Source organism: Eptesicus fuscus, chromosome 18, assembly GCF_027574615.1.
Source record: "Eptesicus fuscus isolate TK198812 chromosome 18, DD_ASM_mEF_20220401, whole genome shotgun sequence".
NCBI classification, from domain to species: Eukaryota; Metazoa; Chordata; class Mammalia; order Chiroptera; family Vespertilionidae; genus Eptesicus; species Eptesicus fuscus.
In genome coordinates this window covers 14,605,263-15,758,695 of record NC_072490.1, presented here as the reverse complement: position 1 = coordinate 15,758,695, position 1,153,433 = coordinate 14,605,263, and the positions used below count along the sequence as shown (strand labels likewise).

The window sequence follows — 1,153,433 nt, the reverse complement described above, 5'->3', positions numbered from 1 at the left end:
ATGTGATTGAAAGGCCTTGATCCTCTGTAGATTGTATTTCTTGGCTGGGATGGAAGAAGATGTGGGAATGAGTAAATACTTTTAAACAAGGCATTTCCAGAACATGGTAAATCCTGAGGACAAAACACACAGGATCATGTGGTAGAGAGTGACAGAGGTGAGGGAAGGAGTAATTAGAAAAGGGTTGAATGGTGAAATGAAAACATCTTTGTCAATAGCCAGGGGATACATATTCCATGTAGAGCAAAAAGCAGGGGTGAAGACCATGAAATATAAAAGAGTTAATGGATTCAAGCTATAGAAAGAAAGGCAGAGAAGGTAGAATGTGGTTAGCCCCGGTGCAGGACCTGGTGGGAGTGAGGGGGAGTGGTCAGAGTTGATTTTGAAGAGTTAGGAAGAGGCAAGCTCTTGTGAGGTCTTGAAATTGGTGGTAAGGATATGGAATTTTATTATCAGAGGAGTAGAATCCATTGCAAAGTTATAAGCAATAGTGATATGATCTAATACATACTTATGTATACTGAGTGGCCAGATTATTATGACCACCTGACATTTGTAGGCAAATTAGCCATACACTGCATCATATGGGATATGGAAGCCGAAGGCCTGTTCGAACACCTTTGCTGTCTGCAGTTACCAAGATAAAACATCTCCAATTCGCACAGGAACACAAGGATTGGACAGTCGAGCACTGGAAAAAAAGTCATGTGGTCCGATGAATCACGTTTCCAGTTGCATCATGCAGATGGCAGAGTGAGAATTTCGTGGAAACAGCATGAAAGCATGCACCCCACATGCATGAGTACAACCTTTCAAGCTGGTGGGGGCAGTGTTATGGTTTGGGGCATGTTTTCCTGGCATGATTTGGGCCCTTTAATTCATGTGGAACAACGTCTGAATAGCACAACATACCTAAGTATCGTTGCTGATCAAGGTCATTCTATCATGTTGATGGCGTATCCCAATGGAGATGGCTTCTTCCAGCAAGACAATGCGCCATGCCACGGTGCTCGTATTGTGCAGGAGTGGTTTCAAGAACATGAGGGAGACTTTACCTTGCTTAGGTGGCCCCCACAATCACCAGATCTCAATCCAATTGAGCATTTGTGGGACGAAGTTAAAAGAGCCATCAGGCAGCTGGTTCCACAACCATCAAATCTCACAGAACTGGACAGTGCTATTCATCAGGCATGGTGTCAGATTCCTGGCATCACCTTTCAACATCTCGTGGAGTCAATGCCAAGAAGAATTGCTGCAGTATTGAAGGCAAAAGGTGACCCAACGAAGTACTGATGGGGTGGTCATAATCATCTGGCCACTCAGTGTATATGTATATACTAGAGACCTGATGCATGAAATTCATGCTCGGGGGGATGTCTGACTGCTGGTTTGCAGGAGGTGACTGGTGGGGCACTCGTTAGCTGGCTCCGCCCCCCAATTGCCGCTACTGGTCACCTCCTTCTCAGGGGGATGGGGGCAGAGACTTAACACAGGAGCTGCCCCCAACTGGATGCTCTCAGCTGCATTGAGCATCTGCCCCCTGGTGGTCAGTGCACGTCCTAGTGATTGGTCGTTCCTCTGGTCATTCTGCCCTTCATTCCGCCATTCGGTTGATTTGCATATTAGGGTTTTATTATATAGGATATATGAAGATTGTCACTGTTAAATATGGAATGTATTGGAAGGGGGAAAGATTGAAAATAGATTAGACTATTATAGCAGTTTAGCTGAGAGATAATGGATAAATTAATTTTCATAATCATCATTCTTTAGGTTTGAATTAAGATACTGGTAGAAAGAGAAAGAAATGCTTATGTGTGACAGTTATTTTAGAGATTGACTTGACAAAATTTCTCAAGTTTTGGGTTTGTGTTTTGGGATGGGGGTGATAAACAAAAAGCAGGGATCAGAATCAGAGCTGATTGCTCTTCGTTGGCTTGAACAAATGGGAGAATGGTGGTACTATTTCTGCGATGAGGAAGAATTAAGTGAGAAATGGACTGAGAGGGATGGAGTTGAGTGCCCTTTGGGCCATGTTTGGTTTAGGAAATTATTAGGAAGTCACAGAGAGGAATCAGGAAGGCATTGACTATGCAGGTCTGTGGAAAGAAAATGAAGGACAGATAGCTTATATATCGCAGGAACCTCTGAGGTTTGATATAAGAAAGAATATAGGGGTTTAATGAGGCTGTAAATGTTTAATGAAATAAATATTGGTGAAAGTTAATATTGGTGCATAAATTTTGAAACCATCAACTACTTAATTAGTCAAAAGTTGATGTTAACATTTATAAAGGCCTATTAAAAGTCTCCCTAAGTGTGAGAGTCATCTTTTATTAAGAAGACAGGAGGGGGAAATCCTTTTATTTTTTTCTTTCCTATGAACACAAGGTTCACTCTAGGCTCTCTCATTGTCATTAAAATTGTTTTTTAAAACTTCCCAGGAGCCCCTAGGCAAGTCCTTTTCCACTGGTGCCTCCCTGATTCCCTAGCTGAAGAACAGAGGCAAATGAACTCAGTCATCTCTAAAGGTATACCAGTTGCTAAATATTTTTTTCTAGAAATCTGGGTCTAAGGGTCCCAATTAGTTAAAGCAACCACTCTTAAGTGGGGCTCAGAATGACTAAAATGTTTAGGGAATGGCAAAGCTCTGAGTTTTATTGTGTAAACTTATGATTGTGGGTAAGGGCTGAAATGTCAAGGCCATTGGACCTTGACCTCAGGAGGCTGGGTTCCATGTTAGGGTGGGGAGTCGGGAGATGCATCACCCATCCTAGCTCTGGCAGCAGAGGCCTCCTTAGCCATGTCAATTAGCAAAGCTGCTCCAAATCCTTCTCTCAATCTGTGGAATCTTTGATTCTAAAGAAAGCTTTGTCTGTTTCTTTTTCTTTTTTTTTTAACTTAAATTTTACACAGTATTAACTTCTTAACAAGCCAATTCTGCCTTCCTTCTGACTGCCTACTGATTTATTTTGCTGACGAGAGCAGAGATTTTATTCCTTTCACTCTGTGTGGGATGGCTTCAATGCAGGTAGGCTCCAGCCTCTTGGTGGGAGAGCCTGCTGAATTTGTAAAGGTGCCATTATTTACTCTTTTTCATATTCTCAAAGAGTGGCAGTCGCGTCCCTTGCTGGAAATATAGGTATTCAATTTGAGACCAAGAGAACTTTCTGTAGGATTAGTGGCATCAGGCAGTATTTGCTGTTTTTAGGCTCAATTTCTTCTTGACCACTTGAGTCACATGCTCACCTTTTGCCAAATATTGACTGTTCCTAACAGGTGAGGCACGTTGCTTTTTGTGCTGACCACCGAAAGGTCCTTGCACTGATCATGTCAGAGATGGAAGGAACAAAGGAGTTTGTATGATTAAAATAAATGGCAAGATCTTGAGTCAAGTCCCTGAAGACTGGAGAGGAGAGGAGAGGAGCTGAAGTCCATCGGCTCCAGCCAGGAAATGACAAATATCTTTCTGCAACTGGGCTCCTGAGTTGGGAATTTGTGGCTCATTAAAAAAAAAAAAAAATAGCAAAGACTGAGGGCAAACTTGATTCCGGGAAACCTCACAGATACTTCCCTGGAGACTGTGTCCAGGGAAGATTGAGGTGATAGGCCTATTGCAGGCTGCCTAGTCCACATTTTCTGCACCCTATTACTCATCTTCTTTCACTGTGTACCTCCCCTCCCACCAAGGCTGCCTCATTTTTTTTTCTAGAGCAATATATATTTACTTATTTATTATTATTTTTTAATCCTCATCCAAGGCTATTTCTCCATTGATTTTTAGAGAGAGTGGAAGAGAGAGGGAAAGACAGAGAAAAGTATCAATGTGAGAGAACCACATCGACTGGTTGCCTCCTGACCAGGGCCCGGGCCGGGGAGGAGCCTACAACCGAGGTATGTGCCCTTGACCAGGAATCAAACCAGGGACCCTTTGGTCCACAGGCTAATGCTCTATCCACTGAGCCAGACCGGCTAGGGCTTGGCTGCCTCAATTTTTAAAAATAAAATGAATTCTAAATCTTCCACTTTTAGTGTTTGCACCCTTGCAGGCACTTGGAGGGAGACGGTGTGTTTGGGTTTTATCCTGTTCTATCACTTAGAAGTGTGGACCTTTCTAAGTTTCATTGTCCTCATTTGCAAAACAAGAGACAGTGTATTTCAACCTCCATGTGAGAATTAAATACGAATTGGAGACATCACGCACTGAAAAGTGCATGGGCTTTTGAGGTAAAACAGACAAGGTTTGCATTCTGGTTTTGTGTTTTGGCCTTGTGATCTAAGGCAAGCTCTTTTGCCTCTCTGAGCCTCAGTTCCCCATAGGTATCATTGAGACTATGCCTGTGTTGTAGTCTGGTTATAAATGAAATATGGAAAATAATTGGCACAGTGCATGGCCCCTAAAACATAGCTGCTATTGCCTATTGAGCCTGTCTAGACAAAGGTGTATGGTTAATGCCTCATCATATCCTGTCTCATAATGGGGTTTTATTTATTTATTTAAAAATATATTTTATTGATTTTTTACAGAGAGGAAGGGAGAGGGGATAGAGAGCTAGAAACATCGATGAGAGAGAAACATCGACCAGCTGCCTCCTGCACACCCCCTGCCGGGGATGTGCCCACAACCAAGGTACATGCCCCTGACCGGAATCGAACCTGGGACCCTTCAGTCCACAGGCTGACGCTCTATCCACTGAGACAAACCAGTTTCAGGTCATAATGGAGTTTTATAGCATTGACCCCGACGGCAGCATTGCAGCAGGCCCGAGAATGTGGAGCCATGAGGCTGGCTTTTGCTGCAGAACCCATCAAGTAGCAGGCACTTCTGCTGCCGGGGCGTCTTGCTAGAGTTCGGTGTTTTGTGGTTGCCAATTCTCAGGGCAAGAACTTGATTCAGTGATGCTCCAGTTCAGGACCTCCAAGGCCTTTGTCAACTGATTATCAGCCTCGGGTATTGTTTAAGTTCATCTTTAATGTGTGAAGAGGTACTTATACATGGGCTTTGAGATCCTGGAGTTGTCACATCGTGGAGACACGGGTCATGGATGCACCAGCTGGGCCCTGGATTGTGCCTGCTTTTCCAACAGAGCAGCATCTACCCAAATGGTCTCTGAGAACAGGACATTGATTGATGTTGCATGAAATAATCAACAAAAATTTGCAGACCAAAATTTGGGAAATCGAATGAATGCATCTCGGAGTACAAAGCTAGACATGAGCATTAGGTCCTATCGACTGCCCTTTCTAGTCTGATAGTAACATTAGAACATTTTATCAGACCCCTACCAGATGCCACACATTCTGCCTGGCATGTTATACACATTATCTTTAATCCTCTCCAAACCCTGCAGAATCCTTGGCTGTACTTCAGGGTAGAGGTGAAAAAACTAAAGCTCAGTGATGTGGCTGCATCATGGCCACAAAACTCGTGGAAGATCTGGGCTTCGTTGAAGCCAAAGTCATTCTAATGCCAAGTCCAGGCTTCTGCACCCTTAAGGTGCTGTGTGTTCCAGTCTCAGAGCAAGACAAGCATGGCCTAGAATGCTACTTTGAAGACCATTGCTCCACTGGGTTGAGCTGGGGAATGGGGAGTAGTGGTTCTCCCCAGGGAAGAAGTAGCTCTCCATACAACCCACTGACTTGCGGATCACAGCAAGAGGAGAGCATAGAGGTGAAGCTTACTCCTCAGTGAATGGGAAGGCATGGCTACCAATCCACCTGAAGAGCCAAAGCTTCCCCCTGAAGCAGGCTCTCGGAGGCCACCTGATGTGGCAGCTCTTCACATTTTAGCTATTGAATGGTGAGGAGGTCCAGAAAATTCCAAAAGAGAGACCGAAGACAGACAGAAAGGGTGGGGAGATCTGGAGGGATTCAGGACAGCCCCTGTTTTCCAATTAGTTTCCAAGTGTTGTTTTGAAATATTTTGATGTCTAGTATGTCAAGGCAGTCGCCTACCCGCTGAACCTGAGCCTCGTCAGAGGGGGTGGAGCAGGTTGGGGGCACTGCGATGCTTCATAACCTGCCAGGCGATGAGTCGCACACCGGTCCCTGTTCCAGTAAAGCCTTGCTTGTTTGCTTTTGCTGGTGGGGGCAGGGAGAGAACCTGTTGTCTGCCTCAGCACTTTTCTTGTGTTACAGCCAGTATCTGTGGACTTGGTCCTTTGTTTTTTTTCAGCACCATCTACTTTCCAACATTTATAAGGGGTTATCTGTCAGGTCCTACCTTGCGGCACATTCTTAGAAAGGATACACAAGTTTAGTTTCTTCTGCTTCTCCTCAGTTTTAAATACGAGAAGAATTCCGTGTGTTCTTTTTTCTTCTACAAGGGTTGAGATTAAAGCCAAATAAACTCCTCGACTCCTCTAATTATCCCCCCCTCCCCCCGCTTCAGTGACTGTTCTTCCAGACTTACTTTTACAAAAGGTTTCTGCAGAACTCATTGATTTTTACTTAAATTCAACAAGGCCCCAGTGTCCTAGTTGATATTAAGTTAAACGCATGGTTGATTGAAAATGCAGGAGCTGCCAGACTTGTTTGAGTTGGTTCCCAGATCCCACTTTTGTCCCAGTTTCTTGTGTAACTGGAGAAAGGTTTTGATGATCCATTATGCTGCCTTCTCTCCATATTTCTGGAGTGTTCAGGTAGGAAGCAATTACTGGAGACTTGGGGACTTTTCTGGGTGTGTGGGGTATGTGAGTTGTGTGAGGGCATGGGGGTATGGAAGGTGATCTACTCATCTCTGCTCTATATAGTTTTCACTTATTAAGGTCAGTAATATAACCAGAATGATAAAACACTAATTTTCCCCCTCACGTATCTAGAACTTTCTCTTTTGGCAAGAAAGTACAGTCCCCCCACCTTTCCAACCCCTGATACTTTTAATACCCACCTGGCACCATACATAGTTATTACAATATTAGGCAAGAAGATAAACTCTATGTCTACTTCACCAAAATTTCCTGGGTAAATCAGTGACCAACCTAGGTCTTGGTCACTGACCTCAAAGACAATGATACAGATATGAAATTTACACTAGAATCCCTTTCTTATTGATGACCTGACCCTCAACTTCTAGATTATTTTATTCCCCCATCCTCTTTTCCAGGAAGCTCATTATTTCATAATTTCCTCTGAAACATGAGTTTCTTAGTTGTTCCTCACTAATCCTGTCAGCAGGGACTTTGGGGCCAGCCTATGTCCCATTAGAAACCACTTTTCATCTGAGCTAAATTCTTTAAGGAAACTGGACTGAGATAGCTGGGACCACAAAAGGTGGTATCAGACAGCCAGGTATCTGGTGCCCATTCAGTTTTCAGTAGATGCCTGGATATTCTCTTGGTACTTAGGCCACAGTCAGCTAGACCCAGAGACACCTCTAACCATTTCATTTGCAACACTGGACCCAAGAAATTTGCTAGTCCATCATCATCATCATGTTGGACTCAGAAGAATCGGGGCACAGTATCTTGTACTTAAAAGGCACTCATGCTTTTATGCATTGGTGCCATGAATGTACAAGTAGAGAGATCTTACTGAATGCCATTTCTGAGCCAGATAAAGCTACTGGTTATTTAGAATATATATTAGCATGAATAAGGGCATGGGTATATTTGAAGTCCCCCTTCTCTAAAGGTGGAAGAAGTCTTGGATAGAGGACAATGGACTGGGAGCCAAGAGCCTTGAGCCTTTGCAATGCTGCTGAGAACTGAGTCCTTGGACTCCTTTGTGTCATGGTAAATTCAATTGGGGTCATTCTCCAGTTAACAGAGTCTTATGAGGATTTGAGTAAACCTGAGGTGTCTGTTGCCTTTTACAGGCAAATGGGTGGATTAAGGTGGTGACTATAAGTGTAGGGTGAGTGATGATGCTGAGGAGTAATGAAGTGATGGTGGGAAGATGAATACCAGCATGGAGAAGGAGCAGGAACCAGTAGTTCTTGAAGCAGTTATTTCTAGGTGTTAGTCATGGCCTTGGAGATCCTCACTCAGAGGGGCTTCAGGAGTAGGGCAAGAAGAGAAGGAGACAATATTTAAAAATCCAGGAGTAATGAGTATCAGGAAGAGAGAGCAGAGGCAAGGGACACCCCAGCAGAATCTCTGTGGTGAAGAACAACAGCTCTCAGAGCAACCCAAAGGGTGATTTAGGGCAAGGGTCAATGGGCAGTTCAGAATTGGGGTTCAAAGGACTTGAGTGCTGCCCCTGAGAAGCATGGTGTTGTGGAAGCCTTGGGGATAGTCCCTGGGGCTGACAGTGAAGAAACATTCTTTTGCAGTGACTAAGGGCCCGGAGGTGATGTCAGGCTTGGGATGGGAACAACCACACACTTGTTTGGAAGGAGGCAATTGAAGGAAAAATGAGAACTCCTTCTTAATATATATGGAAATGTCATTAAGTAAGTGGAAGTTCCAGACTGTTTTCTCCCTCAGACATTCTAGGCTCAGAGTTTCCATGGCACAGATATCTTCTGTATAACTTCCTTCCTCTCCGGCCAGAGTGGGTTTTTGTTTTGCTCTTTATTCCCTTTGCTGTGTGTGGGGCCTTCTGCTCCAGTAGTCCTCTAGGTTTGGCTACTGTTCACTTTTAAATATATTTACGTATGTACATATTATTGATTTGAGAGAGAGAGAGGAAGGAAGAGGGAGAGTGAGAAACATTGATGGGTTGCCTCCTGTATGCACCCCGACTAGGAATCTAACCCACATCCTGGGTATGTGCCCTGACCTGGAATTGAACCAGCGACCTTTCGGTGTTTGGGACGATGCTCCAATGAATTGAACCTCACTGGCTAGGGCAGCTACTATTCACTTTTAGATGATAACCCAATCACCTGGCCACCCCTAATAATGGTCAGTTTGACCCAGTCCTGTATAAGTCATATGCATTCTATAGTAATATAGGAGAAACTGTTTAAAAACATAGGACACTATTTAAATATAAAATATATAAAAAAGAATACTTTGATTATCTACTCAAAATTAACTAGGCAAAGGTACTTATTTTATCTTTACCCCATGATTCTTCCTTATTCCAGTTTCTTCATCACAGTAGACTGCATTGCCTTATGTCGCAAGGTTTCAAATTCCAAACTCTAGAGCAGTTTTTCATTCAATCTTTTTTTTGGGGATTGTCTGTAACCCCAGCTCCTTTACCCCAGCCTCTGGTGGTTTAACATAGGATACTGGAGTCAGATGGCTAGTTCAGATTCTGCTCTGTTCCTTATGAGTTATATGATGCTGGGCAAGTTTTTTCTATGTTTCCATGTCTTTTATTTTTTGTTTTTGTCTCTTGTACAATGAAGATAATAATAGTATCTATATCATTGGAGTGATGCAAAGATTTAAGAGGTAGAAAATATCTGGTTCATAATAAGTATTCAATGTGTGTTACCTGTTCTTATTATAAATGTTATATTCACAGAAGTCCACTAGGACTAACTTTTGGTGGTGTAGGAGAAACATCATGAACTGAACACTGAGACAGACCTGGGTTTGAATGCCAACTTTTGCAATGAACTGTGTGACCATGGACAAGTCACGTGACTTTCCTCAATTTCAGTTGCACTCCTCTGCAAAATGGGGCGCACAGTACTTGACCACAGCACTGTTGGTGATTTTAAAATGGGTGGTATACCTGAAGCACATATCACAGTACCTATCTTGAGGTTGCTTTCCCAGAGATGGTAGCTACTATTAGTATTATTGTGTTATTTGTTTCTTAAATGCAAACATAGGCTTGGGATTAATTACTCATGGGTTAAGAAACATACTTGAGCTTCAAAGACCAACATTTCCTGTCCACAAATGAGTCTTGCTTTGCGTTTTTACTCATTCACACTGTTGACTCAAACTTCTTATTCTTTCTTGACTTCAGCCTAGTGCTTCCTTTGGCATTTCTAATTGATCTTTCCAGGCTTATCTGCTCACTTGAATATTTGGACTTCTTGTTGTGACCTTGTCAATCAGTCCTTGATCTGAACAGTGTAGCACCTACCTGAGTTCAACTCCTGGCTCTAGCATGTATTTAAGCATATGACTTAACTTTGCTGAGCCTCAACCATCTTTCAAGTGGTCATTGGAACAATGATCTCATTGAATCGTTATGAGACCTAAAAAAAACCTACCCAAAACACAAACCTAACTGTATCTACCATTCAGATAGGGCTCTGTCGTAAAATCAGTTTCTCTGGAATCAGACTCTGAGATACATGCAAATATTTTGGGGACTGTGGTCTTTGGAACATTGGTAAGAAAGTAAGGGTGGCAAGGTTGGGTAGAAGGAGATGTTAAAGTGCAATTCAATTGCAATGGAAGCCTCAGCCAAACCCAGCAGAAACTGGGGTCAGGATGATCCTTCAGAATTATCATGAGGAGGAGGTGGGTGCTGGGGGATGGAAAGATTTTGTTACTGTATCAGCCAGTCATTAGTTATTGCGTGTGGAGGGGGAAGGGGGTCTACCCAGGGCAGGCGATGTAACTTTGAGTGTGTAGCTCCCTTTGACCAAGGGTAACTGCTGGAGAGGGATGCAGCTATGAGCTACTAGTAGGCAGCACTTCTGATGGCTGAGGAGTTCAGTGTCTCAGTACTGAAGGGGATCTGGGCACACCCCATAATATCCACTACATGCTTAGTAAATTGGAATTGCCTCTGCTCTACTGTTTAGCATCCATTTCTTTTCTCCTATGAGAAGAGCTAGGTTTCCCTCTGATTAGCAATTGCTTTTTTTCCCTAGAGACTCTCTGATTCCTCTGCTGCTCCTTTTGAGTTAATATCTAAGAACACTCTTTAGGTTATCATTTATCATTTTCAACTTTTGTGTGGTTTAAGGGGCAGGTCAGGACAACCAGTTATTCATTTCTCATTGTCCAATGAATAAAGACTTTAATTTGAGGTGTTATCATTATTTTATAAATTTAAGGGCCACTTCTGATCATTTATCAGTGTTTAGTCTACTTAGAGTGCTATGATGAAAAGAATTATAAGGCTGAGCCTATGTCTAGCTGGAAAGAATGCTATGATCAGCTAGTGATGCCTGCCCTGGGGATGGGTCGGCAAACTCATTAGTCAACAGAGCCTAATATCAACAGTACAACGATTGAAATTTCTTTTGAGAGCCAAATTTTTTTAAACTTAAACTTCTTCTAACGCCACTTCTTCAAAATAGACTCACCCAGGCCATGGTATTTTGTGGAAGAGCCACACTCAAGGGGCCAAAGAGCTGCATGTGGCTTGCAAGCCGCAGTTTGCCAACCACGTGGTTAGGAGATTGGGCTCCTGGTGCTCCATTATTGCATCTCAAGCTTACAGCCTTGTCTTCCCTCTCAATGTGGGATGTGAGAATGCTTTCAACTTTTCTTAGTCTTCCCAGAGTAATTTTCTGTACCAACGCTTCCATCTAATTAGCCCCTTTAAGTGTAATTAAACCATATGCCTAGCATTGTTCCTCAGGTCACCTTAATCACTTCATGTACAGCTTCATCTCCAGGAGGCCTTCCATTAAATAATTCAAAGAGTTTCTTAGAAGAGTTGGGTTACACTCATGAACACTCTTTATATGCCTTCCCACTAAATCTAGACTCACCTTTTGTGAGTACATTACATTAATGCTTATTTGTTTGTTTTATGGATTTGTTTAGTATATCCCCTAAGGAGCACTGTTTCTCTGCCATCCTTGCTTGTCTTAGGTTGTGTAAGCTCCCAGAAGGCAAATACCTTGTCTTTTAAAATTGCATTGTACAGTGCTATGTACAAATGAGCAATTAATTCTCAAAACACTGACAGTAGGAGAAGACAAAAAGTAGCTGATGATATCTTAAATGATTTAAGTGATGTCTTTAATCTTTTGGTTATCTCCATTTTTTTTCTAATAAAAACTGTCAGAAAAAAATGAGATAATGTTCAAAGTATATTGATTTTTTTTTTCTAACTAAATCAGTGGTTAAATTAAAATTATTATTAAAAAATCAGTCTTAGGTCTTTCTGTCTGTATCCGTGATGTGTTATTGCAGGATGCTTCTACCAGGCTCTTTAACTTGTTCCCATGAAGTTAATAGGCTGAAGAATAACAGTCGTGGCAGGGAGGAAAGTGAAGGACCTGTGCTTGATCTGGGTCAGAGGTTGGCCAACTTTTTCCATAAATGGCCAGATGATACTGTGGGCCATATGGTGTCTGTCACAGCTACTCAACTCTGCTATGGTAGCAAGGAAGCAGCCAGAGATAATATGTAAACAAATAATCATGCTGGTGTTCTAATAAAACTTTATTTACAAACAGGAGTGGGCCAGATTTGACCTGTGGGGTGTGGTTTGCTAACACCTGATCTAGGTGATAATACTAAATTCCACTGACTACTCAAGCCGATTCAGAAATCCATTACTGAATTGAGCCAATGGCAAGAGAGACACAATTTCAAAGTCAAGAATGTGAAAATAATAGTTCTAATGATTTACACCACTTTTCCCTCAGTTTGCTACTCCTGGACATGGAACACAGTTATGCTCAATCAAGGGTTGATTCCATAGGGGCAATTCCTTACTCCTAGTGTCCCAGGAACTTCCTTTTTTAAGGTCCTGGCCACCAAGTGGTCTCAGCATGAGCTGTCTCCACTCACTAATTCTTAGTTTTGGAGAACCCATTGGATCTTTCTGCAACTGACTTTGTATTTCTTTCCTGTATAAACTAAATTGTGTTATCTTCCCTACTCACCTAATAGTGTTGCTGTAAAGGCCAAGTGAAATACTGTGCAGGAACATGCACATTCCTATTACAAATTAAGGAATATTAAATTTGCTGGGATTTCCCCTGCCCTCCCTCTTTCTCTCAATCTGAGCATAGTACTTGTTTGATATTTTTTTCTGGGCAGATTTTTGTGTGTGATTTTGAATATCCAAATAATATTGGATAGTTGAATGATTCTTAAGGTTTAGTTTACATTCGACTCACCTGCAGCACTATAAAATTCCTAATACTCTGGCAATATCTCAGATGAAAATAAATATGAATTTCTGGGGGTGGGACCCAGGCATTAATATATTTTTTAAACTACCCAAGTGGGTTTTATTTTATTGCTGCTGTAACAAATTATCACAAATGTAGTGATTTAATGTATTTTCTTACAGTGCTGTAGGATAGAAGTCTGACACAGGTCTCACCAAGCTAAAGTCAGAATGTCAGCAGTGCTGTTTTCCTTTCTGGAGGCTCTAGGGGAGAATGTCTTCCTTTGCCTTTTCTGGGCTCCAAGGTCACCAACATTCCTTGGTTCATGGCCTCCTTCCTTCCTTTTTCTTTTTTTTTCTTCCTTCCTTTTTCAAAGCTAGCAATAGCAAGTCAAGTCCTTACACTGATCAATATGACCTCCTTCTGCAGGCCCATCTTCCTCTGACTCAACTCTTCGGTCTCCCTTTTCCCCTTTGAAAGACCCCATTGGTTATATGGGGCCCATCCAGAAAATCCAGGTTAATCACCTATTTTAAGGTCAGCCGATTAGCACCATTGTCTCCATGTGCATCCTTGATTTCTCTTTGCTTTGTAACCTAATATATTCACAGTTTCCAGGGATTATGATGTGGACAGCTTTGGGGGTCCATTGTTCTACCTGCCCCACCAGGTAATTCCAATTCTGAAAGGGAGCAAGGTATGAATGTAGACTGGCTAGAACAAATCATACCCACATGTGTTCTATTGATGACTAAGGCATTCCTTCCTTCATAGATGTACTCATTCATTCATTCTTTAAAGATGTAGTGAGTTCCTTTTGTGTCCTAGGTTTTGATACTTGGGATATAATAGTAAACAGCATAGCCAAGGTGTAATAGGAGAAAATGATATTCAAATACAGAAAATGCAGGAGTCTTGCGTCCTCATTGGAAGGATCCTTACCCAACTTTTGAGACGAGGTAAGGATTCCTAGAAGTTATGTAGGAATTAGGTAGGTATAAAATGCTGAATAATGGTAGCCTGAGTGCATCCTCCAGACACTAAATGCTTAATCTTCAGTGCTAACCACAAACTTGCATGGTGGGTACTATTACTGCCATTTTGCAGATGCGAAAACCAAGTATAATAAAGGGTAAGTAGCAATAATAGCCCTCTATTATTCTATGAAATAATGAGATTGGCTCTACACTGAGACATTAGAATGGCCATTTCCCTTTAAGCATTGGCTAATTTATTACTCTCTCCCAAGTCTAATTTCCTTTCTGAAGAAAGAAAAATAAAGAGCAGGAGCTTGATTCAGTCTCCATTGTGACCTGCACATAGCCCTGTGAGTGTTTAGCTTCATGGTTTGTTTTCTGTCTACACCAGGAGAGCACCATGCTCTCTGTGGAGGTGCAGTCAGTATTAATTTTATTCACATAACAAGACTTCCAGCATGAAGTCACTATGTTGCCATTGGCAACCCAGTAGTTCACCCAGGTATTAAAGTAGAGTAGATATGAGGGTCTGGTATCTTCTGGATCTGAGCAGTGAAAGACCACAGCTACCATTTACTAGCCTGCTGCTCTTCAAATGGGCCAGCAAGAGAACCTGGAACAGTACCCTTTCCACATTAGGCCTGGCAGATCCACCCTGGGTACTTCACCATGAATCTGAGTCACTTGACGCTCACAGGTAACCAGGTTGTTCCTTCAATGCTTGTGGATGCCGGTAATCCATATGATAGATGAGAAATGACTAGTCTAGGAACCATTGTCTATGTTCTCATCACAGAAAGGAGTGTAGGGAAGGAGTGTGTAGGGAACGCCTGCCTTTGCTGCAGATTTAAGCATCAGGTTTTCTCCCATAAACTCTGGCTCTAGCTTGATCCCCAAGGCCTCAACCTGACTAGGGACTACCATACTGGATAGTGCATATTAAAGAACATTTCCTTCATCACAGAAAGTTTATTGAACAGCACTGCTCTCTAGAAGATATTTAAAGGAGTTCTAGAAGATATTTGTCAGGTTAGCAATAGGGTCAGTAACCTCTGGATATCTAGAATACCGGAACTGAGGTAGACTCTGTCTCCATGCTAGTAGCTCTGTTCTACCTTTAGTGGTCATGAGGTAGACAATGAAAGATTCAGAGGTAGGCTTTCACTCAAACTGTTCTGCTGCTGATGCATGGAGAGTGGAAGAAGAAATCTAAGGGTCATATAGTTAGTATTTTGGGGGAACCTGCCCCTCCATGCAGGATCTATCTCCAGGAGAACGTAGGTGTTGAATTGGCATGGGGATGACTGTGAGCTATTTTAGTAAAAGTGAAGCACAGCTCCTCCACATGTGGTCCAGATTTAGGGATTCATACTTATAATTATATAGAGTACATAATAAATCAGTCAAACATGTCAAATCAGAAATTATTACTCTGCTTTAAGATAATGTTCAAGTAATATCTAAGCATCCACTTATAAACTAATAAAGAGTCATTAACATTTGTCCATTAATAAAGATTTTTAAAGGACTCCAATTTTATCTGGAAGTTTATCTTTGCATCCTGATCTCAACTTTGCAAAGGTACTTTATAAGTTTTTCTATCCCACCATCTTCAGAATCATTCTATAAGGAAGGGTGGGCAAGTATTTTGATCTACAGTGAACAGGTGAGGGAAATAGAATGCCTAGGGCTTTATCTTGCCATCTAAAGCAGGTGAGCAGGGGTTGATTCCACATCTGTTGGCTCCTAATTTTAAGGTATTTCTATCAGACCATAAAAGAAAGGCAACCTCACTTATTTAAGGAATAAATCTATAACTACTACCCCCTATTATTTAGAAGGCTTACCCTCTAAACAGTTCATACTAATGAGGTCTTACTGCTCCCCAAAAAAGGTGTCAATTCATGAAGGATTCAAGAGAATCTGGTAGACAGCTTGTGAATACATTTAGTGCATACACATCATTTTTTTTCACCATATCTAGGTAATAGGAGATAATGATAGTTACTGTTTAATCACCTGTTAGGGACACAGTACTAACCAAGTGTAGGCACCTAAAATGAATCTTAGTTTGCTAACTACTAGGAAACATGCATAGTTTCTATCTCTGCATTAGGCTGTTAAAGTGAACTGGGGTGTTATTGATGGTCTGTGTAGCAATCCCGTCTGATAGATGCCAACAACACACACAGAGTGAGCGGTCTTGCTCTAGTCTCTAAATAGAGATCAATGACTATTTTATTTGTTCAGCCCTTCCTCTACCTCCATCACGAGGTAGCTGGAATGATTAATGATCTGTTAGAGGTATTAACGCCTCATGTGTTCGTCCCCTAATTATAGAAGCAGATTGGAGCCAAGCCTTAGAGTGGGTTTGGGATTGAAAGATATTTTGAAGGCAGATGATTGGCCCAACACTTCCACTTCTTTCAATTTGACCATAAATCAATTGTGAATGATTTTTCCACTGTAATTTTTCATAGGTTTTGAACTTGGGTAATGAGCATCCCTGTCCCAGAGTGAAACTGTGATTTTCCTAGATCTTATTGGAAAGGGGATGAAGATTTATGAAGGGGCTTAGAAGGAAACATATTGCATTTCTTCTTATCCTCTGTTTGTGTTTTCCCCCCTCCTTTCCTGTACTTCAACCCTGATAAGTCTCAACTTTCATGCATGGCATATAGTATTTGGGAAATTGGAAAGCTCCAGTGTGTCTTGACCTACTTTCCAGTGGCTGTACAATTACAAGGAAGAAGTTGATACTGTGTAAAGTAGTACTACGTTCCACACCGAAGGGAACGCATGGGGAAGCAAAGAGTGCATTTGCCTGAGCAGCACCCATTCTTTATTTTATTTTTGATATATTTTTATGGATTTCAGAGAGGAAGGGAGAGGGAGAGAGAGATAGAAACATTAATGATGAGAGAGAATCATCCATTGGCTTCCTCCTGCATGCCTGCTACCATGGACCAAACTCACAACCTGGGCATTTGCCCTGACAGGGAATCGAACCATGCCCTCCTGGTTCATAGGTTGACACTCAACCACTGAGCCATGCTGGCCGGGCACAGCACTTATTCTTTTATTTAGTTGCTGAATATATTGACTTCAGATTTTTTAAAAATATGGGACAGTTCAAGGTGTTGCTACCACCTAAGAAGCTGCCATGGTGATTGAGAGAGAACTTTTTAGAAGCCCTGGGTGAAAAGAGGCTTACATTGGAGTCACTTTGACAAAATTTCTTTCTTTAGCTAGGACTGCAGCTTACCCCACCATGGGTAATGTGATCCACCCGTGCCTGATGAAAACCCGGCCTTCAACTTGTGGAAAAGCTCAGGGTTCTTTATATTGTTGTTGTTGTTGTTATTATTATTACTAGAGGCCCGGTGCATGAAATTTGTGCACGGGGGTGTGTGCCCCTCAGCCCAGCCTGCACCCTCTCCAGTCTTGAGGGATATCTGACTGCCTGCTTAGGCCTCCCAACTGCTCACCTGCCTGCCTTCCTGATTGCCCCTAACCACTTCTGCCTGCCAGCCTGATCATCCCCTAACCACTCCCCTGCCAGCCTGATTGATGCCTAACTGCTCCCCTGCCAGCCTGTTTGCCCCTAACTGCCCTCCCCTGCAGGCCTGGATCCCCCCCAACTGCCCTTCCCTGCAGACCCGGTCACCCCCAACTGTCCTCCTCTGCCAGCCTGGTCACCCCTAATTGCCTTCCCCTGCAGGCTTGATTGCCCTCAACTGCCCTCCTTTGCAGGCCTGGTCCCTCTCAACTGCCCTCCCCTGCTGGCCTGATTGCCCACAATTGCCCTCCCTTGCAGGCCTGGTCCCTCCCAACTGCCCTCCCCTGCTGGCCATCTTGTGGTGGCCATCTTGTGTCCACATGGGGACAGCCATCTTTGACCACATGGGAGCAGCCATCTTGTGTGTTGGAGTGATGGTCAATTTGCATATTACTCTTTTATTAGATAGGATTATTATTATTATTTTCTTAAGCCTCACCAAAGAATATTTTTTTCCTTGCTTTTCAGGGAGATGGGGAGAGGGGAGAGAAACATCATGTGAGAGAGACACATCCATTGGTTGCCTCCCACACACACCCTGACTGAGGGGCTGGGGATTGAACCTGCAACACAGGTACATGCCCTTGACCAGGAATTGAACCTGAGAGCCTTTGCTGCGTGGACTGACACTCTTAACTGCTTAGCAACAACAGCCAGGGCTATGGTTTTTATTTTTTAAGGATTGTAAGGTTAGCAGCAAAGAGCTTGTTAAACTAGATACCGTATTTTCTGGCGTATAAGACGGCTGGGCGTATAGAAGATTTTCCTGGGTTAAAAAGTCATCTTATACACCGGAAAATATGGTACTTTACTAAAACTCAAATGCAGCAAATGTTCCTGTTTGCCTGTGTACCATAGCACATGGAAAGATCCAGCAGGGCTTGTCAGATATTTAATTTTTCTGTAGCTGCAGGACTCTTGGGGGCTTTATGTATTAGAGCAATAGATTACACTTTTAATGTATTTAAGCTATGAGAGACATATGTTAACAGGTTTGTATTCCAATTCTGTGAGTATTTGGAAGGGATGCTTCTCTTTCTTTCTTCCTTCCTGCCTGCCTTTCTTCCTAAAACATCTGTTAATTCATTATTATGCACCAAAACACCAAGTTAGTCCTAGGTGGCTAGGTGATGGGAGAGGAAGGTGATTTTGAAAATCAGTAAAATTCAGTCCTTGTCCTCAAGCACCTTACACTCTAGGGCCGTGGTTGGCAAACTGCGGCTCGCGAGCCACATGAGGCTCTTTGGCCCCTTGAGTGTGGCTCTTCCACAAAATACCACGGCCTGGGCGAGTCTATTTTGAAGAAGTGGCGTTAGAAGAAGTATGAGTTTAAAAAATTTGGCTCTCAAAAGAAATTTCAATCGTACTGTTGATATTTGGCTCTGTTGACTAATGAGTTTGCCGACCACTGCTCTAGAGCATTAAGGTAGCTGACAAAGTCTTTCAAAAGCCCTGGGAACCAGGGTTGGGTACCATATAGGCAAGAATGAGAGCTGCCAAGAGATATGCTCAACCATGGACTTGCCCTAGAGAAAGCCCTCTGCTCTTGGTTTACAGTTTGGGGCAAGATCCTCTACCATCACTGCCCTAGAAAGAAATCCCCTTAACGCCATGCTTTCAATAAGAGCCAATCTTCCCAAGAGCATCAGTGACCTCATGGTGCCTTTAAAAAAATATATATATATATGTATATGTATATGTTATTTTATTGATTTTAGAGTGGAAGGGAGAGGGAAAGAGAGATAGCAACATTGATCAGCTGCCTCCTGCACACCCACTACCATGGACCAAGCCCATAATCTAGGCATGTGCCCTGACTGGGAATCAAACCATGACCTCCTGGTTCATAGGTCGATACTCAGCCACTGAGCAACACCAGCCAGGCCCCATGGTGCCTTCTTGTTCATTCCAAACCTCTCAAAGGTACATCAACTTGGCAAAACCTAGGCCACATCACTTATCTCAACTGCAAGGAAGTCTGGGTCATATAATTCTTAGCGTTCCTGACTCTGACACATAGGAAGTTACACTACAATGGTTGGCATATTGGATGGAGGAAATAAATAAATAGGAGTCACCACAGAGAGATGGGCAGATTAGTAGATAACCACAATGAATTGTGTAAATGTTGGGCTGGAGTGCATAATAGTACGGTACTGTGGGAACATCCAGCAAAGGTGCTATCTCAGAGGGAAGGGGGGCATTCAGTGAAGTAGTGTAGTAGAGATATACTCAGTAAGCTTGAGGATTTCATGGTTTTGTTAACGAGGGTATGATAGGTATACGATGCAGAAGTAAACAGCTTCAAAACCTCAGTGGCTTCACAGACATACTGGTACAACCAAACACACAGAAACTTATGCACAGTAGGCTCTGTGGATGGGATGGGATATAGATTTGTGAAGCCTGGTGCAAAATGAAAACAAAAATTATTCAAAATTTCAAAATTGTGGTGGCAGAACAGTAACCCAAGCAGGTGGGATCCCGTTTGCATAGATTGATTGCATAGATCGAATGCCCAGGAGCCTGGCCCTGTGTGGGGGTCCCAGAGACTCTCCAGGGAAGCTGTCTTCTAATTGGTCACAGTAATGTAAAGAGCGTTAAGTCTGTGGCTTTATCATCTCAACACAGACTCCTCCACTCTTGCCAGATCTGGGCAAGAGAGACGGGAGAGCCACACAGGGGCTTTTTACTGCCTCAGCCCAGAAGTGACACATCTCACATTTCTTTGTCTGGTGCTGGTCACATAGCTCCACTGGCCACACGGAGGTTAGGAGGGGATGACAGGTGATGGTGACTCAGTAGTATCTACCCAGTGGCACCCAAAAACAGGAATGACAAAAACAATTGATGTTTTAAAATACTATCTGGCCGAAACCGGTTTGGCTCAGTGGATAGAGCGTCGGACTGCGGACTGAAAGGTCCCAGGTTCGATTCCGGTGAAGGGCATGTACATTGGTTGCGGGCACATCCCCGGTGGGGGGTGTGCAGGAGGCACCTGGTCGATGTTTCTCTCTCATCGATGTTTCTAGCTCTCTATCCCTCTCCCTTCCTCTCTATAAAAAAAAATCCATAAAATATATTAAAAAATAAAATAAAATACTCTCTGTATTTGAATATTAATACATTTAGTGTGGCTTAACAGTTCAAGCAGTATGCTTGCTTTTTACCAATCCACTCATTTGATCAGAACACTTTAAAGTATTTTGCTAAATCCAAGTGCTGCTAGAAAAATTAGCAGTAATAATGAACAACTTTGAAGGAGTTTGAGTTAAATGCTTTGGAGCAACAACAACAAAAACACATTTCTGTTTTAGCACACATCTTAAGATACAAATTATATTTGTTTTATGGAAAATAGATGTATATGAAAACTGATGGAGTAAAACTTTTCTCTTGAATTTATTAACTTACTTAGCAATGAATGGACCCAAATATATATGCTTAGACAACAATGTAGTATAACTAAAACGATTCTAAATATTTTTACCTGCTTCTGTGAGTTGCTCTGAATTATCTTTACCTGTGTTGGGCTCAGTTATGCTCACATATGAATCCACTTTGAAAACGGGGAAGTAGATGTTCAAAAAGAAGCTCACCCATTGTGTCATTAATGCCCTGTGTCTATTACCCTGACACTTTTCAGTATGAACTAAAACTCAGTGATGTGTTACAGACAACACGAGCTCTGATGAGAGATAAATGAATGTGGTTCACAGTAGACAGGTCGGACAAAATGGGCGGTCCTCTTCCCCACTGGGTGCTGCCGGCAGTGGGCTTCTTATGACATCCCAAGAAAAATAATTATCTGAGTCTTGCACAAGGCAATGAGTGGTTTTGATTTGCATGGCATTAACTCCCTGCATCTCTAACGTCCCATTTCCCTTAGTCCGGTCACAGAAGAAGTGACGCTGGGGTTTCAGTAAAGCTGGAAGCAAAGCCAGTAGTCGGTCTCCAGAGCTTCCTTTCTTTGTCGGAGCTGGTTCCATTTCCGCATTAGGCTAGTGGCAGTCCATTAGTCCATCGCATGTGGGAGAATGCAAGGAAGCAGGAATAAAAGAGCCCCCAATCCAGGAGTCAAGCACAGTATCCCAAGAGGAACCAACAGCATGGATTTCTTTGTTTAGGGAATTACATATCCTAAATCTTTGCAGGCTTGCAGTGGCCACGCCCATTCTGGCCAATGACCTCTATTTCCAGGTGTGACTGATAAGCATCTTCCCTATGTCACCCCAACTTCCCCAGGCATGTGTCTGTCTTCCCTTTTGTCCAGTGCCCTCCCCCCAGTGTTTTGTAGGGAACATGCCTGTAATGTCTGGCCTTCCCTTTGCTCCTTTTCTATTTTTAATAATTAGCTAATTACAGTGGTATCATCTGTTGACAGTTATATTTCTTTCCAACGAACCATTACTAATGTGTTCATTTAAGTTGTACTCCTTTACCTGTACTTCTTTAAATTTGTTTTTTCTTTTTTTAAAACCATATTTTTCTACTCTACTATTGCACTACTAACTATACTATTTTATTGTTGTGTTATATGTGTGTACTGTTTTCTGCTGGAAAGCAAACTGGACTTGAGAACAGATCATCTGTGTCCCAGCCCAAACACTGTAAATATTGTGTAAATTTATATTCTAGCCTTTCCTCACCTGTAAAATTGGAATGATGACTATGATAATGATGATGAAGAAGAAGAATATGGTGATTAAGATGATGGGTGATTAATTGACTGTCTCTCCAACTCAACTGTATACCCCAGAGTCTGAACCAGAAGTGGGCAAACTATGGCCATCAGGTCAAATCTGGCTTTTCACTGGTTATTGTAAATAATGTTATATTGGAACACAGCCATGCCCATTCATTTATGTGTTGTCTGTGGCTGCTTTCATGCTACAAAGACAGAACTGAGCAGTTGTAATGGGGACTGTGAGGCCGCAAAGCCTAAGGTTTTTACTCTCTAGCTCTTTACAGAAAATGTTTTCTAATGCCTAGGCTAGATAGTCACCAAATATGTGTTTTGATTTGTGAAAATTTAGGGATATTGCCTTAATGAGATAGGAGGCTGCCTATAACCAATTTGTATTATATACGGTACCCAGAAAGTTCCCCAAAGAGAGCCTAACCCAGCTTTCAGCTGCTGAGAGAGAGAGACATAGCATTTATCTTTTCACTCTTGAAATGCTACCTACAGGGCCACTGTTAGCAGAGGTCATTATGCAAATACAGATTCATCTCTACATGATACCACATGCCAGGCATTTACACAGATGTAAATTGTATTAAGGCCTGAGTATAATGTGTGTACTTCAGTTACTTTTTGAAATTGTTCAGTCATCTGGATGTCTTTTACTGTGTTTTCCAGGAAATATGAACTAGAGAATTGAGCAATTTTCTTGTCAATTTGATCAATGTAGACTGGCAACCTGGATGCCTTTATTTAAAAAAAAAAAATACCACCACCCCCACTTCACTTGTTAGAATATATTTATTTATTTTACTAAATTGCCCAGTTAATTACTACAATTTTCCAATCTATCTTAACCACTGAAGGCTTAGACTGGTTCAATATTACATGCGGTTGGTACAATTGAGGTCTGTTCCCAAAGTATAAGCTTATTCAGTGTAGGATTCATGTTTGTTTATCCATCTACTTGCTTGGTCTTTTTGATCTGTAGCTTAAATTGTTGAAATTTCACCTTTAACCTTTTGCACTCGGATGTCGACACGGTTAGCATTCGAATAAAGGAATCGAGAAAAAAGCAAGCGAGTGCAAAGGGTTAAATCAATCAAGTATCACTTTAGAAACAGGAGAGACATTGGAATGGAAAACCAAAGAATGAAGAATTCAGAGAAACAGTGCTCTATTGGCAAAGGGAAGGTTCCAGAAGAAAGGGCCTTGTAGGAGGTAGGCAGATAGCAGAAGACCTTGGATTGAAGCTCTGGGCAGAGTTTTGTAGGATAAGAGGAAACAAAAGCAGCCAATGCTTCAGAAGGAACTGTCAAGGGAAGAGGAGGGATCATTTGACTCATAAAGACAGATACGGGAGCTGGAATGCTTTAGGGAGGGTTAGTGGCCAGTAAACATGTTTAAGAGTAATCAAACTGAGAAAATAAAACTGGTTGTGGAATTCGACCATGTCCTGTTTAAAAGAGGATCTTGAACTGGGTCCTTCTAGTACTACCTGGCCAGATGTGGGAATTTTCTGATCATGCTACCATCTCCTCCTCCAGGCATTCAAGGACTCCTCTATCTCCAGGTCTTGATGAGTGTCCTTATCATTAAACAAGTCATTGTCTCTATGGAGTGGGCAGATGGGGTCAGGGGCAAAGTCACAGGGGACGTACAAGTGTCATCCTTGAATAGACATCCACAGACACTGTGAGTCCATGGTCCTCATTTGCATCAGCGAAAACATGTCTGGATGACGGCATGTTCTCTCAGCCCCTACTTCTCACCTCGGATGGTACTTGCTCTAAGGATGATACTGGTTTTCTGGGTCTCATACCTCCCTCCGGTACAGACCTCTTTTCCTCTCCTTCCTCTTTTCCTGCTCATTTGTGCATTTTGAAGTGTGACTTTTGAACTTAATAGTGAAGCATTTTTCAATCTTTATTTTCTGGTTTTCCCAAGAGTGACTCATACTCACATTCTGGAAAAGATCCCTGGAGGTTCTGTGGAAGCAATTTTGCGGGAAGAGTAAAGCTTTGCTGTAACCTACCAAATGTGGTTATTAGATTTGAAGATATAGAGTTTATTGATGACTTCTGACATTGAAGGTGAAGGAAGCCATGTCTTAGGACCAAGGTTCAGAAAGCATTCAAAAGGGTTTTCATGTTGGTAGGTAGGTTGGTTGGTTAGCTGTCTGTAGGTATGAAGTGATAAGTGAAGACAGAAAGGTACTAAAACCTTACAGAATGACAGGAAAGACCACACAGAGATCCAGGCCTGTCACTCAGCATCTAGAAGGCATCTGCTATAGCTAGAGCTGAGAACCTAGGACTAACAGAGAAAGCAGGGCATTAACCAGTGGCCAGTGGGTCAGCTCCCTCTGAGTAAGGTGGACAGAGGTCACTGGCCGGCGGGGGGGGGGGGGGGGGTAGGGAAAAAAAATTCCTGCCGAGATGTTTTGCAAAGGACTGACATCTTTCAAAAGCCCATGCTTCCTACAAGTGACCTTTCTTCAACTGTAAGAGGCTTTCAAAAATTGGATGAGTGAATGCCTGCAGAAGTAGTATTTAATGTGTGTTTTGAAGAAAATATAGCTTGGCAGCTTTGAGGGAATCTGAGGTCATTCTAATTAAGAGGATTTACCTGACCAAGAACAGAAGTGGTATAAGTCTGGCATATCCTAAAGACTCTTAGCAAGCTACTGTATTAAAATCAGTGCTTTTCAGGATATGTTATCTGTTCTGAGGGCCTCAGTGCAACTTTGATTGTGTTTCTTGTCCTTTTCTTTTTGAGCGCAAGTGCATAAACTATCAGGTTAGTTTATGAACAGGAAGGCTCAGCCCACATCTTTTATCTCAAAATGCAGACCACGGTGGTGTAATTACAATCCTTTGGGTATTGTTTTAACAAAATGTTTTAATTTCGTTGCTTCTCTTCCCCTACTTCACTGAAGAGCTTCTCAGCCTAGACTTGTGCAGATTTTAATGCGCAAATAAATCGCTTGAGAATTGTTTAAAAAAAAAAAAGCATATTCTGCTTCAGTAGGTTTGGTAGGAATACAGGCCTGAGTTTCTACATTTCTTATAAGCTTCTCAGTGCTGCTTGTGCTGCTAGTCTGGGGACCATATTTTGAATAAAAACGGGTAAATGAAAGGGAAGGAGTTGGGTAGCAAAAAGAGGTCGAGTTTTTGTAAAAATGTATTTTTATTGATTTCAGAGAGGAAGGGAGAGGGAGAGAGAGATAGAAACATCAATGATGAGAGAGATTCATTGATTGGCTGCCTCCTGCACACCCCACACTGGGGATCGAGCCCACAACCTGGGCATGTGCCCTGACTGGGAATCAAACTGGGAATCAATCACTGAGCCACTGCAGCCTGGCAAAGGGGTTGAGTTTTATAGTCAGAAAGGCCTCGATGGTCTGAATTCTGGCTCTGAAATGTATGGTGACTTAAAAGCTATATGACTTAAACAAGTTGTTGAAGCTCTCGGAGCCTTGTTTTCTTATCTGAAAAGGGGATAGTGATACTGCCTTCACATGCATCTTCTAAGAGATACATTTCCTCCTACCTCTATCGTGTTCACTGCTTTATCTCCATGACTGAGCATAGTTCCTGGCACATCACAAAGATGTATTGAATGAAGGATTGAATGAATTAGTGAGTTACCAAATAAATAGGTTTGAGGATAAATTTTATGGTATGATTAGAATATGCAGCAGAGTATTTGGCCTTAAAAGACATTTCAATAAATGTTGTTTACCTCCCCATCTCCTCCTTTTTCCTCTAAAACAAAAAACTGAAGGTGCATGCCTCACACTGCTGAAGCAACATCATATAAAAAAGGTCCTCTCTTTGTGATTCCTCAGGGAAATAACAAGTTACACTTCACGTCAGCAGTCGCCAACCTTTTGGACCTCACAGACCACCAGTGGTCTGTGAACCATCAGTTGGCGACCGCTGCTCCAAAGGTTTCCTTAAACCAGTGGTCGCCAACCTTTTGGACCTCACGGACCACCAGTGGTCCGTGGATCACCAGGTGGCGACCGCTGCTTCAGGTAATAGAAGTTGGATGAATGATGAGAGAGTAGTTTCATAATATTGTTATTGTTACCCATACATGGACCAGGGTAAGTTAGGCAATCACTTTTCAAAAATTGATCATCTAAATATATGCTTATGTCTTATCTGCTGCTGGAGCCCTGGGAGGTAAGCAATTGTCAGAAAAATTCGAAGCATTTCAGAATTCTGTGGATTCAGAAGAGACCGGAACCAGGTACATAGCTGATCTTGGGAATACAAAAAGGACAAACCTGGCTCACCAACTCCTTGGCCCCCTACTTCTCTGAAGAGTCTGAATTTGAGTTTGACAACTTCATCTATCTATCTATCTATCTATCTATCTATCTATCTATCATCTATCTATCTATCATCTATCTATCTATCTATCTATCTATCTATCTATCTATCATCTATCTCTCTATCTATCATCTATCTATTTATTGGTTAATCCTCAACCAAAGATATTTTTTTCACTAATGTTTAGAGAGAATGGAAGGGATGGGGAGAGACAGAGAGAAACATCAATTTTGTGAGAGACACATCAATTGGTTGTCTCCTGCATGGGCCCCGGCCAGGGCTGGGGAGAAGTCTGCGACCGAGGTACATGCCCTTGACTGGAATCTAACCCAGGACCCTTCACTCCTCAAGCCTGATGTTCTATCCACTGAGCCAAACTAGCTAGGGCAAGTTTGGTTCTTTTAAAGTGCAATAGGCATGGAACTTAAGGAGTTAACATTAATTCACATATAAGTTTGACTAAGTTTGATCAGATTGCTTTCCTCACTTTCAGTCAGTCAACAACATTTCCCAAGTCCTAACGATGTGCCAGAAAGTAAAGTAGGTGCTGGAGAGATAGGGTGAGTAAGGCAGAGCCAGGCTTTGGCGCTCCTGAACCTGACCTTCAGAATGGGGCAGGGAGACAGAGAAAAACAGGAAAACGGACTGTTGGACTGACTTTATGAAGAGCATTCACTGAGGTTCGTTGTCACTTATTGATGAAATGGACTTAAAATCAGTTTTGGTGGTTATTTATAATTGATTTTAGAGCAATAACTCTTTTTCTAAAAGCCGGGTAACTTTTAAAAAATATTCTTATTTTAAAGCTTATGATGGCAGAGAATTTTGCTGTTCTGTTCACTGTTCTGTCCTCAGCACTTAAAGTGACAGGTACATGATAGGTGCTCAGTAAATATTTGTTAGTGATAAATAACATTTGTTGAATGTACTCTTAGTGAGTTCTTGTTAATGTGATGACTGTGGACTTATTCTGTGTTTCACCTGGGACTAATGTAGTATCATTTCTCTGTTATATTTATATAGTGCCTAGGTTCTAGCCATAACTTATTAATTAATTAGGGTATAAAAGAGAAACACCCACAAACTATGAAGCTATTTAAATGGATACATAAAAAAATTAACAGTAAATAGCTCAACAGACAGTTCTTTTTGAAAAAGCAACAATGCGTGTTTTTATTGATTTTTAGAGAGAGGAAGGGTGAGGGGTAGAGAAATAGAAACATTGATAAGACAGAAACATCATGGATTGGCTGCCTCCTGCACACCCCACACTGGGGATCAAGCCTGCATTGATCTGAATGTACCCTGACTGGGAATTGAACCGAGACCTCTTGGTTCCTGGGTCCATGTTCAATCACGGAGCCACACCGGCCAGGCTACAGACAGTTCTTTACAATGATGATTCTCTTCTTGGCTTAGTGCTTTTAATTGTTATAGCAATTGCCACTGCCATTAATGGCAGTTATATTTTAAAGTGCTTATTGAAGTTGAAAATACATAGAGTTTGTGTTTTCGCTTTGTTCGCAAAGCTGATGGTTATGAAATGTATTATTGTTTTAGTAGTCATTGCTATTTTACAACCCTTGGTGGGGTCCCCACCACTCTCAATTTCTTAAGTACAGGATTGTCAGCCAAGCTGCCACCTACTGATTAGGTCTAGTCCTCTTGCCACAAGAACATTCATTGCTCAAAGTAGGAAATATAATGTCAGCAGCAAACACATCTGTCTTGAAAGAGGAGGAAGAGCATCTAGGCTAATATGAATTCTGGCAGATATGCATAGCTAAGCCATGTGACTAGCAGATCTCTATGATAATGATTACAATTATGATCATTCTAATAGGGAGATAAAGTTTTCATTATAATGTAGTAATATAGGCTCATCATTGGCTGATATTGTGGGATCTGTATCTTCACCCGAAGGTCAGTCTCATCAAATCTTAATCAGAAAATCTTTGTCAATTTCTGAATTAGTGATGAGTGAGCCCCTGAGATGGCTGGGTAGTCAGGTCATAGGTCACCCATTGATTCTAAAAGGAGCCAAACACATTGAGATTAGAAGTACTTAGAAATGTAAATGGCATCAATTGAAGTATTGACACTGTGTTTTTTATAGCTGCAAGATAAATATTTAAAAGTGAGGAGATATAAACAAAAACAGTATCAAAACAATTTTTCCTCTCCTGGAGTGATAGTCATTCAGACAATATTGCCCTAGAAAATCAGTGTTTAATCATTAGAAAAAGTGAAGGTGAGAAGTAATTGCTCTTATTATCTAATAAGTGAAGTAAGTCAGAGTAGAAAAATTCTCAGAGTTGTGTAAAAATTAGTAAAGGGTAGAGACTGAAGGGGCCAAGCACACTGAAACTCATTTTCAAATGGACAATGTGGTCTTGAGAGTCGGTTGTAAGAAACAGACCAATAAAGGAACCATGAATAAAAGCCAGTACACCAGCAAGAAGTGACTTGTGACGCTAGGCCCGTGGTCGGCAAACTGCGGCTCGCAAGCCACATGCGGCTCTTTGGCCCCTTGAGTGTGGCTCTTCCACAAAATACCACGGCCTGGGCGAGTCTATTTTGAAGAAGTGGTGTTAGAAGAAGTTTTAAGTTAAAAAAATTTGGCTCTCAAAAGAAATTTCAATCGTTCTACTGTTGATATTTGGCTCTGTTGACTAATGAGTTTGCCGACCACTGCTCTAGGCCAATAGAGCTCTTCATCAAATGCAGAGGGAGAGGAGGAGGTAAAAGAAAAGGGAAGGAAGGAGGACAGGACAGGGGGGGAGGGTGCAGGCAGTGGGGAGAGAGGAAGGGAGGGGGAGAGAGAAAGGGAGAGAAAAACACCACAGAGAAACACATACAGCTCTTGCCTCTACATGAGCCTGTCACTGAGCAAGACATAGAATCAGAGTCCTTTTCTATTAAGCAAAGTGGATGCACTATATTAAGTGGTTTTAAGATTGTTCTTTGTAGATTTTAAGAGTGGGAGGGGCCTTCTCGGGGAGTAGGTTTGGTTCAAAAGTGGCTAAAAAACAACGATCCAGGGATGATCTCCAGAGCTAACAAATTAAGGGAAGGATTGGCGATGAAAAGCAAAATAACACTTCTGTTTTATGCTTCCAATTAACTGAAAAAACAAAAACAAAAACAAAAAACCCCAAAAAACTTCTTGTACCTGCTTAGTAATCTGTACTTACCAGTAGTGAGATTTGATGATTTGCCATTAACACTTGTGTTTTCACAAACTTGTCTATCTGGTGCAAGCATTGTTTGGAATAGGAGTCCCTTAATTCCTTAGGACTCATTGGACCTCCCAGTTCCTATAATGGTGTCCAGGATAAAATAGAAAATGGACTAAGATCCTGAAGGAATTTCTACACATGATGCCCTCATAAGTCACATGTTACATGGATGATCTTAATTTGGACAGGTGATGAGCTTAGTGTTGGTGTTGATTGAGTAACTTGGTGACTTGCTTTCTTATCTCTAATGGTGTGAAGATGGTTTAATAGATTGCACCCATAAAGAGGTGCCAATGTCTTATAGGCTTATTGGTAAAACAAAATGAATCCTTATAGTGGCAAATTATGGGGTGGGGAGGGAGGTAAAGAATGGGAAGATAGGGAGATACATTTTTTTACATTTTATTTAAATATTGATTTTAGAGAGGAAGGGAGAGGGAGAGAGAGATAGAAACATCAGTGATGAGAGAGAATCATCCATCAGATGCCTCCTGCATGCCCCTTACTGGGGATCGAGCCCGAAACCCAGGCATGTGCCTTGACGGGGAATCGAACTGCGACCTCCTGGTTCATGGATCCACACTCAACCACTGAGCCACACTAGGCTGGCTGTTATTGCCAATATTATTTCAATAGAAAACTTTTTTTTAAATGTTTACTTTAGGAAACAGTTTTTTGTTTGTTTTTCTTGGCAAGCAGTCGCTCTTTTGGTAAACTGTTTGGCACACAGTGTGGGACATTTTGCCCTTTAAAGAAGTGACAATATTAAAAGGAACAGAAAAGCAGCTGGCATGTACACTGATTTTATAGGGTCTATTCTGATAAGCAGCTGCCACCAGACAGAAAGACCCACTGTAAAGGCCCCCAGCCTCCCCTGGCCCCCCGGCTCCTTGAATTTGCAGTAGCTGCATCTCATTCGCCTGGGGTGTCAGGGAAGGTTTGTACCATTGGATTCTGACCAAGGTCAGTGATTATAGCAAACAGTGTTGTGGTACATTTGTCACATGAAGAAAAAAATGCCAAAAGCATTTATTGAATTGTTTTTATCTGGTAGATGATGGAGATTGGTTTTTGACCTGCTGTTTTGCCTGCAAATAGTTAATTCCATTATTGTAAAGAAAATGAAGCTATTACCTTTATTTATATGAGGATATTTTAGAAGAGTGAATAGTTGGGCCCTGGGCAGGTGGTTCAGCTGGTTGGAGCATGATCCCCTACACCAAATAGTTGTGGGATCAATTCCTGGACAGAGCATATACGTAGGTTGAGGGTTTGATCCCAGGTCAGGGCATATACGGGAGGTGTCCAATTGCTGTTTCTCTCTCACATGGATATTTCTCTCTCTGTCTCTCTCTCACTCTCTCCCTTTCTCTAAAATCAATGAACATATTCTCAGGTGAGGATTACAAAAAAATAAAAATAATAATAAAGTGAACAGTTGGGGCTGAATAACACTTTCTCAGGCTTTTAAATGAAATTAGGAGATTCCTAAATAAGAACTATAATGGGGATTTCCTTTTCTAAATGTAAGTTGAACACACCTTTATTTTGTGAATCATTATCTGTATAAGATCAATGTATTTTAAGCCAGAGGGTTTTCCCTAATTGTGTGCCTTTCCTAACCCATTCCACTAATCTTATTTTGGAGTCAATTGTCATCCTATATCCAAAGCTTAGTGTGTATGCTGTCATAATTGTCACCTGGAGTGATACCTTCAAACCCTGGAGGAAATACTCATGTATAGTTATAATTTATGTCTCCCACACACACACACACATACATACACACTATTCTTTACTATTATCAATAAAATTCTGCGCCCTAACTGGTTTGGCTCAGTGGATAGAGAGTCGGCCTGCGGACTCAAGGGTCCCAGGTTCGATTCCGGTCAAGTGGCATGTACCTTGGTTGCGTGCACATCCCCAGTAGGAGATGTGCAGGAGGCAGCTGATCAATGTCTCTCTCTCATCGATGTTTCTAACTCTCTCTCCCTCTCCCTTCCTCTGTAAAAAAATCAATAAAATATATTTAAAAAATAAAATAAAATTCTGCTTATGGGGCTTCCCAGACTTCTAACCTATTTAAGAAAATATTAGAATCATTTTTGACATTTTATGGCTTGATACACATGACTAATGATGCCCTTTGTAACACAGGATATATTCTGCTGCTGGAAAGCTCTAATGTACTTAAAATTGATGGAAAAAACTAATCTACTTGGGGTCACAAGTCAGTGTACAGTGAGTTAATTGCATGCTCAAATTCTCTTTTCAAGACAGGATTTTGTTTTCTAACACAGAATCGAAAAGTTTATGATCAGATCCCCTCAGTAACTGTGGCCTCACCCCTTGGCATGTGTAGATAGTATTTTTAGTTTAGGTACATTTCACAGAGTAATTGTCTTCTGTTTAGCATCATCACCCAATGAGAATGAGGTTAACCATGTCAACTGTGAATGGCCTGACTTTGTGAATTGGAAATTTCCATGGAAAGGCTACAAATACACTGATCCTTGGATAGTTTTCTCAACCTCTTGGTAGTTTCCTGTAAGGCCAACATATATATGTTTCTGGCTGTATCCTTCAAGCCCTTTGTCTATTAACTGAACTGTAGAATTGGTTTCATTGCCTTTTCTGTCCCACTTCAGTCTCTAAAAACTTGTGTGGGTTTCTTTGCTGAGATTTTCCCACTCACTCTAACCTCTTAGGATGCCTTCTCTCTTACTGTATCCAATATATGCTTTCTCTGAAGCCTTCCCTGACCAGCTTGGAGATGACCTTGACTGACCATCAACTGAACTGAAAAATGTGTTCCACTTCTCCTGAAGTACTGTCTTGTCTTGTTTCCCTATGCGTATCCTCCCCACAATCCACATTCTTGATTCCGAGCTCCCTAAGGGCAACGTTTCTACCATCATTTTGTATATCTTTTCCTCATCCAGTATATAGATTTGTATATAGGTGAAGCAGTTGGGCAAATTGAAAATTTAATGTAAGTCCATCTCTTTGCCTTTATATTAGTCTCGTATCCTAAACCAGAAGATTATAAGCTAATTAAGAGCAGGGGTCATTGTTGACTTAACTTTGAATCTCCAGCGCCTAGAGGCTATCGTGTTGTAGGCACTCAACATTGTCTGTTGAGCTGAACTGAATTATCTCTAGTAAATGGTTATATAGCATGCCTGTTTTAAAGATGTTCAGAAAAGAGATATGATGTAACAATCCTTGATAACTTGACTTCTGAATATTAATTGTATTTAACTGAAGGGATCCTGGCTGAGGCTGGCATTGAGATGGCTTCTGTTTTGGCTTTGGCCAAACCTTTCAATTTTTATTATGGTTTGACTTAAACCACCAGCTCCAATGAGAGTTGTGTTATTCATGTACACACACACACACACACACACACACACCAATTTTAAATATTTAAAAAATAAGATATCTACAATCCCAAGATATTTTAAGTTATATTGATGGAACATATCCACTGAGAACTTTAAGCATAAATGGAGATGTGTAGCTACATTTCCAAATTTATCAGTCTAACCCTCAGCCTTATCTAAAGAATATTAGAATCACTGGCTAAAAAAGAATAAAAGTGAAGTCATTTGACTGATCAGCCTGACACTATTTCTCTGTGTTGACTGATTGATACACAACCCCAGTTAGCCCCCTCTGGTGGCAAACCCCGCATTTACCACCCCAAGCCTTTTTGGCACACAATATGGATGGTAGCTTATGAACAATGTCTAGACATGGCATTAAATCTCCTACCCTGCCATTTTCACTTGCCCTGTCATTTTTAGGGACATTCCAACCATCTTTGTGAATAAATCTACGGAGAGTAGACCCACCTTCGAATTTCCAGGTGGCTAGATTAATTGCCATTGACCTTTAAGTATAACTATAGAGATAAAAGGTGCTGATTTTAAAATGCAGTCGGAAGAGTAGGAGCTGGGAAGCTGCAGAGCACATAGCCTCTTTCTCCCACCCCCAGCAGTTTCTCAGCTGTCTGCATAACCTAAAGCACCGAAAGACCCTTCTCCTGAACCGCAGACCCGAGACATTTGTTGGACATGGTATATAGCCTGGATTTTACACTCAAGTAAATATGCTCTGTGTGTTCCCAAAAAGGCCAATATTTATATATCAAGCTCACCAAGTTAAATTTACTTTCCCACATTAAGCCTGCATGATGAATGGTTTTATCTTGCCTATTACAGCCTGTTATATCATAAATCCCCAGGCAGGAGAAAGAAAAAACCGACTTGAATGAAGAAAACCACGGAGGCGCAGGCCATTACCATTTAAGATGGTTATACTGAATCACATTTGCTAACAATAATATGTAAAATACCTTGGAAACCCCATTTACTCTTATTTCCCTCCCATTTCCATTTCTGTTGCTAACAACAACCAAAAAGGAATGTTGATGTAGGAATGTCTGACTAACCCCGCACTTCCATTTCCCTCTTTTATTGTCAGCATAATATAGTATCCCTTGAACCAATTTTACTTATATTCTTATTTGTTAGATGAATAAATGAATGAATGAATAAACATACATGGAAAAGGATTTCCATATTCTAGTTGGAATGCTCCTTCCAATCACTGAAATTTTCACCTATGGCTCAGCTTTAAGGAAATTTCCTGTTTTCAAAGAGGCTTTTTCTTAGTTGGTTGTTCTCTTCCTCCACACTTCCATAGATCTTTGTATTTTGTTTAGGTAATGTTTTTGTTGTTGTTGTTGTTGTTGTTGTTGTTGTTGTTGTTGTTAATTCTCACCTGAAGATATTTCCCCATTGATTTTTAGAGAGAGTGAAAGGGAGGGGGAGAGACACATGGATTGGTTGCCTCCCCTACCAGGGCCAGAGCCTGCAACCAAGGAATGTGCCCTTGACCAGAATCGAACCTGAGACCCTTCAGTCTGAGGGCCGACACTCAATCCACTGACCTAAACCAGCTAGGGCTGTTCAGATAACTATTTTAATCTGCTTTGCAGTAAAGGTATTTAAGTAGTGTTAGTGGTCACTTACCAAGTGTCTCGTTCAATTTAAAACTACTCAGAGGTCTTTATGCTTCTTTCTTTCTACTCCAACAAGTGGAACCTAAGGCATTTAGAAGTTGGTTAGCATCAGAATGACCAGGTAATTTATAGTCCAAATTGGACACTTTTGAGAGGGAAGGGAGTGGTATTAGTGTGATGTTGGGACAACAGGCACAGGCCAGGACCCTCCCAGGCAAACCTGATGTATGGACTCACTAGGAAGCATGGACCATGATTCTGATTGCAGTAAGATTCCAACATGAGCGAGAGTTGTGCAGAGGGCACTGTGTTCAGGTCTGTTTTCTGATCTCTAAGAACAAAAGGAAATTTAACGGGAAGTTGTGAATAAATGTGTTCTTGGTATTCCTACTGGGGCTAAATATTTAAAGACAAGAGAATAAACATGCCTGGCAAATGATTGGATGGTTCAGGCTGCAATTCTTAGAGGTGAAAAGAAAAGTAAGATCTGTGGTTTCTACTGCACAGGTTTATTATGTGCACTGGTTGCTTTTAGGAAATAATTGCTTGTAGCTCAGCATCTTGCTTGTGCACATATTTGTCTTCATTACTAGACTGAACTACTTCAAGGAAGGAATTGTTTACTTATATTTGTAGCTCTTACAACCCCTTATGTGCGTGCAGTCGAACACACTGTGCTGTGAAATTGTGTGAGTTTGAAAGAGTTTTGCTAGTTCAACCTTTGCTTAATGGAGGCTCTTCTATAAAATTATTGACTCGTTGAACTTTCCACTTATGAGGAATTTATTTTCAAAAGATGCCATTCCATTCTTGAATTGCCATATTTATGGGAAAATGTCCCTTTAACTGAAGTGAAAAATATGTCTTGTTATAACTATGACTGGATTTGACATACCGCTCAAGCCATCTACAGGGCATTGTGAGTCCACTCGCTAGTGCTCACTTGACCTCAGGATGTACCCGGAGTAAATCTAATCACTCTCCTTTCAAATAGTTGAAGCCTCGTATCATGGTCTCCTGAGTTCTCTCTTATCAAGCTCTGGCTATCCCAGGTTTTAAAATCCTTCTCCTATGATTTTCTTCCAGACTAATTGCTATTCTTGTCATCTTTGACAGTATCCTACTTTGAAAGTATCTCTTAAAAAGGAATACACAGTGCAGAGCAAAATGTAGAGTACAGCAGGTTAGTAACAAGGCTGCCACACAGTTATGCAGATTGTACATTGTACAATGGTGCCTGACAGAGGTGGCATGGGGAAGCTAAATTCTAGCCTGCTCGTCACCCACCAAGCCTATGTCTTCACAGAGAAAGGAAGGACCTCCTTTTATTTCTTTTATTAGCACAAAGTGATGGAATGGGCTTGCCAACATCCCTCTAACCCCTGCTCACCTTGCCCACCTCCTAGATTCTGTATGTCTTTATAATGCAGCCTAAGATTTCCTATGCTTTTTTGGCAAGCATATCATTCATACATTATTTTGACCTTGTAGCTAGCAAAAGTCCTGGTCTTATTTATATGAGCTTCTGTTAAGCCAGATTTCTCCTATTGCACCTGACGTTGATATATGTCATTGAAAGGATAAAACTTTCAGAAACTTGTACAGATTCCCCCACACACACACATTGACCTGGAAGTCATTAATCAACACTTTTGGAATACTTTTTTTTCCCACCAGCTGTTAAGCCATACCCCTCTTAGTCATTTCTCCATGTTCTCTAGAAGGATGTCTTGAACCATAAAATCTTTTGCTGAGCTTGTTATTTCACGTTCATGGTACTTCATGAATCAACCAGGTAAACGAATATTAATTCTTAGTAATCACTTCTTCTTCTTCTTTGGAAGCAGCCATACTTTATGGAATATACTCATTAGAATTTAATTAAGGCTTGATATCAATCTCACCAGTTTCTGGAGTCTGTTTTCTCTCCTCATCACTCATCCTCATTTGTTTTGAAAACCAGGACATTCATTTTTCTCTGGACACCTGACATATTTCCTGTTCTCCTTAAATCTTCGGGGGGAATCTGTGGAGATATCTGCCCAATTACTCATTTTATCCACCTTTGCCTCTGACCTCCTTTTCTGGAGCATGCCAGCAACCAAAGTAGGAGGGCTAGAGGACCCTTGAGGGTGAGTCTGTGCCTCCACATTCCCAGAGACTTCTAAGAGAGCAGGTGTGGAATTCTCTTCTCAAAGTCATTGAACAAAAGTCAAGGGACAGGTAACAAAGAAGGTGTTTTGCTTCACCATAAATATTGAGGTTGGTCAAGAGGATGACTTTTGAGATTTTGTGAGGAGTTCACATCTTTCTATCTGATGTTTTTGCTCTTCTGAGGGTCCCCAATCTTGCTGAGTCTGTGTAAGCATAATATGTTACTATGTGAGTCATTTGAATGCCTCCTGGTCTTGCCATGTACAAGAGAAATGCCTCTTGTATTTTAAGAAATGAGATTAGTAAGGTCTCATATCTGAGAAGAACCAGCTCATTCATAGCTGGCTTATTAGTATGAAAAATACCCTTTCTCTTCACTCCTAGTTTTCCACTGCATGAGAAATTTCAGTTGCTTAATCTCTTCAAGTCACTCAAGGAGCTCACAACAGTTTATCTGCAAGAGGAAGACTAAGCAGACTGTGTCAGTCAGGATATATACTAGACTTTGCTGCAATAACTAATGACCCCCTAAACGAAGTGGCTTAAAGTAAGACTAATTCTCTCATCTACCCTACTTTTCAGTGAAGGTTGGTTGGAGGGCTCTTTTCCATGGCACCATCATTCTTCCTACAAGACTCAGGGTGATGGGACAGCCACTAATGGAACAATGGTGGTAGCTGGGACGGAGAGAGGGGAATGTTGTGCAGCATGCACTGGTTCTTAAAGCTTGTGCTCTGAAGTTACCTGCAACACTTTTCTCACAGGTTAGTGGCAAAGCAAGTCACAGTTATCTTTTTATGGGCCGGAACTATAGTCCCACTATGTGTCTGAAACATGTGTGAATGGCCAAATAAACCACTTGAAAAGGTTTTTCTCTTGATATAGAAGTAATGGAATTGACAGATACAAACTTTACCTCAGAGGCAAGACAATTATTTAAGGAGATGCAATTAGAATACCCAAATTCTAGAATTAAGAAAAAAAAAGCTTTGCAAATTTAAAAATTCAGCAGGTACTTTGAAAGGATATAGTCTCTTCTGAAAACCAAATTAGATTCCTAGAAGATCAAGTGTAATAATTATCTCACAACACAGAGTAGAAATTAAAAATAATGAAAATATTAAGTAAAAAATACAAGAGACATAGAAGGCAGTTCCAAAACACCTTACAAACAAAAAAAAATTAGGAAGAAAAAAGGACAGATGGAGGAGCAATGTTAATTTAAATAAAAGAAAAAAGAAATTTCTTAAGATTAAAAAAAAAAAACACTTGAAATTTCTGTTTGAAAAATATAATCAAGTTCCAGGCTGGTTTCATAAAGAAACAAAAGTATGTGTACATAGCACACATATATCTACACATATTTGTACACATACAAGGTGTCCCCAAAAATATATACACACTTTAACAGCTGATAGCTCAATTTTGAAAATGAAATGAATTTTAATAAACACTGCCTTTATAATTATTCAAAGTGTGTGTTTACATATTTTTGGGACACCTTATATATATAAATACACTTATGAATACACATGGGTGTGTACACTGGACTTATAAATACACATATATGCATATAACACATACAACATACTAGTACATGCATGAAACATTATATGTAACATACATGCTGGGGCAGTGTACTAGTATATACACATGGGTGTATATGTATAATCTTATCTCCTGGTGAAATTCAGGAAGGACAAAGGGAAGCATAACTTTTTTTAGGCTTCCAGAGAGATAGAATATATTTCTTAGTAGAGAAAGAACCAGACCAGCAGTCGCCTGCAGCTATTGAAGCTATAAGGCAGTGGGATGTTTAAGAGTCTACAGAGAGGAGGAGTGTCCAGGAATCTCATCTGAGATTTCACTCATCAATCAGAGAAACATTCATCATGCAAAGCCTCAGACTGTAATCTCTTCTTACATGATATCTGTGAAAATATTTGATGAGTTAATATAACCCAATGAAAATTGAGCCAGAATAGGTATTTCAAGATAGAGGAGAAGAATGATGAACAGTGAAGTTCACAACATATATTTAGATATTTACTCAACAAAAAAGTTCTATCAATGTGATACTGGTGGGTTTCCCCCCCCCCCCAATTTATAAATGGGAAAATAAAGACTTAGAGAGAGCAGATTGGCATTCAGAGTGGCACAGTGGGGATTCAAGCTGAAGACGTTTGAGAGCCGATGTTCTTAATTACTTATCCATGTGACTGTCCTTGAAGCCTTGGTGTCTTAATCTGTCTGGATTTCTATAACAAAATACCACGGACTGGGTGGCTTGTAAACAACAGAAATCGATGTCTCACAGTTCTGTAGGCTGGAAGTCCAAGGTTAGGGTGCCAGCATGGTTAGGTGAGAGCCCTCTTCCAGGTGGCAAGCTTCTCCTTGGATTCTCACAGAGCAGAAGGAGCATGGAGTGCTCTTTTATAAGGTCATTTACCGTACTTATGAGGACTCCGAATCACCTCCCAAAGGTATTGCTAATACCATCACACTGGGGCTAGGATTTCAATATATGAATCTGGGGAGGACACAACCATTCAGACCATAGCACTTAAATAAAGCCATTCTCTATACCAGGAGTAACAAAGGAAAAAGATACACACGGGTTAACAAAAAGTGTTTGACAAAGGATAACAAATATAAAGTCTAAAGATATAATATAGACTAGGAAAAAGGTATTTGTAATACATGACAGAACAAAGTTGATGTAGCTAATATGATCAAACCCAATGATATAAAAAGTAAACGAAATTAAAAATCAGAAAATTATGCCGAAACTGGTTTGGCTCAGTGGATAGAGCGTCGGCCTGCGGACTGAAGGGTCGCAGGTTCGATTCTGGTCAAGGGCATGTACCTTGGTTGCGGGCACATCCCCAGTAGGGGGTGTGCAGGAGGCAGCTAATCGATGTTTCTCTCTCATCGATGTTTCTGACTCTCTATCCCTCTCTCTTCCTCTCTGTAATAAAATCAATAAAATATATTTTAAAAAAAGAAATTAAAAATCAGAAAATTATACGAACAGGCCATTCATAGAAGAAGGAATGCAAATTGCCAATAACATAAAAATATCCCTCACCTAATTTGTCATCTGGGTGGGTTGCACAAATTAAAACATCATTGGAATAAAATTTTCCACCATGTGGATTGGCTACAGTTAAAAACAGGTATAACATTCGCCATATAACTTATGAGGACTGTGATCTAATTACTTATACTAGAGGTCCGGTGCACAAATTCGTGCACAGCTGGGGTCCCTAGGCCTGGCCGGTGATCAGGGCCAATTGGGGCCGTCTCACCCAGTCCCGATCAGGGCTTGGCCGATCAGGGCAGGCAGATCAGGGCCAGCTGGCCGGAGGGAGGGACCAGCCTGGGGGAGGGACTAGGGGAGGTTGGCCAGCTGTGGGAGGTTGGCGGTGGGAGTGCACTGACCACCAGGGGGCAGCTTCTGCATTGAGCATCTGCCCTCTGGTGTTCAGTGCGCGTTATAGTGACTGGTCGACTGGTCGTTCTGGTCATTCAGTCGTAATGGTCGCTTAGGCTTTTATATATATACTAGAGTCCCGATGCACGAAATTCATGAAAGGGGCTTGGCCCTCGCAGCCCCAGCTGCCTCAGCCAGCCCTTGCAGCCTCTCGCGGCCCCTCGCAGCCTCAGCCGGCCCTCGCAGCCCCAGCTTTGTCCGGAAGGTCGTCCAGACGGTCATTCTGCTGTTCGGTTTAATTAGCATATTAGCTCTTTATTATATAGCATATTAGCTCTTTATTATATATTATATTATATAGGATAGATATGCTTATGGTATAGATTTACATATTAAGCAAAAATGATCTGGCAATACATCTGAAAATTACACTCAACAAACCCATTGGAAAACACAATTCTGTAGAAGTCACAGCAAAACATTAAGCATATTACATTAAGACATTGATGTAAAGGCTCTAAAGCAGTGATGGCGAACCTATGACACGCATGTCAGCACTGACACATGTAGCCATTTCTGATGACATGCGGCCGCGGCCGCATGCCGAGGATGAAACATTTGCTGCTCCTGAGGATGAAACATTTGCGACTAGAGTCTGACTCTAGTCGCAAATGTTTCATCCTCCCCTATTAGACACTCTGTGCCGGAGGTCTGTAGGCCAAAACTACAGATGTCCGGCACAGAGCGTCTAGTTCTGGGACTTCCGGTTAAGCCGGGATCTTTGTCCTCACTTCCGCCGGCAGAGCAGAGAGCAGCGGAACGCAGCAGGGGATGCATCTCTGGGGGCCCAGCCATTACCAGTAACCAAATAACAGTTAACCATAGCAACCATTATCTACTGTTCTGGGGTGTCATGGATTTCTAATCCATCATTACTGTGATAAGTGAGGGGGAGGCTGGGAGAGGGGAGGGTTTGTGGCGTGCTATGGGTGCCGTTTCCCGCCATTAGAAATAGCGGCAGCCATTTCAATTCACATAAGGAACACCATCTTGCTCCATAGTGCAGACTCCATTTCACCACTATTACTGTTGTGCATCCTTGTTAACCCCTATTTTTGCTTATTAACCCTGCCCTTTCCTAAAAGACAGTTTATATGCACCATTTTGTGGTTAGTTAGGCTAGTTAACCCCTAATTGCCTGCAGGCCTAACAAGCTATCTATAATTCTATCTTCTGTCACTGCCCCCCTGATGGAGAACCCAAAAAATAAAAAACTAAAGTTAAGTAAAGGAAGTGGTAGTAGCAGTGGCCGACTCTTTCAAGAGACATGGACCGAGATGTATGGCTTTATAGAAAAAAATGACAGATCATTTTGCGTTCTATGTACTGAAACGGTAGTAAGCAGAACGTGGAATATAAATAGACATTTTGAAACTAATCATTCCCAGCTCTTGGAAAAAAGTGAGGATGAAAGGAAGGAATACATTTCCAGGCAGCTACACCTTTATAAGAGCCAATCTAATTCCATCCTTAAATTTATGAAAGACTCTACAAATTTACCATCTGCAAGTTTGAGCATTGCTCACTCTATAGCTCAGCATGGAAAAGCGCTCAGTGAGGGAGAATTTATTAAAGAAACTCTCCTAAGATGTGCACCAGTTCTATTTCACGATATGCAGAATAAAGATGCAATTATTAAGAGAATATCTGAGTTACCACTCAGTAGAAATATCATAAAAGACCGAATAATGAGACTGAACACAAACGTACAACATCAATTAAAGAGAGACATAAGGTAGTGTAAATATTTTTCTACCTCTCTTGATGAAACTACTGATGTCACATCACATGCTCAGTTGGCCATTATTGGTCGATATTCTGATGGTCTCACAATGAGAGAAGAGTTGATAAAGTTAGTATCAGTGTCAACAAGTAAATCAGGAAGCGAAATATGTAAGGTTGTTATACAAACATTTCGTGACTTAAGCATTGCTATCTCTAAAGTTGTGTCAGTGACGACAGATGGGGCACCAAATATGGTGGGGAAAAAAGTCGGATTTGTCAAATTATTTACAGAAGCTATTGGACATCCGATTGTGCTTTTCATTGTATTATCCATCAGGAGGCTTTATGTGCCAAGGCAGGATTCACCGACTTAAACGACTTAATGTCAGTTGTTACAAAAATAGTTAATTTAATAGCTGCTTGCCCCCTTCACAAGCGAGAATTTTCGGCACTTTTACTGGAGGTTGATTCCACCTACAGTGGACTGCTGATGTACAATAATGTAAGATGGCTGAGCCGAGGCAAAGTTCTTGAGCGCTTTGTGGAGTGCTTTGAAGAAATTAAGGTATTTCTTGACGATAGGATCTGGGAAACTTTCCTCAGCTTAATGATGATAAGTGGGTCAACACCCTGATGTTTTTTACAGATCTCTCTGTTCATATTAATGAACTGAACTTAAAGTTACAAGGTTTTGGCAAAAGTATTGACGTTATGTTTGGATACATAAAAGCTTTTGAAAGTAAAGTTAAAATTTTCAAGTGAGATGTAGAAACTAAAACTTATAAGTATTTTCCTCGAGTAACAAAGTATTTTGAGAAGGCCAGTGCATCTGTACAAAATTAAATGGAACTCTTGCATATGAAGTACCAGCATGTTTTAGACTTGTTACTTGACCAGTTTAGTGATAAATTTAGTCAATTTAGAAGTCTAGAACAGACCATGAAAATAATTAAGTATCCTGATGTAATAGTCTGCAGTAGTTTGGAATTAAATGGTTTCCAGTGGATGCAAATTGATGATTTGGAGATGCAACTTGCAGAATTTCAAGACCGTATCTGGGCTCAGGTGTTTGTCAACTTGAGGTCAAAGCTTGCGACTCTGGAAAGGTGCCACTTGGAGAATCAAGAGGAGTGCCACTACGAACAGGAAATTTAGAGTGCCTGGAACCGACTACCAGACACTTTTAGCACCCTGAAAAATATAGCAATGGCTTTACTCACAATTTTTCCCTCTACATACTTTTGTGAGGCCTTATTCTCAGCGTTAAATAATATCAAAACCAACAAAAGAAACAGATTGACAGATGAAGTTAGTAGCGCTTGCATGGGCCTGAAGTGTACAAAATACCAACCTTCAATTGAAGATTTAGCCAATGAAATTCAGCAACAAAAAAGTCACTAATAGGTAGGTTAGTTAAAGAATTCCCCCTCCCCCTCACTTATCTTAGTTCACGGCACCCCACACCAGCTAAATAATATCAAGACCAACAAAAGAAACCGACTGACAGATGAACAAAGAAGTCACTAAGCAGGTAAGTTAAATATTTAGTTTTTGGTTTATTAAATACAATTATATATAAAAATTATACATTTATGTTATTTAAATTATAAATACCGCGAAATAATGTTTTTTCCTCAAAGTGACACACTACCCGAGTTATGCTCAGTTTTTTGGCGAAGTTTGACGCACCAAGCTCAAAAGGTTGCCCATCACTGCTCTAAAGGAAGAAAAGAAAGGAAAGAAGGAAGGGAGGGAGGGAAAGAATGTAGGGAAGGAAAGGAAGAAAGAAAATTTCTTATTGTAGCATTTTTCATTTTCCATGGTGTAAATACTCCCACCATGACCAAGTTCAAGCTACTAATATGCAGAGTTGGAAAAAGATGTTCACTATTGTACAGGCATGCTCCAGTTCATCACTGAACTAAGACTTGTGCACAAGAACCTCAATTACAACACAACTGTCATCCCACACTGTGTTCTGTATTCTCTCTGTATTCTTATACTTGTTAAAACAACACATTTAATACTTCTGTAATTTTGACATTCTTATAAAAAATTTTGAAGGATGAGATTCACTAAATGGCCTCTGGCTACCCCATAAAGCCTTTCCATATTTTAGGATCTGATTTATTGGGTTCGGGAGTCTCAAAGTCAGTCAAATGCTCCATTACTATCTCCTCGTCATCAGTTAGACATTGTAAAGAAATCTGATAGCTCCCTTAATAAAATGCATCTTTAGCACTCCAAGGTTGGCAAAGGAGAGAATGATAACTTCATTGCTCACCTCAGAGGACCTGAGTTGGCTGTACTAAGGGCACGGTCAGGTTTTCTTTCAGTTTTAACTTCCCTAGAATGCAAGTTGCATGAAAGCAGAGACCATGTTTACCTTACTCTCCAAAGATTCCAGAAGCTAGCACAATTCCTGGCACTCTGGACTTAGTGAATAAATAATTAATCAGCTAGGAAAGAAAGAAAGATGTACATTTTCTCTTTGCCACACTGGGCCCTTTTTCTTTGAAAACCATCTTGGTAGAGAAAATGACCACAGAAGACTGGTTATGTTCCTTCCCTGCTATGAACGTGAACTAGAGACTACAGTTAGCTGAACTCTCTCTACCTTTGTTTTCCTTGAGCTTAAAAGAAGAACACCTAGAAGAAAATGGCTTCTCTATATTTTTCTAAAAACATCTGTGGTTCTTTCTCCACTTTAGCCTTCCGGACACTTTGTGTGTGTCCTTCACATTGCACAATTTGTTTTTCTGGCTTTGTACTCGCCCTTTGAAAATAGAAGCTCATTAGAGAGCTCTCTGTGCAGCCAGTGGGTTAGTATGATCATTTAAAAATCTATTCCTGTTATGTTCATTGGGTCTTTATGACGATATTATCAGAATTTCCCTTTTTAATAATTTCTGGCCTCATTTCAGCCATTTCCCTTTTTAATTTCTTAAGCCACGTTGTCATGGTTCTATTTGTTTTGGTCTGATGAGCAAAGAACTTCTGTTTTCCCAGCATCGTTAGTCTACTGGACATGGTGTCACTAGATACTGGACTGTTTTCTTCAGTTTTATAACCTATATTTGTTCCTCACCCCAAAAGCCCTTGGGCTGTAGTATATGGGACAGACATTTCACTGTCTCTTCACCGTTTAATGATGTCGGCAGTGTTTGCTGAATGCCCACATGCCTGTCTGAGTCAGTATTGCCTATTTTATTATAAACTCCTAGGAAAAAGCAAATGTCCAAGTATCTAATATAGTGCAATTCCTTTGGGCACTTAAATACTGTGTGGGTGGTGCATGTGTATAAAGAAAATATTTGATTCACATGTTTCTAAAGGAAAGGGTCTGGAATAGGTTGGTATTTAAGTAATTCCAAGTGCTTTTAAAATAGTGTAGTGCCTGTGAGCTGTATGTGCGTGAGCTAATCAGGGCAGCAGCTATAGAGGCTTATGGAATGAAACCTTAGAGTAGCACACTGAGTGACTCCTTAATATCATTATAAAACTCTTTTCCAGATTAAAAATCAACTATAAGAGGTTTCACAAAATTTGTCATAGCTGTAGGCTGTCTGTTGTAGCCCTTTTGCAAAACATGTGAAGAGAAGAGGAACCAGGAAATTTGGAAAGGGAAAAAGGGTATATTCTGTGCTAAAAACAGGAGAGAGGCATTTTTCTGTTAGCTGCAATGCTAGAGAAAGTGAAAACTTAAATATGAAGAAAGGCCACATGGAGTTTAGGCACTCATAATGCTGGATAAATGATTTTGAATGAAGAACCCCATTCAAAGCACATGCACACACACACATACACACACACACACATACACACACACATATATCCAAGAAACTTAGCATAGCATGAGGCCTAATCAAATTTGTACTTATGATCATGCTTAGATTAAGTGATGACTGATAACAGCATAAGGTTTATAAGCATGGCACGTAATTTTATGTAAGTATTTGAATTTGCTATTTCTCTGTGTGTTATTTGACTAAAAATAAAAAAGGTGATTGTTTTCATAAACAGTTATATTTTATGAAAAAAATCTTACCTAAGTAGCATGACTGTGCTATTTAGAATCTGTTTTGGCCCATGAAATCATTGTTAAGTCACGACAGCTCAACTTGCAACTGACTATCTGAATTGTACAGTGTTTAGGAAGAAATAAATAGCCCCATTTAGTAAAGGCATGCCTATAAAGTGACAGTAAACTCCATTGTAATTAGCTCTTACATTCTCATTTGGAACATTAACTTGCCAAAGAATCTTTATCGTGAAATCTGTGGCCTAAACATTCTATTGTCTGAGCTGAGGGGACAGAGCTTCCATCTCCAAGGAACCTGGGTTCTTCATTGAGTTCCTCTCTTCTGCTTTACCTGCAAAAAAATAGATAGTCTTTGTCTCTTGCTGGATTTCCAAGGGCATCTGAAGAATGAAGTCTTTAAAACTCTACAGAACATATATAAATAATCATTTTAATTAAATACCCTCCTTGGGCAGACAAATAGGCCCTGTGATTTGACAGGTGCCTTTTCGTCTCCATTACTTATGATGGGAATGCATAAATCCCACTCTAACCAGCTCATATGTAAATATCTCCAACAGGACCCTGATAGATCTGCCAAACTAGATGGATGTGATTTCTAGCCAGCTTCATATTCCAGTCGTGTACCGAAGTAGAATGGCCAGGCAGACCCAATTGGGGCTTTTCACTTTGTCAAGCATAGTGATGAATTCTTTTCACTTTATCCTGTGAGAGCACTCAGAAGAATCTTAAAAGGTTGAAATATCTTAACATGATGGCCATATATGAATTTGGGTTGTAATTCAATTTAACAACTTATTATGAGGACACCTACTAAGTGCAGATCATTCTACAAGTTGTTCACTAGAGGAAATGTTTCCACATGCCAACAATACTTGGCCCTGTCTCTCAAGGGGCTTAAAATGTAATCAAGGAGGAAAATGAATACATACTTGATACTAGTAGAAACAAATTTTGGTGATGCAGAGTCTATAACCAATGAGAGATTGACCCTGTCTGTTAGAACAAGGGGTAAGTAGATAGAGAAGATGATTTGAGGCAAGCCTTGAGGACTTTAATGTACAATTATGCCCAGCCAGTATGGTTGAGCATCGACCTATGAACCAGGAGGTCATGGTTCGATTCTGGTCCAGGCACACGCCTAGGTTGCAGGCTCAATCTCCAGTAGGCAGTGTGTAGGAGGCAGCCAATCAGTGAGTCTCTCTGATCAGTGATGTTTCTATCTCTCTCTCCCTCTTCCTCTCTCTTCCTCACAGAAATAAAACTATTTTTAAAGGTATAATTATTATTATTTCTGCAGTTTTTAAAGCTAAGGATCTAACTAGATAAAAACAAAAATGGCCACCCAAGATTGCCACCTGTTGAATGAATGGGCCTTAATGTGTCAAATCAGTGCCTGACTTCCAGTTAGTATTCATTAAGTCTTTAAGCAAATGAGAACCTTGGGGAATGTGAGAGAAGACGCAGAGGAAGGCAACTCTGAGAGAAGGACCACAATTCTCTATGAGTCTTCCAAGACCATTATTAAATGGAGACACTGTGTGCTTAGCATAGACTTTCCTATTCAATGGATCTCAACGTGGTGATCATGAGTCTGAATGTGAACTTGAGAGCGAATGGAAGATTTTAGATCATTAGGATCTACTAGGAGACAAGATGTGAAGAATAGAGGAGGACAAAAGAAATGGAGTGCACACAAATGAGAGAAAGCAGGTGATGAACAAATTTTAACAAATCGGGCTCTATTTTCAGGTTTATCTTTAAAGGGAACTTCATGTTTTGAGCTATCGGTTTTGTTGATTCTGTTTTTTAAATAAATATTTTTAAATGTTTTATTGATTTTTAGAGAGAGAGGAAGAAAGAGGGATAGAGAGATAGAAACACCGATGAGAGAGAAACATCATCTATAGGCTGCCTCCTGCACGCCCCCTATTGGGGATCAAGTGCACAAGCCAGGCAGGTGTGCTGACCAGAATCAAACCAGTGTCCTCTTGATTCATGGGTTGATGCTCAACCACTGAGCCACACCAGCCAGGCAGTTTTGTTGATTCTTTACAATACTATCTATTGCCTGGAATTCCAAACATTTTATGCAGTTTTGCTTTCGTAGAAGATAATGTTGGCTTCCTGAATGCTTTCCTTGAGAGTGTTGATATACATAAGCCCTGATTACCCAAACAATGGCTTGGGATAATTTTGTTTGTCTATTAAGTAGAATAACATTTTTTTCCTGCAGACATCAAACATACCACTGTTTGTGATCATGATGAGGCTGTTGGTTTCAGGACTGTCATAGGAAAAGAGATAATTCTGATTTTACATAATGAATCAAAATACAGGTCACTTGATACAGTAAGAATTTTTTCTTTTTAAGAAAATTAGTTGATGCCTTGGATTTTATTGAAAAGTAGAAACTATCTCCTATGGGTTTTATATAATAGAGAAAGTCTGGTAGTGTTTGTCCTTTCGCCCTTTCCCCCTTTATCAATAAGTTAAGACAGCCATATCAATTTTATCAGTTATCAATAGAAACTACAAAATTAACAGCAGCCTATTGGTTAATTTTGAGTATCTTGGTGAAACTAATCCAGGGAAAGAGCGGTTTCTGAGCCAAGGGTTGAGTAGAAACTAGGGCTTCCTGGAAAAGTTTACTGGTCAGGAATGAGGAAGCTGTTCCTTGATTCTGGCTTTGCTGCCCACTAGCAGAGACTCAACTATGCTGTCTTTTCCTCTGGATCTCTGTGTCCGCGCTGGTCAAAGTTAGGATCAAAAACAGGTTATAATAACAACAAACATGAAGCACTTATTTTCTGTCAGGCTCTCGGCTAAGCCCCTTCTTTGTATTACTTCACTTAGTTCAAAGGACAGCTCCTTTGAGGTAAAATTATTATCTCAGTTGAGGGAATGGAGACATAAAGTGTATCATGGGTATAATATACCAGGCATTGCACTGAGTGCTTTCTGTGTATTTAGTTCATTTTAATGCGATTCTCCTAAGAGCCCTGCAATCTAGCTGCATTTTAGACAGGAGGAAATGGACTCCAGAAAGCAGTGATTTGTCCGCCTTCTCCCTCTCAGAGCATCACAGATCCAGGACAAATATACAGATCTCCTGACTCCAAGTTGGCACCCTTCCAATACACCCTATTTTCACTGAAACCATTGAAATTGGACTTTTTCCATATCTATAATTTAAAAATATATATGTTTTTCTTGATTTCAGAGAGGAAGGGAGAGGGAGAGATAGAAAACATCAATGATGAGAGCAAATCACTGATCGGCTGCCTCCTGCACGCCCCCTGCTGGGGATCGAGCTGGCAACCTGGGCATGTGTCCTGACCAGGGATACACCCATGACTTCCTGGTTTATAGATCAATGCTCAACCACTGAGCCACATAGATTTTTTTTTTTTTTTACAAGAAACCTAGGAATTTGGCAACTTACAAGCCAAATTTGGCCTCATTTGCATGCACAGTAATTTAAAATTTTTGTAGTTGCCAACATATTAATGTTAAGAAGCTTCCCACAAATCATCGAGATCTCTAGCTTCTCTGAAAATTGAAAAGATCTGCTATCCCTAGGCTCGCATCTCTCCATGGCAAGTGGCCACAGGAACTGAATCAGGTGCTCTCTCGTTTCACACAACGCCCACCCAGCCTCCTTCATTTGTCTGTGTTACCTCCAGGGCCTTTGTGTTCAAATGCGTTTGTGACTTCTGGATTCAATTAAAAATTTCTGCTGCTCCAACATCAAGGAATTTAAAGGTGTGCTACGGAGCACAGCAAGTTGGTTATTCTGTTTGGCTTCCTCCACATGAAATCAATGGCACTGAAAGTCCTCGTGGTGCGGTTTCTCTTTTTCAGGGTTTTCACAGACAGAACATTTCTCCAGCGTGACATTTTAAAATCAGGGAGGTGAGCCGAGTCATAATTGGTCCTGTCACCATTTGGGTTTGCTGCTGGCACCTCATGTGTTTGCCCTGGTTGAGTAATCTGTTTGCATCTGGGTAGACCACACGCAGACAAATGTGAACTCTGTTTATATTCATTTCCTGCCCGGGAACTTGGTTCCTCTGGGTCACAGCTTTGGAAGGACTGATAGATTGGAAATTTACTGGTATAGACGTGGATGCAAAACGTACTTGAACCCATGTTGGGAGCTGTCCTTAATAACCTTCCTGGGCTACAGCTAAGGGGACTTTAGAACAATTGTATAAGTATCACGTCTGAATACTAGATAGTCAATGGAATTGACCCTTGAACAATGCAGGGGTTAGGGGTGCCAACCCTCAACGCAGTTGAAAATCTGCATAAAACTTTTGACTCTCCCCAAACTTAACTACTTTTGACTAGAAACATTGCAGGTAACCTAAACAGTTGATTAACATATTTTTTATGTTATATGTATTATATATTATATTCTTACAATAAAGCAAGCTGGAAAAAAGAAAATGTTATTAAGAAAATACATTTTTTGGAGAAACCAAGATGGCGGCATAGGTTAAACACCTAACCTGCAGCCGGGCACAACAATTTCAAAAATACAACTAGAGGTCAGAACGGACATCGTCCAGAACCACAGGAAAGTTGGTGGACTGAAATGCCCACAGCTGGGGGGAAGGAGAAGGCCACGGGGACAGTCGGGGAAGCCGTAAAAGCCTGAGGTATGGAGAAACGGGCGGAGACACGAGCACACGCGCCTGCGGGGAGGATGGAACCGGAGAGGAAGGGGCGGCTGATGACCTGGCCGGAGTTCACTGGCAGGAAGGAGATAAAGGCTCCGGAGTGCGCTGAGCACCGGCTCCGATTGCACTGAACCCCATTCCAGGCGAAACCCTGGGAAACTCACTCACTTTCGCAACTCCGCCGCCCCCGCAGGCCGCCCGGCCCGGGACGCTGGGGACGCCGCCGCAGCGGCGGCGCCCGGAGCCCGGCGGCCTCCCAGCACCCGTCTCCGCCGCGCAGCCCCCGCGCGCCTGGTGCCGCGGGCCGCGCGCCCCGCACACCGGACGGAGGCCCGGGCGCCCTCTCCGTGCACCTCCCGGCGGCGCTAGACTTCAGTAGAGTTGACTGAATTCAAGGGATTAAGAAGTACAAATTGGGGGGACGCTGCGGCGGCGACGTCCGGAACGCGGCGATGGCGGTGCCTGGAGCTCGGCGGCCGCCCAGCGCCCGTCCCAGCCGCGCGGCCCTCGCGCGCCTGGTTCCGCGGGACGCGCGCACCGCGCACCGGACGGAGGCCCGGGCGCCCTTTCCGTGCACCTCCCGGCGGCGCTAGACTTCAGTAGAGTTGACTGAAATGAAGGGATTAAGAAGTACAAATTGGGAAGTTTGAAAAAGATGGCGGCGGAGGTTAAAGGCTGTTCTGTTGCCTCGCACCCAGCGAAATCGGAGGGGATGAGGTGTGGAGGCGCGTGGGTCTGGCTGGTGGCGGGGGAAAGGGGCTTTTGTTCCAAACCTAGGGGAGATTAGCTCTCCATCACCCTGAAATCCATCTTCTGGCGAACCCCGGGAGACCCAGATGCCTGCGGGGAGAGGCGGGACTCTTGCGGAGGTGCGCCCAGCAATCAGTGTTTGCTGCGCTGGAGTGCGGAACGAGGGGACTTAGATACGTGGAAGGCAGAAGGACCAGACTCACAGCCATCGCGGCTCGCCGCACCATGGCCTGTTGGCGCCCTGAGACCCCGCCCCGCCCTGGGACCCGCCCCGCACGTTTTGAAGACCTGCCCCGCAAGTCTTGCAGGCACACCTGCGCCCCAAGCAACGGCTTATGCATGTGGGTGGCCTGCCCTCTGGCAGCGGACCAGATGAACTGCTGTTCTAGTCGGACTGCTCCAGGGCCACTCAGACAGGAGGAAGAAACTACAGTTTTTGCTGTAATCCTTGCTGAGTGCCTAAGGCAGTAGCTGATCTACATCCCATTGGAGACCCAGAAACGAGGGCATCTAGTGGTCTGTGGGAGATGACACCAGATTTCAACCACGTGCATAAGGGACACATTCAACGGGAATATTCAGTGAGCGCCAAAGCTTTGCTGCACCAAGACCCGGCCTATAAACGTGTCTCCTGCACAGCAACTCTTCCTTTATAGACAAAGAGAGCCCCCCCAGTGACACCAACAACAATCAAGACTTAACTATACAAAGGAGGACCAAGATGGAGGCATAGGGCGGAAGCCTGATTGTTGCCTACCACAACAACTTTGAGACTACGACAAGAGAGCAGAGCAGATACCATCCAAGACCACCATAGGGCTGGCTGAGTAGATGCTCTACAACTAGAATAAAAGAGGGGTATGTGGGATGATGCTGATGCCGGTGACCCAAAGACCACACTTTAAGAACTACGGCTCAGGCGACACAAAAGAACTATGGCTCAGGCGATACAACAGCGGCCTGGAACGTGCTCGGCGCAGTTCCCCCGGCGGTCTCCGGCTGAGGGGACGGCTCCACTGGCAGCCAAGCACGGACAGACGAGCCCCTGTGAGACATGGGGTGGGAGACTCCGCGCTTGCTGACCTCCGAGTCCGTCAAGAATCTCAACGCCCCGGAAGCGGCCAGGTGCGCATGCTCGGCGACCGGCCACCAATGCAGACCCAAGGGCCGACGCAGCGACGCCAGACCGGCCCACCGCCATGCACCGGGTGCACCGGAGCTTCGCCGAGCCGCCGCCCGACGAGTTCTGCAGCAGCCATACTGGAGCTCTGGAAGGATGGCCAGGGGAATTGCTGAGGGGGGATTGACCGGCAGGAATTGGGATCGGGAAGACGGGGCCCAGCTGAGACCCGGGTGCGGGCGGGGTTGCGCGCCTCTGGGCTCGGGTGTGGTCACACGCCTCTAGGTATAAGTGAGGCCTCACATCCCTGGGTCTAGGTGAGGCCACATGCCCCTGGGTCCAGGTGAGGCCGGACTCCGGGTCCGGGTGAGGCCATGTGCCCCTGGACCCGGATGACGCTGGATCCCGTGCCCGGGCGAGGCCAAGCGCCCCTGGGTCTGGGAGAGCCCACACACCCCTGGGTCCAGGCGAGACCATGTGTCCCTGGATCCGGGTGAGGCCGCGTGCACCTAGGCCCGGGTGAGCCCAAGTGGCCCTGGGTCTGGGAGAGGCCAAGCGTCCCTCGGTCCGGGTGCGACCATATGTCCCTGGAGCCGGATGAGGCCTCGTGCACCTAGGCCCGGGTGAGGCCACGTGCCCCTGGGTCTGGGAGAGGCCAAGCGTCCCTGGCTCCGGGTGAGACCATGTGTCCCTGGATCCGGGTGAGGCCTCGTGCACCTAGGCCCGGGTGAGCCCAAGTGGCCCTGGGTCTGGAAGAGGCCAAGCGTCCCTGGGTCCGGGTGAGACCATGTGTCCCAGGATCCGGGTGAGGCCTCGTGCACCTAGGCCCGGGTGAGCCCAAGTGGCCCTGGGTCTGGGAGAGGCCAAGCGTCCCTGGGTCCGGGTGAGACCATGTGTCCCAGGATCCAGGTGAGGCCTCGTGCACCTAGGCCCGGGTGAGCCCAAGTGGCCCTGGGTCTGGGAGAGGCCAAGCGTCCCTGGGTCCAGGTGAGACCATGTGTCCCTGGATCCGGGTGAGGCCTCGTGCACCTAGGCCCGGGTGAGCCCAAGTGGCCCTGGGTCTGGGAGAGGCCAAGCGTCCCTGGGTCCGGGTGAGACCATGTGTCCCTGGATCCGGGTGAGGCCTCGTGCACCTAGGCCCGGGTGAGGCCACGTGCCCCTGGGTCTGGGAGAGGCCAAGCGTCCCTGGGTCCGGGTGAGACCATGCGTCCCTGGATCCGGATGAGGCCTCGTGCACCTAGGCCCGGGTGAGCCCAAGTGGCCCTGGGTCTGGGAGAGGCCAAGCGTCCCTGGGTCCGGGTGAGACCATGTGTCCCAGGATCCGGGTGAGGCCTCGTGCACCTAGGCCCGGGTGAGCCCAAGTGGCCCTGGGTCTGGGAGAGGCCAAGCGTCCCTGGGTCCGGGTGAGACCATGTGTCCCTGGATCCGGGTGAGGCCTCGTGCACCTAGGCCCGGGTGAGCCCAAGTGGCCCTGGGTCTGGGAGAAGCCAAGCATCCCTGGGTCCGGGTGAGACCATGTGTCCCTGGATCCGGGTGAGGCCTCGTGCACCTAGGCCCGGGTGAGGCCACGTGCCCCTGGGTCTGGGAGAGGCCAAGCGTCACTGGGTCCGGGTGAGACCATGCGTCCCTGGATCCGGATAAGGCCTCGTGCACCTAGGCCCGGGTGAGCCCAAGTGGCCCTGGGTCTGGGAGAGGCCAAGCGTCCCTGGGTCCGGGTGAGACCATGTGTCCCTGGATCCAGATGAGGCCTCGTGCACCTAGGCCCGGGTGAGGCCACGTGCCCCTGGGTCTGGGAGAGGCTAAGCGTCCCTGGGTCCGGGTGAGACCATGTGTCCCTGGATCCGGGTGAGGCCTCGTGCACCTAGGCCCGGGTGAGCCCAAGTGGCCCTGGGTCTGGGAGTGGCCAAACGTTCCTGGGTCTGGGTGAGACCATGTGTCCCTGGATCCGGGTGAGGCCTCGTGCACCTAGGCCCGGGTGAGGCCACGTGCCCCTGGGTCTGGGAGAGGCCAAGCGTCCCTGGGTCCGGGTGAGACCATGCGTCCCTGGATCCGGATGAGGCCTCGTGCACCTAGGCCCGGGTGAGCCCAAGTGGCCCTGGGACTGGGAGAGGCCAAGCGTCCCTGGGTCCGGGAGAGACCATGTGTCCCTGGATCCAGGTGAGGCCTTGTGCAACTAAGCCCGGGTGAGGCCACGTGCCCCTGGGTCTGGGAGAGTCCAAGCGTCCCTGGGTACGGGTGAAGCCAGATCCTGGGTCCGGGTGAGGCCGTGCGCCCCTGGATCCATCCGGGTGAGGCTGGGTCCCAGGCCCGGGTGAGACCACGCGCCCCTTGAGTATGGGTGAGGCCACGTGCCCCTTAGTCCGGGTGACGCCGTGCCCCTGGGTTCGGCCGAGACCAAACCAGAGGGAGTCGGACCTCCATTACCACCATTTGTCCACCATCCAGAGCTGAGGGGTCAGTGCTGACATGTACACATAAGGAACTACTGGACATCGAAATTGGGTCTCAAAAGAACTGTTGGTCCAGGGGGAAGCTCGCTACAGATTGATTCATTTGCCTGTCAGCATAACTATTATTGCTCGTCTCACATTCAGTTCTTATTAGTATATATCTAGTGACATATGATCTCGCTCATCTAGGGGAAATGATGAACAACATAGACTGAGGAACAAGAACAGAACCAGAAGCAAGGAGGCATCGATCGGACTATCGGGCCTCAGAGGGAGGATAAGGGAGGGTAGGGGGAGGGTGGGGGGGAGGGGGAGAGTTCAACCAAAGGACCTGTATGCATGCATATAAGCCTATCCAACGGTTAAGTTCAACAGGGGATTGGGGCATGCGTGGGGAGAGGGGTGGGATGGGAATGGGGGGATGAGGACAAATATGTGACACCTTAATCAATAAAGAAATTTAAAAAAAAAAAGAAAATACATTTTTAGTAGTGTTAATATTTATTGAAAAAATTTTGTTGTTCAAGGGTCATCTGTATTCTCATCTTACAAATGAGGCATTTGAAACCCAGAGTTGTCTAAAGTTATATTAGCTAGGTCAGTGGTCGGCAAACTCATTAGTCAACAGAGCCAAATATCAACAGTACAACAATTGAAATTTCTTTTGAGAGCCAAATTTTTTAAACTTAAACTATATAGGTAGGTACATTGTTATTAACTTAATTAGGGCACTCCTAAGCTGGCCTTTGCTAAAAACTCAAGGGGCCAAAGAACCGCATGTGGCTCGCGAGCCGCAGTTTGCCGACCACTGAGCTAGGTAATTCCCATTATACCGCACCTATACTTCTCAGTAATGAGCAGAGTTCCATGTTATTTTCTGGGTGCCTCCTCCAGGCAAGTCAACAAGCTCCACTCCCAGAATTCCCAAAGAAAGGCAGATTCACCACCCCTCCCCCATTTCATGTGAGCAGCAGTCTGCAAAGGGCCAAGAGGAAAGTGATCAAAGTTTAGGAGACTGGAAACTCCCAGGTCTGCTCTGTGCCAGGCATGGGCCAACCACAGAGGATGCTTAGGGCCTCTTTCCCCATGGTGATGATTTGTAGAATCTTTGCAGAATGAACACCAATAATATCTCATTCTTAACCTCCATCTTCAACCAGTGGGTTACAGGTAAAAGTGGGGGAGAGGGGTAAATGAGACAATCCTGGAAGGCCTCTAGCAGGAGACTCATTGGTACCATCTTCATTAGGGGCACCTCTGTGGACCCATCCTTGGAAGCCTGGGGGATGTCTAATCCAAGATTGACAGCACTGCAGGATGTCTTCTGTTGCAGTGAGCATCAGATATCTTAGTAGCAATTACAGTCGCCTGAACTCCATCTCTAGCATCCTACTTGGCATTAGGAGACTTACAAACGGAACATGTATAAGAAACACCTGCAGCCCTAACCAGTTTGGCTCAGTGGATAGAGCATCGGCCTGTGGACTGAAAGGTCCCAGGTTCGATTCCGGTCAAGGGCATGTACCTTGGTTGCAGGCACATCCCCAGTAGGAGGTGTGCAGGAGGTAGCTGATCGATGTTTCTCTCCCATCGATGTTTCTAACTCTCTATCCCTCTCCCTTCCTCTCTGTAAAAAATCAATAAACTATATTTTTTAAAAAAAGAAACACCTGCAGCCTTCACTGAGTTTATTTTCTAGCTGCTAAAGCCAAGCATGCGTATAAAAATGTTCAAATAGGGGCTTATAGGCTTCGCTGAGGTACTATGTATCGCCATTATAAAAACACTCCACACAACAAATGGCCATTCCTGATGTATAACACCCAGAGACTGTCAGGGACAAAAAACTACTTTGGGGAGAAAGAAAAGAATTGCTGTACAACTAAGGTGGGGAGATGTTAAACTGCCTTAGGAGTGGAGACTGGGCAGAATTAGAATTGACTTCAAATAAGTCACCCTTTCATATTTAGCTGTTTTAGATATTAATAAGACAACCCAGGGGCCAGGTTGAATATTATAGCTTGCTGCAGGTTAAATAGCCAATGCTGTGTTCAATGTAAACTTGAGCACCATTGGGGATAGTACAGAATGCTTTTAACCTCACGCTTAAGAACACGCTAAAGTCTTCCTTCTGTGTTGGTAACAGGTGATGTCATTTTCATGCTGTCATGGTGCTCACGCATGCAAAGAGCCCACAGAGTAAAGGACCCAGAGGGTCATGGAACATGTTCCCTATTTCTCTTATGGTTCTTTCAAGCAGCTTTAAAGGTGATTGTTAATTAAGCATTCCATTGGCATTGTGTTTCTCCTGTGTGAGAAATTAGCAGGGAATTTCTCCCATAAATAATGCACAGCATACTTTTGAATTGACTGGATTTATCTAGAACTTCACTCCAAGACCCCACTGTCCTGGCTGTCCATGGCGGGGTCTATTTTCAGTGTAGTTGTGTCATACATGGATTATTTCCGAAGTGAATGTAGCTGGCTGTCAGATGAAGCATTTCTGTGTGGCTGGGGGCAGACGTTAGAGGAAGATGGTGAGAGCATGCTGTGTGTGCCTTTGTATTTGGTGCTTAGACGTCTCTGGTCTTCGTTGTGCTTCCCTTCCATGCCCTTCTTAATTCCGGCTTTTCCCTGGCCACATGACAGCTGTGTTTTATTCTGTTTGCCATTCATTTCTGGATGCATTACCCATTGCTCTGTCTGTTGTCATTGTTGTAGTTTCTTCAAGTTCCCAGGTGATGGGGGGAAAAACAACAACAAAGCAGTCTGGGCTTTGTAAAGGGCTGGACTTTCTATTCAAATTAGAATTATTTTTAGAAAGCTGCTATAGAGTTTAGATTTCCTTGAACAAAAGGCTTTCATGAAGCCATATGCCGGTGTGATTTCCTCAGATAAAGCCTTAGAAATGTTCTTTTCAAATGCCATCACTGGTGGGCAGCTGCATTCTGTGGGCAGGCCTGCCCCGCACACCTGGGGGTCGGCAAAGTCACTGTGAGGTGTTGATGCTTGCGCTTCCGGTGGCCATTGGCTGAAAGAGTATCACAGTGAACTCTGTCATCAGCAGAGTTGGGCATGTGGAGTGATCTGTTGAAGCAGTACCTTTCCTGGATTGTCAGTTGTGAAAGGCTTAGAGAAAAATGCCACCACACTCAGTTCTGAAATAACATGGAGTGTCATTTTACCATTCTTTCATTCAGAGGGTCCTGTAGAATCTTTGTATCCTAGGGGCGGAGTTAATAAAGATTCCGGGTCTAGACTGTCTGAAAAGCCAGCCTTTATTCTACTTAGAAAGGGAAATAGGTAAGTGGGAAGGGCATAAAGTCTCCAGGGCCCAGGAGAGGGAAGAGAGAGAGCCCAAAGCAAAGGTGGGAGTGATGTGGAGATATTAACATTCACCACTGTCTGCCTCTGCTACTAGCCCTCCAAAGCCTTGGGGGTATAAGATGGGTCAAGGAAGGGCCTCCTCTTTACCTGTTTTGGCCCCTCACATATTAGCACCCAGTTCTTTGATGCGTTTTGAAGTGCTTAATCAATGAGAAGGCTCTGATTTTCAGCAAAGGCCCAGGCTTTTCCAGAAAGATCTCCCCAGGATGAACCTGACGTTGATCCATCTAGCTCATCTGGCTTAGTTTGTCTTCGACTGGACTCTCACTCCAAAATAGGCTCAGAGAACACACCTGATGCAGCAGCATCTCCCATACTGTTGGCCTGGAGGGCTCAGCCCATGCATGTGACTCTGGTGTCCTGACTTGGTGCCTAGACTCAAGGCCAGCTTCCATTCTGGGCTCCCAAGCATATCTTTCAAAGGGTTGAAAATAGCATCACCATTTCATTCTCGTAGGAGCTTTCTCACCCTTGACAAGCCTGTGGGACAGAAGCGCCTGCCCTCTAGGGCCCCTTGTCTATCAGCCCTGATTGAATATTTACTCTACAGAGCATCATGCCATGCATCGTGGAGAATAATAGAAGAAGGTGATGATGCACTCCTGGCCTTTGAACATCTTATCAACTTACAGGATAGACAGAACCAGCACAAAGCAAAACACATGAGCACTCAAATGTCAGCCAGACATATATCATTCATTATTTATAAATCCAATTAACTTGGCCTGGGAAGACATATTTATGTATATATTAGTCCATATACCTATAGGTACATAAAATTGAAGCATTTTTCTGAAAAGACTAAAGTGACTGGAGCTGGAAAAAGTGGTTTTCGCCCTAGCTGGTTTGGCTCAGTGGATAGAGAGTCAGCCTGCAGACTGCAGGGTCCCAGGTTCAATTCCGGTCAAGGGCACATGCCTGGGTTGTGGGCTTGATCCCCAGCGGGGGGCATGTAGGAGGCAGCCAATCAATGATCTCTCTCATCATTGATGTTTCTATCTCTCCATTTCTCTCTGAAATCAATAAAAATATATTTTTTAAAAAGTGGTTTTCTAGTGCCTAAGTTTTTGTTCACAAGGAATGACCCAGAGACAAAGATTTGAAAGCAAGTAGTATGTTTGAGAAGTATTGGAAACACAAGTAAGAGGAGTGGGAAAGGGAGAGAGGGGAAGGAAGGCAGCCAGCAAAGGGAAATTCTGCGAACAGCTAAGCACATGCCTCCCACAGTTATCTCCCAGACTCTGTCTCCAGTGGTTGAGGACTCCTTTCAGGACAAGTAACACCGAGATGCTCTTGGACTGCCATGCCCAAACAAACAGTTTTGGGCAAAGCACTTCATGCAAAGAGATGAAATTAATGGCAGTTGGAGGTGGGCCTTGGAAAGGCCTTGGGGATAAGGGCACAATACTTAGAGGTATCAATGACAGCAATGGCTTGGAAAATAAAGAGACTGAGGTTTCAAGCAATGAAGAAACCATTATCTATGAAGACCAAAATTAACAGTGGATGGCACTGAAGTCAGAAACTATCGGCTTTCTTATGCAAGTTTCTGGAGAGTGTGTGGCTCAAATGACATCCGGAAGAAGGCCTAGGCTACCAGTTGAAGCTGACTGAAGATGAGAGGATCCAGGTGGTGATGGCTGCTCCAAGTCAGGATGCCCCCTGATTCACCAGACATGTCCTTCCTTCACTCAACTTGGTTGAAGAGGCCACTGGTAACCAACAAGCAGTGAAGATTGCATGCCGGGTCCCCTGCTGTAATTACAAAGGATAAGAATGACGGCATTAGGAGAGTGGTGGTGGGGTGGTCATGGTCAGCACCTCTAACGTAGATCTGATAATACAGTCTCCTTTTGTATTCTATTGTATGTGCCTTCTATAAAGATCTGGGCGGAGTTAAGACAGTCAAAGGCTGTAGCACAGCAGAGGGCTCTGGTTTGGTAGTCTGACACATGTAGTGATTGACATATTGCTTCATAAGGCCTTCACCCTAGGCTTTAGCAAATGCCTCCTGCAAGGACTCCCATGTATTGATCTTTGTTAATGGAAACATCCATGTGTTTTACCTGATTTTAGCTGCCCTGGGAGATGTGCCCAAGAATGAGTTCCTGGAAGTTGTACCTCAGAGGCTAGTTACTCCCTCCCATATCGTGTTATATGCTTGGATGTGCTCTATCTGTAGCCTGTATTTAGATGCTGGGCAAAGAAGATCTATAATAGAAATGTCAGGGTATGTTGATAATTTATTGATCGCTTTTATCTGGGGGAAAATGTAAGACATGTGGATGCATTCTTATGTACCCATAACATACTTTGTCCATGGAGAGGAAAAAGAAAGAGTGAGTTAAGCAGGATCCTGTCAGGAGACAGAGCTACACCAGTTACTTTAACAGAAGGAATTAGTATGGAGACTTGGGTGGGGGAGAAAGAAGTTTTCCTCAACCCTCTTAGGCTGAGTCTGAAAATCAAACTGACAAAAACAGATTAACAGGAGAAAAGCATACACAGTTAGTTAATATACGTTTTATGTGTCATGGAGACCTCATAATAAGGAAGTGAAGGTCTGAAGAAACAGACCTGTGTATTTTTATGTGAAGTATGATAAAGAGTGGGCAGTCCTGAAGGAATATGAGAGGTTAAGGAGTCCAAGGTAAGTGTAAACTTAGCAAGGCCTATTAGGTTTCTTCTGGGTGTCCCATTGTCTTTGGAGACAAGGATGCTCCTTTTCTCAGGGTGTAGGGAGGGCATCTCTCCCATGAAAATCTTATGACCTGTTTCCAGGAAGAAGGGTGACAGGGGAGGAGGTCAATGTGAGCTTTTCTGCCTCAGCTATCTTCTCAAATTCCCTAGCTGAAGATATTCAAAGTGCCAATGTGTTATATTGGGGGTAGCCTGTCCTGATTCCTATCACTTCTTAACCAGGTTATTGGACAATCCAAGAGGTGCAGAAGTAGTAAATTGCAGGAAGCAGCTACACATTTAGGGCTGGGGGAACAAAGGGGAGAAATCAGGAGAATGAAAATGGAAATACTTGCAGAGCGGGACCCCAGACCTCTGAGGAGGGTATACTGGCTGGCTGGCTGTGCTGGTGTCTCTGAAGGGGTCGTCAAGAAACTGATGCCGGGAATATCAAGAAATTGCAAAATGGAATCAATTGCTCTTACTGGAACCAGTTACTGCTCCCAGGGTGAAGGGTTATCACTGGGTCATGCTGACAGATTAGGAAGCAAATAAGTAGCCACTCACCTCTCCTCCTGATCTCAAGTTGGAAACTCCCTGCCTACCCCCACTCCCCAACAGTAGACCTAAAAGGGGGGGATATAATGTGTACAGTCCTAACCCCAGTACCGCTAAATAGGGCACGTTTGGAGGAGGGAGACAAGTTAAAAACCCACTAAAAGCCTTGGTGGTGTGCCCAGTTGTTAGAGCAGGATGAAGATACCATGAGTTTGCAGTGATGGGCCAAAGAGGGGGATCTATCTGCCTGGGTGGCAAGAAGTGTTTTGTCACCAACATTGCTTACACTTACCGGTGCATGATCCTAGTCAAAGGCAGACTTACTCTTGGTTTTATGATTGCTCTTAAATTCTTGACAGACAATGTGCCCTCTTCATTATGTGTGCCCAGGACAGACCACTCCCACCAGCCCCTACTCTTTGTTACACCACTAGTAACTGGCTTTGTTAGGATCAGTTCTCTTGAATGCCTTACTCTCTCTGTCTCTCTTGGTAACACTCCGAGTCCTCTGATTCTCAGTCTGTGTTCTTCACTGGTGCGCTACCCACCTTGTGTTCTGGGGAGTCAGGATCTATGAAGGACAAAGGGGTAGCCCTGGGTTTTCCATGAGTTTTGGGAAAGGAGGGTCCCAGGTGGAGCCAGGTGTCTGTCATGTTCCATTTCTGGAGCTCTTGTGCCCCAGGCAGCCTGCCTGGAGCACACACTTTCTTCAGGATCCGAATGATGCTTTAGAGTCAACAAGCAATGCTAGATTGACCCAAAGGGCATGGACCCTGGGCCTGGAGGAATCTTCTTAGAGATTTGTCACTTGGTGAGAAGTTGAGAGTTTGAAGTTGAAGATTGGAATCACTGAAGAGAAGACCAGGTGGTTGTTGATATCCCTCCTACCCCAGCCCCTTGCCCATCCCTTGACCACCACCCCAGGGCAAAGGAAGAAGGAGGACCTCCTGCTAATTTTCAACTGCATTTTGCTCTCTGTTATGTAGTATTTCAGTGACAAGATCCACTGAGGAGAGTTGGGGCGAGGCTGGCTGAGGTTCTCAAGGAGCTGTTTTGAGTTCAGGTGCCCACTTGGCAATGGAATGATGCCTCCTGACCTTTCAGACCTTTGAGACCTCTGGGCGGTCTTAGAAATCACCTCAACCTCTCATCGAGGATCCGACCACCTGGGGGACTTCCAGGGAAAGGTAGCAGGTAGAGTATCCTTTCTGAATTTTATTCTCTCTCGTCCTCCCACCCCTCCTATCTACGTCTCTCTTGCTCTATTGTGTCTCTTTCTCCTCAAGATTCCATAGACCAGTGATGCAGGGGTATTTATTTTATGTTCTTGTCAACAGACATATCATGGACTGAAAGGTGATGGGTACCTCAAAGAGCTTACTACAAGACCTCAAAGATTCCAAGCCACCGGCTGCTCCAACATATAAAGCCACCAGTCTGGAGAGGCAGCAGGAAGCAAGAAGCAAGCCTGGAGGAGGTGAGGAAACATCACTCTTTCCTCTGCCCTTGACTCCATCAACCTTTAGGGGTCAGATGGTTTGGGCCCAGGACTGATGGGCTTTCTCCTGTGTGTCCTTTCACAGGCTCTGTGGTTGTTATTGTTGTGGTTGTTTTTGGCCAGAGGACAGACCACCTTCTCAGGTGTCCTGGGGAACTACTGAAGGACAGTGAGGAAGATGCTGCTGGTCCCCAGGACAGAAACACAGCAGCTGGAACCAAGAGGCACCTAGAGTGGGACTCAAGCCCTTCAGACGGAGCTCTCTGAGCTGTGGTGCCCAATTGGACTGTTTTTGCTTTGCCACAATTTGCATAACACACAGTTCTGGATATTTTCCATTGGTTGGCTTTCTTTCTTTTTTCCCCCACCCCTGTCCTTTCTTTTTCTCCTCTTGGCCCTGGGAATTGTAAGAAAAGAATTGCTTTAGAAAGTATAATTCTGTTGGTGACATTAGCCTTGTTTTATGAACAAATTCTGTCACTGGGGATTTTCTGCATTGCAGTCCCAGGTTACCTAGTAAATGGGGCTGTGTGGTTTGATTTGTGTAGTACTGATCCTTAGATTAAAAATACATTCTCTTTCTTGCTTGCTTTTTTCTTTTTTTTTTTTTTTTTTTAGTTTGGATTCAGGTAATGTCCTGAATCACATTTGCTTAGCTACTGAAGCGATCTCATTGTGGTATCGCTTGGATTTGAAATATAATCAAACATATATTATACCAGGGGCGCCTGCACACTGTTTGATATATATGTTACGCTGCAAAGAAACACAAACCTAATAGGTTGAAATTTAATTCCTGTCTGATCCTGCAGCTGGAACGGGGGAGAAATTATACACATCAAAAATGGCTTCAACTACCCTGAATGTAAGCTAACCAAGAGTAAGTGGATGCTTTCCAATTGCCCTTTTCTAAGGCCAAGCAGAAACTGGAGATCAGCGGACCTCGCCACCCGGGTTGCTCGGGTCTGTCTGGGGACCTGCCCGTGTGGAGGGATTAGGGAACAAGGCCTGCCTCTCTGTCTGGGTTTACGGAAACTGTGGCATTTCTGACCTACGTCCTGTAACTGTGCCTGCCTTGCAATAAAACACCTTAAGTTGACTCAGCAACAAGGTCTCTGTCCATTTCCTGCAATACTGTGTCCTTCCTCAGTGGCTTTGTAGAAAGTCCAGGGCAGACCGATGGGTGGTTGACTTGCCAAAGATCTCAGCTGGGTGCCACCTTATTGCTCCACCAGAGGTGTCGCTGGAGCTCTCAGTTGTCTGCATGTGGGGCAGTGTGTGTGGTCGACTTATCTACTCGGCATATCGTAGTCAACCCCAGGAATCTCTAGTCATGGCATAACCCTGTTAGGCCGAGTTGCTACCCTCTGCCACCATTCTCTAATTCTGTAGTCCCCACCAATTTCTCGGAGACTCAAGCCACAAGCTCTCTGAACCTCATTGTCCACCTATATAAGATGGGGCTGATGACACATGCTATAGTTATGGTGACAAATGCCTCCTGCACAAGGACATCACATGGATGGTACATTATATAAACACACTGGATGTGGCAGCACTCGATACATGGTGTTTATTGTATTTGTTAATAAATGATGAAAAGGACACTTGAATTTCTTATAGTAGGGCTTTGGTTGAGAACACTGAATCATCTCTGAATAGCTTCTTAGGCCTGCTTGCATAACACCACTCGAAAACAAGGTGAAGATTCATGGGACACAAGGCAGGAGAAGAGAATCTGCCATTCCATACCTTGAGCACCTCAATACCGCCATCCCCCCTTCTGTGGCATCGGGCAGGTGTGTTATCTCCTTTGCAGAGATGACACCATTGCCTTATAGCGGGGAAATGTACCACGCCCAAGGATGTGGGAGGTATCAGCTTCGCCCCTCTGTTGCAGCATTGGGCCTGTTCTGTTAAAGGGCGGGTGAGTCTCAGTTCTGACAAAGAGGTCTCTTCACTGTGGGGAAGACTTAGGCCCATCTCAGGCCTCAGACTGCATTTGCCATTTTACTAGAAAGCACTTTTGAGAAGACCCCAGCATGCTCCACTACCACACCTGAGATTTCAGGATAAACACAATGTGAAACAAAGACAAGAGCTAGGGCCATTCATTTCCTGTTGGGTGGCTTCTGAAGGAGTTGTTCTCTGGTTGCCATGCGTGGGTTATAGTCCCACAGATATTAATCCTGGACTGCAGGCCATGCAGAGTAGAAATATTTTCCACTTTCTACCTTGAAGTAGTTAAAATGGTAATAACACAATAGCAATGGACAGTTATTAAGCACTTACCATATGCTGATCACTGGGCAAAGTATTTTACAAGCACTGGCTCATTTAACTGTCGCAGCAACCGGTCGAGGTAGGTACTCTTAACTCCCATTTTGTGGGTGAGAAGCCAAGGCGTGAAATCACTAGATGACTGGGCCAGGCCACTCCAGTTGGCGGGTCATAGCTGGGATGCACTGGGCTTTCCTGACTCCATTGCGCTCAGCTGCTTCCTCACAGTCCTTGTCTGCTTTCCCGGCTCCTGACTTTGAACCTCACCTTTGGAAATTACTTAACATCTTGGGGCTATTAATTATCATCCTCTCCTGCCGGAATCTCACAATTACTGCCTAAGCTCTTGGCAAATGTACTCCAACTAGTTGCAAATCAATATGAAAAGTAAAGGTTTCAATGTGAACAATGAGCATTTTTTTTAAAATGTAAATAAAAAAAAATATATATTCTTCCAAAATGGGTCCAGGTTCAGCCTTCCTTATGCTGAATTCTACTTCTATTTCACATTCTGAGTTTCCAGTGCATCATACCCAGAGGGAGTCCTCACAGGATGTGAATGTTGAGCCCAGGAGCCATCTCAAGAGTAAAAAGAGAGAGCACTGACTAAAGGCAAAATAGTCTTAGATTCTTGAGCAAAATGATGCTGACTCTAACCTTAGCTCCTAAAACCTGTTTCAAAAGCATCACTCATGTCAGAGGAAAAGAACCTCTTCCCACTTCCCCCCAACAGCTTATCCAGAAGGGGGTGTTATTGTGTATTTGTCTGAAGGACCACAGGAGTTTAAAGCAGCTACATATTTGTAGACAGAATGTACCTCACACAGTTGGTGCCTTGTCCGTATTTCTGAGGGCCTTCTCTGCTGGGAGCATCTGTGTGCGTCCCAGGTCAGAAGTGCGGGGGCTTTTATTCCCCTCCCCACTGAGACTAACCCTCACCCAAGACTGGAGAAAGTTGGTATATGAGTGCCCCAACCTCCTCACCCTTGGGGTGGACCCAGTGAGGCGTGCTCTACACTGGTTCTGAGTTCCCCAGGGAGGTGACATGGTGGGAACGAGTTTGTTAGCCCATTTAAAAATATATATTTTTATTTTTATTGATTTTAGAGATGAAAGGAGCCAGAGAGAGAGAGAAACATCAACGAGAGAGAATCATTGATCGGTTGCCTCTAAGGTTCGAGCCTGCTCCAGGCATGTGCCTTGACTGGGAATTGTACCATGACCTCCTGGTTACAGGTCTGCACTCAACCACTGAGCCATGCCAGTCAGGTTTAACCCATGTTTGTTGGCTGTCTTTCCTTCCTTGTCTCACACCCACAACTCCCCAGTAAGCAGTTAATTTGCATACAAATGCCTGGGTGAGGATCTGCTTTTGCGGGGAGCCCAAGTGCACTAACAAGTCTGATGCTGGTCAGTTATCTATAATAATAAAAGTGTAATATGCTAATTAGACTGGACGTCCTTCTGGACGACCTTCCAGCCGAAGCCACAGCTGCTGGGGCCGAGGCAGCCGCTGCCACGGCAGCAGCCGACCCCATTCCATGAATTTTGTGCATCAGGCCTCTAGTAGAAATAACAATGTCCCAGAGAAAATACAGCAGCATCTTTCGGGGCTAAGCCCTTTCCCAACTCATTCTTCTGCTGGAACCTCTGCTATGTTAGCAACTGGAAATGAGACCTTATACACCTGAGGCCCACATGCCAGAGAACAACTTCCTTCCTGTGAAACAGGCATCACCACACGTTCTGAGATATTTTTCCTTTAGATGAAAGACTCCACAAACATATGAGACCCGGGCCAGAATCACCTGATGGCAAATCAAATTACAATTCAGCGGGTAGAACAAGTAATTAAATAGAAGGGGGTAATGGGAAGAGGAGAGAGTCACAATCCTCAAGCCCACTTTCACCTCTCAAGGACTCCTATTTGCCTTTGAATAACTTCTGCTTCAATTAACATTGATTGAGCCTGCCTAGAGTGCCTGGCTCTTGTCAAATTCCATTACCAGAGGCTCTAAGACACTCTGTCCGAGAGCCTTTGTTGTGTGGGGACATTTCGGTAGGAGTATTGGATATTGTGTGGCGTAGCTAAGGCATTGATCAGGACTGTTACACTGGAGGCTTGCTTTTTCTGGCAGGGCAGTTTTGTATACAAGATTTCATCTTTGAAAATTCTCTAAGTTCAAGTTATGATGCTCTAAAAAAGCATGTCAGACCGACCCACTACTGCTTTTAAAAATAAATGTTGAACGTGTCAACGCGGTAAAGTAAGAAAATGTGCCCTAAGCTTTGTTTAGAGGCATTAAACACCTAATTTATTTTTATTGCAGCTGGGAGGAGGACACACAAAGAAACATATTTCTTTTATGGGCTTCTCTGTAAGGACTTTGATGTTTATGTTATCAGAGATGGGAAAATGAAATTATAGTGTGTGTCAGAGTCTGTCTTATCTCCTTTCTCACTCTTTGCTGAGGTCTTGGAGGGTGGGGCTTACCATATTTTATGCAAATTGAGGGTAAGTTCCTATTAGGAAAAAAAGCAGAGAATAACATTATTCTTAGGATCTTAAATGACCAAGGACCTTTTTATACAGGGAAAGACACTTGCTACTATTATACCTTTTCATGCCCACATTTTAAATCTCATTAATTATTATTTCTTTCACTAAACATTAAAATGCTACCTCTGCCACTAATAAAACATACTTTATAAATCAAATCATCTTAAGTATTTAAACCTGATTACAAATTTAGGTGGACAGATTCTCTTAAGTATTTCAATAAAATCTATGCCAATTTCATTTAAAAGCTTCACAAACTTTGAAAGCAGGTTGTATGCACATGCCTGCACACACACACACACACACACACACACACACACACACACACAAAAGTAATCATAATGGAATTCAAAATGTATTATACCTACATTTAACTGATTCAGAAATATTTATGCTATGGGTTTGATTTATGTCTTTATTACTTATAAATTTGTTTTTACCACTTCCTTTTTTTTATAACCCTCAATGTTTATACTTTCCTAGAGTTACAGTCATCTTGCTAGACTCGAAAGGAAAAGAATGGCATCTCAGAGCAGCCGAGTTTACGGATCTGGGGTTATCCGCCACTTGATTTTTGCTTGGCATTCCGGATCTTAGTGGGTCTTTTCAAAGGGGATGCAGCCCTGGGCTGATGTTTACCGGCCTGAATTTTCCTTAAGAGTCAAGGTTCAGTTGCTATGTCAATGAATTGTTGGGAGCCCTTGTCTACTACTAGCAACATGGAGCGCCCCTGAGAGCGCCTGTGCCCATCAAATCCTAGTCCCAGGCAGTGAGCCTGGACTTCGTGACGCTTTGCTTTCTCCGTATATATTTTTTAAATAAAACACAAGTTTCTTCATCTAGAGATGAAAGGGGGAGTCTGGTCAGCTTCCAACACACAACTGGACTCTCCATCAGCTATTACATAGGATCATAGGAGAGGATCATTTCTTTGGTCCATCAAGAAAAATCTCCAACTTTTCTTGTTATTTGACTTAAAATCCACTGTAGCTTTTTTTTTTCTATTTACTGTACTGAGAATCAATATGAATACATATGTTTAAATGTATACCAAATAAAAGTACCAGACATCTATATATGTATATAGAGTATCCATATGTATAATTTCTCACCTACTTATTAAAAATATTTATAAAAATATGCCCTCTTTGTTTTTTAATTAGCTTTATGTCTACCTTATACTTTTTCATTGTTGAATATTATTATGGATTCAAGGATTTTCATAGACATAAGTTATTCCAGGAACTAAAAATTCTTATTGCTTAAATTAGTGCGATGTGGGCACATTCTTAAGTATTATCCCTTGTCTTTTCAGCATTCGTCCTGAGACATTTTTGAAAGTCGCTTGCTTAAAGGCAACAAGATATGCCATGCTCATATTGATTTTTCTCTGCTAATAGTGAAGATTTTGAGTTCCTCAGAAGCCCTGATTTCTATGAGTAGAGAACAGCACTAGGATTGCATATCAGTTTTATCCTCAGGAATGTGGTGGTGATAGCCAAAATCATACTACTTTTGACACTATAGTAGAGGTGCTGGAAAATTGTGTGTTTTAAGTCATACATTTTCATTGCCATTTTCTGATATGAGTACTAATATTACCTATTGTAAATTTTTATCTAATATTATTTTTAAATTTATTTAAAAATTTTAAGTTTTCAATTGCAGTGGATATTCAATATTATATTAATTTCAGTGTACAGCATAGTGGTTAGACATTTATATAACTTACAAAGTGATCCCCCTATAACTCTAGTACTCACCTGGCACCATACACAGTCATTGCAATACTATTGACTATATTCCCTATGCTGTACTTTACACCCCTGTGACTATTTTGTAACTAACAATCTGTACTTCTTAATCTCTTCACCTTTTACACCCAGCCACCCCTTTTTCCCCACTCCAATCTGGCAACTAGCTTGTTCTTAGTATCTACTAATATGAGTCTGTTTCTGTTTTGCTTGTTTATGTTCACTCCGTATATGTGAGACCACAAGGTATTTGTCTTTCTCTGACTTATTTCTCTTAGCATAATACCCTCCAGGTCCATGCATGTTGTCACAAATGGTAAGATTTCATTCTTTGTTATCGAGTAATATTCCATTGTTAATATTACTTCTTTAAATTTATATTTACTGCACCATGCCTCCTTCTTGTATTACCCACTTAAACTGTAATCATACTCCTTTCTTACTATTTGTGTGAGATATTTTAGTGATCACGATTTTGTAGTTCTTTTATTGACCAACATGACAGGATCCACGTGGAGATGGGCATGAATACAGTAGTAAGATCAGTTTTCTTGTCTGTGAAAGGAATGCTCTGATGAGGTTTAGGACTGAGATTTTTTTTCCTGTGGGCAGTGGAATCCTGCTTGGAATTTTTACCATTGTCTAAAACTGTGACTCAAGGTGGAGTCACCAGGAAGGGGGTAGTGGTGGTGGTAAAACACAGGTTGCTGGGCCCTACTTCCAAGTTTCGTATCACTAGGTCTGGGGTGGGGCATATCTCACAAGTCCCAGGTGTAGCGGATGCTAATGACTGTGAGACCACACTCTGACGACCACTGGTCTAAGGAACATAAAGTAAGGTTTGCTGGCTAAGTAGGGCTAGCCTTCGGAGCCTTGAACTTTGAGGCTATAAATCAAGTTGAAGATTGAGAAAAGGTACTAAGTAACAACTTCCAGAAAGACGAGTCCTTGAGTTATAAAAATGGAAATGATCATTGTGAATTGTACATATTCAACCAGGTCCACCTTTTACTCCTTGTTTCCACTGTCTTCGGGCAACTCTGCTTACGTTCTGTGGATCTCATATAGAGAATGAAGAGCAGAGAGATATAGAAATCTCAATTTAAAACAACAGAATTCCATAATTCATCTAGAAAATTATTTTTACCATAAATAAACACCAATGGGTGTTTTTTTTAAAAAAATCTTTGGAGGGGAAAATAATTCACACAAATAAAGGGAATTTGTGTCTTTCAATCCCGATCTTGTGTTGATTTTATTTTAAGGTTCAAGTGTACACCTTGTCTCCCCTTTCCTGACATCTGTTATAGCAGAAAGTCTGTCTTTCTAAGTGTTTAAGCAAGTGCCAAGTATGCTGTCACTTCGGGATGAATAATAAACAGCCATAATAAATGGATGTTGTGGGTGACATTAATAAGACACTTGCAATCCTGCAGGAAGACTCATGCTGCAAGATAAATAGATGCATTTATTTATATTATTGTTAAGAACTTGAACTTTTGACACACAGAGCAGGTGTTCAGTCTATTTTGGAGCTAACTGACAAATATCTTTTGTTTTCTTATTCCTCTGCCTGCCCCCAAAATATAGAGGTTCCTCAAGGTTCTGCCTTCTCTCTTTGTTCCTTGATGCCTGTGTTTTTCTATAAGTGAATTATTCCACACAATTTAAATTATTATCTCTAGAAGGGATGATTTCACAGTCTAACCTCTCTCCCCACATAAACACACCTTGAGAATCTTCATTTCCAACTCACTGGGGAGCATCTTTATTCATATGTCCTTCTGGTAACTCAAACCACCTGCCTGTAGCAGTACTCAGATTTTCCTCTTTCCAACTCAATGTATTCTTATTTTCTTTTCTCCCTGAATATAAGCCACATTATTTCCTTACTAACATCTCCCTCTTTATCATCCCAGACAGCCACAAGATTCAGCCTCTGGTATGTCTCTGACATTGATATCTTTATCTCATCTTCTACCGACAAAACTGTATCGTAGGCATCCAATACTGCCATTCAAATGGTTGTTAAAGCCTTTTAAATGATTTTCTCATTTTCAGTCTCTCTCCACTGAAATCCATCTTAAATATCTTTGCAACACACATTTTCCCAAAGATTGTGTCGCTGATTATGACAATGTCCTGTTCTAGAATATTTCATGACTCCCAGTATGTAAGGAAATATGTCCAAGCTCTTTGTCATATCAAAGAGCTTGAACATATTTGCAGCCCCCACTTATTTTCTCTTTCTAATAGACAGCCCTCGCTTGTTTCCTCATTCTTCTCTCTTACTACTCATATATGAACCCTGTCACTCCATTGGTGTAATATCAGTCTTTAAAGATACATTTAAATATATTCTTTGGTTTGTGTTATTTTTTTCCCCACCTACTGATTCAATACTTTTGAAAGATGCGTAATAAATGTTAATTTCCTTGTTGAGCATTGCTTGGTTCACCCCAACCAATGTTACCTCTTCTTTTTTAGCTCCCACATTACTTTATGGATCTTTCACTTCCAACTTGTGCATATACCTGGTTATTGTGACGATGGGGAACATTATTTGTTGGATCCTGAATAACCAAATCCTGAGGTATATCTATATGGGAAATACTGAGATGGATACTCTTGGCAAATGCATGTTGTTTACAAGCCATCAAATATTTGAGAGCCCTCTCTTGGCCAGGCACTGTGCTGGCATTGGGGCCACATTCATTTAGGCTCTCATAGAGCTTTTGTTCTAGAAGAGGGATAAAGACAAAATATAAACTGACATAGATGGTGATTTTTACTAATTAGAAAACAGAGTGTTATTAAATAGTGTTGTGGGTATAAGAAGTATGTAGTTAGCAGGATTACTCTGAGTACATGACAATTAAGCTTAGACTTGAAAAATGAGAAAAAGCCAGCCAGGCAGAGAACTGGGGGAAATATTCTCAACTGAGGAACAGTATGTGAATGGCCATGGGGTGGGAATGAGCTTGGCATGTTTGGCGAAGAGATGAATGACTAGTGAGAGGGAATAGATATGTAAATCAAAGTTATACGAAATGAGACTGAAGTAAAAGGGAGCTAGATCGTGTGGGGCCTTGTAGATTATGGATTTTATTCTAAGCATGATGGGGAAACATTAAAGAAGTCTAAAGAATGATAATGCTCTGTGGGAATGGAGTTACAGTGGCACAAAAAGAAGAAGCAAGCAGGCTGTTTATTGTGCGAAGCGGGAACTCCAAAGTGTTATTTGGAAACTCTAGGGTTGGGTTGGTAACTGGCCCACAGTTGGGTCTCAAAAATTTCTTTAGCTCTGTGGTCTAGACTCATGGTCGGCAAACTGCGGCTCGTGAGCCACATGTGGCTCTTTGGCCCCTTGAGTGTGGCTCTTCCACAAAATACCACAGCCTGGACGAGTCTATTTTGAAGAAGTGGCGTTAGAAGAATTTGAGTTTAAAAAATTTGGCTCTCAAAAGAAATTTCAATCATTTACTGTTGATATTTGGCTCTGTTGACTAATGAGTTTGCCGACCACTGGTCTAGACCAAAGCAAGTCAACATACCAACATGGTCTTTTCCCCCACTGGCCGCACCTTACTTTGGTACATCCTATGGCAAGTAAAGGCAGGCAAGAATAAACTCAAAGAGAAATATCTTAAAGGGGCGCAAGGACCACCTTACACAGTGACATGGGGAACATTTCAAAAGAGGGAAATTCTAAAAAGGCAGAACATCCAAAGAGTGCAGGCTATGTTGACTCTAAAGTTTTTACTTTTTGCTTATAACCCTGGAGCTTCTATGATTACACAAAGCTCCATGCTCTATCCTCAAGGCCAAAGAGTGATCTTGTCCTATATCTCATGTCAGCATCTCCTCTTTGGAATGGGCAAAATACAATCTTGAGCTCTTTATAAAGGCATTCAATTTTTTATTTTCAGAAATTGCATATATATAATAAGGCAAGAATCTATAATTGCTAAACTGAGTCATGTATTTTGTAAGCCACTGTCTTTAATCAAAGACTCAGAGGTAGTCACACTCCAGAGTTTTTGCACTGTTAGTAGCATTATCTTTATACTGTGGTGTTTTTATTTTTTTCTGAGCCTGACAGTCTGTACCTTTTCCTTTGCCTACAAGTGACTAATTCTGTTGTATAACTCACTGCAGTAATCCCTTTAAAACATTTTAAAGGATCTAGCTATTATTTGGGAACTCTGATCTTTTTAGAATTTACTTCTTTATGCCCTTTTAAACCTCCCTTATTTTGAGTCTCATGACTGCTGGATCTTTCTATGCGACTAATGATTAGATAAGATTATTGGTTTGTTGAACAACAATGACTTAATATATCATCTTTCCCAGATTAAAAAAAAGAAGTCATTTTTTTCCAGCGATCATGTTCTTTAAATAAGGTATAGTGAATGAATCACTGTATTATCTGACATAAAGTATATATTTTGCTTCAATCAGGTTCTAATTCCTATGCTAGAATTGGAGATAAATAAGGAGTAGTCCATGACTTCAAAAAGTCACAGTCTAGTCCTAACTGGTTTGGCTCAGTGGATAGAGCGTCGGCCTGCGGACTCAAGGGTCCCAGGTTCGATTCCGGTCAAGGGCATGTACCTTGGTTGTGGGCACATCCCCAGTAGGGAGTGTGCAGGAGGCAGCTGATTGATGTTTCTCTCTCATTGATGTTTCTCTCTCTCTCCCTCTCCCTCTCCCTTCCTCTCTGTAAAAAATCAATAAAATATATATTTTTTAAAAAGTCACAGTCTAACCACTGGTAAAATCTCAGGAAAGGGATATTTAAAAATACCCTCCAATGCTTAAATTTTCTCTAAAGAGTTGCTGCCAAATGATGCTCCAGCTTCCTTGGACGTGTTCAGTTTCAGGGAAGTCATTACCACCCACGGCCATCAGAGCCACCTCTGGGGAGCTCCTCCTCATTATCAGGTGAAAACTTGTGTAGCTATGACTTTACTCTAGGATCCCAATTCTACTTCTAATCCTAGTTCAAATGCCTACAGAGGCTTGATAGATAATAGATGTGAGTTAAGCAATCAGGTATTAAAATAAAACAAGGTCAAGATTATATTAAGTGGCATCTGGTATGTGGCCACAACAGTGAATACAGTAGGGCGTGGTAGGGTCTGGAGTAAACTGAAGAGCATGCCACTTTTCAGCTCTCATTTATTGTTTCTTTGGAGAAGTGTGGGCCAGATATTCTGATTTTTTTTTTTTTTACGGAAACCAGAATTTGGAATTTTTATGTCCTCCTGACTTTTAAATTGGCAACCATTTCAAAACCTTTAAAAACATTCTGCAGGCCAACATTCTGGGAGCTAAATAATACATCCACAGCTAGATTTTGCCTTTGGACCATTAATTTAAGCTTTTGTTTTAAACCCCACAGCTGCAAGGAAGGACTCCAAATTCTTTTTCATTGGAGAGCCCATCAGGCATTTGAAGATAGGAATCACCATCAGCCATTACCACACTTTTCTCCATAACCTCTTACTTTACTTAAACAGCACTTCAGCCAAACTCACATGATAGTCTTGATCTAATCAGCAAACACCTGTCAGTAAATAATTGTGATTAGATGACAATCTATACAAAAATTATGAAAAAATTCAAGGGCGATACTTAGAAACCCTTTGCCAAACTACTCTTCCAGAAGGCCATCAGAACACCAATATGAATCCAAATATTATTGAATGGTGGAAATTTCAGGGAAAATATTTGGGAAAGTCTTCCTCAAATCACCAATCAATTCTATCTACATATATCTTTAGTTATTTAAAATGCCTGGTCCAGTGTCTGCATCTTATGGTAGGTAATCAATAAATATTTATTCCTGTTAATTATTCTCCATTTGCTTGGGCATGTACATCCTCACTCTGCCCTTTGTTCCCAGACTTTGACATGGAAGGCTGACTCCTCTGGACCACAGCACCCGGGCTTCCTTGCCAAATGCCTTCCTGTGGGGTTTGGCATTGGAATGATATCAGGGAGCAGAAGGAGAGTGAGGCCAGACTGTTCCTTCCACGTCCCCTCCCTACTTTGGAGCCCCATCTCTGACCATAGCTAGGCCTCCAGGTGATCTCAGCGTCTACCAGAGACCCCCTCTACCATGGAGAGTTCCGCCATCCTTATTTTCTCCTCTCACCTCTTTGACTCTAGGGGCATGATGGCTTCCTCATGTTCCTAATGTCTGGGTGCCACAACACCCCTTGATTTCTCCCTTTCCCTTGCCAACAGGTACCTCTGTCTCTTACTTTAAATGTTTGAGGCAACTTTTGGTATTCTGACCCTGACAGATACGTCGTACTTTCCTTTCTCCTTAGCTACTTTAGTGCCAAATCTCCATTTCTGTTTGTCTAAACGATAAGAACTTGTCTCTAAAGAGAGAGGTTTCACTATGAAGTTGGGAGTATTCACTCATATTTTCTTGTCTCACTGTCTTGGCAAACTAAGGATCTTCTTGGATCAGTGACTCGCCACAGAGTCATATTTGAAATTACTAAGAACCATCCCATGGACCCATGAGCACAAGACTACTTTAATGGGTACAGAAAGCTAGTTTGCCATGTCCAGCATCTTCAGGTGTGGCTTCTGAGCATCCAGGAGCCATAGTTCTTCCTAGTTTCTGAACCAGAACTTACCTCCTGGGATGTTTCAGAAGACATTCTCACCAGCAGGATAGGTCCAGAATTAGACTTGCTTTTCTGGTGATCTTGAAGAAATGACCATCAAACACACCCTTTACTCTAATTTATGCACTTTGGTTCTGCTCCTGTGTACTCTAAGTTCATGCCTAAAGACCAAACTTCCACAGGGCTGCACAGATTCTAGACTTAAGCCTCTTAGGGCACTGGAATTTGATCCTCTGGCCACAAATCCTATTAGGCCCTTTGGCTTAGGCCCCCTCTCTTTCTTCCATTTTCCATATGTTCTTCAATTAAAGTCCATCAATGGCTTGGGGAAGACTATGAACTAGTTATGAGGGTATACTATAACAGGTCGCCTTCTCCAAACAATTTTATGAGCATTAAATGTCAGGGACCAATAAACATAGCATGAACCAGTCCTGCATATGCAGAATCCACTAACAAGTAATTAGGGAGAGATGAATGGAGGTTTTATGTTTAGAAATTCAGTCCATCTCTTAGCAAAATGCATTTTCAAAACAATATGGGTTTTTAAATCTGCACTAATAATTTTAATATGGTCTTATCTTTAAAGCACATTGTAAGTGCTAATTCCCCCAGCATGCTTCTGAAGTATGTATCATTACCAAAGGTGTGTGCCAACCTGGGTTATTTTCAAAACAAATTAGTATAGTGAATAAGCATTCTGTTTGTACCTTAATATTTAAATTGGATATTGGGGGTATCATTTAAAACTACAGAAACAACGCAATTAAAGTTTTATTCATTGGGTTCAGATAGAGTAGGTTACATATAAACATTTTACAATGTGAAGCAATGCCCATTTCTTTTATGTAATATATTCCTACAGAGTGCTCTCTAGAGCATGGATTCTCAACCAGCAGGAGTTTGGTCCTCCACGGGATACTAGCAATGTCTGGAGACATATTTTGATTGTCACGAAGATGGGAGAGGAGGCAATATGATACGGGTATGCAATGGGTAGACACCAGGGCTTCTAAATATCTTGCAATACACAAGACATTCCCCCTACAACAAAGAAGGACCCAGCCCAAATTATCCAAGGTTCAAAATCGCTCTCTGTCACCTGCCTGCTCCTACCTATTTATGACCCCCCAAACTGGGGCTAACATAACCAGGCCATTTCAACTAACAAGTATTTTTGCTCAGAATTTCTTCAATTTTGTATACTCACTATGCATATGATGTTGTCTCTGTGGAAGACTAGAGACTGCCCTGGCCAGTGTGGCTCAGTTGGTTGGAGTACTGTCCCATTCACCAAAAGGTTGTGGATTTGATTCCTGGTCAGGGCACATGCTCAGATTGGAGGTTCTGTCCCTGGTCACGGCGTTTGTGGGAGGCAACCAATTGATGTCTCTCTCTCTCTCTCTCTCTCTCTCTCTCTCTCTCTCTCTCTCAAATCAATAATAAATGCATTAATAAATAAATAAAACTTTATTAAAAAAAAAAAAAAGAAGAAGAGAAGAAGCCCAAGGTATTCGTCAGGATCTCTCAATGAAAACATATGTGTGTTTAGGAGAGGAAATTGTTATTTCAAACCCAAACTAATTGTAGATGACTTTTCTGCTAAGAGAGAAAGGGAGGGTGGGAGAATACGTAGATGGGGGCACCGTACTTATAAGTGATGATAACAATTGCCAAGTCATTAATAACTATCAGGGATTGGATAGGAAATGCTGTGTTTCGTTTTTATATTACTCTATTGAAAATATAACATTGAAATTACAAACTGCATTGTTTAGTGTCACAGGTTGGGTTCTGTAAGAAGATGCTAAAATGGAGTTGCTAGGAGATACATATAGTGACCAACGTAGCTCTTTTTAGCTAAGACAGACATTAAAGGAGCTGCCAGTTGGAGATCTGGGCTGACTGCACCCCAGGTAGCTGGATAGATATTCTTGCCTTTGTAGGGGATGTGACATACATTTGGATCTGGTTTGCTAATATTCTGTTGAAGATTTCGTCATGGTTTCAAGAGGGATATTTGTCTTTAGTTCTTCCCCCACACCCCTCCCTCCCCTTTCTTGAAATTTCTGACATCGTTATCAAGGAAATCCTGGCTTCATAAAATGAATTGAGAAGTGTTTCCTCCTCTTCTGTTTTATTAAAGAGATTATGTAAAATTGGTGTTAATTCTTCTTTAAACATTTGATAAAATTCTTAAATGAAACCCTCTGGTCCTGGAGATTGCTTATTTAGGAGCTTTTAACTTACAAATTTCATTTCTTTGATGGTGATAGGCCTATTCAGATTGTTGTTTTAATATTAGTTGGATTTGTGTATTTGTAATGTTTGAGCAATTGATTCATTTCTTCTAATTGTCAAATCGAGGGCCATAAAGTTGTTCATAATACTCCCTTGTTATCATTTCAATGCTACAAATTCTGTAGCTATAATCCCTAATTCCTGATATCTGTGCCTTCTCTCTCTCTTTTAAAAATTTGTTATTCTTACTAAACGTTTATTAGTTTTACTATTTTTTTTCTGAAGAACCAGCTTTTATTCATTGATCTTCTTTATTGTTCTTTGTTTTGTTTTCAATCCATTGATTTCTGTTCTTACCTTCATAATTTCCTATTTTCTTTTCGCTTTGGGCTTACTTTGTATTTTTCCCCTAATTTTTTGAGATAGAAACTTAGATGATTGACTTAAGACTTTTTTTCACTTCTAATGTAAGCTTTTGGTCTTATAAATATTCCTCTTAGACCTGTGTTACCTGTGCCCCAGAAAATATGATATATGTTGTATTTTGTTTTGGTTTAGTGCCATGTAATTTTTAAAATTTTTTGAGACTTTCTCTTTGACCCAGGGATTATTTAAAAATGTGTTGTTTATTTTCCATGTTTCTAGGATTTTCCTGTTGTCTTTTCATTATTGATTTCTAATTTGATTACATTATAGTCAGAGAAAATACTACTTACATTTAATTCTTTTACCTTAGTGAATGTTCTATGTGCACTTGAAAAAAAATGTATATTGTGCTATTTTTGGATGGAGTGTTCTATTGATTCTGTTGGTTGATTGTGTTGTTTAAATATTTTATAGCCTTGCTGAATTTCTGCCTATAAATTCCATCAGTTGTTAAGAGGGAATACTGGGCAATTTTTTTTTTTATTAAAACCACATAAATGCAATTGTTTACATACAAGTTCAAGGAGTTTCTGGATTTTTCCATTGTGCTTGTAGGGACAGGAGTCTCTACTTAAAATCTCTCATCTTGGTAGAGGTTTTCATTCTCTTTCATGCCACTAGTAAAAGAGAGTGTCTGATAGTCTTAAAATAGGGCAATACCTAAGAGGTCTTTATCACAGAGAGCTGGTGAAATGATGTTGGCAGTTTGCATGTCATATTTCACAATTTTGCCCATGCTTGGGCATGGCTGCTTTAATATTAATAACAGCAGAAGTATCTCCAGGAATTGCAATTAGGGGTTGTGATATTTATAAACAGCCCTCTGAACATAGGGATGCCACAGGTGATGCTCCAAATGTCAATCATCTATCATACTATAGTAGGTACAAAGTTTATATGTTCAGGGTCTTAGTACATATTGACTCCATTTAGGTTAATAAATGTCAGGTAGACCAATTAATCATGTGGCGAGGAGACAAAGATGAGGCCTATATCAATTAGATAGTCCTATATTAAAACCACCCGAAAACAAAGGGGCTTAAAACAATAAATATTTATTATTATGTTGAGTCTTTGGTTCAGTTGCATAATTTTTCTGGTCTCAGCTGAACTAACTTTGTGTGTCTGAGTTTCATGTTGAGTTGGCAGCTCTGCTGATATTGGCTGGGTCCTGTCACATATTTGAGGAATTGGTTGGCCATTGCCTGATCATTGATGCCATCCTAAGTTAGGACAATGTGAACTTCTTCAACATGGTCTCTTATTTCCCATGAGCTGTAACTAAGGCTTATTGTGCTGATAATGGTGGAGGTTCTGAGATTGAGAGTCTAAATATGCAAAGTGTCTTAAAAGCTGGCACCCCGGACATGTACCCTAACCAGGAATTGAACCAGGCTTAGAATTGACACACTGTCTTCTCCTGCCACGTTCTATTGGGCAAAGCAAATCACAGGGCCAGTCCAGATGAGAAGAGAGGAAATAGACTTCCTGTCTTGATGGGAGAAGCTGCCAAGTCACATTGCCATGTAAGCATGGCCGATAATTGGGTCATTAATACAATCCATCTTCCACAAGGCCTTTTGGCCGTCACTCTTGACCAGATTCCTTAAGCTGTAGTATCTGAAAATAATTTCATTTTCAATCACTTAACCTTACTTTAAAAAGCTTTCTGTTACTTTAAAAAAAAAACTCTTTGAGGTTTTGCTCTTTGTCCTAAATAAATTGGGTGCTATTTTCTTTGTGGTGGGTAATATTTGTTATCAGATGTTAATAGGAATAAGACTATTAAACAAAGAGGGAGGCCAGGGAGAGAGGTAAGGAGAGATGGAGAAAGAGAAGGAAGGAGGGAAGAGGGGAGACAGAGAGCTAGAGAGAGAGAACAGACTTGTATTATAAAATCCAGACTTCATATAGGTTTCCAGGGCAATTACAATAGTTATTTATTCTGTTATGTAAAATAGACCCTCCCTTGTTATTTAAAGATAATCCTGTCAAATGTAGTAGCTCTGTTGGAGGCATTAAAATTATTTATTCAGTATTGCTAGAATCCTTTATATTTGCAAAGTGCTTAACAATCTCTTTATTTTACTTTTTCTATTAGTACTTAGGTATTTTTAAAAATTGATTTTAGAGAGGGGAAAGGAGAGATACAGAGAAATATCAATGAGAGAGAAACATCATTCAGCTGCCTCCTGCATGCCCTCTATTGGGGATTAAGCTGGCACCCCAGGCATGTACCCAGACCAGGAATTGAACCAGTGCCCTCTAGGTTCATGGGCTGATGCTCAACCGCTGAGCCACCCTAGTTCTTCTTTGAAAGAACCAGAGACTTCCTTGAGGTTCCATAAGGGAGGGAGGATAGAGAAAGTATCCTAGTGTTGTGGATTATTAATGTTTCCTTGTCAAGGCATTTTTACTTACACTTTATAGCAGTGGTTAAACTCTTGTCCTACTATCATCTCTTCAATATTATCATAGAGCCAAAATGGCCTTTGAGAGGCCAGGAGATAAAGAAAATTCGGGGGTGTTTCATTTAGTCTCTGTAGAAGAGAAGTTTCTGGAGACCAGGTAATGTCCTATGGAATCCCCATTTCAATATTTTGTCACTGTGGTGGGTAAGTCCTTCTTTATGTGCAAACCTAATTCCTACCATTTCTTCTTGTTCAGTCTTACAAGGGCATAGAAGGCAATGTGTTGGCCTCCTCCTAAGATCATCATTAACAAAATAGATATTGTCCTACAGCTTTCACTGGAGAAGGGACATTTTTTCTAAAGTTGTTGGGAGATTTCTAGCGATAGTTCCTTAATGCAAAATCAATCTGAGAGGCAGAGCAAAATAGTGTATATATGCCAGATAAATCAGGGTGAAAAACTAGTGTTCATTCATGTAGTTATTCAATCAATCAAATACTTTCTCTGGACCATGCACTGTGCTGGGCCTTGAGGTGATAAATAGGACACATTCCCTGCCTTCAAGAGCTCGCATTCAAGTCCAGGAAAAACAGACTCATAAATAGATAAATTATTATATTCTGTCACAGGTTAACAGGTGATTACTATACATTTTGTCATCCATGTTGTTTAAACTAAACATTTATAGGACAGATATTCTGACCTATTCCTATTTACCATCTGCTATAGTGAGATGCCTTGGGTCTTTCTTGCACAGAGCTATTGTCTGCTCATTCAGCCAAAGATTATTTGTTGCATTCTAATTCCTTTAGGACTTAACACTAGATTCTTGAGGTTTTTCCACAGTGTAGCAAAAAAAAAAAAATCTGATACGATTTTAAAAGCGCCATGGAAAAGCATACTTTTGAGAATGAACAACTTGGTAATAACTTGGACCAGTTGGGCAGTTGGCAGGGGTGTGGGATGTGGTGTTGTGCTTTATTTGGATAATTGAGACTGGGATAGTTTCAGATGGAGACATTTGAATAAGTGACTCAGCTCGCCTGTGATGTTTTTGTGATGGGCCTCATGACCCCAGAAAGCCTAGCCATCAAGGAGGTACTTGAAACAGTAAAATGGATACATGAGCAGAGATTAGGTCAAATCATTAATCAAATTCCCTAACTATGCTAGGAAAACTCTGCTCATAAAGTGTCACAAGAATATAAAGTAGAGATGGTGTTGGATCCTTATCAAGTAGAGATACTTGGTATTAGCATCCTTGTCAAACAAAGGGAAAATTGTCAAACAAAAGGAAAGTTTGTATTTTTGGATGAATTCAAGTGGGGAGAAGGAACTACCCAAACACAGATCTCCATCACTTAGCAGAGAAATAAAGCATTTTGGAGATGCTTTATGAAAATTAGTTCACTGATTACCTTGTCTCTACCAACCAGAAGGAGGATTGGAAATCCTCAGTTAAGTGGTACTAAAGTTTGTACCAATGACAACACTGATTTGGGAGTGTTTTAGACCCTATTTAATGTACAGTAAAGAGGAATAGGGTGCATATAAAAAGCAGTATCTGACATTAAGATGTTTGTAATGATGATTTAGATTACTTAAGATCTTGGGTATTCTTGTACCCAAGGATCAAATTTGTTGGCCTGTTCTAGAGAGATGAGTTCGATTTCTAAGTGCATTAGTCAGGATAGGCTAGGTTATGCTACTATAAAAACCATCTTTCAATTTCAAGGCCTTAACACATAAACACACAATTTTTTTCTCTTTTTGGTCAGGGAAGAAAGCAAATATCGTGGTTATTCTGTGGAAATCTTTCCAATAGTGTATAGATAGTTAACCTGCAAAAATGAAAGTTAGCAGAACTGCAAAAATACGTTTTTGTTCTAGCTTCCACTTTGGCAATCTCAGGACTGAATATAAGAAGGTGTTCTTGGTTCACCTCCAAATAGAAGGCACATTTCTTTGGCAGGTTTTTCCATTCTCGTACTTTAGCTGAATGAGAGTGGGAACCGGAAAAACTGGTTCATTTATTATATGTGATTATAATTAAAGAGGATCTGGGTTTTTGGGGAAAGAAGTTAAAAATAAAATTATGAGAGATTGAGATTCATACACACAGAGCATGTTACTGTAGAAAAATACTTTGTTTGAGGTAGTGTTCATCAACTCAGAAATTGTCTGATTTTTTTATCACCTAGTAATATTTAGAAACCATGAATATTTTAGCTGTACTGTAGTGAATAATTTGTCCTGGTGCAGTTAACATAAGCCATGCAGTTACCTTGATTTGTGTCATTTCAATGAAACTTGTTTTTATATCAAACTAGATGCCCAATGCACAAATTCATGCACCAGTGGGATTCCTCGGCCTGGAATAGAGGAATATCAGGGGATAATAGGGGAATAATAGGGGATATCAGGGAGCCAATAGTCTGGCTCCCTGATATCCCCCGAGGGGTCCCAGATTGCGAGAGAGCACAGGCCAAGCCAAGGGAGCCCACCGGTGCACCATGCGGGAGGTTGGCCAGCCTGGGAGGGACTATGGGAGAGCTCCAGGGTGTGTCCAGCCTGTCTTGCTCAGTTCTGATCTGCCAGACCCCAGCACCAAGCTAACCTACTGGTCAGTGTCTGCCCCCTGGTGGTCAGTGCATGTCATAGCGAGCATTAGAGCGGCCTTAGCATATCATTAGCATATTATGCTTTGGTTGACCAGATGACCAGACATTTAGCATATTAGGCTTTTATTATATAGGATTGAAAATCTCATTCTTCGCTATCTAAACCTTTGTGAACTCTGTTGTAATAAGATGGAGTTAGTGAAGAGTTTTTCAACCTCAACACTGTTGACAATTTGGGCGACATCATTCTTTGTTGTGGTGCAGCTATCTTGTGCATTGCAGGATGTTTAGGAGTAACCTAGACTTTACTCACTAAATGCCAGTGACATCTTCCTCTGGCCCAGTTTTGACAATTAAAAATGTCTCCAGATACTTCCAAATTTCCCCTGGGTATCTCCCTCCTCTCCCCAGCCCTCCAGGGTTGAGAACCAGGGGTGAGTACCCAACTGAGTTAAAGGTAACAATAGTTAACCAATTGAATTTGTATTTTTATGGGATTCTCATTGATAGAGAACAATCAGAATGTTCCATTATAGCTTTAATCATAACAGGCCAATTCCTTTTAAAACAGTTTCAGTTTCCCGATTTCATGTAGCAATCATTTGCACATAGATTTTATAAATTGCCATAGATTTTATAAATTGTCTCAGTTGGCAAGGACCTGAGAAGTCATCTATTGTGACTCCCTTTTGACAGATGAGGAAACTGAGGATCAGGGAGGTGGCTTGCCCAGGTTAGAGGCAGCCCATCGACACTGACAGCACAAGATAAATAGTGCTGTCTTCCTGATGCACTTTGAAGGAGTGTTTAGACCTAATGATTTTCTATGCTGTGTCATTTTATGCTGACATAGTTTCTACAGAAACAGGGCCAGAGTGCTTTGGAATAATTTGACATCACTCTTAAAGAGACTCAGGAAGAAAAGAAATAGGGGCACCAAGGTGGTTTTCATCAAAGGTCTCTTCCTGCAGCTATTTTATCTGGATCCAAGATCTGCAGTCCCAGGGCTATAGCTCGCCCCTACCGCGGTTTTGAATTCATTTGCCCCATGCAGATTTTTCTAAAGAAGCAGAATGTGTTGTGGATTATTAATGCTACTTTTTGTGAAATGTTTAGCAGACCTTATATTATTATGCATTTGATGTGCACGTTTAATGCTGGGAGCTGGAATATTACTATATTCTCCTGAGAAAAAAGGGAGCCCAAGACCCAACAGGAAGATGAAAACAGAAAGATGACCATTTAGTAGAAATAAAGCTAACATCTTAGAGGTAAATATATGCTTGGCACATTCACATTAAGGATAATAACGTAGCATTAGGGAATTAAGAAGTGTAGGGACTCATGGTTACATTTGGATTAGGGAGGACAAACATGGAGCAGCATTCATATATCACTTCCCCTTCTCATGCCATGATAGATGTTATTAACTAATCTTGACACCCTTGATGGACACAGGCTCATCATCCTTCTCAAGATAGCACTCTACGAAGTCACTACCGCTTGCTTAGCATTGACAAGTAAATCTATATGGGATTTAAACATACTTTTCACCTTACAGATAAACCATCTGGACATCATTTTTTAAAAGGTAATAACCCCAAATCATGCAACCAGTCAGTTAAAGTATTAGGAACCAGAGTGTGTAATTTTGGACTTCCTGGCTGTTTGGCTGGGCTATTTTTGTTTTGTTTGTTTTTCCCCCTTTCTACCAGGTTGGGAGATTGGACTGGAAATTTTTCCACCAGAACATATATAATGGGGAAATAAACATGTGCCAAGTATGGATTAGAGCAACAACTCAAAAGAGTTGGATGGTTGCAGATCAGCCTTGTTGGCAGCAGAGAATGGGGAATGGCCTTCTCCTGAGAAAGCTGGTGGCCCAGGGTGACTCTGCAGCCACCTTGCTTTGCAGAACAATGCTAGTGAAGGGATAGTGTTTCCAAAGCTATGGGCTGTGCTGCGAGCTAGACAAGCATGGGGTATGATTAAAGAATGGCTCAACCTTCTCTCCGGATCAGTGGAGTTCTTCGAAAGAACCAGAGACTTCCTTGAGGTTCCATAAGGGAGAGAGGATAGAGAGAGTATCCAGAAGAGGCCAAATAAGTCAGACTCGGAATGAAGAGGAAGCAGAGAGTTCTGGTTCCCTGGCAATATTAGGGGCCTTGTCAGAAAGATTTGGGGGTCTTTTCTCTCATGCCATACAGCTCCCTCAGGAAAAGTGCCCCTGGCCTGGTTGCTTCTATCTGTTCTGCCATTAACTGCCCCATTATTTCTCTCTCTCCAGAAAAAAACACACCACATTTCTTTGCCTCATTGCTCTTACTTACTTATAGCTTTTGTTCTTTATAAGACTTATGTGTCATAATCTCCCATAGCTCTTACTCATTAATCCCCTCTCCACATTTCTTTTCATCTCCCTCCTCCACTGTTAAGTACCTCTTGCTCTCAGAATTTCCTGTTTTACATCTTAAAGAAAGAGAATCCGATTGGCCTAGCTGTCCTATAATTTAGAGGTTTTCAACATATGACCCCCTGACCACTAGCAGCAGCAGCTGGGAATTCATTAGAAATGCACATTCTCGGGCCATACTGCAGACCTCTGGGGTTGGGGCCCAGAAATCTGTTTTAAGAGGCTTCCAGGTGATTTTAAAGCACATTTAAGTTTGAAAAACATAATCTAATCCCAGGTCTATAGATTGGCTACTCTAGTGGTCAAGTTCTCATCACTAGTCCAGTGAGCTGTGGAGGTGCCATTGGAGTTGGGTAGAGAAAGAAGAGTGCAGAGAATGACTTGGTATAAAACATGGCTACCCAGGGCTGTCTCTCCCTTGGTGACTATGGATGGAGCAGGTACAACAAAGACTAACATTTCTCATATATCCTCTGTCTAAACCAGCACAGAGACTGGAATCAAAATTCCAAATCTTAATTTTAATTGTACCTCTATAACTTAGAAGTTTTCTGACCATAGTCAAGTCACTTTTCTCTTGTAGTCTCACTTTATTCATAGGCTAAAGATAGATAGCAACGCTCTATCTATAAGGATCAAATTATGATAATAGCTAATATTTAAATAGACTTTGCAGTTTATAGCACATTTACTCATGTTTCTCAATCGGTCCCTTGGGTAAACGTATGTAAATGCACTTGTAAGCTGCAAGCTACTATAAAACTGTAGCTCTTGTGGTTATTATATTCCCCAGGAATGCTGGAGGAGGAGAGAGATTTTCTGTGGTCAGACCAGCCCATTCATGCAATGACTGTGAGATTATACCCCATGAATCTGGTACCGTGATCTGATTTTGTAAAGAGAGTATGCTGAAGTCCTGGTTTCTAATGCTTGAGTAGGCCTTGAACCAGGCAGTGTCCACCCCCTTGCTATTTGAATTTACTTAAAATTGGGCTTTTCTTTTAAAAAAATTATATTAACCACATGCAATTTTTAGAGAATGTCATAGACTCAAAAGTCATAACTTTGGAAACTTATCAAAATTTTATTCATGGTATGAATGTAATCTCCATAAATGAGGATCTCCATACTCTGAGTTCCTATGATATCTATAGTTGACTGTCTCTCATAGGTCAGCAGTTCTCAAAGTGTGGTCCTTGGACCAGCAGCATCCATGTTATCTGGGAACTTGTTAGAAATGCAGATTCTTAGGATCTACTACTGCAGACCTACAGCATCAGACATTCTGGGGGTGGGGCCAAGCAATCTGTGTTTTAATCAGCCTTCCAGATGATTTTGGTGATGCTAAAATTTAAAAGGTCACTGTCACATCTCTTCTGAGTTATGCTGAGTATTTTTTTGAGAGTAGGTTTGGTCTGTTCACTCTTTCCATTATCTTCCTCATAATGCCTTGCTCAGAGAACATACTCGATAACCATTGACAATGGCAGGGTAAGATGTGAGGAATGCCAAATTGGGATCCAATAGATCTCAATCCAAGTCTTGGATTGGTTACTTAACAATTACCACAGAAGCTCATGTCCATGGACTGTTGTGACATCCATGTGTCAAAGTTAGAATATTTCATTTAAGTCTTTCTTTCAGTGAGTCTTCTTGTTTTGGGAATTCTTGGTATTGAATGAAAAGTCACCTGTTCAGTCCACTTGACCCCTGAGACCCAAACTTGTATCTTCTCTCAAACTCTGGAACGTGTGTTCCATTGTGAACAAATATCACTATATGTTCACACTTACCACTGAGTGATCTCTCCACCTCTTCATGCCTAACTGGAACCCCAGTTTTCTAGAAGGCTACTACTTGCCTTGTAGTATTCTTCTATAGAAGCTGCGCCATCTTTCCTGGCTCCTTACTGCCAATTTCACAACTGTCCACACTTGAGAAAACATTAAAAACATTATCTTATTATTCCCCTAGCAGCCTTCTCCAGCGTACTTAGTTGCCTGCTGTCAGCATTCCCTAATGTGAGAATTGATTATAATCCATGACCTCACCTAAAATCCTGACACCTGGGAAACTTCAGTACCTTTAACCCCTTTCTTACTTTATTTTTCTATTTTGTGAGTCTCAAACCTAATACAGTCTTGATCGCAGAGAAAGTACTAAATCCGTGGTCGGCAAACTGTGGCTCATGAGCCACATGCAGCTCTTTGGCCCCTTGAGTGTGGCTCTTCCACAAAATACCATGCCCTGGGCGAGTCTATTTTGAAGAAGTGGTGTTAGAAGTTTAAGTTTAAAAAATTTGGCTCTCAAAAGAAATTTCAATCGTTGTACTGTTGATATTTGGCTCTGTTGACTAACGAGTTTGCCGACCACTGTACTACATCATTTCTCACTGGATGATTTTGAAGAACAGCACATGGTGAAGATAGTTGAGGGACATACATGAGAAGAGTTTAAGGGTTCTCAAATTTGTCAGTGATAAAATCTAAATTCTGAAACAATTTCTTGGCCTATGAATTAGGGGCTGAATGAATTTGGGGTCTATTTTAGTACTGAGCATGCTTTCTAAGGTTCACATATTTATCCTTCTCACTCTTCTTAGAGGAATTTTCTGGACAGATTCTGAAACATACTTTTTTAAAATGCAAAACTCCGACATGGACATTATTTTAACCCTTTGCACTTGCTTGCTTTTTTCTCGATTCCTTTATTCTACTCGGGATTTAATTTTTTAAATACCCCAGATTTTACAAAGCGCGGCAGTAGAATAAAAAACTGGAGTTTCTTTTCGTACAAACTTATTTATTTGGATTTTTTTATATTTCAAATTATTGATACATTCAATAACCTTCACACTCGACATCCGAGTGCAAAAGGTTAAAGTTCAAAAATATAAAAGTCCTATGTAATTCCAATTATGATGCTGGCTGTTGCTTTTAGGTACTTATTGTTTATCTGTTATGATAGTCTACTACTTATAAAGGCTTTTTCTTTTTAATCAGTTTTTTTCTTATTACTAAATGTCCTTTGGCATTCTATAAGATGATTATGTAATTCCTCTTTCTCGGTCTAATGATGTAATGCATTTTGTTAATAGATTCTCTAATATTAAACCTCTGTTACATCCCTTGGATAAACTCTGGTTAGTCATAAAGGATAAAAAAATTTATTAAACTATTGACTCCATCTTACTATTGTGTTTTGCTCAGGGATTTGTAACTTAATTTTAAGTAGATTCCATTTTCAACTATACATCCTCACAGAGAAACATCTTTTTAACTTTTTAAATATTTTTTTAAAATTTATCTTCACTATTTAAAATGCAAACAATACAGGATATAAAATGAAAATTAAAACTTCTTCTATCTCAAACATGGCCTAACTTTACCCCTTACTATGAAAACAACTTTTTTTAATGAAACTTTATAGAAATTTTTATGCACACAGAAGCATGTTAAATTATATGTGTAAAGCTATTTAATACAAAGGAGGTTATTCATGTTATAGATGTTATATGCTGTAATGTTTTTACTTGAGATGGTTTATTATGGAAATATTCCCCTTGAACAACAACAACAAAAACCATTACAATTGTATGTTGTTATTTTGTAGTAAGTACATTTTGAAGATCTTTCAACATTGCCAAAAACAGAGTAAGAGGTGCCTAATATTTCATTGGATGACCATGTAGCATCATTTGATTAGTCTCTTATTGATGATCATTTGTCCAGACTTTCAATACTATAAACCAAGCTGCAATACACAGCTTCATGCACACATCTGTATACATCTGTATATTTCATGGGCAGATACATATTTCATTTCAGTTGGATCAAAGTTCGCTTGTGTGTTCATCAAACACCCAAATCCATAAAGTTGATAGGTAAGAGGTAGATGATTAAATACTTAATAGGAAAGGTGTATAATAACTTTGGTAGTCATTGACCTTCTCATAATCTCAGTTTTCTCATTCCTGTGCATTTTGCTAATTTTTAACATTGTGATTAATGGCTCCAATTTGCACTAAGAAGTGATTTGTTCTTGACATAGGAAGTAAACCCATATTTTACATTGTTGGGTAACAGTCTTATTGAAGGTTAGCAAACCTCAGGGCCAGCCTCCACCAAGCACCCTCGCTGGCACCTGGAAGGGTCATCACTGAAGTCATCTTGGCTGCTTTCCCCGTAAGCCCTCTCTACCTTTTCTCTCCAGGGTCATAATGAAAACCGTAAAGAGCCTTTATTTCTACTCATGATCCAGAAGAACTCTACCTCTGAGAGTGTTTAATTTCAAAATTCTCCACAGCCTTAAACAAAATTTGAATCTCTTTTGCTTTTTAAAGGAAAAGGCATTTCTGGCAAACATTCCAGAAGAACGGGTAGCAGAAGGTCCCATTTGGTCCCCAAGCAGTTGTGCTTTTAATAAACACCAAGGAAGTGCCCCAGAGTTGCCCTCAATTGCAGCCTCTTTCCTCGCTCCCCAGAGGACAGTGCCACCGTGCAGCCTTTACCCTGCTAAGCTCTGCCTGTTTCCCTGTCTCCGCTAACAATCAGGATGTTTCTGTCCTCGCTCACTTTACCCCACTGTGCCCTGCCTGCTCTGCTGACAGACATGTTGTCTCCTCATCTATCCCAGCCCTTCCCTGTGGCTTTCTTTTATGAGTGAGGCACAGCTGGGCTCATCCCCTCCTGTTGGAACTCACCCAGGCCTGTGCTGACTATTCTACCATAGCTACAGGAGACAGGGCCAGGTCATTATAAAAGCGAATAAAGCTTCTATCCATTTTTTTTACCTTTAAAAATCCTAAGTGTCCCCCTACTGTAGTCCTGCAGAGCCTCATTTCAGCTGCTCTATTTTGCTTATGTGTTTATGTGAGGTTGGTCAGGTTTCTGAGTCTCCCCAAGAAGCGCAGTCATTGCACCCCAATAATTAACCTTTGTCCACCACTGTGGTGGGAGAGGCCGCATCAGGTTCTGAGTCACACAGTCAGAACACAACCTGGCAGGGAGAAACCTGGGGGAATCAAGATCTCAACCTCTCTCCTCTTCTCCTCTGAGCTCCAGCCAGTGACTAAGTAAACTCACCTAGAATTCAGTAGGCCAGGGAAATAGTTGATGAAGTTCACAGAGACCGCCTCTGGGAGCCCAGAGCAGAGTGAAGACAGGACAAATGAAAACTAAACAGCACAAAGTTGCCTCCAAGATATGGATGTCTGGAATGCAGAGGGCTAAAGCTATGGGTATAGGAATCAATAGTTTAAAGTGGTAATGTAACCCATGAATGTGTATGAAGAGCACATAAAGCTAGGATGGAGCCCTGAGAACCACCAGTATCCATAGTAGAAACTCCTGAATGGGCCTCCATTGCCCCCTTGGAAGAATGAGTAGGGAATTGCATAGAGCGATGGTCTGTTGGTTGTTGTTTTTTTAAATATATATATTTTATTTATTTCAGAGAGGAAGAGAGAGAGAGAGAGAGAGAGAGAGAGAGAGAGAGAGAGAGAGAGAGAGAAAGAGAAACATCAATATGAGAGAGAATCATTGATTGGCTGCCTCCTGCATACCCCACACTGGGGATCAAGCCTGCAACCCAGGGATGTGCCCTTAACTGGAATCGAACCTGGGACCCTTCAGTCCACAGGCCGACGCTCTATCCACTGAGCCAACCAGGCTAGGCCTCTGTTGGTTTTTTTTTAAAAGGCCCTTTTATGCTATGAATCAAACTACTTGCAAGTCGTTGACTCCAAAAAAATTGGCCAGTCAGTGATTATTTTTAATGCTCTTTGCAATACAATTTTCAAGCTTTCCATCCTTATTATTTCTTTAAATGCCTAATCACCACTCCCGGGACCCACTTGCTTCCTGCTAATGATGTGTACTTGCTGAGGCTGTATTTTGTGTTTTTCTGATTATTGTAAGATCCCATCATCTCGTTTCCCACCTCAGACTGGCAGGTAAACAGGCGGGGAAGGCATGGTTCTTCGGTGGCTGGAACTCCCTAAGAGAAAATGGAGATGGAAAACACAAATTTGGGAGAACTAAAACATTATAGGAAATTAATATTTTAGAGACGAGAGGGATAAAAAAAAAACAACAGAGAAAGAATCAGAAGGGATGAGAGATGAGAGCAATTCTAAAAGCTTGTTTGTCAACTGAACAGGAGGCTGGAATCTCAGTGGGAATAAGTAGAGGTAGGAAATAGGGGGAAAAAAGGAATGGCCTTTGGAGGTCAAATTCAAGGGGCTTGCTGAGCAAAAACAGCCTTTGGGTATATGTTTGGGGTTGGGGGTTCCTAGAGTTGCTGCTGCGTTTGAATTGTTAGTCAGGAAACTACATTGAAAGCAGAGTCTATGACAATATCTAAGTCAAGAGTTCAAGGCCCAAGTTAGGGTTTGCAAAGGGGCTCTAGTTACTGAAAGGAAACTGGAAATCAGAGCCTGAGTAGAAGGCTAGTTAGGTAAGCTTATTGGAATCAAATGGTGTAGATTAGAGAGTGAGGCTACTGCTGCCTGATGCTCATACAGATACCTGGCACCAGTCCACAGTGGGCACACTGGGTGTAAGTTTCCATTCCATCTCTGTAATTGTTGAGGGTGCAACCTGGCAGGACATGAGAAACATCTTTTCATTGGAGGTGTATGTAATCTATTGCCTTCACCAATTCTAAAACTGAGTCATTAGTGCCAGAATAAAGGTAAGTGGAGAGCTGTGGGACCGTCAGGGATACTACTACCTAAGCCTGGTGGAACCTTGAAAGTTGAGGAGGATTTACTTTGGCAGAGTGGAGAGGCTACAGATGGAAGGGACAGCGTATGGCAAAGCATAGTAGTATGTGTGGGTATTGAAAATCGGGCTGTGCAATAAACAGAATTTTGTGTCACTTAGTCTAGAAGTTAAAAATCTCTAAGACCAATGAATTTTTATTGTAGTTCTTCAGTCTTTTAGTAACCAGATACTACAACCTTTTTCAAATATATGTTATCAGCATCCCGCTCAGTTAGCTTTCTTGGATTTGCTAACTCATGTTCATATTGTAAAGGCTGCAGCAATGGGGAATGATAGGGAGTTAAAGAAAAACTCAGAGGAAGATTATGGAATCCAGCTTTGAGGAGTCAGTGGAGATTTCCCAAGAAAGAGACATTTAAGTTACATCCAAAAGGTGAGTAAGAGGTAGCCAGGTGAGGAGGGCAGATAGGGAAGAGTTTTGTATCAAGAGCGAGGTAGATATTAAACATGGCCTCAGTTCTTTACCTCTCTGGATTAGTCAGGCCCATTGCCATGGAACTCTGCAGTGTCTCCTTCCCCCAACTCTGAACTCAGACACATGACTTGCTCTGGCTAATGAGATTTTAGTAGACATGATGCAAGCAGAGGCTTAAATGAGCAAGTTTTCATTTCTGGTCGGCCTCTTCTTGCACTCTTCCATCATCAGGAGAACATTCCTGTGCGGATGCCAGAGGATGAGAGATATGGAGCTGAGTCAAATTGCTGTGGTCATCCAGCTAAAGCCATCCTAGCAGAGCCACAGTCAGCCAGTCCTTAGACATGTGACTGAGTCCAGTCTAGATCTACCTTAGTGCAAGAGCAGTGAACACATACTGTTACACGCCATCACGGTTTGTTATGCGCCTTATTGTGGCAATAGATAACTGAGAGAAAATTCTTGGGGGCCAGTGAAAAATAGGGTATTAAAATCATTGAAAGGAGCTGAAACAGGAACAATTCTCGTTGGTTATCTAAATATATTATCTCTGGACTGCTGTGGAATAGTTTAGAAACAGCTCCCTTGTATGATCAATACCAATAGAAAGACTGTTGGAGAGCCTTGAGGCAAATTCTGATGTGGGTTCTATTGTCCTTAGTCAAGGAAATTGAAGCCAGCTTAGCAGTCTTATAGCTTAAGAGCCCCGACTTAGTGATGGAGGAAGAGTTCAATGGATTACTTATTTAGTATCCCTGAGTAAAGATTTAGAAACAATCCATAGTCCTCTCTTTTGTTGTTTCTCCCAAATTGGAATACAACTTGATATTGCTGGGATTGTCCGATATGCCATTTAAACATGGAATCAATCAAATGACTAAAGCTCATGAAAAACAAGGCAATTAATAACCTGTTCCTGTGTTAACACGTTCTTTAATGACCTAAACATTGAACCTAGTACTCTACCAGCAGTTCTCAGACTCCTATGTGCATCAGAAACACTTGAAGGGCTTGTTAAAATCACATTGCTGGGCCCACCCCCAAAGTTTATGACACAGGTGATCTGGGGAAGGTCCAAGAATTTTTGTTACTAACAAGTTCCTGTGTGATGCTGGTTGAGCTGGCTGGAAACTGCACTTTGAGAACCACTGTTACCATGACGATGATGGTTAATTTTATGAGTCAACTTGTCTAGACTGTGGTACTCAATTGTTTGGTCATACACTGGTCTAGATGTTGCTGTGATTAACAATTAAATCAGTAGACTTCGAATAAAGCAGATTAACCCCTGTGATGTAGGTGGACTTTATACAATCTTTGGAGGCCCCAAGAGCAAAGACTAAGGTTTCCAGAGGAATTTTGCCTCCAGACTGTAAACTAGAAATCTTGACTGAGTTTCTGGCCAACTGTTAGCCTGAAATCTGGATTTAAGGATGCAACATCAACTCTTATGTGAATTTCCAGTCTACAAATTTCAGACTAGTCAGTCCACACAATCATATGAGTCAATTCCTTAAAATCCTTCTCTCTCTCTCTCTCTCTCTTTTTGTGGGCTGCACCATGGTTGTATTATAAACTGTTTACCACAGATGATGTCCTAAACAGCTTGGTATTATTTTAACCTTATCAGCATTATATAATTCATGAGTCCTGGCCCACAGTTAGCATTTAATAAGTATTTTGAATGAATAAATTAGTGGAATAATGGCTTCTGTTTTTAATGGAATTTATTAATGCATGAAAGGGCTATAAAAATAAAGAACTACCAATTAGCCCTAAGAAATTGTATAAATACATACATATATTTTTACTATATCAGGCTCACCAAAAACCTGTGAGGACAATAGCTGCTAGATAAATCAACAAGCTGGTATAGTGATAACTGGAACATTGGTAATTTAACTGTAGGCTCATTCATCCATTCAACAAGCATTTATTGAGTGCCTACTGTGTATCTGGCACTTTGTGTTACTTGTCACTTATTATGCCACTTTTCTTCAACTTTTTAAAGAAATTTTTATAAGCAATGTTAAGACAATATATTTTCACACATCTAGAAAATTAGACATGATTTTCTTACATTTTAGAAATTAAAAGAAAATTAAGCAAATGGCACTAGAATTAGAAAGAATGAGCAATTCATTAGGCAATAAGAGTATTAACTAGAAATCAGGAATCTCTTTCCTATTTTAGCATGCACTTGAGCTTAATTGGCGAAGTTTTGAATATGGGGTGATGAGTTGAGTTGTTAATACAAATAACACACCTTTTATGTACTTAATAAAATCCAAGAGTCTGGGACGCATTTACGTTGTAGACAATTTATCTGCAGGAGTCAGTGAGTTGAGTAATAGAAAGAGATAATAGGAAATCAGTGGCTGAGAAACCTATAAAGTAAATTAACGCACGCCTTACTTTATTAATTTATAACAATAATGTAATGGATAAATCAATGAGGAGTGCTTTGAGAGAAATGGATAGAGAGAAGAGTTCCTCCTTTTTCCAATTTGTTGAAATTATTTCCTCTGCAGGTGAAATGTTGGCCAGAGGTAAAGAAATGTCAGGCTCTTGGGACAAAAAGAAGTACAAGTATGTGCTTAGCAGAATCTGGGGGTGCTCTGCTTTATCGCCTGGGCCTTATGGTTTTAGAGACCTCCCTTTGACTTCCAAATGCTAGTATTTGCATCTCTTGGCCTGAAGACTCTTTTCCAAAGCCCCCACATTAGGAGGCTTGCAGTACTTGGAAAATAACTATTTCCTGCTCCTCAGTAGCCTTCAACCAATGCCTGATAGGTGTGTACTAGGTGTACCGGTTAATAATGCAGATTTTTTTCAATAGATAGAGTTACACATATGTTGATATATATGCGATTTGATGTGTACGCTATTTTGTTGTATTGCTCCTTCAGATTACCACTTGTCCCAATCGATGGCACACGCACTTTCTGAGCAGCAATTCAGAACGTAAGAACAAGTGGAAAATTGGGTCTCTGAACTGTTTGCCTCAAAACAAGAAAAGTTCTATTAGGACGGTATCCACAAATTACCTGAAAGATGGGGGAAATGTGTAGCTAGTGATGGACATTGCTTTGAATAAAGCACTTTTGATGTTTCTCTTGAATTATCGTGTTTTCTTTTATTACAAAATACGCATTATTACAGTTAGTAATGCAGATTAATTATTAACCAGTTAATAGTGCATATTAACTAATAACCGGTTAAAAATGTAGATTAACTATTAACCAGTTAAAAATCCAGATTAACTATTAACCAGTTAATAATACGGATTTTGTAATCCAAAGAAAACACGGTAATTTCAAGAGAAACATCAAAAGTGCTTTATTCAATGTAATGTCCATCGCTAGCTACACATTTCCCCCATCATCACTTTTAAAGCGTTTAAACCAGCGTTCACAAGTATCTTGAGATGGAGCATGTTCACCATAAACTTCCCGAAGTATAGGATAACTTTCAGCAGCACTTTTCTTCAAAATAAAGTAATGAATTAAAACTTCCCGCAAATGCTCTTTTTTTGGCATGAAATTCGACATTTTTAAGCGTAAAAAATATCTATGTAACACCTTCAGAAAATTTGACATATGAAGTTTTAAAGCTTGTTGTCAATACAAAATAGCATACATATCAAACCGCATATATGTCAACATATGTATAACTTCATCTATTGAAAAAATCCACATTATTAACCGGTACACCTAGTAAATAACCCAGCTCTCTTGTTGCTTGGGTGCTATAACTCCAAGGTATTATTTTACAGTTTCCACTCAGGATTCAGCCCCACTTATCTACAAGGGAAGCTGGCTGGATGGACTGCCTTCTCTCCCCGTGCCTCTTCCCCACTTTCTTAGCAACACTTCCTGCATCTCCCAAGTAAACGCTGCCACTTAAATCCCTGCTAGGGGTGGCTTCTGGGAAAACCCAAACTAAGGAGGAAACAGAGAATGTTGGCTCTTTGTGCCTGTTAGTCTTTGTTCAACCTGGGCAAGGGGCCTGATTTTTCAGGTCCTCTAGTCCTGATTTGCAAGTACTGGTTCCAAAATCCCAGGTATTCAGGGACTTAAGGAGCTGGTTTTGGGTAGGATTCTGCTGACAGAGGAACATTCTAGATAGATGGGCAGTTATTTTAAGGCCATTACCTGAACTGTTCTTTCTTGACCTCTCCCCATCCGTGGTGTCACGTAGCCTTCTCATCAACACACAGCTGCAGACGACAGGTTAGTGATAATCAGACTGAGCTTTATTCATTTTTCACTGGAGACAGTACACATGTATCTCACTAACATTAAGAAGCATTTTTCTTCTTTTACTCCTTGCATTGCAGTCTTAATTAGCAGTGTGTGCCAGTTACATCCTGCCTATTAGAGATGCCCATTCCATTTAGGGAGAGAATGTCCCCTTTCAAAACTGTATGTCTCTGTGGAGGGAAGTTGTGTGATATGAAATTTTCTCCCAGCCATCATCTTCCACTTTACCTACTGTAAATAGTCTTCTCACTTACCTCTTGTTGCTTTTTCTAAAGCCACAAGGATTTATTTTCCAGCTAGCAGCTAGAATGGTCAGTTAAGATAGAAATTCCATTTATGACCTTTCTCCATAAAGCCGTCCAGTGGCTTCTTCTTCTTTTTTCTTTTTTAATATATTTTTTAATTGATTTCGGAGAGGAGGGGAGAGGGAGAGAGAGAGAGAGAGAGAGAGAGAGAGAGAGAGGTCAATGATGAGAGAGAATCATCCAAAGAGAGAGAGAGAGAGAGAGAGAGAGAGAGAGAGAGAGAGAGAGAGAGAGAGGTCAATGATGAGAGAGAATCATCCATTGGCTGCCCCCTGCACACCCCCCACCAAGCTCTCAACCCTGGCATGTGCCCTGACCCGGAATTGAACTGTGACCTCCTGGTTCATAGGTCCAAGTTCAACAACTGAGCCACACCAAGCTCAACCACTGAGCCATGCCCAGCCAGACTCCAGTGGCTTCTAATAAAATCCAAACTCTTCCCCCATATTACAGGGTCTCACGGCCTCATGCCCTTCAGTGCTTTGCTCAAATGCTACCTCAGATAGGCCTCTCCGGACCACCCTACTTGAACTTGCAAATTTATTTGTAGCACGCCTATCTCCCTTCCCTGCTTTGTTACTTTTATAACACTTACTACTAGGCGATTTGCTGCATGTCTGCTTATTTGTTGATTACCTTCCTTCACTCGGACAGTGCTTCTCTCACTTAGAACTCATTTGAAATTCATCCATCTTATTGTGTGTGTCAGTGGTACATTCTTTATTGGTGAGTAGTATTCCACTGTGTGTTAAGCATTCACCAATTGAAGGACTTCCATCCAGATTATTTCTAGTTTGGGGCAATTATCAATAAAGATGCTGTTAATATTTCTGTACAGGTTTTTATGTGAATACAAGTTTTCATTTCTCTTGGGGAAATACGTAGGAGAGGGATTACTAAGTATATGTTTAACTCTGTAAGAAACTGTCAAACTACTTTCCGAAGTGGTTGTACCATTCCATATGATCTCCAGCGATGCATGAGAGTTCCAGTTGTCCTAAGTCTTTGCCAGCACTTGGTATTCTAGGTTTAAAAGCATGGGCAGCACTTTAGAAGAGTACTTGAGACCCGTTATTCTTTTTCCTCAGAATTTCCAGGTGGGACCCAAGTGCAGGTCTTATTTATTGTTTGCTTTTTTATTTTTTTTAAATATGCTTTTATTGATTTCAGAGAGGAAGGGAGAGGGAGAGAGAGAGAGAGACAGAACATCAATGATGACAGAGTGATTGGTTACCTCCTGCACACCTCACACTGGGGATCAAGCCCGCAACCTGGGCATGTGCCCTGATGTGGAGTTGAACCGCGATCTCCTTGTTCCTGGGTCGATGCTCAACTACTTGAGCCACACTGGCTGCGCTTTTGTTTTGTTTTTGATAACATTTATAATTTTTAAAACAGGTTAGTATTAATGGAGTTCATATTTATAGAACAGGTTTAAGTTAACAGAAAAGTTGTGAACGTACAGGCAGTTCCCACATATCCCTTCTCACCTCATTATTAATTTCTTAGATTAGTGTGGTACCTCAATTACAACTGGTAAACAATATTGATACATTATTAACTAAGGTTCATAGTTTATATTAGGGTTCACTCTTTGTGCTGTATAGTTCTGTGTGTTTTGACAAATTTGCAAATGTTATAAATCTACTATCACAGTATCTGTACAGAATAGCTTCACCTTCCTAAAAATCCCCTGCGCTCCACCTACCCACCCTGTCCTCTCCTCCATCCACCCCGAGGCCCTGGCAACCACTCATCTTTTTACTGTCTCTGTACTTTGGCCTTTTCCTGGATGTCATATAATTAGAATTTTATAGTCTGTAGCCTTTCACACTGGCTCTTCTCACTTATTAATGTGTATTTAAAGTTCCTCAGGTCTTTCTAAAAGGCTTCTCAGGAAATGATAATGTGTGGCCAGGTTGGAGAAGCACCAAATTAGAATTTAATTTCTCAAAGGGTATTTCTTTCCTTTACTATGTTTTGTTGATTTGTATACCCCGGAGCCTAGAACACTGCCTGGCAGGGAATAGATTTTCTCTAAATTGCAAATGAGTAAATGAATGAATGATAAGGCCCAAATAGGTTCTCAGAGACCTGACTATTCCTCTCCATGAGCCTGTCTTGAGCTCTAAGAGTGGTTTCACAACTAAAGTGGCCCCAACTTTAGTGGCCCCACTAAATCAATCAGTTTAACTTGACTGGAGTTCGTCACTTAATTATTTTGCTGTACCATACTTTGTTATTCCTGGAAATACAACACACCTTGAATTCCCTCTGTAATTCCTTTATTATCACCTTCATTTAGAAACTGACTCTTCCACTCTGGCTCCCAAATCCTTGCAGACATTCTACACCTAACTAAATTTGATTTCTTACAAAAGACCTCCCCAGGTGTCCCAAACCTTTCTCTAGACTCTTAAAGTAATTATCGCTTGTAGATTCATTGGACATTATGAAGTTCCATCTGTTCTTTCTATCCTATTGTTCTCCGGAGATCCTATTTACACCTGATGGTGTTATTTTCCTGTTTTTCTGCTCCACCCCGCAACCAGACACCAAGGCCGGAGACAATATTGTTATTTACTTTTTTCACTTTAATTCCCCCTAACGCATAGCATTGTACCAAGCTTGATAAATATTTTTTTTTTCTAGTTCAGGAAATGATGAACTGTGGGGACTGAGAATGATGTGCTGGGAACAGTGTGTGTCCAGGCAACCAGAGACTGGGAGACCTCTCTAAGCCTTCGTTTCCTCATTGGTCTAATTAATCTTTATACTAGTTTCTAGTTTCTTCTCTATTGTACCATTCTGTAATTATCATTGCCACAATAGGGTAATGAGACAGATGCCATGATTGGCCTAAAAAGATAAAGCTTCAGTTGGGATTAAACACCAGTCTTTGAAAACAACAAAGGAAAAGGAATAAAGCTGTTAGCTAGAGGTCATTTCTAATTTTCATGGAATGTTCCTGAGTTATTTTCCTCCCCCCATGACCTGCCTTTCACGTGGGATATCTTCTTTTTGTCTACACTTTCCCAGTATTCAAAGGTACACTCAAATTCCACTTCATAGACCCTCCCATGGTTTGTAACAATTTTATTTGCTTTTCCCTTGTTTTTGTATCTTTCCTCTGCTGTCTGCTATCTTCATGAGAGAAGAACTGTACAAATCGTGTCCATCATTGTGTCAGAAGCTGACATGTAATAGGTCCTCAATAACTTCTATTTGGAGTACCACTGTCCTGCATACAAAATTTGTTTAATTTTGTTACCCCAGGATTTCCCAAATGTGTTTGATCATGGATCTCCCCTGTGTTTTATTTTGCTTGGATCATCTCCTTTCCCAATAATCACATCCACATTAATAATAATAAAAAAAAGTCGCTAACTAGTATTGACTTCCATGCGTACAGCACAATTTCAAGCACTTTATCCAGGTATGTCTCCTTTTATTGTACTTCATTTTATTGCAATTCACAGATATTGCATTTTTAATAAATTGAAGGTTTGTGGCAACCCTGCATCAAACAAATCTTCCAAGAGCAGTGCATGAATTAGGTGGGCCTAAATGCTGGAACAAACAGCCTTAAAATACTATAACTCTACTCAATACAACTATGTCTTATTCACAAAAAGTCCAAAGTGGACTTTCTGAGTGGGCAGCTCTTTTCCAAGCTGTGACTTAAGTCCTTCATTGCACCCTCTGCCTTCAGCACAGAGATAAGGTAAAAGCAGCCAGACCACCTAAGGAGGGGTTTTAAATTATTACAAATGCAACACTTTTTTTTTTTTATTGCCCCATCATTCAAACATTGACCCTGGTTGAGTCATGGGAACCCTGTGCACATTCTTGTTATATTTAGGTCTAGAAGTCAAATTGTCCAGCCTTTTGTAATTAGCAAAATTATGAACATGATTTGAAGTTAATTAGTTTTCCATCTATAATTGGATATGGTTAAGTGAGGCAGGTGATTCAGCTTACAGTGAGAAAGGGGGGATACAGTCGTTAAAGAGTCCACTATCATCTCCATGCTTCACCATTCTGTAGACCATTTAAGAAAATAAATTTTATTATGTTAAGTATATAATTTGATGAATTATCAGAGTAAAACATAATGTAAGTCATGTCAAGTTTTTAAGTTTTTGTTCATTGTGAAATGTCTTATTTCACTTTTATTTCTTTTCTCTCAACACTTTAAATATTTCACCTCACTCAGTTCCTCATGTTGTGGTGACCCCCAATCATAAAATTATTTTCGTTGCTACTTCATAACTGTAATTTTGCTACTGTTATGAATCGTAATGTAACTATCTGTGTTTTCTGATGGTCTTAGGCTCTATAGCAGCGGTTCTCAATCTGTGGGTCGCGGCATTAGAAAGGTTGAGAACCACTGCTCTAGAATTAGTGTGTTTTCTCTCTCTTGCTTCTTTATGACTTTATCTTTGATTTCGTGTAGTTTGAAGATTTAACACTTATTTGCCTTGGTGTTCTCCGAGCTTCCTTCCTGGAGCTGTGGTTTGGTGTCTGACATTAATTTGTGAGAAGTCAGTCGTTACTGTTCCCTTCTTTCTTCTCCTTCTGATGTGTCTATTATGTGTATGTTGCACTTTTTGTAGTTGCTAGAATTCAGTCTCTGTCTTCCAGTCCTTGTACTCTTTGCTTTGCAGGTTGGGAGATCTCTATTGATAATGTCCTCTGGCTCCGTTTCTTTCCTCAGCTCATCAATGAAGACCTTTAGTCTTCATTTTGTTCATGGTTTGTTTGATTCTTTATCTCAAACAATTCTTTTTGGTTCTTTCTTAGGTTTCTATCTTTCTGCTTACATTGCCCATCTGTTTTTGCATGGTGTCTGGATAGAGAGCCTTTAGCCTATTAATCATAGTCATATTCTTAATTTATGCCATTGTATTTTTTTAAATATTTTTTTCTTTATTGATTAAGTATTACATATGTGTCCTTATCCCCCTATTTCTCCCCCCCCCCCCCCGCCTCCCCCCACCCCCACCCCCCGCTCATGCCCTCACTTCCCTCCTGTCTGTGCCATTGGTTATGCTTATATGCTTGCATGCAAGTCTTTTGGTTGATCTGGCCCCTTTCCCCTGACCCTCCCCTGTCTTCCCTCTGAGGTTTGACGGTCTGATTGATGCTTCTCTGACTTTGGGTCTATTTTTGTGCATCAGTTTATGTGGTTCATTATATATATTTTTAATTCTAGAATTTCCACTTGATTTTTTGTAGATTTAAGTTCTCTAGTGAATTTTTTTTATCTTGACTCTACTTTCTTGAACATATTAATCACTGTTATTTTAAAGTCTGTGTCTGGTAGCTCAAATATCTGGATCACCCTTAGGTCTGTTTTCTTTGCTTATTGCTTTTTCTGTCCTGTCTCTTTATAAGCCTGGTAATTCGGAACTGAATGTCAGACATTGTGTTAATAAATGTTAGAGTCTATGGATGCTGTTATCTTTCTCCAGAAAGGATTTTGTTTAAGTTTCTGGCTAAAGGATTAGAGCTGATTTGAGGCTGCATTTCAGTCCTTATAAAATCTGGCCTATTTCTGCTTCGTTCTGACTGTGGGGTGTAAACTTACAGAGAATCTGCACCTCGGTGGCACTAACCTTGTGATTTTATTCCCCCAACAGGATGCATTGCCACTAGGTCTGCTTAGCCTCTCAGTTTTCTAGCAGCTGCTTTCTGCTCTGTTTCTTCAAACTTGGTAATTTGTCATTCACATTGATAGATGATTGGATTGCCATAAGTGGTATAGAAAGTCATGCCTCAGCTCATTGATTATTTGTATCTGGTCAGTAGCATCATGGTCCTTCAGGTTCCATACGCCCTGATCACTCTGCAAGGCTTTCCAACATACCTGATGGCTGCAAAGAGATGTTTTCAGTTTGTGTTTTGCTTCACTTTGTTTTTCCATTTTATCTTTTTTCCCCTGGTTGTTTCCAGCAGGAGGAGTGGTCTGTCAGAGGCTGATACATTAGATCCAGGAGCGCAGGTTTTAGGCGCCAGATCTAGAAGTGGTATATATCATATTCCTTCAGATTCCATTGGCCAGAAAAGACCTCCTGGCTCCTAGATATAAGCTGGGCTGTGAAATATGGCCTTCCTGTGTGCCCAGGAGGAAAATAAAGCAGTTTAGTGAAAATATGGCACTTTTTCTGCCACAGGCAATGACTAGTGGATTTATTATATACTTTGAAGGTTTAAATGTGATCTCTATTCATTTTCAGCCCAGTTTTAAGCTAATGCTTAAGAAACAAGGAAAGGGACCATGGAACAGTCTGTGTGTAATTTTTTAAAAAGTCAATATTTATTAAATTCCCTTTTTGTTCTTGGTATTATGCTAAGCACATTCACAGCTGTCCCATGCTTGAATCCTCCTCACATGCATCCTGCAAAGTAAGTATTCAAATTTTCCAAATGGGGAGTATGAGACTGAGGTTGTTATTTAATTTGTGCTTTGTGATGGATACTAAGACTGATTAGTTTATTCCATAAGATGATTTTCAAAATATTGTTGTAAGGTGCTCTTATCATTTACCCAAAAGGTAATATAGTAATTAAACCCAAGAACCCTGGAGCTGGGCTTGCTGGGTATCAATACAGTCTATACACTTCTGATAGTTCAACCAGGAGGCAACTCACTTCACTTCTCTGTGCCTCAGTTTCCTCCTCTGTCAAAAATAGAGCAATAGATGGTTGTAGTGATAGAAATTAATTTGAAATAAGACTAGGAAGTGAGGATTCCACTGCTATTTCTATTACAGATTTACATAAGGCTGTGCAGCTTTGTAGAGATGCAGTAGAGTGTAAGTTCCGTGAGTCCCAGGACTTTGTCCCTCAGCAGTAAGTACAATACTTGGCATCAATGGAGGGTGCAGGCTATTGAATTTCTGATGGTAAAAGGAAGAACATTTGGCTCTCTTTTTCACCTGTCCTTGTCACTTCCAGCCAAAAGCGTCTATCATATATCTTGCCCTTTTTTATTTGACAATTTTTTTTTTGCAAAGAAACACTCCTTTCTCTATATTTAAGATCCTAAACAGCTCTGAATATATCAGTTACCAACTTACGTCTCTTGAATTGGAGATCACTCTAGAGCATGATGAAAATGTGGGGAGGAGCACATGTAATTTGGATGGTTTGGATAGAATAATTTCATCATTCTATCTCGAAAAATGTATGCATTTACACTGTCACAAAACAACTTGTACTGTGACTTGTGTTTCATAATTTATATACTTGAGATCTTGTACTTTTGACAGTTCTTTCCTGTTTCTGACAGATTGTTTTTCTTTTTAGAAAGAAGGAAAGCACACATTTTTATATTTGTTTTCACTTTGGCTCTGCTTGTGGTATCTCTCTCTATCACACAAGATGTAGTTATCTGTCAATCAATATTTTCTAAGCACTTACAGCAGCTCTACATGCATACCACCGTATTACAGTCTGACTATGGGCAAAAGAGCATACAAGGAAAAGGAAAAGGATTGCATGTAAATGATTGGAAATGAGTTAACCTGTGCCAAAGCATGTTGAAAATAAGGAAGGTCTTGTTTTCTTATTGTTATTATGTGGTGTATTAATTTCCTCAAGCTGCTGTAACAAATTACTACAAACTGGATGGATTCACACAACAGAAATGTATTCCCTCTCAGTTCTGGAGGCCAGGAGTCCAAAATGAAGATGTTGGTGAGGCTGGGTCTTTCTGCAAGCTCTGAGAAAGAATCTGTTCCATGCCTCTCTTCTTTTAGCTTCTGGTGGCTGACAACAATCCTTAGTGCTGCTTGGCTCACAGACACATCACTCTAATCTCTACCTTCGTCTTCATGTAGCTTCTCCTCTGTTTCTCCTCTTCAGTTAGTATCTTCTCCTCTTATAAAGACAGTTTTCATTGGATTTAAGGCCCATTCAGATAATCCAGGATGATCTCATTCATCTCAAGGTTCTTAACTTAATTACATTTGCAAAACCCATTTCCTTTTCCAAAAACGGTCACATTCACATGTTCTGAGTAGACATATCTTTTTGTAGGACCATCATTCATGGTGGTCTGTATTATTTATCCTTGAATTTTATTTTTTCTCAGGTTCATTGAAGTCTCCCTCTAGGACAAGGAACATATATCTTGTGTTCCCTAGAGTCCAGTTGAGTGCTCTATCCAATTGAGTGTTCTCTTTAGGTATTAAGATGCATATGTATCTTAAGGTATCTTAAGAGTCATTAAAGGAGCCCTAACCGGTTTGGCTCAGTGGATAGAGCCGATGCCTGCGGACTGAAGGGTCCCAGGTTCGATTCTGGTTAAGGGCATATACCTCAGTTGCGGGCACATCCCCAGTAGGGGGTGTGCAGGAGGCAGCTGATCAATGTTTCTAGCTCTCTGTCCCTCTCCCTTCCTCTCTGTAAAAAAATCAATAAAATATATATTTTTAAAAAAGCGTCATTAAAAGTATGGATAGCACACAACACATGCAGAGGGGAAAAAGCAAGCTCATGATATTTGATGACACCATTGGTGTTTAGTGATGGGACTGACAAAGTAAAACACAGCACAGTGTGAGAGTGGTGAGTAGGTGCTATGATTTGGCTCAGTGCATATAGAAAGGCATCTGATTCAAGTCTAGTGGGGGAGTTGGAAAGGCTTTCTGGGGAAGTAGACGTGGCAAATGATTGAGGAGCTGGGTAGGAAGTGACCTGTGAGAACAATGAGGACAGGTATTCTAGGTACAGAGAATAACATATGCAGAGATTTCCACTGTGAGACCTCTGGGACCATCGGGAGTATTTGGTGTGGCTGGAAACACGGTGCACGAGGTGGAGGTAAGACTAGGGTTGGTGAGTGGAATGGCAAGAAATTACACTGAGATTTCATGAGGGCTGCATCATGAAGGACTTTGTATGCTCTACCAAGGAGTTTGTATTTATTAAAACAAAACAAAACACAACAACACAAAATCATTGATGTGGTGGCTGAGAAAGCATCAGATGAACTTTTTACAAAATGGAAATAGTTGAAAAAGAGAGTAGTTTAGTGAGGCTGGAGGCAGGTTGCCAATTTTACAGTGTTGGTGTAATCCAGGTGAGAAATGATGGAGTGATGAATGCCTCAGTTTATGACTATCTTGGCAGAGGTTGGAGACGTTTTGAGAGTTATTAAAATGATGTAGTTGGCATATAGTAACTGATTGGAGTTAGGCCACATGGAAAACAGAGTGATAAAGAATAGTTTGTGAGCCACCGAAGTGCCTCAGTTGGTTGAGTATCATCCTGTGCACCCAAAGCTTGCGGTTTGATTCCCAGTTGCGGCATATACTTGGGTTGTGAGTTTGATCCCCATGTACTGAAGGCAACGAATTGATGTCTGTCTCTGTCTCTCTGTCTCTCTGTCTCTCTGTCTCTCTCTCTCTCTCTCTCTCTCTCTCTCCATGTCCTCAAGTGAGGATTTTTTAAAAAAAACAATGATTTGCAAATGTCTGGTTTGTTTGACTTTAATGGATAAGTAATGGTATCATTGATGGCAACTGAGGACAGAGGAGGGACATTGATGACTAAGTCATTTCTGCCCTTCCTATCTCACAGTGTAATTAGTACCAAATATGGTAAAGCACTTTTAATGTTTTTTAAAATTTAAAGCAGTTTCCCAAATTATTTATTTTGATTGGTTTACATTTTACTAAAATGTTTTCCTAATTAAAACAAAAAATTATAAAATATATATCTAACTCTATAAGGGCAAAACATATTTTTTAAATAGAAGGAACTAATCTTTTGGAGATGGCAAGGAATATGTATCTAGAATTCAGGTTCTTGTGTTTTTTTATCCTGCACCCTGATTTATTTTAATTGTCATATACTAAAGAAAAAAATCTGCAGTCATTCTTGAATACCTATTGTTTCAAGCCCAGACTCTGCAGCTTCCCATTCAAGGTCTCTTAGCACCTTGCTACTTCACCAAGTGACTGTCCCATCTCCACCCCTGGCACACATGTGCCATGTGCACACACATGGAGTCTTCTCATCTGTAAAATGGGTGTAATTTTTTTCTATCTCACAGGACTGAGGATCAGATGAAATTAAATAGACATGACATATATGTACATTGCCACTTACTATACCTTACAAAAAGTAAGGACTCAATAAGTAGTACTTTATTATTATTGTTATTTTATATCACAAACTCTCTGCAGACAGATTTACCTCGCCCTTGGAGAGCTTTCTTTCCTGCTTTATAAATTACTGTACTGGATTATGATACTTTACTAAGCCTATAGACCCTAATGGACTATGATCTCTGCATTCAAACTTACCTGTGTCACCAGATCACCTTTCCTCTCTTCTACCCCATCCCCACCTTTTTGAATTTCTATAACATTCAGGGTCGGTCTTGCAACATTTAATACTGGATTACTGAACTATCTGTTCTATGTTCACTTTGTTTTATAAAAGTATACCCTAAATTCCTCAAGTGCAGGTATCTAGCACAGTTCAGGGCACCAGAAGATACAACAAATGGGATGATTTGATAATCAGCAATCTTTTTGATCTTCACAGTTCTCAGCATCGCTTCTTCGGGGGTCTTGCTGACATTCTTATTTCTCTGTCTTCTCTCTGAATATCAAAATTAATCTTCATGTTCAAAATAGAAATAGGCTCATAGATACAGAGAACAGACTGATGGTTGCCACGGGAAGGAGGGGGTGGCAAGGTGAAAAGGTGAAGGGACTAAGAAGTGCAAATTGGTAGTTACATAGTCATGGGATGTAAAGTACAGCACAAGGAATATATTCAACAATATTGTAATTACTATGCATGGTGCTAGGTGGACACTGGAAATATAGGATGGGGGAAGGGACCACTTTGTAAAGTACTATGCTGTACACCTGACTCTAATACAAAATAAATTGTAATTGAAATTTTTTTCCTAATAATAGAGAAACATGTATTGGCCATACCTCCGCTATGCCCACAGCCAATCAGAGTGAGTATGCAAATTAACCCAACAAAGATGGTGGTTAATTTGCTTACATACCTAGGTCCTGGGAACCTCCTTGGCACCCAGGTCACTCCCAGCCGGCCATCCCATGGAGGCTTTAGGCTTGGGGGGCAAGGGGTACCCGCTTCCCAAGCCTAAAGCCTGGGGTGGAGGCTTTAGGCTTGGGAAGGGGCATAGCCTGCCATCAGAGGGGCAGGGGGATGCCCACTTCCCAAGCCTACAGCCTGGGGTGGAGGTTGTAGGCTTGGGAAGGGGCCGAGCCTGGGATTGGAAGGAAGGGGAAAAAATCAATGAAAACATATCCTCAGGTGAGGATAAAAAGAAAAATAAATAAAGAAATGTCATATCCTATAAAAGGCACATCTTGAAAATGTCTAAAGAAAGTTGTCATTTTTTCATGGTGAAGGGACTGGAGTCCGTGTTGATGAAAATACCTTGGCAGCTGCAATGACTAGCAGTGGCTGCAGCAGTGGGGTGATGGGGCTGGCGCCGTCCCCTGATCAGCCCGGTGGCCTCCCGCAAAGAGAGACCAGACAGTGAGCAGGCCTAAGCCATCATTAGGAAATCCCTTGAGGGCTCCCAGTATGTGAGAGGGGGCAGACTGGGCTGAAGACCCCTCCCCAGTGCACGAATTTTGTGCACCAGGCCCCTAGTAACATTTAAAGAGGAGGGGGGGGAGGGAATCAATGTTCATGTTTAAAAGAAAGAAAAAAAGTAAAGCAATGAGGTGAAAGCTAGACCTTTTAAAACTTTGGTCTCAAAACAAAGTGGGGGGAATGTTGGTTTTAGAATATTTTGATCTTTTTGGATGCATTTTCTCCCATTCTCTAACATTGCAAAAATGGCAATAATTGCATTGTTCTCCAAATGCCATAGTTATAACCAAAGCCAAGATTATTTCATCTAACTATTGGGAAGATTTATAGAAGGAACCCAGAAAATATCCTTGTTTTCTTGATAAGAATGCAGATCACCTCACAGCCTAAGGAAAATCTGCCCTGGGCACTGGAAGTCTTGGTCAGATTGCACTAAATGGCTTTCGAAAAATGCCTGGAGCAACACAGAACATTAGCATGAAGGGGTTTCTTAAGATGGAAGTATAATTATGTGGCAGCTATTTAATTTCATTTTCTAATTTTATTCATGGACTCTAACAGCTGAATAACTTTGGGAAAAGACTCAGCATTCTTTTAAGTAAAAGCTCTGGTACTTTTAATAAGGGCAAACTTACTTAATTAACCTTTTCAAGCTCAGTTGTCTTCTCTGTTAAATGGGAATGAAATACTTCCTCCCAAAGGAAACATTTAGTATCTTCCTATGTAAGTGTTTGGAGAGCAATAATAATAAAACAATGATCTGTCTCTTAGCTCTTTGAGCAACTATAAGCTACTTATAAATGTTTTGGCAACTCTTCCAACTTTCTGCCAAAGTATATTTTTTAAAAACTGTACAATATGACTATCACGCCAAATATTTATTTAACTCATTAATGAGGGGACCAACAGGATATTAAAGCTGATTCAAAGAGAATTTGAAAAACAATGTCTGAAAAAAAATGACTGCTGGAATAAGGTATTGTACTTTCTACAGTACAATATAACTGGTAAAATGGTAAAAATATAAGTAATAAAAAATGGTAAGTTTTGCATTACCATTTCTATCTACTATTCAGATATCATTTGCAATTCTATCAGATAAAATCTAAAGTTAACATATAACTTCAAAATTTATGAAAGGGGCGGGGGTGGGGCAAGCCCAGCTGGCATGGCTCAGTGGTTGTGCATCGACCTATGAACCAGGAGGTCACAGTTGGACTCCTGGTCAGGGCACATGCCAGGGTTGTGGGCTTGACCCCCAGTGGGGAGTGTGCAGGGGGCGGTCAATCAATGATTCTTTATCATCATTGATGTTTCTATTTCTCCTTCTCCTTTCCTCTCTGAAATCAATAATAAATAATGAAAAATTTAAGAAGTGCTAATCAATGCTAAATCTTTAAATAAAGGTGCTGTCTCCTAGAAAAATACATAATACTGGAGAAGACCTGTTAGACAATATTCCTATTCCCCTGAAAGGACATACAGTCATTTTTTTATCTTATTCCCAAGTTTTGAATATATATTTTAATAATACCGATTTGTTTTCAACATTCCCACTCCTCATTGGTATGTTCAAGTCTTTTATTTTTTACTTCTCTTTGTTCCTGTAAGTCCACCTGTCTCTAACTTATTTTCCCATCAGCCATTTATTGCCTAATTACATCCTCTGATCTTTTCCCATTTGCTTCCTCTCCATTATTTGAGTCTGCCTTAGTTTTTATGCTTAAAACTGACTTAAATCTAATTGGCTATGCACAACGAATGGCTTCCTTTTAGTAGTAAAGATAGGTAATATTTGCAATTCCCCTCCCATTATCTCAATGCAGTTTAAGGGAAATGAGTCTCGAACAGCCTTCTTCTATACATCTGAAATCTAAATCAAGCAAGCACAGAGTTCTGTAAACTCAATGAAATCCTGTTCTCTGTCCTTTTGTCTGCTCCAATATCACTGTGTATGAAAATTTCACTCAAGGCAAATGTGTAAAATTCTGTGGCGTACATATTCTAACCATTTTTCTTTTTAGAACCAAGAATCTCTTAAATCAGTATCCTAGGATCAAGTAGAACTCAAACTTAGGAAGCTATTACTAAGGATAGAAGGTGTAATTTTTTAGACTTTTAAAAATTCTTTGTTCATATAAGAGGAGGACTATATCGCCTGAATTCTAGCCCATCCTTGTATCTTGAACACCATCATTTTCACCAATGAAAGCCCATTATGCATTATGCTATCTAATATCCATTATGCTTATTAACAAGCCATTGATTTCACCAATGAAAATTCATTTATAATATTCATTATTCTAATTAACACACTTCTCTGTAGATCAGAGATCAAGCTAACTGAAGCCTTGTAGATGCCATCTCTGGTGTGTGGTCTTCTGAATAATTGTCAACTAACCTCCCCTGGAGTGTCCTCATGTTATTGGGGAAGTTTAGGTATCCCGTTCCCCACTGAGTGCAGGGGTGGAGTCCTTACAATAGCTCCAGAAAAAGAATTTTCTGAGACTCACACAGGAGGATGAGTGATTTTTATTTATATGCGTGGAATTATATCCCTGAGATTCTAAAGTCCCATTTCCCTTAGTCCAGCCCTAGAAGTGGAGCTGGGGATGCAGTAGAGTGAAAGCAAAGCCAGTGTCCAGTATTTACATTCCATATGGCACCCAGGTCCAGTTGAGCATCAGGCTGGTTGCAGTTCTTGAGTCCCCTGTGGGGAATGCTGGAGAGCCAAGAGAGAGTGCCCCCTGTAGCAAGAGTTCCAAGAAAGCCAGGAGCATGAAGAGGAGCAAAAGGGTGAGTTCCTTTGTTTAGGGAATTAAGTATCCCAAATTTCATGCCCTTGCAGTGGCCACACCCATTCTGACCAATGACCTGTTCCCCTGTGTGACTGACAGGCAAGTACCTTCCCTATGTCACCCCAACTTTATTGAGCATGTGTCTATTCTCCCCCATCCAGTCCTCCCCCATCCCTTTCCTCAGCAATTTGCCGGTGGAATAGACCAGTGGCTGGTGAAGCTGCCCATATGACATATCTATAATATTTGGCCTTCCCTTTGCTTCTTTCCTGTTATTAATAACTAGGTTAATTACAATGATATCACTCAGATAGGGAAACTATGTCCCCCTCCCCACCAGAGGTGTCACATTCATTTACATTACACAATGTAGGCTGAAAGTAGTTTAAAATAAAATAGATTCTGCCAGGCCTGCATGGCTCAGTGGTTGAGCATTGACCTGTGAACCAGAAGGTCATGGTTTGATTCCTCTGGTCAGGGCACATGCCCAGGTTGGGGGCTTGTTCCCCAGTGTGGGGCATGCAGGAGGCAGCCGATCAGTGATTCTCTCTCAACATTGGTGTTTCTGTCTCTCTCTTCCTCTCCCTTCCTCTCTGAAATCAATAAAAATATTTGAAAAATAAAATAAAATAATAAAATAAAATAGATTCTGCCTCACAACCGGGACTTGGCCTGCTTTAAATGGAGACAGCATAACCTGTCACTGTCTGTGGCATAACCTGTCACTGTCAGTGGAAGGCAGGGGTGACATGTTCTTGCTGGAGTGGATGGTTCCTGTATCTAAACTCCGGAAGCTGGGTCAGTGGCAACAATTCCTTGAGAATCTAAGTCCCATGTACCCTGGCCATAGTTGGAAGGCAGCAAGGAAAGCACTCCTGTCAGAACTTTTCCCAGGATGAGACCCCATTGGCCAACAATTGCCATGGCTACTGGCTACTGGGGAAAATATACGGAAATAAAGTGAATCGTCCTGATTTATTTTAAAGAAAGAACATCCTTTTGCATTGCTAATTTCTTTTGGGCACTAGTGTCTGTCAGAGCTTCCGGGAAAAACAAAGACCAAAAGCAACTCTGGTTTGAATTCAATTGTAATTGTGTCAGGTTTTATATTATGATAAAATCTTAGCCTCCTTACAGGAAGGTTAAATCCCTAGTTGATTCAAAGTGAATTTAGTTCCTCCAAAGATGAGCAAGATGAGACAAAAACATGACCTATTTTCTTCCTCCTCAGAGTCCAAAGTTTTGCTGTAATTGTTTCTTCTCCCCACTATCTTAGGAAGTTTGCTCACAGCCATCAAGGCAGAGGCATGTGCTCGCTGCTTGGGGAGTAGAAAGTAGAAAGATCGTGGCTTCCTCCAGCACAAAGGGCCCTGTGCTATTTTGGGCAAAGAGAACAGCCTGCAGTGATTCACTGGGCACTGGGTATGGTGTGTGTTGGCCAGAACTTTTACCTATTTACGACAATAGAATTTCATTTGCTTTTAGAGATGAACTTTATGTCCCCAGAAATATGTCCACCAAGCAAGATACTTAACCTCTTCTAGCGAACTACACTGCATATAGCCTAGTGGTGGGAGATAGAATTGGGTTGATTTCTATTCTTCTTCCTAGAAATGAAGAAGTGGTTGCACAAGTTGTGGAGACTTCCAAATTTTGTGGTTATGAAACTTCTGAATCCATGCAATACTATGGTTTTCATGCAAGGACTTAGTTCCTATAATGATAAATACAATTTAAGTGATTCTTTAAATAAATGTTCTAGTTTTATTTTATTTATGTGTTTTTGTTAACCCTCACCATTTTCCCCCATTGATTTATAGAGAGAGTGGAAGGAAGGGAAGGGCGGGGGGTGTAGAAAGAGAAACATTGATGTGAAAGAGACACATCAATTGGTTGCCACCTGCACACACCTGGACCAGGGACCAGAATGGAACCAGCAACCCAGGTACATGCCCTTGACTAGGAGTCATAATCTGTGACCCTTTAGTGCCTGGGCTGACACTCTAACCACAACACCAGCCAGGGCTAAATGTTCTAGTTTTAGAATCATTTTTTTTTTTTTTTTTTGCCACGTGGGTGGTAATGTAGAGTGTCTGTTTTTTGTGTGTGAACCCTTGTCCAGTTTCATCTTACTTTATTCCATTTTTCCTCTTTATATTTTTTCCTGTTGTGTTTTATTTTTAGTGTAATTTTTTGAGATTTTACATATACAAGTGATTCTAATGCAAATATAATGAGCCCCATGGATGCCCCTTCCACTCTTATCAGATCACGTATTTCCCCCAGACTTGCTGATTTCATTCCTTTGCCTTCCTGTTCCAGAAAGAGCCATTATCATAAATGTGATTTTATTTTATTCTCATGCATGTTTTTATATTTTTAATACATAATTTTACATCCATAAGTGATAAATAGTTTTGGTATACAGGCTTTTACATTTTATAACTTCTGCATAGTTTTCTTTTGTATGATTTTGCCATAATTTATTTATCCATTTTCTGAGAAGGGCTTCAGTTTTTCACCATTACAAACAATGAGGCAAACAACATTCTTTTCCATGTTTCCATGTATAAGGGTTCTCCAGAGGGTTAGGCTACAATGGAATTGCTAAATTTTTGGATATGAATATCTTTAACTTTACTAGATATTGCCAAATTGCTCTCCAAAGAGAAATGCTGGAGTTCTTTATATATGCTGGGTACTAAAATAGTGTTGGTTATATGCACAACAAATGTATTTTCCAGTCTGTGGCTTGTCTTTTCCTTTTGTTCATAGTGGGTTGTAAAGGTAATTTTGATTTTAATATATTCAAAGATATCAAGTTTTCTTTTATGTTTTGTGCATGTTGTATCGTGTTCTATACATTCTTTTATTTTATTAACTTTACTTTTAATGTTTACTCCCCTTTCCCTCTGGCCATCCCCACACTGCTGTCTGTGTCAGGGTTATGCATACATGTTCTTTGGCTAATACCTTCAACCTTCTTCCGCCCTCCCCTCTGACAGCTATCAGTCTGTTCCATGTATCCATGCCTCTGTTTCTATTTTGTTTGTCCGTTTATTTTATTCATTGGGTTCCACATATAACTGAGAGCATATTTCGCTTAGCATATAGATCCTTCTATTTTACAAGGTCATGAAAATGTCATCCTCTCCCTCATCCTCTGATTCCTTTGTCTATGCGAGCATGTTTCCTGGATTGCCCTAAATTATATGAGCACTGGTCTAATCCATGCTAATCCAGATGCAAGGTTTGCACTTCTTGATATTTTTATTTTTATTTTTTAAAATATATTGTATTGATTTTTCACAGAGAGGAAGGGAGAGGGATAGAGAGCCAGAAACATCGATGAGAGAGAGACATCGACCAGCTGCCTCCTGCACATCCCCCACCAGGAGATGTGCCTGCAACCAATGTACATGCCCTTGACCGGAATCGAACCTGGGACCTTCCAGTCTGCAGACCTACGCTCCATCCACTGAGCCAAACCAGTTTCGGCACTTCTTGATATTTTTAGAATGTATTGAGCTAGTGAGCAAGATAGAGTTTATAGTATCGACAAAGGAGGAGTTCACTTCTACTCCACATTAGGTAAATAAACTGTTCCTGTAAACTACTTCTAATCTCTCTTTTCATTAAATCTTAACCTTACCAACACTATCTCTATCGGAACCAGCAGGCATTGTTTCTCCCTTTGGGGAGCAAAAATAACTCTTCACTTCACTTCATGAAAAACTGCACCTGTTTTGCCCAGGCTGGTGTGGCTCAGCTGGTTGGAGTATCGTCTATACATCGAAAGGTCCCAGGTTCCACTTCCAGTCAGGGCATATGCCCAGGTTGCAGGTTCAATTCCTGATTGGGGCATGTGTGGGAGGCAAGCGATTGATATTTCACTCTGAGGTTGATCTCTCTCTCTCTCTCTCTCTCTCTCTCTCTCTCTCTCTCTCTCTCTCTCCCTTCTCCTTCTTCTCTCTCCAAAATCAATATCCTTGTCTGAAGCAACAGGCAGTCCTTCTTTAGAAAAAGAAAAAAGAAAATTTCACCTGTTTTGCTACAAAAGATGGGTAATAGTTAACTTACAAATTAACAAACAATGAGAAAAGTGTCATCTCAATCACAGTGGTTCTCTCACTTAAAGAAATTCTCATAATCATTTATTCACTTACTTGTCATATTTATTAAGCATCAACTAAGTGTCGAGCATTAAACAAGACATTGAGTGAACAAAACAATGTCCCAGGTAGAAAAAGAACCAGGAGGGAGATCTGGGAAGGCTTCTCAGAGGAGGTGACAGTTAGTTAAAGTAAGATGGGAAGAATAAGGAAATAGCCATTTCAGGGTGGGGGCGGGAAGATTTAACAGCAGATGAAATGACAAATGCAAAAGCCAAATGCAATAAAAAAGAGCTTGGCATGTAGGACGAACTAAAAGGATGACAACTATGGCTAACAGGAAATGTTGAAGGAGGAAAGTAATATGGACTATGTGTGGAGAGCAGTAGGGGTGAAATTATTTAGTGTCTTAGGCTTTAAGAGGCTAGTGACTTTATTTGTGTTTTTAAAATATAGTGTTCACTGTATGGAGTAGATAGATGGGCAATACATTAGAGTAGAAGAAGGAAACCAATTAGGAAGCTCTCCCTGGGGTCCAGGTGAGATGCAAGGATGACCAAGATTGGTTTTGTAAAAGAACAGATGTAAAGAAATACATCTTTGAGAAAGAAATTACAGATTTTCTAGAGATAAACCGAGTAAGGAAGACAATGTAATAAAAATGTAATCAGAGATAGTTCCCTGAATTGTGATGATTACTACCCAGGAAGGTTAGGGTAGGACAGGGATGGTGGCAGTCAAGACTTGTCTTATACACATCACTTTCAGGTGCCTGTATCACATCCCTGTGGAGACTGAGTAGTCAGTGGGATCTAGAACTCAGAGAAGGTATAAATTTGGGAATATTACTTGGTAGGAAAGGATTTTTTTCCCCAACTCATGATGGAGAGATAGATATATAGACAGGAAAGAGGAATAAGGTATATCTCACTTTAGTTCCTGCTTAAATTTTAGATTTCAGTGACTACCAGCCATGGCCTTGAATTTCTGTGAATAGACAGGGATCTTGGACAGAGGATAGCAAAGGAAGCCCAGAAAAAGTAAAAAATATGACAATTGTCCATTTGGTCCCGTTTATAAATCTCATTGCTCCTCTAAGAGTCTGTTGATTTTTAGACTTTTCAGAATCAAGAGTTAGAAAGTACTGCACCTATGTACTTCAAAGCAACCAGGTTGATTGCACACTTTAAAGGAAAATTGAATTATATTATTGGAGATTTGTTGAGAGATTGATATCATAAAATGTTTTGATCAATAGGCAGCAAAACTGACATGCCGGTGTTTAAGCAATATTAATAGTTTCAAAACTTCTACTTGGGTTTCTGTTAATATTTTCAAAGTAGATTTGTCGATTAATTCTGTATCATTGACAAGGAATTTTGCACTTCAGTAAATTGTGCTTCTTTTTCTTATTGCAGGTAAAATGATGAGCAGTTGAAATTCATTGGCTGAATCTTTTGTGTAACTATGGATAGATGTATTTGCACCTTATACTTTGTGTTTATTTTCAGTGCTTAACCCACTTGTATTTACCTTTAGCTGCAACTTGCAGACAAAATTCTGGGCCCAGTTGTCCAGTCTTACTAATGACAAGTATACCTATTAGTCTGAAAATATTAGGTGCCTAGTATGAACCAACTGCTCTGGTATCCATGAAAGTTACCAGAAAACTAGGTCATCATTTTTGAATTCAAGAACTTGCAGTCTGAAAAAGAAACCAGCTTGTAATCACCTACATGCATTGCAAGATCCAATGGAAAAATGGTTAAAATAGATTAAAAAAATGCTAAGTCATTTCCAGGTACCAATGACCACATGACATGGGTCTACAAATATCCCTAATGAAATGCATGAAACTAGGAAAAAAACTAGCATGTAAACAAAAGTAGATCACCCATAGAAAAAAATAAGAAATGGAAATAATTGAATGCCCTAAATTTCCTCCAAGTGACAGCCAAGAAAAGAACTAAAGGATTATAGTGTGGCATGACATAACTCTGAACCATAGCTCTAAAACTTAAAAAGCAATATTGGTGAGTATATTATTCAGAGTAGGCTAAATGTTGAAACAGGAAATGTTAAAACCTCAGTGTTTAACATACTTCAAGTTCCCTTCTCCCTCATTATATAACAAGATAGTTATATCCTGTGAGATAGCTTCCGGGCTTTTTCCATCTAGGGATTCTTCCTCCTAGATCATAAAAGTCCTCTCCATTAAGAGGAAAGACTAACAAATGAGAAGTTTTTATGGAATAAGCTTGGAAGTGGCCAACTTCACTTGGCCAGAAGACCTCCCCGTGACATGGCAACCCTTAACTGCAAGGGAGGTTGGGAAATGTAGTTTACATGTGTGTCCAGGAAGAAAGGGAAAGGGGTTTGGTGAAAACAGTAGTCTCTGTCACAGAGTCTACACAATCCCTAACATTGCTATTAATCATCCCCAAACTGGAGAAAAGTGAAACAAGGAATTTTTCTTCACTCTTCTCTCTTTTGATGAGGGCTAGTGAAATAGCTAAATGAGAATGAAGGGCTCCAGGGCTCCCCCTTAAAGTGGTAACACTCAGAATAGCTCCCAGGGTGAGAGGATACACCATCTATGGATTCTTCCTTTAATGAAACTAGGAAAAACTAGCAAGTAAACAAAGAGTATATCACCCATAGAAAAAAAATAAGAAGTGGAAATAATAGAATACCCTAAATTTCCCCAAGTGACAGCCAAGAAAAGGACTAAAGGATTATAGTGTGACATATCTCTGTTACATTGATGGCATACACTCTGGTTTAATATGGACATCTCTCTGGGCATTAGAGAACCCAGATCTTCCAATGAGTGCTCACCATCTCAGCTAAGCTTTCTTCTCCTTTTCATTCAGCCATTCCACTCAAGTTGCTGGATCCACCATAACAAAAATAAACATAAGAACAATGTGCTAGGACCTGGGATGCCCAGGCTTTATTTGTTGTTGAGAAAGATACAAATAGGAAAGGAACTTAAGGGGGATTCACTCACCCTATAGTGATCAAATAGAAATTCCAGACAAGTCTCATGAAAACTGTGAGATGCAAGAAGAAAGCCACATGGCAGCTATAGAACTCACTGCAGAGGAGGAGAACATAAGGGAAAAGGCAAACAACTAGTCTAGAAGAACACTATAACTCGGGGAATGAAAGAAAATCTCATGAATATGCTTTATTTTATTGAAGAACATAATAGGATTGAAAATTCAGTTCAGCAAAAAAGAGCTCGAAGATGAAACCACAAGGTAACAGGATGTGGCTGCCAGAGCAAGGGATTCTGGGTAATGACAATCCCACTGCCAGTCCCCAAGGCACAGGACAGAGCAGAAGATGGCAAAGACTGTATATGAGAGGGCAGACAGATAAGAATCAACCTATTAACCTGTGTATGGACGGAACTGTATGTTTCCTAAAACCCAAGGACAGCAGTAAAACCAGGCTGCCAGTGGAAAGCAGAACCACGGATTGGGAATCCCCCAGACTCTCACCATTTCTTGTGTCTGCTATTATGTTGTAAAGCTTCTCCCCTCTCTCTCCGCAGTCTGCACAGGTTCTCAGTCCACATGGGAGAATATATTTTATGTTATACTTCCAGCAACAAATAGACTCACTCACTGGCTCTCAATCACAGTCCCAAATTTGCAGGAGAAAACTGTGAGAGACCCAGCTTATGTGATGTCCAATCACCTTAGTCCCATTGCCTATAGAAGAGGCATAAAGTCATACAGCAATAATAGTTAATAAATCCTGAGTGTGAGCTGGATATTAGACACTGTGGTGTCAAGTGCTTTATATGGGGCATCTCATACAACCTTCACATAGGAGAGAGAGTGCTATCATTATTTTATTATTTTTTAATTGGAAGTTTTTAAAAAAATCTTCACCTGAGGATATGCTTATTGATTTTAGGAAGAGGTTAAGGAAGAGAGAGAGAGAGAGAGAACATCAATTGGTTGCCTTCCATATGTGCTGTATGTACTCTGACCAGGGATCAAACCCTAATTGTATGTATGTGCCCTGACCACCACCTTTCAGTTTATGGGACAATGCTCCAACCAACTGAGCCACACCGGCCAGGGCAGTACTATCATTCTTTTAACTGGGTTACATTGAGACTCAGGAAATTTTAATTGCTTGCCCATGTCACACATGTTTAAGAGCCAAGTTTCAAATCCAGGTGGCCAGCTCCAAACCTATCCTCAGCCTTTATGCTACTTATCACCACTTACCAAAGAAGAGGGGATGATGACCTATGGATTGGACAGACCCCTTAAATATAAACATTATTTTTCTAAAAATGCCTTTGAGATAAAGTCTCAAAAGTAGACATACGGAATCATTGGCCATACTGCCTGGTTGGCTTTCCTGAAAAGTTGCCATGATGTATATCCCATGGGAAATGTATGAAAGTTCTCACCCTGGCTGGTGTGGCTCAGTTGGTTGAGCGTTGTCCCAGCTACTGAAAGATTTAATTCCTGGTCAGGGCACATGCCTGGGTTGCTGGCTGGATCCCCAGTCCAGGGGTGGGTAGGGGGGTGCGGGGAGGCGTGCAAGAGTCAGTCTATGGATCTTTCTCTCACATCAATGTTTCTCGTTCCCTTCTCTCTCTCAAATTAATAAAAATACTTTTTTTTTAAAGAAAGTTCTTAATAATTAAAAAAAAAAGAAAGTTCTTCTCCATCACATTACTGCCAACATTGAGTACTAAAAACTTATTTTATCTTTGCTGATTGAGTAGGGAGATAGGTTAGGAAGAACTATTCTAAGTGGGGGGTTGGGGAAACCTTCACAGTGGAGGTCAATGAGGGCACAGCAATAGCAACCCAGAAAGGTTTGAAGTCCATGGGCTATTTGGAGAAGGTAGGGCAGTTTGGGTGGCTTAAAAATAGTGTCCAGAGTTATATTTAGGAATCATCCCAGAGAACGATGAAAGCCAGAGTGAAAGACTATGACCTTGTTAAAAATCATTTTCGACGCGAGAGGTGATGTTATTCTGAAAGAAAGTAGCCCCTAAATAAACATTGTGTGAGATATTTGCCTACGGGGCTGTGATACTAACACACACATGTAGGTACAAGTACATTCTTTCCTTCCCTGCCCTTCCCCTCCAGACAATCCTTTTCATACACTCACCCACTTGGTTTAAAAAGTGATGATGGGGTTCATCTCCGATTGTTTGTATTAGGGCAAAATAAATTCGCTAATGGATGACAGGTGTGAGGGCTTTTTGGCTTTGAAATGCATCCGACTAGAGACATTTGCATTCTATGAGATATCTATGCTAATATAACATTCACACTCAGAGGAGAAGTTTAAATTGCAAATTTTGAAAAGCTTGTGAAGTCAGTAAATAATATTTTGGGGAGGAGGGTGGTGGTGCCAAGGCGATTGCAGTGAAGAAGTTTGCTTGGAAGGAACGCGTTCGCTAGGTGTGAACTTTCCTGGAATTGAAATCACCTGGGACTGGCAGTGACTTCGGTTCCTCTCTGACAGTGGATTGCACACTGTAGAGTGCATTGGAATCCCCTGGAAGGCTTGTAAAACTAAATTGCTAGGTCCCGCCCCTCCCAGAGTTCCCCACTCAAAAAGGTCGGAGGGCGGCTGAGAATTTGCATTTGGAAAAGTTACCGGATGAGGATGATTCCTCTCCGAGGGACTACACATTGAGAATCTTTTCTCTAAGAAAATCCAAATACTATATTTGCTCACCAACATGGGTGGACGAGAAGAACTAACTAATAATGATTAAAAATTCCACCTGATTAAGTCTGGATAATGTTTCTCCAAAGCTTTGAAAGCTTCCTTTATGTCTTGGAAGCACCTGCCAGCAGGAGGAAGCCAGACCAGAAGGTAGGTACACTCTTGGGAACCAGCCCTCGCCCCTAAGTCCTCCCTCCTCCTCTGAGCTGCCAGTTGGGAGGAGAGAAATGGGAAATCTCCCAGGCTGCTGCCGCTGCTGAGAGAGCTCTTATTGCCAGTGTTCCCTGGGGCGGCAGAGCCAGCCAGCCACTCACCCTGGGTGATGATGTCGGCCTGCTCTGCTCCGTCACACCTGGCTGAAGGGATCAGATAAGCTCCATGGGAGAGGCCCCAGGAACAGCACAGACTTGACAGGTGAACCAAAGGCCCTTTTGTTTCCTGGGCTGGGGCCGGCTGCCAGCTTGGTGGATTTCTGTCAGTCAGCTGGCTGCTACACCTCTTTGCTTCTCTATTTCCCCGTAAAAAGAAACCATTAGTGATTTTCAAAGCTGTTCCCGAGCACGTGGGGCTTTCATGTGAGACAGGTGGAGTTAGCATTGGGGAGACATCTGTCTACTTTGGCAGGAAGCCACCGATGGGAGTGGGGCCCATTAGGGCAGCCAAGGTGCTCACTTGGTCTGCCTGGGTGGTTTTATTGGAATTCCCAAGCACTGCTCTTCCAGGGGCATGTGGGCTGACCGTGTCCCTGAGGAGGGCCCAGCAGCGCCTTTATGCCCAGGCCCCCCAGGCAGGCCACTCACCTGCACTTGCTGTCATGTGTGATGTGCCTTTCCTTGGGACCCCTGTGATTTTACTCGCACTGGGATTGCTGCTCTGTCTTCTGGAGGAACTCACAATCTCATCCTCGAGCGGTAGAACCTGTAAGGTCAATGTGACCGTGTACCTTGTGCCCAGTGGATTTTCAGTCAGTCCTACTCATTTTGGATCAGCCAAGGTGATAGTGGGTTAAGTTCAGCATCTGACTTTTTCTGTCCCCAGGTGGTTTGTTGGGTGAGTGAGGATGGGGAGCTGTGAGGGGTAGGGGGTGACTTCCTCTCTGGATATGATTTATTGGCAGATCAAAAACTTTGTAAAAGGGAGTTTTTAAAAATAAAATGTAATTGCAGTTGTTTGCAGGTCTAGAGAATGTTTTGAAGAATATTCTCTTGAGAAGGGTTAGAGGGCTCGGTTGATATGTCCTTTCTGTGGTGCAGGTTTGAGAAATGACCCAGGGGGCTCACTGAGTTATCTGGACAAGCAACCAGACCGGGGTCTGTCTGCTCCCAGAAGTGCACTCCTCCCAAGCTTGGCTTCCTACAGGATTGTGCCTTCTCCCTGTCAGAACTCTAACTTCTTGAGGCCTCCAGGTGCTGGGGAAATGTTGCTCCTGGAAACCTGTAAATAGCTGACACCCAAATCTAGACTCACTGTACCAAAATTGTCTGCTTATTCCCTACAGACAGGGTTACTCTTATGCTTGCTCTATGACAAGATTTCTCAACCTTGACATTATTGACATTTTGGCCCAGATAATTTTCTCTTGCAGAAGGCCTTCCTGAGCATTGTAGGATGTTTAGCAGCATTCCTGGCCTTAACCAATTAGGTATCCATAGCAACCCTCATCCCTAGTTGCAACAACCCAAAATATCGCCAGATATTATCAACTGTCCCCAGGGGCTCCACATGGTCCCTAGTTTCGAACCATTGATGTATTAATATAAGAAGGGAGACACAGCATGGCGGGGAATCCTCCACTGGAACAAAATCCCATTACTGCATGGCCAGGCCATTGCTCTGGACCCAGCTCACCCCCCATAGGGAGAGTAGGAGGATGGGGACTTGTGCCTTCTCTCACTGACCACAGACCTTAGTTCTGGTTTTTCAACAGCAGAGCCCCAGATGTGAGTTCAGGTTGTTTATTTGGGAGAACAAGGAAACACCTGTGAGGAAAGTGAGACTGGACACAGAGGAAAGCTCATTAGATGCATGTTGATGAGTGGATTCCTGCTGTGGATAAATGAGGCTCAATGTCTCTGGGACCTTCTGAAGAACAATGTAGAATGCACTTTTGAAGTGTCCCTCCAAAGAATGAGAATTGGGCATTTATCCACGCATCCGCACCCGCTCCCCTCCCCCCAATTGGTAGAGGCTGTCCCCGAGGACATTAATTTTTTTGCACTTTCTGATTGTACCTGCTTGCTACCTAGCCAGCTCAGGTGCTTCTGGGAGAAAGCTCTCAGGCAGCTTTGAAGATTGATGATAGGTGCTTAAGGTAGGAAGCTCTCCGCATGCTAGAAACTGTTTACCAGAGCTGTAGGCGAACACAGGTGTGCTAGGTTGGGACCTTAACAGCATCTTTTGTATCCTGTCTTTGTGAGTTTCTTCTTTCCTCCATAAAGTCTGGTTCTCAAATCCTGGTTCATGATGAGTAGGATGCACCAAGGGACCCAAACTTGCAGGACATTCTCTGACTGCCATTCTGTGGGCTGAAGAGATAGGAGATAGTTTCCTGAGTAGACCCTGGTTAAAGATACCAAAAACTACAAGTAGAAGTTGGGGAGAAGAGAAACTCAGTACTTTGTGAAAATAACAGGATGTCTGAAGGTTTGTTTTGCTGATGGCCCTGAAGGTGTTAAAATGAGATGTTACCTGTCTTTATAGGGTTTTTTTGTGACTTGTCAGGGGCATGCATGTGTTAAAAGAGCAAGTGGCACATCCCTGGCACTTAGTATGCAGACAGCATGCTTACTAGATACTCTGGTTTCCAGCTAGTCTGATGAAAGATGAGAATTAGATATTGCTGTCTTCTGTGAATAAGGATATTGAGATGCGATGTGGCGGGTCTATAGGGATTTCAAAGACCTTCAGTGGTGTTATGCGAGGCCACAATAGCCCAGCATTATTGCTCTTGCTTATGGGCGGACAGGTTTGAATGCCAAGCTGAGGGTTTTGGATTAGATATGACAAGCCACAGGAAGCTTCCCAGGCTTGCCTAGTAAGGAAGTGACATGATGAAAATGGTGATGGAGGGCTTCATTCAGCTGTTGGAGGACAATTATTCTGGTGGCTGCCTAGCTGCAGAAAGGGTTGAGGTAAGGAGAGAGTGGAGTGGGAGAGACCAGCCAAGCAGCTGTTACAATAATACAAGGATAAGATGGTGAAGATTGTAGAGTCAAATCTGAATCCCGATAAGAAATTTCAATCTTCTAGCAGCCCTTTCTAGATCTAAAAATAGTGAAGCAATATCTGACTGTCCTGATATTAATGTAGAAAGTGTTCTCTGAGATGTGGAATCATCTAATGTTGTAGCTGGAAAGAACTAGGGTCATGTACTCTAGCGGTGGCTAATTTTGATGTCCACAGAGCCAAGGCAGGTAGAATGTGAAGCACATATGATTTTCATTCATGTATCTATATTGTGTGGGTGTGGAGTGTTGGGTACTGTGTAGTGGTGTGCTGGAACTATGATAGTGTATGTTTGTGCCATAGTATGCTTGCACCAGCTCATGAGAGCCAATGGTTAAATTCTTAGGGCATTGTAAGTTGGTTGATGTCCCAGTGGTAGCTTGAAATCAACCATGGCAGAAGTATTAATACCATTAAAACTGGTAAACACTGCAAATCAGGGCTCTGTCTCTCCCAAGAGCTGGCTGTTAGACATTTACCAGAGGCACACCACTGGCCCCATGACAAACTAGAGCATATGTGCCCAGGCTAAAGTGGACAGCTGCTACTCAACTTCAGCCTCTGTGGCCTCAATGGCCTGGTGAAATCATTATTTCCAGATGTTCCCATTTTTCACAAGTCAAACACCTTCATTTTCCATGATGTCATGCAGGCCTCAATGGATGTGGCATTTTTGAGGAAAGTCAGGGAGGACAGCATAGAGAGACTGAGGGGATAGATATATCAGTTAAACTGTATATTATTATTATTTTTTAAAATATATTTTTATTGATTTCAGAGAGGAAGGGAGAGGGAGAGAGGAATAGAAACATCAATGATGAGAGAGAATCATTGATTGGCTGCCTCCTGTGTGCCGCCTACTGGGGATAGACCCCACAACCTGGGCATGTGCCCTGTCTGGGAATCAAACTGTGACCTCCTGGTTCATAGGTTGATGCTCAACTGCTGAGCCACAAAGCAGTTATCCATTCTCTGTTCATTGTTCTAAGACAGTGGTCGGCAAACTTATTAGTCAACAGAGTGGCAAACCGCAGCTCACGAGCCGCATGTGGCTTGCGAGCTGCAGTTTTCCGACCACTGTTCTAAGAGAATTGAACAAATCACACTCTACAAATAGGACTAAACAAAGAGTCCATGGTATTCTTTTTTTAGTCTAACCATGTAACATTTCTTTCATGTTATCATTGGTTAGGTTGTGCATAGCCAAAGAAATGATGAGAAGCAATCAGTGAGTAGTGAGTAACTGAGGGGTTATCTTCTACTTCAAATATTCAGTTACTTCCACTGAAGAGCAAATTCAAGCAAAATTAGATACTTTGATTCCTGGGTGGTTCCTCACATTTCTTGAGTTTTTGCTATATCCATGGAAACAAATGGGCAATTTCTGTGATCCTCTTCATTTAGACCTTGGGATACAATTTTGCATGGCTGACATGGATGGCTTACAATGCCTCAATACTATGTCAATCGATTGTGGTCTCTTATATCCACTTTTTCCAATATTCAGAATATCTTGTCCTTCTAGGCAACTCACAGGCAAATGGGGAAGGATCCTAAATTTAGCTAATGTTATAAGAAAGGATTTAAAGTACACTTCAGCAGCCACATATATGCTGAATAGCAAAAGAAAGCTCTCCTAATTGGCTGTTGTGTGTGTGGAAGGTCCTGGGGAAAAATAACAATTAAGTTAAAAGCTACCTTTGCATCATAAATCTAAGTACCTTGAAAAATATGACTTATTTTAAGTTAATTACAAAGACTTTGTGTGTGATACAGAATTTTAAAAGACTTTCTTTACATGGAGAGTAATATAAGGAATAGTAAAATCTTTTCTCTTTACTTGGGAACTTGAATTAAGGTGTGTGTGTTCTATAACCTTGTCAGATCTCTGTCCTGGCTTGGTCTTAAAATAAGTTTTATGGCCTTCTTGACCTTCATTTACCTTAGAAATAGATGCAAGTGAAATTTCTCTTCCTCAAAGTGAAGTAGTAACGGTCTGTTACATTTTGAAATACTGCAGAGGTACTTAGCTGATGACTTGGGATTTAGTACTAGTTCTTTTGTAGTGTCTTGAAAATGCTTGCTAGCTCATTAACCACTGATCATGCCATCTGCAATTGCTCTTTATCTTTGCATTATTAGACGTTCTGTGCTTCCCAAAACCAGATGAATGCTGGAGACCATTAGAAAAGGAGCTGTTTTATTGACTGGAAACAGTGACCAGACCACACTATTTATGGATCAGATGAAGTCAAGCCTTAAAGGAAGGCTTCAAGTTCTTCCTTGGGTCTCTTCTCTTATGAGCACATAGGGCCAATGCACTTCATAGACCTTTTGTGGCAAGTCAACGCCCTATGAGCAGTTCTACCCAATGAGTTCTGAACAGAAGTAACATCTGCTACTTCTGGACTGGGGCATTTAACTGTTGAGGCTAGAGTCTCTGGAATATTCTCTCTTCTCAGGTTTGGTGGTTACTGACAGGCACCATTCAGATGGATAACTGGTCTACCTGCCAGGCTTCTGAGTGAATTACTGTGGCAGCAGAGTTCCTCCCCCTCTTTTCCTCCTCTGGTGACTCACAGTGGATATGTAGTGTAAACAATACGTGAATTGTTTTTATGTGGAGCCACTGAGATTTGGGGGTTATTTGTTACTGCAGCATAACCTATCCTGTCCTGAATGACATGTACATACACTTCTGAGAAAAGTGACTCGACGTGGAAGGAAGTGGCTTCTACCAGCATGCATTATTGTTTTTGTAATCATCTGATGATTGAGGTATGACAGCTCAGGGAGACCATCAATCATGCAGAAAGTGTATAGCCAGTTTTGATGATCAACACCTCCACCCTCATTATCACCATCCTTTCCTCTTTCATTTTTTTTTTTTTTCAAATTGACATTTGAGCTAAGATCTTAGGGGTGAGAAGAGGCAAGTATGCTTGTGTTTTGATTGGGGTAAGGTTTTCAAGTTAGACTAACAAGTGCAAGGCCCAGAGGTAAGAAAGAGCTTGATATGTTCATGTCTATGACAGGGTAAGAAGTTTACTGTAACAGATGCTGTGGGTGTCCCTCCCACATCCCATTTCTAGCACAGCGCACTCGGTGAGTTGACTAATATCTATGAGCAGCCACATTCTCTGAGCATTGCTCTCCCCCATTGGGAGGCACCAAGAATAGAAGATTATAACCCCCCTTGTCTCCCCACCAAGGACAGCAGCCCACAGTCAATTGCTGGCTGACTTGGGGAACAAAATGCTGGCCCCTTTGCTTCTAGGCCAGATATTTCTATTTTGTAGTTTATGTTCCAGAGCTTCTCCTTACCCCCAATGAGGCTAAAGCTAGACTCTACTTGAAGTCTCATCTTGATTAGTCCTTTCTGTTTTCTATCCTGCTTCCCTCATATATTCCTTTGACAAATCCTATACACCTAGGTCCCCATCTGAGGATCTGTGTCTTGGGAACTCAACAGAAGACAAGGACCAAGGTAGGGAAGGTCCTATGGGCAGAATATGTCAGGAAGCACTGTGTGGTATTAACTCCTCTTGGAAGTTCCTTACAACTAATAGAGAATTAAGTCCTCTTGAAGGCCTATAATAGGGAAATTTGTTTAACTTTAGATAATCTATGCCACTTAGAAGGTAAGTTCAGGAATCTCACCACTATAGACCCTGCTTTACAGATATTAGTTGTGTAATCATGAGCAAAGTACCCAATCCTGCTTAGCCTCCCTCTCCTTGAAGTAAAATGGAACTATATCCATTGCTGATGGAAAGGTAAAATGATTTAGCCCCTTTGAAAAATAGTGTGCCAGTTTCTTATAAAGATGAACTTACCTTATATATCACTAATTCACCTAGGTCTCTATCCTTAAAGATAATTAACAATATATGTTCACACAAAGGCATATACACAAGTGGTCATAGCACTTATTTATTATAGTACAAAAATAGAGACAACCAAAATGTCTACCAACTGTGGTGTAACTGTATATCAGCAATGAAAAGGACTACTGATACTTACTACAACATGGACCACAGAAGCATTAGGCTACGTGAAAGAAGACAGGTGTAGAAGACTAGTAGTGAATGATCCCAATTATATGAAATTTCCAGCTCAGGGGTTGTTTGGACCTTGGGGTGGTGTTGGGGGTGGCTGAAAAGGGGCATGAAGGAACCTTTGGGAGTGATGGAAATGTTCTAACATTGAATTGTGGAGGTGATTGTAGAACTGTCTACATTTACTAAACATCATTTGAACTGTGCATACACAATGGCTGAATTTTATGGTATGTATGCTATACCTCATTACAGTTGCTATAAAGAAACCTTTTGAGAACGTGTATGTGTGTGTGTGTGTGTGTGTGTGTGTGTGTGTATTTTCTTACTCTGACATCCCTTAAATTATTATTTTGTAGATATCAAAATCTATATGATAGTAAAACATTGGGGACCTGTAATAGTTACCTCCTGGGGAGCTGTGAGGATGACATGAGATAAACACATAGTTTAATACATGTTAGCTATCATTATTATTTTTGTTGTGTTTGAATCAGAATTTCCCCACTTATATTTAAGAGCAAAACATTTTCTTGGAGTACTTGATAATGGGAAACTTTGGGATCCATCATATAAGACATTTTGTCATTGGCTTTTTAAAAAAAACCTCTTTAATATTTTTGCTTTTTCTTGTATCTTGACTTGGCCATATTTAATTTGAGAAAAGCTCTTTTGGTTTCCTGTGTACAGTCATCTTGCTAAACCTGGTGACTTCTCAGAATTCCAGATGCTATGAAATGTTAACTTGTGGGTTCCAGCAAGGACACAGAATTCTACAGCAGGCATTACATTCTGATAAAATTCATATTATTTTTGAGAAATTGAAAAACCATGCGTTGGGCCAAATATCTCTGCAAAACCAATACAGATATTCCCTTTATATCTTTTTGACATTAGACACACAGAAAATCCCACCTAGATGACCTTGTGTTTTGAAAGGCAAATACATCGGCTGATGTGCTGTTTTTGGCTCAGCCAGAAATGATTGTGAATTTTGTCCCCAGAAAGGCAGATTACCAAAGTACATTAGCGTTTTGGGCATGTGCAGTATAGACCAATTTGGCCCAATTTAAGCCGTCAGAGCAAGATTGCACCCAAACAGAAGTGCTTTGTAGAAATGAATTGACAACTCCAGTAGTTTGAAATCAATGCATGCTGGGCAATCAGACTCCCTTATCGCTCCCCAAAATGACCTGCTTAAAGAAAATTGAAGCACTGTTATAGCTGAGATAGCTGTGCAATCCACATGCTCAAAGTGGTGATCACCTTCAAATTTAAGCACTTAATTTAAGAGCTCCAATAATTTTAAATTGCTATGTGCTGCAAAGAGTGACAGACGGTAACCAGAGTGCGCCAGTATTTTTAAAACACTTCAGTGTTCAGTGTAATGTATTTCTGTGGAAAGGTTCAGAGCAAGTTGAAGCCAATTTCCAAATTAACACTGAAAATCAAAAGCGACATGGCAACAAACTTCAGGTTGGTTTTCTTTCTCCCCCCATTCCCCATCCCACTCCCCAACCCACCCCCCGCCCTCAAAAGCCTCCACTTTCATCTTTCCTTTGGATTGGAAAACCCTAGGGATTTGTCAGGAGCTCAAAATATAAGTCCATCATTTTAAGTATGGAACCCCTGATGGAGCCACACTTGGCAGGAGATTATCTCCAAAGCAGGGAGAATGGCCCGTGGAGCCAAAGGAAGAGGGACAGCTTGTGTTCAGGGCTCTCAGGGTAGTGAAAGGTAGGGGGTGTGACCTGGGTGGCTCAGAGAACCAGAGGCTGTGTCTGGAAATGCCTCTGTGTCCAGCTGTCTCTCCTCTCCTGAACACCCTCTGCATGTTGAGGCCCACCCCCTACCCCCATTCTGCTCAATAGGCCCCACCCTCTTGCCTTGTCTTTCTCCTCTTACCTCTTTCTCTTCTTTCCCTGGTGAGATGATTCTCAGCACTAGGATCTAAATTGCTCATTATAGCTCAGCCCTGGTCCCTCCCACTCCCACCCTGTCCACTTTATCTTGCCCATCCTACAATGTTCTTCTACTTCATAATAGCGTCCATTTTTTTTTACCTGAAATTGGATTCATGGTCAACAGCCTCCTTAAAACTCTTAATTGTTTTATTCATTTTATTGGAGTGATACTGTTTAACAAAATTATACAAGGTTCAGGTGCACAATTTTACACATCATTTGTATACTGTATTGTGTGTTCACCACCCTAAGTCAAGTCTCTGTCCATCATCATTTATCCCCCCATATAGCCTCTTCCACCTCCCTCCATACCCCGTCCCCCAGCAATCACTACACCGTTGTCTGTGTCCATGAGTTTTTGTTGTTGTTGTGTTTTGCACAATTTCTCCAACCCCCCAGCCCTCCCCTCCCCGGCAGCTGTCAGCCTGCTCTCTATCTATGGGCCTGTCTCTATTTTGATTGTTAGTTCATTTTGTTCATTAGATTCCAAATATGAGTGAAATCATATAGTACTGGTCTTTCTCTGACTGGCTTATTTCACTTAGCATAATGTTCTGCAGGTCCATCCATGCTGTCTCAAAGGGTAAGATTTCCTTCCTTTTTTTTTATGGCTGAGAAGTATTCCATTATGTAGAATTTAAAAAATCCAAAGGCTTTTAAAAAATCAGTTTTATTTTGCTATATTTACATATAATAAACTATACTTATTTTAGTTATATGGGTTTGTTTTTTTTTGACAAGTGTATCAGCCATGTAACCACCACTGTTATTGAGATGTGGATAGAGTACCGTATTTGTCACCCCAAAATGTTCCTTCATGCCCCTTTGTGGTCAGTCCCTCCAATCCTGGCCTTAGGAAACCACCAATCACTTTCTGTCACTGCAAATTAATTGTGCCCTATTCTTCACCAAGGAAATAGCAAAAATAATACTCACTGGAGCTGTTGTCTTGAGATGGATTGGGACTCAGTAGGTATTTCCTAGGAACCTTAAGGATGAAGGAGAGAACTTCCAATGCCCTAACATAGCCTCTTCTAAGGCCTTTAACATTTTATTTTTTTCTCCTTTCACTCCATTTATATCCATGTTTGCTGTAACTTAGAAGTTACATTTGAAAGTATTTACCATCCAGGAAAAATAATGCTGCTGGACAAGATGCTGTCTTTACTCTGTGATTTCCAGCAGGCCCTAACATACTGAGTTTCTCCCCAGAGCAAGGAGCTCTCTTGGCTTGGGGAACCATCGACTGTGTCCCTCCCAGCCCGTCCTGCCACGGGGCTGTCACTCAGGATCCTGAAACTCTTATTCAGTTCAGTCATGAATGAAGTCTAGTCTAGGAATGTGGGAGGTTCACACAGTCCTTGCGGGGGGGGGGGGGGGTGGGGGGAGGCGCGGGAGGGGGAAAGGGCGCGGATGTAGCTTGAGAAAGCTCTCACTGGGCAATAAGGATAGAAGGCAGGGAGGAACCTCCTCTGCAAGCCTTGCATGTCTAGGGGTTACCTCTGCCTGTGGAATTCTTGACTTGGCATTTCTAGAGCCTATAAATATAATTGTTATTGTGGTTATTAAAATCAAGCCACCTTTATTACACTTCTTATATGTACCAGATGCTGTTCTAGATGCACAATTCCCTTTTGTATTTAATTTACAAAAACTATTCTGCAAAGTAGTAACGAATATCTTCGTTTTGATGTTGAAGACACTGAGACACTCGGTGGTAGTTAAGCAAGTTAAACTTGAACAAGGTCCCAGAGCAAGTAGATGGTAAAATTTGGAACCACAGTCAGGTCAAACTCCAGGCTTACCCATTAGCAGCATCTCTGACTTGAAAAACGTCTAGCACTTGAAAGGTGCAAGTCTGGCGAACTCTTATGTCAGGTTTAGCGAACTTGATCTTGTGGAATGCGGTGTTTCTGCCTGGAGTCTTTAATGATGCAGTGTTTGTCTGTGTCTGTGTGTGCATGTGTGTTTGTGTGCACGCGTCCGTGTGTATATGTGTGCTCCTATGTCTAGGTGCGTTCGTGTGTGTATGTGTGTGAAGCCTCCTTCCCCTTCATTACCTCCTCTCCCTGCTTTATCTCCCTCTATGGTTCAGAACTGGAAATAATGGTTTTCTTTGGAACCTCCGATTTCTGGGGAGGACAAACGGCTTTGATCCTCTATAAGAAAAGGATCCCAGGAGGGAAATTGGTGAATGATAAACCATGGGGCTGGGATGGAGGCATCCGTCATGTTGGTTGGCCTACCCCCCCCCCATCCTACCCCCCGACCCATGATGTGGGCTGTGAGGGATTATGGATGCAGTTAGAGCAGGCAGGAGGTGGGTACCACTCCTTAATTTGAGAGGCTCTTCCTCTGTTGCAGGCACGCAGCGTAGAAGTGGGGCCTGGCTTCTGTGGGATGCGGGCACAAGGGCACAACACGTCCTTGGTTCTGGGAAGGATCTGGTTCCAAATGGAAGCTGCCTCCTGTCTCCCCAGCAGCCTCCTCCGATCCCCATAGAGGGAGGGCGACTTTTCATTTGGAACAATGCTAATGGAGTCATCCGGGTCAGTGTCTCTGAGATAAAATCTGTCACTCCCTTCTGCAGGCTCATTATTTCTACCTCCAGGCTGCAAGGAGACAGCAGAACACTAGAGGGTAGGGCTGTGTTCTCTCAGGGCTGACTCTCAACACCCATACACACACACACACACACACACACACACACACACACACACACACGATTGGGATCTTCAAGGTGTGATGAGTTATGGGCGAACCTTTTGCCTTAAACAAAGAGGATGTCAGTGTTTAAATTCCTTGCATAAATGTTATTGCTCTGAAGCTCTGCTCCCAATGATTCTGTGTTGCCCTTTAACAACCACCACCACAAGAACAAGCTGCATACGGGGCTGGAGTCAGCCTGGAATTACAGCCCACACAGTTCTAATTGTTCAGTAATTTAAGCAGAAGAGTAGCATTGGCGGATTTAAAGTTATGCTAAAGCAGGATTTTGCCAGCTGGATCCTTGACCTCGTTCAGGAACATACTTGGCTGTGTGCAACAGGGACCACTAATCCAGGGGGTTTGAGAAAATATCTATAATAATAAAAGCGTAATATGCTAATTAGACCGGACGTCCTTCCGGGTGACATTCCGGACAAAAGATTGAAGCTGCGGCGGGTGGGGGCCAAGGCAGCTGTGGGAGCAGTGGGGACTGAGCCCCTTGCATGAATTTCGTGCATCAGGCCCCTAGTATATATGTATTTTTTTTTTTTTTTTACAAAGGTAGAATTTTCCCAGAGCCTGCACAGAGTCACTAATGGAGGCATTCCAACTTCAGGTTGAGTAGGGATACTGACATTATTTCAGCAGTGATAGCAGTATTAGCAACTTGTACTTTTGAGAGAAAGGGGAGGATCCATGGGCTCAGCTGTCATTTGGAGGCGAAAGGCCACCTTCATGGAATAACAAAAGCAGAGGCATGCATTCTGGATTTTTCTTCTTCACTATGTGAACACAATGTGGTTCAGTTCTGCACCTTCCTGTCCAATAGCCCAGGGAAATATTGACATTTAACTGCCTGGCCTGGTAGCTTTGGTGTGTGTGTGTGTGTGTGTGTGTGTGTGTGTGTGTGTGTGTGTGTTGTTGTTTTTGGTTTTTTGCAACCATTACATCTCAAATACCTACAGGGTTTTCTGGATTCAGGCTCAGTAGGGATGATGGTGAATTGAAGAACAAGAGGGTGGTGGTTTATTTTCTGTAATAAAAGTCCTCATGACTGATCCTGTGGTTGCTTTAGTGACCACTGTGCCTCCACATTCTTCCCTTCACAACCAGAGCTGACTTTTATATCGTGAGAATCTGGACTCTGTGTGGTCCCATCTCCACAATTTTTATTCTGAATTAATAATGTATATTTTCCCAATATTTAAACATAGGCAACTGCCTAACCAACAAGCCAAACCAATGCTGGGCAGACCAGTGAAAATGCCTCAATAAGCCAGACAGGGCTAGTGAACATTAGTTTTGATGCCTGGCCTCCAGAGTCTTGGGTCCCCATGATTAGCTGTATGAGGTTCTCCCATCTCTCACAGTAAGGATGTGACTTGCCTCCTCTGTGAGGGGGCTGTTGTAGGTGGTGGGAACACTGCACTTGGCACTAGAATTTCTTTAGGCCAACGTGGGAAGCCACCGCTTGCCAATACTGTCACGAGAGTGCACCAAGGAACGTGGAAGGCCGATGGACCTTGGGCGTTAGCAGGGCTGACACTAAGCACTGATTGTTCGAGTTGAGATAGTAATGGCTCAAGGCAATTCTCTAACCTGATAATTCTTTCTGGCACCTTTGATCTGAGTGATCATAGCATGTCCTGTATCCACAGTGCACTCAGTTGACTGCCGCATCCCTGCAATGTGAGTGAGTAGTGTTGGCCTTGCCTATTTCTTGGTGTGTTTGTCAGGATTTAACACAGAGTGGATATGAACATCAATACTTCGTGAATATTGAACACTAAAGAGGATAGCAACCTTGGGATGGTGGTTCAAGATCGGGGTTGTGTCCTTCTGAATATATAACTCACCAGCTGTGAGATCTGGTCAAGTGGTGAGATCCTTCTGGGGTTTGGGTTTCTCATCTGTAAGGACCAGGTTTTCTTAGGAGGGACAGTAGAGTGAATAGGTGAAGGCAAACCTGAAATCAAGGTGATACTGTCAGTTACTGACGGTGTGATCTGGGTCAGTTCCATGATCCTTGCTCCTCAGTGTGGTCTGGCAGCATTAGCAACTCTTGGATCTTGCTAGAAATTCAGAGTTTCAGGCCCCACATCAGACCTGCTAAATCAGAATACATTTCCCAGGTGATCTGCTAGCTTGTTAGAGTGTGAGAAGCTTTGACTTAACCTGGGGTTATGCAAAATGTGGTCCTGGACAAGCAACATCATTATAGAGGGACGTGTTAAAATATTGGCTCCTTCTTCCCCAACCCCCCTTGCAACTCCAGACACAGACCCACTGAATAAGCAGTCGGGGATCAGGAATCTGTGGGTTAGCCAAGTCCATGATTCAGGTGACCTCCGTGCACCACTGATTTAACTATTTAAGCTTCAATTACCTCCTTATTTCCCATGTAACTGCAATAAGTGTATCGTTAGCTTTAAGGATAGAAAACTATGGTGTAGTGAGTACAATTATTGTAGAGTGTAATATAGTTCAATGTGATACAGTAGAATCTAATACACTATAATATATTATAATATGTATATATATAGAGAGAAAACAGTCACAGATAATGAACAAACCTTGATAAATAGTGTGCAGTGAGGAGTGAAAAAGGAATTGGAAACAAGGTAATTCATGAGGTTCTGTGTCAGTTATGGTACTTTGGTTTCAAGCCAAAAAAAAAAGGAACCATGGCTAACTTAAGCAAAATGGAATTTATTGTAAGGATATGGGGTAGGTGGTAGAATTAAATTTAAAAGAAAAAAATGAGCCTGCAGAGCTTGGAAAAGGCAACAAGGAGGGGAGCTCCAGGGACCTAGGATGGTTACAGAAACGATGGATGATCTCCCAGGGCACCTCCCTCAGGATGAAGCATCTCAAGTTGCCCTTGGGCCATTCCTCTCAAGATCCCACTTCTTGGTAAAGAAACTGCCTGGCAGGCTTGGATTGCCTGGAGGACAAGATACCTGAACTGCTCAGTGTAGTGGGGGTGGAGGAGTTTCTCAAAGGAATACACTGTCATCAAAAAATGTGGGCCTGGTCCGACTGGTGCGGCTCAGTGGCTGAGCCTCAACCCATGAACCAGGAGGTCACTTGTTCTATTCCTAGTCAGGGCACATGCCGGGGTTGTGTGCTCGATCCCCAGTGGGGGGGCGTACAGGAGGCAGCAGGTCAGTGATTCTCTCTCATCACTGATGTTTCTATCTCCCTTTCCCTTCCTCTCTCTGAAATCAAGGAAAACACATTTTGAAAAAATGTGGGTGTGGGGTTTGGGCAAGGAAATCCACAGACGCCCTCGACAGATATTTCTAGCTCCAGGATTCTGAGTCTAACATGATGCACGGACCTTGCACGCCGCTGCTCCTGTGCCTCTCTGCTCACGGTCATGCTGCGAAGTTCCCCTGGCTTCTGCCCTCTGGGCAACAGAGCCATGGAGTAGATACAGAATGGGAGAATAAACCTCCGACCTCCCCATCCCCACATCCCCACCCCGGCCCCGCCCTCCACCATTTTATCAGTGATTATAAAACCATGATCACGTCTAAAATTTGCCATATTGGCTCCACGCACTGTTTGTTTTTATGAATATTTTGTTCGTGTGGGACAAAGAGCTGTGCATGGCTTGAGCTCCAGCCCTATATATATTTTTTTTCCTTTTCATCTTTTGATTCCACCAGTTAATCACCAAAACGACCCTTCTGTGTGTGGGAGTTTTCCCCGGTGTGTGTCTGTGCCATGGTAACAGTAGCTGGTAATGGTTTGTCTGTGTGGGGAGCTTGGCATGAAGGCTGGCTTATTTAACGTGCACGGGAGGGAAGAAGGGATTTGCAGAACCTTTAAAAAGGATCGCGCTGATACCTTGAGCATAATACGGTGCTTTGGAACATTTGCTAATCAAAGCACAGAGACCTGGGGAGGCTGGGAGGTCCAGTGGTTACAGGACCTGTCCATGGAGCAGGCTTGTCCCAGCGTTACCCAGGACCTCTCCTTTTCACACGTCCTGGGTAACTTGGGGCTTCTTGTACTGCTCTTTATAATGGACACATCAGTGATTCCACCTCAAAGTTGAATTTAAAATAGTCAGTAGACCAAGGCCAACATAGGTAATACCAATTCAAAAATTTTTTTTATTTTAGATTTGAAATTGTATGGCATTCCTGCACTCACTGTTAAAGATGGATTTACCTCTGTAGGAGGAGGAAGACTGTTGATTGCTCTTTTGAGAATAAATATAGTGGTGTCTCCTCTGATGAAAGGGTTTTCATGTTAAAGTCCTTGTGGGAGTTAGAAATTACATGCAATTAAGGTTGCCCTTGAAAATGTTACGTTCCCAATTAAATTCAGTACCTGTGGTTTTGTTTATATACTTTTGCAGTAAAATAACAGACTGAATATACAATATAATTTTATAGCACATTATCTAATCTATAATAATAAAAGTATCATATGCTAATTAGACCGGACATCCATCCGGATGTCCTTCCAGACAATCTTCTGGACAAAGCCAGGGCTGCGAGGGAAGCCCTGGTCCTGGGTGCCTGCCGGCAGCCGGGGGAAGGAAGGCCTACTCTTGCATTGGGCCTCTAGTAGGTAGCATATTTATATATGTGCATATTTATGTTTAATACATTTGCCAGAAATACTGATTTTCTTTGAGTAGGCTTCCCTTGCAACCCCGGCTTTGTCCGGAAGGTCATCCGGAATAATTTTTATATTGTGTATGTATACAAACTACACAAGTGTATAACCTTATATGCCTGGGTATGCAGCATCTATAGCTGGATTCATGTTCACAGTGTTTTCCAGCGTTTTAATTACAGAAGCGAATGGGCTTCTATTTGCCATCCCAGAAGCCGTGGCACCTGAGATTAGCTTCTCTCCACCACGAGGCCTTGCACGAGGGCACAGAGTGCCTTCTGTTCGCTTCCTTTGGAATTTTCGCGTTTTATCCCTGCAGATGGGCATACAACCTGACCTCAGCATTTGGTGTCACTCCGGCTTTCCTGCCCCATGCTATGGACTTAAGCTCTGCACAGGCGTAAAGCGTGGGTCATTTTGGAAGTCTGGTTATCTGCCAATCTCAGTTTTGGACATTAGTATTTGGGAGCAGAAGAAGCCCCCATATTTGCTAGCCTGCTAGGATTGCCTTCAGAATGGCGATTGTTTAGCATCCACTCAAAGAAAATCAGTGTTTCTGGCAAAATGGATGATAATTTACGTCCTGACAATTTACTCTTATTTTAACCATCACAACAATGCCAGTCTATCTATTATACATGAAAGGGAATATTAGAAGCCAGAGGAGAAACCTGCTGGTGTGCATTGCCTTTCACCTCAACTTATAAACAAGTCAGTTCTCTACTTATGGCCCTCTGCAAACGGCACATGCATATTACATATGTCCAATATAATGTAAATCAGGAGTTTTCATTGTCCCCACACCACTTCCCCACAAGACTGCAGTTCAATTTTCATAAACAACTGTTTCTCAAAAATAATATTTAGAATTTCCCTCTCCCATGAACTCTGTTTGAGTATATTACATGCCATCTCTTCTCATTGTCATTATAAAGCAAAAGAGGCTACCCTGCTAACTAAATTTCTCCCTGTCCTTCTAGCAGTAGATGATACAATGCGGGCATTTTCGGATTCACTGGTAAATTTTTTTTACTCTAATTTGTTCCGGATTGACTAAAGAATTGGAATTGGTTTGTGAGTGAGGTTCTTAGAATCCATCTTATTATATCGGACTCATCCCTTGCATTTGGTCATTGCAAAAAGGAGGCATTAGGGGAGGAGAAAAACCCAGGTCAGGAAATGTAGAAAAACAAGTTGCGTTCGGATGGAAATTTCCACGCGGTTCTCCTTGCGACCTGTCTAGAAAAATGTAAGGAAAACTTTGCTGACAGCAGAATTAGTGCCTTCCCCAGGTCCCGGATATGCACAGTAGCTTTCCTTATGACAGGACTCCCTTAATTGTCATTTCAGGTTGTCCGGAATGACAGGAGGAAAACAGAAAACAAGAGGTTTGTGTAGAAGGAGAGCCGAGTTCATCAGGGCTATTAAAAATTCTAATGACACGAAAGCCAATTATTGTGACTTCAGGTGGTGATTCTGAGTGCACTTAGCTACGTGACAGCCGCGGTAAACATTTCAGCCCAGACAGCTCCATTAATTAACTACCTCTCAGGAGTCTAAAGCGTTCGGGGCGTACATGCTGCAAGAGCCCTGTGGAATACTCATAAGATACATATTCCAGGCCAGGCCAGACAGGCACACCACGTACTTCCTAACATTTCCCCCATGCACTTGTTTGACATTTATTTATGTGAGTAAAGCTCAGATTTAAAAATCCTTCACCCCACGCTCCGTCTTCCCCCTATAGAGAAATTTATACAGAAAATTCTATAGCAACTTAAAAATGAAAATAGATGTGTCTGAAGAGGGCAGCCTTTCCACAATTTCTTGGAATTTATTCCACTAAACTACACATTGCATTGGGTGGTGAATTTTTTCTTCTCCCTGATTTAATGCCTGTGAATGCTTTGTACCCATGCTGGCCTTAAATCCCGTTCTCTTAAAAGTAGGCACAATTCTCCACCTTGCCTCCCTCCTCTCATATTAAAAAATAAAGTTTTAAATAATGCAGGTGGCAACAAAATTCTTCGAAATAGACGGCAGTGGATGAAAGACGGTGAAGGAATTAGCCAATGAACATATGGGCATCACCCCTCCCACACTGTAACCAGATTGGATTGCTCTGTTTGGGCTAGAAATCATAGGACACTAATGAGAAACTTTCAGTTTCTTCTGCTTAAAAGAGAACTCTGACAATGCCTGACACCATCATATACAGTGTTTTACAAGTTTCCAATACACTTTGCCAGAAAACCTTCAGTTAGCTCATTTGGCCAATGAAACCAACTTTGAGTTTTAAGTTTGAAATGTATTGGTGCCTGGAATTTTCTGGAGGTTATATAACCTAATCCATAACTTCCTAAATGATCGTTTTCCCTACTGTAAGTTCCAAAAAGTAACAACCACTTATGGGATGAGGGTTGGGGGAGGTGGAGGACGTAGAAAAATGTGGCAAGGTATCAACCAATCCATTTCCCACAAAACGGGTAACACACACACACAAAACAGCCAATACATTGTAAATGTTCTATCTTTGGGGCTGTCCTATGTAATGAAAGTCAAGGCATTGCTTAAAGTGTTTACTGACACTTCAAGTTCCAAGGCAGTTCCTTGAGGAGTTAGGATCAAATTTTTCACTTAGGCTGATATATACTACAAATTAGCTCACTTATTAGGTAATTCATTATTTCCTCAGGTCACTCATTCTTTTTTTCGAGGAATGTTGTATGGAAGCTCCAATCCCTGAGATGTTAATAGATGTTCAGTAAGAAAACAAGTTGAGAGAGAGAACGAAAGGAGGAGGAGAAATGTGGGGGAGGGGAGGGTAGCAAGTGAATAGGTTCTCTGGAAGAATAACTTTGGGAAACGGAAATGAACAAATTGACCCAAGGATGGGTCTTTAGAGCTGAAATTCTCAATGACTTTATATGCCAAAATGTCCAGCGATTAGAGAGGGGTTAGAGCACTGTCCTATATGTTTCTATGCCTGCTTTTCTGGTACTTAAACACCCCAGTGAGAGATAAGAACAATGTACAAATGCCAGGCTGTGAATGCACTCTGGCCCAAGCCTGTCTTTGTAAATAAGGTTTGTTTTGTTTTGTTTTGTTTTTTGTTTTTTAATTGGAACACAGCCATAGTCAGTTCTTTACCATATTGTCTCTGGCTGCTTCCAGACCACCGGGGCAGATGTGAAAAGCAGTGGAAGAGACCATATAGCCACAGAGCCTAAGATATTTACTGTCAGGCCCATTTAGAAAAGTTTTCCTGACTTCTGGGTTGGGTTGGATCACTTGGGAAATGAGCATTTCCCCAAATGGACGAAAGGACCATTTTTCGGCAGTAGTTCCTTCTGTGGGCCAGGTTTCTGTACAGCACAGGTTGGGGAACGCTGAGTCAGCTCACACTTTCCCTATGAATGTGGGCTCCCCTCCCCTCCCCTCAGGACCTTGAAAGCCTACTCCCTACCCTGCCCTGTTAGGCTGCTGCTAGTGGAGGATTTCTGTTTCCCTGAGACAGAGCGTGGTAGACGCAGCCCAATAGCGAAAGTGAATCAGTTTGTTTTTTATACGATATAGCAAGATCAAGTTGAGTTTCAGAGAGAGAGAGCTGCATGATAACAGGAAGCTTATCATTTATTTACAGAGCATCCTGTTCGTTGTTTTTAGTCTTTTGCAGGAAGGGAGCTGGAGGTTATCTTGTGCTCGCGTCTTCAGGGACTTCGAGTTCTCTGTCTCCTTGAAGAAAGTGACTGTGAGACCTGTTAAATAACAATGTGAAAATTCAGGGACTGATTTTTTTTTTTTTTTTTTTAAAGAAGACCTAAAGGAGGAAAAATCCTGAAACTTTTTTTCCCCTACAACTCAGGAGGTTAATGTATTCCTGAGCCTGAGGTACGATTCACAGGATACTACATGCTTTCTCCAGACTTTTATTTGTATTATAGTAAGAGGTGAATAGTTTTCCTGCCAATAAGGTGAATTAGTTATCTATTGCTGTGTAACAAATGACCCCAAAATTCAGCAGTCAAAAAACAAACCCTGATTATCTTGTGCAATCAATCAGTTGCTGAGGGTAGGAACTTTGTGATCAGACTGGCTGGGTGGTTCTGGGTCAGGGTTTCTCTTAAAGTTTCAGTCAAGCCATTGCTAAGGCTGCAATCTCTGAAGATTTGACTGACTGGGGTTGAACTTTCAAGTTCGTTCACATGGATGTTTGTAGGAAGTTCCCGTTCCTCACCAGGTGGGACACTCCATAGTGTGGCTCATGAGATAACTCCTCCCAGAGTAAGTGACCCAAGTGAAGAGAGCATGGCCAAGATTATAACCTAATTGAGGAAGTGACTAATCAGTATTTCTATATTCTATTGATCAACCATACCAACCCTGTACATTGCCAAAGTCAATACCAAGAAACAGAGGTCCTACGAGGCCCCTTGGAGCCTGGAGACCACACTGTTTTTATTTAAAACAATATGTTTTGGTGAAATCTCTAATGCACTCCCTCCTTGCCCCTGGCCTTGGAAACTCAAAGCCCAAGGCCAGGTAGTTAAGTCTAAAATCAATTCTGCACACACAACATCATTCCTTGCCCACAGAGCACCATTTTGTAAATGAGAATAAGCTACTCTCTCTAAGACACTTGTCAGAAAATTATATCAATTTTGTTACAGCAGGGCACTGTACAACTTCTGCTGGAAAAGGGTTGCAGTATCCTGGTGTATGATTTTGTTGTGCTGTGAGTGGCTCCTCATGCAGGGCACAACCTGCACAGCCTCATATGTGGTGGAAGGAGCAACACTCTTTGCAGTAGAGTTTGGGTATGCATTAACTGGCCTCACTGGACTGTAACTCTGTGAGGGTAAGAACTGAGCATTCATTCATTCATTCATTCATTCATTCATTCATTCATTCATTCATAAAAATAGGATGTTCTAGAGAGGGACGTGAACCATGTACAATGAAACAAATACATGAGAGAAATTTCAGACAGTGCTAGTAGCTGCGAAGGAATCGTAATAGGATAGTGGTATGAAGAGTGACAGTGGGCGGGCTTGCCGGTACATGTGGTTCTTTTGGGCAGGGTGGGGCTGAGGAGAATCTTATCCATCCTTGTAACACCTATTGCTGATAGAGTGCTTTCCACATACCATGTGTACAACAAAATGCTTGTAAAGTTCAAGTGCACCGAGGGGCCAAGGAACTAGCAGATAAAAACCCTGGGAGCATCATTTTGATTTCAGAAATTACATAAGGTATTTTAACTCCTAGAAGGAGATGGAGTCTGTATTATTCTACATCTGCTTTTTGTCAGCAAAAGACAAAAAAGACTTGGTTAGGTGTTCTGAACAAGACTCATCTATTCCTCCTCCATCTCTGGAAAATAAATCAAGCCAAGAGGTAAAGCCTTTCTAATAGTTACTAAGTCAGTCTTTAGTACTTCACTGTCTGGAGATTTTCTCCCTTTTATTTTTTATTTTTTGCATTGAGGCTAGCTTAGATTTATTGCCTTTTGCATTTTGTCATGGAATGAGGACACAATGAGGAACTCATCTAATTTCCCATTTCACAACTTCAGAGGGAGGAGCATGGAGATTTGGGAGGTGGCCCAGAGGAAGGCAGTGGAATGATGAAGAGGCTGGAAACTAGGGCACGCAGAGAAAGGTTAAATAAAACGGGTTGATTTAATTGGGAAAAGAATACCAAAGGAGGCTTAGCATTAGAAAGAGATGGAGAATAGGTGAGCTGCTTGTCATATACCTTAACGATCTGGGCTTTTACTGAAACTGGGAAGATTTAGGTCACCCTGGAGGTAGCATTCCTTACCCAATTGCCAGGATTCTCTGGCGTGTTAGGGATGTGATGGAACTCCATGACTGAGCTTGTTTGGAACAGAGTTCTGGGATTCCCTAATTGAGCTCCATGACTTCTTATTAAAATGAAGGTAATTGGCCTGTGATTGTGTCTATAAAGGATAAGAAGGGTGGAGACTGTTTCTTAAGTATCCCATGGACACTAGTAGTATAGGCAATCAGTAAATGTCGCCTAAATGGAGCAACAGATATTTGAATCTGTGTTCTTCTATCACAAATATAATGAGGACATCATGCTGCTCTTTCAATAGCAAAATTATTAAAGAGACTCCAGCACTTCACCACACATCCTTATTTTCTTTATCAATTTCCTTTTCTCAGCTTGCCTGGCATGCAGACACGTCCTTGTGACTTTTTTTTTTTGTAGCTACTTATTAAGGTGTGCGTGGGTAGAGCCTTTGCCACTTACACTTTGTAAAGTTTCTTGCCTTGGAAGGAAGGTTTTTGAGTCAGCTCTCCATACCTTATTAAAAATGTTGCTGCTGTCGAGGTGATTTGCTTTTCTGGTCTTGTTTCTTGCATGATTCATCTCGTTGGGCTTGGAAACGTGCTTTTTCATCGGAAATGAAAACCCCAAAAGTCGTGGTCTGTCATCCAGAGTTCAGTCTGTCTGCGTAACCCATGCTGGTTCTTGGATCATCTTTGTCAATGACTTTTTGTGCTAATGCAGATGTCCCATTGGCACCTTCCAACACTATTTATTGTTTTTTTTTTTTTCTTTTTCTTTCTTCTTCTTCTTTTTTTTGTTTGTTTTTGTTTTGTTCTTCAAATATGCTCAAGGCATAATGCAGGAGAAAACTCCAGCTACTGAAAAATGTATGTGTTGCCAAAGTTCCTTCTCTTGTGATGATGGGCAATTAGACTTGGAGGAGGCGAGCTGGCCAAGCAAAGTACAGTTGGGGGATGGAGTGCAGCGGTTGACTGGCTGGCTGGCGGGCAGTCTTGCTGCAGCATCTGGCAGATTGACTCAATTATGAGCTGCCATTGAACGGGGTCTGTCTTCCAGGTTTCTGCATAGCGCTTCTCTGTCCTTTGTTTAACACTGTTAAAGGGGAGCCTCTTGGTAGCACTCTCTGCTTGCGTTTTTCACAAAAATGTTCTACACACTCCTCCCCCTGAACCCCCTTCTCAATGATGTAAGTCACCTGGATTTCCTTAAGCCTCACAGCCCAGGGAAGGGAGAGAGAGAAGATGAAAAGAAAGTAAGGTCAGTATTTTAGTTTCAACATTTCGTTAACTTCTAGCTTCTCTCTGCTTTTGTAAATCACCTAGTTCTTTCAAGGTTTCCTCAAAGTATTCCTGAGACATTTCATGTGGTATAACACATATCCATTAACCAATGCTCTCACCTTCAAAGTGGTGTCTGCTATTTCCTTATTTCTTGCCCTAGTTCCTTTCACCATTGATATTTTATATGAAGCCATAGCAAGGGACTCTGCCTTCTAATATCTTGAAGTCTGGGCCAATGGTGCTATGCTTTCTGAGAAATTATGGTAGCCTTTAGAGCTCTGGAATCGTACCAATTTTTATTGTATTTGCCCTCAAGAATGTAACTTTCATCACCACTATCTCTTATTTGAACAGTCTCCTTTTCATTCTTGCTGAAGTTGAAGAGGGTTAAGTTTACTGAAACTATTAATTAATTTGACATTTACTGAGCACTTACTATATTCCAGGCACAGGCATGCGTGGTTACAAGCATAAATAAGATCCAGCCCCAACTTGCTTCCCCCTCTCTCCATAAGCTCATGGAATGTACAGTCTACAAAAGGAAGCTGCATGTAGAAGGCTGTTACAAGAGAGTGGGATTAGCATTTGATAAGACAGGTTCAGATGTGTTGGAAGCACAGCAGAAGGGCGGTAGCCCATTCTTGGTGCTCAGGAAGGTTTTCCAAGGGCAGGGTGTGGATCTCTAAACTGAAACCCTTACCCAACCATTTAATTGGGCTGTGGCGGTTTCAAGGTTCAATCTATATCAGTAAATTAAATATCAGACTCTTTTCCTCCAAGCATCTTCACACAATTTCCAGAAATATTTCTCTGGAGTTTCAGAGTTCATTTTATCTGTTCAGAAAAAGGAAAAGCAACTGCTATCCATAATATCTTTGGGTCTTCATGCCTCTCCTTTTCATCATCCTTGTCCTTCAGTGGATGCAGGTAGCGGTGGAAGGTGTGCTGGGATTATTCTGGGATCTTTCTTTGCTTCTAAGATTTACTGTCAATCCACTGAAGAGCCTCCTTTAGAAAAGCAAATTGCTGGATCCCACTTCCAGAAGTTTATAAATTCCTGGGGCCAGGGAATTTGCACTTTAAACCCGCATGTATCATTATGCTGATCTGAATACTGCCCTTTTATTAACAACTAGTGGCCTGGTACACAGATTCATGCATATTGAAAGGAAATTAATTAGAAGAAATATTTTAGTATCGCTATTTGCCCTTTCTCTATAATAGAAGTGTCAACCAAATGCACAATCGACAATGACAGATTGAACTACATGCTTGCGATTGGCGCCAGCAAGAGCTTTATATGTATCATGCCTGTGCAAGTCAATTTAGCCTTTTATAGATATAGAATAAACTTGCTTAATTAGACCTGCTTTCTGATGTAGCTAATTTTTTTTCCAGCCCAGTGAAGCACCCCAACTTCTCTTTCAGGTAATTGTCAGCAACACAGCAGTAAATATCAACACGAAGCAGATTATTATTGTAGATCACGCAGGGACAACAAAGAGTAAAATATTTAACTGTAGCAGCGTTTGACTATATTCTGCGCAGTGAGAAAACCTGAAGTCATTTTCAAGGTCCACCATTTCTTACTTCTTTTCAGTCGGGTCAAGTTTCTAAACTTTCTAAATCTCCATTTTTCCAGCTAATGAAAAGAAAATAGGATTCCACCGAGTCTCCTATCTACCTACTCCAGGACTTCTGTGAGAATCAAATGAGATGAAGCATGGGAACACGCTTCACAGACATTTGGTTAAAGTGTGAAATGTTTGCACTTGGCTATAAAGCAAGTCGTGTTCCTGTGCTGAAGAAACTGCAAGGAGGCTAGTCGCTAGGGAGAGGAATCCGGGCATTGCTTCATGACATCATTGCCCAGCACCCACAGCAACCATTTCAGGGCTGGGCTGGCCTGGGGGCAGCATTTTGCACCGTGGGTCTTGACAGCATCAGCTGAGATTTGATGGGCTGTTGCTCTGGGGTGGGGCCTGTGTCCCACTTGGGGAAAGCTGAGTGTTGCTTTGTGGGCACAAGATCCATGGTGTCAGTGCGTGTTACGGCAACTCCTGTGTTGAGTGTCTGCCTCCTGGTGGTCAGTGCACATCATAGCGACTGGTCAGATGGTTGGACACTTAGCATATTAGCCTTTTATATATATAGATTGGTTGCTAAGGGCACTAGTAGGAGGCAACTGAGGATAGGAACAATTACTTACTTGGTTAGTCAGATGAGTTGATTTTTGTCTAGGCTGAACTCCAAGCCACACATTATAACTAGTGTATTCAAAAACACATGAAGGAAACCCAATCATGTTTTGTGTTTTGTGCTATGAGACTGATTTTTGAATGCAGTGACATCCATCAGAAGATGTGGTGCAGTTCTGAACACTGTCACGTCTTTAAAATGTGTAATTCATGTTGACCAATTGTTTCATTGTTTCTCTGGCCTTTCACATTTATCCTTAACCCTAGAAAGGACATGGAGTGCGTGAGTCACAATAGCCTGCAATTACCATTATAAAGTTAATTACTCTGTGTCAGTGCTGAAATGCAGTGACCTTTAGAAAAAAGCTAAGCGTGGACATGGAAATATTGTGACACTTACCAAGAGTGGAGTGATGGGCGTTTCAGATGGAGCAATTGTTGTGCTCAAATCCACAATATCCATCTTCTCCCCTTCACACTTCAAGGTTACATAATAATTTGGGTCATCTCCTCCAGGTCACATACCTCATTTTTCTTTAAAATGCTTTTGGACATCAGTGCTCAGATCTTGACTTTGATTGCCATAATTCTGTTTTGATAAAAAAACAAACCCCAAAGCTTTGAAGAAGACAAGAGGTAACAAGTGTTAGTGAGAACGTGGAGGAAAGGGGAACCCCTGTGCACCATTGATGGGACTATAAATTGGTTCAGCCACTATGGAACACTATGGAGTTTCCTCAAAAATTTAAAATAGAACTTCGATATGATCCAGTAGTTTCATATCTGTATATATATCCAAGGAAAGTATAAATGGGATATCAAAGAGATATTCACACTCCATGTTTATTAAGTAAGCATTAGAGGCCCGGTGCATGAAATTTGTTCATGGAGCGGGTGTCCCTCAGCCCAGCCTGCACCCTCTCCAATCTGGGACCCCTTGAGGGATGTCCGACTGCCCGTTTAGGCCCGGGCGGTCGGACATTCCTCTCACAATCCAGGACTGCTGGCTCCCAACCACTCGCCTGTCTCTGCTTGATTGCCCCTAACTGCTTCTGCCTGCCAGCCTGATCAACCTAACCACTCCACTGCCAGCCTGATCGATGCCTTAACTGCTCCCTGGCCGGCTTAATTGCCCCTAACTGCCCTCCCCTGCCAGCCTGGTCACCCCTAACTGCCCTCCCTGCTGGCCTGATCGCCCACAACTGCACTCCTTTGCAGGCCTGTTCCCCCCCCCCCCCCCCTCCAACTGCTCTCCTCTGCTGGTCTGGTTCCCCCCAACTGCTCTCTTCTGCTGGCCTGGTCCACCCACAACTGGCCTCCCCTGCAGGCCTGGGTCCCCCTCAACTGTCCTCCCCTGCAGGCCTGGTCACCCCTAACTGCCCTCCTCTGCAGGCCTGTTCCCCCCAACTGCCTTTCCCTGCAGACCTGGCTCCCCCCCAAATGCCCTCCCTTGCTGGCCTGGTCTCCCCCAGCTGCCCAAAACTGCCCTCCCCTGCCAGCCATCTTGTGGTGGCCATCCTTATGTCCACATGGGGGCAGCCATCTTTGACCACATGGGGGTGGCCATCTTGTGTCTTGGAGTGACTGTCAATTTGCATATTACTCTTTTATTAGATAGGATTGTTTACAATAACCAAGAGAGGGAAACAATCTGTGTTCTAAATGAGGTAAGTCAGACAGTGAAAGATAAGTACTATATGATATCACTTTTATGTAGAACATTAAAAAGCCAAACTTTTGAAAACAAAGAGTGGAATGGTAATTACCAGGGGCTGGGGGGCGGGATGCAGGAATTTGGAAAATAGTGTGTAAGGGAGCAATCTTACAGCTGGCAGATAAATGAGTCCTGGAGAGCTAATGCACAGCTTACAGACTGTAGTCAACAGTGCTGTATTATAACCTTTAAAGTTGTTAAGAGACTACATCTTAATTGTTCTCATCACACAAAAGAAATGATAATTATGCGATGCGATAGGTGTTAGAAATCATATCATTATGGTAGTAATCATATTGCAATATGTAAATGTACCAACTCAACACATTGTACACCTTAAACTTACACAATGTTAATATTTCAATTATAACTTAATTTTTTAAAAACCTCATTTTCCTGGTAATAAATGTAAAATTCATTGTTATAATTTTAGAAACCTGTATTGTCGTTTGAAACAATGACTTCTATTCTCAAAGCATGATATCTCGAAAATTAGTCTGATGGTGAATTCCTAAGTCTTTCAGGAGACTTGAGACTCTGCCAAAGGCCGAATTATTGGGCTAGAAAACCAGCCAATAGCCCCTTCCTCAAAATGTCAGGAACTTGGAGTCTGCTCAAATATTCAGGCAAGGGGCTCTTCTGGATTACTAGCATTTTCCAGTTTCCTGAGGTTTAAGAATAAATTCTGGGGGGATATTTTAAACACATAATATTGAATTTCCATGGAAATTCAGTGTTGCCACTATAACCAGTAATCACATATATTTTAAAAGTGAATATCATTTACTGGAATAATTTGGGGCTGGATAAGAAAGGAGCGTGGGGAGCATCTAACTTAACCTATTTTACAATCAGGAAAACAGCATCTGAGAAGGTACACGGTCTCGCATGGGTCAAGTCGGATACCTTCCAAGTTCATTCTTATTGCAAGGAAATAGGAGTAAGCCTTTAGTTTAACTTCTTGCTCCTTCCTCCATAGTTCTCCCTTTAGCCAAGCTGAACCCTGAAATACTCCTCACACACTTGGCTATCGGGCCCAATCCCATTCACCTCCGTGGAGCAGGTGAGACAGCACTGCCCCCTCGGATGCGCTGGTGCTACAGGAAAGTTGAACTGAGCAGGCAGAATAGAGCCTATAGCCAACATGCCAGTCAGCCTCCCTGTGGCAGAGGTTCAGGAGAGCAGTCGGAACCAGCAAAGGCCAGCACAGAATTGCACAGCGGTCCTGAAAGGCAGATGAAATGCGGTGACGGTGAATCCAGGGGCTGGCAATATTGTATTGGCCTCCTGATCATTTTCCAAACACACCGATCGCTTTTGCATCTTCGTACCCCTGCCATTAGGTTCTCGCTGCCTGAAGCATCCACAAGTTCCCAAGGAATTGAAATCATGGGAGTTGACTCTTAATATCAATGAGCTAGACCAGTGGTCGGCAAACTCATTAGTCAACAGAGCCAAATATCAACAGTACAACGATTGAAATTTCTTTTGAGAGCCAAATTTTTAAAACTTCTTCTAATGCCACTTCTTCAAAATAGACTCGCCCAGGCTGTGGTATTTTGTGGAAGAGCCACACTCAAGGGGCCAAAGAGCCGCATGTTGCTCGCGAGCCACAGTTTGCCGACCATGGAGCTAGCAGGATATATCATTACACTCCTTAAGTAACAGAAAATATGGTTGCAGTCAATCACACAAGGGGAGTTTAGGCCAAAGGAGCAGCCTGAAGCGAGTTTGAACCGCTTAACAAGATCCGGGTTCACCTCTCTGCTCTTCTCTTAGCTTTTTCCTCCTGGTCACAAAATGCTTGCTCCAGCTCCATGTAGCTAATCTATTCTCAGGGAGAAAGAAGTGTGATGGGAAGGTCTTGTCTTTTCACTTTTATAAAAAAACACACAAGATTTCTCAGAACTTTCCTCCAACCCCTGAAAAATTATACTCATGTCTCATTGGCCAGAACTAGAGGCAAGGAAGGCTGAGAAAGTGAGTCTTTAGGTTTTTCTAGCCTCTATCTTAGAAGCAGGCAAAGAAAAATGGTTTTAAGAATGGGTTTGGATTACCTGCTCTACAGTGAGCATGTGGTGTTTTCCAATCCCAGGGAGCTGGTAACAAAGACGTGGTCAGGTTTTTCCGAAGATAAAGGGCATTTTTAAAAATGTTTTTATTGATTTATTTTTATTTTTTTTTTTTTTTAGAGAGGAAGGGAGAGGGAGAGAGAGAGAAACACCAATGATGAGAGAGAATCATTGATGGGCTGTGTCCTGCATGCCCCACAATGGGGATCAAGCCTACAACCCGGGCATGTGCCCTGACCTGGAATAGAACCATAACCTCCTGGTTCATAGGTCAACAACCAGGGCATGTGCCCTGACCTGGAATAGAACCATAACCTCCTGGTTCATAGGTCAACGCTCAACCAGTGAGCCACACCAGCTGGTTTAAGGGGTCTTTTTTCTAACAAGAATAGCTGACTCTCAAATGACCTCATGTGTTAACTTGGATATTCATGCACCAGTTTGTGTTTCAAGCAGAAACTTATAGTAGTCTGCCTTATTTTCTTCCTGTTGAATGAATGCCTTACATATTTAGAGCACTTTACTGTACAAAGTGCTTCCCACCTGCTATCATTTTGGATCCTCACAGTGATGCCAGGACAAAAATTCTTATTCCTGTCTCACAGAAGAGTAAGTTTAGACAGAGAGCGCTTGGGTGACTTGCCTCAGGTCCAACAACTAGTGCAAACTGAGACTTGGATGGAGACATTTTGACCCTGGTGTCCACATTCTTACACTTGTTTCAAAAGAAAGGAAACGAGGGTTAAGTTCAGACAGAGTCCCAGCCGCGTTCATGTTTGGAACTGTGGACACGGAGTCCATTTGGTTTGGAGAAATAGAAAGTGTGTTCCGTTTGTGTGACCGCATGAAATCTTTTCTTTTCCCCTCCCTTCTGCAGAGAACGTCAGCCAGCAAGGCCTCAGGTGCTCCTTCCTACAGCAGATGGTCCAGCTCGCAGCCACATCAGGTAATGCGCTCCCTTAACAGCCTTGCCATACTCCTTTTCCGCGAATTGTACGTAAACTGACCTGGTTTTGTCACCGGGCAAGTGTGGAAGGGATTGGGTTCTTGTCTCTTCTGCCCTCGAAGGTGGCTCCCTCCACAGAGGTCTGTGCAGTTTGGGGTCAGGGCTATGTGAGGTGGGAAAAGACTGGAAAAGACTGAAGTTCCCTATTCACAGCCTTCCTCGGTGAGTAGCTGATGAAATCAATTTAGAAATGATTGGAATTGAGTGAATTTGTCCTTTTTTTCTTCAACCAAAGATGATCCTTCCTGTCCCTTTTATTCCAGGAAATCACGTGTGCTCCCACGTGGGTGTGCATACATGCATGTATGTTTATGGCACATGTGTCTCTGTCTAAGAGTGTATACACCAATATATCAGAAAATGCACTAATATTAGAATCCCCTCCTTTTTATTTTTTTGGTCTAGTCACTGGAGGTGATCAACAAACTCCCTTCAGGTCAAACAATACTGAATATTGATTAACTGCTTTCGGGGAAGTGAGACCAGCAGGGTGCTGTATGGTTCTGTATTTAAACGAAATAGGATCCTTCCTGTTGGTGAGCAGTTTTTACAGGTGACACACTGACCACAGGGCTTCTTTCTGAAGCAGCACATGGCGAGGACACGAAATGTGGACGCTAAAAGCTGAGTAGGGCTTGCATTCCAATTACCTCCTGGTTATGAGACCAGATAAAAACTCCCATTTGTCCTTTGCTTTATGCGTCAGAATTCTCTCTGAGACTTTTCCTGTCACCAAGTCTGGCTGTAGTGATTATAAGAGAGGTGCCTTATAAATGGATTCTATTCACATTTTTCTCCCTCGTTTTATTGACCTCTGTAGACATTTGGTATTGGTGATCATGTATTCCGACATCAGCATAATGTGAAAACTCTTCTTGTATACTCCTTTTTTCTCTTCTTGTTGCAACTGGAAAGTAGCACTTATCAATAACACAACGTTGAATAAAATTAATAAGAGAAAAATAAATTCATCGTGCAAGATTTGATCATAGTTCCTATTTCTATACTGAATTGGTTGGTGGGGAGAAAAAGCCGATGTGATGTTTTTCTCTGCCCCCATCGGCCTCAGCTTTCCTGTGGATGCTATCGTTCCTGGTACCTTTGGGAGGATGTAGGCATTGCTTCATGTGTGTAAGCTTAGAGAAGAAGTGCAGAAAGGCAGTGGCACCAGACACCAGGAGGTTGCTTTGAATATCCAGGTGTCCTTTACTTCCTGTGTAGTAAGCGTAACCTGAAAATGCACATTAGGTTATGAATCAGTATTTCCAACTTCTGTTCTCACATTTTCCAGAGACCTCGTATAGCAAGTTACTACTTACTTTTCTGCACTCACCCTGATGTTGGATGTTATAATATGACATGGTATGGTATGATATGATATGATATGATATAAATTGTCAGGGTCTGATGAAAGTGAGACCCAGAGATGATGTTGTCCAAGGTTATATGATGTAGTTGTCCTGCATAGTTTGTCTTCCCCTCCTTCCCCCGCCCCCCTCTGGAACTCATTCAGTTTTACAGATGAGATCATCTGATGTAGTCATTCTGAAACCGGACACCGTGGGTCCATGGCTGCCTGTCACTAGTTGAGCCAAATTAAGCAGAGACAGGGTTGATTGGCGGGGTCATAACTTGACAGTATTTTCAAATGGTACCCTGATTAAAACGAATATTGGTGACATATCTTTTGTATGGAGGATTCCCTTTAATTCTAAGTGCAAGGAGTGGTACAGTTTTTTTGTCATTAGGTGACTTTGCATTGTGCAAATGTCATAGAGTGTGCTTACATAGACCTAGATGGTAGAGCCTACCACCATTATTGTATGTGCTATACTTTCTATGATGGGCAGCCTGGTAGGTTTGTTTACACCAGCATCACCACAAACATGTGAGAAATGAGTGGCATTATGACGTTAAAGCAGCTACGGCATGACAGATGGCTAGGATATGTGTGATGACTACAGTGTTACCACGCCTATGATGTTAAAATGGCTAAAATGTCCTTGACCAAAACGTTTTGTGGTGCATGACTGCATTCTGTAAGTTTCTGCCTATTGCGCAGGTCATGTGCTCTTTTTGCTTCCAGAACTATCCGTACTCACCCCTTGACATCTGCTTCCCCAGGCTTCCTGGCTCACTGACTCCTACAGAGGTTCTCCCAATGGGCAGCATTGTTGGCAAGTTGGAAAGAGATAGGGAGGGGAAATCCAGGATATATTTCTCCCTCTCTGTTGCTGTGGGTAGTACATCTCCCTGGTCTGAGCCTCACTGTGGATCCAGTCCCGAAAGGCTTCTGGCCTGTAGGTAAAATCCCCTGTGCCCCCCAACCCCCAGCTTTAGGGGAGGTAGCAGTGTCCCTCACTCTTCCCTGTCTGTTTTCTAGCTCTCCTGAAACTCTAATACTGAGTTTCCTGCATTAAATCCCTTCTCCTGGACTGCCTTGAATGGGCTCTGTTTTCCCCCACAGATTTCCGACTGTTTTCTGACAGATACACCTACCATGGCATGTTGCACTTCATTCTTTTGTTTCTAAAACAGTGGCTTTTAATTTTAGAAATATTATGTGAATATTTGCAGGATCACCAGCCTTGCAGCTGCTGAGCACTCCGAGATTTATTCTCTTGAGCTGGCCTGGTGGGTGGTAATCCCTTTACACCCTATCCCACACTGAATAATTATTCCTCTTCGTTACTACTCATGCTCTAATCTTTCCCTTTTAAATTTGTGTTTATTGCAAAAACCTTTGTCTTTTGTGTTTGCAATGTAATAGGCTTATTGGCTTTGAAAGTACCTAACACATTCTCAGCCTGAGGTTGAAAATACAAGTGCAACTCAATTCTTGTTTCCAGCGTTGTGTCTTTTTCTGATTCCTGGCATCAGCAGAACACTTAGCGGAAAAAAATTGAGTCATGGATTTATAGTCACTAAGGAAAGTGGATCTTTATCTATTTTTTTTCAGATCTATGTGTCTGTGTCTGAATGAAATTTACAAACAAATCTCAGATAGACATAAGCGTAGATACAGGCATGAGTAAATCGGCACATAGGTAGGTACCTGCTCATTCAAGAAGCATCAGTCACTGTCCTAGCCGGTTTGGCTCAGTGGCTAGAGCGTCGGCATGCTCTGAGTTCGATTCTGGTCAAGGGCACATGCCTGGTTTGCGGGCTTGATCCCCAGTAGGGGGTGTACAGGAGGCAGCCAATCAATGATTCTCATCATTGATGTTTCTATCACTCTCTCCCTCTTCCTTCCTCTCTGACATCAATAAAAAAAATTTTTTTTTAAAAAGAAGCTTTAGTCATTGATGCTACCTGGGTGTGGGGCATGCTTGGTCACTTTTATGATTTGAGCAGAGCTCTTATTGCTTTGATATAATTATGAAGTAACCTTGTTTTTGTCTCATTCAATAAGAGTTATGAAGCATCCATGTCTAATCTTATGTTGATGTTTGTGAATTTTTTTGTTAAGTGGGGATCTCCTTGGCCTAGGAAGTAACGCCAGACACTTTATATATTACACACACACACACACACACACACACACACACACACACACACACAATCTGTATGATTGTGTATGGAAAATGGAAAGCCTACACTATCCTCCCTGATCCTTGCTTTCGTCCTGATCCTTGATCTCATGTATTTGAGAATCTGACCAGAATAGTAAGGTGGCGATGCTCTTAACTTAGAACTGACATCCGGTTGACATCTTAGCATTATAAATTGGGAGATCAGGGAAGATCTGCAAAACCAGTTCTTAGGCATTTGCAAACTGTCATGTTCTGTTTATAGATTTTTTTTAAAGGATAAGGAAAAAACTGGAAAAGCAAACTTGAGGTAATATAAATCCTTTCAAATATGGGCTTGTGTTTGACAATGAATGATTTAGAGGGTAGGAAATTAGGGCCTGATAAATGAAATGTCTGATTAATAATAGCTTGTCTCCAAAGATAGTACCCCAATGAACCATGCTCCTAATACTCACCCCTCGCCTCTTTTTGGAACTCAGTTGGCTCTCTGACTCACTGCTGATCAGTGGGATGCAGTGAAGTGATACTGAGGGACTAAGCCTAGGTGCTGAGAAGCCTTGCAGTGTTAGCCTTGTGTTCTTGGAATGCTTGTTTTAGGAGAAACTACCTTCCATGTCGAAGCCCAGCAATCATGAGGAGGCCATGTTGCATGGAAGTCCAAGCTAGTCTTGTGGAGAGGCTGTGTAAAAGGAAGGATGCCCAGCAGCCCTCAGCTGTGTCAGCCATCCCAGCAGAAATGTTGGGTCTGTGAGAAAGGTTGCCTTCAGATGATTGTAATTCTAGCCACCATCTGACTGCAATTGCCTGAAAGACCCCCTGTGAAACCACCCAACTGAGCCCCGCTGGTAATTGATGATGCAGAAATAGGTAACCAAAGCAATCACTCACCTTAAAATAAATATTACTATTCTCTTCGGCAATGACCAGGGAAGTGTTGGCAATTAAAAGGTCAGCTATGTTGATTCAAATGAATTGTGAATATTTATTTGCATTCACCATGCCTCTTCTGTAAAAACGAACATTATTTAGTGCTTGAAAAAGGCAGATATTTCCTCTGCGATCTTCTCTTCCTATGAATTTGTTAACAAATATTTTCAGACACATTGATGCCATTTAATTCTCCTTCAGTGTTCAGCGCAGATTCTACAATTTAAGACACCAGAAATCAAGAGCTGCACTTTTATTTTTACAGTATTGTCCAAAGGAGTGGTTGGGATATAGTGGAAGTCTTAATGGCCACCAAATATCCCATTTGCCCCCCTAGATTGCAATTTCCCACTGCAGGCAAATGGCTCTGTAGGGCACATTTCAGCCAATGAAATGTTAGTGGAAGTAGCATGTCACTTATGTTCTGAGGCAATAGAAAGTTCATAAGTAATTCTCAGGTCTCTATTGCCTGACATGAAGAAAGAGGAAGACGTATTCCAGATGTTGCAATTGCAAAATGATAGAGTCTCCATCCACCTGTATTCCTGGGTGAGTGAGGGGAGCAGAGCCCCAGTCTTGTTAATCCGTGATGGGCAGCAGAACAAGCCAGAAACAAGCCTTTGTTGTTCTTAAACCACTGAGATTTGAGTGGTTTAATTTATTTCTTTAGTAGAGTCCAACCTCTTGTGACTCATACAGGAAGCTTAATATCCCATAAGCTCTGTCACATCTACCCCAGGCCATTCAAAATCAACCTGAAATATAAATGAAAATAATATGACTTCTATGTAAACAGAGCTTCAAGACAGAATATCTGATTTTTTTCTCAAATTGGATTTATATCCCCAAGTCCCTCAATAGAGAAATTCTTGCAACAGCACTGTTTATTTACTTGGGTAATTTGAGAATACTTGACACTGAAATCATTCTCACAATCACACTTTTTAAATCTCTCATAGTAATTTTATAGTAAGCATTTAATAAAACAATTTATTAGTGGATTTAAAAAATTTGTATTCAATCAATGTAATATTAATGGAAACATTGGAGTTAACATTTTTTACTTTAAAAAATCATTACTATGAAATTTTCAAACATGTATCAAAGTAGAGAGAATAGGATAATGAACACCATGTAACCATTTACCCAGCTGCAATAATTATCAACATACAGGCAGTTTTTTAAACAGGTTTTGGCTACATAAAATTTTAATCTGTTTGAGACATCCTTTCAAAGATAAGATAATAATTACATTTTCTCCCACTTGCAAAAATAGATCCAAATTTTCTACGAACAGATGTGCTTTGTGGTCATGATGGTGTCATCTGTGTTTATTTCCAATTTTGTTCTGTAGGAATAACTTCAGGATAATTTGTAGAATGGCTTATTTATACGGTGACCATTTCTCCCTGTTTAACCAGATCACAGTTTACACATATTGTCTTGGGGCAATTATTAATAGCACCCCCCCTTTCATTCTCAAAAGTATCCTGATTTGGATAACAAATTATATGCTCACCCTCATTATTAAACAGGTGTGTTTGTTCCCTTGTCTAGTGGCCCATTTCTGCTTTCTTATGTCCCCCAGATCTGCATTCTGTGCCTTGCATTGTAAGTCTAAACCAGTCATAATCAGTGATGTCTTATCCCACCATCCCTGGAATAATATTCAGCCATTAAAAGGAAGGAAATCATGCTATTTGCAACAATGTAGATGGACCTTCAGGGTATTACACTCTATTATTCTTTTTTTAAAAAGAGGTGGAACTGAGATTATTGAATGACAACCACCATGTCCTTAAAGTAATTTAAAGATTTATTTGGACTCTAAACAATCCTAAATGAATGCTACCAGAAAAAAATAGCTAGGAGAAATAAAGAGGAAGGGGGGAGGAAAAACGATTTAAGTAGTGTCAGTGATTCCACTTGACTGTCTTTTCAATAAACAAATAATAGAGAGATGAGTTGATTTATCTCCTGTTACCCAAAATATCGCTATTACAATAAGTCCCTCATCCTGCTGTTCTGTGTGTGATGTTATTGTTCAAAGATGCACATTTTTGTACAACATGACTCATAAATGTAAATGATCTACCATTGGATGCCAAAAGGAACAGAGATCTGTTTTGTCTGTAGAGCAAAAGACGTGTTGAATACATGGATATATATGTATATATATCAGTTGATGTGGCACCCATTTTCATTCCTTTAAAATCTTTCCCATTGCTTGTAAATGATAGGAAATTGTTTGCTGAGCAACATTTAATCTTCCTGCAAGTTGTTTTTGAGTTTAACATGCATCTTCATCCAATAATGCTTGTAATTGTTGGTCTTCGAACTTTTTCGGTTGACCTGGACGTTCTTTGTCTTTCACATCGAAATTATCACTTTTAAAGTGTTTAAACCAGCGTTCACAAGTATCCTGAGATGTAGCATGTTCACCATAAGCTTCCCGAAGTATACAATAACTTTCAGCAGTACTTTTCTTCAAATAAGTAATGAATTAAAACTTCCCACAAATATTCTTTTTTGGCATGAAATTCGACATTTTTAAGGGTAATAATATCTATGATGTTAACACCTCCAGAAAATTTGACATATGAAGTTTTGAAGCTAGTTGTCAATACAACAAAATAGCATACATATCAAATCGCATATATATCAACATATGTGTAACTCCATCTATTGAAAAAAATCCACGTTATTAACTGGTACAGCTATCCAATACAATGCCTTCCTAAGGGATTTTCAAGTGTAGGTTTGATGGCATGATAGCATTCAATTTTGCTATGTGTAGAACTTAACCTCTGTTCAAAAAGGTCTACACTTACTTCAGTATAAACATATTTATCCAGTTAAAAGCACCTGCCTAGACTAAAACTCCTTGAGTCCTTTTAAGATAGCTGCTCCTGGAAAAAGTCCCCAATAGAGCTGTTATCTCAGCAGCCAAATATTCATTTCATTGAAGGCATAAACTCAGATTTCTTCTTGATTCTTTCCTGTTATGGTAAATAGTGGGATTTCTGTAAATGTATTAAGAGACACCATTAATGCTGAACTGAAAAACAAGGCTGGGAAATATCCGTCCTGAATTATTTTTGTTTATGGCACCACAGGTGGAGATTCTAACGCATCTATTACTGAATGAGCAGTGAATGAGACTATTTATTGGAGCATTAGTGGGTATTAGAGGCCCCTTAAGAGTAAATAACATATGAACAAAAGTTTTGCTGTGGGAAGAAGTAATGAGTTGAACAAGAGATTGTTGTATTTGTATGATACTGACACTTTGATGTTAGCCAAGATATACTCAGAATTTGGTCACCTCCTCCTTTTCACCTAAAAGGAAGCATGCGAGGTCAGGGATGCTCCTAATGACAACTTGTGCATTTAAGATCTAAGAGCCTCTTCATTGGGATGAATGGACATACATCTTCAATGTTTTGGGGGACAGGAAAATGGAATAAGTTAGAGAAACCAGGAGTCCTACTTCACTATGACTCCCCTCAATAGTATAAATGCCCATTAGCAAATTAGGTGTGAACACCTGAGGTACAGAAGCCTCCCCTGCTAATATCAGGCAAAGGAAGCTCTAGAAAATGAAGACAATAAAAGCCGGGCAGTTGTTCTTCACAATTTGTGGTTCGGTGTCAAGGGACTTGGTGTCTTTCTTCTCCAGCTGCCGATTGCTTCCTGGGGAAGTAACAAGGGTTTCACTGGCTTTGCTGCTGCTCTGAGCTGTAGTCTCCCCTGCATCACTATTGCTGCCTTCTAGCGGTGCCTGATTGAACTATTTATTTCCTTTTGGCTGCACAATCTCCAAGTATGTCTCTTTGGAATTTGGGACATAAAATACTATAGGATTTGGGCTCAGAGTGATATGATTAGTCAAAAAAATCTTTAGTTCCATAGTGAGATAGTTGTGTAAGATAGATATATTTATCTCATAAGATGTGTGTTCATGTATGTGTGTGCGTGTGCATGCAAAAATCTCTCACACTGGGGGATGGGAGGGATGTCGAGAATAATGGGCTTGTTCCTTTGAATGGGAGAGGCTGGGAATCCTCACCACAGTAAAGGTTAAGAACTTTGACTCAGAGACAGTAGACTCACACCTCAGGTATGTCACTAGCTTGATCTTGAGAATGCTACTGAACCTCTCAATGCTTGTTGTTTTATCTGTAAAATGTGGGAAATGATTGTAGCTAACTCACAGGATATTATGAGTATTAAATGATATAGCAGTACTAAATTATAAGACAGTCAACAAAAACCCCTAGAATTTAGTTTTCGAAGTTTACAGTATGCCATAATGAAAGCTAGGTCATTTCCACAACTTGGCAATGGACTCATACTTCTGTGCTTAAGGGTGTGGTCTGAATCATTGCTTATACTCATAGAACGAACAATTCAGTGGAGAGAATCTGAGAGTTAGACCAGCATTCGTTTGCCACCATTCGAGGTTGCGTTGGAATCGATTTAGTGATCCAAATGAAGATGGATTCTTTGGTCCACAGGTCATATTAGTTCCTGCCACCTTCCAGAGTGTGTCTCCAGACTCATGCTTGTTTGATTGGTGATGTTTATCTCTGTTACTGAGAGAGGAATCAGAAAACTCAGCTGTTAAGAAAACTCAGTTGTTCCTCAAGATACCTAGAGCAATACTCTCCACCCCAATATTTATTTATTCTTCTTAGAGTTTATATAGATAGTTGGCAAGTCTCTTAGAGTTTATATTGATAGATGGCACGTCTCATATAATCTTCAAGTTGAACATTATAACTATTATAAGATCTAATTTATATAAAACATTAAATCACATTTAATGTCACACTAAACATTATTTTTCTAAAAACATTTGGAAGAATTTTTGTTACTTTACCTTCAGAATCCTTTGACTTAAAAGAACAAATACAATTTATGAGGAGCTATGATTTCTCCACAATTGTTGTGCATACATGCTTATTCTTGCAAAGTGAGAAAAATTGTGTCTATAAATTGTTTTTAAATACAGTGTTATTTTATGAATACTAAATCTGATTACTGATGAAGTAGCTGATTTTAAGTTTTGTAGATTTTTTTGTGGTCTACATTTGTTAGATTTTGTTTTATAGTTTTATTTTCATGTTTTCAAGCTAATAGCTTTGTGTTTTATTCAGTTATCATATTTTTATAGACTCTTATAAAGGTCATAAGCCCTAGATACTGACTGCTGTTCTTCATGGAAAAAAATGACCCTACTGGTGACCTTTTTAAGAATAAAATATGGCCTTATGTGTATGAGAAAATTTAAGTTGAAGGTTAAGCAGTTTGGACCATGGTAAAAAAAAAAAAATCTAGGCATTTGGTTATATTTTATTTTTTATGCATTTGTTTTAATGCAAACCAGTAGTCCCACTGACCTTTAAAACTCGGATTATTTTTATTTTTAGAAAGTTAAAGCAGCATATATTCCCTATACTTTATAAAAGTCCTAAAGGGTCTCGAGAAGCACACTTAATCAATGTCATTAGCATTTCAGCGGTGAAAGTTATGAATACTCACCAAATGGGACTAAACAAATAAAAAGCTTCCCATTGGTTCGGGTCAGGTTTCACCGCCAAATCTGTTCATGTCCGATGAAGTTTTGCTGCCAAAAGACCTAAGAAAAAACTTCCAACTTGTCTCAGCTTTTTTTTTATTCTGTAATTTCGTCGAGGGATTATAGACCTATGGCCTATAGGCTATTGTTAGCATTAGATCATTTTACTTGACTTGTGAGATAAAAAGGGAAGATATGACCAGCTTCATTTTATGGTTGGCAAAGCTGGGATAGAGAGCAAATGAATGACTTTTTCCAGATGACAGAGCAAGTAAGTGGTCAAAATGGAGAGGAAACCGCGGTGTCCTGTGCCTCATCTCAGGGATTTTTCCAACTTTTTTTTTTTTTTATGGCCTCCTTCATTATCCACACGGCTGTTGCACTCGCAGCTTGCTTGGCCTGGGATAGCAGCCACTTCTCTAGACAAGCCTGGACTCCAGCACGTCTCAGCCCAACGGTGCCGGGTGCAGCTTCATGAGCTTCTGATGCACGTGGGCACCGGCTCCAAAGAGAAGCTCTAGTGCTTACACGTCCAAATATACACGTGTGGCGTTTGTTGGGATGAGCTAAATTAGGTGTCACTGTTCCTTGCCAGGCCTAACACTTGCTAGTGTTTTCCTTCCCCGCCTTTGCTGAAGTCGGGAGAACTGAAGCTAGCTTCCTGACCTATCTGCGCCCAGCTCTTAAAATCCCCCGCTCTGCTTCGCTGGCCCCGCACTGCCAGTGCACATGGTGTGTTTTATTGCTGCAGCTGTGGGGTTCGCCTATTTTTGGTCAGCACAAAGGTTAGTCTCAGAAGTGACAGCATGAAATAATTCCACCGCTGTAGTCTTCCGGGACATCTGAAACCCGAATTATTTTCCCAACACCTGAGGACACGGAGAAGCCCGTTTCATCACTGGCGGTGTCCTTAGCAGAAAGCCAACATTCGAATTCAGGGTTTCCCCTCTGCCCGGGGGCATTCGTTTATTCCTTCCTTTGTCTGTTCATCCAGGAAGCATTTATCAAAAGCCTAGTCATGGGCTAGTTGCTAAGAAGGTCCCGTGAAGATCACAGGACAGCCGTCTCCCTGGAAAGACAGTGGGGGAAATAACGCTTTTCCATCCTGGCACATAAGCTCATCAGTTAGCCTAGGTCCGTGGTCGGCAAACTGCAGCTCGCGAGCCACATGCGGCCTTTGGCCCCTTGAGTGTGGCTCTTCCACAAAATACCACACAGTCTGGGCGAGTCTATTTTGAAGAAGTGGCGTTAGAAGAAGTTTAAGTTTAAAAAATTTGGCTCTCAAAAGAAATTTCAGTCGTTGTACTGTTGATATTTGGCTCTGTTGACTAATGAGTTTGCCGACCACTGGCCTAGGTGTTCACAAGTTTCCAATGGAGCGAGCCAAGGCTTCATTCACTTTCTACAATCCCACATAAGATGCCAGGCCAGGGTAGTGAAACATTACACTTAGCAGCATTTGGGTTCTGATGATGTATGTCTTGGTTTCAAAATCTGGCAAACAATTTACTAGGTTGGCTGATTTGAGAAGTTAGCCATACATGGCATATATTTGTGGGTACATTTAAGAGCCTCTCAAATTTGGGTTCTGCTGTCTGTGAAATGAGGGTGATAGTTTTGCTGAGTGGCTTAATGAAGACATGTATAGATGTCAATTGAGCCTGATGGTGATACACACAGTAATTAGTTTCTCCCCTCCATCGCAGTCCTCTGAGCTATTTTGTCATAGCTCCCTCTTCTGTCTCTTAATGAGAGATTCTCTTGGCTGCCTTTAACAATAAGGACAGTACTACTTTCAGGCATTAAACAGTTCCAGTCTAGCTTAAATTAAAAATGTGCATAAACAACCAAAAGAGTAGGGAAGATATATTTCAAATATGTTGTATATATTATATATACATGGCAAATGACTCATATCCAGAGTATATAAGGAACTTCCACAAATCAGTGAGAAAAAGACAGACAAAAAATGAGCGAAAGCCTTGAACAGACACTTCACAAAAAGAGGATATCCCAGTGGCTGATAAACTTACGGAAAGGTGCTTATTTCATTAGTTATTGGACAACGGGCTAAGTGTTGAATATTAAAGATGAAAACGCCATAAACTGGAGCTTCAAGTACCTTATCTTTAAGGATAGGTGGAGACACAAAGGTAATTAGCTACTAGTTTCCTTTCTTATTAGAAGATCTTTTCTTGGGAACACATACTAACAATAAAATTACTCCCCGTTAGCCCCTTTTGAGCAAATGCTCACCTAATGCATATCTTCAAAGGACAATATCTTTGTGTGCAAAAGAGATAAAATGGCTATCAGTAAGGAGGATAGCACAAAGGATACTAGAAGTTAAGGTGAATATAGGTTGTAGTTTTAACTTAGTGCTAGCTGGAGTCTCCTCATTCCTTAGAACTTAAATGAGGAATACAGTGTTTCCTGACTTTGTCCGAATTGATTTCTACACCAAGGTCATGGTCTTTCGAAGTCCAAAGCTCTTCTTAAATGTTCTCTTATCTCTGTTCCTATTAGGTGGGAAGGGGAATTTTTGGTCTCCATCCTGGCGTTATGTGGGACTTCTTGATTTTTCCTCTAAAAGAACTAAAAATCAAATTTCTTTTTTCTGTTTCAGGATCACAGGGAAGAGTTACATTAGATACCATCGAGCAAATAACTAGAGTATGCTAATAAAATTCAATTACATTATTTTTTCACCACCACCATCATTTACGTAGCATTTGCAGAAGGTTTCTCAGCATCTTCCTGGCTTCTCTGTGGGCCAAGCTAAAATCTTCTCCTTGTCTCATGGCGAGAATTTTATCACTCACCTTTTGTGGTCTTGGTTTCTGCCAACCCACATGCCCACAGGTTTGCATACCTCTACACCAGTGGTGTTATTTTCCCAGACAAAGGTATTTTCCTCCTTAAGTGGAGTCCTGGTACCCACTCTTGGTAATAAATTGTTCATATCCATACCTAGGATAGTAGCCAGTTTTAGCTTTGGAGACAGTTTTCTTGATCCCAGCTTATCTCCATTCTCCACAAGCAGCAACCTCATAAAACATCCTCGAAGGGAAACAGAGAAGCTGACTTTGATTAAATAAGGCCTGGCCCAAATTTTCTCAAGGATTATTAGAGCCATGGGAGTCGGGGATGGAATATCAAAAAGTCGCTGAGAAATAGAGGCAGAGTGGCTTTCTTCTCTGTGTGCTCTGGAGAGTGACTTTGGATTTTTGGATTTCCAGTTGCCTCTTCTTGAGATGCACTCCAGATGCCCCTGTGACTAGAAATGTTCTTCTTCATTCTTTGGGTGTTTCTTCAGGTATAAACAACCCTGAGAAAACTTTAAAAAATATTTGTATTGATTTCAGAGAGGAAGGGAGAGGGAGAGAGAGAGAGATAGAAACATCAATGATGAGAATAATCGATCGGCTGCCTCCTCCATATCCCCTACCAGGGACCGAGCCTGCAACCTGGGCATGTGTCCTGACCAGGAATCGAATCATGACCTCCTAGTTCATAGATCAACCCTCAACCACTGAGCCACACCAGCTGGGCCCTGAGAAAACTTTTAGTTAGTTACAGAAATTTTTATTGCAGCCCACCATGATTTCTTCTAGCACTTCTCGATCTCTCTAATAAAACAATTATTTCAAGGGAGTACAATTTGACTTTGTGTGACTACCTTTCCTATTAAATTTGAGATTTGGGACAATGCGTGGTCATAGCATTTGCTCAGAAATAATACGTATTTCTTAATGTGATTGGTTAAAAAAAGGACAATGAATAACAGGCAGTCATGTTGATTGACATGTGAGTTTGTCCAGCATGTAAATGTTTCGAATGACCAGATGTAAGCTTTCTTACAATTAAATAAGAAATTTAACAACATACAGATATCTTAAGATAACTTTCTTTATGCAAGAAATAGATGAGTTAGTGGCTTTAAGCACTGCTAACTTTCTTCCATGGTCAGTTATTAGGAAAGACTGCAATTGCAGATGAAGATATTGCAAAGATATTTCCCCTGTGTTTAAGACAAACAATCATGGGTGTAGAAGGGTACTGTTGGATTTTTAGGGGAAGAAAGACTTCTCCTCTATCTTAGGTTCTGTGGCTAGGCCTGAGAAATAAAGTGACAAAATAGAGAGAAAAGTATAGCAGTTTTTTTTTAATATATATTTTATTGATTTTTTACAGAGAGGAAGAGAGGGATAGAGAGCTAGAAACATCGATGAGAGAGAAACATCCATCAGCTGCCTCTTGCACACCCCCCACTGGGGATGTGCCTGCAACCAAGGTACATGCCCTTGATCGGAATCAAACCTGGGACCCTTGAGTCCGCAGGCCGACGCTCTATCCACTGAGCCAAACCGGTTTCGGCAGTATAGCAGTTTTATTTGGTGTTAATATTTTTACATGGGTGAAAGCCTTTGTAGAAATGATGACCTGAAGAAGTGGGTAGAGCTGAGAGTTATATACCATTGTAACAAAAAACGGTAAGTTGTGGTATAAGGCCAAGACAGAGGAAAAGGGGTTTGGGCTAAGGGTAGTAAATGTGGGATCATTATTAGGAAACATATGGAAGACTAATGGAAGATAAGGATTTTTTTAGTAGGTTTGTTTGAACAAATTCTTCTTGATATCAATGTCCCATCTCTGGCAATAAGAATGCTCTTTTCCTGATGTAGGGCAGCCGCCTTCCTCACTGGAAATTTCATGACCTTCTTTTGTAGGTAGGAAGGGGGAAGTCAGAGAGCCCTTGTATTTGCTGTTTCTTAAGAGCCTTCAGCTCAAAATAATCAATATTCCAAAGTGGCATATTTGGGGGTGGCATGATCTGATCTCCTTCAGAATGTGGCTTTAGTTTTGATAAAACTGACCTCTATTAAAAATAAATGTCCTTAAGTACCTTTGTCTCCCAGGAGAAGATACAGGAAGGAATGCAAATTCTGAGGCATAAGGCTCGCAAAGGATTTAAGCTCAAATGATGGTAGAGCTGTAATTGTTCTAATATTTTTATTGAGTCTATTAATGTGTGTTTAAAGTTCTAGTTCAAAGTTTCATAAGTTTTGATTGACCTGCCTGAAATGTTTTCCCCCATAAATCTGTTACTTTTCACACACAGGATGCAAAGTTTTTTTTTTAGTAAAGTATATTTAACATTGGAGGAAAAAAATGCATGTATTCGCAGTTCCTCGCAAAAAGAAGTTCTCAAAAATATTGGCTAAATCGGAAAGAATTATAACTCTGGGACTATGATATTCCCAGAACTTTTTACCTGAGTGTTTCTTAGTTATCGCTGAGCTCACCTTCTTTCAGATTCCTAAAGAATTATCTACCTTGACAGTCCCAATTCCTTTGTGAAATAAGCCATTTTTTGTTTCTCATTATGCCTCATTTATACTCCTCCCAACACAAACTCTTAATTGCCTGTGTGTCTGCGTTTCCCATTGGGCTGTGAGTTCTGCCAGACCTGGTACCTAATAGACACTGCACAACAGCAAATTGTTGATTGAATGAATGTTGAATGAATGTTTGTTTCATTTTCCAACCTGGAATCTAAATTTCTTTTGGGAGAGATAAAAAAATAACAAGTTTACCCATCAACTACCTTCTCTGGTCCCACAGGGAAGCTATTTCTAATAATATCTTGCAATTATTAAGCACTAAATATGTATTAATATAATTGCCACAACTACCCTATCAAGGAATACTTTTATTATCCCCATGTCATCAATGAGGAAACTACAACTGAGAGAGCTTACACAATCTGCCGACACTAAACAGCCAGTAAATGGCAGATCTGGGGTTCAAACCTGGGTTAGTCTGATTTCCGACCCTAGTTCTTTTTCTTTTTTTTCTTTTTTTTTTCTAAATATATTTTATTGATTTTTTACAGAGAGGGATAGAGAGTTAGAAACATTGATGAGAAACATCGACCAGCTGCCTCCTGCACACCCCCCACTGGGGATGTGCCCGCAACCAAGGTACATGCCCTTGACCGGAATCGAACCTGGGACCCTTGAATCCACAGGCCGACGCTCTATCCACTGAGCCAAACCGGTTTCGGCATCCGACCCTAGTTCTTAACTGGCATGCTATACTACCTCCAAATTGCAACAAGATTATTTCCCGGTCCATGTTGTGCAAATGTGTGTGTGTGTTTGTGAGTGAATGGTGTGTTTTATCACAACTGAATAAGTGAAAGGACCTATAACTTCGAGTGACTCTAGTATGCTGCCCTCATCGGATATAATTATTACTTCTCTAGGAGGAATAAATGACTTATTTTAGCCGACCGTGTTTAGACTTATGGCTTCATTCCATCTTATCCAGCATTGTAGTTTGGCATCTTTAATTAGCCTCGCCACCTGAACCACACCACTTTTCTATTGCTTAAAACCTCTGCCTCCCTCCTCCTCAACCCTTCTATGAATGTCTTCTCTCCTGTGTTTTCTCTTGCCTGGCAAGGTAATAATTCAACAACCACCCCTCTCCCCCCGCCCCCTTTCCATCCTCCTCCTCCCCTTCCACATCTCCTTCTCCTTCTTAAGCTCCTGTGGCCTTAGATTTATTCTTTGATAGGGTGCAGTACTGCGGGAGAATATTCCAGAAGGCTATTCATCGGGACTAGATCCCAAACTACAGATTTAGAACATTTACTCTTTTTCAATCTCCGTTAAATAATTAGACAAAGCTACTTCACTTATAGATGAAGACGTAGAGATAATTATGTAAACTAGTGACAAGATGACATAAGATAATGCTTTTAAAAATGCAACATCCGAATTCTGCATAGGAGTTTACAATGACAAGAAGCAGGTCAGCAAAATGTTGCCTAATGGAGCCCCCTTGGGAGCCTGTTCTCAGGCTAAAGAGAAAAGACCCAGAATTCGGTTAGCAATGGTTTACAAATCATTTCTCCTCCGGGGTGTGGTTGTGGGGAGGATATCTGAAATAGGTTACTATCTTAAGTTAAAATATCCTCCTGACCCCAAGTTTCCCTCAAATCATAACCCCCAAATTATGTGGTTATTCCAGTTATTTTCAGAGCTAATTTTTATGTGTAAGCTTCCATTTAATTCCTTTCCCAAATAATTGAAAACTCAGTGTTTGGTAGCCTGTGTCCTTGCGGTTACTCTACCTGTTCTGTAGAAAGGAGAGTTTTTGTGTGTTTGTGACAGAAGGCAGGCGTGTTGGAACACATGTATGTATGCTACATGTATGTAGTGTAGATTTCTGCATTTAGTACAAAAGTATTCATGCTAAAAAGAAGAAAAATAGGGCAACACAGTTATGTAACTCCCCTCTGCATATTTTAAAGAGGCTTTGTTTGCGTTATTTGTTTTCTCTGTAGATCTGAATTAATTGTCCTGTGATCTGTATTCCAAGTTTTGAATGGTTTGACTGAGTAAGTGGGGAAAGAAGAATGAGAATAGAGACACGTGGATAGACTAGTAATCTGTAATTTTGTGGGGAACCAGAAGAAAACTTGAAAGAGTTTTCTCTTATTTGCGATATAGAAGGAAATGATGCCCTTTACAATTCTCTGAAGCTGGTATTTCAGATATTTTTTTTCTCCTTTAAACTGGGTAATTTATAAATGAATGCTCCCAAAGGAACTCTTAAAATCAAAGAAAAGCCGAAACCGATTTGGCTCAGTGGATAGAGCGTCGGCCTGAGGACTCAAGGGTCCCAGGTTCGATTCCAGTCAAGGGCATGTACCTTGGTTGCGGGCACATCCCCAGTAGGGGGTGTGCAAGAGGCAGCTGATCGATGTCTCTCTCTCATCAATGTTTCTAACTCTCTATCCCTCTCTCTTCCTCTCTGTAAAAAAATCAATAAAAATATTTTTTTAAAAAAATCAAAGAAAAATTATGCTGCTTGAACATGGATTTGTCCTCTGTACTTTTTAGCCTAAATATTTTTCATGTAATTCCTTTTCAAATAATTTTCTGATAAATAGTTGATTTTCAAATTCCATATGCTAAAAGTCAGGAATACGCAAATAGTGTCTATGGGAGGAATGAACATGGCAAATGTCTCTTGGGGAAAATTTCAGCTGTATCTTTTGTATCTCATGGAAATGGATCCTTGCCTCTGGTTACACTTACATACCTCAATGTTAGTATTTGCGTGGAGTTGGGAAAGAGAAAAACCATATTCATGCTGGGGCCTCTGATTCGCAGGCTCTATCCTGGTGTTTTCTGGATGTCTGCATAGATCAGATTTCGGGTGATATCCTGATTTTACAGATGGACACTAGGAGGCAAAGAGCGATGGGGAATTTGTCACATTAACAATGCATTTAAACATAGTTTTTATGGCCCTTTCAAACTCCTTCCACTCTAAAAGCAGTTCTCACACTTGAATGGACATCGGAGTCACCTGGAGGGCTTATAAGTACAGATTGCTGAGCCAACACTCAGACTTTCCCATTCAGTAGATCCTTGGTGAGGCCGAGGATTTGCATTTCTAATCAGTGGCCCAGTGATGTTGATGTAGCTGGTCTTGACGCCACACTTTGAGAACCAGTGTCCTATAACATAGAATAGGTTCTCTAAACCCATGTCAAGCATGATCATAAAAAGTGAATATTTGTCCTGGCCGGTGTTGCTCAGTGGGTGTAACATTGGCCTGCACACTGAAGGGTCATGGTTCCATTTCTGGTCTAGGGCAAGTACCTGGGTTGCAGGTTTGATCCCAGCCCCAGTCGGTGCACGTGCAGGAAGCAACCAATTGATGTGTCTCTCTCATACCAACGCCTCTCTCTCTCTCTCTTCTCTCTCTCTCTCTCTCTCTCTCTCCCTCTCTCTCTCTCCCTTCCTCCCTCCCTCCATCCCTCCTTTCCACTATCTCTAAAAAAGAAAAAAAAATCAATGGGAAAAATATTCTCGAGTGAGCATTAACAAACAAACAAACAAAAGTGAGTATTTGGTGCCTGAGTGAAATCTTTTTTTTTTTAAATATATTTTATTGATTTTCCACAGAGAGGAAGGAAGAGGGATAGAGAGCTAGAAACATCGATGAGAGAGAAACATCGATCAGCTGCCTCCTGCACACCCCCCACCGGGGATGTGCCTGCAACCAATGTACATGCCCTTGACCGGAATCGAACCTGGGACCCTTCAGTCCACAGACCGACGCTCTATCCACGGAGCCAAACCGGTTTCGGCCTGAGTGAAATCTTGACAATCTGTGTCCTGCTGGGCTTTATGCTCTCAGGTGCAGTACCTGTGCCCTTGAGAGGGAGAGGCTTTGTCAGGGGTGGGGGAGGGGTGGGAGTGGGGGGCTCAAGGCTACAAGGTAAACCTGATGCCTCTCCAAGGAGTGCCCATTCTCCCTGATGGTAAATAGTTGGAACATCTATTTTTATATTAAAACAAACACACAGCTGTGTGATAGAGGAGAATACAAATGTGCATGGATTTCTAAGATAAAACTCTATATTTCAAAGGAAATTTGCCCGGATGGTAGACTGCTTTAGGCTACACTCCAAGTCTCAGAGGGTGCACGCTGGCTCTCCTCTGGCAATAAGAGGATTTAGTTAAGAAAAGAAAAAAGGTTAATTTACATCGATAATACATACCTTCTTGAGAGGAGAGTTTCTTTCTCTGGATTGAGATTCTAGTCTCCTCCCTGACCTTATAGTGAGCACTCCTCAGGGGTTAGCCTTCACAACCAGGTACAGCAACCTTTTTCTGAGAACATATGGAGATTCTAGCATTAGGGATGGCATTTCTGTTTAACACTGGATCCCCTAAACCTCAAATTAAAAAAAAAATTAAGGAAATTGAATGTATTTTAAGCCTGTTAATTTCATAGAATCTAAAGTCAGTTTTGAGGGATTTCTTCCTTCACTGTGGGTCCTGGAAAAACTTAGGATTCGTTGCATGGGTGCATGCACCCCCCCCCCCCAAACCCCCCACCCTCAGCCCCGAAAATATACACTATTCCTAACTCAGATGCCCATTGTCCTAGGCTATAGTGGCCATTGATGTGAGTGGTTCCAGTCTTTTTATGGCAACATGAGCATGGAACCCTGTCTTTCAGTCATCAATTTGTGGTTCTACTAAGGGCAGTTTGCTCATCTCCTCCTGAAAGTTTTCTCATTACTTTTGTGTGTGTGTGTGTGTGTGTGTGTGTTTTATGGCCCACAAGCTAGGAATGATTTTGCTGTTTAAATGATGGGGGGAAATCAAAATAGGAAAATACATCATGACACATGAAAATGACAAGAAATTAATAAAATTTCTATTATAAGAAATGTAGTTCCCATAAATAAAGTTTTATTGGAACTCAGCCATACTTAGTTTTTTATATTTTATTTTAGTGCATCACCATTTGTACCTCCCATAACCTCTTCCACCTCCACCCTCTCCCCCTGCAGTCACCACACTGTTGTTTGTGTCCATGAGTCCTTTCTTTTTAAAAAAAATCTTTTTTTGTTCAATCCCCCCAGCCTCTCCAAGCTCCCCTCCCTACTTATTTCATTTCTTATTGTCTTCAGAAGTTTCTGGCTGCTTTCAAGGCACAAGGGCAGAGAGGAGTAATTGTGACAGAGACCTTGTAGCGCACAAAGGTCAAAGAATGTTCCTATTTGGCAGAAAAAGTTTGCCAATCCCTGCTCGAATCAGACCAGTTCCACCCACACCACAGTTTCTCTCATCTGCCCATTCTTCCCCCATGAGAAGCTTCGATAGAATGTCTGAGAACTCTTTGTAACAAAAACAATAATGTGTCCTTAAAATGAGAGTCCAGGTTCAGGACCCAAAGCTTCTAGAGAAAAAGAAGGGAGAACTACCTCTTCTTCATTCCTGAACCAGTGTGTGTTTATTCTAAATTATTAACATGTCAGCCCAGTTTCTTGCCCTAGTTCTTAAAGTCTTTGCAAGGAAAGGCTATGAGAAAATAGGAATGTATATGGGGTCTGCTTTTATACCATCGATGCAAGAAACTAAAGCTGGTAAAGAACCGTGTGCAGCTCCCTAGGTAATGATACTTGTAGTGGCATCTCCTTTTGACTTTTCCTCCCTCCCTTACTCCCAAATACATATCTATATCCTGCGTTCTTCCCAGGAAGCTGCGCTTGAGTCAGGGCTTGTATGCAGCCAGTTTATTATGGAAGATGGTCCGGGAAATGGGGAGTTGGAAGAGAAAGCAGGAATAGAGGAAAAGCTAAGTCAGGGGCACATTCCTTTTAGTTTCCCCTTTCTTAAACACAAACAAAAAATGCTGGAGGATGTTTGTAATTCATATAACATAAAATCCCCAGCTTAAAATGTATAATCTAATAGGATTTAGTACATTCAGAGTGATACAACCACAGTCAATTTTTAGAACATTTCATTATCTCAAACAACAACCAACAACAACATTGTACTGATCAGCAGTTACTTCCTATTTTTGTCCTAAACCTTTCCCAGATCCTGCTAATAGCCCGTGTGCTTTATGTCTGTGTGGATTTGTCTATCCTGGAAGTTTCATGTGAATGGAACCTCATGGAGTTGTCTTCTTTCACTTAGCAAGTTTTCAAAGTTCATCATGTTGAAACATATGTCACTACTTTGTATCTTTTTATTTACAAATAACTTTCCCTTGCATCAACAAACCACATTTTATTTATCCAGTCACTGGTTGGTAGACATTTGAGTTGTCTCTACTTTTTGGCTTTATTGAACAATGATGCTAGGAACATTCATGTAGTGTACAGGCTTTTGTGTAGACATATGTTTTCAGTTTTCTTGGGTATATTCCTGGGCGTGGGCCTGCTGAGTGATATGGCAAATCTATGTTTAATCTTTTGAGGAACTGCCACTGTTTTAAAAAGTGATTGCACCATTTTACATTCCAACTAGCAATTTCTATATATCTTTGACAATTATTATTACCTGTTTTTTAGTTTAGTCATCACAGGGTGTGAAGTGGCACTACATTGGGATTTGATTTGCCTTTTCCTGATGGTTAAGATGTTGATGAACATCTTTTGCATGCATATGGGTCATTTTTATATCTTTGGTGCAAGTGTCTATTAGGATAATTTGCCTGTCAAGTTAACTCCTCTCAACAGGGCAACTTGAAACTTTATCTCTGAGTGATATGGCTTCTCAGTTGTTTTACCTTAGTTGAACTATGGTTTCTGTAATTCCTCCTTTACAGTTATTACTCAACATAGAAGGACAAAGTGAAGCCCCAGAGAACCCTCTAGGTTTCATATGGACTCTTGTCTGTCCCTCATCCTATACAATAAAAGGCTAATGTGCAAATTGACCAAACGACAGAATGACCGGTCGCTATGACGTGCACTGACCACCAGGGGGCAGACTCTCACTGTAGGAGTTGCTCCCTGGTGGTCAGTGGGCTCCCACAGGGGGAACGCCATTTAGCCAGAAGCAAGGCTCATGGCTGGCAAGCACAGCGGCAGTGGCCAGAGCCTCTCCCGCCTCCACGGCAGCGCTAAGGATGTCCGACTGACGGCTTAGGCCTGCTCCCCCTACGAGGAGCAGGCCTAAGCCGTCAGTTGGACAACCCCTGACGGCTCCCAGACTGCAAGAGGGTGCAGGCTGGAATGAGGGACCCATCCCATCTCCCGAGTGCCGAGTTCTCGAATTTTGTGCACCAGGCCTTTAGTTGTATATAAGCAACCATCCCTCTTCATGATAATAGGATCAGTTGCCGCTGCCAATATAATAACTCCTTTCCTTGCTTGATGTTCTACAGTCATGAGGAGCCCCAAATGGCAAGGTGATATTTGCAGGTTTAGATTCAGTGAAATTCAATATAGCAGAGCCTAAAGTTTTAGGAACAAAAAGAACAAATTCCAAAAACTGGAACCTACATTTAATGAGCCTTGTCTAACTTACTTGTATCCCTTGGTTTTCTGGCCAATTGATTCTGTCTTTTAGAGACATAACACCATGTGCTTCAATACCAAATCCAAACTCAGTGGATGTTGTCCTTGAGTGGACCTTATTTGAGACTTCAGTGCACCATTCCATCACACCATTAGGCTGATTGCTTCTGAATGATGAGATCTACAGTAGGATCCGTGGATCAGGTGATCAAATGCCCATCATTGCAGTTCAGTTGCCATAAAATGATCCTTTAGTTGTGGATGGTTGGTAGTATGTGATCCTGGAAATTAGGTGTTCTAACAAGCCTTTGTTTGGTGGCGCTGACAGAGAGACTAGGTCAGAAAGGCAATCCCATATGTGGAGTAGGCATCCATTTCAGTAAGTAAAATTCCAGAGGGAAGTCGTCGAATAAATCCATGTGCCAGAAAGTGGCTGGCTGGTCTCCTCAGGAGATAGTGTACTGAGAGTTCAGCATCAGACTGTTCTTGGCAGGCTGAGCTTTCAGTAGGGACCTTGCTCTAAGGCCTCCGTTGCTACGACTGGCGCTGTGTGACCCATACATAGCTTTCATTCCTGCCACCACATCAACTCTGCTCAAGCGCCCAACTCTGAAAGCTCTGGGAGCAGTGGTTCCTCCTAGTGAGCTTTAATAGGAAGCCCCTATGAGCACGTTTCTATCCTCTGCAATAGGTTCATTCATATTCCTCTTCTCCTGCCAATCTTAGTCCTTCCAGGCAGCTGACCAATAAGATAAGCCATTCAGCAATGCCCAGAATTTGATGTTATTCTATATGTCAGGCAGGTCATTTCTTCTTCTACATAAAGCCAATGACCACAGGTGCAGTTCTCCTTTTTCCCCACTGGGAGGATTTCTCTTCACCACTTTCCCTCAAGGCCGACTAGGCCTGCGGTTTCTGTGTGGCGGCATTTTCAGCCAGTCCCAATATACAGAAGCCAATCCATCAGGGCAGGAGGCGGACTGTCTTTCTCCTGGGCAGTTGAGCAGAGGATCTCTGTCCCCCTGAGGCGGTAAGAAACGAGTTGAGAGAAATGTATCAGTACAACCCAGGGAGGAGCTCCAGGAGTCTGGGCCCCTCTTTATGTAGGTTATGTATGCCTTCAAGACCTGCCTGTGCCTGAGCCTGAACGAACCCTTTCCATCCTATGATGGGTTGCCACTGCCGCTGTCCAACCTTACGACTTGATGGATCTGATAATATCAGTTCACAATGGGCAATTCCCGACACATAATTACTTGGTGTCGTGTGGTCAGGATCTTAAGATGCTGCTAGGGCTCCTTAGTACCCCAAGACCTGTTTTTCCAATCATGGGTAGTTGACTCCTGCAAAAAGGCATGGCCTTATTCTAGAACCCATGGGATACGCACTTGCCTCTGCTACTGAGGCTTGTCAGGGGCCATAAACTGCATTCTTGTGCAACATGAATACCCCCAGCCCAGTTAAATCTGTTGGGTGATATGGATGGAATGGCAGGACAGCATGCACTGTATCCCGAAACTGCTGTCGAATCTTCTCGTGCTCTTAATGCCACTGAAAACTGACACCTTTCTGAATCACCAGTAAATGGCTCAGAGCGGTATTCCCAAGAGTGGTATAATCTGCCTCGAAAATTCAGAGAGACCCACCAAATGCTGTACATGTATTCTTTAGAGCTATAGGGTCCAAGGTGTGACAATTTGTCCTTTACTGAAGAGAGGCTATCCTGACATGCCACAGACTGCTAGACATCTGTTCTGCTCCTGGGAATGTGGCGTGGTCTATTAGCCATTGTCACAGACCTTTGCAGGTCAGGACACCCTGATTGCCTTTTTGGCTTTGCGTTCCCTCACAGTAATTTCATCCATCTTGCCTCTGTCTGTTAAGTAATACCACATGGCCTCGGAGATTGTGCAAACCCATTGTACTTATTGAAGCTATAAATCCCCGCTCTGTGTCAGCATCTCCTACTGTTAACTCTATCTTGCAGAGCGCAGCATTAGGGAGCTGCTGTATCCTTCACCCATGTAGTGTCCAGGCCGCCAGATGACTCTATCCCTGGAGCTTATCTTTCTGTCCAATCTTGGGGTGTTATAGCTTTTTTGAAACTTCTACATAAATCTTCTACCCAAACCCCTTTAAGCCATTGGGAACTAAGTATTAGAGATGGTAGCTGCATCTCCCCTCCCCAGGATGCCCTATTGTGGTTACCTTGTATCCTAAAAAGAAATGCTTCTTTGGGGAACCTCCTGCTTTCAGAAATCTCCAGAATAGAAGCTAGTCAAACCCTCTATTCTCAGAATTACCGACAATTTCAAGAGGACTCATGTCAAATACCTGTTGTCCCTTGGGGCTAGATCCAAGAGGGAAAGAGCAACAATCATGCCTTACTGGCTCTTGTTCTCTATTATTTTTCTGAAATTCTGTCTTCTTCCCCAGCTCAGAGCTTACTTAACTCTCACGTGGTGTGTGTGTGTGTGTGTGTGTGTGTGTGTGTGTGTGTGTGTGTGGTGTGCATGGAGGTGTGATAGTCATTACTAATGCTCACTAACACCTAGTTTTCTTTTCCTTCTGGAAAATGTGAGAAACAGAACTTTTTAGCCTCCATGCAATTAGTCAGCTGTTTGACCAGTTCTCACCAATGGCCTGTGGTCAGATATAATATATGTTACTTTTTAAAAAAAATCCTCATCTGAGGATATTTTTGCCTTTTTATTTTTTATTTTTTATTTTTGTTTGTTTTTTAGAAAGAGTGGAGGGGGTGATGAAGGGGGGGGGAGTGAGAAAAAAACATAGATGTGGGAGAGACACATTGATCCGGTTGCCTCCTGCACATGCACCAACTGGAACAGGGGATAAAGCCTGCAACCAAGGTACATACCCTTGACCAGGAATCTAACCCACAACCCTTCGGACAGTGGGCCAATGTTCTAACCACTGAGCAAAACTGGCCAGAACTGTACGTTACATTTGAGGAAAGGCAGTTGTATTACTAGTCTGCTCAGGCTGCCTTCACAAAACACCACAGACTGGGTGGCTTAAACAATAGACATCTAATTTTTCATGGCTGTGGTAAGAAGTGCTGGCAAATTTGGTTTCTGGTGAGAATTCTCCTCCCGGCTTGTAGACTGCTCCCTGTTTGCTGTGTCCTCACCTGGCCTGGCCTACATGTGTGCATGACAAGAGAGAGACAGAGTACAAGCTCTGGTGTCTCTTCTTATACTGGCACTTACACACAGGACCCTGTCCTTTGACCTCATTTAATACCAATTACCTTCATAAAAGTCCTGTTTGCAAATACAGTTCCACCGAGAGTTAGGGTTTCAACATATGAATTTTGGGGAGATGCAATTCAGTCCATAATAGCAATAAAAATCCCTTCTCCAATGCCATTCTCCATCTTTCTCTTTCCCTGCCTTGGCAACCCCAGAAGACCTGTGTTCCATGGGGTAACAAGATGGAAGTAAGCTGCATCCCAAGTCAACACTGAGAGGGGTGCTACCTTGGAGAGCCAATGGGACCACCGAGAACTTTGATTAAGAAACAATATGTATTAAGTTATGGAGATATGCAATCTGGGTCACTGTTGTAGCACAGCCTCTCCTGATGATTCATGGGTAATATAGCTCCTGGCATGTATATGCTCCATGTCTTTTAAAATATATATATATTTTTTATTGATTTTTGACAGAGGGGAAGGAGAGGGATAGAGAGTTAGAAACATCAATGAAAGATAAACATCGATCAGCTGCCTCCTACACACTTCCTTCTGGGGATGTGCCCACAACCAAGGTACATGCCCTTGACCGGAATCGAACCTGGAACCCTTCAGTCCACAGGCTGACGCTCTATCCACTGAGCCAAACCGGTTAGGGCACTCCATGTCTTTTTGTCTCATGACTAGCACAAGGTTCTTTAACTCTAGGAAACTTCATTTACATATTTCTGTAGAGATGTGGTCATAGGGAACAGGACACATCGTTTGAATCTATTTAAAAAATAAGTATACATTTTGCATACTGCTTCCCCCATGTCATCATATGATTTCCTGAAGATCATTTTATTGGCTCTACAATATTTCAGTCCAAAACCTGAGATACTCTAATTTTGAAGACATTGTCTGCATACAGGTTACTATTTTGCTTATAACTTTATAACTTACTTATAATTTTATTTACATGGAAGAAAACAATGCCTCTGGTGTGAATTATCAACGTTTAAAAATACACCTTTATTTTTAATTTAAAATTAATATGATGTTCAGATTCATTAAGCAATTGTCTTTAACTTTGCAAAACATATTTTTTTATGCTCTTGCTTTGGCTTTCAGATAGCTTTATTTATGTGCTACTCTCAAGGTACACCGAGCTTTCTCATGGTATGAATCACCTTGAATAAATAACAAAAAGTTCCTGCCCTAAGGAGCTGGGAGCCTGCAGGCCAGTCACCTAATCCGGGATGCAAATGCAGAATAAAGAACAAGCACTGGGCATCGGTTGGGGTGGTTGTTTCTGGAAAGATCAGCAGCAAAGGTGTGTTTTTAGCCCCATGACACACAATTGATGCAATGGTACAATGATTTATCAGGTAAAATGAGACATTTACCAATAAAACAGGCCATTAGGAAGTCACCGGTGAATCATTACAGAAGGCATTCTTGTTTTAAGGATGGCCTCAACCTTGCAGCATGGAGTGACAAAGAAAAGGCTTACCCTCCAGGAGATCTCGGTATGGCTATGCTATTTTTTTACTGCATTTACGTGCTACCTGAACAGCGCGGAGGAGGACAGAGACGAATACAACCAGCTTTACATTGCCACTAGTGACCATACCATCTCCAGGTATAGCCCTCCATGAGATCTCTGAAATTGTGTTTATGGACTGGTAATTTATTAAAAGCTTAAGGCTCTTCTGAAAAATAAACGGGGAGGTTTAATCGTAGTCTTCCCGGGGCCAAAGGAGACTGCGTTTATGCGTGGTGTGAGGTCAGGGTGGTGTGGGCTGATGGGGGAGACGTGGTACAGTTCAGGACTGTGATTCAGCTCCATGAGTAATGAAGTGACAGGCTGGAAGGCAACTTCATTATCTGTGGTGCGATGAGTCCATCCATCTACGGAAAGTGAAAATACAGAGAGAAGGCAGGAGGCGTATAATAGGAAAGGAAGGGGCATGTGCTCTTTAAGTGGGCGGTTTTGGGATTTAGAGAACTTTAAGTTTGGATCCTGATGTAATTGAGAGATTTGGAATGGGTTACTTCTCTGAGCCTCAGTTTTCACTTCAGTAAAATGGGCATAAGAATAGTGCCTTTAAAAGTCCAGCAGTGTGGCTCAGTGATTGAGCATCGACATATGAACCAGGAGGTCATGTGTTGATTCCTAATCTGGGTACATGCCCAGATTACAGGCTCAGTCCCCAGTGTGGGGCATGCAGGAGGCAGCTGAGCAGTGATTCTCTCTCATTGATGTTTCTATCTCTTGCTCCCTCTTCCTTCCTCTCTGAAATTCATAAAAATACATTTTTTTAAAAAAGAATAGTGCCTTACACTAAAACTGTTGTACCTATTCAATAAAACAATTTGGATAACGTTATTATACATATTGAGCATAATGGCTGACAACCACCACAATGATAACAACCATTCACTTCTGTGACCACCTGTTAAGTGTTTGCTACATCAGCCTATAAAATCTTCTACTTACAGCCTAACAAATTCCTGAAAGGTGGCTCACTTGCCTTTGTGAGGGTGAGGAAGGGAACGTGAAGTTCAGTGACATGACCTGGGACACACAGGTAGTAACTGTGGTATCCAGTTCTTTTAGCTACAAAGCCACACTGTGTACTGTGCCACACTGCACACTGATTGAATAAACACTCAAGACATCAAGGCAGAGACCATTAGTACATGAGGGATATAGAAGCAAAAAATATCTTCCTTATGATCTCTGGCACAACTTCATTCAGTGTGTTGGCTGCTTGAAAGGATATTTCCAGCAAGACAACATACCATCTAGGAGGATGGTTTAGGATGAGGAATTCATAATGGGCAGTTCAATGTATAAGTTGGAACAATAAAAATATATACCATCTTAAGTATGCTGAGAAGATCAGTTGAGATAATACATATACACATTATAAAATACTAGACAGTATTATATAGCTAATGGTAACTATTTTGATACAGATTTATTATTTCAACCAGTTTTCTATAGTCTGATATTCTAAGCTTCCTTAGTTACCTGGGGCCTCTTGGGTTCCCTCAGGGAACGAGAATATATCTTTAATATAAGGATTAGAGGCCCAGTGTATGAAATTCCTGCAAGGGTAGGGTCCCTAGGCCTGGCCAGCGATCAGGGCCCATCAGATTCCCTGCCTCCCCGTCTCCTCCTTCCCTTACTCCCTCAGTGCCCTGCCACCGCTGCTCGTCACCCACCATCTTCCACGCCACCCCCTGGTGGTCAGCACATGTCATAGCGACTGATCAAACTTCTGGTCTCGGTCAAACTCCCAAGGGGACACTTTGCATATTAGCCTTTTACATACATATATAGATTGCTTCTAAGTGCCAGTAGACCAAGATGGTGATATGAACATAACTTGGAAAACAGTAGACTTATGCTAGTTGTGATGCAGTTTCAGAGTGTGGAAGAGGGTGTGGGCAAGAGTTAGTGGACATAACTTCTAGTCATGGCTCTACTTATTAGCTGTGTTCACATTCATCAATAATTTGTTGAGTAGATACCAGATTTAAATTTAATTAAGAATCAGTCCTTGCACCAAAGCTAGTAGCCTGGTGAAGAAAACAGACTCATAAGCAAATAACAAAATCTCTCCCAGAATAAACCTAAAAGAATTTGCGGTCATTTCACTGGAAAAGGATGCAGTGAATTACCTACCTGGGAAACAACAATAAAGGAACTTCAATGCCACCATTCACTTCCACACACATTTTGAAGTGCACACTATGTATCAGGCACGGTGCTATGCACTGAAGTAATGGGTGGAGGGAAAAACAAAGCTATGCCTGCCCTCAAGGACTTCAAAGAGGATTATCAGATGTAAAAAGGTGAATGGCCATGGAGTGGTCGGAAATGATAACAGAACTCCAGGCATTAATGTCAAGGAGAAGACTCGTTGGGAAGGCCATTGTATTAGTGGGGTTCTCAGTGGGCTGCAGCAAAAATTATTTGCGGATATTTTGAGCAGAAAGGACAACATTTGGTAGCTCGTTGAATTGCCTGGAAGGAGGGAAACCCAGGTTGGCAAGGCAGGCAGAAGTACATGGAAGCTAGATGTCCCAAATCAGATCTTGCCCCCGAGTCAGTGTGCTGAGGGTACCTTGGCGGTCCCTATGGAGTGTCAGTGCGCCCTCCTGAGCCAGCACCACGATTGGCTCTGGGTGCTGCCCGTGATCCACTCTGGGCTCGAATCCTTTGACATGTGAGTTTGTTTGAGAAAATGTAGGCCGCCTGCTTTCTCCCTAGTTGCAGGGAAAGTAAAGCTGGGAAAGTAAATCTTGCCCGGCTTCAATAGTTGGAGCATGTTCTGTTTCCCACTAAGATTTATAAGTGAGGAATTCTCCAAAGGTAGGAAGGGAAGTCAAAAAAAAAATGGCCAGCCAGAAAGACATGTGAGAGATAATGGGAGGTCATGTTTTCATCTTTGCTCACTTTCTTGTGCCTAAAAGCAAGTTAATTTCTTGCCATTTCTCATTTGTGGAAGGCTATTTGCGAGGCTGCCATTGCCTTCTAGAATTACCATGTGCCCGTGCTTCCTTATTTCTTTCCAAGCCAGGCATAGATGTGCACATACACAAGCACCTCAATGCAAAACATGGCTCTGCACCAAAAAACTAATCAGCAATCCCAGGGTTCTTTTGTTCCTTTTTTTTTTTTTTTTTGAATAATTGCTTTCCCTATTTCTTTCTTACCAATTCAGCCAACATACTTTATCTCAAGGAAATTACACTTGCTCACGTGGGTGTGTGAGTAAGCAGAATGGCAAGTTTGTCTCAGCTCGAATTAGATGGATATTGCAATTACTTGGGAAAAGAACATTTCCCTAAATTCACCTAGGAATCCTCTACAGATCAAAACGAAGATCACTGGAAAGATGGTTCTCTTGCCTTAATACATCTTGTATTTTTTGAGCATGTAACAACCTCTTATTATGCGGTAAAATGCTCTTTTTTGCACTGAGGGGAAGCACATATGTTTTGATTTTCATCACGATCCAGAGAACAGATAAGCTGAATTTTTTTTTTTGGTCCAACCGAAGCGGATTATGAGCATTTCAAGTGTGTGTCACAAAGACTGACAAGGGAGTATCATGGCTGTTTTTGCAGCTCAAGGGTATTAAAGCTAGAGCCTCCCCTGAGAATAGCAACTAGCTTCCTTTCCTGACCATGTTCTGCCAGGCTCTCTTCGATGCCCTGCCCTTTCTTTGGCTTTTTGTGAACATCCCATGATACACTCTGCCCTGGCATCTATCTATTTTTGACTTCACTTGATTTCTTGACTAATGGTTGGTAACTGCCCTGAGGGCAAAGACTGTTTTTTTTCCTGGGGGACTCTTCGCTCTACTACCTCTAGTTAAATCAGATACCAGAGATCTATATGTCTGTTCTTGTGCCAGTACCAGGCAGTTTTGAGAACAATGGCTTTGTAGTATGGCTTGATATCTGGTATTGTGATCCCTCCTACTGTGTTCTTCTTTCTCAGGATTGCTGCAGCTATTCCGGGTCTTTTTTTTTATTCCAGATGAATTTTTGGAGAATTTGTTCTAGGTCTTTGAAGTATGCCATTGGTATTTTAATGGGGATTGCATTGAATTTACAGATTGCTTTGGGTAGTATGGACATTTTAATGATGTTGATTCTACCAGTCCATGAACACCGTATGTTCTTCCATCTGTTTATGTCTTCCTCTATCTCTTTTTTCAGCGTTCTGAAATTTTCTGAGTACAGGTCCTTTATCTACTTGGTTAAGTTTATTCCTAGCTATCTTATTTTTTTGTTGTTGTTGCAATGGTAAATGGGATTTCTTTTTTAATCTCTCTTTCTGTGAGTTTATTATTGGTGTATAGAAAAGCCATAGACTTCTGGGTGTTAATTTTGTATCCTGCTACATTGCTGAATTCATTTATTAAGTCTAGTGGTTTTTTGATGGAGTCTTTGGGTTTTTCTCCTTCACTGCTGGTGGGAATGCAGGCTGCTGCAGCCACTGTGGAAAACAGTATGGCGTTTCTTCAAAAAATTAAAAACAGAACTGCCATTTGACCCAGTAATCCCACTTCTGGGAATATATCCCAAGAAAACAGAAACACCAATCAGAAGGATATATGCACCCCTATATTCATAGCAGCACAATTACAATAGCTAAGATTTGGAAACAGCCTAAGTGCCCATCAGCAGATGAGTGGATTAGAAAACTGTGCTACATCTACACAATGGAATACTATACTGCTATAAAAAAGAAGGAATTCTTACTATTTGCAACAGCATGGATAGAACTGGAGAGCATTATGCTAAGTGCAATAAGCCAGTCAGTGAAAGAAAAATATCACATGATCTCACTCATTTATGGATAATAAAAACATTATAAACTGATGAACAAAAATAGATACAGAGGCAGAGAAGCATGAACAGATTGTCAAACTACAGCGGGAAGGCTGGGGAGGGTTTGAGCGGGGGAGGTAAGAGATCAACCGAAGGACTTGTATGCATGCATATAAGCATAACCAATTGATGAAAGACACTAGGATGAGGGTGAGGGCATGTGCCCGGGGTTAGGGGAGGCTAGGGGAAGGTCAATTGGAAAAAAAGGAGACATATATACTACTATTTGTAATACTTTAAACAATAAAAAATAAATAAATCAGATACCAGAAGGGACACATGCCTTGAACATGGAGAGCTCAGTAGTAATGTGAAATTAAAGTAGTTATTTTTTATTCAGAGTAAATATGTCAGGCAGGGAGGAGGTTTGGAGTGTGTATGATGAGCCTGGTAGTGTGTGAAGTGTTGGTGCTAGATATGACATGGAACAGATCTGATACTCTCTCCTGGGCCTGGGACTCCAGGAGAATGTGCTTCGAGGGACAGATCATATCAATTTATATGTGGTCCAAAGGGGAAAGAAGAAGTTTCAAAATGTATTTCTGGCTAGTTGATTGTGAATATTCAAATTCAGCCACGCTATTAACATGTTGTAATAGGGATCCTGCTGATAAAATTAGATTTTAAAATATTTCTAGAGATTTTATTTAAAATCTTGTCTGGTTAGTGGACAGCGATGGCAACTTCTCACCACTTCTCTCAACAATATATATCCATACATACCACATGACACATATGAAATTAAAGAGATGGAGGAAAACCACATCCTGCAATATGTTAGAATAGACAAGGATAACACAAAAAGGTGAAAATGTCACAAATGGAGAGCATAACTATTATGGGCTTTCCTGAGGAATAATTGAGGACCATTGAAATAGAAGCAACAACCAAAGATGTAATTAAAGGAAACATCCTGGATTTGGAAAACGGTTTTGAATAGACTGGTGGGTGTGAAGGTGGGAGTATAATGTAAAGGCCATTTCCTGGCAATATTTTAAAAAATAAAAAAATTCTCTAATACATATGAAAAAAAACCCACTGTTCAAATGAAGGAAAACAAATTGAGTATCATCAGACTTTGGTGGAATGTGCTCTAAATCAATGAAACAGTGTCCACCAACGTTGAAGTAAAATAATTATAATCTAAGAATTTTAAGTTCAGCCAGCTTATTTTTCATGATAAAGCTAGTAGAAGCTTTGTATTATCAAATTAGAAGTAATGCAAAAATTTACTACCCACATACATAGCCTTTCTTAGAAAAACATTTAAAATAATATTCTCCCTAACTGAAAGACAAATGAAAATTAAATCCTTAAAATATAATATTTAAAGGTGGTGTTTTTGCTAGAAAATGTCTATTTTAACATGGGCATAATTTGATATAAGGAGAAAGATTAACATGTAAGTATTACTTCAGCATTATTTATAATGTTACAGATTGGCAAAAATTTTAATGTTCAACATTAGGAAAATGTCTATATGGTGAAATATAATATCATTTAAATTAGAAATTATCTATCTTGATATAGAAAAATGCGATACAGTTTTAAGTAGAAAAAGGACAGAAATTATATGTGTGTATGCATATATGTGTGTGTGTGTGTGTACGCACATGCACGCTTGTATATAGTCAGTTATGTAAAGGAAAAACCTAGAAATAGATATTTGCCTCTGAGTTGTTAAGATATGGATATATATATTTTTTGCTTTCTTATGTAATTTTCTTCAGGAATTTCTACAAATAAAAGTTATCATTTTTAACAATTATACATAAATGCAAAAATATGAAAATGTAACTTTTTAAAAGAAAAATACTTAAAAGATTTTTTAAAAATATGCAAGAATTGCACAGTCAGAGTAGCTCAGCTGATTGATTGTCATCCTGTGCACCAAAAGGTTGTGGGTTTGATTCCTGTTGAGGGCACATGGCCCAGTCGTGGGTTCTATCCCTGGTCAGGGCACTGCAGAAAGCATAGATCTCTCTCTCTCTCTTTTCTCTAAGCCTGTCCTCAGGTAAGGATAAAAAAACCCAAGATATGAAAGAATTGTGTCACATTAAAAATTTTATAAGAATTTCAGTCGTTTAAAAAGACTCTTTCTAGCCTCATCTCGTTCTCCTCCCAAATCATAATGTAATTATATTCATATCAAATGAAGGCAGAATTAGCATTCTGAAAAATACAATGTAATGCTAACAAATAATGTAAATAAGACAGACTGTTTATTTGGCATCAGATATTTTGGCCAAACTGGAAAGTGAATAAATGTTAATAAGAATGTACTATTATGTTTTGATAGTATATAATAAAAACATAAATAATATTAAAACACATATAAAATTAGTACATATCTATATTATATTCTATATTATTATTCCAGGCAATGAAAGACTATGTTCAGAAAAAGCCCAGGTAGTTCCAACAGTTTCTCATACCAAGCCCAGATAAATTACACTCCAGAAGGGACAAACTTGAAGAGGAGATAACTGGAAGCAAGCAGAAGCCTTGGGAAAAATACTTTGCAATTGACAAAAAAAAAAAAAAAAAAGAAAAAAGAAAGGAGAGAATAATGGATTATGGATATGACAAATTGGTAAATTTGACACCAATTTTTGGGCAAAATGAGCAAATTAAAAAATGACTTGCAAGTTCATAGAAAAGGAGCAACCACTGATTTCAGAATGTGTCCCAAAGAACAGGCACAGAAGTTACTCCTTCATTTATTGTTTATAGGTTACTAGACTTCTAAAGTTTTAAAAAATCCAAGTCTTTATTAATTTGAGCAGGACATTTGACAGTTTTTACTGATATTCTGCTGATGAGCTGGACAGCTGTGAGAAAGAGCTGTGGGTCATGAGAATTGACTGTGGGAGTGGTGTAGAAATGCCCAGCCTCCCAGCTCCTCATTTGTCCCTGTCCCTTCCACAAAGCTGGTCAATAACTTGAATGTGAACTTAAAAGGTATGCAAATGCCTGAAATCTGAGGATCACATCATAAATATGGAATTCAAAATGATTTAGGTCAGTTGAAACAAGCAACCAAAACCAAGACAATCCCATTTATCACGAGTGAACTCAAATTCAATTGTTTAGGTTAGAAAACAAAGTAGGACAAAGGTGGGTAGAACTATCTGGACTGCTGTTAACAGGAGCAGATTTTTATACAAACGAAATCTCCTGCAAGTGTACAGAACGATGCAGCTATTACATTAAACATTCTTATTTCTTATTGGGTAGCACTAACAGCAGGTTATTGTCAAGTCCAAGGGAGCTGATGATCCTGTCCTAAACTATACTTCTCAGTTCACAGGAGAGTGTGGTATTCAGTAGGTGCTTCATTGCTTAGCCCAGACGAGAATGATCAGGGAATTTCCATGAAATTAAAACAAAACAAAACCTCTCTGATGGTTTTGTGCATGTTTGGTTTATAGGAGAAAGCTTTTAGGCCACCCTGATAATAATGTGTTGTTGTTGTTGTTGTTGTTTTTAATTTAAAGGGCTATATTGAAGAGAATAGATTAATTTTGCACTACTTTAGCAGGTGGTAGAAACTGTTACAAGAATTAGGAACACAGTTCAGCATGAAGAACCTTTTAACTATTAAAGCTGTGTGAAACTGGAGTGGAAAATCCTAGGAGGCAATGAGTTCCTGTGACTATTAGTATTCCGATGTGTGACTGACAGCTCTCCAGGTAGGGACTGTTACATGGAGGGAAAGGTGAATGGTAGTCTCAGTCTTCTAACTCTAAGGTGGTCTGAGCTTGTAGATTCTGTTTGTGTTGACTTTTTAACTTCAAAGGCTAACTTTCAATTATCTTAAAATCATCCTCGTATTACGAGATGCCTCAGTGAGGAGAGTAGACAGAATCTATTGAGAGGAGATGAAAAGCATTTAGCTGGCTGTTCTTTGATAGTTGTCAGCTGAGAGTGGCATTAACCATGGCATATGTGTGTGTCAGGTTCTATCTCTATGTGTCACTTTGTGCTATCCTTCCTCAAAATATTTTAGTCTTTCTTTTAATTCCCCTCAGAATTAGCTTTAGCAACGAATAAACACTTTCAGTCATTACATTGTAGTGTGCTTTTAAATACCTATAATGAGAGTTCTGTATTTAGAATTGAATTCTAATTCTAGGTGGCACACGGATTGTTAATGCAGGCTTTAGGCAAGTTTACAGTGAGCATGTAGGCAAGTTTACATTGAGCACTAATATAATTATGGCCATATTCATTGAAAATTGAACCTCTGTGGGATAGACTAATGGCCACTTTGTGGGTTTTATCTCATTTAATCCTCAGGAAAATCCTGAGAGATAACACTCCCATTTTCTGGATGGGGAGACAAAGGTTGAGAGAGTTTAAGTTATTTGTCCTGGTGACTCAGAGCAAAGGCTTTTACCACTGTCCCTCATATCACATTAGAGGAGTGAGATTTATTTTGAATACCCAAGAATCCGCAGTTTCATTTCACTTTCAAACTCCAACCACCCAGGAGCAGACACTTCAGGAATTTCCTTTTCATACTTTTTTTTTTTTTTAAACCAGCTACACATGACCAAAAAAAATCCAGACCTTTTTTTTTTTTTGCCTAAGCATTCCTTCTACCCAGCCTATTTACCAATATGAGTTCTAAACATGTAAGACTGCTTTCAAACCTTAAATTTTTAAGGATTTGTACTTTAGTAAGTCGAAACTATGTCATATTCCTCCCAGTAGCCCCAAAAATGCCTCCAAGCCTCACATAAGACCATCAATCAATTAGGACCATTCATTGGAGTCCACAATGGGTAGAGTCCTGACCTAGTTCCCATGGAGAGTAACCAGAGAAAGCGAAGACTGTCAGCCTACTGAAACACAAAGGATGTAAGAACACAATTAAAGGGAAATGCATGGAGCAGGGACCCATGAAACCGTAGGGGGTCAGCCAGCTAATCTGTTGTATTTCTGTGGGACGTTGACTGCCACGATTGAGTATTATTAAAAGTTCCTCATGCAAATATTATAAAAGGCATTGTGCAGTCAGAGCAGATCCCCTACCTATTCATGCATCCCAGCCATATAGGATGAGCCATTGATGTCAGCATCAGGGACTCCATACGATGTTCATCACCTGTCTCTGATTGCCTCTCTCTTGTTCATTGCGCAGGCTCCAGGAGGCAGCGAGGCTACTTGGTGGAATGTGTTAACTCAACCAAGTATCTAAACACACAGCCGGGCTTATTGAGATAAAGCTGTGACATATCTGTAGCAATTGTCTTCCCTCTTTTTTGTCTGAATGGAGTGAATTTGCTTTCCTCATGGATAAATCCTTTGAGACCCACTCTCATTGGAATCCCTATTGCAAAAGGCCCAGAGATGGTATCTGAATCATTAGTTCTTTACTGATTTTGGACCAAAGGAAAAAATACTTGAGACAATGAAAACCTCTTTTATTCTTTCTCCCTCCCTCTCTTCCTCCCTTACTGTCTCCCTTAAGTATATGTTCACTCGATTTCACAGTTAAAATAGAGTCTGGTGTGAATAGCTCCTAAAAATCACAGAATGGGAGAAATCCTTTCTAAGCTATATATACGTGGAGACCAGTCGTAAAGAAATGATTTTGGTGCATGGGTGCTCCAAATTTCAGTGGAAACATCTTTATCTAAGTCTCATGCTTATTCTGAGACATGATGACAATATGTTTTTATCCTGATTGGATGCAGGGCTTGGCAGAAATCACTCTTCAGCTCAGACATGGATGGCGACGGAGTCTCGTTACGTTAATTTTATTTACAGGGCAGCCCGGTTTCCTGTGCTGCGAGCTGGGTGCTTATTCAGCTGCCTTGGCTTCGGTGGGTTTGCCACACAGCATATTTTTATTTCCTAACCATTTGGGCCCTGGAAGGATGTCTGGCCTCGTTTCACTTTCATAACTCTGATGAAAGCCACAGAAGTTTCCAGGGATCCGGAGCAGGCGACTTGTGGGGCCCGACCTTATACCATGTGAGTGGCTACTGGAGGGTGAGTTCTAATTGGGAAGGAGCCCACTGTCTCCAGAGGCTTTCAGCTTTGCAGACGAAGGGAATGTTATCACTGAATGTGACATTGACCTTCCTGTGACACATCTCCGAGGCAGGGATTGTAGCCACTAAGGTCCTAAGTTCGCTACCCTCTTTTTTGTATGGGGAGATGTGGGGTCTTATTATACCTCCTCACTGTCCTCCAGGATGCTCTGGGTTAGTACTTATACAAAGGCCGTGAGAAAAACTGAAAAAGAGTGGATTTGACTTGGAGGTTGCTACTGGGTTTTCCCCACTTTTCATTCAAGTCCTAAAGTTCTTACACAGTACAAGGTACCTACACATACATTCTCTCATATAAGCATCACCAACCACATGTGCGTGAAGGCGATAGAGACAGTGATGACATGCCCGTTTCCTAAAGGAGGTTCAGAGGGACCGAGGGACTCAGGCAAGTCCCACGGCTCCAAAGTGCTGGAGCTGGAATTTATTTTTTAAAATATGTTTTATTAATTTTTAGAGAAAGGAAGGAAGAGGGACAGAAAGGTAGAAACACTAATGAAAGAGAAACATCATCAATTGGCTGCCCACTGCACATTCTCTACTAGGGATCGAGCCTGAAACCTGGGTATGTGCCTTGACTGGGAATTGATCAACTCTGGTTCATGGGTCAACTCTCAACCACTGAGCCACCCTGGCCAGTCTGTAGCTGGAATTTAAACCTAAGTCTCGTAACAAGGAATGGTTCTAATCAAAGTTAATATCTTAATTATTATATAGATCTTCAGGAATTATTTAATTTCTCATAAGCCTTGTGTTACATTTGGAAAACAATTGTAGATTGGACTTGACTCAGATCACAAGAAGATACTGATTGATTGCTGAGAAATCATATCATAACTAAATTTAATTTTACATTCAGCCATGAGCATTAAGCATCCTTTCCAGATATTTGCAGCAGACAAAATTGTATGCTATGTTGGGTGTGGTTGCATTGAAAAGGACTGAGGTTTCCTGACATAGAATGCTGGGGCTGACAAAGGCCTTCAAATAACTCTGTTTTTATGATTCAGCATTAACTGGTCCTGAAAGTTGATATATTTGCACTTTGGGAGTGTGAAAAGGCGTAAAATATTACGAGAGTTCATCCCAAACTAACTCAGACCAATAGCTCCTGTTGACCAAGCTCGGGCTATCTGGGCCCTGTTGTAAGTGCTTTGCTTATGTTCTTTTGTAATGTACTCATCCCTACCAGGCAGCAGGTTAGGTACCATTAGCCTGATGAAGACGAGCTCAGAGAGTAAGGCCTTATTAAACAAAGAAGTATCGGGGGTTGGAATACTGGCCTAACTCAAAAGCTCCAAGTTATATCTAAATCTCCAGTAGCCACTACCCCAGGCTTCTAGCAAGATCTGCCACTAAAAGCTGCCTCCCTCTGTCCTCTTATCCCAGGGCTTTCTCAAATAGGAAAATAACATGGAAGTACTGAGACGGGGAGTCCCTCCTCTCATTTCTCCTCCTTCTCCCCAGAGTAGCAAAACTCAGGCTCCAATTGGAATTGAATAGTCAGACTTTTGTATTTGTTTTAGCTCAGGTTTTGTGAAATAGGAATTTTAAACAATTATCCCTATCTTTCATACCAGAAAGAAAGAAAGAAAAAAAAAAATAAAATAAAATTGGAGAGGAAAGAAAAAAAAGAAGAAAAGCAAGCATTTGCTTCAGTGGGTACAAATTTAAAGGCTAAGATGTTTCTCTTATCCTGAAAGATCTGAGTAATTGCCTCAATTTTCCACTTCTCTTTTCATGTGCAGACATGGCCTCATTTTTTGAGAGCTTTTTCTACCAATAAGGTTCCAATATATTTGAAGTTTTCAATTGTCTCAAGTAGAATGTAATAAGATGTTTTTCTTTACAGCCTCTTCTAAACGTATTGTAAAAGAATCATTAAAATATGAATACTTGACTTGGCCGTGTTTGCAAATACATCTCTTCAATGGCAGGAGCATTGTGGAATGACAGAATCTGTGCAAGTTAGGACCACAACGAATCGCTAACACTAAGCATGTAAAAATGTCCATCTGCTGTCTCCTTCCCACTTCTTAAAAAACGGAGCTGGATGTTTGCACTGAGCTCTTCTCAACTGATATTTTACAAATATAATTATTCTGATTTTTCTTACGAAAAATCATTTTCATTTTTCTCGATTTTTAAGCTTGACAAATTAAAACAGGATATTTTAGAATTGATTTCTTCCGCAGCTGAGATTGTTTTCTGTAACATTTTGTTCAAAAACAATTTCCATAGTGGAATCATCAACCAGAAAATCAGGACTGATAGGGAGAAGGCTCCGGCCAGATGGGGACCACAGTTGGGTGGCAAAGTGTTTGGAATATAAAGGAGAAATAGTCTGTAAATTTCATAATGGTGAAATTGGATGAGCGGTTCAAATTTATGATCTCAACCTGGTGATTGAGCCAAAGGCAACTCTTGGCGTTTGAGTCCTAGTACATCTTTCTTGTTCTACTAGATTTCCTGACTTCAGGGAACCCAGCTGGTGGATGGGAAAAGTGATTGTAATGTCACGCTTCAAATCTGCAACTAAGTTCACCTAACTTCTCATTCTATATTAATTTAACTCAGCAGGTCAAATCCTTAGAACTTTCTGTTTATATGAAATAATGTAAGACTCTATGACTACATATTGTTTATATGCATAATATATTGAAAAACTTCATCTATATTCAGTGCCCACTGATTTTAGCTGATGGAACTCCCACATATAGTCACAGGCCCAGGGGTATGTGATGAACTTTGAAGAATTAGCAGAAAGTAGTCCTGTGTCTTTTTCTCCTTATTGTTCTAAATGTCATAAGCAAGATTGGTACTCGTAAGGCAAAGAGAGCAGAAGAGTTTGGGTCCTGCCCAAACTGGGTTTATCTTGCTCTTTCATTTCTTTGGCATTTGTTTATTTCATTCATTCATTCATTCATTCATTCACTAATTTGACAATTGAGTGCCTATTTTCTATCAGGCATGGTGCTAATTGCTGGGGATAAAACAGCGAATAAGTGAAATGGTTCCATTCTCCATGGAGTTAAATGGAAGATACAGATAAATTAATGGGCAGTTACCATAAAGTGTGCCATGCCAATGACAAAATTTATATAATGATGAGAAGCCCATAGCAAAAGCATCTAATCTAGGCAGTCGGGTGCAGGTTGGGCTTCCCTGAGCAAGTGATATTGGTTCTGAAACCTGAAAAGTTGGTCAGGCAAAGGAAGACACGTTTATGAAGGTGGGATATTGTTTCCCCTTAGATATTTATCTAAAATGCGAGGGGCGGGGAATAGAAGAATGCTCCAGAAGAATTGTTCTCTGTTAAGGATCAACTTATCTCTACCAGAAGATAAACTGCCACCTCAGGGCATTTGTTTTTAAGTGGCTATGAACATTGAGACATATCCATTGAGTCCACATAGTCTCACTGCTAAGTTTACAGCTATGTTTAATTGTAGCAATTTCTACTTGGGGGGTATTCAATTAATCCGTCTTTCTCTGGATTGACTGTAAAAATCAAATTTACAGTTGTGTTGACAAGGGCTGGTGTATCCTGACCTGGTCTTGTGTTCAGGACAGTAAGAATTTATTTATTCTAGTCTCTAGGGTCATCATACAGTCAATGAAAAATCAGGGAACCTAAAAGTTTAATGGAACTCCTAAAGAAGAATTTAAAAGTTTTCTTATACTTGTCATTGGTTGACAATTTAAAAATATATTTTAAAGTGTTTCGGCTTAGTCTGGATGGAAGAAAAATTTTGAAAATGTCTACTCTTTTCTATCTTTTGCCTACATTAAAAGAAATAGAAAAATATTACACAGTAGTAAAGAAACCAGCATGAAGAGCAGATTTCCTGTGTTTTTGAATTTATAATTTTGTATCACCTACAAAATTGTGTGAATTCCTGTTTTCCATTTATATTCACTTGTTCAGGTTTCCATGACACCAGGTGAGGAGCTCCATTCAGTAAATTTAAATGTTCTGTCCAAACAAGCTGAATGACTCACAGCACTTTTTCTTTTTCTTTTTTTAAATTAAATGCCACATCAGCCTTTAAGCCACATAAAATGATAAATAAGTACTGATGGGAATTATTTAATGTGATCAAAATCACTTAGTCATCCCATAGCAAAATCCTAGAAATATTGATGAATACGTTGTAAATAGTGGCATGTTTTAAAACTAGGGCTAAACTTCAACCTGCTATTTTAGTGAGTTTACTAAAATGCTAATATTTGATATTATTTTAATAAACTTGTATTAAGCTCCCACTATCCACAACACACTTGGCCTTTCAGTGTAAATGCTTTGCTCTTCTGGGCCAGAATAGAGCTTTAAAGATCTAGGTATGAGCACCTCTTTATTCAATGTGGCACTGGCATTCCTCTTTCAGAATTTTTTTTTTCTTGTAACATTTCTCCCAGTTTTATTGCATTTTACAAAAGGGTTCAAAGTCATCACAGAAAATTAGAAAAATAAGTTCCGTATACAGGCAGTCCTCGGGTTACGTCGGACTCGACTTACATCGTTTCGTGGTTACATCGCCATCTCCCATTTATTTATAAAAAAAAAAATAGTTCTGTCATTTCGACATAGGTACATATGTGCTTTATGTTTTTTCTTATTTATTTACCAGGAGTAAAGGTCAGGAATTGTTATCTTTCTTTTAAATTTTTGTTACTGTTTCACTTCATCACTGCTGTGTATGTGCTCCATGTGAGTGACATAGGTGCTCATGTAGGTGGGTTCCGACTTACGGCAAAAATCACGTTACGTCACGACGTAGGAACGCATCTCCGACGTAACCCGAGGACCTACTGTATTCCCATTGTCTAGTTAGACCCATTGTTATAATTTGTTCTTTTGCTCTCTTTTAACCCATATAGTTTCTCTCTAAATTGAGATTCAAATGTATTTATTATATCTATTATTAACTCAACTTCTTATTACAATCAACTCAGCCACACTGGCCTGGCGACCGTCTTAAGACAATTTTTAAAAATGGAGTTTAAATCAAGAATGAAAAAAACGATCCTGATTTCTCTCTTGTAAGTTGGTAAGTTGAGAAAGCTTTTCTATTTCCTCTTCCTAGAGGGAAATATGGGGGAGGACAAGCTCCAGGTTTTGTTTGGAATGATCCATGACTTTCATTGTAGGATTTACTATTTATGTATATTATTTCGTAAATTATTTTGATATTTGCATAATGTTTCTTTGCCATATTTTAAATAATATTTTCACCTGGGATGGGGCTCACTTTCATTAATTTCTCTGGTGTGGTTTTATTTTTCTATTTTTTCCTTCATCTAGTCTTATTTGTACTAAATTTTTAATTACTTAAATTGTCTGCCTTGTATATAACATCCTTGCCTGATTTCCAAGGCTAGCATAACATTTTCCACATCTTTATTTTCAGTTCTTCATTTCAGTGGGAACTGGAGGTGGAGGAGGCTTAAAATATGGATTTAATTTACTATATTGATCTAAGCTTTGGAAACATGACTTTGCAGTGTTATCTGATGTGGGGATAAATCTTAATTTATTTAAACATTTTGTGACATTTAGTTTCTAAATTTTGCTCTACTTAATAATCCTATGACGAACTTTTTTTTATCTGTAATTTTATCCATATAGCTCAGAAGTTTTCTCTGTCTTGTATTTATTTTCTCATAACTCTGAGAAACTCAATAATACACTATTTCAAAATAGCTCTTCAAGTGACACAGGCAAAAGAAGATAAAGAGAGAGAGAATGGTGGTTAGTTATAGATTAGAAAACTAGTCTATTGAAAGTACACTTCTCTTTTTCTCTCTTCTGCCTCTGCAAAATTCACACTGAGAACTCTGGGTTAGATTCACTAGGTGTAAATTTTAAGGAGATTTATATTCCTTTATGTCTGTAGTCTTTACCCTTTCAAACATTTATAACAATCAAATCTGTACCTTATAAAGGAGACTTAGAATGAGTTAAATTCAACTAGTATTTACCAAATATTTATTCTGTGCTAAACAATGTACCAGACAACGAGAAGGCAGAACATATATTATTTGTTTCCTTTTTAAAAAATTCCTCTACCCTCCACCCCTACCTCACCCTACCAGCTGTCAGTCTGCTTTCTATCTATGAGTCTATCTCTATTTTGCATGTTAGTTCATTTTGTTCATTAAATTCCACATATGAGTGAAATCATATAGTACTTGTTTTTCTCTGACTGGCTTATTTCACTTAGCATAAGGCTCTCCAGGTCCATCCATGCTGTCTCAAAGGGTAAGATTTCCTTCTTTTTTACAGCCCAGTAGTATTCCATTGTGTAATTGTACCATGCCTTTTTTATCTACTCCTCTACTTATGGACCCTTTGGCTGCTTCTAAATCTTGGCTATTGTAAATAATACTACAATGAACACAGGAGTGAGAGAAGATTCTTGCCTTCAAGTACTACTGGGTTTATTGGAAAACAAAGATATGTAGTTTTCAAACCTATGATTTTGTAAGGGGGTCCTAATGTAAGGTGACAGGAGAGGATGTGACTTTGGGTGGTGGGCACACAGTGCAATATACAGATCTGGTAACATAGAAACCCACACCTGACACCTGTACTAGTATGTTCATGTTGACCAATTGCCAGGGTTCTTGTCCCAGCATTAAGAAGGGGTTCTGCAATTTGGAGAAAGGCTGATGCATAGATTAAGAAGGAGTCCAAAGATGAAAGATAGTTTTGAAAGGCATTGGGGGTCAGAGGAGCTTCAGCTAAAGGTGCTAAAGACTTCCCCTTGACTCAGGACCCGTGCTTTTTATTAACACATTTTGTCCTAAGGCAAGGTGGAGATAATACACTTCAAAAGGTAGGGTTTACAGAAGCATTGTCAGATTGGGGAATAGCCTACAGCTGTTCAGGTGTTTGGCCAACAAGAGGCAATAACATGTAGATTGAGATGCCCTGAGCTGTCTGGCAGCTAACAAACCTATTCAGGTTTGGGGGAGATGCTTTTTAGCCGTTCCAACAAGTAACTACATATGTGGCTCAGCCCTTGTTAGTCCAAGTTTCATCAACCTTTTGATAAAACTCTTGTAATTATATGACATGCTGGAACTGGTTCCCAGTAACCAATGTCACCCCAATTGATTTAATGAATAAATATGAAAGAAAAATACTTTGTCAAAGGTGTTAAGCAGGTAATAAACTGTGAGCATGAGAGTGAGGAAAGGTATTGGTGGTTGATTTAAATGGACACTTATTAGTTGTTCAGAGGATAGGTGTAGTCATTGCAATAGCAAGAAAATTGATTCCAGAATGGCTTTGTGAAGTCTCTTTCATTTGTAATATATTCACTTTTAATTACTTTAGAAACAAGTGCATATATTTTCACAAATTTGAATAGTGCAGAAGTATTTAGAATAAAATTGATATGTCTCTCTTCAGTCACTAACTACTTTGTCTATATTTCAAAACCATTTTTTATATATGGTTCTATTTTATGGATTTTGTGTTTTTCAATTTTATAATTCTGGAAATGACTATACAGTATGTATTATTTAGCAAGTAGCTTTATTTTTATTTATTCTTAATAAATCTCAATATTCTTTCTTGTCTGTAACTATAAGTCAATGTAAGTCCATATTTTAACTGGACATTTCAAAATGTTTTGTTGTTGTTAATCCTCACCCAAGGATATTTTTTCCATTGATTTTTTTTAAGAGAGAGTGGAAGGGAGGGGGAGAGACAGAGAGAGAAACATCAATGTGAGAGACACATCAATTGGTTGCCTCCCACACTAGCCCTGACTGGTCCCGGAATTGAGCCTGCAACTGCTGTACCTGCCCTTGACTGGAATCACACCCAGGACCCTTCAGTCTTTGGGCCAATGCGCCATCCACTGGGCCAAACCAGCAAGGGATGGAAATTTCAATTTTGTTAGCAAAATTAATGAGTGTTGTTGGAGAAGTTTGTTACTTAGCAATATATAAAAGTAGGGCATTCAATGAGAATTGGAAGTTTGTGTGGCTCTTAGCCTCAATCTGTCAACTTCAGATTTGATGTCTTATACATACACGCACACATGCGCGCGCGCGCGCACACACACACATCATATATATTTATTTTCTTGCTGAGTAGCAGCTTTTTGATAACCAGGTGTTAAGTAGATTAGCAGGGGATGGGTTTGGAAGGAAGAGGACATCATTGTGTTCTCTGTGATTCATTTTCCCTGACACCCTGAAAAAGAGTCTGATAAAGGTAAGATTGGGGACCCTAAGACTGTGGTCTGGATCTTATTCCATGGCATAACAACACCCCTGCCTCAAATAGCATATTTATGAGACTCTGCTCACTCCTGAGAAAGGCAGGAAAGGGACTGCACAGTCCACACAGCTGTGTCAGTGGCAGTGTCAGAAGACTTTGTACTTGCTGCTAGCAATCTCGATCTCCTGTCCTCTGTATACCGTATCAAAATGAGTGTCATTTTTAAAAACTTTATTCTTCCTCTCACAAGCCTTTTCATTTAAGGCCTGAAAGCACTTGATTCGCCAAGTCCCTGCCCACCTCCACGCGCCCCTGAGGGAACGGGTGAGCCTGGCTGACAAGTGGGATTTACTCATGTCTGCAGCATCAGCTTGTAACCCTGAGGGTACATTCGCAACTGAATTTCAGTCACATTTATGAACTGGAACCTAGCTCCCCTGGAAAGAGACCCATAAAGGAGCCAGACATGCTTGGCTTGGTTACTTTGCAGGTACTCCAGGGAGTGCTAATGACACAGGCAGTGCACGGATTCAGAGAAGGAGGAGGATTCTTACTAACAGGAACCTTGGGCAGTGCCCAAGGTTTCTGTTAAAGTCGGAGATAAGCTCCGTGGCGAAGCATTCAAGTCGCTCTTCAAGGGCATATGCTTTCGCTGCCATACTCCTTCCTTCGGGTGCAACCATCAGCAGGAAAGACTGGGAGGAGCACAGCCCGAGGCCTCGGTCCGCAGAAGAGACTTACGGGATGAACTCATGAGCACACAGTCCAAGAGCCATGACTTGAAGAGTGGCACTGGATGAATTTTTTAAATTAGTGAATAGTCAACTGATTTGCTCAAGGTTTCCAAGAAGAATGACATAAAACGTCTGAGAACGTGTTTATATGGCTATGGAGACTCCCAAATACTGGATGGAAGGCTGGGGACAGCCAGAGATCTGGGGAAGGAATTGGGAGGCTTTCTGTTTTTTTTTAATAGCCACATTGAGGATGGTGGTTCCATCTGCTGCAATGGCAGATCTCCTCCCACCGCTCAATTCCTCCTCCTCCTCCTCCTCCTCCTCCTCCCCTCCATCATAATTCCAGGTTCCATGTTTCTCCGGAGTTTTATTTTGTTGCTAAGTAGGATGAGGTATGCTTAAGTACAGGGGGCTAAGCACATGCCACTCTTGGCCCATGAAAATATCCCTGGGATGAGCAACACTGAGATTGGAGGGCTGACCTCTGTTCTTAATAACCTCTTGCTGAGACCTACCTGGCTCCTGAAGCTGCTTTGTGCAATTGTCCAGCTCTCCCCATCACCAAGGTGGATCCTGAGGTCACTTAACTTCACTACACCGACCCTTTATGAACCAAGAATAGGAATGGTTGCCGGGCGTGATGGCGAAGTTTGCTAGACAAGGACAAACTGCATCCTTCTATGGGATTCCAGTGATGAACGTCACTCTCCACCACTAACCATGGGAACCAGTGACTGTACCAAGCATTGGAAATTCACTAACAGGAAGTTAAAGTATTCAGAAAATCACTAGCAGGAAGTTGATACTTCCCTATACCTAAATAGAGGGTGACTAAGAAATAGGAAAGGGGGTGGAAGGAGAAAATAGTAGGAAAAAAAAAAGATTTCAGAGAAGAGTAATTTTTTTAATGTACCACTTTGGGAAAATTCATAAAAACAGCAATTTCCCCTTTGGGGTAGAAGCTCTTTGCTAATTGTTCCAAAATCTCTGCAGTCATGATTTTAAATACGTCTGAGATTCCGTGATGATCTTTTATTTTTAAGGGAAGCAGGAGACAGACTCTTTAATACCTTAATTCTGAAGAAAACCAGACAGTCACTAATTGAAACAGATTTGGATCCTTGTAATTGAAGAATTAAGTGAAGCGAAATCTCTTTATGAGCCCCAGTCTCTTTCCTCATATTTTCATGGAATTTATTTGCGTTTTTAGCTGTAGGCTTAGTTCCTGCCTCTCGTTTCTGAGCTGGTCCTCTTGGAGGCGTGGAGCTATGCTCTCTGCCTCGTCACTCTGGTAGGAGAGGAGCGTGAAGCCCTCTTTCTGAATGAGGGTCCTGAGACTCCACAAGGCCGAATTCCTACATCCTGTGTGTCTCTGACTATCCTGCAAGGGCACAGTTCTGATCATAGGATTATATAGCACAAAGACGCTTTGTTAGCCTCCAACTGACCTTCTTTCCTCTCCTTATCCTGAGTTCCTTTATAAAGACTTGAGTCTGGCTCAGCTGGGGTGGCTCAGTGGTTGACCTTCGACCTATGAACCAGAAGGTCGCGGTTGGACTCCCAGGCAGGGCATATTCCCAAGTTGCAAACTCGATCTCCATTGGGGGGTATGCAGGAGGCAGCCAATTGATTATTCTCTCACATGATTGAAGTTTCTATCTCTCCCTCTCCCTTCCTCTCTGAAATCAATAAAACTTTTTTTTTTTTTAAAAAAGACTTGACTCTGCACAGTCTACTTATAACATCAAGCTGGCTTAACTCTTAAAAGAGCCCCTCTTTGGTCAATGGTGTCTACTTCTAGACATCCCGGAATGCAGCAACCTGTCTGGACGTCTGAAGATTAGCCACGCCCTCTGTTTCCAGGTATGGAGCCTGATCCATTTTCTAGGACCCCTTGCAACATTATCTTAGATCAGCAGTTGTGAACCCGTATGGCTTCTGAGTGGAGAGTGCTGAGTAAGGATTGAGATGAAATGGAACCTGCATGCCTCATTTAAAGGGAGTGGCCATCCATCATATCCTGCTGACCATTGCAATTTCAGGAGGAGCAAGAACCTGAACTTAGGTGTGAAATTTCCTGATTTGAAAACGTTGGCAACTGATTCATTTATTAAAAAACGACATGTGAGCCAAATAAACTCCGTCTGCATCCTGACCTGTGACATAGTTATAGATGTATGACTTTTACCTTAAACGTTCCTGAACTGTGCAGTAACCCTTGTGTCTGCACTTCTGTCTTTGTGGCTAGGCCTGTGCTGTCATTTCCTGAGACTAGGATATCTCTCTGTATATTCTAGCCAAGCAGATGGTTTAGCTCCAGAATCCCCTACTTCCCATGCATTTCCCATATTGTTACATGTTGGGCACCAACATATTCTCAAGGAACAGTTTCTTGAAAATGTGATTTCCACTTTACTAAGCAACTCTAGTGTGCTAAGCACTGTGATGTGTATTAAGAATATAAACATCAGCCCCACCGGCATGGTTCAGTGATTGAGCATCAACCTATGGACCAGGAGGTCATGGTTCCAGGGCACATGCCCGGGATTGTGGGTTCCCTCCCCAATAAGGGGTGTGCAGGAGACAGCCAGCCAATCAGTGATTCTCTTTCATCATTGATGTTTCTATCTCTCTCTCCCCCTTCTTCTCTGAAATAAAAAAAAATATATATATATTTTTTATATTTTAAAAAAAGAATATAAACATCAAATATCAGTAAGACAGACTTTTTCTTCCCAGCAGTATGGAGGACACAACCTAAGGTGAATCTCCAATGACTAACATCCTTATATAATCCCCTCTCTTTGAGGACAGGCAAATGTCATAGCATCCAGATGTAATACTTTGTCCAAAAGGACAAAAGACAAGTCTGGTTGGAACAAAATGTATTCTAAGCTTTCAGGGAGACTGGTTCTGGTTTCTCATTCTTGGATGATGGCTTGACAACAGAAGCTCAAGTAGCTCTTGTCTGTGTAGGGTTTTCTATAAGGAAAGACTTAGAAAGCACAGTTCTTGATCTGTCAGCTGACATGATTAAGTCAGGGGCTGTGTGGGTGGGTTAGGATGAAAGGAGAGAGCACTTTCATTCCGATTCTGGCCTGTGGTAAGGAGATGTGGCAGCCTATGGGATGTCAGCTTGTTCGTCCCCGATGCAGGGGAACCTAAGACGTAAGTGTCACTGAGACTTACGTGTTCAGATGTACCACATGCAGCCACTGTCACTTCCTGATGAAAAGAGATCTCATCTCCTCCCCAGTCAGTTATGTTTACGTTTAGCTGAACACAATCTACCTGGGAAATGGCCCAGTTCAGGAAAATTGCCATTTCAGAGAGAAATTTACTATCTCCTATTCAGAATAGAGAGGGAGACTTTCTAAGAAGCCTTTTTGTTTTCCTGAAGAGAAAAAGAGACAAAGAATGAGAATGAGAAAGAAAGGGAATTGAGCCTGAATGAGGCCCAGGATGTAAAATAAATTTTTTTCCCTAATAAACTTCAGTGAATAGGATTTTTAACAATTTAAATTGAAAGGCATTTTCATGTTTGAAAGTTCTAAGCTGTAAAAATAAACCCTGGAAGTAGACTGCCTGGGGTAAGATTTAATTAAACATTGTACAGTAAATTAGCATAATTTGATGAAGATCAGCTTTAGTTCCTAGAAACTGCAACACGCAGAAAATTTAATTGTGTAAAATGTTTTAAAATTCCACTATCTTATTTCCAAAGTGTAGTTTCAGGAAATAAAAACTAAACAAGGTATCACCAAGCAGAAGGTGATGTATTTTTAAAAAATATATCTTTATTTGATTTCAGATAGGAAGGGAGAGGGAGAGAGAGATAGAAACATCGATGATGAGAGAGAATCATCAATTGGCTGCCTCCTGCACACCCGCTACTGGGGTTTGAGCCTGCAACCCAGGTATGTGCCCTTAACCAGAATCGATTATAGGACCCTTCCATCCAAAGGCCGGTAGGGCTAGAGAGATGATCTCTCTCTATGGGATATGAGGAAGTTCTTAAGGCACATACTAAAAGTTTGTAAGATGGGTGGCCATTGCTAAATAAAATATATGGAAAAAAGAGTTGAATTCCTCAACTTGAAGCAGAGAGGTCATCAGTATTATCACACTAACTAGTAGCCCTGCGCACAAATCCATGCGCCAGTAGCTCTCTGCCGCCCTCCTGTAGCCCCCCACTACCCTCTACCCACCCCTCATAGCTTGCTGCCCTGCCCCCTCCTGTAGCTTTTCACCACCCGCTTGTAGTTCCCTGTCCCACCCTCCTGCAGATCCTTGATATGGTCATTAGGCCTCATAATTAGCATATTCCTCTCTTATTATCATACTAATACTTTCCTGGGCGGTGACTTAACTAGAATTAAAGCCACGTTCTGTCTGTCTGCCTCCCTTCCTCCCTCTTTTTCTCCCTCCATCCTTCTCTCCCCTTCCTTTCCCTTTTTCTTGATCTCTTTCTAAAGAGAGAGGCTACTGTAGTTGGTATTGTGGGTGCATTTTTAGCCCCAGGGAGGATGCATGGAACATAGGAGGCCTCCTTAAGTGGGTGTTGAATGAATTTCTGGCTGATGTCTAATCCCATGTGTGAGTGGCTTACTTGAGAGAAGGTTAATGAGACCTCAGGAGTCTTCATTTACCTAGAGAAAAACTTAAAAGTAGAGACTATCTCTCCACTCCATAGCGACAGTCCTGAAAATCCTAGAGTGGGAAAAGTTGAAAAACTTTTTAAATTAAAAGGAAATCAGAATTTCCTTGAAGATGATTTTAAAATTTATTTTACAGGCATTATAATAGCCACAATACCCATTTCCATTTTGCAGTTCTTATTTGCTAAGAGTATTTCACGATCTCCCTACCTTACCGTTTCAATGTCATGCTTCTATATGGTGTTGACCTTAATAATAAAACAGTCATTTTACCAGCAAAAATGGGTTTATTCAGGAAGAGCAAAGAATTTGCCACTTGGGACAAGCAGGCTATACGGTATAGCAAAAGCCATAGTCAAGTCCAACAAGAGAGAGGAATGCTGTTTTACAAAGGAAAAGGGGTTCAGGGTGCTGACGGTTTCTCCTGGCTGAGTTGCTGGGGTAGTTGATTTCTTGTAGAAGATGTACATCTTTTTCTGCAGGGTCTTGTAATTGATGATTCTTTCCTGTTAATGATTCTGTTGGGGTCTGGAAATCAACACATCTTCCTGTAATTGACCTGGAGTGGTACTGTGTGAGAGCTCCCCCTTCTGGCCTCCTGAGTCCACTTCAGTGAGGTTTTCCTTTATTAATTTTCACAATAGTGCCTCAGTGTGGGGCACTGACCATTTAGAATGAAGTCTGGCCTGAGATGGTCCAGATGTTGATCTTTTAGTTGCTGGGTCCTGGGAATGCCTAGGGTCCCTGAGGTCTCTGGGTAGGGGTTGGGAAATAGAGATTGCTGAGGTCATCAGCTATTTCACAATCAATATGGGCATATTTTAATGTTTTAATATCTAGTATGATGAAACAGTGTTCCGGGTGAATACTGGCATGCTTATAGAGTTGCTTTACTTTTTTGCCAATACTGAGCATACTTTAAGATGTTTTCTTTCCTCTGTATCTAGGATTTCTCCTAAATATTCAATGTCTGTGGGATTTTTCTGGAACTTTATAGCACAAAAGCTGTTGACTTCCATCTTCCTAGGTCCCATCTCTGGTACCCTCATTGGCATCTAAGATGCAGAATAGGTACTCAGATTTGTCTGATACAAATTTATGCCAAGTGTAGACACCACCAGCTACTGCACATAGCACTGTTTCTCTCCTCCCAATAGGCATGAAGATTCAGTTTATTTAAAAAAAATTTTTTTGTTGATTTCATAGAGGAATGGAGAGGGAGAAGAGATAGAAACATCAATGATGAAAGAGAGTCATTTTCAGCTGTCCCCTGCACACCCCATAATGGAGATCTTGCCCGCAACCCAGGCATATGCCCCGACTGGGAATCCAACTGTGACCTCCTGGTTCGTAGGCTGACACTCAACCACTTAGCCACGCTACCTGGGCATGAATATTTAGTTTTAAGGCTTAGGTTTCATTTGATCTCATGGTACCAGGTGCAATAACTAGTGATCATTTTAGGGTGCCAAGCAAAGGTTCCAAAGGTAGGAGGCGCCCAGCTGCTAGGAACTTTTCTAGACTTTTGTAATTAAAAAACAAACAACTGGGAGGAAACTAATTTAATTTTGGCATATATTATACCCAATGTGTAGAGTATAAAGTTTTTGTTTTGAATTATGAGTGGGGCCTTGCAACAGTCTTTTCCACTAAGTGTCACACCCTAAAAGTCTTCGACTTCATAAAAAAATGCTTGAACTTCATCTTTCTTCTCTCTTTCCAGATTTTGTTGCCAAAAAATCTACACTGATTCTGCCTTCTGAGTTTGCCTCCTTCTTTCTCCATAAACCCCTGGTTTCTGTTTTTCCCAATTAGCCCCAACTAGAGTAGTTGGCAAATCGCTTAAACTGGAACCCAAATTCTTGCGGGTTTGCTGCAAAAGGTTATACAGAAGTAAAACCACATAGACTTGAATTCCGCATAAGGGGAACTCAAGGCCAGGGAAAGGTTGTGGTTTTGTAGGAAGATCACTCTCACTCTCAAAAAAGCCAAGGACATCTTTCAATTTTTTTTTTTTTTAAAAAAGGAGTCCCCACTTTGTTTACGTGGGATATTGGCCAGGGCACAGCGAGTCTCTGGCAGGACTCTGCTGGCCTTTTGCTTTCTAACTGGCTGTTGTAAGGAAAAACAGCCCTCCAGGCTCCACGTTGAGGTGACATGCAGCTGCAGGGAAGAGGAAAGGGAGGATGCTTAACATCTTTCCTGGTCAACCTTTTAAAATTTTGAGCTTGGGTCCTCACAGGCAGGGGTCATCAACCCAAATAAAGTGCAGGGTAGGTGACAGCTATGGAATATCCACCTAATTTTCCTTAAGTCACTCTGTAAACCTGAAGTCTGTCCATGGATTTTGACTTCCAGAAGGTGGGGGTTGGGGAGGGAGCTCTTCCTCTGGACAGTGTCCCCCAACACCCTATAAATCAGCAGCTGGTCCACTACTACGTATTTTCAGGCCGTAATTCTTCACACTTTCTTTAGATCCCAGAGCCAAATCCAGACTACTTAAGGATACATTTTTGGGTCCTTTAGATAAGAAACTCGACCACAAATAGATTAATTTTGAGAATCCTGTGTTTGTAAAATGTATTAGGAGTTGAATTTGAGTAAAGTAGACGTTAAAAGCCCAACTCTCTAGCCTGACTGCCTGGGATTCTCTGTTCACCTCTTACCAGCTGTGTGACCTTGGGCAAGTGTTGTGTGTTTTTTTTTAACTTCTGGGAGAGTCTATTTCCTCTGCTACAAAATGAAGAGAATAATAGCATCTGCCTCATGATCTTCTGTGAGGTATAAAAGAGACGATTATTGTAAAGTCCTTAGAATAGTGTCTGGCACTAATAAGCACTGAGCAAATGTAAGCTCCTGTTGTGTTTGTGGTTGTTGATGTGGGGCCTAAAAATACTTTCTCTCGCACCTTCTACGTTCTTTGAGCAAGGCTAATACAAAATTATCAGAAATAGATTAACAAGAAAAAATGTACAAAGTTTATACAGATGTATATGCTGGGGGTGTCAATGTGTTTCAGGTCTGACGTTTGAATGTTGACGTAAGAAACATTCAAACCTGTAAAGAATTTTTGTGAGTTTATATGAGCCAAACTGTCAACAGTTGTCGGGAAGCAGACTCTCAACGCATTGAGACAATGCTCCAGAGAATGGTGGTTTCTCGCCTATTTTTATAAATCACCATCAAAGGAGGAGACTTACATGGGTTACATGAAATCCCTTGGTGATAGACTAGGGAGGTGGGAGAAAGCAAAGCAGGGAAACTCTGGGATTGGATAAAATGTAAATGATAGACACATGCTTCTTTTACATAGGTGGGTACTGCATAGTTAACAGTCAACAATTAACATGGTAACAATAGCAATGAGGGGATTTGTGGTTTCACCCTGGTGCATTGGTTGGGCAAGTGTTTTTTCTTGTGTGTGTGTGTGTGTGTGTGTGTGTTTTTAACTTCTCGGAGAGTCTATTTCCTCTGCTACAAAATGGAGAGAATAATAGCATTATGAGGGGTATGGGAAAATGGAAGTTACAAGTTACCCTGACTTTCCAAAGGTATGTTATGTAGGTGCAAAAAGACAATAGGCTCAGTTAAGATCAAAGTTGATCTTTGTCAGGGAAGATACCATCTAGGACGTGACTACCTACTATAAACTTCTTTTAATTTAAAAAGTTTTAATTTCAGACCATCCTTTGTGATTACTTTAGGTCTCTGAGTTTGCAAGGCCGCCACGCAAGCCTTGCCTGTTAGTCAGGTTGGCATGTGGCCCCTTCTTGTCCACAGGCAGTTGCGGTCCACATGTCATTATGACGAAAGGAGGCAGGGGTCTTTGATTTCAAAGGAAATAGGCAATTTATATGTAGCTGACAAAGAGTGGAACATTAGTGGCAGGCAAATCACTGCTAAGCAACCCAGAAACACTGGAACATGATTGGGGGATACTCCTGCTTAGAGCTTTTTTTAGCTACATTACTAAGGTGAATGAGTATGTTCAGATGCCCTTCCTGGAGCAAGTCTTTCTATCTGAATGAATCCCTTAGTCAGAAAAGGGTCCAAAGGTTTTCCATGTCTTGTGTTTCTTTTTTCTTTTTAATTTTCTTTATTGATTAAGGTATTACATATGTGTCCTTATTTCCCCCTTTCCCCCCTCCCCCAACTCCCCGCTCATGCCCTCACCACCCTGGTGTCTGTGTCCATTGGTAATGCTTCTATGCATGCATACAAGTCATTCAGTTGATCTCTTCCCCTAACCCCCACCCTCCCCTACCTTCCCTCTGAGGTTTGACGGTCTGATTGATGCTTCTCATCTCTGGATCTGTTTTTGTTCATCAGCTTATGTGGTTCATTATATTCCACAAATGAGTGAGATCATGTGATATTTATCTTTCTCTGACTGCCTTATTTAACTTAGCATAATGCTCTCCAGGTCCATCCATGCTGTTGCAAATGGTAGGAGTTCCTTCCTTTATACAGCAGCATAGTATTCCATTGTGTAGATGTACCACAGTTTTCTAATCCACTCATCTGCTGCTGGGCACTTAGGCTGTTTTCAAATCTTAGCTATTGTAACCAGATTAAAATCAATATCCCAAATGGCACAGTTTTGGGGTCCCCTTCAGTGATGATGTCACTACTATGGTTATTATAAGCATTTCTTATTAAGGGTAACCTGGATCAGGTTCTCTAGAAGCAAAGCCTGAGAAAGGAATTCTTGTTCAAGTCGTAATTGAAGATCTGCTCTCAGGTGAAGTAAGGAAGTGAGAGAATTAGGATGGGACTGCTGCCAATGGAAATTGTGTTCTTTCACAGAGTCTCCAGAAAACCATTCCAGGGACCCATGTATGGGAGATTAGGGTGTGGTAAGATTTGTATGTGGTACCAGATGCAAAATCAAAGGAGTGCCCTTGGGTTCCCAATGTCTCATTTCTGTCTGTCCTGCCCATAGAAAAAGTCCAATCTTGTCTTCATCAGGGCCAGAAATAGAACCAATGCCCAAGACTCTGTGCCATATTAAAGCTTAGTCCTTTGTAAACCTCGTAGTCTCCTGCGGGCCCCAGGTACTATTCCTCAAAACTGTCAAGGTCATCAAAAACAAGGAAAGTCTGAGAAACTACCACAGGTTAAGCCTAAGGAGACACAATCACCAAATGTGATGTGGTATCCTGGATGAGATCCCAGACAAAACAAAAAAAGACGTTACGTAAAAACTGTGGAACTCTAAATAAAGTATGGGCTTAGTTAATAATAACCTAAAAATACTGGTTCATTAACTGTGAAATGTCCCATACTAATGTAAGATGTTTATAATAGGATAACTAAGTGGGGGTATATGGGAGCCTTCTGTACTATCTTTGTAATGTTCATGTAAATATCAAACTACTAGGGGCCCAGTGCACAAATTCATGCACCTTGAAAGGAACTGTGGGCCGTGAAGCTGTGGTAGGCACAGGGGTGGGTCTTGGCCCATCCTCCGCGCCCCTGGTCCCCCCTGTCTGATGGCAGCCCCGCTCCTGCTGTCGCTGCTCCCACATACTGACAGCGCCGGCTCTGCTTGCAACGCTGATGGTGCGGAGTGATTGGGGCTGGTGCCAGCAGTGGGTGCGAGCGGCGGCTGCTGCCCCAATTGCCCCTCAGGAGCAGGAGGAGGTGGAGAAGCCCTCAGGGGTGATCAGGGCCAGCAGCCGCCGCTCGCACCCACTGATAAGTGCCAAGTGATTGGGACTTGTGCCGGGCACTGGCATCAGGTGCGAGCGGTGGCTCCAGCACCAGCAGCAGGTGCAAGTGGGGCTATGCCGGCAGCAGGTGCAAGTGCCGGGGGGGTGGGGGGTGGGGGGTGTCACGGCATGCAGGAGCGAAGAATTTTCAGTAACCACCAGAGGCTTGCCCCGATGACAGCATCTGGTGCCCCGCCTTGGTCTGGCACCGCTGCTCACCTGCTCCACCATCCCGCCAATGGCCAATGCCCTCCATGTTCCGCACATGCCTCTTGGTGGTCAGCACACGTCATAGCAACTGGTTATTTCGGTTGTTCCACCGTTCACTCTATTTGCATATTAGCCTTTTATTATATAGGACTAGAGGCCCGGTGCACAGATTCATGCACCGATGGGGTTTCTCCGCCTGGCCTGCAGGGATCAGGTCGAAACTGGCTCTCTGACATCCTCTGAGGGGTCCCAGATTGCGAGAGGGTGGTTCTTGGGTAACGCACCCCAGAATTGGGCTCCCTCCTCTCTGGTTCTGGGTGCGTCACCCGAGAACCGCAGCTGCCAGGTCACCACAGCTCAGCAGCTTCTGCATTGAGTGTTTGCCCCCTGGTGGTCAATGCGCATCATAGCTTCTGGTCGAGCGTCTGCCCCATGGTGGTCATTGCACATCATACCAACCAGTTGGACATGCCCTTAGTGAACGATCAGACGGTTGCTTAGGCTTATATTATAAAATTAAAAGTTTATTTTAAATACCACACGCACAGAGCTTATACATGAAATAATATATTTTTTAAAGACTTGCTTTCTCTGATGGTATTTTGTGAGTCATTAATTCATGAAAGTCAGGAGAGCATTTACAGCCAACTTTTAAAAAAACACAAACCAATGAAGGGAAAAAGCAATGGCATGGATATTCCAAAACATAAGATATTTAAAATGACCTTTATATAGCTTAGGAAGATACTCTCTCCTATCTTACCTGATTTCCCTGCTTTATTACATTTTGCTGGGACTTAAATTAAAATTACTTGGCACAGAACACTGAATAGTCACCAATTGGCAGTGGGAAGGAGTGGTTAAGAAACAGTGGGCCTTAGCTGATTTGGCTCAGTGGGTAGAGCATCTGCCTGTGGACTGAAGGGTTCTGGGTTTGATACCGGTCAAGGGCACATGCCCCGGTTGTGAGTTCGATCCCCAGTTGGGGGCATGCAGGAGGCAGCTGATCAATGATTCTCATCATTGATGTTTCTCTCTCTCTCTCTCTCTCTCTTTCTCTCTCTCTCTCTTTAAAAAAAAAAAAAGGAAAGAAAAACAATGGGTGGGGAAGTCTAGGATTTTAATATTTACAGAGGATATGCCTATAAACTGGACAAGTCACACATGGATAAATAGGAGGTAGCTCAAAAGCTTTCATTAATTTTTGACTCCAGAATCTGAGGTTAAATGGGTCTTTTAAGTAGAGCCCATTATTTGCAAGTTCAAGCACTAATTAAAATTCTTTCCTCGACTTGTTCAAAAATTCATCGGGAATAGGAAGCATTTTTTCTACTTCAATTCTAAGCACAATGAATGTATATAATGGAAGAACTTAACCCAGCATGGTGCAAAATGAAAGATCCTCTTTCAATGAACGGCATGAGAAGCTGGAGGAGGAGGGAGCTGCCACAGCAGTAGGTGGGGAGGGAACTAGAAAATTATGCTTTATAATTCCAATCACTATCCAATTTTTCTCATTCCTAAAGAGAGCAAACAAAGCAAAAGAAAATAGCTTTCCTCCGGCCTCAAAATAGCAGGTTCCAAACATTGAGAACCATGATGCATGGAACACCTTTGAGGCAACCCACAGTGCATGATTTTTGAGCTTCGGCAACAGGGAGCAAGGGGATACAGGCACGTGAACCACTCCAGTCACCAGTTAGAGTTATTTACCAATCCCGGTTCAGGGAAGCTGTTCAAGAGCCTTAAGAAGTTGCAAACTCTAAATGCCAATAAAAATCCAAACTCAGTGCTCTTGATCTCCAACCAAGAAGCCCTGAGCAAGTCTGTAAAAGGCTCTCCCTTCAGCTCTTGCTTCCGGTGCTCTAGTCTCAGGCTCACACAACCGTTTCAATGGGAATGTTTCTCTAAATGAGATGCACTCATAGAATCCCGATGCTGATTCCAAATTTATTACAATGTCTGGCTCATTCTCTAAATCCCCTTCTCAGGTTCACCTCCTGGGGAAATTCCTCAGAGTTATGCTCTCTCACTGGGGGCAGCCTGAAGCCAATGACTATTTCAGGCGTGCAAAAGTTGGTCCCCTTGTCTCAGAGCTGGACAACTTTTGTTGTGATTCATACTCAGAAGCTCCCCATACAATTAGGATGAGGCTATACCTCAGCTAAAACTGTATCTTTGCCTAGATTATGCCTTGTCCTGTTAGTGTAGGTGGCTAGATATTAATAAAGGAAGGGAGCAAAGGAAATCAGACATTATTAAGCATAATCAACCAGGAAGCATAAGTTTGCTTGCTTCCCTAGGGAAGCTTCCCATACTCCCCAGGGAACCACAGGTCCATTCTCTATCCATTCTCCATAGATCACTGGGGGAACAGATAGAACAATAAAGGGGGCAGGAGGGGGGTGGAGGGGGAATAATGGGGGCAAAAAGGGGACACCTGTAATACTTTCAACCATAGAGATATATTAAAAAATAAAAATATATATTTAGAATTTAAAAGAGAGAGAGAGAGAGAACAGTTGATAGGGAAAAAAGCAGGTTCAAGTCCCAGCCTTGCATGCCTCAAAGTAGCTGGGTCTTTTGGTAAGTCATTGAAGTCCTGTTGGCCTCAGCTTTCTTATCTGTACAATTGGGTCAGGTTTCTCTGAGTTGTCATGAGAGTTGAGTTGAAAAAAGAAGACAGAAGTGTAAATGCTATGGAAGACTTGAACAATTACTAAATGAAAAATAGTAAATTCAAAACTTCTGACGAGGGATCAGGTCAAGGATATGAAGTTATGACCTTAACTAGAAGCCCGGTACATGAAAATAATGCACTGGGAGGGGGAGGTCCCCTCAGCCTGGCCTGAACCCTCTTGCAGTCCAGGAGCCCTCAGGGGATGTCTGACTGCTGGCTTAGGCCCGCTCCTTAAGCCATCAGTCGGACATCCTTAGTGCTGCTGTGGAGGTGGGAGAGGCTCCCGCTGCCACCACTGCACTCTCCAGCCATGAGCCCGGCTTCTGGCTGAGTGGCACTCCCCCTGTGGGAGTGCACTGACCACCAGGGGTCAGCTCCTGCATTGAGCGTCTGCCCACTGGTGTTCATTGTGCATCATAGTGACTGGTTGTTCCACCATTCGGTCGATTTGCATATTAGCCTTTGATTATATAGGTTAGGACTGGCTTATTTATGAGAGCTCTCCAAAGTCTAAATGAAGGGATGATTTAAATGGTCTACTTTTCCAAAAAACCCGATGGATCTCTTGAGAGTCTTGGTCTTGTTAGTTTCTTTGTTGATCTAACAAGCATTTGGGAAGACACCATGAATTAGGGTTTTCAGAATTTATATAGTGTTAGACAATACCATTTGGACTTTTTTGGTTACTTGGCTTATACTCTTACATACCTATAGCTAACTTACTTTTCCCCACTCAATGGCTACTTAGTTCTGTTTACCATGTCCCTGGGATGTTAATTCTCTTGCCCACATGTAAACTAAAAACTGCAGTGGGACTCAAAATTAGAGAATAACACACACTCACACACACACTCACATACACACACATACACACACACACACACACTCACACACACACATACACACACACACTCACACACACACACACACACACACACACACACACACACACACACACACTCACACACACACACACTCACACACACTCTCTGGAGATGCCACTATTAGATTGGATGGATATGTCAAATTGAAGAGTTGCTTTACTATATAGGTGTAGCCAAGTTCAGCACCTCTGGCAGTAGGACCAGTGAAGAGGAGGGAGATGGCTAGGGCCTGTACTTAAGGCCACACATGAGCTTTCCAGGGATGCCATTCCTACATATACTTCTATGTGAATGGGAACCCCCCTCCCCAAAACAGAACAATGTAGCTTCTCTAGAGATGGGGCCTGTTTCCTTGTTGGTGGAGCAGAGAAAACAAACAAACAAAAAAACAAAACACAGACATACCCAAAACTCTTTGACTACTATGCTTCCTATGATTTGATTATTGATGGTTCTGTAGTGTATTTTACTCTAGAAAACACATTAAAAAAAAACACAAACACACCCAAAAAAACCCTTTGACTACTATGCTTCCTGTGATTTGATTATTGATGGTTCTGTAGTGTATTTTACCCTACTTCATCTAACATTTTTGTTGGTTTTAAACATTATCTTAACAAGGGACATGTGAACATTTTTGAGAAGGTGATGCTTCTGGAGAATATGCTACTGCAACCTGCAAGGGTACTTCTGACTTTTTATCTAAGCCTGAGTCTCCTCATCTGTAAAATGAACTAGAGAATAAAACAAGATAAGCATTTTGTGAAGAGCAGCCATTCTGCATTGATGGCCAAGGTTGACCCCACTTTCCATTCAGCGATATCCTTAAGCTTCACAAATAAACTAGTGAAGCCACAAATTCATCTTATCTACATCTCTCTTGGTTCCTTTCATGTGTTTGCTTTCTCTCTGTGAAGTGCTTCATTGTAAATACCTGTGGTACTTTGATAACTACATTAAAATGAAGGTAATGTTTATAGCTATTTATTTATACAGCTTTTTACTTTCTTTCACCTCAGTGGAATCCATAAATAAAAATGTCTTTTCCTTCAAGCAGCTGACTCTAAAAACACTCATATTTAAGAAACCTGCAAAAGAATATACTATCTTTATGATTTATTAAAAGAAGATAAATGAGGAGTTAAAACATACCTTTCAGCCTACTAAAGAGAGAAAATATGTCAACTGGTATATATGTCAAGAAATGCTAGAGAATTATAGTTTTATTACTCAAGATCTATTTCAGACAAATGGGTAGAGACAAATATTCCTTGTGCTTTAACTGTGATTTATTTCACAAGTAAAGCTCTATCTATGTAGCACAGCTTAAAGTTAGGATTTGAATTAGATTGTCAGCTGTAGTCAAGACAAGTATTTCAAACTGTGAAATGAAAGTTTGAGTTAAAATCTCCAGCTTGTGTTAAGCTAGAAGGCTCCTAATATGGAGACTTTTCTACTAAAATAAAGGTTACAATTTGCTTCAGCTATTTTGCATCCAGGTTTCTTGGAATAGACCATTTCAATATCAAATGTTCCCTCCCATTCTTCCTCTATGTATATTCTTCTTCATTAGAATCTATATTCCTATTTATTGTTTAGCAAATGTAACTACCATACACATTGTGTAATTTATTGTTATTATTTGTTGTTTTTTCTTTTACACATTGTGTAATTTAAATATTTCTATACCTTAGTTCTCTTTCAGAACCCATTCTTTTAGCAAGATTTGATATTGCCTTAGTTTTGAAACATCAGATTCTTTGGATAACTATTTTTCATGGGAAGGAGAATATAGTAGTGTAGGGTTTCCAAAACTGAGTCCCCAGGACACTGCTTCCCAAAATGTTAATGAGAGTTTTATAGAGAATGGGTTTTGAACCCGTGTACATTTAAGAAATATTGGGTTGAACAAAACTAAAAATTTTTTTCTGCATAAATTCCTAGAACTGTTGATATGTATTTATACATTATGACTCTTACAGAGCAAAAGAATATTTGAGTGTTTCCCCAATTTGTATGTGGCACTTTCATTTTTTAATCCCACAAAAATTCTGTTCTTCCAGTTACCTATTGCTGTATAACACACAAACCCCTGGTTTAAAACAATTTATGACCATCTCTCCAGTTTAAGCTCAAGTGGGTCCATGGGGTTGTTCTTGCTGGGGATCTCTTGTGCAGTTGCATCAGACAGAGGTTGGGGCTGGAGTTGTCTGAAGGCTCAGCTAGCCTGGACATTTATATGATAGCAGTTGGTAGTGGCTGCTGGCTTAGAAGTCCTACAGCATCACTTCTGCCACAGTTCTCGGTTAAGCCAGGCCCAAGACCAACCCAGACTCAAGGAAAGGAAAAATCAGAATCTATCCCTTGATGGAGATGGGCAAAAATAGAGGAAGGGGAAGGAATGAGTGGTGGTCATCTTTGCAGTCTATCCACCAGGTTTTTTAGCAGCTCATGGGACGGGGACATTTTATAGAACAGTTTGGGTAGTGGTGATGGGGTAGGGTGGGAAGGGGGGGATAGTCCACCCATCAGAGAGAAGTATTCTGTCACTGACATTGTTTAGAATTGCTAATATATGGTGATAATAGAAAGCACACAAAGTTTTAGATAATTTTATTTTATTTTTAATACTAGAGGCCTGGTGCATGACATTCGTGCACTGGGGGGGGGGGTTCCCTCAGCCTGGCCTGCACCCTCTCACAGTCCTGGACCCCTCGGTGGATGTCTGCCTGCTGCAGAGGTGGGAGAGGCTCCCGTCACTGCCACTGCACTCGCCAGCCGTGAGCCTGGCTCGCTGCTCCTTAGTGCTGCCTTGGAGGCAGGAGAGGCTTCTGCCCAAGTGGTCCTCCCCCTGTGGGAGCGCACTGACCACCAGGGTGCAGCTCCTGTGTTGAGCAACTGCCTCCTGGTGGTCAGTGTGTTTCATAGCGACTGGTTTTTGCACTGGTGAGTCGATTTGCATATTAGCCTTTTATTATATAGGATATTTTTATTGATTTTAGAGGGAGGAAGGGAGAGGGAGAGAGAGATAGAAACATCAGTGATGAGAAAGAATCATTGATCAGCTGCCTCCTGCATGCCCCCTATTGGGGATAGAGCCTGCAACCCAGGCATGTGCCCTTGACCAGAATCAAACCTGGGACCCTTCAGTCTACAGGCTGATGCTCTATCCACTGAGCCAAACCGGCTAGGGCTTATTATTTTTTGAAATTTTCTACAGATAGGGTTGCCAGGTAAAATACAGGGTTTCCAGTTAAATTTTAATTTCAGATCAACAAGAAGTAATGTTTTAGTGAAGATGTGACCTAGATATTGCATTGGGCATACTTATAAAAATGTTTATTTACTTAAAATTAATATTTAACTGGGTGTCCTGTAATTTTATTTGCTAACTATGACAACACTACGATAATGTACCCCTGTACTGCCAATATTATTGTTGGACTCCTTTTTCATCCTCTCACCCCAATAGTGCTACCCCTTTGAGTTTGGAAAACATCAACGTTATGGGAAAGTCTTACATTTTAGAATCAGAAAAATCTGATTTCAGATTCTGGCTCTGCCACACGCCAGTCTTGTAAGGTACTTAACCTCGGTGAGCCTCAGTTTCATCAACAGTGGGGACCAGTCAAAATTACCTGGCGGGATTGCTAAGCCCTTAGGCGAGATGATGTGTGGAAAGCTCATGATTCTGTGATTGGAGCTTAATAGCCGTGGAGCCAAAGGGAACCCTGACTCCTGTTCCTCCAGATAAAGCAGAAGCAGGAGGGAAACCCCATGCAGCTTTTAGATGGTGTTTATTTGCTGAAGAACATAAATAGGCAGGAATCTGAATGAGGTGTTTGTTTTAATTCTTACAAAAGAATGGGGTAGTGAGGTGTCATGTTGGGAGTTCCAAGTTTGATTCAGACCACACTTTGGAGGAAGAAAAGAAATGATACCGACTATGCTGTCAGCACCATGACTGGCCCATGATGTCTGTTATGTAATTCTTCTGAATCACTGACTCAATGATATTTTTATTTTGATTTTATTTGCTTGCATATCCACACTTTTATGTCAATTATTAGTTAAAAGCTAGTTCAGTATAATTGACTGTAGGAGTAAATTTCATATTGGTTATTTATGAAAAAAAAAAGAAAGAAAAATTTGAGGGCATTACATCTGAATTAATGCCATGAAAGAACAGGTTTCTCAGATGAATCTTGAATGTGCAGGGCTCTGCCGAATGCTGTGGAAAGCTCTTTGCAGTAAATGTGCTTAGTTCTATTTTTATAGTTAGAGAAACTGAGGCTCAAGTTGGTCTCAAGGCTTGTTCACAAAATTAATAAAGGTAAATGTTCCCTACCCATCTACCCATTGCTACTGCCCTTATGTAAGTAGCAAATGGCATCCTTGCCATGGAGTTCAGTGGACGTTCCCAATGCTGATATTGATTGACCTTTCAGCAGCATTCTACAGTGTTTCACCATGACCCGCATATTTGGAAGGCCCTGTTCTGGTCTCAGTAATAATGTTCTGGATCTGAATCCCTCCTTCTCATCAGTCCTTTCCTTTAATTTCCCTGGAAGCGTATTCTCCTTGATTAGATAATTACGGTTGGCAGTTCCTCAAGATCAATCCGGGCACCTTCCCTTTCATTTCCTCCTCCCTTTACTTCAATCACAAGCACAATATAAATTAGCACATATCACAGTCCTTCTGGTGTTACACATCTTTCCACTGCACCTTTATTTAATTATTTTTTTAAACACACATTTTTTATTGTGTTTTAACAGAGGAAAAGAGAGGGTGAGAGAGACAGAAACATCAATGATGACAGAGACTCACTGATTGGCTGCCTCCTGCATGCCCCCCACTGTGGTTTGAGCCCACAACCTGGGCATTGTGCCCTGACCAGGAATGGAACAGCAACCCCCCTGGTTCATAAGTCAACGCTCCACCACCCACCCACGCAGGCCGGGCTGCACCTTTATTTTTATTGGTGCGCTTATTTTTTTAGCTTCATGTCTGCTTTTACTCACCAAGAAATCCTTAATGCCTTGTATCTAGCAAGCATATAATAATAGCTTTGAGGACTAAAAGAACGAATGAATGACTCTGGATAGTATGACCTAAAACTTCTTTTTTCCACTCCCTGTTCTCTTCCCAAATGACTTTAGGGTTTAAAAAAATCCCAAAACTTTAATTTTACACATGAGGGGAGTGAGATTTAGAGAGGTTAAAGAATTTCTCCAGTCACACAGCACTCAAAAGGTGGGTCTGGGACTCGGCTCTCTCAAATCTATAGATTTGATCCCAGCTGCTGACTGAATATACTGACAGGGATGCTGGTTTTTCTTTGTTGGTAATGGGAAAGTCTTGGGAAATTGGGTCAGCATATGTTGGTTCTACAATTCATCTCTGCCCTTTAGATCTAACCAAAATTTGACGTATGCCTTTATATCAATTCCTCTGCACTTTTCTCCTTTCCTTCTGTATTCTACAGTGACTCAGCATTTTTCATCACCCCTTTTTCCTTCTTGGGTATCTAAAAAAATTCCTTAAACAATAAAATATTTTAATTTACTAAATTTAATATTCTTAGATATTCCATATGCCTATTATTTGAAATGCTATGTTGAAATTTAAAAAATGTTAGTGAAATAGTATGTAGCAATAGCTCATAGTACAATTCAACAAAAGGAGTCCTCTGTTTCCATGGGAGAGTCCTCACACGTCCGCTGTGGTTGGTGGTGTGGTGAGTGGTACCTTTTTTATTGACTGACAGAATACATAGAGTGTCACGCCAAAATAACCCACAGCAGATGACTAAATGCATGTTAAATTTAGCTGCGAGTAAACTTCCCTTTTGCTTCCTCTTTTTTTTAGTGGTAGTGAGGGTGCGGAGTAGGGTAATGTGGATCACCAAAGCAAGCAAGAGGGAAGGGAAAAACACAGCATACATGAAAGATGGGGTGGGGGGAGAGGAATGAAACAAATTTCCACTCTCATTGATTTATAGAATTTTGACTGATGGAGCTGAGAGAACTCTTAGAAACTCATCTCCCTCCCTCCTTTTACAAATTAAAAATTACAAAGTCCAGAGAGGTTATATGGAAGAGTTGAGAATTGAGGTCTTTGATGTCAGTTCATACATTAGGTTCAGCTCACTCATTCATTACCTTCTCTGTGTGTCTTCTATGAGCCCTCTCCCAATATTGCCTTAGCACAATGCATACCCTATGCATCCCATAGTGTTGTACGCACTTCTCTACTTGTCTGTCCTCCCTCCATCTTTCAGCTCCATAAGCTCTAGTATGATGCTGCTCATGCATCAAGGAGTGTGAAGGGAAGAGGATGACTGACATGCTCTCTGGTATGGTGGGAATTGACTTTTCCTGTTTCTTAATATAATACAGTCCTCTTTGCCCATCCCATGTATGAATTTCCCAGATGACTCTTTGTTGTTTCTCAGTAGTTTTTATTTATTTCTAAAATCCAATCTGCCTCAGTGACAAGTGCTTTGCTATCACACCTGATATCTTTTTCTACACCTGTCATTCATAGGATGGTTGATCCAAGGCAGGCTATTTATTTTTGAGAATCAGTTTTCTCTCTTCTGTGAAATGGGTATATAAACAGCTGTATTTCAAGATTTTCATTCAGACTCTATGAGATAAGGTAGAAGAAACATGCTCTCATAGTTGCCTGGCCTACGTGTGTGTGTGTGTGTGTGTGTGTGTGTGTGTGTGTGTGTGTGTGTGTGTGTTTTCTATTGGCTTTCAATAAAACTATAGAAGATGGGATCAATTGCTTCCTTAAGGACTTGATGAATGATTTCAGTTGTTGTTGCAATGTCTATAGGAACATTTGTTATGATTGTTGGTATTTTCCTTCTGATCTTAGAATTTAAAAAATCTTTGCTCGTTTTATAATTTCTTTTTGATAAGATGGATTATGTTGATTGATGTTTGAATGTTGAACCAATACATAAATCCCACTTTGTTGTGGTGTAGAATTTGCTTTATGAATTTTAAATTTATTTTCTAATTTGTGTAGGAAAGTTTACATCTATATGCATAATATTAATCATTTAGATATTAGTCACTAATTTTCTTTTCTTGTAATGTCTTTTATCTGGTTTTGGTAATAGCATAATGCTAGCCTCAGAGAATGAATTAGAATGTATTCCCTCTGCTTCTATTTTTTGGAAGAGATTGCAGAGAATGAGTTTGATTTCCTCCTTCAGTGTTTGGTAGATTTTACCAGTGAAAAAACCATCTAGTCTTGGTGCTTTCTCTTTTGGAAGGTTATTAATTATTGATTCACTTTTTAAAATTACATATAAGGCTATTTAGCTTTATTCTCATTATATGAGTTTACTAATTTGTATCACTCAGGAATTCATCTGTTTCATCTAAATGATCAAATTTGTGGGCATGGAATTGTTTGGAACCTTCCTTTATTATAGTCAATGTCTATGGGATCATTTGTGATACTTCTTTCATATCTGAAATTAGAAATGTGTGTTCCCTCTCTTTTATTCTTGATTGACCTTGTTACAGGTAAGTTTATGTGGTGTTTCTGTGTAGGCTTTTGGTGCCATCTTAACCAGAAGATTTGGTCATAGCTTGTCCATATTGTTTATTCAGTCCTTCCAACAGCTTGATTGGTGAGGTATTCCTATTAATATTTTACAGATGAGGAAACAGAGGGCGAAATCCTTTTGAGAAGGAGGAACAAAATTCAAAGTTTTAAAGGAACGGCTCTGTGCCTTAAGTAGTTCTTGATTGCTTTCCTACCCAAATCTTCCCTTCTCTAGGCTGTATTTGCTGGATAGTTTTTGAGAAGGAGATCATTGGATTGAAACAAAACAAAATGGCTTAATGTTGGCAGAGTATTGCCTTTCAATTCCCCTGAAATGAAAATAGCAGTGGTGACCCCAGTTTTATTACTCTTTAGTCATTTTTAATTAAGGGTTGATGCCATGTACAGCTGGTTGGATCTTACGGACATGCTCCAGGGAGAGCAAGCGAAGAGTTCTGTGTTCAGCGATGCTACTGCAGTGGGTGACGCACATAACTGTCCTTGGATTTCCTCCCTTGGCGAAATGACACGTGCATCACTCTACTGTGAGGGCATTTTGCTGTCATTTGCTAAAGAGAGAAGCACAGATAAGTGTGTGAACCTTGTTTGACATTTAGAAGCAACCCAGCAATTCCAAGAAATGCACGAGACAGTAAAGATACTCCCATAAAAGGTGGCTGACTGATGGCTTGGCCAAAATATAATACCGGGTAGTTTATGGTGGTTTTCTCTAAGGGGAGTAGATATTAAATTAATTTCAAAATTGTCTCAAGAGTGCTCCTTACCAAGATGTTACCACTTTTTTTGCAAAGCATGTAGTAGAAGAGCGAATACTTCAGGCCCTAAAATAAAGTGTGTGCACATGCGTGTGCGTGTGTGCGCTGAGGGAGGAGGGTTTTGTTCAGCGTGCTGTTGATTTCATATAGATAGATTGATAGACTCCATTTCATTACTTTGTGGAGATTGCCAGAATCATTCCCAATGTAGAATTTCTTAATGAAAAGGAAAAGGGAGTTATTTAAAGAAATTTATTTGATTTCAATAAGCAACTCGGTGGTAATTCCCTCTACAATATTTCCAACAAATATGCCATTAAAGGCTTGCATCCCATTCTCTGCACAACTTCTTTCATTCCTCTTTTTAAATTAAGTTATAGAACAGCAAAACCCAATCACCCACTTTAAAATTTTCTCAGGCATTTTAACTACAAAGTCGGAACAATTTTGCTTGCTATGTACTTCAATGGGCTGCTAGCACAAGGTGAGGAAAGAGAGCCTGCTCTTTTCAACAAATATATGAGAGAATCAGGGAGTGTTTTCATACTGTTTCTGCCATGAATGAACTGTGCAACCTCTCCAAATAATGTGTCTAAGTCTTTATTTTGTAAGTGGAAATTAAAATACCTGTCAAATTTGCATCACAGAGTTGAAATAGTGGTAAAGTGAGATACTATGCGTGACAATATAGTCCTTTCTGATTCTGTAAGGCTCTCTGGCCTAGTTGGTCTTAATGTGGCATATTTAGAAGATATGAATCTTGTTCCTAAAACTTTTGGAAATCCTGTGTGGTTAGATGTGGGAAAATAGTTGACATGGCATTGAGTTCTATGAATACCATGTTTTGTCTTCATTTGCTGAGTTTCCTGCATTTTAGCAAGTTGAACTGAAAAATAAAAATATGCCAATGTGTGTGTACGTGTGAGTGTATGTATACATATAATCTTGGCAGAGGTGAGGTATGATTGTGTGCCTCCTTCAAAACACTCAAAGCCCAAACCAATAGCCCTCTCACAAATATAGTTTGACTTGAAGAGAGAATGAAGAACAAATAATACCTTAGAATAATGTAATGGCATTCATATACAAAGATACTGCCCTTGGCCCATTCATGGTTAGTTGAAGATGTTTCAAGTTCTTTTTAAATTCCAAAAAAATGAGTGGGTTAGATTTAAGGGGCAAAGTGATCACTGATAATAAACACAATGATATTACTGTCATATTAAAAACACTCTTAATTATATGGACAAATGATTGAACACAATGAGTGTTTTTGACTTTTGAATAATACTGTTTTCTTAATGTATTTTTTTCCTTCCAGACTGTCAAGGACAGGGTGACCTAATATTTTATTTTTTAATTGATATATTATTCACATGCTATACAATTTATCCCTTTAAAGTGTATAATTCAATGGCCTATGCAGCCATCAACACTATCTAGTTCATTTTTGTCATCCCCAAAGAAACTCCATATCCATTAACAGTCGCTCTAATTTCCCCAAATTCTAGTTGTTGGCAACTACTAATCCTTTTGCCTCCTTGTATTTGCCAATTCAGAAAATTTTGTGTAATTGGAATACTACAATGTATGCCTTTTGTGTCTGGCTCTTTCACTTAGCATAATATTTTCCAGGTTCATTCAGGCTGTAGCATATATCACTACATCATTCCCTCTTATGGCTGAATAATAATGTACTGTATGAATACACTACTTTTATTTATACATTCATCAGTTGATGGATATAATGCTGCTGTGAAAAACTTATATGCAAGTTTTTGTGTGAACATTTAAAAAAAGTAATAGACTTTATTTTTAGAGCCACTGCAGTTTCCTTTAGTTCCCATGCTTCTTTTCACACGTAGGTTTTTTTTGTTTTTTGTTGTTGTTGTTGTTTTTTGCATACTTTTATTTTCTTGAGAATTCTTTCAGCTTGTCTGTCCCTCCCATCTTTCTCTGGATAAAAACTTCTAGTCCTTCAGACATTTCTTTGCATATCTTCCATGCCTTCCAAGATAATTTCTTTCCTATATTTGTCATAGGAAGGCAGATATTTCACATATTTCTCTCTGGTGTTGGGCTGTTTCTTAGTTCTTGTTGCTACAAATATTCCTACTCTCTTTTCCCACATAGTGACTGTATCCCTCTAGACTAGAAAAATATAGAGAATATAAATATTTGTCTGTCTCCAAGTGTTATGAGGTTTTTAAGTCTTGCCAGTTTCAGGGTAGCAGTCTATTCTCAAGTCATTTCAAAATCTCCTATATCAGCCTCTCCTTTTCCCCATCACAGTTAACAACTATGAATCATACCATGCAGCAGAGACCTCGTGAGAAGAAAAGCAGAATGAGTCCCTAATCCAATACTCCACTCTCATTTAAGGAAATTTTCTCCTTAAATGTCTCATGAGATCTTGACACTTCTATACACAGCAAAAAGATCTAGGTGGATCTATTGCTCTTGACATTTGGCATTAATGGAATTTCTCATGTCTATCAACATAAATGAGTATAATATTTATTTAAAATCTACCTATCAAGGGAAAATGTAATGATACAAAAATTCTAATGTGTTTTCTGGTGGTCCTATTTAACCAATAAATATGAGGGTCGTTTGTTGGCTATAATGGTGACTAAACTGGGAGAAGAGATGGAAAAATTTACCAACCACAGGATATTTGACTCCATGTCCTCATCATGTATGCAGAGATTCTGGTTACAATCTGTGTATATAACACACCCTGATAAGTTAGAGTTACTAACCTAAGTAGATGTCAAGATGAATCAAGTCAGTGATGCAAAAATGAGTTCAGTTAATAAAATGAATCAGACATCAAAGACCTGTAATTGGTAGAGTATTGAAATGGAGATGGTTGACCAAGTACAGTAATAGCTGGCTACAATGGTGATGATGTCTCAGAGAGATACAAATTGATTTCCAGGCTAGATGGGCAATAAAATAACAAGAGAACCGAGAGACCCCAAAAATGCACCCAGTTACTTAACCTTCTCTTTACATTTTTTATTTGATAAGAAAACTCATAAAATGCCACATATGTGTGGCAGGACACTCAGAGTTCTAAACAAGCACAGCCTTAACAATGGCTATATACAGAAAGTTGTTCTCTGTTAGTCAGGATAGGTTAGGCTATACTGCAGGAACAAACAAATCCTGAAATATCTGCAGTTTAATATAGTAAAAAATTATTTGTCACCCACATTATAATACAGTGTGGGTCAGGTGGCTTCTCAGTAGCCTTCTTTCAAGTGATGACTCAGGGAGCTAGAATGTTTTTATATTGAGGCTACGTCATATGGAACAAATGATTCCAACATAACCAATGAAGGAGAAGAGACATGAAACATGTTTTAAAATAATTCCCCTCTCTTCCAGCTAATATCATGAACCAGAACCCAGTAAGGTGGCCACAGCCTAACTTGTAATGGTGGCTGGTAGTCTAGCCATGTGCCCTGGAAGAGCATATGAGATCTCTGTCTCAGTTTTTGAGAGTATGAGGAAAAAATGCTATGATGGCATGCTGCACATTTATGGAAGTCTCTGGAAAGGGTTCATTGTCAAAATGAAGAAGAACCTTATTTATTAATGATGGGAGGTTGAATAAATTGACAGTTCAGATTTTAAAAAAATACATTAGCACTGGATGTTCTTAACAGGGTTATGAAGTACTGGAGCGAATAAACATCTGAGACCTCACATAGAGAAGAAAGAATTATTTGGGCATACAATAGAATTTCCATATTAACAGCTAATACATTTTAGCCACAGGATTCCCACCAATGATTGTTACCAACTTGAAACTTTCTGGGCTGCAGTTTAGCCTCTGTATGAGGATTAAACACAGTCTCTAAGGTCTCATCCACTTCTGTCACTTAATGATAACATGGTTTTCTCACTCTCTTTTTTTTTTTTTTTCCGACACTTGGTGGTAGATTTGATATGAACTCTGTAGCTCACAAAACAAGTTTTATTTTTGAAGAAAATTGTTGAGGGTAGAAACAAAATACTATTTTCCAATCTCATGTGTCTTATTCACCAGTATTGGAATTTTAAACATTCCATTTGCCATCTGTCATTTTCTTTATTCTACAATGATCATACATATTATTTCCTCTTATTGCAATACTAATTTGTTTTCTGCAGTGACTATTCAAAAGGTGTATTTCGCATTCTGAAGGGTCTACAAACCATTAGTTTATATATTTTTCCTTGAATACTGTTACTTTCTTGTATAGAGTTTATCACATAAAAAAGGGTAGTGGTGGTGGTGGTGGTGATGGTGGCGGTGGATTTTGCGTAAGTATGAATCAACAGATATTTTTGCATGAAATGTGAAGGTGACTTTTTATCCAAAGGTTAGCCTATTTAGTGGATATGATGTTTAGAATGTGAGTGTTCTCTGTTTCTCTTTTCAGTTCTGTGAACAGACATACCTGGTGGTTTTGGAATTTAATCCAACAATTTATTCCGTGACCTCTTAAATAAGTTACTTGCTTCTCCATGCATTAGTTTCCTTATCTATAAAATGGGGTCATTGTAGGACCTATCCAATAGGATAGTTGTAAAGATCAAAGAAGGAAGTGTTTGACAAGTTCTTAGCCCTGTGATACTGATAGGCAAAGGTTAGATGTTATGATGCTGATTAATACTATGATGATGAATACAATTAATTATTCAGTGATCAGTTAATTGCAAAATGATAGCTCAGTTAATATTATTATTTGTTAAACCTGACAAAAACATCTCCATTTTGATGGAGAGTATGTCAGATTCTTCCATTACAGCCTCAAACTTAGCCTAGACTTTCAAGGCTTGGGGAGGAGACTCTTCATTTTTCTGGCTTTACCTAGAGTGAGTATTAAGAAATAGATTATCATTCTTTTTCCAGGTCTAGTTAGAATTATATCTCAGTTTAATTGTGTATTTTGTGATGATCCTCTGTCTCATACTGTGCTAGGTACATAGTAAATCTATATATACATAAAAGCCTAAGTGACTGAATGACCGGTCGACCAGTCGACCGGTTGCTATGACATGCACTGACCACCAGGGGGCAGATGCTCAATGCAGGAGCTGCCCTCTGGTGGTCAGTGCATTCCCACAGCCAACCTCCTGGGGCCAGCCAACCTCCCGTGGTCCCTCCCCCTGGTGGGCTGGCCCCAATCGTGACTGGGCGAGATGGCCCCAATCAGCCCCAATCACCAGCCAGGCCGAGGGACCCCCACCCATGCATGAATTCGTGCACCGGGCCTCTAGTATTTAATAACTGTATGCTTAATAAACAAGTATATTTATGCAATGAAATTATAAGCCTCCACTTAGAAAGAAGGAACTTCCTTCTGAAATTACTTTTCCAGGGTATCTTTCTATATATATATAAAAGGCTAATATGCAAAGTGTCCCCTCAGGAGTTTGACTGGAGACTGGGAGTTTGATAGCTCACTATGATATGCACTGACCACCAGGGGGCAGCGCATAAGGAAGGAAGGTGAAAGCCCTGGCTGGCCGGCAGCTAGAAGGCCCCGATTGGCCCTGATCGCCAGCCAGGCCTAGGGACCCTACCCATGCACAAATTTCGTGCACTGGGCCTCTAGTGTGTGTGTGTGTGTGTGTGTATTTATTTATATTACTTGGACACTTATTATATAAATTTAGAAATTTAGCATTTTGTACCTGTTGCTCATCCATTTAGGAAAATGACCTATCAACCTTCATTGCAAATACTACAAGAGAAACCTCATTTTTTTAAAGAGATTGAAATTATTGACTTCAGGTAAGCAGAAGAAGCCTAGCCTCTGGTAGCTTCAGTTATTCCTTGGCTTGTAGATGTATGTCTTTTTGCTCTCTCTTCCTTCTGTGCCTATCTGTGTCTAAATCTCCCCTTTTGAATAAGGATCCTGTCATATTGGAGTAGGGCCTACTTTAACAACTTCATTTTAACTTGGTTACCTCTGTAAAGATCCTATTTACAAAAAGGTCACATTCTGAGGTACTGGAGGTAAATATTTCAACATATCTTTTTTTTGGGGGGGTTGGGGGGAGGGGACAGTCACTATTAATTTAACCTGTAAATTGTACGGATGTTCATCAGATTAGGAGTTGTTCAATTCATATGACAAAAGTATAAAAGATTTTAACACATGCAGAGTGTTATCATTATCATTACCGTTATTAGAAGGGGCAGCCATTTATTTACAAGTGAACTTGAACATTGAGTAGGTTATATACTACTTTAAATAAGATGCACTCAGTAAATGAATCCTTAATTTTTAGGCTACTATTAAAAATTTTGTCTCAGTTTTTCTGCTGAAGAAAACTTTTGTAATTTTGTTTTCCATAAAGAATAATCAGTCCTGAAAATAGGATTCACTTAGAGTTAATGAAACCTAAATGAAATGAGCTCATTTTGCTACTGTTAAACTAGGGGAATATCTACATGTGGTACTCTAACCCCCACTGTAAATTATTGTGTTATTTTGCCTATCTTCAAAAAGAGGTGACCATTCCCATATAAACCTCAGAAATCAGAAAAACCACAAAAATGAATACCTTAATCTTATTTTGTTATGGTAGTTTTAAATAGATAGAACCTTGGAAAGCCTCAAAGAGTAGGATTCTTATTCTCATGCTGTGACAGGGAGAATACAAGAATTAGATCTGCAAACATGTTTTTTTCTCCAATCAAATCAAAGTAGGGCAAGAGGATATATCTCCAAATGAGAATGAAATCCCCAGCAGTGGTTACAGCTATGATTTGTTCTTTAGGAGAACAAAAGCTTTTAGAGAAAAAAAAAAATTAGGAGACACTAGAGCCTATTTTTGGCAAGTCTCTTGTAAGCGTGGCTTGAGTTAACCCACAGGAGTGAGCCTTTAGTTCAAATAATGCTGAATGGCTATCTTGCAGTTAATTTTTCAAAACCCTTCTACATCATATTAGTTGAACAATATTTGAGTGTATGGACAGAGGGGATGGTCTTTAGGAAGGTCTATGTTGGCCCTCATTTCCAGTCTCCTTGATGCTAGGGCTCTTAAAAAATGGCAGCTGTGTGGAGACAGGTGATGGTAATGATGCTATAGCTTATATATTAACTAGGGGCCCAGTGCACAAATTCGTTCACCTTGAAAGGAACTGTGGGCTGTGAGGCTGCAGTGAGCACAGGAATGGGTCTTGGCCCATCCTCCGCGCCCCTGCCTGGCCCCTCCCTCCACGGCCCCTGGTCCTCTGTCTGCCAACAGCCCCACTCCCGCCACCGCCGCTCCTACATGCCGGTGGCACTGGCCCCACTTGCATCTGCTGACAGCATGAAGCGATTGGGGCCGGCGCCAGCAGCGGGTGTGAGCAGGACCAGTGCCATCAGCGGGTGTGAGTGGCAGCTGCTGCACCAATTGCCCCTCAGGAGCAGGAAGAGATGGAGAAGCCCTCAGGGGTGATCAGGGCCAGCAGCCATCACTTGCACCCTCTGATGGCGCCGAGCGATTGGGACTGGCGCCGGCAATGGGTACAAGTGGCGGCTCTGGTGCTGGCTGTGGGTGCAAGCAGGGCCATCACTGGCAGTGGGTGTGAGAGGTGGCTGCCAGCCCCAGTCACCCCTCAGGAGCAGGGGGAGGTAGAGAAGCCCTGAGGGGTGATTGTGGCTGGCAGCCACTGCTCGCACCCACTGACAGTGCCGAGCAGTTGGGGTGAAGCAGCGAGTGTGAGTGGCAGCTCTGGTGCAAGCAGTGGGTGTGAGCAGGGCCAGCACCAGCAGCAGGTGCGAGGCCTGGGCAGAACCATGGCATGCGGGAGTGAATTTTCAGTAACTACCAGAGGATTGCCCCAATGACAACGACCAGCGCCCCACCTTGGTCTGGTGCCCCTGCTCACCTGCTCCACCATCCGTCCACCATGTTCCACACGTGTACCCCCTGGTGGTCAGCGCACATTATAGCAAATGGTTGTTTGGTTGGTTGGTTGTTCAGTTGTTCTGCCATTTGATCTACTTGCATATTAGCCTTTTATTATATAGGATACTACTCAAGGGTATATGGAAGCAGTATTTTCACGTGGTAGCTCTGCAATTCAGTAGCACTCCTACTTCTTCTTTCCTCAAGAGCGAGTATAACTTGGTTCATAGGTTAACAAAAGCAACAATCCATTTTCTTCTCCCAACACTCTAGTCAGAATCAGAAGAATGATGTTACTGTACTAATGTGGTGATGTTACTATTTAAAATAAACTCTTTAAACTGTATTTTGGAAAGGATGGGAAAAGTCATGTGTGGGTGGTCCTCAAGTCTCTACATGATGTTGCGTGTGCACGCGCATGTGTGTGTGTGTGTGATCTCTGTAAGAGCTGAGAGATTTTAATAGATAATAGGGCATTAAATAGAAACATCATCTAATAAGCATGATGTGGGCTGTCACTGTTAATTCAAACATAATGAACAACAACTGAATAATGATGGTTGCATCCAGAGGTCTGCCATATGCTCATTCTAGATGATTGTAGCGGGATGCCTCCTTAAATGTGGATGCCATGAGCTAGCCAACAGCATTCCAAGTAATCAGATTTTCTGCTGCTCTCAGACTCTCAATGGGATTTTAGCTATTTCAGTTAGTTGAATCATAAAAATGAAATCAGATTTGAAAGGGTTTTATAGATGTGTGTGCAATGGCAGAGAAGAATGGAGGGGGAGATAAGGAGAGAAGAAAGGAAGACAAAAGAGGGAAGAGAATGGAACCATAATGCTATTTTCCATTAGACCATGAGAAGCATCTTCTGAATGAGAAACAGTCTGTTTACCACTCTTCCTTCCCCCATCTGAAGATTAATTAACTTCCGCTCTATATAGAGCTAGCATGCTAACGGAGCACAGTATACTTAAGTGGACATTTTTCTCTGGATAACATTCTCATGGCGAATTAAAGTCCAAATTACAATGTATTCTGATATGTAAGTAAAGCCAAAATGATCCTCTATTATATTGTGTACAATTAGTTGCTGTGTTTAGCTCATTCATTGGCTAGACAATGTTTAGTCTGAATGAACTGATGGACTACAGAATTTGTTCTGATTGACTCTAAAGGACCAGGTGTCTCACTTGGGAGAGGTACAGGGGAAAGCTCTCTTTGAGGTACAAAGGAATTTTGATTTACATTCGATTGTATAGGTTAGAGTGTTAACTTTATTACTTAATGTCTTGAGCAAGGCCCTGAAGCTCTGAGGCTTTCTTGCTCACTAGTGATATGATGAGGATAGACCATGAACTATATGAGATTACGTAAGTTAAACACTTTGTGAACTAGTAACTAGGCTTTGCTACTCAAAGAATGACGTGTGGTGGGCAGCATCACCTGGGAGCTTGCGAGAAATGCAGAATCTCAGGCCCAAACCCAGATCGGCAGAATTGGAATTTGCATTTCAACAAGATCCCCAGGTATTTATATCCATATTAGAATCTGAGAATTACTTTGCTATGTATATATTAATTTTGAGTGTATTATAAAAACATTCAAAATAAAACTTTGAAAAACCTAAACTATTTGTTGGGTATAATCTTCTAATCTCTTCAGAGATTACGGACAAGTAAACAAGCTTCCTGCAAAAGAAAAAGTCTAAACCAGAAGCAGATATTTAAAAAAAAATAAATCCAGAAACAGTACCCACATATCTCTCCGAAATATGTGCTAGGATACATTAACTGTAAGTCCAAACAACCCACCTTTTATTTTAACCTTTCTACAGCATGATCACCATGGATTAGTGTGATGCCTATGAAAGTGCACAGCAATCTAAAGGTTTATTATGTTAGTATTTTAATGGTGAAGAAGGAAATGCATTTATAGATGCATAAAAGATTTTCATCTACACTTGTTGAAATATACTCTTTCATTATACTCAGTAACTGTAAGATTTACACCTTAAGTCTTGTGAAGTTTGGTAATTCATACCTTTGATTGCACTTCCTTGTTGCAGCAGCATCAGCAGCAGCACTATCCGATAAGGGGAGTGTATGCTTGAAGTGTCATGGAAAATTTCAGTCCCAAACAGAAATAGATGCTGAAATTTCCATTCTTTTTCCAAACGAGACTTTGTTGATTCAGAGGAAAGGAAAGAAAATGGGAGGAAATATGCTTTCATTAATTTTTTTTAATCAGGATAAGTTTTAGGAAAACATAACTTGTTTACTTCTTACATCACTTTGATATCTACTCCCTATGGACTGAAACACCATGTTTTAGCCAATTTCAGGATGTGTAGTGAATGTGTAGCAATAACACACAATCTGAAATCAACAAGGTTTGAAAGTAGCCTCGTTAACACAAACGGAGCGAAGGTGGTCATTTTTAATCATTGACTTAGCTAAACAGTCTTCTTTTTTAAATACAAGACTTAAATCTTAAGTGTGAATAAAAATTAAAATAAAAAGCTCATTTGCATTCTGTCTCTAAAAAAGAAAAAAGTCAATTCAGATTTAACAACCATCAAGTTTCTTTCTGTAGGGGAGAAAAGACACCCACAAACCTTTTCAAGTTGGGAATAACTGGTTCTATCAAATCTAAAATATGACTAGAAATTTCTGAATCCTTCCAGAGTTTTGAAAATCCTAAGTATGAACATAATATACATGGAATAGATAGTTCCTTCCCTCTTTTTCCCAAACACTCTGCTGTCCCCCAAGGACATTAAGAATGTTTTCAGATGCAAGTAAAGAAACAGTGACTGAAATTATCTCACAAAACTCTAGAACAGGTGAGTTTGTTGGTGCTGAGGCTCAGTGACGCCATGGAGGACCCAGGCTCTTTCTAATGCCCTTCCTGTTCTTAGTTTGTTGATGATGTCTTCTTTTATTAGTCGTGAAATGGTAATCCTCGTTCCGTGCATCCTCTCTTTACAGTAGGGATCTCGGCACAAGAAAAGTTAGCAGGTGGCAAAGAGACCTTACCTCACTATCGCTATTTTTAACAAAAAGGAACATCTTTTTTTTTTTTTTTTTTTTAGTATTATGCCATTTTATTTATTATGTATTTTTATTTTTTATAGAAGTTGTTGGGGTGACATTGGTTATTAAAATTATATAGGTTTCAGGTATACAGTTCTACAATATAAATGGTGATAGAAAGGAAAATTGTTACCAGAAGCTGCCTAATAAACATTTCATCTTGTCTCATTGTCCCCCCTGGTGGTCATTGGTACTCTTTGCTTTAAGGAGGGAGGTCAAGTATCTGGCTTCTTGAGTTTCATTAGGGAAAGGCAGGCAAGAAAGAAGGGGTTTGGGAATAGTTGGTAGGTATTTTGTTGACAATGCTGCTGGACCATGGACCTCACTTGGAGTAGCAAAGTTCTATATCATGTCTGATCTATTACAAAATTTTTTTTGAGGGGGGTGTTTCTATGTAATATCTACCCTAATCTCATCCTTTAATTTCTTCTGTCATTTTCTGTGTACAGTGCATTTTGCTGTTTATCTCTTTTATTTTCTCACTTATCCCCACAGGCACTTTAAATAAGATTACTTATCCTTCCCTTTTCTTTTTCTACCCTTGCTTATTTAACTGATGAAAGATTTTTCTACCTCTCGTTTTATTTCCCTTGTAAAATTCCATTTATGAAGGCAAAATATAATTACCTAAACTGATAAATGTAAGTCTAGTGCCAGTAATATTTGCATGTCAAAGAAATACAAAGCTCTATGTTGTGATTTAAATGCAAATTGTAATATAGACTGATTTGTTAGCCACCTCTATTGTTGATGGAAAGCCTAAGAATATATTTAACACAATGCCACAGAATTCCCTATTCAGATGGACACCTCCTTCTCTAATTAAACTTGTTATTTCTTAGCTAAAGCACTATTTCTCAGGCAAAGTTATTGTTTTCTTGTTTTATTTAATTACAAGTGTACAATAGAAGTATTTAAGACTATGTTGTATTGTCAATTGGCAGGATTTCAGTTCCACTGAGGGCTAAACTGACTTTTATGGACTCCACTAAAAATCATTTGTACTCATGATTTTATCGGAAAATACATTTTGGTCTAGAGTCAATCAGCTTAAATATATACACTTTTAATTGTACTAACATTCTATTGGTCAAAGACAACTTAAATTCTACAAGTAGTACTGTCAGAGCTTTGTGGATGATAGAAATGTTCCATATCTGCAACAACCAATGTGGTAGCTGCCAGCCATAGATGGCTACTGAACACTTGAAACATAGCTAGATCAACTGAACAACTGATTTTAAATTTTTATTTAATTTTAATTAATTTAAATTTAACTAGCTATTTGTGACTAGCAGCTGCCATATTGGACAGACACATCTAGAGGCATTCTAGAAAAGTTGTTTTTCTTCACCATTGTTAATGACTTGAGTGATTGATCCTGGAGGTTACCACCTCCTTCTTGCGTACAAGTATTGTTTGACAGTCCACTTAATCTTTTAGAAATGGAATTGCATAATATAAACAGGGCTGAAGTAGCTAATTGAAGATGTACATATGCAGATATAGTAAGAAAATGCATAATGGGCATTTTGAGTACAGGAGGATGCAATATTGATTAAAATTTTCTGACAGGGAAAAGCAAAGGAATATGAGATTGTCATGATTATTTGAAGAGTAATTCTCCTTTTTGTGTTGAAGAGCTAATTGGACTTTATAGTTTTATGTCCATCTGAGTGAAAATTATTTCCATTGTGCTAATACAGTCATCATTCAATTATTCATGTCCATGACATGGATTAGCGACATTACTTTTCATTACTGTCATTAATTCACTCATTTATTATGCCTACTACACCAACTTTCAAAAGGAATTGGAGATGATTCATTTATGTCATCACTTTGCTTATCAGGTATTTGTCTGAATATTTATAAAGCTTGAATACAGCTTCTTACACAGTAAAATGCTCAGCTGAAAAGGACCTCGTGGTATTTATCTATGCTAATAAAAGGGTAATATGCTAATTAGACCGGGAGACCGGACATCTTCCTACCATCTGACTTCCTTCCAGACAAAGCCACGGTGGTGGGGGCCAAGGCAGAGGCAGTTAGGGGCGATCAGGCCAGTAGGGGAGGGCAGTTGGAGGCCATGAGGCCGGCAGGGGAGGGCAGTTGGAGGCCATGAGGGAGCAGATAGGCAGGGGAGCAGTTAGGCAGCAATCAAGCCAGTAGGCAGGAAAGTGGTTAGAAGCCAATGGTCCCGGATTGCGAGAGGGATGTCCGACTGCTGGTTTAGGCCCTATCCCGCATGGGGCCTAAACCGGCAGTCAGACATCCCCCGAGGGGTCCAGGATTGGAGAGGGTGCAGGCCAGGCTGAGGGACCGCCCCCCTGTGCATGAATTTCATGCACCGGGCCTCTAGTATGTTAATATCACACCTGTCCTCATCTTATTTTTTTTTTCCTTAGTTCCCATTTGGTGATTTTTTTGTACTTACATTTTTTTGTCTTGTATATAGCTTTGAAAGCTACCTGAAACTTTTTTTTTAATAAGGCAAGATAAAAATCCAAAATTAAAAGTAAATAAATATATTAAGATAGATACTTATTAAAGTCTACTTGAGAGGCTAGGAATGTATATATTTATAATCTTCTGAAAGGGGTTTTGGAAATATGCATCCGAAATAATTTAAAATGTGCATACTTTTGACCTAGCTATGCTACTTCTAGGTATTTTTTTAAGTAAACAATGAAATAGTTTTCAAGTATCAAGGTGAAAGCATGTGGATTATATTTTATTTATAATAATTATGCATAAAGTTTTGAAAATAGCATAAATGTTCACCAGTCACCTACTGGGTAGGTAAATTATCCAAGCAAAATTGAACATTATGTATCATTAAAATTATGGCATAAATCTATATTTATTGACACTGAAAGATACTGATATAGTAATAAAAATGTGGGTTACAAAGGAGTATTTGAAGAATAATCTTGTTTGGTTCAAAATAATGTGTATATTTATATTGTATTTTTAACATATGGTATCATTTTAATGGTACCTAGGTAGTGGGATTAAGCATGATTTCAAATTTATTTTTTCACCTTAAGTGATAACCATGTTTATATACAAGGCTGATCTTCAGCTACTATGTTTTCTTAAAGCCACACCTGTGGTTAAAATATGGAAATACTTCCCTCTTATTTGAAAGATAGTTAATATCTGGAGCCCCCTCAATAAGTGTGACCCTGTCTCTTGCGATCTAGACTCCTCTCCAGTCTCCTGTATCTCCCCATGATTTAGTAATTGAAGTAACCACATGCCATGGGGACCTCCCAGAGCCTGCTTTGGTTTTAGCCAATGTCCGCTGACAACTTGGTCTCCATGACACATTGTCTGATAAGTGTTTGAAATTTAGCTCACATAACTGGAAGTCCAGTCAGATGATAGGCTCAGGTATAATCTGCAGCTCACTGATACTTGCAAAGACAGAGAACTTCACAACTCTCTGTTCTACCATTTTAAAGCTGGTTTCCATTGTTGTTCCAAGAGGAATTCAACTCCTTGTCAAATTCTCCAGGAAAAGCCTCAAAAGTAATTCTGTCGCCAGGAACACACCAGTAGGAGGTGCCAAAATGTCAACTTTCTCTGGTTGAACTATCACACATCACCATTGCTTGAGATAGGACTGCCCTCATCTTTGCAGGGTTTAGGTTACACAGTAAAATCACCATCCGATTTTGCATCTGATCAAGAGAAACACGATTCACCAGGCCACTGACAACTGTTCTTGCGACTGCTTCTCCAATATCTACAAAGACTCTGCATCAGGAATTTTTCTAGCAGTAATGGTACTACCAATTTGAAGATCCAGTGGCTCTTTAGGGTACTTATTTTCTTGCTAGAAATGCAAGAAAAGAAGAGAGTAAAGCACTCTTTCCCAAGTGCTTTTACTCAGTGGGACTGAGCCTCTTGGGTCATGTTCCTATGCCTAGAATGTTGTCAGCAGAATGTCTGAGCTGACTGTCTGAGACTGATCAAGATCTACTCTGTCTGAGGATGGGTCTCCATTGTCTGAGTGTCACGTGGAAAGGGGTGGATACCTAAAAAAAGCTGAGCTTCACATTGTGCTGATGTTGGGTAGACAAATAGAGTGTCCATGTCAGGTACTTACGAATTTTGTTGTTTGGAGATTTCATTCTCATGGAAGCAATTATTCCTTTACTAGAGGCCCAGTGCACAAAATTCGTGCACAGGGGGGTGGGAGGTTTGTCCCTCAGCCCAGCCTGCACCCTCTCCAATCTGAGATATCCCTCTCACAATCCAGGACTGCTGGCTCCCAACTGCTCACCTGCCTGCCTTCCTGATTGCCCCTAACCACTTCTGCCTGCCAGCCTGATCACACCCTAACCACTCCCCTGCCCGCCTGATTGATGTCTAACTGCTCCCCTGCCAGCCTGATTGCCCCTAATTGCCCTCCCCTGAAGGCCTGGTTACCCCCAACTGCCCTCCTCTGCAGCCCTGGTCTCCCTCAACTGCCCTCCCCTGCAGGCCTGGTCCCCCCACAACTGCTCTCCCCTGCAGGCCTGGTTGCCCCCAACTTCCCTCCCCTGCTGGCCTGATCACCCACAACTGCCCTCCCTGCAGGCCTGGTCCCTCCCAACTTCCCTCCCCTGCTGGCCATCTTGTGGTGGCCATCTTGTGTCCACATGGGGGCAGCCATCTTTGACCACATGGGGACAGCCATCTTGTATGTTGGAATGATGGCCAATTTGCATATTACTCTTTTATTAGATAGGATAGAGGCCTGGTGCACGGGTGGGGGCTGGCTGGTTTGCCCTGTAGGGTGTCCCAGATCAGGGTGGGGGTTCCCTTGGGGTGTGGGGTGTCCTGGGCGAGGGGCCTGTGGTGGTTTTCAGGCCAGCCGCACCCCCTGCCGACCCAAGCAGAGGCCCTGGTATCTGGGATTTATTTATTTTCTGTAATTGAAACTTTGTTGCCTTGAGCGGAGGCCAGGGCTGGCCAGAGCGGGGAGAAAGCTTGGCTTCCTCCATCGCCAGGGAAACCCAAGCCTCCTGCTTGCTCTGTGGCCAGCTGCCATCTTGGTTGTATTAATTTGCATACTCACTCCTGATTGGCTGGTTGGCGTGGCTTGTGGGTGTAGCGGAGTGATGGTTAATTTGCATGTTTCTCTTTTATTAGTGTAGATGGTGCCTCAGAATTGTCCTACCTGAATGAGGGATCTGGGGAATTCATATACCAACTCTTTTCATTTATTTGCTGAGGGCTCTCCTCAATAGGTGTTAATTCCCTGGCACCTCTGGTTTACTGTGTACACAGGCAGAAGGACCCTCTGAGGTTCTGGGAGAAACAACTTGGCCCAGAGAAACAAATTCTGGTAGTTGGAAGCCATAAGAGCACAAGACATGATAGGATCTGAGGGATATGGGTGGGCCTCTGACAGTGTCTGTTACACACACACACACACACACACACACACACACACACGCATACACACACACACTCACATAATCTCTATCTTTCAATCTATCTCTCTATCAGCACACTATGTACATATGTGGGATTATATATATGTGTGCATATGATGGTTACTATTATAATCCCCATTTTACAAATGAACAAACTGAGGCACAAAGAAGTTAAGAAACTTGCCCAAGGTTGTGCAGCTAATAATTGGCACAAAAAGATTCACCCTTAAGTCCATGATGCTTGGGGCCTCGCATTTTAAACACTATATTATTGGAATTAGACTTTTACCCCCAGTGACACTCTTTTGCGGCATTAAATCATTGTAAAAGGCCTTGTTACCACTGTTTTTACTTTCCTGTGTGTCATACTAGGCTTGGGGGCAAATGTCATACTGCCCTTCAGAACAGGCCACCTTGTACAGAACCCAGGCCTTTTGTGGCTGCATGTTTACACTGAATTAGAATTTTCATTAATTGATAACCTTTAAAGGACAGCATCTCTTCGAGCTAATGCAACCAGGAAATTAATTTCATATGGTTACAGCTCTGTGTCACTGAGGCCAGAGGGTCCTAACAAAGGTTAGGAAATGCAGACGGTGACTCTCAGCATGACTCTTCTTGCCCAGCAAACATGTGAAAATTTAGAGACCCAGTCAAGCACATACGGTTTATTTCTGCTTTAATGTATATCCTTCTCAGAACAAGCTGGACGCCTGGGAGCATCTGCCTTCTTGTGCTGTTGTACATTTTGTATTTGTCACTTCAATATTGCCTTTGGTATGGCCGTCTAATACACTTCATTATCTTAAAGTGTATTATTTCCTGAGTTTGACAGCATATTTGGCACTGTACAGTTTGTGAGAAGGGAAATCTCAGAGCTGAGTGCCGGCGGTTGCCATCTGTCAGGTCTGTTTGGGTGTGCTGAGAGTTGGTAGCACTTAGCGGGAGGGTGCATGGGTGGGGTCCAGGAATGGAGGGTGAGGGAGCCTACCTCTGCCTCAGTAGCATCTTATCCAATGTCCTCTGAACACCATAGAAGTCTTGTGTGTGAAGATATCCTTATGCTCTTCCTCCTCCTCCTTGTGATTATTTCTACAGTGCAGGGAGAGTCCTCAAAAGAGTGAGCTCTGCATTCAGACTGCTTATGTTCAAATCCCAGCTTCTTCAGAGATTTATTTTGCTTTTATATTAAGCTACATGTGTTGCAATTGGCTTGTACCAATCAATCTCTTCCAAGTTCACAGTCGGTGATGTCATGTTGGTAACTCAAGTTGGCCATGTCTGGAGCATGTACACAATGGGAATTGGCAGATTCTACAAACCAGGAATTTACTCTCCCCTTCACTTCCCTCCCTTCCCTTCCCTTTTCCTTTCCATTTTTTTTTTTTACAAAAGCTGGTTTAATATACACTACATTAAAATGCAGATGACACACTCCTCTTAAAATAATATACTACTTGATGATTTTTACTTATGTATTCACCACTACACAGGTCAAGATATAGAGTATTACTCCAAAAATATTCCCCATGCCACCTTCTATCAAAACCATTTCTTCCTGGATGGTGAGGCTCTGTGGTTGAGCATCAACCCATGAACCAGGAGGTCACAGTTTGATTCACATGTCCGGGTTTGGGGCTTGATCCCCAGTAGTGGGCAGGCAGGGGGTAGCCAGTCAATGATTCTCTCTCATCATTGATGTTTCTATCCCTCTCTCCCTTTTCCTTTGTCTCTCTGAAATCTATTTTTTTTAAAAACACACAAAACACAACAAAAACCATTTATACACAAAGTAATCACTATTTTGACTTCTGTGATCATCAGTTTTGTCTTTTCTTAAAATTTATATGCAGAATCTTCATCATATCCTCTTTTGAATTGAACTTCTGTTCAAGAATATGTCTATAATAGTCATGCACATTTCTGTATGTACCTGTGCTTTACTCTTTTTAAAAAATATATAGATTTGTATTGTTCAATTTTTATTTGGTAGTCTGTATTCACATATGGTTATTATGGCAAGTACAACTAAAGAACTGGATTTGTAACTGAATTGAGATGTGTTGTAAGTATAAGATACACAACTGAAAGATCAATGAAAGAAATAAAATAGAGCTCAAACAATATTTGATTCTTTGCAGGAAAGTAGCAAAAAGCATGAGACAAGTATAGTTCAGATACCAAGATGATAGACTTAAACCCAAATATATTAATGAGTATATTGAATTAAGGTAGACTAAGCATCCCAATTAAAGCAGAGACTATCAGACCAAATTATAAAGCAAGATTCAACATATTTTGCTTATAAGAAATACCCTTTAAATATAGATACAAGTTTCAAAATAAGAGAGAAAGGTATACTACACAATGACTATATGAATATTCATCTATATGAATACAGTAGACTCCCTTATCTGTGGGGGATACATTCCAAGGCCCTCTATAGATGCCCGAAACCATGGGTAGTACCAATCCAATATATATACTGTTTTTTTCCCCTATGCATATATACCTTTTCACTTAAAGAAAGCATTTTATGGCCTTTCTTTGGCATATCTGAATTGTCAGCATCATTATTCTTGTGCTTTGGGACTATTATTAAGTAAAGTAAGAGTTACTTGAACACAAGCACTGAGTGATACCACCACAGTTGTTCTGATAACCAAGACAACTTCGAGGTGACTAACAGATGAGAAGCATATGCAGCATGGATGTGCTAGACAAAGGGATGATTCATGTCTCGGGTGGGACAGAATGGGATGCTGCGAGATTTCGTCACACTACTCAGAATGGGATTCATTTTAAAACTTAAGAATTGTTTATTTCTGGAATTTCCCATTTAATATTTTGCCCATACACTGAAGATGTGCTTTTCTTCTCCAAACATATAGCTTCAATTTGTGTGCAGAGGTATGAAGGGGCCTGTGGGAAAGAGGGAAGAGATTAACCAAAGAATTTATATGCATATATGCATAACCCAGGGACACAGACAATAGTGCAGTGAAATCCTGGGGAGGGGGCGGAAACAGGGTGGAGAGAGTCAATGAGGGGGAAAAAGAGGGACATCTGCCATACTTTCAACAAAAAAGATACATTTTTTAAATGCCCATAAAATGCCTCAGAAACAAATCTTTGTCAAAGACTAATCTTATCCTATATAATAAAAGCCTAATATGCAAATTGACTGAACGGCGGAACGACCAACGGAACAACCGGTCTCTTTGACATGCACTGACCACCAGGGGGCAAGACGCTCAATGCAGGAGCTGCCCCAGCCTGCAGGCCCCAGGCCAGCCAAGGTGGGTGCCAGCAGGGGCCCCCCGATTGCCCTGCCGGTCAACCCACAGATTTGCCTTGATCACAGGCCAGGTCTAGGGACCCTACCCATGCAGAATTTCATGCACCAGGCCTCTAGTTTATAATAACCAAAATCTGGAAAAGCTCAAGTGCCCATTAACAAAGGAATAGGCAATTAACAGTATATTTATATTATGGAATACTACTTAGTAATAATAAGGAATAAACTACTGATATATAAGAAAATAAATGAATCTCAACAACATTCTGAAAGACTTCAGAAACAAAGTATTATATACTGTAAAATTATTTTTATAAAGTACTAATTAGGCAAAACTAACATATAAGATCAGTGTTTATTTCTGGATAGGTGGGGGGGTACTTGACTGAAGGGGCACAAGGAACTATTTCATCTACTACAGTTGTATCCCCTTATTCACAGTTTCTCTTTCTGTGGTTTCAGTTACCCACGGTCATTTCTAACATTTACATTAGGCTCATCTGTCTAGTTTTCATCTTTTAAATTCCCTATCTGCTCTTGAATATTGGCTACTTTTTCCCTCTGTGTACTTGAACACACATTCATCAGCGATTTGAACGCTTCTATTTGACAATTTCAATGTCTGGGCTATTCGTGGTCTAGTTTATTAAATTAACTCTTTTTATCTGGATTGTGGGCTTTATTTTCTTGCCTTTTCATGAGTATTATTTAAAAAAAAAATTCTGGTGAGGCCTCGCGCACCTAGCTCCGGGTGAGGCCACGTGCCCCTGGGTCTGGGAGAGGCCACGCGCCCCCGGGTCCAGGTGAGGCCATGTGTCCCTGGATCTGGGTGAGGTCTCGCGCACCTAGGTCCGGGTGAGGCCACGCGCCCCTGGGTCTGGGAGAGGCCACGCGCCCCTGGGTCTGGGTGAGGCCACGTGCACCTGAGTCCAGGTGAAGCCGTGCCCCTGGGTCCGGCCGAGACAAAACCAGAGGGAGTCGGACCTCTGTTACCACCATTTGTCCACCATCCAGAGCTGAGGGGTCAGTGCTGACATGTACACATAAGGAACTGGTGGACATCGAAATTGGGTCTCTAAAGAACTGTTGGTCCAGAAAGAAACTCACTACAGACTGATTCATCTGCCTGTCAGCATAACTATTATTGCTCGTCTCACATTCAGTTCTTATAAGTATATCTCTAGTGACACATGATCTCGCTCATCTAGGGGAAATGATGAACAACATAGACTGATGAACAAGAACAGAACCAGAAACAAAGAGGCATCGATCGGACTAGCGGGCCTCAGAGGGAGGATAGGGGAGGTTGGGGGGAGGGGGGAGAGATCAACCAAAGGACTTGTGTGCATGCATATGAGCCTATCCAACGGTTAAGTTCAACAGGGGGTTGGGGCATCCATGGGGAGGGGTATGGGATGGGAATGGGGGGTGAGGACAAATATGTGACACCTTAATCAATAAAGAAATTTAAAAAAAAATTCTGAACATTGTATATAAAAGTAGAAAAATATAAACTAAAGGTAATATTTCTGCTCAGAAAAGTATTTATGTCTCTTCTCCTGTCACACTGCAGTGTATATGTGCACATGTTGGGGTTAGTGCTGTGTGAGTAAACTGGACCAGTAGTTAAGCTGTGTCTGAGCTTTGTTATTTACCACAGGTGGGCTCAGTTCTGTTCCACTGTCAGACTGGTGCAGGCCATGTGTATCTATCCTCTGTGTGTGTGGTGGGGGTTCTCTCTCAGCATTGTGTCTCCCCAAACTCTAGTAGCATATCTGGTGGCTGGTCATAGCGTGGGGTTTTCTCATTTCTCTCCACTACTCTCTTACTTCTCCTGGGCTGCCCTAAAATTTCACTATCGCTCTCTCTCAGTTCCACTACCCTGTGCCTTTGTCATGAATACTCATGAAGGCCTGGGAAAAAGAATTGGCAGGGAGCCTTAGCCACTTTGGCTCAGTGGATAGAGTGTGGGTCCACAGAGAGAAGGGTCCTGGGTTTGATTCCAGCCAAGGGCACCACCTACCGTACTTTCTGGAGGGTAGGTTAGAAAAACCTATGACAATGTATATCAGATTGCTTAAAACCCAAATACCTTATTTTCTGGCGTATAAGACCCCCAACTTTTGAGATTTTCCTGGGTTAAAAAGTCGTCTTATACGCCGGAAAATACGGTACATCAGTTGCAGGCTTGATCCCTGACCCTGATTGGGTGTGTGTGGGAGGCAACCAATCAATGTCTCTCTCTCACATGGATGTTTCTCTGTCTCTCCCTCTCCATTCCACTCTCTCTCAAAAAATCAATGGAGAAAATATCATCAGGTGAGGAGTAACCTAGGGGCTCTCTAGGCCAAGCAGTCATGCCAGTCCAAACATAGGCTTAACCTTTGCTGAAAGTTTAGCCATTTTTTTCTACCTGCATCTAAGGTAGCTTCTTCCTTCTTTTCCTGCTCAGTTAGGGAAGAAAGTAGCCACAATTCCCTTCTGTTCTTGGAGAGTCTTGTCAAACTTTGGAGTTTACTGTAGTTCCATATGATTTTAAAAAATTATTATTATTACTAATTTTTGTGACTTCAGTTTTCTCACAGGCTTTAAAAATAACTTTGTTTTCCTATATTATCTGGCTTCTCATTTTGTTAAGAGTATGGTGTGACTTGCTTTCCACAAAACAAGTGGAAACCCCATAACTGTTTTTTAATGTCTACATCTCAGAAGGTCAGAGTAAGATACCATTGAAGTGATTTGAGGCCGGCATTATAATCTTCACTTGTCAATGAAGTAAGACCCGTTCCAGAGTTTAGGAAATCAGAACTTGTATTCTTTTGAACTATTTTCTTTCTCTTGTCTTCACCCCGCGTGCTGTGTAGCCAGTGTTATATCACAGCTCATCTGAAACCTATCACTTTGCAGCCCTGGCAGGGTACCACTGTACGGGTCACAATTGACGTATGTGTAGAGGAGAAGCAGAAATGAAACTGATGGAAAAACCTGCCATGGTCTTGAAAGATGAGATGAAGAATACGTTCATAGTACTCACTTTGGCTTCTGCTCGTGAAGGCTTCTTCCAAGCACTGTCTCACCCCTTCGGCATTTGGTTGGAACAACTTTAAAAAGTGTAATGGATGAGTGAGAGCCTCATTGGAATTTGAGCGTGTGGTCCTAGGGTTGCCAAAGCTGGCTGTGGAGACGATTACATTTTGTTCTGTTTCTTAAAGAGATCCATTCAATGGTCATGAGAGAAACTGTGTTTTCATCGATAGTTGACTCCAATAATTTGTTTATACAAAATAGTAGAGCTCCTTGATATCAGATTAGAGATGCTGATATGAATTCCATATAACTGAATTTTTTTGCACCTAAATTTAGAATCACATTAAAATAGCACATGCCTTGAAATACTCTTGTACTCAGCTTCCTGTTGTTTGTGGGATTAGTGACATGTTTGTTCAATTAATTACACACATTATTTTAGAAAATTACCTTTGCCTTTAGGCTTGACTTAAAAAGGCTTGGGTTGCATTCAGAGAGGCACTTGGTTAGTTACAGCAATAGCTCTTGATTACTGTAAACCGCAAATGATTAGGATTCAGATGGCTGACAATATCACTTTTGATGTACTAAAGAGAATTTTATTAGCCAACCAAAATTTTATCCAAGCAAGTCCCTCCAGCCATGTTAAGGCCACTGGATGAAGGTCTGCTGGTCCTGGTCCTCTTTATAAAATGTGACCTGAGTTACTTGTTAGAACATCAGTTTAGGAATAATCATTAAGAAACTAAAACTGGGTTATGTGGAGGAGAGGTTTTTGAGGCTGACATGGGCATTACATTATCACACCTTTCTTTGTTTACACACATACCCAGCTTGTGGCTACGGACGGACGGGAGACAAGTATAAAGGAGCTGTTCTGGGCTTTGAGGGCTCCATATTGCAGTCTTGCTCTACAGTAACGTACAGCAGGGTGCAGCCTCTTACGTCCTTCTTCCTTCTCCTCAGTGCTGGTTCTTCACTGTCAATGGGACATTGACTATTAGGAGAAACCAATAGGTAGATCATAAAAGAAATATGATAGAGCTAGATTTTAAAGATGTTTTTATGGAAAGGGAAGAAATTCTTTCAGTAAAAATGAGCCATAAAACTACTCAGCCCATTCCCACCCCCAAATTATATCCAGAATTGATCAGCTGTCATCTTATATTACATTTGATGATCTTATATGCTTAGCAGCTCACAGAAAGAGGAGGAAATGGTATTTGTCTTTAGATATTATGTTTTGTTGATAAATTTGAAGATTAAACAAACTATAGGTATTTCTAGGAAATGGGATAATTCCCAGCCTTTCCCCCTTTTTTAGCAGATATATCAAAAATTCTATATGTGATAAAAATAAAACGAATGGAATTGCCAAGTGCGCACTATTGGTTGAGTCATATTGGCCCCTATTTTTGTAGCCATTCTTAGAAAATTACTGTAATAAGGGAGCCAGAAATAGAACACAATGAATTATTTATTTATTTTTTAAATGATCTCTATCCTAATTGCCTTCCATCTTGGCTGAGTGAGAATCACCCATTCTTTTAAAGAATTCCCAAACCAGGTTTCCCCACAAATTACTGAAGTCATAATCTCTATTTCTAAACCTCTTCAGGTAATTCTAAAGTCCCCAAGGTAGGAACAACCACCCTCTCTTTAATCTCTGAGTGTAGTCCCCAGATCAGCAGCATTAGTATCATCTAGGAAATGATTAGAAATGCAAATTAATATAATTAATCCATACATATTCAATATATAGAGTATGATACAGTTTGGCATATGTACTCCCACAAGAAATCATCATCACAGTAAAAGGAATGAACATGTGTATTACTCCCCAAGGTTTCCTTGCACTCCTTGGACATCCCTCTCTCTCTTCCTCCTCATTTTCAGACAACCACTGATTTGCTTTCTGCCACATAAATTACCTTTACATTCTAGAATTTTTATGTAAATAGAATCATGTAGTATGTACTTTTAAAAAACTAATAAACTTTTTAAGCAGGTATATGTTTATAGAAAAAAATTAGCAAAAAGTACAGTTTCCATATACCCATTCACCCTCACCCTGCCCCTCCCAATTTCCCTTATTTTTGCCATCTTGCATTATTGTGGCATATTTGTTAAAATTGATGAGCCAATATTGAGATATTAACTAAAGTCCATAGTTTATATTAGAGTTCCCTCTTTGTGTTGTAGAGTGAACCCTAATGTAGTAGGGTTTTGACAAATATTGATTTTGACAAATGTATGATGACATGTATCCACCATTACAGTATTATACAAAACGATAGGTTTATTGCTCTAAATATTCCTAGTGCTCCACTTTCCCCCTTCCCCCTGGCAACCACTGATCTTTTTATGGGTTTTGACAAATGTATAATGACATGTATCCACCATTACAATATAATACAGAATAATAATTTTAATTCCCTCCCAAATCCCTTGTGCTCCACCTCCCTTCCTTCCACCTGACAGCCACTGATCTTTTTACTGTCTCCACACATTTACCTTTTCCAGAATGTCATATAATTAGAATTACATAGTCTGTAACCTTTTTGGATTAGCTTCTTTCACCTAGCAACATGTATTTAAGGTTCCTTCATGTCTTTTCATGGCTTGATAGCTCAACTCATTTTATCACCATGTATGGATGAACCACAGTTGGATTATCCATTCACCAAATGAAGAAAGTCTTGATTGCTTCAAAGTTTTATCGATTATGAATAAACCTGCTCTAAACACTCATGTGCAGGCATTTGTGTGGACATAAGTTTTTAAGTAGTTTGGGTAAATACCAAGGAGGATGACTATTGAATAATATGGCAAGAGTATGTTTAGTTTCCACCAGGAATGATTGAGAGTTCCTTTAGCTCTACTTTCACACTAGTATTTGGTGTTGTCAATGTTTTGGAGTATGGCAATTCCAATAAGTATAAAGTGGTATTTTATCATTGTTTTAATTTGTGATTTCCCAATGACATATAATGTTGAGCATCTTTTCCTATGCTTATTTTCCATCTGCATTTATCTTATTTGATGAGATGTCTATATCTTTTATCCATTTTAAAAAATTAGGTTGTACTTTTTCTTATTGTTGAATATTAAGAATTCTTTGTATGTTTTAGATAGAAATCTTTTATCAGAAATGCGTTCTGCACAGATTTTCCCTCAGTACATGATTTATCTTTTCATCCTCTTAATGCACTATTTTGACTGGGTTCTTTCACTACACAAAGTTATTTATAGACTCCTTCATGTCATTGCATATACTAATAGTTCATTCAGTTTTATAGTAGAATTGTATTCCATTGTGTGGATATACCATACATTACTTATCAACTTGCCTGTTAATAGAATTCAGTTGTTTCCGGTTTTCACCATTACAGATACAGGTACTACATATAATGTTCCGGTACCATTTTCTGTTAGGACATATCATAGACTTTCATTTTTCTTGTGTAAAGACCTAGTAGCAGAATAGCTACAGTATATGATGAGTATATGTTAATTTTTTGAAAGAAACTTCCAACTGTTTCCCTGTGGTGGTTGTAATTCTTACCAGCAGTGTATGAGTATTTCGGGTTCTCCACATCTTCACTAACAGTTGTTATGATTGGTCCTCTCCACTTCAGTCTTCTACTACTCCATGGTCTTGAGTACTGTAACATTATAATTCATGAAGTCAAGTAGTGACAACTCAATTTTGTTCTTCCTTTTCAACATTTAGAGGCAGAGTAGAAATTGATATTGAAAAGGATGAAAACCATTCTAATTTTTGCCTTAGTATGTAGCTCAAGCAGCAATTTTGAGTTTGCTATCCAGGAACCCCAGGAAGTCCACTGTCAGGAGGTTCAGAAGGTCAGCACTCTTCTCATGATAACACCCAGGTGACTTTTATGTTTTTCACTTTCATTCTCCCACAGGTGTGCATTGGAGCCTCCCAAGGCTATATAGTGTGTGACACCATTGCTCTGACAGCTGATAGAAAGTGTGCTGTGCATATGTGTTTTCCAAACTTCTCAGTTTTAATTTTGAATATGGTAAATATTTATCTATGTAACACATATGAGCAATAGCTCTTGGGGGGATCCTCAGTGATTTTTTAAAAAAATGTCAAGTCTGAGCCCAAAGATGTAGACAAGAGTTAAAGATAGAAAAGTGGTGTCATAAAATGTGGGGAAAGTATAGAGATTGAAACAAAGGAAGCAAATATTTAAAGTGTGAGAAACAGAATACCTTCAAAGCTCTGTTTACTGTATATTCTTCTTCACACTGGGAAGGGGGGAGTATAAACACATCTCTACATGCTGTTAGTGGCCCCAGGGACCTGGCCTTTGTTCGGATGTTGACAAAACTCTAGCTTCTGTAGCGCTAGACTTGCTGTCTCACGGCTTTATCCCAGGGTCGCCCGCAGCCTCTTTCCACTGTGCCTGGTCAAATGGAGCATTTTTCAGTTTATGAGAAGCTGCCACTGGTTAACTGGCTTCCAGTGTGAAAATACCATTGCAGGGACTGCGGGTTTGATACTGAAACCTGCTTGCGTTTCTGAGAGTCAAAGGCTGCTGGGCTGCTGCCACCCGAGGAGAACTTAGATATTCATAGGGGACAGAGGAGTGATGATTTTCAGAGAGAAAGCAATGGTTTCTGTTTCTCCATGTTTATTGGTAATATTCATTTGTTCATGTGCAGATGCTTTAACGTGAATGAAGAGAGGATTTTTAGAATAAATAATAAAATCTTCCCCCCTCTATTTCCTACATCAGTGCCCTTTGGCTGTAACACACTGCCTTGCTAAGTTTGTCATAGGAGACTGAGATTTATAATGCTATTGGGGGTGGGGGGGAGAAGTCGGGGGGGGGGGCAAACCGTTTTAAAATTCTACTAACACAAATCACAGTAATGAATTCTTTGTTAATAATGTTACTTTAATGCTTATTCTGAGTACCACTCCAGTTTCTTCTGCTATTGATAAAATTACCCTTTTAATGTTAAAAAATGTCCCCAGAGCACAAATCTAAAATGTAAAATATTTAAGTAAATGAAATTGTCATATTCTTTTGAGACCAAAATTAATTTTTTTTAATATTTTTCTGGAGACCTCTAGTTTGCTTTTACTCCAACTGTTATAAGTTTCATTCTTCTTCATATGTATAAATAAAACATATTATTTTCTCCTAGGGTTAAGTTTAGGCATTCCAATTAAAACAACTGTATGAGTGTTTTTTAAAAAGTTTCTTCAAAATAAATTAGCCTTACATAAAATGTAGTTTGCTGTTCTACATATTTTTGTAGATGTTTGTTTGGGTTTTTGTCCAATAATTATGATATTAAACCCAAATATTTTAGAATGAAAATATATCCCTTCGTTCTAAGGATAATTTTAAGCATTGGAATTTAAGTGCCTAGTTGGAACTTGTCCAAGTTTTTGTCAAGATGTATTAACAAAATTCTTATAAATCTATAAATTATAACTATAAATAACATAGTTAAAGACTCAACGGTAAATAAGTTGAAAGACATACTGGCAGCATGAGAGACAATTTAAGATTCTGAGAGGTAGGGGGATGTTAGTACCTTTCACCCCCTGCTTTTACTGAGATAAATTAAAATCACTAATACAGAGGAATAGCACGCTGGGTCATGCCATTAACCTGTGCTGATTGCTCAGCAGTCGTCACCAGCAAAACCATGGAGTTTTCATCAAAGCAATGGTCACTTTGTTTATTCAGCATATATTTTTGAGCTACCTCTATGTGCAGGATTATGTTAAGGTAGTTACTTTTTCATGTTCTGTGTGTAGATCACAAGTACAATTGCACAATTGTAGTTTTACAGGAATTTTGAATCTGCGGGAATGTCTTAAAATGTATACCCTCAAACAAATTACTTTTTGAATATTAATATGTAGTTAGAAAATGTCTTCCTATATGAAGTTAGGTGATTGGCTTATAGGACTTGAAAGTATATTTTATTCAGAGAAAATAGAAGTCTGCTAGTTGCATATTCTTATTTTTACAGAATAAACACAGTTGCTGAATTTTGTAGAATCTGACATCAACTTTTTTATTTTTTTATAAATGAACAAAACTAAGCAGAAGGCAGTATTCATATGTAATAGAGCATGAAAATATGCTGTGATTGCTGTGATTATTGTTGTTGCTATTGCTTTAGAGGACAAACTTATTCTCAGAAAAGAAATTGAGGTGTATAAAAGCAAAGTAAAATCTGAACTAATAAACTAACATGAAAGATACATGGAACTTTAAAACTGATGGTGGTACAATCAGTCATGTACAGGTTTTCGGACCAGTATCTAATTTTGACTTTCTCCCATAGTCAATAGCTGTTCAGTTCTTGTATCTTCAGTGCATAATAATGAACTATATCATTTACTTGATGTGAAAATGTATAACTTTTAGAAAGAATCTATACCCTTGCCAGATAGCTCAGTTGGTTAGCATATAATCCTAATACACCAAGGTTGCAGGTTCAATCCCTGGTCAGGGCACATATAAGAATCAACCAATGAATGCATAAATAAATGGAACAGCAAATCAATGTTTCTCTCTTTCTCTGTCTCTGACCCTTTCCTTTCTAAAATCAATAAATACAATTCAAAAAAAAAAAGAAAGCATTTGTAGAAGACACTGTGGTAGTAAAGGTCAGGCTTCTCATGTGAGCATCATTGTAAGGATTTGCTCCTCCAGGACACATCTGCCTGCCACTAGCTACCCTAAGACGCCATCACAAAGTCCAGGACTAGTTTTTCTTGGATTGGCTCCATCACTGTTGAGGAGGAATTCCTAAAGAAACTAAGAGTCTTCTTCAGGTATTTTGGATGAGAGAGTAACAGATTACCAGGCCTACAGGAGAAGGCTGGGATGCAGAGCTTCTTTCCTTCATGCAAGAGAAGGGAGAACAGAACACCCAGGATGCAGAGCAGGGAGCCCTCTCTTGCTCCCTGCACCTCACTTTATGAGTGAAACTCAACAGGAAAACACACCTGCGCCTTCAGCATCCCAGCTGTTACTCAGTTTCCTTTCTCCTTTTCAAGAAATCATGATAGTGCTAACAATAGAAAAGGCTCACAAAATACTTGGAGAATTGATTTTGAATACAACTTTGACTTATTTTAATATATACAGAAAAGGCAATCATTTGTGAACTTGCACACTTTATTATTAGTTTTAAATTGTGAGCCATAACACTTTATATTTTTATCATCACCAAAGGGTCACGTTGGCACAGTTCAGAGACCCTGGTATAGGACGGAGTTGTTAGAAGGAAACCAGTGTCAGGACAGGGATGAAGACTGAGGATCCAAGCACAAGCAAGGAGCAGCAAGCAGAATGGGTGTTGGGACCAAGGAAAGCAATAGCAAGAATAAAACAAAAGCTATGTTATGCTTGATTGCCTTGGTTTTCCTCCTGTTGTATTGAAGGGATTTTTCCAAATGGGTTCTGAAGCCTTGAGATTCTAGGGCAAGCATGTCAAAGTCGCGGGCCATGGGCCGCATGTGGCCCACAACGAATATTTTTGCGGCCTAGACAATATAACGATATGTAAGAAATGTTATATAAAAATTTTTGTAACTTAATTTTTACAATATCCTGTTATACATAATCTATATATATAAAAGGCCAAGTGACCATCCAACTGTCTGACCAGCTGGTACATATGATGAGCACTTGACCACCAGGGGGCAGACACTCAATGCAGGAGCTGCCGAGCTGTGGTGACTTGATAGCAGTGGTTCTCAGGTGACGCACCCCGGAACCAGGGAGGAGGGAGCCCAATTCCTTGTGGGGCCATGCGATTCCACCTTTGGCTGTGGGTGCACGAATCCGTGCACTGGGCCACTAGTCATTAATAACAAACTACAATGTTCGCTAATGACTGATTACTATAATTGTGTTGCAATCATTTCCCTTACACGTCTTATGCGCAGGCGTACCATTTCTCTCCACTAATACTAGCAGTGAATATTTTAGCAGCCGATTGCCACGTTATTAGTCTTGGACTGACTTGTTTGGTGTGTGCAACAGGAAATATTTCGTTTTCGGAGAACAAGAAAAGTAGGTTTATTTGTGTTACACTTATTAATTTGTGAAGTTATTCAGTGTCTGGTAAGTTAATGTTCAAGAAAAAATATTAATTTTTATTAAAGTGTTCTATTATTTTATGTTAATGATTACTAATTTATTTCAGCCCTTTGTATTCAGCATGTCTCTATCGAAATAAACCTATGTTTCTATGAAAATTGAAGCTTATGTTTTTTTGCAGCCCACATAAACTTAAACCTTGTTTATTTGGCCCGTGTTAGCCTTTGAGTTTGACATGCTTGTTCTAGGGAGAGCTAGAGGGCCAACTTGGTGAACGTGTAACAGAAAGCCAGTATAGTCTTGTGTTGGCAGGTGAGAGCTGCTTGTGTGCATTTGTTCCAAAATCTGGGTTTTGTTGACCTCACGTTGGTGGCTTTAAATTGGCCATAGCTCGACCATTCACATCAGAAATCACCAAATGCTTCAAATCAGAGCTATCAGCCAGTTGATCACCATACACCAGCACACCTCGGATAAAGTTTCAGGCACCTTATCAATAACAGATTACATTTAGCAACAAAAAGTGGCAAAAGAACTTTAGGATATGAATCATCTATTTTCTTCTTTAGTATTACAGTTTTGCAAGCCAGTTTCTTCCCATTTCATTAGCAACACTAAGATACAATAAAGCAAGAGAGCCTGTAGGAACTTATAAACTCAGGATGAATGTTTGTTAAATAATTAAAAAGATTCATGCTACCTACTCAAAAGTAAACAAAGTTTTATACACACACACACACACATATAATATGTATAAAATATCATATATAATATATACATATTACGTATTATGTAATCTACTAGAGGCCCAGTGCATGAAATTTGTGCTCAGGGGATGTGTCCCTCAGCCCAGCCTGCACCCTCTCCAATCTGGGACATCCCTCTCACAATCCAGGACTGCTGGCTCCCAACTGCTCGCCTGCCTACCTTCCTGATTGCCCCTAACCATTTCTGCCTGCCAGCCTGATCACCCCCTAACCACTTTCCTGCCAGCCTGATTTCCCCTAACTGCCCTCCCCTACAGGCCTTGTCACCCCTAACTGCCCATCCCTGCAGGCCTGGTCTCCCCCAACTGCTCTCCCCTACAGGCCTGGGTCCCCCCCCCCCCCCCGACCCACTTCCCTTTCCTGCAAGCCCAATCACCCCCAACTTTCCTCCTCTACCAACCTGGTCACCCATAACTGCCCTCCCCTGCAGGCTTGTTCGCCCCCAACTACCCTCCCTTGCAGGCCTGGTCCCTCCCAAATGTCCTCCCCTGTTGGCCTGTTCGCCCCCAACTGCCCTCCCTTGCAGGCCTGGTCCCTCCCAAATGTCCTCCCCTGCTGGCCATCTTGTGGTGGCTATCTTGTGTTCACATGGGGACAGCCATCTTTGACCACATGGGGGCAGCCATCTTGTGTGTTGGAGTGATGGTCAATTTGCATATTACTCTTTTTATTAGATAGGATATTATAAAAAGCCCGTGGCTGTAACACCATAATGCCATAATAACCAAACGACTGGTCACCAAGAGGTGCTCCGTGCACCTCTCAGGCTCTCCCCCCAACCTCCGGGGTGCCGGCAGCATCAAGGGAGAGTCACGGGGTGCCAGCAGCACCCCTGGAGTGTCACGGGGCAACAGCAACATCTGCAGAGTGTTGCCAGGTACCAGCAGCGTCCACAGAGCATGCAGGGTGTCGAGGGGAGGCGGACATGGCCCTGATGGCAGGCTAGACCTAGGGTACCCTACACGTGCATGATTTAATTGTGCGCTGGGCCTCTAGTATGTATATAAATATATATGGTATATATATTTTACTGATTTCATCTGGGTTTTTGTTTGGCTCAGTGCTTCTCAACTTTAATGTGCATGTAGATCATCTAGGGGTCACATTAAATGCAGATTCTGATTCTATAAGCATAGGGTGGGCCTGAGATTCTGCATTTCTAGTAATCTTCTAGGTGACGGTGATGGTCCTGGTCTATGGACAATATTTTGACTAGTGAAGATTGAACTACTGTGGCAATTAGAAAAAAGTAAATAAACAATAAGGCAGACAAAGGTATATTTAAAAGTATCTAGTTTCTCAGAAAGGAAACTCTGCATAGGAGGAAGAATGATGCTTTATTTTTGTGTTGAGGATCTTTGAAGCCAGACTGTTGCACTTTTTTTTTTTTTTTTTTTGGCAGATGTTTGTTGAGTTCACACAATACAGTGAAAGACTAAATGAGCTGGAAACATTAGAGATCCCAATTATACAACTCACTGGCTATCCACAAGCCTGAACAATGAGAAGCATTCTGTGTGCTTTACTCATTTAACTTCATTGAAACCCTTCTTGGCATCCAAGTTACATTAATGTGATAACTCTTGTGTAGCAATTAACAAACTGTGGCGATTGGGAACATTTCTGGAGTTCATCCTATTGAATGGCAGCAGGCTTTGGGCCTCTAACTCTTAACTTTTTTCTTAGGGTTGATCTGTCTTTGTAGAAGATTTATAATCTTTTTTTTTTTTTTTTCCATTTTCCTTTGCCAAAGTGAGTTACAGCTGTATCTTTCCACCAGACATTTAGTTTTGGAAGTCATTTGTCATGGGTGAGTTTTGAGCCGTGTCTTCTTTTGCTCTCTCTTGTTGGAAAACTCATTGAATCTTCAGGAAGATAATGGCATTGAACCCACACAAATGCACATCCAACACTTCCAGCAGGGTCACAAAAGCTGAGTGTTCTGCATTGCCCTGAGCCTTGTAAGTTCAAGAGCACTGAAAGGCAAATGGTGGGCTGAATAATACCGTAGCCAATGCTAACAATATTGGGTATTGTGTCTATTCGAGTGGCACAGAATTAACTGGGTGGCTGGAAGGAGGCTTGAGGAAGAGAGAGAGAGAAAAAAAAAAGCTTCTTTTCCAAACTGGGAGGGCAAAGAGTATGTTACCCTGGGGAGCTGCCTGATCTTTCAGCACTGAAATGCAGCATTGTTTTCATAACAGCTCAAGGGTGTTTGGAAGTCTGATGGAAAGGAACTGAGGTACTACCTTCAAGCACTGGAAAGTGCTCCTAGTTTTATCGTTTCCTATCTGTAGGAAAGCAAGGCATGGGCTTCTTTCCTTCCTACAAGTGCACTTTGCATTGTTCTGCACAGATGAAGGCTGTCCTGTGGCAGAGAACCAAGTGGAGGGGTGTTCTGACTTCCTGGCGAAATTTGTAAGTGGATGCAAGAATGATTTCCTGGTAAAGTAACTTGACTGTACAGTGTAAGGGGCTTGGCTCTGGTGGAGTCTCAAATCAAGAGTCTTTTTAGTATAGCAAAATAAGAGTCTCTGTCCCAAGATCTGTGATCTGTTTAATTATCCGTGACTGAAATTGTCCTGTTTTACCATCTTCCCATTTTTCATCAGAATATGTTTCAGCCATGTAGCATGCTGTTCTTTTTTAAAACTACTCTTGGTAGGTTCAATGATTAGCCTATATGTATGATCAGAGGAATTCTGAACAAGATGCATTTTTAAAAGCATGCATAAGGAAGCTACACAAATATTACTTGAGAAAACATGATAAGAAATAAAGAAAGGAAGGATGGAAGGGAGGGAAATAAAGAGAAAGACTAGAAGGAAGTGAGAGAAAATTGAAAGAAAGAAAATGTATAATTTGTTACACTTAATGTGAAATGAAACATTAAAGCTTTCAAGTGAAGTCTGTATTTTCTGATCCTATCCTATATAATAAAAGGGTAATATGCAAATCAACCAAACAGCGAAATGACCGGTTGCTATGACACACTGACCACCGGGGGCAGATGCTTAATGCAGGAGCTGCCCCCTGGTGGTCATTGTGCTCCCACAGGGGTAGCGCTGCTCAGCCACAAACCGGGCTGATGGCTGGCGAGCGCAGCGGCGGTGATGGGAGCCTCTCCCACCTCTGCAGCAGCACTAAGGATGTCCACCTGTAGCTTAAGCCATCAGTCGGACATTCCCCAAGGGCTCCCGGACTGCTAGGACTGCTAAAGGGTGCAAGCTGGGCTGAGGCTGAGGGACGCCTCCCCGCCCCACCCCCCGCCCTCCCCCCTCACCCCCCAGTGCACAAATGTCGTTCACCGGGCCTCTAGTATTATATAGAATGTTATGACTTCATTGATATTTCTCAAATATAAGGTTCAGCTTTATGATTTAGTAAGTGACCAGACCCATCTGTCAGGTACCTCTGTGGGTTGTATATTAAATATACCCAAATATCACATGCTTAAACTTCAAGTTTAGACTTTAAAAAAAAGTATTTAAAGTTTGCAGAAACACAGGAGAAATCAACTGATTCCAGAGAAATCTCTCTGGATTGTTGAGCTCTGAACCAAATTACCGTTCACAGACTAGGACATCATTATCCCATGAATCACTCTAATAGTCTCATGGTAAATTGTAGCTGAGCAACTTATTTTGTAATGCCATTATGCATCAAGAATCACCATTGTTGCAAAATGGACAAGAAGAAAACTCATTGCTCTCAATGTAAACAGCGATGAAAATAAACATACTTTGTCTTGGCACTTTAAAATGTTCCATAAGCTACTAAATCGGTGGTAGAATAATCAGAACAATGGATGGGGATGGATAGCTAAGTATAGTTTGGGGAGCTGCCTAGATTGTGGTTTGTGTCTAAATGGCTAAGCGCTGTGTGGCTCTTCCGGTGTCCCGGACTACTGAATAACCTGGCAAGAAGAATTTGTTCATCAGTGCAGATGACTGATTTGGCACAGCTTATGAATTCAACGTGAAGAGGCCTGATTTTGTACCTTGGATGAGTGCAAATATTGAGTCCTTGTAGCCAGTTTTCAATGCTTGTTTTGAGCTCGCACTTGTCACCTGGTTACCAAGAGAAGTTCTTTACTTTCTCAGCAATTGTTACTTTAATTTTTTTTTCTCTGAGTGAGGCAATGCTGAAGGAATTCCTTTATCTGTAAGCTTAGCACAGAGAAAAAGACCTTTCTTACCAGGTCTCTCCAGGAAGGCAGAAAATGCAGTTTCCTCTATTTCCCGGAGACACTTCTGGTTATGTGCTGGTATCATCTCTATTAGAAGAATCTATTCAAGTCAAAATTAACTCCTTAAACTTTGGAATGCCTCATATGAGTTCTTTCCGCCTTCGTGGTAAAACTAAAGTCAGTTTTTGCCCAGCCGGTGTGGCTCGGTGGTTGCACATCGACCTATGAACCAGGAGGTTTAATTCCCAGTTAGAGCACCTACAGGCTTGATCCCCAGTTAAGAGGCAGTGCGGGAGGCAGCCGATCAATAATTCTCTCTCATCATTGATGTTTCTATTTCTCTTTCCCACTATCTTCAACTGTTAAGTCAATAAAAATATATATATTTTGAAAAGTCAGTTTTTATCTCTCATTACCCAGTTCTTCAAAATAACAAAAACTAGGGTGAGTAGCCTCTGTTTTCTTAACAAAAGAGTTCTACATTAGCTTGAGTCCTTCCATTGGCTCTGGCCAAAGGCACGGGCATCTGCTAGTTCCCCATATCATTCAGGCATTCTAAAAATAACGTTACTTTTAGAGTAGTTTTTGGATTTACAGAAAAGTTTTAAAGCTTTTCTATAGTCCTGAGATTGATGTCCAATCGCTTATGAAGTAGACGTCATACTGGCAATATGTTATGTAAGGTTAGTAGAGGATTTCCTTTTAATGATTTGTTATGATAAATGATTGTACACATAGTGGAAAACACAGTGCATCTGGCTGCTGTGAGCCCAGTGGGCTCCCATAGATGCCGTATAAAAGCATTGTTAATGGAACAAATGTTACGGAACCAGCAGCATAAAGGTGGCATTTCTACGAATATGTCAGCAGTGATTCTACCCTGTAGATGCTCAAAAGTTTTTCATAGATTTCATCTAGAAAATGACTAGAAAGCTTATTTTGAAGTAGTGTTTCAGTAGTAAGAAATATTTATACATTTCAGTCTTATCATACCTTTATGAAATAGTTTTTATTTTAAAAATAAAAATTTTAAGACAGTTCCCTTGATATGATATGATTTATGGAATAACTTTCTTAGTATAAGAAGCAAACCTACCCAGCCATTTGTGGCTCAATGATTGAACGTCAACCTATGAACCAGGAGGACATGGTTAGATTCTCAGTCAGGGCACATGCCTGGGTTGCAGGCTCGATCCCCAGAAGGGGGCATACAGGAGGCAGCTGATCGATGATTCTCTTCATCACTGATGTTTCTATCTCTCTCTTCCTCTCCCTTCCTCTCTGAAATCAATAAAAAAGTATATAAAAAAGAGAAGGGCAAACCTGACTTCCACTCTGGGTAATATAGCTCCTGATCCCCTTGCTTAGTATAACTATAAATTCTGGAAATGATGTAAGAGGCAACCAAGGAGAAGTCTATAATATTGAAGACAAAATGTTTAAGAAGCCTAGGGTTGGAGGAACAAGATAGCAAGAGAACATCTTATCACCATCCACCCAACAGCGGTAGACAATTCAAGCTTTCTGTCTCCTCATCCCTAACCTGGTAATAGTTGTCTCATTTCTTCCTTGGATTGCAAGAAGGGTTAGTGACAACGCCAGGCAAGGCCAGGGTCTATCGGGAATCCCACTGAAATATGCAGCCATGGGGAAGTCCCATCTTTCCCCACTGAGCCTGGAATGAAAAAAATGTTTCAAAAACTCCTATGACGGCAAGCTGAGTGAAAAAAACAAAAACCCATAGGTTTTATACTTTCTGATTCTGTATAACATTCTTGAAATGATAAAATGATAAAGGTGGAGAACAGATGAGTAGTTCCAGGTTTTAGAGACGAGAGTATCAGTAGTAAAGAGAGACACAGGTGTGGTTACAAAAGCAACAGGAGGGATCCTTATGGTGACAGAACAGGGATCTCTCTGTATTACTTGTTGCAAGTATAAATGAATGCATAATTCTCTCCAAATCAAAAGTTGAATTTTTAGGAAATGTAAAAAGCACCCAACTCTCGAGAAAATGTTTGGCACACAATTCAATTCTTAAAATAACACAGTGACAGTTTTCACGACATTTTTTTGATTATTAGAAAAAGCAAGTTTAATGCACTCTATACATTAAGATGCCACTTACGTTATTTCTAAACTAGAGGAGGTCTGGTGCATGAAATTCATGTGGCGGGGGAAGGGTCCCCTCAGCCTAGCCTGCACCCTCTCCAATCCGGGACATCCCTCTTACAATCCTGGACTGCTGGCTCCTAACCGCTCACCTGCTTGCCTGCCTGATCACCCCTAACTGCCTCTGCCTGCCAGACTGATCAACCCCAACTGCCCCCCTCCTCTGACCTGGCTCCCCCAACTGCCCCCCTCCCCCCCGCCCTCGCCACTGGCCTGGTCGTCCCACACAGCCTCTTCCGTCATCCGTTCGGTTGCAATGGTTGCTTAGGCTTTTATATAGATAGATGAAATAATTTTATACATTGTGGATAGAGACATAAATAGTGAAAGTCAAGAGATGTACATATTACTGTGATACACAGCAGTTTTGATATAATGCCTGCTTTTAGGAAAGACTGAGAGAATAGCAACATGGGTATGATGAAGCCTTGGTTATAATTGCTTTTTTTTTTTTTTTTTGCAGAAAACAAAAAACACTGAAACAAAAAATAGTAAAATATTATTTGTTAACCCCCATACTTGGTCTGTGTCATGTATTTTTTCTATGTAATTATACCATTGTTAGACAGGTCACATAATTATACCCTTTTGGTTTTTTTAAAGTGACTTTAGTTAAAAACATATTTTACTTCATTTCTGCTACATAAATGCAATGAAAGAGTATTTCAATAGGAGCTCCATGAAGCATCTTGGGGTATAACATTTTTTTTTAGTATATTATAATGGGATTAAATCAGCTAGGAGAACATTAATTCTAAAGAAATGTGGAACTGAGGAACTTGAATCAATCCCTCATTTAGCCTGCACATTCAGGTTTCCAGCAGGATTTGAGGCAAATTATAATTGAACAAAACAACCCACAAAATAGTACAATTCACGACAAAAAACTACAACCAATGTGTAAGTATAAGAAGCACCACAAATCTGAATAAAGTAATTACTTTTATTGAGTACTGTGTTTGGCTCTAAGTCTCTAGATGGCTCAACTAAAGATCTGTTAGATTCCAGTTATTTGTTGCTAACTTAGATTAGGTTACTGTATTGTTGATACAATTTATCCTTGAAATTTAACTCATTTGGGATTCAAAGAATACGAAGTAGTAGTTCTAGCCCAGAATATCCTTCCTTTTTTATTTTCTCATTCTTTCTCCTAAAACCTACTTACTCTGCTCCAATTGACCCCTTGCCAATCAGGTCAGAAATTAAGCCTCAGCCATTTGGGGGTTCCCTGCCAGGGTATATAAGATTGTACAAGTCTTCTGGCCTCTTGGGTGCTAGAAAGCTAGGGAAGGGACTAGGTCTTGTCTGTGGTGTTCAGTAGATTTATCACAGAGGTCTTGTCCTTTGCAACTTGACAGTTCCTGTCACCTGTCTCCTGAGTCCTGCTGCAGAGCTCTCTCTCACTGTGGTCCTCTCCACAGGCTGCAGCTCAGGGTCCACATCTGCTCCCTCCATCTCCACCCTCTCTGTGAGGGGCACATCCACTCCTCCCATCTCCGTCCTCTATGTCAGGGGCACATCTACTCCTCCCATCTCCATGCTCTATGTCAGGGGCACATCCGCTCCCTCCATCTCCGTCCTCTATGCCAGGGGCATATCCGCTCCCTCCATCTCCGTCCTCTCTGTGAGGGGCACATCCGCTCCCTCCATCTCCGTCCTCTCTGTGAGGGGCACATCCACTCCCTCCATCTCCATCTTCCATGTGAGGGGCACATCCACTCCCTCCATCTCCATCTACCATGTGAGGGGCACATCCACTCCCTCCATCTCCATCTTCCATGTGAGGGGCACATCCACTCCCTCCATCTCCATCTTCCATGTGAGGGGCACATCCACTCCCTCCATCTCCATCCTCTCTGTGAGGGGCACATCTACTCCTTCCATCTCCACCCTCTATGTGAGGGGCCACTTGTCTCACTTCCTGTCATACCCTTGTTCATACTGCATCCAGGCAAAGCTGTTTCTCCTCCCGCTTTCCCTGTGTCCCTCCACGTCCTCCTGCTCTGCAAGCATAACCTCACACAGTGGGCCTTGGCGAGTCTATTTTTTTTCTGGAGTGAGAGTGAAGAAAGAAAATTCCAGCACATTTTAATTTCTTTATTTTTTCAATTACAGTTCACATTCTGTATTATTTTGTAATACTTTCAGGTGTACAGAAGAGTGGTTAGATAATCATATACTTTACAAAGTGTGCCCTTGATATTTCCAGTACTCATCTGGCACCATGCATAGTTATTTAAATTATTGACTATATTTCCTATGCTGTACTTTCCATCCCCATGACTATTTTGTAACCACCAATCTGGACTTCTCAATCCCTTCACCTTTTTCACCTGGCCCCCCACTTTCCTACCCTCTGGTAATCTTTAGTGTGTTACCTGTATCTATGAGTCGGATTCTGTTTCGTTTATTCATTTATGTTGTTCTTTAGATTTCACATATAAGTAAAATCATATGGGACTTGTCCTTCTCTGACCAACTTATTTCACTTAGCATAATACCCTCTAGGTCCATCTATGGTCCTTTTTTCTTAATATAATTGCAATGGTAATTTTCCAAGCCAAAGCTTAGGGGAGTGGATACGGAAGCTGTCTGAAGTCCTCCACAATATAGTACAACTGGTTACAATTCTATTACAAAGACTTTTTTTCAAAGTGATCCATGGCCAAGCACATCACAAACTTCTATGTGTAGCTTGAAAGGAAGGGTTATTTCAGGGCAGTTGACTGGATTGATTTTAACTATGGTTTTTTTTAAAAAAATGTGAAAACAAAACATCTTTCCTCTCAATGCGTAGGAGGAAAGGAAAGGCAGTCTAGGAGAAAGCATATTCATTAAAAGGGGGCCAGAGATTAAATGAATTTTAATTCTGAAGTGGATCTATGAGAGCAGTATTTTGTGAGAAAAATGAGGATGTTTGGTGTTAACAGCTGGCGAGGGATAAAGAGCAAGCTAGAGGAATAGAGGGTGGAGGCATATGTAATGCAGGCATACGATTGCAACTCGGATTTCCAACTTCAGGTGCAGCGAAGTAAATCTATTATAATAAGACTCTCTTGCATATTGATACTTCTCTTTGCAGTGAGAGCATAGCCAGACTATTAAAAGCAAGCATGTTTCTAAGAAGAATTCTGAATCGGAGACTTCTAATAAACTGTCCTTTTGCCTTGGGGGGAACTCACTCCTTTTCCCAGAAGGCAGCTAAGACAAATGGTATTCAATGGAGGGGTGACATGGCACTAATCAAACAATTGCATCATAACTGATTTTTGCATATGGGCCAGCAAAAATAAACATTAAACAAGATCATTTTGTGATTGGACTTGTCAATAAAGAGAAAAAAAATCAGTTCAATGCATCTGCTGTTGTCTGTAGCAATGCATCTGCTATTGTCTGTAGATGTCTAGGTAGTATACATTTTAGGCTTTGCCGGCTACAGGGTCTCTGTCACAACTATTAACTCTGCTGCTATAGCACAAAGGCAGCCATCGATAGTCCATAAAAAGATAGGTGTGGCTGCTTTCCAGTCCAGCTTTATTGACAGAAATGAGCAGCTGCAGGATTGGACCCATGGACCATAGTTTTCTGACATCTGGCCTAAACTGTCTTGGAGCCTGGGATATGGCCTATTGTTGTTATCCTAGAAACTGTGTACCAGGGATGCTATGAAAACAACATAGGTTCAGAAGCTTGGGAAGTATAAGTTGTTGGTTGAAGTACTGTTTATAAAAACATGTTTACCAGCATGCCTCTATACAAATACAGTTCTTCAAGACTGCAAATACTTTATCCAACCCTGTACTTTCAAAAACTAAAGTACTTAATGGGATGCAATTTTTTTCACTGTGGACAGAGCATCTACTTTTGAGTAATTGCACATTAAAAATAACACCTCCCTTATTTCTCATCTTTTTCTGCCCTCAAATTCTAAAATGTGTTTTATTCATTTTTCCTTTTCATAAAAAAATATTTTAAATTCATTAAAAGGCACAATGAAAATTGAATTGGGAAAGAAATGACATAAATTAAGTAATCTCAAAAGTAAAACTAACTAAGAAATTTAATGCAAAAGAGTTAGCATGTGGAACTGTCTAAGGGTCAAAATTTTAAATGATGAAAAACTTATTCATGCACATATAACCTTGTTTAAATGATTTATGACAACCCTGCTCTGTGCTGGGTCTTGTGATACATACTGTAAAGGACATGCAAAGTATAAAAATGAGTCAGGAATCTCTCCCCTGACAAAATTTCATTGCTTATAGGTGAAACTAATAGTTGTAAAGCAATATTTGCAAGAGTTAATTTCTCTTCAGCTGTTGGCCTAGGGGAGTTTAACCTAAAATAATTTAACCAATTTTCATTTTTTTAAGGAAGTAGTTGAGAGGTGAAGACCTTTTCTGATTCCAGTGAAACCAGTTGGTAAATATCCTACTAAGACCCCCAAACTCTCTCTCCCCAACCTTCCCCCACTGCCTTTACTAGTCAACGCCATTCTGTTACTGTTCAGCCAGACACTGGGTCTTGTTCATTCATATTTATTTATTTTTTCCCCTCACTGAAACAAACATCAGTGGAAATCAAAATCAAAGGCAAATTATTTATTTTTTTATAGTTTTTTAAATGTTTTGATGTGGAATAATCAAGTGATTCTATTTTTGAAGTGGAGTAGTCAATTGATTCTATTCAACTTAAATAGAATATTTGGCAATTTTAACGGTACCCAGACTCCAAATCTACCTATTTTTCACTTTTTAATAATTATCAGGAGGCAGGAAAATGGTATAATGGACGGATTATGGCCATTTGTCTTAGGTCCATGTGCATGACTAAAAAAAAAAAAAAATTCAAGCATAAAATTTAGTTTTTATTCCCCAAATAACATGTCAAATTGACGTTCTCATCCCACTTCTGAGGTGGCGACCAGAACTGAGGTGGTAGTAAGGGTTGGTATAAATTGAAGGATAGTATATGTTATGGGTTAAATTGTGTCCCCCACCTCCCTAAAAGCATGTGTTGAAGTCCTAACCTTCCCAGTGTTTCAGAATGTGACCTGATTTGGAAGCGGTCTTTATAGAGGTGATCAAGTTAAAATGAAGCCATCAGGGTAGACTCTAAGCCACTATGGTGGGTGCCCTTTATGGACACAGAAACAGAGGAAAGCCTGTCTAAAGAGACAGAGAGTGAACATCACGTAAAGATGTCGGCAGAGTTCAGATTGGGCTGATGAATATACTAGTACAAGCCAGGCGATGCCAAACACTGCCAGCAAACCACGCAAGCACATCAAATTCACCGCGGAAGGTATGCAGCACAATGGCCGTGAGTTTGACATGCTTGCAGCAGAGGCTAGGCAAGAGGCAATGGACCAGATTGTCCTCTCACAACCCCCAGAAGGAGCACCCACACCTGCCAACATTGTGATCTCAAACTTCTAGCCTGCAGACCTGGGAGACAATGTATTTCTTTTGTGTAAACCATTCAGGCTGTGGTTCTTCGTTATAGCAGCTTCTGGAAACAACATGGAGCACAGGAATGTGGAATGAGAGAGAGGTCAAAAATAATGTATGCATCAAGGATATATGTTGATAGGTACAATTCTCTACAATATTAAAAGATCACGATTTCACATTTTGACAAGGCCGCCAAATTTGTTTCCACATTTTAAGGAATCATTTAATATATTGGAGACACGGAGGAGGGAGTGAATTTCATTTTAGGTGAACATTGGTCCCTTTTGGCCCTGGCTGAGATGAACATGATCCCATCATGTCCTTGGTTATTAATCCCTACAGACCTCTGCCGTAGTGTTTCTTATTCTCTGCAAGTCCAGATCTCTGCCAGCAACTTTCCCTACTCTCTGGGCTGCTGGGAATAATTTATATTTTTTCAGTCCTCTTTGGGGTTATGGGTAACTCTTTAAAACATGAAAATGTATGGGCCTCATTTAACTGCTAGGGGCACAAAGCTTGGTCACATGAGAACTCTGGGAGACTGTTTCAGGCTATTGCCTAGACTCCACCTGGACTTCCACTCAACCACTTTATCACTGCACTTTATTTTTGGATTTAGGTTTTGGACCCTTTAGCCCTACTGCTTTCCTATATTTACTCAGCTGTGAACCTGTATGAGGCTTCTGGATTCTTTAAACTACCTTCTTTTTGGGGACTTGACAAAGCCAAGTTCTTTTTGATGGTACATTGACCAGTATCGCACTTTTTATTTTTTATTTTTTTAAAATATATTTTACTTATTTTTTTACAGAGAGGAAGGGAGAGGGAGAGAGAGCCAGAAACATCGATGGGAGAGAAACATCGATCAACTGCCTCCTGCACACCTCCCACTGGGGATGTGCCCGAAACCAAGGCACATGCCCTTGACCGGAATCAAACCTGGGACCCTTCAGTCTGCAGGCTGACGCTATGTCCACTGAGCCAAATGTATCAGGGCAGTATCGCACTTTTTAGCTTTTCCACTGACTCACTTCTTTCTTCTATTGGAGGAACCTTTGACCCAACTGTGAGTAAATAATTTTTGTCTTACATGGTTAATCTAGAAAGCTAATGCATATTTGTCCTGATCAAGGTTATTGAAATGCAAAAGTAAACAATTTGACTTTTTAATTTCATTGCATTATGTTGCTCATTCTTTCTCTCAGACATGGCCATAGAACATTATAGCAACGACTTAATAGAGGGAAAGTTATTGGATGATAGGAAGTACCCCACCCAACAATGAAACTAATTTTTAAAGAAGGATGTTTGCAGTAATTTGAAAAAAATCATACAGCAGAGGACAACCAAATTGTTAGATGAAATATTATATTTTAAAATTCTTAAAAGCATCAAATAACTAAGACTAGAGTAAGTAAATACTGAACCAAAATCTTTAAGAGGATAATAACCCGTATGGACTGGTCCAGTATACAAAGCTGCTTTGACTTAGGGGTATTTTTTTTAACCCCCAAAATTGACTTATCAAACTAAATGGTGTTTGGCAACCTCATGGAGCTGGGAGGAATCAAAAGTCAGTGCTTCTGACTCATCAAGGATGGAGACACCAGGAAAGCCACTTCTACTTCAAGAAGGGACCCCAAAGGCTATATACTTAGAGTCTAGGTAAACTCTAGAAATGGACTTGCAGGCTGGCTCTACATTATCTAGGTGACCCAGGAAATCGCTACTGATTAAAGTTGTCGCAGACCAGTGAAACATCTACCTACCTCCTTGCTGAGCAAAACAAAATCCAACTGGATGATGAGTTTGCCATCATCTCATGACTCAAATTATTCCCATGGATAATTATGAAGTTTCAAGTTAATGGGATTTTTTCCAAACCTGCCACAATTAAAAATATATATATTTTCTTAGCACTTCTTATGCCCTTTAAACCTAAAAACACATCTCATTCTATCTTTCAAAATAAATGTATCTGTGATAATTTCCTCTTGTTAATATTTTTTTTATTCTATCCTATTCTTACTTGAATAACCTCCCGGCAGTTTAATATTAGGTCTCCTGATTACATCTCCATGTCTCATATATTTTCCTTCATGTGTTTCACCTCTTGAGTATTGTAGTTAAGAGCAAGGGTTTGGAGCCAGAGTCACTTTATTTGAATCAGAGTTATGCCTTTTCCTACAATTTAAGCCAATAGGTGATTGTTTTCTTATCTATAAATTAGAAATAATAATAAAATCTACCTTATAGAAGTATAGAGGATTAAGTGAGCTAATACATACAACATGTTTATAATAGTGCCTAGCACAGAGAAGCACTTACCAAGGATAGCTCTTATTATTTCTCCCTTTTAAAATTATTTTCTGATGTAGCTATTTGACTTTATCATCCTGCCACTCCATTGAATTTTAAAAAAATATTTTTTTAGTCTTGGAGAACTTTTACATATTCTCTGATTTTTGTTTTATTTTTGTTGGGCAAATATCATGAATTTCAAGAAGTATGCTGAATACTCCCTCCCTGTCTTTTTTGTTGTTGTTGTTGTTCTCTTTAATTTCCTGTATTACTTGTTTACTTAGGGATCAATTTGATCTTTCCCCTTCATTATCTTAGACTTTCTCACATTGTTGTTGATCTTGCTTGCCTTTTCATAAATAAGAATTAAGGACAGGGTAGCTGTTGTGATTATGGTTATTACTGAATATTTATATCCGTTTCACAATGGGTCTCTCCTGTGTGTGGGGATTCTGACTGTATTGGTGGACAGGGCACCTAAGAGGTCAGACTTAAACTATGGATAAACATAATCCAAAGAGAATTAGAAGGCTTTATTTAAGGTATCGGCAACAATTCTAGAAATCACAGTTTCCTTAGAGAAGAACCTTTGCATTTTTCTCCTCAGAGTTGAGTTGCCTGCTCTTATGTGGATGTCAGATGAAAGAAGGGTAACTGAATTATTATTCCATAGTGAGGTCTTTGTTTAATTCTCCTATCTTTATTTCAAAATTTTACTTAGTTTTTTTTTCTATTCACTTTAAGCTATGGGGGTTTGATCAGCAGAGTGGCTAGTACTCTGTGCAGAACTGTTCCTCTTGGTAGGGATCAACAGAATATAACCATACTTTGGTGAAGTTTTGTTGGAACACAACCACATCCATTCTTTTAGGTATTGTTGATGGCTGTTTTGTGGTCTGCAAGCCTAAAATATTTAGTGTCTGATCCTTGATGAAAAGGGCTACAGGCTGGTCCCTGCTTCACTCTTTCACCTATTTTATAATTTTCTGAAATGTGTTAACATCTCTTGTCTGAAAATGATTTATCTTTCTATTCTCTTAATAAGGTGTTTGCTTTTTTTCTTACGCATTTATACTTTTATCTCAGTGTCTTTCATGAGGGACATGAGGTATCTGTATGTTTTCATCCTGTCATCTTGAACTAGTAACCTGTTTTCTTTCCCCTTAAATTCACTGAGTTCACAGAGTATATTATTTTTAATCATTTCCATCTTCTAATTCTATACCCTTGATTTAAATCATATATTTCCTTCTTCCTATTTCTCTGTTATTTTTCAAACTTAATGGCCCTATTCTGTCTTTCTTTCTGCTTTCACTAATACTCCCTTTTTTTGTGTGTCTTTCTCTCCTTTAGAGCCATGACTTTTCTTGATTAAAGATTAATTAGTTTCTAGATTTGTACACTTATTGTTGTCACATATTGGCCATTTGATGCATTCTAGCACATATGCTATAACATTAGGAGAAAAGAAATTCAGCCTGCTTATACTTTTATATCTGCTTATAACCTTCTGAAGGACATAACTTACTATTTTTAAGATAACTCATTTAACCCCACTAAGCAGTCATATAGCTAACTATTTGGGAAATAACCAGTTATTGGGAAAGAGTCAAATTTGTAGTTTTCTTTTTTTCTCATCAAGTAGATTCGTATGTATAAGATTCGCAGATAAGCTGAAGTTGTTCTTTATCTGTTATGGAGAAATTGCTGGTCATGAATGCATTCACTATTTAAAGTTTGAGGATTAATGGTAGATTTTAGTACTACCTCTCGGTCTCTCATTGCTATATCTGGATAATTAGGAGACCTGTATTCATTGCCTTCATATCATAGAGATGAGTCAAGATGAGTGAGACAGAGGTTTGTAACATGCTTCTAGGATGTCAAAAGGTTGTTCTTTAGATTTAGGCATGTATAAGAGACATTCTATCTTTGTTCCCTACTTCATGCAATTTGCTTATATAAATGGGAGCAGGGATCTTTTTCTCATCCCTGTTCTTCAAGTCTGCTTGGGACTTACAACAAGCCCACATTTTTTCAGAAATTCAAAACTCATGAATTCACTAATGCTTTGAGAGTAGAGCAGTTGCAAGTCAGATGACAAGCTGTGAAGAATCCATGGTTGACTTGGAATGCATAAAATCAGAAATAAGCTTGACTTATGACAGCAATAGCCAAATTTTAACCTAAAATTTATATAAATTAGTTATTTCTTATCATTAAAAATAGCTCCACACATCAGGGGCCATCAATTTGTAAGAGAATACAATGAAAGTGAATGAGAAATGGGAAACCTGGTTTACCAGATATGTACTTGTTGTAATTTAGACTTGAAGTTTTATCAATGATTAAAGTCTTATGCCATCCCTCTATATCTTATAAGATGTACTCAACAATGTATTTTTCTATCTTAATTTGAACTTCAACTTTCTTTTCACTTGGAAAGATTTTCGTGTGAGTCTGTTCACATACTGTGTATGTGGGCAGATATAATTACCTCTAGTGCTGAGAGAAACTAGAGGTATAAAAAAGTTTTAATCATTTGGTCACCATGTAGATATTTACATAATTTAATCACACAAACTAATTAAATGTTAGGCCATTTGTAATACAGAAATCAAGTGATGACCATAGGTCATCAGATGTAGTAATTAGGTATGCATGTATAATTGCATTAGTATCATATTAAGAAAAAAGCAAAATCAAGACAGGTCATTTCTTTGTTCCTAATTACTTTTTTATAGTTTTGAGTTGATTTATTGGCACCATTAGAAGCTGCACAAATGTGTGTGTGCGCGCGAGAGTATATCTGTGTGTGTTTTAATTGGGTTTAGTATATGTCAAGTCACAGTTTTCAAATGAAACTTTTTGATGTTTGTGGGAGAGTTAGTTAAGAAATTAATGAGAAGGCTAACTAAACAGCATATTTTAACCCTGTGTTGAGCATACTCCTTTTTTATTCTACTATAGCTCAGAAAAACAAGGACTTTTAATTTTCAATGTATTGCCCAGATTTTAGTGAAAAAATTTGAAGTAAGCTTCTCAACAATTAATGTAAAACTTCTATTTTATGAATTTCCTTTATTAAAGTAACCTTAGGTAAAAATAATTTGCAGCAAGTCCTTTTTGTGTCAAAAATAGATGTAACTACAATTAACATTAATACTAAGCTAAGACATTTGTTTTGTAAGATCTGGCAAAAACATCACAATTCTTTATTAATAGGAATCATTTGTTCTGTGCAAATATAAGGTGTAACTAGTGGTGATTTATTGCTTATATCCTTTATAAAATATAAAGAGAAGCAGTCCTTTTTTCTATTTAAAACACAACACTTTTTTTAAACTTACTTAAGGATTTGCTTTGGTTGAATTTAGAGATTTTTGTGTTTGTTTGTTGTTTAATAATGTGTGAGAAGGAAAACAGCCAAAGGTAATGGAACTCTCAAGGAGACAGCAGACTTCAATAAGCCGGGAGTTCTGTAACAGTAGGAGACCATTATTAAGCTGGTTTTCAGGGGCAAGGATGACACCTTCATTTTAAGCTTCCACATTAATAAGACAGAGCCTCTCTTTATCATGGAGATGGATTTGACTGGCAGGCATTTTATAACCAAACCTACATTATAGCAAAGCAGATTGTAAAGATTTTCTAAGCAATTTAGACAAATGATTTTTTTAAAGGCTGCAAGAAAAGTCAGAGCTAGGTTTTGAAAGCAAGGATCTGCTTTGAATTACTGATTTAAAAAAACACACAGAAATATATAACATTGGTAAATTTAGTTCTGTAAAAACAAAGCAAGCATGACACATCAGAACTTTAGACAAAAGTGAAGCATACAAGAATAGCCAAGAAAATTTAAGCAAAATTATAAAAAGTAAAGAGTAGCGAGTGAAAATTCTAACAAAGGTTAAAACATATTTTAAAACTACAGTATTTTAAATAATTTATACCTGTGCATGCATAGATGATGTATATAATGGAAGGAATAGAATATTGTTTCTAGGAATAGATCCAAATATGTATGGAATTTAGTACATATTAAGGTTGCCTCTTAGATCACTGGGAAACAAATTTAAAAAATTGGTGAATGTCACTAGACATGTAGAGAAAGAATAAGCCAGACACCTACTTCAAACTTTATGCTAAAATAATTTTGAGATCAGCTTTTTATATATAAGTTAAACTATAAAATCATAGAATAAAAATTACTATAGTATAGGTGAAGTCTTTCTAAGAAAAATACAAAGTCAAGAATTCATAAAAGAATAAATTTAAAAAAAGAATAAATTTACTAGGCTTAATTCACATGTATACATGCATATTTATTTGTATTTATATATGCAGTTGACATTAGCAACTTATAATGATTGGCTAGGTTCCTTGTCCATATATTTTTATCAACTTTGAAATAAGGACTGCCAAATGCCATCTCTTTTCTTCAGTCCTGCCATCAGCTCTGAGATTGCTCCTGACTCATTTGAGCCATTGAAAAGGATTGTAGAGGTACAGCTCCCCATCTTATCTCCTGTCAAGACTTGCTGGTTGCAGAAGGAGTTGGACTCTGAATTTTTTGATCAACCCCTGTTCTTTCTTAATTCCTTAAAAAAAAAAAAAAAGAAAAAAAAGATGTGCCTTGGGATCTCTCTTCCTGAAGGATAACCTCGTTTTAACTCCTGCTAAGTAATTAGAGAAGTTTTCTTTTCTTGCTTTTGTTTTTGATTAAAGGAGTTCTTTAAAGATCATAAAGACTAGAAACAGGATAGAGAACAAAGATGACAACTAGCCAAGACCACAAGAGTAAAGACAGAGTTGCAAAGATGGCATCTTTGCTGGGAAAGATCTTGAGAAAACTGTTGCTCTGTCTTACTGAATCCCAATGTGGAGGCAAACCCAGATTTTGTGGGGACTGGACCTTATGCCATTTGTGGGGCCCTTTTTCAGAAAAATCTTTTTAAATTAATTACTTATACAAAATTAGTTAAAGGAGTGATTACTTATTTAGAGGGTCCTGTCCAAGAGAGGGGCCCCAAAGTTTGTGTTATTATTTTTAAGCTAAATTAAACTCTGCTTCTATGCTAATTACTACCTGATGTACTGTACACTCTCCATCTGATACTTGACAATACACTACCTAATTTTTAAATTTTATTCTTCATGCCTAGAATTTAAATTCCAGGAAAGTATTTTTCAAAATTGGCTTTCTTCTATTGTACCTTTTCCTTTTCTGTCCCCTGCTCTGCCATGCTCATACTGAACCAAATATCTGTGCTCAGAGTGCATGCTCAACAGATATTTATGGAATAACTTTTTGAATAAACAGTTAATGAATAACCATTTTCTCTGAAATGGGCCATTTCTTTTGAAATGGGTATATAAAAAATGATCAGGCTAAATGTTTCCATAGAAGATATTTTAAATGTAGCTCACAAATAGGATATGATTGCAATATTGGGACTCGACCCTAATTCAATAATTTATCTATACTAATAAAAGAGTAACATGCAAATTGACCATGCCTTTTCAACACCCATCAGCCAATCAGGAGTGAGTATGCAAATTAACCCAACAAAGATGGTGGGTTCTGGACAGTGTGGGAAGGCGGAAAGGCGGCTCTGGGCTGGAGCGAAGGCAGTGCTGGCAGCCAGGGGAAGGAAGGCCCATTCTTGCATGAATCTTCCTGCATAGTGCCTCTAGTTAATTAATAAAGAGTAGTATTATTTTAAAAAATGGGCTACTGGTTAATACTATCAACTAATGCTGAAGTTGTCCTTGAGGATAATGGAATTAATTAATTAATTGTGTAAGTATTCCTATACACAAACACTGTCTTCCTCTCTAGTCCAAGTAAGTGCCAAATTTATGTCATTATCTTTGCCATCAATTTGATAATCACAGTTATATCATTACTGACCAATTTTCACACCATTCTTTTGTCTCAGATGTAAATGTAGATGTGTGTTCACTTCTCTAGCTTTCCTCATCTGCCCTTGCTTTTTTCATTATCAAAGAATTATCCATGTAGAAAATTAAAAAGAAAGTAAAACTCACCATAGAATCACAACTCAAAAACACTCCACTGATTCGTAATTTTCATAACTATTAACAACATACTCCCTAATGACTACAGCACAGATGGGATAGGATGCTAGTTATGCAGGACCTCCACCTAAATCCTTTCCTCCCACTCAAGAAGACATAATAAAAGGAAGTAAGGAAAAATGACATTGGGGCAACCTTGAACTAATCTTATTTTAAGTTTTTTTCAAGAAAATTATTAACAAATGTTAGCCTTTTTTGTTTTTTCCTGATAGTAAAACAAATTACTTCCAACATCATGATGCGATCTTTAACAAAAACGGAGAAATACAAAGTTGGAATTGTTACTTCTTTGCCACAAGCGTGTTGGCAATTATTGCCTCTTTATTATCATTGCCCAACTAATTTCCATTAGCATTTAACACAGCACAAATGAAGGGAACCATAATGAGTATGAAAAGACTACAAAGGGGGACAGTGACCTTATGTTAATATGCATTCGGTTGTACAATGGGAGCACAAGAAACATTATCAGCAAGTTTCAAGGGATACTATTATGGGCCCTGACTTCCGCTACCAACTTAGGAACAGCGGCTAGATTGACATTCTAAAGCTGTTACATCTAAATCAACCCAGTCCCAAGACCTCACTTGCCATATTTCTGATTAGAGACAGTGACTAAATGCTGTTTATTGACCAATTGAGGAATAAAAATTGGCTGATATACTCCAGTTGCTTTCTGTTTTATGATTATAATGGTTACACATGGCCTAAGATCAAACAAAAATCAAAGTAAAATGTGAGTGAAGAAAAATTAGTCATTAGAGGCAGATCTAAAGTAGAGTCAGAATGCAGTTAATGCACTGATGAGACCATAGAGAGTTAGTATTGGCACTCGGGGCATGAACTGTGGAGCCAGACTGCTTGGCTGTGAATTCTGGCTCCACCAATCACTGGCCATGTGACATGGGGCAAGTTTCTCAATCTCCACCTCCCTAAGCCTTCTTTTCTCATAGACTTATTATGAGGAGTAAATTGAGTTAATGACTATAAAGTGCTTAGAATAATGTCTGGCATATAGTTAATTGCTCTATAAGCTCTTATAGCAGTATCTTCAGATAAAATAGAGGAAAGGGGAATTTTAGAATGTTAAAAGATAATATAGATTTCTATGATACATGATCTATATCTTGCCTACCACCAAAAGTCAAATCATCTTCCATCACCACATATGTTTCTGTTTTACTAATCCTATCTAATAAAAGAGCAATGTGCAAATTGACCATACCTCTGCTAATCCACAAGCCACACCTACCAGCCAATCAGGAGTGAGTATGCAAATTAACCCAACCAAGATGGCTGCGGCCATGGAGAGAGCAGGAGGCTTGGGTTTCCCCGAAAATGGAGGAAGCCAAGCTTTCCGTCTGCCCTGGCCTGTCTTGGCCTCCGCTTAAGGCTACAAAGTTTCCATTATAGAAGATAAATAAATCCCAACAAAAATGGCAGCAACCACAGAGCTGGAGAGAGCAGGAGGCTTGAATTGCCCCCAGAGATGGAGGAAGCCATGTTTCCGCAGCCTTGGCCTGCCTTGGACTCTGCTTAAGGCTACAAAGTTTCAATTATAGAAAATAAATAAATCCCAGATCCCAGGGCCTCTGCTTGGGTCGCCAGGTGGCATGACCAGCCTGCAAACCACCACAGGCCCCTTTCCCAGGCTGCCCCACGCCCCAAGGGAACCCCCACACTGATCCAGGACACCCTTCAGGGCAAACAAGCTGACCCCCACCTGTGCACCAGGCCTCTATCCTATCTAATCAAAGAATAATATGCAAATTGACCATCACTTCAACACATAAGATGGCTGCCCCCATGTGGTCAAAAATGACTGCCCCCATGTGGACACAAGATGGCTGCCACAAGATGGCCAGCAGGGGAGGGTAGTTGGGAGGGACCAGGCCTGAAAGGGAGGGCAGTTGGGGGGGGACCAGGCCTGCAGGGGAGGGCAGTTAGTGGTGACCAGGCCTGCAGGAGGGGGCATTTAGGGGCAAACAGACTGGCAGGGGAGCAATTAGGCATCAATCAGGCTGTCAGGAGAGTGGTTAGGGGGTGATCAGGCTGGCAGGCAGAAGCGGTTAGGGACAATCAGGAAGGCAGGCAGGCGAGAAGTTGGGAGCCAGCAGTCCTGGATTGTGAGAGGGATGCCAGATTGGAGAGGGTGCAGGCTGGGCTGAGGGACACAACCCCCTGTGCACAAATTTCATGCACCAGGCCTCTAGTTGACATATAAATGTCCTCATGCTTGTTGTTACCATTCAACTTTAAATGAAGATCTACCTGAAAGAGCTCTCTCTCTCTCTCTCTCTCTCTCTCTCTCTCTCTCTCTCTCTCTCTATATATATATATATATATATATATATATATATATATATTCAATCTACTGATGCCAACATTTCACTAGCTTAAGTGAAGTATAGAAAACTTACATCCCTTTTTCTTTCTCAATTTATTATATAACTAGAGGCCCAGTGAATGGATTTGTACATCAGTGGGGTTGCTTGGCCATGCCTGTGCCCTCTCACAATCTGGGACTCCTTGGGGTATGTCAGAGAGCCAGTTTCGGCCTGATCCCTGGAGGCCAGGCTGAGGGACCCAATAGTGCACAAATCCGTGCACCAGGCCGGTTTCAGCCTCATCCCCACAGGCCAAGGTAAGGGACCACACCGAGCCTCTAGTATGCATATAAGATCTTTGGTTAATCTCTTTCCGTCTTCTCCCCTCCCCACTTCCCTCTGAGATTCATCAGTCTGTTCCATGTTTCCATGCCTGTACGTTGAGTGTCTGCCCCCTGGTGGTCATTGTGCATCATAGCTACCAGTTGAACCGTCGAAGGTCGCTTAGGTTTTTATCTATAATAATAAAAGTATAATATGCAAATAGACCGAATGACCAAACAGCAGAACGACGGTCCAGATGACCTTCCAGACGGCCTTCTGGCTGAGGCAGCCGGGGCTGCGAAGGCCTACTCTTGCATGGGTTTTGTGCATCGGGCATCAATATATATAGATTTTCTTAACAGCACAGTTGGAGTTGTGGCCTTGTTACCTCTGGGTGGTTGTGGAAGTCCTGACCCCACTTGGCCCCCCATGACATTGCCTCAGGAGGGAGCTGGAGCACCTTACTACTGCTGATGGGGGTAAAAGTCTGTAATTCCCACATATACTGCAGGGGTAGCCTCATTACCACCTAGCTAAAATGAAAGTCTCAGCTTCTTCCTCAGTCTTCTCAGATACCATCCTGGTGAAAGTGTCTCATTAAAGCCTAGAGAGGGTGGAAATCTAGGGTCCCTGCTTAGTCTTTGCTGGTAAGGGTAGTGGTGGCCCTTAGTTCTCTCTGTGGAGTTTGATTGTGTAACATGGTTATTATTGAAAAGTTTTTGTTTTGCTAAACTGTGTGTTTTCTGGTTCTTTGGACAGAGAGCATTCTTTTTTGCAAGGGGTGGGGAGGGTGGGGTGGCGAATACCCATTGATATTTCTGAGTTTCTGGCTTATCATAAGTCTGGGATATATGAAGCAGAAGGTAAACCTAGAGAACTTACCATTGTGTCATTCCTTGTGGCCTGAGATCCCTGGCTGGTTTGCCTTCCTCCCTCTGCTTTTCAAAATCTTCTATTTGTTTTACATATAATAGTAGAGGCCCAGTGCGTGAAATTCCTGAACAGGTAGGGTTCCTAGCGGCTGCTGGCTGCCAGCTGGGGCCTCCCTTTGCCAGCTGCTGGCCAGAGCCTTCCTTTATTCCACACTAACCCCTGGTGGTCAGCCCACATCATAGCAAGCGATCGAACTCTGGGTCGGTCGAACTCTCAAGGGGACACTTTGCATATTAGGCTTTTATATATATAGATTAACATTTTTGGTGAAAATAGTGAAACATGTCTATTGCATCTTCCTGAAAAGAGAAGTTCACATTATTCAGTTTTTCATCAGCATTCTGAACTTCTCTAATGGGGGAACTGAACAGATTTTTTTTTCTATCAATTTCACTATCATACTCTCTCCACTGGCACTAAAGATGGTTCTGATTTGTGTTGTTTGTTTTTTTGTTGTTGTTTTTGTTTTGTTTGTTTATCATGTTGGATTCTGATTGTTGTAATAAAGTACAAGAATGTTCAATATGTTTTCAAGTAGATTGTCTCCTGTAATTTAAATTAAGAAATGCTTTACAATATTTATACACTTCAATTAGCATGCTGAGTCTATAAATTGTTATTCAATACAGAAAAGATATATAGAGGAGCTACTGGGACAATTTAGAGAAAATGCAAACACAGCTTGAGTCTTAAATATTGATATAGATTCAATTGGTTCTATCATCATGCTCAATGAACAAGTTTATATTTTGGGAATAAATCTATAATATTCATATTAATCCTTGGGAATATTGTTTTAAAATGGTCTACGTTAAATCTCTTAAAAATAAGTGATCACCTCTTGATATTACGATACTTCACTCTCTTTTATACAACAATTGAAATACTATAGAATAGGTTGATGCTACTCAAACTTTTGTCCATAAACCATAGCATCAGCATCGTAGGAAAATATATTAGAAGTGCAAATTTGTGGGCCCTAATTTAAATGTAATGAATCAAAATTCCTGTAGATGGGGCTCAGGAGTCTACATTTTTAACAATGCACAGGGTTAACACATGATTATTATGTACACCTTTGACAAGGTGGGTAGGAATTCTTTGGGCTCCAAAGTCTCATTGCCTATTCCAACTCAACCACATTTTATGTGTCACCATTATCACTAGTTGCCTCTATTTTATTAGCTATAAAATAGGATAATAATAGAATATACCTTTGACAATTATTTTGAAAATTAAATAAATGAATAAATAAAAGTACTTGCAGTAGTGTCCAACCCCTGCTTAACACTTGATAAAGGTTAGCTATTATTATTAAAATGTATAGTATAATCATAGTGAAAAATTAAACTTTTATTGATTTTTTTTCTCTTTTGATAATTTTACTTAGGTTTTAATATTTACTATATATATATATATATATATATATATATATATATATATATATATATATATATCCTGACTCATTATCAGTTTAATTAGAATTCACATGGCATGGAAATATCTGACTTTTTACTTTAAGTCACTTGCCAAGATAGTATCTCTTTCTAGTCATGCAAATATGAGGCTATTGCATGTTATTTTTGTATTCTCTGGTATTGGATATTTTGATGCACAAAGCAACAAGCATGGGGACATTAATGTGTGTATACACACACACACACACACACACACACACACACACACACACACACACTTGGGGCCATATCATATTTGTAGCGGACAATCCATGGAACCCAATCAATTTGGAGCACTAGGATTGTCTTGTAACTGCTCCTTTACTCCTGTGGCTCCTGGGACTTGTCTATTTCCAATAAACCCCTGCCAAGATAATAGTTCTAGCACACCACCTGGAATCCATCCTTCTTCCTAACCTCCTTTTTGCCCTCTAGAACCTCTGAACTTGAAATCTGCTCCCTCCTAACTTCCTGAAACACATACTCTACTATTCCACTGTAATAATGTCCCCATTGATCCAATCCCATATAGGAACCTCAGAACTTGCCATGTGTATACCCACCTTCCCCTCATATTATCCCCTGCAGCATAGATTTGCTTCAAGGACAGATTTGGTGCATGGTCTGTATTTAGGTTTTAATATTTACTTCTATATGTATACTAGTGACCCAATGCATGAAATTCGTGCACTCGGGGGGAGAGGGTCCCCCAGCCTGGCCTGTGCCCTACCACAGTGCGGGAGCCCTGTGATCAATTGCCCCAAAATGGTAGGCCCTGCCCACCCATCCAGGGCTCCTCGATGGATTGCCCCAAAGAGGTAGGCTAGAGCTGGGGGTCCCACCTCCATGGCGTGCGTGGGACTGTGAGAACCCTGGCGGAAGCCGTGCGGAACAACCACCAGGACCCGCCCCCGTGCCGCAAGAGTTAGCAAATGAAGAGCAAAAGAAGTAAGTATAATGTATTTGGCACATGAGGAACACACAATTATTTCTCTCTGTACTTAAAGCGTCAAGCCCTGCCCACCCTGGTGATGGATTGTGACGGCATGAGGGCATGACGACCACCTAGGCTTTTATTAGTATAGATATCCTGTCTCATCATCAGTCTAACCACTACTTTTAGGACAGGGAGGAGTGTACCTTTATCTCTTCCTATGTTTTGCTGTTGGTTGTTCATGTCTCTCATAAAATAATTTTAAAAGTTCTAAAATTTTGATAATGCTTTCATTTTGTGAATTATTTTTATGGGCACTCTTCTACTAAAAATATCATTGATAGAGCTCTCTCTTTACATGAGGCACTGTGCTTTGTATAATCTGACTCATTTAATTTCCATAATCACATAAGGTAGATACTGTTATCATCTCTTTTTCCAGAGCATACAAATGATGCCAGTAACTTCCCAAGGTCGCATTGATAATACATGTTGGTAAGTGGTTTGTAACTCTGGTGGTCTGACTTCCAGAGCCCTCTTTCTCAGTCACCTTGTTTCATGACCTCTTATTCAATATTACCAAAGAAACTACAGTAAATCAGAGAAGCTAAGTAAACTTGGCCTAGGGTAACTAGCTTCAAATTCTTTATTTTTTCATTATGCCATAGGACCACTGTGCAAGTAAATGTTTGTTATGGAAATAAAGACTTGGGAGGACTTCTTCAATGGATTAAATTTTCCCCCCTCTGACTTCTGAGATCTCACCACAATAAAGTAAATTGCTTGTTAAATAAATTAGATAAAGAAACAGAGGAGAAGGGTAAAAGGTAGAGATGGGTAAATGAAGGTGGAAGAAGGCACCTTTCATTATGAGATAGGTTATTTGTGATTTCTACCAATGTTTTGTTTCTTCACTTTAATTTTTAAATTAAATTTATTGAGGTGACATTGGTTAACAAGATTATGTAGGTTATTTGTGATTTCTACCAATGTTTTGTTTCTTCACTTTAATTTTTAAATTAAATTTATTGAGGTGACATTGGTTAACAAGATTATGTAGGTTTCAAGTGTATATTTATATGATACATGATCTATATCTTGCCCACCACCCAAAATCAAATCACCTTCCATATATGCCTCTATTTTACTAATTGACATATAAATGTTCTCATGCTTGTCAGCATTCAGTGGTAAATGAAGATATACCTGAAGCTTTACAACAGGTTTTATTTCTCCTTCCTTTTTTATATTAGAAGAAAACAAACAAATAAAAACAAAAAGCCATTCCTGTGGTCATGGCAATTACCAAGCACTAAATCTAGCTTCAAATTCTATTTAAGTAATGGGACCAAAATAGATAGGAAAAACCTGTATATATCCAGGGAATAACAGAACCTTAACAATAAACAACTTTATAAAGTACAAATTGGGCTAGACAGGTTTGGTCACACTTTTCCAATTGAATCACCGAGTTAGCAAATGAAGAGCAAAAGAAGTAAGTATAATGTATTTGGCACATGAGGAACACACAATTATTTCTCTCTGTACTTAAAGTTCAACCCAAGGAGGAGGAAGTTGAGGAAAACCCAGCCAAATGAGATATGGAGATTATTGATTTAACTATGTGCTTAAATATATCACCATGGTTTTAACTTGACGTTTCCTGGTGGTCCATGAAATTAATCACCATTTTGAACGTTCATTCTACTATGATAATGAATCCAATGTGGGAGCCATTGTGTTTCACTTCAATGAATACAAAAGCATAGAGTATGCTGTTAGGGATGTCAAACATAAAATTGACTTTGCCTTCAAGATTTCTTGTAGTTGTCTTTACTACTCTAATTCTTAGAGTCTCTACTAGTAGCCAGTGAGAAACACTCTTCCCACCCCCAACCCCTTCCATATTACTCACTGGGCTATCTTGCATTAAAATATTTCTTTTATTTTACTTTGAAAACTAAAACAACCAACCAATAACTAAATGAGCATATAAGAGAGGACCCTCAGAAATGGATGTATCGTAATTGAGAGGCCATGGTTATGTTTGGTCTGGCCTAGTAACTGAGGATTATTTTTTGCTCTCTGAATGCCTGATGCAATACAATATGGGTTCAATTGACTTTAGATGTCTTGTGGAAAAACTGACAAGAAGCTTATTTTAGGTTATGTTGACAGGATATAAGAGTTGATGTTTTAAATAATTATCATTGTTTTAAATTTATTTTAAAATTATAGTTGCCATATAGTATTATATTAGTTTCAGGTGTGCAACACAATATTTAGATATTTATATACCTTATGAAGTGATTACCTGATAGCCTAGTACCCACCTATCACCATACATAGTTATCATATTATTGACTATACTCCCTATGCTGAACTTTACATCCCCATGACAGTTTTTATCACTGGTAGTTTGTACTTCCTAATCCCTTTCAAATTTTTTTTTTTTGCTCATCCTCATACCCCCTCTTAAATAGCAACCATAAGTTTGTTCTCTGCATCTAAGTTTATTTCTGTTTTTTTTTTTTAATTTTTTTGTTAAGATTCCATACATAAGTGAAATTATATGGTATTTGTCTTCTTCTGACTTATTTCACTTAATATAGTAGGTCCATCTGTGTTGTTGCAAATGGCAAGATTTCATTTTTTATGGCTGAGTAATATTGCATTGTATGTTATGTACCAGATCCTTTTTATTCATTTGTCTATTGATGGACATCTAGGTTGCTTCTGTATCTTGGCTATTGTAAATAATACTGCAATGAAAATAGGAATGCATATATCTTTTTGAATTAGTGTTTTTAATTTCTTTGGATAATAGTGGTTGCAATTTTAATCCCAGATAATGATATTTGTTTGGGTACAGATTAAACAACTCATTACTAAAGGTTTGTTTTCTCATCAGATATAGACCTGTATCCAGGAACTCAGGGAAGAAACAGTTCTAGAAAACACGCATACCAAAATAATAATTTTGGAGATATAACACTAAATCTTTGTACTTTAATTTCCTATTCATATAAACATAAGTTTTACAATAGCTTTCAAATCTAAAGTATAACTCATTATTAAGATACCATCCTCTGATGACAGGTCAATCACTGTTGATTAAAATAAGGACTGACAACACCTATATGGCCCCAATAAGCTACATTGCAATGAGGCAATGTACCTTTGTCTTAAACTTCATGATACTTGATGATCTGTTGGCTGTTTCCATTTACATGTTTTAGTTTTAACACAGAAAATTAATTAGGTCTGCATTTTTTGTAATGTCCAATTTTTTTATGTGATCCCCTGAATACATTCACCATTTCCACTGTAACAAACATTCTGTGTACCAGACTGATGAAACAATCCGCCTTAAAATCCCAGTTCCACCATTTACTTTCTTTGTGAATTTGAGCTCCTCTTACAAGAGAGAAGAAGATAAAATAACAAAGTTAATAAATCCTGGAGGCATTCAGCTCCTTGAGTGCAGTGGCACTCAAACCCATTTGTATGTCTTCCCTTCTGAAGTTATTGAGTTTTTCCTTGGAATCCATGAGCTAGTAATTCTCCTTCTCTTTTATATAATACAAGTCGTGTTTCTGGTGCCTACAATGACTCATATGAGTTATGTTTATTGATCAAAAAATATATTCATATTTGCCTGTGTCCCTGATTTCCCTTTTGCCTTTTTATTATTATTTTGAAATTGTATATCATCTGTCACATAAGAGAAAAGATAGATGAGTTGAATTTCAAAGGTTGTTTAACACCCTTATATAACGTTTCCAAAAACCTTTAGACAAGACATCACACTCATGCAGCCTTATTAACATTCAAAAATAATCCTAGAAAATATTATAATAATCCTATACTTTATAAGGGTAAGTATAGAAAATTGGTCATAAGGGCAAAGTGAGCTGTATTACTTGCTATTTGGGGAAATATTAAAAAAAGGATATATTGTCTCTTTGTACCTGACACAAAGATTATGAAAATACCTAGTACTGCAAATATGACTTATCTTCATGAATAAGGGGTATATCTTAGACTGACAATCATCCCTCAGATTTTGTAAGGATTAGACTTTTCAACTTGATAATTCTCAGATAGTTATTAGAAAGCATCTCTTAAGATCTTTGCTTCATGTTTTCTTTCTAAAAGATGTTACCATCACTTAATAAAAGTCATTCAAAAAGAATTAGAAGATGCAGAAAATACAAGAACTAATCAATGGGTATTGCTAATCAATCCAGAGTATAATTTACTGGACAGCAATAATTCCACATTATGACTTTCATGGGCCCCTTCCTCCATAAAAAAATTATTTAAAATTTTTATTTTAGAATACTGTTGGTGAAAACACAAATATACTAACATTATATGATAATTTTTTGTGACCTAAAATTAAAAATATAAAAGCATTTCATAAGTCTCTAAAAGTATCACAGTTCCTTGGCACTGTACCTACTGTGCCTGGTAGGTACATGGACCCTGAACATCAAATCACCTCATACACTCTCAGCCATTTGTATATATTTAGATTACACAATTAGACACTATCTTAGATAATGGGGAGCAAAGCTCGGGAGGAATGAAATGTAGGGCAGGTAAGTTTTAATAGAAAGATAAAGACAAGTAGAACAAATATTCACAAAACCCAAATCCTGATCCCAGTGACCTCCCAGGTTATCAATAGAATCATATATATGTTGGAAATGACTCTAGTCTTAAAAGCTCTTACTGAAGAAATTACTTTTATTTCTATAAACTAAATACAGTAACTTGTGATAAAATGTCTATCAATTTGCTTCTTGCCTTACCTCAACAAAGGAAAATTATCCTCTATACAGTTGCACTTCCAAAAGAAAATTACTATTTTTGCCTTTTTCTGTTTGTCTCAACATACCTTTGTAATGAACTAACTTTATACACTTTTGGCTTGCAAATCTTTTAATCTAAGGAATGTCAAAGCTTAATGGGTCAGCGGAGACTCATAAGCATAGTGCTCATTTCATTTGTGAAAAGTTAAAAGTCATAGTCCTTATTAAAAATTCTTACCTTTGTTTCTGCGGAAAACAATGCCATACATTAGAGGAATGTGTGTGGGTGTGTTTTAATTAAGCTTTAAACTGGTTTACCAAGATGCCTTTGAGGACTTCTTTGTGAAAATTGGACTAAGATTGATACACGTGTAAGTATATCATAGTTGAATACAATCAGAATTGTGTCACACAATGAACATTCTTTATTCTCTATAATAAAAACCCAAGTTTCCTATAATGCAAAGCATGTCCTTTGCTTTAAAATAAGCAAATGAATATTCATTGACTTTTGGTATTTGGGGTTGTCATTAACATGATGGTAAAATTTCATGTTATTACTATCATTTTCCATGCTCACATATGTGGGATTTTGAAAACATGTGGTGTCTCTTTCTGTGGGTTATAGAAAGAGACGGTTTGGATGAATTACTTCTGTCTAGACAGACTCCTGCCTTTTGTTGTGTCATTCATCAGCCAAGGAGAATAGGGAATCAAATGGAGATGAGGGATACAGATGTTGCGAACACATAGACCACAAGATGATTTGAACAGTATTAACATTCATAACCAGGTGCATATGAACTCTAATAACCAGGTAGTTTCTTAGCAATCTCAGCAAGTTTTGTTTATATAGAGACAAAAGGGGCCCTATAAGATCCAGGCATGGTTGGTCATCAGGAGGACTGTAAAATGCTAGGGTTTAACATACACACAGTGTTTATGGGATGAGACTGGAGTGTTCCCCATACCTAGAAAACAAAGGATCAACTTAAACCTTAAGTGAACTGCTTTGGATAAGCTTATCAAGGGCACGCAGAAGCCCTAGTTGTCTGAGTGAGTGAGTTGGTGATGCATTGAAGCCGCCAGTCTTTTGTACAGTCAACCTGACTTTCTTAAGAAGCAGAAAGTTTCATCTTGCCAACATTTCCCTCGCATTTCTCTTCCTGATCGGAGGCTTGTTTGCATGATCCTCACCCCAATGATCGGAATTTTATAGAGATGCTTTCTTGCATATTGTCTATGCTGGGATAAAAGCAGATGGAAACGTTGGCTTGCTTACTAGTAAATGAAAACTGCAATACAGAGATTTACTCTCCAAACACACACTTAGTGACTTATGCACTAATAGCACCCACATTTCTGATGCTGTTTTTGAGAATTCTGAAGGATTTATGACTTTCCTGCATTTCCCTCTCACCAGCTTAGACATACTTCAGGATTTTATCATCACTTTTGACAAAATACCTTGAGATGAAGGTTGTAGTAGAAACTGCTCTAAACACCAAATATTGGGCAATATCTGTTCAGAATGCTACGGGAAATCCCAATTCAGCTGTCCTTCCAAAATTAAAAACCGAATCTTCAAAGCTCGGTGTTATTTTCACATTTCGTGTGAGCAAATAAGAGAGAATGTCAGACCATTTTCCATCATTTCCCTAAATCCCATTCTTTTTTTTTTTTTCACCAAATGAGGAATAAATTCCTCGTTTACGGTATCATTTTACTTTTCTTTCCATGACTCCTTTTTCCAAGCAAACAGATTTTGCAATTGGATGCCTACTAGCTGGGTGTTCACGAGCTGTGATGGATTACTTTTAATAGGTGCTACTTTCCTACTTCATTAACTGCTCCTTATCTGGTGATGTTTCTTTGGGCAAGTTAGAAAAGAAACAATGGCTTAGCCATTTACCCAAATAGGCAGTGACACTAAGTGTATTTTGAAAAAGTTGATTATGTACACACAAGGATGTGTTTATTTTGGGAGTTTGTGTGAGTAAGAGCTGAGTTTGTGTGAGTGTGCTTGCTCCTTTCAACTTAAAACTCCCTCTCCCTCTGCCTGGCTGATTGCCATGGCCATGCCAGTCTCCATGGCAACTTTCTTAAGGATAAAATAGCAGAAATGTGAGGAGGCCGCCTGCCCACAAACAAAGCTGCCACAGCCCTGCCAGAGGCCTGACTAGACAGAATCCCAGAACACTCCACATTCCATGAGAGTTATGCAGGTTACTGCAGTTGGCTCCTTTTAAAGGTACAGTGCCTCCGGTCCTAGGAGGAAAGTTCAAGAATGTCTTCTGACTGGTATTCCCACACACTGGAATGTAAATTCACAACCACATGTCTCAACATCATTTTCCCCATCCCGTTCCCTTTGAATAATTTAAGTATTTTATATCTAGCATACATTTTTTCAGTGATATTTGGAACTTTGCTTCCCAGAAACCATTACCTGGTACAGCATACTGAACACTCAGTCACTTGCATAAAATGTTGATTAAATGATGCTTTTAATAGTTTGTCCCAACCTGCTTTCGTGAAAAGAATATACTTGTTTGCTTTTTAATGAGTCATAATGGATTTATGCACAATTTCCCAAAAAACTGTGAAATTATTTGTTAAAAGATATTGCTGTGGATTGAATGTTTGTGTTCCCCCAAATTCATATATTGAAATCCTAACCTCCAAAGATAATGGTAGTAGTAGATGGGGCCTTTGGAAGGTGCTTAGTCATGAGAGTGGAATCCTCATGAATGGGGATCAGTGCCTTATAAAAGAGGCTCCAGAAAACCCCCAGCATCTTCTACTATGTGAGGATCAACCCATGATTTTGTGCATTTGGGATCCTCAAAATAAATCCACTTTTCATCGCCAGTCACAATTCGATGCAAAAAAAAAAAAAGACTTTCTTTCGTGCCGTTAAAGCAACATTTTACCTGATGACTTTTCGGTTTTCCATTTGTCTTTCATTCAGTGGATGTGGCACCCATTTTCCTTCCTTTAAAATCTTTCCCATTGCTTGTAAACGATCAGAAATTGTTTGCTAAGCAACTTTTAATCTTTCTGCAAGTTGTTTTTGAGTTTGACATGCATCTTCATCCAATAATGCTTGTGATTGTTGGTCTTCAAACTTTTTCAGTTGTCCTGGACGTTCTTTGTCTTTCACATCAAAATCATCACTTTTAAAGCGTTTAAACCAGTGTTCACAAGTATCTTGAGATGGAGCATGTTCACCATAAGCTTCCCGAAGTATACGATAACTTTCAGCAGCACTTTTCTTCAAAATAAAGTAATGAATTAAAACTCCCTGCAAATGCTCCTTTTTGTCACGAAATTCGACATTTTTAAGCGTAAAAATATCTATGATGTAAACACCTGCAGAAAATTTGACATATGAAATTTTGAAGCTTGTTGTCAATACAACAAAATAGCATACATATCAAATCGCATATATATCAACATATGTGAAACTCCATCTATTGAAAAAAATCCACATTATTAACCGGTACACCTAGTATAAGCTATTTTGTCTGTAGTATTTAGTCTATGAACTAAGATAGATATATACATAGTGTATATCATTAGTTCTCAACCAGGGCCGAATTTTCCTCCCATGAGATACTCAACATAATTTGGAAACATTTTAGGTTGTCACAACTAGGGCCATGCTACTGGTATCTAGTGGGCAGGGCTCAGGAATAATCCTAAACATCCTACAATGCACAGAACAGCTCCCATAACAAAGGATTACTGGCCCCAGCACCTTCTATCTAAGTTGTTTCAGCTCAGTCTGCTCAGAATGGAACCAAGAATTCTCATATAACAATTGTCAATCTTGGGTCCACGGTTTAGATTTATCTGTGCAATTTGTTTAGCACTCCTATAACTGCGATTGTTTTCTTAAGACCACAAAAGATTACTTTAGAATACCAGACCTACCCTGGGGATTGGAAACTGTGACTAGTTTACTCTGTCTTTAGGAATGATTTCTGCGCAACAAACTATAAATAATATACACAATGTTTTGACATTAACTATTAAGTCTTTCCCATTAGGAATCAGTAAAATGCTTAGTAAGTATGGCTAAGAGAAATATTTGTGATTCGCTGCATTGAGATTGCTCATTTCATCACCAAAGTTCTGCTAATGCTCCCCAGAGTATTCATCTTGTTTCCATCCAATGCTATTCAGCACAGTTCCCTTATGTAGGTTTAAGAAAAAAAAAAACAACTATGGGAAATTCTGAGTTTCTGGTTGTACAAATTCAAAGGTTACTTTTAAAGCCAAATCAAGGAAGCTTTATTGGTTAGTAGTGCTACTCAAGATGTGGTTACCTGAATTGGTGAAGCACCACAAGCATTTGATTACTGGTCTTTAGAGATTTAGTTCTAAAAATTGAAAGTAAGCTTTTAGAAACTTCTATAGCAATTTTAAACTGCACATCTCATCAGACAGTTGGGTGTTGTCAGATTCACATGTGGAGTTGCAAAGGGTCGCTAGCTATGAGCTGGTCAGTGAGATCACATGAATTCACGTGGCAAGACCACATATTGCTCTGCAATAAATTAGAAGTTAAAAAATAACTGACTTTTTACCATTGATAATATGAGAGACAGCATCATGTCTACTATTTTTTATTACCAAGAAATGCTTTCTTAATTTTGTTCATGCATGGGTTGGTCCTGCTTATATCTGCAAATGTCTGCTTAAGTTACCCCTGAGTTTTGTTGCAATGCTGAGATTAGTTGGTTACTCTTCAAGGAGTAGTGTATGGATTTGGTGCAACCTACAAAGGGTCTTCTCTTGGAGAGAAATGAACATGATAGGTATCAGTAAGGAGATACTAGAATTTGCTGCTATAATCAACAACCCCCATATCTCAGAGGCTTAAATCAACAAAGGTTTATTTCTGGTTCTTAGTACTGCTTTCTTTGTAATCACTCAGGAACCCAGGATGATGGTATATCCACAGAGTTTAACATTATTGACAACTGTCCAGGGACAAAGGAAGACTTTGGGTGTTCTTTCATCAGGTAGTTAAATTCTGTGCCTCAGAAGCGACTCACATGCCACTCCTCTCCTCTGTGGCCAGATCTAGTCATTTGAACCGATCCAATAATCAGAGAAAAGGGGTGTAGAGCTACCATGTGCTCAGAAGGTGGGGATGGGAGAGATTTGGTGAGCCTCATTAATTATTATGGCACTGGAAAATGTCTAGGTGTTACTATAAAGCACACACTTTTGCCTTTTGCATCCCTGGGTTTTAGTCCTTAGCATGTCGCTTACCCTTTTACATAGACATAGGAGGCAGGATAGGGAAGCAAAATATTATTTCCTTTGATTTCAGCTATAATCTCAATTCTACAACTTACTAATAGTTGTGGCATAACCATACATAAATTATTTAATCATTTTAAAATGGGACTATAATACCCACCTCATGAGTTGTAATGAAGATTAAACTGGATAACTTTTATTAAAAAGCTTTGCATATTGCTTTTTAAATGCAGGCAAATGAAAGTGTTTATTATCAGGCTATAATAGTTTCAGTTCAGTTTTTTTTTAAATCTTTTTCATCTAGAAAAGTATAAACAATATTGAAATCAATTTAGATAGAATTCATCTATTAAACTATGATAGATCCTTAAGCATCTTTATAATATTGTCTATTGCTGTTGACCTAGCCAACACATCTTGAATTATTCTTTATGAATTTATGAATGTCTCTAGTCTTTCGCACATTTCCCTGCTATAGCATTTTGTGGTGCCACTCGGGTCTTTATTGTTGTAGATTACTGTGTAATATTATTTCTAGAAAATTGAACATGTGATATCATGGGTCTTACCCATGTTCAATTTCAGCTGACATTCATGCTAATTACATATATATATATATATATATATATATATATATATCTTTCATTTAAGAGTTGATTACATAGGTTAATTTATAAAAAAGATCATTTAATAGACTAAAACTAAAATTAATACTGATAATATATCAGAAGATTATTTCTGCAAATAGATGCTTTTGATGATCAGAAGAATTTTGCATTTATGACATGGAAAAAGTCATCCCAACTATAGTAAAACATTTGTCAGTAACTCATTCCCATGGTAGGGGTAACAGTCAAACTTTATAGTCTTTTTTTCTGGCTCTGCCATCAAGGAATAGTTTGATTATACCATTGATCAGCCTCTTGCTCTTTCTCTTTCTGCCTCCTTCCCTCCCTCCTTCTCTAGACTATATTATCAGTTGAATGATTTCAAAAACTGATATTTTGTAGGTATATCAGGATTCTTGGACCTAACTTCCATTTGAAGATTCATTATCATTGCTTTTGTCATGAACAAAATAAATGTGGTACATTAATGCAAAAATATTGCCAATTTTTTTTACCCATCCCTGTAACTTGCCTTCCTGGGGATTTGCAGTTCCTTCCTGTAAGAGATGGTGTGTCCCCGTCCCCCCCTTTTTTTAAAATATATTTTTTATTGACTTCAGAGAGAGGAAGGGAGAGGGAGAGATAAAAACATCAACAATGAGAGAGAATCATTGATCAGCTGCCACCTGCATGCCCCCTACTGGGGATCAAGCACATAACATGGGCATGTGTCCTGACCTGGAATCCAACCCTGGTCTCCTGGTTCATAGTTCCAGTGAACTACTCCGTTCGGGCTCCCCACCCCTTTAATCTGGGCTGGCTGTGAGACTTGCTTTGCTCAGCAGGTGATGGTAAGTTCAGAGCCTTGGCCTCAAGAGGCCTCACATGCTTTGTTTTCTCTTCTGGAACCCAGGCACTTTCACAAGAACAAGCAGGCCAGCCTGCTGGAGGATGAGGTACTGTAAGGTAAAGAGCCAAGTCATCCCAGCGGAGGCCATTCTAGACCAGCCAGCATCCCATAGATTTTAGCCCACTGCAGACCCAGGAGCGAGCCCATCAGAACTTCCCAGGTGACCCTTAGACTTATGACAAATGGTCCATTGCAGTGTATAGGTCATTCAGTTTTGGGGATGGTGTTGTTGATGATCAAGTTGTTATGTGCCTTAGACATGTGCTTTCCAGGCCTGGTGAAGGGTAGGAGCAATAGTATGTGTCAATCATCAATTCATCATGTGTCTCAGGAGCCTCCACCCCCCAAAAACAGTCTTTATTCGCCTGGGGCTTCTCATTTTACCATGGTATTAGTTCCATTTTGCTGATGTAACAAATTACTGCAAACTTAGTGGCTTTCCACAGCAATGATTTATTATCTTATAGTTCTAGAGCTCAGAAATCCTAAAATTACACATTTTTTGACATCTGGATTGAAGGAGAATTTCAAAATCATCAAGTCCTGATTTTTTGGTTTGTCTTGTCACTTAAGAGGTTTTCTTTAACTCAATTTTTTCTTTTCTTTTACATTTTACTATAAACAACACAACATCAAAAACAGGTCATATCTTCAATACTTTGAAAACTTTTGCAGCTAAATTCTCTGAGTTATCACTTAGAAGTTCCACTTTTCATATCATATTTGTAGGACACATTTCACCTAAGCTTTCTGCCACTCTATAATAAGAATCCCATTTCCTTCAGTTTCCAATAAAACATCTTTTTCATTTCCTCCTGAGCCCTTGTTAAGAATGCCTTTCAAGCCCACATTTCTACCAACAGTCAGCGTAGGATGATTTGAATATTCTCTTAAGAAAATACAGGTTTTCTCCACTGCATTCCTCACTTTCATCTAAACCCTCACTAGCAGAGCCATTAATATCCATATTTGTACCATTGGTTGTGTAAGGCCATCTAAGTACTTACTCCTTATCAGGGCCATCAACATTTTTGCAGCCTCTGCCCATTGCCCAATTCCAAAGACATTTCCACATTTTTTAGTTGCTTTTTATATGAGCAGCCCACTTCCAGGTCAAAGTATGTATTCCTGCTGCGACAAAATTCCACAAATTTAGTGGTTTTTAAACAACATACATTTATTATCTTACATTTCTGGAGGATAGAACTTCCAGTATCAACATGTAGGCGGGGCTGCATTCCTTCTGGTGCCTCTAGGGGAGAATCCATTCCTTTGCTTTTTCCAGCTTCTGTACGCCTTCCTGGACATGTGACCCCTTTCTCTATCTTCAAAGCCAGCAGGGTAGTATCTTCAAATCTCATTCTCTCTCCCTCCCTCCCTCTTACCTCTACTTGTCATCATGTGGCCTTCTCTAACTCTGTCACTACTACCTCCCTCTTACCAGGACCCCTGTGGTTACATAAGGCTAACCCAGATAGTATAGGATAATCTCCCCATCTCCAGACTCTTAATCAGATCTGCAAAGTCCCCTTTGTCATTGGAGGTAATATACAGGGAGTCCCCCAAACATGTATACCCACTTTAACAGCTGGTAGCTCAGTTGATGTTTCTTTCTTTTCAGCCAGACTAAGCTTTGAACAAAGGAAATGGTTCCTAAAATGTCACTGGAAGTTTGAAAACATAGTTGAAGTACCAACACTGTCTTTATAATCATTCAAAGTGTGTATACTTTTTTGGGGATACAGGGTGTCCCCCAAAATGTATATAGACTTTAACAACTGATAATTCACTTAATTTTCACTCCTTTTCAGGCTTAACTGATTTGAAATAATGGGTGAAGCAAGACTAAGCTTTGAACAAAGAAATTTTATCCACTAGAGTTTTTTTTATGGAGATACATAAAAGATAAAGTTTATGGTACAAACCTGGCAACAGTTGATGAATGGAGGGTGCACACATACCAAACAAAATGATTCTTGATGTTTCCGATTCACATTATCAGCAGTGCCTGGACCAGAAGGATCATTAGTTTGCAAGCAGGCATTGACAAAAAAAAAATTATTCATTCCTGTAGATTCTTTTAAATTTTGAAAATGAACTGTATGTTAATAAACACTGATTTTATAATCATTCAACATGTATATACATTTTGGGGGACACCCTATATTTACAGGTTTTGGAATTAGGACATGGACACCTTAGAGTGAGGGGGGTGGTGGTGGACATTATTCTATCCACCATCACCTTTCTAGATTTTCTTTTAATATTTAAATCCAAATCCACAACAAATAGTACTCTATCCTGAGTATTGGAAATGGATTGTGTCTATCAAAACTATGTTTCTAAAAGAGGAAGGACAAACTGTCTTATCAGAAATTGATTCATAGTGAAAAGTAAAACAAGCTAGACATGTTTTCTTAAAGCAGTCCCTTTAAATTCTAAGCTATGCCCAAACATTCATGGTTTAAGTAACTTTAACTAGCATTAAATTTTTAATAGTAAGAATTTTTATTACAATGCTTAGAAACTAAACCAAGGTTTTGAAGACATCTGAGGTTATTTGTCCTTCTCTTGGCTTGGTGTTTGATCACCCCTCATTCAGCTACCCCATTGTCATGGTTACTATTGTGGGTCCTTTTTTTTTTTTTAATCCTTACCCGAGGATATGTTTCCATTGATTTTTAGAAAGAGGGAAAGGGAGAAAGAAATATTGATGTGTTTATTGGTTGCCTTCTGCATGTGCCTCACCAGGGCTGGGGCCCGGGGAGGAGCCTGCAACCAAGGTCCAAGCCCTTGACCGGAATCGAACCTGGGACCCTTTGGCCCACAGGCCGACACTCTATCCACTGAGCCAAACCAGCTAGGGCACTGTGGATCTTAAAATATTCAGATTCTTTTCACCTTCAGCCACAGTACTTGACCCTCTGACTGGCAGTGACATTGACTACCGCAAGCTGATTGTGTCCTGCAGAGAAGAAAAATTTTCTTTTGTATATTTTGTTTACTTGCCGTCACCTCTCCATGACCCTAGTTCTTGCTTTGTAAAATTGCATAAGAAGACAGAAGAAAACTGCACAGATAACAGATCCTTCCTCTTCCTGCCCCCACCTGATAATAGTATTAAAGTAGTACTTCTCAGTGTCTTCTATGAGCAAAAATGAACATATTAATTATTTTGGTCACCTCATAAAATCTAAATGTACGACCACATCTCTCACGTTGCTTCTTTGAAGGCCCTAGGATTCTGGTCCAAATATTGCTCTTTATATAGGAAAAGGTTATTTACTCTCAGTCTAGGATGTTTCATTTCTGGTCCTAAGGCGAAGGCAGTGAAATCAAATGTAATTCTTCAGCACAGCGTTCGGTTCTCTCCCTTTTCACATTCTGCCAAGCATCCTGTTTGCTCTCTGGAAATTGGATTTTCACGGTGAAGAACATCATCAAAGTAACTCCAAAATAACTCCAAACTATTTTCTCCATAGAACATTTGGTCAGTTTAGAGCCCAGCTGTTGACAGATGCAAGTTACAAGCGAAAAGGTATCATTCTGTGATATTGACTCTCTTGTAATTCACGAGTTATGCTTCTGTGACAGTGAAATACCGTGAACTGACTTTTTATACTAAGGTTAAAGGAAAATCCGGAGTGCTGCACCTGAAAGTTGATTTGCTGCTTTGTCAACACATTATCTCCCCTTTCCGGAGTTAATTTTCATGTGCCATCAATCTGCCTCCTCACCCAAAACATCGGAGTCCATCTGGAGTTCCTTTAGGTCGTCTGCCTATGGGTTTCCCTCTCCCTTCAAATTCAGGCAAATCAGCATCATCAGAATCCTTCCTAGTTCCCATCTGCCACCTTACTTCAGATGTTGAGGTGCTTACAGTGTTCACAAATCTTGAAAGTAGTCATGGTTGTCTGAAAGATATTTTATGCTAACATCTGTAGTATTATGTATTGATTTATTTTCTAGCATTTAATCTGCATGTGTGTGTGTGTACGTATTTTTAAAAATATATATATTTTTATTCATTTCAGAGAGGAAGGGAGATGGAGAGAGAGAGAGAAACACCGACTGGCTGCCCTCCATGTACCCTTGTCTGGAATTGAACCTGGGACCCTTCAGTCCACAGTCTACACTGAGCCACACTGACTAGAGCCGTGTATAGTATGTATTTTAATGTACACTACCATTGACCTTAAATAGGGTTGGGGTTGCACACTGGGAAATTTTATAGAACACAGTATGACTTAGTGGTTAAATGTAAGACTTTGGGGTCAGAACATGTAGATGTAAATTATGATTCTTCCATTCACTAATTTTGCATTGTTAGGTAAGTTACCTTTGCTCTGCAAGGTTCAGTTTCTACTTCTTTAAGCAGTGATCATGATAAAACCTTAAGCTATACATTTTTCAGAGAACTTAATGAAATCCTACAAATAAATGTCTTAGCACCTGGCCGGTGTGGTTCAGTGGTTGGGCTTCGATCTATGATCCAGGAAATCAGGGTTCGATTCCCAGTCAGGCCACATGCACAGGTTGCGGGCTCAATCCCCAGTAGGGGCATGCATGAGACAGCCTATTGATGATTCTTTCTCATCATTGATATTTCTATCTCTCTCGCCCTCTCCCTTCCTTCCTGAAATCAATAAAAATATGTTAATAAAATAAATAAGTAAATCAGTAAATGTCTGAGCCAGGTGCTTGGCAGGTAATAAATACTCAGTATTTTTAATTTTTTATCCTTTATCTTGACAAAGAGGTTAAGCAATTGTACAGGAAAGTTCCAATTTAAATAGAATTATGGTTATATTCTTTAAATGGGGTTGACATTTAGTTACTCAGTATACGTTTATTAAACATTCATTACTTGTCTGGTACTATGAATATAAATTCAAGTTCCCACCTTTAAGGATTCCAGAAGGATAAAACTGTAAAACAAAAGATGATAACACAACACAACTGTGATGGGTATTATGACAGAGGTGTGGCCAATATGATAAGCACAAGAAGTGGTACCTGAGTGATGGGAAGAGGGTGGCAGGGAGAAGCCTTCTTGAAAGAAGTGAGGTCTAGACTGAGTCCTGAATGGTGGACACGTGGAAGTTCCCCAAGTGAAAAGGAAGTTATTCTAGTCACAGGGATGAGTAGAAGAATACATTCTCTTTAAAAAATAATCAAAAAGTTGGATTGTTACAGAAAACCGAAGAACCAAGCAACACTTAGATGGAGTTACATTTATTACGCACGAGCCCAGAGGAAAATGTCTCTCAAATTCTGGACCCCAAAATGGAGGAACTTTCCCTATTTATATGTTTTTACCTTCTTTGTCTCCCAAATATGGGGTGTTTCTGGCCCCCTTTGCAAGTTCTTAAAGAGCCCCTATGTGCTGGGGCCTTGAGACCTCAACCAAAGGCTTGGCCTGGTGCCAGCACTGATAACTTCATCCGGGGAAGGTTTAGTGGCCTCTCTGAAGTGGGAGTAGTCTTATTTTTCTTATTATTTAAGCAAGAAAGCAACTACAGAAGCCAAATAGCAGTGTTAAAATTTCAAACAGCAGTTTTTATATACGATGGATGCTTCAGGATTAGGACAAAGGAACTGATATTAATTTCTGGCATGAATTTGTATGATATCAAATCCTGGTTAAGGAAGTAAATAATTCACTGGCAGCTCTATACTAGTAGATGTACAGCTTAACTTCTGTTCTTGTGCAGGAGTTAATAAAGTAATAGTGACTACCATTTCTTTACCAGTAAAATCTACTATGGGCCAAATGCTGAAATTGAGGTTCGTTGCTTTACAACCATTGTCTTCTCAAAACATATCATATTTTATTGATTTTTTTAAAAAAATATTATTTTTTGTCCTCCCCTGAGGATATTTTTTCCATTGATTTTTAGAGAGAGTGGAAGAGAGAGGGAGAGAGAAACACCTATGTGAGAGAAACACATCTATTGGTTGCTCCACATGCCCCCAACCAGGGCTGGGAGCCTGTAACTGAGGTATATGCCCTTGAAGGAATTGAACCTGGGACCCTTCAGTCCACAGGCCAATGCTTTATCCACTGAGCCAAACTGGCTAGGGCTCATATTTTATTGATTTAAAAGCTAAATACAGTGAGGCATGCCACCATTGCTCAAACCCTTCAGTAGAAAATGCAAGGAATGATAAATAGAATTTGAACGCCAAACTCTCTTTATTCTGTCCAGGTTATGTTTATTATGAAGATTAGAGTCGCATACCTAAAATAATTCACTTCCAGCTGCTACCATTTATTTTGAAATGGTAATTAATAATTAATAGCTTTATGATTAAACATAAAATTATTAATAAGAATTTATAAATTTCCTGGATGTCAACAGCCAAACTTGTAACTTATTAACAGATCATGGGACTTCAATTTATGGTGCTATCAAGTTACAAAATTTGCAAGTTTACATACCTTCCTCCCTAGTTGTCATTCATTTCTTCCAGGGAACAGTGTAGAGAGTTAACCTTCTTTAGACGTTTCTGGACATAAAATGTTGTTGCCTATCTACGTGGAGGACTCTCTGGAGCATTAGAGAAAAGAGACAAGACAATAGAGGGGCCCCTTCCGTGCTTTTTATGGAACACAATCATTGGGATTGTGAAAAGGCTGCAGCCTTGAAGTTGCTCTCTTTAATGAAAGTGTGAGCTCTGTAGGGAATGTAAAGAGTCCTGCTGACCATGCCTGACACCTTGTTAGGGTTGCATCCTTGGGATGTTAAAATGTCTTAGAGGTTTAGAGACGGCTGCTGGATTCATTATCTAGAAAAGGGAAGTGTAGCTTCTTCGTGAGTATTGACCTTGTAAGGTGCACTTGCTCCCATTGACCGCAGTGAACTGCCCAGTGCTAAGTGTGTGTGCCCTGTCTAAAAGGTTTCATTGTTACAGATTGAGCTAATAAATATTTAACTGACTGGATGAAGTTACAGATTGGATTGTCTTAATGGAATGTACCTGGTTTTCCACATCTTTCCACTTCTTCCCATTATAGATCCAATACACCCACAGACCCAACACCTGTCAGTTTTTGTTTGTTGCTGGTTTCTCTTTTGCGGTCTGTGTTGCCATATCTTTTAAAGCAATAAAGTTTAGAAAGAGATCAATTGAAACAGAGAACAAATATCTAGCTACCCACCCCTTACCTGAGAGGCCATAAGCAGCTGATTATTAGACTTGGCCTCGGAATCCTTCTTCACTCTGTTACAGATAGACACTAACAATGGAAGGTAGTTGGCATATGAAGTGAAACCTGTTGGTCTTTTGCACCAGTACCATATTTCACATGCTTAAAATAGGGGATCAAGTGAAATTGGCAAAGAAGGCTTGCATTCTGCCAATGAGGTAAGAAGAAAAATGTCAATTTTATGTGTGTATTTATGTATATGATTGTTCACATGTGTATATCTATTAACATGCATTTAAATAGGGAAGCAAAAGTAGTACCAAAAGATAATTTTCGTTATCTATAATACATTCAATCAATTAATAAATAATAGAAAGTAATAGGTTTGTGTTATTTCCCCCATGACTCACATTTATTATTTGTAGCTAAGAAATGCTCTTTAAAGTTGTCTTTCTTATAAAGGCAAGGGAACATTTTCTGTCTCCATAAAAAAATTACCCTGCCAGTACCTGTACAGGTTTATGTTCAGAAGCTATAACCTTTTTTATGGGATTTAAACACAGGGAATTGTTCACATTGATTTGGCTGTCACACACAACCTAGGCAACACTTTGCACTTTTCATCACTCTGTGATAAACAAAAAGATGGGTTACGAAGCTAGTCATTTCATCCCTGTACTCTGTACTGATAGAAGTAGATGGTTCTCCCTCCTTTGCTTTTGTGGTTTATCCAAAAGGTAGAGCAGGAAGCTTTCCCAGTTTTTCATGTCATTCCAACTTGCTCAGCATTTAAAGAATGTGTCTCTGCATAGTCCTAGGCAAATGGAACATCTCATTTTTTGGAAAAAAAAATTTCTGTAGTCTCTATTAGATTTATTTACCAACTAAACTCAGTTTGCATGCATGAGAACCAAAACTCTCAATTTGAAGTTTGAATTAATTCAGTCAAGCTCTACCAGATGAGAAATGGGAAAGACTATTTTGTTTCTTATTCCTCATGGGAAGATAATTTTCTTGCTTTGAGAATAGCCCTATTATATTATTTTAATGTTTCTCTTTAAAAGTTTGCAGCATTTTCAGCAATTTGTAATTCCCTCTTAAAACCCTTTGAAAATAGAATTGAGATTTTCAGCCTGCTGGGATCAGGCCGAAACTGGCAGTCTGACATCCCCCGAGGGGTCTGTATTGCCAGAGGGTGCAGGCCAGGCCGAGGGACCCCACCGGTGCACGAATCCATGCACCGGGCCTCTAGTATTTACATATGCCATTAAGCAAACATATGACTTTTCCATAATGTTCACTAAGGAGATGCCTGAATTTTAATAACTTTGTGGGAAACTATTTTGGAAGAACAGATTGTCTTGGAAAAAAATGGTATTTACCAGTATCTTCTATTGAAAGTGATTTTCCATCTGACCAGTTGTCATATCCTATTGATAAAAATTATAGCCATTTTGAAAAACATTTTCATTTGGTTGGCTTCCTAGACATTTTGGTTGAGTTTATGTGATTCTATATAAGTTTTTAAACATAAAAAATATTAGGTTGGAAGTTTAAGACTGAGAGGCAACCATTAATATTGCTTTGTCAGACCATGAAAATAAGTTCTTCAGAAAGTCAGTCTGAAGCAAACATGCCTATTCAGCCAATTTGGATACTCTCCGAACAAATTTAGGGACCCTCTATTGTCTTACAATCTCTGGAAAGCTAACAGTGACATTGATTTCAAGGAGAAAAAGAAGGAAAAGGCATTGGGAAACTGTTTTTAAGAGAGATATTTAAAATTGTATTTTTCAGTTTATTCTTGCTCCTTGGCTATGTCAGAGAATTTAGAAGATGCAACACTAGTGATTGGGAGAAAAACCAACTGGGTAAAAGCCATGGAACTGTAAGATTCTTACCAGGACTCTGATTGTGGAAACATATGGAGACAATCGCAGACCCTGCTACAGGGACTAAAATTAGCATCTGTTGTCAGACACATGTGGGATGCCCCCCCCCCTTTTTTTTTAAAATATGATGAAACATTTGCATGTGACTTTTTCCTGCCTGTTCAGTGTTTTAATTGTATCAGAAGAGGGTTAGTGACGATACATACTCCATGTTCATCGTTACTTTCAGCTTTTGACTCCTCCTCCAAATCACATTTGTTTGAGTCGGAAAGTGAAATTAGTGGTAGCCATGGCACTAACAATATCCAGGCTGCTAAACGCTCCCCTCACAGAGCATCATATGAAATATTTAGTGAGGAAAATGTTTTTATTCTAAGTAAGGGCAAGTGGAATTCTAGAACACTTTGGGGTAACAACATTGCAGATTTTGTTTTCACATTGACATTTGACATCCAATGTGAAGACAAGAGTCAGTGAATAAGCAATAAAAACAACAACAAACAAACAGACAAACAAAAAAACACAATAAAAGTTCATACCAACAACTGTTCTTTTTAAAAAATCCTCAAATTTTTAAAACTTTCACGCTCTGGATGGCACTTACACCCAAGCATGAGCTGAGCTGAGGAAAATTCGTGGTGTTTTTATTCTTATTATTGTTGTTCATCCTCACCCGAGGATACTTATCCATTGATTTTTAGAGAAGGTGGAAGGGAGGGAGAGAAAGGGAGGGAGAGAGAGAGAGAGAGAGAGAGAGAGAGAGAGAGAGAGAGAGAGAGAGAGAGAGAGAGAGAAACAAACATAGATGTGAGAGAGACCCATCAATTGGTTGCCTCCCGCACATACCCTGACCAAGGCTGGAGATTGAGCCTGCAACTGAGGTACATGGCCTTGACTGGAATCAAACCCTGGACCTTTCAGTTCTTGGGCTGATGCTCTGTTCACTGAGCCAAACCGGCTACAGTGGAAAATTCATGTCTTTCATCTCACCCGATACTTAGTTCTAGATTCATTGAGTAAATGATTGAGTAAAGCATCTACTACTATTTTTAATTGTTTTTGTCCCAGAATGTAGAATTTCTCTTAGTTAAATGTACATATGATGTCCCACCCATCTCTTTTTTAAGTGCAGAATTAATGATACTAAAATAGTGTTTTCATATTTAGGTAGTGGGAATAATTTCAGCTAGTTACTAATGTGAGAGAGACCATGCTGTTAACCAATTCTTCATCTTTCCTGACCCATTTACTGCAGCCTGGATATTGTCACATTTTTATCCAATCTCAGCTATCTGTCATAAGCTATTAGTTATCTGTAGGCATCACAGCACTGCTTATAGATTTTCTTCTTTTTTAAGGCTGAATAATATTCATATATATATATATACATATATATATATCACATTTTCTTTATTCATTTTTCAACAGATATTTAAATGGAATTCATATCTTGGCTATTGTGTATTATGCCATAATGAGTTTGGAAGTACTAGTATTATTCTGATTTAAGTAAAAAATCCTGCCATTTGCAACAACACAGATGAATCTTGAGGACATTATGTTGATTGAATTAAGCCAAACACAGAAAGACACATACTGCATGATGTCACTTATATGTGAAATGTGAAACAGTCAAACTTATAGAAGCAGAAAGTAGATATGTGGTTGCCAGCAGCAGGGGGAAGAGGGAAATGGGTAGATATTGGTTAAGGGATATAGTCTCAGTTATGCAAGATGAATAAGTTCTGGTGAGCTCATGTACAGCAATGTGACCATAGTTAACAATATATTGTATACTTGAAATTTGCTAAGAGACTAGATATTAAGTGTTCTTGCCATATACAAAAACATAATAACTATGTTAGGGGTTGGATATATTAATTAGCTTGATTGTGGTGATTATTTCATAATGTGTACATACATATATCAAAAACATCAAGTTGTTCACCTTAAATATATACAATTTTTGTTAATCATACCTCAAAAAGACTGGGGGATGTTTTTTAATTAAAAAAAAAATGCTTACAGAGGTAAGAGACCCTTGGTGATACGTAACTTAACCAGCCAGTAGAGGTTTAACATGTCTTAGCCACATTATCAAACAGTAGAATAGATAAATATGGAGCCATTGCGTGGAGACACATGACCCAGCTGACAGCCACTATCAACTTCCAGACAAGTACCTAAGATCATTTCATACCATCATCTCAGCTGAGCTGCCTGTTGAGGACAGTCACATGATTTGAACCAAGACAAGACCAGCAAAAGAACCACCAGCTGCACCCAGCCCACATTGCTGATCATGCATTAATAAATAGTAACTATTGGAAATCATTAAGTTTTAGAATTATTTGTTACCTAACAGTAGGTTACTGATAGACTAAATACACATGAATTTTTAAAAGTTTTCTTTCTTCTTTCCTTCCTTCCTCCCCCTACCTCTCCCTCCCTCCTCCCTTCCCTCCCTTTTTCCTCCCTCCCTCCCCTCCTCTCCCTTCCTCTTCCTTCCTTCCTTCCCTCCCTCCCTCCTTCTCTCTTTCTTTTAAAGCTCCCATGACAATATGTTTGAGGGTAGGTAGTCCAGGGCTGATACAGGGAACAAATGATAACATTAGGGCTTTCTATCCTTAGTGTCTTGACTTGCTGTTCATGGCAAGGTGACTACTCTACCTTTAGGGATCACATCCATGCTCAGGGCAGGATGAAAGGAAAATCACTTCACCAACTGTTCCTAGTCCCCTCATTAGGAACGCAGAACTTTCTCCAATGTTCCTAAAAGACTTCTGCCATGGTTATTGGACAGGACTGCGTCATCTGGCCACTGATAGCTGCCAGCATGGCTGGAAGGCTTTCTCAGCCCCTTTAGTACATGCAGGGAAATGGGTTTGGGAATGGCTGCTGTGTGAGCCAACCAACAGTGTCAGATATACTTCCTTTCTCTTCACATTTCTTTTATCTTTTCAGTATTACATGAGACCCTGGGAAAGAAACCAGATAAGCCTGGGTTTGTATCTTATTCACCAGTTAGGCCATACTACTTTGAGCCTCAGTTTCCTTATCTGTATTATGTAAAACAATGCTGCATGCTTCAAAATGTATTTTGAATTGAATTATAATATGAATAATCATATAGAGACATGATATTCATTGTAAGTAGATATGAGATTTAGGTAAATTTTGTTTGCCAATTTTACATAAAGAAATATGGCTTTGGATGGTCAAACAGGTACATACTGGCTTCATTTCATCTTGTCTTCCTAGTTAATTAGAGTTAAAATATCTCTGATAAACAAATTTGACTCTAGGTCCTAAACTTATCCTAAGTTTCTAAAAAATAGTTTAGAGATGCAAAAACTAAAGAATGGTTGTTTTTTATCCTATTCTAGGTTTAGAAATTTGACATACAGCATGATGAGACAAGAGTTGTAGTTATGGACAAGTTGGAATGCTCAATTATGAGATAAGGTTGTGATACATGATAGCATCAGTAACCCCTCTGATAATCAGCTGTATCCCCTGAAAAACTTTCTTTGAACACTGCCAAGACATTGGCCAGTTGGCATTACTAGACTAATTTGACATTGGAGAAGACAGATCATCAACAAAATCCCTGAGAATTCATGAGCCAAACAGCCTCTCTCTTAATTTATGTTACTCAGAGCCTTAGCAATCATGTTTATGAAAGGTAAAGTTGCGTTAGTCATGCTTTGCTGCAGTAACAAACAAACACACAAATCTCAGTGACTTAATACAATATGTGTTTTTTCTTTGATTTTCCCAAGGAAACTCTTTCATTTAGTGACTCAGGCTCCAGGCAGCTTCCTTCTTATGGCAGAACCAACTGATCATTTGACCTTCATAGACATAAGTAAATAGGTGATTAGAGTCTGAGGAGGCATTTAACTTTTTAATGGTCTTGGTCTGGAAGTGACACATATTACTTCTCATCTCCATCTGTTGTCAAAATGGGCACACAGCCCATCATACTTATGAGCAGGTCTGGGAAATGTAGGAAGATTTGGATGTTTGGTGAGCACCAAATTGGGTCACAGAGGCAACTGGTTTTTGAATAGTCATACCTTTGAGGTTTAAATTACTAGTAAGTGAGGTAATATTCGTAAAATAGATGACTTCAGGAGGGCTGAAACTTGATCTGTTTTGTTCACTTCTAAATGCCAGGCGCTGAGTATTTGAAAAGTAGGAGGGACTGTAGAATGAATAGATGAAAGACAGAATGACTGTATGACATACTGAATGAATAAATAAACAGACAAGTGCTAACTCCCTTTATTTCAACCATATTTTATCATATTTCAGTATAGATAAAACCTATCTGCATAGATTAGCACAATATTCAGCATATGGCATAAAGTCAATAAATATTTATTTATTTTGAGGTTGGTGATAAACAAGGCCAATGATTAGCAGTGATTGCACTGCAGGATTTTCTTTTCCTTCCACAACAAGGGTTAAAATTTTAAATAGGATGGATTGTATCTCCCTTTGGCAGTTTGATTTATGTATATTTTAGAAGTAGAATCTTGAAAAAACTTTGTTCAACTTCGAAATACCAGGACAAATGCTCACCATGTGCTGTACGAAGTTTGAGGCATTTAATATAACTGTACCGTCTATAGCACATTGCTTTTCTTTCTTAAACAACATAAATTTGCTGAGCTGGGCCTTAGAGAACTACGATTTGTTGACATGAATTCAGCATGATCCCAACCTGCATAGTAAGAATGTTTTGATTCCTTTGCCAACTTTTATTTCTTTGCCAAGTTTTGTGGAACATGCTTTTGGTCTTGGCAATCTCCTGCACATTAGCTATTCTATTCCTTCTAATTTCCAAGGAGAGACATTAATTATAGTTCTCCACTCTCCTGGGAGTCACACACATGATATTACTAGACAACAGCAGTGCAGTAGATATCTCCCTGAGACATTTTAAGTTGGGGTGGTACCAAGGATGTCTGCAAGCTAGAGACTGGGTCTAAGTGGTTCTCTCTCAGCTGGCATTTGTCAAAATTGTGTTGTTTTACCTAATGGCAGAAAACAAGTAGAACAGAGTGTTTATTCTGTCCATGAAGACATGAGTGATACCTATTTCTATTCTGAAGTGTTTCCTTGATGGAAACTCTAGGTAGATGTGAACACTTGCGTTGCAGGCTTTAGGGAGAAAAAGTTTTGAAACAGAGAAACATGAACTGGAGAAAAATCTTAGAATATAAGCATTTGGTACTGATGCCACTGGCTGTCCATCTGGCAAATGAAGAAATGATGTGGGTTGTATATAAACAGAGAACTCTCAATTTTGCCACAAAATTTGAAATTTCTTGGTTGATTTGTAAGTGTATTTATTTATTCCTTAGTTATTTATTGAGTTCATACTATGGGCCAAGCATATTTCTCGGTGCTGCGGATATAGCAGTGATCAAAACATTAAAACAAAGCAAAATAAAACCACCAAAAAGAATGCTATGCTTAGGAAGAGTTTAAAGAACATGCCCAAAGTCACCCAGCCTCTAAATAACAGCGGGGATTCAAACTAAGCGGTCTGACGTAACCTTCTTTGTTACTAAGCTGCATTACTGCTCTTACTAAACTTCATTGCTAAACTCCAGTGCCTTTCTAATTTTTTAAATCAATAGTTACTATTTTGGGGGCAGTTTTAGTTTTAAAGTAAAACAGCAGGAAATGCAGAGAGTTTTAATATACTCCACCCCAAACACACACACACACACACACACACACACACACACACACACACACACACGTTGATTTTTGCAGAAAGCAATAGAAAATGAAACAAGCATGACCGTGCCTAATGTATGCCCCCTCTCCTTTCTCTGTAGTTGCATTACAATAGAGGGAACTAAAAAATTTCCTAGTCCTAAGTTATTCATTCATTTATTCATTCATTCATTCTCCCAACAAATAATTATAGAGGTTTTTCCATGTATTAGGGTGCTCAGATAGAGCAACGAATAGCCAGACATGGTTCGTGCTCTTACAAAATGAAAATAAAAGTGCAAAATACAAATATTTTTGAAGACAAGGTGGCCCACGATTTTATATTGGAGAGTAATACAAATCCTCACTAAGAAACTAATACTTAAATGACACCTGAAGGATGTATACAAGTTTTCCTTGCAAAGAGAAGAGTAGAGGGTATTTAGGGGAAGGGGGCTGACATATAGAAAGTTACTGAGAAGACAAAGAATTTGGAGCCTTTGAAAATAAAAATCTGAATCTGTAAAGGAAATGGAAAATGACTGGCCTGATAGATAGGAGAAAAGCCAGGGGAATTTTTTGTTACAATAGTCAAGAGAAAGTATGGTCACATAAGGTCAAGTTAGTTTAAGATTTTAAAAAGCACATTGATCAAAGGTTGTTTGTGATCCTTCATTTTTTTGCTACCAGCATTAACACAAAGGTTGTATTACATGGTTTTTATACAGATTTCAAGTGCATGTTTTCTTATTAAGAATAAGGTTCTCAGGTTTCTGGTAAAGAAGTGTCTTTGAAGTGGGTTATTAATTAATGGGAGCTGAGAAAGTAGACATCTTGTGCAAAGATAATGCTGATGAGCAGCTTGCATTGTGCAGAGGAAGGAGGAACAGTCACTAGAAAGGGAGGTGGCATGGAGGAAGAGTTCTTTTTGTTCGTATTAAGTTGACAGCAATTGGAACAAGTTAAAATGCTTCTTTTAACCTTTTACACTCAAATGTTGAGTGTTACTCGACATGGTTAGCATTAGAATAAAGGAATCGAGAAAAGCAAGGGAGTGCAAAGGGAACTAAAAGCATTTCTGGGAGTGGAGGGACTGGAAATGCAAGTGGAAGGGGATAACTGAGGTGGCAGAGAGGTGAGAATCTGGGCCCTCATAGAGGGATTGAGCTTTGCTAAGAGGAGCGTCACTTTCTCCAAGGATATTGAAGGAAAAATTAGCAAAGATTTAGTTTAGCTAATAGTTTTGATAGCAATAACTAATTATATGTTTTAAGAATTTGAAGCAAGAAGTTAGTGTGGATCTGAGAGATAAAGGGTGGGAGGTGGGGAAGAAAAACTTTCAGGTATTTCAAGCAGTAAAAGGTGGTTGTGGAGAGTGAGGATGAAGTTACTAGAGAAATGATCTTAAGAATGCCAACCTGTATTGACTGGCCATTTATAAATGTGTGGCCAAGAACTAATAGCGATATCAGCAAACTAGAATTGAATTACATTGGGCCTAGACCCAAAATGGTAGTAGCTTATGTAAAATTTCTCTCTCAAATTAGTTGGTATTAAGTCCAGACTGGTACAATGTTTCTACTATTATGAGGGCCCCAGACCCTTTTAGTTTGGTACTCTGTTTTCTCCATCATTTGACGTCCATGGGATGGTCCAAGATGGTGTTCCATTCCAACCAGCAGGGAGGGAAAAGGCACAAAAGGAGCACATCTATTCTCTAAGTTAATCTTTTTACTGGAATGACTGATCCCAAGAGAATGTGTTCATCATGTAATTTTTATTCTTATGCTCCATCAGCTACCCAAAATAATACCTCATTTTTGTTTTATATTTGAAACTTTATGTGCCTTTAAAGCTTTTTGCCTATTTTCTAATTATCTTGAATTGTAGTTTATGGATAACACATGCCACCTCTTAGTAGCACTTGCATAGAATGGAGTCTGTGCTCTTACTGAAGACAATTGCGGGGGCCTGATGCGGCGGGGGCCAGACATGGCAGGGATCTCCCTTTTCCGCGTCCCGCGCAGAAAGAGAGATGAACAAACCGGTTCTAAATGGAGGTGGCCAGGGATTGAGAAATATTAGAAATAAAGAAAACAAGACGCAGAAATAGATTCATGAAGCTGGGAGCTGGGTGGATCTTTCTGTGCCTGGCTGAGGCCACAGAACAAATCCAGATTGCAAAGCTGAGGCTTTATTTATAATCAGGGACAAACAAGGCAATTAACAATGTTCTTATAAGTTTCACTTGTTTTGGCAGCACTTGCTGCCCCTCCCACAGCCCACTAGCTACCCAGGAAGGATCTAGGGATCAGTTACAGGATTAGGCTTAATTATGTTGGGAGGGGTCTGCCCTCCAAACGAACTTGTTTGTGACCCTGCCACAGGTCAGTCAGAGGCTTAACCCTGTAACCGCTTCCTACAACAATTTTTCATAGCCCTCCATCATCCTGACTGCCCTTCTCTGATTACTTGTTGTTGTTGCTATTAATTTTATTCCTAAAGTCATCCCATTGTTTTGAAGAAACCATGAATTTTTTTTTTTCTCTTGAATTCCTTTCTGTTTGCTGTGATAGGTTTTCAAACTTGCTTTTTTTATTGTTTTATTTTGTTTGAAAGAATAGGTGGAAAGCAAATTTTCAGAATTCTCCCATGTCACTCTTAACTGATACTTGTTATTGCTTCATTTGATGATGCGAAAATGTTTGATGCTATTTGATTCTTAATCATTTGAAAGTGACATGAACCATGTTCTAGAATTTATGTTACCTATTATGTAATAACTAGAGGCCAGTGGGGTCACTTGGCCTGGCCTGCGAGGATTGGCCGAAACTGGCAGTCCTATATCCCCCTAGGGATGTAGTAGTGCATGAAACAGTGGGCAGCCAGGGAGGAGTCAGAGCCTGGGCCAGGCGCCATGCTGCTCCTGCTCATCCCAGCCCCACTGTGCCTACTGCTTCCATAGTCTTGGTATGCCTGGGGGAGGGACATGCAGGGGGCGTGTCTGTGGGAGAGGCTTGCACAGCTAGTCTGGCGTCCTTTGGTCAGCTGAGTGGCACTCCTGCTGTGGGAGTGCACTGACCACCAGGGGGCAGCTCCTATGTTGAGTGTCTGCCCCCTGGTGGTAAGTGCATGTCATAGCTACCAGTCAACCATTTGAATGGTCGACCATTCGACCAGTCGCTTAGGCTTTTATATATATAGATAGCTCCTATATCTGTGTCCATTCTGTTACTTAGTTTCTATAGTTGACATTTATTTTGCAATTATTTTATTAATTTCCAAGATCTCATGTTTGCTGTCTAATTGATCCTTTTTTTATAGTTACTTGTTGGTTATGAATGACTACTTTCTCAAATTTTTCAAAGGAAAATGAACAGCATTTTAAGAAAAACAGAAAGTACATTATTTCTGTTTCCTCTGGGTCAGTGTTTCTGTTGTCTACTTTGATCTTTCTTTTTGGAGTTGCAAATTTTCTTCAAATACCAAGTGAACCAAACCTTGATCGATTAATTATTTAGCAATGAAAAACTACATTAATTATCATAGAGAGGTGGCACCTCCATTTCTTTCACAGTCCTTGGAGCTATTGTCCCAAAAGTCTTATTCTCTGAAAGCCAATGTTGTTTCTGTATAAGAATAAGGGCTCTGTCCTCAGATTTTCCTTTAGGGTATGAGGACAGACCGTTTATAGGCAGGCCCAGGGTCAGCATTGTTACCAAGCTAAAGAACATTTTTTTTTTTAGGTTTTATTGGTTAGAATTCTTAGGTGAAGAACAAAGAATATACTCCAGTTAGTTTAATCAAGGAGGAATTTATTAAGAACTATTTAATACCTCGCCCAATTGTGGAGAGAGTTGAAGGATCATTTTCTACAAGAAACTGCCTGGAACTCACTGAAGAAATGCTTATTTAGGGAGCTACTGGCATTTGGACCCTAGAGTCCCTATGTATCTGCTGCCTTCCATAGCAACAGAACAGATGCCCTGCACCCAGTCTGCCTCTTCAGGTGGGTCAGGTACAAATCAAGTCTTATATCGATAAAGCTGATTGGGAGAACTGGTCATATATCTGCATTCTAGTTGCAATAGAGGTTAGGAAATAGGGGCTTTAAAAATTGTACCTCAGGAAGCAGTATGCTCAATAGATTCACAGAAGTATTAAATGGCGATATCCTCTACATGGGGACACATACTTGAGTTTATTTCCATCTCCTAGTCCAGCTGCCTTTCTCCCCCAGCCTTTTTTTTTTTTTTTACCCCACTGATCCAGTGACATTATACTTGTTTTATACCTCTCTCTAGTCGTAAAATACACACTAATGGACTCTTTACAAATAAATTTTTCTCATTAGAAAGCCCTACCTGAGGCTTAAGATGGGATTCATTGCTGCAGCCAGCTGAACAGAATATGAAATTGAAATTGAAGGGGCTGACCAGCCCCAGCTATGCACAGTAAGTCCTTTAATTAATTACCCTAATTCCTGCTCCCAATTTACTTGTACTCTCTGTACCTGCTGGGCCTCTTGGGGGGCTTTACCAAAAATCTCTGTGCCCACCCCCACTGAAGCGTCCTATATTTTCTCTAATCTGATTTGCACATCCATAAAACCCATCGGACTCCTACCTGGCAGAAACATTTTTTTTTGTTTGTTTGCTGAGTGCATACCTTCGTTTTCAGTGCTATTATGGATGAGTTATTTTTACAATTGTTACTGAATTTAGTCCGTGGTTTGGAAAAAGGTAAAACAAAGACAATCTCATAGCGAGTTTCCCCTCTCTGCCCTATTCTTTATGTTTCTCTCTCCATTGCCTACCCAGGGACTGGCCAACATTTTCTAAAAAGGGTCCGAAGTAAATCTTTCTGGCTTTATTGGCTCTATAGTTGCAACTCCTTGAATCTGCCGTTGGAGTGCAGAAGCAGCCATACATAATACATTAAGAAATAGGCATGGTTGTGTCCCAGTAAAACTATTTACAAAAACAGGTGGCAGGTTAGAGTTGGCCAATAGATCATAGTTTATCCACCCCTGGTTGATATGAAAGGTCCTGAGGGAGAAAACGCTGAGTCTCGGCACTGAGCAGGCATGAAGTATTTGAGGATGTATGTCTTTCAAATTGAGTTAATATGATTCACCCAAAGTATTGCTTAAAACTCTCACTTTCTCATTGTCTATAGATAGTAAAGAGATGTTAATTGGAAAAATTTAGGTTTAAGAACACATCATCCTACCCATAAAATACTTGTTTTTCTGTTTCCTGGTGTCAAAGAATGAAATATTTCTAGTGGGCTTCTTTGTGACTTTGTTCTTCACAATATGAAAGCAGCATTTGAAAATAATTTTCTGGTGTGACACCCTAATAACAGAAATAGCTTTCTCAGAAATTATCACGTTTACATGTAAAAGAAAGAAAAGGTAAAATCTCCAGTATTCGAGAACCAGAATTGTAATGTTGCACACATATCTGGTAAATTAGCTCATGAGGAGAGTACAACAACAAAAGATTGCTCACAGTCATTTTCAACTGAGTTTTCCCTTACATGGGAAGACATTACAATTTTGAGTCAGCAAAAAGGCAAAGATGGGGAGAGTAGCTATAATGCAACGTATTTTGACATTTAAATGGATCTGGAAGTTGCTGAAAACATATTTTCCCCACATATTTACTAAGGTGGATTCGTAACAGAGCAGATCCTATTTTACTCTTTAATTCATAAAATACTTTAACACCAAGAGAAATCCTTTTAACTAAGATGTTGAACTTGACCTTTGTATATGCAAACTGGAGAGAGAGAGAGCTCAGCACTGAAGTTGACATGCAAAGAACAGAGAATCTTACTGGGGAGAGTGGTAATGTTCCAACTGAGGGCACATGTATAAGTTCACAAGGGCCAGTTCCTCAGGCTTTATCTGTTGTTTCTACTGCTGTGGAGGCTGGTGGCTCTGTTCTGGAAAGTGAAGATTTACTAGTGGTTCTCTTTTCTCATCCTACTCCTGTCATATAGGAACCCACTTCTCATTTCCCAGTAGAGATAGATCAGGATTTGGATTAGATCTCTGTTGTGTGCTTTATATTATTTTACAGCTGTGCCAATAATATGATTTCAGCCACTTATTTTTCCTGGAGTTAATCATTGTGTTTTTTCCCCCCCATTTGTTTAATAATTTATGTGCCACTAAGTTAGCTCCCCAAACACCTCACCAGTGGAGCTAAATTCTCAATCTGTTTACACCCATCAGGCTCTATATTAATTTCATCTTGTTTCAGACATCTCTTCCAGAATTTTTTCACCTCATTATTTTATACTGCTTGTTTTGTATGTTTGTGTGTGTGTGTGTGTGTGTGTGTGTGTGTGTGTATTTATTGAGAGCTGTTTTCATAGGATTACCCACCACCATCATTTTGAAGATTTCCCTTATGTCTCTCTAGTGACAGATCTCCTATTTCTGGGATCCTGGACCTTTCCTATTTTTGGTTTATTTTCTTGTTTTTGTAGAATACATAAAACTTCCAATATCATTGTGGTAAAGAGTCAATGTGAGGTAAACTTTTTGTGGTAATGCATATCTGGAAATGTCTTTTTCTACAACACAGTTGATTGATAGTTGGGTTAAATATAAAATTCTAGGTTGCAAATAATTCATCTTTAGAATTTTGAAGGCATTGCTTCCATTGTATTCTGGCTTTTGTACTTCTTTTATTAAATTTGATGCTATTCTGATTCTGGATCATGTATAAGCTAACTTTTTTCTTGTGGAAGATTTTAAGGATTTTGATTTTTTCCTCGCATTGCTATTGTATGTGTGGTCTGGAAAACTGGTGGCCCCTTAAAACTGGAGATTCTAAGTTCTTCATTCCTGAAAATATTTTTGTATTTTTTGAGTTGTTATTTTCCTCCCATTTTAAAAAACTGGAAACAATGAAAGCAAACAGACTTTTGTTGAGAATGACCCACATAAGATTATTGAATAGGAGATTACAAATTGTTTATTTAATGGACATTTAATAATTTACTGATATCATGAAACCAGGAATAAAATTATTCTCTTCATATCTCTGGCTTGAACAGGTCAAGTGAAATCTCTGCAATTTCACATTCTTTACTAATGAAGATTGAATAACTGACCAAAATAGTTAAAATTAATAGAGAATTAAACATGAAATCAGTGGGTTGAATGAGCAAGAGAAACCTTGAGGCTGTTCATTGTTTATTGAGCATTGATCCTGGACAGTGATCATCACATTCTTCTGTTTCAAATGAATGATTACAATTTTTCATTTCTGTTTTCACTTAGCAGAAAATTTGGAAATTCATTTTATACCAAAGTGCTTTCAAATGGAATAAAAAACTACAGAAACTCTACTGTAGATTTTAAGTTTAAAGCCTATGTATTTTGTTAAACTGTTACACAGCTCACAGTGAGTTCTCAAGGTCAGCTTTGGCCAGCAAAGGTATTTGTGATACATCTTTTAACTTTTAAAGCCTGTGTTTATTCTTTGAATGTTCTTTTACATCTTCCAGTTCTTGATTCATTAATAAAATATTTCCTACTCTCTCTCTGAGGACGTTAACATTATTTTTGAAGTTTTCCATGTATCATCTCTGTTTCTCCTAGATTTCTTTTCCCCATCTCTGTGTATTTTGGTTTCTACTTTGCACATTAGAGTTTTTTTCCCTCAAATATTTGTCTATCCTTTATTTACTCAAAATTAAGAGCATGGTTCCAGAAATTGTTAGACATTCTTATATGCAGAAAATACTTTTCAAATGTGGTTTGTCAAGGCTATTTTATTAGAAAAACATCAAGATCATCTTAGTTGCCCTGACCAGGTGGCACAGTTGGTCAGAGCAGCATCCCATACACCAAAGTTCTTGGGTTTGATTCAAGGTCAGGGCACATACCTAGATTGCAGGTTCTGGAGGGGCTGGCATTAGTAGTCGCCTGGTATCAAAGAAAGTATGTGGCATCAATTTTCCTGAGCAACATTACAATATAGTCTTCCATTTTTCTTCTCTGTCACTCTGTCTTTTAGAATTTATCATTCTACCAACTCCTAAACTCGGGAAGTTCTGTAGTGAAAGTGGGTTATTTCTTAGCTTCCTGAGAGCCGCTCCAAATTTGTCTTCCCAGAATTGAGCAAGCATGCTTCCCATAGTCCTTATTTCAAACTATCAAATTTATGTAGCTATTGCCCCTTCCACACTTCCTTTGCCCTTGTAGGTTTGTGTGGTTGTTCTTTTAAAGACATCTATTTACCATCATTTTATTGGAGTTTTGGAAAGGAGTGCATCTAAATGAACTTGTCCAATCCTCCCCTGGGTCATTGTTTGAAAAACTTAAATAGATACTTGTGCTTTTCTTAAGCACTATTTGTGAAATAATGGTTTTGTATAGTTATATTTTTCTTATGCACAGAAAATAAACATACATGTTTTTAAATTGTGCACATAATTCCCAAGTTTATTTTATGAACTTCTAATTATAAGCATAACATATTTTGAGAAATGGTGTGCAATATTGCTCAGCATGAGGTTGAAACTCATGACAATTATTGACTTGGAGAATTAATGGTCCTGGGGCATTCTTTAGAATAATTGTTTTTAATTGTGTATTTTACGCAATATGTTCTTGTGTAAGTTGTGTGGTGTGTGTGTGTGTGTGTGTGTGTGTGTGTGTGTGTGTGTGTGTGTAAAGCAGCTAATTTGGCCATGTCTTAATGGAAACAACACTACAGATTGTGTGTGTACCCCCAGGAACAATTCCCCACTGCTGAGTTACCATATCATCCAGCTAGGTTGAGACCCTGTCTGTGGCATAAGTATTATCATCATTTTCCAGACTATTACCATCTGCTCATTTGATCCATTAACCTCCTATTGGACCTCATAAACAAAATGTCCAGCTATATAAGTAGAACACATCAGAGGAAAATACATCTGACACACACTTTGCTTTGGGAACAGGGGTCAATGCTTTTCTTATTTTCTTTCTCTTCCCTAAATAATTCTTTAATTAGACTATAGGTAATCCACATAAATAAAATGCTCCTGGTCTAGTTTGTTTATTTATTGCTGGTAACAGGTTAAATCGATTAACATCCAAATTAGTCATTTCTTTGTGTCCACCAAGGGCAGAAAAAATGAATGAGCTCATAGCTTGTGAAATTCATGTACAGTTTCTCCCCCTCCCACAGACACACAAATCGATTTTTTTGGCCAATGATCATAACATCTTGAAATAATGTAATCTTTATATTGGTCATATTGAAGTTCACATGAGGTTTTAGAGTCTGAACAATTATGTGATTTGGTGGCATACCTGGATTACTTATGTGGGCACTTTTTGTATTTCATATCACTTAATAATAATAGTACTCATAATATATGCTATGTTGCAGACATTGTTTTGAGAACCATGTGTATTAAGTCATTTATCCCCACAATGATCTTTTGAAATAGATATTATTCCTCTTCATGAATAACAAGATGAGGCACTCAGAGAATTAAATAACTTTTCTGACAGTCACATAGCTAGTAAGTGGTGAGTCAAGGGTCTGAAGCTTCACCCACAGAATAGCCAACACAATAATGAAGGAGAACAACAAAGTTGGAGTACTGGCACTACCTGAATTCAAGATTTACTGTAAAGCTACAGTGATAGTGATACTCTGGTATCAGTGAAAGAACAGACAAATAGATGAAAGCCCAGGAAGAGAGCTGCATAAATATAGTCAACTGATCTTCAACAAAGAAGCCAAGTCAATACAATAGAACGAAGATAGTCTTTTCAACTAATGCGACTGGGATAACTGGACATTACATGCAAAAAAATAAGTTAGGCAGATACTTTGTACTCTTCACAGGTATGAACTCAACATGGATTATAGACCTAAGTATAAAATGCAAAACTATTAAACTCCTAGAAGGTAACATAGGAGAAAACTTGGAAGACCTTGGTTATGGCGATGACTTTTGAGATATGCCACCAAAGGCACTACCTATGAAGGAAAGAATTGATAAATTAAACCTTATTAAAATTAAAGACTGTTCTGTGAAAGAAAGTGTTAAGAGAATGAGAAGACAAACCACAGACTGGGGAAAATTATGCAAGTGACTTCTGATAAATAGTCATATTTACCTAAAATATGCAAAAAACTCAACAATAAGAAAGCAACCAAGCTGATTAGACCCAAGATCTTAACAGACACCTCACCAAAGAAGATATTCCGATTGCAAGCATATGTAAATATGCGCCACGTCACATGTCATCAGGCAAATTAAAATTGAAATAACAATGAGCTATCACTACAAACCTAACAGGATGGGCAAAATTCATAATACTGACAACACTAAATGCTAGCCAGGATGTGAAGCAACAGGAACACCCATGCTTTGTTAGTAGGAATATAAAATCGTACAGCCACTTTGGAAGACAGTTTGGCAGTTTCTTACAAACCAGGTAATATCCTTACCATATAATCAAGCAATCACACCCCCAGGTATTTACCCAAAGGAGTTGAAAATTATGTCTACAGGAACACCTGCATATTGGATATTTATAGCAGCTTTATTAATAATTGTCAATACCACGATGTTCTTCAGTTGGTAGGTAAATAGATAAATCAATTGTGGAATATAGAAACAATGGAATATTATTTGGCACTAAGAAGAAATAAGCTACTAATTCATGAAAAGATATGCAATAACCTTAAATGCATATTACTGAGTGAAAGAAGCCAGTCTTAAAGGCTGCATACTGCATGATTCCAATTGTATGACATTCTGGAAAAGGCAAAACAGTAAAAAGGTGCATGGTGCCCTGGCCACTGTGGTTCAGTGGTTAGAGCCTAAGCCTGCACACTGAAGAATCATGGGTTCAATTTCCATTCAAGGGCATGTATCTGGGTTGCAAGTTCGATCCCTAGCCCTGGTTGGGGGCACTGTGGGAGGCAACCAATCGAAGTGCCTCTCTCACATTGATATTGCTCCCTCTCCCTCTCCCTCTCTCTCCTCCTTCTCCATCTCCCTCTCCCAACTTCCTCCTCCCCACTTCCTCCCACTCTCTCTAAAAAACTCAATGGAAAAAAAATATCCTTGGGTGAGGATTGACAACAACAACAAAAAAGATGGGTGGTTGCCATGGTTGGCAGGGGTGGGTGGGAGGGAAGGCAGGGCTCAGAGGAATTTTAGGGCAATGAAAATACTCTTTATGATACCATAACGATGGGCACATCATTATACATTCATCCATACCCATAGAATGTACAATACCAAGAGTGAACCCTAATGTAAACTATGGACTTTAGGTTGGTTATTACGATGTATTTATGTGGCTTCATCAATTGTAACAAATATGCTACTCTGGTGTGAGATGTTGATACTGGGAGAAACTACACATGTGTTGTGGGAGCTGGAGGTGTGTGGGAAATCTCTGTACCTTCCCCTCAGTTTTGCTGTGAACTTAATACTGAACTAAAATAATTAAGTTATAAAAATGTGCTTTATGTTCTATGATCATAATTTAAATTTACATTATTAAATTTGTTGTCTAAGTGCTTTACACCCATGTTTGTTTTCAAAAGTATCAACCTAGTTGAAAACGTTACCGCAAAAATTGAGAAAGTCACTGACCCTCACATACTTCCCGTGGGAGGTAAAACCTTAGGCAGAAAATAAAAAGCAATTAAAAATAAAATTGATGCATTCTTTTCTATCTACCTCTATTTCTGTGGCATTTAAAAAAATATTTTATTTTCAATACTTTTGAAACTTTATTACCAACTTGCTCCAAAAACTTTCCCAATTGTCAGAGTTAAATTAGTTCAGTTATTTTCATAGTTAGTTGATAAGGTAATCTTTCTATTCTGACAAAGGAGTTCTTACATCTTTATCTGGCCTCAGAGCTGAAACTATTCTCATAGAGAATTAAAAATTGGGGGTTTGAATAGGAAGCAAAAATGGCTTAACGTATATATTTGAATGATTCAACATAGAAATGTTGAAATAATCTAGTCTTCTAATTTCTAAAAAAAAAAAAAAAAACACCCCACATGCATTTTAGACTCACTATAGAAAAGAATGAGGAAAGGTAATATAGGCCTTTTTCTCATAGTTAAATAATATATTTGTAAAGATGATATGAAAATTTACATGAATATAACAAAATATTTAAATAATAAGTACACACATACACAGATAACCTGAATAAATGCATGCATATGAAATATATGCATATATATGAGCAAATGTATACATGTATTTAAACTTGCACACATTATTTCAGTCCACATTATAATAGCCTGGGGTCCCTCAGCCTGGCCTGCACCCACTTGCAATCCGGAACCCTGACAGGAGGGAGCCAGATCCTGTGCATTGAGTGTCTGTCCCCTGGTGGTCAGTGTGCGTCATAGTGACTGGTCAACAGGTCGCTCAGTCATTCGGTCACTTAGGCTTTTCTGTATATAGACTAGAGGCCCGGTGCATAGGTTCGTGCACTGTTGGATGGTGTGGCCTGCAGGGATCGGCGCACTGTGGGAGCACTGCTCATTCCGGTCAGCTGAGCAGTGCTCCCACTGTGGGAGTGCACTGACCACCAGGGGGCAGATCCTGCATTGAGTATCTGCCCCCTGGTGGTCAGTGTGCATCATAGCAACTGGTCGACCGGTCGTTCCAGTCATTCCGCCATTTGGTCGCTGGGCTTTTTTGTTTATATAGCTTGTACTAAGTCTAGAATATATTTCGTGAATCTGTGTTTCTCCAAGACAATAAGTCACTATTCTTTGTTTCTCTTCATCTACGCCTAGCTGTTTGATTCAGCAAGATCAGATTGGTGTTGAACATGAAACAGATATGCTTAACACTACAACATATTCTCACATTTTTGCAGCCCAAAGGTGGTGATGAAAGATGCTTGTTAAAGCACACCAGAAGAACAGTGAGCTTCCTGAATCAGTTAATATCTTGATTTTGAAAGATATGAGGAAACTGTATTAGTCACTGTCCAGAGAAACTACTGTACTCAGATATTTTCAACAACAAAACTTTAAAGTAATGGTTACCAAAGCAGGAAAAGAGCAAAGAGTAAAGAAGAAATTGTGTGGAAGAGGAAAAGGGAAATGGTGTTCACCAAAACCCATGATTGCCAGGCTGCTGAGGCTGCTCAGCACCTGATGAGATGGTCAGTAGTGGACAGGCCATTATCCTGCTGTTCTGCAAGAAGTCTGTACTCACACTGCCTTGCCAGTTTTTATATATATATTTGTTGGAATTTTGTTTCCTGAATTTTTATTGCTAGTGTAAAGAAATGTAAGAAGAGTTGTTGACTTTTCAGTCTGTTCAGCTTTTTTTTGTTAGGACAAAGTGGCACCTTCCAAGTTTTTTACATGCGAAACTGGAAACTGGAAGTCTAAGTTGCTTATTTATTAAAAAAAAAGAAAAGAAAAAAAGAATACACTTTTATTCTGGATTTTTTTTTTTAAAGAATAAAAATGGTTTCTTCTAGAAAGGAATTTTTGTTTGTTTTAGTCACTTACCCGGGAGCACTGACAGTTTCCAGCCAGTTTACCTTTTTGATTAAGGGTATATATGTCCTTCAGGTTTCTAACTTTATGTGGTATCTTCTATTTGACCACTCATTTAGTTAAGGACTTAGATTTTGTCTTCAGTAGATGCTCTTCAGAAAGTCTCACAAGGTACAAGCTAGATGTCTTACCTTGGGTTGCTATTATAAAAATACCATAAACTGGGTGGCTTAAACAAGAGATAAAGCCATGGTGGCGGGGCTGAGGCAGAGGCAGTTAGGGGAGAGCAGGCCGGCGGGGAGGGTTGGGCAGTTGGGGGTGAGCAGGCTGGCAGGTGGGCAGTGGGAGCGATCAGGCTGGCAGGGGGCAGATGGGGGGGATCAGACCGGAAGGGGGGGCAGTTGGGGGTGATCAGGCCGGTAGGGGGGGCAGTTGGGGGTGATCAGGCCAGCAGGTAGGGGCAGTTTGGGGCAAGCAGGCTGGCAGGGGGGGCAGTTAGGGGTGGTCAGACTGGAAGGGGGGCAGTTGGGGGCGATCAGGCCGCAGGCAGAGTGGTTAGGGGCAATCAGGCAGGCAGGCAGGTGAGTGGTTAGGAGCCAGCAGTCCTGGATTGCAAGAAGGATGTCCGGCAGTTGGACATCCCCCGAGGGGTTCCAGATTGGAGAGGGTGCAGACTGGGCTGAGGGATACTCCCCCCCACCACCACCCGTGCACGAATTTCATGCACTGGGCCAATAATATAACAATAAAATAAAATTGTTTTTAACAATTAAGTTTTGGAAATAAGCTAAATTTCCATTAGTAGATGAATGTTAAATAGATAAATACTGGGACATGTATACTGTGAGGCACAGAACTCTTAATAGATTTTCAAAAAGAATGTATTAGTATCTATGTGTACATCTAAATTTAAATCTTTTATATTTTTTTAGAATATCAGGTTACAGAATGAGTAATGTGAAAGAGATATAGAGACATAGATATATACATAATAGAAATACCTCAAATAATTCTACAAGGATACATTCAAATTGTTACTAGCAATTATTTGGAGAAAGTGCAGTCAGTGGTAGAACTGTGAGTTGAAAAGAAATTTTACATTTTAATCTACTGCCTTTGAAATGTCTACATTTTTAGGGAGTGTATATCCATGTATTCAATTTTTAATAAAATTTTTGGAAGTCTTAATAGAAGCTAGTCTAACTACTTGCATATTCTTTACATGAGCTAATGTAATCCTTATAACAGTGTATTTGCAATACTTACTGGTACCTTTATTTATTAATTTAATAACAGATTTTGTGGAAGCAAAGGCTTCTCTACAAATAAATTTTAAAACAAAATCTGAAAGCAATAGGAAACTCTATTAAATCAGTATAATACTCTTGATACAATTTTTTAAAATATACTTGTTCTTCACCTTGATTTGGCATTGTTTGAATCAGTATATTATACAGTTTTCATCTTTTCAGCTGCTAGAATTTCTGTTCTATTAGAGCTAGCTCTACTAAGTATTACATCCTAGATTTATTTTTAAAATAAGTTGAAATTAGTTTTAATTCAGAGCAGGAACTTTCTTCTATAGACACATGTGTAAGATTTGTTAAAAAATAAATTACCAAATAACACATTTCAGAAAAAAAAAGCTTATTCCTGCCATAGTAGTTTGTGATAACTACTTTAGCAGTCTTAAAAATAATTTATTTTTAAAATGAAATATTTTCGTGGTTTTATTTAAAGCAGTAATTGCATCAATAATGTTGAGGAGGAGACTGGAATTTTTCTTTAACACCCTCTTTATTTTTCACAATGTATTTTTTACCATTTGAATTATTGGTCTGGGCAGATAATTATGAGGAGCTGCTTATGAAATTTTGTTTAATCTATTGTCTTGAGGATCCCATGCTAAAATAATATATATATATTTATTTATTTATATATATATTTATATATAACACACACACACACACACACATACACACACACACATATGTGTGTGTGCGTGTGTGTATCAAAATAATATATCTGTAGCCCAGTTTTAGAAGCTACATGCAAGATTTTATTTTATTCATGATTTGCTTTGTTTTCAAAAGCAGTAATCTCTTTAACGCCTCCAATGAATACAACAGACAACTTTTCCTTACATCACAGTCCTCACGTCACAGTGGATCCTATGCAAAGCATTGACTACAGTAGCTTCCGTTCACTAGTCAGTGATGTTCCAAGCATGATGAGGTGTTTAGCAGAGAGAGGAGCATCAGTGAAGGCTTCAAGTTCTGCAGCAGCAGCTATATTTGTGAAAAGCAACTAATTTTGAATGCTAGAAGTTAGGTAGCTATATGTGTGGAGCCTGGGGAACAAGAAGCAGTAGAGAGGGAGGCTGGAGCAAGGTCACATTATGTAGAAGCTTCATGATTGATGAGAATGGCTGATAGAGAAAGGGAGATGAACAGATAAATATGAGGATAGAGATGAAATGAAATGACTATGTGTTTTATAAAACACAAAATTACATGTAATATTACATATATTAACTTAAATATATATATATTTTAAAATAATATATTTTATTGATTTTTTACAGAGAGGAAGGGAGAGGGTCAGAGAGTTAGAAACATTGATCAGCTGCCTCCTACACACCTCCGACTGGGGATGTGCCCACAACCAAGGTACATGCCCTTGACCAGAATCAAACCTGGGACCCTTCAGTCTGCAGGCCGACCCTCTATCCACTGAGCCAAACCGGTTAGGGCTACATTTAATATATTTTAAGTATTTTGACATTTTATCACATTTTTTAGTCCTTTTTGTGTCTTATATCTATCAGGTGTCTTACATCTACACATTTGAAATTTTTTTAAAATAGCATATCATTGTTTGCTTGAAAAAAAGTAAAGTTCCACAAAATCTGTATCAATTCAGAAAACACTTCAATGAATTTCTAATGAGGATTTGGGTTATTAATTAGGCACATTCACTAACATTTATTGAAGAGAACTGGTAACAGGATTCCCCATGTAATTTCATTTTTCTGACCTGATTCTTCGTTTATTCTTGCACATACCCATTGTGGTCCAGCAAAAATGGTATGATGAACTATGTCATTAAGTGTTAGGTATGTGGCACATGTTATTATTGGTGATGCAGGAACTTAAGGGTGGTAGAACTATTGCCCTTGAAATAGTTTAGAGGTTTTAAACATGTTAAAAAAACACACCTCTGTATTATATGATCTACTTAGTATGTATGTCAGAAAAATATTGCTAATGGGTAAATAAACTTATTAGAATACTTTTTGTCCACATTCGAGTATGTGCCTTAGAAATAGAATCTAAACACAGGAAAAGTCTCTAATGTAAGTTCATTATTGAAAACTTACCAAACTGTGCATCATTTAAATTGCCCTTTTGTTACAAATGTATATTCTCCCTTATGTAAATTCTGTATGGTGGTGTTCAAGAACTGGCACTTCTTTGTAGAAAGTTAAAAAGGAGGGAAATATCTCTTTCTTAGGAATTTTGCAAAAAAAAGTAGCAAATTTCTCACCCCTAATGCCCTTGCTTAATTCTATTTTCATTGGCTCCTTCCAATTCCAAGGTCTTACATTTTTATAGGTCAAGGATGGGTGGAGAGATTCCTTTCTCCCTTTCAACCTTCTATTTTATGTGCCTTTAATAACATATAATTATATTTTATTCAAGTCAAATAATTTTTATATTATGAGTAATTACTATTTTGATTCCTTACAGAGGACACCATTGTTGCTTTTATGATCTAGAATAAGAAAGCCTTTGTTACTAGTATATAAAATATTCAGTAATACTGTATTGTATTATGATGAATATATATATATATATATATGAACTCCTCATCCAAGGATATGTTTCTTATTGATTTTTTTAGAGAGAGAGGAAGGGGGAGGGAGAGAGAGGTGGGGAGAAAAAGAGAGAGAGAGAGAGAGAGAGAGAGAGAGAGAGAGAAAGACAGAGAAACACCAATTGGTTTTCTCCCATATGCCCCGACAGGGGATTGAACACACAACCAAGGTATGTGCCCTGACTGGGAATCGAACCTGTGATGACATTCCAACCAATGGAGCCACCTGGCCTTGGACATAAATATTATTATAGTAATAGATAGTATATGTTATATATTAATATATAAATAAGAATGTCAGAGAAATACAATATTCTGAATAGCTTAATTTAGGAATTGCTGTACTTCACTGGTTCTAAGGTACATGTTTTCACATCCTAACATCTCCACAATTGTAATTAATGTGTCCTTCAAAGCTTGACATCTTACAATGTTTTCTTGTCAGACAACAGTCTTAGCATAATGGTCATTGTCTGCTCATGAGCAGACTTGGTTGTGATCGATCCATGGTAGCACATCCAGACTTCAACTCTCAACGTTTCATTCTACACACCCTTCCAGGGCTGTTTGAGGGGGCCCTGAATCCTGCTGTTGCCTTAAAACCTTCCAATACACCTGCTGTTGGGATTTAGAAGGAGTCAGCATCAGGTGTCAGGAGTCAGCATCAGGGAGGCAGAATCAGTGTCAGAAGCCTGGAAGGAAAAGTCTCAGACACGCTAGTCAAACATCCTCTTACGCGAAGCTGCATCACTAACCCTCTTGTTGGCTTGGAGAATGATAGTTGTATAGAAAATGTGGGTAGTAACATCTCTAAGTCAGCAATGATACCGAAAATTTAGGCTCAAAATATGGCAGAATACTAGAAATACTTTCATTTCACCTGTGTTTTCCTTTTTATGATTGCACAAAAGTGATCCAGTTAAAATTAGATGTCGAAGTTAATCTAACAGAGCTCTTTCAATACATATAAAATAAAGACTCTAATTGATAATAAAACCTTGTCTTATTTTTTATTTGGCAACTTTTAATTTTTTCATATAATATACATATATATATATATATATATATATATATATATATATATATAGAGAGAGAGAGAGAGAGAGAGAGAGAGAGAGAGAGAGAGAGAGAGAGAGAGAATATGCAAATTAGGCTGGGACACCGTAATGGTCATGACCAGAGCAGGAGGAGCTGCGTGTGCAGATGGGCGGGAGGGGACCATTTGCCGCCCCCAGCCCCAGCGGACACACACCAGGGGTGGGGGCGTGCTCTGGCATCACGGGTTGGAGCATGCCCCTGGTAGGTGGTGGTGGCAGCTGGAACAAAGCAGCCTGGGTCCCGGTCAGTGGTGGTGGTGGCCAGAGCGAAGCAGCCTGGGTCCCACGTACCTGGCAGTCAGGAGCGAAGCAGCCCAGGTCCTGGGTGCTGGAGGGAAGCCGGTGCCGGCAGCCAGGGGAAGGAAGGCCTATTCTTGCAGGAATCTTCGTGCATTGGGCCTCTAATATATATAATAATGGCATATCATGCAATTAATAGCACCTTATAACTAATGAAAAACTATAATTGGCTTTTTTCATGGTAAATACAGTGGATATTATTACAACTTTTTCTTATTGGGGGTTTTATGTGATCATCCCTATAAAGTGTAATTCTGGCTGTGCATAGTGCCTCTTAAGATATAAAAATTAGAGAAAATATGAATGAGTATGCAGTAACATTAGCCAAAAATTATTTCTTTTTACATTCCTGATACCAGCATTGGTTTTTTTTGGCTTGACATTTAATTGTAGGGAAAAATTCAACCTAACCGGTGCACAAACCTTCATTTACATGACTTTTATTTTAATAAGAATTTTGTTATTTTATTTTTCTTAATATTGATAATCTATAAACTAAATTAAAGACTTGCCATACAACATAGTTGACCTAATATCATTATGATCTGCTTTAACAATTTACAGGAAATTCGCAGGTCCTGAGAAAAACAATTTATTGTAGATCAATAATAGGTGATACCCAATATCTAAGTCTTATAACCTTAACATTTCATTCCCATAAACCTTATTTGTTATTTAAATGAGCATAAACCCTTGTAATGAGAAATAACACATTTTGATGATAGCTTTGGTATGGTCATTTATTATATGCATTTTTAAAATGTATTCCCATCAGAATAGAGGAGAGAAAATGTAGCTATTATGCCCTAATATAATGCTGTCTAATGCTTTCTGTGTGTAAAATTATTGATTTTAGTTTACCAGAGTATCTGTTTCCCTAGCTCATAAATTCAACAGCTGACTAAGACCTAACAATACAATTTTTCTTTGAGCTATTAGAAATGTGGGAGGGAAAATGGCACTGTTTCCATTAGCCAGATAATTAGGGCGCGCTTTGTACAAACAACTGTTAGCATTTATCTGACCATTGAGTTATTACTCATATACAAGTCTGTTGACTGAAGCTAACCATGAACTTTTTGGCGGCAAGGATCTTTTATTCCATCATTAAATCCATAGGATCTGGTGCCTTGTCAAGCTCATGGCTGATTGTTAGTGCTCAATACAGAGCAATGAGGGAGTGTAAGCTACCTGAGGTTCAGGACCTAATGTGCCCTGTTCATTTGGCTCAATAGGTATCTAGTACATATCTTAAATGAGTAAACTCTTGCCTGGTTGGCATAGCTCAGTGGTTGAACATTGACCTATGAACCAGGAGGTCATGGTTCGATTCCCCTTCAGGGCACATGCCCAGGTTGCTGGCTCAGTCCCCAGTATGGGGTGTGCAGGAGACAGCCGATCAATGATTCTCTCTCATCATTGATGTTTCTATCTCTCTCTCTCTCCCTCTCCCTCTCTGAAATCAATAAAAAATTTTTTTTTAAATTAGCAAACTCTTGAGGAAAAATAAGCTTGCTAAATTTTCGAAGCAAATGACAATATAAAAGAAGAAAAGTTCTAGCTGCATTTGTGCACCTGACCTCTGAGGAGCAGCCAAGTCACCTTTCCCAGCACAGACCCCCCTTCAAAGCCCTCCTGTCCTGCTCAGCTGCAGACAAAGCTGGCAAACAGGAAGGAGAACCTGCCTCCCTGACCCGCTCCCACAGCCGCCAGGCCAGCTGCAGGCCTGGGCAGTCAGGTTTCAACAGATCTGCCAGGCAGGTTCATTCAACTTAAATGAATATTTATACACATATCATTAAAAAGGCTCTAATTCAATCTTTAATACTATTTTTACTCTGACTCCACTCTGAAGTTTCCAGAATATGATTATCTATAAATGAAAAGCCCTTTTTTTTTTTAAGTTGGGTATTCATATCCTTAGGGCTGACTGCACATTTTAGTGTCCTACAATTACAATTTAGAGCCATGTCTCTGGCTACAGATTAATATGGCTGAAACTCTACCTAGAATTATGAGTTCAATGCGCGGAATATAAATTGTGTCTCCATATCAGAGATTCAGAGTTGAATAAAGGGACACAGCTCTCTTCACTTGCAGCAGGGTATTATTTTATGGAGGGTAAAATTTATTTTTAAAGCTTCAGCCCCTGACTCTGCACTCTTGTACGTCGGTAATTTTGCCTCTTTTTAGATCAGGTTCCATGACCTACCCCCCACCTTTTGCACATGTTTTCCCCTCTCTTCAAGCTCTAAGATCTTTCTTTCATCCTTATAGCTCAACAGTGTGAATTTTTAAATGATTTATATTCCGAACGTTTGGGGAGCTGATTATGTTAAGAAAGAAGGGACTTGGAAAATATAGTCATTTCCATGGAGCAGAACTATGTAAAATAACAAAAATGTAGGCTTCTAAAAAATATATCTTTTAAAAAAAATCTCTGGTAGCAATCTCCTGTCCATAACATGACTCAAGTCAGTGACCCTAACAGATGTTTCTATAGATTGTGTCCTCTTCTCAATGGACACCTCAGATAGCCACACACATTAGAAGAGCAGAGGAAACAGTATCTTGAGTAACAATGGAAGAGACAGAAGTGAAACAAAAGGAAAAAGAAGAACTCATTGCCAGCTAAATTGTGCAGTTTCTTCATTTTCTTCTCCTCCACCCAGCCCCATTTTCCTATTTAAAGACGTAAAGAACTGTTGAAAAACATTAGACATTATTGTGTGTATTTTTTTTATTATGAGGAAACTTAAGTTCAGATAGTTAAGTAGTTCATCCAAGCTCTTACAGCTTGGAAGTAGCATTAATGAGCTGGGTACTCAAGTCTGTTACTCCAAACAGAAGACGCTAAAAACAGGGAATGCTTGAAGCATCTGAGAGTTTAAACTATCAACCCGGAAACATGAAGATGATAATGATGGCAATGATGATCACTTACATAAGAGTTTGGAGTAGAGAAGAAGCAGTAAATAGAATATGAGCTAGGGAATTGATTTCAACAACGACAAGCCAGATATTGGTGCCTATTAGTATACTTCACATTTCAAATGTGTCCCACTATTGTACTATAGTGGGAAAACGATACATTAAATTAGAAATGATTCTGTTTCTCCAACATTCTGTGTAAGTTCCATCAGAGTGACATATTGATGGGAAGGAAGAACTCTAGGACCCATGAGATGCAGTAGTAAGGTGGGATGCTTCATGCCTGGGTGATTGGGTATCTGGGTTCAGAGCTTAAATCTGCCACTTGCCACTTCAGCTTTCAGGACCTCAGATTCCTCATTGCAGAGGAGGCAGTGGGATAAAATGACTTTTACATTTCCTTTCTCCATTACTACTTTGTGATTCTGTGATTCTATGATCCTTAATCAATAGTATACAATTAAAAGCCTTAGATGATTGTACCTGTCAATGTGGCTTTTTATCCTTTCATTGTTCTTCCTTAATAAGGTGTGAGGTTTTCTTTGTTGGTTTCTCTTCCTTATATAGACTCCTTTTGTCTTTAAACAATAGCTTAGAGGGAACTTGTAACAATAAAGAGAGAAGAGTAACTTCATTTATTTACATTGTGTATTTCAAAAGCATAGACTTGGCTTTGAACCGTTTAATTATATTTTGTTAATTTTCCCTTACCTTGGAGTTAATAGCTAATAATGAGCGGATAAGTTGTTGTGAGTCAATGGAGGCCAGAATTGAATTATTAGGACTATACATCAAAATGCAAGTCAACTGTTGAAAGGACTCAACATCAAATTATAAAAGGTAGAACTTGGTTGAAAATAAAAGACCTGATCATTTCTGTTAGATATAAGCATAAGTCTACTTTGAGTTCTATTTTAAAAACTAATTAATTTTCTTCTGATTACAAGTAATATTTATGTTTTAGAAATGGATGGAATTAATAAGTATAACATAGCAACAGCACAATACTCACAATCCCATTGCTTAGCTGTTAACTACAATGAATCTTTTGATGTAATATCTCCAATTCTCAGAAACTTAAAATGTTTTTGAAACATATGTTTTGTATTTGTTTTTTCACTTATTATTCTATTTGTTAGCAATTTTTCATTTAATTAAGCATTATTAGAAAACATTCAAATTACTGTATATGACTCTGTCATACAAATGTCTTATTTACTTGCCCCCTATTATTATATTTTTATAATATTTTATAATTTTATTATATTTTATAATATTTTTTCCTAATACAAAGACAGATATACTCATACATAAATCATTGGATGTGCTTCTGATTATTTAATTAAAAAATTATAAGAAGTGGAATTCCTGGGTCATATTGTCTAACTGCTCTTTAAAAAACTTTTATCAATTTATGTCCTTTCTAGTATTGTTTGAAAGCATTCATCTTCCCAAAACATCATCAATTTAGGACAGGTACAAAATAGTATCTCGTGGATTCATTTTCTTTCTTTTCGATTAGTAATAAGGTTGGAATAAATGCAAGCTTTCATTTCTTCTTTATATATATTTTTGCAGGAGTTTGGAGGACTGGGGTGCGGAGGAGGGGAGGAGGGACTTTAATGGAAAAATCTATCCCAAGTAAGCTTTTCATGGAGCATAAGTGATGAGATTAACAGTTGGGGTTACTGAAAAACCTGGGATATTTAAATGCAATTGATTTCTTGACCTTCATAATATTGACCAAAAAAATGCTGAGAAAAAACAAACAAAAAATTATAAAGAAAAGAGTGAGCCTATCTAATAAATATCTTGCAAGTTCAATCTATTTGAGAAAGGAGACCATGGTGGTTAAGACCATGGGTTTTAGAATTCTGAAGCTTTGAGCTAGAATCTCAGCTCTGCTATTTATTTAGCTCCATGGTTTTGACCAAATTATGTTTCTTCAACATAAAAGTGAGAATAGCAGGGCAATTTCACAGGATTGTTTGTGAACATGAAATAAGAATTTTAAAATTCATATCACAACTCTGAAGAGAAAAGGCACTTAATAAATGGTAGTATGAGTAATAGCAGTAAAGGTTATTGTTGATGTGTTATGACTGCTGCTATCCATATGTAGGGCAGACTGACACAGAGGTGACGTGAACAGGGACCTTTTTGAACCTATTACTAGGGTTGGGAAAATTCCATGAAGGTATGTATTCCTCTGAAAATAGCACCAGCCTACCATCTCCCCCACCCAAAAGAAAAAATGCAGCACCTAACATTGTTGCCTCAAATTCTACCTTAACAGATTTGTCCACTTACCCTAAACATGTTGTATTTTTAGAATAAAAACATCTAGAAAGATGGGAACCGTTGTTTTAAATTAACCATTTATACTTCAATGTGAAGTAGTTGATCAGGTTCTGAGTGAAGATTTTAATAAGGGGAAACTTGAGAGCTCTGCATGGCTGAAGGCTCATTGAGGAATTGTACATGTTGGCATATCCTTGACTTTGGGAAGTGACAAACCTTTTGTAGCCAAGAAGTATAAGGATGGTTAGGAAGGAAACTTACTGTATTAGAAAAAGAATCTGTCAGTTAAGAGCTAAGTACAGTGAATGCATTCAGTAAAACAATTTATAGAGGCAAATGTATGCATTAGGTTGTGTATACACTTGGTAGGAATAAAATGGGCTCTTTGAATTGCTGAATTTGGGAGAATGGATGTTGTGTGAAAACAGACAAAGTAACTGGAGTGAGGCGGGAATGCAACTAGTGCTCAAGATAATGAATTGGAGGTACTGGTTGCATACAGACATGCTCAATTCTTGTCATCGATCCTAGTGCTTCCTTTATTTTGGTGGTATTATTTTAGTAATAAAAGCCATACTGGAGCATATATTAGGTGACTAAGGAATATGTGGTCTGGGAAACAATGAAAAGCAATTTTATTATAGACAAAGGGTGAGACCAGGAGTGTGTGAATTCAGATTGCAATAAAATAAATGTTTACAGGTTTGCGAGATCTAGAAGTTCTTGAGGATGTTGCAGACAAGTCATCCCTCGATTTTTCATCAAGGTGGCAATGAAAATAAACTAGGCAGACCTACGGTGCCTCTACTTTCCTTTACCTGCTCTACTGGAGGGACTGCTCAGACTCCCTGAAACAGGAGGCACAGAGCTCCCTTCTGGTGGCTTGTGTGGATTGGCTCATGACCTCAGTTTTGTGTTTTTGGCCATGTGGCATCTATTGCCAATCAATACCTGTTTCCCATTTACGTGTAACCACTGTGTAGGTAGTGACATGCCTGATAGGTGTATGAATATTGAGAAGGGGACCACGGCAAGAGTATCTCTAGAAGGATGGTGGGGAAACCTTCTTTCACTTTAGCCAGCCACCCCTAGGCTCCAAGCATATCATTTTCTGTCTCATTTTCAGCCATCGCTGAAGTTGAACTTAGAAGATTGCATTTGGAGACTCTTCAAATACCTCATTAGACTCACTGCCTGTGTTTGTAGTAGGAGAATGGGAAAAGTAAAAATAGTTGATAAAAATGGTGTTTTGAGGAAGCAGGTAACAATTTGGTTTTCTATAAGGTGGATCTTAGTCTAGCTGCTTTCTTTTCCACAATGAATGATGATGACCCAGTTAATCTAAATACTGTTATTCAGATCACTTCCTCCAATAATACATTTTAAAAGTCTGATAGTAAAACCTCAAAATGTGTTATTAGTGAGAAAGCTCAGTCTTAAAATTCAGCCACCTCTTGATTATCTAAGAACTCATTACTGTACTTCCATAGTGGCTTTTCCAACCCTCTGTTTTCCCTTCCTGTCCTTCACACTGCTTGCCTCGAGCTATTTCATTCCTGATTTGCACTTTCTCTAGGAGATGGATCTGTAGAGAAATTGAATTCAAATAATTCATTTTTATTGCTTATAGAGGAGAGTTGATAGGAAGTGGAAATAACAGAAATGAGATTTTAAATCTCTTCTAGAAATTTCATTTATTTCAACCATGTTTATTGATTGTCTACTGTGTAATAGGTACAGTAGGGGACAGAGCATAAAGCATGGCCCCTGCCCTTCAAGATATTTTAATCTCAAAAAAAAGTGTTATATACAAACTGTGCTATCTTAAATGCCCCATTGAGTATAGTTGGTATGAGTAAATATATACATGAACCTCACCACCAGGAAGTTGTAAGTGTCATATAGGTGGCATTGACAATACATGGTGGAAATATTCATTTTAGAGAGTGGCAAGTTGAGAGGGTGTATAATCAGGGAAAGATTTATTGAAGAGCTAACATTTGTCATATGTTAGATTTGTAAGAACATAATACCTATAGTTACTTTAAATTCTGAACATATTATATATTGACTATATAAAATTGGAAAGCACAGAGAATAAACAAGAAAAAAATCAAAATTACTCATATTCCCACCACCTAATGAGATACCCATTATTTTTTTTTTCTTTTCAAAATATTGTTGTAAGCTATTTTTCCTTCTTATGCGTGTGTTTGTATTTGTATGGTTAGTCAAGGTCCTGAGAGGAAACAGATGGCGTAGTCAAGTTAGATGAGTGGTAAAAGATAGGGGACGTACAGGGGTGGCACAGTAGCACAGGACTAGTAATAGTAAAGGAGCTATAAACAATGCAGGCCTGCTAAAGGAGGGGCAAGAGGAGGGTGTGATCACTAAAGCCTAGGACCAGAGTGAGAAGAAACATGTGATCTTAAGAGAAGCATCATCCTTCAGAGCAAGCATGTCAAACTCAAGGCTAACACGGGCCAAATAAACATGGTTTAAGTTTATGTGGGCTGCAAAAAAACAAAAGCTTCAATTTTCAAAGAAACGTAGGTTTATTTCAATAGAGACATGCTGAATACAAAGGGCTGAAATAAATGAGTAATCGTTAACATAAAATAATAGAACATTTTCATAAAAATTAATATTTTTTCTTGAACATTAACTTACCAGACACTGAATAACTGCACAATTTAATAAGCGTAATGCAAATAAACCTATTTTTCTTGTTCTCTGAAAGCGAAATATTTCCTGTTGCGCACACCAAACAAGTCATTCCAAGACTAATGACGTGGCAATCGGCTGCTAAAATACTCGCTGCTAGTATTAGTGGAGAGAAATGGTACGCCTGCGCTTAAGGCACATAAGGGAAATGAATGCATCACGATTATAGTAATCAGTCATTAGCGAACGTTGTAGTTCATTATTAATAATGTATAACAGGATATTGTAAAAATTAAGTTAAGGAATTTTTATTAAAACATTTCTTACATTCTGTTATTTTGGCTGGGCTGCAAAAATATTTATTGTGGGTCACGAGTTTGACATGGTTGGTTTAGACCTCCAGTTGGGAATCCACAGATGTGGAGGGCTACTGTATGCACTGGTCTATATCATTTTATATAGGGTACTAGAGGCCCAGTGCATGATTGAATCATGCACGTGTAGGGTCCCCTACACGCTTTCACTTCTTTTCGCGGTGGAGCTGGGTGCCTGTCCGCTGGTGCACCAGGCCTTTCAGAAGCCTCTGGCGCGGCGGAGGCTTCTGAAAGGCCTGGTGCCGGAGCAGACAGGCACCCAGCTTCCCCACTTTTAATGGTCCACGGCCGCTGAGGGGGGCCACCCTGCTGTTGAGAGGCGCAGGGGTGGGACTCCCGCCCCCTGCGCCTCTCAACGGCCGCTGAGAGGGCCTGCCACGGACACCTGGCTACCCTGCCTTTGAGAGGCGCAGCTGGGTGTCCGCGGCAGGCCCCCTCAGTGGACGCAGATCTGGCCGTTGAGAGGCGCAGGGGGCGGGAGTCCCGCCCCCTGAGCCTCTCAACAGCAGGGTAGCCCCCTTCAGTGGCTGCGGATCCGTGCCTCTCAATGGCCGGATAGGCCACCCCGAGTCCCGCCCCCCAGCCTCCCGCCGCCCAATCGTGGGTGTAGCGGAATGATGGTAATTTACATGTTACTCTATTATTATATAGGGGAATTCAGCATGTGATTTTGGCACTCACAGGGTTCCTAGAACCAATCTCCCTTGAATACTGAGAGTAGTTAAGTTTTGGGGAAGTCAGAGGTTATATGCACAATTTGAACTGTATTTGGTGGGGTTGTATAATTGTTCAAGGTTTAACTGTATCCTCAAGGTTAAAGTGAACCACAAGTAAGACCTTAACTTTTAAAAAATATTCATATTGATTTCAGAGAGGAAGGGAGAGGGAGAGAGAGATAGAAACATCAATCATAAGAGAGAATCATTGATTGGTTGCCTCCTGCACACCCCCGACAAGGGATCGAGCCCACAACCCGGACATGTGCCCTTGACCCTAATCAAACCTGGGACCCTTCAGTCCATAGGCCGATGCTCTATCCACTGAGCCAAACCACCTAGGACAAGACATTAAGTTCTTATAGTCTTATTCTTTTCAAACTTTTCTCAAGAGGGCCATAGAGACCCTTACATTTCAAACCTGTGTTGTTCAGGGGTCAACTGTACTCAGCACAGCATCTGGTATGTGTTAGGGACTGGACAATTGGTCACTACTAAGGAATGAGTCAGAGTAAACAGTCACTGTGTCTTGTACCCTGTTTTATCGGACTGGTCCATTAGGTGGGGGCAAGGCAGCATGTTGACAAACCAGTATTGCAGGTGTTAGTAGCATTCTTCTTAATGGTTAACAAATCAAATAGAGGTTTTCAGTTAGGAAAATAAAATAATAGCAGATTACCTTAATGAAACTCTACAGAAAGATAGAATTTTCGTTTTTAAAGCACTTTGGAATCTGTTACCACTTGTCTTTGAACACTGGTAGAGTAACGATTCTCATATGTTAGTAGGGAATCTCTGAAATAATCTATGCAATAGTGTTTGACTTCTATCTTGCCTACCCAGATTCCATTTACCCTTCTTTGGGTAAAATTACTATAGTTTCCCTCTAAAAATCTCTAGTGTTCAGTTCATGAGGTTTGTGTGGACCTCCGAGAAGGGCATCTGTAACTCACGCCTGCCTGTCCAGAGCCCAGGCCTTCCCTAACCCCAGTGATTGGGTCAGGGGTGCTGTGACCCAAGTCAATCCAATCAGAGTGAAACCTGGGATTTTATGGGGCTTTTGCTAAGAACTCACTTCTTCCCTTCCCATTGGACTTAGGCTAACAGGGGCAAAAGCCTAACACTGCTGGAAGTTGTCTTGCCATCATGAGGCCGCTTAATGGAGACGCCAATATGGAGATGGGCTGCAGTTGAGCGACAGAGAGAGTAAAACCAGCTGTCACTCCCTTGATGCCCAGGATCAAACTATGCCCGAAGTTAGTCTCCTCTTGGACTTTAAAGTTACAAGAGACAATCATTTCTCTTTTTTAGTTTCAGTGAGTTTGATTTGGGATTTTTCTGACATTTGCAACTAAAATAGAGCAGGCTAATACAGGCCCTTAGTTCAGTCGTTTATTTTTGTGTGCAATGTGAGGTCGTGAGTAGGATTTAGTTCCTCCCAGTTCCCATGATGGGACTAAAAATTTAATTTCATGCTATTCAACAGGGTTTAAGAGCTAATAAGCTAGAACATGCTGGAGGTCAACACACTGCTTCTTTGGACATGAGGGGGGAAAATGTATCTCTTTTAATCAATGGAAACTTCAGCCGGAAGTCCTCCCATCACTGAAACACTGCACTTTTAAAATAAGCAAATATATAAATAAGGCCAACTTGTGAGGAATCTGATGGAATCTCCTCATTTCGTGAAAAAAGAATCTTCTAATAGAAGAGAAACACCCACTTATTGACCTTTCCTTTTTTAATTTTTTGTTTTCAAAGTTAGGGTTGTCGGGCTCGGTGTACAATAAATCATTTGTATCTTTCTCTGTAGTCATCTCATTCAGGATAAAAGCGACACATATAACTGCCGGCCCCAGTCCACTCACTGCAGACTGATTTCCTCCCTGCTTTCATCTCAGCAGTTGCTAATGTCACAAACAGGCAGGCTTTGAAGTCAGAGGGAGGGGACAAGAGCAGCACAACTCCTTAACTGTACAGAACAGACACCAGAAAACTTCTTCAGAAACCACAGTTTCAGCATCAAATTCCGTTCAGGAGCTCTTGCTGGAGGCAATAGAGATAATCCCTGCCAAGTGATATGTACGATTATTTCTTTCCTGTTTCTCTTAGTCCCAGGTGTGAATAGAAACCTTGTCCCTGTTCTTGGAGTGAAGTCAAAGAAAAAGAGGGACAGAGAATCCGCGCCCCCTTGGAGAGGTCCTGTTCCCCAGGGCTGGTGTTATCAGTACCTTCCTTTGGTGTGGCTTTAGGGAATGGGAAAGAAGGAAGTTGAAAGAGACTCCACATTGAGAAGGAAGGAGGAAGAGTTGGTTTTGCTTTTTTTCCAAATGTACTAGCTTTTCCATTTATGTCCTGCTTTAGATAATTGGCTCATGAACAGACATTTGAGTGGTTTATGGATTGCTTGGAACTCTGGGTAAAAATGCTTATACTAGCTTCCTACATTTTTGTTGATTTCCTCTGTACTGGGTAGCTGGGAATAAACCCTAAACCACATAGTGTCAATGGAGAGAGGGAGGTAGACGTCTTAACAAGTGGATTATCTTAGGCCTTTTCCTTTCCTTCTCTTCCTTCCATTATTTCATGCTTTATAAGACTTTCCATCTTGGAGTAGGAGGCAGTCTGGAGAATTTCTTCTGAAAAATGCCATTGTCCACACACACTGAGTACATGAAATCTAATTTAATAGTTCATCATTTTCCTCCTTTGCTTTTCTTCTCTTAATTCTCTGTTTCTCCCATGTTCTGTCCTTACAGCTTGATACAATCACTTTCTTTTTCTTGTCTCTCTCTCTCCCACGTTTACTTCTAGCTGCCCTCTTTGGAAATCTTCCTTTTCTGAAATCCTTCTGAGTCCTCGGGCTCTGGGCAAGGCCTGCGCAGGGAGCCCGTAAAGCTGCTTGGGGGAAATGCCTTGGAAACTTTAATGGGACAGGAACATTCCAAGCTCAGCATGAATGGCTGACAATCTGCAATTCTCCTTGGCAAGAGATTTTTCCAGAGGCCCGTCCATAATGTTTGCATGCCAGAACTTGGGATTTCCAGATGTGATATTAAGGCTATGGGCAGTCAGTTTGCCTACAAAAGCAAATCTAAACCTTAGTTTCTCAAGATTATTGGGAAGAAAAAAAAAGCCATTTCCATGACTTTCTCCTCTTTTATTTTTATTTTATTTTTTTTACTTCTCATGTGTGGCTCACATTTAGACAAAAATCATCAAGGCACTAACAGTACAATTATTTCACAATAGTCAGCAGAGTGGGTTCCATGAACTTACACCTCCCATCCATTCCTCTTCTGTCCTCTTAATTCCTGTTTTAAATATGTAGATGTCACTTAAAGTTTATTTGCATATTCACGAGGAAAGCTATTTCCCTGCTTTCTAATTCTCAACATGGGTAGGTGTGATTCACCAATTGCTCACAGTCTTGGTAAAGGGTTTGGTCAATTTCTAAGGTAAAAAGTATTCAGGAAAAGACACTGTTAGGAACAGACACCCCAATGTAGAGAATGTATCCAGGTGGGCTTCTGGAGTGAGACAGGAGGGATCAGGCCCTGAAGCTGGCAGAAGGGAGTGTGATAAAATACAAACCTGAGATTCCTATTCAGCCCTGAAAACTCCCAGCGATGCGAACCTTAGAACGTTACTGATAGAATCTGAACCTCAGTTTCTCATCTGTAAAATGGCGTCTTGGAATAATGCCATCTTGCAGATTTGTTGATAGGATTAGATAAAATAATGTTTATAAAGTACCTAATACATTTAAACATACAGGAAACAGTACATGCCTGATTGGGTTCTAACTACTCTGCCAATACTTACCCCATTCTTCATAACAGTCCTGTGAGATAGCCCTATTTTTATGATCATTCCCATTTTCCAGGGGAGAAAAGGAGCTACAGAGAGCTTAGCTAATTTGGTGAAGGCCACACAACTAGTGATGAACTGGGATTCCACCCCCAGCCCTGCACGTAGCCACAGGGTGGTGCGTTCCATGTGACATGTTGCTCTCTGAATGTTAACACTCACTGCTGTTTGCTGCCCATTGTGTTTTCATGCTTCCCTGTTATATCTTTTAGTTTTGTGACACGACATTGCTACCTGACCTATAATATGACAGCTTTATCATGCTTTAACAGTTGGCTTCTTTTCATGTTATCCTGTTCTTAACTATTTCCTTGCCCACTCATCCCCCCATTCATTGACACTTATAATTCTCAATCCTCCAACAGCATTCTACTCTCCTGGGCAAACACATCTATCTAATAATAGACAAATATGCAAATTGACCATACCTCCGACACACCCACAAGCCACGCCCACCAGCCACACCCACCATCCAATCAGAGCGAGTATGCAAATTAACCCAAACCAAGATGGCTACAGCCACAGAGAGCAAGGTTTCCTAGGTAACAGAGGAAGCCAAGCTTTCTGCCAGCCGTTGCAGGCCTAAGCCTCCACTTAAGCTACAAAGTTTCAATTATAGAAGGTAAACAAATTCAAACAAATGGGGGCAGAATGGAGCTTGAGAGAGCAGGCCAGGGTTGCCGCTGGCAACAGGGGAAGCAAAGCTTTCCACACACCCTGGCTGGGCCCACCCGCTTAAGGCAACAAAGTTTCAATTATAACCCCAACACAAATGGCTTCGGGCCTCGGAGGGAGCCCCAGGCTTGGCTCCGCTCCAGGCTACAAAGTTTCAATTGTAGAAGGAAAAAAAATTCCAGATACCAGGGCCTCCACTTGGGTCGCCAGGGTGCGTGGCTGGCCTGCAAACCACCACAGGCCCCTCGCTCAGGCCGCCCCACGCCCCAAGGGAACCCCACCCTGATCAGGGACACCCTTCAGGGCAAACCAGCTGGCCCCCACCCATGCACCAGGCCTCTATCCTATCTAATAAAAGAGTACTATGCAGATTGATCATCACTGCAACACACAATATAGCTGCCCCCATGTGGTCAAAGATCCTGCCCCCATGTGGACACAGGATGGCCACCACAAGATGGCCAGCAGGAGAGGGCAGTTGGGAGGCACCCGGCCTGCAAGGGAGGGCAGTTGAGAGGGACCAAGCCTGCAAGGGAGGGCAGTTGGAGGTGATCAACCCTGCAGGAGAGGGCAGTTAGGGGTGACCAGGCCGGCAGAGGAGGGAAGTTGGGGGCAAACAGGCTGGCAGCAAAGTGGTTAGGGGGTGATCAGGCTGGCAGGCAGAAGTGGTTAGGGGCAATCAGGAAGGGAGGCAGGCAAGCAGTTGGGAGCCAGCAGTCCTGGATTGTGAGAGGGATGTCCGACTGCCTGTTTAGGCCCGATCCCAGGGATCGGGCCTAAACGGGCAGTCGGACATCCCTTGAGGGGTCCCAGATTGTAGAGGGTACAGGCTGGGCTGAGGGACAACCCCCCTCCGTGCACGAATTTCGTGCACCGGGCCTCTAGTATTTTATAATGCTACATGGTTCATCTTTAGAGTTCCTTTTCTGAATTCAAACTCAATAAATTGCTAAAGCATAAATTGTAGCCCGCATCAAACAGACAAATTTGTGTTTTTGTATAAATGATTTGTTTTCTATAACTATACGCTCGGCTGGTAAATGCACAACCTTTATAATGCTACATGGTTCATCTTTAGAGTTCCTTTCCTGAATTCAAACTCAATAACTTGCTAAAGCATAAATTGTAGACCACATCAAACAGACAAATTTGTGTTTTTGTATAAATGACTTGTTTTCTATAACCATACTCTTGGCTGATAAATGCACAACCTGATTTTCTGTACAAATTTCCTTGGATTGATCTTCAAGCTGGTAGGTAACCCCACTCCACCAAAACCTCTGGCTGAACTCTGGTCTTCCTAATTCATTCCCTTACCCCAGAGCCCATGTTGGAACACAAAATGGTAGGTGAACTCAGCTGCCAGAATGTAATGTCTGATCTGCTTTTAAAAATGGAATGAGAGTCTCTTTCTTTAGAGTTGGCCGGAGGCCCCACCACCCCCTTTTGTCTTACTCTCCACCACCGCATTCCTAACTTCAGGTTACCCGCCTGGCCTTGCAGTCACCTGAGTCTGTAATGAGTGCTGCAGCATTTGATTTCCAGATATCCAGAGGTAACCGAGTTTCAGTCATGTTCACGTCCCTTCCCTTGTTCTAACTTTGCCTTTTACCTTGTTTTGACTCTACCATTAGTCCCAGTCTCAGGTCTAAATCGACTCTGGTTTCCCCCCGCTGCTTCTGTGATTCCTGTCAATGCTGGGTCCTTGTTTCTCAATAGCCATCGGACCCTCACTTGGACCTGTGTCTACTGCATCCTTCTGCTCAGTCCTGCACTAGATCTACATGCAGCCACATGTCTACTTCTTCTTCAGGCCTTGCCACACACTCAATATCTATTATCCTGGTACCCAAGGGACTGCTTCTCCTTTTCAACCTCATCACCTTTTTGTGACACTTGAGTCAGTCTTGAGGAGCTACATAAAGAAAGCCTTCAAGAGTCCCCACTAAATGTCTCTCTCTCTCTTTGTACTTTGGAATAAGTGCATTCTTCCTCTTACCAAGCATGAATGGAATCCCTGTTATTTTCAGGGAACTCTCTAGAGCAGGTGTCCTCAAACTACGGCCCGCGGGCCACATGCGGGTGTTTTTGCCGTTTTGTTTTTATACTTGAAAATAAGATATGTGCAGTGTGCATAGGAATTTGTTCATAGTTTTTTTTTTTTAAACTATAGTCTGGCCCTCCAATGGTCCGAGGGACAGTGAACTGGCCCCCTGTTTCAAAACTTTGAGGACCCCTGCTCTAGAGTGTTGTAGTAGAAACACCATTATTTCCTTCTTGTGTCCGTTGACTGCATATATGCAGAAGCTGGCCAAATGCACCAGGCCAGGGCTTTTGGTTGAGCCCTGACACATGCAACATACACAAGAGAAGCTGTGAGTCCAACATCAGACCCACATCCCCAAGTCGCCCGGGGAATATATGCAAATTCCAAAAAGAAACTGGAATTTGTACACGTATGCTACAGCTTTGACTATTAATCCTGAAAAAGAGTGGTTTATAAGTCTCCTTAATTCTAGTATCTAACTTGACATATGCCACACAATTTCCAAAGACTAATCCCCAATAAATACAGGATGTTCTCAGTTGACTATACATTGTGCTTAGCAAAGATGTTTTACACCAGGGCCCAACAGACAGGTCTTTAATGGGCTTCACTTCTGTTTCAAGCTGCAGACAGTAGGGGTAGATAGAAATCCACATCTGAAAGACAGCTGAAGCTTTTCCTCCGACACCAGAGGCTTCGCTGCAGGAATGGGGCCAGATCGGAGCTGTCTAGAGGCTTCGTGGGCCTGCTCCAAACTCGCATATTCATTATCAAGGAGGAAGACTTGCCTGGTATTAGGCCAGTGATGCTTGCCTTGCAGTGTTTCCTTGCAGAATATTGCAAGAAAGTGGATTAAGTTTGGTGAGGAAACGACACCAAAATCCACCTTTCTTCAAGGGCAAAGTCCTGACAATATCTTTGCAGATTCTATTTGCTTATTACTCTAGTTTCATAAAACGAGTGATGTATCTGCAAAGATCGATAGTGACAATCTATCAGGAGCCAATGGTGTTTTGTTGGAAATGGGAGCGTGCTTACTGTTTTGATTTTTGTTTTGTTTTTTTTTTTTGGTTATGAGGAAAGGGATTTGTTTATAAAGGATTACTTGGCCCAGTTCTGTTGGTACAACACACACATCTTTTGAGGTGGTTTTGAGAAAAAAAACAACCCCAGCCTTTTCAAGTCTGGGAACAGATGGAGCTCTAAACTCAACTGCATTTCACAACAGGGACATGTGTTATTATCTACCAGTGTGTTTTCACTTTATGTGAGACGCTGTCCTCTCTACTCAGCAGAATTATTAAAAGTCCATGAGTATAGAAGCTTTGACTTGGATGCGCTGCACAGTTCTAGAATTTAGGAGAACTCAGACCTAGGTGTGCTCTTTAACAGTGCTTGGCAATGCTTAATCACCTTTGGGAAGTGTAATCATTTAAATATGTTTTCTGTGACGGGCTTTGTAGAATTTTGGTTGCAAGGTGTATTAACATGTATATGTCTACAAGAAATTAAAGTCAGATGCTCTGGGGGAAAAAAACCCTAGATAAAATAATTTATTTAAATACTAAAATGTCCCATTCCCATAGCTAGCTAAAGTTCTCACTGAAAGAACTAGCTGGTTGTATGTGAGGGCACTGCAGATACTGTGCCTGTTTCACAATCTTAGCTGGTATTCATGAACTTCTCAGCATTTGGTTGAGCATTTATTAATGATGAACCTTCACAGAGTATGGAGTTTTAAAGCACCTCCCATTTAAAGTGCAAAAGCAGTCAGTCTCTCCTCCTTCCCTCCCTTTTTTGTCGCTCTTCTTTTTCTTTCCTGTTCTTTTTTTTCCTTGAATGTTATAAACAATAAGGGGGCAAATTTAATAAAAAAGCAAGGGTTGCCTTCACCAAAGGGCATAAAATTGTTGTGTCTCGGTTTTTCACAGGCCTGGTTTACTATGTTGAACCTAAAACATTCCGATGTTAAATATTTAAATTTTAACCTAAACTTATTTAACTTAATTAAATGACTCATTACATGTTTACTTTGACCAGCTAAGACCCTTACTATTTGTGAAACAGTTCAACTTATGTATAGACAGTTGACTTACATGTTTTTAGAATGTACCTTTTCTCTATGAGTGTGCTTCTTACCTAGTCCTCAAATATTGACTGGTAAAGTCTTCGTGATGGTACTTTGTACAGGTTTAGCAACACTATTATAAATTATCATTAACAGAAGATACACTAAATTATATTGGTCATTGGCTATATCTGAAGCCTGGAGAAAATAGCTCTTGAAATAATTCCATGTTGGCAAAAATATTTTGGTTATGTTCAAGGTCTTAGTGAGTTTCTTTCATTTCCTATTCCCAAGGTTATAGTTTCCAAATCAAGCTTCCTCATGTTTGTGTCATTCCATCTCTGCTTTCCTTTGTATTGCACTGGAAATTTCTAGATGCCAGCTGTGACCTGAAAAGCTTCATTTGTGTGTTTTTCATGGAGTTTGTAGCACTAAGGGTGGAAGGAGGGGACCTAGGTAGAATCGTAGCCTTTAGCTCTCACCCAAATAATTTCTTAGGACTTGGAAAAACTGGCTTTTTTGTGTGTGTTTCTTTAGATAGAATGGGCCATGACTAAAGTTGATTGCATTCATTAGCTGTAAGTCATATGAAGCAATATGTAAAAATTTTTGCCCAACCAGTGTGGTTCAGTGGTTGAATAGCAACCCATGCACTAATAGGTTGCCAGTTTGAGTCCTGGTCAGGGCATATGCCCAGGTTGTAGACTCGTCCCCAGTAGGGAGCGTGCAGCTGTTGGATGTTTCTCTCTCTTTCTCATTATTGTTTCTCTCTGCCTCCCTTCCTCTCTCTCTAAAAATCACTTTAAAAAAAAACCAAACATTACAAATGTTCATGTCAGGGATGGCGGACTATGGGATTATGGTCTTTTTGATGCCTTACCGCTACATTGTGTGAAAAGGAAAGTGAGGCGGCTTTAGACCAGTGGTTCTCAGTGTGAGGTTCTTGGGTCAAGAACAGGAGCATCATCTGGGAACCTGTTATACGGGGGCCATTCTTGATTGATTCTAAAGGGAGGGGAACAGGAGCTTGAAGGAGATGTCTTCCTGCAGGCAAGCCTGTCAGTAACCCTTCATCATAAAGCACAGGCAGCCATCCTTCCCACACTACAGGTTGTCTGGGATTGGGAGAAACCTTCTCAAGTTGTATATCTGTCTCTTGGCTGATTTAGAAGGACTATATTCCCATACAGCCACCCTAGTTGAAAATAATCCAACTTTCAAAAGTCTATAGCTTTTAAAATAATCTATTCTAAAATTTATCCCATGGCTCAATTAATGCAAACTCTTCTCTCAACCTATTTTTAGAACTTAACAAAACGGGAAATAGCTTAATATCTTCTCCCTTTCCTTTGGACATTTGAAATGCAGAGCTTTTTGTTGTCATTGTGTTTTTGTTTTGTTTTTGCTTAATCTTCACCCAAGGATATTTTTTTCCATTGATTTTTAGAGAAAGTGGGAAGGAGGATAAGAGAGAGAGAAATATCAATATGAGAGAGATGCATCAACTGGTTGCCTCCCATACTCCATGACCAGGCCCGGGGATCAAACCTGCAACCCAGGGATGTACTCGTGACCAGGAATTAAACCCGAGACCTTTCTGTCCTCAAGCTAACATGACACACTAATCACTGAGCCATACCAGACAAGGTAGGGGTGCAGTTTTTAAAGAAACCATTTGCCTTTTACACTTCAGGCTTCGTTATGCAATCCTTATTTTTTTCCTGCAATCCTTATTTTTACAGGGCATTCCCCAACACATGTAATCTATAGGAATTGACCCAGTTCTCCCATTGGAAACGTGTTGAAGCAAAGTTCCCCTTTTGCAGGAGGTATAGGAAATGACCGTCCTTTGGGTACAAAATTAGTTCCTTTAATCCTTCCCCAAGGTGTACCACTTTGTGCTCCAACTTGTATGGCCTCTAAACCTTGTGGAATTGGATTGTCTTTGAACAAGATCTAGCAAATCTCCTCCAATTAATTTTATCCCTATAGACATATGCTTGCTGATCAGTAAAAATCAAGGCCAAAAATATCAGTACTACTTGGAAAGCTCTGCTTTTGGCAAGAAGCATCTTGATCTGACTTGTTTAAAGCTCATGCAGCAAAGATACTTAGAGGGGCCTCTCTCCCACCCTACCCCCATTTTATAGGGACAACCAGCAGACACAATACTCTTTATGTATGTATGCACTCGCTCATCCCTTCTAACTCCCTTCTCCCAACTGCTAATAAAAATTATTAATATTTTTAGATTTGTAGAAATAGTTTTAGAGTAAGTCAGAAGACCAGGCATCCTGAGAGGTCACTTAATATAGCCTATCTCCTTACCTTACTTTTTCTCTAAAGGATAGCATGGATAAATATCTTTTTTTTTGTTTTATCCAGGGCTTCCAGACTTGAAGAAATAATTGTCTTTGTAGATAACAGGTTCATGACTAACAACACATTTTGTCAGGCAAGTCTCCCTGATGTGTAGGCTCAGTGCCTTCAACTATAGCTCAAGATCATTGTCTCTGCTTTGCCTTCCTTATGCCTGAAAGTCTAGCAGTAAATCACCCCTTAGCTTTCTCCTCCTTTCACTAAGTTATCCTGATTTCCTTCAACTTTGTCTAGCTTACTTTCTAGCTTTCTATATTTCTCTTATTTCTTTTTAAATTCTTTCTAAACTCTTCATTTAAACAGACTTAGTATTTTAGTAGGATCAATGCAGTTGCTAATCTGAGTGGGTAGATGGATTGTCTAATGGTTCTTATATATTTTTTTTTTCTTATACTTGGAGTCAAAAAAACCACAGACTACTATGATTCCTTCATTCTGTCTGCACATAGTTGCATGTGAATTCAGACATAGCATCTCTTTCCAGCCTATTTTATATGTTGGTAGATAAATAGAACACCTTACTTAGCGGTTTTAACAGTACAGAATTTGAAGTTCCTGTGTTGACACGTAATGCGTTTCTCAGGCCAATTATATATAAAGTTGGGAAACATTTTCCTTAAAGGGCCAGATAGTAAATATTTTAGGTTTTGTGGGCCATAAGGCCTCTGTTGCAACCACTCAGCTCTGCTCTTATAGCACAAAAGCAGCCCACAGACAATATATAAACAGATGGGTATGGCTGTGTTCCAATCCAACTTTACTTAAGAACACTGTGAAATCTGAATTCATGCACTTTTCACATCACAAAATACTATTATTCTTTTGACTTTTCCCCCCTACTACTTAAAAACTACTAAAAAAAACACACACACAACAAAAACAAAAACAAAACAAAAAAATCCTTAGCTAATGGGCATTATAAAAACAGAAAGTTGGCCAAATTTGACTCTCAAGCTATGGTTTGTTGATCCCTGAATTACATGAAAGGAAAATTTTTCTTAAGTACTGAAAACATTTATTAGGCTCAAGCATATCGCTTCATCTAGAAGTGGTTGTTTTGGTTCTTCTCACCTGAATTTACTGCTAAAAATCTTATGAATTAGACCCATTTCCACTGTTTCCTAATGTCTTTTCTGACGCATCTTTAGTGGAACTAACTACACTCCTTATGGTATATTGCCTGGCAGATGTTCAGTGTCCAGTGAGTGAATGAATGAATAAATGAATGAATGAATGAATCAGAAGGGAGATGGGGAGAAAGGGAAAAAAAAGACTACTTAAGTTAGAGACAATTACATAATAAATAAGGAGGAAAAATAAAAACAAGTAAGCTCTTTGAAATAAGGCATCATCTATTTCCCATCATCTCTGGACTTCTATATTTTGAATAAAGAAAATAAATGTTGAAGTGAATATAATTCTGTTGTTCCTCTACTTTGCCTCAGATTTGTGGGCAAGTTATAATTTTAAGATATTGTATCCATATTAAGGTGCAAACACCTAAGCTATTTTTTTTTAAGATGTTATCCAGTATAATGAAGTTAATTCCTATATGGGGCTGATTTGTTCAGTCATTAAGAATCTTGTGGTAAATAAAATGAAGTTTTTGGTTCAAATTTACCTGAAACCAACTGCAACCCAGCAAATACTTACTCTTTTTAAATAATAAAAAAATTATTATAGTTACAGACAATATTATATTCATTTCAGGGATATCTCTGAAATGTATAAATTATACATTTATATAACTTACAAAGTAACCACCTCAATAATTTTAGTACCCATCTGACACCATACACAGTTATTATAATATTATTGACTATATTCCCTATGCTGTAGTTTACATTTTGTGACTGGATGTGGTACATATATACAATGGAATATTACTCAGCCAGAGAAAAGAATGACATTTTGCCATTTGCAACAACATGGATGGACCACGAGGCTACTATGCTAATAAAATAAGTTAGACAGAGCAATACAAATACCATATGTTTTCACTCAAATGTAAAATCCATAAAATAAACAAACAAACATAACAGAAACAAACTCATAGATCAGAGAATATTTTGATGGTTGCCAGATAGGAGGGGAATGGGGCAATGAGTGAAAATTGGGAAGAGATTTAGGTGCCCAAATTACAAATGATTACTTTTGATAAGAAGGCCTAGGGCCCTGGCTGGTGTGGCTCAGTTGAAGTGTCATCCTGGGGTCGATGCCCAGTCAAGGTACATACTCAGATTACAGGTTCAATCCCTGGTCGGGGCATGTATGGGAGGCAACTGATTGATGTTTCTCTCTCTCTCTCCCTCTCCAATCCTCTCTCTCTAAAAATCAGTAAAAAAACAAACAAAAAAACAAAAACAAAACACAAAAAAAAAACATATCCTTGGGTGAGGATTAAAAAAAAAAAAAAAAGAACAATTAATTTTTAAAAAAAGATCAAGGCAAGAGAATGTGGGAAAATCAAAATAAATCCTTCCCTGGAACTGAAAATGTGTCTTATAGCATATGTCCTTTGTATTATAGATAAATGCTATTGTCTTATAAGTAAAGGGCAACATATTTAGAAAAATATGCACAATTTATTCTGTCTAATATGGAATATAAAATGCATTCTCATCATTGAAAATTCTCTTTTAATGAATTCAACCTTTTGGGGCACTGCAAATGTATATTATTATTATTATTATTATTATTATTGCACCTATTTTTCTATTTGTGTAGAGATTTACTTACACCTCCCTGGTCACTTTGATATTGGAGAAAAAATGCGGTTTTGAAAGGCATGATAACATGTTCTTTCTGTGTCTTCACTGCTTTAAGTCTAATTTGAGCAATATGTTGGGAAAGTTTCTTTAAATAAGAAAGAAAGTAGAAAACCTACCCATTCTGAGATGCCTAGAATGCTTTGTATTCTACAGAATGTTACCGGCTGCCTCTGGCAGGGTTTAGGCTCTTAACCTTTTGCACTCGGATGTCGAGTGTGACTCAACATGGTTAGCATTAGAATAAAGGAATCGAGAAAAAAGCAAGTGAGTGCAAAGGGTTAAAGAGTGAGAGGGCAACTCAATCCATATCCATTAGAACAAGCCAATGAACTGCATTTGCACAGGCTTGACTTGGTCCAGTTAAATGAGGAACAAGCTAGCTAACAGATCCATCAGATGAGCTGGCCACAGCCACTACTTATATTCCATACAGAGAGATATTTATTGGGAAGAGGCCAGGTTTACCATTCTAGTGCTTTCAAATATGCTCCAATGAACTCACATGCTGGTGGTCTTGTTCCAGCATCTAGAAGGGTTCAGGAATCTGGAGAAGTGCTGTGTGTAAATTAACAAAGAGTCCAGAGACAAAACATAATTTTGGAAGGCATTATGGGAAGCCAGAGAAGACTTAGCTAAAGGAACTAAGTTCTCCCTTGTCTCAGGACCCCTTGCTTTTTATTAACACAAATTGTCCTAAGGCAAGGAAGATATACACTTCAAAGGCCAGGGTTTGGTACACAGAATTCATTGTCAGATTGGGGGAAATTGCCTATGGCTGTTCAGGTGTTTGGCCAGCAGGAGGCAATAACATGTAGATTGAAATGCCCTTAGCTGTCTGGCAGCAAGCAATCATTTTATGCATCCTTTTCAGGTTTGGGAAAATGCCCTCAGCCATCTCCAGATGATTCAGCCCTGCTGACATGCTGGAATTGGCTTCCGGCACTCACATTCCATAAAATTCAACCAAATAAAGGGTTCTGTAGTGAAAACCATTTAGGAGACCCTATGAGAAACGCTCCGCCAATGGAGATTCATAGGGCACATTCACACAGTAAGGCTCTGAGCCGCCCTGCAGGAGATAGCTCATGTGGGAAACACCTTTGCAAATACTTTGCCATCCTCTCTGCTTTATAAGTCTAAAATTAAGTAGCACTTTGTTAATGTAATATGTTACTTTAACCCAATTTTGGGTTGTGGAAAATTCCTCAAGAAGATCCAATCAAAAGTGAAAAAATCTTTTACCTTTAAAAAATGTTTCTTCTTTGCTTAGAGGTGAAACACAATGATTTTTTTTCTGATTTTAAGTGATTCTGAGCTTGTGTTGTCTAAACTGGAAGGCTGCTTTTGAGGAATTGGCAATAGAATGAGAAATAAAACACCACCCCTCCACATTCTTTGAGAAAGGCCAAAAAAGTCTCCATTTAACTGGGTCAGCTCTGAGTTAGGATGGTTAACCCACAGCTTCAGTCATGCAACACCCGACGGGACCTCTGTTTATGTTGGGAGTGTTGCAGAAATAATGGAAATAATGCATTTTTGTTCTTTTCCATTTATAGGATGAATACACTACTCATGACAAGAAGTGTATTTTGAAAAGATAGGCTGTGTCAACATCCAAAACATTATGGGTTGTGGGCTAGGGGTTTTTTGTTTGTGTGTTTGTTTGTTTTTTAATATATTTTTATTGATTTCAGAGAGGAAGGGAGAGGGAGATAGAAACATCAATGATGAGAGAGAATCATTGATTGGCTGGCTCTTGCATGCCCCTTACTGGGGACCGAGCCAGCAACCTGGGCATGTGCCCTGATCAGAATGGAACCATGACCTCCTGGTTCATATGTTGACACTCAACCACTGAGCCACACTAGCCAGGCTAGCACAGGGTTTTTCAACCATGACACTATTGCTTGACATTTTAGCATAGATAATTCTTTGTGTGGGGTTATCCTTTGCATAGTAGGAAAGTTAGGATCCCTGGCTTCTATCTACTGAATGCTAGTAGCATTCCCCAACCTTAGCAGTGATAATCACAGATACCTTCAGACATTTTCAAATGTCCCCTAGGAGGCAAAATTGTCCCCAGTTAGGAATCACTGGGCGGCAGCTCTGCTATGGGCCCCTTGGTTAGGTTGTCACCTGGCAGCTTTTTCACTCTCACAGCTTTAATCACTCTCTCAACACTTGATCATTCATCTGGAAATGAACTCCAAAATATGGCTTTTTAGTTACGAGCTTCCTGCTCATATCATTACTACATTCTTTTAAAATAAACTCATATTTGGTAGAGACCTGTTTCATTACTATAAAATGCAAATTGTATATAAGGCCTCAGTTTCTCTTATTCCTGGGCCAGAGATTGAAATAAGAACAATTTAGGTGCCATAACATCTAATATAGTAACTACATGTTAGAATAATCTCTTTTAGAATGTTAAATGTATAAGACCAATGGGATGAAATATGGAAAAGATTTTGAGAGGTGTCTGAATAATTTGTTTAAATATGCGATTTGTATAAGTGAATATTTATTTGCATGAGAAAATACATAAATATGGTTCACTTTTTTCATAAAGCTCATCCTTTGTCAGATTAAAGCAAACCAGTCTGTAAGACCACGAAGAGCATGGGCAAATAAGGTATTTTACACACTGAACTTTTCACCACAGATTCTTGGATCCACATCTTTATTTCTACTAAAAAGGGATTCAGCTGATTTTTTTTTTAATTCAAAAATGTAGACCAGCAGGAACAAGTTATAAAATTAATGCTGTGAATCTATGAACTTGGGGAAGTACCTGAATTGCTTACAAGGCAATCCTTTGGTGTCATTTTTAAAAGTTAATCTAATTCTTGTTAGAGTAATAACAACCTAGGAGTATTTAAATTATCTTTGGTGATATTTTCACATTTCACTCTTTCCCTCCCCTGGTTATTTTCACCTTTCAATTTTATCTCTCTTTATTTAAAGCAGAACACTAAGAGAAAGAAAACAGTTCAAAAATAAATACACTGCATAAGCATTGATCCCTCCCTCCCCCTCCCAGACACACACAAATGTGTGTGCGCACAACAAGGTAACAAAAAAGAAAGAGAAAGGGAGGGGGAATGAGAGAAAACACTGAAGAGTTACTAAAAATATTTACAATTGGAAATGTGCCTTATAGTACAATCCTTTGTACCTATTCTACTAAAACAAATTTTTTGAAAATGGAAAGAGAACAGTAAGCTTTAAATAAGGGAAATTGTAAGAAACTCAAGTCCACTGCGCTGGACAGGGCTAGACAAGGGCATAACCTGTGGTGAGGAGTTCTTGGTTCCCTGCAGGCTTGATTAGCAGCAGCATGGAACCCATTTCTTTTACTTGCTGGGGCAGCTGAGCAAAACCGAGCTCAGCTGCTCTATGGGGATGAGCCTTCAGATCTGTGGGCACGTGGCACCCATCATTTGGCAGTGGATTCCTCTTCTCAATCGTCAGGATTGGCCCTGAGGGTGATGTAGTGAAAGTCACAAGTCTTAAGAAGCAGATCCACATTTTGCCATTGTTTTCCCTGAGACCTTGGGAATCTAGCCCCTTTTGTTCACTAGACCTTGTGCAAGGTGCTGAGGGAAATGCAAAGATAATAATACACACTCCCTGTTTCTTTAGGAGCTTATAAGCCATCAAGCCCTCGAAGACAAAAAGTCAAGGGAGAGCCATATTTTCTTGAAAGCCAAGTTCAGGAGGTAACACTGAGTATGTATTCTTTGCATTCAGAGCTTTTGGTCTTGCTAATGTGCAGGCTGAGAACAAAGAATGACTAATGCTTATCTTTAATTCATCTGTTTTGTGCCCCTGCTTCCTAGTTAGGGAGCAAAATTAGTAAAGCCAGGGTTACCACTTGCAAACCTTTCCTTAGGTCTTAATACATTATTTTGCATAATTTTAAAAATACATGTTCAATATATTGAAATAATCTGTTGAATATATATTCAGTATATCAGAATATCTTTCTCCTCTACTAAACTGTTAACTTATCAAGGGCAGGGTATATGTCTTAGTCATCATTGCAATCGTGGTGTCCTAGCTTAGTGGGAACTCAATAAATGCTGACCTGAACCAGGCTCAGAAAAGTGATGTGTGATTGTAAGATTGCTGGAATGTGTATCTGTTTGTGATTAGACAAAAGTGGGGTCAGGTAAAATAAGTTTACTATTTATAAAAAGTCACATTCCCCCTGCCCAAGAGATGACTGAGGAGACTCTTGTCAGGTTACCTTAGAAGTTAGCACTCCAGAGGTGCAAAGGAACAATATCTTTTTCTACTCTTTAAACACTTCTTCCTTGCCTGGAGAGAATGTGGTTGGTTGCCTTTACATGCTTTCATTCTGCCATGTAAGAAAAAGAAAACACACACACATACACACACACACAAAACCACAGTGTTGCTATTTATTTATTTCCACCTGCTCTTATTTCCAGAAAGATCTGAGTTGAAAACTCCAGTAAGAATCTTGTATTTAATGACCATGCTGACCTGAGGTTAAGCATCAGCCTATGGCCTATGAACCTGGAGGTCATGGTTCCTTTCAGGGCAGATGCTCAGGTTGTAGGCTTCGATCCCCAGTAGGGGACACACAGGAGGCAGCCAATCAATGATTCTCTCTCATCATTGATGTTTCTATCCCTCTTTCCCTCTTCCTTCCTCTCTGAAATCAATAAAAATATATTTAATAAAAAAAAGAAATTGAGCCCTGACTGGTTTGGCTCAGTGGATAGAGCATCGGCCTGTGGACTCAAGGGTTCCAGGTTCGATTCCGGTCAAGGGCATGTGCAGGAGGCAGCTGATTGATGTTTCTCTCTCATCGATGTTTCTAACTCTCTCTCCCTCTCCCTTCCTCTCTGTAAAAAAATCAATAAAATATATTAAAAAAAGAAAAAGAAATTGTGTGCTGAGATGGTTTCCAACTCTAGTTACTAACAACATGTCAGGTAAATAATAAATGAAACAACATATGTGTTTCTTATGTGTCATGGAAGACTTACTCTGAATAAATAAAGTCTTCAGAGGACAGCGAGAGGCTGCAAAGGATTGTTTCCATCAAGCTTTCCAGCCCATCTGGTACATAACAAACAGATTTAACCCAGGCAGTTTCTTTTGTCACCCTGAATCGTTCTTTTCCCACCCACTTTGGGTGGAAGGAATTGAAAGTAAAATATGGTTTCTACCAGTAAGTTCAGAAAATGCTGACAAATGGCTAGAAATTCAAGGAGATGGGACCAAAAACTGTTACTCAGTAATGGTGGCATTGTAATACTCAAACACTTTCTCTTGTTTATGCCTTTTCAGATGAAGCAGACTGTAAAAAATATCACTTCACTGAATTCTGTCTTCATTTACATCTCGAATCTTCAGTTTCACCTTCATGATGTGTGTGTGGAAGCATGCATGTTTAATTAATACATTTAAGTACAATGAAGCCACATGTGGCTTGGTTCAAGTAAAATTCTGAACTTTGTCTATAACATCGATAACTTTCAAGCAGGGGTTGGCAAATTTTTTCTGCAAAGGATCAAACAATAAATATTTTTGGCTGTGTGGGACATACCATCTTTGTTGTAACTACTCAATCATATACTCATTAATACAAAACAAACATACATGTCTGTGTTCCAATAACCCTTTATTTATATAAAAAAAAAAAGGCAGCCGAAACCGGTTTGGCTCAGTGGATAGAGCGTCGGCCTGTGGACTGAAGGGTCCCAGGTTCGATTCCGGTCAAGGGCATGTACCTTGGTTGCGGGCACATCCCCAGTAGGGGGTGTGCAAGAGGCAGCTGATCCATGTTTCTCTCTCATCGATGTTTCTAACTCTCTATCCCTCTCTCTTCCTCTCTGTAAAAAATCAATAAAATATATATTAAAAAAAAAAGGCAACAGGACAAGTGTGGCTCACAGACCTGTAGTTTACTGATCCCTCATCTAACAAAATGTAAAGTGGAAAATATGGGGGGAAAGTCACCTCTCTCTACAGCAGCTAGTCATCTTAATGTAAACACATTTATAAGCAAGGTCAACTTAAAGATATGTTTAAATTCTGTGAATACTAGATACTTCCCCCCTAGGCCATACATGAATCAGTTGTCATGACCAAGTAAGAAAATAACGTCTTTGTCACCATGTAGCGTTGCCCTCCCCCTTCACATTATTCCCCTTAGCATTCCTTCTCCTTTGCTTCACTGCTTGGTGACAAACCTCACCGGTGAGAAGGGCCAGGGACTTGCTGCCAGAATGACTTAGCATCCTCAAGCCCCTGCCTGCAGCTCTTGAAAAAACTCCCGAGCTCAGCTGGCTCCCTGCTCCTGTGGGTTAGAGTGGGTATCACATTTCTAATGGATTAGCTGACTACTGGGAATGCAGAAAGGTTTTTAAAGTCTCTCAACTTCTAAATGCAGCACGTAAATGGAGTTCTATGAATATTTAATTGGAGTACAAGACCCTCAGTCCTTTGCAATTAGTTTAACTGTTGCTTTCAGGAGAGAGAGAGAGTGCTTCCTTTGAGTGTTTTAGGATTCACTGCGCCCTCTGTTTTACTCCTTTTGGAACTTTCCATGAGCTGGGTCATGACCGCTCATATAAAATGTTCAGAACCCGTTCCTCTTTGGGTACACCTAGCGCATCTTCTCTCAGTCTTTATGCAGGAGATGGCGTTTTCAGGTACAATATCTCTTACAACTTCCATTAGCAAACTTCCCAGTGGATCTCTGCAGAACCTAGGACTCAGGTCTAACACACTGGCAGCCTCTGATGCAAACTTCACCAGCATTCCTTTTCAATCAAAGAAGCAGTTTATTAGAACTGCGATCTGTCTTGAAATTCCAGATGCTCTCCTTTGGTCTTCTGATACAAAAATACTAAAATAGCCCAGCCAGTGTTGCTCAGTGCTTGAGCATCAACCCATGAACCAGGAGGTCAAGGTTCAATTCTCAGTCAAAGCACATGCCTGAGGTGGCAGGCTCAATCCCCAGTATGGGGCATGCAGGAAGCAGCTGATCAATAAATCTCATCATTGATGTTTCTATTTCTCCCTCTTCCTTCCTCTCTGAAATCAATGAGAATATGTTTTAAAAAACTAAAGTAATGAAATGAGCTGGTACATAGTAGGCTCTCAAAAAAATATGCTTCGCTCAATAAATGCAAGGTTCTAATCCTAATTCTTTCTCTAATGGTGTAATCCTGAGTAAGACTCTTAATCTTTCTGAGTAAGAGTTTCCTCATTTATAACACGAGAGGTTTTTATAAGGTAACTAGTGTCCTGGTGCACGAAATTTGTGCACATTAAAAGGGGATTAGTTAGAAGAAATAATTTAATATTGCTATTTGCCCTTTCTCTATAATACAAGTGTCAGAGATGAAATAAAATTAGTAAAATGTATATGAAAACATTCCTCCTGTAAGAGTCTGGGGCTCACCAAGGGACCCAGAGTCAAGTCCCCGCCCACCCACATGCACCTCAAAATCGCATGAGACTCAGACCTGGCCGCCACCCGCATTGGGCTAGATCCAGACCCGACCAGTCCCATCCTTGTCAAGTCCTGCCGGGCAGGGGGCATAGCCTCAGGTCCCCTGGCTCGGCACCAGGACAGGGGGCATGGCCTGAGGTCCCCCAGCCCAGACTGGGGCAGAGGGCGTGCCTTGAGGTCCTCTGTCAAGCCCCGCCAGGTGGGGGACACAGCCTGAGATCCCCTGTCAAGCCCCACTGGGTGGGGGGCATGGCCTGAGGTCCCCCATCAAGCCCCACCAGGCAGGGGGGTGCAGCCTCAGGTCCCCTGGCCCAGCACCGGGATGAGGGTGCAGCCTCAGGTCCCCCGTCAAGCCCTGCTGGGTGGGGAGTGTGACCTGAGATCCTCTGTCAAGCCCTGCTGGGTGGGGGACACGGCCTGAGGTCCCCTTTCAAGCCCCACAGGGGCGGGGGAGGGTATAGCCTCAGGTCCCTGCTGATTGCTCGTTAAGCCTCCTTATGGGAACTTGGCCTTAGCTGTGGGTACAGCCATCTTTGTGATGGAGTGATGGTCAATTAGCATATTCTCTCTTTATTAGATAGGATTTTAGGTCCCTTATGGCTCTTAAATTTGATGCTCCTCTGGGCTTAACACTTTGCTAGGTACTGAAATGCTTACAAATTATTAGAACTCTCCGACTTCTAGGAAGCATAACATTAATTGGGAAGGCCATGGGAACACATAAAATAGTTAGGAAGAATAAAATGCATCATATACTCAAGAATGCCTAGTCTTGTTTTCAGGAGAGACAAGTCATTGTGAATGTGAAAAGAACTGATGGAAAAGCATTTGAAGTGGGTCACCAATACAGATATCAGACTGCTATAAAGAAGAATGAGGAAATGTCCAGGAGCCATTGTGGGTGGGGGTGGGGGTAGGGGAAGCTATTACAAGAATATAAGAATACTAGGAGAGAATATGGTGTGTACTAAGAAAAATTGGGATTTGGTCATCCTAAATTCTAACCCTTTATGAACAGTGGAATTGTTAAGTTGAAGTCTGGCTCTTTCCCCCTTTTTGGCCTCTTTCCTTCTTCTTTTTCTCTCTTCTTTTCTCCATTAAAAAAAAAAAAGATTAAAATAAACACAGAGATAGCCTTTTCATTACTTTATTCACCACATATTTTTACCCACCTAATAGAGACATGAACTCAAGCCCTAATTGTTGCTTGCTTTGACTATTGCATCCAGTGTCTTAATGGTTTCCCTGTCTCCAGTTGGCTCCATGCACCTCTAGGAATTCCAGAATGCAAATCTGGCCATGTCACTGCAGCTGCTTTCCAACACTGAGGACACAAGGCGGACACTTTGCATTCACATCATCAGCCCTTCAAGCAGGGCCCCAGCCACATAGAGCCTCAGGCCCCATCCTGGCTCACTCTCACTGGTGAGTCAATAAAGCCTGGTTTCTCACAGTTCTCTAAACAGCCCTGATTGCTCCCCACAGTACCCCAGCTCCCAAATCCTATATCACCTTTTCCCTCATTTCCTCCTTTCTCCAACTTAGTGAATTAGTCCAAATCTGGACCGCTTTCTCTACTCATAACACCCTGACATTGTTTAATTGCAACAACTGGATGGTGATTTCAAAAGAGGAAAGTTTGGGCCTTTCCAGTTTGGAATTCCAAGTCCCCAGCACCATCTGTGGTGCATAGCCGTGGACCATAAATGTTGAATAAATATCCGGTCCTCCGCAGTGAGGTACAATCTTTACAAAGGAGCTCACATTCTTTCCTTTATAAATATAAGTTTTCACAATTATAGCCCTGGCTTTGCTAATATACCACACTAGTTGGCTTTCTATCTCATTCGAATCTCATTTTGAGAGAATCTTTTCCTCTTGTCTATCTGCTAATGTCTGTCGAGTTCCATTATTAACCTTGTAATGCATGTTCTAATGTATTCAACATAGAATGTCTTAACAATTTTCTGTAATTTGTACCATCACCATCTGCTATCTTGTGGTGGTGGATTCTGGAAAATATTGTGGGTTTCCATTAGTGAGAGAGTCTTTGTGGATTAAAGCCGCGCTGTGCTTCTCTTTCATATGTGCTCACCACAACAACAGGACAACAGAAGACCTTCCATGGCAACATCTGCAGAGAAATAAATTCTTTTGTGCGTGGAAGCATCTGTTTCCCATATATCTCTAAATTGTTAGGACATGCATTTCCTAGAATCTTTGTTTAGCACAAATAAATCTGTTTTCCACAGGATAGTTGAAGAGATATGAGTATACCCTATGTATATATGTACAAATACTCCACAGGCTTTAAATATGAATAGGTACTAAAAACATTTTGAATTTATGATTTATTCTGTGTTTATGACCACTTATTGCACTTTGGTAAGACCTTGAGAAACAAAATGCATATTTTGCGTCTTTGGTATTTTTTATTTTAAATTATTTTATTTCACTTAAATTTTTATTGATTTACTTTTAGTTGTAAAAGAAATCCTAATGAAAATGATTTTGTGTTGAATAATAGTAATAGAGGCAATTGTCTATTTTTTCCACAATATTTTTGTGTGTGAAAAAACTCAAAACAGGATATTTCTCTATTTAAAAAATCTGATAGGTCTAGTAACATTTTTTAATGGTAGAACTTGCCTTTCATTTTTCTTTCTGAGCCAAATGAATGTGAAAAGAACTGATGGAAAAGCATTTGAAGTGGGTCACCAATACAGAGATATATATATATATATATATATATATATATATATATAATATTTCCCAAAAAATATTTTCTATTTAATATATTGACTTAAAGTTAAAGATATTTTTTCTACCTTTACTTACCTGCCTTTTATTTTTATTCAATAATCCTCTGTAATTATAATTATTTGCCCTCCCTCTTCCCCCTAAAGTTATCTTCTTTGTGTATTTTTAATTTTGTTCCTAAAGTTAATTTCTTGCAACCTTCTCTCTTTGGAACATCATAATTTCAAAAGTTTGTTTTTTCTTTATTCTAGTGAGCTTTTTAGAAAATTTACTTTAAACCTCATTAAATTTTACTTTTTCAGTAGGTGTGTTTTTCATAAAGTTTCTTTCATTAGTAGCTTCTGTTATATTTAGTTTCATTTCCTTGATTTTTGGAGGAGAAATACCTTTATGTGTTAATTTTCATTTTCTTTCCATTGTGGCCTCTGAGAATGACTTCTTTTTGGTGGCTTTAGAAAGTCACATGTAGTCAATGTCTTACAAGAAAATGTATATTCTATTTTCGGAGCACAAAGCATTTAGATATGTGTAGATGTACGTACATTTGTTAGTCTAGCCCCTTGATGGTTATATTTCCTCTATAGCACTGCTATTTTTTTCCCTTTTTAATTTGTCAATTTCTTAGAGAGGCAAGATAAAATTTTCTGCTCTAACTGTGCATTTGTCTACTATTTTGCATCTTCTTTTTGATTTAAAAATTCTTTTCCACTGTATTGTTATGCTTAAGGTGTTTTAGCTCCATAATTTGGGTGGATTATTCCCTGACTCACAAAAAATATTTATGTTTTCCCCCATTTCATTGGTGTTAGCCTTGTATTACCTATAAGCACTGGTTCCCTGTTTATCCATTCTTCTATTTTTGTAATTTTAAGCATAATTCCAACTGCTGGTTTTAAAAATTTTATTTAGTGATTTAACAGGTTGTTTTTTTTTCATTTTTCATTGTGGTGAAATACATGCAAAATTTGCCATTTTAACCATCTTTAAGTATACAGCTCTGTGGTATAAGCATAAAGTCCTCAAGGTCCATAGCATATGTCATAAGTTTCTTCCTTTTTAAGGCTGAATAATACTCTGTTGTATGTTTAAATCAGATTACATTTATTCATTCATTCATGGATAGACATTTGGGCTTCTTCCACAGATAGCTGTTATAAATAAGACTGCTCTGAACATGGAAATGCAAATATTTACTTGAGACCCTACTTTCAATTATTTTTATTATATACCCAAATGTGGAATTGCTGGATCTTATGATAATTCTATTTTTAAGTTTTTGAGGAACTGCCATACTATTTTCCATAGCAACTGCCCATTTTACATTTTCACTAACAGTACACAAGGGTTTCAATTTCTTCCCATTCTTACTAACACTGGTTAGTTTATTTTTTTCTAAGTATTGCTATAAATGGGTGTAAAGTAGTATCTTCTTCTAATTTTGCTTTGCATTTTATTTTTGTTCTGGAGATTTCTTTGGGTTCTTCAGTGAATGCTGCATTTACTTGCTAGCACCTGCTTTAGATATAGGTGAGTCTCATTGCTGACAAGGGTGCACATTAGTTTGTTTCCAGACATTAGGAGGGGAGTGGGAGATGGGGAAAGTGTAGGAGACAGTAGCCAATCTCCTGGGATGGGACCTTCCCACATTTCCTGAATGTCATCAGACATTAGGTTCCACCTTGATTTTTTTGAAAAAAGCATCCACCCTCTTCAAATGAAATGTTTCCTTCCTTCCTTCCTTCCTTCCTTCCTTCCTTCCTTCCTTCCTTCCTTCCTTCCTTCCTTCCTTCCTTCAATAAATACTCAGTTAGAGTCCCTTATGTTGAAGACACTGTTTTAGGATGTGGAGATACCATAATGAACAAAACGGTAAAGTCCATGCCTCCATGGAGCTTATATTCTAGTGAGGAGAGACAGATAGTAAACCCTCCCCCCCCCAAAAAAAAAAAAAAAAAATATATATATATATATATATATATATATATATATATATATATTATGCCAGGTGGGAATAAATGTTTTGGATAAAATAAAAAGGCATTTGTTCTCTACTTCTGTGTAGCAAACTAGCAGGTGGAAATAAGACAAATTTATTACCTAACAGCATTCTTTGGTCAGGAGTCTCACATGGCTGAAATCAAGGTGCCTGCCAGGGCTGCTGCCACATCTAAAGTGTGGGGTCCTCTTCCAAAGTCATTCAGATTGTTGGATGAATTTACTCCTTGCATGTATAGGACTAAAATTCCATTTTTCTTGCTGTATGTCTAACAAGAGGCTGTCCTCAACTCCTAGAAGCCACACACCACTTCCTCCCATGTCGTCCTATTCACAGCATGGCTGTCGTTGCTTCTTTAAGATCAGCGTGAGGATCTCTCTGCTAGTGGGAAACTGACTTCCTCCACCTTTGGCCTGGAGACCCATTTTAAAGGACTCGTGTGATTAGGTCAGGTCTACCCAGATGGGTCTGCCCAGGTAGCGAGGTAAAAATTCATCCTTTTCACAGTCTTGGGGATTATTGCAACGCATATGCACCAAGAAGTGGGGGTCTTGAACCCCACCTTAGAATTCTGCAAGCCCCACACAATAAAGGGATGCATAGGATGGTTGGGGTAGTGACATTTAAACACAGCTATAAGATTTCTAAGTGAGAGAGATTTTTCAGGATGAAGGAATAGCAATGCCAAGTGTCTGAGTCAAGAGCATGCTGAGTGTGTGTTGGAGAGAGCAGAGAGGCCACAGTGGCTGGGGAAGCCATTAAGGGGAAGGGCAGGAGAGAGACTATTCATTGGTGTGGGAGGTTCTGAGCAGAGAAGGTCTTGAAAACCATCATAAGAACTGTGGCGATGACTTCAAACTGCTGTTTCCTTGTGTGAAATCACCACTTAAAATTCTGATGTGGTTTTTTTTTTTAAGTTTATAACATTGAGATGCATTTAGAAAAATCCTAGGTGAATGCCAAATCGGAAGACTGGATGATGGCTTGCAATGACAGGTTTCCAGGTGTTGGTGGAAGTAGTGATGAAGGGGGTGGGGGACAAGGACATCTATAATCTCCATGTTTGAAAACAATGAACAAAAACTGTTTGTTTTCCTGTGATGATAAAGATTCTGGAAGGAAGGAAAATATCAGGACTCACATACACATACACAGATTCTTCACATTAATGATATTTTCAGTTAGACTAAATATGTGCTACTTTTAAATTTAAAGACAGTTTGCATAGCAGCTTACTAGTATAACAGACACACTTGCAGGCTTTGCCTAATCTGAATTGTGAGTTACTGAATACATTTTTTTTTTAAATTTATGGTTTTGATCCTACCAAGTTGTGACTTCCAATGTCACAGGAAATGTGAGATTAGCTTTTTTTAATTGGGACACATATGTTTCCTTTTCTGACTACAAAATCCAATCTGTTTTATCTACTTAGACATCCCAAAGAAGAATAAAATATAAAAATCGTCAAAATCAATTTTGCAAATCAAGGCTTCTACCTGAAAGGGTTACTGATGTGTAACGGGCAAACCATTTTGCAATATTGGCAGTTTTCTGACTATGGAGATTCAGATCATCTCCATCTGTCTTTCCTACTCACACAGCAAGTTTGAAAGTAATGGGCTGAATTTCTAGGCATTTCTCAGACATTTACCTGGATGTCTCGGTGCTGCTCCAGGATCTGACAGTTCCTCTTTCTCTTAGAGTTTCTCTTCTGCCAAATCCCCTCCTTGCCGACAGAGACACCATCTGTTACACGAGCAGTGACTGAGTCATCACTGGAACTCCTCTGTCAGTTTTATTTCAGCATCCAAACAATTGCTAGTTTCTTTTAAAGGCAGTTTTCCACTCGAAAGATCCTCATTTAAACTCCCGTCATCCCTCATGTTAATATCTGCAACCTGAATGCAGATGTTCTAGAAGCAGCCTATCCTTCCTTGCCTTTCATTGGCCATTATTGTGCTCAGGGAGGGTGAATGACCTTCAGGCCAGATACCTTCCTTATTATGTCAGTGGAATCTATGGATATTGGGCTTGCTAATGCATCAGTGAGGGGTCAAAGAATTAGAAGACAATGGCTCCTCAACTGATTAGCACAGAACATCACCGAAGAAGCAGCAGGCTTCTCAGTATCATCCCTGTCCACTCACTGATAGCAGCTTGTTTCTCCATTCAGTAAATTCCCAGGTGGACATGGAGCTATACGGGGCCCTTTCCCATACATTTTTCTTTTAGCTCTTCTCTCATTTGTTCCAAGTATTTTTTTTTTAACCCTTTTGATTAGTTCTCCTATTTCTGCCACTGAGACTTTTTTCACTGAGCAGGAGACAATGCACAAAACATGATGAAGAGCACGTGTTCTGGGGTTGGAGGTATTTACTTTTGAAATTTAGTTTCATCATGTGCTAGCTCTAGGCCAGAGTCTCCAGCAATGACCTCCTGGATGGTTGTTGTGAAGATGAATTAAATAATGTACACAAAGCGCTGGGCAATGATGAGCAGGTTCTCTTTCTCAGTCTCTCTCTCTTATTCACTCTGTATATGATGAAGTCTCTTTTCCTGGCTTGCAGATGGCTGCTTTCTTGCTGTGTCCTTATGAGAGAGAGAGAGAGAGAGAGAGAGAGAGAGAGAGAGAGAGAGAGAGAGAGAGAGAGAGAGAGAATATGAATGCTCTGGCATCTCTTCTTATAGGGCACTAATTCCATTATGATGGCCTACCCTCATGACCTCATCTAAACCTAATTCCCTTTGAAAGGCCCCATCTCCAAATAGTATTGCATTGGGGGTTAGAGTTTCAAAATATGAATTTGAGAGAGAGAACAATTCAACCTGTAGTCCCATACTTGAAAATTAACATTTCCCTTTAGATAACTACAGGTCATTGTTCTTAGCCTTCCAATGATTTATTTATTTATTCTATCTATCTATCTATCTATCTATCTATCTATCTATCTATCTATCTATTTTTTATTTAGACTTGGTTCCTCAGAAATAAACAATTTATAAAATAATTCCAACTATTTGCTTATTTCTGGTGCATGGTCAAAACTATGCTTCTCTAACCTACAGTTTTCTAACTTTATGTTTAGACTTATCCATCTTTGTTCTATAGGGTATTTCCAATTGGATAGTCTGTAGGCAGATTGAACAAAATACTAATATATTACTTTTTGTTCCAAAACACTTTTTTCTACTTCTTTATCAATCTCATCAATACCACTGTTTTATAGACCTGCCATCTTGGTGATCTTTCCCTCCTTTGACTTTCAAAATCAATTGTTTTTTGTAATCACATAAAGAAATATAGTAGTTGATTCCAAGCCTTTTCTTTCGATGCATTCTATTTTCACAGCATTATGCAAATTGTTGGGAAAGTACAGAGATAAATCTTAAAAATTAAGTCTAAAACAGGGTATGTCAAACCCAATCCTGGCCACTGCCTATTTTTGCAAATAAAATTTTATTGGCACTTGGCCATGCCCATTCTTTTACAGATTGTTTATGGCTACTTTTGCCCTATAATGGCCAAGTTGAATAATTGCTACCAAGACTGTATTGGCCACAAAGACTAAAGTATTTGATATCTGGCCCTTTACAGAAAAAGCTTTGCCAACCTCCTAATCCACATGTGGGAACGTCTGGCCTGTGGGCCTTAAAAGGCCCACAAAATCATTTGGTCTAGCCCTGCCAAAGCATTAGGGGTGAGTTAATTAAATATTTAACCAAATATAGCGGGCTAATTTTTAAGTTGATAATTTCGTTTGGCCTGTGAATGATGTTACAAATATCCAAATGACCCTTGGCAGAAGAATGGTTCTCTACCCATATTCTAAAAGATGATGAACTGTGTGTGTGTGTGTGTGTGTGTGTGTGTGTGTGTGTGTGTGTGTGATAGGGTAAGATATAAAAGCTTGCACAAGCACATATTCTTGCACAAACACATTTATGAACTTAGATATACCTGGCATACATACAAAAAGATATGTAACAAAAATTTGTTACAACATCATGTGATAATGAAGATGAAAGAGCGATTAATATCTGCTGAAGGACTGCAAGTAGGGGAAGACTTCACAGAATGGCTCACATTTCAGTAAAACTTATGAAAAGTCAGTGTGCTTTTTCTAACAAGAGGTTAGTAGAGGCATTTTTTAAAATAAACATTCACTGAGTATCCACTGACATATTCAAATACATGGAAAGCTTCCTTAGGGTGAGAATTTGTCAGTTCCCTGTGCCTTCTGTAGGACATAACACAGCTCCTTGCATATAGCAAGCTAATAATTAATACCCATTATTTAATTAGCTGATGGAATAATATGTGACAAATGCATGATGACATTCAATAGCCTAAACTGCAACAATGTGGAGAAGACATAATTTCTGGCAGGATTTTATGTCTGTGGGTAGGACAGTTCTTGGGTGATGACTACCATTTTTTTACTAAGATTCAATTGTTACTCTAGCCTCAATTCTCTGACACCCAGTTCAGGTTTTCAATCTGTAATGATTTTTCACGGCAGGTAGAGAGACTACATTGTTTGCTTTAGAATGAAAACTCCCCATGGTCTGTGTCCTTTGAAGTAGGAATTCAATAAGTGGTACTAATATTAGAATAAGCTTGATGCCAAGGGCAAACCACTCCTGGTACTTGGCCACACTTTGCAGCATGGAACAGTAATTTTATAGAATTTTCCACTAATAAATCACTCCTATGTCTTTGGCCGATGGGAATTTAATTTTGGGGATACTGGACCTAATTGAATTAGCTCATCACCTTAAGCTTATACTAATATCTTTGGTGATAGCCTCAAGCTTTCTACCTTTTTAACTCAGTCCATTTGCATGGTTTTAGTTGATGAATTCTAAGTTTCTAGCCCAGACTTTTCTGCTGAATGCCAAATTCACACTCCTCCACATAGTGGACACATAGACATCTCAGCTTCAATAAGTTCACAATTGAATGTATTATATTTTATACCCTCCTACCTCATAATGATGATCATCTTTCTGTGCTCCCTAAAATGAATGGCAGTGTCATCTGTCACCTGGGAATCATCTGGGATTCTTTACATCTTTCCTGCCACCTCGTCTCCCCAAGGGTCCTAATGGGCAGCCCCTCCTAAATATAACTCAAATCTATCTACTTGTACTGATGTTGATTGAGGCTGCCATTACCTCTTGTTTGTACCATTGAATGACTTTCCTAAAATCAAATCCCCACCTTTTGGTCTGACCTTGCCCCATCCATTTTCCAGGGACTTCCAGAGTATCTGCTATTAAATGCAAATCCAAACACTTGTCCACCTGAGTAAACTGTTTCACTGGTTACCCTTGCTTTGTCTTTGGGTAAATTTTTTTAAAAATAATATTTTTTTATTGATTTTAGAGATAAAGGGAGAGGGAGAGAGAGATAGAGACATCAATGATGAGAGAGATTCACTGATTGGCTGCTTCCTACACGCCCCTCCCTCCCCTCCCCGCTCCGGGAATCCACCCCGAAACCCGGGCATGTGTCCTGACTGGGAATCTAACTGTGACCTCCTGGTTCATAAGTTGATGTTCAACCACTGAGCCATGCTAGCTGGGCTTTGGGTAAAATTTTAAACTCATGTGCCTTTTCTGCCTCTCTAGGTTTATCTCCTTCCCCTACCACACCCCGCTTCGCCCCCCAGTTCCTTGAGCCTTTTCCCATGAAGAATAGCCCTTCTAGTACTGCTCTCTCCATTAACCCTTGACACAATGAATTTCTCACAAGAACTAAACCTTCATGTAATCAGGGCAGTTCTTTCAGTCTGTCCATCCTCTCTTCATCTGGAGCAGTCCTCTCTATCTTTCAGCTACTATTTTAAATATCACTTCTTCCAGTTTACACCCAGTATACACTCCTGGCTTTGCATCTTACCTTCCCTGCAGCCAGGTTATGGGGGCGGGGAGGGAGGAGAGGCACTATTCTATATTCTCATTTGCTATGTACTTCCCTATTAAAACAATTATGTCACTATTTATGGGCATATTAAAATGCCTGTCTCCCTAGCTAATTATTAATCTCTATTAATTTTTTCTCATGGTTGTAGTCTCAGCTTCTATACAAGACCTGGCCCATTGTAGGCCCTCATTAAGTAAGTGTAATGAATGAATGGATAGATGATTCATTTGGAACATCTTCTGGGTGTTAGATATGGTTCCAGTTGCAGAGGTAAGAAGATTATTAACTCCTGCCCTAGCATCTCTCACAGTCTAGCATTGAAATTCCTCTTAAACCAGATAAACTAGCCTACCTCTTGATGTGAAGCTATTAAATGACTTGTAAGAATCATTTTCCATTTATCTTATTGTCGTTTTTATAGGCTAATTTCATTTGAGGGAATCAGCCTATTCCAGTCTCAGTCACTCTGGGACTGTGGGAGTGTCCTCCAGGGATGTTCTATGTGACTTTAACTTCCAACACACTCCAGCAGGAGCAATTGTGTGCTTGGGCTCATTGAATGTGCACCGAGCCAGGAATTAGCTGTAAGGTGACTTTTGGTGTGGAAAAGAAAAATAAGTGTTAGAATCAATTACTCAAATATAAAGAAATTAACCTCTGCTAAGTTGATTTTTTTTTTTCTATTTCGGTGGAAAGGGAGGAAGGAGAAAAGGAAGGTAGGGAGGAAGTGAAGGTGGGAGGAAAAGAGGGTAAAGGGAAGGAAAAAGGAAAAGGAGGAAGGAAAGAACGAAGGGTTTCATAAATTCTAGTACAAAAGTTTTGTGTTCATGTTGTTGTTTTTTAAAAGTAGCATTTTATTTCAATAATAATTATTTGTACCACTTAATGAGTATGACAAACTCTATTAAATGCTTTATTAATTTATTTAATCCTAATGCCAATCTTATGAGATAGGTTCTATTATTAGTCCAACTTTACAGAAAAGGAAACTGAGACCCAGGAAAGTCGAGTAGGAAAACACATTCATCCTGTGTGTCTCTCCTTTACTGCTCACCCAGAACACTTCACTTCTGACACCTTTGGTCACCTGTGTGGAGGTTTTTCCCAGACCCAGCAACGCTGTGACACCAGCTAGGTGTCCCACAGTGTGACTCAATTCTGACACTGTCTACCTGGAGACAGCGTCAGACCCCACAGGTTAAGGGCTCAGTCTTACAAGATTGCCTCTTCTCCCCCACCTCACCTTCCCCTCCCCCGCCCACACCTCAGATGCCAACGTCAAATCCACTCTGTCACCTGGGCTTCTGACAGAATGGCTTTACATTAGAGGTTCCCACCGCCCCCTCCCTGGGTTCCATTACTTTGCTAGAGCAGCTCACAGAGCTCAGGAAAACAGTTCACTTTCTAGATTACCGATTTATTGTAAAAGTATGTGCTAAAGGGCAGAGGTGAACACCCATATGGGAGAGATGTGTAGAGCAAGGCCTGTGGGGAGGGGTGCAGAGCTCCCATGCTCTCTCCAGGCTCTTCTACATGTTCCCCAGCCGGGAAGCTCCCCCATCCACTCTCCTTCCCTTGGGGAATTTAATGAAGACTTTCTCACATAGACATGATCGATTATTAACTCCATTTCCAGCCCCTCTCCCCTCTGCAGAGAATGGGGAATGGGACTGAAAAATTCCAAACTTCTAATCATAGTTGGTCTTTGTGGGGACCAGCCCCATCCAGGAGGCCACCAAGAGTCACCTCATTAGAACAGAAGATACTCGTATCACCCAGGAAATTCTAAGGGATATAAGAACTCTGGGCCAGGGACAGAGATCAATATGTATATATTTTTTCTTTTATTTCACAGCTCACCCCTGGTCTCTGACTATAGTTACTTTACAGCAAAATGATATACAACTCACAAGATAATGGCACATGGTTAGAATCCCATTCAGCCATTCATTATTAGCCCTGCCCATCAGCAGATCATGTAGAAATGTCTCCCCTGGGCAAGGCCACTCAAGTTTACAGGCAGTAATTTGATCTTATCAGGTTCCACAAAGCAAGAGTGGTCTTAACAAACATATGTCTTCACCCTTTGAGGCATTTGTTGTAATTGAACTAAGAGCCAATGTCATCTCTTGCTCTGAGCTTCTTTTGTGTTATTATGTAATATTGCATTTCCCTCTTTACATAACCATGTATTCATCCTTTTATCTTCAACTACTATTCCTTTCACTCTCCATTTATACCAGAACTCCTCCACCTTTTGACAGGACATTGGGCTCAGCCACTTTGCTGGTCCAGATTGCAGGTAGCATTTCTAATCTGGCACGGATCTAGCAAAAGTCTATGCATCCTAGGACTGGGTAAGGATACACAGGCACAGAACTAGTGGGCGAATTTTTACCACCAGGCAATTATAGATGCATTCCTATTTGCCCCAATTATACCAGATGTGGCTAAGGTGCATCCTGCTCCATCAGACCCTTAGGGATTCTGAAATAAGGGTTTAAAAACATAGTTCCAGTCTCTTGCTTGGGAATCATCCCTGCTTCCATCAGGGGTGGTTGTAGCCCTGGTCCTGTGAACACTGTCAAATAGGGGACAAATAAAAGTTGAGGTGATGTGGGAAAGAAATAAAAAAGCATAGTCATTATATGAGCACTCTCTCCTCTCAGAAAGACTTGCGTAGTCAGACCAGTGTCATACGGGTATGGAACTTTACCCAAGTTGTAGAGCTGAGAGAGAGCAGAGTCCCGGGCTTTGAATTACCTGATCCTTTCCCAGATAAGTATATAAAAGCAACTGAGAGAATGTGAAATTTCCTCTCCATTCACATTCATGCCAGAAACCCTCTTTCCAATCTCCAAAGTACTATGAGTCATTATAATAGTTGGTACCTCACAGTGGACACAGCTCCTTTTCACTCTTTCCTAATAGAGATTAACTAGACACCAAGTGGCAGTTCCCAGTGTCTGGGAGAGAGCATCTGACCAGTCAGAGTGGGTCTGGGGACTTCCTGGTCCAATCCAATACTAGGGAGTTGGGGAGTCACCTGTTATTGCCTGGCTGGTTTAGGGCTGGCTTCAGTAGGAGCTGGGAGAGCATCAGGTGGCTGGCAAGAGCCCTAAACCATGTCTGCAGAGCATACAGAATGTTTCACAACATTCTCCTTTTTGAAGTTTTGAGGCTAGACAGTAACAGTAGATGTAAATGCCAAAAAGCACCATGGTTTATGATTATTTTATAAAAGGGCCTCTGATAGAAAAGCTCACGCAGATGCTTTATATTTACAAGTCATGAGAAAAGCAATGCTGAAAAAATAAGACATTCCAATGTCAGGGGAATGACAATAACCATATCGAAAAAGCCTTCTTTTCCTCAGAGAAGCGTATGCGCAGAACCAAGCGAGAGATGCATCTCTGAGGAATGTTATAGAAGATAACAGGCCACTCAGAAAAGACTTGTTTCTGTTCCTCTGGAAGATGGGTCTAAGGACGTAGACATTTCTCCCCATTTCCTTGTGCAGACTCCTTCATTTCCAGTGTCATGATTTAGATCTGTTTAAAAGGACTTATTTGAAAGAAGCTTCTTATACCAGAGGGCCAGTCTCTCTCTCTCCCGCTTCCCTCACAGGCCTTTGTGAAGGAACAAAGTCACCACTTGTCCTGCAAGAGTGGTTTGGTGTGGTTTTTACTGTCCATTCAGGCTCTGTTTGAAACTGGTTCTAAGTGAAATCTTTAGAAACCACACAGCGAGAAGCCTTTGCTTGGGGCACAGGGTGGGGAGGGAACTCTGCAAAACCTATCGAAACTCTGAGAGCTATTGGGGAGAAACTGTTCTTTTTAGACTTCCTTGTGGGCAGTACAGGAAATAAACACACACAGGAAGTCATTTAGCCTCTCGGTGAACTTCATGTTGACATGTGCTTACCAAAAAGTTCATTGTGGGGACTTAAATGCATGTGTGTATGTGTGTGTACATGTGCTTAGGTATGCATGCACATATATATGTGTGTGTGTCTGTGCACATGTATATGTGTATGTAACCATTTTCTAATTCTCCCCTATCACAATATTTGTGATGTGATGCTAAAAATAAAAATGATGAGGGCAAAAGGGAATAACAAAGAAATAAGATGTGGGTACCATTACAACACTATATTTTTAGGAGTAGAAGCTAAATTTGTTATATATTTATTGATCTGTTGATTGTTCTTCCTTATGTGTACTTTGTAGTGTGTTGCACTAACTAATTGACCCAGAATGGCATCGTTTATGTGTAATGTTTGGTTCACACTTTTCATCTTTACTTAATATGGTTCTTACTTTAGAACAACTTTAAAACCTTCAATCATGGGTCACGAATCTCTAATATCAACTGGACATGCTGATTTAAGAGCCTAAGGAGAAGAACAGCAAATACAGTTTATGGGTGAAAGAGAAGGTCCATGGACACAGAGAAACCATTGGGTTGTTAGGAAGAGAAATCCACTCAAATGAGCGAAGGCAAAGGGGAAATCCCTGGAAGCGTTCACAGGATTCCTGTGCAATATGTGGCAGGTCTTATGGGAACCAAAAAGCATTCAGTTTCTCTCTCCATCTGCACCACATGCTCTCTCAACTCTGCTTTCTCTGTATGTCTGCTCCTTTCACTTTGCATAGTCAGTGGTCATTTAATTGCAATTTATACTCCACATCACCTAAGCAGGAAGGAAGGATTTAGTATTTGGATACAGGAATATAGTATGGAACTCAGGGTCAGGAAGTGCAGCCAGCTGTTGCAAGAGACTGGAGCCAAAGACTATAAAAGTCATCCAGAACTGAAACGTTCCTTCTATTTCCTTCAAGTAAGAATGTCTCTTGTCTCTGTTACTGTCTTACTTCCTTTTTCTTGCCTCACCCCTCACTCAATTTTACTTCCCTGACATCTTCCCAGATGAGCTTTGTTTCAACATTCATGCAGCCAAACCTCAGTTCTTCCTTTATACCATTTCTTAATTCAAGTGCCCAATGGAGATTTATGAGTCATTGAATGGCAATTCCATATTTCCAGGGAAGTCTCTGATTGGCCCAGGTTGGGTCAGTTGACTACCTGGTGACTCAGCTTGGGAGGTTTCCTGGAATAACCAGGTCTATATAGGAATATGCTGTGTTCAGCAGGAGCTGTGGGAAGATTAGCTGGGCTGTTAAAACACATTTACCACAGTAGTTATTACAGGAGTCTCTGCTCTGGTAGTATATGCAGCATATTCCATATATTTTAATAGTATTTATTATAATGGATATAAAGTCTCCTTACGACTAACTTCAGCAGTATTTTTAGGTTACCATTGGAATATACTTAAACTAATATCAGTATAAATGTATTGATTGTATTTCTAGAATCATCTTGCAATTTCTTCCTGCTGAGGAGGATTCATTGGGCAGCTTTTAAAGGAAACAAATGTGGGCAGTTTGTGTTGGCTATGGTGTCATCACTAATAATTGAACTTGAGTTAATTTTAGTGCATTATCATGTGATACCAATATTGCCAACAGGGAAAGATGTTATTGTTCCCTAACAGTGGCTGGTGCTCATGCCTGCATCTCGTAACAGTTTTGTACTCTTTTGGATCATTGGCTTTATATTTACTAGAGGTCTGGTGCACAAATTCATGCATAGGTGGGGTCCCTAAGCCTGGCCAGCGATTAGGGCTGATCTGGGCCAGGATAATTGAGGTTGGGCTGACTAAGGCCAGGCCAATTGGGGCCTGCCAGCTAAGGGGAGGTGGGGGGAGGCACGCGGGAGGTTGGCCGCTGGCCCCAAGGAGGGAGCCTGCCCTCGACACCCTGAGAAAGACCACATCTGCTGCCACCCACTCCTGGTTTCTTGTCCCAGCCCAGGGCCAGAAGACCCTGGTGGGGTTGGGAGAGGAGGTTATGGTTGCCGGGCCAAGCATGGAAGGACAGGATGCCAGCTGCTGCTGCCGCTGTGGGTGTCCTGCCACCGTGCGTTTCCCCGCCTCCCCCCCCCCCCCGCCCCGCTCCTTCCATCACTGCTGCACCACCGAGTGTCTGCCCCCTGGTGGTCAGTGAGCATCATAGTGACTGGTCAACCAGTCGTTCCAGTCATTCCGGTCATAAAGGTCGCTTAGGCTTTTATATATAGATATTAGTGTATCCTTATAATGGTCTTTCTTAATCTCTCTTTCAGAGTAGAGTATGTGGTTCATCCCTAAGCCTTATTCTTTGGAGATGATACGTTGTTAATCATATAATCAACCTTTGTTCTACATATGTTGAATGTGTAATTCTTAGCTCTGTGTCTTTACTAGCTGTGTATCCTTAGGCAAGATTCCTAATCTCTGTGTGTCCCTGTTTCTTTAGTAAAATATGGATAACAACACCTATGCCATTGGCTTGTGTGGGAGATTCAGAGAGACAATGCATGAAAGACACATATCAGAAAGCTTCCTATAAACATTGCTATTATGATTATGATCCTTATATTTATTCTCAGAGAGGTGGAGAGGTGGTTGTAGTAGCTGCCTCCAGTTACCACATCACATTCCCCCAACATCATCTCTGGCTCAGCTGATTTCAACTGCAACTACCATGGACAGTTCTTGTTCACCAAGAACTTATAGTATCCTACCTGAGCTTACCTATATGTCTTCCTACTTTCTTCCCCAGGGCTGCCTCTGATGCCAAGAAAGTTCACTCTCCCATGTCTACACATAGCTTGGAAATGCTATCTGTGACCATTTCCTAGACTCCAACCCTTACTCAGTGGGAGACAGAAGTCAGCCCACAAATACTCCAGCCTCTCATCTTTCAGTGGACAATTTAGGTGACATTTTGAAAACTTCTCAGAAGCCTCAGCAGAGTCCACTGCTTTTTACCTTATTCCACAGATACCAATAACACATTAAAATTGATTTCTCCTCATTTTCTGATCCACTTTGACTGTTCCTCCCCTCCTGATTTTTGTAATTATTCCTGCCCATTCCTCCTCCTTAACACTCAAACCAGCCTTTTTCTTAACATCTGTTCATTCTTCCTTCGTTTCCTCACTGATAAAATGCAGACAATCATAGTAACTTACTTGTAAAATTGTTATGAGTAATACACAAGTCATCCCAGTGCAAATATAAAACACCTAGGACCATCAGTATCTGATAAGTAGTAAGTTGCATGTAAGTGTTACGTCTCAATATCCCCTTGTAGACTTATTCAATTGTGTCTAGAAATCTTAGCATTAGGTATGCCCTTCCTCATCATTGCATCCACCTCCCTTAGTGCAGCTTTGTTCTGCCCCTCCCTTTAGCTTCCTTTTGTTTGCTAGTGCTGACAAAGTAGAGAGAGTAGCAAGTGTTCCATAGAGCTTTGTAATTTCTGGAAGCGTGTGACAGGGTACTTGCTGTGTGCTGTGCTCCATTTTTTCTTGCTCCAACAGTCCTGCCCCCAGATCTGTTGGCAGACACCAGATGATGCTGCCAGCTCTTGCTTATTCAGAGGCTCTTTATCCAGACTCTTTGCTCTTCTCTCTGGCTGCCTGCCGTTTGGCCCTTAGATGCTCCCTGGCATTGCTCTCAGAGGGCATGCCAAGGAGGGAAAAGATGGCAGAACTTGGATTAGCCAATTATGGGATCTAAAAAATTAGGATTTTTGGTTCATTGGGCTTCAGTTTCTAAGCCATCTCTATCTTGAGATGAAAAGTTCAGAATCATCCTTGTGCAATTGCAATATAGTTTTCTTTGACTGAGAAATAATTAAGACATAGTAAAATGCACAGATCTCATGCATTCAGTATGAGTTTTGACAAATGTATGCATTCATGTAATGACCACCAAAAATAAGACGATTGCCATCACCCTAGAAGATTACCTTATTTCCCTTTCTAATCAATTCCCCTCAACTCCCCCAGAAAACACATTTTGATTTCTATTACTATAGGTGTTTTCCTCATCTTGAACTTCATATAAATGAAATCACCCATATCTACTCTTCTCTTCCTGATCTTCTTCTATTTAGCACAATCTTGAGATATATCCACGTAATTGTATGTATTAGAAGTTTGTTGTATTTTATTGCTGAGTAGTATTCCATTGCATGAATGTGCTCTAATATTTTTTAATACATTATCTTGTTGATAGAGATTTGAGTAAGTTCTGATTTGGGACTAATATTAATAAGGCTACTGAGCATATTCTTAAAATGTATTTTTGAGTAAATATATTTTCTTTTAGGTAAAAAATGTGCAGGTGGAATTGCTGTGTCATAGGTGGAAGTATATTTAATTTTATAAGAATTGGTAGCAAGATCCATACCATTTTACCCTGCCAAGGACTGCGAATGAGAGTTGAGGTCCTCAGTAACCTCCTCAACATTTCGTATTGTCAGTCTTTTCAGTCTTAGCCATTCTAGTGGGTATGAACTGGTACCTTATTGTAGCTTTACTTTATATTTCCTTGATGACTAATGATTTTGACCACCTTTTCACTGTGCTTATCAACTATCCCAATATATTCTTTTGTCTTTGCAAGTTCTTAATGGTAGAAAAGTGAAGCCAATTTGACCTCCTGCTCTCAATTATGCAAAAGGAAAATGCAAATAGCTAAGGTTCTGTGGCAGGTACAAAGAAGTTCAGGGAGTCGTCCATTTAGTAGCACATGCTATCAATGCTTTGCCCATACCTCTTGGTACTTACTTGCCTAGAGCATGTAACAATCTCCTGGGACTCTCTAAGTGAGAACTTGCTTTTGGCCTGTGGTGAAGTAGGCCAGAAGTGCCTGGGAATTAATGCTCCCAGGAGCAGCTCACAGCCAATGATGCATGGGAATCAGAGGTTAAATACCCTTACTTTCTTTCACTTTGAATAGAATAACTCCGAAGCATGTTCTATACCGACTCTGAGTCCCCCAAAGGAATTGAGCCATAGTAATAATTTATTCAGTGAAGCAAACTTATTGACTGTCACATTTCCTATTCTCCAACTGATTTTCTCTAGGATCACTTCCAAAATGAACCACTTGTACTCAAGTTCTTGCATTGTGATCTCTTCTGGAAAACACAGCTGTGATGCCTGTCCCCAAAGAAGTGTGGTGGAACATAATAATTGTTGTGTGAGACTAATTAAGACATTGATGAGTTATACTGATGAAGTTATGGCATTGATTTCCTCGGTAGCCACCCAGATGATGAAAGGATCAGATGAATATGGCAGAAAATCAGTAATGTCCATGCCTAGTAGAAGCCAAAGTCCCTATGGGCTGGAGGCTGAGCATTGGAATAGGTTTTCTATAAAAGCTAGGGATGTTGAAGTGGGAACTGAGAGGAGGGGAGGACATTTTAGGAAGTAGATGGTTTATGACAATGGCATGGACATGCATGAGATATTTGGAATAGCAATCTCTCCGGAGCTTGAGGTTATATGGGAAGGAACCAAAAGTAAGCCTTGCAATGTTTGTGAGGATCACATTAAAAAGATTCAAATGAAAGACTAGGAAGTTTGGACTTTTCCTCATAGGTAGTGGGGAGACACTGAACGTTCTTTAGCAGGAAGTAACACAATAAAATCCACTTTCTGGAAAAACTAAGGTAGCGTAATTGTGGAGAATCAATCAAAGCTTAAGATAGAAAGTAGGTTTTTAAAAATATATTTTTATTGATATTTAGAGAGAATGGAAGGGAGAGGATAGAGAGAAACATCGATGAGAAAGAAACATAACCATTCTGCTGCCTCCTGCAAACTCCCAACTGGGGACTGAGCCCCCAACCTGGGCATATGCCCTGACCAGGAATTGTACTGGTGACCTGTTGGTTCTTAGGCTGATGCTCAATTGCTGAGCCACGCTGGCCATGCAGGTAGAAAATAGTTTTAATAACTTATGCAAATGAAAAATCCTAAAAATGGATAGTTGTAACGGGAATGGAAAAGATGGCATCAATTCAAGAACTATTGAAAAGATTCAATAGAATTTGGTAACACTGATAATGGAAAGTTGACCAGATAAATGAGTCCAAGTAATTCTAAAGCTTCTAGGCACTTGTTTTCAAAATATTGTCAGAAAGACCATAAATAAAGAAATGAAGGTGAAATGACATTTTAGAGTGAAGCAATTAATGCATCTAATTTTATGCACAGAATTTAAACTTTGGTTCTCTTTTTGACGATTGGCAGTTATACATCCATATCCAGCAGATATTTTTTAAGATTTGGAACTGGTATTTAGGAGAGAGTTTGTTAAAGTTCATCTGAGAGTCATCTTCTTTGAGGTAATACTTAAAGCTTTGGTCCTGAATAAGATCACAAAGGAAGTGAAAAGAGTGAAGAACACAGAACTGAGGATTAAGCCCTGGCAAAAGACCCCATGTAGGGAGGACAAAAAGAAAGATAAGCAAGTAGGTAGGAGAAGAATGTGCAGTTGGAAGGGTCATGGAGTAAAAAGGGAAAGATGATAGAATATTGGGGGATAAACACTGTTAATGCCTTCAAAGGTGGGGGAGGATAATGATCTTGACCTCATTAGACTCTCAGCCTGTTGGAAGAGCTGAAATTTACATATATAGGGAAGAAAGCAAAACAACACAATCACATGCTAAAGTGTTTAAGTTGCACTGTGAGAGCACAAAGGCAAGGGTCACCATAAGCCAGAGGCAACAGGAATGAGATCAGGTAAGAGATGTAACTTGAGCATGAGCTTTGTGGACAAAAAGGGAGAAAAAAGAATTTGCGTGAAGAAGACCACCATGAATAAAATCATTGAGAGACTGAAGCTATTTGGGAACATAAACTAAGAGATTAGGGTATTTAGCAACTTATGCATATACTGCCTGCTTTCCCAAGAAATTCAAGGTCTCTGGGCCAATTTAAAAATAAAGAATCTAACCATGTCTAGTCTTGAAGGAGCTACCTATAGAATCAACTGAGCAAGTGAGAGTGAGAAGTGACCACAGATGCAGAGTAGAAACCAATACACTTTTGGGGCCAAAAGTAGTTGTGTGGGTGGACTTATTTAGTCTTTGAAGTGACTGTGTATGTGCTATAAATAATAGGGTGTTTTTTAAATACAATACTAAGCTTCCATACTTAGAACCAAGATATCTTAGTGTTATAAAAGTCCACGATAGCTTCTCCAGCACAGGTTTGTCTTAGGCAGGTATGCAGTAGTATGTACCTTTGTTTTGCTGTACCCGTACATCCCATTGAACTATTGAACACTTGGAGAGCACACATAGTTTGTGTGATAATGGGGATGAGAGTAGCAACAGATACCAAATAAATGTGTTTACCTTAACAAAGCTGTGTTCTCCAGTTTTTGGGTTAAATCTTTTAGGTAGTTTAACAGTAAATTACTGATTTAAATTTTCTTTTCACCTTCCAAATACTTTGAGGATATTATGAGAGAAATTGCCCTGCCTGGTGCCTTTGAATTGCTGAGGCCTTGCTTCTTTTAGTTACCCCAAGATGCCCAAACCTTTCTTCATAAGAGTTGTTTCTCGAAGTATCTAATGGTATCAGACTCTAGCCCAGTGGGGAATACAATCTCGGATAAAAGTTTCTTCCCCACTGGGTTTCCTGAATATAATGGCAATGAGATTAGCACATTTCCCCAGTGATTGAGTTGGCATGGGTCCATACATTTATAAATAGAATTTATTGTGAAAGTTACTATGCTACATGGATAAGTAGCTATTGCAATTTGATGATAGAAAGTGTTCTCTGAAAAGAAACTATTATATGCCTTATATGCCATGGCATCTGAGGGAAAAAATGGACAGAAGATACAAGTGAGTTTTGTTTTGAGTCCATTCCACTCTGTGTACAATTATGAACAAGAAGATATATTTAACATTTGGAAAATTGATTTATAATTTTCTATTCCTCTATTTGTAATTACATTGGTAGAGCCAGTTGGGGGTAAATGACAATTTCAAATCCTTCATCATTTTGCTGTCTTCGGTAGTGAAAGGGCGACATGTTGGAGTATGTCCAGATTTCTGCTGCTCTCTCCCCGAGGAGAGCAATAGACTCATGGAACTTGAAGACCATTTAGTGTCAGGAACCAACCTATGCCTCAATCCAACCATCATAACGTGATCTTTGTTTACTGCATTCTGATGAGGCTGATGGTGAACTTCTAATGTGAATACTGTGGTGAAAGGAAATTTATGTAACTTAAAATATCACTGCTGCCAAGCCGGCATGGCTCTGTAGTTGAACATTGACCTATGAACCAGGAGGTCCCATTTTGATTCCTGGTCAGGGCATATGCCTGGGTTGTGGGCTCAGTCCCCAGTGGGGGATATGCAGGAGGCAGCCTATCAATGATTATGTCTCATCATGGATGTTTCTATCGCTCTCTCCCTCTCCCTTACTCTCTGAGATCAATAAAAATATATTTTTAAAAAATATATCACTGTTGCTATCACCTCTAAAACATATCTCATTTCTGAAGGATGGAGTTACATGTTACAACCAGGAAAAAACCTCTTTTCAATAATATCAATTGTGCTTTGTGATCCAGTCCAAATTCTAATAGTGAGAAAACACTTTTATCCTAGTCAGAACAACATGTCATGTCTCCTCTTAAGAGATCAGCCATTTCCTTTAACCAGCTGAGTTCTATGCCATGATCATACAAGAGAATGTGTGCTGCTGCTGTGTGTGTGTGTGTGTGTGTGTGTGTGTGTCTTCCTGTCTGTCTGACATGGGTTCTACGCAGAGCTGTCTTTACATTGCATTTCTTTTTTCTTGATAGTCCAGCTCCACAGTGAGAGCCTATCAAACGAGTAAGTCAAGACTGACCATGAGCCCTGGCTTCAGCTCCCAGTGGAACAGCAGCCAACCAGCCTGGAGTACCTACTCCTTTCCAAGAGCAAGCTTGCACTACCAGTCTCATGCCAGCTACACCTACTGTACTGGACACCCTGCTGTAAGTACCCTGTTTTCCGTATTTAGAAAAGTGAATGCTTTATTTCGGTACATTTTGAATCCAGAATGGGTATCTCTTTATTAATTGGGCAACTTTTCCAAGGCAAGATTATGCTGCTCTTGAGTAACAGAGGTAAGCAATGGAGAGTGTCTTATGTGTTTACATGACATATGTTTGGATGATCTGTGCTAAAAATTGATGTTTCATTTAAAGTTATCTTGAGGTGAAATACAATGACAGAATTTTCAGAATGATGGTGTGGAGGCTGAAAGTATGTATGTCTTTGGTTTTATTTTCTGTTGTCCTCTGGGCTGTTTCTTATGAATGTAGTTGTTGCTTTTTCACTGAGAATGAGTTGATGCCTTTCAACATAGAATAGTGTAGTCCATGGAGGCTGTATGTCCCCAAATTCATCAGTGACTTTGTTGCTATAGTTAAACAGGTACTAACATATACATGTAAATTCATCAGTAGAGTATTGTCCAGTTCCTGCTACTCAGAACTCTGGGGTTGTTGGCATAAATGACTCAAAGGGCAAGAGAAATTAACCTTTAATGGGGAGAAATAAACACATGGAATTTGAGAACCTTTTAGAATAGGCTACTTGTTTCTGCCTTCATCTTTTTTGGTGTCCCAGTAAGATTACTAAGATTTCTTTTTACTGTAAATTGTACTTGCATACTTGAAAAAAATCATAATAAATGTTGATATGAAGACCTATGTTTACTGTGAAAAATCCAAACACAAGACTCCTGGGTAATGAGAGACCTTTGAAAGTAAGTCATGTATGCTTATCATAGTACCTCCTCCCACTGTCAGTAACTTCAGACATGCGTTCTTCAGCCATTTACAAGGCCCCCATGGACTTCTGCACTTTGACTATTCTGTTTGCATTCCAAGGTTATGGGACTATAAAGTGTTCCAAGCTTCTAAATTGAGCAGGAAATGTGTTTCCAATATCATGTCATAAAAACACTTAAAAGAAGACTCAAGGAATCCACTCAAAATGTAAATTGGCATAATTCTGTTACAAGGTGATTTGGAAATAACTGTCAAAATTTAAATTGCACATACCTTTGACTCAATAATTAAACTTTTGGCATCTAATTGGACATGTACAAGGATATATGCACAAGGACGGTGTTAGTAACCTTTTGAAACTACTTGGAAAAAGAACCTAAATAACCCTTATTTGTTTTGATTTGTCCATTCTTTCAACAGCAATAATTTATAAAGCATTATTAGGCATTTTTATATTCCAGCATTTTTCTTGGTGGAGGAGGCACAGGAGTGAACAAAACCAAGTCTTACTCTCATGGAGATTCTATTCTAAGGGGGAAAAACCCTGGTAATTACATAAATAAACATATGGATAAATAAAAAGGACAAAGCAAACTAGAAAAGTATGCAGTCATGTTAAATGCTGTGCAAAGACTCAAAACAGTTGAAATGATAGAGAGTGACTGGGTGACTATTGAAGTTGTATGATCAGCCAAGTCCTCACTTAGGAGGCCAGGTTTTATCTGAATGAAAAAGAGAAATAACATGCTGAGTTCAGGAGGAAGAACATTCCAAGAAGAGGAAACAGTGAGAAGGACCAGAGGCAGGAATGAGCCTGAATGTTCATCACACAGAGAGAAAGCCAGTGTGCCTGGAGCTTAGCTGAGAAAGAACAGAGAGATATGGTCAGAAGGAAAGGCGGAGGCCAGAGTATGTAGCACTTTATAATCTTGAATAAGGAGTTTGTATTTTATTTAAGTACTAGAGGCCTGTTGCACGAAGATTCGTGCAATAGGCCTTCCTTCCCTTGGCTGCGGGCACCGGTTTTCTTCCGGCACCCGGGACCCAGGCCTTCGCTCTGGCCGCTGCCTTCTGTCTTCGCTCTGGCTGGAGTGCCGCTCCTGTAGCTCCCTCTGCCCCCGCCCTCCTCCTCATAGCAGGTGTCCCGCCCCACCCAGCCGCTCCACGCCTGCATGCGTGCTGCCCAGAGGTCCTGAGCGGCTGGGGGGCGGGGCCACTTCCATCTTTGTCGGGTTAATTTGCATACTCACTCCTGATTGGCTGGTGGGTGTCGTGAAGTAATGATCAATTTGCATATTTCTCTTTTTTTAGTGTACCATTGGAAGGTTTTAAGCAGGGAAATTATAGGACACTAGTAGCTCATTTGCAGGAAGAATCCTGCAAGCGGCCGCTGCGGCCATGTGCGCTGCCGCTGCCGCCGCTGTTTCGGCCGTTGAGCCTGCACCCACGTGCTGCTGCCACCTGCCCTGCTTTGACCTGCTCCGCCCCGCCTGGGCTTTCCCTCTGGCAGCCACCTTGCTTTCCGCTTTTCCTCCCTCTTCCTTCTAAGTTGTCTTCAGTTTTCACTCCTCCCTCCCTCAGCATATGCAAATTAACCGCCATCTTTGTTGGGTAATTTGCATACTCACCCTGATTGGCTGGTGGGCGTGGCTTTGGCTGGTGGGCGTGGCTTTGGCTGGTGGGCGTGGCTTGGACGTAGCAAAGGTGCGGTCAATTTGCATATTACTATTTTATTAGGTAGGATAATGCAGTTCTTTTGGGACTCACTCTGGCTTCTAGAATTTCTGGTAGAGGAACAAGAAGGAATTTAGGGAGTCAAGTTAGGAGAATATTACATGCACATACACACACATGCATGTATGTGTGTATATCTGCATATAATAGACTGAAGTTCTTTAGTAAGAAGAAGATTTCTTCTTGTATATCCCTTAGTATGTTTGATGTTCAAAATATATGCATCTTTTTTTCATCATAATAAAGAAGTAAGTTGCATATACTTTGAATAAAATTTTCTGTGGTAACTAGTTCCATTACTAAAATGTTCCTGACCTTTTTCTTCAGTCATTATTTGTCAAGCTAGTCATGACAAATATAATTTATTGAAATATTTCAGTTCACATTCTTACTGGCCTCAAGGTCATCTAAAAGTAGCTGATATTTATGGAACACATTTTCCAAACTCTGTTCTAAACAACTTTATGTGTATTTTCTACCTTGGGTTGGGATTCCATGATGTGGAGGGCCAACTTAAGTTGTATATAGATTTTCAACTGAGTAGGAGGTTGAGGCCTCTGATCCCCAAGTTGTTGAAGGGTAAAATATAGATATATATTCACCATAGCCCTAGGAGGTAGTTACTGTTATTGTCATCATTTTAAAGATTAGTAAAATGAAGCTCAGACAAATTAATTATCTTGCTCAATATTATAGCCAGTAAAGGGGCCCGAGATTCAAATGGTTTTTGTCTCCAACGAGTGTTGGTATCTATTGTAGTATATTGCTCCTTACCACTGAGTCCCTGTGTTGTTATCTACACGTTGAGGATAATGATTGTACCCCAGGTAGAATTATTTGTAATCACTTCATTCAAATGTTCATGTTACTCCTTAGAGAAGTACTTTTATTTATAAGATACTTGCTTTAGGTCTGGGGATAGGAATGAATAATAGATTCTATCCTGTCTTAAAAACCACTGGAATAATTACAGGATGTCTAGCCAATTTTTATAATTTAAAATCTAGAAGCTGTTACTTCCTTTTGTCACACCACTGAGAGTGAATTGAGTCAAGTGTGAAAGTAGAAGGAAACAATAGGAAAAATCTATATTAATAGTCACGGGTGTTGTACTTTTGATTTCAAGTATATTCTAAGGATCAATTTGAAGCTTACTTGACATTCTTCCATTATTTCAGCATTTAAACAGTTCTTTCAGATTTTCCTCCCATGCCTAATCAGATGGAAATAAACTTTTGACTCCAAGATTAGTGCTCATTTAAGTTTCCTACCACCTTGTAAAAGGAATGATACTATCTGAAAATAGGCCAGAGGTTCAGTATAGGAGGACTTTGAGAGCCGGGTTAAGATGACAACATCTCAAAAGGGTGGTTACCTCATAATTATTAGTTGGATCTATAAGGCAAGCCAATTACTAGAGAAATATTTGGGCTCCAAAATGTGAGAGTAGATTCCATAGTTGTCATGCAGTGTAAGATCCACAGAGGTTTTGTGGTTAAAACCACAGAAATGGAATTCCTGTCTGAATAGATTGCCAGTGATTTTCTTGAGTCATATAATTTAGTAGCTTCTAATGAAACTATAAATGGTCTGACAGTCTTGTGAGACTCTGGCCCTTTTCTCTGAGTTACTAGTTTGATTGAAGATTTCCAGCTCTTTAATTTCCTGGGGTTATAAAGGTGTCAGCCAATGTGAAGTTTGTGTAGTCAGTATATGTGACGCAAGCGGCTTCCTTTTGCTTCCATTCCCCTGCTACTGAGGAATCCAGATACCCCATGAATGTCTGGTTAGTGAACTTGAAATTGGTAGCATATAGAAATCTCAGCATACAGTGATGCCTCTCACTGACCAAGTAAGGATTTCTCAGAGCCCTGTTGTACAACAATGTATTAGTTTCCTGTGGCTGCTGTAACAAATTCCCACAAGCTCGTGGGCTTAAAACAACACACATTTATTTGTTTCTCTTACTGTTTTGGAGGTTAAAATCTGAAATCGAGGTGTGGGCAGGGCCACACTCCATCGAGAGCCTCTAGGGGGATAATCTGTTCCTTGCTTTTTCCAGCTTCTAGAGCTACCTTCTTTGCAAACCGTCACTCCTGGGCCCTTCTTTCGTCTTCAAGGCCAGCAGCACAGCATCTTCAAATCCATTTCTTCTCCATCTTCACACTGTCTTCTAAGTCTGTGGTCAAACCTCTCTCTGTTTCTCTTTTCTAAAGACAGGTGATTACATTTAAAGGCCCACCCAAATAAGCCAGGATAACCTCCCAATCTAAAGTTCCTTAGCTTGATGACATCTGCAAAGTCCCTTTGGCCATTTTAGCACAGTATGCCTCTGTGCCCCACAGATGCTCATTGGGAGACAGTTTGTGCCAACCACAGGATCCGGAGATTAGGTCGTGGACATCTGGGAGGACTATTGTTCAGCCTATGTACAACAATCATAATATCCAGTGACTCAGTGGCTAACTTTTGAGACATTAGGTAATTATTTAGGGCTTTGTGAAACTGGTGAAACTTCCAATGAGGGAGATAAGGTGAGATGGGTTTTTTGAGTGATAGAAAACTGAAATGGATAACCTACAGCAATGATTTCTTATCTAAAGGCACACATAAATTAATTACTAAAATCCTGTGGCACACACAAAAATATATTGTGTGTGCCGATCTGACAAAAAAAAAAACAACGTATAATTTTGATTCATTCACACCAGCTGGCTATTGTTGTGTTGGCTGTTGTCATTTTTTAATTTGATAGTCTTTGGGAAAAGAGATCAGTGCCCCTGACTAAATAGGTATTACATGTTTTAAAAATTATTGCAGTACACAGGTTGAAAATCACTGCTCTATGGCAATTCAGAATTATTGAAATTCATTAATATAAGTTTGATTTTTCTGAAACACATGATTTTTCTACTTCTGAAATGAAATAACTATCACCTTGATAATCATTCCAATACATATCTTTAAAAAGTAAAGACAAAGTTATTCAAACTCTCCTCTTATTTAATCAAATGCTCTAGTAAATGAAGAAACCATGTCCAGGCATCAAAGGCAGCCTCTTCAACTTGCGGCATAAAATGGCAAAAAGTAATATTCAAGTACTACAGCAATATAACTGATAATATAAGTCAAATATTAAATATACAATACTTTTTTATCATATAAGAAAGTTAATATCATGTAAATTTCTTACCTAATAATTTTTTATAACACATTCACTCACAAAATCATTCCAATAATTTCCAAATACTATATTGACTAGTACACTGGTTTTGGGCTTTCATTTTATACTTTCATCAGCAGCTAAACGATAACCTTGCTAGCTTCATGACTTGCCATGGGGAACTGCATCAAATTTCCACAACTTCCTATGAATTGAGAGTCATTTAGTGACTGGGGATCGAGTTAATCCTAATAGAATGGGGTTCCTTGGACTGCCCAATAGCTCTGCATCTTCTCACTTGTGCCTTTTTCTTCTCAGACCTGAATGATGCTATCATTTGAGTGACCCTAGAGAGATGGACAGAGGGAGAGGGGAAGTGGGGGAGGATGAACAGTTGATGGGGATTATCTGATCCTCACTGCTGAGGCCAGGACCCTGTGTATTATTTGCTTTTTCTCTGGTGAGGAAGCACAGTATGCCTCTGTACCCGACAGATGCTCATTGGGAGACAGTTTGTGCCAACCACAGGCAGTTACCAGGTAGAGCCCAGTTCATACTGAAGACAAAATCGAAATGGCTAAAAAAGAGAAGAGATTTAAAAAATAATAATAATACGAGAAGAGAAGAGAAGAGAAGAGAAGAGAAGAGAAGAAGAGAAGAGAAGAGAAGAGAAGAGAAGAGAAGAGATAAAGAATATAAAAAGTAATGGGAATATGAGCAGAGGTTGATGCTGCCTAGAGGTAGTGGAGACTTTTGCTAAGGCCCTATCTGTCCTTCAAGAGAAGAGTAGGCAGGTAGGGCAGCTGGTGCTAGATTGCTAGATTCATTCTCTCTCTCTCTCTCTCTCTCTCTCTCTCTCTCTCTCTCTCTCTCTCTCTCTCTCTTCCTCTTCCTCTCCCTCTCCCTCTCCTTCTCCCTCTCCCTTTCCCTCTCCCTACATCTCTCTCTTCCCATTGATTGATTTTTAGAGAGAGAGAAGAAAAAGAAACAGTGATTTGTTGTTCCACTTGTTTATGCATTCATTGGTTGATTTTTGTATGTGCCCTGGCCAAGGATCAAACCCACGATCTTGGGGTATCAGGATAACACTCTAACCAACTGAGATACCCAGCCTGGTAGAAATAAATTTGCAAGGGAGAGAGGGGATGCACCATCTTTCTAGAGGACTGCCTCTTTTAGTCCCTGAACAGATTTCCAAGAAAGTCCCTCTCTAGAAACATGTTTACAAAGCACAGGGACAGCTGCCTTCCATCGGGAGTTAAGTTGTCATATAAAACAAGGGTTCACAAAGCTATCAGAGGGGACATTGTCTCACAATGAAGGCATGTGCTGTCTGTGTCCATGGCAACTGTCTATATCCATGGGACTCAGTAACCTACTAGCTGCTTCCTGAACCCAGACCCTACTCCTCCCCATGGGCAGGGACAAGCATATTTTTGGAGGTTTATAGAAGGGGTTGGGATAGGTTGCACCTCTCCTTTCTCCTAAATAAGGATTATGCTTCAAGGCTACCCACTAACTTTGAAAATAAACAGCAAGTCCTCTGCAACAGAATCCTAGCTCTGTGCTCCAATGCCCACACCACAAAGATGTCTTAGAGTCACACTTTGCATGTTTGTGGTTTCTGAAATGAAGCACAAATGCTGGCATTTAGATTATTGATTATTTTAATGGTTATCCCAACTACTGTTATTCTGTATACTAACCTGTGTGAAAATGTTTTAATACTTGAAACAACTAGTATGGCTAAACATTAGCTTAGTTACAGGTCTGCACAAACTCCTAGGGGCTATTGAAAACTTTTTAAGGAGTACTGAAAATGAAGTAATAACCAGATCTTCAGCTTCCATGAATTCTCTTTTATAAATGGATTAGTCTGATAACTTACTAGTATTCCAGTAGCTAAAGTCACCATATATCTCCATTTCTATGGTTTATGTTTATTTCCTAGAGCACTTATTAATAGTGTCCCCTTTTATTCTAAAAAATGTTCACGTTTGGAAGATATATTATAGGGTCTCTCTACCACAGTCCTTTCCAAGAGAAAGCGTATCCCTTGCTTATAAATTTTACTTTGGTCTATTGCCTCAGGGTGTAAAAACCTCGCCAGGGAGACACCAACAAAGAAATGCTTCATATAATGATTAATCGGGCACCATAAACCAATGGGGTTTCCAGTTTTTTCCCAGCTGCTGTGTGTGTGTGTGTGTGTGTGTGTGTGTGTGTGTGTGTGTGTGTGTAAGGGACAAGAGTAGTGTAGCAATTCGTTAAACTCATAATGAAAATTTTAGGTAGCTTAAAAATGAGAAAGAGTGTCTGTAATTTTTCAAAACTCTTCAAAGAACATGTGAACAGAGTTTGAAGACTACTACTCTATGGTAATTTTTCCCAAACTTTGTTTTTTTCACCTCATGGAGACTGCTCATTGCTCAGGATGCTGGTTGCCCCAGACCTTGCCCAGCTGCTCAAAAGGCCAAGACATTACACATCCCCATCTCTTTCATATTACATCACTAGCTTTCCCGTTGCAGGAAAATTCCTGCAATGGGATTTCCTGCTGCACTCTACCCCGCCTCCGCCCCGCCCTTGCCGCCCGCCTTGCCTTCTCCTCCAGCCCGCCCGCGTTTCCCTTCGCCCCCGGCCCCGCCTCCGCCCCGCCCTTGCCGCCCGCCTTGCCTTCTCCTCCAGCCCGCCCTCGTTTCCCTTCGCCCCCGGCCCCGCCTCCCCTCCGCCCCGCCCTTGTCACCGGCCCCGCCTTCTCCTCCAGCCCGCCTTCGTTTCCCTTCGCCTACGGCCCTGACTTTGCTCCTCCCTTCTCCTCCCCCCGCCCTCCTGGCTTGCTTGCTTCTTCGAAGCTTTACTCCCCTTTGCAGCTCTTGGCTTCTTTCGACACTGTCTTGATATGCAAATTAGCCGCCATCTTTGTTGGGGCAATTTGCATACTCGTCCTGATTGGTTGGTGGGCGTGGCTTGGCTGGTGGGCGTGGCTTAGGTGTAGAGAAGGTGAGGTCAATTTGCATATTTGTCTATTATTAGATTAGATGTCTAATGCTATCACTCCCCTGTCACCCACAGATCTCCTACTAGTCTAAATATACAAAGCAAGTGATAAAATGCTTATATTCATTGAAGTTGGAGTAAGGAACTCTATTGGTTAGAATTCTTTTGCTACAGAAACAGAATATCTAACTGACAGTGGCTTCAAAAACATGGATGTGTAGTAATTGTCTTAATAAAAAGTCTGGACATAGAGGTCGACATTTATGTTTGCCAATATGGCTGCAGTAATAGTACCCGTCCCACATGCTTTTCTGCAGTGGGGCATTGCTGTTCTCCCACCAAGATGTGATGTCTAAATGCCCTCTTCTTAAATTAGGCTAGCCTTTGTGACTATAGAAGGTGGCCCAAGTGATACTGTGTGATTTCCAGGTCAAGGTCAGAAACTCTCTTGAAAAGCTGGGTTTCTGAATGCTCTCTCTCTCTCAGGACACTTTCTTCTGAACAAGTCACCATTCTGTGAGGAAACCCAAGCCACATGGAGAGGCCAGGTGGAGGTGCTCTCTGGTCAATCTCTTCTGAGCCCAGCTTTTGTCTTCTCAGCCCACATGTCTGATATGTGAGTGAAGATACCATCAGATGACTTCATTCCCTAGCTGTTTGAGCCACTTCCAGGTATTTGGATCTTCACATCTAAAGCCCCAGACAGGAGAGGGCAGAGACAAATCATTTCCACTGTGTCTTGACTAAATTCCTGACCCTCAGAACTGTGAGCATGATAAAATAAATGGCTGTGGTTTTAAGTCACTAAACCTGGGATAGCTTGTTACTCAGCAACAGTGACTGAAACAGTAGATATTTCTAGGTTTGATGTAGCAGTTAATTAGCATCAGCAAAGCGAGAGGCTCTTTCTGTATTTCCTGTCGCCATCCTCTCAGTGTGTTGTGATGTCACCTTCCCTTACTTAGCACAAGATGAAGCCCAACCCCCAAACATTTCATTTACCTATAATGGTCCTTAAAAAGGAAGAGAGCAGGGACTTTCATTTGCACTACTGCCTTATCAAGAAAGAGAATGTTCCCCAGAATTCCTTTGGTAGACTTCCACTTATATGTCATTGACCAGAACTGATTTTCCTGGTCAACTTTAACACGTTAAGCACCCAGCCTGTTTGTCTTCCCGACGGAAAGTATAGTGTCAGTCACCGGTGACTGACTGGGCGCTTAACGTGTTAATAAGAGGCAAAAGAATATAGACCTTCCCGTATTGCTGGAAACCATGCACATTTAAATCACATTGGATCTTTTTCTTTTATATATAACTGACCCCAAGCTTAACCAATGAAAGCAGGAGCCACCCATGTGATTCTTCCCTACAATCATATTTGAGAATCATTGGTTTAGAACCTAGGACTTAAAGTGTGATCTGTGGACTAATTGATGTCAGCATCACCTGGGAGCTTGTTAGAAATACTTATGAGTCTGCATTTTATCAAGATCCCATGTTTATTTGTAGGCACATGAACATTTGCGAAGCACTGGTTTAAACAAACAATAAGTTATTCCCTGGGGCTAGTCATATTGAAATTCGGGGTTCTCTCAGGATAGAAAGAGGGAAATGCCTGTTGGGAAAACAACCAACAGTGTCTGCCATAGGAACCCAGACCTGTGTTATTTTGCTTCCCCCAGCATGCCTTGAGGCATCTCCCTAGAGGAGTAAGTCTCCTTGGAACACAGTTTTACAAATCACACACTAAATGCCAATTCCTGTTTTTATTACAGTACTATAAAACCAAGATGGAATCAGCTGTGATGCTTCCACTTCCCTGTGTGGCTGTTCTGTCTCTCATTTGTACATGGCTCAAGGAGAATAAATACTCTCAGTCTTTCTGTCCTAGAATTCTCTCCTTTATTTGCATAATTTTTCAGGGACTAAGGCATGTTTCACGAAAGTGTGCTTGCATCTTAACTATAATTTTTTTGGTTGTCTAGTGCTTTTAGACTACCCAGAGGAGCTGAGTCCCAGGCATGATCCCTCAACTCTCTTAAACTTTGAACAAGGGCATATCTTCATTCAGCAAACATTTAATACATCTTGTAAGCTGGACATGTGGTAGGCAGGCTCTATGATAGGAAAGTAGGGTAGAAGAGGAAGGGAATGGAGGATAACATAAAGTGCCCATATTTCCAAGTTGCTTAAAAGCTGGTATACAAGAGATCTGAGGAAACAGACCTATAGTAGATAATGATAGCAAGATTTTATTATTAAATATGTTTTTATTGATTTTAGAGAGAGGGGAAGGGAGAGGGATAGAAACATCCATGATAGAGGGACATCAACTGGCTGTCTCCTACATGCCCCCCACTGAAGATCAAGCCCACAATCTGGGTGTGTGCCCTGACCAAGAAACGAACCAGTGACCTCTTGGTTCATGGGTCAACATTCAACCACTGTGATTCACCAGCTGGGTGGTAAAAAGGCTTTAAAGCAGTGGTTCTTAAATACTAAACTTAGAAGCTTGAAACCTGCAGGTAGAGAATGCTGCAGACTTGTAAGGACTGAGCATTTGGACTCTGGGACTTCGGTTCATATCCCAGCTGTATCACTTAGAAGCTGGATGACTAGGGCAGTGGTAGGCAAACTGCGGCTCGCGAGCTGCGGTTAGCCGCTCTGTTGACTAATGAGTTTGCCAACCACTGGGATAGGGTCTTAAACACAAGGAACAACAACAGTCTGTAATTATTGGAATCTAGAGTCTAGGTCAGTGGTCAGCAAACTCATTAGTCAGTCACCAGAGTGGCAAACCGTGGCTCGCGAGCCGCAGTTTGCCGACCAGGGACCTAGGGCAAAAGTATTGACCCTGTCAGAGCCCACTTCCTCCTTTATAAAATAGGAAAATTATAAGCTACTTCCTGAGGTCATTGTGAGAATTTAATGAGATAATATATGCGAAGCTGTTTAACACAGGCTTACCTCTTATAAATCACTTAATGGATAGATGTTATACTCCAATAGGAAAGAAATCAATTTCAATTTGGCTTATGAGAGAAGGCTCCCAGACTCCCAGATTGCATTATTTGAATGGCATTCTCTTTAAGACCCTGGGACTCAGCATTTGAATTATTGAGAACTCTTCAGGCACACGAAGACTTGTCTGTATCTGCCTGGAAATTTCAACCTTTCCCCTTAAGTTGTTATTGAATATCGTGCTTTAGTAGACCAAGACCAAGAAGGCATTATAACTTTGCCCAGAGTTGGTCATTTCTAGTGAGACCTGAAATCTTTTCTTTTCCATGTGGTTTTCTCCCCAAAGGCAATGTTTTCAGGAAAAAGTGAGAATCTCATTCTGCTTCTTCCTCCTGCTCTTTATTTTTCCCATGTGATTTGAAAAGCTAGGTTTCATCTGGTGCATTTTATACCCTTAGCTCACTTTCCCTTGGCTGTTCCTTTCTTCTAATACTCCTGTCCCCCATCTCAAACGGAAGGTCTTGGTGCTGCTTCATTCTGGGTATTCAAAACAGATGTTCTGGGGAATGAAGTCAGCCATCCCTCAAGGCTTGATCCATACCTCCTATGACAAGCTTGGATTTCATAAGATACTGTTGGAATTCCGGGCAGGATTTCATGCTGCTCACACCTAACTCCAACAGCTCTCAGTTTTGTAGGTGTGATTTTTTAAAACATCCCCTTCCTTGATAATATTTTAAAAATAACATTATGATTGATTACATGCACTAGAGCATCACATAAAATAGTACATTTAAAAATTATCACTAACATATTACCTTATAAAAGTAAACTATTTCCAAAGACTTCCGTTGGTAGCATGGTGCCTTGCACAGTTTAATTATGACCACTGGGGTGAGGTTCAACTCTCCCAATAACAAGGACTCTGATACATGGGAAGAATTTAAGGATGATAAGGAAATTGGCATCATTGTTACAAAAAGTCGCATAAGATGCAAAGGTTATGCTAGGACTGAGGTAAGTTACTGATATGTCTGCTATCTGTTCTTTTTGTGAATGAAGCCTCCTAAACATAAATTGTTAAGCTGAGACTTTATGCTTCCATGGTAGTGAATCCCTTTGGAAAAGAAAAAGAAATTAAGCTTAAAAACAAAAATGCTTCTGATTAGCCCCCCTCATGCTTTTAGGGAAGATAAATGCTACCAATCGCTTTTATGAAGGGACTTTCACTGCAGTCTCTTAAGGCCCAGCTTTTCAGTAATCACAGGCAGTGAACTCGGATGGCATCGGGAGTATCAGCTCAGCTCATTGGAGCTGTTCCCTAATTGTTCTTCTATGAAGACCCATGAAGGCTGGGTCTTTTCAATGACAAAATTAGCACAGGTTCTCTTGGGAGAAACATTCAAACTTTTTGATGATATGTTAAAGTGAAAGTGAAAATTCCACCATCCCCCTTCCCTAGCCATGAAGATAGCTATTTGTCTCTCAGATACTTTTGGGTTGTGGATGCTTTTTCTTCTTTAATAGCGCATCACCTAGGTGTGTATTTAAAAATGAATAACAGAGAAATATAACAACAAAAATATAATAAAATGTGATCCTCTAAAGTCAACGGAACCTCTCAACCCAACAGAACCTGTAAACCCTTCAGAAACAGAACCTTACAATACGTTGATGCTTCCATATTCCCCTTTAAGGCAACTCCTTCCTAGGGCCAGGAGGGAATGTGTGACCACAGAATGGACTGATAGTATTCAATGATGTTGAATACTATCAGTCCATTACACTTTTGTGAATGGGTGAAAATGGTAAGCTATCGTTTTAATTTGCATTTCTCTCATCACTGGAGAGGCCAACCATCTTTTCAGTTAATCAGCCATTTATAATCTTGTAAGAACTTGGCTCCTTCCCTGAATAAAAGTGGAATGATAACATAAAGCAGTGTAACTGGTAATGTTTGCCCTTCCTTGCATTGTAATTTCATCATAAAAGCAATAGAATTATATTCACATCACCTGCAAATTGGTATTTTTGTGGATATTTGGACTTAACCTCTAAAATCACAAACCTAACCATGCTAAAAACAAATTGATTTGTCTGCGTTTGCTGCCTGAGATCTTTTAGTTTTGATGTTGTAAAATAAGAAGAGATTTTTCAAACATGTTTAGCAATGTTATCTTGTCTGACCCGTTACATGTTAAATATTTTTAAGCCCACAGATATAAATTAAGCACAACAAAGAGCTTATTAATTTATTACTGCAAAAGTTCTTTTAGCAGGTATTAGATATTTGGCATTCTAATCCCTATTATAAGCTTTTAGTGAAAATATTTTATGTTAATGACAGAATGGAATGAAAGCACAAATAAAACACAGGGAAATTACAAAAATCAGAATACAAAGGAGTATTTATGAGGGTGCATGGGTACCTCAACTCTCCTGGCAACGTTCTATTTTTGAAGCTGGGTGATAGAGATACAAGTATTTGCAAATATGATTTGTACTTTCATATATTTGTAAATTATTTCTCAAAAATTAAAGCCTCTGTACTTGCCTTTCTCCAATTCTGCAGTGGCACATGAAAAAGGATTACCACTCTAAAGCTTAACGATCACATCTGAGGGGCTCCAGTGCCAGTCTACTTGGCAGCCACTCAGGACGGGGATTGTGGACCAATTCACCGAGTCTGAATGGCCTGGATGCCTGTGCTTATCTGGCAGAGGCGAAAACTCTGATGATAGCAATTACTAGAATTCTTTGAGTTCATATGAACCACAAGTAATTAAAGTTCTTAAAGGATCTGCAGAAAAGGATGAGAAATAGGGATGGCACCTGACTCAACAAGTCTACTCCTATAAAACATTTTCTAAACGTTTAACCAGCTGTTTACCTTGATCGATCGTTTGCATATCTAATAATAACGACCTGACGCTCACAACCTTCTACTTCTTAAATAGTGATGATGAATTTGTGAAGTCTCCCAAATGCATTTGTTATCAAACCCTTAGGGTAAGAGTGATGGACTTCTCCTGGCCCCATAGTTGGACATCTGGCTCATTATGGAAGATAAAAGATTGAAGGCTAATAATGTTCACTTTTGGATTTCATGAGTAAAATGCAGGACTATTTTCTGAAGCAGTCTTTTCAGGATAGGGAGCTCTATCTTATTAAATACATATAACTTTAGTTGGCAAAGACTTTTACTGACAGACATGAATAAAAATGTATCATCCATTGGGGGGCATACATATTTATTGGTACGCATTTGGACTTGACATTGGCTTTGCTTTTACGCTCAGATCTCATGGCAGAGATTTACCCTGTAGCAGCATTGCCGTGGAGTGGTGTTCCACTCTGCTATCAGTGGCAGTTAACATTTATGACACAATTCATTTAGGTTTTTATGAGTCCTTCATATTCTCTTTATGATCCCAAACAGCAAATGTCAGTGCAGGGAATTAGTAACATGGTACACCAGAATCTCTTTGATTTTCTTTTTTATGTTAATAGTCACTAAACTTCTAAACCCAGGAAGGGTAATTTCCTCAACCCCTTACATTGCGTATACCTTGGAGATCTTCAAGCATCATCTAGATCGGGCGTAGGGAAGTCCAGCCCGCGAGGCATAGGAGGCCCTCGAAATCATTTGGTCTGGCCCTGCCACGGCATTAGGGGTGAGTTCATTAAAAGTTTGACCAAATATAGCAGGCTCATTTTTAAGGTGCTAGTTTTGAATGGCCCGAGAAGAATGTTATTAATAACTAAATGGCCCTTGAGAGAAAAAAAGGTTCCCCACCCCTGAATGGAATTTATCACCACAGAGTGATTTCTGCTCTGATCCACTTTGGGACAATATGGTTTAGGGACAGAATGTGATACCATATGGCACATATGACCATAATTTAACCTTTTGCACTCGGATATCGAGATTAAAATTACTCTTTGAATGTATCAATAATTTGAAATATAAAAAAAATCCAAATAAATAAGTTTGTATGAAAAGAAACTCCAGTTTTTTATTCTACTGCCGCGCTTTGTAAAATCTGGGGTATTTAAAAAATTAAATCCCGAGTAGAATAAAGGAATCGAGAAAAAAGCAAGCGAGTGCAAAGGGTTAATTACTTTGCTTATTTAGCCACTATTTGTCATGTATTTATTAAATACCTACTGTCTTAGCCCATCTTAGGTTGATGTAACAAAGTACCATAGACTGAGTAGTTTAATCAACAGACATTTATTTCTCGCAGTTCTGGAGGCTGGAAGTCTGAGATCAGGGTACCAGCACAGTCGTATTGGATATATTCGATGAGAGCCCTCTTTCTGTAACTGATGGCCAACTTCTGTGTCTCATATGCCCTTTCTTCATTGCCTGCTGAGAGAGAGAGAGAGAGAGAGAGAGAGAGAGAAACTATCGTCCTTGGGCCATGTATCCCACCATGAGGGTCCCACCCTCATGATCTAATTACTTTCTAAGTTCCTAAGTCCCTTCTTCAAATACCATGGGGACATGGATTCAAATATGAATTTTGAGAGGACACAGACATTCAGCCCATAGCATCTACTATGTGCCTTTAGTATGTTTGTTCAGCTATTCATATGGCTGGTTGCCTTACCAAACAAATTTCCAAATATCAGAGGCTGACAATAGAAAAACTTGTGAAGGTTTTCCACAGCATGATTAAGGTTCTAGTCGCATCCCCCCCAACTTTGCAATCCCCTAGAGCCTTGGAGTCAACCCCAGAACCCTCCTCATTCAACCTGCAAAGAAGGGAGAAGAGAACAGAAAACCAAAACTGGGAGGGCTTTGTGGGTCTGGCCTTGAAGGGACATATGTCATGGCCACACATTCCATTTGCTGGGACTCAGCCACGTGGTCATGCTGGTTGCAAGGAAAGCTGGGAAATGTGGCCATCATTCCTGGAAAAGAGAAAATATGTTTGGTGAGCATGAGGCCATTCTCTGCAAATGTGCTACAATATTAGTCAAGACAGATGAGGTTCCTATCTGTATGGGGCATCCATTCATGTATAGCATGATGGACAAAAAAAATGTAAACAGATATGTAAATAACAATAGAGATAGTGATTAGTGCAATGGAACAAACAAGGGGAATCGGATCCCATGAACAACATGAACAACAGAGGAAGGGAGATCTTCTAAGTAGCATGATGACAGAAAGACTACCTCTTGAGATAAAATTCCATGTGAGCCCTAACCCGTTTGGCTCAGTGGATAGAGTGTCGGCCTGCAGACTGAAAGGTCCCAGATTCGATTCTGGTCAAGGGCATGTACCTTGGTTGCTGGCACATCCCCGGTAGTAGGTGTGCAGGAGGCAGCTGATCTATGTTTCTAACTCTCCATCCCTCTCTCTTCCTCTCCGTAAAAAATCAATAAAATATATTTTAAAAAATTTCATGTGAGAACTAAATTAGGGGAAAGAAGCCAGCTATGCAAAGACCTAGAGGAAAACTTTCCAGACACAAGACACAGAGGGCAAAGGGTCAGAGTCTGGGCTCAGTGTGTTCAGAGTCCAGAGAGAAGCTGCAGCTGGCCCAAGCTTACCGACTGAGATTGGAAGTGGGATGCGTGAGCAGAGAGGGAGGCACTGGAGAACCCTCTGCAGGTCCTGGAGGTCTTTGCTGATTCTGAATAGAGATGTCTTGCTAAGTATTTTGCATGCATTCTCTTTTAATGTGTTCGGCAAATCTGGAAAGGGGATATTATTATTCCGCCTTTCAGAAACAACGACATGGAGTGTCCTGGAGGGTTAACTTCTTCAGGGTTGCACAGCCAAAGAAAAAGTAGAGTCAGATTTACACCCGAGTCTGACTCGAAAGCCACGCTTCCAACCAGGATGCAATCATGGTTTGAACCAAGTGCTTAGCCAACACTGAGAACCTGTATTCTTTTCCATGCTTGCAATGACGCAAAAGAATGTGCTCTGCCATCTTACAATTTCTGACAACTCAAAACCACTGAGATTCTGCCAAAGCTAATGTATATGTAATAAGACATTTGAAATAGTTTCATAAAAATTTTTCTACTGTAAATATGTGTTGTTCTTACATTAAGTATTTTAGTCATGTTTGTCATTGTCAATTAAGAAATTATTGTGATGTGAGGAAACGTGTAAAACTTGATGCAGATCATTCCATTTGGAAATACTGCTCTCAAAATACTCCCCTCTCCTAATTTGTATAGCAGCCTGTTCCAAATTTAACTCACAGGATTATCCAGTGTACATTTTGATAACCGATGCCTCTTTATTACCATCTAGCCTGCTGTTCTTAGAGTTTATATTTGTGCAAAATGCCCCTGCCTTCATTCCCATCTCTATTTTCTTGGCATCTAACTTTTCCTAAGTTTAGCTATTTAACTTGGAGCTTATTCTAAAGCATGGATTAATAGGTTAAATCACTGTCAGTCTAGTTTCCCTCAAACCGAGGCAGGCCACTAGAAATCCTCAACCAATTAAGGATAAAAGATAGCAGGGAGTCCTATTCCAACCCTATCATTCAATTTTTCTTTCCATGTCTTCCTGTTCCTTTCATCTTATTTTTTACTCAGGGTATCTTTTGTCTGTCTGAGGAGGACAGATACAAGCTCACTTTTGAACCATGGGATACAAAAGTACGTCAACATGAAACGTGTATGTGGAGGAGCTGTCCACTGATTTATTTTCCATAAATGATGTGGGATTATCACAGAACAAGAAACCCTGCAGCGTGTCACTGTATGTGAAAAGTTTCTACTTTGGAAACCTAGTTAGGGAAACTTAGAAATTGTCACCTGATACATACATCCCAGTATTGAAAATCCCCTTTTCATTTTTCTTCATTCTAATGCATGAAAAATTTAAAAATATTTTAAGTGATGGTTTATTTTAAGGATAGGGAGAACTCTGTAATTATTTTCAGGGGATATTAAGCAGATATAAACACTTTTTATGGCTGAAATAAGTTGAGGAATATTTTTGAGAGAAATCTAAAGACATTTAGACCAAGTAATCTCTACTAATATACTACTATGTCCTCTTTTACCACCCTCCTTTCCTATTAGCTCTTATAAGGCTGACAATGTAAAATAAGCAGGGTAATAAGTAGTGTCAGAAGACCTAAATTTTTGTCTGGATTATACCATTTATTCATTTGCAATCTCTGGGCAAAATCATTTATAAATTCTGATCAGCTATTCCTCTCTGTGGAATATGATAGCACAACTGAAAGCACTTAGTAATATTTAATGTTATATTAATAGGAAAATATTAACATGATTTGAATCTTTATTTTCTGATTCAATTTAGCATCCTGGCTCTTAAGTTTATCTTCTTCTCTTCGTTAAATCCTTATTTATTCTGAGCCCTCCGCCATGCCAGGACCATCCTACATTCTAAGCTCTCTCTTATTTTGCTTCATTCAAAGCTTTCCCTGTAATTCTTCTAGGATCAAGGAGGCATTTTTTTTTATGTGTAGACAGAATCATAGATTCATTCATCATGCTTCTCATCCTTCCCTCCTCCATCCCTAACCTTGCTCCTTAATTCTTCCTGGCTCTGTTTGTTTCCATTGTTCTCTTTTTGCAAGCAAATACATTCTTATTATTTCCCTGGAGTTTATGAACTTTAAGACTCTGTGAATTAAATGATGCTCTTCTTTTGGGAAAAAAGGAAGTCATTTAAAATTCCCTTAACATTAAACTCAATGGTAGTATCACTTTCTCCAGTAAGTCTTTCCTAGCCTCATACTCCTCTGTATCAAAACATTGCTACAGGCTTGCGGTTGGTTATACAGAATGCTACTACATATCATTATTTAAATTTGGTTTTTGGGGAAAGTAAGTCTTGAATTACAATGCACTTACAATAGCCTTTTAAAATAAAAGTTGTTTCTATTTGAAAATGGCTTATGTATTCATTCATTCATTTATTCATTCTTTTTACAAATATTTATTGAGCATCTGCCATGTGCCACATGTTGGTCCAGATGTTTGGGGTGCAGAAATGAATAAGAAAAAAATCACTCAAGGAGTTCATAGTTTGAAGGAATATGTAACTCCTATGTATTATTGAAATCCTAAGATGTTGGTAAAACAAAGTCTGTGGAAATTGCTATCAAAGCACCAAATATGATTTACTATTTTTTTTTTCCTTTCTAATGAGGGGTGACTTTATAGAAGAAAGGCTACATTAGTAGAATCTTGGAAAGTTAAGAGTTAGCCATGTGTGTGGAAGAGCATATAAAACAGACAAATCAGCAAAGCCTATTTCTTCGCATATCATCATTCTCTCTGGGCCCAAATTCTTCTGTAACCAGAGGCAGTTGTATTAAATGAATGATCATGCCTTTCTCTAAGTTCCATGCTCCTAGGATTTCTGTTGTGTTTTGAATATCTGCTACATGCAAAGCAATGTGCTGACCTCTATGTAGAAAATGTTAGCTCTGTTCTCAAGGACCTTACTCTCTCGTAAGATACGGTAAAGAGATTTCATTTCTTCAGCTAGCCAATTGATAGCAGTGCTTGAAGTGTTGTCTGAGCAGGTTGTAAGATCACGTCTAGATTCATTATAACAAGTGCTGTGATCAATTATGGATGTCTGTTCTGATGAGGAGAAAGGAATCGAGGCATGTGCATCATTTTATTTTAGTGTTAGAGGTTAATTTTAGCAAGTTACCCAAAACCGTATAAAAGTAAAATGTTAATGAAATGAAATAAAAAAGAAAGCCCCCTGAAAACTAGGGTGTCATTTTACAGGTTTTCATAACTGTCCTGATCTGTTCTTTTAACAAATAGTCAGAGGTCTCATTGAGCAGTAAAAGTGATTTTGTGTTTGAGGGATAGAAAGCAGAAACTCAGTCCAAGTTGCTGTGGACAAGTTGGATTCCATTTGCTCTCCTAATGGCTTATCTTCCATTACAACCCCCCTCAGAGGGATCACCCCCATAACAGTATATACTCTTTTTAATATATATATATATATATATATATATATATATATATATATACACACACTGAGTGGCCAGATTATTATGATTTCTGAACGCATAATAATCTGGCCACTCACTGTAGACTGACCACAGAGTTGGGATTTTAAAATAAGGTTTTCCCATGTATAAGAACTTCATTGTGGGTAGTTAGAAAGAAGCAGAGGACTTACTAGCCAGAGGCTAGGGTCCACTATCTCCTGGTCCCTTGACATATCAAGATTTGCAAGCTTTCCCTTCTACATAAGTACACTGAATGGCCAGATTATTATGCGTTCAGAGATCATAATAATCTGGCCACTTAGTGTATATTTTATTTCAGAGAGGAAAGGAGAGGGAGAGAGAGACAGAAACATCAATGATGAGAGAGAATCATTAATTGGCTGCCTCCTGCACGCCAGCTACTGGGGATCAAGCCTGCAACCCAGGCATGTGCCCTTGATTGGAATCAAACCGGGGACCCTTCAGTTCACAGGCTGATGCTCTATCCATTGAGTCAAACCAGCTAGGGCAACAGTATATACTCTTTAAAAAACCATATTAGTATTTTTATTGATTTCAGAGAGGAAGGGAGCGGGAGAAAGAGATAGAAACATCAATGATGAATGAGTATCATTTATTGGCTGTCTCCTGCACACCCCCTACTGGGTATTGAGCCTGCAACTTGAGCATATGTCCTTGACTGGAATCAAACCCAAGACCTTCCAGTCCACGGTCCAATGCTCTATCCACTGAGCCAAACCAGCTAGGGCAACAGTATATACTCTGAAGGGCAGGAACCATTGGGTCTGTATGTTGAGCACTGTATCCTCTGCGGCTGGCACAGAAGGTGCATAAGAGGAAACTCCCACCCAGAAGACATTCAATATGTAACTGCTACTTGAGTGTTGAGTGAAAAATGAAAATTTCCCTGGAATAGTGTGTGTAACTTTTTCAGCTGTCAAGGTAGATATGGAAAGTTCACATCTGCAGATCATAAACAAGATGTGAGAGAATGTCAGGTATTCAACTGAAGCCAACAGTGCATGAGGAAGGGAAGTGTAGAGGTGCTGTTATTTTAGAAATAAAACTTTATGAATCTTGCATATAGCCAAATAACAAGCTGGCTTTTCATTTACACAATGGAAATGAATATTAAAGTATTCATAAAACTAGTAGGGAAATATAAAGTTATTCTGATGGAATGAATTTTTAAATGCAAAGAGGGAATATATATTATAGACTTATCTCAGCATGTAACAAATTTTGATGAGTGCATTGTAGACCAGGGGTATAGAATTCATTTATGCAGATTCTTAGGGCACAGGCCATTAGAGTTCTTGAAATACATTTGGCCCATGTTGAATAAAGACTCCAAAAATTTACAGTTTTCTTTTGTGTCTCTTTCTTTTCATTTTTTTCTCTTAACCTATTCATACAAGACAGGCTATTCCTATTGTTGGGTCAAACTTCAAGAAAAATTTTGCTATTCATTAAACTGATGGAGAAATGTTTCAATTCTAGGAAGTGCTTCCTTTTAGCTAAACCTCATAATCTTTTAAAGTCAGAGACCCATTTTTGCCCTCACCCAGGCAACACAACTCCTATTTAAGCTAACACTATAGATTAAAATATTGCTTACAAAAATTTCTGTCAATGTGAAAACTTCAATGTAAGTGCTTATTAATTTAAAGTCGTTCTCTTTATCTTCAAGCTATAACAAAATACTTGGAATCCTACTGCAATTCTTTTTCAGGAAGCCTTCTCTTATTTTCCTTTTCTAGCACATGGTTCATATTTCACCAAGATACAATTTGTGACTTGGTAGGAAAGCTGTCCTTGGGCCTCCTGCTGGAGAGAGTTATAATGAGGGCCCCTTATCATTTTCAGGCATAGATGCCTTTGGATGAGTTCAAGACCAGCATCGTCCTGAATTCAAATATAGAATTTTTGTTGTCGCTTAAGTATTGCTCAGATACCCAAACCTACCTATTGGAACAAAATTATATTAGTAACCTAGTTTAAAAAACAACCATTGCAGCTTCCAGATACCTTCTTACTTTTGTGTTTTGTGTATTTTCCCTTAGTTAATCTAGTATCAGACTTTTGAGAGTTCACAGGCAGAATCAGTTAATGTGCAAAAAGAATAATATGGAAGATGGCTGGAGAGAAAGAATTGACACAAAAAAATATTAAGACCCAAATAACTCATTTTTCTCATGCTCCCTTTCAGAATTTAAATCTTGAACATTATTGGATAGTGATAAGGAGGTTCCTGAGCTTGGCTCTATTTAAAGAGTTTAGTTGACATTGGATTGTGTATATTTCTCTATGATGAAGATTTTAAGCATTTTTTTAACATACAAATGGTCTAGGAATCTACTTTTTCATGAAATTCACGTGATTAAATGTAATGAGGATTTTTCCTTCACAGAGTAAATAACCTCCTTCCCATGTGTATATTGATATAAACTCTCAGCGCATTTGTTTTATGATTTAGCACAGATGGTTTCTCCCTTGTTTGAGGCTGAAAAATGGATTTTCTTTTGGCTCCCCTGGAGTTCTCTTTCTTTGATGGTTAGAGAGTAGGTGTTAGCTTTTCCTGAAAATCACACTTAAAACTATTACTATGCCTTTAAAATGTTTTTTTATTTGTATATATTTCAAGAAATGCACTATAGCAGTATTCGTTGTTAGCACACATTAGAATTTATGTTCTCATGATAAGAACAATTCCCAAAGAGCCATAGGAAGCCAGATTATTTTTTAAAATCACACGAAAGTCTATTTTATTAAAACAGGTGCTTTGCATTTATTGTACTGTTTATTTCATGGATTACCTTAGTGTCAGTATTAGATTCAAGAGCATATTATTTTATCTGTTTATCACAGTTAGATAGAGGTAATAAAATTAATCAAAATAAGTAGGTTAAAATCTGAAGACCTTTAGCAGTATGATAAAGATTTGCATAATTCTCTATTGTATCTAGCTATTTATAATTGCTAAATATGTTTCTAGGTCAATATCATTTAGTCTGGCATACAGACTTGGCATTTCCTAAACTGTTTAAAATTACTACTTCCTAATTATCCAATAAAAAAATACCATGAAGTACACAGTGTTGGGATCTCTAATGTGATAGATACAGAGAAATAGGGGGTTTGAGTAGTTTACTTTAGATGACCCAGGATTTGGGGGAAATGAATTAAATAAATATCAGTCCATTCTTTTCTTTGTGGGGAGAGGGGAAAATTCTGTCTTCAGAATTGAAGCATGGCATTTGAACAGATATCCTCATTTTTATTTTATTACGTATTTATTTTTAATTTCAATTGTTTACTGTTTAAAGTATTACATATGTCTCTTTTCCCCCCATTGACCTCTCCCTGGCCACTCCCATCCCCCAGCATATGCCCTCATCCCCCTACTGTCTATGTCCATTGGTTTTGCTTATATTCATGCATACAAGTCCTTTGGTTGATCTCTTACCACACACCCTCCTCCGATCCTCCCCACCTTCCCTCTGAGGTTTGACAGTCTGTTTGATGCTTCTGTGTCTCTGGATCTATTTTTGTTTATTACATTCCACAAATGAGTGAGATCATGTGATATTTATCTTTCTCCGACTGGCTTATTTTGCTTAGCATAATGCTCTCTAGGTCCATCCATGCTGTTGCAAATGATAAGAGTTCTTTCTTTTTTACAGAAGCGTAGTATTCCATTGTGTAGATGTACCACAGTTTTTTAATCCACGCATCTTCTGATGGTATCCTCATTCTTATACTATATATTTCCAAAGGGGAACCTATTTCCTTGGACAGAGATGCACCCTATGATAATAGTAGGAGTAACAACTAGCATTTATTGAGTGCTAATTATGTTTGACAGTGAAAAACTTTCTTTCAATATTACTTCATTTAACTCTACTAATTACCTACACAAAAGAGGCTGTTATTATCAGCATTTTATAGATGAGGAAACCTAAATTAGATATAAAGGCTAGAAACTGATACAGTAGCAGGAAATGGATAGATATTAAAGGGCAACATCAGCTGTTAGGCTTTTCACCAATATACTGTGTCATGAGAAGCATTCATCTGAACAAGAAAACCAGAACAAGGCCCTCTTTAGTCAGGATACTATAAAAGCCTTGTTCTAATTCTTTAAATTACTGTTGGGCAAATATAAATAAACTTTACAATTAAGATAATCAGATTAAGATCCTGCATTTTAATTTAATCCTTTTGGGGTTTGGCACTGTTATAAACACAGAGCTATTTTTTAAAAATTAAGGCTTCACAAATCAAATGAATCAGTAGTGGTATATCTACCAAATTAAGATAAGCGAACAAAGAATAGAACGTTTATAGATGTATCTCAGCAAACTCATTACTTCCTGATGTATCGTATTTGTGAAGTCCTCTTATCATGGCATGGCTATTTTTCTCCATGCTTTCACACTTTGCTCCTCCAGCCCTGCTCTGTCATCTCTCACACCCTAATTGCCATTATTTCTATTCCTGTTCATGCTCACTGTCCCTGAAATTTCTTGCAAATATTTAGATGCCAAATACAACTGATATGTGATAGGGGAAGGGTCTATGGAGTTAATAATTCTAACACCAAATTTAGAAGTGCTGTTTGAAAGAATGTATGCACCCCTGTGTTCATGGCAGCATTATTTACAATAGCCAGTAAAGGAAGTGCCATCAGTAGATGAATAGATAAAAAAGCTGTGGTACAATGGAATATTACTTGGCGATAAAAAAAGGATGAAATTTTACCTTCTGTGACAGCATGGGTAGACCTAGAGGGTATTATGCTAAGTGATATAAGTCAGACAGATAAAGACAAATACCATATAATCTCACTCATATGTGGAATCTAAAGAGCAAAAGAAATGAAAAAAGAAAATATAAGCAGATTCATAGACACAGAGATCAGATTGATGGTTTCCAGAAGGGAAGAGGTGTGGGGGCCTGGGTGAAAATGGTGAAAGAATTAGGAAGTACACATTGATAGTCATGAAATAGTCATGGGGATGTAAAGTACAGCCTAAGGAATATAGTCAATAATATTGTAATAACTATGTATAGTGTCAGTTGTGTATTTGAAATAATAGGGGGACCACTTGGTAAAGTATGTGATTGCCTTACCACTGTGTTGTACACCTGAAACTAATAGCCTCTCTAATAAAAGAGTAATATGCAAATTGACCGTACCTCCGCTACACCCACAAACCACGCCCACCAACCAATCAGGAGCGAGTATGCAAGTTAACCCAACCAAAGTGGCTGCTGCCACAGAGAGAGCAGGAGACTTGGGTTTCCCTGGCAATGGAGGAAGCCAAGCTTTCCGCCTGCCCTGGCCTGCCTTGGTCTCCGCTCAAGGCTACAAAGTTTCAATTATAGAAGATAAATAAATCCCAACACAAATGGCTGCGGCCACAGAGCCAGCAGGAGGCTTGGCTCTGCTCAAGGCTACAAAGTTTCAATTATAGAAGATAAATAAATCCCAGATCCCAGGGCCTCCGCTTGGGTCACCAGGGGGCGTGGCCAGCCTGCAAACCACCACAGGCCCCTCACCCAGGCTGCCCCATGCCCCAAGGGAACCCCCAACCTGATCCGGGACACCCTTCAGGGCAAACCATCCGGCTCCCACCTGTGCACCAGGCCTCTATCCTATCTAATCCTATCTAATAAAAGAATAATACGCAAATTGACCATCACTCCAACACACAAGATGGCTTCCCCCATGTGGTCAAAGATGACTGCCCCCATGTGGACACAAGATGGCCTCCACCAGATGGCCAGCAGGGGAGGGCAGTTGAGAGGGACGAGGCCCGCAAGGGAGGGCAGTTGGGGGCAATCAAGCCTGCAGGGGAGGGCAGTTAGGGGTGACCAGGCTGGCAGAGGAGGGAAGTTGGGGGCGACCGGGCCTGCAGGGAAGGGCAGTTGAGGGGGATCCAGGCCTGCAGGGGAGAGCAGTTTGGTGGGGCCAGGCCTGCAGAGTAGGGCAGTTAGGGGCAAACAGGCTGGCAGGGGAGCAGTTAGGCATCGATCAGGCTGGCAGGGGAGTGGTTAGGGGTGATCAGGCTGGCAGGCATAAGCGGTTAGGGGCAATCAGGAAGTCAGGTAGGCAAGCAGTTGGGAGCCAGCTGTCCTGGATTGTGAGAGGGATGTCCGACTGCCCGTTGGACATTCCTCGAGGGGTCCTAGATTGGAGAGGGTGCAGGCTGGGCTGAGGGACACACACCCCCATGCATGAATTTTGTGCACTGGGCTTCTAGTAAACTAATATTGAATATGAACTGTAATTGAAAAAAAAATTTTAAGTACTGTATTCCAGTGTCAGTGGTGAGTGACGTGTTATAAATGAAAAGCCCTGCTTACAGATTAAAACTGAATCAATACACTAAATGATTGGATGTCTGTATTCTTCATGCAGCTTTGCCAACCTCCACTGTCCTCTGTGTCTGCCTAAATCTTCCATACATTTGCTGCACATGCATCTAAGTCTCCTTCTCCATCATGTTAACATTTTGGATTTGCAGTACCTCTGCTCATTTTATTAAGGAGCAAAACAGCTTTGCAAAGAAATGCCATCCATCAATAGAAAGTAATGAGATTTTTCTGTGCATAATACACTGGGGCTTTCTTTTTCACCATAAGTTGTTCATAAGCCACACATGCTGTCTTTTCCAAGTTGCACTGAATTTTATTTGCATTTACTCTGCCATAGATGAACTCTATCAGATTTTAAAATCAAAAGCCCCAAATGGACTCCCGGTGTAAAGTATATTAAAACTCAAAAAATAAAATACAATACCTGAAATAAGAATAATGAGGGAAAATCATGCTTACTGCATTTGTTAATTATTGAATTAACAGTCTCCGTTGGTTCCATTTGGAGTTGGTGGAGACAGGGACACAGAAAGCCAAAAATAAAAATAAAAAGAATCCAACTTCATGCACAGAAGAGCTCCCAGATCTGGAATTTTTACACTTCCTATTGTTTTCTTTCTTGTGAACCTTCCCACCACCCATAAGTAACCTGGCAGATGAATATGTACATAACAGTTATAAAGTTGGAAAAACAAAATGTTAACTAAACTCCAGTCTCAAAATATCCCAACTCCTTGAAATAAGGGTACAGGGTGAATATTGCTGAAGGACTGTTGTTCTCATTATCTCTACATCCTTTAAATGTTTCCCACAAATGTCTCCAGCCACCTTTTTCACTCCCAGATGACTAACATATGTTTCTATTTTTTTTTCTAAAAAAGCAAGATTTCTACTGATATTAAAAAAAAAAAAGAATAAATAAAGAGAACCTAGAAAGCTTATGGGAATAGTAAGGTCATGATCTATGTAAGGGTGATATGGTATAGAACTTTAAGCTTATGGGAATAGTAAGGTCATGATCTATGTAGGGGTGATATGGTATAGAAATTTAAGTTTTCCCCCATTTGGGGTTCTAAGATATTAACCCGTCTCTATTGATCAGTACAATAAAAGATGCTACTCTAACTACATATATATTATATATTGTGCATAAGTTCTGAGCCCTTCCAACTCAGCTATGCCTACCTTTTAAAAAGTGATTAGTCCTGGTCAGGGTACATACCTAAGTGGCGGGTTTGATCCTCAGAGTGTGTATAGGAGAAAACCGATTGATGTTTCTCTCTCACATTGATGTTTCTCTCACTCCCTCTCCCTCCCTCTCCCTCTCCCTTCCTCATTCTCTAAAATCAATTAAAAAATAAAAAGTGATTATTTTAATTGACAGAATATAACATATAGATGATCACAATATGCACATCATAAAATAGTTGCAGTTTTTTGTTTTGTTTTGTTTTTGTCTTTCAATATAATACTTATAGATGGCTGTATCCACCATCCTCTTCACTTTATTCATGAGTATGGGTAGAAAAGTGGATATCATGTATTATTTTTCTCATTCATTCAATAAGCACTTGTAGTAATGATAAGCAAGACATTAGGGCATAGACATAAATAAAACACAATCCCCACCACTAGGAGTTCACATTCTAGTAGGGGAGAAAAGTATATTAAGAAACAAATAACAATACTCAGTACAACGTAATAGCTTATAGAAAAGAGGCATGTGTATGGTAGAGTGGAAACTCCAGGGAGAACTGGTCAACTTTCCTATGAAGGAGATGGATGAAAAGGATAGACATCTGCAAGTAGAGTTCCACCTGAACTTGTGATTGCCCAGGTCCAAGTAAGGAGACGTCCTGAAGATTTACCCTAGAATTTTTAAAAACACATTTCTAAGATTATACATTCTCTGCTCCTGCTTATACAGTTCTATTGTATTCTATATCAATTATAAAAGGAAACTCAGCTTCATCATTAATTTTCTAAAAAAATATATTCAATGTCACTGTTTCCTGACCTTGAGTAAGTTTGCTGAGTGTTTTCTGTCAGATGGGTAATTGAAATAACAAGGTGACCACTTTAAAAAGTACATGATTGTCTAACCACTGTGATGTATACCTGAAACTAATATAAACTAACTAGAGGCCTGGTGCATAAAATTCATGCATGGAGGGGGGCGTCCCTCAGCCCAGCCTGCTCCCTCTTGCAGTCCAGGAGCCCTCGGGGGATGTCCGACTGCCATGAAGGCAGGAGAGGCTCACGCCACTGATGCAGCGCTTGCCAGCCGTGAGCCTGGTTTCTGGCTGAGCAGCGCTCCCCCTGTGGGAGCACACTGACCATCAGGAGGCAGCTCCTGCATTGAGCACCAGACCCCTGGTGGTCAGTGCATGTCATAGCGAGCGGTTGAGCAGACTTAGCATATCATTAGCATATTATACTTTGATTGGTTGAACAGATGACCGAACACTTAGCATATTAGGCTTTTATTATATAGGATATTGAATGTAAACTGTAATTAAAACAGTTTTTAACCTTTTGCACTCGGATGTCGAGTGTGACTCGACACAGTTAGCATTAGAATAAAGGAATCGAGAAAAAAGCAAGCGAGTGCAAAGGGTTAAAGTACTTTATTCCAGTGGCAGTGGTATGTGCGGTGTTATAAATGAAGGGATAACAGATATCACACAGTCTTCACCATCTTCCAAAATTGTTTTTTCCTTCCTTCCTTCCTTCCTTCCTTCCTTCCTTCCTTCCTTCCTTCCTTCCTTCCTTCCTTCCTTTCTTTCTTTCTTTCTTTCTTTCTTTCTTTCTTTCTTTCTTTCTTTCTTTCTTTCTTTCTCCCTGACATCAAAGAAATGTCTTTCATGGCTGTCTTCAGAGTCATTAAATCTCCTTTTAAAATTTTTGGCATCAGCCTCCACTCACTCACTCCACCCAAATAGACTCACCTAGTGCAGCTGGGCTTATCAGTGAATTTTCTAAGCAAAGGTAATTTTCCCTCAAGCAGGAATTGTTATACCAGCTGCTAAGAGAATGAAACTTGTATCACACAAAGAAAGCTTCACTAAGATGATGAAAACTTGGCTGAATGAATGACTGGCCTTGGGCCATTCCTAAATAAATAGATTGGTAATGCGTATTGAGTGCCATGTTCTGTTCTAAGCATGCTAAATGCTCATTGCATTTAGCGGCAAATCTGAGTGGTGGCACTAGTACTAAACTGATTTTACTGAGAGCACGAAGAGATAAAGCAAAGATAATTAAAGTCACCTGCACAAACTTCTATAGCTAATAAACGGTGAACTAGGATTTAAACCCAGAGATAGACTCAAGCCTGTGATCTTAAAAATTATACTGTACTAGAGGCCCAGTGCATGAAAATTCATGCACTGGGAGCGGGGTCCCTCAGTCTGGCCGGCCCCCTCTCACAGTCCAGGAGCCCTCAGGGGATGTCCTACTGATGACTTAGGCCTGCTCCCCAAGACTGATCAGGGGAAGGCACCACCCCATCACCCCCTCACTGCTGCTGCCTCTGGCCTCCCGGCAATCAGGGGAAGGCGATGCCCCCATCATGCCTTTGCTGCTGCCACTGCCAGCCATGCGGCTGCCTGAACCTCGGCCCCTGCAGCCACTGCAGTTTGCCTAAACATCGGCTCGGCCCCTCATTGCCTGAGCCTTGGGCTCTGGGCAGCGGCAGCAACCATCTTCAGCTTGCCTGAGCCTCGCGCCAGCCCTGGGCAGCAGCAGCTGCCATCGGTGGTTTCCCTGAGCCTCAGGCAGCCACTGTGGCTTTGTCTGGAAGGACACAGCATTAAGTCCCCACCCACCCGCGCACACCTGCTGCCCACGCAGCTTCCTGCTGATCGGTGATTACGTTGTGATGGCGTGATGACATTAGCATATTAGCTCTTTATTATATAGGATTACACAAGAAGTGAACACCGAATGCCATGCTTAGTCTGTCAAAGCACTCTAGGTGCTTTATATAATACTTTATATAATACTTATAGATGGCTGTATCCACCATCCTCTTCACTTTATTCATGAGTATGGGTAGAAAAGTGGATATCATGTATTATTTTTCCTATAATAATAGGAAAGAGGATCAGAAGAGGATCAGTTTGAAAGTTGTCAGAGACACTCCAAATAATAGCAACTTATGAATATATTTTATCACATATGAAAGTCTAAGAATAACTCAGAATTTGACACATCACATCTCACATCCATTGGCTAGAACTTCATCACATGGCAACACTTTCTTACAAAGAAAGGTTGAAAAGTCAACTTTTTATCTTGGTGACCATATATTAACAAAATTCTAATACTTTGTAAAAGGAGAATATATATTGGGGGCAACCAGCAACCTGTGCTGAAGTACATTAACTCTGCATTTTTAGCCTCAAATTCTTTCAAGGTCCATTCCCTCTCTGAATAGTTTTACATTGGACTTGGGTTACAAAACAGCTTTGATAGTCATCAGATGTAGCAGATGCATCCTTGTTTTGTCTCTGCAGAACATGGACACGTGGAATCATTGGGGTGGAATCTTTAATGATGTAGGGGCATCTTTTGTGTTGTAAACAACATCACAAGAGAACAAATGTACCCACAATGTCTACAGGTCTATAAATACGGATAACAACAGTACCTAAAATCATGAGACTGGACAAGTTCACCTAGAAAATGAGTGTAGGAAGAGAGAAGGAATAAAAAGAGAAGAGGTCTCTTGAATAAACACAGTCATTCGAGTGTTAAGAGGTCAGAGAAATGAGACTGGACCAGTCAGAGGAACAAGAAGAAATATTCAAGGAAGAAAACCATAACATAGTGGTAACCCAGAGTCAGGTAAAGAAAGTGTTATATAAAGAGACGGTACTGATAGACATGTATACACGTTGCTGAAAGGTTGAGTAGAATCAACATTGAAAACAATGGAGAATATAACAGTGTGGTGGTTTTTGGTGACTTGTGAAAAACAGTGTCAGTGGTGTGGGGAGCAGGGGGCCCAAAAGCCTGATTGGAATGGATTCAAGAGAGAATGGAAGAGAGTAATTAAAAGAGGGCAAATACAGAAAGGTCTTTCAATGAGTGTTATTATAAGTACAATGAAAGAAATTAGTGTGCACTGTAAGGAGTTAATACCACATGCTTGTGTATTGATGGAAATGAGCTAAGAGACATGGAAAAATATGTTTTAGGAAAGAGGGGGAGGCAATTACATGAATGCAGACAGTGAGTGTGCAAGAATCAGAAGAGGATGCTATAGTTAGGGTCCAAAGATGATCTGCAGTCAGGACTCAAAAAAGACATAAAGGAGCGTAGCAGTTTGAACTTAGCATATTTGCTTATTCTGCAAGAGGTGGGCTCAGAATAGTTCGCTCTTTTGTCAACCTTCCCAAGGTGCGCGTGCGCCACACACACACACACACACACACACACACACACACACACACCCCTACACCTCCATGCAGATGCAAATACATTAGCAATGAAGCATGGAACACTTGAAGGCCAGGTGGAGGTGCTCATAAATATTCATCAGAACATCACGTTGGTGTTTCCGGGCATTCTGTCCTCACATATCACTGTTATGTTTCAGAACCAAGTATTTTTGCTGCTAGATTAAAAATTACCTCAGGACCTGGAGAAACCTCCGTGCAGCTTCAAAATAAGCATGTACATTTCATGATAACAAAGCACACTCAAAATCATTTAAAGACACAGGTGCTCTAGATGGTTTATAGGGACAGCTGCTAGAACATTATCGAGTCAGGAAAAAGATTATCTTGCTTCTCTGTGTTACAGGGCCAAATACATTTGACCTGGAATCATAGATGTAGTTTGCCTATGTTGTCAACATAAGGAATGGGCACTTTTCTTGGTAGAAGGACAGACGGTAAATATTTTAGGCATGCAGGCAATATGGTGTCTGCTACAACCACTCTATTTGGTTATTGAAGGGCAGAAACAGTCATGGGCAATGAATAAATGAATGGCTTTGTGTTGTAATAAAGCTTTATTTACACAAACAGGTAGCAGGCCAGATTTGGCCTACAGGCTGTAGTTTGCCAAACACTGTTTTACATAAATTTGGAAAATCAAAACATACTTATTTATCAGTGGTTCTTAAATTTGAGCCTTTCTTAATATTCAGCAGGAAAGAGCTGCACAATATAGTTTTCTGAAATGTTTGGGCATGTAATGTTTAGCCACCCAAAGAACCCTGTGCAGTGTTGTAAATTGTTGGCTTTTTGCACATTCTTAAGCTGCTTGGCTCATTAAAATGTGGTGCGGAGGAAGGCAGTTCTTTTAAAAAAAGTCTCATTAGAAAGCAGGAGGTGTACTACTCCCAAATAAACTGAGGGTTATGGTGTTTAGCTGGGATAAAATACTCAATATTGTATATACATATACATTTTTTTCTAAACATTTTTATTTTTTGAGAAAAGTGGAAATAAATATGTTTACTCCTGAAATGCTTAGTTTGCTTAAATCTGGTCAAAATGAAGCACAGTGCTTTTATATTATAAAATTCCATTTCTCATAAAGCATATCATTGCTAACATTCATACTGGGGTCTTTTGAGATAAACCCCTTAGCATTTTCCGATAGGGGCTTAATCACAAGGAACAACAACAGCTTGTAATTATTGGAATCGAGAGTCTAGGTCAGTGGTCGGCAACCTCATTAGTCAACAGAACGGCAAACCGCGGCTCGCGAGCCGCAGTTTGCCGACCACTGGTCTAACCAATTAGCATCCTTTCACCTTGACCAGAAGAACTTGACTAATTCCAGAATGTCTCCTTTGTGTATTTATGAATGATAATGAAAGATAAATGTCTATTTAAGCCTTTAAGTCTTCAAAGCTCTTAACCTCTATCCTCTCCTCTCTCCCAAAAGGGAAGGTGGCATGGCAAGTGGGATAAAGACCCTAGCTTTTCCTCCTTGTTCAGCCTCTGCCACTTACTGTTTTGTCTCTAGAAACCCACCTATTCTCTGACAGGGGAACCTGCCAGAAACCTAAGAAAACCAAAGCTAAATGCAAATATAAGTAATGGAATTGAGTAAGCTACAAATTACTGTATATTATATCTTATCTATTTTATAATTGATCACATCAATGTGCCATTTTTCTCATATGGAGAAGTAAATTCCTCCAGTTACTGATACGGCAGTATAGCCTGGTGGACAAAAGCACATTTCCTGGAGTCAGGTTTCTTAGACTTAAATCCTAGCTCTGTTATTTACTAGCTGTGTGACCTTGGCAAAATTATATGCCACTCTGTGTATCCATTTTCTCATCTGTAAAATAAGGATACTATTAGTGCCTGCCTCGTAAAGTTGTGCAAAATAAATGTTAACGTGCAAAGTGCTTAGAACTGGATCTGGTAGAACATACTCAGAGAGTATTGGCCAGTATTATCATAATTATTCATAATTTTAGTAATCTGCCACATTCTCTCTATTTTTATTTTTGTAGCACTACAACCAGGATAGCCTTTACCTAAGCTTTAGCATGAATTACCATATGTGGCCCTGATAAGTTAGCATAAGATCTTATCTTACCAAATAAATGGATCCAGGCTGGCAACCTATCTTCCTTCCTTCCTTCCTTCCTTCCTTCCTTCCTTCCTTCCTTCCTTCCTTCCTTCCTTCCTTCCTTCCTCTTCCCTTTCCTACCTCTCTCTTTCCTTCTTTCTTTGGCCTTCTTAGAGGGGTTTATGGGGCTGGGTTTGGGAGAAGTATTTATCAGACTAAGCTGGATTGTTCTATAGTAACAAAATATCTCTGAAATCTCAGTGGCTTAATACCAAAAAAAGATTTATTAATCACCAATTCTACTTCTTTTCATTGGCAGTGATGAATCTACCATTTCAACAAGTGGCATCAATGTTAGAACAGTAGGAGAGAATATTGGTGATTTTTTTTCTTTTCTATATTTCTGTATTTTTCAAAATTAAACATTTTAGGAAATGTTATAAGTAAAAATAAAATAATCTTATTTATATAAAAATAAGCATAAATTATAGTAAACAATGACCCAAACCTAAATAAATAAATAACCCACAAAACCTTCATAATATTTAAGGTAGAAAAGGACTTTTAATGACATGTTTATTTAGAAGAAAAAGTCTTTTTTTCTTCTTTATAACTTTAGTCCTTTCAGTGCATAATTGAGTACAAAGTTCAGAAATTTAGCAGTGATTTTTAAAATCAGTACTATAAGATTATAACTAAAATTGTGGGTTCATTGATGACTTATATAAGTCTATTGGTGATAAAATGTTCTGCTTGCTAATAGAAACATAAATAGATGAAATCATGATGGTATGTATTTCCAGTAAAATTACAGTTTAGTAAGACATAAAATGCTTGTGAACTTAGGACATTTTTGAACGTGTCATTTTACTTCTCAAAGACAGTAAAAATGATGTAAAATAATGAGAATTTTTGTTATTTTATTTTTGGTAGTATTATTTGGTCATGAAAAATTATTTTGAATTCAGCAATAATCCCTTTCCACATTATTTTTACTAAGTACTTCCTGGCTTGTGGAAGAATAAATTATCCTTTACTTACACTCAAATAACTACCATTAATTCTAGTGAGAGTTTTTGTCTGTAAATTTTTAAGTGAATTGGAAAACAGCTATGGAAAATGAATAAACTCCTAATCTTTTCCCCTTAAGGATATTAATTGTACATCTTAGCAGATAGTTTATTACTTTTGCATCATTCCAAGAATGCCACAAAAAAAATGTCTTTGAATGTCTCCTTTCTCTCGAACTGTGATAGCTAATAACTATTGACTAATGTTTTTTAACATCAAGTTTAGATGTTAAGGGTATTTTTTTCCTTCCCTTCTTTACTTTCCATTTTTATTATAGTTATTCATGTCCTTGGTTAATCCAGTATTTCTTAAAGGAAAAAGAGAAAATAACAGTTCCTTGCTCTGCCCTTGCTTTCTGCTTCCAAAGGCAACTACTTGGAAATTTTCCTGTGGTTTTCTTTAGGATTTCTCTATGCAGTTCTCAACAGTGCACCTCTACTTCTATTTCTTTGTATTTTGATTTTGAATATTATCTACTATTTTTTTCCATTTAAGATGTTGAAGCTTTAATGTGTTCTCACATACCCTTACACGTCTTCATCATACGTCTCCCAATATAGCTATATCTTAGTATTTAGTTAGATGATTATTTGCTGTTTGTATTATAGCACATCTGACACATACTAAAATTATATATATATATATATATATATATATATATATATATATATATATTTATTTATTTTATACTTTTTTATGTACCCTGAGATTTCTAATCTTCCTTTTGCTGCTGTTTGGTAGTTTTTCTGTTCTAATCTGGATTGTTGTTCTCTAGACCAGGTACAGAGCTGGCCTCCTGGAATCTCCTTCCACAAATCATCATGAGGATTCTCTTCTGCCTTTGATCTACTGATTTCTGGCTTCAATTTCTTCCTTTCTCTGAGCTTACTTCCTCATTTTGGTTGTATAAAGCTTCCAATAGTTTCCCATAAAGGGGCATAAGGGAGGTTAATTTTGCTTTGTGCTTGGTTCATATTTGATTGACAGTTCAGTCAGATATAGACTTCTGAGTTGGAAATAATTTTTCTTAGAATATTGAATGCATTTCACCATTGTTTCCTAGCTTTGAACTTTGATGTTCAGAAATCAGAAGACAGCTAATTCCCAATACTGTATATATGATCTGAAATTCCACAATAATGTTGCTTGTCATGGATGTTTTTCATCCATTTATCTAAGAACTCAGTAAGCTCTTTTAATTAGAAAAATTATGTTTCCATTCTAGGAAAATTCTTGAATATATGTTGATAATTTTTCCTCCATGTTGAGCCTTTAGGTCTTGATAAAGAGTTTGATTTTATTTTGGATGTAGAGGAAGCTGTTGGAAAAATCACTGGGAGTAATCTGATAGAGCAAATACATAAATCAAATCATGATAAAGTAATGTTTTACATCATATCTGAATATTTTTACTCATAAATTCACCATAGTAAATCCATATGGAACAATTAAAATTTAGTTTTTAATAACTATCACAATATCATTGTTAAAAAATAAAAAAGTATATGAAAGTATATTGTGATAAGTCACACTCCTATTTCTTTCCCCTATTGCTCCATTCCCAATATCCACCAACATGAGGTGATCACTTTTGTTATTTGTGTGTGCTTCTGTCCATTATGCAAAAATAAGCAAATAAGAATACTGTCATTTTGCCTAATTTTTGTACAAACTATGCACACAATTTTGCCTTACTTTTAAAAATGTAATATATCTTTAAAATCATTATATACCAGCAATTAGAGAACTTCTTTATTCTTTTATATAAGTACATAGTATTCCATTTTATCCACATAGCATAGTCTATTTGAACAGTCCTTTATTTATACATCATATTCATTTCCCAAGTATTTGCTATAAATAAGGAATAACCTCATACATTGCCATTTTGAGGTATTTAAGAATACCTATAAGGTAAATATCCAAGATTGAAATTGTGAGGTCAGTGGTTTAATGCTTTTGTAATTTGGATAGACATAGATTAATTTTTTTAATGTTGTCTGACTTATTAAGGTTTTGGGTTCTAGAATCAAACTGCCATATGTTCAAGTGCCGATGTCACCATTGCTACCTCCGCAAAAATGAGTAGTCCCATCTACATCATAATGCCTGAGCTAAAGCTGTGTCCATTCAGAGGGGTTAAAATCCAGTATCAATTGAATTGAGGATATGGATATTGAATGTAGAGTCAACTGTTTTGAAAAGTTTGTCTATGAAAGGATAGATAAAACATCTAGAGCATGGGATAATGGATGAAGGACTCTAAGTGGGAGAAATATGAGCATGCTTAAATTTTGATTGGCATGATCTGGTTGAAAAGAGCTGGTTGGATATGCAGGAGACAAGAAGCATAAACGTTACTGAGAAGAAAGAAGCTGAGAGATCAGAATGGAAGAAGAAATAAAGGGGCTTATTGGGCTTAAATGATAGGAAAGGCACCCCTCTGCTATACCATGAGGAATCATGAAGGGCAAAGAAAAAAAGAAGCTGTAGCATTTATAGTTTTAGCAGATGGTAGCTGAGGACTTTTCATCTAGTCACTTCAAGTTTTCTCACTAAAGTAAAAGGCAAAATAATCTTCTGAGATTAAGAGGGAAACAAAGAGTGGAAGGGATAGAATTTGGATCTTTTAGAAGAGTAGACAAGATTGAAGTTGTTGCAGACGATGAGAAGTTGAATTGATCAAAGAAATGGACCACTATTGCTGGCCAGTGCTATGCTCCCATTTGCGTTTGTTGATCATACATTTATAGTGAAACCCAGTTGTCTTTCTGTGGCTCCATTCTCAAATATAGAAAATGTGTGATTCTCTTGATTCTCTGAGTAAGCAGGAAGGGCTGTTATGGGTCGCCAAGAGCATTTTTAAAATAATGAACCACGAGATCTACGACAAATAATGAATGAAGTGAAGAAGGCAATGGATTGCTAATTTAATAAGCAAATAGGAAGAAGTTGTGATAATAGTTGTTTTCAGTATTAAATAAAGTAATGAACACAAATCATTTAGCACCACCCCTAGTACAGCGTGCTCAGTAAATGTTAGCTGCTCTCATTATCATGAACAGAATTGTGTTTTTTATTTATCCAACCTAATACTTCTCTTTGAGTCCAAAGAGTACAATGATTTTTAAACAGAGAAAGTAGAAGAAAGAGCCTTCCAGCCAGCTGCTTATTTCAAAGGTATAAAAATCAATTCACTTTTTTAATCTGACAAGTCGACGGGGCAGTACATTTTTGTTTTCCCTTGTTTCTATTGCAAACACGTTGCACTAGCTTTGAGAGTGATAAAAGTAAGAGAAATGAAATTTGACCAGGTCAAAGAGAGCATTTCTGTGATAGCTTTCAGAAGCTGCCACAAATTAGGTATCTGATTTAAAGAAGGCCTAGTTCCCTTCCTCTCACCTCCCCATCTTTGACAAGATGGGGAATTGGACATAGAAAAGGTGGGAAAGGGTGAACACGATAGGTCATTTGATGTTGCCAGAACCAGGATAGAGATTGGTTGGCCTTGGTTATTTAATCCTCTTGTAATTCTGGTATTCCAGTAAAATGAGGCTATAAGTTTCTAAGAGAGAGCTGTTTTGCTAGAGGTTCTCTTGTTTATTGAAGAATAGTGAGAGGGAGTGGGAGAACAAATATACACAGCCAAATTCAAGCAATGAAAGTAACACAATGGAAATCATCTAATTTATTATCTATACAAATGTGAAAGCATGGAAGAGAGCAGAATTTTTAGTAGTCCTGGATGAAAGATGAAAATAATTCTGAGTGATTTGTTGCAAACTAGCGACAGGTCAGCACATTTGAATCTCATTTAAATTCAACAACAATCATAAGAAGAGGTGTAAGCAGAATATCTTTGGTTGGCTCTGCATCTCTTTTACTGGCAGTGTGAAAAACTAATAAAACTCTTTAGCTGTATATACGTATAGAACTTAAATTGGACTGCTGTTAGGTACTCCAAACTTTCCTGGGAATACATGTATTTCCCCTATTGATCCCTCTTTAATTTTCTTTGTTTTGTGTTCTTTACTGTTTGTCTCTTTTTTTCAGAGGGCATGGCCTATGTTGGTTTGGCTCCAGTGCCTAGAATATTGTCTGGAATACTAGTATGTTATAGGTGCTCAATAAATATTAGTTGAGTGAAGTAATTAATGAATGGTGAATAAGTGTCTAAATTGTGCTTTCACTGTATAATAAATTCTATTTTATCAAGAAAACATTTGATTGAAACTCTGTATGAAAATTTAATATTTTTGATCACCTTAACAGGGCATCAACTTAAGAGTTAGTGAGTAGATCCAACGTGTCTGGGGCAGAGGACTTGAACTGCTGATGGTGATGTCATATGTCTACCATCTCACCTGGTGCCAACCAACACAGTGGCAAGTCATGGAGGAAGTTATGTGTTCCATGATCATAGTGTAGGATGGCACATTTTTGGAAATATCTTCAAGTAACATAATTTGGAATAAAAATACTCCAACAGCAATATAGACAATTTTTCTATTAATTGAATATGAGGTGGGAAACCACCAGGGTTTTTTTCCTTTTAAACATAGAACTAATGGCAAATTGTGATTTCAGCCATCATCTACACTAATAAAAGAGAAACATGCAAATTGACCATACATCTGCTACACCCACAAGCCACACCCACCAGCCAATCAGGAGCAAGTATGCAAATTAACCCAATCAAAATGGCTGCGGCCACAGAGCAAGCAGGAGTCTTGGGTTTCCCTGGCAATGGAGGAGGCCAAGCTTCCCGCCCACTCTGGCTGGCCCTGGCCTCCACTCAAGGCTACAAAGTTTTAATTATAGAAAATAAATAAATCCCAACAAAAATGGTGGCAGCCATGGAGCTGGAGAGAGCAGGAGGCTTGAATTGCCCCCCACGATGGAGGAAGCCAAGCTTTCCCCAGCCCTGGCCTGCCCTGGCCTCCGCTCAAGGCTACAAAGTTTCAATTATAGAAGATAAATAAATCCCAGATACCAGTGCCTCCACCTGGGCCACCGCAGGGCATGGCCAGCCAGCAAATCACCACAGGCCCCTCGCCCAGGCCACCCCACGCGCCAAGGGAACTCCCACCCTTATCCAGGACATCCTTCAGGGCAAACCAGCTAGCCCCCACCCATGTACCAGGCCTCTATACTATCTAATAAAATAGTAATATGCAAATTGACTGTCACTCCAACACACAAGGTGGCTGCCCCCATGGTCAAGATGGCTGCCCCCATGTGGACACAAGATGGCTGCCCCTAACTGCTTCTGCCTGCCAGCCTGATCAACAAAATGGCCAGCAGGGGAGGGCAGTTGGGAGGGACCAGACCTGCGAGGGAGGGCAGTTGGGGGCAATCAAGCCTGCAGGGGAGGGCAGTTAGGGGTGACCAGGCTGGCAGAGGAGGGAAGTTGGGGGCGACCAGGCCTGTAGGGAAGGGCAGTTGAGGGGGACCCAGACCTGCAGGGGAGGGCAGTTAGGGGCAATCAGGCTGGCAGGGGAGCAGTTAGGCATCAATCTGGCTGGAAGGAAAGTGGTTAGGGGATGATCAGGCTGGCAGGTAGAAGCAGTTAGGGGCAATCAGGAAGGCAGGTAGGTGAGCAGTTGGGAGCCAGAAGTTCCATAGGATCAGGCCTAAATGGGCAGTAGGACATTCCTCGAGGGGTCCCAGATTGGAGAGGGTGCAGGCTGGGCTGAGGGACACCCCCCTGCCCCCATGCACGAATTTCATGCACCGGGCCTCTAGTAGTTACATAATACACAATACTCTTTAAGAGTGTTATAAACAGTGTGGCTTAGAAAGAAGAGTCTTTTGACTTTTTTTCATATTTCTTTTTCTAGCAAGTTCTTCATTGTGTAAGATAGTATATCCTGATTTCCTAATGTAAGAACCAAACATATCCCTGTATCTTAGATTTTCTAAATTATTTCTGAGTAGTATTTATATTACACACAGAGTATAGTCATTTCTGTATTATAACTTTGAAAACTCTGAATAATTCATATTACAAATGACTTGAAAAATCCAATAAAGTGGGAGAGGGTTAGAGGAGAGTGGTTACCTTTCAAGCAAAGACGAAGATTTTTGATTACATAGAGTTGCCTTTCTCTGTTTAAGAATAGTTTGTCCTTTCTCCTTGCCCCTCACCTTTTGTTTGCAGTGATCGTGTCTGTAATGAGCTATGGCATGCACCATGTCAGAGAAGGGCTCAGATAAGGGAAAGAGCATGATCAGATAGTTTTTGTCTAACACAGTATTTCTCTCCATTACCCTTATCTGCTATACTGTACTTCTATTACTATACCTTCTCCAGTTTTCAAAACCAATATATAACAGTGTATCTCTTATATAACAATAATATATTTTAGTGGCAGAATTCACAGACATTGGTTTATTAACAAGCCACAGAATTTAGGTTTCTAATATACACTTCTAGTTGTCATAAAACTTATCTGAAATATCTATGCAAGCCTGAGCTTGCTCATAGAAGAATGACTGAAAATGATGTAATTTATTAAAAACTAATCTGTTGTATTTTATTTTTATAAATTCTGAAGCATGCTCAGTGAGTACATTATACAGCTTACTTCTTTACCTGAGTGGAGAGAATTGGTCATCAGGTAACTCGGCCTACCAAGATCATGCTGTAGCAACAAACCCAAATTTTTATGGCTTAATACACAAGAATTGGCATGCCTTATAATTGCTTCTAGGCAGAGATTCAATCTCGTGCTTTCCTATATTATTATTGTTACATCATAACAACTTAAATCATAATAAATACTTATCAAAGGAACATGTGAGAAGATATTTAAAATCATCATTTTAATTATCTTCTACAAAAAAGCTTGGTGATTATTACCTCTCATCAGATTTTGATGAAAGAGAAAAGTAAAGGACTTATACCTGAAATGAATCTGTGACTTATTACAGTCCCCTTATTTCATAAATGAAGAAATTAAAGCCTGGATAAAATAATTTGCCCAAAGCCTGAAGCTAGTTAGCAAAAACATAACTAAAACTCATGTGTCTTGGTCCAAAGTTCTTTACCTTAAATATTCCTTGACTGTTATTATGGTGTATTTGAAAGTTGAATTTAATTTTCTGTTTAAGAATGAGGTATAGACACAGACAACAGTATGTTGGTTACTGGAGAGGAAGTGGGTTGGGGAGGATGAAGAAGGTAAAGAAGGTCAAATACATGGTGATGGAAGAAGACTAAACTTTGGATGGTGAGCACACAATGCAATATATAGATGATGTATTATATAGAATTGTACACTTGAAACTTATATAATGTTTCACCCCAATAAGTTTAATTAAAATGAATTAAAAACATTGTGTAATATATATACATCAGCAGTCTTTTGGCTTTTCCTTGCCTGTTACCTCTTGTCAATGATCCCTTAGTTTCATTGACTCTTTAGAGGGTTATACAGTTTTTATATAACACACGTCTTACTATTGGAATCATTCAGAAAGACCTACCAAGGGAAATTTGAGTGCAAAATCATATTTGTTACATTCCCATTATGTGGCCACCTGCAAACAATGTAATATCAGATATAGTTATTTGGTAGTTATACATGCAATAATTTAAATTCTATCAAATTATATCCTAGGTGTTTTTGGCTGTTCCTTGAAAGCTGCCTTCAAATTTTATGAATGCCTTTCCTGTATCTTCCTCAAGAGCCATCAGCCAACTCCTTTCTTTCAAGCACTAATGTCATGAAATTTTAATAGGTGTTTTATAGGGAAAATATGGGTCTGTGATCAATAATTGAAAATTTTTAGATTAAACAAGAAATACACAGAATCATTATAGATGACTTCTCCGAGCCTTTAGTTGTTTAACAGTTTAACAGGTTGAATGCATTCTAGGGACTGAGGGTATGACAGTAACAAAACAATTTTAGAGTTCACAGTGGTTATACGCTAGTTAGGGAAGACAGACATTAACAAAACCTAAGAATCAATATATGTTAAATTAGAATATGATAAATGCTAAGAAAAAGTAGAGAAAGGAAAGGAAATTGGTAAAAGATGGGGGAAGGTAGTATGTAAATTTGCCCACCCTCAGTGAGGATAAGGCTTATTGAGGATATAACAATTGATCAGGACTTGGGGGAGGTCAGGACATTAATCTTGAGGGGTTCAAAGACCAAAAGGTAAAAGGTGGTACAAATAAATGAGGTAAGAGCCCTGAGGCTTCAGAGGGGAGGAAGGCAATTTGCATGACCATAAAAGAGCAAACTTTCAGTAATTAGACATTTGACCAACTATATAGTAGGTCCTAACATGTTATTTGTGGTAACAATTCTTATTTTGGTAAAGCCCCCAATATATTCTTCTAGGTAGTTAAGGGAGGGGCCAACGTTTCTCCTGATCCTGTAGGGTTTTGATTGCCTTCAGCTCTGTATAATCTACATGCCAAAGTGGCACATCTTTAGTCGGCCTTGTATACACTCAATCAAGTCTTTGAAATTTACTGAGAAGTTTTACATCCCAGAACTTGAGCTGGTATATTGTTCATCTCATTAAACCACTCTCCTAGTACTGAGAACAGATTAGTACAGCTGGATAGTTGTATCTCATTTCAGGCAGTGGTGATACAGTTGGGCTCCCCAAATTAAGCCTATGGTGCAAGCAATTAGGTATTTGATAAGAGACATCTCAATGGAAACAAAAGAAAACCAGTGGTTAATTATTCAAACAGACTATGATCTCATTTTTTGATTTCTGAAGGCAGCCAGTTGAGAAGGTTTCTAGATACCTGGCTTGAAACACCTTCAGGTGGAGTGAGGGCAGGCAGTGACAATCTGATAGACTCACCTGGTTTGCAGTTTGAATGTCTCTGGTGATCTTTCTGAAGAGCAACATGAAGATTGCCCAGATAGGTGCTACTGTGGTGATTTCCTTGAAGTTTACAGCAAGTCATCTTGCTTCAGTTTGCAGGACTTCAAGAAAAAAGAGAGTTTTAGTTCTTAATAATTCCAAGTCAAAAGTGAGAGAAAATTGGAAGTGTTCGTTTGGAGAGCTGTGGCCAAAAATTTGAGGAAACTGGAAGAATTGAGGATCCAATCTAGTTAACAGGTTGGAACAAAACCTTAAAAAAACAATGAATAGCACTAGATTCCAGTATCCACAAAGGTACATTACTGAAACATAATTGTCTTCTCTAAAAATTTCCCCATCTTTACCAAAGATGGCCAAATTAAGACTAATTTATTTGCAAAATAAGTTTAGTTTCAACAAACTTGGCCCATTGTTTTCATAGGTGCGGCAAGAAGAGTAACGAACCATATAGGCTCTTTTAAATCTGTTTGCTAGAACTTTTTATAAGAAGTCTTAGATTGAACTTTTAAAGGCTCCTTGAGACCAAAAAAGCAAAGTTACGGATTTGCCATCAGATTTCACTTGCAGTATGTATAGATTTGGGTCTGTTCCTCTTTCCTTGAGGTCCCTAAAATATCTTGTGGTTCCACATCTGCTAGAAAGTGACTACCTTACTCACCCTGTAAGGCTGCTGGGAACTTACTAAGCAAGGTACCTGGGTTTTGTTAACTTTTATGAGACAATCCTAGTTCCATAAAGCTGTTTGGTCATATCTGAGTTTATACATGTCTCTCTCATACATGACATTACATTAAAAACCTTGGTAATATAATCAATGTTCTCAATTATGTCATGTTACAAGGAGAACAGATTGTTATTAAACTTACGCAAATAACTATATTGCCATGAAAATAATAATATTCACTGAGTTTCTGAATTATGGAGGGATTAAGTTGGGAGAAAAAGATAAATGTTTCAATTCTACTTGCAAATGTGTAATTTACCAAATTTCTCTAAGTCATAGATAGTTTAGGAGAAAAAATTTTCTTAAATCTGGAAAATAAAGTAAAGAACTAGTAATATTTCAAACAAGTAATCATAAAAATTACAGTCATTCTCATCAGTTGATTCAGTCCCATACTATTAATTCTTGTTGTTCTTGATCTTTTTGTTAGCAGTTTTATGAGTCCAGTTTTTATTTTCCTAGAGTAAATTCTCTCCCATTTCAGTGGTATGATCTGAAAGTTATTAAAATGTTGTATTCTAGAATAAGTGTCAGAGTCCTTTCCATAAATTTGTGAAGATAAAACAAATTTACCGAAGCATCAGCGTAAGAAAATAAGTGTAAATGACAAAAGGACTTAAAATGGCATGGTTAAAGATCTAATGAGAATACAATGCAATTGAAAAGGAAACTTGCTTATTTCTGTGACACATGCATTTTAAGATAATAATTATAATTACAAATGATAATGTATACCAAGACATATCAGAATTTTAGAGATTTTATACAATTTCTAGAACACATTACTAAACATATAAGTATTATCCTGGAAGATTTAATATCATTTATTTAGCAACACTCCCCATGCAATTTAACATTTATAATAATAAAAGCATAATATGCTAATTAGACCATCAGTCCTTCCAGATGAACAAAGCTGGGGCTGCAAGGGAAGCCCGGGTCCTGGGTGCCTGACAGCGGCCAGAGGGAAGCCCGGGTCCCGGGTGCCTGACAGCGGCCAGAGGGAAGCCCGGGTCCCAAGTGCCTGACAGCGTCCGAAGGGAAACCCGGGTCCCGGGTGCCTGACAGCGGCCAGAGGGAAGCCCAGGTCCCGGGTGCCAGAGGGAAGCCAGTGCCAGCAGCCAGGGGAAGGAAGGCCTACTCTTGCATGAATTGTGTGCATCGGGCCTCTAGTATCAAATAAGTATAATTACTATAACATCTCTTATTAAAAGTAGAGAGAACAAGTCTTTGAGATATTTCAGGGACCCTCTAAAAAGTTAAAGACTTAGTTCATTGTGACTATTTAAAATTATTTTTGGTGATTTCTTGTTTTTTTTTTTTCCCCCAACCAATTAAATAGAGCTCTTTTACAAATTAGCAATATCAATAGAAGGTAGAAAACACCACACATATATGTCACATATCCATAGACATACATGGACACATAGACAAAGGCAAACAGATCTTAAATAGTTTTTGTTTTAAAATTTTAGCCATGAGATGGGCATGATAATGTAAAATGTATAAAAGAGCAGTTGGAATGAGTTAAGCTTATATGTCTAAATGGCTAAAGCTTTTTCTTATTATCTATATATATAAAACCCTAAGTGACCCGAACGATGGTTTGGTCGCTATGATGCTCACTTGGGGGGTGGGACCAGCCAGCCAACCTCCCGCGGCACCACCCCTCCCCCCCCCGACTGGCCCCAGGCCCGATTGGCCCCCCCAACCCCGATCGGGGGCGGAACCAGCCGGACCCCCACCATGCACGAATTTGTGCACTGGGCCTCTAGTTTGTGTATAATACATTAAGTCTTGTGTTTGTTCTTGACAAGTAATCTTGTGGAAACTGTAAAACACCTTGTATTCTTTTAATCCTCTTTTTCTTTTAATTCCTTTTATGTCTTAAGAATTGAGGATGGTAAAGATAAGTGGGCTTTGAGCAGCTTCTTGAGCTGTTCTTCTGGTTTTGCCAAGCTTTTTGTAAGATAAGGACAGTTGTGCTCAATTTCCCAAAGACTTGGGTTGCAGCCTAAATGACATCATAGGTTGATTTACTGGTCTAACTACTTTATTATATTATTCCCAATTTGCTTCTTTCCCTCTGGGCTCTCTAAAAAAATTTTTTTTATAATAATCATTTGCATTTCAAGGAATGGCACTTAGGTCCTTGAGAAGATGGAGGTAGAAAATCTACATCATAAAGGCAACAGAGAAAGTATCCAAGTTACAAACCTTTTAAAAAATCTGTTTCTATTAGCCTCTGAATATTAGCCTCCAGTTTCTAATTCATACTGTGTGGGCTCAGGCTATTTCAGTTTCTTCTCTTTTCCTTTTTTTTTTTTTTTTTTTTTTAGCATGACTAATTAATATCGCTTGAAGGGTGGATTTATATGTTTTCGGTTTTACATTATTAGGCAGGGGTTATGTTCTGTAGGGAAACACAGAACACAGTGTCCATCTCTGTAATCTATATATATAAAAGGCTAATATGCAAAGTGTCCCCTCTGGAGTTCGACCTGGAGACTGGGAGTTCAATCGCTCACTGTGACATGCACTGACCACCAGGGGGTGGCACAGAACTAAGGAAGGCCCCAGCCAGCAGCCAGAAGGCCCTAATTGGTCCTGATCACTGGCCAGGCCTAGGGACCCTACCTCTGCATGAATTTCATGCACCTGGCCTCTAGTATAATCAGATAAAAAGATGTGAATCACTTCAATAAAAGTTGTTTAAATATACTAATTCTCCTATAAACTTTTACCTTAATTCTATCACCTCCTTCCTTCCTTTCTTCCTTCCTTCCTTCCTTTCCCTTTTTTTCCCCTTCCCTTTCCTTCCTTTCCCTTCCCTTCCCTTCCCTTTCCTTTCTTTACTCTAGCCCTCATTAGGACTTTATCAACAGGTTTTCATTTTACAATACTGAGTAGAGGAAGTGTTCTGGGCCAGATATAATATCCATTCCCATAAAGCATTCAGATAAAGTTGACATGACTTTTTTACATAAAGCCTGTTTAAACATTCTAACTTTATATACTTATCAATCCTTATATTTTGTATTCTTGGAATCTAATTGTAGCCCCAGTTGGGGCTTTACCAATAGGTTTTGGTACCATAGTTCATGGGATTTCCATATCAAGGAGTCCTGGAAACATCTCTCTTCTATCCTCTGACCACTTCATTCATTCACTCCTGTGTAAAAGGGCTTTGAGTCCCCAGGGAGGGGTCAAGCCAAGGAACTCTGGCCCCTTTATCAATCTTTAACTGCTGCGCCACATGATTGATGGTCAGATTTCTCATTGTAATCTCTGCTTCCTGGCTTTTTAAATTTCTCCAAACTAGGGTAAAGAGATCAGACTTATTTAGGTCCTTTAATGTAGAATCAAAAGAGGATTGCTTTAGAACACTCAGCCTTAGATGGTGCTATATTTGTTTTAACCCTATCAATGTCTGATTTATTTACCCCAAACATTTTTTTTTTTAGACATTCTTGAGGCACTATGCATCTTTGTATCTATTTTTAAAAATTTGGTCTTTCCATAGTTACCAATAAAACTGCTGCATGCAGGAGGCAGCCGATCAATGATTCTCTCTCATCATTGATATTTCTATCTCTCTTGCTTCCTCTCTGAAATCAATAAAAATATATATTAAAAAAAACTGCTGCTTTGATGAGAGTTCTCTAAAAATTTTCTTATTTAGAAGATTTTCCAATTCAAAGGGTCTGATGTCTGGCCCTGGTTGAGGTGCATGTGGCGGGCGGCCAATCGATGTTTCTCTCTTACATTGAGGTTTCTCTTTCTTACTCTCACTTCCCCTTGCTATAAGAATCAGTGAAAAATGTCCAGGGGTGAGGATTTCATAAATAAATAAATAAATAAATAAATAAATAAATAAATAAATAATCTACATGCCAGAGTGGCACATCTTGGGGAGCCCTATTCTAAATCACTAAATACTTTTAACTGTTATCATCATTGACATTTGAGTCTGGAATTCCAGGGAGAGGCCTGAGCTGTAGATTAAAAATTTAGAAGCCCTCAGTTTACAGATGTTCTTTAAAACCATAGGATTGAATCTTATCACTAAGGGCACATGTGGATATAGATACTGTAAATAGCATATGCTTCATTTTCCAAAGTTTTTTGGTCCACGATTTTTTCTATTAAATCCTCTTTTCTATCCAGTATTTTATAGAAGAGTGTTGTGAAAATCTGAGTGGATGCTTAGTGAACACTTTTTGAGTAGAAAAATAATACTTGAAGTAACATTGGAAATAAATTTCATAATTTTTCTTAGGAAAGTCAATTAAGTGTCTCTTGGAATAAAGACCAGAGTTCTACATGTCAGGGAGCATGTCAGGGAGAAATGATGGGCTCACATTAGTATATAAACATAGCTGCTCAGTAGATGCACCGATTTTCTCATTATTCCTATCTGTCATAGATGCATGTGGGATACAAAGCCACAGTAATAGTGTCTCCAACAGATGGAAAACTGTACAAATGAGTTTTGTATTATCAGCAATTACAAGCAGTTCTCTTATTGATCTCTGGCCAAGATGCTTCAATTTGGGGTTAAGGGCGGGGGTGGGGGGGTGGGGAGAGAATGAAATGCAACAGCTCAGTTGTACAATCCAGATGTTGTCCTGAGCTGTTTCTTTTCTTATCAAACCCTTTTCACCAGCCATTTCTAAAGTCTCCTGAGTTTTACCTGGAAACAAGGAATTCTGTTTTATGCATGGTGATATAACGTACCCATGGTGAGCAGGTCCTAGCTTGAATCATTTCTCTGGTCTTGGTAGATAGATTTGTAGTGGTCCTTTCATAGGCTCACATCTGTTCTTACTTGTGGCCAGATGATAGAATTAACAGAAGGTTGGCTTGAGCTAAGGGTTTGGCCACTGACCATGGCCCAAATTGAAACTGACTGACTCCTGTGAGGCTCCATCAAGCTCCCATATTCTTGCCAGAATGATGTTCTAACCAGGATCATGCAGTGCCTGGGTTAACACTGGTTCTTTGTGAAATCCTGAATTTTTCATGAGAGTGCTTATCAAACTGGTAAGAGAAAATTAATCTTGCGATCCTTTCATAGAATTTATACAGATGAAAATTTTAGGGTATTATGTTTCGTCTCTCTATCAACATTTTATTAAGCACTTCTTGTATATTATGTCACCAAATTCTTAGAGAATGCTGTGACATTTTCCTGATTATTTCATTTTTCTAACAAGCAACTAAACACCTAACAGGGAAACATTTCAGAGGATAACATAGGTAGGTAGAGATATGGGATTGATACATGACCTTCAGGCCCTTGCTCTTTTTCCTAAGCTTATAACAACTTCCTCAACCTGGAGTTTTAAGTCACATTTAATTACTGTTCTTTTGTTGACTTTTAAGTTACTTACAAACATGATATGAAGCATTTGTGGACAACATTCTCCCACCAGATGGACTTTCCCACTGGAGGTGTCTCTCTGGTGTTTTCAGGGACCTGCTGTAAAACAGTCCCTATTTCGCAAGAGTCTCTGAGGCCTTTTCTTCCTACATCCATTCTGTTGCAAAGTCAGTCGGCTCTGCCATACAAAGAGCAACTAGGAAGTTAAGGGGCTGCATATTTCAGTTTTGGGGTCTTTCATCATTGAAGACTTTCTTTGTGAAGCAATATTTGGCTTTGATTTTTAGACACACACATGCATTCACACATATCCTATATAATAAAGAGGGAATATGCAAATTGACCATCACTCTGTCACAAAGATGGCTGCACCCACAGCTGAAGCCAAGTTCCCATAAGGAGCCTTAACAAGCAATCAGCAGAGACCTGAGGCTACGCCCTCCCCCGTCCCTGTGGGGCTTGGCAGGGGACCTCAGGCTGCATCCCCCACCCGGCAGGGCTTGACAGGGGACCTCAGGCCACGCCCCCACCCCAGCACTGGGCCAGGGGACCTGAGGCTGCGCCCCCCCTGCCTGGCAGGGCTTGACAGGGGATCTCAGGCCATGCCCCCCACCCAGCAGGGCTTGACAGGGGCCCTCAAGGTGCACCCCCAGTGCTGGGTAGGGGGACCTCAGGCCACGCCCCCATCCTGGCGCTGGGCCAGGGGACCTGAGGCTACAACCCCTGCCCAGCAGGGCTTGACAAGGGTGGGACTGGCCAGGTCTGGATCTAGCCCAATGGGGTTGGGGGCTCGCCGGGTCTGGGTCTCACACAATTTTGAGGCGCATGTGGGTGGGTGGGGACTTGACTCTGGGTCCCGTGGTGCACCCCAGACTCTGACAGGAGGAAGGTTTTCATGTACATTTTACTAATTTTCTTTCATCTCTGACACTTCTATTATAGAGAAAGGGCGAATAGCAATATTAAATTATTTCCTCTAATTAATCCCCTTTTAATGTGCACGAATTTTGTACACACACACACACACACACACACATACACACAACTCGATAACTGTTTACCACCACCCACATCAAGATATTGAACAGTTTCATATCCCCCAGGAAATTCCCTCATCCCTTTCTAGACCAAAGCAAACACCACTTCAACCCTCAATTCCCACATATAAACATATACACCCTTAGAGGTAACTACAGTTTTTTTACTTCTATAACCACAGATTAGTTTTCTCTGTTCATAAACTTTGCATAAGTGGAATCATAAGGAATGCCTTCTTTGTAGTCTAACTTCTTTTACTCAACATGTTTTTGAGGTTCATCCATGTTCTTTCTATTTAGTATTTGTTTTTTATTTGTATAGTTCATAGTAGGTTCATTGTCTGAATATCTTTTAATTTGTTTCTCCATTTTTCTATTGAAGGGTATTTGGATTAAAGCTGCTAAGAGCATTTTTGTCACAATCTTTGTATGAACATAAGCACTTATTTTTCTCGAATATGTACCTATGAATGGAATTGTTGAGTCACAGAGTAAGGCTTCGATTTTCAAAAAGTGATTTGGAATGCTGTTTAGAGCGGAGGACGGCAAATCAAATGGTTAAAATGAAGTAAAATAGTACTTATTGGAAAAAGAGGTAGTGGGGTTACTCAGTCTGCAAGATATGACTAAGAGGTGATTTTCTAATTCTCTTGAATTATGTAAAGGGTAATTTTAAGGAAGAAACACACTATCAATTTATACAAAGTACAAGATGAGAGAAAATGGGATTAAATTTTGACAAAAGAGTGCTTAGGCAGAGTATTATCATAATTAACATAGAAATAGGTTACTGTCCCCAGGGTGTCTTTAAACAGAATGTTCTTTCCTTGGGTAAAAGGTAGATAGATTTGGAAGCAAACTTTTCTAGCTATCTCATGAGTCCTTACTCTTGATTTGTCTTCTGGAAGATACAGTTTGCTTTCTAATATGTCTGTTGTGTAGGGTGACTATATATTTTTTACAGTTGTAGCCAGAATACTTTAGTTCAGTACAAATAATAGTAAACTGGATGATGAGCCAGAACAAAGACTTAAATCCGGCCCCTCCAACGAAAACTGGAGTATATGACTGTGGATTTAATAACATTTCTGGGGCAAACCACGGATACCTGGACATATTTGACAAAAGGAAAGCCTATGAGTTCTGCTTCCAGTAGGACAGAGTAGCTGTTAGACTACACTTTCTACAGATAATAAATATTAACTCCGGACAAAATATAGAGAACAAATAATTGAGAGCAGTAAAAAGACCCAACACAGAGAGATTATGGAGGGGACTGTCTACTCTTCAAGGAAGAGAATGACTCTGGGTGAATTTTTTATTTTCATGCCTTCTAACCCGAGAAAAGGCTGTACTATGCACCATGTTGGGTGCATAAAACGCCCCAAATTATCTACTGTTTCTATTTGGGACAGAGGCCTAATGGCCTTCAATAGGTTACTGAGAGTGGGACACAGAGACCCCTTTCCCTTGCAACTATTCTACTTGCACGTACAGGTCTCAGCCTCATTTTTTATTTTTATTTTTGAATCTAGCTATAATAACATAAAAAGCCAACACGTATTCCCTGTATCAGGCCAAACCGAGCCACTCAGTTCTCATATGTGACACTATTGGAAAATGCCACCCTTTTTGGAGAAGGCAGCCTGCCTGGAGGATTCTTGGCAATCAAAGCCCAAAAAAGACGTTTAGCAGTGGTCGGCAAACTCATTAAGTCAACAGAGCCAAATATCAACAGTACAACGATTGAAATTTCTTTTGAGAGCCAAATTTTTTAAACTTAAACTTCTTCTAACGCCACTTCTTCAAAATAGACTCACCCAGGCGATGGTATTTTGTGGAAGAGCCACACTCCAGGGGCCAAAGAGCCGCATGTGGCTCGCGAGCCGCGGTTTGCCGACCACTGGTTTAGGGCATAGCACAACCTCAGATGCTGCTCTCACAGTAGGTTTGGTGAAGGATACCTTCTGGAGTGAAGCCTGGAATAACCTGTTCAGCCTCAGGTGTTGTCATCAAGGGGACCCTTCCTCTGAGAGGTCACTGCCCCATGCCAGAGCACATGGCTCTGTGAGCAGAGTGGCCTGTGTTTTAGCCTCAACTGGCTCATTATACAAGGAATGATCTACACGGATGTAAATGGCAGCTTCATGCCAACTTTTTCTTTCATAGCTAAGAAAATTTCCTATTTAATGTATACCCTGTGCTTGCTTACCTTCACAATGCTGTTTTAGGACCATTGTTTATGGTTCTTTCTGTTGCTCCGTGGACTGAGAGGAAGACTGTAACTCAGAACTGTTCCAGATATCAAAGTTAGTCTTGAAGGGCCTACAGATTTAAAAGCACATTCCAAAGGCTACATGTGCATATTTTATGTTGTTGTTTTGTTAATAGTAAGCTTAAAGTCCTAAGATACTAATTTTGATGATTCAGCCACCATCATTTTTAGAAAATGGTTTTATCTAAACTTCTCTTCTGAAGTACACTTTTGTTTTATCTGGAAATGTAGCCAATTTTTAATCTGTATGTCTTTTGAAAGAAAATGTGGCGATTGTACTGTCAGAATTGTAAGGATAATCATTTTCCTTTTGGTCATGGGAACCTAAGACAGAGGTTCATTTTGGCCAATCTTCCAAGGATATGGTGAGTATCCTATTTCTTTTCAACAGTTGCCATAACAAATGGCCACAAACTTAGTGGCTTGAAACAACACAAATGTATTATCTTCCAGTTCTGTAGGTCAGATATCTGATCAGCATCTCACCAGGCGAAATCAAGAGATTGGCTGGTCTGCATTTCTCCCTCGAGGCTCTCTTTCCTGCTCATTTGAGTTGTTGGCAGAATTCAGTTCCTTGAAGTTGTAGGCCTGAGGTTTCCATTTTCTTGTTGACTGTTGGTGGAGAGCTGTTCCCAGCTTCTAGAGACTTCCACATTCCTGGACTCATGCCCCCTTGCTCCATCTTCAAAGACAGCAATGATGAATTGATTCCTCAACTTTTATCTCTCTTTCTCAAAAAAAAGTTCGCCTTGGCTGGTGTTGCTCTGTGGTTAGTGTGTTGACCAATACACTGAAGAGTCTAGGGTTTCATGCCAGGTCAAGGGCAAGTGCCTGGGTTGCAGGTTCAATCCCCAGCCACCCCTGTTGTGTACGAGAGGCAACCCGTTAATGTGTCTCTCTCACATGAATGTCTCTCTCTCTCTCTCTTCCCCCCCGCCTCACTCTCTTCCGCTCTCTCTAAAAGATCAATGGAAAAAATATCCTCGGGTGAGGATTAGCAAAATAAAACAAAAATATGTTCTATCTCCCTGACTCATTCTTTTTCCTTCCTCTTCTACTTTTAAAGGTTCATGTCATTAGATTAGACCAATCTGGATAATCTATTGGTACAGATTATCTCCAGATGTGGTTGCTTAATCTCAATCACACCTGAAAATGTGTCACCTTTGTCAAGTAATGTAATAAATTCACAAGTCCCTGGAATTAGGATCTGGACATCTTTAGAGCGGCCATTATTTGCAACCACAGCCTTCAGACATACTTCCATAATTGCATTTTTAACTTAATGCATTTAGTAAACAATTTAATAAACCCTTAGTTTGCTACAAAGGATATAGAGATGAAAGAACTATGACACTGCTTCTTAGGTGTTAATCACTACAGCAACTTGCTGAATTCAATATAAATACAAACTGGATTCAATATAAATATCAGTTTACCTGGGTGGCTCCATAAAAATAGAGATAATGGCTTTCATCACTGGATTCCTAATCCAGACCCTTCATGTGGCACATAATAAGCACTCAGAGAATATTGCTGAATTCGTTAATTTTAAGAATATTTGTTAAGCATCTGCCTCATGCCAAATACTGTTCTAGATGCTTATTAAACACTAGAGGCACAGTGCACAAAATTCATGCACGAGGGGGGGGTGTCCCTCAGCCCAGCCTGCACCCTCTCCCATCTGGGACCCCTCAACGGATGTCCGACTGCCTGTTTAGGCCCGATCCCAATAGAATCAGGCCTAAAAGGGCAGTCGGACATCCCTCTCACAATCCAGGACTGCTGGCTCCCAACTGCTCGCCTGCCTGCCTTCCTGATTGCCCCTAACCACTTCTGCCTGCCAGCCTGATCACCCCCTAACCACTCCCCTGCCGCCTGATTGATGCCTAACTACTCTCCTGCCAGCCTGTTTGCCCCTAACGGCCCTCCCCTGCCGGCCTGGTCACCCCTAACTGCCCTCCTCTGCCAGCCTGGTCACCCCTAACTGCCCTCCCCTGCCGGCCTGGTGCCCGCAACTGCCATTCCCCCGCAGGCCTGGGTCCCCCCAAACTGCCCTCCCCTGCAGGCCTGGTCACCGCCAATTTCCCTCCCCTGCAGGCCTTCTCCCCCCCAACTTCCCTCCCCTGCAGGCCTGGTCCCCCCAAACTGCTCTCCCCTGCAGGCCTGGGTCCCCCTCAACTGCCCTTCCCTGCATGCCCGGTCACCCCCAACTTCCCTCCTCTGCCGGCCTGGTCACCCCTAACTGCCCTCCCCTGCAGGCTTGATTGCCCCCAACTTCCCTCCCTTGCAGGCCTGGTCCTTCCCAACTGCCCTCCCCTGCTGGCCATGTTGTGGTGGCCATCTTGTGTCCACATGGGGGCAGCCATCTTGTGTGTTGGAGTGATAGTCAATTCAAATATTACTCTTTTATTAGATAGGATAGAGGCCTGGTGCACGGTTGGGGGCCGGCTCGTTTGCCCTGAAGGGTGTCCAGGATCAGGGAGGGGGTTCCCTTGGGGTGTGGGGTGGCCTGGGCCAGGGGCCTGTGGTGGTTTGCAGGCCGGCCATGCCCCCCCAGTGATGCAAGCAGAGGCCAGGGCTGGATGGAAGCAGATATCTGGGATTTATTTATCTTCTATAATTGAAACTTTGTAGCCTTGAGTGGAGGCCAGGGCCAGCTAGTAGCCTGGGTTGCCCCAGACAACCCAAGCTCCCAGCCCCTCCTTGAGCGGAGGCCAAGGCAGGCCAGGGCGGGTGGGAAGCTTGGCTTCCTCCATCTCCAGGGGCAACCCAAGCCTCCTGCTTGCTCCAGCTCTGTGGCCGCTGCCATATTTGTTGGGATTTATTTATCTTCTATAATTGAAACTTTAGTAGCCTTGAGCAGAGGCCAGGGCCAGCCAGGGCGGGCAGGAAGCTTGGCTTCCTCTATCGCTGGGGGCAACCCAAGCCTCCTGCTTGCTGCAGCTCCGTGGCTGCTGCCATATTAGTTGGGTTAATTTCCATACTCGCTCTGATTGGCTGGTGGGCATAGCAGAGTTATGGTCAATTTGCATGTTTCTCTTTTATTAGATAGGACTAGAGGCCCAGTGCATGAAAATTCATGCACTGGAGCGGGGATCCCTCAGCCCAGCCTGCCCCCTCTCACAGTCCAGGAGCCCTCAAGGGCGGGAAGTGACCTGGAGATCAGAGGAAGGTGATGCCCCATCACACCTCTACTGCTGCCACTGCCAGCAGCGCAAGCCTCAGGCGGCCTTGGTTATCTGAGCCTCGGGCGGCCCTGGGCAGCTAGGCAGCTGCCATCCAAGGCTTGCCTGCACCTCAGGCCGGCCCTGGGGGGCTGGGGGGCTGAGGGGACTGGGGGACTTTTGGCGGGGCTGACGGGCCTGGGTGCCTCCATCTTGTGGCTTTGGACGCCACCATCTTTGAGGGCGTGGCAGTCAATTAGCATATTCCCTTCTTATTGGCTGTGGGCGCTGCCGTCTTTTTAGGGCGTGACAGTCAATTAGCATACTCCCTCCTTATTGGCTGTGGGCAGCACCATCTCTGAATCAATTGAGGCTGAGTAAATAAATCAGGAGCAGGTTATCAGAGATTTTGAATGCCATGTGAGGATGTCTGAATCTTTTTTTATAGATAGTGAGAATACAGGGAAGATTCTTAAGCAGAGGTGGATTGACAAGATCTAGTTTATAAAAATACCTGATGGTAGAGTAGAGGTTGGATCGGAGGATTGAAAGTGCAGAATAGCTTGCCAAAAGCTTGAACCAAAACAGTAACAATTGGAATAGTGAGGTGGCTATGGGCTTAAGAGATATGTATAAGACAAAAATCTGGAGAAATGCAAAAGTTAGGGAAACTAGTCTGATATGTGGGTGGCTGGCAACAACATAGGACACACATTTATAATCTGTTTGAATATAGGGGATAGTTACCCTCTTTAAGTTAGACATTTGTTTAATGAGAAACATCCTGTTAACATATACATACACAGAGACAGCTCACAGTAACATATTCTCACATTTTTTATCATGCTACTAACACAAGCTATAATGTATTGGGCATTTGTCGAACATATAGTATCCATCAACATTCAAACAGGGAATTTAAACAATTATTCTCTTTGAAAGCAATAGGATTTATGTGCAGAGCCATCAGAACTGAAAGCTTGACATGGGAAATTTAGCAGTTGAAATGCAACTAAGAACACATCAGAGGTGACCTACATAAAGAAACTTAGTATGGATGATTCCTCCTTTGGGGAATCTACTTTTGTTCTCCTCTGTTCAACTGAGGAGAGAAAAAAGAATCTTGTCTGTAAAAATGCTGAGAAAGAAAGTAGGATGGAGAATTGTTTTAGCTGGCCCATTTGCATTGTGTCTGTGAGAATTTCCAACGGTTAGGTATTAGAATTAATTTATTACATCTGAATGTGCTTCTTTCTTTAATGGCTTTTCAACAATGGCTCTCTTAGGACAGGCTGGTCAGTGTCCTGCAGGTGTGAAATCAATGATCAGGAAATAATATTACAGCAGAAAGAATCTGGAGTCATCCAGAAAGTCCAATGGAATCTTTGAAATATCAGCCTGTCTCCTGACCCCTCCACAGACAGTTCAAAATCATTTTATACTTAACACATAGCACATTGCAAACTACAAGATAGGAAGCAACCACCTTTGACTTTATATTTGCTGAGATGAACACACACACACACACACACACACACACACACACACACTCTGAGACATTTTGGTAAAATCCCGAAACAGCACAGTAAATGGGAACCAAAAATTCAAATGCACACAATATTTGTTCATATTAAGGAGAGCTTAATGAGATGCTTGGGTGAAATAACTCAGCCATTGACTGGGAATTTTAGGTTCCAAGAGTCAAGTACCAGTAGTCTTATATCTAAACTAGAGGCCTGGTGCATGAAATTTGTGCATGGGGGATGGAGGGGTGGGGGTGTCCCTCAGCCCAGCCTGCACCCTCTCCAATCTGGGACCCCTTGAGGGATGTCCTACTGCCCATTTAGGCCTGATCCCACTGGGCAGTTGGACATCCCTCTCACAATCCAGGACTGCTGGCTCCCAACTGTTCGCCTGCCTGCCTTCCTGATTGCCCCTAACTGCTTCTTCCTGCCAGCCTTATCACCCCTAACCACTCCCCTGCCAGCCTGATTGATGCCTAACTGCTCCCCTGCCAGCGTGTTTGCGCCTAACTGCCCTCCTCTGCAGGCCTGGTCACCCCTAACTGCCTTCCCCTGCAGGCCTTGTCCTCCACAACTGCTCTTCCCTGCAGGCTTGGGTACCTCCCAACTGCCTTTCCCTGCAGGCCTATTCGCCCCCAACTTCCCTCCTCTGCCGGCTTGGTCACCCCTAACTGCCCTCCCCTGCAGGCTTGATCACCCCCAACTGCCCTCCCTTGCAGGCCTGGTCCCTCCCAACTGCCCTCCCCTGCTGGCCTGATCGCCCACAACTGCCCTCCTCTGCCAGCTTGGTCACCCCTAACTGCCCTCCCCTGCAGGCTTGATCGCCCCCAACTGCCCTCCCTTGCAGGCCTGGTCCCTCCCAACTGCCCTCCCCTGCTGGCCTGATCGTCCACAACTGGCCTCCCTTGCAGGCCTGGTCCCTCCCAACTGCCCTCCCATGCTGGCCATCTTGTGGTGGCCATCTTGTGTCCACATGGGGGCAGGATTTTTGACCACATGGGGCAGCCATCTTGTGTGTTGGAGTGATGGTCAATCTGCATAATACTCTTTTATTAGATAGGATAGAGGCCTGGTGCATGGGTGGGGGCCAGCTGGTTTGCCCTGAAGGGTGTCTCGGATCAGGGTGGGGGTTCCCTTGGGGCATGGGGCGGCCTGGGCGAGGGGCCTGTGGTGGTTTGCAGGCCGGCCATGCCCCCTGGTGACCCAAGTGGAGGCCCTGGTATCTGGGGTTTATTTATCTTCTACAATTGAAACTTTGCAGCCTGGAGCAGGGCCGAGCCTTGTGCTTGCTCAGTGGCAGCAGCCATTTCTGTTGGGATTTATGTATCTTCTATAATTGAAACTTTGTAGCCTTAACCTTTTGCACTCGGATGTCAAGTGTGACTCGACACGGTTAGCATTAGAATAAAGGAATCGAAAAAAAAAGCAAGCGAGTGCAAAGGGTTAAGCAGAGGCCTGGGCCAGCCAGGGTGTGCGGAAAGCTTGGCTTCCTCCATCGCCGGGGAAACCCAAGCTTCCCTCCTGCTCTCTGTGGCCGTAGCAATCTTGGTTGGGTTTATTTGCATATTCGATCCTGATTGGCTGGTGGGTGTGACTTTTGGGCGTGGCTTATGGGTGTAGCAGAGTGATGGTTAATTTTCATATTACTCTTTTATTAGATAGGATTAACTTTATTGCAGGATATGGGATGGTAGAGTTTTACTATTTTCCATAGAAAAGCATATACACAGAAACACCCAGACACACGTTAAGGAATAAATATAGAAATAAATTTAATTTTGTGTTGAAAATTGTTCATCTGTATCAGAGAATCTTAAATTCTCCTTAGGTCCATAGAGATAGTCTATATACCCAGTACCTTGTGCTAGGGGTTACTATAAAGACTATACTATTAACTTCTAGTCATGGAGTTGTTCAATTGTAGAGCTACAAAGAGATTAGTTCAATAGTCTCTTTTACAAAGGCACATAGGGTACCTGAGAATTTTCTAAATTCATAGAGCTGGGTAATTTCAGAACCAATTTGGATCCAAATATTGTCTTTTCTTAAAGGATGTCCATTCAGTATTCTTGCATTTATTAATTTTTCAACTGGTGTTAATGTTTTTAAGAGGACAGGAGGAGTGAAATTTCAATAACTTAAATTTTAGAATCAAGGGAAATTCAGAAATTCATTTGTTTTTCTATCATTGTCACTTGTTCTTAGACTCTCTCACTGTCATTCTATTACATCACTCTGGGAAGTTTTATTCAAGTATGCTGCTTATCTAAGATTGATCCCTCCTGAATGTCCAAACCCCTGGCCTTGGCTTATGAAATAAAATAGTATGATAACTAGAGAGTCAGTATTTTAAATGATTGGAGATCCTTGAGGTAAATGTCTGTATTTTATAATTAAATAATATTTTATAAACATTTTTATCTATTCATTGATGTTAGTGCATTAAGGATGATAAAGTGTCAAAATAAGCAAAATCAATGGACTGACAAGCAAATAATTTCCTAAAATTGAAAGGTGAGGAAATTTGAAGTATGAGGGTCATTTTTTTTTTCTTTGCCTAAAGCTGGTTATTGTTGTTGCATTAATCATGAGTTTGTGATATTTCTAACTTGTTAGAAATACAAATAAAATGAACAAACTTCTTGCGCTCAGAAAATATTCATTTTGTTGTTGTTTTTAATTATTATTTAAGACATCCACTTTTACCACTGGCTTTAAACTTTTTTTAAAGGCATAATTTCTGAGGAAGTTGAGGATGATTGAAGAAAAACATGATATAACAAACTGAGGGAATTTTATGTTCCAACATAATGTGCTGAAAGAAACTTTGTTGAAATATTTCTTGCTATTATTCCCAGTTCAAAAAGCTAAGGTTTAAATAGATTATAAGCACTTAAAGATAGGAATCGTGTTTTATTCAATTCTGCTTCCTCTCAGGAATTTTTACATAGAACACTCGACAGTTATTATTATCCTCAACTGTAATTGACCAATAGGAAATAATGCATATCTACTATTCCTGCCAATTTTTCACTGCCCTCATTGTATGGGCCGATTTTCTATCACCATAAATCTGCCGATGTCTTTGGATTTAAGTATACTCATTTAACGGTGGGTAGCTCTCTGGAGATCTAGGGAAACTAGCAACAGTGAGAGTGAAAGAAGAAAATGTGTGTGTCCCTCATCTTAAATATCTGTCAATAGTCTATTAGCAATGACTCTTTGGAGAAGACTTAGACATAATATAATAGAAAAGGATGTTCAGGGATTCCAAGATGTAGGTGGAAGATAGATGCACCTCCCCCTGGCTTTCCGACAGCTGTTATACTTCTTCCTTCTCCATGGCTGCCACCTTAGTCCCATCTCCACCATCATAGTCACCTGGCAATACAGGTGATTCATTTAGAAGCTTCCAATAATTGACTTCACCAGAAGTATTCATAGTGACTTTCTAAAGCTGTAAATTAAATCATGAACTCTACTCTTTCTTAAAACTCTCCAGTGGCTTTCAATCCCCCTTAGAAAGATAAAGTTCCAACTCCTATCTCCATGATCAGTTTTCTACCTGCATCCCTGACCCCTGCCAAGTCTTCTGAGCTTTTACTTTCTTGCTCCTCTGTTGGTCCACTCTTCTAATCTCCTCCATGCTGACGCTTCCCTGCCTCTGCCTGGAGTATTCTTTCTCCTCTTCATTACACAGCTGGCCCCTTCTTGTCCTTCACATCTGAGATCAAATGACACCCCTCAAGGATGCTTTCTCTGACTCTCAAAGCTACAGTAGTGCTCAGCCTTCCCCTAACACCATCTAGATTTAGTTCTCTGCCCTTCACTTATTATTGCCTGTTATTCTACATTTTTATTTATTGTATGTCTTCCTGCAACTTCTGAAACATTATGAGAACAGATGCACTGCTTGCCTTGTTCACTGCCATGACTCTAGAACCTAAAATGGCACCTGCAACTTGTAGGTACTCAATGTTGAATGAATTAAAGAAAAAAACAATAGCCTATCGATTATTGTGGCGCTGTATCCGTGAGGGGCTGGGCAGAATCTATGCTAATTACAAAGAATGTCAAAAAATAAAGGGAATTTGGTGCAGAGAATATCTACACAGGTCATGAAAGAACTGAGAAGCTGAACAGGGGGCACTGTGAGATTATCATCTGCAGGAAGCCACCATCATCCCGACGCTGAGGGCACATGGAAAAAGTTATGCTATTAGAGTCCTAGACCAGTGTCACGTGATAGAAGCTGAAACTCCTGGGAAACTACTTGCTGTTGGAGAAAGCTCCACAAGCAAAGAAGGGGGAATAACCTACTTGTTCCTTCTTGTTATCCACTGTCCAGAAAGACGGAGGCCACACAAAAGCCAGCAGCCCCAGGAACCCGCGAAACAGTCTATGCACCCAGTCCCCCCTCTAATGGGAGTGGGGGATTGTAAAGAATGGGCAAACTGGCCAGGGACCTACCTGCACAGGAGCCTTTCACTGAGTGAGAAGACATATAAATCCATTCTGACATATCTGTTCTCTACCAGTGCAGGTCTGTCTACAGTTAGGGGATCAGGAACACATGAGAGCATCCCAGATATCTGGGGAAAGGAGAAACAATAATGTATCCATTGTGCTTTTCTCCAGATAAACAACCCCACTGCTTTAAATCTCGAGCTAGTTCACCTGGAATGATGCCTGGAGGTTAATGAAAATAATAGTTATCACATTATTCAAATATGTAAACTAATAGATCTCCAATCCTGACTTGGAGGACAGCCTGTAGTGATCTGGCCTACATTTTCTTAAATTTTAATTATGGTCACCATTACAAAGTGCAAATGGCCAAATAGGAATCATGCTTAATCATATATTGCATTTATTCCAATCCACTTGAACCCCGGACTTTGTTTTCTTACCATTTTCAAAGACAAGAGGAAGCAATTCAAGGAGACCACGTTGAGTGTTCATTCCATGTCCTTGAAGCCCCGGACCCAACTGTGAAGTTGTGAGGGGATCCCCCGCAGCTCTTTTTCATAGTTTCACACCTGCTTTCCTCTTCCCACCTTTCCTCTGCATGCCTAGCCACCCCATGTCTCTCACCGTCCCCTTCAGATGTCAGAAGAATTAGAAAGTGCATGTCGCATTACCTCCTCATGCTGTCCCTCACAGATATCATACGTGAAAGAAAACAGAAAACATGCAGTATGGCAGCTGTCCTGAGGGGAAGTACACTGGCACAAAATGAAAACAAACGAGTTTACATTTTGATGCACTTTGATGTTACACAGAACAGACATAGCTTCTACTTAGGGTTCCAATCCCCCTAGGCTCATTAAGTAAAGGAGGCGGGGCAGTTAGAGGAGACACCATGAGAAGGGGACATTAATGTGCTTTTTAAAGTAATGGGACAGACAAATAAATTGTTGGAGGAATGCAGTACAAAACAGTGGATGAAATATTTATACATTCCATTGAAGCTTAGCGTATGTTCCACAGGGAGATGTCCTAGAGAGATGGATCTTCCCCTTTGTTCGGAATCTATTTTTTTTTTTCAATTGCTCTGACACAGCTGTTGGCTTCACAATCATTCTGAAGTTGATTAGATCAGAAAGCAGAGACTTGCCTGCCCAGCATGACCAATGACAGCCATCAGGGTTGTGGGTATTCCAGGCTTGTCGTTTGTCTAGTGAAGTTGTTTTGGGTGTTCTGAAAGCCTCCAAGAGGATCTCAAAAGTCTGGTGCCACTGTGTTTATACATCATTTGTATCCCAAACAGGGCCGTGTAATGTGCAGTGCATGCCACGTGCATCAAATTTACCAATCGAGTTTGAAAATGGCTGTCAGATTTATGGAGCATGGTTATAATTACATTCACATGAAAGCTCAGCTAAAAGCAGAAACAGAATCTTATTACCTTTGCTTTGCTTGTTTTAATAAACACACACACAACACACACACACACACACACACACACACCACTTGACTTTAATTTTACGGAAGTAAATTGTTACCTATTGAGGAAGCCTTTTGACTTGCTGTCAGAATGATTTACTGTTTCTGAGACATATGGTGTAGGTGAGCCTCAGTGCAGATGCTTTTTGTCTGAAGGTCAGACAGGTTTATGAAAACTGCTAAAAATAATAAGATACTATGCTAAGTGCTTTTCAACCACTGTTTATTTTAATTGTCACAAAAACTCCAGGGAAAAAGCATGAATTTCAGTGTCCATTTTACAGATGTGGAGACGGAGGCTTACAGAAGTCTTCCCCTGACCTGGGTCGGTCCTTAGCACCTGTTGTCATTCCAGGTCCATCTGAGCACACAGCCATATGTCAAGTAGCTTTTAAGTGAGCACGGTCCTCCTTCCAGAGTCATTCCCCTAAGTGAGTAGTGGTCTCCAGGTCACTGTGATGCTGGGGGTGGGAGTGCCTGTGGTGATTTTGGGTGTCTTCACTGGAAAACCAGAAGTGGCTCTTGACCAGCAACAGCAATACTTTCACTTGCCTTCCCCAAGTCTCCTTGCCAGCCTGGCTCCTGAAAGCTTTGTTTTGCCAAAAGGAGCTGGTTTCTAAATATAGGACCCAAAGCCACGTCATTTTAACTGCGTCATCAGGAGCAGTCAGCTGCATTATTGAGTCATACCATATTAGAGTTGGAAATGGCCTTAAAGTTCATCTGATCTGAAACCATCATTCTTCAGGTGAGGAGGCTGGCATCCAGGGAATTGGAGGAGTTTGAGCCAGACAAGTGGGGAGGGGTAGTTTGGATGAGAAACCACATGTATTCTTTTCCAGTCCCGAACTCTTCAGCCACGCGGAATTGTCAGGACATGCCATGACATTACCCTTGGCCATAGATAGAGTGTCCCCTGGACACTCTCTGATACTAACTTGATATTATATTATAGAAATAAATATTGAATACCTGGGATATAGTGTACAGGTTGGAGCAAATGTAGGTTTACAGTTACATGTGTTATTTTCCATATGAACAACTGTAAACTTACATTAAAGTTTTGTTTTTAATCTTTACAGAATAGAGCTATTGTTTTATTTATGGCTTTAACATTCATACTTGAGGACTGTTTATCATCTCTCATCAAAGAGAGAAGTAGAGAATGAAGCCATTGTCTTAGAAAATGTAACAATAAAGTTTCGCTTAGAGGGACCAAAACTAGGCTCATGTTCTTTCTTTCTTTACTCTTTCAAATGCTACCTCTCTGTAGGAATTTTGGCTAAGAATCCAGAGGCCAAATCTAGATGCATAATTCCTTAAACTGATATAATTGCAACAAAAATGGGGAAGAGGCACCGAGGGGAATATCATCTTCTAGATATAGACATGTCAAATGGAGGTATTTTACTTACAAGTGTAGATTCTACCCCTTAATACATTCGAACATTGGATTTCTTTTATAGCTCTGAAAAAGCTCAATTTATATCCACAAAAATGACTTTAGAAAACATGCCATCTTTTATTCCTGAGGATGCTCAGAGAGACTGCACCCTACACATGTTTTATAGTTTCCGGAGGCATCCTGACCGAATATGATGATATGTATGAGTCCTTTTCATGTGCCAAGGGAAATAATCAGATTATGTAAATGCCTGAATGTATGTGGCTCTTGTATTATTTTCAGTTTTGAAAACCTGGCTATTCAAATAGTTTTCTACATAGAAAAAGGTTGTTCCAGATAAGTGATATATCTAAAGCACGTTTTAAAAATGATGCTGTTTCTGTGTTTGGAAATAAAGTGGGGTTTGGGAAAAGAAATGAGTATTTCCAGGGACTGAATTCTAAAGAAGGATACAAAACACAAAATACCATGCAAACTACATTCCATCTTCCAATACCATTCTCTGGAGGTTAGGTTTGGAGAAGTGAATGGAGAGAGAGTGTATTGGAACCATTCCTCCAATTTGTAATATTGAATCAGGCCCATTTTCAACTGTGCTAATTTATTCTTCATTGAACCATGGAGATTAATTAATCCTTTGTTTTGTTGGATTAATGAGTAATCAATACCCCAAAGAGAAAAAAAAAGGGAATCATTTCCTCTTAAGGAACAAAGCATTCAGGTAGCCAAGCCATTTTATCCTTTATGTTTACAAAGCAAACCATAGCCAAGATAAAATGTGTGGCATTCAAGATTTGAGGTTTTGTTTTTCTTAAACTAAAATATTCAGGGTTTGTGTGTTTCACGTGGATATAAACCAGTGGGACACAGGCATTAAAATAATCAATGCTTTGTGGGTGTGTGTTGCTGGCCTCTGTTCTTCCCACAAAATTTAAATTAGTGTCTACAATGCTTTTGATCCGGTCCCTCCCTCACTACCCAATCTAAATCTGACCATCCTCTTGCTACCAAACTAATCCCACAACCAAATTATTTTACTTATTTTCTTCATAATGCTTATGACTCTCTGAAATTGTCTAGTCTATTTATTTACCCGTCTCTTGCCCACTCCACTCAGCCACCGCCAAATATAAGAGCAGAGGTTTTGTCAGTTTTGTTCACTATTGTATTCATTGAGTCTATCTGGCAGTCTTGAACATAGCCTCCAAGCAATAAATATCTGTTCAGCGAATAAATGAGTTTGCAATGGAATGCACTTGATCTGAAACAGCTTCTGTGAGAGAGACAGAGTTGTAGGAGAAAATCGGAAGAGGAACTTGGAGCTCTGGGTGGCTGAACACAAAATGAGACATATTGAGAATGTCACCGCACCTTAGGATCCTGTACTTGGTCTCCAGAATACCCTGGGCCTTCGACCTGCTCCTGGATCAGGAGCTGTCCTGCTAAGAGTTCCACAGAGGCCCTGGTCTCTTCTTTGCCTATGTGGTCTGAGCTGGAATAGCATGCTGGTGATGTGGGTTGGATGGATGGAGGGCATGTCTGGAAGGGATGCTTCTCTTAACTGTGAGAATTATCCTGGTACTACTCAGCATTTGCTGCCACCGTATTAATGTCCATTTGGCAGATTACTAATAGATACCAGGACATACCCTGTGGAGCAGTGCGTGGTTGTTTTGGTAGGAATTGATTTGTAATCAGAAGCTCTGGGATATTCTTCTATTCTATCATAGCTTAGTTATAATTTGACAATCTCATTAACATTTATATAACATTATAACATTTATATAACATTAACATTCCTGAAAGGTAGGAATATTAAAGTCTGCTAATATATTTATTTTTAGTTTGAGTGAGGGCTTATGTTATAAAACACATAAGTGGAGTTTGAAAGGGACATGAAGGGGTATCTGAAGTTTTTCAGCATGTGTAATATAGTTTTAATGTAATAAGTGTTTAATTAAGATATGTAATCCATTTGCATCAGAACTGGCAAGTGACTCTGTACAGCAAACATATACTTATGAACAATCATGATATTGATTCCTTCAAATAATATTAAGAAGGCTCTCTTTATTTGCCTTTTTTTAAAAAAAAAAACATTTCACCTTAGAATGTGGTCATAATTCCATCGTTTTAAAATGTTTGGAAACTATTAGATTTTTTTAATTTAAGAGTCACTGTATGTAGGGTCCTATGGTGGCAGGCAACAGAGACAGTCTCTGGCTAACAGCAACAAAAACAATTATTGAAATGGTGTGTAGATTGAAAAATCAGAGCCCTCTCAAAGAAGAGCTGAATTTGTGAGATCAAGAGCTGAATTTGTTGCGACCCACAGGTTGAGAACCGCTAGCAGGGTCGCCTAAGACCATCGGAAAACACAGATATTTACATTACGATTCATAACAGTAGCAAAATTACAGTTATGAAGTAGCAACGAAAATAATTTTATGGTTGGGGATCACCACAACATGAGGAACTGTATTAAAGGGTCGCGGCATTAGAAAGGTTGAGAACCACTGCTTCAGGGCATCACTGTGGTGAGGAAGAAATGCCAAACATTTTCCATCCTGAAGTCACTCAAGACAAACATTTTTGAGAAACAAATCTGATTGGTTCCATTAAGTCAGGTGCCCAATCCTCATATGGATAGAGATCATCTTTTTAAAACAAATTCAGAAATAAAGAGAGTTCCTCAGGGAAAAATTAACATGGTATTGTAAAAAAAAAAAAAAAAAAAGGATGCTGGGCAGGCAGAACAACAAATATCCACTAAAGTGTCTGAGCTAATCCCATCAGTTTTTATATTTTGTTTTCAGAAGCATGGGAAATAGTCACTCATATTAATCACATCACCTTGAACAATGTTAAAAGAATAGACTAAGATTAAATCTTAGTGTTGATTAAGGAACAATACAGTCAGTGCATTACAAAGAAATATTAATTGATGGTGACAGGTAGGGAAGTGGAAGGAAATTGATATTTGGCGAGACCCAAGTGTTATGCTAATTGCTTTCCTGGAGCCTCTCATTTAATATTCATGATCATTATTGAAGGAAGGCAATCTCAACCTTACCTTACCAAGAGGGAAACTGAGGATCAGAGAAATTAAGCAACTTTTTCTCAAGGTTGCATACTTAATGACATACAAATATGTGGTACAAACATTGCACTAGTGTCAGTACAATTGCAAAGGAAAACAGCATGCAGTTGTTAGTCTGCCTTGCTGATGTGATGTTACCGTTGTCATGGATAATTTTTGCTTAACTTCTCTCTGTTGGACCACCAGGTTATCTTGAGACCTAATAAAATATAAGCATCTCATTTTCTGCCAGTGTTGTTAGGATTAGGATTATTGTCACTGAATAGTGTTCTCTTTTCTTGCTCAAAATCTCAGCTGTCAGTTTTCATTTGAAAGCAGCCATATTGTTTTTAACCCATTTGTCTTAGATCAGCTTCCCTAGAAGCAGATCTCCAGGCAGGAATTTGGGTTTAAGTGATTTCTTGCTGGAGTGTTTCCCAGGAAACAAACAAACAGAAATACTTTAAAGGAAGTGAGGGAAGCAGAATAGGATAGGGGAAAGAGTCAAGCAAGGATGTGCTCTCTGGTGAAACTTGAACCCTGCACTTGTCATTGGGGGTGAGGGGGGGGGTGCGTGGGAGAGACTCTGAAACCTAAGTAAGACTTTAAAATACAGGATGGGGCAAAAGTAGGGTTATAGTTTTTCATATGGAAAATAACACAATAATATGCCTGCGAGTGTGGCTTGGAGGTGGAGCTTTGAACTATGAGCCAGGAGGTTATGGTTCAGTTTCCGGTCACGTCACATGCCCAGGTTGTGGGCTTGATCCCTGGTACAGGGCATGTGGCAAGCAGCCAATCAATGATTCTCTCTCATCATTGATGTTTCTATCTCTTCCTCTTCTTTCCTCTCTGAAGTCAATACATATTTTTAAAAAGAAAATAACACAATAATAAATAATAATACAAGAATAAAATTGTGTTTTGTGTACTCACAGCTGTAAACCTAATTCCCCGCCTCCCCCCCCCACACACACACCTTGTATTTCTCCCCAAAAAGTGGGGCTGTGGGTAATTATACCGAGGCCAGCAACTTTGAGCCTTTAGCAGGTGATATAGGCTCTGGAGCTGGAGGGGGGTGTACCAGCTCGATACAGGGGAACTGGGCCCTTCATGAACAGTCTACCCTCTCTCATTTGACCTTCAGGAGTTGAGTCATTGCCAGGCACATCCCTCTGGTCAAAGGCAATGCTTTTGCTTTTTTTCCCCCTCTCTCCTTGCAAGAAGTTTCTACTCTTCAGCAAACCTTCTTTCTAGCAGGAAGATACATACAACTCACAGCTGAACCTTCTTTCTGGCAGGAGGGCATGCGTCATTGGAAACCTAGGTCAATGCTTGCTTAGCCACTGGCTGGGTTTGGACCCGCTTTCTTAACCACAGTGGTACAGTGGCCTCACCTACAGGAGGGGTAGGGTAGCATCAGCGCCATGCCACCGTGAGTCACGCTGTCTTCAGCATAACAGAAGTGCAATGATAAAATCTTGTCAAGGAAAAACAGTGCCTTTTTTGTTCTTAGTTTGCAGATCTAGGCTAAATGTTCATATCTTACTTTTAAATAGCTTTTGATTATGTCCCTATTTCCCTTTTCCTCATCGGCTCTGCTTTGAATTGAGTTTTGTGAATTGATAACACTTTTGCGGTTTAATGAAGGTCAGGCTCTTTAATATTATTTTAGTGTGCTAACACTGAGGAGTTTCTAAGCATGAGGATTTAAGTTGGCATAAATACGTATTTTGCACTTCTGTCTTACTTTCAAAGGATGGCCGACTTGTATTTCTTTTATTTTTACCCAATACACTGTTCAGGTTTCCCCTTCTTCTTCCCCTTTCTCTTTCCCTAGATCATTGTCTGAGTTTAGACCCTTATCACTTCTTCCCTGGGGTGTTTATTGCAATAGATTGCTATGTACTTGTCAAAAGCATAATGGTGACTTATAGCAAAATCAAAGCATACACATCCTTTAATATTAGGGTAAAGTGCGAGGGATCGATGACATGATTTTGTTGTTGTTGTTGTCAATCCTCACTGGAGGATATTTTTCCACTTATTTTTAGGGAGAGTGGAAGAGAGAGGGAAAGACAGAGAGAAACATCGATATGAGAGAGACACATCGGTTGATTGCCTCCTACACGTGCCCTTGCCAGGGAGGTTAGCCTGCAACCGAGCTACATGCCCTTGACTAGAATCGAACCCAGGACCCTTCGGTCCACAGTCCGATGCTCTATCCACGGAGCCAAATCGGCTAGGGCCAGAGATGGAAATTCTTTATAGAGGGACCCTGTTGCAGTACATGGGGCCCGGCAGGTGAGTGAGCTGATTCCTTCCTCCAGAATTTACCCTTGCCTTTCTCTCATGGAGTTTTATACCCTCTGACCTCTTCCAAATGTTCTAGAGGGTTTGGCTTAGTTACTCTGTGCAATAAATAGCACAATCCCAACACACATCTGCATGATTATGAGAACACCATAGAGAGCTTTTAGTTAAAATCCAATTTTTACATCTTTGTGTGCTTTTTGAGGTTTTTTATTTTCTTGTTCAGTCTTTATATGAAGTTAACAATTCATTTTTTACAAAAACAAACTATGTCCATTTTCCTACTCATGTTTCACTGGTCTCCATATGTAATTAATTGATCATGAATTGTATGCAATTCTATGTGTAGATACACAAACACACACACACACACACACACACACGCATCCTCTCCCAGTTTGTATCTTATATACTGCACACCAAACTTCTTGCAGATTTGTGAACACAACATTCTTTCTCAAACCTCTAAGCATTAACACATGGCATTTTCTCTTTGGTTCAGCTTCCTGCTCCATGTCTACCTAAGCCAATCTCAGCCATCTTCATGTCTTCATGATTGAACTCAAAGCTTACTTTCTCAATGTAGCTTTCAGTGAATTCCCACTGTTATTCACTCTTCTGTATTTCTCTAGCACATTTTTAATATGCTAATATTACTGATTTGAGATTGTATTCTTACATACCTGTTTTTTCTCTGAGACCCTGAAGGCTGACATATAAATACATATTTATGGTTTCCCAAGGTTCAGCTGGTTGTTTTCAAATGATTATGCTGGCCAGGTACGTTGTAGAAACCAGTAGAAATACCACATGCAACTGAGACCTGAGATAACATACGCTTAGGTAGTATTGCCTACAAGCAGAGTTGCTGATTCTTATGTAAGTGATTTATGGAAGGAGTGCTTTAAAAGAGAAATCTTTAGGGGAGCTAGGAAAGCTGAGTAGAACAGGGGAAGGATTTATGCAAAGGCATGGATTCTAAAGACTAGCCTTAGCCTTCTCCCAGGGGAAACTCTGGAGTATGAGGCTTGCCTGCCTCTGGGCAGAGAGCTTGGCTTTTATACCTTTGATTATGACTCCTCTCCCTCCCCCCACCCCACCCTCACCCTGAAAGCAGGGTAGTTGTAATCTCCTAGGCAAATATAGGTGAGGTGGCTCCTGTGGGCTAAAGATACACCTCTAGAAAAGATGGGGGCATAGAAATACAAGCTGGTGGAGGAGACCTGCCAGGGGCAAAAATAGCATCTGCTACACATACTAAAATTTTGATAGATGTTAAATAAGGCAGAGCTCATTTGATAAGTGCTTCCTTTTGTCAAGTGCTGTGATAAGTGCCTTATGGGTATGAGCTTGGGCCCTTCAGTAGTAGGTATATCATGGAGTATGCAAATTTAACCAACTTTCAGCCAGGTGTACTATCATCCGACAAATCCAGTTAGTGAGCTTGAGACACAAAGTCTGTGACTGTATTTCATTGAGTTTGAGAAGTGCTGATTGAAGACATCATCATTTAAAAAAAATGTATTTTATTGATTTTAGAGAGGAAGGAGAGAGAGAGAGATAGAAACATCACTAATGAGAGAGACTCATTGATTGGCTGCCTCCTGCACGCCCCCCTACTGGGGATCAATCCCGAAACCCAGGCATGTGCCCTTGGCGGGAATCGAACCTGGGACCCTTCAGTCCGCAGGCCGATGCTCTATCCATTGAACCAAACCAGCTAGGGCAAGACATCATCATTTTATGTTCTTCTGCTCTACAAGGAAGGAAAAGAAAATGATTGCTATTAAACTATAATACACAACTTTCGTGTCGTCCATTATGCGACACAACCTGTTCTCAGGGATATTGAAATGTACCATTTAAAAGTGTGTGTGAAATTTGGATATTTATAAATATTGATGGCCAAATGACCAGTAGGAAGAAGTTTATGTTTGAAATTTTACAATATTAGATTATTAATTAACAATCTCTTGGAAATTAATTTACAATGGGTTATTTAAAATGATTATTACTGACTTTAAAACTAATATAGTGCATACAAGTGTTTGTAAGTATTACATGTTCTGCTAGCCAATTAGAGGGATGAACTTTTGACAGAATCTACAGACACTTTTTTAAAACTTACATTTGAGCAAAGACAACTCTGTGATGATCTCATACATGACCATTATGTGTTATGGCTGAGAATTGTTAATTACATGCATCAATAGTTACTCAATGAATACTACGATTTTCTGGAATGATATATACAGTATTGAAATAGTGTTTTCTTGAGCATATGTTTTTAAATCTCCAGCATAAAGCATAAAACTAGTGAGGCTATTGATCATTTCAAAAGATTTTTGGATAAATGGGGCCACTCATGCATGATTTGTATTTCACACCATCTTCAATCCCCATTGCTTGCTTCCCTGGTACCTGTCACATTTCAAGAGGTAAAAAGCGGAGGACAACACCATTAATTTGATAAAAACAAGATTTTTGATGGTGTAATGGGATATTTGATTACAGATTGATGTTTTTCTAATTCTCTGGTATTAGTGTGAACATGATACATATTAACAATAAGGCATGTTTTAAATTAATTCTTTGAGCAATGGCCAAATGAAATGCAGCAGCCATACTCGTTATGATTTGGGTCAGCTAGTTAATTGAAATATGAGAGATTTCTGTATTTAGTCTGTGTTAAAAAAGGGCTTATTGCCTTAGTCAGCTAGTTGCTATTACCAAAATTAAAAACTATATAAATTATACAAAGCTATCCACAGAGGCTAGCATAAAAATTACCGCCCCTGCTGAGGCCAAAATGATGTCTTTGGTTGAATTGCCAGATACAAAATAACAGCAAGAGATAAATTATTTTCTGGGCCATTATTAAAGGATTAAAGGTAGGTCCCAAATCTCTGGTGACCAGATTCATTTTCTCCTCTATGGTGGGTATGTCTTTGTTCAGTCTTGAGTTGTTTATTCCAGAGAAAATTGCTGCAATGTTAAATAAAGTTAAGAGTGGCAAAGAAAACAATTGCCATTTATTGTTTTTGTATGTTGGCTTGGTTTTATCTACTATTGTCAGAGAGTCAGCTGTGGGATACTTTAGAAATTATCAAAATGTTCAATTGGCTGATGCCTAAATACTTAAAAGCAGATTTCAAGGTGGGTTCAAGTACATCATTAACATTTTTAGAACAGAAAGTCTAAGTCTTCAGAATCCCCTCCGCCCCCACCCTATGTGAGAGTAGGAGGACTGGTCAGGGAAAGAAAGTTTTTATCAAATAGTTTTGTCCTTAGATATAAACTTCAATTTTTTCTCCTAAGAAGCAATATCTCAAAAGAAAGCCAAACGGATAACCTTTTAAGAGAATGTGAAAGCATTTCTCTGTTGGACCATTCAAGTTGGCCCATGATGGAATTGTATCGTAGAGAAATTGAATAGCTTTAGATGTTATAAAATTGGGTCATCTTCCACCATCATGATTGATCAGTAACTACACCAAAATCAGTGGGAGTGGGTGAAACCCATGGAAATAACTGAAGAGATTAGATATGTTTCATTGGGAGTTTGATTTCACAGGAGTTTAAACAGACATTCTTGTTCTTTAGTTTGAGTTCAGATGAATCTATTTTTTTCAGGCTAAGAATAAGAGCAATGAAGTGAACAATATTATACATTTTTTAATTTTTATAAATTTTTCTGGTTGTAAAGATAATAGGGGAACAATAGATCATTTATAGAAGAAAATAAAAATCACTTTTATTTCTGGCACCCTGTGATTCATTCATTTTTTAGCATGTACTATGTGCCAGGAATTGTTCAAGGAATTGAAATAGACATTTTGTGTGTGTGTGTGTGTGTCTGTCTCAAATACATCAAATGGAAACTCCAGGTCATACATTAACTTACTTCTTAAGTTACTGTTGAATAATCACAGAGCTAACAGTCTCACGGGGGAGAAAGACAATAAAAATGTAAATAATACAGTATGTTAGAAGGTGATAAGAGCTATGAAGAAATATAAAGTGAGGTCTTTATATTGCATGCAATTTTAGAGGGTACCATTCGCATTCTATTTTATGAGAATCTCATTCCCTGCAACGGTGCCATGTGACCTCAGAAGGAGAGTTGGAAAACCTTGGTGAGAGTGGAGGACTGAGGGGTGCATTTTGGTGCAATGGCTGGGTTGCTCAAGAAGGTGACATTAAAGACTTGACAATGCTGCTATTTAAAGGAAGGGTGCTTTAGGCAGCAGGAACAGTCTGGGTAAACCGAAGAGAATGTTTGGCAACTGAAAAGAAGGCCAGCGTGATTGGGCCAGAGTAGGTACAAGGACAGTAGTGAGAGATAAAGTCTGAAAAGTAACAAAGAGGCTTATGAAATTAGTGTGATATGCGGCCACTGGAGAGTTCTGAGTAGAGGAATCTGACTTACACAGTTTTTTAAAGTTTACTCTAGCTGCTCTGTAGAAAATAGACCATGGGCCACAGGGTGGGCAGGAATGGAGGGCAGGAGACCTAGTAGGAGATGAATGCAGCAAGCTAGGTGAAAAATTATTGTGGTTCAGATTGGGGTAGTAGCAGTGATGGATAATGTTTAGATTTGGTAAATATTTGGAATAAAAGGCCACTTAAATTTATTTTCCTGTAACATATGAAGTAGAAGGAAGAATAAAAATAACAAAGGCTCTTGTTACTGTGACCATAATGGAGTATATCTGTCTAATACTTTTGTATGTGCATCAAATATTTTGATGTTGTAATCCTACAGCACCTACTAGTGTGTGCATTTTCACTTAATATAACATATGTCATGACATAAGGATATTCTACGTCCTTACATATCAGCTGGGAATATGCTATTTAAAACAAACAATAGAACATCACACAAATAGACCATACTACCCAATACACAGAACTGAGGATTAGATGGGTTCTATTAGAAATTGGGTTATGGCTGCCCTCAGAAGAGAAGGAAGCTGCTTAGGTTTGCTGTGCTTTCATCTTGCCACTTCAGAGCTCCTTTGCTTAGAAGATTTGCCGAGGAGTTTATGCTTTGAATTGGGTGAGGAAGGTAAGAGTTAGCTAATCATAGTTCTGTTCTTTGCTAAGCAAGGGTACCCTTGTTCTAACCTAAAGTTCTCCTGATACCTCTCCTACATTCTCTGGGTTGTGCTCACCTAAAATAGGCGTAGATAGGCTGTTCATGATGGTGTCCAATATCTTTCAATCCTCCTAAAGATAACAGTGAGATCCAGATATGCACCCACCTCTACTGTCCCCACAAAAACAGTGGGTGTTACTAGGTTCTGATGGAATCTATTTCATATTTATCTCTGTCTATTCCCTCAGCTGCCTGCCACTGTGGTCTAGCTGCCTTCCTTTCAGTCTAGTATATTTCTACCACAACTCACAGAAATTACTCCCGTTTTCTGGTATATACGTATCATTCCTGGTGTCCTTTTCTAATACAGGCTCTTTCATAGTTTCAAATTGGTGATTATGTCCAGATGTTCATATCGCCATTTTGCCCAGGAGTCTCTGAAACAATGTGTGTATCTGTGTGTGTGCACGTGCATGTGTGTGTGCGTGTGTGTATGTGTGTGTCTGTATGTTCAACTACAACATCTAGGGAAAACTCCAGGTCATACAGTAAGTTCCTGTTGAATAATTATATTACTTTATTTCCTCTTGGCTTTGAGGTAAGCCTTTATGGCTATTTATGGCACAAAAATAAATTTTAATCAGATTTGAAACATACTTTATTAGTTAGGCAGTATTATTACAAGTTATAAGATGGGTCTCACTACTCTAAGTTGGGACTTGTCTCTTATTTGGTGTTAGACAAATACTGTTTAGATTTCAATATATACAACTCATCCTGGCACAGGACTTGCCTAGAGGAAAGTAAGTTAAAGAAGGAAAATATTGGCTTGTACTCACTCTGGGTACCACTTGGTATCATAAAGATATCAGCACACGATTAGGTCCCACTTAACTTCTGCTGTGATCCAGGTTAAACAAGAGGAAAAGGACCATCTAAGTTTTCCATTGCCAAAATATCCATTCAACCATCAATCCGTTGCACACATATTTATGGGATTCCTATGATGTACTAGGCACTTGTTCTAGGCTCAAAGGAACCAACAGTGAATAAAACATAAACACTAGTTTCATAGAATTTACTTTCTGCTTAGGAGAAAGATAATAAACACATATATATCATATCAGGTGGTTATAAGTGCCAGAAACATGCATAATGTGAGGTAATAGGATGAAGGATGAACTGAAGATGCTATGTTAATAAAATGATCAGGGAAAAACTCTTTAATAAGGTGGCCTATGTGAAGACTCCTATAGAAAGTGAGAAGCTAAGTTAGGTGGTTATTGGAACAGCTTCCAGCTGTTTTAGGCAGAGGAAAGTAAAAGACAAAGGCTCTGAGGTGAAAATGCTGGCCAGCTGGAGGCGTGGCAAGGAGGCCGGTGTGGCTGTGACAGAAAGAGCGTCGGAGCGTTGGAGGAGGTCAGGTGAGGAAGTAGTAGAACCCCATTGGTCTTGAATCCATACCACCATTATTGCTTTGTGTCTGTACAGATGTTTTTATCTTCCAGAACTCTATTTTAGAACAGAGATATCCCCAAGGAGAGGCAAGACTGTAAACTCATTATCATGGTGCTGTTACTTTTTAGTTTTCTTCTTGGAGATTCATGGATAGCCAGTGAAAATTTGATGAAATAATGTCCGAGTCGTCAAGTAAGGAGGAAAATATAATGTTATTAGGGAAAAGAATATGTTAATGTAGGTGAGAGGGTAACAAAACAAGTGTATTTTATATTGGTGGCCATTGTGTTGTGTCTACACAAATTACTTCCCCTTCAATTCCCCCTGCTTTTTTTGAGGGCTCTGATTTTGGTCTGTACAACATGCTCCATTCTTTGGCCTGTGCAGTCATTTGCTCTGGGAAAATGACCTTTCCCCAGGCTCAGAAGGATTGTATGTATTGAGGAGTCTGAGCCAAACATGGTAATTCCATTTCTTTCATCAGTGAGTGACTTAGAAAATTTCACGTGATCAATTCTGTCCAATAACACTTGAGCGGAAGACTAATAGGGGCAGGAGATTCCAGTTAAAATGTTTCTTACATTTTTCCATGGTACAGAAGGAAAAGGTGGCTATCTCCAGATGTTGGTGAGTAGGTATAGCATCTTGTGGCCATGAGGGCAGTTATCAACACACTGAGCATGGCTGGCTATGATGAAGTTATTGTCTCTGGCATCATCTGCTGTTGGGTATTTGCCTCTGGCTGTAGAAAGAAGTTTCAGAATCCACACCAAATAGGAGATACCCCAAAACTCACAATATATATGCGAGTGTGTTTATGTATATGTGTAAGTTATAGTCACATTTGTAATAACAAACCTAAGAAACAACTATACATAGAATATCAATAGAGAATTGTAAATTATTACCATTATATAGTATGTTCTCATTCAAAGGCATTTTCAAAGAAAATGATCACAATAGGTTGTCAGAAGAAAGTACACAACAATATAAGTAAAAAATTTATTCATATCTCAAATACATGGACAGAGAGTCAGAGACAGAGATATAAATATTTGTAGGAATAAAAGAAGCAAATACATCATTATTAACTCTGGGTGATATGATCAGATGGGATCAGCTGTGAGAATTTTTGTTTTTATGCAATTTCACATTTCAGTATTTCACAGTGAAACAATAGGGTCCTTATAGTCATATAAAATTATTAATTTTACCAAAATTCAAGAAGGATGATTCACGTACCTCATGGATCTTCTTTAATGCAACTTTTAAAAGGTTGCTGTCCTTGCCATAAACTGAAAGACTGGGCTCCTCAGTCCAGCTGCTCTGTCAGGCTCTGGCCTCAGTTTGAGTACCTTATAGAAGTTACAGGTCTAAACACCAGTGCCTTAAAAGGACGAGGGAGAATCCCTTTGCCGTCCACTTGTTCAGTGCATTTCTCTATCTCATGTGGCCAATAGGATATCCCCGCAGTGAGTAGGAGACTGTCAACTCAGGGTGGCCTGACCTTCTTCTGTGGTATCTTGCCCTTGAGTACACGAACTTGATTTCATGAACTGATATTCACCAAGCCCTGCTCTTAAGTAGGGCACTACCCTTTGGTGATCTACACAAAGAAAGGATGGCAGTGACAGGCCCTACTGCATAAACATGTTTTTACACCCCAAGGGCCAAGGCAGCATGAGACTTAAGCATGCAGATGGCATCGCCAAGATTGCTGCATGGTACAAATTAGGATTCAAGTCAGCCTGAGTCGTACAGAGGCCTGGGAACTTTAAGCTAATTTATAGTGACCCGCAGAGGCTAAAATGAGGCAGAATCTGGACTTTTCCATTAGTTATGAGACTCTGGGAATGACTCCAGAGTCACTGGTAAGATAGAATAGTTAGAGCTAAAATAATAATTCAGAATACACATCAAGGCACAGTCTTAGCTCTCCCTCCTACTTGGTGACATGGTATGTAATCACTCTGGATATATTGCTGTATCTGTCCTGTGATAGGGGAGGGAAATGAATGGCGGACAAGCAGCTTCGTTTCTCTGTGGATAGGCTTCTAGAGGAATTGTCAGTGTAGTGATTCCCCAAGTTGTCAGAATTTGGATTCCCCCCAAATGCAGAAACTGAGGCAAAGGCTTGGTTGTAGTTAGTGTGTTTGAGCTGTGATTCCCGAAGCAAGAGTGAGAGAGTGGGGAGAGTGAAAGTTAGGAAAGTGCAATATAATGATGTGTCTATCAAGGTCACTGCTAAAAAGCTGGTAGAAAAAAATGAAAAAGCTGAACTTGGTCAGTGGGGTTCAGTGTCACTGAGACATTCAGAGAAGGTGAAGGAATTCCAGAGTTGTCCGCCTGGAGGAGGCTGGGAGGTGGGAGCATTTATCTACCAGCTTCTGTTCTCTGCTGGTTTAGTGTTGCCTTGGTACAATCACTATACACCTCTAGTCTTCACTGATAGAGGGCCAGCAGCTCTTGAAGCACCTGTGGCTGATGGTATTGGGGCCTTTGTTTGAGGAGGGGCGCTCTGTGAAGGTGAGCCCGTGCTTGCATGAAACTGTTCCCTAGAGTTGAGGTGGCCAAGGGGAATGGGGCACGACCACCAAAGCTTTTGGGATTTTTTCCAGATGTATGTATCCAAGAAAAATATACCTTAACTTGCAGCTCTTAGAAATAGCATTTGGTGGGGGGAGGGGTGTGAGAGCGTAAAACTAATTAGGTTTGGCCTATGTATTTTATTTTATTTTAAATATATTTTTATTGATTTTTTACAGAGAGGAAGGGAAAGGGATAGAGAGTTAGAAACATCAATGAGAGAGAAACATCGATCAGCTGCCTCCTGCACACCCCCTACTGGGGATGTGCCCACAACCAAGGTACATGCCCTTGACCGGTATCGAACCTGGGACCCTTCAGTCCGCAGGCCATCGCTCTATCCACTGAGCCAAACCGGTTAGGGCAGGATACCTTTTAAGAGTACAATTTGGTGCAGGGAATAAGCTCATTATAATTGAAAGTGTTACTCACTCACCTGGCTGGTGTGGCTCAGTGGTTGAACATTGACCTATGAACCAGAACGTCAGGGTTCAATTCCAGGTCAGGGCACATGACATGTTATGGGCTTGATTCCCAGTGGGGGGCATGCAGGAGGCAGCCGATCAATGATTCTCTCTCATTATTAATGTTTCTATCTCTCTCTCCCTCTCTGAAATCAATAAAAATATATTTTTTAAAATGTGTTACTCACTCAAATGATGTATAGGTAAGATACCTACTGTGCAGCTTCATGGGGAAAATTGCTTTTATACCAGACTGAGGAAGACTCTCTAGAGAGAGGTAACAGTTGGGATACATACAAAGATACACACATACATGCACACACATGCATATACACATGCATATATACGCATGCATTCATGTATGTATGTATACACGTATAAAATCATTTCTTTCTGAAGGGGAAAGGTTGTCTGCTTTATGTGAATTATTTATCCTTAGTGTCAACATTCAAATCTAGACCCTTGATAAGATTCAGAGTGCAAAATGAACACACAAAGAACTGGTTTAGTGCATGTGTATTTATTTTCCTCCCAATTCACATTTACGCTTTGGATACTTTTATATTTTTGGTTTCCTGGTAGTTACTTCTGTTTATTGAAAAAATAAAAAAGCATCCTTGAAGCTTATTCCTAGCTTAGAATTTGTATTCGGCCAAAGAAAACCTTTGCACCTGCCACTGAAATGCATCCACTTCTGGGCTGGAATGCACCAGCTGTTCCCAGCCTCCGACGGCACACCAGGCAGTCAGGACTGAGAATGAGGCCTCGGATCCCCGGCCGATGAAACTGATGGGGACATTTCAAGTCGACAGGATGCAATTACCCAAATTGAAATGAGGCCAGGGGCATATCAGGAGGCCCTTCCCATCTGCCGGGGAAAAGGATCACCAGATATTTAACAAGGGCAAGTGGTGAGGATCTTCATTGTAGGAGTCATTTCAAAGGCAGGCATTTAAAAAAAAAATACTAAAGGAAAGCCATACCTGATATAAAAATCACATCCCTTCAGTGGAGAATAAATCACATTAAAGTCTTGAGAAGCTCAGTCCTTTCCTGTGTTGGGAAGAAAGAAATGTTTATGGATGGGGAGCGTAAATATTTCTACATCAGCTCCTCTTAGCAAGGATAACGTACAATATTATAATGGGCCATTGGTTATCTGGGAATTGGCAAAAGGTTATTTCCCAAATCAAACATACTGAATTCCATACACTTATCCCTGGTCATATTAGATAGAGCCTTTCATTACAAACCTGTGGAACAAAACTGTGTGGTTCTTCTAGGGGCTTTGACACAGGTGTTTCGTTACTAAGAAACTGAACTAATTTTTAGAGTTTGCAGCAGAAATAAATAAGCAACTGTGTAATGATTGCATGTCCATTTGAGCACAGTGATCCCCTGCCCGAGTCCCCTGTCATTGGTAACATGTGCAACCCTCTCCTGGAGGGAATAGAAGAATCTTAGTCTCCAGGCCACTATGAGCCCCAACATTAGCACAAGCTCTCCACACCTCCAGTCAGAGAGAGACGAAGAGTAAGGTATCTCTTACCAGACTGCAGTTTGATGGGAATCCATCACACTGACAGACAGACTGACTTCCCTCTGTATCTGCCCCCTTTTTCTAAAAAAAAAAAAATTTTTTATTGATTTCAGAGTAGAAGGGAGAGGGAGAGATAAAAACATCAATGATGGGAATCATTGATAGGCTGCCTCCTGCACGCCCCCTAGTGGGGATCGAGCCACAACTGGGGCAGGTGCCCTTGACCGGGAATCAAACAGTGACCTCCTGGTTCATAGGTTGACGCTCAACCACTGAGCCACTGCGGCTGGGCATTTGCCCCTTTTTATGGACTGAGAAGTCAGCATTTACAGCCTAAAGGAGGAATGACAAGAATCATCTCCAATCCAGATGTCTCCTTTTCCAACTGCTGCTTCATGGAGGTACACTGACGTCCCTTCCTGCCACCCCCCAAAGCAGGTTCCAGGAAGGCTTCTGGGTGCCCTCCTGCAAGGGGCTGTTGAATGTCACGGTGCCAATCCTGAAAAGCTCCCATTTCCCTTTCCCACTGGGTGTAGAAAGAAAGAAAAGGAGGTGAGCTGGTGAGGAGTCTTATTGAGCATTAAAACAAAACCTGTCCTTTGTTGGGATGGTGCACTTTGAACTCTCTTTGCTTGCCAACGCAGCATTCTGGGGACACTGAGAGCCTGGCTATGGCTGGAGAGGGAGAGCCACGGTTAACTGTCACATGTAATGTAGCTGTCCACGGGGGAAGAGAAGAAGCCACAGGCTGGCCACCTACATGCTGAATGACCACCTCTCTGTCCCCCTCCCTGCCCTCCAACATAATGTCACCATTTCCCTGTCTCTGTGGCAGATGCGACAGGAGATCAGGAGTCCCGCAGTCCCAGTGGCTTCACACTAGTTTCTCCACTCTGCAGTGCCAAACCATCCCAGAAAGTCCCCTATGAGCTCAGCCTGACCATCGGCCCACCCTAGCCAGACATGGACACTGTTCTTAACTCTCGAGAAGTCTGAGGAGCATAGCCGGCATGGCTCAGTAATTGAGCATCGACCTGTGAACCAGGAGATCACGGTTCGATTGCTGGTCAGGACACATGCCTGGGTTATGGGCTCGGTCCCCAGTAGGGGACATGCAGGAAGCAGATGATCAATGATTCTCTCTCATCATTGATGTTTCTATCTTTCTCTCCCACTCTCTCTCTGAAATCAATAAAAACATACTAAAAAATAAGTGTGAGCATTTGATTGCACTCACTAAATTCTGAGCTAAATTCTGACCATTTTGTTTTTCCTAAGTGGCCAGAACAGATTTCGCCTTCTTTTTTCTTTATTGATCATTTGTAAGACACGACACAGTTTCTCTCTCAGAGAGGACAACAGAAACATATTAGTTAACATATTAGTTGATCTGGATCTCTGCTAACGTTAAGAGTTTGGCATTATTACTGAGAGGTCTGGCTTGTCCTCATTGCCTCTTCCTCTTACTAGCCCTCTATAGCAAGCTGCCTTCCGCACATTTTATGTGAAAGCTGGCAGAGCAGGGAATGAAATGAGCACTAAGTTTTATTTCCTCCTAAATAATTATCCTCAAGGTGGGTAAACTTTTGGTCATTAAATTGCTAAAAACGAAGATTCTCTACCGCAAGAACAAATCTCCAAGTGACAATTATTTGTCTGTGATCTTAGCATTTATGAGTCTCAGTAAACAGTCAGGGCATTTATGTCCCACCCATTACCTTCGGTCATAAACTTCCTTAAAGAAAAAGGCATAATTATGTTTCCTGACTGCATAATGAGCGTAAACATTCGGCATACTGACAGCCCCCGGGATGGTGCAGCTAGACTGCCAGGAATTGAACTGTTTCTGAGGCATCGGCAAAAGCGGCAGGCTCACTGGATGGCCGTGATTTAGTGCCATTCAAGGAGATGTCATCTCTGGAAGGCAAATTATAATTTGTGGGGCTATTTTTGGAGTTGGGGCCTCCCAGTCCGCAGATGCTGGGAATGGCTGGAAGTCCCATAGAGCCCCTGGCTGGAGAATGTCAACCTTGTTCTGCTGGAGTGAGCCTCCCCGTCCAGGCAGGGGTACAGCCCCAGTCTTTCTGTAGCTTATAAGAGTCTCACCTGGCTGGTGTGGCTCAGTGGTTGAGCATCGGCCTATAAACCAGGAGGTCATGGTTTGAGTCCAGGTCAGGGCATATTTCCTGGATTGCCGGCTCCATCCCCTGTGGGAGGTGTGCAGGAGGCAGGCAATCAAGGATTCTCTCTCATCATTGATGTTTCTATTTCTCTCTTCCTTCTCACTGAAATCAATAAAAAGATATGTATTTTTTTTAAAAAAGATACAGTCTCATTTAGTTCAACAAGTGCATCCTGGCATTGCAAAGTGTCCGAGTCAGAAATGGGCCTTAAATTGACCGAATTGCAACCCACATTTGCACATGAGATAACTGAGGCTCCCGCTGTGAAGTGGATCTTGCCAGGGTCAGTCTCTCTCAGGCAAGAAGCGTCCTCCCACCCCTTCCTGGCTTGGGGTTTGATGCTATTAATATCTTCCCAGAGGTCAGCAAGGGGGCCCAGAGAGGGTCAGGAATACGTACGGAAAAGAGAAAGAATTAGGAAAACAAGAAAGGTAAATTTCAGAGAATGAAGTTTTTCCTTTGTAGTGCATGTTGGTTTCATTCTTCTTTACACTGCAATCAGAAAACACATACCACCAGCAGTGTATAAATGAAAATGAAAAGAAATGAGATAATTGTATATTTTCTGGATCAAGGCTTTTCAAACTATCTGTCACAAAGGACTGTTTTTTTGTTCTTTTCCAACCGACCCTACCTAATATTTTTGCAAAACACACTAGAAATCACTAGAAAAGTGAAATGTAAAACAAATAAAATAAAACAACAACAAAAAACCCCAAACCACAGATTTTTAAAATACAAGTCCAAACTTTTATTATTTAGATACAAGAGACATACAATTCTTCTGACACGTTACTGGAAAGTTGCTGAACACTTAACCTAGATGCCTGCACTTGCTGGTGCCTGTGAGAGTCTGCTGGGCAGCAATGGCCCGGGGAACACACTTTGGGTAGCAGTGCCCTCGGTCTCCTTTCCTCTTGCGCTTTGCACAATCACCTGGTTCTCTAAATTGGACTTTTCTGATAACAGGGATGGGGATCAGGACATTTGTCCTTCTTCACAGGCACTTTATTGTGGTGCATTACAGTTTTAGAAAAAACGGTTTGTTTCCCCTCGTGTTAAAAACAAACAAAAACAAGTTTACAATTACAATGAAAACAGCTCCTGGGAAACTGTATGGATTCATATAGAGAACATGACTGTGGCTGAACTCTCTTAAGGGAGACTTCCTTTGGGGACTTTTGGGTTCACCTGGTTTGCGTATAAAGAGGATTAAAAATATTAAGCGTGGCTAGTTGTCGTTCAATTTGAATTCTACCCATTCTTGTGTCCTCTGCGAGGCCTGTTAAAGTGTTTCGGTGCATCAGTTAGGAGCAGGCTGGCCAGATTTAGGAAATAAACACACAGAACACCCAGCTAAATTGGAATCTCACACAAGCAATAAATACTTTCTATAACTATGGCCTCAATAGTTCATGAGTCATGCCATACGCAATACTTGGGACATACTCATATTAAAATGTGTCTGAACTTCAAATTTCACTGGAGGTCTTGTATTTTATCTGGCAATTCCATTTAGTAGCAGCTTTCAGACTGGACTTGTTCATGTCTGGATTTTTCTAGGGAAAAGAATCGGTTCAGCCGATCAAATCTGGCCCTATCGATCCAACTTGCTTAGCTATTGACAGCAGGAAGCTGGATGGTCAATACAAAGTGATAATATTCCTTTAGAAAAATATGTTTTCCATGGGACAAAGCAGCCACTCTCTTTTCTACTTTGAGACTTTCAGTTAGTGTTTTCCAAAGCTCTGGTTCAACGATGGCACAAGGCATGGCAGAAGGTGAGCTGGTGAGAAGGGCCATTCGAATTTAATAGCTACAATTGGGACAAAATTGGCTCAGTGGATGGCAAATAGTGGAACTGTTTGCATGGAAATATACAGGGAGACATAAAGATAGACAAAAATAAAGTCCCTATTCCTACAACATATTGTAAACAAGCTGGCAGGGATGCATCCATATAATTTTACAAATAATTTTATGAGAAACTCAGAAGCACAAAGGCAGAATTAGTTTATGTTAAAAAAATGGAAGTCTTGGATACTTATGCAGGCTTTTTTTAATCCTATCAAAGATATGTCACTGAAAGCTGTTATTCTTTCATTCAATGAGAATGTTTGTTTTTGGGTCTTACATGAGAGTTTTGACATTTTTGATGTAGAATTAATGCTCCTAGATTTTAAAGAAAGATTTACACTTTTCTTAAATTGATGTCTGATCCAGGTAAGAAGGAAATGGCTACTTAAAATACACTGCAATTTATTTTGATACTGTCACCTCTGGTTGTTTAAACATTTCTTGTCAGCTAATAATAAAAACACACCTAGAAATATACTTATTAAAATGTATTTTGAAATAATATTTATTTAAAATAATAAAATATATACTCATTTTGGGACAAATTGGAAAATGTCAGTATTTATCAAAAAGAGAACTAAGCCCTGGGCGATGTTGCTCAGTGGTTAGAGCACCGGCCCGTGCAACTAAGGGTCTCGGGTTTGACTCTGGGTCAAGAGCATGTAATTGGGTTGCAGGTTTGATCCCAGCTCTGGTCGGGGCATGTGTAGGAGGCAACCAATTGATGTTTCTCTCCCTGCCTCCCACCTCTGCTTCCTCCCTTCCTTCCACTATCTCTAAAAAAAAAAAGCAATGGAAAAAATATCCTCAGGTGATCATTAAAAAAAAGAGAGAGAAGTAAAATTGCTAATAACCCCATCACAGAGAAAAGGTCCCACTATTGTTCTTCTATTCTCTTGTGTGTGTTTATATTTCATTGTTGAGAGCATATATAATGTTGAGTTCTCATTTTTTCCATTAGCTATTCAACTTAAGCATTTGCCGAATTATGAAAATGTTTCTAAGTATCATTTTAATGTTCAAATCATATTTTATAGTGAGTTTATTTAATGAACTTGAGTTGGACATTCAGGTTTTTCTAATTTCCTACTCTTAAACTTCTAGTGATCTGTTTTAGATTCATAGAACTAATGTTACTGGGTTAAAGGACAAAGACTTTTAAGGCTATATATTTTGTTAAGCTGTATTAAAAAGCATTATAGACATGTATTAGGAATGTATGAGTTCCCATTTCATTGAACTTCATTGCTACCATATTCCCTTTATTTTATTAACCTGTTGTGTTAGGGTTCTCTGGGGAACAGCAGTGAGTAAGGGGTGTGTTTGTATGTACACACAGAGAGATTTATTTTAAGGAATTGGCACATGTGATTGTTGGGCTATCAAATCCAAAAATGCCGGTTATTGTTGGCAGGCTGGAGTCTCAGAAAAGAGTTGATATTGAATCCTAAGTCCAAAGGGATTCTGGTGACAGCACTTCTTTCTTCTTGAAAGATCTCAGTCTTTGTTCTTAAACCCTCCCACTGTTTGAAGGAGACCCATCCACATTACGGAGAATAATTTGTTTACTCAAAGTCTACTGATTTTCAAATGTTAATGACACCTAAAAAAATACCTTACAATAATGTCTAGAATTGTGTTTGATTAAACAACTGGGCACCACAGCCCAGCCACGTTGACACATACAATTCACCATCAGGCCTGCGGTACAAATAGAGTGTATGCTATTTGATGGAAGGCCGTGCCTGCTCTTTCTTCCCAGTTGTCTGTTTGTTCAACACCATCTGTTTCTATGAAGACACACTGACTTATTTAAGAGTTTTATGTAGACTGTAAGTTTTCTGCTTTAAACACAAAGATTATCTCATCCAATTTTGGTATAAGGCATTTATAATCTCTATCAAATGATGCTTAGGAACAAGCCTGGGGTTGGGCTTTATACAGACATTAGAGGCCCGGTGCACAAATTTGGCCTGGCCTGCGGGATCGGGCCGAAATTGGCTCTCTGACATACCCCGAGGGGTTCCAGATTGTGAGAGGGTGCAGGCCATGCTTGAGGGCCCCCACTGGTGCACAGTCGGGGCCCAGGAGTGGTGCGGGAGGTTGGCCAGCCGGGGAGGGAACGTGGGAGGGCTCCAGGTTATGTCTGGCCCATCTCACTCAGTCCTGATCAGCCGGACCCCAGCAGCAAGCTAACCTACTGGTTGGAGCGTCTGCCCCTTGTTGGTCAGTGCACATCATAGCGACTGGTTGATTGGCCGACTGCCCTCTGGTGGTCAGTGCACATCATAGCAAGCAGTTGAGTGGCCTTAGCATATCATTAGCATATTATGCTTTGATTGGTTGAATGGCCAACTGGTCAACTGGACACTTAGCATATTAGGCTTTTATTATATAGGATAAGTCACAAATAGCCCTCTACCATGTTATAACTGGGTGTGAACTTGGATGGGGTATTTAAACCCCGTCCCTCTCAATTTTCTCAACAGTAAAGTCTGAAATATCATACCACTTTCCAGGTGTTTGTGCGTTTTAACTGAGGAAGCATTTATAAACTTCTTGTATAGTGTTTAGTATGTAATAGGTCATCTGTGTTTTAGTTCTTTGCCTCCTTCACCTTTTTTTTTTTTAAATTAGTCAATACCACACCCCAGTGCTCACTCCTAATAGTGCAGAAAAACATTTCCCTCCTTTAGACACTGAGTACTGTAGCAGGTCTCCCAGAAAACTTAACAGTTTTTGCTTTTTGAGTACATGTCTCATTTCCCCTTCTATTATTCAGAAAGTATTATACATGAATGACTGATAGATAAATGAGATGATTTTTGGTGAACATTTATTCATTCACTTAACAAGCATTTTTTAATTGTGTATTACATCCAAAGGACTGTTCTAGGTGCTGGAGATAGGACAGTGACATTATAGATTAACTAGAGGCCTGGTGCACAACATTTGTGCACTTGAGGTGGGGGAGGGTCCCTCAGCCTGGCCTGTGCCCCCTTGCAGTCTGGGAGCCCTTGGGGGATGTTCGACTGATGGCTTAGGCCCGTTCCCCATGGGCCTAAGCTACGACCGCTGCGCTTGCCAGTTCTCAGCTGGCTTCTGGCTGAGCGGCACTCCCCTTGTGGGAGTGCACTGACCACCAGGGGGCAACTCCTGCGTTGAGTGCCTGCCCCCCTGGTGGTCAGTGCGCATCATATCAACCAGTCGTTTCACTGTTTGGTCAATTTGCATATTACCCTTTTATTATATAGGATAGGATTCCCTGCCCTTTGGACCTCAGGTATTAGTGGGGAGATACCCAAACAAGGAAATCAACAATTATAGACTCAAACTACAAGTACTGTCATATTAGGCAGTGTCGACTAGGTGATGCTGTGGTTGTGACCAAATCTCAATAGCATAATACAATAAAAGGTTCATTTCTCACTCAGGACAAATCAATGGCTGGTCCAGGTGACTATTTAAGGAAGTTGTGCTCAGCCTTCCAAGATGTTTCCTCTATATCAGCAGGTGCTTTCATCAGAGACGAGTGGGCTGGAGAAATAAATAACAACAGTTACAAGCTTTCACACATGTTACTTCTGCTTCATATTTCATTGGCTATAGTAAGTCATGTGCTCATGCCTACTTTCAATGAAGTGGAGAAGTGTGTCCTGGTAATCCCAGTGGTAAAGGAGAACCAGAGGTGCCTACAAAGTATTAAGTGCTACAAAAAAAGTGTGCATAGAAAGTGAGAGGGCCTTAGCTGATTTTGCTCAGTGGGTAGAGCCTCAGCCCACAGACCATAGGGTTGAGAGTTTGATTCCAGGTCAAGGGCATGTACCTCGGTTACAGCCTCGATTCCAGCTCTGGTAAGATCCTGGATCAGGGCACATGCAGGAGGCAATCAATGTGCCCGTCTCACATTGATGTCTCTCTCTCTCTCTCTCTCTCTCTCTCTCTCTCTCTCTCTCTCTCTCCCTTCTTTCCTTCCTTCCTTCCTTCCTTCCTTCCTTCCTTCCTTCCTTCCTTCCTTCCTTCCTTCCTTCCTTCTAAAAATCTATGGAAAAATATCATTGGGTGAGGAATAAAAAAAAAAAAAAGAAAGTGAGAGAATATTATGTATTTTTTGCAAATATAATAGAAACAAAATAAACCTGAGCTTTCATGTACATTATTGCTTAGAATTATAATAAAGTATGCATTTCAAAAAAAACATGGAGTCAACTTAAAGTTATTTAATAATGCTTGCTATAAATAGGTACTCAGGCATGAGAAAACACATTAAGGTCATTTATAAATGGTTGATGTTTGATAGATATGGAGTTACTAAGTCTACTTGAGGACAGGGTAAAAATATTTATATAGGTATCCTTGAGTATTTAGGCTGGATGGCTCAGTTGGTTGGAGTATCATCCTTTGCATCAAAAGGTTTCAGCTTCAATTTTCGGTCAGGGCACATACCTATGTTTCCGGTTCCATCCCAGATTGGGTTATGTATAGGAGGCAACTGGTTGATGTTTCTCTTTCACATCGATAGGTTTCTCTCTCTCTCTTTCCTTGTCTCTCCCTCTCTTGGTATCTCTAAAAAATCAATAAAAACATATAATTGGGTGCAGATTAAAAAATATGTTATGCCCTAGCCCAGTGGTCGGCAAACTCATTAGTCAACAGAGCCAAATATCAACAGTACAATGATTGAAATTTCTTTTGAGAGCCAATTTTTTTAAACTTAAGCTTCTTCTAATGCCACTTCTTCAAAAGAGACTCGCCCAGGCTGTGGTACTCTGTGGAAGAGCCACACTCAGGGGCCAAAGAGCCGCATGTGGCTTGCAAGCCAAAGTTTGCCGACCAGGGCCCTAGACAGTTTGGCTCAATAGATAGAGTGTTGGCCCTTGGAGTGAAGGATCCTGGGTTCGATTCTGGTTAAAGGCATGTACCTCAGTTGCAGGCTCAATCCCTGGCCCTGGTCAGGCACATGCAGGTGGCAACCAATTGATGTGTCTCTCTCACATTGATTTTTTTCTTTCTCTGTCTTTCCCCCTCCCTCCCACTCTCTCTAAAAATCAATGGAAAAATATCTTTGGGTGAGGATTAACAACAACAATAAATAAATGTATATATCTTTATTATTATTGACTTTATACTTGATTAATGCTCTAGTCCAATACAATTTTATCCTGAGGCTTGAAATTTTCTTCCAAGGCCAATATTTATTGGTTTTACTTACATTAATATTTTTCTATTAAATTATAATTTAAAGTTTAACCACACATAGTTGAATCACTTAATCTATTTTTTCTAATTTGTCTTGAGTATTTTCTTAAGCCATTGGAGAAAAAAAAAGTTATAACATTACTTTAATGTTGGAATTTGCAATCTACCATCTTGTCTTTTTTTTTTAACCAACTGTTATGTTTACTACTCCTTCAGAAATTACTGTAATGAAAAGGAATCCATAGATTTAAATATAGAAGGTAGAAAATGCCAAATAAAAAAAGTATTCAAGGTCATGAATGTCTTCTTTTTTTCAAATATATTTTTATTCATTTCAGAGAGGAAGAGAGAAGGAGAGATAGAAACATCTATGATGAGAGAGAATCATTGATCAGCTGCCTCCTGCACACCCCCCTACTGGGGATTGAGCCTGCAACCCAGCATGTACCCTTACCAGGAATATGAACTGTGACCTCCTGGTTCATAGGTGGATGCTCAACCACTGAGCCATGCTGGCCGGGCATGAATGTCTTCTTAAAGATAGAATAATACATGTGCTTTCAAAGACAGTACAATTATGTTCTTTTCTTTTATTTCCACTGTTCTTTCCCTTTGCTTTTGACTAAGTCTTTGGAATTTAAAAAATAAACCTCCCAAGAGAGGACTCAGTTTTTCTTTGGGTGGATAGGTCAAGGACAAATGAGAAGAGAGTCTCCATCTCTACCCTATTGACCCTCATTTCAGTACCATCACTTCTCCACTCTGATGGTGTGTCTGAGGCATCGCCTCATTCCTGTTTGCCAAGAACTTGTCTAAAAAAAGGACCTCTCCATTCTGTGCTGTGAGTCACATGGTCTCTGTAAGAGTCCATGCCCTTCCCTGCAGTTAGCTGCTCTTGAATTTGTACAAAATTTGGTGGTTAGTTGGCAAATGGGACACAGCTGACTTCTGATTTAGAGAGTGTCTGAAACGAGTTACCTCCTACCTTACCTTGATCATTTAAATGGAAAGCAGTACTGCTCCAACAGAGCAGACATGATATGAAAACTATTTCTTTTTAAAAAATTTTTATTATATACTAGTATTATTTTATTGATTTCAGAGAGGAAGGGAGAGGGAGAGATAGATCGAAACATCAATGATGAGAGAGAATCATTGATTGGCTGCCTCCTGCAAACCCCACACTGGGGATCGAGCCTGCAACCCAGGCATGTGCCCTTCGCTGGAATTGAACCCAGGACCCTTCAATCTGCAGGCCGATGCTCCATCCACTGAGCCAAACCGGCTAGGGCTGAAAACTATTTCTGACATGAGTATCTTCCCTCCCAAACTGGCAAGGCTACTGGTATCTCTGAGGGGGAAAGTTAAAAAAAAACAACAAACACATGGGTTTCACAATTCTCACAAATGGTAAACCACCTTCCTATTATTTAAGACAAGCTTTAAATGTTCAGTGAATTGTTTTGGCTAATGACAATTGATGCAAAGAATAAAACAATAATCTAAAAAACCAGAATTGCCTTTTGTGGCATTTTGGGGTAGAAATTGCTGATAACATCAATGCATGTAACTGGGCTGTAGCTTGGGCTGAAGAGTTATTTTACCTTTTATTTGCAAATAAGACAGTATTCTTTTCCCCTCAAGGAGTACCTAGATCACTTATTAATAAAAGAATACTGATATCCTTTGCCCATGGGGGTGAAATTGGCAGAGGCAGTCTAGGATCCTGATCATAGGGGTCTTAGCATTTGGAGGAGCCTCAGTAGGTCTTTTAGGAGGACAGCATTCTGTGGTTGAAGATGTCTAGACCTAAAGCCAGAACACTTGGATAGAGTCCTGGCTGCAGACTATCAACTGTCACAAATTGAGCTGTCCATACCAAGTTCTCACCAAGGCTTTTACAGCCTGGCTCCAAGGTTCCTCTCCAGAGTTATTTTTATAGTCTTTACTCCTCACTTGCTCCATTCCAGCGCCTGCACCATTTCTCACACATTCCAGAGACACACTCTTGTTGCCAGGCTTTCTGTACTGCTGTTCCCTCTGCCCGGAATGCTGTTCCCCCAGACGCAAGCTGACTTTTTATTTATTTATTTTTAAGCAGATCCAATATGTTCCACAGTATTATAAATCCTTCACATGTTTACTTGGCTGATAGTTACTGTAGGATGTGGGCAGTGCCATTGGATGGATGGGAATAAATGGGGGCACAGTGATACATCAGAGAGAGGCCTGGAACTAAGGGAGTTCAGGTGGAAGCCAAGGCTTTATTCTTACAGTCTAACACCAGGGCATGGTTTATGCCCTTCCTTTAACCCCAGAGTCCTCCTTGGAGAGCATTTCCGACTACCCTATTAAAGGAGGAATCCCTGGGACTCTTGCTCAGCTGTGTATGTTGTAGCAGCACTAAATGCCACCTGATCTTATAGTGCCTACTTACCTTGCTTATCTCTTTGTTTATCTCACCCCCTAGAATACACACTCTATGAGGGAAAGGCCTTGTCCTGACCAGTGTATCACCACATCCCCTGCACCCAGAAATGGACTGGAATAGGATATGAGTGGTGTTAGAACGCTCATGTTTAAGTGTCTCATTCAGCAACCATTTACGGAGTGTCCGTTTTATGCCAGACACCACACTGGTTTTGGAAACAGGAAAGTGAACCAGAGTGATGGGAACTCCTACTTCCCTGGTTTTCGTGATGCTTTCAGAACACCTCAGAAGCAACATGCAATTAACAGGCAGTTACACGGGGTAAGCACAATATTAGGGCAAATACAAGGGGCAGTGGGGAAGCCAGGATTCAGTGAAAGCTACTGTGAGGGGCTGTTATCTATGCTGAGACCTAAAGGGCGGGCTGAAGGGTAAGGGCCTTGGAAGTGGGTTTGGGAGAACAGGAGGCCCTGAGAGAACACCTTCCGGTTCTAGAAACCGTTGAGCGGGACTCGGGTAGAGAAGGAAGCTTGAGTCAGGACTCTATTGCCCAAGCAAGGAGATGAATTTTTAAATCAATGGGATTTTTTTTACTCAGTATCTGATTCCGTGTACCACCTTCAGCCAGGTAAGTTGGCGGTATTTCCATTTTCCAGATGGGACAACTGAGGCCCAGAATGACACATTTAAACATCAGCCAAGCTGGTTTCATTTCCTTCATGACAGGGCTCTCAGGGCTCCTACCCCTTCCCTCCCACCCTCTCTCCTTCCTTCCTTCCTTCCTGCTGATTGTTGTTCTTGTCCAAAGTCAAACAAAACCATTTACTCGCCTCCCTTATCTTTCTCCAAGGAACATGCACGCACTCACACAGCTTCCAGAAACCAGACCCCTGGGCGGAAGCTGGTGGCCTCAGGGATGGCGGGACTTGAACATGGATGAACACAATGTTGTGCATGGGCCCCGAAGTCTCTGGTCTTGACCAGCAAGCTGGATTTGTACCAGGAACCTCCTCTCTGAAAAGGCGACTCAGGGCTGGGGGAGTCCAGAGCCGACTTGAAAAAGTAGAGAGCGGCTCAGTATTGGCCTGCCCGGCGCTTTGGGCATGCGTGAGCACTCACAGCAAACACAGCTGGCGAGGCTAAAATTAGCCTCGCCAGCCTTGAAAAGGGACCCTTTAAGGAAATATATTTTCTCAGAAACAATTTGTATTATAATGCAGCAGCTGATCGACATGTCAGAATATTACTTACTATTGGTGGGGGGAAAACTCTGCCAAGTAATTACGATTTTCGTTCTTTTTCTGTGTGTGCTATCAGTGCAGCAATTAACATCCATGATCAAAATCATCACAACGAGATAGACAATGAGAAGGACCGGTGTTTTTATGTATCAAGAAGTTCATAAACCCGACCGAACATCTCTTTTGATATTTCCAAACGGGATGTGATGCTAAGAATGACTATTTCTGCTCCAAGTTGGTCACTGTGATCTGTGGTGCGTGGCTTATTCACTGTGGAGTCCTGGTGTAGACTCCAAATTTCCTCCACAATCGGCATCCTCCATGTCCTCCAAGAAGTAAAATGTTAGTTTCTAAAACGTTAGTTTCTAAAATGTTAGATCCATCTGGCTTCAGGGTGTCCACGGGTTTTGAAAGCATCCGGAGTACACACTTTTTGCATTTTAACCAGCTAGGTTCGTCCCTCTTCCTGGATTTTTTTTTTTTTTCCTCTTCCCCTTTCTCCCTCCTTCCTCCCTTGTCCTCGCCTCCCTCCCGAGGTCCGCACTGTTTTGTGTAGCGGGGTGGCTTACCTTTAAACTTGGCACGAAAAGGGGAGAAGGCAGCTCTTCCGTGGAGTCGATGGAGGGAAGGATAAGAAGCAATCCACCGCCCGCATCTGAGTCCCCCGGTTCAGTTCCAGCGGCAGCAGCTTCGCTGCAAAAATCGCTTTGCTATTCGAGATAGCCAGCAGAGGGAATCGGAACTTTGCTTGCAGCAGGGGTTGAAGCAGCCTTTTTTTTTTTTTTTCTTGGAGGAAATACTGCAGCCTTCTGGACTGCATACGCCGCTCCCTGGAGAGGCTCTCTCGGTTCCACCCACCCGCTGGAAGGAGGGGAAGTGAATGAAAGGACAGGACAAGCCCGGATCACCATGTCACTCTGGGAGGGAGACAGCAGCAACTAAGCTGTGCAAGGTTTTTTTTTTTTTTTTTTTTTCCTTTTTTCTTTTCCCCTTTCTTTTTCTTTCTGTTCCCTCCCTGTTTTCTTTTTTTCTTCTTCCTTTCTTTCTCTTTCTTTCTTTCTCTTGATTTGCTTTTGCTTTAAGGTGAGGAAAGAGACAAACAGGAGACAGGAAGCTGATCTGCAAGGATTCGGAGTTATGCTGAAAGGACTTTGATTTTTTTTTTTTTTCTTTCCCCCTTTTACAAACGCTGGCAATTGACATCAATACAGACAGCCTGGTAGAGAACAAACTGCCTCATCCCAAGTGGACCCCGGCAGCTGGGAGAAGGCAGACAAGATCTGGGGAAGCTGTGTGTGGGGTTTGATTTTTCCCACCGATCCCCATCTCCTTTTATTTTTTATTTTTTTTCTCCTTTGGTGTGTTTCTTTTTTATATTCTTGCTGTGTTGGAACTAGCGAGTGGTGGAAGACGAGGAATCTCCGAAGCCTCATCAGTCATCGGGACTGTCAGGAATAGTGGTTTAAGAGGAAGCTCGGCCTGGGGCACTATACCCTGTCATCCAGTTCCCTGCCTCGGAGATAAAGATTCCAGCTACATGGGCAAACGCCTGGATCAGCCACAAATGTACCCCCAGTACACTTACTACTATCCTCATTATCTCCAAACCAAGGTATGGCTCTGACCCGTAGTCTGGCAATCAGCGTGCTATCCTTCTGCACTTGGATAGGAAACAGGCAGGCATGTGAATTATGATTTACCTACCCTCCCTCCCGTCACCTCTTCCTGCTTCTTTGAAATTAGTAACATACCCACGGAGTTAATAAGGCAGCGGAGAATATAGGGAGAGAGCAAGCCTGGAAGCCTGGCTTTCTCTTTAAGGAGAGAGAATAGTTTCGCGGGAGTTCTTTTGTTGTTATTTGGCAGCACAAACGTTCCTGGTATCTGTAAAGTCCTTTGCAGATGGGCAGGGTTGTTAGAAAGGAGACCCTAACGGTGATTATCAGGCACGAGAATACAATTTCAGGGGCTTTTCTGGTGAGCTGTTCTTTGTTTGTGACTCGGAGAGGGTTTTTTCCCACTGGAGAGGACACGCCAGGGTGGGGGTAACTCAAACTTTTAATCGCTGAATGTAGAATAAAAGAAGGGTGTGGAAGGTAGGCGGCAGTGAACTAAAGTCTCTTGGAGTTTGTTTGGGTGGATTTTTTTTTTTTTTTATTTGCCTTCCACGTCTTGTTTCCTATGGGGGGTGGTGATCAGGATCCTACAGACTAAATTGTGGAGCTTTGCCAGAGATGTTCTTGACTTTTAGAAGCTCCGTTTGTCCGTGTTAGCTGCCATCCGAAGGCCTGGGGCTTGGGATAGGATGAAATGTAACTGATGGTAATTGGACGTGAATGGGTTAAATACTTCAGGCTGTATGTGTGTGCTCAAATGATCATTAGGGGGCCAGTGGGAAGCCCAGGTAACTAAGCAGTGGGCAGTGCCAACCATGAACTTTCTCCTGCAGTTCACACATGAAGGACTCTCAGGTGTAATATCCCTGCTCCAATTTGTCAAATAGATTGGACTTGATGATTGGGGTGGGGGGGGGGGGGAGGATGTTGGTAGCGTGCCCACCTTGAATGCATGGATTCTATTTCTTTAGGGAGGATATTATTTTGTATCGCATTAGCCAGACTCCACAGTCCTCTTCATAGATAAATGTGCCAGGAGTGAACAAGGCGTGCCTGAGTGATCTGTGCTGTCACCAGGACTCCTTGATGCGATTAGGCTTTGGAAATTCATGCTGTAGTTATCGCTCATTTATTCTGTCTCATCAAACAATGCCTATTTGTGAACCAGACCAGGCAGCAGACTTTCAATATTATATTAAAGATTGTTGCCTTTTTGCCTCTCTTTTGCCATCGCTCTAGGATTCGCCCTGCCCCTCCAAGGTCGACTCACGTTGCTTTTTGCCTTTGTGAGCATTTAGTTTGTGCTGCTGCTGCTGCTTAAAGAGACCAGCCCAGTGCCTTGAGTTTTAACTCTTTGGGGATTGGGAGGAGAATGCTGCCTGCCTTTCTTGAGGAAATGGCAAAGCAAGGACAAGTTAAAAAAAAAATGGGGGGGGGATTTGTAGTCGTTTCTCATCCCCCGAAGAAACAAAAACAACAAACTCAAGGGGTTTGCATAAAAAATATCGGACATTCCATCCCTTTTACTCATTTGGCTAAATTTTTCCAAATGTTTCAAAATTCACGCTCTACTTTTGGGTCCTTGTTTTCTACTAGGAAGTGATATTCAGAAAAGAAAAAGTTTAGATCACAATGAATGGAAGAGTTGCTTTTCTGCTTGGGATTTCTTAACCTATTAGTAGCAGGAAATAATGTCATGCGCATTATATGAAAGATACAGGATGCTCCATGAGCCACCCTGGTGGAAAGTGTGTGTGTGTGTGTGTGTGTGTGTGTGTGTGTGTGTGAGTGATTGGGGTAAAGGAGAAAGTGGAGTGGTGAGGGAAGAGAGGAGAGCTGTTTTGGGGTCCTATGTAGTTTAGTGTTATGTAGACAGGCGACATCTGGATCTTGTTACTTTCAAACCAGTCAAAGCCATCAACTTCTGGAACATTTTTAAAGAAGTTAGATCCATTAGGCGACCTAAGCTGATATTGGGGTAATCAGATCAGGGTGGTAGGGAATATCAGATCAGCTACTTTGGCTATCACAGCAGTTCACATTGATTATTATGTGGTAAAGTTTCGACAGTGCTGTGAAGTTGTCGAATATTGTTACGGAGGCTCTGAAATGACAGGCATTAATAACATCCCTGGAAGCTGAAGAAGTGAAAACGTGCCCTGTTTTGAAACTTGGGCACACGAGGAATGGGAGGAAGGGTCAATGTGCAATTGCATTTTAAAAAGTGGAGATTTTTCTGCCAGCGTGAATACTATATAAAAAAGTGCTCTCATGCCCCAGGATAGCATGAAAACCACTGGGTTATTTCAGTATCAGTTTTTTCCCTTTTCAAACTTATATCTCAAAATACAATCTATAATAATGTTGAAGGACCTACATGTTGCTCTATTTATTTGTAAGTCTAAGTGAAATTCACAAAATCCTCTGTGTTGTAGACTTGGCTTATAGTTCTAATCCTATTTTGAAATCATAGCTATTTAAAATGGTGCTTATATATGCAGAATACTTATGGTTGATAGAATTAGAATTCTGTGGTTGACAACAAAGATTATACATACTCTGGTGATATCAGAACTTCAACTGTTCTCTAAATTCTAAATTTCACTAATCCACAAAAGCTATTTGTGGACATTAGTTTTGGTGGAAAATCTTCATGGGATTTTAAAGAGCTGAAATGCTTATTGTATTCATTCATAAAATGCAAAAATGCTAAACCCTCTCTTTTTTACTTAAATATGTGTGTTAGATATAGTTGCTATTTTCTTGTGATGAAACAAAATGAAAATGGGATTTTTAAATAAATGCAAATGGTTTCCATTTCCTCAAATGTAATTAAGGTTTTTAAAAAATTGTGACATTTTCCTGCCTTCCCTGCTCCTACTTTCCATTACATTAAAAACAATCTCTTAACTTTGTTGTTTAACTTTTTAAAAATAGAAATAAGATATTTATGCTTTTGCCCATTTGAATAATTTTCCAGGTGCTTAAAATGTTTTCTTAGAAAAATTTACGTGTAAGTTAAATAAAATGAAAACCCATGGCTGACTTGTAGCAATATTCTTAGCTTACTCTCCCGGACCTCACATTAAAAGTTGCCCTTTGCAAATTTTCTTTTTGATCAAATTCTTTCCTGCCAAGAAGAGCAAGTTTGGAAAAGAATATTGCTTTTGATTAAGGAGTAATGAAGAAATCTTGGTGACATGTCATAATATTTAAATAAGAGACATAACTGGATTAAAAAGCATGAGTTTCATCAAAAGAAATTTGCTATGGGGAATCCACCCAGAATCATCAGCAGATTTTAGAGAAAGGGGACCAAAAAAATATGTTCATTAGCTAAGTGATAATTTACATAATGATGTTTGATTGAGTTGTAATCCAATATATCTCAGGAATTTTGTCACAGCCCATTCAAAGCAACTGACCTGTCGCTATTGCATTTTGACATCCAGAGTGAATTTCAGTTTGAATTTGAGGTATTTTCTGTGTGTGGTGGTAAGGCAGGGGGTGTTCTTGGAAAAACAAAGTAGAAAAGCTAACAAGGGTAAAACATGGTCACAGCCTGATACATTGATATTTTGCAGATAACAAATAGATATTTCTCTCTTAGGCATGTGATATTTGGAAAACGTCAGTCATCTTCATAAAACTTGAAGATTTGCATAAGCACACTCAGCAAAGCTGGTCTTTTTACCTTTTCTACACCCTTACCAGTCCACTGTGTCTCTCCCAGTGCAGGACACCCTTTCCAATCACATTGCTCTTACATCCGTCTATTGCCTTCCCATCTGCTTCCCGGGAAGATCTTGAAGCAGAGGTGCAGACTACGGTTTCTCTGGCGGGTGATGCTCAGATTGTGTTCAGAACCTGGTGTGAAGTTGGGGTCAGGTATAAGAAGTCATTCATCAACTGCACACCGATTCCAGGCTGAGTTTCCAACCATCTGCAGCCTGGATTGCCGCCCTTGTCTGAAAGTCTAGCTGGAGCCCAATGGATTGGGCCATAGAAAGAGCAAACACTTGAGAACACAAGGGCTGAGGAGTAGCACAGGAGGAGAGAGGCTCCTTGGGGGGGCAAGGGCTGTTCTTAAAGATGTGAATGTACAGATCCTTCAACAACAAAACAACCCTTAACACACTTCTTGCACATGAAAATGTAGAAAATCTTGCCGAGGGAGGGAATGAGTTTAGAATTTCCTTAGTACTTCCTGCCCAGATTTGCATTGATAGCCAGAGTTGGGAACTTGCCAGTTTTAAAACAGCCTTGAAAACTCCCAAGTTCTGTTTTCCTTTGAAAGGCTGAAACATACAAAACTGGTTTTCTGAAAATCTTTCAGCAATTGAAATTTTAGGTACAACTCCAAATATTTCTTTCGCTTCAGGGGTGTAACATGATAGCCTGCAACTATGATAAATCTTGTTTGTCTCATTTTAGAATGTATACGATGTTAATTGTTTTTAATAAGAGAAAAATAGTTATTTCTCTTCCCTCCCCAAATCTTTATTACCATTGGGATTGTCTTATCTTTTCTGTAATGTGGTCATTGTTTTCACAACACTAAGTTTAGTGCCTGCTTAAAAGGAGTAGAAATGTTAAAAAGTTCATGTTTTATATGCAGAATAATTCCAAACTTAAAGGAAAACACCATGTATGTTTCTTTTAATAGTATCTTTCTAACACATTTTCCTTTCAGATTCTCTGAATTTGGAAAAAGAATAACTGAATTATAACTCGAAATTATTTCCATGAAGTAATAAAATCTATTTGAGGGGTGGCAGTTGGGGGCGATTTGTAGGGAAGGAGGCACAAGAAGAGAAGGGAGGATGTGAAGTTCATTCCAGGTCTCTCTGGCTCCAGGAATTCTGGCATGCTTCATTTTTGCACTAATATGATTTTACACAATTCTCTCTGACATTATCAGTCTTTTTGGCAGAGAGAGGGCTCAGTCACAATTATGTCCACGCCAAATCCTAAGAAAACCAGTCTTTTCCTTTAAATCTTTCTTAGTGTTGGACTTCTTATTCGGAGTAAATGGTTGATGTTTATCCAAAATTGGCTTCGAGTACTACATTAAACTTGTGTTTTGTAACAGTCTCATAAGCCACAGCTGTATGTGATTAAATAGTGTAATATCAAAAGCATGTGAGAATAGACATTTTTATGCTATAGCTGTTGCACAGCAAGAGTGCAGATGGACCTGAAGGGGGACCAGGAGCAAAAATATATTCTTGGGTTGTTGAGGATATAGGTTGCTCTTTTGTTCAGTAGTTGGAAAAATGCTGAGCCATTTTGGATATGGTTAAAAAATATACTTTCTTAAAGGAAAACCAGAAATATCAATACCCATTTTTATTTTAAGTGTGGCGTGCCATTTAATTAGAAAACACGTAGTCATGGCATGGGTCTGAAACCGATGCAAATGGAAAGGCCAGAATTATTCCCATGGAACACACATTCAAAGAGCAGAAGTGAATTTCTCATTTCTGTCTTGAAATTATAAATGTTTTTCCTCTCTGTTTCTTACTACTATCTGTGGAACTATTGCGAGAAAAACTTCAGGCCATGTATCCCTAACCAAAAGAGTGGTAGATAATCAAAATCAGCAACTTAGAGCAAAATGGGCAGCAGTATGACTCTTTTTGAAGTTATTTGAAAATATGATTATCCGTTTTTTTTATGAATACTGCTCTTTTATTTCCAGTGTTAAAAATTACATAGTAACACAAGGAGGCACAGCTTCTGCTTCTATTTCTTTGGCAAAGATGTTATATAGTAAAAAGGTCTCTATTTCTTATGGGATGTTTTAACTATAGTTTCTTAAAATAATATTTGTTCATGAAAACTATAATCTTTAGTTTTTTTTAGAGATTATAAGTCTATAGGAGTGTTAACACTAATAAAAATTTATTAGTAAGTCATTGTTTTCAGTGTCCTTGAAAAAGCCTATAGGGTTGGCTATTGGTTTTCAGATTTCAGACACTAAACAAGTTTTCAGAAGGAAAAAGAAAATAAAAGAAATGTTGGATAGATTCTGTTTGTGTGCGTTTTTAATTTTTCTTTTTCAAGTTAATATTGGCAGAGAATTTGTTCACATTTAAAATTGTGCTTTTTTTCCCCCGTGTAGATTTATTAGTCAGGAAATGCATACCATATGGAATCAGATATCTGGATAAAGTTTTGTAATTCAGAGCATCAATCTCTAACAGACATCCAATTTCAAGAGTATGGATAATAAATGATAAGACATGGATTCTGTTTTACTTTGGGGAAATTCTCTGATTTGTGTGTCAATGAGTTGGTTTCTAGGTCAGGTTCTCTGAGCTCTGTTCCAGGCTGAGCATTTGTGACTCTCACTTTGAGATGGATGAGCCTGCTTTGATATATTAGTGGTATGGGGAGATGACCTCCGTTTGTGCCATTGATGAGTTTTGTTCGGTTCCCTGATGCTTTCTACAGAGCAGATCAAATGCTGCTTTGTCGACGCTGGTGATTTGACAAATTTAACAGTCTGCATCCTTCGCCACATCTAAATCCCATGCACCGGGAGAAACACATCCGTCACCTGGGAGTGGGTGGAGAACAGTTCCCAGGGGCGGGACAATGACAGGCGTCAATTAATCATTATCATGGCTGGCCTTGTTGCAGTGGTAAGTTTTTTTCCCTTCAAGTGGGTAAAATTAGGGCTTACCAAAAAATTAATAGTGGCAGTGTGAGGCTTACTTTTCCTCATTCAACGTTCTCTCTACAGGTGGTATAAGAGCTGAATATATATATATATATGTTTGGCTAAACCAGTTAAGGTACTGAAGGAAATAGGCTTGCCTTATTAAGATCCTCTCAACCCTAGTTTCATGAATGAATCTAGGAGCTTGTGTAGATATGGAAATAACAGTTGATAGATGAAATATCATTTTGACTGGAGTTTGCAAGACCTTCAAATTCCCGAATTTCTTTATAAGAGCCTTTCATGTATGGGAAAAATAAATACTATAGTAACCATAGTAAATGGTATTGTAGGAGGAAAATACCGTATTCTCCAGGACATATAAACAAGAGCATTATCTTTTCCTTTTTTTCATGCTAGGTATGCTTCTGGTTCTCCACAAAGCTCCTGTTAGCGGAATTAATGAAAGTAAATGGAACCTTGAATTTAGCTTTTATGAATGATAAACAAATAGAAAAAAATAGACTAGATTATATACACAGTCAAGGCAACCATGATAATGTCCTTTCCTGATGTGTGAAAAGTAAAGTATAATAGAAGAAAAAAAAAACATGATATTTTAAATATTGGTAGTAATCATTTTAGGAACAGATTTTTAATTTGTTTTAGAATTAGCTTTCCTATCACCATATTGTAGGGTTAAGAAATTTGTATATATGGCACTCAATATGCTAAAAGCAGATGATCTTTTGGTTATCACCTTCTTAACTGGTAGTTTCCAAGATGAATGGAGATCATGCATAGAATTTAATGAGGATTTTTGAGAAGCCTTCCTATTTTATCTAGTGTACTGCTGTCTATTTATCTTAGTTAAGTTGCTGATTGATGACAATTTAATGAAAAGGAAAATGGAAAACAGAATGCTAACTATCTGGTTTTCTGGAACTGGTTAGGATACCTTAAAAGCTTTTCTTATGTATGCACATCATATTTAAAGCTTTTATCTATGTCTATAAACTCTCATGATGCCCCTTTTAAAACTTATCATTCACACAAATTGGAGGGTAGCATCCTGAAAATAAAGCTATCATAGCTTAAAATTCAAACAAATTTACTTTTAAACTCACAAATACTTTGGAGTAGAGGAATTATTTGAAGAAGTGTGTATAAAACTTGGAATTAAATTTCAGAGACTGTTTTCTAGGATATCTCTCTCTGTTTCTCTCTCTCTCTCTCTCTCTCTCTCTCTCTCTCACACACACACACACAACCATATATGATGGTATTTTCCATTTTTTTCTTGAGAAATGAGGAAAGCACTTTTTTTTTTACTTAGTGCTAGTCCCTTGCAGGATTGTGATATCTCTCTCTCTCTGACACACACACACACACACACACACACTCACACACACACACACAACCATATATGATGGTATTTTCTATTTTTTTTCTTGAGAAATGAGGAAAGCACTTTTTTTTTACTTAGTGCTAGTCCCTTGCAGGATTGTGGCTGCTCTTGACTTTCATCCCCTAGGTCTCTAGTCCTTTGCACACCAATTCAGACTGCACTTGTATACATAAGGATGTTGTGTGTTAATCTAAGGTAGGCATGGAATTTTGAAAACAATAACAGTTTGATGTTTGTTATTTCTCAATTCCAAAAAGTTAACCAATGCCTTTGAACTGTATTATTTCACTGTTAGGACAACTTGACTTCATGTTAGCAATGGGATGTTTTCCCTTTCTAGCTTGTTCTTGTTCTTATTCTTGTATTCAACTTTGTTGATAAGCTAAAAAAGATACGAAAGAAGTCAAAGACAGTAGGGCAATGAACATGGAAGAATTTTTCTCCAAGTTTAGTGGCTTCTTTTAACAAAGGGAGAAGTTGAGGGTCATTGTAAAACCTCCATATTTTCTGGATACTCTTGGAGGCCCACATCAGATATTCTAACAAGCTTATTAAAATGCACTTACATTCCACACATCAAGGTAGATTTTTTTTTTGCAATAAAATTTGGAGTTTTTATAATTTTGCTCCTGAAACTCTCCAAGTGCAAGTAAACTCATTTATGTGTGCCCGTAAAGTTTGGGCCATCATCTTGCATATGTGGGTGTTCTTACAAAGTGAAAAAATATATAATCCACAAATCCTCTTGAAGAACAAAGAAAGGTTACCAGAGAACTAAATAGAACAATGAGTAGAGTTGGCAATGCATTATGTTCTGTAGATATGCAAACAAACATTTATTAATTTATGTTTCACCGTTTTCATTCCAGTTTGGAGGCAATACATTTTTCTCATCTCGTCTATGTTATTCTGGGTTCCTAAAGCAGCCAGAGAGTCTAAAAGCTGGCCATCTCTCTACCTATTGTGGCATTTTGGCATTCAAGATATCTCTGTATTTTAGTAATCCCAAATTTCCGGGGCGGAGCATGTGGTAGAACAGCAGAACATATCGGAAAATGTCATTAACATTCTTTGGCTAAACTATGTCAAAAGTAGACACATTGGATTGACCTTTGGCAGCAAAAACAACTGAGAATTCCCGATCTGGGTGCCAGGTTCACAGAATTTTTTTCATTGTGCAACTGTTGGAATTGTTTACCCGTTGGAAAGAAAAAGAGGTTGAATGCAACAGGTGTTTCCCTGGGCTCCCAGCTTACGGGTGCGAGCAGGAGGCAAATCAGTGGCACGGTATTTATTTTATGGCATAATCTTTCTAAATCCTTCTCTCTGTAAGTGGGTTCATTGGTTTATTACATGTATTAAAACTGCCACCCCCTGCCGATCCTCAGTGACCACGGTTATTCACCTGGGATAATTTCTCTTGGTGTCCAGAGGTCCCTCTCGGCCTTTCAGAATCTTTTGTGCCTCATAAATGTATACACACCTGGACCCGATCCACCATTACTCTCACGCGTGGTTGGGCATCCTGACGATACTACCTTTCCAGCCCTGATCCAAGCAGGATAGCTTTCTTCATTTTCATTGTTATTCCAGCCATTCAAGAAAAATCAGGATCCTGTCTCCTCCTGCTTTAATCAAGAAGAGTTTTCTCTGACTGTAGCACCAGGCATATGCTCATACCTGGAAATTCACTCCTTACCCCCAACTTGAAGGGAAAATCCTTCTAATCACCCAATATTTTGATTCTTCATCTAATTGCTCAATTTTTCCTACCAGTCCTCTAGCCAGATATTACTGAATTTCATCAACAGACTCAGTGAGTCAGTGTTGGCTCACCTCTTTCATAATAAAACATACACACATACTCACACACATAGATACTTCTGGAACTTTCGGGATTATTTCAGTGGCCCTGACTCTCTTAAAGGCTAAATGACCTCAGAGAAATATGGAAGAGAAGAGTGGTCTTAAGGAGACATATAATTGCTCTTTCCAGTTCTAATACATTTTTTTTTTCCTGGAAATTGGTATCAAAAGGGATGAGACTCACCAAAATAGGGGTGATTAAATATTTTCACATCCTTTCTAAAGTATAGTAGCTTTCCATGATCAGAAATATATCGATAATAAATTAGATATGTAGTCTTTTCCCTGCCATTCTTCATAGTATCCTTTAGAATTCTTGATTGAGTGATTCTGACTTTTACCCATATAATTTCATAATAATTGTTTAAACTGTATTCTAATGATCCTCAAACTTTTAGTGATGAGGCTGTCAATAACATGGTAAATAAAAATTACAGTTTTATAATTTTAATTAACAAGTGATTTGTGAGAGGCACCCAGAAAGATAAAACAAAGATAAGTTAAAAAAAACACACAATTGGAAGCTAAGGTTATCAGGTCTTAATCTACTTTTGAAAATTTCTGGAATTTGACTTTTTGTTTTCCTTTCTAAGGCTCTTTGACAAGGAGTAGATAGTTCACAAATTGAAGAACCATCATTGGGAAAAAATTATAATATGAGTATGAAACGTGGTATGGAGGAGTCATATAGTTAAGGCTTTTGGTGTCTTGTGAAAAAAAAAATAATGCTTTTGAGGACAAAGTAGTGCTTTTGTTGTGTTTATTCACATGTCAGAGCACTTAGTAACCTATAGCAGTTGCTTCTGTTGCTCTGGCTTACCCATCACTAGTTCTTAGGGAGGACCTAGATAAATTTGAAACATCGCTTGAAATTTCTGTATATGAAATGTTCACATAAAATTCATGTATGTTCAAAAATGTAATCATGAGTGAAGCTATATTTTTCTGTGTAGAAAGGATTGGCTTTCTTAAAAAATACTGATTTTAGAGAGAAAGGGAGAGGAGAGAGAGAGAGAGAGAGAGAGAGAGAGAGAGAGAAACATCAATGAAGAGAGAGAATCACTGATCTGCTCCTCCTGCACACCCCACACTGGGGATTGAGCCCGCAGCTTGGGCATGTACCCTGACCAGGAATCGAACTGCAACTTCCTGGTTCATATGCCAATGCTCAACCACTGAGCCAGGTCAGCCGGGCAAGGATCTAGCTTTGAGAGGGGAAACCAGTGGCATAAGTTGTAAAACCAGCAAACCTGTATTGGCATGAGAATTACACAATCCAAAGAACTAACCAGACAGCAGTGATGCTTGAGGGCCACTAATGTGCTTAGGGATCCATGGGGAGGTTGAATTGAGGATAAGTGTGCAGTCATGGTTAATGCTCTCTCAGCACATGCATATGTTAAAGTGTGGGACTTGGTGAAATGTTGTCTAGATTTCAACATGGTTATTGAGGAGTTTAAGTCAATAGAGGTTCAAGAAAGTTAGCTATTGTTGTTATTCTTTATGGCCCTTCTTTTTTGCCAAGTTCATTTTACTCTGTCCATCCTTATTTCATTTAGAACGACTGTTTAAAGTGACCTTGCATCTTCTGTATCTCCCGTCTTTCTCACATTGTTCTTTCCGGGGAACTAAGTCTTTTCTGTCCCTATCACAGCTCTTATCCCCCTCCTTCCTTGTTTACCCCCTTTCTCCTGCCCTCAAGCTTTCTCCTATGGATTTGACTTTGTCTCCATGCGTTTGGCTCCTAAACTTCTACTTCCTCTTCTTTGTTCTCTGAGCTTTTAGCCCCCTCTTAATGTTTTAGTTATTGCTTTTTTATTTTTTCCATTTCTTTTCAAGGTAGAGTGAGATTGGGTTTCAACTTTCTTCTTTTTTTTTTTTTTTCTGCTTGGTTGTAATGTTTATTTTTTGGCTCTTTGAACGTGCTTTACTCATCAGGATCATATTCGTGTCAGAGCTATTCTGTGAACCCCCTGAGGACCAGTACCACAGAGTCTTCATCTTTTAGTGCCCTGCAGAATTCATTCGAGTGCCTGATGCAGACCGAGTGCAGAATGAAAGGTTTTCAGAATGCATTAATCTATTTTGTTCTCTATACCTCATGTCTTACTCCATTGCTAAAGTCAACGCTTTTAAACCAGAGATGCTTAAGGTCATCTTCATCTCTGCAGTGCTTTATATAAAAAAATCATTTGGTGTATCTTTTTTTATGGGTACTGATTGATGTAATCTCTCCCTGTTCAACCCCCACCCTCAGCCCCCTCACCCCCGCCCAAATAAGTGGGCTACTGGGCTAGATACCCTAGAACTATTGGCTGGAGTTGTGTTACATGTCTAGCTAATGGGATATACTGTGATAGCAGAAGGTGAGCCAAGTTAGAAACTGCAATAGAATAAGGAGAGAAAAGGAAAGAACAGAAAAGAAAAACTGCCAGTGTTGCATTCCAAGATGCTGGCGGGAGCTCAGGAACGCATGCCAACTCAGGGAGGGACAGAAGTGGATTTCAAAGACAGTCTAAGTAGCTAGTATTTGGAACTTGGGGATGAGAGTAAGCAAGTAGGTCAGGGCTAAATGGTAGTGGTGGTGGTTTGGAGGCAATTCCTGAGCAATTGCCAAGAATATCAGCTTGTATATGTGGCTTCCTTTCTCGGGTTGGCAGAGAGTTGGGCATATAAGGAGGTGAACTTAGTTTAAGGAGCTAGGAGATGGGTTGAGGATTAGGCCCACATTTTTGTCTATTTTTCTTATTCAAGACAAAAGATCTTACGTATCATAGTAATATATAATCGACCCATGCCAGTACACAACAATACTGGCATGGATGTTATTAACTCAAATTTTCGAAAAGACAACTCCAAAGTTCAGGTGAGAATGGCAAAATTTCTATTTCAGAAAGAGAATTCTATCCAGTTCCCCTGTACAATTAAGCAGGTATAAAGATATGCCTAAAGCAGTTAGGGATGATATAAGATGGGGTTCTGATGTAAACTTCAAAGCCTTTCTCACTAAGGAAAGTATGAAAACACCAACCCAGTTGTGACTAAGAAAACAAACTATATTTTTTATTTGGGTACCTCTTGATTTTTCCAAGTTGTGTTTTTTTTTTGTTTGTTTGTTTTTTTATGTTTGTTCCCTTATCTTTGCATTGTTTTCTCTATCATGTTCTTTTTTTCACATCAAAGTTCTTATTGCCATTTGTAGAAAATAGTTTGTATATTTAATTCCACAACATATAGTAAATTTTTCTATTCCAAAGTAATTTATACTAATTGTATGTAGTAAAACAATTCAAGATATATAATGAGAATATTAATAATCTTCTTGAGCATACCACATCATTCTGTCAAGAACTCTCATGAATACCAATATTAATAATAAAGTCATATATGTCCTGTAGCATTTTTTATGCTCACACAAACATACAATCAGATGTATGGCATATGAGATCATACTGGATAAGTTATTTTACTCATTTCTTTTTCAATGAAAAGAATACTTTGTGAATTCTCACCAGGACTTTAGACATATATTTTTTGTTTTTTATTGTCAGGATAATTGTTTCTTGTGTGTTTGCACCATGTTTTATGTAAGCATTGCCCATTGATGGGCATGGATTTTTTTTTTTTTTTTGCTATTGTTTTTCCATTTTAAATAATGCTACAATATATGTATAAGGTACTCATTTAAATATTGAAATTTAATCGATGATATTCTAAGCAGGTTTGCTTCCTTTTAAATGCTAAAAAATGCATTGATGAGCCCTGGCCAGTGTGGCTCATCCCATACACTGAAAGGTGGGGGGTTTAATTCCTTGTTGGAGTACATACCTAGGTTGTAGGTTTGGTCCCTGCGTATGGGAGGCGATTGATCAATGTTCTCGCTCTCCCTCTCTCTCTTAAAAATATCAATAATAAATAAATAAATAAACAAATAAAGTAAAAAACAAAATTTTAGAGGTAAAAAAGGAAGAACAGTGCATTGATGAATCTCCTATTACACAAAGATGGACATCTCTGCTTGGATGCCTCACTGAGAGGTTGTGTCCTGCGGGCTTGGCTTGCCATTTGTGTTATGGGAATAGGGCATAGTCTGCTCCTTTTGGTGGAAGAAAATGAACTTCCTGATTGAGGTTTTGAGCTAAAAGGGAGCCCCCCACCCCCCGCATCTGGCAGAAGCAGAAATGTCTCATTTCCTTTGCGACACCATCTTTGGGATCCCAACAGATGCTTGGGGGTCTGTGGTGCTACCATTTCATGCTCCTCATGCATTGCCTGTGGGGTGCACTCATGTCCCAGGTGGATTTTCTTTGTCCATCACCTCCTATTCCAAGTTGAAAGAGCAACAACAGGCCAGGACAGAAGCCGCCAAGAGCTTCCTAATTGATTGTAATCTTGCTGAGGCATTTTTGTCCAGATCAAATATTTTGTCCCAAGGGTTTGGGCATCAGAATTGTTCTTTTTACATGATTTTGGGAATGCTGCCAACTTATATTTTGTGAGAACCATCACCCATTGGACTTGTTTGTTGCTACCTGACCATAGGGCTAATGTCATGGTATATTAATTGAGCTAAAAAAAAAACACGTGATGCTGTAAAATCTAATGACCTTAGGTGAAATCTGATTTCATTTCTTTTCTCTCCTGTGCTTGTTCTGTTTCTCATTACCCATACCAGTTTTAATTAAAATCAAAACATGGAAATAAAAAGATTAAAACAAAAGTTTACCTACAGAAGGTGTTATGCCACAAGATATAGAAATATTTACTGACTAAGATCTGTCTAGAAGACAGTGGATCATAAACAGTTTACTCTTTCTATAAGAAAAATTAGACCAAGGACATGTAATTCTAACACTTAATTCACACTTTTTAGAACTTAATCACATCTTTCAAAGTTTGATGGCCATGTCCCATACACTTTTTTGGAAACTCAGGGACTTTTCCTAAACGTGGACCATCAAGGGTGAGATGGGATAGGGATATAAATTCAGCACCCCAGAGACAATTAAGCATTTTCTCTTTTCAGAACTGGAATACTCACCACTTCTTCATGCTTACACATCAACAGTCTATTCTACTTCATATGTATTTAGTGTAAGTAGAATCATTTTAACAAAGTCTGGAAAAGGAATTTAATAGTCAGAAATGAAAACAACACTTTGGTTATGTGTAAAGACTCTCAGTGTGTTAACAATGGTTGTTGGAGGCACAATTTTTTTTTATTCTAAAACTTGCTTTAATACCATTTCTCCAGGGTTTCCTTACCTTTCTATATTTCAGTTTCCTGCCATTTCTTCCTATCCTAAGAATATTTAGTGATTTTATAGGAATGTCTTAACAATCAATGTTACTCTAGTAGTAATGTGTTTCAATGTTCCCCAAAGAATGCCAATATATTAACATATTATGAAGATGATAAAACATAAATAAGGACCATCAGCTCCAAGAGATAGTTATTAGTGATAATGGTAAGGAGAGGGTGACTGAAAGGCCTGAAATTGACTTGATACATGAATATAATAGAGCACCAATCCCTGTGATAGCTTAGATCAATGCTATTCATTGAAACATTTCTCTGAGCTTCCATTATGTTTCTCTGGCATCCGTCTCTGCAATCAGCTGGACTGAAATCATGTAGAGAGCTTTGCTTTCAATATTTCTTATACTTCCTGCCTGATTTTTTTTTTATTGTTGCTTTGATTGGAAAGCAATGCAAGTCTGTCTCAGTGTCCCATAGAGCTCTCATCCTATTGGGAAATTGTCTCATTTTTACATTGCTATATTTCAAAGTACTTACGCTTTCCTCCTTTAAGTTCCCACGATGCCTTTTGTCCTCTAAAGTAACTAACTTGTGGAGGTAGAGAGTGTCATCCTTGCAGCCAGTGTAGGGAGTGTCAGCTCTTGGTTCCATAGAGATAATCCTCAAGATTAAAAAAGTGTTGAGCCCTACCTGTTTGGCTCAGTGGATAGAGCATTGGCCTTCGGACCAAAGGGTGCTGGGTTCAATTCCTGTCAAGGGCACATACCTTGGTTGTAGGCTCCTCCCCTTCCCCAGGCCCTGGTTGGAGTGCATGCAGGAGGCAACCAATGGATGTGTTCCTCTCACATTGATGTTTCTCTCTGTCTTTTACTCTCTCCTCCACCCTCCCTAAAAATCAGTGGAAAAATATCCTCCAGTAAGGATTATCAACCATAACAACAACATCAAAAAATGTTTTGAGTGAGGCCAACACTGGCTCTGGGTGTGGTATTGTTTTTTGTTTGTTCCTTTGTTTTTTTGTTAATCTTCACACAAGGATATTTTGACCATTGACTTTTAGAAAGCATGGAAGGGATGGAGGCGGGGGGAGGGGGGGAGAGGGTGGGAGGAGAGAGAGAGAGAGGGAGAGAGAGAGAGAGAGAGAGAGAGAGAGAGAGAGAGAGAGAGAGAGAAACACTAATGTGAGAGAGACATATCGACACATCCCTTGGTTGCCTCCACCAATGCACACACCCCAACCAGGGCCTGGGCTAGAACCTGCAACCTTTGACTGGGAATCGGACCGGTGACCCTTTGGTGGGCAAGCCGACACTCTTAACAACTGAGGCATGCTTGCCAGGCAGTATTGGGTTTTATCTAGGTAATTTTTTAGATTATTCATTGGGGAATGAAGGAATTAAGTTTTGTTTCATTTTCTCTAGCTTACATTAAGCTTTCAAGTATCCCTTAAGCATGCTCACATGTAGTAGCATTGTTAAGTTTTGATTTTACCTTTTTGTTAATCTTCTTCCAGCTATAGCAGCTACCCTCACCAAGCTCTTCATCCTCAAAGCACAAGGGTTATCTTAAAGGTCTTCAAGCTGCGTGATTCTCAGCACTTTCCCAGCATATAGCAGGTGCTTAATAAATATCAATTGGTTATATGGAAGCCGCTCTTCCACATCCTGAACTCTAGTAACACGTTCTGATGAATACCCTTTGGACACTGAATCATTTCTTCTTCCCTTCGCTATCTGCCATTGGCTTCAAGAGAAAAGAACCCTTGCTTGCCTCCTTTCTCTTTGTACAGTTCTCAGCTCCTACCATGTTGACTTGAACACCATACTAGTTGGTATCTACTGAGTGAAGAATCAATGGTCTCGCTCCCTAAACACCCTTTAAATGATTTTATAATTCAGGAAAATTTAATGAAATCTACTTTATACTTACCCGTGTTTCTCTTATAGTTTTCTTTATAATATTTTAATTTCAAAATAATATTTCACTTTCAATTTCAATGATACAAAAAAGAAAACTAGGAAAAATATAAAGACGAAATTTCCTCAAGGCATTTGGCAATTTTTTTCTTTGAAGCACTTGCTTTCTTCTTGCTTATTCACATCTCTCAAGCCAACATTAAGTTAACAAAAAAGCAAGTGTCTGAGAACATGTATCTTTTCCCATACCTTTGTATGTGATTGTCTGAAGACATTCTGGGAAATAAGGTGTTTTTTTTCAGTGTTTGTGCAACACTGAATTATAATACCTTTCAGTCCAGTACTCTGCTCATTTATATCTTATTTTGTAGTTACTAAGAAGGGATTTGGAACTTGGAATCTCAGAATGTGAAATAAAGTGTATCAATCAATGCATGTTCATGAAGGTCTCCCTGGGGTCAGCCCTGTCTGGGCCCATTGGGGAAGACAGAGGAGGTTATAATGTGACTCTTGCTCTTCAGAAGCTGGTAATTTATTTGAAGAAGCAGAGATGACACATGGAGCAAAGGGAAGTTATTAAATGCTAAGCTTTGTGACATTAACTTGGAGGATGAGGAGGGACGAGAAGGGATGAGGCTGTTTGGGCAAGAGGAGTCCTTAAGGAAACAGGAGTCTTGGGTCCTTTTTGAGGTAGACAGAGGACTTGGGCATTTGGCATATCGGCTAAGTCAGGGGGCAATGGGAGGGTATTCCTGCCGGAATAAGAGTAGCAACATAACATAGGCCTAAAGTTGGAATTCTGGGGAGATAAGATAATGATAAAACAGATTTAATTGGAAGAGAGAACCAGGCAGAGAGGGAATAGGTTGGATAGCCAGAGTGCAGCAATTACTAAAAGGCCTTAAGAGGTCAGAAAGGAAAAAAAAAAAATGAGTAATGGTTTAATCTTTGTGCAGGGAGTGGTTTTCTAAGCTTCATTCCAAAGGCATAAACCATAAATGAAAGGAATGATAGATTTAAAATTCTTTATTGTTTTTATGAAATTCCCACATTTTGACTAAAGGAATATTTATAAATAGTCATCTAGCAAAACCCAACTATAATATAAAGTAAAAAGCAAATAAACACTCTTTTAAAGCAAGATTTTCAGCATAACATTACAAAGGTTTAAAACTCTGGATATAAAATATGCTTCTACGACAAATAGGACAAAAAGAAAAAGAAAGCACTCCAGGAATAATAGGGACAAAAATTTGAAATGTAGAAATAGCACTAACAAACAACAGTCAAAGCAATAACAGTGAGATATTATTTTCATCTGCTAGATTTTTGAAATAAACATTTATCAACTAGAGTAGACTGAGGTGTAGGGAGACAGCCACTCCATACAATGTTCATGGTCAGGAGATTACTAGCAGCTAGCTAGAGTTTGTATTAAATTTGAAAGAAGATATTGAAATTTTAAAAATGTCCATGCCTTTTTTACAGCAAGTTCAGTTCTAGAAATACCTGCTTAGGGGTTAAAGATTTAATGCACAAGGGTGCTTATGAAAGCACCACCTTTAATAGAGAATACTGTAAGCAATATAAAGGTTCATCAATAGGGAGTAGATTAAATAAATGATCTTATATCTTTACAAAGAACCATGCAGCCATGAAATCAATGAATATGGATATATTGACTAGGGAAACTGACATAGCGTTAGGTTAAGCAAAGCTATAGCACAGTGTTATATGATTCCAAATCTGCTTTTAAAATCTGTGTGTGAGTTTCTGTATACGCTGATGTTCATGTTTATTTCTAAAAAAACATAGGAAAAGTTTTGTCTGGGTTTTTGAAATTAGAGACATTTTTAGATGCTTTTGAGTATGAACTGATGATCGTTGCAAACAATTAGCACTGGAAGTTAACTTCTTTCCAAAAAAATAATAATAACATTAAGAGGAAGCAAGCAAACGCGTTAAGGATCTTGATGCAATTAGTAGAAGAAACCCATTACACGTTGTTTAATTGGGAGAGAAGAATATACACGAGAAAGGAGCACCTTGCATTGATTACTAGTATTTTACAAGATGCAGTGGAGCAGAAAGGTAACATTTAGGAAGTCAAGCCAATCCTGGGTGAGCTGTAGGAAAACACAAAACATCAGGGGCCAGAGAAAGGCCAGTGCAACATGTGGCACACCAAGACTGGAGACAGGTGCCTGAGAATGATCTGAATATGAAGATGATGGTTCCTGTTTAAGCATGGCGACTTTGAGATGACAATGGGACACCCGGATGCAGATGAGGTTTAGGCAAGATGGAAGAGAGAGCTGACGTAAAATCTGAATCCAATGGCAAAAGTACAGATTTATGTATCACCTCCATGGAGGTGACAGTTGACTGCTAAGTGCGAATGGGATTGTCTAAAGTGAGGACAAAGCAGTGTTGTAGAGGGAGATGGTAAAGAGAGCTTTATTCTTATCCCATCCTATCTGCGACATGGGTTGCTTTATTTATGGTTTGAGGTTGTCCTCAACACAACGAGGAGGCTCTTTTAAGTGTTAATAATCTGTCACTAGCAAGAGTATTTGAGTGATACACCTCACAGAGTTTAGAGCACTTGGCTAGCGGAAGTGTGAACATTTTCTTTTCCAGGTTTAAATGGTACCCTTACATGCAGTTTTCCTGTTCACATCCTATTTTATTGCGATGAATATTTGATTTTATTGCAATGATTCTTTTGTGGGGACCCATTTTTGAAAAGTTTTATTTAGAAAGAATGAGACAGATGGGTATGTTTTGTTTGCTGGTGATTTTGTTCAAGAGGTTGCTTTTTATTTGGTTGTTTATTCATTTGGCTGACCAATTTCATATTTTATGTGGGGATTTTCCCCCTCAAGTTGTATTTTAGGGCACTGGTTTTCAAACTTTAGCACACTTAAGAATCCCCGGGAAAACTTGGTAAGACAGTGATGTATTATTTGGTTGGTTTTTTGAAGATTCTGACTCTGTAGGTTTGGGATGGGTTCCAGGGGATATTTCTCATGATCTCTGAAGTGATGCTGATGCTGCTGGTCCGTGAACCACCGGTTGAATAACACTGTTTAGGAAACATGATTGGAAGCCCATTCTCGTATTCATGGAGCCTCTTTCCACAAATACTAGTACACACCCAACTATGTCACCAAGTACTCTGTTGAAATTTATTGATGATGGCTCTTACTGATTATGGCTATGTACTATTTAGCCATTTTTCCAGACTTATTTTAGCTATAATTTAAGTAATTAAAATTGTTCTTGGGGGTTACCCTTCTTGACCTCCGTGCCTTCAGACTTTCATGATATGGTTGGAACGAGACTTCAAGGGGAGCACAGTGAGTTGTCCCCAAGATCTTGACAAAAGAGAAAAATGAGTTTGCCTTCAGAAACTTAAAATTAACTGATTTCATTAGTACGTGCCAACAAACATTATTTCCCAGGCACATAAGAATATCTAGTTTAATCAGTAATTTTTCAGGTTAGCTAAGGGAAGAATATATTAGATGTGGGCTGGGCTTTCCCAGAGAAAGGAACTTTGAATGCTGAGAGTCAAACATTCTTGCCAATAGAGAAGGGGTCCCTGCTATGTGACTAGGATCCTTTGTCATGCCTCAGCCTGGTTTGGGGGGGAACTCCCTCTTGTCTGTCCATTTCCCTGTTTGTCTTAAATCACATTTTATTAGCAAACTTTCTGTGTTTTCATTTCTATACAATGTGAACATATTGATCATAAGGATATCTGTTGTCTGTTGGTAATCTGGCCATCTTATTTGCACATTAGTCTCCTGTGAATTGACTTAGGTTGAGTCTGTCTCCAGGATTCTGATCATCTCAGTGTGTGCTGAAAATATCCAGTTAATGACTGCAGAGCTAGGGGAACAACCATGGACCCCCGAGACAGCCAAATGGTGGGTCCTCTGAACAGCCAACAGTCCTGCCTGAATGGAGACTCATCTGTTTTTCTGAGAACTTTACCTGCTGTTCACTTGTTCATTTACTAGGAAACAGAACTAGAAAAATGGACGAAACTGAAAGGAACTCTGAGATCATCAGGGCCAGACCTTTCACTGTGAAGTTGAGGTCATAACCTTCCTTTGGAATCTGACTATCTCTTCCACCTGACAATTGACATAACTAAAAAGGCTAGGCTCACTGCTCAGAAATATTCCACAGCTTGGTGGGGTGTTTCTCCTTTGTGATATCGTCTTCTGAAATGTGACGCTTGGCATTGGGTTCAGATGCTAATGCTAGAACCAGAATTCATCAAACCGTAACCCCTCGGCCTTCTTTAGTTTAATTTAAGAAATCCACATCTGCATTATAAAACCTGTCTGTTTTGCTTAACTTTAAAAATGAACGTCCCTTTCATTGCATTCCTCTTTTTAACATTTTAGCACAGGGTGACACTTCTTGATAAAAACTTCAAAGAATAAATCCTGTTGACATGATTTCTTAAGAACATATCAGAGGGAAAATATACATCACAGCACCAAATAAAGTTGAATGGATTTTGGACTTATTGTAGTAGGTCCATACATTTGAAAACATATATTTAAATACTCTTTATGTTATAAAGGAGAATAGAAAACAATTTATCTCATAAAGAACTCTTAAAATTGGTTTGCTTTTATGTATTGTCTGTTATAATGGGAAAAAGTCTTGATCATAAAATCTTGATTCTAATCATTTACTATTATTTTGGGTTTTAGTTTTTTCTCCTCTATAAGAATTGGTTGCAAGGAAGAGTGAGGGGTAATGTTTGCAACTTGCCTGAAATATGGTCCTTGGTACATACTTGAATATTGGTAGTTATTCTTAAGAAGTATATTCTAAATTAAACTGATATTTAGAATGGGTGATAAGACTAAGCAAAGATGGACTTCAAAGCATTGGGAGACCATATGTGGACTTGCCACTTTTAAGTCCTGCCTCTGCCTTCTTCAGCTTTTTGCAGTTGGATCCACTGAGAACACAATCCTGAAAGCAAAGGCCCGCCCCAATCTTGACTAATATCAGCAGCTATTACAACTCTAACCTCACTACTTAGACGATCCCAGAAATAAATCACCCACCCAAGTATGGGATGCAGTAACTGATCACAACTACTAACAGCCCCTCACTGACCACAAGACCTTCTCTAGGTAACCATGTTGCTCTTGGATTTTGTAGAACTGTACTTCTCCCTTAGGCCCCATCACTATCTGGTCAGTTATTCCATCTGACATCACTGTCCTCCTTGTGCTCTATGCTCTGTCATGGTAAGGTCCTGGATCCCAGCAATGTATCCACCCTCTTCCTCCTAATTGAAATCTAATCATTTGCTTTAGCCCTGTGACCCTACCTTGCCCCACTTTCCCAAATACCCACATATAGATCTTCACTGATTTGATTGTCTTTTTTTGTTTCACCACCAAATTAATGTATATCCTCAGTGTTCCTAAGTTTACCCTTTAGAGATTGCCCTTACTACCAACCACCCATCTGGCCCCTGCCCAACTCTATGACCTCATCTTCTACCATGCTCTCCCTCACCCTCTTATATTCTGCCACAATGGCCTCTTTCTGTTGTTCCAACGTGTTAAGACCTTGGCAAGAGCTGATTCCTTTGCCTCAATTCCCCTTCTTACTCTGCCCAGTATTAGCATGAATAGTTTCTTCTTGACTTTCAGATCCCAGCATAAATGCTTTTGCTGACCACCCAGTTTAAAAGCAGCCTCCAGTCAAGCTCCATTGCTCACTATATTTTAATTCCCTGCAATGCACACAGCTCTTACTATTGCTGGATATTTTTCTTGTTTATTTTCTTGTTTACTAAATGCCTAACCTGTTAAAATATAACCCTGCAAGAACAGGAATCTGGTCTGTCTTGTTCTCACCTGTAACCCCAGAGCCTAGAACAATGGGTGACACATAGTAGATGCTCAGTAAATATTTGTTAAGTACCCAACTGCCCCTCAGGTTTAATTTTGTATCTGGCTCTGTTCTCCAAATTTCTGTGCCAGCTTATATGTCAGGATCAGGCTTCCTTTGTCTTTGATAACAGTAGTGAACCTATTTACTTCAGGTACATTGGCCAGACTCACCCACTTCTCTTGGCTGAGAAGACATTGATAATTTCTAGCTAGGCCACAGCCCTATGATCCTCCTCATGTTCCAGGAGACACTGCCAGTTTACCTGAGCATGAAATCTAAATGGCCTGTTCATTTCTATCCTTAAAGGTGTTTCTGAATTTCCATTCTACCAGGATTGATGGATGGTACCTGCATTGAATTATCTACATTCTCTTTTCAAGTAAAGTAGTTTTTCAGAGGAAGTTGTTAAGGGAAATTTTGCTCTTCATTTTAAAAACACCAGAAGTTATCAAAATAGTAAAATTATGGAGATCCAGAGTTTGGAGCCCACTAAACATCAGAGCATTCAGAAAGAATATGAACTTCAATGAGGTGAAGGGATTAGCTAAAGAACATATATACTTAGCCCATGGACACAGGCAATACTGTCGTGAGGGCCAAGAAGGGGCAAGGGCTGGACTGAGGTGGGCAAAGGGTGGGGAAATAGGGGACATCTGCAATAGTGTCAACAACAATAATAAAAAGAATATGAACTCAATGGCCCAGGTAGCATTCATCAGTTATTCTACAAGCAGTGGTACATATGCATGTGGGCACACTCTCATGCCCATGTGTTCTTTGACACCCCTTTTTAAATGTCCTCTTAGACCTTTAGAAAACCTCTGTTCTGGCATTTGCATGGTGTGGACATCTGATTTCACTAGTCCAGCATCTTGTTTTCATCATTGCAATCCAGTTTTCTTACTGGGAAACTAAGCTTCTGTTGGATATGGTTTTATTTCAGTTGCTTATCAAAGGGCAAGGTGCGTGGACACAAGATAGACTCTCGACCCAGGCTAAGAAAAGCAAGTGTTCTTTCTTTTATATATATTTTTTTATTGATTTCGGAGAGAAAGGGAGAGGGAGAGAGTGATAGAAACATCAATGATGAGAGAGAATCATTGATTGGCTGCCTCCTGCACACCCCACACTGGGGATTGAGCCTAACCCGGGCATGTGCCCTGGCCTGGAATCACGGACGCCCAACCACTGAGCCACGCTGGCTGGGCACAAGTGTTCTTTTTTAAGGAGATGTATCTTGATTTATCCATGTTAACTTTAGCATTTAAAAAAATACTATTTATGAACTTTTTCAGCTTAGAGTCCCACAGCTTCTCTGGTTCCTATCAGACTCCTGTTTCTTCAGATTTGCCTTTGCTTTAGATTTTTTTTGATTTGGTTAATAAGAATCATTTACTATTATTTGCAGCCATGGAACCCTAACTCATACAGAGTAAGTATTTAATAAATATTAAATAATAATAGGGCAAAAATTGATATTTTGTATTATGGGGAAATACAGCAGAACCTCAAACTTGTCCCTCCTGTCTTTATTTCTGCCTTTCCCAGGCCTATGCGATGCCCATGTTTACATAAGGAAGCAGCAGTGGTTACTTCCAAACAACGTGGGGTCCTTTCAGTTGATCACGTTGAGGCTCTATATCCTTGACTTTGTTTATGCTATCTTCTTTATTTTGCATCTTTCTCAGGTCTTCCTGCCCCATCTCCATCTTCTATGTCTTCATAATATCTTACCTTCTAAAACTGTAACTTCAGATTTTAAAATAAATCTCTTTCTCTGGCCCTTTCATTATTTCCTTTGCCCTTCAATGAGTCTTACTCATTTTATAGCCTCTACAGTGCATAGGGAGGTCGTTGTATCTTGTTGCTAGACAGAAAGCCACATTTTAATTTAACCTGTTAATGTAAGAAAAAAAACACACAATTAAGAAGAAAATCACTCTTTAAAAGAAGATATTTTCTGCTGCATTTGTTGACCTTGGTTAAAATAGCTGCTACCTTTGCTGCCAATATTTTCATTTCATTTATCGGACTCAGGCAGCCTTAGAACATCCTCTCCTCTCTGTCTTCACTCTATTCCTCTACCAAATGCCTCCACTTGCATTAGTGTCCATTCCATGACTTATCAGAGAACTAATCGATGCATTGTGTTTTATCTAAAAAAATCATTAAGTGGAAGATTGGAGGAAATGATTTTGCATTGCTTCTAAGCAATTATGTGTTTACGTTAGTCCTATTTTGAGGAATTCATTTATAGCTGGTGTTGCAATGAGTAGGCATATGAGTCTCTATTTATAAAGTGGTTCCTCCTCCCTTTCTATGCTTGCCTGGGTAGAAGTGGTAGTCTATATTGGGAGAGGGGTTTTCTGAAGGGCAGGATTGCACTGGGACCAGCAGAGAAACCCAGGAGGATTTAGGTGACTCAGTGTAGTGCCCTGTTTGTGTTCTCTTGAGACTATGATGTTTGTTGTTCAGCACAAAATTGAAGCCTGAGCAGAACAGATGAGAAACCCCATGTAGAATGATAAACAGGTGGACAGTGGCTGCCTTTGGTGGTGGGACTTTAAGAGAAAAGAAGGGGAGCATACCACCTATGGGGTAGATGGTCATTACAATAATCCAAATGCAGTTTCATTCTACCAATGTAGAAAATAAAAGCCTTTGTAAATTAATTGATTGTCTATAAATTGAGGAGGTGCAGAATAAGAGTATAAATCAACTATTGGTTGATGAATGATTTCGTTATTCATATTATGTTTAATATTATGTATAGTATATCTTGTTAAATGAATAAATAATAAGGTAACGAATAAGTCATTAAGCGAATAAATATGTAAATTATATGAATCAAGAAAATTACAACATTGCAACTCACACTTTGCCTTTGAATTAAATTTATTTAAAACGTGCCTGATTCTTCACTGCTTAAAAACAAAGTAAACCTTCATATAGGAATTTGGTAATAGCATTTTTGTAAACCTGCTAAGTAATATAAAACTTTTTAAAATAATTGTGCGATGGTATGTTCTGGCAATTTTAATGAATATTTAAAACTGATGAATGCTGCGTTCAACCCTTCGAGTTCTAGCTTGTCATAGAGATTTGGAGAAGTGTTTGAATTCACGGTGCCTTTTTCTCTACCTGTGAGGTTAGGGCAAACTCTATCCTGCAAATATTTATTTAGCACTTGCCTTGTACCAGGCACTCTACTATGTTGGAAGGGTTGGCTCATTGGAGGAGACATAATTATTTTCATATTTCATTTTCAGAGTCTATCATAGTGTCTGGTATGTAGAAAGTACTCAGTCAACACTGGATGAATAAAGTGGATCAGTTACTAAATAAGAATCAGTATATAATTTAGAAGGGATGTAAGACAGGAGAATTCATACCTAGTATGTGATATAATATGTTTAGTCCCACAGCAGGGAAAGAAACCTGCAAGGGCCAGAGTTTAGTGCTATGTCAGTCTAGAATCACTGGTGAAAACTTCATGGAGGATATGATGTTAGAGACGTATTTTGAAGATTGTATGGAATTGTGTAGCAGTATCTGAAGGGGTGGTCTGGCCAGCGATCTGGAGTTAGAAAGTATGCACTTAAGAGATACAGAGCATAGTGATTGACAACAGGGAGAAAACCTGGCAAACAAAGTTTGATTAGAAATCAGAAGCATCTTGAATGTCACGGTAAGGATGCTGTTATCTCTTCATGAAGACCCTGAGCTATAATTTTTTTCAGTGTGAGATGATATTATCAGACAATAGTTTTGAACACTTATGCGAGTATTGATTAGGATGGGGATGCTAAAGGCAGAACTTAGAAGCAGGAAGTCAGTTTAGAAGTTATGGAATGAACCCAGGTAAGAAATCATGAACTTCTGGGTTTTAAAAGTTCTGCTGAAAGTGTAGAATTATTGCAGAGGGACCATTGGCAGAAATTAGGTAATAATTTGATTACTGCCAGTAAGGGATGGGGAGGTTTTGAAGGTGAGTCAAAGGCTTCATCCTGGAATGACACGGGGACATTCTCACCTGAGAGAGAAAGTATAGAAGGAAAGAACAAGCTGTGGGGACAAGCAGTGAGTTCAGTTTTGGACATGTGCATTTGGATTTGTTCGTTGATCTGTCGGCCTAGAAAATAAGGAATTTGTATTAAGGGTTACAATAAGGATCTGGAATAAAGAATCAGATTTAATCATATTAAGAATAATAATGACAGCAACAACTAACACTTTTGGAAGGTTTGGTATTGTCCTTACTCATTAAATCCCTGCAGTAACCTATGAGGTAGGTGTTTTAGTTGTCATCATTTTACTTATATTTGCAAGTAATCAGCATAGCTATTTGAAACAGTAAAATGAAAAGGGAAATTGTAGAAATAGAGGGGGAAAATCAAGGACACAATCTGATAGAGTATTAAGGAGCCAGTCAATGAAGGAGTAAGAATTAGTCAGAGAGAAGGGATAAATAGAAATGAGTATTATTATAGCAGATAGAATATGCAATATGATAGCAATAAAGGTTCCTTCCTGGTGATTTCATGTATTGGAAAGAGTTTAGGATATTGGCCCATATTTGTGGTATCAGTGGAAGAATAAGGTGGCAGAGACTGACAGATCAAGGGCATAGGTGGGAAAACTGGCCTTAGAACACTTAATCTATAAGCACTTCTCTCTCCAAGAAAGGAGACGGCTGAGGACAATGACACGTTTTGTGTTGGGCCTTGCATTGGGACAAAGTAGAAATAGATCCTGTCTGAAAACTTTAATCTCTACACAGTAAGTCATCCCTGCGAGTGAACCAGGGGCCTGGGAGAGGTCATATCTGAAGAGGCAAAGGCAATTTTTTCTTCTAGTAGAACTTCATGCTTTATAGTTCCAATAATTAAGGAATTTTAAAACAGAGGAAACTATTACTACATGCATAGGAAACGCATGCGGTGGATTTGGATCCATTCCATTGAAATGCTTAAATACATTTGAATCCAAGATTTTACGCTTAAAAAAAGGAAGTAAAATAAAAGCTTGATTTTTAGTGAAATTCTACAACTATGGTTAAGAATGAGAAGCATGCAAGACATATTTGTGTGTCAGCATTTTAATACTAAGATATAGTTGTTGGTTTGTTTTATGGGGGGATTTTTTTTTTTTTCCTTCTTGAGGAACATGAAACAAAGGAATTATCTCCTCCAACCCCACCCTACCTCATTGTTATTTGGCCAAAGCTGGAGGAGAAAATCACTCAAGTGAACCCCTGGGGGTAAATTGGTGTGATTAAAATTTAGTGTCATGGGCACTTTGGGGAGCAGCAGTTGGCTGTGATGGTCATGTGTTAGTCTACTTTTATTACATAGATTACTTGTTTTATCTCCACTGAGTTTTTCTGTTATTAGACAAGAGTGAAGCAAAGCAAAGGGATCCAAAATAAAACATAAAACCTCCCGGTGAGCCAGTGAGTCCATATCTCTGTCTAATGTTACATATCAACATTGCCACTGGCTTATCACTCCTGCGTGCTGCCTTTTCTGTGGTCCACACCATAGGCATTTCTTTTCCAATCATATCCCTGATTCCCTAGGGTAATTGTGCTGCTGAATATGGTAGTGGTTGATAAACAGCTAATAAGCAAAGCTCAAAATTATCTTTTATGTGCAAACAGATTTGAGGTGCATTTAGTAGGATCTTTTGTGATCTCCAGAGAGCCCTGGCAGGAGAATATCATTTTCCAGTTCTCTAATATGGCTCTTCTGGTAACTGAAATGGAGATCTCGGATCTGTCCAGGTTTGAAGAATCTAATGCATTTCTGTAGACCGCTCTATGCTCCTCCATAGCCAGTCCTCAAGGAAGGAAGGCCCCAAGTGGGTCCAAAAATGTGGCACTGCCTGCCAGATTCATTGAGGAATAAATACTTAATATTCTATATGTATGTCTCCTGTCACAATATATAAATCCCCAAAGGAAGTTGGTGTTATAATAGGAGATATCTGAAGCCAGAGAATACATATGGCATATGTTGCTAGGGTGCTCATCTAATTCAGGTGTTTGGGGAAAGTTTGAGGTTTACTGTTATAGGCAATTGGGAACCACTATAGAGTAGTAAGCATGGGGAAAAAGCAATGAAATTTGCATTTAGGAAGATTTGCTTGATTATGGAGTATATAGTACACTTGGCTAGCAGGAGATTAGAACAGGGAAATGAGAGGGCTTGAACTGGATCAGAGATTTCTATTGGTAAAGTGCACTCCACAATACACTTGTGTGGTGAGGTGTACTAGTACATCAAAAGAAAGGACTCCCTAAAGAAGTCAGTTTGGGAAAGGCTTCATAGTCCATTTGCATCAATGGGAACACAATGACCATTTGTATATTAAAGTCTTTGGGAAGATCTGAAGGTAAAAACCTGCCTAAATTTCCCAAACTTTGTAACCAGATAGGCTTGTGCAGAATAATACCTCCAGTATTATATTCAAAATTATAAGATAAGTATCAAGAATTTAAAATATAAAACAACATTATTTTTTTCTCTAGCATTTTATGTCTTAGGTAAAGCTTAAGCTAAAGTTATCAGCTCGTAGTTAAGGGCCGTTTTTTTGAGGACTGTATACTCTATTTTTAAAACTTGAACTGCTCTCAACTTGGCAAGAGGTTCACTCACATAGAGACAGAAGAATGACCAGGAGAAGGCCAATTAATATTTCAGGACTAGAGTTCACCTTCTGTGAGAAATGCATTAGTGGAACAGTGGTGGCCATAGTAAGTGACCACACATTTAAATCACTAATTTGTTTTTATTGTTTCTCTTGTCTCTCTGTCTCTTTGCCTGCATTTGTATGTGCGTGTTTTTTTCTCTTTCCCTAAAATTTGCAAGTCTGTCTATTTCTGTTCCTTCCTCTCTGTTCCTCTACCTCTTTCTCTACCTTCTTTCCTCTTCCCTCTCTTTTAACTTTCTCCAAGCCGGCACATCCAGGAACACAGAGTTGAATCCCAATAAATCAAATGCGCATGGGCTGTGACTCCCTGTATTGACCTTTTGCCAAACTGCTATTGCCGGGGAAACCGTGGAGACTACAAAATCCCAGGATCCCTTCCTTGCCTTTGATCTGTTCAGTCTCCTCTCTTGGATCTTGTGGGCTCAGCTCTGCTTTTCCCCTTAACATCACTGCCCCCGCAGTGTTATTCTCATCTACCCCATTGGTTCAGGACAGAGGCATGAGCGCCCGCCCTTGTTCTAACCCCCCCCACCCCCCAGCAAATTATCTCTGCATTTCTCAATGCCGACCTGGAAGGCATTTTCTTGCCATCTGTGGATCGCATAATTAATTACTCTTCTGAAGGAATGCTCACATTTCTTATCTTGCTTGTTATACACATCATTTTTCAAACTTTGGAATGATGAGCTGGCATTTCAAGTAAGGGTGGTCCCACAAATCAAACGCAGTGTGACTTTGGTTTCATTTCTTTGTGGAAACATCTGGTCTTGTTTAGTGCACGGCGAGAAAGAGGTGGGAAACATGCAGAAACCCTCACTGCCCTCAGCCCTGTCTTTTCATTATGTTGTGAAACGTATCACCTCTGGTAGAGAAATGAAGTTAATTTCACAACAGTTGCGTTCGCCAAGACTCGTTTTCTTGTCCAGGGGCATGAAAGCTCTGTGTGGCCAGCTTTCCCAAAGTTCAGACTGGGACTCTGCCTTGAACAAGGAAGGTTGAGGTGCAGGTCACTGGTGTCTGGGGTGACAGGATTTCCTTGCAGCAGTGTCACGTTCAATGCCATGGCATTCGTAAGGGTGATATGAACCACCACCACCTCTCAGATTGGCTAGTCACAAAGCAGGATTTTCTTTTCTCAGGAATCCTAAACTCCCTCTTAGGAATAGCCTTCTACAGCTGAATGGTACCTAGGCTTCCGGTTGGCAATGCTTTGTTACACAGCATGATGAGCAGAGGAAAGACCGCTTTCAACTCCAAAGCCAACAGTGGGTATGAAGCAGGTGATGGTGCACAGATGGACAGAATGCTTTATACAAGTCCAATCTTTTTTTTTGATAGAGATTCTCCTTTGAATGACAGCCTCAAGTCTTGGCTCTCTTCCCTTCAAAAAGTTGATTTGTTGATAGCTTTTGGTAAAAAGAACCCAGGGTGAGTAGAGAGTAGTCAGTTTAACCTAAAGGGATAATCCTTGAACAAATATGTGAAAATCTCCTTGCAGTTACTTCTTATCATCCTCTTGCTGCTTGGTCATTGGCAGATTCTCTTCCTGTGGTTGTGTATGTTGTGATGATACAGCAGTGGCTGTGTTGGGTTCATGGTAGTGATAGAAGCAGTCATGGTGACAATAGTAGATGATTTGCCAGGCCCTGCTCTAGGTATTTTACACATTCTACATATTCACTCGGTCCTCATAGGTCACCTTATGGGAAAACCCCATGTCACTGTCCCCTACAAACCAGGCTATAGTGTAATTGGCTGTTGGCTGTGTGATCCTTAGAACTCTTAGCCGGCTAGCTAACTCTGATCATTTCATGAATCTCACCATAATCTCTTCTCGCATTTGATAGGATTGAATATTTAGATTCTATTTTAAAAATACAACACGGGTTTACTATCCTTTTAGTGTCCTCATTTTACAAATGAAGAGATTGGGGTACAGAGTGCTTAAGGAGATTTTCCAAGATCACAAAGCTAGGAGGCAGGAGGCTTACCAGATTAGCAGGTCCAGAATCCATGATTCCCTCTACTACCGTAGAGGCTGAGGTGTATAAAAGCTACCTGTGGGATAAAGTTGTCAGGAGACCATGGTCCTGCTCTTGGCTTAGTTACTGATACACTGTGGTTTAGTGCTGTGTTCTGTGTCCCCTCCCCCAGCTGCATAGGAGTGGAGGGAACCAGACACGCTATGCAAAGCCTGCCAGGGAGCTGGCTTGTCAAGGGGCCTCAACTTTGAATTCCAGTCTCAAGTTTTATCTCAAAGTGAGTTTTATCAACTGGAGGAATTATTTTAAAAGCTAACTTCTTGTATCAAACATGAGTGTTGTCTGCATTGTATTTTTTTTTTCTTAATTAGAGCTGTCCTTTCCTAAGGTGCCACAAAAAGGCATGAGCTTTTGCATGGTAAAGTGGTTCCAGTAGCAGGCATGTGAGATCAGTAAGAAATATGCCCAAAGAACATTGGATCCCATCTCTGGATTTAACTTTGAAGAATCCAGGATCGAAAAAAAATTCTAAATGCCTGCAATTAGAAATGTAGAGCTTGAATGTTTATAATCTGATGCTTTCAGGCTTCGGAACATTGGAATCTCTGATCTAATTACAGCCCTTGCTTAAATCTAATTTGAAATTTAACCTGAAAAATAAAACATGTAAATTAGATTCTGTTGACATTATTGAAAAGCAATATGGCAATATTTATCAATAACCTTAAAAGATTCATAAACTGCCCAGCTGACGTGGGTCAGTGGTTGAGTATGGACTTATGAACCAGGAGGTCATGGTTCAATTCCCAGTCAAGGCACATGCCTGGGTTGCGGGCTCAATCCCAGTGTGGGGCGTACAGGAGGCAGGTGATTAATGATTTTCTCTCATCATTGATGTTTCTATTCTCTCTCTCCCTCTCATTTCCTCTCTGAGATAATAAAAATATATTTTTAAAAAGTTTCATAAACTTTGTCCTATATCTAGAGAAGTAGGAGAGGTTCATATTCAGAGATGTTCTTTATTGTATTATCTATCTATCTATCTAGATGTTCTATAAAATAATATTCTGGTTGAAAAGAAATAAAATAGAAATTTATAGAATAAAATGTCAAAATGCTTCTTACTACAATTCTACTACCCAAAGTTCAATCACTCCTGCCCCCCCCATCGTTATTGAGGTCTAATTGACAAAGTATTTCTTTATAGTGCACAACATGATGTTTTGATATACCATACAAATTGTGAAATGATTACCACAGTCAAGGCATCTAACATATCCATCACCTCACATAGTTATAATTTTTAAAGATCTATTTTCTTAGCAAATTTCAAGTATACAATGCAGTATTATTAACTATAGTCATCATGCTGTACATGAGATCTCCAAAACTTATTTCTCATGCATAATTAAAATTTTATAGCCTTTGACTAGCATCTTATTTCCCTTACCCTCAAGCCCCTGGACACCACCATTCTACTCTCTGCTTCTGGTTCATCTTTTTTAGATTCCACATGTAAGTGAGATCATACAGTATTTGTCTTTCTGTCTCTGGCTTAATTCACTTGCCATAATGTTCACCAGACTCATCCATGTTGTTGCAAATGACACAGTTTTCTTCCTTTTTAAGTCTGAGTGTGTTTCATATCTATCTATATACTCATTTTAGTATCACATTTTCTTTTCTTTATTCTTCTCTCTATGGACACTTAGGTTGTTTCTGTATCTTGGCTATTGTGAATAATGCTGCAGTGGACATGGGAGTATTGTCAAGATACTACATTTATTTTTAAAAATATATATTTCCAGAAGTGGGATTGCTGGACCATAGTGTGCTTTTTTTTTGGGGGGGGGGGGATTTTGAGGAACCTCTGTACTGTTTTACATAGTGGCTGTACCAATTTGCATTCTCATCAACAGTGCACAAGAGTTCCCTTTCTCCACATCCTCACCGATATTTGTTACTTGTTTTCTTCTTCTTTTTTTTTTTATAATAGCCATCTTCAAATAAGATGTGATATCTCACTGATTTGAATTTCTCTGATGATTAGTAAGTAATTTTATATACCTGATGGTTGTTCCTTTACAGATCTTCTTTTTATTAATGTCTATTCAGGTCTTTTGCCTATTTTTTAGTCAGCTTATTAATTTTCTTGCTATTTAGTAGTTTGAGTTCTTTATATATTTTGAATATTAACCCCTTATTGTACATATGGCTTGCAAATATTTTCTCCCATCCTGTTGATTGTCTCTTAACTCTGTTGATTTCTTTGCTTTGCTGAAACTCTTTTATTTTGATACAATTTCATTTGTCTATTTTTGCTTTTGTTGCCTGTGCTTTGGGGATCATATCCAAAAATCACTGCCCACCAAGGTCAAGAACTTTTTCCCCTATATTTTCTCCAAGTAGATTTATAGTTTTCTGGTCTTAAGTATTTAATCCATTTTGAGATGATTTGTATATATGTTATGTGATAAGGGTCCAATTTCATTCTTGTGCATGTGGAAATCCACTTTTTCCAGCATCAGTTTATTTAAAGAGATGGTTCTTTTTCCATTGTGTGTTCTTGGAACCTTTGAGGAAGACCACTTTACTATAAATGGGTGAATTTCTTTCTGGGCTCTTGATTCTGTTCCATTGGTCTATATGGCTATTTTATTGTCAAAGCCATACTGTTTTGATTACTATGGCTTTGCAGTATATTGTAAATTCAGGTGTTGTGATGCCTCCAGCTTTGTTCTTTTTGCTGAAAATTGCTTTGGCTATTCTGGGTTGCTTGTGGTCAATTACTCTTAACAGTGTTGCATATCATTCTAAACCTCATTCTCATTATATTTATTTCTTTCATCCACATACACCACATTGACATACATACACTAATGAACACATACACATTTAGTTACACACATATTCAGAAATATAATTTTTAAGAAAATTGTGGTAAGACTATAGATATTGCTCATTAACTTACTTTATCCATCAAAGTATAAGTATTATTTTTGTAAGAGCATGTAGAGCTATATAAATCTCTTTTCAACTTTATAGTAGATGAGAGTCATGATGTTCTACTAGGCATTAAATTTAGTGAATACTAAGATTATTTCCAATTTTGATGATATAAGCATGCAGAAGTAACACACTGATCACTGTATTTTGCTGCATGTGTAGAAGCATGCCTATGAAATAAAATCTTAGAAGTGGAATTGCTGAGTCAGAAGTACATTTAAATTATTATAGATCAATATAAATACATTCTCTTCTGCTCTGCCACCGTCACTGATAAAACTCTACTAATTACTTTCCCACAATGTATGATTGTCCTTTAGGTTTATTTTTTTTTCTAGATCTTTTTTAGATAAATGTTGTATCTTTTATTATTTATTATAAGTTGTTATTAGACTATAATATTTTCTTTACTCTGTTGGCTGCATTTCATATGTTTTGATATGTGCTATCAGCAAGGCTATTCAGAATATTTAAGAACTTATAACAAACTATCAGAAAAATGTGCCATAATCACTGACTCCATAAGCAACTGAGATGGCCATACTGGTGTGAACCAGCTGATACCAGCTATTTCACTTTCACTGGAATTTATTTCCTGCCGCCCATAATCTTACCCAAATGTACAACCTGATATATTCTAAATATGTCAAATATATTTGGCCCATATGCCTCTTATCAGGGACCCTGTTGGTCAAAATTCTCACTCACATGTCTAGGTTCATCTCAAATGGAACCTCCATAGTAAAGAAGAAGAGTCTTTGGTGAACTGTCTTTTCATTTTGTCTGAACTTGTAATGGTAGTTATTGTTATCTTCACCAGGAGTCAGCAAGCTTTCCTGTAAAGGACGAGTAAGAACTATTTTCGGTTTGATAGACATAGACTTTTCTTTGAACCCACCTCCTCTGCTCTTGGAAAATAAAAGCAAACCTAGATAATACCTAAACAAATGGGTACGGCTGTGTACTTATAAAATTACATTTACAAAACTAGTTGGCCAGCCTCTTGCCATACTTTACTGAACCCTGTATTTTGAGCAAGACTATTTAAAAGTTATTGTTAATTTTTTAAATCTTCTATTCTGAATTAATTAGTTCTTGAAAATGAGGCTACGTGGCTATGTGGCTTAAACTTTAATTCCTGTGCACTCGAGAGGCATTTGTTGAAAGAGTGAAAAATACTAATATCATTATTTCTCTTCTGTAGAAATTTTAGTGCTTCTAATATGAACCATGAATATTGGTTATATTTAAACACCAAAATAATATTTGTCTAAGACTTTAATTTGTTGTACAATTTATATTTTTATTGCTTTCTTGCTCATATGCCAGATTTAGTGTATTCTTTGAGATTCACTCTTTTTAAAAATGTTTTAGAGATAAAAGGGGTTTAGAAAAATCACTCAATCCGACGTGAAAAAAGTCCAAAATAAAAATCTGATTGATCTAAAAGAAAGCCTATCCAGTATGAGCTCTGTGACATTTATTCTTGTCTAAAAAGGTTTATGTGAGTCGCTAATTTGTTTTTGGCTTAACCAAACTAAGCTAATAGATCTGAGCAATGATATATTCAGAAAGCAAACATAACATGATGAATGAAATATTTTATTTTTTTCACCCTTATATTTCATTACATGTCCTGAATGGGATACTCCTTAGGAGACCTATAGTAGCATATTGACTTTTGTTTGTTCTCCCTCTCTGGTTTTAGGCTTTAACTGAACATAAAAGCTTTAAATCATCTCTACTTGAAAATCTCACTTATTCTGTTGTTAGTGTGACAGGCTAAGGACTATGTAATGAATTTGCAACCTTTCAGAAGCCACAGAGGAAAAGCACATATAAGCTATTATTATTTTTATTTATTCATTTATTTTTATCTTTATTGTTGAGAGTATTACAGATGTCCCCCCTCTCCTTCTCCCATTGCCCCCCTCCACCTGATTCCCACACTGCCCCATGCCTTCACCACCCTATTGTCTGTGTCCATGGGCACTGCATATATGCATATAAGTTCTTTGGTTAATATCTTCCCTACCACCTTCCCTCTGAGATCAGATAGAAAATACGTGAATCAATAAATACTTATAATACACACAAGTAAATGAAAACAAAGAAAACTAGACGTGAATAAGAAATTTAAGAAATTATAAAATACTAGAGGCCCAGTGCACGAATTCGTGCATAGGTGGGGTCCGGCTGGCCTGTCCCAATCGGGGCTGATCAGGCCAGGCCAGCTGGGGGGAGGAGCTGCAGGCAGTTGGCTGGCGGGCCCCATCCCTGGTCAAACTCCTGGTCGATCTCCCGATTGAGAGGACAATTTGCATATTAGCCTTTTATTATATACGATGAGATTATAGATTTATATATTAAAGATTTGGGAAGGAATACTTCTCCCTATCAACTGTAAAAAATACAAAAATACAGTGATGTCATATCACTTAAACCACACAGTTCATCTTTCAGAGCTAGTGGGATGATGTTTTATTCACCTTCAGTTTTCTTCTTACAAGACTACACTTGTTTTTCTTCTTACCAGATCCACTCATGGAAAGAACAGCTTGTCTTATTACCCTCCAGTGGAAATGAGTTATGAGCCTTTTATCTGGAATTTACAGGGCTGCTTTAACCTCTTTATAGTTGAATTTCAGTGATGAATGCAATATCTTATTTCATCTTAGTTAATTTTTTTTTAAGAATTCCTTTCTTGTTCTGATTTGTAGGTACATACAAGGCAATAATGGGAAAGCTCAAATTACCCCATTTGGGATCCTGTTAAACACTTTTCTATTGTCCTGCAAGTCTTCAGTATTAATTTCCTGTTTTTTCTTCTGCTTATGTCAATCCAACTAGAAAAACCAGGCATTTGTGACATTCATAACAATTACTCTATTCCAAAGAAAAGCTTGTATTTTATGTAGTACTCATCACAAAACAGTCCCTCATGGCTTAATTTGGCTAATTTTTTCTTAGGCTTATAAAATAGGCAGTCAGGAATCTTGTGAACTAAGACTAGAGAAACGGAGGTCACTTAGGCATCACTTGCATGTTGAAATGATTCATAAAGTTGCAGAAGGGCCTAACCTGGGTGCTGTAAGCAGTAGTAATAGGGACAGGGACACACAGCTACACAAGACACATGGAAGACCTTATGAGTCACTTGGCCAATATTTTGTTTACTTAAGTCCTTCAAAAGATAAGTTCCTCACTGTTTGAACTCATCAAATGCAAGAGCTCCTTCCCATGAAATATGTCATCCCTTGTCACAGTTGGTTCTGAGTGATTAGCTTTGAATGATCCCATAGAATTTGTGTGTTTTTCCAAAGTCACAACTAATATAGGTAATAATGGAATACCTACTTTCTTGGACATTTTATTTATTCATTCACACCCTCATCATTTATTGAGTGTTGCCTGTGGGCTAGGTCCTGTGCTGCGTGCCAGGGGTACAACATTGAGAAAGACAAGATCCCAAACCTCCAGAGGCTTATAGTAAGTAATAAATATGCAATTCAATGATCATATATTTATCAGTGCTCTAGTTGGAGCATGAACAGAATGGTAGCCAAGCATAAGGGCATCAAAATCAAATTCAGGAAAAATACCGTGGAGGAACCTATATTTAGACTGCATTTTGAAGAGCAAGAGGGAATGCTGGTCAAAGAAGCAATGAGACAGCCTTGTGACCTGTAAAAAGTCAAGGAGACATGAGACAGCACCAGGTATTTGAGTAATGTCAAATACTTCAGCATGGCTTGAGCTCAGAATAAAGCCAGAGGCCAGATCCCTAAAGGTTCTGATGCTAAACTAGGAAAGGTGACACCAACGCTTGGAACAAAGCATTTCAGGTTAAGGGAAGAATTCACCCTGCCCATTCCATAGCATCCAACATCATGCCAATTCCATGTCACATCGTTGTCCCATTCAGGCCATTTCCATGGGGTTTAGTGTATGCCCTTCAAAGCAAAGGCAGGCCTCCTCTCCTTAAATGGAATTCCCACACCAAGTGCTGGGAGAATAGCTTCTTCCTCTCACTTTATTTGTATTTCCCTTGTTAAGTTCTGGGGGCCTGCTCAGCCTGCCTAGTTCTTGTGAACCATTTTTCCTTGATTTATACTTGTTTGACTGGGTATAGAAAGCAGCAGCGATGCCGTCAGGGGAGGTTTAGGAGGTAATGGCGCAGTCAGTGAGCATCCTCTCCCCATTAAACCCTGCCCTCGTAAACCTCTTGAGCTGCTCTTCTGGCGCAGGCACATGGCAGAGAAAATCAGTTGTGAGATTCTGACGACTCTGGTTTTAAACCTGGTGCTGACTCTAACACCCTGTGAGACTGGACTCAAGTCAGTTAGCCTCTCTGGACTTCAGTCCCTACTGTGTAAAAGGAGGCACTGGCTTACTGGTCAAGTTCTTTTTCTCTATATCCATGGATTTTGTTTTCTCAAGTGAGACATCCAGTTGTTTATCTAGACCACCTTTGCACAAGATACGGGGTTACTGTTAGATAACAAGAGTTAATTTCATTCTGAGGTTAGACCACAGGTGACTGTGAATGGGAAAGGAAAGAGGTTCTATCAAATGAGAGGACTTCATAAACTCAGATTCAGAATGCTTGATCTTGTTTTAACTCTTAGCTATCAAACTCCTTGAAAAGTTTCTCAAGGAATTTCATAAAAGTGATCTCTCCAAAGGCGAAAGGAGCCATTCATTGCTTAGTAAACTGGATTATCTTCCTTCTTAAAAGCATTCTATGGCATTTAAAAAGAGACATACTATCATAGAGAAAATTTTACAAACATGCCATACATCACTTGGAGATGCTTAATTCCTAGAAATGATAATCAAAGAGAGTTTTATTAACATATAGAAGAATATTTTTAATAGAAGCATTTGCCAAAAGGTTGATTTTCTATATTATGTTAGCTACTTATTAGCAATGTCTTGGTTTTGCTACTCAGGCAACTTGGAGTCATCAGAAATGCATTGGAATAAGGATATTATGTTTAGTTATGAATTAAGAGTTTGAATAAATAACTCCAGTTGTGTGTTAAGTAGAAAGCTATTCATAGATACTGCAATGGCAGCTAAAAATACCTTTTTCACATAAGGTAAGATAAATAGAATGTGACATATTGAAAAGAGTAGATGTGGAAGTCAGAGAGGATAAAATACAAACTATGGCTCCAATGCTCTTTATTTCTAAGATCTTGGGAAAGTCTTTGAGCTTTGCCCTGTCTTGCAATACCAGCATGTTTTGAGGAATAGATTGAGTTAAGATATAAAATACTTAGCCAATGGAGGTACCAAATGATTTCTAGATCTCCTATTTATGTCATGGGGAAGGAATCTGAAGATAAAATTCCTTAGAGCTTTCCCTTCACCTACAACTTGAATAGCCTCCAAATAGTCACTTTGCATTGTGTTTTATTATACCAGACACATGTTTCCCAAACTTTTATTATGCATTAGCCATTTTTCACTGAAATATATGATCCTAGAAACTCCCTTAGGTATTAAAGATAATCAATTTGACATTATTATCTGGCATATCATAAAGTGAAATAACAAGACAAATTATTACTGTTTCCCATTTAATAAATGATGTACCCTGTTCAATTACCTCAAAGTTACCTTTTTAAGAAAAATATGAAAATATAATTTGACCACGAGAATATTTCAAATTACAGTGTTCTGTATGGTTAAGTTTTATAATTTTAATAGCTGACTCAAAGTGATGAGATAAAGAACAGGTTGTGAGCTTTCTCAACATGTTACACATTGCTGGAATGTATAGTTCTTTATTCCTTATCAATGAACACCCACATAGCAAATATGTCAACGTGAGTTTTGTTCTTCTTATAGTTGACTGTGAAATACTAGGGTCATCTTGATGTTCTCAATATCAGTGTCCCATATGCTTCCTGCCTTTTAACTAGAGCTGCATTAGGGGATACAAATAATTAGTTACGTGACTATAAAATCAAAGCATTTTTTTACATTTATAAAGGTAGAAGCCACCAAGTTGGCTAGAGGTGTGTAGCTTAGGGCTACAGCTACTAGAGCCCAAGTCATGGGCATATTGGTCCCTCTCTTCTAGCTGTTGTGCCCCTTTATTCAGCAACACTAAGTGGCTCTAAATGGTTTCCTTTTAAGAAGAAACACTGTGTAATCATTACTTATTGATTTTTTAAAATTATATTATGATGAATAATAAATAGTGGCTTTAATGACAAGAAAGCCCAGGAAAATATGATGAAAAAGGTGAAAAATAATTAACAGAGGTTGTGCCAGGCACTGTGGCTAGTGTTTCATTGATGTTTCTACATGATACCCCCTCTGTGAAGAGTTCTTTCTTTTTGCTTCCTTCCTTTCCTGCCTCCTTTTTTCTTTGAGTCAACCAACATTTTACTGCGTTCCCCCAAGATCCAGACGAGGAACGAGGGCTGTGAGAAGAGTTTCTAATGGGACCAAAATGTTTTCCATTTCTTTGCTTTTAATTTTCCCAGAAGTTGTATTTATTTACATATAAATATGTGAATTCTAATGAAGCTGTAATCACTTTGGATGCTTTAAAATACAGTAATGTTCCGGAACTTTTATCACCTAATATAAGCCTCCACATGCCATAGACACAATTAAAAAGTTTATTCTTTCACATTTAAATAGATCTGGTGAATATAAAGAGTGCCTTTTACAAGTAGGAAATCTCAGTTTTTGCTACTTTTGACTGAAATTCCTTTAAACAACCTAGTCTAGATCAATTCTGTTGCCATGGTAATAATTTTTCATATGTGGGGGGGGGGGGGGAAATGGCCACACTCGAGCTACTGGCCTTTCTATTTCAGGAAATATGTCCATATAAGCAAAGGATTTGTAGATGGTTCCTTGGAGTTAATTTTTATGTGCATTAGGAAGTACTTAAACCCTAAGCATGGAGAGGGTTTATAAATGATTGTCATAAGCTCTTTAGCTACTTAAGCTAGAGTAGCACCCCTTTGCCACTGAATGAATAGTGTGGAGAATTTGTGGGGCTGCTTAGAACGCTGGAGCAGCTCATTGTTTGAAGATTATGTTTTGAGGTTTCTTGCTAGAAGTCATTCATTCATCTAGCAAGTGGTATTTAAGTGCATATTGTATGCTAACAACTGGAATTGGCACCTCCATGGAGACCATCAAATTTCACCCTTAGTCAGCATGGCTCAGTGTGTGAGCATCAACCTATGAACCAGGAGGTCACTGTTCGATTCCTGGTCAGGGCACATGCCTTGGTTGTGGGCTCGATCCCCAGTGCAGGGTGTGCAGGAGGCTGCTGATCAATGATTCTCTCTCATCATTGATGTTTCTATCTCTCCCTCTCCCTCCTCTCTGAAATCAACAAAAATATAAAAAAAAAAAAATTTACCCTTAGCCTTCAGAACCAAGCAGAAGTTGGTTTTATTAATAACAAGACTGAGGTTCAGACAGCGTGTCACTCATGAAATCTCCATTTTTGAAGGTGCTTCTCTGATATCAAATATCTTATCTATATCAATTATTAGCATTATATCATGCAGTTTATATATAAACAAATTCTTGCACCGGTGGGGTCCCTTGGGGTGGCCTGCGGGAATCGGGCCCCAGCTCCTTCCCCCAGCACCACAGCCTCACAGCCCCTCCTGGTACCCTGCCTTGGCCTGGCGCCACCCCCTCAGCTGCTTCACCATCCCACCTGTGGGAGATCGATTGGGGCCCATTGGGGCCTGCAGCGCCTCCACTGCCACCCACTGCCAGCCCCGTGTTGCTGACACCCACCATGTTCTACACTGCCCCCTGGTGGTCAGTGCATGTCATAGCGAGTGGTCTAACTCTTGGTTGAACTCCTGGTCAGACAATTTGCATGTTAGGCTTTTATTATATAGGATTATTTTTCTTAATAAACATAAACATATACTTTAGTTTATTTTTTTCACACAAAGTAGATTTTTTTTTTTTTTGGTAATAAGCATGCAGAATTATCTAAAATTATCATAGTAAAAAAAACAACTATATAGTAGCTATTATTCCTTTGATCTTTTGAATTTTTGGACAGAGCGGTGTTGATAATTTGGCAAACTTGTGACTGGGGTAACTGGACATTGGAAAATGCTGAGATTCAAATCTTCTATATTATTTACACTATTATGATCTTGCTATGACCTAAAATGCATGTTTTTAACCCCAGCAAGTGGAGTACAATTAATGATAGAAAAAGAAACAAAAGACAGAGTTTATATGCAACATGTCTATTGTGCTCTGGGCTCCTTTCTTCCTCCCATCTCTTCTAAAATGTAAGCTCCTACTTGGAAGAGTTCTAGATCACATTTCAAAATCAACCATCTAGTATCTCATCATATCATTCACGCTCCCTTTGCTCTTCTCATTTCCCCCATGACTTCCATTTAAGCATAGCAGCAACTTCAGGCATGAAATAAGCTTTATAAGGCATTATGCTGTTGTAGGCATTTTTGGAAAAACGCTAATGAAGCCAATAAAATAGCACACCCACTCAGATATTACCCTGGTTCAAACAGGGTTCTGAAATGGGGCCCACTTTCTTGGCTGTGCCCACTCTGCGTGGAAATACATTCACCGCAGTATAAATCACTATCTTTAACAATACTGAGAGATTTTTTTTTTTTAATTTTGTTTTTATTTTTAACTCTGGACTTTATTAAGAGGACAAAGAAACTCACCGGAGTGAGAATAACATAGATTTTACTGTATAGTGAACTACAATGCACTTCTACAAAGCAAATCATGAAAGTGACTTCAACCTCTCATTTTCCTCGGGAGGAACCCAGTTGGAACCGTCAGGCACTGTGGCTGAGCAAAGAGGCACAGGGTTTTGGTCTGGTCTGGGTTCTTTCCTTCTTCCATCCCTTGTTTGTTGCTTTCTGTTTGCACTGCTTTTGTGAGCTTCTTGAAATGAAGGCTTCATAACTATTTATAGGTTATGCACAGTTTTGACTATTATGATTAATGTTTGCTCCAAGAGCCAGGTCTGTACATGTTGGTTGGTTCTTTTTCTTTCTTCTTATTTATTTAATCAAAAGTATATATATTACATTAAGAATTATTTTATATTAGTTATAGGTGTACACTGTAGTGCTTACACATTCATATACTTTACAAAGTGATTTCCTCCTCCTCCCCCTGATATTTCTAATACCCACCTGGCACCGTACATAGTTTTTTACAATATTATTGATTATATTGATTATATAGGCTGTACTTTACATCCCTGTGACTACTCGGTAGCTACCAAGTACTAATCGCTCCCTTCACCTTTTCCACCCAGTCCCCCAGGCCATCTCTTCCCTGGCAACCATCAGTCTTCAAAACATGTGGCTTCCGTCTGGATGGCTCACTTGCTAGATAACCTGGAATGGCCCTGTCCTGGCTGTGTTCAGAGATGTGTGCCTCTACGTGCTGTATTTTTAGTCTCGGAACTCATTTCTCCTGTGTTGCCCTAGTGGATAGGATTGTTTGGACAGGAAGAGTCACTTCCTTGTTATGTTCTCCCAGCATTGTAGAGCTGTCGAGGTTTCCCATGTGACCTGCCATTAAGCCCCCGCCCTCCTGCACTCCAGTTTAATCACTTCCTTCAGAAGAGCTTGCAGAAAGAAGTCAAATGCTCTCCCCACTCTTAGTTCTTTTCTTTTCCTTTCTCATTCCTTTCTTCTTTTGGTCTTTCTTAGTCTGCCTACCATCCTTCCTTCCTTCTCATTATTTCATTTCTTTATTTTCTCTATTAATACCTTTCTTTTTAAGTCAGTCAGAAAAAGCTAAGAACCATATGACTTCATTCATACATGGGATATAAAACTGAAACTCATGAACATAAACAGCAGTGTGATGGTTGCCAGAGGGAAGGGGATTTGGGGGAGAAGGGGGTCCTAATATATGGTGACGGGAGAAGATTTGACTTTGGGTGGTGGATATACAGTGCAATATACAGATCTTGTAACATAGAAACCCACACCAAGTCTGTATGTTCATGTTGATCATTGTCACCCCAATCAATTTAATAATAAATAAATATATTTCTTCTACGTTTTTATTGTTATGAAAACTAGATCCAAACTCAATGGAGATTGTATACCACAGACCTATTTGCACACAGGGGAAAGGATACATGCAAAGATTACTAATTACAGCACTGTTTGGAAGAAAATATTGCAAACAACCCAAATATCCATCCATAGAGGACATGTTGCATAAACTATCGCATTTCCATAAATTGGAATATTATGTAACCACAGAAAAGAATCAGAAAGCACTGTATGCAATATCTCCAAGATATTTTGTTAAATGAAAAAAGCAAAATGCAGAAAAAATTTGTATTTTATATTTCCTTTTGTGAAAAACGTGGTGGTGGGAAATAAGATGCTACTTTTGCTTTTTTATTGTAACTTATAAACACAAAGTAATTGGTATACAAAACACAGGAAGCTACCCATGGGTGTCAAGGGATGGGTAGGCTGATGAAGAATGGGAGGAGATATTGCATTGTTATATCTGATAGTATTTATTAACTCTTAAAAACAATTAATATATTATTTATTCAAAATGAAATACAATGTAAACCTGGAAAACCAAAGTAAGATTCAGTTGAAAGAAAACTACTGACATGAAATGCTAAAAAATATGCAGAATTAACATGATTGATGCATTTGTCCAACTCATGGGTGCCCTTTTAACATTTTAGTTGTTTATTCTTGGAACCATGCAAAATTGTCCTTTGCATAGACAAAAAACAACAACAACAAACTCTCTTGAATATTGGCAATTTTATATATTTCAATGAATGTTTATCTTAGTCAAGGCACCAAAAATCCATCACCAGTTTTGCCTGAGGTATTATGCCCTTTAAGTTTTATTTCATTTCTCTTCTGTGCCATAAAAAACCTTGGAATCTTGTTTTATTCATTTTCTTGGGCCACCTGGGTAGTACTGTGAGGTGTGGCAATTATGAATTATCTTTCCACCCAAGCTTTATTAACTGCACATAGCTCTAGATTAAGCCCTCACATTCTACCACTGGGATTATAGTGTTCTGAGAATTCACTCTGAATTCCAGGCATTCCTTGTAGTTCTAAAGTCCTCATGCTCACCACATTTATCTTTCTACAAGGCAGACTGGATCATGATTCTCCTGAAAAAATGTATCCTGGATTAGTCAGAATTTTCCAGAAAAACAGAACTAGAAGAGATGAGGTTTAGTATAGGAGTTGGCTCAATTGGCCTAGCAGTCCCATGATCTACCCTCTGCAAACTGGGGAACCAGGAAAGCCGGTGGTATAATTCAGTCTTAAACCAAAGGCTTGAGAACCAGGGGAGCTGATGGTGTAACTCTCAGTCTGAGTCCTAAAGGTGAATTGGAATGGGAGTGGGGTACAGTGTGGCGGCAGGTCAAGGAGAGAGAGGGGGGAAAAATAATTCACCCTTTTCTGCTTTTTTGTTCCATCGGGGCCCCCATCAGATTAAATGATGCCCACCCACATTGGTGAAGACAGGTTTTCCTTACTCAGTCTACTGTATCAAATACTAATTAATCTCTTTCAGAAACACATTCACAGACACACCCAGAAATAGTGGTTTCCCATCTATCTGGGCATCCATTAGCCCAGTTAAGTTGACACATACAGTTAACCATCACACATCCCATCTCTCTTCACTGCTTACAGAGTAAACATGCACTAAACCCCTTGGCAAGGCGTGCAGTTCAGCCCCATTCTTACCTCCAGCCACTGATACTTTTTCCAAACACTTTATAACTGCTTTCCCCAAATTCCACTCCTCAATAGGCCTTCACAGCTTTGTAATGACTTTTTAAAAAAGATGTATTTTTATTGATTTCAGAGATGAAGGGATGAGAGAGAGAGAGAGAGAGAGAGAGAGAACATCAATGATGAGAGAGAATCATTGATTGGCTGCCTCCTGCACACACCACACTGGTGATTGAGCCTGTAACACAGACATGTGCCCTGACCAGGAATTGAACCATGATCTCCTGGTTCATACGTCCATGCTCAACCACTGAGCCATGCTGGCCAGGCTGTAATGACTTTCTATTTACACAAAGACCTCCTCTATCTTCTGAGACCTCCTCTGTAGCTTTGACCCCAGCCTCCCCAAAATAAGTTTCTCTTATGTATGTTTCCATGTTCCCACATACATACCCTTATAATCAATATTACTATTAGGGTATATTTCAGCTATTTGTTTATGTGATCATTTCCCCTACTACCTAGGGTGTGTTTGGCCTCAGAAACAAAGGTCTTGGTTACCTCACATTCCCTATGCTTAGCCCAGTGTTTGGTATGTAGTTTTGTGCTTAGTAAATATTGGTATAGGAGTAGTGCTCCAATTTTATGCTTGGACTTCTTTTCTGTAAGGAAGAAGTTTTGTTGTTTTTTTAATCTTTTTTAAAAAATGGGACACATGTTAAAGATGATCTTGGGAGTAGAGAAATAAGTGCAAGCTTTTTAATTTCTTCACTATATTTGCAATAAGGATACAATTCAGTTTTGAATGTATTCCACCAGGTTTTAAAAAATTCTCCTTTGTTTGATACTTGTGTTTATTTTGATTATGATGGAGGAAGGCAGTGCACTAGGAAGAACTGTGTTGTCTTTTGTTAATTATGCCTTAACAAGTCTTGATCCTTCCTGTGGCTGTGGAGTCCTGTGTTCATATTTAATTGTGAAAGTTCAGGCTACTTCTATACCATTGGAAGGGTAGAGTGTTCTCAAATAAGATAAATCTGACAATTCTGGTTGGATGATAAATGAAGGATTTACTCCTCCTAGTTCTCCCTCTACTCTTTTCCCTTTTCCTCCTATTACTTAATATTATTGCTATTATTATGTTCCCTAGTCTGGAAAAATAGTACCCTGTTAACCTAGCCTATCTGAGTCGGAAATTTATCTTTGTTGAAAGCTATTAAATTATTACCTTGAAGTAAATTCTCATCCTAGAATGTGAATTCTTAGTGGTATGTGGGTACTGTTGATTGCACGGATACATTAATTACTAAGTGGCACTTGCTGTTGGAGCGTTTTACTACAAGGGGGTGTTTTAGTCATTGTATCTTTATCTCATCCAAAGATTAGGCTTCCCATTTTGTAGCTCATAATAAAATTTAGTATTTATATGTGACTCACTGTTGCCTTTCAGTTCATAAAAATTAGCACCCAAGAACTATTATTCATCACTTTGGAGTGCTTTTTAGAGGATGAGCAAAAACAACATTAGTCCCCGCATCTTAGTTGTTGGTGCTTGCTTTCTTCTTTGATCAATAAAAGATCATTCATGACCAAAGAAAGAACATAAAATGGCATCATTAAGCACTGGGCTCACTTAGTGGGACCTGCTCTGGTCTAGTCTATTATAACATCAGTTTGTCTTGCTAATGGTGCAACCTCCTGCCAACTGTTTTCAGAGTGCCCCTCCATTTAAACAATGTCAGACTTTCAATGGTTTGTCAGTACTAGCACATCTTTGGCATACATTAGATTTGCATACAGCACATTTTCTATACGACAATGGACATGATTTTAAATGTTGAAATGAGCCCAGTGTGGCTCAGTGGTTGATTGTTGACCTATGAATTAGGAGATCATTGGTTTAATTCCCGGTCATGGCACATGCCTGCGTTATGAGCTTGATCCCCAGTAGGGGGCATGCAGGAGGCAGTCAATCAATGATCCTCTCTCATTGATGTTTCTCTCTCTCTCTCTCTCTCTCTCTCTCTCTCTCTCTCTCTCTCTCTTTCTCTCTCTCAAATCAATAAAAATATATTAAAAAATAAATGTTGAAACAAAAAGTCCTTGAGAATGCTGAGGAGGTGATCATTTGTTAGAAACAAACGATAGATCTGTTTTCTGTAAACATGAGAAAATTGGAATGAAATTTTAAAGCTTGTGAGGGTAAACAAAAAAGGTATATTTAGTATTATACAATTTATCTTGAATCCTAACATCCGCACCACCCAGTTCTTCATCCAAGAATTGGGGTTGATCCGTTCCTTTCCACAGTTTCCATGTATAAGAGGACTTAAAAAGTCTACAGTGTATCCTCCTTTCCCTCAATCTTTAGGTAAATTTATTGGCAGTTAATGCCACCTAGTATTTTCATGAGCTAGAAAGTGTTCTCTTTCCTCTTTCTTCACTTATTTGGTTTCTGTTTATCCTTCTAATCTCTGCTCGGGTCTACCTTCTTCATGCCAGCCTTCCCTGACCTCCTTGGCTGAGTCAGATCCTTCTGGGTAGGTACTCATGCAACTGCTTACTTTCTTAATTCCAAGTCACAATTCCAAGTTCACCTTTGTTTACATGATTATTTGATTAGTCTTTGTTCCCCACTGATTCAAAGGCCCCATAAAGCTGAGGACAGTCTTCAACTCTCTATTGTGTCATCAGTTCCTAGTATAGTGTTTTGCACACACTAGGCACTAAATAAATATTTTTGAAAAATGCAGGACTGTTCAGATCTAAAAATTCTTATTTTGGGGCATAGCTTATCATTTGGGATACCTTTGTCAAATGTATACTGTGTTAAGGTTTTATGATTTTATCAATTTTCTGAAATACAAATCAGTATCTTTTTTTTTAACCCTGAAAAGTAAGTTAGTGGTGTGTTCACTGCCAGTATCTAGGTAAATAGGTGTTTTTGATTTTTAATTTCCCTACAATTCAATTAATTTTTTTCTATTTTTTTTAAGATAACCCTTTTGATTTCAGGATATTACTGCACCCACATTTTCATGAACCAATGACAAGTATAAGCATATGGGCTTTAAAATGTCTATATGATTCTCCAGATATTATAGTGTAATGGAAATCTGGAAGGGGAGGTGATTGAGAGGTTCCAGTAATTTATTGTGTTGCTCTAGGATCAGAATCTAAAATTTAAAAACCGCAGAAGATCCCATAGGTAGCATGTGTCCAATGCATGCACAATGGAAACCACAGAATTAGTTTCCCAGCAAGAGAATCCTATATAATAAAAGCCTAATATGCTAAGTGTCCAGTCGTCCAGGCAGCCGTTCAACCAGTCAGAGTAATATGCTAATAATATTCTAAGGCCGCTCAACTGCTTGCTATGACATGCACTGACTACCAGGGGGCAGACATTCTGACTGGTAGGTTAGCTTGCTGCTGGGTTCTGACTGATACGGACTGAGCGAGATGGGCTGGACATGCCCTGGAGCCCTCCCATGGTCCCTCCCCAGCTGGTCAACCTCCTGCATCCCTCCCCGGCCCCAATAGTGCACCTGTGGGTTCCCTCGGCCTGGCCTGCACCCTCTCGCAATCTAGGACCCCTCAGGGGATGTCAAAGAGCCCAATCCTGCAGACCAGGCCAAGGGACTCCACTGGTGCACAAATTTGTGCACCAGGCCTCTAGTGCATTAAAATGTTTAGCATGAAACATTGAACTAGTCTATTAAGAGTTTAGTCATAGAATTGCATCGTAGAAAAGTGGTAAGGTTTAGAGCAATCTCTTTTCCTTGGCTCCTCCCTTGGTCAGAGGCCACTGCAGAGTATTAAATAGGTAGATTTATCATTGTCTCAATTTGCTCTTTCAAAGAAACTTATGTGTTCCAGGCTGCCATGCACTGAGGCAGGCATAATGCTTAATTAGCCACAGTCCCAGCATCTGAGTGATAAGCTGGTATTTTAGCCGCTAATAAAATTTTAAATTTTTATTTCTGACGTAAAGAGACCATGATCAGATCTGGTAATTTGAACCCCTTGTCACATTCATGAGATACTTTAAAAAATTATTCATCTACCCACCTGGTGTGGCTCAGTGGTTGAGCATCCATCTATGAACCAGGGGGTCATGGTTAGATTCCTGGTCGGGGCACATGCCCAAGTTGTGGACTCAATCCCCAGTAGTGGGCATGCAAGAGGCAGCCCCTCAATGATTCTCTCTCATCATTGATGTTTCTATCCCTCTCTCCCTCTCCCTTCCTCTCTCTGAAATGAAAATAAAATAAAATTAAAATTTATTCATTCCAGTTTGACCTATGCAACTATTCAGATCTTTGTGAAATTCACATCCTCCTCCATGGCCTCAGTAGGCACTTTCTCCAGAATAGACTAAGTATTCAGAAGTCTATGTCTTTTCACCATAGACATCAGACAGTGTTTGAACAGACACTTGCAACTGTTGCTCATCCAGGCCCCCAAATACCTGAAGTTCAAATATACCACCATGTGGTATTTCGGTCTCTATTTCTCCACACTGTAAAAACCTTGCCTTCCTGGATTCCCGTCGTCCTGTTTTTAGAGTGGGCGTTTGTTTGTTGGTGCTAGCCGTGGTTTATAATTCCAGTTATGTTCGTCACTCAGTACCTTCTGCATTCAACCACCCCTGCGCTAGATACGCTTTGGGATAAGTAATACTTAATGAGTAATATTTTAAACTCATCGGCTTTATCTAATTTATGAAATTATTTGGGCTGGAAGAGACCGACAGTGAAACCCATAGCTCATCCCCTTTCTAGAATAATGCGATAGATTTTTATTGTCTATAAAATCCATTCTGGGTGGGTATCTATTCTCAGCCTTCATTATCTCCAGTGATAGCAATTCCGCAGCCTCCCTTGGCAGCCTTCCCTATTGCTGAACTAGCCTTGCTTATTAATCCTATAATAATACCTTATGTTCTCTAAATATTGAAGCAGTGCTTACGTTTCCCCTGCTAACTCATTCCTCCCTGCCCACCCTTTGAATTGCTCCTAGCGGGGGCACACTTATATATAAGCACTCGGTACCACATGATATGTTGGGCAGCCTTGTCCTGAGATAACAGGGGGTTTGTTAGGGTGGACATTGTCAGTCCATACAAAATTAAGCCATTAAATCTGCAGCACCACGGTGGTGATTGCATTGCTTATGCCACTGGGATGAAATTGCTTTGCAGACATATGCATTGCACAGCCAGTAGTATTCTCCCTTTTCTGCATGCTCTAATGGTAGCCCTAGATTAATATGACATTTTAGGGGCTAGCCAGCATGTTAGCGCTAGTGTTGGGACAAGGCCATTGGCTAGGTCTGTCCTAGGAGGGTGTGGTCCAAAATTTGACCCAGAAAAGAATTGGCTCTGGTGATCAGGTAAGGAGCATCCTCACCCGTTTTTCATCAGTCTGTGCAGTTCCTTGTTGGCACTCCACCCGTATCTTAGCGAATCCCTTTTACCATTTCTGTGCTCCCATCACCTAGCCTCTGGATGCTTTGCCTGTGCTGCCTGCACTTGGACTTTGTTCAGAAGAATGCCCTGGGACTGCTGGGCTGCTGAGGTGGCCAGAGGTGCATGTCCTCCCTGGCATGTATGAAAGCTCTTGCCTTATGTTGGGACAAACGCTTAACATGCCAACTTGCCAACCGTTGTTCCCCAGGGGGACCAAACTAAAGCTCCCCTTCGTAGCACTTCTCTTGAAAAAGGGGACACATGTAATACATTCAACAATAAAGATTTAAAAGAAGAAAAAAAGGGGCTCTTGCTTTGGTTTCCTTCCCTTTCCTGTCATGTTTCCTTCCACTCCCTTCCCATGTTATCCTGAGAGCACTGTAATAAATGCTATCCCGGACCCCTCATCTTGGACTTGGCTTCTAGGGAACCAGACTCAAGACACCAGTCCTGACACCAGTCATCGTTGAGTGTGGCTGTCGGGCTCCCCAGCCTCGTGTGGTCAACTGACCTGGTTTCCACGAATGCCTTTCTCATGATAAACACATCTGATCCTGCCCACGGAAATCATCAGTTTTGTTCTAGGTTTGAAAGGGGATTATCCATAGTCTTACGTGGAGTTTCCTGAAATCACAAAGCTTACTTGGCATGCAGACTCAAAATGGCCTTTTTTTTTTCCCCTGGAGTTTTCCTTCTTGCATCTGTCCTGCGCTTCTTAATCAGCTTGTCTATCTAATAGAGCAAAGGTTACCTATTGACTCCAATTACAGAATGCGTCCTTCTTTCAGACTGGTCTGTGAAGTCCTAGTTATCAGAACGCCCAACAAGCAAGTCCAGGCTGCCCACTAGTAGCCTGTTGCTTTCTACTGATGAAAGGTCTTAAGTATTTGCATGCTCATGGTGAAGTCCTTGTGGTTGGTTCACTTTAATTAGCCGTTTTATTTCAGTTTATTTGTGCTCAGTTCCTGAAGCACTGTCTGATTTATCTTTCTAAGTCCAATAACATTTTATGTCCCAAATCAGGAAATATCTGAATAATTAAGGACCAAAGGCAAGGTAGGAAGGAAGTGATGCATTTGGGGAGAAAATAACAAGAACCAGTCATTATCATTCTCTTACTTCCTTTTTTTCTTTCTTATGGGCTTTATCCAGAAAGAGAAGTATTTTTGCCCCCAGTCTATTCTCTCTCTCTATCTCTGTCTGCCTTTCTCAAATACTTTAGGGATATTAACTGAGAAACATGCTTTATCTTAGAAATGATTATCTTTCCAGGAAGGAAAGGTGCTCTGAATGTAATGTCGAATTAGCCTAGGGGCACCAGGGACAACAGGTCTGGTCATGAATGTTCCAGAAGCTATTACTGAAAGTTAGAACAGCACACTTTAAACCCTTCAATGAACACCTGAGATATCCAGTCATATATCCTCTTTTTAACAATGCCTTACACACAGTCTGGTGTTCCATAAATGTTTTTTTTTAAAGTAATATTGAATAAATAAAACTAGGATCTAATGGAGCTAGTACCATATTTCTTGTGAGCACTGAAAGCTATTTTCAAATACATAATTGATACCACTGAAAAATGAATAAGGGAGTTGTATTTATGTTGCATGTTCCTGCAGTCATTAGCAGGTTGACTTTGAAATAAGAATTCAAAATATAATTAAATAATGCATTGTTCTAGGATGACTTCATACCCTTATTGTAGAGTAGCATATAATTTTTCTTGTTACTATTGTCTCAGCTACCCTCTTAAATATTAAAAAAAATTTCAGTAATGGGAAATAAATATGGAAAAAATTTTAGTAACAGGAAATCTGACCTCTTACTCAATGACCATGTTTTTTTTTTTCCATTTGGTTGATACCTTCTTAAATTTGTATATGTGTGCGAGTAAGTATATAGTTTATGTGTATAGTAAGATTTGCATATTCTACCTTTATATCAGAGAGAAATTAAGCAAAACAGTCTTTTTTAAAATTTTTCTTTATTGATTAAGGTATCACATATTTGTCCTCATCCCCCCATTTCCATCCCACACCCCTCCCACACATGTCCCCACCCCCCTGTTGTCCTTAACCACTGGTTAGGCTCATATGCTTGTACACAAGTCCTTTTGTTGATCTCTCCCCTTTACCTCTACCCTCCCTCTGAGGTCCGACAGTCTGATCCATGCCTCCTTGTTTCTGGGTCTGTTCTTGTTCATCTGTCTATGTTGTTCATTATTTCCCCTAGATGAGTGAGATCATGTGCTATTAGAAATACACTTATAAAAACCGAAAATGAGACAAGCAATAATGGTTATGGTGACAGGCAAATGAATCAGTGTGTAGTGAGTTTCTTTCTGGGCCAACAGTTCTTTTGAGACCCAATTTCAATGTCCAACAGTTCCTTATGTGTACATGTCAGCACTGACATTACAGATCTGGATGGTGGACAAATGGTGGTAATGCAGGTCCGACTCTCTCTGGTTTGGTCCTGGGCAACCTGCAGTGATGCACAACTGCTAACTGCTAGTATGGGAAGGCCACATCAGCGTCTTCCATCTCTGGACTGCTTCTCTTCTGTCTTCATGGTTGGAGTAGTCCTGTCGATTCCTCTCTGTTGCTGGAATCCACAAGGAAAACAGTCTTGACAAACCCTAAAATTATAACTTAGTTTTATCTTCAAATTAGTTGTTAGCCTCTTTCATGGCATGATACTACCTATTAGATTACTTCCCTTATTACAGGGGTGGGCAAAACTAGGGTTACAGTTTTGAGTACATGAAATACAGAGTTTATTCTTGTATTATTATTATTATTATTATTATTTATTGTATTATTTATTTGTATTACAACTATAAAAGCGACTTCTGACCAAAGGTGAGGAGTCAGTGGCCATTGGCAGCCAAGACTCTCTCAAGATTTCTGCCCGGTTGGAAAGCAGTGACTATAGTGTACAGTGTCAGCACACATAGCATTCAGGCCTGGGAAGGTGACTTCAAGAATTCAGGAGTCTACATAAAATAATATACATTAAAACAAAACATCCACTACATGAATCCATTCTTCTTTAGCTCTAGACCATATTGGAGGGAAGGGAATTAAAAACAACAACAACACACCAGACTACTTTCAATCTGTTGGAAAACTTCACTCTTAAATTTATAATGAAGCTGTACTTAAGGCAATTTAGCAATAGTCTTTGTTCTCAGTTGGCAAGTTTCCCTGTAATTGGGGTGGGAGATTCTTAAAATATTCAACAAAGAGTGATGCCTGTGACTAAGTTGTGTCTCCATTGCATAGCTGTTGATTAAGAACAGTTACGAAGTCATCTTTGTTATTTTAGTGTGACTAGGCTATGATCTTTGCTATGACTGACATTTGTACATAGAATAGTCTCACCACCCTACACAGTTTTCATTTATGTGAGGAAAACTCCCCTCCTGCCCCCAATCTATTGAAGCAAGGAAATAAAGTAAAAGAATAGTTTAGAGCTCAGCACTTCTATAATCAGAGACTTGGGTTTGTGTCGGTCCCCATGACCTTAGGCAAGTTATGCAGTCTTTGTCTTATTTTCCTCATCTGTTCAATGGGTTTACATTAGAGAATTGATGTGAGAATGAAAAAAATTATGTTTAAATTGCTCAGCATAGTACCTGACACCTAGTAAGTTCTTCTTAATAGTAGTACAATTTAATCATATTAATAATAGAGTGAGTCCTAGCTGTTTGATTATCCTTTTATTATTATACTAGAGGCCTGTTGTATGAAGATTCGTGCCATAGGCCTTCCTTCCCCTGGCTGCCGGCACCCAGGACCCAGGCCTTCGCTCTGGCCGCTGCCTTCCGTCTTCGTTCCAGCCGGAACCTTCAGTCTTTGCTCCAGTTGGAACGCTGCTTCTGTAGCTCCCTCTGCCTCCCGCCCTCCCCCTCATAGCAGGCGTCCCACCCCGCCCAGACTGCATGCGTGCTGCCCAGAGGCCTGGATTGGCTGGGGGTCAGGGCCGCCGCCATCTTTGTTGGGTTAATTTGCATACTCGCTCCTGATTGGCTGGTGGGCATCATGAAGTGACAGTTAATTTGCATATTCTCTCTCTCTCTCTCTCTCTCTCTCTCTTTAGTGTAGATGTGATTATTATTTAAGATTTTCACAATTTCTGTTTGTAATGCAACCATAACTTAGTGCTTTTAGTTCAAGATAAAGAGTAAAGGTGTCTTCAAGAACATGAAGAAATTAGAAGGCTAGTCTGCTTGAATTACTTTCTAGTCCCAACTTTGATTAAATATTCTCTTAAAGTAATCTTTTGCATTATTGAATAGTTTGGGGTTTTTTCCCCCATCATACGACTATATTGTAACGACTCTCATGTCTTTATATTTTTAAGAAACAAAAAGTGGTCTGTTTTTATATCCAGTTTAATAGTTTGGGGGAATATATATGTGTGTGTGTGTGTATATATATATATATATATATATATATATATATTTTTTTTTTTACAGCAATGAGGCAGCAGATGATAAATCAAAAACTAATATTTCCAACTTCCTCAAAAAATAAAAGTCTGTGACAGACTAAATATGGGCTAAATGAGGCTTATGGATGATTTGTTCTAATTAGATAGAAGGTAACTGTTCCTGCCATTGTGACTTTTATTAAAGTCAGAACATGCGGTTGTTCAGCCTTTCCCACACTGCCCTTTAAAAAAAATCATTTGAAAATATTTTGGGTCGGCTGTCGCTGAGACAATATGGCTTGGCAGTGTATTGGTAACTTAATAAGCTCACCGCATTTGTCATGCAGAAACTGTTCTTTATATGCAAAGCTGTCAGACAGATTGAGTATATAATTTTTTCGCATGAAATAATATGATAAAACTCCAGTATCAAATTGAATGCTGTACTGACGTTTGGAATCTTTCATGCATAGGTTGGAATTGTTTTACAATGGAAGCATTGTTTGATGACAAATACTCTTTTTTGCAACATACATCGGTTATGTTTTACTAGCAGGCTTTATCCTCCCAGCCATAGGTCCTCTTTTTACGCTGTTAACATCCTGGAAAATGAAGCCTGCTTCTCTGTTATGTTTGACATATATTTAAATGGTTAACTGTGACAATTAGATTCCACTATCAGTGTTGTAGTTGTTTTCATTCTTTCTACAAAAGCTTAACATATCTGATTTTGCCAGTTTTGTGATAGAGCAGACACTGTTTACCTCCTTCCTGGTTTTGATTTCATCTCCAGTGATAATGCTTAGTAATATAATATAAAGCCTCAGCTCAGCCCAGAAGAGAATCTGGCATGTGATAGGAACACATACATCGCATGATGGCGTGAGCAGAGGGAGGGTCATCAGAGATCGTGGACAGAGCCCACGTGGCAAATTCTAGGTCTGGCCTTTGCATTGTACTCAGCTGGTGGACATCCTCAAAGAACTGGCCCACCCATGTCAGTTTCAAGGGGGGCTAACAGGGAAAGAAATGGCTACAAGCATGCACACAGCAAATGTGCTTAAAGCAGCTCTTTGCCAAGCAAGTTCCTGTTACAGAGTGGCCCAGTGCCAGAGCTCTTCCAAGCACTCCACTGCTACTTAATGTATTTGGTATGTGGGAGAAACTCGTAACTCTGGAACTGCCCATTGTACAGCGTCCCTCACGTCTGAAGTTTGAGCATTCCAAAGCCAAAGCAGTTTAGCCACCCAACTCAGACCTCTACAGGGAGATACAATTACACCGTTGGGAGGTTTGAAATGGAGTGAGAAGAAACCAGAAAGTACTGAAGTTCTTTCTCTGGCCCCTTCTCCTCCCTTTCCCTACTCTCCCTCCCTCCTTTCCTCCCTCCCTCCCTGCCTCCCTCTCAACTCCTCCCCGCTCCCTCCTAGCCTCCTCCCTCCCTCTCTTTGATTTTGCTTTCTATTCTGTTTTATTTCTGAAGGAAGCTCTGTTCTAAATGTATTAAAAATGATTATAAAATATTCATGGAGATGCCAGGTCTGGGCTTGGCTAACCTTAGTTTTTCAGCTGATTCACCTTTCTGGGTTTTTGTAACAAAGGAAAACCAGATTTCTTTTGCATCCCCTAACTTCATAGCAAAGCCCCCATCTGGAATGAATTCGGCGTCTTTAGCAAATATGTGTTCTCTATTCAAAATCCATCTAAAAATAGTGCTCAAGCAAGCAAGAAAAAATATTTTGACATTCTCTTCATGTTTTGTGGGGTAAGCACAGTTTGAAACAAGCTTTCTGTTAATTTTCACAGGCGTAAGAGTCGAGTCGATGTACTTTTTTTTTTTTTTTTTTTGCACATGTACAACCTGCTTTGCTCGAGGATGCTTTCTAATCCAAAATATACCACTGCAATTGGGTTTGTGAGCATGGTGCCACACCTATCACAAGCCAGCTTTCACGTAAAATTCTGATACTGGTATCCAAGGAGAAATGATCAACCATGTTCTGTTGACATGTGCCAATTTCCTAGGTAGTTTTAAGTGAAGAAAAGCAAAGCCAGCCTGTGAGGTTGTGTTCACAGCCTACACTACTAAATGGCAGTGACTTTAGTACGAAACCAAAGGATTGCCTTCCAGGAAACTTGAACTCTTCTAAGAACAATAGCCACTGCCATCATTTATCAATCAACTACCGTGTGTTAGGCCTCATGAAAGGGACTTTACATCCATCTTCACCTTTCATCCTATAGTTATTAGTCACTCTATGATGAGAAAATTGAAGCTCAGAAAGTGTAGCAAGTTGCCAAACATAAATTGCTGATAAATATTAGCCAAGATATTCATCCCCAGGCCTGACACTGCCTACTATGCTTTTGTGTTCAGCTTCGGGGAAGGAAAAAGTGACAAAATCTTGATCTCTTTTGGTCAAATTCATATTTAAATAATTAGTAAAATTATTTACTAGTTTTCTAACACCATTTGATGTTTTAAAGCATAGAGTTTTGGAAAACCTGAAACTGTTTTTTTTAAAAAATACTACCATTACAAGTTCATTGTAACATGCCTAAAATTCTAAAATTAACCCTGGAACAATAAGATAAGTAATATCTTTGGTTATTCTTTACCCCCCAAAACTATCCCTTTGTTAATTTTGTGGAGATGATTAAGGAAAATATTTCTACTTAAATTTGATGGTCATTTATGGAGACATTTATAAATTAATGGAAACATTGCTATCACTAGATTAATGTCTAGCTATCCCAGCATATTGTCATAGGAATATCTGATAAAAAATGTTGAAAATTTTTTCTAGTGGATTCAAACTATTTCTCCTATTAGAAAAGTAGTCACTGTATGGCCCAATGATCCATCATCTTTAGGAATGTGCTAGGGAAAATTACATTCAGATTTCTACTGTGTGTTCTGATGTCATATGTAGCTGCACGGAACCGAGGACTGAGGTCATGCTAAAACCATCTTATAAACCTAAGACACGAATACAGAACAACCACACAATACGGCTTGTCTCTACTAGTGCATAGTGTTCCCAGGTGCACAGTTAGGGAACACATTTTGACAACACTTTCTAAATTCTATTTATGATGTGAAATGGTATCTGATAATTGTATTTTAGGAAAGAGCAAATGATTTAGAAAAACAAGCAACTCCATTGACTGTCTGATAACCTAGATTAGAATGGTACACCTGGAAGAAACTTAGGTTCTTCTATTCTGGCCTCTCCATTTTTGAGACAAGAAAACTGAGGCCAACAGTATTAAATGACAGGCCCAATACCTAAAGGCAGTTAAAGGTGGAGGGAACTGGGAACAAAATCCACGTGGCCTGGGCTGTGCTCTTTCCTCTGCATTGTGATGGGCACGCTCTAAGCTTTGTGAACAGGCTTCATATCCCTATTGTCTTTGATATGCATTCGTTTTTATGTTCCGGCTATAAAATATCAATGCCAGTATCTTAAATATTATACACAAGGCTTAGAATGTATTTAATACTTCATTTGTGAGTTGTACAAAAGCCAATAAACTGTTTTTTACTTTACAGATTGACATCAGTTGCAGCAAAGAAAGAAAGGCTTGCCTTCAGCCCAATGCTATCTATGCCCTTTGTTAACTATAGAATAGAGTCAATCTCTCCTATCAAGGTTTAGAGAAGTGATTCTCAAAGTGCAGCCCCTGAACCAATAGCTTCAGCATCACCTGGGAACTTGTTAGAACAAATTCTTAGACTTCTCAGAACTACTGCATCAGAAATGCTCTTAGTGGGGCCCAGCAATCTCTCTATGAAGAGCTTGCAAGGTAGTGTTGATGCATGTTAATGTTTAAAAACTACTGGTCTACCTACTTAGATTTCATTGGTCTAATATACAGGCTTCCTTGCATCCTTCCCTCCTTCCTTCCTTTTCTCTTTCTTGTTACGTAAATATTTCAAAAAGATTATTTTTGCATATTTAATTTCTCTTAAATAGATAGTTACTTAGCAAGCACGATGTCAGTCATTATTCTGCACTTCCGGTGCAGTTTAGAGCCAATTTTGTCAACCCTTTCTAGATGAGTGGACCAACATCATCTGTTTTGACATGGTTCTTGGCTGGTGGTTTCCTTGCTAATTTCAACTGATTGACTCTCCTGTTTGCCTCTGCCACTCTTGCGACTAATTGGCATTTTTGTTGGCAGGCCCCACTGAGAGGTCAGCCATCGTGAGCCAGAAGACTCCATGATCATCTCACCCTTGCTGCCCTCTCACCCTGCCCGCGATTGCTCCAGGGCAGGAGTGTGGAACAGGATGAGTTAGTTGGGAAAGCCTGCTGTCTCTAGAGCCCCTGCCATACTTCTGGAAATCAGGAGGAAACCTCATTCCTCAAGCTCTAGACCTAAATTCCCTTTTTAACAACACTAAATTCATTTCATTATCCTTGTCTGACCGAAGAAAGATCAAGACAAATGGCATTTGCAAATGAGAAAATCTTGGGGGCACGGGCTTGGGAGTGAGCCTAATAAGAGATCAGTTGTTCTTTCTGTCAGTGTTTCCTGTGCTGATGGGGCTGCCTGGAAGTGGCTGCGGGTCCTCCCCAGAAGCAGAATTTCTGATCTGAGTTTCTGATCTCTTGTTGTCCAAAACGGCTGGAGAGTGCTATGTTGCAGAGTCATTAATCATGATTATTAAGCAGTGGGAGAGGAGAGCTTCATGGCTGTTATTTAACTCCTAGCAGCACTGTGAAATAGATAGGCCACAAGTAAAACATTACTTAAAAACAAAAAACAAAAACAGGAACAGAATGATGGTGTCAGGAAGTCACATCTTTACATCTTTCTAGGGTTGGGGCGGGGGCAGTGGTAATTAATAGGCAGTTACCTTGCAAGTAAATTACAAGAGTTCTAACAAGAACCCCTATATAAAATATGAGCCTGACGAATCACAAATGCCCCAAATTCCTTTTACAGAGAGAAATGTTTTGAATAAATTAAAGGAAAGCCTGAAGTAGAAATGCCTTGAGAAGAGACAAACGATTGACTTAAAAGCAAACTACGGTACAGAGTTCTGTTTTCAGATTATGCTCTGGAGTAGGGTGAGGAGCACATTGGGTTGGTTGCAGGTAGGAGAATAAAAGCACCTGAGAAAATGACCACCGCCAAAGCTGGTTTGGCTCAGTGGATAGAGCGTCGGCCTGCGGACTGAAAGGTCCCAGGTTCGATTCCGGTCAAGGGCATGTACCTTGGTTTCGGGCACATCCCCAGTAGGGGGTGTGCAGGAGGCAGCTGATTGATGTTTCTCTCTCATCGATGTTTCTAACTCTCTATCCCTCTCCCTTCCTCTCTGTAAAAAATCAATAAAATATATTTTAAAAAGAAAAGAAAATGACCACCAAGGGAAGAATGGTGCAAAAAGATGAGATGGAGCCTAACACGCACATTATCTTTTTGCTGAGGATCATCTTTGCGGCTGACTTCTTATGCCACGATAGTGTTCTCCCAGTGATGGGCCAATCCTAGGTCAGAGAAACATCCACCACGTGTAGGGAGAAATTTTAACAGAGTTTGTCTGTCTTTCCTTAGGAATAGTTACATAATTTGCAGGACGAAGGACAAAATGATAATTGGTCAAAAATTATTGAGAATTTCTAGATGGCATTAGCAAGAATTAAACCAAAGCGAACGAACGCCCTTCTAAGTAAGGAACCTTGGGTGGTGGTGGGGAAGGGCAATGGGGAGATATGGACACATGTAATTCCTTAATCAATTAAAAAAATTGAAAAAAAATAAGTGAGGAGCCTTGTGCGCATGTCTAGTGCCCATGATGCCTGCCATCCTCTCACTAATACTTTCAAAATATACAGTATTTTGTCTCTTTTGCACCATTGTAGTGCTATGTTATGATGGAATGCAATTTTGTAAAGTCTTTTTTTTTAACATTGTGTATTAAAGGGTCCCTCTTGACATAATGGAGGATGTTGAGAATAGAGGAATACCTTCTGTAGTGCCCAAATACATTGAAAGTTGAATGTGTGTCAAAATCTTTCCCCTTTTCATTTTTAAAATGTTTTATTAGTATTTTTATTTTTATATTGAATTTATTGGGGTGACATTGGTTAATAAAATTATATAGCATTAATTCCAAGTTTGTTCAAATGAGATTTAGCAAAATGCCAATTCCTTGTTTCTGTTCAAAAGTATGTCCTTAGGAAAGGGAAAAGAATGCCCTCTGCCTGAATCAATCATATCATAAACAAAGCTCATTTTATTGCAGAAAACTAATTTACTTTTTAGGATATGCCAAATATCTTAGTATTCTTTCTTGTGGTTTTTTATTGTGTTTTTGGTTTAACAGAATAATTTATCATAGTGTTTTAGTGGCATCATAGAAATGGTACCAAATAAAGTGCATTTTGTGTTCTTGATTATCACTTTTATTATATCATTAAAAAAGAAATTAGAATAAAGTAAATTCTTTTAAGTAGATAAAAGGCTATCTTTATTTGATGTTTTTTAATTCTATTGTATATTTTATTAGTTTGCAGCCTGTGAGATATTGTCATAAGTGCCATGCTACTCTCGCAGTGAAGAGGAAGAACTAACCACTAGCAATGATCCTTTTGGCTTGTTAGAGGAAGATGATAGATAGATAGGTAGATAGGTAGATAGATAGATAGATAGATAGATAGATAGATAGATAGATGGATAATAGAGCTTTTATATATAGGTGTGTATAAAAATAAAGTAAATAAGCAGTGAAATATTTATAACATATGTAACTAAAGAATCAATATGTTCTCTCATCTGGTCTTAGCAACTCTGTGAAGTAGATAGTATCACTCTTTCCCCAAGAAAGAAAAGGATTCACGTGGATGGAACTGGAGAGCATTATGCTAAGCGAAATAAGCCAGTCCAAGAAAGATAAATATCACATGATGTCACTCATTTGTGAAATATAATGAACCACATAAACTGATGGACAAAAACAGATCCAGAGACAGAGAAGCATTGATCAGACCGTCAAACCTCAGAGGGAAGGTAGGGGAAGGTGGGGATAAGGGGGAGAGATCAACCAAAGGACTTGTATGCATGCATATAAGCCTAACCAATGGACACAGACAACAGGGGTTGAGGGCATGAGTGGGGAAGAGCGGGGCAATGGGGTGATAAGGACACATATGTAATACTTTAATCAATAAAGAAAAAAAAAAGAAAGAAAAGGATTCAGGGAAATTGTTGTTGCCCATTCTCACATCTTGGGGAGTTCTAACTCAGGTTTGAATTAACTCTAAAATCCATCTTCTTCCATACTACCCTGCAGTCTCAAACAGAATATTTTTAACTTTCCCAAGTCTTTTTATTCAGTTACCTCTTTTGATCTGTGTTTAGTAAATCATGTAATAAATACTCAGTTTGACCAACGAGATTACTGAAGCGTAAGAAGGTAAGGGGACGTGCCTTAAGCATCTTCAGTTCTTCAGCAGCCCACCAGGGAATAGAATGCTGCATCCATGAGCCCAGCTCTGTATTCTTGTCCCTGGACCATGCCTTTTCTACTTGGCTTCTCCTCCAGTTACCGCCCTTAACTCACTAACGGCAACAGCATACATTTCTAAGTACTTTATAGTCCTTTATAAGTCTCTACCTATTTAACATGTGTAGAACTGTTATCTCCCATCTCTCAGCATCTAAAATAATAGTTACCATCAAACAAGGAAGTACACTGTAGTCATTTTCATTCTGAGAATGTAGAACTCAGCTCTTCGTTTTAGGGACCGTGCCAAACACTGCTAATTGCATTTCATTTAATTGGATTAAAACGGAGGAGGCATTTTCTTCTCTTGTATTGTAACTTCACCCCTCTTGTTTAATTTCATAAAACATCATGTGCTTGGTAAGATTGCATCCCGGGGGATACAACTGGGGTATCTCGTGACTCAAGGGAAGTCTAAAACCAATAACGACTCGTGGTGTGATAGGCAGGTGTTTTTTTGTAGTAATGATGTTTAATTGAGAAGAGACTGTGCCGAATTCTGAGTTATTTCCAAGAATGGAGGCTTCAAATGTGGACAGAAAGTAGATAATTGGCTACTTTAACAACTGAGTTAGTGGATCATTCAATGGGGATTTGAGACCTAGTTCATTCCACCACTCACAGGAATACCGAAATGTAAAATCAACTTCCAAGGCAATTTCCAATGGATAGGAATTGGTGAATCTTCTATTGGCTTTAGTCTATTTTTAGCTTATTGTTTTTCTGTATTTGTAATATGCAAAAAAAAATGATGTATTTATGTTTGACCCATTGCTGGCTATTAATCTGTATTGTTATCTCATCTCTATTTGCATAAGGTATTGGAATATAAGAATCATTGGGGGGAAAGCATCACTTAAATATATATTGAAGGATCACAGTACAGTGAATAGCTAACTTAAGATTTAGATCATAGCCCTAACTGGTTTGGCTCAGTGGATAGAGCGTCAGCCTGCAGACGGAAGTGTCCCAGGTTCTATTCCGGTCAAGAGCATGTACCTTGGTTGCTGGCACATCCCCAGTAGGGGGTGTGCAAGACGCAGCTGATCAATGTTTCTCTCTCATTGATGTTTCTAACTCTCTATCCCTCTCTCTTCCACTCTGTAAAAAAAAGCAATAATAAAAAAAAAAGATTTCGATCACAGAAACACAATGGACTAATTAGCTATATGCCTGGGATATTACCAAATGTGTGAGACATTTATTGTTATAAAAATAGGATACCGTGAATCTTATTTGCTACCCTTATTTGACCAATTGCGTAGTTAGGGAAGTGCCCATTAAACATCTACAAACTGTGAATTAACCAGGAAGTTTTCCACACATTGTAGAAACAGTTCATGTACTTGAGGAAGAGTTGGGGAAGACTCCCAGAAGCCCCTTCTTCCTGTAAAATTCTAATGTAATGATTCTAAGTTTGTAAGATAAAGAAAGCCTTGAGGAGCCAGTGAAAAAAAATTGTTGGGCTAATTTACTGGTGGAAAAATTGATTTACTGGCTTGTGTTAAAGTGGAGACTGAAATTCTAACCAGATGAATGTTATACATTATATGTTTAAGCTATTTTAAAAGTTGGGCTATTAGGAAAGAATTTTAGTGCAACTGGTTTCTTATATAGTTACTATTCAGTAGAATAATTTCTGAAGTGGTGAGAAGTTTGCATTTGTATATGTAACTAGATTCAGTAATATGTTTGCATCCATGTTTTCTTATCTAATAAAGTGATTAAAGGACTTAGGGAGAGCATGTATAAATCCAATACAGATTATAATTTACCTGAGCGAACCATCTTATGGAAATGAACATAAATGATGCTGTATGATGACTACTTTTTCTCTGAAAATGTAGCCAATTACCTGAAAAAACCTTGCATTTTCTACTTAACTCTAGTCACACCAACATTGATTAACGTTGCTAAGTCTAAATAAACCACTTTAATTGACAAAGAAAAACAATGCAATTTAAAATCCTAAGTGTTTTAGTCTGAATAAATAATTTTAGGAACTTTCGAAATGAACTTTACTACTTGAAAAATTATTTTTACATAGCTAATTAATATCACTCGTTTCTCTTACGTAGATGGCTAATATTTCTTTCTTATTTATGGGAAGATTTTCTTTTGTATATCATAACAAATCACCGAAAAATTCTACTAACTTTGAAGATAAAAAAATGATGTTTCCCCCACTGGAATATCACTTAGGTCTTGGTAGGAATGTTGGTGAATTGAACACATCAGGGAAAACGGATTTTAACTCATTGCTTCTTAAAAACACCACTATTTTTGCCCTGACTGATGTGGCTCAGTTGGTTGGGCTTCATCCTGCCCACCGAAGGATTGCCCTTAGGTTCCGGGTGAGGGCACGTGCCTGGGTTGTGGGCTCTATCTCTGGTAGGAGGTGTGCAGGGAGCAGTGGATCGATGTTTCTCTCTCACATTGATGTCTCTCTCTCTCTCCTCCTCTCTAAAAATCAATAAAAGTATCTTTACAAAAATCAACCCCTATTGTTAATGGTTCCTTCAAACACCCCCCACCCCCCCCACACACACACACACACACATGCACGCACGCACACAGAGTTGTAGCATAAATTTAACTTCTCGGCTGTCTTTGACCCTGAGGTCATAGCTGGTAAGTAGCAGAGCTTAGATGTGAATTGGGGCCATCCTCTCCATTCCCCACTTTGCTGTAAGAAGTAGTGGATTGTACACAGGTTCTTTTGTCTCCGTTGTTCTTGTTCTTTGCTACAAGCACACACACTGTCTCAGAACAGCACTGCAAGCACAAATACCAGTGGTCCTGCTTCATAGATAAGGGAATGGGGAGTGTGTGTGGTTAGGGCACTGGCCTAAGGTCATGCAGTAATGGGTGGTGAAGTTGAGATTTGAAATTAGATCTCTTTCTAAGTTTGCTGTTTCTTACACTGATCCCTCACAGAAGAAACCAAAATATTTCCTTCCTTTCCTTCCTCTCTCCTTCCCTCCCTCCTTCCCTCCCCTGTTCCCATCCCTTCCCTTCCTTCCTTCCTTCCTTTCTTCCTTCCTTCCTTCTTTCCTTCCACTCTCCCTCCCTTCCTCCCTTTCTCCTCCTCTTTTCCTCCCTCTATTAAAGCAAAGGAATTAAACCTCCTCATATTTGTAAAGGAATTCCTTGTCTTATAATTTTTCTCCAGCCATTACCTTTGAAGGTATGCTGTAGACCAGGCGCTGTGCTCAGCCCCATGGAGTGCTGTCATTTTGCACACTATCACCATACAATATGGTCTGTAGCGTTTTCTCACAGAGTAGCAATTGATTGGTTCCTGGAAAGTATAACAGACACTATCGCCTAAACGTTTATATTTCCCTGACCTAAACAAGGGCAAAATGAAATTGCCCTTGGTTCTTCTTCAGTTCACCAGTTCTGAATTTTCTTTTGGGAACTGCTGATAAAGAGCAAGCTCCCAATTATAGCTACGATTTTTTGTTTCATAAGGATTATATTGTGTCTATAAATGGTATTCCTTTTGTTGAGTCTAATGTCTTAAATGCAGTCCAAAATCAATCTGCTATTATGTGTAGCCACGTTACCCATTGGAAAGGTAACCTTTCTCTTTTCTGTATGCTACGGTATTTATTTGGCACTTAAACCACAGGGTAAGGAATTGAGGTGGTAACTGTTGCTTTACTGGAAGTAATTTAAGCCAACAATTTTCATGTATGTGTTGTCCTTTCTTTCTCCCCAAAAAAGATCATTTACATTTTCAACATTAAATCACAGAATAAATTAATAAGATAGATTATTTTGCAATTTCTCCATAAGGGAATTATCCAGTAAAGAGAATAATACAGATATCCCCAGAGGCTGTTGTCTCTAAATCCCAGCACCTGCAGATTTTTCTTCAGGAACAACCCCAACAAGAAGTCTTGACAATGGGCTGTACAATTGTTAATTATCAAATGTCTAATGTCAACGATCTTGCAAATACCCTTTAGCCAACTCTAATGGCAGCAGTATTTGTCTTGTTAAAGACCCTTAAGTTAAATTACTGCTGCACTATTTTCCTTTAAGGCCAACTTGTTAGTTATGGTGGAAATGAGCTATAGACTGTGGTCTTCTCATTCATCTGGACTTCCTTTATTATTTTCAATGCTCTCATGAACTAAGGGCCAGCAATTTGCATTCTTTGTTCAATGAATTCTACCTGACAGTCCTGTCTATAATTTTCCTTGTAAGAGGAACAGAAAGAGTGAGGGTGATAAATTGTCTCATGAAAACTCATGGTTTATCTACTTGTTCCAGAAATGCTACAGATTTAAATTTTCTTGACTGAGGAATGTTTAGTAACACAAAATCCTATATTGTAGAGTTTTTGAAGGAAGATGAATATTTTTTTCTCCCACTAAATCTCCATTCTTTTTGTAGTCAGCTCTTCTTTACCTAAAACCTTGATTTCTCCTATTAATTTTATGGGAATTCCTCTTGAAAGACACAACGCTTCTCTCTATAGGAAGCCCTTTCATAGGAGATAGCTCTTTCCATCTGTACATTTTTAATTAACTTGCATTTGGTTTTCTCATCCAAATGTAAAGCTCATCATGCCCTAATGCAACTTACTAAACTTCTCCCTGAAAATACATGTTACCAGGCTCATGTGTGGGTCTGGTGTTTTAAGGAACAGGCTGACAATCCACGGCCAGAGGAGACCAGTAAGGAAACTGGCTTGATTGAAGTCCCAACACAGATGTTGACAGCATAATTAAAATGATTAATTTGAAGTAAGAAAAGTATTTCAAACTAATTAGAAAAATGGTTTGGTCATGGACTGTACATGTGGCCAGGAGAAAACCACATTTTTGATACAGAGAAGGGAAAAATGAAGATATATGTTAAAATGTCATTCTTCTTTATCAAGGGAAAACTACAAAGATAAAAACTATAGGTTATTTTTATATGCAGTTTTTCTGTGAGTATTTGGGTCTCTTTTCAAAGCCCATTTTGCAGATTTGCTGATGGGGGAGCCATGTTTTAAAAAAAAACAATGGAGAGAATACTTGCCTATCTAGAGTTGGCCCATATTAATATAAGTTAATTCTCAATCAAAAGGACCATGCATTCACTAGCTTATTGCTCCTTAAGGGGAAAACAATACACAAAAACACCAGCAGAAGACACGGCGTATAGTAGGGGCTCAGTATTTGTGTGTGTGCTGACTTAGCCAAAACAATACTTTGAAGATGCCAAAATGATAAGACTATAAAGTTTTGCTTTGGTTTTGTTGGCCGTTTCTGTTGTCCTGTGAATTCCAAGGAAGGCAATTACATGTTATAGGTTAGACCACCTGAATTATCATGGACTGATCGATTTGTGGATTACCAATGAGCATTAGCAGGGTCATATATTCAGACTTGTTTGGGTACACAACTTAGTTAAAACAACTTCTTAGCTTTTAGAAAGGCTAATTTTTAATGTTGTGAAGCTGGAGTTCTTAGTGAACAAAGAAAATATTACATAAAAGAATCTCAATAGCTGTTGACTGTAACTTTCTAAGTAAAAGTATATGAGAACCAAGTTCTTGCTAGATTTCAGGTTTTCTTTCTCTTTGTGTTCTGTAAAGCCAACCAGTGGATTTTCAGTGAACGCCTTCGGCTACATGAAAAAGGAGTTTCACCAAGAATGTTGGGAATTCCTTTGGTGCCCAAAAGGAAATATGAGGACTCTGGAGGCTGATGAGAGAGAGGAAAGCGGGGAAGCTATAACATCATGCCAATTTGTGCAACTTATTTTTGTTTCAAAGAACTGAACTTGTTTGTGAGTTTTTATAAAGCCTAAGTAAACTTTCCAGCATTTTCAATTTTAATGCAAGTTAGTGTTTTGCAAATGACAAATATGTGTACTTAAGTACACTCATTCTGGGTCTGTAATTTTTAAAGATAATAAATAGGTTCAATTTTTTTTTTTTGCATACAGAATGCAGACTAAAATTAATAAGAAAAAGGGTGGTCTTTGGATCTGTTTAATTTAATTTTAATGAAACCAGACACACTTGTAATCCTGCTAAATTATAGCCTATTTTGTCTGTTCTTAATAACTAATTTATAATAGTATCTATGGGTGTGTGTGTGAGTGCGTGTGTGTGTGTGTGTGTGTGTGTGTGTGTGTGCGCGCAGGCTCGTGATGGGGAAAAAATGTCCTCTTGGGAAGAATGACATTTTGACAAATCACAGGAAATAGCAAATTATGTGGATTCCACACAGTCCCCAAGGCTAGCACAAAGTTTTTACCTCTGAAATTCATAAACCGAGGTCCAAAGGGACCTTGGATGGAATTACAATTCCAATGGTTTAAAGTGGGAGGAGTACAGGGTGGGGACAGAATTACATTTTCTGTTTATTTCTCTACACAAACCCCATTGTTACAGCTGCCCCGAAGAGTGAGAGAATGCAGAGTTTTATGCTAAAAATTTCTAGCAGTATGAAGCACAGGAGCATTGAAGACGATATTAGCCTTTAAAAAGTTTAGCGTGGTATTATAATTATAACCTATTCAAAACATTTTGGAAAAGAACGTAACTGTTGGGTAGGGTTGACTATATGTATGAAAAGGTAGTAACGTAAACAATAGCAAGCGACTGCTCCAGATTTGTGCATACTTGTAATACACTGACTTCCAGGGTCTCTTATTAATCAAGTTAGAAGCCTTATTTTTCACCTCCGTATTCTTGTTTTTCTCTCATTTCAAGTTTCTTGGTTGCATTGTCAATTAAGCTAATTAAGGCTGAAAATAATTTCCCATAGGGAGTATTGAACTAAAACATTCCAGGCAGAATCATTTCCAAGACTGAATCTAGTCAGGAAATATTAATAATATGCAAGTGGGGTTATGCATAAAAGGAATGGTATAAAATGCTGCATTGTTTGCAGTACATATAGTCAGACAAAACACTGCATTTACTGTCTCCAGAAAGTGAAAGTTAATTTATGCAGTTCATCAACAGGCTTTATTATAGCACTGCATATTTGTGGTAGACCTAAGGCCGTGGGAACTTTTCACTCTTGATTCCACTTCTTAAAAAAAAAAAAAAATCAAATCAAATCACTCTTTATTTTTTTAAAGGGGTACAATGCAGTAATGGAAGTATGGTTTATAGTCTCAGCTTTTCATTAGTAAGTTGAGTAGCAATTGGCAAAAAACAAGAACCTTAACCTCTCGGAACTCCACTTTTCTCCTAATTAAGTGGAGTCACAAGGATCTGGGATTGACTTTAAGTCGCAGACTGAGGCTCGATTCAGAAATTAGAATGTGCAGTTCGTATCCAATAATCAATCTCTAATAAAAATGTAGATTAATATTAAATTGCGTCCCTTCCTCCAGTTCAAGTCCGTAGCAGAACAGACTCTCCAGTGTAAGGAAGGGAGCGTGTTGCCTCTTTCCGTCTTTCCTCTCCCACATTTCACTTCCTCCTTTAGCCCCTGACACTCATTTCTGACCCTGCGAGTGTCCGAGTGTCCGAGTGAGAGGAGAAAAGGGGAGAGGTGAGAAAGGCAGGGAAGTTCTTACTCTTATCTGATTGCATTATCTAATACCTATAATATCTAATACCTATAGACATTACCTATAGAACAATGTAAAATTGGAGCACATTCTTGCTCTATCTTGATTAAATGTGAATGATCCTTGTTTCTCTACTAACAATGAAATGGCATTTGACTATGTGTGTATTTGTGTAAAGAAAGTGGGTATTTCTATTATTGAAGTTATTTTAGTATCAATATTTGACTTTAGCTCTGTGGCTTTTTTGCGTAGATTCATAGAAGCATTTATTTCTTAAATGGCCACCAGCTTCTTCTTTTTGCTTGACTGCAGCTGGGCCCTTTTGCTCTTCTTTTACTTATTATAATTAGGTTTGTGGGAAGAAAGACTTTGAAATCATGCTTCATTCTGCCATCGGAAACCAAAAGTCCTGGTGGGAATGTTTTAATTATTCATCACGGAATCTCTGTGTAGTAAATCAAATAGAGTTATATATTTTTTACTTGATGATTTTGCTAATGGGATTCTAGTATTCACAACTTAAGAAAACAAAAACAGCCAATAATGTTTTAAAACAAAATAATTAATTATTGCTTGGCAGTTTCTACCAAGAGCATGTGGATGTCTATGAGATAAAATTACAAACCAGAAAAAGAAGAGATTAACACTTGCATTTTAATATATATTCTGTTTCTTATTAGAAAAATCTCATTGATAAACATTTGCAGAATTATTTGAAGTGTGAACCAAAAGTCTTTTCGAAATAGATGAATTCTTCATCTGGACTCTACCGTGATTGAAATCACATTACCTGACAACAATTAGTATTAGATCCAGATGGTTCCCCAGCAATTCTAGTCACCAGAAATAGAGAAGTTTTAGTCTGTTTTTTACAGGGTGTGGCAAAGTAGGTTTACAGTTGGTCATGTGGAAAACAATATAACAATAAGTAATAATATGAGAATAAACTTTCACATACAACTGTAAACCTACTTTTGGCCTACCCTTCACTTGTTTGTTCTATTTTTGTTTCTGATTTTTACTCAATGGCAAGCTTTTTTATGAAATACTCCTTAAAATTGATCTTACTACTTATTGATTAATCTTTGATATTTTCTGCTTTTCTTACTGTTATTATCCAAACTATAAAATTAGGAAATACCTGCACATTTGAACATGTGTTTGCTCTCTTTCTTTAATTCTACATAGATATGTAATATATATATATATATATATATATATATATATATATATATATTTATTTATTTATTTATAGATACATTTATATTAATTTCCACAAGTATTTTATGCCCACAAATAGCCTACTATAATGAAATTTTGCTTATTTATGGTATGAAACATAAGTCTCAAGCAGACCAGATCTCTGTTTCCCATACTCCCATCATCTGTCTGTCTCTTTCTTTCTCTGGGTCTGCTTCTCTCTGTCTGTCTCTGTCTCTCTGTCTTCATATGTATATATGTATATCAGCTACATAGGAAGTCAAGTCTTCAGGGACATGAAGTTACCAGAAGAAGAGATGGATGATGCTACTGTAGACCAGTGTCCCATTCTGCAAACATGATGCATTGGTTACCAACATCAGGACACTTGGTCAAATGGATACTGACAAGAGGATTGATTACTCTTGCCCGCCGGATGTTGCTTATTGAGAGAATGCTAGTGTTGGCCAGTTACACTTTCCCTTGGTGGCCACATGTCTTCTTGTTAGTTATAGAACACTCTCTCTCAGGCTGTATTCTAAGAACTTTAAATCTGTTACCTTACTTAATCCTTATAAAGCCTATGAAATAGATACTACTTATCCATTCTTTTTCAAATGGAGAATCAAGGCACAAAGCATTTAAGTCACTTGTCAAAGAGTACACAGCTAGTAAATGCAAAAGAGGATTTGAACCACGCAGTCTGGTTTCAGAGCCCATCCTCTCATCCACAGCACTGTCTCATTCTTTACCTGTAATTATTTATTTAATGACATGGGCTCATGCCTGACTCTGAGTAGGAAGCCATGCTGATCTTGCCTCCTTTCTATTCCTGGTGTCATCATCACAATACCGGGCATGTAATAGGGGATGCATAACTTTCTCTTTTTTAGAGTGAATTAAAGTAAAATTTTGTCTCTATAACACCCTTTTTTTTAATGCCTCCCTAATAAGCAGCTTTCATAAAATCTTTGAAAAGATGAAGTTTGGTTAAGGAAAGGCAATTCAGAGAAACAAGCCCATATTTTTCTAACACATGCCTCATCTGGTCTACTGCTTAATTCACATTTGTCATCAATGCCCTTCAGTATTTTAATAACAAATGGCCATTCTTAATAACTTGGAGCTTCCTAACATTCTTTCTACTCACTCTTTTAGCCAAATAGGCACAGTTAAAAACAAACAAACAAACAAACAAACAATACATAGACACTCTGGTCATGTTCTGATGGCACTTGTATTTGTTTAATTAGGAAGCATGATTGCATATTTGTCACATCCATAAAAAAAAACATACTACTCATTACAGCAACTCCACAGTGTGTTCCTTTGTTTCCAGAACCACAGTGAAAGCTTTGGCTAAGTGGCAGTTTCTTTTTCTTTTCCAAAGAAGAAATCTGGTGGGCAATTACATTGAAAAATAATTTACATAAAACAAAAAGCACAAATCTTAAGCTTACAATGTGTTCAGTGACTTAAGTGTTCATTGACTTTTGATTAAAGTATATACCCATAACTACCACCCCAATCAGGATATAATTCTTACCTTCCAGAAACTTCCCACATTCCCCACCAGCCAGTTCTCCCCACTCCTACCTTCAGCAAGTCCTGATACAATTTCTATCATGATTACTTAATTTCTTCTGTTCTAGAACTTTATATGACCCTCATAATAAACAGAAGTTACTAAAAAGAACTATATCACAATCCCTTTTATTCTTGTCAGGTCCACTAGTCAGTTACATGGTAGGTACCTCATGTAGAGGAAAATGCCAATGAAATACTACCAGTGCAAGTGGAATTCACATGTAATGTTGAACCGCCATGTAAGGGTGTTTTCAGAGTTTTCTTGAGAAGCAGGTCTCACACCAACAGTTTCTCTCACCTCTGAGCATTGTCCCTTTCCTTTGAATGACTACTGTGTGCTGTTATTTCACAACCTTCTCCATCAAGTACTGACGGGAAAATACTTCACTCTATGTTTTGTTGTCCTAGTGACAACCAGCTGTCAGGTAATTAGGACACAGTAATCCCTCAATAGAATATTTTCTTAAGGCAATTTATTGGGCCAACAAACCCTCTAAAGAAATAATAGTATCTTTTACTTTCAGTGAGCTGGTTAACCTCTTTCTATTTGTCAAGACTAGTCAAAGTGTGATCTTAGTGGCTTTTATGCGAGTACATAAGTATTCACGATTGTCTTGAATATGCATAGGAAAAAAGCATGGCCTCTGTAATAGTTAAGTGACTCCATTTTTATCTCTTTAAAAGTTAGTAATTTGTACATATTTATAGGATCAGTCTAAGTTTACATAGTGAATAATATTTACTGGGAAAGATGTATGTGTGTTTTAGTTGACTCCATGTGTTCAGACAACGGATACCTCCAATGTGATAAGAAACTCCATTTTCTCCTTGTAAATAGAGAGTTAACGATAACATCTATTGCATCAAGCTTCTGGGAGGACCAAATGAGATAATACACTCAAGATATGTTGGATAATATTTGGTTTGGAAATTTATAAAAGGGCTGGTATTACATTAGGTGCAGCTTTTACAGGATCTTATACATGAATAATTGCATGTAAATATCTAATTTCAAGTGGGGGAAAACTAGTAGGTACTGCCACAATTTTAATCTATATGGTTACTCCCAAAATACTACAGCGTCTGTTCTATATTGGACCATCTACAGTGTACTGCACAAAGGGCTTAAGGTACTTTTAAGTGTAATGTTGACTATACTTGAGCTTTAATACAAACTTAAGAATTGACTCCCAGATAAGGGGTAATTCCATTGTATCACAGTTTTGTAGTCCTTGTGGGATGTCATTCATCATCAATAATTTTGAATATCCTACTCTGTAAAGAGGAATAAATAACTGGTTCCCTTGCTTTTACATTTTGAGGCCAAATAGAAACTCTTCCTCTCTCTCATTGGCTCTTAAAGTTGGACTGGCCTAGATATAAGTCTGTTCCAAACATTTGATCATGGATTCAGCACCCAATTCTGATTTATGTCCTAGCCCCTAAACCTTTTTAGTTGTTCTTGGTCTGACCTCATGCTCTAGACTAAATCTGGGGAGTGACTCATTATAATCTCTAAGGCAGCTTACCACTTAATTTAGAAGGAATGCTACACAATATGTTTTGTTTATAATATATTTGGACAGAAATAACCTTAGAGAGAATTAGGAATAGATTGTTCCTTATTTGGGTTTGCCTACTTTGTGGACCAGTATCTGCACCACAGATAATCACGAAGACATTAGCAAAACCTGATTACTATACCCTTGATCCTTGAACAATGTGGGAGTAGGGGCACTGACCTCTGTACAGTCCGAAATATATGGGTAACTTTTGACTCCCCCAAAACTTAAGTTATCCCTAGTATCTGCAGGGTATTGCTACCAGGACCCCCATAGACGCCAACATTCATGGATACACAAATCCCCTAACTAAAGTGGCAAAGAGCAATGCATATAGTCAGCTCCCTGCATTCACAGACACCCAACTGCAGATTGAAAACAGTACTGGTATTTATTGAAAAAAATCTGCTTAAAAGTGGACCCACACAGTTCAAACCTGTGTTATTCGGTGGTCAACTGTATACTGTAATATATGGAGATACTCTCTAACCAGGGTTTTATAACACATCAAAATGTAAGAAAAGAATGATTGAGGAGATGCTACTTACTACATAGAGATGCTATTTACACATTACTGCAAAGTTAAGTTCCAAACAGCAATGAGCCCAGCCCGGTAGCTCAGTGGTTGAGCTATGACCTATGCACCTGGATGTCATGATTCCATTCCCAGTCAGGGCACATGTCTAGGTTGAGGCCTCAGTCCCCAGTGTGGGGCATGCAGGAGGCAGCTGATCAATGATTCTCTCTCATCATTGATGTTTCTATCTCTCTCTCACTCTCTCCCTTTCTCTCTGAAATCAATAAAATATATTAAAAAATGATGAGAAGTCTTTTTTGCTATCAAATGTATAAAAATATAAAATATATATTGCCTGAGAGAGGAATGATGAGCAGAAATTGTTACTCTCATATACTATTAAGTCTAAATCAGAAAAGGTTTTTTTGATCATCATTTGGAAATATCTCAAAATTTTAAATCCATGTGTCTTAGCTCCAGTATTTCTGCTTTGAAGAATTATGTTCCTGTACAAAATGATATATGTAGAGGGATATCCAGTGTAGACTTACTGGAAACCACTAAATGCCCACAGTGAAATGGGATTGGTTCAGTGTGATACAGCTACAAATATGACATTGAAAAAAATCCCAGATATCTCATCTGGAAAAAGAAGAAGAAAGCCTACAAAACAATGGATATAGAATTATCACATTATTATATAAAAATAGATTTCTGTGTATATGTTGGTAAACATTTACAACTACATAGAAACATTAGCAGTAATCTAGAAAGGAAGTAGAATTCAGGGAAGGGCGATGAAGTGGAAAAGGTCAAACTGAAGGACTTTTTTGTCACAGACCTCAGTGATGTATTGTAACTAAGCAGTACATTCCAGTAACTTTTATCTAGGATTTTTCATTCTTCAAAAGCAGAGTACAAGGTATTTAATGAAAACAACCTAAATATTTTAACTGGAGCTTGCTGGCCAAAATTGGCTTCATTTTTGAGAAATATATGTGAAGGTAGCTAGCAGCAAAACAGCTGAGATAGAATCAGTCTTGCATCTTTTTCACATACTGTATATTTTCGCTCTATTAAAAGGATGCTTTGGAAAGAGCCACAAGAGTCCTTCAGGAATAGCCCACTCTCTGCAGCCTTATTAGATGCTCAGACGTGTGTGTCTCCTGGTGAGAGTCTCATGCTGTGAAAGTCATTGGAATAATAAATTAAACTTCTCTGTACACTGGCTTTCTAAGCTTCAGGTGCAGTTTCCTTTTATGCTTTTTCCATTTTCCTGTAGCTTTGAAGTATTGGGATTGCCGACCTATTCCTTCCTCCAAAGTTTTGCCAGCATAATGAGTTCATGGAGTCACTAATGCCTAAAATAATTTGTGGAGTTTGGATTGCAATAGCTCTACACAGTCCTCCTTATTCTCGATTTCTAAGTGCTCGGCAAAAAGATAAGACCTAATTAATGGAAAGAGACTTCAGAAGGGCTAAAATGGAAGATCACATAAAAATTTTATTTTATATTTTGTACTAGAGTTTAACCTCAGCTACCATTATACCAATATCAAGATCATCCCATAGTATCTATTTATATATATGGAAATTAGCACATTAAACTGCAATTTTCAAACAGATTTTGGAAAAGGCCTTGGTCACACTATATAGCAATTTCTATGGGTAGGAATATATTTATGAGGAAGGCTTTGGAAAGCAATAATATATAAATTTATCATTAAACTGTGCCCTTTAAAATTAAGAATATCAGAAAGATTTAGGAAAGGTATATATTGTAAATACTCATTTTAAATTTTTAGGAAATTGACATTCAGTGTAGAAATTTGGCATCATAGGGCATTTCCCCATCATTCAAATATAGTTAGAATGGGTTTTGCACCCTCTCTGTATCAAAGGAGAAAAATACACTTATACATGGTAATGAACATCTGCATCTTTAAAAATAATTCTAAAATTGGAGAAAAAAATGTACAACTAAATACAATAAGCATGAAATAAAGGCATTGCATTATTTTTGTTAAATCTCTTTATATACTTTTTCCTTCCAGCTCATATTCTTAGCAAAGATATCTTTTCTATGTTTTACCTATGTCTGCGTGCTATTCCTGTATTTCTTCTTGGGATGTCATATCTATTGCTTTGGGCTTCCTTTCAAAACTTTCTTTGCTACTTTTGCCTTTAAATACACAGACTGTCTACTATATTTTCTTTGCTCCGCTCCTGACTAGGAAAACAAAACAACAACAAAAGATACCCCCCAAAAGTTAGTTGCTAACTTTCCCATTTACAAATTCCCTCTTTAGATTTCTAAGCTTCTTGAACCCATCATTTCCACAGAGTTTTCTCCAGTTCTTGAGCATTGTATCCTTAATGTTTTAATCTATGGATAGTTCTTACCAGATTATAATTTAAGAAAAGAATATGAAATAAGAGTTGAACGAACTTTCAGCTTTAAGAATATTCCACCAGTAGTATGCATCTAAATTTGGGACACTTAAAAAAATCACTTTATAGAAATGTAACTGAATCAGTTTTATTTCATTTTTAAATGTTTTTTATTGATTTTTAGAGAGAAAGGAAGGCAGAGAGATAGATAGAAACATCCATCGGCCTCCTCCTGTATACCCCCAACTGGGGATCGAGCCTATAACCTGGGCATCGAGCTCACTACCTGTGCCCTGGCTGGGAATCAAACCAGTGACCTCCTGGTTCATAGGTCGATGCTTAACCATCCAGGCTAGTTATGATATCTTAAGAAAGCAATATACAATGTGTGTGTATGTAAGAGAGAGAGGTAGTGAGAGAGACAGAGACAGAGACAGAGACAAAAAGGGGGAGATGAGACAGAAAACATTTAAGTTGTGCAGAAAGGCAATGTGCCAAAATATTAGCACTGCTAGAATAAGATGACTTATTTATGTTATAAAATTCTCTAAATTCCATAATTTGTTATTAGCATGTGTTACCTTTCTAATCAAGAAAACACAATAACTAATTATTTAATTTACCAACCAACAAAGCATAAAATATTTAAAGAATATATAAGTTTAAAAAATTATGGTTGTGTTTGCTTTATAGGAATATAATTATTTTTTGTTTCTTTATGGTTTTCTATATATTCCATTCTTTTCCTACAAAAGATATACGTTACTTTAGAAGAAAGTATGAGGTTAATTTTTAAAGAAAAGATAAAGACAATATCCCCTCCCCCTTTTAATAAAATGTTTTGGTGAAACTAGAAAAATAAAAGACAGCAATTCACTTTGTCTGCAACTTGATTATTACTAATGAGGAAGGACAATAGTGCACTTTATTTTATTACATTTATTGTATCCCTCTGTTCTGAGCTAATACATGAAAGGAAATATTGAGAATCATGTTTAAACACCCACAAAACAACAATCAAGTTGTCAACTTTGATGGAAATAAGCGAATCTCTGCTGTAATTTTCTTTTAGAGATCACTTTGAACATGGAATTCAGTGAAACCATAACTAGTTCTTTAAGCCCTGTAATTGGTAATTAGACAATGTCTCTGTATATAAATTTGGAATACATCATTGGCCATCAATTTAGTTAACTTTTTATTAAAGTAGAGAAATTTCAGTTGGGGCTAGCTTGCCATTAGAAATTGGAATGAAACATAAGATTTTTTTTTTTAGATGAAAAACCCAGCAAAGTCCATATACTGATTTGTAGAGTAATATTGATCCAGCTATCTGGACTAGCAAACAGTAGAGTGGGTTGATCTATGTTCATTGGAGTTATGATTGGAAAGCAAGTTTGACATTACTTTTTCCCAATGCCTAATATGTGGCCTGGCACTCAGGGTGCTCAATAAATATTTGTCAAATGAATTAATGAATTATAAAAGCTTCAATCTGAGCTATCTTTCACATCACTATTAAAAAATGGAAGTTCAGGAGAGGCTGTTGAAAAATCAAAACTTCATTTTAAGTTTAAACAGAGTAGAGAAAAGAAATACAAGGAATATTCTAAATTTCTTGAATCTGTGACATCCCCAATTTGCATTAGTTTTATTTTTTTAATCTCATAAATGTTTGCAGTTGTTTAGATGGAATTTCTTAAGCCATTGTCTCTAACCCTATCATCCCTTCTTAACACACACACACACACACACACACACACACACACACACACACACACAGGTTTAAGGTGGGGAGGGGAGAGAGAAATGAAGAAAATGATGTTGGGTTAATTCAGGCAGCTGTTGAAATAGTCTTTCTGCTTGTCTTGGTGATGGTTGGTATAGAACCCAGCAGAAGGGCTTATAGGACTGACAAGTGAAAAAGTGCCCAGAGTTCAAAACTAAGTGGTATGAGGGAGAGCCTAATATGGGGAATTTGTATTGAATGGGTTGTCCAACCTGGAAATAAATAAAGCTACACTTCTTTCTGTTTAGTAAAAAGGTCCCCAAATGGTGAGTCAGGATTGTAAAGGCAGTCATTCCCATCATACTTTTCAATTTGAACCCTGAGTTATAGAGATAAAGATAACTTTTATCAGTAAAAAAAGCTGCTCTGTCTGAAACTTCAATTTCTACCCTCCAAGGCTCCGGCTTAATTAATCTAATGATACAATGCAGGCACTAGCTTTGCTTTCAGATGTCATTTTCTTGAAGCCTAAAATTATGTCTCTCTAACAAATAGCCCGGAGAATTGCTTTGTGGTTTTCCTTTCATACATTCAGGGATGACGGACAGACAGGCCTTATGACATGTGGTTCTGGGAAGTCTTTTTAATGGACTTAGCTACAGAAGTAAAGAATTTCAGCAGCTACGTTGTCTGCTCTTTTCTCTATAACCTTCCTGGTGGACTTTTCTCGAGAGAAGGCAAGTAGATTATGACATCATTTGTGGATTTCAACTGAATTTTGTTGAGCCTAGGAACCTGGTTGGGGTATAGCCATAACTGACTCAGCAGCTCATGTCTTAAATTAAAATTTACATGAACATTCTTTCATTTCATGTTAGATAACCTGTTTTAGGATTCCTGTCTCCTGCTGGATAGATTGCTTTTGACAATCTCTTGGACTTTTAATTTCCATATTTTAGTGCTCTCTGGACTCAACTATGCATGCCTCTTGAATTTTAGTACTTGGCTTTTAAGGAATTTCCAGAACAGACTCTTTCTATTGGTTAATGATAATATAAACCTGGCTCTTCTACTCATGTGATTCCTAGATTCAGACCGTCTAATAAGTCACCAGAGGAGGGATAATTAAAAGCTTCTTTCAGTTCTATCACTAAATCACCAAAAATGCCTGAACCCTGCTTCAATATGTGCTGTAATTTATACTATTAGTGTGGATTGTTTTGGTTTTCTAAAAATAATAAATGACCCAGTGAATCGCATTTGGCCAGAGGCATACAAGAAACAATCCATAGTATATGGATTTGTTCAATGGCATTTAAAAGACCTTGATTAGAATTCAGTCCGGGCTGGAGTGATGAGAATGCTGTTTACTGATGGCTGTTTGAAGTCGTCCTCCGTGGCAGAGGCTGGAGGGATTCACAAATAGAAACAATTCTTCCTCCAGTGGCTGATCCAGCTGTCAGGAGGAGCTGACATTTGAAAAGAGAGGTAGAAGAATGTCTGAATGTCACGATTGCTGATACCATTTTTGTGTTTTTGTTTTTTATGCCACCTTTGTTTGCTCGGAGCTCCAGCAATGAGCTAGGTCAGCTTTCCCAACACGCTGCGCCCTTACAGTCCTTTGAGAAAAAACACTGGCGTTTTTTACTGTGGAGTGGAAAGTATTTCCTCTGACATAATGGTTCATTGACACCTGTCTTCCTGTCAACCAACCTAAGAATCCTCTCAACATACTTAGTGGTTTAAGATTGGGAGGGTTTACTGGGATGGCTCAGCAATGTTGGTGGGGAGGAAAGGCAGGTACAAGGTGATGAGTTTAAGTAGTTCATCTTTGAAATGGAAACAAAGACACTGGATTGGTTTTACTAATGGGTTGGGACAATCTCTAGTGCTGAGAAAGCAAAAGTGGGTACTGGATGGCCGGCCAAGTTTATTTGTTAGGATCAGATTTAAAAATCTATATGTAAGATGGTGTTGGAAACACATGCTTTACTGAGTGAGCAGACATGTGGTCACTGCTCTTAGGGAAGGGAGTGATAGCATGCACAAATAACCACATTCAAACCTGATAGCGTTATTAGGAGCTGTTCCTGTGAATGTGTGTGCAGATGTGTGTGAGTGCATATGAGCACCGGTGTGTGTGTGTCTGTTTGTGCGACTGTTATGTGAAAGGGAGGCAGGGGATGGCACAAATAATTTTTTAAAAAATACATTTTTATTGATTTCAGAAAGAAAGGGAGAAGGAGAGTTAGAAACATCAATGATGACAGAGAATCATTGATCGGCTGCCTCCTGCACGCCCCGCACTGGGGATCAAGCCCACAACCTGGGCATGTGCCCTTGACCAGAATCAAACCCGGGACCTTTCAGTCCAAAGGCCAACGTTCTATCCACTGAGCCAAGCCAGCCAGGGCGGCACAAATAATTTTGTCATGGTGGATTCAAGGAAGGCTTTACGATTAGTCTAGGTCTAAGTAAGAAAGTTCCAAAATGAAGATGGAGATGATACTCTGGAGGAGGGAGGAAGTCAGACCAGCAAACTTGACTAATCCTGAACTAGGCAGTTTTCCAATAAGTTCCAGGTACAAAAGGGTCTTTGTGAATTCTTCCCCCACAGCCTCATCTCATTAAAAGAGATCTTACTTCCTTCACTCATTAATCCTTTGAACATTTTAAAAATGTTTATTACACGTTTTTATTGATTTTAGAGAGAGAGGAAAGGAGAAAGAGAGAAAGAAACATTGATTGGTTGCCTCCCTCTGCAGGTTGCCACCCTTGACTGGGGACCAAACAAACCCGCAACCTGGGCACATGCCCTGACCGGGAATTGAACCAGCGACCTTTTGGTGCACAGGCGACGCTCAACCTACTGAACCACAATGACCGGGGCTTGAACATTTTTAAAGTAACGCACATGAATCAATATTATCTTAGATGTGAGAGATTTAAAAAATGGCAATTCTAGACCATAAGATAAAACAAAACAAAACAAAAAAACAAACAAAAAAAAAACAGCCAAAAAGCATACAGTAAGTAAGAGGATCATAGAAGCACACATAACCTTCCAACGATTGCCACTTGTAGGCAAATGTAAATGTAATAAAGACAATTGTGAAAGTTTGCCAACACATTGCTTTTATTTTTAAATAAAACATTAAATGTCTGAAAAAAAGATTTTTTAAAATTCTTGGTTGTATTTGTAATAAGATAAGCTAGCGAAAGTATCATATTTTTCCCTTTTGATAAATGATAATATCTAATGAATGATCAAATAGGAATATTTCAGAAATTTCAATTGGAAACTATTATAAGGAAAAACATTTAAATGGCTTTATCAGGAGCCAAAATTCCCAATGTCCATATGAACTGATAAGCAATCAAATTAGTCTACTTGCTTTTTTTTTTATAATTTCAATGTTTTACAAGTATTGGATTTCTAGTTTTTACTATCATTTTAACTATTGTTCATCTAATAATTAAATGTCTCTGGGAGACCAACCACATCTTTCTTCTGGGATGGGAAAAGTGAAACCATTGATTGAGATGTCTACTTTGCCTAGAATTGCCATTGCAGAACAAAACAAAACCAAAAATATTTGTTTCCACGTCTATCCCTCTATAAAATGGAAATGATAATATGAATCTACCTCATGGACTTACTGCGATGTTTCAATGAGAGGGAAAAAAATATGCACTTGAAGCCAGTATAATAATAATGCCTGGAATATGGTAGGTGCTCAAGTATGTTCGCTCTTTCTATTTCATGTTTACACATTAGCCAAAACAGATATAAATTTCAAAAATGAGTAGGAAAGATTCTAAGATATTGGCACACGTAACTTTCCATGAATTTATCATTCTGTGAAGCAGGATGCTGGATTAGTATACGGGGGTCTCTCATATTAGAGTTCCTATCTGGAAGCCACATCAAAGAGGTTGCTATGTCACGTTCCTCTTGTGTGTCAATCTTGAATTCCTTATTAATTTGCTCCCAGAACCTACTGATCATATGCAATCCAATGAATTCTCAACTTTTAATCTGGGTGGAAGCAGCTTCTGAAACTGGGGGGGGGGGGGGGGGAAGGAGATGGCTAATGCTGGGTGTTCGAGAATAATCCTCCCCCTGAAAGAAATTCTGGCTTCCCAATAATAACAGATGGGTGTTCTCCCTAACCTCCTGGCTGCACATATGTGATGAATAATTGTGATTTAGGGAAAGAAAGTGAATGGAAATGGAACAAATTGAAGCAATTAGCTAAAAGATGGAAAAGGGAAACGAGAGGCAGGCTTGGCCCCCAGACCTAGTGGGAAGGAAACCCTTGGTGTTGGTTAGAGAAATAGTAATGATCACTTTCCCTGTTTGCAGACTGTTATCAGTGGTTAAGGTCCTTATGATTTGCTCTAGAGACTGGGAAGGAATGCTAACATATGAAGCCAAGCAAAGAAGTGGCAAATAATTGAGCCTTGAGGGATCCTTTCGGAAAGAGGCTAGTCATTTAGGGGAATGCACTTCTGATATCCATCGTGCTGGTTTCTGAGTGCCTGTTTGCAGGAAATGAAATTCTAGGCTTTGCTGTTTGAAAGGCTAGGATAGGGGAGGGGAGTGTTCTCTGAAGGAATCAAAGCCTTCTTAGCATTCAAAATGACTGTGGAATGTTTGAAGCTGGAGGCACAATGATGTAAATCCAGTGGTCTATTAGTGTCCTGCCTAGCAAATGTGGAAGCCTTCAAAATTCTGCTTGTAGGTGGGTGGTCAGCATCACAGCATTAGACACAATATAGAGGAAAGAAAACCCCGAATGCTATGCACATTTGCTGGAAAGAGGGTTTATCCCTGGAGTGGGTGGGACACCCTGGGCTTGCAGCGAAGGAAGAATGTAAAAGCCACAGTAGAGCCATCTGACATCTCTCCATTTGAGTGAGATCCAGACACCGAAACTGTGAAGGTGAGTCATTCACCGCCTGGATAGACATCCCTTCAGTAAGCATGGATGCTTCGTATCGAGAGTACACCTGTTAAGTGGTAGAAGGTATCAATGGTGACTTAGACATAGCTTGTATGAGCTTGTGAGAGCCGATTTTTCAATTTTCCAGGAATTTCGCAAGCTGTTTTTAAACACAGTCATTATCAAAAATTGCATTGTAGAAACTTGTAATTAAATGATTATATGCAAAAGGCAATGCTCAGAATTCACCACTTCATGATGACTTTCATGCCTGTTGCTATTATCGGTCTTCTTGAAGTTATTTACACGCTTCATAGCCACCTGTATGGTGAAAAGACCATCATGGTGTGCTTCTGTAGCTCTCCTCCCAACTCTGCATTCTGTCCTGTGATGTTGGTAGCTGAGTTTGGCTTTCCATTTCCAAGTTCAAATGCCCTTACTCCCACGCACACGGAAAGCAGCAGTCGGTAGTAATTCCGAAGGTTTCACAGGAATGGTTAAAAAGACAATGAGCTGAATGCAATGTTACTTGCTAAAATCAGCTTCTTTATCAGCCCTTCCATTGGCTGTTTTTCTTAGGGCCCATATTTCTTAGCAGTTAATTAGCAATCCCTGCTATAGCAGCAAAACCTTTGCCAGCGCTGGGAGACCGCAGGCACCGCTGGTGATCGGAGGTGCTGAACACGGACCTGAACATGAATGTGAACAAAACCAAAGGTTCTGATTGCACTGCTCCGGGGTGAGGCCTGGACATTGGGAGCTCTTCAGGCTTCCCAATAATAGTCACATGGAGGCAAGGTTGAAAACTACTGGACTAGTCAAAAGGAGGGTTTCATTTTGCTTCCCAATATCCTTCAATATCCTTTAGCTCCTGTTAACCTGCTGCCTACATGCCTCACCTGTGTTCACTTTCTTAGTGACTCTTCCCTGAGCTCTATGTTGACCGAACATCATCAGGATCACATAATTCTAGAGATGCTGCTCACCAAACCAGAGGGGAGTGCTTTCCCGATAGTTCTGTTAAAAGCCTCAGGGATATATTAAAAATAAAAAATGCAGCCCTAACCGGTTTGGCTCAGTGGATAGAGCGACGGCCTGCGGACTGAAGGGTCCCAGGTTCAATTCCGGTCAAGGGCATGTACCTTGATTGCGGGCACATCCCCAGGAGGGAGTGTGCAGGAGGCAGCTGATCGATGTTTCTCTCTCATCGATGTTTCTAACTCTCTATCCCTCTCCCTTCCTCTCTGTGAAAAATCAATAAAATATTAAAATTAAAAAAGCCCCAGGGAGAAATTCCACTTGCCTGGCTTGGAGCATGTGTGTCCACCTCACAACCAATCATTGTGGTGGGGGCAGTTATCCGCCTGACAGGTTGTGGTGCTGTACCTGAGTGAACTCCTTAAGACAGGTGCTGAGCCAACTGTTCCACTGGCTAAGGTGTTTACTGGTGGAATCATCTGTGTGAAAGGCTTCGTTTTCATTTTATTTTATTTTTCAATGTAAACCGAATGTCCATTTTGAATGTTATTTTATATTAGTTTCGCGTGTACAACATCTTGGTTAGATAGTTATATAATTTACAAAATGATCCCCCAATAATTGTGGTACCCACCTGGCACCATACATGGTTATTACAGTATTATTGGCTGTGCTCCCTATGCTGTACTTTACATCCCCATGACTATTTTGTAACTGCCGATCTGTACTTCTTCTTCCCTTCACCTTTTCATCCAGCCTGAGACCCCTCCCATCTGGTAACCATAAAAGCTTTATTTTAATCACTAGCAAAAAGTGGTGGTCCTAAAATGGTATCAAACTATTTAAAGTCTAGTGTTTTAGGAATAAAAGTGACTCTTGTTGCATGTATTTTTGATCAGCATATAGAGATTTATCCCATTTCAAATATTATAACCTCAGCATATAGTAGTCCTGACTCTTATTTTTGGGCATTAGTTGCTAGGGAAAGCCAAAGTTATAGTGGATAAGCTACTGAGGTCTCATTCCTTATCTGCCTCGAACTAGTTTGCAGCCTTGGCCAAGTCCCATTAGCATTTCTCTGTCAGTTAACATGTCTTTGCCATAGAGATTAAAATGCCAGTCTGTTTACCTCACAAGGTATTATGAGGATTAAAGAAATAATGTTGATGAAATAATTTTGAAAAGTGTATCAATCTACAGCTACAAAGTTATTTATACTTTACTGGTTAACCAGGTGGTATTAGCTGTTACAAGTAAAGATAATACACATGCAAATGCAGATGTTCAGATGATTATTTTTAACATAACTTTTCTTCTGATACACATTCTTTTAGTTGCAGAAAATTTTATGGAAACTCTTAAAGTTCTTTTAATTTTATCGTTCTTAACCATTAAGTGTAACATCAAAATTAAAACAAAAGAAAAATGGGTAACATAAAAAATGTAACCATTCATGAATATATATAATTTATTTTTCAAATAAGCTTAATTGAGGTTTGGAATATGATCTCTCATCTGATTGTATAATTTATTTGAAACAGGTTTATTGGTTATACTGTTTTGCTTTCAGAGTTTCATCTATCTTGTTGGCCTAGAGTCTTGCTTTCAAGATCAATCTCAAATTTATAGCCTCCTTTGAATTCACTGAGATAGAATTCCTTTTACCCTTCTCTGTGTTTTTCTGTGGATTTTCTGAGTATCACACACACACACACACACACACACACACACACACGCCCTCACATACCATATTTTATAAGGGTCATTTGTTCATAATTTATTTTTTCAATTCTTAAAAGTAGTAACCCAATGTATCATTCCCATTCCCTTGCACCTAAGAGTATTAATATGTACCTATAACCTGGTAAATGCTGAAAGAATAAGTGAATCATAGAATGAATGTTTTGAAGGTGCAGAGCCGTTAGAGTAACAAGAAAAAAAGGGCAAGAGAAGATTCTTAAATTTTTCTTAGATTAATTGAGAAATATGCTTCATTTATGCAATAAGTATTTATTGAATATTTACTTCATTCCAGCTATCAAGTAAGAAAGGGGATTTAGTATGGTCAAGGAAGATCACTCAGAAGAGACGACCTTTCATATAAGAACTGAAGAGAGAGAAAGAATTAGTTTTACAGAGACCCAGAGGAGGGACTTCCTGACAGAGAGAAAGAGCAAAAGAGTATGAGGAACTGAAAGAAGAGCAAAGAGGCAGGAACATGATGAGTAAGAGGTCTCAAATGAGTGCTGGGTACCATCACTCAGGGCCTTTCAGCCAGGTTACAGAGTAAGAGTGGGAATCCACTGGGATTTTAGTAGTTGTGTGTGTGTGTAAAGAACAGATTTTTAGCAATATCTTGTACGTTTTAAAACATTTTAAGTCATCATAAGTATGTGTTTTTTTCTGGCAAGTGGCAAGAGATACCATTATAGCCTGCTCTACACCTATAACGAGGTGCATGGGTTGCAAAGCCAGCTGGATTATGGTTCAAAGTGGCATAATAAAAATAAAATCTAACACATATGGTTACTGTATGCTTGGTACTGTTCTAATTGTTATAGTTGCTTTTGCATATGTTACCTCATTTTAATGGTCACAACAGCCCTAGGAAATAAGATTTGTTTTTGTCACCATTTCACAGATGAAACTGAGACACAGAGAAATTAAGTAAATTGCCCCTGTCATTCACATTAGCAATGGAGCCCACCCAGACTGAGGCAGGACCGTGAGACTCCAAATCCCAGACTCTAAGCAGTGTGATGCCAGTCTGTGAACTTCTTTCTTGTCATTGGTCTGGCATGAGTACACAAATTGAAAGCCAGGTGCGATCAGTGGTCTTGTCTCATTGCACGAGGTCGGGACCAGTGTGAGTGTTGTGAAAGTGGTGTGGAATTGCATGTGACAAAGAGCGGAGTGTGAGTCATGATCTGTAGGACAATATACCAGCTCTTGATGGATTGGGAGAAAAATGGTCCTTCACCTGAGATAATTCAAAAGGCCTAGGTCAGAACCATAAGCTATGCTGCCATATTAATCAAGGTGTTAAATCTCCTTCCCTGTGTCTCTTGATATTCCACATGGTACATCATGTTCAACAATGGCCTCTGTAACTTGCCTATGGAAGCTTCTTTTCTTTCTTTCTTGCACCTTGGGCCTGGAAGTGTGAGAATAAGGAAGTACGTATAAGAGAAAAGTCCAGAAAGGGATAAGGTCATAGGACCTTCCACTCTCCACTGATCCAAGCCAAGTGGAAGTTTGGGTTTCATGGTATAACTGTCACCTACCTGTGCTCATCCTGCAACACCTCTGGGAATTGTGAGCCCATGGCAGAAGCAAGGTGGGGTAGTGTTAAATATTTATCACAGTTATCTCTGGTCCAGTGGTTCAGCAGATATGAGCATGATGTTAATTAGACCAATGGTATGTGCTACCTTTTTTCTCCATGAAGACAATAGCCAAGTCTTCTGGCTGCAACTCACTAGCCTGGAGAAATGGGATTGGTTGTGAGGTTTGGCTGGATTCCTGTAATGTTACCTCCATGGGGTGGAGAAGAGGGAGACACATTCCTTTCAAAAAGCATAAAAGGAACTGAATGCTGTTCTTAATATTATACAATAAATTAGTGCTAGCAACTATTGTCCGGAAATCTTTATCTCTTAATCCAATATGATAACCCTTAAATCATATTCCCCCTGCCCTCTTGCTCTGACTGAGAGGTTCATTTTGTTCCTTAGCTAATGACTTTCTCTGGGTCAGATATCAGGCACGTGGTACTTGAGTGGAAGTGATGTGTTCACTTTTGTCTTAGTTCTTGTTGTTATCGGTGTCACCTCATGTGTTTGGTATTCTGGGTTGGCTGTGGAACCACATTCCTATCTCTTTCATGAAGTAAACAAAGCAATTCCCACAGCCTAATGGAGGAACAGTTGCCTTTTTTCCTTCTCTCCTCGCTTCTTTCCTTCCTCCCCTCGTTCCTCCCTCCCTCCCTCCCTCCCTCCCTCCCTCCCTCCCTCCCTCCCTCCCTCCCTCCCTTCCTTCCTTCCTTCCTTCCTTCCTTCCTTCCTTCCTTCCTTCCTTCCTTCCCTCTCCCTCTCCCTCTCCCTCTCCCTCTCCCTCTCCCTCTCCCTCTCCCTCTCCCTCTCCTTCTCCCTCTCCCTCTCTCTACCTCATCCCCTTCCTTTCTCTCTCTTTTCCTTTCTTCCTTTCTTTTTCTTACCACCTTCCTCTCTTTATTCTTCCTTCCTTCCTTCCTTCCCTTCCTTCCTTCCTTCCTTCCTTCCTTCCTTCCTTCCTTCCTTCCTTCCTCTCTCTCTCTCAATCAGATAAGATATTATAAGTGAATATTGCCACTAGACATCATTCCCTTGCAGCTTTGAGCAAGACCAGGGCCCTGATAAAGACACTGTGAAGGCTTATAATACCAGGTCTAGATGCTCCCACAGACAAGTCCCACACAGAGGGGAAAATGCGGACTTTTTGGAAGACATTTAGTTCTTACGTTGCCCTAGTAAAACACAGTGAAACTCTTACTTCAAATAAACCAGCAACTTATTGAAATAGCAGACAGACCTTTGCCTTGAGTAGTTTGTTTCCTGGAGAGTAAGAGGCAATAGAGAAGCAATTTCTCTTGTACACAGCGACATGAGTGGTCTCATACATATCATAATGACTATGTAAAAGCATGGGTTTGCACTTTATTGATTTATTCTTTAATACTACTTCCTGCTTCTTCAAGGTGGCAAGCTGTCTGTGCTTTGTTGTCTAAATTGGTTCACTTAAGAAAATTGCCATCCGTGCATGAGGGAGGGGAAGGGGTCATGAAAACGAACCCTCTGAAGTGTTAGAAGTTTTTCTATTAACTCTTGGGAGCCCTGAAAATCAAACAACTTTTATTGGATGGCTACTGTGTTCACTGGGGTCCTGGACACAGCGCATTGTTTGGAATGGAGGTGGCAAGACCTAACGTACAGTGCAATCTACTGAAATACCCTTCCGAGTTTAATAGAGACCCTAGATATGTGGTGATTCTTTATTGCCATCGTTTAAACAAATTAACACAAAATATTCTTTACAATTTTAATATGCAGTTGAGGGCACTCTGAATAGTTTTGTTGTAGTTCTCTTATTTCTTTTACCAACCTGATTTAAGAAAACTAACAAAATCTGGGATGGATAAATGAAAAAGAACAACAAGTCTTCACAAGCAGCACACATTCATCCACATGCATCACTGTGACCTTGCTGATGAGAAAACAAAACACATGGAGGAGATCTGTCCTCTTAGTTAAGGTATAGGGCATGGCTGCCAGAGAGGGTGGCTTTGGGAAGCACACTCACCTGTACTCTGGCCCTCCAGGCGCCACAAGCAGACTCCAGGGCTACTGTGTTGTAACTGACATATTCTCTCAAAACAACATCGCCTTTTATTTTTAGGACACAAATTATAATGAGAAGCAGGTCTCTGCCAAAAGAACCGTTACTATTTGGATCCCATCAATTAGTAAAAGTTGTGTTTTGGTTTCTGCTTGGGGGGGTTTCAGTAAGAATTAAAGCTTAAATGGAAATATTCCTGAATAACTCGGGCTCCCCTCAGCAAGTGGGGTTCTATGTGGGAAGAGCTGCAGTGTGCGCCCTGTCCTGCTCCACTCTGCCTCGGAGGCTGGAGGCACCTGTTTCGGCGGTCAGTGTGTGCTGATGCTGCTAACCCCTTCAATATGGGCAAAGGCTGCACAGAGCTATTTCTGCAATGTTCATCTTTCTTCTAGGATTCCTATAAATTGATTTGCCAAGAAGGGTTCCTCTTAGCCTCCAAGCATGCTTTAAAAATCAATGCAGATGGCTAGTTAAATTTATTGTGAGTCAGACTCAAGCTGTGGTGTGTTTGTATACACTTAAGAATCAAGGGACATTGTTAGCATAAAATATCTACTTCCTTGCTGGACTGTGAGCTCCTTTTGGTCAGTTGTCTTCATTCGTTTTACAATTGAGCAACTAACCCAGGATCCGGCAGTGAATTGTAGTAGCCAAGGTTATCTATGATCAGGAATCAGACTACCCAAGTTCAAATCCTGGCTCTGCTACTTACTAACCATATGGTCCCGGGTCATAAGTTTTCAATGTTTCATTGTCTTCAGTTTAATAATTGCAGGGTAATATTATTTACATACACCCAGCAATTATTATAAAGATTAAATAAGGTAATGCATGTACTTATCCCATAGTGAACAGCTAGTAACAACATGTCAGCTATATAATGATTACCTTTATACCCACCCCACTTTGGAGCGAACTGTTGCCCCAAGGGGGTTGATATCCATGAAAGGATAAATGGAAAATAATTGAAATGCAAAGATGGAATTCTCACTTTGCTTGAAAAGTAAAAAAACATGCCCCAAAACAGATAAGCCAGAAAAACTCCAGACATATTAAATAACACCCGACAGGATTTGAAGGCGGGAAGGGAAGTGAAATAGAGGCCTGCAGCTATTACTTTCTAGTCTGAAACTTTTTATTGGACTCCTGTGTCATAAAACAGGGAGGGAAGTTTTGTTACCACGGACAATAATTTGATGCCTTGACCATGTTACGGTGCAAGTGTGATTCTGTGTCGGTGACTGGAGTCTAGGTGGGAAAGTAGGAAAGAAGACGTGGGCATTTGAGAGGTTTGGAGCTAGGAAACCAAGAAGCAGTTTATTCTCTCCCCAGGCCACTCTGCGTCCTTGCTCCCCAGGGCCTCTGACACGCCTTAGTGTTGTGAGCGAGGAGGAGAGAAATGCGTTGCAGTTGGTTCACATTACCTGGTTCTGGTTAAATGAAAAAAGTATCAGTGTAAGTTACTTGTCACCACAATTCCAGCTGGCCAAGTCAGGGCTCTTGAAGCAGAGATATATGATCTTATAACTCCTGAGGGAGGGAGGGAAGAGAGAGAGAGAGAGAGAGAGAGAGAGAGAGAGAGAGAGAGAGAGAGAGAGAGAGAGAAAGGAGAAAGGAGAAGAGACGAGAAGAGAAGAGAAGAGAAGAGAAGAGAAGAGACGAGAAGAGAAGAGAAGAGGAGAGAAATGTGTTGCAGAGCAAACCTCCCCATCTCTGACACTCAGCTCCCTGCCTGCCTCTTGCATGTGACAAGAAGGGAAAGAGGATGGAATGCCCAGCAGACCTCAGGGCTAATCCCATCACCACAAGTGCTCAAGGCTGTCTGGTTAACACTCAGACCCTAGTCCCTCAGAGCTTTGTCCATTCCTTTTTCTGGCTGCATATCCCAGGCCCTTCCCTGGGCCCTCTGGCGCTCACAGAATCCTACCCAGAATCCTTCTTAGCCTCAAACTTTTCTTGAACTCCTCCTTTCCCTTTCTCACGCCAACTCAAACTTGGATGTCCCAGAAGATGCTCTTTGCCTAAAGCCACCTCTGATTGGGGGAAGACAGTTCACTGGTGTCAAAAGGCCATTCTTGCTGTCATTTTTGGATCATTCTCACTCGTTTGCCTGTGGAAATCCCCATCTTTGAACCTCCTGGGTCTTCTAACCATATCACCTGCCAGCTCTCCACACGTCAGGCACGCCCTTCATTTCCAGTTCACTCATGGTATCCAATACGACATCGCCATCTTCTTGCCGCTTTTACTACCCTGGACTCTTACTTCCTTGATCTCTTCTCCTCCAGTGATTTTCATCACTATTCTACCTCAACCACCCATTTCACCATTTCACGGTCATAATTCTGGATCTTGCCCTTACCAGTTACTAAAAACCCTCTGTAAAAGAATTTCAGGTGTCATATTCTTGAGTCACTTCTTGTTTATTTTGTGTGTTTTTGTTGTTGTTTTAGTTTTAGGTATTCTAATTCCAACACTGTTTAAAAATCTCAATAGGAATGATGATCCTTTTTTCTTTGTAATTCATTCTCCTCATGTCTCCATATCCCTCCATCCATCCTTCCATCCTCTGCTTAGATTTCATGGAAAACCATTATTTCTCCCTTATATACACACTAGAGGCCCGGTGCATAAAATTCGTGCATGGGGTGTGTGTGTGTGGGGGGGGGTCCCTCAGCCTAGCCTGCACCCTCTCGCAATCCAGGACCCCTTGGAGGATGTCCAACTGCCAGTTTAGGCCTGTTCTCACAGGGATCTTTGCTGAGGACATTTCAACATATAAAATGACTTGGCTCTGAACATGTCAGGGATCTGCGGGATTGAGCCTAAACTGGCAGTTGGACATCCCTTTCACAATCCAGGACTGCTGGCTCCTAACCACTCGCCTGCCTGCCTGATTGCCCCTAACTGACTCTGCCTCAGCCCCCACCACTGCGGCTTCATCTGGAAGGATGTTTGGAATGATGTCTGGAAGGTCGTTCAACTGTCTGGTCTAATTAGCATATTACGCTTTTATTATTATAGACATACATTTTATTGTTGCATTCTTTCTCTTTTGAATTACTCTGATCCTGGGTATACAGAAACCTGAACCTGCTGTAGAAAAACATACTACATGATGACTGATTTCACTTTAAATTTATGACCACTAACCTCAAGTGAACCTTTGGTGCGATCACCCAACCATTAGATTTCCTGGTCTATTCATTTCCCACTCACTTAGGTGACTAGTTTGTTCATGTACCTCCTCTTTCTTTCTCAATGTTTACTCCAGCTGATAACTTTGCTTGCTATTTCACTGGAGACATAGAAGCAAACAAAGAGAACTTTAAAAACGCTCCCAGCCACAATATCTTCCAGGGGAGTTATTCCTATCAGCTTACCAACATGCTGTAACGTTTCTCATCTTAAGAGAAAAAGAAAAAAACAGAAAAAAAGCAAGCTCTCAACTCCATTTCCTTTTCAGTGACTGCCTAATCTCTCTGCCCCATTTTATAGCAAACTTCCTAAAAGATAAGTCTCTTCTCACTGTTTCCACTTGCTCTTCCTGTTCTTTCCATTGTGTTTCCATCCCACCACACCAGCAAAACACTTTTTGTTACTGTTGCCAAAGATCTTATGTTGCCCAATTCATTTCCATTTCTCATTTTACTTTTAATTCTTGGCAACATTTGATGCAATTGATCAGCTCTCCTTTCTTTAAAAAATATTTTTATTGATTTCAGAGAGGAAGGGAGAGAGAGAGATAGATACATCAATGATGAGAGAGAATCATTGATCAGCTTCCTCCTGCATGACCGGAGATCGAGCCTGCAATCCAAGCATGTGCCCTGACTGGGAATCGAGCCATGGCCTCCTGGTTCATAGGTTGACGCTCAATCACTGAGCGACACCAGCCAGGCAGCTCTTCTTTCTTAAAGCTAGGCTGGGGAGACACAGATTTCTCTGCTCCACCTTGCTCACTAGCTGCTTTTTTCTACCTCCCTGGTTTCCCCTTATTTCACTATTGGAGGACTCCAGGCTCAGTCCTCAGACCTCTGGATGCCTTGGTTTTCACTCATTGCCTGAGTGAGCTCATCCAAATTCACATTTTTAAATATCATCTATATCTCAATTTCTAAATTTACATTACAGAACTTAAACTCCAGTCTTTATAAGAACTGGAAACGGACATTCCCATGTTAGATATTAAACAGGAATTTCAAAGATAACATTTTTAAAGCAAACTTGCTTTACCTTCAGTCCTTACAATCACAATAAAGGGCATCTCAGTCCTTCTAGTTGACTTGGGAAAACCTTGATTTGCCCTTTTCCCCCTCACTTATCGGATAGAAAATATCAGCAGATACAAATGGTTCTACTTAACCATTGCTCACCATTCCCAGAACTATCACCGCAGCCCAAGCCAATGAATATAATTCCTTGTCTACATTATTACATGGCTTTTCAATGATCACCCTGTTTATATCCCTGCCTCCCTATGGTCTGTGCTCTACCATTCCGCGAGAGTAAACCTGTTAAAATACATATCACTGCATGCCACTTGTCTGCACCAACCCTTTCAAAGTTTCTCAACTCAGTAAAAGTATAAGCGGAAAATTTTATAAATATCTATGAGGACCTGCCACTTTTCTGCCTTACCTTCTTCTCTTCTAATTCATGCATCCAAGCCCTGACAGCGTAGTTCCTATTCCTTGTGCTATGAAGATCCCAATCCCACCCATTTGCCACTCCCAACTTCAGTTGTCTGTTGTCTGTTTATTCCTCAGGTCTTTAATTAAATGTCATCCAACCAGAGAGAACTTCTGCAACCAAACTACCAAACTATTATATAATGTAATGTAATGTAATATATATAAACATATATACACTGAGTGGCCAGATTATTATGATCTCTGAATGCATAATAATCTGGCCACTCAGTATATCTTTATATATATTAGAGGCCAGGTGCATGAATTCGTGCATGGGTGGGCTCCGGCCAGCCTGGTCAGGGGGAGGGGACATGGGTGGTTGGCCAGCCTGCCTGCTGGTCGAACTCCTGGTTAAGGGGACAATTTGCATATTAGCCTTTTATTATAAAGGATATAGCCTTTTATTATAAAGGTCAGATTATTTTGCATTCAGAGATCATAATAATCTGGTCACTCGGTGTATATATGTAATATATATAATATAATATATACAGTATATATATTATAAAATGTAACTTTATAATTTCCTTCTACTCCTGGCTTTCCATATACCTTATACCTTATTCTTCTAGGTAGACACATAGATTTTTTTAAATTATGTGATTCTTGGCAATAGAATGGAAGCTTTAGGAAGACACAAACTGGTGTGTTTTGTATCTTGTTAGATTTCTAGTACCTAGAAGAGTACAGGGCACAAAGCAGGTGCACAATAAATATTAGTTGAATAAATAATAAATATTTGAGCTTAGATTTGGCTGTTTGTCTTTTTTATCACAGCAACATTTAACCCCAGTTTGCTTTCCAGGGAGGCCAATTAAAGAAGCACTGTAATTGTGCACTGAGTCAACATCATGTTGTGTCCCCTGCCCCCTCCCCAATCTGCAGAGTGACAACATTTTTCTGCTGAAACATTTATTCCTACAGAAAAAGCGTGCAGACTGATGGCTCCCTCCCTTCGATGCAGACACATCATTAGGCAGCGTCCCGCAGTGCTGGTCTGAGCATTTGAGAGGAGTTGGGTAGAGGGAGAGAGCACTTAACTAAAAATTAAATCCTCGTTTGATTGTATTTTAAATTTAAAAGTGTCGTTTAATTGAATTCTTTCAGAGAATTAGCCTACCTTGGGAAAAATAGTGAAGTAATAACAGCAGAATCAGTGCGACTCTCCCTCTAGACAAGGAAAAAATAAAAATGTGCAAAAAGAGCCAACTCCCACTGATTGCCCAGGTCTATTTCCAAGCCATAAGTTCTCATCGCCCTTCTTGGCCATTCGCTTGGCTCTTTTTTTTTTTTTTTTTTTTTTTAATTTTCTGTGTGAAAGTAGCCTACCCTTGAGATTGCTCCAATAGTGATTTCAATCTCTGATAAGATAAGTTTACAAATTTAATGATGAAAAAATGGGGGGAAAGGCCACTCTTTAGCTGTAGAATTGCACTTCGGCTCTGTATTTGCTGTCTGGGCTCTGGTATGGAAGTACCCAAACAAGTGCCTTGTCACAGAGACTGAACTCTTGAGGGACATACACAGCCCTCCAAGCACCCTCAGCCACAATGTATTTTGTGGACCGGGCACCCTTAAATACATTCTGACTCCACGGTCAGATTGCTAGACACTGACATTTCAAGTACTCTCTCTATTCAGCATCTCTGGTTTAGTCAATGTATGAATTTTACATAAAGTTGAATGGTGATAGATTTGATTAGCAAAAGTGGCTTTCTTGGTTCTGTGATGACAGAGCAAAGATCCCAAGCTTTTCTGGGTGGTAACAACCTCCATTCTTGTCCACAAAAAGAAGGTCATGGTTTAGTTTGTTTTCTGCTGTTTAGTGGTTCTACCATGGGGAGGTTGAGTCTTTTATTTTTTTCTCACATATTTATTGTGAAAGTAAATATGTCCTCCTTTCCCTCCCATTGACCTCTCCAAGCCCACCTCCCACCCCAGGCCTTCACCACCCTATGGCCTGTGTCCATGAGTTATGCATAGACTAGTATGTATACAACTTCTCTGGTTCCTCTCTTCCCACCCACCCACCCTCTCCCACCTTCCCTTTGAGGTTCGACAGTCTGAGCAGGCTTTACGTGGAGTGGCAAATATGTTTAAAATACTTTGCTACCTCTAATTTTAATAAGTTACTCAGGAGAATATCACCTACCAGGCAAAGATTGAAAAGCTTCTCCTTGGGCCTGGCAGTGGCAGGGAGAGGCTGCTGGTTGCTGGAAGAAGGGGTGGAGGATTGCTATTAACAATGGCTGACGCACTCTGTGTATTTAGAGGGTATGTTTGGGATGACTTTGGTGGGTCTTGATGGGCAGTGGGAGGGCTGATGGAAAGTCAGAGATTTTTAAAGGAATTCTGCAAAAAGGCCCTTTGGAACCACCTCTGCTACAAACAAAGGATGTTATTTATGTGTGCACGGCTATATATCAAATTTCATTCTGAATGAGTAATAAAGATAAGGGGATTTAAAAAATTCTTTTGAAAATTGAAGATTGCAAAATCCCTCTGCCACCATCTCCCCTGCCTTGTTAGATAGCTTGGGGATTTCCAAATTCGGGATGAAATGTCACTGTTCCAAAATAAATAGATTTGGGAAATGCAGCTTTTACACAATATTTCCCCAAATATGTTTTATTGCCACATATTGAAAGAGATATTTTGTGATTTAAAGAATTCATAGTCAAATAAGCCCTACAGACACTGTCTATTAATGTATTTTTATTAAATCTGAGATGCTGTCGATTGCAATATGGACCATTCTTTATTGTTCTGCCAGAAAAAAATTGCTGCCAATTAAACTATGATTCAATTACAGAAGCATCTCCACATCAAAGTTTTGTAGGAAAAAAAGGCATGTTTTGGATTTATGAAGTACATTGTATACAATCTTTTTGAAGAGCCATAGAGTATATTAGTATGCCATTGTTTCTGAGAGCCCTGCAGTAAACATCTCTGTTGAAATTCCTTTAAACCAGAATTTCCTAAACCACCTGATTAGCCATCTGAGTTTCTAACACACCACACAGCATCATAATATTAGTTAAACTTTCTTTGGGGAAAACTGATAGAGTATCATCCATTATAAGCATGGCAAACATAGGTGGTATATTGAAAGATTTGAAGAATAGTGAGAAAAGGAAGAGATGTAATGGAGCACAATCTTGAAAAAAAAAATTAGATGCAACAATTCAGTCAGGGCTACTAGGAAGAATATAGAAGATTTCCAAAGAAAATATTCTGAACACGCTATTGAATTTGGGTAAAAAGCTGTGACTTTACTAGGAGGAGTTCAACTGGAGAAGGGGTAGAAATGTTGTCTGAGATTGTAATTGGTGAAAATTTGTGGGGATAGACACAAGTACAAAAGCTAGTATTGCCATTGATATAATTTTGGCTATGACCATAGCATTTTTATTGGGATACTGTTCAAATCTGATATCAGTTGGTGACCCAAATTATAATTGTGAAAGTTATACAGGAAGGGTGGGCGAGGGAGAGGTATATTCGATCTTCAGACAAAAGTTGTTCACTTCAATTTTGCAGTCACTTCTTCCTCAACTGCAAAGTGGGATGAACAAAATTGAGTAACTGAGGTCTTTAGGGTACAACTGTTAAGTGATTTAAGAATTTAATACTATGATATTCTTTTGTTCTGGCGTGGTAATGGAACGATCTCCATGCAGTTATCTCCTCAATTACAATTTGTTTTGTGGAAAACCTTTTTGGGAAATAGGAATAAATAGAAAAAGAGATATATTCTTGATACATACAAATATTTTTTTGAAAAACTACTTACAGAAATGTAATCACTTAATGCAACCCGCTAACAAGTACATGGGAAGAATAACTATGGAACTGACTTTTAGCATAATAAATGAGTTGCAACTATGATAGAGTTAAATTCGGGAAACAAATAGAGGGAAGATAAGGTGGGCTGTTAACATCATCAAATGGAAACATGTATTACCATATCTGAAATTACCTTATTTTTGGCGTACTTGTTTATTCTGTTTCACCCCTTTGGAAAGTATCACTCACGAGAGTAGATTTTGTCTTTTTCATTGTTGTATCCCAGCTCTTATGTGAGTGCCTGGATTATGGCCACTCAGATACTTACAAAATACTGGCAAAGTGAGTGAATGAATGAATGAAATGCCATTTAATTAATTAATCACCTTTACTACTCATAATTTGCTCATGTGTCCTCCTTAAAGCTTTTCAATCTTTGCCTGGTAGGTGATATTCTCCTGGGTAACTTATTAAAATTAGAGGTAACAAAGTATTTTAAACATCAGAGGACACCCCAGTGGGGGGAAGGTTACATGCATACGTTACTTGCTTTAATGTGATCAGTCATCACTACATGTCTCTGACGGCAAGGGTAAGAGGAGAGAATCTGCTATGACCTTTGCTCAGGTGGAGAGAGGTCACTCCAGGCATCACTTTACTGCAGCCGCCAGTTGCAACATTGCCCAATGGCCCAGCGTCTACAGAGGAACCAGAATGGAGCCTTCTTTTTTCCCCATTATAATTTTTCTTCCTAAGTGAAGGGTCATAACCTGCTGCTGACTCCTTCTCCCTGCTTCCGTTTTTTGTTTGTTGTTTGTTTGTTTGTTTTTTAAACATCCACTATTTCCACAGATTCTTTGAACAGTGAGTAAACTTTTCCTGGTTTATGTGTGACAACTACACCACAAAGGTGAGCTTCATCTTTGAAAGTCAGTACTCAGGTGGGGATGAAACGATGCCTCAGCATCCCAAGGATATGAGCAACCTTTTTTCTCTCTCCTGAGACTTTGAATTTTAAACTCCCAATATATATTGATGTGAGAGTGTGTACAAGGCGATGTATTAAGCGCTCTGCCTCTCTGCATTCTAATGCTGCCTCGGAAGAGGCGAACCTTCAAAACTATTTTATTTGAGAGTTTTCCTTCCTTTTCACAGAACCTGAAAGTTAATTTAAAATTTAGTATTTTTCAGTGGCAGTCCTCAAAATAATCTGGGTGTTCTGTTTGGTAATGTTGTTGTATTTTTATTTAAATCTTAGCACAACAGAACCTTTTCCATGGCTTTTAATATAAATGCTATGTAAAAAATATATAGACATCGTCTATCTCGTGTATAGTCATTCACTCAGTCTTATAAAGCCCCCTTCTGTGACACAGAAACTTTTTTATTCTGAGTATTAAAAGATGCATAGGATTATCCTCAAGGAACTCATTTATCTAGGATATGATACCAGTATCTTAATAAATATAGTACAATATGTAAGTAAGAGGAGTGTGCCTTCTAAAAATACTAGGAGTGAACAGAGGAAAAAGGTGAAGAATTGTAGAATTCATATATATATATATATATATATATATATATATATATACTTACTGAGTGGCCAGATTATTATGATCTCTGAACACAAAATAATCTGGCCACTCAGTGTGTGTGTGTGTGTGTGTGTGTGTGTGTGTGTGTACATATATATATATATATATATATATATATATATATATATATATATATATATATATATATGGAGGCCTGGTGCATGAATTTGTGCATGGGTGGGATCTGGCCAGCCTGGCCAGGGGGAGGGGACATGGGTGGTTGGCTGGCCTGCCTGCTGGTCAAACTCCTGGTCGAGGGGACAATTTGCACATTAGCCTTTTATTATATAGGATATACACTGAGTGGCCAGATTATTATGCATTCAGAGATCATAATAATCTGGCTACTCAGTGTATATATGATAAGGAGAGAATAAGGACTAGTGGATGATGAGCTATACAGATACCCAATTAATATGATCATATTTAGCAAAGCCAGGCTTACCATATAGAACAAAAACATAAATCCTACTGATCCTATTAAAATGTCAGTCAGATCATGTAACTTCTCTGTCCCAATCCTTTAATGATTCCCTGAAGTCCTCACTTTGGCTTCTAAAGGCCTCCACGATCCCCACATCCCTCACCTCCTTAACAGCATTTTTGTTATTTTTGTGGTTCCTCTACCCTGCTCCTGCCACAGTGACCTCCTAGCTGACCTTCAAACATGGCCTTACTTCAGTTCTTTTGCATTGCTCCCTCCTCTCCAAAATGCTCTTCTTCCCTTAGATAGCCACACATTCTTCAATATTTTATTCAAATGTTACCTTTTTTAATCAAGGCTAACCAGAGCGCTCTGTTTTAATTTACAAACTGCCCTTCCTGCCCCTTCCCTCAATTCCACCTCTTACTGTCCCAATATTATTCTGGTCAGTCATATGTTGGGTTAGGGATCAGTCTGTAAAGAAGAATGAATAATATTTTTAAATCCTCATTATTATTTTCTAATTCAAATGTCTAAAGTATCAAGGAGCCAGTTATCAGAAGACCCATCTTCTCCATTGCTGGTGATGTTCTACCATAACTTCTTCCTAGCCATTAATGGAACTATCCCATATCAGACTTCTGGAATTAGGCATTAACTTGCATACTGATAATAACTACATGGATGTGCATAAAAATGTGTGTGTGTGTGTGTGTGTGTGTGTGTGTGTGTGTGTGTGTGTGTTATATGTATTTATATAGAGGCATGCAGGGTTTTGGAAAACACTGAATCAGTAGACATGGAAATACTTAGGACCAAATCCCCATCTTTACATGGGGTAATACTTGGTCTACCTAATTTTTAGCATTCTCATTAGGTAAAAATAAGTTGTTTTGTGTCAAAATCTCCTAAAACTGGAAAGTGCTATGACATTTCCCATTATTATCATAGCAGCTATGAAAATTTACATGCACGTTCACATTCAACACCTTATCTTTTTACAAAACATTCTTTCAAATGTATGTTCATGTGCCATTTTTTTTATTTTCTGAAAAAAATATTATTGACATTATTTTAAAGATAAAATTTAGTTTCAGAGAACAGCAGAGACCTGTCCATGATCAAATTGTTATTAAGTAATGAAGTGTTCTCTATCTATGTTGCTATTTTTATGCACAAAACATTTTACCTTCCCAAGACATTAAGTCCTACCTGATTATAAGTTAGGCATTTAGGAAAGAAAATAAACTCTCTACTGATCCACCATTTTTATTCTACATAAATAGTGAGACAAGTAATGGGATTAAATATGAAGGGAAGCCAGAATTGGAAAACCATCATATTGAGATCAAAGTAAAGAATCATTAATAGGTGCTAAATCCAGGGAAAAATTTTTTTATGAGTAGCAAGATATTTGCAACCTCTTCAGAGATTGTTTATTAGTTATAAGCTCAAAAAGAAAACAGCTAACTGAAGAATGGAAAAACTTGCCAACACTTTGGGTAGTCAACATTACCAGTGAGGAGGAAGTGACATCATGTACCTATGGACGTGATACCCTGAGAGGACATAATATCGTTTATGTATGTCCCAGCCAGGAATAATGGATAACCTGAATTTAATCATAAAGAAACATCAAATAAATCCCAAACCAAGAGTGCTCTTAAATCAAAGCAACTACTCTTCAAAATTGTCATTGTAACAAAAGACAAAAAAATTACCAAAGAAATATTTCAGGTTTAAGGAGACTAAAATGTTATGACAATTAAATGCACTGGTTTTGGCTCATATACTGTAGAAGGAATATGCTATTAATTCTATGAGGTTAAATGGCAGAATTGGAGTACTAGTTCCAGATTACAGTATTGTATCAATGTTATTTTACCATATTATATAGGACTAGAGGCCCAGTGCATGACTGAATCATGCACGTGTAGGGTCCCCTACACGCTTTCGCTTTCGATCGCGGGGGAGCTGGGTGCCTGTCCGCTGGTGCACCAGGCCTTTCAGAAGCCTCTGGCTCGGTGGAGGCTTCCAAAAGGCCTGGTGCCGGATCAGACAGGCACGCAGCTCCCCTGCTTTTGATGGTCGGCGGCAGGACATGAGCTCGCTGCCCCAGAGGCCTCTTCTGTTCCACAGCACAGCCATGGCACAGACGCTGAGCTCGTGACGCTGCTGGCGAAGCAAGCTCAGCGTCCCGCTGGCCCAATCAGCTACCCCAGCCACCCCAAGTCCCACCCCCTGCGCCTCCCGCTGGCCCAATCGTGGGCGTAGCGGAGTGATGGTAATTTACATATTACCATTTTATTAGGTAGAATAATATTATGTTTCTTAAGAAGGTCACATGGAGGTTTTTAGGGGTAGTGGGTCATGATTTAGAAATTTACTCTTAGATGGTTTAGTAAAAATGTTTTGAGATAAAGGTATTGATGAATAGAGAGATCTAGATAGAGAGAATAGCGAATTTAAAGCAAATGGGTAATTCCATTTTTTTGAGGAAACTCCAAACTGTTTAACCACAATTTGACCTAGTGATCTCACTTCTAGGAATATATCCCAAGAATTCAGAAACACCCATCAGAAAAAAATATATGCACCCCTATGTTCATAGCAGCACAATTTACAATAGCTAAGATTTTGGAACAGCCTAAGTGCCCAACAGCAAATTAATGGATTTAAAAACTGTGATACATCTATACAATGGAATACTATGCAGCTATAAAAAAGAAAGAACTCTTACCATTTGCAACAGCGTGGATGGACCTAGAGAATATGCTAAGCAAAGTAAGCCAGTCAAAGAAAAGATAAGTATCACATGACCTCACTCATATGTGGAATCTAATGAACAACATAAACAAATGAACAAAAATACTAGTAGACCCAGAGACACAGAAACATCAAACAGACTGTCAAACCTCAGAGGGAAGGCAGGGGAGGGTGGAGGCTGGTAAGAGATCAAGCAATGAACTCATATGCATATATGCATAACCCATAGACACAGATAATCAGGTGGTGAAGGCTTAAGGTGGTGGAAGGGAAAGGGCAATGGGGGAAAAAGGGACATATGTAATAATTTCAACAGTAAAGATTTATTAAAAAAATAATGTCTACATATCAACAACAAAACAATGCAAAATAAAGCAAAGGGGGGAAAATGTGATAGGTAAATCTGAGGAAAGGAGTCTTCTTGCATATTCTTTGTTCTATTCTTGCAACTTTTCTGTATTTGAAGTTATTTTCAAATAAAACATTAAAAACTAATTAGGCACTAGGTTACAATTTAGTGTAGCAGCAGTGGAGACTTCTTGATTTACCTCAAAGAGTTTATTTTCTTTACTAAATACCTGAGTTACAATCAGGCAAGGACTTAGTCTCTTGGGAAGGTAAGATATTTTGTACACAAAAATAGCAATATGAAGGTGTTTGATATGTTAATATTTGTCTGCGTTCTCATTTTTTATTTATTATTAGTGAAATGCAGTTTTTCTTTGAAGCCTGCTGAGTGTTTAATAATGAAATTGTGCAAAGTACATTTTCAAATGTCTGTGCTCCATAGGTGTTAGGAACACAAATTCAATATACTCTTCAAATCACTTTATAAGGGAGTGAACCAACGGATGCTCTTTAAACGCATGTCTACATACAATAGTTGCCAGATTGACCTGACATGTTATGAATTTGTGTGTTGTGTGCAAAGTACCCATTCTCTGAGCTTTTGTTTATGTGGTCTTAGACATCTACTGAAGTACTCAAAGTATATAGCATGGTTTAGTAACATGCTTCCCAAGGCCCATAGAGGCATGTATTTGCTTTCAAAGACTGATTAATTTCTTCCTTAATATTCTGGGATTCTTTTTGTAAATTAGTTCTCAATTTGTTGTGGTGCTACCACAAAAATTGACCTTGGTCTTAAGAGGTCACTGTGTTGAATAGTTTTCTCCAACTTTTACCATTCATGCTCAGCATGCATAGTGCATTGCTTGCCCTTAGCTAGTTTGGAATGAGGCAGTTAGACTTGCTTTAGTCCTCAATCAAGGCAAAAGATCACCAAAGACAGTCATGCCCCAAAACTCTTTCCCTTCACTGTTTCACTCGTACCTCTTCTTCTCTCAGTTCTTCACACCCTCTAACTCTTCTCCCAGACCCTCTACCTCCAGTAACTTATAGCTCTTCTTGTTCAAGCTCTTTTCCATTTTGGCCTCAAGAGAGCTTCAAGCAGACAGCCCCAAAATCACAGGGTCTTGTTCTGGGATTAGTGACAGAATAAATAGAAGAAAACCTCTCCATCATGACCAAGTGCTCCAACTGTGGTGATGAAGGAAGGATGTGGGAGAGACTGCTCTCCTCATGGCCTTCGGGGAATTATACACATAGCTACTCTCTGTTAATGAGAGTGCAAAGCCTTTAGATCCCAAGGGACCTGAGTTCAAATCCCTTCTTCACCACTTATTAGCTGGGTGAACATCATAAGCCAACCTCTCTGAACTAAAGACTCCTCATCCACCAAATGAAGGAAATGTTGATACCAATTCAGAGGATTCTTATGGGGATAAAATGAGATTACACAGATAAAACAATCCTAACAATGGCTGGCTACTGTGTAACATGCTATTTATATTGTTAGTTTAGTAAGTATGTCACTTCTTTAGTTTTACAGTACTTTCTGGAGAGTCCACCACCCAACTCCAAAATAGTCTTTTTAGGACTTGTTTGGGTTAATGAGCAGGATGGATACAATTTATGTGAATAAGTTCATGGCTGAGTGAGCCAAATCTCTCTCCCTTCTTCTCTCTAGTACTGGAAAAGTCACCCAGTAAGATTTCAGTGGCCAGTATCTTATCAAGTGTATTTCCTAGAATCATCTGCCTATTGTTGGAATAAATAAATAAACTAGTCTTTTAACTGAAAATAACAAGGCCTTGTGCTGGCAAAAGCCAGAATTATTTTTGTGATTTGAAAACTCTTCTGAATTAGTGATAAAAAGATATGTCTTCCCTGTTGCCAGAATTCTAGCCAGAGCACATGGCCATTGCCCATCATGAAAGCATGCGACGAGGATTTCTGGAAATGCTGTCAAGATGGGTATGCAATAAAATAGTGCTTTTAGTTCTAAAAGGACCCCTCTCTTCCAAGAATGTCATGTACTGCAGGTGTCAAGTGTCCCGACAAATGTTTACCTCGCGTGAATCCCAACCAGTCTGTGTTTTATGGTGTGTCGACACTCTGGAGGACACTTATAAAGGAGAGAATGTGATTAGGTCTCTTGGAACTCAGCTTTGAAGAGGAGAGTTCGGGTGTTTTTCTTACAATTTTCTGCCGTACATCTGGGAAATGTTTGTAGAGAGTGTGAATCACTTTGTAGGTTTCCTCAGAAGGGTGTTTCCGTTTCCTGTGCTCCCAGGCTGCCAGTGCTAGGCTGGGTTTCTGGCTGAGTGCCAGCTTTGGAAAATCACTTCTTCCTACGATATCAAGCATCCTCTCTCTTTCTAGTCCTGCTTCATCCCCTTTTTCTTGTTCTGGAAAATTTTAACTTCCTTTCATAAATTACAGGGCTTAATTATTTGGAACAAATCAACAGACAAAGCCCAAATCTCAAACAGCTGTGGCCTATATTTGCATATATATATGTGTGTGTGTGTGTGTATATCTATATATATATATAGATATACACACACATATATATATGCATACACACACACACATACATATATATACATACATATATATGGTATATATAAAGTGTGTGGTATAAACATTAAACATATATGTGTACATACACATTATTGTGCACACACATATGTATATGTATGTATCTTTTCATCTCACAGGTGTCTCAGATCAGTAATAGTTTGGTAGTGAAGCACTTTACATTTGCAGGTGGTTTAAAAAACTCAGTTTTTTTCCACTTAATGGCTTATGTGCAATTTAACTGAGCATCCTGATTAAGAAAGAAATGCTAGAAGATGTCAATGGGGAAAAAGGGGCATATGTGATACTTTCAATAATAAAGATTTTTTTAAAAAGGAAGAGATGATCTTGACTACATGGAAAAGATGATCAGGAACCTTAAGAAACTGAAGTTTATTTGTCTTTTATAAAAGAAGGATAAGAGAATCCCCATAGGAATGAGGTGCTATTCAAAAATTTCAGATACCCATAGCATGTTGGCTTTAGCCTCATGATCTCAAAATAGCTGCAGAACCTCCAGAATCATGTCCTAATTAAATCAGTATTTTGCATCCTGTCCATGTTCAAGGCCTCACTAAGGCCAAGGGGAAATGAACCAAAGACAAAGATGTGTGCCAGCTGAGTCTCTTACTTTGATTAGACAAGTAAGATTTTTCTCAAATACTCACTCAGCTGAATTCCAATTATTCCTTATTGGTCAGATTACCCCAGAGCCACTCCCAGCTAGAAGGCTGCTAGGCAGGGAGAAGAGTAGAAGGAAGGATTGTGACAGAATCAGTTGCCTCCCACATGCACCCTGACCAGGGATGGAACCCTCAATCTGGGTATGTGTCCTGATCAGGGATCAAACTGGTGACATTTCAGTGCACGGGATGATGCTCAACCAACTGAGCCACACTGGCCAGGGCAGGCTTTCATAATTTGATGGAGATAACAGCTGAGAAAATTCCATTAGATTGGGTGGTTAGAGATCTCATAGGACCTATTAGGCTGTAATGCTCCTAAGATGCTTATAGTACAACTCAGGGAGGAGTTTGAGGTGAGAGGGGAAATTGAGGAAATAACAGAAACATATGTGGATGGCTAAGGAAGCTCAGTCGTTAAAGAAAGAATGTGGGAACAGGTTCTTGGGATGAAAGCAAGATATAATGAAGGATATTAAACACTGGCGAGATCTGAATGTGTTGAGAGGAGCCAATGGAGGGAAAGAGCGAGATTAAAAATACAAGGGAGAAAGAGGGCAGGCATAAGGGGAAGGAATAATTAGTTGTGGGGGGGATGGAAGAAGGAGTGCCTACATCCCTACACTGACCAAGGTTACGTGGGACTAGGGAAAACTTGAGGAAGACTTAGAAGAGAGTCTTTCCAGGTGGAAGGCTTGATGTCATCATGGCTGAAAAGAGATTTTTATAAAACTCGGGTGAACACACTAGAATACAAACAAGAAAGAATCATGGGAAATAGAAAATACTCAGGTGAGGATTCAGCCTTCTAATACTTATTTCACTAGGTTTGTGCCATCTCTTTGTTTTTCCAGTTTTATTGAAATGTAATTAACATACAGCATTTTGTAAATTTAGGGTGTACAATAAGATGATTTGATATATGTATATGTTGTGAAATGATTACCACAATAAGGTTAGTTAACATATCCATCACCTCACGTAACTACAGTTATTTTATGTGTACATTGTGAGAGCAGTTAAGTTCTACCCTCTTAGCAAGTTGCACCTGTGTAGTATAGAATTATTAACTATAGGCCATGATGAATATTAGATCCCAGGACTTACTCATTTTATAACTGGAAGTTTGTATCATTTGACTGGCACCTCCCCATTTCTCTCAGCCCCAGCCCAGAGGAACCACCATTCTACTCTGTTTCAGTGAGTTTGGATTTAAGCTTCCACATATAAGTGAGATTATATAGTATTTATCTTTCACTATTCTACTTATTTTACTTAGTGTAACTCCTTGAAGATCCATCCATGTTGCACAAATGGTAGCATTTCCTTCTTTATAGCTGAATTATTCTATCATCTATATATCGTATTTATGTACATTACATCAAGTATATGTACCTACATATTACATTTTCTTTATCCATCCATTCTTTGATGGGCACTTAGGTGTCCATTGAATAATACTGCAGTGAACATAGGAGTGCAGATATCTCTTTGATACAGTGATTTCATTTCTTCCAGATATGAACCCAGAAGTGGAATTGCTGAATCATATGGTAGTTCTATTTTTATTTTTTTGAGTGGCTGTACCAATTTACATTTCCACCAGTAATGCACAAGGGTCCTCTTTTCTCCACATGCTTGCCAACACATCTCTTGTCTTTTGATAGTAACCATCCTAACATTGTGATTTTGAGTTGTATTTGCCTGATGATTAGTAATGTTTAACACCTTTGTTGTGTACCTGAGGACCTTTGTAGGTCTCCCTTGGAAATATGTGTATTCAGGTCTTTAGCCCATTTTTTAATTGAAATACTTGGGGGGATTCCCCACTATTTAGTTTTTTATATATTTTGGATATTAACCCTTACCTGGTATGTGGTTTGCAAATATTTTCTTCCACTCCTTAGGTTGCCTCTATATTCCGTTGATAATGGGGGCAGGAAGTATATGGGAATTCTCTGTACTTTTCACTGTTTTGTATGAACCTAAAATGCTCTAAAAATACTAGTAAAATCTATTATAAATAGAATACTATAGCCTAGCCAGTTTGGCTTAGTGGATAGAGCATCAGCCAGCAGACTGAAGTGTCCTGGGTTTGATTCCGGCAAAGGGCACATCCCTAGGTTGCAGGCTCAATCCCCAGACCTGGTTGTGGCATGTGCAGGAGGCAACCAATTGGTGTGTCTCTTTCACAATGATGTCTGCCTCTCTCTCTCTCTCTCTCTCTCTCTCTCTCTCTCTCCTCTCTCTCTCCCTCTCCCTCCCTCTCTCCTTCTCCCTCTCTCTCCCTTTCCCTCTTTCCCTCTCCCTCCCTCTCTCTCTAAAAATCAATGGAAAAATATCCTCAGGTGAGGATTAATAAAAAAAAAAAATAGATAGATAGTAGGCTATATTAGACATAAATAGAGTTTCCAATATGTCTATCACTCATTATCAAAAACAAACCATATTAATGACACATTATTTTAAATGTTATGTTTTATCATTTAACATTGGTATAAAATATATTTTAGAAGGATTGCATCAAATCACTGATAAGATGAAGTGATAAATTGTTATATGTACCTCTATGAAAGAAACATGAACTCTAACTCAGGCTTCCTGCATTTACAGTCTTTGCATTTTCAGCCTACCATTTGTCAGATGGGTGCAGGGCTTCCGAACAATCTACCTTTTCATCATAAGAAGAGATTTGATGCCCTCATTGGTGCAGGGCTACAGGAAGGCATATTGCTTCTGTTTACTGTTGCTTACTTAAACCCAGGGCATGTTTTAAGAAGAAAAGATAAAGCCAACTAGGTTGGCTTTTCATTTAAACAGTGATAATCACTTTAGTGTCATAAAGGATCATAGATGTATAGAGAGACATCAGTGGGAATTTCTGAATGAAGACTAGGGATAGAAATCTGCCTTCCTTTCAAATATTGCTTATACTAGTAAGTAAAACTGAACTGAGTTTGAAATTTTTTAACTTTGTTAAATAGAGTAGCTCCCTTTCCAGAAAACCTTAAGTGCTGAAGTTTTATCCTTCACAGCATTTAGACCGCTGCTAAAAGTTTTCTCTATGTCATGGTCATGGTCATGGTATGAAGGTTAATTTTTTTAAAACTGGAAAAGGGTAAATTGCCTCAAATTAAAGAAAGACAGCTTTGAACAAGTTGCCTTAGAGTAAAGCATTTTAAAAGTCAAGAACGTTAGTGAAGCTGACTATACTGTAATTTAGGTAACAGCACGCACGCTGAGCTGGTGCGTGGTAGCTGTTCAGCCCTGTGGATGATTGCCACTCTCAGTGTGCTTTATTTTATGCTATAGTATTGCCTCTTTATATTGACGATGAAAAAAGCCCTTAGTTAGATACTGAAAACTAGGCTTTGAGTATGTGCTTGAAAAAGTAGTGAATCCTATGGTCCTCACAAGACACAGGGAATATAGGAAAAATTATCCTACTGAAGGAAGAGCTTACCTGGAATGTCCTTAACCAAGAATTCAAGGTTGCACTCAAAACTCCAGCAGAATCATGCATATAATAAGCCACATACACAAACAGCTCAATTACTCACTCTAAAAATCAGTGAAAATATTTCAAGGGACTGTGTTTTATATTCCCTGCAGAGAGTTGGTGTTCAATAACTGCTCCTTGAATGAACAGATTAAGCAGTGATGTAGGTTTTTACAATACCAAAAACCAAAGACGTGAGTAACATTGTACAGTCGAGGTGAGATGTGCTTTGACTAACTTTGTTGATTACTAATAGCCATGGCAGAGAGGGCCTGGAAGTGTTTTCCCGTTTGATTGCAGGATATTTTTAAACAGAAGGATAACTGGTCAAAAATCAGGAGAGTTTGGAAATGCCTCTTGTATACCCTGCACTGACTCCCAAATGTAGCATTTTTTTATGGACTTAGATCTGGGATTAGGTTTTATATTTTTCAAAGGGAAAGACAGCGCTCTGCAAAAGTTTGCAGTTTGTGGCACAGAACTTTACACCAGATAATATTCAAGCTGTGTCGATGAAGAATCCAGACGGAAGGCTGTGATGACGAACTAGAGTTTATTGGCACAAAGTAGCTCAGGAGTTCCAAAGAGGGGGAGACATGAGACACTGATCTCATACAATAGCCATCTGCTGTTTATACTTTATTTATAGAGCATTTCATTTGTACAAGGCCCTGGAGCAATGAAGAAACATATAAGAGGATCCTTAATGTTTTAAGATAAATAGAATAAAAGGAAGAGGATGTTGAGCTGTCGGTCACAAATGAATCAGAGATAACCTGTTCTCATGCCAAGTAAAAGATTATAAATTTAGTAATTAAAATAAACAAACTATCATATCTCCTACTTTCCTATAGTTCTTTAAGAATTGTGGCTGTATATGAACATATTTCCTTATCTGGGCAAGAATGTGCCCAGCCATGCCTACGCTGGGGTCAAAAGGAAATAAAGGCATATGACATAGATGGATGGATTCCTTTTCCCAAGAGCTACTAGTCTCATCTGTTTAAGATGCTTGTGGAGGCCAGGGCATGTGGAGCATCTGCTGTGACTTTAGATTGGGATGTGTCTGAAGGAAGGGATACTGCGCAGCATCCAAACCAGACCTGGCTCCAGGTAGCCAACTTGGAAACACTTAAGTAGCTAATGTTACTCTCTTCTCATCACCCTGGTTACCTGAGCTGAAAGCAAGCTAATGTAGGGTTTGTTATTCTGTACTTCCATCTTTAGGCCCCATCCTTTGTAGGGCTCACAGGGAAGGTCAAACTTGAAGGAACAATGGGATTTCTAGAGGAACAGTCCAGGACTGTTGAGAACTCCGTTTCCAGGGCAGAATGAGGCCATTGGAAATTCTCTGAAGGGACAATGTGAAGTGAAGGGAATAATGAGTTGCAATTTAAGTTGGGGAAATGCGATCATGTTTAGTCATAGCCTTTTCTGTCATTGTTCCAATGTGTTTAGAGACATGGGATTGAAACCTCTGTTAATAAAGAAACAAGTTTGCTATTGGGGATATAATAAATAAACATATTTTTTTTAATTATACCAATCTGACCCAAAGACAGTGCTGTACAGTTCCTAAACTGCTCAGTGATTTCTCCCTCCTCTTCTCTGAAACTTCTTGCTAATAGAAATTCGATTGAGTTTTAAGGTCCTTTTTATTGACTTAAATCTGTCTGTGATATCAACATTCTTCCCAACTGTACTATGCAGTATCCCCATAGATTGGATCAGAGTGAAGAACATGCAACTGTGGAGGAGAGACCAAATTCTGGGAGTTAAGAGGGCTGACTTCCAGTAGTGCTTCTCAGACTACCCAAGTGTGTGTGTGTGTGTGGGCAGGCAGGGGGCGGGGTGCAATTGAGTTCTCCTTTATTTCCAATCCATTACAGACCGATACTTCCGCAAAGTACAAAACCAGATGCTTGGATGTTGTGACAATGTCAACTTGGCATAAAAATTTAAAGTAATTACTCTCAATTCGTGTAACCGATCTTGTTGCCGACTGGTCACAAGTTGCAGGTTGACGCCAGCCCACACTTTGAGTTATGCTGACTTAGAGCACCTCCTTGTTTGCTTTTGGGACAGTGATTTTTACCTCTCAGAAATTCCTTTCCCCGTTTTTAAAATGAACTGGGAACACATTAGATGATTATTAAAATCCTATGAGGCTATCATGTTGAGAATATTTTCTTTTTAGTAGTTAGGAAACATTTAGATCATATCTACAGCCAGTGATCTAAATGGTCTCTGTTAGTCCGTACTTACATAAATGAGTGAAGAGCAAGTTTTAGCTGAGGGTTTACAGGCGATATTCTTGCAGATTTGTCAATTTCAGGGTAGTATTTTTTTTTTTTTTACCAGCTCCTTTAACAAGTACATCACTTCCTGGGTAGCTCTGGACTTTCTAGTGATACCCTTCCCCCTCATGCGCCTGTCTGTCCCCTTGAGTGTGCCAGGTAGTATAATGATGATAATGGCAGGTCAACCTTGAGTGACAAAACTTCAATTTGGTTTTCTAACAGATGTGAGAGTATTGAGTTACAAATAGGATAGTTCTGAATATGGCAAAGTACTGCAACCCAGACACATTAGCCTCCTCTTCTCTCCCAACACCTGTAGTGAAAAAATATATATACCCAAAAGACAGCAACAAAAAATATAACTTTAAAATTGTTAAATATTTTGGTCTTAGATATTCAGTTGTAGACTTTTAATGAATGATCATAAAAGTAGGCATGGAAGAAAACATTTATCTAGAGTCAAAAGTCATAATAACCATGGATAAATGATTTCATGTAGTCATTTTGTGCCTCAAGTTTATGTTTTTAGAATGTGTTTTAAATTCTAGGAGCAAAATGCAAGTTTCATGGAGTAAAAAAATATATTTTATTTTGAGACTATCTAAAGAAATTTAGATCTTAATGGGAAAATCAGGTGTTCTTCGCGAATAAGTTATTTGGAAACCTCTGTGCTGTTTCTGAGAATTCCAGATTGTCAAAACTTTCTCTGACAAAACAAATACTACACACTTCCAGACATTGCCTTTGTGTTTTGTTTTGTTTTTAAATCTTTATTGTTGAAAGTATTACATAGGTCCTCCTATTTTCCCCATTAACCTCTTACAGCTGCTCAGACATTGCCTTTGGATGCTAACTTCCAGACCCTGGGTATGGTCCTGGTCCTATGTTTTTTAAAAAAATCACAGAAAATGTATCTGCCAAACCATGCTTTTAAGAATTATTCATTCTTAAGTGATTCTGAAAAAATAAAATCTTTTTTTCCAAACAATGCTTCTGAATCCATAAATATTCTAATCCACTTTTTAAACTGGTTTTGTGGTGAATCAGGATACGTTATTTTCATAGTGAGCGTCGTTCATCTTTGATATGTGGTAGGTTCCATTTGCCACACATGTATCTTGGGTCAGGTGGGACAGGGCACGTGCGTACTAATTGGATGAATGAGTCACACACAGACTTGCTTAAATACATCTTGCTTAAGTCAGTCTGCAAATTGTATGGCTATTGTTCAACTGTCTGCTTCATTTGTCACCCATAGCAGTGGGAAAAACTCAGCCATTTCAGCTCTATTTGCAATCACTCAAGATGGACCTTGTGACTTAGTGATTGATTGGACAATAGAATTTGCAGTTCTGGCTCTCCCACTTGACACTATTGGAAAAGGTGAAGATATTGCACAACTTTTGAACTTATCCTCTTGAAAGAGGTGTAGTAGATTCGATAGATTGAAGGAGTACTTGAGTATTGAATATCCCCACCAAATTTTAAGTAAACACAGGCATGGATTTTTCCATGCTGCCACGCTGCATATCCTAGTTGTTGAGTTGAAAAAACAAAAGTAGTTTCTAAGACTGCCTTCCAGAGAGATGAAATAAACTCCCAGACTACGTTTAACAAACCTTCAAGTTACATTGTCAATCACGGTGATGTTTGCCTAGAGGCAAATTAAACTAGATAACTAGGTATCTTTGGTGCATTTCTGAAGGGGAGTTCTTCAGCATTGTGATCTGCTCTTGATGTGTTAAACAGTTGTGGCTCACAGTTATTCCAAATCCATTCTGCTGAGCCTGACCTTACGATAATGTAAAAAAAAAAAAACAATTAGTTTTAAACAGTAGGAGTGCCATCAGTGTGAAAGAAACAGATTACATGGTGGGGTGATAATTTTAGTGACTGTTAAGGAAATTATTAAAAATGAAATCTGTACTAAAAGCTGTGATTGTAATCGTTACAACTGACACAGAACAATGCATTCTTTTTAAACAAGGATGCTCCCTAAATGACAGCCCGAGCTCCTTTCTGTGTCCTAATGAGAGGTGGTCTGGCTCATTAAATCACATCAAAACTCGTCCTGAATAATAAAGCCAAACATTCCTTATACTTGATTTGTTAAATTCTACCCTGTTGCCCTGTCATTCAATATTTCAGCAAATATTTATAGTGAGTGCATAATGAGCCAAAACTGGGCTTATCATTAGAAACTATTATTTACTAGTGTTCCCGTTGCAGGAAAAATCCTGCAATAGGATTTCCTGCTGCACTCTACCCCGCCTCCATTCCTCCCTTGTCGCCAGCCCCGCCTTCTCGGCCAGCCCACCTGCTTTTCCCTTCGCCCCCGGCCTCACCTCCGCTCCGCCCTTGTCGCCCGCCCCGCCTTCTTGGCCAGCCCGCCTGCTTTTCCCTTCGCCCCCGGCCCTGACTTCACTCCTCCCTTCTCCTCCTCCCCCGCCCCCCTCTTGCTTGCTTCTTTGAAGCTTTACTCCCTTCTGCAGCTCTTGGCTTCTTTCGACGCTGTCTTGATATGCAAATTAGCTGCCATCTTTGTTGGGATAATTTGCATACTCATCCTGATTGGTTGGTGGGCGTGGCTTGGCTGATGGGCATGGCTTAGGTGTAGCGAAGGTGCGGTCAATTTGCATATTTGTCTATTATTAGAGTAGATAACCCTTAACCAGAGCCTTAACTATATATATATATATATATATATATATATATATATATATACACACACACTAAATATATACTTTTATGTATATATTTATATTTATTGTTTAAAGTATTACAGATATTGGCTTCTTCTAGCCTGTACCTGTCTCCTCTCTCCTCCCCTACCCCCACACCAAGCCTTCACCACACAAAGAATTTATATGCATATATGCATAACCCATGGACACACACACACTTTTGTATTTTAACACCTTCGTTTTATTAAACTAAATTTTTATTTTTTTGTTGACTGTTTACTTTTTGTTAGAAATAGCAAAATGTCATTCTGTTCCTTTGAAACTCTATTTCATTTCAGTAGTGGAGCTGTAGCTAAAATTGGCAGAATTTTAAATTTTAAAATCAAATTTGTGGTCTGTATTACAATTACTTACCTCCATCAGGGTTTCTATCACCACAAACAAAATGATCTTAAGGTTGTAAATTGGATCATCATTTAAAAAATCATATTTATGAAACTTAGACACATGCCGATCTTTCAGACAGTGTCTTAAAGTTGAAGCTCCTATATTGAAGCTGTCTGGTACATTTTGTAGAACCAATGTTGATTCAACTCTAGCTCAATAATAAATTTATAAATAAGTACAATGCAGATGATAACAATGACAATTACTTCACACTTGCTAGGTACCAGAAACTGTTTTTAGTGGTTTACATCTGCTTAATTCAATCAGACATCACAATAGCTGTGGAGGTTGGTACTATTGTTCACTTTTCAGACATGGAAACTGAGGCTCAGAGAAGTTAAATAACTTCTCAAAGTTCCTCATATGATTTTGAAAGAAACATATATACACACCTCGGCAGTTTCTAGGGTCCCCATTTTTTAAAAAAAATAATTACTGATTTTTTTACAGAGAGGAAGGGAGAGGGATAGAGAGTTAGAAACATAGATGAGAGAGAAACATCGATCAGCTGCCTCTTGCACATACTGGGGATGTGCCCGCAACCAGGGTACATGCCCTTGACCGGAATCAAACCTGGGACCCTTGAGTCCGCAGGCCAACACTCTATCCACTGAACCAAACCGGTTAGGGCTAGGGTCCCCATTTTTTACCATTGTTGTCTGAGGCTGAACTTTAGGGGCAGTTTTCCTCATCAACATATTCATCGTAATTTTATTACAACATATATAGTCAAAGAATCTTAATGTAGACAGGTACAATATACTAATAATTTTCTTGAAATACACAGAATTAGCAAATCTTAATATAGGCAGATGCAACCTACTTATGAATGTGGTTCAGTTATATAGAGTCAAGAATCTTCCTTGTCTAGGAAGATGCTTTCAGGGTCCAACCATTTAGCCAGGCACTTACAGCCTCCTCTCTTCACTCTGTGATACAGCTGACTTAGACTTGAGCATCCCACTTGCTTCCATCACTGACATGACTCCTTTCCATCTAACTCATAGCACAATCATCCTAATAGGCAGTAAAAACCAGTGTCCTCAAAACTAATCTGGACAAATCCACATCATTAAATTAGGTTGCTGGAATTTTTTTTGCAGCAGTATCCTAATTTGGGTACTACTAGGCTAATTCACATTATTACTGGAAATGAAATCGGTGAATAAACATTAATATATTTTAGAGGCATTGAAAAACTTAGAGGAAAATAGTCTTAAGAAGTGACTTTTTAAAAACTCAGTTTTTAGTTAGTGTGCATTGGAAGTACAGATTTCTTTTGAGTTAGATTGGATTTAGCAACAGTTTCTGACATAATGCTTTAACGCTTTTAATATACCTACCACGTTCATTAACGCAGTTAGTCAGAATTTGGTTCAAATAACAATGTAGTCTGGGATTTATTTCCCATATGGGTCAAAACATTGTGTTTATGGAAAGAATACAGAGTCTGGAGCCAGGCTGCCGAGACAATGAGACCAGCTCTGCCACATACCAGCTGGGCACTTCATCTCTCTCTGCTTCAATTTCCTCATCTGTGAAATGCTTGGAACAGTGTGTGATACATCAAAAGCACTATAAAAGAGATGGTTTAGGAAAAAAACCATCTCAGTCTTCAGAAGCAATCATCACCTTATTTTTGGTACTTAATTGGTGCAGAATCAATATTTGATAATGGTATTTAAATTACCCTGGAACTTTAGAAGACTATGTATAACTAGGTTGACTCTCTAATATGATAATACATTATAGTTCTCTTTCTCTCTCTTTTTACCCCCTAAATAGTGGAATCCTATATCAGTAGATCCTACCTCTTTTGAAGCATCCATGCCATTATATGGTGTGATCATTATATCAAACAATTGGTATTGCTGTCGTTTTCTTCAATATACAGAGTTAAGGAATCTACATCAAAGTGCTCAGTTATGATGAGGCTGAGCTAGAAGCCTTTTTCACCCAGAAAAAAATATGTTTTGTTATCTGGTAGATTTATAGTAGACCATAGCTGCCAACGAAAGTCTCTTTTCTTTAAGGCTGCAAGGCTCCATAATTAGTTTGTTGTTGCAGTCAAGTCACTAACAACTGTTTTCCTAATCCCAGAACAGAATGAAATAGACTATCAGAGCTGGACGGGACCTTGAGGTCATCTAGTTTAACTTGCTCATATTATAGATGAGAAAACAGCCTCTGGCAGGTTAAATGTCACACAGCAAGTTAGGCATTTGTCCATCAGAATCTCAGAGAGAAAAAAAAAATGGTTGCATTTTGAAAGTGCCTATTTCAGTTCTACGTAAGAAGTAGCAATAGATAACGTGGCAAAACCAATCGTGATTTGCTGTTTATTTCTTAAATTGTTGCCTTATAGAATACTGTCGTGATTCTCTGCATTGACTGAGTAGCTCTTCTGCCCACATGTTGCCACTGGAGTCACACAGCTTCATTGATCTGAGACTCTGCGGAAGCACCTCAGTCAGGGCACCTGGGTCCTCCTCTACATGGTCTCTTTCTCCATGTATTGTCTCATCCTCTTGGGTCTCTCATGTAGCCTCTCTTTCTTGCAGGATATTCTGTGACCGAAATGGCACATGTTTCAGCCCTAACTCTTAGCACAGTCTTCCTTACATAGAGTACAGATTATTTCCCCTAAAGCTTATCTGGATAAATCAACTTCAAGAAAGTATGCTGTTGAGATTATTTCCTTACAACATGGTGGCTGGGTTCTAAGAGGGGGCTTCGCAAAAGAATTAGCCCCAAAGTACCAAGTACTCATCAGACCGCTGCTTGCATCATACTTGTGGATATCTGTTGGTCAAAGCAAGTCCATAGTTAAGGTCAGAGCGAATATAGGAGGGAACTATCATAGAGCAGGAGTTTTGGAAGATGTGGTTCATTTGGAGCTACCAATGTACCTCCCTACCAAAGTGGCAGAGAATTTATGTGGTAACGGTCAACAGAGCATGACATATTTGACACATAATGTGACACTATTTATTTAAAAATTTTTTTGCATTGCTTCAGAATTGGAAGCCCAATTGCACAATCATGCATGGATTGTAGGGGACAGATGAACCTTCCCAGGATATGAGGAGCAGAGGAGATGTTTACCTTGCCTTTGGCGGGCACTGTTTCTTTATTTCAGATGGTGAGATTGTGATAGAGCCAGCCAGCTCTTCACATTTTAACATTTAAATCTTGAACCAAAAGAACAGAAAAGAGCCAATATTTTCAATGTATATGTAATAAAAAGTGAAGGCATATGAATGCTATTTTGGGTATAATTCACCAATGGAAAGAGCAAGACTTCAGTAGTAGATTTTCGTATTGGATGAAATTATTGTGGTTTGAACTTCCGCTGAACTGCTACAGACTGTAACTCAGAAGAGGAAAAAAAAAGTGCCAACCTCCTAACAAATCCCACTTATCAGCATAGACAGAGAAATACAAGCATGAATCAGTCATAAAGCTCTGTCCTCTAGGAGGCTTCTCTTGGCCTCTGTGAAGTCCTTGATACATACCTGTGTCACTGACAGCTAGTATGCAAATTGCCTGAAAGCTCCATTAGGCTGGTCTGGGCAAGGGAAGCCCATCTGTCAGGTCTGTGACACTTTCCCTTTTGGATCCTCACCTGGGAATATGTCCTTGAGACACCCAGATGGATGAATTCACGCCGGTGTCTGGTACAACCAACCTTGGAGGACTTTGTCACTTCTGTGGCTTTTTTGTTGTTGTTTTGTTTTTTTACTGACTTTAATTTTGATCTCCTCTCGTCTCCCAAACAATTAAATTATAAGGCACAAATATTAATGGATGGGAAAAGCTTTTTAAAAAAATATATTTTATTGATTTTTTTACAGAGAGGAAGGGAGAGGAATAGAGAATTAGAAACATCAATGAGAGAGAAACATACATCAGCTGCCTCCTGCACACCCGCTACTGGGGATGTGCCCACAACTGAGGTACATGCCCTTGACCGGAATCGAACCTGGGACCCTTCAGTTCGCAGGCCGATGCTCTATCCACTGAGCCAAACCGATTAGGGCAAAGCTTTTTATTCTCAATAAAATGGACACATTCTTATTTAAGTCTAGAAGAGGGAACATGGTGAACCCTCTGTGGGGGAAATTCTGGTATTTTTGTATACTGTGTGTGTGGTCTGATCCTCACAGGAAACACACTATTTCAGATTAACTGGAACTTGTCAGCTGTTGCTGATAGCTGTCCAAAGGTTTTGAGAAAGAGTGTCATGGTGTTATTTTAGCAGGCTTGCCTATTAAGGGCATTTATTGGGAATTGTTTCATGATTCCTAGCCTCTTTCTTCTCCTTCTTTTTTTCTTTTAAAGACAACACAACAATGGCATGAAAGCATTTGTTAAAGGAAGTCCAACCTTCATTTCTTTGATGGTTTCATGATTAGATTCAAATCTCTTGTCCATCTCAGGTCAAAATCCCCAGGGGAGAGTTAGGAGCGACAACAACAGAACCAGAAGTGCAGCCATCCCTTTGATCATTGATATCTGCTCATCATAAACAGGCTCCTTTCACCCATCTGGTCTAGCAGCAAGATCTACTCAAGTTTCTTTCTGAACGTAGGAAAGATGGCATAGAAATAATGATGGCCTCACCACCCAGGGAGGAAAGAGTTCGCAGACGTGTACAATGGGTCAGAATCTAGAACCAGGGAGAGTATTTCTTCTTTTGAAAAATTCCCAAGCCAATGGCAAACAATGTATGCAGGTTTCTGAAAGGCTTATGATAGGATAGGCTTGATGCTTTTGATCATTTTGGCAGCTTAATCGTTCATAATTTTGTCAGATTAGATCCTGTTTTCATTTTTTTTCAGGAAATGGTCCAAAAGACATACTGTTGTTATTGACAGGACTTCCAAACTAGTTATTATTGGCTAATAATGTTTCGTTAAAAGTCTGAGCCGAGCATCTTGCCAGACAGGGAGTAAAACTTTTATGCCCAGCGGTGTTTGGATGAGCAAGATAATTATACCCTTGTCCACAGCAGATGCTCTGTTCTTCGCTTTGGCAGTTTCCCTGTTCAGTGTGCAAATTATTTTCTCTACTGAAGTTGGTGGCTATTTGCAACAAATATATTTCTTTTCCAGCAAAGAATGGATCTCTTCCATCACCACTTGTAAATAGCAACGGAATTGATTGGAGTTTGTATTGTTTCACACACAAATCTGTTGTGAAGCAAACAGAAATGCATGCAAGTCCCATGTCCATCAAAGGATGTGACACCAGCCCTGACTGGGTAGCTCAAGAGTTAGAGCCAATATGCCAAGGTTTTGGGTTCAATGTCTGGCCAGGGCTCATACAAGAAGCAACCAATGAATGCATAACTGAGTAGAACAACAAATCTCTCTCTCTCTCTCTCTCTCTCTCTCTCTCTCTCTCTCTCTCTTCTCTCTCTCTCTATCTCTCAAAATCAATAAAGAAGAATGTGATACTAAGAAAGAAATCATTTACCAAAGTAGTTGAAAAACTACATTGTAACACTTACTTGAATACCCTTATTAAAATCAAGATAAAAAAATTGTCTCAAGGCTGATAGGCAAATAAAATTTTAAGTCAAACACATAAGTTTATTTAATAATAGGAAAGACCTTTATTTGCAAGTATTTGTAAAAATCGTATGAGCTCTCTCTATGCAGTCTGTATTTCTGTATGAGGAAAATTTCACTTTATACATATATTTTGAGACCCAAAATATAGAGTTCACTTCCCTCACAGTTCAACTGACATGTATGACTGTCCTGTGTTTGAAAAAAAATGAGAGTACTCTCCTTGGTCACTGATCAACCAATTTATTTCCATAAGCCATATGCTTACTTCTTCGGGGGTAGCCCGGCTGCTGCAGTTGTGTCTGTTTGCAGCAAGCGAGTGGGCGTTTGGCTGAGAGCTGCAGGAGAAGAAAGGGCCAGATGTATTTTCCATAGCTCCCTTTTTCTGCTTTTACCACAAGTCCTCCTAAGTAGAAAGGCAAGCATAACCTCTCCTCCAGTCGCCATGTTTTCACAACCACAAAACGCAGCATACATTTATTTAATAAAACTAAGGATATAATTGGGGGTTAGGTTTCTGGATTACCCTTGGTTTGCCCAAGAATAATCATTGCTGACAAGATTTTTATGGTGAAATTCAACATCCAGCAAGTGATTAAGTACCAGCTGAGAGAGTTTTCCTAAGTCTGCATGGAAGTGCTGAAGACCAGAGGTGTGTCTCATCACACACCCTGTCCTCAACTCTTCGGCATGCCCGGGGTGGAAATAGCAACTGAAGGACAAAATATTGCACACAATATTTCTCACCTGCAGAGGCATGAGGAAAAGGTTCCCTGGAGCTTTGAGCAGGGCGAGATAAATCTGCCTGTGCTAAAGGTTTCTCAGAGGAGGTGAAATTTGAGTCAGGATAAATAGGTTCTGCTACTGGGGAACCAAGAGGGCATCCCATAGGGTGCAACAGCATGGATCAGGAGACGGCAGATGCCTCTTTTGCCAAATGCCTTTATCAGAACGTTCTCGAATACCGCTATTTGGTTAGATGGCACAAATAAGGAGAGGTGGCCCTGTATGCACACTGACATTTCTCTCCTCCGGTTGAAAACGAGTTGCAGCTAAAAAATCTGGAGAAATCCACTATAATCTTGATAAGAATACCAGACTATTGTGTGTATTCATATTCTAATAGAGATTTAATAACTCGCATATTTACAAATATATTTCTAGTTGTATGTAATGGTCACATGGGTATCACTTGAGATGGCATAAGAAATGGTAGTAGGAACGGCAGTATAATCGGATTCTGGGGACAAGCAAGGTTAAATGACATTAATGATAACTTTTATGCAGATGGTTCTTAGTAGGGCTTTCAGGTTATTTTCACTTTGGATGCTACATGTTAGCTTTTCATCTTTGTTTCCAGATGAAGAGAATAGAGTATTCAAAGGCCAGTCCCAGAACTCAATCAGTGGCCAGAACATTGCATCCTAAGTTATAAATAACTGAGGAGATCCTTGGGAAAAGCCAGGAACCTTCTTCCCAGTAGAATAATCAGTGCCTCATTGGGGACATGGTCCTTCACTCTTTCCTCCTTTCCCTTAACCTTTCTCCTCATAGGCTGCTGTTCTATCCTTTCTTCTCTAATCGCACACACCTACACACACCTATACTTCCATACCCTTTCCCCTTTGGGACTGTGCTTAAGGACCACCCACTTTTTATTTATGTACATCACTGAATCTGCTTCTCAGTGCACTTTTTATTCTCTAGGTATTACCATCAAGGTCTTTTTGAGGGGAAAAAAAATGAGTTAGAACCGAAACCAAAGGAACGTCATTATTCTTCAAATAATTTAATTACTCAGAAATGCTTTTTGGCGAAACATAGCTTCTAGCATCTTCCATCTCCCTGCTATTTATCCATACTCTGGATTACCTCATTCATTAGTTCTGACAAGGGACTGTGTTTGTATCATTGCCTGACGGACGTGTTACATGTTTCAGTCCTAAAATATTCGACTCTGAGCTCAGTGCTGCATACTTGGGAGATGATGTTAAATCAGCCTCGGAGACACAGCACTGTCATCAAGCCAAATAACTCAGTGGAAAAATGATAAGGGTATAAGGAGATCAATAAGGCAAGGGAACCGTGCTTTCAAAAGCAAGGCAAAATATGAGCAAGACTATCAGCCAAGCATTCGGGTGTAAATAAAGCAAGAATATGCCATGTTTGGAACACCCATACGCTACAGTGAACCATTATCCTGTGAGTTGTAAATTTCCCTTACATTTGCCTAACTCCTTTAATATAGGTCATTCTAACATACAGCCATAAGACTCCCTGGCACATTGATTAGTCTGGCATTGCTCTCCCTTCTCTCCTAACAGAAGAAAATGAGGAGATGGCTGATGAATGCTGAGGACAATTCTGAGGCCATTTAGTTGTGAGTGGTCACTGTGGAGCATTCTCTCTACTTAATGATGATTTGTATAACTCATATCTTTGTAAATATGAATTATGCAGATACATTTCTGCCCTGTGAGATGAAATTACTCAACAGGGCCCTCATAAGTGCCCAGTTGCATTGGATTTTTTGAGTGAAAAACAAAGCAAACTGGAAACTTGGAAATGGAATACATTGCAGATGCAAGACAGTAAAACTTTTTGAATATTTGGAAATAATAATTTATTTTCTATGGGCTAATGGTCAAGGAGACTTTGTAAAAATGGTTCAGAGCCCTTGAATGTCAGTCTAAGGAATGTGATCTGTAGACTATGAAAAGCATTTTAGGATTTTCTTTTTTCTAATATGGGATGAAGTATGAAAATTAATTTTTGTTTTAGGAAGATAAAGCTTAAGGCTATGTGCTGGACAGATTCGAGTATTTGGAGCTTGGGAACAGGAAATACAATTTAGAGATGGTTACATTAATCCATATATGAAGTACTTCCAGACAAGAATAGAAGCAGTGGAATGAATGGAAAAGACAGATGTGAGAGACACTGAGAAGGAAGCATAAGTAGGACTTGGGGCCTGAATGAAACATAGCCATGAAAATAAAAAACAGATGCATACAGATGTCAAATGACCAATGCACAGTTGATCTGTGAAAAATGACTGCTAAGTTCAAGTTCAGCATTCAAGGCATAATGTACTGTAAAATGTTCATGCCATGATCTGAGGTAAAACTTGGAGGTGCCCTTCAGCTCAGTGAGCCATCAAGAAAAGTGTCCAGAAAAGGTAATCGAGAAACGTGGGCTAAAAGCACATTATAGGCAGAAAGAACAGCAAGTGGAAAAGCATTGGTACAAATGATCACACAAAGCACTTACATCTAAAAATGGTGGGTTACCCATTGGTATGGGGAAGAAGTGGAGGGGTGGCTGGGAAGGTGGGTTGAGGGGTCAGTGGCAGTAGGTTTGCCTGGAAGCTGATGAAATTTAAGCTTTAGGGCTCTTCCTTTCTTCTACCTTTTCAATATTCTATATCTAATCTTATCTTCATTTTGAATTCTCCTTAGAATGGCCAGTGACCATCCAAATTGTATAAACTTTAGCTACACAAAAGCCACTTTTTTCCTTGCCTCGTCATGTCTTCACATGGTCATGTGGGTTTGGAAAATTTTCAAATGAAAGATATTTTCATCACAACTGGTTAAAACCCTTGTCCTTTTCCATTTTGGCTTTCCAATTTGCACTTTCCTGTTTTCTGAGATGGTGGTGGGTGTTTTGGAATTTAGCTAAGGGGAAGTAAGGTGAGAGATGCATTTGGTCTGGATGTAATGAGATGTAGGATTTTGTTAGCACTAGCTGTTCTGTGTAACAATTATTCCAAGAACACTCAAACTTCCCACTGTCCTGGGCATTGTGGCAAGAACATGGGACCACAAGGTCCTATTATGACTGGTGTCTAGCCACTGACACTCAACATAGAAAGTTTATGGGAAAGTATCCTATATAATAAAGAGGTAACATGCAAATTGACCCTCACGCCTTTGCATCACAAGATGGCTGCCCCCATGTCGTCACAAGATGGCTGTCACAGATGGCTGCCCCATGTAGTCACAATATGGCCACCCCTATGTCATCACAAGATGGTCAACACAAGATGGTTGCCCCCACAATGTCACAAGATGGCCACCCCCTCGTCACAAGATGACCAGCATGGGAGGGCAGTTGGGGGTGATCAGGCCAGCAGGGGAGGGCAGTTGGGGGTGATCAGGCCGGCAGGGGAGGGCAGTTGGGAGTGATCTGGCCAGAAGGGGAGGGCAATTAGGTGTCAAGCAGGCTAGCAGGGGAGCAGTTAGGGGGTGATCAGGCTGGCAGGCAGGCAAGTGGTTAGGAGCCAGCAGTGCCAGATTGTGAGAGGGATGTCCGACTGCTGGTTTAGGATCGGGCCTAAACCGGCAGTTGGACATTCCCCAATGGGTCCCAGATTGAAGAGGGTGCAGGCTGGGCTGAGGGACAAAATACCCTTCCCCCCCTCCCCGTGCACAAATTTTGTGCACCAGGCCTCTAGTATAGAATAAAAGGCTTTGCAAAATCTGAAGCCAAAAGGTAACTTTATGCCAAGTTCTTCCCATTTTTTTGATCCCCAAATTTACTGTCCTAACAATTTATAAGCTGTTACCGTGAATGAGTTGTGGAAGCTGAAAAAAAATCTATTGTAAACTCTCAAAAAATGCATTTCTATCAACCACTAGGAGACAAACAAAATGATCTTTTTATTCTATGTATGGAAAATATTATAAAATTCATGCTATCTGATGAGGCAATTAAAGAATATGCAGACCCTCCCCTGCCCTGCCCCTATACACATGCACACACAAAGAGGGAAAATTATTTTGAAGTGTGAGAAATTTATTATTGTTATTTTCAACATTTTTGATATTTATTTTATATGTCAGCTTTTTAAAGTAAATGATTTATTGTAGCCTCCTAGTTCATTCTAAATAATATTTATTTTTATAACTAATTTTACAAATTTTACTTAATTTTTCTTAAGGAGTCTCTAAAGTTGTATAAGTTTTAAGTACCTGTCCTTACATTTTTTTTTGGTGGTGGGGGGGACCTTAACTTGTATAATCAAGTACATAATCTTAACTCCTGACCCATCCATGAAGAACCTTTAAGGGTTAAGTATCTGCTGTGTCCTGAATGTTTGTGTCTCTCCAGAAGTTCACATGTTAAAATCCTATGAGATGGTATCAGGAGGTGGGGCCTCTGAGAGCTGCTGAGATCCTGAGAGTGGAGCCCTCATGAATAAAATTAGTGGTCTTATAAAAAGAGACCTCCCTTACCTCTTACATTATGTGAAGGTACAATGAGAAATCTCAGATCTAGGACAGGACCCTCACCTGACCATGCTGACACTCTGGTTTTGAAATTCCAACTTTCAAAACTGTGAGAAATAAAATTCTGTTATTTATGAACTACCCAGTCTATGGTATTTCATTGTAGCAGCCTGAATGGGCGAAGACAGCATTTGTATCTTTCAACTTCCATGGTGTTTAGCCTTTTTACCTTCATTCATCTAGCTCTACTGTGTAATATCCCAATTAGTGGAATATTATATTAGTATTCCCTAATACCCTATGCACAAATTCAGGTTAAAACACTTCCAGTGTCTGGCCCTAGTTGGTTTGGCTCAGTGGATAGAGCGTTGGCTTGTGGACTGAAAGGTCCCTGGTTCGATTCCAGTCAAGGGCACATACCTGTGTTGTGGGCTTGATCCCCAGTGTGGGGTGTGCAGGAGGCAGCCTATCAGTGACTCTCTCTCATCATTGATGTTTCTATTTCTCTTTCTCTCTCCCTTCCTCTCTGAAATCAATAAAAATATATTTATTTAAAGAAAAGTTCCAGTTTCTGGATAGCATAGTATTTAAGAAATATATTTAAGTAGGACTATGTAACTGATTCAAATCCGAAATGTATGTTCAGATGAAAATTGTAGTAGACTATCTATAAGGTCAGGAAGATCTTGATAGGGAACATTATTCTACTTAGAAAGTTTCAGGAATTTAAAACTGGTTTCATTCAGAAAAGTATTTGCAGAAGTACATAAAGAATTTTGAAGTATGGCCAATGGAAGAAACTGTCCACCCTTTATCAATACTCCATTGCCAGCAAAACAAATGTAAAATAATTACTTTATTCTATTTTATAAGGGAACAAATAAGATACATTCTAATACACAGGGAGTCCACCCATTGAAAGTTAAGTGTATATAATGGACAAATTTGAAAGTCAGATATCTTTTTCCTAATTTCCCCCATTTTCTCTGTGTCTTCAATAATGAAAAAAAAATCTGTGAGATTAGGTAAGAATAAGACCTGCATATATATATATATTTATTTTTTATTGATTTCAGAGAGAAAGGGAGAGGGAAAGGTAGAAACATCAGTGATGAGAGAGAATCACTGATTGGCTATCTCCTGCACAGCCCCCTACTGGGGATCAAGCCTGCAATCCAAGTATGTACTCTGGGAATCAAACCGTGACCTTCTGGTTCATAGGTCGATCACTGAGCAACACTGGCTGGGCAAGACCTGTAGGTATTGATTGGTCAGTAGAACTAGCATGTTAGCTACAACCATAATTTCCATTTTTATTCTGTTCATAAAGAAGTCTCTATTTGACCTGCCAGGTATGACAAGTAGCTCAAAGAAAATGGAACACTTTGGGTCATGCCATTTTCAGTTTTCTAATAAGGAAAAAGCATGTTCAAAACTCACATCTTTTTTTTTTTTTTTGTCATTGTCTGTGTTCTTGCACAGATTGTAGATTGTGTCCATAACGGAAACCAGTAGCCAAGAATAGACATGTCTATCTGTCTGTCTGTCTTTACAAATTGCTAACATATGACATGAACTGGCCTTGCCAGAAGCCTTAGTACTGATAGAAATGAATGACTAGTGGAATCCAAATAAATGAAAGGAAACATGCCTTTACATACAGCACAGCCAGCCTCAGAGTAAGTGGATGGTCAACGTTGTAGAATCTTACCTAATAAAAGAGAAACATGCAAATTAACAATCACTCTGCTACATTCACAGCCAATCAGAGTGACTATGCAAATTAACCCAACAAAGATGGAGGTTAATTTGCATATGCAGGTGCAGAGTGGTGTGAAGCCTGCTATGAGGGGAAGGAGGGCGGTGGAGGGAGCTACTGGAGTGCTGCTTCAGACAGAGGCGGGGACTTCCTGGCTCCAGGGTCGCCGGGGAGCGGGGACTTGCTGGCTTCTGGCGGTTGGGGTGGGGAGCAGAGACTTGCTGGCTCCTGGGCGGCTGAGAGTAAAGCCAGGGGCCTATTCTTGCACGAATATCGTGCAACGGGCCTCTAGTATTATAATAATATTCCAAAGAGTGCTTCTTGGCCAGTGGTGGGAGTGCGAGGTTCTCATGCTCCTGCATTCCACTGCATAGTGTGGTCCACACTTCAGGAATCTTTACTTTCCTCCCCTGAAATCAGAGCATAACACTGGTGGATGCCTTTTTCCACTGAATAAGAAATACCCCAGTGCAAAAAACACACACACACACAAAAAAAAAACCCTCTTAAATATGAATCTACTGATAGACCATAACTCATCTGAGTAGAAGTCATCACTGTGGTAGAAAGTTTTATGTTGTTATTCCCTTCTCTCATTTTATTTTTATCTTTATTATTACCTATTCCTGCAAACCACAAGAACAAGCAATAAAATTAGTTTCATTTATTGTCGTTGAGAACTCTGGTGATATAACTTGACCAGTCCACATCAGTACTCATTTCTATTCTTTCTGATACTTAAAACGATCACTGTGAGCTATAAAATATGTTGTTCTTTGTTTGTTAAGAAGAACAAAGCTTACAATAAAATAAACAGGCATTCTATAAGAATTAGCATTACACACAGGCACTGTTTTCTCTCATACTTTAATAAAAATAAATATAGGTCGCATTTTGGTGCATATCAAGTTCATCTTTCATTTGCTTTCTATCCTGCTATGATATGTGCTGAGAACTTTATGCTAACTTCACCTGCATGGACTGTTTCTCTAGTTGTGTTTCTTTAGAATTTAAAGGAGCACTTGTCATTGGTTTCATTTCATCTTTTAAAATATTTCCATAATAATATTTAGCTTTTATATTATTGTTGAATTTACATGAATTCTAATTAGTTATGTATCATTTAACTATGAGGATATGTTCTGAGAAATGTTTCGGGTGATATTGTCCTTGTGCAAACATCACAGCATGCACTTACACAAAACTAGGTGGTATAGCCTAGTATCGTGGTCAGCAAACTGCGGCTCGCAAGCCACATGCAGCTCTTGGGCCCCTTGAGTGTGGCTCTTCCACAAAATACCATGGCCTGGGCGAGTCTATTTTGAAGAAGTGGCGTTAGATGAAGTTTAAGTTTAAAAAATTTGGCTCTCAAAAGAAATTTCAATCGTTGTACTGTTGATATTTGGCTCTGTTGACTAATGAGTTTGCCGACCACTGGCCTAGTACATACCTCGGCTATATGGTATAGCCTATTGCTTCTAGACTGCAACCTGTGCAGTTTGTTATTGTACTGAATATTGTTGACAACTGTAACACAATGCTAAATATCTACATATCTAAACATATCTAAACCTAGAAAAGGTACAATAGAAATGCTATGGGAAAGATACAAATGGTACATCTGCATGGGGTTACTGACAATGGACAGAGCTTCTGGACTGGGTGAGTTGCTCTGGATAAGTCAGTGAGTGACCGTGAGTGGATGTGAAGGCCTAGGGCATTCCTATACTCTACTGTACACTTTATAAACTGTGAATACGTGGCTACCTACATTTATTTTAAAATATTTTTCTTTCTTCAATAATAAATTAACCTTAGATTATTATAACAATTTTACTTTATAAACTTTTTATAAATTTTGGGTAGCTAGCTGTACAGAAACACTTTCTTTCTTTATATCCTTACTAGAGGCCCGATGCACAAAATTCGTAAAAGAGTAGGCCTTCCTTTCCCCGGCTGCCGGCACAGGCTTCCCTCTGGCACCTGGGACCCAGGCTTCCCTCGCAACCCCAGCTTCTTCCAGAAGGTCGTCTGGTCTAATTAGCATATTACGCTTTTATTATTATAGATTCTATAAGCTTTTGTGTTTTGTTTTTACTTTTTGTTAGAAACTAATACACAAACACACATTAGACACGTGGTCAGGATCATCAGGATCCTGTGACCCACTGCAAGGTCTTCAGGGGCAATACCACACTTGGAGCTGCCCTCTCCTACAGCATCAATGCCTTCTTCTTGAGGAGGTGTCACTGTGTTCAGGAATATGTACATAGTGGTTTGCCTCCTTTCTTTCATCCATCACAGATGTGCATGTAAGCAGGTAATGCACACAGTAGTCCTTATTTCTATTATTTCTGCTACTTATTTTTTAAGAAGTCCTCCTTAATACTGAAAACACTTTGGTACCTGGGTCCAGGTTTTCAAACTTTATTAAGAAGCTTGTTGAGGTCTGCAAAAGCTTCTGCTAACCCCTTCCCTGTGCATTTTCTTAAGGATTCTTCTTTTCTCTTCTCCTGTAAGTCGCCTTCTCTCTTGCCTCTTCTTCAGCTATGTGTTCCTGTTCCAGTTCCAACAACTCCTCACGAGTCAATTCCTCAGGAACCCCCTCGAAGGGCTCCTCAATGTCCTCCCCATCCACACCCAGGTTAAAGGTCTTTGCCATCTCAACCACAGCCTCGTTGATTCTTGCATCCTTGGCGCTATATTACACAGGCTGCAGCATCACTAGGCAATAGGAATTTTTCAGCTTCATTATAATTTTATGGGACCACGATTGAATATGTGGCCCATCGCTGACCAAAACATAGTTATGCAGGAGTGACTGTATACGTTTGATTTTTAGAAGAGTTGTAGCATGGGTTAAATTTGTGTTGGTTACCTGAAAATTAGAAGCCTTTGGACTTTCTTGGGCATAATGTAACTTTTCTTTAATTAGATCCATCCTTCAAATCCAAATTCTGGGCAGAAATTCTTAAAATTGGCAGCTTTGGGAAATCTGTCTATAGAAAAGAAATATTTTACTATAAGGAGCTATAATTCTAGGCTGCTTTGCTACACTATCCATGTTGGTAAATTTGAAAAATTTGCTTATTCCCCATGATCAGCCAAAGTTTTGTGTTCTGTATGATGTTGGTTACAAGCAGAAGGGTGTGATGTGTTTTATATGACACATGTAAGTTCATATGAAAAGCTAGCTTATTAAAATGTTTAACTCCACATGCTGTTATTTCCTCAATTAAGGAATACTTAGAAAAACTACCGATATTATGATTTCAAGGACGCAGCTTTTATCGCTGTTCCAGTACTTCTTGTTCCTGTATAGGTGCTTCTATATAAGAGGACTGTATATGAAAGTCTTTTTAGGTAAGGGCACGGACATTTAGTTGTTAGTGTGTTATTTAACTGATAAGCTTTTCCCATTTATGAGAAGAATAAGATCCAGTTGGTAATTTTTTGTTTTTGTGATGGCTGCTGTCATAGCTTAGCTTCTTAGGTTTGGTCTCTGTTTTGACTTTGCTTAAGATGTGATCAGATGCTTGGTGTTACTGGTCTTCCCTCAAAGCGTTGAAAGAGGGCCCTGAGTGTTTGTACTGCACGTAATGATGACATAGTTATACTTTCTTTTCAAGGAGCTCTCTGTGGGCTAATGAACAGAGAGGGTCTCTGAGTCCCATCTTTCTTTAAGAAATTCTGATGTGCCCTGTGCCGTTTCTCCATTAGATCATGGGGATTTATTAAATCAGTCTGTCTGCCCACACACTCGTCTGGTCCTAGCAGCCTAGCCGCGGAGACAGAGCCACCAAGAAATGTTTATTCTGTCTTCCCTGGGTGTGCCTAGCTGCTTCTTTACTACTCATGCATTTAAACCCTCTCCTTTCTCTATGTCCTCTAGGAATTTAGGCCTTTGAAGAGCCAGCATGTCACCTGTGGCCACATCCATTTTGTGCTGCAGTGGGGGCTTGGAGCTAGTTCTCCCCTCTTGTGCAAGCTGATTGCTAACTTCTCAGAAATGTCCTGAGCCAGATGCTGAACTGTCAGTCGGTTAAAAGCAGCCAAGTAGAAGTGTTTACATGTCAAAAATCAGCAAAGCTATACATCGAGGTGTTTTGTTTTGTTTTGTTATTTCTGAGACCTGGAATACCAACGCAGTGCTTGTTCTAAGTCAGTTTTCTCTTTTGATCCCCATTCCAGCCAATTAACCTTCTACTGAGTACAGCAGTCACTGAGGCTTCTTTGGGGTGGGGGTGGGGAAGAGGATAGTGACTATTGGAAAACGCTTGGGGATTATAGTTTAGATTTCTGTTTGTCAAGTTACACATGGTACTCTAAACTGAAGCAAACCCAAACCAAACCAAGTCATTCTCTGCAATATTGGAAATGTATAGTTACTATTTTGGACTGTATGATTATTTCATTTTTATATAATAAATTATTTGCTAGTTACCCTAGGACACATACCATACAACTTGTTAGAAATTAGGGCGATAATTAAGCTGAAATAAGCAGTTGAAGCTATTGTTTATCCACAAAATCTCCTTTCAGGGCAGCAATTTTTATTTTATTTTTTAAATATATTTTTATTGATTTCAGAGAGGAAGGGAGTGGGAGAGAGAGAGATAGAAACATCAACGATGAGAGAGAATCATTGATTGGCTGCCTTCTGCATGCCCCCTACTGGGGATCGAGCCCGCAACCCTGGGTATGTGCCCTTGACCAGAATCAAAACTGGGACCCTTTGGTCTGCAGGCCAACGCTCTATCCACTGAGCCAAACCAGCTAGGGCAATTTTTAAAAACCTAATTATTTTTAGTGTTAGAAGCTATGAAATTGGTCTAGTTTATTTTCTGTATATAAAAGTCCTTTTAGGTAGGGGCATGGACATTTAGTAGTTAGTGTGTTATTTAACTGATAAGCTTTTCCCATTTATCAGAAGAATAAGATATAGTTGGCAATGACATATCTTACTTGACTAAGTACTCGTACAATTTACAGATAATTTCCCTGAGTTTATATATTCTAAAAATAACTTCCCTTGTGAAAGTTTATGTGTGTGTGTGTGTTTCAATTCTTCTGAGGATCTTGTCATCAGTTTATCTGGAGATAATTAGTGGCAGTAGTTAAAATAGTACTAACTGAGTCTCATTGAAGAATGACATTTTTTTATTTATAATCTAGAGAACTTGTTTGACAAACATGAAGGGGCATTTTACTTTGTATTGTAAGATTTCATTTAATACAGGTAACTGCAGCTTGCTAGATCATTCAATGGACCAACCAATATACCTCTTACTCAAAAGAACATTATTGTCATGATAACAAGGAGTATTATATAATGCTTTAGGATTTATAGAATAATAACTAACAACTGTAGATTGCTTATTGTGTTCCAGATTTTATTCTCAGTGCTTTACACACAATCACTTATTTGAAATGTTTAACAATTTTCTAAGGTAGTTACTATCCTCAGTTTTACAGATGAGGAGACTGAAGCAAAAGAGATGCAATAATTTGCCGGGGGTTGTACAGACGATAAGTGGGAAAGCAGGATTTGAACCTGGGTGGTGTGGCTTCAATGTCTATGCTCTTAGTTCCAATAACAATAACACTTCCTTCTTCTCCTTGAGCCTTTGGAGGGTCTACCGATCAAGGGCAAATACTATACTCTCTATTTGCAAGTCTCAGAAGCCTCAATCACTAATTTTATATGAACAAAAGTAACTTGGAGAAGGAAAAGCAGAACTGTCTTATCACTGGGGATAAATCATTCTCTTGATTATGGAAAATTTCACTGGGTAAATAGAATCTCCAGTAATCACAGTACAGAGAAGATGCATCAAAAACTGGATAGATCCATGTTGTTTTGGAGATTCTCTAAGGTACAAGATGGATTGACTTAAAACATACTGAAAAGGGAGTCCTTTTAGAGGTTTATAATTATGCGAAATATAATTTTGAATGTATAAATATTGCACTAGCTTCTTATTTAAAAATTGTAGTAAATTGATAACAATATAAAGTGCCCAATAGTCATTTTATTGCCTGATCCTTTTTTTTTTAAACCCTGGGCATTAATTTATTCACATAGTTATAATCTCATGGCCCAAACTACAATAAATGTTGAAAATATATTCACAGAAAATTATCTGTGCAAGTGCTCCTTCCAATTTTTATAATGAAGCAATTACTTTGCATGCATTAATTGCTGTCACATTTTAATCTGTGCTCTAACATTGTTTTTTTTTTAATTATTGTGATTTGTACTCTAATATTTCATATTTAGAACTTCCAAAGCATAGGTTCGGTCCACATTTAATTTTGCTACATCAATAAAAAAATGAATGAATTGGCTAATAAAGCAGCAAACTATTTTATGTCATGGAATATAGGTTGTTGTTTATGAATATTCTCAACTGACCCAGTAGTTCACTGTAAGAAAGCATTTTTCTTTTTTTGCCTTCATCCAGTGGAGAGAGAAATAAGATTGGTAGAATAACATACTACATGGGAGTGGGGAGAGAAAGGTGCTCTTCTTTTGGGTTGTGCAGGTACATGCACACCCCAAAATAGATGCACATCATAAAGTAGATGATGTCATATTGAAAATGCAGGGCTTCCTACCCAGGCAGGAAGCTTGTCTGCCTAAAACAGAGAGATTTATTCTTTACCAGCAGTTTATCTCAATTGCTCTCTTTTCTTGGTAGTTAGTGATTTTACACTACAGATGAAATCCTTGTTACTGGCTGAAAACAAATAAAATCCATCCTGTTTCTTCCACAGATTAGAGTTTATTTCCTAGAAATCTCTTTTAATAGTGTCCACTTTTGGTCTGGGGAGGTATCAATTGAAAGAGAGATTCCACATGGTAAAAATCTAGACCCAGTCATGAGGGGAAAAACACTTAAATAGTCACTCTACTGAAAGGAGATCAATTGCCTTAAAAAAATCTTTAAATAGCAGCCTCATCATTGTGACCTTTATTTTGCTCAGCACATTTAGATACTGTAGATGTGTTGTATGGTGTGGCGAGATGATGCCTTGTAGTTGTACGAATGACCTACATCCACACCGTACAGTAGAACTTTCTATAACGATGGAAATGTTCTATGCCTGCCTGTCCAACATAGCATTACTAGCCATGTGTTTTTTTAATATGTGGCTCGTGCGACTAAGGAACTTCATTTTTTATTTTAATTCATTTGACTTAATTATATTTAAATTTAAGTAGTCCATGTCACTAGCGGCTACTGTATCAGGCTGCACATATCTAGAGTAAAATGTAGAATTAACTGGAGTGAAGACGGCTTAGCTTCAGGTCCTGGATATGGTACAGAGTTGAACAACCTTAGAAAATCATTTAACCTCCCTGAGTCTCCATATCTAGTATTCTCAATTTCTATATGGGGATAATAATAGTACCTACCTCCAAAAGTTCTGAGATCACTAAATAAATTGATTAGTATAAAGCTTCTTGAACTGTGCCTAACATACAATACATGCTCAACAATCATGAGCCAATGCTATTCATATTAATTATTTTATAATCTTTTGCAGATTTTTAATGATATAGGAACTGAAAGGGCGGTAGAAATGAAATAGGTCTAAAGTAATAAACAGATAAAGCCATAAAATGGGACAGAATTTTAGGTGATCCTAGAGGAATGACTGAGATTTAAATAAATAAAAAGTAATTTATAAATCAGCTGACCATATATTCTAATTTGCTTTGGAAAATCTCAAGTCGTACCTTGTATCCTGATTTAATTATTATGTCCCTCTTTTGTTCTAAAAAGTGTTTGTAAGATAAATCTTCTAGTCACCCTAGAATAAGATATAGAAACAGAGCCCAGGCATTCCAGGTGGAAGGAAGAAAGGAAAATAAGGTATAGATGCAAATGTGACTATGATGTGGCATGAAAGATGAATGAGCTCTGGGAAAGGAAAGAAAACAGAGTTAGATATGAGCTAGAGAGACATAATGGAGGTAGGATGAAAGCTTGGGCAAGGAAATTAAATTTCATTTTAATGCTATTTACGCTATTATTGCATTGCTCCTCAGTCAACACAGATTCACTTTCATAAATTTTTTTTGATGTAATTGGACAAAATTATTCAGTGGACCAAACAAAGCCTTATAACATTTGATGCTTTGATTGGCCATGCATTATTCACTGTAATTTTACAAAATTCATGCAAGGGACTCAGCCCTTTCAGCCCCAGCGTCGTCCAGAAGGTCATCTAGACAGTCCATTCAGCTGTTCGGCTGTCCGGTCTAATTAGCATATTACCCTTTTATTATTATAGATGGTTTGAAAGAAAATCATTTACTTAGATCGCCCATTAGCTACAAGTAACCAAATCAGTAATATGATTGGTTAACAGGAAAATTGATCTTTTGAGTGGAATTATAGCTCATTATATCAGTTTTCAAGAATGAAGGAGAAAACTTTGTGTACATTTAGTTGCAATAAATACTATGTCAACATGTCTTATGGCAGTGTTCTTTAGGCTACATCTCTTGGTCTTCATTCATTTTAGGCCAGCATGCATGATAAAGGGAAGGGAATTGATTGTTGGCATTATTAGTGATTGTAATTGTAGGGAAATAAAGAGTATATTGGACTGTGAAACATAGAAGATTATAAAACAACTAGGAAGAGAGTCAAAGATAGAGATAATGGAGAAAAAACGAAACTAAAAATTTAAGTAAACGTATAAGGTACAAGAATGGGACTCAAGTATAATTGTTTTACTCTTCACAAGATCTCCTTTTTATTTCTAATTGCATTCTGAATTGAGATGCTGACCATTGGCGAGCCCAGAGATCTCCAACAGTTCATGGTGACCTGTTATGGATTGTCACTCTTTTCCCAGTTATTCTAGACCATTGTAAATCAGTCATTTGAGTGGGTCTCTAAAGTATTCCTGGGTGTGTGTGTGGTGGGGGAGGAAAGGGGGAGTTTAAATAGGAGTCTTAAACAGGGATTATAGTAACTTTTGGTATTTCTGGAAAATTCTATTACTGTTACAGTATAGCAGACATGGTCCTCTCCACCTAGGGAACCAATCATGGCTCTTTTTTTTTTTTTTTTCAGGAGCAACCAATAATTATCAATATTAGAATCATGAACTGTTTGGGTTATTTTCAAAGTTTAAACTAATGCCACAAGCACCTCATATTTTGAAGTGTTTTAATTTTGTTTTTCATTAAAGAGATCAAGAGTTGGCCAAATGGACAAGGGTTAGGCAAAGACAGGATGTCACTGGCATTTGGAAAATTGAGCAATCTTTATAAAAGGCTGTTGGCATCAATTATAACAGCCACTCTTCTCTAGCTTGTACATTTATTAACGAAATTGGTTTATAGGTGCTTACAATAATTTATTTGTGTCTTCAAGTACATGCATTTAAAAATGTCATTTAATATCTAAACCTCTGAATGGAATTCAATGACTTTAGATTAAGCCTATTTGTAAATAGTACAGAGCAATCTGTAATTATGCAATCTACTGAGGTTTTCCAAACCTAATATTTAGAGCAAGAGTGAATCTCATCCTAACAGAATTTTAATAAAACTCCGGTAGTGACTTGTAAATACCTTGAAACTAATTAGCCATTCCCTCCACAGTGATTGTTTCATCACTGCTTAGTTATTGCATTTTGGTTCTTGATGAAAATGGCAAACCACAGTTCTAATGACATAGTTTCATCTCAAGAACAGTGGCTCCCATCTTAAAAAATAAATAAATGGCTGACTCTTTTAGTTTCCCCCTAAAGGTAAATTATTCCAACTAGGAGTTAAAGAGCAAATGTTTATTTTAAGGATCTGCCTCACGATGATGATGATGATGCAATTGATAGGAACAGAACATATTTATTGAGTACTGACCCTGTGTCAGGCACTGTGCTAAATATTTTATATGTCATTTAGATAGTAAAAACCTTACAACAGTCCTATGAGGTGAGATCATCATAATCTCTTTGTCTTCTGACTAGAGCTTTAAGTGCCTAGTGAGTGGCAAAGCAGGATTCTCAGCAGGCAATCTGGAGCTCTCAAGCACCATATTACCACTGTTGACAGTAGCTATTACCTAGACCAGTTGGCGGAGAATGTGCAAATGATTGCCTTTTGTGCAGAATTTTGTCCTTTATTGCTCATTTCCATATCAGAGCTGTGGGGCAGGTTTTTACCAAACTCTGTTATAAAAGGCGTAATTGAAACAATTGTTTTCTATAGTCATATTCTACATAATGGAGAGGCAATTGCCTAGTATGAAATTGCAAAGCGGTAATGTATGTGGTTCATGAAACTCTGGCTAAAATTGCATGGCTTGCCTTAGATATTAATTTAGCTGCATTTGTTATTGCCTGCATGCACAGTATTCATATTCACCCTCATTTGAGGCTATTATAAACACTCCAGTGATTGCCACAGTTTTCGCCATGTCCACTCTTTCATGTCGTGTTGATACTAGAGGAGAGGTCTACAGAAGCAAGGTTATATGGAAATTACACTGTCTGGGAGAGGAATCCAATAGCCTGCAACAGCATTATCCACTGAGCAATGGATTACATGTGTACATGCAGGCTAAATAATGTATGATTTAAGACAGGAATGTGGTTTATATTCATTTTTGGATAGTGAAAGAGTTGGCATGCCAATCCCAGGAGAGACTTTATCCAGGGCTTTACCCTTGAATGGATAAAAGAGTACAAATTCTATTGCACTGATGAGGAATAAAAACAAATTGGGGAGCCCATCAGCAAAGCAGACTGCTGCATGATGGAGCCCAAGGCTACTCCAAAACCACCAGACCAACTGCTTCAGGATCCTGCCAGCAACCAGATGCCAGGAATAGAATTGACTGCAGTTTGGCATCAAGGCTCTGTGATTCCCAGCCAAGGGGAACTGCATGCAAAAAATATTTAAAATTCTCTTTGTAAAAGAGTTATGTTTCCAGTCAGAGGGAGAAGTATGTTTCAGACCTATTCTGCTTGGAAATGATATGTGGCACATCGCCATTTTAGTTGCAGAGGGCGGAGGCCTGGGGAGGTGATGCTATGTGTACTTAGGGGTAAGAAACTGAACGTTGTTAGGTAATTGGGTGTTTCAATGAAATCATTTTTAGGCTGTTGGTTAGTATCCTTAATCAAGGGGGGGTACCATACTGGTCCTACAAAGAGAGTGGCTGGATCTGTTTAAAGCTGTGATTCTCAACCAGAGGCAATATCACTCCCTTAGGGAGCATTTGGCAATATCCGGAGACATTTTTGGTTGCCACATCAGGAGGAGTGGGTAGAACAACTAGCATCTAGTGGTAGAAGACAGGGGTTTTGTTAAAGATTCTACAATGCACAGGACAGCCACCTATAGCAAAGAATTGTTCTTTCCAAAATGTCAGTAGTGCCAAGGTTGAGAACCCTGATTTCAAATTACCTGGCCAGTGCATAAATATTACAGCCCTGCCTTTAGACAATGGTTCTAATGTAGTTTGACATTGTATAAAACATGATTTTTAATGATTTACTTTACTTCATTGATGTGTGAACAACATTTATTGAATATACCAAATGCTTTCTGTTAAAACAAGCAAAAACACCCTCTCCAGGTTGCATCCAAAATAGCGAGGGGGGGAAAAAAGACAATGAACCTCCCTCCAGACCTACACACACACACACCACACATTTTACAAGAATGTAGGAGGACCCGCTTGATTCACTTTTCAAACTTGAAAAATGAGGCATATTAACAAAGCACACTAAATGAATCAGCTGTTTAGGATGATCTACAAGCCAGTTCATTTTCCTGTTATTAAATAACAAACCATGAATCTTGACAAATGAACCCCACTAGTTTGACATTATTTGGAAAACTCATAACATGCTTGCTTCTGTTGGGCACTTCCCCTTTGAAATTAAATTTTGAGATTGGCCTTATTTAAATTCTGGTAGAGGGAAAGAGCTTGTTAACCTTCATTTTGACTGCATGCTGTTTAGCATCATCATTCTTTTCTTCTCCTCATACTTGGCTCACCAGAGCTTCTGCCAGAGTCTCGCTGTCCGGGACTCACTGCAAGGAAGCCGGTTGTGTTTGTTGGAGCCTCTATCTTTAAGAGGTGAAGTTCCTGGTGTTGTGGGGACTGCATGGCTTCTGGAGTCAGACTCCCTCAGTTCAGATTGGGGCTCCAGCCTTGTGACTTTGCAAAAATCATTTGCCCTTTCTGTGCCTCTGTTTTCTCATTTATAAAATGAGCTTAATATTATTTGCCTCATTAGGCTGTTATAAAGACAACATATAAAATGATTAGCAAGACCCTGCCGGGTAGCTCAGTTAGTCAGAGCATCATCCCTATAGGCCAAGGTTGTGGTTTCAATCCTCCATCAGGGCACATGTATGAATCAACCAATGAATGCTTAAATAGGTGGAGCAACAAATCCATGTTTCTCTCTCTCTTTCTCTCCCTTCCTATCTCTCTAGAATCGATAAAAAATGCTTAGCAAGCACACAGTAAGTGTTACCTATGGTTATTAGAATCCTTATCTTAAGAATAACATCTTCAAAATGGATGCCAAGTCATTTTACTTAATTTACTAAGGATGACACAGGTACTAATCCACTGATTTAGCAGCCCCAACACGTGACTAAGAAGGCTTCAGCCCCCATCCCATAATCCCTAACAGCCCCTCCCAGCAATGCCACCATGAATAAACATCTGAGAAAAGCATGCACGCTTGCCAAGCATATGCGGCTTCCGCTTCCTGAGAAGTCTATCTCCCCCTTCAATCCGAGTGCCATCCCAAGCCCTTCTTTTGAAAATCTGCCATTTCTACTAGTTTTAACCAACTGACACTGCAAATTCAGAGCAACCCCTTGCCTTGTAGCAGCTCAGTTTTACAGTGTTCAGCAACCCCAGACCTTAAGTCCTCACCACCCCTCAATAGGATTTACCAAGTGTGACTTTGGGCAATATCACAAAGTCAGTTTCATCTGAAGGAAAATATTTTTTACTACCAGTTTAAAATTTCTTCCTCAGTGCTTTAAAAAGCTAATCAATGATAACATTCCAAGTTCATTTAAAGATGAAGAATTGAGAATCAGTCACGTTTAACCACTTTTAATCAGGAAAGTAGCTGCTGTGACCCATTAACCCCTAAAGATTATTGATGCTCCCTTTTTTTTTTAAAAGAGGCTGTAGGTTAGTCATTTGTCTTTGGCAGCCAGAGCATACAAAACCTCTTGCTTTTCACAAATTAATTCATTTCAGCCTGTGCATTTGTCAGACATTCCCGGAACCTTCAGCCAATGTTTTGTTGATTAAAAGATGTGTATTTTGAAAATGGATGGAGAGGAAGGAATTTATAATTCTCACAACCAGAGAGTGATTTATAATGCAGACCGCTACCTGAATCATTCAGTGCATCATCAACACATGAATGAAATATTAAGAATTAGCAGGAGTGTCAGCACTGGGTCTTAAAATCTATGGATCAATTGGTTCAGTTACACTGAGAAAGTCTATCCCTTTCAGCAGAATTTCTAGAACTCACAGACAAGATTATGACAGAGAAAAACACCTTTGTATAGTTTCTTCAAAGGGCTTTTGAAATACATCCTTTTCCCACAACAATCTGGTGCTTCCACTCCTGTTTATAAATTACGTACCTTGTTTCCATGCACACAAGTTCCCTCTACTCATTCCAGCTTTGGTTTGCTTTTGACTGTTTGTTTAACTCCCCCCTCACACCCCCGGTGAATACATTGGGCCCTTTGCAGGGCACAGTTATTGTTTTAGGCACCATGCAATTTACTAAATGGTGCCCCAGTTGTGTAAAATGCTCGCAAAGATCCCTGAGGGAAAACAAAAGAATTAAGTCAACACATATTGATCATCCTATAGTTGGTGCTTTCTTATATCAATCAAGGGCTCAGTCTGAACTGGTCCATCTGATCTGAGATACATAGAGCCAGAGACATTTTTCTGGCTCTCTGGTGGTTTAAAAGGCTAGGCAGTCGGAACAACTGCTTTTAAACAAAGCCTCATTTTAAAAGAAGCCTGAGTACAGAATGGAATTCAAAGAATTTAGAGGGAGGGGAGGGGAGGGGAAAGTGGCAAAAGAAACACACCAAAAAGCCCCACAAAAACACAAAAAACAAACCCTGGGAAATGTAAGAGAAGAAAGCACATGGGAAGTAAAAGATAAATTTCATCTGTCCTGTTGCAATACACAGAGACCAGGAAGCTACTTCAGCCAGGATGTATTAAACACCTACTAAGTGCAGGGCTTGTAAAGAGGTAGAGTTAAGTATTATGGATGTCCCAGGAGCGAAACACAATTCTTAGCTCTTAGCTCAAGAAGGAATAGTTTTGCATGCAAGCCAAGAATCTTTATGCAGATATTAGATTCCAAAAGACAGTGAGTATATGCCATTTTGTTCAAATATTGGGGACAGAAAATATTCTGTGTAATTCATTTTAAAATTCAACATTAAAAATGTTGGTAACAAACGCACACTAAAGAAATGGCTGAGAGAAATGTTTATTTCAAAGAAGCGAGTTGGGGGCTCTGGGGTTTGCTCCTGTCATTCCAGCCCTGTCACCTCCCCATTTTTTAAACAAACTGCCTCATACTCCCTTGACCACTTTGTGCTTGCATTTGACATTGGACTATTCTGTCGTATTCTTCCCCAAACCCCCAGTTAATAACAGGGAAGCCAGAGGTAAGGGAGCTTGAAGTCCTTTATACAGGAGGTGGTTCAGACCCTGGCCTAGGTAAAAAGAAGGAATTCAGAGGAAAGGATGATTCTAGAAACCTCTCAGAGATTTTGGTAGCTGACTGTACTTTGAGATTTAGGATTAGGGAACAGATGACGTTAACATCGAAGTTCTAGCATGGAGGCTGGAAGAATGACAGCGACATGGAAAAAATGGGGTAATTGTGATGGGTGGCTGGTGTGGAAAGATGGGAGATGAGAGTAGATATTAGGAGTTGCATTTTGACAAACTGCATCTAAGAGGCATGTCTTATAGTCATTGGCAATATGGACTGGGGCAAATAGGAAATCCTGGAAATATGTGTTAAACAGACTGCAACAGCAGGAAACAAGGCTGGATACTGCTAAAATGTGCCCTCTTGTAGGGATTAAAGGCTGTGTTTATTCCATTTTTATTGTGCATCATGTAGCCCAAGTATTTATTAAGCACCTACTTGCCATTTGATAAGTACATACCTCCCACCCCTGATAAAATAGCTAATGTGTCTTCAGGTTAAAACTCAGCCAGAAATGTCCCCACTGGAATCTGATGAATGTGTTTATTGTGCCTGTAGGTGGCATTCTGAGTTATGGTTGAGGATATCTGGGATAGTTATATAGACTAATATCACTGGCAATACAGAGATGAATGACAAATATTACCATTATACGTTTTTTTTATCATTAACATTTATTGTGCACTTACTAATTTCCAGGAACCATTTTGTTTGCCTTAGCTCATTGAGTTATGGTAAAAACCCTATGACATGGGGGAGTACTATTGCTATCCTCCTCACATGAATGAGAATGTTGAGTCTCACTGAGGTTAAGGCACCATGCAAAGGTCACAGGATCCAAAAGAGATGCAGCAGGGACTCCAACCCAGGCAGTCAGTGCAATTTTAGAATTTCTGATGATAAGCCTGTATGCAAAAGAAATAAAGTATAATGAGTAATATATCTACTTATTTTGGCATGTATAATTAAAAAGACCCTCACATTGTATACCCTAAGTTGCCGGAGGTCATTTTATCATTTCCATTTTCTCAGGAAGAGTCTGACAGGTTAACGAAGGAGTTATCCACTGGGGGAGATTTTACTCCCAGGGGCCATTCATGAGTGTGTGAAGACATTTTTGGTTGTCACAACTGGGGGATGGGTGTTGCTAAAATCTGGTGGGTAAAGGCCAAGGATGCTGCTATGACCCTATAATGAACAGGACAGCCCTCCAAAAAAAAAAAAAAAAAGAAGAAGAAGAAATGTCCTGTCCACAATGACAATAGTGCTTAGGTTGAGACCCTGCGTTAGAGTGAAATAAAGGGGATCTTGACTGAAGGGAGAGAACAGTGGCTGAGTCTTGCTAACAAAGTCTGTTTCCCATGAAGAAGCAGGTTTGGGAGGAGAGAAGAGATAAGAGAGATTCATTCATTTGCTTGTTTACTCATAGAATCACTATTCACAGAGTGATTTCTCTGTATCAGGAATTGTGCTGGAGAGTAATGCTGAGGAAACAATCTACGGGGCTTGCTTTGGAGAACAGGAAGGAACAAAGAGTAGAGGCAGACCAAAGATGCTTGGCTATTGAACACATGCCGGGCAGAGCTTTGGTGTCAAGAGTGAGTTGCGTTCTTTTGTCAGAGAAGGAGATAACATGCTACCTTCCAGGTCTCTAAGGAAAGTCACAGTGGACAGACTCAGAAGCCATAGGCTGCTGTCAGGGGCACCTGGGAACTTCTTTATGTCCCATTGATAGCCAGCTTACGCCGATCCAAATGCAGGGCCAGAGAGGGGAGAAGGCATCTTTTGTTCTCAGAAGTCCACAGAGTGGTGATGTGTATAAGCATGTGTGTGCGTGTGTGGATTGGAGAGGCCGAGACGCTTGCATTGCTCTCGAGGTGCTCTGCTGGCCTGGGAACAGGTGCTGGCTTTGTTTTTCCAGTAACAGCCTTTTCTGTTTCCAGCAGTCCTATGCACCAGCTCCCCACCCCATGGCTCCTCCCAGCCCCAGCACAAACAGCAGCAGCAACAACAGCAGCAACAACAGCAGCGGGGAACAGTTGAGTAAAACCAACCTGTACATTCGAGGCCTCCCACCAGGCACCACTGACCAGGACCTAATCAAGCTGTGCCAACCGTAAGTGCCCTTCTGCTCTGCGCCGTTTCTAACCCACATGCTCGCCCACGTGGGCTCAGACCCCGCAGGCCTTGGTTCTTGTACCCCAGCCTCCCATTCACTGGTGGCTCAGTGAGGACGATGCTGTTGCCTGAAGGGATTTAAATTTGAGATCTAAGTCCAGCTTACTTTAGGGAATGGATTTGTTTATGGTGTGAAGTGGGGGGTTCTTGAGCAGATATGCATGGGAGTGCGGGCCGGTGTGCATGTATTGACTAGGAAGATAATGGGCAAGCATTGAGTTGGGCCCTGAGACCTTGTGGCTGGTGGAGTCAATGATGAATCTCATGGGGGGGAAAAAATGCTTCCCCCCGCCCCCCAGAAGTATTAGTGGGGAAATCTCAAAAACTCAGAAGAAGTGATAGATTTCAGCATGGTTATCTCCTGTGTTGCAAACTTCCTGGCCAGTGCTTGTGAATCTCAATTCAATGGGAACCAGGTAATTGGAGAATTGTAAGGCAAATGCTCTAGTTCCCTCAAAGACATCTATTTCCAAGTCCAGTGAAGCTACTTTCCACCAAGGCCAAGAATTGCACTCGCCAAGTAGCTTTGTATTTTCTAGGAAATGTGGTAATGATTAAACGCCCTTCCGAAATATTTTCGTTATTCCATTATCTACCAACACATATTATCAACTCTCTTATTTCTGTGGAAAAAAAAATCAAACTATTTAAATTTACCTTCCAAATAACATTGATAATGGGTAATGAATTAAGAATCATAGATCAGTATTTTTAGATTATTGTCGGGTGATTTTCAAAGTCATATCAGCCTCGTGTTTTGTGATTTGATTGTGCCTTAGCTGGTTATTTTTAAATTAGGGGAAACTATTGCTCAATTGTTCTTTTTCTCTTTTGCAATCCTTTTACAAGAAAGTTGAGAGGATATTTATTTTGTAAATTTTCCAACCTCTAAAGTATTGGAAGAGGAAAACAAAGTAGGCAGTATTTATTTGCCTTTGTTCTGTTTTTTGGTTGTTTTTTTTTTTTTTTTTGAGATTGAGAACAAATAGCAAAACAACAGGAAGTGGCAGATAAACCAAAACACAAATAATGTTACTATATAACCAGTTGACTACGCAGTATGTGGATTAGGGAGGGGGCACTTTGGGAAAAAAATTACTTAGAAGCAGTTTTCAAAAGAGACTGAAATGTGCCAGGGCTAAGACATATGAATATGTTAGGTTTTGGTCTATAAAACGTTGAAGTTGAGAATTGGAGGGTAAATCACTCACTTTTCTTTTGTTCTTGCTGTTAGAAAGATCTAAGCCATTTTGAAAAGTAAGAGCTTTGAAAATGTGAATGATTGCAGCTTCAGACGCAATATCTCCTCAATGGAATCTGATGTGAGAAAGAAGGGTAGCTATTAACTGTTTTGTATATGAGTCTCATTCATAAAAAGGAGAATTATTGGATATTACAGAAAGATTGTTTCCCATACAAGTCAGAGCACACTCGTTGAACCAAGATTTCTGGGGCCCAAGAAATTATGATTCACTAGGTTTGGGGCCCAAGCATATGCATTTCTCACGGGTTCCCTGGTGTTGTTGATATTGCTGTTTTTTTGGGGGGATATACTTCTCTCTGTAATAATATGAAGACCACTGACTATTTCTAATGCATCAAGTTTCACTTAATATATGCAGGTCGCTGAGTTGGACTTCTGTGCATTACAGCCTATATAGCCTCTCTATGATCTCGAGGCAGATCATGGGCCCTCTCTGAGCCTCAGTTTCCTCTTAGAAGAGTAGGTTACCCTATTATCAGTGGTGTGCTGGGGCTGCCTCTGATTAGTACACTAGAGCCACTTGTTATATGTTCTGGAATTCTGTGAGTGATTTGTTTCAGACTCAGTATCTTGAAATTGGCCATGGTGGGAGTATTTGTAGCACAGGAATAAGGGAGCCTTACAAACCAGGCATTTAAAAAAAAAATGTCATCTCTTTTTATTTTTTGGAGAGCTGGTTTATGAATATACCACTGATAGAGCATTATACGATGAAATTTTGTGTCAGTATCCATTTCTGCAAAAAAAAAAAAAAAAAAAAAAGAAAGAAAAAGAAAAAGAAAAAGTTGCCAGAAATGAATAAATGGAAAGTGTTCCCTAAACGCATGTATTGGCATTTTTAATTCAGCAAAGAGATTTAGTGACACAGAAACATTATTTTTGAGAAAAGAAGTTTTGTTTATATTTCTTATGTGCATTTGAGAAATGTAAAGAATGCTAAGTGCACAGAGGGTAATGGTTCCTTGTTCATATTAATTTTTGCTAGCTAATAAGATGTGGCTCATTCTAATGTTACTGTAAAAATGTTTATGGGTTTTCCAGCTACTGAAGTGGTCTAGACCTGGGGTTTATTGCTTAGATTCATTTTCCTCGAGAATCTTACAGAACTAATGCGATCGGGCAATGGAATGTAGTAGAAATAGCTGTGCACTAAGTGGTCTGGGTTTCAGTCCTGACTATGCCATCAACTGAGTAGTGCCCTTAGACAAATGATTTGTCCCCTCTTCACTTTAGTTTCCCCTATGTATAAAACAATGTGTTTGAACTCGATAATCTTTTAAACTTTTTTTTTTCATTCTAAAATTCTCTTATTTTATTGAGGCCTTCATTCATCAGCAATAAAACCTGCTCTGGGCCACCTTTTGTATCTTTCAACCAGTCCCCTTTTGCAGAATGGTTGGACCACAAACTAAATTGATAATAGCTGCACGAATCTGACCTGATGGCTGGAGATGCCTTTGCTACAAGACGAATGCAGGTCATGTGTCAAGTCCTGTTGGTTTCTCCTATTGCTCATTACTGTTTTACATTAGCAGTCTTCTAAAGATGCAAGTCATTTTGCATTGGGATTACTCATCCAGCACTTTAAAATAATTTCATCTATAAAAAAGAATATTTATTGGTTTAAATGAACTTGCCATCAGGATCAACTTTCCATATTTATTCCTATGAAATGGTATGTATTTTAGAGTTAATGGTATCTTATAATATAGAAAATGCAATATTTGCTAGTATCCATAGTAATGAAATGATAGAAAATAGAGATATACAAAAAAGGCATAGATATATGAAATTATCTGTATTTGAATGCAATATTCATGTTAATACTCATGAACAGCAAGGAAATGATATTAAAGGAAAGCAGTTGCATTATTTCACAACGAATATTCTGAGAGCAAATTCTGTTGAAGTATTCCATTCACATTCATCATCAAATCTCCTATGTTTGGATTGCAAGTAAAATAAAATAAAAATTAAGACAAGACTGAAAACTAATAGACATGAAGAATGACTTCACTCCATGGAAAAATCTCTAGTTATAACTATGATGTAGATGAATACATTGCATTGTGTGTCTTGTAGGAAATACCTTATAATGTCTTCATCTTGAGAATTCTCAAGGAACTTTATTGTGTTCTCAAGCAAGCAGTATTTACAGAGTACCTCTTTTGCATGCCAAAAACTGGGCTGATGATTCAGGGGTGAGTACAGTTAGAGAAGGGTCTTGCTTTAGCAGAGCGTATGTTTTCCTCAACCAAATAGGATGTCAGTTAAATAGTAACATGATTTGATATAAAATTGCAACTATACAGGCAACAAAGGATCATGGATCTTTGCAACATGGGATGGTACCTACTTAGGGCAATGAGCAAAGGCATCTCTGAGGAAGTGACAGTTGAGCTAAGATCAGAAGGAGGAATAGGTTTAACTAAGTGAGGAAGGACTGGAAGAACATTCCTGGTGGAAGGAACTTCATGTGTATAGGACCAATGGCTGGAGGCAGCAAGGCAAACATAAAGGGTTGAAAACAAGGCCAATATGGTTGTAGCGGAGAGAAGGAGTTGGAGTATAGGGCAATATGAACTAGAAACATGCAGAGGAATAAGGTGATGATCCCACCCTAACCGGTTTGGTTCAGTGGATAGAGCATTGGCCTGTGGACTGAAAGGTCCCAGGTTCGATTCCGGTCAAGGGCATGAACCTTGGTTGCGGGCACATCCCCAGTAGGAGGTGTGCAGGAGACAGCTGATCGATGTTTCTCTCTCATCAATGTTTCTAACTTTCTATCCCTCTCCCTTTCTCTCTGTAAAAAAATCAATAAAATATATATTTTTAAAAAATAAGGTGATGATCCCTTATATCAGGTTAGGAGCTTTGTTTTACCCTAAGAGCAATGGAGAAAATCAATGAATTGTCACAAACAGGAAGGAAACATAGAATTTGTTTCAAAAAGATAACACCAACTGCATAATGGAAAGAAAGGATCCCATGTGTTCAGGGAACAATCAGAGTAGGAAGAGGTGAAAAGTGATATCATAGTAGAATAAGTTATGGTTAGAGAAGCAGGCATGGGAATTAATACTTGTGGTGTTGGAACAATTATGTGTGGTGAAAGATGTCTTTTTTTTATACGCATTTATTTTCCTATTAAAATGCAAGGACTTAAGAGACAACCAAATGAACTCCAAAAGAAACAATGAAGTAGCATAAAATCGGACCCAAATCATTGATTTTTAGTCTCTTATTCTTATCCAGTCATGAATGGATCATCAATATAATATTAAATATTGAGTGGCTACAATATTAAAAGCACTAAAGGCAAATACAGTGGACCTTGAACAACATGGAGTTAGGGACATTGACTCCCACCATGAAGTCGAATATCACATATAACTTTAGACTTCCCCAAAACTTAACTACTAAGAGCCTACTGTTGACCCGAAGCCTAATCGTAACAGTCAATTAACACATATTTTGTATGTTATATGTATCATATACTTTATTCTTACCATAAAGTAAGCTAGAAGGAATGTTATTAAGAAAATCATAAGGGAGTGCAAATACATTTATAGTACTTTACTGTATTTATCGATACCATAAATTTATATATATGGTCATAAGATAAATTATCTGTCAGTATCTGTATCAATATTGTCATATTTAATTCAAAACACTGTAAATGTTATATGTATAACTAACAATAGACATCAGAAGTGCAAAGATGTTGTGAAAAAGAAATTCATGTTTATTTACAGGTATAATGATCCATGCATTGATAACCAAGAAGCAGCAATATGATTGCTTTTTGGTAGACTACTGTAACTGATATGATTGCTTCAATAGTAGTAAGAAAATCTCCAAACATTTTTCCAGTATATTTATTGAAAAACTTCCATGTATAAGTGGACCTGTGCAGTTTAAATCCTTGTTGTTCCAGGGTCAGCCATATAATGAAAACTAAAACTCCAGGTGATTATACAATTATGTTCGTGGGATGGTTATCAGTTGGAGACTGTGGGTGCAATACTTATATGCCTTTTATGCTTATTTCAAGAAGAGGAGATGAAGTGGGGGAAGATAGATTTTCCTTAATAAAGTGAGAATATCGCAACATTTTTGGATGAAATTTTCATAGTATAATTACTTTTCACATGTTAAGCTATATTTCCTCCTTCAAATAAATTGGAAACATATTATTGTAAACATTCCCTTGAAACACATTGAAATTACTCTTAAAAAATAAAACCACACATTTAACATAATGGACAGAATTATAAAAGTAAAGAAAATTCATTAATGTGTTTGTATTGTCCATGTGAACAATACCTTTTATCTAATCATTTTCATGACTTATAAATTTTAATAAGTACAATGCTCTTAGAAAGCCCTAGCTAGCCTGGCCAGTATGGCTTAGTGGTTGAGTATGACCTATAAACCAGAAGGTCACAGTTCAATTCCAGGTCAGGGCACATGCCCAGATTGCAGGCTTGATCCCCAGTGTGAGGTGTACAGGAGGCAGCCGGTCAATGATTCTCTCTCATCATTGATGTGTCTCTCTCTCTCTCTCTCTCTCTCTCTCTCTCTCTCTCTCTCTCTCTCTCTCTCCCTATTTTCTCTCTCTCTCTCTTCCTCCCTCCCTCTCCCTTCCTCTCTGAAATAAAAAATATATTAAAAAACAAGCCTTAACTGGACATTGCCCCCACTTGCACATAGTTAAGTAATCTAGAGCTAGCTAGTAACTGCACTGTGCAGCTGCAGAGTAAATTGTCCTGTTCAGCATGCAATGATGCTGCTAAGGCCACCTGAAGCAGAATGAAGACAAAGGAGGGAAACGCTTGGGTAGGTGCACACATATTTCCAGTCATCACCAGAAGACCAGGAAGTCAGCTCCCTGCCCTTCATTTTTCTCTGTAAATGTTCTCCTGCTCAAGCTCTGACGCCCTAGCATGGCTCCCTTGAAATTGAGGTTGTAAATGTCACTTTAACATTTAACAACAGACGAGAAACACCCACAATGAAAAGGGAATAAAGTAGGAGTGTTTGTGCTCAACAGCTGAGGGTCTTACCCAGGCTAATCTCCTGGAATTTTACCCAACCCCGTGGTTAGGGTGAGCACTGAGAGCTGAGTGGGAAGCGCTGACTCAAGTGCCATCCGGGCTCCAAGTGCAGAGCCCATTATACGTGGTGTCAGACAATTTTGACAAATGCACCAACACAATCAAACCTTTTATCCATTTAAAAGTAACCTTGTCACAGTCATCTGTCAGACTGTTCAGATACAACAAAGGAAAACAAGTCGTAATGCACTCTGGGGTAACCGAGTAAATAAGAAAAATATGACTGGAATTTTTTTTTTTTTTTTTTAGTTCTTTCTTACTGTGTCATAGGAGATTTAAAAGTTCCCTCTAATAAGACCCGAGGAAATTTATTAGGAGCTTTCTTCTGCAAGTCGGACTCAAATTACGCAGCTGCTTTAGAGTTGTCATAAATCCGTGTGGTGGCAGGTGTGAGTAGGAAGTGAATTTGCGGATCTTTGACCCCTGCCTTTGTGCAATTTAAATGAGAGAGTGCCTTTAAGGCCCAAGCTAGATGTTTGAATTCATTGAGTCAGCATGGAGCTGACACTTGGCTCCATATATTAATTCAGATTCAGGTACAGTTATATTTGCTATCTATATATTGTAAACCAGACCTGGTTTGTAATTAATAAATGCTTATTATTAATAAATGTATCTATATGTATTATTAACAACATTTATTGTGTTAGTATTACATACCATGTACTCTGCTAAGTTTTTATGTTACCTTACTTAATGCTCCGAAGAACCCTTTGAAGTGGGAACAATAATTACTGAGTGATAATTGAGTAAACTGAGGCACTAAGGGTCAAGGGTCTGGTGCAAGTGTGCACAGCCACCAGGATTCAAAACCCGGCTCTGACTTCAAAGCCCTTATTCATAACCATTACAGCATTAATTTAATGAGAACAAGGGTAGCTTAAGTCACGGGTTCTCAAATCCATGGCTGCTCATGAGAATCCCTTGAAGAGCTTTAAAAAGTACTGATGCCTGAATTTCACTCCCCAGGAGTCTGATTTAACTAGTATGGGGTCAGCTTAGACACTGAAGTTTTAAAAGCCTGCTTAGGTTATTCTAATATGAACAAGGTTTGAGAACCCCTTGAGTAAATGCTGCCCACACTAATCAGAAAACGTAATTTTATCCTTCATTGAAACTTCCTTGCTCTGACTTTCATAGAATCTAGAAATTTCATAGGAGTGCCAATTTGATTTTAATTAACCATAAGAATTAACAGTAAATTTTATTAAGACAATTTTAGAATGAATTGGGCTTTCTGATTACCAAATGGAATGTTTAGATTTAGATGTGAAAAATAAAGCCCTGGTCTCCAAGAGTGCTTTAAGAATGTACCTGGAAGGATCTCACTTTCCTTCCTCACATAATTTTCATAAGCCAAGCATCTCTTCAACATTTCACTAGTTAATAATATTTGCATTTAATTGATGAAGCAAGACACCATTCTTATTTTGACACGTTATTAAACATATTTACTTAGTAACTATAGTCTAGGGAATATAAATCTAGAAAATCTTAAAAAAAGTCAGCATTTGGAGGACATCCAAAAAATTATTGTCCCACTGATTCATCATCCACTCATTCTTATTGCTTTCACTACTTTGGATGAAGATTCTGCTGAATGTCCATGATATTTGAAAAGCGATTTATTTGCATTGCTGATAGCTGATAAAACTTTTTCATATTTATCCTAGAAACTGAGAAAAATAAAAATGAAATCACTGAGCACACCAGTTAACTTAGGTTACTGTGTTGGTGGTAGTACACATAGAAAAGGGGGGATAGGAAAGAGTATGATCATTTCTCTCTGGATGTGCCAATTCAAGTCCTGGGGCCTGGGAGAAGATGAATTCCAAGCAGATTGTCTCTGTGCATGAAATTTTGAGGAACTTAGGGTTCAAGGGCAGATCTCTGGCAAGTTCAGATGGCATCTTGGGTTTCAGGGTGTCCAGTGATCTTCTAATTGTCAATACAGCTGACTTTTTGTAGCCCTTATTTTATTTGATCTCTCTGTTACTTGACCCTGTTGACCTCTTCTTTATGCTCAAGACGTTCTTCCTCCTTGGTTATTCTGTCCCTCTTTCCTGGGTCACTGCCTAGTTTTGGGGAGATTCTTCTTTCCAGCTTCTTTTCCTCTGTCAGCCTCTTGTTGAATATTTTGGTGTTTTCCAGTGTTGACCTCCTGTCTTCTCACTTCAAAAACTATCTATTCTTCCCTACTTAATTTCAGCTTTTGTTGATGATTATTAAATCTACACTGAGTGGCCAGATTATTATGATCTCTGAATGCATAGTAATCTGGCCACTCAGTATATATATCTATATAATATCTATCTATCTATCTATCTATCATCTATCTATCTATCTATCTATCCTAATAATACCCAAACATGCAAATTGACCGCACCTTCGCTACGCCCACAGCCAATCAGAACGAACAAGATGGCGGCTAATTTGCATATGCGGGTGCTGAGCAGCCTGAGTCCTGTAAACGTCCTCCGGACCCAGGCCGCTCAGAGCCTGTAGGCCTGCGCTTAGGTCCTGAGCAGCCTGGGTCCCATAAACATCCTCCGGACCCAGGCGGGATCGCTTAGGTCCTGAGCCGCAGGGACCCCAGAACTCCCCCTGGCCACTGGGAGCCTTGGCGGGGCGGGAACATTCCCGTGTCGCCATAGTGACGCGGGAATGTTTCCGCCCCCAAACACGTGCAGCAGTCTGGGGTCTGGGACCTAAAGCCGCTCAGAGCCTGTAGGCCCGCGCTTAGGTCCTGAGTGGCAGGGGCCCCAGAACGCCCCCTGGCTACTGGGAGCCCTGGCTGGGCGGGAACATTCCCGTGTCGCCATAGTGACGCGGGAATGTTTCCGCCCCCAAACACGTGCAGCAGTCTGGGGTCTGGGACCTAAAGCCGCTCAGAGCCTGTAGGCCTGCGCTTAGGTCCTGAGCAGCCTGGGTCCCATAAACATCCTCCGGACCCAGGCTAATCAGAGCCTGTAGGCCCACGCTTAGGTCCTGAGCGTCAGGGTCCCAGAATGCCCCCTGGCCACTTGGAGCCTAAGGGTGCAGGCGCCAAGGGGCTGGGTCCCGCAAACATCCTCAGGACCCAGGCCAGTCCAAGCCTGTAGGCCCCTTGCTTAGGTCCTGAGTGGCAGGGTTCCCAGAACACCCCCTGGCCACTTTGAGCCTATAGGTGCAGGAGCCAAGGGGCTGGGGGCGGGGCGGGGTGGAAACATCCCCTGTCACCATTGTGCCCCCAGCCGCTTGGGAATGCTCCAGCACCAAGAGGCAGTTTGGGTCCACGCCCCCAGCCTGGCGCACATGATGGGGGGCTGGCTGCTGGCCTCTGGGGTGTGTGGAGACCCTTGGGGGCCACCACTGTGTGCGGCCCAGGGTTCCCTGCATGCCCCCCAGCCTGGTGCCCATGGTCAGGGCTCATACAGGAGGCAACCAATCAAAGTGTCCCTCTCACATTGATGTTTCTCTCTGTCTCTCCCTCTCTCTTCCACACTCTAAAAATCAATGGGAACATACCCTCAGGTGAGGATTAAAAAAAAAAAAAGCATATCCTATGAAAGACACATCTTGAAAATGCCTAAAGAAAGTTGTCATTTTTTCTTGGTGAAGGGACTGGAGTCCGTGTTGATGAAAACACCTTCGTGGCTGTGGTGACTGGTAGTGGCTGCAGCAGTGGGGTGATGGGGCCGGTGCCTTCCCCTGATCAGCCCAGTTGCCTCCCACAAAGAAGAGTGGGGAGCAGGCCTAAGCCATCAGTAGGACATCCCCTGAGGGCACCCAGTATGTGAGAGGGAGCAGGTTGGGCTGAGGGACCCCCAACCCCAGTGCACGAATTTCGTGCACCGGGCCCCTAGTGTGTGTGTGTATATATATATATATATATATATATATATATATATATATATATATATATATATTAGAGGCCCGGTACATGAATTTGTGCATGGGTGGGGTCCGGCCAGCCTGGCCAGGGGGAGAGAACATGGGCGGTTGGCTGGCCTGCCTGCTGGTCTAACTCCTGGTCGAGGGGACAATTTGCTTATTAGCATTTTATTATATAGGATATACACTGAGTGGCCAGATTATTATGCATTCAGAGATCATAATAATCTGGTCACTCAGTGTATATCTCTAGCTTGTGTAGATATGTTTCTTCTAGTCATAGATCCATATCTCATTATTCCCTGGACAATTCCAAATTTGAATCTTAAGAGCTATGAAATTCAATGTTCTATAAAGACTATTCCTGGACTTGTTTCTTTCTCTATGAATGGCACCATTACCATCCAGTCACTGAAATTAACAACAAAAAACAAAACTTGTAGTCATTCTTCTCCCCAACATAGAAACAGTTCCCAAGGTGGATAGATTCCAATTGCTTGGTGTTTATGATATCCAACATCTCTTCTGTTTCACAATTGCCATTGTTTATTTGCTTATTTAATCAAAAGTATTTATTGAATATCATCCTTTTGCCAAGCACTGCAGACTGGTAAGTCTCTGCATAGAATTTGCATTCTAATGGGCAGAGACAATACATGAATGAATGAATAATTAAAGAAGATAACATAAAAATATGCCATGAAAAGGTTTAAATGCCATGAAAAGGAGGCTGTATATAAAGACTAGGAGGTTACTATTGCCTGGATGACCTTGAGATGAAATATCAATGTCAAAGAGTCAGGAATATATTATTCAGGAAGAAGAGCACTTCAGACAGATGTCAGAGAGCTTGTACAAAAGCCCAAAGGTGGAAATAAACTTAATGTATTTAAGGAACACAAAGGTCAGACAGAATAGTAAGTAAAGAGAGATGGAGATAGTAAGAAAATGAAGTTAAAAGAAAAAAAAAAGGAGCTATACCAGGGCTAAATCAGCAATGTTTGTTTCCCAGATTTTGGATTTTTTCCCTAACATTTCTTTTTTAAGAAAGGTCATTTTTGCTATTATATATAGAGTGGATTTGGAGGAGTATGAGAAAGGCAAGCAGATGAACAGAGACCATTGTGAAAGTCCAGGGAGGAGATGGAAATGGCTTGGAGTAGGATCATGTGGTAGAGGAAGTTAGTTGTGATGGATACAGCATATGTTTTAGAGATAATTCTGACAGAAATTACTGATGAATTGAACATGGCCGTGAGATTCAGCTAAATAGAAATTAGGGATAATTCTCAGATTTTGGCTTTAGTATTTAGAGAGAGTAGAGAGTCACTTAGGAAAATAAGGAGGATTGTAGAAGGAGTAGCTTTGGATGGAGATAAATCAAGAGTTCTCCTCAGTCTTGTTATGTTTTAGATCCTCTTTGACATCTAAAATGTGACACAAGTTGAAAGTTAGATAGATGACTGTATTTCAAAGCAGAGTTTAGATTAAAATACATAAAAAGGGCAACATTGAAAATTATGAATAACATGTAAAAACATTGTATTGATATAGTAACATAGTACATAATCTGTGCTAAACATTATTCTAAATATTTTACATCTAAGTACCTCATACAACATGTGTTAACTCATTTATAGCTCATGACAGCCGCCATTTAATAGCTGAAAAAAATTAGTGACACAAACAAGTTAAGTACTTTCTTAAGGTTACACAAGCGTTTACTTGTCTAGTCCAGTGTTTAAGGAGTTTAGTGTAATAGTTTCCGCTTTTAATTATGATTCATACATATATATATATATATATATATATATATATTAAGAAAAGAAAAGTGGTCACACAACTCAACATTCTGAGGTTCTGAGGCAAGGAGAAGCCAAGAAAAGGGTTTATAAAAGAACTAGCAGCCCGTTTGCATGAAGATTCGTGCAATAGACCTTCATTCACCTGGCTGCCTGCACCAGTTTTCTGCCGGCACCGGGGACCCAGGCCTTGGCTGTGGCCACCGCCTTCTACCTTCTGTCAGGGTCCCGGCTTGGCCCTGGGCGGTAGCCTTGGGCTCCGCTGCACCCAGCGTCCCTGCTACCGATCTCAGGAGCGAGCCGACCCCCCAGGTCGGCTCGCTCCTGCCATTGGAGCAGGCACCCCGCTGGCGCCCAAGGCCGGGAAAGCCCCGGGCGGCTTTCCGGGCCTTGGGCTCCGCCGCACCCCAGCGTCCCTGCGACCCGATCGCAGGAGCGAGCCGACCCCCCAGGTCGGCTCGCTCCTGCCATCAGAGCAGGCACCCCGCTGGCGCCCAAGGCCCGGAAAGCCTCAGGCGGCTTTCCCAGCCTTGGGCTCCACTGCACCCCAGCTTCCCTGCAATGGTTTCCTGGTGGGTGTGGTTGATGGGCGTGGCTTTGTTGGTGGGCGTGGCTTGGGCGTAGCGAAGGTGCCGTCAATTTGCATATTTGTCTATTATAAGGTAAGATAACCAGTAAGACAGAGGAAATATGGAAAAGCAGAAGAGTGTGGTATTATAGAAGCTGGGAGAAGAAAGTATCTCAAGAAGGAAGAATAATCAAGTGTGTTGAATACTAATGAGAAGTTAAGAAATGTACCAACAGAAAAGTTACATTTGGATTTGGCAACATCAAAGTCATGGGCAAGCTTGACCAGGGCAGTCTTTGTAGATGAGTAAAAGCTGAAACACTTGGTGGGCCTTCTTCAGGCTCATTACCTGTCCAGCCTTCCAAATGGAAATGCCTGTCTCTCCTTTGTGCCCAAACTACATCTAAATAGTTACCTTTTCTAAAAATTTTCCCACTGGTTTTCTGGTTCATTCATCTTCCCTCCCTCCCTCCTTCCCTCTCTCCCTCTCCTCCCTCCCTCCCTCCCTCCTTCCCTCCCTCCCTTCCTCTCTCTCTCTATCATCTATCTATCTATCATCTATCTATCTATCTATCTATCTATCTACCATCATCATCTATCTATCTCTATCTCTATCTCTACCTCTATCTCTATCTCTATCTCTATCTCTATCTCTATCTCTTTATCTCTATCTCTATCTCTATCTCTATCTCTATCATCTATCACCTATCTATCTCTTATATATCTCTGTCTCTTTCTGTTTCTATATATCTATATCTATATCTATCTCTATATCTCTATCTCTATCTATATATCTATATCTATATCTATATCTATATCTATATCTATATCTATATCTATATCTATATCTATATCTATATCTATATCTATCTATGTCTATGTCTATATCTCTGTCTCTTCAATTATCTTTCGCTCATCTCCCTCACACCTTTCTTAACTATAAACTTTTGAGGACAGTAGACTTCTCTCATTCACTTTTGAACACCAGTGCTTAGCACAATTCCAGGTATTTAAGTGTGTTAACTGATAAGTATTTAATGACTAAATAAAATCCGCAATCATTACTAATATCAAATGATTTTATTGGACTTATAAAGCTTGTTCCAGGATAGACTTGGAGTTCATACTGGGAGATATAGGAAGCAGGATTTTATCTTAGACACTGCACTCAAAGTTTTACCACTGCTGTGAAAGAAGGCATGCTTGGAATATGAAGATCTTTTACTGTGCAGATCCCAAGGAGAGTCTTGGAAGGAAGTCTCAGGATAACGTGAGTCACATGTATTCAAAGAAATAAATAAGATCAATATTTTGCTTACTCACTCAGTGTTGCTCCTGAGACAGGACATAACCATTTATTCTTGCCTGAGCTATAAAGTTTTGGCTGTCAGACGGATCACAGTATGCCACTGACTGCTAATTCTGCACGTAACACAAGTAATCTGTGCTCATTGGATGGTGTTTGCTAAAAGTTATTTTGGCTCTGGAATTTTCCTACAGATTTCTCTCTGCAACCAAATGACTTGTGGGACCACAATATAAGAGATTATTGATGAAAAACACACATGAAAGTGTTCCCTGGAAATATGCCTCTGTGTATCTGTCATCAGAAAATTGGCAGTAGTATGATGATCTGCATATGTTACTTAATCACAGGATCCAGGATAAGTTATAGTTGCAATTTATTCTTAAAACAAAGTTTAAAAACCATCTGCTTTACTTTTAATCTGTTACCGTATTTATGCTATCTCGAACACTGTGATGTCTCTTGATAAATGAGAACTTTATTTTGTGCCATAAATATGCCCCTGCAATTTTTGTAAGTAGACTTGCTGTTTAGTGTTTAAATCAACATTATTGAGGAGTAAAATTAAATGCACTCATTTTAAGTGTAGGAATTCATGAGTTTTGACAAATATATGCATCTACCTAGCCAACACAACAATCAAAATATAAAACATTTCCGTCATCCTAAAAGCTGTTTAAGAATACAGTCATAGGCTAGGAAGTTCACAATTTAAAGTCACCCTACTTAAGAAAGCAAGGAGGTAGTATCATACCATGAGCATGTCAGAGAATTTTGAGTCAGTTGTGGGTTCTAGTTAACCACTTACTAGTTGTGGAGGCTTGGTTTAGTCATTTAGACCACGTGAGCCTATTAGTGACTGATACATATTAAACCCTTAATAAAGTCTAGTTATTGTTGCTCACTTATGCAATGTCAAAAATCGTTATTGCCATTCACATTTACATAACTAAATTAAGTGGAGTTCACCTGTAATTTTAAGGGTTCAGCATTCAAACAATGCATGTATTTTGGTTTTGATATTACCCCTGTCTTTTTTAGCTCTACATAGCCATGAACACATATTATCTTGTACTATTTTCAATCTTGCTGCTATCTGTTGTGTACTGATATATTTTTACTATAAACATTCAAAGTATCATGATAAAGACATACAATTTGGGTTCTGTCTACAAGATGGAAAATAAAAGATAGTACAAACAATTTAAAAGCATTTTTAGTTGTAGTGGATAAATATGGCATAATGATATGCATTTTACTAATAAAATGGAAGTTTTAGGATCAAATTTATGCCAAACATTTTGACTCTTGAATATAGTAAAGCTCTTTAAAACATTTTTGGTAATCTTAGTCACTGTGCATAAATTAACGCTATGCCGATATCACTTAGATTTGATTGTCGAATGAAGAGGTTGAGTTTGGTTTTAGCTTGAATCCGTTTTTATTAACTAAATTTTTATACAAAGTCTAGGCTTAAAATGTATTTCCTCAGTGTATTTAATAATGTTTTAAAAAATATTTTCGCTAACGAGAGATCTTTATTTAAATAATTGCACTAAAGTTAGAATCAGGGACACAGATGCTTAAATGATATCAATTACTGAAATATTCTTTCATCAATATATAAATTCAGGGCATGTCAAACTTGGTTTCAGTTGACTTCTTTCTTGGAAAATACAGAGATCCTGTTATTCCAGGTCTCAGTACAGAGAGCCTTGTTCTTTTTACATCTTGATGAGGACCCCTCTGGGCTCTACTGTCAAATCTATTATTTTATTAGTTATGGGCCCTAGAACAAGTTACAATGCTTTGCAGGGCCTCAGTTTCTATTTCTATAAAATGGATGTAGTAATTGTACCTTGTATTTGGGGTTGTTAAGAGAATTAAATGAGTTAATACCCAAAATACATTTGAGCATTATAAGCATTGGGTGTTATCCTATATAATAAAAGGCTAATATGCAAATCGACCAAATGGCGGAATGACCGGTTGCTATGATGCACACTGACCACCAGGGGGCAGACGTTCAATGTAGGAGCTGCTCCCTGGTGGTCAGTGCACTCCCACAGGGGGAGCGCCACTCAGCCACAAGCTGGGCTCCCGCCGCTGTGGCAACGCTAAGGATATCCAACAGTAGGCCTAAGCTGTCAGTCGGACATCCCCCAAAGGCTCTCGGACTGCGAGAGGGCACAGGCTGGGCTGAGGTCACCCACGCCCCCTAGTGCATGAATTTCGTGCACCGGGCATTTAGTCAGCTTATAATGCTTATAAGCATTTTCCCATTATAAACTGAAATGAATTTGCTCAGTATGAAGATTCTGCATGAAGTTAGTGATCATCTGATCTGATGATTTCCCGCTTTGTACTGAAAGTGTATATCACAATGTTATTATCCCAAGTCCTTTCCAGCTCTGGAGTTCTATGACTCTGTACTTCTAGACTCTATCTTCATAAGCACAATTGCCTTCCATCATTCAAGACACACACCTTGGTTCCTGGTAACTGCTGCCCTGCACAAGAGTTTTCAAAAACAACTGAGCCTGACATTGATTTGTTACCTAAAAAAGTTGAACCTTGCTGGTTCTTGCACAGGAATCTTAGCAAAGCAACCAAGTTTAAGATAGCGAGCCAACCTGTTTCACTGAATCTTGCTTTGACAGCACAAGGCAAGCCAGAGACACAATCAGTGGAGGTTCTGCATGTCTCAACAGAGGACCATGGCACACTCACAGGGTGAACTGGGTGATCCCTACTATTACCTGTGTGCTTTACTGGATAAAGTGTCCTTGGGATGCATTCGTGACCATAAACCAGAAAAAAATTGTAAGCAGTGCAAGTAAAAACTAGAAATGAGGTTATCAGAGAACTGTTAAAGGGTCCCCCAGTTTGAAAATGTAAAAGAGGAGTCATCTTGCCCTGATAATCGATGACACCTCTGAGAAAGGGAAAGGAGGCATATTTCCAGGGAACACTTCATGCCAGGCTCACTTTGGGCAGAAAGTGATCTGCTGTGGGCCTTGACAGAAATAGAGTCCTTGCTTCTCTGTCACTGCATGTGAACTCTGTTTTACTCTGGCTATAAAGCAAAAGGGCAGAATGTATTAGGTTACAGCTTCACACTATTCTGTGGAAGATGAATGCATCTATGTTCATTGCATGTTTGAATTCTGGTGAAAAGGACAATGCAGTGAGAGCTGACATTTTACAGGTGCTCTGTGCCAGATACTGTTATAAGCACCTCACAGGGAGAGTGACCCGCTCTGCCTGGCTTGTCCCGGACTTTCCCACTTTCAGCATGAAAGCCCCACATCCTGGCGATGCCCCGTTCTAGGCAAAGTAGGACTCCGCTTAGAAGAACTGTACTCAACATTCGTTGATCATTTTTTGGGAACTGCTACTTTATGCGAAAGGACATATAAAATGAAACCTATGTTGTCATAAGCCAGTCATTTTCAACGAATGTACCATGGAACACTTGTGTGTGCAAGAATTTTGAAAACCTGCAATACCTGACTATTTAGTCAGGGGCACTGACCTCTTTTCTCTTAGATTGTCAACTAAAAAAATAACAACAGCCAACATAACAATAGCTGTCTCCTAATATTAAACATTGAAATAAATATGAGCTGTATGTACATTTAAGACCCATTTTATAAAAACAAGAAAGATCATAATTTTCCAACCCGCTTATTACATGCTAGAAGCCTGGTGCATGAAATTTGTGCACTCAGGGGGGTCCGTCAGCCTGTCCTGCACCTTCTCGCAGTCCGGAAGCTTTTGGGGGATGTCCTAAGCCGGCAGTCGGACATCCTTAGCGCTGCTGCAGAGGCGGGAGAGGCTCCCACCACCACTGCTGCGCTTGCCAGCCATGAGCCCGGCTTTTGGCTAAGCGGTGCTCCCCCGGTGGGAGTGCACTGACCATCAGGGGGCAGCTCCTGCATTGAGCGTCTGCCCCCTGGTGGTCAGTGTGTGTCATAGCGACCAGTTGTTCCGCCATTTGGTTGATTTGCATATTAGCCTTTTATTATATAGGATAGTTCAGGATTGTGGGTGGCTAGAGCCTCTCCCAGAAGCTTGGGGCACAAGATGAGAACCAGTGCTGGACAGGATGTCTCTCCATTGACGGGCGCATCACACACCCACACTCACAGAGGCTGGGACAACTTAGACACACGACTTCCCTTCACATGTACATCTTTGGGATGTGGGAGGAAATCAGAGTCTCTGGAGAAAACTCACACAGACATGGGGAGAATGTGCAAACTCCTCACAGACAGTGGCCCCTGCAGGAAATCGATTCCCCACCATCAATGTTATAAGAAAACAATATTGAACAAAACAACATTATTAGAGAACCTACTGCATTATTTCAGTTAATGATCAACGTCTTCCATTCCCAATGAGCAACTATTATTCTCTTTTGCAGCTAAAGGAACTGAGACACAGAAAGGTTAAAATAATTGCTGAAGGTTAGAAAGTACTGACATATTTTTAAAGTGGGAACTCAGAATTAGGTGGTAGAGCCTGCTTTCTCAATCTTTATCAGGTTTTTATTAGAGGAATAAACACATAAGGTGATGAGCCAGACTTTCTTCAACAAAACGTGACCTAGAACTTGGGTATTTCAATCCCTATAGATTCAGGGAGAGGAGGAAAATTACTTCCGTATCATTTCTTGGTGACACCAAACCATATTAGAATCTGCAGTCTCAGAAATGCCTGTCAGTGGGCACAAAGGAATGACTTTCTGAGCAACTGCAGGGAAAGTAATTAATTGCAGAATTCTGCCGAAGTAATATACCTATAATGTGCAGTTAGTGTAGCATCTGGAATCATAACTACTTAAGAAATACCAGTGCTGTCTAGTTTGGGGTAGACACTTCAGCAAAATGTGTTTTGTTTGTGTGAATGTTCTTTCCCCCTCTTTAAAAAAAAAAAAAAAAGCTTGAAAATCTCTCAGGAAATGATGATGATGTATCCAAAAATGTAAATTATATTTGAAATGGAACCTGCTATTTCTTGGTTACCAGTGTTATAGACATGCCCTTTGATAGCCCAACTAGTGTCACTCAGTGTTGACCTATGAACCAGAAGGTCACAGCTTAATTCCCAGTCAGGGCACATGCCCGGGGTTTTGGGCTTGATGCCTGGTAGGGGGTGTGCAGGAGGCAGCTGATCCATAAGTCTCTCTCATTGGTGCTTCTATATCTCCCTTTCCCTCTCCCTTCCTCTCTGAAATCAATAAAAACATACTTTAAAAAAAAGATGTCAATTTAAAAAAAGAAATGCCCTTTGATAGAGTTTTATTTCTTCTGTCACTCACTGGGTGCAGAAACTGCCAAATGTTCTCGGCAGAGAAGAAAAAAAATTCAGACTTCCAGATTTAGAAAAAATACAGGAAAGGAGGGTGGTCAGTGTGGTGTTGCCAGCTTTTAATTTTATTAAATGATGATACTAAACAAAACACCTACTGTTATTTACTAGCACCTAGGTCTATTAGCATAAATTATTATCACTAGCATTTTTACCAAAGTTCATTTTAATACCAAAAGTCCATCATCATTATAAGACAAGAAAGTTAGACTTTATCTCAGCGTATTTTGAAACTAGGTGTTAGCTTGCAAAAAAAATCATACACTCTACTGTTGCTTCCCGTGCGCTGTGTTTTGGTACCAGTGTGTCAGTTTGGGATGCTCTGTTCAGTGTGACACTACCCAGGGTTAATGTGGTGTCCAGATTCACATCTCTGGGTTAACAGAAATGGGAGCAGCCTATTTCATGCTACTTCACTCAAATGAGAGTTTTCTGGGAAAACTTAGAGAAGCTGAGGAACAATAGCCCGCAAGCAAGCACCAAGATGGCAACAAGTCACAGCAAGCCTAGCATCTTCCTAGTGTGGTCAAGGCAGGGGTTTCTCAGATTAGGGGTGGATATCCATTACCCGGAGCTCCTCCTGGCCAGCAAGGAGTAGTGGGGAATGTATTTGAAAGCCATATATTGGGTCTGGGAAAACACTGCCAAGAATGGACCGCAAGGACAGTGGCTAGGAATTGGGAAACCTGCACTCTGTGCCTAGCTCTGCCACCAAACATCTCCATGACCTTGGCAAGTCCCTTTATCTGCCTGAGCCTCCGTTGCTCCTATGATTTCATGACCTGCTAGGCTCTTGTTACAAAACACATAGCTGTTTGCCAATTCTCTGAGATCCCTGGTTTCTGTTACTGAACAATATGATACGTGCTAAAACACTAATCAGTCTTCCTGAGTTAGTAGATTTGTCTTCTCAAGTAATACATTCAGTTTTACCTGGATTTTAGTGAGAGTGATTTCATCTAAATTCAAAATCCTATGATCCCTTTGTGCACAGAACTGCTTGGTGTTCATGCTAATTGCTACGACATCAAAAACACTGCAAACATGTCACTCAACTTTTGAGTACCTTGTGCATAGAGGTAACTTTGAAACCTGGTGGAAGGTCAATGCCCTAAGCCTAAATCTTAGTGATGAATAGAAAAAAAAAAAATGAAATTGTGAAGGAATAAGGAAAGCGTGCACTTAATGTAACAAAACGAGTGGAACAAACTGGAAACTTATGGCTAGTTTTCCTAAGCAAGCACTATGGCCAGTACTCATCAGCACATACCACACACACACACACACCACCATGCCCATATACTTATTAACCCTTCTATCTCTTCAGAGATGATGTCTTCTTCATCATTGTATCCCCAGCCATGTAGCTCAATGCCTGTCACATGTCAAGTGGCCAATAACAATTTGTGGCATAAAATGTTGTTAACTGTTAGAACTAATTTCCGGATCCTTCTTACATCTTAAACGCTTATCATTTTCACTCCCTAGGACAGCGTGGGAAGAAAATACATTCTGTAAAAACAACCTACACAGAATAACTAATTTCTGTTAATCCCTCTTTGTATATTAAAACTTTGAGAACAACTTTTATAACTGCAAAGCACTGAGGCAGATAGTTGGAAGGGTGGAGATGATAGTGAAGAAGGTGAACCAAGAAAGAAATTCTTATAGGATATTGTCTTACATACTTTTAAAAATCAGTGCCAGCTCCCCATTTTTTAAATACAAAGACAGTAAAAGCAAAATTTCAGAACATCAGAAGAGAGTGAACAGGCAAAAGACCCCTCCACCAGCATTTTAATCTCTCCCCAGTGCAGAATTAAACAACTTTCAGTATTACCCACAGTGACGTCAGCCCTCTGCTTATAAGGCGTTTTCTTTTATTTTCTCCAGACATTCAAGTAGATCGGGATTCCTCACTCTTTGCGAGGTCAGACATGGCAGGTTTTGCACTAAACTTCTGTAAGAGGCAGGGTGCTGGTGTTTTCTGTTCTTTCCCCTTGGATTGGAATGGATGGGCAGTTAACTCATGCCCACCTGGCCTCATTGGTGATGGGCTAATGGACAGGTACCTGGCTTTTCCTTACTACCAGCTTAGACAATATATAAGCAACTGTGCTCCTAGATGGTTTCTTCCTGAGAGGCTGCAAGTGTGCCACACTCTGTCATGTAGTTGCAGTATAGCCTAGATCCGTGGTCGGCAAACTCATTAGTCAACAGAGCCAAATATCAACAGTACAACGATTGAAATTTCTTTTGAGAGCCAAATTTTTTAAATGTAAACTTCTTCTAATGCCACTTTTTCAAAATAGACTCGCCTAGGCCATGGTATTTTGTGGAAGAGCCACACTCAAGGGGCCAAAGAGCCGCATGTGGCTCACCAGCCGCAGTTTGCCCACCACGGGTCTAGATGAATGGTGTGAACAAATCATGGTGTAACTCAAGTACAATGGCACAATTAGCTGATCCCCTTTGCTTACCCTGAACAAAAATCATTAATTGCATAGTGGGAGTTATGAGGGATATTTTCGGTAAACAAAGACAAATTGGGCAACGAGTCTTTCAGAGGAGGTGTTTTCTGGACCCAGACATGTTCATCATGTTTACAGGACATCAAGTTATACATTTAGGCATGCCATCAGACAGACACAGGGGTTATGCGCTGGTAGGAGCTAATAGCTTTTAACTGGGATATGTATAATAATTAGCTCCCTAATAGGAAGGGTCCCTCCTAGGTGATCCTCAACTTATTTGTCTTGCTGTTGTACATTTCACATACAACACCACTCAGGGGTGTGCAAATCAGTTCTAAGCAAAGTGCCGATCCACTTTCTTACAATCTGGACCAATGGAAACAAGATGTGATTGCCTGGTGGCTTCTTAGCTGCCTCCTGTTTTTAGAGCTTGTGACATGACTTCAATTATGGACATCCTCCTATGGTTCACTCTATGATCTAGAATCCACGATTTCTGCAAAGTCTATACCAAAGATCAGATTTCTTAAAATGGCTGGGAAAAGGGAGCTCTCTGATTCCAAATGTGAGCATGATGACCAATTAAGATTTTCTGACACCTAGAATGCCGATAAGCCAGTATTAGCAACATGATGGATGAGTCAACTTCAGGTGTTCTTTTGGTTGCATTTTGTGCAAAGAATTGAAACCAGTCTGGGAGAGATGGAGAGAAGAAACGGTTTCAGCTGTTGAGCTAAAGGAATTAGTTATAAATGTCCCGCCAAATTATTTGACCGTTGTTTGCTTGATTTTCTGTAGGAGGTCTAGGTTATGCTTTACAAATCATGTAGTAAACATGCAGTGAAAATGGAGAGAAATCCACATTGGTGCTATCCTTCTCTAGTAGCTCCAACCAAGTATTTTATATTAAACGGAAGAAGTGTAGGTAAAGTTGGGGTGCTAAGGAACCACTAAAATAAATAAGCTTTTGAAAGTATGCCTGAATGTACATTGTTCTGGGTGAACTTCACATAGTCTGAAAGTGACTTTAGAATCAGTATACATTTTCATGGATTCTTGGATCTACAGCAACCCGATACATATAATCTTGCTATTACTAGTGGTTATAAATGGGAGAAAAAAAAATCTACATATTCACGGAGTTTACACTGAAAACTCCTTGACCCCCTGCTTCTCTTGCTTGCTGAGATGGAAGCCTCAGGGACAGCAGCAGCTTTTTTCGGGGACACCACATGTAGCTCACCTCCAATGTCTTCTGATTAACCCATTCATCCAGAAAGCTGTGGTATGTAGCCTTTGCTTTGGAGCCATTTTCTCTGGAATGCTTTTGGCTCTGCTTTGGCCAGAAAAACGGACGGAGAGTTAAGGCCGGGATTTTAGACGGGGCAGTGCTCTCTGTCTCTCTCTGGGTTGGCACAGCCTGGTGAAATTGTTAAGCTGCAGCACTTCCGTCATGGTGCCCGCCCGATGGCTCGAGGCCAAGTTTGCTATTTGGCAACGAGCAGCCAGACAAGCAGCTGGTTATTGCAGCGCGTCCAAGCAGCGAGCGTGGGGCCGTGACTCTGGTGCCAGATCCTTCGACCCAGTTAGCAACTGAACCCTGGAGGCTTCCCCTGGCCCTGCTCCCGTCTCGCCTCGTGGTGGGCTTTGCCCAGGAAAGCGTGGTCGCCAGCAGGTTGTCCTGCCTGGGTCTTGAGCGATGGCGTCTGCCTGGAGGAGGATGCTGATAGACCCCCTAAAGCTGAGGGACCACTTGGCAGCTGTGGGGGCCCTGGCCAGAGCATGCTTTCACTGGAGGCTGGCTGCAAGAGGGCAGACTCAGTCCGAGCTGCTGGCATCCCACGCCAGCCGGGGCGAAGAAGTGGCAGCCCGCTGGCATCGGCCTTGGGCCCCGCTGGCATCTATTTTGCGCTGTGTTTTGTGAGAAGGGCTGAGGCTGAAGGGCCTGGTGAGCGAACTTGTCAAGAGGAAATGGGCAGGAGGAGACGAGGGAAGAGAAACTGGCTCAGGAATTACAGCTGTAATCAAGGATGCTGCCCTTAGCAACGGGTGAGCAGGGTCCGACTGAACATTCTCTGTGCATGCCAAGTGGAAAACCTGCCTTTCTTAGGCTTTTTAGACTCCCTTTTCTGCCAGGACTTCTGGACCCTGAGGATGGTTTGATGTTGGCCTTTGGAAGAGAGAGAGAGCCCAGCTTTTTTGGGGGGAGGCCCTTGTCCCCCTAGGTGTTCCCCTCTTGGGGTCTGGCGCCATCTGCATGTTGCTGCAGCTGCTGATGGATGTAAATGGAGTTAGCAGGAGTTGGGCACAGCATATTTGGAAAGCAATCATCCCTCTTATTTTGTTGGGGTGGGAGTGGGGAGAAGCGACTCTGGCAGGATTATTTTCCCACTGTTCTCTAGCTGACACCATAATACCGTTTTCAGCACCGAGCCCTCCATGTCGATTCCCTGGAACTTAGAGAGCTATTCAGAATGGTTCAGTGTGAAGTCTGACAATTTGAACATAGCCATGGGGTAATTCTCAGCATCGTTCAAAGGATGCCTGTAATTTCTCCCGGGGAAAGTTGAAGTCTACTACAATGGTGGATCTATTACAAATATTGGCACAGAGGAACAAGGACTCTATTGTGTTTAATTGCCGGGATTCCCGCCTCACCACACAGGACAAGTACCAGCAGGATACTTTCTATGAAACTTGCCTTTTATTCTGAATATCTGATCACTTTCTGGAATGAAGCATATGACTAGCATGTCTACCACTTAATGTAGATGAAGGAAATAGAATGGGACTATAGCTCCAATGTTGTATGCCAACTGTAAACATTGTTCTCGCTCTCTTTTTTTGAAATCGGGTCCACTAACATTTTTTTTTTTTTTTTTACTTATTTGGTCACTTGGCCACGGAACGTTATTGTTGTCACTCACCATGTACAACTATCCTTAGGACTGTGCAGGTTCAGACAAAGCGAGTTCACATGCCTAGTGTAAGGGTGAAATCTGATATCTGTTTAATTAATAAATACTTCACTTAAAAATAAATTTCACAATATTGGGTATGAGTGTTTTTCTTATTTAGCAATCCATTTCCATTGTCAAACAAATAGATTGGCATGTGGCATTTTTTGTTCACGAATTCAAAGTTGGATAATTTGTGTTTGAGCCTTCATTCCTCTCATTTCCTTCTTTATCTGCTGAACTCATACCTAAGAAACCAACTCACGTATATTGCATCAAGCATTCCATAGTTTGTCTCTCATTTTCACAAAAGTATTTGCCACAACATGCATCTCTGGTCCCATCCCATCTTATTTATATATTATCACTTTTACCACTCCGTGTTCTAGTTCATTTTTACCTATTCATCTCTCCTACTAGACTAGGAGCTGTTTCCTATTCATATTTGCATATGTTGTAATTTCAGTGACATTGAATTATATAACGAAGTTAAAACGTTGCTATTTACAGCAAGAACTTTTTTCAGTTTCAAGTACACAAGTACAGTCCATTCATGTTATTTGCAGAAGTTGTTTCTATAAAGTCACCGCAAACACTGAATTAACAAATATTGAATCGTTGCTCCTAATGCAGTTAGGTTTCTGCGAAACTGATCACAACATTTTCATCAATTGATCAATACAAAATCTTGTTTTATGTGTGTTTCTGTTTGAAGATACCTATTTATAATAATAAGAGCGTAATATGCAAATCGACCGAACAGTGGAACGACCATCCGGACATCCAGATGAAGCCACGGCTGCTGTGAGGCAGCCAGGGCTGTGAAGGCCTACCCTTGCACGAATTTCATGCATCGGGCCTCTAGTTTAATATAAATTGTTAATTCATTAACATGGAACTCCTGGCCAACAGTACTATAACTCATGCCTGAACAAAGGTTATCTAACATATATTTTCACGCTAAGGTGCTGCCAAAAATCCCAAATAGCAAAACTACAGCCCACCAGAACAGTAAAAGAAAGTATTCGGTAAGAATATATTGTGCCCATAAGAACAGCTGGCAAAACTGGGAGCTTTCAAATTCAAAGCTGATGTGAGGCTCAGAGGCACATTACAGGATGGCCTCGAAAGTGAAAATGAGGAAGTTGTTCAATGTGTGCAGTAATTGGTTATCACAATGGGCGTTTCCACAGCAGAGGACTGCTTGAAAGTGATTATCTTTCACTTATCATTTTGGAAAGGTGACAAGTTTATTTTGATTATCAGAGGCATTTACAAGAAATGACCCAAGTTGTACTCATGTTCATGAAATAAGCTAGATTTAGTTTTGCTTACGTGGCTTTAAAGGTTTTGTATGTTTGGGGGATTTTTCAAGCCTGCTCTGTATTTTATTTTTATTTTAACAGCACATTGTAGCCTTCTCACACTTCGGAACTCTAGAGAGCCCTTCAGCGTTAGATTGAGGGCCTTTTTAAACAGAAAGAAAAGGCACAGAAATGTGAAAAATGTGGCACTAAATAGACCGCAAAGAGGACACTTGTTTATAGTACAAGGCCGAGCGCGGCCTTGTTCACCCTCAGCTAGAGCATTCACATCAGACAACTCAGTGTTTCACTTCATCGCACATGTCCACGAATGACCACGAAACCACCACTGCAAGTGTTGTTGATTTGGGGCTTACAAATAAATTTTAGGAAGTAGTTAAATTCTTAAATAAAGAGTCTGTGAAAAAAGATGATCCATTATATGATGCATCACTGATACCTAATATGATGCTTTGTCACCATTTTGCTTAATTTTAATTGGGTATATGGTGGGAAATAGAATTAGGAAACTTAGTTTCTATGGGGTATTTTATTAAAAAAGGGACTAGAAGATTTTCATTTGAAGTACATTTTATTTTAAAATTACATGACATCTAAAGCACTCCTTACTTATCTGTAGTGCTTAATTCAGAAAAGAAAATGGAGAGACCCTTTAAAGACATGTTTTCTAGAAGACACTCCACACTCCCTGTCATTTGCTCTAATCTAGAAGGTAATGCAACGTGAACCAAAAAGAAAGTATTGAATGCAGAAAGGCACAACCTGAGCACACATATCTGCACAATGGATTTTCAGCAGCAGCAGCAATGAGCTTGACTGAGAATAGAATATAGATATGCATGTATTATTGATGATAATTCACTCTGGGGAACTTCCCTCTGCAATTTATCCAATCCACTGTGTGCCACTGGATATAGCACATGCATCTTTTTATTCATCCTACGTGGGATTATGAACAGTACCAGAAGGACTCATAGGGAAGTAATGGCCATTTCATAGTAATAGATTTTTTGCTAATAGAAAAAAATGGGTATTGTACTTCCAAGACATTATTCAAGTAGTGTGCATGTGTTAAGTATTTGAGGAAAGTTAAAAAAATGCAAGCTCTTACATCTTTAAATAAATATGTTCTATTAAAGAACCAAGTGTTTGTGTAGAAGGTGGTAAAAGAAATACATGGTAAGGCATATATCCTGCCATAGCCCTGATAATACGGGGGTTAGGGGTGGCATAGCAAAGGCATTAAACAAGTGCCTATGGGCAAAAGGGATGAAGGGAGTCCAAAACTACAACCTAATAAAAAAAAGTAAGTCATGGGGATGTAAAGTACAGTGTGACGACTATAGGTAATACTATATTGCATATTTGAAAGTTGCTAGGATAGTAAATCTTTCAAGTTCTCATCACATACATAAAACATATCAATAACTTTCATACAAAACTTTCGGAAAATAGTGTGGAAAAGATATAATCAGTATGAGAAAACATAGTGTGTTTTGAGATGGACCTTGCAAATGAGGCAGAAATTAAAGCATGAACAGTGTTATGAATGGGACACACAGGGCACACTTAGAGACACGTTTCAATCCAGGTGAACTCATGTGTGTGGATTATGCAGAATGAGTTGGCAAAGAGGTGGATTTGACTCACTCAAATCAGTGATGTCCTTGACTGTCTTTCTCCACCTTCACATCCAACCAGTTGTCCAGTCCTTTCATGGTTCCCTTTTGGTTTTCTCTTGAGTTTGTTCATCCTTTGCTCTTCATCATTCCTGCCATTACTTTCATCAAGTTGACTGCTCTCTCTTATTGAGAAGGCCTCTGGACTCTTCTCCTTGCCTCTAACAAAGGCCCTTCAATATGCACTCTACTATGCAACTGGAGCCAACTTCGCATTATGTGACCCAGATAATTTCACCTTGAAGCCAAGAGTCCTTCATGTGTTCCCATTATCCTTGCATGTCATAAAGGCCACTTAGGGTTAAGTAGGTCACCCATTTCCTTCTCCAACCTCACCTCTTACCACTTCTCACCTTGCACTCTCTATCTCAACATTAATCAACTCACCTCAAGTCACTATGATCTGCGTTCAGGTTTATACCTGCTGTTGCCTCTGCCAAGAACACTCTCCCTTCCCCATCACCCTCCTACCCAGGTAACTCCCATTGCACATGCTCAGGTGTCAATCCACATGACTATTTCTGTAGAAAGCCCTTCCTGACCCCTCTCAGATTAGACCAGACGACCTTCTGAATTTCTCACATAGTACCGTGTGCTTAGTCCATAGAGAATTAATCCAGAGTGTATTATAACCACATTTTTAAAGTGTTGGCCTCCCCTCCAACTAGACAGTAAGCTCCTTACAGACAAGGACTGTATCATATTTACTACTCTATACTTTTCAGCATAAATTGAATGAGTTCAACAAGAGTTACACAGGTCAGTGAAGATTTTTGCAGAAAGGATAGTGCTAAAATAGATACGTAGTCACAGGTATAAATTATTCTGTATATTATATAGCTACGTAATAGTTACTATACAGCCATACACTCATGGTTAAACCTTTAACTTGCATAGAAATAAATATATAGAAATAATAAAAGAGCTACTACAAATCTTGATAAGACCAATGGAAGAAAAGCTGTTGTTTAAATCGTTTTTGCAAAACATGAACCTTGAGTATTGCCAATTGCCTATGGCTTTTTTGAGTACCTGAATGTAAGGGGTTAAGCCAGATGAATCTTAGCATCATACTCTCAGCTAAGCATAGCATATTATATAACTCTTTATAAACAGGGCTAGGTCTTCTTTTATTCAGTTTCCCTAAAATGCTTCTCTATAATTAATTAATTTTCCTGTTGCTTCATGATGTGAGGGAGCCTGTGTGGGGAAGTAAACAATGTGACAGCAATCAAGAGATCTTATTCTGAGCCTGTTACCTTAGGTGAGTTATTTTGACTCTCTGCCGAAGGGGCTGCTGGGATGGTCCATCAGAACTTGCAAGTCTTTTTTTCCCACAGACAAGTGAGTTATTGAAACATTATTAACAGGGAACTTTGCAAGGTCTACTGATAAACACATATCATCTTTTCTTTATTAACCTTAGGAAGTACATTGACAAGGTTAGTTTTCTTGGCTTCACCATTGTCTCTACTACCCCCCACCACCACCACCATAGTTTTACAGCCCAATGGCAAACCTGGTTATGCAATGGAGGCATCCCATCAGGAGTGCCATCAGACAGAGTTTGTCTCGAATTTGTAGGCTTGCTTTTTCATTCTCTTTTTTCTCCTACTACCAGATGAACCATTACAGCATCATGTAACATTCACCTGAAAAATAAAGAATGGCATTATTTGTTATCTACCTGTTTAGGTTGCCATAAAGATAAATTATATTCTTCTTATAAGCTGTCCTCTGTTTCTTAGGCATAGGTGCTTATCATCATGAGGGGTATTTATTCATTCAGTCTTAAACTCATTTAACTGACACCCCGTCCTGCCAGCTATTAAGCCTCTGTGATAGGGGCTGGGAATCAAGAGGGATTAAAGATCCAGCCCATGAGGGCCATGGAGGTGAGTGGAGGGTCAAAGAGAAGGCAATAATTACAGCAGAGTACTAACTTACAAGTGCATGGTTTCTAACTTAAAACATTCCTTCCTCTGGTGCATTTATGCTATAGAGGCACTTTGAGTACGTGGAACAGAAAATGTAAACCAGACGTGTGCTAAAGGGAAGCAAGCATCCAGAACTGAGAGAACCAGAGAATCACAGGGTTAGAGCGAGCCTTAAGACACATCAAATCCAAACTATTTTCTAAAGCTTAAGTTCCATCTGAAACCCAAGTGTCAAGGGGTCCACTTGCTTAGCCTCAACATTTCTAATGCGATGTGCTCCCTATCTCGATATATTCCTTGTCCCTGTTGATCAACTCAGTGCTTATGAAGTATTTTCTTGTAACAAGTCAAAATATATCTTGCCATACAGAGCAGAGCTAGTTCTTCTTCAGGATAACAGGCTTACAAATATAACAAGGTAATTGTCAGTGCCCTTGGGTCTTTTCTCCGGGCTAAATAAAATCGATCCACCATTGGTAGAGGTCTGTTTATTTTCCCAAAGTATTTTCTGAATATACACAATAGAAAAGTATTTTTCAGTGTGTCAGTTACAATCAGTGGGTGGTGCGATCAGCCTGGTGGGTAAGAATTAGAATAACAGCATAGAACCAAAGATGTAATGTCAGAATGTTTTAAGCATAAGTATTGTTTTGTGAAGGGTTTATTTCAGATGTTTGTGCACATGTATTTGTGTTTCTGTATATTTATGTTTGTGTATATACTGAATCCTGGATTCAGATTATTCCCTAATGTGAGTTCCAGTAAAAAAAAAAAAAAAAAGAAGAAGAAAAAATCTATAATAAAAATGTAATATGCTAATTAGACCTGACGTCCTTTCGGATGACCTTCCGAGGAAGCTGGGTCTGCGAGGGAAGCCCAGGTCCCGGGTGCCAGAGGGAAGCCAGTGCCAGCAGCCAGGGGAAGGAAGGCCTATTCTTGCACAAATTTTGTGCATCGGGCCTCCAGTAAAATAAAAAAATACCACTGATACAGTCCCACAGGAGATTTCATGTACCTTAGATAAGTGCTTCTCAAATATGAGTGTGCTTACAAATCACCTGGAGAGTTTGTTAAAAACAGTTGTGTCCCATTTTTTTCTTCCCCTTCCTCCAGGTTCTGAGTCAGACTGTCTGGGGTGCGATGAATTGCATTGGCATTTTCATATGAATTGCATTTTAATAAATCCCTGCTCCTGCTAACCTATGGAGCCTGCTCTCCTAAGAGACACTTGACTAACTCATATAAGGATGGTGTGAGGGCTCAGGTGTCAGTCTATGTAGTAAATGGTTAGTGGTGCTTAATTTAGTGAGTAAATTCTTTTATATTTTTAATTCAAACTAAATTCAAATAGACATTTTTAATTCTTTCCTTCACACCCCACTTTGGAGACAGTTGGAGAAATGGGACTAACCCTTGAAAGGGAGGTCAGGGTTAGAGACACAAACTCCAGAAGGACGTACAGAGAATGTGATTCTCAGGAGTTAATCTTTTCTATTGGGGAACCTCTGAGAGAGTCTGACCTTTTTAGTTCCTGAACAACTGTACCCCAAACTGTCCTTAATTCATTTGGTGGAGAACTTACACTCCGTGGTGTCAGTGTAAATTCCTTTCGTTACAATCTCACCATCAGTTCTATCTGACTTCTCCCGTCCTAAGTTGATTCTGCTCCACAGAAAACCCCAATGCAATATAGTACAGAATGCAATACAGTACAGGAAATGTGCTTCCTAGTCGTCTTTTCCAAATGGATCCTTGAAGTACCGAGACGGCCCATTTTGATGTTCTCATTTTGTTGCTGTTTCATCTTGACATTCAATCGTCTCTTCCATTTCCTTTCTTGAGCTCCTCGCTTGGCTTTACCTTTTCATGTGTTCATGAGCCTTCCTATGCCATGGTCCCTCGCTCCAGGACTCTTCCATCACACAGACAGTAACAGCAGCAACAACAAAAGGGCATCCCTAGTTTCCCACAATTCCAAACCTGTTAGCAAACTGTAACAACTGCAGCAACGAAGCTTTCGTACACACAGATTGGAAAAGGGTACGTGTGGGTAATATTGCAACATTATGCCAGAGGAGTTCTATGAAATATGTGAATATGTGATATTTTGGGCTATAACAATGGGAAGTCTAAGTATAAAAAGGGAGTCTCAGCTTTTGAGTTCAAATCTGATACTTATAAGCCTTGTAAATTGTGGGCAAGTTGCTTAAATGTCTGAGTCATTATTTATTCCTCTTTAAAATGGGGTGATAATGCTTCATGAGGCTAAGTGCTTTACATGCATGATAAAATATAAAGAATTAGCCCTTGGTGGTTTGGCTCAATGGATAGAGTGTAGTCCTGCAGACTGAAGGGTCCCTGGTTTGATTCTGGTCAAGGACACATGCTCGGGTTGTGGGCTCAATCCCCAGAAGGGGGCGTGCAGGAGGCAGTCAATCAATGATTCTCATCATTGATGTTTCTATCTCTCTCTCCCTCTCCTTTCCTCTCTGAAATCAATATATATATTTACACTCAGGGAATATTCTGTCCCAATTACCATTGTTAATCTGAATCCTGAATTACAGAATCATTTTTAGGTTAAATCCCATTCCTCTATAGATCTTTCTCAATGGTGTTCCTATCAGCTTCAGGCTGTATCCTTCCTTTTAGACACACTGTCTTCAATCTATGCCATTTATTCATTGAATCTTGTTGTAAGTTCCAAGTGTTTAATGATAAATCACTGGCTATTTTCTTACTTGTGCAGTGTCATATATTACCTCCTAATTGGATGGCATATCACATTCTCATTTACCTCTGTTGTACATTTATTAAGCTTTCTGGGCAGTCTAGGCCAAATTGTTGGTAGTTCCCTGGCTCCAGACATAGAGCATCTACATCTCACTTTTCTGTGGCTTCGTAAATGTCAGCTCTGGGATATGGCCACCTGTTCTGCTTTTCCCAACGTTTCCCAGTCCTTAGAATGGGTAGAACACTTAGTTTATTCCTGCTTCTCCAGTTTTTGCAGTGTCAGTAAAGCTGTTTTTGATGTTGTGTCTATATATATTAATAGATTGCTACCACAGCTAGGATGTTGAGAATGATAAATCCATAAGGTAGGAAGGAGGATGGAGTTTGTCGATAAGAGCTCTTTATTTATTGCTCTTGCTTAGAAACACAAAATGACTTAAGAAAACTAAGAACAGAATTGCAAAATTAAACCTGTTTTATGTGTTGTTGTTTTTTTGTTCAGTTAGCTATAGCGCTTTAGATATAGGCTTTAATCACTCATTCAACAAATGTTTATTGTGTGTTTATTATGTAACTGGTGCTGTGTTAGGTGTTGGGGTATCAAAGGACAACAGTACAGACATGGTGATATCCTTAATGGATGTTTAAGTCCAGTGAAGGAAGGTAGACATGAAACTACCAAAAGCCATGGGAGAAAATTACAGGGTATTGAGAGAGTATACACTGAAGGTGGGGGGACCTCAGGGAAAAGCATAATTAAGGTCTTTGAGACCTTTAAGTTTGTTTTGGTTCACAATTGTCTAAAGATTCATTTGCTCAAGACAGTAGAGTTCAGACTGAAGGTTGATCTCCTCTCCTTCCAAGTAACCCCCCTGCTCCTCTAAAATATCATATTTGAGATTGAAAGGGGACCATATAATCAGGTGGACTAGGCTTTCGAATGAGTGGTTCAGGCCATGGTTACTCTCAGCAGAACGAGAAGCAATTTAAAGCCAGGACTTTGTCCTGGAACTTTATTCTTAAACTAGAGGCCCGATGTACGAAAATTCGTGCAAGAGTAGGCCTTCCTTCCCCTGGCTGCCAGCACCAAGTTCCCTCTGACACCCGGGACCCAGGCTGCTTCCCTCGGGCTGCCTGCAGACACCCAGGACCCAGGCTGACTTCCTTCCGGCCCCAGCTTGGTCAGGAAGGACGTCCGGAATGATGTCCGGAAGACATCTGGTCTAATTAGTGTACTACCCTTTTATCATTATAGATATCTTCTATGGCATTTGCTGCACTTAACAGACAAAAGAAATGTTTAGAATATTTGGCTGATAGATTGATCTCTCTAGGACTGGCAGGTCCACAAGGCTATTGATGAATGTTACAGGTTGAACATTGTTCATTAGGGGGAAAATTGTAAGTTTCCGAAATTCAGCTCAAGTTCCACTTCCTCTGGGAAGCCCATGATGCTTGTCTTTCTCTAACCCCTCCCTATGCCTAGCCCCCAGCTTAGGTGCACCCATGCCTGCCCTGTTCCCTTAGGATGGATCATTCTGTATACTTCAATCACAGCCTCTTGTTACCGCAAACACTGTATTAGACTGATGCATTTTCATGTTTGTAATCCTGCTTTAGTTGGTAAGCACTTTGGGGTTGAAGCTCCTGTCTAATTCATCTCTGTGTTCTCAGGACAATTATTGGAGCATAGGAAAAGCTGGATATAGAGTTACTCAACATTTAAATGAATAGTAAGTAATAAACATGACAATGATAAAAACCTTAATTTACCTATCTAGTTCAATCTCATTTCTCTGCAAGAACAATTAAGACAACACAAAGGGTTTTAAAGATAGGGAGTGGAAAATGTAAATCTGGAGTTTTCTTTTTCCTAATTTCTGAAAAGCCCCAGCCGAAGTCACTGGAACGAAAGACATAAATGTCAACGAATGGATTTATCGGCGTTAACTGTGCCAGCTTCTTGGCGTAATGCTTGAGCATTAATAGGTAGGCAGTACATTTTAATGACTTTCTTACGTACAAGTGTATATTTAGAGATGGGAACACTACAGCGCTTACATAATTAATAATAAATAACTAATTAATATGTTCCTCCAGAGAGTTGGCTTCTATTATCTCTGGCCTGTTGGGTGGTCTTCATTTATCTTTTTTAAAGGCTTTCTGCCCTAGCTAGTTTGGCTCAGTGGATAGCACGTTGGCCTTCGGACTGAAGGGTCCTGGGTTTGATTCCAGTCTTTCCCTAGTGGGGGGCATGCAGGAGGCAGCCGATTGATGATTCTCTCTCATCATTGATGTTTCTCTCTCTCTTTCTCTCTCTCTCTCTCTCTCTCTCTCTCTCTCTCTTTCCCTTCCCTCCCTCCCTCCCTCCCTTTCTGAAATCAATACAAATATATTTTAAAAAATAATCAATAAAAGGCTTTTAAATCAGAAAGAGACCAAAAGAGAGGGGAAGAGGGGAATGTTCATTTTCTTTGAAACATCTCCCTCCCCCCCCTGTATAACTAGTGAGCCCCCTGAGCCCAGAGACCTTTCAGAAACACACAGTTTGTATTTATAGGTTCAGGTAGAGTGAAAAATCTCTTTAATTGGAACACTTTATATAAAGTCCTGAAAAAGGGGTTTTCAAAGGCAGAAGATTTATTTTCCCAAAGCAACTAGTTCCTAGTATTGACTTTTTAAAGTTAAGTTTCCCTAAGTATTCTTTCAGCCAAGCAGATTCTGAAATCACTGGAAGGCACATTACCTATATGCTTTGCTATTTTATTTCTTAAATCCCAGCCTAATTTGGACCTGGGCGTACTAGGGTGGAATTGCCCTAGAGGAAAAAGATTTGGTCATTCTCCGGTGCCCGCGGCCATCTAAACAGCTGTGTAAGCAGCAGGTCCTGGAAATACCGGGCTCACGACTTTTGGATAGAATTCAAGAATCAGCATGACTCCACCGCGGGACCTCACTCTCTGCCTGTAACTGTTTCTTTGTGGTCATCCTGGAAGTCAGAATTCAATATGAATGCCTCTTGAGCAATGCTTTTAATGAACTATAAAAGCCAGTAGTCTGAAGAGAAGGCCGTTTTTAATGCTATGATTATACTCATTTCTGCACACCTATGCCAATTAAGGACTATCACTATGTAAGGATAAGGAGATACACCAGTATTACAGTAGCACAGCTGAATCATGGCAACTGACAGGACACAGACCTGGATGTTGGTTTCTCTCTGAAAAGCAGAGTTCAGGCTCCTGAGCTTCACACACATACACCGCGCCCCCCCCTCCCCCCCCCCGCCCAAACGGCCTCTCCATGAACTCTCCAGAACGCTTTAATTTTAAGTAATTGTTTTGAATGCACAGACCTAGGGATTGTTTATCTTTTTTTTTTTTTGGCCTCCTTTTAGAAGATGAAATATGTAAGACGTGTTTTTTAGATCCTGCATTTGCACATGCACAGCCTTTGAATTCTTTTGCAATAAAATTGCTCTTAATGAAACATCTGAAAACATGAACAAACAGTGCACAAGCCGAGTTCTCCAGAATAATGACAGTATTGTTAAGTGATTGGATAGTTGGGAGATTAATATCACGGTGCACTGGCATGTTGGTTCATTCTAGACATAATATAACAGTGAAACCTCCTTAAGAAAGCAGGAGGCTGAACGGCTTGTCAGACCCACTGCACATACACAGGCGGCCCCACACAATAACAAATTAAGCACTGTTTATCCACAGACATGGCTGGCCTTATTTTTTCCTTAATCTTTGATTTAGGTAATAATTGCACTGTAATTTTAACACTCAGTGCAGTTTGAATGTTTGCTTAATTGTCTTATTACCAATTGTATTTACTGCTACTGACACAGGGTGCCAGCGAAATTTGGCTCCGTGTCTCTGAGTCTTTATTTACAGAGGCTGGCAATGATGAAGACTTGATAACACGGATCCCATTTCTGGTAGATTACTCTCCAATTGTTTGACCAAAGGCTATGGGGACATTTCAGGCCAAGTGAATACGTGTAATTAAATTTCTGCAGAGTTCCCACATTTTCTAAGCCAGGCTTTCCTTTTCCTTGCATATTTTACAGAATCCCCCCAGTGAGACCCCAGTGCCTTTTGCTCAGACGTGCTCATGTAGTACATGTGATGTCTGCATGTATGAGCTATAAACTCGGGGGAAAGCTGTAAACAATCTTGCAAAAGGAGAAGAAAACAACAGCCTCACATGACGTTCAAACCTATCCTTCCGCTAGTCCGCTTTGGCAAATGCAGAGTTTTACTAACTTAAAAATTATCTTGACTCTAAATACAAAGTCCATTTGCTCTAGCTCCTCTCGGTTCAACAAAATGTGTGGAATTTCATGAGTTTTGTGCATGGGTCATAAAACAGTATGTTTGCTACAGTGAAGTGCATATGAAATCCTTTGGGTGATTGTTAAAATGCAGCTTCTGACTCAGTGGGTCTGGGTGGGGCCCTCAATTCTGCCTTTTTGAGAAGCTCAAGGCGATGTCAATGTTATTGCTCTATAGACTGCATTTTGAATACCAAGGTCATGGACATGAGAATTAAACATGTTACATCTTTTGTATGTGAAAGAATAAGGTGCCAACAAATATGCACAGATATGATATTATTACCTTAAGGAACTGAGGGCCTATATAGGATTTTACTAGGGTAGAGGAATAAATACTATTTAATCTCTTTGTCTTTTGGCTAAACTTTAACCTTTCTAGGAATGCTGTTAATACCTTCAGCTATTATGTTTCTCTACATTAATGTGGTCTCATGTCTGTATAATACAGAAATATATGTGGCAGGGGCAGTGACTTCGGGGTCATGAAAGATCCCAGAAATTGGGTGGTTTTGTTGATTTTGTGGTAATGAACTTGAGGCAGCAGCCTACAGGCAACACTGTTGATGTTCTTGAAATTTTCCATCCTTCAACAAGGAAGGGTGAACCAGAAGATCGGCATGTCCTCTGACTTTCGTGGTGGCAGATCCCCCGGAAAGCTTGTGGCTTGATAGAACTTAAGCTTGTTTAGATGCCTACACACAACACTCATGTGTTACCTTAGAAAGGCTTAGCTTGTTATAGAGCCGTTACACTTGCAAACACATCACATGGTGTTCATCTAATCTGGGATAAATTAAGTGGTGGTTCCTGAGTACTTGGTGGAATACAGTAACTTTGTAGGACTTAGGTTTTAAAGTTTTCCAATATATAAACTACTATAATATCTTTTGTAATGTTTGAGAAATGACCCAAAGTAAAAGGAACATTGACTTCAGCTCTTAATTTTGTCTGTATGGTAATGCCGGAAAGTATAGTTTCATTTTGACTGTGGAATACTGGTTATTTGAATACTCCCTTTAGTAGTTTATTTTGTATGGAGTCAGTTTTCTGAGCTACAAGAGACTTCTTCAGACCTAATGTAAATGAACTCAAGCGACCAAAATAATCTGGAGACAGAACCTTCTAAGGACCAAGTATTTGGAAACATGGATGCTCTCTAGTAATTTTTAGTTTTTATTCTTGCCTCTACAATATTCAAATATATAGACATACACACACACATATTCAAGATTCTACATCAAAGCATGCTGAGTTATAGAGACACAGGGAGATATAACATTACAAACACTTAACCTTTTCTAAAAGAAATCCTATTATATATTGGGACTAGTTCATATCTTAATAAAGTTACAATGCATTGATTCTCTTAAATAATGGAAAGGCATGCCCAGAAACTTCACCTGGTTTAGAGTTGCCCATCTGGTTTCATTAATGTTTACTAATCTGTAAAACTTAGAAATCTTACAACACGTGATAATATTTTAAACTCAGTAGTTTGGGAAAATAGTAAAGAAGTCTGTAAAATTAAACGTTGGTAAGGCAGTGGAGGAATTGTTATTCTGCTGGCGATGCAACATGTGTTCTGCAAGCCTCAGCAGTCCCTCTCCTGATCAGAGAGCCTAGCAAAACTCTCGCATGTTTGTAGAAGGAAATAGATATGAAAATATTAATGATAGCAATGTTACAGTTACAAAAATAAAGGGGTGAGTATGGATAAGCCTAAGTGAAAGTAGACAGGAACTCTGATAAACAAATTGTGAATTATTGGTTCAGAGGAGCAGTGTAACTCAGTGAAAATAAAAGAACCACAGTCTCTTGCACCAAAATGGCTGAATTTATAATGAAAATAAGCAAGTTCCAGTATGATATGTAAACTATGATTTCTTTATTTAATATATATTTTTATTGATTTCAGAGAGGAAAGGAAAGTGAGCTATAGAAACATCAATGATAAGAGGGAATCATTGATTGGCTGCCTTCTGCAGGCTCCCTACTGGGGATCAAGCCCACAACCCTGGCATTTGCCCTGACTGGGAATCGAACTATGATCTCCTGGTTCATAGGTCGATGCTCAACCACTGAGCCACACCAGCCAGGCTAAACTATGATTTCTTTTAAGTGAAGTGCTATTATGAGCAACACTAAACAATGTATAGTACATACGTATTATAAAATAATAGAAAAAAGCAAGAGATATTTTATTACAGAATAAGGGGTAGTGGTTGTCTATGAAGGAAAGTGCAGGAAATAGGTTTAGAGAGAGTCAAGCAAATATTTCACAATTACAATCAATAATTCATTTCTTAAGCTCTGTGATGTGTTTTTATCTAAAAGAATTGTATAGCTTTTACATATGTTAAAAATAATACTTCACATAATCAATAATCATTTGTGTATAAATATTTATTAAGATATAATTTAATATAATTATACAGGGATGGGCAAAAGTAGGCTTACAGTTGTGAATGTCAAAACCATTTATTCTTGTATTATTAATGATTGTATTATTTATTTGTATTATGTGCACCAAGAGGTCACCAGTGTGATTCCCAGTCAGGGCATATGCCCAGTTTGCAGCTGGATCCCCAGTATGGGGCATGCAGGAGCCAGCCAATCATGTTAATGTTTCTCTCTTGTGGATGTTTCTATCTCTCTCTCCCTCTCTCTTCTTCTCTTTCTAAACTCAATCAAAACATATTTTAAAACAACAACAATAAACAAACAAAAACAAATAAGGCAGGATTTGGATGTAAGCAAACTAAAATTTAAAAATATCCACGACTAACCCTTAACTTTTACCTTTTGAGTACAATATAGAAAATTATGTTGAAAAGCATTGCATATTGTAAGTTTTATAAATGTAGTTTGGTGGTAAGTACTCTAAAATACTCAGGTGTCATATAATGGGAAACTGAAGTCAATGTATCAACAACTTTAAATAGAAATATTAGTTATTTCTGAAACAAGATGAAATCTTTTCTCTCAGTAACCCCATTATAGAGGCTGTAGGAAGAGGCCTTTCTGAACCACACACACACACACACACACACACACACACACACACACACACACATCTCCATGCTTTCTAATGTTATTGTTTTGAGAAATAAGTAATTTCCAGGAGGAAGCAATAAATGTTGGCTCAACAGATCATTGTAACAATACTAATTCGAAAATAGCCAGTAGACATATACACATTGATCGGTGTCCCTCGACCACACCTTTATTCTTTTGAAGTTTCCTGATATGCTAACATATCCAAGATTGATGTTATACTTGAAACAAAAAAAGGCAGTAGAAATGCAGTAAATGAACTGTTACCTTTATCTTTCTGAGGACATTCTTTGCTAGTTAGTAAATATTTGCAAAAAAATAGTTAATTCAATTAATAATAATAATAAAGATTGCTTTGTAACTGTGTAAATTATAAACTATCCAGTGATAATGACTACTTTTTTCATACCAGCTTTTTGTGTGTGTGGCTTATATTGTTAAAATTTTCTAATAGTACTGAAATAACTTTTATGTTATATACACTGATATTTGTATTATATTTAAAAGTCATGTAGAAAGTCCTTAAAAGTGCGGAATTATAGAACTGATAGGATTATATGAAACACACATGAAAAACAATATTTTGATAAAGAAATTAAGCAACATAGCAAGTGTTTGTGGTGAGGTTATATTTTTGTACATTTTTTTTTCAAATCTGACTTTATGAGACATATTTCCTCTATAATGGAAAAAAATAATCAACTTATTAAAATGTCAGTACTCAAGTGAGGAGTGGGCTGAAGACTGTTAATAGAATTTCAATTTTATGGGCATGAAATGTGGCTTTTCATTACACTTTAACGTAAAGGAAAGTGGAACCAATTATGTTCCCACAGCTCAAGAAAACTACGTACCATCTAAACATACAACTTCTACTAGCAGTTAACGTTAAGACATTGAACAAGAGGCTACCTCCCAAGCAGAATATACTGCATTACATCTTGTCTGTAGGTGAATCCCCATTGTGTAATACACGTCTGTAACCACAGCATATGAAACCATTGCTAATCCCACTGGGCAAAATCATGTAGCTTCAAAAGGAATCTAGGTGGTGATGGAATCAGGCTTACTTGCCGGAAATAAATATATGTGTGGGATGCAGGGTATATGTTAGACACTTCTCAAAATGACTACTTTATTGCTATAATTAATTTTATGTAGGAGCCTTAGTTTTTGTTGTTGACTCTCACACCACCCCCCTCCCCCCTTACCATCCTTTGATATGGGTAAAAAAGTATCTCTGTACAAATAAAAATCAATATGCTGCTGACAACTTGTTGAAACCTCTAATCTGTAGCTTTATTTGTATGTTTATTTTTTGTTCACTCTGTGACAAATGGGTCGCAATGAAAGATTTTAGAGACTTCAAACATAACTGTAGAGAATGGATGGATGGGAAGTATTTCTTGCAGCTCCATGTCTGTGTCTCCTCTTCATTGAAAAAAAAAACACACATCATTAGCTTTTGCTACCAATGCTATTATTTTCTGAAGGTTTTATTGAAAAATACTATATGATAGTAAGTTGAAATAATTATCACTGCACAGCTTCTTGGTGTATTTCACAACCTGAACATGCCCGTATGACCAGCAGTCACCTCATGAAACAGAACATGACCAGCTCTGAAACCCCCCTCTCGTCCCTTCTAGTTACTAGTTCCAAAGATAGCCGCTATTCTGATTTCCAATACATCAGTTCATATAAATAGAATAACTTAATGCATACTTTTGTCCATCTTGCTCAACATTGGAGACTCATTGATATTGTTGCTATAGTTTATCACTCCCATTGTGGTATCGTATTCTATTGTTTGAATAAACCCAGTGTATTTGTCTATTACATTGCTTTTGTCCACTTAAGTTGTTTCCAGTTTTAGGCTGTTAATGAGCATTCTAATAAACTATTTTTTAATACAAGGAAAAAGAAACACTGCTTATTTAGTGATTTCATATGATGAGGGTATAGCAGGAAAAAATCAAGTTTAAGTTATCTTTTAAGCTGATTAATTACATAGGAATTAGCATCTTCATCATTGTCTGTTCATCAGCTTTTGTTGGACGCTTGTCCTCTGCTGTCTTCTGTACTGTGGTTGGGTGATACAAACAAGGAAGGCATTTCTGTTCTCAAGGAGCTCTCAGAAATAAACCTGTGCTTACCATGCAGTGGGGACAGTGCTGTGGTGGAGAAACACTGGGGGAGGAGATGCTCCTGATATATCTAGAAAATGAGTGAAATCCTTCTAGGAGAGATAATCAAAATGTTAGGCAAAGGAACTTGTGAGTAGAGGGGCAGAAGGAAAGAAAGACAATTCTTGGCTGATGGGATTGTATTCATGATAGCAGGGAACACCCTAGAAACTAACAGTAATCAACTTTTGGCTGTATTTGAAGGCTCAAATTGGGGAGTGATGAGAATGGAGACTAGAAAGAGAAACTGAGCTTACTATCTTCCCTGACTCACATAGTATAAATGAGTTCTATAAAGCATTGTGGAGGGCTAAAGGAATATTAAAACAGAAGTATTTTTGGATTTTTTTTAATTTTTATTTTTTGCTGAGATGATTCCACAACCCAGTTGAGTAGCGTAATACATATAATGATAATAAAGAGTTAATTTCGGTGTGTATAATGTCTGTAATGGACTCTTAAGGCACAATAAGCACATAAAAAAGGCAAAAAATTAACCAAGCAAGAATGCATTTGTCAGTAAGTGATTCACTTTCATAAGTTTCTTCATTTCTTATTTACACCACAGTTAAGAACGGCTGGTTTTATCTTTTCAGGAGGAATATTACCACAACATCACATGTTTATTGTGTTTCTTCTAAATGTACATATTCTTCGCTCCATAAATATATATAAACCATTGAGTCTTCCCTTAAATATTATATACTAGAGGCCCGATGCATGAAATTCATGCAAGAGTAGGCCTTCCTTCCCCCGGCTGCCGGCACCGGCTTCCCTCTGGCACTGGGACCCAGGCTTCCCTGGCAGCCCCGGATTTGTCCTGAAGGTCATCTAGAAGGACATCAAGAAGGACATCTGGTCTAATTAGCATATTATGCTTTTATTATTATAGACAGTACCTGATCTGTGCTTAAACATGAGATTCATAGTGTTTCAAGAAAGCATAAAAACAAGGCTTTGGGTTGTGATAATATAGACATTATGTTACATTGAGAGTATCATAAGCAGTCTTGTAAGTGGAAGTTAGAGGCAATATGTTCAAGTTTTCTTAAATAAGAGTTGCTCAGATAAAAATAATCTGTAACAAGGCATGATAACATTCCTGGCATGAGGGGAGCTGTTGATTTTTTTATTTTTTTTTTTTTGCATTTTCCCTTTAGTATATGACCTTCCCAAATGGCACAGACCAAAAAAGTATGCTAGGTGTGTTCTTTGTCATGCAAAACAGTTTTCCCACAGGAATGAAAGAAATGCACGTAGGGGTGTGTGTCTGTGTACACCTGCGGTAAGAGTGGGAAGGATAAAGGCAAATGAACCAGAATTATCCGTGGATAATTGAGACAGTATTGTAAGAATTTTGCAATCTATTTACCTTTCTATGTTTTTCAACATCATTTATAACATCAGTCTACATTTCTGACCATTTGGTAATTAAAAGATTGAGCATCATCCCATCAACTACAGTTTAGACTGTCTACCATAAGCATATAGTAGAATGCTTAAAATGCATCATTTTATTGTGTTCTCACTTAACTAGTGTGGCAGTTATATATTTATATAAAAATGTAAAAGTACTATTGATAATACAGAGAACATATAATCTTCAAATAATCGCAAATAGGTAATTGGACTATGCCATTGATTTATGGTAGCATGAATCAATTGGATATCCATTAGACAATGGGCTTCCTGCAATAGTTCCACAAGGACTGAATCTTCTGGGTGACACAGAACAGCTTTATCCAATATACTTCTCACAATTTAATGCAGAGAGATCAATGTGTTGACAAAAATAACTGTGTTCTCATCCATTTGGGTATGTTCTTGTATACTTTTTTGGAATTAAGGAGAAAAGGGTTAATATAAATTAAAATTGGGCTTGATTTTTATCTTTTCTGCTTTTTGTACATGTGAGCTTTTAAAAAATGAAAATTACTTTCATTGGACTACTTCTTGCTCTATTACATGGTTTTGTCTAGTTTTCCCTTTGTGAGTTCTAATTATTTTAAATGAAGCAGTGGCGTTCTTATATTACTTAATTACAGAAATGCATTTTTAAATGTTATGAAGCTCAGAAAGATTCCACAGACAGCTCAAGATGATCATTCTTTTAAAGACAAATCTCCCTGGGAAATAACGCATCGAGTTGTTAGCATTAGGCACTTCCTCATACCAGCAGTAAAAACTGTGTATTCATTTAAAAGCTTAGAGTGCCTGCTCTTTCAGTATTGTATGTCAATATTTTTCATTGAGTGTCTTTGTAGATTTAAAATAATGTAATGCGTTAAACATTTTACAGGAAAATATTTGAGACTATTTTTTAGTTTGGCGCTTGGGTGATGTTCTAGCTCACTCTCTTTTTGAATGAAATGAAGTGAATGTGCTGAAGATAGGAAAAGTCATGTATCGCTATCAGGAGACTCTGCACTTTGCCATGTTGGAAAGGGGAGATGTATCTGTGCCTAGATATACTTGATTCTCATTGCCATCCTGGTTGTCTTATTTGATGAGGGGTGTGATATTCGGCATTCACTCATTTATTCATTTATTTAATAAACATTTATTGGATGAGCCCTGTGTGTAAGACCAAGAGTATAAAATAAATAAAACTTATACTCTACCCTTGAAGAACTCATCCTCAATATTAGGATAAGAAAAGATACAATATAGAGTGGATAAAATATTGCATTTGTATCATTAATACAATTGATGATACAATGCACTCTTCACTAGAGCTATGCTCAATGCCTATTGGATCATAACCAGCATTGAAATGAGCTGCTTGAGGAAGAGAGAAAATGTCAGTTGAGCTGGGAGGAGGAGGAGGAGGGTAGTGACAAAGAAAACCTGGGAGGAAATTAGAATGAAGCCAGGTGACCTATGTCAGGGTTGGGAACTACTACTTTAATAGCAACAGCTCCATCACAAAACTTTTTTGAGAGCCATGATTGTGCATCTTAGAACTGGGGGTACAGTGGAAACCAAGAGGGTTCTCTAAATAGCAGAGTTTCACTGCTACTGAAATATAGCCCTCAAAATGATCACATACGCTGTGCATTTGTTTCAGTGTTTTCATAATACTATTGAGGCAATAGATGATATCAGGATTTTCAGAATTTGAGGTTTAATGTCTTCCCTAAACAGCAAGTGTAAATTCTGCCACAAAGCTGTTTTCCATCTTGTGTTCAGTTGATGTTAGGGTCACAGATGTTCTAGACTGTGCAACAAGCTAAGATGCTTTAAAGAATAAGTTTTTGCAAAGTGAATTCTAACAATCAACAATGAATTTCTGCCTGCACTATTTCCAATGAATGGTGGTCATTTTTTGTGCCGCAAGAAATTTTAAAACATGCAACGCTTGACTAGTCAGGGCACTGACCTCTCTTTTCCCTTTGATTGTCAAATAAAAAAATGACAACAGCCAACACAATAATAACCATCTGGGGTGAATGAATCAAAATTACACCTATTTTTTGTCAGATTGGCAAAAAATGTATATTTTTGTTTGCCACAGAATTTTCGTAATTAGTTTATGTGTGCCATGAGATTAAAAACGGTTGAAAATCACTGTTCTACGGGACTAATCATATCCAACTTCTGCAAGACTTTTTGATGTTTCCATGACCCCATTTGTTTCTTATGCTTTAAGGGATAGTATGATATCAAGGAAAAAGGAGGGACTTTTTTCAGTCAAATGCACCTGAGTTTAAATGTAAGCAATATAACTCAATATCTATGTCAACCTGGGCAAGTCACTTAATATAACTAACTTTAAGTTTTTATCTTAAAAATGATAATTACAATATCAACTTAGGTAGTTTTGAGAATTTGGAGTAAAATATCTAATGTGCTCTGTGTAATAAGTGGCACATAGCAGGTGCTCAATTAACGGTATGTGCTGTGTGTGTGTTTGCGTATAAATGTAGCCCCAACACTAATAGTTGTTTCTGAACTGGAAGAGTTGTCAGGTCCATTAAAAAACTATTTAAAAATCAACAGATTTTTATAGAGGTTTACTATACATCACATCAAGCTCTATACTGGATATTATGAAGATGATCAGGAAGGAATAAAAATATTATCTGGACTCCTGAAAAATCAAGGCCTTACTGAAAAGACAGTCTCCCGGGGAACAGACAATGTTATGAAACAGTAAAATAATCCTATATAATAAAAGGCTAATATGCAAATTGACCGAACAGAGGAATGACTGTTTGCTATGATGTGCACTGACCACCAGGGGCCAGACGCTCAATGCAGGAGCTGCCCCCTGGTGGTCAGTGTGCTTCCACAGGGGGAGTGCCGCTCGGCCACAAGCCGAGCTCATGGCTGGCATGCACAGCAGTGGTGGCTGGAGCCTTTCCCGCCTCTGTAGTAATCGGACATCCCCCGAGGGCTCCTGGACTGTGAGAGGGCATAGGCTGGGCTGAGGGACCACCACCCCAAATGCATGAATTTCATGCACCAGGCCTCTAGTAATAATAATAATAATAATAATAATAATAATAATAGTAAATGCTAGGTGATTTTATGCAGGCTGTGAGCACAATAGCTGTTCCGATTTGGGAGAAATAGCTGGTGGTCATGGCAGTCAGAACATGGAGCTTGCCCTTGAAGGACCTTTATTATTTAGAAAGACAAGGGGCAGCTGGAGGACATCAGTGCCACCATCACAAACTGGCAGTCCTCAGGCTCAGTGGACCTAGAAGAGCTGTTTTATTTGGCCTTCACATTAGCATCTCCAAATGCCAGAGAATGAATGAGCCATCTAGAAGTAGGCAAACAAGCACATTTTCTAAAAGGATAATGTTTCATGCATTAAATAAATGTAATACCTTTTTCTAGTTTGGTATCAATATACAAGGCATGTGAATAATGAGTTAGCTGGGAGTTAATTGACTGCAGAGACTCTATTTTCAGTCTCTGTCTGTATTTTTTGAATTAATATACACAGTGGGTGATTCAGCAAAAGAATTTAAAAATAAATTCTTTATAGAAAGATCTCATCAATTTGATGTCTTCATAATTCATGAAGCATAGACCCATAATAGCTCTATTTTCTCTTTAACTTTGGAAAATAAAAGATGCCATTAGTTTAAATTAGGCTTGTATGTGGAATAACCATGTATATCAACAAATATAGTTAGAATCATATGCTGTTTAAGAGAATAAATGCCAGAAAGAATTGATTGTTTCTTTAAAAAGTGTAATATAAAACTTTTATTGATAAGCTAGAGTAAAATTATCTTAAGTTTTTTTTTTACATTTCTGCAATACATCATCTGTGTATTGTATTGTGTGTTTACCACCCCAAGTCAATCTCCTCCTATCACCATTTATACCCCCTTTACCTTCTTTTCCCTCTTCCTACTCCCCTTCCCTCTGGCAATCACCATACTGTTGTCTGTGTCCATGAGTCTTTCTTTTTTTTCCCCCTTTGCTTAAAGAGTTGATACGTGACACAAGAATTTATAAAAGTCAATTATGAACAATCAAAATCTAATAAGTGGTTAGCTATCCTAGATTGGTTACTGTTTTTACAGAGTACACTTGGAATTAAATAAAATGTTGCTTTGGATTTGGTCACTGTATTGGTACTCAGGATAGTTGCAGAATATGTAGATATGGTGTGAAGCTTCATATTTTAACACTGAAAAGTGTCCTAGCAATTCTGTGTTCGGTGCTTCTTACACTGGCTACAGAAAGCACTACACGCCCGGATGGAAAGACTTATGATATAAAATGTGTTCGCTTCATTGATTTGTTTCCCCCAAGAAGTTGAGACCCCTAGGGAAGCTGACGGTGGCTAATGTTTGATCTCTTCTAGCTGGAGGAAATTGAAGCACAGGAAAGTGGATTGGATTTGTCTGAGAGTGTCTGGAGCCAGGGGCACCTGGGACCAGAGCTCCGATGTCTACTTCCAGGCATCATTCAGTGGCTTGGTCACACATTTTCCTCTAATATCAGATTTTGCTTCCCACTCATGGGTGGCACCAAGAAAAGCGTTATGAACACTTAAGGTCTTAATCCAAGTCCTAGGAATGGGAAGACTAAATAAATAAGGTAATTTAAGTTTAGGAATACCTTTTTGCTTCAGAAGTAATTTATTTCCTTCCAAGTGTGTAAAAATGTATCTTTAATGAAGTAGTTTTTACTCTAGTTGATTAGTATACTTTAGGAAAACATTGGGAAGAGAGATTTAACCTAATTCTTCACAAGGATATTATATCAGTGATTTTTGTGTCGTTAAAAAAAAGGTCTAAACTTTATTTACCTACCTCAGTTGTTGACTTTGCGGAACATGGAGAAAGCAGCACCAGCGATGCAGAAAGTACCTGTTTGTCGAGAGAGAGTACAGACCTGGACTGAAATCCATGGCCCATACAATACCTCCTTTTGTTGTTGAAAGCACATTCTAGCTTGGTGAAGTAATTGTTAATGCAGAATGTTATAACTAAGCAAAGGAGTGAACTTTCTATACCTCCAGTCAGAGTAGAGGCTCCGTAAGGTGCTCCGAGCTGTGTCCCCTTCTTTTGTGATTCTAAACTATGGAAAGGCTTGCCTAGAGTGTAATTAGGACTCAGGAAATCAATAAATATCATAATTTTGCCCAGCCGGCATGGCTCAGTGCTGGACCTATGAACCTATGAACCAAGAGGCCAAGGTTTGATTACCAGTAGGTCACATGCCTGACTTGCAGGCCAGATCCCCAGTATGGAGTATGCAGAAGACAGCCCATCAATGATTCTCATCATAGATGTTTCTATCTCTCTCTTCCTCTCCAAAACCAATAAACATATATTTTTAAAAATAGAAATTTATTTTTTTTTGGTGTGTGTGCGTGTGTGCGCACACACACACACACAATTTTTTAATTTTTAGTAGTATTGTAACACTTTCTGGGAAATAATTGTGCTTTTATTTAAGAAAAAAGTTGCTTGCGTAGGTATGTACAAATGCTTTCCACACAAAAGTATTTTATTTTATTTTTGGCTGTAAAAATGTTTAATCACTTTTAATTACACTACATGTAATGGAGAAGATAACTTTGTACTAATGATACAGTAGGAAAACATGCACACCACAGGTTAAAAGTCTCATTGTGAAATGTTATTCGTTATAAGATATAGTAATTTTTAATTTCCTCTTTAAAAGACAGGACTAAATTTTAATTAATAGAAGGTACTTAAAGAAAAAAAATCAGTAGTAGCTTTAGCAACCAATTAAGAAGGATTTTTGTCTTAAGAGTTTGTGTGTTTGATGTGAGATGGTTTTAAATGTTCTATAATATTTTTTCTTTCCTAGTTTTCAGTTCTCCCATGCTATACTAGTGGTGCTTTGTATGGGGAAAAATGTTTCAGCCTATATTCCCTTTCTTTCCCTTTTAGTTATCTATGATAAGATACATATAGTTTTGCAAATGTTTACTTGCCTGAGTCCCCAAAATCTAGCAAACATTACACTAGCTAATGGATCTGATGATAGGTACCTTGAACCATTGTCAACTAAAGAGACTGTTCTAATAGGATATTATTTTACAGATTATTTTCCTAAGAGAGAAACTCTTGGGATGAAATAAAGCTTAAAAATAGGATGTATGTGTTTTGGGGGATGAATAAGGAGTGGAGATAAGGAATTTTGGAGTGAGTGAGCTTATATGATTATACCATGAGGGAATTGACATTTCAGTAGTCTTAAACCAACCCCAAAAATCTTTGAACCTATAGGCATTTGTGCAATTAAATATGGTGAAAACCTAGTTAATGAAGTAACTAACATTTACAGTATAAACTGTAAATGGAAATTATCCTTTTAGCAAATAACTTGACCTGCCAAATATTTTGGGGAAGTTTTTTGGTAGTCCAAGTAGTAATGTTTTATTTTAATTAATTTATTTTTTTTCTTTATTGATTAAGGTATTATATATGTGTTCGTATCCTTCCATTGTCCCTCCCCTTCTCATTCCCTCACCCCCCTGGTGTCTGTATCCATTGGTTATGCTTATATGCAAGCATACAAGTCCTTTGGTTGATCTCTTTCCATTACCCCCATCCTCCCCTACCTTTCCTCTGAGGTTTGATGATCTGATTGATGCTTCTCTGTCTCTGGATCTGTTTTTGTTCATTATATTCCATAAATGAGTGAGATCATGTGATATCTATTTTTTCTATAACTGGCTTATTTCGCTTAGCATAATGCTCTCTAGTTCCATCCATGCTGTTGCTTCTTTTTTACCGCAGCATAGTATTCCATTGTGTAGATGTACCAAAGTTTTTTAATCCACTCATCTGCTGATGGGCACTTAGGCTGTTTCCAAATCTTAGCTATGGTAAATTGTGCTGCTATGAAATTAGGGGTTCATATATCCTTTCTTATTGGTGTTTCTAGTTTCTTGGGATATATTCCTAGAAGTGGGATCACTGGGTCAAGTGGGAGTTTTATTTTTAGTTTTTTGAGGAAACTCCATACTGTACTCCACAGTGGCTGTACCAATCTGCATTCCCACTCACAGTGCACAAGGGTTCCTTTTTCTCTGCATCCTCACCAGCACTTGTCATTTGTTGATGATAGCCATTCTGACAGGTGTGAGATGGTACCGCATTGTTGTTTTGATTTGCATCTTTCAGATGATTAGTGACTTTGAGCATGTTTTCATATGTCTCTTGGTCTTCCTTATGTCCTCTTTCGAAAAGTATTTATTTAGGTCCGTTGCCCATCTTTTGATTGGGTTGTTTATATTCCTTTTATTAAGTTGTATAAGTTCCCTGTAAATGTTGGAGATTAAACCCTTATTGGTGATAACATTGGCATATATGTTCTCCTATGCAGTGGGCTTTCTTGTTGTTTTGTTGATGGTTTCTTTTGCTGTACAGGAGCTTTTTATTTTGATGTAGTCCCATTTGTTTATTTTCTCTTTAGTTTCTATTGCCCTAGGAGCTGTATTGATGAAGATATTGCTTTGGCATATGTCTGAGATTTTGCTGCCTGTGGATTCCTCTATTATGTTTATGGTTTCCCGGCATATTTCACAGACCTAGAACGAACTCTCCAAAAATTCATCTAGAATAAAAAAGACCCCAAATAGCTGTATCAATCCTGAGAAAAAAGAACAAAGTAGGCAGGAACTCAATACCAGATATCAATCTGTATTACAAAGCCACTGTTCTCAAAACTGCCTGGTACTGACACAAGAACAGACATATAGATCAATGGAATAGAATAGAGAACCCAGAAATTGACCCAAACCACTATACTCAATTAATATTTGACAAAGAGGCAAGAACATACAATGGAGTCAAGACAATCCCTTCAATAAATGGTGTTGGGAAAATTGGACAGATACATGCAAAAAAAATGAAACTAGACCACCAACTTACACCATACACAAAAACAAACTCAAAATGGATAAAAGACTTAAACAAGTAGTAATGTTTTAAACTGCCATTTGGGACAGTAGTTTTACCTCCATTCACATCTTACCCATCTTAGAGAATTTCAAAGACTGGACATTTTATATAGCAGATAACAGGAAGAAAGTCATTGCAAGAAGAAGTAATACTTATTGAGCACTTATTCTATGCCAGCCACTGTTTTCAGCACTTTTGGTAACCCCATTTAATGCTCACAATAACCCTGTGAGGTAAAGACCAGTGTCATCATGTTATAGATTTAAGTAGATGCATATAAATTTAAATAAATAATCTAAATCGATATTTTAAAATAGATTCATATTATCATAGATGATGAAATGATGCAAAGAACACATAAGGTTTAACCAACCAAATATACTGGGGCTTAATTGAGATTCAAGCCATGGTAGATTGTTGTCACAGTATATTATTTTAACTCAACACTATATTGCCTTGGTTTCCCAAATAAATAAAGATTGATTGAACTAGAAGATTTGATATTTGTATCTTCTCTATTTTAGAGGCAGCATGATGTAGTAATTAAGCACTGCACCGAATTTGCGTGATAGCTTATCCGTGTTATTATGTTGAGTCAGAATCATCCTTCGTGGAATCCTAAAGACGAACAGGGTTTTAGGAAATCACCTTCTTTATTCCCATCAGTTATACCCCATGGAACAGCTCAAAGAGATTGAATTTTATTGTTCATGTAACCCATATTTTTAAAACAAAGCCTAAAGCAGGTCATCCGCAAGAGATGATTAAATAATGAATATGTGGTAGACACTTTGTTGTAGATGAAGTACCATTGGATAATTTACTTATTTATAACAAGCATTTATTTAACTTCTATTGGCTTTGGTGGCAGGCATTGAGAATACAAAGCTCAGTCTTTATCCTTAATTAACTTACAACATAATATATTTTCAGTAGTAAAATAAGCAACTAATAAATAAATTTATTTTTATTTACCCTATGAGCACTGATAGACAATCTCAACTTGTCAACTCAACACTCTCCCAAATCCTGAAAGGTGATCATTACAATTCTCATTTTTAGAGATAAAAAGACTGGCCTGGGGAAGTTGTGTTTAACTGCTCAGGGTTGCAACACTAGGTGAGCACCAAAGCTGGATGCAAGCCCTGTTCATCCTGGCACTAGGTCTGTGCTTTTCTAAGCATCCATGCAGTGCGATTTACTTTGATTACAATCACAGGCAATCCCCTCTCAGCCACCTAGGACAGCCCGACAGGTTTATTTTTGAAGACTCCACCCAGTGATTATGTAGGGAAGCACATTCTCCAGTTATAGAGAAGAACTGGTGAAAAGAGATCATCCAGGTGTGAAATGGGAGTTCTGAGCTTTTTCCTTGGTTTATTCCTGCTTCCATTGTGTGTACACCCATGCTCATTAGTGTTTTTAAGTATCTTCATTGGGCTACGGTAACTTTTTTTTTCTCTCTCTCTCCTTCAGGTATGGAAAAATTGTATCGACAAAGGCAATTCTTGACAAGAACACAAATCAGTGCAAAGGTATGTGTGAGGGCATCTGTACCTTTAGTTCTGGACTATGCTGTTAAATTGAGAGCCCCGCCCAGGTGGAGGTCCAGGCACCTGCTGCACAGGGTCATGATGTACAGTATATGGCAAACCTCTCTAACATTGCCGAGGCTTTGATGAGTTGTATTTCTAGTACCATTGCTCATTAATTTTTTTCATTAACAAACAAAATGAAACTCACAAATTAGAACAAGTACCAAATTGCTTTCAGCATAAAACTAAATTACCTCTTAACAACTTTGGGTTGTCTGGTATGAATGATATCATCAGTGATGCAAATTGATTTCCTATATAAAAATGAGGAACTCTGGGGAAAACTTTCCCATGCAAAACATGTTTTAATTTATCTGTTCTTTAAGGCTTTAGCAACATTGGTTGACTAGGACTGAATTCACTGATGTGTCCACTGTGTCTAAGCTTCAGCTGTAAGCACCCCATGGGATCTCAGAGTTGGTATCTTTTTTTTTTTTTTTTTTTTTTATTTATTTTTTTTTATTTTTTTTTTTTTAAATATTTTTATTGAGGTATCATATGTGTACATATCTTACTATTACCCCCCCCACCCCACACCCACACATGCCCTCCCCCCCCAGAGTTTTGCGTCCATTGTTTATGCTTATATGCATGCATACAAGTCCTTCGTTTGATTTCATAACTCCCCCACCTTTCCCAAACTTTCCCCCTGTACTTTGAAAGTCTGTTTGATGCTTTACTGTCTCTGTATCTATCTTTTTGTTCACCACTTTATAATGTTCTTTACTATCCCTAAATGAGTGAGATCATGTGGTATTTTTCTTTCATTGACTGGCTTATTTCACTTAGCATAATGTTCTCCAATTCCATCCAGGTTGCTGCAAATGATGAGAATTCCTTCTTTTTTATGGCAGCATAGTATTCCATTGTGTAGATGTACCACAGTTTTCCGATCCACTCATCTGCTAACGGGCACCTAGGCTGTTTCCAAATCTTAGCTATTGTAAATTGTGCTGCTATGAACATAGGGGTGCATATATCCTTTCTGATTGGTTTTTCTAGTTTCTTCGGATATATTCCCAGGAGTGGGATTACTGGGTCAAATGGGAGTTCCATTTTCAGTTTTTTGAGGAAACTCCATACTGTTCTCCACAGTGGCTGCACCAGCCTGCATTCCCACCAGCAGTGCACGAGGGTTCCTTTTTCTCCGCATCCTCGCCAACACTTGTTGTTTGTTGATTTGTTGATGATAGCCATTCTGACAGGTGTGAGATGGTACCTCATTGTTGTTTTGATTTGCATCTCTCGGATAATAAGTGACTTTGAACATGTTTTCATGTGTCTCTTGGCCTTCCTTCTGTCTTCTTTTGAAAATATTCTGTTTAGGTCTGTTGCCCATTTTTTTATTGGATCATTTATCTTCCTCTTATTGAGTTGCATAAGCTGCCTGTAGATGTTGGAGATTAAACCTTTATCAGTGATAGCATTTGCAAATATGTTTTCCCATGCAGTGGGCTTTCTTGTTGTTTTGTTGATGGTTTCTTTTGCTGTAAAAAAGCTTTTTATTTTGATGTAGTCCCATTTGTTAATTTTCTCTTTAGCTTCCATTGCCCTAGGGGCAGTGTCAGTGAAGAAGTTCTTGTGGCATATGTCTGAGATTTTGTTGCCTGTGGATTCCTCTAGTATTTTTATGGTTTCCCGTCTTATGTTTAAGTCCTGTATCCATTTTGAATTTATTTTTGTGTATGGTGTAAGTTGGTGATCTAGTTTCATTTTTTTGCATGTATCTGTCCAGTTTTCCCAACACCATTTATTGAAGAGACTGTCTTGACTCCATTGTATGTTCATGCCTCCTTTGTCAAATATTAATTGAGCATAGTGGTTTGGGTCGATATCTGGGTTCTCTATTCTGTTCCATTGATCAATATGTCTGTTCTTGTGCCAGTACCAGGCTGTTTTGAGAACAGTGGCTTTGTAATACAGCTTGAAATCTGGTATTGAGATCCCACCTACTTTATTCTTCTTTCTGAGGATTGCTGAGGCTAGTCGGGGTCTTTTTTTATTCCAGATGAATTTTTGGAGAGTTCTTTCTAGGTCTGTGAAATATGCTGTTGGTATTTTGATGGGGAGTGCATTGAATCTGTAGATTGCTTTGGGTAGTATGGACATTTTAATGATGTGGATTCTACCAATCCATGAACATGGTATGTTCTTCCATCTGTTTACGTCTTCCTCTATCTCTTTTTTCAGTGTCCCGTAGTTTTCTGCGTATAGGTCTTTTACTTCCTTAGTTAAGTTTATTCCTAGGTATCTTAATTTTTTTGGTGCGATGGTAAATGGGATTGCTTTTTTAGTCTCTCTTTCTGTAAGTTCACTATTGGTGTATAGAAAGGCCATAGATTTCTTGGCATTAATTTTGTATCCTGCTACATTGCCGAATTCATTTACTAAGTCTATTAGTTTTTTGATGGAGTCTTTTGGGTTTTTTATGTACAATATCATGTCATCTGCAAATAAGGACAGCTTCACTTCTTCTTTTCCAATTTGGATGCCTTTTATTTCTTCTTCTTGCCTAATTGCAATAGCTAATACTTCCAGTACTATGTCAAATAGAAGTGGTGAGAGTGGGCATCCCTGTCTTGTTCCTGTTCTTAGGGGAAATGGTTTTAGTTTTTGCCCATTGAGTATGATGTTTGCTGTGGGTTTATCATAAATAGCTTTTATTATGTTGAGGTATGAGCCTTCTATTCCCACCTTGTTGAGAGTTTTTATCAAGAAAGGGTGTTGGATTTTGTCAAATGCTTTTTCTGCATCTATTGATATGACTATGTGATTTTTATCTCTCAATTTGTTTATGTGATGTATCACGTTTATTGATTTGCGGATATTGTACCATCCTTGCATTCCTGGAATAAATCCTACTTGGTCATGGTGTATGATCTTTCTGATGTACTGCTGGAGCCGATTTGCTAGAATTTTGTTGAGGATTTTGGCATCAATGTTCATGAGGGATATTGGCCTGTAATTCTCTTTCATTGAGTTGTCTTTATCTGGTTTTGGTATTAGGGTGATGCTGGCTTCATAGAAGGAGCCTGGAAGTGTTCCTTCCTCTTGAATTTTTTGGAGTAGTCTGAGGAGGATAGGTTTTAGTTCTTCCTTGAAAGTTTGATAAAACTCTCCTGTGAAGCCATCTGGCCCCGGGCTTTTGTTTGCCGGAAGCTTTTTGATGACTGCTTCAATTTCTTCCATAGTTACTGGCATGTTGAGCTGTTTAGAATCTTCCTGATTGAGTTTTGGAAGGTTGTATTTTTCTAGGAATATGTCGATTTCCTCTAGGTTGTCCAGTTTGTTGGAATAGAGTTGTTCGTAGTATTTTGTAACAATCCTTTGTATTTCGTCGGGGTCTGTTGTTATTTCACCTCTTTCATTTCTGATTTTGTTTATTTGGGTCCTCTCTCTTTGCTTCTTGGTGAGCCTGGCTAGAGGTCCATCAATCTTGTTTATCCTTTCAAAGAACCAGCTCTTGGTTTTGTTGATCTTTTGTATTGTTTCTTTGGTCTCTATGTCGTTTATCTCCGCTCTGATCTTTATTATTTCTTTCCTTCTGCTTACACTGGGCTTATCTTGTTGCTCTCTCTCTAACTCTTTGAGTTGTTGGGTTAGGTAATTTATTACCATTGTTTCTTGTTTTTTGAAGTAGGCTTGTAGAGCTATGAACTTCCCTCTCAGGACTGCTTTCATTGTGTCCCATAGATTTTGGATTGTTGTGTTTTCATTGTCGTTTGTTGCCATGATGTTTTTTATTTCTTCCTTGATGTCTTTGGTAACCCAGTCATGGTTTAATAACATGCTGTTTAGTCTCCAAGTGTTTGATTTCTTTGGGTTGTTTTTATTGTAGTTGATTTCCAGTTTTATGCCACTGTGATCTGAGAAGATACTTGATATGATTTCTATCTTCTTGAATTTGGAGAGACTTTGCCTATGTCCTAACATATGGTCTATCTTTGAAAATGACCCATGTGCACTTGAGAAGAATGTATATTCTGTGGCTTTGGGGTGAAATGTTCTGAAGATGTCGATTAATTCCATCTGTTCTAGTGAGTCATTTAGGATTGATGTTTCTTTGCTGATTTTTTGTTTAGAGGATTTGTCCAATGGTGATAGTGGGGTATTGAAGTCTCCTACTATGATTGTATTACTGTCAATCTCTCCTTTGATATCTTCCAGGAGTTTTTTAATGTATCTTGGTGCTCCTGTATTGGGTGCATATATGTTTACCAGAGTTATTTCTTCTTGTTGGATTTCTCCCTTTAGTATTATGAAGTGGCCTTCATTATCTCTTGTTATGTCCTTCACTTTGAGATCTAATTTGTCAGATATAAGTATTGCAACCCCAGCTTTTTTTTCATTTCCATTTGCCTGGAAAACCTTTTTCCATCCCTTTACTCTCAGTCTGTATGCATCCTTTTTTTTGAGGTGGGTTTCCTGTAGACAGCAGATATCTGGGTTTTGTTTTCTTATCCAGTCTGTTACCCTGTGTCTTTTGATTGGGGCATTCAATCCATTTACATTTAAAGTTATTATTGATAGGTACTTATTTGACGCCATTTTTATTCTATACCCCTGTGTACCTTCTTTGCTTCTTATTTCTTTCTTTTTTTTACAGCAGACCCTTTAGCATTTCTTTCATTGCTGGTTTGGTGGTGATAAACTCCCTTAGTCCTTTTTTGTCTCTGAAGCTCCTGATTTCACCTTCAATTTTGATTGATAGCCTTGCTGGGTACAGTATTCTTGGATTTAGACCCTTCCTTTGCATGACTTGGTATATTTCATTCCATTCCCTTCTGGCCTGATGAGTTTCTGTTGAGAAATCAGTTGCTAGTCTGATGGGGGTTCCTTTGTATGTAACTGTCTGTCTCTCTCTGGCCGCTTGTAAGATTCTTACTTTGTCGTTGGTGTTTGCCAACTTAACTATAATGTGCCTTGGCGTCGGTCTTTTGGGGTTCATTTTGCTTGGAACTCTGTGAGCTTCTTGGATTTGTGTGGGTTTTTTCTTCCCTATATCAGGGAAGTTTTCTGTTATTATTTCTTCAAACAGGTTTTCTATTCCTTGCTCAGTTTCCTTTCCTTCTGGCACCCCTATTATCCTGATGTTGTTTTGTTTTGTATTGTCCTGAAGTTCCCTTACGCTCTCCTCAATCTTTCTAATTTTTGTTTCTAGAAGCTGTTGTAATTGGGTATTTTTTTCCATCTTGTCTTCTAGCTCACTTATGCGGTCCTCTGCTTCATCTAGTCTACTCTTGATGCTTTCTATTGAGTTCTTTACAGCAGCGATGTCACTTTTCATTTCTTCTTGGTTCTTCTTCATTTCTTCTTGGCTCTTACTCATATTGTCGAATTTGTCTTCCATCCTTTTCAGCCACTTTATGACCATTTCTCTGAATTCTTTCTCTGATAGGTTGTTTGCCTCTAAATCGTTTACTTCCTTTTCTGGTGATGCCTGCTTCTCTTTCCTGTGGGGGCTGTTTCTTTGTCTCCCCATGGTCTCTCTTCTCCGGATGTCTGGTTATATAGATTTCTCTCTCTGGCGTTGATTTAAAGGTATAAAATACAACACAACCAGGCACAACAGACAAGGCACTGAACAGAATTGTATTCACGATATTGATAACCTCCAATAGAGGTAACCACCAGAGAAAGACAAATTAGGGAATAGGAGTGGAAGAGGGAGAGTAAAAAGAAAGAACAACAACGAAGAAAAAAACAACAACAAAGAGTGTGAATCTGAACTTGGGAAAAGAGCAGAAAGAAAGAAAATAAATAACAGAAAAGAAAAAGAAAAGAAAAAAAAAGTAAGAGAGACAAGAATGATACTAAGAGAGAAAAGGGGAACAAACTATATATATGGGGAGTAAGCTCCACTAGAACAACCACTATTCCCAGCAAATTCCAGCAACACGAGCCTGGAGATTAATACAAACTGCAACAGCAGCTAATATCAAGTGAGGCAAGGGAAAACAAAAGTATAAAACAAACAAAAACAAAGCAAACAAAAGAACCAACCAAACCAACAAAAAGAATAATCTAAACAATCTCATAAAAAAGCATAAAAATTCAATCTAATCAACATTCAAGCAAACAACAACAAAAGGCCCGAGAGAAAAATAATTTTTTAAAGGTAGCGTAGAGAGAGGTTTGTATGGATTTGGAGCAGGGGGTTGGGAATTAGATATATAAGTAGGGTGAAGTTTTAGCAGGGAGTAAACTGAAAAAGTAGGGAAAATCTAAAGCCTGAAAGGGTTAAGATAAACTGGGAGCAAAAGGGGAAAGGTTAGGAGAGTGATGGCATAATGTTAGCTTTGAGATAGGGTAAAGCGATTGTAAGGGAAAGATGCAAATCGAATGTAGGACACTAATCCAAAAATAAAAGAAAGAGAAAATCAAATGACATTAAAAAAAAAAAAAAAAAAGTAAAATAATAGTAATAATAGTGCTGATTGAAAATAAAAATGTAATAATTAAAAAGGTGAAAATCAAGTGAGGAAAAAGAAAAAAATATTAGTTTCTTAAGTAAAAGATGCAAAAAATGAAAATAAAAAAATATGAGAATAAAAAATTTAAAAAATTGAAAAAAGAATTGAAAATTAAAAAATAGGAAGACTAAAATGTGCAGTAGCGGCTGTCATTCACTTCCTCTATTATTCTGTTTGGTACGCCTTTTTCCCAGTCTGGGCGGTATTTCAGTTCAGCTTCATTCCAGGGCTCCTCAGTGTTGGAAGCCAGACCTGCTTTTTAAGCCAGCCCTATCTTAATTTCTCGTATTTATTTTTGATTACACCAGAGACAATTAGCGTTTCAGCCCCTGGGTGGCAGTGTTTCTGAATTGACTTCCGGGCCTCTCTAGCTCTTTTTTCTTTTTTTTTTTTTCCCCTTCTATGGCACTCACTACCGGTTTGTGGAGATGTGCGCCTCAGGGCTGCCTCTCTGATGGTCACACGCAGCTCTGGCCCCAGGTTCCGAAAAAACACCTTCCCCCTGCAGTCTTTCAGGGTTTCCACCTGGGTTTGCCTCTGTATTGGGCTTAGCAATCAGAGTCGGAAAGAGCCCAGGTGTGCGGACCGTGGGTCTGTGCACCAGGCTAAGGAGCCTGCCCCTCTTTGAAAATTCTCAGTCTGACCCTCCTCGTCAGATTAAAATGAGTTGCTTTCAAGAGGTCACTTCTGTTAGCAGCTCAGAAGACCCCCCTCCTCATTCAAGGATCACGGCAGTTCCAACTGCCGCTGATTTTTCTAGGCACAGACCTCCCGGCTCCTGCCGGTCCTGCGGCTGCCGCGCTTCCCTCACCCAGCGCCTCCCTCACCCACCGCGGGGATCAGAAACCGCAGCTTATTTCAGACAAAATCTGACCTTTCCGTGGTGCAGTGAAGAGTTTCTTTGAATCCAAATGTTTGCGCTGATAGGGGACCGGTGGTCTGGTGCTCCCAGCAGTTCAGTGTTAGCAGTTGTCGCGGAAAGTCAGGTTTCCAATAAAATCCTCCTTTCCTTGCAAGATGGCGAGGCGCCCGGCGAGCCCGCAGCTCCAGGAGGGGACCCAGCCCCTGTGGGTGCTGCGTGGTCAGAGGAACACTGCCCAGCACTCCCCCGCCTTCTCCTGGAGTTTAGCTGTCCCTTGGCTTGCCCACATACACTCCCTCTGTGAGCCTCTGCTGCTCCGACTCTCCGCCCCAGGAACAGACTCCAAACCCGACTCTATTCCGTCGCCATTTTCCTCTCAAGCCCAGAGTTGGTATCTTATTAAGGATTTTTCTTTTTTCTTTGTGGAGGGGGAAAATATTGTTGAAGTTATTTGACTATGTCTATGGCTCATGTTTCTTCATGTCTTGGAATCCAATACTCTTAAGGGTTGCATTATATTATTTATGAAATCTATATAGTCTCTCTTTCATGACTCAGTTCTTACTGGAAAATTGGAATGCTTCCTGTAACATGTTATTTGTTGTTCCTCTAAACCAGTCACTTTTATGATACTGACATTGACAAGTAGGGTAGAGCCAAGATCATTCTAAACCCTATCCCTATTTCACATATAAGTATAATGTGCAAAACTTTTAGGAATGAATACTCATACACTGCAGATCACACACTTCATATCTCTTATAAACTTACAAAAGCACTAGGTATTCAGGTACTGCAAGAAAAATAAATAATAAGACATGGTTGCTGTCTCCCAATAGCTCAATTTCTAGTTGAAAAAGCAACCATCAAGAAAACCAAGAAACTAATACTAATCAAATTATTAGGATTAGTATATCAGCTTAATATTTGTGATAATGTAATTAACTTAACTGTCTGGTTAGAACATCACCTCTCCACTTTGTAACTGTGTGATCTGTGCTCAAATATAGGTAACAGGTACCTACAAGAGGGGTATCTGCAAATTATTGTTTATAGAGAATATGGAGACTGCTTTGGGGAGAATTAAGTTTATGAAGGCAAAGTACAATGGTAAGCTTGAGAAAGGTTGATGTTTAGGAGAAAGAATTTCAAAATATAATTGATTAGACCCACATATCTGGAAGGAAGGAAGGAAGGAAGAAAGAAGGAAGGAAGGAAGGAAGGAAGGAAGGAAGGAAGGGGAAGGGAAGGGAAGGGAAGGGAAGGGAAGGGAAGGGAAGGGAAGGGAAGGGAAGGGAAGGGAAGGGAAGGGAAGGGAAAGGAAAGGAAAGAGGGAGTAAGAGAGGAAGGGAGGGAGCCACCTAGGGAAATCATTTAATAGCAAAAGATGACTTTAAGGGAGGGCAGAAGGTTGTTAGACCTTTTGCCTTAAGGGTAGTGTGAAGACGTGAAATGATCCTGTGGTCATTACACACAAAGGAGAGCCTCCAATTGCCTTTTCTGGCTTCAGCATTTGGAGCCTGTGGATAGCAGTAGCGACTCTGAATCATGACCTTCATTAAGCAAGTTGCTGAGGTTGGGAGGAAGTATGACATCACTGAGGAGTTCAAGGAACTGATAGGACAAGGCATTGAAACAACCATCTAAACAATTATTGAAATAATCAGTGATTGAAGCAGGAGTAATATTGGAAAAACTGACCGATTCCCGAAGGTGTTTGTGGAGAAATAGGAAGAATGATACCAGAGGTTTATAGACCATGGTGAAAAAGAAGATTCATTGGTTATAAAACTTTATGTTGTGAGATTATAAATTAGAGATTTTAGATAGGAGGGAAACCATATGGAATTAGGAGCAAGGTGGCGGCGGGGGGGGGGGGGGGGGTGCGGCTTTCATTTATAGTTCCAGGGGGAGAAGGGATATTAAGAAAAACAAACAAACAAAAAACACTTGAGAGAGCTACAAAGGAATAGTGTCCTCAGGGCATTAGGTAAAATAGAAATTAAAGCAATTTTCAATGATAGGTTATATTCTTTCAGGTAGCAAACATGATGACATGTAGGCCATCCAAAGCTGGTTTCTGTGAAACTGGTTCATCCATTCTGCTTAGTACCATGATACATTGGTAGAGACTTTACAAACATCAGTATGGAGAGAACAATAAAGGAGATATTATTGATACTTGTAATTCCACTGAGAATATTGTCCCAAGTACTTTATTCAAACATATTGTTTTAAATGTGTATATATGCAGACTCTTAGCCCTCTTTTATTCTCTACACTAGAGGCCCGATGCACGAAATTCGTGCAAGGGTAAGCCTTCACAGCCCCAGCTGCCGGGCCCTTATGGACCCAGCTGCCTCTCAGCCCCGCAGCCCCACCCTCTGCCCGTACTTGCCTTGGCCTGGCGCTGCCTGCATCTGCCCCCACACACCCCTGGCTCTCCGGTTCCACGGATCCCCCCATTGATCACCCCGCAGAGTGTGGCCTGGGCCTCCCTCTGTGGGGCAATCATAGGGTGATGCCTGGGCACCCGACCAATCGCATCACACCCGCCTCCGCTGGCCTCACGCCAGTGGGTGTCATAGCGTGGCCATCAGGACAGTTGTTCCATTGTTCAGCTGTTCGGTCGATTTGCATATTACACTTTTATTGTTATAGATTGGAGCAAATATAGGAAACCTCCCGAATTCTAGCTTATGGAGCACCTACAACTGTTATATAGCCTTGTGATGATAGTCATTAAAACATGTCCACTATGAAAATTATCGGAAGTTAAATAGCTATAGAAGAATGTAAAATAATGTGTACAGTAAATATGGAGCTATGTAAATATTTGAGAGTCATTATTGCTCTTATTTGAGAGACATATGGCTATGTCTGTGGTGGAGCCAGACTGTCTGGTTAGAACATCACCTCTCCACCTTGTAACTGTGTGATCTGTGCTCAATTACTCAACTTCATTAGGTGCCTCAGTTTCTTCATCTAAAAAATTATATTATGTCTGAGTAATATTGATGCAGATAAATAATAATCTAGATAAATAATATTAATGAGTAAATGAGTTAATACATGGATGATGCTCAATAATACTTTGGTTGTCTGTCCTATAAAATACTGGCAATATTAAGCAAAACAAGAATGTTTATTGAGGCGGTGGGATTATGGGTGATAGATTATGATTAACTTAAATTTCTCCAAATCTGTTATGTTGCCAATTAAGGGGGAAAACCATAGCAAAATAGTTCTTTGTCTTTGTAAAATAATATCATATGAAACTAGCAATGAATTAGGAGAGGATTTTACCTTTGCTTCTTTAATAGGCAAAAGTTGAGTTCGTCTTAACCTTTGCTTTCTTTAGGAAAGAATGAAAAGGGTGTGTGGGGTGGCTTTTTCAAAAAAAATCACGGAGAGCATTGAGCCTGTAATTAGAGAACACAAATTGGATTTGGACTTTTCCTAGACACTTTCTTCTAAATCATTTGCAACTTTGCCTCCAGACTAAGACCATGCAATCAAAACCAAATATTATGAAAACCGGATTTATTAATTTTGCTTCTAAAGAAATGGTATGAATTCAATTTTTCACAGGCTGTTGAACATGTGGCATATTATATGCAAGTTAGTGTTTAGAGGGATGAGAAATTGTATGTACTAGTCTCCTTAGAGATGAAAAGAAAAGGCATCAAAATTAACCGTGCTGTATTAACCCCAACTCTAGACTCTTAGTCTACCTTAGCATCTAAAAGAAAGGATTTTGTTCTGTCTGTATCCCACCCCACATATTATTTCTAATTTAGCATATTAAATATTTTAGAAGGTTCTATTGTTATTATTGTTGTTGTTATATGTTAACTTTGAGAAGTCTTTGTAATAAATGAAAAAATATACTTATAATATGTTTTGGGAGTTCTGTGACTGCATATTTTTCCTCAAAAGTGTTATATAGTTATGTACAGGGTGAGGCAAAAGTAGGTTTATAGTGGTGAGTACATGAAACACAGAGTTTATTCTTGTATTATTTATTAATTATTGTATTATTTTCCATATGAACAACTATAAACCTACTTTGCCCCACCCCTGTATTTACTCAATAATTGTTTGTGATCACTTTTAATATACATATTAGGCAAAAGTAAAACTATCCACAAATGTTTAATAAAATAGGTAGCCTTGCAGTTTTAAACATATATTTAAATTGACTGCATTTAATACTATAACCTACCTGTCTAACTCTTTCACAATAATTATTTTTATTGGAAGAAATTTAAATATTTTTTATGAAGTTTAGTGTAGCTTAAATAATATGGTAGAGCCCAATCGGTGTGACTCAATGGTTGAGCGTTGACCTATGAACCAGGAGGTCATGGTTCGTTCGATTCCTGGTCAGGGCACATATCTGGGTTGTGGGCTCGATCCCCAGTGTGGAGTGTGCAGGAGGCGGCTGATCAGTGATTCTCTCTCATCATTGATGTTTCTATCTCTCTCTACCTCTCCCTTCCTCTCTCTCTAAAAATTAATAAAAAATATTTAAAAATAATAATATGGTAGAGATACATTGCTTTTGCCCATAATCTGAATATTACTTTTAACTAATCCATGTCTTATAGATTAATAGAAATCCTTATGTCCAGATATTCTTCTCCTATCTTTCAATTCCTTATTTTTAACATCAGACTTATATTAATATACATAAAATGCTCTCCTCATATCTCTCCTGGGCTATGTCAAGTATTTCTTCCAAAATTCACCTTCTCAAGAAGCCCTCAGGAGACTCTTCCTATCCTATCTGAAAAGTTTACACCACCTCCTCCTTTGAGTACCATCAGGAAGCAAAGATCCTATGCTACCTTACCTCTCATACCGTTGTGATTAGTTTGAGTCCTTCATCAAGATTATAAATTACTACACTTGATCTTAGCCAAAAGGCGAAAAAAAAAAAAAAAGATTATAAATTACTCAGAATACAAATGGGCAAACCTACTGGCAAGGTATGGAGGGAGCAGGATGGAGGCTTTATCTTTCTGGGATGCTTTGATGCCGCATCTATGGAAAGAACAGACATGGCTAGGTATATGTCTTCTAGGCCTGTGAACACCGGGGCTACCAAAGATGTACACATACGCGTTTCCCAGAGTCATTCTTGAAAAGTAAGCATTTATACCTAAGAGTATTTATTATCAATGTAGAATTATTCTTTTTCCTGGTTTGAAGTTATCTATTTTTGACTGATCCATGATTTCACAAATATATCGGAAATGATATATTGTACTACATCTTTTAAATAATATGCAAAATATAATAATGTGAAATAGACAAATATAATATGGGGATGTTCTGTTTATTACAATTTATGTGAACTTGCAAAAACATAATATCTTTTCCAATATAGGATTTCAAAAAATATGGATTTTTTTAAAAATCCCACTTAGTTCTTCAAGGATTTTCCAATGAAAGTCTATACCAAGAAAATTTCCAAAAAACAATCTAAGTTTTCTTGGAAAAATTACAAAACATCTCTAAACATCGCTTTTCTCAACTGTCAAATGAGGTCATCTATACCTATGATTTTAAAAGTATTTTTCAAAATTACATAGAGCCATGTTTGTAATGTGTCTGGCACATACATCAGGTGATTTTTTCTATGACTGTGGACCTAGATTTCTTCTCATAGGAACCATACTGTCTGGAGCTCGTTCATATCTTTTATAATTTAATGCAGTCCTGAGTACATATTACGTATTCAAGGAATGAGTATTTTATGAATTGACGTGTGTTTGTTGACAATAGTTTTGTTAATAATGAAAAGTTAAAGAACATTTCTTTCACACATTTTGGTGTTGGCTATATGAGAGCCCTCACGATTTTTTCAAGGCCGATAAACCCGATGTCTTTGAGTAAAAGCACATTGCGTCACAGTAGCAGGTGGTGGAATTCATTGTAATTGAGTTGGATAGGTTCTGAAAACCAAATGCGTCTTACTTCACCCTTTGTTGTACTGTTTACTGTGTTGTTTTATAAGTTCAAAAGTAAAAAGAAAACAACAAAAAATCTGAAGAATTTTTGCTTCCTTAGTGTTGGAAACCACAGTAAAAGCATGAATTGTCATTTAATTTGGTGGCTGCCATTGTTCTTGTTGACTTGTTGGTTATTCATTTTGCTAATAAAGTAGTGATTTTTTTTCTTTAGTAAAGAAATGAGAACTTTAGAGTATGAAAGAGAAAAAAAAAACCCTCATGAATATGGCATTAAAAACAAAACAAACCCAAATCCCAAAACTATAAAAACCTAAATGGAAGCTGAAAGATGAATGTATCATTTGTTATGGGTCTGCAAGTGGCTGTAAGTGGGATCAAATGTCTCTTTACTTATAAAATATTGATGATATAAAGTCCCTATTTCATATGATCTTTTAAAAAACTGGTGTGGTTTTCTTCCTGTTGTAGAATATAAGAAAATAGCAAGGTCTGCATTTAATTTGTACTACTTCTGTTAAGAAAAGGGCAGTTCATTTAAATTACTAGGCATCCGGATAGACCTACTGGTCATTCTGCTCACATCAGCCCTGAATTGGAAGAAATCTGTATTCACGAAGTGTCTTTGGAATACCTCTATGCCACTTTTGAAGATACAATTTCTCTTTTTTATTCACTTTTATTTTAGTTTGGTATACAGTATTATATTAGTTTCAGGTAAACAATATAATGATTCTACATTTATACATCTTACAATGTGATCGCCTCACTAAGTTTCTGTAATTGTGAAAACATCACAATATTATTTTAATAATCCAATCACAAAGGTACTAATATTGTATGATTCTACTTATATGAGGTACCTAGAGGAGTCAAATTCATACTAAGAGCAGAATGGTGTTTGGCAGGGTCTGGGGCTTTGGGGAGATGGGGAGTGAGAGTTTAACAGATACAGAATTTCTGTTTGGGAAGATGAAGTTCTGGAGATGTTGGTGGTGATGATTGCACAAAAGTGTGAATATATTTAATGCTGTTGAACTATACACTTAAAAATTTGTTAGAATACTATGTTTTGTTATTTTATCACAATAAAAAGCAAACCAACAAACTCACAGAAAAGTGAGTATAATAATGAAAGTAATTACAGATATAATTTCTCTCCCAAAGAAAATCAGAAAGCTTAAGCTGCAGATACCACAGCTGTCCACATTCTCAAGATGTGCCCACTATGGGAACGCAGGAGCTGAAACAGAAGATTTTAGGAAAGCAACTGCTCACAATCTCACTAGCCATTGGATTTGAGGGTGATGTGAAAAATAAACACATTTGATATCGTACTAAATGAAATCAAGTGGCAAAATCCCATGAGAAATATACTATAAGGCACCTTGGAATTTGTCTTTGTGCCACTATTGTTAAAGTAGATAATTAAAGTGAAAACTGTAGATTTTTATCGAAGGAATGACTGAAAGAAATTTTTTTCTGAATAAGGGAATTATGTGGGGTAGAATTTAAAACCCCATTTAAAAAAAATGCTGTTACAACACTGTGGTTAAAACGTTTCTCCAGGGTTCTCATGAGATAGTTTTGATTTCAAGAGGTTAAAGTTCAGAAAATCTCTAATTTCATATATATAATATAAAGAAGTTATGGCTAATACTCTACCTTTTCATAGAGAAACAGATAATGAAATTGATAATGATTTGATTGGAGGAAAACTTTCTTACATTTTATTTTTTAAATGAAAATCATATGTATTTAATGTGTACAACATAATTTGACATGCATATGCATAGTAAACAATTACTACAGTCAAACTAATTAACATATCATTTCTTCACATGGGTACCATTTTTGTATATGTAATGCGAGCACCTGACATCTATTCTCTTAGAACATTTCCAGTACTCAATGCTGTATTATTTACTGATTTTATGCCATGTATTAGATTTCTAAACATATTCATCCTACATAAAAAGCAACATTGTACCTTTAAATCAACAGCAATGAATTTCTTCTGCTTTTTTGCCTGTGGTAATCACTTTTGTGCTCTCTGCTCCTATATACTTGACATTTTTATGTTGCACATGATATCATGTACTTTTTTTTCTTTTGTGTCTGACTTATTTGACTTAGCACAATGCCCTCCAGATTCATCCATGTTCTTCCAAATGGCATGATCTCCTCCTTTCAGGCTGAACAATATCTGTGTGTGTGTATCACAATTTCTTTATTCATTTATTCATAAATGGACGCTTATGTCTGGCCTATTGTAAATAATGCTGAAATGAAGATGAGAGTGCAGGTGTATCTCTTTAAGAGATACTGATTTCATTTCCTTTGGAGATATACCTAGGAGAGGTATTGCTGATCATATGGTAATTTTATTTTCCGGTTTTGATGAACCCCCATACTGTTTTTCATAATGGCTTTTTTATCAAATTACATTCCCACCAACAGTGTAAAGGGGGGTTTCCTTTTCTCCACATATTCACCAGCAATTACCTTTTTTTTTTTTTAATAGCCATCCTCACAGGTATGAGTTATATTTCATTGTGGTTTTGATTTGGATTTCCAGGATGATTAGTGATATTGAGCATCTTTGTAACTAAGCATTTCCTGTTACATAAACCAAAGAAATCCTAGAGAAGTTGTTCTGCCATAGATAGTGGTCAGGGACTTTGAGGTTTTCTTCTATTGTGAGAGAATAATGTAAGACAAGCAATAATGAGTAAAATTGCATATACAACTATCAAATGAAAGCACAAGTATATATGTTTGAAATCTCTGTGAAGAGTAAATATTGCTACTTTGCATCATTGTAATTGACCTATTATGTTCCTGTAACATGGACTATCATTATAACTATACTAGGGGCCCAGTGCATGAATTCGTGCACCGTGAAAGGAACTGTGGGCCGTGAGGCTGCGGTGGGCACAGGGGTGGGTCTCAGCCCATCCTCAGTGCTCTCTCCCAGCCCCTCCTGCTGTGGCCCCCGGTCCCATCTGCCAGCAACCCTGCTCCCGCCACATCCCCGCTGCTCACACCCGCTGACGGCACCAGCCCTGGTTGCACCTGCTGATGTAGTGATTGGGGCCAGTGCCAGCAGCGGGTGTGAGTGGGGCTGGTGCCATCAGTGGGTGCGAGCAGCAGCTGCTGCCCCGATCGCCCCTCAGGAGCAGGGGGAGGTGGAGAAGGCTTGAGGGGTGATCGGGGCCAGCAGCCGCCGCTCGCACCCGCTGACAGCGCCGAGTGATGAGGGCCGGCGCTGGATGCCAGCAGCAAGTGCGACTGGTGGCTCTGGCACCAGCAGTGGGTGTGAGCAGGGCCAGTGCGAGCACCCAGCAGGACCACAGTGCACGGGAGAAAAGAATTTTCAGTAACCACCAGAGGCTTGCCCTGATGACAGCGACCAGTGCCCTGCCTTGGTCTGTCGCCCCTGCACACTTGCTCCACCATCCCGCCGCAGCCGATGCCCACCATGTTCCACACTCTGCCACCTGCTGCCACCACCCGCCACATTCCACGCATGCCCCCTAGTGGTCAGTGCACGTCATAGCAACTGGTTGTTTGGTTCAGTTGTTCAGCCATTGAGTCTATTTGCACATTAGGGTTTTATATAGAGAGACACAACCTATTACATTGTCCAATTCAGTTTATCTTTCCTCTCCTTATGTCCTTCAAAATTTACTGGTGGAGGGCCAATTCTGTAATTCTGGTTCTTATTGGGGAATTTTTTTTTTTTAAATGACACTTAGTGTCATTTTCCAGATACAAAGTTTCTATTATGTAAGTGAACTTTTGTCGACAATAAAAAGTCAGCATGGTACATGAACTGGTGAAGACACCAGACGTGATGGCAGACCAGGGGCTGGTTTACCTGATTTGGAAGAAAGATTTATGGTATCTCTTTAACCCGTTTTTTGTTTTTTGTAGAAGCAGGGACTATCACCTAAATTTTTACCTTTTGTGTTTCCCATCTGAATTCCCTTAAGCAGAGGAAGTAAACTCTTCAATGAACCTACCAACCAACTAATCATCTAGTGAACAAAAAAAATTAAATTAAATTAAAATAATAAACAGGAAGCGAATCCAAACAAAGAGTTAGGAATAGGGACTTTGGCTGGTTTACCTAGGACAGAAGAAAACCTTAAGGGAATGAGCTGGGGAATAAGTAGGTCATGAGCTATAGTTCTCAGAAATACGGTAAGCTGTGGTTATGGAGGTAGGAGATACATCTATACTAATATGTTGTGCAACCCAGTTTTGATCAAATAATTGTTCAGCATACTGGCATCGAGAAGCCTCTTAGAACATCCTGTAATTCATCAAAAGGGCAAATGTGTCTAGTAAAGAATGTTGTTTGACTGCAACACTGCTTAAAAGTATTTAGATGTGAATGTTTTTTAGAAGAGGCTAAACCACTCTGTTATTTTCTTAAAACCAGCCCATTTCATTTATTTATGTACATGTGTGGCCCCTAAAGTCATACACATCTTCAACTTTCAGTAGCCTATACCATTGTTCAATGGATATCAAGTAACTTTAAGAGTTATTATCTTCCCCATTTTACTGATGAGAAAACAAATCTGGAAATGCTGAGTAACTTCTCAAACACCATATAGCCAGCATTCAAATAGAAATCTAAGTCTGCCAAGGCAGATCTATCCTCTATTTGCTTTTCCTCACTCCAAATAACCCCCATAAGTAAGACCTGCAGTAAATGACCTTGGATGTTAGTAATCACAAGCAGACACAAGCACAGTGTTTTGAGTTGGTGCAAAGGCGGACAGTTTGGAAGTAACATGCAGTAGTTTTTACCCACCCACTTCCACGCCACTATAGACAGTATGGATCCGGCGTTCTAGTTCTGTTTTGTCATTGAATACAGATGTAAAAGAGCATGCAGATTGTGGCTTGAAAACAGAGGCATCTTTTGAAAATATTTTGTTCATTTTATTTAGAGTAATTTTCTTTTTTTTTTAAGAATGGTTTTTCGTTCACTTCAATTTTATACTTAAATTAGATTGACAAGTGTTTAGCTTTCTACATGTTTTAGCTTTAAAGTGAGCATCAGTTTAATCGATTTTATGTGGGGAAAATATCACATAATTAGGGATGGTGGCAGGCAGAGTGCAGTTGCCAAATTCTCTTACTCTCCGGATTCGGGATTCAGAAAAAGGCATGTGCTCTCTTAAAGAGCCCATGTGGTCAAGTTTCACAGCAAATGCTCTCTTTCATCTTATTTAAGTTCGGTTTGGCTTGCCTCCCTTGTTTGCTCATGGGAATAAGGTTAAGACCTCTGAAGAGACCACTTTATCCCAATTACTTACCCAGCCTCCCTTCTTTTCTTTAAATAGCTTGCACTTAGTTGTGCAAAGTGTTTGGGGTCATTATCTCCTTGATGGATGCACCCAGGAATAAACAACTATTTTCTGTTTGGATTCTGAAGGTATGATCAAGGTTAATCAAAAAAGACTTTTTTTTTAATGTTTTTAGTTTACCCATGAACCAGTTATTATGGAAAAACACCCAAATGTCTGCTAAGGTCAGTTTTTTTCTTTCTCAATCTGTTTTTTTCTCAAAGGTTCTTCCCCTATCTTCATAATTTTTTATTGTCTCAAGTGGCCTTCAAATCTCTAACTCCAACCCAAAGGCTATCTAGTCTCTCATTTTGGGGAAAATTTTAAAGAAACCTTGAGCATCTGTGCTTAGTTTTTTTTTTTTTTTCAACAGATCTATTCAACAGGCACATGTTTTACTACGTCAACCTCCCTAGAATCCCCTGCCCCAGTATGGGTCTCCCATTTTAGAACATTTGGATTGTAACTCCAGGTCTTTCTTGTCTGGTCTGTGAGAGAGATGTGACTCAGGACTGATGTTCTACTTCCAGATGCTGATCTCATCCCTTGCTCCTACTTATTGGGACTATTGAGAGGATTATTTCACTTCTCCAAAATCATCATGTGCATTTGGTTTGTTTTTGTGGATGGGATTTTTGTCAGAAGTACCATAATAGCAAGGCATCCACTGCATATATGTAACCCAAATGAACTCACTCTCGGGTAGGGCATGGCTGCACTTGGTCAGGTTTATGTCCCTAGGCAACTATGAAGTCCCTGTGCGTTGGTATCTATATTCCTCCAGAGTTCACAGTTAGACTTGACATTGCCAGAGTTCCTTGAAATTTTTGGACAAATAATGGAAAGAAATTAACAGCTTTTTCATTTGGTTTTAATTCCATAGTGAAAGCCTTACCTGAAGCCCTGTGCTGCAACTGGTTTCATTCAGGCTTTGCTCTCTAAACATTCTGTAGATGGTTGTTCAGAATTCCCAGCCATCATTAGCTAACTGCAAACATGTGGAAACACAGAGGCTATGACCTTCAGATCCACTCTAGAAATATAAACTTAGTCTCTGACTTTAGAGAGGAAATGCTTCTCTCTCTCTCTCTCTCTCTCTCTCTGTCTCTCTCTCTCTCTCTCTCTGTCTCTCTCTCTCTCCCCCTCCCTCCCTCTCTCTCTCGCCACAAATTGGGGCTGTAATATGTGCATCATTAAAACTTGACCAGGTCCTTGCTCCAGGGAGCAGCAGCTCACTTAAAGTGTGCAGAATTTTTTGTTTTTTAAGATACAAAACATGGGCCCAAATAAAGTGGAAAGTATTGATCATTGATGATTATTGATGAAACTTTATCAAAAATTTAATTTAGAGAGACAGTGGGATGCCTCCTATCTGTCAGCTCTATTTAAAAGCAAAGGTATTGATTTATGACTACCAAACAAGAGTCACTCAACCATCTCATATCATTTTTTTTCTAAAAAAATAATATTTTAAGTGTGGAAAATCTAGACACATGAATATAACTTTTGCATCGGATTACTGAAATCTCTGAAATAACATAAATATGCAAAAATGGGGAGTGACTTAACTCCAGTGAAAGCAATGGAGTATTTTATAACCATTTAAATGGTAATTGTTAAGATTCTGAGGTAGCATGGAAAACTGGCTAGAGTGGGAGAAAGAAAAATAGAAAAAAAATGTATACTCTGCTAATAACTAGGTCAAAATATTATTTATGATGACTACTGAAGATACTTTTTTTTGATAGTATCACTATAAGTTGACATTTATGTCTTCTCCTCTGGATAGCATATTCTTTGAATGAGGGGCCATATTTTACTATACCTGCAAAACTAAGAGCTAGCATTCAATAAGGGCTAATAAGTATTTCTCAGTTAATCCATGAAAAGATAACAAATGTCTAGAAAAACAACAATAATGATTAATGTGAAAATAATTTGACAGTATTAAAATGCAACAAGGAGAAAAATGTTCATTTATTCTATAACGAGACAGTTTAAGGATGAATTATCTTCATTAAAATTCAATTACATGTGTAAATTTTTGGGTCTCTGTCATTTGCAATGATATGGCAAAAATGGTAGACTTCTAACTACTTATTATGAAATATAAGGCCTTTCATGACCTGGCCTGTCCTATCTCTAGCACCAGGATGACTGTACTTTTATATAACATGAGCCCTGCACAACTCTGAAACTGACGGAGCACTCACATTGTAGTCCATGTGAATTGCACCACTAGAGTTGTACAATGAGTAGCCTGTGGCCATACTGATGACTCTGGCTAATTCTCATCTCTTCCCACCATACCCAACTATTTCCACCTCATATGCAAAGACACTTGGGTATCTGTTCTCTTTGCCTGAAACCGTCACCTGTCCCCCATCTATATATATATAAAAGCCAAGCAACCACAGTGACAGAATGACTGGAACGACCGGTCGTTATGATGCAAACTGCTGAGGCCAACCAGCCCAGTTGGGGCCCCAATTGGCCCCCCAACCTCCTACGGCCCTGCCCCCAAAAACCCCCCCACCCTGATGGGGGTAGGGCTGGCCAGCCAACCTTCCACGGCCCCTCCCCCTGGCTGGCCTGCCGGGCCAGCTGGACCCCACCTGTGCACGAATTCGTGCACTGGGCCTCTACTTTTATAATAAAGTCTGGTATGTATTGAGCATTTACTAAATACAAAAATTACACTAAGACATTTTTATATATTATGGCACTCTTTTCCAAATTGTTTTACTTATCATCTTCATTTTATAAGTGGGAGAGACAAGGAACTGGTCCACATCTCTACAACTATGAAATAGCAGATATGAGATATAAATTCAGGTCGGCTTTGTTCTAAAGCCTGGTTATTCTATCTCATCCCTCCCCTAGGCTGTCTCTGTGCTCTTCCTTGTCTTGCAAGATTCAGCAGAGATGCACCAAGTCTTCAAAGCTTTATTTTTCCCTCTATCCCTGCTCAAGCTGACTTAGATGCCCTTTTTCTGTATGTCTTAATAAAACTCTCAGTTCTCCCAAAAGTCTAGCCAGCTTTTAACAAACTGGGTACAATCAGTGACTTTTCTTTCATGTTCCTCTTACACCATGGCCTTATCAAGAGCAAGAATTATACATTTCTTCAGATAATAAAAAAAAAGACTACATCTTATTTATTTCTTGTTCACCATACTTAGCAATGCTTGACACATGAAGTAGTTACCCAATGAGTATCTGGAGAAATAAAATAATGAATGGCTTAACCACATCTTAGGTTCTCATTACATGGATGTAGCACCAAGAAATCATCAAGCATGTGATTTGGGTTGTGATTAGAAACCAGAATAAATTTGTTGCCATTTATCACCCAGCTGCAGTTAGCACAAGTTCTTGTTAAGAACTCTTGGGGTTAGGGTTCTTTTGCAGATTCCTTGTCTTGTTTTAAAACAGTGCTTTAATCATGTCCCTTAACTACTTTGGGACTTGCTATTCCATTCCTTATCAAGCCTGAATCCCTCAGTATGGCTTTAAAAAGCCACTGAAATATGTCTCAACTCACATTATTTTTCATTCTGTTCCAGCATGTGCCTTTAATGTTAAGAGGCAGTCACTTTACTCTCCCAACATCATGGGTATACCACCCTTGGGTCTTTACTCAACTCATCCTTACCTCCCAGAAGCCCCTCCTCTGTAGCCTTCTTCCATTGTAAACCAAACTTGAATTACTGGGTAATTTCAAATTCTACGTTGCCAGTGCAAGCTTACCTGTTTACCTTAGCTCTTGGTAAAAATCTATTTTCTATGAATTCATATTGCCCCTATCCGATAATTTACCATCTAAAGATATTGTTGACTGTTTCCAGCAATGCTTTAGTTATGCTAGCATGGTTTTCCCTACAAAATTATTAACAAACACCTTGCATTTCTCTTGTTGTTTAAAACCACAAGGTATTGAGTTCCCACTATGTGCTGGGTGGGGTCTATGCTGCATGTTTTACAAACATCTTATCTGGAATAGATTTGAGTTGCCCTTTGGTTAATGACAAAGGAGAAAAGCTTTCAAGGGAGAATTGATTAAAGTCAAAAGTTGGTTTCTGAAAATAACTTTGACCTAAATTTAACAGTGATTCTAATGATTCATGGTTGTATTTGAACAGACGACAGCATACAACTATTTCTGTGCTTGGGTGTTTCATGCGACTTTAATATTTAGTACAGAGCATATGCGCAGAACAGTTTTTGCTCTCCTCGGATAGTTGGTGCCTCTGTGAGTCTCTGTGTTTGGTCTACGAACTACTCCATGTTAAAATACCTCGACCCCATAGTTAGCCCAACACGTTGCCAACATCTGCTGTTGGTTATAAACAGAAACCTGGGAAAAGAGTTTGCATTGGTAGGCATGAAAAAGTAGGAGTTATGGACCCTCCTCACAGGATCACTATATATGAAGAATAATACCTTTTAGGCCTTTATTTGGGGACTATTGCTCAATCATTTTCCCATTTATAAGAATAATAACTATGAGATTTTCATACTCTGACTTAAAAGTTGAGGGGTTCCACTGTGTCTTAGGAAAGAATGAGAACACATGGGTCACAAGACTAAGTGCAAACAGAAATTTCATATCTGCCCACGTTAGATATTTGTGATACATTTAGTGTCGGCCTCCCTTTTCTTATATTTCCTAACTTTTTATTCAGATTTATTAAAAATAAAGGCGAGGGGAAGAAAAAAATGGGAAAGCCTACACCATGGAAAGGTTATCTTCCCTATCTCTCAGCAGATGCTCCTTCGAATCATTAAGGACATGGAGAATTGCTCTGTCATTTTTATATTATGCTGGTTAGTAAATAAGTACATCACATATTTCTAAGTTATGGGTATGAGCATTTGAAAAGGGTAAAAAAAAAAGCAATTTATTCTTTAGCTGCAACATGTAATGAATGTAATAGGCACATTTTTATTCTCCTGACATTATCTTTTGAATTAAATTATTATCTAGAGACTGTAAATACTGCTTGAATTTAATCGTTGCAATCTATGATACTGTCCACAAGTATTCCTGGAATAAGTAACTTAAATAGTCTTAAAACTTCAAGATGTAATAGCAGTGTATTAATGTAATTCCACTTATTTATAGTTTCCACTTGATCTGTGATCCGGGCTGCTCTATTGTTTCCCTTTTCACAGAGAAACTGGCCTGAAGACTTGAGGATTCACATCAAAGGCCTTACAGGGGAATCAAAACCTGGCACCAACTAAACAAAACACAAAAGCAGTGGCGGGCAGCGCTCTATTCCTGCCTGTTCCTTGTAGATCAATCTTGGACAAAGGCTGTCTAATATTTCAAATTCTGTGGCTTGTGAACAATCCCGTGTGCCATGGGCCTCCACCTCTGGCATTTAGAATGCATATATATGAGCCGAGGGGTATTCTGACAATCCATCTTTTCTATAATCGCTGCAGCCGTTCCAAAAGCCCTTAGCTGGAGGATATATTTGGAAAGCGCCGCTTTTCCGCTCTCGACACATTCAGGTAACCATTCCAAAGCTGCTAAGGTTCCACTTGAGAGGGAACGCGCTATTACCGTGTGTCATAAATGGGCCCTATTATAGGCAGCCAGACCCCTGAGCAGCTATTTCCAAAGGAGCAGCCCGAGATTTGATTATACGGGTCTCTCTCCCAAACACATCCTTTCACATCTGACATTTACACTGGTTGCAGATTTTTATGTAACTCGTTAGAGAGCAGTCTGAACCTTAAAAAGGTGTTAGTCTTCCTAGAACCCTCGGGCAAAGGAAAGTCTTTTATTGGACTGAAACGTTTGGAGTTGAAAGCCGCACTTGTCTGATTGGAAAGAGTTTCAGGGAACGGATTTTGTTATTTTTCTAAGCGAGGCTACAGGAATTGAGCTGGAGATATCACTGACCAAAAAGGAATTTTTTTTTTTTTTTCCCCTCCAAGAGCTGAGAACCAAAGGAAATGACTCCAGTGTTTAAAATCCCTTTATTTCCTCTGTGGCCGGTATCTGTGCAGCTGAGAAGAATCATTCCAGTTGGCCCCCGCCCAGACTTTATGGGAACTGAGATTAGGAAGTTGTATGGTCAGAATAGTCATTGTACAAATTGCTTCCAGTCTAAAAACCTCCGAGTTCTTGACAAAGCCATGAGTTTTTACATTTGATTTTTTTTTTTTTAACATGGGTGACTGACCTATCCCTCATTAATTACCCTGCGAGGATTTCTTCAGTTCCTTTAGTAACTTCTATAAATTGTTTCCATTTCTCTTGGGTGGGGGGAGGAGGCGGGGTTTGTGGGAGAAGTGTGCAGGGTGCCTGTAAATTGCCTCTTTGTGAGACACCTACTTCCGTCACCTTCCATTTGAAGTAAAATAGTGCTGGGCCACAGGGAAGCTTATAAACATGTGCTTTCTTCCTTTCCTAATTTCATTGTACACTTTTCTTCCTGCCTTGCTTTTTCAAATCTGAGCAGGATGAGATGCCGGATGTGGCCTCAAAATTCAACACCCATCACTTCCTTTGGCATGATCATGCTCTGGGGAAAGAAAAGGGGGGTTCGTCAGTCCGTAAAACACCCTCCCCAGTCCTCGGGATCTTACCCAGTTCCTGTATTTCTCATGCCTAGCATCACTCCCGGCATGTTTAGAGGCCCTTAGGTGTACTTCAACAACCAGTAGGCTCAAATGGTGGCACCTGATGGTACCAGACATTTTGAATCGGCAAGAGAGGAATCTATGGCACACTCTAAAATGTCAGAATTGTTCTCTGAATTTAAAACTATGCTGAGGCTCTGGTTGGTTTTGTTCATTTGGTTAGAGCATCAGCCCACGGGTTCCATTACTGGTCAAGGGCATGTACTTCGGTTTCAGGTTCAATCCTGGGCCCCAGTTGGGGCAGGAGGCAACTAATCAATGTGTCTCTCTCACATCAATGTTTCTCTCCCCGCCCCTCCACTCTCTCCAAAAAAATCAATGAAAAAAAGTTAATGAAAGAAAAAGGATTAAAAACCAACAAACAAAAAACTGTGTTGAGGACGTAGAGATGGACATAATTCCCTATCTACAAATTTTTAGGTTTTTTTCTTTTACCTATTTGATGGGAAGTTATGTAGGCTCCATTGCCATAATTGATTTTTTTCTATACCAGTAAGGCTACTCAGACTTCCATGGAGGTAATTGCTCCTCTACCCCAATAGTCTTCTTTCTAAGAAGTCTTCAGATATGCTAGGGATTAGTAGCAGTTCTCTTTTTTAACATATACAACAGGTTAACATGAACATTGAGGCTGACATTTAGCAATGAATGGGATTCACATACTCCTTGCTCAGTCTAATTAGTTGCGTCCAACATTTGTCAAATGTGTATTTTTGGCCGATCTTGTGCTGGGCACTGGAATAAGAAATAGGGAAGATCTATTGCCTATACCCAAGTACTCAGTGGGTAGGAGGGGCAGATACTATAAATGTATAACTGAAAAATAATATGAGCATAATAGCTAATAATAATTTCCAATAGCCAGTGAGCACTTGATGCATGTCAGATCTTCTTTTAATGACTCTACCTGGCTTAATTCACGAAATCCTCCCAATGGTTCTATGAGGTAAATGCTAAGATTATTAGCATTTCACCGATGAGGATACCCAGTCTCTGTTTTCAAGATTATTTGGCCTCCAAACCTCAGAGTCTGAGTCCAAGCAGTTCAAATGACAAGCTCTTAACAGCTATGCAGTAGTGCTACAAATAAATTGCTCTTAGGCAAAAATGAAGAACTGTCTACATTTCTCCTACATTTGGAAAAAGCACAGAGGAAGCTTTTGGGGAAGAGGCAATATTTGAGCTTGATGCTAAAGGATGAATGGAAGTTTATCTAGCAGAGGTGGCAGAGAAAGATTCCCCTGGAGAGGGAAGAATATGGCGATGGCAGAATGCGGTAGAAGTGTGCGGTGTTTTTCTGATGGATTAAAAGTAGAGTTTTTACATATATGGGAATAGTAAATGATATAACCCGAAGTGCAAGCTCAAGTCTTATTGTGAGGTTTCTTGTATAAAAGTAAGAGCAAAGAGTATACTACAAAAGCAATGGGAATCAAGGAGAGATGTATAGGCAGAGGAAAATAATGTGGTTAGAACTATGCTTTGGAAAGTCAATTCTAGCTAAAGAATGGAGAATGACAGAGGAGGGGTAAGCTAGATGCAGGAGACAGGCTAGGAGAATGAATCCTTTCCCTTGCATTCCTTTGTTAGTGTAATAGACTACAAGTGGCTGAACAGTGATTTAAACTACACTGAGTGGCCAGATTATGATGATCTCTGAACACATAACAATCTGGCCACTCAGTGTATATCCTATATAATAAAAGGCTAATATGCAAATTGTCCCCTCGACCAGGAGTTCGACCAGCAGGCAGGCTGGCCAACTGCCCATGTCCCCTCCCCTTGGCCAGGCTGGCTGGACCCCCACCCATGCACAAATTCATGCACCAGGCCTCTAATATTATATATATATATAATATACACTGAGTGGCCAGATTATTATGCGTTCAGAGATCATAATAATCTGGCCACTCAATGTATATTTACCCATACTGTTAGACGGAGACCAAAGGAAAGTAGGTAATTCAGAGCCAATGTGGTGAGTCCATCATTAGGAACTTAGCACTTACCTACCCTTAGATCCTTGTGTTTGCCTTTTCTTTTCATGCCTTTTGCCTGTGGCTGCAGATAGCTGCTCCATTTTCACATTGCATTTACATTTCAGGCTGAAAAAATGAGAAAGCTAAAGGGCAAAACACAAGTGGCAGCTGAATGTGTCCTTGTTCGACAGATTTCCACTTATATGTCATTGACCCCAAACTGTATCATAGACACGGGTTTGTGCTACTCAGGTGAGGCTGGAAATTGTTTTTATAACTGAGCACATTGCCAACCATTAATAAAATAAGGAACTAGTTGATCTCTTACCTACCCCCCTCACCCCTCATCTTCCCCTGCCTGTGCTGGGGGGCAGGAGCGGGTGGGGAGAGGTCAATGGAGGGAAAAGGAGACATATGTAATACTTTCAACAATAAAGAATGTAAATGAAAAAAAGTAAGGTACTGGTAGAAAGAGAATATTGCAAAAGTGGATATTACATTGATCTATATGAGAGTTGGAGAGGTCATGGACAAGGCCTTGGGAATAGAAAAGGTAAAGTGGGGACAAACGTTAGAGATGAGAATCAGTAAGACTTGGGCACCTATAAGATGAGACAGACTGGGAAGAGGAGAAATCAAGGAAGATGCTATAGTTTGTGACTTTAGCAGCTGGGTCAGTGAGTATGGTTTTAACAGAGATGTGGAGAATAAAGGAAGATTAGCCTTATGGACAAAATAACACATTTGATGAGGATATATTGGGTTTGGTATAACACTAGAAAATCTGTGAAAATTTAAGTAGTTGGTGTAAACAGACTGAAAGGTCAAGAGATGATGATATGAGTGTCAGGGTCATTGCTAAATTGTTAGTAAATGTGTATGTACTAGTATATCTTCTCTTGACCTCTTCCATAGCAAAATAAGGCCATGATTAAAGACACATCCTTTAACGGAAAAGATCGTGAAAACATTTATAGTTTTCAAGGTCAATTAGCAACTCTCTTTTCACCTTGGCAGGAAATGTCTAAAGTTTAAGTGCCCATTTTCATCTTGTCAGCATACTTCATACCACTTTCTTTGTTCATCTTTCAAAATATGTATGATTTTATAAGCTTATTCACAGTTTGTAATTGGCTGAAGGCAGGGGTCCACTTATACTGTGTTATAAGGTGGCAAAGATGACATTATAATTTTGTGTGTGTCAATTAATAGAGTATTCAATTCCCCCATAAAAAATGTATTATGATATTCACAAACAAAACAAACAAACTGAGCATGATAGGGATATCTAAGTGAGCGAGGCTGATGGGGTCTGGGGTAGAGAGTTGGGAAGGGGGCAATTGCCTTCTGTGTAATAGCCTGAACTGACAATGTTGCAATGAAATTGCTATATCTTCTATTGATCATTGCATGCAAATTTGTACAATTCTTCTAGAAAGCAATATGTCCCTCTGTTTTAAGATATCCCTAGATATATTACCTACTGGGAACTAATCTTGGGACATAAACTAATCCAAGAGAAGAAGAAAATTATCTGTAGAACTATAAGTGAGAAATTATGAGGTCCGAATAAGATAAGGACTATGTAAATGGAGAAGATTTGAGATTCAAGAAATGTTAGGAGGTCAAGATGACCACATCATCGAGAGGATGAGTTGGAAGATAGGAAGGCGAAAAAGAGAAAACCTAGAATGACCTACAGATTTTGGCCTGGACAACTGCCTTGGCTCAGTGACTTAGAAACAAAATGCACAAAAAGAAAAATATATATTAGTAAGGTTGCACAGATTTGTATTGAGAACTGCTTTACCTTGCACAAATTAATGCATGTGTACCATGCACAAATTCAAGAAGGCAAGTACATACCATCACCACAGTAGGCTAAATGAGAGTTGTGCATGATTTATACAAGTCATTAGCTAACCTAAGTTGAGAAAAACTTTAGTATAATCTTCTTATTGGTGGAAATAGTTGAACTTGATAAACACTATTGGGAATAGTGTTTGTCAATTTCAGAGAATGCATATGTACCATACATAAATTAACATAAAGGATTATTATACCTTTTTTGCTGTTTCTCAGCAGAACATTGAAAGTGCTGCTTTCTTTGTGATTTCCATGATGCACGTTCTATTGCCTCATGGAGTTCCATCATGACTCATTTGTGTTTAGTTCTACTGAGGAAAGCCTAGTAAGGAATCTTATACCATAGACACTTATTTGGAAGGAATCATAACGTAGTCCCTACTGAGGTCAAGGTTCTGTCAAAACAAATATGAACTGTTCCATCCATCAGCCTATAACATGCTTTCCACCGAGACACTCCGGGGTCACCTCTCTCTGTGTTCCTTCTTTGCTCAAATGTCAGCTTTTCAAGAGTCCCTTCCATGGCAGTGTTATCTAAACTAGCAACCTGTCACTTCCTACTCTTACCCCACTTTATTATTTTTTTCATAACCCAGACATTCTATTGCATTTCCTTCCATCCTTTCTTGTACTAAATATTTTAAATTGTATTAAGTAGTATATACTATTTTCCGTCTTCCCAACTAGCATAGAGCTTCATGATGGGGCAGTTGTTGTTGCAGTATCCTCAGAACCTAGAATAAGGCCTAGATCTCAGGTAGGTGTTGTGATCCTGGGACTTTCTGATATTTCCTAGTACAGTTATTTCTTATTGCGTCTCTGACTTCATATATTTGTTAATATCTTTTTAAAAAATCAAATTTTGATTGATCTTCCCTACTTTGGAAGAGAGCAAAACATAGGTCCCAGATCTCTGCTCCTTCACTCCCTCATGCTGGGCTTCTCCACTGAGTCCGGTAAAGTCTGGGAACAGAGCTTTGATCTTATAGCTGTGCTCCAGTCCTCTGCGGGTTTGTCTTTCTAAAAACTATTTCATTCTTAATGGTCTTAAGCTTCCTTTTTGAATTGAAATGCCAGAAAATTGAGCTCATTATGTACAAATCTGTGCTGACAAATTTGTTTTCTACTTTTCAATGGGATCAAGGAAATGAGAGCACTGTTGGCCCCTGTTCTCCATTCTTTGTGTAAATTAACTCATTTATCCATCAGGGCTATTATTATCTCTGTTTTTCAGAGGAGGAAACTGAGGCAAGAAGAGGCAGAAAATCAATAAGTGACAGAACCAGAATTTGATTTTGAATCCTGACAGGCTAGGTCTGTAAGTCTTTAACAAATCAGATACATAAGGCTGACACAGCCAACCTTGTGTATTTAACAAAATAGAACTATTGTTGACCTCCTTGTTGAAAGTTTAAGATCATGATTTATTTAATCTGGTTTGGGCATGCAGTCAATTTGGAATGTTCTTTATCTCCATTTTGGCATAACCTAGTCTTGCCCATTTTACAAGACTTAGCTTGCTTTATAGCACTTGATAATCAGAGTCCAGTCAGGAAAACGGAAATGCCTCCAGGCAGTTCATAAAGGGGGTTGTTTGCATAGAGATAGAAGAGCTAAGAAGCTAAACACAGCCCCTAGAGGGGCAACCTAGAGGTTAAGACAGTAAGGAAATGCTAACACATCTAGGTCTGGAGGGGTAGAGGGAATGGACTTACAGGAAACTGCAAAGCACATTAGGTCTAGTCAAGGGTGGGGAACCTTTTTTCTACCAAGGCCCATTTGGATATTTATAACATCATTTGTGGGCCATACAAAATTATCAGCTTAAAAATTAGCCTGCTGTATTTGGTCAAACATTTAATTAACTCACCCCTAATGCCTTGGCAGGGCCAGACCATATAACTTTGTGGGCAGGGGTGGATATTCACCACCCCTAGCTAGATAAGGAGGAAGGAGATGGGATTTCCATAATCTAGAAGTTGGGGCCATTCAGTGAAAGCACAAACTACAGGAAGGGTATCTGGTGGGAGCTGGGACCAGTAGGAGACACTATAGAAGAAAAAAGTACATTGTCTTTTTTTCTTCAAGCTTTTATTCTTCTGCCAGTGCCTTCCATTGGCTAAGCCTACTGGGATCCAGTTGGCAAAGGAGCCTGGGAAATGTAGTCCCCCAAGGATACAGAGCAGAATGCTTCTGTAGGCCAACAGATTATGGACCAGCCCACAGCCAAGTTCTTCTGTATTCAGAGCTTCCACGGCCCTTCCCTAGTACCTCTCCTCTTTTATGGCATTTTAGATGTTAGATTAGTGCTGGGCACACAGTCACTGCTCATTGACTTTATTGAATACCAGCACTGTTGTATGCAGTCCATATAATCAGTTTGTAAATACTCAGGAGACCCGTGTAATGTAACTGAAACTATTGCCCCATTTTCCAGATGGGGAAACTGCAGCACAATAATTCCTCTAACACACTGAGCAATTCAAATCCATGCTGTCCAGCTCCAATATCCATTCTCCTAACTACCACACACCCCTGCTTCTCAAGATTTTTGCCTTTCTAATTCTTTGAGCATCTAGTACAGGGCACTGCGTGTAGCAGGTGCTCATTAAATTTTCTTTAAAAAAAATGGTTTTCCTGATTGTAATATCATGTAGTAATCAGATTCTTAAACTTGCATAACCACTTGGGTTTATTTGTTTTTCCAACTTTTTTTTTTCTTTTTTATGTTTTTCAACTTATGAACATTTTCAACTCTATAGCTGAATATTACATTTTTTTTGGAAGGCGATATTCTTAGGGTCAAATATTCAGGGATATCTTCTTCAGATGTCTCCAATGTTATCTAGGGGAGCATCCTTTCCTCTACATTCTCGGGAACAGAGTCATGTTGATTCCTGGAAAGTTAACTTTAATGAGGCAAATAGTCTTACACAGCTACTTTCTATTACCAGTCTACCATTGAAGGCTTATTATACTTAAAAAAATGTTACATATGTGATCTCCTTGAATGCCCACAGCAACCCTATGAGCATTCTGATAAAAACTTCCAACATATTTCATTTTTAGTGTCATTTTTGGTGACCTATTTGTTTTCAACTGTTATCATGTCCAATTTCAATAAGAATAAACTCAGGTTCATGTGCCACACCAAGTAACTGGCAGAAAGGGCGTTTGAACTTGGATTGGTCTGGCTACAAAACTTACGAAGGTTTCAGTGAAACTCAATACCTTACAACACAACAGCCTGCAGAGGAAAAGGAAATGTAGCTGCTCCTTATGATGCCTAAGGGTGGTAATGCTCCTTTAAAACACACGCACCGTGCACTGATTTCACAAAACATGTTAGCCTGGAAATATGAGTGGTTCTCTTTAAATTCTAAAGAATGACCTCTTGTGACCACAAAGAACAGCAGAAAGTATCAAAAGGATAAATGTCCTTTAGTGAGCAAATCATTGACAAACATATTTTAAATGTAATTGGACAGTACATTTGATTAAGCTATTCACATCCCTCTCTTGCATTTTGGCTTTTTTTCCATTTGGGTTTATGTATATGACTGTTGTGGGGACTGTAACTTTAAAAAATACTTTTTACAAAAAGCCCACAGTTAGCCTGTGAGCTCATTTTAATTCTGGCTCTGGCCTCAGAAACGGAGTTTCGACTAGGCTCTGTATCAAAATAAAATCCAGAGAGGCATTCCTAAACTTGGACCTTTTGTCCATGCTCACTTCCTGTTGACCGAGTGACAGCCCTTCAGCTGGCCCGTGGTCAAGCTGTTTGCACAGAATAGGGCGCAGTGTTCTCAAGGGCAGCAGTATCTTGCAGCTGATTAAAAAGTAGCATGAGATGCAACCAAAATGCCAGTTCTCTTTCCGTTTGGGGTTTGCTTGAGTGCAAAGGTCAAAAGGAAGACAGAATAGCCCAGTGTATTGGTTTGTAATTCCACTCCCACTACGGCTCAGTGATATAACATAGTCCGATCCTTGTCTCATCAAGGAATTCTTCAATCTTCCATCTGTGTCCCCTCAACACTGGCTTGTGTGGACACGCTATTAGCTGGCAGGGTTCAATTTCAATATTAGCGGTTACACTCGGTTTCAAGCTCCTCACAGTTGTCTGTGCCGGGTCTGAATCTGGAACTGCTGCCAATTTTCTTGGAGGGCATTTTAGTATCATTATCCCAGTGCTTATGCTATTATCTCTGAAGTGTTGTTTTCCAGCTATTTTCTGCCTCTAAAAGAGACAGGGTGGTTTAGCTATTTTATCAATGAAATTTAAGTGTGCAGTGTAGCTAACTCTTGACTTGTGATTTTCTCTCTTTCACTACTTGGCTGAGGAAATGCTCAGTATTGACCGTGAGAAGGCACCTGAAAGATCACCCAGGCCCTCACCACTGAAAGTGTGTTGCCCAGGCGAGGCGTGTGGACATCACCTGGGAGCTTATTGGAAAGACTCAGTCTGAGGCCCTCCCCAGACCTTTTGGTCAGAATTGGCATTTCAACAAGATCCCCGGTATTTCATGTCCAAACTCAAGATTGGAAAGCGGTGAGCTGGCCCAGATTAAAAACTACAAATGCATCTTCTAAGCAGTCCTGAGAGGGGTTTTCCAGCTCTTTTTTTACTATTTACAATAATGCGGATGTCACTTTGCAAGACTTGGGCAATTGAACTGTTTCCACATTTAGAGCTTTATTCTTCTCTTTAGCAAACAACACAGGCTTTATTGTGACCTCTCTAATATTTGAAGGTAGCTAACATGTTCCCCAACCAATTCCATCCATCCCTACCTCCCTCTCTATTCCTGTCTCACTCACTTCTGTTCTCTCTCTCTCTCTCTCTCTCTCTCTCTCACTCTCTCTCTCTCTCTCTCTTTCATACTCTCCTCCCTTAATCCTGCCCTCATCTCTTTTCATGCTAAGTGGTTTCTCTTGCTATCCCTCACCTTGGCCTGGTTTCCAGGTTTTTCAATAGCAATGATTATTATTTTACTAATGAACTCTAATTGTCAGATTCCTCTCAGCATGTGATGTCTAAATGGAATGTATTAGTAATATTTCATTAGATGTTTTGATAATCATATTTTATCTTATGCGTTTATAGAGAAGTATAGGTGTTATATATATTGTTATTGATTTCAGAGAGGAAGGGAGAGGGAGAGAGAAAAAAAAACAATGATGAGAGAGAATCATCAATAGGCTATCTTCTGCATGCCCCCCACTGGGGATCGATTCTGCAACCAGTGTATCGAACTATGATCTCCCAGTTCATAGGCTGACGCTCAACCATTGAGCCATGCCTGGTCCAGCAGGGGATTTTTTTAGTGCGGTAGAACAAAGGCAGAGTTGCTGCTGCTGAGTCTGAAGAATTTAAAGGCATCTTCCTGGAGGCCACCTGGTCACCATGCATAGGAGGATCCAGTGAGTGACACCATTGTTTCACATGGTTATCAATAGATTGAGTAGAGAAAAAGATGGGACATAGCTACTTAAATGAAAACTACGCTAGGTAATACCAAAGCAGTAGTACAAGAATTTATAGATACACTTTTCACTTCCTTTAGCCACGCTCCTAAGTTGAGTGGAAAACAAATTCTGGGGTAAGTATAAAATGCTTATGAAAATTAGAAGTATAAAATGGTCATGAAAATGCAATTGATAATATTCCTTGAGGTTCAAAGGCAGTCTAAGCAGTCGACCTCTTACATAATATAGATACTTGAATAAGGGATGTTATTGTAGTTGACACGATCCTGTCTAGTACCATTTAAACAAGCCAAGTCCTAAAGCAGGATTTAGAACTCTTCAAATACAGGGTGGTTCCCTGACTTGGGTAAATAAGTAGCAGATTAGGGAACAATTGGCCTTAATTTAGATACTTGCAATGAATCTGGGTCTGAAATTTGGCCCAGTTCAGTCAACACTTCCCCAATAACTGAGGGGTGCACACATGTAAGGAGTATCATAATTTCTAGCTAAAAGTCTGCTCTTTATTTTCACATTTTGTATAAATCAGCCATCCAGCAGTCCTAAGATTTTACCACCTTTGCTCGTTGGTTCTTATTTGACATAATGTCACTCAAAAAAATAGCAATTGATGACATTTCTGTGATTTAATATAGAAACACTGCCATGATTTACATCTAGGACATCCACATAAAAATACCAAGTATGATTTTCCTGTTACATTTTCAGTGTCTTTCTTTTATTTCTTATTTTTAATATATTTTTATTGATTTCAGAGAAGGAGGAGGAAGAGAGAGATAGAAACATCAATGTTGAGAGAGAATCAATGATTGGCTGCCTTGTCCACGCCCCACACTCGGGATTTAGCTCGAAACCCCGGCATGTGACCTGACCAGGAATTGAACTATGACCTCCTGCTTCATAGGTTGACACTCAACCGCTGAGCCACGCCAGCCAGGCCTTTCTTTTCTTTTCTTTTTTTTTTGACACTCAAGCACTGGTGACTATCTTCACAATCATTATTGCAAAGAAGTATAAACAAATCAGGACCAGTAATTAAGAAATACTGAAATTTTCAAAAATATAAATAAGTCTAACAAATAACTTTATTTTAAGTGACATATATAATACCCTATCTCCTAAATATTTGTAAAATCTACATTAACACACATTATTCAAGTATCTAAGATACATAAGTGGATGATCACTTAGACCTCCCCTGAACCTCAAGTATGTTATCAATTGCATTTTTCTTTTATTTTTTATACTTTTTATTTCTGTAAGCATTTTTTGTTTACCACAGAATTTGTTTTCCAATCAAGTGTCTTTTGGTTTAGAGATACAAAACCCAATTCTGGTAAGATACCATACTGAAAATGTCTAAAGCATTGGAAAATTGCTCTCTAACAAGAGTTTTGGTGGTAGAAGAGTCATTTGCTTTCATGTTATCTGAAAAAATAGAAAAATAGATTCTGGCATTGATTTGCTATTCATATTTTATGATGACAATGAGAGTGAAAATGAAAAAAAAAACACCCAAAAACCCAAAATGTGAGATTATCTATCTATCCTATATAATACAGAGATAATATGCAAATTAATCCTCATGCCCTCACAAGATGGCTGCCTATGTCCAGGATGGCAGTGGGGTTAGTGTTGGATGACCAAACGACTGAATAGCAGGCGGTGTGGGGCAACCAGGCCGGCAGGGGTGTTAGTGAGGGATGGCCAAATGACTGAACAGCAGGCTGCGTGGGTTGACCAGGCTGGCGAGGGGACCATGAGGGGCAACCAGTCAGGCAGGGGGGCAGTTGGGGGTGACCAGGCTAGCAGGGAGGGCAGTTGGGGATGACCAGGCAGCAGAGGGGGGCAGTAAGAGGTACCAGGCTGGCGGGGGGGCAGTTTGGAGCAACCAGGCCAGCAGGGGGTTGCAGTTGGGGGTGACAAGGCCAGCAGAGGGGGGCAGTTGGGGGCGGGGCCGGTGACGGGGGGGGGGGCAGTTAGGATCAACCAGGCCGGCATGCAGAGGCTGTGAGGGGCAATCAGGCCAGTGGTGGTGGTGGGGGGGGGGGGAGGCAGTTAGGGGCAACCACGAAGGCAGGCAGGTGAGTGATTAGGAGCAAGTGGTCCAGGATTGTCAGAGGGATGTCCCGGATTGGAGAGGGTGCAGGCTGGGCTGAGGGGACCCCCCCCCATGCATAAATTTTGTGCACCAGGCCTCTAGTATATATATAAAAGCCTAATATGAAAATTATCCCCTCAGGAGTTCAACCAGGAGACTGGGAGTTTGATTGCTCACTATGACGTGAGCTGACCATTAGGGGATGGTGCAAAACAAAGGAAGGGGAAGGAAGGCCTCGATCAGCCCTGATCGCTGGCCAGGCCTAGGGACCTTACCCATGCACGAATTTCGTGCACCAGGCCTCTAGTAGGACTATCTTGATTAATCTGAGCCAACTCCTTAGACCAGCATATGTGTGCACTGAGACAGGAGATTCTGAAGCCCTATCAGAACTGTGACCTTTCTCCTACACAGAATCTAATCTTCCAAATAATGACTGCAATTGCTAGAAATAACGCAAATGTGAGTTATGACTATACTAGTGGCCCCATGCATGAAATTCATGCACATTAAAAGGGGATTAATTAGAGGAAATAATTTAATATTGCTATTTGCCCTTTCTCTATAATAGAAGTGTCAGAGATGAAAGAAAATTAGTAAAATGTATATGAAAACCTTCCTCCTGTCAGAGTCTGGGCTCACCATGGGACCCAGAGTCAAGTCCCCGCCCACCCACATGCACCTCAAAATCATGTGAGACCCAGACCCGGCCGCCCCCCACCCCCATTGGGCTAGATTCAGACCCGGCCAGTCCCACCCTTGTCAAGCCCCGCCGGGCAGGGGACATAGCCTCAGGTCCCCTAACCCAGTGCCAGGACAGGGGGCATGACCTGAGGTCCCCCAGCCCAGACCGGGGCGGGGAGCATGCCTTGAGGTCAAGCCCCACCAGGTGGGGGTATACTGCCCGAGATACCCTGGCAAGCCCTGCTGGGTGGGGGGCATGGTCTGAGGTCCCCCATCAAGCCCTGCCAGGGGGTTGCTTAGCCTCAGGTCCCCCATCAAGCCCCACTGGGGGGGCACAGCCTGAGTTCCCCCAACCCAGCATTGGGGGTGCACCTTGAGGTCCCCTGTCAAGCCCCACTGGGCGGGGGGCACAGCCTGAGTTCCCCCAACCCAGCATTGGGGGTGCACCTTGAGGTCCCCTGTCAAGGCCCCCTGGGAGGGGGGCACAGCCTGAGTTCCCCCAACTCAGCACTGGGGGTGCACCTGAGGTCCCCTGTCAAGCCCTGCTGAGTGTGGGTTGCAGTCTGAGGTCCCCTGGACTGGTGCCAGGGTGGGGGGCGTGGCCCAAAGTCCCCTGTCAAGCCCCACCTGGTGGGGGTCATGGCCTGAGGTTCCCCCAGCCTGGCGCTGGGGCAGGGGGAGCAGCCTGAGGTCCCCTAGCCCAGCACCAGGACGGGAAGCGCACCTTGAGGTCCCCCATCAAGCCCCACCAGGCAGGGGGTGTGGTCTCAGGTCCTTGGCCTGGCGCCGGGGCGGGGGGCATGGCCTGAGGTCCCCTGTCAAGCCCTGCTGGGTGGGGAATGTGGCCTGAGGTCCCCTGTCAAGCCCCACAGGGGCAGGGGAGGGCGTAGCCTCAGGTCCCTGCTGATTGCTTGTTAAGGCTCCTTATGGGAACTTGGCCTCAGCTGTGGGTGCAGCCATCTTTGTGACAGAGTGGTGGTCAATTTGCATATTCCCTCTTTATTATATAGGATGGGTGAAAAGGAACAACCAGTTGCCAAATTTGTAGGGAGAAAGAAGAAACAGATGACCACAAATTTGCATACATCTTGTTTAATAATTCACAAAATTTTGGGTTTTTTGAAAATGCAAGAAGTCATGAAAAGTATCTCCTGCATTTTAACTACTTTATTTAATATAAATTTTAAAAAGAACTTTCTGTTATAAAGAGAGCATAAACAGAAATATAGAATATGTAGAGAATGTATATATCACTTAGACATTTTGATTTTTTAAATTTGAAATGCAGTATAGACTGCTTCATTTTCAAATTGTTCATATAGGCCATTCCTCTGGGGACATTAATAAAACATCATGATTATTACATATGTGGCTGCTTCCGTGAGGTCTATGAATTAATTTCCTAATTGTATTTCATCAAAGAATGGAAATTAAAAGTTCTAGTTTCTATTTTATGAACCAGAAGCCCAACTCATATATAATGTCATTGTGATTTTGTGATTAAATGGGATCTATGGCAATGTTTATAAAATTCAATTAACCTTTTATAAATGCAGATGGGTAGTTATTGGAAAAGAAAAGAAAACATCTGTAAATAACATGCAACAGGATGGATAGAAAATTGATTTCACTTATCAACTGTAAGTTTCATCTCAACATGTTTTGTTTAATTCAGACATTTCCTTATCCTTTGCTAATCCTACAATCTTGTAACATAGTCTTTCATGTCAAAAATCTTCCTTTTCTCAAAACTCATCCAAGAAGTCCCTATTGTGTACCAAGATCCAGGGCTTTTTCCCTTTCAGATCATTTGTTATGAGAAACAAACACAAGCTCTGTCTTTTGTAAAATTTATAGCAAATATTCTTTTAGAAATGAATCAATGCAAAAATCTGACGACAGTTAACACAGCACATCATAAACTTTCCAGAAGAATCAAATAACATAGGCAAAGTTCAGAACTATAAAGTTTTACCCCAGATATTTGGATCCCTGAAAGTACTAGTCACAAAAGAAAATTCACAATAATAAAGTTTGACATGAACTTAAAAAAAAAAAAGACAATTTGTAAAATTTGCATAAAAATAACTTACACAGAAAATCATTTCGGGGAAGTTAATATTAAAATTCTTTATGCTATGTATAGAAAGCTAATCTGGAAAGTAACTTGGCTAAATGCAGTTGATATTGGAAAATACTTCATGAAAAATGTATAATGGGCTGATCTAATTATTATATGCATAACCTTGAATTAAAAACATCTTGTTGATCAAAAATTGGAGTCTAAATCATGAGATCAGAATATTCTTTATTCTCAAGAACTTAGTAGGTTATTTTTCCAAGGGATACTTTTTTGTGTGTGTGCGCAGAATTCAAGGTTTAAATTTTGAGAATTGAACCAAATGAAAATGTAACTATACCATCCACCTGAGGGATTGAGGCTGAGTATTTTGTGACTAGTACCTGGGAATGTGGTCCATTTTCTTACTCCTCAAAGTGTGGTCTAGCAGAAATGGGGCTTGCCATAAATGTAGAATCGTAGTCCCAAACCAAATCTACTCAGTCAGAATCTGCATTTTAACAAGATCACTAGATGCACATTAAAATTTGAGAAGCACGGTTCTCTTCTAGTACTGCGTAAAACAGGCTTTCAACCATGTGTCTTGGTTGTTTTCATTTCTGTTTACTTAAACTACAGACTGCAAGGTGATACCCCCACCTTTATTATTGTACAAAGTGACTAGTCTTTTGTTCCTCATTTGTTGTTTTCCAACTTGATTTATAAGGAGACATAAATAATGTAATTTGGGAGGTGGTGGTGTGTGTGGGGGGCAGGAGGGGGGCGGAAATGTGTGATCTACTTCGGAGCTGAATTTTGTAGCTAGGATACTTTTAGGCTAAGAGACACGGGTATTCCACATGTCCTTGGTGCTGGCTTCTGATGTTTTTGTTGCTAATAAGCGCCCTTCCCTCGCTGTTTGAGCATCGCAAGTGTTCTTGCTGAGGCAGCAAGGAAAATGCAATTCTGTGCTCATGTGGGATGTTGGCCTGGTAATGAATATGATGCTAACCCTCTATGCCTCTCAGCATTGATCAAATTTGGACACAAACTTTAGCAACAAAAATAGATGTTGGGTACTGGCGTCTGAACTACACTTGGCTAGCTCATTGAGGGATCATTGTAAGCTGTCTGTAGTCACGTAGCAATTCCCTAGTATTTTTCCTCTTTTTCCATTATGGTACATTCTTCTAGAAGCCTGGTCAACTAACTATTTTGGTCTCCAGTCTGTTTACTTCATTCCTTGGAATAACAGAAAGAGTGCCATTCTGAGTCTTAGGAGGCCTGAATTAATACCTGCTAATACTGTAGATATTTAATAAATGTTAGTTCTTTTCCTATTTCTCATTATTAATACATAGATGACTTTGAAGTACTTTTAGCTATTTTAATTTTTCATTTGCCTCATCTACAAAAGAGGATTAGACTGAAAGACCATGAATTCAAATATAGTTCCATAGATCTGTTATTATTCATGGTGCTTTTCAGGGTGGTATGTCTTAAAAGAAGAGGCCCTGAGAATACCAGGACTTGATAAGAGATGCCTTAGGTGCCATTCTGAAATGGGATAAGCTGAGGGAATGGAGCGTCCAGATCCCTGCTTCCCAGCACTGGGGCCCTTGCATGTATTGTACATACTATAGGTCTTCATTAAGTTTTCATTGAGAACAATTATAAGCACTTAAGAAATAAGTGTGAGACCTGATTCTCTAAGAAATAAAACATAACTGATAATGCAAAGCACATCAGAATCATTCGAACAGGAGACAATACAGCACACATATATGTATGGCCTCCCAGTTCTCGCTTTGTGTTGTGTCAAAAATTAGACAAGCATGACTCCAAAATATATTTTGCATGAATGAAGCCACTGGATAACCTATACAAGTGTACTTTCTGCTTTTTGAGGTTTCCATTTAGATTTTTTTTAAATTACAACCTCAGGGGCTTCAGATGATTACTTTTCTCCCAGGTGCCATTTCTTACTTTGCATTTTTAAATGGGTATGTTTTATGCCAGTTCATTATGAAGTCATCACAGGCCAGAAGCATTTAGGGCCATATGGTTGGACTAGATATCCTCATGCCAGTTTCATTTTCATGCTGTTATTTGTAACTACTATTATCTATTAAATGCCCTCTTTGGAGTTTATACTTCTGCTCAGTTCTTGCTATGGAGGTTAAGAAAATCTGTCTCTAATCTATTTGTTCTGTGGAGCATAAAATGCCCTGTGATAAAAAGCCGAGCAAGTATTTACCAGGTTCTTGATCAACATTATGGGCCATTCCTTAAGTCACTCCTAAATGTATTGTATTTTTATGTTCATTTTATTGATGGAAATGTAAATGTGAGGGTGATTAAAGGTCATAGCTCAAATTTAAGAGACCAAGCTGATGTCCTTGGAAGTTCATGAGTTTAGTTCCTTATTTATCTTCCTATGTTATGTTCCATCTTCACATATTATCATCTGCCACCTGTTTCTGAAAGATGTGGTTTTCTTTCTGAGCAGCAGCTTGGGGACAAAGGTCACATTCCAGGAACATCCTGAGCAAGTCTTTGCCACCAAGCACATTCTGTTTGGAAACTCAGTTATCTTTGAACAAGAAATCCGAAGTTTCTGCCCACAGAGAGGGGAGGCTGGCTAGATGCCTGTGTCTACATAAGTGGGCAACTCCGATATGGCTTTCCCCTTACATTTGTTTTGATTGAGTGAAACAAGGACACGAGTTTCCTCACTCCTTTAAGAAATCTCTGTTTCTGCCCTGATTGGTATGGCTCAGTTGGTTGGGCATCGTCCCATGCACCAAAAGGTTGCTAGTTTGATTCCCACTTGGGATACATGCCTGGGTTGCAGGTTTAATCCCTGGTTAGGGGTGTGCAGGAGGCAGCAGATCAATGTTTTGCTCTCACATCAATGTATGTCTGTCTATTTCCCTCTCTCTTTATCTCCCTTTAAAAATCACTAAAAAAAGAAGTCTTTCATTTTGTAATTATATATAAATTTATACTTTGTAATAGGGAAAAACAATTAAAACATTGTCTTTCTTAGAGATATGCCATAGGTGGGAGATAATCCATATCAGTTAAACATGAGAAAACTTAAAATTTTCTTCACCTTAAGTTACCTGTAAGAGATTTAAGATGGCCAATGTCAGATGTATGGATTTGGTTGGAGTTAGTTCAACCTCTTGGATCATGAAGGTATTTAGCAGTAGGAATTTAGAAGGGTTTATTTCAATTCTTTGAGATGGTGACAAATTAATTACACTTGAAACAAGCCTTGATTATCCATCAACCTTCAAGTAAGGTCCCACAGCTGTCAGCAGCACAGCTGACGTATTGTTCACTTTATTGTCTGTCATCACATGGGTTTGGTAAAAAATGTTATCCTATCACATTAATTAGTTTTAAATTTTTTTTGTTGAGAGAGATTATTGATTAAATGGAAGTATTTGAAGAAAAGAAAGCCCGGCACAAATTGAGAAAATAAAAATTCAGTCAACATGATGATATATGTTGGCAGCTACTGTTATACAAACTGCTGAACTAAATATCAAAAGTGTATTTTCTTCCTCTGAATAAAACTGACTGCAAATAATGAAGCCATTTAGCACATCACCTACAAGATCAATTACCTAGTGGTTCTCTATTACAGACACTTCATGGTCGGACAAAGGTGTTCATATAACTTTGCTAACTTCCCTTAGGGGTTTTCAGACCAATTTTGAATTAAAGCAATAAGGAAGGTCCTCTTTACTTAGTAAAGGTAGTTGTATGTTAGAGATGGTGTTAACTATAGCATGATAAAGATACAAAGATTTTATAAATATCTCTTAGTGATTTGTTTTAATCTTGACAATTTGCAAGAGATTGTAAATGCATCAGTCGGTAATTTCATTTGCTAAATTATAAAGATCACTTCCATTACGGTTTTCATTACGTACCACTGTTCAAATTTTTTGACCGTGGTTAAACAAGAGCTAATTGCCATCTCTGGTAAGTTTATTTTCCCTTTGCATATGCAATTCTCCTGATTAACTTTTTTCTACCCCTCCTGAGATCCTGAAGATTCAGGATATTGGCATTTCCTCAAACCTGGAGTCCTCAGAGCAAGAGTTTGGCAAAAACCTAGCCTACATCATAGTCCCTTCTACACACTTTTTCTTGACGCTAGAGTCATAAAGAATTTGTGAGACCCATAAAACAGATGTCTATACAATAAGGCATTTAAGTATGAGATCAACGGTTGATGTCATTGCTCTCTTTTTATTGCTATAAATAGCAGTGGAATTGCAAAGGATCAAGGGGTATTCAGTATGGTGGGTTTAGGCTGCATACCTCATCTCATGGGCTGATTTAACATTCAAGCACAAATTCTGTTAGAGTTATTTCCCTCTTATTAGTAAAGCGATCTACTTCTGTTCTATATGGAGTCCACTGGTTTGACAGGTCAGCAACATTTGATTGCATATACTTGAGAATAAGCAACAAATAAGTGTACGAAAATTCTCTAAAGTGTGTATGGACCTTATTCATCTTCAATTCTCATCTGAAGCTCTACAAAATTAGCTAGACATATGTGGTACTGCCAAGGAATGATGTCCGGACCACTTGAAAGTTAGCATTGTGGGTAGTATCAAATTTCTTGCTGATTTGTATTACTTTCACAAATAGAAACTGTCTGAGAAAGACAATGCCAAGAGTCTTCTTCACATACACAGTAGAGCCAGACATTCATTTATGGTCATCTCATTAACTGGAAGCTTGGGCGCTTTAAGGGAAAGAACTATTGTGTCTGTGTGTGTGTTTGTTTTTCAATAACCAAGTGAATGCCAGCATTCATAATATGCTAGATCAGCATATTTTACTTTTTTAAGACTAGCAAAAAATAATAATAAAATAAAAGAATTGCTTCCAGGGTTACGTAAATGACTATTGAAATCGCTCCTCTTTACCTTGCTCATGGTCTGACCATGTGTTGCATGGGTTCTGTTGTACTTGTGTGCTCTGTTCTCATAGTTACTGATTTGGAGCATATGCTATAGCAACTGTGCCACGATCTCTGTCATATTTCAGCACCATAACCTTGCAAGGGCTTAGGAAGACTTGGAGACATGTCAGAAGAGCTTACCAACCTCATACGTTAGCCGTGCTCCACGGCGGAGCTGCAGAAATGAGCTGCAAATTTCAGACAGTATATTGAGTGTGTGATTTATTTGTTTGCTGGGCAGGTCAATTAATTATTTCACTGTGATGCCACCCTAAGTTGTAAATAGAGAGAGAAAATGAATTGTCACATTCTGTGCCTGTCTCTCTTAACACTTAGGATGACAAAAGCAGTTTCTCCCCTGAATGTAGATGATAACTAGAAATATGAGGATTGGGCTGCTTTAAAGATGTTGGCCGGTATGTCTCAGAGATACACTTTGAAATGACTTTAAAAATAGTGTACTCATACTTTCACAACCTTTAAGATCTCAAGAAAGTATTTGTCTTTGCCATTTGGGACTACTCTAACAACAGCAACAACAACAAAAAACCAACAACAACAAAAACGTAGACTGGATAACTTAAACAACAAATATTTATTTCTTACACTTATGGAGGCTGGGGTACCCAAGGCCAGGGTGGCTACAGATTTGGTGTCTGGTGAGAACCCTCTTCCTGGCTCATAGGTAGCCATCTACTGGTTGTAGTCTTACATGGGGAAGAGAGTCAGCTCTAGTCTCTTTCTCTTCTTGTAAGGACACTAATCCCCATCATGGGGGCTCCATCCTCATGACCTCGTCTAGACCTAATTACCAACTAAAGGCCCTCCCTCCTATAGCATGTCATTGGGGGGTTAAGGCTTCAACATATGAATCTGGGAGCGGGGGGGGGGGACCCAAACATGCAGTCCATGAAACTATTATAAGGCAAGGAAAAGAAAAATAATAATTCTTATTTCATATCTGCTATAACATGTACTTCCTTTCTTGGAAACATGAAGAATGATGGTTTTCTAAAATTTTCAGATTTATTTTCCCAAAGAGATTTGGATTGGTTATTGTATTAACAATTTTTTAAAATGTGTTTCTAGGTCTCTTGCTGAGAGATCATGGAAAACGGGGAAATAAAGACAAAACTGACATATAGGGGAGAGTGGCTAAAAGACAGTTTTTCTAATACAAAGGTGAAGTTTCTAGATTACTCATCACTGAATTGCTACCCCTATAACCTCTGAAAATTAGTTCTCTTTTTCCCAATGTGAAAATATATTTATGTTGGCAAAATGGACTACTGGCATATTTTCATTAGTTTAAGTGGAATTTGAAATAGTTGGTCAGGGCCCTAACTTCGGCCCCAAACTTTCTTTACCAGGTGAAATGCTAATTTATTTTACTTGGAAAGAAGAAGTATTTTAATAGAAGAATGTTCTGGCTTCTAAATCAGCCCCCTTGGCAACAGCAATCTGAAGTCAGTGTATGCGAGGGAATGTCCTGAACTCCTAAGGAGCTACCAAAATACCTTAAATTTAATTGCTTGGATGAACGTTGTTGGAAGAAATGATTGTGCCATCTTCACCAGAGCCCCCCAGGCGCTTTCACAAAAACCAATTCTACCTCCGAGACGATGAGTTTGAATCTTTTCCATTTCATCATGAATCATGACGGAGTCTGAATACATGGCACCCACAAGTGTGTCATATCTTCTGTTTGGTTTGTGTGTAGATGTGTCTGCATCCAAGTTTTACACGATTTGGCAATCATGGGCCAGATGATGGTGTGACACTTAGGAAAATAGACTCTACCCCTTATGTGAACTCAGTATATAGGCTTGGCCCTAAATGTAATACATGATTCTTATTCTTGGGCAGGTTATGCATATCATAGAAAAACACTATAGACTTACATTGGGTTTGCCTTGGCGAACATGAATAAAAATAAATGTGGATGCACAGAAAATCAATCAAATACCGTAACATTTATGTTGCCGTCATGTACATAAACACATTTATAAAGGGCTTGGCCTTTGTGCAATTTATGTGCCCTGGATTTCCCACAAAGACTTGAGGTGACTTATAAAAGCATATGCTTTACAGTGGGTATAATAAACTCGATTTAGAAATAGAAAACCAGAGCACTGACAGGAAGTGGACGGAAATATATACTGTTCTCGAACGCTGAGCTTCCTGGTAACCCAAACAGAAAGAGACACAAATAAGGAACATTGTTATCCTTATTATAACTGAGGAAGTGCTTCAGGAGAGGCCAACGTTTTTCCTGGCAGAAAATTCTGAAAGAAATGTTCTTGATTTATTTAAGTAAGCGTTGCTTGGAAGCAAGTGAGTTTGAATTTGTCTGGTGCTTAAAAACAGTACTAAGGGTAGATTTATGTGTCAGAATGACAGGCCTTGGATTTTGTTCAGTATTGTTTTTATAAATGTCATCCTCTTGTAAAGGGAACATGATAAGGAGCAGGTTGGTCACTTAGTCCTTGTGGGCAGTAGAGGCACAGGCATCTGGGAAGCCGCACAATGTCCAGCCACCCTGGATTCGTATCCAGCTGTGTGTCCTTGGTCAAGTTCTGTGACCTCCGTTTGTTTGTTTGTTTTTATCTATAAAAGAAGAAGGTTACATTTCAGGATTATTGAGTTTATATGAGAAGATATATCTAAAATATCCAAGATCACCACAGAACTGTAGCATCAAACACGTAGATGAGACGAGAATACAATTTTCCTCACTTTTTAAGCTTACTTTCCTATGGGTCACTAAGTTTCACTTGCCTAGTAGAGGTATACGAGGCACAAATGAATGAACTGAATCACAGAAATTACAACTGAAGTCTGGACTTCTGACTCATTTGGCCGCCAATACCATATTGATTTAGGATTTGTAGGAAATGAGTTATGATGGATAGATGGCTTTCCACAGCTAAGGACCTATCCTGTTGGAGACAAAACACACTATTGTTTCAAAAAATAAAGGGGGACTATTCATAATGAAAATCTTTTTTCAAGTTCAGTCGCACCCTTTCTTTCCTTTTAATGGGGAACCTACCAAATCAACACAAACTCTTTTTAACCATTTAGGGTTATTAGACTTTGTTCTGCTGTAATCTGCCGCTCACTCTAGAGTGCTTTGTGGTCAATGTAATGTGTATTCCACACAAGAATCTCCAGCCTGCTGTGCATTTGGAATTGAGTCACACAGTTCCTTTTACCAGCCCAGTGGCCACTTTAGCCCCTTCTAGTCTATTACATTTAACATCCATTTGAAAAGTAGATAACCAAGCTCATTTTAACTCTGAGTAAAATAAGAGTAAGTACTAGTAAGTAGAATCTGGTCGTCTAGGTATCAGGTACCTGGATTTTTAGACATTAACTCTGTGCCTTGCCTTGAGTTCCTTGGAGCTCCTTTTGACTTACGTGCTGCTTTTTACTTTGGATTGAACGGTGAGAGGTTATTCTCTGTTCTCCAGGACTTATGAAAGACTGATAAGGGCCTGGCCGGTATGGCTCAGTGGTTGAGCATCAACCTATGAACCAGGAGATCATGGTTCGATTCCTGGTCAGGGCACATGCTCGGGTTTCAGGCCCAATCCCCTGTAGGGGGTATGCAGGAAGCAGCTGATCAGTGATTCTCTCTCATCATTGATGTTTCTTTCTCTCTCCCCCTCTCCCTGCCTCTCTGAAATCAATAAAAAATATATTTAACAACAAAACTGATAAGACATCAGGAATGCCCCACATGCACAAAGTTCAAAGTCGTTAAAATTCTCAAAGACTTGACTATTCAGTTGTATGCACTAGTAGAGAATCTCAGCTCTTTTCTCTAAGTTTACTTTGGAATTATTCACAAGAGGTAGCTGTTAATTCCTTGAAGAATTCGAGGGAAGTAGACTTTCATCTTCTCCCTGGGTTTGCTCCAAGCTTTAGCATTCAAGCATTCTTCCATGTGTCTCACCTCGATGCCTCTTGGTAAAAGGCTGTCCCTTTTCTGTGTGTTTCATTCACAGTGGAGAGGAAACACCTTCTATAACAACCCCCAACATATTTAAAATTAATTATTAATTACCTTTAAGTGTTTTCATTTTAATGGAATTGTACTTAAATCTTTCTTTGTCCATAGGTCATACTTCCTAGTACATTGTAAATGGAACATTTTTGTTTCCAATCTAGTCTTTAAAGCTAAAGTGACTTGAGACAGGAATAAGTGTTTCCCTCGTGACAAATTGGAAGGAGAACATTCCTCTTATACTTTCCCTGATATATATGAATGTACAGTTTCCTATTTCTCTAATTTGCTTCTGTGTCACATTTATTGGAGTTTCCATTAAGTAGCTAATTTACTTCTTTTCATTTGACTCTACTATATAAGACTCTGTACCCTGCACAACATTTGTTCCTTAATAATCAGTAGTCACACCTAATCTTTCTGTTGTATTTGGAACATATTGAGTAGTGTCTAGAATGCTTCTACCACCTCCCCCGTTATCTCTTATTGTGTTCATAATCTGTGCTCTGCTCTGGGATTAAGGCTTTACATACATGATTTCAGCATAGCTTCATGATAACTCTCTAACATAGGTAAAGTTATAATACCCATTGTACAGATGAGAATACCGAGGCCAGAGAGATTGAGTATTTGCCTTTGTTATCTAGCAGACGTGTGGCCTGGAACTGTTCCCAGGCAGGGTGGATCTGCCTCTTCCTGCCAGTATTCTGAGTGATGCCATTGATACAGGGCCATGGGTCTGGGTTGATGCCTGGGAACTTCTAGCCACTCCCATAATGTTTATTTCAGGAGGAGAGATGCATCTTTGGGCTCATCTCCATTTGACATAGGGATCAATTTGTTCATCATTTGTGAAGTTTCTCAGAAGTGTTCCTACTCTGCCAAATTGCATTTTTAATCTCATGCAAATGCTAGCAACTAATCCTCACTCAATTGCCTGTACTTGCACATGATTTCAGGGAAATGAGCTGAGAAATAGAGAGAAAACCATAGCCATTGTGTAGCTTCTAGGGACATGAACGTGCATAACCGAGTTTATCCTCCATGTCACCTGTAACTGCTTTAGGTGGGCGGGCCTAATTTGCACAGTGTTAAACAGCAGATGAATATAAAAATAGGTCTTCAAGTAGCTCCTATACATGAAATACTCCCAAATATGTATTCCAAGCCCAGCTGTCTTCCCCGAAGTACAGCCTCATGTACTCACCTGCCTGTCATTTATTCTGACAAGTAGGTAGTCTTCTTTGCCCCAAATCAAGAATTAACATTCGCAATTTTTTAATGGCAAGAGAGGTGGCAGTTTTCTCCCTATTAATGGTTCTGTTCCCTCTAATAAGTGTGGAGCCTTTTCTAGGTTGGCTGACAGTTGTAAAGTTTGAACAATTCTTCTTCCTCTTATTTTACCATCCCCCACGGGCACTTATGTCAAAGACTAGCATCTTTTCTTGTCTTTTGTAAAAAGATCAAAGGATCTCATAAGTAATCTGTAAAATACTGTTCACCATCCTTGGGAAAGGTAAAATTTAATAGTCCATGAGAATTGTCAGAAGCAGTAAAAATATTTTTTAAATGATTTAAGTTTAAGAGACATGATAAAGCCTCACTCAGTGTGTGCACTGTGGGAAAGAATCCTCGGGACAGTATCCCCTCTTTGAATCTCCTGAATGTGGGCAGAGGAGAGGGCCCGCCACATGGGGGGAAGAAGAAAAAACAGCTTGAAAACCATGTTTCTCCTTGATCTCTGAGACACGCGATTGTTCAGTTATGGATTAGAGGTTAATGTTACTATCAAAAAATAAACTCATGACCTGCTGCACACACTGGGCAAAGGTTTATATTTTCTGAACTCAATTTGAAGTAAATCCAGAAAAGGAAAATATGAAGCAAGAAAAAAAGGCCAATGAAACCACAATCTTTGAATAGTTCAGATTGTTTTGGGGGGGAAATGTTTTGAGAAAAATCACATATGATATGACAATTTATATTCACCAAATAAATAAAAGGACCCAAATCACTTAGTAAATTTTCAGACTTGTTATGGAAAATGTTGCAATGCATTGCTTAAGTTTCTTTTTAAAGATACAACATTGGCAATATTTTTAGACTCCTCTATTTTTTAGCATAGCAGTAATACTCTTTTAAAATAGAAAATATACATAATTATTGTATATTTGGGATATCACTATTGGTACATACAGGATTGGAAGACTATCAAAAACTGTCTTATTATATAATGTCAAATAACTATCATATTATTGATATTTAATAGTTTATTTGATGGTCATTATGAAAAGAGCGAATGCTTTTAAAAGTAACATTATTTTTTAAGTCGAATCTCAGAGTGCAGGTGTGGGTTAGTGGGAAGAGATCAACCAAAGAACTTATATGCATATATGCATAACCCAAGGACACAGATAACAGGGTGGTAAAGGCATGGGGCAGGGGAGGGGGAGGTGGAGAGGACTGGGGGGGGGGTGGGAGGGTGGGATGGGCTGGCTAGAAGGATCAATGATAGGAAAAGGGGAACATATGTAATAATTTCAACAATATATATTTTTAAAAGTAATATATATTTTTTTACAATACTAAGAAAATTGTCAGCCAAAGTTGTCATTGCTGCCCTAACACAATGCATGAGGAGGGGAAGAAAATAAATGAAATGCTGTTTCAGATTATAACCTTAGTATTCCAACCAGATTCTAAAATACAAGAGATTAGAAATCATTAATTCAGTATTATTTTTGCCAGAGTTTAATATCACATAAATAATGATTAGAGTAGTGGAAAGAAAGGAAAATAGAGAAAAGTAAGGAGCAATGAGATCTTGGCGACCATTCATTAATTCATTTTGAATTTTTAGAATTTTCTTTCAATATGATGAAATTTAGTTGGTCCAGGTTCTGTTGGGAAATGTTGCAAATTTGGTTTCTTAGCAGATAAGCTACCAAGCAGACAACTCCCTTGGACCCAGCCTTTGTGGCTCGGTGGTTGGGCGTTGACCTATAAACCAGGAGGTCATGGTTCCATCCCAGTCAGGGCACATGCCTGGGTTGTGGGCCCAATCCCTCTCTCTCATCATTGATATTTCTCTCTCTCCTTCCCACTCCCTTCCTCTCTGAAATCAATAAAAATATATTAAAAAAAAAAAACTCCCTTGGATAGTTTTTGTTTCAGAAGGTCTTTTCCTTAGAAACATTTGGCTGTAGCAGAAAGATCACTAAGCTGATAGTCCAAACACCTAAGCTGATTGCAGTAGTAATTATAAGACCTCATTACCACAGTCATATTCTGTAAATGTCAGTTGTCCTTAAGACAAAAAGATAAGGCTAAGTTTTTTTGATTTTGTATAAATGTACAGTACCTTCTAATTGCTAGACATTCCACTGAAGAGGATATTGTTAAATTAAGAAAAATGTGGGAGGTTTGTGTGTGTGTTGAGTTGTATGATTCTTTATAAATTTTGGATATTAACCCCATGTGAGATGTATCATTGGCAAATACCTTCTTCTATTTAATAGATTGTCTTTTCATTTTGTTGATGGTTTCCTCTGCATGCAAACACTTTTTAGTTTGATGTAGTCTCATGTGTTTATTTTTTCTTTTGTTTCTCTTGCCCAAGGAGATATATCAGGAAAAATATTGCTAAGAGAAATGTATGAGATTTTAATGCCTATGTTTTCTTCTTGGGTGTTTTTTTTGGTTTTGAGTCTTACAGTTAAATCTTTAATCCATTTTGAGTTTATTATTGTATATGGTGTAAGAATGTGGTTTAGTTTCATTTTTTGCATGTCTGTGTCCAGTTTTCCCAACACCATTTATTGAAACTTTCTTTACCCCATTGTATGTTCTTGTCTCCTTTGTTATATATTAATTGACCATATAGGCATGGGTTTATTTCTGGGCTCTCTATTCTCTTTCATTGATCTATGTGTCTGTTTTTGTGCCAATACCATGCTGTTTTGATTACTATGGTTTTGCAGTATAATTTGATATCAGGTAGTGTGATACCTCCAACTTTTTCTTTCCCAGAAAGTTAGTTTTTATTAATGCTGTAGATTGGCAATATTCCCAAATAAAAAATATGCAAGGTCACAAATGCTTTAAAAAATGAAATACTACATGACAAAGCTGTTTCTAGTCTTGGATGTCAGATTTTTCATGCTGAGTACATTTCAGGGGCTAATTGATAGAACCAAAGAGTTTTGTTTATTCCTAGGTGGTCGGTGCCTAGAGGGTGGCTCATCTGGTAGCTGGCAGTCACCAGCACCAAAACAGCCAGGGGAATGAGTCCCTCAGTCCTGAAGTAGGCATCTACATAGTGACCCACCAATACAACCCTCGTGTTATATATTTGTGCAACCCTCGTGTGCACAAATATATAATAGTATCTTGATTTGCTTTAATACAGGTCTTGCATGTTCAGATTGAGAGCAATGTAAAGCAATTTTCTTATGATACCAAAATTAACTGGCTAATTCAATGAAAAATAACATTTCATTGTTAATTTTAAATGTACCCGTCATTATTCCATGCTCCGATATCAATTGCATTTGTTTGTTTCTAATTGCCTTATTATCTTTCCTAATAATGTAAATGTATTTTACATAGTTATATTTATGGCCTGGATGTATTTTTCATGATCTTTTTTCTGTAACTTAACATTACATCATAAATATTTTCATGTAGCTATTAATTTTCACATTTGTAACTTTAATAGAAACACGATTCCAATGAGTTTCTCTACTATAAATTGCTTAACCATTCCCTTATTGTTTGGCATTTAGCTTGTTTCCAGGTTTTCCTGACCAAATCATACCATACATTTTAAAATTCTGAACTCAGCCAATCATTTCAATTCAGTAAACGGTACCAGTCGATGCTGGCTCACATGAGAATAAAGGGCAGATATAATGATAATAATATCAGTGTGTGTCTCAAAAGCATGTTTGAATGAAAGTGAGGCACAGTCATATAAATAAGTAACCACATAATAAGACACGGTCAATGACATTGTAGAACAAGACAGAAGTGATTATTCCTAATTGTGTAGGAGGAAAATGTCATAGAGGAGGAGGATTTTTAAGTTAGGCTTTGCAGTATGAATAAAATTTAGACAAGGGAAAACGACACTTAGAACATGTTAAGCCAAAAGAAAGGTAATAGCAAAAAAAGGGGGATGTAGCCTTAGCCGGTTTGGCCCAGTAGCTAGAGCATCGGCCACAGGAATGAAGGGTCCAGGGTTTGATTCCTGTCAAGGGCATGTGCCTTGGTTGTAGGGTCAATCTCTGGCCATGGTCGGGGCCTATGCTGGGGGCAACCAATTGATGTGTCACTCTCACTTCAATGTATCTCTCTCTGTGTCTCCCCGCCTCTGTTCCATTCTCTCATAATAATAATAATAATAATAATAATAATAATAATAATAATAATAATAAAATCAGTGGAGAAATATCCTCAAACGAGGAAGAAAGAAAGAAAGAAAGAAAGAAAGAAAGAAAGAAAGAAAGAAGAAAGAAAGAAAGAAAGAAAGAAAGAAAGGAAAGAAAGAAAGAAAGAAAAGAAAGAAAGAAAGGGAGGAAAGGAAATGTAAAAGTAATTTATAGATATAACTAACTGTGAGCCATCTGGTAATGGTTTATAGGGAATGAATAGGTGATGGAAAAAATAATTTAGAGTCATACATTCCAGAAACTGAGCCTCTATATTGAAGAGGTTGGATTCATCTGTAAGTACAAAGACAGTTTTGAGCCTGAGAGTGGCATGATTAGATTAGTGCTTCAGAAGACAAGTCACTGGCATTAATATGAAGCACGTATTCGTTGAAGAGCTAGACAGGAAGGAGACTCTCATCCCAGCTAGAAAGATAATGCACTAGTTTGAGCAAAAATGTATTAACTTATTCTTTCATTTTTGGGTTCTTTCATTCATTTATAATCATCATAAATATATAATCACCTTGCAGCATATTAGACCTGGGGCTGTTGGAATCAAGATCTATTTAAAATTATCCATTCATTCAACAAATATGAATTGAGAGCCTACTTTTTGCAAGATGGGCCAATCACAGTTGAATTCATCTCAACCCTGGATCCTGCGTTCTCAGTCTGGGTGTGAGGGGCATAGCATTTGGCGATCACAGGCCATAGCATTAGCCATATGAAGAGAGCCCTAAAGTTCTTCACCAGGTGACAGCCCCACAAAGGGGATTAGATAGACTCTCTAAAGGACTCTTCACCCCAACCCTTAAAGAAACAGTGTATTGGCTTTATTCTCTTACGTTTTTCTCCTCTTTCTACAGAGAAGCAAAATATAAACCTGCAAATCCAAACCAAAATGAGGCATAAGCAGTGTCCTCTGGCTACTTGGGGACCAGGAGGCATTAGAGTATCTTGAAATAGTTTATGTATATTTACTGAGTCTTTTAGGACATTCTTACTTCTATGAGAAATCAAGGGCTCTGAGATACCTGCATTTTAGCACTTTTATTCCTAGTCTAGGGCGGGGTTTGATCCTTCTCCCTGCCCCTCCTCTCCATGGGTTGCCCTCCACCTTGTTGAGGCATACCCCAGGACACAGGCTGTACTGCTTCACTTAGATTTCGTATTTATGGGTGACCCACTACACTAACAAAAAAGTGCTTTGTTCAAAACCATTTCCAAAATTAATGTAATAATAGTAATTAATTTTATACACTATTACAGCTAAGTCAAACGTTTAATGAAATATAAGAGAGATAAAAACAAATTATGTTTGAAATATATAATTTGTGAAAACATGTTTTAATATGAAGCCAGAAAGAAAGAAAGAAAGTGATTAGCTACATTAGATATGTCAAAATTTGTATTTTATTATTTTGCTGCAAGCAGAGTAGTTTTGTCAGCTGCTGTAAACTTTATATAAGAAAGAGCTTATGACCAGGTAAAAACGCCTTCTGCTTTTAAAGGATACAACTGTATCTCAGAACCATTCTTTAATGGATGGACTGACACCTGAGGGTTTGAGGCAGGAGTTAACAACCTTTTCGTGGGTATGATTAGCTTCTCATGCCCCCGGAGGTGCGGGTTGGGTGTAGGTAAGAGAGGGATGGCAATAGACAAGGTAATTAGAGAGGACACTGTCCGTGCTCGCACAGGTCCCCTTTGGCTCCTTTTCAGCTGTTCTCATGCCCCTCCCCAGATTTGGGATGCTTGTTTCCAACTGTCAGAATCTGTGACTCTTCCTCCTGGGGTGGCCCTTAGGTTACTAGTGCTGCTTAGTTATAGGACCAAGATCCAAAAGTGCCTGGAATTTTTTTTAAATATATTTTTATTTAAGAGAGGAAGGCAGAGGGAGAGATAGAAAAATCAATGAGGAGAATTTACTGATCAGCTGCTTCCTTCATACATCCCACTGAGGATAGAGCTTGTAACCAGGGCATATGCCCTTGACTGGAATCAAACCTGGGTCCCTTCAGTCTGCAGGCCAATGCTCTATCCACTGAGCCAAACCAGCTAGGGCAGTGCCTGGAATTTTAAGAGCCTTCTCCTTCCCCAACAATGCTTCCTACCCAATGACTCTGTTAGCTATAAGTGAAGGCCCAGCTCCTGGGTTGGGCTGGGGCAGTGGTCGGCAAACTTATTAGTCTACAGAACAGCAAATGGCAGCTCGCGAGCCGCATGTGGCTCACAAGCCACAGTTTGCTGACCACTGGCTGGGGCAACTCTGAGGTGTGATTTACACATTTGAACTCACCTGAGGCATTAGGCTGACAGTACCTTTCATGAAACTTTATTTGAAACTAGAGGCCTGGTGCACAAAATTCATGCATGGGGGGAGAGGGTGTGTCCCTCAGCCCAGCCTGTACCCTCTCCAATCTGGGACATCCCTCTCACAATTCGAGGACTTCTGGCTCCCAACTGCTCGCCTGCCTGCCTGCCTGCCTGATTGCCCCTAACCGCTTCTGCCTGCCAGGCTGATCACCCCCTAACCATTCCCCTGCCTGCCTGATTGATGCCTAACTGCTCCCCTTCTGGCCCGATTACCCCTAACTGCCCTCCCCTGCCAGCCTGGTTACCCCCAACTGCCCTCCCCTGTAGGCCTGGTCACTCCCAACTGCCCTCCTCTGCTGGCCCCATCACTCCTAACTGCCCTCCCTGCAGGCCTGATCACCCCCAACTGCCCTCGCTTGCAGGCCTGTTCCCTCCCAACTTCCCTCCCCTGTTGGCCATCTTGTGGTGGCCATCTTGTGTCCACATGGGGTCAGCCATCTTTGACCACATGGGGGCGGCCATCTTGTGTGTTGGAGTGATGGTCAATTTGCATATTACTCTTTTATTAGATAGGATTATATCCCCTTCCTTGGTTTCTTGTCCTCTGTTTATTTCTGTCACTCTAAAACATGTTTGTGGGTGTGTTTATTTCCAGAAGCACTTCCTTAATAAATGGCTTTCTTACAAATACTTGTTCTAAAAGATACTTCTAGAAAAGTTGAGGACAGTGCTTCTATGTAAAGTATCTCTTCCTGTATCACAGCTTTTAGAGATATAGGGGGTCCCAAAAAATATATACGGACACTTTGAATAATTATAAAGGCAGTGTTTATTAAAATACATTTCACTTTCAAAACTGAGCTATCAGCTGTTAAAGTGTGTATATTCTGTGTTGATAAGTCTTCTAAGCTGTTCAAATAACCTGAGAAGAATAAGTATAATGAAACATCCCCAAGAATCTGATATCAGAGACAGATCGAGTAACTAAGATTCATAAGAATAGCAACACCGGGCTGCCTGTGGATGCTGCGTTTTAAGGTACCCAAGGCACCCTGCTCATTTCTATCAGGCTTGTTCTTTCTATACCCAAAGAGCGATTGGAATTCCAAGAGGTAGGAACAGCTGCTAACACCAAGCTCTGGCTGGAGGTCTAGTCCCTAGAAGTAAGATGCTGGAGGTAAGAAGATGGAGAGGGAGAGGGAGCAGAAGGCATGCTGAGAACAGATGATATTACTGTGTTCAGTTGGTTCAGAAACCCTGATGAACAGCAAAGAGTGGGAGAGCCCATTTCTGCCCAAAACATCTATACAAACTGATTGTTAGACACTGGGATTGTCCATCTATTGTCCAGTTACAGATCTGACTGATCTTTTAACAAAGTATTTAAAGAATAATCATGAGCCAAGGGAAATCCACTAACTCTATTTATAAATGCAAAATCTTGGAATTTTTCTCATTATTTTAGGAAAGCAGGGGGGAAAAAAGGAACCTACCCAAACCATCCTGTGGCAAAAATGAAAAGAAATAATATCCTGAAAGCAAGAGGAAGAGCAGACCTCTGAACACTATTTATAACAGGAACCAGAAAAAATTTAGAAGACTATTTGTCATACTTAATCTGATTTAAGAAGACATTGCCTTTGGTAAACAGGAAAAGAAAGCCACGAAATAGAATCAGCTGAGATGCAGGGGCAACAGGATGGAATGAAAAGAGGACAGGATGTGAGGCGAAGGCAACACGCTGGGATGAAATGGCAGCGCGGGGAGATAACGAAGGCAAGAATAACAATTTCAAAATTAAAATCAAGTTAGAGCCGACCCCTCCACATACATATTTCCCCTCATAGGACATAAAAGAACTGCAGAAAGGGATATTAAATGAGATGAAAGGAATACGGGGCAAGTCAAGGTGGTACAAACTAAGAATTACAAGTGTCTGGAAGAAAATTAGATTATTTATAACAGAAATATGTGATTAATGACACAGTTGAAGAGCCCTTCCCATATTTAAGGGGTTGTGAGAAAAGAAGGGAACTAGAAATGCAGATTATAGCAATTCGCCATAATCTAGGCAAAACTATCTAAGAAAATCAGACATATATCTTGATTTTTTTTTTTCAGTGACTAAAGCAAATACTTTGTTGTATTAGTTTCAGGTGTACAGCACAGTGGTCAGAGATTCCTATAGGTTACAAAGTATTCCCCTTGACCATTCAAGTGTCTGCCTGGCACCCTAGATAGTTATGACAGTATTGTTAACTGTATCCTCTGTACTTAACCTTACATCACCATGCCTGTTTTGGAACTCTCCATTAATAATTCTTAATCCTATCACCTTTTTCTACCCTGCCACACCAAAACCCTCCCATGTGGCCTCCATCAGTTTATTCTCTGTATTTATAAGTCTGTTTCTATTTTTGTTTGTTCATTTATTTTGTTCTTTAAGATTTCACATATAAGTGATATCACATGGTATTTGTCTTCCTGTGTCTGGCTTATTTCACTTAGCATAATAACCTCTAAGTCTATCCATGTTGTCACAAATGGTAAGATTTCAATTCTTTTTTATGGCTGAGTAACATTGCGCTGTATACAGTATATGCACCACCGCTTTGTTATCCACTCATCTATTGATGGACACTTGGGTTGCTTCCATGTCTTAGCTATTGTAAATAATGCCGATATGAACATGGGGGTGCATATATTCTTTTAAATTAGTGTTTGGGATTTCTTCAGAATATCCTGATAATCTTTTTATTTTTTAAATATATTTTGTATTGATTTTAGTGAGGAAAGGAGAAGGAGGAGGGAGATAGAAACATCACTGATGAGAAGGAATCATTGATTGGCTGCCTCCTGCACACCCTACTGGGGATCAAGCCCACAACCTGGCCATGTGCCCTTGACCAGAATCAAACCTGGGACCCTTCAGTCTGCAGGCCAAAGCTCTATCCACTGAGCCAAATCAGCTAGGGCAGTGGTCGGCAAACTCATTAGTCAGCAGAGCCAAATATCAACAGTACAATGATTGAAATTTCTTTTGAGAGCCAAATATTTTAAACTTAAACTTCTTCTAACGCCAGTTCTTCAAAATAGACTCGCCCAGGCCATGGTATTTTGTGGAAGAGCCACACTCAAGGGGCCAAAGAGCCGCATGTGGCTCGTGAGCCTCGGTTTGCCGACCACTGGGCTAGGGCATTACTTTTAAACTGTAAAGAAAAAAACTAACAACCATCAAGGAAGAAAAATACAGGTTTTCTCTAATGGAATTAATGTTAATTTGACCCCATAGAATTATTTGCATCACAAGATTTCAAAGGATAAGGAAGCACATTTAGATCAGCTGTCATTTAGTAGCTCTTTCTATGTGTCTTAGATACTGAATGAAACATTGTAAATATTAATAACCTGAAATGATCTGCGTGTGAAATGAAAAATAGTTGATCATCACAATTACATGCAAAGATTTCAGAATTATTTATATGCTGGGCTCTTCCCATATAGTTTCTGATTCAGGAAGTCTTGGGTAGTTCCCAAGAATTTGCATTTTTAAGATATTCCTAGTGATGCTGATGCAGCTAGTCTAGGAACCACACATTGAGAACCATTGATTTATATTAACTGGAATTTGGGAAGGAATAACAGAAATACTCAACTACAGTGGAATTATTTCATAGTTGTAGCCACTAAAATATTTTGAAGATTTTTAATGCTGTAGAAAAATATATTGCAATATTTGCACACATATGGATTATAGTTCTTTAACTATATAAAGAGGTATTGTTAAAAAGGAAAGATAGTTGTCAAATAAACAGACTGTCAGGAACTTCAAAATTAGTTAATAGTGATTATATCAAGGCCATGTCCTTAATAGTTAATTGTTATTGTCATCTTTATAACTTTCAGTATTTTCTAAATGAATATGTATTAATTTTATTTAGGGGGAAAAGAAAAATAATTTTCCCCAAAGGCCTAGTTTAAATATTGCCTCCTTGATGAAGGTCCTATTAGGTCCCCATATCATTAAACCAAATGCCATCTGTGAATTCTTCCATCATCACACCATGGGAGCATTCATCATATTTTATATCATTCATTAAAAATTGACTATGCACATTAAGATTTTAAAGGCTCTGAAAAGTCTCAATGTTGGGAAAAGCTCATTTAATATTACTTATTCCGCTATTTTCCAAATGTGTTTGTCCACTAAACAGTGCAGAACATCTATTAGTCTTCTAAAGAATAAGTGGTCCATACAGTGACATTAGGCACCCTTTGTCATTTATTGAATGAATGGATGAAATAAATGATTCAATGAACCGTTAGCTAATGTATGTTGAATACTTACTAATTAATATTTTTCTAAGTGCTGAACCTAAACCAAGAGCTTCCTTTCAAAGGCCATTGTCATTTTTATTTATGTGAACTGAAACTTCTCATCCCCTAAGTACTCCTCAACAAATTTTATAAAGTGCCTAATGTGTGCAAGACACTCAGTGATGTGCAAAGTTATTTTACTATTTCATATGATCACAAGTTAGCCCAGTATCAATTCACAATTTCCTCATTTATTCCAGCCTCCAAAAATATCATAATCTTTTTTCATAGGTGACTGTGCTTCTACATAATCATTAATTAAGTTTATCCAAGAGTGAGAATTTCATTCAATGTGGGTAGAAAATGACAATGGGAGAATCCAAGCATCCTCTCACAGAAAGGTACAAATACCAGATGGAGTTTCCTGCTTTTTGAAAGTTGATGACACTGTTATTTAAAAAAAAAAAAAAAATGTGTGTCAAAAATAAGAGCCCATCTGGAATTTTAAAATTAATTATATTCTCTGGTTAAGAATCTTTTTATATTGTAATGGCTACATTCCATACTATTATTACCTAAGATCATGAGATTTCTTATGGCCCTTTGTGTTTTGCAACTATATGAGCCACATAAAAATATGCAAAAATGTTTGCAAATACTTGGTTAACTTAGCAATGAAAATATTATGGAATGTACAGATACATAAACAGTAAGCTTCCCAGAACACATACACACATCAACAAAGATGAAAATTTAAAACAAAAATCTCTGAAATAGGGAAAAATTATCAATAAAATTTAAATTTGACATTTTTATGTGAGGATTACAAAATGCTTTCCTTCAGCACTGTGTGTGTGTGTGTGTGTGTGTGTGTGTGTGTGTGTGTATAGCAAGTGCCCCAAAATGGTCTGTTCTGGAACATATAATTTTGAAATGTTGTGATTTTGAAAGAGGAAAATGTAGGGGTGACTGGAATTAAAGATGGCATTTTATTATATGAACTATGTTTTTTAAAATGCCCTAATTAGTGCAAACACTTCCCCCATAATGAGATGATGAAAACCAAATATTTCAATATGGAATGTCATGTTTAAGAAATCAGAACACTTTAAAAACATGACTATTTTCCTTTAATAATCATAGAAAATGAAACATAGGCCTATTAAGTTTATTAAAATGAAGTTCAAGATCATTCAGTAAATTAGAAGAGAATAGGGTAGAATTAACCATGGCTATCTACTTATTGCATGTAAATACTGGGCTTAAGAACTTGAAATCAACACAAGCAACACTGTGGCTTACTTATGGCTCACACCTTTTTGTAAATAATAAAGAAATGAAAAATATGGTTCTTAATCAAAACATTTGAGGTCCTAACAAAAAATAATAACATTGCCAGGTACTGCTTCTAGTGATTTATATATATATTAATTCATTTAATCAACAACTCTATGAATTGTAAATAGGTACTATGATCATCTCCATTCTCCAGTGAGTAAATGGAGATACAGAGATTAATAACCAAGATTGGACACCAAATCTTGTGTATTGCGTGCTTAACCAAGCTGTTCTGTGGGTTGTTTCTCAAACAGTGATATATATTTGGGCAAGAAGTTGAAATCTGCATATACATATGCCTTTAAAATAGACTGACCCAGTGCTTGGGAACGATAGTGTAGAATTAATTGATAATAATGAAAATCTTGTGTAAAGTTTCTTTTCTTCTTGACTATGATTCAGTTATCCTATATTTCTCCATTTTCAGACCTAGAGGTGTTGTAATATCAGAAATCCATTTTCCCCCCACTAATTTCTGCTTATTTCCATCAGCTAGAAGCAGTCCAGGTAAGAACTGGAAGTAAGTGTGGCTTGATGAGTGCTATGGCAAACTAATACAAAATCATGTCCAAATTAGAGAAGATAGCAGCCCTTAATTAGTGACAGTCAACTATTTTCACACAGGCCCATTGCTTCCCAGTTTTCTGATTGTTAACGAGAAGCTAATCATCTGATTATTATCTGAAATTTCTCAAATTTGAAACTACATTGCAATGATTTTTTAAAAAAAAATTTATAAACATCCCCGACCTGTCTCTACTGCATGGCCCACAAGTCAATAAGGAAGACGCCATGGTGTTGATTATGGAGTCATATGTATAAGGCAATAACTTGTTACCTCTGGGGGAGGTTCCAAAAGTTCACCCTCTTCACACAACAGAACTATTTCTTTTACCTTCTACCACCTATGCTACTTGGTGTAAAGTTGCTTTTGGGACAGAATTCCAAATATCTGATTGAGACCTCTTGAGGATCTACCTTCCGTTGTTAACTGCAGGCAGGGTGGGTCTACCATTACTCTCTTTCTCCATAGATTTTTCTTTATGCACATATCCCAACTCAGCTTTATCCTCCTCTAAGCCATCCTCATCCATCATGAGCATTGATTGCTTTTGAGCTTAACACCAAATTGGTTTCTAGGGGAAATATTCACATGTTACAAATATGGTTCCTTCAGGGGAAGTCACTCTTGAGATATTAACAACTTACCTAAGTAGTTTCATTTTTATTTTGGGTTTACAAATTGACTTAAAGAACTGATGGATGGAGATGTGTCTGGAAGAAAAACTTAGAAGTGGGGAAAAAAGGAGAAACAAATAAACTCAAGGGGCTGATAAGATTGTTAATTTCATGGTTTGATTCAAGGGAGGGAGTGCAGGACTAGGTCTCTGGTGATCCTGGACTTTGAGCTGACAATCAGATACATCTCTAGAAAAGCAGGTCATTGTAGAGGACAGCCTTTTTCCATCGATAATCTCGCCTCTCTTCCATTGCTAAGATTCTTCCTGCAAAGAACCCAAAGGTCTACAAGAAAGAAGGCTGTGCTGTCGTCCATACATCTGTGCCTGGACTATTTCAATTACTTTAAAAGCTGTAGAGGAAGACATATACATATCAATTGATAAAACACCCTCCTAAAACTCTCAGACATTTCTTGCTGTAATCCTGCTGTCAATTACCCCGAATGACTGGTGACCATCCTGGGTGTCAAAGGCCATTTATTAATTCGTTTATTCAATCAATATGTCTTGAGTGTCTGTCCATTCCAGGCGCTCCTGCAGGCGGTGAAGGCACAGTGTTGAGCTAACAGCTATCTGAACCCTCAACTGAGATATATCAGTATGGAAATTATTATATCTCCGCTCTTTACTGCTAAAGGAAGAGCCTCTGTCTCAATGATATAAGAACAGAAAGTTTCAATATCATATTTTCACTCATTTATGTAATTGATATTTATTGATGGCATACATTGTAGCAGTTACTTTTCTAGGCACGGAAGCCCAATGGATGAATTCTTTTAAACCCTTGTATATGTCATGCAAAGATATAATCGAAGCACATTTTCTAGAAATTGTTCCTGAATTTATAATTGCTATTTTAAAAAATATCATACACAAACTGTGCCCCACTGCACAGTCTTCTGTTTATGCACCTCATTTATATTACAATGAGATAATTTCAACACTCTGAGACTAGGTGATACCATGTGCAAAATGGGAGTAATGATACTTATATAAAATTGTCGTGAGATTTCAATGAGATAAGCTATGACTAAAAGCTTAATAAAGTGCACAGCATAAAGTACGTAGCTTTTATTTTTATTATGTGAATTTTGATAGTATATACCTCAAACCAGGAAGTTTAAACTGCCCTGCAGAACCTTGCCAGGCAAAGGACTGTACCTCCTCCCCAGCCCCAGCTTCCTTCTTAGCACAGAAGTCATCCTGCTGTGATGTTTTGTCAGCTTGGATAGATCAGCTTCCGGAAAGATAATGCCATCACTTTGGGTTTAGATACAAGTCAACTCTATCGTTTCCAACAAGAGAATATCTTTTAAAGAGCCATCTCAAAATATCTGATGTTACTGAAACTCTCACTGCTTTGTTTCCTAGAAAAGGAAGCTTTGGGCAATAGTTTTCTTTAGTGTTATTTTGTTTTCCTCTTTTCCTGCTTCATAAGGACAGAAAGCAAGCTCTCGCAAACCCATCTATGTTTCTTCCATGTGTTTTTGGAGCCCATGGGGAATTCCAAGCTTCCTGTTCATATGCAGAAGAAACTGACACACATGAACAAGAGAGAAATGCATTCTCCCCTCACCTGCAATTTGGGGAGGGAAACTTAAATTATGTTCCTAAACATTTATTTACCTTGTAGGTCGTACTTGTTAAATGGCTAAAGGACCTTTGAATACAGGGAAAGGAGAACTTTCGGGAACTGATAGAAAATGAGTTATTCATGTGGTATTTTTGTGTAAGAAAGGGAAAAAAAACTGACTTGAGCCACTGTTGGTGAATTTTCGTGTGTTTGAAAACATTTCCAAGGTCAGGTTCGAAGAGCAGAATTTGAAAACAGTAATTTCACTACTTTTGCAATTGTCCTCTTTACTGTGGAGCTCTGGCACTCTCTAAACTGCCCTTCTTTGTAAACATCGTTTTGTTTTGTGTGTGTGTGTGTGTGTGTTTTTTTTTTTTTTTTTTTTTTTTGGCTATCAGCTCACCTATTTTTTTCCTTCTGCTGAGCAATATTGTTCCTGGACACTTTTGTGAAGTCACAATAAACTAAGCAAGCAATCAGCAGGCCCTTGACACAAAGGCATTTATTGATCTAAAAACAGTGCTGTGCTAACCTTACCTTAAAATCCTATGACATACAACTCCAGATCCGCAAAAACAGCCAAAGCATTAATACCAAAGCACCTGGTATCCTTGTTTTCTGTGCACATTTGCTATAATTAGAAAAAAAGAATCCTGCCTTATTATAATAATTACTATCATTTTAGTTACAGTGACTTTTACATCAACATCTACCTGGTCTGCTAGTGTTAAATAGTTTACCTTGTTTTGCCCAAAAATTCATAAATAGATCAGGCCAATGTCATGATTTTAGCATTGATGTTGCAAATGTATAAGACCCTTTGCTGCGCTTTAAATTATGTAGTAATAAAAGGGCATTTTAGAAGAAGAGAGGTGAGGAATTGTTTGTCAGAGAGAGTTGTGAGTCTTATAATGCCTGAAATTATTCACGTGACTGGATAAATGCTGAGGTTTTCAATCTGTTATTAATTTACTCATTTATTCATTCATTTACTCACATATTTACTTTTTCAGTGACTAATATGAGCCCCAAAAGGTAACCAGGCCTGGTGATTTGTCAATTTATGAACAGAACTATCCTGTTTGCTGTTACTGTGGCACTTACAGTATGTCATGGTAAAATATAGTAATCTTATAAACACAGTGATCCCAGATTGTGTCCCATGCGATGGGTGACATTAACAGCATGTGGTGATGGAAGCTAATGGAAGAGGAAGAACCCAGCTTCTGTGCTATCTGGGAGATGAGTGCTCCAGTCAGAGGGAACATCAGGTGCAAGAGCCCCATGGTGGCGTGGCCAGAGTGTAATGATGGAGCAGGAGGGTAGCTTGAGGTTGTAAAAGTGGTTCAGAAGTTCTACATGATGCATGATCAGTTCATGTTATCTGTCCTGTATTCTCTTCCCAACCCCTCTTCTGTGGTCTGTCTATGTTTGATCTACGTAAAGCTCTTGAACTCACCCCTTTCGTACCTGTCCCTATTTCTTCTTTCAAACTAGAATGCCATTTTCTTCTCATCTCTAAATGTTATCCTTATGTTGAGCAAGAAACAAAAACAGAGAAAAACAGGCACCTACTGGGGGATTCCATTTGTATGAGATTTAGAGCAGGCACAATCCATCTCTAATGACAGAAAGCAGACCAGTGGCTGCAGGGGACCAGAGTTGTGAGGAGGCTGACTAGAAAGGGATGCGAAGGAGCTTTGTGGGTGATGAGACTCTTCAGAGCTTCATTGTTATGGCAGTTTTACAGGTGAGTATGCTTGTCAAAGCTCATCAGACTGAACATTGAAATGGGCATTTATCATATGTAGACTATACTGTAATAAAGTTCACTAGCACACTATAAAGTAAGAAAAGAGGAAAAAGAGCATGCGAAAAGCTCAACTTCATTGTCTTCATTATCTCTTCCCTACTCAGATATAAGCTTTCTTTCTATCATCATGGTATGTGCTATAGGTTTGTGTACTTGTGAAAAGCAGACTTTGTACAGCCTTTTAATGAGCAGCATAGTATCAAGCTGGCCGTTTCTCCATTGGGCTTGCATATGCCCTTATGAGAGAATCTATGTCTCGTTTGTCTTTTTCTCCCCTCCCCCACCCCCATTGCACCCATATCAGAAATCATAGAAATGCTCCCTGAGTATGTGTTAAGTGAATAGCACTTTTTAAACACCTTGTCTGGTACCCAAAAAGGATGAACAGGAAACAAAATTGATCTCTAAGGGTGGATAAATGAAAGTAATGTATTTGGCAATGGAGCCCACATTCTGACTCCATGTGTAAAAGTTAGGAGCAGAATGGGTTTTCGACCTGCCTTATTCACACCCGATGTGCTTATTGACTTAAATACTTGTGATGGCTTCTTTGTTCTCCAAAACGCAAATGCAGTACAGACCATCTACATTATCCTTTTTTAAATGAAATTTATTGGGGTGGAATTGGTTAATAAAATTAGATAGGTTTCAGTGGTGCAATTCTATAATGCATGATCTTTATATTGCATGGTGTGTTGAGTTACAAATGACCAAGCAACCCTTCTTCTAAGTCTACCTGAAAAATTTGAAAATATTTTTTCATAAAGCTAGATGCACCCCAATGATCATTGCAGCATGATTCACAGTAGCCAAGACATGGAAACAACTGAAGTGTCTTTTGATAGATGACTGGATAAATAATATATGGTACATATAAACAATGGAATACTACTCAGCCATAAGAAAATATGAAACACTGACATTTGTGACAACATGGATGGATACTAAATATCATGCTAAGTAAACTCAACCAGATTGAAAAAGTCAAGAACCATATGATTTCACGGATATGTGGGATATAAAACTGAAAACAACTAATGAACAAACAAGACAGACAAACAAAAACTCATAGATACAGACCACAGTATGGGGGTTATCAGAGGGGAAGAGGGGAAAAGGGTTAGGGAGGAGTAGAGTGTTAAAGGGGGTCAAATATATGGTGATGGAAAGAGATTGGACTTTGGGTGGTATATTATCTTTCTTAATGTCTATTATTTCTCTATAGAGTCCGTGGTAGGACCAGTATTGGTAAGCCACAGTGAGGTCGGTACGACAGTGTAATAAGAAAGTGTCTATTATGTCCCATTATTACATTGAGTGAAGAAAATTCGTAAAAATATGGAGGTCTACTGCATAACTGCCATTCTAGATTGTTCTTTGGGGAAAGCTCTGTAAATCCGCCCTCCTGTGCTTAGTCTTATGAAGCCTTTCTCCCCGCCTTCCCTATATCCTCTCCCTATGCAATGTTTGGTGTTCTCAACTGGCTGATTACCTGGAATATTAGCTTTTCAAAATATGACACAGAAGTTTGCCAATTCCTGCTAACTCATAACACTTTCAAATTGCAACTCCAAATTATTCCTGTAAAAATAGCTGATCTTTATGACTCCCAGGGGATTTCTTATTTTAATCTGAAAGCTTCAGAAATGGTTCAGTTTTGTGGAAATGATGGGGGAATGTCTGCTCTTAGCAGTTTTTTGTTCAAGGGCAAATCAACCTCTGTCCTTGCTAACTCTAATTTTCCAAGGGTTATGAGACTTTAATTTGATTCTTTATTCAGTGTGCATAAAATGTTCACTATAATTTGCATAATACATTTATTGTATAATCACTCTTCACATTGGTTACACGCTTTCTCAAAAGGACATTACTTTTTTAAGGGGGTATATTAATATAGGGCAAATTTGAGCTGTGTAACTAAACAGAATTAGGTATATCTCTGAAGGACTAACATAAAAGAGAAAGAGGAAGGAATACACTTACTCTGAAATTGGCTATTATGTAAAAATAGCCCCAATCCTGTATTTTCAAATATTCATTTTGCAAATAGAGGCAGGGGAAAGATTGCTGTTTTTTAAAATATAAAGATTTGTTATATAGAAAAGGGGTTGCACTTGCCTGTTAGAATGTACTTAAGGCATGTGGGTACTGAAATTCAACATGGTCTAAGAAGATGAGGGAGTTTGGGAATGAAGATGCCTTAGGGCACTAGGCTAAGGTGCTATAAAGGCATTGACATTTATTCAGTGCTCAAAGCTAACACACAATTAAGGTAATAGTATTATTACTTTTAATTTTGGTTGAGTGTTCTGTGCTGTTTGGACTCCTTGTTTCAAATAGAGGAGCTAGGACTTGAACCCAGATTGTATGATGCCCATATCTTTGTCCTTCAATTACACCAGTTTTCTATTAAATACACTTCTCTAGTGTGAGCTGCCTTGGCAGACTGTGTATTCCCTAACATTAGTCCTGCCCAGGTGGAGCCTGGATGGGTGTTTGGCAAAGAGATGGTAGGGAAATAGCTAAGATTTGGAAACAGCCTAAGTGCCCATCAGCAGATGAGTGGATTAGAAAACTGGTACATCTACACAATGGAATACTATGCTGATATAAAAAAGAAGGAATTCTTACTATGGATGAAACTTGAGAGCATTATGCTAAGCGAAATAAGCCAATCAGAGAAAGATAAATATCAAATGATCTCACTCATTTGTGGAATATAATAAACAACATAAACTGATAAACAAAAATAGAACCAGGATCATAGAAGCATCGAACAGACTGTCCAACCTATGAGGGAAGGTGAGTTATGTGAGATGGCATTTAAGATCTCCATTTTCTCTGCAATTTTATGAGAATAGTAGGCACAGTCCTGAAGTTAGTGGCTTCTTGCAGACCAGAGTATCTCATTTCTAATGTTCATTCGATCACTTGGAGATCTTGTCAAAGTGTAGAGCTTGGTTCCATAGATCTGAGTTGGGCCTGAGATTCATCATTTTTTCAAATCCTCATGCAAGGATATGTTGCCATTGATTTGGAGAGAGAGGGAGAGAGAGAGGGAGAGAGAGAGAGAGAGAGAGAGAGAGAGAGAGAGAGAGAGAGAGAGAGAGAGAGAGAGGTAGGTCAATGTGAAAGAGAAACACTCATTAGTTGCCTCCCATACTCACCCTGACCAGGGATCAAACCTACAACATAGGTATGTGCTCTGACTGGCAATCAAACCCACAGCCTTTTGGTGTATGGGACAATGCTCCAACCAACTGAGTAACCTGGCTAGTACGAGATTCTGCATTTGTAACAGACTCCCAAGTAATGCCATCACTGCTGGTCCACAGACCTTCTGGTCTCTGCTTCCAAAGCCATTTCCCCAGTGATCCAGGTCCTGATTCTAGTTAGGACAATTGTACTTACACATTTTGGCCACAATTCCTTAAACTCAACCAGTATGTCCTAGGACCTAGGATAATGAAATCCTCTTCTCTTTAGACAATTAGGATTCTTCAAGCAAGTTCTACCTATAATAGAGAAGACCTAAGCTGTAAGTCATGAATCACCAGCTATTAAAGGGGAAAAAAAGAGTTGGTACTATCAGGTAGCACACCAATTTAAAAATTGTAGTAAAATTTCCTTGGGGAAAACATGTCTTTGTTAAAAACAACAACCCACTTTTAACTTATACACAAATGTGTAATCATGAATATAATGACATGGCTATTTAAACTCTTGGTATTCTTTCTGAATCACAGGTCTGAATTTTTGTCTCATAAAATCCTGATGTATTTTCAAAATTTCTTTGAGATGGATGCAACTTAATTACAATAAAAAGGAAAATGGGCTTTCAGCCCTCCTGTATTTCAGGAGGGTATTGTTTTAATTTGATTTAACTGGCTCCTGATATCTTTGGATTGCAGTACATAAGGGCCTATCTTTAAAACATCTTTGAAAGAAACAAAAAACTTAGGAAAATCACTCTTTATAGTCATGGAGGCTTTAAAAGTATTGTTCATTTCTATCTTATTAATTTTTAAATATTTGAAAAAGTTGAAATAAAATCAGTTTTTCAAGTTAGGAATCTTTAAGAAAGATTTTGGCAATTGGGATATTGAAAATTATAAATGGGTGGGATTATAGAGATCCATATTTATTGGCCTGGAAAGGTAGCCACATGTCATGAAGAGAAGGAGCCAATTATAAAACTGTGTGCATAATCTGATACCATTTGGTTACAAATAAAGAAAAAAATTAAATTAATAGTTTAACTTTGGGTGCATCATGACTAATTTCTCTCCATATTCACTGAAATTTCTTCAATAAACGTGTATAACTTTTTAAAATTAGAAGGAAAAAACTTCTATTTATTTTAGGGTTAAATGGACAATTGGGTTGCCAGTCATAAAATCTTAACCAAGAATGTTTTTCACTTCAAGATTTTTGATAACAGAAATTATTTTATTACTCTGTGCATCCATAAGTGCTTCCTATAAACACAACCATAAGAGCTAAAAAATTAGTTCTAGTTGTTTTTTCATATTAGAACATCAGAAGGAATCATAGGATAGTTTATTAGGAAGGGGGACCAGAGCACTAAGGTCTACAGAGAAAGGGACTTATATTTCACTGAATACTATTTTGTTTGGCTTGATTATCATTTTTTTAAACTATGTGTGTGTTACTTTCAGTTGCCCATTTGTACTTTTGTAAATTCTAACACCACACTGGGATTGTGCTTGATATATCAGCTGGGATGAAGAGAAGTTATTGGGGGTCCAAGAGCATATAAAAGCCACTGTTTCTGATAGTGGTGTGGACATTTAAAAAATATTTGGAATAAGGATGATAAACATGGCTGAAGGTTGTATACAGTAATATATGAGTATACCTTAAGAAATACACGATTTTACTTAAACAGAAGTTCCCTAGGGGTTTAAAAGTGAGTTTTGTCAAAGTTTTGGAAGGAGGAAATTATGGATCGAGCCCTTTCCTAGGATAATAATGGTGTTCAAAGAGACACAGGGCTTTGTACATACTAGTAAATTTAGATAAAGTGACAAGTCGAAAAAAGGAATGTCTAGAGTGCAACAAAGACTTAGGCTCACAGGTAGTGCATGCTTCTAAGAAGGATTGCCTGTATGTAGGATTCACTTTCTCTTCCTTTTGCCACTGAGCTGCATTATTATCGCATCCCTATGAGTGCTATAATGTCCATCCTGAGTGCTATAATGTCCTCTTGTACTATAATGTCCATCCTGTAAAGATGAATGGGTGGTGAGTTGGGGACGCCTTTGCTGTAGAAGGATGTGTAAGACTACAAACATGCCTCCCAGGCTATTGGCTAGAGCTGTTGAGTGTGAATGTGAATTACAGTACTTGGGAGGTGGGGGATGGGGGGCTTGTGCTTCCATTGATCCTCACACGTGGAGACCATCATTTCTCACTCTTCTAATAGAGGAATAGTCTACAATTCTACCTGTCCAGAAGACCAGGGCAGGAAGATGGAGGGAAGGATGAGCCCTTAGAAATGAAATTATAGTTCCTTTTGCCTACTCTACTGTGCACTGGGATTGTGGACATATAGAGCATTCTGTTACAGCTTGCTTCTATCGTGATTACAAACTCAATGGAATTGTTTTATCAATATCCTGGCTTGCTTCTGCAACCACACTGCATTACATACTTGTACCTTCCGCTATTTTTGATGGCAGAGACCCATAGACCAATGATTCATACAAGACATACTTTTTATTTGTATTTTTGAACACTGCCTTTTAGCAAAGGGAAGTTTGCAAGATGATTCACAGAGGTTAATCTGCCCATTTATAATCAAGCAGACTGCTCCCTTAATCTCTGCATTATAGTAAAATAATGGTTGATCTAGAAGACCTTGTCAAGTCAGTGAGTTTCTTTAATTTTAATAAAGCGTAGTGATCTCTTTAAGCCAATAAATAATGATTCTTGATTCTAATTTTGACATTATTCAGTATAAAGAAGCAAATTCTCTGGTTTAAAAGTCAGTTGAACAGGGCGAGCAGGGAAGTGAGTTTTGGGATTTGTGTTTGGTTTAATAAGGCTTTGTGTGCAACATAAATGAAATGAGAAAGTGTCCCATTTTCAAGTGGCATACTACCAAGCATTTTACTCCCTAAATTTGTCTGTCTTTGTAATTGTTTTATTCTGCTGGGTAATGCCATTTAGGACCTAATTTCTTTTTTTTTCGTCTTTACTTTTGTCATTTGCACACAAAATGTCCTGAGTTTGCATCCACCTGGAAGGAATATTTGCCATCTTAGAATACTAGCACAATTTATTTGCCTTTCATTCCTCTCTATACCTTGTATTTAGCTTAATTCATTTCTACTGTGCACAGAAACTGACAAACAGAAAGACAGAATAATGCATACATACATAAATTTAGAATGTGGATAATTTTGCCATCATGTCACTCATTGAAAGGGGACCTGACTCAGGTATTCAGCCCTGATGAGCAAAACTATAAACACAAAACCATGCATACTAAACTGAATGAAAACATGCCACTCTGCATATACTCACCTAACTTAACCTCCACTGTATTTAAATGTCTTTATCTACCCTACTAGACTCTAAACTTGCTGCCAGGAAGAGCCATGGTAGAGTGTCTTTGTTTTCCTTGCAGTGTCTAGCATGCTATCTTCCTTGCACATGGAAAATATTTAGTAAATTGAACAATAATAATAATAATGGAAAAGTCACACCATGGTTCAAATGTGTCCTTCATAACAGGTGGATCCCATTCAAAAAAATAGATGTCTCATTTTAATGTTTCTGGCCCTAGAATATCAGAATATTTAAGTAATTAAGCTCAAAATTTGGGGAATATACTGAAGCAATATAATGGGTATTGTATGATGGACACTATTATCCATCTTATTGGCCTCTTATTTGTTAAGTGTCTGAGGGCTGCAGCCATTTGTGTAAGATGTACATATGCTGTCCTTTTCTGTACCATAAGCATCTTGTTTTCTAAGATGTTTCAAAGCACAGGTGATTTCATGGTTCGGAATTTCCCCCCCCTCAAAACGAGCACTCTTGTCTCTGGCTTTGGCATTCTAGCAGGATTTGCCTTTTGCCTTTATTTTTCACACATCTACGTTAGGCCATGTTGCTATTGTATGGGTTCCTCTGTTGTACCCTGGCTTCATTATAATGATCACCCACAGGAAGTGGATGCAAAAGAAGATACTAAAGAAATGACTGAGTTTTCTTCTTAGTTTGTTTTCATAAGTATAAAAGTAACAAAGAATTTATCAATGCCGCCTTTCAGCTACCTTCTTTGATCACATAAGGCAGAGAACTAGGAAATCCAATAATAAGAGAATGCATTCAGCAATAACTCCACAGCATAGGGATGCAAGAGAAATCCAGCAGAGACAGAAAGACATGGAGGCAGCTAGACTCCATCACCGCTACGAAGCATGCAAAGCACTGGTCCCTTTCTGCAGATCACATCAACCTGCTTGTGATTCAGTTTTCCTGCTCAGAGCCCGGACAACAGTCACCGAATATGGTACAGTCTAAATAGAAGGAGGGGGAATTTATGGAAGGTCAAGTCTTAAACATCACCAACTGCTACATTTGAGTAGAACTTCAGTCGAACATATAATTCCTAGACAAAGTGTGTGCTTATCCTATTTAAAAATTGCATTTGACTCACAGCTGGATCGTCTTTGAAAGAAGTTGGGTGTCACATCAAGCCATCTGTGTTTCTGTGGGCTTTTACGACATTCTGAAGAGGAAGAGGAAGAGCAATGCAAATGTCGTGAAATTTAATTACACTTGGGTTACACTTGGAGAGCAAGTCTCCCTCGGCCTCCGAGGTGCCACCACCAACGCAGCTGGGGTTCTGGTTTTATCATTCTCCTTCCCTGCCCCCGTCCCCCATCCTCTCCCAGAGAACAATTCCAACATTAGTATGGAAGTAAGCAGTTTAAATAGAGAATCTAAGGAGCTGATGGTATAAAATATAAAACATTTCACAAAATTCAAATGGATTGTCACGCAGTGGTCCTGTTGAATGGCAAAGGTCACAGAGAAGAAGCTGCGTCCAAATCCTTGAAAAACCAAACCAGAACTCTCTGGGCAATACCATTGTTGGTAAAATTCTGTTATAATTTTTAAATATCTATAGGTATATGTCGTTTCTTTTTTTTTTCTGTAAAGTCTTCAGGCTTGTCATGTACTACAAATAGCAAAACTTTCAATTAACACCCAAAGTTTAAAGCATTTCAGGAAAGCATTGATTCTATCTGCCAATGGATTGAATGCATTTGGCGAATGACCTAATTAGCGTGGAGCTGGTTCTTTCTCCTGCTCTGCTTCCCACTAATTGAGGACTGCTGGCCTTCTCCCCCCAACAAGGAAGCAAAACAAGGACGGGTGTGTGGAGAAAACAGTGACATCGTTTTTAATTCATTCGAACCTGCTGCCAAGCTTAATTATGCAATTGAGGGGTGAGACAGGTGGGCTTCCTGCCACTTGGGCTGGGCTTTGCGCTGGTTACCAGTCACGGGTGTGTTGTCCGGGGTTTAGCAGTCACCATAAAGCATGATGAGCTGGAGCTGAACTAATCTCCCCACCCTGGCCCTCACCAGATGTAGCTGCAGAGACTCCTGTTCCCCGACTTGATTATTTGTCATTAAGCAAAGCAAATTGAAACCAAATTGAAGTTGATTTTTTTTTTCCTCAGCGAATGCTTCGTGATTCTTCAGGGGCAGCTCCGTATTCCATTTTGTTTTCCTCTCATTGTGATGTGGCAGATGCAGTCGCAGAAAACTCAGGAATGGAGTGTTTCTTTCTAGAATCGGGGTGTTTCTCAGGGTGGCCGGGGACACTCTGACCTCGGAACTTGCATTTTAATTAATGAGAGTGTGTGTGGAGAACACAAAAGTCAATGAAGTATTTCACTCCTGGTAGCTTCTTCTTTTTAAAACTGTGGTGAAATACATTTTAATGGTAAAGAACAAGAATAAGAAACTCTACTTGTTTGGTGCTAAATACTTCTTAGAATGTTCACTCTTCCAATTCCCAAAGTTGCCAGTTTTATATTTTTCTTTTTTCCTACTTCTTTATTTATTTTAATTGAATTTATTGGGGTGGCATTGGTCAATAAGATTATATAGGTTTCGGGTGTACGATTCTATAAAGCATCACTGTACATTGTATTATGTGCTCACCATGGCAAGTCATGTCTCCACCCATCACCATTTACCACCCCCCTTTACTTCCTTCTACCCCCCCTCCCTCTGGTAATCACCATACTGTTGTCTGTGTCTATGAGTTTATTATTATTATTATTTGCTTAATCCCTTCACCTTTTTCACCCAGACTCCCAACCCTTCCTCTGGTGCCTTATTCTTTAATGTTTTTTCACCAGGCCTGAGCTCCTCTGTTGGGGTGGAGCCTTCCATAGAGGAGACATTATACAGGAAGGGGACATTCTCTTTCCTTGCTGGCATGCGGCTTTCAGAAATACTCTCTTCTCCAAGTCCTCCCATCCCCTCCTCAATTCAGAGCGAGCTGAGGATGCCTCACAGAGATGTCTTCTGTTTGGATTGGAGTTCGCCCTGGATGTCAGCATCATGATGTTGTCCTATCCTGTGTAACTTTTGGGGGGTGGCAGGAGAGGGGGGAACCCAGCGAAGAGAAGCTGCACTGGACAGAGTCCAGCAGTCCTGAAATCTGGGGCTGCTTTTCTGGGTTCAGGGCTGAACGAGAGAGAGAGAGAGAGAGAGAGAGAGAGAGAGAGAGAGAGAGAAACATTGATGTGAGCGAGACACATCGATTGGTTGTCTCCGAAACATGCCCTGATCAGGGCTGGGATCCAGCCTGCAACCGAGGTATGTGCCCTTGACTGGAAACAAACCCAGAACCCTTCAGTCCGCGGGCCAATCAGTGCTCTATCCCCTGAGCCAAACTAACTAGGGATCTGCTTGATCTTTTTAATTCAAAATTACCAAGAACAACCTCTTAACAGGTGCAACAAAAAAGGTATTTGTTGAATAATTTGAATAAATACTCAGTAGTTCTCTACCCGGGTTTCATATTAAAATCAGCAGGGAATAGACACACACATACCTATACACACACACACACACACACACACACACACACACACACACACACAAGTGTGTGTCTCTCTCTGTATGTGTGTAAACATTTGGGCCACATTTCCAAAAATATTGATTTAATTTTCTTGTGGGTGAGTCCTGGGCATTGGTATTTTTTTAAGCTCCCCATGTGATTGTAGTTTGCAGCTAAGGCTGAAAACCATAGTATCTTCTATCTTTAAACAGACAGCTCATTAGACTTCATACTCCCCACTGGCTACAGCTGTTTATTAATTCTCCATCCCAGCCAAGATCATGGCAATGAGGCTGGTAAGCATTCTTTTTGCCTCCTCATCTCTCTCTCACTCTTCCACTCAGATAGGCTTCAATCCCTACCACTTGCCTAAAGCAAATCACAATAATGACATCAAGGCTCCTGGACACGCTGAGCATTTCCAAGCTCTCACATTCCTCATACTCTGTAGCATTTGGCACAGTCCATCCCTCTCTCCTTGGACACTTTCTTAACTTTACTTTCAGACATCGCATTACCTCTTCATTTCCTTCTTCCTCTCTGATTCTCCTTCCACCTCCTTTGCATGCTCGTCTTCTCAGCTGACACCTAAATGTTGAAGTCGTTCAACTCTAAAGCTGGACCCTTCGTTTTTGCTTACATTGAGCATTTTTTATCTATTTCTATCTCTGTACACATATTTATGGTGTTGACCTCCTAATTTGCATATCCAATCTTACCCCCTCTTTTGTGCAACAGCCAAAAAACTCCCAACTGCTACTTGACATTTTTACTTAGATATTTCACAGGCATTTCTGACTCAACATGTCTCACATTGATACTTTACTTTTTTCCTCTCCGTGGCTGGATCCTCCTCTAGTCTCCCCATTTCAGTAAATCACATCTCTAGCCACCCAGTGGCTTATGCCAAGAAAGAGCAGTAATAATCCGTGTCCTCTGTAGCTCCCTTACTCCCAACCAAGTCAATCCATTGCCAACTCCTATTAATTAAAAGTATAATTCAAACCATCCATCTCATTTCATTCACTTCATTGCCAGCTGCCATGTGCCTCTCTGTCACCTTGCTGATTCCATTCTTGCTGCCCACTTTCTCCACAACCATTCAGTCTTTAGCAGAAGCCAGTAAAAGTGACACTTTAAGAAATGCTGCTTCATATGACTTTCAATAATAAACAATCAGTATTAGATACTATATTATATGCTCTCATTTTCTTTCAAGGGAGACATGCCATTTTGTCATTATAGATTAATTTATAAGGTTATTTTATTTATGTCCATCCCCCAACTCAACTATATGCTGATCAGGATGGGAACTGGAGCTATTTTTTTAAAATATATTTTTATTGATTTCAGAGAGGAAGGTGAGGGGGAGAGAGAGATAGAAACATTAATGATGAGAGAGAATCATTGATCGGCTGCCTCCTGCTCGCCCCCCACTGGGGATCAAGCCCACAACCCAGGCATATGCCCTGATCGGGAATGGAACTGTGCCTCCTGGTTCTTAGGTCTACACTCAACCACTGAGCCATGCTGGGTGGGCAGAACTGGAACTATATTATTGAATATTATATGCCCTATGCCTGGCAAAGTGCCTGACAGGGTGTTTCATTATAGAGTGAAAGAATGAGCATGGGAATGCATGAGGAAGCGTGGCCGAAGCATGAGGTAGAAGGGGGTGCCTGACTTATAGCCAGTTCTATTGAGAACTCAGCCACTCCATTAACTGACTAAACAAGCTGGACTGAGCTCTTTCATGGAATTGCTTTATTCCATGCCCTGACTTCAAAATCCAAGAGATGTTCAAGAATTGCATTCTCTCCATGGTGGACCTCAGGGGCCACTAGAAATAGTTTGCAAAGTGAGGGTCTGGAGCAGTTCATTGTATGGTATAGTTGGGAGGGCGTATGCAGACGTGGCTTCAAATCCTGGAGCTGCCAGTTAGGCAGCCTGTGATTTGTGTCACCCCTCCCTAGCCCCAGTTCCTTCATGTTTACACCCGAAGGGACACGAGGACAATAGCCCATGACGCCATTAAGAGTTTCAGCAGGTGCCAACATGGCAACCACCAAGCCCATATTCTGGTACATAGGAGAAAACATCTGCATTTTAGTTTTATGTTCTGCTCCTTCTAACTCTAATGCTTGATGCATTTTGTTCTTTCCCCCTTTTTATTCTGGCTTTTTCCGCCTATTTTACTCAACTTAGTGGGTGGTACTACTCATGTTATTCACATAGTTTGAGTTTCGTGGGAAGAGAAGAATTGCTAGCACTTATAGAGCAGGCTTTCTTTTGGATTAGAAATACAAACTTCACAGCTACTCTGCCCAGCTTTTCAGAAGCATTGGATGGTAGACTGCTGGGTAACAAGTTCATTTTAGGATAACACGCTGGGAGGAAAAAAGAAGGAGGGATTTGAGGGGAGAAAATTAAAAAGTTAATTAAAAGAAACAACCTGGTAATTGAATTCTCTTGCACATTTCTTTGCTTGTTTGGAGGGGGGTGTCACAGTGCATGGTTAGTAAGGTTGCCTTTGTAGCTCACCTCCAAACCCCTAAATGAGACAAGGAAAAGAGTACAGAGCCAATCCCTGCCTAATAAATGAGAAGAGGCGTAAGTTACATATGGTGGGTTTTTAGATGTGCCAAACAAAGCTGCCCTCCTACTCATTCTTGAGTATTTTTGTTTTTAAATATTCTTGGCAGCTTACATTACTGTTAGGCTAAGTCCTGGACTCAAATCTGCTATTTTATGGGCATGCAAAAATCTCTTTTGCATTTAGTCTGTTTTATTGGCTATTTATCTGGCCTCACTCTGTATCCACCCCTCCACCACCTCCTCCCCTCCACACACACACACACAGGCACACAATCAGTAAACAGTATAGGCGACACTTGTGTCCTTTTCAGACACAATAACTCCAATAACAAGTGGCATGGGTGTGTTTACTTAATTTAAAACGAGTTCCTTATTTTTATAAGAAGCTTGAATATCTATGTCATTATTTTTATCACAGATCACTTTAGAGTTAAAATAATTTACTTAAGAAGTGATTGAGAGAGAGAAGGTCCTGTAATGGATTAGCATGGGCATTGGAATCAGCTGGAGCCACATTCCAACCCTAAATCTCATCAACAACATTTAATAACTCATGTAGTCAACATGTATTGATTGAATGCCTACTGTGTGCCAGGTACTGTTGAAGTTGCTCGAGATATTTTTAGTCAAGTTCTCTTATAACTTCTATTAACACCAACTTTTTTGAGGTTTTGAAAATTAACTTTAGAGAGAAACTCTAAAAAGAATATTTTTCAACATTTTGTGTTTCTCATTCTTGCAACAAATCCATTCAGGAAAATAGAATAGGGTTCAATAATGTATTATTACCTTACTCACCAAATTAGTCTAAATCAGGTTGCTGATGATAAACCCATGCTACAAAGCAATCTTCAAAACACGAGACTATTTTATGCTTATTTTATTAATTTTTTTAAAATATACTTTTATTGACTTCAGAGAGGAAGGGAGAAGGGAGAGAGAGATAAAAAACATCAATGATGAGAAAGAATCTTTGATCGGCTGCCTCCTGCACGCCCCCCACTGGGGATCGAGCCCACAACCCAGGTATGTGCCCTGACTGGAATAGAACCATGACCTCCTGGTTCATAGGTAGACGTTCAACTACTGAGCCATGCCGGCTGGGCTAAGAATTCATTTAAATCAGAAGTTTTTCTTCTACAACAGCTCCAGTATTCCACCCCTTCATGGAAAATAGGTACCCCCAGAATGATGTACACAGACTTCTAGACTCTGTAGACCCTGCTATTTTGCAAATTAACCGCCCAGCGAGACTCGGAGCACCTGGCTGACTTTTGCTTCCCCACAGGCACGTGAGTGGAGGTCAAGATGTCCTCAATCCCCGCAATCAGAGAGGGAGCGCCCGGGAGCACGTGGGCCCAGGGGAAGCACGTGGGGCCCCAAATAAAAAACGCTCCTGGGTTCAGGCAGCGGACACAGACTTCGGACGCCACTGCTGGGCGCCCACGGCGTTATTTTTAATGATATTGTCATTTTTCCAGACGCTGGAAGGACCATAGATGGAGAGCCTTTATGCAAGTGAGAGCTCAAACCCGCATTTCCTCGGTGTGGTGGAGGGCCAGCTACGTGCGAGTGCTAACGGGGGTGTTTTGTGTCTCCACAGGTTACGGTTTTGTGGATTTTGACAGTCCAGCAGCTGCCCAGAAAGCGGTAGCGTCTCTCAAGGCAAATGGGGTGCAGGCACAGATGGCCAAGGTAAGACTGTGGTGTGTTAGGTTGTTTGCTCTGTGATCATATATTTCTCCTTTGCTGTCCGCTGCATCCGAATTGCAGCTTGCAACAATTTGGATCATATTTACTTCTTAGGGAAAAGAAGAAACCCGACAGTAAGTTTGGCTTAAAAGAATCTGGCTGGTTTATTTGTTTTTTTCCGAGTATGTTTATTTGTGTGCTCTTTTGTTATGGTAACCTCACTGGTGACTTAAGGGCACTTGTGGAGTGCTCTGGTTTGCCTGGAAAACTGGGGGTGGGGGGGGTGAGTGTGTGTGTGTGTGTATGTGTGTGTGTGTGTGTGTTTTGTGTGTCCAGGACTTTCAGCAGGAAATAGTATTGGAGTAGTCCAGTACGCAGCTAGTTGTCTTTGATAAACAGTGTGAAAAAAATTGCTGTCTCATGTTGGGGAGAGCTGATTGCTGACTGATGATGATGTTTAATCTGTGCAAGGAACTGAGGTTAACCAAAGGGTTTGTGGTCTGTTTGGCTAGAATTTCACGTTGGCCTTTTTAGAGTTTACCTAGATGATAATTTCCTGAATTTTAATAATTTTCAACACTCATTTATTGGTATGTAGAACAAATAGTCTGGAACTTCCTATCTGAAATTATAATGCATTTTTATATTCAAGAAAATAAAATAAAGCAAAATATAATAGTTTTGTATCCTGATCGCAATGATGGTAATAAGAATCTACAGGTGTGATAAAATGACACAAAACTATACACACATATTGTACTATCAATTTCTTGGTTTTGATATGGTACTATTATTACATAATATGTAATATTGGGGAAACAGGGTGAGCAGTATATGGGACTCTCTATATGTTCTTTCCAAAGTCTGTAAATCTATATTTCCAACTAAAATTTATTTTTTAATTTATGACATAAAGATGTTTGGTATATATTTATTTCAAAATCATAGTCATTTTGTATTTGTTTTACATGCAACTTAAGTTTTAATGTATTTTTTCTGGTTATTATTACTGTTTGAGTTTGTTTATCTCTAATTCTCAAAAGTTAGGTAGAAGAGCCAGCGGATCTTGAAATGCATTTATGTCATATTCGTGTATACACATACTATTAATTATTGCCATAAGAGCTGAGTGATATAATGACAGAGTCATCAAATTTTCAGTCATTGGAATTTTGTTAGGATGGCTAACATTCACTGAGAACATTTTGCATTTTTAAGTTCAGATAACTAGAGTTGGGATATTTGGTTTTCTTCATCTTCGGTTGTCTTCTAGCAAACTGATACCATCAATATCTGTTAACCTTTTGTTGTGGGTCACTTCACATATAGATTACTTTGATAGACTCATTGCTCTTTATGACTCATTAATTGTTTTCAAGGCAGTATAAATTAGAGTTCGAATTCTTTCAGCTGTGTAATGTATTCCTCATCTGGATTATGCCTGGAAGCTTTGAATTTGGTCACAAGCTAAGATTGATGAAGTTAATATTTGCAATTAATAAGAAAATTATGTACATGTCTTGGTTTGAAACTTACTTGGAAAAAAATTAAGTTACTTGGCAACGTAAGCAGTGACTTACACATAGGAAACAAGTGATAAAATGTAGGTGTTGAGTATATGCAAAATTGGGACTTAAAGGAAATACTTATTTACAAGAAATTTACAAATGCTTATAAAAATTGTATATTTAATCAATTTTATTGATAAACTACCAAATTTTGGAAATTACTAGTTTGTGACAATTTAGAAATAATGAATACAGTATACATAATCTCCAGTATTTCAAATGTTTTGAGAATACATATGTGGTACTTATTGGATCAACAGAAAAAGAAAGTTGCCATTAATTTTGTAACTACCGAGGAGCCATTGTGAGTATTTCCCCTCTTTTTCTTAGCATTCTTCTATACGAGAACTCTATCTATCTATTTATCTCTCTCTCTCTCTCTCTCTCTCTCTCTCTCTCTCACACACACACACACACACACACACACACACACACACACACACACACACAGAGACATACCTATCTCTGTCACTGACATCTCAGCTAGGCAGGAAATTATCAAAGAGAAAATACTTTAAGGAGTCTCTAGGAAAATTATTTAGGATAGCTAGCATTTTGGTTCTTAGCTCATGCCCAATGTGCACAGTAAGGAGGTTCTAACTGGAATGTTTAAAGAGACTTACTTTATTTTACTTCATTATTTTATTTTACTTGTAGAGTTGCTGAAAGATTTCTACCTTACCAATTATGCTGTCTGTGGAATAAATTCTTATTCCCCCTTTTCTCACAAACTTTGGATCTAAAGCCCAGAGCTTTAGATCCACATCTGCCTACTGGAAAACTTTCAGCAGTAAATGACTTTGTAATTTAACTACCCAGAAGCAAATAAATAGCCTCCCTTTGACAATGAAATGGAACAAGCTTGACCACCTGTATTAGCAGATTTCTCACTGAGCTATTGGATTTCATGGTGTTTTTTTTTTCCTTTGTCCTGGTGAAAGCTATTATTTATTATCATATAAACCTGCAGTCTGCAGGGTGTGTGAAACTGCACTATATTTTTTTGCCATTTAAGTGTCCAGTGAATTGCCTCCTGCCTCCTTGTTCTTATCAATATCCTACTATGCGGGCTGTGATGCTACACCTCCTGGATTTTAAAGCAAAAATGCTGCAAATAATCTAGGTTCCCAATAGCAACCTAGAGTGAACATGCAACCTTCCAAGTGAATCGCTTTATTTAGCTAACTTATTCCAGTGTGTGCATATGAAAAACTCAACCAATTTGTCAACAAATAGGAATTCAATAATAAATCATCCAGTAAGTGGTAATTGATTAATAATGTATAACCATTAACGTGGACTAACATTTTCTGTATCCTTGCTGTTCTGCCAAAGAGGGTTTTTAGGGATCAAAGGATATGTTTCTTTTAGGACAGCAGATTTAGAATATTTTAGTAATACATAGTGGTTAATAGCATAGGTTTGGAGGGAGGGAAACTTGGCCATGAATACAGGCTCAGACACCACCTGGCTCTGTGACCTTGGCCAAGTTATTTAAATATCTCTGCAAGTCTCTAATAATCATACCTACATTATGGGACTGCTGTGAGAATTAATTTTTAAAAACACACAAAGAATTTAGCATAGTACTTAGATTATACCAAAATTCAATAAATGTTAGTTATTCAGTAAATGTTGTTATGCATTAAATTCACATTTGTTGTTGAACATTCTATCATATATGCTTTAAGTGTTATGTTATTACAAAACAGTTTTTTGAGGACTATAATAAGTAGTATCAATTAGTAAACATTTTTCTTGCCTGCTAAGTGCCAGACACTTTACTAGGTGTTAGAGAGTCAAGACTGAATTGACTTCTTCCTTTTTCTGAATTTTTAAAATTTAATCTCTCTCCTTGGATTGCTACAGCTCGAGGTTGAGAATATTGGCTGTTACTATTCTTGCCAAGTCTACAGAAAACGTTCATCTATGTTAATGGTTATACATTATTAATCATTTATCACTTACTGGATGATTTATTGTTTAATTCCTATTTGTTGACAAATTGGTATTTAGAAGAAGTCATTGGCTAAAGAATATATCTCTGTACACTTAAAAAGAAGAGAGCTAAGAAATCCAGCTAACAATAGCCTAACCTTGTAAGTGTTTATCTTACTTACGAATAAGACAGCCATAGATCAGCAGTTCAGGGCAAATGCTTTGGGATAATATCAAAATCAAGACTGCTTTGCTATTCTTTATTAGTGGCTTGCATCCATACATACCATATGTTGCTTTCTAAAGCTCCAGTTATTGTATCTCCAGTTTTGCCAGTACTTAAAACCTATATAATTTTATTAACCAATGTCACCCCAATCCATTGAATAAAAATATAAAAAGAAAGAAAAGGACAAAAGGCTCAAGAACCATTCTGGCTGATTCTGTCATTTTAAAAGCTTTCCCAGAATTCTAACTCAGGAGCTTGTGTTCACCTATCAACGTCCAGAGATGAGTCATGGGTTTTCCTTAGCTGCAAGAGAGTCTGTAATGATGAATAATTTAGTTTCTTTGCCTCTAGTACAGAAAAGTAAGAGTAGTCTAACTTTTGGGCTATTAAACATCAATAAATCCCTTCTTCCCATTTATACATCCTAGGTGGCATGCACTCATTCCTTCCCTTGGGGAGCCTACTTTAAAGCCTCATCCTCTAATCACTAGTGATGGCATCATTTCCATCAGGCCCAGACATGAATGCCCTCATGATTTAGCAGCCAATATGTTTATAAGACAGGTTATCTGAACTCACATAATTTTGGGAATCATAGAGAAACAACAGGATACATGAAGCTAAAGGAAGACTGCCATTTAGGAACAGAGAATGGGAAACAAGTGGAAATCACTGATTGCTTATTTGATATACATATCAAATACTGTTGGGCAGGAATAGAATTCCCTTGCCCATTATCCCCCACTGTCTCATTGAGGCCTCACTGAAGAACTGTACAGCTTTAGGAGCTTAGTTTTCTTGGATGTAAGTTTCTAGGCTCTAGAAGTATTCTATATAAGGAACAGTTATCAGTTATTACCTGCAAAGCCTTGAGCTATCTCAAACTTAGCAGGCCTTCTTATTATTTGCTTTCTGTCAGTTCCAAAGAGAAGGAAAAAAATGTCTCTTTCTAGAGGAAAGGCCCACAGAGGAGTCACCCTCTTTTCAGGGCCTTTATAGAAAGTTTTATCAGGTTTACTACTAAGACTGTCATTCTAATTACCAAAGGTGATTCACCACACCATGGGAAATGTAGAATAAATCAAAGTTTAGTGATTATAAAAGAGAGACCACGCATTTGAGAGAATGTCAAGTACATCAGGGATAATATAAAAACACATGTCAACTAGGGCAGAGAACCAGATTGGGACCAGAGAAAGGAATTCTCTCCTATAAATCAATGACTATAATAGTAGTTCTCTTTGTGGAAAAAAAATCAAAATGAGTGGATTTTTTCCCACTTGATATTGTAAGAAATAAAGTGAAAAATCAATGAATATATGATAATAAATTCTGTTAACTACAAAATATATTACCTCAGTGGTTAATGCATAACCCTAACAGTTATAGTCTAGTAGTAGAAATTTCATTAATGAAGGAAGGGCCTAATACACAGATTATTCTAGAAAAAATATTTTTTAAAAGTTCAACCACTAGCCCCATGATGTGGCTTGTTGTCTATCTACCAAAGCTACTTTTCGCAATGCAGAGCCATGTGCCAGGCAGCCAGACTCTTATGGTCTAATGCAATATTTACAGTCTCTGCTTTTATGATTCCTGGGTATATGAGAGTAAACAGGCTATCTTGTGTTCATGGGTCACTACAATGGGGTGGGGCCTACTAGTAAACCAGCCAAACAGGGAAGCTTCTCAAAGGTTCTCATGTAGGAAAGAGAGAGGCATTTTTCAAGGGCAACTTCAGTGGGTTATAGGAAAGATTGCTTTCTGAGGTCAGGTGGGAGACTCAATCAATACATGATGTAATGATGGATAAGTGTTGTCTTCAGATTCTAATATATCAAGAGTAATGTTCACGTGTTTTTCTTTTCCAAGAAGATAAAGAGATCAGAGAAGCCTATATACTATTATTTATCTACACCCAAAAATATTCCCAGGTAGATGAGAGCTATAGCTTTAGGTCGGAATTTTTTTTTTTTATTCTCCTACTTTCTCATGTTGAAAGCCTACTGTGTACCAAGATTGTTCTGTCAGGGTAGGCATCTCTCTCTCTCTCTCTCTCTCTCTCTCTCTCTCTCTCTCTTTCTCTCTCTCTCTCTCTCTCTCTCTCTCTTTCTCTCTCTCTTTCTCTTTCTCTTTCTCTCTCTCTCTCTCTCTTTCTCTCTCTCTTTCTCTCTCTCTTTCTCTCTCTCTTTCTCTCTCTCTCTCTCTCTCTTTCTCTCTCTCTCTCTCTCTCTCTCTCTCTCTCTCTCTCTCTCTTTCTCTCTCTCTCTCTCTTTCTCTTTCTCTTTCTCTTTCTCTTTCTCTCTCTCTTTCTCTCTCTCTCTCTCTCTCTCTCTTTCTCCCTCTCTCCCTTCTCTCTAAGCATGTCCTCAGGTGAAAATTTAAAAATAGATTATTCTACATTCCAAAGATATAGCATTGAACCAAACAAAGTTTTATGATCGCATTCTACTAATGGAAGGCAGAAAATAAACAAATTGATACATTAGGTGGTAAGAAGTGGTTCAAAGACAAAGCAGGATGGGGATACTAAATACATAGTAGATGAGGATGGAGATAGAAGATTGATCTGGCATGCATTTTAGAGTGGTCAGGGAGTCTCTCTGATGAAGTGACATTTGAACAGAAATAAAAAAGAAATTATGAAAGTAAACTAGAATATGTTTAAGAGATTATTTTGAAAAATGTCTTTGGTAATTCAAAACAGAGCAGACGTTTTAGTGAGCTAACATGTTTAGGTTGTGATATCTATATCTATACTTTCTTCTTAATAATAGGAGGTATGCCACCATCATTTCTCCCTTTATTTTATGTGGGGTTTTCTCATTTGCAGCATTCTAATGGTGCATTTCTCTGAGTATATTTTTCATATGAACCAAATCCTAATTGAGTCAGTAAATATTTTCTTTTAATATTAATGCAAATTATGCTGTTCTATTGTATTGCTGGATGTAAAGATATGACAAGATACCTATACCGCTGTTATGGAATGCACATTAAATAACTAATTCCAAAGAATGGCAGTTCAATGTTGGTTTTAACAGTTCATTACTCTTGATGACTGATGCCTTGTAATGAAAACCTTGCTATCTCATTTTCTACAATGAATGTTTGTGTCACGTGCTCCTGTTGAACATATTTTGAACAGAAGAACATCTCTAACAAACACCAAGTATTATTTTCCTCATGACTGAGATTTTTGAAGTTGTCAATAAAAGCAATACTAGTGGTTGGTCATTTATGTACCTGTAAAATATTCGTGAAAGTCTGATTTGTTGACTATGTCAACTTGGCTCATTTTTTTTTTTTCTGATCCTATTGGACAATGCAAGGATTCAAACCCCAGTATTGAAATTGTCAGGAAATCTTAGTCCTTTTTGTTAATTATTTGACATTTCTGAACCAGAATCTTCTGAACTTAAATATTTGTATTAGCTTCTGCCAAATGATTTACATAATCTGCTTGTGAGTACCACTCTACTTCTGCAAGGACTCCCTTGTATCCTCTTAGTGAAATAGTGGGCAGGTACTCTAATACAATTTGCTGCCTTCCTAGCTTTTGACAAGAACAAAAATCAACAAAACACTCACCTTAATTTGTGTCATAAATTGGAGTCTGATACCTTTTTATCCTAGGGCAGTGGTCGGCAAACTCATTAGTCAACAGAGCCAAATATCAACAGTACAACGATTGAAATTTCTTTTGAGAGCCGAATTTTTTAAACTTAAACTTCTTCTAACGCCACTTCTTCAAAATAGACTCGCCCAGGCCGTGGTATTTTGTGGAAGAGCCACACTCAAGGGGCCAAAGAGCCGCATGTGGCTCTCGAGCCACAGTTTGCTGACCACTGCCTTAGGGTATGTGTGGAATACAAGTTTTCTTCAGTTTGCAAGAAATACCAACTCTTTCATCTTGCCTCTCTGAAGGGAATGTGTCCCCAGGCTGATCTCAATCAGTATCTCATTTCTTGATTTACCATGGAGAAATCGCATAATGAACAGTCTTCATTCATGGCTTTAATAATTTGTTCTTAAAATTGAAAGAAGCAGATCCTTTCTCTGGTCACTATTGTTGTAAAGTAAGGGGACCTAATTATAAGCATCACTTTGTCACGTGTAGATTATAATCCCATTGAAAATAGAAAAAGAAGTTGTAGTGTTTGTATTGAGCTTGTTATCAGGATAATTCTGGCTTAGTAAAATGAGTTGAAGAGTGTTCTCGCCTCTTCAAGTTTTTGGAAGAGTTGAGAAAGGCTGGTGTTAATTTTTCTTTGAATGTTTGATAGAACTCGCCAAGGGATCATCTGGTCCTGAGATATTCCGTATTGAGAAGTTTTTGATTACTGATTCAATATTCTTATGGGTAATTGGTTGGTCTTCTCAGATTTTCTATTTATTTAAGATTCAATCTTGATAGGTTCTGTGTTTTTCACAATTTATCCATTTCTTCTAGGAGGTGATCCAGTGTATTGGCATATAATTATTTATAGTAGTATCTTATGATCCCCATTTGTATTTTTGTAAATCCTCTTTCATTTAGGATTTTATTTGAGACTTCTCTTTTTTCTTAGTTCAGCTAAATGTTTGTCAGTTTGTTTAGCTTTTCAAAAACCAGCTCTTAGTTTCATTGATCTTTCTTTATTGTTTTTTCTGGTCTTTATTTCATTTATATATGCTCTGACCTTTGTTATTTCTTTCCTTGTACTAACTCTGGGACTATTTTGTTCTTTTTCTATTTCCCTGGAGTGTAAAGTTAGATTGTTTGTTTAAGATCTTTCTTTTTTCTTAATGTAAGTGTTTATTGCCATAAACTTCTCTCTTAGAACTGATTTTGTTGCTTCCAATAAATTTCAGTATGTGAAATTTCCATTTTTGTTTGCTTCAAAGGTTTTTTTCATTTCCCTTTTAATTTCTTTTTCCCATTCATTGGTTGTTCAGTGGTATATTGTTTAATATCCACGTATTTGTGAATTTTCCAGTTTTTCTTCTGTTATTAATTTTTAGTTTCATAACTTTGTGGTTGGGAAAGACACTTGGTATGATTCAATCTTCTTAAATTTGCTTAGACTTATTTTGTGATCTGTCATATGATCTATCCTGGAGAATGTTTTGTGTGCACTTGAGAAGAATATATATTCCATTACTGTTGGATGAAACGTTCTATATATGTCGGTTCGGTCCATTTGACAGAAGAACTACAGATAGAGAGCATTATTATATCTTAGATGGAGAAAATGGTCCATGAATTAATGTATAAAATGTGCAATTTCGGCAATCAAGGCTCACCTCAGCATTTGCTAGCATACAGGAAACCAGCTCATGGCTTATAATGTCCAGGAAATTAGTAACTCATGCATATGTAAATGCTCCATTCCCAGCCAAATGATTTATTTAACTGATGGCTGGAGCCCTTATAGGGACTGTTAGCACAGTGGAATAGTAAGGCTTTATAAACCAGACTGCATGCTAATCCATGTTATACTCCAACTGAAGATTTTAACCATAATATACAATACACTGGAAAATTGTATACCTAGAATGTCAAGATGTTAAAGTCAACAACATTTTAGATTGCAAAAGGATCTTTTCATTTTAACACTATTTTATCATATTTTTCTCATAACACTGTTATCTTAATTAGTTTAGTATTCTTTAAAAATGAATTGTGAATATATTTTAGTTGTGAGAAAAATACTAAATCAGATGTCACTTTGCTTAATGCCCTATTCCTATCTATTAATTTTGTCAGTGATAGTGTTGATTATTTATAATTCATTGCTTGCATTCATTGATTTTCTATAGAGCATCAGGCAGCCTTGTGCTATGCTTTCACATTCTGTCTCATTTAATCCTCCCACCCTTCTCCTCCTATTCCCCTTTCACAGTTCATGTTCGCATATCCTTCAAGGAACAGTTCAAATAACAGTTCCTTTTGAAAATCTTAATGACACCCCCATCTGTGTCATGCTGATCTTTTTATATGGTCTCATAGGATCTTGTTCAGTTTTCTAGAATCTATCTTCACAATTAGTAACTTAAATTTTATATTAAAGGCAATTATATTCTGTCCCTCTCCCACTCTAAAGTATAATTATATTCTGTCCCTCTCCCACTTTGCAGTTTTAAGTGCAAAGACTCTAATGCGTCCTGCCACCACTGTGTACCTTCTGAACCAAGCACAGTGTCTGCCCAGCGGGTAGCAGGTAATAATAAATATTTGTTGAGTGAAAGAACTTTGTTGGTGGTTATTATTGTTCCAGTTTTACAAATGAAGAAATTAAAGTGCAAAAAGTTTAACTTAATCAGGGTCATACAGCTAACTAGATGTCAGGATCTCATCTTACATCTGACTCCAAAGCCATTATTATATTAGAGATATTTTAATTGAATAGGACAGTGGAAGCACTGTAAAATGTTTCTGTAACAAAACTGAACTTTACTAAGTGTTTGCCATTTTTCTGTACAATCTTTAGAGCGGTGGTTCTCAATCAGAGGTAATGCCCTCCTCCCCCAAGGACTATTTGGCAATGTCTGAAGACAGTTTTAATGATCACAATGTGGGGAAAGGTGTGACTTGCATCTTATGATGCATGAAAGCGTCCTCCCCTGCTATGTTGGTCAGTTCAGCTACCTACTTTCCTTCCTTCATTGGTTTACTCAACATATATCCACAGGGTGCCTAGTATGAGGAGAACCAATGGTGAATAAAACACAATTACAGATTAAAATAAATCCACCGTCCATAGGAATGTACATATAAGTACATAAATAATTGTTATACATGGTGAACAGTTAATCAGGGATGTCACCACTTGTTAGCACATAGCGGAGATGATATATTTCACCTGGGATGTTCAGGAATCTTTTCCAGGAGGTAGTGGCATCTAAGCTAATATCTGAAGATGCTTTAGAGCACTGGTTCTCAACTGCAATATCTAGAAACATATTTGGTTGTCACAACTGGGGGAAGGGACACTACTGGCATCTAGTGGGTAGGTAGAGGCCAGGGTAGCTGCTAAACACCCTACAATACAAGGAGCAGCACCTCACCCCAGTCAGACACACATGACCCTATTTCTTTTTATTGAATTTATTGGGGTGACATTGGTTAATAAAATTGTATAGGTTTCAGTATACAGTTCTTTCATACATCGTGTGTATATTGTATTATGTGCTTACCACCCCAAGTGAAGTCCCCTTCCATCACCATTTATCCCCTTTTAACCTAGAGAGAAACCCTATTTTAGAATGAGTATTCCAGGCCATATAATGTCATTAATGCATTTTTAACTCAATTTTGTTGTCCTTGACTACTACTTTTATAAGTTGCATATGGCAATAAAGTAACATCTACCTACCTATCTACTATGTATTATGTTGCATCTTATAAGTGATAGAAAACTATAAGATGACTTGTTGGAAACTAACATTTTAATACCTTTAATGACATGTCATACTTAATAATAATTGATCATACCTTTTTCTATTTTAATTTCTATCACAGTACAATCTTAAGCCTTTATACCACTTCCATTTTTCAGGATAGTCCTATGAGCTACTCACTTTGGGGCCACAGTTCATGCCTGGTTCATCTTCATCTTTACCTTACGGTACTGCTCATTATGGGCTTCCAAGAAGTTAACACTCTTGCAGAGGCTGAACAATTAAGTCCACTGAAAAATAGAAACCAACTGATTAAATACTTATTATACTGCAGTCCCTGCAAATGGGCCCAGATAATAAATTTTTGATGATTGAAATTTCTTCCCATTAGAGTTCTGAAATCCTATCTGATTAAGCTTCTGCTCGATCATTTGCTATGAATATTAGAATTTTTCAGGAAATGCCTCTGTTCCCTTTTTCTTTCAAGATCCATTTTAGTAGATAGAGAACATTAGTTTTCCTTCGGGGGTAGACCAGTAGAGTATCAGAAATTTGACTGGCATTTGTCTACCAGCATGTCTTGTGAAAAAGGGTAGAAAATAATGATAAATGAAAACCTCAGGTACTTTTGGAAGTATTTTGGTATTTTTGGCTATATTGACATACTCCCTCAAATAAAGTATAAATAAACCTTATAATGACTCTGTTTTCCTATTTCTAGTTGATTCTATCCCTTTCTCTCTATGCATACACTACATCTATACCATAGCTAGTTTTTGTAACTTGCATTAAAAATTATGGTATTATTCCTTTTCTAAATATTTAACTGTAACATTTATATCCTGCTTATGTTTTTGTAAATTGTTTATCCTCATTTTCTTTATTTTAAATCCAAAACAACTAGTTATGGACTAAATGGAGCGTCTGTGCCAAATATAAATTCTTAAAGAAAAATATTAAAAGTACTTCACATGTTTAAATGTTAGCATTGACCCAAGAGTGCTAAGACCAATACACCAATGTAATGATGTGCTGTGCTTTAATATAAGCAAGTCCCCATCTCCAAACTATTCTGCATTTCAATCAGCAGAATAATATGTGTAACATTATAGGAATTTGTTTTTTTCCAGAATTCTAAAGGAAGTGAATTCATAATGGCTGTGTGTTACTCTACACACTGTTGATTCCAGAATACAGTGTGGATAGGGGAACCATCTATGTACTTCTTGTACTTCTTGGCAGACACTGTGGAAGGGAAAATGGGGTTGAGACTGGATGCAGATAACAACAAGGATTATTCAAGAAAAAAAAAAAGTAGAAATGGGAGATGACATAACTTTGCTTCAAAGTTGATGAACCAGTAAGAATAAAGCATGGAGATCTATTATGCTTGGTTTGCAGTTCAGATTCTATGATATTGAATATTCTCCCAAATCAGTTTTAATGGATGGGCATAATGCATGATGTCCAGTGTACAGGCTTTGATGACTTATGTCTCTTATGCTCATACTGCTACCATGCCCATTGCACTTCCAAGGATGTTGAAATAGCTAGTGAGGAGCTGGTCTGCTGTAGCAGTTTTTGTGTTGTAAGGTCTTCTGCTGTCTCCTTTCTTTCTGGTTTTGTTAAGATATAAAACTTACCAAAGTTTCTGCTGTCTCCTTTTTGCTTTGTGGCGGTGTGTAGGTTTCTCAGGAGTTAAGATAATAGTTTTGGTGAAACTCAGTTTACAATATACAATAATTTACCTTTCTTGGGAAATAGTGGTGTTGAATCATGCATCAATACTACTAGGTTGTGAATTATCTGCTTCTGATATCTTTGGGTTGCATAATGACAAATTAGATCAAGGATGACTGTCTTTTCTCACTTCCGATTTTTGCTCAACATGAACTCAATGGTGTTACAGCATTCCTTTTGGCTGGTCATGCAGCTGATGGTTAAAGACTATATTGGAATCTGATTCACATCAAAGTATATGCAAATGCATATGGATCAGTACTTGGATTACAAGCTGATAGACATTCTGGCCATGCCATTTGCACACCAAAGGATTTTGTTCTCAAGGGTTTTTAAGTGTATTTAACTTCTTTTGAACCTCAACATAAGCCTTACTAGACCCTAGAGGATTTCAGTAGCACATAGAATTTCGCCTCAGAGCTGGAGTGGTTTGCTCATATTAAAAGAATCTTTTCTCAAGTACAAAGCATCCATGTGAAGCTGCCATGTGTAATTTCTTATAAGAACTGGGGTTGATTTTATGAGCAGAACATATGACTGTATTTCTTTGTATGCAGTGTAAAATCACAACCAGGCATAAGCGGACCTGAGAAAAAACAACAGCCAGAGTAAACACATCTGTTTCTGAGTTTTTCTGTACTATTCCTTTTCTATTTGTTTATTCATTCTTTCATCTTCTAGAGCTCACATACAAATGTTGCTGATGTCAATGTTTAAGGAAAAATACATGAGAGAAAACATTCTACCCATCATATATTTTTTTTCTTTAAATTATGGTGGGGGACTCAACTATATTAATTTAGGGGTAAGTTATTCATGTAAAACACAACTATACTTTAATAGTCAATCAAAGCAATAGGCAAATCTAATAAAATAATCTGAGCCCAGCTGGTGTGGCTCAGTGGTTGAGCATCGACCTATGAACCAGGAGGTAACAGTTTGGTTCTAGTCCCTTCAAGGGCACATGGCCAGGTTGTGGGCTCGATCCCCAGTAGGGGGCATGCAGTAGACAACTGATTGATGATTCTCTCTTATCATTGATGTTTCTATCTCTCTATTCCCCTCCAAAATATATAATACATATAATCTGAAAGAGAAAAAAAATAACATTCTTTTCACATCTTGACTCAATATTATATTAAAGTCTGTGTGCTAATATGTATTGGAAAATGGCAAGCATCCTGTTTGGGATTCTAGAACTGCTGTATTGCTTACATTTCCAAGATATTGTAAACTTATTTTTTAGAGTGTTGTTCATTTTTGTGAATGTATTTTAATGTTGGATAGAGTACTCTCAGTTAAAATCAAATTCAATTATTTCCAAGCAAATAATTGAGAATTACCTGGAGAAAAATGACTTAAAAGTAAGGGTGATAATGGTAATGAAATATTAAGGGGTGAGGCATGATATATTTCCTCATTTCTACATTCTTAATTTCATTGTTTCTGAATTACATGCTGCTTAAAGTCAACACAATACAATTTTGTAGAAAATTTCCCAGGCTAATTGCCTCAGGGTTGGTGTTTGGTTCTGTTACTGCTTGGATGACAGAATGTACTCTTTCAATTAGGTGTGTCATTCATCTAGGGTTTGTTTTCTTATTATATTCATTAAATGTATTGGGGCGACATTGTTTAACAAACTGATCTAGGCTTCAGGTGTATAATTCTGTAACACATGATTTGTATATTGTATTATGTGTTCACCACCCAAAGTCAAGTTTTCCTTCCATCTCCATGTGTCCTCCCTTTAGCCTGTTCGACTTCCCCTGACTCCATTTCTCCCTGGTAATCACCATACTGTTGTCTGTGTCTATGAGTTGGTTTTATATCCTGTTTTGCTTAATCCCTTCACTCTTTGCACCCAAATCCCCTGCACTCCAGCATCTAGGTTTCATGCATGTTTTTTATACAAACTCAATGCTAGGACAAGCCACTTATCCATTCATCTGAACTGCTTAGGAAAAGCACTGCTTAATTTATACTTTAACCTGAATAGCTGTGAGGCAGGAGATGCAAATGTTCCCTGAACTAGGATAGACATCCAGTGTGCTTAGCAGCGTATTTGGTGTGTGCATATGTCTCTGGCCTTCCTTGCTTAGGTAAGGGAGACTGTTACAGGGCAGCCAGGGGTCTCTTTTTATGCAAATACAATGCTTGATGTATGTATTCTTTATGTTGTATGCATACTCTTTATAAACATTCTCCGAAGAGTGTTGGTACTCGCAACACTCTCCTCAAACTGGATGGGGCAGGACTGGTTGCTTTATTTCCAATCCGTTCTGGACCAGTGCTTTTATAAAACATCATAAAAATGAGTAATCAGAAAAACGAAATAAAAGAAAGCAGGGCCATATAAAATACAAGCTTCATTTCTATTATTATTAGTTTTAAATGACATACAACCAATCTGTCACATTGCTTTAAGTCTCTGAATGCTGCCTCTGCATTTTTGTTCTGTCCTTCTCCTCAGATAGGTGGCCCTAGTCTGCAGACTGGGCTGTGGAGTGTTGGCCCGTATTGCAGGAATGACAGTCATGGTATTTCATTGCCAGTATGTCCTTGTCACTCACCACGAATTCCAGACCCTGACCAAAGAGCTGGAGAGGGGGTCATGGATGCCCCTTATTTGTGCCAGGCATTAACTGAATTGCAAGATGATTCTAGGAGTCCTAGAAGAGGAGTCAGTGTAACCAGGGAGTCTGGGTGACAGACGGTGTGGGGGGAGAGTGTGGTGGTTGGGTCAGTAACTATTTTCCAGGAGGCGTGGAAGCATTTCAGTATGCTAAGTACCAGTGTAGTAATACACGAGCCGTACCAGTACCTATCCAGGGAGAATCCTCAGCACTTCCTATCTCCCCGCTACAGACCCTGGAGGGTAGGGACCCTATTGTTGCCCCTGTACCTAGCCAAAGTCCGGGCGTGTTTTTCGATGATGAGTCAATATTTGTTGAGTTAATGGGTGACTGATTGAATGGGGAGGTTTTAGGGAGGACCACTTCTCGCTGAGAATTTTTGCTAAGCGTGATAATTCAGACTCTGACGTAGGATGTGGACATGTCAACATCAAGGTGTGCAGAGCTTTCCTTCTGCTCAGATGGCAGGTGGCAGCTAATCAGGGGTAAGAAGCACAAATAAGGAAAATGAATTGTTCTTGAACCCAGGCCCACGCCAAAGAATTGCTAGAGTGTGTTCGCTTTGAGCTACACACGGAGCTTTTCTCTTTACTTGACCTAGTCCTGTTTGCATGTTTGCAGCTATAAACATTTTAGTTTCCTCCCAGGAGCAGGCATAATAAAATTTCAAACATCAGTTTCACTTTGAATCAAGGCCTATTCTAAAAGAACGTTATTTTAAATATTTTCTAGATGATTAATTTTCTTGATCCGAGGACAGCCACCAGGGTAGTGATGGAAAATGAACTGATAAAAGTGGATCCAAGATACATATGGACCTTAACATTAGTGCACGTACCGTGTAGAATGAATATGACAGGTTTCTGCATAAACATCAGCTAGAGAACAGGGGCAAACTAATGTAAGGATAAATGCCCAGAAGAAATACAGTTTTATACAGCGGCCACCACAATTTGTCATGTTCTTGTGCAAATCTCAGCTTATGCATAAAGTTTGTCCTCACCACCCAGCTTGCTGCCCCTTGGTGAAGGAATACACAAAAGCATTTTTCAGATCTCTGAATAGATGACACTTCTTCCAAGATCATTTTGAGGGACAGTACCTCTACTCACGGCTCTTGCTTAAGCCTTCCCAGCCTCCTATAATTATCTTGTCAAAAGACTTAAAACGTTTTTACATTGGCTCTTAACTTCTGGTCTCTCCCTTCGTGATAGTTCTCTGGCTGGTATAGAAGGGCTCAAGAAATACATGCTGACTCATAAAACAAGTGATAGATTATGAGTCTTTTATTAATGAACCTTCAGAAACCATCTGACCTTATTTTAATTTCTTAGAAAACATTCTCTGCCCCTACTCTTGCCGAGCACAGCTGTGCATACGCATCACCTTTTAGGAGAAATGATTCTGTAAAGGATTCATGCATTCTAGTGGAATTCTACCCTTTTTTTAACCATACAAGATCGAATGTTCCTACACACATATTTTCTACCCCACATCCCTGACCTTTCTGCCTTTCTTGGGCAGAAAAAAAAATCCATCCTTTTTTTAAAAATATATACATATTTAATGGGCTTTGTCAAGTCGTCGGTGCAGACGTGTTTTATGTCTCGAGTAATGAAATACTTCCGCTTGTGGTTGGGCATCTTGTCCCGCCCAGAAGGAGCGATGCCAAGCCAAACAAGAACGGGAATGCCAAACATTATGTCGGTATGTTTGTCAGTTGTGTGATCTATTTCCCAAACCCAAATGCAGCGCAGTGACATATTTTACTCTTTGTGAACTTTACCTTCTGTTAATATGATTGAAGCAACTGGAAATGGAAATTGTCAGGGCAATTTAGCAAAGAAGCCCTGTAAAACTTATTATAGCCCAGGTAGTAAAAATCAATTTAGAAGGCATATTCTTCAAACCTGAGTTTTATTTGGTAAAACATGCTGGTGCCTGACCTTTTTAGAAGCGTACCCAAAAGGAGTCATTTGGAGGTCCCTCTCTTAAATTATAAACAGCAGCCTGATTAAATTCGGCTGTGTTTTGCTCACAGTACATGACAGAATGCGTATGTACACCAAACAGACAGCTAAATGACTGGCCATTGGAATGAGTGTGATGTGTGTCTCATGAAATCGCATACTCTGCAAAGCAGTAAAAATCAATCTCATGTACCAGGAGAACCCAGGTATTGATACATTAAAGAATCTTCATGCGTTTATACGTGAAGTTAATCTTTCAGTGCCTAGAACTGGAAGACAGGAGCTCTACCACCATAGACAACTTTCAAATTTCTGCGGCTCAGGTTTCAGGGTAGAAAACCGGAAGTGTCACATTTTGTGCATTAAGACACATACTAGGTCGTGTATTTTCAATGTCAAAGTATTAAAAGTTCTGAGGAGTGTGAAATACAAAGTGAATCCTCACTCCCCATCCATCTCCAGAGGTGATCACTGTTCACAGGCTCCATATATATATATATATCCAGGCATTTGCTGTGCATATCCAAACACAGGTGCACACTCTCCAATGTTCACCCCCTGAGAGATAGTGCAGCTTGGGGGTTATGAGTGCAAGGTCTAGAGTCTACTTCCTGGGTCTCACCTACCAGCTGTATAAACTTAAACATGTCACTGAATCTCTCTGCATCTCAATTTCTTCCTCTTTAATATGAGGATAATTATGTACCTATGTCATAGGGTTGCTGGGAGGATTAACAAGTATTTTAGGCTGATAAGAACATCTTTTTCACTGAAGAATCGTTCAAAATTAACTATTGATTATTTTGTTATTACGATGAATAACAACATAGCCATGTAAATCATAATCTGTGTAGGCAAATAGTTAACTGCATATATATTTTTCATATTTATTCAGTGTGTATCTGTAGAAACTGCTCTGCAGCTTATTATTTCACATATATATTGGATACATTGTTATATTAGCATCTATAAAGGCTAGGTTGTAATCACTGTGTAGAGTTCTATCTCATGGATATACCCCACCTTAATTTATGACTCTTATATTCATGGGTATTAGGGATTTTTCCAAACTTGTGCTGTAATAAAAATGTTGTAATAGCATGTTTGTTTGTATATTACTGTGGTTCTCTACAACTGTAGCTGTAGGATAAATGCACAGAATTGGTCCCAGGGCACATGCATCTAAAATAGTGTTAGTTACTGACAAATATGCTACAAACCTTTGCCAAGTTTTGCTTCTACTAGCAAAATAAGTTGTCTTGTAAGGGAGCTATTTGGAAGATTCATTTAGAGCCTATATTTAGAAAAAGCAAAGGAAAGAGACACCAAGATAGAAAAAGCTACATGGAGTTTAAAAACGTGGTTTCATTGGTAGCATGTGATTGCTTTTGCTTTTTAAACAGTTGTCACATTTTGTAAAGCAAAGCTGAAGTAAAGAATTACAATATCATGTCAAATATTTTTATTTTAAGCAGTTTACAACTATTCTTAATCCTAATAAGTAAATCACAATTTTATGGAGTTTTCATAACTGAAAGCTATGTGATCAGATGTTTACTTTCCTATTATTTTCTAACTAGTAGCCCTGCACACAAATCCATGTGCCAGTAGCTTTCTACCACCCTCCTGTAGCTCTCTGCCTGCTGCCCCGCCCTCCTGTAGCTCCCCCCAACCCTCATAGCTTGCTGCCCTGCCCGCTCCTGTAGCTCTCCGCCGCCCACTTGTAGTTCTCTGCCCACCCTCCGTGATCCGGTTGTTACGCGATCGGTCATTACGCCTCATGGCAGGCGTAACTGATAATTAGCATATTCCTCTCTTATTATATCCTATCTAATAAAAGAGTAATATGCAAATTGACCATCACTCCAACAGACAAGATCGCTGCCCCCATGTGGTCAAAGATGGCTGCCCCCAAGTGGACACAAGATGGCCACCACAAGATGGCCAGCAGGGGAGGACAGTTGGGAGGGACCAGGCCTGCCAGTGAGGGCAGTTGTGGGCGATCAGGCCAGCAGGGGAGGACAGTTGGGAGGGACCAGGCCTGCAAGGGAGGGCAGTTGGGGGTGATCAAACCTGCAGGGGAGGGCAGTTAGGGGTGACCAGGCCTGCAGGGGAGGGCAGTTAAGGGCAAACAGGCTGGCAGGGGAGCAGTTAGGCATCAATCAGGCTGGCAGGGGAGTGGTTAGGGGTGATCAGACTGGCAGGCAGAAACGGTTGGGGCAATCAGGAAGGCAGGCGGGCGAGCAGTTGGGAGCCAGCAGTCCTAGATTGTGAGAGGGATCCCAGATTGGAGAGGGTGAAGGCTGGGCTGAGGGACCCCCCCACACCCCCATGCACGGATTTTGTGCACCAGGCCTCTAGTAGGATTATAATTTCATGTACCTGTGCAATGTGCATTTTCCTTCTTGTGTTCTTTCCCACACTTTTCACAAGAATCTCTTCAAACAGGTGTCTCTTCATTATCCTTCCTTCCCTAATTTTGTTTGGGCTTGGAAGTAATCACCACTTCTTCTAGCAGACACTATTCCACATTATGGTTTTGTATTGTTGTCATGTTCTTGCTGAGATAGGAGGGAAAGAAAGCAAATTAAAGCAGCATTCAGCTGCTTGCTACAAATTGCAGTGGTAGGTATTTGCTAAAACTATTATGGTATTTAAAAATGCTAGTTGAGTTATCTGACATTCCTAATAGAAGTCCCTAGAAACCAAAATATTTTTTGTAATATTGTGGATCACAGGAAAAGAAGTCTTCATTTTCGGTCTAAAAGTTGGCTTGGTCTAAAGGATCTTGCATGCCTCATTATTACACCATCACCCAACCCCTAATCACAAAGGACCAGGCCTATCAAGAAATGACAGGGTGGGGGAATTTGGGCTTGGCTCTGTGCTAGTTTTTTAAAAATTTATTTTATTAAAGAACTAATCTATGCACTTAAAAAATTAAAAAGCCATAGGAGGTGTTCTTTGAAAAGCCTACCACCCCTGTTTCCCATCCATCTATCCAAAACAGGTAACCAGTATATTTTAAAAAAATAATACTTCTGAGTTGGTTTTACAGCATCATACAAGAAAATATGAATATGTTCTTCCTGCTTTTTCTAACATAAAAATGGCTTCCATTATTTAAGTAATATATATATATATATATATATATATATATATATACACACACACACACACACACACACACATATACATACACACACACATATACAGATTTCAAATATACAATTCCATTGGGAGCTAAAAGAAATATTGTAAGCAACCACTTTTGTGACCTTAATATACTATTTTAAAATTGTGTAGCAGAGTGATCAGATTAGTTTTCTAGATCGTTGTTTATTTTCTGCCTCTGGTAAGAGGATGGATAGAGGCCTGTAGCTAGGAAATATTTATGAAGACCATATGTGCAGTATGGAATAGAGACAGCAGAAGCTGTCCTCTGCTGACCTTGGTCCAGGCTCTTATCTCATCAGGCCTCAGTGTTTCCATATATACAATGGGAGTGTTACTCTAACTTCTGCCAGTTATAAAATACAACTCACTTGATTCAGTTAAGCACTACAAAATTTCTGTGCAGAAAGATTTGATAACAGGGAATTTTGCTCCTGGACTGTATTATTAAAAGTATCATCTGTTGAATGTTTTAATCACCCAAGAAACTGTGGGTACATTGAGTTATGTTTACTAAAAGCCCATGAATGTTTGATCTTAAAAAGTAAAAATCGACGATAGAAAAATAAACTTCCAAATGCTATGAACCGTGAGAAAAATGTGCTGTAAGTTCAAATAAGGGTGGATAAGCGTGAGGAGAGATTTAACAGTTCCAGAAAAAAAAATGGAAAAATTGGATGATACCACATTGGCAAAAGCGAATTTAATAACTTTTTATGGCCATCATGAAATTTTGTCTCTTAAATTGGGCCCTTTAATAGATTTGCGTGCCATCATTCTTATTTTTATTGACATCCATGTACGTGCCCATTACTAAGAATTCTAGGATACAAAAGCAATTTTTAATACATTCCAGGTTATATATTTTATGTGGTTGGATATTTCCAATGACTTCTTTGTATGATTTTTAAAGAAATCTTCGCTTCATTACTAATGATTTCTCTTTATTATTAAAGCTTACAGCTTCCATCTCACTTTCATTGAAACCAGGTATCAGATATCAGTCACGTGAAGTCATAGCCAAAAGAATTTTAGAAGCTATAATTAGGATAAAACTCATGTGATGTAGGGCATTGTTCTTTAACCAAGGTAGACTTAAATGTTATAGAAATCAATGAGCAGTAAAATATATCTAAGTATATTATCTTTGCATATTAAATTTCCACATCTATATTTAAGACACAGTGTGGCTTAATTAAAATTTTATTTTCTTTCTTACCATTTGTATCCTTTAAAGGGCTTTCATTTACAGAGAAAAGGGGTGCTTACTTTGGATTCTTAGAGATGTTGGTTAAGTCATCCCAGGAGTCAGTCCTAGCTATTTTGAATTACTTTTTTTCAGTAATCTAAAGTAACTGGTTTACCTTTTTTATGAAGGTTGTCATTTTAGGGAATTACATTGGGTGGTTTTATTCATAATTGAAATATTCTGATGACCCAATTATTTTATTTTTTTTAAAATTGTGGTAAAACACACATATCAATTGTTTTAACATCTGACTATGTCTAAATTTAAGAAATCTAATATTATTTTTAAATGAAGTGCTCCCTCTCGTGCCCCTCAAACATACCCAGAGGAGTTCATATATGAGCATAAATAAATATGAAACATATTCTTTTGATTCCCAAAGAATATTCTGTGTATGATGATATCCTTGGAAGGAAAAGAACATATCTTTTGGTCCTATCAGGTTTTTCCCTTAGTTAAAATATCGACTACAAATTATTTAAATTTCTCAGCATTTAAGGAAAACTGTGGCACGATTGAACATAGCTTTTATGTATACATTTCTGTGGCATTTGTGTAACAGACCTCATGGGACCCACTTAAAGCAAGTGTAAGCAAAACTTTTGATCCTTGGGGAAGATGATTTGATGCAAGACGTCTTCTCTTGGTGAAGCTTCCGTAGACCCACCATTCATCAGCGTGGGTACCTGTGTGTGATCTATGGCCAATACTTCTTGCTTACTCTACGAAGTGTAAACTCTTCCAGAATGGCAAGTGAGCTGCCCAGGTGTTCAGAAGTTCACCAAACCGGTTCACTTGCTGAGATACAAGAAGACACCCAGTCCTGGGGATATGTGCCTCCGCTGAAGTCTGGACAAGAAACAGCTCCAGAATATTGACTTAATTACAGATTTTAGTGATAAACAAAGCTCTGTAAAATACAGTAATGTGTGTGTATTGGAAACCTACATAGGCCTGTGCTTAATCACATGCACATTGGATTACAAAGAGGAAAGAACGGCTCAGGAGGCCAGTTTCAGAAGTTAGCATGGAGACCACTTGCTCCAGGAAAGCCTTCCTGAGCAACCATTATTGTCTCTCCTATGTGTTCCTGTTTGTCCACATCCAGATAATTATTTACCTTGTATCATAATTACCTGTTTACTTATCCACATCCCCACGTGGCTTCTAAGTTCACTTTGGCCAGGGATAGTGTGTTATTCACCATTGGTCCTCACCCAGTAGATAACTTTATGCATATGAGTTGAAGGAAGGCAGAAAGAAATGAAGGAAGGAATGAAGGATGATAGGTAGATCTGGCCATGTCACTTACTAGGGATCGTGAGGGATTCATTTAACCTATCTGAGTCTAGGTTGTTCTTTCATTTGGAAAACAGAATGTTGGTCTTGATATTGTCTAACACCCCATTACATATCTTTCATGCTGTGGCAAAGATACTAGTAAAAGGGTAACTAGGTTTCTAAGGAGTTAATGTGCATAGACCACTGCTGACTCTCAGGGAGAGACCCAACTTCTGCATGCAACTGGGCCGATTGTTGTTAGTATGAGCACCAGTCCTATGTTTGGCGGACACCTTGCATGCCTGGGTAGAAACCCAAGAGCTTCAGTCAGACACAGAACAAAACCCTTGTTATGGAGAGATGGTGGGGGATAGTACATATTTTATGAGAGGGAACTCCCAGTATCGCTCACTGGAGTTGGTTGATTAATGCTCACTAGCAAAAGGAACTGGAAGGGCTGCCTCAGCTGGTTTATGTCTTGTGTTTTTGTCAAAGCAACAATAAAAAAGATGGGCTGAAGTCTACAGTTAATGCCAATGCAATTGGAACATTTCCCCCTAGAGAAAGGGAGGGATAGAAGTTTTCCTCACATGGAATTGAGTATGTCAGTGATTTTCTTCTCAGGCTAGTTTCTCCACCCACCACAGTGGGAGTGAACTTGAGAGAAGTGGGTGGTCTCTCCAGGGAGCTGAGTCTTACCACATCTCAACCATTAGAGAGGACCAAGAGCTTAAACAAGTGCACTAGCATCTTGCCCTAAGCCGGCTGTATTTAAAGGACATAAAGGCCCTGAGTAATGTATTCCATCTAGCTTCATATGAATCATTATTTCATACTAGAGGCCCGGTGCACAAAATTCGTGCACAGAGGAGAGTTGTCTCTCAGCCCAGCCTGTACCCTCTCCAATATGGGCCCACCGGGATTGGGCCTAAACGGGCAGTCAGACATCCCTCTCACAATCCAGGACTGCTGGCTCCCAACTGCTTGCCTGCCTGCCTTCCTGATTGCCCCTAACTGTTTCTGCCTGCCAGCCTGATCACCCCCTAACCACTCAGCTGCCAGCCTGTTTGCCCCCAACTTCCCTCCTCTGCTGGCCTGGTCACCCCTAACTGCCCTCTCCTGCAGGGTTGATCACCTCCAACTGCCCTCCCTTGCAGGCTTGGTCCCTCTCAACTGCCCTCCCTTGCAGGCCGGGTGCCTCCCAACTGCCCTCTCCTGCAGGCCATCTTGTGATGGCCATCTTGTGTCCACATGGGGGCAGGATCTTTGACCACATGGGGGCAGCTATATTGTGTGTTGCAGTGGTGATCAATCTGCATATTACTCCTTTATTAGATAGGATAGAGGCCTGGTACAGGGGTGGGGGCCAGCTGGTTTGCCCTGAAGGGCATCCCGGATCAGGTGGGGGTTCCCTTGGGGTGTGGGGCGGCCTGAGCGAGGGGCCTGTGGTGGTTTGCAGGCCGGCCTGACTCTGAATGACTTTATGAGTGAGAATTGTCATAGTCCATGGCTGTTTTACAGTGTGCTCCTGTATGCTGTCGTGAGCACTGCTGATGTACCAGCGCTTAGAAGGATGCTCTGCTGATGTCTCTGAGGTTTTCTTCTAAGTCAGCCACCCTGGGTCCTTTTGAGGTTCAGATGCAGGCGATTATAATTGCATCCTAATTGTACCTGGTTGACAGCTACTTTAAGAAGCATCCTCATTTCAGAGCCATTAAAATGTGGGGGAAATGTGCATTTTAGAATTGATGAAATAAGTAATTCACACCTTAATAATGAGAACTATCCTCTTTCTACTTTAAAGGCTTGAAAAATTCAGAGTGGAAAGTACATAGATTTCAGAGCCAGACAGAGCTGAGTTCATATTTCTCTATCTACTAGCTATTTTAATGAGGGCAAATTATTTAACTCCTCTGAGTCTCATTCTCATCTATAAAACTTGTCTTAAGGCAGTATGGGGGATAATAAATATGAATAAACCTCATTGCCCTAAGCAATTGTACAAAAATGTGTTATCTTCCTTTTTTGAAATAAGAGCTCAGTTTAAACTAGTGTTTTCTCTGCTTTTGAACTTTTTATATGTGATGTGTCCAGGTCAAGACTGCTAAAATCAGTACATTTGTTAAGCCTTAATGATGAATTGGTTATTTTTGAAGATGACGGGCACATTTATATAGCTCGTTTCTTAATATACAGGGGTGGGCAAAAGTGGGTTCATAGTTGTAGTACAAATAAATAACACAATAAATAATAAATAATGCAAGAATAAACTCTATTGTGCAATACTCATTTTTGCCAAACCTTGTAATTCACCTAACATAACCCATCCATGGTTGTGTTGTCAATTTTTGTTTGTCTCTTCTATGGAGGACTTGAAGTTTGGCTAAGGTCAAGTGGTGAGTCAGCAGTAGGTCAAATAATTGATTTTATTCTTTCTCCTACATCGCTTTTCAGTCCAACTCTTAAACAGATGTTAATTTGGAGGCTACATCATGGCTAAAATACAGCTGACTGGTTAAGGCTTTCTATTTCCAAGTAACCTGTATCTCCCAGTGCAAGCACGAATGAGACTTGTGCTGGAGGTCCAAGTCTTGAAAATTCAAATCAGAGGATTAGCATTATCATTCCTGGTGTTAATTATGTATGAAATTCATAATAGGTCACAGAAAATCATCAGTTTCTCATTTCATGAAACAGAAAAAGATAGAGGCAGGAAATGAAAGCAGTGCATGGATTCCTCCAGAATGTGACTGAAACTTGGAAGCCACTGGCTTCCCTCATTTTATTTTGTGGTTTGTTTTCTTTTCTTTTTTCTTTCTATTCTATTTTTGTTGCTTCTTTATCTCACCAACTCCAGAAGGATCTAGAAAAAGCATCTTATTTCTTACTAGAGGCCTGGTGCACGAAATTTGTGCACGGGGTGGTGTGTCCCTCAGCCCAGCCTGCACCCTCTCCAATCTGGGACCCCTCGAGGGATGTCCAACTGCACATTTAGGCCCGATCCTGGTAGGGTAGGATCAGGCCTAAATGGGCAGTCGGACATCCCTCTCACAATCCAAAACTGCTGGCTCCCAACTGCTTGCCTGCCTGCCTTCCTGATTGCCCCTAACCACTTCTGCCTGCCAGCCTGATCACCCCTAACCACTCCCCAGACTGCCTGATTGATGCCTAACTTCTCCCCTGTCAGCCTGTTTGCCCCTAACTGCCCTCCCCTGCAGGCCTGGTCACCCACCCCCCACAACTGCTCTCCCCTGCAGTCCTCGGTCCCTCCCAACTGCCCTTCCCTGCAGGCCCTGTTGCCCCCAACTTCCCTCCTCTGCTGGCCTGGTCACTGCTAACTTCCCTCCCCTGCAGGCTTGATCGCCCCCAACTGCCCTCCCCTGCAGGCTTGATCGCCCCCAACTGCCCTCCCCTGCAGGCCTGGTCCCTCCCAACAGCCATCCCCTGCTGGCCTGATCACCCACAACTGCCCTCCCTTGCAAACCTGGTCCCTCCCAACTGCCCACCCCTGCTGGCCATCTTGTGGCAGCCATCTTGTGTCCACATGGGGTTAGTCATCTTTGACCACATGGGGGCAGCCATCTTGTGTTTTGGAGTGATGGTCAATTTGCATATTATTATTTTATTAGATAGGATAGAGGCCTGGTGCATGGGTGGGGGCCAGCTGGTTTTCCCTGAAGGGTGTCCCAGATCAGGGTGGGGGTTCCCTTGGGGCGTGGGGTAGCCTGGGCAAGGGGCCTGTAGTGGTTTGCAGGCCGGCCATGCCCCCCGGTGACATAAGCTGAGGCCCTGGTATCTGAGATTTATTTATCTTCTATAATTAAAACTTTGTAGCCTTGAGCAGAGCCAAGCCTCCTGCTTGCTCTGTGACCACAGCCATTTTTGCTGGGATTTATTTTTCTTCTGTAATTGAAACTTTGTAGCCTTGAGTGGAGGCCTGGGCCTGCCAGGGTGTGCAAGAAGCTTGGCTTCCTCCGTCACCGGGGAAACCCAAGCCTCTTGCTCTCTCTGTGGCCACAGCCATCTTGGTTTGGTTAATTTGCATACTTGTTCCTGATTGGATGGTGGGCGTGGCTTGTGGGTGTAGCAGAGGTACAGTCAATTTGCATGTTACTCTTTTATTAGATAGGATAGAGCAAGGAATAGTTCAAGCCCCTTTTACAAAATGTAAAGTTGGACTTCCTTTAAGTGCTGCTTTAGTTTTGTTCTTCCTTTCTTTAGGACAGACAACTAATGAATGTCATTGTTCTAGTCACTAGCAGATACTGTTCAAGTTGAGAGACTTTTGAAGAAATGCACTTTATCACCATTGACTTATATGCATTTCATTATGTTATAAATTTTTATTATTTCAGTAACAGGCAATGAGCAGTCTGGAAGCAAGAATTGGATATGAATTCACTGCAGCTTCCCCCAGTGCCTATTACAGTACCTGCCATGCATTCTGTAAAGTCTTATCAACTGTCATGAAAATTAGAAAAAATAGGAATGGAAAGAGGAAGAGAGGGGAATTTAGGTATTCACATAATATTCTTGAATTCTTTCTAAGTCATTCCAATGGAGCAGAACAACTGGCTTACTCAGAAATACCATCACCTGTATTGATGGTTAGAAATATGATTCTTGAACCCTGACCCAGGCCCATTGAATCCAATTTTTTAAGATCAAGGCTTGGAAATCCATACTTATAAATTATCACTCTTTTTAAAAAAATATATATTTTGAGTTTTTACAGAGAGGAAGAGAGAGGGATAGAGAGTTAGAAACATCGATGAGAGAAACATCGATTAGCTGCCTCCTGCACACCCCCTACTGGGGATATGCCCGCAACCAAGGTACATGCCTTTGACCAGAATCGAACCTGGGACCCTTGAGTCCACAGGCCGACGCTCTATCCACTGAGCCAAACCGGTTTCGGCTAAATTATCACTCTTGATGATTCTTGCGCTCAGGTAAAATTTTAAAAATACTGGGGGACAAGTACTTTTTAAAAAAATGCTTAATTTGATAAAACAACTTATGATTTGTTTCAGACTACTTAATATTGGGAGTATTAAAATGTGGTACTGGGTAGCAAAGTAATTGGAAGGGAAGTTTTCTTACTTGAGGCTTGGTACTGAAACCATAATTTTACTCTTTTTCCGGAGTGTTCTGTCACATCTCATTGAGCAGCAGAAAAACATTCAATTTTATTCTTATCTCAGGACTTAATATTCTCCAGTGCCCAGGATCTGAGTAGTTTTTAAAAGTGATAAATAGGTATTGATTCGGATTCTAATTACATGATACCTATTACTGTAAATATTATAAACAATAAGAAATTATGTTTAAATAACATAAATATATATGATAAGAGCGAGAACATTTCTTGTGGCTCTACTTTTAACAGCTTTCTATTGCAGTATGGTAAGAGATGCTTGGTAACATTGCCAAGCTCTATTTGTGCATATTTTCTGTCTGCAGACCAATGGGATTTTGATACCATCATTTCATCCCTAATTGGTTATCTTTTTTATTATTAGGGTCTGCATCAGACAAAGTATTATAAATAGTAAACATTATTGAGTGACCTGGTAGCTCAATTGCAGAGGAAATAAGAGGTTCAACTTCTCATGTAAGATTCTGATTAACATTTGTGTACATGTAAGTAGATATTTTTTTCAATAGTTTTAGAATATTATTACTTTCCTTCAGTAAAGCATGTTGATGCACCATAGGTCAGATACCAGAGTCCCCAGAATCCCACTAGAACAAAATAATCACACCTGTCCCCTATCACTAGTGGCTTATTGATTCATTTATAATGAGATTTTTGTGCAATGAATGGCCGAGTCTAAGCATGCTTTTTTTCTAGTCCTTGTAAATCACTATTTGTCTATCTGAAAACCTATTTTGTTCTGTTTGCAGAGCAGCTCTCACTTGCTAATGATCTGTGCAAATTAAACAGCAAAGGGGAGGAGAGGCAAGGTTAACTTTTCAAAACTTTTTGACTTCTGGGTGAATTGTAGGCAAGAAGCAATTATCCTCTGCCTGCCCACCCCCCCCCCCCCCGCCCGTCCTCCCTCTCCACCACCAACATTCTCCCGGCTCGCCCCAGGAAAGCTTCCCAGCCACAGACCAAGAGGAACAACAGATACATACACACATGCATGCACACGCCACCCAGCAAAACAAATGGGTGGGAAGGAGAGTCTGTTCATACCTCCTTGCAAAGGAATAGCAATTAGATCAGATGCTTTCTTTGCCCTGTACTGACTGGTGTTTGTTCTGTTTCTCCCTGGAGCTAATTCAGTTCAGAGCCTGGGCACTAATGATATTTGATGATATTTTCCCCAATATATTTCCAGAAAAGTAGAGTGAAATTCCGAGTCAGCCAAATTTTGCGTAGAAAAAGGCACTGAGGATTCAAGGAGCTAGCAACTTTCCCAGGACTACAGATTCTTTAAATACTCAGTATGAAAAATTAAAAAAAAAATTTTTATGGAGCCATCTTTGCTCTGCATTAAGTTTCTTGTTTCCTTGGTTGCCAAGTTCCTTAAGTGTCATGGAGGGAGAAGAGACGAAGAGACATGGGAGAGAGTTTAGTGTCTGTGACTAAAAATGCTCATAGTTCTTGAAGATTTATCAGTTGATAATGATAAGTTGTTTTTTATAATTGTCATACCAGAAAGTCTTCAAATTCTTTAATTTCAAAGCTGAATGCTGCTAAACATTGGGGCACTTGAGTATCTCAGATTTGGGAATTCTGTTCTTCCCTTGTTTAGTGCAGCTAGTGTGTTTGAAGATAAGATAATTTTGTGGTGGCTTTCAAAATACTCAGTGTTGTAAATAGCATTTTGCCATCCAAAAGCCAGAGGAAATTACTTAAGTAGGTCTTTGGGCATTTTAAAGACACTGAAAGGTAACTCCTCTGAAATGTGATTTATGAATGTGTGCAACCTAGTAAGTAAAGAATGGACCTTTATGTTCATTCTCCCCAACATTGCATTTAAGAGCTTTTCTCTGGACAGGATAAGAGTGAGGCTACATCCCCCTTCTGCTTATTTCCCTACACCTTATATAGTTTCTAATGACATTTTCTTTTTCTTTTGAATAACTGGCATCTCGGTTTTCATTTTGATTTCAATGAGATTTACTGTGTGCTAAAAGCAATTTTTAAAAGATCTCCGAACAAAATTTTAACTGAATTTCTATAAATCATACTTTGGAATGTTTCAGGGAAGTAAAGCTATAGGTTTGTACTATACACATCCTATCAAAGCATGATTTCTGTCTCTGCTTCTTTTCTCAGATTCAAAATATCCATAGCTCTTGGCATAGTCATTGGGCTGCTATAACAAAATAACAGACCAGGGAGCTTATAAAACAATAGCAATATATTTCTTGCAGTTCTGGAAGCTGGGAATTCTAAGATCAGGGCACCAGCATGATCACCTTCTGATGAGGCTTTTATTTGTGATTCATAATTGGTACTTTCTCACAGCACCTTCACATGGAGGAAGTAGCTTAAGGGCCTCTGTGGGAATCCTATCTAATAAAAGGGGAATATGCAAATAGACTGAATGGCAGAACAACCAATCAAAGCATAATATGCTAATGATATGCTAAGGCTGCTAAACAGCTTGCTATGACATGCACTGACCACAGGGGGCAGAGAGTCAACTGGCGACCAGTTGGTATCATGTGCACTGACCACCAGGAGGCAGATGCTCCAACCAGTAGGTTAACTTGCTGCTGGGGTCCAGTCGATGGGACTGAGTAAGATGAGCCGGACACACCCTGAACCCCTCCGACAGTCCCTCCCCAGCTGGCCAACCTCCCGTGTCCCTCCCTGGCTGGCCAACCCTGATGATTGGCCCTGATCAGAACTGGGCAAGACGGGGCCGGACATACCCTGGAGCCCTCCTGTGGTCCCTTCCCGGCCCAATCATGCACCTGTGGGGTCCCTCAGCCTGGCCTGTGCCCTCTCGCAATCCAGGACCCCTCGGGGGATGTTGGAGAGCCGGTTTCAGTCCGATCCTGCAACTACACCCCTTGGGAAGGCGCTAGACGCAGGGCTCATAGCTGGTAAGCACTCGGGACTGATTGCGCATGAGCCTGCGGCAGGCACAGTGGGGCTGGGATGAGCAGGAGCAGCAGGTAGGAGCTTCAGGCAGCTTTGGACTGTGGATTTTGGCCCGATCCCTGCAGGCCACCCAGAGGGATCCCACCCATGCATGAATTCGTGCACCAGGCCTCTAGTTGTTTTATATAATCACTAATCCCATTCATGAAGGCTTCACCCTCATGATTTAAACTCCTCCCAAAGGCCCCATGTACTAAAATCATCACATTGGTATCATGATTTCAGCATATGAATTTGGGGTAGGGGTTCAAACATTCAGACCATATCAACTACTTTCATCCCCATGTATCCAACACTCAGATAATAAGCATAATGTCTTTATGGCCGTCTGAAAATGTGGACATTCATGATGGAAGAAATACAAGAGTCAGCTTTCTGCTTGAGACTTGCAGTCAAATATAGAAATGCACCTTGATTCCAACTCTCTGCTCTACCTATAGATTACCTTTTCCAGGGAATTATTTGGATTAGGAGAAGTAATGTAATTGGGCGATAGCGGGAAAATAAATAGGGTAGGCATAAGGCATTATATCTTCATAGTTCCTCTAGATAATAGTGTTAGAGTTTGGATGGTCTTGTTCTTGTAGCTCATCCAATTTAAACTGAGTACTCTGCCCTATGCTTTTAAATTAAGAACCTTTGTGTTAGCAATAGCATCCTGAGATGGGAGAAGAATGTGGCACATCAAATTATTTTTACATAATATAGTATTACTGTTTTCTTTTCAATGTCTTGTATTTTGGAATCCAGAATCAAAATTAGTGCTAAATCCAAGTTGACTACCCTCTTGAGCATCTAGATATCTAGATACCATTGTGCTATTTCTACTTAATGTTATAACCAACCAAAGGACACTTTTTTTTGCTTTCCAAGTTGCTTTTTTTTTTTTTTTTTTTTTTTTAGAGTGCGTGTGTGTTGGGGGGTTACTAGTTTGACCAATGGCAGAACCATGTCAGACCTGAAAACTGCATTGAGCAATAGACCCCTTCCCAGAGTGCAAGTAGAAAGAGAATTCTTTATCTTCTTCAGTTTTCAGGAGCAGAGTAAGAGAGATAGATGTACAGGTGAATACCCCAAATCCCTGCCTCAATGCTGTCATCAGACCAAAAATTCCAGTTTGTGCTCTTGGCTGAGTTCCTGGGTGGAGTGAGATTGGACACAATGGTTTCTGATATCCATTTCACATTTTATCTGCTGAATATAAATATCTATGTATATGCAAAGATTCATTTAAATTATCCTACTCAACAATCTCTCTTTTTTTTTTTCTAAGAGCATTGGGCAAAATGGAGACAACTCACCTGCTAATCTCTTATGAGGCAATTTCATAGCCGTGTTTAATACCTGGAGTGTTCATTGTTGCCTCTGACAACAGCTTCCCAGTTTCCTGCAGAGGTGACGGACTTGATAATGTACTATTTGACTTCCTTTCCTTCCCTGACTTACTTACTCCTCTATCTTCTCTAGCTGTTTCCTAATATCATCTCCCAAATAATCTACTTTTACTCAAATCCTTGTTTCGGAGTCTCTTTCTGTCTCACCAAAACAATACCCTTCTCTAACCTGTTCATTTAGGTTAGAGAAATAAGGGCCCTTTCAAGACATCACCATTTCCTTTCCCATGCTCAATATGCAACTCGTCACTAATATTTGCACATTGAGCTCTGCCTTGCCATAGTACACTAGTTTTGGTCTTCTTCCACTTATAGCTAGATTATTGCAGCAGAATTCTAGCCAGCATTTCTACTTCCGTATGTATGCCTTTCAGATAATCTTACACACCACTGCCTGACAAGTTTTACTAAATTTATATTGGTTCCATGGTCCTAACACTTAAAAAATTCAGAGGTTTCTACACTCAACTATCGTGATATTATCTGGATTAATGGCTTTCAGTATCTACATGCCACTGATTCCCAATAATTATATTTCTGTATCAAAATATTCTCTTGAATTTCAGACTTTTGGATACTATTGCCTGCTTAGCATCTGTACAAATTCAGAATGTCAAAGCTGAACCCCTGACTATCCCCTATAAACCTGCTCCTGCAACCTTCCACGTTTCAGCTGAAGGCAGCTCCATTCTCCTAGTTACTTAGACCTAAACCTTTGGAAATACCTTGAATCTTTTTGTTTTCTTTCTTACAGTCCACCCCCAATCCATTAGGAAATCTTTGTGTCTTATTCAGACAACCTTTCACCCATTCACAAGTAAGATTCTGGCATAAGCCAATATCACCTTTGACCTGAATTCTTATGCCTCCTGGTTGTTCTCTTTGCTTCTTGCACTGCCTTCTGTCTACTCCCGGTACAGTAGACAGTGAGCTCCTTTAAAGCTGTTGAGTCAGATCATGACCTCTACTGAAGAAAGCCATGCAATGGATGGCTCACTCAGAGTAAGCCAACACCTGTACAATCACCTGTAAGGGCTGACTTGAAGACTTCCTCATGTCACTCTGACCCTCATCTTCATCTGCTTTCATCCTCTCTCACTTCACGCCAGCCACATCAATTCATTAATGTATTCACTCACTCAACACGTGTTTCTATGCATTTGGTTCTGTGTCAGCCTGTTCTAGGCATTAGGGATATATATAAAACAGGATACATATGGTTCCTATACTCTTGAAACTTAGGTTCTGGTACCCTTTAAGATGCTGTCGTTTTAAGGTGTAACCCTAATGGTACATTTCAGCCTTTTCTCCCAAGATCCTGTGTTTCAAACCTCAGTCTTCCAGGCAGAAACAAAGAATAAGATGCAAGCTAGGAAAAGATAGTATCTATAGCTGGAAAATGAATTCTTAGAAAAATTCCAAAACCTGGCAGCTTATCCTCATTGGTCAAACAATGTCTTTGGACCACCCTAACTGCAATGGATGCTGGGAAATGGAAGTGTTTAGAAGCGTTTACTGCTGCCATGAAGAAAATCAGGTGTGTGGTCTTTTTGTTTGTTTTGTCAGTTAAGAAATAAAAGAGAATGGATGCCATGTAGATAAATAGTTTCTACCATATCTGGTATGAAATGACCTGTGGTTTACACTGAGTATAGGTCCTGCCCACTTCTGAACATTTGAATCAGAAAAGCATTAGTGTACTCACTTGTTTTCAGATTACAATAAGGGCTATTTATTGCCATCAGCTCAGGAAATGACCCAGCATGGCCTTGTAAGACAGAATTAATTTGCAGTGACTCTAACTGAAAGTTGGCTGCCTTTTAACTTAATAACTTGAGAACTGTCAGTATCCTTTGAAGTTAATGATAGTTATAAAGTGCAAATAAAAAATTCCTAAAGGAAATCAAAGTCGCTAAGACTAGTAAATTAATGCTGAATGCTTCATACCTAGAACTGTTTGTATGGGAGGAGGAAGTCGGATGTAAGAGAGCCGGGACAGTAGGATGTCGTTGTTATTTTGGCTTGTTTTGTTTTGGCTTTTGGGTTATAGAATGCCCAACAAGTTTGCCCCTGGGACATGAAAGTTAAAGCATTTAATGGGGTTTCTGGATGTTTGATAGAACCAAAGATCTTTTGTGTGAGCATTAGTGTAGTATACTTAAAATGTGAGCATCACCCCTGATGTAAGTATATTAGCACAGCAGGACTTCACAAGGTAAATGAAGGCATAGTTGCGTGCTTCAGTCTTTCTGCCAAATAGGTGGATGGATCCCCATTTTAATTACCTTTTATTTTCTCTAATGAGTAAAGTAACTGGCTGAACCAAGCCTAAAAGATTTGTCAGCCCAGAAGTAGCCAACACTCTTTGTCCAAGTTATGTAAAGTAGCGAAGGGGTCATTTCAAGGAAGTATCAGGCAGCACATTATGTATGTGTGCAATGTAACCATTTCTAATTTCAGTCCCAGGTTATTAGTGGCGTGGAAGCGCCTAATGAGGCCGGAGAAACTTCCTCTCGGAGGAGCATCCCGCCTTTCATTGACAGTGATGCCACTCAGTTTGTTTCCACAGGAAGCAGCACTTTTGATTTTTTTGTCTTCTTAGTGCTCATTTGTGGGTTTATTTTTTCTTATTTTGCTGATTGGAAGAGATACCAGAGTGACATCCCTGGGGACTGCAGTTTCCTGTTGGTGGAAAATGAAGGCAGCAAGCAGGAGTTCTGCGCTTGCTAGATTCCTTGGTGATTTTAGGTATCCAGGGGCAGAAACTTAACCCTTTGCACTCGCTTTTTTCTCGATTCCTTTATTCTACTCGGGATTTTAATTTTTTAAATACCCCAGATTTTACAAAGCGTGGCAGTAGAATAAAAAACTGGAGTTTCTTTTCATACAAACTTATTTATTTGGATTTTTTTTTATATTTCAAATTATTGATACATTCAATACAATTCGACATACGAGCTGCTACCGATGCTAACCGTGTCAAGTCACACTCGACATCCAAGCGCTAAAGGTTAAAAACCTCCTGAAACCTCTGTTGAAATCACTCCTCCTCGCAAAGACACAGCAGTCAAGTAAAGTCAGTTAAGGTTGGTTAAGAGAAATTAAAAAATTATTTCTCTTTATGCCTTTCTCAAATGCAACCTTTTCAGAAGCCCACTGTTTTCAGTAACCCAGTTATTTTAAAACTTGCCTGATTATAAGAGAGATGTGCTTAGTAACAATGTGGATTTCAAAACTTTCCCCTTAGAGGTTATGTTTATTAAGACCTGGGTGATAAACCTCTACCAAGCATCTCAGCTTGTTCTTGCCATCAGGCAAGTTGAAGAAGGCATCGCTCTTATAGGAATGGGCAGCAGGGTGGATCTGAGGCCGGAAGCACTGTGTGTAGTATTATCTTTTAAAGTCCCTCATTTCTTCAATGTGGAATACTGATTCCTGGGACAGGGTTATAAAGCATATAGTACCCAGAATAACATGGACACTGGAGTAGACCATTTCTCTCTTCGTAAAGTGGAAGTATTGCCTTTAAGAGGAAGGAAGAAACTTTCCTAACACCACAAACTGCAAGTACTTCAACTCTCCTAAGAAGCCACTGATGGTTGGTAGATGATACAGAAGTTTGTGCTTTGTTAGTAGGGAACAACAACAACTATTCATCTTGTTTTGAACATTCAGGCCATTCAGCGGAATTGGGGGTGTGGAAGGATACCTTTCCTAAGACAACTAGGTTTATTTTATTTTATTTTTTATTTTTTTAAAATATATTTTATTGATTTTTTACAGAGAGGAGGAGAGAGGGATAGAAAGTTAGAAACATTGATGAGAGAGAAACATCGATCAGCTGCCTCTTGCACACCCCCTACTAGGGATGTGCCCACAACCAAGGTACATGCCCTTGACCGGAATCGAACATGGGACCCTTGAGTCCGCAGGCCGACGCTCTATCCACTGAGCCAAACCGGTTTCGGCAAGGTTTATTTTAGTAGAATATGTAGGTAAAGATACACGTGGGCTAAGCAGTTTGGGTATGTTCTTGGAAAGTACAGGAAGATAAAGTAGCGGCCTTCCCACCAAACAAAAAGATGTCGGAGCCTGAACACACTTTTAATGTCACTGCAGACAATATGCTGATGAGTGCCGTAATAGTAATTTTCTGCCTGTTGTAACTGTCTTGGAAAATTGCCAGGATAGGACCATAAGGCATTTGATCCTTCTGGAGTAAGACCACGTACTAAAATTCAATCCAAGTCTATAACACATCATCTGCATACTGCACCCTGTCCTCACCACTCAAAGTCAAATCTCTTTTCTCCACCATTGAAAATGGTATGGTTTTATTAACCAATCACTCCCACAAACTCAATAAAAAAAAAGAGGAAAAAAAAGTGTGTATGGACATGGATAGATGAAAAATGTTGTATAAAAAGATAAAAAAGTGAAAAATAAATTTTAATCCAAGTCCATAAGAGATTATGAGCCCATCTCAGAGTAGGTAGATGGATAGATTTAAAGTCACTAACCCACTCAGGCTGTAACTAATAACTTTTGATACTCTGATATTATCCTGATTCTTTTAGTTAATCTCCCTGGATCATGTGGATTACAAGATTTTCCCTCACCACTGTAAAATTACTTGATAGTTTTATCGTCATCATCTTCTGTTACTTAACACATCCCAGAAGCTGTGGATGGGTGTCTCATAGTCACTATTGGAATATAGTTTCCAATTATTTCCTCATCCTGGAACTACCAAAAGATAACATTATTCCTTAAACATTCAATTGCCTGTCAAGTGAATGATTTGTGAAGCAAACAAACACAAGGAAGAGACAGGCCAACATATCCCATAGCTCCTCCTACTCTAAAATTTCTCCATAGACATTTCTTGACTTGATATATGTAGGAAAGGTTGAAAAAAATGTGCTATTATTTAGACATTACCAAAGTAGGTCTATTTTGAGTCAAACAGGGCTTAGACTCATGTTGCAAATTATTCCAAAGTTTGTTGTTTACTAGATATTGCTTCATACTTAGACATTTTCTTAATGTATGTCAGTGAACAATAAGACCACATTTTTTATTTGGGAATTGGATAAAACACATTCCGATTCCTGTCTCTGCTAAAAATATGAGTCAGAATAACCCCTGCCTCAAGTTAAAAGTTTCTTTTACTGCCTTTTATTTTGAAGACTTGCAGATTTTTGTTCAAATTATTTACTCCAGTTGATTTATAAAGATGCAAAAGGGCCATTATAAGGAATAATCCAATTGAGAGAGTCCTGGATATGGATATGTTTACATGGGTTATCTCAGCTGAATTTCCATTTGATTTAACTTAATCTCTGTGTGAAAGGCTACAGAATTCAATATTACTTATCTACTTTTGCAAAAAGTTACAAATGTACTTCATCTCTAAGAGGAAGGAAATGGTCATATAAAGGAAAGATAACTTGGAGGCACTTATTAAGAAGTATACATTCCTAGTTAGATCCTATCCCAGACCTACGAAATAAAAATATTCATGGGGGAATTTTTGAAAATTGTGTTTTTTTTAAATAAATATTCCCGGTGACTGTCATAATTCTGCAAACTTTGGAAACACCACACTATTATATCTGTATTCCACTTCCAAAGAATTTGTAATAAGATGAGGAAATATTCACAATAAAATACTCAATGACGAGAAATACTACATACATAGTATGATCAGAATGTAACACAGAGTAAATAAAAAGGGTCAGTGCAAAAGCTGGCTTCGGATGTCCTCTTGTCATTTAGAAAAATGCTTGGAAGTGAATGGAGAAGTTCAATGTCTGCTTTAGAGGAGGACCAGCATGAGACAAATTATAACCGAAAAGATTGCAGGAAAGTGGCAGGAATTTTTTGTTCCCTGGGTATCGCTTGGGGCAAGGACTGATATGTTAAAAGGAAAAGGAAGGGAGGCTGAACAAGAGATTAGAGACTAAAGAGGCACATGATTGATTAATCAGTGAGGTGTTCCAGGTGGTGGGGATAACCTCGATACATAGGACCAGGGGTACCCGCTGTTAAAATGTAAGCGATTATCTATACTGTGCTGCCCCAACTGTCATATCATTCCCTTGCCTGTCAGTAATCATGCTCTGTGAGGACTGAAAAGAAAAGGCACAGCTACATTCCACAGACATACTGATGCAAAGCAGAGAGAAGAGAACATTTGACAAATCAGAATGAAGCAGGAATAGATGCAGATGTGTAACCAGCACAGTGATTTCCCCAAACATGCCGAGTGACTCTGGAAATGCAGAAGATCTGAGTAGTACCAGGCAGTTGACATTTTGGCTACACACAAACCCCCTAAAAAACAAACGTCAGAAGGATTATCTCTGCATGTTGAGATTAAAAGTGATTTATATCTTCTTTTATTGCTTTCTTCCATGGAACATATATTACCTGTGTAACAAAGGGGGGAAAATGATTAAACTTTGGGGAGATAAAGATAACTTTCAGATGTTCTCAATAAACTAGTTTAAAAGTTGATTTAAAAAATAAGGCAAATCTAATACTCAACTTCAAATCCTATAGCCGCCAGAGCTATGCTACACTAGTTACCATTTTGAAAGATCTTTGTTGATTAGTCTTATCATAAATAAAGCCAAATCCCTGGGTTCTGGGAGGCTCATGGGACACACAAAATAGCTTACATTGAACTGTTGGATGATGCATGGATTCTACTGGTTCAGAGTGGGGAAAACATTTTAATGATTTTACATTCATCTGTACAATTCTTTTAGCTATCAATCATACAGGGAATTATGGCTTCTTTCTTTTAAAGGTAACTTTTACCTATTTAAAGAATAATACTTATACAACCGTATTGTATCTAGTCCCCAAACGTGCAGTATCTACCATCAGATAAACTGAATTTGAAGGCCACCTCTCTCCCACACTCCTGGGTGACCTTGGGCAAATTACTTCCTGTCTCTGCAGCTGTGTTTACTTTTTAGGACTTTTGTGAAGATTACATGAATTAATGCATGTAAAGGGCTTAGCATAGTCGGTAGTCAGTTGTACAAAATGAATTAACCTATGATTGGTGTTTGTCCATAGAATCTTTCAGGCAAGAAAGAGAGAAAAATCATCTAAATTCTTGTATCCAAGACAAGATGTACTGTCATTTTGGTAACTTTTCATCTTCCTTCTTTGTTTAAACAAAAATAGACTGTCATATACATATTGTATTATAATCTGACTAGAGGCCCAATGCACAAAATTCGTGCGGGGGGCTCGGCCCTCACAGCTGTGGTGGCTTGCCTCAGCCCTTGTAGCCCCGGCTTTGTCCGGACGGTCATTTGGCTGTCCAGTATAATTAGCATATTACACTTTTATTATTATAGACTAGAAGCCCAGTGCACGAAATTTGTGCACTCGGGGAGAGGGGGCCCTCAGCCTGGCCTGTGCCCTCTTGTAGTCTGGGAGCTGTGGGAAGCGGGCCTAAGCCATCAGTCGGATATCCTTAGTGCTGCTGCAGAGGCGGGAGATGCTTCTAGACGAGCCCTGCTTCTGGCTGAGTGATGCTCCCCCTGTGGGAGCGCACAGACCATCAGGGGGCAGCTCCGGCGTTGAGCATCTGCTGCCTGGTGGTCAGTGTGCGTCATACCAACCCGTGTACCGCTGTTTGGCCGATTTGCATATTACCCTTTTATTATATAGGAAGGATTGTTCAACTTTATGTAAACCAAATCATTTTCTTTTCCAAAAATATCATTTTCCATTTGTAACAAAGCATCATACTTTATTTAAATAATACATCATTGGACATACTAGCTGTTTTCAAATCATTGATACTTTAAGAAGTCTACACTGACTCTCTTTATAAGTTAATATCTGTGCATATACATGAAAATATCTGTGCATATCCATGATCATTACCTTAGAATTCATTTCTAGAATCAGAATTACCAAACTTATGAAACCAAATTAGATACTTTTAATATATGTTAAGTACATATTTATTCTGTATTGCCAATGTGCTTTCCAGGAAGTTTGTGCCAATTGCCACGTCTAACAGTATACAAAATACTCTTTAAACAATAGATACATTCTCTCTTTTTGAAAAAAAAAAAAAAAGGCAATAGCTTTTCATTGCTTTTGTATACTATATTGAGATCGAAAAAATGGGCTCATTTTTTTCTCTTGTACATTACATGAATATTGGAATATGTTAAAGAACAATTCTTCAGTGGTCACATTCCCTGAGGTGACATTTGTTGAGCACTCGCTGAAGGCAGGCACATTGAGGTGACAAGTGTAAAGACACTGATGCTGAAGTGGGTGGTACCTAAGGGAAGCAGGGCCCAGTGGATTTTGCATGGCTCCTCTGGGGGCCATGGAGGTGCATATTAATCTGTAGAAGCCAGGGGACCCATCCCTCCCCTTGCAGGAGGGAACCAAAAGACAAGGAGCTTCATCGAGTCCCACCCAAAGGGAACTGACATTCCTTGAGCAATTTTTAAAGCAATAAAGAACTCCAGTCTCCCATATGAGGAACAATCACTGCTTTCATTTGTGGAGCATGCATGCTGTGACAGGGTCACGGCTGAGGTTTCACTACTATCTGTCTCTCGGAATGGGTATAACAAGTAGGTCTGCCAGTGAAGCGAATGGGCTTGCTTGCGTGGAGATGCTGGGCTTCATCAGATCTGTTTCAAGCTCTCCCTCCCTTTCCATTTACACTCGGATTTCTCAACTTTTCTGCTTATTGCATTTGTGCGGCTGCCTTATCTGCCTGTTACTTTTCTTTAAATTAATGTTTCCTCGTGAAGGTTTCTTTGAAAAGGAGACCGTATATCTCTGTCATAAATGTGAAATCAGTAATATTTAATACATATAAATAAAATAAGTTAAAATATGTACTCTCCTATGTACCACGTAAAATCATCTTATCCTCCAAGCCCCATTGCCCGCCTTCTCCTGCCATTGGCCAGAATATGACATCTCCCAAGGTTCAGCTGTGCTCAGAGAAGGTGCTCACCACGTCTTGTTTAATTGTATGGGAACTAGCAAAGGGCTGGAGACTCAGCATTAAAACAGAGCCCCCAGCCCGGCCGGTGTGGCTCAGTGGTTGAGCATCGACCTATGAACCGGGAGGTCACGGTTCAATTCCCAGTCAGGGCATATACCCATTCTGAGTGACAGGTTGTGGGCTTGATCCCCAGTGTGAGGCATGCAGGAGGCAGCTGATCAGTGATTCTCTCTCATCATTGATGCTTCTATCTCTCTCTCTCTCTCTCCCTCTCCCTTCTTCTCTGAAATCAATAAAAATATATTTGTGTTCATTAGATTCCACATATGAGTGAGATCATGTGATACTTTCTCTGACTGACCATAGACACAGACAATAGGGTGGTAAAGGTTGGGGTTGCGGGGGGTCAAATAGAGGAAAAGGGGGACATATGTAATACTTTCAACAATAAAGATTAAAATAAATGTATAATTAAAAAATAAACCCAGAGCCCCCAGCTTCCTTCCCTGTAATTCAAGGCTGCTTTCCCATCAGTAGACCCCAGAAGTGGTTGGTCAGCCCGGGTGACTTCCAGTTACCGACGCAGATGAAGGCTGTCTGGCCAGGCTTTGTCCGACAGCCTTTTCTTAATCACATGTAATGGCAATCTCAGCAGACGGTTAAGCCCACTGGGCATTCCCTCGGGTTTTATGATGGAGGGGAAAATGGGCACTTTGTTTCTCTGGACGTTCAAAAAGGAGAAGCCGCAATGTGTCCGCCTCTGTTGGTTATTGTGGGACATGGCAGTTATCTGAAGAGAACCAGCCAGATTTAATCTGACAGTCACCGTCAGGGAGGAGTGCTACCAATCTAATTACCCAGTAATCTAGTCAGAAGGGGAGTAATTCTAGGCCTTTCTCAGGCAGCTAATCACATTTCCTGTGCATTAGCCGCCACACATAGGGAGCTTTTAGGAAGGAGCTTCGAGGCCTGCCCAGGCTCTGTGAGCTCACAGCAGTGCCATCCCCACCCCCCGCCCCCCACCCAAGTGGGTTCTTCAGGTTGTGTTTTTCTTTTCCCTCTTTCCTACTCCTCCCCTTCATGGCTAAAATGGTCTGAAGTCGACTTCAAGTTCCACGTTAGACAAGCTTCTTGCATTCTTGGACCCTTTTGCTGATTTTCTCATCCAAGAATAAATTTAAGGAATAACTCCTAATCTGGAGGGGCGGGGAGGAGAAGAAAGATAAAAAAGTTACCTTTCTACATGGAGAGTGCTCTTTCTTATGAACTATACCTATTGACATGATTTTTGAGACAGGTTTTATAGGAAGAAAAAAAAAAAAGGCAAGAGAAAAGAGACCATTAACAGGTACTTAGTCTTTCATTGCCTCTGAATGTCAAGATCTCGGCAATATTGATCATGCAAGCATTTCTGTAATCACAATTTTAATAGGGAATGCAGTGATTGGAAAAAAGGAAAGGAGGGGGAAATGCACCTCCAGAGAGTGGAACTTTGGCTGCCACGCTAATTACTACCCTGCCATGTTCTTGCTCTGAAAACCTGCATTTAGGATAATTCGTATTATTTCTGTAAATCAGAATGCTTTTCAAGTGCATTGGTTTCTGACACTCAAAAATTGAGGTGTCTCTGAAAAAGCATGATACTAGCACCAGATCTTTTTTTTTTTTTTTTTTCCCCTTCTACGCCCATGCTGACTACATCTCTCCAACTTTTCAAAATCACTGCTTGGTCAGTGGAAATCAGAGTATTTGAATCTAAGAAAGGGGAATTCCAGTCACTAATAGCTTTATAATGTAGTAATTTCCCCCCAAGTTATCCATGATAAATGGGCTTCCCAAAGAGCCTCCAGCAATCATAACACAACACATTAGGCGGAACACTATAAAACAGAGGAAATGTGAGATGCGGTGTGAAATTGTTGTGTTGTAAATTTGAACAGGTTTCAACCACAATTTGCACTCTCTAAACGGCAATGTTTTGTGGACTTTAAGTATGTTTTCGTTCCTGTGATTGTGGGAGGTATACGCCCCTAGGGGCTTTGTTGTTTGGGTGTGCCTCTGCACATACACAGAGATGGTTACTAAATCACAGGTATGTTTGAGCCTAGAGTCTGAAGCACGTGAACCTGGAGGCTGGGGTGTGTGGGATGGCGCACGTAGACTGACTGTCCTGCTTCTAATTATGCTGCCTCCTCATTTGTTCTAGGTTCAGGTTTCACAAAAACGATTGACATGAGTTCATTTAATAAGGAGTTCTATGAAACTATAAATAAGCCCAACTTTGGGACTATTACCCAATATAAGATACACATTTTGGTCTCTTATTGCAAGCGCTATAATTGTTTGACTCCCAAATACGGATGAAAGTGTGACTACATCGGAAGAGTAGGTCATGCTGGGCATTTTTATCAATGCGCTTCCAAGAGTCAGACTGTGTCTTTCAACCCAGATGAAATGTCTTCTCTGGGTCACTAATTGAAATGTTTACCAATAGAAATTATGTTTAAACATGGCAATATCCCAGCAGTTTATATAACAACATTTATCTGAGAATGTGAAAAAAATGTTCATGGGAAATGAATACCATGCTAGCTAATCCCTACTGAAATGTGTTTAACCAAGGCTCACTACTTACAGAATCAAAACAAGAACGATGTTATGTTACAGTGATGGCTTTAATGATTCCAGCATCTTAGTATATAATTGGCACAAATAAAAAGAACATCAGTTCTTACATTTCTCAAGGCTGTTTCTCAATAGAAGTGAAAATGATTCAGGAATGCAGGAGAAGCACAAAGGAGACTGCACATTAAGAGCTTTAACTGAGCCATGGAACCTCGAGGTAGTTGCAAATGTGGAACTATTTTTATTGCATTTATTGGGGTGACATTGGTTAACAAAGTGATACAGGTTGAAATGCACAATTCCACAACACTTCCTCTGTACACTGTATTGTTTGTTCACCACCCCGAGTCAGGGCTCCCTGTATCCTCCTTGACCTCCCCTCCCTGCAATCCACTCACTGTTACTCTTTTCATGAGATTTTTTGTGTATTTCCCCCCATTCCCTCCACACATACACACAAACCCAGCTCCCCAACCCATCAGCCTTCAGCCTTCTCGTGGTCTTTGGGTCTGTCTCTATTTTGCTTTTCTCTGCTTTAAACTCTAGATCTTGAATCATGCAAGTGATTGTGATCTGCAAATCAGTATATATTATTGGTTCTTCTGTTCAAATTAATATCTGCTGAATGAGATGGGCTTTGTGTCTTACTCATTTTTCGCCAGGGTGTTTGATGCTGTCCAAGGAATGTTCCAGGACAAAAGGATCATTGTGTGAAAACAGTGATACATTCCGTTATTATCATATTTGAATTATCAGCCTGCCCTCCATCACGTTAGTTTCTGTACAAAGAATGCTATTGACTTTGAACTTTAGTTAAATCGAGATGAGGCAACGATTCCAAGTTCTGATTCGATGTGTAGGGGATCTTCTATTTTACTGTATCATTTTTAATGCTGTTTATTTCCTATCACCTTTGATTTGGTTTCTCTTTTTAAAAAAAGTCAATTTGTGTAACATGTTTTAGTTTTGAGGCAGAGTCTACTTGTAATCACTTTTCTTTCTTAACTGTAGAAATTTCCAAGGGGATATTTGTTGTTTAGCAACATGGATTCCAAAACTCCCATATTGGCACTGTTCAGTGTCTTTGGTAATATTTAAAAAAATTGGCAGTTTTGGTGAGTTATTACTGGCCATTATCCAAACCCTCCCCCAACCCTAATTTAGTCTTTGAAATGTATATAATCTATTTATGTGCTTCTTCGTCAAGGCCTACTTTTTGGAATTTGTGCGAAGCCCTTCAATGCGTCTCATCTCCTCAGGCCAGTGGTTCTCAACCTTCCTAATGCCGAGACCCTTTAATACAGTTCCTCATGTTGTGGTGACTCCCAACCATAAAATTATTTTTGTTGCTACTTCATAACTGTAATTTTGCTACTGTTATGAATCGTAATGTAAACATCTGTGTTTTCCAATGGTCTTAGGCGACCCCTGACAGCAGTTCTCAACCTGTGGGTCACGACCCCTTTCACAGGGGTCGCCTAAGACCACCGGAAAACACAGATATTTACATTACGATTCATAACAGTAGCAAAATTACAGTTATGAAGTAGCAACAAAAATAGTTTTATGGTTGGGGGTCACCACAACATGAGGAACTGTATTAAAGGGTCTCGGCATTAGGAAGGTTGAGAACCACTGCCTTAGGCAATCGTGGTGAGCATGCATTGGTTTTTATATGGTAACATATAATCCTACTGCTCTTTGTGATATTCCCTTGAATCTGTGCTGTCCAGTAGAGGAACCATTTGCGCATGCGCCTGTTAAAATTGGAATTGTTAAATTCATTTCAGTTAAATACAATTAAAAATCCAGTTTCTTAGTTGGGCTAGTCACATTTCAAGTGATCAATAGCTGCAGGTAAGTCATGGCTTCCGGATTGGACAGTGTGGGTACAAAATATTCCCGTCACTGCAGGAAGTCCTGGTGGAGAGCACTTCCTTACCTGCTTGATAAACTCACAGAGCAAAGTGTCTCCATTGACTAGAGGCAGAGAGCAATTGTGGCCATCCAACCCCAGGTTCAATACCAGAAACAGCTAAGTCAATAAAACTGACTGAGACTCTCGGAAGGTACACATTTATAATTACGCCTCATCATGAGTTCTCATTGCAATTAAATGAAATCATTCAAACGTTGATTTTATTGTTTGTAGACCTTTTGACCTAACTAACATGGCACCTGTCCTCATTCCCTACGTCAGAACTAATTTGTGATATTTAATACACGCAACTTCTTTGGTCAGAGGCTCTCAAAATCTGTTACTCCCACCCTCCCGCTGTCCCTTCTTATAAACACTGTGCATTGCCACGTCATGTTTTCTTTACTTTTAAGTAGCTTTTAATTTGTATTTAACTTATTTTTGGAAGAGATAATATGTTCGTATGACAGTGAATGTAAAGAAGTGTCTCCTTTTGGACCATCATTAAGACAATTTCCCACCTGAAGTCCAGGCAATTGGGCTCTGTTGCTCTGGGGACACAATTCTCGTTGGGAGTTGTGTGAACGCCGTATGAATTTACCATTACATTTCAGATCGAATCATCAAATTGTAACACATAACATTTTTCAACTCATGTAAGCACATTCTTATGTTACTTTAGCTAACTAAGCAAGCTGAGTGTGGTAAATATATGATTTGTGGCCTGTGAAGGTGTGCATTATTTGGATTCTTACAAGTGGTAAGGAAAAAAGCACACGCCACAGGCACTGGTGTTTATTATAAGCATATGTGGGAAATGAAGAAGCATAATGAACTTTCTTGGCAGCTGCAAAGTCACTTTGGGCCTCAGAGTTTCATAGTCTGAAATGTGTGTAAAACAACTGATGAGGTGGGAATGACGTACTGTCATTCATGAGACAAGGACAAGTTACCCTGTTTTCTTATCTTCCACCAAGAAACATGTCTGACTACTTTTTATGTAGATTGATAAACTACCAAGTGATAAAATTTGAGTGTATGTTTTAGTATCCAATGTGGAGATCCTCTGGGCAGTCCCTCACCAAAAGCCATGATTGTGGAGATGACCACAGACTCCAATATGAACTCTAACCCATTGTGATCAAGTTAAGAACCACCTGGTCAAGGCCCAGCACTCTTATTCAGAAAGGCTGAGTTCCCATCGGCCACTCCCCTCACAGTGTGATTGGGGGGGCAAGATGGTCACACAAGCATTTCAAAGACGATAAAGAGACTTACCTTGTGTTTAGGTTTGCATCCTTACATGCGTGCTATTATTTTATTTTAAAGGCATTGTCTGAGAGAGAAAAAGGAATACGTATTTTGTCATTTTACAAATAGGAATGCAAGCACCCAGACAAGTGAGTGTATTTGAACTTTTCTAGGAGAAGTCTAGCCAATACTTGAAACGCAAGTAAGTCATCTAGACCCTTGCTCTTTCTCCTTGAAAAGGTAGTTTTTCATGGCAGACAAAGTGTCAATTATATATAGTGTTTGACAAGGTACTTGCCCAGTGGACAAATGAATAGAATTAGACAAAGCAATGTAATTACTGGGTAAGAAACCACTTAAGTTATTTAAACAGCAGCACTAAAATTGTCTTTTGGGTATGTTAGCTAAAAGAGTCTATTTTATCAAAGCTGCACTCTTGTAAGATTTTCTGATCTTTCAATCATATTTACTTGGAAAATCTACTGGTCTTAACCACATCGGGAATGTATTAAACATCATGTTGTATTTAGAAATAACTGGTGTATTCACCAGGGCATAAGTACAATTTATTTGATAGAGACGGAAGTGTTGATCAATCCGAACTCCCTTAATTGTTGATTTCTTTTGGTATCACCTTTAAAAAAACACCTCAAAACCATATTTATTACTTAAACCAATTGGCCATCAAGCTGTCACATGAAAAGTTATACAACTCACTTAATTGCAGCCTCTGTGTCTCAACAATCAATGCTTCCCCTGCATCAGAGCCTACTAATTGCAGAGCATGCAAATCAGTATAGGGCTCATTCTTAGGCCTCTACCCTGCCTGACAAGATTAATTCATATAAAAATGATGGATGGCTACTTTATGTGATTAGAAAGAACATCTAATTTTTGTAATGGAAAAATCAGAGGAAATTGAAAATATATATTCAGAATAGATTGTTTAAAGAAAACAGTTTGTGTTTTTTGTGGACTGGGAACTGGGGGTCTTGAGTGTCATTATTATTTTTGAACAAAGTAAAAATGGTAGATTTTGACACAACTGAAAAAAACTTCAGGTAGTCTGTCATGATAAATTTAAAGTTGAAAATTTACCTGTGGTTTGTATGTGAAAATTCAGAAATTAAGTAAACGAGTTATTCTGATTTGTATTAGCTTTCAAAATTAAGGAAACACATGCACACGGATGCACACATACAAACACACATACAAGTTTGGATTGAAAGTTGGTTAGTTTTAAAAAACACTGTTAGTCCTAAAATAGTAATCTGCGAAATCCTGAAGAGGACCTCTTTTGTCCTCTTTCCACCCAGTACTTCAGTGATATAAACCCTATTGACTACTTAGTTTCCCTCTTTCAAAGCAAAGACCTGAATGATTATAGCAACGGCAGTTGGGACAGTTGGTAGTTCAGCAAACTCTCATTCAACTTAGACCTAGATACAAATGATCATATCTCACACCTTATTTTGAATACATTCTAGAAATAAACAATATAATTCCACTTAAAGTACTTATATATTAGCCTTTTCAAAAGTAAATCACAATTTTTGATCAATTATTTTTAGTCAACTTCAAACTTACTTTGGCACACTTCTGCTCACACATACACAAATAAGTAATGGTATTCTACTTCTTTAGTTTGGATCATTAATAGCCATAAAATTCTGGAGATAGAAGAAAACCCCCCTTTTGATTATGGTAGTGATAAGATGTCTTTGTTCCCAAATAACTGAGAAATGTAGAAATGTCCATGTATTGGCTGATTCCCAATGTCTTCTTGAATGTGTAAAGGCCATTAAAATGAATCCTATCTAATAAAAGAGAAACATGCAAATTGACCGTACCTCTGCTACGCCCACAACCCACGCCCACCAGCCAATCAGAGTATGCAAATTAACCCAACCAAGATAGCTGCAGCCACGGAGCGAACAGGAGGCTTGGGTTTCCCCGGCGATGGAGGAAGCCAAGCTTTCCGCACACCCTGGTCAGCCCTGACCTCCGCTCAAGGCTACAAAATTTCAGTTATAGAAGATAAATAAATCCCAGATACCAGGGCCTCTACTTGGTTTGCCAGGGGCTGTGGCTGGCCTGAAAACCACCACAGGCCCCTCTCCCAGACCACCCCACGCCCCAAGGGAACCCCCACCCTGATCCGGGACACCCTTCAGGGCAAACCAGCTGGCCCCCACCCATGCACCAGGCCTATATCTAATAAAAGAGTAATATGCAAATTGACCATCAGTCCAACACACAAGATGGCTGCCCCCATGTGGACACAAGATAGCTACCACAAAATGGCCAGAAGGGGAGGGCAATTGGGAGGGACCAGGCCTGCAAGGGAGGGCAGTTGGGGGCAATCAAGCCTGCAGGGGAGGGCAGTTAGGGGTGACCAGGCCAGCAGAGGAGGGAAGTTGGGGCGACCAGGCCTGCAGGGAAGGGCAGTTGGGGGCCACCAGGCCTGCAGGGAAGGGCAGTTATGGGTGACCAGGCCTGCAGGGGAGGGCATTTAGGGGCAATCAGCCTGGCAGGGGAGCAGTTAGGCATCAATCAGGCTGGCAGGGGAGTGGTTAGGGGTGATCAGGCTAGCAGGCAGAGTGGTTAGGGGCAATCAGGAAGGCAGGCAGGTGAGCAGTTGGGAGCCAGCAGTCCTGGATTGTGAAAGGGATGTCCCACTGCCCGTTTAAGCCAGATCCTACCGGGATTGAGCCTAAACGGGCAGTCGGACATCCCTCGAGGGGTCCCAGATTGGAGAGGGTGCAGGCTGGGCTGAGGGACACAGACCCCCGTGCACGAATTTTGTGCACCTGGCCTCTAGTGTAGTCATAATTTCCTCAGCTGCAATTTTATCCTCTTTGTTTTTTTTAATATAAATTTATACATAAGTAAAAATAAGTTATACCAAAATCTTTGAATTATCCAACAACTTTCTATCCTCATAGGCAGTTGGGAGATGAAGTAAATAGAAAGTCAAAAATTCATATATATGTGATCATTATTTAAGATATCACCAGGATGCCTGTCAAAATCTATGGAAGCTAGATAAACAATGAAGATTAGATTAAAAAATCAACACTATGTTTAATTTCTATGCTTACCTCAGGCAATTTAGTATTTATCACAAATCAATGGGTCAGGCTCCCCTGCTACTGATCTTATAATTACACTAGAGGCCCAGTGCATGAATTCATGCACAAGTGGGTTCTGGACTGCCCAGCCCCAATTGGGACAGATTGGGGCTGGGGCTGGGCCTGTCAGGAGGAGGAGATGGCGGGAGGTTTGCCAGCCAGCCTGCCTGGATTGGGGCCTGATCAGGGCTGGGCTGGATGGGGGGAGGGGCCAAGGGTGATTGACTGGCGGGCCCTGCCCCTAATTGGTGTGTGGGGGGTTGATCAGGGGCAGAGCTGGTTGGGGGGAGTGGCTGTAGGCCGATTTGGTAGTGGGGGCCCATCAGGGGTGGGGCTGGCCCAGGGTAGGGCTGCCCCACCCTCGATGGGGGTGGGAGAGGCAGATCAGGGGTCGAACCGGCCGGGGGGGGGGCCATGGGAGGTGGGCCATGGGCCCCACCTCCCCTATCAGGTGGGTTTCGCTGACCTCAGTGGGTGTCATAGCGACCAGTCATTCAGTCATTATGGCGTTACGGTCACTGGCTTTTTATATATATAGATGCCTGACATGTATCTGAAGAGGAGGAAGAAGAGGAGAATTCACTAAGAGTCTGTGACAGAATTTTATTGCTCAGATTCAGAGAGTAAGAGACAAAACTAAAATTTCTCAAAGCAAATTCCTTTTGGAAGTGCTTAGATCAACTCATGAAAACACACACACACACACACACACACACACACACACACACACACAGAGGAATGTGTTTGAACAGGCAAAATATTTAGAATTCTGTTTCTCAAATATCCGTAAGGTTTATTTTGTGATGGAAGCCCTCAAATCTCAGAGGTCCCAAGGGAATCTCTTTCCCAAGCCACATGCTCTCATGTAAATTCTGAACTTTGTGGAAATGCAAACTTCACAGTATTAATTTCTGCTTCTAGATGCTGACCTCTAAATTTCAAAGCCTGTTTATTCTCTTTGGACTGATCGTATGAGAAGCTTAGAGGCATGGACTTGTAGAAAGCAATGTAATGGATAGTAGCACGTTTTATGTAGGTGGGAATGTGGAATAGAAATCAATTTCTGTAGAGAAATGCCGTACAAAGGAGTGGATTAAGAAGGTGACACATACTTGGAGCTATTGCTTCAAAAACAGTCATGATTTGAAAAGACACAAAGAAAAACCCTCATAAAGAATGACTTGACTTTATTAAGATTTGCTTAGAAATCTTTGTGTCAGTGGCATTGTAGCAAGGCTTTAGATCCACAGCATTTAATTACAGGTCTGCTGTTTATTAGCTATGAGGTCTCATAAGCTATTTAAACTCTCTGAGTGACATGTTCTCATTTATAAAACCGGGATAAGCATCCTTACATTGCATGGTTGTTTTGAGGACTATAGACATGGAATAGCAAATATTTAATGCAAAACTTTGCAGAGATTAAGTTATAACCACTACTACTTCTCATCCTCACTGGAGATGCGCAGTTCTGTTTAAAGTCTAAAGGATGCTGGAGAACTGAAGGTAAACACCTCTGAAGCATGTATAGCCACTCAAGGCCAGAGAGGCAGTAATTTCAGGATTAATATTCTTTTCTTTCAGCTAAAGGATTCTCAACCATGGGCCAGGATGAGAATGCGTATTTATGAGCTTCCAGGTGATAACTGTCTTTGAGCCTAAACCTTAATTATCATAACCATCCTCGTCCACTAATAACACTTTCATTTTGATATTGGCCCATATCAGTTGAGTGTATATTTTTTTTACCAAATAAACCTTGCAGCCACTCAAACCACCGATAGCAAACACCATTATATATCTCTAGCAATCATCCTGTCACAATTCTACCTATTTTGACTTTGCCACGAGTCACATTTCTTGACCACAATACCCTGCTCGGGAAGGTCTGATGTTTTTCATGAACAGAAATTGTTCAGTTCCCAACCCCAAGGTCTGCTTTGGCAAGCCACATTATTCAGTGTGTTTATAAACCTTGTTATACATCCATTCATATTTACTGTTTTTGTGCTCAGTAATTCACAAGGATGTACTGTTTTGCATCCTTTCTGAGTGGCCTTCGTCTGCGCCCCCCCTCCCCCATCTCTGCAAGAAGGGAGAGATTGGCAGTGAGTCAATTTGCAGGTACCACTTAGATGGTGCCTCTACACCACCCCCTTTTTTAACAGCTGCCACAGTAGACACAACATTGAAACGAGAGGTTAGGGAAGATTGACAGGAACGACACTGCGTATAATATCAATTCTTATTGTTTTAAATCTACCTTACAAATGATAAACCTAGGATGTAGTAAGGGAGAGATTTGGTGATAGAAGAATCTAGATTTTTTTTAAACTCCTTAGTGACATATAATAATTATAGGACCATAAACTCATAAGCCTTTAGATTCACCAGGAATTATTGGCCATAAGGTTGGTTGTCATGTGGACACTGGAGCAAATTGGAGAGTGGACCCTGGAGGATAGGGAAACACTTGTACTAATCTACAACTGTAAGGAGCCCAGAAATGTACAAATATGGGTGTAACCATATCTTCTGATTTCCTAAGCAAAGCCAAAATACATAGATTGGTGTGTGTGTGTGTGTGTGTGTGTGTGTGTGTGTGTGTGTGTGTGTGTGATTGTTAACACTAGTAACTATTGGTTAAGACAGTGCTAGCCAAACAAAGCCTGGCCTCATTGACCTTATGACCTCAGAAGATTAAGGTTTTGCTTCTAAATCCACTTGCTTTGCTTCAAGTGGCAATTAAACAACAGCCCTTTTTATTCTATTCTGAAGTCTTTCTCTCACTCTCTTTCTTCCTCAGTATCTTCATCTGTGAAATAGGAATAAGAGAATTTGTTTTTCTGCCTCCAAACCATCAAGGATTGTGTGCGTGTGAAGATTAATGTGTTTATTTGGTTATGTGCATCTTGCTGAGTAGAAGAACTATGGCTTGTGAATACTAATAGCGCTTGAGTCATGTGAGCTTTCATGGGAAGAGAGTTGGACCATTTAGCTTCCCCTCTGCAGGGAGTTATAAAGAGGAAACTAGGGAGGAAGAAGCTGAAAATGTTTCTTCGTGACTGTCTCCTGTGGTGAACTCTGAAGTGGCATTGGGAATTCTGAGAGTTTGTTGGCATGATGGTAATAGATTCTGAAGCACAGTAACCTGAAGAGAGCAAAACCCTCCCTATGTGAGCGTATGAGTTTATATCTTTTGGAGACGGGTGAACAGGTGTGGAAGGAAAATAACCTGTGCACTACCTACCAAAGGCTCTGCTCACAACCTTTTTTTATGCTCTAATCAAATTGTCTTTTTGTCACTGGACTCTCACCCTTCCTGGTGCATTAGTTAGGATAGACTACTGAAGCATACCCATCATATCATCCTATTAACCCAACAACAGTGCATTTCGCTGATACTCCTAGGTGACATCCTACCTAATAAAAAGGTAATATGCAAATTGACCATACCATCGACACGCCCGTAAGCCACGCCCACAAGACGATCAGAGCAAGTATGCAAATTAACCCAACCAAGATGGCTACAGCCACAGAGAGCAAGGTTTCCCAGGTAACAGAGCAAGCCAAGCTTTCCGCTAGCCGTTGCAGGCCTAAGCCTCCACTCAAGCTACAAAGTTTCAATTATAGAAGGTAAACAAATTCAAACGGAAATGGCGGCAGAACGGAGCTTGAGAGAGCAGGCCAGGGTTGCCGGCGGCAACAGGGGAAGCAAAGCTTTCCACACACCCTGGTTGGGACCAGGTCTCTGCTTAAGGCTACAAAGTTTCAATTATAGAAGGTGAATGAACTGCAACAGAAATGGCTGCCGGCCGGAGGGAGCAGCAGGCTTGGCTCCACTCCAGGCTTCAAAGTTTCAATTGTAGAAGGAAAATAAATTCCAGATACCAGGGCCTCCGCTTGGGTTGCCAGGGGGCGTGGCCGGCCTGAAAACCACCACAGGCCCCTTGCCCAGGCTGCCCCACACTCCAAGGGAATCCCCACCCTGATCCGGGACACCCTTCAGGGCAAACCAGCTGGCCTCCACCCGTGCACCAGGCCTCTATCCTATCTAATAAAGGAGTACTATGCAGATTGATCATCACTGCAACACACAATATAGCTGCCCCCATGTGGTCAAAAATCCTGCCCCTATGTGGACACAAACTGGCAACTACAAAATGGAGAGGGCAGTTGGGAGGCACCGGGCCTGCAAGGGAGGGCAGTTGAGAGGGACCAGGCCTGTAAGGGAGGGCAGTTGAGAGGGACCAGGCTTACAAGGGAGGGCAGTTGGAGGTGATCAACCCTGCAGGAGAGGGTAGTTAGGGGTGACCAGGCTGGCAGAAGAGAGAAGTTGGGGGCAAACAGGCTGGCAGGGGAGCAGTTAAGCATCAACCAGGCTGGCAGCAGAGTGGTTAGGGGCAATCAGGAAGGCAGGTAGGTGAGCAGTTGGGAGCCAGCAGTCCTGAATTGTGAGATGGATGTCCGACTGCCCGTTTAGGCCCGATCCTGGTGGGTACAGGCTGGGCTGAGGGACAACCTCCCTCCGTGCACGAATTTCGTGCACTGGGCTTCTAGTTTCACATAATAATCCAGAAAACCAAGCTTCTTTCATTCTATGGCTCCCTCACCCTGTGGGCCTCACCATTAGTTGGCAAATGGGGTAAGAATGCAGTGAAATATACATGTGGAAGATCGTTGTGAACCAAGCCTGAAAGGGACAAATGCCGTTTTGGCTCAGATTCCCTTGGCTAGAACTCATCATAGTGCCACACAAAGGACTCTGGAAATGTAGTCAAGCCTGCCCCACAAAGAGAACATCATTTTGATTAGCTTGTAATCACTATATTTATCTATAGCCTGAAAGGTTTTCAAACATTTGTTCTTCTATTTTATCATCTGCTAGACATGTTAGATTCCTTGAACACAAGACACCTAAGTTAGAATTCGCCATTCCCTTTATTTTTGTTGCACATCTACAGCTAGCTTCTTGGTTTTCAGTTAAACATTTCTATACCCTATTTTGAAGGGTGTTTTTTTGTTTTGTTTTGTTTTAATATTTCTGTTCCTTCTACACACTAAATAAATCCCCCATCTTGTTGCTTAGAAGGAAGGTTTTTGCTCCATTGAGTGTCGAGAGTGTTGAAGTTTGAATAGCTTTGTTGTTGGTGAGCATTGGCAGTGACGGACACAGCCTGTTACTCTCTATGATTTCCTTAGTTGTGGATCCTGATGGACATCACTGATTCCTGTGTAGAAATTCAAAAATATGTTTTTATTTTTAGTTTTTGAATCTGAAATTTGTCATGGGGAGTGGGCGGGCAGGGTTGTATTGGAAGTGATGTGTAATGTAAAAATAAAATGATTGAACATTATGGGATTATACAGTGACTTTGATTAGTGTAGGCAGTCCATACTAATCAGTGCACATAAAACAATACAAATGTTCTTGCTCTTTTAGGACAACATTGTATATGATGTGGCTGTTAATGATTGATAAATGATAAGGGAAAACAATAGATATAGACCTACCCAAGCTGGTACTTGTCATGAGGACTAGCAATCTGAGGATCTATAAAAAGCATAGGCTTATTTAACCATTGACATAACTCCTGTTCAAAAATCCATGAAAATGGAGAATTTCAAGATGTAAATGTAAATAAGTGACAACAAAATATAATTGTCTATCTACTAGAGGCCTGGTGCACGAATTTGTGCACCAGTGGGGTCCCTCGGCCTGGCCTGTGGATCGGGCTGAAACCAGCTCTCCGACATCCTCCAAGGGGGTCCCGGATTGCGAGAGGGCACAGGCCAGGCTGAGGTACCCCACCAGTGCACGATCGGGGTGGGGAAGAATTCGGGAGGTTGGCCAGTTGGGGAGGGACCATGAGAGGGCTCCAGGGTGTGTTCGGCCCATTTCACTCAGTCCCCATCTGCTGGACCCCAGCAGGAAGCTAACCTACGGGTCGGAGTGTCTGCCCCCTGGTGGTCAGTGCACGTCATAGTGACTAGTTGACTGGTTGACTGTCTGCCCCCTGGTGGTCAGTGCACGTCAAATGTGCAGTTGAGCAGCCTTAGCATATTAGCATATTATGCCTTGATTGGTTGAACGGCCAACCTGTCAACCGGACATTTAGCATATTAGGCTTTTATCTATAATAATAAAAGGGTAATATGCTAATTAGACTGGACATCCTTCCAGATGTCCTTCCTGATGTCCTTCCTGATGAAGCCAGGGTCAGAGGGAAGCCAGCCTGGGTCCAGGTGCTTGCGGGCAGCCGGAGGGAAGCCAGCCCGGGTCCCGGGTGCCAGAGGGAAGCCAGTGCCGGCAGCTGGGGGAAGGAAGGCCTACTCTTGCACAAATTTCGTGCATCAAGCCTCTAGTTATATAGGATGTGTGTGTGTGTGTGTGTGTGTGTGTGTGCGTGTGTGTATGATAGCATTAGAGTGTGGTGACTAAGAACTCTCTGAATGAAACTACCCAGATTTGAATTCTAGGCACACCAAATCCTATCTGAGTCTCAGCAAGTTAATTCTGAAACTCTATTTCCTCTTCTATAAAATGAAGATAGTAACCGGAATAGAACTCATGATGTCACGGGGATCATCAATAAGATGATGTTTGTGAAGAGCTTATGGCAATTCATGTCTGATAAGCACACACAGAAAAAACACACACAAAAAAATAGTTTAAAACAATGCTTAGAATGCTATGGGCATACCAGTCACCTGAATATTATGTTAGTATGGAGACTCTGGTTCTTTAGGTCTGTTCTGGAACCTGAGATTTGCATTTCTTACTAGTTTATAGATTACATTAATTTTGCTAGCGATTAAACCACACTTAAAAAGAAAATCTCACAAGTATATGTTTTAGATTTGAGAGAGAGAGTAAGGAAGAGGAAGAGAAACATTGATGTGAGAGAGAAATATCAATTGGTTGATTCCCTTACATGCCCCGACCAGTCATCAAACCCACCACCTTTTGGTGTATGGGACTATATACCAACCAACCAACTGAGCCACATGGGCGAGGGATGTACCATACATTTAATATACAGGAGCTAAACGTCATAGTTATATTCTTATGTAAATCTTGGATTACCTGTGTATCTGTCATTGGGAGGATTTCTGGCAAATGATGACAAAGAGCTCTTCATGATGCGAAATACCTGAAAAGCTTCCATAAGTGAGCAAGGGATGTTGAACCAGATGTCTGAGAAACAAAAGAAGTAATCCAAAATTGTATTCATGCCATACATACTTTATGTCAAGAATTGTCATGGCCTCGGAATGTAGTTTGAAGGGCCAATGATATAGAGTTAATGTGCTTTCAATACTAATGAGTCTTTTTGAAATTCTGATTTATTTGCTGGTTTTTTACAGATTTTTTTGGAACTGATGTCTGCCAGGGGTTGTTCTGACATTATTATTTTTTTCAATATGCTAAAGAGAAAATGAGAAAGTTTATATAGTCTTTTCTGGCTCCTGTTTCTGGTAAAGCTGGTTGCATGTATTTTTCAGAGCAGTGTTTTGGGATTCCTGCTAGAGTATTTAATTTAGGTCACTACTGTTTTCATTGATATCATCTACCTTTTTCTATTAATTGTCCACTTAGTAATTTTATCTGCTGAAGTCATTGTTAGTCCATTATTCAGATTTTGAAGCCATTCATATCTGCTGGTCATCTTGCTAAATATTCCTTTATTCTTCCCTCCCTTTTAAGTAGATTTATCTTTATGTTAATGGAGTTCTATGGCTGCATCAAGATTTTAGCTAATGTTGGCAATGGCCTGTGGTGGGCTTTGAAGATCCCATAGAGGGTTGGATTCCCTCTTCTCCCTTTGTTCTGCCAAATTTCCATAATGAATGGTACCATGCCTATAAATCAGAGATGAATAAGGAAGCTTCCAGAAGCTAGGAACCCAGAGCACCCACCTGATCAAAATCTTAGCCCCTGTATATTGTCACAATATACTGTAGTCACTGTGTATCCTCAATGCACATATTTTTAATCTTCACAACCAGTAGTCCTGTCTATGATTTTGCATAATTATCAATGGAGTGGTGTACGCATCTTGTAATAGCATTTGCATTTCCATTTTTTTAGGGAAAAATATATGAATTTATGGAGTCATGACACATTTGGAATTAAAAGCATTGAAAGAGAGCCTAATTATACATTTTGACATCTCCTAGCATTTTAAACCAAAGTACCATTTCACATTACCTATTTCTAGGAAGAAGGAGGGAACATTAAGATTAATGGACAATAAATAAATTTATTAAATTTTTATCTAAAAAAACAGTCAATGCTTTATATATATATTAACTCAGCCCATTTCAAATGTACAAAATAGGGGAAATCTAGATTATTGTGGTAAAAAAAATTACAATAAAATGAAAACAAACAGGCATTCCTAAAGTGACCAAAAGTTAATGTTGGAACCAAGCTGTCAACACAAACTGCAAAGAGACTAAACCCCAACATGACAAAAAAAATAGAGATGAAAGTGAACCATTCACACCCCAACATTCTCTGACCACACTCATTTGTTGGGTGGCTCTGCCCATCTCCAAATAATTACTTTCTTTGAATTGTAATAATGTGATTTTTCTCACTTTTCAAGCTGCCCCTCTAGAAGTTGCCTCTCCATTGGAACTTGGGGATTTTAAGACATGGAAATAAAAGTTATTTCAAGAAGAGGGGTGATCTGCCAGTGGGTTGCTCACAGAAAGCTTGTACAGCTCAGGCGCTATCTTTATAATTTATTTATTAATGTAAGTGATATAAAATATATGGTTCTTCCAAGAATATCTTTAGCTGTGAATATAAATCTGACCTGGTGTTAATAAATGCTTTGGATTTGGGTTACATTAGTCTGTTACAGAAGACAGTGGAGTGCTTAGAGGCAGAGGGTTCTGTCTGATGGATAGTTCTTTGAAGACAAAAGCTGTACCTTATTTTCTTTAACACCTTTGGTCATACAATGGCTCTCATAGAGGAGGAACTCAAGAATGTGTGTTGAATTAATATTGTCTCCCCATACTTTCTCCCTGTGATTTATAATGTAATAAATTAAAAATGGCTTATAGTTTTAAATCACCACTATGAACATTTCATGAGAGTGGGAGATTTAATGCCCATCATCCCCTATAAAGTGCACAAATGGCCAATAACTCCTAAAATTTCTTAGTAGCTAATGTTAACAACACTTATATTTATTTTTTTTGCAAACTGAAGCCTTCTACTATGGATGACCAGTAATGCCATTCTGCAGGTAAATGAAGAAAGAGCGATTTTATACAGTTTTCTTTAATAAAGTGGCCATGAAGATATTTTTGTAGCCTTTAAAGAAACTTTTTTTTTTTTCCTGATTCTTCTGATGGCATTCGTCCAAAAGGAACCAAAACAAAAGTCTCTCTTGGGGCCTGGGTTAATACAACACCATTGAAGAATTGATAGATGAGCTGAAAATTGGGTAGCCACCAGAGACAGTTTTGGGAGCTATAAGTACTCCAGTGGCCTCAGGAGGCTTATACTACCCAACAGCTCTTGTGATTAATCTGACCATGCCATGGCTTCATTGGGAAGCTCCTCAAAATCTGTTATCGTTGGTGATCGCCAACGGTTATTTCTTTTTAAAAAGTTGATATTTTAGATAAACAGCATATTAAGGTTTTACTTAGCTCGTGTGTTCCTTGGGAACAAAGTTTTTGTTAGTATATATATGTGTATATATATATATACTAGAGGCCTGGTGCACGAATTCATGCACCAGTGGGGTTCCTCCACCTGGCCTGCGGGATCAGGCCAAAATGGGCTTTCCAATGTCCCCCGAGGGGTCCTGGATTGCAAGAGGGCACAGGCCAGGCCGAAGGACCCCACAGGTGTACAGTAGGTGCCGGGGAGGGATGTGGGAGGTTGGCCAGTTGGGGAGGGACCACAGGAGGGCTCCAGAGTGTGTCCGACCTGTCTTTCTCAGTCCCAATCTGCCAGACCCCAGCAGCAAGCTAACCTACGGGTCGGAGCGTCTGTCCCCTGGTGGTCAGTGCATGTCATAGCAACTTGTTGACCCGTTGACTGTCTGTCCCCTGGTGGTCCATGCACATCATAGCGAGCAGTTGAGTGGCCTTAGCATATCATTAGCACATTACACTTTGATTGGTTGAATGGCTGACTGGTCAACCAGACACTTAGCATATTAGACTTTTATTATATAGGATATATGGATTCAATGATAGAACATTTTTAGTTTAATGGTATTTATTTTGAACACCAAATATGAAAGAGTTCATAGAGGCTACATTTACAATTACTCTGGATTTTTGTCCAATGCAAGAATTCATTATGGGGAGAAAAAGAAAGGAAAATGAAAAGAAATTTCTTACTGAGCGAGCTAAAGGAAAAAGAAAGGAATCATAATGAAAGCCCAAATTGGAAGAGAAGTAATTGTGAAGAATAATATTTAGGGAAATGAACATTCTGGTTCTCTAGGTAATACCAGCTTAAAAATACTCACATACATAATGAAGACACTAATAACCACAATTAGGCATATCTAGTCATTTAGAAACCAGTTCTTATCAGATTTCTGAAAGATAAACATTTAGTTAGTCTGTGTGTGATAAGCTAAGTAGATTAGACCTCTTCCTTACTAATTTTATAAACGAGGCTACAGAAGAAGAAATAAATTCTACATTGTCCTCAAGAAAAAAACAACCCATTAAATATCAGTGGCTCATGTAATAACTGAATTCTACAAGTTTTCTTTGTAAAACATTACTATATTTAAAAAGTGGAAGAGTTTACATATTTTAGCCTTAGCTAGACTTAATGATTCTATTATTTTGCTCCGAAGAAATATTTTAATTTCTCCTTTGCCCACCCTTGATCCCTCCCAGGCTAAGCTAGTCAGTTTATCAGGGATGATGTTGTGAACATAAACATTCTGATAATAGCCCTCTCCTCTGCAAATAGAACCAATGGCAATATAAACAGTTGCTCTAAATCAGTGAGCATTAAGTTCTCTTCTTTCACTTTCAGGTTTTATAACTTCCTCGGAGCCCAGTTCATTGTGAGAACAACTCGTTAGTCTCCAGTTAAAAACAGTTTGATCGTTTTCACTTCAAATGTTTTTATATGCTTAAAGAAGAAAAAAATTATTAATTATCACTCCTATCTGTTCTCTATGGAGTGTGATAGGGATTCTCTATGAAATTTTCCAACTGTGCAGTGCAGATAAAACGTCTAATCTTAAATACCAGCACCATTATCTGCAAGTACCAGCTCATAACTAACATTTAATAAAATTCCCTTCATTGGTTCCCCATCTCTGTCAGAGTAAAAGCCAGTATTTGGAATAATCTACAAGGCCTGAGAATGTTCCTGCCTAGAGTTAACCCTCTCCTCATCTCTCCTACCTTCTTCTCTTGACTCTTTTCCATTCACTCTTAGTTCTCTGTGGTACAGAGGGCTTCTCGGGGCATCCTCAGTGCTGGAGCCCACACATGGCATTTCCTCCTCCTGGACCAGTATTTTCAGAAATATCCATTTGCCTCCCTATCTCTTTCAAGTGTTTGTTCAAGTATCACCTTCTCAATAAGGGATTCCCTGAATACCCTACTACAAGTTGTATGACCCATATTCCAGGACTTTCTATCCTCACCTTCACTTTGTTTTTCTTCATGGTGCTTGTAATATGTTAAGTACTTTACTTTTTTAACTGTTTATAGGGCAGGGATCTTTGTGATTTTCACTGCTCTATGCCCTGGGCCGAGAACAGTCCCTGGCCCCTTGTGGGCATTGAATATGTGTTTAGATATTCATTTACTGAATGAATAAATAACATATTTACTGCATTTTGTAATTTCACAGGGCTCTTGAACATTTTCAGTATATTAGCAGGAATGTGTATTTTTGGGTTATAGACTCTAACATGGGATTAGATGAAAAGGTAACATTTTAATACTTGAGTGGAGAGAAATGGCACATGATTAAGTATTTGATTATGTAAAACCAATACTATCTTTTAATCATTCTCTGTATGAGTTGAATATTAATATAATTCAACATAGTGTCATTTGCTTCACTGGCATTAATTTTATAACTTTTTATTAATAGCTATATAAATCTGCCAAGGAAACATTTTAATTTTTTTTTCAGATCGGTTACTTTGTGTAGAAATAGTTTTAATATTTAGCGTTCTTATACAAGTAGGAATTAGTCTATCATCATTTTTAATTACTAGAGGGACAGTGCATGGATTCGTGCACGGGTGGGATCCTCAGCCTGGCCTGCGCCCTCTTGTAATCTGGAATCCCTTGGGGAATGTCGGACTGCCGGTTTGGGGATCAGGCTGAAACTGGCAGTCCGATGTCCCCCAAGGGATGTAACAGTGCCGAAGCGGCAGGCAGCCGGAGAGGCTTCTATTGCCGCAGCTGCACTCACCAGCCATGAGCCCGACCTCTGGCTGAGCGGCACTCCCACTGTGGAAGCACACTGACCACCAGGGGGCAGCTCCTGCATTGAGCATCTGCTCCCTGGTGGTCAGTGTGCATCATAGCGACTGATCAACCAGTCATAACGGTCATAAAGGTGGCTTAGGCTTTTATATATATGGATTAGCCCTCAAAACATTCTTTGGCTTTGAAATTCATTCATTTACTTCACCCCTACTGACCTGTCTAACTTAATCTACTAAGATCAGGGATTATCCTGCTAGCACTGAACAGGGCAAATAAAAATGAATAATATTTTACTGCCCTATCTTGTACTCAAATAAGTCAATTGTTGAAATTATCTGAACATATAAATTAATATTTAAACAAGTCTTTCCCCTGCTTAAAAAAAAAAAAAAAGGCTGTTTAATAATGTGCTTGTCCCCCACTCCCAATGAAATTGGAAAGTGGAAAACATCAGTGATAAATGGGTGAGGTCAGGTAATCCGTATGTGATGGAATAGAGTTTTGAAAAATAGAGCTCCCTACCTATTATCAGTTTGACACTGACATAGGTTGAAAAATGTCCATTTTTCTTGGATAAGAATCCATTACTTGATTATATTTAATTCAGAGGGTTTTATAATCTATCCCAGTGTTTCTCAACATGTGATCCCTAGACTAACAACATTGCTATTCCTTATGAATTAGTTTGAAATGTAAAATTCTCAGGTCCCAGCCCACATTTCTAAATTAGAAACGGAGAATGGGGCCCAATCACTTACAAGCAGTGTTTTGACAAGTTTTTGAAGTGATTCTGATGCTATAGTTGGAGAAATGCTGATTGATCCTAATTCAGTAAATACATATAGAGCCTTTGTCATATACAATACACTATGTGTTGGGGGTGGGGGAAGAGATGCAAAATAAACATTCTCTGTTGTAGCAGAAATTATGCTGAAAGTCTCCCACAGTGGCTCTGCTAGCACACATTAATATCCTTAGTGGAGACTTGTAGCATTCACATGGTCTCTGGGTTTCTGTTCATTTTCATCTGCAGAAATCTGTAAGCGCATATTTGTACATTTAAATTTGTAAGATAAAAAGTAGAGTCTAAATGAAGTAATCCTCTAAGGATAGTAAATCATATTCATGAAAAATTTTAACATAAAACAAAAGGAGTGCTCTCTTTAAATCACGTCTAGATAAATTTTGAGTCAGGGCAAGGAGTAACCTATCAGGATAAGGGTAGCAGATAAATCCCAAGACACTTCCTTCATTGTTTTTGAGTGATTCAGTGAACGCCTATCCGGTCTCTCTGATAACTGGACACCATATTAGCTTCTTCATGGGCCGGGAAGGCTCCTGTATCAGCCACTGTTTAGACAGTAAAACAAAACAGAAACAGAAACCACTTTAGGTATTGGAGACTTAGGACCTTTCATACCGGACTTGTTTACAAAACAAGTTAGAGGAACAGGAGGAGGAAAGAGAGAAGGAGGAAGGAACTCGGAAATTAATAAGGAGGAGAAACTGCTATTGCCTCTCAGATGGGACAAGAAGCTGAGGAGGTGATGTTAGCAGAAAGCAGGGGCACACTCATCTCTACAACTACTGTGAGTCTCTGTTACTGATGAAACTCCCACGAATCCCACAGCTGGAGCAGCCAGATGCGCCTGCTGGCCTGGGCTGGCCCTGCCATGTGGGGCCCTGGAGTTGGAGCCAGCACGGAACTGGGAGCGCCTAGAGGTTGCTGGAGTCTGTAGCTGCCTGCTGATGCTGGTGACACTTGCAAAGCCAAGGGGGAAAAGGAAAAAAAGAGCACTTAGCTTCTTTCTACTTCCCATCTCCCACTGGTGCCTCCCATTGGCAGATGCAATCAGAAGTCAGCTGGGAAATCTGGGAAATGTAGTTTCAGGGTCCAAGCACCTGGGATACAAGTTAACACACAAAAGGGTGGAATGAAGCTGAAAGAAGGGAGGCAAATGACCTGCACAGACACGAGGGCACATCTTAAAACAATCCATCGGAATGCAGAATTCCAGGGGTTAAGTGGTCCTTGGCATTCTACCTGTGAGATTTTTTTTTTTAATCTTATCAGTTACATTCAGAACAGAGGGTGTCAAAGGATAGCTGAGGAGTTAAGGAGTAAGTCCATTATAAAATAAAGGCAAAGCCTTTTTGTGGTATTAGTCTTGTTAAAGTAATCCTGATTTTCTACTTAATACTGAAATTTCTTTTTTCTGAATGGATTCTTCAAGAACTCTTTCGAAACCCCCGAAATTCAATGGTTATTGCTGTTTTGTATCAAAATTGTCCTAAAATGTGGTATTCCACTTTCACTTAGGTTTATGAAAGTATTAGTTTTTTAATGTTCGTTTAAACCTTTGAATATTTTTCTTCAGTGTGATTTTTCTAACATATCTGTAACTTGTTTTCAGGGATATCTATTCTCCTCCTCATTCCAAATTTCTCTGCATTTGGCAGATATACTTCCACATCTGGCGGCTGGAGTTAGTGTTTTCCCTGTCTTACTACAGAGAGCCTCAGCTTCCCCAATTTTTTCTTCTTCTTCTTCTTCTTTTTATTGTGTTGGGTTTTCTGGAAAACATGCTCTTTTTTTCTACAGGCAGTCTAGGGTAGTATTCTGAGAAATTATATATAATAAAGAATAATCTAATAAGAGTTATTAGCACTGTTGGGGTTAGGAAGAGCCACTGAGTGAGAAATACGCTGGATTTAAACCACAGCTCTGTCTATTGCATACAGCTCTGCAGCCCAGTTCAACTACAGTGTAAACTACAGCTCTCTCTATTGCATACAGCTCTGCAGCCCAGTTAGACTACAATGTAAACTACAGATCTCTATTGCATACAGCTCTGTAGCCCAGTTAGACTATAATGTAAACTACAGCTCTCTCTATTGCATACAGCTCTGCAGCCCAGTTAGACTATAATGTAAACTACAGCTCTCTCTATTGCATACAGCTCTGCAGCCCAGTTCAACTACAGTGTAAACTACAGCTCTCTCTATTGCATACAGCTCTGCAGCTCTGTCAGTATCTTTACAAGGTTGTTGTGAGGATGAAATAAATAGCCTGCCCGAAGCTATGAGTAAGTTACATGGGAAATATAAACAGAAGTGCTAGCTAATATTATCTTATTTATTTAAAAGCAGCCATAGGGCTGAAAAAAAAAAAAAAGTAAGATTAGTCCATACTGGACCCAGGCAGCAAGTCTTCCATCATGCTTAGCTCTGGGATAACCCTGTGTGAAAGTTCTCTTTTCCATCCTCAGCTGCTGTCAGCCCAGGACTCACTGCAACTTCGGTTGACATAAAATATTCCATTGGATTGGGGATGGTGGGAGAAAGGTAAAGACCAGGGATTTAAAAAGTATATCACATAGGGAACTTGGCTTTCGACTTCTTATATGCACTCGATTTTGAGACAATTCAAAGGACATTTATAAATATGATTAGGGGATAGGAAGCAGTCCTTATACCAAATACTGAAGAAACTGTTAGGATTTTGCTTGGAAAAGAGAATCAGAGGGGAGATCTAATACTCTCTACTCCGTGGGATACAGTTGAGATTAATAACCAGCTGAGATTCTTTGTCTCCAGTGAGCACAGAGCAAATAGAATCGACTTTCGTTGCACCCTGTAATAATCTCCAGACAGTGAAAGCTGGGTCGGGCATCCTTGTAGAAAGGGGCCGCCCACTTGTGGTATCAGGGGACCGGGAATGGCTGCTCGTTCCCCTACTCTGTAAATCCTTCCCATTATCTCACGGACTGATGCATCATTTCTGCGATTAAAATGTCATTGCTTTGACTAAGGAGCAAACTATTCCATAACCCCCGAGGTGATATAAAAATTAAAAGTTTGATACAGTGAGTTAGCAGGGTTGCCTGAAACAAGTTTGATGGACAAGGGGAGAGAGTAACAGGACACTGGGCTGCTGAAGGGGAAGGAGTTGACATTACCTCAGAGGGGAAGGAGTACAGCCTGTGGAGCCTGGGGTCCCATCAACCTCTCGGTTTTATTGAGATTCGACCCTCAGTGGGAGCTGTTAATGACTGACTGGTTATTGCTTCATCTGATGAAGTCACCTTTCTGGGTATCTTTAAAAGCTGGGCACATGATTTACAGTTATCTTACGTGATTTCCTGAACTTTCCAACAACCATTTAGTTGTGCTTACACACATCCAAAAGGTTTGGATAAGCGCTGCTCCAAGTGGTCATGTGATCAGGTCATCAGCAACACCTGAGAGCTTGTTATTACTTCAAATTCACGGGCATCACCCCAACCTGCTGAATCGGTGTTTTCTGGGGATGGAGTCCCAGGATTCTGCATTTTAACAAGCCCTCCAGGTGATTTTTTAATGCTAAAGTTTGAGAGCCACTGGTTTTGATTGCTCTTTACTGGTTAAGAACATATGTGAGCTTATTGTGTGTATTTTTTTTTTTTCCTCTTGGCAACATATGCCCACATGCAAACAATGTCAAAGTGGGATCAAATACTTCTTTGCAGGAGCCTTTCATTTTTATATTTGTCAGCTAACCTCTTAATAGTATTTATTAGTATACATTTTGCCGTATATGTGTGGGGGGAATATATATATATACACTAGAAGCCTGATGCATGAAGATTCGTGCTAGAATGGGCTTTCCTTTCCCTGGCTGCCAGCACCGCCTCTCCACTTCGGCCCAGCCCCTTTCTGCTCAGGCCCTGGAGCCGCCTCTTTCCGCTCCAGCCCCGCCTTCCCACGCTGCCCAGAGGCCCTGAGAGACCTGGGGTGGGGCAGAATGCCTGCGTCATTGCCATGGTGATAACGCAAGCCTCCCGCCCACCCCCATCACTCAGCGCCTGTGTATGCAAATTAACCGCCATCTTTGTTGGGTTAATTTGCATATCACTCCTGATTGGCTGGTGGCGTAGTGGAGGTACGGTCAATTTACATGTTTGTCTATTATTAGGCAAGATATTTAGTCAACTGTTGCAAATAATTGCCAGAACATATTAGCACACAATGAGAATTAGTAGAACAGGTTAAATATCCTATTTTATTTATTTGTTTGCTTGTTTAAAAATGTCCTTGTTTTAGCATGCAGTGCCCAGCTGCCCTTAAACTACTAAACTGGGGAGAGAGGTCTTATTGAGAATTGAAAAGTATTTTTTGTGAATTTCATGCTGGGGAAATACTGTTGTGTTTCCTTCTGCATTCTCCAGTGATAATAGGTTTTCACTAAGCATTTTACACTTGTTTTGTAAGACCCAAGTTTTGAGTACTTCATGCCCCACAGTATCCATCATTTAGACTCTGAAATCCCCAGTGGAGATTTGACAGAGCAGTAGTTTATCAACCATGATTTGCCAAGTCAGCATTAATGTCTGTGTGCTATGAAAAAAACAAGAAAGAAAGATGGTGATGTTCTAATCAAGATGCCAAGCGTGTTTTTATATTTTCATTGGGATGGTGTTTTGCCTAAAAAAACTGCTGGATTAAGATACATTAGCTGGACCACTTTTATTGCTCTGGGTGTGAAGAAAATAGTGGAGTAAAAATAAAACGTTGCAAAAATGAAAATCAAAACATTTCAGGAGCAAGTCATTCCATCTCGTTGCACTTTGTGCAAATGGTGATACCTGTTGCTTGGTCCCAGTCAGAAAGAAGCAGGAGGAAGGGTAACTTGCCCTTCAGTTTCTCACATTGTATACATTGTAAGATAAGGTATACATTGTAACTTTCCTCATTTTATTATGAAAATTTTCAAACATACGGAAAGGTGGAAAGAAATTTACAGTAAACTCCCTCTCTAGGTTTATAATTAATCTATTGCAATACTTGCATTATTACATACCTATTGTCCTTTCAATTCAGCAATCTGCCTTTTTTTTTCAATAAGACATCAATTGCAGATATCAGCACACTTGACTTTTAAATATTCAACATGCATATTATTAAGCTAGAGTTCAATATTTTTTTGTTTTTCCCTCTGTTGGAGTGAAACTTCCATAAAATGAAATATACAAATCTTAAGTATGCAAATTCAGTGAGCTTTGCCAAAGTGTCTACCTGTGTAACACAAAGCCCTATCCAAAGAGAAAGCATTGCTATCACCCTAGAAATTTTTATATATATATATAGATTTATATAGATATAGATATAGACATATTTCTTTTCAATATATTCACATATATATACATATCTATATATAAATAAAATACACACACATACACACTACACACACACACATATGTATGTATTGCTGGACCTCTGGTACTTTTTTAAATTTAATAATGAAGCTCTCCTAGGACTTTGCATGGCAAGTGTGGGGGTTGACATGTTTATCTTCTCTCCAATATCTATCTCTATTATACTTAATGAAAATTACATGATACTCAGTCTAATTGCCATCCTACATATCCTGGACTTAGTTCATCATTTCTTACCTTTTCTAATGCTTCATCGAAGTTAGTAGAAGAATGCAAAAGTGCATGAAGCAAAAGCTTATCAGCTTCCTCCCCTCAAAACTACCCCTAATAAAAGTAAATAGACTTAGGCTGATTGATCAACAACTTTATGCTCAGTGATCTTAAGGAAGGATGGGCAGGTGCAGGAAGGCAATTAGAATAAACTCTGTGTTTCTCATACTCACAAAGGTAAACCAAAAAGCTACACAGAGTTTATTATTGTATTACTAGTAGCCCATCACGCGATATCGTGCACAGTAGGCTGCCCACCGCTTCCATGGGACCTGGCGGGAACCACAGTGAGCCGCCGGGAGCCGCGCTGCCTCCATGGGAGCCGGGAGGGACCCATGCCGATTCTGTGGGAGGTGGGAGGGACCCATGCTGCTTCTGTGGGAGGCAGGCCCGCTGTCTCCTCTCTGGGCCTGCGCTCGGCTGTGGAGGCTACGGGCGGACCCCTGTCTCCCAGAGGCCCTCTGCAGCCCGGGATGTCGCTGTGGCAACGAAGCAAGCATTCCACCAGGCTGCTCAGGCTGCCCGCTCTCAGCGGCAGCACCCCCCCTCCCCCCAGAACTGGGGGACTCTGGCAAGGCTGAGGGGACTGGGCGCCACCATCGCTTGTGATGGAGTGACAGTTAATTTGCATATCTCCCATTTATTAGATAGGATTATTTATTAATTATTGTATTATTTTCTGTACGTACAACTGTACACCCACACTTGCCCCACCATGTACAGTTGATAATGGCTGATGGTTGCTGATGTTGCTGTGTCGAGAAGGGTCCTGAGGCTATGTCTGTAGTTAAAGGGAAGGTACCACAATTGCTTAGTGATGTCTGTGAAGCAACAGCAGCTATGCCATCCCTTTTACTTCCCGGGTTTAAGTGAGCTCCAGAGCATTTCCCTGTGATCACCCCAAAACACTTCTAGATTGAACCAGACAATGGAAAAGGGCAGATGGGCAATACCACTCTAAAACATTTCTGAGTTCATATTTGTATCTTATTAAAATCTTCAGTGTTGCTTTGCAACAGTTGTACTCACAAAGGGAATGTCTAAATGGAGTTTAAAATACAAGATAGGGAAAAAAGAGAAAGAGTCGGAGAGTGGGATAGAGAGTGACAAAGACTAATCTATCCTATCATTTTAAGAATAAAAATGTGTTACTAATTGCCTTAAGGCTGATGTACTCCAGAAATTACCCTTCCTATGAACAGTGTAAAATTCCAAGTATAGAAGCTACTCAACTTACATCCCCATAAACCCCATCGTAAGCTAAAAAAGCATTTAATACACCTAACGTACAGAACATCGTAGCTTAGCCTAGCCTACTGTAAACGTGCTCAGAACACTTACGTAGCCTACACTTGGGCAAAATCATCCAATACAGAGCCTATTTTATAATAACGTGTCGAATTTCTTCTGGAATTTATGATACGTATTGCTTTCACTCCATTGTAAAGTCAAAAAATCCCAAGTTGAACCATCCTAAATTGAGGACCATCTGTAGTGAAATATTTGAATCACCGCCACCACGGGATAATAAGGCCCACTTCAACTTGACTGCTTTTCTCTAAAGAGCAAATAGATACTGGGTTAGCCGAGATTATTCTGTAGCATGTGGGGGCAGGATGGTGGGGTGAGGAATCAGGCCCCGCTTTCATCTTTTTACTAGACGGCTTTATTTATAACACTTCAGCAGATGTCGAGACGATTTGTTCTGTGGCTCACAGTCTCTGTGTGATCTCTCTCTCTGCTGCAGTGTTCCACCCAAGTGTGAGTGGCTGGGCTCAGGATCATTTTCAAAGACTCGGTTTTCAAAGCAAATACACACACAAGTCAGTAGTATTTTCGAAAACAAAAGTTATCACATTTTCCCAAGGGGGCTAGACGAGGGGAGGGAGGATGCTGAGAATAGAGGGCCAGTTTATTTCACATGGCAGGTCTCATAAAGATTGCATCCATAAATGCGCTGCCAAATTGAACAGCAGAGGGGAAGAAATGGGGGTGGAGGAGGAGGGAGGGCTCCGATCACAGAAAGCTAAAGGCACAACTTGAGCAAAGAGTGAAGTTGAAGGAGACATGCCTGTAGGGTAAATTTTCTTACCAACTCTCACTTTAACTCTTGACCAGAAATACATAGGGACACACACACACACACAAACACACCTCCTTCTTGAAGGGAGGTTGTTTTTTTTCTTCTTTTCATCAGGATTGCTGAGGAATGTTGCTGCTGATAAGGCTGCAGAAAATATTTCTAGGAGTGCATTTTCAGAACTTGGGAACAGAGACAGTCTGTCTGAACCCAGCTCAACTTTTCTTTCTTATCACTTTTTAAAAGCATGTTATCTTGAAGAGCCAAATTAACATTTCATGATATGGTTTCTCAGCAGCTGAGACTTGGGCATCCCAAGGCTAGACAGGAATGACTAAGCAGTTCGGTAAAATGACTCTCCCCAGAGCTGCTGGCTGGACAGTTTGGGTGCCAATCATAGGCTGAGGCCATGTGGTCCTCTCCAGATTTATGCAGCTCTTTAAGAAGGGAACGGCTTGTTCCAGGAAAGGTCTGAATAGTATAAGCAACATGAGGAGCCACAAAGTCTATTCTTACCGGAAGCCACTTAATTATTCACACTGATGTGTTAGCAGTATGGTGTATATTCTGGTTTGAATATTGCATTACACAGAATTTTCTCAATGCATTTGGAGATCTACTTAGTAATATCCCGGGCAGCAGTTTTCATAGTATGGTGCTGTGCTGGACAGTTTACCAATTAAAACTCAGAAATAAAATAAATGTAATCCTCATTCCTAGAAAATGAGTCACAGGATTTAAATTTTGACTTTTAATGCCTTTACTATTCTTGACACTCCAAAGAATTTCAAATGCCATATTATAATGCACTTTAGTGTTTTAAAATAGGTGAGGTGTTCAGAACCATACAGTTCTGTAAGGTGTGCTACCTAAGTGTATTTCTGTTTTACCACATGGTTATAGCATTTATAGAAGCACATAAAACTACCCGGGGCTGCTAAAAGATCACTACTTGTGGATTTATTTTAGCTATTTATTTAGTCATGTTTAGAGAGCTATAGACTGGCCATTTTTCACAGAATACATTGTTTTGCTTGTTTTCTGTTTGTTTGCCAGATAAAAGCACTTTGAACAAAAGTTTTTCTCCTATATTCTGGGATGTTATATTTTTCACATATGACTAACTTCTATTTCTTTTATCACAGGGTAGCAATTTTTTAACATTGCATATTATCCAAAATTTGAATGCCATTATCCTGCATAGCTTCTGATATCAGAGCATACTAGAAAAATCTAAAGTGGACCAAAATTCAAACAGCTAAAATGTAAGGTTCATTTTACAAACACACACACACACACACACACACACACACACACACACGCACACACGGTAAAGATTCTGGTCTTTGTGTAATTCAAGGAATAACACTTCCTAATTCCCTTTCTGTCTATATTTCTTGATAAGCCCAAACAGAATTTTCTTTGATGTATTTATCTTGCATGTTTTATTTTCTTAGACTTCAGTTGTGTGTGCGCGCACGCACACACACACACACACACACACACACACAAAACTTTTATATCTTCTAGTGGTCAGAACTATTTCTGATAAGCATTTTTTAGAAAGAGAGTTTTAATACTTTTGATATGCGTTTTTCTGTTTTCTTTCTTTCTTTCATATGTTTGATAAGATACTTAGTTTGCTGCTTAGCTCCTATTCCAAGTCCATATATATATATATATATTTTGCCTCATGGGTTTCCTCCAAGCACAAAACACATCATAATTCTATTGTTTTAAAAAAGGAAAGAACATTAGTTGCAACCTTTCTTTAGTCATTCCTTGATACAAGGCGAGTGCTAACAGGCACCCTCCCTCAGCCTTGAAGATGGACAGATAAGTAGATACAAATATAAAAAGGTATATATATATATATATATTTATTTAGAAATCATTTGCAAAACAATGGGCATAAACTGCAGGACTTGATCTTTAAAAAGCAAGGTAAGGACCAGGAAGAATTTTATGTGTCTTTAATGAACTTTCTTTAAGAGCTCGTGTGCATTAGTTCAGGACTCAGCGAGGCCTTGCCAGCATCTTCCCTCTCCTGGCAGTCCTCAATGGGAAGTCCCTGACACGGTTACACCCACCTCACCCCACCATCGCATCATGACTGCCACCCCCACCACCCAGTTCTGGAGCTGGCTGAATAAGAAAGATCTAATGTGGAGTTTCCATCGGATGTACTTGACTGACAATCCTTCCAAAAGCGCTTAGTGAGCCCAACTTCGAATTGTATGGCGAACTGCCCCTGTCTGGAGCTTCATGGATGGAGGAGGAGGCAAGCACTTTGCCGTGGCAGCAGTTTTGATCTCAGACAGGAAGGTCTGGAAGGTTCGTGCCCCTCAGCACTTAGTCATACTCAGGAGGACCCCCATCCCAAGCCTTTTTCTAACTACTTAGGCAGACGAAGTGGATTTTTCCTTTGAGCTCTCACTTGCTTGACCTTGAGTATAGCTCTGTCACTTTAAAGAGCCTACTTGAATCTAACTGTTTGCATGTCTCCAAATGAAAATATGGTTTCCTGAGTCCCTCCATATAAAGAAGTATTTTATACCATCTTTGTAAGTTCGGTCTGTGTCTTTGAAGTAGCTGATACATATATTCATTGTTGGATTGAATATCATAAACAGTTCTAATATTTTAACTAGAAAAGAATTATGAGTAAGGATAGAAAATGAATTATATATAAGAACCAATGTTTGCTGACAATTATACATACACCTTCTTTTTATGTCGCACAGCCATCTCGGTACACACAGACTCCAAAATAATAAGGTGTTACTTTGAACAAGTTAATTTTTAATGCTTATTGTTTCCCTTTTCCTTCAATTTCTGTGTGCAACAAGTTTTGGGGTTTGGGGAAAAGAAATTCATTCTTTTATTTAAGGAGTAGGGGACAGTTATCCTTAGTAAACATGGCTGTTATCTTTCTTTCTGAGATAAAATGGCAGTCTCTGGCCCGGCCGGTGTGGTTCAGTGGTTGAGCATCGACCTATGAACTAGGATGTCATGGTTTGATTCCCGACCAGGGCACATGTGTGGGTTGCAGACTCAATCCCCAGTGTAGGGCATTCAGGAGGTAGCTGACCAATGATTCTCTCTCATCATTGATCTTTGTCTTTCTCTCCTTCTCCCTTCCTCTCTAAAATCAATATATATATATTTAAATGGCAGGCTTAGCTCTTCCACTCTACAAAACATATTGGTTTTGGTTTGCATTCAGAGTAGTACCAGGAAAGCATGAGGCCATGCATGTTGAAAGTGTACCCTATTTTGTGGATTTTCTTTACGTGTGACTTCCTTTTGAGTCAGATATTTCCCCTTCCTTTTCAGGTCTCACTTACACCATTATGCAGAATCTTGTAAATTATGTCAACTGAGGAAATAGTGACCTATAGTATAAATGATTTTAAAAGCCAAAAACATAAAGGGATTTTTTTAAGTCCCCAGAACATCTAGCCTACTGTTGAATCCAGTCCCTTCAGAATGTATCTTATGCTCCTGATATTTAAAGTCATATGATCCTCTGCAAATAATCCAAAGGATAGAATTTTCCAAGAATTTAGTCTATAGACAACATGGATTATATTATATTAGTTAGTTTTGACAGTGTCGTCCAGGCGTTTGGACATTATTATCTACAGGATTTCTTTTTCCTTCCACATAAAGACATTTAGTTCAGATTTGTAGAGCAAAGCATGTCTGCTTCATATTTGACATGAAATGTCTCAATTTAATCCCCATTTTACTTCATTAGATAGTCACTGAGCTAATTATTTTTGAAAAGTAATTGATAAATAAATGATAATTAGACACAAAGGCTTTAGAGGCATGCTTTGTTGGCATGCCTAGGCAAATGTTTCTCCTTTTTACATGTAAAACTTTGTATCATAAAAAGCATTGATTAAAGAAAAAAATTGTGGTGGCAAACTTTGCATTCTCATTTTCATAGGTTGGTAGGGAGATAACCGATATTTCCCGATCATGACTTGCTAGAAATAAGTGGTGACAGATAATAAAATGATATACTGCCTCTTCAATTGTGGTGACAACCAGTTTTGAAGGGATTATTAGTCTCATGAACTGAAATCAGTTATGCAAAGTGTAGAATAATAAGAGCACATATTAGAATAGTTCTAAATTGCAGATGTTTTAATTTTTTCTTTCCAAAAAAGACAACCCTCACATTATTATTTGATGGTAGTTAAGGAAACTGCATGACGTAAAAAGAATAATGACTGTCAGTTTCACGAAACATCCACATGGATTTTTATTCTCACTCATCCCCACTCTTACTTAAGGGCCATCTTTCTGTTTGATGAGATGGATTCTTCACTCTTCACTTATTTTTTTTTTCTTCTCTTCTCCCACCTTTTATTATATTTAGCAGGACCATATTCTCAAGCACTAAATTGTATTCCAATGGTTTCACGTCCGTTAGTTTCATTTCCAAACGTTCTTGAGGATGGAGAGGTCTTTTGCTTCTTCAGTGGCCCCCTAAAGTTCTTACTACACGGTGAAGGGATTAAGGTGATAGCAGTTCTCTTGTTCCTGTCTAACAAATGTAATGCTTTTAAAGGCTGCATATATCTGTCGCCACCTAACTCTTTCTAGAAGAGTATAGTTTCCCACATTTTAAATGTAATCTTTAGCTTGACATCTCAAAAATTTTCATGTTGATGGAGATAGTCAAGTCAAACAGGAAGTCAATGATTTTTCTGGATGGAGATTTCTACAGAGATTTTTTTAAAGAGAGCTCAAAGAACTGAGAATTTGTGAAAAGGCTAGCATCCTTCAGGGTTTGCCTGGGACAGCCTCTGAGCTCTGTTATCTATGAACTCTGCGCCAAAATTTCTAGAACTTTTTGTTTTTAATTATAGTGATTTTCTGCCTCCCTTCAAGTTTGTGAATTTGGTAATATATGTATTTAAAGGGATGAGTTGTTTAAGGAACTTAAACTTATTTATTAGAATGCCCGTTGGGTATTCTTCTTGCCCTCAAGTACAGCAAATTGCATAATCATAAAGAGCCTTGCTCTTACCATTGCTTCTGTGCTCGCGCCATGCCTGTGGAGAAGGGTTTGGATTGAAAATATTTAGGGTTCTTTTTCTTTATAATGTTCTTTTAAATACACAAATTAACTTATGAGAGCATGTAGCCTAAAGCTTAATTTGATGACCCACACATTTTGAATATTTAATATAGGGCTAATAAATAACAAAAACAGTAGATATTCTCAGGGGGTTAATTTTACTCATATAGTGAAAGTTGATGGTTTGTGAGTTTTACAACATTTCATTAGGACAATCTTACCAGGGAAGCGGAGTGGAATATATACAAGGTTTATCCTAAACTGGAGAGATGGAGCCCTCATTAGAGTGTGTTTATATGTCCTGATTAACTTGAATTCTTACCTCCTGAGGAAGCACTATGCAAATGATTTTATTTTCTGGCTTATTAGACCAAGAAAAAAGACAGAAAATAACTTTTATTACAGAGCACTCTTGGTCTTTGTAGGCTTCTTTTACATCTTTTTAAGAATTTCTTGTAACGGAGGTTCTAGAAGACTCCTGTTTCTTTGATAAGCCAGCCACTGGCTACCCCAGTGGGTAGGAAAAAGACACATTGCTTGAGAGATTGATTCTCTGGTACATTTTTGGAGGGTGAGTTTTATTCTGCCTGCCTTTCACAATACATAGAATAATATGAATGATGTTTGAGAAAAAGTAAAATAATATGATTTTAAAATTTTATAGGTGAAATTTATGATTCAAATTGTCCTTCATCTCCTAGAAATCTTCAATTAATAGATTTTTTTTGCTCTATCTTTGAAATTGGTTATATATTCTCACAGGTCAGTTTTCACTATCTGCAAGTGCTAAATAATCTCTATTTTCAAATCACCAGAAGAGTTTTGAAAGTATTGCCAGTAGTTAGTGCTATACTGATCAGAAATGTTAGAAGCTCAGACTTTTCTGTTAAGTTCTGTACGTTCCATACCAGTATTGCAGTTTTGTATTTTGTTTTTGTCTAAACAGTTTGACCTTTGTGCCCTGTCATTAAACTCCTATGCATATTTTTCTGCCTTTTTGCTATGTTTTGAATATTTGGATCATTTTAATACATGAACATTGATAGAAAAGAATGTTTTTACTCATTAAGCTAAAAAGTTCTCTCATGTCTCAATCAAAAATAATGGAAATATTTGCTTTATTTTATAATTAGCATCTATTTTAAAGTTTTTCCCCTCAAGTATAAGGTGGGACAAAGGAAGGTTTACAGTATGAGAAGATGAAATATAGTTTATTATTATATTATTATTTATTAATCATTGGATTATTTTGCATATGAACAACTGTAAACCTACTTTTCCCCACCTTGTGTATATATGATATGTATATATGTGTATATATGGCATATATAGAGAGAGAAAGAGAGTTTTACATACCAGAAAATATAATCTACCAGAGCAAGTTCTATTATCTCGTGGTTTGAGAGGCAAGTTTAACTCTACAAAATTGCAAGCAGGAAGACATATTACACAAAATGCCAATCATATTTGACATCACAGTATTGTATTGACACTTGCCATCAAAACTTGGAAGAATAAAGCATTAATCCTGAGATATACTGTAAAATCCAGGAAGTATTTTGCACAGCAAAAAATATTCTCTTGTATTTATATGGAGTATCTCAAAACACCGAGAAATAAAAGGACAAAATGATTAAGGATTCTGTACCTCCTCCCAAAATACCTACCCTTGAGCTGTGGAATAACTTTCTCCTCTGATAAGACTGACCCAAAATATGCCTCAAAAGTGATCTCTCGGTTTGCTCTCCTATTAGGAATAGCATGTGCTGGTGTTACCTCTCTTCTCATGACTTGGTGTTGGGTTTCTGAAACCCCAATCAAACGGTCCTTCATTGTAGACAGTCATTTGATTAGTGGGTTCTTCATTTCCACTCATCTAAGGAAGGAAGGTCAAGAAGTCCCACCGAAATACCCCAAAGGAAAAAGAACAACAAAATGTCTTAATTCTTGATACTTGTGATTTATTGACTCTCCTTTCGATTGTCATGTAAGAAGTAGTTGCGCCAGGTTAAGTTTTTGCTTTTGGTCTGGTTTCTCTGACAGAGACTCATACTTCTGCCCTAAGTTAAATCTGATGGAAAATACACTTATTGGAAGTAAATAACACGTTTTTATCTATAGAAACTGTCTTTCTCTTCAACACAAAACAATATCGATTTTTCTCCTAGGAGTTTCCTTGGATGGTTGTCAAATGCTGGTCATGATCAAATTTTTGAAAAAGATCTTATTTATGGGTGGCCCTTTATTATATGCTTTGAAATGCTGTACATTCTTATTTTAATTTTTCTTGCATATCTAACCATTCAACCCAGCTTGTTGGGACTTTAAAAGTTATCACTTTTAGTTCACTGGTACCACTTTCCAATGCATATTGTCTGGGGCCTCCTTTGCAAGTGAGATATAGCAATAAGCTTAAATGAGCTGAATCTGAATATGCTTGAGTGTCCTGACTCGCTGACATTAAAAACAAAACAGGGGAAAAACATGGGCATCTTCTCAAGTTGTTCATGTAACCTCTACAGCAAGAACACATATTTGGTAGCCTAATCAAGGAACTATTTTTACCCCCCTCCTATCCTTTCTTAGATATTACTCAGTGTGGTCCAACGCCTCCTTTGCAGGCCTCATCTCAATGGAGCAACAAGGCAGAGAAGATGGTGTGTGATAGTATCATTTCTCTGATGCTCTCCACAGACCACCTAATAATACTACAGAATCCAAATAGCTATAGTGCTTCTGCACACTAGTACCTAAAGGGGCTCAATGTGAAGATGGGTCCTTTACAAAGCAGACAACATGCTATAGCATTGAGAGCAACTATGCTCTCTTTAGGATAGTAATGAGTGTTCCACTTCAGTATTTATATTTGCTTTGTAAAGAGTGCATTGTGCTCGTTGATTTGGGGGCATGGAACAGTGCTTTATAAGATAATGTGACGTAATATTTTTCAAAACATTTAGTTGGCATCGTGATTTACATGTATATTTCCAAAAGCATATGCCATAACATACACCATAACGGCTAAGACACTTCTCCATAATCATCTTTATCAATTTCACCACCACCTACCTGTTGGCTGATGTTCCTGAAGCTTTGGGATAACATGACCAGCTTCACCCAGGTTCCCTTTCTGTCCATTCTTTTATCCACCCAGCTGAGCTACTTTGCATATCAATGTTATCCATGAACGGCCAGGGCAAGGTTCATTTTAACCTCTTAGTCTGATTCACAAAAACTTAAATGAATACTCGCTCCCTGATCTGCTAGGTGGTGCATTCACCTGCAGATTCTACCAACTTCTGTCCTTTTGTTATATGGCTGATAATTGTTATTCCTCTGGCATGTGCCATGTGCACCTCAGTCTTAATAACTATGGGGGAAAACAGCACAGAAATCTTCATACCTGGTGCTTCATTTTATGTGGGCTCCCTGAAGGGACGGGCTTGTGGCTGTGCCTACATCCCTGTGAAATTAATGTTCCTTCTTCAGACTCCTGTTATTCTATTTATAGCCACAGGGCTTCATTTTATAAGTGTCCAGAAAGTTCTGAGTAATGCATAGAATTCTACGTACACAGCAAATGCAACCTTGGCAAAATGTAATCATCCCTGGTGAGAGAGGAAGACAGAGAATCAACAAGCCATTGCTTTTATTGGAATAATAAAACTGGAACAGTGTGTGTCTGAAAGTGCTGTAAACCAGATTGTTTTTTTCATATAAATTCAATAGCCCAAATATAATGGACTGGTCATGAATTTGGTAAATGGAAAATTATAGTATTTGGAGAAAAACAACTTTTTCCTCAACTTTGTTTACTCATTTAAATATGCCCTTTTTTATGGATGGTTGGTCAAAATGTGGGCTTAATTGAAACAGTATTTCACGTGAGCATGAAGAGAATTTGTGTATGTCTAAGAAAACATTAAGGAAAAATATGATGGTATCATATTTACTGATACCATCTCTTAAATTTCCCATTCACTTTTCCAAAATATTAAAAATTTTAGAACTTGATGTGAAGTTTGCTAGTCACAATATTTAGTAAGAAGGAAGCATTCTACTCAAATATAAAGCCTACTCAATTATTGTTTTGACTATAATTTCACATTATTGCAACAAAAAATTATAGAATTAGAATCAGATTTAAAGATATAAAATGTCTGCATTTTGTTTAGGGATAATAAGGGTGATGTGGTGGACTTTCAAGATTCACTATATATTGTGTGGGGCCTGATATCATGTAATGCAATGACTTTGGCAAAATGATAAGTGCACCACACCAATGAAACAACTCTATTGTTGACAAAAAGGAATATGATGCCTTGAATCTTCTTTGGTCCCTGGCTCTGTACTCTGTAGCTGGGCTTTCTGTGCTCTGATAGCTCTTCGAGAAAAGATTAAGGATTCAAAATTGCTTAATATTCCCCTTCCCTTCCTTTCATCCTTCCTTTCATCCTTCCTTTCATCCTTCCTTTCATCCTTCCTTTCATCCTTCCTTTCATCCTTCCTTTCATCCTTCCTTTCATCCTTCCTTTCATCCTTCCTTTCATCCTTCCTTTCATCCTTCCCTTCCCTTCCCTTCCCTTCCCTTCCCTTCCCTTCCCTTCCCTTCCCTTCCCTTCCCTTCCCTTCCCTTCCCTTCCCTTCCCTTCCCCTCCCCTCTCTTCCTTCTCTCCCCCTCTCCCTATCACCATAGTATAGATCAGTGATGGCGAACCTATGACACGCGTGTCAGCACTGACACGCGTAACCATTTCTGATGACATGCGGCCGCATGCCGAGGATGAAACATTTGCTGCTCCTGAGGATGAAACATTTGCGACTAGAGTCTTGGAGTTAGTTTTTTCCTCAAAGTGACACACTACCCGAGTTATGCTCAGTTTTTTGGCTAAGTTTGACACACCAAGCTCAAAAGGTTGCCCATCACTGGTCTAGATCGTTCACATTTCATTATATAATCTTATAAGCCTTCACAGACACCATTCCTCAAGAAACAACCAAAAGAGAAGTGTCCCATTTTCAGCAAATATATACAGTGACACTTACAAAGTAGACCCTGTAGAAGGCCCTAGGCCCTAGATGGTTGCTTAAGGACTGACATTGGTGGTGGCATGGATATTTGCTCTAAACTGTTTTCAAGATACTTATTCCCATTCCTCTAAGACTGAACAAGGGGACTAGACTTGGTGAGTATTTTGATTAAATAAATAGACTTATATACCCTAATACTTATATATATTAAGCTTTCTAAGAGACCTTCTAACACAGAAACTCAGTCTAGATTATTTGGGCCAAATCCTAAATAAAGTCACACCACTGGGCTGCATGCCCTCTGGATAGCCTTTCCGCACTCTGAGTCCTTGGATCCCAGGGACTTTCCTGTGACTTTTCATCATCTGCCCTTAGGCCTGTCAGAGGTGGGTTACAGCTACCAGTAAACATCTAAATGTGGAGGCTCTTTGATGTGATAAGCTAGGGAGTCATTTCTTAGTGGAGGCAGGAATAGTAAGGACTTCTTTCTCCTTCTGTTTCATGTGTTGCTGAATCAACACCAAATAGTGTTGTTTGAAGCCCTTCCAGTGAGGCGGGTCCTGATGAGGCTCTAGAATTTTCCTGGAATACATGCTTCCTCCATCTCTTGCAGGGCCTGTGTTCCCAAAAGTTTCATCATACAAATATTTGGTTGGCTAGCCCTCACAATACAGCTATGAATAGCTAAGTGTACATACCTGTTCTCAAGGATCTTGGAGTTTAGGAGGTTAGACAGGCATGATAATTGGTAATTATAGAATTTATGTACGGTAAATGCTATAGTAAGTTACAAGTAGGCACAGAGGAGGGAATTATAACTCAATATTTTAGCATTTTTTCCCAGAAGAATGAAGACAAGGTATAATTAGCCAAGGGAATAGAGGGAGTTTTGTAAGGAGGAAATAACTTGTAGGAAGGTTTAGAGGTTCAAAAGAGAAAGAAGAAAGAAAAGGCAAATTGGGAAACTGCATGTAATCTGTCTTGAGGATCCAGAGGCAGATTGTGACTGTGTGTGTGTAGATGGGGGTGCGGGGTGGGGGGGGGGGGAGGTTGAAGGGGTAGACAGAAGTGTTCTTGAGAAGGGTGAAGAACTTGTAGAAGTCAGGGCCAGACCTTGAAGAGCCTTATTAACCTAGCTAAGCCTTTTCAAATTATTTCTCAAGACGATGAAGAACTGGTCAAATATTTAAAGTAGGGAATGTCAACCCCCTCTAGGAAAACAAAAGCCCACTCACTGCAACTTGGAGAATGAATTACTGAGGAGCCGACCTGAAGGCTAAAGAAACTGATTAAGAGCCCTAGAGAGCTTAATGGTGACTAACATTTAGGTTATGGATGCCACTCCTGCATACAAGTACTATTGTGAAGCATTGTAAATGTATTCTTTACCTCTCAAAACAACGCCTTTAGGAGTGTAGATGTTTAGTACAGTCATCTTCATTTACATGGAAGTATACCCAGTCAGAAGTGTGGTTGAATTACATTTCTGCAGCCATATGACTGGGCAGATGTAGAAAGCACAATCTGAGCTCCGGTAGTTTGCTTCCAGGGTCCACTCCCCTCGCTACTGGGCTGTACTGCCTTCCCCATTGAGACTGTGATGGAGCTGCAGACATAGTTGTGCTTGAGTGGGTTAATATATGTATGTGTTATTTTAATTCAGTGTGTGTGTGTGGGGGGGGTGTTAACAGGAAGGCTGATGAAATTATGCAAAAGATTGTCTGTAGTAAACATTTTGAAGAGATCAGTTGCCATATACTTCTTAATAGATGCTATTTCAGAGGGTCATCTGAATATCACCAAAAAAGTATTATAGGTAGAAACTTTCTATCTTAGCGCGGGCAAGTACATGGGTGCTAACATTTCCACAATGGCCAGAATGTGAGTGCAAGTGGTTGACTAAAAGTTCAGCAAAGTGTTATTTTCCAAGTGTCTAGCAAGTCAGTCACTGTTAAAGTGAGTAAAAACTCACCTCAGTGGGAGAGACTTAAAAAATTAAAAGTCAAGATTCCAGATTCCCAGTCTTATTCTGAAAGACCTTTGTTCATTTAACCATTGCTTCTGTTTTAATGTTAAAAATAAAATAAAATACAGGTTTATCTTCTAGGGAGAGACTGATATTATAGAAGTTTTCATTCAGTGTGTTCCCAATATATAAATACAGATGAATTTTGGCCCTTACCACTTTTTTTTCTTTTAAATGCCAGTCATTTTTAAAAAAAGGTAAAAATAATCCCCCAAGAGCAACAGAAACTACTCATTTCTGCCAACTTGAGCAAATGAGATATCCTCTCAAAGCCACCACTCCCTCGTTTGTAAAATGGAAATCATCATGCTTATTTTATGGAACTGTTGTGAGAAAACACATGTAAAGTGACAGGCGCCTAGTGAGCACTCACTCAATTTTAGATTGGTGATTTTTTCTTCTTCTTGTCACCACAGTTACGTTGTCATTACTTAAAAATGCTGAGATCATTTTTCAAATTGCTGTATTGATTACAAGCTTTCTGAATGAAATAATTACTTAAAAATGTTAAATCTCAGTGAAGAATTTAGATTTTTGACAAGAAAAAACGAACATGCTACTATAATTACCTCTATTCAAGAATGAGACAGTTTACCAGTAAAGACAAAATATTTTTTTCATGAAAGAAGCCAACATTGCATTTATTAACTTTGACCATTGCTTGGCAAGGTTAGGTCTTTATTCTAAACTAGAGGCCCGGTGCATGAAAATCATGCACTCCGGGGGGTCCCTCAGCCTGGCCCGTGCCCTCTTGCAGTCTGGGAGCCCTCAGGGGATATCCGACTAATGGCTTAGGCCGGCTCTTAAGCCGAAGTCTGGCCTCCCTCTGTAGGAGGTAACTGGGCGGGCCAATCAGGGGACGGCGCTGGCCGGCAAGCAGCTGATGCTGCCCCCCACATCGCCCCTCCACCACGGCTGGTCACCGCCTCCCCTCCCCCCCCCCGATCGCTGTCCCTCCCTCTGCCCACTGACACATGCCTTGGCTGGCCTGGCACTGCCTGCACACTGGCCCTGCTCCCCGCCAACGGGTCATTCCGACGTTCAGTCGATTTGCATATTACTCTTTTATTATATAGGATTTACAAAGTTAATGAGACTCTTGTCACACAACCACTGATTTAATTTAAATGAGACTCCCACCACCACACCAAAGGGATATGCTTCTTGGTGTAGTTTCCCTTGTGCTTGTGACTAGACCCTAGGTGTCAGGTAGGGGCTGTTTGATTTAGCAAGTGAAGATACAGCTCTCTCAGCCGTGTCCAGAGTGAATGGCAATCCTGTTGCAGTTGACCAGTTATTACAGTCACATGGAAGGGTAAGGAGTTGAAAGATTTCCTAGCAGCTGCGATCCACAAGAGTGTCATTTAAATCTGGTACTGTGTATAAAGCTGAAAAAGGAATTTCCAGCTCTGGCTGGGTAGCTCAGTTGGTTAGAGCATACGCCAAGGTTGTTGGTTCGATCCCTGGTCAGGGCACATACAAGAATCAACCAATGAATAGATAAACAAATGGGACTCTTTTTTTTTTCTCTCTTTCTCTCAAATCAATCAATAATTTTTAAAAATAATTTCCATTTGCAGAAAAAGTATATGGGGTAAAACCGCCCCCCCCCCCCCCCGACACACACACACATCACTTTTCCTTTGGATCAGGTCATGGTCCTTAAAGGGGCATATTATGCAAATGACGTTTATTTTTTTCTTCTCCCTTTTTGCTCTTTCAACATAAAAAAATGACACATTGTAGGAGCTCTTTCTTTTCTTTGAAGCCAGACTCAGAGAAGTCCATCCAGAGCTAGAGAGTTTAAGTATAGCACATAAGCACAAAGAGTAAATACTTGAAATTGGACAAGATGAGTGTTGAAAAGTGGAATTTAATTAATGTAACATTGACGAGAGTTTTTCTGGTTTTGAATGATTGTAGATCATTTGTTTTATGCTTTGCGTTTTCATTAATCATTTCCTACATTGAATCCACTCCATATCCTTCCACTCATTTCCTTTTATGTTTAACCCCATGCAAACCTTAATCCGCAGACAAGCATTATCATTGCATAATCACATCCCAAGGTTGTGGTGAGGATGGACTGAGATCTGGAATGAGTCTTGCTATTCAGATTTGAAAACGAGGGTGATACTAACTCCACACAGTCAATGCTATTATTCCCATCAGGGGTTGTGGTGATTTCAGGTTTGTTTTCTGCCTGAAAACAAGAGAGTAAGAATAAGGGGTACTTGAAGAAAAAGGTTATCCCTTATTCTTCAACAAAGCAGCAGGTGTACCAGCAAGGACCCTGCCTTCCTTGCGTGGCTGTCAATCACATCAAGCTGGTTCTAGCAATTGTGAGCCATCGAAGCTCCGAGGACATGATGTCACCGACTGAGGGCTTCCAGTCTGTTGTGACAGAGTGATCAGTCCCTGGTACAAAGGAAGCATAAGCCATTGATTGTTGGAACCCTGTCACTTGATGTCAGGAAGAGAACTCATAAACAGTTGTGAATCTACCGTATGCCTAAAATTGTCATAAAAATCCCCCTTGCAGGTACATTCTAGTCCAGACTCGTATTTTCCTGCATTGATACTTATGGTTCCCCCAACTCTAATATAATCTCTGGAAATATTGAAGTATTTATAACCCTGATTTGCTCTGTTCTGCAAAGGATAGTATGATATTGTCATGACATCAATCTAGAGTGACACGTAATGAAGACTTCCAGGTCTGAGCGGGCTCAATTGCTCTGATTCATTGTTTATCTCCCAGGCAGCACTGGGGCAGGGGGGGTGAAGGAGGGGCCGTCTATAAAAGACATCTCCAAGGATGCCTTAAACTCAGGATTTGGCAGAATTTATACAGCATGAAAACACGTACCCCACTACACCACTCTCCCTCAAGAAACTCTTCAGGCAGAACAGCCAGTGACATCTTGAAACATTTACAGATCTTCAGGGATGGCGCCATGGACGTTCACAAACTCAGTCACCATCATTTAAAAGCTCCCTATTCGATGGAGGGATGATTTAGCAAAACCACAATGGCTCATGTGTTTTCCCAATTACTTCTGCGTGCAACATTTTCATTATTGCTTTTTCAAATTACCGTAAGAATAGAAGATGGTGTTAGGACAGCTGAAATCCTGTTATATTGTATGCATTTTCTTGGGTTGGAAGGGAAGAAAGTGCTGACTTTTCCAAAGATGGTTTGCTGCTGTATCTGTTGCCATAATCCTGAGGCCTCAGAGAAGTCCCTGTTGCATCCCTTTAAGATGGCAGACAAGTGCTGAGGGGTACCGTTGCTTACTTTGAAAATTCAAGCGAGGTGTATTATATGAATTGTTTCTGCCAGTTGTTATGTGTATGGGATGAAAAATCTTAGAGACATAAAAGAGCTCCTTGAAATTAATGTCTTCCATGAAGATAATTTTCACATCTGGAAGATGTTTCTCTATGTTAATGTTTCTGTCCCTAAATAATCATAAAGGATGAAGTTTTATCATGTGCACTTTAAACAAATTATGGCAATGCCTATTTAGTTTCTCTTTTAACAATTTATTATTGTAAGAAACGAAGTTAGTTGTGTGAAATAAGCCAGAATCCACTTTTGTGCCAAGGTAGATTTTGCTGATTGGGTTAATAAACACATTCATCCTCATTGCTAGAACATTTAGATAGAATATCCAGATTAATGACATTTCCATGATATATTTTTTATCAAAGAGCCATCTTTTCTGGACATGTTTAGTTTGGAAATACAGTTTTGTGTTAAAATGATTCTTCATACATATGGTGAAGGGTTCATTATCACTGTATTCACTGTAAAAACAATGATATGAAATGTAAAAAAACAAAAATACTAAATCAAGTCTTTCACAGACACAAAAAAGCTGACTATTTTTTTTCTTCCGTTTTTCTGTAAGAAAAAAACGTATGCCTTCTTTTTCCTGGTTTATTCCTTCCGTCCCACATAAGGCCAAGTAGACACAATTCATGTTTACAGAAATCAAAGACACTTTTATTTTTTTGGTCCCCTGCCATTTCTCTCTGCCATGGGGCAATTTCTAACTGTGTTTCTTGCCAAACGAGGGTAGGAATGGAAAGACTGTCAAGTGCCAGTAAGCCCATTTGAGAAAAGACAGGTCAAGGTTTTTCATTTTAGAGAGCCTACAAAATACAGAACAGCCTATAGTTATACGCTGCGATGCTTTCAGTTGACACTTTTATTGTGGTGTGTTTTATTGTTCAGTTCCATTGAACATCAAGTGATTGGCCCAGCCTATGGGATGGCCCTCAAGTGCGACAGTGTCAAACGTTCCTGGTGGCAGGCCTGACGTGGGCTGATTGCTCCTTCCATTTAGAGAGCATCATGCCTTTGCAATAAAGCCCCTACTGATTGACAGCGATGTATGCTGCTTTGTTTTTAATTCTTTAACATTTGACACTCGTACATGGTGCTTTCTGAAAGGAGGAGGTCAATTTCCTTTAGCAGTCAGGAGGAAAGAGGATAGATTGAAGACGACCTTCCATACTGATTATCTCTACTCTTCATTTAAACAGCAGATGGAAAGTTCTGAAGCCTGCTGATTATGTTATTAAATAGTCACTGACCTAAGTCCTGGGAAATAAAGTAGCCACCACTTTAGAGGCATGGCTTTTGGGGGATGTAAATGTAGGCAAGAATATTAAAAAATGTCCTCAAATTGTTGAGTGCAGCAGGTGTTCTGTTGGAGACAAATAAGGTAAGAAATAGTGTAATCCCTACAAAGTTGGAATTAAATCTTGTGGGAAATGAGTAATTTTCCTTGCTAACATATTAAAAGCTGTACAAATTTAATTTCTTCTTTATTGTGCTCATCTGGATTTGATGCTCCCACTGAGATGTCAAGAGAAGTTTCAGGGGGTTGGGATGGTTCTAGCAGCGGCCACTGTTCCCTCAATGGTGGGATGGATGGATTCAAGCCAGTCACCTCTGATGGGAAACAGAGACTATGGGCTGGGTCCCTACACCTGTGTCTCCTATCAGGAATCATAATAAGGGAGCTAAGAAACCTCAGAAGTGTTGATGGAGGGGTGACACTTTGACATGCCACCCACATACCCCTTCAGTGAAGAACTTTTGTTGCCCCAACTACTAGGAAGGCTATTGATTGACAACCTTCAGATGTCAACTCCTGAAAGGGATTATCTCAGCTGCAGAGAGCCACATGGTCCAAGGTTATGCTATTTTGGGGGTGGACCACATCCAAGGACTGATTGGTGTGATAGTATTAATGTTTGTCCATCTTGGCCTCACTCGGACAACTAAGGGCCACTCAGGCTCTGGAGCTCCCACTGGGGCCAGCCAAGGTCAGGCCTGCATCACAACTCAATTTCTCCCTCTGTCTAATCCTGCTTCCTTTCATTCCCTGTCACAGGTGACAATCCCAAAGCCTCTCCTTGACACACATACAATGTACTGTAAACTCCATCTCAGGGTCAGCTTCTCAGGAAACCCAACCTGTCGTCAACAAGTAACCAGCCACATTCAGATTGCAGTTAATCTTCATAAGTGACACTGTAGGATTATAATCCTGATTTGTTTGATAGGCCTTGTTAGCAATGCAAACAACCTTCCAGCTAAAATTAAAAGAATAGAAATATGTGAATGAATTGAAGGAAGGTCATATGCCTTTATATTTACATCGAGGATCAATTGTGAGCTCCTGATGGGATTGGAAAATATTAAGACTATACACTGAGTGGCCAGATTATTATGATCTCTGAACGCATGAATTCGTGCATGGGTGGGGTCCGGCCAGCCTGGCCTGGGGGAGGGGACATGAGCAGTTGGCTGGCCTGCTTGCTGGTCGAACTCCTGGTCGAGGGGACAATTTGCATATTAGCCTTTTATTATATAGGATATACACTGAGTGGCCAGATTATTATGCGTTCAGAGATCATAATAATCTGGCCACTCAGTGTATATTCTGTTTTGTGAAAATATTTTGGCTTTAGTGTATGCAGAAGGTTTTACAGTTTTTGAGTTACATGCATGGCCCTGTGAATTTTTGCCTTTTAAACAACTTCTATCCTTTTAGCCCTGGCTGGTGTGGTTTAATTAGTTGGAGCATCATCAACTACACCAAAATGTGGCAGATTCAATTCCCAGTCAGGGTACATACCCAGGTTATGGGTTCGATCCTTAGTCAGGGTTTGTGCAGAAGGCAACTGATTGATGTTTCTTTCTCTCCTCTCTCTCTCTCTTTCTCTCTCTCTCTCTCTCTCTCTCTCTCTCTCTCTCTCTCTTTCTCCCTTCTTTCTCTAAAAACTTCTTAACAAGTTAAAAATTTCTACCCTTTTGATTTAAGATTTTAAGAATTATTGCCTTCATTATCAGTACTCACCGATGCTCAATTATCTACAATGGAGGGCAGTGGTAGCCAAGATAAACTAAAACAATAAGTTATCCAGAATCATTTTTTCCCTAAGTGATTTTTTTACATTAAATATAAATGTCTTATATAGAACATATTTAAAAATATAACTTTTATAGAAAATGCCTGAGGATAATTGAAAAAAAACAACACTATCTTTACATTTGATTCTTTCTGTAAGAAAGCTATAATCATAATGATAAAGCATTGTCTTGCATAAAAGTCATAATTTGGGTATTTTATCAGTCACAAAGAATACTAAAAGGCAGTAGAGTGAATATAGGGTGAGTTGAGTGAAGAGATAATTGAAACACACTTGGGACCGATCTGACTGGTGTATGCAGCCGTTAGAGCATTGACCAAGCACCAAAGGTTTGAGGGTTTGATTTCCAGTCAAAGGCATGTACCTGGGTTCCACGATGGATCCCTGGCCCTAGCACATTTGGGAGGCAACCAATTGATGTCTCTCTGTCTCTTTTCCCCTCCCTCCCTCCCTTTCTCCCACTCTCTCTAAAAATCAATGGAAAAAATATAATCAGTTGAAGATTAAAAAGAAAAAAAAAGACACTTGGGGACAAAACAAGTTGCCATTTTTCAGATTGCACTTATAACTTCCTTAGCAATTGTAAATAGAATAGAAGGAGGTGATTCATGTGAGAAATTGCCATTACCCATTCAAACTTTGTTGTTACTAGGCACATGTATGCACATTTTCAATGAAGCAACCCTTTAAACTATTTGGATTTTTATCAGTTCACCTATCTACTATTGGAAGTTTTTATATATTTGCCTTTATAGACTTGTGAACTGAAAGGACTCAGTCTTATACATTTATATGGACTGGTTTTCATTAAAGTAAGATATTAATTAGGAAAGCTAAATTCTCTTTCTTCCCTATGTCAGTGGTGTATAATATTATCTCCGTTGTAATAAAAGCTGATTTCATTGCATAGATTCTTTGTTCAGGCTCTGTACTATTGCCTCTACATATATGTTCTCTTTGTTTCTCCAGAAGTCTTGGAAGGAAGATCACATCAAAACCATGAGAAGCTAAAGCTCAGAAAGTTTAAATAAGCCACCAAAAGTCCCACAGCTAGAAAATAGCAGATACAGTAGTAAGGGTCAGACAGCCTGACTCTGGCATCCATATGCCTCCCAAAATACTGAACAGTAGTAGTGAATGACAGTTCTGTGTCGTCAAATGAATAGAATCAAGTTCAAGCGACAATATAGTAAGTTAACTCAGAGATAGAAGCCATACTCTGTCTCATTTCAGTGAATTCTCTTCATCCAGTTAAACTTTCAGACCGTGCATTTCACCACTTTTTTTATTTATTTATAATCTCAGATATTGAGTTTGAGAGGTTACTGCCCTCTTTGAGAGCTTCTTAGCAGTGTCAGGCTGCACCCTGCATCTTTTTTTATTTCTTGGCACTGAATTAATGCTATGCCTTCTGAGAATGCTTTAATTTCTCTTATTTTTTTTCAGTATGACCAATTGTTTATTCAATAATTATATGCCAAGGAACATTAGTCCATTCATCAAAAAATATTTGAGGACCTACTATGTGTTAGGTGCTGTGCCAGGAATTGAACATAGACTAGTAAAGGAAATAGACATGGTGTCCACTTTCATTATGTTTAGTTTCTTCTGGGAAAAGAGTCAACTGATAGGAATTTTAGGGGCCAATTCATTTTAACTTGCTCTAATGAGTTCATCCATGAGCTATTAACATTCTTAATCTTATGACATTTTGAAATAAAAGAGATTTACTTCTTTCAAATAAAATATTTTTCTCATCCCCACCTTGAAAACAATGAAATGTTATTTGAAAAAATGCATGAGTTAATATAAAATGACATCTAAAAAGCAGCATTTGAGGCATATGTATCCCTATTAGTATGATCTAAAGGTTTTATTGTTATAAAGCTTTAAAATGTTCTAAAATACATAAATTATTATTTACCTCTATAGTCTCACTTAATTTATCCCAAAATATTGTACTTCTGTTTGTTTATCCCAGTTGATATAGCAAAGATACACAAGATAGACCTGCAAATCTTAAGCCCTAAGGTTTTCCATAACTGTTCCCAAGTATTGAGTCATCCTTCTCAGCATATCAGCTCGCATAGCAGACAATTCTGCAAAGTATAACCCCGTCCAAAGCTTAGTGTCACCATCCTTCCTATTATTGGCGCTGGATTAGATTCATGACCCCACCTCTACCAATTGGACGTGTCATGTTGGCCCCTTGTTGAATGCATCTCTTAGAACAGTGGTTGGCAAACTGCGGCTCGCGAGCCACATGCGACTCTTTGGCCCCTTGAGTGTGGCTCTTCCACAAAATACCATGGCCTGGGCAAGTCTATTTTGAAGAAGTGGCGTTAGAAGAAGTTTAAGTTTAAAAAATTTGGCTCTCAAAAGAAATTTCAGTCTTTGTACTGTTGATATTTGGCTCTGTTGACTAATGAGTTTGCCGACCACTGCCTTAGACTATTCCTGGAAATAATTCTCTCCACATTTGTTGGCTCTCTGTGCTGCCCTGAATATGTTTGGGAAGAGAGCATCGATGTTGTGGGTCTGTGAATTTGGCCTGAGAGTGAATAATTGGGTTGTGGCCCTGGCCTCCAAGGAACTTGGAGCATAGCCTAAGAGGTTGCCTGATGAATACGGTCATGGAATCTGGAACAGAAAGAGACCTTAGAGACAACCTAATACAACCATTTCAAACAGGTGCAGAAACTTTGGAGCCAAGAGGGGTCAAACAACTAACCCAGGGTCTCAGTGAGCTCGTGGCAAAAGCCAGCCTGGAATCCAGGTCTCTCCTCCAAGGGTCACCCTCTTCCCATGGCTCCATATACAAGCTCTAATCTTTAGCCTGCTCTGGTCTTAACTTAATAAATGGGATGGATGATTATAAACTTTGGACAGGTTGATCATGAGGATTAGTTATTATTTTTGTGATTGAACAAATATCTGGCTTTATTTCTAATTAATAAAAGGAAAATAATAAAGCTAAACAACTGCATTATTTACCAACATGAATATGAATACTATTATAACTATTAAAAGTGTTTAAAATAAATCTATCTTTGGGTAACTTTAGGTAAATAACAGAGTCATTGTGTTTTGGGGCAATGACTTCACTGTTCCTTTTTCATCTTTGCGTGCTTCCATGTACCAGAAGAGCATTTCCTCCCACAGTAAAGCCTACAGCTTAGAGAATCGGACTGCCCCTTTAATTTATTTTTATGGTTCATTATCTAAGAGAAAGGGCTGTTTTCTGTTTTTGCAAAAGGAGATTTAAAGTCATCTATAACTTTCTCTGTGAGGATGTGGTTTGGGCAGTTGTAATACTTATGACCTTCTAGGGACTGATTGCTATTACAAATACCTATTGGAGTCTTTTGAGTATTGAGCTTTCCTTAAATACTGTGATTCAAGCAAACCTCTTTGTGACGCAAATTACAAATTTCTCGTAAAATCAGACTTTAGAAAAGTTATCAATCACTTGGTTCTATTTTTTTCTCTTTCTTTCTCTTTAGTTAATATTCACTTCCATGTTTTGGTAGAATTATTCACCTTCTCCTGGTTCCGAGTGTGTCTTCTGACCCCTATCAGAATAATTAAAACCCTTAAGAGATGTTAAAATAAGTTCTTTCACAATAAAGAGAAATGGTAAGGTACAGTGTTCTATTCTCCTAAGCTACCTGGCATATGATTCCTAGAGTCAAAGAGAAGATTCTGTGATGGAAGTCTATAGGCAGTCTAGTCCCTAGAGAAAAAAATACATTTTTTTTCTGATTATTATGAATATGCCACATACCTGTGTGGCAACATCATATGCTGGCTTCTTTCTATAAAATAGACTGGTCATTTCTATACCATAAGAAAAGCAAGAGTATCTTCATACTTGTACCTCTTAGAGTCTGACCTAGGAAAATTCTCTAGTCTCTCCACTTCACATTCTCTTTAGGCGTGCTAGCCACACACATGAGTAAGAAAATGCTTTCTACCTTAATGAATATTCATATGTAGCATCCTTACTTCTTCCAAGAATGTGCACTGTCTTAAGGGCAGTGGAACCAGCTAATTCTCCAAAACTTCACTAAAAATCCATTCTTTATTTCAACAAATATTTATTGAGTACCTACTGTGTGCCAGGATGTTGTCTAGAAGCTGAGGCCACATGACTGATCAAAACAAATGTTCTATTCTGTAAAGCCTGCACTCTCATGGGGAGAGAGATAAAATATGAAAAAAAAATGTATTGTGAGTCATTCTGTACCATATTGTTCTGGAGAAAGATAAGGCATGTAAAGGAAGTGACATAAAGGTGGGAGTGTGCAATGTATGTAAGTCAGGGGTGGTCTCTCTGAGAAGGCGATATTTTTACAATGATATGCAAGAGTTGAGGGAGAGAGGCATGCGATTTTTCTGGGGAAAGAGGACTCTAATCAGAGGGAACATCAAGTACAGAAGCCCTGAGGCAGAAACATGCCTGGGGATTTTAAGGAATAGAAAGGAATCCTGAGTGTCTTGAGCACAGTGAGCAAGAGGCAGAGGGAACAGAGTAGGGTAGGGCTTGTAGGTCATTTTAGGGACATTTGCTTTTAGTCTGAGTGAGATGAGAAGTCAGTTCCATTTTGAGCTGGAGAATGATATGACCAAATTTACAGTTTTGCAGGGATTACTCAGTCTGTTGATCTGCTGAGTTGAGACAGGACTATGGATGGGCAAGGATGAAAGCAGGAAGGCCCGATAGGAGGCTATTGTGCTAACCTGGGATAGAGACAGGAGGACTGGACCAGTGGGCGACACTAGAGATGTAAAGAAGTCATTGAATTCTGAGTAATTTTGAAGGTAGAATTAATAGGATTTAGTGACTGAATGCAAAAGATGAAAGAAAGAGAAGAATCAAGGATGACTTCAAGTTTTGTGGCTGAGCCACTGAAGAGTTACCATTGGTAAGACAGAGAAGGCTGGGAAGAAGGAAGTTGGGGTGGGGACAGAGTCTACGAGACATGCAAGTGCAAATGTTGAGTAGACAGTTGAGTCTATGAGTCTGGAGATAAAAGGAAAGAACAGGATTAGACACATACTTATAGATAGAATTTAAACCCATGAGTTTTGATAAGATAACCTGGTAGGAATTGCATGTAGGGCAGGGAATGCAAGATCTAGATGACAGCCATATTTATTTCTCTTCTCCTAGAAGCACAAAGATCAGGTGTATGTAGCAAGTCACTTAAAGGTGTTGGTTTTTTTTCCATTTCACAGGTAAGCTGGTTAAGTTGGTTAGGCTGTAGAAAGTAGGTTTAGATGTTTTGGCATGCACATGCTTGCAGCAACATACACATGTACTCAAATAGCTCTGAAGAAATGGGGGCAACATTGAATGGGCTGTTCTTGAAACTTGGCGCACGATGAATGTAACAGCCGTTACAGGCCTCGAGGCAGATCTTTCTTCCTGGGCCTGCCTTATTATTTGGGTAGTGTGTTGTATATCTTCCATGTTACAAAGCACAAAGGGATCTTGTGTTATTTCTTCACATAGATAGTAGAGAATTGTTTTAAATTTGAGAAAAAAGAAATCCGAGTAGCAATTTCTTAAGGATAAATCTGTTCCTCTATATGCACCCTCCCCACCTCCACCCAATTTGTGGTTTTGTTTGAAACTTTGATTTTTAAGAATATTTTTTCCAGAAGATGATTTCCCTGCCTTTGTGAGTTGTAAAATAATGTCTTCCAGTCAAGCAAGATTTATTTCTTTAATGAATCTATGTGAAATCCGAGGGGCTGGATGAGGGGTGCCCATATATGCCTTGCACTGTGCTGGGTATTTTGGAAATGTCCTCACTCAATTTGCCTAGCAGCCCTGTGATAGTGGTATAGTGAGCTTCATTTATGGCTGAGAAAAGCAAGATTCAGAGAGACTAAGCAACTCAAATCCTAGGCTCTTTTCTCTGTATGCCATGCTGTGTCTTTTTACAACTCTAACTTTCCACACTTCTCCAAAGATTCTGCCTGAAGGTCAAGCCAAGCAGATCTTCTTAAAGTTGCAAGACTGGCTGCTGCGACTTCCTAGGAATCGGTGCTTATTCTCTCCCAATTGTGTGTGACTGTGCACACATTTTAATACTGACTTGTGTTGACAGCATCTTCCCTTGGAGAATCCCCCTGCATGTTGATTGTGCAGCTACCTGAACCCTCATTGCCCATCGGGTGGTTGTTTCTATCATTAGTTTCATTTCACAGACTTAGTAACTGAGAATTACCAAAAAAAAAAAAAATAGTCTTGAGATCAGAGGTGAAACCATGGGCCAATTCTGTAGTAACAAGTCATTTCTTTGGGAGTGTACCACCTGCTGGGGCAGTGTTATTGTTTGATGGAGGGATTGTTCAATTTAGTGCATCAAATGCCTTATCATATTTGTGCACATTTTTTCCATGTGTGCTCAGTTGGCCTGCAGAAATCCCCAACCAGTCTGATTACCCTTTGATGCTTTTTCATCTTTTGTTCTGCCTTATTATGCCAAGGAAGTAAAAAAGAAAAAAAGAAAAAGAAAAAAAAAAGCATCTTAAATTATAGCATTTGAATTTCAGTGACTCTAAGAACAGAAGGTCTGAGTGGCCCCTAAATTCAGGCAGTAGGTTGGCAAAATTACAAAACTGGGTCACACTAGTATAGTAGGTGTGTCAGAGAAGTGGAACTTTTATATATTTTTGGTGAAGATACATTGGTACATATTGAGGGGAATATCTAAACATATTAAATTTGTATTCCCTTAGATATAGTAATTTTACTTCTGGGAATGTATCTTCTAGATATACTCATAACAGCTCCTGGAGGTAAGATATCTGGGCAGAGCCCTTGCCGGGTAGGTCAGTTTGGTTAGCGCACATTCAAGAATCAACCAATAAATGCATAGATAAGTGGAACAACAAATCAGTGTTTCTTCTTTCTCGCTCTTCCTCTCTTTCTCAATCTCTCAAAAAAAAGTCAATTATAAAAATGTTTAAGATATCTGGGCAGAGATAACTGAGCCCAAAACTTTGCTTGCTGCACTATTAAAAAGCAAAGTACTCTTCTATGCTTTTCTCAAAACAAATAAACAAAATGTAAATTAAGCTCTGAATTTATATTAAGTTTATTGTTTTGGTAATGCAACAAGTCTTATTTTTTCTATATTAAAAAATTTGAGACCACAGATAAGAAAGAAGGAAAAGGAAAGTATATTCCTGATGCCACCACCCAGAGATAACCATTGTTAAAAAGTTGATGTGTTTCCTTCTAGTTCTTTGCTGTGCAAATGTGTATGTGCCAACATGGTGTTTTTTCCCCTGCTTTCCCCATATAACTTTATAACATGGCTATTTTCTTTCATCGAACTTTTTATAAAAATGATTTTTAATAACCACAAGATCTCCTGTTCTTGGAAGAATAGTACTTGAACTTTCTCATTGTGTAGGATATTTATTTGTTTCTAGTTTCGCTTTGAAGTATTCTCCCTGATGGTAGCAGGCCAAAACGTACCTACACATTGCTTTTTACTAGTTAATTTTTTTGTCCCACATGTCCTGGTTGATTTTGGTGTGCAGAAGCTTCATTAATAGAGTCTGGGTCAGTATATTCTTTGTTTCTCTCTTGGTAAATCACCTTTATGGCCATTATAAGTCAAAAGTTGTAATCACGATTACTATATATACACATATGTATATATATCACATATATACTACATTGTTTTCTTTTAATTTCAGCCTTAGCATTTTATTTTAATGCACATATTTTTTGAATTTTTGCGTGACACAAGTTATGTTGGTAGTGGTAATCTGGCACCATTTAAAAGCTTGGACTCTAGAGTCACTGGCCTGTGTGTGAATCTTGAGTGGTAGCTGTGTGATTTTAGGTCAGTATTTTATCCACTTGTAGTTTCTGTTTTTATATTTGTAAAATAGTGATAATAATAATGTCTACCTTAAAGGCTAAACATATTGGGGAGCGAGCGTGCAGGGCACAGTGCTCAACGTAGAGTAGATGCTTAATGAGAGGTAGTCATCATTGCTATTGTTATTTGTTGCTTGTTATTCACACTGGGTTTTTTTTTTTTTTAATATATATCACTATAGTTTTTGTTTGTTTTTGTCACACACTTTGTCCTCAATTCAAGGACCTCTTCCTCAGCTGTAAATTTAAACTTATTTAGTCATTCCTGTAATCATCACACCTCCCTTCTCCTTTTCTTTTTCTTCTGTCATTTTCCCCACCCCAAGTACTGCTAAAATATGAATTGTGAATTAGCATTACATGAAAATTATGACATAATCCTGAGTTCCAGTCCCCCCCCCCCGCCCTCATATCTATACTAGAGGCCCGGTGCATGAGATTCGTGCACTGGGGTGGGGGGAGGAGGAGGGTCCCTTAGTCAGGCCTGTACCCTCTGGCAGACCAGGAGCCCTCAGGGGATGTCCTTTGTGCTGCTGCAGAGGTGGGAGAGGCTCCCGCCACCGACACTGCGCTTGCCAGCCATGAGCCTGGCTGAGTGACACAGTGACCACCAGGGGGCAGCTCCTGCATTGAGCGTCTGCCCCCTGGTGGTCAGTATACATCATAGGGACTGGTCTTTCCACCATTTGTTTGATTTGCATATTAGCCTTTTATTATATAGAATGGGTTTGTATCTTTTAAATCAGAACTATTAAATTGCTGATTCTTAAACATCTTAATGAGACCATTGACCCATCAGGACTGCACAGAAGTGGGGTTGAACTCTTCCAGTTCTCTCACTAACCTTGTGAACAGTCAACTGCAGGCTCAGTGAGTCTAGTGCAGACTTCAGAATGAAGGAAGAGAAGCAAAATGTATTTAGACACATGGCAAGTTGGTAATGACCTGTTTAGATCACTTCATTATGCCTGTGGCTTTTCTGGGTCCTTGACTTCAGCTTTTGTCATAGGCATTTTGCATTTCTTGCGGGGGGGGGGGGGGGGGGAGGGAGGGATCATGAAGAGCCGCCCTTTTTGAAGGGATCCATTGTCACTACCAGTCAGATTCTCATGGGAAATGGAAACCACAGAGGAACAATCATAAATGACAGTTCTTATTATGTAATTTTGTCTGAACTGACATTTGCTGCCCTGTCTTTAATATAGAGATTAAAAGACCTCCATTCCTGATATTTTTCATTTTCCCATTTTTTGATTTCTAAAAATAACATTGAATGTAAAGCAACAACAATGACATAAAAACAATAACACAGAAATGTTTAAAAGTCTCTTGTAGATCTGTCCCAGAGACAGACATTGTAGTTTTTGTCTGTAAACCTTTCCATCTTCCTTCATGTACATACATGCATTCCAGTATATCACATATCTATATTATATATACTTTAAAATTAGCATTGGTGCCAGGATGGTGTGGCTCAGTGGCTGAGCATCAACCCATGAACTAGGAGGTCAAGGCTGGATTCTAAGTCAGAGCACATCCCTGGGTTGTGAGCTCGATCCCCAGTGTGGAACGTGCAGGAGGCAGCTGATCAGTGCAATGATTCTCTCTCATCATTGATGTTTCTCTCTCTCCCTCTCCCATCCTCTCTCTGAAATCAATCAAGTGTGTGTGTGTGGGGGGGGGGAGGGTGGTTTCCCTCACAAAGCAGAATCTGAGACAAATATTTGAGTGCACATAGTTTATTGGGAAAGTCACCCTGGAAAATAGAGGTGGGGGAAAAGAGATAGAGTTGAGAGAGAAGTCCAAAAAGGATGACCTAATAAGCAGATTTTGGCCATGAACAATTGGAGCTCAGTTCTGCTGGGGAACCTCTGGGGAACCATGTGGAATGTACCTCAGACAAGGATGCTGGAACATTTATGCTCCTACTTCCATACTTTGTGAGTGGAAGTTTGCCTCTGGGGTGTTAATTCCCCTGCAGCTTGGTCTGTGCCTGTGCACAGATGAGCAATCTTTGGAAAAGGCAGAGCAGAGAGGCCCCCTGCACGTGCTGGTATGGCTCTGGCAATGGTGCCTGTGACCATGATTGTGTTGTAATCACATGAGCCGAGGAGACGTGCTGAGGTACACTATGATCTTCAAGCATCAGCTACAGTCCTATCCTGCATGCTGTTCTTCACCTAGCTTTTCAAAAACATCAGCAATGTATCTTGGATACATTTTCACGTCAGTACATGGACACATGCTTTTTGTTTTTAATGGCACCATTCCTCCCTGAATATTTCAGGGGCTAGTTAATCATTTGAGTGAGAGCAATGCCAGTCTTTGTCCTCATTTTACTGTGTGAACCTAAAGGTACACTAAATAGTTCTCCCTAATACCAAGAGTGATTTATCTTCTAAAACAATGTGCTCAAACGCTTATGTATACAAGAATCACCTGTAGATCTTGTTAAAATAGTGATCTGATTTAGCAGTACTGGGATAAGACCAAACCATGCTTTGAGTTCGAGGTTCTACAACCAGATGTACACTGTGAAAATATTTTTATAAGAATCTGAAAAGTTTTCATAAGGATAGACATACTGAACCCGAGTTCAGTATGCAGGGTGGACGCAATTTTCACCTACAAAATTGCTTCGGGACCTTGGGCAAGTCTTTTGTGTCCTCCGAGAAAACCTTGGGCATTGTTATCATCCCTTGGTTCTTTTTTTTTTTAAAAATATATTTTATTGACTTTTACAGAGAGGAAGAGAGAGGGATAGAGAGTTAGAAACATCGATGAGAGAGAAACATCGATCAGCTGCCTCCTGCACACCCCCTACTGGGGATGTGCCTGCAACCAAGGTACATGCCCTTGACCGGAATCGAACCTGGGACCCTTGAGTCCGCAGGCCGACGCTCTATCCACTGAGCCAAACCGGTTTCGGCCATCCCTTGGTTCTTAATATATTATGATCCAATGTGTGCATTCCTGGACTGGCAAAGAGATTATTCTCCTTGTCTGCTTATATCTATCAATGTGTTTGACCAAGCTAGCCTATAAAGCCAGATGTAAGATATGCCAAAGTTCCAGAGTATTTACATTTATACATTATCACTACTATTAGTAACTAAAACTAAATGAGTCAGATCACAAGCCTAGATGTCTAATATCAAACTTAAAGTATCCAAAGGAGAATTCTAGATTTCTTAGTCTGCCATGTCTTCTAGCACAATAAACAGTGAATATGTGGGTGAAGGCCCAAATGTCAAAACCCTGAGGTCATCCTTGAGTCCTCCTTTCTCAAATGCCTCACACCCCGGCCATCAGAAAGAATGCAGTCTACCTGAAAAACAGAATTTTTTAACCCACTTTTTACTACCGCCATCTCCACTGTTGTTTTCATAATCCCTCTCCTGACCTATGCAACATATTCCCAGCTAACAGGAACATGGCCCCTTTGCTTAACTTCCGTTCTCTTACAAACATTTCTTTTCTTAAATAATCAGATCATGTCTTTCCCCACGTAAACTCTTCAGTGCTGTCCCATTGCACATAAGAACATAATCCCAGGTCCCAGTATGTAGGCACAGCATGGCCTACGATACCCTATTCAATTTGGTTCCTTTGTGCCTTTCCAATGTCATTTCATACCACTCCCCTCTAGCTCCCTGTGCCCCAGCCCCACTGGCCTTTCTGCTTTCCCTGGAGCCAGGAAACTCTTTTCTTCCGGAGGGACTTTCCACCTGCCTGGAAAATGTCTTCAATCCTATGAATTTCATACTGCTTTTCTTTTCAGTGAATCTGAAATGCATCATTCTCTTCTCTGTGCCAATGTTGCCATATGTAGCCATTGTTAAGTCTTACTTTGGCAATTTCTAAAGATCCACAAGGAAAGGGAGGTGGAAAGAAAAAAAAAATAAAAGGAAGACAAGATTTTAGTTCTTGCTGCCCTTCCTACCTATCTTCTTTGATTCCTGTATTCCTGTATGCTAACCAGGTAGTTTTCACAGAAGAGATAGTAAATTAAATACCATCACCTGTAAATAGATACATTTTGATTTAATGCTTTCTTTAATATGAGCTTCTGAAATTGATGCAGTTACCTATTCCCTCAAGTGCTTAATTTTGTTTCCCGTTTACTTGAGAAGAAAATGTAGGCAGGCACAGCAGCTTAAGATTAAAAAAGAGAAGACATGGATATTAACATCTATAAAGCGTCTCTTTAATCCTCACAGTGACTGTACAGTAACAATATCCTTCTTTTAAATGACAAGGAAATGAAGAATTCAGGAGATGAACTTACTAGTTCAGAACTGTAGAGCATACACACGTGTGTATTTGTGTACATGTATACATACATACACATGTGCTCACATATACACATATATAATCTCCATGTACATAAACTTATGTATAGCTACTATGTCAATGCTTCTAGTTTTACAACCAGATCAGAAGTGGAAATCCAGGGCAGTTTTTCATTGTATTGGCATTGTTTAATCGTTGGAATCTGTGAAAATAATTTTAAAGAATTCATGAGTTCTCTATGATAATTTATAAATTTGGGGCTTTTCATTCTATGACAGTCTGAAAACATGTACGAGAGCCTGTTTGAGGTCATCTGGTTGACTAGATGATGCCACTGCCTGTGTCTGTATTTACGTCTGTAATCATATAGAGCCAAGGAGACCTAGTGTCACTGTCTCGGGCTAACGGGGAAAGAACGAGGTAGACCTAATCAGTTAATGATGCTTTCAAGCCAAATGAACGCTGTTGGCTTGGCAAGCTACGCTCAGATGAAGGTTTCACAGTAATCCAAGTAGATACAAGTGGTGGAAGGAGCAGAATGTCACTTGGCAAAAAGAATGTAACCTGTGAATTTCAAAACTGTTGGGTACTGCAGCAGTCAGCAGCATATTCACGTTGTAAGTGACAATTCAGATTTGGCAAAACATCATCATCTATGATATTAAATTAATGTTTTAATTAAATTGTATTGGTTATGCAACTTTGCTTTTATGCACTTTTAAACGTATTTGGTTTAATAGTTGCAATTCAAGCTATAAACAGAGGCATTTATATCCCATAATTAAATGTTTGTACATATTTAACTTCTGCTTAATAAAAATAACCAAGTCAACACTGGGAGTCTATTATATAGCCTATATAATAAAAGGCTAATATGCAAAGCGACCAAACGGTGGAACGACCGATCACTATGATGCACACTGACCACCAGGGGGCAGACGCTCAATGCAGAAGCTGCCTCCTGGTGGTCAGTGTGCTCCCACAGGGAGAGCGCTGCTCAGCCACAAGCCAGGCTCACAGCTGGAGAGCTCAGTGGCGGTGGTGGGAGCCTCTCCGTCCTCTGTGGCAGCGTTAAGGATGTCCAACTGCTGCTTAGGTCCCTCTTTTGGGGAGCGGGCCTAAGCCATCAGTCGAACATCCCCCGAGGGCTCCCAGACTGTGAGAGGGCGCAGGTTGGGCTGAGGGACACCCCCACCTGACTTCACAAATTTCATGCACTGGTCCTCTAGCATTTAGATAAAATCTATAATGTATATCATAACATACAGTGATAGATATGTGATGTATATTTTTTCTTCTTTAAAGGCCTGGTACCAGGGTATCTCAACCTTGACCTGACAGGTGCCTTCTTTCCCAGATGATTCTTCCTTATAGGCAGCTTTTCTGTGTGTTCTGGGATGCCAGTGGCAGCCCCCTCACTGAAGTGTAACAAACAAAAAGCTTTCCATATATTGCCAAGTGCCCCTCGGGGGACAACATTGTGCTGTTGTAGAATCACTGATCTATGCATTACTCAACTATCGCGACTGCTTATCCCATTATTGCTATTATGGTTCCCAAGTTGTGGTTGGCCATTCCAATCTCCCTTCTGCATTTACTAGTTTGCCTTCTACCTTAAGGAACTCCTCCTGTATTCAGTTATTCACTTGTATGAGAAGAGACTCGTAGATTCTTATTTTATTTTATGGGTTACAATCATTACTTACATTTTGTATATTTATGCTCCAATGTTTTGAATAGAGCTCTAATGAGGTAAAGATAAATGATGGATATAAACCAGCTGCTCTTTTCTCTCCTCCTTAGCGGAGCATATTAGCTAATTTTTGCAGTTCTTTTCAGGTATTAGGGTAATCCAGCAGAAGCGCCTTTGTCTCAATGGGTAGGTGCCAGTTCTGCCTCAGTGATTCATTGAAGTGGAGCTGAAGGAGCGCCAGTCCCTTTCTCCTTGGAAGCCGGGAGTGTTTTATTGTTCTTCACTGTGCCGAGAATGCCAATGACTCTAAAGCTGGGGGAAAAAAAGACTCTTAATGAGTTTCAGCATTTTAATGTACTGCAGGTTCCCAATTGTATGAATTTAAGAAGCTTAGCAATTCGGTATCTTCTGAATAATAGCATTTATTTTATACTCTAAATACTCCCAGGGAAGTCTGAAAAACATTGTAGCTTCTTTGGTATAATAGCTTTCTTTGCTAGGCTAATTGACTTGAACAGTGGAATTGCTCCTTAAAAAAAAAAAAATCACACAGTTTTGATTAATGAGCCCAGTAATAAAGCATTAATCGTTTTAGCTCATGAATGATAGGAACAGTATTCTTCCCCCGCCCCCCCGCCCCCACATCCTATTCCTAGATTCTCTTGCTGACACAGTGGCCATATTTTTAGGATCTCATCCTCAGTTTAACATGCCCATCTCCACATAACTTAATAGAATGTCTACTAAGTTTGCACCTATGAGGAACTCAGGGGGAAAGATTCTAAATAGCAATCATTATTTTATTTATGAACATGACTTATGTGTAGTTAGTAGCTATCCCTTTTGAAATGCCACAAAATTATTTCTATAATTTAGTAATAAGTATAAAATCGGTTGCTGAGCTTTCCCTATGTACCTGGAACTCTACTAAACTTTTAGTGTATTGTATCATTGATTTCTCACAGTAACACTCTGAGGTTATTAGTATTATGTCCACTTTAAAGTTCAGGAAATTTGGTGAGAAATGTTAATAACTAGTTAAAGTCAGAGCCTCCATGTTACTATCTGATCATATATTATTCCTACTCAATATTTTCTCGAGGTTTATGAATAAAATTATTTTTGTTGAAATTAAAATATGTAAATAGGTCAGCTCAAACTGAAATTTCTAGTTGTCTTAGGACTTAACTTATCCCAGGGTGTTTTTCTTTATATTTCAAGAACTAATTTTCATGTTTATTATGTAGCTGAGACACCATTTAGAAATAATTTAGATGGTCTCATCACCATTTTGAGAAAAATAAAATTTCAGGTGATGAACTATTAGAGAATCTACAAGGTAAATATCTACTTTCTTAACTATGCTAATGTATTGACTGAGGAGAAATGGCTCTTTATTATTGAAATGTAGTTATAAATTATCCACTAGACTCAACTCTCTATGGTAGGCAAGAATCATCGTCCTATCATGTTTGTATCCCCAGGATTTTAGCTCAGTGGCTGACATACACTAGAACATTAAGTGTTGAGTGAGTAAATAAATAAATGGTCAATAGCAATGATACCAAAAACAAGTGGATGATCCATTTAGTAAAGTGCCTGGACTCAAACTATGCAAATCAACAAGTGACTTTGACTCATATTAGTATTGTGACCCTAAGTGCCTCCAATTTTTCAAGCATGCCAGTCTACTGAAGTTTCCTAGAGATAGAGGGAGGGGAAGTATGAGATGTATGCATTCCTTTTTCATTGACCTTCTAGGCAGTCTTGGTAGAATCATTTAGCTCATTGTGGAGGCACATTAAGAATAAGACTTACCTCTTTCCACATATGAGTTTTGAGCAGTTTACAATTGATATATGTGTCACATAAAAGCTGACAGTGGTAATGGAAGTTTCTCTTTTAAAAGGCAAATTGGTTTATCTCATTTAAACACCTTGAACCCAAGGTGGCACCTTCACTTTGCTATTTCTCTGCCAGGATCACAATGTTAATACAAGAAATGGACACGTGACAGTAGCACCTCTCCTGACCTGCCCCGCCCCTGCATTCTTGCATTGATAAATTGGTTTTCATCATGACCTATGCTTGCACGGGCACACGTAAACACACGCATGCACATTTTCTCCAAACTGATGTTAAGGATCACAAGCCACCAAATATTTGGTAGCCTGTTTTGGCTCTTTTTGAGAGACTATAATTAAATAAACCGAAGATATGCCATCTTTCAGTTAGACAAACAGCATTCAAATGTACAGCCAGATTCTTAAAAAGTGTTTCCTCTTCCTCTATAACCTGTGAAATGTGCATGTCTTTAAAAAGACAGTTTCTTGTGAAATTGACATTGGACAATTTTAAAATAAAAGTAGATTCAAGCAAAAATGCCATGTAACAGCAACATTTTGTATACAAAGCTGTGATTTTTAACTGTATATTACTTATTTCTATTTCTATTATTGACAAGCCGGCCTTGTAAGTAAGATTTAACTTTGGGTCTTCTTTTGCTAATTCATTTCCTCAGTATGATTAAGTGATTGCCAGTCTTAGAAAGGTAAATTGTGCTGTCAAGTAGATTTACACATTGAACATCTATATGAATCCATCCAATGGCAGCTCCTTCACCTTGACCTGTCAGAAAAAGTTGTGAGCCAGTTATTAAATAGACTGCACCTATTTTGAAATCTCAGGCCTCTGATTCAAATAGATTGGAATTTGAATTCTAGTTGGATTTCTTAATAGCTGTACGCCCTTGGGCAATTGCATAGCTTTCTCACGTGTAAAATGAGGACATTAACTGTTATCTACCTCAAGAATTATTTTAAGGAATAAAACCACAATAAATTTAAATAACTTTCAATCATAGTTATTTTGAAAGTTATTTAAATTACTTTGGCACATAGTAAGCATAAAATAAATATGAGTTGATATTGTATCATAAAATGGTAATGGTATGAATCTTATCTAACAACAAATAATTTATGTGACTTAATAATGTTAATCCTATGTAGCAATAATTATTTTCATATAAATATGTCTCATGCAATATTTGAGACATACTTATACTAAAAAAACTTGTTTTTGATTTATAGGAAATTCATATTTAACAGGGTGTCCTGTATTTTGTCAGGGTGCTCTAATTTCATGGGACATAGTGTTTGCCACATGAATTCTGTTGTATAATTCCATGGATCACCATTTGTGCTGTGTTCTGGGGGTGTCATTGACATAGAATGCAATGAAAATGGTTGCCCTTTCATGGAACTTTGTGTCCCTATTATCTTTTAACATCTCAGTGACATGTTTCTATATATACCAAATACAAAAATGATTTGTATCTGTTCGGTATTGATATGTTGTTATGATGATTCTTCCAGATGGTTTTAGTAGGGTAGCATAATAAAGTTGTGGTTATACTCATGTCATTTTCATAACTCCAGTTATTTGAGGGAGGATCATGGTCCTTATCAACAAATCATGTGACAACTTTCCATCCCAGAGTTCACAGCAGGCTGATAAAAGAGATATTCCTGGAGAGCCACTTCAGAGAAGTGAATCAGACGCTGAGAAAATGTGGCGTGATTTGTTTACAATATTGAGTAGTTCTCTATAGTTTTGTTTCCTGTTCTCATTTTTTTACTGTCAGGACCCTGAGTACACCACCAGACGTATTTGTGATATAGTAATATATTACAATAAAACTATAGAGAGATCTCAATATTGTAAAATGTTAATTTAGCATTTTCTCACAGGGGACACCATCACGTCAGGGCTGATAGCTGGTGATACTGAGTTCGAGTTCATGAGGTGCATGTGGAGGGAGAAGTCAAGGAAAGCCAGGAATCCAATCTGGCCACCTGTCCCAGGACCACAGGTAATGCAAATTCAGTTATAAAGACCCCAGAGGCCCATTCAGTCATTCACTGCTCACCTCAACTTGAGGCTGCTCGATTGATCTAGAAGAGCTCACAGCAGCCTTAAAGAACAGCACAAAGAACCAGTGGTTCAGGTTGTCCTGAGCACTCAGCATAGTTCCATAGTCAGGTCACTGCTGAGTTTATTATTCAGAATTAAACCCTCCGATTGAACTTGAGGATGTGAACTCCAACCTCCAATGCTATGCTTACATTAAATTGGAAATAATTAAATGTTTCCTTTTAACCTATGTGCTTCTTAGAGAAATTGTTCTTATTGGTGTTTATTTCAAGAAAATTATTCTTATTGGTGCCTTGGGAGGAAAACCTAGTAGTCGGCTTCCTGACTCTAGCGCCATGTGAAACTAGGGGAGGAGAAATCACCCTGACTTTTAGTGGAGGGAGAAGGCAATTGAAAACATAGGGCAGCCCCCTTCACTGCTTAGCAAACAGCACAGAGCACACATTTATTCGGCACCATTTAGGGATGAGGGTGAAAGCCTCCTTCTTGGCAGTCCTTTACTTTTTCCTTTGCTCTTTAATGTATTAGCTTGGAGGTGTGCTCCCAGAGCACCTGTCTTAGGAGAAGGCTGTGCACCTCCTTCCCTGCTCAACGGCCATGGCTGTGTGGCGAGGGAATGCAGAAGTCCTAGTGTGAAGGTCAGAGCTGAGCCTGTGTCTTACTATTTCATAGCAATACAGATGTGACAAAATTAACCCATTGTATTAGTTAGGGTTCTCTAGAGAAATAAAACCATGTATATGTATGCGTCTCTGTGTGATTTTTTTAATATGGAATCTGTTCATACACTTACGGGGGCTGAGAGGTCCCAAGATCTGCAGTGAGAAAGCTGGAGATCCAGGAGAACCAGTGACATAGTTCCAGTGTGAAGGCCAGCAGGCTTGAGACCCAGGAAGAACCAATGTTCCTGTTCGAGTCCAAAGGCAGGAACAAAGCAGCGCCCCAGCTTGGAGGCCATCAGGCAGGAAGAATTCTTTCTTAACTCAGGGGAGGATCCGCCATTTTTTCTGTTCAGGTCTTCAACTGATTGGATGGGGCCCACCCACATTAGGGAGGGTAATCTGATTTACTCAGTCTACTGAGACAAATGTTAAACTCATCCAGAAACATCCGCACAGATTTATCCAGAATAATGTTTGACCGAATGTCTGGGCATCCTGTGCCCAGTCAAGTTGGCACATAGAATTAACCATCACACACATATGATACTGAATCAAATCTGACCAGAATGGCAGGCTTCTTCCAGGTCTCAGCTAGAGGTGCTGTAACTCCTGTAGCCATGCAGCCAACACCCTGAGAATACTGCTAGAGGGTGAGGACAACTTTTTACAAAGTTGGTGTTGAACTAGTTCTAAAACCTCAGATGCCTTTCAGCTTGTTAATAATACAAGAGGCTCTGACTCTGCTTCTTTTCCAGGCTAAGAGAAAACATTTAAATTTTATTAATAATTTTTAAATTGCTACAACATTTAAAATAGATTGTGCCACTAAGAACAATTGCTCCTTTGTCTTTCCATTGATTTTTTTCCTTTCTACAGGTGAAATCCAATGAAAAGTAATATTTATAGGCAATATCCAGATGGTGTAGTGTAGTAGAAAGAGTACTAGAGCAAGAGTCAAAAAAATATATCATTTATAATGTCGTTTATTTACTTACTAGCCATGTGACCTTGGTAACCTTCTTAAGATATCAGAAGCAGCTTTCTCATGTGTAGAATGGAAATAATAACTCTTGCCCTATCTACTTCCTAAGGTAATTATAAGGGGCTATATGAAATAAAATAACCCTGAAACACGGTTGAATACTATAAAATTCTCCCTATGTAAAATAATAATAATAGTATTACCTTCAGTCTGTATGAGTACCTGTGTTTTTAAAGTGTTACAGTCACATGTTTACTTCAGAGTTGTTTCCAACTTCCCCGGGGTATTTTCTGCATGTTTTATCACAACTGCTGAAGATAATTCATCTTATAATGGCTTTGTCCACCTAATAGTTAAAAAAAATGACTATAAATTGGTTACACACAATTTTGTGATTAAAAAAGGACTTGAGAGTATATAAAATAAGCAAAAACTAACAACTTAGTATTATATGGTGATGGGAAAATAGGAATATAGTTCCCTAAAACAGTGTTACTTCAAGTTTGGTTCACGAAATAGTACTAGCCCACAATGGAAATAAGCACAAAAATTTAGAGTAAGCATTCTAAAACTTTTATAACAATTTCATACTAACAGGACGTTTAATCTACATGTAATTTTGGTCCATTGAATGTAATAATACAAATTACAATTTGCATTTTTCATGTCTTTTAACTTTATTTTTATTAATGTTTCTATTGTATTTTGCATAAATATTGGTCTGTGACAGATTGTAAAAAAAATGGGTCTCCACGCCTGGTAGCCAGAGAAACGTTGTTTTAAAATCTCTAATACCAATAACTACTTCCTGAATAATTAATGTAGTTTTGTCAAACATGTGTGTTAGTAGATTATCTTGAAATCCTATTCTGTTAACCACCTTTTTTGGAATCATGTATATATAATAACCATAATGCATACCCCAAAACACAGCCTCAGACATAACCTTTGGCCTAGATATGGGCAACAATTTTTTATCCTTCATTTGTATCCATTTGCTTAGCCATCTTGAAATGTCTGGAATTCTAAAGTTGTTTGAAAGTGTTAAAAAGCAAATGAGTGCTAATAAATCTTATTTTGGCAGTTTGCATACACAAAAAAATCCAAGAAAAGTGAAGTCATTTATGGAAAAAAACTTTACACATTCTTGAGTGAAATGACTTGTGTCTGTTCTCATTAACAATGGAGATGATATTTTTCTAACTTTTTCACCATCTTTTGATAAAACTAAGTAATAAATCAAGAAATTCCAGTACAAATGAAAAATATATGGAAACAGACCAAAATGGGGGAATTATGGTGTCAATTACTTATGGGGTCAATTAAATGTAATAGATGTGTAAATTGCAGTCATATACTTTTATAAACTAGTGTATGCTGTAAAGTATTCATTGCGTGACTATCTAGGAAATGCTGGCTAAGGCTAGGAACTCTTTATTGTTTTTCCATAGCCTTAGCTCTGTAACTTAAGCCAATTGATGAATAAGCACAAGTGACTAAAACAAGGACTTCAAAGATATTTCTTTCTGTCTGTACTAATATTCCTTTGAATCACAAAGTGCTGTCTACTGGTCATTGGATTTTATGAGCAGAGGCAGTGCCATGAATTGGTAAGAATATTGGACCAGGTATAAAAGGACATGGGTTCTGTTTCTCATGTGTTACCAGTTAGCTGGACAACCTTGAGCAAGTCATACCCATTCCTCTAGCTTCTGTTTTGTTCTCTCTGTGAAATGATCAGATTGGTTAAAATGCCCTCGTAGATCCATTCCGGAGCTAAATGATCATAAACATTTAAGGTCAAAATATTTTTTTAAAGTTCTTTAAGATTGCAATGATCACTGAAAAGTTCAGAGGAAAGTGCTCTTTGGTTCATGGTGCCAAAGAATCTTTTAAGTCAGCATCTATTTACCTACACCCGATACATAAATAAAATTGAAAGTAAAAATGTGAATGTATGTATTATTCAAAAGTCCATTCTATGCTGAAATTAAAATCTATGCTCAAGTCAACAAACATATTCAACACGAATACTGCACTTCAAAGGACAGAATTTCTTAATAAATAACACTGTCCAACACCATATTCTTTCTGTGAATTCAAATTAAGGAATGACACTGCCCAATGTCTTATTGTCTCTCTAAACACAAATTAATGAGTTGGCCTTACCATTTGAATTTGGATCCAGAACATAGCTTTCTGGGCGATCCCTTATGTAGCAGGCTCTACACGTTTATTGCACACCATTTTGAAAAGCTGCCATGCATTCTACACTTGGGGAATTTAGAAATGGATTTTAATCAGGACAAATCGGTGCACTTCTGCCTACAGAAAATGAAAAGACCTGTACAGTACTCTGCATCGTGTTGTTGGTTGCTTATGGTTATTTAGCCTGATCAAGGACACAGGAGAGCAAAATGTTGGGCAAATTTCATTCTATTCATGGCCCTGCCACATGTTGCAGCCCACTCTTTTGGAAGCTCTGGGTTAAGGCAGAAACTCCCAAATTGTGGGACATGTATCTGTCTCTTATGGAACTTGAGTTGATATAAGTGTGTAGGATCCAAAAATCCAATCATAAGAAAGTTGTTCTTTCTTTTTTTTATTTCTTTCTCAAATATTATTTTTCCCAGGAAAATAAAAAAAGACTGTCTGGTGCTCCTGGGCTTCTGACACATCTTTTAATTACAAATCTCATTTGTTACTGAGAGTCAACCACTGGGGTCAAAACCTCCTGCAAACAAACACCATGGACATGACTTAATAACATTGATTTGTTCCCTATTTTTACAGTAACCTATTTAAGTTATGATACCAACTTAAACTTATGATAGCAACAAGTTATGATACCAACTTAAACTTATCTTTTGAAATAAATTTATTTATGCCCAATGGTATGTTGAGTTTTTTTTTAAAAAAAACTTTTATGTAAATAAAATAATAGCACAAGGCTGGCAGAATGTTCTAAAATGACATGCAAATGAATGAAGCTTGGGAAACATTGGGCTGGTGGAAAGTACACTGAGTGGCAGATAGGAAATTTGGTTGCTAAATCTGGTTCTAACTTTGTCACTAATTAGTGGATTGTCCTTGGACAAAATGATGAGTCTCTCATGCTTCTATTTCCTCACCGCCCAATAAATATAATGATAGTTGCCCAGCTACCTTTGGAGTAACAATGTGAAGATTAAAAATAAATGCTGGGTAGTGAAATTTATATGTGCATGAGATTCATTATTATGTATCTGAAACACCACTTTTAAAAAATACATATTTTTATTGATTTCAGAGAGGAAGGGAGAGGGAGAGAGAGAGAAACATCAATGATGAGAGAGAATCATTGATTGGTTGTCTCCTGCATGCCCTCTAATGGGGATTGAGCCAGCACCTGGGCATGTGCCTTGACTGGATTCCATCGAACCCGGGACTCTTTAGTCCCTAGGCTGACGCTCTATCCACTGAGCAAAACAGGTTAGGGCTAAAACACCACTTTTTCTTTTCTTTTTTTTTTTTTTTTTTCACCATCCCAGCAAAAAAAACAACAAAACAACAAACAAACAACAAACAAAACAAAAAAAACCCACAAAAAACAAACCATAGTTATAATTTAGGAAAGGAGGGAAGGATAATATTATCTCTGTTTTCTTTCCATGATCATACCACTTATTGTGTGTGTGTGTGTGTGTGTGTGTGTGTGTGTGTAGAGACAGAGAGAGTTACACTATTGCTAAATACTAAAGTTGTACTGTCTTTTTCTGATTGATTATATGTTTATTTTTACTATTTTCTGTGGTGATAAATATTTGAAAACTAACCTATGTTTAAAAATGAACCTGTGATCCGCCGGTGTGGTTCAGTTGTTGACTTATGAACCAGGAGGTCACAGTTAGGACACATGCCTGGGTTGTGAGCCTGATCCCTCTTAGGGGACGTGCAAGACGCAGTCAATCCATGATTCTCATCATTGATGTTGCTCTCTCTCCCTCTCTCTTCTTCTCTGAAATCAATAAAAATATTTTTTAAATAAATAAATCAAAATAAAAAATGAACCTAATAATAGATCTTATTAATCTTAAAGATAACTAAAAATATTATGGCCTATCTAAATATTTAAAGCTGTTTTAAAAATAGTGGATTTTAGTTTTATACCAGAATTGTTACTTGATCTTAAATAATATTTGGAATCTTGCGTATTGTGTTTTTTTCATTGTGCATAAACGTCAAATTTTATACAATATCAAATTTTCTGCAACATATGATACCAAGTCTTTACAAAAGATATTTTACTGTTACGTAATGTCATTTCCTATAGACTTCAGGATTTCTCTTTTCCCATTAAATCGCGCTTAATTCTTGAAGTTAAGGTTGTTTTAGTTAAAATATAATGGTTCAATGATATAACTGATATATTTTAATATTAATAATTAATTATGTCAGGTTATTTTGAATCATGCATACAACTAAGTTCCAATTTATTAATTCATTATGTGAAAGAGAACATTCATGTACATAGAAATAATCCTAGCAGTTGTTTGGTTTCCCATTCTATTAAGCAAAACTTACTTAAGCACTATTGTTGCTGGATTTGAAAATGATAGGCATCACAATTCATTTGCATATAAATATTCATGGATGGTCTAGGGCAGCGATTCCCTAACTTGGGCAGTCATCACAATCACCTGAAAGACTTTTCAAAGCCCAGACTACTTGGCTCACCCTCAAGTTTCTGAGTTAGTAGTTCTGGGCGGGGCCTGGGATTTTGCACTTCTGGCAAGTCCTGCATTGATGCTGAAGCTGATGATGCTATTCTGTGACTATGCGTTTTTCCTCATTGGTCTGGTACAAGGCAGTATAGCAGGACAGTGAAGCTCAAGAACTTGAGCGATACCCCCAGATTTCAGCCCTGGCTTTGATACTTACTAGCTGTGTAACTTGGACAAGGTAGGGATCAGTTTTGTCATACTAACAATTGCCTGGACAAGGTAGGGATCAGTTTTGTAAAATACTAACAATTGCCTGGCCGGTGTCCTCAGTGGTTGGGCATCAACCTATGAACAAGGAGGTCACTATTTGATTCTCCATCAGGGCCACAGGCCAGAGTTGTGGGCTCAATCCCCAGTGTGGGGCATGCACGAGGAAGCCAATCAATGATTCATATTCTCTCTCTCTCTCTCTCTCTCTCTCTCTCTCTCTCTTCCTTTCTTCCTTCCTTCCTTCCTTCCTTCCTTCCTTCCTTCCTTCCTTCCTTCCTTCCTTCCTTCCTTCCCTCCCTCCCTCCCTCCCTCCCTCCCTCCCTCCCTCCCTCCCTCCCCCTCCCTCTCCCTCCCTTCCTCTTTGAAATCAATTAAAATATATTTTTAAAATAGTAACAATTATATATATTGAGAACTTTTTAAAATATAGTTTTAATTGATTTCAGAGAGGAAGGGAGAGAGAGAGAGAGAAACCTCAATGATGAGAGGGAATCATTGATTGGCTGCCTCCTGCATGCCCCCTACTGGGGATTGAGCCTGCAACCCGAGCATGTGCCCTTAACCAGAATCAAACCTGGGACCTTTCAGTCCACAGGCAGACACTCTGTCCACTGAGCCAAACCAGCTAGGGCTATATTGAGAATATTGAATGAAATAATGCATATTAAGAGTTTAAAACAATGCCTAGCACGTTATTAGCACTTGGTAAATGCAACTTGAAGTGATGGTAATTAGAGTGGTAACAGTAAAAGTAATAGTTAGTAGTAATAAAAAAGAATTTACTTATTTACCTGAGTCCAATTGCAATAAAAGTTCATTAGTCTTTTCTAAGGAAGGCTGGGCAGAAAAGTTGCTTTTCATTGATGATATTGTTTCTATAAGAAACATTCTGGCAAGAAGGGAATTCAGTGAAGAAAAGCAATTCCCTTAGTGAAAGAAATTTCAAGACCATGCTGAAGTAGAGTCCAGTTACAGTGTAATCAAAAGTTTATCCATTTGGGCAGTAATTTTCTCAATATTTAGAACTTACTGCATTTGTTTCTTTCCTTCCTTTAGCAACAAGAGCAAGACCCAACAAACCTATACATCTCAAATCTCCCCATTTCCATGGATGAGCAGGAACTTGAGAATATGCTGAAACCCTTTGGACACGTCATTTCTACAAGAATACTAAGAGATGCTAACGGAGTCAGCCGAGGCGTTGGCTTTGCCAGGTAAAACACTTGCTTTGTATATTATTTATCTTTCCTCATCATTTCCTCTTAATTCCAGGGCCTTTCTAGCACTAGGGCCCAAAGCAATAGAAATTTTAAAAGCAGTTTATCAAATTTATTCTATGTATTTTTGCTTCAAGGCAGAGAATCCCAATGTAATTATAAATAGGTTGTGCTTTCTAAAATATGTACATTGAATGTTTATGTGTGTCTGGAGTCGTGATGATGTGCATACTGAGTTCCCAAGCATCTCTATGGCTATAGATCAACAAAATCAGATGCTGCCAATTTCTGTTAGGGATAATAAATGCCCAGTACCCCAAAGCTAAAGAGCCATGTGGTAAACGAAGCATCCAGATGGTTTTGCATTGATTTCCAAAGAATGAGATGACAGCATTTCTCAGTCTGCAGAAGAAAGAAGAGAAGAAAGATACAGAGAAACAGGACTTGTTGGGAAGTCCCAAGGAACACAAAACTGTAAGAGGAGGTCCAGAGGGCATTTGCACTTCAGAGGCCCTGGCCGTGTGTTTTTTGATGTTTTACACAACTAGAAAAAAAAAAAAGAAAAGCAGATTGCACTTTTTTCATTGTCATAAAAGGAAGACTATTTTTTACTTAACTTTAAGGGGAATGTTTATAAAGGAGGGTCTTAGCCAGGAACAGAATTAAAATGGTTGTACCTGCTGTGCCTTCATGAAAAACAAAGCAAAAGAAACCACAGAGAAAAAGAAACTGCTTAACCGCTCACAAGAAAAGGAAAAGCTGTGTCTCCATGGCTTGGTGTGTGCTTGTCTCCAGCTGGCTTCACATGATGAATGGATGGATGTTAGTGTCATCTGAGAGTCAGCCCATTGTAGACAGGAGTGTCCACTATGATGAACCCTGTCATCACTTGGCAAACCATTCCAAATCAACTCCTGTTAACCCACTTTGAAAGACAGCACATGGTAGGAGATAGATAGATAGATAGATAGATGATTGATTGATTGATTTATCTTTATTGTTGAAAGTATTACAGATGTCCCCATTTTTTTCCCCACTGACACCCCAGGCCTTCACCACACTATTGTCTGTGTCCATGGGCTATGACTATATGCATATAAGTTCCCCAGTTAATGTGCCCCCACCCTTGTTGGCATCTCTCTGATGATTAGTGATGCTGAACATTTTTTTCATTTATCTATTGGTAATGTCTATTCAGGTCCTTTGTCTATTTTTTTAATCGAATGGTTTCTGTTCCTAGTGTTGAATTGTATGAGTTCTTTTCATATTTTGGAAATTAACTCCGTATCAGATGTATCATTGGCAAACATGGTCTTCCATACAGTGGGTTCCCATTTCTTTTTCTTTTTGTAATATGTTTTAATTGATTTCAGAGAGAGGAAGGGAGAAAGAGAGAGATAGAAACATCAATGATGACAGATAATCATCGATTGGCTGCCTCCTATACAACCCCTACTGGGGATCTAGTCTGCAATCCAGGCATGTGACCTCTCAGTTCATGGGTCAGTGCTCAACCACTGACCCACACTGGCCAGGCAGTGCGTTCCCTTTTCATTTTGCTGATGGTTTCCTTTGCTGTGCAGAAGCTTGTTAGTTTGATGTAGTCCCATTTGTTTATCTTTTCCTGTTTCTCTTGTCCTAGGAGTTGCATTGGTGAAAATACTGCTCTGTGAGATATCTGAGATTTTGCTGCTTAGGTTTCTTCTAGGATTTTTATGATTTTGCAAGTTATATTTAAGTATTTTATCCACCTTGATTTTATTTTTGTGTATGGTGTAAGTTGGTGGTCTAGTTTCACTTATTTGCACGTACCTGTCCAGTTTTCCAAGCACCATTTATTGAAGAGACTATTCCATTGTATGCTCTTGCCTTCTTTATCAAATATTAATTGACCAAAATGGTATGGGTTAATTTATGAGTTAACTGTTCTTTCCATTGGTCTGTATGCCTTTCTTAAGCCAATATCAGGCAGTTTTGATTATAATGATCTTGTAGTATAGTTTGTTATCTGGTATTATGATCCCTCCAACTTTGTTCCTCTTTCTCAATATTGCCGAGGCTATTCAGGGTCCTTTTTTGGTTCCATATACATTTTTGGAATATTTGTTCTAAATCTGTGAAATATGCCATTGGTATTTTAATAGGGATTGCATTGAATCTATAGATTGCTTTGGGTAGTATGGACAAATATCACATGATCTCACATACATGTGGAATCTAATGAACTAAATAAACTGACAAACAAAATACATCCACAGGCATGGATGCATGGAACAGACTGACAGATCTCAGGAGGGAGGACTGTGGGGGGACAGGAAGAGATTAATCAAAGAATATATATACTTATATGCATAGCCCATGGACACATACAATAGTGTGGTGAAGGCCTGGGGTGGGATGGGGGCTGGGTAGAGATGGGAAAAATGGGGGACATTTGTAATACAAAATGGGGGATATTTGTAATAATATATATATATATATATATATATATATATATATATATTTTTTTTAAAGAAAGATAGCAGCCTGGCTGGCATGGCTCAGTGGTTGAGGATCAACCTATGAACCAGGAGGTCACGGTTTGATTCCAGGTCAGGGCGCATGCCGGGGTTGCGGGCTCAATCCCCATTGTGGGCATGCAGGAGGCAGCCAATTGATGATTCTCTCTCGTTATCGATGTTTTTATCTCTCTCTCCCCACCCCTTCTCTCCAAAATCAATAAAAAAAAATTTTTTTAAAAGAAAGATAGCAAATTGTAATGTAAATGTTAGTTGATTTCTGTCTTGACTTCCCAGAGGACATGGACCATGCCTTTAAATTCTTTATATTCCTCACAATGTTCTACACATAGTAGACCAGTAGATATATGCAAGGTACATGTTTGATGATTTTGAAGAGAATTGGGCAAAATGAGGAAAGTCTCCCAGACTTGAATGTATGCATGAAACATATCAGTTTTCAGAACACTGTTAACTGTTGGTTTTCATGGTCAAAGCAGAATTGGTGTGATTAGCTCTGCTTTGCCAATGTAGTCATTCTTGGGTAGTGCACAACCTACAGTTGGAAGTCTGACCAGTGTGGGAGTTCACTGTAATCACTGTTAGGTTTCACACAGCAAGCACATTCCTTTGGTTCACCCCCACCTCTCTCACCCCCAAAAAAACCTCTATTTAGAAAGTTAATTTCTCCTTCATTTGTAATCCTGCTGAGAAATGAACATCTTTTAAATCAACAGAACATATTTTCTAAGAATATCTATGGTGATTTTTTTTTTTTAACAAAGGATTTTTTTTTTTTTTTTTTTTGGCATTAAGTATATTAGTTTGTTAGGGCTGCCAGGACAAAATACAAACAGACCGGGTGGCTTAGACAAAATAAATATATTTTCTCACAATTCTAGAGGCTAGACATCCAAGATAATGATGTCAGCAGGTCTGGTTTCCCCTCCTTGTTTTATAGTTGACCTTCTTCTCCCTGTGTCTTCATCTGGCCTTCCCTTTTGTTTGAGTCCTAATCTCCTCTTAAGTAGAGATTGGGTTAGGACCCACCCATCTGACCTCATATTAATTTAAGGACGCCTTTAAAGGCCCTGTCTCTAAATACAGTCACATCCTGTAAAGGGTGAGGATTTCATCATGGGAATTTGAGCATGGGACACAATTTAGCTCATAACATAAAGATTGGGCTCTTCATTTCTCTCATCTGTATCTTCTCTGCACATGTTGAGTCTGCTTAAAATGAAGAATATTTTCCTTATGTGCAGAACCAAGTGATGCACACTGTAAGGGGTAAAATTATAATCACAGTATGTGTTGTCATGAAATGGTAAGATCCGTAATTTTTTTTTCTCTTTTAGAAACTGAATAAGGATGGGGATTTTAAATTATTATTTTATCTTCTCTGAATGTATCCTCTCAGTTCTTCAGTGCATTTTGCATATACTAGTAGATGCCACGAGAGAGATTCTTTAAAAATGCAAATCTGATCATGTCAGAGGCCTGCTGACTTCCTTTCCATATGGTCTGAGTAACTGGATTCAGACCTCCGACATCATTATCCCTGACATCATTATTTCTGACATGGCTTATCTTCCTAGCCTGTCTTCCTGCCTCACTCCCTAGACATAAGCTGCCCTTCTCCACTGTTATATGTGACTCTTCCTCTAGTTTCTGCCTACTCATCCTTCAAATATAGGCTTAAATGTCTTTTCTTTAAAGAAAACTTCACTGATTTCTAGCTCTAGCCTTTAGACAAAGTTAGGTTCTCTTGTTATAGTTCTTGTCAAAGTTGTGAGTTGTGGTTTTTTTTTTAAAATAAATTTATCACAATCATAATTCACTATTTTATTTCTTCACCCATTGGATTGTACATTTACTGAAGTAAAATTTTCTTTTTTATTGTTGAATGGATAAATGGGTGAATGGTAGATTGCATAATTATCTTTCTATGAAGGTTTTGAATGACTAAACCCCAAGCCATTTTTAAAACTTTGAGTTCTAAATATGAATTATTGGTCACATTTCAATACTGAAACTTAGGTCGCTGTACTCTAACTCGTGCATTTTCCAGTTTCAGAAAGTGGCATGTGGATTGTAAAGGAAATCTTAGGTTCAAAGCAAGCCAATAATTTCTCATGTCTAAGAAATCTCAAGAAAATCTGACTTGCCTCTCTTGTAAGAAGCCAGGAAGCTGAAACAAAATAAGTATTTCATTCTCCATTACCTTAGACCTGAAATTTTAAGAAGCAGGATCCCATGTGATTTACCAGTTTGATGGAATGAGAAAAGAATGTTGGCTATTGCATATGTAAATAGACCTGCCCAAATTCCTACTTCCCCACAGTTTAATATGTGCTCTGCATTTTCTCAAACAATTGCAGCTACTGCTTTAACTAACTTGATCATACACAAATTAACTCTTGCACACATTTCCGGCTTCTAAAATATTGTCTTTTTCCTCCTCAGCCTTTCTTATCAGGAGCTCACTTTCTGAACCACAAAACAGAAATACTTTGAGTCACTATTTTCTGAATTCTTCCAAAGATAGAACATAGCTATAGCTAGTCAGAGAAGGTAATAGATTACATGCAATGGATGCCTTGGGACAATGGTTCTCAAAGTGTTGTTTCTAGGACAGCAGCATTCCCTGGGAAATTATAGAAATGCAAATGTTTGAGCCCTACCTCAGACTGAATCAGCAATGAGTGGGGGGTAGGTGGGGTGCAGCGGTGGGTTTTAACGAGCACTGCAGTTGTCTCTGATGCTCTCTAAAACTTGAGAGCCTAAGGGCATAGGTTCTCAGAATCATCAGGAGGCTCTCTAAAAACTCAGATTGCTGGACCTCATTCTTAGAGATTTTTCCAGATGGAGTGGATTCCTGTTGATTTCCCTATCACACTGTCCCACTTTCTCAAAGTATACTCATCATGAAGCCATCTCTCTTCCTGCTCCTCTAGGGTAGAGGCCAGGCCTTATATTTCTTAGTGTCTTTCCTAGAACCTAGAACGGAGTCTGATGCATAATTGCTCCCCCCCTAAATTTTTGATAATGAACCAGTGAAATCGCTTTAAGTTCTTTGTGGGTTTGTTTTTTACTAAAGCCATATGCAGGGAGATAGCATTTCGGGACAAACCAATTTTGAGACATTAGAGAAATCAACAGTAGCATCATCCCAACTATTCTTGGTTCACAAATTATTTCTTCCTCTGAAAGTTCGCAGTGCCACCGGCATCATTAAAAGAATGATTGGGAGAACAGCTAGCCTATAATTGTGGTAGTGAATTGTACGTAGCTCTTGAATTTTTTACCACCTCAATTCATGAAGCCTGAATCATTTTTTTTATCAGGCTTCAGTTTGAATATTACCACTGGTCACTTCTACCCACCAGATGCGGTCCCCGATGCGTGTGTAAGAGATCCTCGAATTGTTTTGACTAGAGAGAAAACCCCACATTATTATCTTACCCTAAAGCTGTACATTAATCTTCTTTGATAACCATCTCTTCAAAGTGAAGGTAGTGGAATCTTCATTTTATATTTAAAACACGAACTTCAAAGCACTGACGTGAATGCCAGTAGGGCGCACAGACAGCACAATTACAGGTTTTCCAAAGTTCCAGAAGCACTAGATAGTGTCTGACTTCACAGACATTTTATTTTCTTTTTTATGTTTTTAACTCTCTTGTAACTTAAACCAATTCTGTGCGACCCACCCCCCCCTCCAGGCAGCATTTTATAGCCAAGTCATAAACCTCTAAAAACAGAAGTTATGGTGGGAATGCTGATAGTCAGACAGACCCATTATTGCAAGGCTAGTGGGTGCCCACAGACTACCTTGCCTTAAGAGGGTGTGGATCAGAGCATAAATCAGTCCTGGCCTGGAGGGACGGGACTGTGTGCTGGTGTTATCCGTTTCCCATTCCCAGAAACATGAGCCCGTTTGTCTAACAAAAATCACATTGAAAAAGTATTATGAGAGGCTGGTAAAGCATGACCCAAAGCAGAGAAGGGGTGGGGGGGTAAGCACTCACAGTCCAGCTTCAACATCTGGGAACATAGACCCTCTTTAAGAAATGCATTTACTGTCCCCTGGTGAGCTAAAGAGCGTGAGAGACTGCTGAGCACAGAGACCTTTGTATTTGTAGTATTTCCCGCCCCTCTCCAGTGCTTTTAATTTGATTCTCATGGAGTTTTGTCTGAATGACTTTTAACACAGAGGACGCCCTGTGTCTCAATTCTCTTAACCAAATGAGCAAGTTTTCCAAATAATTTCAATTCTTCTTTTCACAAAGTAAAAACAAAACAAAAAAAATCAATCATGGTTACAGGCAGACAAATATCAGCCAGATTATTAAAAATCAATATAAATAGAGGATTAAAAATTGTTTGTATTCTTATAACTCTGAATATCATTAAAACTTAATTGATTTGCCATTTACTGCCTGATCTGCTTGCTCCCTATCTTTTCTCACCCGGTGAGATATAATGAGAACTCTGGTTCAGAATAAATATAATGAAAATATAGGAATTTTAAAAATTATAAAGCAAATCGCTATAACTTTTGTATTGGGCAGTATATGCGCCTTGAAAATGACTGTCTAGCCCTTGCCAGTTTGGCTCAGTGGATATGTTTAAAGAGGGAAGAAAAACATACTAATATGTTATTGTTTTGTAATTACAAAATTGAAAGGACCTGCCTCTGGAGAATGGGAGGGGAGTTCTGAATATGATTTACCCATGAGAAACTGAAATGGGAGAACTTTGTTGCCTCTGGTTTGGAAGTAGTGGCCATTCAGTGTGCTCCGGACCAGTAAGATCTCTTTGCTCTCCCTGCTCTAAGCACAAACCATGACGGGGACTCTTGGGCCATCCAAAGGCTGTGTGCCTTTGAGGTAGGCTGTCTGTCTGCTTCCAGCCAATAAAGAGGAGAAACTTGGACATCTCATTGGGCTACTAGTGTCAGTCTCTTTATTTAGTATCTTTCCTACATTCTCAGTTTTCTGTGATTTGGACCAACCCATCTATTTTCTGTGTGGTTATGAACACAGGTTTATGGGTCAGAAGCAACTGAGCTTGCATCTTAATTCTGCACCTCCTATCTGCGTTCTAGCACTAGTTAGTTAATCTCTCTGAGCCTCCTTTCCTGATATATAAGACATATTCATTTATATTCATTCAGTTCATCTGATACATATGTCTTGAGCACTGCTAATATGCCAGTAATTATTCTAGATGCAGTAATTCAGAGGTGTACACAAAAGATAAATATCTGCTTTCATAGGTGGATATTGTACTGAATCGAGGAGACAAAAAGCATGCAATCAAACAAATACTAAAATATCAAATAAAGATTCATGAAAACAGAATAAAACATAGGGGTGCAGTGGAGAATATGGCAGAATCAGAGGCTGAAGTCAGGGACAGGAGAGCCCCCTGAGGAGAGAGCATTTAAACTAAGATGCAAATGATAAAGAGGAACCAGCCAGGAGAGTCTCTTGGTGGGGTTGGGGAGTGAAGAGAGCATCTTTGGCAAAGGAAAAAGGGAACAGAAGATCCATGGTGAGGCCAAGTTCACATATTTGGGCAGCAGAAGAAAGGCAAAGTTGTTAGATCATAGAGGAAAGAAAAGAGATGTAATCTCTAACAATATCTAGGACTGGAATATGATTGCAGCTCAAAGAGACTGATTAAAACTGATGATGCATTCCAGTGCCTTTAATGGCAGGCTTTCTCATTGATTTCTTTCATTATCTCAGCTTTAATTTTTCAAATTTAATTTTCTCCTATTTCTGTACCCAAATTCTTTTTGAAAGCATGAACTTATGGTAAGAAAAGAGAAATTTAGCTTCTCATGTATCTAGATAAGGATGTTCATCACAGACAGGCAGTAAACTAAGCTAGAGAGAGAAGTGGTTCCTTTATTGAGTGTAAGAAAACTTTTCTCCCCTTACATTTTTTCTTGAAATACACAGCTTCCAGGATAATGTTGTTTCATGATTATTGATAGTTTTATGATGTAGCCATCAGATTGTGGGCTGGAAACAGAATTTTGCCCCAAATGGTTCAACTGAAGAGACTAGAATAAAGGAGTATTTACAGAAGTGTGGGCAGAGTTAAGGGAACTGTCAAACGAATACTAAGACACTCAGAGATGAGCCGCAGGAGGAAGCCTGGACCACCATGAGAGCTGAAGGCAGGAGGAGGAGTGTTCCCAGAGGTCAGTGAGACCCAGCTTTGGAGCAGGGGCTGCCTGGATGAGCTGGAGACAGAGAGGGATACAGCTCCTGCCAGAGAGACAAGTGCCAAAGCAGAGAGAGAATAAGAAAGAGCTGGTCATACTTCCCTCTACTTTCCCTAAGTCCCCAATGGCTGAACCCAATGAAATGCCATCAGATAAGAGAGCCAAGATGATACCATCCATCGAAAGCTTACTTTGGGGCATAGAACAGAGCAGAGAAGACATATGAGAAGAGGTAAATGCAAAACACAAGTACACGTGGATAAGCTAACTTTTTTCCCCCCTCTTGACTCCATCATGAAAAAAACAAACAAAAACACCCCAAATAGCGCAAGGTCAGCAATAGCTAGCATCTGCTTCTTGCCTTGGGATTGGCACTTGGTACAGGTTGGTAGGAATGATGGCAGACTGGCTCTCTGTAAAGGAAACAACTGCTCAACTCTAGGCTGTGATGTCTTTTTCTTCTGATACCAAATAGGAGTCATTTTCCCACGACAATTCTCCCAATTCTCTGACAGTAACTGGGAGTCCAACAATTCAATTCAGTTCTGACTCTACCCAGAGTTCTCATCGGACTCCACAGGTTTAAGGGCTTAGTCTCACAAAACTGTCCCTGGGCTACGCACACTTCTACCAGGCCAACTACAAATTCAGGACTTCCATGATCCCTCTCAGATTTGATAATTCACTGGAGCAAACAAGAGAACTCACAAAAACACTTTATGTGTGTATACCGGTACATTATAAAGGATACAACTCAGGAACAGCCAAAAGAGATGCACAGGGCAAGGGAGGCATGGGGATGCCTAAGAACTTCCCTGCCCTTTTAAGGCACACCACCTTCCCAGAACAGCAATGTGTTAACCAATCAGGAAGCTCCTGAAACCTGTCCTTCAGTGGTTTTTATGGAGGTTTCATTGATTAAATTATTGGCCATAGTTGGTAGAGATCAATCTACAGCTCCTCTCCAGTCTCTCCAGAGGTTGGAGGGTAGAGTTGAAAGCTGCAACCTTTTGATCAGTTGGCCTTTCTGGTGACTGGCCTCATCCTGAGTCTTTCTAGGGGTCCCAGTTTGAGTCATTTCATTAACATAAACTCAGATATGGTCAAAAGGGGCTTATTGTGAATAACAAAAAAAAACATTCCTATTACTCAGGAAATTCCAAGGGATTTAACAGTTCTGTGGCAGGGACTAGGCCAAAAACCGAATTGGTTTTTATTACACCATACTTGCCATACAAAAAAACATGGGTCAAATCGTCTCATTTTTTAAGAGGAATCAGAAATTCAATTTTTTTATGTGAAGTCTCCCAATTTAAAATTTTGACAAGTATTTCAAATTTTCCAAAAACTCTTTGCAGTCCAAAGAAAACATCCCAGAAGGCTGGATTTGGCCCACCATTTCCAGTTTGGGACACCTGACATAGAACTCCAGTGTAGTGGTTTTTAACCCCGGCTGCACTCTGAAATCACCTGGGTAGCTTTGAAAAATATGTCCCTAGACTTCATGCCAAGCCAATTAAGTCAGCATCTCCTGAGTTGGGGCCCAGACATTGCTATTTTTAAAAATAGTTTCCTGATCATTTTAATGTACAGACATTATTAAATAAGCTTTTTCTTTTGGAATAAGTTTGGTTTTACAGAAAGTTACAAAGATAATACAGAGTTCTCATATACCGCACACCCAGTGTCACTTGTTATTAACACTTTACATTACCATGCAGTATTTATCAAAATAAGAAACTGACATTGGTATATTGCTGTTAACTGCTGCAACCTGGGCATGTGCCCTGACCGGGAATTGAACCATGACCTACCTCCTGGTTCAAAGGTCGATGCTCAACCACTGAGCTACACCAGCTGGTGAAATCCAGGTTTATTTGGATTTCACCCATTTTTTTTTTTCATTGACATCCTCTTTCTATTCCAGGATCCAGTCTAAGGTACCATTTTTCAGTTAGTTGCTATGTCTCACTAGTCTGCTCTGTTCTGTGACAGTTTCTTAGAGAGTTTCCTAATTTTTTCCCAGGTAGTACTAACCAGGTTTTCTGCTGAATGAGTTCAGATCTGGGTTTGTCTGATTTTTTTTTTTCATGATAGGATCCATATTACGTGCATACTTTTGAAATGAATACCAGAGAGGTGAAGTGCCCTTCTGGTCATGTCATATCAGGGTGTATCTCCATTTTTTAGAACAACTGCTCTAGTCAGTAGCGGCTGTGGTGGAATTGAGCTAGCAGGATCCATCCAGCGTCAGAACGGATAAAAGAAGATGAATATTGGATATCAGGAGACCAGAGAGACAAGTGCCAAAGAGACAAGTGCCATTGGGGACTTGGAAGAGAGCTCCATCTCTTCCAAAGAAGCCACCTGAATTGAAAGTCAAGAGACGCATGTTCTATTCCAGGATCATCCACCAGCCACTGTCTCCTGGCGTTAGTTTCTTCACCTGTATACTGTTGAAGTTACCTGAGGCTACTTCTGGTTTTGAATGTATATGATTCCCAAACTCGGAAGTGGGTTTCCATTAGTCAAATATTGTCCACACCTCTGTTTCCTAAGAGGCTGTGTTGTAATGCTGAGCAAGACTACCCAGGTGCCGAGGTTTCTGCAAAGGGAGACAGCAGGGAGGCCGCTCTGTGTCACTGTGCGACATGCGTGACCCTTGTATCATAAGGATGTCCAGGATCTGGCCGGAAGAAAACAAATTGCAAAAACTAAGAAGAAAACTCAAGTCATCCTCTCATCTTCGTTCCTGGGACTCCCAGTTATTCCTTCTGTTACAGTGGATTAAGGAGTAAATGACATAAATTGTTTTCAAAATGTGAGGAGCGTGCATTGTAGTACTTTTAAAAAGCTTTTAATGTTGACCCCTGGCGTAAATCTTACCCAGAATGAGGAACGACTGGCTTGCAGTGTGGGATGTTTCTAAGTTGCCGATCATTTGTACAAGAGCCTGGGATTGCAAAACCACAAAAATTTCGCAATAGTGAAAACCTCTAATTAAGCATAATAAAATGACAGGGCGGATTTGTTTTAAATACATGGTTGATCACGCTTATTGGTTTAAGGTCAGACACTGAGAAGTCCTCTGGTGGGCTTGAGATAGGTGGGCTGCAAATGGTTTTGCAGAACACTTCTTTACTGTGCACGTCAAGTCTGACCCATTTTCCTAATATTGGATCAGGCTCTCATTTGATGTCATCTGCCTGTGGGAATTGTTTTGGCTGTGAAATCAGCTCCTCTTCGTAGCTGTTGGGGCAAAAAAAATGTTTAAAAAAAAATCACAATTCTGTGATGCATTTTGAATGACGGAAGCCAGGTTCCTAGGCACTGAGACAAGAAAGAATGTCAAACGGGGCCTTTAATGTGTGTTTATATTTAAACACCAGACCTAACAGAAAACCCTTAAGCTTTATACAATGATTAGAGCCTTGTAAGAACCTAATTAATGTATCATCGGGTGAATGGTTGGCCTGGCATGTGAGCTGCTCCGAGGGACGCGAGGGGGCTCAGGTACCTGCTAGGAAGAATAGATTCGGTTGTAGTGATTCAGTGGCCCGTCTGAAAGGGACATGTAAAGGCAGCTTTGTCTGGCCTGCTGCTTTTTCAGACTCACTTGATAATGCTAGTGTCAGTTTCAACTGAAGCGTGTGCCAGATCGCAGATAGCTTGAGCTGGCATTTCAAAGCGGTTAATTGTGAAACTTGAGAAGAAAATGGGCACATTCTTCAGAGGTAGCTATTCAAATGCAATCTCCACCCCCCTCCTCCACCCTACCCCTCACACACACACCTACCCCCCCCCCCCCCCCCCCCCCGCTCCAGCTCTATGGGTCTCACTTTTGTTCTGCTCCCACATAAAATGCACGAGAAACACTGAGCCTTTCCCCTTGGCAGCTCTGATATTGCTGTCTTTGCTGGGACTGTTTTGCCTAGTTAAAATGTGCCCCGTGTATTAAAATGAAATTGTCACTGCTGGGTGGTGCGGCGTAACACGGTTTGACACTAAGCGCCGGCAGCGATAGAAAACAGACTTTTATTGCATTTATTCTTTCAGAGAGGAGAGTCTCTAAAGCCTCACTGTAGACATTGACTTAGTTAAATCTGAATGAAGCTAACGTGAACCATCTAGGCTGCTGTCTTTGTGTTCCTAGAAACAGCCCCCATCCGGCTTGATGTGGCTGTAAGACAGTCTTAGAAAAGACGATCATATATAGAGTCTAAAAAGTAAAACTTGAGCATTTTAAACCAGGGCAGAAATATTTTAGGTCAGTCAACTGGGTTGGCTACTTGACGTTCTTCTTTAGCTATCTCTAGATTCCCTAAAACACATGATACAGAATCAACAAGTGCACACACACGCACGCACGCGCGCGCGCACACACACACACACGTAACTGACCCCCATTAGGTTTCAGTCTTCATTTAGAATCCCCTGTCATTTTTTAAAATATTTTCATTGATTCCAGAGAGGAAGGGAGGAGAGGGAGATAGAAACGTCAATGATGAGAGAGAATCACTGATCCGCTGCCTCCTGCACACCCCCCCACTGGGGATCAAGCCCGCAACCCAGGCATGTGCCCTTGACCAGAATCGAACCTGGGACCCTTCAGTCCTCAGGCCGATGCTCTATCCACTGAGCCAAACCGGCTAGGGCAGAATCCCATGTCATTTTAAGACAAAGAGAAAGGGTTTGATTTGTAGGACTCTTGAAAGCAAGCTTTAGATTCTTAACGGCCTTTTATTGAGATGGGTACCCAGAGAGAGCCTGAATAGAGAAGGGGACTCTGGGGCACAAGATTTTTATTCTGTAGCTCTCCTGGAATAAAAATTCCATAAAGTAACATCTGTAGTCATTAAGGGCTTACATTTTCTCTCCCATTCATGTCTCTGCTAGGAGGGAAGGTTATTTTCCCTAAGAGACAATAGATAGTGGATCCTGTGGGAAGAGAGAAAGAACAAAATTAGAATTCTTTTGTTCCTAGAAATGGAACTTTCCTACTTCAAAAAAAAAGTTGGAAGACTTACTATAAAAGATTCACCAGAAAGGAAACTTAGAGAAGTTAGAAAAATTGTACTTAGCTACTCCAGAATATTTGGAATGAGGAAGGTTTCACCTTGTGTTTCTAATCCAAATGTCTTCTGATTTGGGGGAAATTGTGAGTAAGCAATTAACAAAAGGCTGTCTTTATATTTTTAACGTTTAAAGTTGCATGTTATTAAGGTTAAAGAGTTTCTTTTTTGTTTCATTTGGACATAAAATCGGTTCATTCTTGTTGTTTATCAAAATAACACCTATGTTGATCCATTGGACCATCTGATGAATGAATACTAGCCTATTCATGTCACATTAGTTTCCTGCATTTTCTTATCGTAGCAGGACCAGCTTTGTAATTTCTGGGACCTAGTAAAATAAAAAAATGCAAGAACCCTTTTTGGAAAATTATTAAGGATTTTAAGATGTTGACAACAGAGTGTTTAAACCAAGTGCAGGCTTGGTCTAAGTGTGTGGCTCTGTGGTTCAGCACAGGTCTTGTGCCCATAAAGCCAATCTGATTGGTAGGAAGAGGTTCGTTATGTGTATCAATACAGAAAAATGTGTGTCCATCCCCTGCCTCGTAGGAATGAATGTACATCAGAAAAGAATTTTTTTTTTTCAATTTAGCACAAAAAAAATTTAAAGTCCTCAATGGAACATGCTCCTGATACCAACTCCAAATTTTTAATCTGATCATTCAGATGGCCTTGTTTGCATCTCTCAGCTTTTCTCCAAGTTTCCCCAGGTAAATCTTTCACTCCAGCCACAGTGATCTGCTCACTCTACCCCTTCTAAAAGCCACAGGCCCTCTCGCCTGCTCAGCTCAGGCCCCTGCCCAATGACTTCCTCACAGGCCCTTCTGGCCTCTCTTTCCCCATTTTCTAGGCATTTCCCTGGCTTCTGGAATTCCTCTCACATTTCAGTTCCTATAGCTGTAATAAATGTATAACTTCTTTGTCATTTGCTTACACCTTTTTCCTTGTCTTGTATCCTCTGCATATAATATGGTCAAATAATGTGATCCTAAAAACACACATAAGAGTTAGAGGTAGAAAAGTTTTACAGCTTGTGTCAAGGGGCTCCATTCCCAGAAAGCTCATATTCATAACAGAGCAGAACATTTAAATTACACTTCGCCTTTTAGACAGATTTCACACATTTCATATACATCCTTTCATATGGATGGGTTCTGTTTCTTAAATTTATTTTTGTCTCTAGTGTGCTGTTTGTGGGACTTAATTTCCTTTAATCAGAGTAAACCCTTTATTTTTTTATCTGTTCCATCCAATTTTATAAAGTAATAAAGCCCAGATATAGTTAATTACTAAAATTGTTGCCAATACTACTCAGGATATGGTGATACTGCCAATATTGAAATGATGATGGTATAGCTCAAAATGTTCATTCATTAGCTTCTATGTGAGGTGACAAAATTTGGCACGAGAAACCCAGTTTAGGAACATTTATACCTAGTATAAAAAAACCAAGGTTGTTCAAAATGAAGAAAGTTCAGCACCTGAGGTTTGTATATTTACATTTTCCTCTCACATTACAGACACCAAAGTAATTCTCTTTTGTATCTTTCACCCAGTGGGTTATCAATGAAAGTGTCATGAAACTGATGATGGCACTACTCTATTAACCATTATTTAGGCTGGAAGAGGTTGAAATAAAGCACATCTCACCAATTTGCTTTGTGAAGTCCCTCAGCAGGCTAGCTTAGTAGTTACAGAATGGCTTTGATGTCTGATGGGTCTCAGTTAAACTTATTGGCAAGTGTTTCACCTCTCTAAGCCTCAGCACCCTCACTGATATGAAAAGCCATAATGAAGTTTGCTAATTTAGACATTTAACAGGTATTGATGGAGCACTTCTTAAAAAATATTTTTAATGAGAAGAGATAAACCAAAGAATTGATATACTTATATACATAGCCCATGGACTCCGGCAATAGGGTAGTGAAGTCCGGGGTGGGGTGGGGTGGTGGTGGTCGTGGTTAGGTGCTGGGAGGAGGAGGTGAAGGAGAGAAAATGGGAGATATCTATAATACTATCAACAATAAAAAATACATTTATAAAATACCTTTTATTGATTTTAAAGAGAGAGAAAGGGAGAGGGAGAGATTGATAGAAACATCAGTGAGAGAGAAACATCATCAATCAGCTGCCTCCTGCATGCCCCCCTGCTGGGGATTGAGCCACAACCCGGGAATCCAACCCATGACCTCCTGGTGCATAGGTCCACGCTCAACCACTGAGCCATACGAGCCAGGCAAGAGCACATTTATTGGCCTAACATTGTTGTGTAGATTACATAAGATCATGCCTTAGTACTGCCTCTGGTTGAGGACTCAGCACAGAGCCATCCACATAAACAATACCCTCTCAGCAAAGATGTGTTGGTGATGTCCTGTAGACCTGGTCATGGTGGTCATGGTAACAGCTGGCAAATTCTGGTAAAACAAATTGAGCTTTTCCATTTTCCTTTTTGTGTTTATTTATTTTCCTGAATATGCACAAGTTCGTGAAAAGTGTATGATCCCCCTTTACTTCTTTTTCCAGAATGGAGTCTACTGAAAAATGTGAAGTGGTAATTCAACATTTTAATGGAAAATATCTGAAAACACCACCTGGCATCCCAGGTAAGACCCATATACCATTAAGTAATGATTCAATAGTGTCTGGGCTTATTGTTAGCATTAGAATGAGTACATGCTAAGGCCTTTAGTGGGTCATTGGGATGGAAAAGGATCCATTGATAAATGTATAATTTTTAATACCATGTAGCAACTCATCTTTCTTAAAACTACCACACACTTTTTGGTGATTCTTCAATGGCCTTTCTTTTGACTCTCTGCTGCTCATTCCCTAAAGTGAATTAGAAGAAAAATATAGCAAAAAGTAGTTAAAGATGCACTCAAAGTGAAGGAAGTTTCTGACTCCTGTCATTCATATTGGTACATTATCTTTATTTTTAATTTATAAATATCTGAACAGTGATATATGCACAAGGCCATAGGTTGTTGCCAGTGTCCAAACATATCTTCCCTGTCCATGACAAGAAGAATACAGAAAGTGAGCATAAGCATTTAGAAACTTTCATAGCAATTGGACATTGTCATAAAATCTGGGTGCATAAGTTCATATTTTACAAAAATATCAATTACTGACATATTGAAAAATTTCTTAAAACTGTCCATTCATCAGAGAGAGATTGAGGAGCACCAACCTAGACTGTCCCAGGTCATTTCTCATTTCCCAAAGCAAAATTCTTAGGTCCATATATACTAAAATGATATAACTTTATGCTATTAAGAATTACATTTAAAAAAAGAATTATACTCAACATACAAAAGTTGAATCTATCACATGTCAGAGCTTAAGCAGAAATGCCTGCCTTATTTTGATATTAACCTGGTAGTAGCATATATAGGAGGTATTTAATATTAGGTGAGTACATTTAAAAATATATATCTCACTCACATATGAAAACATTAAAACTTGACAGAGGTGCTAAAAACTGCAATGAATAAATAAATATCTGACTAATGCATGTTGGTTTTATTTGTTGCTCTTTTGTTTTTGGTGATTCTCCAGAATAATGTAACTTCTTCGGCCTTACAATAATTTTCCTTTTGGTCTTTCTAAAAATGTATTTATTGTTGAAAGTATTACAGATGTCCCCTTTTTGATCTCTCTAAGCTGAATTTCTATAGTGTTTATAATGTGTGTATTACTTCAAACCCATGGTTAGAAAGTTCAGGGGTTGAACATTTTATTTATTTATTTTTTTAAATATATTTTATTGATTTTTTTACAGAGAGGAAGGGAAAGGGATAGAGAGTTAGAAACAGTGATGAGAGAGAAACATTGATCAGCTGCCTCCTGAACACCCCCTACTGAGGATGTGCCTGCAACCAAGGTACATGCCCTTGACCGGAATCGAACCTGGGACCCTTCAGTCAGCAGGCTGATGCTCTATCCATTGAGCAAAACCGATTAGGGCAGGGGGTTGAACATTTTAATTCCTTCAAATATTTTGAGGTTTATACAAGAGGAAGTTTGAACAAAAAGAAATGTTTTTTGTGAAGGGGTCAGGGTTCTTTGTGAATTGGTTGGTTTGGGGAGGATGTCAGGAAAGGAGAAGAGCCCTTCAGACTGACACTTGGATGATCTGCAAAATCCAAAGTGGCATCTCTGGTTAACCGGAGAGTCAACACACAGTGAAGGCTGTGCCTCGGTCTGGTTAGCTTCCATGCACAATGCTCCCTTGAGGACTGCCTGCATTTGGAACCTATCTGAGACATACGGTGTTGTTAAGAAAAGAGTTAGCAATTTACATCTCAGCATGTAAGCTGCCGTTGCATTTTAGGAGACATACTTTTTATTTATTTTTTATTTTAGCATAAAAAAGCACTTTAAGACACTCTGCTCAGACCCATCATTGAAGAAAGGAGTTGTACTGTTGGGGGATTTTTCCTGTATTTGTCCCATTTTATCCAACAGAGGCCTGTCTATATAGAAGGTGTGAGTTATATGGCTATCTAAAAAAATTAAGAATGGATGAAGTATATAGAAAGTAGTGTTGATTTAAGTTTTAATACAGGTGTCAGGGTTTGTTTTTTTTAGGTGTCTTCCTTTTCAGAAAAAGACACTGAAATACTTATTGACTTGATTGATTTGAAACTGTTTGATTTGCATTCCCCATAAAATGTAAAGCTGACTATTTCAACTGAATGCTAAAGACAAAGAGAGTCACTGAAAATCCCCAAATGTCTGGGCATTCTTCCTGAATATGCAGGCTCTGATATCAACCTATCTAATATCATAGCTACACCCAATGGAAACATTGTGAATAGCAAGAACTTAGTTATGAGTTTCTCACTTTTATCTCATGGGAACATGAGAGGCAAAATAATTGTTCTCCGTTATAAAACTCTTAGAGATATCACTTTATGCTTTTGATATTTGCATTCATCCTTAATAGAATGAAATGTACAGTATTGATCATAATTGGTATTTGAATTTGCTTATTCATGCATTGGAATTCAGAGTTGCGTAAAGGCTAACAGAGGTATTTAATCTTTGATATTTAAATTTAGTGTTAACAGGACATCATGCAAGATGTGTGTATTTTGGAAGACACAGTAGTAAAATGCCCTCATTGGGTACATTTGGTAAGACAGGTCTAACCAAATTTAGGTGTGTGCGGTTTGCCTTTATTTGTCCTCGCTGCTTATTTGTTGTAGAAGGTTGAAATCTCACATGCAGTAACTCCCAACTTAATCCAATTATCTATTCCATTTTGAAAATTGAGTGGAGTGTCACTGTGAGCTCTGATATCAGATTGGAAGCCCTTGCTTTGATCTTTTCAAAAGGAGTGACTGATATCCTAACTTTTTCAATACTATTGTGGCTTCTGGGTGTCCTAATTAAAACCAACTACTATTGATCCGACCTACCGGCAACTAAAATAGAACTCAAAAATTATTTTAAAAACGCAGACTTCCACATTCTCAATATTTGACATCTTTGAGTTCAGGAGTTTGCGGCTTTATAGAACTCACATTGATGGTTTCAATATAATGCTTTAAGGCTGTGTGATTGGGGGACCCACAGTGATACAACAATGACCTGAGGTTCTCAGGCCCTATTAAAACTGTTGAAAAGATTGCATGTTAAGTCAGTTATCTTCTTCTCATACTAGAGCCCTGCTTTTAACCTTCCTTTAAACAAGTAGAGAACAATTGGGCCAAATTCACATTCTTGACTTCTCCATTCAGGAATGACTTGGGAAAATGTGCACGTGTCATTGAGCAAATACATTGCCATTTTGGCTCCTGTCACTTTTGACAATGATTCCTCTTAAAAGAGATGCAGAGTTAATTTTTTTCCCCTCAGAAGATTATCTAGTTTCCCAATCCTCTACTGTGTCATTTCTGTAAAAGAACCAGGAAAAAAATAACTTCAACCCAAAATTTTGACATTGCTCTGATTTTCAAATTATAAAAACATCATAGTTACGGATATTTGCAAGGACATGTAACCTGGACTACATTTATGTTGCTGTCTCCATTTTGATTTGCATTATTCTAGGAACAATTTATTCATTAAACAGATTTCTGCTGATATTTAGTTTTCATTGCTGACAGATTATGTGAGTTGAAAGCAACCTGGGTAGATGCTTCTTTTGACTTATATTTTCTTTCTCTGGGCTCCTCCTGTTTGTTCATAAAAGATCTAATTTTAATGAGTGCATCATGGATCATTAATGCCTATTAGAGTGTCTCAGAACTAGCTCTGTTCATTTTGATTTATAATGTTATCCCAAGATTGTGGTTATTTCAATCAATGAAGCTAAATATACCTGTCAAAAATAAAATTATTTGAATTCTGATACATATATATATGTATGTGTACACACACACACACACACACACACACACACACACACATATATATATATATATATTAGGAAATTAACAAAGATCAGGTGGCTATGTTGCTACTAGCAGCTGGGAAGAAGACGACAAAGATGTGTACTAAGCAGCGTCAGTCATTGTAGCCATCCTCAGAAAGAGACCATCCAACGTGTTCTCCCTTCCCTAGAGGGAAACGAAAACACTGTGTTCCATAAATGTTGCATGTCCCACATATCGATCTTGATGTTTCCTGGACAAAATGAAGGACCATTAGTCGCTTGCCTGCCTAACCCCAGACATTTCTTTGTCCTGTAATGAATTGCTCAGCAATGTTGTGTAGCCCCAAAGCGTTCCATTTTCTAACCAAAAGCAAAGGGTAAGTTCCCAGACACTTCAGGGATCTGTAGGGCATGAACTTGAAAGGCTCACTTTCAAAGAGCCCCCAGAGCAGACCATGTGGAAAAGGCTTCCACATGTTAGGACACGTATTGATGAAGGGAACGTGCAGGCTAGTTTGTAGAGAAATAAGTCACGTTTTCCTCTCAAACTAGACTTTTGCCTGTAAGCACATGTAGTAGTCTTTTTAGAAGACAATGGCATAACTCTCTGTTAGTATGATTTTCTTATCCTTCGGGTAATTACTTCTAATCCCAAATGAACTCCAAGAAGTAGGGAAGGGTGAGAAACACTCAGATCTTTCGATTTTAACAAATCCTATAATCAACAGAAATTGGGCAGATAATTAAGTGACACAGGAATCATATTTTTCTAATTAGTATAATTTTGCTAATGTGTGTTTATGTAAATAAGAAATGTATATTATTGTGGATATGTAGTATATATCGCGAGCGCAAGAGAAGAAAAATATTTAAAATATGATAACTTTTAAAGAAACTGAAGAAAATGTTTGTTAAATTTAAATTGTCCCCCAGAGTAAAATGTCAACAATGTACTTATATAAAATTTATGTTTAGAGACATGGTTCAAAATTCTGAGTATTTGAGCAATAACATACATGTTTTTATCAGTGGAAAATGTTGCAGACCCTCACAACCAGAGTTTCCTCTGTGGTATCAGTCTATTAAGTCTACAAATGTAACTATAACTGAGAGCTGAGTAAGAGGCAGGAAATAGAAAAATATTATGGTACAGGTTAGCAAAAAATATTCCTTTATTGTTCTGCTGAGAAACACTGTCTAATGCTGGCTTATCCATCTTTGTGACACTAAAACATAATTTACATAATAAACTTTGCAAATACTACAGTCCCTAACTGGGTATTCAGATTTCTCATTAAGAGGACTTATGAAACAGTGAGAAGCTACCTTCTCTACCTTCTCTCATCTTTAATGTTAGTGATGCCTTCTAGATTACTTCTGTGTACCAAACACATAGTTGACTCATGAAGCACTGTTGGAATACAATCAATGAACTTTACAAGCAGCCTGATAATTTCATGGTCAATAGTGTTAGAATCTGTGGGAATTCTATGAACATGGACTTGGCCAGTCATTTCTAAACCTTCTGATGGAGCCATACTCCTGATACTGTGAAAGTAAACACATTATGACTGATTAAAGAAGGGGGAAGGGAGGGAGAGATGATTACATTTCTAAATGAGAAGGAGAATCCAGAAAGAGAAGGTCTAGGGCCGTGGTCGGCAAACTGTGGCTCGCGAGCCACATGCGGCTTTTTGGCCCCTTGAGTGTGGCTCTTCCACAAAATACCACGGCCTGGGCGAGTCTTTTTTGAAGACGTGGCATTAGAAGAAGTTTAAGTTTTAAAAAATTTGGCTCTCAAAAGAAATTTCAATCGTTGTACTGTTGATAATTGGCTCTGTTGACTAATGAGTTTGTCGACCACTGGTCTAGGGAATCAGCTTCCTATTAGAAACGATTGAACTGGTTTTTGTGCCAGGTGCTCCCTCTCCTCTACCCACCTGTGATTGCAGCTGCAGAGGAGATGGGCAGTCTCCATACACCCTGGAAGGGTCCCATCGCAAGCATCCATGATTCTCGTCACTTTCCTACCTCTATCTAAAAGCTTGCTCAACCTGACATAGGATTTTTGCAAACTCTGGTGGAGTTATCATTCCAAGAGATAACCCCCATCAATGGACATGGGAGTCACTGTGTAAGATTGGGCCTCTTGTCCTTTGGAGGGACAACTGTGAGTTACAATCAACAGGGTCCCTTAGGGGGTCGCCCATTGTCCTAACAGGTTGAATGAGGCACCTTTTTACTGGCTTTTCTTCCACACCCTCCCCCCCTTCCCCCCCCCCCCGCTTTTACTTTTCTATCATATCTGCTTCCTGACATCAGCTCCCAATTAAACTACTTTGTCCCAGGCTCTGATTTGGGGGAACTGAAATTGAGATGTTCCAGGAATGGTGGTGGGGAACATTTTGATTTAAAACTTCTGGCCATAGAGGAAGGTAGACCCAGCTAAAGCAGTGAAATGAATTTCATGGACCAAATGTATTATTTTCATTATTTTTTTTACAGCAGCAATTATGAACCATGTATCAGGGATGATAAAGGCAAATATTAGTGGTAGTAGGCAGATGGTGGACAGGGTTTAAATTTAGCAAGAGAAGTATGGAAGAAGATAAGGACCAGTGACACATGGCTGACATCAGGACAATTGAGCCCATAAAGTGTGGATGGTAGATGAAAATGGAGATGGAATTAGGGACTAGGAAATAGTCATAATGCCAGCAAATGAAGGTAAAGTGTGGGCATAGAAAATTAAGGTCACAGAGAAAGGAATTTGTGATGTTTTGGTTTTAGATCCACGTGGAGTGGTGGACACTGATAATGAACTTCAGGGTGAGACTGCCTGTACTTGGCTGAAGTAAAATAGAGATGATCTTTAATTGACAAATTGGAGGCTTCTGATTAGAATGTTGAAAGGTTTTTCAACACTACTGTAGATTTCCTTACTTAATCTCACACTTCCCTTGTTTTTGTCTGAAGTTCTAATCTTCACAGAAGCAGGTTAGGAAGTGTGAATAGTGCTGAGATAATTTTTTATTTATTTGATTCCAAGTAATTGAAACCAGGTTTTGTTTTATTTATTTATTTATTTGTTTATTTATTTATTTATTTATTTATTTGTTATTTATTTATTTATATCAATCACTTTAAGGGCTGTTTCTTAGCCCAATGTAGATTCTCAATAAATATTCCTTGGAGTTGATGCACAATTCCATCAGTTGAATAAACTTCATACTCCTATTTGCTTTTAATGAAATTCCTGAGGATATGTGGGGGATACACAGCTCCTGCTAAACAAACATCAACAAACTTGGTGGCAAACATTAAGTGAAAAAAAAAAAATTAATATATTTTATTGATTTTTTACAGATAGGAAGGGAGATGGATAGAGAGTTAGAAATATCAATTAGAGAGAAACATCGATCAGCTGCCTCCTGCACACCCCTTACTGGGGATGTGCCCGCAACCAAGGTACATGCCCTTGACCAGAATCAAACCTGGGACCCTTCAGTCCACAGGCCGCCACTCTAGCCACTGAGTCAAACCGGTTAGGGCGTGAAATCTTTTCTTAATTTTGAAAAAACAAAACAAAAACCACACACCCTCATTTGTATATCTAAATATACAGAAAGAGAAGGAACTAAATATTCACAAGAAAAAGAAACTTAATTTGATGGAAAAAGGTACTAGTTACTTTTAAAATGCCTCATTTCTTTAAGACTGCTTTTCAGGGGGCTATGCTGGCGGTTTAATTGTTATTTCTTAAAATAACTCATTCCTGGCACAATGATAAATTCTGCTTTCTGACATGTCAAATGATTTCCACTAATTTATATTGAAATAATGTCTAGTCCTTTACTTTTTGTCACTGGATCTAGGTAAGCACTTTCTCCTTTTTCCCTCTTCACATAAAAAAATGTGACTATCTTGAGAATAAACAGAAAAGAGAGTTTCTTGGTCTATGCATTTGTCCTGTTTGGCATAACTTGGGAGTTGATTCTCCCTGTCTAGGGGAAGTACTACATTGGCTTATTATTCCTATTATATATAATAGATAGATATAGATATAGATATAGATATAGATATAGATATAGATATAGATTATTTCTGTTATATATACATATATATAAGTTCCTATTTATATAATAAAATCTATAATGCTTAATTAGCATAATATGGTCAATATGCTTTGCTAACTATATAGTTTCTATAATTATGTATAAGCTTCAATGAGTAATAGCAGAATTTGTCTGGAATCTCTACTTTTCTTTTTTACACAGTCATAATTTCATGAAATAGAGAAGAGGGACAAGGAGGTTTTCTATACATCTCCAGAATGAACAGCCATCTTCATCTATTATTTCTAACATAGTAACTACCTTCAGGTCTTCAAAAATTTCTGCATTAAAGATTTCACAGAGAAAACTTAGGAAATAAATTATTAAACCTTACTTGTATTTCTAAGACAATGTTGGGCTTTGCCTTCTGTCAGCATCACTAATGAATAGTTAAACCATTTAGTGTCTGTCCCGAATAAGTCCTATTAGCAAGAAAAGAGGGTTGAGTGGCTTAAGACCAATTAAGATACAAGCCATGGAAACCAAGCTCTGAATAATTAAGTGCTTAGTGAATTTCCAAATCTAGAAACTCATTTATTAGGATTGATTTAAAACATTCTAGCCAATTTTTGGATGAATGTGTAGTATCCTAAATGAAACACTTGCCACTCTCTCCAAGTAATTGTCAAGAAGCCTGCATGCACACACTCATTATTTATTATCTAATTTTTTTCAGAGTGAAACATCTGAAAAATTTAAGAAAATGCTTTAATAGATATAATGATACCGCTCATTAGGCAAGCTCTGAACCAGCCATCACTTGTTTATCTTAAAACTACTTCCTCTGATTTATTCTTTAAAAAAAAATATTTATTGTTGAAAGTATGTCCTTCTTTCCTCCCCCCCTTGACCCCCTGCAACCCACAACCACCCCAGCCCCAGCCCTTCACCACCCTATTATCTGTGTCCATGGGTTATGCATATATGCATATGAGTTTTTTGGTTGATTACCTCCTGCCCACCCACCCTCCCCAGCCTTCACTCTTTTCCATGCTTCCATGTATCTGGATCCACTCTGTTCATCAGTTTATTTTGTTAATACCTTCTAATACTTTCTAAGAAATTCTGCTCTAATATCAATGCAACATTTTTATGCAGATTTTCCTGATTTTTAACTCCTCTGCTCTTAACCCTCATTATATTACATTAAATTATTTTCTCCTTTATTGGGTATCCATTTGTGATATGTAGTTTTGTATGGCAATTGCTGTATACTTTCCTTATCCCATTGGACCACAGAATTATGCCTTTTTAAAAATTTTTATCTCATATCTCCTCCAATGCCGAGCAATTGAACATAGGAGTTACTTAATATACACAGACTGAAATTATTTAAAAATAGTTAAGCTCAGTTATCGTGATGTATTTATCAACACTGTCTTAATTCTCTCTTAATAATGCATTTGATTAGTAAATGCTTATAAAGTGAATGCCGATACCATCAACTACGGTGATTCCATATAGAGATACTTTGCATAATATGTTCCTCTTTGTGAATTTTAAAATATTTCAATCTCAAAAGCTTTCTTTGGGATGAAGACAGTGATCAAAAGCACAAGAATCCTTTTCTTTCACACAAAGGTTAAATCATCTTTCCATTTCACATTCTTTCTACTGTCTCTAGATTTTAAAAAAAAGAAGAAGAAGAAGACATAATGGCCTATGGAAATTAAAAGGAGCAAAAGAAATATAAAATAAATGTGTTGGAACAGCAAACATCCTGTTAGTTGTTACAATTAATTCTAAATAGCAAGTAGACATAACTTCTTTTCCTAATTAAAATCTTTTGAAAGCACAGTTCTAGTCTTCACAAAGGTTTCTCTTTCCTAAACCTTCTGCAGGTGTGTCCTTGCAATTCATGGGCTGGAGTGCCCCAGGCAATCAGCAAAATGGATTCATTAATCTATTTTTGTTTTGTTTTGCTAATCCTTACCAGAGGATATTTTCCCATTAATTCTTAGGGAGAGTGGAAGGGAGGGGGAGAGACAGAGAGAAACGTCAATGTGAGAGAGACTGGCACCCCGGCCAGGGCCAGGGATTGGAATCGAACCTGGGACCCTTCAGTTTGTGGGCCAATGCTCTATACCCTGAGCCAAACCGGCTAGGGATGGATTCATTAATCTTTACATTGATTTGAACTGTAGTTAGAATAAGTATTTATACTCCCTTTCCCTGATGGCTTAATGAAGTCCTATTATCAATAGCACTGAGAGATTCTCCCCTTGACCTTTGTCACCTGTTCGATCCTAGATTTTTCATCAAGCTGTTTAATTACATTGTTAATCTCTTGCTGCCTTAGTCCAGTTTGACACAGAAATGTATTCGTCCTGGATTTAGTAGAATTATTTTACACTCTTTCAGCTTCTGTAGAGAAGACAATTTCTGTCTTTGGGTTACCTGTTTTAACTTCAGGATTTAGGCATTTCCAGTTTCTGCACATTTTTATTTTATTTTGTCTGATTATAGAGAATTTCTCTTACTACTCTTCATATGTGATCACTTCAGTTTTAGTTTTGACGCCAGAATCTCCTAAAAGATAGAGGGAGCATTGGCTGATGCTATGGTGGTAAGCATTTTGCAGTATGTACATGTATCAAATCAACACATTGTACACCTTAAACTTAACATTATATGTCAATTATCTATATCATAAAAGGCATGTGGCCGTTACGGTGTCACGACCAAACAACTGGTCACCAGGAGGTGTGGTGCTGTCGGGGGGGTGGGGGGGCGCAGTGAAGAGGGTGCAGCAAGGCGGGCCTGGGCGTGTGGCGAAGAGGTGGAGAGGGGAAGGTGGCACGTGGGGGAAGGGCATGAGCTGGGAGCATCCATGGAGCGTGCGAGGCATTGCGAGGCAGCGGACATGGCCCTGATGGCAGGCTAGGCCTAGGGGACCCTATACGTGCATGATTTAATGGTGCACTGGGCCTCTAGTATCTCAATATAAAGCTGGGGAGATACAGTTTGCTCCAGGAAATAACTCTGTTCCCCTGTCCCCACATCCTATCAATGCACACCTTTTTCGTGGGGAGAAAGTGAAAGGTTTACTCTCTGCCTAACATTGTGCTTAGTGCTTTATGGATTATTCTATTTCATTCTCAGTGGGCACTATTCCATTTTACAGATGAAGGGGCTGAGACTTAACAAAATTTATGTAAATTACTCAGACTCAAGCATAGTTAGTGGACTGATTGATCCCAGAATTTAGTTCTGCCACTTACTAGCTGTGAGACCTTTGGCAAACGACTTAACCTTTCTGTGCCTCAATTTCCTCATTGACAAAATGGAGAAAATCATAGTTCCTTTCTATGCTGGTATTGTGAGGGTGGCTGTGAATTAAATGAGTTATATAGTAATGTAAATATAATATTTTTATCTTAGAACTAGAGGCCCGGTGCATGAATTTGTGCATGGATGGGGTCCGGCCTGCCCGCCCTCATCAGCGGGGAGAGGACGTGGGAAGTTGGTGGGCCGGCCCTGCCCCCGATCAGGCCAGTTGGCCAGCCACAGTGCACATCAAGTGACTGGTTGTTCCAGTTGCTTGGCGTTTATATATATATAGATGCTCTTGATTAATACTATTAATACTATTAACGGGACTTAGTTACCCTAAGTCCTATATCTTTTTTTGGATGAAGAGGAGAAATACTATAGGAGAAGAAACCAGTGAGACATTTAGTCACACTTCCCAAACTTGGAGGGCGAAGTTTCTTATCTTACTTGATAAACAGAATGAATATGAATATTCTGTATTGCGTTTAATGTTTTATTCCTTTAGTCCATTCAAAGCTTTCCTCCTTGGGATTCAATTGTTTCCTTCAATACTCATTCTAGTTTTCAGAAGAGTGAAAATATTTGGCCATTACGTGCAGCAAGCCATGCACTTGGTTTTTCTACTAGTGTTTAATAAATGGTTCTTTTGTTACAAAGGAAAGGTAGCCTATTTATAGAAACTTCCTTTAGAGAAACAGTCTTTCTTCAAAAGCTGAGCTGAAGAATGACTTTCTTTTCTATTCTGAATTGTATGTTAAGATTGAGAACCGGGTAGAGAAGAAAAGGCACATTTAAAAAGCTTCAATTAGAGGAGTTACAGACTGGTGTGTTTGTTTGTTTGTTTGTTTGTTTGTTTGTATTCCCCTCAAACTCTATGGTATCGTTTCATTGGATGGACCAAAAGGTCATAGAAACTAAGTGGCACCTGATAATGCTTTTTATTCCTGGCGTTCCTGAGATACTGGAGAGAAATGTCTTGCTATCAGTGATGTTTTTAGGCTGAAATGTACCACTTAGAAATATAATTACCACAGGTACCCAATTCAAAGAACTGAACAGAGTTCCTTCTGTGGTTGTAAAGGGGCTGCAAATCTCAGAGCCATAAAAGAAAGTAATTGTCTACTGGGGTGAATATAATTCCAGCAATCCTAGATTAAGAACTCCCCAAAAAATCAAATCTTAATAACAAGGTAGAAAATCCATATAGTTCAATGATTGAAGGCACAAAATGTATACTTTAAAATCTAAATTATCTTATGGTAAATCAATGGCCTTTATACTAGTAGACATTTTAATTTGCTCTGGATTTATTCATAAAAACACATGGTTTAAATTTGATTGTAAAGTAGACATAGGAATACATTTTAAAAGTGTGGGATAACCATATAGCCGAAGAAGTATAATGGAGAGGCCGGATAATGGTAATAAAAGAGGGATGATCAACTCCACCTACAGGGATCAAGTATTATTCTAAAGGAGGACCCCTTTTTACTGCTGTTCTAGATTTTCATGAGATACAATAATCGTGATAAATAGTTATCAGGTAATTAGCATTTTCAACTATGCAATTAATTCATGTTTGCCTTGCAAGTATATAAAGAACATATTTTTCCATTGATTTTAGAGAGTGGAAGAGAGAAGGAAAGACAGAGAGAAATATCTATGTGAGAGAAACACATAGATTGGTTGCCTCCTGCACACGCCTTGACCAGGGTCCAGGCCGGGAAGGAGTCTGCAACCAAGGTACATGCCCTTGACTGGAATTGAACCTGGGACACTTCTGATGCTCTATCCACTGAGCCAAACCTGCTAGGGCTACAATACAGCTTTGTAAAATAATATATTCTGAGAAGAAACATTCAGATGTATAGCTCTTAGGTTTAAGAAATCTCTAAAACAGTTTGATTACAAATTTGTTTTCCAGTATGATGTTCTTCCATGACACCCTCATTTTTTATTTTTGTTACTGATTACAAAGTTGTAAAAATCAAATGTGAAGTGAAATCAGATGAGCCTCTGAATGATTAATGTGATAAAAATATCCTGAAATATATACATACAAGAGGCCCAGTGCACACATTCATGCTCGTGTTGGTTCTGGCTGGCTTGGCCCCTATTGGGGCAGATCGGGGCTAGGCCTGTCCGGAGGAGGAGACAGCGGGAGGTTGGCCAGCCGGCCTGCCCCAAGTGGAACTCAATCAGGACCGGGTCAGCTGGGGGGAGGAGCCATGGGCAATTGGCCAGCAGGCCCGGCCCTTGATTGGGGTAGGGTGGGCCGATTGGGGGTGAGGCCACCCATGGGGAGGGGATATGAGTGGTGGGCCAGCCAGCCCCACCCCCCAAATCAGGTGGGATCGATTGGGGGCCAGCAGCCTGGGGGAGGGGCCATGGGTGGTTGGCCGTCCAGCCCTGCCCCTGATCGGAGTGGGGGGGGGGGCGCCTAATGGCATAGCTGGCTGGGAGGAGGGGCCATGGGCCGACCAGTGTGGTGGGGGCCCATCGGGGGTGGGGCCAGCTGGGGGGAGTTGCTGCAGGCCAATTGGGGTGGGGGGCCATCACAATTGGGGATGGCTGGGTGAAGGGGCTGCAGGAGGTTGGCCAGCCAGCCCCACCCTCATTTGGGGCGGGGGTGGTGGTGGTAATCAGGGGCAGGGCCGGCTGGGGGGCAGGGTCGAGGGGGGGTTGGCTGGCCACCCTGCCCTTAATTGTGGTGGGAGAGGCCGATCAGGGGAGGGGCCAGGATGTTGGCTGGCCAGCCTCATCCCCAGATTGGGCCAGTTTGCCAGCCACAGTGGGCATCATAGCAACTGGTCTTTCCAGTTGTTATGGCATTATGGTTGCTGGCTTTTTATATATACAGATATTCTAAAGTTATGGATGAAAGATCCTTGCCACACAGAGCAGCTTGCTGCTTTTGGAACCTTGATACTAAAACAATTCCAACCAAGAAGCTTTCCTTTAAATGGATGAGAGCCAATTTGTGCTGGTTAGAACCAGGTGGAAATGGCCAGGAGGAGTCCCTGGAATCGAGCAGAACTAGATGGAGCTGGGTGGTCAGGTTGGGTTGGATTTTAAACTACGTGGGTTACGTGTTATCCAGTTAGATTTTTAAACAAATGAATTGTATCTTTCTGTTTTAATGAAATGCTTTCTATATTGATATTAAGCATTTTTCTATATTTCTCTGTGTGTTTTTTTAGTTTTCTGTTGAAATTTACTTCCGTATTTAAATAGTAATTTAATTACTCTATGACATAAAGCAGGCGTCCTAAAACTACAGCCCTCGGGCCATATGCAGGTGTTTTTGCCGTTTTGTTTTTTACTTCAAAATAAGATATGTGCAGTGTGCATAGGAATTTGTTCATAGTTTTTTTTTTAAACTATAGCCCGGCCCTCCAACGGTCTGAGGGACAGTGAACTGGCCCCCTGTTTAAAAAGTTTGAGAACCCCTGATATGTTTTCCATTGTACATTTTACAAAATCACATTAAATGTAAGAGATTCATTAGCATTCCCTTCTGCATCTTTTACTTTACGTTTAGCTCTTTAATATATTTGGTATCATCAAATAAGTATCTAAATTGATTATTTAACAAGGTATCTCAGCAGCACTTAGAAATTAATCCACTCCTTTCATACTGTTTGATGTCACCTTTTCCTTTACTAATTTAATTACCCATGATAGGTGTGCTTGCTTTGCTTAAGAGTCAAACTGGTACGTTTATCTAATCATTAAAATGCATGTTATCTCACAGAGCTAGTCCCTGCTGTAGATTTTACTTTCAAATTTTTATTTTCAATGTTTAGATATTCTGACTTCTTCCATTTTCCAGATCTGTCACACATCCTCCAAAATGTAAATGGTATATTATTAGGGTGCTATGTCAAGATATAGAATTATTTACTAAAAACTCCTTCATGCTGCCCCTTTGTGGTCAAACCTTCCCTCCTACTCTTAATCATCAAAAACCATAATTGTGTTTTCCATCCATATAGTTTTGTCTTTTGTAGAATATTATACAAATGGAACCACACACAGTGTGTAGTCCTCTGAATCTTCCTTCCTTCACTTAACATAAGGCATTTAAAATGCATGCATGTTGTTGAGTGTATCTTTAGTCCATCCTTTTTATTTCTGAGTAGTATTTCATTGAATTGTTCTACCTCATTTTGCTTATTCTCCAGTTGAAGGGCATTTCAGTTCTTACTCGTTTTCAGAAAGTGGATATGGTAAAATACCCATTTTTAATGCCAAATCGGTGTCTTTTTTGGTGCTACTATTTGGGAGTGGATCCTGACTTTTATCTAAAAGCTGAGGTAATCATTATCTAATCCTTGACTTGTTGTCTCTTAAGAAACTAAATTTTAAACTATAAAGCCATTTATTTTCTTGGGAAATTTAAAACTTAATTATGATGGATTCTTCTAATGTATTTTCATTTACTTTATGTTTTGAAGTGATAATATGTGCAGATAGTTGCCAAGTTGAAAAGCTTCACAGTAAAAAGTAGTTTCTCTCTCTTTCCTGTGGTACAGCCACCCTAGTTTTCTCCCTAGAAGGATTAGTAGGAACTTGGCTCGAATTTCCAGAGGCTGTTCCTGAATTCCAAGCACATGTTTATCTTTTTATTCCAATGGGGGCAAATATATACTCTTTTCAACCTTGATTTTTTAGCTTAATAACGTACCTTGAGGATTATTCTTAACAGTATAAGGAAAGCCTTATCTCATTACTTTGGATGGTTGTATAGTATTACATTGTGTAGAAGAGCAGTACATTTTTAAAAAATATATTTTATTGATTTATTCACAGAGAGGAAGAGAGAGGGAGAGGGATAGAGAGTCAGAAACATCGATGAGAGAGGAACATTGATCAGCTGCCTCTTGCACACTCCCTGCAGGGGATGTGCCCGCAACCAAGGTACATGCCCTTGACCGGAATCGAACCTAGGACCCTTAAGTCCACAGGCAGATGCTCTATCCACTGAGCCAAACCGGTTAGGGCAAGAGCAGTACTTTTTATACAGATGTTTAAAGTTTCTTACTTATCGATCTCTGGGTGTTTCCAATCATTTTCTATTACAAACAGCACAAAAATGGTTAGCAAGAAAAAAAATTTTTTTTTTTTAACATCCATATGTATGGGAACTCTGCATATACTAGTATGAGAGAGTCAGAGATCCCACATTCAGAGATAGAAAGGGAACATGGGTATATAAGACATCCTGAGCTAGGGATGAGGTAGGGAGCCTTGGGGCTTCAAATGGCCATTGCAGGATGATTAGAAGTGCAAATCTTTAATAAATAGAAGTTTGCCCTGCTCTATAGAGAGCTCAAAAGAAGACACTTCTGATAATCTCTTATGGGCAAAGCCTCTAATTCAAATTCTTCTAGATAAGGTGGGAGGGGGCAGAAGGTTCTCTTGAGCCTGCAGCTAGAGTTGCCTTTAGCTCAAAACAATCTGCCAACCACAGAGGCATATCTTGGGGGGACTCATTCTGTGCCCCCATACTTTACACCCCTTAATTTTGTGAAGTGTCTTTTGTAAAATTGGGTAGGCCCGTGGTCCGCAAACTGCGGCTCACGAGCCACATGCGGCTCTTTGGCCCCTTGAGTGTGGCTCTTCCACAAAATACCACGGCCTGGGCGAGTCCGTTTTGAAGAAGTGGTATCAGAAGAAGTTTAAGTTTAAAAAATTTGGCTCTCAAAAGAAATTTCAACCCTTGTACTGCTGATATTTGGCTCTGTTGACTAATGAGTTTGCCGACCACTGGGGTAGGCCATTATGAGGACTCCATGACACAATTTAACCTTGACGTGGATGGAAAGTATTGATGTATTTTGTGGATTTCAGCCCTATGACTTTTCAAAGAGCATGATTCATTCATGAGTAAGCTGTAACCTATACTCCTTGTATAGTCATTAGAAAACCCTGCCTTGATGATTTTCCATCGAATATCAAAACTCGCAGAAGTATGCCATTGAAAATGAACCTATACAGATTCTCCAAAATGACCCAAGTGATACTCCCTCCTCCTTTCCTTTCTCTGGTATTTACCAAGTGTTTCACAGGAAGTGATTAAGCATTCAGGAGAATTACTTAATTTTCAAAAGGACTGCTTTTTTATGTCTTGCTTTTTGAGTCAGAGGGATTTTGAAGTTTCAAATACGAAGATACTATGTAGCCTCAGTGGTAAAATATTTCTACTTTGATATTGAGTGAAATTTCCCAAATTGCATAATCTTTGAATATAAATTGTATTCACATTTACTTTTCAAAGCTGTTAATTCTTTGTGGACAAAGTCTCCAGACTCTGCACTCCACAGACCTTTGCTGTTTGTTTAGCGTGGGCTCCTCCCTGCCCTGAGTCTCAGCCTTGGGTGGAGACAGGCCAGGAAGGCTGAGTGAGCCCTCCCACCCCAGCCCTTGGTAGAATGTGCACCTATTCCTCTGTAACTTATTCCAAACTGCTTGTAAAATTGTGCAAGGAATCCTGCTTTTAAAGTCACTTTAATATTTTTGTTTGTTTTTTAAAAGCCTCTCAGACATAAGTGGGGTGAATAGGTGAATAACATTGATTTCTTTCAAAGAAGGGTGTTATGTAAATGCCGCCTAGTAGAATTGCATTTCCATTTCCTGCATTGATCTCATCTTAAAGCCTTGAAGTCGATCCTGTTTTTTATGTGTTGCTGTTTTAACAGAAATTCCATGTTGCAAAATGAAAGTGACTGACCAAAGTTGTTGAAATGATGCTTAAAAGCCTCTTAGGTATCATCTTTGGAGTTTCAGGATGTCATTTAAAAATATATGTATGGCAAAGGAACAAATGGCGGTGCACTTTAGCTGACATCATTATTCAAATAGATTCTCAGTGCTTTGTGTGTTTTTTTCTTTTTCTCCTAGAAAATCCATTTTTGGAAGATGGCTTTTGAACTAGACCAGTCTATAAGGAATAGATTTTACTGTTTATCATTAAGAGCGGAGGATTTACTTACCTTAGAGATGGTACAGTTGAACCCATCATTAAGTGGCTAGAACTCTCCTCTAGTCCAAACTCCATCTGCTCAGCTAGGAGAACCAGGATACATAGGACCTTCTCCTCTCCTAGGACATCCTGGGGCGTCCACTAAAAGCTGCTTTATGCATAGCCCAGGGGAGATTTCCATTAACAGAGCAGTGAACAGGTATCTAAATGCATTGTGCATTTATATCCCACCATCTTGGGCACATAAATAGGAAACTTGAATTGGCACTAGCATATAAGTTATTCCTGCCTTTAATCGTTACCAATTTATTGTTCCCTAAAATGACCAGATTTTCCTTTTAGTTAAAGATAATGATACACCTTAATTGCCATACTTATTTTAAATCCTATTGTAGTTCATGAAATATATTCAGTTGACAGAAACATCAACAAGCTCTACCTTTGAACCAGAATTGTAAAAAAAAAAAAAAAAAAAAAAAAAGTTTGGTACATGGAGTAGAATTCATTGTTTTATCCTCATAGCTGTTTACCACACAATGCTATGATTTCTCTTTTGTACCTCTGAACTTCTTAGTCTAAAAGTGGAAGAGAAAATAGATTTCGATCAATATCCAAACCTTGATTTCCCGCTTTGGGTCAAAGTTATTAGGGTTATTTTCATGTCGCAATTCCAGAAAATAAATACTCAAACCAAATTACACTTCAACCTTCAACTTCTAGCAAAGGAGTTCTGTATGTCTTACCATTTCTCATACTCTGTATGAAGTACTTCCTTTGAAATGTAGGGTCCTTCATGCTTTGGCTTCATACTCTAATAATACTTAGAGAATTTTCTAGCACTCACTATCTTCTACCACCATGTGCATGGATCTTTGCTGCTCTAAAGGAAAGTAGCATGAACTGAACTCTGGAACCAGACTGCCTAGATCAGAATCCCAGCTCTACCACCTACTACTTGTAGGCCCTTGGGCAAGGTCCTCATTTGTATAATTAGAACAATCATGGCACCTCCCTCATGGGATTACCACCTTTAGTAAGCACTCAGTATTTGGTATAGTAATAATATTTATCATCACAGAGAGAGGTCAGTATTATTTATTTTCTTCCACCTTGCTTTAACACAGTGGTCGGCAAACTGCAGCTCACGAGCCACATGCGGCTCTTTGGTCCCTTGAGTTTTTAGCAAAGGCCAGCTTAGAAGTATCCTAATTAAGTTAACTATGTACCTACCTATATAGTTTAAGTTTAAAAAATTTGTCTCGCAAAAGAAATTTTAATCGTTGTACTGTTGATATTTGGCTCTGTTGACTAATGAATGAGTTTGCCGACCACTGCTTTAACACATCTTAAATTCTGCCATTAAGACTTTTGGAGTGGGCAATAGCGATTCTTGTTAGCAGCCCTAATTACTTTCTAGAGTAGACACGACAATTTAGCAAAAACAACATAAAAACAGGAAGATCGTATTTAGGGAAATAGTTTGTGTGAAACTGTGCTGGTATTTATCCCTTTTACTCAGCAACTATTTATTGAGTCTCTACATTAATCAGGCACAGTGCAAGGTCCTGAAAATACAGTGTCAACGAAATAGTTATGGTCCCTGAACTCATAAAGTTTAATATCTGAATGGGAGACAGTTAATGATCAAATAACCTTCAAATGATAATTATACATTTTGGTAATTTTATAAAGGCAAAGAACAGAATGCAATGAGAGAGAGTAAGATATAACTTATTTTAGTTATCAAAAAAGGCTTTATGGAGTTGGCTATTTAATTCGAGACCGGAAATGGGCATGGACAGGTAAAGAATGGGAGGGAGAAGGCATCTGACATGTGGAAATAACCCAAGGCAGGAAAGGGTGGAGGTGTCAGAGCAGTTGAAAGACAGTGGATGAACTTGGAACACAGGGAGCAAGCATGAGAGTGGAGCTATATCTCAAGGCTGGAGTGGAGGGCTGGATCTGACCACTCAGGGCCTCAGAGACCTTAAAGTTCAGGGCTGGATTCTAAGTGCATTGAAAAGTTTTTAAGCAGAGAAGTACACAGTCCAATATATATCTTTAAATGATTGTGCTAGTTCATGTGTAAAAACTGAACGAGCACAATCTGAAGAAAAATTAGTAGCAACAGGGCAAACGTTAAAAGACTATTGTTGTGCACAAGAGAGAACTGATAATGGCCTATGGAACAGTAGATATGGATGGATCCCAACATATTTACATATTGTTAATTACATTTATCGTTTTGAGGGAAAAGAGGCAGGACCTCGTGAGAGATTGCATGTTAGTTTGGGGGGGAATTAAGAGGTCCAGAATGAATGAGGTGACTCTCCATTCATGACATAAATAACATTACATATGTTATGTTGTAACATTATAGACATAAACAAATGGCGTCATTATCTATTAAAGTAGAAAAGATGGAGAATGCTTTCAAAGTAGTTGAAGACTCTTATGTACATTTTTGGTTGTGAGTCAGTATAGACGTCTGCTAAAGATTAAACCAACTAATCCACATAAAGAACTCGTAAAATACCAGCACAAGGCAAGTGCTCAGTAAAAATGATGTTCTGATAAGACTTAGGTTTGAAACTGACATCTTTGCTATGACACAAAGAAGGGCCTGTTAGCATCCAAGGCCCTCCTTCACTGCGTTGGTTTTGTGATTTGATAGGGCACTTTGATTCCCTGGCAGAGATGAAAGTGCCTTGTTGTGGGGAACACAGTTAATACAAGTGACTGTCTTTCAGTGTTGGCCAAATTGTCTCGCTGATTTACAGTGTACATAGATCAGAAAGACGTGAGGGAAACACTAGCCTGCAGGTTGATGTTTGAGGACTTGACCCTTTTCTTCCCCTTTCTCTAGACACGTGCAAGCAAATGCTTGTCTCGTTGGTCCAACAGCTGCTTTTGGAGCCATTGTCTGCACCAGGTGCTGTGCTCAGCCCTGGATGCTGATGCCAGGGGCTCATTGGAAGCCTCTGTCTGGATGATGGTCCCCAAGGGCAGTGTGGCATCGGCACAGTGTTCTCTAAGAAAAGCTTACTGCCACATGGGAAGCAAATTGTTCCTTAAGTCCCTTAAGGATGCTTTAGAAAATGAAAAAGAATTGCCTGGAGAAAATATTTTCTCCTTTAAATGATAAGTGAATATATGAGAGGATTTAAAAAATCAATTATTTTTATTTATTTTGGTTGAGTGAAGGGTGATGAAGGAGAAAACAAGGCCTCTCAATAATGTGTTGTCATCTCTAGGGGTGGTAATAAAGTTCCATGTGCAGAAGAAATCTCTAGAAACCAATAGGTAGGTAGGTAGATAGGTAAGTAGATAGATCATAGATAAATGATAGATCAATAGATGGATAGATAATTAGATGATGGATTGATAAATAGATAGATGGATTATTTCCCTAAGCACTTCTTAGGGTGATAGAGCCAAAGTTATGAGTATTCTATCACTGGGTATATATTAAACATTTATCTCAAACAGTATTCATTTTACCAAAATGTTTCTGGGAATCCTGATGAACCTCAGTATGTACAATGCTGGCACTGACTCCTAAGCCAGGATTCTCTGACAATGGGCACAATGGACCTCCAGGAGAAGGTAGGCTCACTCCTAAATGCAGCGCCCATTCTCGCCTCAAGGAAGGCCTGCATGGGTTTGCACGTGGCGGCAATGTCCAGCCGCAGCTGGGCTTGTGGCTCTTCTACCTTACTTTAAAAATGTATTCCACTTGGAAGTGCACAATAACACACAAATTTGGCTCATTACAAATGCAGTTAGTTCCCTTCAGCTCTCTTTAGCTGGTTGTATCTTCAACCAAACTGATAATCAGATGAGAAGCATAAGCACATTGCATTCTTTGAAGCTCAGTTTGACTAACGCGACTTGTACACTGGGTTAGAGGTGTGTGGTCATTCTTGGGTCTTGCCTAGTAATGTGTAATCCCACTGAGCCCTCAGATGGTATTGATAGACTATTCTTAGGTTATTCCTCCGGACTGCCCCCTGAGCCCTTTCCAAGAAGGAGCATCTTAAAACCATCTGATCTGGGCCTTGAGTCTGGATGTAAATGAATTTCCAGGCCCGGGACTTTGTAGCAATCTGAGTCCACAAGTGAATCATGAGTCTAGGAAGCACTGCTTGTCCCTGAAGAGATTCTTTGACGGCCCTGAAACATTTTAGCATAGGGGATTCATCAGGTGAATGTATAGATGGCTATGTGCCTGGTATGCAACCACCCATGTGTGATAATGAACAAGGCACAGAGGAAAAAAATCGCTAAAGGAGATGGAGAGAAAAGAATCGATTAAATTCATTTTCTTTCTCAGAGGGCTCTTTTTAAAAAGCATGCATGTCGAATAACTCTCTGCTTCCCGCTCTCCACTCATGAATGCTATTCATTCAAGGCTGCAGGTGTCTGTTGACATGGGCATTTTTAATATTTTTGCTGGACCCCATCGGATTCCCCAGGCTGCATGTGAGTTATCATAGGGAATATTGTTCTACTTGCCGCTTTCATCATTTTAGCTATTATTTGATGGGGATTAGGAAAGGACAGGGAAAGGGCAGTGAACAAAATGGTATTTGCTGGTACTTTTCTCTTTTTGCCATGATTATAAATGCTTGTCAACAATCCAGGATTTCCTGGGAGAGGAAAAAGAAGATAGATGAACACGTGAGCCCTCACAGAAAGTGGGAGCCTGCATCCCTGTGAAATTCATAGCCTAGCTTGGAAGTACATCAGAGGCAAGCTCCATCTCTGTAAACCTCATGGCTGAGTACTTATTGAAAATGCACCTTTGTATTTTTCTGGCTAACTGCATACACGACAGGCGTGATAAAATGTGCATTTTTTTTATTATTTTCGTGTCATTGTCATCATGCAATTGCGTATCTACTTGATTCATTTACTAATTAATTCCCATCTCCCTCTTCTTAAGTATCAATTCTATGAGATCAAGACTCTTTGCAGTTTTATTCTTATTATATCTCCAACCTAATATTACATAACTAGTAAAAGCTTAATAAAATTAATAAGATAAATAGTAGTGGAATTAAATTGTAATCTATAATACATCATTAGGAAGTTATATAATCTTGAGTACCTTCCTTAAGGTCTCTTGCACTCATCTTTCTCCTCTATACACCAGGAGGGAGCAGGGTTAAGAGGAACAACTAGATGACCTGTGAATGTTCCTTGCAATGCCAACATTCTCTGCAGTATTAGCATGAAAGAATGTTGGGCTGATGCATTGCTTCAGTGATTAACTTGTATAACCCTTACAGTTTGGAATCCTATTATTATCTTTTTCTGTAACTTCTTTAAGTACTCATCAAATATTACACAGAAAATCATTTTATTGAGAAGTAACATGGAGCCTGGCTGGTGTGGCTCATTTGGTTGAGCATCATTTCATGCACCAAGAGATCAATGGTTGGATTCCTGGTCAGGGCACATGCCTGGGTTGCGGGCTCCATCCCCCGTAGGGCACATGCAGGAGGCAGCTAATGGATGTTTCTCATCCATGATTTCTCTCTAAAAAAAATCAATAAAAACATATTTTTAAAAAGAAAAGAAAAAAAGAAATACCATTGATATACCAATGGGAGCTGCCAATTCCCCTTAAGGAAATAATGGTGAATGTCTCTTACTATCCATAACATAAATGATTTAATGTACTCTGAAACAAGATCACTGAAGAAGTTGCTAGCACAGATGGGAAAGCTATTCAAATATATATCTAATCCTCTATCTTCCCCATTCAAATCACCAAATTTCCAAACTGTCAAGCCTTTTACTTATATCTGAGTGACAGGATATGCTTGCGTTTCCCACATTTCAAAATTTGTCTTCAAATGTAGTTTCTCTGTGCATGATGGGTACTCACACATCAATAAATATCTCTGCAAAGTTCTTAGCACATCAAGACAAACTATGTTAATACTATCCTACTTAATGCCAATGGCACATCAAAAAAAAAAAATTGAAAGGAAGGACTCTTTATCTCAAAGTCAATTTAAAACTTGCTTATCCATTCTAAATATTTCATCGCATTAATTTTTCAAAGCCACAAAACAAACATTCATCAAGTGAAACTAAGCATGACCCCCCTCAGATGGGTACATCTGTTGCTTTCCTGCTGTGTCCTTGAATAATTCATTTTAATACATTTACACTATACACTTCATTAAAATGAGCGACACTCGTTTACATATAAAATTTACATTGATGGAAACAAAAATAAAAGCTGCTAGAAAGCTGACCCTGGAATCGCTACTCTTTGTGATTTCTGACTAGCTTGCCTCTGTCTGTTTGCATCTCCATCCCCGTGGGCCCAGTGAGCGCTTTAGTTCTATCAGCAAATATGTGGAAGATGTTAGAATGCTTTGATACCTTTTTCCCACGGCCTGTGTTCCTCGTGAATACCTTTAACAAGATTTGTAGTCACCACTTGTCCCTTTGAGCTCCCTCTGCTCACATCACATAATAGCTCTACCAGGTATACCGAATGACATCTAGGAATCAAAGCCAACTCAGAGAATACAAATAAGTTTTAACTTCTCGGAAATTAATCAATATGAGCTCATCTCATGCAGCGCAAGGGGAACAAATCTTCAGTTTTATTTGCTTCTTACCCTTTTGAACTCTGTTAACTGATGAGCTGAATGGTTTTGGAGGGAGGGATAATATTTTTCACCGTAACAGTGTTTTCTCCATCCCTCCTCCCTACGGTTATGTCTTAAGCCTAGAAATGTTAAGAAAAGAAAGAAAAGGACACAAACAGAGCTTAGCAAGTAAAGATACAGTGTTGACTCTTCCCTTTCAAGGAAATTGCTTTTTTGGTGTTTTTTTTTTTTTTAATAAAAATCTAGCCCAGCCAGTGTAGCTCAGTGGTTGAGCATTGACCCAGGAACCTCACTATTCAATTCCCAGTCAGGGCATATGCCCTAGTTGCAGGCTAGATCCCCAGTAGGGGTTGTGCAGGAGGCAGCCAATCAGTGATTCTCTCTTATCATTGATGTTTCTATCTCTCTCTCCCTCTCCCTTCCTCTCTGAAAAATCAATATATATAAATATATATATTTTTTAAAACCTGTTTTCCTATAAGTGTGGCAGATAAAGTTTTAAGGACAGAATCCAAAGAGTAAAGTAATTTACAAGATATTTTCTACAAAAAACTATCACAATATTTGGCAGTCTCCACTATTCCTATTTATTTGAAAAAATGTCTCTACATCATGAAATTATCAGATCTCAAGGGTTATATATAAGAGCTCTACAACACATAGTTTTATCTTAGTAACTAATCATAACAATACAATTTTAAAACTTTGTAACATTATTTTCTAAAGAGCCAGAACAATTTGTGTACATTCAGTATTGCTCATTTTTTAGTAAAAGTAAACTTAAAGTGTAAAAAACAAAACAACCCCCCAAAAAATATTTGTTTTAATGATGACTAGTTAACAGTTACTTTATATGAATTGGACTTTGAGACTATAGAGTTTTTTTCATATCACAACATTTTGAGCTAAGATTCGTCAAACTTCTCAAATCCATGGAACACTTTTGTCAAGAGAAAAATGCCCTTGAACTCCCTGCCTAATTTCTCCCTGTTGACTTGCTCATCTGCCTCTTCTTTTTCCCCCTCCCTCCCCAAAACTGTTAACCAGAATAAAGAAGTAAATAGGGTGTCATAGTCTTGCTATGGAAAAATAGTATAGACCAGTAAGTATGCTAACGAAGGATACTATAAGCAAGTTCGACATTATTTATTGAAAACCAAATCATAAGCCAAAGCTTAAATGTTTTTGGCATTAAAACAGCAGTGGAAGTCAGTGCCCAAATCGCTTGGAGATCCCACTGTGGCTCGTTTGGGTTACACGTATACATTAGAAGGATTGTTGATCTTACTCATCTTGTGTTTTTTTTTTGTTTTTTTTTTTTAAGGAAAATGCCATGTAGCCACACCTAAACATTTCAGATGTATTTCTCTCTCTACTATTAAATAAATAAATAAATAAATAAATAAATAAATAAATAAATCAAACAAAACATGTTTTAGGACAAATTCCTCTCACGCTTTTATTTCTATGACACACAATAAGGTATGGTGTGTTAGTTCATGCTACTATGACAGATTACCATCGACTGCATGGTTTCAACAACAGACATTTCTTTTTCTCAGTTCTGGAAGCTGAGAAGTTGGGAGATCAGGGTTGTCAGCATCGCGGGTCCCCGTCATGCTTTACACGTGGCTGTATTCTCGTCATATCCCCACATGGCCAGGAGCAGAGAGAAAAGAAACTCTCTTGTGTCTTCCCTTATAGTAGACTAAGCTCACCCGGAGGGCTCCATCCTCATGACCTGTGACCTAATTCCCCCTCCTCCAAGTCTCCATCTCCAAATACCATAACATTGGGGATTAGATTTTCAATATATATATTTTAGGGAGTGAAAACATGTAATCTATAACATACGGCCTTCTAGGAGTTTCTGCTTTTTTTTTTTTTTTTTTTTTTTTTTTTTTAATGTCTTGGAGAACATAAATGAAAATATCGTAGGCCTTAAACCTAGTTTACCCTGGGTTCAAATTCTGACTCTTTCCTCATCGGCATTATTACTCACAGAACCAGGTCATTCATATCTATGTTTTGGGGGGTTGTTGTGATGGTTAGAACACATACTTGCATTTAATAAATGGGAGCTGCTCTTGCTCAACTACCATAACCTTACAGGAAGCCCAGGTGTAAGCCAGGAGCCATTCATAAAGGTCTATTAGGCATTAGTAAAGGATTTTATGTTATGGGCTATTGTTCGCTTACTACTATTTATCTACCTGACTGGACAGTGACAAAAGGTCACCAACCACAGATTTTCCTCAATGAATTCTTTTAATGTTCTTTTTTTACCTTTTTACTATTTTTCTTATATTACATTATCAGTGAAGCTGCCGTTTAAGACATAGGGTATTAGATATATACTCAGTTGTATACAGGTATTCCGCTTTTCATGGTAAAAATAAATAATATCCAATTCTTTTATTATTTTGGTAATGGAATTTAAGATGTACTGGACTAGTACAGTACCTACCTAAATATAACCCATTGCCATTATAACATGCATTGTTCAAAGACCATTGTCTGATGAATATTAATTCCCACATGTCAACAAAAGAAGCACTAATTAAATATTGGAGCATATATATCCCCAATCTGTTTGGTTCATGATCTATTTATAGCATGCTACTCATTTTACTTTTATACATCAATTTCTGAGTTAGGAGTAAGATTGGCTGAGGATTCCAAACAGAGAAGCAGCAGTTGTCCTGCAGCCTAGTAGAGTTAGGGCAGTTTGATGTGATGGAAAATGGTATCTAGCATTCACTGAGTTTTCATAATTTATAAAGTGAGTCTGTGACTATTAATACATTTTATTTTTGTCATTAGGAACTTTGTTCCTTGGAGACCCAGCACTGAATGCTAGGTACTGAACATAAACACTAGTGATTGCGGTAAGGGAGTTAGTGAAGAAGGACAAAAAGGTAGACTTTCTGGAAATATGATCAAGGGTTTTATCTGAAAGCCTCAGTATTATAGCTCTACCATGTGATCCCATTGGATTCTCACGCCTTTAGGCAGAAAAGATCAATATTCCTGTTGTACAGATGGAGAAAGTGAGGCTCATAGAAAGGAAGTGACATATCCAACATCCTACTAAATCCCTTTCCTTTTTTCTAGTTATAATCATAAAATTCAGTTTCCAGTTGACTCTGTTATTTTCTATCTTGTGACTTGAGCAAACAGTATTTTCATCTGTACAATACATGACAATATCCCACTGCTCTGCCTATATTTTCTGTTTTGTTTTTTTTTTGGAGGGGGGGCTGAGGGGGCGGTTAGATTTAAATTAGATGATGTAAAGATGCTTTACAAAAACGTCAAAAGTACTGAATAAATATAAGACACTAGAAGCCCAATGCACGAAATTCGTGCAAGGGGCTCAGCCAGCCCTCGCAGCCCCGGCTTCATCAGAAAAGTCTCCCGGTAGTCATTCTGCTGTTCGGTCTAATTAGCATATTAGCTCTTTATTATATAGGATTACCTTTGGCCCCATAAAGTACCCTGTCCCAAATCACCTCTCACCATAATGTTGAATGAATGGTTTCTATTGAGAGGAAGTTTGTGAGCAAAGGAATGTTGAAGATGCAAGTGGCAATTGATAAGAGCATCCATCACCTGAATGTAATATTTACAGTTTGCAGACTGATTGGCTTTAGTGTTTCTTAGATAGAGCCAAAAAATATATTTCATCAACATGTTGACACAATTCCATATATACAGAAAATAATCTCAAGTTACAGAAAAATTGCACGTAAAGAAGAAAGAACATATTTTTAAAATGTTTGAGGGTAAGTTGTTGACATAGTATAGTCTCAAGAAATTGTAATTATTGTAATTATTATCAAATGAGTAATTATCATTAAGAGTAGAATCACATTTAACTTGGCAGTATTTGTATGTGTAAAAAGTAGACAGGAAGTTATTTTATTCTTATGCATGTATTTTCTACTAAACTATTTCTGATTTTTAATAGAAGTGTATAAGAATCATTAGAGAACACCTACTTCAAAACTGTTACCACAGATAAGGAAATCTATGCCCAATTAATTGATTTGCCCTGGACCATGAGGTTGTATATAAATTACTTCATGTTAGATTTGAGTAAAATTAATCTTACCACTGCTCAAAAAAAAAAAAAAAAACAAAAAAAAAACAAGTCCTTTGTGTCCTTCCTATTTTAAGAGAGTTAGTGATATTCATGTTTGAAGTAAAACTAATTGAGAAGAACATTCTGACAGAAAAGATACATACAATGGCTTCAACCTGGAAGCCATTAGTTGAGAATCTGTTTTTGACTTGATTAGGGAAATTAATAGAGGAAAACAGGGTCACAGAACAGGCCTGAATAAGTTATAATTAGCTACACAGTATATAGGTATGTTCTATTTGAGTTGATGCTTTTTGATTACATGCCAAGTAATTCTAAGGCAACCCATAGTTTGGTAAATGGGAAGAGAGAAGCCTGAGTCTGTTTTCAGATTAATTACAAAAACTCTACAAATTAGATAAACCATATGCCAATAATTGATATTCAACTCTATTGTCTTATTACTCTTACGAAGTAGTAAAACCTGTGACACAAAAACTGGACTTCCAGTACTCTGAGCTTTATATGTTTTTTAAAGATGCTTCTTTTTCTTGCTGTTTATTTCTAGAAACTCATGGCAAGTCTCTATCTGATTTCTATCCTGTCAAAAATCTAGTTTGTTCATTTTCAGAGCATGGAATGAAACCTCAATTTGCATTTTGCCTTAGAGAAATGAAAGATGAATCTGTGATGTTTTTCTTCTAACATCTGAATGAAGATGCCAATTGCTTTAACTAGTCTAATTAAAAACATACCTTACTACCATGCATCATTCTTTCTTGGCAAAGACCTGTGTGTGTGTGTGTGTGTGTGTGTGGTGTTTATGGTAGGACTGGACTGTCGGATTTCTAAGTATGTAAAAGTGGACAGATATAAAGAGATTATTGTTCCTTCATGCGTATTCAAAGTTGGCTGAAAATTCAATCCGTCTTACTTTAACTGCTCTCTAATATCTGTTTTCAGCATTAATTTGCCTGCAAAATGTATAAGGAGTAAGGATGAGCTTGAGAAGTAGCCTGTACTTTTTCATTCCACAGTATAATAGTTTTTTTAAACCATTGCTTTGATCCATGAGCCATATTTCTCTTCTCATGCTGAGAACTGGATACCAACAGACAGAATAAGAACTCCCTCCACCCAACTAAAAAGACCCCAGGAAAAGAAATATCACCATATTTTTTTAAAAGCAGAGTTCATTTTTTTTTTCAACCACTCCTGTATTTCCTATCGTTTTGATGGAACCTCATCACTGTGCTGGTGTTTTAAGCCAGGCCAATGAAGGAATGCTTCGTTCACATTCTCTCCTCTTGTTAATCTAAGTCAATGAAAAAGAACATAGACAAAGGTAGTCTTTTATGACTGATAATCTGAAAGGCACACACAAAAGTGTGATTTAGAATGTATGATTAGTGAAAGGGTTCTCTTGCAAATTTAGGATGATTTTGCACTTCCTGTTAACCAGACCGACTGGTAAAATTTTGATGGATAATGAAGGAAGCCTGCCCAGTTTTTAAACCTGCTTGGGTAATTCTTGTAGTCAAAGACTGAACACAGGGTCCACAGGTAAATGTGAAATTTAATGGAGCGAGAGAGACTTCAGAAATCATGATTGCTTAGTGTCTTCACCATGTCTGTTTCTAGAATCCAGCCTCGTATATCATGGATCATTAATAATTATTGCAAGATAATGTCAGAGTCCTGAACCATGGTGCATTCTCTCTCACTTTATTCAGGTACATTATGCATTCTATTTCTCTCAGCACCTACTGATTATTCTACATTGAGTCTTGAATGTTGGTCAAGAGTTACACTTTCTAATCTTACTGCCTTTCACAAATTAGGTATTTGCACTTGCTTTTCCAAAAGGATTTGGATTCTCTTGCAAAGCCATTAGAAGTGAATTTGTTTTTCCAGTTTTATAAATATCTGAGTCCTGAACATCTGTATGCGCCTTCAAATGTCAGAAATCGTCAATTTAGACTATATGCATTATTAAGCTGTAAATTGGGTGTGTGTGAAAATATATGCTTTGATTTGCAAATGGATAATTAAGCAGGAAAACTTTAGAAGCAGAGAAAGAAATGATGTCTTAAGAAGACAGTGTTGTAGAACACCCAAAGGGAGGTGGAATTATAAAAGCACCTGTGAGAAAATAGTAAGAACATAAAGCTGTCTGCATCAAGAGCGCTTTCCTTCTTATCACAACCTGACAAAAATGTTACTATCTTTTCCTACTCTGCGTAAATCTAGCCTTTAAGCTTTCCCAAATCCTTTTTCGAATAAAAGTGGATCCTAATATATTAATAAACACAATAAAATATTATGTATGATCTCTGCCAGATATAAAATCTTATTAGAAGGTATTTTGCACTGTGTATTACATTTTAAAACGAGCATAACCTATGGGCCCTACAATTCTATATGTAGGGCTATGCATACAGATATTTGTACAAAGATATTTACTGCAGCATTATTTGCAATATAAAAATTCAAATGTCTCTCAATAAGAAAATGACTTTTAAAGATTTTTTAAAACTTAAAATGTACAATGGAGTACTATGCAGACATTTAAAAAAAAAAAGAATAAGATGGCAATGTGATGAGTTGGAAAATGTTCCATAGCATACTGTTATGTGAAACAAGCAGCTTGTAGCTAATAGATGTAACTCGATGGCGCTGTAGAAATAAAATACACTGCAAAGGGGTGTGTGCATGTGTGTGTGTGTGTGTGTGTGTGTGTGTGTGTGTGTGATCTAAATATATTGGTCTGGACAATGAGAAACATAGTATTTCCCCATTTTCAAATTCTAATCCTTTTTTTTCTCTCCTCTACACCTTAATTACCTCGTCTGCAACTATGCAGTTTTCCCAAACATTTTAACCCAAAATTTGTCAAAGCTGTTGCAACCCACATGCAACGTTAATATTATTTTTAAATGTGGGTAGATTTGATGTTTCAACACCAGGTTACTACTATAAGGTATAGGAATCCAACTCGGTGTCACTTAACTCTCATTTTCCTTTTAAACACAATTAACACTTGATTATCACCATGCTTCAGAATCTCACTGGTTGGGGCTATTTTTTGTTCATTCCCTTTGTTAGCTCTGTCAGCAGATAATATTCATATTTTAATACTCCTGTGGCTTAGCATCAAAGCCCCATAACTTTTTCATCCTTTTTCCTTCCTGCCACTTACTCACTGACCTTTTGCAAATTTAATTATTCATACCCAATTTGGCTTCTTCTCCCTTTCTCTTTGCCTGCTAATGTATCAAATGTAGAATTGATATTGTCAACCACGCAATGGAATGTGCTCCAGGAAATCTCTCGCCTTCTAAAGCCAAGTGACAAATGAAAAGGAAAATGCCAAAGGATTTTTGCAATTTGAAACACAGAGTGGCAAAATAAGAATGCATTGTTGAAGTTATGGTGGAACACATCCATTTCCCCCCTGCAGGGAAGAATTTTACACCATACCAGGAGCAGATCTTCTGATCAGCTATTCAGTAAAGCACCCAAGCATAATACTGATAGCCCAACCCCACATTATATAAGTATGAGTTAATAGGTTTGCATCTGCTTGATCCGACTTCTTGTAATAAGACTCTACAATGTGGCTCATTCTGTTACCTGTTTGTCCCTTAGACCTGTTCTATTGTTGGAGAAAAATTAAATTTAAAAGGGAGAAAAGAATAAGAAAAGCTTGAAAAATGTGAAGGATCCGTATATTGAATAACATTGTTTACAAAGCATTATGATGGTGATAGCAATTGAATGAAGTTAAAACTTTATTTTAAAAGGCCTTTTAAGAATTCGCGCCAAAACCGGTTTGGCTCAGTGGATAGACCGTCGGCCTGCGGACTGGAAGGTCCCGGGTTCGATTCAGGTCAAGGGCATGTACCTTGGTTGCGGGCACATCCCCAGTGGAGGGTGTGCAGGAGGCAGCTGATCGATGTTTCTCTCTCATCGATGTTTCTGACTTTCTATCTCTCTCCCTTCCTCTCTGTAAAAAATCAATAAAATACATTTTTTTAAAAAATTCCTGCTGAATTCTGTTCAATTAAGGACATTAATTAAATGATCAGTGAGGAAACATTGATTTCAAATGTGATTTGATAAAGAGATGGAAAAGGAACCTCAATATGGGTTTTCCTTATTTTTCCTTACCTGTGGATGATCCAAAGACCTAGTAAGCACTGATTTACTTATATTTCCTAATAGTTAATGGAGAAGACAAAATAAAAGTTAAAGACCAGAAAATAGAACTCTGTCACTATCTCAGACTTCAAAGGTTGAGAGAGAAAAGTAAGAAAAGAAAGAAAGAGGGAGGAAGTGAGAGAAGGAGGAAGAAGACCAAAACTTTGTTGGTGAACTAATGAAATAAATGAGGAATATAATTTTTTTTAGAAAATGCAAGTAATGTTCAGAAATTTACTAGTTGTATATTTTCGTCATAATTTTGAATCACCAGATGTATAAGCTATACTATCTTCTTTCACATTTGTGTTGTCTTCACAAAAACTATGTATATGCTAATGGCACTGACATATCAGAAGTATTTAAAATTTCATTTCTACACCTAACTTTGAATAGGCAACAGGGAAACTGCTCGTTTCAGAGCTCACATCTTTTGTTCTTCACAGATTGTGCCTCTGTTCTCACAGATTTTTTTAGAAATTGTAAACAAGTACTCACTTTCTGGACAGTGCTCTTTAAGGTTTGATTACAGTGATGATTAATACAATGGACTAATGTTTCCTGTGAAGACAGCAATGTTAGGCTGAAATGCTTTCTAGTAAATGAAGAAAAGAACTTTCATCTCAGGAATTTTGGAGGGAGAAAAGGGGTACCTAAGCAACATCTGTTTAAAATAAAGATTCCATTACTGCTACCACTCCCTTCTTAGTTCTTAAGATTTCCTTCTGTCGGTTACACATTTTCACATTTTGTTTCATTTCATTTCACCACCAGTATTAGCATAGTATATTAAGGAATTAGCTTATATTCTTATCCAGAAAACATCATTTTTAGTTTGTTAAAATCGGAGTCAAATGGGCGGTTATGGTTAGAGATGTAAAGAAATAGTGTAATTCTAGGATGATAGTGTACACTTAATTAATAGAAGTTTTTTACATCTTAATATCAGTATCTTGATTTGGGTGGATAAGAAAAAGAGACATGCCCAACTGTTGTGGCTCAGTGGTTGAGCGTTGACCTATGCACCAAGAGGTCACTGGTTCAATTCCAGGTCAGGGCACATGCTCCGATTGCTGGCTCCATCGCTAGTAGGGCGTGTGCAGGAGGCAGCCAATTGATGTTTCTATCTCTCTCTGTCCCTTCTCTCTAAAAATCAATAAAAACATTTTTAAAAAAGAACAAGAGACACAATGAGTAATGTCTCATTAGAGATAGGTGACCTCTTTAGCTTTACCATTCTCTGTATCTCCAGTTATAGTTCTTTTATTCCTAACTTAAAATTAAACTTGCTCTGGACCCTTTGGGTTCTCCAGGGAGCATTAGATACTTATTTTTACTTAAGTGAATGGTTGAAATACTCAAACTGTCTTGGAGCTGTTTTGCATTTCACAAGTCTCCTTTCGTGACATTTATTTTTTTATTTTTTCCTGACATTTCAAATATACAACACACACACACACACACACACACACACACACACATACCTGTGTGTGTGTGTGTGTATGTTTATGTACATATAACATTTTATTCTCAAATAAGATAAGTAAGCAAATTAACATTTCTCTTATTCTTGAAAGCTTTTTTACTCCCAAATATGAGATACATAATATAATGAGCCTTATCTTTGCTTACTTTTGATTTTTATTACATGCTATTTATTTTAGAAAACAACAGAAAATATACCTAAGTAAAACAAACTTGCCTATAAGAACTTACTACCTATTTTTTGGTGTATATATATTTTTCCAATCTATTTGATAATGAATACTTTTCACATATACACACATATGCATATATGAAAGTGGCTTAATATATGATAGATTGTTAAGTACCTAGGTCTTTGAGCTCAAATATATCACAAACTTTAGATATATAGTCCCATAATGGTTTAATTTGCCATAACATTTAATCCCCTCTCATTGGATATGAATGATGTTTCCAGTTTTCAGTATTATGAATAATGCTGTGATGAACATCCTGTGGCTCTGCCTTAATCTGGGTCCTCAATTATTTGCTTAGGATTAATTTAGCAAAGTCATTCTTTGATTTTAATATAGTTTATGGGTCATCATATAAGCCATGTTATTAAAAGTAGTATTTCTGCAAGATTCTTGGCATAACAGCCAAAAAAGGAATCAGTTAGGATGTCTCTCTAAAATGTATTGATCCCTCAGGAAACCATGTTGTGCTATACAGAAATTCGAAATTGATGTCTAATTTTTTTTTTTTTTGTAGAGAAGTTTCTAGTGAAGCCATAAGACCTTAGAAATAACTAATGTTAATTTAGGAAGACAGGTATTTAAGACCCATCTGTCAGAAAATAAAGTTTCAGAATGAATGTTTCTTTAAAGATCCATCTGGCTTTTTAGAAAATAGGTCTGCCTGGTTGCCAATTTAAAATGAAAGCAGGATGACCATAGGGCCTTGGAAATAAGGCCCTAATATTATATTACATTTTTTAACATTATAGTTTTTAAATTCCCTTTAGTTTACATAATTCTCACTGTAAAAACTTATAATATTCTAAAGTATATAGAGTAAAATATATGTCCAAATATTTTTCTATGCCAAATTAAATACATATGGATTTGAAACAAATGGAAATACATTATAAATATTTTTGGCAACTTGATTTTTGATTGACAATATGTAATATAGATCTAACTCATTCTTTTAAATTGTTTCGTAGTATGCAGCTGTATGGATATACCATGATTTACTTGATCACCTTCCTATTACTATAATGAAAATAATTAAAATTTGTATTTTAAAAATGTTTATTTATTGATTGCATAAGGGACTTTATATGTATGATCTCAGATGTGTACTTAAAGAACATTATTACATATGGGGTGAGGCAAAAGTAGGCTTACAGTTGTGAATAACTCTAAACACAGAGTTTATTCTTGTAATATTATGTATTAATTACTGTATTTTTCATGTGAACAACAACTGTAACCCTCCTTTCGCCCACCCTGGATACATAATGACTTTTTTTTTTTTCTATTTTGGTCACTGGGATTGCAAGGTGGTAGAGTCAGTGCATTTATCATGTAGGTAGATCATGCTGATTTGTCCCTCAAACTTACAGAAAATCTAAAACTGGAATATTTCATTTCAGAGAAGTTCATTATTTTACAGATAAACATATAGAGGAACTTTTCAGCATCTTTTCATCATTAAAAATTCCTTCCATAAGAACCTTTTAGTCTTGATGCTTCCCAAATGGACCAAAAGGAAATGGCTTCCTGGGGTTGGTTGCACTTCAGCGTTTGGGCTATAACCCTAAAAGCTCTTTCTCTTTTATTCATTGCTCTTACAGTCCGCCTGGTCCCAGAGAACATCTTTTTCAAAAGATTTCTAAAGCATTGACTGAATCTCTCTATGAGAATTGGTGTTTGGGAAAAGACATCGTGAGCAGTAGTGAAAAAACAACTCTTGTAATGGCATAAAAAGTCGTCCAGGCACAAATGATTCAACATCACTCTCCTTCGTTTCTCATCTCCCCAGCGTTCCTCTAAGGGGCCTGGTGTCTCATCTCCAATGGCAGCACAAGCTCAAAGAAGATCTAAATGTCATAGCACTTCACTTTAGAGCAGGAACAAGCCTCCACCCTAGTCACTGAAGTTAATTCCCAGGTTCTTAAGGCCTTCTTCTGCACTCTAATTCCCATACACACCCAAAAGTGAGGTCACCCACTTCAGCCACCCTGCCATACTATTATTTATAGTCTTCTCTTTTCCAACTTGAAACGCTTAAACGTTAGTTGTATCTCCCTTCCTTCCCCCTAACCTCCACATTTCTCCTTAGGAAACAAAACACAGTAATGTTTATGAATACACGGGGGCTTGACAGTGACATCTGGTTAGAAGTTGAAGACAATTTATTTTTAATCCCTCTAAGCTTCTGTTTGTTCCTTGTTAGAATAGGGTTAAAATTAAAACAGGGTATTGTGAGGATTCAATTAGATAGTGTATTAGCTATTACTGTGGCTATTATTGGTTCCCTGCCATAACTCGGGAAAAATTAAATTTTAGTCATCATAGTCCAGGGTGTAGGGTGTGTGTGTTCTAACCCGTATCCACATCTGGGAGTCCAGGCCTCTTCCACGGTAGGGCTTGGCCATATTTAGGCCTCTGAGTCCTCCACTGGACCCTCTTCTTTCCAGTTAGCAGGCAAAGGAAGAGAGAAAGCACTGCCTGAGTAGCACATCCAAAGCCGTGTACATCCCTCCCACATTTCATTGGCCAGAACTCCATCCTCTGACGCAACCCTAAACGCACAAGAGCAGGGAAATGTAATCTGTTTGTATGCCCAGGAGAAAGAGAACACAGATGTTGGTGAACGTTTCAGCAAACCTCTGCTGTGATTATCATTTGGATATAAAATCAACACATTTTTGTTAATTGGCACAACTTCTAAGCATTCCTGTGACCGTTACTTGCTTGGTTGAAATTTAACACAGCCAAGCCCCGAAATCAAAGGTTTGTGTGGTGATTGGAAACAATTTAATACAAAGACATTGTTACAAATGCTCAAAATTTACAGTTCTTTTTATTTATTTCCAAAAAAAAGGGAACCTTTAAGAAATAGTCATTTTCATGCCCAAAAACTTTTGTGAGCTGTAATAATTGGCACAAACTATATGTCATGTTTGGTCCCAGTTGACACCTAAATAGATAGATTTAAAAAATAGATTAAATTGAAAATGAAGCAAATATCAAATATTCGTTTTCTCATTACTCTTGATTTTTTAAATTAAATGTGTTGCCTTTCTAAATGTTTTAAAAGGCACATTTTGGAAGACACAAATTGAATTTAATAATTGTGTGTTCTCTTACATTTTCATTACTTTTGATTGAATCTGAAAGTAGAAGTCAGCATGCATTTGGGAAAGAAAACACGAGGAGCAAGAAATGCTTTTGGTCAGCCTACTTAATATTATAAAGTAGCTTTACTAATACAAATGCTGCCTTCCATTTTGGAAGATGATATTCCTAGTGAGAACTATGTCTATGTAAGCTGATGGGGAAAAAGAATAAGCCATTTGAAATGATTTTTATAAATAAAAAAGAAATAGAGTCATTGTAGATTCAATAGTCTACTTTAGTACTGTTCCTTTTTCCATCCCTTCATCTATTCAGCCATGTGGCAAAGACTTAATGCATACTGTTTTATGTCATACTCTATATTAGGTTAGATCATTTTAGCTTCAATGTTTCAGCAAACTTCTGATTTAGGTTTATTTTTATAAGAATAAATTTAGTAATTACTACATTTTCCCCCAGAGAAATTGTACCAATCTTCTCTTCCACCGTATACAGTAGTATTTTTCTATTTTTCCCTTAAGTTACCAGTTTACAATTTCTGCTCATGTAACAGGTAAAGTATAACCCTAATTTTAATTTTTTATAACTGTGAGGTTATGTAGTTTTTTCACAGCCTTTATCCTATGAATCTTTTCTCTCAGTTTTTTCTTACTAATTTATTGATTTGTCTAGTGGACCTTTGATATGAGTTAAACCTACTGATAGAATTTCTCAGTGATTCAGGCTTGCATTTGATATCAGCCATATACTTATAAAAGTTCTGTTCTTGATGATGATAATCTATAAATATAGATGCTTTGAAAAATGTGAATAATAATCTACTTACTGATTTTCTTCACAGAGATTAGATTGAGATAAGCAAAACACTACTTATTATACTTCAATCAACCAAATATACTATAAACATTGATTAATTTCTTCAGCTATCCAAATCTGATTATTGTAATAATAATCATCATCATCAGTATGCCATTTTTTTGCATTCCCTGGAAACATATTATATGCTCCTTTATTGGCCACATGCTGAATAAGCCTAAATAGGTTATTTTAACTTAGCCGTTCAAGGAAAGTGTTTTTTCTATAGTAGCTCCCTCTGCCTTTCTCAAAAATTTGTTGAATTTTACTATCAGAAACCTACATAACTGGAATGCAAAGTAATCTATTTTAAATTAAACTGTACTAAAATTTTCTGGGGGAAAAATTCTAAAACCAGAACATTTTAGTAAAAAACAAAAATGAAATGCATTCTGTTGTCACCCAACAAAATGAAAAAGATGTCAGAAATTTGTACTTGGCGCTTAGATTGATGGTGTTGAGCCAATACCAAGTGTTTTAGTCTTGTCTCCTTCCCTGGGGTCAGTCACCCATACTCCTGAGCTAGTGTGTAACCTACCCTCACAGGCCTGGGCCTCCATGTTATTTCAATCTATATTTCACATTGGTTTCTATATCTACAAATAGTTTACATAACTGTTTGCCATATCCCCATCGTTATGTATGGCAGAGTCAGCAAAGTTTTACTTATAAGAGCCAGGTAGTAAATCTTTTAGCTCGATGGGCCATAAATTCTCTGTCATGACTACTCAACTCTTTCCATAAACAAAATGTAAATTAATGGAGGTAGCTGTATTCCAATAAACATGCATTTATGTAAACAGTGGCAACCCAGGTTTGGCTCATGGGGCATAGTTGGTCTACCTCTGATATGTAATATTAGCCAGTATATTTTTTAAAGTTTTTGGATAACATAAAAATATATACTCGGCATTTTTTTTGTTTTCATTGAACATTATGGCTTTAAAATTTATATTGGTTGGTACATATGGATCTAGTTCATTCATTTGACATGCGATGTAGCGGTGTTTACCTGGTTTTTTAATGATGAGCATTTATTTTGCTTCCAGTTTTCCACTGTTGTCAGCAATGCTTCAGTGATCATCCTTCAGCTTCTCTCCCTGTGCATATGTGCAAATGATTCTCAGTGGCACTGCTTGATATTCAGAAGACTTATCAGGCTCTGTGTGTCTCAGTTAGCAGCTCAGCAGGCATCCTAGCTGATGAAAATCATGGATAGCAGAGCTATGCAAACTTTTCCGGTGAATCTAGACAGAATCAAAGGGTTGAAGCCATTCTCTGGATCTCTACCCAATTATACTAAATATTAGGTGAAGAAAATGGTGAATTTCAACACTACAGTTTACATATTTGTTATGTTATCAAAACACAAGGGTCTTATCTTTAAAGATAGAAATGTGAATCTTTTCTGGTTGAAAAACACAGATCTTTCCTGCAAATGGAGTTTGATCATTTCCATGCAAATTTTTCCAGTGGTTCAAACACCATTTTATACTTGCTGAACTGTGATTTTATTTTTCTTCTTGTGTTCAGTTCAGCTAGTTGGAAAGATAGTATTTTATTCAAAATAGAACTATTCATAAACACAGAATGCAAGTTTTCTCTTTGGCCTTAAGACATTTTCTAGCACCTATTAGGTTTTGATCTGCAAGATTGTATCATTCCAGGTTCTTTGCCTGTAATTCAGGTAAATTATGAGTGGATAGACAGTGGTGATATTTTCTAAACTGATCAATGCACATGGTACTGCAAAATTTCAAGAGTACAAAAGAGTTTACAATAAAAAGTCTCTCTCCAACTAATTCTTTTCCCTGAAAGCAGCCAATATTATGAGATTCTGCAATTCTCTCAAAGGGCTATTCTGTGCCTAGAATAGTGGTGTTTTGTGGTTGGAATAGATTATCTTTCTAAATATGTACAAGTGCAAAATGCATGTTTTTCTACTTCCTCATTGTTTTTCTATCAAAATAATATCCATAATCCAAACAGCCAAGTATATTGCTACTTTCATTGACAATTTTCCACACAATTTGATTTTTCTCTCATTTTTTCCCGTAAAATATTGCTTAGACTAGGAAGAATTTCTTGATTCCCTTTCTATACCTTTTTCTATTTTCTATGTCCTGGAATTTTGTACTTATCTCTTTAGTTCATAACCATGAACTCTACTTTGTATAACCTCCTGGGCCTCAATCTGTATTTCAGATTTGTTTCTATACCTAGAGATGGGCTGTGAAGGTATTGGAGAGTAATCAGGGTTGGTTACATGACCCCTGTTGGTTACAGGACAGGATAACAGTTACTCAGTTCCTAACTATGCAAACCTAGCAGCATAGACTTTTAAAGAAGGCACATACATTTAGGCACCATTCTGCTTTCAACTAGCTTTATGCTTTCATAATTACAGGATAAGCAAACGACCTGTGAGAGATAACAACCGTTTTTACACTGTGGACTCGAGATATCAGGATAGCTTCCTATAGAATTATTCTCTGGAAAGTACAGCAGAACAATTTTAAAAGAAAGCCTGACCATAAGAATATTTTACTATATAAAGAACCTACAAAGTAGACTAGCAACTAAAGCTCATTCTGAGATTTTTAAAAATATATACTATGTTTTTATTGATTTCAGGGAGAGGAAGAGAGAAATAGAAATATTGATTGGCTGCCTCCTTCACATGCCCTACCAGGGATCGATCCCACAACCCGTGCACATGCCCTGACCAGGAATCGCACCAGCAACCTCCTGGTGCACAGACAATACTCAGTCAACTCAGCCACACTGGCCAGACTTATTCTGAGATTGTGATATCAGAGTCACAGGGGGATGTTTGTAGTTATCAGAAAGTTCTTGCCTTATATTTCTTTCCTGTTGCTTCTGGCCACATCACATTTTGGTGGAAAGTGTATCCCTTTTTATTATCATTAGATTATAGAAAGCTGAAAACACATGATCAGAAATAGACCATGTCTGGCTGTTTTTCTCAAAACTCAACTGTTACTGGACTCGGAGGGCACATAATCCCACCATTACATGTGATTGTCACTTTACAAAACTACACAAAGGTGATAATCCTTAAGTCACTGGGTTTAAGGCTTTCCTGTTTTTAATCCTTATTGTTGAGAGGGTTACAGAGGTCCCCTTTCTCCCCCGGGCCTCCCATTCCCCTCTCTACCTGGTTCCCACCCCACCCCACCCCAGTCCTTCACCACCTTATTGTCTGGGTCCATGGGCAATGCATTAGAGGCATATAAATTCTTTGGTTAATCTCTTCATGACCCCCTCCCTCTTCCCTCTGAGATTCCTTAGTCTGTTCCAAGTTTCCGTCAGTTTATTTCATTCATTAGATTCCACATATAAATGAGATCCTGTGATATTTGTCTTTCTCTGATTGGCTTATTTCACTTAAGCATAATACTCTCCAGGTCTCTTCTTATGTGTGTTTTGTTAGGCCTGTAGGTACCCTTCTCTGTTTCACATTTTTTCAGACAAACCATTCATCAGAGCATTTGCCACTTCCTAAGCCTGAGTGTGTGACTTCAAGTATTTGAGAGTTTTATTTTTCCCTTCCTTCAGACTAGTAAATGCCTAATTTTAAATGGACTATTTCTGTCAGTTTCCCAGCTTACTCCCTGTTGCCATGATTAAGTAGCCCAAAACATTCTTCAATGATGTCTGAGGCTTTGGAATTTAAAAGTAAATTGCTTCTGGGAAAAACAAATCAAACTTGCATTGCAGACCTACAGAAAGTGCATTAAAACATATTACACTGCACTTTCTTGGTGGAATAAATTGAGAGTCACAGCAATGATTCTTCTAGCAATGTCAGAGTCTGAGACACTTCGATTAATTTTGGCTTTGGATTGAGTTCCTTTCCAACACTCCACTCTCTATTTGATGTGTCTACATTTTTCAATGTATCCAATGACAATTTATGCCATAAATTATTGGCTTTGGGGCCAAAAACTCAGAGTAGAAAGGTAAGACAATATACTGGAAAGAGTGCATGAAGAAGATATGGATTTGACTTGATTTCCCATTACTGATGTGCTCTGTGACATTAGGTAAACTCTGCAACCTCAGTGGGCCTTTATTTACATCACATTCCTGTCTACCTATGTGATGGTGCCATGGCTGCCATATTACATTTGAGACATCTTCTGATGCAAGGTGGTGGGTGGATGGTAAGAAGGACTTCTAAGTCATCTAGTGTTTCATAGGCACTTTGCATGCCTGTTAAACTTATAAAGGAAAGCTGAGCAAAGTGTGGTACCTGGAGGAATCCATTGTGTTGTGTTGATTAATTCAAGAAATCAAAGACCTCAGTTTTTTATTAGCAATGAAGAGTGAATGACTGTTTACATTTTCAATTCACATTAAAATTTGTTGCAGCTTCTCTTTTAAAAATCTCTTTAAAGTACAATATCTCTATAGAAAAATGTGCATATTGTAAATAGGAAGTTTGATACATTTTTTACAAACTGAACACAGCCATTGCAGCCAGCATCCTCACCAAGAAGCAAAATGTGACCAGTCCTTCAAATTACTCCTCGTGTTCTCTCCCAGTCGCCACCCTTCCACCCACTAAGGATAACCACTGTCCTAACTTTTAACACAATAGATGAGTTTCACCTGTTTTTGTAAAATATAAGTGGGATCTTACTGTCTGTGCTCTTTTGTGTCTGACATTTCAATTAAAAATGTTTGTAAGCAGGGGGCAGGGATGGGAAGAGATAAACCAAGGAACTTACATGAATAGACCATGGACCCAGACAGTAGTGTGGTGAAGTTCAGGGGGTGTGGTTGGTAGGAACTGGGTGGAGGGGGCAAAAAGGAGTATCTGTAATATTGTCAACAATATTGTTGACAATGAATATTGTTGACAATGAATATATATTAGAGTTTGTAAGATTTACCCATATTATTCCTTGACTAGAGGCCCGATACATGAAATTTGTGCAAGGCCTTGGCCCCACTGCTGCAGCGGCCGCCTCTGCCTCGGCCCCCGCCCGCCGCGGCTTTGTCCAGAATGAAGGATGTCCATATGGATGGTCGGTCTAATTAACATATTTTGCTTTTATTATTATAAGATGTAGTATATTAATTGTATTGATACATAGTATTCTTTTGTGTGAATATGTCACAATTTACTTATTCATTCTAATTTTGACAGACATTTAGGTAGTTTCCAACTTTTTTCTGGTAACTAGCAATGAATGTACGAGGACATACAGTGCAATAGAACTTCTTAACGTGATAGAAATGTCACATACCTGCACTGTCCAAAATGGCAGCCACTAGCCACATGTGACTATTGAACTCTTCAAATGTGACTAGTGTGACTGAGGAAACAAACCTTTAATTTTAGCTAATTTAATTTATTTAAATGTATGTAGTCAGTCACATTTGGGTAGTGACTACCTTGCTGGATATCACAGACTTAAAACATGTCTGTAGGTGATCGCATGCACTTATTTCTATTGGGAACGATTTCTGTCATACCGAGGTGTGGAATCACTTGGTATACTATGCAAGTGTTCAACTTTATTGCATGCATATTGCCGAGCAGTTTTCTACCTGTGGTGTTCAGTTTATTTATATTCCTAGCAATGTAGGAGAGTTCCACTTTCTTCCCTTCCTTGATAATACTTGGACATTAACGGCTTGACATTGTAGGTGCCTCCATAGTCTTCCAATACTTCCATTCTTGGCTTCTTCCAATCTAGTCTTCACAAAAGAATCTGATATTTTAAAAAATACAAATCAGATCATAATAACTCCTTGTTTTAAATATTTCCAACTTCCCACTGTCTTTAGCATAAAAGCCAAATTTTTATGAAAGTGATATATCCCTGGTCAAAAGCTATTCTTCAGCCTTTCCTGGCTCTATCTTGTCAGCAGTTCACATGATACCAGTCTCCTTCCTCAACTCTCAGTTTCAATATCACCTCTTCATTGATGCCTCCCGGACTATCTATACAGGGTCTCCCCTTCCATATTTTAACAGCTCATCTGGTTTATTTCTTAATTATTATCACTACTTATAATCATTCATTTGGTTATTTGTTTACTTGTCTTACCTGGCATGCCACTTTCAATCATGGCTGTAGTGAGCAGAATAAAGGTCCCCAAAGATATCCAAGTCCTCATCCCCAGAACTTGTGAAGATGTCATGTTAACTGGCAAAGGGGAATTAAGGTTCCAGACAAAATTAAGGTTGCTAATCAGATGATCTTTAATAGGGAAATTATTCTGGATTATCTGTGTTGGCCCAATGTAATCACATGCTTTTTTAAAGGAAAAATGGAAGGCCAAAGACAAGGTCAGAGTGATGTGCTCTGAGAAGGTTCTGACCCACTGTGGCTGGCTTGGAAAATGGAGGAATGGGAACAGGAACCTGGGATTGTGGGTTGCCTCCAGATTGCAAAAATGTCAAGGAACTGGATTCTCTCTCAGAGCCTCTAGAAAAGAAAGCAGCCCTGGTGGCACCTGGATTTTAGCTCCATGAGACCTGCATCAGACTCCTGACCACAGAGCTATAAGATAATGAATTTGTGTTGTTTTAAGCCCCTCAGTGTATAGTAATTTTTTATGCCAATACAAAAACTAACACAGCATCTAACTAGAATATTTAGAGTTAAAAGTGGAAAAAGGACACGAGAATGATATTGAAATGAGGGAGAGTGCCTATTAAGATGGGAAGAGCAGGGAAGTTCTGGTGGATAGTTACACTTGATGCAGGGCTGAAGGAGGAGTTACACTTGATGCAGTGCTGAAGGAGGAGCTGGATTTTGTCTTGGAGAGATACATAGCAGGAACCTTCCAAGCCAAAGATACAGCGTGTGCGATGACTGGACAGGAAGACACATGAGATGTCCAGATGAACAATGGCTACAGGAGACTCATGGCTGCGAAGGTGAAAATTGCAGCCAGCATTTTAACTAACGTTGCGATCGCAAATGAAAGTGTCTGCAGTAATAACGAAAACCAGAACTCATCATTACAGCCATCTAATTTCTGAGATTGACACCATCAATATGCAGCATTGACAAGCCAGTTGGGGCCTTAATGACCAAACTGACTGATACCCAAATGGAAGAAGAGCATTTATCTTTCAGAAATCTTCAAGAGCATCATAATAGCACAATTAAGAGGAAGAACATGCAGAAGAAAAATCAGAAGAAACATTTGAGGCTTACTATGTGTAAGAGACATAGTTCTTTCTAAACATTTTGGTACTTAATCTTCAGAACTCATTGAAATGGATATGATTCTCAGTCCCATCTGTAAACTAATAATAATACTTAATCTTAGAACAGTTAAGCGAATGGTGTGAAGTCTTACAGATGGTAAGTGGCAGAGCAGGGATTTGAACTACAGGATGTTGAAAGGCAAGTTCTTAGCCAGTAAATATATCTCATGTTTAACAGATCAAAAATGAATGATGATACAATTTATCTTAATTTTAAAAAACTGTTTGCAGGCTCTTGGGCAATGAAAAAGATCTTAGTTTACTATCTTCCAACTGACTGAAATTTAATAAAATGTGTTTAGTTCATATTTCTTTGGATTGTGGTTTAAGAAAACCTAGTAATGTGAAGGGACAGCTCATTTCGGTCAGAATAAAAGATAAAACAGAGAAAATGGATTGTGCTTCCAGTATTTTCACACCATCTTGCCAAAGGGGGCTTTCCCAGACCTACTGTTCATACTTTCAAATTTTACATTAGATCTAGAATCTTGTAAATTTATTTCATGTCGTCAAATTTGATCATAATTTCCATCCTCAGAGGCCAATTTAAGATCTCAAGACAATTTGCTTTAATGGATAAATTAGAGGGAACTTAGTAAGAATTTTACATTTTACAGATGAATAAATGGTTTTGAGTGGAGTGGAATTACTTCCCAGGTTGCCCACTTACCATCACATTGTGCTAAATGCTGGAGTTACTGATGCAAATTAGGCTGGGGATTGTCTTCAAGATCCTTGCATTGCTGTTGACTCTGGGAGGTCGTCCTTTTCAGAATAAGCTAGAGAATTTTAGCCTTAGCTATTAGATGCAAATAATTTCCCCCTATTAGATGTATAACCCCTATACTGGACTAGAAGAGGACCTGATGACCTCTTTAATAGAGCCTGTTGGTGCCCCTACCCAGAGCCTTATTACCAGGCTGGAGCACTCCTCAGCCAGCCTCGGTGGGTTCTGACAGTTCACACTTGTGCCGGTCTCCTAAAAATGACCTGTAGCAACAGGGAACTACTTGGCCAAGAAATTCCTTGGAAGTTACTCCCATATTCTAGAGGCAGTCAACATCTAGTGACTGACAGATGTAAGGTCAGAAGACCAGCCCTTTTCTGCAAGAAGGGAATTACTTAATGGTGTCATTTCTGCTTCCTTGCTCCCTTTGGAATCAGGCTGAGACTAGACTCCAGACTGAGATAATATCCTTGCTTAGCTTCCTCCCCTGCTCTACCCTGCTTTCCTCATTTCCTTACTGGTTTCCCTAAAGCTCTCACTTGCTCCAGTTTTCTTGGGAAACCCACCTAAGTCAATGTCAAATTTCTATAATTTTGTTGCATGAGCTCCAGATACAACCTTTTTGAGAAGGACCCAGTTCCTTTCACTTGTTCTAGAGAAAGGACACTGCCATGTCTCTAAACACGCTTCTCCAGGCCTAGCACACTCTGGAAGAAGATATAAAACCGAATGAGTTCTATCAGAAACCATGGGGAAAGCCTCTTGGGCATCTGGATAGCTGTAGATTTTCAAGATTAATGGAGAGCAACTAGATCAATGGTCTCCCCCAGTCCAGCCCTTTCCTCAGCGTACTCGATGCCTCTCTGCACATTGTTGTTAGGATTTAGAGTGATTCTTTACATAGCTCTGAATAAAATGGTTTACATGGTAAGAAAGACCATTGCTGAACTCTTTCCAAGCTCTTGGAACAAGGATATAGGAACCAGAAAACTCTGCCCATTAAGCACTGTCCCCAGTCAGAGACTGAAATTGTTCCCAATCGAAATTATGCTACAGCAACATGACTTTTCTCTTCAGGGATGTGCACTGGCCAGAGTACAAATGAAAAGATACAGCCTCTTCTCTTGAAAGGATGGATACATGAGTGACTGGATAGCTGGCTGGCTGCCTGAATGGATGAATAAGAATCAGTGAAAGAAGGTGTGAGTGAATACACTTGCTGCAGTTTCCTTGAAGATTAATTTTTTGCTTTGGTCTGTTTTTCAATTCAAAAAAGTTATTACTAAAAATAACTCAAAATGAGAAAGAGAAAGACAAGCTAATATATATATATATACATATATATACACATATACATATGTATGTATATGTATATATAGATATATATTTTTTTTCTTTTTACTCTCTACTTTCTCATAAATGTGTTAAAAACAGTATGTTATTATTTGGGATATTCATTAAGGAAAATATTATGCTGGGACTCATTCTCTTCTCAATATACCTAGTGGTTTCTAATAAATCAATTTACATTAGTTTCTTCAGAGACATGAGCTTTTTAAAATGTAACAAGTTTGAGAAGGAAGCTTTTCCAGCTTCCCAGAATTATCTTTGAGCAGTATATTTTATTTAAAACGTGGTACAAATAAAATGTGTTGATTTCTTTATATGTAAAAATGACCATTGCATTCTCTACTTCAATATCAGTCTTTAAGGTGGAATGTCAGTCTTTAAGGTGGAATGTGGGTATGAGGATAGTTTCCAAAGGACAGAGAGCAGAGGACAAGGTGGGAAGGAACATGGAGAGGAGACTGCCTCTGCTAACAGGAAAATTCTACTTAGACTGCATTTCAGCCCCATTTCTCGAGCTTGGATCTCTCACGTGTATGGTTCTAACTTGCAGAATTAATGTGAAGCTTCCTGTCCCTCTTCACTACTTTAGTCAAGGGAATTGATCAAAAAAAGTTGCTTCATTTTGAACTGATGTGAATGTCTCCGTATTTCAGTTCAACAGAAGTCTGTTTTCTCAGCAAGATGTGCTATTTCTTTGGGCTACATTTATATGTGTGTATCAACTAATTATATGGTGCAGGTATTTTTGGTAAGGTGACAAGCTTTTTTTCTCCACTTGTTTCTTTTCTCTTAGAGCATTTTTCAAATGCTGGGGGAGACTTAAAAATAATTGTTGTTTATATTACATTCTCTAAACAATTAAGGTGGCTCAGTGGTTGAGCATCGACCTATGGACCAGGAGGTCACAGTTCGATTCCTGGTCAGGGCATATGTTCGAGTTGTGGGCTCAATCCCCAATTATGCAGGAGGCAGCTGATCAATGGTTCTCTCTTATCATTGATGTTTCTATCTCTCTCCCTCTCCCTCCTCTCTGAAATCAATAAATATATTTTTTAAAAATGCAGCAGGGCTCATGAAACTAAAGTTAAAGGTTTAACTCAAGAATGGAACATTCGGTTTCTGCAGAGAAAAACTTTTTTTCTGGAGCAGATATCAAGCAGACAGCCCCTTAATACCATCTTCGACTCTTCTTTGATCACATGCTATGCTTATCTGACAGAGAAACTCAGGAGTGCAAGTGATGGAAGCTAAGATGCAGAGCAGGCTGTTCCCAGCACTGAGAAACAAAGGGAGGAATTTTAAAACCCAGTCCTGGTGGTGGTCAGCAGTCCACTTAGTTCATAAAGCTTGGAGGAAATATAATACATAGAGGGCTTGCGGATGTAATATACACGCAGGTCCCAAAAGCCCCCTGGGGAATTTTCCTTGATGAGAATTTTAGTACTTAACTGGAAATTATGGCTTTTGGACCTTTTCGTTTTTATTTCTGGTGAGCACATCGAATACAAAGGCAACGTGTTTAGCTAGCACATTGCAGGTCAGGCTCTTTGCAACTCGTGGATTCATTTCCAGCGGTTTGCAATACCAATTGATCTTAACCAGCCAACAGAAAATAGAGGCACAGGGAGCTAGAATATTACCTCAATAAGCGTAGACAAGCAAGAAGTAAATTGACCTTCAACTTCAGATTTCTCTGTCCTTCCGTCAGGTAGGGATATTCAGAGGTGCTAAGTTGATTTATGTTAAGTTAAAGCCATTTCAGTAAAGCAATGACCTTGTATCAATAAATGTTTAAGTGTCTAGTTCTTTGGGGATCAGGAGGGAAAAAATACCATTCTTAAAATAACACACTCTGTGAAAGCTTTTTACTGCCAGAGAATTTACTCTGAGTGCATTTAAACAAACAACCTCCCAATAGGAACAAACTAAAATACGGCCACTACATGATTTTTACTTTAACTTTTATTTATGGGTTGAATGGTGCCACAGATAAATGAAAAAGGAGAACACTAGAGAGCCAGGTCTATTTGTTAGCTCATAATATGCTGATTAAATTCTCGTTATGAGGACTGAGAAGTCATGGGCATGGATTCCAGTCCCACTTCTTAAAGTTACCTTGGACAGCACCCCTCATGGTGGAACTTCTTTGTACTTCGCTTTTCTTGGCCACAAAATAAAAGGAGAGAGAAAATAAATGATGTGCAAGATCGTTTCGAGCTTTGGATGTTCTGGATTTATAGCTCAAACAAATTTTGGAATGACCATAATTCAAGCCACACATATGATCACATCTTTATTACAGGCAATTTGAAACCACAGAAAAGGAATATAAATGAAATATATAAATAATCTTTGGTTCATATAGTTAATGTAGTTAATTATTAGAATTCACTCAAAACTTGCTGACATAGAAAGTAAAATAGATATTTCAAAATCCCTCAAATACCTTGACTAAGAAAAAGCAGAAATGACTAATAAGTCTGTTAGAGGAGTTACTTCCCTTTAAAATTCTATATAAGATCCTGATTTGTCAATGGCTACTTGATTTATTTGTTTGGTTTTTGTCTCTTGTTTTTCTGGGGATTAAATTGATATAGCTTTTAAAGAGCATTAACCCTTTTTCTTTTATTCATTCATCCTGAAAGTAAACTTAATTAACAAGGTGAGAGAATTGGCACAATGGGATGTAACATTTTATATCTGATAAAGGTCGTCCCAGATCAGCTCTGGTTGGGAATGGTGAATCACTAGTTCAGTAGTTAAGACTGTTGTTCCAGAATGCAGGACTGAATTTCTCGGTGCCATCTAAATGCCAGTAGGTCAGAAATTTCCTATTTCAGTCCAAGAGCTACCTTTTTCCTAGAAGCCTTCCCTGGGGCCTCATTCTTGGTCTTCATCCTTCACTCAGAGAGTTCCTGCTTGCGCCCTGCCAGCACTCAATTCAGGCTCTCCCCCAAAGACTCTATGCCATGGCCAGCCTGGCTGAGTTCTGTTTCTTCTCAGTGCGGTCATGGCTTTCATGTTCTTTTGTGCCTTCTGGATTATTGCTGCTCCTCTTTTGTAAACACTGCTTTTCTAAAAGCTCCTGCAAGCTGTCAAGATCACCCTCTCTACCTATCACCTACTGGCCTCCGTAATTTGCTCTCACTGAAGACTTTGGGCATCTGGCTAAGTTTTCAGTCCTAACCCAGTCTCTGCCATCACCTTCAGTATTTTCAACAACCATTTCTTATATTTAATCACTGTGTATTGAATTGATGTGTTGACTGCCACACAGCATGACCTCTCAATTTCTTTATCTCATGATCTGTAATAACTTCCTCTTCAGTTTCTTCTAACCATTCACTCTCGGAGTTAAACTCAAGACCATACAACCTAATGAAACTGCTCTTTCTGCAAAATCATGAAATCAACATCTTACTCTCATCCCCAAACCTTCTATTTTCCAGTTCAGTTGTTCAATTAATGATCTTTCTCCAGCCTCTTGGCAATGTCCAATCCATTGCCTCCTCTTTCTTTGCCCTGTCCATTAGTGTTGATTCATCATCCTTTGTGTCCCATGTCTGACTAAAGTGCAACCTTGGATGAGCTCAGCTTCCTGCCTGCTCTGTGTCTTCACGTAAATCATAGGTAAAGAAAATAAAAAAGAGAGAAACAGATTGCTACACTATGATCAACAGCATCAGCTGTGTCTCTGGAATTTCCTCTAAAATCCTACTACTTTTCTTGGTTACCTCATTCTCCAATTTTTGATGGCCATTACAAACCACCTTCTCCCTTCTGAAATTGCTGCCTCCCTACCTCTCCAGACACTCAGCAAATGACATCCCTTTTCACTTAATTTAGAAGATAGCAGTCATGAGATAGGAACTCCCTCTGCCTGACACCATTAGACTTAAAAATCTATTATCAGAACACAGCTTGCCTTCTTCCCTCCTGTTGCAGTAAAGCCAAGTAAAAGTGGAGACATAGAGGTATGTCTTTTTACCAAGGAATATTTACCAAGAAAGATAGATTTGTTGTCTTTCTAATACCATGTTAAATACTTAAAATGAAAATATTTTTTTTCTCGTTGACTCACACACTATTTAATCTTGGTTTTATAGAGTAAACATTACTAGATTTGAAATAAGCTTAGAATTCTGACTTCTATGTTTATCAATAACTTTAGTCAGGTTACTTAATCTCTCCCACCCTCAGTTTTCCTATCTATAAAATGAGAAGAATATTATTAGAATAATTAATTGCCCCAAATGTCTTCTACCCCCACCACTCATCGACTATATGCTTTCCTTTATTAATATTCATACTAATAATTTTACAAGACCTCATATTAAAATAATACAGGGAATATATTTCTTCAAAAAAAGTGAAGCAAGGACAAGTTAAAATTGGAGGAAAATAATGTCTTTACTTACCCTGAAATAATATTAAAACTAAAACTGATGAGTACAACCAAAGTAATATCTGTTAGGCTTAGATATGAAATTTAATGATATAATTCACTACAAAGAAATCTGCAGAGAAATTATTATAATGACCCTGCTCCTAGTAGCCACAAGACCTTCTATAAATAACCTCAGTCTCCTCAGCTGGAAAAAGGAGGATAAAATATTCCTCATAAGGTATTGGTAAAGATTAAATGAGATAATGCACATAATGCATTTGCACTGTGCTTGACATATAGAAGTGCTCAATAAATGCTATTAGTGAGTTGAGAGAGAGAGAGAGAGAGAGAGAGAGAGAGAGAGAGAGAGAGAAATGGGACTTGTGATATATTTTTATCTGATGCAAGTTCTTTATCATGGCCAAGTAATAAATTTATTAAACTCTAATTGATCAATTTATATAAGATGAAGAACTAGCCTATACTTTTAGACCTGAACAAGTTGCTGGGTCTTTGTCCTCCCACTAACTCGGTTGATGGTGACCTTGACATTGAGGGGGTGCAGAAGCAAGAGAAGTGACCTTTCCAAGTCCAGTCTCAGTATCTAACCTTTGAACAGTGATGTCCTCCAACGAGGGTTTTCAGTACATTGGAAGACTGGGCCAATCATCACTAATGCAAAAAACTTTAGTTACGTAATTTTTTGTTTCCACGCTATGATGATAGTTCTAACACAGGTGATTCTCCTCCAAAATCATAGTGATTACAAGTCTGTTTGAAGTTATAGTCAGTCTAGTGAGCATGGAGTAATGTTTTTGTTAACTCTTTTTCAATTGTTGCTTTAATATTTCTTAAGCACTATAGTTACTATGGTTTTATTGTGGATTTTATATATTATGTCTTGGGTGTTCAGGTTTAATTTCCTTGTTTTTCTTCTTTATACTTTAATTGTAATTGGTATATATTTGGAACATTAAACTCTGATTGCCATTTTATTCAATAAAGCTTGTCAAACTTCCCAAGCTTTTTACCCCTGGGTCCTTCTTATGTGTAGATATGAATCAATAAATCTAAATCAAAGTTGTATGAAGTGTTGTATTCCCTCCCCTGACCTGGTGTGAGCCGTTCATGCATTTAATTAATGTCACTAGTGAATGGTATCTTTGTTCCAGGAAAGAAAATAAAATCGGTGTAATGGAGATTTCTGCTTCTGTATTGTATGAGGTCAAGTTAGAATAGTTATTTAATGTCTTCATCCTCAGAATTGTCCTTCCAACTTTTGTCAACAAAGCAATGCACATTTAGTTTAAAGGAAATGTGAAATCTGAAGCCATGATGATAGTGACTTTTGACATCAAGACCAAATTAGCATTTTTGTGAACCCTGCTAAGAAATGTTGGTTTTGTGTCTCACTGGTCACATGTGCCTGCTGGCTATATCTAGTGAATAGTTTTCCTTTAAATATACTAGTAATCCTCCCACATTCCTTCACATTGCCAGAGGCCTTTCAAGTTATAAACACAGGAAAGTACTCTAGAACTCCGATGAAGGCATTGCTTCCCACAGGCTTCCCTGCAATGTGTGAGAAGTGCCAAATTATCATGTTCTAAGCTTATGTCCCAGAGTTGGCTTTTTTCAGCCCTCAGTCCTAATCCTTCCTTCTGAATACTTGAATGTTAAACAGGTCACTTTGTAAAAATAGAACGAATACTTCCTACTACAAATTTATCCATTATTCATCAATAACACTTTGATCTAGGGTAAGACCACCTGACTCCTTAAGTATTAATAGCTTCTTCAATGTCTTATTGATTTCGGCCCAACCTGAATAGGATATTTCAGATATAAGTATTGTGTTAAATTGGAAAACAATAAAAGAAGTCTAACTGATAACAGAAATATATTACATTGTGAATTTCCAAATTTTTCAAAACATGTTTTGATATATTTTCTTCCATAAATCCATATTTTTTTCTAACTAAGCCATTTTACTGTACCTTAACATTGAGTGGTTTTAAGTATTGGCTATTTGCTGAATCTGGAATGGTCAATTATCGTTTAGTTCAATTGTCAATTTATTCACCTTGGTTTTATGAGTAATAAAATCAATTAAGCAGAAGAAATGAATATAAATACAGGTATCCATTAGTGTCAAGCTGATAGTTCCTTTTTTGTTAAATAACATTTTAAAATGTATCACAAAAGTTATCAGTTTAGCACAGGGAACTTTTCAATAGAAAATATGAACTATCTAACACACATAACATATCAGATTGATTCAGATATTTTGCCATTTTATTCTGTTCTCATATGAAATATTTTGGACTATGTGGTTCTTTATTTTTTCCAGTTTTATTGAGCTACTAGAGGCTTGGTGCACAAAATTCATGCATGGGTAGGGTCCCTAGGCCTGGCTGGCGATCAGAGCCAATCAGGGCCTTCCGGCTGCCGGCTGGGTCCTCCTTCCCCGGGTGCTGGCTGCTGGCCCAGGCCTTTCTTCGTTCTGCACCACCCCCTGGTGGTCAGTGCACATCATAGCGAGCAATAGAACTCCCTGTCTCCCAGTCAAACTCCTACGGGGACACTTTGTATATTAGCCTTTTATATATATAGATAATCTATAATAATAAAAGCGTAATATGCTCATTAGACCAGACGTCCTTCCAGACAACCTTCCAGACAAAGCTGGGGCTGTGAGGGAAGCTTGGGTCCTGGGTGCCTGCCAGTGGCCTGAGGGAAGCTCGGGTCTCGGGTGCCTGCCAGTAGCCAGAAGGAAGCCCGGGTGCTGGAGGGAAGCTGGTGCCGGCAGCCTGGAGAAGGAAGGCCTACTCTTACATGAATTTCGTGCATTGGGCCTCTAGTTGACATATATCACTATGTGAGTTTAAGGTGTACAGTATAATGGTTTGACTTACATATATGTCGTGAAATGATGACCACAATAAGTTTAGTTAGCATCCATTATCTCATACAGATACAATGAAAAGAAAAGGGAAAAAAAGAAGAAAATGTATTTTTCCTTGTGATGAGAACTCTTAGGGTTTACTCAAGTTTAAATTTTATTGTCATCGAGGAAGTTTTTGCTTGAAACATGTCTAAAAAATAAGTTTATAAATTCTGTGAGTTTGGGTCCCCTCGGGTAGATCTCAGAATATAGGTATAATCAAAGACAAGTAGAATATTTGAAATTCACTAATCTCTGTTAATGAGCATTGTTATAATGGCTGCCAGGGGGACAACTTTTATTAGAATTCTCTTTTGTGAGTCCTCCTCATTATGGGGAAAGGTCTTACATAAAGTGAATAATTATCCTTCATTCCAGAACTACAATGTCAACTGGAAATGAGTAGATCTGTTAATACCTCCTTCTAGGTAGCCCAAGTCCTTCATCTGTAGCCATCGGTTTGGTGACAGCCAGTCATTATTTTAACTGGCCCCTGATGCTGCAACGCACAGATGGCTTTCTTCCTGCGTGGCCCCGGGGCCACTTCTAAATTTCTGAGAGGCATCTGTCCCTCCCCGAACAGCTTCCTGACAGCATTGACATGTGGCCTAATCATTAAGTCACAGTCTTCTCTGCAGTGGCTCTCCTAGTCAGAGAAGCTCCTGTTGTCTTAGAGCCACAGCTACCAACATCTGCCTATATTTTGCTTGAAGTGTCTTAACTTCTCTTTAAAAAAATAGAGCCCTCCCTTTTATGCCTTTAGGTTATTTTCCTGGAAATAATACCAAACTCTTAGGAGGTTTCATAGTGTTACACTTCTCAAAATTATTAATGAGGAAATATTGTGAGGACATAATTGGAATAGCACTGAAAATGTTTATAACATGTTACCTAAAAAGCAATAAAAATAAACTCACTTTTTATTTCATGAATAATTCAATTATTACAGAAAAGTACTTTTAAAAAAATACACCGAAATGATAACAATTATTGGTCTCAGGTAGGGGTGGAAGCTACAGATTTCTTCTTTGTGTATTGTATTTTGCAAATAATGTAAGATAATTACTAATTGGAAAAAAATTTGTTTAAAGTGCTAAAATAATTGTGCTATAGGTAGACAATAAACATAAAAAAGTTACAAAAATATTTTTTCAAAGTTATTACCATATAATATTACTCTAATAATTTTGTCTGTGACATTTACACATGCTACTGTTTAGCATACTTTGAGAATTATGTTGGAATGCATTTTACTGCATCATATAGGAATTAAAACTGACAATTTAAGTAATATTTATTAATTCATTAAAAATAATAATAAAACCATTGAATATTACTCTAAATAACACTTCTGAAAATAACCCTATTTCCCAAACAAGTAAAAAAGAATTAATTAGAGGGGTGTAATTATTTTACATCTTTGAAAAATTCTTTAATTTTCAGCTAATAGGACACAGCTGAATTTTTGTATCTGGTAATTCGTTTGCCACATTACACGTCATGTAGCCTTCAAAACAGCTACACTGTGCCTATTGAGAATGAGGACTAAAAATACTAGTAGAGTAAAAAGTTCACCTTAGTATTATTATGAAATCGTTTTGACCTTGTGAACTTATTGAAAGGTCTCTGAAACATAGATCACACATTGAGAACTGTAAGCCTAGAATAGACACTTTATTTTTGTAGCTGTATAGTATTCCATTTTAGTGAATGCATTGTTTGTATAAACTGCTTGGCAAATAATATTTGTATTGCCTTGAGTTTTTTTTCTTACAAACAATGCTGCCATGAATATTTTTATAGATATACAGTTCTTCACATGGATGGGTGTATGTAAAGATGGCTATTTTAAAGTGGATCACTGTGTCAAAAGTTGTGCAGATTTTAAAGTATATGGTGTCCCTCTAAGAAAAAGATTTTATTAAAAGTGTAATTTAATCAACACAGGTTTCTTTTTCTAACTGTAAAATACTGGGAAAGAATAAATTTTGCTGTTGTATCCCTCATAAATATTTTCCCCAATCAATACATTCACAATTTTTATTGATCTTCCTCAATCTGATGATTAGGAATTTCAGTACTTCTCCAATTCTATAGACTATATAAAAACCCCTTCAGGGTTTTTAACATTTCAGAGCTTCTAGTTCTGATGTTAATTAAATACTCCTTTTCTGCACCTCAATTTACTGAAAACCCCCAATTTAATGAATTTAGATATGTAATTTTTTTAAGATTAAAGATAATGTTAATCACTTTTATTTATTAAAGTATAGTTGTCATAAAATATTATATTGGTTTCAGATGTAGACATGGAAATACTTTAAAACTAATCTGTAGTTTTGAGAAGTTCATCAGGAAATGATGGTTTCTATAATTGGAGCAATGTATCAAAATAAATGAATTCCAAAATTATATTAATTCCTGAAATTGTCTTCAGGCAAAATTTGTTCTACTTTCATAAGTGTTTCCATTTTCTTGTTAGGAAGAAGAGAGACAGTCTGAAATCCAACTCTAATTTTCCCATAGGCATAAAAGAGAAGTCCTTAGTAATTACTTATCTTTTCATCTAATCATTTAGTGTCTTTTTTCCTTATATTTGCCAATAAATGAAAAAAAAATAATGAAGATCCCCATAAGGAGAAAATGTTCTCTTAGAATGACTGTTTTTAGGCCTGCAGTTTTACTTTTATACCGCTGACTCATTCTTTGCAATATTTCACATCTTACCACATTAAAAAAAAAAAAGCTCCTTTTTGCACATATTATTTTGAATTAGCCTTTTTTTTCCCTGTGCACCGTCCATGTTATGTTATGATTAAATGCATACCTGGACCAAATATAATTTTTGAGTGTTTTTCTTGTATTCTGAAGGGATTTAATTAACAAACCTTTTAAAAGACTGTTCAGAATACTACTTGTTTCTTAATATTAACTCTGAGCATCCAGCTATAGACAAGCTTTCAGCACCTGAATATATGACCAATGTAGCTAATTTAGGCTCACTATTTTAAAGCATGTCTACCATGTACCAGACCTTATTTGATATGATTTAATGCCTCAAATATATAGTATTTGCAGAATTAATAATTGCTATTATTATTATTAGTAGTAGTACTATTATTATTATTAAACCAATATTTGCAAGTCCTCCATCTTTTCTTCCTTTTATTTCTTTCCCTCTGTGGTAGACTGAATAATAGAACCCAGCAATCTCCGTGACCCAATCCCCGGAACCTATAAATATATTACCTTACCTAGTAAAAGTGATTGTGCAGATGTGATTAAGTAAAATATCTTGCAATGGGAAGGTTATCCTGGATTTTTATGCTGGGCCCAATGTAATTATAAGACTCCTTGCTAGAGGGATGCTGGAAGTTCAGAGTTAATATTAGGAAACCTGACAACAGAAGCAAGATTGTTTAGTCATGTGAGGGAGGGATCAAAAGCCAAGGAATGCAGACAGCTTTTAGAAGTCAAAATGTCAATGAAACAAACTCTTTTGAGACCTCCCAAAAGGACACAGCCCTACTAACTCCTTGATTTTAGAGTTCTGATCCCCAGAAATGTGAGAGAATAAATTTGTATAGTTTTAAGCCACTGAGTTTGTGGAAATTTGTTAAAGCTCCCTTTAGAATCTAATCCACTCTTTTTACTCCCATTTCTTTCTTTATTTTATGCCATTAAATGCTGTCTCTAGAACCAAGCAGCTGTGGTCCAGGACTTAGACTGGATGATGTGTAGAGTTCACATTTAAGTTCAACCCCTTTACCATAGCGGGTAGGCTTCTACAGTTTGTATAGAGAGTGCCCTGTGACTTCTGTCAGCTCAAAGGCCTTTCCTGTCTCAGTCACATGAATGAAAACACATTCAAATAAAACTGTGTAATCTTTCTTCAGAAAAACAAGTTGTGTTTGAACCTTGTACTTGCAGAACCCCATCTGTTTACTGAAAAGTAATATTAAATTTAGTTTGAAATTTAAAGGTGCTGTAGATAAGCAATACAGGACACCAGTGATTTTTGTGTTACCAGCAAAGGAGTGATCTTAAGATATGGAAATTTTTAAATGATGTTCACAGGTATATATTTACCTTCTAGTTGCTTATTCCATGAAGCCATTGGGGTATATTTCATTGGTCACAATCTATAACCAAGATCCTTTTGCTATAACATACAAATAATTTATTAAGTACATGGACATTAACAAGGGTTTTTGTTTTATTCCATCATTAATAGAAAAGGAATTCCATCTGCTATTGTTTGTCTTATGCATCTTAGAGTATAAAGAACCAAATGGTAAAGATCAGTCTCAATTATTCTGTTTATAGAAAGGATAATTTACGCTTCTGGATGTGTATGTGGGGGGTCGGGGGCAAACCATGGATTGTAACACTTGGCTTCATTCTTCCTTTGGTTCATATTAAAAATATATAGGTTTACATTTTCTGCTCTTGGTAGTAATTCTGTCTATACCAGGAAGAATGCAAATAGATGTGGTACAAATTCCCTGATTAAATAAATATTATTCTAACTGTAAAATAACTGACCACTTTCACAGAGATGGGCTGAGAAGGTTCTTTACATTGCTTTGCCCGTAATTAATTCCCCTGGGGACCTGCACAATCCATGATTTCTGATAAAATGGACAGCAATAGGGAATTTACAAATTATCAAGCAATTATGAGTAGACTAGTCAATAAAATTTCACAATCAGTTATTAGAGTTTGTGTTTAAGGTTTGTTAGGGAGCACAGGGTACAGAAATGTTGCCATAAATGAATGTGTAATTTGGTCATACTTCTTGGTAAGACAGTAAGACTTTTAGTTGTCCTTTAATTTAGACTTTCTCTAAGAGGTTATACAACATAAGGCAATATGATTAATATCATCATTGAATATTTAAAATTATGTCCTGTGAAAGAATGAATCTCACTAATGGGACTGAATACAATTTTCAGTGGATGGTTCATGCTTTGGATTCAGATGGGCTGGTGTTTTCAACCATTTATTAATTATATAATTTTTAGTGATTTATTTATACTACTAAGGCTTATTTAAATAGTATGTAAAATGAGGTAATAATGCACCTCAATGACCTGTTTAGGAAGTAAATGAGATGCTGAATTTGAATTGGTCTGAATAGATTTAGTGGTAATAAAGAAATTCTCAAATCTCAGTGGCTTAACTCGTAAAAAAAAAATGTTATACTCTGTTCATGCTCTAGAGCAGTGGTCGGCAAACTCATTAGTCAACAGAGCCAAATATCAACAGTACAACGATTGAAATTTCTTTTGAGAGCTGAAAACTGACTTCTGCGCATGGGCCACGAAGTTTCAATCGCACTGTACATGCGCGCCCGCACGTGGTATTTTGTGGAAGAGCCACACTCAAGGGGCTAAAGAGCCGCATGTGGCTCTCGAGCCGCAGTTTGCCGACCACTGCTCTAGAGCAAGCATGTAAAACTCAAAGGCTAATATGGGCCAAGTAAACGAGGCATGTGGCCCGTGGGCCGCGAGTTTGACATGCTTGCTCTAGAGTTACGTTGTTGGGGGCTCTGCTGTACACAGTCACTCAGAGAGCAGGTGAAAGGAGACCCCACCACCTATAAAACACAGTCTCCCAGGACATGATGGCAGGGGATCAGAGATGGGAGAGGCACACCAGCCCTGGAGACGTGCATCAGAAGTGACATATGTCATGTTTGTTAGTTTATAGGCCAGGGAGACTTGGAAACATAAGGAAGGCCGGGAACATGGATATGTGTAGGTATGGTCTTTCCCACAACATCTAAAATGCTTAGCAAGTGCCTGGTACATAATTAGCTCAATAAATGTTAGTGACTGTCTTTACTGTCATCGTCATCATGATCATTTTAGAAGCAGAATAGTTTATAGCTGAGAGTTCACATCTACCTCCATGACTTTGGGCAAACTTTTAAAACTCTCTATTTCTTCCATTGTAGAGTTAGCTCACCTCATCAGATTGTTATAGGGACTAAATGTAATAGTATTGCCAGGTAGTATTTCCTCCAAAAAAAGATGGCGTTTTTGTTGTTACTATATATTTTTACTCTTCATTTTATCTATCAGTTGATTAAAACCAATTAAATGCCTATATGTGTGTGCTTTTAATCTAGTGGTGTTAAGATTTCTTTATTCATTTTAGCTTTATAAACTAATAAAATAGTGATTTTTTTTCTATTTGTGTCAGGTATATACAATTATTATTTCATCCTACATGTATTTATTACGTGTCTACTGTATTCTAGAGGCTAGGTATAAGCCATAAAAAAGACCAGCAAGATTGTTGCTTTCATGGAATTTAGATTCTGGGTCAGTGAAGAGGGAAACAGGCAATAATCAAGCCAAAATAATCAACTATGTAATTTCAGATGATGATAATTCCTATGACTGCACGGAAACAGAAGGGTTTGGTAAAGACTGTCTGGTGAATATTTAATTTTGTACGGTCAGGGTTGGCCTCTCTGAAGAAGCAACATTTCAGCTGAGATTTGAGTGACACAAAGGTATTTGGGGGAAGAGCATTCTTGGCAGAATTTCAAGTGCAAAAGCCCACAAGCAAAAGTTAATCTTGACTCTTCAAATGTAATTAGAGCAGAGTGAGCAGTAGGCCCGGTGGTTAGAAATGAGGCCATGGAGATAAGTAGGGACTTTTGTCTGTGAAAAGAACTTGATATATATTTTGTATGATTGATGACAAACTATTGGAGGTTGTCAAGCAGGAGAGTACATGCCACGAGTTTTACTTTAGAAAGATCACTATTGACTGTGAAAAACCAATAGTAGGGGCTATTGCAGAATCCCAGAAAGAGATGTGGGCTCACTTTTGAACAAATGAGGTAGAGTAGGAGGTGGACAAAAGTGGAAAGATTTAGGATATGTTTTGAAAGTAAAGTCAAAAGTAAAGGTTAGGACGTGGAGGTAAAGAAAGATTTGGGACCTGAGCAATTGGGTGGATGGTACTGAAATATAGAAGGCTTGGGAAAGAATGTATAGCTTACGGCATATTGAGAATTATACTTTTAGTTTAGGATTGTACCTATTTTTGGATTACTGTTGTGAGTGCAATTCAGTAATGAGATGAATCAGTGTCTTTCTTTTTCTGTGCTCCGTTGCAACAAAGTTCTAAACTCAATTTAGAAGTTCATAATGTCCTCTAAGGAAACATCTGATGGAATTTACAAAGAGAGACATCAATCCAGGCAAATAAATTTTACTTGAGGGTCAAAACAAAAAAATTATTTTCCATTCAAGTTTCATCCAAGGTTCATATGAATTGATTAACCAGGAAGAAAGAGTAGTTTTAACTCATAATAGGCTTATATAGCTTCCTTATTTTATAAAGAACTATGTTGTTTTTTTGCTAATGAAATGAAATATTAGGCTAAAATTTTGAGTCAATTAATTAGTTTGCTGTAGCTTACCACTTCCAGGCCCATCTGATGTAATATGAAAGAAAAAGTGAAAGATACAAGAGGCCATATTTTGTGACATACAGGATAACAAGTAGCATAGAGTAAATACATTTGTCATTTCAGGGATGTTCTTACCTGACACAATCTTGGGAAAGCCTGCGTTTTGAGAGATAAATGGATGAAGTCATTTAGAATTGTGAATTAAACCTGCCTTTTATCTTCTCAACCATGTCCAATTAAGTAGTTTAAATTGAATAAGAGTTCCTACCTTCCCTGATCTAAAATACAATGTCATAGAAGATGCACATTGTATGGAAAAATAATCTGATCCATGTTTGTTTATTTGTAACTCCTGCAAGTTCTGGAATCTTTTTTTTTTTTTTTGCACTTATTCGTTATGACTTTGTATCTCAGGGTCAGAGTTCCAATTTCAGCACACAAAGCCCTTGCCTGTGGCAGCTGAAGGCCTGTTATTATGGGCAGAGATTAAAATTACCCTGGGCCAAGATCTATAATTTTGTATATTAAGTCTTGGACCAGTGCCATAATGCTAGGAAAGTGAGGTATCAGTACAGTGGCTCATTTAAAATTACTTTTCTCATGAAGCAATCAGACTAGTAATTTTAAACCCAGTAAAGGGGATAAATTTGGACCATGCTAGCTTGGTGTTTTAAGTAAAACGCTATGAACCCACATGGTGGGATGTGGCTTTCCCATTCGTATTTTGTAGAGTCAGGACACCTGTTCTCAATACAGGACAGAAATAACTCTTCGTTCACCTTTTTCTTAGATGTCCCCTTAGGTCTGTGATAATGAAGGAGCTTACTGTATGTTTCTCGGTCGCTGATTTGGCCATTTAAGGAGGGAGAGGACAGCTCAGAGAAGTCCTTCCCTCCAAGGCAGCCATAGGGCTTACACAGCGCTCACGGACAGCTGTCAGGGTTGCATTCACAGGATCTTTCTCCTGTACGCCAGCCACTTATCTTCCTATGCCTGTATTTTATGAACTGTGCTATTTTGCTGATGAAGTCCTATTCTGTTATAATCCATATTTAATAGAAGCCCAGAGGTGCCTATTTTGTCTTTTCTTTGACTTAGAGCTTATGCATGTAGTTGTAATATGTTGTAGATTTTGCTCAGGGATAACTATAAGTTCTAGAGCTACTGTTGAACTTAGAAAATCCCAGGGAAGTCCAAAGACCTAAAGAATAGTCTTGGGCTTTTATATAAAAGAATTTGCATATTCTGTGAATTTCCTAAAAATACTTTTGGCTAAAAAAGAAATGGGAATATTTAGAAAACCATATCAGGATTTGATAGTTGTTGAAATGGGGTGAAAAGACTATGGAGATTTCATTATACTATCCTCTTCTATGTGTGTTTGAAAATTTCCTTAAAGAGAAGTTTTGTTTTTTTTTTAAAAAGACAAAGCAGATGTACAGGGATGCAAGAGTAGTTTTCTTTGTTTGCTTTTGTTTTTTTACAAATATTTGAGAGGTTTTATGCCATTGGTAAGTCAGGCTTACAAATATGCGGGACAATCAAAAACGTAAGTGGAGACTAAGGGGGGAAATGTTATAACTCTCAGGTCATTGTTCAATCTCAGAGAAAGTGGAAAGGGAGAGGGATACTTATTAATGGGATATTCATGGTAATATATATACTAGAGGCCCGGTGCACGAAATTCGTGCACGGAGGGGGATTGTCCCTCAGCCCAGCCTGTACCCTCTCCAGTCTGGGACCCCTCGAGGGATGTCCGACTGCCCGTTTAGGCCCGATCCCTGGGATCGGGCCTAAACGGGCAGTCGGACATCCATCTCACAATCCAGGACTGCTGGCTCCCAACTGCTTGCCTGCCTGCCTTCCTGATTGCCCCTAACCGCTTCTGCCTGCCAGCCTGATCACCCCTAACCACTCTGCTGCCAGCCTGTTTGCCCCCAACTTCCCTCCTCTGCCGGCCTGGTCACCCCTAACTGCCCTCTCCTGCAGGGTTGATCACCTCCAACTGCCCTCCCTTGCAGGCTTGGTCCCTCTCAACTGCCCTCCCTTGCAGGCCAGGTGCCTCCCAACTGCCCTCTCCTGCTGGCCATCTTGTGGTGGCCATCCTGTGTCCACATGGGGGCAGGATCTTTGGCCACATGGGGGCAGCTATATTATGTGTTGCAGTGATGACCAATCTGCATAGTACTCTTTTATTAGATAGGATAGACGCCTGGTACAGGGGTGGGGCCAGTTGGTTTGCCCTGAAGGGTGTCCCTGATCAGGGTGGGGTTCCCTTGTGGCGTGGGGCGGCCTGAGTGAGGGGCCTGTGGTGGTTTGCAGGCTGGCCACACCCCCTGGCAATGCAAGCGGAGGCCCTGGTATCTGGAATTTATTTTCCTTCTACAATTGAAACTTTGTAGCCTGGAGCAGAGCCAAGCCTGGGGCTCCGTCCGAGGCCCGCAGCCATTTGTGTTGGGGTTATAATTGAAACTTTGTTGCCTTAAGCGGGTGGGCCCGGCCAGGGTGTGCGGAAAGCTTTGCTTCCCCTGTTGCCGGCGGCAACCCTGGCCTGCTCTCTCAAGCTCCATTTTGCAGCCATTTGTTTGAATTTGTTTACCTTCTATAATTGAAACTTTGTAGCTTGAGTGGAGGCTTAGGCCTGCAATGGCTGGCAGAAAGCTTGGCTTCCTCTGTTACCTAGGAAACCTTGCTCTCTGTGGCTGTAGCCATCTTGGTCTGGGTTAATTTGCATACTCGCTCTGATTGGATGGTGGGCGTGGCTTGTGGGTGTCGGAGGTATGGTCAATTTGCATATTTTTCTATTATTATATAAGATATATATATATATATATATATATATATATATATATATATATATATATATATTAAAGATAGTAGGGTAGATTTGAATTGCTTTTTCAATGTTTTATTGTTTTTCTTTGCACTTGATTCCATGCTGAGACTGGACCATGATGGAGACCAGCTGTATTAGAGTAACATAATCATTTACAAAACATTTGATCTACTTCTTTGGTTATTGATCACTGAAGATATAGGAATAAATGCCCCCAGAAGAAGCTTTCTTCTTATTTTTCCACTTCCCACCTTTCTTCCATGAAAGCTCTGGTTCTTTTGAGATTACATTATTGTTTCTTTCCTCAACTCCTTTGAGCCTCACTGAAGGAAATGTCTATCTTGGTCCCTGTTGAGAATCGGAAGCCCGGCTCTGATAGAATGAAGATGGCCTCTCTTCCGACACTCTTATGTAAATATGCAAACATTTATTCCATAGTGGGATTTGCCATCTTTACAAAGAAACAAAACCCAAATCTTTAGGTTTGGCAGTGGAAGTATCTCCACATAATGAGAAACAGTGATCCCTTGAAACTCAGTTCTCGCCCCATGAAATGGGTCTTCCTCCTGCGGATTCTTTGCTTCCACCCTCTTGAGGTACCCAATTCCCTTTTGGCACAAAAGGGGATCAACAGTAGAACCCTACTAGCTCTTTGATCTCCTCCTCCATCACCTTCCTCCTCCCTCAACTCAAGTCCCACACTTCATTGCCATTTTTCCAAAGAGCCAAGCACATACGTACCTCTGGGCACTTATTTTCTGTCCCTTTTCCTGGAATACCTTTCTTCCACATATCTCCAAAGCTCTCTCCTTTCTTTTATTTAGGTCTTTGTCTAGGTCTTTCCAGATTTCTAGATCTAAAATATCACCACCTCCCCTGTCATCCTCTGCCCTTTACATTGCCTTGGCTATTTCTTCCCAGCACTTAACACAAAGGAAATAATATTTTTGTATTTGCCTATTTATTGGCTGTCTCTCTTTAATACAACGTAATGTCTGTGACAGCAGGGACTTGGTTTTCACTAGTTTAGTCTGCAGGATCTATAATTGTGGCAGATAGTGCTCAATAAATAATTGTTGAATGAATAAATACCCTTCGTGTTCTCCTACTGTTGAGAAAAGGCTATAATTATTTAAGATTGTGTAAATTGTGATATGTAAGAAGGAGAGGACAATATGATATGGAATGAATTGTAGAGTATCAAAGACCTGCGATTAAATCCTGGCTCTGACATTTGTTATCTATGTATACTTGCTCAATTTGCCTAAACTCTCTGATCTGTAGTTTTTCACCTCACAAAAAATGGATTTCAATTCACAAGCAGGTGGTTTGAAGAATAAATATGATAGTGCTCTAAAGCATCTAACACAACGTCAAACACAAAAGAGAGGCTTTATTTCAAAATTGGTAAATATATAGTTCACCTTAAAAAGCACACACATTCATCTGTTCTTTAGAACTTACAATTTATATCAAATCTTAAATTGAAATGTACTCTTTTTCCATTTTTTATATTTACCAGCCAGGAGCATATTCTGATATATGTGTTCTCATTATATTAAAAAAAAAAAAAAAGGCAAGGGGTTCTTCCTCCTGACCATCTAAAACCAGACTTCTCAGAACCAACTTCCCATATGAGAAAGCAAGTGATTGATTTTAAGGTATGGATATTCTGCTTAGAACCAGCTACCCAGGTGAACAACCATGTGACTGATTCTAGATGCCCTCCCCCTTCCAAAAATGGCCTCTCCTCCTCTAAAGGCCTCAGATTTAGAAAGGTTCCAATGTGACGTGCCCAGGACCGAGACTGGAACAGTTCACCAAAGCGAGGAAGAAGATTGTTTTCTTTCATTTTCATGGAGAGAGCAAGACAGATGTTGGTTTGAGGTTAGCTCACTTTCTTTAAGAGTCTTCCCAATGGAAAAAGTAGAGAATGGAAAAGTACTTTGTCCTTTCTATTATCTGACAACTTTGACAGGGTCTCTCACAGGCTGTGTCTACAAGAGTGAAACAAAGCAGAGTGGTTTACAGTGATGTAGCAAAGTTTGGTCTTTTTACAAAGTTGACCCAGGCAAAACAGATCATAATCCATGTAAAAAGGACACTCTCCTCTCACCCCTTTAAGTTTTCCAGGTTAAAATAGGACCTTGGAGCACTCATCACTTCTGAAATTTATTAGTGGGATGACTGTAGAGTTTAAGGACTATTTTCAATCGACTGTACCATTCCTATGGTGGGAATAAAAGTAGAACTACTTCAAAAGTAGTGCTGGTTATATGTTCCCCAACAATATTAAAAAATACCTGATGTTTTTGTGTGTGCTTCATGGTTCATAAAAGCAATTCTCTGGTCTGTGTTATGTAATGGCCACACAGTAACTCCCCATAATTTATTCAACAGGCATTTACTATATGTTACTGCTGAATGTAAAGTCACATGATCCCGTGAGTTAGGAGGCAGCCACAATTTATAAGTAAGTTCCAGCTATTTAAAGGTGGCTGATCCAAGGTCTTATAATGAATAAATGGTAAAATTGAGATATGAAAATAAAACTAATTATTAGCGAAAGGATCCTATAAATCATACCTTTTTATCCTCAGTTTTCGAGAGCTGGGTCAAATGTAACTTACTCCTTTACAGAAAGGCTTTTCTGAATTCCTGGTTGGTGACTGCTTCTACATGTGTTAGGTCTAATCACCATGCCCAGGAAATACATGCTGTATTCAACACCAAACACTCCTCTGATTATGTTTATTTTTAAATAAAAATAGAGCACATTGCCAAACTGCAGTTACTTAAGACTGTGTCCAAGATGTGACTAGCAGAATTTGTGAGATTTAGGAGACAGGGAAAATGTTTCCAGTGCCTACTTTATTTTATTTTTTTTTATCCTCATCTGAGGATATTTTCCCATTGATTTTTGGAGAGTGGAAGAGAGAGGGAAAGACAGTGAGAAATATCGATGTGAGAGAAATACATTAATTGGTTGCCTCCTGCACGCTCCTGCACATGCCCTTGACTGGAATCGAACCCGGAACGCTCTATGCACTGAGCCAAACTGGCTAGGGCTCCAGTGCCTACTTTAAATGAGAAGGCCTTCTTTGTAAATGTATCAAACATTCAATGATTTATTAAGAAATCTAAAGACTCTCTTTATGCAGACATATGTTAAAGCTTCACAGATATGTATACTGCCCAACTGGGTTCAACTGCAGTCTTGGCTTATTCAGCTGAGTCGATGCAAAATGAGCAATCCCAGTGTGTTCTGCTGTTTTCAAGCCATAGGACAATTTTCGGAGTGTCTTCTTCTCTGGAAAAAAGAGTTTGCCAGAAAAGTGTGTGTGTGTGTGTGTGTGTGTGTGTGTGAACTGTTAGTTCCAGGAACTACATTATGCTTTGGGAATACAAAGATGAGTTGTGCAGGGACCCTACCCTCAAGAGCCTTTTAAGTTAGTAGAGAAAGCCATCTGAACAAGAATGCGCTGAGGTGTTGTACACATACCAAGTTAGATGTCTCCATGACAGATGCGTAAAAGAAGAGATTGGAATTGACTTGTGATTTTCTAATTGCTAGTGTAATGTCTGCTTTGCTCTCAGAATGAAAATTCTTCAAGGGCTAGGCCTGTATCCATTTGAATTCACTGATTGAAACTTCCATGGACAGCACAATACGTGGTCTATGGCACCGTGTTTCAAATTAACTTAGAATGAACCTCAGGCAAGGATGAATAAATAAATGAAATGAATGTATTAAAAATTAATTAATGGTAAGTTCACTGTATGAGAACTTGGAAGGAAGCAAGGGCTGGGGGGGAAATCAGGCAGGATTCTATGAAAGTGATTAACTGGGGAAGAGAGAAGGCAGCCCGGACAGAAAGAGCAGTATAAGCAAATCGGAAGCTGTGGACGGTGGCTGTCCTTTCTGAGTAATCCTGTAAGAGGAAAGGGAGACGTGTATATTTACGTTGATGTTGGATGGTGTTTTGTGCTAAGGAGCCTGGATTTTATCCTGCGGGTAAACATGCAGGGGATTAACATGATAAAGGTTGCCTTTTAGGAAGACCTATTGGCAATTGGAATCCATATAACAGACCTTTAATGTTCAGTCCCAGTGGAGGAAGAGGTACCTATCTAAGAAAAATGGATTTAGGACAGTTACTGAAACCTTCCCCTGAGGTAGTCTAGCCCTAAGCTCTTTAATCCCTTCGTCGCTATAGCAAGAACAAATGGGTATTTCATTTGAGAGCCATCTGTATGCATTGTTTTTGCAGTCAACTCCTCCATAGGTGGGGGCTGCCAAGCTATTTGCTTAATTTTTTACGACTCAGATTAATTTATCCGTAGATGTTTACAGCACATATGTGGTCTTTAACACCTCTCTGAAAAGCTCAATTTTTAGTATCTGGATTAAATTTATGTAGTATTGATGGGTAAGTGATTTAGGCTACAGAAGCACTGTTCAAATTGTCGCCATTTCGGTACCTTGGCTCTTGAATTAGAAAAGATCAGTTCCATGCCATTGCCCCGGTAAATCCTTCCCCCACTGAAGGGAAGGTTCTCATCCACTGATACCGCCAGCCTGTTAACTGATACCTACAGTGTAATATACAACTTTCACTTTGAAACTGGAATTATATTTATTTCTACTAACTCAGTTCACTGCGTTTGGGGAATTCTTTCAGCCTCTAGCACAGGAAATATATGCTTAGGAACAGCATGTGAGAAATTGAGATATGTTTTCTTGACCTGAACTTGAGTTCAGTTTGGGGGTGCATATGTGTTTTTTTCATTGGTGGTGGACTGTAAGTAGATACTGGGAAGAATCCTGATGTTTTTAATTTAATTTAATTTTTTATGTATTTATTATCTAAAGTTTTACATATGACTCCTTTCCCCCTGATTGAAACCGCCTCCCCCCCCCCCCCAGCCATTCCCACCCTGGGCAAGCCCCCACCGCCCCAGTGTCTGTATCCATTGGTTATGCTAATACCTGATGTTTTTTATTAAGAGATTCGTCCCTATCTTTTCCTCACCATTTGTTTTTACCTACAGCAGTTAATGTGAGAACCACATGAAATCAGTGTTACACCTGGGATTAGGACTTGGAATTCCTTTTTGTTTTGTTTTGTTGTTTTTCTTTTTCAAATACACTTGCTAGTTATATTTAAATATAAAAATTATGGGACTCTTATGCTCTCTTAAAGAGGAAAATAGTTGTGCCCTCGCTCTTTAAGCCTTTAAAATTAATTAATAGAAGGAATCTTAAGAAATTATTCTGTCTATCTGCCTGAATTTATTTAGTAATTTGATCAACAGATAATGAAATGTGCATTAACCCTCAGCCACTTGGAGAGGCCATGGGGGCGGATGCTAAACAAAAGTGGACAGGACCCAGCTCCTGACTTGAGTCAAATCAAATTCTCTTAATAGTGGAGAAGAACATGGAAATGCATGATGGAAATTTAATAAGATTTAGCTGATCCCCTACTGATGGACATTTATAAATTACTAGAGGCCCAGTGCATGAAATTCATGTACTCAGGGAGTAGGGGGGCCGTCCCTCAGCCCAGGCTGTGCCCTCTCACATTCTGGGAGCCCTCGGTGGATGTCCAGCTGATTGCTTAGGCCCACTGTCTGTGGCAGTTGGACATCCTTAGCACTGCTGCAGAGGTGGGAGAGGCTCCCGCCACCACTGCTGTGCTTGCCAGCCGTGAGCCCGGCTTCTGGCTGAGCGGCACTCCCCCTGTGAGAGCGCACTGATCACCAGGGACAGCTCCTGTGTTGACCGTCTGCCCCCTCTTGGTCAGTGCATGTCATAGCAACCGGTTGTTCCGCCATTTGGTCGATTTGCATATTAGCTTTTTATTATTTAGGATGGTACATGGTAACTATGCTACCACGCTGAGCAGCATTTTAAAAGGGTGATATAAGGTAATAGGGAAAATTCTTTATGTGGAATTAAGGTAAACAAAGAACAAAGCTCACCTATGAAGCAATAGTACCCTTTTGCAATTAATAAAAAAAGAAAGAATTAGATAAATGGACTAGTAGATACATATTTATGCATTTTCCTGGAAGGAATTATTAGAAAAGGGAGGAGGGTAGTTGAGAAGAGGTCTTACACTTTTTGTTTTTAATTTTTATATAGTTTGAATTTACTAACTTTATATGTGTCCTTCCATTTGTTTATGTATTTGCTTCTTTATTTTAATATCAAAGGGATAACTGCACTATAAGATTATAGCTGTATTTTTTCTTCTTTGTATCGTTTTTCCTGGAAAAATGTGTATTGTTACATACAGTATGTAATAATCTATAAACATTATATATAGTATGCAAGGAGTTTAACAGAGGCCAGTACACTGATGAAATGCAGAAGACGGAGGAATGAGGCAAGACCAGACAGTGGTCCATCTTGGTCAATAAATGAGATTCTTTTATTTTTAAAGACTCTTTATCTCTGGAGTCTTTTCCTTGATATTTTGTCTTCCGATCATACAACATTCCTCAATTTGTGATTGGGTACATAAGTCAGTGGGGTGTAGGGTAAGTCAGTTAATGCTTCTTGGGACTACTGGTACTTGCCACTTTCTTGGTATCAAACCATGTCTTCATTCAGCACAGATAATGTTTCAATCATATTCCCCATAAAGTCAGCCGAACTTAACCTTTAACCTTTGCATTCTATCTACTAGAAAATATTAGTTTTCTCTGTTAACATTATTCCCCTGATGTGCTTTGTTTTTTCTTTAAAAAATAATCTTTTCCTACATGAAAAAGAATTATCAGAGAATTGTTAAATGAAAAATGGCATTTTAATACTTAAAACAGAGAGGTGAGTTTGAGGTAATTACAGAGACCATAACATTATTTATCAAGCAGTGGCTTTCTCTGACATGTGTCTAAGCAAACTGTTGTTCTCTGCTTTTAACATCGCTATGGGGCGTTTTATATTTGAAACTAAATATAAGCATTAGTCCATTACTGTGGGGTAATATTAGGAATGCACATGCAAATTACACCTTCTTTGAAGTATGTCCTTAACTTTTATTTCCACTTTTTGAGTTGACATTGTTGTGCTTGTTTTGGCCTAAATGATAGGGGTAAACATGTGTCTGACACTTGTAAATATAACCCATGAAATGTGTCTGTCCTGTTAAGATGAACTATTATTAGAGTGGCAATGGTAGCAGATCCCATCGCTTGTTTAGTTAGAGTTCTAATTTCAACCTGTGGGCAGAGAACCACTGTAATCAGATCTTAATGTACATTAAATCTTTTTCTTCCATCCCCGAACTATGAAGTCAACCACAAGAACTACATAAAACTCATTTCCTTTTACCTCCAGTGATAAAGGAAGGTAACATGTAAGCAGCTGGAGGGCAAAATGTAGAGAACAGAGTTCTGGGTGTTAGTTTCCTACCAGCTACCCCGATATAGCTGGGAATTCATTTATTGACAAAATCAAGGGTTTGAATTAAATACATTTTAGGATCATATGACAGAGGCTATATAGAAGTTGAAAGGGAATGGAACCAAATAGCTCACTCTACCAAATATAATAATTCTGTGTCATAACCTTCATGGAGTGTTTTTCAGGGAAATTGTGGTTTAAATGTGGAACTTGCTAGCTCTGTATCTAGAAAGATATATAAGATAGATGGTAGACAAATAAATAACACACGCGTGCACGCATGCACACACACACACACACACACACACACACACCTATATACATAAGTCTATCATGTATAGAGCATATGTGGGAGAGAATATAACAAATCATTTGCAGACAAATCGGGGACTTGACAAAACTGGATATACTAGAAACAAGTTATTTTGGAATAAGTGTGGAAAAGTAAGAACATGGTTCTAATATAGAATTAGCAAGAAATACACTTACATTTTTCATTTTTACCCCAAATCAGTATAGGCTACTTCTGACCACCTAGGGAGGGAAATGAGTAATACCGGTTAGGCATAAGACAGCAGGAAGGTTAGGACTTGGGCGAATTACAGCAATGAGCTAAAAGGAATTCACATCCATTGTGAGGCTGCCAGGTTCCAACTTCAGGTCTCGGTGGCCCAGGTGTTCTAAAGGTATTTCCGCTAAATCCTGTCATTGTGTCGCCTCGTTCACTCATAGTTTCCTTCAGCAAACCTGTGATTAAAGCCTGTTCTTCAGCCAGACTGTGTAATACTTGGCATCAGCCCTTCGTGTGCTCGATTGTGACCCGGCAGTTGGTGCAGGGGGAGCTGTGCATGGAAATTGTGAAGTTTCGAAACTCCCTGTGGTACTGGACATGATTTCTAAATGAGAGGATATTGTAGGACTGCAGTGCCAGAAGTTGATATCCATCCTGTGCTTCCGAAATACCTATCCATATCTCTGCAGTAGTGTCCATCGCCATCTACTAGTGCCTTTTACTTGTCTTTCTGCCCCTCGAGATTGTGACCACTTAGCCAGGTGCAAAGTCCAGGGTCGGGCAGCAGATATCGTATGTGGAGGAGATTTGAGTTTGGTTTTTTTAATGCATGAATATGCTAAAATATTTGAGTTTGATTAACGTCCTTCAATATATGTCATTGTTTAATCATTAGTATGAGCATATTTTTAATATGCAACTTATCCGGAAAAGCACAGAGGTAGTTTGTGGATTTTTAAAATGTGTTTTATTTTTTTTTTAATGTGAAGAATCTTTACTCCAGCAATTCTACTCATAAGTATCCTAAAAACATACTTGCTTATGTATACATATACATACAAGGGTGTTTACTGCAGCTTTGTTTTCATAACAGTAAAACATTAAAAATAAACTGGTACATTTATACTTGACTATAAAATAGCATTGTAATATATATGAATTAGATCTATATACTGAAAAGAAAGATCTCCAAGACATACTGTTAAGTAAAAAAAACCAGAAAATTAATTCACATGCACATAAAAAGGCAGTCCCTAGATGGAAATTGTATTACATTTTAAATTATAGTTCTTAATTTTTAAAATTTCTTTACCTCATCCCTCTACTTTTACTCTGAGGTTTTATAAGTCCATCTCCAATAAACTGCTTCTGTTGTCATTAGTTATCTTCACCACCCATCTCCTCCCACTCTACCTTTATTCTTTATTTTTTCTGAAATAAGATTTATAATCTATCTGAGAAGAGGAATTTTTAAATTTAATATTTACACCAGCAGACCTGTAACTTATGATAATAGAGAGGTTCAGTAACACCATCATCACAATCTACACTAATAAAAAAGTAAGATGCAAATTGACCATATCTTCGCGACACCCACCAGCCAATCAGGAGTTAGTATGCAAATTAGCCCAACAAAGATGGTGGATTAATTTGCATACACAGGCGCCGAGCAGCCGGGGGTGCTCCAGGCCTCTGGGCAGCGTGGGAAGGCGGAAAGGCGACTTCGCGCCAGAGTGAAAAGGTGGCTCCAGCCAGAGCGAAGGCGGTGCTGGCTGCCAGGGGAAGGAAGGCCCATTCTTGCACGAATCTTCGTGCATCGGGCCTCTAGTCTATTATAAATAGTAGAATTTTTTAATTGAATGATAAAAATAAAAAATGTTCAACTTCTCTAAAGGGCAGTAGAAATTCTGCTATTGATATGTATTAGTTCAAATCAATGTCAATATCGACTTGTAGAATATGATGTTAGAGAACATTCTTAGTGGTTCATAAAACTGAAGACATGTTAAGTTTCAATAGACAATCAAAATTTAAAAATTTACATTAATTTTGCTGAGCAAAGTATTTGCTGTTGTTTTGTTTGTTTGCTTAAAACAGCAAGTCCTAGAAATCATTAGACTATATCTTTATCAATTTATGCATTGGATGTTTCACATTTAATACAAAGTTTAGAAGAGTAGAAGAACTCCACTAAGCAAGCAAACAGTAATTACTCCTTCATAATTACCGTGCAACTTTATTGCTATGCATTGTTATAATTGTATTTTAAATACTCCCCACTTACATGATAGACCATAATGTCTGCTAGCACATTGCAATCTGTGGCTTTTAACTGCGACGCACTTCCACAAAGGCGTCTTTTTCATTTAGTCTCTATTTTAACTACTGTTAAAAGAGACTAACCAAAATTAATTGGCAACAATACCATAAGGAAATCATAGACAATATGATATTTCTGTGCTGCTGAAATCATCTCATTACTCGGAGGATTCCTGTTTGATATCTAAGAAGTATTCCTTCTTCTGTTAGGGAGGCAGTCATAATCAAATCCCTATTTCTCAAACTTCAGTGTTCTCACCAGTCACCTGGGGATCTGGCTCAGATGCAGGTTTTGATTCAGTAGATCTGGGAAGGGCCCAAGACTCTGCATTCAGAAATCAACAGGCTCCCGGTGTTGTTGATACGGTGCTGCTGGTCCTTGGACTACGCTTTTGAGTAGCATCACTTTAGAGCAGTGATGGGCAACCTTTTGAGCTTGGTGTGTCAAACTTCGCCAAAAAACTGAGCATAACTCGGGTAGTGTGTCACTTTGAGGAAAAAACACTATTTCGCAAATGTCTCAACCTCAGGAGCAGCAAATGTTTCATCCTTGGCATGCGGCCGCCTCAGAATTGAACCTGGGACCTTTCAGTGCTGACACGCGTGTCATAGATTTCGCCATCACTGCTTTAGAGTATTATGTATACCTATGTGTAACATGCTATTAACAATACCCGCACACACGCGTATATAAACTACACCCTGACCTCAGCTAGCATCATTACTTTTCACCCTCAACCCTGGACATTAATTGCTACTGTCAGAGAACTTAACACAAACAAAAACAGCATTCAACCTGGGAAAGTCTGCCAAGTAAGCACTAGGCAGTTTCACTCTGAAGTCAAGTCAATGAAGGCTTCCCTAAGTAGGTGACATTGGAGCTACATTCTGAAGGTTGATTAGTAATTTAGTTTGCCAATGAAGGGTTTGTGTGTGGGGGGGTGGGGTAGGGTGGGGTGGGTGGATGGTGGGAGCTAGTGGGGAGGGAAGCTGGGAAAAGAAATTCTAGGCAAGAGGAAGGGCATTCAGAGGTGAGACAACTGTAAACCACTCAGGCCTGGGAGGAGCATAATGAAAGATAAGATTAAGAGGACAAATTCTTCTCTTCTAATCAAGGAGTTTGAATTTTATCTTGCAATCTATTTAGGAGTCACCTAATCACTAGGAGAGTATATGTATTTTAATTCACCTAATTTACTAATGTTACCTCTTCCACTCTCAATGAAATAGACCTCTCCTCCCACCCTACCCACCCCAAGCTAAAAATCAAAGTTATATTCCTGGAATTCAAGGATAATATTATGGATATATTCATCTTTTTTTTAAATGACACCCTTAAAAATTTGTTTCTGGGGTTTTATTTTTCATTTAGTAACTCATTGGGGTCCTATCCTACCCCCCCCCCATCATAATCATCTTCAAATTAGTAAGTAACAGCAGTTGTTTCAATTTAGCAACATCGGGAAATAGAAATAAGTCATTATTAAAATCCAGAGCTTATTGAAGAGTCTCAAATATCAGGTGGCTAAGATTTGAGGCTTCTAAGATGCTGTAAAAGACAATTCACAAAGACATCTCAGTTGGAAGTTAAGAAAGTCTCACTCCATGACTTTTTAAGTTTCTCTTAGCTTAGCGATAAGAAATAATTTTTTGAAAAGGCAATTGTGGAGCTGGGTGGAAAAGGTGAAAGGATTGAGAAGTACAAATTGGTAATTACAAAACAGTCTCAGGGATGTGAAGTACAGCATAGGGAATATGGTCAATAATATTGTAATAACTGTGTCTGGTGTCAGAAGGGCACTAGACATATAAATGTCTAATCACTGTGCTTAAACTAATATAATATTGAATGTCAACTGTAATAGAAAAAGTATTTAATTGAAAAAAAAAAAAAAAGGAAAACTTCAAGATAGGTTTCAAATCCAGAGTCTCATAGTCTGTCTATATGTGATCCTTAGCAAATTAGAATATTGTCATTTGGTAATTTCGTGGCAAGGATGCTTCTGCAAAATTTTTTGATGCCAGTGTGTAGAAGAAATCCCAAAGTTAACAATTTATTCAGTGCCTTTTGTTTTCCTGCCAACACTGCCCCCAAGGTTGCACCAAAAAAGGCTTTTAAATATGTATGTATGTGTGTGCACATATGTGTACATATGTACACATGTGTGCATACATACACAGATACATCAATTCTCTTTATATAAATGTATGCCTTATATATTTGTTACATATTTAATAACATACATTTAAACTAAAGAATTGGGAAAACTCTGGCTTTTTAGATCTGTAAATATAGGTATACTAGAGGCCTGATGCACAGATTCGTGCACCAGTGGGGTCCCTTGGGCTGGCCTGCAGGGATCAGGCAAAAAATGGCTCTCTGACATCCCCCAAGGAGTCCCAGATTGCGAGAGGGCGGTCCTCGGGTGAAGCATCCCGGAATCGGGCTCCCTCTCTGGTTCTGGGTGTGTCACCCGAGAACCACAGCTGCCAAGTCACCGCAGTTCAGCAGCTCCTGCATTGAGTGCCTGCCCCCTGGTGGTCAGTGCCTGTCATAGCTACCAGCCGTCAGCCTGTGAGCAGGTTGCTTAGGCTTGAGTTGCCCCCTGGTGGTCAGTGCACTCCCACAGTGGGAGCACCGCTCAGCTGAAAGACAAATGCCAGAGGCCAGGCTCATGGCTGGTGAGCGCAGCTCAGGCAGCATGAGCCTCTCCTGCCTCCATGGCAGCACTACCAGGCGTAGTGGCATGGGATGAGTGGAAGCGGTGCGGTGCCCAGCCTGGGCTCGGGCTCCTCCCCAGCACACTGCTACATCTCTCGAGGTATGTTGGACTGCTGGTTTTGTCCTGAGGGATCCCAGATTGCAAAAGGGCGCAGGCCAGGCTGAGGGACCCCACCAGTGCACAAATTCGCGCACCAGGCCTCTAGTATATGATAATTGTTTTTTGGAGGACAAACTAAAGGTAGAGATGATCTCTTTCAGCAAAGAAAAATTTCCTAGAACTTGGTTCTAGCACAGTTATTATCAAACATTTAATATGGGATTTGGGGGAAAGAAAACTCAATGAAACCCATTGCTCTGTGGGTGGCCTGGTACTTTTTCTAGTAGTAAAATACAGCTTTGATGGGTTCAGACATCAATAGATCTTTTGCCATTGAGTCACACAATAATAATAATAATAATAATAATAATAATAATTTAAAAAGGAAAAAGAAAAAGGAACATTCATTAGGCAATTGCATTTTAACACACATAAGAGCAACATGACCTGCCTTATATGGGGAGGAAGGGGGGTGGGTAAAAATGGAAGCCAGACTTTGGTGCTGACTCAAGAGAGGGAACTGGCTGCAGTGGCCAGATGGTCCAGTGACAAGCTTAGTCAGCTAGAACCATTTGGGAAACACAGATCCTCTCCATGAGCAAATCTTTTTGTCATTCCTGGAGAACAGTTACGTTCTGTGGCCAAACCACCATGGAGTTAGAATGGAACCGGGCTGATGAAAATTAAGCCCAGTTGATTAAACACTCTGAACTCTGACTCTGACAAGTGATCAGCTTTCACAGCTGAAAACTGGCAGTGGCTAACAGAGATGCTAAGAGATATTGATAGTTGCAGCCAACATGGATTTAGTGTTTATTTTATGTACTGTGCATTGTTTTAAGCCCTTTGCATGCATTAATTCATTTAATTCTCACAACAGCTCTTTGAGGTAAATAACAATATCATCCTCATCTTATACATGAGAGGAAAATGAGTCACAGAAATGTTTAATTTAAAAAATAATAATGTCCATTGTCTTGTAACTAGTAAGTCAGGAAACTAGGCCTCAAACCCAGGAAGCAGACAAGAAACATCAACAAGTCTATAGAAACATGGACAACCAGAAGAGAAGCCATTGTCATACTCTAAGAATCTGTTTTAGGAGACACAAATTACAATGAGTCTTGCTTCCGACAGTAGAAAGTATGACTCATGAAAGTCATTATCCAAAGAAGCATAAAGGGTGGAATCTACAATTCTATATAAGCAGGAGACTTAAGGTTTTTATAGATTTGGTGGTCTAGAAATTTGTGTTCCTGCCAGTGATAAACTCACATGTTAGCATGACCATACCATTTGAATGGATGAATGGATGGATGTGAGGAATATATATGTACTTTTGAAACCTCACAGGAAATTTTCTTATGCATAGAGTTTGAGGTCTGGTGATTGCATTTACCCTTTTGGGTTTCATCTGGAGAAAGCATTTAGATAAATTCCATAATAATATTTTGCTTCAGCTAGATTAGTAAATGCAAGCAACCTAACGGAGTGAAAAAGAGGTAGAATGGCTTTTGGCATGATCCATTAAGATAATAATGCTACATATCATTTTCTAAATCTTAGTGCACGAAACAGTAAAGATTTAATAAAGATGTCTGGGATGGCCTTGACTGAACTCACCTGGGCTTATACATTTTTCTGTGGTCAATTGCGCATTATCTATGTACCCCTGCTGATCTTAGACAAGCTCACTCAAATGTGGGTGGGTGCTGGCCATTGGATGATCTAGTTTGGCCTTGGCTGGAATGGTAGGGATGACTCATCTCTATTTGTAGCTCATCTTCCAGCAGGTCAGGCTGGGCATATTCAAGTAGCTATGCAGAGAAGCAAGCCCCAGTGCTTAAAAATATTTTGTATCCTTTGCTAATATCTCATTGGCCAAAACAACTTATATGAGGTCAGACCAAGAGTCAGATTGAGAGAACTCAACAAATACTACATGGCAAAAGGAAAGGATATGGAGAGGAGTAAATCAGTAGAACCATTAGTACAATTAATTTCTAGTGGAACACATTTTTCCCCCAGAGTATGGGGCGAGGAAGAAAGGGTTCGTTTTGATTTTCAGACTGTAAACTTGCAAATTGATACTTGGTTTGTGCTCAGACAAATAAACTAACAAAAAACCCTCCCAGGCATGTTAGTGCATTGATCAGGTTTGTTAGGCCAATATGGCTTTTTAAAAATGCATTCGTTTTTAAACATGTTTGTAGTAATAACAAGCAGCAATTTTCACAGTCAAGTAAGGATGTGGAGGTGGCGCCAATTCACAAAGAATACTTTTTGGCCCTGTTACGTTTTCAAGAGATGATCATCTTGCAGTGTAATTGCAGAAGAGGAGTTCTGTCAGACTTTAGTTTGGGTCACTTCTTAGGAACTAAGTGTACATAAGTCACTGAGGACCGTATTTCCCCCCATCATCCGTGATTCGTTTGTTAGGGCCATATTCTTTGGCTGTATTTTCTCATGTGGGTTCACTTAATATTCAAATCATTAGTCCCTCTGGGATTCTGACTAGATTTTACTGGGAGATTGGAGTGAAAGGGGTTGGATGAACAATCAATTTCCAGTCTTTATGAAATTGTAGGGGATAATGAGAAAAAAAAATAGCTAATTTGGTTGCAATTAGCAAAATAGCCCCCTTTGTAGAAAGAAGCTCCTAAGTACCTCTTTCGAAAATAGAATTTGACAGTTTCTACAGTGAAAACAGAGTTGATTTGAGGGAAAAATATTTATCCAAACACGAATACTGGTTATGAATGTTTCTAACGTAACTGGAAGGGGTCGACACTGGCTGGCCTCTTTACTTCTAAGGCAAGTACACATTCTGCTTCAGCTGATTATTTTTTCAACAATATTTGTTATATGCTTTTATGGTCTGCCAGGACTTTTTTGAAGCCCAGTTAGATCAGCAGCCAACAGAGCTGAGACTAAAAGGGGGCCAAATATCTCCCCAGAAGCAAGACTACTTCAAAAGATATGCGTTACAAAGCCCTACTGTGACTCAAATAATCACTTATTTCTAAGGGGGATTTGCTAATGTAGGATTGGTTTCTTATCTTCCCAGCCCCTAGTGAGCCTTTACTGTGCAAATTCGCTGATGGAGGACAAAAGAAGAGACAGAATCAAAGCAAATACACCCAGAATGGAAGGCCTTGGCCCAGGGAAGGAGAGGTGAGTCCCAACTGGCTTGTGCTCAGAAACTTGGCAGCAGACATCCCTCAGAAGAGGGGCAACACAGACGTTTTGGGGTCTCGAGGAAATCAGGTCCCATGGAAAACCAAATGGCTTCTCAGAGGGCACATGAGCAGGCCTGTGTTAATATGCTCAGGATAAAATTTCTTGAGAAAGAGCTAGGACTTCAACATTGACCTCAGTTCTGCACTCAGTTCTACAGTAAGTCTTCTGTCTTTGAACTTGAACCCCATAGGCACTCACAGAAAGACGTATTCACAAGAATTGATCTGTAATTGTATAATGGCTAAAAAATGAGGGTATGAATACTTAAGAAAATAATTTTTGGTGAAATCGACAGTGAGAGTTGAATGTGTTTTGAAACAAGCAAACAAAGATTTAGATTGAGGTGTTCTGCTTGCATACGTATGTGTATCTATGCATATGCCCAGATGTTCATAAATGTGTTGATATGTGTTCTGTATGTTTATATGTCAGTATGAAATATAACATTTTCTGTTGGCTAAGGAGAAAGAAAAGTCAATACGCACAGGGTTTTGTTTTCCACAACAAGGAGGAAAGCATGTAACTATTAATTACCCATTTACCCTGGTAACACAAAATGGTAGAAAAGCAAGCCTATGGATCCAATTCCACTTGGAATGATTTCTTTTGGTTATTTTTTTCTTGTAAGAAAACAAAGAAAAGGTGTCTGGGCTTCTAAGAGGTCTTTTTATTCTTTGTAAAAGGAATGAAGTTGTTTGAATGACTTGAATAAATGCCATTTTGTACCAAGGCCATAATTTCAACAGAAGAGCTTTATTTAGCATTTCTATTCAAAGCACCTACTTCACCCATTTATCATTTAAGAGGCATCCTATTTGATGCAGCATTTTACACTCTCAGCACTGAGAGGACATTTGTAAGGAAAGAAAAGGGGGGTATTTTTCTCAGCCAATCCTTTAGCCATTTTTCAGTTTCTAAGACTCAGTTTTGAGTATTTTCATGCAGGTCTCAAAGCCTCTCTTAAAGAGTATACTTATATCCAAGTACTGTATAATCTATAACTCATTACCTGCAGGCATGAAAAAGAGAATCACCATGAAGTGCCCAAAGCTATTTTTAAAATGGCAAGAGTCCCAATATTCTCAACTTCAGAAAAGCTGAATGACCCATGCAGTTGAATGCTCCAGTGGGTAGCCCCACTGCCCCCAGCAGACAGCTGATTTCTGATAGCGCTCATTCTCACGTTGGGCCCATACCAAACATCCAGAGTCTAGAACGATTCACTTGATCTTTTAAAATGCGGCTGGGTCAAATGCCTGCCGAGTAGAAAGATTTCTGGATCCAAACTGTAACCCAAAAGCCTCAAGGCTGAATTAGGTAACTTAGCACGAATGACTGAAAGTTCCGCTCTAGTCTTCTCAAGAACCTGTAATATTACAGTTGCAGTGCAGAATTGTGATGCCAATTGCAGCAACACGCCTTGCCTGAGTCTACATTTCATAGAATCCAAACCAATCAACATAAAAGAAATGCGGAATTCGAGCTGCCACCCTCGTACCATGTACAGAATCTGAGCTTCTGGTTTAGAGTATGATACGAAAGAGCGTGTGTGCTCTTGCCCTGGAAACATTGTGGTGTCCAGTTTAGGACCCAGAGCCCCTTATAATTCAAATGTAGGTTTTAAAAGTGTATTCCTAACCTCTGTTTCCAAAAGCTACTTTTTAAGAGCTATACATTTTCCTTTTGAATTATGAAAATCAAGAGACCTTAATAAATTTATCTGTGACCAATACAAATATATTCCAAGGCTGTAGACACGTTCAGAGGAAAGACGTCAGAAAAAGAAATGGCAAGCACTAAAAATATGCTTATCAAATATATTGGTTTTGAGGTGAGCATGTTAATTTTTACAATTTTATTGTGGTCTTAGAAGTTGACACACCAAGCATGTTAGATAACTTTGTGTGTCCATCATTAAATATTTTTGTGTCTGTTTCCCCTTGCATTGTACTTGCTAGAGTGGAGAATATTAGTATGATTGATAAAGTATGGCATAAAATACATTAATCCCTGATAAGCAGTATTTAATTTTATATACCAGTAAATACTAATTACTGTATTTCATTGTTTCTAAGTCACACATTTTTGTTGTTTTTCCACATTTTAACACTTCTGAAATTGGTTTCCCTCATATCATCAATGTCATCATTACAAGATAATTTGTGTTTGCTCCTGTTAGTCACCTGGGTGTATTACCTACATTCTCTCTTTAAGGTCTATGACCACACTGATTGCAGGAATTGAAGCTTTAATCAAAGCAAGAACAGAGGGTCAGATTCTTAGGGGAAATTATTTTTTGTCCCCTTGCTTTATCCATTGCTAAGATTGAGACCTGCAGCTCCCTTGAAGTCCGTTTCTGATGGGTGGTGGTGTTTTTCATTTACCTGGTAGCCCTTTGACATCCCAGCTTCATAAGGAAGCCATTTTGGATGTTGGCTTTTGCTTGTGTGTTTGTTTTGTTATACAGTTGACCTTGAACAACAGGCATTTAAACTTTACAAGTTCACTTACGTGTGTGTGTTTTTTAAATAATGTTTTTATTGATTTTTTAGAAAAAGAGAGGAAGGAATAGGGATAGAGTGATCAATGAGAGAGAAACATCATCGATCAGCTGCCTCCTGCATGCCTCATACAGGGGATTGAGCCTGCAACCTGGGCATGTGCTCTGAACAGGGAATCGAACCAGTGACCTCTTTGTTCATCGGCCAGTGCTCAGCTACTGAGCAACACCAGCCTGGCTGCACATATTTTTTTTTAATAAGTATAGAGTTGGCCCTTCATATCCCCTGGTTTCCCATCCACAGTTTCAAACAACTGCAGACAAGAAGCAGTTATCAATCTGCAGTTGGGAATCTGCAGATGCTGAGAGCCAACTATATTCATCGTTCTACCCCATTTTATATCAGGGACTTGAGCTTCTGTGTATTTTGATGTCTGGTTTGGGGAGGAACTAATCCCACATAGATACTTAGTTAAATTTGGGGGAATTTACATTAAAAGTTACATGTGAATTTTCAACTGCATGGGGTTGGCATTCAATCTCTGTGTTGTTCAAGGGTAAACTGTATACAATATTGGTAGACCTTTCAATCATCATTACCTTAAATAAAGTGAAGGATAATTTAAATTATGCTGCTTTAGAATTTGAGATAATAGCACAAATTGAGGCTGTTTACTTTCCTCCTTTTGAAAATCAGTTAAAAATGTTAGTGTGAAAAGCATTTCTGATGAAATGCTGAAAATACAAAGCCATTGAATTGCAAGCATCTTAGAAGTATCTTAAACATGACAATTTATAGGCTAATTAAAAATTTAATTTGTTATATAAACCTATTTTCTTCTGGGTGGCATTTTGATAATAGTTCTTTTAGCATAGTTTAGTGAAATGCATTTTTTTTTACTCCAAAAAATCCAATACTGAAAACTTTGTACACATAACTTAGTGAAGTTTTGAAATATAAACATACGCTGGTACATATTTTTGCATTAGAGGAAAACAAAGGAATATTTTAAAGTTATTATAAGGTCTCAAGTGACAAATGAAACTCTGAGCAGAATGATTAGAGGTTGAGGCTATTTGGCCTTTCTTTCCCGGTGCTCCATAGATCTTATTGCTTTATTTCTTAAAGCAGCAGTTCTCAAATTCTTGGTCTCAAATAATTTCTTACACTCTTAAAAATTATCATTTATTACTTCATTAAAAATAAATAATAAACCCATCTCATTATCAAAAATGGTATATTTTGTTGAAAGTACTATATTTTTCACAGCAAAGACAATTATTTTTGAGAATAATGACACTGCTTTACATTTTTGCAAATCATTTAATGCCTGACTTAGTAAAAGATGACCGGATTTGCATATCTGCTTCAGCGTGCATGTTGCAATATTCTGTTTGGTGTGAGCATACAAAGTCTAGCTTACCGTAGACATATCATTGAAAAAGGCAGGAACTATGGATCTCCCAAAGGGATCTCAAGAACCCTTAGGTGTCATAGGCCACATTTTGAGAACCATTGTCCTAGAGAACCTTGAGCCATGGACAGGGCTGATATTCCACTTCCACATGCCAGAAGGACCATGCAGCTTGTTAAAATATTAAAATGTATCTGTAGCATTTGATACATGACTACTGGCAATGATCCGTCAGTGCGACTCCATTGCCTCTTCCACCCTGGTGCCTCCTTGAAGACCTCTCATGATCCAGCAAAAATGAGATGCTGGCTGGCATAGCAGGAGTTCCCCAGGATCCTACTTCAGCATTTAGATTCTGACTGGCCAGTGCTTATGCCAAACTACAGGTAAAATATTTTAAGGTCACCCCTAGCTCAGAAATGGTCTCACTTTGTCATCTCTATGACTCTCAAAATGTTACATTGGCCATGTATTTGATTTTCTCTAACATCATATTCTCGGTTCTTCAGGCAGTATGTTGCCCAAATTGATCTTGTTAGTGTTCCCCCAAAGGACGAGTCTGGACTCAGGAATGCATAAAACTAGTTCAAAAATATTCCAGCTACGTGAAGAGAAAATCCTGTTGTGTCTTTCTATATTTCTCAAGAATATATTTTCAATGACTACCAAAAAGCCACCAAATTTGTTTGTACTCTTTGCCCCAAATAATAGCTGATCAAAAAACATTCAACTATTTTGTAAAAATGATTGAACCAAATCAAAGGATGGATGTTTCTACTATGATAATGAAAGTCTCTAAAATTTTGAAGTTGTTTTATATTGACTCTTGTGACTGTTCTTTGGATTTCCTTCAGAATTTTCAAATATCAATAAAGGCTAAGTTTAGGATCACAGAAGATAAGACTATTTCTCCAAAATTTTATGCTGGGATATTACCGTTAAGTAATTGAAATGCTGTAAACAAATTATTTTCACTGGCTTCAAAACTCTAATCTAGCTTTTATAAAATCTTCCCAAGCCCTCTACTAATTGAGTCATTAAATGTCACTGATAATGATTGCTGTGGGAATTGTACTTCTAAGAAATAAGTACACTTTATTTGTTCAGTCGGCAAACAAGAGATATGCCGATTGAACAAATAAAGAAACCAACAAAATACTCATACATCTAGTGAAAAAAAAAAAAAAAGCTAAGCTTTTATTACAAAAACTAAAATCAATGAAATTACATGTATTGCCTTTATCTTCTTCACAGTTCTCTGCTAAAGTCAATTTAAAAGCAATGAATAATATTTTGTCTTTGATGCTCTGAAGAAATTTTTTTTTTTACTACGGAAACACTTAACAAGATTATCTTCAGAGTCTCAATATTCAAATGAACTAATGGAACTAATTAGCAATCAACAGGTTTCCAGGAATAGTTTTTAGGTTATGTTGAAGAGAAAAGCAAATACGTTGTTTTGGTGTGTGCATTCTAGGAATACTAATGTTTGGAATTTCTCACTTATTTCCAATTAAAGAGCAAGTTTTAGATGAGACATCAGATGATACATTATTTCTTGAAGACATTACTTAAATGCATTTGGAGTTGCACAAAGGACAAGAGTACAGGATAGGCCCTGCATAATACCAGGGGGTGCCATTCACACAAACCAGAAATGGCATCCCTTAGCACAGTAAAATGCTATGGCTTTGCCTGGACATGTTAGTTTCAAAACCTTTTATGAGATGGAATAAACTGGCATAGTGTTCTTCAATGTCCTTAAGTTAATAGATCCCATTAATCCACTCACAAAGTCCCCTATTAGTGACTGAAAGCTAAAGTTATCAGTTTTATCACAGTCAACTTAAGCTAAGTGATCTGTTATAACCTATAACCTAGATAAAGTTATCCATTGTCAGACCTGAAATCAACTGTTTTCAATGATGGATAAAAAACAAACTTCCCCTGTGCTGTGAAGTTCTATAACTTTGGTCCATGTAGAGTTACTATTAATAAAGTCTCTTTAGTGCCAGTAAGTGAATGAAGACCTGCAAAGTTTATATGGGAAAATGGGATTGCTCATGCTATTATAAAGTCCATAGCCAAGTGCAGGCAAAGTTGATAAACCTGATTTCCAATACCCACCCTCCTACCTGTTGTCCCTCAAGGCATAAAGAGTAATTATTCATTTTGTCTACATCCACTCATGATTGAGGCAAAAAATGTCTTTTTAAATTTCTGAATTGGCAGATAATCATTCTCAACTCAATAGTTACACCCTTTGTTCCAATTCTAGATAAGTAAACATTTTCTTTGAGGGTTATGTTCTAATTTTTTGTTTGTTTTTACTTTTCAATTTTTTTGAAAAAATCTAATATAGACAAATTTCGATTTTAACTGTGTCTTCATCACCATCATCATTGGTGGCCCCTGCATGACTAATACTTTATGCTGTGTCCTGAGGACACAATGAGGTATAAGGTATGATTTCTGCCCTCAGCATATATTAGATATAAACATACAGAGTAAGAATCCCTCTAACCTCCCTGTGTTTCCAATTTGCTTTCTTACCTTTTACACAAATGTTCTTTTTGAGACAATAATTGTATTTGGAAGAGATTTTTTAAGGCAACATTGAAGAAGAAGCAACTTAAGCAAAAAGCAGTCAGTGAGCACGTGCTGAGTGTCCGTTATGCAGGAGGCATGAGATTGCATGCTATGGACATGATGTCAACACATAGACAGATTCCCACCTCCTTGGAGCCTAAAATGGCAAAGGTCTTCTCTGTCTGTAAAGTAGGAGATTAAAAGTGAAATGGAATAGTATTTAGTGCTGTAGAAATAAAACCAATGACTATAACTGACTTCATACCTGTATAATAGTGACAGAAAACCAAGCTGAAATAATAAGAAAAATCACAACAGAAAGAAACATCAGCCGCAAGAACATTAGTTCACATTAGTCCTGTTGCTAAGCATTAATTGCTTGTTTGGGTATTTGTTTTTCAGGGTAGATAACTGAGAAATTGATTTATAAACCAGAAATTCTCTTGAGTTGGAAAGTTCTGCCTTGTCACCTGGCTGATAGAGGCCTCTATGCCCTTGAGTGCTGGCTGAGTGGCACAGAGAGAATTCTGATGAGAGAAGCATCTTGAACTTTGGGGAGGTTATTTAGTATATCTTGAGTCCTTCCCTAATACACCTATTGAGAATAGTACTTCTTTCTGAATTCTAAGGAATTGTGTATGTCAACATCTGTTTGCTTTTCTTCATAATTTATAAGGCACTTTAGTGGTTAAGGGAGAAAACTCTAGAATTTAAATCGCAAATCTACAGCTTGTGAGCTGAGTGACAACACAGCAGATTGTTCAGTCTGTAAGTTTCCTTTCCCTCATAAGTAGAATGAGGATGGTCAAAAGTGTATATTTTGTAATTGGAAGGATTAAATGAGGAGGTGAAGGTAAAGTACTGAGCACGGTTCCTGGAAAATTAGAATTGCTCACGTATCAGCTGTTATTATAACTGTCATAATATCATTAGCACAGCCCAAGGCTTTTTAATCTGAAAGCCAGCTTTGCTATGTGTTTCTTATGACTCAGATGTTTAATTCCTTGTTTTCCAATTTTATGCCATGTCTATATTTTCCGAATTGGAATTATTTAAAATTATTTCTTTAAAAGAAAATTTGCTGCCATTATAATTTTCTAGCTGAATTTTTTACTTATTTTTATAAAACATCATATGAAATAAGTCAAAATTATTTTAACTTTGATCCATATTTTATTAATGTTTTTCTAAGATCACATTCCAAATCATAAAGCATTAATTAGCACTGAAACATTAGGTGTTTTTGAAATTTCTGGCCAACTTTCCCTTGAAGGTCATATAATCATAAAAGCCAAGTGCTGGCAAAAATAGGGGGATTAGATGGAGAAGATGAAAGAAAAAGAAAAAAAAAAAGACAAGTAAAAGAGAAAACATGAACTATTGCTGGATATCAAGAAAAAGGTTGAGTTGAGCTAATATTGAAAACTGATAAATAACATGGTTGGTGTGTTTAAGGGGAAAGATGATGAATTATTAACCTACCCATTCTGGCAAATATAATGGTAATTAATTTTGGATACCAAAGGTTCTTATGCAACCTTGTGGCCATGAAAAGGACTCATTCTCAAGTACTTTCCTCAAACCAACTGTCTTTGACAGAAAAAGCATTCTAATACTATAATTGATGACTTATTAGATAGAACAAAAAATTCAGGAAACGGGAATCTTCTTACATGTGCTATGGCTCCCTAGTGCTGAATGTAAATAATTTTTAAGCTTCCACATTCTAATCTATTCAAAGATGATGTTACCAAATTCTGTGTAAGGAAATTTTTGAATCCTTATAAATACTAGTAGTGGTATTAATGACATCTATAAAACTTACTTCTGTTCGCTGAAAGACTCAGACTCACAAAATTATCACTTTGAAAAAAGATACAGGTGACCCTCACTGTTTGTTGGCTCCATATTTGAAAATGTACCTATTGGCTAAATTTTATTTGTAACCCCAGAATCATTACTCATAGTGCCTTCATGGACACTCACAGATGTGCAGAGCAGTGAAAAATTTGAGTCACCCAACTGGCACGCTGCAAGCTGAGGTTGAAATACGTGACACTCTCTCTTCCTTCTGTTTCAGCTCTCATACTGTAAACAGTGTTCTTTACTTGGTTCCTTTACTAGTAGGGCCACATTTTTCACATTTTGTGCTTTATGTTGGTGAATTTGCTGTTTAAAATGGCCCTCAAGTGTATTGCTGAAGTGCTATCAGAGGTTTCTAAGTGCAATAAATCTATGATGTGTCCTATGAAGAAAATCTGGGTCGGTGGGAATGTAGAGATAAGTTTTGTTCAGACATGACTTGTAGTGCTGTTGGCTGGGTGTTCAATGTTAATGAATCAACAATATGCAGTCATTTCTCTCCACAGAAGATTGGTTCTGAGACTAGTATCTTTATGAAATTATTATACCCAACTGGTCATTGTGGATATCAAAATCCACAGTTGCTCAAGTCTCTTATATAAAAGTGTCTTATTTACAAACAACCTATATTTTCGTATAGGTTTTAGCACGGTATGCCTACATATAACTTCATTTGCATGGATTCAGCTTAGCGCTTGGAGCTTGGCAAATTCAAGTTTTGCCTTTTGGAACTTTCTATAATCTTTTTTTTTTTTTAAATGACAGTTTGCAGTTTCTTTTTTTTAAAAAATATATTTTATTGATTTTTTACAGAGAGGAAGGGAGAGGGATAGAGAGCTAGAAACATCGATGAGAGAGAAACATCAACCAGCTGCCTCCTGCACACCCACTACTGAGGATGTGCCCGCAACCAAGGTACATGCCCTTGACCTGAATCGAACCTGGGACCTTTCAGTCCGCAGACCGACACTCTATCCACTGAGCCAAACTGGTTTCGGGTCTATAATCTTTTTTATCCAAATGTCTTTGATGCATGGTTGGTTGAATCTATGGATGCAAAATCCACAGATTCAAAGAGTTGACTTTATATTAAATAAGATGTCTTTAGACAGAAACACACATAAAACAACCATTATGTATTGATCAATTGGTCAAAGTGTTGTCCAGGGGCTCACAGGAACCTAACCTTGTATTTCCTTTAGGAGCTATGATTCAGTATTCACTAATTCAGCATTCATGGTGACTTTACAGAATATAATTACTGCAAATAACAAGAATCAACTGTATCTTGTTTTATGATTGTTATCAGGTGAGATCCAGTCTATCAGTTAAGTTTATGATGCTTTCGTTGAAGTAAAAAACAATGTACATGGGCATCAAAAGTAACTGCATGAGCCAATTTTCCTTTAGAGGAGTTGTGTCATATCCAATTTTTAATGGTTGTGGATTTAAAGACAATGATAGTTCTTACTCTACTCAACCAACAAGTGGTAAAACTGTCTAAGGAATTTGGGGAAAGCCCTGATTCTCTTTTTATTATTTTAATGCACAGTTGGCTTATAATCCTATATAATAAAAGGCTAATATGCAAATTGTCCCCTCACCCAGGAGTTCTATCAGGGGGCAGGGCTGGCCAGCCAACCACCTGTGGCCCCTCTCCTGGGTCAGCCTCACCCCTGATCACCCCCCCCCCCCCGCAACCCCGATCAGGGGCAGGGCCAGCTGGCCAACCACCTGTGGCCCGGCCCCGCCCCCACCCCCGATTGCTCCCCCTCACCTCAATCAGGGGCAGGGCCCGTGTATGAATTCGTGCACTGGGCCTCTAGTCATTTAATAAAGATCATTAGACATTTGACCCAATGTATAAAGATTCACATACCTTTCTTAGCATGAAAGAGTCCTTCATCTAACACAATGATTTATTTCTATAATCATTTATAGCATTCTTTTTATAAAAATATATATTTTATTGATTTTTTACAGAGAGGAAGAGAGAGGAATAGAGAGTTAGAAACATCGATGAGAGAGAAACATCGATCAGCTGCCTCTTGCACACCCCCTACTGGGGATGTGCCCGCAACTAAGGTACATGCCCTTGACCGGAATTGAACCTGGACCCTTCAGTCCACAGGCCGACGCTCTATCCACTGAGCCAAACCAGTTTCGGCAATTTATAGCATTCTTAGTTACCTATCTGCATAAGAGTAGAAAGCTCTTAGCCCTTTATGAACCAAAATGGGTCACATTTATATGGAAAATATTGCTTTAAAGGACATAAAGGGTGACTATGGAAGTAATAGCAAACATGCTACATAAAATCTGGAGAGAAAGATTATCTGTCTCTATGGTCACCATTCATAGGAAAGCTTCTCAACAGAAAATTTTGTTGTGTTTCTTAAAAGCATGTGGCTGTCACTAACTATGATCAGTGCACATACTTTGAGATATTCTTAGCAGTGAGGAAGACAAGTGGCCTCCTCAAACAAGTGGCCTCCTTGCCTTCAGTTAGATCTCCTAGGAATAAGAACCCTTTTACAAACTATTTGATTAATCACCAGTCAACATCCTTCTTATTAAGAACAACCTGATAATGAGGTTCAAGAATATATTATTTCTATTAACCTTGAAGCCATACTGACTGCAATCTAATTTTATAATACTGAACATTAGAAATTTTATGTTTCAGAGATAGGGAATTTAAGTACTGCCCAATGAGCTACTAAAAATTAAAGTACTTTGAGAAGAAACCTTATATCTAAAGAATTAGTATATCCGTATAGTAAATAGAAATAGTATATCTAAAGAATACTTTAGAAACTTACTAAAACATGTAGATTCAGGATATCTCTGATTATATTTCAGGAAAGTCGAAACATCATCTATCTAGTTTACTACTATTTTTTGCGTATATCACAGTGCATGATAATTAGTTGTCTAATTATTTTCTTTAATAAGACCTTAGGGAAAAAATTAAGATATATCTATTAACATTGCTAGGTTCTGCAAAGTCTTTTTAACCTTGAAATGAAGGAGAGTCCTTACTTTTGACTGTTATGGTGAATGCCAGCACTTGCAAGTTGGGTTTGTCTTATTTATTTCATGTGCTTTACCTGTAATTTAGAGAGCAGACACAAAATGAAGACCCTTTTAATCTCTAAAGAAATTTTCTCATTGGCACAAGAACTTGAATTCTCAGTAATTCAGTATGAAAACTTTCTTACTCAGTTAAGTGTTCTTATTTTAAAGTTGCTGGGCCCAATACTCACTCACCTATGATCACTAAAGATAAAAAGTAAATCTTATAAATTCCTTAATAGTGTAATTTTGCATATAATATAATTAATGATGAGTGCCAGTACTCTGTCTAGTCTCCATTCTCAAGGAAGAGGATAGGGTAATATACTTATATTGTTGGAGCAGAGCTATGAATGGGGGTTTAGGAGGGACATAAGGCTGGTAAGATGACGGAAGTAATTATAAGGAGAAAGATTGATGATTTATCTCCAGGTCCCCTATATTCCCTTGACCAAGTCTCATTGGGTCAGGACAGCTAAATGGGGCATCAGCCAACTGGGAGATTACTGGAGTTGTCATTGTTTGGCAGTCCTAGCCTTCCACAAGACTCAGAATGGTTCCCATCAATATTTAAGCCATAGCTTCCAACCTCCAAGTACATCAAACTGAAGTTGGGACCTGGATGAATATGGACCAATTAACTAGATACCTGGGACTTTCACCTATCTAGTTGCACAGATTGCCCTGTTAGCAACATCAGCATTTTACATTTTTCACCTTGTAGACATCATATTATTGGTTCCAAGACACCATCAATTAAAGATGGAATATTATTTTAAATGTCACTAAAAAAGAGGAGACAATTGCCAAACTATCAAATGCCATCAATTATGTCAGTACCGATTTCACAGATATTAATATGTGAAATAAAAGCGACATAAAAATGACGTCTTAGTATTGATGAGTTTTAGTTATTTAGACTAAGATAAAAGCAGAAGTTCATATATAAAACATAATAATGTTCTCTTATTTTCTTTTATGGTTATCGATCAAGGCTTAATTTAATTTCACTTTTAATGACAAACTAGGACTTCTTTTTCCTTCAAGACTTTGAGAACCTTAGCAGGCTACATCATACAATGCTCGTATGCTTTTTCTTCTGCTTCCTTTTTAACAATGCTTTTTCTGTGCAGCCATAGGCTTTCACAGCCGTCCAGTCTTCATTCTGTGTGCATCTTTCTAACTTGTTCTTCTCTGTTGCTATATAAGAGAGAAGTTCTCTATCTGACAAGAATGCTTTTAGTAAAAGCCAGAAAGGAGAAATTCCATGGTGGCATAGTGTATAAACAACAGCATGACTCCCCTTGATGTTTTTCTTTTCCAAACATAAAGAGGTGAAATTTTCTCTGTTTATTGACTTATATTTTTTGCTATTTTTTAAAGTGATAAATTTTTTGCATCTCATTTGCTTGAAGATGTTGAGATTACTTTTAATTAACAGTCCTCTGCTCCTCACTCTTGGTCAGTGACTTGGAGAAGAGGGGCTTCCTTCTCCTAGGTTCCTACTCATGATCGATCTCAGGTTTCCCTGCTGCATGGGAAAGGTCTCTGAGCAATTCCAACACTCATTTTGTTTCCCTCTATCTCTACTGACCAATCAAAGGCTGAAACATTTTCTTTAGAAGTTTAATTGAGTTCAGTGGAAGTTTTGAAGAGTAAAGTTTACTAATAAAATAAGGGAAACTTAAACACACTCAAATTCCTTTTTCAAATACAAATTTAACCGAAGTCCAAATTCAGAATAGTCTTTAAGTCAATTAGGTATTCATTAACTTATTTAATAAACATTTATGGAGTCCCTATTATGTTCCAAACACTTATGGACACAGGCAAGAATCTAGTTGAAACTCACATGACAACATGTAGTCATATTAGCTCCCATATTCAATTACGGGGACAGAACAAAGGCGGCAGTTAATGCTACAAGGAGAGACAGAGATGGCTTTAAGAGTCTGGGATGTCTAGTTTGAGGCTGAAAGACTAGAATTTTCAATTTCCCCACAGACAGTGATGCAAAGTTTCCAGCCAAAAACTTACAGCAGCAAAAGCCCCAGAGGCTCAGGGCAGTGTGAGTGTATGTCTGAGTTTGGTGAAGAACGGGGTCTACTGGTAAAATTGCACAGCATGATTATGGACGCCAGTCGGTGAATAAAGACTTGATCATGAAGGGCTCTGTGAGGCATGTTTTATTTAGAAAATAACAGTATGTCACTAAAAGAAGAATCATTATGTGGTCAGATTTGCCTCTCTTAAGAGCAGTCCTCGAGCACATCGGTGTGGCTGATGGATTAGAAAAAGATTGCAAGCAAAAGTAGGAGAAGCTGTTATGAACAAAGGATATTAGTGAACACCCAAACAAGAAATGATAACTTCATAAGAGACCCTGACCATACTTCAAACTTACTAATCTAACTTGGCAATAAATGTCTGGAACTCAGGGTAGGTACTTGAGTTTGAGATGAAGATTCAAGAATCACCCAGACATAAATAATAGTTGGAATCAGAAGGTGAATGTCATCACAGTACAGAAGGGAGGTGAAAGGTGAACCCTGGCCCTGAGAGCTGGCATCTCAAAGGCAGATGGAACACGTAACACCAAAGCAGAAATTGCTCTCTGAGCGGTCAGAAGAAAACTAGGGGATGAGCTCACAGAAGCCAAAGGAAAGGAGTTTTGAAAGAAAACAATCACCGCTTAAATTATGCAAATTATCCAAGTATAATTTGGAGTAAAACTATTCCTTGAATTCATATATTATGAAAACTAGGAAGTGTAGTGAGAGCTATTTCACAGGTTGGTGGGCATTGTCTTTTTTTTTTTTTTAACCTTTTGCACTCGGATGTCGAGTGTGACTCGACAGGGTTAGCATTAGAATAAAGGAGTCGAGAAAAAAGCAAGCGAGTGCATAGGGTTAATCTTTATTGTTGAGATTATTACAGATGTCCCTCTTTCTCCCCCTCCCCCATAGCTCCCCTCCACCCGGTTCGCACCCCACCCCAGGCCCTCATCACCCTCTTGTCTGTATTCATAGGTAATGTAAGATCTTTGTCTAATATCTTCCCTAACGGACAGTTAGCTAGGATGTTGCTGTCTTATCTCAGGGCCATGCAGTGTAGTCTACCTTTTGTAGACTTCGACAATTTCTTTGTTGACTGTCTCATTTGTCCCTCATCTTCTCTTCAGAGAGGTGGTGGCTACACATTGCCCAGGGGATGTTCTTTCCGCAGGTGAGAGCAGACACCTCCTTTACTTGGCTGACTGCCCCTGCCCAGAGAAAGAAAGCATTCAATAGTCACCTGGCCATGGCAGAACCGTTCCCGGGTTAAACCCTACCATTTGCCTCATAAGAAGGCCAGGATTTCATTCTCTCACATCCCCTTTCTGTAAGGGCTTCAGCAGCCTGTCCTCAGCTTGGCCCCTTGTGTATTGTTTCCTAGGATTAGTTCTCTTAACAGGAAGTAGGTTAAAAGCTCTTTTCCTTTGGACGAAAGATTTACTTGGTATCAATCATGTTGTGGTTTTCTGGTGATATTTATTGGTTGATGACTATCTTGGGTACCCACACTTCTGGTGTCACATAGGAAACTCTCCATTTCTCAGCCCGTATGGCTATTTGGATTTATGAATTCTAGCTTCCACTAGAAAAGAAACACTGTGCCATGAACCCTGAAGTTTCGGTCTTTATTCTTGACCTCCTGCCCATTCTTACCTTGATCCTTCCGGATGTAGTAACCCCACCCTCCCCAGCTCGTCTGTATTTCATTGACCCAGCGAAACTAAACATCTTCTGACATCTCCAAGCATATTTCTGAATCAGGCCTCTGCTCAATAGTTCTTTTACAAATGACATGCCTTTTTCCCCTTCCTAAATTTTAAATTTTAAACAAGTTGTAAAGTGTATAATGTGTTGTTGTTTTATAAGAAAAGGAGGTGTTTTTTTTGCCATTATAAAAGTAATTCTCATTATATACAACTTGAAAGAGTCAGAAAAAAAAATATATGAAAGGAAAAACTGTCATTTATAGTCATATGCCCCAGCACTTTCACATTTACCCCTGTTGAAATTAATGTTTTATTTTATTTCTAGTCAGAGATTTAAATTTTTAAAATTTTACTTGTTGACACATATGTACACATAATTTTGTATCGGGACTTCTTCACTAAAAGGTACTATGTTTTCTAAAGAGAAATACTGATAAATATAAACCAAGTGAGACTTTGCTATAGAAGCAGTACCTAACCATGTATAACCCATTTTTCAAGCCCCTTTACACACACCACCTTTTAAGTCATCTTATTTTATTTAGTGATTTGACCATTACCAACCAACAGTTGTAAATATTGTTAAAATTGGTTACAAGAAATAAACTCCTTAAAGATGACATCAAGAAAATTTCTTCTTTGCCTTCCGGAACTCATCTCGTGGTAATTTGGTACCCAGTATTTACTAAAATATACAATATTCACCACATGTTTACTAAAGTGTTGCTTTAAAGCTGATCACAGAAGATTGGAAATCTTTGGGATTATTCATCAGTAACTCATCCAATTTTGATGATTCATGTGTCAGGGCAGAATTTAGGAAAAGGAGAAATGTTAGGCTATTAGTAAAACATTAATGTTTCGGTTTCCAAGAATTTCAGTGCGTATCTGTCTGTCTGAAGTTTACTGCCTCAAACGTTTTTATCCCTGTTCACATTACAGAGTAAAAATAACTTGAAAAGTGATCAAAACAATTCTACCTTTTCATTGGCTTTGTTAAAGCCAATGATCCTCTGCTTTGTATTTCTATATTTCTTACCTCTTCATTTAACCTGTTAATTTTTTAAAGTTATGAATATCACATGATTAGCTCCAAAGTCAATCTAATGTGTCTTAATGAATTTCCTATAATATTAAAAATTATTATGAAATCCTAATTTCTCCAATAAGCCATATTTTTATATTTCTTCCAAAATATTTAGCTCTTTAGTATAGACTCTATAAGGTATCACTAGACATATTCTATTATGGTCAAAATACTAAGCCAAAATTCATCTGCTGCTGAAAAATGACAAAAATGCCCCTTTTTGTTTTAAATAAATTATCATCACCTCTAGCACACAAAAATGTGAACTTTGAGAAATGGAAGTTATTTGTTAATCTAAAAGCCTTTAAAAAAAGATTGACAGGATTAAATATCAGTTTTATGCATATGTAGTGTGACATTTTCACTTTGTTCCAAGTTATTTTATTTTTGTGTGACTCCAGAGTTTGTAAACATGCCATAAAATTTGGCAATTACATAATGATGATTTCATGGTTCTAGCTTAGTATAAAGGTAGCTAGACAGAGCAGCAAAATTGATTTTCTTTTTTACCTTAATGGAAGAAAACAAAAGGAAATTGAATGCAAAATCTGCATTAAGACCATCCTAGAATTATAATTCAGCAACCTATTACACATGAAATGAAAACCAGGTCAGGTGTTCGCTGTTGTGTTATGATGTTCAGCCAACAGATGAAGTTCAAACAACCTTCTGTTGAACCCATGCCTTGTTTTGTTACCCAAAATGTTCCAAATGCATATGACTTGATGCTGTCTCTTGTTATCTCCTCTTACCAAAGGTACTGAGAGGCAGGACTGTCCCTAGGCAAAATCATGAAGTAGGTGAAACTTGTTTTTATTCCCTACCCTTTTGCAATGACAGTCTCGCCTTAGCTTCTTTCTACTTCCCTGTCCCCAAGTGCCTATTCCCATTGCTCATTGCTTTGGATTTACCCTGTTTTCCAGGAGGCTCCTACTGTTTCTTGTTGTCCAGTCCTTCTTTGACTGTATAATTTTCTTGCTCAAAAATGTTCAGTGGCTCCCCAAGAGGAGCCAGGCAGTCAAGATGGTCCCTCCTTTCCTTTGGAGTCTTATTTCCCACTGCTCCCCTCCAGGGTTCTACTGCAGGTGGGTCACTCACCTTACACTTTTTATTTACACACTGTTTTCCATACTACCCCTTTTGCTTGAGCAGGCCTTCACCACTCATCTACATTCGTGGAAATCCTAATAATCTTTCAAGGCTCCACTCAGCTGTACCTACTCCAAGTATCATCCCTAATCACCCCCCGCCTCTCTCCTCCACACCTCATCTGTACCACTCATATGACACTTACCACTTCCAGCTTTGTAGTATAATATTTATGTGTATGTCTTATCTGCAGGCACTGTGCTGAGTCTTTTACAAACATAATCTCATTTAAATTTCACAACAATCTGATGAGGTAGGTGTTACTCTACCACTTAACAGCTAAGGAAACTACTGAGGCTCAAGTAGGTTAAATAATTTGCCCAAGGCCACACTGCTAGAAAGCAAAGACCTAAACCCAGATCCAAAACATATATTCTTTCCACTGAACCATGTTGCCATTTTTCAGTTCTTGCCCATCTTCTGAAAGATGGATGGAGCTGTAAGAAGAAGAGGCCAACTTAGCCTTTCTAATGGTCAAATATGTATTCAACAAATACAATGTATTAATAATTACTGTATTCCTAGGTAGAACTTATTGGTTAATGACAATCCATGAGGAATTCAATTAAACTATGAAAGAAAATAAAAAAATCCATATCTAGAGTTGCCAGAATAAACACAGCATAAGAAGAGAATGTTCAAGAAAATTTATAATTCAAGAAAGGCTAGATAGCGTTGGATTTGAGCACTACTGGGAAATAAGTACAAGGAAAAGAAGTAAAGGTGGGGTTGACTAGGAAAGGCTTCTGATAAGTCCCCTAGGATTTTAACCATTTGGGGTGGTTAGGCGACTGAAGCTATGCTGATCACTACTCTTAATCTCTTGTGAACTGACAATATCTCTATTGAGTATAAAGCCTATTTTTGTCATTCTGCCCTGGTGTGGCATCTTGGGTAAGTTAGGGGAAAGAAGCTTAGTGCTTTTAAGAGAGAAGTCTCCTCCCAAATGGGCTGCTTTTACGACTGTCCCCAATAGCATCCAGGACCAAGGAGTTTCAGCTCACCTAGACCTCTCCATTCTGGGAAGTCTTCAAGCTGGGACCTTCCTCTTGCCAGTCACAAAGCAGAGGCCCCATCCCTGGAAAGAATTTAGACTTTGGATCTCTATGTGTTTGCACCAGAGGCAAAAAAAACCCCACAAACAAACAAATAAAAAAACCTGCCTTTGTTTCTCCTCTTTTATTCTTATCTCATTTCCCATTCCCCCCTGCTTGTCATATTATCGGTTGTCTGTTTCTTTAACGTGAGTAAGATACAGTTATCATTAAACATGTGTTCTCAGTGCTCCTCTATTAACTCCTGAGTCATTCAATGTTGTTTGCAATCTCCGTTTCCATTTATGCATGCTCGCTGTATGCTAATCCCATTCATATTTGGCTCTACAGGTTTGTTCCTCATACCAATCTTAGTAATAATTTAAAAATTATTATTTAAGGGAAATAATGCATATAATCTAAGCTTGACTGTAGCATGTCATACCAGACTTCAGGTCCTACCCTAGAAAGCCAGAGGATTTATGTTTCAGTTATGTGCTAAATCTGAGGAATTCAGCAAGCCTAACAGGAAAACCACCTTTATCCAACTGGAAGAAACTCTAAAACAAAAGCTCTTTCTTCTTTTCTTTAAAGTTTTAATGATTTTTTTTATTCTTTAAAAAAAAAGTCCTCAAAGATCATTTACATTTTTTGTCTTACTTTTAATTTTGAAATAGTTATAGATTCACAGAAATTACAAAAGAAATGAAAAGGGAGGTTTTGTATACCCCTCACCTCATTTCACCCAATGGTTACATCTTTCGTAATTATAGATAACTAACGAAGTCAGGGAATCGACATTGGTCTAATTCACTTTTAAATTCCAAAACATGAAAAAAACAACCTAGTCAGTTTTAAATTTCATTCTATATTCTCTTCTGCTCACACTGATGCAGTCCTGGGAAGCAAAGGGTGGTCTGCCCATAGGACCACAGAGAAAGTTCCCGCACATCTTTAGAGATGATCCTCAGATCTCATTCAATTCCTAGGTCAAGGTTACAGCAGAGCCCACATCTGAAGGCTTTGGTTGGAATCAGGTTCTGCCGCCAAACATGTGACCTTGAGCAAGTCACTTGACCTCTCCAAGCTTCAGGGTTTTCAAATATAATAAAATGGAGAAAATATTCTCCTGCCTACTTACTGGGTTTTGTGAGGATCAAGTGTGATGATGTGTAGGATGGGATGAGGTAAGCTATGAATCAGCAATCATGAAAGTTTATATTCTTTTCTCAAAATATTGCCAGTTACCAAAGTGTAGTTTTTAGAGGTAGTTTTCTTCTTAGAAACAGAATAAAACCACTTCCTTATTAGCCACCAGGCCAAGAATTTCCATCAGGTGCAAATGACCTTCCTTTTCTACCACTCTTAGTAGGACAGGTACTTGCAATGTATTGGACAAGCACTCTGTGGCTCATTACCTACATACCCCTGAGGCATGCTATCTATTTTAAAATAAATATTTCTTAACATTTTCTTCTAAAAGGTCTAATGCATTTTAAGGAGCTTTTATTTTTGTTCTGACCACAGGATTCAGCCTTACTTTTTTTTTTTTTTAATGCCATGAGATGTACAATAGGTGGTTTTGACAATAGTGAGGAATTATAAGGATACCAGATTAGACAGCAGATGGTTTATGAAGCAGAAATGGAAATCCTCCAAGCTGCATTGTGCCTTGGTTTGTCTGGATGTATAATATAAACTCCCCACCTCACTGGTGGGTTCTGGTGTGTGGATAGTAAAAATGCTTGTCTTGTCAGTGGAGAAATATGTAGGGGAAAATAAACTTAAATCAAGGAAAGTAAACATAAAAGTCTTTGTGTGGAGTGAAAGTTTGGGCCACCACAATAAAAATGTTAAGATCTGTTTTCTCTCCTCTCCCTCTTCTATGCAGGCTGGCATGGCTCTGACCTATGACCCCACAGCTGCCATACAAAATGGGTAAGTAACCCACATTTTCTCTACTCTAATTGCTAAGATGTCTTTGAGCTCTGAAATCAGTACGGAAGAAAAATGCTCAAATCTGTCTTTTGTTTGAAATCTCCAAACAAAAATGATAAACCAAACATTCCTCGCCATTGTATTTTAGAGCCTCTCCCATGTCACCCAGTCTCACAATGCGTCTGCCCGCATTAGACGCTATATGTTCTCTCTGGAACTGCCCTTATTTATCACAAACTGAAAGGGGAAAGAGTGAAGTTTCAGCTCCCAGTCTGAGCAGCCAAAGGTGAACTCAGGGCGGTGCCATGTTTGACGCAGTGAGGGCTGCCTGGTAGACAGGGAACATTTCTCCCTCTCCTGCCGGTCACCACCTCTGTGCCCTGTTGCCATAGACTGAAATGTATCTCTTCATCTTCGATCACCTGCTATGTGATGTGTCTCTATCTGTGTCTTCTCTTAACAGTGAAATGTTGGATTCTTTGAACTATTTCAACAGTTGCCGGTTATTAGATACTTACAATGATGAATATTTCCCTCATGAAACAAATTTTACTTAAGATGCTGAAGATACCCATTGATTTCATCTACTCTCTTCTGATACAGAACATATTTCCATCAATCCATCCCTGCCTTCAATACCTTCCTGTACAATGTACACTGAACATTCCTTTCAGCCTACAGATATACTCACGTCTCTCCCTTCTTTTCACAGGTACACAACTTCAGTCTTCTATACATTCTGTCTTCCTGTAGTCTTCTCTAATTAATCCCATTAAAGTATGAAGTCTGGTCTCAAACTTTACTGGAGTTTCCCTTGCTGATGCCCTCAATGATCTCTGAATTTTCCATTTGCAACTGTAACTTTTTTAGCCTTCTATTTGAAATCTTGCCTCAGTTGGCATATTTTTAAACCATTTATACCTTCCTGAAATTTTTCACTTGGATCCCACAACTCCTTCCTTTGCTGATCCTCTTTGCTCCCCACTCTTACTGGTCTTTCAGTATCTTCTTATTCTACCTCTTCAGCCCACTTTTGTTCATCTTTCTCAGAGCTTAATCTTTTTTTCACTGTCTTCTCTCTGGTGATCTCATCCACTGCTCTTGCTCTTAGGAACTGAAGACTCCCAGGTCTGGTCTTCAAGTTCATAACCAGATGCACAGCTTTATAACCTGTGTTTCTAACAGCTTATTAAGTATAGCTACTAGATAACTTTACATGTCCCAAATTGGTCATTTCCCTTATCAACTCTTCATAATATAAACCAAACTAATGCAAATGAAAAACAAATATAAAATTGTTTTTTTAATTCACTCTAAAATAATTTAGACTGATAACTCCAGTTCTCTGTTTTTTTCTCTTCTCCAACATTCTTCATGATCAAATTGGTCGTTAAGACTTATTCAATATATCTTTGAACTATAGCTTCAACACTCAGCCCATCCCCCTGCTACTTGAGTTCATTCATTCACCATTCTCTACCCGTGCTAAACTTTTACCTGCCTCTACCATAACTCTCCTCCAAACCATTTTCACATTGCTTTTTTAGTAATTTTTTAAAAGCAAAATATGATCTTAGGAATCATCTACCTGCCAGATTTAAAATATTTGGTGGACTTTACTATCTGCAGAACAAATTTAGAGCTTCCAAGAATGATGGCACAAAAAGAACTACATGGTTTGGTTCTGAAACTGAACTGGACCTTCTGTAATTCTCAGAATATCTCACAACTTTACTTCTCTGTGTCTTGTTGTTCATGGAATTCTGTCTGCCTGGGTCTCAGGCATGGTAATCAATCTCAATCTCTCTCTCTCTCTCTCTCTCCTCTCTCCCTCTCCCTCTCTCCTCCCTCCCTCCCTCCCTCCCTCCTTCCCTCCTTCCTTCCCTCTCCTCCTCCCTGTCCTCTCTCCTCTCTCCCTCCCTCCCTCCCTCTCTCCCTCTCTCCCTCCCTTTCTCCTTCACTCCCTCCCTCCTTTTCTTTTTTCCTTTCTTTCTCCCTCTCTTTGTATACAGCTCTCATTTAAAGAACAACATCACATCATACCTGGCAGAGCTGGTTACATAATTAGGCATAAGAGAAGCAGTATAAGCAGTGGTTAAGAGTATAGACTCCAGAACCAGCCTGCCCAAATATGCATCCAAATGCTGTCACTCACCAGAAGTGGGCAAGTTGTTTGTCTTCCTCCTCTGTGAAAGAGGAGACAACAGTAACAGTACCTTTTCCTAAGACTTGGTAAGGATTAAAGGCACCCTGAATGGTATAATGTAATCATTAGTGAAAATGTGGATGCTACCATTGCACTATATTTGATGTTCCCATGATACATTTGAGTCTTTTTATTATGCAGCCATTGACCCTGGCATTTATTTCCCTACTGGACTATTAATGAAGGCAGGTCCCATGTCTTATTCATCTTTATAGACTGTTTAATCTAGCATTGTGCATGCCAACTCAGAAATAGAAATGTAACTGATGACATCTGTTTGGCTCCAGCAAGTTGGCATTAGAACCATTTCCCTTCCCGACATCAACCCACTCTGTCCCCAAGTAATGCCTTAATCTGATTCTTTTTAAATACAACCTCTAGTTTCACTCAAAACATCCAAACTGCCCATGACTTTCTCATATCCTAGATTAAGAATGAAGTTTTGGAAGCCTTAGACTATCCATTGTGACAAGAAGATAAACATGTTATTATAGTAAAATTGAAAAAGAGGATGATAATAGCTAATTAATATTCATTTCATACTTCATATAGATGATTTTTAAAAATGTTTTGCTCATCTTTGGTTTTATTATCTATTTATAAAATTTCCAAAAAAGAAACTAGTAGAACAATCATTTCTATGCATGTAAGATGTCAAAATATCCACAAATATATTCTTAATATACTGTCCCTTGAGTTAACATTAGTGCATGCCTTTTAGAGGTATAGAATCTGATTTAGATAAGTTAATTTATTGAGGAATCTAGCATGAATCCAGAATAAAGTATTTTATTCCCTATTCATATTGCTGTATTCCATCTAGCATTTAAACCTTCCTCACAGAGCAGTAACCTAACAGAGATAGAAATATTTATTACTGTAGGAATGAAACTGGTCCCATTTTACATAGAACAAATGGTATCCAACGTTACAGTTGCAACTCATTCTTACCCAGTTAATATTATTAAACACTTCTTCATGCTGTCTCAGTTCAGTTTAACAAACTTTTTTTTTTTTAGAATATCTATCTGTTACTCATTTACAATCATTTGACGACACATATTTGGAAAAAAAAATTTGCATCATATCAAAGACAACGGACATGTAGACAATTCTAATACAAGATATAATGGAAATGGCATTGTGATAGAATCATGGAGTAGTATGAGATTTAGATATAGATTAATTTTATATGTATAAAATACTTCTGAAAGGGTACACAAGAAATGGTGAGAGCAGTTCTCTGGGGAAAGCCAGTGGAAATAGGAGTGATAGGGACTTAATTTTCACTGTTTGTGTTTTTATATTCTTTTCAAAAAGAAAAAAATTAAGGCCATAAGACCACAGAGAATAGGCTTTCTAACGAGGGATTAGAAAGCTTCTTCATGGGACATAGCACTGTCTTTTTCTCTTGTAGATGCCCCATGTCATAGCTAGAGCACCTATTTGATGACTGCATGGTATCCCGTAGCTGTGCACTCAGCCATAGGGTTTTCTGAGTATCATAAGCAAATGCATGCCTGGGTTCTCTCTAGTAACTACACAAATTGTCTGAAGAGTTAAATGTTCTGAATTCCATACCCCCCACATTAATAAGCAATATGAAGCTGAAATAAATACTTCCACATTTAGCTTGATTTTTTTTTAGCCAATGAAAAACATACATTTGTAAACGTGGACCATGGTGAATCTGTGCTATTTGCATTCGGGCAATAGAACATGTCAGTTTTGTCATCTGCTTGGATCTATCCAAAATATTACTTTAAAAAAGTTAGTTCAATGTCCCTTCTTTCTAAGGCTTTCACAGTTATAGTGAAGAAGTGTCTGGGTCACAATGGAAAAGTAAAAACCGTAGTATGTTTTTTTCAGAGGTGAACGTAAGAGAATAATAATAATAATAAAAAAGTTCCTGCTTTTTCAAAGCTATTCAGTATAACGCCATAATTTGTTATTACTGTTGCCCTCTTGCTTTTTTAGCAGTCCTGTATCAAATTCTATCACTTTCACATATGAGTGTGGGAGGTGGGAAATGATCCATCCCTCTATTCAAAATCTCATCCTCCCTGTGCCTTTTTATTAGGGCTCTTGGATCGTCTTACTTGAATAAAATGCATTCTTGGGAGAGATATGGGAAATACTGTGTTCTATAGCATTGGTTTGCCGGCTATTTTATATGGGCATTTGATATTAAGTGATGCAGAAACCTTATCTTATTACACTAGCACAGAAATCAAATGTGAAGGGTACATTGGCATTACAGTAAAAATGACCAATAACTTATTAATCTTATGCTACAGTATTACCCTGAGGACAGTATTTGCGGTTCTGACTAACAGTATTGCCTGTAGACAGAAAAGACAAGCCAGTGCTGTTTATTTCAGTGTGCAAATAGGATTTGGTGTGATTTTTCTACTGTAAAAGACATTCTACCCGGGAGTTATTGATATATTCATGTTACTTTTATTGTCAGTGCACTAAGATTTCCCCATATTCCTACTGACTGCCAAATCCCCTGAAGATGACTTTCCTGCAGACAGGATAATGTCCTATTAGTGACTTGCATCTTCTGGAACTTGTAGAGGCCCCTTGCCTTAAATGCCAGGGAACCAAGTAACTCTTTGCATTCCTTTAAAAATATCCCATTTTTGAATGCCCCAGCTTAGAGTTCCATAGACAGACAGATCAGACTTAGTTACCTTCTTTGAGCCACTTTGGCATCTGGTATTTGGTTCATGTGAAACCTCTCTGGAAGTAACTCGTTCTTATTCCTAAGCAGGGTTTCTCAGCCTCAGCACGATTGACATTGTGATCAGATAAGCGGTCATGTGGGAGCTGCCCTGTGCCTAGTAGGATGTTTAGCAGCACTGCAGGCCTCTACATATTAGGCGCCAGTAGCAGCCTCCCCCTCCCAGCCTAGTTGTGACAACCAAAAATGTCTCTAGATCCTGCCAAGCGTCCCCTGGGGAGCAAAATCACTTCCAAATTAGAACCACTGGGCACAGTATAAAAGGAATGCTTGTCATACACAAAATGTTATGTGAATTTTAGCCAAGAAATATCTCGTAAGGGAGTCAACTGTTCCCAGGAAAATAGTTTGTTAAAGAATTCATTCCCAGTATTCTCTACTAGCCTTCGCAAAGCAGGATGCATATGTAGCAGATACAAAGACCATAAAGTCATGTGGTTAGAATGACCTTCATTTTGTTATTATGGCTAACAGGTTCTGTTGGGTTTCTCTTTCCTGTTCTTCAGGAACAGAACAGCTATGCTTGAAGTTTTATTTGGATTTTTTTTTTTAAATGTGCTGGTTATGGGAAAGTCATTTTAAATCATGACAGGTACATGGCAGGGACTGAGAAAGAAGAGTGAGGAGGTTGAGAAACTCATTCTGCAGTTTTCTTTTTGGAGCCTGGTTCTGTGTATTTTCTTTTAGCTGCTGTATCTCTAATCCTTAGATGCAGTCGCAGCCTCTCTTGTGATGGTGTAAGCAAGGGTTTCTTGTACATTCATCTGGTTTATGTTTGGACTTGGGAAGAGCTTCTACCAGAATACCAGAATTAGGGGATCAAGACGGTGTGCTGATTCCTTCTTCCCAGGATATTTTCTGGGAAGATATACTCTCTGACTTTAGCAGCAGTATTGGAACTTGTGAGAAAGTATGAAATATCATTCTTGCTGGATGGCTAGGATTAGAGCAGATAGAATAAAAATGCATTCAATTTACCCCCCCCAAGGGTTCCCTGTGTTAGTATCAATTTCCTTGGCTGGTTTCTTTATGTGTCTGCCCTCTGTTTTTCACCATAGAATTTTCCATAAACTCTGCCTGTCTATCCAATCCTTATTGCTTTCCTTTTTAATACTCCGATCGGTACGTTTTACAGAATAAACCAGCCACACTAAAATGCGATGCACAGTGCGCTCCATTGGTGTAAGAGGCTGAAACTGGGTTTTTAATAGAAGTTAATCACCACGTGGGGTGCCTCTCATGTCATTGTGAGCCCAAAATACATATTTCTGTTCACTGCCTCATAAGTAAGACTTGTTAAAGATAAGAGCTAAAGGAGATTTTTAAATGCAAACCATGATTTCTGTGGGAAAAGGACTGTTTTCCCTAGTTACTAAGACCTGTGCATGCTTAGGAAGCATGTATTAGTTAAGTTTCCAGGAAGCATTTATAAATATGTGATGCTGGTCTATCTTCTTGGGGTTCTCTCCCTGTTTCCTACAGGTTTACGGGCCCATCTCCTATTCTCCCACCATCTTGGCACTGGCCATCCTGTCCTATACTAGTAATCATTACTTATTTCCCAAGCTGCTCTGTATTCATTTGTTCATTTAACCTATAGTTATGTATCTACTCTGTCTCAGTCCCTGTTCTAGACAACAGAGTTAGTGTGTCCTCAACATTCTTGAAGCTGTCAGACTAGAGGGAAAAATAGTCAATGCATGCATTGTATTAATAAGCTCAGCTTCCATAACAAAATACCATTAATTGGATGGCTCTAAACAACAGAAATTTATTTTCTCACAGTTCTGGAGGCTAGAAGTCCAAGATAAAGGTCTGGCAGATTCTGTTTCTGATGAGGACTCTATTCCTGGCTTGTAGATGGCTGCCTTCTCACTGTGCCTTCACATGGCATTTCCTCCATGCATATGTGTGGAGAGAGAGAGATATACAGAGACGGGGGGAGAGAAAAGAGAGAGAGAGAGAGAGAGAGAAAGAGAGAGAGAGAGAGAACTCTGTAGTGTCTTTTCTTTTTTTAAATAAATATATATTTTATTGATTTTCCACAGAGAAAGGGAGAGGAATAGAGAGCTAGAAACATCGATGAGAGAGAAACATCGATCAGCTGCCTCCTTCACACTCCCCACCGGGTATGTGCCCGCAACCACAGTACATGCCCTTGACCGGATTCAACCCTGGGACTCTTGAGTCCGCAGGCCGACACTCTATCCACTGAGCCAAACCGGTTAGGGCTGTAGTGTCTTTTCTTATAAGGACACTAATCCTTTCAGATCAGGGCCCCTCTCTCTTGAGCTCATTTAAACTTAATTGCTTCCTTAGAGGCTCCATCTCCAAATATAACCACACTGGGAGTTAGGATGTCAATATGAATTTTGGAGGGACACTCACATTCAGCCCATAAGATACATCTAATTGGTTTTTAATTACTAGTTCAGATAGTGATAAGAGCAATGAAAAGAATCAGTAAGAGGAAAGGAATAGAGAACAATGGGGACAGAGATGGTGGTTACTACTTTAGCACAGGCCTCTCTGAAGAAGTGAGAGTTGAGTGATACCCATAATGAGTTAAAGGAAACGGAGAATTAGGGAAGTGAACATTCTAGGTAGAGGGAATTGTAAGGTCAGTTATCCAAGATGGGAGTGAGAATGACAGGACCATGAGACAAAAGAAGGTTTGTACAGTTGGATCCTAATTGGCTAGGGCAGTGATGGCGAACCTATGACACGCGTGTCAGCACTGACACGCGTAGCCATTTATGATGACACGCGGCCGCTGAGGCGGCGCATGCCGAGGATGAAACATTTGCTGCTCCTGAGGATGAAACATTTGCGAAATAATGTTTTTTCCTCAAAGTGACACACTACCCGAATTATGCTCAGTTTTTTGGCGAAGTTTGACACATCAAGCTCAAAAGGTTGCCCATCACTGGGCTAGGGGGAGAGGAGTAAGAGAAAGTAGTAGAGAGGGAGGTAGATTCATTGTGCTAGCCCAGTGGTCGGCAAACTCATTAGTCAACAGAGCCAAGTATCAACAGTACGATTGAAATTTCTTTGGAGAGCCAAATTTTTTAAATTTAAACTTCTTCTAATGCCACTTCTTCAAAATAGACTCGCCCAGGCCGTGGTATTTTGTGGAACAGCCACACTCAAGGGGCCAAAGAGCCGCATGTGGCTCGCGAGCTGCAGTTTGCTGACCACGGTGCTAGCCAATACTAGGAATTCAACTTTTATTCTCATTGCAATGGAAAGCGATTGGAGGGTTTTAGAATGATTCATGTACAGATAAGATTCTATTTAAATGTTTAAATAGAGAAACTCTAAGGAATGTTTTAGAGTCTTCCCCATCTTTGGTACACATAGTATATGCTCAATAAAATTTTTTAAACATGGAAGTGTGGATGTTTTCTTACATAGTAATTGACTTCTTTTAAACATCAGATTTATTAGGTATTATTTACATAGAATATATATTCATTCTTTGTAGTGTACAATTCAATGAGATCTGGCAAACACATAGTCATTCAAGCACCAAACAATCAAGATATAGAAGAATTACATCACTTCCCCAAACTCCCTCATGTGTCATTGTAGTCAACCCCATCCCCCAACCCCAGCCTTTGGCATCCACTGATCTATTTTCTGCCTTTATGGTTATGCATTTTCTATATTGTGATAAAAATGGAATTATAAAATATTGAGTCGTTTGAGTCTGACTTCTTTCATTTAGCATAATTCACTCAAGATTCATCATATTAGATGAATCAGTAGTTCTTTCCTTTTTATTGCTGAATAGCTGTCCAATATACAGATGTACCAGTTTGTTTATTGACTCAGTTAAAGGATATTTGGCTTGTTTCCAGCCTTTGGGAAGTATCAGTAAACCTGCTATAAACATTTGCATTAAGGATTTTGTGCAGACATATGTTTTCATTTATCTTTAGTTAATATCTACCAGTGGGGTTGTTGGATTATATGTGATGTGCATGTTTAACTTATAAGAAACTTCCAACCTGTTTTTCACAATGGCTGTACCATTCTGCATTTCCACCAGCAATGAACGAGAGTTCTACTTTCTCTGATTGCTTGCTACCACTAGTATTGTCATTTTATTATAAATTATCCATTCTAATAGGTATGTAGTCAATAGATTTTTTTCACACTGCACAACTACAAATTTAGAGGTCTGGTGGGTATGAATAGAAAGGATGTAATGTGTAAGGAATAGTTTTTAGCTATATTTTAACCAAAATAATATGATGTTATAATTCTTATTGCGAGTTAGTAAAGTAAATTTGACACTATAGTTCCACAATACTTGCTTGGTGACTTTTATAGAATATAAGCTCAAAGAATTTACTGCTTAAATAGCAACCTTGAAGTCTAGCCTTCCTCTATTTAATGTGAGGTCTTGTGGAATGCATCCTTAGAAAGGTAACCCATGAGGTTTTCTCTATTAAAATGTCGGGGACTCCTGAGGTGTGATGAAGCTTTTGTCCCCAAAAGTCCAACCTCAGTCATACTTTTTTTAAAATTTAAAGCAGTAGTTGACTTTTACTAACAGTATGGCAAAGTAAAATACTGATTTCATTATCCCTGATACTGGTACACATTTTTCCCAATATATCTTCCCATCAGTGAAATACTCCATCATAGGCAACCTGGTTTTGTCTGTTCTTAGTCTGGCCACTCCAGCATTTCACTTACCAGGGAGACATGAAGGAGGAAACATGATTTTAAATCTGGCTGAGGAATTTGAGCATTGGGTACCTTGTGGACTCTAGGGTGACAGCTGAGCAAAGATGGGTATGTCACTGATCTCAGTGTCTAGAATCTGTTCTTCAGTAGATCCCTGGAAGGATAACCTTCCTCTGATTTGTGAAGTCCTGATTTGCTCAGTATCATTCTACAATTGTTCAATGAAGGGGCATGAAGGACTAGAAAACTCAATGCTTTTTACAGAGTCTACAGGAGTATATCACATACATCCAGAATCTCCATCAACACCATGACTGAATCTCTACCTAGACACAAATCGTCCACTTCTCTTCTCACAGAGAAAGTATTTAGCTTAGATTTTGCATGAGGGTATGATCACGTACCTCACACAACTTATCCAAAACTCTTGGAGCTGACTCTGTTTCTTCAGTGAAAAGATACAGATGCAATTTGTGTTTAAGTAACACCAGCCTCCTTTAGAAAGCTTGGTACTATCATTTTGCCTTTCTTTCCAAAGAGCTTTAAAATGGCATCGCCTTTCCAAAACAAAACAGTGCCTGTTGCTTTTCTCCCCCTGTTGGTTAAAACACACTGTTACACTCACCCGGCATAAGAGATTTTGTGTGGCCGATTTTATGAGATGACTCCAAGTTGTCACGTCTGTTCAGAACGACTTAACTCCTCTTAGTGGAATCCAATACAGCAAACCTCCTAGATGCTCCTGTTCCGAGTTGGTGGGCAAACGTGAGGGTGGAACTCTGTCTTCCCTAGAAATGCTTCGTAGCATTTGCTGAGCAGCCAGGCATTCAGCAGCTGTATGAATCTTCTTCTTTTGTTGTTGTTTTCTGTTTGCAGATTTTATTCTTCACCGTACAGTATTGCAACCAACCGCATGATTCCACAGACATCTATCACGCCATTCATTGCTGCTTCCCCTGTCTCCACATACCAGGTATGTCCAATTTCCCCGCCCCTCAGGAGAGATCTCTCTTGCCAGTGATAATCGCCATAGAGGCCAAGACACAGTAGAACTTTTAAAAATTGCCCTCGCACACTTGACTCACATCCTGATGTGGTAATACTCAAGTCACCGATTAGTCTACCCTTTCAAGGGCTTGTTCGCATCTATTTCACTGAATAATAAACTCCACTGCGCTTTTCATTCTTCTGAGAGAACACCTGCTGAGTTTTCATGATTATGCTACTTCCCAGACAACTTTAGTACCGCTATCTTTCTTACCACTGAGAAATGATTTTGTTTGCTGTCTGTTATTTTGGTTGTCACGCTTCCTAGTGTGTTTTTTTCTAAGAGCACATTTCTCGCATCCCCTGCCCTTTCTCCGGCATGTTTTACCATTGTCATCTCATTTTGTCACAGTTGTCCTGTGTATCCATGTAAAACTACATGGACTGATGTCCAGTCATTTTCCCCCAGGAAATAGAAAAGATTATCAAAGTGGTAAAGAGTGATTCCTCCGGTCTGTTCTGACTTCGTTCTCAGTTCCTAATGACCCAAAGGAGACCTCAGGGGTTCCACATGTTGAAACACAAGAAAACCCAAGAATCGGTGTGTGTCTTAAACCAGATGTTGTAGCCAGTTAACTCTGTGTACACAGGTGGATTGAAATAGTCATACTTCTCCCTTAAAAATGACTTCTTATCTTATTTCTTTTGAGTTATCCACGATGTGATACCACTCTCTGCTTCTCTTTCCCTCATATTGTTCCTCAGACAGTTCTTCTAATTCTAAAAAGAAATCGCTATCCATGTTACATAGAGTCTCTAGTGTCATTTTTTAAAACTCTGGAGAAAGAGAAAAGAGCGAGAGAGAGTGCACGAGCACGCATGCCATGTGTTTCTCTGTATTGTGCAGATGGTGGGGGTGGGGGTGGGGGTTTTACAATGGGTAACGCTCTGATGCTGCTGACTGCTACTAATTCAGTTAAGTGTCACCTTATTCAGCCACTACATACTTCATCTCGGGATGCCCCAGCTGTCAGAGCATCAAACTTGAGACTATGCACATTTTTCCTTAGCGGATCCCCCCTGACGCAGTTCATTTCCATTCATTTCCTGCACTTAGATTCTTCATACACGTTGGTGGGCGAACAGAATAGACTTTCGTGTGGATTGCATCCGCGGGTCTCTGAATGGCTGATTTCCTAATTGCCTTTCCCTGGGACCCCTGAGGCTCTGTGCAGGTGCTGTTCCCTTTTTGTTCCTCACGCAGGCCTGCCTGGTTGTAATGTGTATTGGGGGCTTTTTTTTTTAACCTTTCCCCCCGCCCCCCTAATCTTGGCCTCTGTTTCAGCCAAGACCACCCATTGAGCCCCAGTGTGGAGCACTTTGGTGACATGAATAAAACATCCACAGAAAAGTGACTTTACTTGGGAGGGCTCCTAAGTGGAATTTAACCCCAGCTCTCTTTTCTCATAAAAGGAATTAGAGCAATTTCCTAGGTTGTTGATTCTTGCCTTTCAACACTTTGTCCTTTTTTTTTTTTTTTAAAATCTAAATGGCATTGGCAATTTTGCTTGTGTGAGTATACTGAAAACAAAATCTTTAAGGTTCTTTATGTGACAAACAGCTCTTCAAGTTGACGTTCGCATTTGGCTGACAAGGCCCATTTCAGAACAGTTGGCTCAAATACTCATTTTTATTTACATACCAGTTACTACGAAAGAAAAAAAATTACAAACTTGCTTAACTTGGGTTTATCCCAGAGCATTTTCCCCAATTTTTGGTTGATCTATTTAACTCTTACCCCAACTTTTACCACTTGGACTTATTTCCAAAAATGAGAATCACTTGAGAATTTGAAGTTCAAACAAATGTCAGGGGGAAAAAAGGAAGTCTTAGCATAAACACTTGCTTCCTTAGTATTTGCCTGGGTATCCCTGGGAGTTGACCTCTAAATAGGAGGTCCCGGAGGCTGCCTGATACTTTAGTCGCTAGCACCATCCTCAAAATATGCTCCCGGTCCCAGCCTGGTCCATGTGGGCACTGCAGCCAGCTCCAATGAAGTAGGAATTTGCTTTACATTTTATCATGTATCAGGGACCAAATGAATCAGGTACAAGAATGTGCTTTCTATCCTTAGTTTTGAGCACTAATTAGCTGTAAAATCAGATGGACTCCACTTTTTTTTATGATCTAGTGTGACTCCACTGAACGCAAGAACCAAGTTCTCTCTGTGATTGCTTTGTGCTAATAAATGCTGTTTGATGCATAGGTCCAGAGTACTTCATGGATGCCTCATCCGCCATACGTTATGCAACCAACAGTAAGTGTTCTCAGTCACCTGAGGCTAAATATTTCTATTATCCAAGTGCAAGCTTTTGTAATGCATAGAAGCTTTGGGGTAAAATTTTTGTTATATTTTATACCTCTTTCAGGCAGCCATATTTTCCAGATAAAAGCTGTTCCTGAAATTCTACAAAAGCATATACAATAGATAGAGATAGAGATAGAGATGATAGAGATAGAGATAGAGATAGAGATAGAGATAGAGAGATAAACTTGCTTGGAGGAAGTATCAGTCATAACAGTCAATCTCAAAAATTGATGTCTACTATTTGTTATGAAAAGGGAATTTCTACTTCATGCAGGAACTCTGAGCTCTAAACAAGTAAATCCATTATTGGAGAAAAGCCTGTTTTCCTTCTCCTTCTCCTTCTGTAATACTTTGTTTTCTTCAAATGCAATTTGGTGTGCTTTGGGAGTGAGTTTTAGTATCACGGCCAAGTGTTAACTCAAAGCAATATATTTAAAATAGGAAGTTAGTTGTCTATTAATAGATGGAAATATATAGATAGATAGCGATGTTGCTAGGTAATTTTTATGTTAACTAACTAGAGGCCTTCTCTTCTTTTTTTGTGGAAAGTATCTTCCAAAAATATCCAAACTCTATTATCTACTTGCTAGATTTTCCATTTTGTGGAACAATACTACATCAGTCCCAAGTGAAAAATATTACATATTCCATTAGAATCTAGACTGAAGGCTAATGTTTTCATTTGTCTTTGTCTAGTTCTTCCAGGTTTTCTAGCTCTATAGAAGTGCAAGATAGATTTCGATAGCAATACACTCATGAGAGTATGAGGTAGGGGAGGGGCCCGAGACTGAGAGCTGTGTGACACGGTCTCTGGCATACTCTTCTGGGTATGCCCACATTTGTGCCTTTGTTTCCTTACCTGCCACTGTACTTGGCAGGGTGTGGGGGAGAGTCAAATAAGAGCATATGTGAAAATAACTTTTTAAGTATGACATGGTCTATATTACTATTACCATTATCCTTATTATTATTAGATCTATATGTTGTACAAAGAAGAAGCAATGCTATTTTTAACTCTTTTACAAGTTAAATATGAGTAAGGTAGCACATATTAAGGACCAGGAAGCTAAATGCACAGGCATCCATTTCCTGGACTCAAAGGATCACAGCACCTGGTTTTCATACTTGAACTTCCTCCACTTTTTAAAAATAAGGAACATTCCATGTTGCTCCTAATGTTTTGATAGTTTGGTTTGTTTGTTTTTTATGTAAAGGATAAAATATATGCAGCCTACTACAGCAGAACTTTTAGACCGTATTTTGCAAATCTTTGTCTTTGCTCTTATTTCCACACCTTGAGGGCTTCCTGAGTTCATCTGGCCTAAGTTCTATAAATCCTACCAACATACAATGAATCCAAGATACACTTTTCTGTCCAAGTCTTGAGGTAGAATTCAATGTATGCTGCCAAACCAATGTATAGCACAGACTGAGCCAACACAGGAAAAGAGAAGATGCCCTGCCAAGTTCTAAAGAGTAGACTTTTGAGAAGGAAACAACTACCTTCTGAAAAAAAAAATAGTGTGTTCATCTATAGAGCACTAATGCTAGCTTAGTCCTCACACTGAGGTTAAGCATCATCTCACTGTGGCCAAAGGGAATGCACATCTGGCAAGAAAATCTGAATATTTTGCCAGATGTCAAAGTATGTGAGACTTTACAGTATTTCTAGAGCTGTGAGGAGAAGATGTTTGTATGTGTCTATTTCAACTATCACTCAGGACCTTAGAAATTTTTCATTACCACCTCTTCACCCCAGCACAGCTTCAGCCCCATTTTTGAATGCATTAATTTCTTATACATCTTACTCTAGCAATCAGGGTGTGTGTGTGTGTGTGTGTGTGTGTGTGTGTGTGTGTTCGTTCATTCGCCCCCTTGGATCTGTCTTGCTATGGATCAGTGATATCTTATCACTCCCCATGACCAGACTGTGCATCATGTTTGAGCTTAGGTCACTCGGTTTAAAATGTAATGTCTGTGGCTGGGGCAGATTCCTAGAAAAAGGAGTGGCTGGGCCACCCACGACTTTGTTGTCTTTAACATGGAAAAATGGGCTGAACATTGTCATGGAAACATAGAGTTTATACCACAATATTTGCCCAGCAACAGTCTTGCTGGTTGTCTAGATTGTATAAATCGTCCAACTGGTCGTAGCTTGATCATCAAAGTGAGTGTTAAGTTAATCACTCTATGATACCAAAGTACAAAAGTGCTTAAGCAACCTAAGGCAATGAAACAAAATACCTGAATCTAAAAATCTATTTATTTATATGAATAGACTGCACATTATGCCTTAGATTAGCCCAATTAAACAAAATGAGTATTAGTATAGAAATAAAATTAAGAATACACGATGATCACCTATTTCTACCACATTCATACTAGGTATTTACTTTACTAATGAGTTTGGTGGAGACAACCTCTGTGGTTAATCAGAAGACAAATTGCTTAGATTGGAACTTCATTAACTTACTGAACCATTCAACACCTGACACTTTAAAAAAAGGCCCATGGCACTAGCTGGTTTGGCTCAGAGGATAGAGCGTCGGCCTGTGGACTGAAGGGTCCCGTGTTTGATTCTGGTCAAGGGCACATGCCTGGGTTGCAGGCTCAATCCCCAGTAGGGGTGTGCAGGAGACAGCCAACCAATGATTCTCTGTCATCATTGATGTCTCTCTCTCTCTCTCCCTCTCCCTTTCTCTCTGAAATCAATAAAAATAAAATTAAATTAAAAAGGCCCATTGAGCCCTGGCTGGTTGCTCAGTGGTTAGAGCATCAGCCCTTGGACCAAAGGTCTCAGGTTCAATTCCAAGTCAAGAGCACGTACCTCGGTTGCAGGTTTAATCCCTACCCCAGTTGGGTGTGTGCAGGAGGCAACCAGTCAATGTGTCTCTCCTGCATCGATGTTTCTCTCTCCTTCCCTCCGTTCCACTCTCTCTCCCTAAAGATCAATGGAAAATACATATCCTCAGGTGACAATTTTTTTTTTTTTCAAAAAGGCCCATTGAGTACCTCTTGGAATCTACCAATAAATTCAAAGTGTCAGTATCAACAGCTCTCAAATATGTTGCCCTAATTCAGATTCGCTTCCAGCTTTTCTCTTCTCTTGCATTTTCTCTTCCACTGTTCTGAGAAAAATCTCATGTATAAGCGCTAAGTGTTACAGGCATATTTTCCCGCCATCACTAGGAATGCGACTTCCTCATTGGAGCCTGAAGCCTTGCAGGTTCTTGTTTAGTCTGGACTCGAAGGACTCTGAGATCTTAACCAGGTTTCTGGGTGCTTGCGGAAAGTTTTAAAGCAGAGCACCATGCCTCTGGTCTTCGTCAGGGCCAAAAAGGAGTAGCCACCTCTGTAAGGGAGAAATAAAATGATGTAAAGAAGGAGAGGGGTAGGCAGTACAGGGATGAGAGGAGAATAGAAAGCATAGCATAGAACTGAAGTTTGCCATTTACGTTCCCTTCTTGGGAGACTGAATTTTCTAAGTTGCATGTAATGTTCTTTTAGAAATAAGATGCTGAGAGGCTTTTTACATTTGTGAAAGAGGGGACAAGTCTCCTTGGCTGCGTTACAACTGTCACACTGGTGTTGGTGCAAGAAAACAAGTTCTCTGTCAGTTACTGGCCTCTGATCAGGTCCTGTGGAAAGTTGTCAGACCCCACTGAGGGCAGCCAGAGTGTTTCTGTTTGCACTTTGTTGAATTTCACCTGAGCAGACACTGAGGAGAGAGCACTGTTAGAGGCAATTAGGAATTTGCTTTTTGCTGCAAGGAACTAAAAATGCTGACTTTGTCAGCGCCATCAGCTATTTGTCCCTGCTTCTCCGAGCAGGATTCTGTACTATACTCTTACACTGACAGAATTTTAATAGATGATGGATTGCACCCAGTATCTGCTCTGCATAGCAGCATGCCACAGTGGAATCTCATATGGATTCACAATTGAAATTCCTGTGTTGCAATCCATCGGATATTTTGTTAAAGCTGTGCTGACAAGGAGAAAAGATGAGAGTTCCCAAGAAGGAGCATGGATCCATCTTTTAAAATTTTATTTAGGTTCACGTGAGTCATAAATCTTCTGTTCTTCACCTGGGCAGCGTTACTTCATCTTAAGGAGAAAGGTCAGCTTTCATTGTTACTCAATTTCAAATTGGTTATCTAATTACAGCATTGTAAGAAATTCTGGATGCCCGCATTGAATCATTGCATGATTTGTTGCTCTGCATGGCTAAATAATGATTTTTAATAAACCATAAGTTTACAGCTAAGGAGTAAATACAAACTCTACAACAAGGCTGTGCAAGGAAGCTCCAGAATACTTGATTTTTGGTCATTTTCCCCTGCAAACTAGTAAGACCTGAGGCTTAATTTTAGAGGTTATATCACCCAGATTGGCAGGTGTATGTTCTATAAAAACACATCACCAAATTTGGAAAAGGATATTTAAATCCTTAGAATTCTTTTCAGAAAGCAAGGTTTTTGATACTATCCTTTTACACCAACACACGAGCTGAGCAAAAATCCTAACCCTCATACTGTCATTATCAAAGTCAATGCTTTTTGCTATCTAAGTAGTTAACCAGGAAAACATATCTCCAGGCCAGGTTGTGTTTTTTTAAGTACGCAGCAAAAACAAAACGATATCAACTCTAACCCATGTGTACCATCGTAGTAACAGAAGATAATTCAAATGAGTGAGCATAAAGGTAGGAGGAGCAGCTTCTTTTGAGTATCACCTCTTTTTAAGGTGGGATAAAGCAAACTTGAACAAATCATTTCCACAGAAACTCTCCTAAACATCTTAACTACTGTAAACAAACAAACAAACAAAAACAACAGTGCTGGCTTTGCCGTTGTTAAATGTGGCTTCCACATTTTGCCATAAGTTTTCAAAAATAATCTCAAGTGACTTTAGAAAAAAATACTTTAAACAATGAAGATCCAGGTTCATCATTCAAAAGTGCGTAGAGCACAAAGGACTGTCTATTCATCAGTGCTACCCTCCAGAAGTAAACTTGGCAACAAATCTGTATGTCACCATCCAGTTTTTGTATGGCTATGAAAGGATATGTATGCATCTGGGTATATACAAGATTAATATATAGATATTGTATTATAATAGAATGTACTGAATGCCAATACATGATTTACATATAGGCCTATGTCATTTTTTAAAAATTTCATACTATGCAGTTATATAAATGCACCAAAAGGAATTCAATCAATTTCCTAGTCATAGTCATTAAGTTGCTTCTAGTAATTGCTCAATAAACTCAAGATAAGTATGGAGCACTTATGAGAAAATATAGGATAAATCGATAGTATAAAAGGTATGTGCGCTTTAAATTTGTTATACATTATTGTCAACTTGCACTACGAGTGAGAGTATTTGCTTCCCTGTGACCTCAATTAACACTGTGTAATCTCAAGTTTCACATACCCGGTTAATGTGATACATAGTGAATGGTATCGTATTAATGTTGGTTAGACTCTTTAAGATTAAAAACAGGTTATTTTTATTTCTCTGAGTCCTAGAAGACTTAAGTTGCTTTTATATGTCTATTAACTGATTTTTTTTTTTCTTTTTCTCTGAGCTCCAAGTTCCTTTAGTTTGCTCTTTTATCTTCTAGGATACTGAGCTCTTCTTATTTTTTAAAAGATCTTATTACAATTAGTAAGTTAACATTGTCATGGACAATCTAGATATTTTCTTAGTTTGCTTTGAATTTAATTTTATAGTGTTCATCATACAGAACTTTAATATTTAGAATATACTTAGTATTTGCCAGTTGTTCCCTTTAGAGCAAGGTCAAGAACCCTTTTCTGTAAGGAGCCAAACCACAAATATTTTCAGTTTTGTGACCCATATGGTCTCTCTGTCACACCTAGGCATTTTTGTGGCTATAGTGTGAAAGCAGCCATAGATAATGCATAAATAAATAGGCATGGCTGAGTTCCAATAAAACTTTATTTACAGAAACAGATGAGGGCCACATTTGGCTCCTAAACTGTATTTTGCCAGTCCCTACTTTAGAACATCTGGACTCCATGCAAAATACCTTATTAACTACAATGATTTAAAACACCATATGGTTTTGTTTGTTTGGCGGTTTTTATTGTTGTTGCTTTTCTGTTTTAAGTTCAGTAAAGTTTTAAAAATTGAGATATAATTGACATACAACAATGCATCATATGTTTTATTATTGTGTTCATAGTATATTTTATTTTAAATTTTTGTTTCTCTTGAGGTGTTTATTTGTATTATGGGATGAGAGTATGGTCCAACTCTCCTCCCCAAATGGGTTATGGATTATCATAAACAACTTGTACCATATACATCATCTATGTTTTTCCACTGATATAAAATTTTATGCCAAATTTTTCATAGAATAAATCTCTTTATATCTTTAGTTGTATTTTTTTCACTGTATTCTATTATGTTGATCTATTTTTTATCATTTCTCTGCTATTGTAATACCATATGTGTGGACAGAACTTGTCCCAATATTGCTATTTTCTTATTTCTCAGTAATTTTCTAGCTATGTTTTCTTTCTCAATAATTCTTCTACCTATTTCAAATTTCCAGAATAACTTTAGTAGTAGCTGTGAAGTTAAAAAAACTCCAGTAAAACTTTTATTGGGATCACTTTGAATTTATATATTAACTTATGATAAACTTAAGAGTATTTTAATTACAGCATTCAATTTTTCTAAGAGAAAATGTCTTTGCATTTACTCATGATTTTTCTAACTTTATTGAGGCATAATTGACAAATAAAAGTGTCAGATACTTAAGTGTACATCATTGTGATTGGATACATTGTGAAAGAATTCCCACCATGTAGGTAATTAGTACATCCATCATTTCACTCACTTTGTGTCTGTGTTTGTATGTATGTGTGAGTGGGAGAGAGAGAGAGAGAAAGCCCATTAAATTCTACACTTTTAGCAAATTTCAAACATATAATACAGTGTTTACAACTATAGTCACCATAATTTACATTAGATACTCAGATCTTTCTAATCTTATAGCTGAAATTGGTATCCTTTTACCAACTTCTCCCTATTTCTCTTTCCCAGTCCCCAACACCTGGCAACCACTTTTCTACTCTCTGTTTCTATGAGTTTGTATTTATGTATTCATTCATTTTAGTTTCCACATATAAGTGATACCATGCAGTATTTATCTTTCTCTGCCAAACTTATTTCACTTAGCATAATGCCTTTAAAGTCCATCCATGTCATCACAAATGGCAGGATTTTCCTCTTTCTTTTGGCTGAGTAATAGATCCATTATATTTATTTATATATATCACTTTGGAATCCTGTCTTCATTTCCTTGTATATAAACCCAGAAATAGGATCCTGGATCATATGGTGGTTATATTTTTAATTTTTTGAGGAACCTTCATACTGTTTTCCATAGTGGCTGCATCAGTTCACATTCCCATCAACATTGTACAAGGGTTTTCTTTCTCCACACCCTTGTCAATACTTGTTATCTCTTGACTTTTTGATAATAGCCATTCTCCTGGTGTGATGTGATATCTCATTGCAGTTTTGATTTGCATTTACACCACTGATTTAATGATGTTGAGCACCTTTTCATGTACCTATTGGCCATTTTTATGTCTTTGGGAAAATGCCTATTTAATTTCTCTAACCATTTTAAAAATCAAATTGGGTTTTGGTTTTTTGTTGTGTTTTTTTGTTTTGTTTTGTTTGTTTGTTTTTGCTATTAAGTGGATGACCTCTTTATAGACTTTGGATATTAACCCCTTATAAGATATATAACTTGAAAATATTTTCTCTCACTTAATGAGTTGTCTTTTCATTTTGTTGATGGTTTCATTTGCTATGGAGAGGCTTATTAGTTTGGTGTAGTCCCATTTGTTTATTATGCTTCTTGCCTTTGGGGTTTTTGTTGTTGTTGTTGGTTTGTTTTTTCTGGGTTTTTTGTTTGTTTGTTTGTTTTTTTGGTGTCAAATCCAAAAAAATCATTGCCAAGACCAATGTCAAGTTTACTCCTTACGTTTTCTTCTAAGAGTTTTGCAGTTGCAGGTCTAATGTTTAAGTCTTTAATTCATTTTGAGTTTATTTTTGTGTCCAGTAAAAGATAGAGATTTGGTTTCATTCTTTTCATGTGATTATCCAGTTTCCCTATCTATTTATTGAATATTCTTAGCTCCTTTGTTTTAAATTAATTGATCATATATTTGTGGGTTTATTTCCTGGTCTCTCTATTCTGTTTCATTCATCTCTGTGTCTGCTTTTATGCCAATGCCATATTATTTTGATTACTATAGCTTTGTAGTAAAGTTTGAAATCAGGGAGTATATGGCTCCAACTATCTTCTTTTTCAAGATTGCTTTGACTATTTAGGGGCTTTTTTGGCTCCATACAAATTTTAGGATTGCTTTTTCTATTTCTGTGAAAAGTGCCATAGAAATTTTGATAGGGATTACATTGAATACGTGGATTCCTTTGGGTAGTATGGTTATTTTAACAATATTAATTTCTTCCAATCCATGAGCACAGGATAGCTTCCTCTTTATTTGTGCCTTCCTCAATTTTTTTATCCCTGTTTATATATATATATTTATATATATATATATGCATTTTTTTGATAAAACTATAAGTGGTATTGTTTTCTTAATTTCTATTTCTGATAGTTAATATAAACACAGTATATGTAAACATAATTAAAGTTTGTATATTGAGTCTGTATCCTGCAACTTGACTGAATTTGTTTATTGGTTCTATCAGTTTTTTGGTGGACTCTAGGGTTTTCTATATATATACTAGAGGCCCAATGAACGAAGATTCATGCAAGTATAGGCCTTCCATCCCCTGGCTGCTGGCACTGCCTTCCCACCTTCACTCAGGCCAGAGCTGCCTTCCCGCCTCTTTTTTTTTTTTTTTTTTTTTTTTTTTTAATTACTTTATTGATTAAGGTATCACATATTTGTCCTCAACCCCCTCCCCCCGTTCCCTTCCCAATCCCCCCCACACACAAGCCCCCCTCCCCCTGTTGTCCGTGATCATTGGTTAGGCTCATATGCAAGCACACAAGTCCTTTGGTTGATCTATCTCCCTTGTCCCCACCCTCCCCTACTTTCCCTCTGAGGTCTGACAGTCTGATGGATGCTGTTCTTGTTCTTCAGTCTATGTTGTTCATCTTTTCCCCTAGATGAGTGAGCTCATGTGATACTAGGAATACACTTATAGGAACTGAAAATGAGACAAGCAATAATGGTTATGCTGAGAGGCAAATGAATCAGTCTGTAGTGAGTTTCTTTCTGGGCCAACAGTTCTTTTGAGTCCCGGTTTCTATGTCCAACAGTTGTTAATGTGTTCATAACAGCAATGATCTTTCAGTTCTGGATGGTGGACAAATGGTGGTATTGCAGGTCTGACACTCTCTGGTTTGGTCCTGGGCAATCTGCAGTGACGCATATCTGCTGACTGCTAGTATCTTCCCGCCTCTTATCACGTCAATTTGCATATCCCTTCCTTGTCACGTCAATTTGCATATACCCTCCTTATTGGCTGTGGGAGCCACCATCTTTGTCGTGGAGTTACAGTCAGTTTGCATATTTTGTCTTTATTAGATAGGATCATGTCATCTATAAATTGTGACAGTTTTCCATCTTTTCATTTTAGATGTGTTTTATTTCTTTTTTTTTTCTTTTTCTTTTCTTTTTTTTTTTTTTTTTTTGCCTACTAGCTCTGGCTAGGATTTCCAGAACTCTGTTGAATAAAGGTGACAAGAGTAAGCATTCCTAGCAGTTCATTTTAGGAAATTGAGAAGCTTGAGTTCAGTGAAAAACTATTAAGTGATAAAAATATTCTTAAGCATCAAATATGTACAGAAGATTCTTTTACTCATGGAAATGTAGGAGGGAAAGAAAAAAATAATGACCTGAAAAAACATACAAACTAATTGTGGAGATAATTTTTATGTGCTTAGGGTGATAATACTTAAAAATTTACATCAGAAAATATGTCAGATGGTTAGCAATTATACATTAGAATTGACTAGAAAGAGGGCACTTTATGTGAAAAGACCACAAAAAAAGTATATGTTGGGTTTCAAGTTATTTCAGGGCTCAGAGAGTAAAATAACCTGTATTAAAGGAAATGTTTGTGTTAAGGAATAAGAGAAGGATTTGTTTGGAAAGGTAAATTTTGGTCTATTGAAGTACAACTTTTATTAGTAAATCTGACACACTTTACTACACTTTTTTTATTAGCTTGATAGTCCAAAAGCAGTTGTCTAGAATTTAGGTTTACTTTGGAAAATGCAAAACAGAAAAGCTAAATTCTGTCACTGATATGTGTTAAAAAGTCATAATTTCCAGTAGAGTAATAGATGAATCGATCATAAATGGAAAATTTTAAATTTGGCCGCATTATAAAAGTGTCATTATCCAAAGGCTTTGCACATAAAGTCATTTTCTATCCACAGAAATATTTTTGGAAGTAATATTCATATTTTAAGCAGAGCTTTTGAAGGCTTATAGGAGAGAACATTTTCTGATGCCTAAGATCCCTGCCTCCTAACTGCAGGAGTGGCTAAAATAAATGGTGAATTGGGAATCTTTTGAAATCCAACTGTGTGCCTATGGTCTATATTTTGGCATGCAGTTTTGTGTTATTTTACTATGGACCTTAAAACAGAAAGACTAGCTCAAGGAATAGTAATGTATTACTTTTTTAGAACTTCAGCCACAGCATTCTGAAGACAAGACTGAAAAAGCTCCTAAGAGTAAAGGTTCCAATCATGCACGACTCTTAATGTATTCTTAGGTAGTACTTAACAGGGGTCCTCAAACTTTTTAAACAGGGGGCCAGTTCACTGTCCCTCAGACCGTTGGAGGGCCGGACTATAGTTTTCAAAAAAAACTATGAACAAATTCCTATGCACACTGCACATATCTTATTTTGAAGTAAAAAAACAAAACGGCAAAAACACCCGCATGTGGCCCACGGGCCGTAGTTTGAGGACGCCTGACTTAGAATTTCTTTATCATCACTTCATCAGTAAACCAGAACATGCCAGTTCCTTTGTAAAGACATTGACATTGCATTATTAATAGTTATTTAGCACATTAAATATAATTAAATGGAAACACAATATTAGGTATCCAAGCTATTAAAGCCTTATTTTCTATGGGTTATCTCTAGAGAAAGCAAGTATGAAGCTAAAATAAAATCCATGTCAAACTATCTAGAGAATAGCAAGTTACCAGGGCAACACAATCATACAGCAATAGGGTAAATCATTTATTTTATAAGTGTTGCTAGGGCAACAGAAACTACTAAGAAATTACTGAAGGCTTGAGGATAAGGGTACAAATAGTCTATGAAACTACTTGTTCTTCATAGCACATTGGAAGAAAATGTCCATACATATCTAGAACTTTAACAGTTATGTGAAGTATGTAGGCATTCAATTAAACAAATAGTTATTCAATGGGTTCAAATATTGAGAGTATTTCCTTTTTTTAAAAAAAATCTTTATTGCTGAAAGTATTATAAATGGCCCCCTTTTTCCCTCATTGACTTCTAGCCTACCCCCACTCTCCGCCCCAGGCCTTCACCACCCTATTGTCTGTGTCCTTGGGTTATGCATATATGCATACAAGTTCTTTGGTTGATCTCATCCCACCCTAAGAACCATATGATTTCACTCATATGTGGGATATAAAACTGAAACTCTGGACACAAACAGCAATGTGGTCATTGCCAGAGGGAAGGCGATGGGAGTTTGGGAGATAAAGGGGGCCTAGTGTATGTTGACAGAAGATGATTTGACTTTGGATGGTGGATATAGAGTGCAGTATACAGACCTTGTGTCATAGAAATGCACACTTGAAACCTACATGATCCTATTAACCAATGACACCACAATCTATGTAATAAAAAATATATTATTCTCTATTTTTGCCTCTCAGAATGTCATTGGGACACTTTATTTGGCTTTAAAGATTAACCTCTGGTAGGTTAGCCCAGGTGACCCTAGTTATTTCTATGTAGGTGCTATGTTATAATTCAGGATCATGGTTAATGGTGTTGACTACCGTAGGTTTCATCAGACAACCAATTCGGGTATACCTAAGTTGGGAGGGGGCAGATTACATATATCTGTATCTATATTCATATCTATATAAAATCAGGTATGCTTTAAGAAAATATTTGTTATTTTATTGTTCATAAAAATGTAAGAAATGATATAATTTAGAGTAATATTTTCAAAATGCTAACACAAATACCAGTGAAGTACCTTCAGACTTTTCTATTGCTTAAGAGGAATATTTACAAGAGGCAGGACTTATATTTACATTTTTTCTCTGTTTGAATACACTTTGTTTCCCTCTTGATCAGATCCCCTGTCATAAATACTTGTAATAATTTAGCTCAGTATTAAGTTCCAGATTGCAGTGTTTGTAATATTGTTATGCATTTGTTGGTCATGGTTGATCATTATAGGCAAAGCCTATAGGTAGTGAAGATTATTTTTGCCATTCTCTTCTCCATCCTGTTTTCCTTTCTAAAACATCTAAAGAATTAGTACACCTACTTGTTAGGACAAGCAGCAACCCTTGTTTTCACTACAATTAAGGAAAACCCTCTTCTCAGATTGAATAAAAGAACCACTTTGGAAAATGCAGTGTGATATTTGAACAAGTTCAGTTTTCACTTCCTGTGTGACCTATGCTTTTACCAGTAAACCTTTTTTTATATATATAACTACTCATTTGCATTAAAAAGGAATATCCACCACCTTTGGACCCAAGGAGAATGAGTGATAAGGGTTTCTACCTCACCTGCTCTTAGAAAGAAATTGAGACATACAATTAAAGATATACCTCAAAAGACAGCTAAATTAAGGGAAATAAAAATCAGATTGCAGAGAAAATAAATTTGTTAAAAATTTAGGCTTTGAGTAGTTTACTACAATAGGACACTAACATTTTGTCTTGCGTTTTCAAAAGCCAATACCAAAATGGTTAAAAAGAATTGAGTATATTGTTTTATTCTTTGGCAAAGGGGAGCCTATTAGATGGCCAGGAGAAGATGTTTATTTTTTTCACTGCTGTTATAATCTAGAAAATATATCATTCTATAATGTTATTTACCATCCTGACGCCTTAGATAACAGTTATACATGTAGACAGAAACATTTTTCTTGTGGTTATTTCTTTTATTAACTCTCAATTAAAAAAAGCGCAAATGTTAAGTTTTAATTTTGTTATGAAATGTCTACAGCAGCTAAGTTAATATTCGACAGATATCTATGTTTCTCATGATCTAGCTTGATATAACAATGACACTTTGTAAATCCAACTGATTGGCACGTAGCTTGTTCAGTCTTCTAGATTCCCTTAGTCTCAGCCAAGATTTTATAAAGGCGTTACCATCTGACTTAGCGTTATCATCCAGATAAAGGCCATTTTACCTCCTCACTGAAGGAGGCTGCAAGATAGATGATCAGCAATTTGTGCCAGAATTCTCCTCAAGAAATGTCTTTGTGAAGAATCTGAACTCTTTGAGTTCCTGTAGTTCTGTGCCTTTGATTATTGAGAGACAAATTGCGCCTAAAACATTGTTGGTACATGTGGGACCAATTAGCCATCCTCACTCAGTGGCTCATGAAGTACTCATGGTTTTTAGCAGTACTGGAGCCTGATATAGTTGCCAAGATGAGTCTGGTGCAAAATGAAGTTGTTGGTAGTAAACTGAACAAACAGAATGGACTTACTTGGTATGGACTTGGAGAATTTTAAAGAATATCTACATACGTTGATGATTTGGCTTCAGACCTAGCAAATATCTGTTACATCATACAGTAATTATTCAACAAGGTCAGCTTACTCTGAAAGCTGCACTTGAGAAGTGACAGCAAAACCATAACATCAGCAGAGACAACTTATTTTCCTGCTGAATTGGGCAGGTAGATGTGCAAATAATTTAGTTGGCATCACACTGTTCATGTATTTTTTTAAAAATAGTATGGTGCCTGTTTCTTTTTATATCACATAAACATAACTTTGTGGCACATAATGGAAGCTAGGAACAAGCTGGGGAAACTGAAAGCAAATTTCAAGTAAGAGGATTAATCCCTATCCATGTTAAAACAAGTATGGTGTTCGTGGCTTTTTAATTCCCATTTAGTACAGAGGAAATCAGCCTAATTATCAAGTTGAGTTCTGAACAATAATCTTAAAACTTCTATTCAGAAGAGAGACCTTTTATCAAAGAGTTATCCTTAAAGGGTTTTTAATCAATACACATTAGAACTATTTCTGCATAACAATGGTGTATGTGAAAAATTGATTCTTACTTTCCTATAAAGCCTTTTATCTCTTCAGTCTTGTATCTCGTGTTTTCAGCCAATACTGAAAAATCATTAGGATGCTAAGTTTGTGTTACATGCTACATGTACAAATCCTTAGATTCTAATGTCATACTTCAAAGTTATTTCTTCCTACCTTTCTGAGATGTGTATACAAAATTTCTTTCAAGGAATAATTTCTATTATACATGGCATGGACAAATGGGTGACTAGGTGGATGGATACCATGCATATATTGCCCTCCACATATGCTGATCTCCAACGTAGGTATTATTTAGCCAAAACGCTGACCTATACTATTTATACAAATATATGTTTATGTGAGGATGTTCAATGTCTTTTTATGATTTAAAAAGACTAAACACTGTTGATATTCATGGTATAAATTAGAATGAAAGGAGAAAGAATGACAGGTATGAAGGAGTTGAAATAGAAAAATTGAGAAAGAGAAATGATAAGGAGGATGAATGGGTCAAATCTGACTCTAGCAGTTAGCCTTAGATGGCTAGGTAGAAGGTAATGTCCTTAAACTGAATTAATATGTGAAAGAGATGGAATAAATTCAAGATCAGGGACATAGAGTTCCTTTGGGGCACATCAAGTTTGTGGAACCAGATAAAGATTTTTAATATGTAGTCTGAAATAGAGTTTTGGCATACAAAAGTGTCAGTGATAGACTTGGGAGTCATTTCTTCCCATTGGAGAGAATGGATGGGATTCCTAGCAGTGCATTTACTTTTCACTAATAATTACCATGCTTGATATATGCAATAGCCCCTAGACCTAGGAATATGAAATAATATGCATATGATAACATTATATTAAGTGTACTAGTCTTAAGTGCACTAAATCAAGTGCTTGCTTATGCCCCTTGCAAGCAAGATTATTTAGCAACCTGATTATACTTTTGCTTATACCTATAAATTTAAGGGTAATTATATATTGTACAATATATGCCTTTTTGAATCAGCCAAAGCATATGCACCTGATGTTTCAACTTAAGGAACTGACTACAGTGATAAATTGGAAAATAGAGATAGATGCTTTAAATTATAAGAAATCTTACAGGCCATTTAGTCCCACCCCTTTTTCAAGTTTAGGAGTCGATATAAAAGTGTGAGAAATTGCCTTACATGTTCATGGAAAACTCTTTCATTCCAATCCTGCATAATATTTCGGAAAGGTATTTTATTCATTAAATTTCCTTTCCTCTATAGCCACTAATGTAGGGAGAGGAAGAGCAACAAAATATGAAAAACACAGCAGCAACCCCTTGCCTGGTACAAACCAAGGAAGCAACCAGCTCCTTTGTCAAGCCCATAGGAACCCCCAAAGAGGCACCTGTATATTTAGATTTATTTAACTCATTATAGATCATGGTAAATGCAAGGGACTCTATAAACTCTAAACCATGATCTCTGAAAGGTTCCTACCATTTGTAGAATAGGATGGTTTCTTCTTTATGTTTCTGAAAATTTTACTTATTGTTATTTATTTTGCTTTATTGACAAGGATAGATTATTTCATGCTTTTCTAGCCCATCCTTGGTTGGCACTGAGGGCTTTCAAGTGTATTTTCCTCTAATGTTATGGTTGATGCTGGTAATAAGAACCACTTTGACTTATCATCAAAGTCTGAGCTCCAAATGACTCCATCATTCCAGTGTTTCAAGTAGCCAACTTGGAAAGGCTCCACAGCGGGGTGGGGATGTGGGGGATGTGAGATCTAAATTATTGAAAAACATCATCTTTTCCTGTGGGATTTTCCCATGCCCTGAGGATTTTGGATTTTATACACATTATTTCTTGGGTTTTTCTCTCCTTCCTCTTTGACATTTTAAAGACTAGAAAGTAAGTTTCCCAAGAATCCTTGAATGTATGTCTATAGCTCTAGACAAGTGTTTACGAATTAGATGGTGGCTCAAAGATTTAACTTTGCTTCTTTATATCTTTAATTTAAAAATAAGGTTCAGTGTGAAACTGAACTGGTGAGAATGATGCTTCATTGGCAGACAATCAGCAGCCGGGTCCTTTAAGGGAATATCCGTAATACAACAGGATTAAATGTTTCAAATATAAACCTTTCATCGGTAGGATATAATGACTGACATCTGAACAGTTTTAAAGATTTTTGGCAATTTTTTTTCTTTCACAATTCTATCAACAACAACAAAAACCAGAGACACTTAATTCTGTACCTAGAGCATACTGTTAAAGATCATGTAGCTTTAGTCTCTTCGGAGATTGAGTAGGCTGTGTTCCCAGTATTTATGATCCTGATTTGCCATGGTTCAGCAAGGCTGCCCTGCTAGTAGCAATTACCCTTGCTTATGAAGTTATGTAGACAGTCCCACGTAAATCAGAAAGATCCAATCATTTGATCATGTCCATTTCTATTAGACCTGGCCAGGCATATGGTGAGAAATGTTCTGGCTGACACAATTTCTTCTTACACCTGTCCTAGAAAATGAAATAAATTGTTATAGCATTGATTTCCTAACAAAGTCAAAAGTATGCAAGAATGAAAGTCTATTTTTACCTGTATTCCTGTAATCTCTAATAGATCTTTCTCTTTTTTATTTTCTTTCAATTGGTCTTATACAGATTAAATTCATTAGATAATTATTAAATCTCACAGCACTTGTTTAGGGTGTATCTTCTCTTCTATGTTAAGTTTAATAAACTCCAGTGAATATTCATTAAAAGCACATCCTTTTTTGTTTTGAATTATTAAACCTCTCAAAAATTATGATTTTTGAACCCAGCTGAAAGTTGTTGGATATTCCTTATATTGCTTTCATTAGAAATGTACTTATTGGTTGGTCAAAAGAAGCACATGTTTCTCCTAAAGTGGGCTTTTAGTTTTTATTTGTTTTAATCCTTATTGTTGAAAGTATTACATATGTCTCCTTTATTCCACATTGACTTCTTCTAGCCTGCCCCCACCCTCCTAAAGTAGGCTTTTAATTACCACACAAGTCTGACTACAGTTGTGATAGAACACTAAACATGTAAATGAATCAGAAACACATGGGTTATATTTCCATAAAAATATGTGTGCATTTGAAAATTAATGATATACCTTAGGGGAATAAAATGAGTTTTATCTCAAGGTATTTAAGAACCTTCCAAAAGGAGATTCAAGAACTTCAAATTATGATTATTGTATAATTAATTAACTTCTGGAGTATTTCCAGTAGAATCAGAAAACTTCTGTTGTCTCTATCTTGGACGAATGATAGCAATAAAAAGTAGATATTTTTATCCAGTCTTTTTTCCCCCATTACAATAACAATGTTAGATTAAGTCATTTATTCATGCATTTATTCATTCATTCAATAAACATTTATCGGTGTCTGCTATGGGCCAGGCACAATTCTAGGCACTTAGAATACAAAACTGATCATAACAGGTTCTTTCCTTTATGGGATTTACATTCCAATAGGGGAAATATTAATAAAGTATTAAAAATATGCCAATAAACCATGTTCATTATTTGAGGTTAGATTTTGATGCAATTGTCAGGAAGGGAAAAGTTGTCTTTAGGAAACTCAGCCATTATTTTCAACTTCCTTCACTTCTCCCCCACAATGCCCTTTCTTCAAGACACTTAAATCCAAAAGCTCATTCTTTCTCTCTTTTGCTTTTTCATTTAAACAATATTTATAGAGAAGCCACTGTGTGCCAGATGCTGTGTGTTGTTCCATGTTCAGGCATATGGTGCAGAGTAAACAGGGCCAGCCCTGCCCTTGTGAAACCTATGGTGTATTGGAGAAGAAAGAGATAAACAGATGAGTATATTAGGGAATATGTATTTTGTTAAATTTTGTTAAAGAAAGATTCATGGGGTTCTGGTTGCACATATCTGCAGGCCCTGACAGACAGACAGACAGACAGAGAGAGAGAGAGAGAGAGAGAGAGAGAGAGAGAGAGAGGAGTGTGTGTGTGTGTGTGTGTGTGTGTGTGTGTGTGTGTGTGTGTGTGTGTTGGGAGCCTGGAGAGGGACCAGAGGAAATAGAACATAGCCTTTCCATCAAACTAATGGTGTGTGTGCTTCTCTCAAAACCTCCTCTGAAGAATTTGATCTGGCCATTAGTATCTTAGTGTGCATGAAGTTGTCACTGAATAGACTTAAGCATGTGCATTTTTTTTTCCTATTACTATGTAATGAAAAGTTTGTGACCTTCTAGAGAATTCTAGGCATCAGCACGGTGAATTGATCTTTTCAATGCACAGTTTTCTATCTCTGGAATAATGCTCTGCTTATTTAGGTTATGTAAAGGTCCTTTTCTCGCTGTCTTATGGTAATATTACATATGTTATCACAAAATATAAACCTGAATATTATAGGATAATGTCCTTATGGATGAAGGAAATGATTCGGAGAGGTTAATTGCCTTTTCTGATATCACACAAATTGATGTCAGATCTGAAACAGGTATGTTTCAATCCAATTAACACCAATTTCATTTCATTATATATGGCTTGATTCTTCATTAAATTTTTATATATCAGGTTATATAATTTAACCCAGAGTAAATTAAGTTGACAGATTAACAAAAAAATTATAATTGGGTCCTTTTGTACATAGAATACAAAATATTAGTAAGTTATCTTTTGCACATTAATGCTGATTTGATTAGTATAAGAAGTAAGATATGTTTTCATCTTTTAGCAATCCCATCATTATATTTTAAGTGGAAAGGAATTCATATGATTTAGTTAAAAGTTTTCATTCTGACCGGCACATTCAACCAAATAGTATCAGAATTTAATTCTTATTGGCTCAAAATTGTATAATGCTAGATGATGTCTGAGGTAAATATACCTTACTTTTAATGTGCACAGTCATTGATAATGGCCCATAAATACTATAGACCTTTATTAGGTTATCCATTTAATGACACTTTTTGCATTTTAAAACAGATGGATTAGATAAAGCATGTAACAAATCACAATAAGAAAATTCCATAAAAACATATTACAAAAAAGTGTTGTATTTTCTTTAAACCTATGTCAACTAGAGCTTTGTCTGAAACTATATGCTGAAATACTTTACGATTTTTCCACACATAAGGTAGTTTATTACTGAAGGATGTATAATAATTTTGATTCAATTTTGTATTGAAGACCAGATTCTTACTTTTTTTCAAGCTCCATTTACTAATTCATAAAGATCAACCAGGTTTGAATTAAACACAAATCGAATAAAGGAATGATATTTTGTCATTTTCCTTATATTAAATAGTATCTATTGCATAAAGTAAAAATAAAAATAGTTATTAAACATAAAACCAAAAAAAGATAATCCTTTGTTTCCTCTTTTCATGTAGGCCTATTTTTAAATGAAAAAAAAAGTATTTCATTTTTAAGTTTTTTTCCTAGTGAATTTTTATCTACTTAGGAGGATTTGCATAAAATCCAATCCTATCTAATAAAAGAGTAATATGCAAATTGACCATCACTCCAACACACAAGAAGGCTGCCCCCATGTGGTCAAAGATGGCTACCTCCGTGTGGACACAAGATGGCAGCCACAAGATGGCCAGCAGGGGAGGGCAGTTGAGAGGGACCAAGCCTGCAAGGGAGGGCAGTTGGGGTCAATCAGGCCAGCAGGGGAGGGAAGTTAGGGGTGACCAGGCCGGCAGAGGAGGGAAGTTGGGGGTGATCGGGCCTGCAGGGGAGGGCAGTAGGGGGGGGGACCCAGGCCTGCAGGGGAGGGCAGTTAGGGGTGACCAGGCCTGCAGTGGAGGGCAGTTAGGAGCAAATAGGTTGGCAGGGGAGCAGTTAGACATCAGTCAGGCTGGCAGGGGAGTGGTTAGGGGGTGATCAGGCTGGCAGGCAGAAGCGATTAGGGGCAATCAGGAAGGCAGGCAGGCGAGCAGTTGGGAGACAGCAGTCCTGGATTGTGAGAGGGATGTCCGACTGCCCATTTAGGCCTGGTCCTACTGTAATCTGGCCTAAACGGACAGTTGGACATCCCTCGAGGGGTCCCACATTGGAGAGGGTGCAGGCTGGGCTGAGGGACACACACACACACACACACACACACACACACACACACACACACACCATGCACGAATTTTATGCACCGGGCCTCTAATACTAATATAAAAACTTTAAGAATAATTTGCCAAACACAGAAATGTTAATAATACAGAAAACAAATTCAGTTGGTTTCATTGACCTTCTTCTGACTCACTAAAGGTGAAAGATAAAGATAGGTATCAGGCTACTCTTTTGGGGACATAAAATCAATACTGAATTTACATGGCACATTGCATCCTTCATTCCAAAGAAATCAGCGATAGTTAAAATAAAGGGTGAGAGAAAGAATTTACCAGAGAAGTAAAATGAAGGAATAAAGTTTTCTTAGGAGGAAAATGCAGCTGTCAGAACTCTAGAACCTCTGCCTCAGATCTGCAAATCATCACAGCTACTTTGCAAATAGATGAGTATAACACCTGCTTAATGCGCAGTTTGTAGAGTCATTAATTGCTACAGTTGCTAATCCCAGTTATAATTTTTTTCAGTGGTTTCTCTCTACATTTGCATTTCAGTTCCTTGCCTCTTAGTGGTTATAATCAAAATAGGCAGGTTTTGATGCCGTTTTATTTTGATAACTTTGGATGCCTCCATGGAGCAGGTTTGGGGAATCCCTACAGAGTTGCCAGCAACACCAGGTCCTTGTAGGCAACATCTCCCTATCAAACAGGGCCCCAGCTTTATGATGCTAAAGTCATTGCCTGAGACACTGCCATCTGCTTCCTAAAACTCTGTAGATCATCAGCTTTTCAGCCACGATATTCACAAACTTTGTTTCCACTGAATCATCTCCCTGCTTCTCTCCACTCCCAGATTCCAGAAAAAAAAAAAAACTAATTTGGTTGATTTGACGTGATTTTGGTGTGTTAGCTCTAGATGACACCAGAAAGCCTGGTTGTTCCATTATTGACCTCTCTCATTTTTTTAACCTTTTGCACTCGGATGTCAAGTGTGACTCGACACGGTTAGCATTAGAATAAAGAAATCAAGAAAAAAGCAAGCGAGTGCAAAGGGTTAAACATACCTATGTGAAAAATGTTCCACAGCTCTGGAGATCTGATTTGCAAATTAGGTCATGTATGGCAGTTGTAAGAAGTAAGCTGCTCACTGGCCTATTGAAAGTCAGCCACACAGGTTAAAATCAAGCCATATTTTTTTTAAAAAAAATTGGGCTGTCATTCACTTTTGCTGATAAGTTGTGGTATTTGAAATGAAACAGCATATCTCTTAAGTCCTCTGTACCTGAGGAGACTCATTTATACTTAGGCTTTTGAAAAATTTGTGGTGTGAGCACATTGGCAAGTATGATTACTGGTCTTCACAATTTAGGTGTTTAAAGAATGCTAAATTAAGCATTGCATTTAGTTGTTCTTAAAAAGCATGGTAAATCAAAACTAATTTTCTATTCTGATTTTTCCCCTGAAATTCTTACATACTACCTTTTTGCGTACTACCTTCATCCCAATTTATCTTAAAAATATCATTTTACCCTTCTGAGCCCACAATATTGTTGAACCAAGCAGTATGGGGCAAAATCATCCCATCTAATAAAGAGGGAATGTGCTAATTGACCATCACTACATCACAAAGATGGCTGCATCCACAGCTGAGGCCAAGTTCCCATAAGGAGCCTTAAGGAGCAATCAGCAGGGACCTGAGGCTACCCCCTCCCCTGCCCCCGTGGGGCTTGACAAGGGACCTCAGGCCGTGTCCCCCACCCAACAGGGCTTGACAGGGGATCTCAGGCCGTGCCCCCCCACCCTGCAGGGCTTGACAGGGAACCTCAAGGTGCACTTCCCATATTGGTGCTGGGCTAGGGGACCTCAGGCTGCACCCCCCACCCCCCCAGCGCCAGGCTGGGGGACCTCAGGCCACGCCCCCACCCCAGCACCAGGCTGGGAGACCTCAGACCACACCCCCTGCTCGGCGGGGCTTGATGGGGGACCTGAGGCTGCGCCCCCCTGCTGGTGGGGCTTGACAGGGGACCTGAAGCTGCACCCCCCTCCTGGTGCTGGGCCGGGGGACCTGAGGCTGTGCCCCCCCCCCACCTGGTGGGGCTTGACAGGGTACCTCAGGCCATGCCCCCCACCCAGCGGGGCTTGACAAGGCAACTCAGGCCATGTTCCCCACCTGGTGGGGCTTGACAGAGGACCTCAAGGCACGCCCCCTGCCCCAGTCTGAGCTGGGGGACATCAGGCCACACCCCTCATCCTGGTGCCAGGCCAGTAGACCTGAGGCTATGCCCCCTGACCGGCAGGGCTTGACAAGGGTGGGACTGGCTGGGTCTGGATCTAGCCCAATGGGGGGGGCAGCCGGGTCTGGGTCTCACGCGATTTTGAGGTGCATGTGGGTGGGTGGGGACTTGACTCTGGGTCCCGTGGTGAGCCCCAGACTCTGACAGGAGGAAGGTTTTCATATACATTTTACTAATTTTCTTTCATCTCTGACACTTCTATTATAGAGAAAGGGCAAATAGCAACATTACATTATTTCCTCTAATTAATCCCCTTTTAATGGGCACGAATTTCATGCACCGGGTCACTAGTTTTTTTATATGGATGAATTCTTAGAATACAATTTTTATTTTTAACTTTGATCACTTATTCCCTGATTCATAATAACCCCCCATGAAAGTTATGCAAAAAATGGTAGTTTAAAAACCCACAGAAACTATTATGAACCAATTAAGTTGTATTATTTTTAATTAAGTTTGAATTTTGTACAATGGGTAAAAAAAATTTTTTTTAAAGTTAACCTTATTCCAAGACCATTGGATATTACTATTTATTAGGTCTATCCTATGAGGAACCCATGGAATTGTAATTAGATTTTTGAGGATTTTTTCATTTTATAAAATGTCCCACCATAGTCAGAATAGGTTGCTACATGGAATGTGTGGGTTAGCTGTGTTTACTACTCCATTGCCATGCAAATACTAAAAGACACTAATTAAACAGTTATTTCTGGGGTGAATGCAGAAATCTTAAGAGGAATGACACAATAAACTACTACCCTTAATTAACAAGTGGGTTGACAATTGGCATCAATGAAAGAGCTAAGGAGAGCAGAGGCTCTCCATAAGTGAGTTATGATTGACATCTATAATTACTGCTAACTCTTCTTCAGAGATGAACCATCCCTCCCTTGAGACTTCAGACCTCTGCCTATAAAGGCATTTTTATTCTGATAACTAAGATAAGTTTTAAAAAATATATTCTAAACTCCAAATATCAACCAAATATCTTTTTAAAAGTTATTAAGGCTTTAACATTTCAGACAGTTGGCATGTATACCATAATTTTAGCAGCCCCATCAATATTAGAAAGTGATATCATTCTTTCTACTAAAAGTTTTGCTTTGTCAATTTCAAGCAAGCCAATATAAGCCTTCTTAAAAAGCAGATTAATTTTTGTCCCTAAAATATATTCTAACATCAGGGTATAATTCCACCACAGAACAATTTCAGTTAATTGTCTATCCATTTAAGAAAGATGTTATAGTCTCATCACAGTATTTCAAAGAGCTGGATGAGTTTGGTGGTGTAAACATTTCCTCGTGGGAACGTTATACAATCAAAAGAAAAGAAGTGATTGATGGATGCATACTCCAGCTAATTGAAGTGGTTCGGAGCCTACCAGATGTTTTCAGCTGAATCATGCCCCCAGATGCTATTGCTTCATGATTCCTTAATCTAGGGATTACCCCGATTGGCTAACTTGGTGACATTTGAGTGTTTCAAATAAGTTTGCCTCTCTTTTGTTGCATCCTTTGCAAAGAGCTCATGTCTAAAGCTGGCCTATCTTCTGCCCTGGAAATGTTTTCAAGGAAGTTATCAGGGCTGTTTGTTTTTCCTGCTCTTGGATGTGGTTTTTGGTGAGGTCAGAAGAATGGAACGAGAGCTGCCACAGATGACACCGGAGCTATTTCCACAGCTGGCTGCAGAGAGTGGGTAGTCCCTTACAGATGAGTTCGCATGTGGAGGTAGATGATATAAAACATCTGTCACAACGGGAATAAGCAAAAACAATGTCCCTTTGAAGATTGCCTTTTAATGATGAGGTGGGGGGTTCTGTCTCCATAACGGGAGTGAAGGATGTAGTTGTTGGCAGGCAGATGGCTTCAGACTTGCTCTTGCATGAAATAAAGCAAAAGTATATGTTGAAAACCTCTGATGCTAGTCAACTGCCTGATTTTGCTGAACATTCATTTCCCCACATATAATCTGTGCAAAAGGGAAGGCGTGCTAAAAGCGAAGGGTGGGAGAAAAACTATGAGGGGAAAAAAACTGATTCTGAATATTTTTCTCTTGACTAACTTTAATGCAATAGCATAATTTCAACCGGTGGTTCAAAAGTCAGAAAGAGCTTTTTTTTTTTTTTTACAATAAGTTTAATGCGTTTGTAGCTCCATGTTATTTTTCATAGATGTTTCAAGTAGTAATATAAAAAGGGTATGTCATCATGGCCACATGAGGATAAACACTTCAAAATTTGAATACCAGTTAGTAGACATAAAGTCATATTTGTTTCCCTTCAATGAGCAGTAGGACATAGTAAAAATACTTAGTGAACAATTGTAAGAGAATGATAGTAGTTTAGTTTCTCATTCCATCTACCTTAGAAAGTAAAATAAATGAAATTAGCATATATTTTTTACTTCATAATTTGTATAGAAAGAAAAATCTTGACAATAGCTTCACTGGTAGCAGATAAATGCTGAATATTAGCCAACAGTGACCTTCTAGATCTCCTGTTACAAGAGCCAAAAGGGTGGCACTGTCACCCTCTGCCCCCAGTCGCATTGCTGCAAACCATGGGATCCTGCTACTTCTGCCATGCCTTGGCCAGTAAAGTGAATGCCACATGCCCTGCCCACCTGTTATGCTAAACTCTCTTCCAAATTTAAGTCCTTTGCAGGTGCTACTGGTTAGCGGAAGCCGTATTTCTCTAGCAGCAAGGGAGTCTAGGAAATGTAGGGTTTCTCCAATTCTATTTTGAAAAGGCAGGGTTCACTTTGTGCGGAACTGATAACATGTGGAAAGAGAATCCTCTATAATAAAAGCCTAATATGCAAATTGACCGAACGGCCCAACAACTGGTCGCTATGCCGCTCACTGACCACCAGGGGTCAGATGCTCAACATAGGAACTGCCCCCAGCCTGCAGGCCCCAGGTCAGCCAAGGCGGGTGCGAGTGGAACCTACCCCCCCCTCTCCCCGATCGCCCTGCTGGTCGCCCCACAGAGGGAAGCGACTGGCCAGGGGTGGGCGGTGCCAAGCTGGCCACGGTGGGTGCCAGCGGGGGTCCCCCAACCACCCGACAGGTTGCCCCACAGATTGGCCCTGATTGCTGGCCAGGCCTAGGGATCCTACCTGCATTAATTTTGTGCACCAGGCCTCTAATTAAAACATAAATGTCTTCAGCCATGACTGCAAGAGATACACCAAAGGAAGTAATTGGATTAATCCTAATGAGAGATAGTAAAGTGCTCAACAGAGCCAGTCTCTCTTGAAAGGAAGACAGACAGGATTTGGATACATTTTAGATGTAGCACTGACAACACTGGACTATGGGTTTGTTATAAATGATGAGAGAGAAGGAGAAGGCAAGGATGACCTGGAATTTTCCATACTATTCTAATAATCAAATATAGGAGAAAGAATAGAGGATAGAAGGAGAACGAAAATATTCAGAATGGGACATAGTTGTTTTGAGATGTCTGAGATGCTAAATTCAGTGATCAGTTGCAAATTTGGGTCAGGAGTGCAGACAAAAGGTCAAGACAACAAAAATCTTTCATTTTTAAACTAACTTCAGCACTTTTGATTGCTTTCATGAGGGCCTAACAAGCAGCAATATTTTGCAGTTTTATTTCTAACATCATACTAGCACCATGTGTGTGTGTGTGTGTGTGTGTGTGTGTGTGTATGTATATGGTATGTATGTAGATGTTGAGTCTTACTATTTTATACCTCTTAACCCTTTGCACTCGCTTGCTTTTTTCTTGATTCCTTTATTCTACTCAGGATTTAATTTTTTTTAAATACCCCAGATTTTACAAAGCGCAGCAGTAGAATAAAAAACTGGAGTTTCTTTTCATACAAACTTATTTATTTGGATTTTTTTGGAAACATTCGACATACGAGCTGCTACCGATGCTAACCGTGTCGAGTCACACTCGACATCCGAGTGCAAAAGGTTAATACTTATAACACCTTTTCTAAATCTGGACCATAATAGACATTTCAAACTCATTTGGTGAATATTTGGAAGGAATGGAAGTTTTAGTTTAAGAATTACCATGAAAACGTCTCATAGGACATGAAATTTTGGGGAGGTGGGTAAAGGACATTTTATAGATAAAGGCAGATACCCTATGGAGACTCTTCAGGAACTGAACTAAATATCCAGTTGTTTGTAGTTATATTTGTGAGAGGCATATTAATGTTGCTATGATTATTTGAAGCTGCTTGGCCCTCCAATTGGAACTGGAAAAGAAATTAAGAAAAGTGATTAAGAAACAAACCAAGAATCTCTTTAAAAACAATGCAGTAGAAAATGTACTCAGAGCCATGGCAGACATTAAAAAAAGAAGAAGAAGAAATTAAGCAAGTTTTCTCAAACTTGACCTTAAATATGACTTACCTGGGGATCTTATTGAACTGCAGATTCTGATGCAGTGGGGCCAGGGTTGGACCTGAGATTCTGTATCAGGCTCCCAGATGATTCTACTGGTCCTGGATCACACGTTGAGGAACAAGGTACTAGAGAGTTTATAGCCATTGTATTAAACTTAGAAAAAGTCACAATTGCTACTATAGCATTACTATTTAGGAGAAAGCGCAATAAAATCTAAGTGAAATAAAAGATGTTTTTATGTATAAGTTTCTTTAACAAATAGGACACTGAAGAAAAACATAAAATTGGCTTTCATCTCATCTACTGGACAACTTTATGTACATAAATTGACATGTCACAGGCCTCAGATTAGATCTTGGTTGGATGCTAATATAATGTAAATTTTACCTTAGGACATGGCCATTGCATCAGGACATATTTTATGTCAGTGTCACATTTCAAACCATCTCATCAGTAGTATATATACTGAGTGTGAGAAATGTTAGTGACAAATGTACTAATAGAAAGTGTACTTTAAAGGGAGTGAATTAGTTTTTTTAATTGGGTCTTGACTTCACACCTGTATCCTTCAGTCTAGTTGAGTTGCCAGCTATAACCAGGCAAATTTCTAAAAATGTCTTAAAAGAGAAAACGAATAGCCCAGAAATGTTCTCTGAGGGACCACAAAATAAAGTCCATTTTGCAGCAAATTGCAGGACAAGGAATAGCTGCTTTCCTAGTAATAGCCAGAATCAAGGTGCCTTGTGACATATTTAGGCAATTTGCACTATAAACAATGGCCATAAGTAGGAGAACAGCCAGCTTTTCCTCTTGATCACCCCTGGGGTTTGAGAAGTAATTTCCCAGGCCCATTCACCAATAGAATCCTGCAAGGCCCTGGAAATGATCTGCAGCCTGGTTTGGGGGCCTATTTGTCAGTAGGGAGAAGTTTTTAATGAGAGGCTTTATGACAGCTCACTGTCCTGAGTGCTAGTTAAAGCGAGATAAACCTTTTACCAGACAAAAGACGCTGCCCATAAATATTCAGACATCTGCTGGGAACCCTATTTGCCTTATCATTTGGAAAAAGACTGGCCTGAAATACCGCTTAGGACGTGCATTTTAAACTTCCTGTACGTTGAAAACCTACTTGGAGGTATACAAAGTGATTGCTGTGTAAGTGAATAAAGCACTTTTTCCCTCTTATCGCATGGCGAGGTTTGACAAGAACCTGAGCAGATATATGACTGTTAAAATGGTGTGTGGCATGGGAAAGCCCTAAAGAAAAAGTTTACGCTGTAGTTGTGTCAGTGTCTTAGCTGTAATACATGAAGGGAATGTTGTACCATGTAATGGGGTATGTATCAGTCTTCCATAGGATGGAAATTATGTAGTGAACTCAAACATTAAAGTTCCTTGGGTAGTATGTGGCCCTTAGAAGACCAGGAATTCTCATACTAAATGACGAAGACATCAAGCTGGCAGTTGTCAGACAGGGGGCACTGTTAAAGGAAAGCAAAGCCATTGAATGAATGGATTTTTAAGACCATCCTATTGTCCAATCAAGGGATTGCTTCTGTTTTTTTTTTTTTTTTAATTGAATCCTCTTATCCAGTGTCAGCATGGAGTTGCTGTTGAGTTTACATCCCTTTAAAGTCAGGGGTACCCTGGCTGATAAGCAAGTGCCATCACTCATTTAGTCATTCAGCACCATTACTACCTCTTTCATAATAGACACTGTGCTAGGTTGTAGAACCATTGGAAAATGAATAAACATCATGAATGGCACAGTGGACTTAGAATCCAGCATGATCATGTTCAAGGTGTGTGACACATAGCATGAGAGAATAGAGAATGAAATGACCAACAACCTGGGTCAGACACAGGAAACGTTTCCTAGAATGTAGCATTTGATCTACACACATGCAAACCTGCTGTAGATGCCGAAAACTCCAGGCAGAGACGGCAAGGGCAAGAGAGAAAGATGGGTCAGAGAAGGATGAGGAGTTCAATGGGTAGGAGGAAAGACCTTATGTGGATAGTCTTGGAGAATTAGACCAAAGGGTAAATGGGAAGCCATGGGCTCTTTATAAAGCACGTGTGCTATGCTAAAGAGGCCAGCCTAGATCTACCTGTAAGAGCCTTCTTTTGGAGATGTCATGTGGAACTAGAATAGAAAGGCATGGTCTCATGGGTGATCCTACTGCTGATTCCATCTAAATGATTTCTGGACAGACAAGCAGGCATGGAAAATATTTTGATCCCATCACTGAATTGTCTTATGTGCCCTTAAACTCATCCAATACATTAACTTACAACAGCCATTGGCTTAACAGTGCCCATGTCCTTAATATGTGACATTTCCACTATGAAATAATATCTGTCATGATGCTAACTCAGCTATAAAATGTGATCTATGCTGTACTTTGGTAGAGAAGGTAGTTTAACATGGCCTCTTTTATATTTCCTCTTGGAATGAAAAAGAAGGAAAATTAGTTCTGCTTATCTTTAAAGGGATGTGCATATTTTTAGGGTTATCTTAAAGGTAGGAAAATGGTAAGGAGCTGTTCTCCATATCTCTAATATAATTTTTAATTTTGTAATATATTTTATTGGTAGATATCAGTAGTTTACTTTGTATCTTAAAAAGTAGGGAATATAGTGAAATATATTATGACCAACCCATTCATTTGGCAAGTGTTATAGCTTAATGGTCTTTAATCTCTTTCTTCTTAAATCTCTTTCTTCTTAAATCTCTTTCTTCTTAAATCGCTTCAAACTAATTTTGGAACTGTATGCATGTGTGAGGAAGGCATATACCATGAGTTCTGCAAAGTAAAGACAAAGGACTTAGGTTTGCACTATTAGTTTTTCCACACAAACTGTGTGAGTCCTTCATATCTTCAGAACACACCATGTGGATTTTCATAACACACGTTTGTGCTGAGAGCCACACTTGATTAAATTATAGAATTAGAATGGGAAGCTAATGGACATACATTCACCCTCTGTTGCTGAAGTCATTAGAAGCTCACTGAAGTACTGGGATCCTTCTATGCATACTTCATATTTCTATTGGCTCTGCAACTATTATTTCATTAAGTAGAAAAACAAAAGGAAAGGAATATAGTAACCCACCTGCATAATTTATTTCCTTTCACAATTTTAACAAGTTTAATGATTAAAAAACTAATTGTTGTATTGAACTTTAGTCAACAAAACCATTTTGTCCGGAGGGACCCATGTCTTTAAATTTTTAAGTCTCCCTCAGTAATGTAACATATTTACATTTTGATCTATTCAAGTTCTAAAGAAGCTGTTAAAAACATCAAAGTCACTGCCAAACAGATTTCTTTAGTTTTAAGAAAAAATTTTAAGTGATTTAATAAAGCATTGTTGAGAATCCTAATTATCTAAGTACCTGCTTTGGTAAGAAATACTTCAATGTGACATACTTATATTCTTATTCAAAATGACATTATTTTATAAATAGGTACTTAACCAATCATTGAAACCATTATTCACAGTTGAATAGGCATGGCATTTAATTAGGATTCCTTTAAAGGAGACTCCATGGTTAAAACTAATTTGGTTTTAGTGTCTTTTAATATTACATAGTTTTTAAAAATTTTGTCATTGATTGTGAGAGAGAGGAAGGGAGAGGGAGAGAGAGAGAAACATTAATTGGCTGCCTCCTACAAGCCCCTGACCTGGGATTGAACCTTCAACCCAGGCATGTGCCCTGACCATCGATAGAACCAGCAACCCTTCAGTGCATGGGATGATGCCCAACCAACTGAGCCACACTGGCCAGGGCTAATATTACATATTTTTAAAACAATTCCAATCAATGAAAACTAAATAAAAAAGCAACACAAAATTAAGAATATTTAAGAGAAAAAGAAAAAAGTAACTTTTTACAGCTAATAGCTTTTCTCTTTTTGGATAAATTATATACATAACTGTTCTAAAATTATCTACTTGTAAACTTCATACCCTTAGCCCACAATGACACATTCAAGGTAGCAGTCCAAATATTATAGCAATTGAATCTAAGTCATCTAAACTTAGAGAAAACAACTCTAGTTAGCCATATCTCTAAAATAAATAGAAATAGAAATTTGTGGGGGGTTTTTTGTTTGTTTTTTTAGAAATAGAAATTTGAACTAAAAAAATAATCATATAGCCAATGAAAGTCACATGCCAGTCTTGCCTCCTTTCATTGATAAATTATAGGATTTAGGCAGTTGGTTTAGATGTCAAGTCTTTTAGAAACTTGTTTATATCATTATTGTAATTTTGGTGCAGGAGCTAAGAGTTGCTGTTAGTTGCTGAGAGGGGAGAGTTGAATAGGTACTTCGTGCCATTTTCTAATTACTGCAGCTTCAGATCTTTCTCATTTTGTATAAATGGAGCTTACAAATATTTGTCTGCATATGCCAGGTTTTCTGAACCTCAGCGCTAATGATGTTTGTGGCTGGATAATTCTCTGCTGTAGGGTTGTGTCCTGTGTGTTGTAGGATGGCTTCTACTATCAATGGCCTCTACCCACCACATGTCAGTAGCAATCCTTCCCCAAATGTCTCCTGATATTGTCAAATGTCCCTTCTAGATTAAGCAACATACTTTTAATTTTAATAATGTCCACAGATATGCTGTGGTGGTATTCATAGAACTTTTTTACATCAGGTGAATGTCAGATCTCATTTTTAAGAATATGGTGATTGAAGATATTAGTAAGTTCACAAATATGTGTGCTGCCCCTTGTGAAAAGGAGTTTTCTCAAAAGCTTTGGAATGCTCCATTTTGACTAGTATTCTCAAACTTGCATTTTTAAATTTTTACCTTTTGATTTGGAATTTTGTTCTTTCATCATGCCTGCCAATATTTATGAAGCATATGTTATATGCCTCATCCTGTAGATTGCACTAAGCCACTCTCATTTGACAGTGGTGAACAAGCAGACATGATTCAGGCCCTCTTAGTGTGATCATCCCATATAAAAAATGTTGCTAAGTGTCAGCCATGTTTCATTTCACTGAATAATTAGAGGCAGAGATAGAGAAAAGTAAGTCACAAAAACTGTTTTGAATATCTACTGCCTGAAATTCCTATTCATTGGGATTACAAAAGATGTGTGAACATAACCCTTGCCCTCTTGGAAGGTATAATACGGAAAGAAGCAATTAGAGAATAACAAGGGGAAGGAAGGGATTAAGTGCTCAGATGGAGTCCTAGGGGCAGTGCGGATTCCTGCTTGCCACAGTGATTGATCTTTCTGCCATACGGCCAGTGTTTGTCAGGGATCATTCCAAAATGCTTCCAAAGTCGAAGTCATATCTGCCAGCTCGGCTGCAGCTTTTGGGATTTCAAACATAATTTGTTTTAAAGTCAGACTGCCCTCTACAAGTTGGTTGGAAATTTATCAAGGTAGTTGAGGATTCATGACTGTTTCTAAGGAGGGGAGGCTTTCTGCTCCATTTTTTTCTCTTCCCACAGGAGCAGCTCTTAACAACCCCCTTTGCTAAAAATGAAAAACAAAAACAAAAAAAATTTTAAACCACCTATGCAAAGATCACAAATGAGAAAGATTAAATATCTCTGCATATCCGGCAAGGAATGTTGCACAGAAATATTGCTGGATACTGCATTTGGATAGCTGTTCCCCAGATTAAATAAACTACCTTTATGCCATTTATATTATTACATCATCCTTGCTATTAGAAAATCATTTGCACTCAGTGATTTACTTGTAAGCCCTTATCATTCTCTGTACTCCATTTTACTAGGGCTAAAGATAGTCTGATATACACAAACTCAATTCAATTATTTTCTAACTAGATTAGAAATATTAAAAAATTGACAGAGAGGCAGAAAACCATACAGATGAGAAAAAAGACAAATGACCTTAAACAATATCATTTTAATTTCAATGTTTTATTGTTGACACTAATTCTGATCCCCCGCCCCTTTGCCCACCTCCACCCAACCTTCAGCCCCCTCCCTCGGCCATCCCCACACTATTGCCTGTGTCCATGGGCTCCTTATATATGTTCTTTAGCTAATCCCTTCATTTTCCTTTATCCAGCCTCCCAACCCCCCGCCCTTCTGACATTTGTCAGTCTGTTCCATGCATCCATGCCTCTGGCTCTATTTTAAGTTATGTTAAATAATTACTATTAAAAACTTCCTAAAAGTCATGGTAGGAAAAGAGTATAATATGGGCCACAAACATTTTGACAATAAGGCACCTAGATACAAAGAGAGGGCAAAGGAGGGTAACATTTCTTTTCTCTTTTTTACTTATATTATCCAAATAATTTCTCCCCTCTTTTACATCCTGATGATTTCAAATTCTGGCCTGACCAAAATTTCAAATAGGAAGCATTCTCACACTGGCAACAACACAAGGGAGACGGAGCAAATGGAAACACGGCAGGTCATCAGGCAGACCCCTGAATTATTCAGACAGTTGCCCATTTCAGCTCATCAAAAATGTAGGCTTGGCCTCTTTGCATATTTAAACAAAATATAATGGGATTATTGCTATAAAGACTCATGCCCTATCACAAGGCTGGTCTACACTAAATAATTGAGAAACAGTATAAATAAAATAAAACCAATTGTTGGTATTTAAGAACTATAACATGTGTTTATACAATAGCAATTTATAGACAAAGCAAGCTTCTCAAACTTTAGGGTACCATCACAGTATCTGGAGATATTAAACACAGATTTGAAGACACAAAGCCAAGAGACTCTGATTTTGACTCTAATCCTTAGTTTGTTGCTGCAGGTCCACAGATCGTAAGTTGGAATGTCACTAGTTGGACTAGAGTACGGATAGCCGCAGGAATATGCATGTAGGTGTTCTTCTCACTGTAGTCCATGTCCTGGTTTTACTAGAGGTTATTTTTCTTTTGTTTTTGGTGTGGTTTTTTTTTTTACATTTCTCTATTGTTTATTTACACAAATTACAATTTTCCTTTCTGCTAATACTCATCTTTATACAGTTCTATCACATTAAAATATGAACAATACATTCTGATTAAAGCATACTAATGATAATGATGTGTATCATGTATGATGCCTTCCACATTGTGGGCCAGATATTGTAACAAACTCTACAGGGCATGATTGCCTCGTATAACAGTCCAAGGATAGGGCCATCACTAGGCAAGGCTTGAATTAGATGCTCAAAGGATGTCATTTCAAGACCCTGGTTTTGAAATTTTGACTTAATCTACAGGCCAGGACATCCCCTCTGAGAGAGAAACTGAAGAAGGGAAGAGGGGTTGAGTAGAGACATTTGAGCAGATGATGTGGGGGAAAGGCATTCCAGGTGAAGGGGAATCACATGCAAAAGTGATGAAGGAAGGAAAATATTTGAGAAATAGCCAGGAGGCTAGTGTGCTTGCAAAGTGAATCACACAGAAAATGGTAAGAGAGAAAATCAGAGAAGGAGCAAAAGGGCAATTAATCTCGGGCTTTGTTGGGGCCCTGCACTGATACTGGCTTTTGCCCTGAGTAAGAGGGATAGCCATTGGAGGATTTGGAGCAAAGGAATTGAGACTCCAGTGTGAACTGTTAGGTTTGTTGTCTCCAGAAGTCGAGGAATGAATTCAGGGACAAGGGAGCAGTAAGCAAAGGGAAGTGAAGTTTACTCCAGTGAAAGTAACAGATCTCTTGGCACACCAGAGGGGTCCCAAAAAGGGTTGCTTCAGAAGCTCACTAGTCTAGGGGTTTATATTTTCCTACTCTTGCCCTCTATTGGTTCTTTCAAAAAAAACACCACCCAGTCTCTTTCTTCCCTCTCTCCCTGCTTTTAGTTCCCGATCTTGTGTTCAGGGGAGGGCAGCTCTACAGTTGACTGTTACTTTCTGCCTGTCTTGTTCACATCCTGACCACCTGGCTCATCTCCTCTTTTTTTTTTTATTTTTAATTTTTTTAGCTTTAATTGATCTTTTATTTTATTTTTAAATCTTTATTGTTCAAAGTATTAAATATGTCTCCCTTCTCCCCCCATTGACCTCTTCTAGCCACCCTCTCCACCCCAGACCTTAGCTACCATCTTCTCTTCCTGGAGCCCTTGTCCTAAACTGCCTAAGCCCATCTAACTCCTCAGAGTGACAGGATCTGACTTACATTTTCAAAGGATCACTCTGGTTGCTGTGTTGAACTAGACCAGTGGTTGGCAAACTCATTAGTCAACAGAGCGGCAAACCAAGGCTCGTGAGCCGCATGTGGCTCACAAGCCGCAGTTTGCCGATCACTGAACTAGACCAAGAGGAAATAAGAGAAAGCAGGGAAGCTGGTCAGCAAATTTGCAATAGTTTCATACGGCTTTTGAGCCAGCTATGTGTGCTCTTGTTGGAGGAGAGCCTGCCCACATTTCCCCTATTTGCCCATCATCTTATATTTCATTTGGGAAATTAAAATATCGATGAACTCTCCAAGACTTGAAATTTCTTTCAACTATTGGCAGAAGGTTAACAACGCAGATGCTTTTCTGGCCTTAGGTCAGCTGTGTTTACTCCACATCAATGATCTTTGGAAACTTTATCCAAATTACTGTTGAAATTGTTTATTTCAGAACTAGGGCGACCAGATCGGCCCTCCATCTCTTGAGCGTGAGCAGCTTTGTTTTGCAGAGGCAGTGGCTAAAACAGACCAGACATTTCCATCAGCTGTTTGGTCATTGTGCTTTTTAGTGGAATTACAGCATGTTACAGTATTTTTCTTTGCAGGCTTAAACATTGAGCAAACCCAGACATCCGGAGATGCTAAAATGAAAAATCTGTTTCCTTTTGCCTTGCCATTTGCCAAGCAAACTCCATCAGACAGCACATTCTATACATTTCGAGAAAATGAAATTACCCTTAATGTGTTGGCAACATCTGTCACAAAACACTCTTCAGTCTATGGCTTAAATGCATTGGGTAGAAATGGATTTGACAGTATATTTAATGAGACACAATTATAGGTGAGGGCACTAGTTTGGCCTTAACAACCATAGGTTTTTCTTTTTCTTTTTTGTTATTTTTCTTTTCCTATTTTGTTCTTCTTCTTTCTTTTCTCTCTTCTTTGGAAATGTCATGTACAATACAAAGGACATTCTTTGATGAGGGAAGTGACTAGCAAACACCATTCTTTGTTGTAAATAGCCAGCACTTCAAATTCTTGAAGTTTCCTTCCCTGATAAAGTGTCATCAAGAAAATGTGTTTCTCCAAGAGGTTCCTGCCTACTATTTCCACCTTACTCACTGATTGTAAAGTTATTCCACCCCTTAAGACAGTTACGAAATTAATGTTCTTAATAATTTGTGGGAATCCTCTTTTCATGGAACATCTTTACTGAATATGAATAAGAATGTATGTTCTTATCAGGCCTCCCCCAAGAATTACTATTTTCTTGTTTATTTATTTGTAATAGCTGGTCTAGATAGGAATAGAATGTTTCCCTTACATTGTTTTACACTCCTTGCCTAGTGCTGCTAGTTACAATTCCAAAGGATGACAAGTCCCTTTCCACTCTTTCCTTTGATTGTCAGGTGTTTGGTTTATACACAGAAGCAGAGCTTGCTCTGTGGCATCTGTAATCAAATGAGTCCCCAAACACTTTCTGAGAAAGGATGTTTTAAAGAGACCAGACAATCCTTCCTAAATTAGTTCCAAATGCAGGCATTCAATCCTTCTATTCTTATCATGCATGGATTTTGATTCATCTGTCACATACTCACATATCTCATTTGCATATTGCATTCCAAACAAAGACTCAAGTCTGCCTCTCTGCCACACTGGGGAATGAGGTCACCCCCTAGGGTGCTGAAAAGAAATTCTTCTACCAAACACAATTTGGTCTTTATCTCTGATTTATGACAAACAATCTTTATGTGACTTGCACAGGCTGATTAAATTGAGGGGTTTCCAAGGCTGTGACAGTTTGTCTGTATGATAGAATCTCTAGGGGCAAATATTCTGAAAAGGTAGACTAAGTCTCAAGTTCAAGAAGAGTATTGAAGTCTTGCACCTGCTAAGGATTAAAATATTGTGCAAGTGCCACTTTGGGGTTGAAAAAAAAAAAAGCTCTAGAACTTGTCTTAACTCTGAGGTTATTCTATATTGTTTTTCTTTAAGTGATTTAAAAACTTTCGTTCTTCTTAAATGAAGGCCAGTAAGTGATTTTTGTTTTTAATATCAAGTAAAGATGGTTTTGTTAAAGCAATTCAGACAGCAGGAAGAAACTGTGATGTGTCTCTGAATTACAAGTAAAAGTTTTATCATGTTTCTCATTCAAGAAGCATCCTGATGAACAACAATTCACAGAAGCATCACAAAATTCAAACAACACAAATCCACAACTGTGTATATTTCCAAGCTAAAGACCTTTAAAATAACATATATTTTCTGATTGAATCTTGCTCAAAAGCCTTTTGGAGCAAAGTTGAATCTGTATAGTAAGCATTTCCAAATATTTGGCTCAATTGCTATTCTTCCTCCATATTCATGGAGAGGAGTTCATAAAGAAAGGCTGAGTGATAGCCTGATCTTTTAACACCTACAGTTGGGAAGTTGGATTTGGATAGTAACATGAGGAATTAATCATCCTGAGCAAAAGTGTTTTAGGAAACATTTGCCTGTGGGTAATCAGTTTGGGGTCTGAGAGCCTGCCATCTACGTGGATCTGTCCTAGTTTTATTTGTTCAAAATGTTTACTTACAGATATGGAGAAAAAGCCACGCCATGAAAAAATAATGTTTATAGGAAAAAATAGCATTCAGATATCTATCATGTTCTTACCATGGAACGTTTAAATGAGCTGTTACAAGCATGAGCTTCTGCCTTTATCATCATCTTTAAAATGAAACAGTGTGATAATATAATATCAAAGATTCCATCCAATCCTAGATTTTCAATTTTTTAAAAATATTTTTCCATTGTCTAAGTTAGTCAATTAAGGTATAAAAGTAGGATAGAGGAAAAGGAAAGAGAGTATGTGGCCTGGCTCTGTGCTTCAATAGCCATGCGACACTTTGTATATGGACAGAAGTGTTTTTTTTTAAATATCTAGTATTTCTTACATTCCAATAGTTATAATAAATCAAAAAGCATATTCTAAAAGTAGTTTTTTCCTAACACCTGATGAAACAATTGACATTTTTACATTTTTAGAAAATTATAGCAATGTTGCATTTGACTAGCATTTAACAGTTTAGTATCTTCTGTCAAAAGCATAGACACAAAGAAAGTAGGTCAAAATATTCAAATTTTAAAACATGGGAAATAGTAACTTGAATTTTTATAACATTTATATTAGATTTTAGTATGTCCAAAGAGATCCAGTGAAGGAACCCATCTGGACCAGTGTTATTACCACAGTGGTAGATTGTATTGAGGTGATCAAAATCTGTCCATAGAAATCATAGATAAATGTTGTAAACCAAAGGTCTTATTCAGTATCAATAAAAACTAGAGAATTTTCATCATACTTGTATATTTTTAATTAATTGAAGTTAGTATTTAGAACAATGAGAGAGGGCATATATATGCTATCTTGGAATACATTCTTTTTTTTTAAATATATATTTTATTGATTTTTTACAGAGAGGAAGAGAGAGGGATAGAGAGTTAGAAACATCGATGAGAGAGAAACATCAATCAGCTGCCTCCTGCATACCCCCCACTGGGGATGTGCCCGCAACCAAGGTACATGCCCCTAACCAGAATTGAACCTGGGACCCTTGAGTCCGCAGGCCGACGCTCTATCCACTGAGCCAAACCGGCCTCGGCTCTTGGAATACATTCTACATTAAATATTAGAATTATAAATAACAGGCATTTTAAATACATCATAGATAAATCACATTGGAGGAAAGGAAGCCACTAATGCTATCTATTTAGATGAACAGAAAATGTCATGGATGGATGTAAAAATTATACATGGTTGAATTTAGGCTTTTCAGTAAAGTAAACATGTTGGATGTTAACGCAGTCTACTGTGTTTATGTGTTTTAAGTTTCCTGTGGAACGTATTTTCAGATGGACATTGTGTGTGCTTCTAGGGTGCTGTGATTACGCCGACAATGGACCATCCAATGTCAATGCAGCCAGCAAACATGATGGGCCCCCTGACACAACAGATGAACCATCTTTCGTTGGGCACAACAGGAACGGTGAGTTGAAAAGTTTGTTTTGTTCTGTTTTCTTGGATTTCTTCGACAAGATGAAATACTCTCTTTTCACTGGCATTGTCAGCAAAACTGGCTCTGTACCATTGACTAACACCTTTCAGGTTCCAGTATGAACAAGCTGCCTTCTGCCTGCTTATTCCGTTCTGGGACACGTTTTACTCATATTGACAGAGCTGAAGGCTGTATTGTGTTGCATTTAAATTTGAGTTACTTCCTGTTCTTGAGACAAAATGCACCAAGTATAATGTCTGATTTTGGAAAAGTGTCTTTATGCATGTACCTGCAAATCTAGACCTTGTAACTTAATACACTTGAGCCTGTTTTTCTTTTCCCAGATGCTTACCACTTCAGCTAATATATCATTCCCAGGTTACCTACAGTGAGGGACCAACCTTGACGATGACTAATATACAGGGTTTTTTATTCAGTTTCCATGTTTAAGTCAGTAAAAAGTAATTGAGAACCTGACATAATCGAGTTCTTTTCATCTTTCTTTTGACTATATCGACATAGATGATGTTGAAAAATGGGAAAGGACTCTAACGTACTTAATCTTTTTTTTTTTTTTATAAGTTGGGATATTTTCGTCTAGCCATTATTTTTCCTTGGGGAACAAAAGTACATCAAAAATTTCCCATTGCAGCCTTGATTTTATATCAGTGAGGCCTTTGAAATCATTTGCAATACTTTGTGTTAGTTTTTAAATTCGTACAAAGGCAATTCCCCAAATAGTCAAGAAGGCAAATGTTTTAATACAACCTGGAATACTGCAACTTTGTTAATTACCATTATAGAGAACAGTGAAAGACATCAAAGTCAACCTCTCATGTGACCACCATTGCTAAGAGTTTTTAATTTTTCATTTTTAAAGATGTAGAAAGAGAAATATATTTTCTTTTGACAGAAGCAGCTTAAGTATTATAGAAAGAACACTGGACTTGAAGTTAGGAATTCTAGCCTCAAATCTTGATTGAGCCCTATTGTTTCTATCTGTCCAGTCTCAATTTCTCTCTCTGTCTAGTTGAAGTATTGAACACGATATATGGGGCTCCTTTGACTACGTGCCTTTATGTCTTTAAGGCTATATGTCTCATAGTCACCACTTCTGTGATTGTTCACAATTATGCTAGCATCATCTCCAAATATCTTCATATACTATGTGCACTAGTTATATATTGGAAATTTTACCTTAAAGCAATGGTTTGCTTGATATATAGGCTTTTTGGGAATATAAGATGTTTCTGATATGTCCACTGAGGCCTCAATAATCTGCTCTAAATAGGAAGAAAGTCCAGATAGCTAATGGAAAGAGTTGCTTTGTTTCAATAAAGAAGTTTAATTTTATTAACATAAACAAAGTACCTATCTCTAAGACTTCAGTTTCTGATCCTATAAAAAGCAGTTGATGATACTTTACCTGTCTGAAGGCTGGACTGGGTTGAATGATTTTTTTGGTCTCTGACCTAGACTTTCAAAAGTCGTGTCTAAGGCGACATTTAACTCTACACTGTGGCACAGCTAATTTTCATCAGGGAAATAAAATTTGAAGATAATATTTCTGGAGCTTTTAGTACTGTGTTAAGGATTATTTGTCATTGCTTTGCTCATTTACCAGCAAAACAGACTCCATGAAGTGTTGGGAGGCCTCAAGTTCCTCATGTGCCCACTATTGATTTCCCTTCATGTCAGCCTTAATCTCCTTGAGGGATCATAAATTCTCAATAAGTGAAGTATTGTGATCTTATTATATTGAATAACAATCTGGAATCTGATAAAAGAGGGAGTTATAATGCAAAGCCCAGCAAGAAACACTTTATAAATCCTAGTCATTTGAATCAAAAGCAAAGCCAGCTGACTTGCTGAAGTTCAAATTTGCAAACTAGAAAAAAACATAAGAGCTAAGTTTAATTGAGATTATGACTGGATACTTTAGGGAATTGAAAAATAAACTAAAGCATGAAGAACAGGTTTAGGATTATAATAGTTATTGATTCAATAACATATATTATGAAGCATTATGAAGTATTAGAGCATTTTCAACAAGAACACACTTATATATAAGATCACCATTTTTACCTAGCTGGAAATGGGCAAATTATTTAAGAATGATATACCTCCCATCCCTTTCTCAGCAAAAGTTTGAACTATGTAGTTTATTTTTAATACCAAATACTCTGTAGCTTTCCCCCCCATTTTTTCTCCCTTCACATTTGTACTAAAAAAAAAATGCTTATGTATATTATAAACTCTGTATAATTTGATGTTTTGCAAAGGTTTGAAATTTCATAAGGTTCTGGAAAAGCAGAAAGAAAACAATATTACTTTGTTGATTTATTCAACAAAATATCAATGTATTTAGTGTCCAGAATACTGGTATACATTTTTCTTGAACTGTCACTCTTGTACTTCAACATGCCATCATAGATTCATTTTACGTGAATTTTTGATTGGCATGTGGAGTGGCTATCAGATTTTCCCACCTATTGCTTCTTTTCAATATATTTTATTATTGCTGGGAAGATTGCCTGTTACGGAAAAAAAAGTGGATGTTGGGATCAAACAAGTTTACAGTCCAGCTCAGCCCCTTATTAGCTATGCACGTTTAGGCAGGTTATTAACCTCTCTGAACTTTTATTTCCTCTTCTACAAAGTAGAAAAATAATATTTGACATCCCCGGGGAGTTGCCAGCGTTAAATGCAATGATATATGTGACATTCCTAATACAGTGTGAAATCTAGCAGATAGATGCTTATCAAACGAGCCGTCCTTAACCCCACTACATCCAGTGGCTTCAACTGGCGGGAATCTAGTCCAAGTCATCAGAAGGGATGTAGGAAATTAACAAGTTCACAGCACAACACACTGGCCTACTCTGTTTCGTTTGGCATAACTTATTTCTTTCTCACGTTTCCACTTCCTTAGCGTCTAACATACTCTTCCAAGGTTGTAAACCTCAAAATTCTAGAGGCCAGCCAAGTCACATTAATGAATCAAGTTGGCTGATTTAAGCAAAAAACCCTAGAAGTACAGAATCAAATTTGGTCTACATTTACCACTCATGTACTATAAATATACTTGACAGTGGAGGTTACATTTTAAATTAGAGGTTTTTTTAAATGCGATACTAATAATTTCTCGGCCCGAGAGTTAGGTGAACAGTAGTGGGAGGTGCCACTCTTGGCAGCCTGGAACATGATGTTGCCTCTCAAGAAGGCAGCCTCTACTCAACTCCAGGTCGCTATTGCTTCAGAGGCATACAGACCTAGGGTGGCCTCACCTTCCAATTTTTTAAGATAAATTAAATATTTAAATCTTAATGGAACATTTCCCTGTATTTTAATATTGAACCCAGTTTGCACAAAAAGCTCTCAGATTGTGACTCCTACCCAGGGATTTCCTAGGTCTCCTCTAACTTTTCTGGCCATTGCTGCTTCTGTTCTTTCACAGGCTGCTCAGACAGGGTTTCATTTTTTAACTTCGCATTAATACATGATTTTCCCTTAAGCCATGCCATCTACTCTCATGGTTTTGAACTCTGCTTGCTATGCCGAAGACTCTTAAATCTGAGTCCTCAGTGCTAACCTCACCTTACGTTTTTAGACCCATTTTTCCAGCTATTCGCTAACTGTCTCATGTAAATCTCCCTCTGATGTCTCAAAGTCAGCATGACCCAAACTAATCGCATTAGCTTCCCCAGGCTTCCTCCCCACTGATGCCCTTCCGCTTCCACATTCCTGCTTTTTACTTCCTCTCAAGCCATATCCATGCCCTTTTGCTCTGGTAGTCAAAGGCTAATCCTAGGACTCAGTCTAGACTCTTTCCTTCTCCCTTACCACCATATACAATTACTTTTCAAGTCCCATCAATTTAGTCTCATAGACATTTGTCAAATACATCCCTTCCACCACACTTCTAGACTCTGCCCTGGGTCTCATTTGATTACTTATAATAGCCTCCTAACTGCTCTTCCTGCTTCCTGTCTCAGTGGGCTCCAATCCATTCTCCAGCATGTTGCCACAGCCAGTCAATCTAAAATTATCTGATCATGTGTCTCTCTTACCAGTAACTTTCCAGAGGCTTTCAGACATCTAAGCTCACTGAAATTCTACAAACAAGATGTGAGCAGTGATGAGTCAAGATAAAGACAGGAGCCTCAATCCAGAAAAAGATAGGCTCCAGGGGAAGAGCAGGGAGAGATCAGTGAATGATCTACAGTAGGCAGTGGTCCGGGGCTAATGGGGAGTTGGAGCTAGATTGGAATTTTCCAGTATTAGAAGGGGGTGCTTAGGCCATAGGCCACATCCCACTTTCCTTTCTAAGATCCCTGGGTAAGGAAGTTTATTGAGATGCCTCCTTTTCATCTTCATAAAAGTAGGTATATTTGGTCCCTGGTAACCCCCAATTTTGAAATGGAAGCCAGGTAGTTTAACCTTTCTCTACCATTTGCCACCTCAAATGTTTATTGTTCAATTCTCTACATATTTTTAAGCTAGACAGAATCTCCCAGACTTAAAGGAAATAAAATAACTGTTTTATTCCAGGGCTGTGCTGACCTTGGAGAATTTTCTAGCTTTTCCACCTTTTTATTTTATTTTATTTTATTTTGTCATAGGAATCCCTGCATAGAACCAAAGCCCTGTTAACCACCATTTCTTATCACTGTATTGTAAGCGTTAGCAGAAATCACTGGGGATTTTACTGTGTTATGAGAACCTCCAAATTGCATGACAATCTTGTTTTACAAGTTTCTTATCTCCTTTTCATTTGTTCAGTTGGTGGTCACCAGTGGCTTACAATGTCACCGGAATCTGTTGAAAGAAATAAAAGTTTTTGTTCTGCAGGCTCCTTATCTGCAGTTCTGTTTGTGTCCTCCAAACCACTGGTGATTTGTGACATCATTGGATTCCATAGTGTAACCATAGCCACTCACAAAGATAATCTTGTAATTTTACTCCATTTGTGCACGTAGTTCTCCAACATTTTTTCAGTCATACCATTTTTCCTTTATTACTCTAAAATGTTGACGGTATCAGGTGAAATTCCTGAATTACTAATTTTGCTCAGAGATTACCTTTTTTAATTATTACATATCAGTATCAGGACTAAGAGTAATAAAGAACAACACATAGTGTTAAATGGGCTCATGACTAGAAAATAATATCGTAAATTAACAAATGGCAATGAGTATATCTCCTTAAATGGTTTTTGAGGAAAAAGTGTCAATTAATTAAAAACGGTCAAATGTAAGACTGAAAATATAGATAAAAGGGAATAGTTGTGTGGTTTTTTTAAATTTGTTTAGTCTTATTCTAAGATAAATGAACTTTGAAGGTAGTCTTTAAACAAAAAGCAAATAGGCATTAAGTGAAAGTCTAGTATTATGAAAATTTAATTACAAATATTAAGTTTTTGCTGCTTAAAAATGTATTCTGACTTCAAATTAATTAGCAACAAAATACAAGAGCCCAATACATAAAAACAGTGTGAATGTATACTTGGTAAAAGAGGAAATAGAATGCCAAAAAACATGGAAAAATAATAAATAGTAATTTAATCAAATACATACAGAGACATACACACATAACCCATTAAAGGTATAAAAATAATATGCATTGCTGATGAAGGTGTGAGGAATAAACATTCTCATTATGTGATGACAGGGATCTAAATTTGTAAAAGTCCCAGTTGGATAGCAAGGTGGACAGTCAAGACATTTTAAAACAGTTCTGCTGACTGACTAGTAAGTTTTAGTTTTAGAAGCTATTTTATGGAAATATTCTAAAGTAACAGTAAAGTCTTTATACCTCAAAAGTGTTCAAGCTAGTGTTTGTTATAATGTCTAATGAAGAAGAATGATTAAACCATAAGCCACCCACAGATCAGAATGTAATACTACATGGAATTATAAGAAATTAAACCAAGTAGGAAAAGGATGAACTATCATTATGAGCAGGATGTAAATGTGCACATGTAACAAACATGAAAAATATTTATGAAATAAGGCTATATAAGTACAAAACAAGTATGGTTATTTCTGGGTGATGGGATTAGGGATCATTCCTATTTTAATCATATTAGTATACATTCTGCAAGTATACAACAATAAGCATGATTTACTTTTCTTTATTTTTAATATAAATGTATTTGTGGAAAAATGACTAGTGGCATGGTCTTAAAATTAACTTTTTGTTTGTTTGTTTGTAGTAATGTGTGATTGCAGTTTTTAAAAAGGAACTAGGAATTTCTACCACTATTTAAGAACATATTTGGAGACCCTATAAAAATGTTTCTACTTATTCTAGCTTTGGTGATGATAATCAACTCACTAGTTCACATACCTGTTGCGAGAAGCAAAATGACTCATGCCTAAGGTGTTTATTTGCTTTTGAATCTTTGGTCAATATTTTTATCTGTCTTCTCATGAGAAAGTGATTAACATTGTCCTTTTGTGGCAAGGAGATTAAATGGAGAAATGTCTGATGGTCCAAATGAAGTTTTTAAGTCAATGGGAAAAAAAAGAAGTTTGGGATTTTAGTTTTTTAAAGAAATAATGATCATATAAATGGAATAAGGGTCTCACAGAACATCTATGTAACTGTGTTTTGGCAGTTTATTTGAATGTGAGCAATATTTGGTCTTTTTACACAGTTTACCCCTCCAAGGGAAATTGGGGCTAGATTAGAACTTTCCATTTTTAAAGGGGATGTGGAGGGGCCTTGGGCCATAGACCAGGTCCAACTTTTCCTTTTCAGATCTCTGGCTAAAGAAATTTACAAATTTTGAAATGGATGCCATGTAGTTTAATTAGTCTTTCCCTAATATTTGCTACCTCCAATGTTACAACACTTAGGAAAAAGACAGCAATCATCGTTGAATAGATTCTTCTACTTGTCTCTGCTCTCACTGCTCCAGCAGGCAAAGCTCCTTGGTCTTGACTGACAACCATTAGGATCAGAGTCAGAGCTGAGGGATCAAAATGTGTCAGCCCCCATAGAGTATGGGAATGTGCACATTTTTTAATTGATCTCTTAAATTTTCCATTCTTTATTTTTTTTCTCCAGGACTTTGTTTCATATTGTGCTCTGGGCCCCTTCTAGATGGGCTGCCTTGTAGAACTTTTGGGTCAGTCAGAGAGGGTACAGATTTCACATTGATACCCCATAGAAGTGACCAAAGTAATGGCAGACCGAGGAAGACGACAATGTTCTGGGACAGAATGTACTGTCCTAGCAGGTGGAGCCTAACAAACACCATGTACAGTGTGGTGGTTATGGGGACTATTGTAACAACTGTAAACTAGGTAGGGGTCATAGTGCCTGAAGAACTTGGAGGTAGGGGGGTTAGGCAACCACATGACATACAGTGAGTGGGCACTTCCAAGATGTAGAGCTAAGATTCTGTTTTATTTTCTTTTGTACTTCATTGCATTCTTTCTCATGCTCTTTTCATTCAAAGATTCAGTCCCAAGACAGGATTATGATACTCCACCAGCTGTTGTGTCAGGTAGGAAAATTCTAATTCCTTTCAGACTTGATTGGTGGGGAGAGATGGAAGTTGCCTGGTTTTCTCCAAAACTCTTTAAAGCAGTGATTCTCAATGGGGCTGGGTGCAAGGAATTTAAATTTCAGTTCCGGGGTCGGGGGTTGAGTGGGGCAAGGGAAGGGGCAGAGCAGGGTTCAAAAATGTATTTAATAGTTCAGTCCAGTTTTGTGTATGAGAAACAAATATGTTGCTTCTATAATAAAAAGTAAAAGCTCAAAGACATTTGATCTATGAAGGATACGCAGAACGTAGGGTCTATCTATGTTCTGTGTATCAGAGGTTCTCAGTGTGGGCGGGTTCATCACAATTTCTGAGAAGTGGGAGAGGATATTTATGTTTATCAAAGGAGGGCACAAATTAATAAAAACGTAGTTTGAGAAGCACTGCTTTGGAGACCAGAATTCTTCTGAAATCAGAAAGTCATCCCATTTTGCTTGCTCAACACCCAGCGTAGTGTCTCACCCATAGCAGGTGCTCAATGTAATTGTTTGTTGAATGAATCAAAACTTCAGGTTTGTTCCAAAAATGGTGTTTTCGCGATTGAAAGAGAAGCTATCAATGTTCCACTTGTACAGCAAAGTGGCAGAGGTTGATCCGAGAGTACGTTAGGGTCTTGAGGATTTTTATTAGCAATATTTAAGTTGTTTCATAAACTTCGGTGGTGCAGTTTATAATAGGGTATGCGTGTGTGAAAAGGTGGGTTTTTGTTTTGAATTGCACAGATCTTGTGCTTTCTTAACTTTGAATTTTGGTTTCTTGCAAAGAGGATAATGGGCATAATTTTTCGCTTTTGTTGATTTGCTTTTAAACTAAATAAAAGACTGGCAGCCTAAAGAGCTTTGAGCCCTTTGATCCTTTCACGTGTTAGATGATGAGGACATACCATCTAAAGCAAGAGATGAAGGCCAGGAGAGCCCATCAGTGGGTAGGGCCTGGCCACTGAGCGGTGGTTTTCACATAGAGAACAGCATGCTCTTGGCCACTGGGTTTGCCTGACCTAGCATCTGGAGGGTAATCCTTTCCTCGTGTCTGATGGACTTGTGTAATGGTGCTCATGGCTGAATATTCATCTTACAAGTTCAATTGAGAAACAATGAGTTAGCTTTCAGTTGTGAAGTCACTTTTTTTTTCAATCCTCATCCAAGGAGTGAGGATATTTTTTCCATTGATCTTTGACAGGGAGAAACATTGATGTGAGAGATACACATCCATTGGTTGCCTCCCACACTCGCCCTGACTGGTGGGGGAGAGAGGGGCGGGTACTGAACCTGCAACCCAGGTATGTGCCCTGGACCAGGAATCAATGGTGCACAGGCTGGCACTCTAACCACTGACCCACACCAGCCAGGACCACTTTGCTTCTTTTGGAGAGCTCTATAAATTGTCATTAATTAGAACATCACTTATCGTTCCCCAAAGTGTGTATCCTATCATATCATAATGTGTTTCATTTAGCTTACTTTGTTTAATATAATGTAGCCTTTACTTGGTTTAATATATGGCATCTTTGTTTAACAAGAGGCATCTATTCTTGAAAATGCACCAATATTAGTAATGAGGAAAGACAGAAACTGAAACTTTCCTTCTACTAGGTTTCCTGATTCCACTTTTAAGAACACACACAGAGACACACAAAAGCAATGAAAACATCAAAAGCACTTACTAGATATCAGCCATGGGTCTGGATCAATGCATATGAATTGAAGCAGAACATCTGGCTTGGAGTTCCCACCTAATTCCACAGACAGCTGCCACTGAAAGTCCTTGAGCTGAGAAATGACTCAATTAAAGTAGAGCCTTAAGAAATGTAATCTGGCATTTTTGTGTGTGCTGAAGCAACAAGAAACAGTAATCACATATAACAGTTAGAAAGCCCTGATATTGCTATCATTAATATTTTTTTAAAGTGCTAATATCCCATCAGTGGAATACAAAAGAAGGCACTAATATAGAAGTGACAGGAATAAGAACAATTTACAGGACTTTACAGTTGTTTTCCCCTGATAAGATTTAATTGGTGGTTTGACATCTGATTAAATTTGCACAGAGTTCTTCGGCCTCTTTGGTCTACCTGTAAAGGAAAATAAATTTACCTTTTAAAAATGTTTATAAATTGTCTGGTGGGCACAACTTGAGTGACTTTTGAAAAATGGAATATCCTTTGCCCAACCCTGGGGAAAATCAGGAAAGTGAAGCAGGCGAAGATGTTGTAATATTTCCTTCTCATGTCTCCCAGTATGTCAATATTGGGCAACCCAGATAGTAATCAGTTCTTTGTCAGTGTAGTAACTAAATGGATATCAAGATAGAAGGAGAGAGAAGAGTTAAGTTCCTGTCAATTCAATGGCTTGATATGTCCTTTTCAAGGATCTAATCCAGAGGAAAGGCATGCTGACTCCATCCCCCATAGGCAGGTTATCCCCTAAATTCTAAAGAACCCCAGAAGACTTGCATCCAGGGAAGCAGTGGGCAGTGGCATCTCATTGTGAGCTAATCCCCTGAACATGTCTCCAAGACCCCCTTTAATTAAAACCAGAGGGGAAACGGCCAAGTTCAGTATTGTACATGTTGAGTTCGAAGTATCTATGAGGCATCCAAATGGAGATAGCAAGTATTTTGGATGTGTGTGTGTCTGGCGGTCAGAAGATGGCTCTTAGCTACAGGTGGATATTGGAGTTATCATCTTGGAATTAAGTCATGTCACCCAGGGAATGTGCTTAGAACAAAGGCAAGTAGGCGGATCCTTGAAAAAAAAAAGGCCACCTCCCAAAAAAGAAATTTAAGAACAAGGAGCCTAAAATAAAGATTGGAAAAGGTAACTATAGGCATAGCAGGAAAACCAAGAATATGTTGTTTCAAAAGAAGCCAAAGAGAGAGAGAGTATTTCAAGAGAAGCCTGTTTAGTAAGATGAGTCCTGAAAAGAAGCCATTGGGTTTAGTTACAGAGAGATCACTAGTCAATCTGATGGTGCAGTTTTAAGGGGAAGGGTGAAGACAGTGAATGGGCTGTGAGGAAGTGGATGTAACAAATGCCAGAAACGTAACAATTTTGGCTTTCAAGAAGAGTAGAAAAAAACAAATGGACAATGGAACAGATTGATTTACTACTTTTTAAGATGGGAAATATTTGGTCATAATAGGAAGAAGCCAGGAAAGAGTTCTAAAATATGAAGATGTAATTCATGGAGGGGTGACTCATAGAGCAAGGTCACTGAGGAAGCCAGATACTTCTAGGAATGTGGGAGGACAAAAGGAGGGGATGGAATATGTGCATGCAAGTTTGTAAATGTAGGAATAGGAAATCAAAGAATTTCCTACATGATAAATACTATTTTTTTATGAGACATATTAAGTGACATCTGAGAATGAATGGGAGATGTCATGGAGAACAGAATTTGGGGAAACTATGGAGTAAGAAAGCCAACTAGCAATACATAGGAAGTTTGAAAGGCAGTACTGGGTGTCCATTTGAAGCTACAGATTACGAATTTTTGTGATACCAATCTGTGAAGATGTTTTAATTTTCCACAGTAGTGATTCAGAAAGGCATTCAGGTGGATTAATCCTCAGCTAAGGTTGTACTGAGTAGAGTGAGAAAAAGGGCAATGTGTGATGACAGTATTGTCAAAAGAGTGATTGAGTGACAAATTCAATCAATACTATACTTTCCAGAATGAACAGAATGAGAAAAGAGGGCCATAGGCAAGGGAGCTGGGGAGAAAGTGGAGAGATCGAGAAGAGGTCTGAATGAAATGTATGAAGTGGTCTGGAGAAAATACTAGGATTAAAGATTTTGGATAATAAACTATTTCTTGGCAAAGTCAAGGTCATGGGAGCAGGTGGCCAAAGTGGACGGGAGGTGAAGGTGACAAAGATTAAAGAAATTAAGCTGCTATTTAAATGGGGGTATTTTTATGTCTGGAATTGTCTTATGTTATTTGGTTTTTGACCTTAATAAGATATGGGCTAATTATCAGGGAGAATGTCCCAATATAGGGGATCACTAACAGCATACTTCCGAAACATGTTACAAAACCTATGAAGAATTTTTAAGAACAAAGTTCTTTCCAGAACACTTGGAATATAGATTTAATTAAAGGCAGAAAAGTGTTTCAGATCAGTGTTTTCCAGGGTGTGATTTGTGTATCACTTTGATACTTAAAGTTAATTTATGAGTACAGGAACCCAAACTTTTTATTTTTATTTCAGCAGCTATATAGTTACTTTTATGTAAATTTGAATAACAGAATAAGTTCACCAAAAGCATGACTTAAGGAATACTTTGCTTAGGAAAAGTCTAAGAGAACTAGTTAAACAGTAAATACATTTAAAAAAATAATAATTTATAAAGGATATAGAGCAAAGGCCATAGCAGCGATGTCCAAAAGAAAGTGGCTGAAGTTTGGGAAGTGGGAGACTTTGATTGATTTCACTGGTGTTACCTCTCCTTGTCAAAGTCCCTGCCACACCTTATCCAGCTCATTTCAAGAACACAGGACAGAGGTTGGAACTACCTACATTTTCATGCAAAATCAAGAGTCTGTTGTCTTTTTGTTTTTTCTTTTCCACAGCAGTTACAACTCTTTAAAAGATCTTCCTATTTTAAGCAAATTTGTTTTTAAAAAATCTTGAAGTCATCATTTTTTTTTTCTCTTCATAGCTGGATTTGATGTGGCACATATGAAAACTGAAAATAATATGTTGTCAAAATTGTATCTCAGTTGCTTTAAGCTTAATTCCCTTGAAGGGTGTCATCCTGAAATCAAGCAAAAACTATTGACAGAGCACCAAAATTTGTTCACCTTTTCTAAAAAGCTTAGAGTTCAAAATTTGAATCTGTTTTTGGAAAAGACAAGAAATGAGAAAAGTGCCCCCACAATGCATGAGAAGAATCCAGCAAACATCTGGAACATATATTTATTCTCTGGCATATCCTTCACGCACACCAGCTAAAATAGGTTGGAAATATTCAATGTTATCAATACAACTTCATGATAAGATTTCACAGAAAAAGCATACCTAAGTCATGATACAGATTCACTCAGTGTGGTTGAATATGAAGTCCTTCAGTGTCATAGTCAGGAAATTCTGCTCTGCAAATGAAGTCCTTTACAGAGGTATTTGCCCAAATTAGGGCAAAATTCACTGTTAAAACAGTAGGCAGTTTTTCCATATTGTTTTTGCTAGTCGATAGCATCACTCTGCATCGGAAAGCCTCATTAATTTGGAATTGGTGCTGCTCTACCAAAGATTTGGTTGAAGTTTATCTTTGTACTGCCTCTTCTCAGGTGGGAATTACTTTATAAAACTCTAATAGTTGGGATGGGCGGGGGTGTTTAAAATACTTCAAAGAACAAAACTATTTTTTCAGCTCTAAACAACATCTGTTTTCATGGATACCATGTGCTAATTACAAATGATTTCCATCTCTTAATTAAACATTAGGACCATTAGTACCTCCAATTAGCAACAATTAGCCATTAAATTGTATTTACTGTAAAAGACCTGACACAGAGTTATTTGTTCCCACCGGCCATGCATGAAAATTGGTTTCATTTCTTTGCTCAAATACTGTGCATCTACTTTGATTACAAAACTGCATTTGTTTAAGTGTGCTAATTAATTGATTTTTTTTTCTTTCCAATAAGTTCTAATAAGGGAGACTTTGTTCTACTTACTATGCATTCATCCAACTGGTATTTTCTGAGCTCCTGTAGTGCTACAAAGAACCAAGGCTATAGATCACAGATGCATTCCTTGCCTACAAAGAGCATAGGATCTAACAGAGAATAGGGTTATAAAGAACTGTTATAAAACACAGAACGGGACTTTGTACATGATATTTATACAAATATCTGACAAACAGGCATGTGCATGCTGTTTTTGTGTTCTTGCTGGTACACTCATATCGATCCGTCCGTTACCAAAATGAAGTCTGACTTTTCCTGAGGGACCACAATTTTCATTGCTCCGTTCAAGTAACTGATAGCCAAAGAGGGGTTAAGCAAATAGACTGTACTGGTGTATAAACATCACTGTTATTTAGCCCATTTTTTATGTGGGGTGGTGATGGGGAGTTGGGCAAGGAGGATACAAAATCCTATGCCTATTTTCTAATCAAGCAGTTTTATTTCTGTAAAGATCCAGATAGAAAATATTTCAGGTTTTGCCAGCCATACGGTCTATGTCATGACTACTCAGCTCAGTCTTTTAGGGCGAAAGCCACCACAGACCATGTATGAATAAATGAGCATGGCTATGTTCCAATAAAGCTTTACTTATTAAAATTGGCAGCAAGTTGAATTTGGCCTGTGGGCTGTAGTTGGCTCACTCCTATTTCTAATCAATTTATTTTCATAAATATTCCAAATCAATACTGTTACCAACACTCTTTTTTTGTTCTTTTTTTAAAATTTTATTTATTTATTTTTAAATCTTTATTGTTAAGAGTATTACAGTTGTCCCTCTTATTCCCCTCATTTCCTATCTCCACCCAGTTCCCTCCCCACCCCAGGCCTTCACCACTCTATTGTCTGTGCCCATAGGTAATGCATATCTATAATAATAAAAGCATAATATGCTAAATAGACCAGACATCCTTCTGGACGTCCTTCCGGACAACCTTCCAGATGAAGTCAGAGCTCCGAGGGAAGCCGGGGTCCCGGGTGCCTGCCGGTGGCCGAAGGGAAACCCGTGTCCTGGGTGCCCACTGATGGCCTGAGGGAAGCCCGGGTCCTGGGTGCCGGAGAGAAGCTGGTGCCAGCAGCTGGGGGAAAGAAGGCCTACACCTGCATGAATTTCATGCATCGGACTTCTAGTATGCATATAAGATCTTTGGTTAATCTCTCCCCGCCCCGCCCCCCCTCTACCTTATGAGATTTGTCAGTCTTTTTCATGTTTCCAGGCCTCTGATTCTATTTTAATCACCAGTTTATTTTGTTCATTAGATTTTGATTTTTAGATTCAATTGTTGATACATATGTATTTATTGCCATTTCATTGTTCATATTTTTATCTTTTTCTTCTTCCTCTTTCTCTTCCTCTTTTTAAAGAATACCCTTCAACATTTCATGTAATACTGGTTTGGTGGTGATGAATTCCTTTCGCTTTTCCTTGTTTATGAAGCTCTTTATCTGACCCACAATTCTAAATGATAACTTTGCTAGGTAGAGTAATCTTGGTTGTAGGTCCTTGCTGTTTATCACTTTGAATATTTCTTGCCACTTCCTTCTGTCCTGCAAAGTTTCTGTTGAGAAATCAGCTGACAGTCATATAGCACTCCCTTGTAGGTAACTAACTGCTTTTCTCTTGCTGCTTTTAAGATTCTCTTATTGTCTTTAACCCTTGACATTTTAATTATAGTATATCTTGGGTCTCTTTGGGACTCTCTGTGCTTCCTGGACTTGTAAGTCAATTTCTTTCATCAGGTAGGGGAAGTTTTCTGTCATTATTTCTTCAAAAAGGTTTTCAATATTTTGCTCTCTCTCTTTTCCTTCTGGCACTGCCACAATGCGAATGTTGGTATACTTGAAGTTGTCCAAGAGGCTCCTTATACTATCTTCATATTTTTTTATTCATTTTTATTTTTGCTTTTCTGATTGGGTATTTTTGCTTCCTCATATCCCAAATTGTTTATTTGGTTCTCGGAATCCTCTACTGTTTAATACCTGTAAATTATTCTTTATTTCAGTTAGTGTATGCTTAATTTCTGACTGGTCCTTTTTCATGTCTTTGAAATTCTCACTAAGATCCTTGAAAGTCTCACTAAGTCCCTTGAAGTCTGTATCCAGCAGTTTGCTTGCTTCCATTTCTTTATTTATGACATGTTTCTTTGTCTCCACATTTTGGATTTTCCCTGTGTCTGTTTCTATATATTAGGTAGAGCAGCTGCATCTCCTGGAATTGGTAGAGTGGCCTTGTGTAGTAGGTCTCCTGTAGGGCCCAGTAGCTCAGCCTCCCCAGTCACCTGAGCTGGGCATTCTAGGTGCGCCCCTGTGTGGGCTGTGTGCACAGTAGTTGAGCCTTGATTGCTGTTGGCAGTCACTGAGAGGAATTGACCTCCAGGCCAATTGGCTGTGAGGACCAGCTACGACTACAGTGGGAAAGCAGCTATGTAGGAGACACCCCTATGGAGCAGGACTTGCTTCAGTGGTGCTCACTGAGAATGCCCCTTGAGTGTGTCACTTGTGGATGTGTAGAATTATATTCTGGTATGGTCTGAATCTTTTCACTGGGTGTGTTGACTCTGGGACCTTTGGGGAGGTGCAGAGTCAGCCACTGCCTGGGGCCACCCGACAGTAACTACAAAGACGTCTGCAGCTGCCTCTTGTATTGGGCTTAGAAGTGCCCAGGCAAGGCCCTGCTGTGAAGCAAGGCAGGCTGGTGCTGGCGCCTGGTCTTGGGCCTTTTACTGATAGGTTTGGGGCATGCTGACACCAGCTGCTGCTTGTTTGAGAGATTTTTGTAAAGTTTAAAGCCTGAGCCAGGCCTGGCCATTCATATGGAAAAGCTGCTGCAAACAGCTTGAGTAGGGCTGCCAACTGGATGGGGTGGGGGTTTCAGGGAATCATCAGGATGGAGCCAACAGTGTGAGCCAGGCTCATGGAGACTCAGATATGGCTGCCTGTCAGCTCTGCAACGGGGGAGATCTCAGCATAGGAACAGTGATTCCTGCGAGCACCCCTGTCTGGGAGAAAGCCGCCCCCCAAGTTCCTGCCCCTATGCCAGACAATCCAGTTCCTTCCTGTATGTCCCTGGATTCCCCAAAAGCAGCCCAGAGATGGAGCTCAGGGGGATCGAATCCTAGTAAATTCTTGTGCCGGCCCTTTACAAAGGAACACTGGGTCTCCAGCAGCTTCTGTGTCACTCAGCCCCAACCCCCGCTGGTTTTTACAGCCTGAAGTTATGGGGACTTCTCTTCCCAGCTCTGGAACCCTGGGCTAGGAGTCTGATATGGAGCTGGGACCCCTTGCTCCTCATGTGCAGCCTCTGTAGCTGAGATATTTTTAGTAAAATGCACACTAAAATGCACATTTTTAGTAAAATGCACACCGTGGGTACCGGTCCAGCCCGTTCCTCACCTCTGCCTTTCCCACCAGTCTCAATGTGCTTTCTTCTTTACTTCTCTAGTTGTAGGATTTCCATTCAGCCAGCTTTCAGATGGTTCTGAATGATGGTTGTTCTGTATTTTAGTTGTAATTTCGATGTGGTTGTGGGAGGCGAATACCGGTGTTTATCTACGTCATCTTACCAACGTACTTTTCCTTTATAGTCAGCATTTTTGTGGTTCTTATTTTTTTATTTAATTTTATTGTTTAAAGTATTACAAATAGTACTACATATGTATGTTTGTGGTTTTTTAAACATTTATTGAAAAGCCGACAAAATATCTGAAAAACAGAGGTGGAAGAGATTGAGATGAAGATTGAGACATTTCTTAGTATTTTAGATTGTACAGCATGAGTGATTGTAGTACTGTAGTATTAAAACACTTTAAGTCTATTTATACTTTTTACATGCTCATATACTGGTTTTCTGGGATTTATTTGTAGGTACCCGGCAACAGAGAATTATCAATCCAGAAAACAAAATATGCATCCTGTTTAACATTTCCTTGCCAACATTTAGAATTATTTACTTTTAGAAATTTAGAGAAAAGGCAAGAGATTCATCCTCTCAGCAGATTTGTAGTAAAATATATTTTGCATCTTTGTCACCCTACATGGTGTTGTGGTTGGTTAGTGTCCACGGAAGTTATTCTTGATGGACCAGTTATCCCCTGGGCAACTGCTTCTGAGGACTGTTTTTGTTTTGTTTTGTTTTTTTGCTCTGCACTAAGAAGGTGAAAGGAAACTTTCCTGGTTTTGTCTAAAGACCAAATACTGCACAGGACAGGCCTGGGATGGCTGGAGATATGACCGCCCTTCTGCAGCAAAGTCAGAGCGAAATTCCACTTGGTGATGCAACACACACATCAAAGGGAAAGCAGCATCCCAGCGAATCTGCCCTAGAATCCCTCCGTGAGTGGCAGCCATGGCTTAGCGACACAGCAGCAGCACCCTGTGTCACTTAGTACTTCAGTCATCTAAAGGGCAGTGTTGCCCCCATAATGCAGCAGCGGGCAAGAGCCTTTTCAGGATAACAGTCGGTTTTAATGGAAGCTAATTGTATGGCAGGAATCAGCATATGTGGTACTGACTGCACAGGGTTCCCTTTTTTAATCAGCAGCACAAAGTGGGCACTTGAGGTTCCCATCAGAGAATCCAGTCATGAATGGACTATGGTTCCACACTTGGCAAAGGCATGCTAGAGACATCTGATACTGGAGAGATGCTGCCTGGCAGACAGGCTAACATTTCTCTAGACTCTGTGTCAAATTAGTTTATCAGACAGCAAAACACCTGAACCGTAAGATTGCCTGTCCCTCTAGAAATGCTTTCTCGGAGTTAAAATGTAATGTTTTAACCTCTTGTGTCTTAGACAGGTAGCATATGACACAAACACTTAAACAACGCTACGATTGTTTGAGATGCCAGAGTGGAAGTAATTGTCCATTATTTTACTCCACGTCCCTCATATAAAGAAGCAAATGATGAATTGCTCCTTGAGTTCAGTGCCTAGGCAAGAATCTTCCCCAGATGAACGGGTATACTTCTTTTGATCTGACAATGGAAAATACATAACTCAATTCATTTCCTTTTGGCCTTGGTTATCAGGACAGGCGGAGTCAGGCATAGTGCACTGCAAATGTTCCTGGTGGCATGTGCTCTCTATTGCTCTCAACCGTGCATTGATGTGCTGGTGTTCGTGTGTGTGTGCTTTTTAATATAGTGCTGAATTTTGGAAACCCTGCACAAATTCAGTTTGGGAAAACCAAAGCTCTAATTCCTATGATAAATAAATAAATATACATGCTAATGGGCTCAGGGAAGTTTGTGTGCTCTAAGGTCTCATTGGAAAGATAAAATGAGAGATGATTGTGATTATGTGTTCATCTGATCTAAAAATGTGCAGGCAGGGACTGTTTTTATTCATCCACACACATGCAACTCTGAATAGACATAAGTATGGTGTAATAATTGGAAACGGCTTTTAGAGTCAAGAGGATATTCATGATTCCTAGTCCCATTATTTAATAATTATTTAACGATGACAGCCACCTAAATTTTTTGAAGCCTGCCTTTCCTTTTCTTAGGTATAGATAATAATGCATTAGCAGCTCCATCTGCATACTAATACGAGGATTAATTGAGATGGCATATGTAATATACCTAGTAAGTGCTTGACTTGTCATAGGTAGTAAATAATTGGGGCTTCCTTTTCTCTCTTTCCCCACATTCAGGCATTCAGAGAAGTATGTTAGAACTTTTGAAGTATCATTAACCTTATGTTTGCCATGATAGATGGACTGAACCAAAGTAGTGATTTAAAATAGAGTTTCCTAACCCACTATCTAAAAATAGGAGAACTATTAAGGGAATTCATTACATGTCTTCTCTATGGGCTAAGAATTATACTATTTTAGGTGAATTAATATAAATATTAGAGCTTTTTTTAACAACATGAAAAGTAATATTTATAAATTTGAAGTGAAAAAAAGTGACAAAAATAAATAATCATTGTGATTCTGAGTTCTAAAGCATGCACACGAAAAGAAGCTAGAAGAGACTGCATTAAGTGATTATCCTGTGTCTTTAATTTCTTTTTTCAACATTTTTGATGTGTTGCTTTGGAACTTATATAATTTACTAAAACTTTAGTGGCACAGCCTTTGAATATACATAATTGTGGGGAATCTATATATAGAAGAAAAAGATGAGTGTGTTAATATCAAGATGATAATGATGACTGATGATTATATTGTGGTAATAGTAGCAGTGATGGCCTCTAAAATTTTCTCCACTTCCTTTCATTATGTCTCAACACTAGGGCATTGAAGGCAAAATTAAGAGAAGCTTCTCTCTCTATAGAAGTGGCATAGATCTTTGAGTGATTTTGTCATCTAAAGTCACTCTTCATTTATGTGAGTTTATTGCCCACCTACCAGAAGGCGGACAATAAACCACAACCACTTGGCTGTTGCTTTTCACAGTTTTCATAATGAAATCACATTTCAAATAATATATTCTGCTTCTTTCATTCAGCACTTAGAACAGTCTGAAAATCTTCCCAGTTTCCTTAATGTGATTCTAGTCTCTTAGGTTTATGGAATTGATCTAACACATTTGAAATTGGGACCATACATAATATACTTTAATGACATTGATATTGTCTAACTTCCATGATATATATTATATATGTAATATTAAGTCATTATATATATATTATATATAATATTATGATTATATTGTATTTTATAATGTATGTGTTTCCCCAAGCTGTAGATCACAAAATATTTGTTCCTACCAAAATGATGATATTGTTTCAAAGTCCATTGCCATCCAAGATATTGCCTGTTCTTCCTTCTTTTCTAACATTAACTTTAATTATTTTGATAATGTGAAATATAAAATAAATGATATATTATTTATTATCACACCAGGTTTTATAAAATTTTCACTTGTCTGAACTGTGCACTTTGGTGTACTCAACTGTGATTTAGTTTTGGTAAAATATTGATTGAAAAGCCTTCAGCTACCTTATCCAGATACTGCATATTAAAACTGTAATCATGTCACATCAAATTTCCTTAAAAAGGAAACAAAAATTGAAAAAAAAATTTAAACCAGTGGTGCCCTTTAGTTCATATGCAATGGATATTTCATTTGGCAGAAAAATCATATTGGGTTCAGAATAATGGATTGCAGGCCCCTGTAAGGCATAAATTTAATTACTCTATGTGCCTGCTCTGAGTCCAGCCATCTACCCAAGAGACTCAAATCTGGGAAAGCATAGGACTCGAGATTCAAGAAATGGGAATTTCATTCATAATTGAGCAGTTATTTTAGCAAAGCAAGTATATAGTGTTGGTAAAAAGAAAAAAAAATAATTCTTTTAAGATACTTGTTCTAGAAGATTAAAGTCTACCAGTCAAAGAAGACCAGAAACCAACTGTAGTCAAATAAAATTTGGTTTATTAGCTTACAGAAAGAAAGAAGTTACATCAGGTGAACCATGGAGCATCTAAGAAGTTTAAGAGGCTTATTACAGGATTTGAGCTCATGTAGTATGACTTTGGGAAGGACCTAAGGAAGTCAGGGTTTATTTTGCATTGGGGCTATCAGGCAGTGAGGGGAGGTTGATTATTGGTGTCTTACTAAGTCTAGTAGGTGAGCGGAACAGAACATAGCCAGAGTTGTCTTTGCTAACGATGGAGCAGTCACTCATAGACAGAAAGGGGAGATGCTTCTTCCAGGTTGGCAGAATGTCCTTGCTTCTCTCTCTCTTTTATCCATCACAGTCATCAAGTTCTTGTCTAATACAATCTTCAAATTGTTTAATTGGGAATACTATGCCCTTCCTAATAGCTGCCAGCTAATTAAAGACAGTTTGCATGGTATTTTATTAATCCTTTCCTTACCTAACAGGCAATTTTTAATGTTGCTTGACAAAAATACAGCTAAACCTTGAATCACCTTGATAAAATGTAAATACAAACATGGGATAGGTCAAAATGTATTTTATTCATCAAATGCAGTGAGTGTATATGGAAGGTACGGTGAAGGCAAAGATGATTTTATATACACAAAACACTATATTCAAGATGCTGTGCCAAGTGCTTTATGCGGATTGATTTGTTACATGTAATTGTCACAACCAACGAGTAAGGAAGTTTCTGTGTCCTCTACATATTGGTTCTTTATAAGTCTAGCTGGACCCTCACTCATATTTATGGTCCCTTTGGTTGTTTTAAACTTTTCAATCTTCTCAAGTTACAAACAGGAGTCCTGCCATTTATGCTCGGAAAATGGCTGCCTTGTCCTTTATGAGAAATGGATACCATAATTGATCTGTCTCCCACAAATATTTTCTCTTTTCTTCAAATGTCTGCTTCTTCATTTTCCTCTCTTTTAGTCTCCTGTGTTTGCAAAGTGTGCCCCTCTTTTTGACAAAGTTAACCCTCTCTTGTATGCTTTTTATTTCATGTCTTTACCTTTTTGATGGTCTTAGCATGACTACTCTCTATTCCATAGGCACCTTCTTTAGTATATATTTATCCATTGGTCAATGTTCCTCTGCTTAAAAAAAAAAAAAAGATATAAATCCATACTATCTTGTTTTGCAGGGAGCTGGTCACTTTGCTTTATTTTCATTCTCTTTCCAGGGAAGTCATCTGCTCTCTTGGTTTTAACTCATATAAATGACTTCCAAATCTGTATTGCCCATTCTATCCTCTGCCTCAAATTCCATGCCTATGTTTCTGCCAGCCTCTTAGATGTCCCCCATCACCTCCCACTACCCTTGGCTGGCTCCATGGAAGTTCAAACTTCATATCCATAATTTAAGTCTAACACTCTTTCTTCCAAATCCGGTTTCTTCTGCAGACTTTCCCAGGATTTAAACGAACCTCTATAAATATTATTTCTGTAAGCCAAGATTTTACAAGTAAGTGTAGTTATATGGTTAGGATTGTTACAGCCTTTGACAGTGGCTTGGAGTATAGTTCTTTTTTTTTTTTTTTTTTTTGGTGAGAACCATATGATTTAATATTCAGTTGAGCTTGGAGTAGGATAGAAAATCTCTTATAAATTGATGAGGCATTTTTCTCCCAGGCAATTTTGCTTACAGCCTCAGGGACATTTTGGCTTTCTCTACACCCTATAGGAACTTTCTTTTTTGTCTTACTTCTACCTCTACAATATACTTTGGATCTGTTCTCCCCATTCCATTATTTTACCCCAGTTCTGGTTGGATCCTTGTTACCTTTCATTTTATTATTACAATGTCTTCCTAGTGCCAACACCTGGCCCTGCCCATTCTTATTCAGCCTTCACATAAATGCCTGAATAAATTTTAGATTAACACTGTTTAAACTTTATCTGCAACAATAGAGTCTTCATATAACAATTGGGAGTTACCTTAGTAAGTAACTACCCACCTTATGAGTACAGCCAGAAGTGGATTAGATTAGATCTCTGAATCTAAACTCATTGTTTCTAATAGCAACCCTCTGACTTACATGCCTACATCTACCAGGGATTCGACACTACACAAAGCTGTGAGCGGCTTACAGATGATACTCTACAGCTGTGTCACACTGTAGGACCACAGGGTGGTGATTGCTCACTGGTCTCTGTGTGAGAACAGACCTAAAATTTTTCTGAGAAGAATCATATGCTTCCTGCAGCTAACCTCCAAATACAGGGGGTTCCTTTTGGGTGTAGTGGGTGGGTTCTCTTGAATTCTTTTTAGCTTGCTCAATTCAACACTATCTGTCCAATGCCAAGTTCAGTTGATGGTTAAAACAGAGGCCTATGTGTGTGTAACCAGCAGCAAAGAAAGCTACATTTCAAGTCCTTGTCAAGAAGTATAACAATTCCAAAGTCACAGTTACTCATACCTTTCAGAAACTTGGCTAAAACAAAATAAATTTTTTTGGAGAAATATTTGGAGAATATGCAGTATATCCATTCTCTTTGGTTATTCTAAATTATATCCTGGATTAATCTCAGAGAGCTGTCTTACCTGGATGACTGTGTCTCACTGAGCCCCTGAAAAATAGCTTTTCCTGAAGTATGCATTGGCACAATGCCATTCACTTATGTTTGAAGGACACTATAATAAATAGCCCTTGGAAACTTGCTTCGCTTGCTTTAAAGCTATTGTTCATTTGAGTATCTGCTCATTTCAGACCTATGGGAGAAATGTCTCTCTTGCTCCCATATAGGGAATTAGTCTTTTATCCATCTCATTTATTTTTTTACCTAATGGACACAGTATAGGGTAGATATTTGTACATTCCTCACCACCCCATTTTTAGTCCGTAGGTCCCTAGAGGTTTAAAGATTAAGACTGTGCTATTCTTATTATCCCTGGTGGTACTGGAGCTCAAATTTTTGATGAAAATAAAACAGTTTAAATAAGGACTCACCCTCAATTAAAAATTTCAGTGATTCTTACTATAAATAGAGAAGACAAAATGTGGAGGCAATACTAAGCTAGCCAGACACCTGAATTTTCTCTAACATGCCTAAAATGTAGGACCTCTTTTTTCCCCCCAGTAAGTTACTCTGAGTAACTGTCATCCCCTTAGCAGCATTAGCACGACATCCATCTGACTGCTCTTGCTGATTCAAGCTTCAACCCACCCCAATTCATCCTTTCTACAGCCACCAGAACCATCTTTCTTAAACAAACATGGCTTACATCAACTCTTTCCACAACCTTCAAAACATCATCCTCAGTCCTTAGCCAGTGCGACATGGCCCTTCATGATCCCCACATCTGCTTATTCAGACTCATTTCTTACTACTTCTGTGGTCCAGGTATAATGAACTTTTTCAGTTCTCAGGATGGGCCAAGCCTCCAGGGTCTTCACATAAATGGAAGTGTGAAAACTTTGAGCAGTTCCTCTGTCTAGACTGCTTTTTCCTCTACTCTTCAGCTTGCTAATGCTGGCTTGTTTTTCAGGGACTGTCTCAGATACTTTCTTCTCCTTAGTAGTCTCCCTCATTCTCTGTCTTGTCTTACAGTTGCCACTTTTTCTTATTCCCTTAGGTCCCTGGGAGTATCCCCATCATCACATGTAGCACATAAAATGATTTTATTGCCTTTCTTTACCTCTAGAGCCAAGACTTAAATCTTCTGTAGAGTAGGAAATATTCATATTTTCTTATTACCCAGTAGCATCTGAGTAGGTACTTAGTAAATATTTGTTGACTGAATAAGTAATGTCTATATTTTAAAATGCTGATATAGTAGGCATTCCTTCTACAGGACCCTAACCTTAACTTCAAAAGATTACAATAGCAAGAAGAAAACAGACTTAGAAACCCCAAGAAGTTTGGAAATTTGATTGAATAAGTGCAGAGAGCTTTCTGAAAGGGAGAAAATAGTCTCATGAACAAGTAAGTGGAAGAAAAAGTGGAAGGGTTTGGAAAAAGTAGAATTATTAGGAAAGCTTTCTTACATGAATTAATTTTAGAACTTGGTCAAAACCCACCAACATGTTTAACCATTAGAAATATAACTGATCTTTAACAATGCCATGTGTCTGGAAGGTTTCATTGTACTCATCATTTTCCCTAGATAGCCATATGGTCATTTACCTTACTATAACATTATTATAATTGACTAGAGGCCTGGTGCACAAATCGGGGCCAGGCCAGCAGGGGGATGGAGAGGCCATGGGAGGTTGGCTGGCTGGCCCCATTCCCGATCGGGGTGAGGGGGCCAATCGGGGGCCGGGCCAGCTGATGGGGCCAGTTGGCTGGCTGCAGTGCACATCATAGCGACTGGTTGTTCCAGTCATTCTGGTCGTTCCAGTTGCTTGGCTTTTATACATATAAATTCCTTAGGGTCACCTTCTGAAAGTCCTCTTGTACCCATTTTTATTACCCGGGTCTTCATATGCATACCACTGCAAACATACTGGTCCCAATGACATAGCATTTTTGCCTCATTATTTTCCAATCAGATTTTCAATGGCCTGTGTCATGCCTTTTGCAGATTCTCTGGAAGACATGCATTCAGGTGTCCCTCTATCACTGTGAATAGTAATCAGGACAAGTAATGGCCTTTATCTCTTTTTCATTAATGAAATGGAAAAACACCATACCCAATCCATTAGTGATGCACTATTACATTAAGAGCTTAGTGTAGAAAGGCAGCCGGCCAGTAGACATAGGGCTGGTTTCCCTTAAACAGGATTTTCAACCTTGATCAAACAAGACACCCTTTCCTCTGGCAGGGACGTTTGCACTCCATCCCTCTCTCTCTTTCCCATTTTGTTTTGCCCTAATTTGTCCTGACAGTCCATAAGGGATTTAACTAATGTTTCCTAAATAACATTAAAATGTTTTGCAGATTAACATTTTGCATATTCATAGGGATAAAATATCAATTAGTCTTTTGAAAATTTTTCTCTTTCATTGTTTCTGTCTGTGGATTTTAGTTTCTTGAATTCCTTACTCTCAAAGAGATGTTTTCTCCTTGTTTTTCCTCATTAGAAACTCAATATAAATATAGAATAAGCAACCATTCTAATTTATTATTATTATTATCATTATTATTTTAGCATTCATGCAGATAAAACTCCCTTGTCATTTTTATTCTTTTAGGAAGTTAGTTTGTTTGATGGTCTTGAATTTGGTCAGTTTAGACAAGACTTGAGGTGTGGTGTGTTTTTTTTAATCTCAAAAACTCAATTGGATTATTTTGCCTTTAGTTTGTACTTTGTAAGGTGTCTTTTTGCTTTAAAACTCACATCATTAGTATTTGTACTTATCACCCAAACCACTTAGACATGAAGTTCATTTGTAGGGCTAATTCTCTGTGACATTAAACTGCATATTTGTGTATAGGGTCCAGTTCCTGAAATACCCTTCCTTAGGTATACAACCCAGCCAAAGCAAAACACATCAGCTTCACAGTCTTTTTTCTATAATTGCTAACTTATGTGTTAGGAAAATGAATATTAAAACAAGTAACACAAACAATGCACTCTTGTTAAAGGATGGGGAAGTGCAGTTTTTGTGTTCATTTCTGCATTGGACTCCCTTCATCACCTCTTCCACACTAAGTCCACTCTCAGAGAGAATGAGAAGACATGAATACTTGACAGCTCAGCAGATGTGTCTCACCCCCTCCCAATTCTGGGCAGCCGGCACAGGGTAGAGACATGCACCCAAACTTGGAGAAAGATGAGCATCTAAATCCCAGCTCTCCCAGGGAGTCTCCATGAGGCCTCTCTGGAGCTGCCTTTTCATCTGTAAATGAAGATAATATAACACCTAACAGAGATGTACCATGAGAGTTAGATGAGGTATTGTGATGGTCATAATACATACTCAGCTCTACTTACTTTGTAGAATTCCAAGTTTCTGACTTACCATTTTCCATTTTCATAGTTATTAGTTCTCAAAATGTGGTTCCGGAGGAGCAGCAATCAGCCCCTCCTGAGACCTTGTCTAAAATACAGTCTTAGGCCCCACACCAGACATGCTGAGTCCAGGACTGGAGGTGCGACCAGCAATACCCTCCGTAACAAGCCCTTCAGGCAATTCTGACGCACAGTCAAGTTTGAGAAAGGCAGCTCTAAAGCTCTGAGCCAGTCAGCCAGTCTCAGGCATGTGTGTGAAGCAAGGAAAGATAAACTGTGACAACGGAAGGAATTTAAACTCATGGTGGAATAAAAGTAGATTGTTAATTATCCTTTATTATTTAAACTCTTCCACAATTCTCTTACATGTTGTTGTCTTGTATGATTTCCCTCCCCACTGCATGATGTGTCTTTAAAAACGAACACAATTTTTTTTCTTAGGTTGGAATATAAATATAGTGGGTCCCTTGGGAAGAAACAAACAAATCCCTATTCGAATTTATGCAGTACACTCAAAACTATCAGGATTTATGGCCTATAATGATATATGTAGGAACTCCCAGGAAAATGAGATCAAAGGAACTGGCACATTGGCAAAGTGTGTGTATCCATTATGGCATGGTTAGTTACCAAGAGACACTTTTAGAATGAGAGCTCAATTCTCTCTCCTGGTCTGGAGAGGAGAGAACCACAGTTGTTTACAAACATAACTGCAAAAATTTGTAGATGTGATATGCGGCTGTCTTTTCACATGGTTACTCCAAGGGGGTCTTGGTAAAGTTCTATTTTTAAAAGGGCCAAGACTCATATATGTATAAATATATAGGTATAGGTAAAAAGGTGATCACCCTATGTCAACAAGCATCAGCCTCCCTAGCACATTCCTTTGAGCCTCTAGTATTTAGGACACGAACTAAATTGGCCCTTTTTATTTTCCACTGGTGTTAAACACAGCTAAGAGGATTACACTCTACTTGGATATTAAGGTTCTTTGTGTAAGTGGCAGCATCTAATCCTGATTATTCACTGTTTGTGTTTCTGAAATATATAAAGCGAGAAACAAAGCTTTCAACTGAGTCCCCAGTTTCACAGTCAGGTTGACCTTCCCGTCTCCAGACTCACTGTGACTCATTGCTAATGAGAACAGCTGTACTTTTTGCTCTTCTCCTCCCTTTCTCTCCCCCTCCCCCCCACCCCCACTTCACCTCTCTCATTTCCAGTGTCTGCAGAACGACTCCTGTGTAGTAGAATTGGGAAGAAATTTTATTGTGCAAATATTTACTTATCACCTGTGCCCTTTAGTTGTTTTTTTTTTTTTCAATTTGGGCTCTGGGGAACACATTTTTATTTCTGTTTTACATCTGTGTTCTCAATGCAGTATACAACTTCAGGGGGAAATGATAGCAATTCAGAGTATTCAGTATAAGTCATCACTTCAATTTGATTAATCTTTTGGTCATTTATATGAAACATTAATTTCTTGGGGAATATATTCAAGCATCATTTCCCAAACAACCCCTAGAGTAATAGAGCTAAAATTTTGTAACATATCAGTCCCAGGGGAGGGTTAAATATCCCAGTGCTCAGGCCACACTCCAGGCCAATTAAGTCAGGTTATCTCTAGGTGGAAACCAGACATCAGTATTTTGTTAAAACTTCCCAGGTGATGCCAACGTAAAGCGAAGTTTGAAAACTAGAGTCCCAGAGAATGCTCCTCAGTCTCATGAGATGTTAATGTGGTATTTTTTAAAAAAAAGTTCTCCCTGCCTGGTATGGCTCAGTGGTTGAGCATCGACCTATGAACCAGGAAGTCACAGTTGGATTCCCGTTCAGGGCACATGCCTGGGTTGTGGGCTTGATCCCCAGAAGGCAGCCGATTAATGATTCTCTTTCATCATTGATGTGTCTCTCTCCCTTCCCCTCTCCCTTCCTCTCTGAAATCAACAAAAATATATTTAGAAAACAAAAGGTTCTCAGGTCCAACACATTTGGGAAATATAGCAAATTGTATTGGTTTCCCTTTAGATTCTGACAGACTCACAATAATGACTGAGGAGTCCTGCAGGGGGAAATATAGTGGATATAAAGAAGGAAGAAGGAAAACAGAGAAAAGGAACCCTCACCCTCAAGCAAAAGAAACATGCCTTCTTAGCTCGGTTTACTCCATCACATTTTAAATTTGTTTATTCAGAGGTGACTTTGTACGTGGATACCTGTCAAAAAAATTTATAACACTTCTTCCCTGTAATATTTTTGGAAGATACTGAATAGAAGGATTCCACAGCAAAGTCTTTCCTTGCAATGCTTATTAAAGATCTGCTTATAGCTAGATTTGGCTTCACTCTCATGTAGCATTTGATATTTATAATAGCTTGTTGAGTTTGCCATAAGAGTCCAGTAATTATGCAAAGTGTCTGATAATAAAATAGTTGGGTCACAAACACCATATGAGATTTAGGTTATAAATAAAAAGTCTCCAAAATCAACAGAACAAAGGCGAGCAATGGTACCTGGAGAAATAAACATTTGGTAACATGGGAAGGTGTGGGAAAACCAATCAGGTAAGAAACTGGAGGATCTGACAGCAGAAATAGTGCCAGGTAGTATTCAGTGGCATGTGCAGGGTCAGTACAAATAAGATGATAGTTTGGGCCCTAACCGGTTTTGCTCAGTGAATAGAGCATCGGCCTGCAGACTGAAGGGTCCTAGGTTTGATTCTGGTCAAGGGCATGTACCTTGATTGCGGGCACATCCCTAGTAGGAGGTGTGCAGGAGACAGCTGATCTATGTTTCTAACTCTCTATCCTCCCTTCCTCTCTGTAAAAAATCAATATATATATATATTAAAAAGATGATAGTTTGGGATCACTCAACATCCCCTTTCTCCACACTCGCAATCTTAGGCTTTTCTAAAAACTTTATCTCAGAACTTGATACCTCTGGGGGCTAGCTAATCAGCTCTTAATCTTATAGTTCCTCTTTCCTTCATCAAAACTAACCTATGCCCTTTTTCTCAGGATTCTTCCAACTTCTTCCTGAGAGTTGATTATATAGCAAAATATTAATTTCCGAATGTGTTAGCATTTAACCCCAGTGATGGAGTCCCAGGCACTGTGGCAGATTGTTTCCACATTAGTTGCAAGGCAGATGCAGAATGATGGCAGTTGCTCTCCATCTGAGTTTCCTAAGAGATCTCAAAAAATTCTAATTAGAGTCTCCTAATTAGGAAAAGTTCTTGAGATGCTGTAAATAGTAATGAAAAATATTAAAAGTAATTGGACAAATTGGATTTGGATACGAATTAAAAAGGGGAAGCCAACTGTTGATGTCAGAGAAGCTTCCATTAGCAATTGAGTTTTATTGACAGGATAAGAAAGGATCAAATGCCTAATAGGCAAGGTAGCCCAGAGGCCTGTGTGACCCCTGCCCTGGCTGCTGCTGATGTATATATTTTTAACTCATTTTTTGCCTAATTTTTCCTTTCAAATTCATATGACCTCCTCAACCACAAGGAATAATTAAACACTCAGTTCAAAATGGTTAATTTCTAAAAAAGAAAGAAGTACAATACAGAAAAAAAATTTTTAAATAAAGTTATTAATTCATGGACCTGAAAAGCCATAAGAAGAGCTGGCTCAAATGCTTTCACTAAAGACCTGTTTTCTTTCTTAGCTGCATGTCATTTACACATTCCACAGTCTGACATCTGAGAAGCCCAGGTCTGCATGTCATGGTAACAGAGTGGCTGTCCCAACGATGAGCTCACATATGTACACTGTGCCATGCAAGAGAAGAGGAAGGGTCATTTCTAGAAGTCTCAGGAAGAGAAGAGAGAGTGTTTCCCTTTATCAGAAGTCCCAGTGAACATTTTTTTCAGTCCCATTGAATCTGCTAGGGTTATTATTTTCATCCATTTCTGGACAGGGAGCAGGATACACTAATTGTGAAGTCAATCACATTCTAACTGTATGATTGGGAAAGTGGGGCATAAGAATTCCCAGAGGAAATATGGGTTAACATTGAGAAGGAGAAATGGACCCTGAATAAGAAAAGAAAAAAAAATTTATGCCCTACCCAGTTTGGCTCAGGGGATAGAGTGTCGGCCTGCAGACTGAAGGGTCCTGGGTTCGATTCTGGTCAAGGGCATATGCCCGGATTGCGGGCTCAATACCCAGTAGGGTGTGTGCAGGAGGTAGCCAATCAATAATTCTTTCTCATCATTGATGTTTCTAGCGCTCTTTCCCTCTCCCTTTCTCTCTGAAATCAATAAAAATATATTTTTAAAAAAGAAAATAACTTTTATTGCACTTGCCCTCTTGTCATTATTCTTTATATCCTCCTCTCTAGAATCGATACTTATTATAACCTTTGATTGGTTTTTATTTTTGCTCTTGAGTCACAGTTTAGTCACTAATTTCTCTTTTAAAATGTCTCTTATTTTAGATATCCTTTAGATAAGAATTAAATATATTTTTAAAGAAATTCAAACTCATATTTTTATTTTCTATAAGTATACATGAAATTCATTAAGGAGGAGATTGGTTTATATCCACCTCTCTAAGACTCTTGGCATCTTAAACATGGTTGGCTCCCACAAATATTTTTGAAGGATAGATGGGAAAAACAATTCCTTTGGTCAAAAGAAACAAGATCAAAACAGGATCAAAACTCTAGAAAAATCTCTGCTCAATGTTCTAGGAAAAGAGTGTCCATAGTAGCCTGGGAGTTAGTGAATGAGTGTGTCCACACCCTAAAAAGAAACTAAAATATTCTAGGATAAAAAAGTCAAGGACAGATGATTAGGGAAACCAGGCCAAGGAAAATAAGGAGATAAAAATTAAGAGTAGAGCAATATCTGTATTGATTTTGCTTTCTGTTTGACTTTGGATACCTTAATTCCTCTCTACCACTACCCAAAAGTGTACTTCTGGTCCTTTTATTTATGTTTCATATCTATTAGTTTTATTTCCTTTTGGAACTACTACTCACATGCTTCTCTCAATTATCAAAGCCTTTATTTTTCCAGTGGATGGTAATTAGTAAGATTTGGTGTAACTTTTCAGCCCTTTTGGATTCATTGTACCCAATTTTACTTTATTTGTTTAAAAATGTAACCCAGATCATTGGATCCCCCAATATTTTGAAATTAGATAAGATTGGCTGGAACCCCCAGTTTCATAATCTTTCAAAATCCAAGGCTTTCTGCAGTATGTATTTAAGTTTTTGAGAGCATTACAATCACTTCTGTCTGCTCTCTCTAGTCCATAGTGCATTGATTCAGGTATGAAATTTATCCCCTTTCCAGTTTTCCCATAAAAATTTCGCACAGAATAAAATTTATAAGTGTGTTCAGTGATGGAAACATAATGAAATTTAAACAATGTCAGTTGAATATACAGATGCATCTCTGAGCTTCAAATGCCCTTTAGCGGCATCCCCACAGTGGGATTTCACCAGCCTGTCCCTTCCATCTGTTCAGGTCCATCTCACTCACAGGTACCTCTCTCCTCCCCTTTTCCTTAGCTCTGAACTTTGTTTTCTCTTTCCCACTCCTTCTCACAAACACAAGCTCCTCCCATTTCTCCCATTTAGAATTATCTCTTCATGTAGGTTAAGTGTCTGTCTCCCATGCCCTTAGTGTCCTACTGTTCACCCCAAGTATCATCAATGTAATTTTCAAGGTAAAGTAAAAGCATTTCCTGCCTATGCTGATTTCTGACCCTGCATAGCTATTCAGATGAAACTTTTGTCTTATCGTAATAATAACAGTAATAATAAAACCAATAATAATGGTATTTCTCATCTTTTAGATTCTTAATATGTACCCAGTCCTATGTTAAGAACTTCGTATGCATTATTTCACTAATATTTCTCCAAAAAAAACCCCCACAACTTTAAAGTATGAATGTGTGGTTCCACTTTACAACAAGGAAAATGAGGTTTATAGGTAAAAACTCAAAAGTTTTTTAATCATCATGCTAAAATAATCAATGTAGACATTTTTCTAGTTTTATTGGCTGATGTTATTATTTTACAGACTTTAATTTTATTTCACTCATGTCACCTTGAAAATCTTAAATAAAAAATTACTTCTAAAACCCCATTAATAGGTAATGGTTATATGTGGAGAGGGACAGGAATTCACTGATACTTGTGTAATCTTATACCAGTGCAAATTGAGAAATCCTTTTGCAATATGTATCAAGAACCCTTTCATTAAAATGAGGTTTCCATTTTTTATTTTCTTTTTTGCTCCAGAATACATGAATATTTATCATAAACATCATTATCTTCATCATTAATTTATTAAATTTGAAGCATGGTGTTAGTCTAATTTATTTTTTAAATGCTCTTCAAACTAATGTGGCATTCTCTGAGTCATCCCCAAATCAGTTTATTGTCAAGCACCTAGAAGCCAGAAAATAAAGCAAACAGAATGCATGAATAAGTGTATTTATCCGTTAAATTAAAAATCACCAAAACCACTGAGTTAACATGTTAATATCTCAAAGCATGTTAATGTCTTAAGAATAATCAATGTACTCAAAAATAGAAATAACAGTAAAAACAAAGAATAAGAAACAAACCAGAAGACAAGTTCAGTTTGCCACTAGGTTATTTGATGGATGGAAGGTCTGGATAACTTTCAGAGAAAGCTTTTCTGATCAATACCAAAAATAAGGAAAATTATTAGTAGGTGTCCCTTCTCCCTGTCCATTAATTGTGAAAGCACTAGCAAGTCAAGAATAATAGTACCAAAGGTGATTTCTAATGAGAATTTTTTTTCAAGATTTATTCATTTGGTGCCTTTCCAGAGAGGGAACAGCTGCTTAGGTTTAGATAGTGCTTGAATTAAAATGTAAAGTCTTTCTTTCAACTCTCATGAGTAAATGGCCTCTAATAATGAGCAGATGGAGGGAAAGAAGAATGTTTTCAGACCCAACAAGTAATAGTTGTAGCATTACTTACAGGCATTTCTATATCAGGCTGTGACACCATCTGAGGTCTTAGGTGGCCTGGCTAGAACTTGGAGATGATGCTAACAGGCCTGCTATCCTCATCTCCTGAATCACCATCCTGATTCATTCTAATTGGGGCTTCTCCCTTGAATGCTTTATTCTCCAGGCTCACCATACTGCTTGCTCAATAGATCACCCATGGTATCTCTTCTCACATGGTATCTAACCTCACATGGTATCGTTTCCTTTGTGTCCTTCTGAAAGCACTTTTTAAGTCCTCTACCTTCTTACGCTCTGCGTAAAATGTTCTCTCTTCCTCATGTCTTACCTAAGATCTGGTTTGTCTTAAAAATATGTCCTTCTTCAATCACCCTCTCGAATACAGACTTCACTTATTCCTGTGAGCAGTGAAGGTGGAAAAGGTGTTATCAGTCTTCCATATCACCACTGCCTCTTCTAAAACTGTGCATATTCCTTCCTCTTTTAATGATCACAGTGCTCCAGGATGCTATCTCCTCCCTTCTTTGTGCTATTATCTGTTGATCTCCTTGCCAACTTGATCATTCAATAGGACATTTTGTCATTAATTCCAACTCCTGCCTCATGAATACCATAGTGTCACAATACTGCAGCAACACTCATGGGCAATGAACTTGCCACCATTTTCTCGGAGAAAATGAAGGATATCGGTGTGAATTCCTTCTGTTTCTTGATCCCCAACTGATAAATTAAATGATTCTGGCATTCAGCCTCACCTTCAGAATACTTCTCAACAAGCTCTCCACAGCCTTTAACAATGATAATATTCTTTCCCTGTGATGGAAATCCTACTTCTTCATTTGCTGTCCTGCCTCCTTTTATTCCTGATACAGTTAGTTGTTTGTTTGTGGGTTTTTTTTAATTGTAGATTGTTTTGGATGCATTGGATCCAACTTCTTCTCAAATACATGTGGAACATAGGATTTTTTTTTTTTCCTGGTTCAGGGTACACTTCTTAATTTTATTTCCTTTAACCCAGCCCTAATTATGCAGTTTTTTTTTAAAAAAAAAAACAACCTTATTTTTTAGCTAACCTATTCTCCCTGAGTTCCTGATGTTCTCCTTGCAAAAAATGGTTTTCCATTCATTTACCAAATTCTTGCTTAATACAGGTAAGATATTCTCACCCAAGCCTGAAGTGGTTCTTGCAGTTTAAATTCCTGAATGAATCTCTGACCTTTCTAACTAACTTAAGGTTCCAAATATTTGAAGGCACTAATCAGGAGTCTTCACAAATATCAGGCATTTTCTATCAAAGAATTTTGATGAGTCTAAGAAAGTCTCATCTCTTCCCTCCATAGTAATTATTATTAGCTTTATTTTGTGCCATAATGTGCTTCCAAGTAAACACTAAACCACTGAAGTGTTTATATTTTGTTCACTACTTAATGTATAGCATAGGCATTGTGTTAGGGTTCTCCCGAGAAACAGAACCAGTAGGATGATGGAAGGATGGATAGATGGATGGATGGATGGATGGATGGATACATACATACATACATACATACATACATACATACATACATACAAGAGGAGATTTATTGTAGGAATTAGCTCATGCACTTATGGAGGCTGAGAAGTCCCGCCATCTACTGTCTGCCAGCTGAAGAGCCAGGAGAGCCCTGAGGGTCTGACAACCAGGGCAGCCAATGGTGTAGCAGCCAGTTTGAGGCCTGAGAATCGGGGAACAAGCGATGTAAGTCCTGGGCTCTGAACTCCTGAGAACTAGGAGCTAAGATGTCTGAGGGCAGGAGGAAATGGGCATCCCAGCTCAAGAAGAGAGAGAATTCATTCTTCACTGTTTGTTGAATTCAAGCCCTCAGATAGGATGGATAGGATGCTGCCCACTCCTTCTTGACTCAGTCTACCAATTCAAATGCTAATTTCTTCAGGAGAAAGCCCTCAGAGACATACTCAGAAATAATATTTTACCAGCAGTCTGGGTATCCCTAGCCCAGTCAAACTGACACAGTAACCTTCACAGGCAACAAGATAAAAAATAAATAAATAAATAAATAAGATTAGGACTTCTGTCCTCTTCCCTAAACAATTGTAGTTCCTGTGAATTGTGCAGCTTGAGTTTTCATCCAGAGTGCTTAATTATTCATTCATTCATGCGTTCTGTTTGTTCGTTCAACAAAAGCACATTAAGTGCCAACCCTGATGAATCAGACATGGTCCCTGTAGGAGCTTTCACAGTTAGCCTACAGTACAGATACAGGTGAAGAGCTATTGGAAGTCATAGGAGAAAGTTATCACTTCCAAATCCAAGGACCAAAGCAAGGCTTCCTGAAGGAGTTTGGCATTTGGACTTAGTTGGAGAGACAGCTTTTGGACATGTGTTCTATGGGGATGGAAAGAGGTTGGAACACAGTGAAAACAGAAAAAGGCACCGAGAAAGGAAATGACCAAGGGCGGGGTCTTGACTATGTGCAGGCAGATGTAGGTCAGGATGATTCTAAGAACTCGGTGGGAGTGGGTTGAAATTTACCCCAAGATTACATCCTTTGTCTCTGCATTGTTTGACAGATGGTATCAAACTGTTCTATAATTCTTGTGGCAAGGAGTGGAATCTGGATTCTTGCACCAGAAAGTCTATTTCCTTCCAGTCCTTTTTTTTTTTTAATCTTTTTGCCCTTAGCTCTTTTTACTTTGAACTGTTCATACATATCTTTGGAGGCAAGGATGGTATCTGTCTCCCCACAGAAACTACTTCATTATGTTTTTGTATTGCCAAAGTTTATATGCTCACATAGTATAGTACCATTTAAATATTTCCCCTCAATAGGCAGTTCTTAGAAGTATTTTTCTCAAAAATACTTTGTCTTATTTTTGCAGTTTCCAATTTGTTGTTGCTTTCTATTCTTTCCTACTTATTAAGAATATCATTTCTTCTCCCTTCTTCCTCCCCACTCACCTTCATTGCTCCACACCCATTTGGGATCAGTCTCTAACAGGAATATTCTAACTTGTGGAGTAGGTCAAGTTTTTTCAGTAAAAGTCTCTTGACTAAAAAAGACACTAATTAAGAATATGTTTGATGACTCTCGTAATGACTGACCTCCTTCAAACTACATTTTAAGGGCACCCTCCAACGTTTTCTCTTTTATTGTCTCCTCTACTCCCCAGGGATGATTGGCGTTCATGAAATGTGGGCAAAATGGTTGAGAGGAAATTTTTTTGTGTGGAGGTGGAATTTACTGTGGGTGGTAGGCTGGATGAGTTCTCTTTCACTATGGCCAAAGCATTTTAACCTAGCCTGATTTAATGCTTTAGTCACAGACTAAAATTGAAAACAACAAAGTTTCCAGGAATATTGGGGACTTCTTAGTAAACTTGTCTGCCTTTTTGACAAATTCCCTTAGTTCTTTTATTTTCAAAATAAAGATATAAGATTGGTCTCCTAGAGAAAAGGTTAAATGAGCCTGAAGAGGCTGAGTACATTAGTCCTTGGGCTGTGTGTTCACATAAATTTATGAAAAAACTATCTGGATAATAAGTCAGTCAGTCATTTGTTCAAGTGATTTCTTCTTGATGCTTTCAAATCTAGAGACTGAGTTCAAAAAAATGTTGATTTGACCCCAATAGCCTCTTTCATTTGAAGAGGTCACCACTTTATAGAGAGTTTTAAATTTTTTACCATTAATAACCATACTAATACTAGAAAATGTTAAGAAACAACAAGGAAGGCAGGAAATTAAACACAAAATGGGAAGACTACCATAAGAAAGTAGTAATAATACAAAAAGATCAACTTGGATTTAATTATCTACTCAGTTTCTGGGTGCTGTGGTGAATGTAAGATTGGCAATAGTGAATAATACATAAAAATTAAATAGCTCTATATGTGTAAGATCAGAAAGGAGAAAACCCTCCTGGGCACCCAGAGGGTTAGCAATAAAATGTGTTCCTTCTGGGCCGTGTCAGGTCATATCCCCCAATCCATGCTTTAACACCATAGTATATGCTTAAAATTTGACACATAATAAGAGCTCAATAAAATTTTACTAATGCTGTTTATAAGTGCACTAAGAATCTATGTTTATTATTGGAATTTTACAAAGAGCACCTTCTTCTGTTAGTTTCTGAGATCCTCACTTCTGGTGATTTTTTTCTCTATCCTAGAATTTGTTATTAGCAACCACTGTATCAACTCCAAATCTGAATTTCAAGCTCTAGTTCAGTTTCAGACATGCTGCTCTCTGACTACCACCTCCTTCTTCTATGCACTTCTTATAGAAGTATAACATATGTTCAGAAGAGTGCACAGTTCATGTTTACAACTCAATACATTTTACAGAATATCCACCCCTCAGGTATCTGCCACCTACATCAAGATATAAAAGGTGCTCTTCTCACAGAGGCCTCTCTGGTGCCCTACAGCACCCATAACCCTGACTTCTAAACCATAGATTGTTTTGTTTCTAAACTTTAAATAAATGGAATCATACAGTAGGAAGACTTTTATGTCAGCTTTTTAAAAAAGTGCAACATTATATCTGTAATATTCACCCATATTTGAAGAGATTTTTTTATTGTTTATACTAGAGGCCCAGTGCACAACTTGGGGCAAGGGAGGGGCCCAGCACACAAAATCATGCACGGGTAGGGTCCCTAGGCCTAGCCTATGATCAGGTCCATCTTCCACCTGCTCGCCAGTCCCTAGTCCCTTTTATTATATAAGACATAAATACATCAGAACTTATTCATTGTACTGTGGATTGACATTTAGGTTATTTTAAATTTGGAACAATTCTAAATTGCTGCTCTAAATGTTTCTTACATAGCTCTTGGTGTGTATTTGAAAGGATTTCTGCCATTCACATATCTAGGAGTGGGATTGCTTGGTGATAGGTTCTGTAAATGTTCAGCTTCTTTGTTACTGCCGTACAGTTTTACCGAGTGGATGCCCAAAGTTGAACTCCTTCTAGCAGTGTCTGAGTGTGCTTCTTGTCTGTATCCTCTCCAACACTTGGTATTGTCCATTTTTAAAATATTTTTTGCCCTCCTGTTAGGAATGCAGTTTTATATCATCATATTAATAACTTATATCACCCTAATGACCAATGAGTAGGGTCTGTATTCATATGCATATTGGCCCTTTGAATTTTAGATACTCTTTTGAAAACTGAGTGACTATATATACATTTTTATGGTTGTTTTGTTTTTATTGAACTATTTATTAAAGTAATTACAGATTCACATAGTTTTAAGAAATAATATAGAGAGATCCCTTGTACAATTGCTTCAAGTTCCCTCAATATTTTGCAAAATTTTTCAACTTCAGTATGATAGTTTTCATGCCTTTTCTCAAAATTATTTCTAGGTATTTAATATTTTTATGCTATAGATACAGTATTTTAAATTTTATTTTTAATTGTTGCTGATATATACAATTATAAATTTTTATTGACATACCTAGGAGTCTTGCTAAATGTCCTTATTAATTCAAACCATTTTTAAAAATATATTATTTGGAATGTCTATACATTAGTCATGTCATCTGTTATAGTTTCTTCATCTGTATGCCTTTTTTTTCTTATTATATTATCTAAAAACACTAAAATAAAGTTAGAACAGATGATACTGGACATCTTTATCTCATTCCAAAATTCAAATAGAAAGTGTTCAGTATGTCACCATTAATTATTATGTTAGCTGTGTGTGTTTGGTATACAGCCTTTTATTCCTAATTTCCATTTATTCTTCATGTACCTAGACATGTTCTCATATCCAGGTATTAGATCTTATCAAAGATATTTCTGAGTCTTTTGAAATGACCATACAATTTTCTTCTTTATTCTACCAATGTGGTGAATTATGTTGACTTATTTTCAAATATTAAACTTACTTTTTAATCCTGAAATAAATTTAGGAAGTTTATATAAATGTTTATGAGATATATTGAGCTGTAGTTTCTCCTTGTTATAATGTCCCTGTCGGTTTTTGGTATAAGGAGTATGCTAGCTTCATGAGTGAGTTGGGAAATGTTCCTTTGTGTTATTTTCTGGAAGAATTTATACAAGACTGGTTATTAATTATTTCTTAAATGTTTGGAAAAATCAGCTGAAGATTTTATTGTGAGAAGGTTTTGGATTATGAATTCAATTTCTTTAGTACAAAGAGCTACTCAAATTTTCTCTTTTTTTGTGTGTCACTTTTGCTAAATTATGCTATTCAAAAAATTTGTCTATTTAGTATAAGTTGTCAAATTTATAGGCATAAAGTTGTTCATAATATCCTATTATCTTTTCTACTTTCTCACTTTCCATTCTCTGTTTAACTCAATTAGACTTTCATTTCCACTACTCCATTGTACATATGCTCTCATAGTTTCCCCTCCATTCTGAAATCTGATGTATAATTCATTTTCAGTTTTTATCTGATTTATTTTTATTTCTTGAGTTGTCTTTGTGGTTTACTGGATCTCTCTTCTGTCCCATCTTTCTCTAGGTTTTATGTTACCTATCACAAAAAATTTGAGGAGGGGGAAAGAGATAATTCATAGTGTGTATATAGAGTTGTTTCTAGTTCAATTTTTAAAACATAGTTTCTTAATCAGCTATATTTCCATAGTATAATCTTTTATTTTCACTCCTACCACAATGATCTGTGAACATGCTTGAACTTAATGGGCTTTGTGGTTTTTTCCCCAAAACATTCATGAAAATTACTTTTTTCTACAAAATTGAAGGCCTCGTTAGCCTGTGATCATGGCTACTGCTTACAGATAAGGTTTGTGAATTTCAAGCTGAACACAACCTCCAAGAGTCATTCTTGTTACTCTGCTGTATGCTACCCACAAATGCCCCCCCCCCCCAAAAAAAAAAAATACAAGAGTCTGTATATTTTGTTTAATAATTTAACAACACATCTCTCTGTGGGATATGCTCAATACTATTCTGGGAAAATGGGTGGAATAATACAGGCTACCAATAATTCTGGGCTCCCATTTCTATCCTTTTTCTCACTTTGAGTGTTTTTACTTCTAGTGTGTGCGGTATATGCTTCTATCTGTATTCACTTCCACCTACTCTTCAGGGATAGTTACTGCTGTTACAACAGTTTACTTTGATATTTCTATACTAGCATCTTAAAGAGTTAAGTAGTCTACTTTATAAATTAACTAGAGGCCCGGTGCACAAAATTTGTGTACTTGAGGGGGCCCCTCAGCCTGGCTTATGCCTTCTCACAGTCTGGGAGCCCTCAGGGGATGTCTGACTGACAGCTTAGGCCCACTCCCCATGGGCCTAACATCCTTAGCACTGCTGTGGAGGCGGGAAAGGCTCCTACCACCACCGCTGTGCTCGCCAGCTGTGAGCCCGGCTTCTGGCTGAGTGGCACTCCCCCTGTGGGAGCTCACTGACCACCAGGGGGGCAGCTCCTGCGTTGAGCATCTGCCCCCTGGTGGACAGTGTGTGTCATAGCGACCAGTTGTTCTGCCGTTTGGTCGATTTGCATATTAGCCTTTTATTGTATAGGATACTAACATAAAACATTATGAAACCCTACACGACTACTATTCTGGATGGAGATCCCACTTCCTTTCCCATCATTTCATTGACAACTGTAGAAAGCATATAGGAGGAACTGAGCAGTACAGGTCCAGGTAGGAATCCAGCCTTACATAGCCTCCTCTCTGTGGATAGTCTCTCATTCATTCATTGGGTGGCATGAACACGTAGAAAGCATTCTAAGAATTCTACTCTGGCAGCTATTACTACTTTAAGCAAACCTGCAAAATGATAGAAATTTTCAGTTTCAAAGTATTGTTCCCCAATTAAGATTACACAGTTTTACAAATTCAAAAAATATGCCCTCCAAACTGCAAGGTACCTCTACCCAAGGAACACAGTGCCTCTCCCTTAGCCCCTCACCCAACCCTGATGAATCATAACTCAGGTTGTTGCCTATATCCTCAAATTTCCTTTATTAGAAGAAACTAGATGACCTTAAAAGTAATTCACTCTGCACGCTGTTAGCATCATCGACCACAATTGCTGCTTTATCCACTCAGCTTCCTTTCTGAGGTGCATTTTATGACTTTCCTGTATCGTTCGCATTGACTTTCTGGGTTTGATAGAGCCTGGAAAGCTTTCCTTGCTGAAATTTGTTAAGCAGATTTATGAATTTTAGAGCAAGGACTAAAGCACTAATTTACAATCTAAACAGTATAATGATAATTCCAAATGAGCAAGTTTGATCAAGGATTTTAGGAAATTCCAAAAATTGAAATGTGGGGACTTTCTTGCCACTCCTTTGCTTTACAAATAATCAAAATATGTTTCCATATCAAACATTTTTTATTTGTTTTGGTGGTAGAAAAGAAAGTAAATCCAAAACTGAAAATTTAAGTTTTCTTAGAAATAATCAGTGGTTCCCCAGTAACAGATACAGTTTGTTGTAACTTAAACAGGCAAAAACACAACCCCTCTCTGGTTTCACCATTTTTTCCTTCTCTTTGTGTAAATATCTTGGTGATGCAGTGTCTAGACTTCTTGGAGCAAGTGATGGAGTCTGGAATTTACTCTGTGGGTTTGAAAGTGGCTATCCAGGTCTCCTACATAGATGTGAAAAACTGTTGCTTTCAAAATATGTAAAAAGCATCAAACTGTGTACCAAAAAATACCAGTTTACCAAATCATGCCAAACTTTGTGCTGCACACTACAGGGAAATACTGTATGAACTTGTTCATTTTATCTATACTTCATTTTAATGTTCCCATCAGTCATATCAAGAAAAAAGTACAAAATAATTTTCACTTATGTAAGAATTATGGCAGACTTTTTCTAGCTTTTAAGAAATACCCATAAAAGAAATTAGTTTCAAGGATGCACATCCATTCTTGTTACAGTTTTAATAAGTAATCCAAAGGGATTCATCAAGTGAAAGGGGCAGGTTTTTCTGTTTGTTTTTGTTTGTTTGTTTGTTTTATGTCAAAGGTCCTCCACTCGGTCCTATGTCACTTGCGAGCTGGATCAAATGAAAGCCACCTTGGAAACACCCAGATCTAAGCAATTTCTTGTGCATCCTGGGTTATTAAGTCTGACTGTACTTTATCTCTTAAGGAAATCAAGCTCTGTGCTTGCAAAGAAAATGCAGGGTTATTTGTCACCAATTACGTAAAGCTGAGAATTGATCTTACATATAGCTATAACCATGTCCTGTAAGCACTCACTCCTAAATTTACAAGGCTGCCACTTCTTGAGGCTTTACCCTAGGAAATATATGTCTACTACAGAAGAGTTTGTTATGCAAGTTTATCCAGAGATAATAGTTTTACAGGGTATAAAATTCCATAGCGTCAACTTGTTTGAAATAAGTGTCTGTTCCTAATTTTCAAACAATGTTCTCAAGCCCTGTCTTAGTTTTCTCATGACCAAAGAAAAAAAAAGCAACCCGAAAGTAGGGTTGTTGGTTTTTTCCCATTAAAACACACACACACACAGTATATTGAACTGAACTGACCTCATCTATAATAATAAAAGTGAAATATGCTAATTAGACTGGACAGCCGAACAACCTTCTGGACGTCATTCCGGATGTCCTTCTGGATAAGCCGCCATGGTGAGGGCTGAGGCAGAGGCGGTTGGGGGCGATCAGGCAGGCAGGCGAGTGGCTAGGGGCGATCAGGCAGGCAGGCAAGTAGTTGGGGGTGATCAGGCAGGCAGGCAGAGTGGTTAGGGGCATTAAGGCAGTCAGGTGAGTGGTTAGGGATGATCAGGTGGGCAGAGGCAGTTAGGGGTGATCAGGCAGGCAGGCGAGTGGTTAGGGGCGATAAGAGAGGCAGGCAAGTGGTTAGGGGCGATCAGGCAGGCAGGCAGGCAGGCGAGCAGTTAGGAGCCAGTGGTCCCGGATTGTGAGAGGGTGCAGTCCAGACTGAGGCACTGCCCCCATACATGAATTTCATGCACGGGGCCTCTAGTCCTTTATAATAAAAGCCTAATATGCTAAGTGTCGAATTGTCCTGTTGTCGGCCATTCAACCAATCAAAGTGTAATATGCTAATGATATGCTAAGGCAGCTCAACTGCTCGCTATGACATGCACTGACCACCAGGGGGCAGACAGTCGACCGGTCCACCAGTCGCTATGATGTGCACTGACCACTAGGGGGCAGATGCTCCGACCAGTAGGTTAGCTTGCTGCTGGGGTCCGGCCATTCAGGACTCAGCCAGACAGGCTGGACAAGCCCTGGAGCCCTCCTGCAGTCCCTCCTTGACTGGCCAACCTCCCGTGTCTCTCCCTGGCCCCAGTCGTGCACCAGTGGGGTCCCTGGGCCTGGACTGTGCCCTCTCGCAATCTGGGACCCCTTGGGGGATGTAGGAGAGCTGCTTTCGGCCTGATCACGCTCAATGCAGGAGCTGCCCCCTGGTGGTCAGTGTGCTCTCACAGGGGGAGCGCCGCTCAGACAGAAGCCGGGCTCATGGCTGGCGAGCACAGAGGCAGTGGTAGGAGCCTCTCACACCTCCATGGCAGTCGGACATCCCCCAAGGGCTCTCAGACTGCGAGAGGGTGCAGGCCGGGCTGAGGGATGCCCTCCCCCCCACCCAAGTGCACAAATTTCGTGCACCAGGACTCTAGTTAGTTAAGAAAAACAGTATCTATATTACATAGTAATGATCAAAAGGAACCTCTTAAGACCTTATTTACTTAATTTCAAAGATAATGAAGTGGATTGAAAAGTGCTAAATCACAGGTCAGAAGAACTGGAGTTTATTCTCATATGTAGGTCTTAGTTTCTCAGTGTGTAAAATGGGTGAACCATCCTGCCTAGCACACAGTGTTGTTCTAAAGAGAAGACGAGTATGAACTTACACCTTAAGCAGTTCAGTTTAGGTCATGTTCCCATTTCATTGAATGTCATGGGAGGTGTGAGATTTGCTGATTCCGTTTTACTGAACAAAACACAGATGAGGTTTGGAATAACTCAATCATTTGAAGAAGCTTAGCTAAGAATTACAGTATATGCTTTCCATTAACTACACAGCCTAGGAACTCTAGTTTGGCATGAGAGGTCTTAAAAAATGGGGTGAGCTAGTGAAGATTGCTTTCTATAGCCTCAGATCATGTTTCTAAATCTAGTTTAAAGAACCACCTCCTTAGAGATGCAGACAGTGGAGCAGAGACAGATCAAAGTCCTGTCCTGCAGATGGGTGCCAGTGATGGCATTGTCTTATGCAAAGTATACATTTATAAGGCCCAGTTGCAAAGTTGTAATTAGTAACTCTGGAATAGAAAATAACCAACTTGGCTCAGCTGGTGTGGCTCAGTGGTTGAGCATTGACCCCTGAACCAAGAGGTCACAGTTTGATTCCCCGTGGAGGCACATTCTGGAGGCAGCCAATCTATGATTCTCTCTCTCATCATTGATGTTTATGTCTCTCTCCCCCTCTCCCTTCCTCTATCTGAAATCAATTTAAAAACACAAACTTTTTTTTTAAAAGAAAATAACCAGCTGCATAGTGGATTGTCCTTTTACTAGTATGTTCTAACTTAGAAAATCATGACCTAAGGGTAGAACATGAACCACAACAGTATCAACTCTGTGCTTAGATAAATTCATAGTTGGTTAAATATATATATATATTTATATATATATATATATAATATATAGACACATATATATATGTGTGTGTCTATATATATATATAATATATATACATATATATACATATATACACATGTGTGTCTATATATATACAGACACACACACACACACACACACACACACTAGAGGCCCAGTGCACGAACTCGTGCACAGGTGGGGTCCCTAGGCCTGGCAGGTGATCGGGGCTGGATGGCCGGGGGGAGGGGCCATGGAGGTTGGCTGTGGGAGCACTCTGACCACCAGGGGGGAGCTCCTGCATTGAGTGCCTGCCCCTGGTGGTCAGTGCATGTCATAGCGACTGGTCGACCGGTCGTTCCAGTTGTGCAGTCATAACAGTCTTAACAGTTGCTTAGGCTTTTATATATATACTAGTAGCCCATTTGCAGGAAGAATCCTGCAAGCGGCCGTTGGGGCCGCGTGCGCTGCTGCCTTTGCGGCCGCCTTTGCAGCCGCCGTGCCTGCACCCGCTTGCCACTGCCGCCCGCCCAGCTCCGCCCCGCTCCACCCCGCCCGGGCTTTCCCTTTGGCAGCCACCTTGCTTTCCGCTTTTCCTCCCTCTTCCTTCTAAGTTGTCTTCAGTCTTTACTCCTCCCTCCCTCAGTGTATGCAAATTAGCCGCCATCTTTGTTGGATAATTTGCATACTCACCCTGATTGGCTGGTGGGCGTGGCTTTGGTTGGTGGGTGTGGTTTGGGTGTAGCGAAGGTGCGGTCAATTTGCATATTACTATTTTATTAGGTAGGATATAGATAGATATATTTCTACTTGATATAAATCTAGGATTTTTGAGATTCAATTAAAGAAACATTTTACAAAGTACGTTTTTTAGAGCACTAGTTCTAAACAAAATTATTAGGTGCTACAAAAAAAAGTTTTAGAAATGCTGGTTTAATCAACTTAAACTAGGCTTCTGTAAAATAATGATTTCTCAAAAGTGTTTTATTACATGTCAGAATCAAAGAAAAGAATATAGTGCGCAGCGTTGCTGCAGTGCGTTGGAACACAGAGAGCTTTTTTCTCACTTGAGCCTAGCATTCTATAAAAAATACATTGTAGGGAAAACTGAATCAAAGGATATTTAAAACCTATATAACACAGTCAAACCACCTGTCTGAAATAGTCAGGGGACTATATTTATTCCCCAATGTACTCTCTAAAGCGGTTTTGTTGTTAATGCAAACACCTGCCACAGGGTTCTAGATGTGAAATGTGACTCCAGAGGTCTATACTTATTTTAAAAATGGACAGCAATCAGATACCTGAATACTTATTATCTGCTTAGGGATACAAGGACAATGAGTTAGATAAAGTATTTCTTAAAACATTATATAAACCCATTATGGGATTGGTGAAGTTAATATAAATAATAAGCTCAGAATGATCAATGGCTAGGGGCATGCAAGATTTGTAATTGGAAGTGGAAGGTTTTCTGCTTGTTTCCTTTTATTCAGCCTTGAACAATAACTTATCAAGAATCAGGCATTCGGTGTGTTAGAAGATGCAGAGACAAGTGACCCTTGGCTCATGCCTTCCAGGAGATAATCATCTGGACAATTTTAATAGGAGAGTGATGAATGCTATGAGACCACAGAGGACAGGGCACAGAAATCTCAGATAATTTTCAACTAAAAAGCTAAATTAGTAATATCACCAGGCCTTTCAAACAATCATTCTTGGTCCAAGTTACAAGGCTGTTTAATACATATATGAATTGCACTCAGCTGTTATTAGTAGCAACAAGAATACAAACAGTTTGTTTGATTTGGAGTTGTTTCATTAAAGCTGTCTTTATTTTTAACAAATAGATACAGTAGGACAGTGCTGCGTTTACAATGAAGATACATTTACTCCAGAATTGCTTTGCTGCTATAATTCTCCATAAATATTAAACAACAACTGATGAGCTAGTCTCCATTCATACATTCCCTTGATTCAGAATCACTTTGCCTCTTGGGTACTGAAAGTACCAAGATACGTAAAGCATACTAATTTAGGTTTTGCATATTTATGCATGGCCTTAATTTTTTTGAACTCAACAAATTTAGAAGAATAAATATTCACAGGCTTGTGATTTTTCATAAACATAATTTCCCTAACCTGCATGAATTGAGAAATCTTATCTTCATTAGAGGATTCTGGTTCTAAATTTGTGTGATGCCCATCAAGTTTAGGAACTCAGAAATAAAGTTTATTCTATAGAAAATTCCACTGTCAAAGAGGAGAACTTTGAATTTGCAAGGAAGATGTGTGTTAGCAATAGGAATACGGGTCATACTTTCTGTTAGATGACTGTAATTTTTCTGGGGCTCCCTATCTTCATTGCAAAAATGCATGTTATCCCCAATACATATGTTGCTGAATGCTACAACTTAGTGGAGGGGAAAAAATGATTTGAATGTTTCATTGTTTAATTGGATGAAGAAAATTTGGAGAATTCAAGGAGTTGAAAAGGAAATCCTGAAAGTGACAAGAGAATGGGATGGGGAGGGAACAAAGGAGGCTGTAACTATTTTATACATGTAACAAAATGATGACTTTTGCCAATTCCCAATGTCGCTACACAAGTATTTCTTGCATCGTTCCTCTATTATTTTTATTTACACAAGAAATTATTAACAATCTGATTCATTCATTCAACAAATAATTTGTTGAGAGCCTACTATGTGATAGATGCCAGCAGGAAAATGGAGAAAAGAAAGAACCTCATCCCTGCCCTCATAGAGTTGATGTTTTAGATACGAAAGTGAAATAATTGGAGATCTGGTGTAGACTGTTTACAAAGACAGAGTGCAGGAATGGGGGTGGTTAAGTTGTACTGAGACTGTGGAGGTGGGCTGCCGTTAGTACTGAGTCAGTAAGAAGAGGTAATTCTGTGCTGCTAGGAACTGCCTCCTTTTTGTTCAAAGAGAGTTTAACTCTAATCATGCACTGGCCATGGGCCACCTATCTCATGTGATGTCTACTTTTCTCTTTGGTTGCAATCCCAAGTTCACCTGCCTTTTTCTTTGATTCCCTCTAGTATATGACTGCTGCTGCTCCTATGCAAGGGACCTACATTCCCCAGTACACGCCTGTGCCTCCGACAGCTGTTTCCATTGAAGTAAGTCTGTCTCTGTCTTATAGAAAGAGGGTCACAGAGATACATATACCGTGGTCCCCAGAGCCCAAGGAATCCTGATGTGTGATTTTTGTGCTTCTCTGAAATTTGAAATTGCAAGCTCAGTGTATGAAAATATGGGCCAATACTTGGCTATGCCTAGGTTTTCCTTTGCACATAAAATAAGTTAATTTGCTATTGAGGTATGAGGGAAGTGTCATTTTCATATTTAGAGAAAAGATCAGAGACTAAATCTCTGTCCCATCAAATGTTAACCACAATACCCCTAAATAGGGAGGGGGTGGATATGGCAACTCCAGTGCCTTGTTACTCAGTGAGGCCCCGGCACCAGCATTACAGACGTCACTGGGAGTTTGTTTAAAACTGCAAACTCTCAGATACCGCCTGGGCCTCCTGAGTCAGAATTGGCATTTTAAAAAATCGAGGTAACATTGGTTTGTAACATTATGTAAGTTTCAGGGGTGCAACATTATAATTCAGCATCTGTATATACTACATGGTGCTCACCACCAAAAGTCTAGTTTCCACTGTCACCAAATATTTGACCCATTTGCCCTTCCTCCACCTCCCACCCCCTTCCCTCAGGTAACCATCAATCTGTTGTCGGCATCTATGAGTTTATTTATTTTTGTTTTATATCCCACATGAGTGAAATCATACGGGTTTTGTCCTTTTTTGTCTGACTTTTTTTCACTTCGTGTAGTACCCTCACGATCCATCCATGTTGTCACAGATGGCAATATTTCATTTTTTCACAGCTGAGTGATATTCCATTATATACATAAGAACACCACATCTTCTTTAATCCATTTGGTGTGTGACAAGTGTTTGCTCAGAAGTTTAAGAGGACACTTCCTGTAATTTAGGAACCCACAGAGACCCAATTTTTATTATTTATTTATTTTAAAATATATTTTATTGCTTTTTTACAGAGAGGAAGGTGAGAGGGATAGAGAGTTAGAAACATCAATGAGAGAGAAACATCGATCAGCTGCCTCCTGCACACCTCCTACTGGGGATGTGCCCGCAACCAAGGTAAATACATGCCCTTGACCGGAATCGAACCTGGGACCCTTGAGTCCACAGGCCGACGCTCTATCCACTGAGCCAAACCGGTTTTGGCGAGACCCAATTTTTAAATCTCTTATGTGTTCCAGACTTGTAAGGCCCCAAAGAATGTGTCAGTTAATATTAAACAGGTTTTAATAGGATTTTCAAAATTTTAAGACTGTGTGATTAAAACACATTTGCCTTGCTATATTTAGTTATCAAAAAGCATCTAGGACATGATAAAATTATGAACCTGAACATTTAAACATAAATCTCTGCCACATATTTGCATTTCTCTATCCCAACACCAAAGGTATATGGTTATCTACAGAATTTGAGCATTTTTGATGACTACAAAATATGAGACACATTCAATAGTGTGGCTTATTGAAAACAATGTAATTATAGTTAAATCTAGGATTTAAAAAGAAGTTTTTCATGAATAAAAATAGAAGTACACTCTGACATATTGCTTTTAGTTTATGTTTCTAAGGAAAAGCATTGATTCATTTTCTATGTAAAAAACACTCAGTGAAAATTCACCAATATCCATACAACTAACTACTGGTGGAAGGTTCAGGAAAACACACACAATACCAAATAGTATTAGGAAGAAAAAGATTAAATTATAAAGGGAGAATTTTCAGATTTTGAGGACCTCAGGGATCTTTTGTGGCAGAGAGTGGACCAAGAACATTTGAAACTCTATATTGCTGCAGGTGTCCAAGGCTATAAGTGAAACCATGCGAACATATTCAGACAGATGCCTTTTTAGGCCTAATAATTACCTAGTAAAACTATCTATGTCTCTCTGGGAACCAATATGTGTCCCTAAAGAGACCAACTTCAGAAATTCATTCTTGTGGGCATCTGTGAGGATCAAGAGGATGAAAAGGTGAGGAAAGGAGCAAATCAAAATTAAGGATGTTTGTTTGACTCTTTATCTGAAAACTTTAAATGAATTCCAGGTCTTATTGTGGAAAACAAAAACAAATCAAATTGCTGAAGGGAAACCTCCTTAACAGTATTCTTTTAAAAGAATTCCAAACTTTAGATGTTTATGCAGGTCAGAGTCCATTGCTTTGCCAGATTAGAGAGACATGGTACAGTGCACTATCCCAATAAAATGCTTGAGTATACAATGTTTTGTTGAAATCCTGCATGAATTTTTTAATAAATTACCATTCAGTGTGGCTGCATACAAGTATGGTTAAAGAGTTGTAAGTATGAGCAAAACGATTTCTGACCAACCATTTGACTGCTCCAAGGACATGATGGCAAGGCTCCCTGGGTGCATTTCTCAGCTCTGAGCCACATATGCTCCGTGGTTTTCCTTTGAGTAGTACTTATTGTGGCTTCCTAACTGAGTCAATTTTCCTCAAGCCAAATGGAAGAAGGGTATTCTCTGAAGTCCATCTGGAAGCGGGCTCTTTGCTGAAGCCAGTAAGACTCTGTGTTCTTATTTGCCTCCTTAGGGTGTTGTTGCTGATACCTCTCCCCAGACAGTGGCACCTTCATCCCAGGACACCAGTGGTCAGCAGCAACAGATAGCAGTGGACACATCCAACGAACATGCATCTGCATATTCTTACCAACAGTCTAAGTAAGTTTGAGCTACACGAAGCTCTTTCCCTCAAGATCAACTATCTTGGCTTTTCTCTTTCACGTTGCACCTGTTAACTTTTGCTGCAATACAGACCATCTCAAACTTAGTGACAAGCATTTATTTAGTTCCTAATTATGTGGGTTGGCGGTTTGAGCCTCAGGTGGATAGTTGACTGAACTTACTCAAGCATCTGGGAACAGCTGCGGGTCATTTTTGCAGCTCTGCTTCTGGGTGTTTGGTTGAGTGATGGAAGCAATTGAGCACATATTTTTGATCCTCCAGCAGGCTTCTTCACATGGAAGACTCAGAATTTCTAGAACAAGGGAGGAAGCCCAAATGAGCAACGTTTTATTAAAAATATGTATTTTTGCTGATTTCAGAGAGGAAAAAAGAGGGAGAGATAGAAATATCAATGATGAATGAGAGAGAATCATTGCTTGGATGCCTCCTGCATGTCCCCTACTGGGAATTGAGCCCTCAATGCAGGCATATGCCCTGACAGGGAATTGAACGGTGACCTCCTGGTTCACAGGTCCATGCTCAACCACTGAGCCAAATCAGTCAGGCATGACCAGCATTTTTCAACTCTGATTGTGACTTATTTGCTGCTGCCCCTTTGGCCAAAGCATGACACATGACCAAGCCCTGGGTTCACTACCAAAATGCTGGAACTCAGAAAGGAACATTGCAGCCATTTAAAAAAAGATCTGTCATATATAGTTTGGAAAAACTCAATATTAGAGTTTTTTCCAGACTATACATGAAACTAACTAGTGAGCCTGCATTTTGGTCTCCATTTTACCCAGTCAACAGTTATTGCCTACTATATGACAGGGAGTATTGTAGATGCTAGCGAAAAACCAATGAAAGAGGCAGATGTTCCCCAACTCTTGGAGTTTATTTTCTACTAGGAGTAGACTCAGAATCAATGCATCAATAAAGAAAAAGAATTTCAACGCAGACTGCTTAAAAAGATTCTTGTGGTAGAAAGTGACTGCGTAGATACCTAAGATTTGTATCAGGGACGGTCTCTCATGTAGACCTAGTCTGTAAGATAATTAGAGGCCAATCTTGGAGCGCTTTGGAGAAAAAGCATTCTAGACAGAACCAACAGAAATTCAAAGATCTGGAGTGGGGACCTGATGCTGAAGTGTTGTAGATAGAGCCACAGGGGGGAGAATTGTAGGCCATGATGTTGAATTTCCACAGCCTTCGTGTCCTTGAATAATTGACTTTGTGTTGAGTGATTATTCTTGGTTTTATGCTAAGTGAGTTAGAAAACCTTTGGAGAGATGTAAGAGAAGAAATGATAGGATTTTGTTTATATTTCAGTGACTGTTATCAATGCACCCTGAGTAGAGAGGGATATGCATTTTAGGATGGATTTCAGGAGAGTTCCCCCTCTTGTATTGTCCAGAACCCCGTCTCCATTCTCTGTCTGATTAAATCAGCTTTAGCTGCCCCTGCTTGTCAGCCCACACTGAGATGCTCTTTCTCAGGGTCCTCCCACCTTTTCATTGTCTGATGTGATGGGGAGGGGAGTGCTCTGCCTCTCATGGATTCTGGTGAGAGTCTCCCCATCCACCTCCACACCCTGTTTCACTTGTAGCATCGTATGCCCGGGTACTATGCTAAGAGACAAGACCTGTGCCCTCAAGGATTTACAGTCTAGTATGGGATTTAGACCTACACATATAGACTGCAAGGAAGAAAACGAACAGGGCTCTTTTGAAAAGTAAAATAGGAAGTCATAGAAGAATGCACTTAGTTTTTCGTGGTTGTGGCAACTGAAGGATCACGGTTACGGGGTGGGAAAACTCAGAACATTTCTTTGAGAAATAGATGCAGAGTAGTAGAATAGTTTAAAAAGGCAGATCGGACCCAGATTCTCATATCAGGTGCGATACTGAGGTGCTCAAACAATTTTCTTTGCGTGTCCTTCCAGTTGAGGTAGACAATGGATTTGGAAACAGTCCTATTACTGCAATGGTTCAGACAAAAGGGAACAAAGTTCTGAAGTAGGATGGTGACAAGTGTAATAATGGTGGGGAGTTGGGAGGTAGAATGAAGTAAGAAAAGAAGGGATCAGGACTTTAAAAGCTCAAGCAATACTGTGGAGTTATTGGTGCCACTAACAGGCAGATGAGAAAAATGGGGGAAGAGATGTTTGTGGAGAAAGATGAGGAATTGAATTATCCTTATAATGAGTCCATTCAAAGAAGCTTATTCCTTGAAATATTTGAGGAAGTCTGAATCTGACCTCATAAAACCAGTGGCACCATGATATGTGCCTTGAGCCATGGATTTTTACGGTTGATAGAGCGCTCCACAGATAATATCAAGACGAGAAGTCCTCCATCTCTTGTCCTCAAGGAGGTAAGAATTATGATAAGGGGCGTCCTCGTTTGAGGGAATTTTCTTTTGCACTCAGGCAGGACCTGAGTTACAGAATGTTCCACTGGGAGTGCTCACTGCTACAACATGACAGAGATGAAAGCACCCTGGAACATTTTAAAAGTGTGACATGGGAAAACCACTTGCATTGCCTTTCGGACATTTCTTTAAACTTGGAGAAAAAATTTCAACAGGTCCTGTTTATATTCCCAGTTTTCTCTTTTTAACAGTGCTACTGTGAGGGTCACCAAAGGAGGAATGCACAAGACCGAAAGGGTAAATAATTATGAATTTATTAGGTCATCTGGAAAACCAGATGGGCTGAGCCTCAAAATGGTGCCAGCACCCAGGGATGGGGAGTCAGATTGTAAAGGACTGTAGGCGGGCTTTTTCTGGGCAGGGAGGATAATGGTCTCAGCAAGTGGAATGTGATCTGTTCCTTGTGACCTAAAGGTCAGTCCCAGGGGAGGAGATATTGATTTAATTATTTGATCAGACCTAACATTCTAGCCTTTTTGTTTTATGGAATAGGGATGAAGGTCATGTTCTCCGTAGTTACTTACTGCTGAGGAGGAGGCGAGGTCATAGAGGGATGGACTTTGATTGGAGTCTCTGGGACACTGTATAGATGTCTCAAGATTGGAGGGAGGGGTTTCAGCAGCATGATTTCCCCAAGAGACTGGTTGGTGAAGGCTGGAAAGCGGTCCTGTGGCTGTCATAGTGTCACTTGTCTGGTTTTGCTGCTTTTCTGGGCCTGGAGCTGAAATACAACTGAGGCCTAGATGTTATCTTTAGGGAGGAAAAGATCAGGGGTCTAAGCTGCCTGACTATGATAGGAAAGGGAAGGCTAGATTACCTGCATGTCCAGGTTCTTGTCTTCCCCTTGCTAGGCTTCCAGAGTTTTCTGTCCTGGTGAGGTTCTGTACCTGGTGCTCAGAGGGACCTGGGCACAAAAGGAGGTTGTGATGGTGTCTAGAGGTGGTTATTTCCTGAGTACAAGCAGGGCTTGTAACCTGGTGGATAAATTTTAGTATTATTGAAGCAAAAGTTAGAACAATAGGAATTATGACAAATGGTCTGGTGGAAGAAAAGAGACATTGGTTTGGAGGGTTGTAGTCTAATATACCAAAATGAGATTTATTCTCTTACCTTCATTTGTCCTTGGGTGTGGTCGGCAAATGGTATTAACTAGACTTCTGCTGTTTCCCCGAATAGGGTGATTTAAGCTATTTACCCTCTAGTTGGGGAGGAAAAATGCAAACCACTTACTCTTAAGTGTCCTGGGTTTAGGGAAGATAGTTAAACAGCAGTTTGCAGCCATCTAGTAAATTCTATCTGTTTCCCTCTGCTTGTCCTGGATTACTCGCCTGTGTATATAATTTCCTTTTTACATTGTCACCTCACCTACTTTCCCCCTCAAAATGCATGCCCATACCTTCTATTACCAAAACCATACAATTTCTTGCCAATTTAATTAGAATTCTTAACTCTTAGATATTTAAGTTCACCTGATTTTAGCTTTTTTTTTTTTTAAGAAAATCTATAAAGCAGATTTTGAACTGTTAACATAATGTCTTATGCTTTGTTGAAGGTATGTTTCTTGAAAGTGAAAGTGTTCATAAATGTCAATTTAAGAAATGCTGGTTGGTTACTTTTCGGTTATCATTAAAAAATTAAGGTTTCTAAGAGTTAAGAATTCTAATTAAATTGGAATATATACCTTCAACAAAGCATAAGACATTATGTTAACAATTCAAAATCTACTTTATAGATTTTCTTTAAAAAAAAAAAAAAAGCTAAAATCAGGTGAACTTAAATATCTAAGTTTATCATTTAACCCAGAAATGCTCCAAAGCTTTTAAGCTACCAATTAGGCACATGAGGCTGGAGAAAAGGCAGAGGGGAGCAGGCCCCACAGCCTCTTCTAGGACTACAGCCTCCGGCTGCTTGGATTTAAAACTGGCACATTTTTCCTTAGAGATAACATGCTAAGGTTTGGGGGTCATGACTTCTGATTCTGATAGTAGCAGAACTGCTAATTAAACGTTTGCAATAAAGAAAGTTGTTCTTTGGGAAAGGGGTGTGTGTCTAGTGAGATGCAGTGTAGATGTGAAGTGGCTAATGGCTGTGAGACTAATCCATCAATCCCCATAATAGACTGAGGAGGGCAGAATAAGTGGCCCCAGTGTCATTTAAAAAGGAGATCAGCTTACCTGCCACCACAGTTGTTCCCCAAGGCTCTGTCCTGGTGATGTAAGTCTGTGGGGCCTTGTCAGGGCCTGGGCAGCTTCTTCAGTGGCTAGTCCCAGAAGGTGGCCTTGCTGCACTGGCTGAGGTCCGACTTGGAGGAGCTAGACTCCAGCCTGATTTCAAGTGGCCTTCGCTTTCACACCTTGGGCAGGGGGTCTCGTGTTTGGGCAGGACTTGGCACAGTGTCCTTCCTTGTTGCATTTGAAGCATGGGCCCAGAGGAGCCTTAGCCTCTAACGTACATTGTCTGGAGGACAAGCATTTCATTTGGGGTTCATGAGAGTGGTGGCTAGGGGCTGAAAGGCCTCCTTCTGGGCCTCAGCCTGATCTCGCCTTTGTTTTGGGGTCTCCTCGTCTCTATTATTAAAGACCTTAAAGGCCAGGTTAATGAGATAGTTTTGAGGGATTTGTGGACCTGTGTCTATTTTTTGAAGTTTGTGGTGTATGTCGGGGGCTGATTGGGGTATAAAATGGGTGTTTAGAAGGAAGGGTTCTCTCTGGGAAGCTTGGTGTAAGGTGGTAAGTTTCTGTAAGGCCTCCATGAGGCGGGAGAGGAAGAGAGCTGGGTTTTTGTCAGGACCTTGAGTGATTTCATTAAGTTTGTCCTAGTTGACCGCCTTATGGGCAGCTTTTTTGAGTCCGGCAATGAGACAGGTGATCATATGGCTGTGGAGCCAGCGCCCTGGAAAATTAACTTGATGGTCCCTTGAACTGACCTGAGATGGGACTATGTCAGTGCCAACTGTGTTGGCTGCCATGTCCTGTCTATAGAGGGCATCGGCATGGTCCTGAGCTGCTAGCCAGATGTGCTCCTTCTCCTCTGGGGTGAGAGAGGATGACATAGATGTCAGGTCCTCAAATTCCTGGGTAAACGTGGTCGGGTCTGTGGAAAAAGACCCAAGACGCCTCCCAATCTGTGCGAGGTCAGACATGGAAAATGGAATGTGTACCCACATAATACCCTCAGCCACCTCTCAGAGGTAAGGAGGTTGAGGGGGTGGAGTTCATAGATGGAGGGGGTGTCTAGTCAGAGGAGGGACATAAGAAGGTGGGTTCGGGGGACCCAAAGGGGAACAGAGAATCGTGTGATTGGAAAGGTTGAAGGGAGGGTCTGAGGGACCTGACAGGTCAGGAAGGACGAATCAGAAGGCCCAGGGTTGGCAGAAGGGAGCTTTGAGTGGATAAGTAGAGCAAGTTTGACTGAGAGAAGGATGATTGCAGTGTGTAAAAAAGGCCTGGACATAGGGGATCTCTGACCATTTTTCATTGCGGTGACAGAAATTGTCTAACTCCCAGAGAATGTTCAAATCTTACGTTCCATTCTCAGGCCAGGGCGCTTTGGCCAGACCTCTGTGGAAAGGCCAAGCATGTTAAGATTCCCATGGAGACATCCCCGTGTTTTTTTGGGGGGAGGGGTGGGGACCGAAAAAGAATTCCCCATGGTGTAAATTAGGAAGAGGAGGTAAGCAGCCAAAGGGACACTCCCTGGGGAGCTACACTAGAGGGAGGGGGTTGCTACCTTCTCGTCAGGCTCCAGAGAGAGGAAGACAGCCTGTTCCACGTGGCGGGCGTCCCCTGCGATGAGGAAGACTGTGGGACCTGGTGCCAGGGCTGAGGCCGGACTGGAGAGGATTTGGGGCCTAGTGCTAGGTCTTTTGTCTGAGATGGCAAATCAGAAATCTGGAAGGGTGATCCAGTTGTCACTTACCAGAGATGAAATGAGCTGGTGTTGAGTGTGGAGTCCGCAATGGGAAAGAGAGGTCCCGGATCCTGCATCCACCTTGGCTGGTTTGGGAGGTCCTTTAAGGGAGGGAGGCCTAATTGATGCTGGAGGTCCTGTAAAGCCAGTAGGATTTCAGGTAGAGCTGCTGCTGCCTACTCCTCTCAGAATAGCACACTCGGGGTCGCCAAAGGAGGAACGCATGAGGCTGAAAGGGGTAAAGAATTAGGAATTCATTAAGTTATCTGGAAAACTAGATGGGCTGAGCCTCAAAATGGCACCAGCAGTCATGGACAGGGAGTCAGAGATTTTAAAGGACTGTAGGTGGAGAATTCTCTGGGTGGGCCCGGATGCTAGAAAGGCCCAGAGAGGAAGGATAATGGTCTGGCAAGTGGAATGTCGTCTAAGGGAATGGGAATGTGGGTCTTGAAGTGGTCTAAAGGTCAGTTCCCAGGGGAGGGGATGTTGATTCAATTATTTGATCAGGCCTAACAGCTACAAAATGCTTGGAGCTTTTGACTTGCTATAGCAACAAAACAATAAAATAATGAATGGATGGAAACAAAGAGGAGTATTCTAAGTCCAATCAATAAGTGGAGGACAATCACTTCTGAAATTCCCTAAAAGGAAGAGATTTAATGTGACGCTATCCATTCGCAGCCAAGGGAGGCTGACCTGTGTCATGGTAAGACATGAGATTCTTCAGAACCATTCAAGGAAGACACTGGGAATTGAGCCTAAGCATTTGGGTCATGCAAACACCTGGGTTCTTTCTATTATATAACCATCACCAGGGAAATGTTCAGAGATGCAAGAGCACCCACAGAGGCATTTGTTAAGGAAGCATTCCTTAGAAAAAAGGTTAGATTCTATATTATCCGTATAAAAAAAGTTATGGGCTACAAATTTCTCTGCAAAACTGTATCTTTTCATGTAAGAGTGATGAGTATTTCTAAAATATTTTTGACAACCCACGTTATCTTGAGTACTCCAAATTTCACAAATGGCAGCTTATTTCCATCATCATTAGGCTAATTGCCATGCCCTTACTTTCATCAGGCAACCCATTTCTAACAATCATTATGTTAATTGAGATATGGATAGTTTAAAGTGCTGGTACAAACCCCTGGCCTTTCTTATTAAAGGGCGGCTGACCTCCTGTGGGGTGTGAAATTCTGATGAGGGTGGTTGAGCGCCCCTGAAAAGTAGTTTAACCCATCACACATGTTTAACACCATAATGTCTACTACATACCAAAGTTATTCTAAAGTAAATTAGAGACATCACAGCAGAAGGCCAGCAGGATAAAAGTCTGAGAAATATAAATGATATGCATATGAACAAAGAGGTTATATTTGGGATCTATGTCAGCAAATATTTTAATATTCCAAATTCTACTTTCCAAGCTGAAAAAAAAACAGGTCTTCACATTTGTATTCATGCTTTTTCCCCCCATTGTTAAAAGAGATTACTGCAAAAGGGACTCTGAATTCTAATCCCAAAAGGCAAAAAATGATACCTGTGGTTTATTTTGGAAGTTCCATGGAAATTCCAGGTCCTGCCCAAGTTATTTGTTTTCCTTTGTGCTATATAGGAAATCTTAAGTAGGCATCTATCTTTCCAGCAACATTAGATTCTAATATGCAAAATCCCAAGCCCTTGATTCAAATGCCACTGACTAGTTGTCACTCAACCCTTTGGAGCTTCCTTTTCCCCTTAAAGTGAGAGATTAGATTGTTCTCCAAAGAGGGTGAATTAGATCTCTGGCACCTAGGGAGGCTTAACCACCATTCCCTGAAGTTGGGGTGGGGAGGGGCGGCCAGAAGCAGTGTTGGGAAACACAGCTTTAACCTAAGTGAAAGGCTTTCTTAATTGCAGTTCTCTTCAAAGCTATTAACATGCTAATGGCTGTGACCTTCTAGAAAGCCAAAGATTTCAAATGTTTTACTTCCTGAAAGATTAGTGTGCCCTGCCCTCCTCCTTTGGAATTCTAAGTTATTATTTGTTTTAACATTTTAGATTATTAAAGAATTTAACAAAATGGTGTGTGTTGACTTTTTTGTCCACAGGATGATGATATTGATACTAATTTAAAAGGCTGAAACTTTTTTTTATTGCATACCTTTCATTGCTGATGCCCTAATCACATGCAAGGTTTGCCTATGGGTAACCCAGAAGTAGGAGTCTAGTATGCAATTTTTTCCTAAACTCTGAACCTCTTTTCACATGGCATCATGTAAGGCTAATCTGTCAGGAATGACACGGGGGGATATTATATTATTAGATAATCTCTAAGACTTCTTCCTGCTCTAAAAGTGTACAATTCTATGTTTTTCTACTTCCTAATATAGTTACTACGTTTTCTTACACTGAGTGGCCAGATTATTATGATCTCTGAACGCATAATAATCTGACCTCTAATATATATATATTAGAGGCCCGGTGCATGAATTCATGCATGGGTGGGGTCCGGCCAGCCTGGCCAGGGGGAGGGGACATGGGCGGTTGGCCAGCCTGCCTGCTGGTGGAACTCCTGGTAGAGGGGACAATTTGTATATTAGCCTTTTATTATATAGGATATACACTGAGAGGCCAGATTATTATGCGTTCAGAGATCATAATAATCTGGCCACTCAGTGTATTTGTGTGTGTGTATTGGGCGGGGGGGGGGGGGGGTTGGAGGATGAGAGGGTTCAAAATGACTGTGGTCTTAAATTCAAACTCCTAGTCTTCCAACACCCACACTAACCTTAGAAGGCTCTTATCTCAACCCCAGTACTGCATGGTCTCTTTATGCTTCGATTCTTCTCTGGCTGACAGAACTGTCATGAACACCAATTCCCTACATATTGTAAGTATATTAATGATGTGTAAATGATATCCTTGACTACCATGCTTACATGTCCTTTAAGCGTGTGAGTAATAATCCATTCTGTTTGCACAGAACTTGACAGTTTGCAAGTAATGTTCATACCCATGATTTCATTCACAAGAACATCTCTTAAGTTGCAATCACTTTTCTTTTTAAAGCAATCTCACTGTTCAACTTAAAGCATTCTTTTTTATAATGATCACAGCCTTTAGAAACCTCTGTTTTTATGGATATCAGTACAATCCATAATTACTTTAAATATGCATTTTCACACTTTACCTGGGACAGAGAAGGTACTAATAAATAGCAACACTTCCCCCCTTCAAGCTTCAGCTAGCAACCATGAAAATGTAAAGTACAATTATTTATTTCTCCTCATTTGTTTTCAGGTAGCAATGAGATTACTTGAAGGATCAAGTAAGTGATGGGAGAGGGCTATTAGAAGCATTTGTGTAAGGTTATAAAACTTGGCAATAGCTCCAGCCTAGCTTATAAATATGGATGCTTCAGGACCTGTGCGCATGACATACCTGAGCTGTGAGGGAGTTCTAGGTCTGTGTAGTCCACTGAGGAAGACACTGTTCATTGAGCAGCTCTTACAGAGATTCGTGCTGTCTCAGGCATTTTCTGCTTGATGTATAATAATACCGGATTTGAAGGTGGGAGTAGGGTAACGCCCGGAACGCTGGCCGCACTCACAAAGCACCAAAAGAGGCTTCTCATGCAAAAAGCAAAGGGTTTATTGGTACAGGCATGCCCGGTCCCACAACATACTCTGAACACAGAGCAGAGGTTGTGGGCCCCGAAGCAGGGTTTGAGCACAGGTTAAATACATTTTAGGGGGCAGGGTCTTTCCATTTTACAACCCAGTAACTTTCCACAGCGGGTTTTCTGCTTCCTGGAATAGTTAAGACAATTAAGTCTGTTGACATATAAACATTTTTCTTTATCTATGCACAAACTCTTGGTATCAGTTCCCCCCAGCCATAGATGGCTATCTGGTTTCTATCTCAAAGTTCTTGGCTGACTTATTCTAATTGTCTTCAACTGACCTTGTCTTCAACTGACCTCAGGCCCTTACTGAAATGCTGGCTTTTATGATTTTACAACTCTTCATTCCCCCCTTTTTCTGTGGCCGGTCTCTAATCCTAGAGACCTTCAGATTCATCTAATGCTGAGTATTGCTGCCTGATTAAAGTGATGCTGGTGGGCGAAGGGCAAGGTTTGGGCCCACAGGTACGGGGACAGCTTCCTGTCTCAGTCTTATTGTAAACCATAATCTATAATCATAGCCCGGAGTATAGAATCTAAGACCCCATGTCTGTAGATTCTCTGATTTTTTCCCGTTCTCAGTGAGGGAAATGTTTAACCTGTTACATAGAATGCCTGTCCCACAAGGGGATCATATTTCACAATCAGTGCTGGCTCTTCCCGTGATATTCCTCAATACCTGTATCCAGTCCCTTGGGGGACCTCGTATCCACCAGGCTGCCCCTGTTGTTTCACACCCCCAAGCAGCACAATATAGAGATTCAGGCCCCCCATAAGTCCTTATTTTTCCCGGTCCCTCCCTTCCTTGGGGCATACATAAAATTCAATGTTACCGAGAACACACCCCTGGCGGGAATCACTGCACCCCGAGGTATGGGTACCGCTGGGATGGTGCCCATGATCTCGTATGAGCAGGGGGAGTTTGGTGGGGTCTTCTACTGCTCCCAGATCCCAAGTGTCTAATACTGTCAGTCTTTTCTACCGTTCATTCTGGTCCCGGCTGCTGCGGCGCAGGCTTGAGATGGGAGGCATGGATCCAAGACGTGATGTCATCTACTTTTACTGCTGTCGGGGTGGTCGGCAGCACCACGTAGGGTCCTTTCCACCGGGGCTCTAGGCTGTGGGTCTGGTGTCTTCTTACGAGCACCGAGTCTCCGACTCGGAATGAGTGGGGCACCTTAAGGTCTCCTGGTTGATAAGCGGAGGCCAACGGCTTCCATTCAGACAAATTACTGGATCCCTTCCAGAGCCTTTAACCTGGCAAGCAGAGGGGTATAGGGTAATGAGCCTTTACCTAGAATGGGTGATATTCTTGAGACCGGAGGTGGGGTTCCATACAGAATTTCAAAAGGGGTGAGATTGTACATAGGGGACGAGGGCGTGTTTCGAGCCCAAAACAGAGCATAAGGCAGGAGCAAGGTCCAATCCTGAACGCCAGTCTCTAAGGTCAATTTATTTAAGGTCTCCTTAATGGTTCTATTCATTCTCTCTACCTGCCCTGAACTTTGGGGAAGATAGGCACAATGTAATTTCCAATTAATCCCCAACACCCTGGCCACTCCCTGACTTACCTGGGCCACGGAAAGCAGGTCCATTGTCTGACCCAATTACCTGGGGCAGTCCAAACCGAGGAGAAAGTTCTTCCATAATCTTCTTTACCACCACTTGGGCTGTTTCCCTCCGGGTGGGGTAGGCCTCTACCCATCCTGAGAAAGTATCTACAAAAACTAAGAGGAATCTTAACCCATATTTGGCTGGCCTGATTTCAGTAAAGTCCACTTCCCAGAATTGGCCAGGCCTATTCCCCCTTAGCCTCTTTCCCTCCGGGGCTTAGGACGGATGTGCATTTACAACCCGGCAGGCTTGACAATTTTAGCCACTTGTTCCGTCAGCCTCTTGTTTTCTGTAGCAGTTAAGGAAAAGGGTTGCTCCCTCAGCAGTTCTTGCATTTTTCTGGCACCTAGATGAGTGAGCTGATGAACATGCTGTAACAGTTGTGGGTGTCAGATTCTCCTCTTGGGTCTCAGTTACTAGTGGACTTGAACTTCTGTCTGCTAGAACTTCTGCCCCTCGAAGGGCTGCTGTCTTTGCTTCCTCATCTGCCCGCCGGTTCCCTGCGGCTATGGGGTCTGATCCTTTCTGATGACCGGGGCAATGGACTATAGCCAATTCGGTGGGCAGCAGAACTGCCGCCAGTAGCCTAAGGATTTCAGCCTTATGCTTAATGTCCTTTCCGGCTGAGGTTAGTAGTCCTCTTTGCTGGTATATGGCCCCATGTACATGAGCAGTAGCAAACGCATAGCGGCTGTCAGTGTAGATGGTGGCCTTTTTTCTTTAGCCAATTCTAAGGCTCTCGTGAGAGCGATTAGCTCTGCTTTCTGGGCTGAGGTCCCTTCTGGCAGCCCTGCTGACCGTATGGTCTTAGTTCTGCTGACCACCGCCACCCCCGCATGTCTCTTACCATCTCGCAGGAAGCTGCTACCGTCCGTGAACCAGGTTACTTCTGAGTTGGGTAATGGAAGGTCCTTCAGGTCGCGGCGAATTCCTGCTTCCTCTGCCAAGATGTCCTGGCAGGAGTGCAAGACCGGATCCGCAGCTTCGTCCGGAGCAGGGTGGCAGGGTTTAAGGTAGATGGGGGCCCAAAGGTTACTCGATCCTTATCCAACAAAATGCTCTGATAATGGGTGATGCGTGCATTTGAGAGCCATCGGTCTGGGGGCTGCCTGATGACGCTTTCCAGAGTATGCGGGGCTATGATGGTCAATTTTTGTCCCAAAGTCAATTTGTTAGCGTCTTTGGCCAACAGAGCGGCGGCAGCTATAGCTTTCAAACAGCGGGGCCATCCTCCTGCTACTGATTCCAGACATTTGGACAGATAGGCCACTGGCCTCCTTCAGGGTCCCAAGGTCTGAGTTAGGACTTCTCGGCTCAACATCGGGGAGTGCCAGTGCTGGGGCTGACAATAGGGCCCTCTTGATGTCATCAAAGGCCTGCTGCTGTTCTGGCCCCCAGGAAAATTCCGCATCCCCTTTTAGAAGTGGATAAAGTGGGGCGGCTAATGACGCAAACCCCGGGATCCATAGTCTACAGAACCCGGCCGTCCCCAGGAACTCTCGGAGTTGCTTCCTGGAGGCAGGTACGGGAATCTGCACAACAGTCTCTTTCCAGGCCTCCGTCAACCACCGCTTTCCTTCCCGGAGAGTATATCCTAGGAAAGTTACTTCCCGCCTACATATCTGGGCCTTCTTAGCTGATGCCCGGTACCCCAGCTGAGCAAGCTCTTGCAATAGGGAACGGGTCCCATACTCACATTCCTCCTGAGACGGTGCAGCCAACAGTAGGTCGTCTACATACTGGAGCAGAGTCACCTCCGGGTGTCGGGTTCTGAAGGGACCCAGGTCCTGGTGGAGGGCCTCATCGAAAATGGTGGGTGAATTCTTAAAGCCTTGGGGTAGCCTTGTCCAGGTCAGTTGTCCCGCTATCCCGGCCTCCGGATCAGTCCACTCAAAGGCAAACAATGGTTGGCTGCTTTCACAGAGCCGCAGACAGAAGAAAGCATCCTTCAAGTCTAATACAGTATACCAGATTCTGTCAGGTTGGAGGGTGCTTAGAAGGTTGTAGGGGTTAGGTACAGTGGGATGTATGTCCTGTACCCTACTGTTAATTTCCCTTAGGTCTTGTACTGGTCGGTAGTCCCCTGTTCCTGGCTTTTTGACAGGGAGAAGCGGCGTATTCCAAGCCGACTGGCAGGGCCTCAAAACCCCCTCCTGGATTAGCTTCTGAATATGTGGTCTGATTCCTTTTCGAGCCTCCCTACTCATGGGGTACTGCCTGACTCGAATTGGGACTGCAGAGGTCTTCAAGGTAACCACCACTGGGGGTTGATTTTCTGCCAGCCTTAGCCCGGCTTTCTCGGCCCAAGCATCTGGGTATTCCTCAAGCCATGCCGTCATGTCCTGGACCTTTTGGGACAGTCTCTTTTCCAATGGCCCTTCTCCTTGCAATATGCGCACTGGTCCGAGTCCAAATTTGACCGCCATCGTGGACCCAGGTCCCCTCCCTTTCTACTTCCTTTCTCTTGTGTTACTAACTACTGTGGCCAGGATTTTAGTCAATGCCTTGTCTCTCCTCTGTCTCCCTTTTGTGAAAAACCTTGTCTGCCTCCTTAACTAGGTCTCTGAGAGTCAAATCCTGGAGCCCATCAAGGCACCGTAGTTTACGCCTTATATCCGCAGCTGATTGGCCAATAAAGGCCATGGCCACCGAGGCCTTCTGTTCCTCTGATTGTGGATCAAAGGGCGTAAACCTCCGATAGGCCTCCATTAACCTCTCTAAAAAGACTGTGGGCAATTCGGGGGAGCCCCTGAACGCCTTCCCTTACCTTAGCCAAATTGGTGGGCCGCCTGGAGGCTGCCCGGAGACCTGCCACAAGAGCCTGGCGGTAGGAGGACAGATGCTCCCTACCTTCCGGGGTGTTAGGGTCCCAGTCTGGGCGGCGCAGGGGAAAGGTGTCATCAATGATGTCCGGCAACTGCGTTGGGCGCCCATCCCGCCCGGGAACATTTTTCCGCGCCTCTAGGAGCCTAGTTTCTCTCCTCAGTGATGAAGAGGGTTCCCAGGAGTTGCTGACAGCCATCCCAAATGGGTTGACGGGAGAACATTAAGGGCTCCACGAGACCTGTTAACCTAGGACAGGGCGGAGGAGAGTCTAAAAGGATCAGATCAGGTTGTGCCGAGAAGACGGGAGGGGCCGAGGGCGGCGGGGAAGGGGTAGCTGGTTTCACAGGCAACATCACGGTCTGCGACGTCGTCGGCAGGGTCCTGGGAGAGAACTGAGGAGCCAGAAAGGCTTTCTGACCAATGATCCAAGGTCAGGGACAGAGGAGTGGAGGTGGACTGACCCATGACAAGAACCATACAAATGACAGTAAACATTGAACAGAAGACAAGGACAAACACAACACGCTCAGACAAAAATCCAAAAGGTCTCACAGCACCAATTGACCTGGCTGGCAACAGAATTTCAGAGTACTCTAACAGATGGGAGGATTCCAGGCGCCCCTGGGCCTCCCCAGATGGGAGGATTCCAGGCGCCCCTGGGCCTCCCCAGATGGGAGGATTCCAGGCGTCCCTGGGCCTCCCCAGATTCCACCAGGGCGTCCCCCGGGGATGTGGCCTGCGACCCGAGGACACGTCTGTCGTCGCAGTCGGGGGAGACTTACGCCCCTCCCCGACAGCCACCAGACCAAACAGATTTGCCAGCCTTAACCCTCAAACTAAACAGCAAACAGAAGACAAGGACAAGCGATCGCTATCCAAGAGGCGCCGTTACTTACCCCAAGAAGCGTCTGTTGGAGCCTGAAGGCGGCTGCAGCAATCTCGGTGGAACCTCCAAATGTAACGCCCGGAACGCTGGCCGCACTCACAAAGCACCAAAAGAGGCTTCTCATGCAAAAAGCAAAGGGTTTATTGGTACAGGCATGCCCGGTCCCACAACATACTCTGAACACAGAGCAGAGGTTGTGGGCCCCGAAGCAGGGTTTGAGCACAGGTTAAATACATTTTAGGGGGCAGGGTCTTTCCATTTTACAACCCAGTAACTTTCCACAGCGGGTTTTCTGCTTCCTGGAATAGTTAAGACAATTAAGTCTGTTGACATATAAACATTTTTCTTTATCTATGCACAAACTCTTGGTATCAGTTCCCCCCAGCCATAGATGGCTATCTGGTTTCTATCTCAAAGTTCTTGGCTGACTTATTCTAATTGTCTTCAACTGACCTTGTCTTCAACTGACCTCAGGCCCTTACTGAAATGCTGGCTTTTATGATTTTACAACTCTTCAGTAGGAGTAAAGTATAGATGCAAAAAATAAACTAAATCACAAAACCATGCAAGATAGGTTTCTAGAGATAAATGGAGTAAATCTACACTTTGCAAAGGTATAGAGAGAGATCAAATATACACCTTGGTTCCATAACTACTACTACTAAAATTTCCCTTATTGTTGCTGCTATTATGAATATTTTAATTGCATAACTCAGAAAAAAATGTATTCCTAGAGACTTAACCTATTGGTTAAAAATGGCTATATTCAATTTACCAACTAGTCGTTTTCCTTACATGATTCTAGGTACAAGTTAATCCAGATTCTAAGAGCCGTAGCAGATTCACATGAGGGCATTTTGCAAATTAGGAAAAGCAACCCCTCTGGGTCATTCCAGGCTAATTGTCATATCGTTTAAATCATGGTTGAGGGCTTTTTGTCAATTTGAATAAGGCCCGCTTGCTTGGGTTGAATGCAGCCCCGCACCAGCGTACATAGGTTGGGGAACAGACTAATGGCTGGAACTTAGCCCCACTGTGGTCCCTCAGCCATGCGTCTGTAAGGTGAACAACCTGTAAAACCATATCCAACATCCCTGAGGTTCCTCTACTAAATTAAGCAACTGGGCATCAGAAGAACCTGCAAAGCACTAAGGGAAGAGGCCTTCACCTACATAAATATGACTTCCTGATAGTTTAAAGATTCTTCTTTTGTTAGCACATCCCGATATTATTCTAATCTGTGGGTGGAAAGCTAAGAGTAAAAGTCAACCCTCTAGGAGCTCCACCCTGCAATACAGATGGAGCAGCAGCAAAAGACATTATTTGGCCTGGGCTAGGCAAAGTGGCATCTAGTAAAAGTGACATTTGTCTAGGCATTAAACACCTATTATGTGCACACCACTCTGCCAGACTTCTAGAAGGTATAAAGTAAAAATAAAATATAGTCCCTGAGCCCTAGCTGGTTTGGCTCAATGCATAGAGCATCGGCCTGCGGACTGAAGGGTCCCAGGTTTGATTCTGGCCAAGGGCACATGTCTGGGTTGCAGGCTCGATCCCCAGTAGGGGGCATGCAGGAGGCAGCCAATCAATGATTCTCTCAAATCAATAAAATATATTTAAAACATATATAGTCCCTGCCCTCAAGAATTTGAAATCTTCTTCCTGACAAAAAATTAACAAGAAAACAGTGACTCTAAATGACACACTGGATCAGATGGACTTATTGACACTTATAGAACATTTCACCCCAAAGCTGCAGAATGTACATTGGTCTCAAGTGCACATTGGTCATTCTCAAAGATAGACCCCATGTTAGGACACAAAACAAGTCTATAAATTCAAGAAGATTGAAATCATATCAAGAATCTTCTCAGATCACAATAGAAAGAAATTAGAAATCAACTACAGTAAAAACATATGGAAGCTAAATAGCATGATATTAAACAATGAATGGGTTACCAATGAGATCAAGAAAAATAAAAAACTTCCTGGAAACAAACGAAAATTAACGCACAACAATCAAAGCCGATGGGACTACAGGCCTATCTCAAAAAACAAAAAGTAATAATAAACTATTTAACCCTACAACTTAAAGGTATAGAAAGAGAACAAGAAAAGCCCAGAGTAAGTAGAAGGAAGGAAATTATTAATAAAGATTAGAGCAGAAATAAACGACTAAAAAAAAAATGTACAAAAGATTAAACCAACAGCTGTTTCTTTGAAAAGATAAACAAGATTGATGAACCTTTAGCCAGACTCATCAAGAAACAAAGAGGACCCAAATAATTCAAATTATAAACAGTGAAGGAACAACTATGCCAACAAGATGGACAATGTGGGTGAAATGGACAAATTCAATCTTCCAAAACCAAATCAGAAGAATAAGAAAATCTGAATAGACCAATAACAATTAAGGAAACTGAAGCAGTAATCAAAAAACTCCCAGCAAATAAAAGGCCTGGTCCAGATAGGTGAGTTTTAACCCAACATTCAAAGAAGAACTAACACCTGTCCTCCTCAAACTATTCCAAAAAAATCCAAGATGAAGGAATACTTCCAAGCTCTTTTTATGAGGCCAGCATTAACCTAATTCCAAAACCACCTAAAGACACTACAAAGAAAAAACTACAGGACGATATTCCTGAAGAACACAGATGCTAAAATCTTCAACAAAATATTAGCAAATTGGATCCAGCAATATATTAAAAAGATCATAGACCATAACCAAGTGGGATTTATTCCAGGGATACAAGGCTGGTACAATATTTACCAATCAATAAATGTGATACATCACATAAACAAATGAAAGACAAAAATCACATGATCATATTAATTGGTGCAGAAAAAGCACTCTACAAAATCCAACACCTATTTTTGATAAAAACTCTCAGTAAAGTGGGAATAGAGGGATCATACCTCAACATACTAAAGGCCATATATGACAAACCTACAGCCAACATCATACTCAGTGGGCAAAAACTACGACTATTTTCCCTAAGAACAGAAACAAGACAGGGATGTCCATTTTACCACTCCTGTTTGACATAGTGCTGGAAGTCCTGGCCATAGTGATCAGACAAGAAATAAAAGGCATCCAAATTAGAAAAGCAGAAGTAAACCTATCATTATTCACAGATGACATGATATTGTACATAGAAAAACCTAAAGACTCCACCAAAAAACTACTAGATTTAATAAAAAGAATACAGCAATGTAGCAGGATACAAATTAACACCCAGAAATCTATGGCTTTTTTATACACCAATAATAAATTCTCAGAAAGAGAAATTAAACAAAATACAATTTACCATAGCAACAAAAAAAAATTAAGATACCTAGGAATAAACTTAACCAACGAGGTAAAATACTTGCATTCTGCAAACTACAGGATGTTAAAAAAGAGATAGAGGAAGATATAGCTATAAACATGTAGAAGAATATACTGTGTTCATGAATTGATACAATTAACATCATTAAAATGTACATACTACCCAAAGCAATCTATAGATTCAATGCAATCCCTATTTAATTACCAATGGCATATTTCACAGATCTAAAAAAAAAAAATACTCCAAAATTTTATATAGAACCAAAAAAGACCCCGAATAGCCACAGCAATCTTGAGAAAGAAGCACATTGGACAGATACATGCAAAAAAATGAAACTAGATCACCAACTTACACCATACACAAAAATAGATTCAAAATGGATAAAAGACTTAAATGTAAGACGTGAAACCATAAAAATCCTAGAAGAAACCATACACAGCAAAATCTCAGACATCTCTTGTAGCAATATGTTACCAATACATCTCCTAGGCAAAGGAAACTAAGGAGAAAATAAACAAATGGGACTACATAAAAATAAAAAGCTTCTGCACAGCAAAAGAAACCAACAAAATGAAAAGAGATCCCAAAGTATGGGAGAACACATTTGGTAATGATACATCTGATAAAGTGTTAATATCCAAAATATATAAGGAACTCATACAACTGAACAAAAGGAAAACAATCCAATTAAAAAATGGGCAAATGACCTAAATAGACATTCTCCAAAGTGGACATACAGATGGCCAAGAGACATAAGAAAAAATGCTCAAAGTCACTGATCATCAGAGAGATGCAAATTAAAACAACAATGAAGTCACCTCACACCTGTCAGAATGGCAATTAACAAATCAACAAATAACAGGTGCTGGCAAGGATGTGGAGAGAAGGGAACCCTAGTACATTGCTGGTGGGAATGGAGACTGGTGCAGCCACTGTGGAAAACAGTATGGAGTTTCCTCAAAAAATTAAATATGGAGCTGCCATTTGACCCAGTGATCCCATTTCTAGGAGACTCAAAACACCAATCAGAAATAATGTATGCACCCCTAGCTCATAGTAGCACAATTTGCAATAGCTAAGATGTGGAAACAGCCCAAGTGCCCATCAGGAAGGTATAAACAAACTGTGGTACATTTATACCATGGAATACTATGCATCAATAAAAAAGAAGGATCTCTTACCTTTGAGACAGCATGGAGGGACCTGGAAAGTATCATGCTAAGTGAAATAAGCCAGTCAAAGAAAGACAAGTATCACATGATCTCACTCATATATGGAATCTAATGAACAAAATAACCTGTTGAACAAAACAGGTCCAGAGACATAGTTGCATGGAACAGACTATCAAATCTCAGAGGGAAAGTGGGGGAGGGTGGGAAGAGATCAACCAAAGAACTTGTATGTATATATGCATAACCCATGGACACCGACAATAGGGTGGTGGTGGGCTATAAGGGGTCAATGGGAGGAAAAACGGGACATATGTAACACTTTCAACAATAAAGATTCTTAAAATAAGTAAATAGATCGTTTTTAAAAAGAAGTAGAGCATTCTACACTGCCATTTATCGTGAAAGGTTGAATGAATTCCCCATGGATTAACTGAACATGTGGAAGGCAGCTAGAATTGAGCTACTTTGCTAGCAGCACCGGCTTCAGAAGGGCTGACTGCTCAGTAAAGAAGCCAGCAGCAAGATGATGTGGAATAAACAGCAAAGGGAGGTAACTAGAGTGACACTAGAAAATGTCACCTCAGAGCCAGATTTCCCACATCAGGGACCTAGGCATTGGTTAACGCTAGGAAGTGATGAAAGCTGCCAAGATGCCATTAAGTTGTGGACAGTGACAGAAAAAAAAATTTCATGTTGTTCTCACAAAAAAATTGAAACGTTCAAGAAATTGGTAACACCAGAACTGTCTTTAATTAAAAAAATTACTATGTCTTTTGAAATTTGACCAACCTACCTTTGGTAAATAGTGCAGATGAAGTACTTTGGGCAGATGGCCACAGATTGTCTCTTTTATCTTTGGGTTTGCCGTGATCAACTGATGTGAAGTTTCGAGATACATTTTGTGAAGGAGCTGCTTTAGGATCACGTTTCCGATAACTGGTTTTAAGGTTTTCCAGTTAAAGATGCCTGTGTTTTCTGTAGTGGACAACAGAAATGAATAAAATCATTGTTAAATGTCAGTTTAATTACAGTGTAGTAGAAATCACACTGGAATCAACTAGAACTTACCCCCAAATTTATTATTAATTAGATAACTTTGAATAAATTAAATAATTAAATAATGAATTGGTGGTGGTGGTGGGGGTGGGAATTGACATCTTGATGAGATAAATGAGCAAGGAACAAGAAAAGGAGAAGAGGGAAAGTGAACAAAACTCTACGCCCTCTTAACTGCCTTACTTAGTTACCTGGGACAATAGGCTAATGTGAACATACTTGGTGAACACCATGGACAGCATACAATCCATTGCTTTATCTTAGTATATAGTAGAGACTCACTCATTTGTTGACTGAGTGAATGATGAATCCCGTGGAAGTTCTGAAGGGATAGAATTCCTTAAAGAATTTCTGGGAGAGCTACAACCCAAGCCAGGCAACAAAAAATAGATTCCATTCCCCAAGAGAGTATTTTTTATCTGGGTATATTTGTAATATTTACGACTTTCGAATTGAAAGATATTCTTGACCTATAATATAAGCCTTGTTATTTAATGTGAACACACTTTCTGGCTCAAATATATATTCGTGTGAAAGTGGCAGAATTGGACACTTGAATCGGCCCAAAATGCTTTTACAACTTCACTGGTGACTTATTTGTAAAGAGCTTGGTATCTTTTAAGAGGTCTCACTGGAAAAGAGCATAGAAGGAGATTTCAAAGTTGCTTTGATGTCATAACCACTCTTATTCAATTGTTTTCACAGACCATAAACAAGACTGAAGAATGTCCGTCTGAAACTTTGCCTTGAATGAAGAGACTTCATTGAACAAGAAGTTGGCTTCCAGTTTGCACAGGCGTCAATGGAATGCTTTTTTCTTTTTTAATTTTGTACTTTACCCAATGAAAACAAAGCGTTTTGTGTGCTGTGCAAATGGGTCCTTCATGTGGTCTGACAGTTTATTTTTTTGCCATTTTTTAAAGTAAAAAAAAAAAAATCCCAGAAGAGGAAAAACAATAAAAACAAAACATGGAAGGCTGACATTTGATCTGGAAGAACATTTGAAGTCAGAATTGACCTGAAGGTGTAGATAGATTTTTTTTCTTTTTAACAGAAAATCGGATGTCAAGAGGTGGGCAAGCAGAAATGGAAAGAAATTGTCTTCCTCGGTAATTAAGCTACTCTTTTATTTTTTTTTCCTTCTTGTTTAAATGTGGGTTGTTTTTTAATTTTCTTAGAAATATTTAGGTAAGGTTTATCTTGAATCTTAATTGCCTTAATTTTAAGGACGTCAAAGGCTCTCGAGGCAAGCTGTCAACGTCTTGTTAAAAAAAATCAAGAAAGAATTGAAATATTGTGCCAGCTTTAACTGGTACAGAAGCTTAAGACTCTGAGTTTTTAGGGTGAAAAAACTGTACAGTTTAAAAGAAAATGTTTTTCTTCATTTGAAGAAAATTTGTTGATAAAAGAAACCATGGCAACTGCGAGAAATGGAAAAATGCTGGGACTTTTCATGAACTTTGTCTTAAGTGTTGACCCATTCTAGAAGGCTAAAACATTTTATGGTAAAGTTATTAAGGTTGGTTTAAAAAACAACTGCATTAGAAATAATGCGTGTTTGGGGGGCAGAATGCAGATTTTTTTAATTTACAAAGCGTGATTGCTAGCAAAAGCATTAGTGCTTTTTATCTGCAGTCTTTTTTATGAGCTTTACAAAGTTTTTAGTCAGCTTTGCTTGTCACATTGCAAAACCTAGCTTAAGAGCATTTAAAAAAAAACAACACAAAAAAAACTTAAGTAGATAGGAGCTTATGGTCAAAAGTGCAAAACAAAACAAAAACAAAAAAACAAAAAAAAGCAATAGATAGAGAAATTGTTGACAATTTCTGTAGTCTTTCCTAGTTGTGATCAAATTCAGCCTATGGATGGCCTATTTTATACCAAAGATGAAGTGGCACCCTATTGCAGTCCAGAAGATAGAGGTCGTTTTTCTTTACTTTTCGTTAAAAAATTTTATTTGACCTACATGGCCGGACCAGTTCTTACTTTGTTGTGTTTAAACTACCTTCCACTGGTGTTTTACATACTGCAAAAAAAATTTATTTTTAACATTTGTTGTTAGTAGAAGCTTGCACCTGCTGTGTTCAGCAGTTTCAGCATGAAGAGTTCTGGATACCAACTGATAGAGCCAAATGGCTTTCAATTCCATGAGCTTTTCCAGTTCCTTGCTAGCTCCCTTGAATAGTGAAACCTATACGGATGGCCACCAGTAAGCGAAGACACTTGAACGGGTTGAAATTTCTTTTTGTGAATTTTGAACGAAAGACACTTTCTGAACCTGGTCTGAAGGGTCACTTGTCCAAAAAAAAAAAAAAAAAAAGCATAGTGATATTCTGTTAAGTGGTGAGTGGTCTCCTGAAAGGTCTCATTGTATTAGTAACAATAGTCTTCCTTCTCAATTCCAACACCTCTTGATTTTGTCTTTGCACCTTAGTCTTTGTCATCATCCACAATGAATAAGCACCTTGATTCTGCAGTGGGGAAGGAATATCTTCTTTTTGCCTTTTTTTCATTATATTTTCATATCTTGGTGTTGTCAGAAGACAGACAAAATAGACCTTTCTATTTCAGTTTAACTCTCTGAGACAAGTAGGACCAATAAGATTGAGGATTCTATTAGTGGAATTTAGGTAAGCTTTTAAAATGCTAGTTGACAATCAAGAAATTATGATTTATATTAATAAGAACCAAAACAATTGGGTTTGATCAATCATTAAAGCCAAAGGAGATATATTTGCATTGAGACTGATGCAAAGCTTTCTCTAAAGTGAATTAAATTGAAACAAACATCCCTGCATATTTGGTTCATGAAATCCATATTCAACCTGTACTGTTTTACCTGAAACTAAGGACAATGAAACTTTGTTAATTGGACCATGCCCTAGAATTGCTTTTTGAATGAATCATTAGAATTTAAGTGAAACTCTTTTCACAAACTAAGTCATAGGAACCTGTCTTAGTCCAGAAGAAGAGGGAAATGCATTAAGTGCACTGTAAAAGAAAGCAGAGTTGGCTTTTAAAAACTATTAAAAGATAAATCTTTTTTCCATTATATCAACATGGGTAATGAGTTTGACTTACATGAAAGTGTCAATATTTCACTATTTATGACCTACAAACAGAAGCCTAGTGTTGAAATAGATCTGGTTCTCTTATTTGCAACACCATGTATTGGAAACTCAAATTTAGAGAGTGACTTCATATCTTTGTGATCAAATTAGAGGCAAAAGTATATCCAAGAAAACGTAACATGCTACAGAGAAATTCGAACTGGTCACACCCATCCTTATGGTTTTCCATGCTTTAGAGAGAATCCTAGTTTTCTACTTCCTTCTGTTCCATCCTTCAGCCTCTCCTGTATTTTAAGGGTGGCACTTAAGTTTTATCTTTGAGAAGTGGGCCCCTACGTTTCAGGGGGTATAAGCAAACATGTATGGGAACTGTATTTTCTCTTTCTTTTTTTTCACTCTCTGAACTCTTTGTATAAATAAGGATTATCCTGGGCATAATTCATTTGAATATGAAACCAACATGCTTTCTTTTGTTTCTGTAAAAAAAAAAATTAATGTGATACAAAGAAAGTCTCATTTACACAACCAACAATGAGGCTAAGAGGTAGCTACCATGTGGCTGATGAATGTGCCTAGGTAACTTCCTGTTTCTATTCAAAACTACTGCTTTATTTATACATTCAGAAACATTTTTTTCAACTATGAAAATTTCAATGATCTCATTTTTTTAAGCCACTTCAGGCACAAGGAAATTACCTATAATTTTATGTATCCATGTGTGTTTTGTGTTTGGATTTTTTATATCATGCCATTCTATAAAATATCTTCTTTCAAGTCAAAAAAGAAAAAAGAAGGAAAAAATGGCACACATTCAAACTTGCATCTGTCATCTTACCTAATAATTGTTTTTTAAGAGTCATGTCTGGGGAGGGGCGGGGGCGGGAAGCATCAACAGGTAAGCAGCATTACATTGTATTAAAAATAAAACAACCCAAAATCTGTGTTCAATATATGCAAACGTCAGAATCCTAATTTAATCCACACTAGTTATGTTGGATATTTTGATCCTATTTAGGTCTGTAATCTTTTTTTTTTTTTTTAAGTATTCTAGTTCACCAAGTTTTCAAGCATTTATTTCGGTGTTCAATTTTTCCTTTCAATTTTAATTGCCAACACTTAACCTAAACATTAGAAAACAAACTAAAGCCAGAATCCAAATGGGATAAACACTATCTCATCCAAACTCTAGTAAACAAGAACACTGGAAGAGTATGGTTGTTTTATTTTTGTTTTAAATAATGATAAGGTATTGTCAGGGGTGGCCAAGTATGCCTAGTGACTGGGGGCTCCTCAGTGCATGGCCAGGTCTCCTGAAGATGACATGGACCCTATGGGAACTCAGTGTGATACTGGCAGGGGCTGATGATTGCCCTTGCACATTGCCATGTCTTGAATATTGCAAGTGACATAATCTAGGAAAAAAAAAATCCTCTATCTGACTCGTTTGGTCAGGGTTAGTTTGTTTCCCTGGTAGATTTCAATTGTTCAGGTGTTGTCTCCATGCTTCACTTGAATCAATTCTTCCTGTGACCTTAATGGATCTGCCACACTTGACAGCATATAAGACTCACCTTCAACCTTTTCTAATGAAAAACTATACGATGTTAAAAGCACTCATCGTAGAGCAGGAAGGCTGAGAGCAGCAGGTGGATAGATGAAATCGGAAGTTCACTGTATCTACAGAATACATCAATCTTTTGCAACACTGCTTTAAAATTATTTTCCATTCATGTATGACCCCCCCAAAAAAATACTTCTATTTTTTTCCCCAAAAACACTTGATTTGAATAATTGGGATGCCATTAAATACCTATGTACCTTTTACAGTGGTCTAAAATCTCCATTAGTGAAAAGTGAGATTTGATTTAAATAGGACTTTTGCAGTCTTCTTCACGATTGAGAAGTTTCAATGTGCTGTCTAGACAGATTATAATGTTAGTAGGAGACTAAAAATACATTGACAATTGAGTCTCATGCTTCATTTGAGCACACAAACCATTGCAGATGAGCTGATAAGCAGAGAAAAATTCTTAAGTGGGTTTCAGTGAGAAATGTTTTCATGTGATATAAAAGCAAACGAAAGGATAATATTTATGTATGTGCAGTACAACATTCAGCACTTTTGAGGGTCACTTCAAAATAAAGTTAAAACATGTCATGGAGCCCTTGATCTGTATTATCTTGTCCACAGTAGGGAGTAATGGATGAGATTTTGTTTTCGTTATTGTGGCTGGCATGCTTCCAAATTTGGAGCTCACTGGGACTGACAGCCTCTCACTGCAATCAGAGGGACTGATGTAATTGACGCAGGCTCATTGATTCTGTACACTATCCCCTTCCTGTGGCAGAGTGATAGTGGCATTTCATTAATGAATCAATTCATTTTACCAATGACATCCACTGTGGCAGTGGAGGACAGTTGAATCTAACAAATTTAACAATTTTCACCAAATATATTTAAATAGGTAATTAGTCTTTTCATCCAAATGCTCTTGGTCATGGCTGTCCTTTGTAGATGACATAGTTCAGGAAAATACAAAAGCTAAATGTAAGATCCCTGAGTGGCCCCCAAAATCGTTTATGATACAGGGTAGGGAACTCACCCCAGATTGTTGACCTCTTTTATCTCTACATATTCATTCTCATTCTCATTCTCTCTCTCTCTCTTTCTCTCTCTCTCTCTCTTTCTCTCTCTCTCTCTCTCTCTCTCTCTCTCTCTCTCTCTCACTCTCTCTCTCACACACACACACACACACACACGCACACAAAGGATGAATGGCTTCTCAATATTCGTTTCTTTGTATTTTGGGGAGGAAAAGTGATGTTTCAAGAAATGCTTCTTTCACTCAGAAGCGTTAAAGCTGAAGCAGAGGTGAGATCAAGCTTGGAACCTGCAGGAAGAAGCACTAGGGACTAGGCCACTGAGTCACACTTTCCTTCCATTTTATTCGCTCCAGTTAATAACCACCACCCCATGACCAAATCTTGCAGAAATACAATCACTCTCAATTTTTGAAGGGCTAATTATCTACTTTGTGCATTTCTTTTATATTTTCTTTTCAACTATTAGGACTTGGGGCTCGAGTATTTTTTTTTTTGTTTTTTTGTTTTTTTAACATGCCACCCTGAGGGTGGAAAAAGAAACAATTGGAAATAAAATTCAAATTAGTCTATTTTGCTCTTTGTTAAGTATTGGTTTATTGAAGGAGTTTGAAATCATTTGTAAAAATTAATGTCAGAGCATTATATAGCATTGATTTCTTTTATTACCCATGGTGTCCCTTTCCCATCCACCACAAATAATTGAGAGGTGACTGCATTCTTGCAGAACAAAAAGAAAAGAAGAAAAAAACACACAACAAAACTGTAGCCAAGAATTTGGCTTCCCTCAAAAGAACGCTGTTTCAGTTTCATTCACCTTTAAAACTTGAACCAGTAGAAAAGGTCAACTCAAAATTCATTTATGAAAATATAATCGCTCTTAGTTAAATACACACTTATCCTGATCTTAAATCTTTCACACACACACAAAAAAAAAATCATTCTTTTGTTTTTTTGTTTTTTACTTTGCATTACTGTGTTAAGGCTGAATGACCTTGACACTCCAGTGGATTTATTTAAATAATCATTTCAAATTTAAATAGTGTCCAAAGTGTAACTTTACTGTTACACTTTGAATTTTAGGCCCTCTGGTCTTAGATTATTAAGAAAGATGCTCTGTCCTCCCTAAGTGTTATTCCCTCATATATAAAAAAGGAGTTATTCCCTACTTTTCAGGAACTGTAAATACTATTTCAAAGAGACACTTGAAAAAGTTTTCTCCATTCTGGAAATCAATGCTTTCATTTCCTTAAAAAGAAGAATTGGAATATTAATTCAAAAATATATAGGTGAAAGTGTTCTTGCTATGAAATATTCAGTTTCTTTAAAAAAAAATGGGACAGCTTCTATTAAAACCCTTGTTTCAGGCCATATTTGACTTCATGGAACTTCTAGATCATCATTTAATTTTGAACTTAATTTAAGAGCATTTTGTACTGCTGTCTGTCATGGAAAGTTCTGTAATTCTATGGTGTTTCTGGTTTTATTTTTAATATTTTCATCTGTACCACAGTCAAACTAGCTACCATTTCCCCCATTCCTTGGGCTTTCTGTAGATCAGTGGATGTTAGGTTTAAACTTCTGTTTTATTTGATGAAGCTTTCAATAAAAAATGGAAATAAAATCAACCAAATAGGGCCATTGTGTTCTTCACTTTCCCAGAGATAGGTTGGGGAAGGGACTGGTGGGAGGGAGCAATGTCGATACATATTAAAATATTATTTATACTGCTGCTTCCTACAGAATTCCTCAAAGAAAGAACAACCCATGGAAACAAAAAGTGAGAGAGGAGGGAGCATTCTGTTCATGCAAGGAGACATGAGGAAATCACTATTTGGAGGTTGGGGTGGGGGTGGGGAATAGACCATTTAGATCTTTCTAGGATCTTGTACACTCTTTCCACTTTTTAGGCTTCAAGATTTGGCGATCATCCAGCTCCTATATCCAAACATGTCTAACATCTACCTGCTACTTGGTACCTCTTGTGTGAAGGCCAGAAGATAGTTATATGTAATACTAAAAACATGTGGTTTTTACCCCTGCAAGAATTAAATTCCAGGTCAACCAAATTCAGACGTGTTCATTTCTCAAGCTATGGATGGCTATGGTAAGCAAATAATCAGAAACTATCTTTCTCTGGTCCAGAAAAATCCAAACTAATTCAGAGCTCATATTCAAGGACCAAAAATATTCTGTGCTATAATATGCACTTGCTGTCTTAAGAAGATTTGGTTCTACTCCAGAAGACAGGAAAACAAATGAGATGAATAAAATGTACATGACATGTTAAACACAACAAAGTAAGTTACCTTTAAGAAAGATGAGAATGGCGTCAGAGGAATGGAGGCATAAGGGCAAATCTTTTCCTCCCCCCGCCTCCCGCCCGAGATTTCAACAAGTTTACCAACTATAAATCAACAAAGAAATCCCGTTGCAACATAGAAGCACACCTGAGAAACCTACACACTGAAACAACTAAAGGTAGGCAACTTGAATAAATGGAGTGATGAGAAGGGAGGAAAGCACAGACAGGCCATAGATGCAGTCCTGCAGCCAGGAACTCATGGCTTGGCTGGGAGAGTGGAGAAAGCCAGAGTTACCAGGCATTTCCCTTGGCCACACAGGAGAAACATTAGAGTTACAGGGGCTGGGGGACAGCCCACCAGGTCGAGCAGTGGGCAGTGAGAGAGTGAACAGTGTCTGAGTCAGCAGATGCCTGACAGAACACAGGGTTCTGCTGGGTGGCACTCCACTGTCAGGCCAGGTGGTGGTGTTTCAGACAAAGAAATGGAACCACAGAGCCCTGCTGATGGTTGGACTCCCAAAACTCGCCTCCCGTTGCCCTTGGAGTTGGGTCCAGGAGTATATTATCTGTTAACCAAGAGCTGATGCAGTAGAAACAGTTTCCCTCTGTGACCCATCCCTAGGAGGGGTGCTTGAGATGGGACCACATGGAGGTCAGGGGTCACCATTACAGTGAGGGCAAAACAAACTCCACCCCTAAGCAGCCCAACTGTACTGTCTTTGGAAGCCAAGGAGGTTCAAGACTAGGAGACCACAGAGGTAAAAATCTTGCAATTCAGTCCTATATACTGAAAAATAGTGGAAAGATCTCTTCAGAGATAAATGTGGAAGCAAAGGAGGACAGCAAATAACATGAAGGACCAGAAATAAAATGAAGAATCACCAGAAAGCAGGCCAGAACACATGGAAATATGTAATATAAATGACAGAAATTTCAAGATTGCAGTTCTGAAAATATCAACGAGATGCAAGAAATCTTGACAGGCAATTCAGGGCATTCAAAAAAAAAAAAATCAATGAACAAAATGAGGATTTTACCAAGGAAATTGAAACTTTAAAAAAGGACTAATCAGGTAAATCCTGGAAATACAGCATGCAATTAAGGAGATTAAGAGTAAACTACTAAGCACAGAAAATAGAACCAAACATATAGAGGAAAGAATTAGTGATATTGAAAATAGGAATAAAGAAATGATGTAGGGGGAAGAAGAGAGAGATCTGGGAATAAAGAAAAATGAAAGAGCTCTACGAGACCTATCTGACTCCATCAGAAAAATCAATATTAGAATTATAGGTATTATGGAGGAGAAAGAGAGGAAGCATGGAATGGAGAGTCTATTAAAACAAATAGTGGATGAGAACTTCCCAAATCTATGGGAAGAACTAGATCCTCGAATCCAAGAAGCAAACAGAACATCTAGTTACCTCAATCCAAAGAGGCACTCTCCAAGGCACTTGGTATTGAAACTATCAAAATTTAAGGACAGACAGGAACCAAGATGGCGGCATAGTTAAACAACTAATCTGCTGCCTCACACAACAATTTCAAAAATACAACTAAAAGACAAAAACGTCTACCACCCAGAACCACGGGAAAGCTGGCTGAGTGGAAGATTTACAACTAAGAAGAGAAAGAAGCACAATCGCTGAAAAGCTGAGGTACGGAGGCACGCGAATCGGGCCGGCGGCGGGCGGCTGGGTGCGCGGCTTTTCTTCAACCCGCAGGGAGACAAGCTCCCGATCACTCTGAAATCCAGTTTCTGGGGACACTCGGGGGACCCAGGCACCTACGGGGAGAAGCTGGACTCTCGGCCATCGGGTCGGAAAGTGAGAGTGAATTTTTTGCGGTGGTGCGCCCAGCAATCATTGTTTACTGCGCTGGAGCGCGGGGCGCAGGGACTTGGAAACGTGGAAAGGCAGAGACGGCTGACGGCAGCCATCGCCGTTGGCCACGCCCCAGCCTAGTGACGCCCTGAGACCCCACCCAGCCCTGAGGCCCCGCCCTGAGGCCCCGCCCCGCTCCACACAGCGGCTTTTGCATATAAATGGCCTGTTCTGGAGCAGCTTAACCAACTGCAGCTCCAGTCAGACTGCTCCAAAACCGCCCAACCAAAGGAGGAGAAAACTAGCCCTTGCTGCAGCTCCTGCTGGGGGACACACAGTACACAAGGGTTCACCAAGAGTGTCCACCTCAAGTAACTGGGAGGCTGACCCGTTGAACCAATAGGACACCTAGTACACAAAACTACCCTACCAACTTAGGGAAGCAGAGAATATGAGAAGGCAAGGAAACAGATCACAAACCAAAGAAATGGAGGAGAACAAGCGACTGGACATAGAGTTCAAAACCACGGTTATAAGGTTTTTCAAGAATTTCATGGAAAAGGCCGATAAATTCCATGAGGACCAACTAGAAATTAAACATACACTGACTGAGATAAAAAATATTATACAGAGACCCAAAAGCAGACTAGAGGATTGCAAGAATCAACTCAAAGATTTGGAATACAAAGAGGCCAAGGACACTCCTCCAGAGAAGCATGAAGAGAAGAGAATTCAGAAAGTTGAAGATAGTGTAAGAAGCCTCTGGGACAACTTCAAGCGAACCAACATCAGAATTATGGGGGTACCAGAAGAAGAGAGAGAGCAAGATGCTGAAAACCTATTTGAAGAAATAATGAAGGAAAACTTCCCCCACCTGATGAAAGAACTAGACTTACAAGTCCAGGAAGCGCACAGAACCCCAAACAAAAGGAATCCAAAGAGGACCACACCAAGACACATCATAATTAAAATGCCAAGAGCAAAAGACAAAGAGAGAATCTTACAAGCAGCAAGAGAAAAACAGTTAGTTACCTACAAGGGAGCTCCCATACGATTATCAGCTAATTTCTCAACAGAAACCATGCAGGCCAGACGGGAGTGGCAAGAAATATTCAAAGTGATGAATAGCAGGAACCTACAACCAAGACTACTCTACCCAGCAAAGTTATCATTCAGAATTGAAGGGCAGATAAAGAGCTTCACAGATAAGAAAAAGCTAAAGGAGTTCATCACCACCAAACCAGCATTATATGAAATGCTGAAAGGTATTCTTTAAAAAGAGGAAAAAGAAGAAGAAAGATAAAAATTATGAACAACAAATACATATCTATCAACAAGTGAATCTAAAAGTCAAGTGAATTAAAAATCTGAGGAACAGAATAAACTGGTGAACTTAATAGAATCAGGCATAGAATGGGAGTGGATTGATAATTCTCAGGGGGAAAGGGGTGTCTGTGTGGGGAGTATGGGAAGAGACTGGACAAAAATCATACACCTATGGATAAGGACAGCGGGGGGGGGAGGTAAGGGAAGAGGGGGGATAGGAACTGGGTGGTGGGGAGATATGTGGGGAAAAAGGAGAAACAATTGTAATCTGAACAATAAAGATTCATTAAAAAAAAAAAAAAAAAAAATTTAAGGACAAAGAAAAAATTCTCAAAGCAGCCAGGGAAAAGAAGGAAGTGACCTACAAAGGAAAACCCATCAGAATTTCATCTGACTTTTCAGTAGAAACTTTACAAGCCAGAAGAGAGTGGAACCAAAAATTCAAACATCTAAAAGAGAGAAATTACCAGCCACAAATAATATATCCAGCAAAATTATCCTTTAAATATGAAGGAGAAATAAAGATGTTCCCAGACTTACAAAAGCTGAGGGATTTTATCACCAGAAAATCTCCATTGCAGGAAATACTCAAGGGAGTTATTCTACTTGAAACAAAGAACGTAAGGTCACAATACTATGAATAATATCACCAAAAAACTTACAGCATAAACAGGGATAATTTGTGACAACAAAAACATAAAAGGGGATGGGGGACTCAGAACTGGCAAAGGAAGATGAAGATTAGATGTACTCAAAAAGGAAAAAAAACTACAGTATATATGCAACTTCATTTTTTTATAAACCTAATGGTAACCACACACAAAAATCCCCAAGCTAGGACATATAGATAAAAAAAAAAAAAAGAGGAAACAGGAAAGATGTATGGCATACCACCAAACAAAAACAACAGACAGAAACATAAAGGAAAAGAACCAATATGGGCATAGAGCTACCAGAAAACAAAAGATAAAATGGCTATAGGAAATCCTCATACCTCAATAACTACCCTAATGTAAATGGTCTGAATTCACAAATAAAGAGGCACCGAGTAGCAGAGTGAAAAAAAAAAAACAAAACAAAACAAAACAAAACAAACAAAAAAACACAACCATATGCATACAAGAGACACATCTAAGCTGCAGGACAAAGGTTGATTCAAAGTAAAAGGGTGTATAATTATTCTCCAAGCAAATAACATCCACAAAGAAAGCAGGTAGCCATACTTATAACTGACAAAGTGAATTTCAAAATAACATGAGACAAAGATGGACACTTTATAATGATAAAGGGAACACTTCTTAATATATATGCACCCAACCAGGGAGCACCAAAATATATAAAACAACGACTCACAGAACTAAAGGGAGAAACAGATCAAAACACATAGTTGGAGATATTAATACTTCATTGATAGCACTAGACAGATAAACCAAACAAAAATTAATAAAGAAATATTGTCCTTAAATGAAACACTAGACCAAATAGACATAAATCACATTTACAGAATCTTTCATCCCAGAACATCAGGTTATACATTTTTCTGCAGTGCACATGGAACATTTTCAAGAATAGACCATATGTTGGGTCACAAAACTAGCATCAACAAATTCAAAAAGACTGAAATTATACCAAGATTATTCTCTGACCATGATGACTTGAAATTAGAAATCAGCTGCAAAAAGGAAGTAAAGACACTCACAAATAACGTGGAGATTAAACAACATACTACTAAAAAATGACTGGGTCAAAGAAGAAATAAAAGATGAGGTCAAAAGATATATAGAGACAAAGAATGATAATACAACATATCAAAACCTCTGTGATGCAGCAAAAGCAGTAATAAGAGGGAAGTGTATATCATTACAGACCTATCTGAAGAAATAATAACCTAACATCACATCTTAAAGTACTAAAAAAAAAAAAAAAAAGCAACCCAAAGTCAGAAGAAAGGAAATTAATAAAAATTAGAGCAGAATTAAATGAAATAGAGAACAAAAAGACTATAAAAAAATAAAACAAAGAGCTGGTTCTTTGAGAAGATTAATAAAATTGACAAACTAGTTAAGTTCTTAGAAATATATAACCTTCCTAGACTAAATCATGAAGAATAGGAAAATCTAAATAGACCAATCAGCAGTGAAGAAATTGAAACAACCATCAAAAACCTTGCAAAAAAATATTGAAAACCTTCCAAAAAACCAAAAGTCCAGGACCAGATGGCTTCACCAGTGAATTCTACCAAACATTCAAAGATTTAAAACCTTTCTCAAACTCTTGCAAAAAAAAAAAAAAATTAAGAAGAGGCAATACTTTCTAACACATTCTATGAGGTCAATATAACCCAGATACCAAAACCTGGCAAAGATAAACACAAAAAAAGAAAACTACAGACCAATATTTCTGATGAATACAGATGCAGAAATCCTAAACAAAATACTAGCAAATCAAATACAACAGTCAAAAAATAATACATCATGATCGGGGGTAAGGGAGGGGGAGGGAAAGCTCATTCAGGGGCACAAGAATGGTTCAAAATATGCAAATAAATCAATGTAATACACCACATTAACAACAGAAAGGATAAAAATCACATGATCTAAATAGATGCAGAAAAATCATCTGATAAGATACAACATCCATTTACGATTAAAACATTAAATAAAATAGGAGTAGAAGGAAAGTATCTCAACATAATAAAGGCCATATATGACAAATTCTCAGCTAATATCATACTCAATGGTGAAAACCTGAAAGCTTTTCCTCTAAGATCAGGAACAAGACAATGATGTCCACTCTCATTACTCCTATGCAACATAGTACTGGAAGTCCTAGCCAGAGCAATGAGACAAGAGAAAGAAATAGAAGGCATCCAAATAGGAAAGGAAGAAGTCCTTTTTGTGGACAACGTGATTCTGTATATAGAAAACCCTAAAGACTCCACCAAAAAACAATTAGAAACAATAAACAAATGCAGTCAAGTTGCAGGATACAAAATCAATGTGCAAAAATCCATTGCCTTCCTGTATACTAAAAACAAAACTTCAGAAAAATAAATGGGGGAAAAAACGCAAATCCTTTTGCAATTGCAACCAAAATAATAAAACCTCTAGGAATAAACAACATGAAAGACCCCTACTGAAAATTACAAAGCATTATTAAAAGAGATTGGAAAAGACACAACAAAGCGAAAAAATATCCCTTTTTCATTGATTGGAAGAATCAACAGAGTTAAAATGGCCATATTACCCAAAGCAATATACAGTTTTAATGTTATCCCCATCAAAATCCTAATGTGATTGTTTAAAGAAATAGAAAGAGAAATCATCAGATTTGTATGGAACCACAAAAGACCCGAAATAGCCAAAGCAATCCTGAGAAAAAAAGAAGCAAGTTGGAGGTATTACACTACCTGATTTCAAGTCATTCAACAGAGCTATAATAATCAGAACAACATGGTATTGGCAGAGAAACAGACACACAGATCATGGAACAGAACTGCGAACCCAGCTATAAAATCACGTGTCTATGGACAGATAATTTTCGACAAAGGAGCCAGAAACACACAATGGAGTAAAGATAGTCTCTTCAATAAATGGTGCTGGGAAAACTGGAATGCCACACGCAAATGAATGAAACTGTACAGTCCCTATGTACAAAAGTTCAAAATGGATCAAAGACCTAAATATAAGAACTGAAACAGTAAGTTACATATAAGAAAATATAAGTACCAAACTTATGGACCTTGGACCTAGGGAACATTTTTATGAACTTGACCCCAAAGGCAAGGGAAATAAAGGCAAACATAAATAAATGGGACTATATCAAACTAAAGAGCTTCTGCACAGCAAAAGAAACTGACAACAAAGAGGCAGCCAACCAGATGGGAGATGATATTCGCAAACGGTAGCTCTGACAAAGGTTTAATTTCCAAAATATATAGAGAACTCATAAAATTCAATACCAAAAAACTACCCAATCAAAAAGTGGGCAGAGGATCTGAAAATAAACCTCTCCTAAGAAGACATATAAACAGCCAATAGATACATGAAACGATGTTCAACCTCACTGGCAGTTAGGGAAATGCAAATCAAAATTACAATGAGAATCCAAAACCCTTTCTTGATAAAAAACAAAAAAAAAAAAAACACCTCTCAGCAAAATGGGAATAGAGAGATCATACCTCAACATAATAAAAGCCTTATATGACAAACCTACAGCCAACATCATACTCAATGGACAAAAACTAAAACCATTTCCCCTAAGAACAGGAACAAGACAGGGATGCCCACTCTCACCACTCCTGTTCAACATAGTACTAGAAGTGCTAGCCATAGTGATTAGACAAGAAGAAATAAAAGACATCCAAACTGGAAAGGAAGAAGTTAAACTGTCATTATTTGCAGATGACATGATATTGTACATAGGAAACCCTAAAGACTCCATAAAAAAACTACTAAATTTAATAAATGAATTGAGCAATGTAGCAGGATACAAAATTAACACCTAGAAATATATGGCTTTTTTAATACACCAATAATGAACTCACAGAAAGAGAAACAAACAAACAAACAAACAAAACAATCCCATTTACCATTGCGCGCGCGCGCACACACACACACACACACACACACAAACACACACACACATACACACACACACAAAAAAAAAAAACTAAGATAGCTAGGAATAAACTTAAGTAAGGAAATAAAAGACCTGTACTCAGAAAATTACAGGACATTGAAAAAACAGATAGAGGAAGACATAAACAAATGGAAAAATATACCATGTTCATGAATTGGTACAATCAACATTAAAATGTCCATACTACCCAAAGCAATGTATACATTTAATGCAATCCCCATTGAAATACCAATGGCATATTTCACAGACCTAGAACAAAATCTCCAAAAATTCATATGGAATAAAATAAGACCCCAAATAGCCACAGCAATCTTGAGAAAGAACAAAGTCGGAGGGATCACAATACCAGATATCAAGCTATATTACAAAGCCACTGTTCTCAAAACTGCCTGGTATTGACACAAAACCAGACATATAGACCAATGGAACCAGAGAACCCAGAAATAGACCCAAGCCATTATGCTCAATTAATATTTGACAAAGGAGACAAGAACATTCTCTTCAATAAATGGTATTGGGAAAACTGGACAGATACATGCAAAAAAAATACAACTAGACCACCAACTTACATCATACACAAAAATAAACTCAAAATGGATAAAGGACTTAAACATAATATGGGAAACCATAACAATCTTGGAAGAATCCATAGGCAGCAAAATATCAGACACATGTTGAAGCAATATCCTTACCGATACAGCTCCTAGGGCAATGGAAACTAAGGAGAAAATAAACAAATTGGACTACATCAAAATAAAAAGCTTCTGCACAGCAAAAGAAACCATCAACAAAACAATAAGAAAGCCCACTGTGTGGGAGAACATATTTGCCAATGTTATATTCGGTAAGGGCCTAATCTCCAAAATTTATAGGGAACTCACACATCCTAACAAAAAGAAGATAAACAATCCAATTTAAAAAATAGGCAAAGGACTTAAATAAACACTTTTCGAAAGTGGACATACAGAAGGCCAAGAGACATATGAAAACATGCTCAAAGTCATTAATCATCTGAGAGATGCAAATCAAAACAACAATGAGATACCATCTCATACCTGTCAGAAAGGCTATCATCAACGAATCAACAAACAAGTGCTGACGAGAATGTGGAGAATGTGGAGAAAAAGGAACCCTCCTACATTGCTGGTGGGAATGCAGACTGGTGCAGCTGTGGAAAACAGTATGGAGTTTCCTTAAAAAATTAAAAATGGAACTCCCATTTGACCCATTAATCCCACTTCTGGGAATATATCCTAAGAAATCAGAAACACCAGTCAGAAAGGACATATGCACCCCTATGTTCATAGCAATACAATTTACAATAGCTAAGATTTGGAAACAGCCTAAGTGCCCATCAGCAGGTAAATGGATTAAAAAACAGTGGTACATCTACACAATGGAATACTATGCTGCTGTAAAAAAAAAAAAAAAAGAACTCTTACCATTCGCAAAGCATGGATGGTCATGGAGAACATTATGCTAAGCGAAATAATCCAGTTGGAGAATGATAAATATCACATGATGTCACTCATTTGTAGAATATAATGAACAACATAAACTGATTAACAAAAACAGATCCAGAGACAGAGAAGCATCAAACAGACCATCAAACTTCAGAGGGAAGGCGGGGGGAGGGAGGATGGTGGTAAGGGATCAACCAAAGGACCTGTATTCATTCATATAAGCATAACCAATGTACACAGACACTAGAGGGTAAGGGCATGTGCTGGGGGGCGGGGGTGGCCAGGGAGAGGTCAATGGGGGGAAAAGAAGGCATATGTAATGCTATATGTAATACTTTAAACAATAAAAAATTAAAAAAAACTACAATGAGATACCACCTCACACCTGTTAGAGTGGCCATTATCAACAAGACAAGTAATAACAAGTGTTGGAGAGGTTGTGGAAAAAAGGGAAACCTCATTCACTGTTGGTGGGAATGTAGACTTGTACAACCACTATGGAAAGCAGTCTGGAGATTCCTCAAAAAAATTAAGAATAGAATTACCATACAACCCAGCAATCCCTCTCCTGGGTATATACCTGAAAAACTCGAAATCATGTATTTGCAAAGATATGTGCACTCTTTTGTTCATTGCAGCATTATTTTTGGTGACCAAGACATGGAAACAACCAAAGTGCCCTGCAATAGAGGACTGGGTAAAGAAGATGTGGTACATATACACAATTAAATACTACTCAGCCATAAGAAAGCATGAAATAGCGCCATTTGTAACAACATGGATGGACCTTTAGAACATTATGCTACGTAAAATAAGTCAGCCAGAAAAGGGCTAAGAACTATATTATTTCACTCATATGTGGGATATAAAACTGAAATTCATGAACGCAGTCAGCAATGTGGTGGTTGCCAGAGGGAAGAGGGTGGGGGGAAAGGGGGTCCTAATATAAGGCGATAGGAGAAGATTTGACTTTGGGTGGTGGGCACACAGTGCAATATACAGGATCTTGTAACATAGAAACCCACACCTGAAACCTCTATGTTCATGTTGACCAATGTCACCCCAAATCAATTTAATAAACATTTTTTGAAAGAAAGATGAAATGATTAGGGTATGTTAGTAAGAAAAAATAGAAAGACCAAGAAAACACCATACACTGCATATACATGAGAAATATGAGGCATTCACTGTAGTTGAGGTCTTAATTTGGATATCCTTTGTAACCCATAGCAGCTTATCAGGCAACTAGTTAATCTCAGTTACTTGTTTTCCCTTCTCTCAGAGGGAGCAAGCATGTTTCATTGATTCCTTCCTTCTGTTGCCTGCCTTGCTCAAACCAAAACTCCAAACCTTGTAACACACCATCCATGGGAAAGGATGATGAGGCAGAGAGAGAAGCAAGAGATGAACACTGCAGAACATTTGACTAGTATGGTCCTTCCACTCCTCTTGTATCTTACCTTAAATGAGCTAATCCACACCATGTATTTCCCCTTGCTTCTTGCTGTGGAAAATTGATTTAAATCTATTTAATATGTTCTGTGCTTTCAGCATACAGTGTGGGGTAAAAGTAGGTTTAAGTTGTTAGTATGGAAAATACAATAATTGATAATAACACAAGAGCCTGGTTGGTATGGCTTAGTGGTTGAGCCTTAACCCATGAACCAGGAGATCATGGTTGGATTCCCGGTCAGGTCAGGGCACATGTCCAGGTTGCTGGCCTAACCCCCAGTGGGGGTGTGCAAGAGGCAGCCAATCAATGATTCTCTCTCATCATTGATGTTTCTATGTCTCGCTCCCTTCAATAAATATGTTTAAAAATAGTAAGAATACAAGAATAAACTCTGTTTCACGTACTCACAACTATAAACTTCCTTTTGCCCCATCCTGTGTTTATTTGGCCTATGAACATTTCTTTTTTCTATAACCTTGAGTATAACTTGTACTTGGAGGCTATCACTGCATCAAGGTAATTTCCCAGTGACATCTTCATGCTTTAGAATATACCTAAGTACCCAAGAGGTTGTAGAGAGAGCTAACCAACCAGTGTCCAGGTTCTAAGAGTGTGTTGTGTATATCCCCTTTCCCTATATGAGTATCTATTCGCCTTGAATTTCTTGGCTAGAAGAAGAGAAAGTTAGAAGAGAAAGCTGGAAGAATGGGATTATCAGAGAGTATAAGACAATAAGACTAGAATAAAGACAATTTTATCCACATTCCACCTGAGGTTTTTCTTAATGGTTCTTTTATGTTTTTCATTTGTTTTCAGAAATTATAGACTTTTAAGAAGACAATTATACTACCAACACCACCCATATGCACACAAAAATTTTGCAGGGCATTGGTGAACGTTCTGAAATGCATCCATAGGCTTTTGATTAAAAAAAAATTCTTTGTTTCAAGATATAAATATATGAGAAAGAAGAGTAAAGAATGAAGGAAACATGGCCTCCTTTGTATAAAATTAATCATGATTTCTTGACATCATATCAGTGTATTTCCTAATGATTTATAATTTTTCTCCCAAAATAACTCAGTGTTTTGTCAACTCTCAATAGTTCCAATGAAGTTCATATTCAGTAATGCTTTTCTAAAAGAATGCTGACAAAGATAACCCTTTTAGTTGCTCTCCAAATTTAGTAAAGTGAAAAGTAGTATATCTCAAACTTAATCTCAGATGATTTAATTATTTCTACATTTTCTGCAAAAGCGTGTCATTTACAATATGGATGAAAAAGTTTCTCATATATTACCTGGCTGGTGTTGCTCAGTGGTTGAGCGTCGACCCATGAACCAAGAAGTTACTGATTGGGTTCAGATCAGGGCACATGCCCTGGTTTCGGGCTGGATCCCCAATAGAGAGCGTGTGGGAGGCAGCCAATCAATGATTCCCTCTCATCATTGATGCTTCTCTCTTTCCTTCTCCCTTCCTCCCGCAGCCAATTGATGATTCTCTTTCATTGATGTTTCTATCTCTCTATCCTTTCCCTTCCTCTCTCTCTAAAAATATCAATAATATATATATATATATATATATATATATATATATATATATATTTGTTTTGTTTTTTGTTTGTTTGTTTCTAGCCTTGGCCGATTTGACTCAGTGGATAGAGTGTCGGCCTGTGGACTGAAGGGTCCTGGGTTTGATTCTGGTCAAGGGCACAAGCCCGGTTGCCGGCTTGATCCCCAGTGTGGGGCATGCAGGAGACAGCCAATCAATGATTCTCTCTCATCATTGATGTTTCTCTCCTTCCTTCTCCCGTCCTCTATGAAATGAATAAAGATATATTTTTTAAAAGTTTCCCATATATCACAAGGCTGTCTTTTTATTTAAATCCTCAGAGACACAAGGTGCACCTTCTCTCCCAGGATCTTTCTCCACCCTTAGGTAGTTGCAGGTTACTATTGTGATAAAGTGATCACCAGGTGGCGCTGCTGCACCAGTCTCAAGTGTATTCCAAACCCAAATCTCAGATTCTGAATTACCAAACTAAACCAGTTCTGTGAGGTATTGCTGTAAGAGCAAGAGACACCACTAACTGAGCCTTCACTATGTGCCAGGCACCGCGCCACATGCCCCACATACCTGAGTTCACACAACCCTCACAAGAGTGCTCTGAGTAGGTACTGCCACTGTCCCCATTTTTCAGATGAGACTTGGAAAGTTTGGGCATCCTACCCAGGGAGCTACATCTAGGAAAGACTAGAGTGTGCTTTTTTAAAAACATATCCACAATCTCAACCCCTGGGTTCTAAGGTTTCATTTTCTGCAATGACTTTGGGAAATGCCAATGTAGAGGACATTTAAAAAATATATTTTTTTCAAAAGGTCACCTTACTTGGCCTGAGATTATGTGACCTCTGTAGAAGAGGGCATTGGATGTCATTCTAATCATGTTGGTCACAGAAACCCAACACAGTTCACATTTTCTATCCCAGAAATAACGTGCTGTTTCAATCATCTCTCTGATTTGTTCTGGAAAGAAGAACCTAACTACCAAATAGACAGGCATAACTTTTCATTGCCTCATTCATTTAACAGTGCTGAGCACATAGACACTCCATACACATTTTAATGATACAAAGATAGAATAGACATGGTTCTTGTTTACAAGGATGTCCTGCTCTAGTAGGCAGGGACTATGACAACACTGTCACTTGAAATAAGGCCAGGGAACGTTGTGGGCAATAGGTTTAAACCTTTCATGGCTGGATGCAAAGTGGACGGGAAAGCTGCCGGGTCTGAATGCAGTCAAGTCTCCTCTCATGCACTCATACGGAAGATTTTCCGGGCCCCTTGCTGCTGCCTTTTTCTTAGCAGATATTTCACGGTTACCCTTTTCCCAAATCATCTGGAACATTTAACTCATTGACAGTAAGAAAGAGAGTAGAATCAGCTATTCTGGTCGTAACTCTAGTAACAGCTATGATTTATTACCACTGATCTTTTCACAGTCATTCCAGAGAAGTGCTAGCCACATTTTAAACATGAGAGAACTGGGGCTTTAAAGTTACATGATTCGGCCATGTTTTCATGGCACAAGCTTAAGACCAGCTAGATACAAAGCCAGAGATTTTCCTCTTATGTAGTGCTGATCCACTGATATGACTTGAAGGGATACATGTCTTGTTCAAAATAACTTTTCTATTATCTGACATTTCACCACTATCATTTTATTCTTGATCACAAAATATTGGGAAAGTACTGAACAGGCATTGAAAAGATCTTGGAGTCTCACATTAGGTGACTCCACAAAACATTTTTGCTCTCTCTCTCAACTCCAGCTTCTTTACCTATCAAAATGCACACCTTCTACTTCTCAGAGTGGTGACTGGGATAAAATGGGCAATGAGTAAATCCTCTAATAATTATGAAAGCAACCAAAAGCAATGCCTAATTTTAATTGTTCAGTTCTGAATTTCCCCTTAAAGCACAAGATATTGCTGTGAAAGTAACTCCTGGTAGTTAAGGGCAAGATGGATATCTGAGAAGATGGAAGGAGGCAAGAAGACAACAGTAGAGCCAGGGTTCATAGTCAGCTACTTTGCAATGTTGCCCAGATTCTGGAGGCTTAAAACCCTTTGCTCCCAGGCCACAAGAACAGGAGCACACAGAAACTGAAGCTGCTGGTTGAGCTAAATCCCTCCACAACTTCAGATGATAATCCTTTAAAATCACCCAATCGACAAACACACTCTGCCTTGTTGGAACCTCCAACATAGTGCCATGTCATCTAAAGGCAGCTACTGATAGAGGGGGCCAGGCCTTAACCAGATATGCCTATTATATATGGGAGCTGCAAACAAGATTGAAGAACTGGGGGTAGGACCTTCTCCAGACTTCAAGTCCATAAGGTATGCTTATCCCAAGATGTAGATGGGATCAAAATAGTCATACCAATAAACATGTTGCATCAGACGCAAATATTTCCAAGACAAGTGATTGCTATTAGAAAATGAGAATGAGACCTAGCCTTTATAGCATCAGAAAAAGTCTAAGGAGCATGAGATAGTGGTTGTTAAATATATGACTCGCTCTGCCTTTTTGTCTGCTACCATGGTCCCCTCCTCCCTCCCAGTCTACTCTCTCAGGGTTGACTTGTTTCATATTTGTTGTTGTTTTTTTTTTCTTTTTGCTAAAATACAATAATGTCATAAAGAAACATGCATATGTTATAAATGATCAACACAATGATTTTCACAAATTGAATACATGGGGGTAACCAAGAAACAAAATATCAAGCTCTCAAGAGACACTGCCCTCCCATGATCCTTCTACTCATTTCCTCCACCCGACCCCACCCCGCTTTCCAAAAAAGGTAATTATTTTGAACTCTAACAACCTGAATGATTTTGCCAGATTCTTACTTTAGATAAATGTGGGTTGGCTCGGCTTTTAGGAGAATGTCAGTGTCATGCATGAAGAGAGGACCAACAATTTTGCTTGTGTTTGAAACTCCAAGAAATCTATTGCTCTAAACATAAGGCTATATTATTCAAACCTTAAAGATCCTCAGTTTCAGAGATGGCATGAATTCTTCTTATGGCCCCATTCAGTGTTTAACATCCTTTATAACTAAGAAACACAGCAAAAGTCCTACCCGACATGTCTTGAGAGAGTCCAGGCACATCCTTAAAGCAATGCTAAGTCCCCAGGGAAGGCTGGACCTATGGCTTCCTTGAAGGTTTGGTAGCACATCACTCATTGTCTGCTTATTCCGACACTGGGTGATGTGGGGTACCGATGTCAGACCTCACTAGGAGACCACCCAGAGCTAGAAGGTACCAATACGCCATGGTTAACATAGAAGCACAGCTTCTGGAGTAAATTAAACTCGTGCCCGCCAACACAAGTGGCAACTTCTTTGGTTTCTGATTGTTAACTTTAAATTGCTTGGGGCTTTCCTTACTGTGGAGATTTTGCTCTCACCTCCCTTCCTCCTTCCTGCCTCTGAACCTTTCATGCCAGGTGGAGATCAACCAGGTCTCTCTACAGTATTTCCCAGGTGTGGGCTTTAGGTGGAGGGATTACTACACACAGCATTCTCTCACCACTGTGGCCCTAGAAGAAGGAATCACAGTCTCTGGGGATCTCACATAAAACGACAGCTTAGGTGAACCCTCAGCAGCTTCCATTAAAATGCACATTGTGCTTCAAATATTTTGCAAGGGACGTTTTTGGAGGTTTTGACCAAGCCCGAGTCTGGGTGACAGGAATGTGGCTTTCACCAGGGTTCCTGCCCCTCCTTCCTGCTGCACTGACAGTCTCCCCTGGATCCCTGCCTCTCTGTCCTCTGTCCCTGGCTGCAAAGGGCTTCCAGCACTGCTCCATGGCAACCATTTGTGTTTTGTTCTTCTCCTACAGATTCAGGTCTGGGCTTTGTTTGTTTTTTGTTTGTGTTTTATTTTGTGGGGTTTTCTTTGTTATTGTTGTTATTTTTAAAAATATATATTTTATTGATTTCAGAGAGGGAGGGAGAAAACAGAAACATTAATGATGAGAATCATTGATTGGATGCCTCCTGCATGCCCCTCCCCACTGGGGATCGAGCCCGCAAGCCAGGCATGTGCTCTGACTGGAAATCGAACCCTGACCTCCTTGTTCATAGGTTGACACTCAACCACTGAGCCACACCCAGTTCCCATCCCTTCAAAACAGCATAGGAGTAGAAAAGAGTCAGGCTGCAAGCATCATTTCCTCCAAGACAGAGCTCCATGCCTTACGAGAGAGCAAGCCCATCTCCCTCAGAGCCCCCTCACCCTGAACTGACCTGAACACACCAACAGGTAGCCAGAGTGAAGTCGGCCCAGGCCTCAGCACTTTCACCTTCCCATGGCCCTTCAAGCTCCCTACCTGCAGCGTTCTACCCCTTTACTCCCAATCAGGCCAACTCCTAGCCTCTGAGCCACCAGGGCACTTTCTTTGTGGAGTAACTAACAGGGGGCTAAGTGTTACATGAAACAAGAAAATACCACAGTGATCAGACAAGAAAAAGAAAAAAAAAAGGCATCCAAATTGGAAAGGAGAAAGTAAAACACTCATTTACAGATGACATGATATTGCACATAGAAAACCCCAAGGACTCCATAAAAAAAAAAAACACTACTAGATTTAATAAAATATTTTGGCAATGTAGCAGGATACAAAATTAACACCCAGAAATCACTGGCATTTTCATACACCAATAATGAACTCTCAGAGAAACTAAAAAATAATTACATTTACCACTGCAACAACAACAACAAAAATGAAGATACATAGGAATAAACTTAAGGCGATAAAAGACCTGTACTGTAAAAACTATAGAACATTGAAAAAGAGGTAGAAGAGAATATAAAAATGTGGAAGAATATAATACCATGTTCATGGATTGGTAGAATTAAAATGTCCATACCACTGAAAGCAATCTATAGATTCAATGCAATCCCTATTAAAATACCAATGACATATTTTACAGATCTAAAACAAATACTCCAAAAATTTATATGGAATCAAAAAAGAGCCTGAATAGCCACAGCAATCTTGTGGAAGAAGAACAGAAATGGAGGGATCACAATACCAGATATCAAGTTATACTACAAAGCCACTGTAATCCAAACAGCCTGGTATTGGCACAAGAACAGACATATAGATCAATGGAACAGAACAGAGAACCCAGAAATCAACCCAAGCCATTATACCCAATTAATCTTTGATAAAGGAGGCAAGAGCATATAGTGGACTTAAGACAGTCTCTTCAATAAATGGTGTTGGGAAAATTTGACACATACATGCAAAAAAAAAGAAACTAGACCACCAACTTACACCACAGACAAAAATAAACTCAAAATGGATAAAAGACTTAAATGCAAGTCGTGAAACCATAAATATCCTAGAAGAAACCATAGGCAGCAAAATCTCAGACATCTCTCATAGCAATGTGTTTACCAACACATCTCCTGACCTAAGGCAAAGGAAACTAAGGAGAAAACAAACAAATGGGAATACATCAAAATAAAAAGCTTCTGCACAGCAAAAGAAACCTTCAACAAAATGAAGATATCTCGGCTACAGAGTTCCTCAGTCAGGAGCATGGGTCCCAGCCCCACACTAGGCTCCCCAGCCCAGAGCACCAGAGCTGGGAAGAGGAGCCCCCACAGCAGTTGGCTGTGGAAATGATCAGGGACTCAGTTCAGGTGAAATGGAGGACTGCTGAAGACCCGGGTGTCCTCTTAAAGGGCCCAAGCACCGACTTGTTTCCTCACAAACACTCTAATGAACATAATCCCTGTGTGGGTTGTGTGTGCTCTTCTGTTGTAGCTGAACCGTGATTGCTATTGGCACATCAGTGGGTGGGATTGACCCTCTTGCTCCATGGCTGTGAGGACTGGCTGTGATTACTGGGGGAGAGGGGCTTACCTCACAGAGGAAGATTTGCTTTAGCGGGGCTCTGGTGCAGAGAAGGGGTAACAGCTCAAAAAGTGGTAAGGACACATGGGGATGGCCAGGGCTGGAGGGGCAGTGCTCTTCAGGACTAAAGTGAGGGCAAGTGCCATTGCTCCTTGGTTGAGCCCTCCCCCGACTCAGCCTTCAGGCACAGGGGGGAGGCAAATCAGAGTCTCCATCAATCTGGCTAACTGCTCTAGCCCCACCTGCTGATTCTCTGAGATCCTGCTCCACCCAATTCACCTACCTGCCCCTAACCACTTTTATTTTTATTTATTTTTTTGTATTAAACAAGTCTTTTTTTATTGTTTAAAGTATTACACATAGTAGTACATGTGTCTCTTTTATTTTCTCCCATTGACCTTTCCCTGGCCTCCCCTACCCCCCGGCACATGCCCTCAACCCCAACCCCCTCCACCAAAGGACTTGTATGCATGCATATAAACCTAACCACTTTTAGAGCCTAATCCATCCAAGTGGCCAGCCTGAGCCCATAATTCAGACTTTCCTAAAATTTACCAAAAGTCCACAAACCTCTAACAAGCAGCAGCTGGCCTTGGCATGCCCTGTAACTCTTGCTAAGTGACTCCCAAGCCCAGCACAGGGAGCAGCCAGCCTTGCTTCACAGCATAACCACCCCCAGGTGCCTCCAAACCCAGCATAGGCAGCTAACAACCAGAGATCACTTTTAAATATGTATTTTTTATTCATTTCAGAGAGGAAAGGAGAGTGAGAGAGAGATAGAAACATCAGTGATGAGAAAGAATCATTGATCGGCTGCCTCCTGCACAACCCCACTGGGGATTGAGCCCACAACCCAGGCATGTTCCCTGAACAGGAATCAAACAGTGACCTCCTGGTTCATAGGTTGATGCTCAACCACAAGTCACACCGGCTGGGCAACCAGAGATCACTTTATAGTCCTACCAGGAAGACTAGGTTCAGACACAGGTGGCACCTGACCTTGGCCTGCACTGGATCTCCTCCCAAGAGGCCCCAGACCAGCACACCTGGTGGCAAGCTCCAGACCACACCACACCACCACCCAATTAGCTCCACAATGAAGCATCCAAAGGTGGCCTCAGCAGGCACCAGAGCCCTGCCAAAGCAAATCTTCCTCTGTGAGGTAAGCCCCTCTCCCCCAGTAATCACAGCCAGTCCTCACAGCCATGGAGCAAGAGGGTCAATCCCACCCACTGATGTGCCAATAGCAATCACGGTTCAGCTACAACAGAAGGGCACACACAACCCACACACAGATTATGTTCATTAGATGATGACAAAGAATTTTTAAAAATTCAAACTTATTTAAAGAAAATACCTATCATAATTTCATGGCAGAGAAATTTATTTTCTCCGACTTCTATTGTCTGTATGTGAATTTAAAAAATACGAAAGTATAGAATTTTATTATTAGAATTATATTATGCAATTCTGCATTACGTTTTCACTTGCATTATGAGCACTCTATATTATTTTCAATTACACTATTTTAAACAGTGAATTAAATTCTCTTGAACAGACGCACTATAATTCACCTTTGGTTTTAATTAATAAACACTGAAAAATACTATAAACCATACTATTGAGCAATGATGGGCAATTTACTTTTGAGGGCTGAACTTTAATCTACTTAAGTAAAAAGTCAGTTTCCATTAGCAATACCCAGAAGACTGCCTCCTGTTATTTACTTTAAGCTGCTTACATTGATTGGCCATTGCACTCAGATTCATGTTGAAGACTTCAGGCTCAAATAGAAAAAAATAATACTTGAGATGGTATATGGTGAGGTATACTTAGTTTTTAAACTTGTATTTTGATTACAATTTTATTTTCTTCAAATGTGGGACAAACAGGTGAAGTTGAATTTCAAGGAGTTCTTATTGTTATCTCCAAGAGTAATTCTGAACTAATAAGAGGTGATTATTTAGTAAAATAAAGGCAAGTGCAGAGCAATGCGGTGTGCCACAAACTGAGTTGCAGAAAGGAAAATGTGTGTGTGTTTTGATATAGGATCATCATTTTTTCTTTTTCATGTACACACCCCTGCCCCTCCACACATGATCTACTGCTACAGGGACAAAATTGTCTGAAAATATTCACAAGAAACTCATCACTGGTTTATTCCACAGGAGAAAATGAGTTATTTAAGGAGATTTAAAAAACTATATACTTTTCATACATTTTGCACTCCTAGTCTGTGAACATGTTACCTCTAAAAAAGGCCTAAGAAAGTAAACACCAATGAAAAATGGTAAAGAGAACAAAAGAGGTGAATGTTTTTAAAAAAGATATATGTCTAGGTTTTTGGTGCAGGGGGAGAGAAACACTTTGGATAAGCCCATTGAATACAACACAATAAAGGCTATTACAGAGCACAAAGCCAGTCTGAGGAAATTAGAAGACGCACCACAAAAGTGATGTCTGCGCTAGATCTTTAAGCACAAGCAAGAATTTTCCCAATGAATACGGAGAGAAAAGAATGTTTTAGGAGATGGAATGATGTGAACAATAGCAGAATGGAGCTTGTAGACCTGCAGTACCAGGGGAGCTAGTCTTCAAATACAAAGTCACGGGAGGAGATGAGGTTGGAGAGGAGGGTAGGGTTATACGTAGGAGAACCTTGCGAGCATGGCTGAGGATTTCATTTGGCAAGCAATGGGGAGCCACTGAAGGACTGTAATGAGGGGAGTTCTATGGTCTGATTTGTGTTTTCTTTTTTCTATTGGCTGCATTGTAGAGGATGAGGTCGAGTAGGCAGGAGACCAGAGAGCAGGGTACTTCAAAGTCTGAGCAGAGACAATTAAAAATGAAATAAGGATGCTTCTTTGGAAGGGGGATAAAGGGTAGAGGTAGGAGATATTTAAGATATGTGGTAGACTGGACCATTGTTCCCCAATTCTTTGTGCTTTCTGTGTTTTGGAATTACACACCCACAGAATGTGCTATGTGACACTGTACCTAGCACGAAAGGCAAGACTGTATTTCCCAGCACCTTGATTTTGGTCTTGGCCACGTCATGTTCTGTAGCCAATGGGATTTGAAATGTGACTGTGTTTGTGCAGCTCACCATCTTGAGCTTCTTTCATCACCATGAAGCATACTGTAGGTAGCATCTAGTTCAGGGGTCCTCAAACTTTTTAAACAGGGGGCCAGTTCACTGTCCCTCAGACCGTTGGAGGGCCGGACTATAGTTTAAAAAAAACCTATGAACAAATTCCTATGCACACTGCACATATCTTATTTTGAAGTAAAAAAAACAAAACGGCAAAAACACCCTCACGTGGCCCGCGGGCCGTAGTTTGAGGACGCCTGCTAGTTCCAGGAGAATGAAAGACACGTGGAGCCCACCTGAGCATCACGCTCCGTGGGAAGCCAAGTCCAGCTGTCTTGCATTCTGAAGCAGAGCCTCCTCACCAAGTCCAGCCTAAATAAGCAGAACGCCACTCTGCACTCCCACAGAAATGAGGATATGTGCTTGTTGCCGGAGACCCCTGAGATTTTCAGGTTGTCTGTTGTGTAACACGGTGATGAATAGAAATATAAAGTTAGAAGGATTCAATGACCGAATGCATAAAAATTGGACATGATTCTCCAGGTTCTGATAGTGAAACTGGGGGTAGAGTGATTCCAAAAACTAGGATCAGGATGAGTGGAAGAGAAGCAGCTTTTGTGGCAAAAGTGACTGAGGTCAATTTTGAGTGGGAACTCTTGGTGAGACATCTAGATGAGAACATTTAGCAGGCAGTTGCGTGCATAGCTCAAGGCTGGAGAAGGTATGAAAAGGATAAGTCACTGGGTTATAGTTGATTGCTAATAGCATGTGTGTGAGTAAGATGGCTCAGGGAGAGAATGAGTAATGAACATAAAATTGAGCCAAAGATAAAGCAGTGATCACGATCACTCAAGCACTTATATATGGATAGTGGAGGAGGAGTCAATAACAGAGGCTGAGAAAAAAATTGTAGTTAGATGGAGAAACACAGTATTCCAGAATAAGAGAGAAATGAGTTTCAAAAAAAGAGCGTGCAATACGATTGAACACTGCTGGGGTGAGTTTGTATAGAGGCCAGATTGCAAGTGGGCTGAGGAGTGACCGAGAGGGAAATCTTACTTTTGTCAGCAATGCATCCTTGAACTCGTAATGACATCCATATAGCTCAACTACAAGCTGGTCTTAATACAGTGGGATAACATATTTAACGAAGATTAGTTTCTTCATTAACGGAGTAGCATAGATAAAGGAGACTAGTTTCCTTTATTAAAGTCCATTATAATGATAAAAAATCTTATGGATTACTTTAAAACCCTATATATGAAATAAAGTCTGTCTTCAATCTCCTGCACACCTAATATCTGATTCTTAAAACAATCCTGATGGTAACAGCAGCAGATGGATCAGCATTCAAATCCCAGCATTCCTTTAGCTACATTACCTCACATGGGTAACGGCTACAAAGTGGAGTATCAATTATGCGTGAGCTGAGTTATCTTGTGAGCCCATTTGATGTATGAGAATCACTTTGGTTATTACTGAAGGCAGGCAAGAGCCTCTTGGCAGTAACTATCTTTTATTGCATCTGCTAAGCAGAAAGCCCAACTGTTTTAGGTATTGCCTAAAAGTTTAAATATATTGGGGCCCAGCAACATTGAATTTAATTGAAAGCACCCTAATAAAATAAATTCTGTCAAATAAACTCTGTCAGAAGCAATTTGTAGAAGTTGTTGAGATTCTGTGCTGTTTGTGTTTACAAGTGCCAGAATTCTGACAGAGTTGGGAGTAGAGAGCAAAGAGGAGGAAAGTTGGGAGTAAGAAAAACAGTATTTCCACTTTCTTCTATTATAACTTGCTGCTTACTATGTGCATTTCTTGGTCATGATCCATCACTCAATGATAACTAATGCTAGAAATTAATATATGTTGGTGTCTACATTTTTCCAGTTTTTAATACATAACTTTTAAAAATGTCATTGTAATATTCTGAGCTCTATTTAAAAGAACATTTTCGGGAGGGCTAGAAGAGATCAATAGAGAAAAGAAGGGTACATATGTAATACTTTCAACAATAAAGATTTAAAGAAAAAAAAAACTTAACCAAAATCCAGGCCTATACTAATGGCTAACCAAGTTTTTTAAGGAGATGGTTACCTTGCCTATGTTATGGGTTTTTATCTGATTTTTATCCATTGCAAATTAATAGATATAATAACTATTCATTCCTTTTCTAGCAAAATTTTAATGTTTTTTATTTACATATACCATTTCACAAAGACTAAAAAGCAACGCACCAACAAAAACAAAGTAAAATGTGTTAAGATTTCTGCCTATCAGTCGATTAAACATTTTTTTAAACAAAGAACATTTTCTATGCGATTTAGTTTTTTATAGTGTTTCTTAAAGTAAGTGTGGTAGAGAACCAGTTTTTTGACTTTGTAAAAAATATTCTAGTCTGTTGCAAACCAGTATTTTTATAAAACACAAGAAAAACATAACTAGGAAAATTTAAAAAGACACAAAAATGACAAATCCCAACTTTTGATTATTAATAGATTCAACTGATATTAAATTACTGTCAGATTGCTCTGAAAGTTTTTAATTACAGATTTTTAAATTTTGTACTGATGGGCCAGTAACAAACAACTCATTGACCTGTACATGCCTTCAAACAAGACTCAGAGTAGCCCTAGACTACAACATCATTTTGACATTTTATATAACCTCTTCCACTGTTCAGATATAAAAAAATTTGTTCTATTTGTCACTTCTGCCTTATTTACTGCTCATTGGGTTTAAGCAGGGACAAGTTTCATAAAGACCAGTGTTCAGGGAGCAGTTACCATCAGAGGTGAACTCTATGAAATTGGAGGTGAGCAAGGAATGAAATTTAGTCAGTAGAAATCAAATGAGCAAAACACAGAAATTTGGAAAATGTGTAAAAGCCAATGAATGCTTTTGGAGAGAAAAAGCAGAAATAAGGAAAAGAAACCATCAAAACAGTGGAATGGCTTCCATTTGTGGAGCTCAGAAATGAGATGTGCCAACGACACAATTCGCTTATGACCTGAGGAAGTCTTCTGTCCCATAAAAAGTTTTCTATCAGATTATTATTTTCCAAATCGGAATACAAGTAACACAGGTGGCAAGCAACATATTTGGTGTGCGGACGAAAAGGAACCACACGCTAACCCGAACAAGATCAGGGAAGGCCTGCGTGGCAGCCTCGCAAACTCAGAGACCTAAAGTAACCACAAAAGACGGTCTAAAATGAAAACTTTTTGCATTTATGATAACTTACCTTTGGAATGTCGGGGTAACTTCCCCTTTTCCGGACCCCTCAGGGCACAGCCAACGCAAAAGCCCCGGACCACAATTCCCTGTGTTATTGCTCTCCTGTTAATTGTTGTTGGTTAACCTGCCCCCACCTATGTAAAAGAAGCGTGTGTCTATCATTTTACTTTTTATCCAATCCCAGCGGTTTCTCCGCTTTGCTTTCTCCCGCCTCCTTAATCTACCACCAATGGATTTCATGTAACCCTCTTACGCCTCCTCCTTTGATTGTAATTTAGAAAACACGGTGAAAAACTGCCATGAAATTCCGCTTCCCCGCAACTGTCGACAGTTTGGCTCCAATAAACTCACAAAAATTCTTTACAGGGTTGAAGCTTTCTTACGTTAACAGGTGATACACAGATACATTTGCTTTTATTTTTATATTAAGGGACATTCATGATATTAGAAAAATCCAATGAAGCATCAAAATTCTGATATCATGGCTCGTATCACTTAGGTTAAGTCTAAGTGGTAAAGAGAGTTGAAAACATATTAATACTAGATCAGACATTATGCAAGTATAGCTCTATGGAAAGCACTCAATGTAGGGGGCTCTGAGTTCAATATAATTTAAGCCCTGATTCAAAGTCAAAATTCTATGTATTTTCAGTGATTGTTCTGGAGTATAATATACATCACAGAAGAACTCTGGACCCTGGGAAGATGGGTTGAAACCTACTGGATAGAGAGGCAGTTTGCATTGGTATTGCAATGGAAAAAAACAAAAACAAAAACAAAAAAACACCTTAAGATGAGTGACCTAAGGCAGTGGTCGGCAAACTCATTAGTCAACAGAGACAAATATCAACAGTACAACGATTGAAATTTCTTCTGAGAGCCAAATTTTTTAAACTTAAACTTCTTCTAACGCCACTTCTTCAAAATAGACTCGCCCAGGCCGTGGTATTTTGTGGAAGAGCCACACTCAAGGGACCAAAGAGCTGCATGTGGCTCGCGAGCCGACCACGGACCTAAGGCAACAATTTTACTCTGCTCGTGAGCCACCATCACATGGCTCGGGAATTCAGCCCGCACAGCCGGAGTGACTTGATCTCTGCTTTCTCAGGTCATGGCCTCAGATGGGAAGCACCTGGGCTAGGAGGCTTGAAAGACCAGGAATCGCCAGGAGATCTTGATAAAACACGAATGCGCACCTCGTGATTCAGAAGGTCCTGTGTCGGGGGTGGGTGGGGGGTGCCTGAGACTATAGTCAATGATGCTGATGCCAGGGCTGCACTTGGAGGTGGTGGGACAGGAAGACACATTTATTTTGTGTTCTCATTTGTGAGAATTTCAAAAGTAATCCTGATTATAATCAGCTTTCAATAAGGTTTCTCCACACACTAACAGGTTCAAATAATTACTATCGGTCAATTAAAGTAAGTTTATGATCAAGTAGAAGACATCCCCCTCCCCCTGTTTTTATTTTATTTACTTTTTAAATATATTTCTTTATTGATTTCAGAGGGAGAGGGAGAGAGAGATAGAAACATCAATGATGAGAGAGAATCATTGATTGGCTGCCTCCTGCACACCCCACAATGGGAATGGAGCCCGCGACCCGAGCATGTGTCCTTGGCCTGAATCAAACCCGGGACCCTTCAGTCCGCAGGCCAACACTCTATCCACTGAGCAAACCCGGCTAGGCGCCCTCCCGCCCATTCTTTTACTAGAAACATAAAGATTGGCAATACCTGAGAGACATCATAAGGAGATGTGAGATAAGTGAAATTAATGAGAAATGGTAATAGTACTATAGTGTTTACAACATATGACTAGCTCATCCGAATTTATATGTTTGAGTTTGTAAGTCTGAGGTTCCTGAGCTATCTCTTTTCCTTGCACCCTGGTTGGCTTGTTCCTAATCTCAGAATCAGAGACTAACTGAATGTTCAGAGAGCCAGACACACACACACACACACACACACACACACACACACACACACACACACACTGACGCTAAATTTACTCTGTCCCAGTTGCATCCCAAAACGTGTGTGAAGAAACCATTCTAGACATTTCTATCAGAGTCCCAGCCCTTTACTAATTGTTGAGCTCTGAGAGGAAAGAAAAAAGGCCACCGCATGTAATTAGATAAATCTATGATTTACACAGTAACGAGCAAGGAAATGAAACCACAGAGGGGAGAATGAAATCGTGGCCAGCTAATAAACGTCTGTACTTATTAAGGCTGAAGAAACAACCTATGAAGCAGATCTAAGCCTTTCTCAAACAGTGCAGGGCAATTATATTTGGCATCCGTTCCACAGGGAAGATGTGGCTTTGGAACACAGAGTTGAGAAGTGGGAGGAAGAGAACCAGCTGAAGAAACAAGCCAAAGCTTTTTCAGAGATCCACAGACAAGGGAAAAGATGGTGGTGAGAGAAAGGAGACACTGAGGGCCCTGGGGAAAGAAGAAAAATGAAATATGCCTTTTTAAGCTCAGCCTTGGTTCTAGAAGGTGATGGGACAATTTAAATTTCAAAGTCATCCATGAGAACTTGGAAAATAACCTTGATGGGAAATTTTTAGCAGAATTACCTACCCATAATCAAAAGAAACAGCTGAGTAGTCCCTTGAAGAGTTGATTCCTCTCCTGATGGTAACTTTGTTAAACACGGAGTCTTTTACTAGAAATAATGAAACAAATATTATTTCTGCCTCTGAAAAATTTCCAAGGAGTGGAAAGTCTACACACATATACCCGCATATGCTCCAGTAGGCATGTATGCAACTTCAGACAAACTCTGGGTCTTTTTCTCATTGAGTTTTGGGTTTAGATTCCAGATACTCTATTTACAAGAAGTGTAACCTTGGGCTCTTTACCTTAGCGTGGTACTTATATGTAAATTGAAAGTTGTGAGATCATATACATATATATATATACATATATATGGAATATCTGTATGGATTTTGAAAATAAAGTAGAAAAATTTGCATCCTAAAGAAAACTAGAAGTATCCCAATCAATAATTTTTAAACGTGTAAATGAATAAATTAATTAATCCCAAACCAGAAGGCTAATTTATTAAGTGAATTTGATCATTCACTATAGAGACTGAGTTTTCATAACCATATGATCAGACTATTTTGTTTCTGGAGAAGGTGAGGAAGGACCAGTATTGTATAAGCCAAGTGTTCCTCGGTGAGAATAGAATGTGTAAAAGTAATATTGGGGGGATCACTTCATGAGTTCTATGATGTACACCTGAAACTAATATAATATCGAATGTTTACACATGGAATACTACTTGGCCATAAATAAAGAGGGAAATTTTAGGTTTTGTGACAGCCTGGATGGACCTGGAGAGTATTATGGGAAGTGAAATAAGCCAGCCAGAGAAAGACAAATGTTCTATAATCTCACTCATATGTGGAATCTAATAAACAAAATACTTTAACAAACAAAATAGAAACAGAAGCATAGATACATAGAACAGACTGAGCTGTCAGAGGGGAGGGGGATTGAAGGGTGGGTGAAAAAGGGGTGAAGGGACTAAGCAAAAAAAAAAAAAAGTGAAGGGATTAGACACATAGACACAGACAACAGTATGGTGATAGCCAGAGGGAAAGGGGGTTGGGGGGAGGTGGAGAGAGTAAAGGGGGGATAAATGGCAACACAAAGAGACTATTTTGGGTAAAGGGCACAGAATGCAGTGTGCAGATGATGTTTTATTGAGTTGTACACTTGAAATCTGTATGTGTTTTTTTTTAACCAATGTATCCCATTAAACTCAATAAAAAATAAAATAAATAACATTTTTTGTTTGTTTGTTTGTTTGGCAAAAACCAACAGGGACTTTCTGGCCATTAAACAAAACAAAACCAAAACAACAACAAAAAACTGCTGTCTTCCGCTTCTTGTCAATCTTTCAAATCCAAGGAAAAGGCTACATGAACTGAATCTAGACATTTTTGAAAACTGACAGGTGGCTTCAAGGATTAGGGGACATGCCCAAGGCCGATGTTGCTCAGTGGTTAAGTGTCCACCTATGAACCAGGAAGTCATGGTTTGATTCCTGATAAGGGCACATGCCGGGTGACGGATTCTTTCCCAGTGTGGGATGTGCAGGAGGCAGCTGATCAATGATTCTCTTATCATTGATGCTTCTATCTCTTTCTCCCTCCTCCTTCTTCTCTGAAATCAATAAAAACATATTTTTTTTTTTTTAAAGAAAAAGGAATTAGGGGACATGATAGTGATTCTTTCCACCAGAGGGCACCATAGACTACAATC

General features: G+C 39.4%; 1 protein-coding gene and 2 long non-coding RNA genes across 14 annotated transcripts; 1 reads left to right on the top strand and 2 right to left on the bottom strand.

Annotated features, from left to right (window-relative positions):
• Window positions 1-461,706: 461,706 nt before the first annotated feature.
• LOC129147140 (uncharacterized) lies at window positions 461,707-476,620 on the bottom strand. Of its 3 annotated transcripts, XR_008554489.1 has the most exons (5): window positions 476,217-476,620; window positions 470,207-470,313; window positions 462,746-462,817; window positions 462,180-462,249; window positions 461,707-462,064 (listed from the first exon to the last, which is right to left on the bottom strand). It is a non-coding gene; the product is annotated as an uncharacterized LOC129147140 (long non-coding RNA). The 3 variants fall into 3 exon arrangements; XR_008554488.1 differs by having other exon boundaries at window positions 461,707-462,249; XR_008554490.1 differs by lacking the exon at window positions 462,746-462,817 and having other exon boundaries at window positions 461,707-462,249.
• RBMS3 (RNA binding motif single stranded interacting protein 3) lies at window positions 476,616-1,119,758 on the top strand. Of its 8 annotated transcripts, XM_054708097.1 has the most exons (16): window positions 476,616-477,259; window positions 624,063-624,235; window positions 677,177-677,235; window positions 758,145-758,236; window positions 873,944-874,101; window positions 890,442-890,521; window positions 972,119-972,225; window positions 992,655-992,701; window positions 1,003,225-1,003,321; window positions 1,005,602-1,005,652; window positions 1,044,784-1,044,894; window positions 1,052,369-1,052,416; window positions 1,093,063-1,093,143; window positions 1,095,687-1,095,814; window positions 1,105,442-1,105,469; window positions 1,117,412-1,119,758. In XM_054708097.1, the coding sequence occupies exons 1-15, from the start codon at window positions 477,185-477,187 to the stop codon at window positions 1,105,443-1,105,445; spliced, it is 1,311 nt and encodes a 436-aa protein (XP_054564072.1). In that variant the 5' UTR covers window positions 476,616-477,184; the 3' UTR covers window positions 1,105,446-1,105,469; window positions 1,117,412-1,119,758. The 8 variants fall into 8 exon arrangements, with proteins under 8 accessions (XP_054564072.1, XP_054564071.1, XP_008152001.1 ...); XM_054708096.1 differs by lacking the exon at window positions 1,105,442-1,105,469 and having other exon boundaries at window positions 624,066-624,235; XM_008153779.3 differs by lacking the exon at window positions 1,105,442-1,105,469.
• On the bottom strand, window positions 1,105,776-1,111,209 carry LOC129147141 (uncharacterized). 3 transcript variants are annotated; one of them, XR_008554492.1, is made up of 3 exons: window positions 1,111,160-1,111,209; window positions 1,106,657-1,107,080; window positions 1,105,776-1,105,950 (listed from the first exon to the last, which is right to left on the bottom strand). It is a non-coding gene; the product is annotated as an uncharacterized LOC129147141 (long non-coding RNA). The 3 variants fall into 3 exon arrangements; XR_008554491.1 differs by having other exon boundaries at window positions 1,106,668-1,107,080; XR_008554493.1 differs by lacking the exon at window positions 1,111,160-1,111,209 and adding an exon at window positions 1,110,829-1,110,850 and having other exon boundaries at window positions 1,106,668-1,107,080.
• Window positions 1,119,759-1,153,433: the final 33,675 nt, after the last annotated feature.

Bases quoted from the DNA above. Each gene is read 5' to 3' on its own strand.
- RBMS3 (XM_008153779.3), top strand. From the start codon at position 477,185: ATGGGCAAACGCCTGGATCAGCCACAAATGTACCCCCAGTACACTTAC. The intron at 972,226-992,654 runs GTGAGTCCCAAC...TCTTCTATGCAG, and splicing joins CTTGGCCCAGGGAAGGAGAG to GCTGGCATGGCTCTGACCTA. The intron at 1,044,895-1,052,368 runs GTGAGTTGAAAA...TTTCATTCAAAG, and splicing joins CGTTGGGCACAACAGGAACG to ATTCAGTCCCAAGACAGGAT.